Raw genomic sequence first — 984,576 nt, 5'->3', positions numbered from 1 at the left:
ATTTCGTTCTTCAGTTCTAACTTTCAAGGCGCCGAATTGAATTATTCCGAAATTGAGAAACAAGCTTTTGCTGTCTTTAAAGCAGTCAAACATTATCGACCCTTTCTTCTTAAAACCCATACTAAAGTAATAGTTCCTTTCTCCGCAGTTAGGCAACTATTAATTCAAAAGGAATTGGGAGAAAAGAGGGCAAATTGGTTCGCCCTCCAAGATATGATCTAGAAATAAAGCCAGCAAAATTTGTTAAAGGTCAAGGTTTTTGCAGGATCTTAGCAGGAGCATCAAACATTCCTGAATCAGGTGATACAGAGCAAAACCAAGAAGTCAATCAGCTAAGTATACCGGATTCCGAATCTCAATATTCAGATTTAATCTTTTATTTAAAGAATGGTTATGCACCTACCAATTTGTCCTACAAGAATAAAAGAGCCATTAGATTGAAAGCTAAGAGTTTTTCTCTTATTAATGATGTGCTCTTCAGGAGAAACTATGATTCTGTATTACTAAGATGCCTTGAGAAACCTGAAGCTCAAAGGTTTTGCAGGAGCTACACGATGGACCGGCAGGAGGACATTTTGGAGCTGATACAACAGCTCATAAAGTAATTCATGCCGGATATTACTGGCCTACTTTGTTTAAGGATGCTCATGAATATGTAAGGAAATGCATTAAGTGCCAAACTGCCAGTGGAAGACAACAAAAGCCAGCTTTCCCTTTACAACCAATCAACATTGAACAACCTTTTGAACAATGGGGATTGGACATCATTGGAGAAATAAATCCTTCATCTTCCAAGCAACACAAGTATATCCTTACAGCAACTGATTACTTTACAAAGTGGGTAGAAGCAGTTCCATTAAAGACAACAAACTCGGAAGCAATCATCGAATTTATAGATCAGTTCATCGTAACCAGGTTTGGTGTCCCAAACGCTCTTGTCTTTGATAATGCTTCTTACTTCTCAGGCAATGCAATGATTGATTTCGCTATCAAAAGAGGATTCAAATTAAAGTATTCTGCCAACTATTACCCCCAGGGTAACGGCCTAGCAGAATCAACTAATAAAAATCTAATCAAAATCATTAAGCGAACAATTGAAGAGAATCATAAGAACTGGCATAAATCCTTGGTATTTGCATTATGGGCCGATAGAATTACACAGAAAGCTTCCATAGGGACCTCTCCTTTAATCTTGTTTATGGAAAAGAAGCAGTCGTACCAACCAATCTTCTTCTCCCATCTTTAGCCCTAGTGCAATTTATAGACGAAACTCCTTCTTCTTCTATACAGTTTAGACATGATCAAATACTCAAACTTGAAGAAGAAAGGGATAAAGCCAAGGTTACACATGCAAGACATCAGCAAGTCATTAAAGCAGCTTTCGATCTAGCCTCATCCAGCCCTAGACAATTTGAAGTCGGAGATCTAGTCCTGAAATGGGACAAAGCCCATGAAGATAAAGGTAAACATTCCAAATTCCAAAAACTGTGGCTAGGACCATTTCAGATCTGTGAAAAAGTAGGCCATTCCACATTCATACTTCAAAATCTATCAGGTGAAAGATTCTCTCCCTGTCAATGGTCTAATTCTGAAGAAATTCTTTAACTGAGGAGGTAACCCCTTCTCTTCGTAGCTTATTAGTTTTTCCTAGTTTGTAGGATTTGTAGGAATAAGAATGTGGGACATTCCCATTGACCTTTCGCTGTAAACAAAAGCTGTCTCGCCATATAATATTAATATTTACTTTTTAAAAATAGCATCCTGAACCGAGAGAGATCATTTCTAGGAAATTAGATATCTTTTTATTCTGAGCATTACAGACTCACCTTTGTAAACTTCACTCTGAACGAAGTTCTTTGAATCATCTTGATGGTTGAAATTAGTCCCCAAAGGTTATCTATACGAAAATAGGAGCTAATCATCTTCAACATCTTCAACTCTTAAACCTGTCATCCATTATTCTTAATAAGAAAATTGTTCATCCCATTCACCACAGTTTTGATTACTCAGAGTGTAATTCTAAAATATAAAAATTAAAGATAAGAGGTCTTATCACAAGCCTGCTACCATGTTCATAGGAAAATAATTTTAACTGACATTACAAAACTGCATACCAAACAGGGTAATGGCTTGAAATCTCAAGACAAGGGTCTCATCACGAGCCAGCTTGTTCAGTTTTAATTACTACCCGTGAATGGCATTGTCACCTATCTGGCCACCAAACCAGGACAATGGCTTTTATCTAAGAAAAAAGAAATTGAAATTCCAAAAAATACGAGATTATCTTTTGAATTCATTCTGTTAGTCACACTCTAAGGTGAATGGAACAATGGACAACAACATGGTTAAAAGGTAACCCTGCCGAGACTATGAATGTTTGCTGGCAGCAGAGGCCTACCTGTGACAGAGGATTTATATTAAAAAGCTATTGGAAAAGTTTTTCTATTTTTACTTTTACAAACCAATAAGGACTTATTTTAATACTCGAAGTGCATTTATAAAAGAGGAAGTTAAATGAAGAAACCTGTTTTTATTTAGAATCAATAGATATCTATTATTATTAGAAATTTCCTTTCTTTTATAAAGATTCTATTTGAGAAAGTGTAAGTAAAATTGTTAATTCAAGATAACTGGTTCTGCCAGCGAATCGCCAATTTTTGTGCCCTACAACAACCCCCCATTTCATAACATTTTTATCACAAACAATTTACATATGAAATGGGTCCCTTTTAAAATTTTTAATTGGCATTAATAAACTTGTTCAAATAAGGTATGATAATCAAATGAATTTATGCAAAAAACCCTTGTTGAACAAATGATAAGCAATTTTTGGTTAAGTCCAAAAAAGTAATCGCAAGTTCGGTTGCCATCTTGGTTTTTCCCGATGCGATATCGCTATCGGCCATCGGCAATAGCCAATGCACACACAAAAGGGCACATACCTTTTCCCCGATGCGACGCGATATCGGCAATCGGCTATCGGCACGGCACTATGTCTTTGTGAAAAATGTTTTAACACTCCGGCCCGATGCGATATCGCATATCGGCAATCGGTACAATCCTACGCATTTCATAAGACGTTTATATCTTTCCCCGATGCGATATCGCTATCGGCATTCGCTAAAAGCAATTGATACACATTTAGGGTTATGTTCGCGGCGCCGAATGCGATATCGCAATCGGCGTTCGCTAAAGAAATGTCCCAAGTTGTAACGCCACACATACACTTCCGATGCGATATGATGACGCTTAATGATGACCTCAGTTCTGAAAGGTGATTATTTCAAAACATTAAAGTTATATTTAAATCGATTTGACAAAACACAGATTTCAAAATACCGTTAAGTAAAGGGATAAGGTAATGCATGCGTATTTAAAGCTTTGCCCCTTCGAATTAACGAGCAATCACGATTAGACCTTTGAAAAATCTATTACACACTTTAAGGGGTCATTCGGTTTAATAACTTAAGTAATGGTCATTTATGAAGCTGCAGGCCGTAAAATCACCATCATTGCATCTACGATGCCTTCTCAAATCATTAGATCCGCAGCCTCTTTTAGGAATAATCTCGCCACGCTTCAAATCATATATTTATCCCGTTATGGATTGTCATTGTTATTTCTTTGTTACGATTTCTCTTGCACTTGTGTAGAATTCGACTACCGAGAGAAGTCTGAATATGATGGGAAAGAAGTTCAAGAAGGTGGCAGGTTCTACTGCGACACCTGCCTCAGGCCAAGCTGCTACACCTTCAAGGAAAGGCTTAATCTCAGATACTACATGCACTGGTCTTACTGGTACTACATGGCAAGGGACATACAATTTGCTAGAAGGAGAACAACCAGAAGCGACAGTAACGGAGGCAAGTGTGGATGAACTAAGAAAGTCTGAGGCAACTCTTAAAGATTTGGCTGACTCTTTTCTGCACAGAATAGCAGCCAGGGAACAAGTCTTGCCTTATACTGATGTGGTACGTTGGGCAATTGAAGAAATTCCTCTCACTAATAGAACCTTCGTTTCTAAGGATGGAAGGATTTTCGGCTCCTTCAAGCCTGACGACTTGAGACGAATGTATCATTTGCCCAATCCCGAGCAAGTCTATAACAGAGCATTTGTGGAGAAATTCGCCAGAGAGAATGAATCACCAGCCGAACCTCTCCGAGATTGGAGGCAAAATCCAGCAAAACACAAGCAGGATATGTCGGGTAAGTACTCCAATGCCTCTCTGGCTTCACCTTACTGCTATGCTGGAATTATGATGTGTAGATTGTGGGGATTTCATGATTCTGCAAATATCCATGTTGATATGGTTCCCTTAATGGAAGCGGCCGTTAATAGTATAATTATGGATTGGGCCACTATCCTGTCTGATAAGTTGGTCTTAGCTATTCGTGAGTTTAGGGCCAAAACCAGAGTCACTGAGAGAAAAATCCCACCTTTTTATTACTCTGCATACATTATGGATGCCCTTTGTTTTAATTCTGAGTTTCCTGTCCTTGGTTGGAGATGGACAACCCATGACCCAACACCTATTCATTTGTATCATCGTAAATTGTGGAAACCTTCTCACAAAGACCATTTGTACCAAATTTGCAATGGTTTTATGGTTCCCGTTCACTATTCTATTTTTGACAGACCTATCCCTAGGATTTCCTATGAAGCCTCTTTTGACCTACCAGCCGTAGCCCATTGGTTCGGCGAAGAATGTTTTTCTTATATCAGAGTTTTTGGAAGCAAGGCCAGGCCACATGTTCTCCCCTTATACATGCCAGACAAATTGCTAGCCCGAGAAATCTCCTATCAGATCATGTCTGAAGGTGTTACCCAAACTCTCAAAGAGGAGAAGAAGAGAGGATGGCCATCGTTTCCTTTAAGAATTGGAGTTTATACGCTGCTAAATTATAAGCATGCAGAAAAGGAAGCAGCAAAACTCCAAATGCTATCTCTAGTTTCTATTCCCAACAGACTCTATGACCCGAAAAAGACTGCTTTCATTGCCTTGGAACAGGCTAAGCTGACAAAGGTTGTTCACCAAGAAGACCAGTTTGACGACCTGTTCATGGGTGCTGATTCAATAAGCCAAGTCAAACAACTTGCTGCGATGAGATATGAAGATATGGAATTAACTGAATTTAATAAACTTAGAAAGCAAAGGTTGCAAACTTTGCCTCTAAAGTTATTATCTACAACCCCAACTTCATCCTCAAGCGAGCCTGATCAGCCAGAAATAAATTCACCTCCCGTTACAATTAGAGAACAGGAGGAAAGTCAAAGAAAGCTGCAGGCAGAAAGTCATAGAAGAGAACAAATAGAAAGGCAGCAAAAAGCACAAATTGAACAAGAAGCAAAGAACAAAGGGAGATAAAGAACAAGACAGAGAGAAATAGAAGAACAGAGGAAAAGAGAGGAAGAAGAAAAAATAAGGAAAGAACTGGAAGATAGGCAGAAAAAGGAATTGGAAGAACAGCAACGGAGAGTACAAGAGGAGCAACAGCGGGAGGCATTCGAAGAACAGCAGAGAATTGAAAAAGAAAAAGAACAGAGTAAGCAAATCTCTGTTGATACTGAATTGATTAAGGAATGGAATCAATTTGATTCCATTATAAGTGGTAAAGAAGCCTCCAAAGACTCAGATGCCTTAAAGACTCCCGATACTATTGTTTCTCCGGTTCTTGAAGGAACCAGCGGCCCATCCACAGTACAGAACGTTGAAGAAGTTACTCAGAATCCATCTGATCAAGTTGATCTTCAGGTAGAGGAAATTCCTCCTCTAGACATTTTCTACAGCCCTAAGCATAAAGCCGTTGTAAGACGCTCAAGGAAGAGGCGAAGGCTTGATCAACCTTCTGTTTCAAATGAGCAAACAGTCACGGGCAATGTCGTCTGGAAGGGAGAATTAAGTCCCTCTGAAGATTTAACAAAGCTGTCGCAATTTGCGGGAGCTTATTCAGCAGCAACCATTGACAAAGCATCCGAAGTGAGTCTTCTTTTGAAGACTAAAGAGCATGAGGTATATGCATTGCAAGCAGAAGTGATAGAGGCAAAGAATAAGGCGACACAGGCAGAAGAACAATTGCTGGCTCAACAACAAGAGAATCATTTGTTAACCCAGCAAATTGAAAAACTAAGGATAGACCAAAGTGACATTAAAGCACGAGAATTGGCAGAGGCATTATCACAGTTGGAGGCATCAAATGAGCTGTTAATGAAATCTAAAGAGGATCAAATAGTTCAGCTCTCAGCACAGCTTGAAGGTATCAAAGGTGCCAAGAGTATTGAAGATTTCAGAGCAGAGGCAACTCTGATAAATGGCGCTTTGATATCTCAGATCAGACTTTTGTGCCAACAGCTAGTTGAAGCTGAGTCACTTTGTGATATATCTACAGCAGTATGTGGCAAATCGAGAAAGCCAGGACTAACTTGGATCAGGCCGAAGATGAAATAATAGAATATATTGAATGGCAAGATACTCCAGAAGGGCAAGCTGCTAATTTAGCCCGAATCAGTGAAACATACAAGAACATACTTTTCATGGAATGGGAAACACAGGTAATGAAGGCAGAGAGGGCAGCATCCAGGTGCAAAACAATTTCCAAAAACATGATCAATATAGTCAATGATACATTGTATCTGGCTAACATGATTTCACAATGCACACCTGGAAACATAACAACCGCGAATATGCTGGAGCACAAGAATTATCTTAAGCTGGAAGAACAAGGGCGGTTAATTGCTGGAGTGAATACCTTGACCTCCGATGCATACTGGCTTTTCCTGATTAAACCGCATTCTCAAAGGTCGGCTCTTAACTGCCTAACCGACGCTCTCCGATACCTGATCGCCGATTTCCAAGATGCCACATATGATGCACAGCTGACTTCTCGCCTCAATACTCCACCAGAAGTAGAGCCAATGCTGGCGATATGTCAGCGAAAGAGTAAAGGCAAAGAGACAGCTGACTGAAGCATCGTCGCCGACTGCCGAATCACCCAAATGCAAAATGATATTTGTTGATGCCGATTTCTTAGTTTTCAGTTTTTAGATATTTAGTAGTTAGATTAGCATAGTATTTATAGACCCTTTCATTGTTTTGGAAAGGGTCGTAAAATTTTGTAAAAGACTAAAAGGCTGAAGTTTGCACTATTGTGCTTCAGTCTATATTCTTTTTGAAACTCGACCACTGGTCCTTAATTTTACTTGGAATGCTGTTTAAGTAAATTGTGCACTATTGTCGTTTGCTTGGAATGCTTTCTGGTTGGAAGGAAGGACTGCGACATAGCGATTAATATATTGGATTGATCAAACAGCTTGCATGGTACTATTATCTGTATCTGTTCTCTTTTCAGTTATATGAATTGCTGTGTTATTACTTTGCTATTATTGAATACATGTATGTAATACAACAACAAGTCTGCATTTCATATCACTATTGAATGTTTTGTGATTTGTTATCTTTCACTCATGTATGTATCAATGATATAAATGACTGAGTGCAGTAATTCGCTATTATAGCTCTGCGTAACTACTTACGCAGAGCAATCTCAAATGATTAAACATCTATGCTTGTTGTTAGTGTCATCTATATGCCTGTCATTAAGCATAGTTTATCAAACGCTGTACTGTCTGAATTGATAAGTCCCGGGATTAGCTTATAGTTTTTGTATTTCTTTTATAGTTTAGTTATTTGTTTATTATCATTTCATATCTTAAATCATCCATCCATCCCGTTCACTTATAATCTTTGGGAAACTGGTCCCGTTATCCCCAGTCGGAGCCACTATTCCAAACGGAAAAGGAGCTGCACTAAGTTCCGGACCGGGTGGTTTCCCCGATGTTGTTGCAACGAATTTCGGGGCATCAACATTTTTGGCGCTAGAAGGAGGGCCATCAACTGTGAATGGCAAGTAGGTCCAAGTCCACAAACCATTCTAAGAGTAATTCCCCCTCCAAACCATCTTCTCCTTCTCAATCACATGCTGGTTCTCCAGCACATGATCAAGGAAAAGAAGAATCAATCACCACTGCTCACACCCATAATATTTCAGAACATTTAAGTCTTGAATCCCCTGAAGTTCAGTCTCTTATCCATAAACTTCAGAGCTTCTCGATTTCGCCTCAGAAATCTGAAGTATCACAAAGCAGTGCGACCTCGCAGTTAAACTTATCTCATCCACTTACCAGACTTCAGAGCGAAAAACTTGGTATTGAACCTACTGAGTTCCTTTACCCAAAAAGAAAAGGGCTAAGAAGATCACTGAAGTATCTGATAGTGAAGATCTTTCTTCCATATCTTCCATCTCAACTCCTCCTCTGCGAAGTCAATCATCCACTCCCCCATTACACATTGTTGTCCATCAAGGAATAAGTACTACAGCATCTCAAGCTACTCTCTCTCTAACAACTTCTTCTCCTCAGTCATCTGGAATACCAATAGTAGTAACAACTAATATCACCAGCACAATGGCAGATCCATGGACTCAGCCAGGTGCAGTCAATATGCCCGGACCATTACATGATCTACCTGATGCTCCAGAAAAATGGTTGCCTAAATTTAATCCAGATAACGGAACACAAGCTGAAGAACATATTAACAATTTCATGTTAGCAATTAACTTGAAAGGAGTGACAGAACAAGATGTTGTTGTAAGACTTTTTCCTTATACTCTGCAAGGATCGGCAGGATCCTGGTACTTCTCATTACCTTCTGGTTCTATTACCAGCTGGGCTATGTGCCAAGAGCAATTTCTTATCAAATATGGAGATGACAGGTCTCTGGCGACTCTAATAAACGACCTCTCCAATTTGAGAATAGAACATAGAGAACCAGTAAAAGAGTTTAATGCCCGATTCAATAAACTCTTAAATAAAATCCCCACTGCTTCTAAGCCAAGTGAACAAATCAGAAGCGAATGGTACATTACTGCTCTCCCTTCCAACATAGCTATTTTTGTTGACAGGGCTGGCAAACCTACCTTAGCCGAGAATATGAAAGAAGCACTTGCCGTCGAAAAACGGATAAATGCCCTAGAAAAGAAAGCAGTTTTGGAGGATAGAAAATCTAAAAAAGTTTCATTTAAAGAAGATTCCAAGAAGAAAACCCCAAAAGACCCATATGACATGGAGGGTTTACAAAAGGTCCTTAAAACATTGTCTAATGAAATGGTCGAAATTAAAAAACAAGTGGCTGAAACTTCAACTAAAAGACCATTTAGAACTTTCAAGAAAACAGAAACAAAGCCACCCAATGTTATATCTAATGCAGATTCTGAACAGGAAGATGAAGAAGAGGAATCATCCTCACAGACAGATGATGAAGAAGAAGTAGTTGAGTGTCATGGTATGTGGGATTTCATACTCCCAAATTCTGACACTGAGAATCAAGAAGAAGCTTTTCCTGTTACTACAAGAAGTAAAATCGCTTCTGAACCTACTCAAACAACTACAAAAAAGAGGAGTGCAGGTGCTGCCACACCAAAAGAAAAAGTTCTTCCGAAGAAATCTCCGTAGCAGCCCCTCAAAACCAGCCTCCAATTTCTAATTCTCCTTCAACATCCAAAACACTAGTGGTATCTGACCATATGGAGTATAATATTGTCGATGACATGAAAAAGACCAAGGCAAACATAACCATGTTTGAACTAGGTAAATTAAAACATCAGCAAAAATTGCTCCTAAGGGAATTTAACGCTATTCCCTCTTCCCCTCTTCCCAGTTCAAAAGCTGCTAATGATTCAGGACAACCCCCTCCAGATATGGTCGAGGCTACCGATTCGGTTCTGATTGGAGATAGATCCAATTCTCATACCCCACCTTTCTTGCTCACCTATGAAATCTATAATCGAAATCTGCATAACTGTTTAATTGATTCAGGGGCTTCATCCAATATTATGCCAGCTTCAGTTTGTTCTAAGCTGAACATAGAACCCCAGAAGTCAGCCATCCACATTGTACAGTTAGACAGAACCAAAGTACAGGTCATAGGAGAGATTAATTCCGTGACTATCAGGTTGTCTGCTGATCCCAGAATAGTACAGAGAATAGACATTTTGATAGCCGACATACCTGAATTCTACGGTTTAATTTTGAGCAGAGACTGGTCTGAGAAACTGCATGGATACATTTCCACGGATTGGTCACATATGTGGCTCCCCTACAAGGGTAAGCCAAATCAAATAAGGATCGACCGTGAGAAGCATATGACTCATACAGTAACCGATTTCGAACAAGAAAACCAGCCGGTGGCTTTCAACAATAACATTTTGGGAAATTATTCTTCACAGTCATTCTTTGGCAATTTTTTTGCCCAATCTTCCCCTTTTCAAGTTAATCATTGTACATCTCAAGTAGAAAATTTTTCACAATCAAATTTATCCAAATGCTTTAATGTAGATCAAAAGGATGTAAATATTTCTGATTCTCCTTTATTTTGGTCTTTGTATTTTGATGGCTCTAAGTCCAGCGAGGGCTCAGGAGCAGGTTGCATTTTGGTTAGTCCAAAAGGCGAAAAGACAATGCTTTCTTGTAGATTAGAATTTGAATGCACCAACAATACAGCCGAATACGAAGCACTACTGCAGGGATTATATAAGGCAATTGACCTTAAAGTCCAATATTTAAAAGTATTCGGCGATAGTGAGATCATTGTTAAACAGGTAAGGAATACAATTCATTGCCTCTCAAGCCACCTTAAGCATTATCAAACGCTAGTGCAAGATCTCACTTCGCATTTCTCAGCATTCAATATTTTTTCAATCCCAAGATCGCAAAATTCAGCAGCTGATTTGCTAGCCAACGTAGCTTCCAAACTCCTCCCTTCCGAAGACTATAGTCTTGATAGATTTTCTGTAGAGTTAATTTTTAGACCTTCAGTTCCTGATAACATCACTAACTGGAGGGTTTTCACCATGACGAGGATATTTTGCAATTTTTGACCTCTGAAAAGTCCTATGACAATCAAGTCATTGAAGAGGATGAGCATGATTCTCAAATGAAGCAAACATCTCAAGATAACGTTATTCCTAAACCTGTGTAAAGCTTGAAGACCTTTATGACATCAAAGATAGGTTTAAACCTGTAATTAATGCTAAACTCCAGAGCTCTACTCTTAGGTTTGAATTGATTAATTTAGGAACGGCTCAAACTCCTCAAAATATAAATTTAGGATTAGGACTTTCTACAATAGAAAAGGAAGCATTTATCAAACTTTTAAGAAAAAACAAACAAGTTTTTGCTTGGAAGTATGATGACCTTAAGACATATGATACATCTATCATACAACACACTATTCCTATGCTTCCCGATCAAAAACCAATCCAGCAGAAGTTAAGAAAAATCCATCCAAATTTGGAGAGCCAGATAAAGTCGGAACTTAATAAGCTTTTAAAAGCTAAGATTATTTTCCCTGTCCGACACTCAAACTGGGTCTCCAATATGGTACCCGTCAGGAAGAAAAACGGCGACATCAGAATCTGTATTGATTTCAGAAATTTAAATAAGGCAAGCTTAAAAGATAACTTCCCTCTGCCTACCATGGAGCAAATCCTTCAATCGGTAGCAGGATCTGAATTGATGTCTTTTCTTGATGGTTTCTCAGGATACAATCAAGTGCTGGTCCACCCTGATGACCAATTAAAAACTACATTCAGAACAAAATGGGGAACTTACGCATACCAAAAGATGCCTTTCGGACTCATAAATGCAGGAGCGACATTTCAAAGAGCTATGGATACAGCCTTTAGAGGGTTAATTAACCGAACAGTAGTTGTCTACCTCGATGACATTACTGTATATTCTAAAAAGAGATATAATCACTTGCATGATTTAAATCAGATTTTTCAACGATGCAAAACATATGGTATCTCTCTTAACCCGAAAAAGTCTTTCTTCGCTCTCAACCAAGGCAAGCTCTTAGGGTTTATTGTATCTAAGGATGGCATTTATGTAGATCCTGAGCGAATTAAAGAAATTTCTGAAATTCCTTTTCCACACAATAAAAAATCGATGCAGTCGTTTTTAGGACAAATTAATTTCGTTAAGCGATTTGTTCCAGATTTTTCACAGATTGTACTACCACTGCAAAAGATGATTAAAAAGAATTCAACCTTCAGATGGGGACTAGAAGAAAAGCAAGCTTTTCATGATATTAAACAATCCATAATCAATGTCCCAGCCCTGAATACTCCAAATCTTGCTAATCATTTTACATTATATACTATTGCATCCGACTTATCTTACGCAGCAGTACTAACTCAGTTGAATGATGACAATTTGGAAGCGCCCATTTCGTTCTTCAGTTCTAACTTTCAAGGCGCCGAATTGAATTATTCCGAAATTGAGAAACAAGCTTTTGCTGTCTTTAAAGCAGTCAAACATTATCGACCCTTTCTTCTTAAAACCCATACTAAAGTAATAGTTCCTTTCTCCGCAGTTAGGCAACTATTAATTCAAAAGGAATTGGGAGAAAAGAGGGCAAATTGGGTCGCAGCCCTCCAAGAATATGATCTAGAAATAAAGCCAGCAAAATTTGTTAAAGGTCAAGGTTTTTGCAGGATCTTAGCAGGAGCATCAAACATTCCTGAATCAGGTGATACAGAGCAAAACCAAGAAGTCAATCAGCTAAGTATACCGATTCCGAATCTCAATATTCAGATCTAATCTTTTATTTAAAGAATGGTTATGCACCTACCAATTTGTCCTACAAGAATAAAAGAGCCATTAGATTGAAAGCTAAGAGTTTTTCTCTTATTAATGATGTGCTCTTCAGGAGAAACTATGATTCTGTATTACTAAGATGCCTTGAGAAACCTGAAGCTCAAAAGGTTTTGCAGGAGCTACACGATGGACCGGCAGGAGGACATTTTGGAGCTGATACAACAGCTCATAAAGTAATTCATGCCGGATATTACTGGCCTACTTTGTTTAAGGATGCTCATGAATATGTAAGGAAATGCATTAAGTGCCAAACTGCCAGTGGAAGACAACAAAAGCCAGCTTTCCCTTTACAACCAATCAACATTGAACAACCTTTTGAACAATGGGGATTGGACATCATTGGAGAAATAAATCCTTCATCTTCCAAGCAACACAAGTATATCCTTACAGCAACTGATTACTTTACAAAGTGGGTAGAAGCAGTTCCATTAAAGACAACAAACTCGGAAGCAATCATCGAATTTATAGATCAGTTCATCGTAACCAGGTTTGGTGTCCCAAACGCTCTTGTCTTTGATAATGCTTCTTACTTCTCAGGCAATGCAATGATTGATTTCGCTATCAAAAGAGGATTCAAATTAAAGTATTCTGCCAACTATTACCCCCAGGGTAACGGCCTAGCAGAATCAACTAATAAAAATCTAATCAAAATCATTAAGCGAACAATTGAAGAGAATCATAAGAACTGGCATAAATCCTTGGTATTTGCATTATGGGCCGATAGAATTACACAGAAAGCTTCCATAGGGACCTCTCCGTTTAATCTTGTTTATGGAAAAGAAGCAGTCGTACCAACCAATCTTCTTCTCCCATCTTTAGCCCTAGTGCAATTTATAGACGAAACTCCTTCTTCTTCTATACAGTTTAGACATGATCAAATACTCAAACTTGAAGAAGAAAGGGATAAAGCCAAGGTTACACATGCAAGACATCAGCAAGTCATTAAAGCAGCTTTCGATCTAGCCTCATCCAGCCCTAGACAATTTGAAGTCGGAGATCTAGTCCTGAAATGGGACAAAGCCCATGAAGATAAAGGTAAACATTCCAAATTCCAAAAACTGTGGCTAGGACCATTTCAGATCTGTGAAAAAGTAGGCCATTCCACATTCATACTTCAAAATCTATCAGGGGTGAGAGATTCTCTCCCTGTCAATGGTCTAATTCTGAAGAAATTCTTTAACTGAGGAGGTAACCCCTTCTCTTCGTAGCTTATTAGTTTTTCATAGTTTGTAGGATTTGTAGGAATAAGAATGTGGGACATTCCCATTGACCTTTCGCTGTAAACAAAAGCTGTCTCGCCATAATAATATTAATATTTACTTTTTAAAAATAGCATCCTGAACCGAGAGAGATCATTTCTAGGAAATTAGATATCTTTTTATTCTGAGCATTACAGACTCACCTTTGTAAACTTCACTCTGAACGAAGTTCTTTGAATCATCTTGAGTGGTTGAAATTAGTCCCCAAAGGTTATCTATACGAAAATAGGAGCTAATTCATCTTCAGCATCTTCAACTCTTAAACCTGTCATCCATTTATTCTTAATAAGATAATTGTTCATCCCATTCACCAACAGTTTTTGATTACTCAGAGTGTAATTCTAAAATATAAAAGATTAAAGATAAGAGGTCTTATCACAAGCCTGCTTACCATGTTCATAGGAAAATAATTTAACTGACATTACCAAAACTGCATACCAAACAGGGTAATGGCTTGAAATCTCAAGACAAGGGGTCTCATCACGAGCCAGCTTGTTCAGTTTAATTACTACCCGTGAATGGCATTGTCACCTATCTGGCCACCAAACCAGGACAATGGCTTTTATCTTAAGAAAAAAGAAATTGAAATTCAAAAAATACGAGAATATCTTTTGAATTCATTCTGTTTAGTCACACTCTAAGGTGAATGGAACAATGGACAACAACATGGTTAAAAGGTAACCCTGCCGAGACTATGAATGTTTGCTGGCAGCAGAGGCTCTACCTGTGACAGAGGAGTTTATTTTAAAAAGCTGATATGGAAAAGTTTTCTATTTTTACTTTTACAAACCAATAAGGACTTATTTTAATACTCGAAGTGCATTTATAAAAAGAGGAAGTTAAATGAAGAAACCTGTTTTATTTAGAATCAATAGATATCTAGTTATATTAGAAATTTCCTTTCTTTTATAAAGATTCTATTTGAGAAGTGTAAGATAATTGTTAATTCAAGATAACTGTTCTGCCAGCGAATCGCCAATTGTTGTGCCCTACAACAACCCCCCATTTCATAATTTTGTGTTTCATTGTCATTGGTCTGTTCTGTGAATGTTTGGTCCCCTTCCCTTTTTCATTTTCATTTTCACCTTTTACAAATTTACATATGAAATGGTCCCTTTTAAAATTTTTAATTGGCATTAATAAACTTGTTCAAATAAGGTATGATAATCAAATGAATTTATGCAAAAAACCCTTGTTGAACAAATGATAAGCAATTTTTGGTTAAGTCCAAAAAGTAATCGCAAGTTCGGTTGCCATCTTGGTTTTTCCCGATGCGATATCGCTATCGGCCATCGCAATAGCCAATGCACACACAAAAGGGCACATACCTTTTCCCCGATGCGACGCGATATCGGAATCGGCTATCGGCACGGCACTATTTCTTGTGAAAAATGTTTTGACACTCCGGCCCGATGCGATATCGCATATCGGCAATCGCACAATCCTACGCAGTTTCATAAGACGTTTATATCTTTTCCCCGATGCGATATCGCTATCGGCATTCGCTAAAAGCAATTGATACACATTAGGGGTTATGTTCGCGCGCCGAATGCGATATCGCAATCGGCGTTCGCTAAAGAACTTTCCCAAGTGATAACGCCACACACACACTTCCGATGCGATATGATGACGCTTAATGATGACCTCAGTTCCAAAAGGTGATTATTTCAAAGCATTAAAGTTATATTTAAACCGATTTGACAACAACACAGATCTCAAATACCGTTAAGTAAAGGGATAAGGTAATGCATGCGTATTTAAAGCTTTGCCCCTTCGAATTAACGAGCAATTACGATTAGACCTTTGAAAAATCTATTACACGCTTTAAGGGGTCATTCGGTTTAATAACTTAAGTAATGGTCATTTATGAAGCTGCAGGCCGTAAAATCACCATTATTGCATCTACGATGCCTTCTCAAATCATTAGATCCGCAGCTTCTTTTAGGAATAATCTCGCCACGCTTCAAATCATATATATTTATCCCGTTATGGATTGTCATTGTTATTTCTTTGTTACGATTTCTCTTGCACTTGTGTAGAATTCGACTACCGAGAGAAGTCTGAATATGATGGGAAAGAAGTTCAAGAAGGTGGCAGGTTCTACTGCGACACCTGCCTCAGGCCAAGCTGCTACAGCTTCAAGGAAAGGCTTAATCTCAGATACTACATGCACTGGTCTTACTGGTACTACATGGCAAGGGACATACAATTTGCTAGAAGGAGAACAACCAGAAGCGACAGTAATGGAGGCAAGTGCGGATGAACTAAGAAAGTCTGAGGCAACTCTTAAAGATTTGGCTGATTCTTTTCTGCACAGAATAGCAGCCAGGGAACAAGTCTTGCCTTATACTGATGTGGTACGTTGGGCAATTGAAGAAATTCCTCTCACTAATAGAACCTTCGTTTCTAAGGATGGAAGGATTTTCGGCTCCTTCAAGCCTGACGACTTGAGACGAATGTATCATTTGCCCAATCCCGAGCAAGTCTATAACAGAGCATTTGTGGAGAAATTCGCCAGAGAGAATGAATCACCAGCCGAACCTCTCCGAGATTGGAGGCAAAATCCAGCAAAACACAAGCAGGATATGTCGGGTAAGTACTCCAATGCCTCTCTGGCTTCACCTTACTGCTATGCTGGAATTATGATGTGTAGATTGTGGGGATTTCATGATTCTGCAAATATCCATGTTGATATGGTTCCCTTAATGGAAGCGGCCGTTAATAGTATAATTATGGATTGGGCCACTATCCTGTCTGATAAGTTGGTCTTAGCTATTCGTGAGTTTAGGGCCAAAACCAGAGTCACTGAGAGAAAAATCCCACCTTTTTATTACTCTGCATACATTATGGATGCCCTTTGTTTTAATTCTGAGTTTCCTGTCCTTGGTTGGAGATGGACAACCCATGACCCAACACCTATTCATTTGTATCATCGTAAATTGTGGAAACCTTCTCACAAAGACCATTTGTACCAAATTTGCAATGGTTTTATGGTTCCCGTTCACTATTCTATTTTTGACAGACCTATCCCTAGGATTTCCTATGAAGCCTCTTTTGACCTACCAGCCGTAGCCCATTGGTTCGGCGAAGAATGTTTTTCTTATATCAGAGTTTTTGGAAGCAAGGCCAGGCCACATGTTCTCCCCTTATACATGCCAGACAAATTGCTAGCCCGGAAATCTCCTATCAGATCATGTCTGAAGGTGTTACCCAAACTCTCAAAGAGGAGAAGAAGAGAGGATGGCCATCGTTTCCTTTAAGAATTGGAGTTTATACGCTGTTAAATTATAAGCATGCAGAAAAGGAAGCAGCAAAACTCCAAATGCTATCTCTATTTTCTATTCCCAACAGACTCTATGACCCGAAAAAGACTGCTTTCATTGCCTTGGAACAGGCTAAGCTGACAAAGGTTGTTCACCAAGAAGACCAGTTTGACGACCTGTTCATGGGTGCTGATTCAATAAGCCAAGTCAAACAACTTGCTGCGATGAGATATGAAGATATGGAATTAACTGAATTTAATAAACTTAGAAAGCAAAGGTTGCAAACTTTGCCTCTAAAGTTATTATCTACAACCCCAACTTCATCCTCAAGCGAGCCTGATCAGCCAGAAATAAATTCACCTCCCGTTACAATTAGAGAACAGGAGGAAAGTCAAAGAAAGCTGCAGGCAGAAAGTCATAGAAGAGAACAAATAGAAAGGCAGCAAAAAGCACAAATTGAACAAGAAAGAAAAAGAAGACAAAGGGAGATAGAAGAACAGAGACAGAGAGAAATAGAAGAACAGAGGAAACGAGAGGAAGAAGAAAAAATAAGGAAAGAACTGGAAGATAGGCAGAAAAAGGAATTGGAGGAAAAGCAACAGAGAGTACAAGAGGAGCAACAGCGGGAGGCAAACGAAGAACAGCAGAGAATTGAAAAAGAAAAAGAACAGAGTAAGCAAATCTCTGTTGATACTGAATTAATTAAGGAATGGAATCAATTTGATTCCATTATAAGTGGTAAAGAAGCCTCCAAAGACTCAGATGCCTTAAAGACTCCCGATACTACTTCTCCGGTTCTTGAAGGAACCAGCGGCCCACCCACATTACAGAACGTAGAAGAAGTTACTCAGAATCCATCTGATCAAGTTGATCTTCAGGTAGAGGAAATTCCTCCTCTAGACATTTTCTACAGCCCTAAGCATAAAGCCGTTGTAAGACGCTCAAGGAAGAGGCGAAGGCTTGATCAACCTTCTGTTTCAAATGAGCAAACAGTCACGGGCAATGTCGTCTGGAAGGGAGAATTAAGTCCCTCTGAAGATTTAACAAAGCTGTCGCAATTTGCGGGAGCTTATTCAGCAGCAACCATTGACAAAGCATCCGAAGTGAGTCTTCTTTTGAAGACTAAAGAGCATGAGGTATATGCATTGCAAGCAGAAGTGATAGAGGCAAAGAATAAGGCGACACAAGCAGAAGAACAATTGCTGGCTCAACAACAAGAGAATCATTTGTTAACCCAGCAAATTGAAAAACTAAGGATAGACCAAAGTGACATTAAAGCACGAGAATTGGCAGAGGCATTATCACAGTTGGAGGCATCAAATGAGCTGTTAATGAAATCTAAAGAGGATCAAATAGTTCAGCTCTCAGCACAGCTTGAAGGTATCAAAGGTGCCAAGAGTATTGAAGATTTCAGAGCAGAGGCAACTCTGATAAATGGCGCTTTGATATCCCAGATCAGACTTTTGTGCCAACAGCTAGTTGAAGCTGAGTCACTTTGTGATATATCTACAGCAGTATGTGGCAAATCGAGAAAGCCAGGACTAACTTGGATCAGGCCGAAGATGAAATAATAGAATATATTGAATGGCAAGATACTCCAGAAGGGCAAGCTGCTAATTTAGCCCGAATTAGTGAAACATACAAGAACATACTTTTCATGGAATGGGAAACACAGGTAATGAAGGCAGAGAGGGCAGCATCCAGGTGCAAAACAATTTCCAAAAACATGATCAATATAGTCAATGATACATTGTATCTGGCTAACATGATTTCACAATGCACACCTGGAAACATAACAACCGCGAATATGCTGGAGCACAAGAATTATCTTAAGCTGGAAGAACAAGGGCGGTTAATCGCTGGAGTGAATACCTTGACCTCCGATGCATACTGGCTTTTCCTGATTAAACCGCATTCTCAAAGGTCGGCTCTTAACTGCCTAACCGACGCTCTCCGATACCTGATCGCCGATTTCCAAGATGCCACATATGATGCACAGCTGACTTCTCGCCTCAATACTCCACCAGAAGTAGAGCCAATGCTGGCGATATGTCAGCGAAAGAGTAAAGGCAAAGAGACAGCTGACTGAAGCATCGTCGCCGACTGCCGAATCACCCAAATGCAAAATGATATTTGTTGATGCCGATTTCTTAGTTTTCAGTTTTTAGATATTTAGTAGTTAGATTAGCATAGTATTTATAGACCCTTTCATTGTTTTGGAAAGGGTCGTAAAATTTTGTAAAAGACTAAAAGGCTGAAGTTTGCACTATTGTGCTTCAGTCTATATTCTTTTTGAAACTCGACCACTGGTCCTTAATTTTACTTGGAATGCTGTTTAAGTAAATTGTGCACTATTGTCGTTTGCTTGGAATGCTTTCTGGTTGGAAGGAAGGACTGCGACATAGCGATTAATATATTGGATTGATCAAACAGCTTGCATGGTACTATTATCTGTATCTGTTCTCTTTTCAGTTATATGAATTGCTGTGTTATACTTTGCTATTATTGAATACATGTATGTAATACAACAACAAGTCTGCATTTCATATCACTATTGAATGTTTTGTGATTTGTTATCTTTCACTCATGTATGTATCAATGATATAAATGACTGAGTGCAGTAATTCGCTATTATAGCTCTGCGTAACTACTTACGCAGAGCAATCTCAAATGATTAAACATCTATGCTTGTTGTTAGTGTCATCTATATGCCTGTCATTAAGCATAGTTTATCAAACGCTGTACTGTCTGAATTGATAAGTCCCGGGATTAGCTTATAGTTTTTGTATTTCTTTTATAGTTTAGTTATTTGTTTATTATCATTTCATATCTTAAATCATCCATCCATCCCGTTCACTTATAATTTTTGGGAAACTGGTCCCGTTATCCCCAGTCGGAGCCACTATTCCAAACGGAAAAGGAGCTGCACTAAGTTCCGGACCGGGTGGTTTCCCCGATGTTGTTGCAACGAATTTCGGGGCATCAACAGGCCTATTTGATCAAGAGTTGAGACCAAAAGTTATTCACTGTGATAATCAGAGTTGCATTAAACTCATGGAGAATCCAGTGTTTCCTGACAGTTCAAAACACATTGACATCAACTATCATTTCATTAGGGACTATGTTCAAAAGGGGGCAGTGAAGCTGGAGTATATATCAACAGATGAGTAGGTGGCCGATGTTCTCACAAAGTCCTTGCCAAGAGGCAAGCATGTCCATTTCAGGGGCAAAATGGGTGTGGTGAGAAACACTTTCCTCAATAAGAGGGAGTGTTGATTTTTAATGTACCTAGGACAAGTGGTTTCCCATGGGTTAGTCTCTACCTAAGGAAAAGTGTCAAAAATAATTATTTTCCCAAGTGTGACTTTATAAAGTGAAAGTGACTTTATAAGTGGTAAAGTCAATGTTAAATTATAAAGTGAAAAGTGACTTTAGACATAAAGTACAATGTGGGTACTTTATTTAATGGGTGAGTTAAAAAATAGAAAGTGAGAATTAAATGCACATTTATTCTCATCCCTTGATCTGAATGAATCTGAGCCATTAGATCTTAGGGTTGTCCAAAAGTCATTTAGGGAAACAAAAGGGGAAAAAGAAAAGAGAGACTGCATTCATTCTTCATGAGAAGATTGGAGAAAGGAGGTTAAGAGATGGAGAAAAGTTCTAAAGGAGAAATTTGTAGCAACAAGCTAAAGGAGTGACTTCTGGGTAAAGCTGGGCATGGAAATCAAGGCATAAAAGACAATAAAAGGTACAGTACGAACAACATTGAATGTTGTGAGATGTACACCGTTCGAGAGAAGTTTTTGAAAAACAGGCATTTTGAAAAAAAATAAAATTCATATAGTCTGTATAGCGGTACGGAAATCCATATAGTCCATACGAAGTCCCTACAGTACAGTCTGTATAGTCATACCTGTATAGTACATATTTTCAGCTTCAAGCGGGCACCGAAATCGAAGCAAAGTGGGCACAGTTTTCAAGGAGCTTTGGGCTGAAAAGATAAGTTGTATTTTGCTGTTTTGTTTTGTCTGCAAATGTATTTTTCCTAAACTTGAAAGATAAATAAATTTGAAGAGCTCTCTAACCTGTTTTCCCTGAAGAAGATTGAAGGAGTTTTCCGTGGGTCTAAGTTGATCAAAAATCTGTGTATTTTTATGTGTGTAGCTAGTCTGGTTATGTCCATATTTATTTTTAGCATGTGTTGACAGTCCCATGTGTTTTAATCTGAAAATTTCATTTCCAGAATTCTATATGTTGAATGTATGTTTATGGGAAATGGCATTTAATTGAATGAGAGTGATGAGGTGAAATTAAAACCAGGTTGAGATTGTAGGAAACTTTTTTTTGTCATCAAATTTCAACAACAACATTAATGAAGAGTATCATAGTGATAGAACTTGATTATCACATCGAAGTAATGGTTCAAGCTAAAAAATAATGCACAACTCTATGTAGAATTTCCAAGGTAAAAGCTAGTTTAAAGACCCAGGAAAAAGTCAACACCAACTCAACTTACCAATTGAACTTGAAAGATAAAGGTAAATATGTGTTGAGGTGCATATCAAACTTTCTTCTAAGCTTTTCTTTGAAACGAAGTAGAAAAATGAACGACAAGGGATGAAAGAGTAAAATCTTTGATACCACTCGAATCAATCCAAATATTGCTTCAATTTAAATATTAGGTAAGAGAACCCACACAAAAGATCAATGTTTCTTGAACAAACTATGGCTTGATAAGTGATGCATGGTTATTATAAGGCGTTGTTTACCGACGCCACAAATTTGCATGGATGGTAGATTTCTTGCCAGAATCTGGTAAAAAAATTTCAAAAAATCAAAATGCTGGGGTGTTTGAATCATTTTTTTGATAGTGGAAATGGATTCAGCAGCATCAAGAACCCTTGGGGCACCCAAAACCTCGAAGTTTGACAACTATAACCAAGATTTTTAAAAATTTCCGCCAGATTTTATCATAATCTTACAAGAATTTCCATTATTTTCTAGGCTAATATGTGAGCTCTTAAGGCTACGTTGTTATTATAATAGATATGAAGTTTGCTTATGTTGTTATCATTATCTTTTCGTTTATTTGTTATTCTTCTCTATACATATTTTAACATTAATTATTTGAGAACATTATTTAACACCATACCAATACTATACTATTACCTTGTTAAGGTATGGTTGTCCACATTTGACCAATGCACCAAGATTGTACTAATTGGCACAATAATTTTATAATACAGAGCATTGTAAAACAACATTTTGCCACATTAAGCTAATACAGAGGCCCAAGCCATGGAAGCTTGATCAAGGAGATGTAGCCCAAAAGGCGTGAACTCCTTCATCAAAACACTGTGTTAAAGTGTCTCTTTGATGTTTTGTCGTACTTTGAATGTCTGCTATTCAATATTTGTTTTGAAGCTATATTGCTCATGATTGTCACTTAAAAACTTAAGGAAATTTACCTAATTGCATACACAAACAGTTAATGAAACCTCAACACAAGAAATAATAAGCAAACACATGTTTATAAATCTGTAATTGTTATTAGCACAACAAAACTTTTCATACAAAAACAAATCATCTATGTCCTAAAGCTTTGTATTATGAAATTTAGTTTGGAAACAACATTTTTTTAATACAAACTAATCCTTTCCATGATATATATATATATAAAATCAAAATTTCAAAAGTTAACATTGTACTCTGAAATATGACAAAATTTTCTCTATAAGAGAGCTCAATTCCTATCCAACAATTTAATGAGGAAGGAATTGCTAGTCATGATCTATGCCCTAAAACTCTGTATTATGAAGTTTGGTTTGGCCACAACATTTTCATATATATATATATATATATATATATATAATCATTCTAATTTCAATTAAATAAAAAAAATTGTATTGAGTACACTACATGAGATACTTTTTTTTTTTTTTCAAACGTGGAAAAACCTATCAAACTCAGATGTCAAACCAACAGTGAGGACAACCATCTCTGGCTGCTATCCGCGAATGTTGGTTGACGCATCACTGTTATCAAAGAAAACCACGCCACCTAGAATAACCTGCCGGTGGTCCGTAAGGGAGCAGGCCTTCATTCCTGCCAGATGCCTCTGGGTCTTGGGCCATTAACCTATTTCCTTACATCCGAGGAAGACAAGCTCTTAGCCAAACAGAAGCAATTTTAGGGCATACTCCAGTCCCACATGAGATACTTAATACAATGGATGTAACAATAAAAAAACTTGTTTATTGTTAATTCAATTTCTACTTTTTAGTTAAAAACTTATTATCGATAAAATAAACATTTAATTGATTATCTTCCTTATTAAGTGAAATGGGTTCAATGTATATAATTGAAATTACTTTTTAACTATTCCTTGGTCTTTCTAGATAACATTTGTGAATAAGTAATCTCCTTTACCTTTAACATCTTCAAACATAAATACATAAAATTCTTTAGATTTTAGAGTCTAGAAATGTATATCTCAATTTCTTTTCCATACTTCGACCATCTAATTTTCATCGAAATTTTTTTATTCATACAGTTTTATGCTATTTGTACATTTCTTAATTTTAAACTTTCAATCCAGCCTTATCATAGATACTCTCTCATGCAATTGTCTTCATACCTTCTAGCATGCTAGCTCAGGGTTTCCCAACTGAATTTGCTTTATTTTTTTGACAAAATATTAAAATTTTCTTGTTCCTGGCCTAATTTAATTTATGATGGGCAACACACTTTGTTTTTGCCTTTTAGTTCCCTGTATACTATTTTTTTTGGAGGTCCAACAAAATCAGTAGAGTACTCATGACTTCCATACTCTTCCCACAACTCTTGATTTTTAATGTACCTTGGACAAGTGGTTTCCCATGGGTTAGTCTCTACCTAGGGAATAGTGTCCAAAATGATTCTTTTCCTAAGTGTGACTTTATAAAGTGAAAATGACTTTATAAGTGGTAAAGTCAATGTTAAATTATGAAGTGAAAAGTGACTTTAGACATAAAGTACAATGTGGGTACTTTATTTAATGGGTGAGTTAAAAAATAGAAAGTGAGAATTAAATGCACATTTATTCTCATCCCTTAATTTAAATAAATCTAAGCCATTAGATATTAGGGTTGTTCAAAAGTTATTTAAGGAAACAAAAGGGGAAAAAGAGAGATTGCATTCATTCTTCATGAGCAAATTGGAGAAAGGAAGCTGAAAGCTGGAAAAAAGTTCTAAAGGAGAAATTTGTAGCAGCGAGCTGAAGGAGTGATTTCTGGGCGAAGCTGGGCATGGAAATCAATGTATAAAAGATAACAGAAGGTACAGTACGAACAACATTGAATGCTATGAGTGACACGTCATTCAAGAGAAGCTTTCGAAAAAAACTATATAGTTTGTATAGCGGTACAAAGATCCATACAGTATGTACAATCATATATGCACATTACATATTTTCAGCTTCAAATGGACACGAAAATAGAGGCAAAGTGAGCACGGTTTTCAAGGAGTTTTGCGCTGAAGAGATAAATTGTATTTTGCTGTTTTGTTTTGTCTACGAATGTATTTTTCCTGAACTTGAAAGATAAATAAATTTGAAGAGCTCTCTAACAGGTTTTCCCTAGAGAAGATTGAAGGGGTTTTGCCTGGGTCTATGTTGACCAAAAATCTGTGTATTTTTATGTGTGTTGTTGGTCTGGTTATGTCCATATTTATTTTCAACGTGTGTTAACAGTCCCAGTGTTTTAATCTGAAAATTTCATTTCCAGAATTCTATATGTTGAATATATGTTTATGGGAAATGACATTTAACTAAATGAGAGTGATAATGTGAAATTAAAACCGGGTTGGGATTGCAATTTTTTTTTTTTGTCATCAAATTTCAACATGGTATCAGGGCTACATGATGAAAATTGTAGTTTGAACAACAGACAATAGTTTGGGACAACAAATAGTGGGTTGGACAAGAAATTGAATTTTTGGACAACAAACTGATATTTTGGGAAAACAAGGTGAAATTTCACACACACTGAACTGTTGGGACAACAAGGTGTGCTAGAAAGTTCATTTCTCCATTTTCTTGGTTTTGTAAATTTTGGACAGTAGTCATGGCCATGTTCTTAAGGATAGATGACAGACTGGATGGGATATCCAACTATGCCGTTTGGAAGGACAGAATCCAGTCAGTTTTTGGGGAGGCAACAATTTGGGACATAGTGTGCCAAGTGGTTATGCCTCCTACTGCTGCAGATGAACTTGCTGAATTGACAAAAAATAGTGCAAAGGAAAAACGGATTTTGATGGACAGTTTGAAGGATCATGTGGCTCTTAAGGTGAGAGGAAACACATATGCATATCAGATGTAGATAACTCTAACCACTTTCTATCAGAGTACCAATAAGAGCAGGAAGATGGTACTCAAAGAACAATTGAAGAAAATCAGGACGACAAAGGCTGAAAGTGTAGTTCATTATTTTGGCAGGGCCAAACAAGTACGTGATGATTTTACTGCTATTGGTGAGGCAGTTGTACCTATAGAGTTAGTTAGGATAGTTGTAGCGGGACTTCCTAAGTCTTGGGAGGTCTTTGGAGCTGTTATTACCTCTAGGGAGAATCTTCCCAATTGGGACAGATTCTGGGATGATTGTGTGCAAGATGAGATATGGAAGACTGACAGTGGTGGGGTGAAGATAGTAGATGAGGAGAATGTAGCCTTGACAGCTAAGGGGAAGAACAAAGGGAAGTCCAAGAAAGGGACCTCATCAGATGGGGCTAAGGGAAAGGAGAAGAAGAAGAAGAAAGATACGAATATGTCCAAAGTCAAATGTTGGGCATGTCAAAAGATGGGACACTATGCTGCTACGTGTCCTGAGAGGAAGAACAAGGAGAAGAAGGGTATTGCACTTTCAAAGAGGTGGAGTAGTTTGCTTCACAGTTTGACCAAGAATTTGCATTTATTACTTCTACATCTAGTAGGGATACATCATCTGATGTGTGGTACATAGATAGTGGGGCTTCCCTCCATATGACAGGTGCACGAGAGTTCTTTTCAGAGCTTGCAGAGAGGGCACTTGATATTGAGATTGTACTAGGAGATGACCGCACTGTGAGAGTTGTTGGTGTGGGGACTTTGACCTTTGAGAGGGAGTCTTTGCCTCCTTTGAAGGTCATGGATGTTTTTTATGTTTCGAGGATGAAGAACTTGATTTCAGTGTCTTCTATGGAGGAGAAGGGGTTTGGCGTCACTTTCTCAGGAGGACAGGTATTGATGCATCCCAGGGGAGCTTCCATCACTTCGGTGAAAGTGATTGGAGTCTGCTTTGGGAAACTATAAAGGTTCAGTTTTCACTCAGCAAGAGCATTCGTGAGTAGCACATCTAGTAGCACTCACACTAGTACCACCAGCAGTAGAGACTTGTGCGAGTTATGGCATCAGAGGATGGCACATATGCATCATGGAGCTTTGAGAGTATTGAGGGAGATCACTACTGGAGTTCTTGATTTCAGTGTCAAGCATTATGAGGTCTGCAGAGGGTGTGCTTTGGGCCAGTACAACAAGTTACCATTCTCAGCGAGCGACAACAGATCTATAGGTATACTAGACTTGATTCATACTGATGTTAGTGGTCGTATGTCTCACGAGTCTTTGGGTGGTTATGAGTATTATGTTATATTCATTGATGACTACTCTGGGAGGAATTGGATATATTTCATGAAGACCAAGGGTGAGCTCTTCAGTCGCTTTAAAGATTTCAAAGCTCTTGTGGAAAATAAGACATGTAGGAAGATTCGAGTCTTGAGGTCAGACAACGGTGGTGAGTACACCGATGGTGGGTTTTCTGACTTCTGTGCACGGGAGGGTATTAGGAGAGATTTCACGGTTCCTTACAATCCCCAGCAGAATGGGGTGTTTGAAAGGAAGAACAAAGCTATTGTTGGGGCTGCTAAAGCGATGATTCATGATCAAGGGTTGCCTTTGCTTTTGTGGGTTGAGGCCTATAATACTGTTGTTTATCTTCAAAACAAGAGTCCTCACAGAGTATTGGGGAATATGACTTCGAAGGAGGTTTTCGCTGTAGAGAAGCCTCATGTGGGACATCTTCGTATCTTTGGATGTCTCACATATTATTATATCCCTAAGGAGCAGAGGACGAAGCTGGAACCCATGGAAGAGAAGGGTATCTTTATGGGTTACAGCGAGACTTCAAGGTCTATCGAATCTTCATTCCCTCTAAACAGAGAGTGGTGATTAGGAGGGATGTGAAGTTTGAGGAGGAGAGGGCCTATCGAAGACTACGGTGGTATGATGAGAGAGTCACCGTCTTCTCCTCGGCAGGGAGGTCAAGTACAGAGAGTAGGACATCAAGGTTCTAGATCGACTAGTACAAGAGGTACTTCAGTGTCAGTGACATCTAGGGCACCAGTGGTGAGTTCACCGAGCATTTCTTTAGGGAGTCCACTGGTACAAAGTTCCATGGCATTTTAGTTGACACAAGCACAGGTGCCAGTACAGGGTCTTCGAAGACAGGTGTTGGTACAAGCACACCAGGGTAAGTGGGTAGACCTTCAGGTTCACTAGACTGGGGGATAGAGGATGAGGTTCCCTATGGGGAATCTTCTTCAGAGAAGAGGAGGCCCAAGTGGCTTCAAGACACCTTGAAGGAAGCGGAGTCCATTGGTCCTCCGAAGAGGGTGAACAGGGAGTGTGCCACCTGAGCGGTTTTGTAGTTATGTAGCCAAGGATACTAACATTGTTGACACTGAGCCTACTAGCTATGAGGAGGCTGCTAGCCAAGAGGTATGGAGAGAGGCTAGGTGGAGGAGTATGCTTCTATCATTAAGAACAATGTCTAGGAAGTGGTGCCTAGGCCCGAGGGCAAGTCAGTTGTGACTTCCAGGTGGCTCTACAAGATCAAGCATGTTGCAGATGGCATCATTGAGAAGTTCAAGGTGAGCTTTGTGGCTAGAGGGTTCTCACAGATAGAGGGAGTTGACTATGATGAGACCTTTGCTCCCGTAGTTTGGTACACTTCTATCCGGTCCCTTATTTCTATTGCTGCAGAAATGGGTTGGCAGATCCATTATATGGATGTGAAGACCGAATTTCTAAACGAAGTTATAGAGGAGGAGGTGTATGTTGAGCAACCACAGGGCTTTAAGGTATTTGGGCGGGAAACCCATGTATGTCGGTTGAGGCAAGAACTCTATGGACTCAAGCAAGCTCCAAGAGCTTGGTATTCGAGGATTGATACTTACTTGCAGCAAATGGTTTTCACGAAAAGTGATGCAAATACAAACCTATACTACATTGTCATAGGGGATGATCTGCTCATTCTTGTGTTGTATGTTGATGACTTGTTCATTACTGGGGCAGAGAGACTGATTAGTGGTTAAAAGGAGGATCTTGATGTGGAGTTCTAGATGAAGGACATTGGGCTGATGCGTTACTTTTTGGGGCTTGAGGTGTGGCAGGAGGAGGGGCATATCTTTCTGGGGTAGGGGCAGTATGTTGTGGATGTGTTGAGCAGATTTCACATGGCAGACTGTAGACCCATGTCTACACCTATGATTACCAACTGGAAGAAGCTTCAAGCTTCAGATTTTAGTTTGGTGGATCCCACATTGTATAGGCATCTTAATGGATACTTGATGTATTTGGTCAACACTAGGCCAAATATATGCTTTGCAGTGAACACACTTAGCCAATTCATGGTTGAGCCCAGGAAGGTGCACTGGGTAGCTGCAAAGCACATTCTTCGCTACGTGCAGGGGACTGTTGATTATGGTCTGGACTATAGGCGGGGAGATGGAGTGAGGTTGGTAGGTTAAACAAATTCATATTGGGTAGGTTGTGCTTCTGACAGGAAAAGCACTTCAAGTGTTGCTTCAGATTGGGTTCGGCAGTTGTGTCGTGGTTCAGTCGAAAACAAAAGTCAGTTGCTTTGAGCTCTTCTGAGGCTGAGCATATGGCTGCTAGTTAGGCTAGTTGTGAGGCAATTTGGCTTTGCAAGTTGTTGTATGGCCTATTTGATCAAGAGTTGAGACCAAAAGTTATTCACTGTGATAATCAGAGTTGCATTAAACTCATGGATAATCCAGTGTTTCCTGACATGTCAAAGCACATTGACATCAGCATCATTTCATTAGGGACTATGTTCAGAAGGGAGCAGTGAAGCTGGAGTATATATCAACAGATGAGCAGGTGGCCGATGTTCTCACGAAGTCCTTGCCAAGAGGCAAGCATGTCCATTTCAGGGGCAAAATGGGTGTGGTGAGAAACACTTTCCTTAGTAAGAGGGAGTGTTGATTTTTAATGTACCTTGGACAAGTGGTTTCCCATGGGTTAGTCTCTACCTAAAGAAAAGTGTCCAAAATAATTATTTTCTTAAGTGTGACTTTATAAAGTGAAAGTGACTTTATAAGTGGTAAAGTCAATGTTAAATTATAAAGTGAAAAGTGACTTTAGACATAAAGTACAATGTGGGTATTTTATTTAATGGGTGAGTTAAAAAATACAAAGTGAGAATTAAATACACATTTATTCTCATCCCTTGATCTAAATGAATCTGAGCCATTAGATCTTAGGGTTTCCTAAAAGTCATTTAGGGAAACAAAAGGGGAAAAAGAAAAAAGAGACTACATTCATTCTTCATGAGAAGATTGGAGAAAGGAGGTTGAGAGCTGGAGAAAAGTTCTGAAGGAGGAATTTGTAACAACAAGCTAAAGGAGTGATTTCTGGGTAAAACTGGGCATGGAAATCAAGGCATAAAAGACAACAGAAGGTACAGTATGAACGACATTGAATGTTGTGAGCTGTATACCGTTCTAGAGAAGTTTTTGCAAAACAAACATTTTGAAAAAAAAATTCGTATAGTTCGTATAGCGATACGGAAATCCATATAGTCCATACGAAGTTTGTACAGTACAGTCTGTATAGTCATACATGTATAGTACATGTTTTCAGCTTCAAGTGGGCACCGAAATCGAGGCAAAGTGGGCACAGTTTTCAAGGAGTTTTGGATTGAAGAGATAAGTTGTATTTTGCTGCTTTGTTTTGTCTGCAAATGTATTTTTCCTGAACTTGAAAGATAAATAAATTTGAAGAGCTCTCTAACAGGTTTTCCCTAAAGAAGATTGAAGGGGTTTTCCCTGGGTCTAAGTTGACCAAAAATCTGTGTATTTTTATGTGTGTTGCTAGTCTGGTTATGTCCATATTTATTTTTAGCATGTGTTGACAGTTCCATGTGTTTTAATCTGAAAATTTCATTTCCAGAATTCTATATGTTGAATGTATGTTTATGGGAAATGGCATTTAATTGAATGAGAGTGATGAGGTGAAATTAAAACCAGGATGAGATTGCAGGAAACTTTTTTTTGTCATCAAATTTCAACAACAACATTAATGAAGAGCATCTCAGTAATAGAACTTGATTATCACATCAGCGTAATGGTTCAAGCTAAAAAATAATGCACAACTATATGTAGAATTTCCAAGGTAAAAGCTAGTTTAAAGACCCAGGAAAAAGTCAGCGCCAACTCAACTTACCAACTGAACTCGAAAGATAAAGGTATATGTGTGTTGAGGTGCATATCAAACTTTCTTCTAAGCTTTTCTTTGAAATGAAGTAGAAAAATGAACGACAAGGGATGAAAGAGTAAAATCTTTGATACCACTCGAATCAATCCAAAAATTGCTTCAACTTAAATATTAGGTAGGGGAACCCACACAAAAGATCAATGTTTTTTGAACAAACTATGGCTTGATAAGTGATGCATGGTTATTATAAGGCGTTGTTTACCGATGCCACAAATTTGCATGGATGGCAGATTTCTTGCCGAATCTGGTAAAAAAATTTCAAAAGATCGAAATGATGGGGTGTTTGAATCATTATTTTGATAGTGGAAATGGATTCAACAACATCAAGAACCCTTGGGGCACCCAAAACCTCGAAATTTGACAGCTGTAACCAAGATTTTTAAAAATTTCTGCCAAGTTTTATCATAATCTTACCAGAATTTCCATTATTTTCTGGGCTAATATGTGAGCTCTTAAGGCTACGCTGTTATTATAATAGATATGCAGTGTGCTTATGTTGTTATCATTATCTTTAGTTTATTTGTTATTCTTATCTATACATATTTTAACATTAATTATTTGAGAATATTATTTAACACCATACCAATACCATACTATTACCTTGTTAAGTTATGGTTGTCCACATTTGACCAATGCACCAAGATTGTACTAATTGGCACAATAATTCTATAATCATTGGAATAATCCTCTTGGACATCATCTTCTGGTCTAATGGGCAAGGTGGAGGATTTTCCAAATGCAGATCTCAAGTTCAATCCTCGCTAGCCACAGTAACCCTCCTGCATTAATTGAATCAGGCCGCCTAATTTGGATCTTGTATATAAGACGGTAGTTATCATACAGGCTAAGTACCGTCACTCCTGCAGTAATTGAACCAGGCCGGCTAATTTGGATCTTGTATATAGGACGGTAGTTATTATACAGGCTAGGTACCGTCAGGATGTTTGTGCTTGGGTGTTTACCATTGCGTATTCAGCTACTTATCCAGGCTAGCTACTGTGCTTGGGTGTCTACCATTCTCTATTTAGCTACTGCATATAGTTACAATCGCACGTAGCGATGTCCACTGGAAATTTCTCGTAAATTCCTTAATTCTGTAGACAATATTGAAGTTTAGTTTTTTTTTTTTACCATCTGAAAAAAAAACTGGTTTATATAATGTACCAGTACATTTTCCGAAATGTAAACCATAAAACATGTTTACTATATGCCACTGTACAGAATGGATTCATTGCTCCTATGTTTAGTTGTATAAGTACTATGTTCAAATTTTTATCCATTTCAACATTGAGCAGGTTATTAGGTCATTATAAGATAAGATAAATATATTTATGTCCAACTAATGACTACAAAGTAGGTCAAAAGGACTGTTGAGTACAATGATTTTCATATAATGCCAGAGAACCAAATGGTCTCCTATAAAAAATATAATACATGAATATAAAAAGTACAATGCAAGAACATAAAATATACAATGTCGTATGGAAACCAATCAATTGAAAATTTTTCCTCTAAGATATACCAAGGAAAAATAACCAGGGCTAGCTAAACTAGTCTACATTAACAAATGCATACCTCATTGTGCAAACAATTACTTCTTTTATAACTCTGTTGCAATAATCACTGGCTCTTTTCCCGTTTCTTGGTTTTGACTTTGGAATACATTCTTAAATTATAACAACCAAAACAATTTTTACTCTAAAGTACATAAACAATTTCAACTTTGCCCCTGCTGGGATGGGGGAACTCCAGGAGCAAGATGCCAATCAAAAGGTAATCCAACAGGTTGTACACATTCTTCCAAAACTTCATTCCTCTTACTGGAGCCACCACTTAAATAACCACCCCAGAGATACTGTACAAGAAGCCTACAAAGAAGCAACAACAAAAAGTCAGGAAACTTTGAAATGCATCTCCAACCTGTATAACCGCAAGTCTGCAGTACAATCCAACTAATCTATTTGCATCTTTTAGAACATATGAGGAAGCAAAAGCTGATTCTAGGATATGTTTCTCAATGGTTTTCAAAGAGTTGCTCAATGTCAGTACTAACTCTGGAAAAATTAAATGCCAAACTACCTGTAAATGAGCTAGACAAAGGAATTTTGAAGCACACTTGTATAGTTGCAAAGGTAGATAAGAAAAATAATGAAACAAAAATATCAAATTAGTAAGACTAAAGGACATTAGGAGCATGAACATTATCCAACAGGAGTGATTATCTATTTATAGCATCTTTCTATGCAATGATGCCCTCCTTGTATACAAGATAACGATGCAGAATGACATTTGCAGTCTATATTATGAAAATAGGAAACAGGAAACATAGACAGAGGGTTTTGAAGGATAAGAAACATAACTTCTACACTCTAAACCCCCATCAAAATGTTCAAGCAAAAAAGATGGGTTGTTCCTCAAAAAGTTGGTAAAAATGTAGTGAGGGTTTTAAAACAATAGGTCTGCAACCACCATAACTCTCAACATTTGTTGGAATTTCTGTTATGACTCCAGTTTCGAAATCCCACAGCCATTCTGCATCTATTGGCACTGATCTGGTAACAATCTGGGCACTCTATGAAAAAATATATGCTCATGAACTAGGACACTCCAGTAAAGCTATCAAACTCCTCCAAGCAATGGTCCATTAGTTGCTATGACAACTCCTCAAACATTGAGCAACCCAACATGTGTGCTAGTAAGATGTGGGACACTCCTCAAACCATGCTAACCAATCCCACATAAAGTGGATCTATAAAGATAAAAGCATAAAATGGGCAATGGTTGTGAAAACAACCCCTCAAAACAAAGATGCCTTCAAAGCAGCTCCGTTTGTCCTAATCATTAATAGAAAACAAAACAACCCTCTAAGACTGATCTCTTGACTCCATTTTCCCTAGATTGGATAGGCACTAGTCTTAGTCCACCAATCCATTTATTGTCTAAAGTTTAAGATACATTTTCTTAGGGAAAGACCCCTTGTGTTGGAGGAGAGCCAACATAAAGTGAGAGAGGGCATTGTTGTGGTGACAACAAACAACCCCTCTTAGCTATGTTCCACCAAACTTTGGGACGAGGGGACGTGGGTGTGGGGATGCACAAGGGGGAGGGGGGATATATATATATATATATATATCTGTTACACTGGAACCGCTCCCTAGAGGTGGGAAACTTGTTTCAGTGGTTCCCACGCTCCCAGAAGCTTTGGAACTGTATGGGAACGTTTCCTTTTTTGTGGGAGCTGCAATGGGAACTTGGGAAAGTTCCGGGAGCTTTGAACACTGATTTTTTTGGAGTTCCTGGGTTCCCTGGGGTTGGGGAATACAAAGCATGTAGACAAATAGGCTGAACTGCCCACAAAACATGAGGCTTTGTTGAAACCTTCGCAGGAAGAAAGGCCAAAGACATCCTTAACACCGATATCCTTAATTGAGAAACTGGAGCAATCTCTTGATGGGTTAAGGAAGCGTGTGACACCTCAATATAAGGGCGATATCTGGGATGTCACGCTGATGAGTATTTATTTTTTTGTTTATGTATATGTATCACAGAAGATTGTGTGCATATTGTATGTGGCAGTCAATGCTTAACCATTAGAGTCGCTTTACTTTTTCTCATAAGAATAACTAGAGAAACATAGGTAAAATTCTTCCTTTGTATTTTTAAGGCAAATTGTTTCAGATATTGGTCATGTGTCAAGAGCACTGATATGAACTTGACATTTTAATATTTTATATATATAAAAGCGCTGACTCAGGAAGAGAGACACTCAGAGAATATATTTATATATAAGAGAGATTATATATTTAAATTGATTTTAATATTTGAATATTTTGATTTAATATTAATTTTGATTATAATATACATATATATATATATATATATATATATATATCCGTTCCCGATTAGCCGTTTCCTGTAAATTTTGGGGAAACCTCTAGCCATTCCCGACACCCGTACCCAAGTTCCCAACATTCACACGTTCCAGAAACTCATGCAACATATATATATCTATATATAATTCAAATTCATATTCAATAATGAAAGCATAAATACATTGATCCATACATAATTGAATTAAATAATGAAATACAATGATCCATACTCATCATTCATACTAATACATACATCATTCATCCATACAACAGGAGATTCAATAATGAAATACATTGATCTATATTCATCATTTTAGAATCTAATTATGAGATATTCCTACCAGAGAATGCTCAAAATTTCCTGAGTTCACACAATCTGGTTCACTGAGGAATTTTTACAAACAGTTGGTGTGAAAGATACTGTAGGTTTAGTTTCTTATTTAGTTATCTCAAACAGTGTGCACAATGGTCATTACATATCATTGGAACATTTCTCCATTGCCATAACTGATTAATAACAACTCAGAAATATTTAAACAATGTGGATACAAGAGTAAATGCTATAAGAGACACCTTCCATTAGAGTGTAGAGTCAACACATACCACTGATACAATTTCTCTACAGCAATAGGGGGGCCATATAGACATAAATACCAATATACAGACAGTGACAAGAGCATTGTAAGACTGTACGCAGAGATAAATCTGAGTTCGTATTACATACATATAGATGCCATTGCTTCCAAGATTACGCTACAACTGTCATTGGATGATAATATTGGCATCTCAAAACAGACTTCCACAATGAAGAACATTGTAATTGTATATTGAATATTATATAAAAGAAATTGATGTGATATGAGATTACAATGAGGGTGAGGGCCTGCTTATATACCCTAGGCAGATACTTCTTCACTAATGGTCATGTCCTTAGGGACATACCTTTTCATTAACTAGTTACTAATTAATCATTATTTATTATTATTATTGTTTTACATTATTCGTATTATCTTTTATATATTTTTATTCATAACATTGCCTTCCTTTTCAAAAAATGCTTTGTCCTCAAAGCTTATTGATGAAAGGACTTGATTTTTTTTCCCGTTTCGAATATATTTTCATCTCTGAACTTTAATCTTTGTTGATACAAGACGATATGATGCTCTGAGTGAAACAAAATTGTTGGACTGAGAATGGATCAAACCATCTTAGATTAACCTTTTGTAGAATCTTTTGATCACTGGAAATTTGTAAGTCACAATGACATGAAGACATGAGACATGGAGGACATGTAATACGAGTATTCGGCACGAGACACAGCGACTCCGGAAACAAGACACAAGGGACATATTATATATATATATATATAGTTAGTTAGTTAGTTAGTTAGTTCTTGATCCATATTACATTATAGCTTATCTAATCAAATATATATATATATATATATATATATATATATATATATAGTTAGTTAGTTAGTTAGTTAGTTAGTTCTTGATCCATATTACATTATAGCTTATCTAATCAAATTAAAATATAATTACTTCATTTAAAAAAAATAAATAGAATCAGAATGTGATATGCTTGGTCTTGAATGTTCAATGTTCATTGTTCATGTACAAGCACATAAGAAACTACTAACTATAAATTTAGAACTTAGATATTAAAACTGTAAAATGTAGATTTTCCATTAAGTCATCAAAATCAAAATGTATTACATAGATACTGACACCTGAGTCTTGAGAGAATGCCACTGGAAAATAAAAAGGAGTAGATACAAAATAAGTAGGAATATCATAGCTCATCACTGTTGTCAGTGGTACTAGTCATGACTCAAGAGCCACTAGCCAGTGAGCCACGAGGCCACGACTCATCACTCTATCAATAGTCCATGTCCTAATCACCATCACTTCCACTGCCATTTGACTCTACTCCATCCTCCTCCTCTATGCCCAATCCAAGATCTACCACTGCATTTGTTGGTGTGGAGGATGACCCCTCAAGATACTCTGACTCATCATCAAAAGTCACTGGCTCTATCACTGTGTCATTAAGATCCAGGATGGCTAAAGCCAACTCAACACTGTCGTCCAAGCCCATATCATCAGGAAACACATCCCACATCTTTGTCTTTCCCTTCAACCACTCCTGCCTTGGCCTGTAAATAAGATGAAGGTTGGTGTGCACATACACCATTGTCTTCGCCCTGGATTGCTCAATTTTGCTCTTTTTCAAACTATATAGATTCCCACAAGTGCCCCAATTCCTCTCACAACAAGAAGACGAAGTAAGTTGAGAGAGGACCCTCAAGGATAATTGTTGTATATTAGGGCATGCCGCCCCATGAGTTTCCCACCAAGCATAGGCATCTTTGACCCCCCTATCTCCAAGTACATCATACCCCCAAATCTTCTAGTGCCACTGGAGAACTCTACAAAGCCTTCCTCCACCTCAAAAAAAGATGCTCTATCTTGAAATATCCTTCTGAATGCTATCTTCCTCCCCTGTGAAAGCTCTCCATCCATGTGAGGAGGGTATCTGTGTGAGGTCCCACCATGGAGCCACTCTTGACTATAGTACTTGGGATTCAAAGAGTGAGCTAAGCAATGCAAAGGTGTGCAATTCTTATCCCACCTAGAGATAAGAATATCTTGTATGGTGGACCATAAGCTCTCTGTTGGTGTCTCATGTCCAGGGCATTCATTCTCCATAACAATAGTCTTCACAGACTCAATCATGGAATCCCAACCCTCATAAACCTCTCTTAAGATGGGTTGATCCGTGTCTGCAAACCGCAAGAAAGAAATAATAGGGTTCATGATATTTATGGTAAGATCCACCCTCTCCCACCAACCATCATCTAACATTGTGTCCTTTACCTTTATTGAAGCAGTTTGATCTCTCTTTCTCCAAAAAGACCAAAGATCTGAAATAACCATGGCCCCAACAGCGGCCTTCATCTCCTTCAACCTCTTAAGCATGATGCATGAGGAAGCAAACTGAGTATCTGCAATCTTCAACAATGATAGATGTGTGTACTCTTTATATATTGTGAGGGCATTGGTATGGTTTTGTACAAAATTTCGGATATGGCGTGCATCCTCAATAAGATTGCCAATCCATGTCACATCTGAAGCAATAGATTTAAGCGCTAAATTCAAAGAATGAACAATGCATGGTGTCCAAAATACTTGTGGATATTTAGTTTCCACAATCAAGCCAACAACTTTGCAAACAGGTGCATTATATGTGATGATTGGCACACAACTTTCAATTTTCAACGCCTACATCTTCGATAACTTTAATAAATAGCTCGCTCATATATTGTGAATCCTTGTATTGTCCAAGAGCATCGACTGCTTTCAAGAAGACTGGTCCATTTTGGGAATATACCATGAAATTGATGAGAGGATGGCGTGTTGTATCTGTCCATCCATTAGAAACAATACTGACACCAGATGAGATCCATGATGATTTAATAGGTTGTAGAATTTTATCCACCTCCTTCCTTGCCTTAACCAACAATGTGGTTCTAAGCTTCTCTGAACTTGGAGGCACATACCCAATTGATGTCATATCAACTAGAGATTGACACATCTCAATAAAGAAATGAGACCGTGCAACATTAAAAGAAATGAAGTTGAGATAGAAAAAGAATGCCATTGTAAGATCAACCTCATCTCACTTCTCACGCTGAAAAATCTTGTCCATTGGACCACCACAAGTTTGGGCTGCCCTCTTTTTTGTTGGCTGAATTTCAGCCCCTCTCCCAAATCTACTACTACTAGTATTCCTCAAGAATGGAAGAGGATCTTCATTTTTTCTAATTTTCCTGCTTGTTGCCACCACATTCCCAAAGCCAATTGCATCCTCCCTTTCCAAATCCATTCTTTCTTTAGCACTGATCTTTTTGCATGCTCCAATTCCACAAGGAAGGCCCAACAAATGGCCCTTAACTCGAAAGTAAGTGCTCTTAAATTCACCCTTGCAGAAATTACAAGACCAAAGCACATTCCCTCCCACACCAACCTTTGGCCCTTGTTTCTTGGTTACATACTTCCATAGAGGGTATTTTTTTAGTTGTGCTTGTTGTCTTGCTACAACAACATCATATGTGGGCTGAGAAGCACCTAAAGCTTCACTTGAAGCACTTGGGGCACTATGACCAACAAAAGGTGAAAAAATTGGAGGGGGGGACCATGAAAAGCACCACCCTTATCTTTCCTTTGACCTCTGCCAGCTACCTTGGATGATTGAGCCATTAATCTTCGTGTTGTTATAAAGTCCACACTCCACGGGTGTTAAAAAAATGACTTGCAAGTGCAAGCTGCCAGTTGCAATAGTCACCAAATCCTTCACCTACAAAAAAAAACAATTAAACAATTAACAATACTCGATGGTGAAAACATTTGCTAAAACTTGTGAGCTACAAATTATACTTTACAGAACTTTGATTTTAACAAAAACTTGGATTCTTATCCTATTTGTATAATGTAGTCAGTCGAGAAAATGATTCTTCCTTCTGTTGACAGTCTTTAATAACTGGGACTCAGATTCTACATTTCCAATGGTGGTATCCCTATACTTATATCTACCTACGAGACCCATTTGGGGAAATAGAAAGCGTTCTAAATTCTAATCCTTTAGTCAAAAACTAAAAAAGTTGTGAATCACAAAGAGTAAAATGACTATTGGCTAATACACATACACATCTGCACCAAAACAATATGACTTTGCTTTCCTCAGTCAACAACAAACTAAGTTAACTAACAAGCTGCAACAAACTAACAAGCTATGAGGCACAAAGAAGCAGATGTTTGTTTTTCTCCTTAGCGATCCCATGTAATAATAAGAAACAATAATCACATTACACTGTAATGAATATAGCAAAAACAAACCATGATACATCGGAGAGTGTAAGAAGCAAGCTATATTGGTTTTGTTTCATTAGTCGAGTACATAAATAAATAAAACAAGGAAAAACTTCACCACTTGAAAAATGCATCAAGAGATGTACACAACTTGGATGCTATGTACAACAGACCCACAAATAATTCGTTGGAAAAGCAATGTATATTCTAAATCTGGCTTACTTGGTAAAGGATTGTGAATGTCACAGTGTTGCCTGTCCTTGTGTGTACCATGCAAAGACAAGCCTAGAATCTGTTACTGTGGAGTCTAGACAACTTTGATCAAATCTGTGGCTTTGATAAAAAAATATTTGGCTTCATATGTGAAAAGGAGGATCAACAACACAATAGACAATTCTATACTCTTTGTAAAAGATATAAACAAAAAGGAACATCATTTTCTTTAACAAAAAGGAACATCAGTTGTTAAATATATTATTGATCGTATTCGCAGGGATGGTGGGTTATGAATGGGCATGTTTAATTCATTTTCAAAGCTGAGGAAATCTGTGAAACTGAGAGAAAGGCACCAAATTCATATATATGTTGACGGCTTGCAGACTGTAGTTGCATACCTCAAATTGCTGCACTACGCAAACGGAAATGCCCCACCTTTCCAGCGAGCAAACGCAATGATTCGACGAAGATTCTATAGCGACGACATCAGAGAAAAACAACTAAAAAACCCGGAAAAAGTAATCGCGTGGGCTTTATAGCTCTTTTTCGTGGGACATGTGTCCAAATAGGGAAATATGTTAGGTCAATGTTTTTTACACCTATAACATGCATTTTTCATTCACAGGACACAATGAAAACTAGTGAATATGTTTTACGTTTTAGAGGACACGTTCAAAACCTTTTTCGGCACGTTTTAGGGCATTTTTTTTGTCCGACACGTGAAATACGGGACATGAGACCCTGGGGGACGTGTCTTGTCACTTAGGTAATGAATTGTTATCATAGGATTGGATTCTGCAAACTTTAGTATTCCTTGGAACATAAATCTATTGTTTCCATTTTGAATAGTTCAAAATATGTAGGATGACTTAGTTGTCTGCAATTGTGATTTGGATGTCGATAAGGAATTCTTGCGGTTTGACTTTCCCTTATCATTTGTTTGGAAATTTTCCGATTTACTTTGGGTACTGTCGTTGTTGAGTTGGTTACTGAATCATCACTTGGAATTTCCATTGTTTGAACTGCAACATCTAAATATGTTTTAACTTCTATTGGTTTCTCATCTTCTTGAGCTATGATATTGACTAATTGGGTCTTTGTTCCTTTATCTTTAACTTGGATTGTTTTGACTGGAGACTTCAATACTTCTTCTTGAGTAAGTTGTTCTAAATTGTCATTTAGTAACTTCTTGTCACTTTTAAGCTTCTTTATTTGTGTGAGAAGGTTTTGGTGATGATTCCCTAGATGTAAAAGCTCTTCGCTTTCTAGATTGTTGATTTTATTGTTAGTATCCTTCTCATCTTTTAAACTTTTGATTTGTTCTACTAATGTTTGATTAAAGTTCTTTAAACATAAATTTTCTTCTTCTTGTTCTGATAAGCGCTTCTTGAGTTCCTTCTTTGTGGCCTCAACTTTCTTGACTTGTTCAAATAGTTTTTCACTGTGATCTTCGAGACACGAAGTTTTTTTGTCTTTACTGGAGATGACTTCTTCAAACTCTTTCTACTTCTTTGGTATAGTTTTTTTATTATCTTGAAACATTAATTTCGAAATATCCTTAAAGTCTTTTGATGAAGGCATTATCGGTTCTGACTTTATTGTCATGTCTTGGAAGGTGATCATCTTCTTCTTATAAGGAAACATCAAAATCTTTTTCTCTAAGTTTAACATGAACGTACCCAATTCTTTAAACCAAGGTTGACAAAAAATGATGTCAATTTTTGGGTTAAACATAGTTACGACACGGAATTGAGAGATGTATTCATAATGGTCAATTATTACTTGTAAATCATTAATTTCATATTCTTTGTCACCAAAAATATTTTTTCTTTCTCCTATGCTTGACTTTGGAATTAATAGTTGATTCGCCGAATTAACATTGACGTAATTTTCCTTGACACTTGTGCTAATAACAATATTAATCTCTTTCCCTCAGGTATTCCCTTTTAATATAATTAATCTACAGTCTGCGATAAAAAGACCATTTTAGGAAAATTTTATGTTGTTTCCAGATTATGTTCCATTCTTTTGTCTTCAATAATTGACTTATATGTGGAGCTTATCTTCCGATCCTTTCTTGACTTCCTTGAAATATATATTTCCTTTACTCTTTACTTGTGAGTATTGTTGAAGTATATATTTCTTGACCTTTGAGTTGAATTAGGATTTTTTTTCTAATTTTTAATTAGATAATAATATATATTTTTAATTATTATTATATATAATTAAATTAATATAATAATAATTTAAATTATTATTATAATAATTAAATTATTTATATAATTTATAAACTATATAGTTATAATTATATAATTTTAAATTTTATATAATTATTAAACCTTATAGTTATGAATTATATAACAACTATAATTGTTATGAATCATAAAAAACTATAATCAACACAATTGACAAATGAGACAATGTGACGTTTATTGAGAAGGAATGTCGATACATGAGACAATGTGACGTTTAGTAAGAAGGAATGTTGATAGATGGGGGCACGATGCCCGATTGTCACAGTCAAGTAGGAAGAAGAAACAATGGCAAATTGTCGAGTAAGTGTCGGAATGCGACGTGAGGGATCAGGCAACGATGATATAGGAAATGAAGGTCAGAGGCAGAGGAGGGTTGTTGGGAGGCTAGCAGCACGTTTGATAGCAGGCCGAGGATGGTCGGAGTTGTAGGATGGGTTGAGAAACCCGATGGTTGTGGCAGCGTTGAGACCTGACGAGCGAAGGCAGATGTGGTAGCGCTACAAGGTGCGAACATGATTTTTGCAGTAGGCGATGACTCTTTTGGTGTGGCTCTGTCGGGGTATAGCGGCTAGTTGGAACTTCCAGTGGTGGTGTCTCATAGCTGCGTGCAGATGCAGTGGTGGAGTTTGTTATACATCTTATCTGAAAATATATGATAATAGAAATAAACCCAAGAAATAACAAGATTTGAATATAGAAATGTTTTTTTATTGATCAAACCCTTAAAGTAGGGCAACACCATACATTCACTCCTCAAGGAAGGAGAACACTCCACAAGCCATATGCCTATTCATACAATAATCCTTCACATCTCTCAATGGGGAGTCTCTAGCCTCTATATAGGCCTCATACATACAATACCATGGGTCATTACCATGGTTCCCTCAATACCATCTATCTAATACCATGGGCTTATTACATTATTGCTAACTACTTGTGGTCCCTTACATGATATGGGTTAACCATCTTATTTATTGCTATGGCCCATCCCATTATTACATTATTCCCTTGGGTACCTCCCTCTGTACCCCTTACTATCCCCCCTAGGTATTCTATAGAGTTTCAGATAACATTGTGGTTTTTGGTTGTCGAAGGCGTCGGTGACCACCGAAATTTTAATTTTATTTTATATAAACCCTTTTTTGTTTTATAATATGTTTATTTTTTAATATTTATTTTATTAATTGTTTTATTTTTATTTTTTTAATATATCTTTATTTTTTTATTATATCCCTTTTTTTATATAATAATTTTAACCCTTTTTTATTTTTGGACTATTTTCTTTCTTTTTTTTAAATGGGCAAAGGCCTAATGGGTAAATTGGAGAACCTCTAATAGCGTGTAGTGAAACACTTCAATAGCACGACAACAAGGTTGACAAAGAGTTGATAGCCAAAGATCAGGATCTACCAACGTGGCTTTGATACCAATGTAACGAACACGGTTCATATACACAACGGAAATCTTCAAAATACTTCTAAGACAAAGACATCCATTGTAGGATAAGTAATTGTATATTGAATATTATATAAAAGAAATTGATGTGATATGAGATTTCAATGAGGGTGAGGGCCTACTTATATACCCTAGGCAGATACCTCTTCACCAATGGTCATGTCCTTAGGGACATACCTTTTCATTAACTATTTACTAATTAATAATTATTTATTATTATTATTGTTTTAGATTATTCATATTATTTTTTATATATTTTTATTCATAACAAACATGCCCTCTTGAGATACAACTCGTTCCCTTTGTGACTAATATAAATTGATTCCTCTCACTTGATACTTTAGGTCGAATGACCCATTCATGAGGCTACCATACTCAGAAATGTAACACGCTGCCAGGAAGGGAAGTAGAGTATGACATATCTGATTATCACCAACAGAAAATAACCTCAACTCTGCTCCAACAAACGTAGTGACATTGTGCCTCTTTCTTCCAGAGATGGGACTACAAGATTAGTGTCTGAACAGGATCCTCTAATAGCCTAGGTACGCATTAGCAGCGAGGGTTTACTGTTGAAATTTGGGCAGCTTCGGGATAAATTTCCCCAAAGGGAAACCCCACAGCCCAAAGGAAAGCCCATTGTGGCCCAAAAGGCAAAAATTGAAATTGGATAAAAGGAAAATATTGTTAATTAATATTTGGGGAAGTAATTATTGAAGAAAATGTATTTAAATATGTATTTGTGGTTTTCCCTCCAATAGTTAAATTCAAATTCAAAATCAAGTCGGCTTGCCTCTAATGGATGTGTCCTTTCACACATAAAATAAAGTAGAAATTGGGCACCTATCTTTCTTCTTGTGGATATCGATTGGGACTTTTGTATCGTCTTTATCTGAAACTGCCAAGAGCAATCTGAGATAAGTCAAGAAGGTCGAAGTTGTATTGTTGTAGGTGAAATTTGAGGAGGATTAATGGTTCGCATTATATTTGTTATGTGGTTTGAAATTCTCACTATAATTTGCATTCTTACATTAAGTGGCTTGAATTCTTTTTTTATTTGGCTTACATTGTTTCCTAGTGCTCGCATGCAATTTTTGAAGATCGCATTGACTGAGGCTCACTTCAATTTCTGAGGATCGCATTGACTTTGTGTCTCACATCTTTCCTATGTGATTCACATTATCTCCAAGCAACTCACTGTCATAGATATGATATGAAAATATATGAGAACACAAATATACTAAAAAATAATAAGATTGAAATAGATAGAAATGTTTCTTTATTGATCAAACCCTTAAGGTAGGGCAACACCATACATTCACACCTTAAGGAAGGAGAATACTCCACAAGCCATATGCTTGTTCATACAATAATTGTCAACATCTCTCAATGGGGAGTCTCTAGCCTCTATATAGGCCTCATACATACAATATCATGGGTCATTACCATGTTTCCTTCAATACCATCTATTTAATACCATGGGCTTATTACATTATTGCTAACTACTTGTGGTCCCTTACATGATGCGGGTTAAACACTTTATTTATTACTATGGCCCATCCCATTATTACATTATTCCCTTGGGTACCTCCCTTTGTACCCCATACTATCCCCCCTAGGTATACTACATTCCACCCCCCTTAAACATGTTTCGTCTCCGAAACATAAGAAGAACACAAATAATAAGATCTACTTAAAATAGTAGTCCACTGGTACCATGCACATGCATCTAACCATCCAAGAGAAAGGTGAACCCTCGATTTAGTTGGTGCCTTGCTTGCTTGAGATGGAAGTTGACCCTGGTGGCTTTTCTTTGTTGATGTGTAGTAGGTGGATCATCGCCTCTCTCTTTCTGTCATGTAGGTGTTTTTGTCCTTGTGGCTAATTCGTTTCCATCTTGTTGGTTGTTTTCTTGCGGGGTGATGTCAGTGGTGATAAGCTGAAGTTTTAACCAACGACGTCTTTTTCTTTAATTAACCACCTAATGGAGCCTGATTGGTATTTAGTACATATTGTGGTGCCTGCTATTGTTTCTTATCTTCCAATATTATTTCAACCACTGAGTCCTCATATGATGTATCAGTACCTGCAACATTTTTTGCTTCAGCCTCCTTAGATTCTCCCTGTTTTTCTGGTACCTGGTTTGATGTTTGTGTTTGGTTTTCGACCATCAAGGGCTCATCATCTGATGTGTCAGTATTTGGAACATCTTCTGCTTCAACCTCCTTGGACTCTACCTGTTTATTGATGGAAATATCCTGTAATGTAATTTTCTTCTTTTTATACCAGAGCTTCAGGAATTTCTTCTGCACATTAATATTGATAGTACCAACCAATTGCATCCAAGGGTATCCCAAACAACATCCACATTAGCCATATCCGAAGCATAGAAATCAGAGTGCAATACATACTTGTCCATAGAAATCTTCAAATTTTTATAAACTTGCACCTCCTCATTATTAACTTTTGTGTGCTCCATTTATTTTGCTAGAACTTGCAATTTTTTGTCAAATTGACATTTATAAGATTTTGCTTGCAACTAGGATTTATAGACACAATGATCTTCTCCTTCTGAATATATCCATGAACCTGTAATAGAAGATACCAGTAGAAAATAGCGCCACATGTTTCTCATTATCTTGTTTTCTAACATGAGACCATCTGTCTAAAAGGAATTTTTCAAATTCTTCATTGGGCAGGTTGGAACACTTTTGTTTGTTAAGTAATTCCCACCATGTGGCCGGCTCATCTGTAAAACTAACCACTACCCAAAATTTCCAATGTTTTTCCCATAATGACTTTTTTCTTTTATGTATTCTTCAATAGTAAGACCATTATCTTTTCCTGTAAAATATATAACCGCCATGAAGAGAGTTTGGAAAAAAAAAAAATTCACTTGGCAAAAATTTGAAATTGTCACAATTTAGTCAATATTGCTCAGAATCCCTATTATGACATGTTTTCGGAAATGGAACAACCATTCTGCATCTTCCCATGTGATAGAAATCCCGATCTAGGCAATGGAATTTCAGATTCGCGCTGCAACTGTCCCGTTGTCACAAAAATTTCTGAAAAAATAGTTGATTTTAAATCAATGATATCTCCCTCATGCGAACTTTGATTCAACTGATTTTTTTTTTTTGAAATTGGGTATTTTTTTGCAAAGAACCTAGATCTGTAATTAGATTCTGAAAATTTTGCACCAGAACGTACAGATATGATCTGCAAACTCGCCACCCCGAAAAATGTCTGCAACACAGCTGATTTTTAAATCAGCGATATCTCCCTCATCTGGACTCCGATTCGACCGATTTTTTTTTTCAAATTGGGTATTTTCTTGCAAAGAACCCAAATCTCTAATTAAATTCTGAAAATTTTTCACTAGAACATATAGATCTGATCTACAAACTCGCTGCCCCAAAAAATGTCTGCAACATTGCTGATTTTTAAATCGGCGATATCTCCTTCATCCGGACTTCCATTTGGCTGATTTTTTTTTTCAAATTGGGTATTTTTTTGCAAAGAACCCAGATTTGCAATGAGATTCTACAAATTTTGCACCAAAACGTACAGATTTGATCTGCAAACTCGCCACCCCAAAAAAATTCTGCAAAAAAAAAAATTCTCCACTTTGCCCAAGAAAGTGCTCTAATACCACTTGTTATAGATCTGATCTAAAAATATATGAGAACACAAATATACACAGAAATGATAAGATTGAAATTAGATAGAAATGTTTCATTATTGATCAAACCCTTAAGGTAGGACAACACCATACATTCACTCCTTAAGGAAGGAGAACACTCCACAAGCCATATACCTATTCATACAATATTCCTTGACCGCTCTCAATGGGGAGTCTCTCGCCTCTATATAGGCCTCATACATACAATACCATGGGTCATTACCATGGTTCCCTCAATACCATATATCTAATACCATGGACTTATTACATTATTGCTAACTACTTGTGGTCCCTTACATGATGCAGGTTAACCACTTTATTTATTACTATGGCCCATCCCATTATTACATTATTCCCTTTGAGTACCTCCCTTTGTACCCCATACTATCCCCCTTAGGTATACTACACTCACACTCCTATCGCGATGGCTTGCTTACAATCTTTGTTGCATCGCTATTGTTTCGTGACTCATAATTCTGTGGCATTGTTTTGTTTTGTGGCTCACATATTCCTATTGTGAAAATTCTTACACTGGAATCTTATTGCAGCAACTGGTATTATTTCTCGTAATTGTTAATTAATTTAACAATTAATATGTTATGGAAAATATCGAAATAAACACACTGCAACCTTCACAAATAAAATTCTACGGAAAAGTAAAACATTGGAAGCTGAGAAATGCTAGCACACACACACAAAATATAACACAATTATTTTTGGACAAAATTCCCTGGAAAAACCCAATGCGGGAAAATCGATGCAACAGTTGAGGGTTTTATTATTATGCAGCAGCGAGAAATTATGAGTACAACTGGATGTAGATATCTGGGAATCCTACAGAGAAAAATACTTGCGAAAATCTAGTGAGGAATTTTCCTCACTCCACAAGCAAATCCGGGTTTTGACTGCAACTCTAAGTGAGTCGTCCAAAATGCCTCTGCACTGGTCTGCGTCATCCTTGCACAATCCCTTTTGCGCTCAGCCAAGATAAACTTCTCCTCAAGCCATCTAGTCTGCTGTTGTATGGGAAAATGTTTCTCCTGGCCTCTGGAACCTCTGTCCAGCCACTAGATCTGAAACTCGGCTTTTCCCTGCGTCAGCCTCACTGTGGCTCTGCCTCTCTGCAAGTGCACTCGTTGGATCTAGAAATCTTCCTCCAGCCTCATTGTCCCTACCCCTCTCTTACTGCTTCGACTTCTGGCTCTCTCCGATAGCTGACTGCTACTACTTTGGAAATCGATCTGCCAAGAAATCGAACTGCTCAAGTGTCTTCTCCATCACCACATCGATCTCCTCTTATAATCCTTGTTGGAGCACTAACGTCTAAGATTAAAACATAATTGATGGCTAGGATCATCTCTAGATCGATCTATGTGAGTTTCTAGATGATTCTTGTCTTATTTCAATTAATATTGATTAATTAACCATATTCCCTAAGTTTAGACTTATGAAATATTAAAAAAAAGGTTAATAATCTAATTGAGACACTTCTAGGCGGAATTTCCATAAGCGATTTATGGGTTTTAGAAATCTCATGTATTTTAGCCTCTCCACCAAATTTCGTGGCTAGGACACATCTGATGCTACAAAAACTAAGACTCCCTCTTAGCGAGGAATGTGTTATAGGCTCAAACAGGTTGTGTTAGTTGGACGTGATGACTGTGTAATCTTGTTGAGAAAGAATGAAAACATTTTGAAGGGCGAATATATCCTCTGGAGGAATTAATCGAAGGCTGGATTTAGTTATATTCTTTTTTTTTGCAAATCTTAATGCAATTTTGGGGCATGATGTCATTATTTTAAAGGGGCAGAACAATTTCATGTGATAGCTATGTGTTCACCATTATTGGAGGCCGGTTTGCGATAAAATAAAAAAGGTGTATCTCCTTGGAGGTTGAGGCCACAGGTCTTTATTACAATTTCTGGGTACTCCTTAATGAAAGAAGAGATTCAAGCTTCAAGGAGGACGCAGTCATTGATTGGCTTAGTTTATCTCTTCGAAGGGCCGTGGATACTTATTGTTGTAGCCTGTGTGAAGCCTTGCTAGAGTATTTGTGTTCCAGGCCTTCTAGACAGTCATCCTATCATCTTTTGTAGCATAAAACAAAGGGAGCAATCTTTTGTTGCAGAGGAGTACTAGGTTCAGACTATAATATTATGTTCATAAATTTTATTGTGCTCCCTAAAACTCATTAGTATTATTTATTTATTGCTCAAAAAAAGTCAATAATTTAATTGTCATATGCTAGCAACATGGTACCTTATATCATAGTTACTTGAAGATACCATGTATATGCCAAAGTCACAAGCATTGTACTAGGATCTAACAGTTCAACAGAGTGTGTGACAATTGTGCTAGGAGAACTGAATCTTTTATGTTGCAAACAAAGTATCGTATGCCAAGTAAGATTGTGTATTTCAAGGTCTTGATGTCATGCATACATCTTCTTGATTCTGCTCAATGGAGTTCCTAAGACACCTTATAAACCAGCACAAAAGTACAACAATTGGTTCCTTGGACCACAGTGCCTCTATGGACCAAAAACCCAAGAAGAAGATCAGACCTTTCTCTAGAGAAGTCCATGCCATTCTTCAACAAGACCAATCCCAGGAAAGGTGTGGGATAGGACACGAGATTTATGCTCTTGGGACAAATTTGAAACACGAGGGTCACATGAAAAATCCTCTTCAAACTTGATGAACTAGATGCCCTCCTTTCCAAAGTCAGCCACTTAGAAGGGAAGAAACTAATTTGGGTTCTAAAACCAACTATGCTTGCTCTCATACAACACAAGTTCTTAGAGGAATCTTATGAAGGGGTTATACTTCCAGTTGCATCTTGTCTCAGTAACATCATGAGATTAACCACCCCTATAGCTCCTTACAATGATGATGTTATGAGGAGGATTTTCAAGCTGATAGTAGATACTTTTCAGGACTTGGACAATAGTGCAGGTTCTACCTTTGGGAAGAAGCTTGAGATTTTAGAAGTTATGGTTATGACTAGGACTTATGAAATCATGTTTGATCTTGAGTGTGATGGTTTGATCCTGCAAATGTTCCAATGCTTCTTCAGCATTACAAAACATCATTTTGACACGGTGATAACACACATGTAGTCTGTCATGTCATTATGTATGAGAAACCGCGCTGCCATTTGCTGGGAGTTGCAGTCTCGATTGTTATATGTTTGGAGGAGATAGCAGTTGGTCTCACCTGCTACTTATGAGCTATTCGAAAGGTTGGTTGAGCATAACATTGGGCTGTTGGTTGAGCAGAACATTGGGCTGCTCAGGAGACAGTTGACCAGGGAGGAGCTACTCAGGTTTGGTGGATCATGAAGCAGGAATGAGCTAAGGAGGAAGGGAATTTGCTTCATCTGCAAGGGACCTTAGGGACCTGCCCACTCATGTTTGGGTGACACTGAGGAGGTGAAAAAGCTAGAGAAAGAGGAGATTCCTTCTAACTTTTAGGGTGAGGATTCTCCCTTGGATGAGTCCATAGGTTCATACGATGATACCTCTAAGGAGCACAAGCAGTCATGTGGAGTTGATGACAGTAACCCAGATGTGCACCCAGGCATGGTAGAGGAGTATGGCGAGTAGCCGATTGCTCCCATGAGGGAAGGAGACTCGAGAGTGGATGAGAGACTGATGATTCAGCCTAGAGAGCACATAGAGGAGCATGAGTCAGAGGATACATACAGTGTGCAGGATGAGCCATTTTTGGAGAGTCAGCTAGTGGCTCATGTTGAGCCCATGATGGAGGATGAGCAGACACCCTTGGGGCCAGCCATTGGAATGGAGCAGACAAGTGCGCAGGTAGCCTCCAGGGAAGCCGTATCTGCAAACACTTGTCCTCAGGAGATGTTGGAGATTGACAGGGTAGTCTTGCAGGAGACTAGTACATGGCAGGAGTTGTTGGAGGTGGCAGTGCATCCATCTTTGGGTCTACCCATTGATGAGGTGCAAACAAATGTAGTGGCAGCTAGCAAAGCTGCAACATATTCAGGCAGCAACCCTCTCCAGGAGTTCATAGATAGGGCTTGCAGCATAGTTTGCCCACTTTTTCCCATTAGAGGGAGAGAGGCAAGATTTCTTGGACATGTTTTGATTGTCCAGGTAGAGCATCAGGAGTTGAGCATGGACTAGTATCAACATAACAGACATATTCCTTGCACAGGAGTCCATGCATTGGATTGGTAAGAGATCATGAGCTGGTACCCTATTGATGGAGTATCATTTTTAGTCAGAGGCATTGTATTGCAGGAGCCCTTAGAGGTGAGGGATATTACATGCTTCAGTTGGCAACAGGATGTAGGCTGGCCACTCATCAGTATCTCAACACAACATCAACATGATGAGATTGACCTTGGTTTATGCCAAGAGTTGGATTGGAGGGAGGTGATGAGTTGGTACGTGGTGGATGGAGCAACATTCCTGGTTGGAGTTATAGCAGATCAGGAGCCATGGAGCCTTGATATTTGTTCTTGGTGGCATTGGGATCCAGGAGGACTTGTTGATGACAGGTTCAGTCAGAGATTGGTCTGGGATCTAGGCATTGAGGGGTTAGTTCATGATGGGTTGACACAGGAGCAGAGCATCACCTAGTGGTTCGTATGGGATTCGGGCATTGGGTCTCAACTACGTCGGGCCACGATATTGGTCCACAGATTTGGATTGCTTGAGGGAAAGCAATCTTGGGGTGGAGGACTATCATCTCCCCATTTTTTTCTTCTTCATAGTACAACCAGGGTGGATTTCTAGGACAGGGGATGGCCAGGTCAGTGGAGCAGGTTTATGTCATCAGGGGTCCTGATGGAATTTTGAAGATTTTTTATGGGATTTGATGGCATTCGCTTGGCATATTCCATCATTTGCACAGTTTTCCTTTCGTTGCATTACATTCCGACAACTTTCAAAAACCAACATTATTATTGGGCATAACTTAATTATTCTCAAGGTGGCATTCAGGGGATATTAATTGACAGAACACCTCAGTGTAATAGCTTGTTGGAACCGGAACAAGAAGATCTACATGATGGGATTTTTGGATGTGAGTTTCAGTCACCGAAGGAGACATGCTAGCCAATTTACCCTTTTTCCCACATTAAAAGGAATATTTTAATTAAAATAAAAGAGGGAAAAGTGCTCCATGATTAAAATAATAATAAAATAGGAGGTTTTAGAGGGGTCCATCAAATCTATAAAAGAGGAGGAGGAGGCCACTGAAGGACATCTTGGAGTTGATATTGTTTCTTGTATGAGAGGTTGAGAACCTGATTCTCTACTCCATTGGTAGCCCCAAGACGAAAAACCTTGGGTGATTTAGAGAGATTGGGTGAGCACCCATCTCCGCTTGGTGGATTCATTCAAAATTCGCAGGAGCTCTTATTGGTTGCAGTTTCATTTTGAGAGGCCAGATCTAGCACCATAGCAAACTCATTTGGAGGCTAGATCTAGTTTGCAGTAGTTGTTTGAGCTTCCCACCTATTTCATATTGTTATGTACTCCTGTTTTTGGTTGATATAATAACGCTGAGATTTCTTCTGCTCATCACTGTTATTTGCATGTTCTATGTTGTAAAATTTTACATGGCAATCGTCTATTTCTAAATGGAATTTTTATTTGAAGTGAACGATAATTTTGTGTGAAGGGTTTGTTCCAAATTTTCTTCATTTGGGACATTACAAGCAGGTCCCTCAGAAGAAGCTTGATCACTTAAAGGGAGATCTATCAAGATGAGTATTCAAGAGGGAGTATCTTCCACTAAACCACCTCTGTTTAATGGAATTAACTTTATGTTTTGGAAAGTCAGAATGAGATCATATTTGCAAGCTCTAGGAGATGATGTATGGGTAATTGTTGAAGGTGGATATCAATATCCAACCTCCATTCCCACAGATGATGCAGGAAAGAAATGGTATGACAACAATGCAAAGGTTGTAAATTCTATTTTGGGAGGATTGAATGAATCTGAGTTTGTGAAAGTCATGCAGCTAAGCACCGCAAAGGAAATATGGGATAAGCTTGTTCAAAGCTATGAAGGTGACTCTAAGGTAAAAAGTGCTAAACTTCAATCATATAGAATTCAATATGAGTCTCTTAGAATGCATGATGATGAAAGCATTGCAAGCTTTTTCCTTAGAGTATACGAGATTATTAACACAATGAAAGGTCTTGGTGACAAAATAAAGGATATTGCTATTGTTGAAAATATTTTGAGATCACTAACCCAAAGTTCGATTCCAAAGTCTCTGCCATTGAAGAAATGCAGGATTTGAAGAATCTTACCATTGAACAACTCCATGGGATCTTGATAGCTTATGAGATGAGAAAAGGGGATACATCAAGTGTTAGAGAAGCAACATTCAAAGCCACGAACAAAGGGAAAGAAAAGGAAGAGCCTAAAGATACAAGTTACATTTCAGATGAGGAAGAAGTGAATTTTGTGAAGAAGCTCCAAGTAGGAATTGGTAAGTTCAAAGGTAAACTTCCTTTCAAATGTTTTGCTTGTGGAAGAGTAGGTCACTATTATATAGAAAATCATGAAAAAGGAAATAATGTTTCAAAGAAGAATGTCAAAAGAGGTTTTACTAGCAAGAAAAGTTTTTATACACATGAAGATAGTGAATATTCTTCAATAATGAGGATGATGAATCAGATCAAGATTGTCAATTATGGCATTCGAAGAACAATGTGCAGATGAGTTTGATGACAATGATGACTTTATGGATGCTCTAGAAGAAATTGATAGACTCGGGGTCATAAAGAAGAATCAAGAAAAGAAAATCAATATGTATAAAGAAAACAACCTAGTTGAAGAAATAACCCAACTAAAGATCTATCTAGAAGAGTCTAAATTAGTAGAAGAAGTTTTGAATAAACTGTTGAAATTTCTAAGTATTACCTATTAGAAATTTTATCTATATTCTTTGGTTTATTTTACCTACTTGTTTAATTACTAACAAGTTATTTACTCATATAAACACTGAAATAAACACAATATAGTGTCAACCATATACAGATCAACAACTAAAAGAAATAGACAAACACACAAGTGACGCCATTATTTTTGGACAATCGTCTTTGCAAAAACCCAATGCGGGAAAATCGGTGCAGCAATTTCGAGGGTTATATTATTATGCAGTCTTTCTGAGTACAACTGGGTGCCAAAATGGCTCACCGATAGAGAAAAATAATCCGGCAGTTATACCTCTCTATTCGGAAGCAAATATTCGGAAAGTCTACCCGACGAAACCCTCTACAGCACAATCTGAAGCTCGGCATCCGCCCTCCTAGCATATGCGTCAGCCCAAAATCCTCTACGTCAGCCCTCTGAGGCTCTACGCAACCTCTATGGCCCTCTGCGTCACTCCTGCAGCCTCTGCATGGATGATGCAAGCCCTTCTGCAATCTGCGTAGTCTCTTCTGCCTCTGCGTGGCTCCGTCTAGCTCAGCATCTGCCCCTTTGCCTCTGCACTGGTCTTCTGACACTATCTCTGCCTTGTACTCGCTACCCCTCGCTGCAAACTGATCACTGATTCAATTTCTCTTAGAAAACCCCGCTCTAGAAAATCGAATGACTGATCACTCTGGTGTCTTCTCCAACTGACCCTCAATCCTACTCTTATACTTTCCTCTTGGTCCTTCAACGGCCGAGATTACATCTCTAATCAACGGCTAAGATTAAATTTGGCTTGATCCATGTCATTTAGAACCTTCTAACCCAGTTTTATATTAATATCCATTAATATTTTATTTTTCCTAAGTTTAGACTTAAGAACTCCATTAAAAATATTAATTATTTTAATATCTCCTAAACCAGGTAGAATCTACCCAAACCATTTCTGGATCTTGGAGATCTCATGTGTTTTAGCCTCGCCACCAATTTTCATGGCTAGTGAACATCCGATGCTACCCCAAATCAACATTCCCTCTTAGCAAGTAATGTGCTCTAGTAATACTCCACAACTGAGCATGACTCTAATTATACAACACTGGTACTTGTGTTGATGCTAGGCCTCCCCACCCAACATCCTCTGCACTGCTGCATCCTGTACTATTTCCCGTGGCCCTGTCACTGGCACTGCTACATCTGTAGGCAACTACTCTGCATCCGTGCTGCTGCTGGTCCTTTCTCCCAACACTGCAACTGCATTGCAACCCCCTCTCATCATGCTGCATTGTGCTACTGCTATTGCTACTGCACTGCAACTTAGTTACAGAGAAGTAAGTAACTGATCCATCCAACTACTAACATCCTTGCCAGGCAAGAAACACTCCCGATGTTGAAGCTCTCTCTACCGCTATACTATGCTCCCTCTATTGCCTCTGCGGTACTGCAACAACTTCATGCCTCTCACATCGCTGCAAACCTCTCTGTGGCATCCTGCACTGCTGCAACCTCCTTTGTGCCTCTCGCGCTGCTGCAAGCCTCTCTGCGCTCCCAGTGACTTCTGCACTTCTAGCACTCTCTAGCGCTTCATTCGCATTCGTTTCTACCGACATCCTCCATCCTACTACTCTCACTTCAGGGCTCCTGTAGCCAAGTATAGTCCAAGAGCTTGGGTACCTCAAGGATCCTGCCCCTCATCGCATGTAGTCCTCTTGACTACAACTCAATGTCTTTGCACCTCTTCTCTAGAGGTACATGAACACTCATGGCACAATTGTCATCCTTCGCTACCTCCTTTTTCGCCTTCGCTGGCGCTGCCTTGGAGTCAGACACCTCTCCCTTATTCTTCTTCCTCGGACACTGGTTCGCATAATGCCCCAGTTCCTCACAATTGAAGCACTTTATCTTGGACAGGTTCTTTTTCTTCCTCTTCTCCTATTTCCCCGTAGATGCCAGAGTTGCATCCTCTTCCTCCTCTTTCTTGACCTAGACTCCTTTGTTGCTACTTCCTATCTTGGTCAGCCGTTTGATCGCTTCTTGGCAAAGAGTTGCCCACAATTCTTCCCAATCTAGAAGATTCACTCTCCCAGAATGCTCTGGACGAATGTCTCCCACTCCTCAAAGATTGCGTTTAGGGAAATCCTCACCATCAACTCCCGATCTAACGTGGCCCCTATGGAAGTTAGTTGGTCCAAGATCTCCTTCAATCTGCCGAGGAAGTGATCTATCTACTCCCCCTTCTGCATTTGGTATGATCGCAGTTGATTCTCTAATAGCATCTTCCTCTGCACAGAAGTATGCTGATACAATGTCTTCAAGGTGTCCCACATTTCCTTTGTTGTCTCCTTCTCGGCAATATGCTGGACCACATGATCCTTGACCCCATCAAGGATTATGCATTTCGCCTTGGCCATGACATCCTCATACTTTTCATTGTCAGCTGGGTCAACTGGGATAGCCACAGTTCTCAAGGCGAAGGCCTTGATGCGATGTCTATCTAGAATGGATAGGATCCCGGCCTTCCAGACGATAAAGTTGGACACCCTATCCAGTCTGTCCTGATCCCTTAGTCCATTCATGGCCATCTCTTTGCTCTTCCTTACGACTCCTCTAAGTCTCTACTTCCCTCCTAGAAGTTCCCTGCTCGACTCCCTCTGAGTCTCGATTTCCCTCTAGGAAACCCACCTGCCAACCGTCGAGTCACACCTCTCCAATCTCCTATGCACCTGCAACATTGATCTGGATTTCTTGGCTAGAAATCCGCCTTGGTAGTGACTCCCTCTACCTTGGTTTTGCCCCATTAGGTATTGTTCTGTCTCGGCAGCAAAAACACCCCACCAGCTTCACTCCCCGCAATCTGCCCATAGCTTCCTATGCCCCAGCAACTGAAGGACTGAGCCTCTAGGCTCTACGCAATCCCGACACTGGCTGAATTGCTCCACTAGCCAACTGCGTCAACCATCCTGGTCTCTGCATGGCTCTTCGTGGGTCTCTTCTGCCCTCCTTAGCCTCTTCGCTGGCCTCTCTCGAGCTCGCGCTGATGATGCAATCCCTCTACGTGAACCCTTCTCTGCTGCTTTCTGCTAGGAACAACTTCCATCACTCGGGACAGTTGTTTCTGCTGCAAATGCTCTGATTCAGTTGGTGTCTTCAGCTCACCATGTTGAAATTTCTAAGTATTACCTGTTAGAAATTTTATCTATATTCTCTGGTTTATTTTGCCTACTTGTTTAATTACTAACAAGTTATTTACTCATATAAACACTGAAATAAATACAATACAGTCTCAACCATCTATAGATCAACAACTGAAAGAAATAGACAAACACATAAGTGACACCATTATTTTTGGACAATCGTTCCCGGAAAAACCCAATGTGGGAAAACCGGTGCAACAATTCTAAGGGTTATATTATTATGCAATCTTTCTGAGTACAATTGGGTGCCAAACTGGCTCACCCGACAGAGAAAAATAATTCGACAGTAATACCTCTCTATTCGGAAGCAGATATTCGGAAAGTCTGCCCCACGAAACCCTCTCCAGCACAATCTCAAGCTCAGCATCAACCCTCCTGGCCTCTATGTCAACCCGAAATCCTCTGTGTCAACCCTTTGAGGCTCTGTGAAACCTCTATGGCCCTCTGCATCAATCTTGCAGCCTTTGCGTGGATGACGCAGGCCCTTCTGGCCTCTGCGCAGTCTCTTCTACCTTTGCGTGGCTCCCTCTGGCTCAGTGTCTGCCTCTCTGCCTCTGCGCTGGTCTTCCGGCACTATCTCTGTCTCTCTACCTCGTACTCACTACCCCTTGCTGCAAACTGATCACTGATTCGATTTATCTTAGCAAACTGCGCTCTAGAAAATTGAATACCTGATCACTCTGGTGTCTTCTCCAACTGACCCTTGAGCCTCCTCTTATACTTTTCCTGTTGGTCCTTCAACAGCAGAGATTACATCTTTAATCAACGACTAAAGAATAGATTTGGCTTGATCCATGTCATTTAGAACCTTTTAACCCAGTTTTATATTAATATCCATTAATATTTTATTTTTCCTAAGTTTAGACTTAGGAACTCCATTAAAATTATTAATTATTTTAATATCTCCTAAACCGGGTAGAATATGCCCAAACCATTTCTGGGTCTTGGAGATCTCATGTGCTTTAGCCTCATCACCAATTTTCATGGCTAGAGAACATCCGATACTACCCAAAATCAATAGAAACAAGTCCAAGAAAGGGAAAAACACTGTGAAAACTTAGAACTTGAAATTGTGGGTCTTGTTGCACACATTTTTTCAAAGTTCCAAGGAAGCTGTTGTACCATATTTTTCAAAGGATCAAGATCATCGACCATCAACTTTTGAGACATTGTAAACCCATTCTGCAAAATTTGTAATTTAAATGATGCTAGTAAGACTGTGTATGTATCTAACAACCTAGGTAAGCCAATTATTTTGGCAACAAATTTCATCCTAGGAGGTTTTTTGTTTCATTGATTATTTGTATTTCTAAACATAGATGATCAACAGGGTTTTCCCCTCTAGCCTCACTTCAAAGCTAGGGTGGAATTTATCGGCAAAGTTTTAGGTGAGTCCTAGTGTTTTAGTTGAGTCATTTGTAAAAGTGATTTGGGAATAATTTAAGCTAATTGGCTAAATTATTTTATTACAAGTCATTTGGTTTACTAGATCATATTGTGTCACAGAATTGGGTAAGTTATTTGAGGGTTTATAACGAACGGGGGTTCCCCTTTGAGGGTTGAAATTGTAAAATCTTTTGTAAAAAATATTTTAGTGCATGGTCCATCATACTTAGACACCATGGCTAAAATATTTGAGGGTGGAAAAATAAATAATCTGCTCAAGTCTCAATTAATTAATTTTTCTCGCAAAAATAAAATTAAATCCTACGTCAGAAAATTAATTAATTAGAGTAAAAATTAAAATGTTAGAGAAATTAAATTCTCCAAGTGGAAAAATTCATGGGTCTTAAAGAAATTACTTTTTGGAGGTACCCCACTAAGGGAATATTGGAAATTTCAAGAAAAATTGGACCCTTGGACTTTGGTAGTTAAGTCAGAGTCAACTTTTTCAGGAAATTAGCTCAAAATAATTATTTTTGAGCTAAAAAAATGGTTTTAATGAGAATTTGAAAATTCCTCAAAAATAATTATTTCAATGGGAGAGATTAAAAGATCATCAAAGATTTATCGACAACTGAGAATATTTTGACGGGGATCAAGCCAACTAGCTGTTATTTTCCACATGGAGGAATTTTTCTATAAATAGGAGGTTTTTTGCTTCTATCATCCTCTGGATCTTGAGCTCTACTTTGATGTAACTTTGTAAAAGCTGGTGTAAGGCCACTGTCTCGGTGGGAATGTTTGATCATCATAATAAAAGACTTTGGGGTGCAGTTCATGGTGTCTTTGTTTTGTTGATTTGTGGTATGTGCTGGGTACGCGCATTCCTATATTTGTGCTTTAAATATTAATTAAAACGTTATTTCATTTGTAGATGATAGGGACACTCTATAGGTAAGTTTTTGGCTTATCTTAGGTGATCCGATTCATTGTATGTTCTAGCAATTTATTCTTGAGAAAATATATAGAATTTGCAGGTTCCCTAGCCCTTAGGCTCCAAGTTCACAACCTGTGAGCACAAACTGACTATGTTTGGATACTAAATATTTTATGTGATTTTCTAACTTCGCTAACGCTGTGGTTTAGCATCTATTTTTCGAAATACATCTAGCCATTGTCAAGATCTACAAAATTTCTATTCTCAAAATAAATTCTAAGCATTGTACACTTGTATATTTTGCATAATAATTTTGTAAATTATTTTATTTTTGAACCCGTGTTTTGTAGCTCGGGTTTTGGGTTTTGAGCTTTTTTGAATCTTTTGTATATATTGGGATTTTGGACGCTTGTAAATTTATTTGTGCAGGTAAGATCAAAGGAAAATTGTTGGATTAGAGATAGATCTAGGACCTTGAGGGTAAGATCTAGCCTCTACAATTTTTGCAGGGCTAACAACTAAAGAATTTTGCAGTGAAATTAAAGATTTGAGGCAAATTCGAAATTTTGGCGAGGGTTTGAATTTTTTTGAGGCCTTCAGGCCCAACGGCCTCGATTCTCCTAGTCGTACAGCCTCCAAGGCCCCAGCATCAGCCTTTCCTAGCCTCCAAGTCCTAGTCGCAGGCCCCTAGGGCCTCACCCTGCCCTTTTTCCCTTAGTCGTGGTCATTTAAGGCCTTTTTAGGCCTGGCCGTAAGCCTCTAAGGCTTTGGCCTCCCCTCCTGCACCTTGAAGGCAGCGTTTAAGGCTTGTTGTGGGCTAGTCTAGGCCTCTAAGGCTTGGCCATAGGCCTTCTCCTTGCCTCAGCCTCCCCTCCCCTTCTCGACCCTCTTTTAGGCTTGTCACTACCCTAATTACCCCTCGGTCTTCTCTCCTCCCCTCTTCGTCCTCCTCTATTGGCCTTTCTGCCCCTGCGTTCTTCTCTCCAACTTTCCTTGCCTCACCATTAGTCATCTAGGGCCCAATGTTACCCCATCTTGACCCTCATTTTCCATCTTTCCACCTCTGGTTGGTCATTCGATTTCTAAGATAATATATTGGTGGGTTTTGGCAAAGAAATTGGCCCACTCTTTGGGTATTTGCAGGTGTTCCAGCCCTTGGAGAAATTTGGGCAAGTTTGGCAAGATCATCCTAGGCTTAAGGCCTTTGGTTTGACCTCTAACCCTTACATTTTCGTCACTGTTTCACTTCATCTCTTTGAATATATTCATAAGAGTGGTGAAAAACACACATTAGTGGTATAAAAATCACATCTAAGATATCTAGCATATTATCAAATCATTTCAGCAATTTGGGCATTAATCTCTTGGCATAGATCTAATTGTTTAATGACTGTAATCTCTGCATAAATAGGTGTAATCAGATATGATATAACACTAAAATTGCACCATAAGAAGGTTGATTAGCTCATAGTTACACTTGGCAAGATATTGGGTATCTCATTTGTTCATATTTGGCTCATACATGCTTGTCATTTTTTCGATCTAAAGTGATTTTACTTACTACTGTCCTAAAAGTTTTAATAATTGCTCATTTGAATGTGATTGGGACATAAGTGAGTTAGAAAATTCCCTTGCTCATGCTCTATAAATCATAATTGTCTTGCAAATTGGTTTCTAATTGCTCCAAGTACACTAATGTTTGTGGTTTCATTGTGAGTTTTAGAAGTTTATAAAGTCACATCTAGCACACTCATATAACCACTAAATTAAGAATCATATATCATTGTGAATGGTAATTTCATATTGGCATTAAGATCTAAGTGCTCTCTACTTGAAGTCTTTGAGTTAGCATTGACGTATCTTGTTTCTCTTAAGTGGCAATCTAATTGGCACATTAGTACTCTCACATGGTCATTCTTGCTTTAATACGTATATCCATCTGTGAATGATAAATACACATTAGTATTGAAATTCTAAGTGTCCTTGGTTCTATTCTAATCGAGAATCTCTTGATTGTTGGCATTGAGTAATACTGAAATAAGATCATCATTGGCATTTACTTTGTTGAAATATCTTGGAAGATTTCAAATTGTCTCAAGTGATTGTCATTATTGAATCATTGAGGTGGATAAATGCTCTAAATTGGTATCATTTACATTGGTTAAGCATCTTGTGGAAGATAATTTTATCTTAAGCACTTGGGTTGAAGAAATCTATTTTTTCGTATTGGCACTTGATAATTTGGCACATTCTTGGTGTTAAGATTGTTTTCCCATTTATTGTTAAGTACTCTTGTCATAAAAGCTAATCATAACTAAAGTAATTAAATATTAAGCAATCTTAACCTAAGAAACCACTCATATACCTTGCACAAGCATTCTAAATCTCGCTGCATTAATAACATACCACTAAGCATACACTTGTTTGATAGACTTTTTAGGGCCACCTTTCTCATCTAGCTTGAGGGGCTTAGCAACTCTTTAGTGGTTAACACTATGACCTTGCAGTTGTCAAAGCCACAGTCTCTACAGCGCCGGAGGCATTGGGTGGTTACAGCTTAATAGAAGATATCATTAATCAAACCATTGCTTGCTTCTTGTTGGCGTCTTTCCCACACCTACTTTGGCAACAACATTTTTTGGCGCTGTTGCCGAGGACCAATTTATTGGGCTTTGGCGCTATGACAATTATCGTCACTCTTCTTAATCTGCTAATCAGTTTGATCTTCCTTATCCCTCCAACGCCACAACATTTTCTGGCGCCATTGTCGGGGACCAATTTATTGGGCTTTGGTGTTATGACAATTATCATCACTCTTCTTAATTTGCTAATCAGTTTCATCTTCCTTATCCCGCCAACGCCACAACATTTTATGGCGCCGTTGTCAGGGACCAATTTATAACTTTGGCATTACGACAATTATCATCACTCTTCTTAATCTGCTAATCAATTTCATCTTCCTTATCCCGCTAATGCCACAACATCTTTTGGTGTCGTTGCCTGGGACTAATTTATTTTGTTCTCAGCGCTTCGATGACATTTTTTTAAATCTTTTCATCTCTCATCATTCTTCATCTTTTCATCACCTTATCTTTTTTCCTCTCACTAATCCTTCCATCTTTTATATCCATAGCTTTAGCACCTGGACATTTTGGTTGGTTTCCTGTTTGGGTGGCAACTCCACTTATTCATCCGTTCACAAGAGCTTCCTCTAGAAGGAACCATAGTAGCTTGGTTAACTTTGCTCCTGATCCTGAAAAAGGTTCTAAGAGGTCAGTTAAACAAATTACGTTCTAGAGTGTTGAAGAAAAGGGTAACTAGGTTTGGTATTTGTCAATGTAATTTTGATCTTTGTACTTGTCAAGAAAAAGAATTATTATTTTTATAAATTATATGAATGAGTTTCTTGCTCATTCTATAGGTCTAGGAAAGTCAAAGAGTCAAAATTATATTGAAGAGCTCTTCTTGAGCATTTATGTAATGAACATGAGTCAACCTAGTGTCAAGCAGCCCTCCAAGACAAGCACCATCCTTCAAAGAAGAAGCCTGCAAACAAAGCGATGAAAAGACATCATGTCAGCCTGCAAAAATATATTAAATAACTAAAGGATGACATGTCGATTCACCTGGATAAGTCGGCTCAAATTGGAGACACAACCACTATATATACCCAGTTGGGGTATCCACAAAAGACACAGAAAATCTCAGACATCTCTAAAGTTTTCGGAGGTATGGTATAGTGAGAACAGAATCTCGCACACCTAGAAATCTTGGTCAAGTACAAGGTACAAACATCTCAGAGTAGAACACTTAGCCACACACTCAACTAGTGCGTATTCCAGGACAACGCAAGAGAGAATACGCTTGGGTTATTTCGGTGGTCTTCTGGGTAGCAATTGTCGGGAGAATTTTGGCATAGGAGCTTCAGTGGGATATCAGCCTTTTGGAGGAGTTTGAGAGTAGGAGACTGCTGCTTGAAGGCAACACAATTTGGAGCATCCTGGACTAATGCAGAAACTTCTCACTAGGCACACGTGGGAGTTTGGGGGACGAGTTTTGGAGCTAGGTTGTGCTGCGAGAAATAAGGGGAGCCTTGGGACAATAAAACTCAACATTTTGGGAGTGATTGGAGGGCTTTTTCTGGGAGTTTGCAAGCAAGTCGTATTTCCCAGTGATTGGATGAGGACGTGGTATTTGGGGCCGAATTTCGAGGGTCAGAACCAAACCAAACCCTTTCTGATTTTTGGTGGGTTATTTGTTAAGAGCACGGGGCTAATTTTACAGAATTTTCCGAGCACCAAAAGTGTGCTTTTCAATAGTTTCTTTCCAGCATACTACAGTTTTCTGGGGCAGCACAGGGCATTATTGGAGCAACTTAATCTATCATCTAGGCTTGTTATTTTATCACCTGGGTTTTGTCAAGTTTGCCATTGAGGCAAGCCCAGGTGCACTCCTTCCACAATATTGTACCATTGCTCCTGTTTCTTAATAAAATGGCTCGGTTGATTGTCATTTCTGGAGTTTACATGGGTGTTCACTGTATGTTTAAAATTTTGTGTTGCATGTATTGTTTTGCTTTCCATATCATTGTTTTTCCTAATTAGGAACATTACAGTGGTATCAGAGCTTAGATTCTTGGCTCAATCGTAGGGGAAATTTCCTATGAATAAGGAGGATAGGCAGAACGTGACTTACCAGAGACAGAGGTACAGGAGCAGGGAAAGGGAGTTGGAGATTACACCTGATATGGAGGCATGTGGGAAGGCAGTAGTTGTAGCAAATATAGGGGAGCCAAAGAGTAAGGAGGAATCAACATTCGATAGCCTCTTGAAGGCCCTAAAAGATTTGGCTAATGAGCCGAAGGTGATGTTGGAGGAAATCAAACAACAAAATAGGGACAAGAGCATTCATCGTGAATTCCTATTTGGAGAGACTTCAGGGGCCTCAAAAGAGTATGACCACCCTTCACCAGCCACTCACCCATTAGCTTTTAGTGGGCCAACCAGAACCACATTGCCTACTTTTCTACAATTAGCACCTAGTGAGCACGAAGGGCCGATAACTAGATACCCATGGAAGCTTTCTTCAGGGAGTGGCAATCCATGGGAGAAGATTTCAAAGCATCCTTGTCATTCAGAGACTATTGCCAGCTCAAACAGAATGAGAAGGGAAGGTACAGTGGGGGACCGAGCACACAGAAATTAGAGTTGCAACATACTATTGGAAAGATGTACTTCCCCACATATGATGGCTCTGCCAAGTGTACAGATCTGGAGAAGTTGGATACTTATTTCTAGCTTAATCGAATGACTAAGGTGGAAGCCATCAAAATGGCTACCTTGCACTTGGAGGGGGAAGCACACGAGTGGTGGTTTCATGGCTTGTCCACATTGGGGCATGCCAGTGTGACCTCTTATGAGGACTTCACATGGAGAGTGATGGAGTGTTTTAATAGGAGGGACCTGGAGGCTCACTTCAGGGAGTTGACCCAACTTAGATAGATTGGCCACTCTGAGCATTACATATCAAAGTTTTTGAGGGTTTCAGTTATGGTGCCAAACCTATCTGATGCTAGGAGGGTGTACACATTCATAGAGGGGTTACTTGAGCCATTGCATGGACTAGTGAAGTCAAGCAGACCCTCTACCTTGCAAGAGGCTATGACTTGTGCCAAAGATTTGCAGGGGGCAATCCCCAAGACTAGAGCACCCATTCCATCACGAACTCCCTACCCACAAAAGGGAAGTGACACTAGACCCCCACCACAGCGAGCAACCCAAGGGCGTGGGAAGTTAGATGAGGAGACCAAGAGAGACCTCTAGAGGAGGAAACTATGTTTTACTTGTCGGGAGCCATGGGCACCAGGCCACCGGTGCACAACAAGCAAGGCCCACTACATCAAGGTCTTCTCGGATAGTGACCAAGAGGATGATGTGGTGTTGGAGTTTGGCGGGGGAGACAGCGAGGGTCAGGCAGAGAGGGGACCACCACCACCACCACCATCCACACTTTCATTGATGCCCAGATGTTTTAGAGGCGGGGCATCACTACAAAGGAGTTCGAGGGGTTCTCAGTTTTGGTGCCTAGGGACAGGACTATGCAGTGCACCCAATATGTTCCTACTTTGACAGTGATAATGGGGAACTACTCGATGACAGATCATTTCTTTGTTGTGGATGTGCTAGACACCAACGTGGTGATGGGTTTCCAATGGCTCTACTCCCTTGGCTGGGTCACCACTGATTAGAGGAAACTAGAGATGGAGTTCACAGGGCCGGATGGCAAGCTGGTAGTTCTTCAGGGCATGCATTCGTATCCTCCACAGACAATTTCAGTGCATAGGATGGAGGTTGACTTGAGGCATGGGGACATAGCATGGGCAATGCGGCTGAGGATTTCAGAGGTTGGGGGACAGCCTAAGCCACCTCACCCAGACATACAGGCCATCTTCGACAGATACCCGGCAGTGTTTGGGGTGTGAAAATTCGGAAAACCCCGAATCCTACAGTAGCAATTGATTAAGTTTCTTCTATTTGTTAAATAAACTAAACAAATTATTTACTGTGTTCTACGGTAAATATTGAAACTAATACACTACAACCTTCACAAATAAAATACTTCGGAAGAAAAATAACGCTGGAAGAATATATGCACACATACACAAATACACAATTATTTTTGGACTAAGTTCCCGGGAATACCCGAGTCGGGAAACAGATGCAACAGTTAAGGGTTTTAATTATTATACGGTAGTTTTTCTGAGTACAAAACTATGGATGCTCAAATCTAGCAATCCATACAAAGAAACGACTGACAATAAGTCTAGTGAGAAAAATACCACCCCCACTGGCGATCCAACACTAATCTTGGCTCAAGATGAGCTGCTCTTTGTTGCCTCTACGCAGTCCCTGCATCAGCTTACGCAGTACTACATCCCACAAATCGGAACTGCGTCTCTCTCGCTATCTGATCAATTGTAGTGTGGAAGATGGACTCTCCTGGCCTTTGGACTCCCACTCGGGCTTTTGGCATTGAATCACTGCTTCTCTCCAGCAAAATAAGGATTCCCCTCTGAAGCACTCCACTGCCTCTCTGCAATGCACTTCATTGGACTGGAAAATCTCCCTCCGACCTTACTATCCCTGCCCCTCTCTCACTACTTCGAGCTCACTAGCTCTCTCTCCGGCAACTCAGAACTGCTACTCTGGAGTTTGATCTGCCAGTAAATTCAAACTGCTGGTGGCTCAAGTGTCTTCTCCATCACCACATCGACCTCCTCTTATAATCCTCTATGCAATCTCTGCATCAGCCTATGCAGTACTGCGGCCCACAAATCGGAACTGCATCTCTCTCGCTATCTGATCAACTGTTGTCTGGAAGATGGACTCTCTTGGCCTCTGGACTCCCACTCTGACTTTTGGCACTGAATCACTGCTTCTCCCCAACAAAATACGGATTCCCCTCTGAAGCACTGTGTTGCCTCTCTGTGGCACTCACTGCCTCTTTGCAATGCACTTCATTGGACTGGAAAATCTCCCTCCGACCTTACTATCCCTGCCCCTCTCTCAATGCTTCGAGCTCACTAGCTCTCTCTTCGGCAGCTCAGCACTGCTACTCTTGAGTTTGATCTACCAGTAAATTCGAATTGCTGGTGGCTTAAGTGTCTTCTCCATCACCACATTGACCTCCTCTTATAATCCTCTACGCAGTCCTTGCGTCAGCCTACGCATTACTGTGTCCCACAAATCGGAACTGCGTCTCTTTCGCTATCTGATCAACTGTTGTCTGGAAGATGGACTCTCTTGGCCTCTGGACTCCCACTCTGGCTTTTGGCACTGAATCACTTCTCCCCAGCAAAATATGGATTCCCCTCTGAAGCACTGCGCTGCCTCTCTGTGGCACTCACTGCCTCTCTGCAATGCACTTCACTGGACTGGAAAATCTCCCTCCAACCTTACTATCCCTGCCCCTCTCTCACTGCTTTGAGCTCACTAGCTCTCTCTCCGGCAACTCAGCGCTACTACTCTGGAGTTTGATCTGCCAGTAAATTCGAACTGCTGGTGGCTCAAGTGTCTTCTCCATCACCACATCGACCTCCTCTTATAATCCTCTGTTGGAACACCAATGACCAAGATTAAAACATGATCAATGGCTAGGATCATCTTTGGATCGATCCGTATGAGTTTCTAGATGATTCTCGCCTTAACTTAATTAATACTGATTAGTTAACCATATTCCCTAAGTTTAGACTTAGGAAATATTTAAAAATTGGTTAATAATCTAATTAAGTCATTTCTAGGCAGAATTTCCATAAACGATTTCGGGGTTTTGGAGATCTCATGTATTCCAGCCTCTCCACCAAATTTTGTGGCTAGAACAAATTCAATGCTACAAAATCTAACATGGGGACATACCACCAAGGTAGCCACCTGACAAGGGATTTGAGCACACCATCGAGCTAGAACCTAGGGTGTAGGCAGTTATCACCACTCCTTATAGGCATCCCAAGGCCTATAAGGACGAGACCGAGCATGCCATCAAGGAGTTGTTGGTGTTGGGGCACATTAAGCTGAGTTCTAGTCCCTTCACTTCATCAGTTGTTCTGGTGAAGAAGAAGGATGGGACTTTGTGCATGTGCATTCATTACAGGGCGCTCAACAAGAAGACCTTGAAGAACAGATACCCCATCCCATGCATCGATGAGTTGATGGAGAGCTTAGAGGAGCCAAGTACTTCTCTAAGATAGATTTGCGCTCAAGGTACTACCAAATCAGGGTGAGGGATTAGTTAATCCCGAAGACGGCTTTTAGGTGCCACTGTGGGCACTTTGAGTTTTTGGTCATGCCCTTTGGGTTGACCAACGCACCTGACACCTGTCAGTCATGCATGAATCATGTATTTTGTGGGTAGTTGCGGAAGTTTGTATTGGTGTTCTTCGATGATATCTTGATTTATAATCGGACGTGGGAGGAGAATTTGCAACACTTGGAGATGGTGTTGTGTATCTTAGAGGAGCAATAGTTTTATGCCAAGTTGTCCAAGTGTGAGTTTGGGCTAACAGAGATGCTCTACTTGGGACATATCATTGGCACAGATGGAGTGAGGGTGCATGAGGAGAAGATCAAGGCCATCCAGGATTGGCCTGAGCCCTGGAATGTGACCGAGTTGAGGGGATTCATAGGCATATGCACCTACTACAGGAAGTTCGTAAAGGGCTTCTCACAGCTAGCGGCTCCCCTCACAGATCTGATGAAGAAGGGGAATTTTGCATGGACGGACAAAGCACAGTCGACATTTAATCGCCTCAAGGAGGTGATGAATAGTTGCCAAGTTTTGGCACTTCCGTATAACATTAGGAGAGGGGGTTGGCGCAGTATTGTCTCAGGATGGACACCCCATTGCTTTTGAGAGATGAAAACTCCTTCCACATGAGAAGTCGTATTCTAGTTATGACAAGGAGATGTTGGCCATCATGCATGCATTGGCCAAATTCCGACAATATCTGGTGGGCGACAGATTGTAAGTGAAGGCCGACCACAATAGTCTTCACCATTTTATGGGGCAGCAGGGCTTCAGTGACAAGCAGCAAAGGTGGGTCAGCAAGGTGTAGGCCTACGACTTCAATATTATGTCAAGGGCAAGCACAATATAGTAGCAAATGCATTATCTAGGAGGCCCGCGACAATTTCACTCATGAGCATCTGCTATGATTGGAAGGTGGAGTTGTTGGTGGAGTACTCCAAGGACCCACAACCATGTGAGATTTTGGAGGGTATTCACATTGATGAGCATTATAGGGTGATGGCTAAGGTCATTTACTACAAGGGGCGCATATTCTTGGTGTCGAGTTCACAATTGAAGGAGAGGATTCTCCATGCAGCTCATGACTCTCCACTATCAGGGCACCAGGGGTTCCGGAAGACATATATGACAGTGAGAGAGCGTTTCACATGGAAAGGCCTCAAGGGGGACATATTGAGATATGTGCAAGAGTGTGAGGCTTGCTAGAGGAACAAGGGGGAGTTGAGCCATCCAGTTGGGTTGTTGCAACCACTTCCCACTCCTAAGGGGAAATGGGAGCGTATCTCCATGGAATTTATCACAGGGCTCCCTACGGTGTAGGGAAAAGATTGTATTTATGTAGTGGTGGATAAGTTGACCAAATATGTTCACTTCTTTGCCATTCCGACATGGTATTTAGCGTCACATGTAGCAGAGTTGTTCTTCAGGGAGGTCTTTCGCTTACATGGACTTCCTAAGACCATAGTCAGTGATAGAGATAATCGGTTCATGGGGGCATTTTGGCAGGAGCTTTTCAGATTAGTGGGCACTGAACTCACCCCCAACACTAGTTACTATCTGCAAACTGACGTTCAAACTGAGAGGATCAACAAATGGTTGGAAGACTATCTTTGAAACTATGTGACTGAGCAGGAGAGAGCATGGAATTGGTGGTTACATTTGGGCGAGTATTGCTACAACACCACACATCACATGTCCATTGGTATGTCATCTTTCCGTGCCTTGTATGGTTATGATGTTTTGTCTTTCCCTAACATTGTTTTTGGAGATAGCCGGGCCCCAAAGGCAAAAGATTGGATCCAGGAGAGCAAAGATATCCTCAAGGCTCTTAAGGATAACTTATTGACAACCCAGAATTAGTACAAGATGTATGCGGATAGGCACAAGATTGAGAGGCAATTTGAGGAACGGACCTTGGTCTTTTTGTGACTACAACCATGTCACCAATCTACATTGAAGAAAAAGGGGCCCAAGAAGCTACAATCCCGTTTCTATGGGTCGTACAAGGTGACTAGGAGAGTTTGGGAGGTGGCCTATGAGTCGTGATCTCCAGGAGACAGCCCCTGATCCAAGACTCATAGCATAACCTAAAGTAGATACCCCAGTTTCTTTGTCTCCATCGAAGTCTGAATCAAAGTATCCAATCAAGCTGAAGTCGCCCACTTGTGTATACTTGAGTCCAAAGTCTCGAGTTTCCTTCAAGTACTTTCGAACTCTTTTTGCAGCAGACCAATATCCCTCACAAGGCTTTTGCATAAACCTGGAAAGGATTCCAACAACAAACGAAATGTCTGATCTGGTAGCAGTCAAGTAGTTGAGACTTCCTACAAGATGTCTATACTTTGTTGCATCTTCAAATTCTTTTCCTTCAATGGACGTGAGCTTTAAGTTTTATTCCATTGGAGTAGTCAAAGGATTGCACTTAGCCATGCCAAACCTATTCAACAAATCTCCAATGTACTTCTTTTGAGAGAGGAATATAGACTTCGGATGTTGAGTTACTTCAATTCCAAGATAGTAGTGAACATAGTCCAAGTCAGTCATTTCAAAACATTTCCTCAATTCCTTCTTTATGGACGCAATGTAGCTTTCATTGTTCCCTATCATCAAAAGATCATCTACATATATCACAAGATATACAACTATTTTGCCAATTTTCTTGACAAACAATGTTGCGTCATCAAGATCATAATGTTTGAAGTTGAGTTTCAGAAGATGCTTAGTCAACTTTTCATACCAGGCTCGCAGTGCTTGCTTGAGGCCATACAAGGATTTCACAAGTTTGCATACTTTATGTTCATGTCCCTTCACAACAAATCCTTCAGGCTGGGACATAAAAACATTCTCTTTCAGATCTCCATTCAAGAAAGAAGTTTTTACATCGATTTGATGGACATTCCAACTGTTCTGAGCTGCTAGAGCAAGGAGTGTCTTTGATGGTAGCCCATTTTGCTATGGGGGCAAAAGTCTCCTCATAATTGACCCCTTCCTTCTGTTCAAAACCTTTTGCCACAAGCCTAGCTTTGTGCTTGTCAAGTGAGCCATCAATTTTATACTTGTTCTTGTAGACCCACTTGCAGCCAATTGGTTTGGTTCCCAATAGAGGATCAACCAGCTTCCAAGTGCCATTCTTTATCAAAGCATCATACTCCTTTTGCATCGCTTCTTTCCATTCATCATGCGAAGCAACTTATTTGAAGGAAGTTGGTTCAAAATCTGTAGACAAATTCAGTTCACAATCATAAGAAACATCCATATCAATAGGTGAATCAAAATCATCTACATCACCTCCATTTTGCCTGGTTGAATTTCTTGTTCCTGTCTTTCCAACCTCATCAAGATGAACACTTTCAAGTGTCTTTGTCAACCACTTTGGGGGACCTTTTTGAGATGGTCCAGGCTACTCAGTTGATTGAGTTGGGACTGAATCAAGATTGAGTCTCCCAATTCTGTCAATCACATCACTCAAAGTATCATCAGTGGTTGGAGTTTCATGTGGGGGAGAGAGTGCTTCAGAAGAAGATTCCACAGATTGATCCAGTATAGGAATCCCCCCTTCAAGATGTGGAATCTGATTATCAAATTCTTGAAATGATTTTGCATGTCCAAATCTATCCAAGCGATCAAGTTGCCACTCAACAACATTGTCAGCTTTGGAAGATTCAAGAAAGATTACATCTCTAGATACAACAAACTTTTTATTAACTTCATCATAGAGACGGTATGCTTTGGAGGTATTTGAATACCCCAAGAAGATACACTTACGACTCCTTGCACCAAGTTTGTTTCTATGTACTTTTGGTATCAAGGCATAACAGGTGGAACCAAAGACCCTGAGATGCTTTACCAAAGGAATGTGGCCATACCACATTTCATAAGGAGTCTTGTTTCTAATAGCATTAGATGGACATCTATTCTTTACATATACAACACATAGAACTGCATCAACCCAAAACATCAATTTTACATTCTTGAAAAACATCATGGAATGTACCATATTTAAGATTGTCCTATTCATTCTTTTAGCTACTCCGTTCTGTTGGGGATTATAAGGCATAGTTGTTTGATGTTTGATCCCATGCTGGCGAATATAGTTTTCAAATTCATTTGAAGTGTATCCTTTTCCATTATTAGTGCAAATAGATCCAATTTGAGATTGTGCGCAATTTTCAATCCATGTATGAAAGTTCTTGAATGTTTGAAAAGCATCAGATTTGTTCTTCAATAAATAAACCCAAAACATTCTGGTGTAGTCATCAACAAATGACATCATATATTTATTTCCATTTGCAAAAGGAACATGCATTGGATCGTGTTGTTGCACAAAGTGTTTAGGTACCGCGACAACGCTCCGAGTAAGGGCTATCACTCTTAAATCCTTACTCACCTCGTTTAGACTCTCTCCTAGACAAGTCAAGGGGGGTAGTCCTTAGGTAAATGGATGAAATAACCTGTGAAAAACAGACTCTAGGAGATTTTAATGATGGACAACTTGATGAATGTAAACGAATTTCGATTAACTTAGATGAATAGATCAAGCGCTAATGTAACCAAGACACAACCACAAGATAGAAACAATTATAGATCAGTGCCTTCAATTTGAATTAACCATCAACTAAATAAAACAAGCTATCTAGAACAATCTTCAATATGCGACGAATAATGACAATCATAAATAATCAATATAAATGCCCAACACTGTAACATGCAAAAGATTCCAGATCTAAAATGATTTTCATTAACTGCCCAGATCTAGATTCAATTAACTTTCTTCAACAACCAAATATGATTTAAAACGTTTATTGCACCTTGACCATAGAAAACTATACATTTAATAACACTAAGGAACTTCAAATTCAAATCTTAATTATTCCTTAGGCGATAACTAAAGAAGTAAATCAAATCAATAAAAAAAATCGAAATTTTTAATGGGCCATAGGCCACATTAAAATTTTTAATGTTTAAGTGAAAACACCTTTATTTCATTTTAAATCCTTAGTCACAAATTTAAAATTTTAGGAATTTTTAATGTTTTTTAATTTTTAGGATTTTTAAAATTCTTTTTAAATTTTTAGGATTTATTGAATTTTTTAAATCATAAATAAAAGAAAGAAAAATAAAATGTGAAAAGGTTAATTTTTTAAAAGTTTTTAGATTTTTTAAAATGTTTTTAAAATATTTTAGATTTTTTAAAATTTTTAGAAAATTTTAATTTTTTATGATTTTCAATTTTTAAATTTTTTTTAATGTTTTCAGATTTTTTAACTTTTAGGATTTTTAATTTTTTTTTTTTTAAATGTTATGAATTTTTAAATTTTTTATGATTTTAATTTTTTTAATGTTTAGAAGTTTTAAAAGATTTTTTAGAATTTAAAATAACAAAAATAAAATTTTTAAATCAAATGTCACAAAGAAAAGAAATAATTTTTTTTTAATGTTTTTTAAATGTTTTAGATTTTAGATTTTTTTATTTTTGTAATTTTTAAATATTTTAGATTTTTAAGTTTTAAAATTTTAATATCATGAAACGAAAATCATACATTACAAAACAAAAAAAGAAATGAAAACAAATAAAGTCAAAATATAAGCGTATCAAAACAAAATCAAATTGTGGAATACAAATAAAAATAAATAAATATATATACAACCCTAACTCCTATGATCATACAAGTGAAGTAAAATAAAAAGAATGCATATATCACAATGATAATGAAAGTCGAATGTTTTGAGTTTTACAGCTGCAGGTCTGGAAGACGGTGACAAGGAGTAGCAAGGAGAGGGTTTGCGGGGGACAGCACGTAGATGGAGGATTTGGTCAGTGGAACGGAGATGGCAGGAGGGCGCTGCTACGATGGGCAGGGAGGAAGCTCGGAATGGTAGTTGTGGGTTGATGGGGAGGGCCAAAACGAGGAACAACTTGATGGAATGGAGGAAGGAGAGAAGAGCTGCGTGGAGGGGTTTAACAGGTTATGGCAGCTGCGTAAGTGGTTTGCAGGAGCCTGCAGAGGAGATGACGCAGCAATGAGCTGAAGATGCAGACTATAACAGCGTAGCAGAGAAGGGTAATGCTTGGAGGAATGCGTGAGGGTTTGTTGCGTTGAGGAGTAGCATAGGCAACTACAGGGAAGCAATGGATGAGAAGCAGATTCGAATGGGGAATGGAGTAGAACTTAGAAGTGCAATGGGAAAACAAAAGGAAAACATAGGAAGAAACCCAAGATTTTCCAGATCTCATAAAATTTTTCAGATTTAAAACTCTTAAAATAAAAATAATTCCGAAATTTTCTAGAAAACAATAGTAAAAATGAATTCGAAATTTTCTACTCAGGAAACCCCAAGCAGCAGAGAAACTGTAGCCCAAAAACCGAAGATAAATTTACCAGATTAGGATTCTAGACATTTGCTTAAGATTTAGTGGTAAAACCCTTAAAAAATTTTAGATCTGAATTTAAATTTGAACCCTGGACTGCAAAATGTTTGAATAATATCTCTGGAAAATGATGTTGTTGAACCCCAAAGATCTAGATCTTACCCTCCAAGGCCTAGATCTGGACTCTGCACAATTTTCTTCTTCAGATCTGCAACTGCAAGAAATAGGAAAACACCCAAACGATATATACAATGACCCAAAAAACCCAAGTCAGAAAACTGAAAATAATTACAGATCTATGTACATGAATGGCAGATCTATCAGATCTAGGGAGTGTGAGCCCAACTCTGCTCCCAAATCTGATAATCTGAAGCTCTCAACAATGAGATCTGTCGATTTAGCACAGGAAAAATTAAATTTTTCAAAATTTAGAGGTACTGAGCTCAAAACCCTTCATGCATCACCCATAAAAAATATCTTATGATAAGCCTGGGATCAAATTAAGCTGGGCTCTTCAGAAAACATGGATCGGGAGTTGGCTGGTTTAGCTGAGAACTTCCCCGAACGCCCGATGATCTAATAATCAAGGATTTCCTGCAAAACTCAATTTAACCATCAACATAGAGCGAGAAAACGATAATAAAATTCATATAAATAGAGATACCTGCTATTATATTCAAAAATTAAATTATCATTCAAACCCCAGTGACTGAGCAGGATACTTGTACTCAAATTGCTCTTCAGAAAGTTATCATCAATGGCTAAAAAGAAATCTATGTATGAAAATGACACATCTTATAGTATTTCCAAGAAGAGTAGCACCAACAGAAATTTAACCCCAAAGTCTTTTTTTATTGCTCATAAAAAGATTACAAGAGAGCTTTTCGCTTAGTACATGATCCAGAGATCAGATGAACTGACTGACAAATGACCTCCTCTTTAAATATAAATCATCCAATGGCTAGTTCGAGTGATCTTTGTCAAAGCAATCTCGACCGTTGATGAGGATCAAAATTTCTTTTAATCTCATCCGTCGAAATTTCAAATTATTGAGGAAATTTGAATTTTCCAATTAAATGCATTTTAATTAATTCAAAAATTAAAATTTTGAATTAATTTCCTCAAAATTTTGATTTTGACTTATGCCCAGGGACCAAAGGCTTAAAATTTAGCAAAATACTTAATTTACCTTAGTCCTAGACCTCTTAAACTTTAATTTTTTAAGGACCAACTAATTTTGCCTTTGGAGAATTTAAATTTACCTAGGACCTAGAGTTAATCAAATTTTTCGCTTAGGATTTTAATTAATTTTGGCCAGAAAATTTAATTAATTAACCTATGAGGGGATAAATTATTTTTCCAACCCTTAGGACACTTTACATCATGTTTTTCACATTTTTTACATCTCAAGGGTGAAAACCCATTTGTGATAGACCCTCATAGACTACCCATTTCTGTGACACAAATATAATCCAACAGACCAAGCAATTTGTTATAAAATAATCTAACCAAATAGTTAGGATTATTACCAAATTACTTTTACATAGACTCGATCTAAAACAATAGGACTCGCCTAAGATTCCGGTGACAAAATCCCTTCCGGATTTGGGGTAAGGTTGAAGGAAAACTCTGCCAACCATCCAAAAATGGATCGGTGAGACAAAAAACCTCCCGGAATGTAGATCGTCACCAGAAAAGTAGGTTTACCTAAGTAATTACATACATGACATGGATCTGCTGAGATTATTTACATTATACACATGCAGAATGGCTTTACATTATAGCATGATCTTCAGGCTGACGATGATAGCTGGATGGTAGGAACACATCGATCAAACACTATCCCTTTTGCAAAAAAGGGGGTGTATTGCTATGGGTCGTTGACACGTAGTGGTCAACATCTGGTTCTACTTGGGGACACATTGCTGCACTGGAGGAATGTGAGAATCCAGAATCTGCATTCATGCAACATACAACAAAACATAAGTAGCGTCCATCCAAAAAATCATCATATAACGTTAAGCACAGGAAAGATACAAGCTCTTCATTTATTAACTATAACATGAAAAATAAATCTAATCCTAAAACAGAAATGAAATGCTGAAATAATAGGGTATAAGGTTAGAAATACAATACAAAGATGCCCCATGGCATCGGATGCGTTCAATATAGTGCATACTGAGCATTTGCTTGCTTTTAGGCAAATCTGTCAGTTGTTTCTTGAATGTGCCATGTCCAATCCTGCATACGGTAGGACTTTTTCCTATCCGAAAATCAAGCTGCTCGCAGCCATCTAATATATCAAATTGCTTTCTCATTCTCTTTCTATTATGCTTTTTCTTTGTGGCAGGTTGTATCACTGATGATGTGGAACATTCTGCTTCAAAACTCTCAAATGAAGTATGTAAGATATGCATGACATGTCTCTCTTCATTCTGCATCTGCTCTGTTAAGAACGATGGATTAGTTTCACAGGTGTCATGAATTATAGCTTGATCTTCTATGACTGGTGGATTAACCATGTGAGCATCAACCTGATTCTTATCAATTTTAATTTTATTCGGGTCACCTTCAATTAACCACTTTTCAATGGAACAAATGACCTCCTCGTAATAAGATGGAGATTGCTGCAGTATATCAGGATGCTTTTGATTTGTTGACATCTCCTTGTTTCTTTCATCCTCTGACCGATGTTGAAGTTTTTGTACCTATATTGTTATGGCATCCATCTGGTTAGAGTGTTCAACCTTCATAGCACTGACTTCCTTGGCATGGTTTTCCTCCATGGTCAATAACTTATTTTGAAGACATGTCTGACCAGCTTCCACATCTTTTATTACTTTTTCATTCTTTGCTTTCATGCCCATGAAACAACTTTGCATATAGTTTATCTCTTTCTTATAATTTGCTTGCATGGTAGCCAACTGATTATTATAATCGAATCTCATGATGGTCATTTCTTCATCCATAGTTAATAATTTGCTGCGCATAGAATTGGTTTCTCTGCCATGATTAGCTTTCATGGTTTCCATTTCCTTTTGCATGAAGGTCCTCATATCCTCCATATTCTGAGCACACTTTTCTACTACGGTGGTTACGTGATCAGAGTTTAATTTTCATGATTTCCATCTCCTCATCATGTTTTTCCAGTTGAGTGTATAAAGTTCTCATATCCTTGACGTAATCAGTCACAAATTTCTCTTGATTAAGCTCCATATTTTTTACTAGCTGCATTTGACTGAATTGCATGTCTTTAACCAACTACTTTAGTTCTTCTATAATTTGTTTATCATTTTCCCTTTCATTGTCGACACTGATTTGATAACTTGTTCCTTCTTTTCCACTTTCATGGATTTGTTTTGCAATGGTACAAGTGGATGGCACATTCTAGTATGGAGAATTGTCTTGAAATCGTTCATTAACAGTTGGATCCTTTACAAGATCACTTTCATTCTGCTACATAATTTTAGGGGCACAAGGCGAGCTACCTTGATAATCATATCTATCTGTAAAAGCATTGACGATGTCTTGTAAAGAAGCAAAAGAATCTTCAGGACAATTATTAAACCAATTCAAAGCATCACCCTCTAAAGAAAAGGCAAATAGACGCATTTTAACATTTTCATGATCATATTGGGGAGAACTACAATATCTGAGTATTGTACGAGTAAACTTGCATAGATGCTTTCTAACAACGACTGAATCACCACCCGAGAAAAGGGACAATTTATGAATGGCCACTTTTGGAATATCATGGAGAAAATCAGTAAAATGACACGGGGTAAATGAATCATTCATGATGAATTGTCTGAAGGAATAATGAGGGACCAAATGGATGATAGAGAGAGACCTTTGCTTAAGAAAATCAAGAAATCCACAAGAAGCGACCTTCTAATATAAATTCTTGTAAGAAATGAAAGAAGTGGAGTCGTCACTTGAACATGAATCTAACTCTAGGATCCAAAAGGCAACAAACAACCGGATATAAGGGAGGGCTTCTTGTCTGAGAAATAATAAATGGAAGAAGTGGAGTCGCCACCCAAACCAGAAATGAACCGAAATGTCCAGGTGCTAAAGGTGCAAATGAAACGATTAATGAGATGACGAAAGATAAGGCGATGAAAAGATAAAATGACGCCAGGAAATGTTGTGTCGCTTGACCGGCTAAGGAATGGCGGAAAATATGAGATCATTAAAATGATGACAAAGAAACCAAGGATAGAAAAAACTCTATCCCCGGCAATGGCGCCAAAAATGTTGTCATTGTCGGCCCAAATGAAAAGATGAGAAATGAAAAGTCGTTGAAACGCCGAGAATAAAATATCCCTAACAATAGCACCAAAAAATGTTGTTGCACAAAGTGTCTATGCATCACAACAATGCTCAAAGTAAGGACTATCACTCTTAAATCCTTACTCACCTCGTTTAGACTCTCTCCTAGACAAGTCAATGGCGGTAGTCCCTACGTAAATGGATGAAATAACCTGTGAAAAACAGACTCTAGGAGATTTTAATGATGGACAACTTGATGAATGTAAACGAATCTCGATTAACTTAGATGAATAGATCAAGCGCTAATGTAACCGAGACACAACCACAAGATAGAAACAATTATAGATCAATGCCTTTAGTTTGAATTAACCATCAACTAAATAAAACAAGTTATCCAGAACAATCTTCAATATGTGACGAATAATGACAATCATAAATAATCAATATAAACGCCCAACACTGTAACATGCAAAAGGTTCCAGATCTAAAATGATTTTCATTAACTGCCCAGATCTAGATTCAATAAACTTTCTTCAACAGCGAAATATGATTTAAAACGTTTATTACACCTTAACCATAGAAAAATATACATTTAATAACACTAAGGAACTTCAAATTCAAATCTTAATTATTCCTTAGGCAATAACTAAAGAGGTAAAACAAATCAATGGGTTAAAAAAAATCGAAATTTTTAATAGGCCATAGGCCACATTAAAATTTTTAATGTTTAAGTGAAAACCCCTTTATTTCATTTTAAATCCTTAGTCACAAATTTAAAATTTTTAGAATTTTTTAATGTTTTTTAATTTTTAGGATTTTTAAAATTCTTTTTAAATTTTTAGGATTTATTGAATTTTTTAAATCAAAAATAAAAGAAAGAAAAATAAAATTTGAAAAGGTTAATTTTTTAAAAGTTTTTAGATTTTTAAAATGTTTTTCAAATCTTTTAGATTTTTTAAAATTTTTAGAAAATTTTAATTTTTTATGATTTTTAAGGGTTAGAAATTTTTTAATGTTTTTAGATTTTTTAACTTTTAGGATTTTTTAATTTTTTTTTAAATGTTATGAAATTTTTAATCTTTTTAATGCTTAGAAATTTTAAAAGATTTTTTAGAATTTAAAATAACAAAAATAGAATTTTTAAATCAAATGTCACAAAGAAAAGAAAGATTTTTTTTAATGTTTTTTAAATGTTTTAGATTTTAGATATTTTTTTTTTTTGTAATTTTTAAATATTTTATATTTTTAAGTTTTAAAATTTTAAAATCATGAAACAAAAATCATACATTACAAAATAAAAAAAGAAATGAAAACAAATAAAGCCAAAATATAAGCGTATCAAAACAAATCAAATTGTGGAATACAAATAAAAATAAATAAATATATATACAACCCTGACTCCTACAATTTTACAAGTGAAGTAAAATAAAAAGAATCCATATATCACAATGATAATGAAAGTCGAATGTTTTGAGTTTTGCAGCTGCAAGTCTGGAAGACGGCAACAAGGAGCAGCGAGGAGAGGGTTTGCGGGGGACAACATGGAGGGTTTGGTCAGTGGAACGGAGATGGCAGAAGGGAGCTGCTATGATGGGTAGGGAGGAAGCTCGGAATGGAAGTTGCGGGTTGATGGGGAGGACGGAGCCAAAAGGAGGAACAACTCGATGGAATGGAGGAAGGAGAGAAGAGCTGCGTGGAGGGGTTTAGCAAGTTATGGCAGCTGCGTAAGGGGTTTGCAGGGGCCTGCAGAAGAGATGACGCAACAATGAGCTGAAGATGCAGACTATGACAGCGTAACAGATAAGGGCAATGCTTGGAGGACTGCGTGAGGGTTTGCTGCGTTGAGGAGTAGTGTAGGCAACTACTGGGAAGCAATGGATGAGAAGCAGATTCAAATGGGGAATGGAGCAGTAGTGCGACGGGAGAACAAAAGAAAAACATAGGAAGAAACCCAAGATTTTCCAAATCTCATAAAAATTTTCATCTTTAAAACTCTTAAAATAAAAATAATTTCGAAATTTTCCAACAAACAACAGTAAAAATGAATTCGAAATTTTTTGCTCAAGAAACCCCAAGCAGCACAAAAATTGTAGCCCAAAAACCAAAGATAAATTTACCAAATTAAGATTCTATACATTTGCTTAAGATTTAGCGGTAAAACCCTTAAAAATTTTCAGATCTGAATTTAAATTTGAACCCTGAACTGCAAAATGTCTGATTAATATCTCTGGAAAATGATGTTGTTGAACCCCAGAGATCCAGATCTTACCCTCCAGGGCCTAGATCTGGACTTTGCATAATTTTCTTCTTCAGATCTGTAGCTGCAAGAAACAGGAAAACACCCAAACTATATATACAATGACCCAAGAAACCCAAGTCAGAAAACTGAAAATAATTACAGATCTATGTACATGAATGGCAGATCTATCAGATCTAGGGAGTGTGAGTCCAAATCCGCTCCCAAATCTGATAATCTGAGGCTTTCAACAACCAGATATGTCGATTTAGCACAGAAAAAAATTATTTTTTTCAAATTTTAAAGGAGGTACTGAGCTCAAATCCCTTCGTGCATCACCCATAAAAAATATCTTATGATAAGCCCAAGATCAAATTAAGCTGGACTCTTCAGAAAACACGGATCGGGAGTTGGCTGGTTCAGCCGAGAACTTCTCCGAACGCTCGATCTAATAATCAAGGATTTCCTGCAAAACTCAATTTAACCATCAACATAGAGCGACAAAACGATAATAATATTAAGATAAATAGAGATACCTGCTATTATATTCAAAACTTAAATTATCATTCAAACCCCAGCCACTGAGCAAGATACCTCTACTCAAATCACTCTTCAGAAAGCTATCATCAATGGCTAAAAAGAAATCTATGCATGAAAATGACACATCTTACAGAATTTCCAAGAAGAGTAACACCAACAGAAATTTAACCCCAAAGTCTTTCTTTATTTCTCATAAAAAGATTACAAGAGAGCTTTTCGCTTAGTACACGATCCAGAGATCGGATGAACTGACTGACAGATGACCTCCTATTTAAAGATAAATCCTCCAACGACTAGTTCGAGTGATCCTCGTTAAAGCAATCTCGACCGTTGATGATGATCAAAATTTCTTTTAATCTCATCTGTCGACATTTTAAATTATTGAAGAAATTCGAATTTTCCAATTAAACGCATTTTAATTAATTCAAAAATTAAATTTTTGAATTAATTTCCTCAAAATTTTGACTTTGACTTATCCCCAGGGACCAAAGGCTTAAAATTTAGCAAAATAATTAATTTACCCTAGTCCTGGACCTCTTAAACTTTAATTTTTTAAGGACCAACGAGTTTTTCCTTTGGAGAATTTAAATTTCCCTAGGACCTAGAATTAATCAAATATTTGGCTTAGGATTTTAATTAATTTTGGCCAGAAATTTAATTAATTAACCTATGAGGGGATTAATTATTTTTCCAACCCTCAGGACACTTTACAATGTACATCATGATTTTCACATTTTTTATATCTCAAGGGGAAAAACCCATTTGTAATAGACCCTCATAGACTACCCATTTCTGCGACACAAATATAATCCAACAAACCAAGCAATTTGTAAAAAAATAACCTAAACAAATAGTTAGGATTATACCCAAATTACTTTTTACATGGACTCGATCTGGAACACTAGGACTCGCCTAAGATCCTGGTGACAAAATCTTTCCAGCTTTGGGGTAAGGCTGAAGGAAAACTCTACCGACCATTCGAGAATGGATCGGTGAGACAAAAAAACTCTCGGAATGTAGATCGTCACCAGAAAAGTAGGTTTACCTAGGTGATTACATACACGACACAGATCTGCTGAGATTATTTACATTATACGAATGGAGAATGGGTTTACATTATAACATGATCCTTAGGCTGACGATGATAGCTGGATGGCATGAACACATCGATCAGGCGCTATCCCTTTTGCGAAAAAGGGGGTGTACTTCTATGGGTTGTTGACACGTAGTGGTCAACACACCACATAAATCTGAATGAATGAGTTCAACTTTTCTATGTGCTCTGAAATGTGAATCATGAAAAACTGTTTGTGATGCTTTCCTAGAATGCAAGCATCACATTGCTTAATTTTCCTAGGCATTGTAGGCAAACCAGCAACACCATTTTTCTTCAACAGGCGAAAGTTATCATAGTTCAAGTGTCCAAATCTAGCATGCCATAAAAGACTTGATGGAAATGTACCTTCATCATAATGAGAACTATATGAGAAATTTTGTGCACGAGCAGAGGTACCTTGTAGCTTCAGAAGTCTTTCTTCTTCTATCCCCATCATGACAAGTGAGTGATCTGATGCTTTTCTCACCTCAACCTTGCCATCAAACATATGAATGGAGTGTCCTTGTTGGCAACATGTGGACCAAGGACAACAGGTTTCTCCTCAGCTGTGGAAGATATAAAACATCATGTAGAAGAAAGTCTGGAAGACTAGACAATTTGAGCCTGATTGTGCCAAGCCCTGATGGCTTGAGTTTTGATTTGTCTGCAAAGTATACTTCTCCATCAACATTGTCAGTAAATTCTTCAAAAAAATCTTTTCTAAAAGTCACGTGGCAAGTTGCTCCTCAATCAAGCCACCAATCATTTTTCCAAGAAGCAAGTGAAGCATTAAACAAGTCTTCATTTACTCCAATATTACAATGTGCCACAACATAGTGAGCAGATTTAGGTGCTTTAGCTTTCTCTTTGTCATTGGTTTTACCTTTGGGTTGATTTCTTTCCTGCTTAATTCTGTCCCAAAGCAACTTGCATGTAGATGCATCATGTGATACATCTCTATTGCAACGTATGCAATGAAGATCAGACTTTTCTCCTTGAGAGTGTTTGCCCCCCTGCCTCTAAAAATTCTTCTTCCTCTTCCTCTTCCTCTTCGACCACCTCTTCCTCTGGAAGAATCTTGAGCATGTTTCTTCTCTCTATGTGCACGGCACACAATGTCTTCAGAAGACTAAGGAGTTGTCTTCTTCCCAAATGATTGCTCTCTCTCAGCAAATTTATTTACAAGGGAGTCAATGGTATAATTTCTAAGAGGTTTCCATTTGCTTGCAATGACTCAAGATAATTTGAATAAGTGGGATAAAGTGCCTCGACAAATGCTATCAGAGGAATGTCTAGTTCAACATTAGTGACTTTGATATCATGCGTAATAGATTTTACTTCTGATGCTAGAGAAAGAGGATCATCATTTTGTAATTCAAGGCTAAACAATTTAATCATCAATTGGACAACTTCAAGCACAAAGTGTGAGTCATAGAGTTCCTTCAATTTTTGTAAGGCTTCAAAAACATTTGAAAATGGTGAAATATGGCGACTCACTTCTTCATTTACAAAAGGTGCAATCAAGGCATAGGTTGCTGATTCGAGGTAGCATCAGATGTGCTCTATCTATGAAAACTGGTGGAGAGGCTAAAGCACATGAGATCTCCAAGACCCAGAAATGGTTTGGGGGAATTCTACACAGTTAAAGAGATATTAAAATAATTAATATTTTTAATGGAGTTCGTAAGTTTAAACTTAGGAAAAATAAAATATTAATGGGTATTAATATAAAATTGGGTGAGAAGGTTCTAAATGACATGGATCAAGCCAAATCTAATATTCGCTTTTGATTAGAGATGTAATCTCGGCCGTTGAAGACTCAACAGAAAAAGAATAAGAGGAGGCTTGAGGGTCAGTTGGAGACACACCAGAGTGATCAATTAGTTCGATTTTCTAGAGCGGGGTTTGCTAAGAGAAATTGAACCAGTGATCTGAGTTGCAGCGAGGGGCAGTGATTACATGGCAGAGATAGTGCCGAAAGATCAACGCAGAGGCAGAGAGGCAGAGCCAGAGGGAGTCACGCAGAGGCCAACACTCACTGTGCAGATGCCAGAAGGGCCCGCATCATCTACGCAGAGGCTGTAGAAGTGACGCAGAGGGCCAGAGAGGCTACGCAGAGCCTCAGAGGGCTGACAAAGAGGGCTTCAGGCTGACGCAGAGACTAGGAGGGCTGACGCAGTGCTTCAGATTGTGCTAGAGAGGGTTTCGTGCGGTAGACTTTCAGAATATCTGTTTCCGAAGAGAGGTATTGCTGCCAGATTTTTTATCTTTGTCGGGTGAGCCAGTTTGGCACCCAGTGTACTCAAGAAAAATTCCTTAATAATAAAACCCTCAGAACTGCTGCATCGGTTTTCCCAAGTTCGGTTTTTTTCGGGGACGATTGTCCAAAAATAACAGTGTCCCTTGTGTGTTTGGCTATTTCTTTCAGTTGTTGATCTATAGATAGTTGACACTGTATTGTGTTTATTTCAGTGTTTATATGGTTAAATAACTTGTTAGTAATTAAACAAGTAGGCAAAATAAACCAGAGAATACAGATAAAATTTCTAACGAGTAATACTTAAAAATTTCAACATGGTATCAGACTGTTACAGATCATAGGAGAGCTGAAGGCACTAGCTGAATCAAAGAATTTGCAGCAAAAACAGTTGTCCCGAGTTACAGAAGTTGTTCCTAGCAGAAAGCAGCAGAGAAGGGTTGACGCAGAGAGCCTACATCATCAATTCGAGCCAGAGAGAGGCCAACGCAGAGGCTGAGAAAGGCAGAAGGGTCTCATGAAGAGCCACGCAGAGACCAAGAGGGTTGATGTAGTTGGCCAAGGGAGCAAATCAGCCTTCCCGGGATTGTGGAGAGCCTAAAGGCTTAGTTCTTCAATTATTGGGGCATAGGAAGTTGCGGGCAGATTGTGGAGAGTGAAGCTGTTGAGGTGTTGTTGCAATTGAGGCAGAATAGTACCTAACGAGACATAACCAAGGTAGATAGAGTTGCTACCTAGGCAGATTTCTAGCCAAGAAATCCAGATCAGTGTTGCAGAAGCATAGGAGATCGGAGAGGTGTGATTCGACAGTTGGCAGAGAACTTCAAGGAGGGAAGTAGAGACTTAGAGGGAGTCGAAGAGAGAACTTCCAGGAGGGAAGTAGAGACTCGGAGGAGTCGAAAAGAAGAGCAGAGAGATGGCCATGAATGGACTGAGAGACCAGGACAGGCTAGAAGGGGTGTCCAATTTTGTCATATGGAAGGCCAGGATCCTGTCTGTTCTGGATAGACATTGCATCAAGGCCTTCGCCTTGAGAACCGTGGCTATCCTAGTTGATCCAGCTGATAACGAAAAGTATAAGGATGCAATGGCCTAGGCGAAATGCATAATCCTTGATGGGGTCAAGGATCATGTGGTCCAACATATTGCCGAGAAGGAGACGACAAAGCAAATGTGGGATACCTTGAAGACATTGTATCAAGGCACTTTCGTGCAAAGGAAGATGCTACTAGAGAATCAGTTGCGATCATATAAGATGCAGAAGGGGGAGCAAATAGATCACTTCCTCAGTAGGTTGCAGGAGAACCGAGACCAACTGACTTCCATAGGCACCACGTCGGATCAAGATTTAATGGTGAGGACCGCCTTGAACGCAGTCTCCGAGGAGTGGGAGACGTTAATCCAAATCATTTTGGGCAGAGCGAATCTTCTAGGATGGAAAGAATTGTGGGTAGCTCTTCGCCAAGAATAGATTAGACGGCTAACCAAGACGGGAAGTAGCAGCAAAGGAGCCCGGATCAAGAAATAGGAGGAAGAGGATGCGACTCTGGCATCTGCGAGGCAATAAGGGAAGAGGAAGAAAAAAGACCTCTCCAAGATTAAGTGCTTCAACTATGGGGAGCTGGGTCATTATGCAAACATGTGTCCCAGGAAGAAGAATAAGGGAGATGCATCTGACTCCAAGGCAGCGCCAGCGAAGGCAGAAAAGGAGGTAGAGGATGATGACGATTGTGCCATGAGTGCTCATGTACCTATAGAGAAGAGTTGGGGAGACATCGAGTTGTAGTCAGGAAGACTACAGGTGATGAGGGGCAGGATCCTTGAGGTACCAAACTCTTGGATCATACCTGGCTACGGGAGCCCCAAAGTGATAGTAGCAGGATGGAGGGTGTCGGTAGAAGTGGATGCGAATGAAGCAACAAAGAGTGCTATAGTGTAGTAGTCCCTTGGAGTGCAATAGGGATTACAGCAGTGCGAGAGGCACAATAAACGTGGCATCAGTGCAAGAAGGCGCTGAGGGGTTTGCAGCAGTGCGAGAGGCACAGAGTTGTTGCAGCAGCGTAGAGATAGCAGAGGGAGCATGAGATAGCGGTAGAGAGAGCTTCAACATTAGGAGTGTTTCTAGCCTGACACGGATGTCAGTAGTTGGGTAGATCAGTTACCATCGTCTCAATAACTGAGCTGCAGTGCAGTAGTAGCACCAGTGGTGCTATGGGTAACATGATGCAGCATGATGAGAGGGGGCTGCAGTGCAGATGCAGTGATGGGGGAAAGGACCAACAACAACATGAATGCAAAGGAGTTGCCGTACAAATGTAGCAGTGGCAGTGGTAGAGCCATGGACAGCAGTACAGGATGCAATAGTGCAGAGGATGTTGGGTGGGGAGGCCTAGCATCAGCACAGGTACCGGTGTCGTATGATTAGGGTGATGTTCAGATGTGGAACATTATTAGAGCACATTCCTCGCTAAGAGGGAGTGTTGATTTGGGGTAGCATCGGATGTGCTCTAGCCATGAAAACTAGTGGAGAGGCTAAAGCGCATGAGATCTCCAAGACCTAGAAATGGTTTGGGGAAATTCTACCTAGTTAAAGAGATATTAAAATAATTAATATTTTTAATGGAGTTCCTAAGTCTAAACTTAGGAAAAATAAAATATTAATAGGTATTAATATAAAATTGGGTTAGAAGGTTCTAAATGACATGGATCAAGCCAAATTTAATCTTAGCCGTTGATTAGAGATGTAATCTTGGTTGTTGAAGACTCAACAGAAGAAGTATAAGAGGAGGCTTGAGGGTCAATTGGAGATACACTAGAGTGATGAGTCAGTTCGATTTTCTAGAGTGGGTTTACTAAGAGAAGTCAAACCAGTGATCCGAGTTGCAGCGAGGGGCAGTGAGTACGAGGCAGAGAGGCGGAGATAGTGCCGGAAGATCAATGCAGAGGCAGAGAGGAAGACGCAGAGCTAGAGGAAGTCACACAGAGGCCAGCAGTGACTACGTAGAGGCCAGAAGGGCCTCCGTCATCCACGCAGAGGCTGCAAAAGTGACGCAGAGGGCCAGAGAGGTTGCGCAAAGCCTCAGAGGGCTGACACAGAGGGTTTCAGGCTGACGCAAAGGCTAGGAGGGCTGACACAGTGCTTCAGATTGTGCTGGAGAGGGTTTCGTGGGGCAAACTTTCAGAATATCTGATTCTGAAGAGAGGTATTACTGCCAGGTTTTATCTTTGTCGGGTGAGCCAATTTGGTACCCAGTGTACTCAAGAAAACTGCTTAAAAGTAAAACCCTCAGAACTACTGCACCGGTTTTCCCAAGTTGGGTTTTTCCGAGGACGATTGTCCAAAAATAACATTGTCCCTTGTGTGTTTGTCTATTTCTTTCAGCAGTTGATCTGTAGATGGTTGAGACTATATTGTGTTTATTTCAGTGTTTATGGTTAAATAACTTGTTAGTAATTAAACAAGTGGACGAAATAAACTAGAGAATACAAATAAAATTTCTAACGGGTAATACTTAGAAATTTCAACATAGCCCTTGCTGTTCTTGTTTTCCCAAATGGTGAATTCCTTGTTTGAGGTAGGCTTTGCCAGTTCATTGTCTCCTTCTCCTACACAAACTCCTTTCCACAGCTCATTGAAAATGAGAGTGTGTTTGATCTTCTGAGACCACTCAGGATAGTTCTCCTTCCCGTTGAGAACCACTCCCACAATAGATATCAATGAGTATATTTTAAAATATGTGTACTATAAAAAAAACACTTTTGCTACCAGTGTATAAAATTTGCACTCCTAGTGGTAAAAGTACAATTCTGATATATTTATAGCAGAGGTATATTTGGGGGAGGGTATATTTGGGAGAGAGAGTATGTGGGGGAGGGAGTGTTTCGGGTAGGGAGTATATGGGGAAGGGTAAATGTATTAAGAGTGACAATATATGTATTATGAAATGGCGCAATGTTATATGTATTATAACATTAATTATGTGGGAGGTATTATAACCGAAGGTATTCAACGCAATATCATATGAGCTGCGTATGGAAGCAGAGCGGATTGGAAGTTGCGTTTGGGAGCAACATTTTGGATATGGAGGCTAGCAGAATGGTATGCCACACCGTTGCGCAGTGGGAGGAGGCGTTGGGAGATACAGGAGCACGCAGAACAGTGAGGAGCAACAATAGAAGGAGGACTATATACTATGGCGCAGGAAGGGAGCGTTATATGGCAGCGTACTACGGAACAATGATTTCATGCCTGCGTTGTATCATAGTCACCAAAGCAATACCAATAAGCCAACAGTGTAAGGAGTGATGCCAATATGCCAATAGTGTAATGAGCGTTGCCACAACTAGTGGTTTACAGTGGTATGTAAAACATCAACGCAGTCATAGTCACATATAAAATTGACATATACCAAACCTTAACATTGTCACAGTCACAATGCCTTCCACAGCACCACAATTCCGCTTTTGTACCTCCAGGCAGTGCACAAATTCAATCCTAATTCTTTAATGATCTCCCATATGCTTTCAATGTACAACAAAATAAAAGAAAACTAGCTGTCACAGTGGATTTTCAACGCAACTCTAGGAATTTTAATGCACAAAGGATGAGCAGATATGACAGACTGCAAAAATGGTAGAAGGGAGTTAAAAGGGCAGAAAGAGATGCCGAAAATTGAGTTGGCTCTGATACCATGTCAGGCCAGGAGGTAACTCCTCAAATGAATTACATTTATTCATTAAGATTATTCATTGTTATATACATGAGGGAGTGACTCTTGGGCTTCATCTCCCGATGGCTCTTTATTTTCCATTATTTACTATTTAGTATTTACATTATTTACAAGTGTTCACCCAATCCCAATGATTAGGTGTCAACAATTTTGGCATAGGAGCTTCAGTGGGATATCAACCTTTTGGAGGAATTTGAGAGCAGGAGATTGTTGCTTGAAGGCAACACGATTTGGAGCATCCAGGACCATAGCAGAAGCTTCTCACTCAGCACACGTGGGAGTTTGGGGGACAAGTTTTGGAGCTGGGTTTTTCCAGGAGAAATAAGGGGAGCCTTGAGACAGTAAAACTCAGCATTTTGGGAGTGACTGGACAACTGCAAGGTCACAGTTTTAGCCACTAGACACTGTCTAGCGTTCGCAAGGAAGAGATGAAGGGTGTTCTTATCTTTCTATCAACCAAGCTTATGCTTGGAGGTAAGTTAGCTAGTGCAAATCTAGACCTAGAATGCAATGCAAGATGACTTGAGTGATCTTGAGTTAAGATTGTTTATGACTTTAAACACTTAGTTATGACTATATTATGACAAAGAGTACTTAACAATAAATAAGTGGCAATCTTAAACACAAGACAAGTGCTCAATTACAATAGCGTTCAAGAGATGTAAAGATAACCAAGAGATTATTGGTCAAGTAAATAAATGAGATTAATGCTCTTCACAATGATCTACCAATATGCCAAAGATAAAATTTGTCATCTATAATAGATTTTAACCATGAAACAAAAATGATAATGATGGCAAGTAAAGGGACTAGAGCATTTATCCACGATGCCACTTAGAACAAGTAATCAAGGTTCTCTTTGACACTCATATGAGACAATGAAAAGGATATTATTGGAATTTCTAAGTCTAACCCGTTAGAAATTCTTCCTGTACTATCTAGTTTATTTCTCCTACTTGTTTAATTACTTAACAAGTATACTGAAAATAAACACAAGTACAGTATCAACATCTGCAAATCATCAACTGAAAGAAAACAAGCACACAAGTGACAACGTTATTTTTGGACCAATGTCCCCGGAAAAACCCAATGCGGGAAAACTGGTGCAACTATTCAGAGGGTTATATTATTATGTAGTTTATCTGAGTACAATTGGGTGCCTAAACTGGCTCACCCGACAGAGAAAAATACATGGCAGAAATACCTCTATATCTGGAAACAGGTATTCAAAAAACCTGTCCCACAGAAACCCTTTCCATCACAACTGAAGCTCAATGCTGGCCCTTCTGGCCTCTGCGTCACCTCCTGCTAACCTGCGTTAGCCCCAGGACCTTCTGCATTAGCCCTCTGAGGCACTGCGCAGCTTCTGGGAGCCTTTGCGTCACTCCCTTTTCCCTTTGCGTGGATGAAATAGTCTCTCTAAGCTCTACGTAGCTTGGACTGACTGCTACTCTGGCTCCCTCTACATCTGTGCTAGTCTCCTAGTATTGTCCCTGCCTCTCTACCTCGTACTTACTGCCCCTCATTGCTGATCACTGATTCACTTTTTCGTAGCATCCCTGCTCTAGCAAAATGAATGACTGATCACTCTAGTGTGTTCTCCAACTGACCCTCAAGCCTCTTCTTATACTTTTCACGTTGGTCCATCAACAACCGAGATTCAATCTCTAATCAACGGCTAAGATTAGATTTGGCTTGATCCATGACTTTTGGAACCTTCTAACCCAGATTTATGTTAATACCCATTAATATTTTATTTTTCCTAAGTTTAGACTTAGGAACTCCATTAAAAATATTAATTCTTTTAATATCTCCCAAACTGGGTACAATTTGTCCAAACCATTTCTGGGTCTTGGAGATCTCATGTGCTTTAGTTTCTCCACCAATTTTCATGGCTAGAGCACATCCGATGCTAACCCAAATCAACATTCCCTCTTAGCGAGGACTGTGCTCTAGTAATACTCCTCACTGAGTATCACACTAATTATCCGGCATCGGTCCCTGTGCTGATGCTAGGCCACCCCGCCCATCATCCTCTACATTGTTGCATCTTGTACTGCTACCCATGGCTCTGCCACTTCCACTGTTGCATCCATACGACAACTCCCTCTGCATCTGTGTTGTTGTTGGTCCATCCTCCCAGCATTGCATCTGCACTACATCCCCTCTCATCATATTGCATCGTGCTACTGCATACTACTACTGCACTGCAACTCAGTTACTGAGAAGTAAGTAACTGATCAACCCAACTTCTGACAACCCTGTCAAGATAGAAACACTCCCGATGCTGAAGCTCCCTCTGTCGCTAACAAGTGCTCCCTCTACTGACCTTTGCATTGTTGCAAAAACTCCCAACATCTCGCACCATTGCACACCTCTCTGTGCCATCCTACACTAGTGCAACACTCTTGTGCCCCTCGCATTGTTGCAGCTTGTTAGCCTCGCGCTACCCAGGAACTCTTGCACTGTAGCACTCTCTGCCACTTCATCAACATCCGTCTCTATCGACATCCGCCAGTCCTGCTACTCGTCTTCAGGGCTACTGTAGCAAGGTATAATCCAAGAGGTTGGGTACCTCAAGGATCCTGCACCTCATCGCCTGTAGTCCTCCTGACTACAACTCGATGTCTCCCCACTTATTCTCAAGTGGCACATGAGCACTCATGGCACAATCGTCCTCCTCCTCGACTTCTTTCTCCGCCTTTGCAGGTGCTGCCTTCGAGTTCGAAGCCTCTCCCTTGATCTTCTTCCTAGGACACTGGTTCGCAAAATGACCTAGTTCCTCACAATGGAGGCACTTGACCTTGGAGAGGTCCTTCTTCTTCCTCTTCTCCTGCTTTCCTGCAGATGCTAGAGCTGCATCTTCTTCTTCCTCCTTCTTGATTCTGACCCCTTTGCTACTACTCCCTGCCTTGGTCACCCGTTTAATCTCTTCTTGACGAAGAGCCGCCACAGTTCTTCCCAATCTGGAAGACTCGTCCTGCCCAGTATGCTCTGGACAAATACCTCCCAATCCTCTAAAACTGCGTTTAGTGTGGTCCTCATCCGGCGTGGCCCCTATGGAAGTTAGCTGGTCATGAATCTCCTTCAAGCGACTGAGGAAGACATCTGTTTGCTCTCCCTTCTACATCTGGTATGCCCTTAGCTGATTCTTCGAGAGCATCTTCCTCTGCATGGAAGTATGCCAGTACAATGTCTTCAAGGCATCCCACATCTCCTTTGCCGTTTCCTTCTCAGCAATATGTGGTACCATATGATCCTTGACCCCATCAAGGATGATGCATTTAGCCTTCGCCATTGCCTCCTCATACCTTTCATTAGCTACCGGGTCAACTGGGACAGCTATCACTCTCGTGACGAAGCCCTTGAGGCGATGTCTGTCTAGAATGGACAAGATCCTGGCCTTCCAGACCACAAAGTTGGATGCTTCGTCCAACCTATCCTAATATCTCAACCCATTCACGACCATGTCATTGCTCTTCTTTCGACTCCTCTGAGTCTCTCAACTTCTTGTATGGAAGTTCTCGGTTTGACTCCCTCTGAATCTCGATTTCCCTTCTAGAAATCCCTCTGCCAACGTCAAGTTGCCCCACTCCGATCGTCTATGCAACTGCACTATTGATTTGGATTCCTTGGCTAGAAATCCGTCTCGGCAGCAACTCCCTCCCCCTTGGTTTTGCTCTGTTAGGCATGTTCTGACCACAATACCTCACCAGCTTCACTCCGCAAATTACCCACAACCTCCTATACCCTAGCAACTGAAGGATTGAGACACTTGGCTCTATGCAATCCCGACATTGCCAAATCAGCTCCCCCAGCCAACTGTGTCAGCCCTCCTGGCCTCTGCGTGGCTCTGCATGAGCCTGATTCTACCTCCCTTAGCCTCTGCGATGCCTTTCTCTAGCCCAGAATGATGACGCAATCCCTCTACGTCACTCCTTCCTTTGTTGCCTTCTGCAAGGATTAGCTCTGTCACTCGGGATAGCTGAATCTATTGAAAATGCTCTGCTCAGTTAATGCCTTCAGTTTTCCTGTGATCTGCAACCACCCTTTGGTACCATGTTGGAATTTCTAAGTCTAACCCATTAGAAATTCTTCCTATACTATTTGGTTTATTTCTCCTACTTGTTTTATTACTTAACAAATTATTTACCATGTAAATACTGAAAATAAACACAAGTACAGTATCAACATCTACAGATCATCAATTGAAAGAAAACAAGCGCACAAGTGACACCGTTATTTTTGGACCAATGTCCCCAAAAAAACCCAATGCGGAAAAACCGATGCAGCTATTCAGAGGGTTATATTATTATGCAGTTTATCTGAGTACAACTAGGTGCCTAAACCAGCTCACCTGACAATGAAAAATACATGGCACCAATACCTCTATATCCGGAAACAGGTATTCAGAAAACTTGTCCCATAGAAACCCTCTCCAGCACAATTGAAGCTCAGTGCTGGCCCTTCTAGGCTCTACGTCAGCCTCTTGCTGACCTGTGTCAGCCCTAAGACTCTGCATCAGCCCTCTGAGGCCCTGCGCAACTTCTGGGAGCCTCTATGTCACTCCCTCTGCCCTCTGCGTGGATGACACAGTCTCTCTAGGCTCTGCGTTGCCTCTGCATAGCCTGCACTAACTGCTGCTCTGGCTCTCTCTGCTTCTGTGTTGGTCTCCTAGTATTGTCCTTGCATCTCTGCCTCGTACTTACTGCCCGTCGCTGGTGATCACTGATTCACTTTTGCTTAGCAACCTCGCTCTAGCAAAATGAATGACTAATCACTCTGGTGTGTTCTCCAACTGACCCTCAAGCCTCTTCTTATACTTTTCTCGTTGGTCCATCAAGAGTCGAGATTAAATCTCTAATCAACAGCTAAGATTAGATTTGGCTTGATCCATGACTTTTGGAACCTTCTAACCCAGTTTTATATTAATAGCCATTAATATTTTATTTTTCCTAACTTTAGACTTAGGAACTCCATTAAAAATATTAATTATTTTAATATCTCCCAAACTGGGTACAATCTGTCCAAACCATTTCTAGGTCTTGGAGATCTCATGTGCTTTAGCCTCTCCACCAATTTTCATGGCTAGAGCACATCTGATGCTACCCCAAATCAACAGATATTAGTGACAATTGCTTAAGAGATATGCAATTACATGATTAATGCTCCTTATACAATTAGCAATTCTTCAAGTTATGTCAATAAGATATCACAATGCCAATTAAATTTTCAATGCTAATTGTGAAACAGCAAGAGATGCAATAATTCCTTTGATTACAAACTCAAGTAATATCAACCATTCAAAGAGAGACTTAATGTTCTTATATGAGTGAGCTTATTAAGTGCAAATTTGAAGCTTTAGAGATTATGGAACTCACATGGAAACACAACGTTAGATCTCTTAATATGAAACAATACGCAACTAAACCAAAATTCAATATTACCAATGGTAACAATCCTTTCCACAATAGCACATTAAATCAATTCAAGAAAGCAATAATTTAAACACTTAGAGCATGTAGTATGCAAAATATGAGATGCCTATGAACGCAAAAATGCAAATGAAAATGACCCAATATCAAGCCACTTAGCCAACACAAGATTTTCCATGCTCTAAGCTTCTTTTAGATGCCAATGTCATTGTCCTATATCAAACCTTAAAATGCACTTCAAAACAGTATGGCAGTTACCCAAATTTGTGAAAGTTGCCCAAACGGTGAATGCCCAAGTGATGCAAATGTCTTAGAAATGTGTTAGGTATTTGATTAGGCAGTTTTATGCCACTTAAATGAGTTATGTGTCACTGTTATCAAATAATTATATGGCTGTAAGTAAAACAATGTGTTGATTTGGGGTAGCATTGGATGTGCTCTAGCCATGAAAATTGGTGGAGAGGCTAAAGCACATGAGATCTCCAAGACCCAGAAGTGGTTTGGGAGATATTAAAATAATTAATATTTTTAATGGAGTTCCTAAGTCTAAACTTAGGAAAAATAAAATATTAATGGGTATTAATATAAAACTGGGTTAGAATGTTCCAAAAGTCATGGATCAAGCCAAATCTAATCTTAGTTGTTGATTAGAGATTTAATCTCAATAGTTGATGGACCAACGAGAAAAGTATAAGAGGAGGCTTGAGGGTCAGTTGGAGAACACACCAGAGTGATCAGTTATTCTATTCTCCAGAGCGGGGTTTGCTAAGAGAGATAGAATTAGTGATCAGCAGCAAGGGGCAGTGAATACATAGCAGAGACGCAGAGCTGGTACCAAAGAGAGCATAGAGCTGGAAGAGTTTGAATCAGAGGCAGCTGGGTGCTACGTAGAGGCATCTAGGAGTTGCGCAGAGCCAGGAGAGGCCAGCGGGTGTGACGCAGAGGGTCTAAGGGCTGACGCAGCAGAGGCTCCAGAAGCTGATGAAGAAGCTAGTAGAGTTGACGTAGGGCCAAGAGGCAGTGCTAGGAAGTTTTCATGGGGCAAACTGGGTGCTGGTGAGATGGGAAGGGTGACGCAGTCCCTATTAGAGTGATGCAGAGCAGTGGAAGCTGCAATTGTTGTTGTGGGATCGTTCATCTGGTGATTAATCAGTCGGAATATCTGTCTCTGAGGAGAGGTACTATTGCCGAGGGCATTCTCTGTTGTGTGAGCCATTTCTAGCACCCTAGTTGTATTCTGAAAACTGCATAATAATAAAACCCTCTGAATAGCTGCACCAGTTTTCCCACATTGGGTTTTTCCAAGGACATTGGTCCAAAAATAACGGTATCACTTGTGTGCTTGTTTTCTTTCAGTTGATGATCTTTAGATGTTGATATTGTACTTGTGTTTATTTCCAGTATTTACATGGTAAATAACTTGTTAAGTAATTAAACAAGTAGGAAGAAATAAACCAGATAGTACAGGAAGAATTTCTAACAAGTTAAACTTAGAAATTCCAACACAGTGAGAGAGCAAGGATTTGGAGAAGCAAACCCCTTGGCCTTTAGGCATAAAAGAACCTACCAAGAATTACTTCAAAGAGATGACCACCTACAACCACCAATGTTAGCTTGAAGTTCACTGGAAACACCAACTGTTAAGAGGCAAAAATCAAACAATAACCCTGTTACCGCTCAAACTAGCGGGGGCCTAAAAGGGACTCCTAAATGGTCAACTACTAGATCAAGGGAAACAATGGAGACTTGGCCCACTGTCACCTCAGCTAAGACTCCCTACTCTTTACGGACTTTCCCCAATGGGAGGAGGCCTGGTATTGTTGATTTGGGGTAGCATGGGATCTGCTCTAGCCATGAAAATTGGTGGAAAGGCTAAAGCACATGAGATCTCCAAGACCCAGAAGTGGTTTGGGGAAATTCTACCCGGTGAAAGAAATATTAAAATAATTAATATTTTTAATGGGTTCCTAAGTCTAAAATTAGGAAAATAAAAATATTAATGGGTATTAATATAAAACTAGGTTAGAAGGTTCTAAATGACATGGATCAAGCCAAATCTAATCTTAGCTGTTGATTAGAGATTTAATCTTGGCCGTTGAAGACTCAACAGAAAAAGTATAAGAGGAGGCTTGAGGGTCAGTTGGAGATACACCAAGTTGATCAATCAATTTGATTTTCTAGAGTGGGGTTTGCTAAGAGAAATCGAACTAGTGATTAGAGTTACAGTGAGTGCATAGCAGAGAGCCAGAGATAGTGCCGGAAGACCAGCGTAGAGGCAGAGAGGCAAACACAGAGCCAACAGGAGCCACGCAGAGGGCCAGAGTGACTGCGTAGAGGACCAGAGGGCGTGTGTGAGTGATGGAGAAGGCTAGAGAGCATGCGCAGAGCATCAGAGGGTTGACATAGAGGGTTTCAAGCTGACGCAAAGGCCAGGAGCACTAACACAGTGCCTCAGAGAGGCGTTGGAGAGTTTTTGTGGAGCAGACTTTTTGAATATCTGCTTCCGAAGAGAGGTATTACTCCCAAATAGATTTCTCTGTAGGGTGACCCAGTTTGGTACCCAGTTGTACTCAAGAAAAGTTGCTTAATAATAAAACCTTCAGAACTGTTGCACCGGTTTTCCCAAGTTGGGTTTTTCTGGGGACGATTGTCTAAAAATAATGGGGTCCCTTGTGTGTTTATCTATTTCTTTCAGTTGATGATCTGTAGATGGTTGAGACTGCATTGTGTTTATTTCAGTATTTATATGGTTAAATAACTTGTTCAGTAATCAAGCAAGTAGGTGAAATAAACCGGATAGTGCAGGAAAATTTCGAATGGGTTAGACTTAGAAATTTCAACAGGTATATGGAAAGTCACTTGTGAAGGATGAATCAACAAATGGATGTGAAGTGGCCTTAAAGATCCTTTTCCTAGAGGGAAGTTAAGAATGGAGCTTGCATGCTCTTGAAGCAAGGTACAAGCTTTCTAGCAGAAGGAAGTGACAATTTAAGGGCAAGGTTTAAGGAATATGTCTTGTAAATGAGTTTCCCAATCCCTAAAATACTTATTGAACTTGATTTCCCCAGTGGTTCTTGAATAATTAACATTTCAAAGGTATGGGACCACACTAGACCAAGTGGACCTAGCCTAGGTTAAGGGGAGGTAGTTTAGCAACCAATGATGATTTTAACCTAGACAAGGAAGGGGAAAGGATCAAAACAAGAGTTTTCACTTAGAGGTGTCAAATTGATCCTATGAGGTACTAACCAAGGGAACACCACGACAAAGATTGATCTCAGAGCTAGGGCATGGGATATCTCACAATCCCACTGTCACAATTTCTTCAAATTTGGAGCAGACCTTGAGGGCATACTAGTGCAAAAGAGGCTAGGAGATCGAACATTTTCTATGGCTACTTTGTTAGGAAAGTGATGCCCTAGATGGCCCAACATGGCTAGACCTAGAATGAAGAGGGAAAGGAGAAGAAAAAGGGTTCTTTGAGTGACCACCTATTGGTAGACCAGTGCCTAATCCGTTGGGGAGAATGGAGTCTTGGAGAATCATGAGAAATGACTTCATTTATTGGTTAAGGAGGCCTCAAGAACTACTTTTCTTGGCCTTCAGGGCAAGAAGAAGTGACCTTAAAGCTTTATACTTCACTTTGCAAAAAGAGATGGCATATCAAGATAAATTCAATGGTAGAATTATCACTAGGAGATTTCATTCAACATACATGGCACATACATTGAGATATGCTATATAGAAACAATAATTCCACAATTTCGCAATTATGCAATGCAACAATTAACCTTATTATAGCGAAAATCCCATTCCAATGCATATGACAAAGTAAAACAAGAATAACATTAAATGTGTGTACTTACATGTAAGAGAACATATACAACCATCAACATATTTGCCAATAAAGAAGCTCCAAGATAAGAAAGTCCAAACATCAAAATTCATCCATGCTCCAATTCATCCTCCAGGAAAGAAATGCAAAATTCTCGAGAGAGACAATGATCCAATCCAAGTGAGGATACAAAATGAATTCATGTCTCTCCTATTTATACACTCATTAGGAGTTCAAATTACCTAATTTGAGCCTACATAAACCCATCAACTAAAAATAATGTGCAAACAACTATCTATTGGTGACAAGCCCACCAAACTAGCTCATAAACAAAATAACAAGCCTCCCAAGAGGTCGAATAATCAATAATGCATGCCATTGGGCTCTCTAAGAGGCCCGATGAAGTCCATAAGTGCCACAATCTAAGTCACCTGACACGGGAATTCGGGACACGTAGGATTCGAGATTCGTGGTGTCGGATTCAGACACGCTGACCCCCCGAAACAGGACACGTTAGGACACGTTATATATTATTTTATTAAAATATATATATATATATATATATATATATATATATATATATATATATATTTAAAAAATATACATATATATTAAAAATTAGATATTATCATATTTCTTACACAAATTTTAATTAATGATACAAATTTATTGATTTCAAACATAGGTCTTCATCTATAGCTATTAGCATGCATAGTACATACAAAATTCAAATAAATGTCAGTGGTATTGGTCACATAAATGATAAATCTATTAAAAATTTAAATCATGATTCATAATTCATAACTGAAAGACAGCTTACAACTACAAGATAGTAAGATAAACACACTGACAACTGTAGTTTTCTCATTAAGTCATCAAATCAAAATGTGTTACATAGGTAGTGTTGGTGCAATGCCAATGGCAAATAGAAATAGAAAATATAAAACAATTACAGGTATACAAGCCTCAAGGCATCAATCAGCATCAGAATCAGCATCACTGTCCCCATCATCATGGTCCCCACTGCTCTCCTCTACATCCTCCTACTCTGCTGTATCCATAGTCGCCTCTGCATCTGCTGGTATGGAGGTTGACCCCTCTAAGTCATCAAATCTAACAGGCTCTAGCACTGGATCATTGAGATCCATGTTGGCCAATGCCAACTCAACAGTGGTGTCCAGACCCATATCATCAGGAACATTGTTACTTGGGAGCAGGAGCGAAAGCGAGAGCGAAAACAGGAGCGGGACAGACATATTCAAAAGCTCTTGGTTTGGTGCTCTTGATTAAATACGAGTTCCATACCCTAATACATGACAAAATTCAATGGAAACATTGCAATCCCCCAATCCTAAAATCCTGAAAAACTGATAAGTCTGCTGGATTTTGAATGAAATCTAAAATCCTACTTTCTCCATATGAAATCTAATGAGGCCGGAACCACTCTCAAACATCCTGAGTCATTTCATGGTAATGTTAAAAATTTAAGTAAAAGGATGAAAATGAAGATTAAGGAGAATGTCAATTTTACTTTAAGAATTTAACATTACCATGAATAGCATATCAATACTAGGGCCTAGACTTGATCATGAAGCTGCCAAAATGCTTTACTCCTTGCTCCAATAGCACAAATCACTTGCCAAATGACAATTTTAATGAGCACACACACCCTTTTCATTCCCGCACTGAGTTTAGCGAGTCCTGGAAATCGGACACGTGTCCTAAAATCGCGACACACTTTTGAAAATCGTGACACGCCCTCGGACACGTCGTGTCTGAAACGGACACGACGTGTCCTGTGATTTGGACACGAATCCGAACCGAATCGTGTCAGATTCGCTGGATTCGGGATTTGCAGGGGGTTTAGGACGAATCTGGTGACTTAGGCCACAATGATGAATTGGACTTCCAAAAGTAATGGACAAGGGGTTGGCCCCTTGTTTTCCACATAATAAACCTGTGGTGCTCCCAATGGTTGTGAGGGCACACAAGTGACCTAATGGGTCTCCAAGTAAGTCGAAGAAGCCTGTAGACCATCCACAAGGGCTCAGATGATGGTGTAAGTGATGCCACATCAACGTACAAGTCATGGGTCATCTTCCAAGAGCATGGTGCAACTGTGGGGTTGGTTGGGAAAAGGTGAACTAGGTGCATCTTCCTCATCCAATAGGTATATCGAGCAATCTCTGAACATCTCTAGGGATCCATGGAGTGTTGTCTACCATAGTGTAGGCCCATGGCTCTCAACACACACCCTACGTGTGCCAATGTAGCCCTCTAGAGGGTCAGGACCTTGTATAAGGAGACCAAACCCAAGATGGAAACCACCTGCAATCTTACATGAGATCCAATGCGTCCCCTATGAAAATTCCTACACTAAAGGAAGCCCTACTGCAGCAAATCTGAATCTACTTCACCTACTTGATTTTTAAATTACATTCATCAAGTTATTCTTCTGAATACTGAAGCAAATTACTTCTGCAGCCTACACTAATTAAATATTTGATCTCATGAAACAGAAAATAGAGCAAAGAACAAGATACATAGGACACACTTATTTTTGGATACAATAGTCCCCGGAAAAACCCAATACGGGAAACCCGGTGCAACACTTCTAGGGGTTTATTATTATGCAGGAAAAATATATGAATACAAATCTAGGATGCTCATCTAGCAATCCTTTATAGAGAAAATAATAGTGGAAAATTTGAGTGAGTTTTACCTCACTTCACCCAGCAGATTCTGGTTGATCCGGCAACAAGACTGGCTAACCCCGGCTACTTCGGCGTTGGCCCAGCGTAGGCCCTGCGTCAGCCCTTCATGCTCTGTGTAAGCCCTGCGTCGGCTCTTCTGCCCTCTACGTCAACTATTCGATTGTTTCGGCAGTTCCAACTTCTGCATGACAGACAACTTTCCCCTCTGCACTGACCCTTCTAGCTCTATGTCAAGGCTACGTGGGCCCAGACTGGCCCAGCGTCAACTCTCCCAGCTACTGCACTGCCTCCACAAGCTCTCTCCGCCTCTCTGTTAGTATTCTTCGGAAAGTCCTTCTCCCAGATTCTCTCTGCCCCTCTCCTGCTGAATAATCACCTAGTTCAAATTTCTCAGCTTCCTAGCCCCAAAAATCGAACTCTAGATCAATTCGTTCTGTGTGTGTGTTTCCAAATGAACCTCAACCCTCCATTTTATACTTTTCCTGTTGAGTCTTCAACGGCCAAGATTAAGTCTCTAATCAACGGCTAAGATTAAAACATGACTTGATCCACCTTCTAGATCATTCTCACCCATATTTTGATTAATACCCATTAATATTTTAATTTCCCTAAGTATAGACTTAGGAATTCCATTAAAAATATTAATTATTTTAATAAAATACCATCTGGGTCGAATTTCACCAAACAGTTTCTGGGTTCTTTAACTCATGTGTCTTAGCCTCTCCACCAATTTTCAAGGCTAGATCACTTTCGATGCTAACAAAAACTAACACTCCCTCTTAGCGAGGAAAGTGCTCTAGCAACAATGTCCACCTACATGTTACTCTATTCCTGAAGCACCTCCTTTTTGCACTGTTGCTGCCACCAACACTGTGTTGTTGCTGCTACTGTACTACTGCCCATGACACTGCCACTGCCACTATTGCATCTTACTACAACTCCCTCTCAAACGCTGCATCTGCTATGTGGCTACCGTTGCCACTGCTAACACTGCATTCGTACTGCAGCTAAGTTGCTAAGAGAAGCAACTGAAAAACATCCAAAATTAACTGAACTTAACTGTGTTCAGCATAATACAATGAATGTTGGAATTTGGCTGCTATTGACCCTCTAAATCTTCTGTACTATTGCTAACTTCTGGATTGTGCCAACTGCATTGTTGCCAACCTTGCTCTCCGCTGATCAATCTCTGGTCCCAAGCTACTGCATCTGTCCTCCAAACAATCCATTGCATTATCTGACACTAATTCCATCTCGCTACTGCTGAATCTTGGGCTCCCGTAGCAAGGAATTGATCCAAGAGGTGGACTCCTCAAGGATCCTGCCCACATGTAGTCCTCCCGACTATAGCTCAATATTGCCCCATTTCCCTACTGGAGATGCGTGGGCACTCATGGCAAACTCATCCTCGTCTATCTTCGCAGCTGCAACCTTTGGATCACGCTTCTCATCCTTATCCTTTTTCTTCAAAGGACACTAAGATGCAAAGTGACCCATCTCGCCACATCTGAAATATTTCACATTCAAAATGTCCTTCTTCCGCTTCTGTTTTTGTTGTCCCTTCGATGCTAGAGCTTCATTTTCCACCTCCTCCTTCGTCTTTGTGCCACTCCCACTACTGCCATTGAGGTTGACCTTCACTACATCCCTCCTTAACTCCTATTGTTGAAGAGCCGCCCACATCTCCTTTCATGAAGGTAGTTTTTCCCTGCCCAATATGCTTTGGACGAAAACTTGCCATTCATCCGAGACTCCATTTAGGGTTATCCTCACCATCGCGGTTGGCTAAGGGGTGGACCCCACTACAGCAAGCTGGTCTCTAGTGTCCTGAAGACGTTGAATATAGAGGTTCACCCCTTCTCCTTTCTGCATCAAGGTTAGCTGCAACTTTTGCTCTAAATACATCTTCCGCTCTGCGGAAGAGCCTTCATACAATGACGACAAGGCTTCCCACATCTCTCGAGTTGTATCCTTGACTTGCATGTGTGAGACCACATGATCTCGAACTCCATCGAGAATGAGCCTCTTTGCCTTCCCCTGCTCGGCCTTGTACTTCTTCTTTTGATCATTGTCAGCAGGAACAGCTACAACACTTTTGACATAGGCCTCGAGATCATATTCCTCCAGAACAGCTAAGATTTTGGTCTTCCATATGACATAGTTGGAGGCTCCATCCAACCTGTCTTGATCTCTGAGCCCATGCAATGCCATGTCACCCAACTGTTGAATTGAATCCTCTAGTCACTGCTTAGCACTTCTCAGTCGCTCAGAGAGTGAGAAATTCGAACTTTCTGGCGGAAAATTCTCTGAGGAGAAAATTCCCCTTCTACGTGTTTTCGTTCTTTTCCAGCAGATTTTTTCCCCAGTAGAAACTGCGCCCTTCAAGCACTACGTTGAGGCTCTGCGTCACTCCCTCTGCCTCTGCAAACTCACAAACTAGATATCATACCTCTCTCGTCTCACTCAGAGAGATATTTCCTTGGATCTGCTTCCCAACAAGGACTGTGCAACCCCTTCAAGGGGATTCGAATTGGTGCCAAGGGCAGCTTTCGGCCTCACTGCTCAGCATTGGATTTGCTCTTCTTGTTCCAAAATCAACGCTCTGATACCATGTGAAAATTCCTACACTGAAGGAACCCCTACTGCAGCAAATCTGAATCTACTTCACGTACTTGATTTTTAAATTACATTCATCAAGTTATTCTTCTGAATACTGAAGCAAATTACTTCTGTAGCCTACACTACTTAAAAATTTGATATCATGAAACAGAAAATAGAGCAAAGAACAAGATACATAGGACACACTTATTTTTGGACACAATAGTCCCCGGAAAAACCCAATGCGGGAAAACCGGTGCAGTAGTTCTAACGGTTTATTATTATGCAGGAAGAATATCATAATACAAATCTAGGATGCTCATCTAGCAATCCTTTACAGAGAAAATACTGGCGGAAAATCTGAGTGAGTTTTACCTCACTTCACCCTGCAGATTCCGACTATTCTGGCAACAAGACTGGCTAACCTCAACTACTTCTATGCTGACCCTGCGTAGGCCCTGTGTCAACCCTTCAAGCTCTGCATCAACTCTTTTGCCCTCTGCGTCAGCTATCCGGCTGTTTCAGCAGTTCCCGACAATTTCGGCTTCTACGTGATAGGCAACTTTCCCCTCTGCGCTAGCCCTTTTCGCTCTGCGTCAAGGCAGCGTGGGCCCAGACTAGCCCAACATCAACTCTCTCGGCTATTGCGCTGCCTCCACAAGCTCTCTTCGCCTCTTTGTCAGTATTCTCCGGGAAAGTATTTCTCTTAGATTCTCTTTGCCCCTCTATTGCTGAATGATCACCTAGTTCAAATTTCTAAGCTTCCTAGCCCCAAAAATCGAACCCTAGATCAATTCGTTCTCTCTATGTGTGTTTCCAAATGAACCTCAAGCCTCCACTTTATACTTTTCCTGTTGAGTCTTCAACGGCCGAGATTAAGTCTCTAATCAACGGCTAAGATTAAAACATGACTTGATCCGCTTTGTAGATCATTCTCACCCATATTTTGATTAATACACATTAATATTTTAATTTCCCCAAGTTTAGACTTAAGAACTCCATTAAAAATATTAATTATTTTAATAAAATACCATCCAGGTGGAATTTCACCAAACGGTTTTTGGGTTCTTTAGAACTCATGTGCCTTAGCCTCCCCACCAATTTTCAAGGCTAGAGCACTTCCAATGCTACCAAAAACTAACATCCCCTTGCATTCCAGTACAACAAGTCATTAAGGAGATCGAGTAAAAGAGCTTACAAACCATGGACAACAAGTGGGGAATTCATAATGGCATGTCATTCCATAATGGGCTTTGACCAGGTATCCTATTCCAGGTTTGACCCAAGGTGTGGGCAAGGGGGGAGGGGGAGGTAGCCTTATGTGGACCCAGTGGAGGAATGTGGACCCAGGTGGGAGAAATGACGAATGGGGTTATTGAGTGGAAAGGGGAGTAATATATATGGATGGGGGAGTGGGACCATACAATCAATATTGGGGTTTCCCATGTAATACCATCCCTAAAGCCCAAGGGCCAGTAAAAGATCACATGGGACTAGGGTCCAAGGTTAACATCCAAAAGGGGTCTAGGGGACAAGAGCATGGACCTATCCCATTCTTTTTGCCAAATCTCCCTGTTAATCCATGCCCATAAGTGTCCATGATAAGCAAACTACAATACTCAATTACCAAATGACAAGGCATACCTTTAGGTTCGGGAGGCCCACCTTCAAACATACGATCATGGTAGATGGGTGAGGGACCACATAGCTGGCTCAAGTGGCAGAGAAATGGCACAATGAGCTAGTTGGTGGTGGCAAGGGACTGCTGGCTGCCAGCTGAGGATCATCTTGGAGAGAAAAAATTATCCTCGAGATATCACCCACAAAATGGAGGGTAACAAACACAATGCAATGACTAAATGAGGCAAGGGAGGCTAGGGTAGGCCAACACTAAGCCTAGAAAGGCTAGCATTACGCTTAAGGAGGGGGCATCAAGGTCAAATAGGCCTGCGGCTAGGGCAGCGAGGGCCTTAAGTCCTACGCTAGGGCTAGAAGAGGTAATCCACAACCTTTGTTGAATTGTGGTAATCCAAAACCTTTTTTGAACTGTGGCCATGGATGTATCCAACCTCCTAGCCTGCTCCATGAAGTACCAGCTTAGTACCTATCGCCATCCAATCGCAAAGGAGGGATCGAATGTAAAAGATCTTGTGTACGGAACAATCCCTCCATGCTGGTGCTATGCCATACTTGTCAAAAGTCGTTCGCTCCCACTCACCTGGTCATCCCCTATGTTTTGTCTAGATAACTCTTCCTCTCTCAGTCCAATGCATAGGGGTGGGCTAATAATGTTGTAGGCCCCATCAGTGTGCCTCTGAAGCGAAATGTGCTGAAATCCCAACATGTGCTCCCTTTGCTGCCCCTCATCAATGGCTAGCCCAAAAGATGGCTGCTCATCCTCCTCCATTATGGGCTCAGCTTGAGCCTCCTACTGCTCCTCATAATTTTTTTATTGTGTATCTCTATGTGATTTTGCACATTGGCATCCTCACAAGGAATAGAAATCAGCAAACTTCCATAGTCGGTGTCTAATTGTTCATATTACATTGTAGTACATGAATTTGTATTTATCTTAATTGTATTTTGAATGTTTTATGTATTTTTTGGGTTTCTTAAGTCAACTTTTGGGGCTTTTGGAATTGAATCCCAATGTATTTCTAGTCGAAGGGCTTGCTAAGTCTGATCCAATTCCAATTCATTCAACCTTGAGTAGCATTATGATAAGAACATGTTTAAAGGATCATAAAACAGGATGCAACCTCTTACATGTGAAACACTCTATTACAAAATACATAACACATCACTTTAATACATATGCATTATTTATTATCTCCTTTATATTATGACTAAACTTTTCCGTTCAACAACTAGAATTTTATGCCCAATATAACGTTAAAAAACGATGGTCAACAAGCTATTTTTCTCTAAAAGATTGGACCATGTTAAATAGTCGAAGTGTGTACATGATGCATGCCATAAAAATGCACGAGTAACAGATTTTTCAATAATATGATACTTCATTATTCAAAGCAGAATTATCTTCAATATGTAGAATAGTAAAAGGACATATTCTAAGTCCAATATAAAATATTTAATGATGGTCTAAATAATAATTATGTTTTTTTGGGCACCAACCTATGCAATTTATAGTTCAACCAAATCCTAGGAGGAAGTTCAAAATATAAAAGTTAAATTTACACAGATTGTTCAATAATATGATACTTCATTATGCAAAGCAGAATTATCTTCAATATGTAGAATAGTAAAAAGGACATATTCTAAGTCCAATATACAAATATTTAATGATGGTCTAAATAATAATTATGTTTTTTTGGGCACCGACCTATGCAATTTATAGTTTAACCAAATCCTAGGAGGAAGATCAAAATATAGAAGTTAAATTTACACTGCATCTTATTACTACTATTGCTACGCATAGAATCTTACCAGACAATAATGGAAACAACAACAACTCCAATAAAAAGATATGCTGTGAGCGGAGAGTAATAAAACTTGATCCACCTGTATATAGATAATATCATATTCTAAGTTAATTTGAAAAGTGGACTAACTTATCTGCAAGCTAAGCCATGATTAGAAAGATTTAAGCAACACTACTTATTCATATAATAAAATGTGAACAACAGAAGCTGTTCAAAAAAATTGTATTTGAAACAGAAGCAAAGTAGATCAATATGGTAAGGCATTGTGCAGAATAACTAACCCAATAGGAATTAGGCTGACGAGAAATGATAAAACACCTGCATACAAACAAATAGAAAGTTTACAAAAACTCGGACAATTTGAAATTCCATGTATTAGATAATGTGGCATCATACATACAAAATATGCAACAAGAAAAAGTTGAAAGTAATTTTTAAATAAACCTAGAAAAATTACCAAATAATTTAAAAGGATTGGAAGAAATTAAGAAGATACTAGGATAGTATGTGATGTGTAGGTAAGGACAATGTTGGCAGGCCAACAACATTATGTAGTCAATTTGGGATGCCATTTTATTCGAATACAGGTTAACTAATCTACTATGCCAGTGAATTGACACTATTAACTCAATTAGGTTATAATAATTGTTACCCACCACCAGTGGGTGACCCCATAGGAGAAATTTTCTCCTAGATTTGTCTTCAGCGGACAGCCAGCAGCCCCTTGCAGCCATCTAATAGCTTTGATGTGCTACTTTTCTCCACCACTTGAGCCAACCATTGTGTATCTGCGCTCATCTATCATGATCATATGTCTAAAGGTGGGCCATCCAATCCCAAAGGTATGAATTTTCATTATGTAATTGGGTGTTTATGCTTTTTTTTCTCGGGCACACTTGGGCATGGATTATTGGGAAACTTGGAGGAAGGAAAAGCTTTGACTATACTCTTATTCCCTTACCTCAACTGGGGGTTAATCATGTACCCTGGTCCCATGGGATCTCCTCTATTGGCTATTAGCTTTAGGAGTGACACTACATGGGAAACCCTGATTTTGGTTGCATGTTCCCGCTTGTTGATAACATATATCTCACTCCCCTCCACTCATTACAAGCCCTTTTCATATTTTCCCAATCTGGGTCCACATTTGCCCATTGGGTCCACAAAGTGTTAGCCTACCCTTCCCCTTATCCACACCTTGGGTCGGGCTTGGGATGATGCCCCAAAGGTTGATGCAGCTAAACAAAAAGATAAAAGCATAATATGGCCACATGCAATAGGAAATGTACCACAAAATGCAAAAGATGGTTGGGGCAATAAAATTTAGCACGTGGGAAAAAGCATGACCTCTACCCCCTATCATTACAGCCATCACTCAGGTTCCTAGGGCCCCTATGAGTGCCCCTTGCATCATTAAGGAACCCATGAATGTCCCAACCCCTGGTGGGCAATGAATTGTCCCACTTTAAGGGGTTAATCACATCTATATCTTACAGATCATGCTCTCATCCCCTTAAGCCCCGAGTAGTAAAATGAAGAAAAATCAATAAAGGAAAAGGGAAAATGATGAAGGGTGGAAAAACAAAGGCTGGGGTAACTCATGTGCCACGATTTCTCCCTCCTACATTTCTATACCTAAGGTGTGGGATTTCCTCATCATAGCTACCCTTGTACCATGGAATGTGGCTTCGAACCTTCCCTTTGTCTCCACTCCCTTTCATCATTATTTCACATGACACCTGCCACTTGAGGGGTATACATTGGACCTTTCATTCCCTTAGAGGTTGAAACCACCTAATAAGGGCCTTCATTAACCTCTCCTACCTAGGAAGGTAACACCAATACATGTTCAAAGCCCCAAATTTGGAAGGGAAACCCACTATGAAATTTCCACTTCTACCCTTGATTAGCAAGCTTATTTAATCAATTGCACTAATGAAATCATTGTATTGGAAGGTGAGGAGACACATTGGATCTTATAAAGGATTTCAAGTGGGTTTTCATCTTGGACTTGGCCTTCCTATACGGGATCCAAGCCCTCTAGAGGATCACAATGGCATTTGCAGGGTAAATGTTGCGAGCCATGGGCCTCCATCCACGCAGAGCATTGATTTCTTCAACACCACCATTTGCTTCCTCGTGCCCTAGTTTTTTAGAGATGATGATGTACTTGGACCACATTGCCCCAGACAGTTACGCATTGCACCCGACATTTGGCAGTTGATCCAGGGCCCACGGGAGGTTATGCCTTTCTCAAGGAAACATGGGGGCCATGTGCCCTCATTGATGGAGCGTTGACTTGATCTTGAACCATTTGGAGACCCATGAGACCCATTTGGAGCCCACACAGCCCAAATGGGGTTTTGTAGATGTTTTGCAACATATGGAGGGCATCCCCCCTCTTCATGATTTTTGAGGTCTGCTCTCTCATTCTTAGCACATGAGGCCTCGACACTACCCCTCTAGGCCTCCACGCATGCATGGCGTCAACCTTGCGTGGGCTTAAGAGGGAAATTCGATTTAATTTTGAGCTATCATGGTTGGATTGTAACCATGGGTGGGTTATTTAGCATCTTATGCCATGTAAAGGGGCTTCATCTTTTGTAACTTGAACTCTTAACACTTGTATAAATAGGAGAGACCTTTTCTCATCCTAGCATGATCATTTGGATTTTCGATATCTCTCTTGAGAATTTCAGACGTACAATTTGAGGACAAATTTGGATGATTTGTATGAATTTTGATGTTTGGATAATTTCACTATCTCTCTTGGAGCTTCTTTTTGGCATTGTGATGGATGGATATGTTCTTCATTGTCTTGTAAGTGCTATTTAATGTTGTATTTCTGATTTTTGATTAATGTCTAATGCATGGAATATTGTTTCATGGTTATTAATGTGCCATAATTGATGAAACATTGTCTAAAATATTGTAACTATTGGGAAATTTTGTATGTATTACTCATAGATGATGAATGAATGAATTTTCCTAGGAGATTTGTTCCATATGTATCCTTGAAACTCCATTAACAATTGTCATCAAAGTATAAGTATGTAGAAGTGTTGTATAGTTGCTTCATTAAGGGTAATGAACTGCTTCTAGGTCTCCTTGAAGAGCGAGTTGCCATTGTTGAGAAATCCATTAGGGTGGCAACTTGGGTGTTTATTTAATTGATTTCTCTTATTATGACATTATCCTACGATGTTTCATTACTAGTTCTTCATCAATTTATCTTTTTCTTATCGTCAAGACTAATTCTAATCAATAAACAAAGGAAGACACAATATGTAGGCACACAGCAAGGGAAAAACCCCTAGGTAGGGGAAAACCCAATCAAGAACTCTTCCTTTAGTAGATTCAAAAACAAAGTTGAGATGACCAAGACCTTTATAATCTAGACCAAAGACTTCTTCCATCCATCACGTCAACCCTGTTATATCACGCTTTAGTTTTGAGTCCTGTATTCAGTAGTTTGTTCCTCAGTCTGTACTTAACAATAAGATAACACAATGCTACAATCCTTCACAAACTTTGGTACTATGCTTCAATCTTGCAATGGTGTCATACTTTAGTCTTGTGGCAGCCTATTCATGCTTTGATCTTGTGGCAGCCCTAATCAAGTTTTGGTCCTGTGGAAGCTTAATCTTGCTTCAGTCCTGTGGCAGCCCTTAACCATACTTCGATCCTATGGCAGCCTATTCAAGCTTCGATCATGTGGAATCCCTAAGCTTCGGTTTTGTGGCATCCTATTCAAGCTTCAATCATGTGGCATCCCTAAGCTACGGACCTCTGGCAGCCTATTCAAGCTTCGATCGTGTGGCATCCCTAAGCTTCGGTCCTGTGGTAGATCGGTCTTGCTTCGGTCCTATGGTAGCCCTTAACAATACTTCGATCCTGTGGTATCCTATTCATTCTTCAATTATGTAGTGGATTAGATGTCTTAGCCTACAACCTTTGAATTATCCTTTTCTGAAATCAATTGTACTTGTTTTCTGCCTCTTTCTATTGAGTGGAGTTCACATGTATATTTATAGTTGTTTCCCATTATAAAATGAGCCGACATTAGTTTATTTGTGAAGCCGACTTGCAAGGTGACTTGATGGAGGAAGCTTTCGACATGACAAAATAGATTTTGACTTTGACTTAAAAATCCTAAAAGCCTACAATGGAGGTTGGACCTATGACAATTGACCCAAGCATGAAACTCATGCTTTAAGAAGTCAAATTAATAATAATAAATGTTGAATTTCCACGATCTTGGGTCTAGGATAGAATCTTAGAATCTCTGACACTACCAAACCAAGAATCTCAACATAACTACTTTGCACTGCAGAAAATATAAAGCACTAAATCACACATGCACAAGTATAGACAACTTTTTACAAAATATTGTACAAATATGTACAACACAATCTTCGTTATAATAAACCAACTGAGTAATACAATAGTCTAGGGCTCCTATGCAAGGGATACAAGATACAATGACACTCTCGCTGCAATCTCTATGTTGTATCTCATCTTGCCAGTCCTTCGCTTTCGTTCTACTCTCTAGCTACCCCTTAGTCCATCAAGAGACAACACATAGAGTCTCCAGGAGGGTTGCCACCTATCACTGCTACAAGTCGCTTCTACTACAATGAACACGGGCTGATCCAATCTACTCTTCTAGGCTGGCCAACACCTGAGCTCCAATCTGCCAAGCTAGTAGCTTCTTTCATCCATCAAAGAGCTACACATTAGGCTCAATTCTTCACCCAACCTTCAGCTGTCAAGCTCTCTTTATGACTGCTTGTCAAGGGCTACTTTGGGTCGCCAACACATTGCCCTCCACCAGTCCAATGGCACCCAATACTTCACTATGAAATCTACTCCTAGCATAGGATTTCACCCACCAAGACAAGCCTTCTAAATGGCTCCCAAAGGCTACTCTAAAACTGATTCAAACTAGTCAAATATTGATGCAACACAAGACTGAAACATACCTTTGATCTGGTGTAATATTCCTAATTAGCCATGGCTAATTGGAATATTCAATTTTGTTCAAATTTGCCTTCTATAGCTATTTATAAATAAAAAGGTGAGGAGAGGGGGACATACTCACTTCATGAATAAAGACACTCCCTAGTAGCACAACGTTCTAACTTAAAAGGTGAGCCAAGGGGGGCCAAAGAACCACGTAGAGGAGGGGCCACGTAGACACTTGGAGTGACTGTGCAGATGGGGAGAAACACGTGGCAAGAGGAGAGCTACGTTGGAGGAGGTGAGCCTTGGGATTGAGAGAGACCAATGCTATAAAGGAGAGAGGAGCCTCCTCATTTTGGCATTCGATTATGTGCATTTGAGCTAGTCACTTCGACTTAGAGCACGCTGGCTGTTTAGCTAGTCTGCAGCACTGTTTAGCCCATTGAGTGTCTCCGTTCGGAGATCTCACCCTTAGCCCTGGGGGCCGGGGCACTTTGAGTGCCTGCTCGGGAAAGGTATTTCCATCAGTATTTTTGTAGTAGTTTCATCAACATTTTGGTAGGAGGATTGAACATACTGGATGACTGCGCAATCTTGAGAGGGATGACGCAGTTCTTTCTGGCAGGAGTTCTAGATTGAGGTTTTGTAGGGGGATTTGTGTTGGGAAGTTGAGCAGGGGATCAGCCCTTGCATATTGGAGGATTTTGGCTGAGTTTCAAGCAGAGTTGTGGTGGGTTTATTTCAGTAGCAGCGCAGAGCCTTGAGGGATTGCGTGGGTCCTTAAGGGGGCGATTTTCGGGGGTCGGCCATTTCAGAAAAGCTTTTTGGGTTTTTCTGGGTTTCTTGAGTAGAGTCCGATTCCAAAGTTTTAGCAATTTTTTAGGAGGGGAACAGCCCGAAATCCTCATTTGATTTCCAGCAGTAGCAGCAGCACGACAGTTCTCCAGCAGCTTGGATGCAGTTCAGAGAGAGGCCATTCCTTTGCTATTCTGAGTGTATTTCTTCACTTGCCTCGTGCAACTGGAGGTGCCATCTTTTTTATCACCTCCTGTACTCATTCTATTACTCAGTATAATAAAATGGCTTAACATTTCTCTCTGCATTTCTTGAGTATCTGACTATATCTCATGCTTATATTATTATATGTTACACCATTGTTATTTTTATCATTTTGAGCTTCCTAGTTATTATATCATTTATACGTATTTGGTTGAAGTTTACTAGGGTTTGGGGAATATCTCGGAAATGTGATATTACAGTGGTATCAAAGCATAGATCTGTTTCCGCCTGTGGAGCTAGCAATCTATGACACCGAGGGAAAAGCCCTACATCTGTTACAGAGGTAGGAGATACAGAGACACGGGGCGTAGGTTGGAGAACAGTTATGGAGAGGGACTGTGTTCCGGTGGTGGACGCAGAACAGGAGGAGCCTGTGGTGGACACAGAACAGAAGGAGCCTGTTGTGGATGCAGAGCAGGAGGATCCGATGGCAGATGAGGATGGGAAGAGATTTGCGGACATGTTCCTCAAATCAGTACAGGATCTGTAGAGGCAGATTGAGGTGATGGGGCAGAGATTCACGGCAGTAGAGGCTAGACAGAGTGAGAGTCCATGGGTTTTCCAGGTTGGTGAGGGATCGGGTGCATCCCACCATTTGCCAGAGCAGCGTGATACTACTTAGCAGGTGGCTTCACATGCCCCTACACGCTCTACCATGCTCACTTTCTTAGGAGCAGACACAGGGGCCGGAGCCCAGCAGGAGGCAGAGCCCGGTCATATGGGCGATTATTTTGCAGAATACCAGGCCTATGGGCAGGAGTTTAGGGAGACTCTCTCATTCAGAGACTTTGTTCAGCTCCAGCGGGATAGTAGACCCCGCGACCATCACAGAAGGTATCGGCATTATCATGATGGTGACACCCACCGTGCAGCTAATAGATTCCACTTGCCTACGTTTGATGGTTCATCAAACAGTTTGGCAAAGTCTTGGGTGGAGAAGCTAGACATTTACTTCCAGCTTAACCAGATGTCGGAGACGGAGGCCATCAAGGTGGCTACATTACATTTGGATGGTGAGGCCCAGGATTGGTGGTTCCATGGGATGGTTACACTCGGACACTCCACAATGATGACATATGCTAAGTTCACCAGGAGATTGATGGAGAGGTTTGACTGGAGGGATCTGGAACAACACTTTGTGGAGCTGACGAGGCTCAAACAGACTGGAAGCCCAGAGACCTACATTTCAGATTTCTTGAGGGTTTCAGTGATGGTGCCAGATCTATCCGCGGCACGAAGGATCCACATGTATGTTGAGGGGTTAGCAGAGCCACTTCGGGGTCTAGTCAGATCCGCTAGACCAACCACCCTTCAGGATGCTATTAGCAGGACCTGGGACTTACAGGATGTCTTACCCAGGACCCAGACACCTTACCCCCAGTGACAGGCTTTTCAGCCTAAGGGGAAGGATGTGAGGATTCCGCCTCCGAAGGGGAATCCAGGACGAGTACAGATTGATGATGATGCCAGGAGGGAGTTGAAGAAGAAGCGGTTGTGCTTCACCTGTCAAGAGCCGTGGGCACTGAGACATAGATGTGCTGCTGGCAAAGCACATTTTATTGAGGTCTTCTCCGAGAGCAGCGGGGAAGAGGATGAGGAGGATGATGTGGAGGTAGGAAGTAGTCATGCCGTGCAGGATCGTTTGCCACCTCCACCAGTAGTAGCGAGTGGTGCAGCTTTTGCACCTACTGGAGGGGCCCTTGCAGCATTGCAAGGAGTTCCCAAGTATTTGACGCTGTGCATACGGGGGATAGTACGTGGCCAGCGGGTATCAATTTTGGTTGACAATGGGGCAACCCATAACTTCATCGATGCACAGATGATTGAGCGGAGAGGTATACAGACAGAGAGCTTCGATGGCTTTTCAGTTTTGGTCCCAGGAGATCAGACCATGGCATGTGCTCGTTATGTTCCAGAGTTACCAGTGATGATGGGCACCTACACACTGACTGACCACTTTTTCGTGGCCGATATTTCGGACACCAACATGATATTGGGTGTTCAGTGGCTTATCACTCTAGGGAAGGTCACGACAGATTGGAAGACCCTAGAGATGGAGTGGGATGATGAGAAGACAGGGAGGCATGAGAAGATACGGGGACATCACACATATCTGCCTTAGACTGTTTCGGCTCATTGTATGGAGGCAGTCTTCCGGAAGGGAGACGTAGAGTGGGTAGTGGAGCTGCGTGGATCAGAGGCAGGGACTACAGGGCAGACAGTGCACCCAGAGATACAGTCCATCCTTGACCGGTATGCCATAGTATTTGGGGAGATTCCACCAGGACAACCACCGGACCGGGGGTTTGAGCACACCATTGAGCTTGAGCAGGGCATATAGGCAGTGATTACTACCCCCTATAGGCATCCCAAGGCCTCTCGGGATGAGATTGAGTGGGCCGTTCAGGAGTTGCTAGCTCTCGAGCACATTCGGTCGAGCACGAGTCCTTTTGCTTCTTCCATGGTGTTGGTGAAGAAGAAGGACGACACATTGAGGTTGTGCATTGACTACAGGGTCCTGAACAAGAAGACCCTAAAGAATAGGTACCCCATACCCAGGATCGATGAGTTGATGGATGAGTTGAGAGGAGCCCAGTTCTTCTCAAAGATTGATTTGAGATCTGGGTACCATCAGATTCGCATGAGGGAATAGGACATTCCCAAGACCGCCTTCAGGTGTCACTATGGCCACTTTGAGTTTTTGGTGATGCCCTTCGGGCTAACCAATGCCCCAGCTACATTCCAGTCTTGCATGAATCACATCTTCCGCAGTCACTTGAGGAAGTTTGTGTTGGTATTCTTTGATGATATACTCATTTACAGCAGGACTTGGGAGGAGCATCTCTAGCACATTGAGACAGTGTTGCGCATTTTGGAGGAGTAGTATTTCTATGCCAAGCTCTCCAAGTGTGATTTTGGATTGACGGAGATGTTGTACTTGGGACACATCATAGGGGTGGACGGAGTGAGAGTCCACGAGGAGAAGATTAGGACCATCAGAGATTGGCCGGATCGAAGGAACGTGACGGAACTTCGGGGATTCATTGGTATTTGCAATGTGGAAAAAGTCGAAGTCGGGATTAATTCGGCAAGGGTCCAAAAGTTGAAAAACTCGGCAAAGTCGAGAGTTTTTCGAAAAAGTCGGCAAAAAGTCAACAAAATTAAAAAAACGCAAAATTATTCATTTTTTAAATTTTTTTTTAACATCTAGAGTATCCACAACATCAAATAAATGCATTTCCACATAAATATGTAAAGAAAGCTAATATATAATATGTATATGAAGTCTAGTGCTACATCACATATCAAAATAGTGAATCAACTCCTGAATTTTGAGTCCTGTCTGAGTCTCAACTATCAAGAGTCAAAATATCAACAAAAAATATAATAAATGTACATCATGAGTCATCTAAAGGTCATCAAGTAATCACTAATCAGTCACTGAGATCCTCTTCCCCTTTTACGGGAATAGGAAATGGCTTTGCCTTTTCCTCTAGAGGAAGAAGACCCTGCCCCTGGGGATACAAAATGAAATGGACTCAATTGTCCTCTAGAAGCTGATGGAAGAGGTGGCCTCTGTGCTATGCTGCCGCTGCTGTTGCCCACCCTAGATGGTGTCACCTCCACCTCAGCATCCTCATCTAGCTCTGCTACTGCCTCCTGACCGTGATGTTGCTCCGCCTCCTCCTCCTCTATCTCTGGCTCTCCCTCCTCTGCAACTGCTACATCCTCTAGATCCACACCTAACCAATCCGGGATCGTGTCCAAGATCGGCCTCTCAGTCTCGACTCTCCATGAAGCGGTGGTATCAATATTGTCCAATGAGATGGCTTCCACATCAGTAGGTTTATGAAGTTGTCTCACCCACAATCGAAGATTGTAGTAGACGTAGACCATGTCAATGAGGCGTTGGGACTTCAATCTGTATTAGGGTCATAGATTGTAAATTAGTACTTAGAGAATTTAAATATTAAAATTAATCAAATGAATTCAAAAAATTTAATTTGAAATCTTTTTAGTTTTTACCTGTTGCGCTTTTTGGAGTGTATTTTGTCAAATACACTCCAGTTGTGCTCACACCCAGAGGAACTGCATGTTTGGCTGAGCACTCGAATGGCAAGCTTTTGGAGATGGGGTACTCTGGCACCATAGCTTGTCCACCAAGCATCTACAAGTTAAAAGAAAAATGAGAAACATAAAAAAAAAACATTGAAATTCTAAACTTGAAAGTTTGAAACAAACTGAAGCTTACATGGCATTTTGGTCGTCCTATTCTTAATAGCCATGTTAAAACCAAATGTGCCACCTCCCAACCTATAGACCTCCATTTCTTTAGAAATCTCCTCACGTTCTTGCTCAGATGATACCATCCTCTCGACACAAGTGAAGAATCCATCCATCACCTCAGCATCAAATCTGAAACCACAAGCATAAGAAAATGTAGGGTTGAGGTAGACACCTGCAACATGAATGGGGCGATGGAGGGTATTGTTCCATCGCTAATCAATCACTCTCCATATGACCTGTTGTTTCTCTAACCCCTCGTCTCCCTTATCTGCATAATAAGCACGGATGGCTTCTTTGGCCCTATCCATGGCCTCATACAAGTAGCCCATTGCGGGCTTCTCTCCATCAACCAACCGAAGAACCTTTACCAAAGGTTCTGAAATGGCACACACCTCCTCTACTCCTGTCCAAAAGCTCTGATCATATGAAACTAGTCTGCAGATGCCCTCTCCCTCCAGTTTGCGGCTAATAGATAAAGAACGCCAATCTGCTGAGAGAAACATGCTCTTCACCTCCCACATAGAATTCAACAGAGACTGAAGAGATATGAAAGTAGTGGCAAATCGTGTAATGGCAGGCCGCACCAACTCTTTGTTGTTGGTGAATTTTCTCATCAAGCTAAGCACAGATGAATGATTATATATAAATTTTGTTATGCTCTTGGATGATTCAACAATATCCCTCACAGTAGGAATTTTACCTATATCCTCCAACATCAAGTCAATGCAATGAGTAGCACAAGGTGTCCAAAACAAGTTAGGATACTTCTCCATAAGCATCTTGCCAACTGTAACATAATTTGCAGCGTTGTCCGTTATGACTCGGACAACATTGCTTGGGCCTACTTCCTGAATGAAGAAGTCCAACAACTCACATAATGTACGTGCATCTTTAATGTGTGCAGATGCATCAACAGATTTCATAAACATTGTCCCCTTGGGACAACTAACCAAGAAGTTAAGAAGGGTCCTACCCTTCTGGTCAGTCCAACCATCTGACATGATTGTGCATCCAGTGTGCTCCCATGATGCCCTAAACTCTGCCAATCTAACAGTGCACTCAGTCTTTTCATCTTGAAGAAGAGGCCCTCTCAATTCTGCAAAGGTGGGGGCTTTGTACCCCGGGCCAACGACAGCAACAGCATCAAACATAGGCTGGTAGAATGGGTTTGTCTTGGCAATGCTGAAAGGAACATCACTCCATAGAAGACACCTACTAACCAACTTGTCAGCTTCTGCCTTTTCCTTTTTTTTCATTGATGATTTGATCCCAGGTTGTGAACCAGCTGTTGTTCTAGAAACAAAAAAAGATGAGATAGAAGGATGAGTACCCATGGGTGAGAAAGGTGATGTTGCTGTAGAAGCACTGCCACTCTCAATTCCCCCCACACTTGAGCCCCCTACAAGTTGGTTTCTTAATGCTGCCCTGGTGTCTTTTCCTTCCTCTTTATCCATCAATGATTGAATGGCCCGTCGGATGATTTCTGGACTTGGTTTCGTGCAAAGTTCAACATTTTGCCCCAGAATTTGCCCCAAATGGAATTTTAATCTGTTAATGCCTCCTGACATATGCTTGCCACACAACTTGCAAGTCAAATGCATTCTATTGACCCCCCCAGTTTTGGGTGTAGCATCAGGCTCACCAAACTCCCACATAGAATCCAAAATCCTCAGCATTTTGTTTTAAACTTTGAGCTTGAATTTAAAGTTTAAACTTGGGCACAAAAAAATTGAAACAAATTCAATTAGCAATGATCCATCAAAATAGTAGCAATGATCCATCAATTTAATGATAGAACAAAATGTCACTGTAATATATATGACTTCTCAATAATATATGACAAGAATCCATAGGTAATACCATAATGCATCACATAAAATTTGATCATATTTTTCCCAAAATATGGAAATATTAAATGTTATTCAGTGACCAGTCACAGTGATTTGATGCCCTTTCTGCAACTGTGCTATTCTACACTACCCACTAACAGATTCAGATTTCAATATTTCATAGGCATTAATGTGACTCCATGGGCATGAATCTGTTAAAAAATTAGCATAGTGCAAGTGAGGAAAGCTACCATGTAACAGGCATCAGCAAGTTTCCTTTTCACAGGCATATATTCAATGGTTTGATTCAACTATTTCACCGTCCTTTTCTACAGCAGCTGATATTTTTGTGGTTGAATTTATTATTTTACTCATCAAATTCATGCTTTCTGCTGTCCTAAACAGACCTTCATTGTAACTGTTGATCCTATGATACGATGAATGGTTCAATTCCCTTTGACTTGGAATTCATGCAAGACTTTTGTTTTACTATCAGTATCCATTGTGTACGCTGCATTTGATTATGTATATGAAGTTGAACATCCATATTAATCAAATATAGTTCATATATCTGTCAGCAGCATTCAATTATTCTAAAAGCATCTATTGTTTAGTGTCTATGAAAAGCACGGATCATATGCCCGTAGACGTGCTTTCATTGTTGAAACCTTTTAATATTTATAGGGAAATGAAAAGCAATAAAGTTTCAATTAACTGGCAATGACTATAGCCTAAGGTTTTACCTCTGGTTTCTACCAAAGAATGATTCTAAAACTACTATCCTTAAGAAGCAATGCCACGGAAATACTGTTGAAGAACTGTGAAAGAAGAAACCATGTTGTTGAATGGCAGAGTTGTCTTCTCTGCTCAAAACGTTTTATGGGCTTCTGTATTTACTATTTCTAACCTAACAAAATGTAGGATATAGTATAAACACTAAACAGGAAAGGATTTAAGTTTTGACATTGGATCTACCGGCAATGTTGAACTGGAACAGTTATTCAACCTTGGTAAATGCTATCAACAGGTCACAATTTACGCCGACTCCTCTCCACGCTTGCAAACCCTCGTTCTCTCGGTTCTCCGCAGCAGCCACAGCGAGCAATGAAAAAAGCACAGGCCAAAAACTAAACTGATATAACCCTTTGCGGCCTTTTATCCGCCAAAAAAAATTTCACGCCGATTTTTTCCATCAACTCGCGATTTAATCGGGAGTATTTCGATAAAATTGCGATTTTTTCGTTTATGGAAAAATCGCCAAAAAATCAGCTGATTTAATCCTTTTGCCCAAAAAATCCAGTGTTCCACGGGGACTCGCCCCCCCCCAGGGGTCTAGTTTCCTCGCTCCCCCGCGCTCCGGGGACTTGGGGACGAGTAGGGGACGTTTCCCCACGCTCCCAAAATGGAGGAAACTCAGGGGGACGTGCCAGGGAAACGTTTCCCTTCCCTGAGGGGACGTTTCCCCACGCTCCCAAAAAAATGGCCTTGCTTATAGTTTATGTTTTAATAGACCTAAAGTGGTACAAAGCTACTCATGTTCTGTATGGGGATACCGTCTTGTGCTGTCTTTTGGTTTCAACAAGAGTTATTTTAGAGGGTCAGTATCATGGAAATTTGCTGGACCATATAGCACGTACATGAATTTTCCCTTTTAAAACTTCTCCTTTTTTTCTCAAGTGATGGCTGGATTACAGTGGAGAGATAACTACCATCGTTGGTCACCCAAGTTGGTTCGCAGATTACAGTAGACAAATTATCCATGCCATCGTTGGTCACCCAAGTTGGTTCGCAGATGGTCATCCTGCAGTCAATGTCATTTGATAGTAAACTGTCAGAAACTCTTTCATGTGATCTTCTCATCTCTCCTGGAACTAAAACTCTTCTTTCAGCATATGGTGTACTGTCTATATTATATATAATATAACAAACTTGGATCCAATACAGCTGGACAACCCATTGTAGTTGCCCCTTCTACTGCCAATGCAGTGTTCCTGATCTGTTCATTTACCTTTTCACAGAATTCAGTGGCTACCTTATCAAGCTGAAGCTCTCCCTCTGTGTGACCAAAATTTGAATTAGAATTTGACCAAGCTGAAATAGAATTTTAAATTTATTATTTTATATGATATTATAAATTTGGATAATGTCAAATGATATTCATATCAATGATCATGCTTTGCAGCTTTTCAATTCAAACCAAATTGTCATAGTGGACTCAATTAATAAATTATATTTTATATTTATAAATTTTTAAGACCCTGACGCTCCACCACGTTTCCTAAAAAATGGTAGGGAGCTTTTGCATAGGCCGCTCCCGCGCCCCCTCGCTCCCTCGCCCCCTCATCCCGGAACCTTGGTGGAACATTGAAAAAATCGCAATTTTAGGAATAAATCCCGATTTTTTCAGGACTTTTTCCACACCCAGAAGTTCGTCAAGAGTTTCTCACAGCTTGCTGTACCCTTGATGGATTTGACGAGGAAGGGGGCATTCAGTTGGTCGGATACAACATAGCGAGCCTTTGACAGACTCAAGGAGGTGATGAGCAGCTGCCCAGTGCTTATATTGCCAGATTTTTCGCAGCCATTTGTTTTGGAGTGTGATGCGTCGGGAGAGGGGATCGACGCAGTATTGATGCAAGGAGGTCACCTTATAGCCTTTGAGAGCCGAAAGCTTCTTCCGCACGAGAGGTTGTATTCTATATACGACAAGGAGATGCTGGCCATCATGCATGCTTTGGCCAAGTTTCGGCAGTATTTAGTGGGTAACAGGTTCAGGATGAGGACTGATCACAACAGCCTCGGGTTCTTTTTGGAGCAGAAGCAGCTACAGGAGAGGCAGCAGAAGTGGATCAGTAAGATCCAAGCATATGACTTTGACATTGAGTATGTCAAGGGTAAGAACAACGTGCTAGCAGATGCCCTTTCACGTAGACCAGCCACGTTGTCTCTTATGAGCTTGGACGCAAACTGGAGGGCTCGACTCTTAATAGAGTACTCCAAGGATAGCTTTGCATGTGAGGTTCTAGATGGGCAGGTGGCGGATGACAGGTACAGGGTGGTCGATGAGATCATCTACTACAGGGACCGGATCTTCTTGACTGAGAGATCTTAGCTCAAGAAGAAGATACTTCAGTCGTCACATGATTCACCATTGGCAGGCCATCAGGGGTTTACCAAAACCTACAGGGCCATTAGAGATAGGTTCTCATGGAAGGACCTCAAGGAGGACGTACTCCAGCATGTCCAGGAGTGCGACATTTGCCAGAGGAGCAAAGGGGAGATGAGCCATCCCGCAGGATTATTGTAGCCTCTTCCCATTCCGGAGGGGAAATGGGAGAGTATTTCGATGGACTTCATCACAGGGTTGCCCATGGTGCAGGGCAAGGATTGTATCATTGTCGTCGTTGATCGACTAACAAAGTACCCGCATTTTTTGCCATATCTGCACACTACACAGCAGCACAGGTGGCCGAGTTGTTCTTCAGAGAGGTCTTCAGGCTACATGGTCTTCCTAAGACCATCATCAATGACAGGGACAGCCATTTCATGGGTGGGTTTTGGTAGGAGCTTTTCCGATTGGTGGGGACGGAGTTGACTCCGAGTACCAGTTATCACCCACAGACGGACGGGCAAACAGAAATAGTTAACAAGTGGCTGGAGGGCTACTTGCGTAACTATGTCAGTGGGCAGCAGCGAGCATGGTTGAAGTGGGTGCATCTGGGGGAGTACTGCTACAACACTACTCATCACATGTCCATCGGTATGTCACCATTTTATGCTTTGTATGGGTATCATCCTTTATCTTTTGCTGACGTGATGTTTGGTGCTAGCAAGGCTCCGAGAGCCAAGATTTGGATCCAAGAGAGTCAGGATATTCTCTAAGCTCTCAAGGATAATATGGCTACAGCACAGAACGAGCAGAAGCTGTATGCTGACAGGGGTCGGGTGGAGAGACAGTTTGAGGTAGGGGACCTGGTCTACCTATGATTACAGCCATACCGACAGTCGTCACTGAAGCAAAGGGGGTTGAGAAGCTCAAGCCCCGCTTTTATGGGCCATACAGGGTGATACGTAGGATTGGACAGGTTGCATATGAGTTGGAGTTGCCCCAAGGCAGCAAGATTCATAACATTTTTCATGTATCATGCCTAAAGAAGGCATTGGGGCAGCATGTGACAGTGACAGATGAGCTACCCCCCACGGATGATGAGGGTCATTTGGTGTTACAGCCAGAGGCTATTATTGATACCAGGGAGAGGAGGTTGCGGAGCAGGACAGTCCGAGAATTATTGGTGAGGTGGTAGAATTTACCGGATGAGGATGCCACTTGGGAGAGTGAGAAGATCTTGCAGCATCCATCACTTCAGTTGCTTGAGGACAAGCAACATTTTGCCAGGGGAGACTGTAATATTCCTAATTAGCCATGGCTAATTGGAATATTCGATTTTGCTCAATTTTGCCTTCTATAGCTATTTATAAATAAAAAGGTGAGGAGAGGGGGACATACTCACTTCATGAATAAAGACACTCCCTAGTAGCACAATGTTGTAACTTAAAAGGTGAGCCAAGGGGGACCAAAGAACCACGTAGAGAAGGGGGCCCACGTAGACACTTGGAGGCACTTACACTATTTATAAATAGCTATAGAAGGCAAAATTGAACAAAATCGAATATTCCAATTAGCCATGGCTAATTAGGAATATTACACCAGATCAGAGGTATGACTTAAGTACAATCATGAAGACCGACACTAGTTACATTCTTCAACATTCCCTCTTAACTAGGGAGGTATCCATGATTACATATAGGTGCATGGAAGATCTCAAAATAATATGAACTATGAAGAGTTCTGGCACACTCAGTACCTCAGACCAGAAACCTAACTAGGGTTATCTATCCGGGGGGGACTAAGATGGACTAAATCTTTCAACCAGTTTAGGTGCTATCAGGCTTACTAACTAACCATCAACCCAGGAATCTAAGTGTGTATCCAAGGTCATAGCTACAAGACCAACGCCACCCTCCCTCTTCGGGATCTAGACATCAAACACACATAGGCTGGGCAAATGTCCTCCCAAGAATCCGCCATTAGATGCTTCAATTCTCCTTACCAAACTAGATATAGCCTTTTGTCCAAGTAGGCTTCCAGAGTGTTCAATCTTCTTGTGGAGAGATTTTACCTGTACAAACACAAACCGCAATCAACAATAAACTTTCAAATATACAAATAAGCACAAACATTCGGGGTCCTTCAGATGCTGCTAATATCATCATCAAGTTATCCATATTCAATTTGTCGGAAGCTTCTTTTATTTCTTCAGTAGCACCAATTCATTCTCCAATTTCTTTTTAAGGTATCTATCATGACTATCATAGTATGCCCTCCTTCTCAACTGGGGAGATGTACTCTTTCTTCTATCCGGGCTCCCTCTTAACTTAGGGAGATTAACAACTTCTTATGGCTTCATTCATATGCATCCTTCATCATGCTTATACGATTATGTACTTGCAAAACTTTAATAGCAGGTATAACAAATATACAAAAGCATGAAGTTAGCTATATCAAAATTATGTCAATGGAAGCATTAGACTTTGGACATTAAATAGATAAACCTAGCTAGGTTCATGAGATACATCTTTTTATATGCTAGACATGGAGTTCTTGCTAGGGTTTTGTCATAAACCCTAGACTCTACCTTGAGACACAAAGCTTTAGATATCAATAATTCAAAATAATAATCCAATCATAGTACTATACGTCTAAAGTATATTTTATGTTAGACTCTACTAGGATTTGTGTCAAACCGTAGATTCCTCATCATAATATCGTCAAATCCCAGAATATCAATTTCTACTATGTTTTATCCCAGGCTCTAGAATTCCACAAACTAAAGTAATAAATTCATATCTAGGACTTCATTATCCTGAATCATATCACAATATCAAGATTAGATATATTACAACCTTGATCAAGCTAGGGTTTCGAATAGACAAATAAATATATGCATAGGGTTTTATTTCTTGAATCTTTACTATAACTATCACAATGGTCTTGCCTTTTTTCCAAAGGAAAAATCATAATTTTATTAATGAAAACAAAATTACATGTTGTAGATGCTTGGAAGCATTCCATCATCTAGTCAATGACTCATGACCATAAGTTCATACAAAATAACCAACTAACAGATGAAGAGAAAAGGTTATCATTTTCGCCATTTGTTCTTTTCAACCTTCTGCCATTCTCCTTGAGATGGCGTGGATGAGACAATAGCTAGTTGATTTTCTTTTTCTATTCTTGTACTTCTTTGTCTGAATCAGAATTATCTGATACATGGTGACATTTGTATCCGCTAGAGTCCTTTGCTTCAGGCATCCTCATTAACTATGTCGTAGGGACCTGTACTTCTGTTGCTTCTCGAGAGGCTTCACTCTTTTCTTCTCTTTCTTGTTGCAAGGATCCGTTCCTTGCAAAGCTTCGGGAGACCCTTGACTAGTTAGCAGTTGTGCGGTCAACACCTCAACCTACCGATATGGTAAGGCTGGTCCTAAACTTAGTTTTAGAGAGTGGAAAGTATTTTTCCAGAGCATCCTAGGCAAGGAGAAATCGTCAGACTGGGAAGGAATGTGGGCCGCTCTTCAGCAAAGAGATGAGGAGAGATTTAGTCAAGTGCAAGCTTGATAGTAGCAACAACAGCAGTGGATCGAAGCCCAAGGAGGAGGATGAGAATGCAACCCTCGCATCTAAGGGGCAACAGGAGCAACAGAAGAAGAAGAAAGATATTTTGAAGATCAAGTGCTTCCGATGTGGCGAACTAGGTCACTACGCTGCACAGTGTCCTCTCAAAAAGAAGGACAAGGACGAGAAGCATGATCCGAACACTGCATCTGCATAGAGCGAGGAGGAAGAGTTTTCCATGATCACCCAAAGGTGGGGTGATATAAAATTGTAGTTCGAAAGAACTGCAGATGGGAAGGACCCTTGAGGGGTCCACCTCTCGGATCAATACCTTGGTACGGGAGCCTATATCAGAAGTAGCATGATGAACCAATGTCAGTTGATGCAGAAGAGTGTCAGAGTAATAGTTGCATTAGCTAGGAGCACCAGAGATTGAGCAACGAAGAGCTAGAGTTGGTAGCAGTGCAGTTGGCACAAAGCAGAGTCAGTAGCAGCGTAGAGGCTTCAGAGGGCCAGCGCAGAGAATAGCAACAGCCAAAACTCTAGTAATAGATGTATCATACTAAACACTAGCTCAGTAATTTGGGATGCTTTTCCGTTGTTGATGCAGTAGCAGCAACAATTGGAGAAGGATGCCGTGCAGATGTAGTGTTGGTAGTGGCAGGGCCAGCAGCAACATAGATGCAGAACTTGAGAGGGAGTTGCAATACGGATGAAGTGTTGGCAGTGGCAGTGTTAGTAGCAATATAGATGCAACATTTGCGCAGTAGTTGGTGAGCAGCGATGTCAGACATCAACAGTGCAAAGGGAGATGTTACAAAGAAGGGTGATGCTTCAGCAAGTTGCATTACTAGAGCACATTCCTTGCTAAAAGGGAGTGTTGATTTTTGGTAGCATCGGATGTGCTCTAAGCCTCAAAATTTGTAGGGAGGCTTGGACACATGTATTCCACAATACCCAGAAATCATGTCGGGAAATTCCAACGGGAGATAGTTTTATTAAAATAATTAATTATTTTTAATGGAGGCCTTAGTCTAAACTTAGGAAATTAAAATAATTAAAGGGTATTAATCTAACCGTGGGTGAAACTTCTAGAAGAAGATGAGGATCAAACCAAAATGATCTGAGTTATTGATTAGAATCTAATCTAGGTCGTTGGTTCTCAACAAAAGGATTATAAGAGTAGGTTTGATGGGCATTTGGATGATGCATCAAGTGGGAGATCAAAAGATCAAAATTTTGAAGCACAGTAGTTGCCGGGAAGAGAATTCGAAGTGATCTTTTGTAGTGAGGGGCAGGGATAGTTTCGATTGGATATTTCTCCTGATTTAGGAATACTCAACAAAGAAGGCAGATAGAGATCTAGCAGAGGCAGCGCAGAGCCAGAGAGATTGACGCAGGGCCACACAGAGGCAACGCAGAAGCCTAGAGAGGATCCGTAAATTTGCTAGAGAATCGATTTCTAGAGCTAGAAGTCAGGGTGTGAGACCAGGAGGGAAGAATTCAAAGTTTAAGAGGAAAATCAATGAGCTGAGAGGAGTGATGCAGACCCCAATAGTTGTGACATAGGGCCTACGCAGTGATTGTGTAGAGACTGCGCAGAGGTAGCCAGGGGCTAGCCATTCAGTGGTTGGATCAGCTAGGATCTCTAAAGTGGTAGTGTGAGATAATCTCACTCATCTCTCTATCAGTAATATTCTCTGTACTAGATAGCCAATAGGGCATCCAAAGATTTTATTCAGAAAAACTACTATATAATAATAAAATCCTCAGCTGCTGCACTGGTTTTCCTGCTTTCGGTTTTTCCGGGGACATTTGTCCAAAATAACTGCGTAGATGTGTGTGATGTTTGTTTCTCTCTTGTTCTGTATTTAGTTTCCACAATTTTATTTTTGTGTAGGCTACAGTGTATGTATTTCAGTATTTGCCGTAGAAAACTGCAAGTAACTTGTTCAATTAAGTTAATAAGTAGGTGAAATATAATCAGTTTGCTGCAGTAGGAATCAGGAAGAAAAACGTCAGAAGGAAAAAGAGAGACATTGTTGCGGGAACTCTTCCTTAGAGGACTTCAGGCCAAGAAGTTTGAATTCTCGTTTGCTGAACAGCAACAAGGAGTAGCAAATCTACTAACTCCAGCAAGGAGTGCGTAGAACAACTTAGCAGTTGCGTAGAGGAGAAAGGAGGCAATTCAACATTTCGTTGGCAAAGATGGCAGCTAATGGGTTGCGAGATCAGGATCGATTGGAGGGTGCATCCAACTATGTGATCTGGAAGGCAAGGATCTCATGCCTTTTGGATGAGCACAGTCTCAAAACTTACGTCCGCAATGTTGTAGTTGTAGCTTTCTGGATGAGCATGATCTCAAAATTTACGTCCATAGTGTTGTAGTTGTACCCGCGGATCCAGATCCGCTTAAGAAGTATAAGGCCGAGCTGGCGAAGGCCAAGAGATTGATCCTCGATGGAGTGAAGGATCATGTAGTGTGTCACATTTCCCGCAAGGATACTACTTGGCAGATATAGGAAGCTTTGGCGATGCTATACGAAGGATCTTTTGAGCAACAGAAGATGTACTTGAAGCAGAAGATCAGATCCATATAGATGCAGAAGGGGGAACACATAGATCCGTTCCTTACTAAGCTTCAGGAGATCCGAGACTCGTTGGGAGTTGTGGGGTCAACACCTTAGTCTACTGAGATGGTGAGGCTGGCCCTGAACTCAGTCTCAGAGGGATGGCAAGTGTTTGTCCAGAGTATCCTGGGCAGAGAGAGATTGCCAAATTGGGAAGGGATGTGGGCCGCTCTTCAGCAAGAAGAGATGAGGAGAGACTTAGTCAAGTGCAAACTTGATAGTAGCAGCAGCAACAGTGGGACAAAGCCAAAGGAGGAGGATGAGAATGCAACCCTTGCATCTAAGGGGCAGCAGGAGCAGCGGAAGAAGAAGAAAGATGTTTCAAAGATCAAGTGCTTCCGGTGTGGTGAACTTGGTCACTACGCTACATAGTGTCCTCTAAAGAAGAAAGACAAAGACGAGAAGCATGATCCCAAGGCTGCATCTGCATAGATCGAGGAGGAGTTTCCCATGATTGCCCAATGGTGGGGTGACATAGAACTATAGTTCGAAATAACTGCAGATGGGTAGGATCCTTGAGTCCACCTCTTGGATCAATACCTTGCTACAGGAACCCAGATAAGAAGTAGCAGGATGGACCAATGTTAGTTGGTGGGGAGGAGTGGTGGAGTGACAGTTGCAGTAGCTAGAATTTCCAGAGACTGAGCAGCATAGAGCTAGAGTTGGCAGAAGTGCAGTTGGCACAGCGCAGAGTTAGCAGCAGCGTAGGGGCTTCAGAGGGTCAGTGCAGAGACTAGCAACAATTAGAACTCTAGCAACAGATGCATCATAGAGAGCACCTGTTTAGTAATTTTGGATGCTTTTCCGTTGCTGATGTTGTAGCAATAGTAGTTGGAGAAGGTCGCAGTGCAGATGCAGTGTTGGCAGTGGCAGTGTCGGCAGCAGCACAAATGCAGAACTTATGAGGGTTGCAATACAGATGCAGTGTTGGCAGTGGCAGGGTTAGCAGCAGTACAAATCCATTATTTGCGCAGTAGTTGGTGAGCAGCAATGTCAGACATCAACAACACAAAGGGAGATGTTACAGAGAAGGGTGATGCTTCGGCAAGTTGCATTACTAGAGCACATTCCTCGCTAAGAGGGATTGTTGATTTCTGGTAGCATCGGATGTGCTCTAAGCCTCAAAATTTGCAGGGAGACTTGGATGCATGTATTCCACAATACCTAGAAATCGTTTTGGGAAATTCCACCCAGACTCAGTTTTATTAAAATAATTAATTATTTTTAATGGGTGCCTAAGTCTAAACTTAGGAAATTAAAATAATTAAAGGGCATTAATCAAACTGTGGGTGAAACTCTTAGAAGAAGACGAGGATCAAACCAAAATGATCTAAGCCACTGATTAGAATCTAATCTAGGTCATTGATTCTCAACAGAAGGATTATAAGAGGATGCTTGACAGGGATTTGGAAAATACATTCAGTGAGAGATCAAAGATCGAATTTCTGAAGAGAGAAACATAGCAATTGTCGGAGAGAAGTTTGAAGTCATTTCTTGCAGTGAGGGGTAGCGATCGTTCCAGTTGGAGATTTACTCTGATCCGGGAATACTCAACAGAGGAGGCAGAGAGAGATCTGAGAGAGGTAGCATAGAGGCTATGATGGGCATCGTACGCTAATGCAAAGGCAGCGCAGAGCCTTGAGATTTGTACTTTTGCTGGAGAGGTCGATTTTTGAAGCCGGAAGTCGAGGTGTGAGACAGGAAGGACGAAATTGAAGTCTGAGAGGCAAATCAATCAGCAGAAGGGGTGAAGTTGTCCCTAGAAGCAATGACGTTGGGCCTACGCAGTGACTGCATAGAGGCAGCATGGGACAAGCCATTCTGTGGCTGGATCAGTCAGGATTGCCAGTGATAGTGTGAATTGCTGTAGTAGAAATTTGGGCTTCCAAATTTTCACATAGGATAAATTCTTGATCCTCTGATGATGCAAACTTTACGTTGAAGACTCCTTTGGAGCAGAGGTGTATGTAATGTCCCTGTTCAGCACTACGTGTCAACGACCCATAGCAGTACACCCCCCTTTTTCGCAAAAGGGATAGCGCTGGATCGATGTGTCCATGTCGTTCAGCTATCATCATCAACCTGGCTTCCAAGATGTAATGTAAACCCATTTTGCATGTATATGATGTAAATAATCTCAGCAAAACCGTGTCATGTATGTAACAACCAAGGTAAACCTACCTTTCTAGTGACAATCTCCATTTTGGGAGGCTTTTTGTCTCACCGATCCATTCTCGGATGGTAGGCAAAGTTTTCTCCTCCAGTCTTACCCCAAAGCTGGAACGGATTTTGTCGCTAGGATCTTAGGCGAGTCCTAGTGTTCTATATCAAGTCTATGTAAAAGTAATTTGAGAATAATCCTAACTATTTGGCTAGGCTATTTTATTACAAATTGCTTGGTTTGCTGGATTATATTTGTGTCATAGAAATGGGTAGTCTATGAAGGTGTTTTACAAATGGATTTTCCCTTTTATGATGTAAAAAAATATGAAAATCATGATGTAAAGTGTCTTGAGGGTTGAAAAAATAATTTATCCCCACATAGGTTAATTAATCAAATTTTTTCGTCAAAAATTAATTAAAATCCTAAGCCAAAAATTTAATTAATTCTAGGTCCTAGGTAAATTTAAATTCTCCAAAAGCAAAATTTATTCGGTCCAAAAAAAATTAAATTTTAAGAGATCCCGGGACTAAGGTAAATTTATTATTTTGATAAATTTTAAATCTTTGATCCCTGGGAGTTAAGTCAAAGTCAATTTTTGGAGAAATTAACTCAAAAATTCTATTTTTGAGTTAATTAAAGTGCATTTAATTAAAAATTTCAAATTTTTCCAAATATTAAAATATTTTGACGGATGAGATTAAAAGAAATTTTAATCTTCATCAACGATCGAGATTGTTTTGACAAGGATCACTCGAACTAGCCATTGGAGGATTTATCTTTAAATAGGAAGTCATTTGTCAATTGATCTATCCGCTCTTTGAGTCGTGTGCTTAGCAAGAAGCTCTAGTGTAATCTTTTTCTGGATAATAAAGAAAGACTTTGGGGTTAAATTATGTTGGTGTTACTCTTCATGGGAATTCTGTAAGATGTGTTGATTTCATGCATAATTCTTTTTTAAAGCCATCGCTGATAGCTTCTCAAGAGTGATTTGAGTACAGGTATCTTGCTCAGTCGATGGGGTTTGAATAATAATTTAAATTTTGAACATAATAGCAGGTATCTCTATTTCCATGAATTTTATTATTATTTTCTCACTCTATTTTTTATGGCTACATTGAGTTTTGCAAGGAAATCTTGGTTTTAGATCCTCAGGTGTTAGGAGAAGCTTTTAGTTGGATCAGCCAACTCACGATCTGTATTTCCTGAAGAGCCTAGCTAAATTAGCTCTGGGCTTATCATAAAAATTTTATTGGCGATGCACGAAAGGTTTCGAGTTAGCACCTCCTTTAAAATTTAAAAAATATTTTAATTTTTGTGTGGCATAATGATAGATCTGGCTGATTAGAGCCTATAGTTTGTAAATTTTGTAATTATTTATCTGGATTTTTTGGGGTTTTTAGTTTTTATCATTGTATATATTGTTTGGGTGTTTTCTTTTCGTTGTGCAGCTGCAGATTTGTGGGGGGGAGGAATTGAAATAGAAGCCAGATCTAGGCCCTGGAGGGTAAGATCTCGCCTCAACATTATTTAAAATTTTTCTAGTCTGAAGCGTTTCAAAGGAGAGGAAATCTTAAGCATAAATATTTCATTTTTAACTAGGATTTTCTGACAAATTTTTAAAGGGTTTTTGGCTACCATTTGTTGCTTCGAAACCCCTTTAGGAAAACTGCTTCTCCTGCTGCCTGCATTTTTCCTTTTCTTTGTGTTTTCTACTCCCCAGCCCTAGCTGTCCTCTTCCTTGCATTTTTGTTGCTTCAAGTTCCTTAACTGCTCCCTTTTTCCTTGTTTCTCGTTCCTTCTTTTCCTGCGGATCTCTCTTCTTCTCTGACTGCTGCCATAATCTCGTCCTATCTCCTTAGCTCCTACCCGCTGCCCAAGCTCTTTCACAACTTATCCTTGTCCCTTGCTCCACCCTTCCGCGCCGCCCGACATCTGTGTTCGACCTCCAAGCGTTGCCTTATCTCCACGGCTCCCTCAACCTACAACTCCAAAGCTCTATATCTCTGTGGCCTTCCCTCATTGCCATTCTCCATCGATCTGCAACCTTCTACTCCTCCATCGAGCTACTCTACCGCCGCTTCTCCTCTTCGACCTGCATAACCAAAACATAGTTCGATTTCCCTTTTTTACATTATATTTTAGGGTTAGTTCTTCCTTTTTTAATAAAATCAGATTCCATTTTTTTTTTTAAACTTTGGTTAGATTCATTTTGATTTAAAATTCGATTTTTTATATTTATTTATTTTTATTTGATTTGATTTTTGTCTTGTTTTTGTTTCGCATTTTTTTTTTTTAATTTTAACTTTAAAAAAATTATTTTTATTTTGATTTCCTTTCTTTTTAATTTTTTATTTCGATTTTGCTTTAAACTTTTAAAAATATTGAAAAAACATAAAATAAATAAAAATAAAAAATAAAAAAATTATTTGGTGACTTTAGAATTACTAATGAACTAAATCAAAAGCAAAACTTAAGCTTACACATTTAAAAAATTTTAAATTTTTATGTGGCCTATGGCCCATAAAAATTTAAATTTAACTAAGTACTTTTGATTTTTATTTTTGAGTCCCATTAAAAAAATTAATTAGCCACATTAAATTTGCTTCATAAACTTAGCACATTAAACTTGCCCAAGGGATAATTAAAATTCTAATCTAAAGTTCCTTGGTGTCTTTGTGTTAAGTGTAAAATTTTAAATTTTGTGATAGTGATTTCTCTATTGTCAAATGCGATTAATGTTTTAAAATCATTGACTATAGGAGAAAGATAAATTTTTCTAGATCTGGGTTATTGAATTTTTTTTTTTCAAATCTAGAATCACTGCTTATTACTTAAGTTTCATAATTCTTCATGAAATTTAATTGCTAGAAAATCTTGCATGATAAAGTTTTGGGCGTCTACATTTAATTGTTCATGATCGTCACTTTCACCACATTTATAAATTGCTCTAGATAACTTGTTTTTATTTAATCTATGGTTAATTTAATATAAATACACTGTTCTAAAATCATTTCTATCATGTGGTTGTGTCTTACTTGTCTTAATTACTAAATCTATCCATCTCGATTAACCAGGACTTGTTTTACATTCATCAAGTTGTTCATCATTAAAGTCTCCTAGAGCCTGTGTTCCACAAGTTGTTGATTTGTGGTAGCATTGGATGTGCTCTAGCCATGAAATTTGGTGGAGAGGCTAAGGCACATAAGATCTCCAAGACCCAGAAATCGTTTGGGGAAATTCCACCCGATTGGAGAGATATTAAAATAATTAATATTTTTAATGGGGTCCCTAAGTCTAAACTTAAGAAAAATAAAATATTAATGGGTATTAATATAAAACTGGGTGAGAATGTTCTAAATGACATGGATCAAGTGAAATCTAATTTTAGCCATTGATTAGAGACTTAATCTTGGTCGTTGAAGACTTAACAGGAAAAGTATAAGAGGAGGCTTGAGGGTCAACTGGAGGTACACCAAGATTAATCAGTCAGTTCAATTTTTTGGAGCGGGGTTTGCTGAGATAATCGAACCAGTGACTTGTTGTAGCGAGGAGCAGTTTGGCACGAGACCGAGAATACATAGCAGAGAGGCAGAGATAATGCCAAAGAGACAACACAGAGACTGAAGATGCTAACGCAGAGGCAGCTGCGAGCTACGCAGAGCTTGAAGAGGCCAGCGTGGGTGATGCAGAGGGTTCAGTAGCTACGTAGAGGCTAGCAGAGCTGACGCAGGGCCAAGAGGCAGTGACGGAAGAATTTTCGTGGGGCAGACTGAGTGCTGGTGAGCTGGGAAGGGTGACGCAGTCCTTGCAACAACGTTGGCTGTCTAGCTAAGGTGTTGCCATAGTTGCTGTGCGATCGTTCATCCGGTGACTGATCAGCCAGAATATCTGTCTCCGAGGAGAGGTACTTCTGCCGAGGCCATTCTCTGTTGGGTGAGCCATTTATGGCACCTTAGTTGTATTCAAAAACTACATAATAATAAAACCCTCATATCTACTGCACTGGTTTCCCTGCATTTCGTTTTTCTGGGGACTATTGTCCAAAAATAACGGTGTTCCTTGCATGTTTGTCTCAATTATTTTAGTTGTTGATCTGTAATGTGTTAAGGCTGCATTTGAGTTTATTTTAAGTATTTGTATTTATAAATAACTTGTTAATGAAAAGAACAAGTAGGAGAAAATAAACCAGATAATGCAATAGGGATTTCTGACGTGTGAGACTTAGAAATTTCAACATGGTATCAGAGGATTGTAGATCACAGGAGGACTGAAGGCACCAATTGTAATCTGAAGAATTTGCAGCAATAGCAGTTGTCCCGAGAGACAACGTTGTTCCAGAACAGAAGCAGTAGAGAAGAAGTGATGTAGAGGGCTTGCGTCATCATTTCGAGCCAGGAGGAGGGTCAACGCAGCAGCAGAGAGGGGCAAATCAAACCTACCCAATGCTCGGTCATCTTTCTTAGCCAAGAAGGATTGACACTGTGGTCAGGAGGATCAGATTCTGTTGTTTCTAGGATTGCGTAGAGCCTGAAAGGCTCAATTTCTTCAGTTGTCGAGGCTTGGGGAGCTGTGGGCAGATTGTGATTAAGAAGCTGGTGGAGTGCTCTTTCTATCGGTGCAGAACAATACCTAAGGTGACAGAACCAAGGCAGAGGGAGTTGCTACCTTAACAGATTTCTAGCCAAGAAATCCGGATCCGGGTTGCAGTTGCAAGGAGGATTGGAGATGAGCGGTTTGACATTTGGCAAGAGGATTTCGAGCAGGGAAATCAAGACTTAGAGGGAGTTCAGAAGAGGAGCTGAAATGGTAGTGAACAAACTGAGGGATTAGGACAGGTTAGACGAGGCTTCCAACTTTGTCATCTAGAAGCCAAGATCCTGGCAGTCTTGGATCGACATCACATCAAGGACTTTGCCTTGAGAACTGTGGCTATCCCGGTCGACCCAATTGAAAATGACAAGTATGAGGATGCAATGGCGAGGGCGAAGTGCATGATCCTTGATGGGGTCAAAGATCATGTCATACCACATATTGCTGAAAAGAACACAACAAAGGAGATGTGGGATACTTTGACGACCTTGTATCATGGCATATCCGTGCAGTGAAAGATGTTATTAGAGCATCAGTTGCGGTCATATCAGATGCAAAAAGGAGAGCAGATAGATCCATTCCTTCTCAGATCGCAGGAGATTCGTGACCAACTTACTTCCATAGGGTCTACACCGGATCTTGAGTTCATGGTGAGGACCGCCCTGAATGCAGTCTCCGAGGAGTGGGAGACATTTTTCCAAGGCATTTTTGGGTAGAGCTACTCTTCTAAGATGGGAGGAGATGTGGGCAGCTCTTCGCCAAGAAGAGATCAGGAGGTTGACCAAGGCAGGGAATAGTGGCAAGGGAGGTCGAATCAAGAAAGAGGAGGAGGAGGATGCGGTTCTAGCATCTGTGGGACAACAAGGGAAGAGGAAGAAGAAGGACATCTCCAAGGTGAAGTGCTTCCATTGTGGGGATCTGGGACATCATGCATCCCAGTGTCCAAGGCCGACTCCAAGGCAGCTCCAACTAAGGCAAAGAAAGAGGTCGAGATTGATGACTATTGTGCCATGAGGTCTCATGCACCTCTAGAGAAGAGGTGGGGAGACATCGAGTTGTAGTCATGAAGACTACATACTAGGGGCAAGATCCTTGAGGTACCCAAACTCTTGGATCATATCCGGCTACGGGAGCCCTTAACGACAGTAGCAGAATGACAAATGTTGCGTGGAGCATAGTGTAGTGGAGCAACAAGGCAGGGTTTGGGTGCAAAAATTTAAGGCAACGCAGTGGAGGTTGCAGCAATGCAAGAGGCACAGAGGTGTATGCAGCAGCGCAGTCGCAGCAAAGGAAGCACAGGGTAGCAGCAGAGTAAGCTTCAGTTTCGCGTGGCTTCCAGACTAACTGGGATGTTAGTATTTGGGAGAAGTCAATTACCTACTTCTCAGTAACTGAGTTACAGTGCAGCAGTTAGCAGTGGCAGTGATAGGGGCTGCATGGCTAACATATTGATGGGTAGCTGCAGTACATATGTGGCAGTGGCAATGTCATGGGCAGCAGTACAGGAAGCAATAGTGCAGATGATGTGAGGCAGCAGGCCTATCATCAGCATAGGTACCAATGCAGAGGATCAGTGTGATGTTTCCATGGTGAAGCATTACTAGAGCACATTCATCGCTAAGAGGGAGTGTTGATTTGTGGTAACATCAAATGTGCTCTAGCCATGAAAATTATGGAGAGGCTAAGGAACATAAAATCTCCAAGACCTAGAAATGGTTTGGGGAAATTCCACCTGGTTGGAGAGATATTAAAATAATTAATATTTTAATGGGGTTCCTAAGTATAAACTAAGGAAAATTAAAATATTAATGGGTATTAATATAAAACTGGATGAGAATGTTCTAAATGACATGGATCAAGCAAAATCTAATCTTAGCCATTGATTAGGGACTTAATCTCGGTCGTTGAAGACTCAACAGGAAAATTATAAAAGGAGGCTTGAGGGTCAGTTGGAGGTACACCAAGATTAATCAGTTAGTTCGATTTTCTAGAGCAAGGTTTGCTGAGAGAATCAAACCAGTGATTGGTTTCAGTGAGGGGTAGTTCGACACAAGGCTGAGAATACATAGCAGAGAGGCAGACATAGTGCCAGAGAGACAACGCAGAGCCTGAAGAGGTTGACGTAGAGGCAACTAGGAGCTACGCAGAGGCTGAAGAGGCTAGCGTGAGTGACGTAGAGGGTCTGAGAGCTGATGCAAAGGTTTCAGTAGCTATGAAGAGGCTAGCAAAGTTGACGCAAGGCCAAGAGGTAGCACCTGAAGAATTTTCATGGGGCAGACTGAGTGTTGGGGAGCTGGAAAGGGTGATGTAGAGCAGTAGAGAAGCTTGGAGCAGCTTTCACTATCTAGCTAAGGAGCTGCCATAGTTGTTGTGGGATCGTTCATTCGGTCACAGATCAACCAGAATATCTGTCTCCGAGGAGAGGTACTTCTGTCGAGGGCATTCTCTGTTGGGTGAGCCATTTCTGGCATCCTAGTTGTATTCACAAACTACATAATAATAAAACCCTCATATCTGCTACACTAGTTTTCCCGCATTGGGTTTTTCCAGGGACGATTGGCCAAAAATAACGATGTCCCTTGTGTGTTTGTCTAAGTTATTTCAGTTGCTGATCTATATATGTGTTGCGTTAAGGCTGCATTTGTGTTTATTTTCGGTATTTATATTTATAAATAACTTGTTAATGAAAAAACAAGTAGGAGAAAATAAGCCAGATAATGCAGTAGGGATTTCTGACGTGTCAGACTTAGAAATTTCAACACAGGCTATCCTCATTCATTCAGCTTAGGAACTACCCCCCTTGACTTGTCTAGGAGAGAGTATAAACAGAGTAAGGATTAGAGTGATAGCCCTTACTTTGAGCATTGTCACGGTGCTTAGACACTTTGTGCGACAACATTTTTTGGCACCATTGCCGGGGACAAAATTGTTTCTGTTCTTGGTCCTCTCAATCTCTTCTCATCATTTGATCCTTTCTTTGTATTCATCTCATTTTTCATCATATCTTCTTTTGTGTCTAAGTTAGATTCCTGTCCGGGTGGCGACTCCACTTCCTTCATCTTCTATAGGGGCGTGTACTAGGAGGAACCCAAGCAGCTTGGCTAATCCTGCTCCGGATCCTAAAAGGGCTCTTAGAGCTAGATTACACAAGCTCTCTTCTCGTACACTCCTTGACAATCTCGGCCAGGAAGTTCTCTATGACATCCATTCACTCTTCTTTAATCCTCTCGTTCTAGACATCATGGATATCTATGAGCCTCTTAACTTTGCTAACATCTAGGGTTATCCCCATAACCTTCCTAATATTGGTATAGACAAGTTACCTACTTTCCAAGGAAATAATGCAATCACTGTTAAAAATAATTTATATGCTTTTCAGACTTGTGGGCTAAATTCGCTCATGCTCATAATTACGAGGATGTGCAAATGAAATGCTTCGTCTTGACCCTTGCGCAAGATGCTATGGATTGGTTTAGGGATAGGCCTGATCATAGCATTGATTCATTTGATTCCCTCCTTAATGCTTTTAGAGAGAAATTTGGTGACAAGAAAGAAGATCGCTTTTTAGCAAAAGCAATTAGCATCATTCAAATGAAAGAAAATGAGACGTGTGAAGAATTTAATAAAAAGTTGGTATGCTTAAAGAGATATCTACTAATTACAAACCAACTGAGAAAATGCTTCTAGAATATTATCTTGATGCTTTCAATCCTGACACTTCTTATGAGCTAAGAAGGTCCAAGTCTATTGACTACAAGGCTTGTCAACTCATAGCTTTAGAGCTAGAAAAAGATAAGGCTTTTGGCAAATCTGAAATTCCTGGGTTTGATAGATCTGTTGTTAAATTAAAAGAACCTAAAGTAAAAGAATAGGAATCCGAAGAAGAACCTATGAAAAAACTGCTTAAGTTGGAAAATATGGAGTTAAATCAAGCTAGGATGATTGTTGATCATGCTAAAGAAATAACTACATTACAGTCTAGGTTGATTCAAATGGAAAGAGCTCAAATGCAAAATAATCAACCTAGGGGTCAGAATAATAATAATAACAATCGAAATAATTGGCAGAAGAAAGGTTAGTCTAGTAAGCAGAGGCCTACTCAACCTCTAGAAACGAATAATCTTGTGGAGGAGACCTCGCCTTATTATAGATCATGTGATGAGCTTCATGAAGAAGCCACTTGTCCGTCAGACCTTTCACATCTTCATATAGTATCAATAATTTTGGTCAAGAAATTGATGTCTTAGTTAAACTCTTTGGTGAGAAACCTCCGCCTGAGTGAGTCCTTGAAATCGCTAAGGAGAAGGGGTTAAATTATCAAAGGAGAAATCAAAATGATAATCCAGTTAATTCTCGAAGTCTTAACTTTGGATCAGCTTCTGGAATGAATATTGATTTAGGAGGTTGGTTTAATAACTCTAAAGTTTTTGTCTCTGTCACCGAAATAGTAAAGATCCCCTCCCAAAGGACTAAGTTATTGAATACTATTAGTATCACCCAAGTAAATGCAACTCAAGAGGAACCTCCTAAGGATTTCTATCAGGATGCTCCCATATACTTGCAAAGTATGGATTCTGATAATAAAGAACACCCTCTATTCTTCATTACTTTTCTTGTGAACAATTATCGCTTATATAATTGCATGCTTGACTCTGGTGCTTCCGCTTGTGTGATGACTAAGAGAGTCATGGAATAGCTAAACTTACAAATATCTAGACCTTACTATAACATATGCGCCATGGATTCGAAGAAAAATGAAGTTCATGGGTTGATCAAGGACTTACAAGTCCATCTGTCCGTCTACCCTGATATCATGATTGTCATGGACATAGTTGTGGTTGATGTGCCTGATGCTTGGGGTATGCTGTTGTCTAGGAAATGGGCCTCTGATTTAGGAGGAAGCATACAAATGAACTGGTCATATGCTATGATTCCTTCCCCTAATGGTCGAAGATATCTTAAATTAAGCAGAGAGCCTGAAAGGAGATTCCATGTGGAAGATTCTAAAAGCCTCCATAATGAAATCATAAGTGAACAACGTAGCCTTGGAAATCACGCTATCTTGTCTAATTCTATCATTCCCTTGGAGGCCAAGGTTGAAGAAAAAGAGGGTAATTTAAAAGATAAGGTTTGGCATTTATACTTTGATGGTGCAACATTTGGGCATGGTAGAATTGCCGGAATTGTCTTAAAATCTCCCCTTGGTCATATTTTCAAATTTGCCTATCATTTAGAATTTGAAGCAACCAACAATGTGGCTAAATATGAAGCCTTGTTGTTGGGTATTGAATTGGAAAAAGCTTTGAAAGTTAAATTGCTAAGTACCAAGGGTGATTCAGATTTAGTTATCATGCAAATTAAAAATAAATTTACATGCAAAAATCAAAGATTAAAAAATTATAGAAATGTTGTGTGGAATACAATGCAGTATTTTGATGCCATTAACCTTGAAGTTATCCCAAGGGAGAAAAATAGTTTGGCCAATGAGTTAGTTGTTGTTGCTTCCACCATGCAATTATCTGATTAATTTAATCGAAAATAAAATTAAGATGGAAATTGTTTTTAGACCTTTTGTCCCAAATAATTCTGAGCATTGGCAGGTCTTTGATGACGAGAGATAGATTATTCGCTTAGACAATTTGGATGCATTTCAGGGTTTTCAATTAAATTATAAGGAGGGTGGACCTGATAACGATGAAGATATTTTAAATCCTACTCCTCGGAATGTTGTTACTCTTGAGCAACACTTTGATCGACATGATGTTGTTAAGAAGAAAGAGGAAAATAAAATTGAACCTGGAGAGTTTGTTGAAGTAAACATTGGTACATCTATAGATCCTAGAATTATTAAAATTGGTAAAGGTACTAATGATGATGAAAGAAAGAAATTAATAAATTTACTTCACGAGTATAGGGATGTTTTAGCTTTTTCTTATGATGAATTAAAAGGCTATAGGGAAGATGTTATGGAACATACTATTCCCTTAAAAGATGAAAATGCTAAGCCATTTCGTTAGAAACTTAGTCAAATAAATCCTAAATTGGCCCCCTTAGTCCAAAAGGAACTCACAAAGATGCTTGCTGCTGACATTATTGCTCAAACTAGGCATTCTACATGGTGCTCAAATTTGGTGATTGTTACGAAAAAGAACAGTATGATCAGATTGTGTGTCGATTTCAGAAACGTTAATTTAGCTTGTGAAAAGGACAATTACCCTTTGCCTAATATGGAGACCATGTTGCAAAGAGTGACGAGATCCAGGATGATGTCATTGTTAGAAGGATCTTCCGAGTATAATCAAGTCTGGGTAAAAGGAGGATTGGCATAAAACAACTTTCACCACAACATGGGGAACATTTGAATACATAAGAATGCCTTTCGGTTTAACGAATGTTGGGGATACTTTCCAAAGGGCTATGGAAAATGCTTTTAAGGGTTTAATTGGAAAATTCATTGAAATATATCAAGATGACCTTACTATTCTTTCTAAGAATTATGTTGATCATATAAGTCATCTTAGGCAAGTTTTTGACAAATGTTTGGAGTTTGGAATTTCCTTAAATCCTGCTAAATCTATCTTTGGGGTAACTGAAGGGAAGTTACTTGGTCACATAATTTCAAAGGATGGGATCAAGATTGATCCTGAAAGGGTTGAGGCAATTCAAAAGATTCCTCTGCCCTATAATCTAAAATCCCTCCTGTCCTTCTTAGGAAAGATAAATTTCCTTAGAAGATTTGTTCTGAATTACGTAGAATTAACAAAGCCTATTCAAAGTCTCTTGAAAAAAGACTCAAAATTTATGTGGAAAGAAGACAATAGAAAGACTTTTCAAGAAATAAAGAATGCTATAGACAAAGCTCCTATTTTAATCAGTTCCAATTATTCCAAGGATTTCATGATTTTCTCTTTTGCTTCTGAGGATACCATTGCTGGTATCTTACTTCAGAAAAATAAAGATGGGCAAGAATAGTGTAATATTCCTAATTAGCCATGGCTAATTGGAATATTCGATTTTGTCCAAATTTTGCCTTCTATAGTTATTTGTAAATAAAAAGTGAGGAAGAGGGGACATAACTCACTTTTAGAATAAAAAGTCACTTCCTAGTAGCACAACGTTGTGACTTAAAGGGGAGCCAAGGGGGCCAAAGGGGGACGCAGAAATGGAGCCCATGCAAACACATGGAGGGACTGCGCAGGAGGGAAGACACACGTGGCAAGAGGGGAATCACGCAGGAGGACGTGAGCATTGGGATGGAGAGAGGCAAAGGCTATAAATGAGAGAGGAGCCTCCTCATTTTGATCATTCAGTTATGAGCATTTGTGATAGTCATTTCGACTTAGAGCACGCTGGCTGTTTAGCTAGTCTGCAGCACTGTTTAATGCATTGAGTGTCTCCGTTCGGAGATCTCACCCTTAACCCGGGGGGCTTCGAGTGCCTACTCAGGCAAGGTATTCCCATTGGCATTTCAGCAGTAGTTTCATTAGCCTTTTTGCAACAGTAGTGGCAACGTTTTGGAGGACTGCGCAGCACTGAGAGGAGGACGCAGTTCTTCTGGCAGGAGTCTGGGTTGAGGATTTGCAGGGGGTTTGTGCTGAGAGGTAGAGCAATGGATCAACCCTTGCATATTGGGGAGTTTCGGCAGGGGTTTCAAGCAGGTTTCTAGAGTATCTCATTCAGTGGTAACGCAGAGCAGTGAGGAACTGTGCAAAACCCCAAGGGGGTGATTTTCAAGGATTGGCCATTCCATGAGAGCTTTCTGGGTTTTTCTGAGTTTCTCGAGTAGAGTCCGATTCTAGAGTTTCAGCTTTTTCTGAGGAGGGTAGCAGCCCAAAACCCTCGTTCGATTTCTAGCAGCAACAGCAGCACAGCAGTTTCCCAGCGGCTTGGAAGCAGATCAGAGAAGGGCCATTCCTTTGCTATTCTGAGTGTATTTCTTCACTTGCCTTGTGCAAGTAGAAATGCCATCTTCCTGATCACCTCTTGTACTCATTTTATTACTTAGTATAATAAAATGGCTTAGCATTCTCTCTGCATTTCTTGTGTATCTACTTATGGTTTATTTGATATATATTGTATCACTGTTATTTGTATCCTTTTGAGCATTCTCGACTATTATACCACTTGCGTGTTTTTATTACACTCTTAGACAGAGTCTGGAAAGGGCTAGGTAGCCTCCGGATCTCGTCCTCTTTTTAGAGGCGACATATCTGGTAAATGCCCTCCCAGTCCATCTCTGGTTGGAGTTTGCTTGTGTTTGGGGTATATTCCTCATAAGGGATATTACAAATAGCCTATTGCTTTCATGAGTAGAGTGCTCCAGAATTCTGAGTTTAATTACACTACCATGGAAAAACAAGCTTATGCTTTAGTTAAATCTCTTAAGCATTTGAGGACATATGTGGGATATTCCAAAGTTATAGCTTACGTCCCACATTCCACTGTCAAAGATATATTAACTCAAACTGATTGCTTAGGGACCTATGCTAGGTGGTTAACGAAAATTCAAGAATATGATTTGGAAATTAACCCACCCAGCTGGTCAAGGGTCAAGGTTTAGCCGAGATGTTTACTGAAAGTAACGAAATAGCTCTTGGTTTGATTTGTCTTAACGATTCATTTTCACCTGAGTTGCAAAGGTTAGGAGAGCATGAATGGTACAAGGATGTTATATTTACTTGTTAAATCTTACATGTCCTAACCATTTAGTTGCTCATAAAAGAAGGGATCTTAGATAAAAGGCTTCTAAGAATTGCATCGTGAAGGATGGCCTTGGGTGGCGAGATCCAGAGGGCATTATACTTAGATGTGTTGATGAAATTGAGTCTCGACTCTAAAGAGTTGATTTCCAAGTTTTACTCTAGATTTTGTGGAGGGCATTATGCTGCTAGAACTACCACCCAAAAAATCCTAAGAGTTGGATATTATTGGCCTTCAATTTTTACTAATGTGCACAAATTTGTCAAAAGTTGCCAGTCTTGTCAACTATTCACTGGGAAGTAGAAGCTAGCTGCCCTGCCCCTTCAACCTGTGCTTGTTGAGGCTCCTTTTTAGCATTGAGGTCTGGATTTCATAAGGAAATTCCATGAAAATTCTAGCAATGGCTACTCATGGATATTGACCACTACTGATTATATTACAAAATGGGTAGAAGCCATTCCAGCTAAGAATGCCACTAAAATGGTTATTATGGACTTTCTTGAAAATCAAATAATTACTAGATTTGGTGTCCCTGCCAAGATCACTACTGATAATGCTAAGGCTTTCAGTTCTATGGAATTTTCATCATTATGTTTTAAGTACGACATTGTGTTATCTCATTCATCTAACTATTATCCTTGGGGTAATGGCCTTGCTGAATCAAGTAATAAAAATCTTATAACCATTATCAAGAAAATTGTAGGAGATAACAAGCGATCTTGGGAAAGTAAAATCTAATATGATTTGTTGGTAGATAGGATAAAAAAAAGAAATCCACTAGTAAAAGTCCCTTTGAATTAGTCTATGGCCTGGATGCAACTTTGCCAGTGCACCTTGTTGACCACTGGAGTGGCACCTGATGATTATATGAAGACTCCATGCCCAAGGATGATCCAGAGGACACTTGTACCATCAGATATCGTCAGTCAACAGAGTTTTTTAGCTCTTCTTATATCTTTTCATCATCTTTCTTGTACCCAGATTCCACACCCTACGGGGAATTGTAATAAGTGATACTAGTAATGATGAGTTTTGAGTCTATAACAGGCCTAGGATGTTGGGACTCGATCAACAAACGAGTACACCTTGGAGTGTCTTTTTTATCTGGTTAATTATCCCTTCTTTTCCAGAGATGGATAATTTTCTAGGTTTTTTCACTCACGTTTTACCCCAAAGCAGGGGTGATGGTTTGAAGGTTGAGCCCCTGACATGTCTTAGTGTCTAGAGCCGATGCATACTACCATACTAGATCACACAAAAAAATTCGTGGAATTTGGTTAGGTCTAAGTAACCATTTTATAATTTTTTAGATTTTCCGCAAGTAAAAAATTGCTAATAAAATTGTATTTAAATTGTAATAAGTGTAGTCTAGAGAAGTTGTATGGGGTATGAGTAATCAAAATTACACCTCTCACCCTTAACTTTCTACTATGACACACTTTGAGGGTTAATAACGTGTTTTGGACCCTCAAAACCCACTTCTCCTAAGTTTAGAGGGAAATCTGGCAATTAATTAAGCTAGAAATTAAATAAATGGAGAAAAATAAATATCCACACATGCTAAATGTTGTGGAAATGAGGTGAAAAATTATAGGGGAGTTAAAGTGAAGTGCCAAGGTGATGTGGATTCCTAAAATCAAAGAAAGGACATCTGCTCAAATAAAATCAAATTTCTGGCATTAAATGAAAATGTTGCTTGGAAATTCGAATTTGTAAAGTTAATGCACATTTGGGAGGATTTGGGAGAATATTTGGTGGAAATTTTTGTGGGAAATTGTCCCCACATGGGTTACCACCCATATACACTTGTCTTTCCAACATAAAATTCGAATTTGGCACATAAGGGAAGAAGAAAATGATGTTCACTTCCCAGAATTCGATTTTTACACTTGGCATTGGAGCTCCATTTAACAACTTCGAATTTCTCTTTGGGATTGTCACCTCATGCCACTTGTTTAATCACTTCTACATTGGGATTGGCTCCAATGCCATTTGTCATTGTCATTCTTTATTAGGATTTGCTCCCAACTCTCTATATAATAGAGCCATGGGCTCTCACATTGCATAATATTGTTACTAGCTATTGTGCTTGTGAAAGTACTGCTGCCTTGTACACTTTCAGAAATATCAATAAAGACTTCAGGGTTTCATTCATAAGGTGTTCCTCATTTTCGACTGTGATGAATTGTTGAATATTGGTATAATTTCTTTTACTCATGCTTTGATCTAATTTGCTTTCATATGCTCTTGTAGATTTGTTAATGTAGAGTTATCTTGCATTGACATTTGATTTAAAAGTATGCTCTAGGTATATAATGCTCTAGTTGATTTTAAATACATCTTTAGAGTTTCTTATCATTGTTTATTGCTAAATCTATAGGAACTAATTATTGATTGAAGTTTTGTAGAGGGAACATCTTGTTGGGATCACAGAATCAATCGTGAGGGGAAGTCTTTGGAGATACCAATCCACACTTGATACATTCTTAAAGGAGCTCTCATTTGTTTTTTGAGCCTTCATAGTCTTATCTTACAAAGTGGTTTTGCTGGGATTTCGACACATAGCTTGTACACAAACTAAGGACTTATAAATTTAAATCTCTTTTAAAAAAACATTGTACTTCATTTCTTTCATTTGCTATCTAAGAGCTTGAAGATGGCTAAACAAAGACGAGAGTTTACTCTCACTCTTTAGCTTAGCCTTTTGTAAATTATTTTTGTACATATACATTTTATCTTGCTGATTTTTCCATTAATATTTAACTTATTTTGCAGCCATTGGTTGGATTGTTTGCTAACTCTTGTGTGGCAGATTTTGAAGAGCAACTTCTCACAACATCTAACAAGTGTTTGCAGGACCTTTGGCAAGTTTTGGGGGTTCGATTTCCAAAGATGTCATGAGCCCTTTTGAGGCTTATTTTGGCCAAGTCAAGTTCACTAGATGGCTGCCCATTTTCCTCTCTAAGCCGTGGGCATTTGGAGGAAACTCACACCTTGTTTCCCTTGCATAAGTTTTGTGAGATCTTGTCACTACTTTCTCAATAAAAGAGGTCTAGTGTCCAAGTTTCAAGCAATTATTGTGAGGACTCTCCTTGAAGTATAGTTGAGAAATTTGAAGGACCCTTTTCTCTTTGTAATATTAATAAAAGATCTAATTTTCTTGTGGGAGCTTGGGATTTCTCCCATGGTATCCTATCTCCCCATTTAAAGGGAGGCTTCTCTTGGGTGGATTGAAATTTGCATGGTTTAAGCTTTCATACTTCATTCACTTACATGCATACTTTAATTGGGAATTAACACAACCTCACTATCACATTTCATTAAGTTAAAGTTTGTTACAATTTCATTTGAGCTTTGCATTCTCTATCTCATTTTTGCTTGAAGCTACAAGCTTACACTTTACTTTGGGCAATTCATCCTTTACACGCAAGCATTTTATATTCTTAACAAACTTTGATTCGTTTCCATTTACCTTGGTAAATTGTTTCATGAGCACTTGAATATTGGAGCAATTTATTGTCATTGTGTATTTGAAACAAATTTTACTTTCAAGAAAATTACTTGTATCATTTTAATTCATTAATGAAACACATGCAACACTTGTCAGCTAATTTTATTCCTCCAATTGAAGTTATAATTGCAAATTATGTTGAACACTTTCATTTTCAAGCATTGCAAATCAATCTCTTTGAAGCATTTGCATGTATCATTATTTTAATTTGGGGAATTAACAAAATTTGCATTTCATCTAGGCATTTTAGTATAGGAAGGCTCCAAGCCTCATTAAAATTTTACCTTCAACATAAGTTGGTTGAAGTAGACATCTTAGGGATCTTCTACTCCTCTATTCACTCCTCACTGTGAGATCCATATCATTGGGTGAGGGTGAGGTCTGAGGATTGAAAAGTTAAATTGTAATCTTGTTGTAAAGCTAATTAATAAAATTAACCAAGAGCACTTTCCATTACATTTACTTGTCTCTTGATGGTTTGAGTTTTCATATGCAAAGTCTATTCCAAAAGCAAGTATTGTAATCATTTCAAACAAGTGTTTTCCTTTCATGTTTCAAGTCTAATTGCATATTGATGTCTTGGTTTAGCACTTCCTTTCTTTTACATTTCCAAGTTAATTACTAATTTTTGGGTTTTGGCAAGATATGTTTCACATGTTTTGATTTATAAAGTTGATTATCTCAAAATCATTTTGTATCTTACATATCTTTTGCTAACAATTCGTATTTACATTTCAGGGCGACTTTGTTTTCTCTTTTGAGAGCATTGCATTTTACTTTGAGCAAATATATCTTTAAATTGTTGAGTAAATTCCTTATAAGGCACTGGTTTTATGGTTTTTAATCATATTTATGATTGGCATTGTTATTTCAAGTTGTTCACTTCATATTTGCCCATAAATCCTTAAAAGTAATCCCTTTTCACTATAACACTCTCCTAGAAACTCACATCTTTTAACTTAACTTTTCATTAGGGACCGCCCCCCTTAGCTAACCTAGCAAATAGCTCAAACGGAGAGAGTTGGGATTAGTGTGAAATCCCCTTCTCTGAGTTCCCTGCCACCAACCACACCTTGTGGGGTTGAAGGCTTTTCTCACTAACTTGTAGGTAGGTGTAGGCAGCAGAGTCAACATCTTTGGCGCCGTTGTTGGGGACAAGCTTTCTTGTACCTGGGAAATCGACTAACCTTTTGGTTTTAGCATTTTTGAACTTTAGATTTAGATTCTTGCTCAAGTGGCGACTCCACTCAATCCAAATTTTGCAAGAGTCTCTACTAGGAGAAATTCAAGTGGTCTAGTTAGCCCCTCTCCTGATCCTGAAAGGGTTTTTAGAGAGAGGTTGAATAGACTTTCTCATAGTAGAGCTCTTGCTAGTCTTGGGCAAGAGGCTATTTCTGATATTCATTTGCTTTTTCAAGAACAAGTAGAGCCTAGCATCATGAATGATCTTTTTTCTCCTTGTGACTTCACTAACATAAATGGCTATCCTCACAATATCACTGACAAGGCTATTGAAAAGTTGTCTTCCTTTCAAGGTAAAAATTCCATTAGTGCTACATCACATGTGAAAAACTTTAATGTTTGTATCTTTAAATGGTGTAACACTGCTAATTATGAGGATGTGAAGATGAGGCTTTTTGTTTTATCTTTAGAAGAGGATGCTCTTGATTGGCTCACTGAGCAACCTACTAACTCATATAACTCTTTACAAGTCATTCTGACTGCAATTTTAGATAAGTTTGGAGAGAAGAAGGAAAATAGGCATTTGATCAATGCCATTAGCACCATGAAGAAAAATGAGAATGAGACCATAGAGGAGTTTAACAAGAGGTTCAATGAATTAGTAAAAAGCATGCCTGCTACTGTTAAACCTCCTGATGAATTTCTTTTATGCTCATATCTAGATGCTTTTGGGGTTGACACTGCCTATGAGTTGAGGAAGGAGCCTACGAATCTAAGTGTAGCTCAATCTGAAGCCTTGAAGATAGAAAGGGCTAGAAAGCAATCAGGAAAATCTGAAATACCTGGTTTCAATAGAGGGCCATCAAAATCAAATGATTCCAAAGGCAAGGCAAAGGAAGAGACTACACATGATCCTATTAAAGAATTAACTCAACTCATCAAGAGCATGGAAGCAAATCACATTCAAGAAATGCAAGCCATGCAAAATAGGTTGGTGGCCATGGAGAGATCACAAGTGAAAAGATTCCAACCTAGGCCAAATGATAGATGGCAAAAGAATAAAGGCCCTCAACAAGAGCATAGGCCTCCAAATCCATTGGAATCCACCAACATGGTAGATCAAATTCCCCCTTTTTGTAGGCCATGCAATCAGTTCCATGAAGAAGCCATATGCCCATATGTGAAGAGAATCATGGAAATTGGCATGTTAGGAGATGAACATGTAGGGACAACTGGTCAAATCAATATGTTCTCCATGGAGGATCACATATACACCATTGAGAGAAATCAAGAGATTGACCATATGCCTAATAATCTTGGGGTTTATAGTATGATTGCAAATTTTGATGAGGTCACTAAGATTTTTGGGGAAAAACCTACATCTGGACAGATTCTTGCTATGGCAAAACACAAAGGGATGACTTATTAGAGAATGGATATCCAAGACCAGAATAATCACATAAATTTTTCTCCTCCTACTTCATAATTGAATTTTGACTTAGGAAATTGGTTGAATAATGCAAAGGTTTCTATTCCAGTGACAGAACTTTTAAAGATACCATCTCAAAGGGCCAAGTTACTAAGTGCCATTGAAGTAACTCAAAAGGAAGAAAAGCCTAGTGACAAACCAGAAGATAAAGAAATTGTACTGAAAAGTATGAGCTGTTACGTGGGGAATGAAGATCATCTACCATTTTATGTTTCTTTGATAGTGAATGATCGTCTTTTACACAATTGCATGCTTGATTTAGGGGCTTCATCAAATGTCATGACCAAGAAAGTCATGAAGCAACTAAATGGGTTCTAGGCCCTATCACAACATATATTCAATGGATTCTAAAAGAATTGAAGTGTGTGGGATAATTAAAGATTTACAGGTTTTCCTAGCTGCATACAAAGATAGAATAATGACTATGGATATTGTTGTGATAGATGCTCCAGATTCATGGGGAATGCTCCTATCAAGAAAATGGGCATTAGATCTAGGTGGTAGCCTTCAAATGGACTTATCATATGCCACCATCCCCATGCCTGATAATACCTTTGTCAGACTTGATCGAGAGTTAGAGAAAAGATATCATGTTGAAGATCCAAGGAAACCCAACAATGAGATTATCTATAGATCATGTTAGACAGGGAGTGATGCAATGTTGACAAATTTCCTTCCCCCCTTAACAAAACAAATTCAAAACGAAGAGATTAGGCATAGCTCAAAAAGATTGGGTACTTCAAATTTTCCATCAAAGCATTTTCAAGACAAAGCAGTAGGATTGGAAATAAATGCATCATCATCACCATCACAACTAACCAAGAAGAAAAGAAAAAAGCGAAAAAAGAAACAAGATATAAAAAATGAACCACCATTTTGAGCAGGATCAAGTCTCAACGCATCAATAGTCAGAAAAGGAAAAGGAGGAGGTTTGGTATATCTGATGGCCACAAACATGTTAATATTGGGGCAAGTCACAGTCCCAAGACAGTCAGAATTGAGCTGGGCACATCAAAGAAAGAACCTATGGACTTGCCTGTGAGTAGGCAAGTTCTCAAGATGGATTTCACCAAAGACAACTGATGCCATTGGGCATCTTTTTGTATCATATTTCTAACCTTATCTCATGTCATTTTTGTTTAAGTAGTTTTATTTTATGAATAAATTGTCATTTGTGTTTTTAGAATAAATTTTGATTTCTTCATTTCTGTACTTCATTTCTTTTCATGATATTTTGAATGGATACTAATGATATATGTCTTTTATCAGTGGATGCAGATTCTAGGTTCTTGCACACTATCACTTCATATCTAGCATGCATCCCCATATGGAGCCAAATGTTGACCACTGGAGTGGCACCTGATGATTATATGAAGACTCCATGCCCAAGGATGATCCAGAGGACACTTGAAACATTGGATATCGTCAGTCAACAGAGTTTTTTAACTCTACTTCTATCTTCTCATCATCTTTCTTGTACCCAGATTCCACACTCTACGGGGAATTGTAATAAGTGATAATAGTAATGATGAGTTTTGAGTCAGTAACAGGCATAGGATATTGGGACACGATCAAAAAACGAATACACCTTGGAGTACTTTTTTTTATCTGGTTAATTATCCCTTCTTTTTCAGAGGCGGATAATTTTCTAGGTTTTTTCACTCACGTTTTACCCCAAAGCCGGGGTGACAGTTTGAAGGTTAAGCCCCTAACACATCTTAGTGTCTAGAGTCGATGTATATTACCATACTAGATCACACAAAAAAATTTGTGGAATTTGGTTAGGTCTAGGTAACCAATTTTTAATTTTTTAGATTTCCCGCAAGTCAAAAATTGCAAATAAAATTGTATTTAAATTGTAATAAGTGTAGTCTAAAGAAGTTATATGGGGTATGAATAATCAAAATTACACCTCTCACCCTCAACTTTTTACTATGACACACTTTGAGGGGTTAATAATGTGTTTTGGACCCTCAAAACCCACTTGTCCTAAGTTTAGTGGGAAATCCGGCAATTAATTAAGCCATAAATTAAATAAATAGAGAAAAATAAATATCCACACATGCAAAATGTTGTGGAAATGAGGTGGAAAATTATGGGGGAGTTAAAGTGAAGTCCTAAGGTGATGTGGACTCCTAAAATCAAAGAAAGGACATGTGCTCAAATAAAATCGAATTTTTGGCGTTAAATGAAAATGCTGCTTGGAAATTCGAATTTGTGAAGTTGATGCACATTTGGGAGGATTTGGGAGAATATTTGGTGGAGATTTTTGTGGGAAATTGTCCCCACATGGGTTGCCACCCATATACACTTGTCATTCCACCATAAAATTCGAATTTGGCACATAAGGGAAGAAGAAAATGATGTCCACTTGTCAGAATTCGATTTTTACACTTGGCATTGGAACTCCATTCAATAAATTCGAATTTCTCTTCAGAATTGTCACCTCATGCCACTTGTTTAATCACTTCCACATTGGGATTGGCTCCAATGCCATTTGTCATTGTTATTCTTCATTGGGATTTGCACCCAACTCTCTATATAATAGAGCCATGGGCTCTCACATTGCATAATATTGTTACTAGCTATTGTGCTTGCGAAAGCGCTGCTGCCTTGTACACTTTCAAAAATATCAATAAAGACTTTGGGGTTTCATTCATGAGGTGTTCCTCCTTTTCGAGTATGATGAATTGTTGAGCATTGATATAATTTCTTTTACTCATGCTTTGATCTAATTTGCTTTCATATGCTCTTGTAAATTTTTTAATGTAGAGCTATCTTGCATTGACATTTGACTTAGAAATATGCTCTAGGTATAGAATGCTCTAGTTGATTTTAAATAAATCTCTAGAGTTTCTTATCATTGTTTATTGCTAAATCTATATGGAACTAATTATTGATTGAAGTTTTGTAGAGGGAATATCTTGTTGGGATTACAAAATCAAGCGTGAAGGTAAGTCTTTGAAGAGACCAACCCACACTTGATACATTCTTAAAGGAGCTCTCATTTGTTCTTTGAGCCTTCATAGTCTTATCTTACAAAGTGGTTTTGCAGGGATTTCGATACATAGCTTGTACACAGACCGAGAACTTCTAAATTTAACTCTCTTTTAAAAAAAACATTGTCTTCATTTCTTTCATTTGCTATCTAAGAGCTTGAAGATGACTAAGCAAAGATGAGAGTTTACTCTCACTCTTTAGCTTAGCTTTTTGTAAATTATAATTGTACATATACAGTTTATCTTGCTGATTTTTCCATTAATACTTAACTTATTTTGCAGCCATTGTTTGAATTGTTTGCTAACTCTTGTGTGGCAGATTTTAAAGAGCAACTTCCCACAACATCTAACAAGTGTTTGCAGGACTTTTGGCAAGTGTTGGGGGTTTGATTTCCAAGGATGTCGTGAGCCCTTTTGAGGCTTATTTTGGCCAAGTCGAGTTCACTAGAGGGCTACCCATTTTCCTCTCTAAGCTGTGGGCATTTGGAGGAAACTCACACCGTGTTTCCCTTTCATAAGTTTTGTAAGATCTTGTCACTACTTTCTCAAGAAAAGAGGTCTAGTGTCCAAGTTTCAAGCAATTATTGTGAGGACTCTCCTTGAAGTATAGTTGAGAACTTTGAAGGACCCTCTTCTCTTTGTAATATTAATAAAAGATCTAATTTTCTTGTGGGAGCTTGGCATTTCGCCCATGGTATCCTATCTCCCCATTTAGAGGGAGGCTTCTCTTGGGTGGATTGACATTTGCATGGTTTAAGCTTTCATACTTCATTCACTTACATGCATGCTTTAATTGGGAATTAACACAACCTCATTATTTTGATAAATTTTAAACCTTTGATCCCTAGGGGTTAAGTCAAAGTCAATTTTTTTGGGAAATTAATTCAAAAATTCTATTTTTGAGTTAATTAAAGTGCATTTAATTAAAAATTTCGAATTTTCCCAAATATTTAAATATTTCGATGAATGAGATTAAAAGAAATTTTAATCTTTATTAACAATTGAGATTGTTTTAATGAGGATCACTCGAACTAGCCATTGGAGAATTTATCTTTAAATAGGAAGTCATTTGTCAGTTGATCTATCTGATCTTTGAGTCGTGTTTTTAGCAAGAAGCTTTGTTGTATTATTTTTCTGGATAATAAAAAAAGACTTTGGGGTTAAATTTTGTTGGTGTTACTCTTCATAGGAACACTGTAAGATGTGTTGTTTTCATGCATAATTTTTTTTTTTAAAGCCACTGATGATAGCTTCTGAAAAGTGATTTGAGTACAGGTATCATTGCTCAGTCGTTGGAGTTTGAATAATAATTTAAATTTTGAACGTAATAGCAGGTATCTCTATTTGTCTCAATTTTATTATTATTTTCTCGCTCTATTTTTTATGGGTGGATTGAGTTTTGCATGGAAATCTTGATTTTAGATCCTCGGGCGTTAGGGGAAGTCTTCAGTTGGACCAGCCAACTCCCGATCCGTATTTCTTGAAGAACCCGGCTCAATTAGCTCCAGGCTTATCATAAGATTTTTGTTGGTGATGCACGAAAGGTTTCGAGTTAGCACTTCCTTTAAAATTTAAAAAACCTTTTAATTTCTGTGGCATAATGATAGATCTGGCTTATTAGAGGCTACAATTTGTAAATTTTGTAATTATTTATCTAGGTTTTTTGGGGTTTTTAGTTTTTATCATTGAAGATATCGTTGGGTGTTTTCTTTTCGTTGTGCAGCTGTAGATCTAGGGGGGAAATTGAAATAGAAGCCAGATCTAGGCCCTGGAGGGTAAGATCTAGCCTCAAAATTATTTGGCAGGGACATTATTTAAAATTTTTCTAGACTGAAGGGTTTCAAAGGAGAGGAAATCTGAAGCATAAATATTTCATTTTTAACTAAGATTTTTTGGAAAATTTTTAAATGGTTTTTGGCTACCATTTGTTGCCTTGAAACCCCTTTAGGAAAAACGCTCCTCCTATTGCCTGCATTTTCTACTCCCGCAGCCCTAGCCGTCCTCCTTTTCCTTGCATTTTTGCTGCTTCAAGTTCCTTAACTGCTCCCTTTTTCCTTGCTTCTTGTTCCTTTGCCTGTGGATCTCTCTTCTTATCTGCTTGTTCCCATAACCGCATCCTATCTCCTTAGCTCCTGCCAGCTGCCCAAGCTCTTTCGCAACTTATCCTTGTCCCTCGCTCCACCCTTCCTCGCTACCCGACATCTGTGTTACCCTCCAAGCGCTGCCTTATCTTCGCGGCTCCCTCAACCTACAATTCCAGAGCTCTATATCTCTGCAGCCTTCTGTCTTTGCCATCCTCCATCGATCTGCAACCTTCTGCTCCATCGAGCTCCTCTGTCACCGCTTCTCCTCTTCGACCTACATAACCAAAGCACACTTTGATTTCCCATTTTTACTTTATGTTTTAGGGTTAGTTCTTCCTTTTTTTAATAAAATCAGATTTCATTTTTTCTTTTAAACTTTGGTTAGATTCATTTTGATTTAAAATTCAATTTTTTTAAATTATTTTTTTATTTTTCAATTTGTTTTATTTGATTTTATTTTTGTCTTGTTTTTGTTTGACAATTTTTTTTTAACTTGTGATTTTTTTATTTTTATTTTGATTTCCTTTCTTTTTAATTTTTTATTTTGATTTTGCTTTAAACATTTAAAAAATATTAAAAAAACATTAAAAATCTAAAAAATTTAAAAAATTGTTTGGTGACTTGAGAATTACTAATGAAATAAATCAAAAGTAGAACTTAAGCTTTCACATTTAAGAATTTTTAATTTTTATGTGGCCTATTGCCCATAAAAATTTAAATTTAACTAAGTACTTTTGATTTTTATTTTTGGGTCACATTAAAAAATTTAATTTGCCACATTAAATTTGCTTCATAAGCTTATAACACATTAAACTTACTGTTAATTTTAGGTATGTTCTGTTCTTAGAGCAATTTATTTCAATTTTCAAAGTTAGCTCAATATCTTTTCCAGATTAGCGATCAAATTAGCATTAAAGTAAATTGCAGATAGAACATAAATATAGATCGCAGAAGACAAGCCAAGACAAGAGGACACAAGATGTGGCACTAGCCAAGGACAAACCCCAATGTGGGGAAACCCTTGATCAATTCTTCTTATATGTTCTTCAATGGTTCAGCAAAGAGAGAGAGAGAGTACATTTACAATAGAAGTCAACACTTTGACTTATTTAAATAAGAGCATAGATCATCTCTAAGAAGATGATACATGAGATAGTCGAACTCAGTTGAAGACATGCTGCTTCCACTGATTTTCCAAGGTGACTTCTTCACCTATCATTGTGCTACACCTCACAAAGTTGCACCATGCTACACCCATCATCACTATGTTGGACCTCATAACCATGCCGCACACATCATACTGCTGCACCTTATGCTGCCATTGTTGTCTCATGTGCCATCATTGCACTATGTCAGTGCTACTACTGCACTGCTACATTGTTTCTCTCTGGTTAGGGCATCACCTACAGCCTTGTTCCTTCACACAACTCAGCAAACAACCCTCCAAAACAATGTGGTTCACCAAGGGAGTATGCCTCCACTCCTATGTTGCTTTTGTCTGCTTGTTTTACCTCAAACGTAGCACATAGATGGCCTCTAGCTGCCATCTATGGCCTGCGGCTTAGCCCAACAGCTAGTTGTAGCTGCGACTCCCTTATACACCACCCAAACAGCCCTTAAACAACACTGTTTTCTCCTCCAAATTTGCGGCCTTCCTTTCCCAACAATTTGCACCCAAGACGGCTCTCAAACAAGCCTCAAAGCAGCCCGCTGTAACCTACAGCAACTCAGCTTCTCCTACAGAAATACCACGCTGCTCTTTAAGCTCCCCCACATTGCTCTTTAAGCTCCCCCATGCTGTCCCTTTGGCCCTTCAAACTGTGGCTAAGACTCTTTCAATCCCTGCTCTAAATCTGCACTTGAAACAACCCCAAACAGATTTGTCTAACCCTTAAACTTACCTCAGAAATACGTTGTCCATACAACCCTTCCACGCTGTCTAGGGCAGCCTCCTAATGATGGTTCCAAGCCTCTTTCTCCACATAGATTTCAGAGCCATACTTAGAGATATATATCCACACATGCACGCGTAGAGCTGTCATAGGTTAGGGCTTCCTAGGACTGTGGCTAGGGCTGCAAAGACCTCCTCCATAGCTGTGTAGATCCTCCTTCTTAGGAATGCGTTAGGGCATCCTCCTTAGGACTGCATTAGGGCTTGTAGATACTGCGTTTAGGGATTCATACTAGGGCTCTTTTCCCTTCTGCGTTTTAAGGCTTCATCTCTTAGATTTCTCCTACACTAAAACCCAGAACAAGTGGAGAGAAATCAAGAGTGAAGTGTGTAAAATAACTCTCAAGTCATCTCCTTTTATACTAAAACGTTGAGCACATATGGGGTTTATTTGGTTGTTGGCCGACCTTGACGAATTGTCTATTAACACAAATAAATTCATAACTCCATGAATACTCATTAGAATCAGATGATCTTTAGATCATTCCTACACCTCTCGATGAGAGGGATCAAAGAAAAATATCAGCTGCCATAAATAAGATCAACCACATGGAGTTTGGCCCTAGTTTCCAATTTTTGCCACATTAAATTTGCTTCATAAGCTTATAACACATTAAACTTACCCAAGGGATAATTAAAATTTTAATCTAAAGTTCCTCACTGTCTTTTGTGTTAAGTATAAAATTTTAAATTTTGTGGTAGTGATTTCTCTATTGTCAAGTGCGATTAATGTTTTAAAATCATTGACTATAGGAGAAAGATAAATTTTTCTAGATCTGGGTTATTGAAGATTTTTTTTTCAAATCTAGAATCATTGCTTAGTACTTAAGTTTCATAATTCTTCATTGGATTTAATTGCTATAAAATCTTGCATGATAAAGTTTTGGGCGTTCACATTTAATCACTCATGATCGTCACTTTCGCCACATTTATAAATTGCTCTAAATAACTTGTTTTTATTTAGTCTATGGTTAATTGAATATGAAGGTACTGGTCTAAAATCATTTCTATCTTGTGGTTGTGTCTTACTTGTCTTAATTATTAGATCTATCCATCTCGGTTAACCAGGACTTGTTTCACATTCATCAAGTTGTTCATATTTAAAGTGTCCTAGAGCTTGTGTTCTACAGGCTATCCTCATTCATTCACCTTACGGGCTACCCCCCTTGACTTGTCTAAGAGAGAGTCTAAATGGAGTGAGCAAGGAGTAGAGTGACAACCCTTACTCTAAGCGTTGTCGCGGTGCCTAGACACTTTGTGCAACAACAGTCCCAAATGAAAAAAAATTGGAACAAATCCTTCACATAAAATTTTCATTCACTTAACAGAAGATTTCCATGTAAACCCAAACACCGGAAATTTGACAGAAACAATAAACCCACAAATTGCATGAAAATCTCATTAAAAAATCACCATATGAGAAACAATAAGAAATACAGCAACAAAATCCAACTTTATTATAAACAGATATATGCCAATAAAATAGCTGGGAATTGTTGACCATTGGAGTGCCACCTGATGATTATATGAAAGACTCGATGCCCAAGGATGATCCAGAGGACACTTGTACCATTAGATATCACCAGTGAACAAAGTTTTTAACTCTACTTCTATTTTCTCATCATCTTTCTTGTACCCAGATTCCACACCATGCGGGAATTGTAATGAGTGATACTATTAATGATGATTTTTGAGTATGTAATAGGCCTATAATGTTGGGACTTGATCAGAAAACAAGTACACCTTGGAGTGTGTTTTTTTTATCTAGTTAATTATCCCTTCTTTTTCAGAGGCAGATAATTATCTAAGTTTTTTCAGTCACCTTTTACCCCAAAGCCGAGGTGATGGTTTGAAGTTTGAGCCCCTAACACATCTTAGATTCTAAAGTCGATGTATATTACTATACTAGATCACACAAAATTTCATGGAATTTGGTTAGGTCCAAGTAGTCATTTTTCAATTTTTTAGATTTCCCGTAGGTCAAAAATTGCAAATAAAATTGTATTTAAATTGTAATAAGTGTAGTCTAGAGAAGTGGTATGGGGTATGAATAATAAAAATTACACCTCTCACCCTCAACTTTCTACTATGGCATATTTTGAGGGGTTAATAATGTGTTTTGGACCCTCAAAACCCACATTTCCTAAGTTTAGGGGAAATTGTAGCATTTAATTAGGCTAGAAGTAAATATAAATAGAGAGAAATAAATTATTTCATGTCACAGAATGACATGGAAATCACTTGGAAATTAGGAAATGACATGGAAATCACTTGGAAATTATTCCTAAGTCAAAGAGTTGAGTCAACAGACGTGGAAAATCACTAAGCAAACTGCATCATAAATGCACCATTATTTGGCAAAATTGAATTTCCCAGAGATAAAGCAGTAGTGGCACATGTGGAAAATCGAATTTATTAGAGGAACTCATGTACTAAAGGAATATTCTATGGAATATTTAGACTGAGGATTTTGTGGGGCCTTCTCTCACTATTAGCTCGAGTTGCTTCTACACTTAGCACTTCACATGGAGGATTACGAGTTTCACTCGAGGAAATAATGCAGTTCTTAGGGATCTGCGTAGAGCATCTTTGGGATCATCATTTGAAGTGACGGCACTTGGTTCGAGTTTGATTTGGATTGATTGGAGTTATCTCATTGCTTTGGTTCACTCATGGATATGTTTACTATGCCATACAAGAGAATTTGATTTTCCTTGGGTGCCAATGAAGAATTCGATTTGCCTTAGTGTCTATGTCATATCCGCTTGGAACTCGACTTGCTCTTTCTTGGGATTTGCTCCAAGTTTAGTTTCACATGCATTTTGCCTTCGTATTTGCTCTAAGTTTAGTTTCACATGCATTCTGCCTTGGGACTTGCTCCCAACTCTTTATATAATGAGGCTATGTGCTCTGATATTGTATTATGTTATGAGCTATTGGGCTTGAGGAAACTCTGCCATTTTGTACTTGCATACTTTCTTAATTTAATCAAGACTTTGGGGCTATCTGGATGGTATTCTCTTGGCATTATGAGCTGATGTCTTTTCATGTTGTTGCTATCGTGTTTAATTTTTTTACATATTGAATTAATATTAGTTTATACTTGCCATCTTGCTTGGATTGATGTGTGCACGCTACCTTGCACATATCATTGATTTTGAGTATTATTCTAGGGATAAGTTTGTCAATTCATTTTAGAAGAAATGTTTGGTCTATCTTATTCATTATATTGCTCTAATTCTTTGCAAGCTAATATGATTTCAAGTGTGTAGAAAACATCTTTTTTATTGTGTGCAGGAATCCATCTGGAAGTGAAAGAAATCTCAATTAGCTCAACTCACTCCTAAAGTCACAACGATCCAAGACTCGACCTTTTTTCACTCCAAGTCTTTCATCCAATGAAAAGAAAAAAGGGGTTTTCTTACTCTATAGCTACTTGATCATCCATTTAAATTTAAAATACTTATTTGATTCTAGCTCTTTCAAAGTTATATCTCCTATTCAAGAGTCATTTTTAAAGGTAGGCAAGTATAGGGGGTTCACTCCCATTACTTGAACTAGTATTTTGTATATTAAATTGTAGTTTAGTTTTGGTTTCTTTTTCCTAATTTCACACTGACAATTGGTTTTGTGTTTTTGCAGCCCATAGGCTTGAGCATTGGGCAACAAGGAGCTTGAGGAGAAGTACTAGGAAACTACTCGTATGCATGCAAGACCACCTCACACTATCCAAAGATTGATTTCTAGGGAGGTCGTAAGCATTTGGGAGAGAGTTGCAAACTCATCTAGGCCGTGGGCCTTTTGAGCCCTGTGAATCTCTTTTGGAGAGTTTTTGTCATCTTCAAGTTTGTTGTTGTTATATTTTTTGGGAGAGAGTTTAGGTTTGTTAGATTCCTATATTTATAAAGATCTCTCTCATATTGTGGGCAGCCCTCTTAGATGTATTTTTACCCGCTTTAAGCACTAATAAAATATAAACAAAATTGTTTGATTGAGATTTTTCCCATGACATCCCTCTTCCTCATTTAAAGGAGGGATTCTTGTGGGTGGGCTAATTTTTCTTCTAGTTTTTCTTAGCTTTCTAACATTTAATTTCATTTTGTGCATGCTTAAAATCAACAAATTTCACTCCACATGCAATTTTTACTAATCTTGTATTTAAATTCCCACATGGATAAGCTTCCAAATTGTAAACTTGAGCAAATCTTATCTTATGGGTAACACTTTATACTTTTGGCAAGTTTTAATTGTTTTATAATTTCTTCAAGTATATGCTTCACTACTTGGTCAATTTATGCTATATGTCATGGAAAGTATTGGAGCACTATCACTTATTTGAAACAATTGTAGCTTAAATCAATCTATTCCATTTTACTTGGCTATTTTTCATTTAATGGTGCAAACACATATGAGCTCATTTACATTCTAATCTCTCAAGTTTTGCAACTATCTTATTTTTCTTTGAAGCATTTTCATGTAGCATTATCTTAAATTGGGGAATTAACACAATTTGCACTTCATCTAGGCATTTTTGTAATATCCCTCCCCTTAATAATAAATAAAAATAATAAAAAAAATAATGAATAAATAATAATTAATAAAATAAATTATAAATAATAATAAATAAATCAATTAAATAATAAGATTAAAAATATATACAAAGAAATCAATAAATAATAAAATAATAAAATAGAAATAACCATACTAAAACTCTAGATAAGAATAAGGAAACTATCAAAAAAAAACTATCAACAAAAAGGAAATAAAACAAGAAATGGAAACTATCAAAAAGGAAAGAAATCAAAAGAAAGTGGCATGAGACTTCTATTTAATAGAGGGCAAGGAAGATGAGGGCATTATTATTCTTTCCGGCATTCTATCAGTCTGAGGTTGTATCTTCCATTCTCTTGGAAGAATGGTATACCAAGGCTTAGGGGCACTGGCAGTAGTAGTTGATTGAGGCTCGGGGGTGGCCAGTTGTCTTGCACAATTGAGCCTACGGTTGGGTGGAGAGTCGTCCCCACAATCTTGTTGTCATCTGGCAAACTTTGTTAGCAGGTAATATAGATATAAAATTATTTGTCAGCATATATTTCTATCAAGAATTTAATTTATATTTTTTTACTGTTACATATGGTATCGGAGCATAAGTTTAACCCTTAGGGCCTATGGGCATCCCAAAAATTTATTTTGTTGAAATTTTTTTTTAACTTGACATGTTTTAAAGTTACAGGTTGATTACTTCCAGGAAGCCGCATATTTTTCTCGGATAGCTGCCCTCATCAATTTTTTATGTTTTTGATCAATTTTGTATGTTTTTATAAGTTAGTAGCTAGTTTCCAGATAATTTATTTAGCCAGAAATTTGTAGTGACGCTGGAACCTTTATTTTGAGAATTGCAGGCAAAAAAAAAAAAAAAATCAAATCAATCTGTCTCATAAATTATTACAAATTATCCAGATAACTTAGTCCCCGGTGCTCGATTCACGCCCTTTATCTCTTGCGCAAATGAGCTTGTAATCCGGTTTGTAGATATTCGAGATTATTTTTAATGAATTTTTTTTATAAGAGTCCGGATCCCGGATATATCTGGAGACTGGCTATTACGAAAACCTGTCATTCAAACTCGTCCAATTCCTCCATATACGCTGCAAATTGATCCGCTTTCTTAGTGATTGATCAATTAACACTGCAATCTTTGACCTCACAATGACAATTCGTTAAATCTGGAGATTTACAGGGAATTTTCAAAGATTACACATTTAAAACACGCAGCGACTGTCTAAGCATCCTGTATAGGCATTCAATAAGAAGTCAATCTAACAGAGAAAAAGATTACACATCGATTAGGTCTATAACTACTAATTTTATTAAGAAACCCCAATTCTCCTTTTCATACACACTCTGTCTGCTTTCTCTCTCTCTTGTGTGTTTTCACGCTACAGCAGATTTACTTATACAATAGTATGAGGAATTGATACATATCCCTCCAAATTTAGAGAAAATATAACAACTCTAATATATTCATATTTTTTTTTTTTTTTTCAACTCGAATACGTTTACTGATTTTCATATTTTGTAAACAGCTGGGGGATTAACGAAACTGATCTATTCATCGATGTTCATTTCACGCACATCAATAGCAGACGTAAGAGCAACATGAAACAGAAACAAACCCATGAAAAGGAAAAACGAACTCATTGCAATGCAACGAGAACAACACGAGAGAATGAGCAGGTTGTTTTTATTAAATATTTTATATATATATATATATATATATTACATAATGCTAGAATTTATATATATATCGATTTGGTAGGAAAGTGTGTAATGCTTTTCTTCAATTGACGGAAAAATACGTCATGTAGCATTATCTCCTAAAACTGGGCAATTATTCGTGCCGGAATTTTATGGATTAAATAGATTTTATCACCGAAATCTACGCAATTATTCCTCCAACTATATGTATTAAGCATTGTAATTATTCGCAGCAATTATTCGTGCATTTAGTTGTATTAAGCATTGTAGAATCTATTTTATCCATTGCGGCAATTATTTTAAAGTTTAAAAGAAAAGGCACATCAGCATGGTAGAATCATTACCATCCATTACGGAAATTAGTTTAAAGTTAAGAAAAGTATATAAAGCCCATCACAATAATAATAAAAAAAATTGAAGGCAGCATAAATTTTGAAACATAATAAATGGTAATATTGTGCAATACAGAAACCTTTTAGGTTTACTGCATACATTTATTGCATCTCGTATTTCTTTTTACATGCCTTTCTTTTTCAGAGAACTAAATTATAGAACGTATAGAGAACTAAATTTTTACTGAACGTATAGAGAACTAAATTATAGAACGTATAGAGAACTAAATTTTTACTGAACGAATAGAGAACTAAATTATAGAGAACTAAATTTTACTGATAAAATTATATATTTTTTACTGTTACATATTTTTATTTTTACTGTTATATTTTTACAGTTTTACGAAGAATTTAACTCCAAATCTATAAAGGATCTAAAAGTATATCCGGTTAAACTGTATTTAGGTTATGTCTAAAACTGTCTAAACATGTCCTCTGATATTGCAAGACATCTTTAATGTAGATGCCAACTTGCTTGGCAGTCTCACTTTATTAAGCGTTTTTTTCTCTTATCTGGTAGTCTCTTGCAGAGTTCATCACATGTACATTATCTTCCATTTTTTTTCTAAATATTGCTATAGAGATGAAAGTACACGCTAGATTTGTAGATATCTCTTCTAAGATAACAACAGAGCATAATCCTTCCAGAATTGACTTTGTTTACAGACTCAAAATTTACGATGTTATTAGATTAGTGGCTACATATCCACCACTTCATTGACTGGCTAACAATGTGAACTCAATACCCTTTCCACTATTCACCGATTTAAAATATCTGTTCACATCGAAATACAAAATCCCTTTTTATCATTGAAAGGCGATTTAGCCTTATGTGTTCTTGTTTACCATTTTCTGAATCTCCCAACCTTTATAGCTTATGGAAAAGACTCTTACGAGACGCTGGTAGGACTATTTACTATTCACAGGAATTTCTTTTTAATGAGGCTTTAGCTGGATAGCTCTTTACATTAATGTTCGCTCATATTCCTTAGTACATATGATTGGATTCCAATGTTCGAGATTTCCGGTTGTAATACCGTAGAATTACGTTGGACTTCAAATATTTTTTGTTTCTGTTGCATTTCTCGGGTTGCATGAAGAAATCCTGATCGTGCATCTAGCAAGTGGTATTAGAATGCAAGATGCAAATACGTTATCTCCTCTGTTGCACGAGTTTTAGAACTTGGGTACGGGTGTCTGGAACGGCTAGAGGTTTCCCAAAATTTTCCAAGAAACGGCTAATTGGGAGCAGTAATATTATATAATAAATGGTGACCAGTTTTGGCGACCTTATCAATCGTTCTGAGTCTGATGCAACAGGGAGAAGTATTTAGATTTGTAAATTGAATTCAGATTAACGAATGTTTCAAATTACAATGTGAGGTTGATCAGTTGATCTTAAAGTAGGGGCAGATTTCTCGACATTATTGTCAAAAGGAACAATGGAATTTGCAGGAACACGCATAGCCTTCTGCCTTATGCATGCAATTCTATGGCTAAATGTATTGTAAATTAAGGGATTCAAAATGGTGTTGCCCTTGCAGGTGTGCTTGTAGGCAGACCATATAATTAATAAAATGATTATTATTTTTTGGGGGGGAGTAACCTTCCCAGTCATCCGATCCAGTCTGGGTCGGGTGGCAGTGTCTTTCCTTTATGGTGTGGAATATTTTTATGCTTGATTCATAAATTTTCTTATCCATTTTTAAAGCAAAACAATGCTATTTATATATATGTACCTAAACTCAAGAATTTTATATATTAGTTATTAAAACGTATATCACATAAAGGCTTAATTTATGTGAAAAGTAATCATATTTCATATTATATTCAATATGGTATTTTAATTTATATGAATTCTTTTATATTATTCATTTATTTAGATATTTAAATTATAAACTAAGTTATGATCATGAAATTGATGATGCTAATTTATATTTTTTTTTACTGTTACAAAAACTTTCTTATACATATTTAAAAAAAAAAAACAATCCATTTATTTTTCCACATAAGTGATGATTGCATAAACAGATACTTAAAGTCATATAATGCTTTACTCATTCGAATTTTGTTTTATTTTACATGGATCCAATTCTCTAAGTTTTATGGTTTATACTACAAAAAAAAATTGTGATTATCGAGGAACTCATAAACTCCATGTTTTTTTTTTTATATATACTTCGAAATTTGTGATAAACTATGATTTAAGTATTATACTTCAATTGAGTAAACTAAAATTTTAAATTCAAACATACTCTAAATTTATTTTAACTTTTTGGCATAAAGGTAATGAATAAATCCACTGAATATTACAGGGTAGATCATGGCTCCTAAACGGCAAAGACAAACCCGAAACAACCTTGGAGTAGAATCACCACCTCCCGTCACTTCAGAGATAGGAACCCCAGCTGAGCAAGCTATATTACATTCCCTTGGAGAAATGACCAATATCTTTAAGGAATGGGTCTCAAGCCAAGGACGAGATCAGGGAAATGTGCAAAAGGAATTGGAACAAAAACAGAGACAAGACCTAAATTCTCAACTCAATGTCAAAGATGGACAAGCAACACTTGATATTATGAAAGAAGTCCAAAAATCCAAATTACCAGAGTTTACAGGTCTAGAAGCGGGTTCAAAAGCAGAAGCATGGGTAATGGCTGTCAAAAGAGCACTTAGTTTTAAGGCATACACTTCTACGGAAAAAGCCCAGATATCAATGAGTCTACTAAAAGGAGATGCCTTATTATGGTGGGTAAATGAAGAAATGAAGATGCAAGTCACCCCAGCACAAGTTACTTGGGAAATGTTTGAAGAAGCCTTCCGAAATAGGTACCTATCAGAGGAGTACAAACACCAACAAGTAGGAGCTTTCCATGAAGTACGACAGAATGGTAGATCTATCGAGGACTATGAAGCTGAATTTTATTCGTTGGTTCATCACGTGGACTATATGGCTGATGATAGACGTCAAGCTGAAAGATTCTTACATGGACTCGACCCCTTAGTCCGAGCAGAAGTCGCCATGTGGAAACCCACCACTATGGCAACAACCACTAGTTTAGCCAAACAAGTCTTGAAGAAAATCAATATGAAGAAGCAAATGGTAGTTGATGAAAGTTTAGGAAAGGAGCATTCCTCAATGAGGCTGAATAAACTAGGGGGGCAGTCATATAGATTCCAAGGAAGACAAAACCCTATTTCTCGGATCGCTAGCGCAACTTCTCGACTGCCTCCAAGAGGACGTAAGGGTCAACCCTACTTGATTAATGGGAGGAGTAGAAGATTTGGTGACCAAGGACAAGTACAACGTGGAAAGCAGGTACAAGTAGAATGTTGGCATTGTAAAGGTCCACATTATAGAAGAGATTGTCCAAGTTATCAATCAGGGATAAAACAACGAGAACACAAAGCAAAAGGAGGCAGACCACAAAACCCACATCGAATTCATGCAGCTACAAACCATCGCCAGGCTGAGCACCAAGCTACTGTAGTAGAATCTGCAGGTATGATCAATAACATTCCTCTATCTGTGTTAATTGATCCAGGTGCTACTGATAGTTTTATTTCACCTTCAACAATACTTAGATGTGGATTGACAGCTCATGAGCAAAGTAACTTTAGAATGGTTGAAATGGCATCAGGGTCTCAGCAATCAGTAGGGTCAATGGTAAGAGATTGTAGTGTTAACATTGGGGGGTGTGACACCAAGATGAATCTATATAGTACAACTCTCGGAACGTATGACTTAATCGTGGGAATGGATTGGCTTGAACCCCATCAAGCTATACTGGATTGTTATAATAAAACAGTTCTCATAAAAAATGACAAGGGTGAAACCAAGGTAATAAAAGGGATTAGACGTGGTGTTACATTACGCCTCATATCAGCCAAGAAAGTTAATAAGTGTATGAGGAAAGGGTGCAAGATTTATGCGGTAGAAATGGTTCCTACCAATGAGAAGTCCTCAGATAAATTGCAACCACTGCTTTCTGAATTTGCAGATGTATTTCCTCCAGAGTTACCAGGTTTGCCTCCCGTTCGAGAAATTGATTTCTCCATAACCTTGAAACCAGAAGTGGAACCCATATCCAAAGCACCTTATCGAATGACTGTTCCAGAGCTTAATGAATTGAGTATACAGCTCAAAGAACTTCTTGATCAAGGTTTTATAAGACCCAGTGTGTCACCTTGGGGTGCACCAGTGATTTTTGTAAAGAAGAAGGATGGAACTCTTCGGTTATGTATTGATTACCGAGATCTAAACAAGGCCACCATTCGAAATAGGTACCCCATGCCTCGAGTCGATGACCTCTTCGATCAACTAAAAGGAGCTTCAATATTCTCTAAGATAGACTTACGGTCAGGTTATCATCAGCTAAGAATCAAGGAGGAAGACATACCTAAAACGGCATTCAGAACGCGCTATGGGCACTATGAGTTTATTGTTATGCCATTTGGTTTGACTAATGCCCCAGCAGCCTTCATGAACTTGATGAATAGTGTCTTCCGAAAATATCTGGACCGCTTTGTCCAAGTTTTCTTGGATGACATCCTCATTTACTCTCGTAATGAGAAAGAGCATCTAGAACACTTGAGGTTGGTACTGCAATGCCTTAGGGAACATAAGCTATATGGAAAACTTTCTAAATGTTCTTTCTTTGAGAAGGAAATTCAATATCTAGGCCATACCATTAGTGGCAAAGGCATTGCAGTTGATTACAGTAAGATAGAAACTATAATGACTTGGCCCTCTCCCCGGAATGTCAAGGAAGTACGTAGCTTTATGGGATTGGCAGGCTACTATAGAAAGTTTGTAGAAAGGTTCTCACAGATATCAAATCCCGTCACCCGCCTCCAAAGGAAAGGGGTTAAGTTTGAATGGACAAGTGAGTGTGAGAAAGCATTTAATGAGCTAAAGCATCGGCTAACAACGGCCCCAATATTAAAAGTACCTGACATGGACAAGGACTTTCTTGTATGCACGGATGCATCAGAAGAAGGATTAGGTGCAGTCTTGATGCAAGATGGAAGGGTTATCGCTTATGCTTCTCGAAAACTCAAGAACCATGAAATCAATTATGCAACTCATGATCTGGAGTTAGCAGCGGTTGTAATGGCCTTGAAATTGTGGAGACATTATCTAATGGGACGTCAATTTGAATTAAGAACAGATCATAAAAGTCTTGAGTATATCTTCACACAAAAAGATCTTAATGCTCGACAACGACGCTGGAGTGAGTTATTTAGTGATTATGATTTCAAGATATCTTATATTAAGGGAAAAGAGAACAAAGTGGCAGATGCTTTAAGCAGGAGACCTAGACTTCATTCAATGTCGACATTAAAGATAGACTTGAGGAGCCGGATTCTAAATCATCTAGTAAGGGACCCACATTACCAGCAAATCAAATTTGCCTTACAAGAAGAGGTACCTGTGGAAACCAAGTGGGAGGAATACACCTTAGAAAATGATGGATTGCTACGATATAAGGGTAGGATTTATGTTCCAGAAGATGATGATCTTCGGAATTTAATAATCAAGGAAGCCCATCAAGCTCCATACGCTGCACATCCAGGAGTCCAGAAAATGTATGCAGACTTAAAACAACTATTCTTCTGGACAGGAATGAAAAAGGATATAACAATGTTTGTGGCTCGATGTTTAGAATGTCAACAGGTTAAAGCTGAACATCATCACCCGGCAGGGCTTTTACAACCCCATGATATACCAGAAACTAAGTGGGAAGTTGTTTCGATGGATTTTGTTGGAGGCTTACCTATGACGTCCCAGAGACATGACTGTATTATGGTTGTGGTTGATAAATTAACTAAGAGTGCTCACTTCATTCCAGTCAAGACCACCTTTGAAGCATCAGCTATCGCTCACATTTTCCTGAAAGAAATAATTCGCCTTCATGGAGTACCACGAAAGATAATATCTGATAGAGATGCACGTTTTACTTCCAGATTTTGGAAAAGTCTATTACAATCTATGGGAACACAACTGAATTTTAGTACAGCATATCACCCAGAGACAGATGGTCAAACAGAAAGAGTAAACCAAGTGTTGGAGGACATGCTAAGAATGTATGTCATGGATCAACAAAACCAATGGGAGAAATACCTCCCCTTAGTAGAGTTTGCCTACAACAATAGTTACCACAGTTCAATACAGGCAGCTCCCTTCGAGATCTTGTATGGAAGACCATGTCGTACTCCGTTAAGTTGGGATCGATTAGAGGACCGAGTCATGTTGGGACCTGAAATGCTCCAAGAAATGGAAGATCAAATGACCACAATTAAACAGAGACTAAAAGAAGCCAGGGATCGCCAAAAAAGTTATGCTGATGCAAAGAGAATTGATAGAAACTTTGAGGAAGGAAGCCAAGTTTTCATTAGAATCAAACCCTTTAAAAGTCCCTTTAGGTTGGGTAAGGGAACAAAGCTATCGCCTAGATTTGTTGGGCCATTCACGATCCTAGAGAGGATTGGACCAGTTGCTTACAAGCTCGAGCTGCCTTTCCATCTAAGAAGGATGCATAATGTGTTTCATGTTTCTATGCTTAGAAAATATGTACCCGACCCGTCCCATGTTTTGAAATTTGAAAAATTGCAGGTTTCCGAGGAAGGAGCCCTTCAAGTCGAACCATTCTGTATACTGGACCGCCGGGTTCGTCGACTCAGGAACCGTGAGTTTGAGCAAGTCAAGGTCCAATGGGACCAATATAGCCCAGGGTCAACTACCTGGGAAGATGCAGCTGTTATTTTTCAAGACTTTCCTTATTTACTTGATTAAAATGTGTGGTGAATAGTGCTCCTTAGCTAAGACAGATACTTTTTGGAGAATCTAAATCATGTTTTATTGTTTAAACTTTAGGATACATACACTATGATTTCCATTTAGTTTAATGAACTGTTAAGATGTTGAGTATAATGGTAAGGGAATAATGATGCACATGTGATGATGTATCCTTATGATTATGATGTTATGTCGCAGTATATTAACATATTCGTTTACTACATGATGAATAGGTATTTGATGTTGATGTTATAACTTATGATAGTATTTCTTGAGATGTAGCATGTATTTGCGATTAACTATGATGAATGCAATTTCTATGATACTATGATGGTATATCTAATGCTTGCATGTTGAAGTATGATGATTGACAGGACTCCACAATGGGCCGTGAGGGCTGGTTTATTTGATGATTTCGTGCGAGCCCATACGCACGAGGGAGAATAAGTAACATCATATGGGCTGGGGACAAACTCAATCAACACTACATATGCCAGTGGTTCCTTTGTCTTGTGTATAGCTCTTGATGGATAGCTCTTGAAGAGCTATGGGATCATCTTGAGGAGGCCAAGTGCCTGATGTTCTAGGCTAGGTGCCTGTTATTGGATTGGGATGCCGAAGCCTAGAAGGGATGTAAAGGACTTCGATGCCTGGGGCTGTGCGCCTTAGTAGTTGTGGAGGGAGTGGGCCAGCCTTGCGAGATGCCCGGGGTCATTGAGTACCGGACCGGATGCCTGCCTTGGGGCAGATGAGGTCTGAGTCAGGCGCGAGCCTTGGGGGCCAGCCTTGGACTAGGATACAGACCGGGTCAGGCTTAGCCTGGTGCCGAAAGTGGAAAAAAAAAAAAAGGACAGAGATTCCTTGAGATTTCCCGGGGTGTGGGGACTTTCGATGTCTGCTGGTTATACTAGTTCAGCAGAGGGTGTTGGCAACATGAAGTAAATTGAATAATAAATAAACAAAAAAAAAAATAATAATAAAAATAATGAATAATAAATATACTTAACTTCGGGACGAAGTTCCTTAAAGTGGGAGAGTATGTAATATCCCTCCCCTTAATAATAAATAAAAATAATAAAAAAAATGAATAAATAATAATTAATAAAATAAATTATAAATAATAATAAATAAATCAATTAAATAATAAGATTAAAAATATATACAAAGAAATCAATAAATAATAAAATAGAATAAAATAGAAATAACCATACTAAAACTCTAGATAAGAATAAGGAAACTATCAAAAAAAAAACTATCAACAAAAAGGAAATAAAACAAGAAATGGAAACTATCAAAAAGGAAAGAAATCAAAAGAAAGTGGCATGAGACTTCTATTTAATAGAGGGCAAGGAAGATGAGGGCATTATTATTCTTTCCGGCATTCTATCAGTCTGAGGTTGTATCTTCCATTCTCTTGGAAGAATGGTATACCAAGGCTTAGGGGCACTGGCAGTAGTAGTTGATTGAGGCTCGGAGGTGGCCAGTTGTCTTGCACAATTGAGCCTACGGTTGGGTGGAGAGTCGTCCCCACAATCTTGTTGTCATCTGGCAAACTTTGTTAGCAGGTAATATAGATATAAAATTATTTGTCAGCATATATTTCTATCAAGAATTTAATTTATATATTTTTTTTTCTGTTACAATTTTAGTATAGGAAAGCCCCAAGCCTCATTAAAATTTTACCTCCAACATAAGTTGGTTGAAATAGACATCTTAGGGAGCCTCTACTCCTCTATTGGCTCCTCACTGTGAGATCCATATCTTTGGGTGATGATGGGGTCTGAGGATTGAAGACTTAAATTGTAATATTGTTGTAGAGATAATAAATAAATTAACCAAGAGCACTTTCTATTACATTTACTTTACTTGTCTCTTGATGATTTGAGTTTTCATATGCAAAGTCTATTCCAAAAGCAAGTATTGTAATCATTTCAAACAAATGCTTTATTTTTATGCTTCAAGTCCAATTGCATATTGATGTCTTGGTTTAGCACTTCATTTCTTTTACATTTCCAAGTTAATTACTAATTGTTGGGTTTTGGCAAGATATGTTTCACATGTTTTGATTCATAAAATTGATTATCTCAAAAGCATTTTTGTATCTTGCAATATCTTGTGCTAACAAATTTTTGTTTACATTTCAGGGTTATTTTGTTTTTTTCTTTTGAGAGCATTGCATTTTACTCTGAGAAAATATATATTTAAATTGTTGAGAAAATTCCCTATAAGGCACTAGTTTTATGGTTTTTCACATGTTAATAATTGACATTGTTATTTCAAGTTGATCACATCAGATTTGTTCATAAATCCTTAAAAGTAATCCATTTTCACTATAATACTCCTAGAAACTCATATCTTTTAACTTAACTTTTCATTAGGGACCACCCACCTTAGCTAACCTAGGAGATAGCTCAAACGGAGAGAGTCGGGATTAGTGTGACAACCCTTTCTTTGAGTTCCCTGCCACCAACCACACCTTGTGGGGTTGAAGGCTTTTCTCACTAACTTGTAGGTAGCTGCAGGTGACAGGGTCAACAAGAATGACCCTCTGGCTTCCAAACTGAAACAGGAAATCGATCGCTACACCTGTGAATTCAGAGTGAATCCACCAAGGGGAGATGGGTGCTCACCCAATCTCTCTAAATCGCCTGAGAGTTTTCGTCTTGGGGCTACCAATGGAGTAGAGAACCATGTTCTCAACCTCTAATACTAGAAACAATACACAATCCAAGATGTCTCCAAATGACTTCCTCCGCCTCTTTTATAGATTTGATGGATAGATCTCCAAGTCTCTAGAAGCATCTTATTTTATTATTTTAATATTACTCTAGAAGCTCTTCCATTGACTTTATCTTAAGTGACCTTTTAATTTTATTTTATTTCACTTAAGTAACTTTTGGCCCATTTCCTCTAATTAATTATTTTTCTTTAATTAAATGACTAATTAAAGAAAATGGTAAATCGCCCACCATACTCTCTTCGGCCACTGGAAGTCACTTCTCAACGTCCCATCCTATAGATCTCCTCGTTTTGGTTCCAACGAGTTGTTACACTGAGGTGTTCCATCAATTAATCTCCCTGGAATTCCACCTCGAGCATAATTAATTAAGTTAGGCTCCATAATAATGCTAATTTTTTAAAGTTGTCGGAATACGACAGAACAAAAGGCAAACTTTGCAGATGATAACATATGCCAAGCGAATGCCATCAAATCCCATAAAAACTCCACAAAACTCCATCGAAAACCTTGATGACATAAACCTGCTCCACTGACCTGGCCATCCCCTGCCCTGGAAATCCACCCTGGCTGTATTATGGAGGAAATTAAAAAATGGGGACATTACAGTCCTCTTGCCCCAAGATTACTTTCCCTCAAGCAATCCAAATCTGTGGACCAATCTAGTGGCCCAACACAACTGAGACCTAATGCCTAAATCCCATATGAACCATTGGGTGATGCTTTTCTCCTGTGTGAACCCACCATCGACGTACCCCTCAATGCCTAGATCCCAGACCAATCTCTAACTGTACTTGTCATCAACAAATCCTACTAGATCCTAATGCCACCAAGAATAAGTATCAAGGCTCCAACGCTCCTGTTGTGCTATAAATCCAACCATGAATGTTGCTCCATCCACCGCGTACCAACTCATCACCTCTCTCCAATCCATCCTCGGGCATAGGTCGAGGTCAACCCCACTCTGCTAATGTTGGGCTAGTGCTACTAAAACACTGATGAACTGTCAGTCCACATTCCACTGCCCACTGAAACATATAGTAATCCCGTTAATTTTAGGTATGTTCTATGCTTAGAGCAATTTATTTCAATTTGCACAGTTAGCTCAATATCTTTTCCAGATTAGCAATCATGTCAACATTAAACTAAACTACAGATAGAACATAAACATAAATTGCAAAAGACAAGCCAAGACAAGATGACACAAGATGTGGTGCTAGCCAGGGACAAACCATAATGTGGGGAAACCCTTGATCAATTATTCCTATATGTTCTTCAATAGTTCAGCAGAGAGAGAGAGAGAGAGAGAGATAGTACATTTACAACAAAAGTCAACACTTTGACTTATCTAGATAAGAGCATAGATCATCTCTAACAAGATGATACATGAGATCAATTGAAGACATGTTGCTTCAAGTGATTCTCCAAGGTGACTCCTTCACCTATCATAGTGCTTCATCTCGTCATCATGCTACACCTCACCGTGTTGCACCATGCTACACCCTATGCTACACTTCTATCACATGTGCCATAGTAGAACCATGTTGTCATAAAACATGTCTCATGTGCTTGCCATAGCTATCCATGTTGTCCATGCTTGCCATGCTGTGCCATGCTTGTCATGCTATCCATGCTTGCCATGTTGCACCATGTTGTTCATGGTTGCTATCCCATTGTACCACTGCTGCACAATGTCATTGCTGTCCCATTGTGCCACTGCCTCATCACTGTGTTGTCCCATTGAACATTGTGGCGCAATATCATCTCTGTCCCATCATTATTCTGTCTCATCATACTGCTGTCCCAACATCTTACAGTTGTTTCATTGAACATTGTAGCACTATATCATACTGTTGTCCCAACATCTTACAATTGTCTCATTGAACATTGCAGCACTATATCATATTGTTGTCCAAACATCTTAAACTGTCTCATTGAACATTGCAGCACTATATCATACTGTTGTCCCAACAACTTACAGCTCTCACATTGAACATTGCAGCACTATATCATACTGTTGTCCCAACATCTTACACCTGTCTCATTAAACATTGCAGTACTATATCATATTGTTGTCCCAACATCTTATAGCGGTCACATTGAACATTGCAGCACTATATCATACTATTGTCCCAACATCTTACAGTTGTCTCATTGAACATTGCAGCACTATATCATACTGCTGTCCCAACATTTTAGTAGCGCTATGTAGCCTGTTGTCCCATTTACTTTTCTACACTAGTTAGCAGCACCATGTAGCCTAGCTGTCCTATACCCCAGTTGTCCTATTTACTTTGCTACTATCCACAAATCTATTGTTCCAATGCTGCCTTTATTGTTGCTTATATGGTCACTGGTTGGGGCATCTGGCAACCCTTACACACACAGCGATCCGCCCACAAACAGTAGCATATTGCTTCTATTCTCCTCGGCCTGGTTGCTTGCTTATGGTGCACTTAATCGTCTTTGTCCCCACGCTGTCCCTACAGCCTCCACACTGTCCCTTTGACCCTTCACATCAACTTCCTCCTTCTTGAGATGCCTTAGGATAGCTTCGTTAGGGCTGCCTTTAGGTCTGCATTATGGCAGCCTTTAGGTCTACATTAGTTGGGACCAGCGTATAGGTTTGGGGCTCCTCCTTGATAGTGTTAGGGCTTTTCTTCATGACTGCATCCTCTAGATTAGGGCAGCATATTTCTTCTTGACTATGGCTAGGGAAGCTTCTTATCCTCCAACGTCTAGGGCTTCCACTCCTAGATTTCTCTCCTACTAAAACCCAAGACAAGTGGAGAAAAATCAAAATAGAAGTGTGTGAGAAATGACTCTCAAGTCATCTCCTTTTATACTAAAACGTAGAGCACATGTGGGGTTTATTTGGTTGCTGGCCGACCTTAACGAATTGTCTTATAACACAAATAATTTCATAACTCCATGAATACTTATTGGAATTGAATGATTTTTAGATCAATCCTACACCTCTTGATAAGAGGGATTCAAGAAAAATATCAGCTGCCATAAATAAGATGACCCACATGGAGTTTGGCTCTAGTGGCCAATTTTAACACTCCCTCTCAACTAGGGAGAACTCCATCTGCTAATCCATATGTCTAACTGTACTATCTTTGCCATCAGTGCCCTACGATGCTCTGCTCTACTTTGTTGAACCATGAAGAAGAAGAATTGATCGAGAATGTCTCATACCATTCTCTACTAACCCTAAGTCAATTTTATTGATCCCAGATCAATATCACAAGAGAGTGTCTCAAACCACTTATACTGATCCCAAATCAATTTCATTGATCCTAGATCAATGGAGGTTATCCAAGCATAGGGAGTGTTAGTGCTTGAAATTTCACCTCAGGCTGAAAAAGGTAAACTCCAAGGCAACATCAAACCACTTAGCCTCGTAGCTAGCCCTACGGGGCAGGAGAGGGCTCTCTCCGGTCTATCTCGGCAAAAATCTTCAACGAGCAGAGATAACCAATAAAGAACACCGATTTTAGGCTAGTAAACTGATATAAAAAGGTTTGATTTGGAATTTTTAGGGATTTGGTGGAAAATTGGGGAAAGACAATTTTGGGTGCGGGGATTGGACACAGTTTTCGTAGGGGGTTCTTTGGGGCAAGGTAGGAGACTGTATTTATGCCTTTGAAAGATTTGGATGGATGAGAATGACTGGTGAGGAGCTAAGGAGAGCAAGCAATCACCTTGAATTCTCCTTAAACAGCTGAAAACATTGATATTAAGCAAACTTAAAGGCAGAGCATAGCAACCATGAATTCTACCTTAACACTTCATTTGCCTAATTTGCAGAAGAAAAAGTAAGAAAATGATTCACATAACAAACTTACAAGTACAAAGAGAAACACACCATCAATACATGTAACCACAAGAATCCCAAAAAGGACTGCAAAACCCTGGTCTTTCTTCCTTTGCCAAAAATGCAGAGATACAATGAGTAATACAATAGAAGCTTTCTCCCTCAAGAGTCCAACCATGAAAATGACCAAGAAAGTACATAATATAGGCAATCTAACATCTTTCCTTGCCTCCAGGGGTCGAGCTCACTATCCTAGGAGCTGTTTAAACCAATTCCAAACTGAGCACTAAAATCTAGGCAGTCAAAACAACTTACCTCTATAAGCTAGGAAACCAATTCATTCATTAAATTTTTGCCTATTTCATGAATGAATCTTCTAGAAGAGATAAATAAGTGTCAAAGTATCATAAAATTACATTATTTACATCAAGGAGGATCAAAATCCACTCCAAAAAGTCAAACCCAGTCAAAACTGCGTTTTGCTGAGCTGTAGGTGCATTTCTATGAAAATAGCTTGATGTGTAGCGCCCTGAATCTCAACGCGTAGTGCGCCTTTGGGCCTGCTTTTGAGGCACTTCCTAGAGTCCAAATGAGGCAAAAGTGGGCTTGTTAGAAAGGACTGGATGTCTACTTTCCAACCCAAGTGGAATTTCTGAATTTGGTGACCATTTGCCCCTCCAAAATTGCAATCTCCCAAGACTGCTTCCTGTGTGTCAAAAAAGTGGCAGAAAGTCATTTTTTGCATGTTTTTTGACCTTTTGGATGCTCAAAACTTGATGAAATCTCTTGGCAATTGCTGAGCAAGTGTATTTTTGCATGACAAATCCAAAAATGCTGAGTTTTCATGAAAAGGAGTTGCCCATCTTCAGGGTAGCGCGCGGCGCGCTACGTGTTCAGAGAAAAAACCTGTTTTTTGACCAAAAATTTCAAAATTGACAAAAACTTCTCCAAATTTTTTGAAATTTGAGCTGGGGGTGTGTCATCAAGTACCATGCTCCTTCAAAGAGGCTTCGGCCAAAATTTGGAGTGGATCGGGCCTTTTTCTCCGTTTTAGTGCCTTGGCCAGCCGTCCTTTAAGTACCTTCATTCTTGCTTTACACACATGCATTCGAGCCCAATAGTGATGTTTCAAGTGATTGGCCTTCGCCAACAACTTCTCTAAATGGATGTTGACCCTCTCAAGATTAGATTCTCGATCCTTACTGACCTGTTGCTAATGAAACTGCTTCCGGTGTAAGAGTAACATTGACTCCTGCTAAGGTAACTTGGTCTCCATGTAAATGCAAGACAAAGAGACAAGCTAATTCATGATGAAACTGGACCTCCGTCACCTTTGTGATACCTCCTTGGCACACTTTACCTCCGGTGTAGAATCACTATCAAAATCCTGCTCATAATCTGTTTCGATTTCTGACATGGTTTTGGAGGCAAGTGACTGAAAAATAATGCTGACTGTGCACCCAATGAACTGCTGTTTTGACTTGTTTAGATGCTGTTACCAAGGGGACAAACACACATGGGAAATGTTAGGGAAAAGGGAACATTTGAGGGGATTAGGGAAAACAAATGTGAAAGGAAATTTTAGGAAAGGAACATGGAACATATACAATCATAATTTTGTAGGATTGTAATGGGAAGTGGGGTTTAGGAAATTTACATAGGATTTTAGGAATTAGTAGGGTTTGGGGATTTTAATGATTTTTAGTAGGGAAATTATATGATTTGCATGGAAAATGTCAAGGAAAATGGTGAGGAAAATATGGGGAAAGAGGAATGGGAAAATGGGTAACCTTGGGCAGCAAATTTCAATGAAACCCTAGCACATTTGCATTTTTAATATTTGATACAACAAGGTAGGGTTTTACTCCATATTAGCATGGCATTTTTGCATTTTCATTGCTCATTCATCTTAGCCAAACCAAAAATCACCATGATTAGAGGCCTACCTGAAAAGATTTGGAGACAAAAGCAGTTTTGGTGGCTTGCTGGTGATTTCCTGAGCAAGAAACCCAACGCGTAGCGCGCCCAGCCTGATGCGTAGCGCGCCTCCCAACGCGTAGCGCGCCCAGCCTAATGCGTAGCGCGCCTCCCAACGCGTAGCGCCTGAGTTAAATTGAACTGGAAACTGCGTGCTGATGCGTAGCGCGCTCCCCAACGCGTAGCGCGACTTTCAGATGACTTTTGGAGGCCTTCCCGGTGTCAGAATTGGGCGCAGGATAGCTTGTTGGAAAGGTCTTTGAGTCTACTTTCCAACACAACTAGAATTTTTCAATTTGGAGTTCATTTGCCCTGTCAAAAATCAAATCTCCCAAGACTGGTCAAAATGTGCCAAATGAGGCTGCCTCAAGGTAGAGTGCTGTTGCAGTCAACTTTTGAATGCCTTCCTCAACTCCAAATTGAGCTCATGATAGCTCATTGGAAAGATATTTGTGTCTAGTTATCATTTGACTCATCAAGAAAGTCATTTGACCAACCAAGCTAGGAGAAAATTTGATTTTCCCAAGGTCACTCCAGAGGTGCATTCGATTCTCCTAAGGCAACGGTATTTTTGACATTTCTCTAAAACCATGACACCTGTGTAAAAAGTGAAGGAGGTTTTTCTTCTTTTGCATGTTGTGGACAAAAACCTCTCTCAGTTTTCCAAAATTCATCTTTGATTGCTCTGAAACATCTTTTAAGTGAACCTTATCCCGATGTGTGAAACAAGGAACTTTGTCGAAATGAAGCGAAATGAAGGGGATAGGAGGCTTCTAAATTCTTGAGAAAATTTTGAGGAGTAGGGAGGGATGTTAGGAAGTAGGGGAAAGTGGAATCTCAGAGATTGAGTGAGGGGAAGGGGTCCAAAAGGGCAAAACACAGGCCCAACCTAGAAAATTGTCAGGTTGTAGCAAGAAACTAGGGTTTGTGCGAAAATGAGGAATTTGGTGGATCTCAGTGATGGGAAGCATTTGATAAGGTACATGAATGATAGGGGAAAGTGTATGAACATCAGGATATAAGTTTTGCTGATGATTTGACCGTCCAAGAGAAATTGCCTTCAAAACCCTAGGAGAGGGAAATGAACCTTGCCTAGGCGCAACTGAAGCATGAACAAGGAGTAAAATGACCCAATGGAACTTGACATGATGATGACAACCCTATGAATGATGATATACTCAGCTAAATAGTGACATAGATTGGCATTTGGGCAATTTTGAAAAGAGTGAAAGCAAACCCTAGACCTAATGCCTAGTGACCAAATTTTGCTTGAAGACTCACTGAAATGACAAAATTTTACCTTGACACTCTGAGACCACTTTGTAAGAGCATATTTGATCACTGGAGGAAGGCTGGAAAGACTGACACTAACATTGGCTCCAATGGGGATGGTAGCTCCTTAGAGGTGCCAAGAACCGCAAATCTTTGGGAGAGCAGACCAGCGCCTTATCCATTGGGCAATGGAGTCAAAAACTCAAACTAAAATGCATGACTGAAAACTGATGACTCGGATGACACAAATTGACTCTCACTCAACTAAAAACTGACTCAATACTTAAACACAACTGACAACTGGAAATGATGCTCAAAGGGGAGCTTATTCATCACAACCTACTCTAACAGTTTCATTCATCACCTGATCAAGTGAAATGAAACAACTAGTGCAACCAAGTAAGGATCCCATCTGCTGTTCGAATTCTCCGCAAGTGCTCACTTATGACCAACAAGAGAGAACTACTGAAAGGCAACTCCCATGACAACTTAGAAACAAATCCGTAGAATGATATGAATTCTCTATCCACCTCCAAAAACACTGCATAAGGATCTTGAAATTCAAGCACACTAGAACTTAACTCATCCAATGGATTACTTCTCGTTTCCTCATACCATAAATGCAAACTTTGATCTGAGCCTTGTGACGAGACCTCTGCTGAAAATGACAAAGAAACCGGTTGCCGGATCAAATTCATATTAGCACATGTTTCAAGCTCACCTGTAATCAATGGAAAAAGACTTTGACTGCAAACCTCATCCAAAACATCAACTATTGGATCATGAAAAACTTGAAAAGACTGCTATAATGTATCCATTGAAAATGTATGACATCCTTCTAGCTGTTCATTTTTTTCTTGAGAGATTTTACGAAGATTCTGCCTTATAAACTGAAATGCTTCGAAACAAAAGGGTATAGAATCTTCCTGCTTCATCAAATCATGTATTTCGTCTTCCACAGCTTCATCTGTAATCTGCCCTTCAATTTCATTTGGTGGCTGCAAATCTGATGCTACAGGCTGCTCAAGAATTTTGTTATCTGTCTCATCCTCAACATTAACACTGAGAGATTGCTGATTTGTTATAGGCTGTTCATTTGAAGATCTACTATGCAATCTACCCTTCAAAAACTGAAATGATTCAAAACAGAATGGTACGGAGTCACCTTGAATCATTAAATCATGTGTGTCCATTTCCAAGTCTTCGGCTACATCTTGACAATCAATGGCTTTCGGGGGTTGCAAATCTGAATATGAGAAGTCTTGAACAAAATTTTCATTGCTCTCAAGATGCTTCAAATCAAAACTTGTTGACATTTGATTTCTGATTGCATGGTAGTTATCTCTGATGAACTGAAGCGAATCAAAACAAAAAGGCAAAGATCCTTCACTTACTTCAAACTTTGCTGCACTTTCCTCGTCAATGTCATAGCTGATATGCGATGGCCGAACATTGTATTCGAGCTGCTGAAAATGAACTTCCTCCTCCCACAAACTAGCTGCTGATTTGTCTGCAAGATTAGCTTCTGTTTGGAGAACATAATCATCATCATACTGATCAAACTGAGGCAAATCATCAGTATAAAAGACATCATCAAGCATACATGTCATATCAACAGATCTCTCTTCTTCACAATGATCTATAAAACAATCACTATGACAACTGGGATCAGAAACAAAATGTTTTGGGTCAGTAACTTGTTCTTCTTCAATCAGCGAGCCATGAGCTTGAACATCATAATCATTCCTTGCGGTGACCTTCTCCATCATCTTTTCCACTGCACTTACCAAAATGTCAAGCTTCACCTCTAGAGATGATTCGGCCGGATCTATGTTTTTCATCTCTTCTTCCTTCATCCTTGCCCTTCGGATCAGCAGATGAGCCTCTACATTTACTGCACTGTTTTGCATCTCGTGAAGTGTTGCAATATCCCTTTCTCTCAGCTGAAACTCCATTTCCGGATCAAAGACACCCGGATAGTGCAAGAGAGCCGATCTAGGAGTAGGCCTTATATCAACTGGCATCGAATAATAAACTTGGTTAAATCTAGCCGAAAACTGTTGTACTGTCTCCCCTGGTAGTCTTTTCTGCTGGTTATACTCTTTTACAATCAAGAAAAGGTTCTGCCCGATCATCCACCTGTCGAGAAAAACTTTGACAAACTGCTGGAAATCTGAAATTCTTGCATCAGGCAGGGCTTTGAACTAACTCTTCACTTTGGCTTACAAAGAAAGAGCAAAAAGCCTTATACTAACATCTTCGCTATCAACTTCAAAAAGGTCTATAAAAGACTCAAAATTCTGCACATGTTGCTCAGCGTTGACATTCTTACTTTCACCATCAAACCTCGGCAGGTATAGATCATAATTTTTGGGGAAAGCATGGAGAACAGAAGGTAAAACAAGAGGTTTATACCAATCTGGAATTTTACAAGGTGTAGGGGTATGTACAACAGGTATAGAATCAGTCGTGGTCTCTTGAGGCTCATCAATTTGAAGATGGTCATCACAAAATTTAGAAGAAAGGTCTTGATCAAGCTCAAAGGTATGCAAATCTTTGGTATTCACAATCTTCAAAGGGAAAGAATCAACTGCAGGCCGAGGATCTTTTCTCAAGCATAGTATACTTTGCAAAGCCTTCTTGACATTCTTGGGAAAAGAGAAGAAATAATTTATGACAAAGAACAAAATGTCTTGGATGAAATTCCAACTTGAATACCTGATCTGTCCATGTTGTCCTTTCATGTTTTTGCTGGTCGGGATCATCCTCTAGTGGAGTCTTTGGATCTGATCTCGAAAATGATTTAGAGTCGCCAGGTGAATGATTTCAGCCTTGCCAGTGTCTGATCGTTGTCCACCATCAACAATCAGATCTGAACTTGATACATGTACTGGGGTAATTAACAAGTTAAATGTCACGTTTACAAGCTAGACCGGAGATTGACTGAAGCAGCGTTTATCTACTTTCGCTAATGCAAAGCAAAAGCGTTTCGAAGGCTACCTGGCATAACTTCAGGCTTCGTCTATAGCTTATAAAACGAATGACATCAACCAGCAAACCATTTGTTCTTCCCCAGTATGGTCGCCAATATGTTAGCGCTTGAAATTTCACCTCAGGCTGAAAAAGGTAAACTCCAAGGCAACATCAAACCACTTAGCCTCGTAGCTAGCCCTACGGGGCAGGAGAGGGCTCTCTCCGGTCTATCTCGGCAAAGATCTTCAACGGGCAGAGATAACCAATAAAGAACACTGATTTTAGGCTAGTAAACTGATATAAAAAGGTTTGATTTGGAATTTTTAGGGTTTTGGTGGAAAATTGGGGAAAGGCAATTTTGGGTGCGGGGATTGGACACAGTTTTCGCAGGGGGTTCTTTGGGGCAAGGTAGGAGACTGTATTGATGCCTTTGAAAGATTTGGATGGATGAGAATGACTGGTGAGGAGCTAAGGAGAGCAAGCAATCACCTTGAATTCTCCTTAAACAGCTGAAAACATTGATATTAAGCAAACTTAAAGGCAGAGCATAGCAACCATGAATTCTACCTTAACACTTCATTTGCCTAATTTGTAGAAGAAAAAGTAAGAAGATGATTCACATAACAAACTTACAAGTACAAAGAGAAACACACCATCAATACATGTAACCACAGGAATCCCAAAAAGGACTGCAAAACCCTGGTCTTTCTTCCTTTGCCAAAAATGCAAAGATACAATGAATAATACAATAGAAGCTTTCTCTCTCAAGAGTCCAACCATGAAAATGGCCAAGAAAGTACATAATATAGGCAATCTAACATCTTTCCTTGCCTCTAGGGGTCGAGCTCACTATCCTAGGAGCTGTTTAAACCAATTCCAAATTGAGCACTAAAATCTAGGCAGTCAAAACAACTTACCTCTATAAGCTAGGAAACCAATTCATTCATTAAATTTTTGCCTATTTCATGAATGAATCTTCTAGAAGAGATAAATAAGTGTCAAAGTATCATAAAATTACATTATTTACATCAAGGAGGATCAAAATCCACTCCAAAAAGTCAAACCTAGTCAAAACTGCGTTTTGCTGAGCTGTAGGTGCATTTCTGTGAAAATAGCCTGATGCGTAGCGCCCTGAATCTCAACGCGTAGCGCGCCTTTGGGCCTGCTTTTGAGGCACTTCCCGGAGTCCAAATGAGGCAAAAGTGGGCTTGTTGGAAAGGTCTGGATGTCTACTTTCCAACCCAAGTGGAATTTCTGAATTTGGTGACCATTTGCCCCTCCAAAATTGCAATCTCCCAAGACTGCTTCCTGTGTGTCAAAAAAGTGGCAGAAAGTCATTTTTTGCATGTTTTTTGACCTTCTGGAGGCTCAAAACTTGATGAAATCTCTTGGCAATTGCTGAGCAAGTGTATTTTTGCATGAAAAATCCAAAAATGCTGAGTTTTCATGAAAAGAAGTTGCCCATCTTCAGGGTAGCGCGCGGCACGCTACGCGTTCAGAGCAAAAACCTGTTTTTTGACCAAAAATTTCAAAATTGACAAAAACTTCTCCAAATTTTTTGAAATTTGAGCTGGGGGTGTGTCATCAAGTACCATGCTCTTTTAGAGAGGCTTCGACCAAAATTTGGAGTGGATCGGGCCTTTTTCTCCGTTTTAGTGCCTTGGCCAGCCGTCCTTTAAGTACCTTCATTCTTGCTTTACACACATGCATTCGAGCCCAATAGTGATGTTTCAAGTGATTGGCCTTCGCCAACAACTTCTCTAAATGGATGTTGACCCTCTCAAGATTAGCTTCTCGATCCTTACTGACCTGTTGCTAATGAAACTGCTTCCGGTGTAAGAGTAACATTGACTCCTGCTAAGGTAACTTGGTCTCCATGTAAATGCAAGACAAAGAGACGAGCTAATTCATGATGAAACTGGACCTCCGTCACCTTTGTGATACCTCCTTGGCACACTTTACCTCCGGTGTAGAATCACTATCAAAATCCTGCTCATAATCTGTTTTGGTTTTTGACATGGTTTTGGAGGCAAGTGACTGAAAAATAATGCTGACTGTGCACCCAATGAACTGCTGTTTTGACTTGTTTAGATGCTGTTACCAAGGGGACAAACACACATGGGAAATGTTAGGGAAAAGGGAACATTTGAGGGGATTAGGGAAAACAAATGTGAAAGGAAATTTTAGGAAAGGAACATGGAACATATACAATCATAATTTTGTAGGATTGTAATGGGAAGTGGGGTTTAGGAAATTTACATAGGATTTTAGGAATTAGTAGGGTTTGGGGATTTTAATGATTTTTAGTAGGGAAATTATATGATTTGCATGGAAAATGTCAAGGAAAATGATGAGGAAAATATGGGGAAAGAGGAATGGGAAAATGGGTAACCTTGGGCAGCAAATTTCAATGAAACCCTAGCACATTTGCATTTTTAATATTTGATACAGCAAGGTAGGGTTTTACTCCATATTAGCATGGCATTTTTGCATTTTCATTGCTCATTCATCTTAGCCAAACCAAAAATCACCATGATTAGAGGCCTACCTGAAAAGATTTGGAGATAAAAGCAGTTTTGGTGGCTTGCTGGTGATTTCCTGAGCAAGAAACCCAACGCGTAGCGCGCCCAGCCTGATGCGTAGCGCGCCTCCCAACGCGTAGCGCCTGAGTTAAATTGAACTGGAAACTGCGCGCTGATGCGTAGCGCGCTCCCCAATGCGTAGCGCGACTTTCAAATGACTTTTGGAGGCCTTCCCGGTGTCAGAATCGGGCGCAGGATAGCTCGTTGGAAAGGTCTTTGAGTCTACTTTCCAACACAACTGGAATTTTTCAATTTGGAGTTCATTTGCCCTGTCAAAAATCAAATCTCCCAAGACTGGTCAAAATGTGCCAAATGAGGCTGCCTCAAGGCAGAGTGCTGTTGCAGTCAACTTTTGAATGCCTTCCTCAACTCCAAATTGAGCTCATGATAGCTCATTGGAAAGCTCTTTGTGTCTAGTTATCATTTGACTCATCAAGAAAGTCATTTGACCAACCAAGCTAGGAGAAAATTTGATTTTCCCAAGGTCACTCCAGAGGTGCATTCGATTCTCCTGAGGCAACGGTATTTTTGACATTTCTCTAAAACCATGACACCTGTGTAAAACGTGAAGGAGGTTTTTCTTCTTTGGCATGTTGTGGACAAAAACCTCTCTCAGTTTTCCAAAATTCATCTTTGATTGCTCTGAAACATCTTTTAAGTGAACCTTATCCCGATGTGTGAAACAAAGAACTTTGTCGAAATGAAGCGAAATGAAGGGGATAGGAGGCTTCTAAATTCTTGAGGAAATTTTGGGGAGTAGGGACTAGGGAGGGATGTTATGAAGTAGGGGAAAGTGGAATCTCAGAGATTGAGTGAGGGGAAGGGGTCCAAAAGGGCAAAACACAGGCCCAACCTAGAAAATTGCCAGGTTGTAGCAAGAAACTAGGGTTTGTGCGAAAATGAGGAATTTGGTGGATCTCAGTGATGGGAAGCATTTGATAAGGTACATGAATGATAGGGGAAAGTGTATGAACATCAGGATATAAGTTTTGCTGATGATTTGACCGTCCAAGAGAAATTGCCTTCAAAACCCTAGGAGAGGGAAATGAACCTTGCCTAGGCGCAACTGAAGCATGAACAAGGAGTAAAATGACCCAATGGAACTTGACATGATGATGACAACCCTATGAATGATGATATACTCAGCTAAATAGTGACATAGATTGGCATTTGGGCAATTTTGAAAAGAGTGAAAGCAAACCCTAGACCTAATGCCTAGTGACCAAATTTTGCTTGAAGACTCACTGAAATGACAAAATTTTACCTTGACACTCTGAGACCACTTTGTAAGAGCATATTTGATCACTGGAGGAAGGCTGGAAAGACTGACACGAACAGGGAGTACGGTAGATACAACGATGCGTCCATCGATAGTACTACTATGATCCCTAACCCCATTTCCCTGCTCATTGGCCAGATGAGAGGTACTTCCCATGAGTCCCAAACTGCATGTGTAGGATGCCTCGACAGGAGAACCATTCATCCTGTCCCTAAGTCGCCACAGGGTATCACAGGGGAAGGCTAAGCCATTCACCCTGTACACAGCGCACCATTAGGGGAGGGTGAGTAGCCCTATGGTCGCGTGTTTCTTTAGTGAGTACCCCAAGCCCCCTGGAGCTCCCAGAGCTCAATGCATGCAACATACAGGACCTTCATAAGAGAGTCTCTCAACAACTCCAAGTCGTTCGGGAAAGTCACAAATTTGACCTTGCCCCGGGGCTTTGACAAAATGTCTGTGACCTGAACATCAGTGTCAATGCGATGGAGCCTCCTCACTCATTGACGTACCATATCCCAGATAAGGTAGTATCTGATGTCTATCTGCCGGAGCAATCATAGAATACGGGATTCCTCAACAATCGAATTCCCCCCTGGTTGACACAAAAGATCACATGGTATCCATTATGTGTACAACCAACTCACTGAAGAGCTTCCGCAACCAGGCAACTTCACACAAGGTCATACTCGTAGCTATGTATTCAGCCTCAGTGGTGCTTCTAGCAACCGATTTCTGCTTCTTGCTCATCCAGGGTATCGAACAGAACCCAAAGAGAACCAGCACTCGAAAGTGCTCTTGCGATCCTCCACACTACCTGCCCAGTAAGTGTTCGAATAATCATGTAGCTTCATATTTCCGGCAATGTATCTCAATCTATGAGAGATTCTTAGCACCAATCTCGTGAGGCTCAACCATATATGAGCTCATCATACTAACTGCAAATCATATGTTCGAATGGAAGTTCACCAAGAACATCAACACGAATGAGTTTATGAAACTCAGAGGCATTTCCCAAATCTAGGCCGACATCACTACCATATAACTTCAGAAGTTAAGATCCTCGAGGTAGTCACAGGCTTGCAGTTTACCATTCCACATCCGGAATCCAACTCCCTCTTAGTTCTGCAAATGAGAGGGTCTGCACTTGTCAAAAATAGGTCGTCCTCTGAAGGTGCCGTTATGAGAGGTCTATCATCCACAACCTTCGAGCAAAGGTTTGGATCGGCTTCACTCCTAGTGAATCTCAGCTTCATCAAATAGCTATGAATCCTCTCATACTAAGCCCAGGGTGTTTTTGCTTCAAGCCATAGAGGGCTTTCTTCCACCTGCACACATGAGATTACCAATCATGAATCTCAAACCCCTCAGGTTGTTCCAAACCTGTGGACCTGCTACATGAGGGGAATCGTCCCCTTGTAATATTTTCCTTCGGTACATCTCAAACATGTACCTTCATGCTCTTCTTGAATTTAGGCATCTATGTCACCATCTGACTCGCATCGGGTAGGGCCCCATAAGTAGACCTCCAGTACTATAGATAAGATGTGTCAACTGACATGGTCCCCAATGGACCATCCTGCAACTTGATACAAATTGACAACCCTGAACTCAAAAGCATCTTAGAAAATTTTATTTTTAAACACGTACCTATCCATCGATGAATGCCACCCTAAAACCTTTGACTTCCATTGCCGAAATTGACACCAGGTTCTTCTTGCAATTAGGTACATAAAAGAGATTCTTGTAAATGAATCGAGTTACCCTCATTCAATTGAGGGGTAACATTCCCTACACCCTTTCTGGGATAGGTGGCATCGGCTCCAAGTATCATCCCACAATTGTTTCCATCTCTACTAAATTTGAGAGAGCACTCTTCTATCCGATGAAGTTCCTTGAAGCACTACAATCAATAACCCAGATTCCCAAAGAATCTGAAGGAGAGAGACAATACAAGAAAACGCTTCTTTATCTTATCAGAAACAACATTTGATTCTTCATACCTGGGGTTCCTTGCTTTCTTTGAAGAGTCGGTCCTTTCATTGATGACCACATTACCTGTCATTCTTCCTATCATTGAAGATGTCCCTGGAATGATTGTTATCTTCATCAAGAAATGTGTCCCTGCCATTCAGACACTCCTTCGCATAATGGCCGAACTTATTACAAACAAGGCATATGCCTTTCCTTCTGCCTTGATATTCGTTCTTCCCAATGAAGTGATCTTTCGGTAGGCCGTTAGAAGCTTTTGGTGCGCCATTCTGATAATATACTCTTTTTCGACTTCACCCTTGGTGAATTTGAATAGGGATGAGGAATCCACTGATCCTTTTGTCCTTTCCCAACTGTCTTTGGTGATTTCTCTTTCACTCTTGGTTGGGCTTTGTCTTTACCTCAGTGCTAATACCATGTTAATTTTAGGTATGTTCTATGCTTAGAGCAATTTATTTCAATTTGCACAGTTGACTCAATATCTTTTCCAGATTAGCAATCACATCATCATTAAAGTAAATTGCAGATAGAACATAAACATAAATCGCAGAAGACAAGCCAAGACAAGAGGACACAAGATGTGGCGCTAGCTAGGGAAAAACCCCAACGTCAGGAAACCCTTGATCAATTCTTCTTATATGTTCTTCAATAGTTCAACAAAGAGAGAGAGAGAGGGAGAGAGAGACAGTACATTTACAACAGAACTCAACACTTTGACTTATCTAGATAAGAGCATAGATCATCTCTAAGAAGATGATACATGAGATCAGTTGAAGACATGTTGCTTCAACTGATTCTCCAAGGTGACTCCTTCACCTATCATAGTGTTGCATCTTGTCATCATGCTGCACCTCACCGTGTTGCATCATGCTACACCCTATGTTGCACTACTGTCACATGTTCCATAGTAGAACCATGTTGTCATACAACATTTCTCATGTGCTTGCCACAGCTATCCATGCTGTCCATGCTTGCCATGTTGCGCCATGCTTGTCATGCTATCCATGCTTGCCATGTTGCACCATGTTGTTCATGCTTGCTGTCCCATTGTACCACTGCTGCACAATGTCATTGCTATCCCATTGTGTCACTGCCTCATCATTGTGTTGTCCCAACATATTACAGTGGTCTCAATGAACATTGCAGCACTATATCATACTGTTGTCCCAACATCTTACAACTGTCTCATTGAACATTGCAGCACTATATCATACTGTTGTCCCAACATCTTATAGTTGTCACATTGAACATTGCAGCACTATATCATACTGCTGTCCCAACATCTTATAGTTGTCACATTGAACATTGCAGCACTATATCATACTGCTGTCCCAACATCTTACATTTGTCTCATTGAACATTGTAGCACTATATCATACTGCTATCCCAACATTTTAGCAGTGCTATGTAGCATGTTGTCCCATTTACTTTGCTACACTAGTTAGCAAGACCATGTAGCCTAGCTATCCTATAGCCCAGCTGTCCTATTCACTTTGCTATTGTCCACGGACCACAACACTGTTGTTCCAATGCTGCCTTTTACTGCTGCTTATATGGTGACTGGTTAGGGCATCTGGCAACCCTTACACACCCAGCTATCCATCCACAAACAGTAGCATATTGCTTCTATTCTCCTTGACCTGGTTGCTTGCTTATGGTGCACTTAACCGTCTTGCCTCCACGCTTCCCCTTTGACCCTTCAAACAGCGTCCTCCTTCTTCTTGAGCTACCTTAGGATACCTTCATTAGGGCTGCCTTTAGGTCTTAGTGAGGGCTACCTTTAGGTCTGCGTTAGGGTTGCCTTTAGGTTTGCGTTAGTAGGGACCAACATATAGGTTTAGGGCTCCTGCTTGATAGCATTAGGGATTTTCTTCATGTCTACGTCCTCTAGATTAGGGCAGTGTATTTCTTCTTGATTGTGGCTAGGGAAGCTTCTTATCCTCCAACGTCTAGGGCTTCCACTCCTACATTTCTCTTCCACTAAAACCCAAGACAAGTGGAGAGAAATCAAGATAGAAGTGTGTGAGAAATGACTCTCAAGTCATCTCCTTTTATACTAAAACGTTGAGCACATGTGGGGTTTATTTGGTTGTTGGCCGACCTTGACGAATTGTCTTATAACACAAATAAATTCATAACTCCATGAATACTTATCGAAATCGGATGATCTTTAGATCAGTCCTACACCTCTCGATGAGAGGGATCCGAGAAAAATATCAGCTTCCATAAATAAGATGACCCACATGGAGTTTGGCCCTAGTTGCCAATTTTAACAAACCCCCTCATCTAAGTGCCACTATTGTACTATGCCCCAAACTAAGGTTGATACTCCATCAAAAGGATACCAACTCATAATCTCCCGCCAATCTAAGTCATGGACTCCGGTGTAAGGAACAAGTCTACTATGTTGATGTTGGTCCATGCTCAAGTCATGATCTCCCGCCAATCTAAGTCATGGACTCCAGTGTAAGGAACAAGTCTACTATGTTGATGCTGGTCCATGCTCAACTCATGCTGCTCTACTTGGTTGGTCAACAATATCCATTGAGGAAACCCTGCCTCTTTTCTTGTAATGGGTACAAGTGGCCAAACTGTGCTGCAAGCCCTGTCTATGTACTCCTGGAGAGGGTTGCTGCCTGAAAATTTTGTAGCTCGGTTCACTGCCACTTCATCGGTTTGCACCTCATCAATGGGTAGACCCAAAGATGGATGCACTGCTATCTCCCTCACCTGATAGGAAACTACACGCTCCTCCAGTCCACCAATCTCCTTCCAAACTCTCCTGTCATACTCCAGCATCTACTGAGGACAAGTGTCAATGAATACTATCACCCTGCCAGCTGTTTGCACATCTATCTGCTCCTCATCAATGGTTGATCCCAAGGGTGGTTGCCCATCCTCCTCCATCATAGGGTCAATATGAACCTCCAACTGGCTCTCCCCAAAAGGCTCATCATGCATAATGTGCACATCATCCTCCTCAACTAACTCATGTTCCATCATATGTTGCTCATGCTGACTCATCAGTGGTGACACACTATCCTAAATGTCTCCCATAGGGTCCACTGACTACTCATCGTAAAAATCTAGGCCGCTGTCAACAACTCTACATGACTCATGCCCCTCAGAAACATCCTCGTACGAACCCATGGACTTGTCCAAAGAAGAATCCTCAACCTGATGGTCAAAAGGAATTTCCATTTTCTCTACCTTTGTCATCTCCTCAGTGTCACTCAAGCATGAGTGATCAGGTCCCCAAAGTCCCTTGCAGATGAAGCAAAGTCCCTTCCTCCTCAGCTCATTCCTATTGCATGATTCCCCAAACCTAAGTAGCTCCTCCCTAGTCAACTGTCTCCTGAACAACCCAATGTTCTGCTCAACCAACCTTTCGTCTAGCTCATAAGCAGCAGGTGATACCAACTTCTCTCTCCTCCAAACATACAACAATCGAGATAGCAACTCCCAACAAATGGCATCACAAACTCTCATACATGATGACAAGATGGACTGCACATGTGCTATGATTGTGGGACGACGATGTTTCCTAATGTTGAAGAAGCATTGGAATATCTGTAGGATCAAACCATCACAGTCTAGATCAAACATGACTTCATAAGTCCTAGTCATAGCCATAACTTCTAAAATCTCAAGCTTCTTCCAAAAGGTAGAAGCTACATTGTTGTCCAAGTCATGTAAAGTATCCACTATTAGCTTCAAAACTCTCCTCATAACATCATCATTGTAAGGATCTATAGGTGCGGTCAGTCTCATGATGTTACTGAGAGAAGATGCAACTGGAAGTCTAACCCCTTCACAAGGTTCCTCCAAGAACTTGTGTTGTATGAGAGCAAACATAGCTGGTTTTAGAGCCCAAATTAGTTTCTTCCCTTCTAACTAACTCACTCTGGAAAAGAGGGCATCTAGTTCATCAAGATTGGAAAGAACTTTCCATGTGAGTCTCATGTGTTTTAGATCTGTCCCAAGAGAAAAAATCTTGTGTCCTATTTCTGATTTCTGCAAATCCCTTGATTGTTCTTGTTGAAGTATGGCATGGACACTTCTTGAGATAGGTCTGCTAGTTATATTTGTTTTCTAGTCTATATTGCAGCTCATGGAGGTATTATTTTGTTGGTTCATGAGGCATTTTATAGGTTTTAACCCTGTACAGAAATTACCTGCATACGAATTCTAAAACACATAAAATAAACAATGCGAGAGCATAACACATAAAACACATATACACAGAGATTTTCCCCTGGATCCCAAAACCAGGATTACCAGCTTGATTTTCATTATGTTCCTTTCAATGTTACAATACATATTTATACATGTCGAAGCATCCAATACCATGGGCCGAAAACCGTCGCGTCCAAAAACATGTGCGAAAATCATGCACAAAACCATAGGTGGGTCCGCCCAACCTAACATAGGTTCCAAAACCAAAATTTTCCGGGGCGCTGCCCCGGACCCCATAGAGTGGGGTTACCTGCACCCCTCAAACCTCCTGTGACCCCTCCGCTACGCAATCGGCGCAATGAAGGGGGGGCTTCACTCCCTTTCTAACCCCCTGGTTAACTACGTGGGCTAGTCGTGGAAAGAATATAACACAACCCAACATTCTCCCACTTGTTTTCTTTCCACAGGGGGCCACAAGAGAGCTTAGTCATTTATCCAGCTCTGCAACGCCCATTGTTTCTCTACACCAAGAGAACTTCTTAAAGGTCATAGATTTTGTCAATGCATCTACAGTATTCTTCAAAGTGTCCACCTTTACTAGCAACACCTTTTTGTCTTTTATCATATCCCTCACAAAGTGATACTGAACATCAATGTGCTTTGTCTTTGAATGATATGCAAGGTTCTTTGCCAAGAAAATTGCACTTTGGCTGTCACAGTCTATCCTTATAGCTCCCTGTACTAACCCCATACTTGAACACAATCTCTGCAACCAAACTGTTTCCTTGCTTGCATCAGTGGTTGCCATGTATTCTGCCTCTGTAGTTGATAGCAATGTTGTGAAAAGCGCGAGCGGGATTAAATCGGCGCGGGGAACGAATCGGAAAAAATCGGAAAAATCGGGAAAAAAGCGGGAAAAAATCGTTTGGTACAAAAATATTCATTTTTTTCATTTTTTTTTCAATTTTTTTAATATCTAAACCATCTACGACATAAAATAAATACATTAACACATAAATATGATAGAAAAACTAATATATAAGAAGTTTAATATCATTTCTAGAGCTAAAATCACACATAACATTGAATCATGTCCTGAATAGTAAGTCCTGACTCCTGAGTCCCAACTCAGCCTCAAAATATCAACAAAAAATATGATAATGTATCTCATCATGTCATAATGTCATATACAATAAAATGAGGTCTAATCCTATTGATTTCCTCTGCCCCTCTTGCGAGAAAATGCCACAGCTTTCCCTTTCCCTCTAGATGTAAATGCTAGTGCCTGTGCTGGTGGAGATGGCAGTGGAGTCTGATGTGCTCTAGAAGCTGAAGAACTAGAAGTAGGAGCTATAGGAGGTAGACCACGTCCTCTACTGGTGGCAGGGGTAGCCCGAGCAGGTGGTGTCACCTGGAAACATTACAATCTCCCAATCCTGAAATCCTGAAAAACTGATAAGTCTGCTGGATTTTAAATGAAATCTAAAATTCTACTTTCTCCATATGAAATCCAATGAGGCTGGAACCACTCTCAAACATCCTGAGTCATTTCATGGTAATGTTAAAAATTTAAGTAAAAGGATGAAAATGAAGATTAAGGAGAATGTCACTTTTACTTTAAGAATTTAACATTACCATGAATAGCATATCCATACTAGGGCCTAGACTTGATCATTAAGCTGCCCCACTCAAAAATTATTTGTTTCTTTCAAAAAAATTTGCATGAAAAAACCCCGAGCTTTTTTCGGAAAAAAACACGCTTTTTTTAAAAAAAAAAAAGCGCGTTTTTTTAAAAAGCGCGCTTTTTTCAAAAAAAGCGCGTTTTTTTAAAAAGCGCGCTTTTTTCTGAAAAAAGCGGCAAAAAAATAGCCACTTTTTTCGTGTAAAAAGCGCGATTAAATCGGCGCGGGGAAAAAAGCGCGATTTAATCGCGCTTTTCACAACACTGGTTGATAGTGCCACTACAAATTGTCTCTTAGTCATCCAACTGACTGCACCTCCAAATAGGTTAAACACATACCCACTTGTAGATCTTCTCTGATGCAGAACTCCAACCCAGTGTGCATCAACAAAGCCACGAATATCCAATACTCTGTCCAATCCTGGTCTTCCTTGGTAGCACAAATCATAATCACTAGTGCCACGCAAATACCTGAAAACCCACTTCACTGTTGTCCAATGCTCCTTTCTTGATTTTGACATAAACTTGCTCAATACTCCCACTGCATGTGCAATGTCTAGTTTAGTATAGACCATTGCATATATCAAGCTACCTACTGCACTTGCGTATGGAACATGGAACATGTCCTCAGATAACTTTACACCTATAGGAATAGGAACCTTCACCGGTTTACTATCCTGCATATTAAATCTCTGCAATATTGTCTCAACATACTTCCTCTGGTTTAACCAGAGCTTCTTCTTTGCCTGATCTCTTTTAATTTCCATGCCCAAAATATAGTTTGCAGCACCAAGATCTTTCATGTCAAATTTGGAGAACAATTGAATCTTCAAACCCTGAATAATTTCTTTGTCATTTCCAAATAGCAACATATCATCCACATACAAGACCAAATAAATAACACGGTCATCAATTAATTTAAAATACACACAGTGATCTGCTTTGCTTCTGGTGAAGCCAAGTCCCCATATAAATGTATCAAATTTCTGATACCACATCCTTGGTGACTATTTTAACCCATATAGAGACTTCTTTAACTTGCATACCAGCTCTTTCGTACCCTTCACCGCAAAGCCTTCAAGTTGCTTCATGTAGATTTCCTCTTCCAGATCCCCGTGAAGAAATGTTGTCTTCACATCCATTTGTTCTACCTCAAAATCAAAAGCAGCAGCAACAGATAAAAGTAATCTAATAGAAGTTACCTTGGCAACAACAGAAAAAATATCACCAAAATCAATTTTCGACACCTGGGAATAACCTTTTGCTACCAACCGAGCTTTGTATTTCTCCACCTTTCCTTTTGCATTTGTCTTCTTCTTGAACACCCATTTGCTGCCAATGGGTTTCCTTCTGGCCGGCAACTCCACCAGATCCCAAGCCTCATTTTTGTGTAAATATGCCATTTCATCAACCATGGCCTCTTTCCAAAGTTTTCCATCCTCTGAATCTACTGCTTCCTTCACATTTCTGGAATCATCATCAGTAATAGATAAAGCAAAATTTGAACAGAAAGCAGATGGGCTACACCTTTCTGGTTGCCTTCTTTCTCGAACTGATCTTCTCACACCCAGAGTTTGTGGCTCTTCATCTTCTGATTTCTCATCTGTTGTAGAGTCTGATTCTTCATCCTTTAGCTCAAACTCTATCTTCTTAGGTTCCTTTGGTTGGACTTCATGTTTAATAACATCTTTCACCTCTCTGAACACCTCATCTCGGTTGTACACAGCTTTCCTTGTTACTGGGTTCCAAAGCTTATAACCCTTTAAACCATCCTTATACCCAATAAAGATACACTTTTCAGATTTACTATCCAACTTGGTTCGTTTCTCCTTTGGAAAATGTACATATGCATCACATCCAAATACCCTCAGATGTGAAAGAGAGGGTTTCTTACTAGTCCATACCTCTTGTGGAGTTTTATCCTCCAATGCTGATGAAGGTGATCTGTTGACCAAGTAACATGCTATCTCCACCACCTTTGCCCAGAATTCCTGTCCTAACCTGGCACCATTGAGCATGCTTCTTTCCCTTTCCATCAACATCTTGTTCATTCTTTCTGCAACTCCATTTTGTTGAGGTGTATATGGAGTAGTCTTCTGCCGTGCTATACCACACTTCTTATAGAGTTCTTCAAATTCTTTACTGCAAAACTCTCCACCATTATTCGTCCTCAACACCTTTATCTTTTTCTCTATCTGGTTTTCCACCAGAGCCTTGAATTCTTTAAACCTGTAAAAGACTTCTAATTTCTTCTCAAGGAAATATATCCATGTATTCCTTGAGAAGTCATCTATAAATGATACATAGTACACAGACTTACCCAGTGATGGAACCTTCACAGATCTAAACACATCACTATGCACAAGCTCTAATATATGTTTCGCCCTCTTACCACCAGAGGGGAAACTCACCCGATTCTGCTTCCCATATACACAATTTTCACAGAAATCAAAATCCAAAGAGCTATTACTCATACCTTCTACCATACCTTTACCATGAAGTATTCGAAGGCCCTTCTCTCCAATATGTCCAAGCCTTTGATGCCACAACATGGTCTTCTCTCCAAAGACCACTAGATTTTCTGCTCCACTTTCAGGAACCACAGAACTATTGCACCCATCAACAACAGTGCTACCTTGCAGCTTGTACAGAGTTCCAATCCGAACTCCCCGCATCAATACCAGTGCTCCCCGAACCATCTTGCAGGTATCCTTCTCGAACACTGTTTTTACACCTGCATCATCCAACTTGCTTATAGAAATCAGATTTCTGGCCAATGCAAGAATATGCAGAACACCTAGAAGTGTTCTAACCCTTCCACTTTGCAACTTCAACTTTACTTTCCTGCGACCAACGATTCTAGCCTTCCTATCATCCACTAAGGAGACATCACCACTATCGTATTTCTCATACTCGCAAAACCACTCTCTATGGAGAGTGAAGTGAAAGGATGCACCTGATTCAATCAACCATGCCTCATGATCTACATGTGTACTTGAAGAAGCCAAGTACACATCCCCACCTTCATCTGAGGTGGTTTTCGCCTCTACAAAAGGAGCATCATTAGATCCTTTTCCTTTATCAGGAGCTTTAGATTTACAGTCCCTTTTGTAGTGCCATTCCTTTCCGCATTTCCAGCACACCACCTTTACAGGTTTTCTTGGAGATTTAGATCTCCCACTCGATGACTTATTTTTGTTTCTGTTCTGGGACCGTCCTCGTACAGACAAGGCATCACCATTCTGGCTCTCCATATTTTTCCATCTCATCTCCTCCGCCAGCAAGGATGAGACTATTTCATCAAACTATAAGGTAGTTGCATTGCTACCTATTGCAATAACCAGACTATCCCACGAATCTGGTAGAGAACACAATAAACTGATGCACTTATCTTCATCTGAAATTTTAATATCAACAGATGCTAACAAACTTACCACAGTATTAAATGCGTTCAGATGCTCTGTCACCGAGTCTCCATCTTTCATCCTCAGGTTATACAGCTTTTTCTACAGGAACAGTTTATTCACCAGAGACTTAGATTGGTACAAAATCCCTAACTTGTCCCACAAAACCTTCGCCATAGCTTCCCATGATACATTCAACAATACTGAATCTGAGACACACAATCGTATTGTGCTCTTTGCCTTCGGATCCAAATTCTTCCATTCTTCATCGGACACTCCCGTTGGTTTAGTACCCGGATCTACCGTGATCCACTGATCTTTATCCACCAACAAATCTTCCATCTTGAGTTTCCACAACTCAAAACTCTGACCATTAAATTTCTCAATCTCTATCTTTCCACTATTCACCATCTTCTTTCACCACCAGAATAGATCTCGCAGATATCCAACTGAACAGGGTCTACCACAGGCCCGAGTGAAACCCCTCAGCAACAAAGGCGTCCCCTTGAAGCCAAAACAACTCTGATACCAAATGTAGGTTTTAACCCCGTACAAAAATTACCTACATACGAATTCTAAAACACATAAAATAAACAATGCAAGATCATAACACATAAAACACATATACACAGAGATTTTCCCCTGGATTCCAAAACCGGGACTACCAGCTTGATTTTTCATTATGTTCCTTTCAATGTTATAATACATATTTATACATGCCGAAGCATCCAATACCATGGACCGAAAACCATCACATCCAAAACCATGGACTAAAAACCATCGCGTCCAAAAACATGTGCGAAAATCATGTACAAAACCATGGGTCTGCCCAACCTAACATAGGTTCCAAAACCAAAATTTCCCGAAGCATACCTGCACCCCTCAGACCCCCTGTGACCCCTCCGCTACGCAATTGGAGCAACGAACGGGGGGTTTCGCTCCCCTTCTAACCCCCCGGTTAACTAAGTGGGCTAGTCGTGGAAAGAATATAACACAACCCAACACATTTTAAAAACTCCATTTTTATTGTAACAATACAAGGTTATGATAAGCAATTGAAGGCATAACCAATCACCCTACATCCATTCAACAATACATTGTCCAACAATCTATGGGAATGTTAACAACAATGATACATATTACTAATAAATCTCCAATAATTACTTGGTACTCTTTACTAACCAGAAATTTACACAATGTTGTTACATACCAATAACATCACACAGGCAGCCTTGAAAGTATTAAGAGTATAGTGAACAGAAAAGAATGATGAACCTGGAATGATCTTTTAGATGTCGGCTGCTAACAAAGAGAGATACTGCTTCAGTTCATGGTATGGTTGTCCACGCTACTTAAATATAGCAGAGAGAGAGAACCACGTTGTAGACTATGCCATATCATTGTTGCACGCTGTCCAACACAATCCCTGAAAGCTACAACACTTGTTTTTATTTGTGTATCAGTCATACAAGAGTAGCATGCACCCCTTTTTGCTCCAAATACCTATCACGCCCAACAAGTATGAGTCGTGTTGACCACTACTTGTCAACTTCCCATAGCAGTACGCCCCCTTTTCTTCGCAAAAGGGATAGCGCTTGATTGATGTGTCCGTGCCATTCGATAGTCATCGTCGTCTTGATCATATTATGTTGTAAACCTAGTCTGCATGTGTGAATTGTAAATAATCTTAGCAGATGTGAGTCATGTATGTAAATTGCCTAGGTGGACCTAATTTCCTAGTGATAATCTACGTTCCGGAAGGTTTTTTGTCTCATCGAAATGTGATCGGCAGAGTTTTCCTTCAGCCTAACCCCAAATCCGGAATGGATTTTGTCATTAGAATCTTAGGAGAATCCTAGTGTGTTAATATGCTAGATTATAGTTGTGTCGCGGAACTGGGTGGTTTATGAGGGTCTATGTCAAATGGGTTCTCCCCCTTGAGATGTAAAGTTGTAAAAGTCATGATGTAAAGTGTCTTGAGGGTTAGAAAATGTTTTAATCCCCTCATAAGGCCTAACTCCTAGGTCCTAGGTGATTTTTCCAAAGGCTAAGTTCGAGGATCCATTTAAAAATAAATTAAAAATTAAAAAAAAAATTAAAAAATTAAAAAAATAACTGAAAAATAAAAATTTTAAAAAATAATAAAATAATAAAATTTATAAAATAAATTAAAAAAATAAATAATTATTTAAATAAAAATAATAAAATAAAGTAAAAACCTAAAAATAATAAAATAATAATATTTTTGAGTAAATAAATGCAGAATTTCAATTTTTTAATGCATTAAAAATTCAACGGATGAGATTAAGAGATATCTTGATCCTCATCGACGGTCGAGATCATTTTGACATGGATCACTCGAACTAGCTGTTGGGAATTTTTCCTTTAAATAGGGTGCTAGGGGTCATTTGAGATGAGATTCAATCTACCAGTTTCGTGCTGAAGAAGCTCTCTTGTAAACTTTTTCTGGTGCTAATAAAGAAAGACTTTGGGGTTGAAATCTTGCTGGTGTTACTCTCTTGAAGTGTTGTGAGCTATTTTATTTTCTGCATATTTTTATTTTCAACCATTAGTAACAGCTTATTGTAGAGTATTGTTGAACACAAGTATCTTGTTCACTTGCTAGGGTTTGAATGGTATTAGAATTTCTGAAATAATGGCAGGTATCTCCATTGCATCTGAGATCTAGTACTGTTTTTCTCTCTCTATTGATGGTTGAAGTGAGCTGTGCAGGAAACCCTTATTGAAAAAGATCAGTGGGCGTTTGGGGAAGTTCTTTGCTGAACCAGCCAACTCCCACAAACATTCTCTTGCAGAGCCCAGCCAGTTTCAAACCTGGGTTTATCATTTAAGTTTGTATTTTTTTTTATGAATGCATGAGAGATTTCTGAAGTACTTCATAGTAAATCTGATATTCTGAAAATATTATGGAGGGTTACTGACAAATCTCGCTGTTGCAGAGTCACGAAATTGTAAATAATTTTCGCTGGTTCTTAGGGTTTCATTTATTTTTATTGTTTTCAGGTTCTCGTCGTTTTTTAATTGTTTTTTGGTTGCAGGTACAGGTTTTAAGAAATTTTTCAGGGTTCCCATTATGCAATCTGAAGCAGGAAGGGTTTAAACGGTTTCAGTTTCTATGCTGCCCGGGGCTTCAATTTTATTGCAAGAAGAATTTTTGAAATTTCTTTTTAGCAGGCTGGGTAAAGTTTCTCACGCTGCTACTCATTTTTCTGCAGCTCAGAGCCTGCATTCTTCATGCAGTCATAAGGCACCCAGTTTCTCTCTCTGCTCCATACACAGGCTTCTGCTCTTTTTCTACACGCAGCTAATCCACCCGCATTCCCTTTTTTACGTGGCAGCATTCTCCCTCTTCTGGCATCGTCCAGCTAGTGCGTCCATTTTTTTTTTCTATCGCTCCCCACGCAGCGCTTCACTGCCATTGCTTCAGCCGTCTACCAAATCCCGCAGCTACATCTGCTCATCGCCCAGCATATTCCAACAACAGCGTCTCTTTCACGTTATTCCTCCAGCATTCGTTTTTCCCTACACTATGCCCATTTCCTTGTTGCTGCTTGCGTCTCCTTCTTCTTTCCCGCAGCAAGCTTCAAAACCTGCAATACATCCTTTCTCCGTCCACCTGCAAAACACACATAAAGTAAAAAGTAAAAATAAAAAATAAAAAAATCACACATTTCCAAACGCTGCTCCATCCAGCTCACACGCTAACCTGCAAACTCATATCTGCTGGCCATCCACTGCTCTTCCTGCACAATAAAATCTCTTGCAGCCACCGTCCTGCACAAATAAATGGGTATTTCGATTTTCATATACGGAGGTTTGATTTTGTTGATTTAGTGTAGCTTAGGGTTAGTATAGTTAAAATGATTTTGATTTTTTTTAGTTGGTGTATATATTTTCATTAAATGTGCGTTTGATTTTTTTTTGAAGTGTTGGACATTTAGAAATTTTTTAAAGTTTTTTTTTTTTTTTTTTTTTTTTTTTTTTTTTTTTTTTTTTTTTTATAAAATCAAAAAATCTCATAAAAAATAAAATAATAAAAAACAATAAATCTAAAAAGTAGTCTTTCTTTTAATTCGATTTTCACTTTTGTTTCATATAGATTAGGCATTAGCTCTTTTTTCTAATTAAATTTTAGTTTAGATTTTTTTTGGGTTTTAAATTTAGATCTGAGTTTTATCATTTAAATATTAATTTTCAGTTTGTTTATTTAGATTATATGTATATTAAGCTTGGGATTTAAATGAAAAAATTAAAAATTTCATAAAACACAAAAAGTTTTAAAAAAGTACCTTTTTATTTCTTTTAGAATCTTTGATTTATAAAAATAAAAATAAAAAATTTATAGTTTTCTTTCATTTTAGAATAAATTCATAAAATATTAAAAAACTTTTCTTTTCTTTTCTTTTTGAGACTTTAGTTTTAGTTTGAATTTTTATTTTTATTTTAAAATATAATCATAGAATTCATAAAAAATTGTAAAGCTTTTAAAATCATAAAAAAGGGTTCTAGATTTTAATTTTATAGTTTAGTTTAAGTTTTGTTTTTATTAATCATAAAAAATATAAAAAGAATTTAGTTTTATTTTATAAATTAAAAAATCATAAAAAATTATAAAACTTCAAAAAATCATAAAAAATTTGTTTTCTTATAGTTTAGATTTTGATTTAATATCATTTAGATTTTTATTTAAAAGTTTCTTTTGGTTTTAAAATTTTGCTTTATCTGAAAAACATAGATTCAGTCTTGGCTCAGGGATTTATCACGTTCTATCTTTTCTGCTGAGGCTAAAATTTTGATATGGAACTAATGTTTATCATTTTTATGTGATTTAGCATGCTTGAATGATCATGAATGTGATCTCTGGTTAGGATTCTTTCGTGGTTGATTAAAGCATCTTTCGAAATTTTAATTGCTGGAGCATCATTAAGGCATTGTGAATTTACTGGATATCTTGCATTGCTCGGGTTATTTGATGATAAATGTTTGTTCATGTCTCTGCAACATTTAATTATTCAGTCATCAACTACAAGGCACTGGTCTATTAATCTGATAAAATCTATTTACTGTTGGTTTCCTTTCGTGTCTCCCAAACCAACTGATTCACAGTTGGTCATCCATTTTCCTATAGGTTCTACCCCCCTTAGCCGTGGGAGACAGGCGTAAACGGAGAGATCGAGGATCAAGGTGACAACCCCCGGTCTGAGGGTTGTCGTGACAATATGTGCGACAACAAGTCAAATCACTCCAAGCCTAAACTTTCTTGCCATAATACGCAGAGGTTGTTCGAGTAGGTGCTCGCGCTCAGGAAATAACAGAGTTGTTTGACACGCCCAATACATAGTATCACGACCCCAATTCCCAGTGTGGTTAGGCTCTGCAATGTATACGCTCAACCCAGTTTTCAATACGCAGTCCAAAACAATGGAAACTCCAAAGTGATCTTTGAGTGGGGACTCGGGCTACTCCTCCCACAATGGAAATCTTGCCACCTCTATGAATAAATCTGACTTGGAACTGGTAAATTTCAAGAATGTGTTCTTGTTGTTGATTTGGGGTAGCATCGGATGTGCTCTAGCCATGAAAACTAGTGGAGAGGCTAAAGCACATGATATCTCCAAGACCCAGAAATGGTTTGGGCAGATTTTACCCGATTAAGGAGATATTAAAATAATTAATATTTTTAATGGAGTTCCTAAGTCTAAACTTAGGACAAATAAAATATTAATGGGTATTAATATAAAACTGGGTTAGATGGTTCTAAAGGGCATGGATCAAGCCAAATCTAATGTTAGCCATTGATTAAATATGTAATCTCAGCCGTTGAAGGACCAACACAAAAATTATAAGAAGAGGCTTGAGGGTCAGTTGGAGAACATACCAAAAGTGATCAGTGATTCGATTTTCTAGAGCAAGGTTTGCTAAGAGAAATCAAATTAGTGATCAATTGCAGCGAGGGGTAGTGAGTACGAGGTAGACAGGCAGAGATAGTGCCAAGGGACCAGCACAAAAGTAGAGAGAGGCAAACGCTGAGCCAGAGAGAGCCACGCAGAGGCAGAAGGAATTGTACAGAAGCCAGAAGGGCCTACGTCATCCATGCAGAGACTGCAGGAGTGACACAGAGGGTTGTAGAGGCTGCGCAGAGCCTCAGAGGGCTGACGCAGTGAGTTTCGGGCTAACGCAAAGGCCAGGAGTGCTGACATTGAGGTTCAGATTGTGCTAGAGAGGGATTCGTGGGGCAGAGTTTCTGAATATCTGCTCCCGAATAGCAAGGTATTACTGCTGGATTATTTTCTCTGTCGAGTGAGTTGGTTTGACAACTAGTTGTACTAAAAACACTGCATAATAAAATAACCCTCAAAATTGCTGCACCGGTTTTCCCAAGTTGGGTTTTTCCGGGGACGAGTTGTCCAAAAATAACGGTGTCACTTGTGTGTTTGCTATTTCTTTCAGCTGTTGATTTGTAGATGGTTGAGACTGTATTGTGTTTATTTCAATATTTATATGGTTAAATAACTTGTTCGTAATTAACAAGTAAGAGAAATAAACCAGAGAATACCGATAAAATTTCTAATGGGTAATACTTAGAAATTTCAACACTTGTTCCCTTCTTGAAATCTTAGTCATTGTGTTGGAAGATTGGACTAGTAGAAATGGGAAGGAACTCACTCTTCTTAAGCTTTGATGTCTGCGTGGAACTTACTTCAGAACCCGTCCAGCTGAAAATGAACATGAACAACCACCCAGAAATGACTGCGCCCCATATAACCCAATGCAACTGTGACACGATACTAGCTGTAGCTCCAGAAATTTGATTCGAACACCATCGAACTGCAAAACAACACAATCTTATCACACAATTGCGTAAGAGTCACACACTGTGTTTGTCACTGTGATCACATAGCATCACGATCTCTTCTATTCTGCCATTTGCACTCCTCTGATGTCCAACATAACTCAGAAAACTCCACGTTGGTTCATAACACAACCATGTTCTATGTGCACATGATGTATAATGGGTATTGATCCATTCGCACCAACAGACTGTCTCGACTCTACATATTGTCAAAGGCATGTATAGCTACAAGTATAATGATCATTTGTTAAAATTGGCAACTAGGGCCAAACTCCATGTGGGTCACCTTATTTATGGCTACTAATATTTTTCCTAGATTCCTCTTGTCGAGAGGTGTAGGATTGATCTAAAGATCATCTGATTCCGACAAGTATTTATGGAAATATGAATTTATTTCTAATTACTTGACAAATTGTCAAGGTCGACCAGCAGGTAAGTGTGTGGCACATATGCCCAACGTTTCATATAAATAGAAGAGAGGTTGAGTCATTTGCAACTCATCTCATCACTCATCTTCTCTCTCCTACACATCAAAGAAGCCTCTCTCTCTCTCTCACACGTGTGGCTGGAAAAGAAGACACGGTAGGGCAAGGCAGACACAGGTAGAAGGACGCAAGGGTTGCAAGTCATCTCTTTGACCAGCGTTGACCATCTAGGAGTGCAGATTTGGTGTGGCTGCCTCTCCTAGGTAGGGCACAGATTTTGGCACAAAAATCAAGGTGATTTGACCTTTGGTTTGACCAGTGTTGACTGCCCTAGTTTTGGGCAGCGAGTTGACTTCAATCAACTACAGTTTGACTAAATTTTCAGGGTTGTTCAAGGGTTGTTTCTTCAGGCTGTTTGAGGGTTACCTGACCATAAATTGAACAAACATATTGGAGGTCAATTTCCACTCGTTTGACCAAGTTTGACTTTGTTGATCTAGGGTTTGCTGCTGTTGATATAAAATTACAGCATTATGATTTTGTACTATTTTTCTCTGCTGAACTATTGAAGATAAAAGAAGATTTGATCAAAGGGTTTCCCCACATTGGGGTTTGTCCCTCGCTAGTCGCCACATCTTGTGTCTCTTGACTTGGCTTGTTTTCTATCGATCATTTAATGTTCTATCTGCACTTTACTTTATGTATATGTGATTGCTAATCTGTGGGTAATAAGAAGAAAAATAAGTAAACTTCTCTAAGCATAGAACATACCATAATTTAACATGGTATCAAAGCTGGGGTGAAGACAAAGCCCAAGCAAGAGCAAGAGCAATCACCAAAGAGAAGGTTGGCAAGGTTATCTTAAAGAAATCATGGGGTCCTCTACACACTTCCTTGCTGAAGACAAACTTCGTGAGAAGTCTGACTATCATGGATGGAAGATGTCTCTCGATCTAAGATTAGAAGAGCAGAAAGTGTTGGACCATGTGAGAGGTAGAATTGTTGAGCCTCCATCAAATGCATCCGTTGCTACTAGAAACAAGTGGACAAAGGGAGAAGTCAAAGCAAGGAAGATCATCTAGGACTCTATCAGCAAGTGCCTGGTGGCCTATGTTTCCGAGCTGACTACCTCCAAGGAAATCTACAATAGACTGGTGAGTTTATTTAAAGTTAATGATGCAAATCAAGTTTTGTTCCTTAGAAATAAGCTGAAGGAAATTAAGAAGGGCAATGATGAGAGTATGCAAGCATATTTCTTAAGGATCACCGAGATCAAGAACGATCCCCTATCTATTGGGGAAGTAATTCCCAATAGTGAAATGACACTCACAACTCTTGGAGGACTACCCCCTGAATGGTATATATTCAGAACTACTCTTCTCAACAATAACGTAATTCCTGGATTTGAGGAATTGACGGCGAGATGCATTCAAGAAGAAACAAGGATGGAAGAGCAAGAAATGCATGTACTTAAAGGTCATCCCTCTGCCTTTTCTTCTCATGCTAAAAGAAGAAACAATTCCGAGGCTAAATTCAAAGGAAAGGTTGGACCGAAGGGTGGAAGAAAAGGGCGATGTTACAATTGCAATAAAACGGGCCACTATGCAAGGGAGTGCCCTGATAAAAGGGACTCATACAGGGACGATGATCAAAATCACTCTCAAGGCAATCAAAGGAATGGTAGGTCAAATGGCAGAGGTAAAAGAAATGCCAGAAATCAAGGAAGAGGACAACCCTTCAAGAAGGCAAGAAACTCCAGGTATGAATCTAACATTGTTAAAAATAAGCAAGATGAATATTATCTACTAGCAGCTCTCTCTACTACTGCTCCCCCAGACTCGCGGGGAAATTGGTTTATTGATAGTGGTGCTTCAAGGCACTTCACCGGTTACAAAGAAGCTCTCTCTAATCTGATAGAGAAGGAGACCAACTTGGAAATTGTTCTTGGGGACAATTCAAAATATCACGTGAAAGGCGTAGGGTATGTCACTCTTCAATTGAATCAGGGGAATACAATTCATTTACAAGATGTATTATATGTACCTAATCTCAAATATAACCTGGTGTCCATTTCGGCTATGGAAGACAAAGGCTACAAGGTGGCCTTCAGCGATGGCAAGGTACGTGTATGGAAAAAGAACTTTAAAGATGCTTTCACTCTTGGGTTTTGAGTTGATTCATTATATCAAGTTGGAGGAAGTCCACTGGGTGTCATGTCTTGTGACACATCTCTTCAGTCCGAACTATGGCATCAGAGGTTTGCTCACCTTCATTATAAAGCTCTACCCGACATGAGAAAAATGGTGACCGGGATGCTCGAGTTCAGATTAGAGCAGGATGGTGTATGTCCAAGATGTGTTGAAGGAAAGCTCAAAAGCGGACCATTCCCCTCAAGCCAAAGCAAGACCTCCGATATATTGTAGTTGGTTCACTCAGACATATCTGATATGATGCCTATGAACTCCTTGGGAGGATATTTATATTACCTCACTTTTACAGATGATTATTCTCACAAGACTTGGATATACTTCTTGAAAAAGAAGGATGAAGTGTTCTTTTGGTTTCGGCACTTCAAAGCCTTGATCGAGAATCAGACCGAAAAGAAGATCAAGATCTTAAGGACTGATAATGGGACTGAATATGAATCCAATGAGTTTCATGACTTTTGCAAAGAGGTTGGCATTAAGAGGGAGACTACTACACCATATACTCCTGCGCAGAATGGTGTGGCAGAAAGGAAGAACCGTAAGATTGTGGAAGCTGTCTGTGCTATGCTCCATGATCAAAAAATTCCGAAGTTTCTATGGGCCGAAGCTGCAAATACCTCCGTATATGTACAAAACCGATGCCTTCATCAAGCATTGGGTTCCGAGACTCCCGAGGAAATGTTCACTGGTAAGAAACCTGACGTATCTCATTTTAGAATTTTTGGAAGTCCTGTTTATTTTCATGTGCCAAAGGAGAAAAGGAATAAACTGGGTGCATCTTGAAAGAAAGGAATCTTCGTGGGCTATAGCGAAAATACTAAGGGCTATGGAATCTATGTGGCTGGTCAAAGGGAAGTCGAAATTAGCCATGATGTCACCTTTGATGAAGATATGGCTCTTAGAAAAGTTGACAATCTTCCTACTCTAAGAGGATCTGAAGAAGTTGAGACCAAGGTACCAAAGTAAAAGGAAGGCGAGACGATGCCCGATGTGGAAGAACCTATGGATCCTATTGATCCTCCTCCGCAAGAGCCTTCCTCTTCTAGAAAGAGGCCTTCATGGCTTAAGGGACACTTGATGATGCTGAAGGACACATTTCACCCAAAGGAACTTTCTGTGAAAGTAAGAAGTCGAACAGGTATCAGGTATTCCTGACCATCATGAGCACGATCATCCAAAATGAGGCTTCGTCATTCACAGATGCTGTCAAGCATCAAGTATGGAAGGATGCTATGACCGAGGAATATGAGTCCATCATGAAAAACGATGTTTGGGATGTGGTCCCCAGACCCCAGGTCAAAGCAGTTGTCACTTCGAAATGGCTTTACAAGATAAAGCATGCAGTTGATGGAAGTGTGGAAAAGTATAAGGCTCATTTTGTCACTCGTGGCTTCTCCTAGAAGGAAGGTATAGACTACGACGAGATATTTGCACCTGTTGCCCGATATACCACCATCTGCTCGACCATAGCTCTTGCTGCTTCGCAAGGATGGAACCAACATCAGATGGATGTCAAGACTGCGTTCTTACATGGCTCGATCAAAGAGGAGGTCTATGTGGAGCAACCCGAAGGATTTGAGATTTATGATCGAGAATCTCATGTGTGCAGGTTGAAGAAGGTCCTCTATGGGCTAAAGCAAGCACCCCGAGCGTGGTATGAGAGGATCGATAGCTACTTGATGAAGCTGGGATTCACTAGGAGTGAAGTCGATCCTAACCTTTACTTTAAGGTTGTAGATGACAAGCCTCTCATACTGGTGCTATATGTTGATGACCTCTTTCTAACAGGTGCAGACCCTCTCATTCACAAATGTAAGAGGGAGTTGGCTTCTGAGTTCGAGATGAAAGACCTAGGACTTATGCACTATTTCCTAGGACTGGAAGTCTGGCAGAAACCAGGGGAGATTTTCCTATCTCAAGGAAAATACGTGGTGAAAATATTGGAGAGATTCAACATTGTGAACTGCAAGCTCGTAACTACCCCGATGGAGCTTGACTTCAAGCAGTTAAGTGGTAGTGCGGCCGGACCTGTTCTACCGAGTATCATCAACTCGTCAGAGCACTAATGTTCTTGGTGAACTCCCGTCCTGATATATGCTTTGCAGTTAACACATTGAGTCAACATATGGTTGAGCCTCAGCACTCACATTTGATTGGTGCCAAGAATCTATTAAGATATCTTTGTGGCACGATCACTCATGGGTTGAGATACTCTGCTGGAGATATGAGACTACTTGGATATACCGACGCTGACTAGGCATGCAGTGTGGTGGACCGAAAGAGCACTTCAAGGTGTTGTTTCTCTTTGGAATCTGCCTCGATATCCTGGATGAGCAAGAAGTAGAAGTCAGTGGCTTTGAGCACCTCCGAGGCAGAGTACATTGCTGCTAGTATGGCCTCCTGTGAGGTAGTCTGGTTGTGAAAGCTCTTCAGTGAGCTGTTTGGATTTACATTGGATACCACCGTGATCCTGTGTGACAACTAGAGCGAGATTCGTTTATCAGAGAATCTTGTATTCCATGATCGCTCCAAGCATATCGATATTAGGTACCACTATATTCGAGATATGGTGCAGCGGAGAGCAATAAGGCTCGAACATATCGGTACAGATGAACAGGTCGCCGACATTTTGACAAAGCCCCTAGGAAAAGTCAAATTCTTGACTTTCTGAGAACGACTTGGTGTCGTTTAGAGACCCTCTTATGAGGGTCAAGTATGATGTATTGAGCTCTAGGAGCTCCAGGGGGTGCGGGGTACTTCTTGGAGCGACATGCGACCACAGGGCGATTCACCATCCCCTGGTGGTGCACTATGTATATGGGAAAGGTTCAACCTTCCTCTATGACACCTCATGGCGACTGTGGAATAGGATGAATAGTTCTCCTGTGGGCCAGGATGATTAGTTCTCCGTGGCGACTGTAGAACAGGATGATTAGTTCTCCTGTGGGCAAGGATGATTAGTTCTATGTGGCGACTGTGGAATAGGACGATTAGTTCTCCTGTGGGCCAGGATGATTAGTTCTCCGTGGCGACTATGGAACAGAATGATTAGTTCTCATGTGGGCCAGGATAATTAGTTCTCCATGGCATCTGTTGGACAGGATGATTCGTTCTCCTGTAGACAGGATGATTAGTTCTCCTATCGAGACATCCTACCCATGCAGTCTAGGACTCATGGGAAGTACCTCTCATCTGATCAATGAGCAGGGAAATGAGGTTAGGGACCATAGTAGTACTATCGATGGACGCATCGTTGTATCTACCATACTCCCTATGCTAGGATGACCTCCATTGATCTGGGATCAGTGAGAGTGTTATGACACACTCTGAGACTGACTTCGGGTCAGTGGAGGATGGTATGATACATCCTCAATCATCTCTTCTTCTTCATAGTTCAAGCAGAGCAGGACCAATTGTGCAAGGCAGTGCATTTGATGGCTGGGATAGTAGCGACGGTCAAACAGATTGTAGATGGAGTTCTCCCTAGTTGAGAGGGAATGTTAAAATTGGCAACTAGGTCCAAACTCCATGTGGGTCACCTTATTTATGGTTGCTGATATTTTTCCTAGATTCCTCTCGTTGAGAGGTGTAGGATTGATCTAAAGATCATCCAATTCCGACAAGTATTTATGGAGATATGAATTTATTTCTAATTACTTGACAAATTGTCAAAGTCGGCCAGTAGCTAAGTGTGTGGCACACATGCCCAGTGTTTCATATAAATAGAAGAGAGGTTGAGTCATTTGCAACTCATCTCATCACTGATCTTTTCTCTCTCTTACGCATCAAAGAAGCCTCTCTCTCTCATACGTGTGGCTAGAAAAGAAGACATAGTAGGGCAAGGCAGACGCAGGAAGAAGGACGCAGGGGCTACAGGTCATCTCTTTGACCAGCGTTGACCATCTAGGAGTGCGGATTTGGTGTGACTGCCTCTCCTAGACAGGCCGCATATTTTGGCACAAAAATCAAGGTGATTTGACCTTTGGTTTGACCAGTGTTGACTGCCCTAGTTTGGGGCAGCAAGTTGACTTCAGTCAACTGCAGTTTGACTACGTTTTCAGGGTTGTTCAAGGGCTGTTTCTTTAGGTTGTTCGAGGGTTAGCTGACCAGAAATTGACGAAACATATTGGAGGTAAATTTCCACTCGTTTTGACTTTGTTGATCTAGGGTTTGCTGCTGCTGATATAAAATTACAAAATTCTAATCTTGTACTATTTCTCTCTACTGAACTATTGAAGATAAAAGAAGATTTGATCAAAGGGTTTCCATGCATTGGGGTTTGTCCTTGGCTAGCCGCCACATCTTCTGTCTCTTGTCTTGGTTTGTTTTCTGTCAATCATTTAATGTTCTATCTGAACTTTACTTTATGTATAACAGTATATGTGATTGCTAATCTGTGGGTAATAAGAAGAAAAATAAGTAACCTGCTCTAAGCATAGAACATACCATAATTTAACATCATTCCATATATTCACACCAGCTCACATGCTACGTGCATTTTGTCCCCATGCACATGGTTTTAGATCGTTGTGGTTCCACGTATCAGATTATAAACTCTATTGTCCTCAGAACTCCTGTACAATAATGCAAGCACAATTGGCCCAGGTTGCCCTTATCTCAACGAACCTTTGAAATTTCTTGGGCGACTCCACTAATATGTGGACAGCGGTGATGGAAAGCACAATTTTTCTTTATGGGTACGATACTATAGATTCGACCTCTTGGTACGTGGCTTTTAGAGATTATTATTGTTGATTCCATTAGAGAGAACTCATATGCAACGAACTTGGCCTCAGTGTAGAATAAGAAAAGATGATGTCCCTTTTGTGTACAACAACCACAGAATCCGTTCTTCAATTGGTGTCTTTGAAAGCGGCAACAGAAGGCGGGTTGATTCCAGCTTTATTTGCAATTTGTCCCTGCGAACGGATCTCGGTTAGACGGCTAACGTGGTGGTGATTTGACTTCAACAAAGTGTTCTGCATTGGCTCTAACCCTTTGGATGGCAGCTCCCTGCAAACAATAATTTTCCTCTACAGATAATAATCCGCCCCTTCACAAACTCTACCCATTCAAAACAATGGCTTCTCTCTCTCCCCTTCGGCCATTCCCAGTTAGCAATCACATCAGCATTAAAGTAAACTGCAGATAGAACATAAATATAAATCACAGAAGACAAGCCAAGACAAGAGGACACAAGATGTGGCACCAGCCAGGGACAAACCCCAATGTGGGGAAACCCTTGATGAATTCTTCTTTTATGTTCTTCAAAGTTCAGCAGAGAGAGAAATAGTACATATACAACAGAAGTCAACACTTTGACTTATCTAGATCTGATCATAGATCATCTCCTATAACGATGAGATCAGTTGAAGACATTCTGCTTCAACTGATTCTCCAAGGTGACGGCTTCACCTATCGTAGTGCTACCTTTCATCCATTTACTGGACATAACTGTGTGACACCATGCTGTACTGTCACATGTGTTGAACCTTGAATACTGAGCTGCTCCTGTTCTCATCATCATGTTGCTCATTATTTATCATGCCCACTGTTTCATTCATCATCATGTTGTCCTACTGTCACACTGATGTCTTTAGTACTGTTGTCATCATTGCTACACCATCACTGTCCCTTAGAAGTTACCACAGAGGTGATCTCTGAATCTTTAAGAAGATCAGGATCTTACAAGAACTTAGATCATGACTTTGTCACTGATCATTCTTGATACAGCTTCTTCCATTATGTTGAGAATGTAACTATCACTGTCATTACTACAGCAGCCTTCAACAAGATCTTACTTGATATTGAAACCATCACCGTTGCAACTTCACAACTGTATCACCAAGATCATTCACTGCTGTATCTTTCCACGAGGGTATCCGGACTGAGACAGTGATCACCAAATATGTGTGTCTGAGTCAAGAATGAAGGACGCTGAGGTATACTATTATGAGACCATTGAGTTACAAGTATGCCGAGAATGACAGATCCGGTCTTCTCATTGTAGTATACTCCTATGCTACAGGGATAGTGTACCTTAGACCCTCCCGAGGATACATCTAATCCATTTGACTGTGTATAACAAGTGAACAGGACTGTGTGTATCCTTTGCGTGAACAGGACTGCAGCAATAATCAGAAGCAACTAAAACATATTTCAAGAGACGTACGCTACTTCACCAATAGACACCAATTATGAACCCAGAACACTCAAGCAATAATCAGAAGCAACTAAAACATATTTCAAGAGACTTACGCTACTTCACCAATAGAAACCTGCGTACATACGCATCTACGCCAAAGCCAACCAGCGTATATGCAGTCTTCACTTGCTTAACCTGCGTGTATACGCGCCTCCGCTGTGTCGAATCTGTGTACAGATCTAGAAAAGATAATTTATCCTTTTACTTAATCAGACATCAGTTATACCCAGATTATCAGATTTATAGATTTAATCATGCGCAAAATATAATAGATCAAAATCACACAATGATACTACTATTCAAGCCTTGAGATCTCGATCCATCAATAGATCTTAACCATCGTGTAATGCTCAGGTTCCTCCTTGATTCAGATCCAGCTGTAACTCAACAACCAATCACCAATATTCCAGATCTTTCTCCTCTCAAGATATTCAACACATAAGTCCATACCCTTGCCAAATGATCTCCTTCCCTTTTTATAATCTTAGGCCTTACTAAAACCATGGTCCAATACCATTGAGAACTAATACTAGGGACCCAATACTTGGGTTCAACACTTTAAATGCAATACCAAGGACCAAAACCATAGGTTCCAATATGTTAGACTAAATACCATGGACTAACCATAAGTTTTCCCACATGTACGCGCTTTTCTTTGCATGAAAGTGCGTGCATACGTATACGTGCCTTCTGATTGGTACACCCGCGTGTATACGCGACTTTGTTACGAGAAACCTGCATATACCTCATTTTCTTTCATTCTGAGAGCCTGAACTGTGATCTGCCATTTGAGTGAGTTGCCATCAAGGGCAACACTTATGTCATAGAGCCAAACCTGTTCCAAACCTATGTCATAATGCCAACAGTAAAAATCCCAACTGGAAACCCCAATTACGATCCGCTGAGAAAGGAGCTCTGATAAGAGGAGCACGGCCGTGAAGACTTAAGGAAGCCAGACGCAAAACACTTATAAAGGGAAAAAGGCCCCTGAACAGGAACCTAAAGGCTCTAGCACCTTAGGGCTAAGCTCCAAGTCATAGCCCCCCAGTCATATGATGAAGAAATATTGAAAGGGGCTAAACCAAACAGGGTCTAAGGAGCATCAAGACTCGATGTTTGTAACGTCCTCTAGAATAAAAGTCTCGATACAACGATGCCTCGTTAGCGTGGTATAGAGCTTTCAAGGCAGATGGGTCAGCAGCTGAGCAATTGAATGAGGGCATGGTGCAGCAGTGAATCAGTATGGGGACTCAGGAAGATTAATGGCTCAACATGGGGCTCCACTTAGATACATAGTGAAGGACTACCAGGACAATATCCACTTCTACTTTGTAATAGGAAACCACGGTCGATCACTATCAGCTCCAGAGAGTGGAGAAGTTGGGCAGTGAAGGCGAAAGCGACAGGAACCGGTTGAAGAGCAGGAAAGGCACATCATCGCAAAAATGCAGCCTGACTAGAGGACATAACAGGAACAGCTGAGAGATGTCTTCCTCACCATCAGTCAATTTTCCTTAATTTTTTTATATTTCTTGCATTTTAAAGAAAGGCATCAAATCCTGATTGTAAAGGTTTTCGGGCAACAAAACTATCACAGGCCAAGGCAGCTAGTCAATCAGACACCTGGCCCTTGGCTGAGATATTTTGTAAATGCAGATTCAAAGCCCCCCTTCTCAGTATAAATAAGGGGGAGAAACACTTAATAAGGGTTCAAGAATTCTGCACCCGCAGTGGTCCAAATTCTTTGGTTCCATTTTGGTTCTAATTGCTTGTTCATGAGAGACTAGAGCGATATACATGCTGAATGTAATGGACTAGGGATTAGGACTCGAGGATTAATGAAACTATTCTGTTGATTCCTATCAGAGCAATGTGCAGTATGTTTCCTCTTTTGTTTATCACTTCATGTATGTTTTTCTCCCTTTGAAATAGTGTAATCAAGTTGTTGGTTTCTCTTTGATTCGTGGATTTATCTAGGCTGCTAAATAGTGAACAATACCTGTGTATAAGACAAAGCTACTTCTGTTAGTCTGTAACCTACAGTGCCTGTGTATAAACAGATTTACTTGTGTTATTCGATTAACCTGTAATACCTGTATAAGCATAGATTTATCCATGTTGTTTGGTGATAAAGGTACCCATGAGGTATTTGGCATGAAACTTTAATAAGTGCTCCATTGTTTCTACCATTTCACCTCTTCAATCATCCATACCTTTGGGATTTTGTTTTGTTTATAGCCCTATCCATATATTTCCCTCCTTTCTCTCCTCCTCTTCACCTTTACTACAACCTCAATATTAAGCTGCTCATTGTTGTGAGTCGGCCACCAGAACCAGACATTCCTCCTTGATATCAGCACAATTCACCCCCTAAGCATTTGGATCCATGTATCAGCTTAAGTTTGCCTTAATGAAGTCCTATTGAACCAAGCCCCCCTTTATTATCTTTTCAAACTAGGTGACAATTGGAGTGCAACAGAAAGCCCCCATTGATAATCTTCCATGCACTCGTCTATTTAAGATGTCCTAGGCACTAGTCTACAATCAACCCAGAGGCTGTCTCTAGGCCCGAAGCACTTGTGCTACAGGTGCCATTAAAAGCGGCAACATACTCCAATGATGAATGAGAAGTGGAGAGTTTCCTTCCTTATATAGTTTTCGTGGAGCACTTGTCCTTCCTAAACCGGAATCTCTACTACAGCAAATTGATGTTACTTCTCCTACTTGTTGATTCATATAAATTATTTATTGTGTGCTACAGTAAATATCATAGTAAATACAACTGCAGCCTTCACTTAATTAAATTATATGCAGAAACAAGAGAGTGAGAAAGAAGGTGGTTTCAAGTCTGTGTTTTCTTGATTCGGAGGGCTGAAAAAATGAGGAGTGAGATGGGTCGTGTTATTCGTGCACAGGGAAAGGGAGCAGCTTCCGTGTTCAAATCCCACACCCATCGCAGGAAGGGACCTGCACGTATCAGATGCCTCGTCTATGGCGAGCGCAATGGCTTCATCAAGGGAAATGGCATGGACAACATACACAATCCTGGCCCCGGTGCTCCTTCCTGCAAAGTGATCTTCAGGCACCCATTCCGTTACAAGCATCAGAAGGAGCTCTTCGTAGCGGCTGAAGGTATGCACTCGGGACAGTTTGTTTACTGCGGAAAGAAGACCATTTTGACTGTGGGTAACATGCTGCCCTTGAGGTCTATTCCAGAGGGATCCATTGTCTGCATCGTAGAACAGAATGTCGGCAATCGGGGTTCATTTGCTAGGGCTTCTGGAGACTACGCCATTGACGTCAGCCATACTGACATTTACCCTCGGAGCTATGCGGACAGCAGAAAGGAGACCGCGGAAACCACAATGAGGAAAAAAGCACGAAAAATAGGGTTTTGCCCAACAAAGCATCAGGAGAAACTCTGTCGGGACCAGATCTCGCCCCCTCAGCATTTTCCTCAGCTCTCCCGGAAGGAAACCTCTGGGAATACAAAGATGTGCAGCAAATCTGATGCGGATGGGCAAACTTACTCTCAGATAGAACCAAAACCTGAATCACTGGTAAGCCCTCTTCCTTTTCAAGTTTTTATAAAAACCCCTTCTGTGAGGACACATCTGGCCTGGGTACAGATCACCAAATCAGTATTGCTTTTGAAGAACAGCATCTACCAGCACACTGGTTATCCTTCAGGAACACAGGTTTTAATTTTTGGAGGTAGAGTACTCCAAGACTACAAAACCTTTATGGATTACAAAATCTTACCTGATTCTACCATCATTCTCAACCTGAGGCTGATGGGTGGCATGGCAGACCATCAGAGAAAAAATCCCACAAGCAGTGGCATAGGTAGCAGCACAACAAAAAACCCAGAAACACATCAAAAGCAAAAAAGTGCATGGTTATCCTTCAAAGACATTCTTGAAGGAAATAAACCAGCTACAAACCCAACAAAACAAGCTGGCATAGTACCCGCCCCATACATTGTGGAACAACTAAGTTACACCCCAGAAATAAATATGGATATACCAGAAACAGACGAGTACTGTTCTTCATTCGAAAAACAAGCATTAATCTGCAGATTCAACTGTTTCTGGCCCAAGTCTATGGACCTTTTCCTTTGGGTTTTCAGAACCTGGACCGATACATGTGACATTCGTCTCTGTTCCAAAGGCTTCTTCATTGTAAAATTTCGTACAACAGAGGAAAGGGACATCATTATGAGGGAAGGACCATGGTTCATGGGATCCACAGGTCTCTTCATGACTCCATGGTTCCCAGAATTTGATCCAAATACAATGGTTGTATCTCGAATGTCGGTCTAGGTTCGTCTTCACAACCTACCACTACACTTCTGGAGCCCTCAAGTCCTATCTATTATAGGCAACACCATTGGGCAATTCATTAAAATGGATACAGAAAGAACGGAGGAAGGAATTTATACATTTGCACGCATGTGTGTGGAAGTAGATCTCAGTAAAGGGCTGCCAGACCAAATACAACTCAAGTATAAACAGAGATGCTGGACACAGATACTAGATTATGAAAATACTGCATTCAGATGCAAAATTTGCCGCCAAACAGGGCATCTACAAAACACATGCCCAGAAGCCAAAAAAGATACGCGTAGGAAGAAGAAAGCAGGAAAACAGCCCAAGGGATGGCAATTCCCTCCACCAAACCTTGAAGATGTCCCTGTTGAGGAAGAAGAACCAGAAAAGGAACACCACATTCCCCAAGAGAATAATTAGATTCACAAGAAACCAAAAACTGTGGAATCTGTACCTCATGATCTGATGGACTCTTTGCCGAAGAAGATACCAGATACATGGGATACCAGTGGAGCCAAAAGACTTCATTCATCAGACCACTCCGATTCAGACAAGGATAATCCTCACCCTAAGGAGGACACCTCACTCGTTTTGTTTTCATCCTTGCTGACTCAAGGGGAGTGGCGAAAGGATGAAAAGAAAAAAGGGAGAAAAGCAAAATTTTCTCCCCAAATGTACATTATTTTTTCGGTTATTTCCTTCTGGTTTTTTCTTTGAACAACAGTTTTTGACCTGCTTATGGATATGCACTTCAGCATCTACAAAATGTAATTTTGTTATTATTAATAAAATTACGATTTTTCCTGGGGGGAAAAAAAGAGAGTGAGAAAGAAAGAAAAATACAACACAATTGACACTGTTATTTTTGGACAAATGTCCCTAGAAAAACCCAATTCGAGAAAACCAGCGCAACAACTATGAGGGTTTATTATTATTAAGCAACAACAAATTTTGAATACATCTTTGAATACCTCTCAAGTTATTCAGTTACAGATAGAAATATTGGAAGAAAGATTTGTGAAATTACTTCACACAATCACTGAGAAAAATCTTGGCTGATTCGGACACTGGATGAGGTTCCTCTGGCAGCCTTGCGTAGTCCTCATGCAATCCCTGCGTCAATCCCTCTAGGCACTATGTCACCCGGTCAGCTAATATATTTGCTGCCTGGAGTCCCTGCCCTCAGCCTCCCGATCTCACATCCTGGCTCCCGGCTTCTAAAATTGACTCTACTGCAAAATTTTGGACTCTCTCTCACCCTCTACGCTGCCTCTGCATGGCCCTGCATCAGCCTCTGCATGAGAGCAGCTACATCACTCTCTGCCTTTATCTGTTGATGATTCTCCGGCTGAGAAAATCTCCCTCTCTGTGTGGATGCTATCCCTGCCTCTCAACTGTAAGAAATCTCCTCAACCAAAACTTCCTCTTGAGAACTTCTCACTTCAGAAATTCGATCTCTTGATCTTTCGGTGTGTTTTCCAAATGACCCACAAACTGCCTTAAATAATATTCTCGTTGACATTCAACGGCCCACATTAAAAGCTAATCAATGGCTGACATCATTTTAGCTTGATCCTTGTCTTCTTCTAGAAGTTACACCCACAATTAGATTAATACCCATTAATATTTTTAATTTCTAAGTTTAGACTTAGGGTCCCATTAAAAAATATTAATTATTTAATAAAATTGTTTCTGGGTTGAATTTCCCAAAACGCTTTATGGGTTCTTTGGAATACATGTGCCCAAGCCTCCCTGCAAAATTTGAGGCCTAGAGCACATCTGATCCTACCCCAAATTAACACTCCCTCTTAGCGAGGAATGTGCTCTAGCAATATATGTTGTTGCATACCACTCTGGCTCTGAAGCATCGTCCTTTGCGCTGCTAATGTCTAACATGTCCACCAACTACTGCACTGCTGCTGTAACTGTACTATTGCTAACACTGCCACTGTCAACACTGCATTCGTACTACAACTTCGTCTCAGGTGCTGCATCTGTGTTGCTGCTAGCACTGCCACTGCCAACTACTACTGCACTGCCACTGCCAACTGCTACTGCACTACAAACTGTTGCTGCTACTCCATCAACAACAACAAAAAAACATCCAAAATTACTAAACTAACTGTGTTCAGTATGATACCATGATCCAAAATGGATTTTGGATAGACTTCTAAGTCTAAGTGTTCCTCACAGAGGAAAATTAAAGTCCAAGGATGCTCCTGGAAATAGCCCCATTGCGTAGATATTTTCATTCTGAATCTATTGCAATTTGAACGGGCTAAAATGGACTTCGGATGTAGAAGTTATCACAAAAAGAAGTTGCCATTTTTCCTTTGGAAAAGAGGCAAAATCTTCTAAAAATGGCCTAAAAGGCCTTATATGGGAAATTGCATCGGAAAAAGGCAAAAGGGAAGGACTTAGGCCGAAGGCGGGAGGCCCCCGATCAGCGATCTCTGATGTATCAGGTCGGAGACAGGCCCGCATGCAATATCGGGACCCAAGGCTACGCGACATGCGATCGTCGATGATCGGATCGACGGATCGGGTCGACGCAGTCCATATTCAAAGGGAAGAACCCCAGGCCATTCCAAATACGATATGCAATAGCAATTATGATGTGCAATCTCAGCTGTCGGATCAGGAAAGGAATGGACGACCAAGATTAAATCGGCAATCGGGAGATCGACGATCCCCGACACAAAGGGCCGATGCGATAGCGATATGCGATGCGATCTGGACCATCCGATCGGGGATCAGATCAATGGTCTAGAATAAATCAGCGATCGACGATTAGCAATCCCTAATAGCAAGGCCGTTGACACAGTGCGATTGCGATTAGCAATCAGGGCCGGACCCAATGGGAATTATAAGCGTGATTGCATAAAATTTGAAATCCGGGATTTTCGGATGTGTATTAATGCATTTCCGCTATAAAACTTAAATACAAAGGAAAATGCCCCGAAGTGGTAAAGCCAGATCCGAAAGGAATTTTAGAAGCGGCCCTGTATTATTCGAGTTCCGTAAGCGGGATTTTGGGCGGGCCTTAAGCAGTAAGTGGTATTGAGCTGGCTCCGCCCAATCCCATATAATGGTCGATGCGTGGCTGGCGGACGAGAGAGAGAAACCGCCTTTTTGGGCAGGTAACCTCTGTACTCCTAAGCCACTCGAAAATGAATATCAACCGTTGGATCGGATATCGCACAGATCAACGGTGGGGCTTGTGATAGTGACCGAAGGCGGACCTGATATGATTAAAGGATGGATGCGATAATATTTGAAGTCCGATAGAAAGCATTTTGACGGGTTTTTCAGTGTTTTCTCGTGTATTTGGGGTTTTTCCCAATCCACCTATGTGATGCAATATGCTGCCTAATGGCGGACCCGATGGGTTTATAGGGGCGATTTAATGGAATTTCAAGTCTAGATTTCATGACTAATAGTGTTTTTGTTATAATTGGCAACTAGCGCCAAACTCCATGAGGGTCATCTTATTCATGGATGATAGTATTTTTATTAGATTCCTCTCGTTGAGGTGTAGGATTGATCTAAAGATCATCCGATTCTGATAAGTATTTATGGAGATATGAATTTATTTTGATTATGGAATTATTATCAAGCCGACCTACAACTCATGTAGGCTTAGAAGCCCAACAGTCGCATCTATTCGAACATCAACAGTTGTGTATTAATATAGGAGGACTTTTCCTCATTTGCACTCACTCATCTCATCACATCTCTCTCTCTCTCCTGCGCAGAAAAGAGACTCTCTCTCACACATGTGGAAGGAAGGACGCAATTTTGGGACAGCAACTGCAGAACCAACATTTGACCAGCATTGACTAGAAGACTCCCTCCTCAAAACTGTGTTGTAGGTCCATCTGGATCTCCTCTGAAGGCCGCATTTTTTGGTGGTGGAATCAAGCCGATCCGACGGTCAGTTTGCGAGATATTGTTTGCCCTAGTTTGGGACTGATCTAGGGTTTGCTGTTGCTAATGTAAATCTGATTTATGTACTATTTCTCTCTGCTGGATTATTGAAGATAAAGGAAGATTTGATCAAAGGGTTTCCCCACATTGGGGTTTGTCCTTGGCTAGCCGCCACATCTTGTGTCTCTTGTCTTGGCTTGTTTTCTGTCGATCATTTAATGTTCTATCTGCACTTTACTTTATGTACATGTGATTGCTAATCTATGGATAATAATAAGAAAGATAAGTAAATTGTTATAAGCATAGAACATACCATAAATTAACATGGTATCAGAGCTGAGGTGAAGACAAAGCCCGAGCAAGAGCAAGAGCAATCACTGAAGAGAAGATTGGCAAGGCTATCTTAAAAGAACTATGGGGTCCTCATCACTCTTTCCTGCCAAGGACAAGCTCCATGAGAAAGCTGACTATCACGGATGGAAGATGTCTATTGATCTAACCCTAGAAGATCAAGGAGTGTTGGACCATGTGAGAGGCAATATTGTTGAGCCTCCATCAAATGCATCCGCTGCTGCCAGGAACAAATGGAAAACCGGAGAATTCAAAGCAAAGAAGATCATCCGGGACTCTATTGACAAGCGCTTGGTGGCCTACATCTCCGATCTGAACACCTCCAAGGAAATCTATGATAGATTGGTGAGTTTATTTAAAGTTAATGATGCAAATCTGTTTCTTAGAAATAAGCTGAAGGAAATTAAGAAGGGTAAATATGAGAGTATGCAAGCATACTTCTTAAGAATCACCGAGATCAGGAACGATCTCCTATCTATTGGGGAGACTATTACTGATAGGGAAATGGCACTCACGACTCTTAGAGGATTACCTTCTGAATGGTACGTGTTTAGGACTACTCTTCTGAACAATAATGTAATTCCTAGTTTCGAGGAATTAATGGCTAGATGCATCCAAGAAGAAACAAGGGTAGAAGAGCAAGAAATGCCCATGCCTAAAGGTCCTCCTGCTGCCTTTTCTTGTCATGCTAAGAAAAGAAATACTTCCGGGTTTAAATCAAAAATAAAGGCTAGACCTAAGGGTGGAAGAAAAGGACGATGTTACATTTGTGATAAAGCAGGTCACTATGCAAGGGAGTGCCTTGATAGAAAGGACTCACACTGGGACGATGATCAAAATCCCTCTCATGGCAATCAAAGGAATGGCAAATTCAATAGCAAAGGTAAAAGAAGTGCTGAGAATCAAGGAAGAGGACAACCATTCAAGAAGGCTAGAAATTCCAGGTATGAATCCAACATTGTTGAAAATAAGCAAGATGAATATTATCTACCAGCTGCTCTATCTACCTCTGCTCCTTCGGACTCAATGGGAATTTGGCTCATTGATAGTGGTGCCTCAGGGCACTTCACTGGTTACAAAGAAGTTCTCCATAATTTGATAGAGAAAGAAACTAATCTGGAAATTGTCCTTGGAGATAATATAAAATATACCGTGAAGGTGTAGGCAGTGTCTCTCTCAAATTGAATCAAGGTAATACGATCCACTTACAGGATGAATTATATGTACCTGACCTCAAAAAGAACACGGTGTCTGTCTCGGCAATGGAAGACAAAGGCTACAAGGTAACCTTCAGCGACGACAAGGTACGTATATTGAAAAATAATGTTAAAGATGCCTTCACTCTTGGGTTTTAGTTGATTCATTATATCAGGTCGGTGGAAGTCTGCTGGGTGTCATGTCTTGTGACACATCTCTTCAGTCCGAACTTTGGCATCGAAGGTTTGCTCACCTTCATTACAAAGCTCTACCCGTTACGTAACAAGGATGCCCGAATTCTGAGTAGAGAAAGAAGGTGTATGTCCAAGATGTGCCGAAGGAAAGCTCAAAAGGGGACCATTCCCCTCAAGCCAAAGCAAGACCTCCAATATATTACAATTGGTTCACTCAGACATATCTGCTATGATGCCTGTGAACTCCTTGAGAGGATATTCACATTATCTTACTTTTACAGATGACTATTCTCCAAAGACTTGGATATACTTCTTGAAAAAGAAGGATGAAGTGTTCTCTTGGTTTCGACACTTCAAAGCCTTGATCGAGAATCAAACTGAAAAGAAGATCAAAATCTTAGAGACTGATAATGGGACTGAATATGAATCTAATGAGTTCCATGATTTCTGCAAAAAGGCCGGCATCAAGAGGGAGACTACTACACCATATACTCTTGAACAGAATGGTGTGGCGAAAAGGAAGAACCGTACAATTGTGGAAGCTGTCCGTGCCATGCTCCATGATCAAAGACTTCCGAAGTTTCTATGGGCTGAAGCTGCAAACACCGCCGTATATGTACAAAACCAATGCCCTCATCAAGCATTGGGTTCCAAGACTCTTGAAGAAACGTTCACCGATAAGAAACCTGACATATCTCATTTTAGAATTTTTGGAAGCCCTGTATATTTTCATGTGCCAAAAGAGAAAAGGAATAAATTGGGTGCATCTAGAAAGAAAGGAACCTTCATGGGCTATGGAGAAAATACTAAGGGCTATAGAATCTATGTAGCCGGTCAAAGGGAAGTCGTGATTATTCATGATGTCACCTTTGACGAAGATATGGCTCTCAGCAAGGTGGAAAATCTTCTGACTTTGAGGAGCTTTCAAGAAGCTGACACCAGGGAACTAAAAGAAAAGGATGATGAAACAATGCCTGATGTGGAAGAACCCATGGATCAGATTGATCCTCCTCCACATGAGCCCTCCTCTTCTAGGAAGAGGCCTTCATGGCTTAGGGGGCTACTTGATGATGCTGAAGGACATGTTGCACCCCAAGGAACCTTGCATGAAAGTAAGAAACCTAACAGGTATCATGGATACCTGACCATCATGAGCACGATCATACAAAATGAGTCGACATCATTCTCAGATGTCATCAAGCATCAAGTATGGAAGGATGCTATGACCGAAGAATATGAGTCTATTATGAAGAATGATGTCTAGGAAGTAGTTCCCAGACCCCAGGACAAGACAATTGTCACTTCTAAATGGCTTTACAAGATAAAGCATGCAGCAAATGGAAGTACAGAAAAGTATAAGGCCCGTTTTGTTGCTCGTGTTTTCTCCCAGAAGGAAGGTATAGACTATGATGAGATATTTGCACCTGTTGCCAGATATATGACCATTTGCTCGATCATAGCGCTTGCGGCTTCACAAGGATGGAACCTACATCAGATGGATGTCTAGACCGCGTTCTTGCATGGTTCAATCAAAGAAGAGGTCTAGGTGAAGCAACTCGAAGGATTTGAGATTTATGACCAAAAATATCATGTATGCAAGTTGAAGAAAGCTCTCTACAGGCTGAAGCAAGCACCTCGAGCATGGTATGAGAGGATCGATAGCTACTTGATGATGTTAGGATTCACTAGGAGTGAAGCCGATCCTAACCTTTACTTTAAGGTTGAAGATGACAATCCTCTCATACTAGTGTTGTATGTGGATGACCTCTTCCTAACAGGCATAGACCCTCTCATTCACAAATGTAAGAGGGAGTTGGCTTCTGAATTTGAAATGAAGGATCTAGGACTGATGCACTATTTCCTAGGACTTGAAGTCTGGCAGAAGCCAAGGGAAATTTTCCTATCTCAAGGAAAATATGTGGTGAAGATATTGGAAAGATCTGGTATGGTAACTGCAAGCCTGTAACTACCTCGATGGAGCTTGACTTCAAGAAGTTAAGCGGTAGTGCTGTTGGACCTGTTTTACGAAATGCTACCGAGTATCGGCAACTCGTCAGAGCATTAATGTTCTTAGTGAACTCTCGTCCAGATATATGCTTCACAGTCAACACATTGAGTCAACATATGGTTGAACCTCACCACATACATTGGATTGGTGCCAAGAATCTGTTAAGATATCTTCATGGCACAATTACATATGGGTTAAGATATACTACCGGAGATGTGAGACTACTTGGATACACTGATGCTGATTGGGCAGGCAATGTGGAGGACCGTAAGAGCATTTCCGGGTGTTGTTTCTCCTTGGGATCTGCTTCGATATCTTAGATGAGCAGGAAGCAGAAGTCGATGGCTTTGAGCACCGCCGAAGCAAAATATATTGCTGCTAGCATGGCCTCCTATGAGGCAGTCTGGTTACGAAAGCTCTTCAATGAGCTGTTTAGATTTACATTGGATACCATCGTGATCCTATGTGACAACCAGAGTGGGACTCATTTGTCAGAGAATCTCATATTTCATGATCGCTCCAAGCATATCGATATCAGGTATCACTATATTCGAGATATGGTGCAACGGGGAGCTATAATGCTCCAACATATCGGTACAAATGAACAGGTCGCCGACATTCTGACAAAGCCCCTAGGGAAAGTCAAATTCCTGACTTTCCGAGAACAACTTGGTGTTGTTCAAAGACCCTCTAATGAGGGACCTATATGATGCATTGAGCTTTGGGAGCTCCATGGGGGTCCGGGGTACTTCTTGGAGCGACATATGACCACAAGGCGATTCACCATCCCCTGGTGGTATACATGTACACCCCATGGCGACTATGTAGCAGGATGATTGGTTCTCCTATGAGGTCTGGATGATGTGTTCTCCATGACAACTATGTAGCAGGATGATTAGTTCTCCTGTGAGGTCTGGATGATGTGTTCTCCATGACAACTATGTAGCAGGATGATTAGTTCTCCTATGAGGCCTGGATGATGTGTTCTCCATGGCGTTTATGTAGCAAGATGATTAGTTCTCCTGTGAGGACAGGATTGATTAAGTTCTCTTATCAAGGCATCCTACCCATGCAGTCTGGGACTCATGGGAAGTACCTCTCATCTGATCAATGAGTAGGGAAATGAGGATAGGGACCATAGTAGTACCAATAGACGCATCGTTGTATCTACCATACTCCCTATGCTAAGATGACCTTCATTGATCTGGGATCAATGATACTGGTTTGGGACTAGTGGTAGGAGTGGTACATACTATGACGCTGACTTCGGGTCGGTTGAGACTAGTCTGGGACCAGTGGTAGGAGTTGTACCCACTATGACGCTGACTTCGAGTCGGTTGAGACTGGTCTGGGACCAGTGGTACATACTCTGAGACTGACTTTGAGTCAATATGATACATCTTTGATCGTTTCTTCCTCTTCATAATTCGGACAAGGCGGAGCAAGGCAGAACAAAGCAGATCAGAACAGAGCAGGCAGAACAGAGTAGAGCAGGCAGGATAGAGCAGAGCAGAGCAGGGGTCAAGCTGTACAGGGTAGTGCATTTGATGGACGAATAGTAGCGACCGACGGACAGATTGCAGATGGAGTTCTCCCTAGTTGAGAGGGAGTGTTAAAATTGGCAACTAGGGCCAAACTCCATGAGGATCATCTTATTCATGGCTGATAATATTTTTATTAGATTCCTCTCGTCAAGAGGTGTAGGATTGATCTAAAGATCATCCGATTCCGATAAGTATTTATGGAGATATGAATTTATTTTGATTATGGAATTATTATCAAGCCGACCTACAACTCATGTAGGCTCAGAAGCCCAACAGTTGCATCTATTCAAACATCAACAGTTGTGTATAAATACAGGAGGACTTTTCCTCATTTTCACTCACTCATCTCATCACATCTCTCTCTCTCTCTTGCGTAGAAAAGAGTCTCTTCTCTACTGTGCAGAAAAGAGACTCTCTCACACGTGGAAGGAAGGACGCAGTTTTGGGGCAGCAACTGCAGAACCAAAGTTTGACCGCCATTGACCAATAGACTCCCTCCTCAGAACTGCACTGTAGGTCCATCTGGATCTCCTCTGAAGGCCGCATTTTTTGGTGGTGGAATCAAGCCGATCCGACGGTCAGTTTGCAAGATACTGTTTGCCCTAGTTTGGGACTGATCTAGGGTTTGCTGCTGCTAATGTAAATCTGATTTATGTACTATTTCTCTCTGCTGGATTATTGAAGATAACGGAAGATTTGATCAAATGGTTCCCCACATTGGGGTTTGTCCCTGGCTAGCCGCCACATCTCGTGTCTTTTGTCTTGGCTTGTTTTCTATCAATCGTTTAATGTTCTATCTGCACTTTACTTTATGTACATGTGATTACTAATATGTGGATAATAATAAAAAAGATAAGTAAATTGTTATAAGCATAGAACATACCATAAATTAACAGTTTTTCTGTGTATTTCCGGTAAAATGCTGTGTATTGGGATTTTGTCCCATTTTCGGGATTTTGCCTGGAAAAAGGCCCTGAATCCCCTATAACGGCCCCTAATCATCATGCCACGCTGCAAGCGGGCGTTTTTGGTAGACAATGATGCGTTTGAAGCCACAGAGCCGCAGAGCCAGATGGCCAGTCGAATAGACAACGCGCAGAGAAGCCACAGGGTTGCAAAGGGATGATTATACGCAAAGAAATGCCTGGGGTAAGTCGAAGAGCCGGAAAAGTACCTCAAAGGAGCCAAAGAGCACGATTGAGGAAGGAGGCAGGCATAAGAAGGCAGCGCAGTAGCTGAGGGAGTCCTGGAGTCACTTGGAGGTCAAGTGAACCAAAGAGCACGATTGACAAATAGCAAAGCTGCAAAAGGTCGCAGGAAGGTTGCTAAAGGTCACTGGGAGGTCTAGTGAACCATTGATGCACGCAGAGGCCGACAGAGAGTTTAGAGAAGCCAGAGCCGAGAACCAAGAGCCAGAGCCAGAGCCACGAACCAAAGCCAGAGCCGAGAGCCAAAAAGCCGAGAGCTTCAGAGCCGGGGATGAGATGGTGTTCTGAGCCCATTGTTTCTGTGTAAAATAGTGGAGTTGAGTGTGGAGCTTGTAAAAGAACCGAAGCCATAATCCCAGAGAGCCTAGTCAAGTTGACTAGAGCTCAAGGAGACGTAGCCCAAGAGTTTTGGGTGAACTCCAAATTAATATTGTTGTCCATGTGTTTGTTATTTGTTGCACTGTTGCACTGTTACATGTATTTACATATCAGCACAAATAACATATTTTAAAGCATATAATCAGTTAAAATAAACATAAACATACACCTTATTGTCAAGCACATTATTAGTTCCGCATTGGTTAATCATAGTTGTCTTGGGAACATTTAAGCTTTGGAAGTGGGAGAGGTTCTTGTAAGTTCACAAGAAGCCTTTAGTGCCCCATTTTCAGATCAGGTGGTATCAAAGCTTGAGATTTATTAACTCCACCTTCAGAAAGGTGATATCAAAGCTGATTATACCAAAGCAAGTAGTATCAGATTAAAATGCTTGATTGACAGAGCAAAGATTGCTTGTCTGAAAGGTGTTTAAATAGTCAGAGGTTGATTGTATGCTTGTTTGCAGACTGACTATTGTTTGAGTTTGCAGAGGTGAAGGGAAAGCTAATGATAGCTCAATCTAGGAAGGACAAGAAGGAAGAAGGGCTGAAGGCATTCTTCTCATCCCAAAGGACCTCAAGGCAATCCTTGAAGCACAAGAGGTTTGTTGCAAAAGGTTGCTGAATAAGCTCTTTATTAATCTTGTTTGAAGTTCTTTTATTCATTGGCATAATGACAACTTCTACAAGTGAGTCCTCAAATTCTGCTTTCTTCACAAGAGTCTTTGATGAAGACATGAAGCAAGACTTGTCCACCATGATGGATATGGTGAGAGAAATGTATGAGGATGGAAGGAAGAGCAACATACTTAGAGAGCAGTTGAATTCCGTGGAGGAAGAGAAGTAGTTGCTTTCTGAAAAATTGCAGGAAATGGAGAGGCAACTTCATATTGCAAATATGAACCTGAAAAGGATGCATTAGTTGGAATCACAACTCTTTGTTGCCAAAGAAGCCTTAGTCAAGTATTAGCTTGAAGAAGAGGTAAATAGTTCCTATTTGTCTTCAAATTCTTCTAAGAATGCTTCTATTGGTTCTTTTGAGAAGCATAACAATGGCATAGGTTCCAAGCTGATGTCCAAGATGGGCTATGAAGGAATTATAAGCCTGATTGCATAAAATTTGAAATATGAGTTTTTCGGAATACAAAGAAAAATGCCCCGAAGCGATACAGCTGGACCCGAAAGGAATTTTAGAAGTGTCCCTATATTATTTGAGTTTCGTAAGTGGGATTTCGGGCGGGCCTTAGGCAGTAAGTGGTATTGGGCTGGCTCTGCCCGATCCCATACAATGGCCGACGCGTGGCTGGCGGAGGAGAGAGAGAAACCGCCTTTTCGGGCAGGTAACCTCCGTACTCCTAAGCCACCCGAAAATGAATATCAACCATTGGATCGGAGATCACACAGATCAACGGTGGGGCTTGCGATAGCGACCGAAGGTGGACCCGATATGATTATAGGGCGGATGCGATAATATTTGAAGTCCGATAGAAAGCATTTTGACGGGTTTTTCAGTGTTTTCCCGTGTATTCGGGGTTTTGCCCAATCCACCTATGCGATGCGATATGCTGCCTAATGGCGGACCCGATGGGTTTATAGGGGCGATTTAATGGAATTTCAAGTCCGGATTTCGCGCCCGATAGTGTTTTCTTGTGTATTTCCGGTAAAATGCTGTGTATTGGGATTTTGTCCCATTTTCGGGTTTTTGCCTGGAAAAAGGCCCCAAATCCCCTGTAACGGCCCCTGATCATCATGCCACGCTGCAAGCGGGCGTTTTTGGCAGACAATGATGCGTTTGAAGCCACAGAGCCGTAGAGCCAGATGGCCAGTCGAACAGACAACGCGTAGAGAAGCCGTAGGGCACAGAGGGATGATTATATGCAGAGAAACAGCTGGGGGAAGTTGAAGAGCCGAAAAAGTACCTCAAAGGAGCCAAAGAGCACGATTGAGGAAGGAGGCAAGCATAAGCAGGCAGCACAAAGCAGCTGAGGGAGTCCAAGAGTCACTTCAAGGTCAAGTGAACCAGAGAGCACCATTGACAGGCAGCAAAGCTGCAAAAGGTCGCTGGAAGGTTGCTAAAGGTCGCTGGGAGGTCTAGCGAACCATTGATGCACGCAAAGGCCGAGAGAGAGTTCAGAGAAGCTAGAGCCAAGAGCCAAAGCGAGAGCCAGAGCCAGAGCCATAGCCATGAGCCAGAGCCAAGAGTCAGAGCCAAAGCTAGAGCCAGAGCCGAGAGCCAGAAAGTCGAGAGCTTCAGAGCCAGGGATGAGATGGTGTTCTGAGCCCATTGTTTCTGTGTAAAACAGTGGATTTGAGTGTGGAGCTTGTAAAAGAACGGAAGCCATAATCCCAGAGAGCCTAGTCGAGTTTACTAGAGCTCAAGGAGATGTAGCCCAAGAGTTTTGGGTGAAATCCAAATTAATATTGTTGGCCATGTGTTTGTTATTTGCTACACTGTTACATGTATTTACATATCAGCACAAACAACAGATTTTAAATCATATAATCAGTTAACATAAACATAAGCATACACCTTATTGTCAAGCACATTATTAGTTCCGCATTGGTTAATCATATTTGTCGTGGGAATATTTAAGGTTTGGAAGTGGGAGAGGTTCTTGTAAGTTCACATGAAGCCTTTAGTTCCCCATTTTCAAATCATACCATGTGAATGTTGGAGCCTGACTGCTGCTAATCTCTGCACTGACCCTCTGAATATATTGCATTGTTGTTGACCTCTTCTCTATGCCATCTGAATTGTTGTCAACTCTGCACTGCACTACTCAGACTCTAGTTCTCCTAGCCACTGCAACTGTCTATCCGACACTCCTCGGCACCATTCGACACTAGTTCATCCTACTACCACAAAACTGGGCTCCTGTAGCAAGGTATTGGTCCAAGAGATGGACTCATCAAGGATCCTACCCATCTGTAGCTCTTTCGAACTACAGTTCCAAATCAGCCCACCTCCCTCCTGGAGGTATCTCAGCTGTCATGGTGAATTCCTCCTATTTGATCTTCGCGGGTGCAACCTTCAGATCATGTTTTTCATCTTTGTACTTCTTCTTGAGAGGACACTGGGTAGTATAGTGACCCATCTCACCACACCTAAAACAATTGATCTTCGATACGTCTTTCTTACGTCTTTGTTGCTCCTGCTTTCCCTTTGATGCAGGGGCTGCAATATCCTCCTCCTCCTTGGGCTTCAACCCACTGCTACTGCGTCCGTCAAGTTTGATCTTGACTAAGTCTCTCCTCAACTCCTCTTGTTTTAGAGCTGCCCACTTCTCATCCCAATTCGGCAATGTCGCTTTGCCCAAGATACTCTGGACAAAGAGTTGCCACTCATCTGAGACAGAATTGAGGGCTAGTCTAACCAACTCTGAAACTTGAGGTGCATGCCCCGCAGCAGACAATTCACCACGGATCTCCTTAAGCTTCATGAGGAATGGATCCACGCACTCCCCTTTCTACATCTAAGAAGATCTCAACTTTTGCTCCAAGTACATCTTCTGTTGCCCAAAAGATCCTTGATATAGCATTGCCAAGGCATCCCACATCTCCTTAGCAATTCCTCTTCTAGCGACATGACACACTATGTGATCCTTTACTCCATCAAGGATCATCCTCTTGGCCTTCGCCATTTCAACCTTGTAATTCTACAACGGATCTGCATTTGCAGGGACAGCCATCACATTGTCGATGTATGTCTTGAGGGCGTGCTCATCTAGAAGGAACAACATTCTTGCCTTCCAAATTACGTAGTTGGATGCCCCATCCAACCTGTCCTGGTCCCTCAAGCCACTAGTTTCCATTTCTGTTAAGTTATGGTATGTTCTATGCTTATAACAGTTTACTTCTTTTTCTTATTATATTCCACCGATTAGCAATCAAAAGTGCAGATAGAACATTAAACGATCGACAGAAAACAAGCCAAGACAAGAGACACAAGATGTGGCGGCTAGCCAGGGACAAACCCCACAATGTGTGGGGAAACCCTTTGATCAAATCTTCTTTTATCTTCAATAATTCAGCAAAGAGAAATAGTACAATAAATCTGATTCATATCAGCAGTAGCAAACCCTAGATCAGTAGCATTAGCATTAGCGGCTTCATTATCAAACTAGGGCAGACCATATCTCACAAACCGACAGTCGGATTGACTTCATTCCACCACCAAAAGTTTCGGCTTCCAGAGGAGGTTCAGATGAACCTACAGCGCAGTTTAGATGAAGAGATCTAGGCCATGCAAGTCAATCTTTACTTCTGCAGTTGCAGCTTCAGTTTCAACAGTTTCCGACTTCGAACTAGGGCAGTCGATATCTTGTAAATCGTTCGTCGGATTGACTTCATTCCACCACCAAAAGTTGCGGCTTTCAAAGGAGGTTCAGATGAACCTACAGCGCAGTTCCAAAGAGGAGATCTTCTAGGCCATGCAAGTCAATCTTTACTTCTGCAGTTGCAGCTTCAACAGCTTCCGGCTTCACATGTGTGAGAGAGAGAGACCCATTTCAGCGCAGTAGAGAAGAGACTCATATCTGCGCAGTAGAGAGAGAGAGATGTGATGAGATGAGTGAGTCCAAATGAGGAAAAGTCCTCTTATATTTATACACAACGCTGGTGGGTGAATAGATGCGACTGTTGGGCTTCTGAGCCTACATGAGTTGTAGGTCGGCTTGATAATAATTCCATAATCAAAATAAATTCATATCTCCATGAATACTTATCGGAATTGGATGATCTTTATATCAATCCTACACCTCTCGACGAGAGGAATCTAATAAAAATATTATTAGCCATGAATAAGATGACCCACATGAAGTTTTTCCCTGGTTGCCAATTTTAACACTCCCTCTCAACCATGGAGAACTTCATCTGCAATCTGTCAATCAGTCGTTACTATTCATCCATCAAATGCACTGCCTTGTACAGCCTGACCCTTGCCCTGCTCTGCTCTATTTTGCATGTTCTGCTTTGTCTTGTTCTGCCCTGCACTGATCTGTACTGTTTTGTTCTGTTCAGCTCTGCTCTTGCATTGTTCTGTTCTACTCTGCTTTTGTCCGAATTATGAAGAAGAAGAAATGATCGAGGATGTATCATACTGACTCAAAGTCAGTCTCAGAGTATGTACCACTGGTCCCAGACCAGTCTCAACCAACCCAAAGTCAGTGTCATAGTGAGTACAACTCCAATGGTCCCAGACCAATATCATCCTCCACTGACTCAAAGTCAGTCTCAGAGTATGTACCACTGATCCCAGACCAGTCTCAACCGACCCAAAGTCAGCGTCATAGTATGGTACAACTCCTACCACTGGTCCCAGACCAGTATCATTGATCCCAGATCAATGGAGGTCATCCTAGCGTAGGGAGTATGGTAGTTACAACGATGCGTCCATCGGTACTACTATGGTCCCTAACTTCATTTCCCTGCTCATTGATCAGATGAGAGGTACTTCCCATGAGTCCCAGACTGCATGGGTAGGATGCCTCGACAGGAGAACTAATCAATCCTGTCCTCACAGGAGAACACATCAATCCTGCTACAATTGCCATGGAGAACACATCAATCCGGGTTGCCATGGAGAACACATCAATCCAGGCCTCACAGGAGAACACATCAATCCTGCTACAGTTGCCATGGAGAACACATCAATCCAGGCCTCACAGGAGAACTAATCATCCTGCTACACAGGAGAGCGAATCATCCTGTTCCACAAGAGAGCGAATCATCTTGTCCCACAAGAGAGCGAATCATCTTGTTCCAGTGCGCACCACCAGGGGAGGGTGAGTCACCCTGTGGTCGTATGTTGCTCCAGTCAGAACCGCAAGCCCTCAGAGCTCCCAGAGCTCAATGTATGCAATATGCAGGACCCTTGTACAAGAGTTTCTTGACGACTCAAGTCGTTTGGGAAAATCACAGATTAGATCTTTCCTCGGGGCTTTCACAAGGTGTATCGACCTGTACATCATCTTAATGCGATGGAGCCTCCTTGCTCATCGTCTTACCATGTCCCAGATGATGTCTATCTGCTGGAGCAATTGATGAATACGGGATTCCTCAATAATCAAATCCCACCTCTGGTTGTTACAGAGAATCACAGTGGTATCCAATGTAAATCCAAACAACTCACTGAAGAGCTTTCACAACCAAACTGCCTCACACGAGGTTATGCTAGCAACAATATATCCTGCTTTGACAGTGCTCAAAGCCACCGACTTCTGCTTCCTGCTCATCCAGGATATCGAAGCAGATCCCAAGGTGAAACAGTACCCGGAAGTGCTCTTACGGTCCACCACACTGCCTGCCCAATCAACATCAGTATATCCAAGTAGTCTCACATCTCCGGCAGTGTATCTTAATCCATGAGAGATTGTGTCCTGAAGACATCTCAGAAGATTCCTGGCATCAATCCGGTGAGGCTCAACCAAATATGAGCTCACAATGCTAACTGCAAAACATATGTTCGGACGGAGGTTCACCAAGAACATCAATGTGAATGAGTTTTTGAAACTCAGAGGCATTTCCCAAGTTTGGTCCGACATCACTACCATATAACTTCTAAAAGTTAAGATCCTCGAGGTAGTCACAGGCTTGCAGTCCATCATACCGAATATTTCCAATATATTTACCACATATTTTCCTTGAGATAGGAAAATTTCCCTTGGCTTCTGCCACACTTCAAGTCCTTGGTCCTTCATTTCAAATTCATAAGCTAGCTCCCTCTTACATTTGTGAATGAGAGGGTCTGCACCTGTTAGAAAGAGGTCATCCACATACAACACCAGTATGAGAGGCTTTTCATCTTCAACCTTAAAGTAAAGGTTAGGATCGGCTTCACTCCTAGTGAATCCCAGCTTCATCAAGTAGCTATCGATCCTCTCATAGCATGCTCGGGGTGCTTGCTTCAACCCATAGAGAGCTTTCTTCAACCTGCATACATGAGATTTTCGATCATAAATCTCAAATCCTTCGGGTTGCTCCACGTAGACCTCTTCTTTGATCGAGCCATGCAAGAACGCGGTCTTGACATCCATCTGATGTAGGTTCCATCCTTGTGAAGCGGCAAGGGCTATGATCGAGCGGATGGTCGTATATCTGGCAACAGGTGCAAATATCATAGTCTATACCTTCCTTCTAGGATAAACCACAAGCAACAAAATGAACATTATACCTTTCCATACTTCCATTTGCTGCATGCTTTATCTTGTAAAGCCATTTTGAAGTAACAATTGTCTTGTCCAGGGTCTAGGAACTACTTCCTAGACATCATTCTCCATAATAGACTCATATTCTATGGTCATAGCACCCTTCCATAGTTAATGCTTGACGACATCTGAGAATGATGAAGGCTCATTTTGTATGATCGTGCTCATGATGGTCAGGTATCCCTGATACCTGTTAGGTTTCTTACTTTGACGGAAGGTTCCTCGGGGTGCAGCATGTCCTTCAGCATCATCAAGTAACCCCTTAAGCCATGAAGGCCTCTTCCTAGAATAGGAAGGCTCATATGGAGGAGGATCAATCGGATCCATGGGTTCTTCTACATCAGGCATTGATTCATCATCCTTTTCTTTCGATTCCCTGGTGTCAGCTTCTTGAGAGCTCCTCAAAGTCGGAAGATTGATCACCTTGTTGAGAGCCATATCTTCGTCAAAGGTGACATCATGACTAATTATGACTTCCCTTTGACCGGCTACATAGATTCTATAGCCTTTAGTATTTTCACCATAGCCCACGAAAATTCCCTTCTTTCCAGATGCTCCCAATTTATTTCTTTTCTCTTTCGGCACATGAAAGTATACAGGGCTTCCAAAAATTTTAAAATGAGAAACATCAGGTTTCTTACCGGTGAATTTTTCTTCAGGAATCTTGGAACCCAATGCTTGATGAGGGCATCGATTTTGTACATATACGGCAGTGTTTGCAGCTTCAGCCCATAGAAACTTTGGAAGTCTTTGATCATGTAGCATGGCCCGGACAACTTCCATCATTGTGTGGTTCTTCCTTCCCACCACACCATTCTGCTCAGGAGTATGTGGTGTAGTAGTCTCCCTCTTAATGCCAACCTCAAGTATGCCTGAGTAAACCAATTGTAATATATCGGAGGTCTTGCTTTGGCTTGAGGGGAATGGTCCCCTTTTGAGCTTTCCTTCGGCACATCCTGGACATACACCTTCTTTCTCTACTCAGAATTCAAGCATCCCTGTCACCATTTGTCTTACACCGAGTATAGCTTTATAATGAAGGGGGGCAAACCTCTAATGCCAAAGTTCAGACTGAAGAGATGTGTCATAAGACATGACACCTAGCAGACTTCCATCGACCTGATATAATGAATCAACACTAAACCGAAGAGTAAAGGCATATTTAACATTATTTTTCCATATACGTACCTTGCCATCGCTGAAGGTTACCTTGTAGCCTTTGTCTTCCGTTGCCGAGATGGACACTAGGTTCTTTTTGAGGTCAGGTACATATAATACATCTTGTAAGTGAATCGTATTACCTTGATTCAGTTTAAGAGAAACATTGCCTACACCTTTCACTGGGTATTTCATGTCATCTCCAAGGACAATTTCCAGGTTAGTTTCTTTCTCTACCAGATTATAGAGTACTTCTTTGTAACCAGTGAAGAGTCTTGAGGCACCACTATCAATGAGCCAAATTCCCATTGAGTCCGAAGGAGCGGAGGTAGATAGAGCAGCTGGTAGATAATATTTAGCCTGCTTATCATCAACAGTGTTAGATTCATACCTGGAATTTCTAGCCTTCTTGAATGGTTGCCCTCTTCCTTGATTTCCCGCATTCCTTTTTCCTTTGTTGTTGAATTTTCCATTCCTTCGATTACCATGAGAGGGATTTTGATCATCGTCACGGTGAGAGTCCTTTCTATCAGGGCATTCCCTTGCATAGTGACCTGCTTTATTGCAAATGAAACATTGTCCTTTTCTTCCACCCTTAAATCCAGCCTTCCTTTTCGATTTAGACCCAGAATTATTTCTTTTCTTAGCATGAGAAGAAAAAGCAGCAGGAGGACCTTTAGGCAAGGGCATTTCCTGCTCTTCTACCCTTGTTTGTTCTTGAATGCATCTAGCCATTAATTCCTCGAAACTAGGAATTACATTATTGTTCAGAAGAGTAGTCCTGAACACATACCATTCAGATGGTAATCCTCCGAGAGTTGTGAGTGCCATTTCTCTGTCAGTAATGGTTTCCCCAATAGATAGGAGATCGTTCTTGATTTCGGTGATTCTTAAGAAATATGCTTGCATACTTTCATCTTTACCCTTCTTGATTTCCCTCAACTTATTTCTAAGAAACAAAACTTGATTTGCATCATTAACTTTAAATAAACTCACCAGTCTGTCGTAGATTTCTTTGGAGGTGTCTAGATCAGAGATGTAGGCCACCAAGCGCTTGTCGATAGAGTCCCGGATGATCTTCTTTGTTTTGACTTTTCCATTTTTCCATTTGTTCCAGGCAGCAGCAGATGCATTTGATGAAGGCTCAACAATATTGCCTCTTACATGGTCCAGCACTCCTTGATCTTCAAGGGTTAGATCGATAGACATCTTCCATCCATGATAGTCAGCTTTCTCACGGAGCTTGTCTTCGGCAGGAAAGAGTGTTGAGGACCCCATAGTTCTTTTAGGATAGCCTTGCCAATCTTCTCTTCAATGATTGCTCTTGCTCTTGCTCGGGCTTTGTCTTCACCTCAGCTCTGATACCATGTTAAGTTATGGTATGTTCTATGCTTATAACAATTTACTTCTTTTTCTTATTATATTCCACCGATTAGCAATCAAAAGTGCAGATAGAACATTAAACAATCGACAGAAAACAAGCCAAGACAAGAGACACAAGATGTGGCGGCTAGCCAGGGACAAACCCCACAATGTGTGGGGAAACCATTTGATCAAATCTTCTTTTATCTTCAATAATTCAGCAGAGAGAAATAGTACAATAAATCTGATTCATATCAGCAGTAGCAAACCCTAGATCAGTAGCATCAGCATTAGCAGCTTCATTATCAAACTAGGGCAGACCATATCTCACAAACCGACAGTCGGATTGACTTCATTCCACCACCAAAAGTTTCGGCTTCCAGAGGAGGTTCAGATGAACCTACAGCGCAGTTCAGATGAAGAGATCTTTTAGGCCACGCAAGTCAATCTTTACTTCTGCAGTTGCAGCTTCAGTTTCAGCAGTTTCCGGCTTCAAACTAGGGCAGTCGATATCTTGCAAACCATTCGTCGGATTGACTTCATTCCACCACCAAAAGTTGCGGCTTTCAAAGGAGGTTCAGATGAACCTACAGTGCAGTTCCAAAGAGGAGATCTTCTAGGCTACGCAAGTCAATCTTTACTTCTGCAGTTGCAGCTTCAACAGCTTCCGGCTTCACATGTGTGAGAGAGAGAGACCCATTTCAACGCAGTAGAGAAGAGACTCATATCTGCGCAGTAGAGAGAGAGAGATGTGATGAGATGAGTGAGTTCAAATGAGGAAAAGTCCTCTTATATTTATACACAACGTTGGTGGGTGAATAGATGCGACTGTTGGGCTTCTGAGCCTACATGAGTTGTAGGTCGGCTTGATAATAATTCCATAATCAAAATAAATTCATATCTCCATGAATACTTATCGGAATTGGATGATCTTTATATCAATCCTACACCTCTCGACGAGAGGAATCTAATAAAAATATTATTAGCCATGAATAAGATGACCCACATGAAGTTTTTCCCTGGTTGCCAATTTTAACAATTTCTGCCAAAAATAGAAACTTGAATCACCTCCTCTCTCCTCTGTGCTGTTGCTCGGCTAGCCTACGCACTCTCTGCAGGAGCTAGTAAAACTGTTGCCCATTGTTGTTGCTCAGCTCTAGAGAATTCGAATTCCTTGGTTAGGAATTTTTTTAGGAAGAGATTCCCTCAGTCATGCTTCTCCTCTTTCTTCTAACGATTTTCTACCCAACAAACTGCCTGCAGAAAAATCTGCATCCCACCAACTCTCCTCATGCTCAGGCTTTAGCGCTGCTCCCTCTGCCCCGACAAAAGTTGATCTAGAAGCCCTTCTCTCTGTCGACTCTCTCAGAGAGAGACTACCTCGAAATTTCAGCCCTCCAACTAAGCACTGCGCAAACCCTCTGGGGTTTCGAACTACTGCCTCCTACAACTTTTTGATTTCCCTTTTCTGCTCAGCGCTGGATCTACCGCCTCTACTCTTCTTGCTTCACCTGTAGCTCTAAATTTCTAATACCATGTGAAAATTCCTAAACTGGAATCTCAACTACAGCAAGTTGATGTTACTTCTCCTACTTGTTAATTCATACAAGTTATTTATTGTGTGCTATAGTAAATATCGAAGTAAATACTACTACAGTCTTCACTTAATTAAATTATATGCGGAAACAAGAGACTGAGCAAGAAAGAAAATATAACACAATTGGCACCGTTATTTTTGGACAAATGTCCCAAGAAAAAACCCAATGTGGGAAAACCGATGCAGTAGCTTTGAGGGTTTATTATTATTAAGCAGTAGAAAATTCTGAATAAATCTCTAAATACCTCTCAGGTTATTCAGTTACATAGAGAAATACTGGCAGAAAGATTTGTGAGATTACCTCACACAATCACTGAGAAAAATCTCAGCTGATCCGGACACTGGATGAAGTGCCTCTGGAAAGCCATGCGCTGCCTTTGCACAGTCCTCACGTAATCCCTGCGTCAATCCCTCTAGGCACTGCGTCACCCAGCCAACTAATCGATTTTCTGCCCAAAATCACTGCTGTCAGCCTCCTAGTCTCACACCCAGGTTCCCAGCTTTTGAAAATGACTCTGCTACAAAATTTCGGACTCTCTCTCACCCTCTGCGCTGCCTCTATGTGGCCCTGCGTCAACCTCTACGTGAGAGATGCTGGATCACTCTCTGCCTCTCTCTACTGATGATTCTCTGGCTGAGAAAATCTCTCTCTCTCTCTCTCTCTCTCTGGATGCTATCCCTGCCCCTCAACTGCAAGAAATCTCCTCAATCAGAACTTCCTCCTAAGAACTTCTCACTTTAGAAATTCGATCTCTTGATCTCTCAGTGTATTTTCCAAATGACCCTCAGGCTCCCTTAAATAATCTTCTCATTGACATTCAACGACCTAGATTAAAGGCTAATCAATGGCTAAGACCATTTTAGCTTGACCCTTGTCTTCTTCTAGAAGTTACACCCACAACTAGATTAATACCCATTAATATTTTTAATTTCCTTAGTTTAGACTTAGGGTCCCATTAAAAGATATTAATTATTTTAATAAAATCGTTTCTGGGTGGAATTTCCCAAAACGTTTTCTGGGTTCTTTCGAATACATGCACCTAAGCCTCCTGGCAAAATTTGAGGCCTAAAGCACATCCGATGCTATCCCAAATCAACACCCCATGTGTAACTTAAATACAAAACAAACATCTTCTCCTAAGTCTAATCTCCTAATAAAATCCAATGGTGTCCACTAACTCCAAAATTGGCCCCATAATACAAAATTTAATCTTGTTCCAAATGATTTAGGAAGGGACATGACATAGCCCCGTTGCAAATTTTGAGGCTTAGAGCACATCCGATACTATTAGAATTCAACATTGGGGCTACCAAGGAAGTTGAGAACCAGGTTCTCAACCTCTCATTCAAGAAGAAATATCAAATCCAAGATGTCTTCTAATGGCCTCCTCCTCCTCTTTTTATAGATCTAATGGACCCCTCTAGAAGCTCCTATTTTATTATTATTTTAACCACTGAGCACATTTCCCTCTTTTTAATTCAGTTAAAATATCTTTTTAATGTTGAAAAATGATAAATTGGCCACCATGCCCCCTCAGGCCACTGAAAATCCCCACTAACCATCCCATCCTATAGATCTTCCCGTTCTGGTTCCAATGAGCTATTACAGTAAGGCGCAAGGTTACTTGGGAGCGGAAGCGAAAACAACGAGCAGGAGCGGGAGCAACATTTTCAGAAGCTCCCAGTTTGGGAGCGATTTGGAGAGCGATTTTATATATAATATATTTATATATATATTTTATATTTTGATGCATATATGTCAACAAAAGCATGTAGAATCATGAATTAGATATAAAAAGCATAAAAAACATAGATTGAACCATATAACAACAATAATCTAGAAGTTATAATCTTCATCAACCACGTCCACAAGTTAGTAACATAGTAACATACAACATATTGAGTCTCATGATTCATCAATCTTAAAGTTTCAAGCTTTCAAAATTCAATATATAACATTTATCATCATTGATCACCAAAGTTGTACTTGCAAGCTAAGTGTAACCATTACAACAAATAATATCTAAAATGAAATGGAATGAAATGAAACAACTTTCACGAAGCATCATATTCATAAATTATAATTCAATACCAATGAGTTATAATTGCCAACTTCAAACTTCAAACTTAAATTGTCATATATTGTTTACAGAAAATATCATAATAAATATGAAAGAGTCAACAGTTATAAAACTACTAGAAACTAGAAAAGGCAAGTAAATCTATTATCTATTGCTAATGCTTGGGCCTCTGTCCGCCACGAGAAATGTCTAATTTTTTAGTCTTGTTGGAAAATGAGGATCTTTTTCACTAATATCACCCTCTAAGCATTAATATCCAGAGGTGTCTTTGTCACTACCGTTGGATCTGTATAGGGATCTTTGTCATTAATATCACCCTCTAAGCATTAACATAAGATAGAAAAAACATAGCATGTCAATTCAAGATTTTGTTTGAGTGATGAGTACAAGTTCAATAGGGTCATGATAGAGGAGTTCGACAACCAATGTCACTAACATCAAGGTACATAGAGGGATTGGTGCTCTTGATTAAATATGAGTTTCATACCCTAATACATGACAAAATCCAATGGAAACATTGCAATCCCCCCAATCCTGAAATCCTGAAAAACTAATAAGTCTGCTAGATTTTGAATGAGATCTAAAATTGTACTTTCTCCATATGAAATCCAATGAGGTCGGAACCATTCTCAAACATCCTGAGTCATTTCATGGTAATGTTAAAAATTTAAGGAAAAGTGAAATTCTCCTTTTACTTTAAGAATTCAACATTACCATGAATCACATATCAATACTAAGGCCATAGGTTTGATCATTAGGCTGCCCCACTCAAAAATTATTTGTTTCTTTGAAAAAACATTACATTTGGAATGTTACTGCAAAAAAAAAAAAATTGCAAAAAAGAGTAGGGAGCTCCCCTAATCACTCCCTAAAAACCAGGGAGTGTTTTTTTAAAGGGAGCGCGCTCCTGATATCGCTCCCCCTTCGGGAGTGATTTCAGGAGCATGCTGTCGACTAGCTCCCGAGCAGCACGCAAATTGGGAGTGGGTTTGTGGGCAGGGGGGTGCTCCCCTACAACTCTAGTAAGGTGTTCTGTCAAGTATTCTCCTTGGAATGCCACCTTAAGTGTAATTAATTGAGTTAGGCATAATAATAACCCCATTTTACGGGAATTATCCAAATGTAATGGAACGAGAAGCAAGTTGTGCAGAATCAATCTTGATGATGGAAGATGGCAAGTGAACTCCTCTAGACCCCATAAAACATCTACAAAGGCCCCTGGGCCCGTTGATGAAGTAAACCCGCACCTGACTTGTCTGCCTCCAACCCTGAAAGCCCATCCTAACCATGCCATAAGGAACATCACAATAAACTCAGAAAATTTTGTGGATTTTTCAAGTTAGTCCAAGAAAGGAACTTTATGAACACCCTATATTGAGTTGGTTATGCATAAACCCACTCTCATTTGTATTTCATCATTTCTCTCTGTAGCCCTCTATTCAACTTATCAAGAGGTGTTGGGAATGGTGTAATCCTCAAAGTTGACCTAGTTAGCTCAAATTGTGATGCATTTGGTTAAGCATTAACCAAATCACTCATTATAACAATAAGTTGTGGTTAAGGTCGACCTAGTCATCTTAATGTAGGCCCATAACCCCTCCTTGGGAAAAGATCCATACATACATCACAACACTCTCATATGTAAATCATCTTGTGATCTTGATCCTTCTTTAGCCCATGGGCATTATCTCTCTTATAAAATGTTTTATGCCCAAGAGCACTGTATCTTTGGCATACACTTGTGCTTGGGTTTATTTCCTTCACTTGTGCATGGGTTTATTTTTCTATAGTGCTCTTGTACATAGCTAATAAATCTCAATGATTTTCTCTTTTGGTGTGATTATCTTCAAGCCTTGTATTTCCCTAGTGTTATTTTATCCTTGTTTATCACAAGATATTGGGTTTGTCTTGGTTTCATTTAATTCTCCTACTATCATGTATGAATCTCAACAAGAACTCTGCTTGTAAGACGTTTGGACTCAAAGTACACAAATCTGTTGACCAAAGTACATGCTATTATGTGGAGAATGTAACAAATACACTGAAATTTTTTGGTGCCAATTTCCCTCATGGTATGTGCATATGACTGTAATCAAGTACACTTCAGTCTCATCCCCATATCTTAAACGAATGGAGAACATCTCCTTGACTTAAACCTAACCCTTACACTGCTACAATGTACAAAAAACAAAGCACATATGTCCTTATAATGATTAGAGATTAAATTTTATTGAAGAACATCAAGGAGTCGACCTCTACCTAAAGCATACAGCTGAAAAGCACGTCTCCAATCATCTTCACACCTACAAGCACTCCGATAGAATAGACTGATCAGTAATATATAAAGATGGTATTATCAGTATAACGCGATAAGCATTCACCACAAATTTAATTTAAAATAATGTATAATAAAATTATCTGGAGATAAACACAGACCACAATTTAAAGAATTTTATAAAAGCGATGTATGGATAGGTTCTCTCAAAACCTTATAAGCAATTTAAGTGGTTAGATCAATTCTTCTGCATGAAGAAACACAAAGAGAGAATGCATTGATAATGCATGGAAAATATGTTTTTGGGAGACATGATATAAAATAATTTTAGTGATGTCCAAGAGTGACCAAAAAAGGTAGGTCAATGGGACTCAAACAGTACTATCCATTATTGACCGTTGGAGTGCCTGAGCAACTACCAGAAGCTGAAATATAAAATGAAGCTAAACTACTGAATCAGAGCTATAGCCAAAAGCATAAGCATAGATACAACAGGATAAAGGGCTACTCATTAGCATGGGGGAGAATGGAAAGAATGGTCATTGAAAGTAATGTGTTGGACACCTACCAGAAGAGAACCGAAAAAGAAACCATGCAGGTTTCAGCTGAAGAAAATAATGTAAAAGGAAAAGAGAATTATCAGGCAGATATATTGCATTATTATGGAAGTGCATGGAAAATTAATAGAGATCTTCACCCCAAATTCTAGATGTGGTTCCTAAACAATAACTCATCTCACAAACACTGGATATGAATGGAAATTGACAAGAGTTTATAACAGTAACCTTATGTCCCAAAAGTTCTCAAAGGTCTTCCTGGGAAATGGAGGCCGATCACCAATCTGATAAGATTCTACAAATGTGCGACACTTGAACATGAAATCTTCTTCTGCAACTTCATTCACATATGATTTCCCATTTTTTAAAATACTGCCAAGAATTAAGGTGCAGTTAACCATGGCAATAGTCATCAACCCAACCTGCAGAGCCAAATAGTTGTAGATGTGTCAACCTCTAATAATCCATAAAATAAAAGTAATTTACTATACACTTATTTTGCGTACTGGATTATCCTGTAGCAGTTAGCTAGTAATGATTTTATTAAAAATGTTCTTTCTTAAATTCAGACCTTGGTAATCATAACCAACTTTCTATAATTTGATGGTTCTGGTGGCATCAAAACTAAATTAAACTCTCGTAGCTATGATTTTAATCCCTCTCTTTGATTTTATACCTCCCTCCAACTTACCCTGTCACATCAATAGTGCCAACCAGAGAGGACAAACAAATGGCTTCCAAACATACTCCAGCAAACAACCATATAAAACATAAAAGCATTAACAAGCAGTTTTTGCATTTAAATAGTGTGTTCCTGTTAAGTTTTGGTATGTTCTATGCTAAGAGCAATTTATTTCAATTTTTCCATTTAGCTCAATATCTATTCCAGATTAGCAATCACATCAGCGTCATAGTAAATTGCAGATAGAACATAAACATAAACATAAACATCAAAAGGCAAGCCAAGACAAGAGGACACAAGATGTGGCGCCAGCCAGGGACAAACCCCAATGTGGGGAAACCCTTGATCAATTCTTCTTATATGTTCTTCAAAAGTTCAGCAGAGAGAGAGATAGTACATATACATCAGAAGTCAACATTTTGACTTGTCATAATAAGAGCAGAGATCATCTCTAAGAAGATGACACATGAGGTAGCTTAACTGAACTCAGTTGAAGGCATGCTGCTTCAACTGATCCTCCAAGGTGACTCCATCACCATGTTGTACCTATCACTATGCTGCACCATGTTGTACCATCATACCATGTCCATCATCACTGAGCTGCACCATGTTGCACCATCTGCCCCATGCTGCACCATCACTGAGCTGTACCTCATCATGATGTACCCAACATGTTTCTCTTCATCATCATGCTGCACTATGCATCATACTACACTAAGCATCACTGTGCTGCACCACTGTCATTGTGCACTATGCTGCACTATTCCATCACTGTGCACTACGTTGCACCATCATACTGTTGTAATATATGTTGTACCCCATTACATCATGTTGCAGCATTCATCATCATGTTGTCTTCAAACTAAGACAGCAAGGTAGTCCTAGCTATGGTACATAGTAATGCTGAAGAGAATGTCTTCGAAACTTTACTGTCATCAAACCATGACAGACTGCAGACATATATATATATATATATATATATATATATATATCACAGGTATATAGGCAGATCCAAAAAATGTCCTTGTCTGAAGTCATACCTCCGAGAGATTGTATATAGGATTGTTGTAGATAGCATCCACAATGAATAGCCTTCCTACTACAGCTATCCTCCTGTACCTATGGCCCACACAACATAACTGCCCCACAGACCTGTGTTATCCTCTGTTGAAACTCTGCCCTCAAGCCAGCTCTCTGTCCATCTAACAACAGCTCAGATATCCTTCAATGAGCCCTAAAACAGTCCCCAAACTGCCTCACTGTCTTTGCCTCTTTGCTGTGTCTACAACAAAAAATTCTGCTCCATTGACCTAGTTCTCTTTCACCTACAACGAGCTCCTGTTGAGTGCTACACCACTGCCCTTCTTGTTAGGGCTTCTTCATGGGATAGCATTAGGGCAAGGGCTGTCCATGACAGCGTAGAGTATTAGGAACCCTTCCATAACAGCATATAGGATTAGGGCATTCCTTCCATGACTACGGTTTAGGTGGCATCTAGATGACTGCGTTTTAGGGCATCATCTCCATTTAGGGCATCATGTCCATTAGGGCAGCATTGTCTCTTAGGATCTTTCCTCCCACCAAAACCCAAGACAAGTGGAGAAAAAGAGATCACAAGAAATGTGTGTGCAAATGACTTTCAAAGCACCTCTATTTATACTAAAACGTTGAGCACAAGTGGGGGCAATTTGGTTGCTTGCCGACCTTGACGAATTGTCCCATAACACAAATAAATTCATATCTCCATGAATACTTGTCCGAATCGGATGATCTTTGGATCAATCCTACACCTCTCAACGAGAGGAATCCAAGAAAAATATCAGCTGCCATAAATAAGATGACCCACATGGAGTTTGGCCCTAGTTGCCAATTTTAACACTCCCTCTCAACTAGGGAGAACTCCATCTGCTAATCCATCTATCAGACTGTACTATTTCTGCCATCAGTGCCCTGCACTGCTATGCTCTGCTCTGTTGAACCATGAAGAAGAAGAATTGGTCGAGAATGTCTCATACCATTCTCTACTGACCCAAAGTCAGTTCCAAACAAAGATAGTGTATCATATGACTCTTACTGATCCGAAATCAATTCCAAAAAAGAGTGAGTTGTATCACACTTACTGACCCGAAGTCAGTTCCAAAAGAGAGTGTCTCAAACCACTCATACTGACCCGAAATCAGTTTCATTGATTCCAGATCAATACCATCCTAAGATAGGCAGTACGGTAGATACACGATGCGTCCATTGGTACGACTATGCTCCCTATCCTCATTTCCCTACTCATTGGCTAGATGAGAGGTACTTCCCATGAGTCCTGGACTGCATGGGTAAGATGTCTCAGTAGGAGAAGGATGAACCACTCATCCTGCCTACATGTCGCCATGTGGTATCCCAGGGGAATGCTGAACCACTCACCCTGTACACAGCAAATCACTAGGGGAAGGTTGAACGACTCACCCTATGATTTTGTGTCTCGGTGAGAGAAGTATGAACCACTCATCCTGCCTACCTAGCAGACCACTAGGGGAAGGTTGAACCGCTCACCCTATGGTTGCTCATCGCTCCACGATGTACCCCCATGCCCCCCGGAGCTCCCAGAGCTAAATGTCCATCTCATACTGGACCTTCAGGAGAGAGTCTTTCCATGACTCCTAGTCATTCTCGGAAAGTCACAAATTTGACCTTTCCCAAGGGCTTCATCTGAATATTGGCGACCTGCGCATCAGTTCCAATACGTAGGAACCTCCTTGTTCCTTGTTGTACCATATCCCAAATAAAATGGTACCTGATTTCTATATGCTGGGAGCGATCATAGAACATGGGATTCCTCAACAATCAAATCCCCCTCAGGTTGTCACAAAAGATCACGATGGTATCCAGCACGTGTCCAAATAGCTCTTTGAAGAGCTTCCACAACTAGACAGCTTCATAGGAGGCCATACTCTTAGTTATGTATTCGGCCTCAGTGGTGCTCAAAACAACCGTCTTCTGCTTCCTGCTCATCCAGGATATCGAAGAAGAACCCAAAGAGAACCAGCACCCTGAAGTACTCTTAGGATCCTCCACACTACCTGCCCAGTCAGCATCAGAATAAACATGCAGCTTCACATCTTCGGCAGTGTATCTCAACCCATGAGAGATTGTGCCCCGAAGATATCTCTGTAATATTCCTAATTAGCCCCAGATAATTGGAATATTTGATTTTGCCAAATTTTGCTTTCTATAGTTATTTTGTAAATAAAAAAGTGAGAAATGGGGACATAATTCACTTTTAAAATAAAAGTCACTTCCTAGTAGCACAACGTTGTGACTTAAAGGGAGAGCCAAGGGGGACCAAAAGGGGGATGCAGATATGGAGCCCATGCAGACACATGGAGGGACTGCGCAGGAGGGGAGGAACACATGGCAAAAGGGGGAATCACGCAGGAGAAGGTGAGCATTGGGATTGAGAGAGGCAAAAGCTATAAAAGAGAGAGGAGCCCCCTCATTTTGATCATACGGTTATGTCCATTTGTGATAGTCATTTTGGCTTAGAGCACGCTGGCTATTTAGCTAGTCTGCAGCACTGTTTAGTGCATTGAGTGTCTCTGTTCGGAGATCTCACCCTTAGCCCTGGGGGACTTCGAGTGCTTGCTCGGGTAAGGTATTTTCGTTGGCATTTCAGCAGCAGTATCTTCAGCATTTCAGCAGTGGTTTTATCAGTGTTCTGGAGGACTGCGCAGCACTGGGAGGGGGACATTCTTTTTGGGAGCAGTCTGGATTGAGGGTTTGTGGAGGATTTGAGCCGAGGGATTGAGCAAGAGATCAGCTCTTGCATATTGGAGGAGTTTGGTAGAGTTTTGGGCTGATTTTCAGAGGGTTCTATTCAGTGGCAACGCAGAGCAGTGAGGAATTGCGCAGAACCCCAAGTGGGTGATTTTCGGGGTTCGGCCATTCCAGGAAAGCTTTCTGGGTTTTTCTGGGTTTCTTGAGTAGAGTCCGATTCCAGAGTTTCAACCTTTTCTGAGGAGGGGAGCAGCCCCAAATCCTCATTTGATTTCTACCAGCAGCAGCAGCATAGCAGTTTCCCAGCAGCTTAGACGTAGATCCGAGAGGGCCATTCCTTCGCTATTCTGAGTGTATTTCTTCACTTGCCTAGTGCAAGTAGAGGTGCCATCTTCCTGATCACCTCCTGTACTCATTTTATTACTCAGTATAATAAAATGGCTTACCATTCTCTCTGCATTTCTTGTGTATCTACTTATGGTTTATTTGATATATATCGTATCATTGTTATTTTTATCTCTTTGAGCATTCTTGGCTATTATACCACTTGTGTGTTTCTATTATACTCTTAGACAGACTCTGGAAAGGGCCAGGTAGCCTTTGGGTCTCGTCCTCTTTTTAGAGGCGACATATCTGGTAAATGCCCTCCCAATCCATCTCTGGTTGGAGTTTGCTTGTGTTTGAGGTATATTCCTGATAAGGGATATTACAGTGGTATCAGAGCATAGATCTGGCTCAGCCTGTGGAGCTACCAATCTATGAAACCGAGGGAAAAACCCTATATCTGTTACAGAGGTCGGAGATACAAAGACGTTGGGCGTAAGTTGGAGAATACCTACCGAGAGGGAGACTGTGTTCTGGTGGTGGACGCAGAACAGGAGGGGCTTGTGGTGGACGCAGAACAGAGGGAGCCGATGGTGGAGGCAGAGCAAGAGGCTCCAATGGCAGATGATGACGGGAAGAGATTTGCGGATATGCTCCTCAAATCAGTGCAGGAACTGTCGAGGCAGATTGAGGTGATGGGGCAGAGATTCATGGCAGTAGAGGCCCGACAACGTGAGAGCCCACAGGTTTTCAAGGTTGGTGAGGGATTGGGTGCATCCCACCATTTTCCAGAGCAGCGCGACACTACACAGCAGGTGGCCTCACATGCCCCTACACACTCTACCATGCCCACTTTCTTAGGAGCAGACACGGGGGTCATAGCCTAGCAGGAGGCAGAGCCTGGACACATGGGTGATTATTTTGCAGAGTACCAGGCCTATGGGCAGGAGTTCAGGGAAGCCCTCTCATTCCGTGATTTGTTCAGCTCCAGTGGGATAGTAGACCTCGCGACCATCACAGAGGGTACAGACATTATCATGATGGTGACACCCACCGTGCAACGAGTAGATTCCACTTGCCTACGTTTGATGGCTCATCAAACAATTCGGCAAGGTCTTGGGTGGAGAAGCTGGACATTTATTTCCAGCTTAACCAGATGTCGGAGACAGAGGCCATCAAGGTGGCGACATTGCATTTGGATGGTGAGGCCCAGGATTGGTGGTTTCATGGGATGGTTACACTAGGACACTCCATGGTGACGACATATGCCGAGTTCACCAGGAGATTGATGGAGCGATTTGATCGAAGGGATCCAGAGTAGCATTTTGTTGAGCTGACAAGGCTCAAACAGACAGGGAGCCCAGAGACCTACATTGTAGATTTCTTGAGGGTCTCAGTGATGGTGCCAGATCTATCCACGGCACGGAGGATCTATATGTATGTTGAGGGGTTAGCAGAGCCACTTCGGGGTCTAGTCAGATCCGCTAGACCGACCACCCTTCAGGATGCTATCAGCAGGAACCTACACGATGTCTTACCCAGGACCCGAACACCTTACCCCCAGAGACAGACTTTCCAGTCTAAGGGGAAGGATGTGAGGATTCCACCTCCAAAAGGGAATCCAGGACGAGTGCAGATTGACGATGATGTCAAGAGGGAGCTGAAGAAGAAGCGGTGTGCTTCACATGTCAGGAGCCATGGGCACCAGGACATAAATGTGTTGCTGGCAAGGCACATTTCATTGAGGTTTTCTCCAAGAGCAGTGGAGAAGAGGATGACGAGGATAGTGTGGAGGCAGGAGATAGCCATGATGGACAGGGACCTTTGCCACCTCCACCTCCAGCAGCAGGTGGTGCATCTTTTGCACCCACCGGAGGGGCCCTTGCCGCATTGCGAGGAGTTCCCAAGTATCTGACGCTACGCGTACGAGGGACGGTACGTGGCCAGCGAGTGATAGTTTTGGTTGACAGTGGAGCGACCCACAACTTCATCGATGCACAAATGGTTGAGCGGAGAGGCATATAGACAGAGAGCTTCGATGGGTTTTCAGTCTTGGTCCCAGGAGATCAGACCATGACGTGTGCTCGATATGTTCCAGAGCTTTTAGTGACGATGGGCACCTACACATTGACTGACCACTTTTTCGTGGTCGATATTCCAGACACCAACATGATATTGGGTGTTCAATGGCTCATCACTCTAGGGAAGGTCACGACGGATTGGAAAACCCTAGAGATGGAGTGGGATGATGAGAAGACAGGGAGGCATGAGAAGATATGGGGACAACACACATCTGCCTTAGACTGTTTCGGCTCATTGGATGGAGGCAGTCTTCCGGAAGGGAGACATAGAGTGGGCAGTAGAGCTGCATGCATCGGAGGCAGGGACTACAGGGCAGACAGCACACCCGGGGATACAATCCATCCTTGACCAGTATGCCATAGTATTTGGGGAGATTCCACTGGGTCAACCACCAGACTGGGGGTTTGAGCACACTATTGAGCTTGAGCAGGGCATACAGGCAGTGATTACTACCCCCTATAGGCATCCCAAGGCCTATCGGGACGAGATAGAGCGGGCCATTCAAGAGTTACTAGCTCTTGGGCACATCCGACCGAGCACGATTCGTTTTGCTTCTTCTGTGGTGCTGGTGAAGAAGAAGGACGGTACATTGAGGATGTGCATTGACTACAGGGCCCTGAATAAGATGACACTAAAGAACATGTACCCCATACCCAGGATCGATGAGTTGATGGATGAGTTGAGAGGAGCACGGTTCTTCTCAAAGATTGATTTGAAATCAGGGTACCATCAGATTCGTGTGAGGGAGCAAGACATTCCCAAGACCGCCTTCAGATGTCACTATGGGCACTTTGAGTTTTTGGTGATGCCCTTTGGGCTAACCAACGCCCCAGCTACATTCCAGTCTTGCATGAATCACATCTTCCGTAGTCACTTGAGGAAGTTTGTGTTGGTGTTCTTTGATGATATACTCATTTACAGCAGGACGTGGGAGGAGCATCTCCAGCATATTAAGACAGTATTACGCATCTTGGAGGAGCAGCAGTTCTATGCCAAGCTCTCCAAATGTGAGTTCGGGTTGACAGAGATGTTATAATTGGGACACATCATTGGAGTGGACGGAGTGAGGGTCCACGAGGAGAAGATTAGGGCCATCAGAGATTGGCCGGAGCCGAGAAACGTGACGGAACTTCGAGGATTCATTGGCATTTGTACTTACTACCGGAAGTTCGTCAAAGGTTTCTCACAGCTTGTTGCACCCCTGACAGATTTGACGAGGAAGGGGGCATTCAGTTGGTCGGATACAGCGCAGCGAGCCTTTGACAGGCTCAAGGAGGTTATGAGCAGCTACCCAGTGCTTGCATTGCCAGATTTTACGCAGCCATTTGTTTTGGAGTGTGATGCGTCGGGAGAGGGGATCGACACAGTATTGACGCAGGGAGGTCACCCTATAGCCTTTAAGAGCCGGAAGCTCCTTCCACACGAGAGGTTGTATTCTATATACGACAAGGAGATGCTGGCCATCATGCATGCATTGGCTAAATACCAGCAGTATTTGGTGGGGAACAGGTTCAGGGTGAGGACTAATCACAACAGCCTCAAGTTCTTTTTGGAGCAGAAGCAGTTGCAGGAGAGGCAGCAGAAGTGGATCAGTAAGATCCAAGCATATGACTTTGACATTGAATATGTCAAGGGTAAGAACAACGTGGTAGCAGATGCCCTTTCACGTAGACCAGCCACATTGTATCTTATGAGCTTGGATACAGACTGGAGGGCTCGACTCTTAGTAGAGTAATCCAAGTACAGGTTTGCATGTAAGATTCTGGACGGGCAGGTGGCAGATGATAGGTTCAGGGTGATTGATGAGATCATCTATTACAGGGATCGAATCTTCTTGACTGAGGGGTGTCAGCTCAAGAAGAAGATACTCCAGGCATCACATGATTCACCATTGGCACGCCATCAGGGGTTTACCAAAACCTACAAGGCCATTAGAGAGAGGTTCTCCTAGAAGGGCCTCAAGGAGGACGTACTCCGGCATATTAGGGAGTGTGATGTTTGCCAGTGGAACAAGGGAGAGATGAGCCATCCCGCGGGTTTATTGCAGTCGCTACCCATTCCGGAGGGGAAATGGGAGAGCATTTCGATGGACTTCATCACAGGATTGCCCACGGTAGAGGGCAAGGATTGTATCTTTGTTGTCGTTGACTGTTAAGTTATGGTATGTTCTATGCTTATAACAATTTACTTCTTTTTCTTATTATATTCCACTGATTAGCAATCACATGTACATAAAGTAAAGTGCAGATAGAACATTAAACGATCGACAGAAAACAAGCCAAGACAAGAGACACAAGATGTGGCGGCTAGCCAGGGACAAACCCCACAATGTGTGGGGAAACCCTTTGATCAAATCTTCTTTTATCTTCAATAATTCAGCAGAGAGAAATAGTACAATAAATCTTATTCATATCAGCAGTAGCAAACCCTAGATCAGTAGCATCAACATTAGCAGCTTCATTATCAAACTAGGGCAGACCATATCTCACAAACCGACAGTCGGATTGACTTCATTCCACCACCAAAAGTTTCGGCTTCCCGAGGAGGTTCAGATGAACCTACAGCGCAGTTCAGATGAGGAGATCTTCTAGGCCATGCAAGTCAATCTTTACTTCTACAGTTGCAACTTCAGTTTCAGCAGTTTCCGGCTTCAAACTAGGGTAGTCGATATCTTGCAAACCGTTCGTCGGATTGACTTCATTCCACCACCAAAAGTTGCGGCTTTCAAAGGAGGTTCAGATGAACCTACAACGCAGTTCCAAAGAGGAGATCTTCTAGGCCACGCAAGTCTTTACTTCTGCAGTTGCAGCTTCAAATTCAACAGCTTCCGGCTTCACATGTGTGAGAGAGAGAGACCCATTTCAGCGCAGTAGAGAAGAGACCCATATCTGTGCATTAGAGAGAGAGAGATGTGATGAGATGAATGAGTCTAAATGAGGAAAAGTCCTCTTATATTTATACACAACGTTGGTGGGTGAATAGATGCGACTGTTGGGCTTCTGAGCCTACATGAGTTGTAGGTCGGCTTGATAATAATTCCATAATCAAAATAAATTCATATCTCCATGAATACTTATCGGAATTGGATGATCTTTATATCAATCCTACACCTCTCAACGAGAGGAATCTAATAAAAATATTATCAGCCATGAATAAGATGACTCACATGAAGTTTTGCCCTGGTTGCCAATTTTAACGCTCCCTCTCAACCATGGAGAACTTCATCTGCAATCTGTCTATCAGTCGTTACTATTCATCCATCAAATGCACTGCCCTGTACAGCCTGACCCTTGCCCTTCACTGCTCTATTCTGCTTGTTCTGCTTTGTCTTGTTCTGCCTGCACTGATCTGTACTGTTTTGCTCTATTCTGCTCTGCTCTTGCATTGTTTTGTTCTGCTCTGCTTTTGTCCGAATTATGAAGAAGAAGAAATGATCGAGGATGTATCATACTGACTCAAAGTCAGTCTCAGAGTATGTACCACTGGTCCCAGACCAGTCTCAACCAACCCAAAGTCAGCGTCATAGTGAGTACAACTCCAATGGTCCCAGACCAATATCATCCTCCACTGACTCAAAGTCAGTCTCAGAGTATGTACCACTGATCCCAGACCAGTCTCAACCGACCCGAAGTCAGCGTCATAGTATGGTACAACTCCTACCACTGGTCCCAGACCAGTATCATTGATCCCAGATCAATGGAGGTCATCCTAGCGTAGGGAGTACGGTAGTTACAACGATGCGTCCATCGGTACTACTATGGTCCCTAACTTCATTTCCCTGCTCATTGATCAGATGAGAGGTACTTTCCATGAGTCCGAGACTGCATGGGTAGGATGCCTCGACAGGAGAACTAATCAATCCTGTCCTCACAGGAGAACACATCAATCCTGCTACAATTGCCATGGAGAACACATCAATCCAGGCCTCACAGGAGAACACATCAATCTTGCTACAATTGCCGTGGAGAACACATCAATCCAGGCTGCCATGGAGAACACATCAATCCAGGCCTCACAGGAGAACTAATCATCCTGCTACACAGGAGAGCGAATCATCCTGTTCCACAAGAGAGCGAATCATCTTGTCCCACAAGAGAGCGAATCATCTTGTTCCAGTGTGCACCACCAGGGGAGGGTGAGTCACCCTATGGTCATATGTTGCTCCAGTAGGAACCGCAAGCCCTCAGAGCTCCCAGAGCTCAATGTATGTAACATGCAGGACCCTTGTACAAGGGTTTCTTGCCGACTCCAAGTCGTTTGGGAAAATCACAGATTAGATCTTTCCTCGGGGCTTTGACAAGGTGTATCAACCTGTACGTCATCTTAATGTGATGGAGCTTCCTTGCTCATCGACTTACCATATCCAAGATGATGTCTATCTGTTGGAGCAATTGACAAATACGGGATTCCTCAATAATCGAATCCCACCTCTGGTTGTTACAGAGAATCACAGTGGTATCCAATGTAAATCCAAACAGCTCACTGAAGAGCTTTCACAACCAGACTGCCTCACACGAGGTTATGCTAGAAACAATATATCCTGCTTCGGCGGTGCTCAAAGCCACCGACTTCTGCTTCCTGCTCATCCAGGATGTCGAAGCCGATCCCAAGGTGAAACAATACCCGGAAGTGCTCTTACGGTCCACCACACTGCCTGCCCAATCAACATCAGTATATCCAAGTAGTCTCACATCTCCGGCAGTGTATCTTAATCCATGAGAGATTGTGTCCTGAAGACATCTCAGAAGATTCCTGGCATCAATCCAGTGAGGCTCAACCAAATATGAGCTCACAATGCTAACTGCAAAACATATGTTCGGACGGAGGTTCACCAAGAACATCAATGCGAATGAGTTTTTGAAACTCAGAGGCATTTCCCAAGTCTGGTCCGACATCACTACCATATAACTTCTAAAAGTTAAGATCCTCGAGGTAGTCACAGGCTTGCAGTCCATCATACCGAATCTTTCCAATATATTTACCACATATTTTCCTTGAGATAGGAAAATTTCCCTTGGCTTCTACCACACTTCAAGTCCTTGGTCCTTCATTTCAAATTCAGAAGCCATCTCCCTCTTACATTTGTGAATGAGAGGGTTTGCACTTGTTAGAAAGAGGTCATCCACATGCAATACCAGTATGAGAGGCTTGTCATCTTCAACCTTAAAGTAAAGGTTAGGATCGGCTTCACTCCTAGTGAATCCCAACTTCATCAAGTAGCTATAGATCCTCTCATACCATGCTCGGGGTGCTTGCTTCAGCCCATAGAGAGCTTTCTTCAACCTGCATACATGAGATTTTCGATCATAAATCTCAAATCCTTCGGGTTGCTCCACGTAGACCTCTTCTTTGATCGAGCCATGCAAGAACGCAGCCTTGACATCCATCTGATGTAGGTTCCATCCTTGTGAAGCGGCAAGGGCTATGATCGAGCAGATGGTCGTATATCTGGCAACAGGTGCAAATATCTCATCATAGTCTATACCTCCCTTTTGGGAGAAACCTTGAGCAACAAAACGAGCCTTATACTTTTCGTGCTTCCATCTGCTGCATGCTTTATCTTGTAAAGCCATTTGGAAGTAACAACAGTCTTGTCCTGGGGTGTGGGAACTACTTCCCAAACATCATTCTTTATGATAGACTCATATTCTTCGGTTATAGCATCCTTCCATACTTGATGCTTGACGGCATCTAAGAATGACGAAGGCTCATTTTGTATGATCGTGCTCATCATGGTCAGGTATCCCTGATACCTGTTAAGTTTCTTACTTTGACGGAAGGTTCCTCAGGGTGCAGCATGTCCTTCAGCATCATCAAGTATCCCCTTAAGCCATGAAGGCCTCTTCCTAGAAGAGGAAGGCTCATATGGAGGAGGATCAATCGGATCCATGGGTTCTTCTACATCAGGCATTGATTCATCATCCTTTTCTTTCGGTTCCCTGGTGTTGGCTTCTTGAGAGCTCCTCAAAGTCGAAAGATTGTTCACCTTGCGGTGAACTTTTCTTTAGGAGTCTTGGAACCCAATGCTTGATGAGGGCATCAATTTTGTACATATACGACGGTGATTGTAGTTTCAGCCCATAGAAACATCAGAAGTCTTTGATCATGTAGCATGGCCCAGACAGCTTCCATCATCGTGCGGTTCTTCCTTCCCACCACACCATTCTGCTCAGGAGTATGTGGTGTAGCAGTCTCCCTCTTAATGCCAACCTCAGGTATGCCTGAGTGAACCAATTGTAATATATCAGAGGTCTTGCTTTGGCTTGAGGGGAATGGTCCCCTTTTGAGCTTTCCTTCAGCACATCCTGGACATACACCTTCATTCTCTATTCAGAATTCGGGCATCCCTATCACCATTTGTCTTACACCGAGTATAGCTTTATAATGAAGGGGGGAAAACCTCTAATGCCAAAGTTGGGACTGAAGAGATGTGTCATAAGACATGACACCTAGCAGACTTCCATCGACATGATATAATGAATCACTAAACCCAAGAGTAAAGGCATTTTTAACATTATTTTTCCATATACATACCTTGCCATCGCTGAAGGTTACCTTGTAGCCCCGAGATGGACACTAGGTTCTTTTTGAGGTCAGGTGCATTTAATACATCCTGGAATTTCTGGCCTTCTTGAATGCTTGTCCTCTTCCTTGATTCCCAGCTCTCCTCTTACCTTTGCTATTGAATTTGTCATTCCTTTGATTGCCATCAAAGGGATTTTGATCATCGTCTTAGAGTGAGTCCTTTCTATCAGGGCACTCCCTTGCATAGTGACTTGCTTTATCGCAAATGTAACATCGTCATTTTCTTCTAGCCTTAGGTCCAGCCTTTCCTTTTGATTTAGTCTCGGAATTATTTCTTTTCTTTGCATGAAAAGAAAAGGCAGCATGAGGACCTTTAGGCATGGGCATTTCTTACACTTCTTCCCTTGTTTCTTCTTGAATGCATGTAGCCATTAATTCCTCGAAACCAGGAATTACATTATAGTTCAGAAGAGTAGTCCAGTCTGTCGTAGATTTCCTTGGAGGTGTCTAGATCAGAGATGTAGGCCACCAAGCGCTTGTCGATAGAGTCCTGGATGATCTTCTTTGTTTTGACTTCTCCATTTTTCCATTTGTTCCAGGCAGCAGCAGATGCATTTGATGAAGGCTCAACAATATTGCCTCTTACATGGTCCAGCAATCCTTGATCTTCAAGGGTTAGATCGATAGACATCTTTCATCCGTGATAGTCAGCTTTCTCATGGAGCTTGTCTTCGGCAGGAAAGAGTGTTGCGAACCCCATAGTTCTTTTAGGATAGCCTTGCCAACCTTCTCTTCAATGATTGCTCTTGCTCTTGCTCGGGCTTTGTCTTCACCTCAGCTCTGATACCATGTTAAGTTATGGTATGTTCTATGCTTATAACAGTTTACTTCTTTTTCTTATTATATTCCACTAATTAGCAATCACATGTACATAAAGTAAAGTGCAGATAGAACATTAAACGATCGACAGAAAACAAGCCAAGACAAAAGACACAAGATGTGGCAGCTAGCCAGGGACAAACCCCACAATGTGTGGGGAAACCCTTTGATCAAATCTTCTTTTATCTTCAATAATTCAGCAGAGAGAAATAGTACAATAAATCTGATTCATATCAGCAGTAGCAAACCCTAGATCAGTAGCATCAGCATTAGTGGCTTCATTATCAAACTAGGGCAGACCATATCTCACAAACCGACAGTCGGATTGACTTCATTCCACCACCAAAAGTTTCAGCTTCCAGAGGAGGTTCAGATGAACCTACAGCGCAGTTCAGATGAGGAGATCTTCTAGACCACGCAAGTCAATCTTTACTTCTGCAGTTGCAGCTTCAGTTTCAGCAGTTTCCGGCTTCAAACTAGGGCAGTCGATATCTTGCAAACCATTCGTCGGATTGACTTCATTCCACCACCAAAAGTTGCGGCTTTCAAAGGAGGTTCAGATGAACCTACAGCGCAGTTCCAAAGAGGAGATCTTCTAGGCCATGCAAGTCAATCTTTACTTCTGCAGTTGCAGCTTCAAATTCAACAGCTTCTGGCTTCACATGTGTGAGAGAGAGAGACCCATTTCAGCGCAGTAGAGAAGAGACTCATATCTGCGCATTAGAGAGAGAGAGATGTGATGAGATGAGTGAGTCTAGATGAGGAAAAGTCCTATCATATTTATACACAACGTTGGTGGGTGAATAGATGCGACTGTTGGGTTTCTGAGCCTACATGAGTTGTAGGTCGGCTTGATAATAATTCCATAATCAAAATAAATTCATATCTCCATGAATACTTATCGGAATTGGATGATCTTTATATCAATCCTACACCTCTCGAGGAGAGGAATCTAATAAAAATATTATCAGCCATGAATAAGATGACCCACATGAAGTTTTGCCCTGGTTGCCAATTTTAACATTGACTGACTGACAAAGTACGCGCATTTTCTTGCCATATCCAGACACTACACAGTAGCACAGGTGGCCGAGCTGTTCTTCAAGGAGATCTTCAGGTTACATGGTCTTCCTAAGATCATCGTCAGTGACAGGGACAGCCGTTTCATGGGCGGGTTTTGGCAGGAGCTTTTCCGGTTGGTGGGGACAGAGTTGACTCCGAGTACCAGTTTTCACCCACAAACGGATGGGCAGACAAAGATAGTTAACAAGTGGCTGGAGGGCTACTTACGTAACTATGTCAGTGGGCAGCAGCGAGCATGGCTGAAGTGGTTGCATCTGGGGTAGTATTGCTACAATACTTCACATCACATATCCATTGGTATGTCACCATTCTATGCCTTATATGGGTATCATCCTTTATCTTTTGTTGACGTGATGTTTGGTGACAGCAGGGCTCCTAGAGCCAAGATTTGGATCCAAGAGAGTCAGGATATCCTCCAAGCTCTCAAGGATAACATGGCTACAGCGCAGAACCAACAGAAGATGTATGCCGATAGGGGTCGGGTAGAGAGGCAGTTCGAGGTGGGGGACATGGTCTACCTACGATTACAGCCATACCGACAGTTGTCACTGAAGCAGAAGGGGGATAAAAAGCTCAAGCCCCGCTTTTATGGGCCATACAGGGTGATACGCAGGATTGGACAGGTTGCATATGAGTTGGAGCTGCCCCAAGGCAGCAAGATTCATAACATTTTTCATGTATCATGCTTGAAAAAGGAATTGGGGCAGCAGGTAACAGTGACAGATGAGCTACCACCTATGGATGATGAGGGTCATTTGGTATTGCAGTCAGAGGCTATCATTGATACCAGGGAGAGGCAGCTGCGGAGCAGGACGGTCCGGGAATTCTTGGTGAGGTGGAAGAATTTGCCAGATGAGGATGCCACTTGGGAGAATGAGAAGATCTTACAGCATCCATCACTTCAATTGCTTGAGGACAAGCAACATTTTGCCGTGGGAGACTATAATATTCCTAATTAGCCCCAGCTAATTGGAATATTCGATTTTGCCAAATTTTGCCTTCTATAGTTATTTTGTAAATAAAAAAGTGAGAAATGGGGACATAATTCACTTTTAGAATAAAAGTCACTTCCTAGTAGCACAACGTTGTGACTTAAAAGGAGAGCCAACGGGGGCCAAAAGGGGGACGCAGAAATGGAGCCCACGCAGACACATGGAGGGACTGCACAGGAGGGGAGGAACATGTGGCAAAAGGGGGAATCACACAGGAGAAGGTGAGCATTAGGATTGAGAGAGGCAGAAGCTATGAAAGAGAGAGGAGCCCCTCATTTTGATCATTCGGTGATGTGCATTTGTGATAGTCGTTTTGGCTTAGAGCACGCTAGCTGTTTAGCGAGTCTGCAGCACTATTTAGTGCATTGAGTGTCTTCGTTTGGAGATCTCACCCTTAGCCCCAGGGGACTTCGAGTGCCTGCTTGGGTAAGGTATCTTCGTTGGCATTTCAGCAGCAATATCTTCAGCATTTCAGCAGTGGTTTTATTAGTGTTCTGGAGGACTGCGCAGCACTGGGAGGGGGACGCAGTTCTTTTTGGGAGCAGTCTGGATTGAGGGTTTGTGGAGGATTTGAGCCGAGGGATTGAGCAAGAGATCAGCTCTTGCATATTGGAGGAGTTTGGTAGAGTTCTGGGCTGAGTTTCGGAGGGTTCTATTCAGTGGCAGCATAGAGCAGTGAGGAACTACATAGAACCCCAAGGGGGTGATTTTCAGGGGTTGGCCATTCTAGGAAAGCTTTTTGCGTTTTTCTGGGTTTCTTGAGTAGAGTCCGATTCTAGAGTTTCAACCTTTTTTGAGGAGGGTAGCAGCCCCAAATCCTCATTTGATTTCTAGCAACAACAGCAGCATAGCAGTTTCCTAGCAGCTTGGACACAGATCAAAGAGGGCCATTCCTTCGCTATTCTGAGTGTATTTCTTCACTTGCCTAGTGCAAGTAGAGGTGCCATCTTCCTGATCACCTCTTGTACTCATTTTATTACTCAGTATAATAAAATGGCTTAGCATTCTCTCTACATTTCTTGTGTATCTGCTTATGGTTTATTTGATATATATCGTATCATTGTTATTTGTATCTCTTTGAGAATTCTTGGCTATTATACCACTTGTGTGTTTCTATTATACTCTTAGACAGAGTCTGCAAAGGGCCAGGTAGCCTCCAGGTCTCGTCCTCTTTCTAGAGGCAACATATCTAGTAAATGCCCTCCCAGTCCATCTCTGGTTGGAGTTTGCTTGTGTTTGAGGTATATTCCTGCTAAGGGATATTACAATCTCAAAATATTCTTGGCACCAATCCAATGAGGCTCAACATGCTAACTACAAAACACATATTTGGACGGGAGTTCACCAACAACATCAATGCTAGTATGATTTTATGAAACTCAGAGGCATTTCCCAAATCAGGTCCGGCATCATTACCACGTAACTTCTTAAATTTAAGCTCCATCAAGGTAGTCGAGGGCTTGCAGTTCGCCATTTCAAATTCGGAATTCAACTCCCTCTTAATTTTGCAAATGAGAGGGTCTGCACCTTTCAGAAAGAGGTCGTCCTCATAAGGTGCCAGTATGAGAGGTCTATCATCCACAATCTTCAAGCAATGGTTTGGATTGGCTTCACTCCTAGTGAATCTCAACTTCACCAGACAACTATCAATCCTCTCATATCAAGCTCGGGGTGCTTGCTTCAAGCCATAGAGGGTTACAACGGAGGGTGATCCAACTTTTTCCCAGGCTAGCACATGGGGAGTCACTGAGACCTTCGTCACATGGCGAGGCAAGTTGTCGCTCAGGATCAAGGCTAGTCATGGAGTGGTGGACTCGGCATTACAAAGTTGTCCTAGCAGGTTGGTCATACTGTTGATCGTGACAGATATAATGGTCGAGCGTTACTAGAGAGGAGGGTTCAATACAAGCATGTTGAGTAGTCGGGCATGACCGAGGTGTCACAATGACAGTAGGATAGGTTCCTTCTGCGACGAGCAGGGGATTCCGGCATAGCAAGATTGAGCAGTCTAGCTACCCTTGGAGGTGAGCTAGTTTCTATAGGGGAAGGCAATCTAGATCTTCTATTTGGTTTTAGCAACTCATTAATGGTATGGGGAACTTCATCGATGTGGCAGGGTTATCGGCAGGAGGAATTCAGGGGAAGCTTGGGCAGACGAGGGTTCAATCCCACCAGGATTGGATTGCATCTTTGGGAGTCCACCCCTGAAGTGCACAAGAGAAGTTTCATGAGGAGATGATTAGGATCTTATACTACCATGATGCTCTACTTAGTGGCGACATGCAGAAGACGTTGGGAGACTATGATGAGTTGGACAGCGTGTAATGTCCCTTCCCAAAAACATTTGTAACAGGTTTTAGTCTCCCACTATTTTGAATATCTTTTGGCGAATATGGAACCCATACATTTTTGACTTAGGGACTTAGGAGAAAAGAGGTTGAATTATATCACTAGTGGAAGGTGGGGGCCACCAATGTGGGGAAAAACACACTTGGGCAATTCGAACTACCTTGGAGGGGATGTTGAATGGCTAGGGAGAGGGGCCCACATGGGGAAGGAAGGCCCACAAAATTATAGGGAGGAGGAAATCCCCAACTCGAGCCATCATTTGTCTATCGAACTCATTTGTGTTGCTTGAGCTACTAGCTGGGTTACCAATTGTTTAGCATCGAGTTTTCCAAGCAGGAGGCTGAACCTTTCTTTGGGGGACTTTGAGTGCCACCCTAGGAAGGAAATTTGTACGACCTTGGATGAGAGCCGTGTGAAAATTTCTAACACGAAATTCTACTACAGTAACTGATTTATTTCTCCTATTTATTTTCCACAATAAGTTATTTACAAAGCCCTTCAATAAACATTAAAATAAATTCCACTGCAGTTATGACATAATAGCATAGAGAAAAATAACAGTGATATACAAGCACAAGAATCAATCACATCAACACAGTTATTTTTGGACAATTGTCTTCGGGAAAACCCAATATAGGAAAACTGGTGCAACAAATGAGGGTCTATTTATTAATCTTCAGCAACAATCTCTTTACAAGGAACGATTCTACAGAATATTAAGACACTTCTAAGAGAAACAGCTGAGACAATTTTCCTCCTCTAACCGGAGAAGTTCTGACACCCCGGAGACCCTCTGTACTTCTTTGCATCACTTCTGCATCACTTCTACATGAGGCCTGTGTGAGGACTGCGTCTCCAGTTGCGTTGTCTCTCTAATCTTCCCTTTGTGCTGTCTCTAGGATGCTTTGCGTCACCTCCTCCTCAGTCTCTAACTGATGTTGATGCCCTCCTCTTCCTTCACCTTGCAACTCTCCCTCTGAAATCGAACTTCTTCTCCTTGAGAATCGATTTCCCTCGGTTACTAAGTATTTGCCTGGTGTGTCTCCAAATGACTCTCAAGTCTTCTCTTATACTTTTCCTGTTGATGAATCAACGGCCGATATTAATTCCCTAATCAACGACTATGATTAAAACAGACTTGATCCTGGTCTCTTAGAAGCTTCTCACCCATATCTTTATTAATACCCATTAACATTTTAATTTTCTTAGGTTTAGACTTAGGAACCCCATTAAAAATATTAATTATTTTAATAACTCATCATCCGAGTGGAATTTCTCCAAACGATTTATGGCTCTTGGAGATCTCATGTATTCTAGCCCCTCCACAAAATTTTGAAGCTAGATCACATCTGATGCTACCCAAAATCAACACTCCCTCTTAGCGAGGAATGTGTTCTAGCAATGCTTCCCAATAGAAGCATCACACTGATCCATGACATCAGTCCTCTGCGTTGATGATGTTCAGCCTGCTGCCCCTCATCTACTGCGTTACTGCAACCTGTACTATTGTCCGTGACACTGCAACTATCACTACTACATCTGTACTGCAACTCCCTCTGAATACGCTGCATCATGTTGCCCATAGCACTGCCACTGTTAACTGCTGCACTGCAACTCCCTATACTATCCGCTTCTGCTACTGAAATGGATTCTTAACCATCCCCATCTTCTCCCTAAAATAAACAAACTTTATTCTTCCTAGAGCCTTGGTGAGAATGTCTGCCACTCGTTCTACTGTCGGGATGTACCTCAACTGTACTGCCTCCCGTTGGACACAGTCTAATAAAGTGACACCGATGTCAATCTGCTTCAACCAATCATGAAAAATTGGATTCTCAGAGAGCTTGATGCCACTCCGATTATCACACAAAATATTGGTCGCTTCCATCCTTCTCCTGAATAGATTCACAAGCAATTTCCTAAGCCATATGGCTTCACACGAAGCTGTGCTAGTTGCCATATACTCAACTTCAGTTGAGCTCGGAGCTACGGATTTATCTTTCCTACTACACCAGGAGGTCATTCCTGATCCAATGTTGAAACAATATCTAGTGGTACTTTTCCGATCTACTAAACTTCCAGCCCAATCTGCATCAGTGAACCCACTCAGCCTGATGTCATTGCCTTGGGTGTACATTAGTCCATGCTCAACTGTTCCTCGTATTTATCTAAGAATATACTTGGCTACTGCCTAGTGCACCCTCTTTGGTTCCACCATGAACTGACTGAGGGTGTTGACAGCATAACAAATGTCTAGCTTGGTATTGACCAGATACATTAGGGACGCTATGAGCTGCCTGTACAAGGTGGGATTGACTTCTTTATCTTTTTATGCATCAATCTTCTTCCATTTGCTAATCATTGGAGTAGACATAGGTCTACAGTCCTGCATTCTGAACCTTTTCAAAATCTCTGTAGTGTATCTCCCTTGTCCAAGGAAAATCCCAACCTCCTGCTACCAAACTTCCAACCACAGGAAATAATGAATCCGTCCGAAATCCTTCATGTCAAATTCTGTAGCTAGGTTTCCTTTGCAATCTTTGATGACCCTGGATGAGCCTGTAAGAAAAAGATCATCCACATATAACACCAGGATTAGAGGCTCATTCTCTACAACCAGATAGTATAGGTTAGGATCTGCGTCACTGTGACAAATCCCATCTTCTGCAAGTAACCATCAATTCGACCATACCATGCCCTAGGCGCCTGTTTAAGCCCATACAAGGCTTTCTTCAACCAGCATACATGAGATTTTTTCTCATGTGTCTCAAAACCCTCTAGTTGTTCAATGTATACTTCTTCTTCTATCAGCCGGTTCAAGAACGCAGTCTTGACATCCATCTGGTGAATCTCCCACCCCATCTGTGCTGCAAGGGATATCACGGATCTAATAGAAGTATACCTAGCTACTGGGGCGAAGGTTCGTAGTCTATATACCCCTTAGCCATAAACCTAGCTTTGTATTTTTCCACACTGCCATCTGTAGCGTATTTGACTTTGTAGATCCATCTCGAAACTACAACTGACCTGTCTTGAGGCCTAGGTACCACTTCCTAGAAATCATTGATCATTATGGAATTGTATTCCTCCACCATAGCATCTACCCATACTTGATGTTGAATGGCCTCCTCAAGACTAGAGGGTTCTCCAACCTGAGCCACCAAGGCTTGGTATCTGTATGACTGTGTACACTCACTTTTCTTCTCCTTGGGCGCACAAACAAAATCCTTTGCATCCCGTAGTATCTGTCAAAGTTCCTGGCTCGTTCTTCCACTGGTAGTGGGTAGATCTATCTACTCCTCTTCGTGAAACTCCACCTGTTGTGATACCTCTGGAGTTTTGTCTTTAGGAGAAATACTGGTGCTGGTTTCTATTGGTCGAAGTGGCTGGACCAATAGATCATCCTTTGACTGCTCTTTGGAAGGCATTTCTCGGGATTTCCTGAAAGCTCTGTCCTTCATGAACTTTACATCGCGTCGAATTACGATCTTCCTATTCCCCGGAAGATAGACTCTATATGCCTTAGCATTCTTGCTATATCCCACAAGATATCCTTTTTTTGTAGTTTGATCCAATTTCTTCCTCTTTTCTTCGAGTATATGGCAATATGCCAAACACCCAAATACCCTGAAATGACTCACCTCATGATTCTTACCAATGAAGACACTCTCCGAAGTAATCTTACCTAATGCCCTGTGAGGAGTCTTGTTTTGGACATAAACTGTCGTGTTGCATGCTTTTGTCCATAGGAATTTGGGCATATCTTGATCATACAACATCGCCTTGGCTGCTTCAACAATAGTCCTATTCTTCCTTTTTGCTACTCCATTCTTCTCCGGATTATAGGGACTTGTCCATTCCCTTCTGATGCCTTCCCTTATGCAAAGATCAATGAAGTCCTTGTCAATGTATTCTCCATCATTGTCTGAGCGCAATACTTTTATCCTCTTTCCTGTCAAATTCTCAACCAGAGCCTTGAACTCTTTGAATCGACCAAAAACCTCATCCTTGGTTTCCAGAAAGTAGATCCAAGTCTTTCTGGAATGCTCATCAATGAAAGTGATGAATTATTTGGCACCACTAAGAGCTTTTTTGGACATGGGTACGCAGATATCTGAGTGTAGCAATCCTAGAACACTCTTAGCCCTATTGTTACTTCTGTAATAAGTCGCTTTGACATACTTGCCTAGTTCGCACCCTCTGCATACATTGCCTCGTTTGGTACTTAACTTTGGAACTCCTGTGATGGTTCTTCCAAGAATTCTTAGAGCCCCATGGTGTAAGTGTCCCATCCTCCTGTGCCATAGTTCATTCAAATCATTTTCCCCACTGTTGCCTATCAGTGCCATTGGAGATTCTAGCTATAACTTATACAACCTGTTACTTCTGACTCCAATTTGAGCCTTCTTTTTCCAACTCAAGTGTTTGACATATACCTTCTTCCCAATGAAGAAAACATCATAGCCCTTGTTTTGTAGCTAAGATACAGAGAGTAAGTTCATCCCCAATCCTGGCACATGCAGCACATTGGTTGCTTGAAGCCGATCTTCTGCTTCTATTTGAAAGACTACAGTACCTCTTCCTATGGGGGTACATTTTGACTTATTTCCCATGGTGATTTGGAAGTTCATCTGTTCTTCTTGATAATTCGAAAAACATTCTCGTATTCTTGTCATGTGCGCAGAAGCTCCACTATCAATATACCAAACCTCAAAGGAGGTAGAACTTGCTAACCAAGCGACTTCTTCTTCCAATCTGGAAGCTAATATGTGGAGTTTCACAGTCACATCACTCAGCCTTCGTCTCAGCCAATGCGTGTTTCTAGAGGACATAGGAGGGGAGCACGCAGGTGTTGTTTGGGGGTTCATCTGGGCAACAATTGCTGGGAGAGTTTGGACATTAGAGTTATAGTGGAGGATCAACCTTTTGGAAGAGTTTTGGAGCAGGAGATTTGCAATCACTTGGGCCTGCATAGAGAGCCATCACTAGGCACACGTGGGAATTGGACGAAGAAGTTGTAGAGCTGGAGTTTGCTAGGAGAAGTAGGGAAACCCTTAGAATTGAGCATCTCAGCATTTTGGGGTGATTTGGAGGGCTTTTCCAGCCAGTTACAGGCAGGTCGTACTTCCTAGCGTTTTGAGGAGGACGTGGTGCTTGGAGGCCGAATTTTGAGGTGTGGACTTAGGCCAAACCCTTTCTGGGTTTTGGTTGAGGAGGCGGAGGCTAAAATTGTAGCATTTTCTGAGCATCAGAAGAGGAGTTTCTAGCCATTCCTTTCTAGCACGCAGTGCAGTTTCTGGGCAGTGTAGAACATCCTTAGAGAAGCAGTTGTGTAGCATTGGGGGTTGATATTTGCTCACTTGGGTTTTGTCATGCTTGCCAATTAGGGCAAGCCCAGGTGCACTTTTGTCAAACTTGGAAACTAGGGCCAAACTCCATGTGGGTCTACTTATTTATGGCAGCTGATATTTTTCTTTGATTCCTCTCGTCAAGAGGTGTAGGATTGATCTAAAGATCATCCGATTCCGACATGTATTCATGGAGATATGAATTTATTTGTGTTATGGGACAATTCGTCAAGGTCGGCCAGCAACCAAATTGCCCCCTCTTGTCCTCAACGTTTTAGTATAAATAGAGGTGGCCTTCAAGCCATTTGGTCACTCATCTCTTGTGATCTCTCTCCACTTGTCTTTGGGGTTTGGTGGGAGGAGAGATCTAAAGAGGATACGCTGCCCTAGAGGAGATACCCTAGACCTTAATGTTGTCATGAAGAGAGAGCCCTCAATGCAGTCATAGAAGAAGACCTTAACGTTGTCATGAAGGAGGCTTCCACAACGCAGCAAGGAGAAGCCTAAACGCTGGTCTAGAAGAGACCTATTCACTTTTCTAGAAAGGCTCCCATACGCAGTCCTAAAGGGAGGATCTAATCTTACCCTAGCCACAGTAAGGAAGTGTCTTAGTCACAGAAATCTGGTCGTTGTCTTGGCCCTAGACACAGCCCCTATCTGCTGCCCTAAGGAGAGGTCTACACGCTGATCTATAAAAGAGACCTAGCCGCAGTTTTGTGTGTGCCATAGTCACAGCCCAGATGCACCCTAAATGTTGGCCTTATTTCACAGCGAAAGAACTCTATGCTGCCCCAACCGCAAGACAATGAGGGTTCTATGCAGCTAGAGAAGGCTTCTTATTCGTTGCCATGAAGAGCCCTAAATTACAGTCAGGTAGAGTACCTTAGACACAGTGGAAAGAGGATTGTATATGCACAAAAAGGCACTCACATACAGCAAAAGGGAGGCTTCTAAACGCAGCACTTAAGAGTGCCCTAAGCCGCAGTAAGGAGGCCTAAAGAGGCCCCAACCTCAGATGTGAAGATGCCCTCATCTGCTGTAACAACTAGCCCTGATCCACTATCATAACTACAGCTATCTAACTGCTGTTCTAAGGCATGGATCAGGTACGTTTGGGAGCAGCAGGCACTAGATTAGAAGTCAGAGGGCTAAGCTGCTATTTAGGATCTTGTTTGGGTCGGATGAAGGAGTCTACTTCTACAGCTAGCTGCTTTGCTAGGCTGCAAGCCATAGCAAGAAGCTAATGCTGTTCCATGGGATTATTGCAGTATGCATTGAGTGTAGGTGGCAGCGTGGATTAGGAGGGACTCTCCTAGGTGGTCTGCAGCCCTTGAAGGGCTTAGTTATCTAACAGCTTGGCAGCATGATGAGACGCAGCATGGTGATGGAATCACCTTGGAAGAATGTTTTCCTTCACCCGAGTTCAGAACTGCAGTCCATGTCCTCAGATTTGCAACCTCATTATGTTATCTTCATGGTGAAGATCTCTGCTCTTATTTTGACAAGTCAAAGTGTTGACTTCTGATGTATATGTACTATCTCTCTCTGTTGAACTATTGAAGAATATAAGAAGAATTGATCGAGGGTTTCCCCCCATTGGGGTTTGTCCCTGGCTGGCACCACATCTTGTGTCCTCTTGTCTTGGCTTGTTTTTTGCAATTTATGTTTATGTTCTATCTGCACTTTACTATCATGCTGATGTGATTGCTAATCTGAATATTGTCATCGGGATAATATGAAAAATTGAAGTAAATTGCAGTGAGCATGGAACATGCCTAAAATTAACAACTTTCCGTCACCATTGTACTTGCTCCAAGAAAAATTAATAATATGGCTCAGATGGTTCTTGTCTATGGTGTTTTTCATGGATGAATGTTGATTGTTTTCCCCATATGGGTGTTGAATTTGTTCATTGCTTTGTATATCACTGTTTTTCCTAGTTAGGAACATTACAGTGGTATCAGAGCCCAGATCTTGGCTCAGCTGTGGGGGAATTTTCCTATGAGTGAGGAGGATTGGCAGAATATTACATATAGGAGGCAGAGGTATCGAAATAGAGAAAGGGAATTGGGGATCACTCTCGACATGAAAGACAGGGGGAAGGCACTGGTAGCAGAAAGCATGGGAGAGCCCAAGAGCAAGGAGGAGATGGCCTTTGACAGTCTCTTGAAGGCTCTGAGTGATTTAGCAAAAGGGCAGAAGGAGATGCTAGAGGAAATCAAAATGCAAAACCAGGAGAGAAGCACTCATCAGGAGTTTCTATTTGGAGAGACTTCGGGAGCCTCTCAACAATTCGACCATTCTTCACCCATTGTGTTGCCTCCATCAACGAGTGGGCCAACTCGAGGCACACAACCCTCCTTCGTGCCTTTGGCGCCGAATGAACCAGTAGGGGTCAAAGATCATTCAGGTATGGGAGAGCACTTCAGGGAGTGGAAATCCATGGGAGCAAACTTCAAGGAGGCACTCTCTTTCAGAGATTTTTGCAAGCTCAAGCAAAATGAGAAGGGCAAGAACTATGGAGGATAGGGCACGCAAAGCTATGAGTTACAATGTACTATCAGGAGGATGTACTTCCCCACATATGATGGCACTACCAAGTACACAACTCAGGCCTAGGTAGAGAAGATGGACACTTATTTCCAGCGCAATCGGATGATGGAGATGGAATCTATCAAGATGGCCACGTTGCACTTGGAAGGGGAAGCCAACGATTGGTGGTTTCATGGCTTGGCCACCTGGGGGCATGCCAATGTGACTTCCTATGAGGATTTCACCAGGAGGGTTGTAGAACGCTTTGATCAAAGGGATCCAAAGGCTCATTTCAAGGAGCTGACCCAACTCAGACAAAAGGGGAACCCCGAGCAATCCATATCAGAGTTTTTTAGAGTCTCAGTGATGGTGCCAGACCTATCAGAGGCTAGGACGGTGTACACCTTTATACAGGGCTTGCTCGAGCCATTGCATGGACTGGTCAAGTCATGTAGACCCTCTACGCTGCAGGAAGTCGTGACATGTGCTAGAAATTTGCAAGGGGTCATCCCTATGACACAAGCGCCCTTCCCTACACGCACACCCTCCCACCAGAAGGGAAGCAATAGTAGGCCACCACCACAGAGAGTAGCTCAAGGACATGGGTAGCTAGATGATGAGAATAGGAGGAGGAAGTTGTGTTTTTCTTGTCGAGAGCCCTTAGCACCAGGCCATCAGTGCACAGTTGGCAAAACCCACTATATAGAGGTCTTCTCAGATAGTGATTGAGAGGAAAAAGTGGAGCTGGAGTGCAATTTGGGAGATGGTGAGAGTCCAACAGAGAGGGGGCCACCACCACCACCTCCACATGGGGGAGCATCTCTTGCAACATCAAGGGGTCCTTGCTTGCTTATGTGGGGTTCCCAAATTTTTGACATTGAGGATCCGAGGCACAGTCTAGGGGCAGCGTGTCTTAGTTTTAATTGATAGTGGGGCTACCCACAACTTCATTGATGCCCATAAGTTCAGAGGAGGGGTATCACCACGACAAAGTTTGAGGGCTTTTCAATTCTGGTGTCGAGTGACCAGACTATGTAGTGCACTCAGTATGTTCCCGCCTTGACCATGACCATGGGAAACTACTCAATGACAGACCAATTTTTTGTGGTAGACGTGTCAGACACCAAAGTAGTGATGGGTGTCCAGTGGCTATACTCCCTTGGGCGAGTTACCACTTACTAGAAGACGTTGGAGATGGAGTTCACCGGGCTGGATGACAAGCTGGTGGTCCTCAGAGGCATGCATTCATACCAACCACAAATAGTCTTAGCACACAGGATGGATGCAAATTTGTGGCATGGGGACATAGCGTGGGCAGTAGAGATGAGGATTTCGGAAGTTGCGGGACAAACCCAATCACCGAATGTAGAGGCACTGTTAGACAGATATTCAGTGGTATTTGGGGACATTCCACCAGGACATCCACCAGACAGGGGATTTGAGTACACCATCGAGTTGGAGGCAGGTGTGTAGGCAGTGATTGCCGCCCCTTATAGGCATCCCAAGGCCTATAAGGACGATATTGAGCGGGCCATCAAGGAGTTGTTGGCATTGGGCCACATCAAGCCGAGTTCCATCCCCTTTGCTTCTTCAGTGGTGCTAGTGAAGAAGAAGGATGGAACCATGCGCATGTGCATCAATTACAGGGCCCTCAACAAGAAGATGTTGAAAAATCGATACCACATACCACGCATCGATGAGTTGATGGATGAGCTTAGAGTAGCCAAGTACTTCTCTAAGATAGATATGCGTTCGGTGTACCATCAGATCAGGGTGAGGGATCAGGACATCCGCAAGACAGCCTTCCGATGTCACTATGGGCACTTTGAGTTTTTGGTCATGCCCTTTGGGTTGACCAATGCACCGGCCACCTTCCAGTCATGTATGAACCATGTATTATGGAGGCAGTTGAGGAGGTTTGTATTGGTGTTTTTTTATGACATATTGATATACAACAGGACTTGGGAGGAGCATCTCCAACACCAGGAGGAGGTACTGCGTATTTTGGAGGAACAACAGTTTTATGCCAAACTATCCAAACGTGAGTTTGGCCTAACTGAGATGCTCTACATGGAGCACATTATTGGCACAGATGGGGTGACGGTGCATGAGGAGAAGATACAAGCTATTCGAGACTGGCCGGTACCCTGAGATGTGATAGCGCTGAGGGGATTCATGGGCATCTGCACCTATTACCGGAGGTTTGTCAAATGGTTTTAGCAGTTGGCATCTCTCCTCGTAGATTTAACCAACAAGGGGGTTTTCGCATGGACAGATGGAGCAAAGTCGGCTTTTGATTGCCTCAAGGAGGTGATGAGTAGTTGTCCGGTGTTGGCACTTCCCGAATTCTCTCAGCTATTCATAGTGGAGTGTGATGCATCAAGAGAGGGGATTGGGGCAGTATTGTCTCAGGATGGGCATCCCATTGCTTTTGAGAGTCGGAAGCTCCTACCCCATGAGAAGTCATATTCTATATATGACAAAGAGATGTTGGCCATTATGCATGCCTTGGCCAAATTTTGGCAGTATTTGGTGGGTAACCAATTCAGAGTGAAGACCGATCACAACAGTCTTTGCCACTTCATGGGGCAGCAGGGCCTCAATGATAGACAACAAAGATGGGTCAGCAAGGTGCAGGCCTATGATTTCGACATAGAGTATGTGCAGGGGAAGCACAATGTAGTGGTTGATGCTCTGTCCAACAGACCCACATGCCTCTCACTCATGAGCATTTTCCATGATTGGAAGGCCCAGTTGTTGGTAGAGTATTCCAAAGGCATGTCAAATCTTGGAGGGGGCACACACAGACAAATGCTACCGGGTGATGGATGAGGTCACCTACTACAAGGGGCGCATATTTTTGGTACCCAGCTCACAGTTGAGGGAGAGAGTACTCCAGGCACCACATGACTCGCCATTGTCAGGGCAACAGGGGTTCAAAAAAAAATATATGGAAGTCAGGGAGCATTTCACATAGAAGGGCCTCAAGGGGGACATGTTGAGGCATGTACAGGAGTGCGACGCATGCAAGAGGAACAAAGGGGTGTTGATCCACCCTGCCGGATTATTGCATTCGCTCCCCGTTCCTGAGGGGAAGTGGGAGAATATCTCCATGGACTTCATCACCGAGCTCCCCAAAGTACAGGGCAAGGATTACATCTATGTGGTAATTGATCGGTTGACCAATTATACCCATTTCTTCGCCAACCGGACCTGGTATTCAGCCTCACAAGTTGCAGAGTTGTTCTTCATAGAGGTCTTCTGTTTGCATGGGCTTCCGAAGAACATAGTGAGTGACCGAGATAGCAGGTTTATGGGAGGGTTCTGGCAAGAGCTCTTCAGATTGGTGGGTACTGAGCTCACCCCGAGCATGAGCTATCACCCACAAACAAATGGCCAGACCGAGCGGGTAAATCATTGGTTGGAGGGGTATCTCAGGAACTACGTGACCGAGCATCAGAGGGCCTAGATTCGGTGGCTGCACTCAATGTTTTAAATCTCCGACTCTGACACCGACCCAGCCGAGGGTCGACTCCAACTCCGACTCTGACTCGGTATCGACTCGGCTGGCTAGATTTCAATGACTCGATCGTTGTAAAAAATACATTAAATATTTATTTTTTTATAAAAAAACATAATTTTAAAGATTTTCATTCATGTTTCCAAACACACAGCATTAGAATATAGATAGAAGACAACATATGATCAAAGCAGGCTCATGTATATATCCATTATATCAAAATGGCACCCAGTGCACTATCCAATACATACATGATGATGATATAGAGATCAAAACAAAAACACATAACCAAGGAGGCTAGAAATGGCCTCTACAACAAAAGTAAATTGTGACCAGTACTACTGGCTAGTGGCTACTGCTAGAGGAGCCAAGATCATCTGGATCAACCTCTGGATCAGAGTCAGACAAGGGGCCCCATGGCTCCTCCTCGTCATCATCTCCAATTGCAACTGTAGAAGTGGTAGCACTAGCAAGCTGTGCAGCAGCTGCAAGCTGAGATAGACGAGATATGCACTTCTGTCGTGGCTCCACAAAAGAAGCACTTGCAACTGAAGGACTTGGGGCTGGCCCTAAGGCTGGTACAAGTGGATCAGGATCTGCATTCAACTGAACATTATGTTCGAGTGATGCCTCCACCCATAAATCCAAATCAAGATCCTTATCAAAATCAAACTCTGTTGGATGACTCTCCACTACCCAATCTGATGTTGGATCAATGTCTTCCAACACAATGGGATCTGAATCAGGTCTTTTGTTTAGCAATTGGTTGCATCTGAGCCGGAGGTTAAACTGGACATAGACTAGATCATTTACCGATTTTTATCCAAACAGTTTCTCTTCTTTGTGTGAATCCTCTCAAAGACAGACCAATTGCGCTCACACCCAGTAGCACTGCAAGTTTGACTCAAAATACGAATTGCAAACCTCTGCAATTCAAGACAATGGCTACCAAAAGCCTCCCACCATTGTGTTGCAAAAAATATAGGAGTGTAACAAGTTAGCTCAACAAAATTACAAATTATATCCAACTTTCAAATTATAAACGATTTAACGAAATAAGTATTAAGAATTTGAAAATTGAAATTTTTGTTTCCCTGGCTCATCTGCTTCCCTTGCAATCTTTGCTAGGTTCTTCCCAAAGGTACCTGAGGCACTGTTGAAGGTTGTGGCCTGTCGGTGTATCTCCAGCTGATCACACTCTAATGGGATCATGTGATCAATGCAGTCAATCAATCCATCTCTAACCTCCCCCTTCAAAGCTCCTGTCGCCTTAGCTTTATAATGATACCGTGGGTTCAAAAAATACCCAGCTGCATGTATAGGGCGATAGAGTTGATTGTTCCATATTTCATCAATGATTGCTCAAATGGGCCCATACTTAGCCACTTTATCCTTGTATGCCTCTTTATTTTCTCCTTTGCTTGATCCATAGCCTCGTAAATGAAGCCCATAGCCAATCTTTCCCCGTCCACCAACCACAACACCTTAACTAGTGGCTCAGCAAGCTTCACAATCTCTGCTGCCTTTCTCCAAATTATTTCTTCATTAACTTTCTTTTTCAATTCTTTGCCTTCCAGTTTGTGACACCACTGGCTTTGATTCCATTCTTCACTTGAAAAAATCTTTTGCAAGTTTCTATGTTGTGAAAGCATAGATTGCAATGTCAAAAAATGAGTAGCAAATCTAGTGATGGCAAGCCTAATAATATCCCCACCCCCTGTGTGTTTCCTCATCAGGCTCAAAATCCATGAATGATTGTAGATATATTTTGTTATGCTTTTGGCATGATCTACAATGTTTTTGACCCAATCTAATTTGCCAATATCCTCAAGCATGAAGTCTATGCAATGTGCAACACATGGGGTCCAAAAGATGGTTTTGTGTTTTTCCTCTAACAGTTTAGTAGCAAGAACATAGTTAGAGGCATTATCTGTGATGACTCGAACAACATTAGCCACCCCAACCTCCTCGACGACCTCATCCAATAGCTGAAACAACAATTGTCCATCTTTTACCTTATCAGATGCATCAATTGATTTTAGAAACACGGTTCCTTGTGGACAGAAGATAAGAAAGTTTATGATGGTACGGTTTCTTTGATCAGTCCATCCATCTGACATGATGGTACATCCTGTCCTTGTCCATGAGTCCTTGAAATCTTTCAAATACTCATTAATGGAGGCAATTTCTTTTTACAAACGATACCCCCTTAGCTTATGCATAGTAGGGCCTCTGAAGCCTTTTCCAGTAGCATGTATGGCATCAAACATAGGCTCATAATATGATGAACAGGAAACATTGAAGGGGATATCAGCATCATACCACCATCTAGCTATGTAATCACAAGCAGTCTCCCTCAATTCTTTCTTCCAATGGTCATCTAAAGTGTGCTGCAAATGACTTCTACTAGCTTGAGGACCATATGCATCTGATGAAGAGGAGGGAGTGAAATAACTTTTGATATTCATATCACCCTTTTTCATTTTACCCTTTCCCTTTTCTTGAATAGACTCAAAAGAGGGAGGAACATATCAGAAGGGATTGGATGCATCAGTACAAGGGATAGAGGAAGAACCCTCAAAATCAAAATGGAGATTGGTAGCCAACATTTTTTGTATATTCCTCTTCCTCCCAATTTCAACCTCTAACTCTTTTTGCCTAGCCTTATCTTCTTTAAACTTCTCAAAGCTGGCTAACAAATCCTTCCTAATCTCCCCAATTTCTAGTGAGGTACATGGAGCAATTTGGCCTCTAATCCCCGCCAAGTGTTGTTTCAGCCTATTAATGCCCATAGGACCTTCCTTAATTTTCCTATGGCAAAATTTTCAATGCATTTGACTATCAACCATTCCAACATATGCCCAAGCAGCTTCTTTCACTCTAGGTGCCATTTTTTGACTTGGAAATGAAAGCTAAAAATTTGAAAATGAAAACAAAACAAAAAACCATTGATTCAATATTCATTTCTTTCACAAAAAACACTCTTTAGGATTTCCAGATTTGCACATAAAATTTAATAAGCAAAAACAGATTTTTACAAGTGCAAAAAAAATACCTCTAGGCACAAATTGCCTCCTCAAGCTTGCTCCAAGAAACCAACTCCTCAATGGCAAATGTTGCTCCAAATGGCTGCCCAAGAAGCTCCTCACTCCAGCTACAATGCTTGCCCAAGACTCCTCACTGCTGCTCTAAAAATAAACTCAACAACTCCTCACAAACTCTCACTGAAATTCTCACTCAAATGCATGTGATGGCTATAATATTCCTAATTAGCCATGGCTAATTGGAATATTCGATTTTTCTCAATTTTGCCTTCTATAGCTATTTATAAATAAAAAGGTGAGGAGAGGGGGACATACTCACTTCATGAATAAAGACACTCCCTAGTAGCACAACGTTGTAACTTACAAGGTGAGCTAAGGGGGGCTAAAGAACCACGTAGAGGAGGGGCCCACGTAGACACTTGGAGTGACTGCGCAGATGGTGAGAAACACGTGGCAAGAAGAGAGCTATGTTGGAGGAGGTGAGCCTTGGGATTGAGAGGCCAACGCTATAAAGGAGAGAGGAGCCTCCTCATTTTGGCATTCGATTATGTGCATTTGAGCTAGTCACTTTGACTTAGAGCATGCTAGTTGTTTAGCTAGTCTGCAGCACTATTTAGTGCATTGAGTGTCTCCGTTCAGAGATCTCAGCCTTAGCCCCGGGGGACTTCGAGTGCCTGCTCGGGCAAGGTATTTCCATCAGTATTTTTGCAGTAGTTTCATCAGCATTTTGGCAGGAGGATTGAGCATCTTGGATGACTGCGCAGTGTTGAGAGGGATGACGCAGTTCTTTCTGGTAGGAGTTTTGGATTGACGTTTTGCAGGGGGATTTGTGCTAGGAAGTTGAGCAGGGGATCAGCCCTTGCATATTGGAGGATTTTCGCTAAGTTTCAGGCAGAGTTGTGGTGGGTTTATTTCAGTAGCAGCACAGAGCCTTGAGGGATTGCGTGGGTCCTCAAGGGGGCGATTTTCGGGGGTCGGCCATTTCAAAAAAGCTTTCTGGGTTTTTCTGGGTTTCTTGAGTAGAGTCTGATTCCAAAGTTTTAGTGTTTTTTTAGGAGGGGAACAACCCCAAATCCTCATTTGATTTCTAGCAGCAGCAGTAGCACGACAGTTCTCCAGCAGCTTGGACGCAGTTCAGAGAGAGGCCATTCCTTTGCTATTCTGAGTGTATTTCTTCACTTGCCTTGTGCAAGTCGAGGTGCCATCTTTTTGATCACCTCCTGTACTCATTCTATTACTCAGTATAATAAAATGGCTTAGCATTTCTCTCTGCATTTCTTGAGTATCTGCTTATATCTCATGCTTATATTATTATATGTTACACCACTGTTATTTTTATCATTTTGAGCTTCCCGGTTATTATATCATTTATATGTATTTGGTTGAATTTTACTGGGGTTTGGGGAATATCTCAGAAACGGGATATTACAGTGGTATAAGAGCATAGGTCTGGCTCAGCCTGTGGAGCTAGCAATCTATGACACCGGGGGAAAAGCCCTACATCTGTTACAAAGGTAGGAGATACAGAGATACAAGGCGTAGGTTGGAGAACACTTACGGAGAGGGACACTGTGTTCTGGTGGTGGACGCAGAACAGGAGGAGCCTGTGGTGGATGCAGAACAGGAGCCTGTGGTGGACGCAGAGCAGGAGGATCCGATGGCAGATGACGACAGGAAGAGATTTGCGGACATGCTCCTCAAATTAGTACAGGATCTGTCGAGCTAGATTGAGGTGATGGGGCAGAGATTCACGGCAGTAGAGGCTAGACAACTTGAGAGCCCACGGTTTTCCAGGTTGGTGAGGGATCGGGTGCATCTCACCATTTACCAGAGCAGCGTGATACTACTCAGTAGGTGGCCTCACATGCCCCTACACGCTCTACCGTGCCCACTTTCTTAGGAGCAAACACGGAGGCCGGAGCCCAGCAGGAGGCAAAGCCCGGTCATATGGGCGATTATTTTGCAGAATACCAGGCCTATGGGCAGGAGTTTAGGAAGGCTCTCTCATTCAGAGACTTTGTTCAGCTCCAGCAGGATAGTAGACCCTACGACCATCACAGAGGGTATCGACATTATCATGATGGTGACACCCACTGTGCAGCGAGTAGATTCCACTTGCCTACATTTGATGGTTCATCAAACAGTTCGGCAAAGTCTTGGGTGGAGAAGCTGGACATATACTTCCAGCTTAACCAGATGTCGGAGATGGAGGCCATCAAGGTGGCGACATTACATTTGGATGGTGAGGCACAGGATTGGTGGTTCCATGGGATGGTTACACTCGGACACTCCATAGTGACGACATATGTCGAGTTCACCAGGAGATTGATGGAGAGTTTGACCGGAGGGATCCAGAACAGCACTTTGTGGAGCTGACGAGACTCAAACAGACTAGGAGCCCAGAGACCTACATTTCAAATTTCTTGAGGGTTTCAGTGATGGTGCCAGATCTATCCGTGGCACGGAGGATCTACATGTATGTTGAGGGGTTAGCAGAGCCACTTCGGGGTCTAGTCAGATTCGCTAGACCAACCACCCTTCAAGATGCTATTAGAAGGACCCGGGACTTACAGGATGTCTTACCCAGGACCCGGACACCTTACCCCCAACGACAAGCTTTTCAGCCTAAGGGGAAAGATGTGAGGATTCTGCCTCCGAAGGGGAATCCAGGACGAGTACAGATTGATGATGATGCCAGGAGGGAGTTGAAGAAGAAGCGGTTGTGCTTCACCTATCAGGAGCCGTGGGCACTGGGACATAGATGTGCTATTAGCAAAGCACATTTTATTGAGGTCTTCTCCGAGAGTAACGGGGAAGAGGATGAGGAGGATGATATGGAGGCAGGAGGTAGTCATGCTGCGTAGGATCATTTGCAACCTCCACCACCAACAACAGGTGGTGCAGCTTTTGCACCTACCGGAGGGGCCCTTGCAGCATTGCAAGGAGTTCCAAAGTATTTGACGCTGCACGTACAGGGGACAGTACGTGGCCAGCGGGTATCAGTTTTGGTTGACAGTGGGGCAACCCACAACTTCATCGATGCACAGATGCTTGAGCGGAGAGGTATACAGACAGAAAGCTTCGATGGCTTTTCAGTTTTGGTCCCAGGAGATCAGACCATGGTGTGTGCTCGTTATGTTCCAGAGTTATCAGTGACGATGGGCACCTACACACTGATTGACCACTTTTTCGTGGTTGATATTTCGGACACCAACATGATATTGGGTGTTCAGTGGCTTATCACTCTAGGGAAGGTCACGACAGATTGGAAGACCCTAGAGATGGAGTGGGATGATGAGAAGACAGGGAGGCATGAGAAGATACGGGGACAGCACACATATCCGCCTCAGACTGTTTCGGCTCATCGGATGCAGGCAGTCTTCCGGAAGGGAGACATAGAGTGGGCAGTGGAGCTGCATGCATCAGAGTAGGGACTACAGGGTAGATAGTGCACCCAGAGATACAGTCCATCCTTGACTGGTATGCCATAGTATTTGGGGAGATTCTGCCAGGACAGCCACCGGACCGGGGGTTTGAGCACACCATTAAGCTTGAGCAAGGCATATAGGCAGTGATTACTACCCCCTATAGGCATCCTAAAGCCTATTGGGATGAGATTGAGCGGGCCATTCAGGAGTTGCTAGCTCTTGGGCACATTCAGCCAAGCACGAGTCCTTTTGCTTCTTTCGTGGTGTTGGTGAAGAAGAAGGACGACATATTGAGGATGTGCATCGACTACAGGGCCTTGAACAAGAAGACCCTGAAGAACAAGTACCCCATACCCAGGATCGATGAGTTGATGGATGAGTTGAGAGGAGCCCGGTTCTTCTCAAAGATTGATTTGATATCTGGGTACCATCAGATTCGCGTGAGGGAACAGGACAATCCCAAGACCGCCTTCAAGTGTCACTATGGGCACTTTGAGTTTTTGGTGATGCCCTTCAGACTAACCAACGCCCCAGCTACATTCCAGTCTTGCATGAATCACATCTTCTGCAATCACTTGAGGAAGTTTGTGTTGGTATTCTTTGATGATATACTCATTTACAGAAGAACTTGGGAGGAGCATCTCCAGCACATTGAGACAGTGTTGCACATTTTGGAGGAGTAGCAATTCTATGCCAAGCTCTCCAAGTGTGAGTTTGGATTGACGGAGATGTTGTACTTGGGACACATCATAGGGGTGGACGGAGTGAGAGTCCACGAGGAGAAGATTAGGGCCATCAGAGATTGGCCGGAGCCGAGGAACGTGACGGAACTTTGGGGATTCATTGGTATTTGTACTTACTACTGGAAGTTTGTCAAGAGTTTCTCACAGCTTGCTGCACCCATGACGGATTTGACGAGGAAGGGAGCATTCAGTTGGTCGGATACAGCGCAGCGAGCCTTTGACAGGCTCAAGGAGGTGATGAGCAGCTGCCCAGTGCTTGTATTGCCAGATTTTTCGCAGCCATTTGTTTTGGAGTGTGATGCGTCGGGAGAGGGGATCGGCGCAGTATTGATGCAAGGAGGTCACCCTATAGCCTTTGAGAGCCAGAAGCTTCTTCTGCACGAGAGGTTGTATTCTATATACGACAAGGAGATGCTGGCCATCATGCATGCATTGGCCAAGTTCCGGCAATATTTAGTGGATAACAGGTTCAGGGTGAGCACTGATCACAATAGCCTTGTTGACCACTACGTGTCAACTACCCGTAGCAGTACATGCCCTTTTTTTCACAAAACGGGATAGCGATTGATCGATGTGTCCGTGCCATTCGAGCGTCGTCATCAACCTGATCGTGTTATGTCGTAAACCCAGTCTGCATGGGTAAATTGTAAATAATCTTAGCAGATATCAGTCATATAAATTGCCTAGGTGGACCTAATTTTCTAGTGATAATCTATGTTCCGGAAGGTTTTTTGTCTCACCGATCCATGATCAGCAAAGTTTTCCTTCAGCCTAACCCCAAAGCCAGAACGAATTTTGTCATTAGAATCTTAGGGGAATCCTAGTGTGCTGATCTGCTAGATTATAGTTGTGTCGCAGAACTGGGTGGTCTATGAGGGTCTATGTCAAATGGGTTTTTCCCCTTGAGATGTAAAATGGTAAAGTCATGATGTAAAGTGTCTTGAGGGTTAGAAAATGTTTTAATCCCCTCATAAGTCCTAAGTCCTAAGTCCTAGGTCCTAGGTAATTTTTCCAAAGGCTAAGTTCGAGGATCCAAAAAAAAATTAAAGAAATTGAAAAAAAAAAAAAAAATAGATGAAAATAATAATAAAAAATTAAAAATTAAAAATTAAATAAATAAATAAAAATTTAAAAAATAAAATAAAATAATAATAATAATAATAAAATAAGTCGAAATTTTAAGGAAACAAATGCAAAATTTTAATTTTTAATTTATTAAAAATTCTACGGATAAGATTAAAAGATATCTTGATCCTCATCGACGGTCGAGATTAGTTTGTCATGGATCACTCGAACTAACTGTTGGGAATTTTTCCTTTAAATAGGGTGCTAGGGGTCATTTGAGATGATTGGATCTGTGAGTCTTGTGCTGAAGAAAGCTCTCTTGTAAACTTTTTATGGTGGAAATAAAGAAAGACTTTGGGGTTGAAATCTTGCTGGTGTTACTCTCCTGAAGTGCTGTGAGCTGTTTTATTTTCTGCATAATTTTATTTTCAGCCATTGGTAATAGCTTGATGTAGAGTATTGTTGAACACAGGTATCTTGTTCACTTACTAGGGTTTGAATGGTAATAGAATTTCTGAAATAATGGCAGGTATCTCCATTGCATCTGGAATTTAATACTATTTTTTTCCTCTTTATTGATGGTTGAAGTGAGCTGTGCAGGAAACCCTAATTGAGAAAATCAGTGGGCGTTTGGGGAAGTTCTCGGTTGAACCAGCCAACTCCCGCAAGCATTTTCTTGAAAACCCCAGCCAGTTTCGATTCTTGGTCTACCATTTAAATTTATCTTTTGAATGCATGAGAGATTTTCTGAAGTATCTCATAGTAAATCTAACATTCTGAAAATATTTCTGTGGATTATTGACAAATCTGGCTGCTTAGAGTCATAAATCTGTGAATGTTGTAATTTAGCTGGTTCTTAAGGTTTTTTAGGGTTTCATTTATTTTTTACATCTTCAGGTTCTGGCTATTTGTTTTCATTGTTTTTCAGGTTGCAGGTACAGGTTTCAATTTTTCTGAAGAGGGTCAGCTATCTACTTGCTGGGGTTTCATTTCCGCAGAAAATTTTTCAAATTTTTTTTTAGAGAGATCCTCCTGGATTGCTGCCAAGTTTCAGCACTGTCATCTTTCAGCTCAGCTCCCTGTCTATCAACTCTTGCAGGAAAATCTAAAACAGGGAATTTTAAATATTGATTTTGTGGAGAGCTTTAGTGGTTTTCTTGGGCAATCTATTTGTTGTTGCCTGGAGTCTTCAAATTTTTTGGGAAAAAATTCGAAATTTCGTTTCTTCTGTCCAAACCCTTGGACCTGCACTTCTGCATTCACCGCTGCGAAACCTGCACCCCTGCATTATTCCTCTACTTCTCTCACGTCCATCCCTGTAAAGTGCAGTCACACCCTCCCTTACGCTGCCATATTACGTCTCTCTTCTTTCCCGCAGCCTGCTCTCTCATCACCTTCATCATCTGCGTGTTTTCTCCTTAAACCCTCACCTCCTTGGCTCTCTTTCTCAGCTTCATCGAGGGCTCAGTCTTCTACATGTAGCTCCTTCCACGTTGCTCCAGCACCTGCAAAAATAATAATAATAATAATAAGAAGAAGAATAAAAAATAAACCACGCTTCTCCTCACGCTGCATACCTACACACATTGAAACGCAACAGCTGCATTATCTACTGCTGTCAAAACGTCCAGGCCTACGTTCCTCCTGCCGCCGTCGGGCTCAGCTACACTAAAACGCATTTCTCTCTTTGGTAACAGGTTTAATCATAAGTATTTTTTTTTTATGCGTACGATGGCTTGGTTTTGGATAAGTTTAGATTGTATTTGATATATTTTTTTATTTTAGATTTTATTCAAAGCGTTAGATATTTAGATTATGTTTTGATGTATTAGGTTAGCATATAGTTTTACATTTCTTTTAGTTTAGTATTACTTATATTTTATTTTATTTTTTCTGTTTTAATAAATCATAAAAAATTAAAAGTTAAAAAACAAAAAACAAAACACTCAAAAAAGGCAAATACGATTTCTTATTTTTTTTACGTTAGGATTATAGTGTTGTTACATAGTTTTAGTTTTAGATTTTTATTTATGTAGATTTAATTTAGTTTAACGTAGTTTCTTTTGGTTTTTTAGATTTTGAATTAATTCAAAATTAATATCATTTCATTTTGACTTTTAATCAAAAGAAAAATAAAAAAGTGGCATAAAAAGTTCTAACCTTTTTTTTTGGTTTTGTCATTAGCTTTTGATTGGTTAAGTTTAATTTTTAACTTAGATCTTAGTTTTAAATTTCATTTTTTAGTTTCGCTGTTAGTTTTGATTTACTTTATAAAAATAAAAATAATAATAATAATAATAAATTTTCAAAAAACATAAAAAAGTAATCTTTAGACTTTTTTTATTTTGTCTTATAGTTTAGATTTTCATTTAGATTTAAGTTTCATTTATTTAGACTTTAGTTTTTTTCTTAGCTCAGTTTTGTTTTATTTGAAAATATAAAAATACAAAAAAAATTGGAAATATTTTGCCAGATTCAGTCTTGTCTTTTCTGCTGAGGCTAAAATTTTGATGTGGGATTAATATTTATCATTTTTATGTGGTTAAACATGCTTAAATGTTCATTTGAAGATTATCTATGTGAAAGTGATAACTGGTTAGCATTTAAAACTACATGGTTATTTAAAGCATTTATTCTTTCAAATTTTAATTGCTGGAATATTGCTAAGCCATTGAGCATTTATCGATTATATCGCACTTGGTAAAAGTTGTTTTTTGTTTGAGTTATTTGATGGTAAATGATTGTTAATGAGCTCATATTTCTGCAAGCATTTGATAAATAATCATTCAACCATTAACTCCATAAGGCACTGGTCTATCAACTTAATAAAATCAAATAAGTGCTTATTTTCCCTTGTGTCTCCCAACCCAACTGGTCCACAGTTGGTCATCCATTGTCCCATAGGGTCCACCCCCCTTAGCCGCGGGAGACAGGCTTAAATGGAGAGATCGGGGATCAGGGTGACAGCCCCCGGTCTCAGCGTTGTCGTGACAATCTATGCGACAACATTTTTTGGCGCCGTTGCCGGGGATAGAGTTTTTCTGTCCTTGGTCCTTTCCTTTCGAGCTTTTCCGTGTTTTACTTCTTGTCAGGGTGGCGACTCCACTTCATATATCATCTACAAGAGTGTATACTAGAAGACATCCAAGTAGTCTGTGCAATCCTGCTCCTAATCCTGAAAGGGTCCTCAAGGTACGATTACACAAACTCTCTTCTCATACACTTCTTGATAACCTCGGACAAGAAGCCCTCTCTGATATCCATTTGCTTTTTACTAGTCCAGTTGGGCACGACATCATGGATATGTATGCCCCTTGCGATTTTTCTAACATTCCAGGGTATCCCAATAATCTTCCATCACTTGGGATAGATAAGTTGCCTAGCTTTCAGGGAGATAATGCGATTAGTGCTAATTCGCATTTGAGAGATTTTAGTATATGGATGGCTAAGTACGCAAGGTCTCCTGATTTTGATCATGAGGATGTTAGAATGACTCTTTTTACTTTAACCTTGGGGGGCGATGCTCATGAGTGGTTTACTGAAAGGCCTCGGAATTCATTTGATTCCTTACAATCGATCATTGATGCCTTTAAGGAAAAGTATGGAGATAAGAGAGAAGGAAGACACCTCGTAAAAGCTATTAGCATAATAAAAAAGAGAGAGAATGAAACTGTTGAAGAATTTAACAAAAGGTTTAATGGTATTGTTAGAGAATTGCCGCAAGACAATAAACCTACAAACAAATCTCTCCGAGATTTTTACATTTATGCCTTTAGTCCTGAGCCATCTTATGAATTAAGGCGTGCTAGACTTAATGATTATAGGGATTGCCAGGCCTTAGCTATAGAGCTTGAAAAGGACAAGGCAGCATCTGGGAAGTCTGAGATCCCAGGTTTCGATAGGGCTTCTATGAAACTAAAAGAACCTAAAGGAAAAGCAGTTCAAGAACCTGAAAGCGAACTTGTTCTCAAATTGCTCCAAAAGATTGAAACCATGGAAATTAATCATAATAAGGAGATAGCTACTTTGCAGAATAGGTTGATCCAAATGGAAGGAGCGCAAATGCAAAATTTCCAACCTCAAAATAATAATAATAGAAATAACAATTGGCAAAAGAAGGGTCAATCTAGTGAGAAGAGACCTCCGAATCCGTTAACCAATTTGGTTGATAATGCTCCTCCTTACTATCGCGTTTGTGATGCTCTTCATGAAGAGGCCACTTGTCCCATCGTTAGAAGAATCTTAGATAATGGGATGTTTGGGGCAGGTGATCAAATAAATGAGTGGGTAACAAATTTCCTTTGTCTGTAGATGATTGGATAGAGGTCAAGGAAAATAGTCATGATGTTATGAATCCTTCATCAGCTTTTAGTATAAATAAGCTTGAAAATGAAGATGACATTTTGTGTAACGAGCCATCTATAAATACAAAGAACGCAAGCATAATAGCAAGTATACGGTACATGCCTATGATAGCTACATATGCATGTGTCGCATACACCGTACTAGTATTTTATACTAAATTGATTATAAGTGCTAAATACCATGACACTTCTTGGAATAGAAGTTCTACTCATTCACCAATATTGAGTAATGCATGGTTAGATCTTAAAAGAGGACTATATATATCTTATATGTTCCAGATTATTGATAAAATTATGTTAATAATTAATAAAATAAATATTAAATATTAATATAAGTAATTATTTAAAAAGGGGATCCAAGTATAAATGTTATAATGTTGTATTTAAAACAAATATATATATAAAACAATGTGCTATGTCTTTATAACCTTATAATGTTTTAAAAATACATGTATACACAATGTATTGGTTATATTAAAGGAATAATCAATAAACACCATATGGTTTAAAAAACATAAAGGGTAATTCATTCACGACCTGAAACAAGACCAGGAGGGGATACGTAGGCGCAAGCGTGTCATCAGCAGGGTGAGTGGTGGCTGCAGATGGAAGGGCAGCCACCGCCAAACCAGAGAATAAAAACTGCAGAACATGGATTGAGCAGGGGACAAAAAAACTAGAAGGAAGAATTCGGAAGGAGAAGGGAATCAGCCATAGGAATATCTTGAGAGTTCTGAGGTTCTGGGCACGGGGGAACAGTTAGCTTCTGTTAAGAAGCTTACTGGATTGAGCAGCCAGGCTCTTCTTAGTCCGACTGGGTGGATTCGGTCTCTCGGGAACTGTAGCAGCATAGCCGGAGGCATCTTCAACTGCAGGAGTACAGGTAGGTACCTCAACAGTCCCGTTAATTGATTTTGTCACGTTTCTGTTGAAAATGTTACAAGTTCATGCTTTAAATCCCTTAATGTTTTCTGTACATCTGTTCACGACTCTTACATATGGTATCAGAGACGTTGTTCAAACCCTTTCGACCTCATAGGCCCTATGCATCATGTAATTTTCCGTTGAACTGTTGCGTGAAAACTTTATCAAACAAAAATTTCCCTACTTTTGATCTGACCGACATCTACAGTCGAATGGTGGAAATTGTGGTTCGAACCATAAGGCTTTTGATGTTACAGTGGCCACACGTCTGGAATTTTGGTGCCAAATTAATGCAAAGACTATCTCAAAATATCAGTTGGAGGACCACTTGAATGCATTCTCCTTGGGTTTCTCCATTCCGAGCATTCATTTGTCCCCTTCTGCTTAGAGATTTTGAAGGGCCTGTTTTTTTTTAAGTCAAGCCAAAGTAGAGTGTTTTCCTTAATGTAAAATATGGCCGAATAAGAGGAATACGATCTAGAACAGCAGCTAGAATGTCAGCTGGTGGAACACAGAGACTCGGTCACTGGTGTGAATGAAGCCCTCGCTGGAGACCCAGAGAATGCCGAGCTTTTCATGGTGGAGGATGGTTGAGGGTTTCCCTTTCATCAAAAGGCGCTGTCTAGACCATTCGACCGAGTTCTGTTGAAGCTCCTGGTGACGGCCTCAACATCGCCATTAGGCTTTGCTCTCTTCCCCTCACGCAATGTGGCTTGTCCACTCATGAGGAGTTGCAGTCCATTACCCACCTATCTGGGTCCCTTTCCATCGAGAATAAAAAAAAAATCAAGTCACATTTGAGTAATTTAAGACATGTGCCCTGTTTTCAAGCTGTTGGAGCCATTTTAGGTAGGCATTGGACAAAATATTTAATTTGTGCTTGGTTTCCATTGCAATACAGTTATTAAATTTGGGGCGTAGGCTCATATGCTTGCTTTTTCTGTCCTATTTAGGGCGGGATTTTCCTCATACTTCTGTCGTTCGTGCGTCGTAGCTGTCTCTGTTCCGTGATGTATTTTTCTATTTTCTTATTTGTTCCAGGAAATAGTACATGCGGCATTCCTCCAAACAAAAAAGGGGGTTTGAAATTTGATGGGGCTTGTATCTTAAGATATAGCATTGCTTCATTGTCAAACCAGTGAAACTTGTCCAAAAATTTTAAATTGCATGCTTCTGCGGCCTTTGCTGCCATTTCAGACGAAACAACTCATGGTGAACAACTTGTAGTTGTCTGTCAAATTTGAAGCCCATAAGAATGCTTGAAGGCGACGCACTTGATTTTTCAATGACAAATTGTCTGTTTAGAGCGTCGCATGCCATTTCATGTAACATAACCTATCAAATGGCGGCATAACTATGATAGCGTCATCCTGGGCTTAACCACATGCATTACATTCTTGGTTGCCAGTGCTCAGCGAGAATAATTGATATTGATTTCAATGAGTTACATTTCCTCTTAGTGAAAAGATACCTTTAGGGCCTGTGTTTACTGTCTCCATAGAGTGGAAATATATTTTCACAGCGGTTCAGTTCCAGAAACCAAGGTTTTTGGCCCACTGCTTGAATGTACGAGAGTTAGCTGACAGTGGCATTTTAGGGGCTCTAGTGTGATTATTTTTAAATTACCGTCCATTGAAAAGGAGCCACAAGCTTGAGATTTTTTTTTATAAAGTTCTTTCAGGAATAAGATGTGGCTGTGAATTCTTCCGCCAAAGATCTATCAAATAGAATTCAGTTATTTGCATATGAAAACAAAGGCTTAGCATACAAGACTCAAGCAGCTAGAGATTCAAGCTTAGGTTGTTTTTGTTCTGCAAATCAACAACATCCCATAAACTACCACCCACATTTCCAAACACCAATTCGATCATTTGTTAAGGAAAACAACAATTTGCTCTTAATAGGTACCCGATGTTCCGTGTTCTCTTCATAGCTTGAGAGGTCCAGACCAGCCATGTGTGAACAAGGGTACAGTCCAAATGAATAGCAAGATTTGGTATTCTAAGAATAGGTTCTTGGATTCTAACAAGTTCATGTGTGTATGAAACAACACCATCACACGGCCCGCAATAGTCAAATCTCAATCAAACCCAGTGTGCCATAATCCACCCCCATACAGTTGAACACCTATTTCCCTGTTCCATGCTTATTCAATGATCGAAATGTGGCACTGCAGACTGACTTATTGGAGATCAGGTATATTAGTAGCCATTCGCATTTTTAGTTTGGTCTGAAAGCTGTCTTGACTCTTTACTGTTAAAATATCTTGTTATGTACTAGCCATTTGCCATATTCATCATAAATAAATTGATCTTCTGTTTTACATTTAGAAAATTCTAAAACTTAACGTGATTTGGTTACATGATAGTTGTTCCATGTCTCTCTTTTGCTGTATTGGCTGAGGTCTGACCACTCATAAAATTTTAGGATCATTCTGTGAAGCATATACAAATGTGCAAGTCCTAGAGCTGTCTGAAGTAAAGCCTGATTGCAAATTTTCATTATGTGAAACCCTCTCAACACTGCATCCTCCTCTGCATATTGACAAGAACGTTTAGGATCTATATACTTGGTGATAGTGCCTTTTGTCCTCGGTCACTCGAATTTCAAAGTAGGATACTGTAGAAACATTAAAAGAACCATTTTTTCTATCTTACTTGATCAATTGCAATATATAGGCCACTGACCTACATTTTATGTACAATTTGATTATTGATCTGAATTTACCCTCCAGTTTGACCCCCAACCTACATTTATGGTATGGTAGACTGCTGAACTGTATCTCTTCTAGATTTTAATCATGACATGTCTATGATAAATTTCCCGGCTAAAGGCCAAACCGATATGGAACCAAAACAATCCTTCATTTATATATATTATAGGTTTAATCCATATCTAAGTAATATATTCAAAAATATAAATATGTATGCCCTTCTTTAAAGGTAATAGCTAGATTGAGGTGTGATGGGTATGTTGCCGATGTTCATTGTAACGAGGCATTTAAGATTTTCATTTTGTGAATGCTATTTAGTTATAAATTTTAGATGATCTACCTTAGGAGCTAATGACCATACACTTCTGCATTATTTCATATTAGGATAGCATACCCTACATTAGGACAAGGAGGTCGCGAGACCACCCTCCTTGACCTCGGTCCCAGTAAGATCTACCTAAAAGATAAAAATAGCAAAAACTATACCCGTTTATGAATGTGAAGTTGCAAAAGAAAATTATATGTTAAATTCGATTGTCTACCTCAAAATTTTTATAGAATTTTATTATGTATACAGGAACCATTACAATGGTAAAGACATATGAGCGACGACGACGTGATCGAGCAGCATCACCGCCATTAATGCCGCCACCGTCGCCATCATCATCCCCATCGCCACCACCATCACCATCGTCACCACCAAGACCATTATCAACATCAATCGCCCCAGCACCAGAGTTGACCATGATAATGAATTCATTGGAAGCCTTATTGGAGACATTAAAAGAATCAACTAAGACTAAGACCAAAGAGGAGTTTCAACCTTTAGCTACCAGTTCAGTGGAACCAAAGAATTTTGAGCCCAAAAGATCAAAAGAAGACATTTCTAGGGAGCTTCAGAAAATTAAACTCCCAGAATTCTCAGGAGGTCGAGCAGGTGAACGCGCTGAAGCATGGTTAAAAGGAATGAACAGATGCTTTAGATTAAGAGAATATTCTTCTTCAGCAAAAACAAAAATTGTTGTATTTCAATTAAAGGAAAGTGCCTTGATTTGGTGGGAAAATTTGGAAAAGCAGTTGCACCTTACATCGGATAATGTCCCTTGGGAACTATTTGAGGAAAGATTCCGCGCAAAGTATTTACCTCCATACTTTCAACAACAGCAAGCCAGAGCCTTTCATACATTAATTCAAGGAAATAAAATAGTGGAAGAGTACGAGATAAGGTTTATGGAGCTTGTAAAATACATTCACTACTTAGATTCTGATGAACGTCAAGCTGAACGCTTCATATTTGGGTTAAATCCTCGCATCAGAGCCTTGGTAAGCATGTGGAAACCATCATCAATCGCTGAGGCGGTTGAATGTGGTCGTTATGCAGAAGAGCACCTTGGAATCAAAAAAGATATAGGGCCAGCAGAACCTTTACAATCAGGATTTCCAGGAAAGACTCCCCAAAACTTCTTCAGAGGAGGTAGCTCGAGGCCACCTTATGGTAACAGGTTTACCCCAAGAAATATAGGAACAAGAGCTCCCATGGCAGTAAACACTATAGCCGCGGAATCATCAAACACCAGTCCATGGACATCTCGAGGGACTGCCAATAGAGGAAGAAATTCGAGAGGAATCAACATGAGAGGACAAAGCTCGCTCTGTAGAAATCTACGTCCTGATTCAAGAGGATCAATGCAGCTTAATTGTTGGGGATGTGGGGGACCGCATTTTCAACATGATTGTCCAGAAGCTTCGTCGAATATATTGCATAGGACTGGAAAGAAACCGATATCAAACAATCGAGGTAATCATAGAATTCATGCAGTAGTCAGCAACGACCAAGCAGCGCATCAATCCACTGTAGTGGAATCTTCAGGTATTATCAAAGGTATAAAACTCAAAATCGTATTTGATACTGGTGCCACAGATAGTTTCATTTCATCATATGCATTAAACAAATGTGGGTTGGCAGCTCGCAGACAAAATGATTTCAATCAGGTGGAAATGGCCTCAGGAGAACTCCAATCCGTGGGCTTAAGTGTGGATCAATGCAAAATTGACTTAGGGATCTGTACGACTAAACTGAAAGTTTATGTCACAGCCTTGAGAACTTATGATCTTATCATAGGTATGGATTGGCTAGAAGCTCATCAAGCTTGGGTAGACTGTTATGGGAAAAGAATTCTAGGTATAAATGATGAAGGAGAAGTAATCCAAATTCAAGGAATCAAGAGGAAGGTATCTTTACGCTACATATCAGCAATGAAAATGAAGCGTCGTTTAAGGAAAGGTTGTCAGGCTTATGCAATTCAAGAAGTAGGCGAAGAAAAAGGACCATCCTTAGGACAATATTCGGTGTTAGTTGAATTCCCGGATGTATTTCCAAAAGAACTACCAGGATTACCCCCGGTAAGAGAGCTGGATCTCACTATTGAATTAAAACTAGGTACCCAACCGATCTCTAAAACGCCTTATAGAATGACAACTCCAGAACTTCAAGAATTGCAAATTTAATTGAAGGAACTACTGGATATAGGGCATATTTGACCCAGTACATCACCTTGGGGCGCTCCTGTAATTTTTGTGAAGAAGAAAGATGGATCTTTAAGATTATGCATAGATTATCGAGACTTGAATCAGCTACAGTAAAGAATCAATACCCTATGCCTCGAATCGATGATCTTTTCGATCAAATGAAAGGAGCTGCTGTCTTTTCAAAAATTGATCCTCGATTAGGCTATCATCAGCTAAGGATTTCCGAAAACGATATTTCTAAGACTGCATTCCTGACATGTTTTGGACATTATGAACTTACTGTGGTACCATTTGGATTAACAAATACACCAGCAGTATTCATGAATTTTATGAACAGTGTTTTCCGCGAATATCTTGCTCAATTTGTACAAGTCTTTTTAGATGATATTCTCATCTATTCCAAGAATAAGAAAGAGCATGAAGATCATTTACAGATAGTATTGTCCTGCTTTAAAGAACGTCAATTGTATGGAAAACTATCCAAGTGTTCATTCTTTCAGGAAAAGATTCATTATTTAGGACATATCATATCAGGTGAAGGGATTTTAGTAGATCCTGAGAAGGTAAAAGCGATCATGGAATGGCCAATACCGAAAAATGCACATGAGATACGAAGCTTTATGGGTTTAGCCGGTTATTACCGAAGATTTGTGGAGGGATTCTCCAAAATCGCAAAGCCGATTACAACCCTTCAGCGTAAAGGTGTTAAGTATGAATGGACTGAGGAATGTAATAAAGCATTCTCTGAACTCAAAAGACTATTCACCAATGCACCAATCCTAAGAGTCTCAAATATGGACAAAGATTTTACGGTATGTACTGATGCATCCAAACAAGGGCGAGGTGCAGTGTTGATGCAGGATAGAAGAGTGATAGCATATGCTTTCAGAAAGTTAAAACCTCATGAAGAACTCTATGCTACTCACGATTTAGAATTAGCCGCTGTAGTGCTAGCTTTAAAGATTTGGAGACACTATCTAGTGGGATGAAGTTTTACACTTAAAAGCGACCATCAAAGTCTACAATATTTGTTCACCTAAAGAGACTTAAATGCCAGACAAAGGCGATGGAGTGAATTCCTAAGTGAATATGACTTCGGAATATCATACATTAAGGGAAAAGAAAATGTAGTAGTAGATGCTTTAAGCAAAAGACCTCGGATATTTTCTCTCATACCCATTAAAGTAGACTTAAGACAACGAGTACTGGAACATCTTATAAAAGATAGCTGGTATTTAAAGGTGAGATCGAGTCTTGAGGGTAAAAAGGCAAAAGAATCTAAATTTGAGGGATATGAATTAGAAAACGATGGAATCTTACGATTCCATGGAAGGATGTATATTCCTGATAATAAGGATCTTCGAGACACTATCCTTGGGGAAGCCCACAGAGCAGTATATTGTGCTCATCCTGGAGTAGGGAAAATGTATGTGAATACCAAGAAACTCTTCTTCTAGTCAGGCATAAAACGTGATATCACTCAATTTGTTGCAAAATGTTTGGAATGTCAGCAAGTAAAAGAAGATCATTGTCACCCAGCGGGTCTCTTACAACCTCACGACATTCCTATGTCTAAATGGGAGATCATTTCTATGGATTTTATCACTGGGTTACCTCTTACTTCTCAAAGACGCAATGCCATTTTGGTAGTAGTGGATAAATTAACCAAAATCGCCCATTTCATTCCCGTAATAGATACTTATGATGTTGCTGACATAGCTTGAGTATTCATAAATGAAGTTATCAGATTTCATGGAGTACCTAAGAAGATTATATCCGATAGAGATTCGTGATTCACTTCTAGATTCTGGACTTGCATGCAGACAACCTTAGGAACTCAATTAAATTTAAGCACTGCTTACCATCCTGAGTCTGATGGGCAAACAGAAAGAGTAAATCAAGTACTTGAAGACATGTTGCGAATGTATGTTATGGATCAACAATCACACTGGGAAAAGTATTTACCCTTAGTCGAATTCGCATACAAAAACAGTTACCACAATTCAATTGGAATGCCTCCATTTGAAGTATTATACGGCAGACCTTGCAGAACACCGTTAAGTTGGGACAGGTTAGAAGATCGAGTGATAATAGGACCAGAATTAATCCATGAAATGGAAGAACAAATAAGACAAATTAGACAATGATTAAAGGAAGCACGGGATAGACAAAAGTGTTATGCTGATGCTCACAGAACTGATAGGAGGTATGAAGCAGGGGATCAGGTTTTCATCCGCATCAAACCGAATAAAAGTACTATTCGATTCAGAAAAGGGACAAAGTTGTCACCCTGATTTATTGGACCATTTAAATTCGTGGAAAGAGTTGGACCTGTTGCCTATCGTCTTGCCCTACTGCCTCACCTGCATAGAATTCATAGTGTATTTCATGTTTCTCTATTAAGACATTATATAGCTGATCAATCTCATAACCTTCAATGGAAGGAATTGCAAGTATCGGACGAGAGAGTCATATTGGTCGAACCATTACGTATGCTGGAACATAGGGTTCGACAGCTCAGGAATCGCCTGGTGGACCAAGTTAAGGTCCAATGGGACAAATATAGTCCTGGATCAGCTACTTGGGAAAATACAAAGGACATATGTCAAAGATACCCTAATCTATGTCAATTTTGAAGAACTTTAAACTATGTTTAGTATATATTTACTTCACTGCAATCAGAGACTCAGAACCATTTTGAATGATTATATATAAACGTGAAATTTTGTGACATAATATATGTTTAACTTCTGCTGGTACATGGATACCAAAACAACATATGTTGTTGATCTTACTAAATTATAGTTGTCAAAGTAAAGTTTAAGACAGTTAAATGATTTTACTTCTGATAGAAATTAAGATATTATAAATCTGTTTTATTTATACATGTCAATATGATCAATGGAATAGAAATCAGGGAATAATTACATTTTAAATGAAAGTCAAACGACATGCATAGAATATGGCAAAATATGTTATACTATAATGACATATGTGAATAATACATGAGTTAGTTTGAATATGCTGATGCACATTTTACGAATGCATGGATAAGTGTATGATTGCAGATAATAAACAATTAGCGGGATGACCACATGATGACAGAACCTCAGAACAATCAAAGCTCAAAGTGATTCTATGATAGGGTATTAGCCCTAATTCTACTAGGAAGGGTGGAGGTGTTGCCCACCGTTTAGCCTCCGAACCCTGGAGTCATTGGAGGACTGTGCGAATCACACTCCCCTAGACGTGCGATGGTGACTGCTGGATGCCTACTAGGAATCAAGTCGGTATAACTGACGCTATCACCTTAGAGTTTATGAATGGTTAGGTCAGTAAAACTGACGCCATGGCATACTCCAGTAGAGGACGAATAGGATGGGAGCGGAAGAGATTAGGAAGGATAGGATGATTTTAGAATAGCTTGGGAACTTGGATAGAGCAAGGCATGACCATTAAAATCATAAACCTAAAACTCTAATTTTATAGTCTCTTTATATTAAAATAAAAAATTTAAAACCTCGGTTTATAAACCTAAGAAGGGTGTACTAATTACTATCATAAGTAATCAGATAAGATAAAAAACTCTAACTTCAAGACGAAGTTTTCTGAAGGGGGAGTGTATGTAACGACCCATCTATAAATACAAAGAATGGAAGCATAATAGCAAGTATACGGTACATGCATATGATAGCTACATATGCATGTGCCGCATACACCACACTAGTATTTTATACTAAATTGATTATAAGTGATAAATACCATGACACTTCTTGGAATAGAAGTTCTACTCATTCACCAATATTGAGTAATGCATGGTTAGATCTTAAAAGAGGACTATATAAATATTATATGTTCCAGATTATTGATAAAATTATATTAATAATTAATAAAATAAATATTAAATATTAATATAATTAATTAATTAAAAAGGGGATCCAAGTATAAATGTTATAATGTTGTATTTAAAACAAATATATATATAAAACAATGTGCTATGTTTATAACGTTATAATGTTTTAAAAATACATGTATATACAATGTATTGGTTATATTAAAGGAATAATCAATAAACACCATCTGGTTTAAAAAACATAAAGGGTAATTCATTCACGACCTGAAACAAGACCAGGAGGGGATACGTAGGCGCAAGCGTGTCAACAGCAGGGTGAGCAGTGGTTGCAGATGGAAGGGCGGACACCGCCAAACCAGAGAATAAAAACTGCAGGACATGGATTGAGCAAGGGACAGAAAAACCAGAAGGAAGAATTCGGAAGGAGAAGGGAATCAGCCATAGGAAGAGCTTGAGAGTTCTAAGGTTCTGGGCACGGGGGAACAGTCAGCTTCTGTTAAGAAGCTTACTGGATTGAGCAGCCAGGCTCTGCTCAGTCTGGCTGTATGGATTCGGTCTCTCGAGAATTGTAGCGGCATAGCCGGAGGCATCTTCAACTGCAGGAGTACAGGTAGGTACCTCAACAATCCCATTAATTGATTTTGTCAGGTTTCTGTTGAAAATGTTACAGGTTCATGCTTTAAATCCCTTACTGTTTTCTGTACATCTGTTCACGGCTCTTACATTTTGGCTAGGTTATATGGTGAAAAACCCTCTCCAGAGCAAATCATGGAAATTGCTAGAGATAAAGATTTAACCTATCAGAGAAGGGATAAAGATCAGAGCGGGAATCAAATTCCTCCTCGAACTTTTAACCCTGGTTTAAACTCTGGATTAGATGTTGATTTGGGAAGTTGGTTTAATAATGCGAAAATCTGGGTTCCTGTCTCCGAGATTGCTAAAATCCCTTCCCAAAGAGACAAGTTACTAAAAGCCATTCAGGGTCCTCAAATAAATACTTCTCAACAGAAGACTCGAGAAGTTGACTATCACGATGCTCCCATATATTTGCAAAGCTTAGATGCAGATAACAAAGATCACCAGCCTTTCTTTATCACCTTGTTAGTTAATGGATATAAATTGAATAATTGCATGTTGGATTCTGGTGCATCAGCTTGTGTAATGACTAAAAGGGTCATGGAACAACTTAACTTAAGAGTTTCTAGACCTTACTATAATATATGTGCCATGGATTCTAAAAAGATTGAAGTGCATGGTTTGATCAAAGATTTACAAGTTCATCTATCAGTTTACCCAGACATCATGATTGTTATGGATATTGTTGTTGTTGATGTGCCTGATGCCTGGGGTATGCTTTTATCCAGAAAGTGGGCCTCTGATTTAGGAGGAAGTATTCAAATGAATTGGTCATATGCTATGATTCCTTTTCCTAGAGGTGATGGTTTTGTAAGACTTAATAGAGAGCCCGAAAGAAAGTTCCATGTTGAAGATCTTAAGAGACCCCACAACGAGATAATCAAAGAGCAATCTGACATTGGGAATTACGCTATCATGTCTAATTTCATAATTCCTCCTAATGATAAGATTAAGGATCTCAATGATAGGGTTTGGTACATGTATTTTGATGGTGCATCGTCTAGGCATGGTAAAGGTGCTGGAATAGTGCTTAAATCTCCCCTTGATCACATTTTCAAGTTTGCCTATCAATTAGAATTTGAAGCAACCAACAATGTCGTTGAATATGAGGCTTTATTGTTGGGTCTTGAGTTGGCAAAGTCTTTGAAAATTAAGTTGCTTAGCATTAAGGGAGATTTTGATTTAATTATCTTGCAGCTTAAAAATAAATTCACATGTAAAAATCAAAGATTAAGGAATTATCGAATGTTGTGTGGGATACTATGGAGCAATTTGATGCCCTTGACCTCGAAGCTATCCCAAGAGAGCAAAATAGTTTGGCAGATAAACTTGCCGTAGCTACTACTACTTTCCACTTATCTGATGAGCTAATTAAGAATAAGATAAAAATAGAAGTAATATTTAGACCATCTGTTCCAGATAACTCAGAGCATTGGCAAGTCTTTAATGATGAAAAGCAAGTCATTCATTTTCTTAATAGTTTGGATGAGTTTGAGGATTTCCGGATAGATTCTGAGGATGGATCTTTCAATCATGAGCATATCATAAATCCTACTCCTAGGAATGTGGTTTCCTTAGAGCACCACTTTGATCGTCACGATGCCACGAAGTTGAGAGAGGAAAATAAAATGGGCCTAGGCGAATATCTCGAGATAAACATTGGTACTTCTGAGAACCCGAAGATTGTTAAAATTGGTAAAGGTACTAGTGTGGAGGAAAGAAAAAAGTTAACTAATTTACTTCGCGAATATCGAGATATTTTGGCTTTTTCTTATGATGAATTAAAGGGCTATAGAGAAGATGTCATGGAACATACTATCCCCTTAAAAGATGAAAATGCTAAACCCTTTCGCCAGAGACTTAGGCAGATTAATCTTAAGTTAGCCCCTTTGGTTTAGAAAGACCTTGCAAGAATGCTTGCAGCTGGAATTATCGCTCAAACAAGGCATTCGACGTGGTGTTCAAATCTCGTGATTGTTAGGAAAAAGAACGGTACGATAAGGCTCTGTGTCGATTTTCGAAATCTTAATCTAGCATGCAAGAAAGATAATTACCCTTTGCCAAACATGGAGACTTTATTGCAAAGAGTAACCGGTTCTGGAATGATGTCGTTGCTAGATGGCTTTTCTGGGTACAATCAGGTGTGGGTTAAAAAGGAAAATCGTCATAAAACCACATTCACCACACCATGGGGTACTTTTGAATACATTAGAATGCCGTTTGGATTAACCAACGTTGGAGCTACATTTAAAAGGGCTATGGATTATGCCTTCAAGGGGTTAATTGGGAAATTTATTGAGATTTACCACGATGATCTTACTGTATTTTCTAAAGATGGTATCAGTCATATGAATCATCTCAGGTAGGTTTTCGATAGATGTAGAGAATACGGGATTTATTTGAATCCAGCTAAGTCTGTTTTTGGAGTAACCGAAGGGAAATTGCTTGGCCATATCATTTCTAAGGATGGAATCAAGATTGATCCTGAAAGAATTGAAGCCATCCAAAAGATTCCTCTTCCTCATAATCTTAAATCCCTTCAGTCTTTCCTTGGAAAGATAAATTTTCTTAGAAGGTTTATTCCAAATTACGCAGAAATAGCTAAGCCTATTCAAAGTCTTCAGAAGAAAGATTCAAAATTTGTTTGGCAAGAAGACGGCAAAAAGGCTTTTCAAGAAATCAAATGCGCTATTGCAAGAGCTCCTGTCTTAGTTAGTCCCGATTATTCCAAGGATTTCATGATTTTTTCTTTCGCTTCTGAAGATACCATTGCTGGTGTCCTGTTACAAAAGAATAAAGATGGTCACGAGCAGCCTATTTCTTTCATGAGTAGAGCGCTTCAAAATTCTGACTTGAAGTACAATACCATGGAAAAGCAAGCTTATGCCCTAGTCAAGTCTCTTAAGCACTTCAAAACTTATGTGGGTTATTCTAAAATCATTGCTTTCGTCCCACATTCTGCTGTTAAAGATATATTAACTCAAACCGATTGCTTAGGGACTCGCGCTAGGTGGGTTACTAAAATACAAGAATATGATTTAGAGATCAGACCCACCAAGCTAGTCAAAGGCCAAGGTTTGGCTCAAATGTTGACTAAAAGTAACGAAAAGACTCTTGGTTTGTTTTGTCTTAGCGATCTATCTTCGCCGGAGTTGCAAAGATTAGGAGAGCATGAGTGGTACAAGGACATTGTTTATTACTTGATGAATCTTACATGTCCTAACCATTTAGCTGCTCATAAGAGAAGGGCTCTTAGACTAAAAGCCACTAAGTATTGCCTTATGAAGGATGGCCTTGGGTGGAGAAATCCTGAGGACATAGTGCTTAGATGTGTTGACGAAATTGAGTCTAAGAGATTAATCTCTGAGTTTCATTCAGGATTTTGTGGTGGGCATTATGCTGCTAGAACTACCGCCCACAAAATCCTGAAAGCTGGTTATTATTGGCCTTTGATCTTTTCTAATGTGCATAAGTTTGTTAGAACTTGTCAAGCCTGTCAACTATTCACTGGGTTACAGAAGCTTGCTGTCCTGCCCCTACAACCTGTCATTGTAGAGGCAACTTTTCAGCACTGGGGTCTGGACTTCATTGGGAAGTTCCATGAAAATTCTAGCAATGGCTACTCATGGATTTTGACTGCTACTGATTATTTCCCTAAATGGGTTGAAGCCATTCTTGCTAAGAATGCCACTGAAAAGGTTATTATGGATTTCATTGAAAATAATATCATTACTACATTTGGTGTCCCTGCTAAGATCACTACTGACAATGCCAAAGCTTTTAGTTCTTCAGAGTTTTCATCTTTCTGTTTCAAATATGGCATTGTTTTATCTCATTCGTCAAATTACTATCCTTAGGGTAATGGTTTGGCCGAATCAAGTAACAAGAATCTCATAACCATTATCAAGAAGATAGTAGGAGATAATAAGAGATCATGGGATAGCAAAATCAAGTATGCTTTATGGGTAGATAAGATCACTAAGAAGAAATCTACTGGTAAATCTCCCTTTGAATTAGTTTATGGCTTGGATGTAACCTTACCTGTGCATCTAAAATTGCCAGCTTATCAGCTCCTTCAGCATTTTTCTACTAATAAAGATGTTGTTCAGAATAGAATAGATCAAATTGTGGAGTTAGATGAAGCTCGTAGGACAACTTTTGATGCTATATGTAAAAATCAATCTAACATTAAGAAAAGATTTGATAAATCCTCTCGATCTAGATCTTTGCAGGTGGGAGCTATGGTACTTCTTTGGGATCACAAGAATGAAAAACCAGGAAAACATAGGAAGTTCGACAGTTTGTGGCTGGGGCCATACATCATTCGAGATATAGCCAAACCAAACTCATTCCACTTGAGCAGATTGGATGGCAAACCACTTGATCTACCTGCAAATGGCCAAATGCTCAAGCTGTTCTTCAAAGATGATATTTGATGCCATGGGGCATCCTTTGTATTGTATTTCTAACCCTACTCATTATTTCAGCATTTTGTTTCTGTTTTAGGATTAGATTTACTTTCCTTGTTATTAGATAATTAACAAATGAAGAGCTTATATCTTTCATGTGCTTAATGTTATATGATGACTTTTGGATGGACGCTACTTATTCTTGGTTGTGTGTTGCGTGGGTGTAGATTCTGGATTCTCACATTCCTACAGTGCAGCAACGTGTCCCCAAGTAGAGCCAGATGTTGACCACTACGTGTCAACTACCCGTAGTAGTACACCCCCTTTTTTTCGCAAAAAGGGATGGTGCTTGATCGATGTGTCCGTGCCATTCGAGCGTCGTCATCAACCTGATCGTGTTGTGTTGTAAACCCAGTCTGCATGGGTAAATTGCAAATAATCTTAGCAAATATGAGTCATGTAAATTGCCTAGGTGGACCTAATTTTCTAGGGATAATCTACGTTCCGAAAGGTTTTTTGTCTCACCGATCCATGATCGGCAGAGTTTTCCTTCAGCCTAACCCCAAAGCCGAAACGAATTTTGTCATTAGAATCTTAGGGAATCCTAGTGTGTTGATCTGCTAGATTATAGTTGTGTCACAGAATTGGGTGGTCTATGGGGGTCTATGTCAAATGGGTTTTTCCCCTTGAGATGTAAAATTGTAAAAGTCATGATGTAAAGTGTCTTGAGGGTTAGAAAATGTTTTAATCCCCCCATAAGTCCTAAGTCCTAGGTCCTAGGTAATTTTTCCAAAGGCTAAGTTCGAGGATCCAAAAAAAAAAAAAAAAAATTAAAGAAATTGAAAAAAGAATAAAAAATAGATGATAATAATAATAAAAAATTAAAAATTAAAAATTAAAATAAATAAATAAAATAATAATAATAATAAAATAAGTCGAAATTTTGAGGAAACAAATGCAAAATTTTAATTTTTAATTTATTAAAAATTCGACGGATAAGATTAAAAGATATCTTGATCCTCATTGACGGTCGAGATTAGTTTGTCATGGATCACTCGAACTAGCCGTTGGGAATTTTTCCTTTAAATAGGGTGCTAGGGGTCATTTGAGATGATTGGATCTGTGAGTCTTGTGCTGAAGAAAGCTCTCTTGTAAACTTTTTTTGGTGCAAATAAAGAAAGACTTTGGGGTTGAAATCTTGTTGGTGTTACTCTCCTGAAGTGTTGTGATCTGTTTTATTTTCTGCATAATTTTATTTTCAGCCATTAGTAATAGCTTGATGTAGAGTATTGTTGAACACAGGTATTTTGTTCACTTACTAGGGTTTGAATGGTAATAGAATTTCTAAAATAATGGCAAATATCTCCATTGCATCTAGAATTTAACACTGTTTTTTCCCTCTTTATTGATGGTTGAAGTGAGTTGTGCAAGAAACCCTTATTGAGAAAATCAGTGGGCGTTTGGGGAAGTTCTCGGCTAAACCGACCAACTCCTGAAAGCATTTTCTTGAAGAGCCCAGCCAGTTTCGATTCTTGGTCTACCATTTAAATTTATCTTTTGAATGCATGAGAGATTTTTTGAAGTATCTCAGAGTAAATCTAACATTCTGAAAATATTTTTGTGGATTATTGACAAATTTGGCTACTTAGAGTCAGAAATCTGTGAATGCTGTAATTTAGTTGGTTCTTAGGGTTTTTTAGGGTTTCATTTATTTTTTACATCTTCAGGTTCTCACTGTTTGTTTTCATTGTTTTTCAGGTTACAGGTATAGGTTTTAATTTTTTTGAAGAGGGTCAGCGATCTACTTGCTGGGATTTCATTTCCGCAGAAAATTTTTCAAATTTTTTTTTTAGAGAGAGCCTTCTGGATTGCTGCCAAGTTTCAGCCCTCTCATCTTTTAGCTTAGCTCCCTGTCTATCAACTCTTGCAGGAAAATCTAAAAGAGGGAATTTTAAATATTGATTTTGTGGAGAGCTTCAGTGGTTTTCCTGGGCAATCTGTTTGCTGTTGCCTGGAGTCTTCAAATTTTTTGGGAAAAAATTCGAAATTTCATTTCTTCTGTCCAAACCCTTGGACCTGTACTTCTGCATTCACCGCTGCCAAACCTGCACCCCTACATTATTCCTCTACTGCTCTCACGTCCATCCCTACAAACTGCAGTCACACCCTCCCTTACGTTGCCATATTACGTCTCTCTTCTTTCCTGCAGCCTGCTCTCTCATCACCTTCATCATCTACGTGTTTTCTCCATAAACCCTCACCTCCTTGGCTCTCTTTCTCAGCTTCATTGAGGGCTCAGTCTTCTACACGCAGCTCCTTCCACACTGCTCCAGCACCTGCAAAAAATAATAATAATAATAATAATAACAAGAATAAAAAATAAACCACGCTTCTCCTCACGCTGCATACTTGCACACATTGAAACACAACAACTGCATTCTCCACTGCTGTCAAAACGTCCAGGCCTACGTTCCTCCTACCGCCGCCGGACTCAGCCGCACGAAAACGCATTTCTCTCTTTGGTAACAGGTTTAATCATAAGTATTTTTTTTATGTGTACGGTGGCTTGGTTTTAGATAAGTATAGATTGTATTTGATATATATTTTTTTATTTTAGATTTTATTCAAAGCGTTAGATATTTAGATTATGTTTTGATGTATTAGGTTAGCATATAGTTTTACATTTCTTTTAGTTTAGTATTAGTTATATTTTATTTTATTATTTTCTGTTTTAATAAATCATAAAAAATTAAAAGTTCAAAAAAAAAAAACAAAAAAGCATAAAAAAAAAACAAAACTCTCAAAAAAGGCAAATACGATTTCTTTCTTTTACATTAGGATTATAGTGTTGTTACATAGTTTTAGTTTTAGATTTTTATTTATGTAGATTTAATTTAGTTTAACGTAGTTTCTTTTGGTTTTTTAGATTTTGAATTAATCCAAAATTAGTATCATTTCGTTTTGACTATTAATCAAAAGAAAAATAAAAAAGGGGCATAAAAAGTTTTAACCTTTTTTTTTTGGTTTTGTCATTAGCTTTTGATTGGTTAAGTTTAATTTTTAAATTAGGTCTTAGTTTTAAATTTCATTTTTTAGTTCAGCTATTAGTTTTGATTTACTTTATAAAAATAAAAATAATAATAATAATAATAAATTTTCAAAAAACATAAAAAAGTAATCTTTAGACTTTTTTTATTTTGTTCTATAGTTTAGATTTTTATTTAGATTTAAGTTTCATTTATTTAGACTTCAGTTTTTTGCTTAGCTCAGTTATGTTTTATTTGAAAATATAAAAATACAAAAAAAATTAGAAATATCGTGCCAGATTCAGTCTTGTCCTTTCTGCTAAGACTAAAATTTTGATGTGGGATTAATATTTATCATTTTTATGTGGTTAAACATGCTTAAATGTTCATTTGAAGATTAGCTATGTGAAAGTGATCACTGGTTAGCATTTAAGACTACATGGTTATTTAAAGCATTTATTCTTTCAAATTTTAATTGCTAGAATATTGTTAAGCCATTGAGCATTTATCGATTATCTCGCACTTGGTAAAAGCTATATTTTGTTTGAGTTATTTGATGGTAAATGATTGTTAATGAGCTCATATTTCTGCAAGCATTTGATAAATAATCATTCAGCCATTAACTCCATAAGGCACTGGTCTATCAACTTAATAAAATCAAATAAGTGCTTATTTTCCCTCGTGTCTCCCAACCCAACTGGTCCACAGTTGGTCATCCATTGTCCCATAGGGTCCACCCCCCTTAGCCGCGCAAGACAGGCTTAAACGGAGAGATCAGGGATCAAGGTGACAGCCCCCAGTCTGAGCATTGTCGTGACAATCTGTGCGACAACCAGCCTTAGGTTCTTTTTGGAGAAGAAGCAGCTACAGAAGAGGCAATAGAAGTGGATCAGTAAGATCCAAGCATATGACTTTGACATTGAGTATGTCAAGGGTAAGAACAACGTGGTAGCAGATGCCCTTTCACATAGACCATCCACGTTGTCTCTTATGAGCTTGGACGCAGATTGGAGGGCTCGACTCTTAGTAGAGTACTCCAAGGACAAATTTGCATGTGAGATTTTGGATGGGCAGGTGGTGGATGACAGGTACAGGGTGGTCGATGAGATCATCTACTACAGGGACCAGATCTTCTTGACTGAGAGATCTCAGCTCAAGAAGAAGATACTTCAGGCGTCACATGATTCACCATTGGCAGGCCATCAGGGGTTTACCAAAACCTACAGGTCCATTAGAAAGAGGTTCTCATGGAAGGACCTCAAGGAGGACGTACTCTAGCATGTCCGGGAGTGCGACGTTTGCTAGAGGAGCAAAGGGGACATGAGCCATCCCACAGGATTATTGCAGCCTCTTCCCATTCCGGAGGGGAAATGGGAGAGTATTTCGATGGATTTCATCACAGGGTTGCCCGTGGTGCAGGGCAAGGATTGTATCTTTGTCGTCATTGATTGACTGACAAAGTACGCACATTTTTTTGCCATATCCGCACACTACACAGCAACACAGGTGGCCGAGCTATTCTTCAGAGAGGTCTTCAGGCTACATGGTCTTCCTAAGACCATCATCAGTGACAGGGACAGCCGTTTCATGGGCGGGTTTTGGCAGGAGTTTTTCCGGTTGGTGGGGATGGAGTTGACACTGAGTACCAGTTATCACCCACAGATGGACGGGCAGACAGAAATAGTTAACAAGTGGCTAGAGGGCTACTTGCATAACTATGTCAGTGGGTAGCAGCGAGCATGGCTGAAGTGGCTGCATCTGGGGGAGTACTACTACAACACTACTCATCACATGTCCATCGGTATGTCACCATTTTATGCTTTGTATGGGTATCATCCTTTATCTTTTGCTGACGTGATGTTTAGTGCTAGCAAGGCTCCGAGAGCCAAGATTTGATCCAAGAGAGTCAGGATATTCTCCGAGCTCTCAAGGATAATATGGCTACAACGCAGAACCAGCAGAAGTTGTATGCTGACAGGGGTCAGGTGGAGAGACAGTTTGAGGTAAGGGATCTGGTCTACCTACGATTACAGCCATACCGATAGTCGTCACTGAAGCAGAATGGGGCTGAGAAGCTCAAGCCCCGCTTTTATGGGTCATACAGGGTGATATGCAGGATTGGACAGGTTGCATATGAGTTGGAGTTGCCCCAAGGCAGCAAGATTCATAACATTTTTCATGTATCATGCCTGAAGAAGGCATTGGGGCAGCATGTGACAATGACAGATGAGCTACCCCCCATGGATGATGAGGGCATTTGGTGTTGCAGCTAGAGGCTATTATTGATACCAGGGAGAGGCGGCTGCGGAGCAAGACAATCCGGGAATTCTTGGTGAGGTGGAAGAATTTACCAGATGAGGATGTCACTTGAGAGAGTGAGAAGATCTTGCAACATCCATCACTTCAGTTGCTTGAGGACAAGCAACATTTTGCCGGGGGAGACTGTAATATTCTTAATTAGCCATGGCTAATTGGAATATTCGATTTTTCTCAATTTTGCCTTCTATAGCTATTTATAAATAAAAAGGTGAGGAGAGGGGGACATACTCACTTCATGAATAAAGAAACTCCCTAGTAGCACAACGTTGTAACTTAAAAGGTGAGCCAAGGGGGGCCAAAGAACCACGTAGAGGAGAGGCCCACGTAAGCACTTGGAGTGACTATGCAGATGGTGAGAAACACGTCGCAAGAGGAGAGCTACGTTGGAGGAGGTGAGCCTTGGGATTGAGAGAGGCCAACACTATAAAGGAGAGAGGAGCCTCCTCATTTTGGCATTCAATTATGTGCATTTGAGCTAGTCACTTTGACTTAGACCACGCTGGCTGTTTAGCTAGTCTGCAGCACTGTTTAGTGCATTGAGTGTCTCCGTTCGGAGATCTCACTCTTAACCCCAGGGGACTTCGAGTGCCTGCTCGGGCAAGGTATTTCCATCAATATTTTTGCACTAGTTTCATCAGCATTTTGGCAGGAGGATTGAGCATCTTGGATGACTACGTAGTCTTGAGAGGGATGACGCAGTTCTTTCTGGCATGAGTTCTGGATTGAGGTTTTGCAGGGGGATTTGTGCTGGGCAGTTGAGTAGGGGATCAGCCCTTTCATATTGGAGGTTTGGATGAGTTTTAGGTAGAGTTGTGGTGGGTTTATTTCAATCGCAGCGTAGAGCCTTGAGGGATTGCGTGGGTCCTCAAGGGGGCGATTTTCGGGGGTCGGCCATTTCAGAAAAGCTTTCTGGGTTTTTCTGGGTTTCTTGAGTAGAGTCCAATTCCAGAGTTTCAGCATTTTCTGAGGAGGGGAACAGCCCCAAATCCTCATTTGATTTCCAGCAGCACAGCAGCTTGGACGCAGTTTAGAGAGAGGCCATTCCTTTGCTATTCTGAGTGTATTTCTTCACTTGCCTTGTGCAAGTCAAGGTGCCATCTTTCTGATCACCTCCTGTATTCATTCTATTACTCAGTATAATAAAATGGCTTAGCATTTCTCTCTGCATTTCTTGAGTATCTGCTTATATCTCATGCTTATATTATTATATTTTACACCACCGTTATTTTTATCATTTTGAGCTTCCCGGTTATTATATCATTTATACGTATTTGGTTGAAGTTTACTGGGGTTTGGGGAATATCTCGGAAACGGGATATTACAATGGCTGTGAGAAAATGAGAGGGGTTGGGTGGGTTAAATAGGGTTTAGGAGAGGGGAATGGACCCCAAAGACAAAATAGACAAAACAAATTCAGGTTTGGAGTCCCACAACAAAACAAATTTAAAAAGATTTCGTTGATTTACGGGTTTCTAAGCCGTTGTTTCTAACCTGGTTGAGTTAATGCAGGCTTGGCCAAGCCGGCCGGGTTAATACTGAGCCGACCACAACTCGGTCGGCTCGGTATTAACCCGGTCGACCGAACCGTTTCCAAGGCCGAGTCGAAGTTTGTAGGCCTGGCTCGAACCAACTCGGACGAGTCGGTTTCAAGCCAGTAGGTTTTGAAAACAGAGGCTGCACTTGGGCGAATATTGCTACAACACCACCCATCACATGTCTATTGGAATTTGGTATGACCCTTTTATGAAAATTTCTAAATAGAAATCCAACTGCATTGACTAATATTATTTCTTCTACTTATTAATTCAGAAATAAGTTATTCACAGTGTTTCTACGACAAATATCAAAATAAATTCTAGTGCAATTTGCAGCCTTCACAATTAAAATATTGCGGAAAGTAAATGCAAGGAAAAATACTAGACAAGTATAAACACAATGATAGTTATTTTTGGACAACTGTCCCCGGAAAAACCTAATGCGGGAAAACCGGTGCAACAGATGAGGGTTTCTTTATTAATCTTCAACAAAAATCTCATGTATAAGATACAACCCGTAGAATAGAAGAGGAATCTCTGTGAGAAATTTACTGACAATTCTCTCACACTTCTTAGCAAGAATCTGATCCAGGAGAGGACCTGTTGCCCCCTTTGTGTCTCATTGCGTCAGCTTTTGCGTGAGGACTGCGCAGTCCCAACATCAACCTCTGCGTCACAACCTCTAAGATGTCCCTTCTCTGCTCTGCGTCTTCTGCTCCTACACTCCTGACTGATGTTGCTACCCTCTCTCTCCTCCCCACCTACAACTCTCCCTCTGAATCGATTTCCTCTTGCCGAACTTCAACCAGTAAGAAAATCGATTTTATTCGAGTAACTGAGTATTTGCCTGGTGTGTCTTCCAAATGCCCATCAAAGTCCTTATAATCCTCTAGTTGAGAACCAACTACCTAAATTAGATTCTAATCAATGGCTCAGATCATTTGGACTCGATCTTCGTCTTCTTCTATAAGTTTCACCCACAGTTAGATTAATACCCTTTAATTATTTTAATTTCCTAAGTTTAGACTTAGGGACCCATTAAAAATAATTAATTATTTTAATAAGATTGTCTCCGGGTGGAATTTACCAAAACGATTTTTGGATATTGTGTAATGCATGTGTCCAAGCCTCTTTACAAATTTTGAGACTTAGAGCATATCCGATGCTACTAGAAATCAACACTCCCTCTTAGCGAGGAATGTGCTCTAGCAATGCACCCTGTTGAAGCATCACCCTGTTCTGTAACATCTCCCTCTGCGCTGTTGATGTCTAACATCACTGTCCATTAACTACTGTGCAAATGTTGCATCCATACTATTGTTGATCCTGCTACTGCCAATAGTGCATCTATACTACAATTTCCTGCCACTGCAACTGAGAAACCACATGTTTCTGCTACTGAAACGGATTCTCTACCATACCCATCTGCTCCCTAAACTAGATGAACTTAGCTTTTCCTAGAGATTTTGTGAGTACGTCTGCTACCTAATTTCCTGTGGAAACATACTGCAACTGTACAGCCCCATGCTGAACACAGTCTCTCATAAAGTGGCATCTGATATCAATTTGTTTCAACCGATCATGAAATACTAGGCTTTAAGAGAGTTTAATACAACTTTGATTATCGCAGAAAATACTGGTCGCCTCCATCCTTTTCCTGAACAAATTCACGAGCAGTTTTCTAAGCCAAATAGCTTCGCACGTAGCTGTGTTGGCTACCATATATTCTGCTTCTGTTGAGCTTAGAACTACCAACTTCTGCTTCTTACTACACCAAGAGATCATCCCTAATCCAACACTGAAGCAATACCCGAAGGTACTTTTCTGGTTTACTGAACTACATGCCCAATCTGCATCTATGAATCCATTAAATCTGACGTCATCTTCTCTGGTGTACTTCAACCCATATATGACTGTTCCATGCACATGTCTAAGAATGTGCCTAGTTGTTGCCCAATGCACCCTTTTCGGATCCACCATGAATTGACTAAGGGTGTTGATAGCAAAGCAAATGTTTGGCCTAGTGTTGACCACATACATGAGCGACCCAATGAGCTCTCTGTACAAGGTGGGGTTCACCTCCTTGTCTCCTGATGCATCTATTTTCTTCTAATTGGTGATCATGGGCGTAACCATGGGCTGACAATCCTGCATTTTGAATCTATTCAGAATCTCTGTAGCATATCTTCCTTGCCCAAGGAAGATCTCCCCATTCTTCTGCCAAACTTCCAACCCTAGAAAATAATGCATCAACCCCATATCTTTCATGTCGAATTCTGCTTCAAGATTCTTCTTGTAGTCCTTTATGATCCTAGATGACCTTGTTAGAAATAAGTCATCCACATATAATACCAGAATAAGAGGCTCATTCTCCACCATTAGAATTGAGGGATGTGACTTCCGTAGAAATTAGTCATTCAACCAAAGCCTTGAGACCATGTATTTGGCCCCAACAATTCCGACTGTACTATTCTCCTTTTGAATGACTGCGATCCTACTGGCTTCAGAATGTCTTGTTACCACAAATCAGGTGGCTGACAAAGATGCCGCACCAAGAGTTGGTCGACAAGCTATAGTTATTAATGAATTCAATCTGCATCAAAAAGAATCAACAACAATATTTTAGCCAATTGAGCGTAGATTTGGCCTTCTCAGAATTTGACTCCAACTAGATAACTTGATCTGCATAAAAACTCTCAGGCTGAGCGAAGATCAAGGCCTTGATACCACTGTAATGTCCCAAACGAAGAAAATATTTATCATTCGCTTAACCAAAGATTGCCATATAAAATATAACAAATAAAATGCATGCAATTCCATCGCACGATAAGAGGAAAATAATATCAGCTTTTTTATAATATATAAACTGGGGTTTTACATGCTAGAATAACAAAATAGCTAAGATAAATTGGCCTCAAACAAATCTACAACAATGCCATAATCGGCCTCCAAAACAGAACTGAAAAACAATACACTGCAACCTGTGAACCCTGAATGGGTTCACCAAGGGAAGAGATGGGTGCTCGCCCACTCTCACTGAATCACCCGAGGGTTTCCGTCTTGGGGCTACTGCTGGAGTAGAGAACCAAGTTTTCAACCCACATACAGGAAACAATATCAAAACAAAGATGTCCTCCAATAGCCTCCTCCTCCTCCTTTATAGATCTGATGGACCCCTCGAGAACCTTTTATTTTATTATTATTTTAATCATGGAGCACTTTTCCCTTTTTCATTTTAATTAAAATATTCTTTTTAATGCGAGAAAAGGGTAAATTGGTATCCATGTCTCCTCAGGTCGTTGAAACTCACATCCAAAAATCCCATCATGTAGATCTTGTTTCGGTTCCAACGAGCTATTACACTGAGGTGTTTCATCAATTAACCTCCCCGGAATGCCACCTCGAGCATAATTAATTAAATTATGCCCAATAATAATGCTGATTTTTGAAAGTTGTCGAAATGCAACGGAACGAAAGGCAAACTGTGCTGATGATGGAATATGCCAAGCAACTACCATCAAATCCCATAAATGCTCCTCAAAACTCCATTGGGACCCCCTGATGACATAAACTTGCTCCACTGACCTGGCCATTCCCTATCGTGGAAATCCACCTTGGTTGTACTATGAAGAGAACAAGAATGGGGACATGACATGTCTGTACAAGCTGGGGTTCACCTCCTTGTCTCCTGATGCATCTACTTTCTTCTAATTGGTGATCATGGAGGTGGCCATGGGCGTAGCAATCCTGCATTCTGAATCTCTTCAGAATCTCTGTAGCATATCTTCCTTGCCCAGGGAAGATCTTCCCATTCTTCTGCCAAACTTCCAACCCTAGAAAATAATGTATCAACCCCATATCTTTCATTTTGAATTCTGCTTCAAGATTCTTCTTCTAGGCCTTTATGAGCCTAGATGACCTTGTTAGAAATAAGTCATCCACATATAATACCAGAATAAGTGGCTCATTCTCCAACATTAAATAGTAGAGATTGGGATCAGCATCACTCTTGACGAATCCCAACTGTTGCACATCACTATCAATCCAACCATACCATGCTTTGGGTGCCTGCTTGAGCCCATACAAGGCTTTCTTTAACCTACATACATGAGTTCTCTTTTCCTGAGTTTCGAAGCCTTCGGGTTGTTCTATATACACCTCTTCTTCTATCACCCCGTTCAAGAATGTCATCTTGACATCCATCTAGTGAATCTCCCACCCAATTTGAGCTACTAGGGATATAACAGATTTGATAGAGGTATATCTAGCTAATGGGACGAAGGTCTCCTCATAGGCTATTCCTTCTTTTTGTGTGTACCCCTTTGCAGCATACTTGATCTTGTAGATCCATCTTGATCCTACAATTGATCTATCCTCTAGCCTAAGTACCACTTCCCAGACATCATTCATCATGATAGAACTATACTCTTCTACCATGGCGTCCATCCATAATTGGTGTTGTACGGCTTCTTGAAAGCTAGAATGTTCTTCAACCTGTGCTACCAAGGCTTGGTACCTGTCATGTTGTCTACGGTGCCTCTTCTCGGTTCTAGGAGCTCCAAAAAATTCCTTTGCATCCCTTACTATCTGTCATACTTCTCTACTGGTTCTGCCACTAGTGGTGGGAGGCTCAACCAAATCCCCCTCCTATACCTGTCATTCCACTTGCTGAAAACTACTTGGATTTCCTTCTTCTGAGGAAACACTGGTGTTGGTTACTGTGATCGTTCCAGGTGTCTGTTCTCCTTGTTGCCCCTGCTGCTACTAGACTAAAGGAACATCTAATGACTGATCTTCTTCTGGCATCTCTCGGGATTTCCTAAAAGCTCTATTCTCCATGAACTTCGCATCCCGTCTTACTACAATCTTCCTGCAGCTAGGAATGTAGATTTTGTATGCCTTCAAGGTCTCGTTACATCCTACGAGGTACCCCTTTTCTGCAGTCTAATCCCGTTTACTACACATCTCGTCTGGAATGTGACAATATGCCTGTTAAAATTGGCAACCAGGGCAAAACTTCATGTGGGTCATCTTATTCATGGCTAATAATATTTTTATTAGATTCCTCTCGTCGAGAGGTGTAGGATTGATATAAAGATCATCCAATTTCGACAAGTATTCATGGAGATATGAATTTATTTTGATTATGGAATTATTATCAAGCCGACCTACAACTCATGTAGGATCAGAAGCCCAACAGTTGTGTATAAATATAAAGGACTTTTCCTCATTTGGATTCACTCATCTCATCACATCTCTCTCTCTCTACTGCGCAGATATGAGTCTCTTCTCTACTGCGCTGAAATGGGTCTCTCTCTCTCACACATGTGAAGCCGGAAGCTGTTGAATTTGAAGCTGCAACTGCAGAACTAAAGATTGACTTGCGTGGCCTAGAAGATCTCCTCTTTGGAACTGTGATGTAGGTTCATCTGAACCTCCTTTGAAAGCCGCAACTTTTGGTGGTGGAATGAAGTCAATCCGATGAACGGTTTGCAAGATATCGACTGCCCTAGTTTGAAGCCGGAAACTGCTGAAACTGAAGCTGCAACTGCAGAAGTAAAGATTGACTTGCGTGGCCTAGAAGATCTCCTCTTTGGAACTGCGTTGTAGGTTCATCTGAACTCCTCTGAAAGCCGCAACTTTTGGTGGTGGAATGAAGTCAATCCGACGAACGGTTTGCAAGATATCATCTGCCCTAGTTTGACAATGAAGCCGCTAATGCTGATGCTACTGATCTAGGGTTTGCTACTGCTGATATGAATCAGATTTATTGTACTATTTCTCTCTGCTGAATTATTGAAGATAAAAGAAGATTTGATCAAAGGGTTTCCCCACACATTGTGGGGTTTGTCCCTGGCTAGCCGCCACATCTTGTGTCTCTTGTCTTGGCTTGTTTTCTGTCGATCGTTTAATGTTCTATCTGCACTTTACTTTATGTACGTGTGATTGCTAATCTTTGGAATATAATAAGGAAAAGAAGTAAACTGTTATAAGCATAGAACATACCATAACTTAACATGGTATCGGAGCTGAGGTGAAGACAAAGCCCGAGCAAGAGCAAGAGCAAGAGCAATCATTGAAGAGAAGATTGGCAAGGCTATCCTAAAAGAACTATGGGGTCCTCAACACTCTTTCATGCCGAAGACAAGCTTCGTGAGAAAGCTGACTATCACGGATGGAAGATGTTTATCGATCTAACCCTTGAGAATCAAGGAGCGTTGGAGGCAATATTATTGAGCCTCCATCAAATGCATCCGCTGCTGCCGGGAAAAAATGGAAAAATGGAGAAGTCAAAACAATAGAAGATCATCCGGGACTCTATCAACAAGCACTTGGTGGCCTACATCTTTGAACTGGACACCTCCAAGGAAATCTACAATAGACTGGTGAGTTTATTTAAAGTTAATGATGCAAATCAAGTTTTGTTTCTTAGAAATAAGCTGAGGTAAATCAAGAAGAGTAAAGATGAAAGTATGCAAGCATACTTCTTAAGAATCACCGAGATCAAGAACGATCTCCTATCTATTGGGGAAACCATTACTGACAGAGAAATGGCACTCACAACTCTCGGAGGATTACCATCTGAATGGTATGTGTTCAGGACTACTCTTCTGAACAATAATGTAATTCCTAGTTTCGAGGAATTAATGGCTAGATGCACTCAAGAACAAAAAAGGGTAGAAGAGCAGGAAATGCCCTTGCCTAAAGGTCCTCCTGCTGCTTTTTCTTCTCATGCTAAGAAAAGAAATAATTCTGGGTCTAAATCGAAAAGAAAGGCTGGATTTAAGGGTGGAAGAAAAGGACGATGTTTCATTTGCAATAAAGCAGGTCACTATGCAAGGGAATGCCCTTTTAGAAAGGACTCTCTCCGTGACGATGATCAAAATCCCTCTCATGGTAATCGAAGGAATGGAAAATTCAACAACAAAGGAAAAAGGAATGCGGGAAATCAAGGAAGAGGGCAACCATTCAAGAAGGCTAGAAATTCCAGGTATGAATCTAACACTGTTGACTATAAGCAGGCTGAATATTATCTACCAGCTGCTCTATCTACCTCCGCTCCTTCGGACTCAATGGGAATTTGGCTCATTGATAATGGTGCCTCAAGACACTTCACTGGTTACAAAGAAGTACTCTATAATCTGGTAGAGAAAGAAACTAACCTGGAAATTGTCCTTCGAGATGACATGAAATACCCAGTGAAAGGTGTAGGCAATGTTTCTCTTAAACTGAATCAAGGTAATATGATTCACTCACAAGATGTATTATATGTACCTGATCTCAAAAAGAACCTGGTATCCATCTCGGCAATGGAAGACAAAGGCTATAAGGTAACCTTCAGCGATGGTAAGGTACGCATATGGAAAAATAATGTTAAAGATGCTTTCATTCTTGGGTTTCGAGTTGATTCTTTATATCAAGTCGATGGAAGTCCGCTAGGTGTCATGTCTTGTGACACAACGCGTCAGTCCGAACTTTGGCATCGGAGATTTGCCCACCTTCATTACAAAGCTCTACTCGATGTAAAACAGATGGTAACAGGGATGCCTGAATTCCAAGTAGAGAAAGAAGGTGTATGTCCGGGATGTGCCGAAGGAAAGCTCAAAAGGGGACCATTCCCTTCAAGTCAAAGCAAGACCTCCGATATATTACAACTAGTTCACTCAGACATATCCGGTATGATGCCTGTGAACTCCTTGGGAGGACACTCATATTATCTCACTTTTACAGATGACCATTCTCGAAAGACCTGGATATACTTCTTGAAAAAGAAGGATGAAGTGTTCCCTTGGTTCCGACACTTCAAAGCCCTAATCGAGAATCAAACCGAAAAGAAGATCAAGATCTTAAGAACTGACAATGGGACTGAATATGAATCTAATGAGTTCCATGATTTTTGTAAAGAGGCTGGCATCAAGAGGGAGACCACTACACCATATACTCCTGAACAAAATGGTGTGGCAAAAAGGAAGAACCGCACAATTATGGAAGCTGTCCGGGCCATGCTACATGATCAAAGTCTTCCTAAGTTTCTATGGGCTAAAGCTGCAAACACTGCCGTATATGTACAAAATCGATGCCCTCATCAAGCAATGGGTTCCAAGACTCCTGAAGAAAAATTCACCGGTAAGAAACCCGATGTTTCTCATTTTAAAATTTTTGGAAGCCCTATATACTTTCATGTGCCAAAAGAGAAAAGAAATAAATTGGGAGCTCTGGAAAGAAGGGAATTTTCGTGGGCTATGGTCAAAATACTAAAGGCTATAGAATCTATGTAGCCGGTCAAAGGGAAGTCATAATTAGTCATGATGTCACCTTTGACGAAGATATGGCTCTCAACAAGGTGATCAATCTTCCGACTTTGAGGAGCTCTCAAGAAGCCGACACCAGGGAACCGAAAGAAAAGGATGATGAATCAATGCCTGATGTAGAAGAACCCATGGATCCGATTGATACTCCTCCATATGAGCCTTCCTCTTCTAGGAAGAGGCCTTCATGGCTTAAGGGGTTACTTGATGATGCTGAAGGACATGCTGCACCCTGAGGAACCTTCTATCAAAGTAAGAAACTTAACAGGTATCAGGGATACCTGACCATCATGAGCACGATCATATAAAATGAGCCTTCCTCATTCTCAGATGTCGTCAAGCATTAACTATGGAAGGGTGCTATGACCATAGAATATGAGTCTATTATGGAGAATGATGTCTGGGAAGTAGTTCCCAGACCCTGGACATGACAATTGCTACTTCAAAATGGCTTTACAAGATAAAGCATGCAGCAAATGGAAGTATGGAAAAGTATAAGGTTCATTTTGTTGCTCGTGTTTTATCCTAAAAGGAAGGTATAGACTATGATATTTGCACCTGTTGCCAGATATACGACCATCCGCTCGATCATAGCCTTTGCCGCTTCACAAGGATGGAACCTACATCAGATGGATGTCAAGACTACGTTCTTACACGGCTCGATCAAATAAAAGGTCTGCATGGAGCAACCCAAAGGATTTGAGATTTATGATCGAAAATCTCATGTATGCAGGTTGAAGAAGGCTCTCCATGGGCTGAAGCAAGCACCCCGAGCATGGTATGAGAGGATCGATAGCTACTTGATGAAGCTGGGATTCACTAGGAGTGAAGCTGATCCTAACCTTTACTTTAAGGTTGAAGATGACAAGCCTCTCATACTGGTGTTGTATGTGGATGACCTCTTTCTAACAGGTGCAAACCCTCTCATTCACAAATGTAAGAGGGAGATGGCTTATGAATTTGAAATGAAGGACCAAGGACTTGAAGTGTGGCAGAAGCCAAGGGAAATTTTCCTATCTCAAGGAAAATATGTGGTAAATATATTGGAAAGATTCGGTATGATGGACTGCAAGCCTGTGACTACCTCGAGGATCTTAACTTTTAGAAGTTATATGGTAGTAATGTCGGACCAGACTTGGGAAATGCCTCTGAGTTTCAAAAACTCATTCGCATTAATGTTCTTGGTGAACCTCCGTCCGAACATATGTTTTGCAGTTAGCATTGTGAGCTCATATTTGGTTGAGCCTCACTGGATTGATGCCAGGAATCTTCTGAGATGTCTTCAGGACACAATCTCTCATGAATTAAGATACACTGCCGAAGATGTGAGACTACTTGGATATACTGATGTTGATTGGGCAGGCAGTGTGGTGGACCGTAAGAGCACTTCCGGGTACTGTTTCACCTTGGGATCTGCTTCGATATCCTGGATGAGCAGGAAGCAGAAGTCGGTGGCTTTGAGCACCGCCGAAGCAGGATATATTGTTGCTAGCATAACCTCGTGTGAGGCAGTCTGGTTGCGAAAGCTCTTCAGTGAGCTGTTTGGATTTACATTGGATACCACTGTGATTCTCTGTAACAACCAGAGGTGGGATTCGATTATTGAGGAATCCCGTATTCGTCAATTGCTCCAGCAGATAGACATCATCTGGGATATGGTAAGTCGATGAGCAAGGAAGCTCCATCACATTAAGATGATGTACAGGTTGATACACCTTGTCAAAGCCCCGAGGAAAGATCTAATCTATGATTTTCCCAAACGACCTGGAGTCGGCAAGAAACCTTTGTACAAGGGTCCTGCATGTTGCATACATTGAGCTCTGGGAGCTCTGAGGGCTTGCGGTTCTTACTGGAGCAACATATGACCACAGGGTGACTCACCCTCCCCTGGTGGTGCACACTGGAACAAGATGATTCGCTCTCTTGTGGGACAAGATGATTCGCTCTCTTGTGGAACAGGATGATTCGCTCTCCTGTGTAGCAGGATGATTAGTTCTCCTGTGAGGCCTGGATTGATGTGTTCTCCATGGCAGCCTGGATTGATGTGTTCTCCATGGCAATTGTAGCAGGATTGACGTGTTCTCCTGTGAGGCCTGGATTGATGTGTTCTCCATGGCAATTGTAGCAGGATTGATGTGTTCTCCTGTGAGGACAGGATTGATTAGTTCTCCTGTCGAGGCATCCTACCCATGCAGTCTGGGACTCATGGCAAGTACCTCTCATCTGATCAATGAGCAGGGAAATGAAGTTAGGGACCATAGTAGTACCGATGGACGCATCGTTGTAACTATCGTACTCCCTACGCTAGGATGACCTCCATTGATCTGGGATCAATGATACTGGTCTGGGACTAGTGGTAGGAGTTGTACCATACTATGACGCTGACTTCGGGTCGGTTGAGACTGGTCTGGGATCAGTGGTACATACTCTGAGACTGACCTTGAGTCAGTGGAGGATGATATTGGTCTGGGACCATTGGAGTTGTACTCACTATGACGCTGACTTTGGGTTGGTTGAGACTGGTCTGGGACCAGTGGTACATACTCTGAGACTGACTTTGAGTCAGTATGATACATCCTCGATCATTTCTTCTTCTTCATAATTCGGACAAAAGCAGAGTAGAACAGAACAATGCAAGAGCAGAACAGAACAAAACAAAACAGTACAGATCAGTGCAGGGCAGAACAAGACAAAGCAGAACAGGCAAAATAGAGCAGAGCAGGGCAAGGGTCAGGCTGTACAAGGCAGTGCATTTGATGGATGAATAGTAACGACCGATAGACAGATTGCAAATGAAGTTCTCCATGGTTGAGAGGGAGTGTTAAAATTGGCAACCAGGGCAAAACTTCATGTGGGTCATCTTATTCATGGCTAATAATATTTTTATTAGATTCCTCTCGTTGAGAGGTGTAGGATTGATATAAAGATCATCCAATTCCGATAAGTATTCATGGAGATATGAATTTATTTTGATTATGGAATTATTATCAAGCCGACCTACAACTCATGTAGGCTCAGAAGCCCAACAGTCGCATCTATTCACCCACCAACGTTGTGTATAAATATAAGAGGACTTTTCCTCATTTGGATTCACTCATCTCATCACATCTCTCTCTCTCTACTGCGCAGATATGAGTCTCTTCTCTACTGCGCTGAAATGGGTCTCTCTCTCTCACACATGTGAAGCCGGAAGCTGTTGAATTTGAAGCTGCAACTGCAGAAGTAAAGATTGACTTGCGTGGCCTAGAAGATCTCCTCTTTGGAACTGCGATGTACGTTCATCTGAACCTCCTTTGAAAGCCGCAACTTTTGGTGGTGGAATGAAGTCAATCCGATGAACGGTTTGCAAGATATCGACTGCCCTAGTTTGAAGCCGGAAACTGCTGAAACTGAAGCCGCAACTGCAGAAGTAAAGATTGACTTGCGTGGCCTAGAAGATCTCCTCTTTGGAACTGCGTCGTAGGTTCATCTGAACCTCCTCTGAAAGCCGCAACTTTTGGTGGTGGAATGAAGTCAATCCGACGAACGGTTTGCAAGATATCATCTGCCCTAGTTTGACAATGAAGCCGCTAATGCTGATGCTACTGATCTAGGGTTTGCTACTGCTAATATGAATCAGATTTATTGTACTATTTCTCTCTGCTGAATTATTGAAGATAAAAGAAGATTTGATCAAAGGGTTTCCCCACACATTGTGGGGTTTGTCCCTGGCTAGCCGCCACATCTTGTGTCTCTTGTCTTGGCTTGTTTTCTGTCGATCGTTTAATGTTCTATCTGCACTTTACTTTATGTACGGGTGATTGCTAATCTTTGGAATATAATAAGGAAAAGAAGTAAACTATTATAAGCATAGAACATACCATAACTTAACAATGCCACACTTTCGAATATTCTGAGATGACTGACTTTCGGCTTCTTCCCTGTGAAGACCAGGTGTTTTCTTCCCCAAAGCTCTGTGAGGAGTTCTAATCTGGATATACACCGTTGTGTTGCAAGCTTCTACCCATAAGAATCTAGCCAAATCTTGATCATACAACATAGCCTTTTCCTCCCCAACAATAATTCTATCCTTACACTCTGCTACTCCATTCTGCTCTGGATTATATGGAGTTGTCTATTCTCTTTTGATGCCCTCCTTTGCGCAGAAGTCTTTGTCTGTATATTCTCCACCATTATCTGAATACAATACCTTTATCTTTTTTCCTGCCATGTTGTCAATGAGAGCCTTAAACTCTCTGAACCGATCAAAGACCTCATCCTTGGTCTTTAAGAAATAGATCCTTGTTTTTCTAGAGTGATCATCAATAAAGGTGACAAACTATTCGCCACCACTAAGAGCTTTTGTGGACATTGGACCACAGATATCTGAGTGTATCAATCCCAATACACCCTCCATTTTGTTTTTTCTCCTGGAAAAAGTTGCTTTAGTTTACTTCCCAAGTACACATCCTCTACATATATCATCATGCTCAGTACTAAGGACTGGACCTCCTGTAACAGTTTCTTTGACCATCCTCAATGCTCCATGGTGTAAGTGTTGTTGAAATTTCTAAGTATTACTCGTTAGAAATTTTATCTATATTCTCTAGTTTATTTCGCCTACTTGTTTAATTACTAACAAGTTATTTAACCATATAAATACTGAAATAAACACAATACAGTCTCAACCATCTATAGATTAGCAGCTGAAAGAAATGAACAAACACACAAGGGACACTGTTATTTTTGGACAAATGTCCCCGGAAAAAGTTTGGGAAAACCGGTGCCGCAGTTCTGAGGGTTTTATTATTAAGCAACTCTTTTCTGAGTGCACTGGGTGCCAAACTGGCTCACCCGATAGAGATACAAAATCTGGTAGTAATACCTCTCTTCGGAAGCAAATATTCGAAAAGTCTGCCCCATGAAACCCTCTCCAGCACAATCTGAAGCAATGCGTCAGCCCCCCTGGCCTCTACATCAGCTTGAAACCCTCTGCGTTAGCCCTCTGAGGCTCTGTGAAGCCTCTCTGGCTCTCTGCATCACTCCTGCAGCCTCTATGTGGATGACACAAGCCCTTCTAGCCTCTACGCAGTCCCTGCTAGCCTCTGCGTGGCTCCCTCTGGCTCTGCGTCTGCCTCTATGCTTTTGCTCCGGTCTTCTAGCACTATCTCTGCCTCGTACTCACTTTCCCTCGCTGCAACTCTGATCACTAATTTGATTTCTCTTAGCAAACCCCGCTCTAGAAAATCGAATGACTGATCACTCTAGTGTGTTCTCCAACTGGCCCTCAAGCCTCCTCCTATACTTTTCCTGTTGGTCCTTCAACGACCGAGATTACATCTCTAATCAACGACTAAGATTAGATTTGGCTTGATCCATGTCCTTTAGGACCTTCTAACCCAGTTTTATATTAATATCTCCTAAACCGGGTAAAATCTGCCCAAACCATTTTTGGGCCTTGGAAATCTCATGTGCTTTAGCCTCTCCACCAATTTTCATGGCTAGAGCACATCCGATGCTACCCCAAATCAACACTCCCTCTTAGCGAGGGATGTGCTCTAGTAATGCACCATAACTGAACATCACTCTAATCATACGACATCGGTACTTGTGTTGATGATAGGCCTCCCTGTCAAACATCCTCTGCACTGCTGCATCCTGTACTACTACCCATGGCTCTGCCACTACCACTACTACATCTGTATGGCAGCTCCTATGCATCTGTGCTACTGTTGGTCCTTTCTCCCAACACTGCATCTGCACTGCAACCCCCTCTCATCATGATGCATCATGCTACTGCTACTGCTACTGCGACTGCACTGCAACTCAGTTACTGAGAAGTAAGTAACTGATCTACCCAACTACTGACATCCCTGTCAGGCTAGAAACACTCCCGATGTTGAAGCTCCCTCTGTCGCTATCTCATGCTCCCTCTGCAAGCTCTGCGCTACTGCAACACCTTCGCGCCTCTCACACTGCTACAAACCCCTTTGTGCCATCCCACACTGCTGCAATGTCCATCGTGCCTCTTGCACTACTACAAACCCCACTGCGCTGCCAAGGACTACTGCACTGTAGCACTCTTTGTCGCTTCATCCGCATCTATTTCTACCGACATCCGCCATCCTGCTATTCTCACTTCAAGGCTCCCGTAGCTACGTATAATCCAAGAGTCTGGGTACCTCAAGGATCCTGCCCCTCATCGCATGTAGTCTTCCTGACTACTGCTCGATGTCTCCCCACCTCTTCTTTAGAGGCACATGAGCACTCATGGCACAATCGCCATCCTCCTCTACCTCCTTTTTCGCCTTCACTGGCGCTACCTTGGAGTCAGACGCCTCTCCCTTATTCTTCTTCCTCGGACACTGGTTTGCATAATGCCCTAGTTCCCCACAGTTGCAGCACTTTATCTTGGAGAGGTCCTTTTTCTTCCTCTTCCCATTCTCTCCCGTAGATGCCAGAGCTACATCCTCTTCCTCCTCTTTCTTGACTTGGGCTCCTTTGCTGCTGCCTCCTGCCTTGGTCAGCCATCTGATCTCTTCTTGGCGAAGAGTTGCCCACAGTTCTTCCCATCCTGGGAGAATCGCCCTATGCAAAATACTATGGACAAATTTCTCCCACTCCTCGAAGACTGCGTTTAGAGTTGTCCTCACCATTAATTCTTGATCCAGCGTGGCCCCTATGGAAGTCAATTGGTCCTGGATCTCCTATAACCTGCTGAGGAAGTGATCTATCTGCTCCCCCTTCTGCATCCGGTACGACCGCATCTGATTCTCTACAAGCATCCTCCTCTGCACGGAAGTGCCTTGAAACAATTTCATCAAGGTGTCCCACATTTCCTTTGCCATCTCCTTCTCGGCAATATGCTGAGCCACATGATCCTTAACCCTGTCAAGGATTATGCATTTCGCCTTGGCCATCGCATCCTCATACTTTTCATTTTCAGCTAGGTCAACTGGGATAGCCACGATTCTCAAGGCAAAGGCCTTGATGCGATGTCTATCTAGAACGGACAGGATCCTGGCCTTCCATATGACAAAGTTGGACGCCCCATCTAGCCTGTCTTGATCCCTCAGTCCATTCATGGCCATCTCTCTGCTCTTCTTTTCAACTCCTCTGAGCCTCTACTTCCCTCTAGAAGTTCTCTCTTCGACTCCTTCTGAGTCTCTACTTCCCACCTGGAAGTTCTCTGCTAGACTCCCTCTGAGTCTCGATTTCCCTCCTGGAAATCCTCCTTCCAACCGTCGAACCGCACCTTTCTCCGATCTCCTATGCACCTGCAACATTGATCTGGATTTCTTGGCTAGAAATCTGCCTAGGTAGCGACTCCCTTCTACCTTAGTTTTGCCCCATTAGGTACTATTCTGTCTCGGCAGCAACAACACCCCACCAGCTTCACTCGCCGCAATCTTCCCACAGCTTTCTATGCCCCAACAACTGAAAGGACTAAGCCTCTAGGCTTTGCACAATCCCGACACTAGCTGAATTGCTCCAATAACCAACTGCGTCAACCCTCCTGATTTCTACGTGCCTCTTCGTGAGCCTCTTCTGCCCTCCCCAGCCTCTGCGTTGGCATCTCTCTGGCTCGAACTGATGACGCAGTCCCTCTGTGTCAACCCTTCTCTGCTGCCTTTTGCTAGGAACAGCTTCTTCACTTGAGAAAACTGTTTCTACTGCAAATGCTCTGATTCAGTTGGTGCATTCAACTCTCCTGTGATCTGCAACGCTCTGATACCATGTTGAAATTTCTAAGTATTACTGTTAGAAATATTATCTGTATTCTTTGGTTTATTTTGCCTACTTATTTAATTACTAACAAGTTATTTAACCATACAAATACTGAAATAAACACAATACAGTCTCAACCATCTACATATCAGGAGCTGAAAGAAATGAACAAACACACAAGGGACACCGTTATTTTTGGACAAATGTCCCCAGAAAAACCCAACTTGGGAAAACCGGCGCAACAGTTCTAAGGGTTTTATTATTTAGCAGCTCTTTTCTGAGTACACTGGGTGCCAAACTAGCTCACCTGACAGAGATACAAAATTGGGTAGTAATACCTCTTTTTGGAAGAAGATATGCAGAAAGTCTACCCCACGAAATCCTCTCCAGCACAATCTGAAGCACTGCGTCAGCCCTCCTAGCTTTTGTGTCAGCCTGAAACCCTCTGCGTCAACCCTTTGAGGCTCTCTGCGTCACTCCTGCAGCCTCTGCGTGGATGACGCAGGCCCTTCTGGCCTCTGCGCAGTCCCTACTAGCCTCTGCGTGGCTCCCTCTGGCTCTGCGTCTGCCTCTCTGCTTCTGTGCTAGTCTTCTAGCACTATCTCTGCCTCTTTGCCTCGTACTCACTATCCCTCGCTACAACTTTGATCACTGATTCGATTTCTCTTAGCAAACCCTGCTCTAGAAAATCGAATGACTGATCACTCTGGTGTGTTCTCCAACTGACCCTCAAGCCTCCTCTTATACTTTTCCTGTTCATCCTTCAATGGTCGAGATTACATCTCTAATCAACGGCTAAGATTAGATTTGGCTTGATCCATGTCCTTTAGAACCTTCTAACCTAGTTCTATATTAATACCCATTAATATTTTATTTTTCCTAAGTTTAGACTTAGGAGCTGCATTAAAAATATTAATTATTTTAATATCTCTTAAACCAGGTAGAATCTACCGAAACCATTTTTGTGTCTTGGAGACCTCATGTGCTTTAGCCTCTCCACCAATTTTCATGGCTAGAGCACATCCAATGCTACCCCAAATCAACAAGTGTCCCATTCGCCTGTGCCATAGTTCATTCAGTTCTTTTTCACCATTAATATTTCTACCAATTAGTGCCATTGGAGACTCAAGCTGCAACCTATACAGTCTGTTGCTTCGAGCTCCAATTTGTCTCTTCTTCTTCTAGCTTGGATGTTTGACATATACTTTCTTCCCAATGAAGTATACATCGTATCCATTGTCCTGTAACTGGGACACTGAAATCAGATTCATTTCTAGCTCGGGCACATGCAAAACATTGGTGGCTCGAATGTTGGCTCCTGCTTCCGTCTGAAATGCTATGGTGCCTCTCCCTAGTGGAGTTGTTATCACCCCAAGAAACTCTCCTAGGTTGTAGCTCGGAGATGCTCGGAAACATTACAAACTCAACTTAATGTTGGAAATGGGTGAATGGAAGGAATGATGCATATTCAAGCCAGATAACCACTCCTACTTTGCTTGACTCCAGACATGCGTGAACACCCCAAGACTACAAGGCTTTAGACTACCAATTACTCACAATTTAAGGATTGGGTGAATATGGAGAATACTGACCACACCAGCAGATGCATAGGACCCTGTGATGGCCGGCTGCAACAAGTAAAAAGGTCTGCAAATCTAATTCCTTAGTGAACAGACAGGATGACAGCTCTCTGCCACTAAGTGAAAAGAAACCTGATTAACACATTCACTGACATATGCAAGATTCAAACACAGAGGTGGGATGACAGCCCCTCTAATGCTAAACATCAAGAGTTCAGGAAAAAATGCATATCAAGCACAACCTAGAACAGAAAATAGATGAAAAGTGAGCAATTAACAACAAAAGAAGCTTGTATTAGCTGAAAATGAAGACGAGACGCTGCAAGTATCAAAGCAGTTACAGTCTCTAGAAGTTGAACCTTACATCAAAACAACAATCATCCACCCTGATTACATCTGTTTTTTGGGTATATAGAGAGTTTGATTACAAAAATGTTCTGCTATCCTAGACGTGGAGGGGTCATAATGGACCACCAACGCTTTAACTGCCTGGCAGAACTTCTGAGTGCAATTGCTTGCTGTGGTGAACAAAATTGATCTTCTTGGATGCTCTGGTGTACTTCTCGAGTAGGTGGAGTGTTATATAGGATGAAGTCCCATAGCCATTGAATGTGTTTACCTGCTCGGCTCTGTACCTTTCTTTCTCGGCCATGTTGTCTTTTGAATGCGGTTGCTGAGGAGGAAATGCACCCGGTACTTAAAATTGGTCACCTTCGTCCTTTCGAGAGTATGGAACGGTTAAGGTACGTGGACTGTGCAGTGGGTGGAATAGTCAGATGGAGGAGCGAGACTGGCCGTCGGGCTAAGGGGATAGATGGCGGGGATGAGCCCACGGGGATATTGGAAGGAGCGGGAGCGGAATGAGTGTGGGCCATTGGATCTTGGCGGCGCTGATCGGACGACATAGGGATGATCGGGCGAGTCGCTTTATCGAGCGTGACGGGAGTCGTCGGATCGGGTTTTTGGATCCTGGGCCTTTATGTATGGCGACGTGCGATTGCGATCAAATCGCATCGCAATATTGTGTCGGCGGAAGCAGAGGTGCGCGGCTCTATGCATACATGGATGCGATTTGCGATAGGATCACATCGCAATATTGCATCGGTGAAAGCCAAGGGGCGTGGCTTTATGCATACATGGATGCTATTTGTGATAGGACCGATGAAAGGAAAATAAGCGGAGCGAGGGAAGGAGAAAGTGACCGTTATGAGTCTCCTTGGGTATGACCATGGACCAAGCTTACTTCCGGCCTTTAGAAACCGAAACTATGTAGCGGCGCTAACATTGGCTCCTTCTAGGGATAAGATCCTCCCTGTGGCCTTCTACCTCAAAGCAAGATTAAAAACATTGCCTAGTATTCCATTGGGCATGGAGTCTAATTTAGTGTACACGAAAACCTGTAAAAGAAAACATTTACAACATTAAGGCTTGAAAACCTTAAACAACCTAAATTTTCAAAAACTGCCCATTTACTGGGCCACCAAAATTGTTTCCCCTTCTCTTGGTCAATATGCATGTCAGCCGGTTCATCAAAGACTTGCAAAATCGGGTTGATTTGATCATCTAGCTCAAAAATTTTGGGGCATTTGACCTTATCAAGTAGAGATGGTTTATATTTCACCCCCTCTTTGTATGCTCTCATCCTTGGGTGTTCTTCGTTGAAGCTTTTGTACACCTGCTGAATAACAATGGCTGTTGCATACTCGACTGTGTCATTTGTGGCCTGCACAATTAACATAAATGGTGGACCAATGTATTCTTGTGTGTGGGACACAAAGACTTCACCTGCTTCCGTAGCTTGCTTAGAACCAGCCCCATCCAAGGAGGTGTCCCAAAACTGTGCACCTTCTTCCTCTGTGATCTGGCAAACTGCCCTTTCAAGCTGTGTGGAGGCCACCTGGGCAGGCTTCGGAATATCAAGACTGAGATTATCAGTATCAGCCTTGGGCATTGAGTTATGGTTGACCTCAGTGCCTAGGGGGCAATTATGAGGGGTTTTATCTTGAACAGACAGAGGAACATAAGATGATGGGGAGCTAACTTCACCCTTTTTAATCACTGGGCTGGGGATAATAGTAGGTTGGTCAATTTGCAGATTTGCATAGTCATTGGAAGCTGGGCTGGCTTTAAGCTCAAGATCTTCAAGGATAGATTTCTTGAGGGGCTCATTCTTCATTGGTTCAATCAGAGGCATGTGTATTCTTGGCTTCTGAATTTCTGATTGAAAACTTACAGAAGAAGGGGAACCTTCAAGGCCTCTCACCTCTATGGCTGGGACTTTGAGGATGATAGGATCTGCTGCTGGTTGCTTCTGCTTATAAGTTTGTTGTTCTGCAGGGACAACAACATTATGAGCCGGGCCTTTGGATAATGACTTCTCATAGGCAGCTTTGGTTAAGAAAGGGGCACTGCCCTTGTCTTCCATACCATGGACCTCATCCTCTTCTTCAAATTGCTCTTCTTCCATGACTATACTCCGGAAAAGGGGCTTCACCCTTTGGTCTTCGTTTGCATTTTTGTTTTCTTGCAAAATCTGCAACTGCTCCTTTGCTCCTCTGTATGGATTTGGATTTGGAAGAGCAAAGGTATTAGGAGCTCCTGCTTTCCGAGAATGCTGCTCAACCTTTAATTTGGAAACTTCAGAGGCTAATGACTCTATCATCCTGGCCATTTTATCGATCTTGGGATCTGAGGATGATGAGGGCTCACTCCTCTGTCTTCTTCTATCAGCATTACCTTCGAGCCTTTTTGCAGCTATGATGTTTGATTCTACTTAACGGGCTGCATCTTGCATATCAGCCAAAGAAGCACATCTTCTTTCTCTTAACGGCAGGTAGAAATGAGAATCAAAGGCATTGGCATAAGTGAGTTTGGCAGAGGTGGGGGTAGGCTTAACTTCAGCTGGTATCTTACTATACATACGGTTAAATCTTTTATAAAAATCAGGCAATGATTCCCCATTTTCCCTCTGCAAGTTCCTAAATTCAGTATGATAATAGAGCAAATCTTTCTTATCCCCCCAATGCTTTAGGAACACATCATCTAAGGCCTCAATGTCTGCTATAGACCTAGGGGTCAATTCTCTGAACCATTTTCTAGCCTCTCCATCTAGGCTTTGGACAAAAACTATCATCCACACATCATCTTCACTGATATCTAGGTTATCAGCATAACTATAAAAAGACTCAAGGTGTTCTTCAACTGTTACTTCCTCTGTACCAGTGAACTTGGGCATGTATTTCTGATATTCTCCTGCAGGCATGGCATTCAAAGGAATAGGCAAGACCAGGGGTCCATACCTGGCAGCTATGATTCTTTCCATCTTCGTGGGAGCTTGTTGGCCTGCCATCACTGGGCTAGGTGGAAGGATACTGGTAGATTGAATGATAGGAAGTAATGAAATGGATGACAGACACAAAGGAATATGATGGACTATATGGGAGGCCTTCTTTGGACTGAGATCCAAAGGGGAACTGACTGAACAAGGAGTTGTGTGAATCTCTGAAGGTATTCCTTTACTAACAGTGCTGGGCTCTAAAACTTCCAACTGTATACCCTTAGCTATAACCTTATCTTTCAGAGATGCATAAGTTTTCTTAGGCTTACCTGATCCTGATGCTCCTTTCTATGAAGTTTTCTTCTGCTTAGCAATCTTCTCAGGGTCAGGCACTGGGTCAGCTGGTGATTTCTGAGGATTTCTCCGGGTATGCCTCACAAATTGAGCCAGAATTGAAATGTGGAGTCGCCACCAGGTAGGTTCTCCAGTAGAGTCACTAGATAGATGATTACAACCAAAAATGCGTCCAGACTTTGTCTATCATCAAAGCATGGAACTGTGTCGTTCTCCTAGGGAAGCTGAGCTTCAATCTCCTCTCCCTGGCAACAACGCCAATTAATGTTATCACCCCAAGAAACTCTCCTAGGTTGTAGCTCAGAGATGCTCGAGAACATTACAAACTCAACTTAATGTTGGAAATGGGTGAATGGAAGAAATGATGCATATTCAAGCCAGATAACCACTCCTACTTTGCTTGACTCCAGACATGCGTGAACACCCCAAGACTACAAGGCTTTAGACTACCAATTACTCACAATTTAAGGATTGGGTGAATATGGAGAATACTGACCACACCAGCAGATGCACAAGACCCTGTGATGGCCGGCTGCAACCAGTAAAAAGGTCTACAAATCTAATTCCCTAGTGAACAGACAGGATGACAGCTCTCTACCACTAAGTGAAAAGAAACCTAATTAACACATTCACTAACACATGCAAGATTCAAACACAGAGGTGGGATGACAGCCCCTCTAATGCTAAACATCAAGAGTTCAGGAAAAAATGCATATCAAGCACATCCTAGAACAGAAAAGAGATGGAAAGTGAGCAATTAACAGCAAAAGAAGCTTGTATTAGCTGAAAATGAAGACGAGACACTGCAAGTATCAAAGCAGTTACAGTCTCCAGAAGCTGAACCTTACATCAAAACAACAACCATCCACCCTGATTACATCTATTTTTTGGGTATATATAGAGTTTGATTACAAAAATGTTCTGCTATCCTAGATGTGGAGGGGTCATAATGGACCACCAACCGCTTTAACTACCTGGCAGAACTTCTGAGTGCAATTGCTTGCTGTGGTGAACAAAATTGATCTTCTTGGATGCTCTGTTGTACTTCTCGAGCAGGTGGAGTGTTATATAGGATGAAGTCCCATAGCCATTGAATGCGTTTACCTGCTTGGCTCTGTACCTTTCTTTCTTGGCCATGTTGTCTCTTGAATGCGGTTGCTGAGGAGGAAATGCACTTGGTACTGAAAATAGGTCACCTTCGTCCTTTTGGGAGTATGGAACGGTTAAGGTACGTGGACTGTGCAGTGGGTGGAATAGTCGAATGGAGGAGCGAGACTGGCCGTCGGGCTAAGGGGATAGACGGCGAGGATGAGCCCACAGGGATATTGGAAGGAGCAGGAGTAGAATGAGTGTGGGCCATTAGATCTTGGCGGAGCTGATCGGACGACGGAGGGATGATCGGGCGAGTTGCTTTATCGGACGCGACGGGAGTCGTCGGATCGGGTTTTTGGATCCTGGGCCTTTATGTATGGCGACGTGCGATTGCGATCAAATCGCATCGCAATATCGCGTCGGCGGAAGCAGAGGTGCGCGGCTCTATGCATACATGGATGCGATTTGCGATAAGATCACATTGCAATATCGCATCGGCGGAAGCCAAGGGGCGCGGCTTTATGCATACATGGATGCGATTTGCGATAGGACCGATGAAAGGAAAATAAGCGGTGCGAGGGAAGGAGAAAGTGACTGTTATGAGTCTCTTTGGGTATGACCATGGACCAAGCTTACTTCCGGCCTTTAGAAACCGAAGCTATGTAGCGGCGCTAACAGGACTACACTCTGTTATGTTTCCCATAGTAATCTCGAAGTCCATTTGCTCTTCTTGATAGCTTGAGAAATATTCTCGTACTCTAGCCATATGGGCTGAAGCCCCGCTATCAATGTACCAAACATCTACCAATGCTGAACTTGACAAAAATGCGAATTCTTCTTCTAATCTAGAAGATAATCTAGAGACATCTTGATTTTCCATCCTTCTTTGTGTTATTTTCCTATCGATCTCTGACGCTTTTCTGCCCCAGCAACTGCTGCAGAAAAGACAGTGTCTTCACCTGAAGACTGCTCTGCGCTGCTCCCTTTGTCACTGGCAATTTCAATCTGGAAATTTTCCTCTGTTGACTCACTCAGAGAGAAATTTCCGTATGAAAACTTTGCCCCTTCTAGACTGGACTGCGCAATTCCCCTAGGGATTCGACTTTCTGCCTACGCAACAAATTCGAACTCCCTCTTCTTCAACGCTGGCTCTTCCAATCTGCACTTCTGCTTAACCTTGCTCTGATACCATGTGAAAATTTATATATAGAAGTCCAACTATAGTGACTGATATTATTTATTCTCCTTATTAATTCAGAAATAAGTTATTCACAGTGTTTCTACGGCAAATATCGAAATAAATTCTACTGCAGCCTTCACAATTAAAACACTGGGGAAAGTAAATGCAAGGAAAAATACTAGCACAAGTATAATCACAACAACATAGCTATTGTTGGACAATTGTCCCCGGAAAAACCCAATGTGGGATAACCGGTGCAGCAAATGAGGGTTTCTTTATTAATATTCAACAAAAATCTCATGCACAAGATACAACCAGTAGAATAGAAGAGGAATCTCTGTGAGAAATTTACTGACAATTCTCTCACACTTCCCGGCGAGAATCTAATCCAGGAGAGGACCTGCTACCTCCTCTGCGTCTCACTGCGTCAGCTTCTGAGTGAGGACTGTGCAGTCCACACGTCAGCCTCTGCGTTGGCCCTTTGTGTCACTACCTCTACGTTGTCCCTTCTCTGCTCTGCGTCTTCTACTCCTGCACTCCCGACTGATGCTGCTACACTCTCTCTCCTCACCTGCAACTCTCCCTTTGAATCTATTTCCTCTTGCTGAACTTTGACCAGTGAGAAAATCGATTTTACTCAGGTAACTGAGTATCTGCTTGGTGTGTCTTCCAAATGCCCATCAAAGTCCTCCTTATAATCCTCTAGTTGAGAACCAACAACCCAGATTAGATTCTAATCAATGGCTCAGATCATTTGGACTCGATCTTCGTCTTCTTCTAGAATTGCCCACAATTAGATTAATACCCTTTAATTATTTTAATTTCCTAAGTTTAGACTTAGGGACCCATTAAAAATAATTAATTATTTTAATAATATTGTCTCTTGATGGAATTTCCCAAAACGATTTCTAGGTATTGTGGAATGAATGTGTCCAAGCCTCCTGCAAATTTTGAGATTTAAAGCACATCTGATGCTACCAAAAATCAACACCCTTTCCATGCCTTGTATGGTTATGATGCATTGTCTTTTGCTAACATTGTTTTTGGAGACAACCGGGCCCTAAAGGCCAAAGATTGGATCTTGGAGAGCCAATACATTCTCAAGGCTCTTAACGACAACTTAGTGATAGCATAAAATCAGTAGAAGATGTACACTGACAGGCACCGGACTGAGAGACATTTTGACAAGGGAGACTTGGTGTATCTTTGGCTACAGCCATATAGACAGTCTACCTTGAAGCAAAAAGGGGCCGAGAAGCTACAGCCGCGTTTCTATGGGCCGTACAGGGTGGTCAATAGAGTTGGAGACGTGGCCTACGAGTTGGAGCTTCCCTAGGGATGCCAGATTCACAACATCTTCCATGTGTTATGCCTCAAGAAGGTGTTGGGACAACAGGTGACAACAGTTGTAGAGTTACCCCCACTAGATGACGAGGGACATCTGGTTTTGGAACCGGAGGCCATCCTGGAGACTCGGGAGAGGAAGCTGAGGAGCAGAACCATCAAGGATTTTTTGGTGCAATGGAAGAATTTGTGAGATGAGGATGCCACATGGGAAGGTGAACACATTTTGGAGCATCCAACGCTAAAGTTGCTTGAGGGCAAGCAACATTTGGGAGGGGAGGACTGTAATGTCCCTTCCCAAAAACATTTGTAACAAGTTTTAGTCTCCCACAATTTTGAATAATTTTTGGTGAATGTGGAACCCATACATTTTTTACTTAGGGACTTAGGAGAAAAGAGGCTGAATTATATCACTAGTGGAAGGTGGGGGCCACCCACGTGGGGAAAAATGCACTTGGGCACTTGGGCAATTCGAACTGCCTTGGAGGGGAAGTCGAATGGCTAGGGAGAGGGGCCCACATGGGGAAGGAAGGCCCACAAAGTTATAAGGAGGAGGAACTCCCCAACTCAAGCCATCATTTGTCTATCGAACTCATTTGTGTTGCTCGAGTTGCTTAGCTGAGTTACCAGTTGTTTAGCATCGAGTTTTCCAGGCAGGAGACTCAACCTTTCTTCGAGGGACTTCGAATGCCACCTAGGAAGGCAATTCATACTACCTTGCAGGAGATCCGGTGGAGTTTCACAGTCACATCACTCAGCCAGCGCATGTTTTTGGAGCACGTAAGAGGGGAACACGCAGGTGTTGTTTGGGGGTTCATCTAGGCAGCAATTGTCGGGAGAGTTTGGGCATTGGAGCTACAGTGGAGGATCAGCCTTTTGGGAGAGTTTTGGAGCAGGAGATTGCTGCATTGGAGCAGTTCAATTTGCAGTCACTTGGGCCTACGCAGAGAGCCATCACTAGGCATATGTGGCAATTGGAGGAAGAAGTTGTAGAGCAAGAGTTTTACAGGAGAAGTAGGGCAAACCTTAAAGGGGAGCATCTCAGCATTTTGGGGTGATTTGGAGGGCTTTTCCAGCCGATTACAGGCAAGCCGTACTTCCTAGCGTTTTGAGGAGGACATGGTGCTTGGAGGTTGAATTTTGAGGTGTAGACTTAGGCCAAACCCTTTCTGGGTTTTGGTGGGTTTTTGTTTTGGAGCCAGAGGCTAATATTGCAGTATTTTCTGCGCATCGGAAGAGTAGTTTCTAGCCATTCCTTTCCATCAGCCAGTGTAGTTTCTAGGCAACACAGAACATCTTTGGAGCAGCAATTGTGTAGTATTAGGGGTTGATATTTGCTCACGTGGGTTTTGTCATGCTTGTCAATTAGGGCAAACCCAGGTGCACTTTCTATCACCATTGTACTTGCTCTAAGAAAAATTAATAATACGACTCAAATGGTTCTTGTCTATGGTGTTTTTCATGGATGAACGCTAATTGTTTTCCCCATATCTGGTGTTGAATTTGTTCATTGCTTTGTATATCATTGTTTTTCCTAGTTAGGAACATTGCATAGCAAGTGGAGCGGGGGATGCTTCACGCCGATCAGGATGGCTTGGGATCCTAGCAAGACAAGGCAGAGATCAGAGATGACTCGGTAGTACATTTGGGACCCCAATATTGTGTGCAGACACTGTTGGGGTCAACTGATCAAGAGCGTTCTTGTTCAGGCATTGCTTGAGGACAAGCAATTTTTGGTGGGGAGGACTGTAATGTCCCCAATTAAATTAATTTTGCTAAGATGAGTTTCTATTTTTGCAATTGGATGTTATGAAATATTTTGGCATGTAAACATAAGAAAAGTGGGTGGAGGGGGTCCCCACTTAATTTTTGGAGAGATGAAGGCCACCAACATTAGAGAAAAAAAAAAGATTAAATTGATAGTGGGATGTGGGGCCACCCAAAAAGGGGAATTCGAACCCCTTAGGAGAATCGAATTGCTAAGGGAAGGAGGTCGAAATATTGGATGGAGGGACCCACATGAGGAGGCAAGAAGAAATTATAAATAGGAGCATAGAAGTTACTGGGGTCTTTTGTGCATTCATCTATTTCCTTTGTTGCTCAAGTTGTTTAGCTGGATCACTAGTGTTGCTTAGCACAGAGTTCTCCAAGGGGAGAATTCACCCTTCTTTCAGTCGACTTGGAGTGTCACCCTAGGAAGGCAAGCTATTACTACTTTGGTGAGAGGGTTGTGGAGTATTACATCACACTTCAACAAATTCCTTCAGCCAATTCGTGTTCCAGAGAGGACGCAGTAGAGAAATCGTACCACTTATTAAGTTATTTCAGCTAGCTTCTGAGGGTATTTTGTCGAGAGAAAATCAGTGGAGTTGCTTGAGGGAGAGCGGAGCCTTTGTGGAAATTTTTAGAGCTGGAGGTGACTACTATTGAGGGGAATGAATTTATCTTCCTAGGGCCTGCGCAGGGGGTCACTAGACAACGTTTTTGTGGAGCTGGGTTCAGCTATCTTCTGTCGGGATTTGATGTTAAACCACTCCCCTACATCTGGGAAAATTTCCTAGATCATTCCAATTGCAAATTGAGCATAAATAAGGAGACTTTGCAGCAAATAGAGCCACTGGGGACGTAGTTTTTACTGAGGAGGGCGTAGCACCAATTTTGGGTAATTCCGAGAGGTAGGGATTATCCCAAAACATTTATGGGTTTTGACAATCAAAGGTCAAGGAGTTGGCTCCTAATTTTGCAGAATTTTTGGAGAAGTTTGGTGCTCCAAACAACAGAATTGTCTGGCAGCCAATGGGAGGAGAAAGCTGAAATTTTTGGTCGCGAATGGTTGGTAGAATTGGCCAAAACCCTTTCTGAGTTTTTTTGGGTTTTTGACAAGGACCTTATAAATAATTTGGCAAAATTTGTTGGGCAGATTTGAAGAGTCAAACAGGGGTCCCAACTCAGCCAGCAGTGTACTTCTTCAAGGGCCAGTGCAATCATTTGTTGGGGAGCTTCCTGCATCATTTGGGCAGCTGATATTCATCCACCTGGGGCTTGTAGCTTGCTTTGATCAAGCCCAACTGCACTCATTCCAATTTATTTTGTACTCCTTCAGGTATATAATAAAATTGGCCCATTTTGGCGTGTTTCTGGCTCATTTCTAGTTCTCTAATCTATGTAGATTTTTATTGTGTTGAATTTGTTACATTCGCCTGATTATCACTGTTAGTTTTCCATTAAGAACTTTACAAAATATTAGAAATTTATAAATATAATAAAGAAATACAAATTAATAGAGTTATAAACAAAGGTTACATATTATAAAATTTCTAAATAGAAATACAAATTAATAAAGTTATAAACAAATGTTATATATTATTTTGTTTTAAAATTTCAAAATATAAATACAAAATCAACTTGGCCCCTCAAGCTACGTACAGCACAGGTGATAGATGTATGTTGGTAACCGACTAACGTTATCCCTTATCCGCTTAATTAATTGAACGGAGAGGCAAGGCGGCCACCGTTTGGGGGGGGGAAGACAGAAGAGAAACTCTATATGAGAAAGGCAAAAAGGAAGAGGAAGGGGATTGGCAGGGAAGGTTAGTGTAGTGAGGAAGAAAAGTCAATCAGAACTGGGAAACTGAACAATTGTTCTTGAAGCTTTTGGGCACAGGGGCCAAAGTTCTTCAATTGTGAAGTATTCTGGAGTTGGATACCAAAGTTGTGCCTAGTTTGGCAGGGAGGATTTGGTCATTTTAGTAACAGGAGAAAATTTGGAGCGACGACAGCCTGGGATCGACTTCAAAAGCGAAAGCCAAGTATGCGCTGTGTATTAAATTGGTAAATTACATTTTCAAATATCACTGTTTAAGTAATTAGCATTGATTTGTCAAACTTGTTAATTTTCCAAAACCAGAGCATCACAATACCCAGTTTGACATTCCTGTAATATAGATGCAGACAAGCTTGTGCAGATCTCATGTTATAATACAAAGAAAAAGCTGATAGTATAGCATCAGAGACATCAAATTATCCATAACTTATTTCAATTTAATGTAATATAGGCTCATAAGAGCACTTAAAAACAAATTCTGAGGAAATGTTGTTTACTCAAAATCTAAGTTTTGAAGATGTTAAATTTCCATGCTAAACTTTTTGTCCCATTAAAAAATTAATCTAGTTGACTTCCACTACCAAAAAGTATTAACTAATTTCTATGAAGAAACATAAGTTTCTCCATCTGCAATATCAAAATTTTCTGTAAAGATCATGGAAGTCTATATAAGGGCCAGAATATTCAACTTATCACACTCACTGCAATAGCTGTCAAAACACCATAGAGCGCTATCCAAATCTGCACATCATACATATTTGACAAGATAATCAGATTGGAAACTTTTTATTTGCATTAACATTGCACAAAAATATTGTCCCTGTTATCTTAAGTTAACTGGATGTTCCCTGCAACTGCTCTCACTTAAATAATGCAAATATACTGACTGACAAAAGAATATATTTTACTGTTCATGAACTCTAAATAGCATAGAAAACCAGTGTGTAAAGCCAAGGTATTAAAGTACAAAGCAAGCACAATTTCACTCATAAATAACAACAGCCCTTTATGAGTGAATTTGCGGCAAATGTTTTGTTTCCATTCCTCTAATATGCATTTTAGCTGGCAACATAGACAAATCTATGGGTCGGATTGTTTATATCCATTGTCAAGTCCAACTGTAATAAAAGGGAAATGATATGCTTAATTGACGTTTTATATCTTAGTACAACTGTCTTCATGTACTATGTAATTTTGTCAACAATTGGGGCTGTCCAAATTCACAAATGTCATCAATCAATCAGAATCCTTACTGGCACAACATGTTGAGCACTGTGACAGAAGGGCCTCGTGCTTGGATTACACCACACAGTTTTACAGCAATGAATCTCTAAACATAAACGACAAACAAGCATACAAGACATAGTTCAGATTACAACAGAGATTCTCCTAAATCAACTCATTCTCATTAACATTTTTGAGTTTTACTAGCATTAGCAAGAGAATTGATTCAATTGAACAGAAGCAAAACCAACCAAAATTTTGCAATAAATAAGTGATAAACAGTTCTAGATTAGCCAAGAGAGGCGCAGCCGTAGAGAGAGAAATAAACCCAAGGACAAGTGTATTAGAGAGAAATAATCCAAGCACAAGATAAATCAAACCAAGAACAACAGAGTGCAATAATTTATGGTGCCCCTAATCTAAATTACTTGTATAAGAATTCAATGAATGATTACAATAATCACAATATATAAAAACACCAATAGGATATGTGTAATCATACACAACTAAAGAGGTAAGCCACTTTATCCAAGGACGGATTATGAGCCTACATTGAGTTGACTAGGTCAGCCTTAGAAAAACCTAGAAATGTAATACTTATAAATAATGTCAGCCATGTCCAAATGTGAAGATAACACCATTAATTTCAACATCCCACCATAAGTTGAACAAGAGGCCATGGACAGAAGACATTACATTGTGAAAATTTCGGAAAACCCCAAATCCTACTGAAGCAACTGATAATGTTTCTTTTATTTGTTAAATTAATCAAACAAATTACTTGCAGTTCCCTACGGCAAATATCGAAACATATACATTGCAGCCTTCACAAATACAATACTACAAAAGAAATAAAAACACTGGAAGAATAGATGCACACACACAATAAACATTGTTATTTTTGGACCAATGTCCCCGGAAAAACCCAACTTGGGAAAACTGGTGCAGCAACTGAGGGTTTTATTATTATGCAGTAGTAAATCTGAGTACAAATCTATGGAAGCTCAAATCTAGCTTTCCATACAGAGAAAATGACTGACAGAAGTCTAGTGAGAAAAATCTCACTTCCACCGGTGATCCGACACTGACCTTAGCTCAAGATGAGTTGCTCCTTGTTGCCTCTGTGTCACACTATGAAGATCTGCGTCAGCCTTGCTTGGACCAGCGTCTCTCTCACTCTGTTGATCAATTGCTGCTTTGGATTCTCGATCTTCTGGCCTCTGGGCTCCCCCACTCTAGCTCCTGCCACTGAATCTCGACTTCTCCACAAAAAAATACGAATCTCCCTCTAAAGCTCCGCGTTGGCTCTCTGCACTGCGTCAACCTCTATGTGGAATACATTGTCTCTCTTCTATGCACTCACCGGACTGGAAAAACTTCCTTCCGGCCTTACTATCCCTACCCCTATCAATACTTCGAAACTACTGAATCATCTCTCGATGTTGATTTGGGGTAGCATCGGATGTGCTCTAGCCATGAAAATTCTTGGAGAGGCTAAAGCACATGAGATCTCCAGGGCCCAAAAATGGTTTGGACAAATTGTACCCAGTTTGGAAGATATTAAAATAATTAATATTTTTAATGGAGTTCCTAAGTCTAAACTTAGGAAAAAAAAATATTAATGGGTATTAATATAAAACTGGGTTAGAAGGTTCCAAAAGTCATGGATCAAGCCAAATCTAATCTTAGCCATTGATTAGAGATATAATCTCGGTCGTTGAAGGACCTACGAGAAAAGTATAAGAGGAGGCCTGAGGGTCAGTTGGAAGACACACCAGAGTGATCAGTCATTCATTTTGTTAGAGCAGGGTTCCTAAGCAAAGTTGAATCAGTGATCGATAGCGAGGGGCAGTGAGTACAAGGCAGAGACAGTATTGAGAGACCAGTGCAGAAGCAGAGAGAGCAAGAGCAACAACCAGTCCAGGCTATGCAGAGCCCAACAGAGACAATGCAGAGGCCAGAGGGACTGCATCATCCACGCAGAGGCTGCTCGAGTGACGCAAAGGGTCCCAGAGGCTGCGCAATGCCTTAGAGGGCTGACATGGAGGGTTCTAGTGCTGACACAGGTCAACAAGAGGTTGACGCAGAGGCCAAAAGGGCCAGCGCTGAGCTTCAGTTGTGCCGGAGAGGGTTCTGTGGGACAAGTTTTCTGAATACCTATTTCCAAATATAGAGGTATTGTTGTCATCTATTTTCTTTGTCGGGTGAGCCGATTAGGCACTCAATTGTACTCAGAAAGACTGCATAATAATATAACCCTCTGAATAGCTGCACTGGTTTTCCCGCATTGGGTTTTTTCGGGGACATTTGTCCAAAAATAAGGTGTCACTTGTATGCTTGTTTTCTTTCAATTGATGATCTATAGATGTTGTGACTGTATTGTGTTTATTTCGGTATTTAAATGTATTAAATAAATTTTTTGAATTTAAACAAGTAGAAGAAATAAACCAGCAGAATACAAATTAATTTTCTAACGATAGACTTAGAATATTCAACATGGTATCGGAGCGTCGTTACAGATCACAGGAAAGCTCAAGGCATCAGCTTAGCAGAGCATTTGTAGCAGAATCAACTATCCAGAGTGACAAAAGCTGATCCTTGCAAAAGCAACAGAGGAAGGGTTGACGCAAAAGGACTGTGTCATCAATCCGGGCCAGAGAGAGGCTAGCGCAGAGGCTGAGGAGGGCAGAGAGAGGCTCACGCAGAGCCAGGCAGAGGCCGGGAGGGCTGACACAGTTGGCTGAGGGAGTTGTTTTGTCGGTGATGGGATTGCGCAGGGCCAAGAGGCTCAATCCTTCAGTTGTTGGGGTGAAGGAAGTTGTGGGCAGTTTGTGAGAGCGAAGCTGGTGGGGTAATGTGGTTAGAACAGTACCTAATAGGGCAAGACCAAGGTAGTGGGAGTTGCTGCCGAGGTGGATTTCTAGCCAACGAATCCAGATCAATGTTGCAGTGCGTAGACAATTGGAGAGGAGCAACTTGACAATTGGCAGAAGGATTTCCAGGAGGGAAATCGGGACTCAGAGGAAGTCTAGAAGAGAACTTCTAGACGGAAGTAGACAAACTTGGAGTCGTCGAACCGAGAACTTCCAGATGGGAAGTAGAGAGACTCAGCAAGAGTCAAACGGAGAACTTCCAGGCGAGAAGTAGAGAGACTCAACAGGAGTCAAACAGAGAACTTCCAGGCTGGAAGTAGAGAGACTCGGACGAGTCGACAGAAGAGCAGCGAGATGATCATGAATGAGCTGAGAGATCAGGACAGGCTGGACGGAGTGTCCAAATTTTTGGTCTGGAAGGCAAAGATCTTGTCCATTCTAGACAGACATCGTATCAAGGGCTTTGCCTTGAGAGTGATGGCTATCACAGTTGACCCGGTAGCTAATGAAAGGTACAAGGAGGCAATGGCTAAGAAAAAGTGTATCATCCTTGATGGGGTCAAGGATCATGTGGTCCCACATATTGTCGAGAAGGAAATGGCAAAAGAGATGTGGGACACTTTGAAGACATTGTACCAGCATAATCCGTGCAGAGGAAGATGCTCCTGGAGAATCAGCTAAGGTCATACCGGATACAGAAGAGAGAGCAGATAGATGTCTTCCTCGGTCGGTTGAAGGAGATCCATGACCAACTGACTTCCACAGGGGCCGTGCCGAATCAGGAGTTGAAGGTAAGGACCGCACTTAATGCAGTCTCCGAGGATTGGGAGACATTTGTCCACAGCATACTGGGCAGGACGAGTCTTTTGGATTGGGAAGAACTGTGAGCAACTCTTCGTCAAGAGGAGATCAGATGACTGACCAAGGCGGGAAGTAGTGGCAAAGGGGTCAGGATCAAGAAGGAAGAGGAAGAGGATGCGGCTCTAGCATCTGCGGGAAAGCAGGAGAAGAGGAAGAAGAAGGACCTCTCCAAGGTCAAGTGCTTCCATTGTGGGTAACTGGGTCACTATGTGAACCAATGTCTGAGGAAGAAGAGTAAGGGAGAGGCTTTTGACTTGAAGGAAGCGCCAACAAAGGCGAAGAAAGAAGTCGAGGAGGATGACAATTGTGCCATGAGTGGTCATGTGCCACTTGAGAAGAACTGGGGAGACATCAAGCTATAGTCAGGAGGACTATAAGCAATGAGGGGCAGGATCCTTGAGGTACCCAACCTCTTGGATTATACCTTGCTATAGGGGCCCCGAAGAGGAGTAGCAAGACTAGCGGATGTCGGTAGAGACGAATGCGGATGAGGCGGCAGAGAGTGCTACAATGCAGGGGTCCCCAGGCAGCGCGAGGCTAGCAGGCTGTAACAATGCCAGAGGCACGAGAGTGTTGTACCAGTGTAGGATGGCACAGAGAGGTGTTCAACGGTATTACATGCAGGGAGTTGTTGCAGTAGCGCAGAGGCCAATAGAGGGAGCACTTGTTAACGACAAAGAGAGCTTCAACATCGAGAGTGTTTCTAGCCTGACAAGGATGTCAAAAGTTGGGTGGATCAGTTACTTACTTCTTAGTAACTGAGTTGCAGTGCAGTAGCAGTATGCAGTAACACGATGATGGCACAGAGAGGTGTTCAACGGTATTACATGCAGGGAGTTGTTGCAGTAGCGCAGAGGCCAATAGAGGGAGCACTTGTTAACGACAAAGAGAGCTTCAGCATCAAGAGTGTTTCTAGCCTGACAAGGATGTCAAAAGTTGGGTGGATCAGTTACTTACTTCTCAGTAACTGAGTTGCAGTGCAGTAGCAGTATGTAGTAACACGATGCAGCATGATGAGAGGGGGATGCAGTGCCGATGCAGTGTTGGGAGGATGGACCAGCAGCAGCACGGATGTAGAGGGAGCTCCCGTACAGATGCAGCAGTGGCAGTAGCAGAGCCATGGGCAGCAGTACAGGATGCAACAGTGCAGAGGATGTTGGGCGGAGAGGCCTAGCATCAACACAGGTACTGGTGCCGGATAATCAGTGTGATGCTCAGTGAAGAGTATTACTAGAGCACAGTCCTCGCTAAGAGGGAGTGTTGATTTGGGGTAGCATCAGATATGCTATGGCCATGCAAATTGGTGGAGAGGCTAAAGCACATGAGATCTCCAAGACCCAGAAATGGTTTGGACAGATTATACCCAGTTTGGGAGATATTAAAATAATTAATATGTTTAATGAAGTTCCTAAGTCTAAACTTAGGAAAAATAAAATATTAATGGGTATTAATATAAAATTGGGTTAGAAGGTTCCAAAAGTCATGGATCAATCCAAATCTAATCTTAGCCGTTGATTAGAGATTTAATCTCGGTCGTTGAAGGACCAACGAGAAAAGTATAAGAGGAGGCTTGAGGGTCAGTTGGAAGACACCAGAGTGATCAGTCATTCATTTTGCTAGAGCGGGGTTCCTAAGAAAAGTTGAATCAGTGATCAACAGTGAGGGGCAGTGAGTACGAGGCAGAGAGGCAAAGATAATACTGAGAGACCAGTGCAGAAGTAGAGAGAGGGAGAGCAGCAGCCAGTCCAAGCTATGCAGAGCCTAGCAAAGACAGCGCAAAGGCCAAAGGGACTGCATCATCTACGCAGAGGTTGTTGGAGTGACGCAGAGGGTCCCAGAGGCTGCACAGTGCCTCAGAGGGTTGACGCAGAGGGTCCTGGGGCTGACGCGGGTCAGTAGGAGGCTGACGCAAAGGCCAGAAGGGCCATTGCTGAGCTTTAGTTATGTCGGAGAGGGTTTCATGGGACAAGTTTTCTGAATACCTATTTCCGAATATAGAGGTATTGTTGCCGTGTATTTTTCTCTGTCGGGTGAGCCGGTTAGGCACCCAGTTGTACTCAGAAATACTGCATAATAATATAACCCTCTGAATAGCTGCACCAGTTTTCCCGCATTGGATTTTTCCGGGGACGTTTGTCCAAAAATAACGGTGTCACTTGTGTGCTTGTTTTCTTTCAGTTGATGATCTGTAGATGTTGTGACTGTATTGTGTTTATTTCGGTATTTAAATGTATTAAATAACTTGTTCGAATTTAAACAAGTAGAAGAAATAAACCAATAGAATACAGATTAATTTTGTAACCGATAGACTTAGAAAATTCAACACCGGAAACACACAGCTGCTACTCTGGAGTTCAATTTCCCAGCAATATCGAATTCCTTGCTCCTCAACTGTGTTCTCCAAACCCCATTGAATTTCTTCTTATAATATCTCGTTGAGACATCAACGGCCAAGATTAAAACATAATCGATGGCTAAGATTAACTAGAACCTGATCCATGTCTTCTTCTAGAAGATTCTCACGATGACTTAATTAATACCCTTTAATTAATCAGATTTCCTAAGTTTAGACTTATGAAACATTAAAAAACGATTAATTATTTTAATTAAGTCATCTCTAAGTGGAATTTCCAAAAATAGTTTTTGGGTTTTGGAGAATACATGTATTCTAGCCTCTCCATAAAGTTGTGGCTAGAACACACCCGATGCTACAAAAATCAACACTCCCTCTTAGCAAGAAATGTATTTTAGCGCTACAACCCACTGAAGCAACACCCTATCTCTACACCACCTCTTGTCACGCTGCTAATGTGTAGGGGCCGTAAACAGGTGTAAGGAAAACAATAAGGGATTTAAAGCATGACCTGTAACATTTTCAACAGAAACCTGACAAAATCAATTAACGGGACTGTTGAGGTACCTATCTGTACTCCTGCAGTTGAAGATGCCTCCGACTATGCTGCTATACTTACCGAGAGACCGAATCCACCCAGCCAGACTGAGCAGAGCCTAGCTGCTCAATCCAGTAAGCTTCTTAACAGAAGTTGATTGTTCCCCCGTGCCCAGAACCTCAGAACTCTCAAGCTCTTCCTATGGCTGATTCCCTTCTCCTTCCGAATTCTTCCCTCTGGTTTTTGTGTCCTTCCGAATTCCATGTCCCGTGGTTTTTATGCTCTGGCTTGGCGGTGGCCGCCCTTCCATCTACAGCCACCGCTCTCCCGACAGAGGACACGCCTGTGCTTACGCATCCCTTCCTGGTCTCCTTTCCAGTCGTGAATGAATACCCTTTATGTTTTAAACCATATGATATTTATTAATTGTTCTTTTAATATGACCATTACATTACGCCTTTATTTTTAAACCATATGATATTTATTACTTATTCTTTTAATATGACCATTACATTTGTATATTCATGTATCATTAAGCATTATAATGTTATATATATTTTTAACATATTACATTGTTTTATATATATATTTGTTTTAAATATAGCATTATAAACTTAATACTTGGATCCCCTTTTAATTGATTATTTATATTAATATTTAACATTTATTTTATTAATTTATTAATATAATTTCATCAATATTCTGGAGCATATAATATACATATAGTCCTCTTTGATCTAACCATACATTACACAATATTGATGAATGAATAGAACTTCCATTCCAAGAAGTGTCATGGTATTTAGCACTTATAATAGATTTAGTATAAAATACTAGTGCGGTGTATGCGACACATGCATATGTAGCTATCATATGCATGTACCGTATACCTGCTATTATGCTTGCATTCTTTGTATTTATATATGGGTCGTTACATACACTCCCCCTTCAGAAAAACTTCGTCCCGAAGATAGAGTTTTTATTTTATCTGATTACTTATGATAGTAATTAGTGCACCTTTCTTAGGTTTGTAAACCAAGGTTAAAAATTTTTATTTTAATATAAAGAGACTATAAAATTAGTGTTTTAGGTTTATGATTTTAATGGTCATGCCATGCCCTATCCAGGTTCCCAAGCTATTCTAAAATCATCCTATCCTTCCTAATCTCTTCCGCTCCAATCCTATCCGTCCTCTACTAGAGTATGCCATGGCGTCAGTTTTACTGATCTAACCATTCATAAACTCTAAGGTGACAGCGTCGGTTATACCGACCTAATTCCAAGTAGGCATCCGGCAGTCATCATCACACGTCTAGGGGAGCGTGATTCGCACAGTCCTTCCATGACTCCAGGGTTCGGAGGATAAAAGGTGGGCAACACCTCCACCCCTCCCTGTAGAATTAGGGCTGATACCCTATCATAGAATCACTTTGAGCTTTAATTGTTCTGAGGTTCTGTCATCACGTGGTCATCTCGGTAACTGTTTATTATCTACAATCATACACTTATCCATGCATTCGTAAAATGTGCATCAACATATTCAAAATAACTCATGTCTTATTCACATATGTCACTTCAATATAACATATTTTGCCATATTCTATGCATGTCGTTTGACTTTCATTTAAAATGTAATTATTCCCTGATTTCTATTCCATTGATCATATTGACATGTACAAATAAAACAGATTTTTAATATCTTAATTCCTATCAGAAGTAAAATCATTTAACTGTCTTAAACTTTACTTTGACAACTATAATTTAGTAAGATCAACAACATATATCGTTTTGGTATCCATGTACCAACAGAAGTTAAACAAAATTTCACATTTATATATAATCATTCAAAATGGTTCTGAGTCTCTGATTGCAGTGAAGTAAATATATAATAAACATAGTTTAAAGTTCTTCAAAATTGACATAGATTAGGGTATCTTTGACATATGTCCTCTGTATTTTCCCAAGTAGTTGATCCAGGACTATATTTGTCCCATTGGACCTTAACTTGGTCCACCAAGCGATTCCTGAGGTGTCGAACCCTACGTTCCAAAATACGTAATGGTTCGACCGATACGACTCCCTCGTCCGATACATGCAATTCCTTCCATTGAAGGTTATGAGATTGATCAGCGATATAATGTCTTAATATAGAAACATGAAACACATTATGAATTCTATGCAGGTGAGGTGGCAGGGCAAGACGATAGGCAACAGGTCCAACTCTTTCCACGACTTTAAATGGTCCAATAAATCGGGGTGACAACTTTGTCCCTTTTCCGAATTGAATAGTACTTTTATTCGGTTTGATGCGGATGAAAACCTGATCCCCTACTTCATACCTCCTATCAGTTCTGTGAGCATCAGCATAACTCTTTTGTCTATCCTGTGCTTCCTTTAATCGTTGTCTAATTTGTCTTACCTGTTCTTCCATTTCATGGATTAATTCTGGTCCTATTATCACTCAATCTTCTAACCTGTCCCAACTTAACGGTGTTCTGCAAGGTCTGTCGTATAATGCTTCAAATGGAGGCATTCCAATCGAACTGTGGTAACTGTTATTGTATGCGAATTCGACTAAGGGTAAATACTTTTCCCAGTGTGATTGCTGATCCATAACATACATTCGCAACATGTCTTCAAGTACTTGATTTACTCTTTCTGTTTGCCCATCAGTCTCAGGATGGTAAGCAGTGCTTAAATTTAGTTGAGTTCCTAAGGCTGTCTGCATACAATTCCAGAATCTAGAAGTGAATCACGAATCTCTATCGGATATAATCTTCTTAGGTACTCCATGAAATCTGATAACTTCATTTATGAATACCCAAGCTACGTCAGCAACATCGTAAGTATCTCTTACGGGAATGAAATGGGCGTTTTTTGTTAATTTATCCACTACTACCAAAATGGCAATGTGTCTTTGAGAAGTATGAGGTAGCCCAGTGATAAAATCCATAGATATGATCTCCCATTTAGACATAGGAATGTCGTGAGGTCGTAAGAGACCTGCTGGGTGACAATGATCTGCTTTTACTTGCTGACATTCCAAACATTTTGCAACAAATTGAGTGATATCACGTTTCATGCCTGACCAGAAGAAGAGTTTCTTGGTATCCGCATACATTTTCCCTACTCCAGGATGTGCACAATATACTGCTTTGTGGGCTTCCCCAAGGATAGTGTCTCGAAGATCCTTATTATCAGGAATATACATCCTTCCATGGAATCGTAAGATTCCATCGTTTTCTAATTCATATCCCTCAAATTTAGATTCTTTTGGCTTTTTACCCTCAAGACTCGATCTCACCTTTAAATACTAGCTATCTTTTATAAGATGTTCCAGTACTCGTTGTCTTAAGTCTACTTTAATGAGTATGAGAGAAAATATCCGAGGTCTTCTGCTTAAAGCGTCTGCTACCACATTTTCTTTTCCCTTAATGTATGATATTCCGAAGTCATATTCACTTAGGAATTCACTCCATCGCCTTTGTCTGGCATTTAAGTCTCTCTGGGTGAACAAATATTGTAGACTTTGATGGTTTCTTTTAAATGTAAAACTTCGTCCCACTAGATAGTGTCTCCAAATTTTTAAAGCTAGCACCACAACGGCTAATTCTAAATCGTGAGTAGCATAGAGTTCTTCATGAGGTTTTAACTTTCTGGAAGCATATGCTATCACTCCTCTATCCTGCATCAACACTGCACCCAGCCCTTGTTTGGATGCATCAGTACATACCGTAAAATCTTTGTCCATATCAGGGACTCTTAGGATTGGTGCACTGGTGAGTAGTCTTTTGAGTTCAGAGAATGCTTTATTACATTCCTCAGTCCATTCATACTTAACACCTTTACGCTGAAGGGTTGTAATCGGCTTTGCGATTTTGGAGAATCCCTCCACAAATCTTCGGTAATAACCGGCTAAACCCATAAAGCTTCGTATCTCATGTGCATTTTTTGGTATTGGCCATTCCATGATCGCTTTTACCTTCTCAGGATCTACTGAAATCCCTTCACCTGATATGATATGACCTAAATAATGAATCATTTCCTGAAAGAATGAACACTTGGATAGTTTTCCATACAACTGACGTTCTCTAAGGCAGGACAATACTATCCGTAAATGATCTTCATGCTCTTTCTTATTCTTGGAATAGATGAGAATATCATCTAAAAAGACTTGTACAAATTGATCAAGATATTTGCGGAAAACATTGTTCATAAGATTCATGAATACTGCTGGTGCATTTGTTAATCCAAATGGTACCACAGTAAATTCATAATGTCCAAAACGTGTCCGGAATGCAGTCTTAGAAATATCGTTTTCAGAAATCCTTAGCTGATGATAGCCTGATCGAAGATCAATTTTTGAAAAGACAGAAGCTCCTTTCATTTGATTGAAAAGATCATCGATTCGAGGCATAGGGTATTGATTCTTTACTGTAGCTCGATTCAAGTCTCGATAATCTATGCATAATCTTAAAGATCCATCTTTCTTCTTCACAAAAATTACAGGAGCGCCCCAAGGTGATATACTGGGCCAAATATGCCCTATATCCAGTAGTTCCTTCAATTGAATTTGCAATTCTTGAAGTTCTGGAGCTGTCATTCTATAAGGCATTTTTAGAGATCGATTGGGTACTTGGTTTTAATTCAATAGAGAGATCCAGCTCTCTTACTGGGGGTAATCCTGGTAGTTCTTTTGGAAATACTTCCGGGAATTCGGCTAACACCGGATATTGTCCTAAGGATGGTCTTTTTTCTTCGCTTACTTCTTGAATTACATAAGCCTGACAACCTTTCCTTAAACAACGCTTCATTTTCATTGCTGATATGTAGCGTAAAGATACCTTCCTCTTGATTCCTTGAATTTGGATTACTTCTCCTTCACCATTTATACCTAGAATTCTTTTCCCATAACAGTCTACCCAAGTTTGATGAGCTTCTAGCCAATCCATACCTATGATAAGATCATAAGTTCCCAAGGCTGTGACATAAACCTTTAGTTTAGTCGTACAGACCCCTACGTCAATTTTGCATTGATCCACACTTAAGCCCACGGATTAGAGTTCTCTTGAGGCCATTTCCACCTATTTGAAATCATTTTGTCTGCGAGCTGCCAACCCACATTTGTTTAATGCATATGACGAAATGAAACTATCTGTGGCACCAGTATCAAATAAGATTTTGAGTTTTATACCAATGATAATACCTGAAGATTCCACTACAGTGGATTGATGTGCTACCTGGTCGTTGCTGACTACTGCATGAATTCTATGATTACCTCGATTGTTTGATATTGGTTCCTTTCCAGTCAGATGCAATATATTTGACGAAACTTCTGGACAATCAAGTTGAAAATGTGGTCCCCCACATCCCCAACAATTAAGCTGCGTTGATCCTCTTGAATCAGGACGTGAATTTCTAGAGAACGAGCTTCGTCCTCTCATGTTGATTCCTCTCGAATTTCTTCCTCTACTGGCAGTCCCTCGAGATGTCCATGGACTGGTGTTTGATGATTCCGCGGCTATAGTGTTTATTGCCATGGGAGCTCTTGTTCCTATATTTCTTGGGGTAAACCTGTTACCGTAAGGTGGCCTCGAGCTACCTCCTCTGAAGAAGTTTCGGGGAGTCTTTCCTGGAAATCCTGATTGTAAAGGTTCTGCTGGCCCTATATCTTTTTTGATTCCAAGGTGCTCTTTTGCATAACAACCACATTCAACCGCCTCAGCTACTGATGATGGTTTCCACATGCTTACCAAGGCTCTGATGCGAGGATTTAACCCAAATATGAAGCGTTCAGCTTGACGTTCATCAGAATCTAAGTTGTGAATGTATTTTATAAGCCCCATAAACCTTATCTCGTACTCTTCCACTGTTTTATTTCCTTGAATTAATGTATGAAAGGCTTTGGCTTGCTGTTGTTGAAAGTATGGAGGTAAATACTTTGCACGGAACCTTTCCTCAAATAGTTCCCAAGGAACATTATCCGATGTAAGGTGCAGCTGCTTTTCCAGATTTCCCCACTAAATCAAGGCACTTTCCTTTAATTGAAATAAAACAATTTTTGTTTTTGCCGAAGAAGAATGTTCTCTTAATCTAAAGCATCTATTCATTCCTTCTAACCATGCTTCAGCGCGTTCACCTGCTCGACCTCCTGAGAATTCTGGGAGTTTAATTTTCTGAAGCTCCCTAGAAATGTCTTCTTTTGGTCTTTTGGGCTCAAAATTCTTTGGTTCTGCTGAACTGGTAGCTAAAGGTTGAAATTCCTCTTTGGTCTTAGCCTTAGTTGATTCTTTTAATGTCTCCAATAAGGCTTCCAATGAGTTCATTATCACGGTCAACTCTGGTGCTGGGGTGATTGATGTTGATAATGGTCTTGGTGGTGACGATGGTGATGGTGGTGGCGATGGGGATGATGATGGCAACGGTGGCGGCATTAATGACAGTGATGCTGCTCGATCACGTCGTCGTCGCTCATATGTCTTTACCATTGTAATGGTTCCTGTTTACATAATAAAATTCTATAAAAAATTTGAGGTAGACAATTGAATTTAACATAAAATTTTCTTTTGCAACTTCACATTCATAAACGAGTATAGTTTTTGCTATTTTTATCTGCTAGGCAGATCTTACTAGTACTGAGGTCAAGGAGGGTGGTCTCGCGACCTCCTTGTCCTAATGCAGGGTATTCTATCCTAATATGAAATAATGCAGAAGTGTATGGTCATTAGCTCCTAAGGTAGACCATCTAAAATTTATTACTAAATAACATTCACAAAATGTTAAATTCTTCGTTACAATGAACATCGGCAACATACCCATCACACCACAAACTAGCTATTACCTTTAAAGAAGGACATACATATTTATATTTTTGAATATATTACTTAAATATGGATTAAACCTATAATATATATAAATGAAGGATTGTTCTGGTTCAATCTAAATCTAGGAACTCGTATGAGATTCTGATGTGAGATTCCCAATTTGCTAACCTTTAAAATTATCTAACCAAAGTTTCTCAAAGGGCAGATTTTCAAATATATCGAAGCTTGTCATTGACTTGGCCTTCCTTTTTCCTACAAAGTATAATATGGACCTTTTGTTAATCATACAAGGATTGTGTATTTTAATATTTTGCGTTAAGTTGATGCTCGTGAAATATTTGCACCGAGTTATTTTCTCATGTATTTTATTTAAATTATCTTCTTTTATCGAAGCTCCGGTGTAGCCATGAAAAGGACTTCTTTGTTCAACATGAAAGGATGCATATTGTTATATTGTTCTCTGCGCTGTTTATTTCAATGATGAGCTTTCTATTTTAGTCTATTGAAATAACATTTCTATAAAACCCCAAAGCCATGAAATCCAACTGGTCAACTGATGTCCCATATTTCTTAATTTTCTAGTTGTTTATCTAGTTTTGTTTTCCCGTTCAATATAATTCTTAATTGATGATTTGATTATCTTTGTTTGGGCTCTCCTTTTGAATACGGAAATATTATAATGTACAATTGATTTTTGTTTTCATTGATGTTGCTTTTTATCTTCATTGATGTTGCTTATTTGAAGTAACAGATGAGGCATGACCTTTTATCCTTTTAATTTTTCTAACACGGGTCACAATAATGAAGAGGAATTTTGAAACGTGCCTTGTCTACATCTTTCTACTGTAGAGCCACTGGGGCACTTATGACTCAAGTGTGATGCATGCCTAGCCTCCTCGCTGGACACAATACGATCCTATACAGCTCAGAATTTTAACAGTGTAAATGTGTAACATAAAGCTACGACCTATAACAGTGTATCCATCAGAGATTGGAAGACTTTTGGAATGAAGCGATTTTGCAAGGATACCTCTGAAACATACTGGAGATTTATATAGAATCTTCCAAAGCCCTACCCTCCAGGAACCCATTCTCGGGGACGACGAAGAGGAAAACTCATTTAGACAATACACTGAGCAGATTCCTTTTACATGCAAGGCCAGTCACGAGCATGGATATGGTATTGTCCAACGAGTTAAACTCCACCTCAGATGGTTTTAAAAAGTGGAATCTAAGAAAAAAAAACATTGGATAAAAGATCAGGGTGTGGAACATCACCAAATCAATTTGAAATTCCATCTATAGACAGGGAAATGGAAAATCGAGCAACCAAATTGAATAGAACCAACTTGGGAACTTGCCCCATATAGTAGCAATCGAAATGAAAACCCACAAAACGAGGTGGGGGACTAATTGGACTAGTCAACCAGTACATAGCCATCTTAAGCATGGATTTAGAGTGCAAAAATCAATTTGTCTCTCTATATAGAATGGGTATATTTTCGATGTTTAAATTGTATTTTTTTTAATTCTATAGGGTACATAATTTTAATTTGCAAGTCCAAAATTTTTTTCGAGGGGAAAAGTAACAAAAAATAAAAAGATCTAAAAAAAAAGACTATGGCAGGCCAAGTCAAATATATCGAAGTCAATGGCAGGCCATAACCACTCTTCTTGGTACTTGTTCAAGCATCCACGCGTTACATCATAATCCTCAGTAATCCATAAGTTACAAAGGATGTGCCAAGCCCGTGAACCCTGTGGCCGTCACACCTCCAAACTAATACGTAATTCAGATCCCGCGACAATCATATGCCTTCGAGTCTCCACTGCGCTGTGCCTTTTGACACAGGTCCAACACTTTGACCGAGACCGAGTGTCAAGTCACAAGGAAGGAGCCCATGAGGGCATGCGCAAAACGTGTCCGTCAATGATCACAGTTTTATCATGGTGCTCCAATATGAAGTTGAAACACAATTTGAATAATGGTGGATTTGTTTCCGAACAGCCCAAACAACAAGATTTCGTTGCAGTTCTCTGCCTCTCACGATTTAAATATCGTGAAAGTGCGGTCAGAAATTCGGTGAAATGAGAGAATCCTTAGCACAACACACGCAACCCATCCATTCTAATTATACCTTATCAGTTTCATTTTCTATATAGATTAATCTATCGCTTATGTTATGTATCATAAGTTATATATTATGACTAATCTCCTTAGCAAACCTAAAAGATATTACTTTGCAAAATCTCACTATATATATAAAAAAATACGCGTTGTATTTCAGTGGTTACAGGTTCGACCTCAGTGGTGAACAGGTCAATAACTTATTAATTGAATTAGTTTTCATATAAAATGACATAAACAAATAAGGTATCCATCCAGGTTCGAACCCTACCATCTGCGGAGGACAATCTATGAGTAATAGCTATAAACGCAAACCCCACTCATATGCGATCAAGGCAGAGCCGAGAAGAAACTAAAACATCAATTGACTCCATTTTTACCTAGAAGAGGGTTACCTCACTCCATTTTTCGACTCAGACGAGTAGGAACGATCGCTGCGGTTCTTACAACAGACAGCAGGACAGGCAAAATACGTTGAGACTCCAATCGCACATTCAATGATATTAACTAAACTAATTATTTACCCAGTAAATTTTCTGAATATTTACGACAACCGAAATATTATCACCAGCCCTAGAGACTCATAATTTAATTTGGTGGATACATAGAATTCAACCACAGAATGTAACCGTAAATTTCTTATTTGATAAAGTTTTCACAATAAAGTTTTCACGCAACAATTCAACAAAAAATTACTAAGGGTTTGAAAATTATAAGGGCCTATGAGGTCGAAAGGGTTTGAACACCCCTCTGATACCATATGTAGGGGCCGTAAACAGATGTAAGGAAAACAGTAAGGGATTTAAAGCATGAACCTGTAACATTTTCAACAGAAACCTGACAAAATCAATTAACGGGACTGTTGAGGTACCTACCTGTACTCCTACAGTTGAAGATGCCTCTGGCTATGCTGCTACAGTTACCGAGAGACCGAATCCACCCAGCCAGACTGAGCAGAGCCTAGCTGCTCAATCCAGTAAGCTTCTTAACAGAAGCTGACTGTTCCCCCGTGCCCAGAACCTCAGAACTCTCAAGCTCTTCCTATGGTTGATTCCCTTCTCCTTCCGAATTCTTCCCTATGGTTTTTGTGTCCTTCCGAATTCCGTGTCCCATGGTTTTTATGCTCTGGCTTGGCGGTGGCCGCCCTTCCATCTGCAGCCACTGCTCTCCTTGCAAAGGACACGCCTGTGCTTACGCATCCCTTTCTGGTCTCCTTTCCAGTCGTGAATGAATACCCTTTATGTTTTAAACCATATGATATTTATTAATTGTTCTTTTAATATGACCATTACATTACGCCTTTATTTTTAAACCATATGATATTTATTACTTGTTCCTTTAATATGACCATTACATTTGTATATTCATGTATCATTAAACATTATAACGTTATATATATTTTTAACATATTACATTGTTTTATATATATTTGTTTTAAATATAGCATTATAAACCTAATACTTGGATCCCCTTTTAATTGATTATTTATATTAATATTTAACATTTATTTTATTAATTTATTAATATAATTTCATCAATATTCTGGAGCATATAATATACATATAGTCCTATTTGATCTAACCATACATTACGCAATATTGATGAATGAGTAGAACTTCCATTCCAAGAAGTGTCATGGTATTTAGCACTTATAATAGATTTAGTATAAAATACTAGTGCGTTGTATGCGACACATGCATATGTAGCTATCATATGCATGTACCGTATACCTGCTATTATGCTTGCGTTCTTTGTATTTATAGATGGGTCGTTACATAATGTCTGGCTGCTGCTGCTGCCCACCAACTACTGCGCAACTCTAATAAACGCTACATTTGTGCTGCTGTTAGCTCTGTTGAACTGTTGCCAACACTGCAACTCCCTCACTGCAACTCCCTTTCCATCTGTTGTTGTTGCAACTGCAACGAAAAACATCCAAAATACTGAACCAACTATGGTCAGTATAATGCATTTGTTACCTGAGTCTTGATTGCTGCGACACTCTGCGTTGCCACTGAAGCCTTTGCGCTACTGCTGACTCTGCTCTATCCTATCTGACTGCTACTACCTACTGCATATGTCACTCTGGCATCTGACTGCATCAACTGCCACTGATCCATCCTGCTACTGCATGTTTTTGGGCTCTTGTAACAAGGTATTGATTCATGAGGTGGACCTCCTCAAGAATCCTGCCCATCCTGTAGCTCTCTAAGGCTACAAAACCAAATCACCCCACCTCCCCCCTGCAGGTATATCAGTGATCATGGCAAAATCTTCCTCCAATCTGGAGGACAGCCTGTCAATCTCCACGGATGCAACCTGTTGATCCTTCTTCTCCTCCTTGTCCTTCTTTCTTTCTGAGAGGACATTGAGTGTTGTAATGGCCAAGCTCACCACATCTGAAGCATTTCACCTTGGAAATGTCATTTTCCTCCTGCACTGCCCTTTTGATGCGAGGGCCACATCTTCCTCTTCCTTTACTTGCTTCGTCCCACTACTGTTGCTACTGCCAGTGATGATGGTCTTCACCAAATCTTGCCTCATCTCTTCCTGCCGCAAATCAACCCACATATGATCCCAGTCTGGCAACTTTTCTCTGCCCAGAATATTCTGGACGAAGACTGCCACTCTTTGGAAACGTTGTTTAGAGCAAACCGCACCAACTCAGTAGGCTGAGGCGTTAACCCTACTACAGACAATTGATCTCCAATATCCTGAAGCCTAGTAAGGAATGGGTCTATATGCTCCCTTTTATGCATTATCGTGCATCTTAGCTTCTCCTCAAGATACATCTTCCGCTACTCAGAAGATCCCTCGTATAGCGTAGCAAGTGCTTCCCACATATGTCGGACAATATCTTTGTCAGCTATGTGAGACACCACGTGATCTCAAACCCCATCGAGAATCAACCTCTTTGCCTTTGCCATCTCCTTCTTGTAGGCCATAAGTGGATCTGCATCTATAGGTACAACTACCACACCATTGATATAAGCTTTGAGATCGTACTCATCTAGAAGATCGGAAATTCTTTCTTTCCAAATAACATAGTTGGAGGCCCCCTCCAATCGATCCTGATCTCTCATCCCTGCTAATGCCATCTCTACAAAAATGTCGAATTCCTCCTCTTCTCCTTTATGGAGTTGCTACCCAACTATTCGCACTCCCTTCTGGAGTGAGAAACTCTGCAAACAACTATTGTTGCTCTACTAGGAAAATTTGAACTTCTGAGCTAGAAGTCCACTGAGAAAAGAATTCCCTCCGTGTGCTCTTCCTTCCTCCTGACGCTATTTTGCAATAGCAAATAGCTACAAAATAAATATGTCCCAACAGAAGATCTGCTCTGCAACAAAAAAAATATTGTGTCTCCCTCTGCCTTTGGTAACCTCTGATCTGGAAAATATAATTTCTCTGTCGACTCACTCAAAGAAATAGACCTTTCCTCAAAACTCGACCCTCTTGGCCCAAGGACTACGCTACCTCTGGGGTTATGAATTGCTACCTATGCAGAAATTCGAACCTCCTTCTCCTCTTCTGCTACTGAGCTCTCCGTCTTACAATCTGTGCACCAATACTATGTGAAAATTCAGAAAACCTTGAATCCTACTGCAATAACTAATAATGTTTATTCTATTTGTTAAATTAATCAAACAAATTACTTACAATTTCCTATGGCAAATATTGAAACACATACACTGCAACCTTCACAAATACAATACTGCAGAAGAAATAAAAACACTGATAGAATAGATGCACACACGCAATAAACGTCGTTATTTTTGGACCAATGTCCCCGGAAAAACCCAACTCGGGAAAACTGGTGTAGCAGCTGTGTTGGAAATAATACTGAGAGGGGGGGTGAATCGGTATTATCTAGCAATTTAACAAATCTTCCTTATTTGATCTTTGAATTATTCTTGCATATCAGTACCATAAAATAATGAGCATGAACAAAGAAAACAGATAGTCACACCAAAGAACACAAGATGTAAGGTGGAAACCCAATGTGGGTGAAAACCACCTGCTGCAATATGTCTCTATCTTCTTTCAAATTAGAAACTCCTTTTACAATGATTTTGTACTGGTGCAGTCCTTTACCAGTACGCAGGCTGCAACCTGCAGAGAGCTACAACTCTCTACTTCTTTTCATAAAGCATCAAATGATCATCCAGTACATAACAGTTACTGTCTACTACAGTTATCAGATCAGTAATAACAGAATTAACCCAGAACACCTTATCAACAGATAAATACAATCAATAGAACAGAGACGCAGTTTTTCCTTCTGTGGTCTGCGACCAGACGCAGCTAACCTTTTGCTACACTGCGTCCAGACGCAGATATCCTTCTGCTGCGCTGCGTGCCCACGCACTGTTCCTTCAACTGCTCTGCGTTCTGTTGCTTCAGGGACGCATCCAGAAACACTATCGCGCCGCGTCTTTCTGCTACAGGGACGCACCCAAAAACACTATCGCGCCGCGTCCTTCTGCTACAGAGACGCACCCAAAAACACTATCGCGCCGCGTCCTTTGCTTCAGAGACGCACCTGAACCTTGATCGCTCTGCGTCCCCACGCAGATCTCCAGTTACTGAACTGCGTCCCAGACGCACCTGAACTTCGTCTGCCCTGCGTCCCCACGCAGGTCTCCAGATTCTGCACTGCGTCCCGGCGTGCTTTCCTTTCACCGTACCTGCGTCCCTCCGGGTATGAATGATTTCAAGACTTTAAGTGTAACCCAAACAGTCAGATCTTCAGATCTGATCTTGCGCCAAAGAGATCTCAGTCCTTCAGTAGATTCGCCTTCTTTAGATCTAGATCAGATCTCACCCAAAAGGATATTCAACCAAAGACATCCTTAGCCAAATGATCTCCTTGCTTTATATAGGCAAGCTCCTCCTCAAAACATGGAACAATACCACGAGCCGACACGATAGAAACACAAAACCGTCGGCTAGATACCACACAAGAAACCCCCACGTGCTTTTTCTCTGCCTTGAAAAGTGTGCACTGGGTGGACGCACCCCTTGAACGGCTGGACTGCGTCTCTAGACGCGGATCCTGCATGGTGTACCTGCGGATACGCACCTTCTGAACTGGTTTCCTGCGTCCTTAATTTTCAACAAACTGAGAGCCTTGCCACGGGAGTTGCCATCAAGTACAACATCTGTAACATACAGCCATACCAGAAAAACATAATGCCAACAATCTCCCCCTTTGGACTTGATGGCAACCTCACAAACTTCAGCTTCATTCTCCCCCTTTGACATCAAGGGCAAAGGGGTATGCTCCCCCTAAGATCATGCTCCCCTTGAACCAGATCTGTAACAAAGAACCATAATCCTCCATGAAAGAGATAGAGACATATTGCAGCTATTTCCAAGATCTCCTTCTGACCATCCTCCATAATGCCAACAATGCATTATATGCTCCCCCTGAACCTGTACCATCAATCAGAAAAAGGTTCAACAACAAGATGATGCATCAACAACCCCCAGCTTTTGCCTGAGGTACTCAAAGGTGTCCCTGGGCAATGGTTTGGTGAGAATATCAGCAACTTGTTCCTTAGAAGGAACATACTCCAACTTGACTTTCTGTTCAAGCACTTGTTCCCGGAGAAAATGATACTTGATTGGTATGTGCTTGGTTTTTGAATGCATAACCGGATTCTTTGAGATGCTGATTGCACTTGTGTTATCACATAAGATGGGGATAGGTGGCGTACAAGTGATTTGAAAATCCTGCAAAGTCTGCATCATCCAAAGAAGTTGGGTGCAACAAGATGCAGCAGCAACATATTCTGCTTCAGCTGTAGACAAGGCAATCGAACTCTGTTTCTTGCTGAACCAAGATACCAGTCTGGAACCCATAAAGAACGCACCACCACTTGTGCTTTTCCTATCATCCACGCTTCCGGCCCAATCTGCATCTGTATAAGCATGAAGAGTAAGATCTGTATCTCTAGGATACCATAAGCCATAATTTTGAGTCCCTTGAAGATATTTGAAAATTCTCTTTACTGCCTGAAGATGAGTCTCCTTCGGATTTGCCTGAAATCTTCCAACTATTCCAACTGCATGCATGATGTCTGGTCGGGTACCTGTCAAATATAGTAAACTTCCAATCATAGATCTGTAGGTTGGTTGATGTACTGCTGCAGATTCATCATTTGCACTGAGACTACATCCTGTGACCATGGGTGTACATACTGGTTTTGCATCTTCCATGCCATATTTCTTCAAAATCTGTTTGAGATACTTGGTTTGAGATAAAAAGATTCCTCCTCCTTTTTGTTGGATTTGCAAACCAAGGAAATATGTCAGTTCTCCTAGCAAGGACATTTCAAATTCTTTCTGCATGACCGAGGCAAAGCTTTGACTCATAGCTTCTTCATTGCTGCCGAAAATAATGTCATCTACATACACAACAAGTATTAGCAATTTGTTATTTTCAACTTTTATATACAGATTGCTATCTGCTGAACCTTTTGAAAAACCTTGTTGATGAAGATATTTGTCCAACCGGTAGTACCAAGCCCTTGGAGCTTGTTTGAGACCATAGAGAGCCTTTTTCAATCTGCATACAAGATTTGGATCATTTCCAAGGATGAACCCATCTGGCTGTTCAATGTACACTTCTTCTTCCAAGTCTCCATTCAGAAAGGCTGATTTCACGTCCATTTGAAATACTTTGAAGTTTTGAAAACTTGAGAGAGCAAGGAACATTCGGATGGCCTCAAGTCTTGCAACAGGAGCAAAAGTTTCTTCAAAGTCTATTCCTTCTTGCTGCGCATACCCTTTACAAACAAGTCTGGCTTTGTTTCTAATTACTTCTCCATTTTCATTCAATTTATTTTTGAAGACCCATTTTGTTCCGATAACATTCTTATCCTTTGGTCTAGGAACCAGCTCCCAAGTGTTGTTCTTTTCGATTTGCTCAAGTTCTTCATCCATTGCTTTCACCCAGCATTCATCTTTGCATGCTTCTTTCACATTTTGTGGTTCAGTAGAGGAGAGTAATGCCAAATAGCTTGAGGCTTCTGCAACTGTTCTTCTTGTTTGTACACCTGCTTCTTTCTGCCCCACAATCTGAGATTCTGGATGATTCTTCTGAACATATCTGGATGGAGTCTTTTCTTCTATTCTTGTTTGCTCTTCTGGCTCTTCTTGAGGTTCTTCTTCTTCATCATTTTGTCTTTGAGGATAGCCTTCATCTTCTTCGATGTTTTCATGATGGACTTGCCTAGGAATGTATCCCTTCTCATCAACCACTACATCAATGCTGTCAACAATTCTGCCAAGTCTTTTATTGTAGCACTTGTATGCTTTGCTATGTGGAGAGTAACCAAGAAGAATGCCTTCATCTGCCCTAGGTTCAAGTTTGCCAAGCTGCTCATCAGTATTCTTGATATAGCATTTACTCCCAAAGATTTTGAAGTGCTTTACCGAAGGAGTCCTGCCACTCCAAAGCTCATGAGGAGTTTGAGTGCTGTTCACCCGGACATTTGTTTTGTTGAGAATAACAACCGCAGCGTGTGCAGCTTCACCCCAGAAAGTTGCGGGAGTTCCTGATTCATCAAGCATAGCACGAGCCATTTGTTGGATTGTTCTGTTCATTCTTTCAACAACTCCATTTTGCTGAGGAGTTCTAGCTGTAGAGAATCTCCCTTATCCCATGTTCATCACAGAAATCGAAAAATTCATTTGAAGTAAATTCCCCACCTCTGTCGGATCTGAGGCACTTAATTTTGTGACCTGATTCATTTTCAACCAAGGCTTTGAAGGATTTGAATTTTTCGAATGCTTCATCTTTGTGCTTCATAAGTCCTAACCAGACAAACCTGGAGAAATCGTCAATAAATAATATCAAGTATTCCTCTCCTCTAGGTGTTCTTTTCCTGAATGGACCACATGTATCTGTATGTACTAGCTCAAGAGGCCTGCTAGCTGATCCTTCTTTCTCTGGAAAGTTAGTTCTGGTTTGTTTTCCAAACTGACATGATCTGCATATGGTGTTGTCAGGAATTTTGATATCTGGAAGATCGCGAACTGCCTGATATTTGCATGCTTTCCTTATTTGTGAGAAGCTTAGATGTCCCAACCTTCGATGCCATAACCAGTGCTCTTCATCCTTGCTCAGATAGCATTGTTGTTGTCCTTCTTCAAATATGTACAGATTATTTGGAGTTCTTTTTCCTTTGAGTACTGTTTTACCTGTATCAAGATCACGAACAAGACATCCATTTGATCTGAAAATAACCTCGGTTCTTTGATCACACATCTGGCTGACACTTAGAAGATTATGCTTCAATCCATCAACATACAAAACATTTCCAGCTTTGACCTTTTCTTTTAACTGAGCAATCCCTTTTCCTTTTATAGTTGCAGGAGTATCATTTCCAAAAGAGACTTTCTTTCCCTTTTCTAGAGCAGAATAAGATTCAAGTTTTTCTTTATCACCTGTCATATGCTTCGAACATCCACTGTCAATGTACCATAGATTTTCCTGTCCCTCTGCATAAAATGCTATTCCACATCTTTCTGTTTGAGGTTCCTTTATTCTCCATGTTTTGGTGCTTGAGGCTTGCTCCTTTTTCTGCTGAAACCTGCTCCTGCATTCAGATTCTTCATGACCAAAATTATTGCAAATAGAACATTTAACTTCATTTTCAAGAACCGAAAAGTTGTTATAGGTCCTTTTTGTAATCCCTGTCATACTTCTTTGTTTTTGAGCTTCCCTAGTCATGATTGTTTTATATGCAACACATTGAGCTGCTTTGTGACCAAAGTTATGACAAGAAAAGCATTGTCCATTGAAGAAACTTCTGCGGTTATCGAATCTACCAGCCGACTGATTGTAATTTCTATTTTCATCTATTCTTGGACCAAATTGAGAAGATATTACCTGTGGCTGGTTCACCCTTCAGATGGATTGCCCTTGATAGTTTCTGTTTGTAATTCGTCCCTGCTTTACCTGATGATCTTCATTGTTCTTTTGCTCATTTCTTCTTGCTGCATCAAGATAACTCTTTGAGGTGGATGCTTGAGAGGTTTCTCCATTGTAGCCCAGACCTGTCTTGTTTAGAGGAGACCGCTGCACATTGATAATCTTATCCAAGGTTTCGGATCCTTTGACAAACTTAAGATTAATAGCTTTTGTTTTCTCAATCTCTTTTCTAAGACCAACAATTTCTCCTTCTAGTTTTTCAAGATGTTTTTCCTTTTCATCAATTTGAAATTGTAGAGTATCAATGATCACATTCTTTTCTTCTATACATCTCTTGAGTCTAGTGATTTCATCATAAAGGTTATCCACATCTATAGCATCCATATAATCATCATCTTCAAATGCCATTAATAACTTATATTCATTACCTCGTTCATCTTCATCACTGTTTGATAGACCATCACTATCTTCATGGGTGTAGTAGCTTTTCTTATTTGCACTTTGTTTCTTGTTCCATCTAGCAGGTTCCTTTCCTTTATCCTTATAAGGACATTTTGCAGCATAATGACCTACTCTTCCACAAGCAAAGCATTTGAAAGGTAGCTTACCTCTGAACCTTCCAGAACCCCTTTGAAGATTTCTGACAAAATTGGATTCTTCTTCCTCTTCTTCTAGAACATGGCTTGCTTCATAGTAATCTTCCTTGCCTGATGCCTTGAAAGCAGCTTCCCTTCTGTCTGATGGACCTCCCTTTCTCATTTCATAAGCAGTTAGAATTCCATGTAGCTGAGACATAGTGAGAACTCGGAGATTTTCCTTTTCTTCTATTGCAGATACTTTAGATTCAAACTTGGGGGATAATGATCTTAGAATCTTTTCAACTACTATAGCCTCTTTTATTTCTTCACCCAAATTTTTCATACAATTAACAATCTCATCTACCCGAAGAAAATAATTAGCCACACTTTCATCATTATACATCTTAAGAGTCTCATACTGAATCCTGAGAGTTTGAAGTTTAGCTCGCTTTACCTGTTCATCTCCTTCATAGCTCGTGACCATTTTGTCCCATATCTCTTTTGCTGATTTGAAGTGCATTACCTTCATGAATTCTGTTTGGGATATACTTCCTAATAGAGTACTGACTGCTTTTGCATTTGTTTCATACTTCTTTTTCTCAGCTGGATCTGTAGGAGTAGCTGAAGGAAAAGCATAGCCTGTTTCTACAATGTCCCAAACTTCTGTACCAAGAGATTGAAGATATGCAGTAACTCTTACCTTCCAATAATTGAAGTTTGTCCCATCAAAAATCGGTGGCCTGATTGATGCTTCTCTCTCGTAGTTGCTCATGATGAACGATCTACCTTCAAGCGATCAAGCTTCTCTGAAGGACCTGCTCTGATACCAATTGTTGGAAATAATACTGAGAGGGGGGGTGAATCAGTATTATCTAGCAATTTAACAAATGTTCCTTATTTGATCTTTGAATTATTCTTGCATATCAGTACCATAAAATAATGAGCATGAACAAAGAAAACAGAGAGTCACACCAAAGAACACAAGATGTAAGGTGGAAACCCAATGTGGGTGAAAACCACCTGCTGCAATATGTCTCTATCTTCTTTCAAATTAGAAACTCCTTTTACAATGATTTTGTACTGGTGCAGTCCTTTACCAGTACGCAGGCTGCAACCTGCAGAGAGCTACAACTCTCTACTTCTTTTCATAAAGCATCAAATGATCATCCAGTACATAACAGTTACTGTCTACTACAGTTATCAGATCAGTAATAACAGAATTAACCCAGAACACCTTATCAACAGATAAATACAATCAATAGAACAGAGACGCAGTTTTTCCTTCTGTGGTCTGCGACCAGACGCAGCGAACCTTTTGCTACACTGCGTCCAGACGCAGATATCCTTCTGCTGCGCTGCGTGCCCACGCACTGTTCCTTCAACTGCTCTGCGTTCTGTTGCTTCAGGGACGCATCCAGAAACACTATCGCGCCGCGTCTTTCTGCTACAGGGACGCACCCAAAAACACTATCGCGCCGCGTCCTTCTGCTACAGAGACGCACCCAAAAACACTATCGCGCCGCGTCCTTTGCTTCAGAGACGCACCTGAACCTTGATCGCTCTGCGTCCCCACGCAGATCTTCAGTTACTGAACTGCGTCCCAGACGCACCTGAACTTCGTCTGCCCTGCGTCCCCACGCAGGTCTCCAGATTCTGCACTGCGTCCCGGCGCGCTTTCCTTTCACCGTACCTGCGTCCCTCCGGGTATGAATGATTTCAAGACTTTAAGTGTAACCCAAACAGTCAGATCTTCAGATCTGATCTTGCGCCAAAGAGATCTCAGTCCTTCAGTAGATTCGCCTTCTTTAGATCTAGATCAGATCTCACCCAAAAGGATATTCAACCAAAGACATCCTTAGCCAAATGATCTCCTTGATTTATATAGGCAAGCTCCTCCTCAAAACATGGAACAATACCACGAGCCGACACGATAGAAACACAAAACCGTCGGCTAGATACCACACAAGAAACCCCCACGTGCTTTTTCTCTGCCTTGAAAAGTGTGCACTGGGTGGACGCACCCCCTGAACGACTGGACTGCGTCTCTAGACGCGGATCCTGCATGGTGTACCTGCGGGTACGCACCTTCTGAACTGGTTTCCTGCGTCCTTCTTAATTTTCAACAAACTGAGAGCCTTGCCACGGGAGTTGCCATCAAGTACAACATCTGTAACATACAGCCATACCAGAAAAACATAATGCCAACAAGCTGAGGGTTTTATTATTATGCAGTAGAAAATCTAATTACAAATCTATGGAAGCCCAATTCTAGCTTTCCATACAGAGAAAATGATCGATACAAGTCTAATGAGAAAAATCTCGCTTCCACCAGTGCTTCGACTGTAATATTCCTAATGGAAAATTTGGAGTGATAACAAAGACATGTAGTAAATTTCAAAAACAAAATGTACTCAACAATCAACACATAGACAGAAATTTCTCACCTGGGCATCAATAGGATTGTCGGTGGCCCCACTATCTACTAAAACTGAGACACGCTACCCCTGCACTGTACCTCTAATCCTCATGGTCAAAAATTTGGGAATCTCGCACAAAGAAGCTAGGACTCCACCAACTGGTGCAAAATATGCTCCCCCATGTGGTGGTGGTGGTGGTGGTGGTTCCCTCTCTGTTGGATCCTCGTTGTCTCCCCCACTAAGCTCCAAATCCACCTCATCCTCTTGATCGCTATCCAAGAAGACCTCGATGTAATGAGCCTTGCCAGTTGTGTACTGATGGCCTGGTGCCCAAGGTTCTCGGCATGTAAAACACAACTTCCTCCTCCTGAGGTCTCTCCTGGTCTCATCATCCAATTGTCCTCGCCCTTGGGCTGCTCTCTGCGATGTGGTCGCTCTAGTGTCACTTTGCTTCAGAGGGTAGGGAGTGCATGGAGGAAAGGGCCCTCGAATCTTCGAGATGGCCCCTTGCAAATCTCTCGTACAAGTCACTGCCTCTAGAAGAGTAGATGGTCTGCGTGACTTCACTTGTCACCGCAGTGACTCTGTCAACCCCTCCATAAATGTGTATACTCTCCTAGTGTTGACCACTATGTGTCAACTACCCATAGCAATACACGCCCTTTTTCGCAAAAAGGGATAACGCTTGATCGACGTGTCCGTGCCATTCGACTGTCATCATCAACCCAATCATGTTATGTTGTAAACCCAGTCTGCATGTGTAAATTGTAAATAATCTTAGTAGATCTGAGTCATGTATGTAAATTGCCTAGGCAAACCTAATTTTCTAGTGATAATCTACGTTCTGGAAGGATTTTTGTCTCACCGATCCATGATCGGCAGAGTTTTCCTTTAGCCTAACCCCAAAGCCGGAATGGATTTTGTCATTAGAATCTTAGGGGAATCCTAGTGTACTTGGTCGAGTCTATGTAAATGACCTGCTAGATTATAGTTGTGTCGCAGAACTGGGTGGTCTATGAGGGTCTATGTCAAATGGGTTTTCCCTCTTGAGATGTAAAATTGTAAAAGTCATGATGTAAAGTGTCTTGAAGGTTAGAAAGTGTTTTAATCCCCTCATAAGTCCTAAGTCCTAGGTCCTAGGTGATTTTTCCAAAGGGCTAAGTTCGAGGATCCAAAAATAAAAAATAAAAGATATAGATAATAAAAAATAAAATTAAAAAATTAAAAAAAATAAAAAATTATTAAAAAATAGAATAAAATAATAATAAGTCAAAAATTTTGAGAAAATAAATGCAAAGTTTTAATTTTTTAATATATTAAAATGCATTTAAAATTTCGACGGATGAGATTAAAAGGAATTTTGATCCTCATTGACGGTCGAGATTAGTTTGACATGGATCACTCGAACTAGCCGTTGGAAAATTTTCCTTTAAATAGGGTGTCAGGGGTCATTTGAGATCAGATTTGATCGGAGAGTCTGGTGCTAAAGAAAGCTCTCTTGTAGTCATTTTTTGTGCAATAAAGAAAGACTTTGGGGTTAAAAATCTTGCTGGTGTTACTCTTCTGGAAGTGTTGTAAGATGATTTATTTTTCTGCATAGTTTTATTTTCAGTCATCGATAATAGCTTGATGAAGATTGATTCAGGCACAGGTATCTTGTCTGATCTCTGGGGTTTGAATGATAGTTTATATTCTAAAATATAATGGCAGGTACCTCCATTTGATCTGGATTTCACTATTTTTTTTCCCTCTATGATTAATGGTTGATTTAAGCTGTGCAAGATATCCTTAACTTTGAGTTTACTGGGCATTTGGGGAAGTTCTCGGCTGAACCAACCAATTCCCGGATTGCATTTTCTGAAAGAGCCCAACCGGTTTTAATCTCAGGCTTATCATTCGAGTTTTTCTTCTGAATGCATAAGGGTTTTCTGAAGCACCTCACATTAAGTTTAAAATTCTAGAAATATTTCTGTGGATTATTGATAAATCTGGCTGCTTAGAGTCGTTAATCTATAAATATTGTAATTGGTTTTAGGGTTTTTAGTTTTGTTTTTTGCATATTTTGTTTCTGGGTGTTCATTTTTTTGCAAGTTGCAGGTTGGAAGAAAACATTTTATTTGAAGCGACATCTAGGCCCTAAAAAGTAAGATCTGGCCTCAGGTTCAGTTCTGGCAAGAACATTTACTTCACATCTTGAAAATTTTGCAGGGTTTTCATCAGACAATCTAAAGCAGCTGATTCAAAATTTTAAGAGCCCTGGTAAATTTTAAGAGGGTTTTCCAATCCATGTATCTGTTGTTTGGGGTTTCATTATTCACGGGAAATTTGTTCGAAAATCTTTTTATGTGCTGCCCTGGGCCTGCAAAAAATCTTCAGTCTTTTCACTACTATTTTTCTGCTCAGCTCCTTCAGAACTATTGCCTCTCTTCTGGCCGTCACCTAATCTGCAACGCAACAGCTTCCTCCTCAATCCACATTCTTAAGTTGCCATCACTTCAGCTCTCCACACCTGCAAAGCATATAAAAAAAAATGCGACCATCTCACGCAGCCTTCAACGCTGCCATTCCTCACCCTTAACGTTGCCACTTTCCCCTCCGTTCGGCTCCAGCCGCCGCAAACCTGCACATGTATTCACAGCAATAAAACAACAACAATACGCTTAGTTTTTTTATATATATGTTTCATTTAGGTTACGGTAGATTTTTTCAATTTGTATAATCGTAAGTCATTAGATTTCATTTTTTTTTTTAATCTCTGATTTTCATTTGTGTGTTCGTTTTTTAGGTAGCTTAAATTTTTGTTTTCATGAAATGTGTAAATCTTAAATATATATATATAAGAAAAAAACAAATATAAAAAATCTAAAACAAATCACATTCGCTCTTCTGCTGCAGACTTCTTCTGGCACGCAAACCCTTCACCATTCCACGCAACCTGCAAAATTATTTCCATCTCTATCATCCCTGCGAAACTCTTCATCGCCGGCCCAAACCTGCATCAATCCCAGCTCCCACGCAGCCCTTTTCTCCCTAACCTTTTCCACGATGTTCCTCATTCTGCTGCCCACAGATCCGTGCTCATCGCTGTTATACCTGCACGATGCAGCAAGCAGAACAAGCTTAAAACCTGCCTGCAGCTTGACCCTCATTCCAGCACCCCTTGTTTCCTTTAGCCGTCATTTCTCCTCCCGTAAACCTACAGCTGCAAAGCAAAACGTAGTTGATTCTTTGACTTTGATTAGTTTATATTTCATATGTATATTACGTTAGGTTTTATGTTTTATTTTGTTTTAGTTTTAGATTTATTTCAATTTTGTTCCATTTAAATTTTTAAATTTAGAACTTTTCATAATATATATATATATATATATATATATATATATATATATAAAAAAAAATTCGATTTTCATGTTTATATATTTAAGCTTTAGAATTAGATTAGATTTTAGTTTAAGTTTAATCTAAGTTTCATTTTTCCATTTTATTTTGGTGAGTTAGTTTCAAATTCGATTTCATTTAGTTTAGAATCTAAATTAAAAAAAATATATATAAAAGAATTCCAATTTTCATTTTTGCTATTAGGTGTTAGTACTTTTTTTTTTTAGATATTTTTTTGTTATTTACTTTTATTTAGCTTAGGTTCTAGTCTTAGAATTGGGTATTTTCAAGTTTAGTTTTGTTTTGATTTTGATTTTAAAATAAATTTAAAAAATCATAAAAAATAAAAAATAAAATACCAAAAGCATAAAATGTTTAATTCTTAGGTTTTTAGTTAGTCTTGTTTTAGAATTTAGTTTATATATATATATATATATTATTAAAAGCTAAAAAAGTTCCTTTTTATTTTTTAGACTTTAGTTTAGACTAGATTTTATTTGGGATTTTAGTTTTGTTAAATTTTTTAGACTTAAAATTTTATAAAAATATTTAAAAATATAAAAATTATTTTTTTTTTTAAAAGCTTAACTAAAAAAATTGAAAATTCATTTTTTGGATTTTCTTGTGGTATTTATGTTCCATTTCTCGATAGCTAAATGCACTTAAATGTTTATTTACAAGTTGGCTATATAAAAGTGGTAGTTGATCAGCATCTAAATTTTATGATCATTTAAAGCATTTAATTTTTCTTGAAGTTTAATTGCTGGATCATCGTTAAGGCGTTGTGTGTTTGTTGAATATCTTACATCGTTTGGATTATTCGATGATAAATTATTGTTTTACATGGTTTATACTTCTGCAACATTTAATAAATAATCATTTAATCATTAACTCCATAAGGCACTGGTACATTAATTTCTAAAAATCAATTAGGTGTTGTGTCTCCCAACCCAACTAGTCCACAGTTGGTCTTCATTCATCCCATAGGGTCTAACCCCCTTAGCCTCGGGAGACGGCTTAAACGGAGAGATCGGGGGTCAGGGTGACAGCCCCCGGGCTGAGCGTTGTCGTGACAATCTGTGCGACAACATTTTTTGGCACCGCTGCCGGGGACATTTTATTCCGGCATTTCAACGACAATCATCCTTCTCATTTCTTATCTTTTCATCTGGCCCGACAACGCCAACATTTTTTGGCATCGTTGCCGGGGATAGAGTTTTTTGTGTCCTTCATTTATTCAACATTCATCTTCTCATTTCTCATCATTCTTTCATCTTTCTCATCTCTCATTTGAGCTGGCAGATTCAACATTTTTTTTTTGGCATCAGTTGGATCTTTTCATCACCTTATCTTTCGTCATATCAGCAACTACTCTTCAGTTCATTTCTTGTTTGGGTGGCGACTCCATTTATTTTCATTTATTTTTTCCCAGACAAGAAGCCTCTCTCATATAAGCTTGTTTGTTGCTTTTTGGATCCTAGAATTAGATTCATTGTTCAAGTGGCGACTCCACTTCTTTCATCTATTGATTTTCTTGAGCAAAGATCTCGTTCTATCATCCATTTCGTCTCTCGTTATTCATCATGGATTATTCGTTTAAGCCATGTCATTTTATTGATGATCTCCATGATTTTCCGGAAGAGGCCATTTCTAAATTACTTTTATTCTCAGATGGTGATTCAGTCGCTGTTAGGAAGCATTTAAACAGGTTTACTTGTGTAATGATCATATATTGTAGACTTCCTCAATATAATCATGAAGTTGTCAAAATACATCTATTTGTTCGTTCTTTAGAGGGTGATGCTTTGAATTGGTTTAATAATTGTCCTGAAGATTCTTTCACTTCTTTACAAGACATTGTTGATGCTTTTAAAAATGGATATGGTGATCCAGATAGCTCAACTTGTGCCCCTAAAATTGTGCAATAGAATGAAAGTAATCTTATAAAAGGTCCAGCTATCGATGAAAGATTTCAAAACAATTCTTCATATCAGAATGTGCCATCCACCTGTACCATTGCAGATCAAATCCATGATAGTGGAAAAGCAGGGACAAATTATAAAATCAGTGTCGACAATGAAAAGGAAGATCAAAAGCAAATTATACAAGAACTAATGCAGCTGGTAAAAAATATGGAGATCAATCAAACTAATTACGTCAATGATGTGAGAACTTTATGCACCCACCTGGAAAAACGTAATAAGGAGATGGAGATCATGAAAATTAAACACTCTGATTACATAATTGACATGCAAAATCAACATGCTAAGGAAATTGAGGCCATGAAAACTAATCATGACACAGAAATTAGTTTTATGCAAAGCAAGTTATCAGGCTTAGAGGAAAATATGACGACCATGCAAGCAAATCATAAGAAAGAGATAAACTCTATGCAGCATTACTTGATGACCATAAAGGAAAAGGACGATAAAGTAATAAAAGATATGGAAGCTAATCAGATATGTCTTCAGAATAAGTTACTGACCATGGAAGAAGACCATGCCAGGGAAATCAGTGCTATAAAGGTTGAGCACTCTAGTCAGATGGATGCCATTAAAATACAGTTTCAAAAATTTCAACAGCAGTCGGAAGATGAAAGAAACCAGGGAACGTCAATAGATCAGGAGCCTCCTTATCTGTTACAGCAAGCTCCATCTTGTTATGAGGTCCTTTGTTCCATTGAAAATGACCTGGATAAAAGGGAAATTAATAATCAGGTTGATGCTCACACGGTTAATCCACCAGTCATAGAAGGTCAAGTTATAACTCATGGCACTTGTGAGATTGATCCATCATCCTTGACAGGGCAGATGCAGAATGAAGAAAGACATGTCACGCATATCTTACATACTTCATCTGAGAGCTTTGAAGCAGAAAGTCCCACGTCAGCAGTGATACAGCCTGCCACAAAGAAAAGGCGCAAGAGAAAGAAAACGAGAAGAAGATTTGATGCATCAGACGGCCGCAAGCAGCTTGATTTTCGAATAGGAAAAAGTCCTACCATATGCAGAATTGGACATGGCACATCCGACAAGCAGCCGACAGATTTGCCTGAAAGCAGGCAAATGCTCAGTATTCACTATATTGAACACATCTGATGCCATGGGGCATCCTCTGTATTTCTAACCCTACTCCTTGTTTTTTCAGCATTTTCATTTATGTTTTAGGAATAGATTTACTTTTCATGTTACTAGATAGTTAATAAATGAAGAGCTTATATCTTTCCCGTGCTTAATGTTATATGATGATTTTTGGATGGACGCTACTTATTTTTGGTTATGTGTTGCGTGGATGCAGATTCTGGATTCTTACATTCCTATAGTGCAGCAATGTGTCCCCAAGTAGAGCCAGATGTTGACCACTACGTGTCAACTACCCATAGCAGTACACCCCTTTTTCGAAAAGGGATAGCGCTTGATCGACGTGTCTGTGCCATTCGACTGTCATCATCAACCCAATCATGTTATGTTGTAAACCCAGTCTGCATGTGTAAATTGTAAATAATCTTAGCAGATCTGAGTCATGTATGTAAATTGCCTAGGCAAACCTAATTTTCTAGTGATAATCTACGTTCCGGAAGGTTTTTTGTTTCACTGATCCATGATCGGCAAAGTTTTCCTTTAGCCTAACCCCAAAGCCGGAATGGATTTTGTCATTAGAATCTTAGGGGAATCCTAGTGTACTTGGTCAAGTCTATGTAAATGATCTGCTAGATTATAGTTGTGTCACAGAACTGGGTGGTCTATGAGGGTCTATGTCAAATGGGTTTTCCCTTCTGAGATGTAAAATTGTAGAAGTCATGATGTAAAGTGTCTTGAGGGTTAAAAAATGTTTTAATCCCCTCATAAGTCCTAAGTCCTAGGTCCTAGGTGATTTTTCCAAAGGGCTAAGTTTGAGGATCCAAAAATAAAAAACAATAAAAAATAAAAGATATAAATAATAAAAAATAAAATTAAAAAATTAAAAAAATTAAAAAATAAATAAAATAAATTAAAAAAAATTATTAAAAAATACAATAAAATAATAAAATATTAATAAGTCAAAAATTTTGAGAAAATAAATGCAAAGTTTTAATTTTTTAATATATTAAAATGCATTTAAAATTTCAATGGATGAGATTAAAAGGAATTTTGATCCTCATCGACGGTCGAGATTAGTTTGATATGGATCACTCGAACTAGCCGTTGGGAAATTTTCCTTTAAATAGGGTGTCAGGAGTCATTTGAGATTAGATTTGATCGGAGAGTCTGGTGCTAAAGAAAGCTCTCTTGTAGTCATTTTTTGTGCAATAAAGAAAGACTTTGGGGTTAAAAATCTTGCTGGTGTTACTCTTTCGGAAGTGCTATAAGATGATTTATTTTTCTGCATAATTTTATTTTCAGTCATCGATAATAGCTTGATGAAGATTGATTCAGGCACAGGTATCTTGTCTGATCTCTGGGGTTTGAATGATAGTTTATATTCTGAAATATACTAGCAGGTATCTCCATTTGATCTGGATTTCACTATTGATTTTTCCCTCTATGATTAATGGTTGATTTAAGCTGTGCAGGATATCCTTAACTTTGAGTTTACTGGGCATTAGGGGAAGTTCTCGACTGAACCAGCCAACTCCCAGATTGCATTTTCTGAAAGAGCCCAGCCAGTTTTAATCTCGGGCTTATCGTTCAAGTTTTTCTTCTAAATGCATAAGGGTTTTCTGAAGCACCTCACATTAAGTTTAAAATTCTGAAAATATTTTTGTGGATTATTGATAAATCTGGTTGCTTAGAGTCGTTAATCTGTAAATATTGTAATTGGTTTTAGGGTTTTTAGTTTTTTTTTTGCATATTTTGTTTCTGGGTGTTTGTTTTTTTGCAAGTTGCAGGTTGGAAGAAAACATTTTATTTGAAGTGAGATCTAGGCCTTAGAGGGTAAGATCTGGCCTCAGGTTCAGTTCTGGCAGAACATTTACTTCACATCTTGAAAATTTTGTAGGGTTTTCATCAGACAATATGAAGCAGCTAATTCAAAATTTTAAGAGCCCTGGTAAATTTTAAGAGGGTTTTCCAATCCATGTATCTGCTGTCTGGGGTTTCATTATTCGCATGAAATTTGTTCGAAATTTTTTTATGTGTTGCCCTGGGCCTACAAAAAATCTTCAGTCTTTTCACTACTATTTTTCTGCTTAGCTCCTTCAGAACTATTGCCTCTCTTCTGGCCATCACCTGATCTGCAACGCAACAGCTTCCTCCTCAATCCACATTCTTAAGCTGCCATCACTTCAGCTCTCCACACCTGCAAAGCATATAAAAAAAACGCGGCTATCTCACACAGCCTTCAACGCTGCCATTCCTCACCCTTAACGCTGCCACTTTCCCCTCCGTTCTGCTCCAGCTGCTGCAAACCTGCACATGTATTCACAACAATAAAACAACAACAATACGCTTAGTTTATATATATATATATATATATATATATATTTCATTTAGGTTACGGTAGATTTTTTCAATTTGTATAATCGTAAGTCATTAGATTTCATTTTTTTTAATCTCTGATTTTCATTTGTGTGTTTGTTTTTTAGGTAGCTTAAATTTTTTTCATGAAATGTGTAAATCTTAAAATATATATATATATATATATATATATATATATATATATCACATTCGCTCTTCTGCTGCAGACTTCTTCTGGCACGCAAACCCTTCACCATTCCACGCAACCTGCAAAATTTGCCATCTCTATCATCCCTGCGAAACTCTTCCTGCGTCAATCCCAACTCCCACACAGCCCTTTTCTCCCTAACCCTTTCCACGTTGTTCCTCATTCTACTGCCCACAGATCCGTGCTCATCGCTGTTATACCTGCACGCTGCAACAAGTAGAACAAGCTTCAAACCTGCCCGCAGCTTGACCCTCATTCCAGCACCCCTTGTTTCCTTTAGTCGTCATTTCTCCTCTCGTAAACCTGCATCTGCAAAGCAAAATGTAGTTGATTCTTTGACTTTGATTAGTTTATATTTCATATGTATATTACGTTAGGTTTTATGTTTTATTTTATTTTTATTTTGTTTTAGTTTTATATTTATTTCAATTTTGTTTTATTTAAATTTTTAAATTTATAACTTTTCATTAAGAAAAAGAAAAAATTTAAAAATTCGATTTTCATGTTTACGTATTTAAGCTTTAGATTTAGATTAGATTTTAGTTTAAGTTTAATCTAAGTTTCATTTTTCCATTTTATTTTGGTTAGTTAGTTTCAACTTTGATTTCATTTAGTTTAGAATCTAAATTAAAAAAATATAAAAGAATTCCGATTTTCATTTTTGCTATTAGGTGTTAGTACTTCTTTTTAGATTTTATTTTGTTATTTACTTTTATTTAGCTTAGGTTCTAGTCTTAGAATTGGGTATATTTAAGTTTAGTTTTGTTTTGATTTTGATTTTAAAATAAATTTAAAAAATCATAAAAAATAAATAAATAAATAAATAAAAATACCAAAAGCATAAAATGTTTAATTCTTAGGTTTTTAGTTAGTCTTGTTTTAGAATTTAGTTTATATTAAAAAAAGTAATAATAATAATAATTATTATTAAAAGTTAAAAAAGTTTCTTTTTTATTTTTTAGACTTTAGTTTAGACTAGATTTTATTTGGGATTTTAGTTTTGTTAAATTTTTTAGACTTAAAATTTTATAAAAATATAAAAATTAATTTTTTTTTGAAAAGCTTAACTAAAAAAATTGAAAATTCATTTTTTGGATTTTCTTGTGGTATTTATGTTCCATTTCTCGATAGCTAAATGCACTTAAATGTTTATTTACAAGTTGGCTATATAAAAGTGGTAGCTGATCAACATCTAAATTTTATGATCATTTAAAGCATTTAATTTTTCTTGACGTTTAATTGCTGGATCATCGTTAAGGCGTTGTGTGTTTGTTGAATATCTTACATCGTTTGGATTATTCGATGATAAATGATTGTTTTACATGGTTTATACTTCTGCAACATTTAATAAATAATCATTTAATCATTAACTCCATAAGGCACTGGTACATTAATTTCTAAAAATCAATTAGGTGCCGTGTCTCCCAACCCAACTAGTCCACAGTTGGTCTTCATTCATCCCATAGGGTCTAACCCCCTTAGCCTCGGGAGACGGCTTAAACAGAGAGATCGAGGGTCAGGGTGACAGCCCCCGGGCTGAGCGTTGTCGTGACAATCTGTGCGACAACACCTAGCATTTGACAAATCTGGCACCGTGATTGAGACTCTCAAGAACTTTGAAATATAATGCTCAGGATGTCCTGTCTGCATGAGATGGGTCAACTCCCTGAAGTGAGCCTCTGGATCCCTCCGATCAAAACGCTCGACTACTCTTCATGTGAAGTCCTTATAGGAGGTCACATTGGCATGCCCCGGATTGGACAAGCCATGAAACCACTAGTTGTGTGCCTCCCCCTCCAAATGCAATGTGGCCATTTTAATGGCCTCTACCTCCATCATCCTGTTGAGCTGGAAGTATATGTCTAGTTTCTCCACCCAAGCACGCCCTGTGCACTTGGTAGTGCCATCGTAGGTGGGAAAGTACATCTTCCCAATGGTGCAATGCAACTCATAGTTTTGCGTACCATGGACTCCATAGCCCTTCCCCTTCTCATTTCGTTTGAGCTGGCAAGAGTCTTTGAAAGATAGTGCCTCCCTGAAGTCTGCTCCCATGGAGTGTCACTCCCTGAAATGCTCCCCCATATGTGATTGATCCTCAAATTCACACGGTTCACCTTGTGCCAAAGGTAAGAAAGACGATAGAGTGGCTCGAGTTGGACCACTCGATGATGGAGGCTACGCAGTGGGTGAAAGATGATCAATTTGTTGAGAGGCCCCCGAAGTCTCTCCAAATAGAAACTCCCTGCGAGTGCTCCGCCCCCAGTTCTTCATTTGATCTCATCCAACATCTCCTTCTGCCCCTTTGCCAAATCACTGAGAGCCTTCAAGAGACTGTCAAAGGCAATCTCTTCTCTGCTCTTGGGCTCCCCCATGTCTTTTGTTACCACTGCCTTCCCACGCTCTTCTGTGTCTGGAGTGATTTCCAACTCCCTCTCCCTGCCCCGGTACCTTTGTCCCCTGTAAGTAATATTCTGTCGGTCCTCCTCACTCATAGGAAAATCCCCATGGCTGAGCCAGGATCTAAGCTCTGATACCACTGTAATGTTTGGATAAACAGTGATATAAAGCAAAATTGATTTACAACACAAAAAATTTAAACATTTAGAAAATAGCTAAGCTATTTTATTAATCCAATGGAGCAAGTACAATAGTATGGAGAAATGCACCTGGGCTTTCCTCAATGGCAAGCGTGACAGAACCCAAGTGATAATACAATGATATCAAATGTTGATAATGTCTGCTCCTCTAATGCTCTGTGCTGCCCAAAATACTTCACTGCTGGCTAGAAAGGAACTGCTAGAAAACCCACCTCCGGTGCTCAAAAAATGCTGCAAAATTGACCCCAAGCTCCTTGAACAAAACCCACAAAAACCCAGAAAGTGTTTCATCTAAATCCAACCTCCCAAAAATGACCTCCAAGAGGCCCTACGCCCTCCAAGACTGCTCAAGAGCACGGCCTGCAAAGATACCAACAAAATCCTCCCCCAAGGCTCCGGAAAAGAGCTCTAATCAGCCTCAATAGCTGAGACTCCACCTCCCTCGTGTGCACAATATGTTTCCTCTGCGTTAGCCCAGGAAGTGCGAAAGTCACACTGAATAGGAGCTCTCTCCTCCAGATCCAAAACTCACAAAAATGGCAGCCAAACACCTATGCCTCCTTTCCGTAATTTCTCCCAGCCAAAGCACCTCTGGAAGATGTCACAATCACAAATCGGCCTCCCTTCACTGTGTTTTCCAAAAATACACACCCCTGGAGATGATGAATGCAACTGCTAGAAATCACAATGAAATCTTCCTCCAAAAGAATGTAGATGAACCTCTCTAGGGTGGCACTCTAAGTCCCCCAAAGAAAGGGTGAGCTCTCCGCTTGAAGAACTCTTGCTAAACAGCAAGTGATTCGGCTAAGTAGCTAGAGCAACCAAAGAGAAATTCGATATGCTAAAGATGATGAAATGAGGAGAGTTGCCTTACTTCTATAGATTTTATGGATCAATTTTCCCTCCATTTTCCCTCTGTCATGGGCCCCTCACTTAACCATCGACTTCCCCTCTCATGCAATTCGAACTAGGGAGTGTGTATTCTCCTAGTGTGGGTGCCCCCTATGTACAACTTAACCACACCAAAATAACTTCTACTAAAGTCTAAGCCTCCTAATAAAATCGACTAGGCCCCATCACCTCCAAAATTGGCCCCAAAATGTAATGATTAATTTTGTTCCAAATTAATTTAGGAAGGGACATTACACAAAGGCTCCTCTCAATAAACCCACAAAAACCCAGAAAGGGTTTGGGCTAAATCCACTGACCCCTGGTGACCCCTCACAAGTGCAAATTAACCAATTTGGTCAAAATCATCCCACAAAACTGATACTGATGAATTAAGCCCAAATCCACCATTGGAAATCTCTCCCAACTTTAGCTAAATTCTCCCCTAAAGAACACCTCCAATCTCTGACCCTTATCTCTCCTCAACCTCTCTTCCTCCAGCCCCTGTGCACTTCAAATTTCAAAAAATGTAGTATTTTGGCCCCAAGAATTCCCTCAACTCAATGTAATGTTCCTAATTAGGAAAAATAGTGATATGCAAAGCAAAACAATACATGCAACACAAAATTTTAAACATTCAGTGAACACCCATGTAAACTCCAGAAATGACAACCATTTGAGCCATTTTATTAAGAAATGGGAGCAATAGTACAATAGTGTGGAAGGAGTGCCCCTGGGCTTGCCCCAATGGCAAGCTTGACAAAACCTAGGTGATAAAATAGCAAGCCCAAATGATAGAATAAGATGATCCAATGATGCCCTACGCTACCCCAAAAAACTGCACTATTTGTTGGAAAGAAACTGCTAAAAACCCAATGTTCGGTGCTCAAAAAATTCTATAAAATTAACCCCGAGCTCCTCACAAATAACCCCTCAAAACCCAGAAAGAGTTTGGTCTGGTTTTGAACCCAAAATTCGGCCCCAAATACCACGTCCTCCTCCAACAACTGGGAAATACGGCCTGCCTGCAATCTCGCAGGAAAAACCCTCCAATCACTCCCAAAATGTTGAGTTACACTGCCCCAAGGTTCTCCTTATTTCTCCTAGCAAATTCCAACTCCAATACTCGTCCCACAAACTCCCATGTGTGCCCCGTGAGTAGCTTGTGCAAATTCCAACTCCAAATCGTGTTGCTTTGAAGCTGCAATCTCCTGCTCCCAAACTCCTCCAAAAGGTTGATATCCCACTTAAGCTCCTATACCAAAATTCTCCCAGCAATTGCTACTTGGAAGACCACCGAAATGACCCAAGCGTATCCCCTCCTGCGTCCTCCTAGAATACCCATTAACTGAGCAAATGGTTGAGTGTTTGGCTCTGAATCCCTCTAGCTCCACTCCAAAGTGGTACGATTTGACCTCCCTAGGGTGGCACTCAAAGTCCCCAGAAGAAAGGGCGAGTTCTCTGCTTGGAAAACTTGGTGCTCAACAGTAAATTGACCCAGCTAAGCAGCTCAAGCAACAAGAGTAAGTTCAATTGGCAAAAAACTGAAAATAGGCTAAGCTTATCCTATTTATAATTTGTGAGCTTCTCTTTCCCACATGTGTCCCTCCATCAAGCTCTTTGACCTACCCTCCTTGGCTATTCAATTTTCTCCCCTGACAAGTGTGTTTTTCCTTGTGCATGTGGCCCCCACGCTGCACTAACAAAATATTTTGACCTCCCTTTTTTCCTCCTAAGTCTTTCTCCCAAATTTTTGTGGGTCCCATTGTCACCAAAAATGTCAAAATTGTGGAAAAATAAACTTGAAACAAATTAATTTAGGAAGGGACATTATACTCAACCCTATTAATCACCACAAAATCTCCGACTAAATTAGGGGAAAATCCCCTGCAAATCCTTTGGTGTTCTGCTCCTCCGTAACTGATCTGCCACAAGCAATTTGAACCACTTTTGTGCCCTGGAAGAAAAACATACCAGCTGAAATAACTTGCAAATATGCCTAATGGAAACTCTAAATTGAGCTCCCTAAATTGCCTCACTAGGGAGACACTCGAAGTTCTCCAAAATGAGGGTAGAATTCCTGCTCGAAAATTCCTTGTGCTGAATAACATGATTGTCTTGGCTAAGCAGCTCGAGAAAACTAATGTTAAATTGTCAAATGATCATAGATACCAAATGGAGGCCTTCAAGCTCTAATTATAATTGTTGGCCTTCTCTCCCTTGGTGGTCCCCACCTTCCACTAATTCGCACCCCTTCCTTTCTCTCTCTCTCTTCTCACTACTGTGAATTACTCATTGGGTCGGATTTCCTTCTCTTGTGGCCCCCACATTCCACTAGAGCTATAATTTTCCATTTCTCCTAAGTCCCATACGACAAAAATGTCCTCAATGCCCAAATGACAAAATTGTGCTATACTTAGCACCTCCTCAATAAACTCCATTAATCCCCTCAAATGAAAAATCAAAATTGGGGATATTACAGTCCTCCCCACCAAAAATTGCTTTTCCTCGAGCAATGCTTGAACAAGTGCCCTCTCTAACTGTGGATCCCCACTATCACTGTAAACTATACCAGGGTCCCAAATGTGCCACTGGATCGTCCCTGATCTCTGCATTGTCCTGTAGTGAAGGAGTCCCTCGATGCCAGGATCCCAAGCCAACCTGATCAACGTGAAGCACCCCTTGCTCCATTCACTGTCCTGCCATATATAGGCATTATAATCCCTCTGCTTACCGCTAATAAGTAGAGCATGTCAATAATGTAAAACTCTGTCCAAATCCTCATGAAGTTGCCCTACCGAGTAGCCCATCTCATGCACTCTGATGGTGGGCCCCTAAAGATACAACCCAATGCCTATATGAATGAAGTCTCTCTTGTAAGAGCTCCTCCTGAAATCCTCCTGCTGGCCAACCTGCGATGCTGATGAAGTCCCCCACGACATCAGCAAGTCACTAAAGCCCAATGGAAGATCTGAGTGACCTCCCCCTGTAGCAGCCAACTCATCCCTAAAGGTCGCTAAGTTGTCAAGTACTGTGATGCCTAGGTCCCATGCTAGTCTCAGATGGAAACTGTCTTGCCGACCCTGCAACACTCTGGTCATGATTGACTGCCTAATATACTCAAACCAAAACCTCCTCTCTTGTAACTCTCGGCCATAATATGTGTGATGATCGAGGCTATGCCCATCTTGCCAAGGTGACTCAGCAATGCTTGCGCCTATCACTCCATGGTTGACCCCAATCCTAAACAACCACGTACCTTACCATATAATGACGACCTTGATGATCCTCCATATGTCAACCTGATAATGAACTAGATCACCTGCTATCTTGACCGTACTCACTAAGTGATGGAGTGTCCCACTGATTAACTGGATCCCTGGAACCCATACCCATATTGGAGGTCCACGACTCCCTATCTTCACTACCTGTTGTTGTGGCATACTCCTGGCTATTGGTACCCCCATGTGCCTCGTCCTTGACCCTTGTATGTATCTGATGGATGGGCACCCAACATCAAGGATTTGTCCAGCATATGACAAACATTTCTGCTCCTGCCAAGCCACACAGAGAAATTTGTTATCCCAGCTCTTGATGATGTACCTAGATACTACCTGGAGCCTAAGCATCCTCTTGCTAACGAGGACTACCGTCCCCTGTATCTCGTGCTCACATAACACCTCAGGATTTCCTACCGATAGTGCACCCTGTAGCTCACTCATAATCACCTCCCTAAGCCTACCCCCATTAGCATGTGCCTTGACCAAATACCACCACTGAGAAGTCTCCCCCTGGATACTTTGTGTCCCAACTAACTGTCTCGAGCAAGCCTCTCATGTCCTACTTCTAGTGATGAAGGTATCAAGGGACAACACCCAACTCCTTTGCACCTTCCAACAATGTAGAAGTGAGAGAGGTGTGTGAGTCCCCATGGATATCATCAAATGATGCTCATCTACGTCCTCATCGATCCTGGGTGTCTGATACCCAATGGCATGCATGTCGTCTCTATCAAGCGGTCTCCCTGGCGATAATGCTCTAAAATCCCAATGGGAAGCATCACATGTCACTACATACGGCCAAAAATCCTTGCACTCCCCTACATAAGAACATGTATCTTCATTCCCCTTGGCACATGAATGCACCCAGTTGCACAACTTTGTGCACTGCTAGACACCACTACCAGCCACCATATCATCTCGAATCATCTGGTATCCTTCTTGTGACGAAGTAGTTGTCACTCCATGTGAAACCTCGAGGTGATGTGAATTACTCCTACTCCATAATGCAAGCCTGTACAACACAACACTCCTCTGTGCACCTCTCTGCTCCTTTGCAGGACACTGAACTCTGTGGCACGACTCTGCGGACCACGGAACACCTACACTAACTGTCGCACCACCCTACATCCTCGACCATCCCACATGTGTCCATGCATCTGCTACTCTGCTAGTGAATCCACTACATGCTAACGGAAATGATACTATCGTGCCTAGCCTCAGTAGCTCCTGCATCCAATATGCCAATAAGAGAGCACTGTCTCCATACAATGCCTTGACTAATGGTTTGCTGATGGCACCTCCTTCGACCAGCCCCTACCAGAGCATGTTGATCATCCTACAATACCATGTATGCCCGACACCCTTGGACAACCCGCGGAGTCTGCCTGCCCCTAATCAATCCAACCCGATACTAGTGTTGATGGAGAGTTGAAAGTGTGTGGGCACTCGGTCACCGGATCCATCGTATTGCTAATGCCATCACTAACCGAGCCCATGTTGTGATGAGGAATCTCACCTGGATCCCAACAAATATCTGGCCCTCGTACTCCCCTAGTAATCCACGACCTCTGCTAAAATACGACCATGGATGTACCCAACCACCTAACTTGCTCCATCGGGTACCAGCGCAGTACCTCTCGCCATCCAATCCCAAAGGAGGGATCGAATGTACAATCCCCTATGTACGGAACAAGCCCTCCATGCTGACATTGTGCCATACTCAACTCAAGTCATTGGCCCATGCTGACCTGGTCATCCCCTATGATCTGTCTAGACAACTCTACCTCTCTCCATCCAATGCATAAGGGTGAGATAATAACGTTGTGGACCCCATCAGCATGCCTCTGAAGTGAACTGTGCTGGAATCCCAACGTGTGCTCTCTGCGCTGCCCCTTGTCAATGTCTAGCCCCAAGGACGACTGCACATCCTCCTCCATCACGACCTCAACTTGAGCCTCCAACTGCTCCTCCATCGACAACCCATCATATAAAACATCCTCACCGGTTAGCTGTAGGTGACTGTCGTTTGACAACTCTGTCATAGATCTGGGTGCCTCTATACCTATCGGCTCATCATCAATGGTGGTGATGTCTCCCAACACCTCATCAACCTGTAGTGCATTGCTATCACCAGAAAACTCGGTCACGACCCCAAATACCTTATCAATGGATACCTCAACAACAGATGGCACCTCCTCAACGATGGACACCTCTGTGTCTCCTGGCACCTCGTCAATAGATGGTCCTATGCGTGTATGCTCTACTATCTCCCCCAAGGTGTCAACTAGTGCTATCAAAGAGGTCTCCAACAATGCTAACTCCTGCGCCACACTAGGTATATCGATGTGCTCCTCACCATCTTGTGTGCCCTCGACATCATGTTCAACCTCCTCCTTAGGCTCTTGATATCTAAAGCGAGGCCTCCACCAGCAAAAGTGCCCCTTGGTCTCATCTTCTAACTATTCTTGTCCTGCTTGGTCATTTTGAGGAGATCTGGTTCCCTACTTCTGTCGACTTTCCCCACATGGTGTAGATGATTACACCCCCACAGCCTGCACACCTCTAGTGTCTCTGCTAGAAGGATGATGATGGATCTGGTCCGTCACTTTCCTCAATTGGGCCAATCTCTCATCGTTCTAGCGGATTCCATCCAAAAATTCATGCATATTGTATCTTCCTTGAGCCATGGGTTGTGTTGACCACTACGTGTCAACAACCCATAGCAGTACACTGCCTTTCTTTTTTTGCAAAAGGGATAGCGCCTGATCAATGTGTCCGTGTCATTCATCTATCATCATCAGCGTGATTTCCAAAATGTTATAATGTAAATCCATTTTGCATGTATATGATGTAAATAATCTTAGCAGATCCGTGTCATGTATGTAACGACCTATGTAAACCTACTTTTCTGGTGACGATCTACATTCTGGGAGATTTTTTGTCTCATTGATCCATTCTTGGATGGTCGGCAGAGTTTTCCTTCAGTTTTACCCCAAAGCTGGAATGGATTTTGTCACTAGGATCTTAGGCAAGTCCTAATGTTCTAGATCAAGGCTATGTAAAAATGATTTGGAAATAATCCTAACTATTTGATTAGGTTATTTTATTACAAATTGCTTGGACTGTTGGATAATATTTGTGTCGTAGAAATGGGTAGTCTGTGAGGGTCTATTTCAAATGGGCTTTCCCCTTTATGACATAAAAAATATGAAAATCATGATGTAAAGTGTCTTGAGGGTTGGAAAAATAATTTATCCCCTCATAGGTTAATTAATCAAATTTTCTGGCCAAAAATTAATTAAAATCCTAAGCCAAAAATTTAATTAATTCTAGGTCCTAGGGAAATTTAAATTCTCCAAAGGCAAAATTCGTCGGTCCTAAAAAAAATAAATTTTAAGAGGTCCCAGGACTAAGGTAAATTAATTATTTTGATAAATTTTAAACTTTTGATCCTTGGGGGTTAAGTCAAAGTCAAATTTTTTGGGAAATTAACTCAACAATTTTATTTTGAGTTAATTAAAATGCATTTAATTAAAAATTTTGAATTTCCCCAAATATTTAAATATTTTGACGGATGAGATTAAAAGAAATTTTAATCTTCATCAACGGTCGAGATTGTTTTGATGAGGATCACTCGAACTAACCGTTGTAAGATTTATCTTTAAATAGGAAGTCATTTGTCAATTGATTCATCCGATCTCTGAATCGTGTGCTAAGCAAAAAGCTCTTGTGTAATCATTTTTTGGATAATAAAGAATGACTTTGGGGTTAATTTCTGTTGGTGTTACTCTTCATGGGAATACTGTAAGATGTTTTATTTTCATGCATAATTTTTTTTAAAGCCATTGATGATAGCTTCTGAAGAGTGATTTGAGTACAGGTATCTTGCTTAGCTGTTGGGGTTTAAATAATAATTTAAATTCGAACGTAATAGCAGGTATCTCTATTTGTCCGAATTTTATTATTATTTTCTCGCTCTATTTTGATGGTTGGATTGAGTTTTGCAGGGAAATCTTGATTTTTAGATCCTCAGGTGTTAGGGAAAGTTTTTAGTTGGACCAGCCAACTCCCGATCCTTGTTTTCTAAAGAGCCCAGCTAAATTAGCTCCGTGTTTATCATAATATTTAATTGGTGATACACTAAGGGTTTCAAGTTATCACCTCAAAAAAAAAAATGTGTGGAAAATTGATAGATCTAGCTGTTGAGAGCCTTAGATTATCAAATCTGAGAGCGGGGTTAGACTCATACTCCTAAGATCTGATAGATCTACCATTCTTGTGCATAGATCTGTAATTTTTTTGGTTTTCTGACTTGGGTTTCTAGGATTTTATTTATTTTTGTATATATGGGTTCTGGGTGTTTTTGTTTTCAAGTACAGGTTGCAAATCTGAAAGATAAGTTTGATTTGAAGACAGATATAGACACTAGAGGGTAAGATCTGGCCACAATACCATTTTGCAGGGGCATTATTTTGCAATCCAAGGGTTTGGAATTTTTTTTTTTTAATCTAGAAATTTTTATAAAGGTTTCAAGGAAATCAGAAGCAAAAGGATTCAACATTTTAATCAAAATTTCAGGAAATGTTTTGAAAGGTTTTTTGGCTACCATTTATCTGTTGACTGAGTTTTCCATGCTGCTGCCTGGGGTTTTTTATTTTTGCCGCAAATTTCAATTTTTTTTAGAAATCCCTTATCCCTCCATTACTTCCATCCCTCTGCTCACAGTCCTTCCTAACCTGCATCCTTCTCTTGTTGTGTTTTTCCATTCGCTACCATACCTCTACTCCTTTTCCATATTAAACCCTCACTGCCCTTTCTTCCTTGCTCTTCCTTTCTCCTTATCCCTCCATTCCCTGGTTCTTAGGGTTTTTAGGGTTTCATTTATTTTTTGCAATTTTCAGGTTCTGGCTATTTATTTTCAGGAACAGGTTGCAGGTTACAGGTCTGAGGCATCATTTTTGTAGAGATATTAGCGGATTTTGAAATTTTCCGAGGGAATTTGAGGGTTTATCAAAGTAGTTTTACTGACCGAGGGTTTCAATTTCAGTTGCTTTCAGATCTGGAAGTCTTTGAGAGGGTTTCGTTTGTATTGCAGGAAAAAATTTCTCGAAAAAAAATTATTTTTGTGAACTGGGTATAACCCTTGCTGCTTCACCATCTCCAGATTCGTTACCATCTGCATCGATTCACTTGCTGCTTGCCTGCACTCCCCCTCAAGCATTGTCTTGCCATCACAAATTCACTTTTTCTCTGCGTCCAACCTGCATCCTTGTCTCTCTGGCATTGTTACGCTGGCCATTCCTTCCCTGGCCCACAGCTCCTTCTCTTCAGGCCTTTTCTCCCTTACCTGTTACGTATTTCATCCATTGTGCTGCCCACGCAGCTCAAAAACCTCACGCTGTTAGCTCCACACCTGCAAAAAAAAAAACATTGAAAACCATGCAAACCTTCACTGCCATTGCTCCAGCCGTCTACCAAATCCTGCAGCTATATCTACTCATCACCCAACATATTCCAACAGCAGCTTCTCTTTCACGTTATTTCTCCAGCATTCTTTTCCTCGTTGTTCCTAAATCCTACGCTGCTAATCTGTGTGAAACCGCTGCCATACGCTGTGTTACCAATCCAAATCCTCATTCCCTCACGTCCCTCTCACTCTGCGTTTCCTCTGTTATAACTTGCTGCAGCTCCTGTCATCCTCACGCAGCTAGATCCGCATCACTCCACACAGCCATTATTGTCTTTCGAGCCACTGCGTGTTTCATTTTCTCTCCACACTGCCTGTACGCAAATCATTTCTGTTGTCTAGTCTTCAACCCGCAGTCTTCACGCAGTTTTCTAGCCATCGATTAACCCTCGGCCTTCATTTCCGTGGCTTCTACAAGCTGCTCTCATTCGTTTCTACCATCCCATCGAGCTGCCATTCTGTCCCAACTCCCAAACCCTTGGACCTGCACACATTAAACAATCTAAACAAATTTCGATTTCAGCTTTTTTTTTACGTTGTGAATGTAATATGCTTTAGTTATAGTTCTATGTATATGCGATTAGAGTTAGATCTTTTATATATATATATATATATATATATAGTATGTTTTAATATATAAAAAAATAAAAAATAAAAATAAAAATGTAAAACATTTCGAATTTCATTTTTAGCATTTTATTTAGTTTGTATATAGTCGGCGTATGCAATATCCTTTTAAATTTCATTTGATTTCATTTTTTTCATTTGGTAGAATTTCGATTCCGTTTAGTTTTTATTTTATTCAATATTTAAAATAAAATAAAAAAGGCTAGGTTTAGGTTATTTTTTGATTTTGTATATATATTGGCATGTATTGTCATGAGGTTAGGATTGATGTTTTAATTTGTTTAAGTTTCATTTAGTTTAAGTTCTAGTTTGATTTTTTTTTTTTTTTTATTAAGTTTTGATATTATATAAAAAAGAAAATTAAAAAAAAAGGGTTTTTCGATTTTGTTTTCACTTTTATTTTTCTGATTTTGTTTTGTCTTTTGCTTTAAACTTAGGCTCAAAAATATCAAAGTAACAAAAATAAAAATCTAAAAAAAAAGTAAAAATCAATCAAAAAAAAAAATAAACAATCAATGAAATATAAAAAATTCATAAAAGGTTGAAAAAGTTCCTTTTTATTTTTATTAGACTTTATATTAGATTTTATTTCTATTTTAGTTTTGTTTTATTTTTAGACTTAAAATTTTATAAAAATATATATATATATATATATATATATAAAAATTTTGAAAAGCTTAACAAAAAATTGAAAATTTATTTTTTGGTGTCTTTCGTGGTATCTATGTTCCACTTTTCCATAGTTAAGTGCACTCAAGCGTTTATTTGATGTTAGCTATCTAAAAGTGGTAGCTGGTCAACATTTAAATTTTATGATCATTTAAAGCATTTAATTTTTCTGGAAGTTTAATTGCTGGATCATTGTTAAAGCATTGTGCGTCATTGAACATCTTGCATCGCTTGGGATATTTCGATGATAAATGATTGTTTTACATGGTTTATACTTCTGCAACATTTAATATATAATCATTTAATCATTAACTTCATAAGGCATTGGTACATTAATTTCAAAATCAATAAGGTGCTAAATTGCCTTGCTGTGTCTCCCAACCCAGTTGGTCCACAGTTGGTCTTCATTTATCCCATAGGGTCTACCACCCTTAGCTGAGAGAGACGGCTTAAACGGAGAGATCGGGGATCAGGGTGACAGCCCCCGGTCTGAGCGTTGTCGTGACAATCTATGCGACAACAGGGACTACCCCCCTTGACTTGTTTAGAAGAGAGTCTAAACGGAGTGAGTAAGGATTAGAGTGACATCCCTTACTCTGAGCGTTGTCGCGATGTCTAGACACTTTGTGCAACAACAAGTTGTCTATGGTTTAACCTGTCATTGTGCATACATGCCCAAATCTCACATGATCTAGTTGGCTACCCCACTGCTGGCTAAGACCATGGCTCTACTACCATTGTAATATTCTGAACTAAAATACAACAATAATAATCTGAACAAGAGCACAAATCAGAAAACCACAAAATTTGGGCAATGGTCCTAAGCCATTTTATTAATTATGCATGGAAAATCAAGTACAAAAGGATGAAATCCATAGAACCTGGGCTTGCTACAACAATGTTAAGTTATGGTATGTTCTATGCTTATAACAGTTTACTTCTTTTTCTTATTATATTCCACCGATTACCAATCACATGTACATAAAGTAAAGTGCAGATAGAACATTAAACGATCGACAGAAAACAAGCCAAGACAAGAGACACAAGATGTGGCGGCTAGCTAGGGACAAACAAACCCCACAATGTGTGGGGAAACCCTTTCATCAAATCTTCTTTTATCTTCAATAATTCAGCAGAGAGAAATAGTACAATAAATCTGATTCATATCAGCAGTAGCAAACCCTAGATCAGCAGCATCAATATTAGCGGCTTCATTATCAAACTAGGGCAGACGATATCTCACAAACCGACCGTCGGATTGACTTCATTCCACCAACAAAAGTTTCGGCTTCCAGAGGAGGTTCAGATGAACCTACAGCGCAGTTCAGATGAGGAGATCTTCTAGGCCACACAAGTCAATCTTTACTTCTGCAGTTGCAGCTTCAGTTTCAGCAGTTTCCGGCTTCAAACTAGGGCAGTCGATATCTTGCAAACCGTTCATCGAATTGACTTCATTCCACCACCAAAAGTTGCGGCTTTCAAAGGAGGTTCAGATGAACCTACAGCGCAGTTCCAAAGAGGAGATCTTCTAGGCCACGCAAGTCAATCTTTACTTCTGTAGTTGCAGCTTCAAATTCAACAGCTTCCGGCTTCACATGTGTGAGAGAGAGAGACCCATTTCAGCGCAGTAGAGAAGAGACTCATATCTGCGTAGTAGAGAGAGAGAGATGTGATGAGATGAATGAGTCTAAATGAGGAAAAGTCCTCTTATATTTATACACAACGTTGGTGGGTGAATAGATGCGATTGTTGGGCTTCTAAGCCTACATGAGTTGTAGGTCGGCTTGATAATAATTCCATAATCAAAATAAATTAATATCTCCATGAATACTTATCGGAATTGGATGATCTTTATATCAATCCTACACCTCTCGACGAGAGGAATCTAATAAAAATATTATCAGCCATGAATAAGATGACCCACATGAAGTTTTGCCCTGGTTGCCAATTTTAACACTCCCTCTCAACCATGGAGAACTTCATCTGCAATCTGTCTATCGGTTGTTACTATTCATCCATCAAATACACTGCCCTGTACAGCCTGACCCTTGCCCTGCTTTGCTCTATTCTGCCTGTTCTGCTTTGACTTGTTCTGCCTGCACTAATTTGTACTGTTTTGCTCTATTCTGCTCTGCTCTTGCATTCTTCTGTTCTGCTCTGCTTTTGTCCGAATTATGAAGAAGAAGAAATGATCGAGGATGTATCATACTGACTCAAAGTCAGTCTCAGAGTATGTACCACTGGTCCCAGACCAGTCTCAACCAACCCAAAGTCAGCGTCATAGTGAGTACAACTCCAATGGTCCCAGACCAATATCATCCTCCACTGACTCAAAGTCAGTCTCAGAGTATGTACCACTGATCCCAGACCAGTCTCAACCGACCTGAAGTCAACGTCATAGTATGGTACAACTCCTACCACTGGTCCCAGACCAATATCATTGATCCCAGATCAATGGAGGTCATCCTAGCGTAGGGAGTACGGTAGTTACAACGATGCATCCATCGGTACTACTATGGTCCCTAACTTCATTTCCCTGCTCATTGATCAGATGAGAGGTACTTCCCATGAGTCCCAGACTGCATGGGTAGGATGCCTCGACAGGAGAACTAATCAATCCTGTCCTCACATGAGAACACATCAATCCTACTACAATTGCCATGGAGAACACATCAATCCAGGCCTCACAGGAGAACACATCAATCCTGCTACAATTGCCATGGAGAACACATCAATCCAGGCCTCACAGGAGAACACATCAATCCTGCTACAATCGCCGTGGAGAACACATCAATCCAGGCTGCCATGGAGAACACATCAATCCAGGCCTCACAGGAGAACTAATCATCCTGCTACACAGGAGAGCGACTCATCCTGTTCCACAAGAGAGCAAATCATCTTGTCCCACAAGAGAGCGAATCATCTTGTTCCAGTGTGCACCACCAGGGGAGGGTGAGTCACCCTGTGGTCATATGTTGCTCCAGTAGGAACCGCAAGCCCTTAGTGCTCCCAGAGCTCAATGTATGCAACATGTAGGACCCTTGTACAAAGGTTTCTTGCCGACTCCAAGTCGTTTTGGAAAATCACAGATTAGATCTTTCCTCGGGGCTTTGACAAGGTGTATCAACCTGTACATCATCTTAATGTGATGGAGCTTCCTTGCTCATCAACTTACCATATCCCAGATGATGTCTATCTGCTAGAGCAATTAACGAATACGGGATTCCTCAATAATCGAATCCCACCTCTGGTTGTTACAGAGAATCACAGTGGTATCCAATGTAAATCCAAACAGCTCACTGAAGAGCTTTCGCAACCAGACTGCCTCACACGAGGTTATGCTAGCAACAATATATCCTACTTCGGCGGTGCTCAAAGCTACCAACTTCTGCTTCCTGCTCATCCAGGATATCGAAGAAGATCCCAAGGTGAAACAGTACCCGGATGTGTTCTTACGGTCCACCACACTGCCTGCCCAATCAACATCAGTATATCCAAGTAGTCTCACATCTCCGGCAGTGTATCTTAATCCATGAGAGATTGTGTCCTGAAGACATCTTAGAAGATTCTTGGCATCAATCCAGTGAGGCTCAACCAAATATGAGCTCACAATGCTAACTGCAAAACATATGTTCGGACGGAGGTTCACCAAGAACATCAATGCGAATGAGTTTTTGAAACTCAGAGGCATTTCCCAAGTCTGGTCCGACATCACTACCATATAACTTCTAAAAGTTAAGATCCTCGAAGTAGTCACAGGCTTGCAGTCCATCATACCGAATCTTTCCAATATATTTACCACATATTTTCCTTGAGATAGGAAAATTTCCCTTGGCTTCTGCCACACTTCAAGTCCTTGGTCCTTCATTTCAAATTCAAAAGCCATCTCCCTCTAACATTTGTGAATGAGAGGGTTTGCACCTGTTAGAAAGAGGTCATCCACATACAATACCAGTATGAGAGGCTTGTCATCTTCAACCTTAAAGTAAAGGTTAGGATCGGCTTCACTCCTAGTGAATCCCAGCTTCATCAAGTAGCTATCAATCCTCTCATACCATGCTCGGGGTGCTTGCTTCAGCCCATAGAGAGCTTTCTTCAACCTGCATACATGAGATTTTCGATCATAAATCTCAAATCCTTCGGGTTGCTCCACGTAGACCTCTTCTTTGATCGAGCCATGCAAGAACGTAGTCTTGACATCCATCTGATGTAGGTTCCATCCTTGTGAAGCGACAAGGGCTATGATCGAGCGGATGGTCGTATATCTGGCAATAGGTGCAAATATCTCATCATAGTCTATACCTCCCTTTTGGGAGAAACCTCGAGCAACAAAACAAGCCTTATACTTTTCCGTGCTTCCATCTGCTGCATGCTTTATCTTGTAAAGCCATTTGGAAGTAACAACAGTCTTGTCCTGGGGTCTGGGAACTACTTCCCAAACATCATTCTTTATGATAGACTCATATTCTTCGGTCACAGCATCCTTCCATACTTGATGCTTGACGGCATCTGAGAATGACGAATGCTCATTTTGTATGATCGTGCTCATGATGGTCAAGTATCCTTGATACCTATTAGGTTTCTTACTTTCACGAAAGGTTCCTCGGGGTGCAGCATGTCCTTCAGCATCATCAAGTAACCCCTTAAGCCATGAAGGCCTCTTCCTAGAAGAGGAAGGCTCATATGGAGGAGGATCAATCGGATCCATGGGTTCTTCTACATCAGGCATTGATTTATCATCCTTTTCTTTCGGTTCCCTGGTGTCGGCTTCTTGAGAGCTCCTCAAAGTCGGAAGATTGATCACCTTGCTGAGAGCCATATCTTCGTCAAAGGTGACATCATGACTAATTATGACTTCCCTTTGACCGGCTACATAGATTCTATAGCCTTTAGTATTTTCACCATAGCCCACGAAAATTCCCTTCTTTCCAGATGCTCCCAATTTATTTCTTTTCCCTTTCGGCACATGAAAGTATACAGGGCTTCCAAAAATTTTAAAATGAGAAACATCAGGTTTCTTACCGGTGAATTTTTCTTCAGGAGTCTAGGAACCCAATGCTTGATGAGGGCATCAATTTTGTACATATACGACGGTGATTGTAGTTTCAGCCCATAGAAACTTTGGAAGTCTTTGATCATGTAGCATGGCCCGGACAACTTCCATCATCGTGTGGTTCTTCCTTCCTGCCACACTATTCTGCTCAAGAGTATGTGGTGTAGTAGTCTCCCTCTTAATGTCAGCCTCAGATATGCCTGAGTGAACCAACTGTAATACATCGGAGGTCTTGCTTTGGCTTGAGGGGAACGGTCCCCTTTTGAGCTTTCCTTCGACACATCCCGGACATACACCTTCTTTCTCTACTTGGAATTCGGGCATCCCTGTCACCATTTGTTTTACACCAAGTAGAGCTTTGTAATGAAGGTGGGCAAACCTCTGATGCCAAAGTTCGGACTGAAGAGTTGTGTCACAAGACATGACACCTAGCGGACTTCCATCGACCTGATATGATGAATCAACACTAAACCCAAGAGTAAAGGCATTTCCATATACATACCTTGCCATTGCTTAAGGTTACCTTGTAGCCTTTGTCTTCCATTGCCGAGATGGACACCAGGTTCTTTTTGAGATCAGGTACATATAATACATCTTGTAAGTGAATCATATTACCTTGATTCAGTTTAAGAGAAACATCGTCCTTTTCTTCCACCCTTAAATCCAGCCTTTCTTTTCGATTTAGACCCAGAATTATTTCTTTTCTTAGCATGAGAAGGAAAAGCAGCAGGAGGACCTTTAGGCAAGGGCATTTCCTGCTCTTCTACCCTTGTTTGTTCTTGAATGCATCTAACCATTAATTCCTCGAAACTAGGAATTACATTATTGTTCAGAAGAGTAGTCCTGAACACATACTATTCAGATGGTAATCCTCTGAGAGTTATGAGTGTCATTTCTCTGTCAGTAATGGTTTCCCCAATAGATAGGAGATCGTTCTTGATCTCGGTGATTCTTAAGAAGTATGCTTGCATACTTTCATCTTTACCCTTCTTGATTTCCCTCAACTTATTTCTAAGAAACAAAACTTGATTTGCATCATTAACTTTAAATAAACTCACCAGTCTGTCGTAGATTTCCTTGGAGTGTCTAGATCAGAGATGTAGGCCACCAAGCGCTTGTTGATAGAGTCCCGAATGATCTTCTTTGTTTTGACTTCTCCATTTTTCCATTTGTTCCAGGCAGCAGCAGATGCATTTGACAAAGGCTCAACAATATTGCCTCTTACATGGTCCAGCACTCCTTGATCTTCAAGGGTTAGATCGATAGACATCTTCTATCCGTGATAGTCAACTTTCTTACGGAGCTTGTCTTTGGCAGGAAAGAGTGTTGAGGACCCCATAGTTCTTTTAGGATAGCCTTGCCAATCTTCTCTTCAATGATTGCTCTTGCTCTTGCTTGGGCTTTGTCTTCACCTCAGCTCTGATACCATGTTAAGTTATGGTATGTTCTATGCTTATAACAGTTTACTTCTTTTTCTTATTATATTCCACCGATTAGCAATTACACGTACATAAAGTAAAGTGCAGATAGAACATTAAACGATCGAAAGAAAACAAGCCAAGACAAGAGACACAAGATGTGGCGGCTAGCCAGGGACAAACCCCACAATGTGTGGGGAAACCCTTTGATCAAATCTTCTTTTATCTTCAATAATTCAGCAGAGAGAAACAGTACAATAAATCTGATTCATATCAGCAGTAGCAAACCCTAGATCAGCAGCATCAGTATTAGTGGCTTCATTATCAAACTAGGGCAGACGATATCTCACAAACCGACCGTCGGATTGACTTCATTCCACCACCAAAAGTTTCGGCTTCCAGAGGAGGTTCAGATGAACCTACAGCGCAGTTCAGATGAGGAGATCTTCTAGGCCACGCAAGTCAATCTTTACTTCTGCAGTTGCAGCTTTAGTTTCAGCAGTTTCCGGCTTCAAACTAGGGCAGTCGATATCTTGCGAACCGTTCATCGGATTGACTTCATTCCACCACCAAAAGTTGCAGCTTTCAAAGGAGGTTCAGATGAACCTACAGCGCAGTTCCAAAGAGGAGATCTTCTAGGCCACGCAAATCAATCTTTACTTCTGTAGTTGCAACTTCAAATTCAACAGCTTCCGGCTTCACATGTGTGAGAGAGAGAGACCCATTTCAGCGCAGTAGAGAAGAGACTCATATCTGCGCAGTAGAGAGAGAGATGTGATGAGATGAGTGAGTCTAAATGAGGAAAAGTCCTCTTATATTTATACACAACGTTGGTGGGTGAATAGATGCGACTGTTGGGCTTCTGAGCCTACATAAGTTGTAGGTCGGCTTGATAATAATTCCATAATCAAAATAAATTCATATCTCCATGAATACTTATCGGAATTGGATGATCTTTATATCAATCCTACACCTCTCGACGAGAGGAATCTAATAAAAATATTATCAGCCATGAATAAGATGACCCACATGAAGTTTTGCCCTGGTTGCCAATTTTAACAAACAAGCAACGCAAACCCTAGGTTAGAATGTGTAGGATCAGGTGCTGGAATCGGCCAAAATCTATAGCTCGAACTTGCCCAGAAACTCCACTATGGACTGTTGAATGGAACTGATTGTGCTGCTCAAAATAATGCTCTAAAATTGCAGCTGCAAGCTCCTCTCCTCAACCCTGAAAATACCCAGAAAAGGTTTGTCCTATCTCCAAGCCAAAGTTGAAACCACAAAATGGTGTGAATTCCCCAGCTAACTAACAATTCGCCCTGCTATAAAAATTAGGATTTCAAGCTCGAATATTGCCTTGGAAATTTTATAAAATTAGTCAAGGGCTCCTCTCAATAAACCCACAAAAATCCAGAAAGGGTTTGTGTTGAATCCACTGACTCCTAGTGACCCCCAACAAGTGCAAATTGCCCAATTTGGCCAAAAAACGCCCCACAAAATTGATACTGTTGAATTAATCCCAAATCCACCACTAGAAATCTCTCCCAACTTTGGCTAAATTCTCCACTAAAGAATACCTCTAATCTTCGACTCTTATCTCTCCTCAACCTCTATTCCTCCAGCCCCTATGCACTTCCAGAAATGTAGAATTTCGGCCCCAAGAATTCTCTCAACTCAGCGCTGCTAATCACCACAAAATCTCCAGCTAAATTAGGGGAAAATCCCTTGCAAATCCTTTGGTTTTCTGCCCCTTCTTGTTGAGAATTCAATGCTAGTAGAGTTAGGGCTAGATTTCTCTTTCCTGATAATTACTTGTGAATTAAGTTGGCTTCTTTTACTTCTTTGTTATATTATCTTTCATCAAGCAATTACCAAATTATGTGTGTATGAAGATCACAAAAACATGAGACACAAGATGTAGGCACTCTGCTAGGGAAAAACCCCTATCTAGGGGAAAACCTAGTCAAAATATCTTCCTTCAATAGTTTTCTTGAGATAATCCAAGACTCTTCAACCTAGACACAAACCTCCTCCAACCACCAAGTCAGCCTCTCCTTCCAACAACTTCAACCTTGCAGCAACAACACTTCGACCCAACAAATCCAGAATTTCAACCTTCCAACAGCAGAATCTTCGACCCAGCACTTTCAGAATTTTGACCCTTCCAGCAATAAAACTTCGATCCAGCAATTGACCCAGTAACTTCGCATAAGAGAGAGAAAGAGATAGCCCAAAACCTTCGACCTTGATCCTTCCAACACTTCTTCTCTTGGAATTTCGCACTTTTTTTGCCTCCTTCACTTGGATATCGAACTTGTGAGAGAGATGCCTCCAAATGAATTTGAACTGCTTGTATATATAGGCTTTAGGTGAGGTCAAATTGCCCAATTTGAGGCCGACTTAATCTCTTTGAAGCCGACTTAATGTGGAGGTGTCAAATACCTTATTTGACTCGATAATAAACCTTTTCACATGATTCAAAAGCCCAAGAGGGGTCTCATAAAATGTACAATGACTCTAATGACTCAATATAAATCCTAGGAGTCCAAAATGGGGACTTTGACTAACAAAAAATGACCCAAGCATGAAACCCATGCTTTAATAAGTCATTGTAGCAATAATAAAAAAATTATTTTTCACTCTTTTGATATGTACATTACATAATGACTCAAAGACCGAACCTAGTTACAATCTTCAACGCTCCCTCTTAACTAAGGAGGTATTCATAATAACATATGCAAGTACAAGGAAGATCTCAAAACATATGAACTATGAAGAGTTTAGGCATCGCAATGCCATGGACTATATTCCTAACCAGGGCAATCTATCCGGGTGAGACTAAGATGGACTAAACCTTTTAGCCTCTCTAGGTACCATCAGGGTTACTTTCTAACCATCAACCTAGGGATTTAGGTGTGTATCTGAGGTCAAAGCTCTATGACCAACGCCACCCTCCCTACTTCGAGATCTAGACATCGACACATAGTGCCAGCCTGATGTCCTCCTAGGCAATGTGTCTCGCACACAAAGCCTAAACAAATCTCTTCCAAACTTTTATCGTCATCAACAAGATCAACAATATCTATTAAACCAAGCATGTTTCTAAGATATTCAAATTTCTTATTAGGAAGAGACTTTGTTAGTAAATTAGCTACCTGACCATTGGTTGAGACATACTATAGCTTCACGATCCCATCCTGCACCAAGTTCCTAATGTAGTGGAACTTATTGTTGATATGCTTTGTCCTAGCATGAAACATAAGATCTTCAGACATCTTGATGCAACTTTGATTATCACAATTTATCAAAATAGGACCTGGAGGCTTCTCGAGCAAACTATCAGAAGCTTCCTCAATCATACAACCTCCTTTCCTACCTCACATGCAGCCACATACTCTGGTTCAACATTACTCAAAGCAACGGGATCTTGCTTTTGACTAATCCATAAGATAATGCAGATCCCAAACTAAAGCATCCACCTATAGTGCTTCTTCCATCGGTCTCACTACCACCCCAATCAGAATTTCTGAAGCCAATTAGCTTGACTTCCTTGCTATTGTACTTTAGGAAATGATGTATACTGCTACGAAGATATCTCAATATATGTTTCACAACTATCCAGTGATCATGACGAAGCTCCAATTCAAACTAACTAAGAATATTCACAGCAAAACATATATTCGGCCTAGTATTTACCAGATACATCAGAGAACCCACCAACTTATGATAGGAGGTAGGATCTATGAGACTTGAGTCAGAGCTCCTCAACTTCTTGAGATTGGTGATCATAGGAGTAGTCATGGGCTTGGAATCCATCATCCCAAATTTTTGCAACAACTTGATGATATACTTTCCTTGCCCTAGATATATCTCCCCAAGCTTCTGCCATACTTCCAGACCTAGGTAATAATGCATCAGTCCTAGATCCTTCATCTCAAATTCAGCTGCCAACATCTTCTTGCATTCTTGTATCCTTCGCTCCACACCTGTAATGAATAGATCATCCACATATAGTAGAATAATGACTAGCTCATTATCCACAACCTTGATGTAGAGATTTGGATCAGTAGTACTTTTCACGAACCCAATTCTTAGAAGGTATGCATCCATTCTTACATACCATGCCCTAGGAGCTTGCTTCAAACCATATAGGGCCTTCTTGAGTCTACAAACATGAGTGTCTTTGCTATTTACTTCAAAGCCTTCGGGTTGTTCAATGTATACTTCCTCATCGATGGTCCCATTCAGAAATGTTGTCTTTACATCCATTTGATGGATATTCCATCCCATTGTAGCAGCTAATGAAACCAAAGATCTAATGGTAGTATAACTTCAGTGGGTGAAAAGGTTTCTTCATAATCTATTCCTTATTTTTGAGAGAAACCCCTTGCAACAAACCTAGCTTTGTATTTGTCTATACTTCCATCAACAACATGCTTGATTTTGTAGATCCATTTGGAGGTAACAACCGATTTGTCACTAGGTCTAGGAACAATTTCCCAAACCCGATTCTTTATGATGGATTCATATTCTTCCTGCATTGCCTTCTTCCATACTTCTTGATGAGCAACTTCTTCAAATGTATATGGTTCATCTTCAATCAGTTTTGTCATATATGCAGCATATCCAAAATATATTTTTGGCCTTTTGCTTTGTCTAAAGGTTCCTTTCGCAACTCCATGTCCTTCAACATCTTCAAGACTAGATTTTAACCAATTTGGCCTCTTCCTTGTGTTCAGTATGATCACAGGTTCAATAGGCTCACTTGGTCCTTCTTCTTCTTCTTGAATTGTAGAGGGATTGTCGTGGTGTACTTCTTATTCTTAAAATATTGTTGTATCTTCATCATCGGAATCAATAGGGATATCTTTGGATCTTTTGTAGGCATGATTTTCATCAAATATAACGTCCTTGCTGTGAAAATTCGAGAATCCCACCCGAATCAACCACTGCAGCAACTGATTAAACTTCCCCTATTTGTAAATTACCGAAAAAAATTATTTATTGTTTCCTACAGCAAATTTCGAAGCTAATACAACTGCAACCTTCACTTAATTAATTAATTTACCCAAAACAAGAACAGAACGATAGAGAAAAATCCACACAAGTGAGTATTTTTTGGACAAATGTCCCTAGAAAAACCCAATGTAGGAAAACTGGTGCATCAACTCTGAGGGTTTTATATTATTAAGCAGTAGTTTCTGAATACAACTCTGGATGCCCTTCCGGCAATCTAGTTACAGAGAAAGTAAACTAGCAGAAAAACTTAGAGAGATTACCTCACTCTACCCGATTGTTCCAACAGCTGAACCAACTGTCCCCAACTATCTCTATGCTGGCCATGTGTAGGCCCTACGTCACCCTCAAAAGGCTCTCTGTCAGCTCAACTGGGAAACGTCTTGCCTTCTGGAGCAGTTTCTAGCCCTCCCGACTCAGAAATGCCATCTCCTTTGCAAAACTCAGACTTCTGCTCTAGATGATTGCGTTGTCTCTGCGTGAGCCCTTCTAGTTCAACATCAAGCTCTGCATGGGCCCTTTTGGCCCTGTTGACCACTACCGGTCAACTGCCCATGCAGTACACCTCCTTTCTGTTGGCAGAGAGGGGTAGCTCCTGAGCGACGTGTCCGTGCCAGCCTACAGTCATCAACAGCTAGATCATTTTTGTTGTAAACCCAGTCTGCATGTATGAATTGTAAATAATCTAAGCAGATCAGAGTCATGTATTAAAATTGCCTAGGTGGACCTAACTTTCTAATGATGATCTGCGTCCCGGGAGGTTTTTCGTCTCACCGATCCATGGATCGGCAGAGTTTTCCTTCAAACCTGACCCCAAAGCCGGGATGCATTTTGTTATTAGGACTTTAGGAGAATCCTAGCGTGTTAATCTGCTAGATTATAGTTGTGTCGCAGAACTGGGTGGTTTATGAGGGTCTATGTTAAAGTGGGTTCATCCCTTTGAGATGTAAATTGTAAAAATCATGATGAAATGTGTCTTGAGGGTTGAAAAATGTTGTAAATCCCCTCATGAGTCCTAAGTCCTAGGTCCTAGGTCATGTTTCCAACGGCTTAGTTCAATGATCCATCTTAAAAATGAATAAAATAATAAAATAAATAAATAAAAATTAAAAAATGAAATAAATAATAAATAATAAAAAATTAAAAAAAAAAAAAAAACACATAAAGCAAAAACCCTAAACAATAAAATAATAATATTTTTGTGAATGCATTCAAATATCTTTTTTAATAAAATCGACGGGTGAGATTAAGAGATGTCTTAACCCTCATCGACGGTCGAGATCGTTTCAGCATGGATCACTCAAAACTAGCCGTTGGGATCATTTCCTTTATATAGGGTCCTAGGGGGTCATTTTACAGGTTTATCTGATCTGTGAGTTTGGATTGAAAAAGCTCTCTTGTAATCTGATTTTCTGGTTAATAAAAAGACTTTGGGGTTCAAAACTGGCTGGTGTTACTCTCTGGAATTGCTGTGAGATGTTTGTTTTTCTGCATATTTCAGTTTTCAGCAGTTAATAATCGCTTGTTTTCAGAGTATTGTGAGTACAGGTATCTTGCTCATGTGCTAGGGTTTGAATGTTGTAGGGTTTCTGAAATAATGGCAGGTATCTCCATTATTTCCTGAAATATAGCAGCATTTCTCTCTCTCTTTGCTGATGGTTGTTTGAGATGTGCAGGAAAACCTTTTAGTAAGGAATACTAGTGGGCGTTTGGGGAAGTTCTGGGCTGAACCAGCCGACTCCCACAGGGTTTTCTTTGCAGAGCCTAGCTGATTTTGGCCCTGGGTTAATCATTAAGAGTTTATTTCCTGTTTTACATGAGAGACTTTCTTTATTTTCACAGTAAAGTTCAAATTTCTGATATATCGAAAATGTTACTGCAATTATTGTCAAATCTGGATGTACCAGAGCTATAAATTTTTGTGACTTTGGATAAATTTTAAAGGGTTTATTGCAAAATTCTGTGTATCTGCCAAATTTCCCTTTTGCATGATATCTGTCGTCAGGTGATGTTGCAGTTCAACCTTTAGTGACCAGGTCAAGGATTAAGCACTACGTGTGGGTGGAGTGTGTAATTTTCCACTGCATAGATTGATTTAACAAGACCGAGTGGCGGCGTAAATTTGCTTCCAAATGCTGCTGAAGCATTTTGTGCCAACGTGAGAGCCAAGCGTGAATAAAGGTGCGTCCTGCGTGTTTCAGATCATCCCAGGTATTTCCAAAACCCTGCTGTCTTCATTAACCTGCAAGCACATCACTAAAAAAAAACGACAGAGAAAATTTTTTTTGAAGCGTAGTGGAAGCGTGAATGTATATGCAACTTAGGGTTTTGATTTGAGTAATTTCCATTTTGATTTCTGGTGAAACGCATTGAACAATTTCATCAAGCCAGGCAAGCCAAGCTCAGATGAGCTTCAAACGATTTTCGTTCACGCATTGAGATCTTATGCATATTCAGACTTTCGGATTTTTCAGGGTTACGACTCAGTGGTTTTTCCTTTTTGCTTTCGGGTTGTTATCTGAATATCATCGCAGTTTGTCTAGTCTTTTTTTTTCTCTGGCCGCTGTCTTTGCATATGATTGTGAACTCAAGTTGATTTCTTCTAAAACCGCCGTCCAGACCCGTCTGTAGCATTCAAAGCCGCCATCACCTGTGAACCATTTCCGCCACGGAGATCACTGTAATATTTTTTGGGTGCATTCATAAGACTTGGCGTAAGCTCAGGCAGAATCGATTCAAGCTTCCCTTAAATCACTGCGTCGATTTCCCTTCAGGTGGTCTCTAAATTGTTTTTCTCTCCCTGGTTTCTGCCGGCATCAGCTGCTCATTTTTTCCGCATTCACATTTTCCTGAGGACGCATACGGCATCACAGTCCAGTCATACCTGCAGTCACGATTTTATTTGAACTCACACATAAAAAAAGGGGGCACGCATTCAGCATTTCGACTCTCAGTTCTTCTCTGCTGTCACATTTTCCTGGGAACGTATCAGCGTATTTTTTTTTTCAGCCCGAAAGCCCTCGTTTCGCCATCTGAAGCCTGTCACGGAAGTCGTTTGCGTTTTTTCTTGAGTCTGAGTCCTTACGGCAGTCGTTTTTGTTTTATAATTATTGTTTGCTATGCGTTGTTGAGATATCATATAGTTAGGGTTTATTTTTATTTTTTTTTCTTTAGTCTTATCATATGAAAATAAAAAAGGAAAATACGTTTTGCTGTAGATTTGTTAGATTTTATTTTATTTGAATTTTTCATATAGTTTCTTTTGTTTTTTTTAATTCTCATAGTTCATATTGTTGTAGTGTTAGAGTTTATGTTTTAGATATTAGTTAATTTTTTTATTTTTTTTTAAAGTTTAGTTTTAGATTTTTATTTTCTCTTTTGGGATTTTTATAATACAAAAAAAAAAGAAATGAGAAATATAAAAATAAAAAAAAAAGGGGAAATAGAAAATCAAAAGTAAAAAAAAAAAAAAGATTTATTTAAATTTTGGTTTAGTTTAACTTTTTATATATAGTTTAGTTTTTTTTAGATTTTATGTTTTAGGTTTTGTTTAAGCATTTTAGATTTAAATTTTAGTTTAGATTTAGTTTTAGATTAACTTTTAGATTTTTATTTAAAAAAAAAAAAAAAAAAAAAAAAAAAAAAATTGAAAAGCATAAAAAATTTCTTTTTTTTTGTGGAGAATCACTTTTACCACCTTAAGTTGCTTATCACTGCATATCTTTCACGCTGAGATCTGAACACAAAATAGATATCTGGTTTCATTGATTATTTAAAGCAATTTATTTCTCTTAGTTTGCTGGATATCGTTGTTTGAAGAGCTTTGTGGTTTTACTAGATATTTAAAGCATTGCTCTCTTTATCTGATGATAAATGATTGCTGTCTGTAGTTCATGTTCTTATATCATCCAGCTAGTAATCATTTAGATCTTTTAAGGCACTGGTCTGCTCAACTCATTAAATCATTTTAGTGCTTATCTCAATTGTGCATCTCGTCTCCCAGCCCAACTGTTTGGCAGTTGGCCTCCATCACCTCACAGGGTCTACCCCCCTTAACCGCGGGAGACAGGCTTAAACGGAGGGATCGGGGATCAGAGTGACAGCCCCCGATCCGAGCGTTGTCGTGTCAATCCGCGCGACAACATTTTTTGGCGCCGTTAGGCGTAGCACCATGGGTATGTATGCCCCTTGTGATTTTTCTAACATCCCAGGATACCCCAATGATATTCCATCTGTTGGGATAGACAAATTACCTAACTTTCAAGGAGACAATGCTATTACTGCTAATTCCCATTTGCGAGATTTTAACATATGGTTGGCTAAGTATGCTAGATCTCCTGATTTTGATCATGAGGATGTCAGGATGACCCTTTTTATCTTGACTTTAGGAGGTGATGCTTATGACTGGTTTACAGAAAAACCTCCAAATTCATTTGACTCTTTACAAGCAATCATTAATTCATTTAAAGAAAAATATGGAGACAAGAGAGAGGGAAGACATCTTGTAAGGGCTCTTACCCTAATGAAAAAGAGAGAGGATGAAACTGTTGAAGAATTTAATAGAAGGTTTAATGGTATCATTAGAGAATTACCTCAAGACTATAAACCTACAGATAAAACTCTCCAAGATTTTTACATTGATGCCTTTGGTCCTGAACCTTCTTATGAGTTAAGGCGTGCTAAACTTGGTGATTATCGAGATTGCCAAGCCTTAGCTATAGAACTTGAAAAAGACAAGGCAGCTTCGGGGAAGTCTGAAATCCCAGGTTATGATAGGGCTGCTACAAAACTAAAGGAACCTAAGGGAAAAGCGGCCCAAGAGCCTGAAAATGAACTTGTTCTCAAATTGCTTCAAAAAATTGAAACCATGGAAATTAATCATAACAAGGAGATAAACACTTTGCAGAATAGGTTGATTCAAATGGAAAGAGCGCAATCGCAAAATTTTCAACCTCGAAATAATAATAACAGAAATAGTAACTGGCAAAGAAAGGGTCAATCCAGTGAGCAGAGGCCTCCTAATCCGCTTACTAATCTGGTTGATAATGCTCCTCCTTACTGTCGTGCTTGCGATTCTTTTCACGAAGAGTCCTCTTGTCCCATCATCAGAAGACTCCTAGATAATGGAATGTTTGGGACAGGTGAGCAAATAAATGTGGTAGGGAGCAAGTTTCCTTTGCCTATGAATGATTGGATAGATGTTAAGGAAAGGAGTTATGATGTTGTGAATCCTCAATCTGCTTTTAGTATAAATAACCTTGAAGACGAAGATGACATTTTGGCTAGGTTATATGGTGAGAAACCTTCTCCTGAGAAAATTCTAGAAATTGCTAGAGATAAGGGTTTAACATACCAGAGAAGGGATAGAGATCAGAGCGGGAATCAAATTCCTCTTCGAACTTTAAACCCTGGTATAAACTCTGGAATAGATGTCGATTTGGGGAGTTGGTTTAATAATGCTAAAATCTGGGTTCCCGTATCTGAGATCGCTAAGATCCCTTCCCAAAGAGACAAGTTACTAAAAGCAATTCAGGGTCCTCAAGTCAATGCTTCTCAACAGAAGATTCGTGAGGTTGACTATCAAGATGCTCCTATTTATCTGCAAAGCGTAGATGCTGATAACAAGGATCATCAACCCTTCTTTATCACCTTATTAGTCAATGGGTATAAATTGAATAACTGCATGTTGGATTCAGGTGCATCTGCTTGTGTTATGACTAAAAGGGTTATGGAACAACTTAACTTAAGAGTTTCCAGACCCTACTATAATATATGTGCCATGGATTCTAAGAAAATCGAAGTACATGGTTTAATCAAGGATTTGCAAGTTCATCTTTCGGTTTACCCAGACATCATGGTTGTTATGGATATTGTTGTCGTTGATGTACCTGATGCTTGGGGTATGCTGTTATCTAGAAAGTGGGCCTCTGATCTAGGGGGAAGCATTCAGATGAATTGGTCATATGCTATGATTCCTTCTCCTAGCGGTGACGGTTTCGTTAGACTAAATAGAGAGCCTGAGAGGAAATTTCATGTTGAAAATCCTAAAAAGCCTCATAACGAAATAATTAGAGAGCAATCTGACATCGGGAACTATGCTATCATGTCTAACTTCATAATTCCTCCCGATGAAAAGGTCAAAAATCTTAAAGATGAAGTCTGGTATATGTATTTCGATGGTGCGTTCTCTAGTCATGGTAAGGGTGCTGGAATAGTGCTTAAGTCTCCCCTTGGTCACGTATTCAAGTTTGCCTATCGTCTAGAATTTGAAGCAACCAACAACGTCGCTGAGTATGAAGCCATATTGTTGGGCCTTGAATTGGCCAAAGCTTTGAAGATTAAATTGCTTAGCATCAAGGGGGATTCCGATCTGGTTATCATGCAGCTTAAAAACAAATTCACATGCAGAAATCAGAGATTAAGAAACTATCGAAATGCTGTGTGGGATACTATGGAGTACTTTGATGCCCTTAACCTTGAAGCAATTCCTAGAGAGCTAAATAGTTCGGCAGATGAACTTGCCGTAGCTGCTACCACTTTCCAGTTGTCTGATGAGTTAATTAACGATAAAATTAAAATGGAAGTAATATTCAGACCATCTGTTCCAGACAACTCGGAGCATTGGCAAGTTTTTAATGATGAAAAACAAGTCGTTCGTTTTCTCAATAGTTTAGACGAGTTCGAGGATTTCCGGTTAGTTTCTAGCGAGGATGGGTCTTTAGATCAAGGACATATCATAAATCCCACTCCCAGAAATGTGGTTGCCTTAGAGCAACATTTTGATCGGCATGATGCCACGAAGCTGAGAGAAGAAAACAAGTTGGACCCAGGAGAGTACCTTGAAGTTAACATTGGTACTTCTGAAAATCCGAAAATAGTTAAAATCGGTAAAGGTACTAGTTTGGAAGAAAGGAAAAGGTTAACCGATTTACTTCGCGAATATCGAGATGTCTTAGCTTTTTCCTATGATGAGTTGAAGGGCTATAGGGAGGATATTATGGAGCATACTATTCCATTAAAGGACGAAAATGCTAGACCCTTCCGGCAGAAACTTAGGCAGATTAATCCTAAGCTAGCCCCCCTGGTCCAGAAAGAGCTTGCGAAAATGCTGGCAGCAGGGATCATCGCTCAAACTAGGCATTCGACATGGTGTTCGAATTTAGTGATTGTCAGGAAAAAGAATGGTACAATAAGACTTTGTGTCGATTTTAGAAACCTTAATCTAGCATGCAAAAAGGATAATTACCCTTTGCCAAAAATGGAAACTTTGTTGCAAAGAGTAACTGGGTCTGGAATGATGTCATTGCTAGACGGTTTTTCTGGGTATAATCAAGTTTGGGTTAAAAAGGAAGATCGACACAAGACTACATTCACAACACCATGGGGCACTTTTGAATACATCAGAATTCCATTTGGGTTAACAAATGCTGGAGCTACTTTCCAGAGGGCCATGGATTATGCTTTCAAAGGATTAATCGGGAAAATTATCGAAATTTACCAAGACGATCTTACTGTTTTCTCTAAAGATGGTATCAGTCATATAGATCATCTTAGGAAAGTTTTCGATAGATGCAGAGAATATGGAATTTCTTTGAATCCGGCTAAATCTGTCTTTGGGGTAACAGAAGGGAAATTACTGGGTCATATCATTTCCAAGGAAGGAGTCAAGGTTGATCCCGAACGAGTCGAAGCAATTCAAAAGATTCCTCTCCCGCATAACCTCAAGTCCCTTCAGTCTTTCCTGGGAAAGATAAATTTTATTAGAAGATTCATCCCAAATTATGCAGAAATAGCTAAGCCCATTCAAAGTCTTCTGAAGAAAGATGCGAAATTTGTCTGGCAAGAAGAGGGCAAAAGGGCTTTCCAAGAAATCAAGTCTGCTATCGCGAAAGCTCCTGTCCTTGTTAGTCCTGATTACTCCAAGGATTTCATGATTTTTTCTTTCGCTTCTGAAGATACCATTGCCGGTGTCTTGCTTCAAAAGAATAAAGATGGTCAGGAGCAGCCTATCGCTTTCATGAGTAGAGCACTTCAAAACTCTGAATTGAAGTACAATACCATGGAAAAGCAGGCTTATGCCCTGGTCAAGTCTCTTAAGCATTTTAAAACTTATGTGGGTTATTCTAAGATCACCGCTTTCGTCCCACATTCTGCTGTTAAGGACATATTAACTCAAACTGATTGCTTAGGGACTCGTGCTAGGTGGGTTACTAAGACACAGGAGTATGATTTAGAAATTAGACCCACCAAGCTGATCAAAGGCCAAGGTTTAGCTCAAATGTTAACTGAAAGTAATGAAAAGACTCTTGGTTTGTTCTGCCTTGACGATCTTTCTTCACCAGAATTAAGAAAGTTAGCTGAGCATGAATGGTATAAGGACATAGTTTACTACTTAACAAATCTTGCATGTCCTAACCACTTAGTCGCTCATAAGAGAAGGGCTCTTAGACTAAAAGCCACTAAGTACTGCCTTATGAAGGATGGCCTTGGGTGGAGAAATCCTGAGGGCATAGTGCTTAGGTGTGTTGACGATGTTGAGTCCAAAAGATTAATCTCTGAATTTCATTCAGGATTTTGTGGTGGTCATTATGCCGCTAGAACTACCGCCCACAAAATCCTGAGAGCTGGCTATTATTGGCCTTCGATTTTTTCTGATGTGCACAAGTTTGTTAGAACGTGTCAAGCCTGTCAACTGTTCACTGGGAAGCAGAAGCTTGCTGCCCTTCCTCTACAACCTGTTATTGTAGAGGCACCTTTTCAGCATTGGGGTCTGGACTTCATAGGGAAGTTCCATGAAAATTCTAGCAATGGCTACTCATGGATTTTGACTGCTACTGATTACTTCACTAAATGGGTCGAAGCCATTCCTGCTAAGAATGCCACTGAAAAGGTGATTATGGATTTCATTGAAAGCAACATCATTACTAGATTTGGCGTCCCCGCTAAGATCACTACGGACAATGCCAAGGCTTTTAGTTCTTCAGAGTTTACATCTTTTTGTTTCAAATATGGCATTGTCTTATCTCATTCGTCGAATTACTATCCTCAGGGTAATGGTTTGGCTGAATCGAGTAATAAAAATCTCATAACCATTATCAAGAAAATAGTAGGAGATAACAAGAAGTCTTGGGACAGCAAAATCAAGTATGCTTTGTGGGCAGACAGAATTACTAAGAAGAAATCTACTGGTAAATCTCCCTTTGAATTGGTTTATGGCTTGGATGTTACCTTACCTGTGCACCTAAAATTGCCAGCTTATCAGCTTCTCCAAAATTTTTCCACTAGTAAAGATGTTGTTCAGAATAGGATAGATCAGATTGTGGAATTAGATGAGACTCGTCGGACAGCTTTTGAAACTATATGTAAAAATCAATCTAATATTAAGAAAAGCTTTGATAAATGCTCTCGATCTAGATCTTTGCAGGTTGGAGATATGGTTTTACTTTGGGATCGCAAAAATGAAAAACCGGGAAAGCATAAGAAGTTTGACAGCTTGTGGCTGGGACCATACATCATTAGAGATATAGCTGGGCCAAACTCATTCTACTTGAGCAGATTGGATGGCGAACCACTTGATCTACCAGTGAACGGCCAAATGCTCAAGCTGTTCTTCAGAGATGATATCTGATGCCATGGGGCATCTTCTGTATTGTATTTCTATCCCTACTCCTTGTCTTTTCAGCATTTCATTTCTATTTTAGGATTAGATTTACTTTTCATGTTATTAGCTAGTCAATAAATGAAGAGCTTTTATCTTTCCTGTGCTTAATGTATATGATGATTTTGGAATGGACGCTACTTATTTTTATTTGTGTGTTGTATGGATGCAGATTCTGGATTCTCACATTCCTACCAGTGTAGCAACGTGTCCCCAAGTAGAGCCAGATGTTGACCACTACCGGTCAACTGCCCATGCAGTACACCTCCTTTTTGTTGGCAGAGAGGGGTAGCTCCTGAGCGACGTGTCCGTGCCAGCCTACAGTCATCAACAGCTAGATCATTTTTGTTGTAAACCCAGTCTGCATGTATGAATTGTAAATAATCTAAGCAGATCAGAGTCATGTATGTAAAATTGCCTAGGTGGACCTAACTTTCTAATGATGATCTGCGTCCCGGGAGGTTTTTCGTCTCACCGATCCATGGATCGGCAGAGTTTTCCTTCAAACCTGACCCCAAAGCCGGGATGCATTTTGTTATTAGGACTTTAGGAGAATCCTAGCGTGTTAATCTGCTAGATTATAGTTGTGTCGCAGAACTGGGTGGTTTATGAGGGTCTATGTTAAAGTGGGTTCATCCCTTTGAGATGTAAATTGTAAAAATCATGATGAAATGTGTCTTGAGGGTTGAAAAATGTTGTAAATCCCCTCATGAGTCCTAAGTCCTAGGTCCTAGGTCATGTTTCCAACGGCTTAGTTCAATGATCCATCTTAAAAATGAATAAAATAAATAAATAAATAAATAAAAATTAAAAAATGAAATAAATAAAAAATTAAAAAAAAAAAAACACATAAAGCAAAAACCCTAAACAATAAAATAATAATATTTTTGTGAATGCATGCAAATATCTTTTTTAATAAAATCGACGGATGAGATTAAGAGATGTCTTAACCCTCATCGACGGTCGAGATCGTTTCAGCATGGATCACTCAAAACTAGCCGTTGGGATCATTTCCTTTATATAGGGTCCTAGGGGGTCATTTTACAGGTTTATCTGATCTGTGAGCCTGGATTGAAAAAGCTCTCTTGTAATCTGATTTTCTGGTTAATAAAAAGACTTTGGGGTTCAAAACTGGCTGGTGTTACTCTCTGGAATTGCTGTGAGATGTTTGTTTTTCTGCATATTTCAATTTTCAGCAGTTAATAATAGCTTGTTTTCAGAGTATTGTGAGTACAGGTATCTTGCTCATGTGCTAGGGTTTGAATGTTGTAGGGTTTCTGAAATAATGGCAGGTATCTCCATTATTTCCTTAAATATAGCAGCATTTCTCTCTCTCTTTGTTGATGGTTGTTTGAGATGTGCAGGAAAACCTTTTAGTAAGGAATACTGGTGGGCGTTTGGGGAAGTTCTGGGCTGAACCAGCCGACTCCCACAGGCTTTTCTTTGCAGAGCCTAGCTGATTTTGGCCCTGGGTTAATCATTAAGAGTTTATTTCCTGTTTTACATGAGAGACTTTCTTTATTTTCACAGTAAAGTTCAAATTTCTGATATATCGAAAATGTTACTGCAATTATTGTCAAATCTGGCTGTACCAGAGCTATAAATTTTTGTGACTTTGGATAAATTTTAAAGGGTTTATTGCAAAATTCTGTGTATCTGCCAAATTTCCCTTTTGCATGATATCTGTCGTCAGGTGATGTTGCAGTTCAACCTTTAGTGACCAGGTCAAGGATTAAGCACTACGTGTGGGTGGAGTGTGTAATTTTCCACTGCATAGATTGATTTAACAAGACCGAGTGGCGGCGTAAATTTGCTTCCAAATGCTGCTGAAGCATTTTGTGCCAACGTGAGAGCCAAGCGTGAATAAAGGTGCGTCCTGCGTGTTTCAAATCATCCCAGGTATTTCCAAAACCCTGCTGTCTTCATTAACCTGCAAGCACATCACTAAAAAAAAAACGACAGAGAAATTTTTTTTTGAAGCGTAGTGGAAGCGTGAATGTATATGCAACTTAGGGTTTTGATTTGAGTAATTTCCATTTTGATTTCTGGTGAAACGCATTGAACAATTTCATCAAGCCAGGCAAGCCAAGCTCAGATGAGCTTCAAACGATTTTCGTTCACGCATTGAGATCTTATGCATATTCAGACTTTCGGATTTTTCAGGGTTACGACTCAGTGGTTTTTCCTTTTTATTTTCGGGTTGTTATCTGAATATCATCGCAGTTTGTCTAGTCTTTTTTTTTCTCTGGCCGCTGTCTTTGCATATGATTGTGAACTCAAGTCGATTTCTTCTAAAACCGCCGTCCAGACCCGTCTGTAGCATTCAACGCCGCCATCACCTGTGAACCATTTCCGCCACGGAGATCACTGTAATATTTTTTGGGTGCATTCATAAGACTTGGCGTAAGCTCAGGCAGAATCGATTCAAGCTTCCCTTAAATCACTGCGTCGATTTCCCTTCAAGTGGTCTCTAAATCGTTTTTCTCTCCCTGGTTTCTGCCGGCATCAGCTGCTCATTTTTTCCGCATTCACATTTTCCTAAGGACGCATACGGCATCACAGTCCAGTCATACCTGCAGTCACGATTTTATTTGAACTCACACATAAAAAAGGGGGGCACGCATTCAGCATTTCGACTCTCAGTTCTTCTCTGCTGTCACATTTTCCTGGGAACGTATCAGCGTATTTTTTTTTTCAGCCCGAAAGCCCTCGTTTCGCCATCTGAAGCCTGTCACGGAAGTCGTTTGCGTTTTTTCTTGAGTCTGAGTCCTTACGGCAGTCGTTTTTGTTTTATAATTATTGTTTGCTATGCGTTGTTGAGATATCATATAGTTAGGGTTTATTTTTATTTTTTTTTCTTTAGTCTTATCATATGAAAATAAAAAAGGAAAATACGTTTTGCTGTAGATTTGTTAGATTTTATTTTATTTGAATTTTTCATATAGTTTCTTTTTTTTTTTAATTCTCATAGTTCATATTGTTGTAGTGTTAGAATTTATGTTTTAGATATTAGTTAATTTTTTATTTTTTTTTTAAGTTTATTTTTAGATTTTTATTTTCTCTTTTGGGATTTTTATAATACAAAAAAAAAGAAATGAGAAATATAAAAATATAAAAAAAAGGGGAAATAGAAAATCAAAAGTAAAAAAAAAAAAAAAAAGATTTATTTAAATTTTGGTTTAGTTTAACTTTTTATATATAGTTTAGTTTTTTTTAGATTTTATGTTTTAGATTTTGTTTAAGCATTTTAGATTTAAATTTTAGTTTAGATTTAGTTTTAGATTAACTTTTAGATTTTTATTTTTAAAAAAAAAAAAAAAAAAAAAAAAAATTGAAAAGCATAAAAAATTTCTTTTTTTTTGTGGAGAATTACTTTTACCACCTTAAGTTGCTTATCACTGCATATCTTTCACGCTAAGATCTGAACACAAAATAGATATCTGGTTTCATTGATTATTTAAAGCAATTTATTTCTCTTAGTTTGCTGGATATTGTTGTTTGAAGAGCTTTGTGGTTTTACTAGATATTTAAAGCATTGCTCTCTTTATCTGATGATAAATGATTGCTGTCTGTAGTTCATGTTCTTATATCATCCAGCTAGTAATCATTTAGATCTTTTAAGGCACTGGTATGCTCAACTCATTAAATCATTTTAGTGCTTATCTCAATCGTGCATCTCGTCTCCCGGCCCAACTGTTTGGCAGTTGGCCTCCATCACTTCACAGGGTCTACCCCCCTTAGCCGCGGGAGACAGGCTTAAACGGAGGGATCGGGGATCAGAGTGACAGCCCCCGATCCGAGCGTTGTCGTGTCAATCCGCGCGACAACAGGCCCAACGTCAACCCTTCTAGTGTCTCTCTACCTCTCTCTGTTGCTTATCCTGGGTCCTGGAGAAGATACTCCAACCCAACTATCCCTGCCACTCACTGCAATAGCTCGCTATCAAAAATCTCCCAGCAGTTGCTCTACTTCAAAAAATCGAACTTCTGAACTCTCTCTGTGTCTTTCCAAGTGACCCTCAAGCCTCCTTAAATAATCTCCTTGTTGACATTCAACGGCCCAGATTAGAAGTTAATCAATGGTTAAGATAATTTCTGCTTGATCCTCGTCTTCTTCTAGAAGTTACACCCACAGTTTATATTTTCCTAAGTTTAGACTTAGGGTCCCATTAAAAATAATTAATTATTTTAATAAAATGGTTTCTGCGTGGAATTTTCCAAAACGCTTTATGGATTCTTTGGGATACATGTGCTTAAGCCTCCTTGCAAAATTCGAGACTTAGAGCACATCTGATGCTGCCATAAATCAACACTCCCTTCTAGCGAGGAATGTGCTCTAGCAATGCACCCTGTTGGAGCATCACTCTGTTCTATAACATCTCCCAATGAGTTGCTGATGTCTAACATGTTGTCCACCAATCACTGTGCAAATGTTGCATTTGTACTTCTGCTGACCCTGCCACTGTCAATACTGCATCCATAATGCAACTCCCTCTGTAATTCTGCATCCATGTTGTTGTTGGCACTGCCACTGCCAACTGCCTTTGCACTGCAAAATGTTGTTGCTACTCCATCAGCAACGGAAAAACATCCCAAATTACTGAACTAACTGTATTCAGTATGATAGCATGTGAACGTTGGAGACCGACTGCTGCTAGTCTTTGCGCTGACCCTCTGAATCTATTGCGCTGCTGCTGACTATTGTTTTGCGCCATCTACACTGCTGCCAACTCTACTCTGCGCTGCTCAATCTCTGGCACTCCTAACCACTGCAATTGTCTCTCCGACATTCCTCGGCACTATCTGAAACTAGTCCATCTTGCTACCTCTAATTTGGGCTCCCGTAGCAAGGAATTGATCCGAGAGGTGGATTCATCAAGGATCCTGCCCATCTGTAGCTCTTTCGAACTATATCTCCAAATTATGCCACCTCCCTCCTGGAGGTATCTTAGTTGTCATGGCGAACACCTCCTCCTCAATCTTCACGGGCGTAGCCTTCGGATCATGTTTCTCATCCTTGTCCTTCTTCCTGAGAGGACACTAAGTAGCGTAGTGACCCATCTCACCACACCTGAAGCACTTTATCTTCGAGACGTCCTTCTTACGTCTTTGCTACTCCTGTTGTCCCTTTCATGCAAGGGTTGCATTATCCTCCTCCTCCTTGGGCTTCGACCCACTGTTGCTGCTTCCGTCAAGCTTACACTTGATCAAGTCTCTCAGCTCCTCTTGCTTGAGAGTTGCCCACATCTCAGCCCAATTCGGCAAAGTCACCCTACCCAGGATACTCTGGACAAAGACTTGCAACTCATCTGAGACAGAATTGAGGGCCAGTCTAACCAACTCTGAGCCTTGAGGTGTAGACCCCAAAACAGATAACTCATCTCGGGTCGCTTGAAGCTTCGTGAGGAATGGATCCACACGCTCCCCCTTTTGCATCTGAACAGATCTCAACTTCTACTCTAAGTACATCTTCCACTGCTCGGAAGATCCTTGATATAACAAAGATAATGCATCCCACATCTCCTTAGCAGTCCCTCTGCTAACGATGTGACAGAACACATGATCCTTCACACCATCGAGGATCATTCTTTTCGCATTCACCATCTCAGCTCGATACTTCTTCAGTGGATCTAGATCTGTTGGTTCAAACCACGTTGTCAACATATGTCTTGAGGGCATGCTCATCTAGAAGGAATGACATTCTAGCCTTCTAGATGACATAGTTGGATGCTTTGTCCAACCTATCCTGATCCCTCAATCCACTGGTTGCCATCTCTACCACAAATGTTGAAAATATCCTCTCTACTTCTTACTGCTGCTACTCAGCCAATAAGAAAACAGACTTCTTGGCAGGAAGTCATCTAAGGAAAAATTCCCTCACTGTGCTTCTCTTCTCTTCTGATGTCTTTCTGCCCAGCAAAACGGTGTGCCGAAAAATTGCGTCCCACCAGCTCTTCCTCACGTTGAGGCTTCAACGCTGCTCCCTCTGCCACGGCAAGATTTCGATCTGGAAGCCCTTCCCTCTATCGACTCACTCAAAGAGAGTCTGCCTCGAAATTCATCCCTCTAGCTAGGACTGCGCAAACCCCTCTGGGAGTTCAAACTACTGCCTCCTGCAGCTTTTTTCGACCTCCTTCTTCTGCTCAGCACTGGGTTCTCTGGTATTGTTCTTCTTGCTTCACCTGCACTCCTCTGGTACCATGTGAAAATTAGAGAATCCTACCAGAATCAACTAATGCAGCAACTGATTAAACTTCTCCGATCTGTTAATTACTGAAACAAATTATTTATTGTTTCCTACAACAAATTTCGAAGCTAATACAACTGCAACCTTCACTTAATTAATTAATTTGCCCAAAACAAGAACAGAATGATAGAGAAAAATCCACACAAGTGACACAGTATTTTTTGGACAAATGTCCCCGAAAAATCACAATGCGGGCAAATCGATGTACTAGCTCTGAGGGTTTTATATTATTAATCAGTAGTTTCTTAATACAACTCTGGATGCCCTTTCGGCAATCCAGTTACAGAGAAAATAAACTGGAAGAAAAACTTAGTGAGATTACCCCACTCTACCCAACAAATCCCGGTTGTTCCGGTAGCTGAACCAACTGTCCCCGGGTATCTCTGCATAGGCCCTGCATCAGCCTAAAAAGGCTCTGCGTCAGCTCAATTGGGAAACTTCTTACCTTCTGGAGCAGTTTCCATCCCTCCCAGCTTAGAAATGTCAGCTCCTATGCAAAACTTGCACTTATTCTCTAGATGACTGTGTTGTCCCTGCATGAGCCCTTCTGGCTCAGCGTCAAGTTCTGCGTGGGCCCTTCTGGCCCAACATCAACCCTTCTGGTGTCTCTCTGCCTATCTCTGCCGCTTATCGTGGGTCCTGGAGAAGATACTCCAACCCAACTATCCATGCCCCTCACTGCAATAACTCACTATCAAAAATCTCTTGGGAACTGCTCTGCTTCAAAAAATCGAACTTCTAAACTCTCTATGTGTCTTTCTAAGTGACCCTCAAGCCTCCTTAAATAATCTCCTCGTTAACATTCAACGGCCCAAATTAGAAGCTAATCAATGGTTAAGATCATTTTTGCTTGATCCTCATCTTCTTCTAAAAGTTACACCCATAGTTTATATTAATACCCTTTAATTATTTTATTTTCCTAAAACTTAGGGTCCCATTAAAAATAATTAATTATTTTAATAAAACTGTTTCTGGATGGAATTTCCCAAAACGCTTTCTGGGTTCTTTGGAATACATGTGCTTAAGCCTCCCTGCAAAATTTGAGACTTGAGCACATCCAATGCTATCAGAAATCAACACCTGCTTATTTCAATATGTCTTCCTTCCTTGATATAGATTCTATATGCTTTTGAGGAGGGACTATAGCCAATGAAGATCCCTTTGATGCTTGTAGAATCTAACTTCTTTCATTTCTCCTTTGGAATGTGAATATAGGCAGGACTCCCAAAAATTCAGAGATGGTCCACACTTGGCTTCTTCCCTGTGAATACTTCCTCGGGAGTGATATTCTCAAGAATTCCATGAGGACTTCTATTTTGAATATATATTGTTGCCATTGTTGCTTCTCCTCATAGAAATTTTGGTAAGTCTTGATCAAGGAGCATTGTTGGTATACCTTCTTCAATTGTCCTATTCTTTCTTTCGGCCACTCCATTTTGTTTGAGATGGTAGAGAACAATGAGCTCCCTCCTAATTCCTAATTCCTTATGTTGATTTTTGGTAGCATCGGATGTGCTCTAGCCATGAAAATTAGTGGAGAGACTAAGGCACATAAGATACTCAAAACACAGAAATCGTTTGGAGAAATTCCACCTAGATGAAGAGATATTAAAATAATTAATAATTTTAATGGGTCCCTAAATTTAAACTTAGGAAAATAAAAATATTAATGTGTATTAATATAAAATGGGTTAGAAAGTTCTAAGTGACGAGGATCAAGCTAGTTCTAAGTGACGAGGATCAAGCTAGTTCTAATCTTAGTATTTATTAGTGACTTAATCTCTGTGGTTGAATCGTCAACAAGAAAAGTATAAGAGAAGGCTTGAGGGTCAGTTGGAGACACACCAAGAGAGATCAAGAATTCAATTTTTTAGGGTTGGGTTTGCTGAGGAAATTGAGTTAGAGATCAGTTGCAGTGAGGGGTAGTTCAGCAAGGGATTTCGATCCAAAGCTGAAGAATACATATTAGAGAGGCAGCAAAGTGCCAGAAGAGGTAGTGCAAAGCCTAGGAGGGTTGATGCAGAGGCTAAGGAGGCTAGCGCAAAGGACGTAGAAGTTGTAGAGGCAAACACAGAGGATGCAGAGGCTAACATAGAAAGCCGCAGAGGCTTACGCAGACAGCGCAGAGGGTTGTAGAGGCTAACGCTGGAATGAAAAGTCTGCACTAAGGAGGTTCTCTGGGGCACACTGAGAGCAGATCAGCTGGGAGAGGGTGACATAGTTCCAGAGGAGTCCTTGGAGAAGCTTTCACTGTCCAGCACAAGGAACAGTCAGAGTCACTGTGGGGTTGATTATCTGGTTGTTGATTTGCTGGAATATCTGTCTCCAAAGAGAGGTACTACTGCCAAGGATATTCTCTAAAGGGTGAGCGATTTCTGGCACCCTAGTTGTATTTAGAAATCTGCTTAATAATAAAACCCTCATATATGCTACACCAGTTTTCCTGCATTGGGTTTTCCCGAGGACGATTGTCCAAAAATAACGGTGTCCCTTGTGTTATTATTTCTGGTTACTTCAGTGTATGATATGTATATTTGTGAAGGTTGAAATTGTGTTTACTCAAATGTTTATGTTATTAAATAACTTGTTAATGTAAAGAACAAGTAGGAGATAGTAAACCAGATATTGCAATAGGGGTTTTTGATATGTTAGATTCAGAGTTTTTCACACTTTACAGTATGCAATCAATTCTTTAGAAGTGTATTCCCCACCATTGTTGGATCTCAAAGTCTCAATTTTTCTTTTAGTTAAGGTTTTCACTTCAGATCTAAACTCCTTGAATTTATCAAATACTTCATCCTTTTGCTTGAGAAGATAGAGCCATGTCTTTCTAGAGTGATCATCAATGAATGTTACATAGTAAATATGACCTCCAAGTGATTTGTCAGACATAGGCCCACACACATCAGAATGAATGAGGTCTAATATTTCTTTAGACCTTGTTTCACTATTTGTAAATGGTTTTCTTGTATGTTTACCCAAGGAACATCCCCTGCAAACTCCTTCACGATCTTCTTTGATATTGGAGATGCCATGAACCAATTGATTAAGAGTGGGAATGACCTTGTAGTGTAGATGACCATATCTTCTATGCCATAGCTAAATGGGATTGATTTCCATATGAACTAGAGCTTGAGGAGATGGTGTTATGACTCTATATAAGCTTCCTTCACGAACTCTAATATCTCTAGCTTTATCAATACTTGAATCTTTTCCCCAAACCAAAACATTTCCATCAAAAAAAACAACTCTATCCCCTTTATCTTCTAAGCAAGAAATTGAAAGAAAATTCTTTTTAAAACCTGGAACATATAGTATATTGTTGAGATGTAGCCTCCATTCTCCATCTCCAAAGATGTTGATCCCAGGCCTCTAACAGTATAGCTTTTGTTTTTTCCCCCAATTCCACTGCATGAGAAGATGGTTCCTTTGACAGAGTGTGAAGTTGTTTACTCTCCCTTGTCATATGCCTTGATGCTTTACTTGTCAATAATCCATGCATTATCATCATTAAGTGAACCTGTAAGTGCAGCCAAGAACCCCTGACTTTTGACCTTGTTGAAAAAGTAGTAGAAGATCTTTTTGATCCAGCTTCCTACAGTATTGAATCCCATCCTCATATAACTTATCATAGAGGGAATAATCATTTCCTTTAAGCCAACAAAGTGATCTTCAATCTTCCTTGACCTTAGCTCTAAAACCATGTTGAGAAATCAATGCTAGTAGAGTTAGGGTTAGTTATTTTACTTCTTTGTTATATTATCTTTCATCAAGCAATTACCAAATTATGTGTGTATGAAGATCACAAAAACACGAGACACAAGATGTAGGCATGATGTCAAGGAAAAACCCCTATCTAGGAGAAAACCATTCAAAATCTCTTCCTTCAATAGTTTTCTTGAGATAATCCAAGACTCTTCAACGTAGACATGGACCTCCTCCAACCACCAAGTCAACCTCACCTTCCAGCAACTTCGACCTAGATCTTCAACCTTGTGGTACCAGCACTTCAACCCAACAAATCCATAATTTCGACCCTCCAACTACAGAATCTTCGACCCAGCACTTTCATAATTTTGACCCTTCCAGCAGTAAAACTTCGATCCAACAATTGACCCAGTAACTTCACATAAGAGAGAGAAAGAGATAGCCCAAAACCTTCGACCTTGATCCTTCTAGCACTTCTTCTCTTCTTGGAATTTCACACTTTTTCTGCCTCCTTCACTTGGATATTGAACTTGTGAGAGAGATGACTCCAAATAAATTTGAAATACTTGTATATATAGGCTTTAGGTGAGGTCGAATTGCCCAATTTGAGGCCGACTTGATCTCTTTGAGGCCGACTTGGTGTGGAGGTGTCAAATACCTTATTTGACTCAATAATAAACCTTTTTACATGATTCAAAAGCCCAAGAAGGGTCTCATAAAATGTACAATGACTCTAATGACTCAATATAAATCCTAGGAGTCCACAATGGAGACTTTGACTAATAAAAAATGTGTAATGTCCCTTCCTAAATTATTTTGGAACAAAATTAATTTCTACATTTTGGGGCCAATTTTGGAGGTGATGGGGCCCATTCGATTTTATTAGGAGGCTAGACTTAGTAGAAATTATTTCGATGTGGTTAAGTCATACATGGGGGCCACCCACATTAGGAGAATACGCATTCCCTAGTTCGATTTGCATGGAGGGGAAATCGATGGTTGAGTGAGGGACCCACGATGGAGGGAAAATGGAAGAAAAAGTGCTCCATGAAATCTATATAAGGAAGGCAACTCTCCTCATTTCAACATCATATCTTTTGACATATTGAACTCAATCTTAGTTGCTCGAGCTGCTTAGTCAGGTTACTATGTTGTTTAGCGCACAAGTGTCTCCGAGCAGAAATCTCAACCCTTGCTTCAGTGGACTTTGAGTACAAGGCCTAGGAGGGAGTTCTTCTTCATCTCAGTTCGTAGCAGCAGTAGGGAGACAAGTTACAACAAGCTATAGTTGAGTTCCAACAATAGGGAGACGAGTTACAATAGTTGTAGTCGAGTTCCAGCAGTAGGGGAAGTAACAGTAAGGAGGTCGAGTTACAGCGACAGGGAAAGGAGCAGCAGGAGGGCCGAGTTACAGCAACAAGGAGGTTGATTTCTAGCAGCAGGGAGAGTAGCACCAGCGCAGAATAGGGAGAGTAACAGCAACGTAGGGATTGCACAGACATTGGAGTGAGATTTGTTGGGGCAACATTATCTTGGGGATTTGGAGCTGGGGAGTTGGGAGATCATTTGGATGGCCATTTGAAGAGGATTGATGGAGCTGGGAGTCCATAGATTGACAAGATCAGTCACAGCAACAGAATTTGTATTTGGAGGAGCGCTAAGCTGTGAAGGGTCAATTTTTAAAAGTTAGAAACAAGGGAAACCCTTTCTGGGTTTTTAGCAAGGAGTATGCTCTTGATTTAATAGAATTTTCTTGGAAAATCTGAGGGGTCAAACAGGGGTCCCAACTCAGCTAGCAACGAGAGGAGCTAGGGGGAATTTTGGCCAAAATTCTAAGGTCAACATTTGGCCAATTCCTTCGTGGGTTATTCTGGGTTTCTTGCGTAGAGGTTGGGATTAATTTTCCATAATTTTCTGAGCAACAGGGAAGGCTCTAACAACAGATCATTTTCGGCAATAGCACCTTTTTAGGCAGTAACAATGCAGCTCTTGGGCCAAATTACCAGCATATTTGAGGAGGGTGTTCCATTGTTCATTTTAGGCTTTTGCTAGCTTGCCTAGAGCAAGCCCAAGTGCACACATTCCAACACCTTGTTGTAAACCTCTTCACATTTTATAAAATGAATAGACAACGGAGTTTGGTTGCCAATTTTGTGGTTTGATGGTCTGATGTAATATCCCTTATCAGGGGTATCCCTCAAACACAAGCAAACTCCAACCAGAGATGGACTGGGAGGGAGTCTACCGGATGTCGCCTCTGAAAAGAGGACGAGACCTGGAGGCTACCTGGCCCTTTCCAGACTCTATCTAAGAGTATAGGAGAAAAACACACAAGTGGTATAGTAGCTGGGAAGCTTAAAGAGATAAAAATAACATTAGTGCAACATACAATAATGTATGCATGGAATATAAGCAAATACTCAAGAAATGCAGAGAAATGCTAAGCCATTTTATTATACTGTGTAATGGAAAGAGTACAAGAGGTGATCAGAAAGATAGCACCTTGACTTGCACAAGGCAAGTGAAGAAATACACTCAAAATGGTAAGGAAATGGCCTCTCTCTATACTGCGTCCACGCTGCCGGAGAACTGTTGTGCTGCTGCTACTGTTGGAATCAAGTGAGGATTTGGGGCCGTTCCCCTCATCAGAAAATGCTGAAACTCTGGAATCAACCTCTGCTCAATAAACCCAGAAAAGCCCAGAAAGCTTTTCTAAAATAGTTGACCCTCGAAAATCAGCCCCTTGAGGATCTACGCTATCCCTCAAGGCTCTGCGCTGCCCCTGAAGAGAATCCTCCAAAACTCTACCCGAGACTCTGCCAAAATCCTCCAATATGCAAGGGCTGATCCCTTACTCAATCACCAAGCTCAAGTCCTCCACATAAACCTAATCTAGATCTCCTACCCAAAGGGACTGCATCCTCCCTTCTCAAGACTGCACAGTCATCAAAATGCTCAGCTCCTCCTCAACTCCAGAGATTGCTCCTTCTACAAAACACTGATGAAACTACCTTGCCTAAGCAGCCACTGGAAGTCCCCCGGGGCTAAGGGTGAGATCTCCGAACAGAGACACTCAATGCACTAAACAGTGCTGCAGACAGGCTAATAGCCAGTGTGCTCTAAGTCGAAGTGACTAGCTCAAATGCAATATCATCCAATGCCCAAATGAGGAGGCTCCTCTCTCATTTATAGTGTTGGCCTCTCTCAAAACCCTAAGGCCCACCTCCTCCAACGTAGCGACTCTCTTGCCACGTGCTCCTTCTCCATCTGCGCAGTCCCTCCAAGTGTCTATGTGGTCCTTTGGCCCCTTGGCTCCCCTTTTAAGTTACAATGTTGTGCTACTAGGGAGTGACTTTATTCAAAAAGTGAGTTATGTCCCCCTTTCCTCACCTTTTTATTTATAAATAACTATAGAAGGCAAAATTGAGCAAAATCGAATATTCCAATTAGCAATGGCTAATTAGGAATATTACAGTCTCCCCCGGCAAAATGTTGCTTGTCCTCAAGCAACTGAAGCGATGGATGCTGCAAAATTTTCTCACTCTCCCAAGTGGCATCCTCATCCGGTAAATTCTTCCACCTCACCAAGAATTCCCGGACCATCCTGCTCCGCAGCTGCCTCTCCCTAGTATCAATAATAGCCTCTAGCTGTAACACCAAATGCCCCTCATCATCCATGGGTGGTAGCTCATCTGTCACTGTCACCTGCTGCCCCAATGCCTTCTTCAGGCATGATACATGAAAAACGTTATGAATCTTGCTGCCTTGGGGCAACTCCAATTCATACACAACCTGTCCAATCCTGTGTATCACCCTGTATGGCCCATAAAAGTGGGGCTTGAGCTTATCAGCTCCCTTCTGCTTCAGTGACGACTGTCAGTATGGCTGTAATTGTAGGTAGAACAAGTCCCCTACCTCAAACTGTCTCTCCACCCGACCCTGTCAGCATACAGCTTCTCCTGGTTCTGTGCTATAGCCATATTGTCCTTGAAAGCTCGGAGGATATCCTGACTCTCTTGGATCCAATCTTGGCTCTCAGAGCCTTGCTAGCACCAAACATCACGTCAGCAAAAGATAAAGGATGATATCCATACAAAGCATAGAATGGTGACATACCAATGGACATGTGATGTGTAGTGTTGTAGCAATACTCCCCTAGATGCAGCCACTTCAGCCATGCTAGTTGCTGCCCACTGACATAGTTACGCGAGTAGCCCTCCGGCCACTTGTTAACTATCTCTGTATGCCCGTCCGTCTATGGGTGATAACTGGTACTCGGCGTCAACTCCATCCCCACCAACCGGAAAAGCTCCTGCCAAAACCCGCCCATGAAACAGCTGTCCCTATCACTGATGATGGTCTTAGGAAGACCAGGTAGCCTGAAGAATTCTCTGAAGAACAGCTCGGCCACCTGCGCTGCCGTGTAGTGTGCGGATATGGCGAAAAAGTGTGCGTACTTTGTCAGTCGATCAACGATGACAAAGATACAATCCTTACCCTACACCATGGGCAACCCTGTGATGAAGTCCATCGAAATACTCTCCCATTTCCCCTCCGAAATGGGAAGAGGCTGCAATAATCCTGCGGGATGGCTCATCTCCCCCTTGTTCCTTTGGAAAATATCGCACTCCCAAATATGCTAGAGTACGTCCTCCTTGAGGCCCTTCCATGAGAACCTCTCTCTAATGGCCCTGTAGGTTTTGGTAAACCCCTGATGGCCGGCCAATGGTGAATCATGTGATGCCTGAAGTATCTTCTTCTTGAGCTGAGATACCTCAGTCAAGAAGATCTGGTCCCTATAGTAGATGATCTCATCGACTACCCTATACCTGTCATCCGCCACCTGCCCATCCAAAACCTCACATGCAAATCTGTCCTTGGAGTACTTTACTAAGAGTCGAGCCCTCCAGTCTGTGTCCAAGCTCATAAGAGACAACATGGCTAGTCTACATGAAAGGGCATCTGCTACCACGTTGTTCTTGCCCTTGACATACTCAATGTCGAAGTCAGACGCTTGGATCTTACTGATCCACTTCTGCTGCCTCTCTTGTAGCTGTTTCTGCTCCAAAAAGAACCTAAGGCTGTTGTGATCAGTCCTCACCTTGAACCTGTTACCCACTAAATACTGCCGGAATTTGGCCAATGCATGCATGATGGCCAGCATCTCCTTGTCGTATATAGAATACAACCTCTCATGCGGAAGGAGCTTCCAGCTCTCAAAGGCTATAGGGTGACCTCAATGCATCAACACTGCACTGATCCCCTCTCCCGACGCATCACACTCCATAACAAATGGCTGCGAAAAATCCGGTAATACAAGCACTGGGTAGCTGCTCATAACCTCCTTAAGCCTGTCAAAGGCTCGCTGCGCTGTATCCGACCAACTGAATGCCCCCTTCCTCGTCAGATCTATCAGGGGTACAGCAAGCTGTGAGAAACTCTTGACGAACTTCTGGTAGTAAGTACAAATGCCAATGAATCCCCGAAGTTCTGTCACATTCCTCGGCTCCGGCCAATCTCTGATGGCCCTGATCTTCCCCTCGTGGACTCTCACTCCATCCACCCTTATGATGTCTCCCAAGTACAACATCTCTGTCAACCCCAACTCACACTTGGAGAGCTTGGCATAGAACTGCTGCTCCTCCAAGATGCGCAACACTGTCTCAATGTGCTGGAGATGCTCCTCCCAAGTCCTGCTATAAATGAGAATATCATCAAAGAACACCAACAATAACTTCCTTAAGTGACTGCGGAAGATGTGATTCATGCAGGACTAGAATGTAGCTGGAGCATTGGTTAGCCCGAAGGGCATCACCAAAAACTCAAAGTGCCCATAGTGACACCTGAAGGCGGTCTTGGGAATGTCCTGCTCCCTCACGCGAATCTGATGGTACCCAAATCTCAAATCAATCTTTGAGAAGAACTGTGCTCCTCTCAACTCATCCATCAACTCATCGATCCTGGGTATGGGGTACCTGTTGTTCAGGGTCTTCTTGTTCAGGGCCCTGTAGTCAATGCACATCCTCAATGTGTCGTCCTTCTTCTTCACCAACACCACAGAAGAAGCAAAAGGAATCGTGCTCGGCCGAATGTGCCCAAGAGCCAGCAACTCTTGAATGGCCCGCTCAATGATAGGCCTTGGGATGCCTATAGGGGATAGTAATTACTACCTGTATGCCCTGCTCAAGCTCAATGGTGTGCTCAAACCCTCAGTCCGGTGGCTGTCATGGCGGAATCTCCCCAAACACCATGGCATACTGGTCAAGGATGGACTGTATCTTTGGTTGCACCGTCTGCCCTGTAGTCCCTGCCTCTGATGCACGCAGCTCCACTGCCCACTTTACGTCTCCCTTCCGGAAGACTGCCTCCATCAGATGAGCCGAAACATTCTGAGGCGGATATGTGTGTTGTTCCCGTATCTTCTCATGCTTCCCTGTCTTCGCATCATCCCACTCCATCTCTAGGGCCTTCCAATCTATCGTGACCTTCCCTAGAGTGATAAGCCACTGAACACCTAGTATCATGTTGGTGTTTGGAATATTGACCACGCAAAAGTGGTCAGTCAGTGTGTAGGTGCCCATCATCACTGATAACTCTGGGACATAACGAGCACACACCATGGTCTGATCTCCTGGGACCAAAACTGAAAAGCCATCGAAGCTCTGTCTGTATACCTCTCCGCTCAACCATCTCTACATCGATGAAGTTGTGGGTTGCCCCACTGTCAACCAAAACTGATACTCGCTAGCAACGTACTGTCCCCCGTACGCGCGGCGTCAAATACTTGGGAACTCCTCGCAATGCAGCAAAGGCCCCTCCGGTAGGTGCAAAAGCTGCACCACCTGCTGCTACTGTTGGTGGTGGAAAGGATCCTGCGCGGCATGACTATCTCCTGCCGCCACGTCATCCTCCTCATCCTCTTCCCCGCTGCTCTTGGAGAAGACCTCAATAAAATGTGCTTTCCCACAGCACATCTATGTCCTAGTGCCCATGGCTCCTGACAGGTAAAGCACAACCGCTTCTTTTTCAGCTCCCTCCTGGCATCATCATCAATCTGTGCTCGTCCTGGATTCCCCTTTGGGGGCAGAATCCTCACATCCTTCCCCTTAGGCTAGAAAGCCTGTTTCTGGGGGTAAGGTGTCCGAGTCCTGGGTAAGGCATCCTGTAAGTCCCGGGTCCTGCTAATAGCATCCTGGAGTGTGGCTGGTCTAGTGGATCTGACTAGACCCCGAAGTGGCTCTGCTAACCCCTCAACAAACATGTAGATCCTCCGTGCCGCAAATAGATCTGGCACCATCACTGAAACCCTCAAGAAGTCTGCAATGTAGGTTTCTGGGTTCCCGGTCCGTTTGAGCTTCGTCAACTCAACAAAGTGTTGTTCCGGATCCCCCCGGTCAAACCTCTCTATCAATCTCTTGGTGAACTCGGTGTATGTCATCATTGTGGAGTGTTCGAGTGTAACCATCCCATGGAACCACCAGTCCTGGGCCGCACCATCCAAATGTAATGTTGCCACCTTGATGGCCTCCGTCTCCAACATCTGGTTAAGCTGGAAATAGATGTCTAACTTCTCCACCCAAGACTTTGCTGAACTGTTTGATGAGCCATCAAACATAGGCAAGTGGAATCTACTAGCTGTGCGATGGGTGTCTCCATCATGATAATGCCGGTTTCCTCTGTGATGGTCGCGGGGTCTACTATCCCGATGGAGCTGAACAAAGTCTCTGAATGAGAGAGCATCCCTGAACTCCTGCCCATAGGTCTAGTACTCTGCAAAATAATCGCCCATATGACCGGGCTCTGCCTCCTGCTGGGCTCCGGCCCCCGTGTCTGCTCCTAGGAAAGTGGGCATGGTAGAGCGTGTAGGGGCATGTGAGGCTATCTGCTGAGTAGTATCACGCTGAGTGGCACCCTGCTCTGGCAAATGGTGGGATGTGCCCGATCCCTCACCAACCTGGAAAACCCGTGGGTTCTCATGCTGTCTAGCCTCCACCACCATGAATCTCTGCCCCATCACCTCGATCTGCCTCAACAGATCCTGCACCGATTTGAGGAGTGACTTTATTCAAAAAGTGAGTTATGTCCACCTTTCCTCACCTTTTTATTTATAAATAACTATAAAAGGCAAAATTGAGCAAAATCGAATATTCCAATTAGCCATGGCTAATTAGGAATATTACATCAGATTTAATTTTATGGTGTTGTTTTTATTGTTCGCTTTACATAGCACTATTTTTCCTAGTTTGGAACATTACAAAATGACCCAAGCATGAAACACATGCTTTAATAAGTCATTGTAACAATAATAAAAAATTTCTTTATCATTCTTTTGATAAGTACATTACATAAGGACTCAAATACATTTATGAAGACTGAACCTAGTTACATTCTTCAACACTCAATAAATAATCTCCCCACAAGCAATTTGAACCACTTCTGCACCCTGGAAGAAAAACGTACCAGCAAAAATAACTTGCAAATACGCCAAGATTGACATCTTAATGGCCAAGATTAAGTCTTTTGGACCATTCTAACACATATTCATATTAATACACATTAATATTTTATTCTCCCTAAGTTTATACTTAGGGACTCCATTAAAAATATTAATTATTTTAATATCTCCTGATCTTTTTAGAATCTGCCCATTGCCCAAACCCTTTTTGGGTATTGGAGATCTCATGTGCCCCAACCTCTCCACCAAATTTCGTGGCTAGAGCACATCCGATGCTACCTCAAATCAACAGTTTGTTAGATAGGATACATATTGAAATGAGTACAACAATTATGAAGACCGAAACTAGTTACATTTTCAACACAATAGAATTGAAGTTCGGCCTTCAATAGGGCTAAAATTCACCTTCAACAAGGTTGAAACTTGGCCTCTAGAACAGCTCTACTACTCACCTTCTAATCAGGACCAAAAACCTTCCCAAAGAGTGCCAAAACCCCTTCCAAAAATGTGCCAATGCCCCTTCCCATAGAAAATGTCTCCAACTCGGCTTCACTTCACTTGGTTCATGAGGTATGAACCTCAGAACTGCTTTGCCGCTTGCTTAGAAAGACCCGAATTGGCTTAAGCGAGTGACTAGAAATGCTCCTTCATACACCTATTTATAGTGCAATTGGGATCTAGACTAGGCTGAGTTGTCCACTGGATTGGATGACTTGTGCAGCTGTAAAAATGTATAATGAATATTCAAAGGATCATTTCTCCTCAACCGTGAGTTGTTAGAGGGAGTGCCATATACCATTGGAAAGGACTCAGAATAATCTTTCCAACCATATATATTATGCTCCCATTGGATCTAGGTAATTGGAGCTAGAATGCATTCAAAGTTAGGGTATCTAAATGAGGCATCAAAAATCCAAAAATAATATTTCCAAAAGACATGCCATATATCATTGAAAAGGTATCAAAATATGTTATTTGACTATGTAACTTTCTCTTTCATTTGGACAGCTTTTGACATCAATAACAACCATTTTCAACAAATTTAACACATATCTAGAAGGTAAAGGAGTATATTTACTGCTGTTATAATCTGCTGTAATAAGATATTCATATTTCAGATCTGCAATATGCTTGAAAAGTGCACCCTAAAGGCTGTAACTGTGGTATTGAAGAACACTTAATTGGTATTTATTTCCTTGGGTTGCTAAATGAAGTGGATTGGACAGAAATGAAATATTGTTCCTCTAATTAATATTTCAGATTTAGCCCTAATGTTGAAAATTCACTGAAAATAGATCCAGGAAACGTAAAGGTTGAGATGAAATTTTTGGATCTGCATTAATTTACAAATTTACAAAATTTCCACAACTAGTGTGTTATAGGTGAGAAAAAAAGTTAGGGTTTGGGAGGGTTATATAACATATAGATGACAAAAGACAAGGGGAGGGTGGTCAGACCCAAACCTTGCTTTAAAGCAAAAAGAGATCATTTTTCTAGTTTTGTGTTTTTATGAGGATGCACCCCATAGGAAGAATCATAGACCACCCCCAAGTACCCATTCGTGCAAGGACCATCTACAGTGAAGTGCCCAAATACAAGGGGAATAATGGGGATGGCAAGGGAAGTCCCTGAATCTGGGGAGCATAGGGAGCACAGAGGACACATCCCATGCAATGCTGGAATTTTGTTAATGATTAAATAACATGTTAAGAGAGAAAACATTAACGGTCTTTTACTAGCTCAATGGATTCTGTCATTTCATTTCATAACCATTAGGTGGCACCCAGAACCTGGGTGTGGCACTTGTACCTAGTTTTTAATTCTATTAGGGAAAATAAATTCAACATATCAGACGTGTCACAAACGAAATCAACAGAACCTCAAGAGAACAAAGAAAAGCCATATAATGACAATGGAAAACAGACATTTCTTACATCAGTACCCTCCACCTGCAGGATTGGAAAAAATAATTCAATAAAACTATATCCAGCATTATATGGTATGTTATCAAACTTACAATAGACACCTCATTTTGCTTAAATGAAAACTGGGTCAACGTAACCACTGCAAATCCTGCAAAGAGTGCAGCAAGGTTGGAGATAGCCTTCAGTTGCTCCGACTTTTCTTCAACATCCCTCCGATTTTTTTCCACAAACCTGCTACCCAAAGAAATACTTACAATGTATTCATCCTTAAAATTAGCATGCGTCACAAGGGGACATAAAGAATAATGCCTAAATCCATGTCTGAAACATGTACATGAATATGATTTTATCATTTTAGATATCTGCAAAAATCACCAGACATTGTTTCCATGATAAGGTCAAATACTATATTTGAGAAATTCAGCTTGAAGGTCTTTCCCGTCTGCTGCTCTACTAGTGCTCAAAGTCTGGATATCTCTCTTAATGTCCCACAGATAAATAGGTGGCAACAAGTAGGAGGAAAGGAAACGAGGAGCCAATAAGATATAGAGGGAGGTGGCACCAGAGACCCATGAATGGTAGTCAATGTCTGAGAGGTATGGCCTTTCTAAGGAGAAGAGTATGCCAAAAGGTAATCAGGGAAAACACAATGTTTGAGGAAGAAATTAGGACAAAAAGCAGGACCCGTGTGACCAAGGATGATCTCTAGAACAAATATAGATATATAGATAGATAGATGCTTGTATATCAATTGAAAGGGAAAAAGTGGAAAAGCAAGAATAGCAAGAATGAAGAGGCCTCAACGGAGAGAAAGAATGTTTAGGAATGAAAAGGCCTCAGATGGAAAGTCAGTTGTAATGATGGCAAGTCAGGATTTAGGGTGAGTTTGCTATTGTAATTTGTATCTCATATAGTGCTATCTTAACCTGGATAATTGGTGTAATGGATTTTTACTTTTCTTCTTATAATGCAAAAACAAGAAAAATCACTCATGTTTGGTCTTCACTAGAAATTAAAAATAGGAAATTGGTTGTGGTCTATAAAACCAAACCAGATTACTTGTTTAAACTTTAAACCAAGACCTTAGCCAAAATTTATCACTAGTTTATGAAAAGCCACTTATTTTTCAAAAAATACTTCTTTGGAAACTCTTCAAATTAAGTCATCGTCTTCAATCCTCTTGGGTTGGTGTAGTAAATGGATAATAAATTACAACAGTTCTAGGAGAGTGCATATATGTCAAAGAAATTATTACAGAACAAAGCAAGATTGAAATTTAGCAGTTTTAATGTTGAAATGCATACAATCTACCTTGTCCAAAGATATCGAGCATTTTCAACATGTCTTTGTTCCATATCCTCCAGCCTCCATCTAAACCAAATAAACTTTTGCATTAAAATAAGACCAATACAAAATATTTTTCATCAAAGATGAATCTAATCATAATCAATTGATAATGTAACATGTGGACACTAAGTAAGCACTATTCTATATCATGCTACATATATGCATCAATACCACTAATTAAGACAACGACTCGGTGCACATTTAAAAGGGAGAGCTAGTGATGATTTTTTGTGACGTATGTTTCTAGGTGTCACACACAATGTTAAAATCAGTTCCACATATTAGAGAACATAAAATGCGTTCACTGATATCCTTATTATACAACAAACCAAACACTTTGGTATCAATGTAACAAACTACAAAATTCGGCTACTGAAAAAGAAGATTTGTGATCACTTCATGCATTCACAAGGGTGATATTGAAATCTAAAAGATACATAACAAAGGAATGCATGCATTCAAAAAATAAATTACCAAAAAATGTGCTCAAACTTACTACTGCATTTGCAAACAATTTCTTTCCAGAATACCTCCAAGAAGACTCGTAAGCTGAAACTGCAATTTTATAGTTCACCAAAAACGATAAACAAACTAAATAAACATTATTACTCTTTTTCTCATGATCCACAATGGTGTGTTTGCATGATCAAAATCCAACCAGTTGGCTCAACCTAAATGCTATTCGGTTCTAGGTCAGCTATTAGTTGTATGTACCATTGTATATACATGATACTACCAAGCATTTAATCAATTTTACTAATAGGAATGAATGAATGATTGTTTTCAGATGGGTTTTGTTACCGCTCAAACTAGTAGGGGTCCTAGGAGGGGATCCTATAGAGCAACTACCAAGTCAAGTGGCAACAATGGAGCGATAGCTCACTGTCACCTTAGCTAAGGCTCCCTACTCTTTATGAACTTTCACCAATGGGAGGAGTCCCGGTATGAAAGGAATCACTAGAATAGATGGATCAATGATAGGATGTGAGGTGATTCCTAAAGCCTATTCACAACAGAGGATCAGAAAATGGGTTTATTTGCTATAGAAACAAGATGGAGGGCTCTCTTAGAAGGGCTAAGAGGATTGCATAGACCTAGGGTCTGAGTTATGTTACTTAAAAAGAAGTGCCCAAGATCAAGGAATCCTAGAAGACTAGGGTTTCTAAGTGATCTTTGTGAAATTGAAGTTATAATGTAGTGGGACCACAAAGAACCCCAAGTGGGCCCAAACGAGGTCAAGGGTTTGGATTGGAGCAACAAATGGATGATCTTGACCAAGTTAAGGAGGAGAATAGGATCAAAGGAATTGAATTTCTCTTGGAATTTGAGTACAATGATCCTAATGAAGCCACCAACCAAAGGGAACCTAGGGATGAGAACGGTCTTGAAGCTAGGGCTTGAAATATCTTAAGATTCCACTGTGGGATTGCCCTCAAATTTGGAGGACCTCTCAAGAAGACCCCAGCGCAGTAGTTGCCAATTTTCAATGATTTTCAATGGCTAGAAAGGATTTTAGGTGATGCCCTAGGAGGCCTACTAGGTTAGGGCTTAAAATAGAAGGAAGGAAGCGAAAAAGAGTGAAAAGAGTTTTCTTTTTCTATCATTTTTGGACTAGACCAGTGCCTAGTCTGTTGCACCTATTTTGTCACAAGTCCAAGGAAGTAGTTGTACAAAAATTTTCAAAGATCAGAATCATCGGCCAACCAGTTCTTATGTCATTGTAAACCCAATTTCTACAAATTGTAATGTAAGTGATGCTAGTACAACTGTTTAATTATGTAGCCTAGGTGAGCCTATGAATTTGGCAACGAATTTCATCCTAGGAGGTTTTTCATCTCACTGCATTATGTGTGTTTCTGGACACGCATAATCAGCAGAGTTTTTCCCTCTCGCTTAAACCCCAAAGCTAGGATGGAATTCATTGACAAGGCGTTAGGTGAGTCCTAATGTTTTTAGTCGAGTCTATTGTAAAAGTGATTTAGGAATATTTTAAGCTATTTGGCTAAATTATTTTATTACAGATCACTTGGTCTACTAGATCATATTGTGTCGCGGAAATGGATAACTATTTTGAGGGTCTATAATTAATGGGAATTCCCCCTTTGAGGGTTGAATTTGTAATTATCTGATGTAAAAAAAAAAATTGTGCATGGTCCCTCGCAACCAGACACCATGGGTAAAGTATTTGAAGGTGGAAAAATAATTAATCCCTCCGTGTCAATTAATTAATTTTTCTGCCAAAAATAAAATTAAATCCTAAGCCAGAAAAATTAATTAATTTAGAGTCAAAAAATTAATTCTAGAGAAATTAATTTCACCAAGTGGAAAATGACCAAAAAATCCGTGGGTCAAAAAGAAGTTAATTTTTTGAGTCCCCCACCAAGGCAAAAATAGATATTTTAAGAAAAATTGAGCCCTTATACTTTGGTGGCTAAGTCAAAGTCGAATTTTTGAGAAAATTAATCCAAAAAATCAATTTTTGAATTAATAAAAAATGGTTTTTATGAGAAATTCGAAAATTCCTCAAAAATAAATATTTTCGACGACAAAGATTAAAATATGATCAACTATTTATCGACGGTCGAGATTATTTTGACAGGGTCAAGCCAGCAAGTCGTTATTTTCCACTTTGAGGATTTATCTATAAATTAGATGCCATTTGCTTCTCAAGTCATGATGAGAACTCTGACTCTGGTCGATGTAATTTTGTAACGCTGGTTTTGTTCCACTAATATGTTGGGAACGTTGAAATATCATAATAAAACACTTTGGGTTTCAGTTCATGGTGTTCTTTGTCCAATGATCTGCGGCATGTGCCGAATATGTGCTTTCCTATATTGTGCTTAAAATTTTATAAGCTTGTTTATTCATTAAATGGTGATAAGAACATTCTATTAGTAGATTTTTGGTCTATCTTATGTGATCTAATTCGCCATGTGTCTAACAAGTTTTCTTGAGGAAATATATAGAGTTTGTAGGTTCCTCAGCCCTTGGATTCCAAGTGTTTAAATTTCTAAGTATTACCCGTTAGAAATTTTATCTGTATTCTCTGGTTTATTTCTCCTACTTGTTAATTACGAACAAGTTATTTAAACATATAAATATTGAAATAAACACAATACAGTCTCAACCATCTATAGATCAACAGCTGAAAGAAATAGCAAACACACAAGTGACACCGTTATTTTTGGACAACTCGTCCCTAGAAAATCCCAACTTGGGAAAACTGGTGCAGCAATTCTAAGGGTTATATTATTATGCAGTCTTTCTGAGTACAACTGGGTGCCAAAGTGGCTCAACTGATAGAGAAAATAATCCGGTAGCAATACCTCTCTGTTTGGAAGCAAATATTCGGAAAGTCTGCGCCACGAAACCCTCTCCAGCACAATCTGAAGCTCAGTGTCAGCCCACCTGACCTCTGCGTGAGCCTGAAACCCTCTGTGTAAGCCCTCTTAGGCACTGTGCAGCCTCTACATGGATGATGCAAGCCCTTCTGGCATCTGTGCAGTCCCTTTTGCCTCTCTGTGGCTCCCTCTGGCTCAGCGTGTGCCTCTCTCTGCTTCTGCACTGGTCTCTCAGCACTATCTCTGCCTCTTTGTCTCGTACAAACTGCCCCTCGCTGCAACTGATCACTGATTCGATTTCTCTTAGCAAGCCCCACTCTAGAAAATCGAACGACTGATCACTCTGGTGTGTTCTCCAACTGACCCTCGAGCCTCTTATACATTTCCTGTTGGTCCTTCAACGGCCGAGATTACATCTCTAATCAACAGCTAAGATTAGATGTGGCTTGATCCATGTCATTTGGAACCTTCTAACCCAATTTTGTATTAATACCCATTAATATTTTATTTTTCCTAAGTTTAGACTTAGGAACTCCATTAAAAATATTAATTATTTTAATATCTCCTTAGCCAGGTAGAATCTGCCCAAACCATTTCAGGCTCTTGGAAATCTCATGTGCTTTAGCCTTTCCACCAATTTTCATGGCTAGAGCACATCCGATGCTACCCCAAATCAACACTCCCTCTTAGCGAGGACTGTGCTCTAGTAATGCTCCTCACTGAGCATCACCCTGATTATACGACACTAGTACCTGTGATGATGCTAGGCCTCCCCACCCAACATCCTCTGCACTGCTGCATCCTGTACTGCTGCCCATGGCTCTGCCAGTGCCACTGCTGCATCTGTGCTGATGCTGGCCCTTTCTCCCAACATTACATCTGCACTGCAACCCCCCCCCCATCATGTTGCATCGTGCTACTGCTTACTGCTACTTCACTGCAACTCAGTTACTGAGAAGTAAGTAACTGGTCCACCCAACTACTGACATCCTTGTCGGGCTAGAAACACTCTCGATGCTGAAACTCTCTTTGCCACTATCATAAGCTCCCTCTACTGCCTCTGCATTGCTGCAACAACTCCTGCCTCTCGCACTGCTGCAAACCTGTTTGTGCCATCCTGCACTGGTGCAACCTCCTCTGTGCCTCTCGCACTGCTGCAACCCTCTTTGCACTGCCCGGGACTACTGCACTGTAGCACTCTCTGCTGCTTCATCCGCATTCGTTTCTACCGACATCCGCCATCCTGTTACATCTCACTTCGGGGCTCTTGTAGCAAGGTATGATCCAAGAGTTTGGGTACCTCAAGGATCCCACCCCTCATTGCCTGTAGTCTTCCTGACTATAGCTCGATGTCTCCCCACCTCTTCTCTAGAGGTACATGAGCGCTCATGGCACAATTGTCATCCTCCTCTACCTCCTATTCCGCCTTCGTTGGCGCTGCCTTGGAGTCAGACGCCTCTCCCTTATTCTTCTTCCTCAGACACTGGTTTGCATAATGCCCCAGTTCCCCACAGTTGAATCACTTTATCCTGGAGAGGTCCTTTTTCTTCCTCTTCTCTTGCTTCCCCGCAGATGCCAGAGTTGCATCCTCTTCCTCTTCTTTCACGAACCAAACTCCTTTGCTGCTACTTCCCGTCTTGTACGGCCGTCTAATCTCTTTTTGGCAAAGAGCTGGCCAAAATTCTTCCCAATCTGGAAGATTCTCCCTGCCCAGAATGCTCTAGACAATTGTCTCCCACTCCTCGGAGACTACGTTTAGGGTGGTCCTCACCATCAACTCTTGATCTGGCATGGCCCTTATGGAAGTCAGTTGGTCCTGGATCTCCTTCAATCTACCAAGGAAGTGATCTATCTACTCCCCCTTTTGCATCTGGTATGACCGCAGCTGATTCTCAAGTAACATCTTCCTCTGCACGGAAGTGTGCTGATACAACGTCTTCAAGGTGTTCCACATTTCCTTTGCCTTGTCCTTCTCGGCAATATGTTGGACCACATGATCCTTGACCCCATCAAGGATTATGCATTTTGCTTTGGCCATTGCTTCCTCGTACTTTTCATTGTCAGTTGGGTCAACTAAGATAGCCATTGTTCTCAAGGCGAAGGCCTTGATGCGATGTCTATCTAGAATGGACAGGATTTTGGCCTTCCAAACAACAAAGTTGGAAGCCCCGTCCAACCTGTCTTGATCCCTGAGTCCATTCATGGCCATGTCTCTGCTCTTCCTTTCGACTCCTCCGAGTCTCTACTTCCCTCTAGAAGTTCTCTCTTCGACTCCCTTTGAGTCTCTACTTCCCGTCTGGAAGTTTTTTGCTAGACTCTCTCTGAATCTCGATTTCCCTCCTGGAAACCCGCTTGCCAACCGTCGAATCACACCTCTCCGATCTCCTATGCACCTACAACACTGATCTGGATTTCTTGGCTAGAAATCCGCCTAGGTAGCGACGCCCTCTACCTTGGTTTTGTCCTGTTAGGTATTGTTCTGTCTCGACAGCGACAACACCCCACCAGCTTCGCTCCCTGCAATTTGCCCATAACTTCCTATGCCCCAACAACTGAAGGACTGAGCATCTAGGCTCTGCGCGATCCCGGCACTAGCTGAAATGCTCTCCTAGCCAACTGCGTCAACCCTCCTGGTCTCTGCGTGGCTCTTCGTGAGCTTTTTCTGCCCTCCTCAGCGTCTGCACTAGCCTCTCTCAGGCCCGAACTAATGACGCAATCCCTCTGTGTCAACCCTTCTCTGCCGCTTTCTGCAAGGAACATCTTCTGTCACTCGAGACAACTGTTTTTGCTGCAAATGCTCTGCTTCAGCTGGTGCCTTTAGCTTTCCTATGATTTGTAACCCTCTAATAACGTGTTTAAATTTGTAAGTATTATCCATTAGAATTTTTATCTGTATTCTCTCGTTTATTTCTCCTACTTGTTAATTACGAATAAGTTATTTAAACTTATAATATTGAAATAAACACAATACAGTCTCAACCATCTACAGATCAACAGCTGAAAGAAATAGCAAACACACAAGTGACACCGTTATTTTTGGACAACTCGTCCCAAAAAAACCCAACTTGGGAAAACCGGTGCAGCAATTTCAAGGGTTATATTATTATGCAGTCTTTTTGAGTACAACTGGGTGCCAAACTGGCTCACCTGACAGAGAAAATAATCCGGCAATAATACCTCTCTATTCGGAAGCAGATATTCGAAAAGTCTACCCCATGAAACCCTCTCCAGCACAATCTGAAGCTCAGCGTCAACCCACCTGGCCTCTGCGTGATCCGAAAACCCTCTGCGTCAGCCCTCTAAGGCACTGCATAGCTTCTACAGCCCTCTGCATCACTCTTGCAGCGTCTGCGTGGATGACGCAGGCCCTTCTGGCCTGTGCACAGTCCCTTTTGCCTCTGCATGGCTCCCTCTGGCTCAATGTTTGCCTCTCTCTACTTCTCCACTGGTCTCTCGACACTATCTCTGCCTCTCTGTCTCGTACTCACTGCCCCTCGCTACAACTGATCAATGCTTCAATTTCTCTTAGGAATCCCCGCTCTAGAAAATTGAATGACTAATCACTCTAGTGTGTTTTCCAATTGACCCTCAAGCCTCTTCTTATACTTTTCTTGTTGGTCCTTTAACGGCCGAGATTACATCTCTAATCAACGGCTAAGATTAGATTTGGCTTGATCCATGTCATTTGGAACCTTCTAACCCAGTTTTATATTAATCCCCATTAATATTTTATTTTTCCCAAGTTTAGACTTAGGAACTCCATTAAAAATATTAATTATTTTAATATCTCCTTAACCGGGTAGAATCTGCCCAAACCATATCTGGGTCTTGGAGATCTCATGTGCTTTAGCCACCCCACCAATTTTCATGGCTAGAACACATCCGATGTACCCCAAATCAACACTCCCTCTTAGTGAGGAATGTGCTCTAGTAATTCTCCTCGGTGAGCATCACCCTGATTATATGGCACCGGTACTTGTGCTGATGCTAGGCCTCCCCGCCCAACATCCTCTGCACTACTACATCCTGTACTGTTGCCCATGGCTTTGCCACTGCCTTTGCTGCATTTGTACAGGAGCTCCCTCTGCATCTATGCTGTTGCTTGTCCTTTCTCCCAACACTTCATCTGCACTGCTACCCCCTCTCATCATGTTGCATCGTGCTACTGCTAACTGCTACTGCACTGCAACTCAGTTACTGAAAAGTAAGTAACTGATCCACCAAACTACTAACATCCCTGTCAGGCTAGAAACACTCCCGATGCTGAAGCTCTCTCTGTCGCTATCATGTGCTCCCTCTACTGCCTCTGCGCTGCTACAACAACTCCCTGCCTCTCGCACTGCTACAAACCTCTTTGTGCCATCCTGCACTGCTGCAACCTCCTTTGTGCCTCTCGCATTGTTGCAACCCTCTGCGTTGCCTGGGACTACTGCACTATAGCACTCTCTGCTACTTCATCTGCATCCATTTCTACCGACATCCGCCATCCTACTACTTCTCACTTTGGGGCTCCTATAGCAAGGTATGATCCAAGAGTTTGGGTACCTCAAGGATCCCGCCCCTCATCGCCTGTAGTCTTCCTGGCTACAGCTCGATGTCTCCCCACCTCTTCTCTAGAGGTACATGAGCACTCATGGCACAATCACCATCCTCCTCTACATGCTTTTTCGCCTTCGTTGGCGTTGCCTTGGAGTCAGACGTCTCTCCCTTATTCTTCTTCCTCGGACACTGGTTCACATAATGCCCCAATTCCCCACAGTTGAAGCACTTTATCCTGGAGAGGTCCTTTTTCTTCCTCTTCTCTTGCTTCCCAGCAGATGCCAAAGTTGCATCCTCTTCCTCTTCTTTCTTGACTTGGACTCCTTTACTACTATTTCCCATCTTGGACAGTCATCTGATCTCTTCTTGGCGAAGAGCTGCCCACAATTCTTCCCAATCTGGAAGATTCGACTTGCCCAGAATGCTCTGGACAAATGCTTCTCACTCCTCGGAGACTGCGTTTAGGGCGGTCCTCACCATCAACTCTTGATCCGGCGTGGCCCCTATGGAAGTCAGTTGGTCCCAGATCTCCTTCAATCTACCGAGGAAGTGACCTATCTTCTCCCCCTTCTACATCTGGTATGACTGAAATTGATTCTCAAGTAACATCTTCCTCTGCACGGAAGTGTGCTGATACAACATCTTCAAGGTGTCCCACATTTCCTTTGCCTTGTCCTTCTCGGCAATATGCTAGACCACATGATCCTTGACCCTATCAAGGATTATGCATTTCGCCTTGGCCATTGCTTCCTCGTACTTTTCATTGTCAACTGAGTCAATGTAATATTCCTAATTAGCCATGGCTAATTAGAATATTCGATTTTGCTCAATTTTGCCTTCTATAGTTATTTGTAAATAAAAAGGTGAGGAAAAGGGGACATAACTCACTTTTAAAGTAAAAGTCACTTCCTAGTAGCATAATGTTGTGACTTAAAGGGGAGCCAAGGGGGCCAAAGAACCATGCAAAGATGGGGCCCACGCAGACACTTGGAGGGACTGCGCAGATGGAAAGGGAACGCGTGGCAAGAGGGGATTACATTGGAGGAGGTGAGCCTTGGGATTGAGAGAGACCAATGCTATAAAGGAGAGAGGAGCCCCTCATTTTGTCATTCGATTATGAGCATTTGAGCTAGTCACTTCGACTTGGAGCACGCTGGCTGTTTAGCCCTGTCTACAGCACTGTTTAGTGCACTGAGTATCTCCGTTTGGAGATCTCACCCTTAGCCCCGGGGGACTTCAAGTGCCTACTCGGGCAAGGTATTTTCAGCAGCCTTTTTGCAGTAGTTTTGATCTTCAGCATTGAGGTGGAGCAGAGCATTGGAAGACTGCGCAGTCTTGAGAGAGAGGGACGCAGTTCTTCTCGGAGCAGTTCCGGATTGAGGATTTGTGGAGGAGTTGAGCTGGGATATTGGGCAAGGGATCAGCTCTTGCATATTGGAGTGGTTTGGCAGAGTTTCAGGTAGTATTTTGGAGGATTCTACTCAGTGAGAGCGCAGGACCTTGAGGGATTGCGTGATTCCCCAGGGGGCGATCTTCGGGGGTCGACCATTTCAGAAAAGTTTTCTGGGTTGTTCTGGGTTTTCTGAGTAGGGGCGGATTCCAGAGTTTCAGCATTTTCTGAGGAGGGGAACAACCCCAAATCCACATTTTATTTCTAGCAGTAGCAGCAGCACGACAGTTTTCCAGCAGCATCCACTTAGAGGTCATTCCTTTGTTATTCTGAGTGTATTTCTTCACTTTCCTGGTGCAAGTCGAGGTGCCATCCTTCTGATCACCTCCTGTACTAATTCCATTACTCAGTATAATAAAATGGCTTAGCATTTCTCTCTGCATTTTTCAAGTATCTGCTTATATTATTATATGTTACACCACTGTTATTTTTATCATTTTGAGTTTCCCAGTGATTATATTATTTGTGTGTATTTGGTTGGAGTTTACTGGGGTTTTGGGGAAAATCTCTGAAACGGGATATTACAGTCAACTGGGATAGCCATTGTTCTCAAGGCGAAGGCCTTGATGCGATGTCTATCTAGAATGGACAGGATCCTAACCTTCCAGACGACAAATTTGGACACCCTGTCTAGCCTGTCCTAATCCCTCAGTCCATTCTTGGCCATCTCTCTGCTCTTCCTTTCGACTCCTCTAAGTCTCTACTTCCCTCTGGAAGTTCTCCCTTCAACTCCCTCTGAGTCTCTACTTCCCTTCTGGAAGTTCTCTACTAGACTCCCTCTGAGTCTCGATTTCCCTCCTTGAACCCGCCTGCCAACCGTCAAATCGCACCTCTTCGATCTCCTATGCACCTGCAACACTGATCTGGATTTCTTGGCTAGAAATCCGCCTAGGTAGTGACTCCCTCTACCTTGGTTTTGCCCCGTTAGGTACTGTTCTGTCTCGGCAGCAACAGCACCCCACCAGCGTCACTCCCCACAATCTGCCCACAGCTTCCTATGCCCCAACAACTAAAGGACTAAGCCTCTAGGCTCTGCGCAATCCCAGCACTGGCTGAAATGCTCCCCTAGCCAACTGCGTCAACCCTCCTAGTCTCCGCGTGGCTCTTCGTGAGCCTTTTCTGCCCTTCTCAGCCTCTACACTGGCCTCTCTCTAGCCCGAACTGATGATGCAGTCCCTCTGTGTCCACCCTTCTCTACCACTTTCTGCAAGGAACAGCTTTTGTCACTCGAGATAGTTGTTTCTGCTGCAAATGCTCTGCTTCCGCTGATGCCTTCAGCTCTCCTGTGATCTGCAACCCTCTGATACCATGTTTAAATTTCTAAGTATTACCCATTAGAAATTTTATCTGTATTCTCTGGTTTATTTCTCCTACTTGTTAATTACGAACAAGTTATTTAAACATATAAATATTGAAATAAACACAATACAATCTCAACCATCTACAAATCAACAGCTGAAAGAAATAGCAAACACACAAGTGACACCATTATTTTTGGACATCTCGTCCCCGAAAAAACCTAACTTGGGAAAACCGGTGCAACAATTCTGTGGGTTATATTATTATGCAGTCTTTCTAAGTACAACTAGGTGCCAAACTAGCTCACCCGACAAAGAAAATAATCCAGCAGTAATACCTCTCTATTAAGAAGCAGATATTCGGAAAGTCTACCCCACGAAACCCTCTCCAACACAATCTAAAGCTCAATGTCAACCCACCTGGCCTCTGCGTGAGCCCGAAACCCTCTGCTTCAGCGCTCTGCGGCATTGTGCAGTGTCTACGGCCCTCTGCGTCACTCTTGCAGCCTCTACATGGATGACGCAGGCCCTTCTGGCCTCTACGCAGTCCCTTCTACCTTTGTGGGACTCCCTTTGGCTCAACGTCTGCCTCGCACTGCTTCTGCACTGGTCTCTCAGCACTATCTCTACCTCTCTGTCTCGTACTCACTGCCCCTCGCTGCAACTGATCACTGATTTGATTTCTCTTAACAAGCCCCACTCTAGAAAATCGAATGACTGATCACTCTGGTTTGTTCTCCAACTGACTCTCAGGCCTCCTCTTATACTTTTCATGTTGGTCCTTCAACAATAGAGATTACATCTCTAATCAACGGCTAAGATTAAATTTGGCTTGATCCATGTCATTTGGAACCTTCTAACTCAGTTTTATATTAATAGTAAATACCCATTAATATTTTAATTTTCCTAAGTTTAGACTTAGGAACTCCATTAAAAATATTAATTATTTTAATATCTACTTAACGAGGTAGATTCTGCCCAAACCATTTCTGGGTCTTGGAGATCTCATGTGCTTTAGCTTTTCCACCAATTTTCATGGCTAGAGCACATCTGATGCTACCCCAAATCAACACCAAGTTCACAGACTTTGGAGAATAACCAACCTTGTTTGGGCTCTGAGAATTTTGTTTGATTTTCTTACTTCGCTAAGACTGTGGGAAACACCATAACTTTCAAAACACATTTGATCTATTGTCATTGCTCATCATTTAAAAATTTATTTCTCAGAAAAAATTTCAAACATTGTGTATTTGTATATAAATTGTAAATTATTTTTGTAGAACAATTTTTGTAAATAAATTTTTTCAAACCCTTGTTTTGCAGCTAGTTGGGGTTGGGTTTATTTAAAATTTTTGTATATATCATGGTTTTGGGTATTTTTGGGAATCCCAGAAAATAGGGTTTTTAGGGGTTTGAGCTAGATCTAGGCCCTAGAAGGTAAGATCTAGTTTCTATTTTGTTTGTAGGGCCATCATTGAAGATTTTTCGGCAAAGTTGACAAATTTGACGATCTGAAGCCAAATAATAATTTTTGTGAGGATTTCAAAAATTTTAGGGCCTTTCCTAGCCCCAGCGTGGCCCCTTAGCCTCGCCGTCAGCCTTTATAGGTAAGCCACGGGCCTTTTGAGGTCATCTAGGGCCTTGGCCCTCTTCCTGTCACCTTGTCATGGTCTTGTAGGTGCCTTAAAGGCCCTCAGCCTCCCTCCTATACCATGCCGCAGGCCTGCTAGGGCCTTTCCTCCCCTCTGCTGCCTTTTTTCTCCCTCCCCCATGGCCTCCTCTCCCTCTGTTTGCCTTCCTTTCTCCTCCGTTCAGCCTTTCCCCCTCTCGGCTCCCCTCTTCCAGCCCTCTTCCTTGCCTTTGTTGCCATTTCCAGTCACTCTGCATGATTATTTGATTTTCCGTTCTAATCCTTGGTGGTTTTGCAGAGAATTTGGGTCACATATTTGTTGTTGCTGGTGGTTTCTCCATTGGAGAAAACTTGGAAAGATCTTCAAGGCCATAAGGCCTAAGGGTTTGACTTCTAAACCCTCAATTTCCCTCACTGTTTTGCTACAGCAAGTCAAATATTTGATAACAGTGGTAAAAGACACATTGAATTGGCATCAAATTTACTAGTAAAGTTGCCTAACAAATTATCAAGTCACTGCATGAATAGGGCTATCATTTACTTGACTTGTTTTATGAAAATTTGGTGACTGTCATAAGTTTACTGAAGTGTGATATAAACAGTGACATAAGTGTCTCTTCATGTTTTGCATCTTCATTTAAAATTTCTCTTAAGGAGACAAGTAACTTGGGTCTGTTTGACATACTTGGCATAAGAATAAAACATAAGTAACTCACTGCTATCATAAGGTTTCTTAATTGCTTATTAGATCACAAGTTACATAAGGCTTCTATTGTTTCATGCTCTAAATAGCTCATTTTGGAAAAAAAAATTGTTTTCATTGTTTAATATGCTATTGAGAATATATTGATAGCTTGGTTGTATTGCTCAAAGAACACTAACGATTGTTGTTTTGTGGAGTTCCATAATCCTAATTTTGCACTAAGTTCACTCATATAAGCACATTAATCTCATCTATTGTTGAGTGGTTTCTATTGCTTAAGTTGGTGTTAACTAAGATAATCATTGTTTGACTTGAGTATATTGGCAAATTTTGGTGCGTTCACATTAACAAATCTAAGAATCTAAGTTATTGGTTACACATTGGTATTGAATATCTAAGTGTTCCTTAAATTGAGGACTTGCTAATCCAATCACATACCTCTTGAATAATTGTGGGCATTAAAGAATTCAATTTCAATATTGGCATTGCCTTGTTAGTATATCTCATAAGGCTTCTAATCGCATAAGAGCATTGATTGTCTAATCATCATTGGCATCTTATATTTGCTAATTGCTTTAAGTGGATAAGTGCTCTGGTTCTCTTTCCTGCCATTAATGTCATTTTATGGTTATTGTGGATCTTTGCATAGTTTTAAAACTTGGACTCCAACTCAGAACCGGTTGAGGGTCAACTTCAACTCTGACTCCGAATCAGTATCGACTCCGACTAGTTGATTCCAATGACTCGGTCTTTGTAAAAAGTACATTAAATATTTAATTTTAATGAAAAATCATATTTTTAAAGATTTTCATTCATGTTTCCAAACTCAAAGCATTAGAATAATAGAGAGAAGACAACACTTGATCAAAGCATGCTCATGAATATATCTATTATATCAAAATGGCATCGAGTGCACTGTCCAATACATGTAATATATAAAGATTAAAACAAAAACACATAACTAATGCTGCTCCAAAAACCAACTCCTCAATGTTTCTCCCAAGATTTCCCAAGAACCTCCTCAATGTTACTCCAAAAACCAACTCCAACTACTCACAAACTCCTCACAAATGCTCACATAAATGCAATGAGATAGTTGTGAGGAAATATGAGGGGGTTGGGTCACCTTTATAAACATGGGAGAAGGGTAGAGGGGCTAGGAAATAGTTTAAAGTTAAACAAAAAAAAAGGTTTCATGTCTGCCCAACTCATCATTTTTTTTGCCGCTGAGACCGGCCAGTTTAAGTCAGGCTCGGTCAGTCCGGCTGATCCATTATCGAAATGGCCGAGTCATCGGCCGATCCATTATCGAAATGGCCAAGTCACCGGCCGAATTGGTGACCAACTCAAATGGTTTAGTAATAGACCGATCGTTGAACCAGATAATTGACCTAGTTGGCAAGGGTATGGCTCGGTCAACCAAGTCGATTTCTAGTCAGAACGGCCTAGTTTTAAAACTATGGATCTTTAGCATATTGGTGACCTTTTAAGAGCATATATTTTGTGATTATTAAGCAATTGTATCATGGACATATCTTATATCTTGTTGGGAAAATTGTATATTGATTATTTCTTGTATCTTTTGAGCACTTGTTAAATTGGCACATTATCTTGCGTATAAGATTGTCTCTTAATTCATTGTTAAGTACTCTTGTCATAAGGTTAATCATAACTAAGAACTTAAAGTCATCAAGTAATATTAAACTCAAGAAGCACTCAAAATTTTGCATCTCATCTTAGGACTAGCCTTGCATTAATAACTTACCTCCAAGCATAAGCTTGATTGATAGAGAGATAAGAACACCATTTCAATCTTTGCTTGAGAATTCTAACCCTGTAGTATTTAAAATGATGACCTTGCAGTCGTCAGAACCACATCTCCGCAGCGCCGAAGGCATCGGGTATGTTAGATTTCATGGAGAGGGATCGTTAACCAAGCCATTGCTTGCTTCACCTTGACTTATCTCTACCACTTACTTTAGAGACTAGACTCAATAAAGATAGAGATCAAGGGATACACTTAGCTAGGTGTTGCACACATTTTGTCAAAGTTCCAAGGAAGCGGAAGTGCCAAACTTTTTTCAACAAGATCGGGTCATCTATCAGCAATCTACATGTCGTTGTAAGCCCATTCTGCAAGTTGTGTGATGTAAATAATCCTAGTAAGACCTTGAGTATATGCAACAACCTAGGTAAGACTATAATTATGATGACGAATTTCATCCTAGGAGGTTTATTAACCTCGATTACCTGTGTTTGTAGACACGGCTAGTCAGAGGATTTTTTTCCCTCAAACTTAAACCCCAAAGTTAGGGCGGAATTAATTGTTGGAATCTTCGGTGAGCCTTAGTGTTTTTAGTAGAGTCTGATGTAAAAGTGATTTGGAAATAATTTAAACTAGTTGGCTTAATTATTTTATTACAGATCACTTGGTCTACTAGATCATATTGTGTTGCAGATGGGTTATGTGTCTTGAGGGTCTAAGCCTAATGTGTATTCCCCGTTTGAGGGTTGAAAATGTAAAATCTTATGTATTAAAAGGTGGAAAATAATTAATCCCCTCGTGTAAATTAATTAAATTTTATGGCAAAATAAAATTAAATCCTAGACTAGAAAATTAATTAATAGAGTCAAAATTAAATTGTCTTAGGAAAAATAATTCTCCAAGTAAAAATTTGTGGGTCCTAAAGGATACATTTTTAAAAGTCCTCCACCAAGGGAATATTGTATAGAAAATTTGGACCCTTGGACTTTGGTGGTTAAGTCAAAGTCAAATTTTTGAGGAAATTAGCTCAAAATAATTAATTTTGAGCTAGTTAAAATGAAATGAAATGATAAATTCGAAAATTCCTAAAAACAAAAAAGTCAAGGGCCAAGATTAAAAGATCTTGAAGTGTTTATCCATGGCCAATATTATTTTGACAAGGATTAAAAAAACTAGCCATTATTTTTCCACTTTGAAGATAAATCTATAAATTAGGCAATTATTTGAGTCTCTAGCATCTTGATCTCTAGCTAAAAAAATCTGTTGAAGCAACTTTGTAACTATTGTTCCGCTAGGAACTATATTTTCAATCATAATAAAGACTTTAGGGTGCAATTCAAGGTGTTCTTTCTTATTGATTTGTGGTATGTGCTGACTATGAGCATCTCTATGTTGTGTTGAATATTGGTAAGATTTGTTTTTTCATTACATGCAAATAAAACCATACTATTGATAGTTTTGGGTTAATCTTCAGAGGTTTGATTCCCCATGTGATCTAATAAATTATTTTGAGATAAATTCATAGTGCGTGCAAGTACTTCAGCCCTTGGCCTCCAAGTTCACAAACTTGGGCAAGGATCATTGTTGCTTGGATTCCAAATATTTATATAGTGGATTAAATTTTCGCTAAGGCTATAGTATTCATTGGGGTTTTCTAAAATATTTTTAGCCATTTTTCGAAGGAAAAAAAAAAACACCATAAAAATATTTTTCTCAAAAATTTAGAATTTTCAAAACCCTTGTATATTTGTAAATATTGTGAATAATTTTGTAGATCTAACTTGTAAATTATTTTTTCTAACTTGGGTTTTCGAGATTTTTAGTATTTTGTATATATTTGGGTTTTAGGTGTTTTATTTTCATTTTTGCAGGTTGGATCAAGGGATCAGATGGAAGAAGAGTTAGATCGAGACCCATGAGGGTAATATCTAGTCTCTAGAAAATTTTGCAAGGTTATTTACTGAAGATTTTTCAGTAAAATTCAAATCCAAAAAATGAAAGAAAAAAATTTGAGACAAGTGTTTCGGTTTTGGCCTCCCCGAGACCAGATTTGGCCCCTCCAAGCCCAGCTTCAGCCTTCTCTTGGCCATCTTCACCCCTAGAGCCCCAGTGTCACACTTTTAGACCCTTCTAGGGTTGGTCGTAGCCTCTAGGGGCCTCGACCTTCCCTGTTTGGCCCTGCGTCAAGGGTTTTGGGCCTTTTTAGGCCTAGCCATGGGCCTAAGAGGCCTCAGCCTGCCTCCTTCACCCTAGACGGAAGCCCTAGAAGGCTTTTCGTGGGATTTTAGCCCCTTAAACCGTTAGCATCCTCCTTAGTGAGCCTCCTTTGCCCCAATGTCAAGCCCTTGGGCCTTTTCCTCCTCTAGCGTTGACCTTTGTTGGCTTTCTCTTGCCATTTCAGCCCCTGATCTGCCTTCCTAGCCTCTTTATCCCCCAACGCTGGCCTTCCTTGGCCTAGCATTGTCCTTCCTTGGTCATTTTCTGCCCTAAACCCAATTCTGAATTTTTAAGCACTAAATACTTGTTGGTTTTGTAGGTTCTAAGACTCAAAAATTCTATTTTTCAGGTGGCATCTTGATCCTAAAGTTTCAACAAATTTTAACCAAGGGATCATCAAGTCCTTGGGTCTAGGGTTTGACCTCTAAACCCTAGTTTTATCTCTAATTTATTGCAGCAGTCAAATCAGTAGCAATTAAGCCCTAAAATCACTTGCTACAAGGTCAAAATTGTTTAAAATTGTGATATATTAATTTCCCTAAATTCTGGCCACTTGGACTGTGGGAACGCTAGAGTGTTTAAGGAGGATTTTGTTGGTGTATTGACAGTCGGTGTGCTTCAGTAGTTTTGGAGGTCGTAGGGCCTTTTGGGTGTCAATTTTGGAAGGTCAAAACTAAGCCAAACCATTTATGGGTTTTTGTGGGTTTTGCCTAAGGAGACTAGAAATAATTTTGCAGAATTTTTTGAGCACCATAGATGGGGTTTTCAGCGATATCATTGCAGCAAACAATACAAAATTGTTGGGGACTACGCAGTGCAGTAGTTGGTCAGTTGCTTATAGCTCTAGATTGTCATTGTTGCACCTGGGCTTTGCTCCGCTTGCCTTTGATGCAAGCCCAAGTGCATTCCTTCCATATTTTGTTAATTTTAGGTATGTTCTATGCTTAGAGCAATTTATTTCAATTTTCACAGTTAGCTCAATATCTTTTCCAGATTAGCAATCACATCAACATTAAAGTAAACTGCAGATAGAACAAAAACATAAATCGCAGAAGACAAGCCAAGACAAGAGGGCACAAGATGTGGCGCTAGCCAGGGACAAACCCCAATGTGGGGACACACTTGATCAATTCTTCTTATATGTTCTTCAATAGTTCAGCAGAGAGAGAGAGATAGTACATTTACAACAGAAGTCAACACTTTGAAGTATCTAGATTAGAGCAAAGATCATCTCTAAGAAGATGATACATGAGATAAGTTGAAGACATGCTGCTTCAATTGATTCTCCAAGGTGACTCCTTCACCTATCATTGTGCTACATCTCGTCATCATGCTGCACCCCACTGTGCTGCACCATGTTGCACCCATCATCATAATGTTGCACTGTTGTCCCATGTGCCATTGTTGAATCATGTTGTCATACAGCATGTCTCATGTGCTTGCAGCACCATGCTTTCCACAACTGACTATGCTTGTTGTTGTCCATGCTTGCTGTCCCATTGTGCCACTGCAACACAATGTCATTGTTACCCCATCATTGTTCTGTCTCATCGTACTATTTTCCCAACATCTTAGAGCTGTCCCATTGCACATTGTTGCACTATATCATTGTTGTCCCATCATTGTGTTGTCCATGCTTGCTGCTGGCCCTACCTTGCTGTTGTCTCCCCACAGCTTGCTATACCTTGCTGCTGTCCCATGTGATTTTGCAGCACTATGTAGCCTTGTTGTCCATGCATCTTAGCAGCACTATGTCTTGTTGTCCATGCATCTTAGCAGCACTATGTCTTGTTGTCCATGCATCTTAGTTCCACCAAGCTCCATTGCCTAGTTGTCCACAACATTGTTGTTCCAATGCTGCCTTCACTGCTGCTTATGTAGTGACTGGTTAGGGCATGTGCCAACTGTTACACACCCAGCCAAACAGCCCCTTAAGGACTACGTCCCACCTTGGCAAGCTTCTTCCCTTGTAGCCATTGCCTCCATGGAATGATGCCCAAAATAGTAGCGTATGGTTCCCATTCTCCTTGGCCTGGTTGCTTGCCTTTCCAGCTCTAAACTGTACCTAGGAACAGCCCTAAACCTTACCCTCAAAACTGCCCTTTCTCACCACACTGTCACCACAGCCCTTCACGTTGTCTAGGGCAGCCTCCATGTTGTCCCTTTGACCCTTCATGCTGCAGCTAAGGCTCCGTTGTCCACACAACTCTTTACACTGTCTAAGGCAACCTCCTTCTTGACTACGTAGAAGCCAGTGTATAGGCTAGGGCTTGATCTTGATAGCGTTAGTGCTTTAGGCAGCGTATTTCTTCTTCTAGACTACGTAGATACTAGGGTTGTCCTCCTTGTAGCATTAGGGCTTCTCACTTGACTGTGTCCTCTAGATTAGGGCATCGTTCTTCTTCTTGACTACGGCTAGGGCAGCCTCAATCCTCCAACATCTAGGGCTTCCACTCCTAGATTTCTCTTCCACTAAAACCCAAGACAAGTGGAGAGAAATTAAGATAGAAGTGTGTGTAGAAATGACTATCAAGTCACCTCTTTTTATAGTAAATCGTGGAGCACATGTGTGGGTTATTTGGTTGGTGGCCGACCTTGACGAATTGTCTTATAACACAAATAAATTCGTAGCTCCATGAATACTTATCGGAATCGGATGATCTTTAGATCAATCCTACACCTCTCGATGAGAGGGATCCAAGAAAAATATTAGTTACCATAAACAAGATGACCCACATGGAGTTTGGCCCTATTGACCACTACGTGTCAACTACCCATAGCAGTACACCCCCTTTTCTTCACAAAAGGGATAGCGCTTGATCAACGTGTCCGCGCCATTCGACAGTCATCGTCGACCTGATCATGTTATGTTGTAAACCCAGTCTGCATGTGTAAATTGTAAATAATCTTAGCAAGATCTGAGTCATGTATGTAAATTGCCTAGGTGGACCTAATTTTATAGTGATAATCTACGTTCTTGAAGGTTTTTTGTCTCACCGATCCATGATCGGCAGAGTTTTCCTTCAACCTAACTCCAAAGCCGGAATGAATTTTGTCATTAAAATCTTAGGGGAATCCTAGTGCATTGATCTGCTAGATTATATTTGGTCGCAGAACTGGGTGGTCTATGAGGGTCTATGTCAAATGGGTTTTCCCCCTTGAGATATAAAATTGTAAAATTCATGATGTAAAGTGTCTTGAGGGAAATAATCCCTTAATAAGTGCTAAGTCCTAGGTCTTAGGTGATTTTTCCTTTAAATAGGATGCTAGGGGTCATTTGAGATTAGATTGGATCTGAGAGTCTGGTGCTAAAGAAAGCTCTCTTGTAGTCAATTTTTGTGCAATAAAGAAAGACTTTGGAGTTAAAAATCTTAATGGTGTTACTCTTCTGGAAGTGCTGTAAGATGATTTATTTTTCTGCATAATTTTATTTTCAACCATTGATAATAGCTTGATTAAGATTGATTTAGGCACAGGTATCTTGTCTGATCTCTGGGGTTTGAATGATAGTTTAGATTCTGAAATATAATGGCAGGTATCTCCATTTGATCTGGATTTCACTATTGTTTTCTCCCTCTATGTTAATGGTTGATTTTAAGCTGTGCAGAAAATCTTAGTTTTGAGTTTACCGGGCGTTAAGGGAAGTTCTCGGCTGAACCAACCAACTCCCGGATTGCGTTTTCTGAAAGAGCCCAGCCAGTTTTGATCCTGGGCTTGTCATTTGAATTTTTTTTTATGAATGCAAGAAGGGTTTTCTGAAATATCTCACATTGAATTTAAATTCTGAAAATATTACTATGGATTATTGATAAATCTGGTTGCTTAAGAGTCGAAAATTTGTAAATATTGTAAATTTTTAGCTGGCTTCAGGGTTTTCAATTTTGTTTCTGGCACATTTTACTTCTGGGTTTTCTGTTTTTGCCATTGCAGGTACAGGTTTTGAGAAATATTTCAGGGTTTCATTCAAGCAATCTGGAGCAAGAAATATTTTATATTTTGATCAAGTTTCTGGACTACGGGGCTGCAATCTGCGTTTTCATTTTTTACTGTTGCTTGGGGTTTCATTAAAAAAATAAATCCAAAGTACATGTATGAAATCCATTTTCTGGAATTTGGATATTCTTCCAAGGGTTTCAAGATTGTTTTTATCGTTCTGGCAGATTTAAAAATTCTTCTTTGCTGTTGTAGCCATCCTCAAACCCGCAGAGCTGTTGGCTGCCAGCTTCCAAGCCTCCGCACTGCCATCTCTCAGCCCTCTCCTCCATTTTCATCACCATTTCTCCCTCACGCTAACCTGCAGTCATTCTTCTGTCCTGAGAACCACATCCACGCAGCCTACTCCACCTGCGTCTTCCCTCTCACGTGGTCCCCTTGCTGCTGTGATATAAACTTCACGCAGTCGCATCCGTCCCCTCTGTCGCGTGAGAATTTCACTGTTCTCTCCACGCAGCCTCACGTCCCTCTCATTCTGCGCATAGCTCAGTCCATAAACCACGCTCCTCAGACCTGCGTGTTGCCCTTGCGCTATTCCTCTAGCTCCCTCCATTCCGCAAACTTGTCCACGCTTTTGCTGTTCCATCCACTATTCCGCAGCAATCCCTTGCTACCACATCCACGATGCCCATCTTCGTCCCTCCAAACCATCACCGCAGCTCCATCTACTACCCTCTGTAGCAACCCGTGGAATTCCTTTCACTCAACCTCCAACCTACAAACGAAACTCAAAACGTTGCCCAAACCCGTCTTCCTCCTGCGTGTTTCTCTCGCTGTTCGATCTAACGTTGCTTCAGTTGTATCCGCTGCCCCTCATCCAGCCATCGATCTGTCGTCAGCCTTCATTCCTGTGGCTTCAGCACGCTGCTCTCCTGCTCTTTCCTCCTTCTGCAGGCACAACAGTAAATTTGTCGCTCTGCTACCCTTGCAGTGTTCATCGCAAATCCGTCGAGCACCCTGTCGTAACCTACATTCACATGAACAATAAAACATCACGATTTTATTTATTTTTGTATGGTTAGTGCATTCTAGGGTTAGTTTTATTTAGATTTTAATTTAAATCTTTATGTTGTGTGTTTTAACATACATTAAAAAATCAAAAAGCAAAATTCAATTTTTATTTTTGTATTTTTTTTATTTATTTACTTAGATTTTAGTTTTGTTCGATTTTGACTTTAAATTTAGAATTTTATTTGAGCTTTGTTTAGTTTAGGATTTGGATAGATTTTCATTTTAGTTTTCTTTTAGTTAGGTTTTATAGATATATATTTTTAGTTTATGAATTTATGTTTTGTTGATAGATCATTATAATAAATAAATATATATATATATAAAATAATAAAATAAAAACATCCTTAAACTTTTTTATTTTGTTCTATAGTTGTAGATTTTTTTTTTTTAGATTTAAGTTTTATTTTAGACTTTAGTTTTATTATATATATATATATATATATATATATATATTTTTAAAAAAAAAATGAAAATTCCTTTTACAGTGTTTTTTCTGTTGTGGTTAAATGAGCCTAAATTTTTATATCTGGAGATTAACTATTTGAATCTGGTCAGCGTTTAAATTTTATGATCATTTAAAGCATTTAATTTTTCTTGAAGTTTATTGTTGGATCATCGTTAAGGCGTTGTGCATTTGTTGAATATCTTACATCGCGTGGGTTATTTGATGATAAATGATTGTTTTACATGGTTTATACTTCTGCAACATTTAATAAATAATCATTTAATCATTAACTCCATAAGGCACTGGTCCATTAACTTCTAAAATCTAATTTTCCTTGCTATGTCTCCTAATCCAACTGGTCCACAGTTGGTCATCCTTTACTCCATAGGGTCTACCCCCCTTAGCCTTGGGAGATGGCTTAAACAGAGGGATTGGGGATCAAAGTGACAGCCCCCAGTCTGAGTGTTGTCGTGACAATCTATGTGACAACAAGCCCTAGTTTCCAATTTTAACATTTGTACTCTTACACCAGTTTATAATCAAATGGCTCAGTTGCTTCCCTATTTCTAGTTGTTATGGGTGTGTTCTAATTGTTTTGAAATTTTTGTGGTGAAAAACTATTATTTGCTTGCATATCACTACTTTTCCTATTTTGGAATATTACAGTGGTATCAGAGCTCAGATCTTGGCTCAGTCGTGGGGGACTTTCCTATGAGTGAGGAGGATAGGCAGAATATTACCTACAAGAGGCAAAGGTACCGAAGCATGAAGAGGGAGATAGAGATCACTCCAGACATGGAGGACCGTGGGAAGGCGATGATTTCATTTTATGCATGCTTAAAATCAACACATTTCACTCCACATGCAATTTTTACTAATCTTGTATTTAAATTCCCACATGCATAAGCTTCCAAATTGTAAGCTTGAGCAAATCTTATTTTATGTGTAAACACTTCACACTTTGGCAAGTTTTAATTGTTTCATAATTTCTTTAAGTATATGCTTCACTATTTGGTCAATTTATGCTCTATGTCATGCAAACTATTGGAGCACTATTATTTATTTGAAACAATTGTAGCTTAAAGCAATCTATTCCATTTTACTTGTGTATTTTCCATTTAATAGTGCAAATACATATGAGTTCATTTATATTCTAGTCTCTCAAGTTTTGCAGCTATTTTGTTTCTCTTTGAAGCATTTGCATGTAGCATTATTTTGAATTGGGGAATTAACACAATTTGCACTTCATCTAAACATTTTAGTATAGGAAGACCTCAAGCCTCATTAAAATTTTACCTCCAACATAAGTTGGTTGAAGTAAACATCTTAGGGACCTCTACTCCTCTATTATCTCCTCACTGGGAGATCCATATCTTTGGGCGAGAATGAGGCCTGAGGATTGAAGAGTTAAATTGTAATCTTGTTGTAGAGATAATTAATAAAATTAACCAAAAGCACTTTCCATTACATTTACTTTACTTGTCTCTTGATGGTTTGAGTTTTCATATGCAAATTCTATTCCAAAAGCAAGTATTGTAATCATTTCAAACAAGTGTTTTCTTTTCATGCTTCCAGTCTAATTGCATATTGATGCCTTGATTTAGCACTTCCTTTCTTTTACATTTCCAAGTTAATTACTAATTGTTGGGTTTTGGCAAGTTATGTTTAACATGTTTTGATTCATAAAGTTGATTATCTCAAAATCATTTTTGCATCTTGCAATATCTTGTGCTAACAATCTTTTGTTTACATTTCAGGGTTACCTTGTTTTTTCTTTTGAGAGCATTGCATTTTACTTTGCACAAATGTATCTTTAAATGTTGAGAAAATTCCTTATAAAACATTGGTTTTATGGTTTTTCTCATGTTAATGATTGGCATTTTTATTTCAAGTTGCTCACATCATATTTGCTCATAAATTCTTAAAAGTAATCCATTTTCACAATAATACCCTCCTAGAAACTCACATCTTTTAACTTAACTTTTCATTAAGGACCACCCCCCTTAACTAACTTAGGAGATAACTCAAATGGAGAGAGTCGGGATTAGTGTGGTAGACCTTCTCTAAATTTCCTGCCACCAACCACACCTTGTGTGGTTGAAGGCTTTTCTCACTAACTTGTAGGTACATGTACACGGAAGGTGATAACGTGACCAAGAGATCATCAAGGCCTTGGGCATAGGGTTTGACCTCTAAAACCTAGTTTTATCTCTGATTTATTACAACGGTCAAATCAATAGCAATTAAGCCCTAAAATCACATGCTACATGGTCAAAATTGTTTTAAATTGCAAAATATTGATTTCCCTAAATTTTGGCCATTTGGGCACCCTAGATCTAGCCTAGATCTAACTTTAATGTTTGCTGGAATTTGCTGCATAATCGAAAATTTCAGATCTAGAAATTTCTGAAGCATACACCTAAATTGGATCAAAAACTAAAAAATTTGAGTTTCAATAAATTTTTGTTATTTTTTGGGCATTTTGGGCACTATTTATAGTTTCATTAGCTTATTGATCTATCAATTATTCACTGTTGTAGTAAATAGATCAGATCTGAAATTTTCTGAATCGCACTGTCTAAAAGCCCCAAAAATTGATTTTTTTCAAGTTTGCTGAATTTTACTATTTTGGGCAGTGTTGAAAATATCGCCGATATTTCGGCGAAAATCGTAAATATCGCGAGATTTTGACCAAAACGATATTTCGGCGATAATTTCTCGCGATTTTTTCCAGTTTTTAATTTCGCGCGATATATCCGAAATCTCGGCGATTTTTTGATAAATATCGCGCGACGACCCTAAAAATCGTCGGCAGCATTTATAAATTGGGGTTTTAATGTTTAATGAACCATTTCTGTTTCGACCTGGAGACGCTGCGGACTGCGGAGGGTTTTGGCTGCGGAGGGTTCCAAATTCCAGGTATGCGTGCAGCTACGTATTCCCCATTGCCCAACCGTTAAACTTAAAATTTAATACGTTGGCTGCGCAGTGCGGAGGGTTTCCGTTTAATATTTGACGGTTGACCATAATGCCCAGCGTATAACTATATACAGTTACACAATGCTCAACATATATACATAAAACTTTCATGAGACATTACCTATCATTCTTATCTTTTATATGCTGCAGTTGGAGAAATGCGATAGTTGCAGAATTCCGATTTGCTCATGGCAGTGTAAACATTTTGGAAATTTTCCTTGCTGGTTCATTTATGTATAGATGTTCAATAGTTAGCGAGTTTGACAGTTAGTATTTTGTAGCTTGGTTAGTCATCAGTTAAGCAACTGTAAACAGTTACGAACAATCGGCTTTCAGTAATGTTTAAAGTTATATATAGTTCAAACTTCTAACTATTCTTGCTGCTGTGATGAACTTGCTGTAGAAGTGATAATGATTTGCTTTTGTTCTTGATGCACTGATAGTTTGTCCTTTCACTGCTTCATTACTTGAGTTCTTCTTTAGTCTTCACTGTTTACTGATTGTGCCTTGCTTCCTTTGATAATGTGTCCACCCTGTCTTTAATGGTGTGGCTATATACTGAAATGAAGACAGTCCTGTAGGTCTCATTGCTTGATGGGTTGTAGTTGTTGGGGAAAATTCATTGCTTAGAGAGACAGTAGATATTGTAGGTGATGAGAATGTTCTTCTCTTGAAGAGTGCTTATACCTGCATTGTGCAATAGAGAATATTCCCAAGCGAATCCCAATTCCCAAAATAAAAGAAAATCACCCTTGACTACATGCAATTAGGCTTATGACAAAATTCTTAAACAAATTGGGCCTATATGTGACTTTACTTATGCCTAATACAAATCCAAAATGCAGATGCGAGTTATAAATTATCTGACCTGTGGATGCATCTCCATGTGATCTCTTCTACCTGCAACAAAGGACACAAGACAAATCCAAAATAATATATATATATATATGCCAAATAAGGCTTACCTTGATGAAAAACAATCTTATGCCTGAAGAGATGAAATGTTGTTGATAACGCTGGAGTAATATTGACAGATCCTCAAAACAAATGTGCCTTTATTGTTTGAGATTCGTTGAAGTAAACTGCTCCAGGATGTCACAGTCCAGGATATTGTCAACTGAAGGTAAATGATCAATTCTTAAATCTGGAACAACAAGATTCGAAATACTTCAAGGTAGAGCTCGGCCTTTTGGATAGACCAATTAGGTGTGTGTATCTTGATTAATCCAGTTGCTTGAGGGATCAATGATAGGACTGTGTGGAGACTTAGTGTGACGGATTGATCACTTGCGACTTTCTTCTCAAGCTACAGAACACTCAACTATATAACTGCTTATTAGCCCAAAGTTTATACATGGTACAATTGGGACAGCAAAAGCCCTTCTCTCTGTGTATCACAGTTCACTTGGGTTTGAATTGTAGCAATATGTAAATAGAGTTAAAAAGAGAACAACATTCATTGAAGGGAAAGTACATTAGATCAAAAAATTTAATCAATTGGGATATATCTTTAGCTCTCAACCACATACAACAAACTTACATACCTGTTGTATAGACTCTAGAGTCCAAACAGTTCTCTGAATTTGATAATGTGCTACCAAATTACCAATAGTGTTCTCCCTATTTATGGATGCGAAAGAAAATAAAATCTGAGTCCAGCCACCTATTTCTACTCATTAATACAGAGATATACACTTATTGGCCCAAAATTTATGTTGATTTCTTTTCTTTGTCCATGGTCTTGTTTGTCAAATTGATTCAACTGTGTTGAAAATATTGGATGCAACTATTATTGTAAGACATATCCATTGTGCCAACTTCGCTAAAATACTTTTCCCAAAATTTGATAGGAGTTATGGTGCCCTGCTACTTTACAGTCCACTAAAAATGAGAAAGGACAAAGGGGAATTCCTATATAGGTTTACTTGCCAATGGGATGTTGATTTAGTAGTGAGAAAACAATAGTTGGTTATGTCATAAGCCATACACCAAGTCTCCTATCGAGGGAAAGTCCTCCCATCATCGACTATGTAATTAGGATTGGATGAAACTGCCAAGTGACTTTGATGGAACAACTCCCCCTAATTTCTTTTAGATCTTAGATAAATATAAGTTTTTAAGTTTTTGATTGCTGTCAGAGCTTTTCTTCATAATTTTATAAATTTATATATTAAAAAAACAAGGGTTATATATTACTTAATAAGTTATTAAGTTACTAATTCCAAATTTGTTTTGGTGCTGTAGGTTTCCTTTTGAGTTAGCGGCTAACAGCAATACAAAAATACAAATATGCCAAAAAACTTGGACCCATTTTGGGAGTATGGGATCCCTGATGGTGGGACAAATCGTGCATATCTTTCATGCAAATTGTGTGGGGACAAGATGACAGGTGGGGTTACACGACTGAAATACCATCTTGCTAGACTCCCTGGACATGATGTTGGCATTTGTAGAGTTTCTAGTCCGGAGCTTATACGAAAAGCTCTTGAGGCAATTGAAGAAAAGGACAGAAAGAAGGAAGAGGTGGAAAGAAACAAAGCTGAACGTGCAGGTAGATCCCTTGGGATATCTTCTCATGATTTTGATGTTCAGGGTAGTGGCCCTACTGGCGCTAGTGGGAGGGGCTCCACAACTGGCACACCATCACATGCTAGTGTGAATGCGAGGTCATCATTTTTTGTTCCACGAACAGGAGCTGGAGCACAACCTGGCATAAAATCGCTTGTCAAAAAAAAGGAGAAGGAAGAAGCAGATAGAGTCATGGGGAGGTGTATTTATTGGAGCGACTTACCTCTCAGCATCACAAAAACCAATCCATTTTGGCAACCAATGTGTGATGCTATTGCTGTTGTGGGCCCAGGGTACAAAAGTGCCACATATGAGGAGTTGCGGGGGCCAATTCTTCAAGCAGAAAAAGAGGACATCAACTCTAGATTGGCGGAGTTGAAACAGACATGGGAAGTCACTGGATGCACAGTGATGTCTGATGGTTGGACAGATAGGAAGGGTAGGACCCTTCTAAATTTCTTGGTACATTGTCCTAAAGGTACCATGTTTATTAAATCGTTGGATGCATCAGAACATATCAAAGATGCAGCAACGATATGTGAGTTGTTAGATGGGTTCATTCAGGAGATTGGTGTGCAGAATGTGGTGCAAGTCGTAACAGACAATGCAGCTAATTATGTGTCTGCCGGCAGAATGCTTATGGAGAGGCATCCCACATTGTTCTGGACTCCATGTGCAGCGCATTGTCTTGATTTGTTGCTTGAGGATATGGGGAAACTCTCCTTCATCAAGGAGGCAGTTCATATGGCTAGGAGCATCCCCAAGTTTATTTATAACCATGCTATTGTTCTTAGCCTTATGAGGAGGTTCACAGGAAACAAGGAGTTGCGGCGTCCTGCCATCACACGTTTTGCCACAACCTTTATTACTCTTCAGTCTTTGCTTCGATGTCAGTACGAGTTGAAGCAAATGTTTGTCTCTAATGATTGGCGTGGTTGTAGATACAGCAGGAGACCTGATGGGAAAGCCATTGAAAAAATGGTGTACTCTGAGACATTTTGGCGTGGAGTAGAAGAAGCATGTGCAGTTAGCGAACCTATAGTAAAGGTTCTTAGATTGGTGGATGGAGAGAAGCCTGCAATGCCTTATTTGTATGAGGCCATGGATAGGGCCAAGGAGGCCATTCGTTCCTATTATGCAGACAAGGGTTCTGCTGGCCTTAATAGGCAGATGATGTTATGGGATGTGATCGATAGTCGGTGGACAGGGATGCTTCATCGACCCATTCATGCAGCAGCACTCTTCCTCAACCCTGCATTTGCATACAAATGCAATTTTCGTTTTGATGGCGAGGTGATTGAAGGGCTCCATTCCTGTATTGAGAGGATGGTACCTGATTCTGAGGTTCGTCTCAAAATCAACCGCGAGATACATAATTATCAGGATTGTGTTGGCCTATTTGGCTTTCATAATGCCATTAAGGAAAGGGCCCTCTTCATGCCACGTAAGTGACAATTCATCACTCATTAGAAATTATAAATTTGAATTTAATTATGTTTTAACTTTTAAGTTTTTGAATTTTTTATTTCATTATTTTGTTGTAGATCTTTGGTGGCGAAGCTATGGTGCAAGGGTACCAAATTTGCAAAATTTGGCTATGCGAATCTTGAGTCAAACATGTAGCTCTTCAGGGTGTGAGCGCAATTGGAGTGTATTTGAGAAAATACACGCCAAAAAGCGCAACAGGTATAACTTTGAACTCAAGCCTTCAGTTGAGCAATTACACTTATTGTAATTTTTAATTTTTAATTTATGACCTTCAAGTGTCAAGACTCAAGAGTCAAGAGTCAAGACTCATTACTTTTTTTGACACTCTTACAGGTTGGAGTTCGCACGCCTCAACGATTTGGTGTATGTGCATTACAACATCCGACTTCGAGTGAGGCAAATAGAATCACCAATGGATCCAGATGCCATTTCCTTAGACAATATTGATGTATTGTCTCCGTGGAGGGTGGAGTCTCAGGAGCCCATATTGGAGGAGTCACCTTCATGGTTGGAGGAGCCAGTGGCAGATGATCCATTAGAGCAGGGGCAGCAAGAGGAGGACTCGGAGTCAGAGGAGCAGCAGCACTTAGAGGAGGAGCAGGAGGAGCTGGAGGAGGACACTGCGGGAGCATCAGCATCAACACCATCTGCTATAGATATAGGAGAGCATAGCTCCATGCCTATCACTCATTATTTGACATTAGGTGCAGAGGCAGTGTCAGGGCCTTCTACTACTAGGGGCAGGCCTGACAAACAGCCCATCATGTTTTCCCGTAAAAGGGGGAGAGGGCAGTAGATAGATAGCTGCTAGTTTTATTTGTTATGCTACATGTAACTCATGATGATGAGATACTTTTATTATTATATGTGATGTTATTTTGTATTGGTTCTCCACATTTGAGTCCTTGAATGGACAATTATCAGGGATTAGCACGATTTGGTATCGCCTTTGATATATCATTTCTATTTGACATCATATATATCAGTGTTTTCTTCATATTTATGTGCCAATGTGTTTATTAACTTTATTTCATGTTGTTATTGCTTTATATGTTTAAAAATCTGAAAAAAATGAATATAGTATGCATTTTTTATGCTTGCTTTTGTTGTTTAAATTCTGAACATGAAGATGTTGCTTTAAAAATTAAAATAGTTTCTTGAGTGTTTGTTGGGCACTGTATAGTTATACTCATTTAATGCCAATTTTTTGTTTTTTTTGTGCCCTAGGTTTGAATTAGTTCACTACAAGTACAAATGTCAAATATGCCAAAAGCTTTGGACCCATTTTGGGAGTATGGGGAGGCTGTTGGTGGGGCAAATCAGGCACTTATATCATGCAACTTGTGTGGGACCAAGATGTCAGGAGGGATTACACGATTGAAATACCATCTGGCTAAACTCTCTGCATATGATGCACCAGATGTGATGCCTTGTATGGTTTCTAGTGCAGAGGTTATACAAAAAGCTCGTGAAGCAATTGCTGAACAAGACAGAAAGAAAGCTGCTAGGGAGAGGCCAATGGTCTCAGATAGATAGCTGCTAGTTTTATTTGTTTTGCAACTTTTGCTACATATAAGTTTATAACTGATGATGATGAAATACTTTTAAACTTTTATATATGTGATGTTGTTTTGTTTGAGTCCTTGATTGGACAATTATCACTATCAGGGATCAGTAGGATATGTGATGTTATTTTAATTTTTGTTTGAGTCCTTGATTGGACAATTATCAATTTATCACTATCAGGGATCAGCAGGATTTGGTATCGCCTTTGAAGTTTGATGTATCATTTCTATTTGACATCATATATATCAGTGTTTTCTTCATATTTATGTGCCAATGTGTTTATTTCATGTTGTTATTGCTTTATATGTTTAGAAATCTGAAAAAAAATGAATATATTATGCATTTTTTATGCTTGCCGATATTTGCCGATATTTTGCCGATATTTTCGCCGATATTTCCGATAAGATATTTTCCGGACCCTCGCCGATATTTTCCCGATACCGATATTATCAACACTGATTTTGGGTATATTGGGCATTGGGGAATGGAGGCACTTGGCTGGTTAGAAGTAAGGGTAGGTATCGTTAACGAGGCCTTAGCATCCTTCCTGGACCTTCTCTCTACAACTTACGTTTGTGACTAGCTTCAAAATAATTGAGAGGAAGAATTCACCTAGAATAGGCATATTAATTAAAAGCAACCAAGATCTTGCATTTCACATTAGAGTAGTTCTTGCATTGCATTTCATTGGTAATTAGAATTGTGTGTCTTAATTTCATAATTGCAAGATATTGATTGCAACATTTCTTCATAGCTCATTGTTCTAATTGTCAAACTAACTTTCCCTTGCAGCATTGTTTATATTGTAACTTGGAGTTATCTTCATTGTTGTGCAAGTTCATAATCCATTGAGCATTGTTGTATGAGGCACTGGTCTCTTAACTATTTAATCTTAAATGTCATATAATCTAATCAAATCCATATCACATTGCTCATAAATCAAACTTGCCACCTAATTTTAATCAAGTTACTAAGACAAATGCGTGCATCCCCTAGAATTTGTTGGTTCCCAACAAGTTTCCCCTTCATTTCCCACCTTTAGGGACTACCCCCCTTAGCTTGCCTAGGAGATAGCTTAAATGGAGTGAGAAGGGATCAAAGTGACAACCCCTACTTTGAGCATTGCCCCTTAGGTGTACACTTGAAGCAACAATAATGCCTAGAGGCACAACAAGCCAGTCATCACTACAATTGGTAATAGTTCCTAAAGGAAAAATTCCTTCGACTTATTCTGAGGTGGATTCTCATCAACATCATCATCAACATTGGTTGGTGATGCATGTTGGTTTTCCTTCATTTTCTTCTTAGAACATTGGGAAGCATAGTGTCCAAAATTATGACAAATGAAGCACTTTACCTTTCACATATCCTTCCACTGATCTTGAATAGTAGTGGGTCTTCTACCTATATTCTTCTTATCAAACTTTTAAAATTTCCTTCCTTTTCCTTTCCTTGTATGAGCTGCAAGGGCTTGAGTTTCTTCATCCTGCGAATTCCGCAAGTTATTCCTGGACAACAATCTAGCCTCCTCTTAGATACAATCAGTGCATAGTTTATCGAGCTTGGGAAATTTTTCTCATGCACAAATTCCCTAAATAAATGGATCCCATGAGGAAGGGAATCCATTGAGAGTCATTGTAACAAGCTCTGTATCATCAATGGTATCTCCAATGGCTACAAGCTCATCTCTAATCTAGGATACTCTCAGAAGATACAAGACAACAGAATCCAATTTAGTCATCATGACACTACAAAGACAATTTCTCAAGTTTAACTTCCTACTGGTGTCGCTGCTCTCATACAATCCTACCAGAGCATCATATACTTCTTTTGCAGTCTTCAATGCGACGACATGAGGAATCAAGTGGTCTTTTATGGAATCTACCAAGATTCTCTTAGACTTGGCTTCATTCTTCTTATTCTTGGCTTTCTCCTCAACTTCCTCTAGCTCTGGAATACCTTTCTCCACATGATCCTGAAGCTCATTCTCTTCCAAGATCTGAAGTTGATGGCACCATCTAACCTATCTTCAACTCTGAGACCTGGTGCCATTTTGAAAAGAGATCCAAAAACTAATCAAGTTTTTGAACACTTGTCTCTTAGGTTGATTTCAATGCCTACTCTTCCAACCAAGTTTTGATACCATCTCGAATTTTTCTACAAGATGCACAGTAGAATACAATTTTATGCCAGATAATTACTTCCTAATGATTTTCACACAGTATACATATGCCACTAATAGCATAGAGCAATTACACTTCAGAAAATATCAACAGTAAAAGCAGTAGAAACAATAAAGATTATAGAAAGATAGTCCTGCACAATAGAGACAATATTTTTACCTTGGGAAACCCAACCTTGAGAGAAAACCCAACAACTTTTCTTTAGGAGAAATTATTCTTTAGGAAGGTTTACGAAATCAGCAATTTTGTCTAGAAATATGTGCTAATTATCCAAGTCAAATACCAATCAAACCAGTTCAAACTCATACTAGTCAACCCTGGTCAATTATTTCAAGAATCACTTCTGAATTCTACAATCAAACTAGTCAAATTCTGCAGTCAATGCCCTGCAATCCTGTGGTCCATGACCTGCAATTTTGCGATCAATGCCCTACGGCCCAAGCAAACTCGATCTGCTCTAGTCAAAACAAAGATCAAACAGTTAGTTCAAAGCCGGTCAATTTGTCATCTTTCTCCTTGTTGCACAGTTTTTGTCAAAGTTCCAAAGAAGCGGAAGTACCAATTTTTTCAACGAGATCGAATCATCTATCAACAGTTTATGTGTCATTGTAAACTCATTCCGCAAGTTATGTAATGTAAATGATACTAGTAAGACTATGAACGTAGCAACTTAGATAAGCCTATTATTTTGGTGAGAGATTCATCCTAGGAGGTTTTTCGTCTCACTGATTCATTTGTGTTTCTAAACATGGAAGGTCAGCTGAGTTTTTCCCTCTAACCTCATCCCAAAGCTAGGGTGGAATTCTTCGTCAAAGTCTTAGGTCATTCCTAGCGTTCTAGTTGAGTCTTATGTAAAAACGATTTGGAAATAATTTAAGCTAATTGGCTAAATTATTTTAATACAAATCACTTGGTCTACTAGATCATATTGTGTCGCAGATTGCGAATATAAATTTGAGGGTCTAAGCCAAACGGGTATCCCCCTTTGAGGGTTGAATTGAAAAAAAAATCTTATGTAACAAATATTTTAGTGCATGGTCTCTCATACTTAGACATCATGGCTAAAATATTAGAGGGTGGAAAAAATAATCAATCCCCTCAAGAGTCAATTAATTAAATTTTTTAGCAAAAATAATTAAATCCTAAGCCAGAAAATTAATTATTTATAGCCAAATTAAAATGTTTTAGGAAAATTGAATTCTCCAAGTGGAAAAAATGTGGGTATCAAAAGAATTAATTTTGGAGGTCCTCCACCAAGGAAATATTGGATATTTCAAGAAAAATTCGACCCTTGGACCTTGGTGGTTAAATCAAAGTCAATTTTTTTAGGAAACTAGCTCAAAATAATTAATTTTGAGCTAATAAAAATGGAATTAAATGATAAATTCGAAAAGTCCTCAAAAATAAAAATTCAACTGTTAAGATTAAAAAACGATCAAATATATTTTATCAGTCGAGATTATTTTGACAAGAATCAAGCAAACTAGCTGTTATTTTTCCACTTGGAGGATTTATCTATAAACTAAAGAGCCATTTGAGTCTCTAGCCATCTGATCTCTAGCTAAGAAATTGTTGTTGAAGCATTGATGTAACACTATTGTCCCGCTGGGAACTTTTATTTCTATCAGAATAAAGACTATAGGGTGCAGTTCAATGTTCGTTGATTTGTGGTATGTGCAGGCTACGGGCTTTCCTATGTTGTGTTGGTAAATGATAAAATTTGTTTTTCATTGGATGGGGATAAAGTCATTCTTTTGATAGTTTTTGGCTAATCTTAAATGATTTGATTCCGCATATGATTAACATATTTTCTTGAGATATATATATAGTGTTTGCAGGTACCCCAGTCCTTGGTCTCCAAGTTCACAAACTGTGGGCATGAACCGACTTTGTTTGGATCCCAAATATTTATGTGGTTGATTTAAACTTCGCTAAGGCTATAGTGTGCATTGGGTTTCTAAAGTGTTTTTAGCTATTTATCAAAGAAAAAAGTTCCATAAAAAATGTTTCTCAAAATTTATTTTAAAACCCTTGTAATTTTGTAAAATATAATTGTGGTTTTGAGATTTTGTATATATTTGGGGTTTTGGGTATTTTATCTCCATTTTTTTCAAGTGAAATAAAGAGAAGAAGCTAGAATAGAGTTAGATCTAGTCTCTAGAATTTTTGCAAGGCCAGCTATTGGAAAATTTGTAGCAAAACTCAGATCTGAAGCAAATAAAAAAAATTTGAAGTTGGATTTTCAAGTTTTAGGCCTCCCAGGCCTGGATCCAGCCCCCCTAGGGCCAGCATCCTCCTCTTCTTGGCCTGCATCAGCCTTTCAGCCCCCTGTGTCTTCATTTTAGCCTTTTTTAGGGTAGGTTGTACCCTCTAGGGTCCTCGGCCTCCCCTTCTAGGCCCTGCATTAGGGTCTTTAGGCCTTAGAAGGCCTAGTCGTAGGCCTAAAAGGCCTCGGCTACCCTCCTTTGTCCCAAATGACTGCCCTTTGGGCTAACCGTGGCCCTTTTGGGCCCTAAGTTTCCCTTTAAGCCCCTGCGTCAAACCCTTTATGGCTTTCTCCCTCCAGCGTTTCCCTTCCTTGGTCTCCTCATTCCTCCTTCGCCCTCTCATTGGCCTCCTAGCTCCTTTTTCCCTCAACACGAACCCTACTAAGCCTAGCGTTGGCCCTCTTTGGCCCTAAATCCATCTCTGAATTTTCTAGACTAAATACTTGGTGGTTTTGTAGGTTTTTGGCCTCAAAAATTTGATTTTCAAGTGGCAAACTCATCCTAAAGTTTCAGCAAACTTGGACCAAGGGATCTTCAAGGCCTTGGGCCTAGAGTTTACTCTTTAAACCCTAGTTTTCTCGCTATTTTTCCATTGTTGTAATTTCATCATTATAACAGAGATACATAGACCCTAAAATCATACTATGTTGGTCAAAATAATGTAAAATTACAAAATTTGAAATTTCTTGAATTTTGGCCACTTGGGCATTATCTAGCCTAGATCTAAAATTTTGCTTGCTGGAATTTTCTGCATAAATCACTGAATCAGATCTATAATTTTCTAAATCATACACCTAAAAGGTCTTAAGAAACTAATTTTTTCAGTTTGGTAATTTTCTTTCTAGTTTTGGGCTTGAAGTGGCAATTGTTGTAGCATCAATAACTCACTAATTTGATGATTTACTTGCTGTTGTAACAAGGTATATCAAATCTAATATCATTCTGAAATTTGCATCATAAGAAGTCCAAGAATCTAACTTTTCTATTTAGCAAGCAAATTTAAGTTGTGGGACTAATAACTCACTATTGTCATAAGTAACTCACGACTGTCAAATTTCTTATAGCTGTCATATCATTCACTTGTTGCTTATTAAGAGGTCATTGGAACATAAATTGCATGAGTGCTTTCATAGTTGTATATTCTATTGTTCCTTGTTCCTAGCATTGGTATTGTGGGAGTGGCTAACATTGTGTTTTCCTTGTGAGTTTATATGAATATAAAGTTCAATATTCACGTCTAATAAGCTCACTCACTAAAAGCACTCTAATCATATTTTTCTTTGATGTTGAGTTAATTTGAGCATTCAATCTATGGTATTAGCATAAGAACATCTTGAATAATTGTTATTGGCATCTTGAATAATCATTGCATATGCATCCTAAAGTTAGTTGCCTTAATAACATACCTCCAAGCATAAGCTTGGTTGATAAACTCCTAGGACAACCCTCTCTCATCTGGCTTGAGGGATTTAGCCATTCTTAGTGTTGATTTGGGGTAGCATCAGATGTGCTCTAGGCCTAAAATTTTGTAGGGAGGCTTGGGCACATGGATTCCAAAGAACCCAAAAAACGTTTTGGGAAATTCCACCCAGAGACAATTTTATTAAAATAATTAATATTTTTTAATGGGACCCTAAGTCTAAACTTGGGAAATTAAAAATATTAATGGGTATTAATCTAATTGTGGATGTAACTTCTAGAAAAAGACGATAATCAAGTTAAAATGATCTTATCCATTGATTAGCTTTTGATCAAGAGATCGAATCTCTGAAGTGAAAAGTTCTCGAGAGGAAATTTTGATCGAGTAGATTTCTTGCAGTTGAGGGGCAGGGATAGTTGGGTTGGAGTATCTTTTCATGAACCCAGGATACGCAGCAAAGAGAGGCAGAGAGACACCAGAGGGGTTGACACTGAGCCAAAAGGGCCCACACAGAGCTTGACACTGAGCCAGAAGGGCTCACACAGAGGCAGCTCAATCATCCACACAGAAGTCTGAGTTTTGCAGAGGAGCTGACATTTCTAACCCGGGAGGGCTGGACACTACTCCATAAGGCAAGACGTTTCCCAGTTGAGTTGACAAAAATTCCCATAGAGCTCAACGTAGGTCCACATTGTTATTACGCAGGGGCAGCGTAGTTGTAGCCAAGGACAATTGATTCCGCTGCCGGAACAGTCGAGATTTTCCGGGTAGAGTGAGGAAATCTCACAATTCTTCTTTGCCAGTTGTATTTCTCTGTAACTCGATTGTCGGGAGGGCATCCAGAGTTGTATTCAAAAACCACTGCTTTATAATACAAGACCCTCAAAGTTGTTGCACCAGTTTTCCCACATTGAGTTTTTCCGGGGACATTTGTCCAAAAGTAACGGTGTCTATTGTGTTGTATTTTCTTTCTTGCTCAGTGTCTTGTTTTCGCATAATATTTAATTAAGTGAAGGCTGTAGTGTATGTATTACGATATTTGCAATAGGAAACTGCAAGTCATTTGTTTAAAGGAATTTAACAAATAGGAGTAATATCATCAGTTGTTGCAGTAGGAATTTCGGTTGAGGAATTTTCACAGATTTGGAAAGATCATTTAAATGCATGAAATCAAGGACATATCTCCATCGAACTATACACATGTACCAAGCAACTAGCATAAGGGAACCCGCAGCAAATGAAGCCAAGGTGTGGTTGGTGGCAGGGAACTCAGAGAAGGGGTTGTCACACTAATCCCGACTCTCTCCGTTTGAGCTATCTCCTAGGTTAGCTAAGGGGGGTGGTCCCCAATGAAAAGTTAAGTTAAAAAAGATGTGAGTTTCTAGGAGAATTGTTAGAGTTAAATAGATTATTTCTTTAAGATTTATAAGCAAACCTAATATGAGCAATAACCATAAACACATAAGATAAGCATGAAATGGTCTTCAAAGTATTGCTCTTTAAGAAATGAAATTGTTTTCTTTGCTTAGAATGAAGTGAAATGCTTTCAAATGAAAACCCAAATAACCTTGGACTTGGGTTTCCAAATGGAAAAGGGTTACTTAGCTTATGCTTTAGCTCTCTTTCTTCAAACTTGAATTGCCTCCAAGAACACTCTTAAATAAATATCTTGAGGTCTTATGAGATTATTGGCTTGAACAATTTATGGGATCTTTGATATCCTTGGAGGTGACTATTCCAACCGAAGAAGTCCTCACACTCCAGTAGAGTTGGCAACCTATCCTTTGAACACAAAAATGCTTGCAAACCAATTGTTAGTGCAAAAGAGACTTGGCATATAGAGACCAAGTTGAGCTTGTCATTCGACCGAAAATAACAACCTACAACAAGAGCACAAAATATACCAAGCCCAAAGGAGATTTGAGATAGCTGCAAATCTCTCCTCCCTAGACAATAATGCCCTCAAACAAATGCACAAAAAAAACAACTAAATAGCAATGTAAAATCAAATGAATAATAACATCCAATGACCATAGGCCACCTAATCCACTCGAGCCTACAAACTTAGTTGATGATTCCATGCCTTATTGTAGACCTTGCAATGACATACATGATGAACTCACTTGTCCTTATGCAAGAAGGATCCTAGAAGGAGATATGAGGGGAACAAGTGAACAAATCAATGTAGTTGGAAAAGAGCATTATTTGTCCTTGGAAAATTGGATGGGAGTTATGGAGAGTAGTCAGAAGGTAAATAAAAAGTCTCCATCCTCCTATAGTATAAATAATTTTGAAGATTTGGATAGGATCACTGAATTATATGGAGAGAAGCCTTCATCAACTCAGATTTTAGAGATAACCAAGGATAAGGAAAGGAGAAAGAATAAAAAAAGAAATCATAGTAAAACTTTCACTCCACCCACATCGAAGTTGAATATTGACTTGGGAGGATGGATGGAGATTCCCTCCCAAAGATATAAATTGTTGAAAGCCATTGATGCTCCCAATGGAAAAGAAATGTCTAATTTTTCTAAGGATAGATATGAGGATGCCCCTATCACTCTACAAAGTAGTGATATGTGTAGAGATAACAGAGACCACCAACCTTTTTTCATAACTATGTTGGTCAATGGAATGCTTTTACACAATTGTATGTTTGACTCTGGGGCATCATCTTGTGTCATGACTAAGAAAGTCATGAATCAGTTAAATTTGAGGATTTCTAGACCCTGCCACAACATTTGTGCAATGGATTCAAAGATCATTAAAGTGTGTGGTTTGATAAAAGATCTTCAAGTCCACTTAGTTGTACATCCTGACATTATGATCACCATGGATATTGTGGTGATTGATGTGCCTGATGCTTGGGGGATGTTATTGTCTAGAAAGTGGGGAGCTGATATTGGGGGTAGTTTTTAAATGGATTTAAGTTATGCCACCATCCCTAATAGTGAGGGCATCATGGTTAGATTGGATAGGGAATTGGAGAGAAAGTTTCATATAGAAAATCCCAAGGAGCCTCATAATGAAATTGTGTATGAATCTGATAACTTGGGAAACTATGCTATCCTGGCTAATTCTTTTCCTCCTTTGGAGGAGGAGGTTGATTGTAAAAAAGATGGAGTTTGGCACATGAATTTTGATGCTGCCCATTCTAGGTATGTTTAGGGTGCTGGAATTGTCCTTACCTCCCCTCTTGGTCACATATTCAAGTTTGCCTATAGACTGGAATTCGAGGCAACCAACAATTTAGCAAAGTATGAGGCTCTATTGTTGGGTCTTGAGTTGGCAAAAGACTTGAGGATAAAGTTGCTTAGTATCAAGGGGGATTCTGATCTAGTCATTCTTCAGACTAAGAATCAATTTGCATGCAAGAATGATAGATTAAAGAAGTATCGAAATGTTGTTTGGGATAATATGGAATATTTTGATGCATTAGACCTGTTGTCGCGCAGATTGGCACGACAACGCTCGGACCGGGAGCTGTCACTCTGATCCCCGATCCCTCCGTTTAAGCCTGTCTCCCGCGGCTAAGGGGGTTAGACCCTGTGAGATGATGTGACCAACTGTCGACCAGTTGGTTGGGAGACACGAGACACGATGTAAAAAAGCACGCGATGATTTGGTTAATTTAGCAGACCAGTGCCTTGTGGAGTTAATGTTTAAATGATTACTTTTTAAATGATATAGAAACATGGACCATGAACAGCAACCATCTATCATCAGCTAAATCATATGACCAAAACGATACCCGGCAACTGAAAATTTGAAAAGATGAATGCCTTTAATCACCACGAGAATCATAAACCATTAACCAGATATCAATTTCGCATCTCGGCTTGAAAAAAAACTTTAAATCTCGGCAATAAAGATATAACGCAAAAGCTCATGAAACTTGCAAAAATAATTCTCCACAAAATTTTTATTTTTCAATTTTTTTTTATTTTTTTTTTATTTTTTTTTTTTTTTTTAAATCTTTTTATTTTATTTTATTTTTTTTTTTAATTTTTCAATAAAAAATGATAATTTAAAAAAAATCTAAAAAATTTAAAATTTAAAACTAAATTAATTTTAAAGCTAAACTATATATAAAAAAAAAAAAAAAACTAAGTCTAAAATCTAAGGAAATACCTTTTTTTTTTTTTTTTATTGCTATTTCTTTTTCATAAATAAAAAATCTAATCTAAAAGAAACTAAATTATAAAAAAAACTAAACAAGAACTACGATTTAAAATCTAACAAAATCTAACTATACAAAAATATATACATATCATAAACTTAAGACTGGAATTTAAAATTTAGATCGTGGCTTATATTCAAAACTAAATCAAAAGGAACTAAAATGAATATACGACAAAAAAACTAACCTATGCTTACGCCCAAACATTTACGCAAATGTGTAACACCATTCACCATGCGTATTGTCAAATTTGATATAGCACTACGTTTCGACAGCGTAAAGGAAAATGCGTAGGACGAGATCTTCAATGGCAGCGATGGACAGAAGGGAAATCACCTGAAACGCGAAATTTTTACCTGTTGCCGCTCCTGCGTGAGAACGAGTGGGCTTGAAGCTGATGGCGGAGCGTGTTCTGATTTGGCACCCACGTTGAAAAACCCACTATTCGTTTGAGCGCTGAACGATTGCCACAATCGTTTCCGATTTTACGCCGAGAACTAAGCAACGTCCCTTCTTTGGTTTTCTTGATACCAACCGGATGGCAGGATGACGGTTAATGATAATCGTTCGAGGGTTTGAGGTTTCCAGTGGAATTCGATATCTCTGTGTATTTGCAGGTGTATTGACAGAGGGACGGATTTTGTGCTTCTGCAACCACGCTGAACGCTGGGCAATTTCGTTTTTTTTTTACTGAGATAAGATCTAGCATTTGCCGAATCAAGGAAACCGTTTTGCAGGAGCTTTCCCCTGATGTCTATACATAAAAATGCTTCGTTGTTTTTCAAATGGTCATGCTGCGGTGGCGTGTATGAACAGAACGACATCCAGAAATGGTATCCACGATTTGGCTGCGGTGATGAGTCTTAAAAAAAAAATAATCGTGAAACCGGCTCAAGCAGTAAACAACAGAAAAAATCCAACGCATTTAGAGAAGACGCAAAGAAGGGACACAGAACTTTTCAGATGCCTTAAACTCATGAATATACCCAACGAAACCAGATTCTGAGCGTGAGCATGTTGAAGACTGTTTCGAAATTTACCTGGCCCGAAAAGACTGAGTGCACGCAGAGAAACGAAGGCAGAACGTGAATCGATTTTACCTGGTACAGATATATGTCGATAACGCTGATATGCAGTGATTCGATGGCGGCTTTGCTATTTCTTTAACTGGCCTGCTACACCGACGGAAACGATATCTACTCACATTTTGCTCACCTGACAATGCATTAACAGTGACAGCAGTCCTGCAATTTCAAAAAAAGACAAAACCCTAATGAAAACTGAATAAAAAAAATTTGAAAACCCTTAAAAAAAATGAAACCCTAAGCTTAATAATTTACAGATTCGGCCTCTGAAATGCCAGATTTAACAATAAGAGCAGAAATACTTTCAGAATATCAGAAATTTTGAACTTCACTGTGAACAGAAAGAACAATCTCTCAATGTAAAACAGAAAATAAACTTTAACAGATTAACCCAGGGAACAATCAGCTGGGCTCTGCACAGAAAGTGCTTGCGGGAGTTGGCTGGTTCAGCCGAGAACTTCCCCGAACGCCCACAAAATTTCCTTCAAAAAATGTCTTCCTGCACATCTCAAGCAACCATCAGCAAAGAGAGAGAGAAAACTGCTAGATCTCAGGAAATAATGGAGATACCTGCCATTATTTCAGAAACCCTAGCAGCCCTCAAACCCTAGCAGGTGAACAAGATACCTGTGCTCACACTACTCTAAAAACAAGCTATGATTAATGGCTGAAAACTGAAATATGCAGAAAATTAAAGATCTCACAGCAATTCCAGAGAGCAACACCAACACGATTTGGACCCCAAAGTCTTTTTATTAACCAGAAAATCAGATTACAAGAGAGCTTTTTCAGTACAGACTCACAGATCAGATGATCTGAAATGACCCCCTAAGACCCTATATAAAGGAAATGATCCCAACGGCTAGTTTTGGGTGATCCATGTAGAACTGATCTCGACCGTTGATGAGGATCAAGACATCTCTTGATCTCATCCGTCGATTTATTAACTTAAAATATTATTATTTTATTAGTTAGGGTTTTTGCTTCATTTTTTAATTTTTTATTATTATTTTATTATTATTTTATTATTTTTATTCATTTTTAATTTTTTATTTCATTTTAAGATGGATCATCAAACTAAGCCGTTGGAAACATCACCTAGGACCTAGGACCTAGGACTCATGAGGGGATTTACAACATTTCTCGACCCTCAGGATACATTACATCATGACTTTTACAAAATTACATCTTTAAGGGACAAACCCATTTAATACAGACCCTCACAAAACACCCAGCTCTGCGACACAACGATAATCTAGCAGATCAACACACTAGGATTCTCCTAAAGTTCTAATGACAAAATCAATCCCGGCTTTGGGGTCAGGTTTGAAGGAAAACTCTGCCGATCCGTGGATCGGTGAGACAAAAAACCTTCCGGGACGTAGATTATCATCAGAAAGTTAGGTCCACCTAGGCAAATTACATACATGACTTCATGTCTGCTAAGATTATTTACAGTTAATACATGCAGACTGGGTTTACAATCAGAAAGATCAAACTGCTGATGATGGCAGGATGGCACGGACAAGCTGATCAGGTGCTGCTTCTTCTTGTCAAGAAAAGACGGGGTGCACTGCATGGGTAGTTGACCAGTAGGGGTCAACATCTGGCTCTACTTGGGGACACGTTGCTGCTTGCAGGAATGTGAGAATCCAGAATCTGCATCCATACAACACAAAGATAAGTAGCGTCCATCCCAAAAAATCAGCATATTCATTAAGCACAGGAAAGACAAAAGCTCTTCATTTATTAACTATCTAAGGCAAAAATAAAAATGCGGAAAAACAAGGAGTAGGGTTAGGAATACGATACAAAGGATGCCCTGGGGCATCAGATGTGTTCAATATAGTGCATACTGAGCATTTGCCTGCTTTCAGGCAAATCTGTCGGCTGCTTGTCGGATGTACCATGTCCTATTTTGCATATGGTAGGACTCCTTCCTATCCGAAAATCAAGCTGCTCACGGCCGTCTGATGCATCAAATCTTCGTCTAATCTTCTTTCTCTTGCGCTTCTTCTTTCTGGCAGGATGAATTACTGATGATCTGGAACTTTCTGTTTCAAAACTATCAGATGAAGTATGCATGATATGTCTTTCTTTAGCCCGCATCTGATCTTTATCATTCTTAAGTCTGTCCGGATCACCTTCAATTAACCATCTTTCAATCGAATCAACAACCTCCTCATAATAAGATGGATCTTGTTGCAGCACATGAGAAGGCTCCTGATCTATTGATGTCACCTGGTTTCTTTCATCTTCCAATTGCTGAAACCTTTGAACCTCTATTCTAAATGCATCTATCTGACTAGAGTGTTCAACCTTTACAACACTAATTTGTCTGGCATGGTGCTCTTGCATGTCTTTTATTACTTTATCATTCACTTCCTTTATGTCCATCAAGCAATGCTGCATAAAATCTATTTCTTCTTTATGATTTGCTTGTATGTCAGCCACTTGATTATTATGATTGAAAGTCATGATGGTCATTTCCTCATCCATGGTTAAAAGCTTATTTTGCATAGAGTCAATTTCCCTATCATGATCAGTTTTCATGGTCACCATATTTTCCTCTAAGACTGACATCTTGCTATGCATGATTCTAATTTCTGTTTCATAATTAGTTTTTATGGTCTCAATTTCCTTAGCATGCTGATTTTGTGTGACCTCCAACTCCCTATTACGTTTTTCTAGGTGGGTGCATAAAGTTTTGACATCATTGATAAGACTAGTTTGATTGCTTTCCATATTTCTTACCAGCATCATTAGATCTTGTATAATTTGCTTTTGTTCTTCCCTTTCACTATTATTTGTCCCTGATTTTCCACTATGATGATCTGCAATATTTCCGGTTGATGACACATTCTGATCTTGAAATCTTTCTTCAACAGCTGAATTACTTTCTTTCTGATCAACAATTTTAGAAGGCAATCTGTTTGGATAACCATATCTATCTTTAAAAGCATCAACAATGTCTTCTAAAGAAGTGAAAGAATCCTTAGGAAAACTGTTAAACCAATTTAAAGCATCATCTTCTAAAGTAAGGACAAATAAACGCATTTTGATATCTTCATGATTAAACTGAGGGGATCTGCAATATATGATCATGATGCGATCAAACAAGCCTAGATGCCTTCTAACAGCGATTGGATCACCACCTGAAAAAATAGGTAATTTAGGAGTGGCCTCCTCCGGAAGATCATGGAGACGGTGAGTAAAACGACATGGTTTAAATGAATAATCCATGATGAACAATAAGGGATCAGATGGATGATAGAACTAGCTCTTTGCTCAAGAAAATCAAAAGGTGAAAGAAGTGGAGTCGCCACTTGAACAATAAAACTGATTCTAAGATCCAAGAAGAAACCACAAGCAGATACGAGGAAAGATTCTTGTCTGGGAAAAATGAGAAAAGTGGAGTCGCCACCCAAACAAGAAACAAAACCGAAGAGATGCTGCTGATATATGATGAAAAGATGCCAGAATATTGAATCTGCCAGCTCAAATGAGAGGTGAGAAGATGAGAAGCTGAATGTCGATGAAACCCCAAGAACAGAAAAACTCTGTCCCCGGCAACGGCGCCAAAAATGTTGTCGCGCAGATTGGCACGACAACGCTCGGACCGGGGGCTGTCACTCTGATTCCCGATCCCTCCGTTTAAGCTTGTCTCCCGCGGCTAAGGGGGGTAGACCCTGTGAGATGATGTGACCAACTGTCGACCAGTTGGTTGGGAGACACGAGACACGATGTAAAAAAGCACGCGATGATTTGGTTAATTTAGCAGACCAGTGCCTTGTGGAGTTAATGTTTAAATGATTACTTTTTAAATGATATAGAAACATGGACCATGAACAGCAACCATCTATCATCAGCTAAATCATATGACCAAAACGATACCCGGCAACTGAAAATTTGAAAAGATGAATGCCTTTAATCACCACGAGAATCATAAACCATTAACCAGATATCAATTTCGCATCTCGGCTTGAAAAAAAACTTTAAATCTCGGCAATAAAGATATAACGCAAAAGCTCATGAAACTTGCAAAAATAATTCTCCACAAAATTTTTATTTTTCAATTTATTTTTTTTTATTTTTTTTTTTTTAAATCTTTTTTTTTTTTTTTTTTTTTAATTTTTCAATAAAAAATGATAATTTAAAAAAAATCTAAAAAATTTAAAATTTAAAACTAAATTAATTTTAAAGCTAAACTATATATAAAAAAAAAAATAAAACTAAGTCTAAAATCTAAGGAAATACCTTTTTTTTTTTTTTTTATTGCTATTTCTTTTTCATAAATAAAAAATCTAATCTAAAAGAAACTAAATTATAAAAAACTAAACAAGAACTACGATTTAAAATCTAACAAAATCTAACTATACAAAAATACATACATATCATAAACTTAAGACTGGAATTTAAAATTTAGATCGTGGCTTATATTCAAAACTAAATCAAAAGGAACTAAAATGAATATACGACAAAAAAACTAACCTACGCTTACGCCCAAACATTTACGCAAATGTGTAACACCATTCACCATGCGTATTGTCAAATTTGATATAGCACTACGTTTCGACAGCGTAAAGGAAAATGCGTAGGACGAGATCTTCAATGGCAGCGATGGACAGAAGGGAAATCACCTGAAACGCGAAATTTTTACCTGTTGCCGCTCCTGCGTGAGAACGAGTGGGCTTGAAGCTGATGGCGGAGCGTGTTCTGATTTGGCACCCACGTTGAAAAACCCACTATTCATTTGAGCACTGAACGATTGCCACAATCGTTTCCGATTTTACGCCGAGAACTAAGCAACGTCCCTTCTTTGGTTTTCTTGATACCAACCGGATGGCAGGATGACGGTTAATGATAATCGTTCGAGGGTTTGAGGTTTCCAGTGGAATTCGATATCTCTGTGTATTTGCAGGTGTATTGACAGAGGGACGGATTTTGTGCTTCTGCAACCACGCTGAACGCTGGGCAATTTCGTTTTTTTTTTTACTGAGATAAGATCTAGCATTTGCCGAATCAAGGAAACCGTTTTGCAGGAGCTTTCCCCTGATGTCTATACATAAAAATGCTTCGTTGTTTTTCAAATGGTCATGCTGCGGTGGCGTGTATGAACAGAACGACATCCAGAAATGGTATCCACGATTTGGCTGCGGTGATGAGTCTTAAAAAAAAAATAATCGTGAAACCGGCTCAAGCAGTAAACAACAGAAAAAATCCAACGCATTTAGAGAAGACGCAAAGAAGGGACACAGAACTTTTCAGATGCCTTAAACTCATGAATATACCCAACGAAACCAGATTCTGAACGTGAGCATGTTGAAGACTGTTTCGAAATTTACCTGGCCCGAAAAGACTGAGTGCACGCAGAGAAACGAAGGCAGAACGTGAATCGATTTTACCTGGTACAGATATATGTCGATAATGCTGATATGCAGTGATTCGATGGCGGCTTTGCTATTTCTTTAACTGGCCTGCTACACCGACGGAAACGATATCTACTCACATTTTGCTCACCTGACAATGCATTAACAGTGACAGCAGTCCTGCAATTTCAAAAAAAGACAAAACCCTAATGAAAACTGAATAAAAAAAGTTTGAAAACCCTTAAAAAAAATGAAACCCTAAGCTTAATAATTTACAGATTCGGCCTCTGAAATGCCAGATTTAACAATAAGAGCAGAAATACTTTCAGAATATCAGAAATTTTGAACTTCACTGTGAACAGAAAGAACAATCTCTCAATGTAAAACAGAAAATAAACTTTAACAGATTAACCCAGGGAACAATCAGCTGGGCTCTGCACAGAAAGTGCTTGCGGGAGTTGGCTGGTTCAGCCGAGAACTTCCCCGAACGCCCACAAAATTTCCTTCAAAAAATGTCTTCCTGCACATCTCAAGCAACCATCAGCAAAGAGAGAGAGAAAACTGCTAGATCTCAGGAAATAATGGAGATACCTGCCATTATTTCAGAAACCCTAGCAGCCCTCAAACCCTAGCAGGTGAACAAGATACCTGTGCTCACACTACTCTAAAAACAAGCTATGATTAATGGCTGAAAACTGAAATATGCGGAAAATTAAAGATCTCACAGCAATTCCAGAGAGCAACACCAACACGATTTGGACCCCAAAGTCTTTTTATTAACCAGAAAATCAGATTACAAGAGAGCTTTTTCAGTACAGACTCACAGATCCCATGATCTGAAATGACCCCCTAAGACCCTATATAAAGGAAATGATCCCAACGGCTAGTTTTGGGTGATCCATGTAGAACTGATCTCGACCGTTGATGAGGATCAAGACATCTCTTGATCTCATCCGTCGATTTATTAACTTAAAATATTATTATTTTATTAGTTAGGGTTTTTGCTTCATTTTTTAATTTTTTATTATTATTTTTTTATTATTTTATTATTTTTATTCATTTTTAATTTTTTAATTCATTTTAAGATGGATCATCAAACTAAGCCGTTGGAAACATCACCTAGGACCTAGGACCTAGGACTCATGAGGGGATTTACAACATTTCTCGACCCTCAGGATACATTACATCATGACTTTTACAAAATTACATCTTTAAGGGACAAACCCATTTAATACAGACTCTCACAAAACACCCAGCTCTGCGACACAACGATAATCTAGCAGATCAACACACTAGGATTCTCCTAAAGTTCTAATGACAAAATCAATCCCGGCTTTGGGGTCAGGTTTGAAGGAAAACTCTGCCGATCCGTGGATCGGTGAGACAAAAAACCTTCCGGGACGTAGATTATCATCAGAAAGTTAGGTCCACCTAGGCAAATTACATACATGACTTCATGTCTGCTAAGATTATTTACAGTTAATACATGCAGACTGGGTTTACAATCAGAAAGATCAAACTGCTGATGATGGCAGGATGGCACGGACAAGCTGATCAGGTGCTGCTTCTTCTTGTCAAGAAAAGACGGGGTGCACTGCTTGGGTAGTTGACCAGTAGGGGTCAACAAGACCTTCAAGCAATTCCTAGGGAAGAAAATAAACATGCTGATGAGCTGGTTGTTGCTGCATCTACATTTCAGCTTGGAGAGAACTTGGTGGAAGATAAAATTAAGATGGAAATTATCTTTAGGCGATCAGTTCCTGATAATCTAGAGCATTGGCAAATCTTTAATGATGAAAGCTAGGTGGTTCGTTTTTTAAATAACATGGAGGAATTTTCTAATTTAAGGCTGGCTACAAAGAGGAAGGATGTGATTATGAGGAATGTAATGTGGTAACAAATTCCACTCCTAGGGAACGTGTAGCCTTGGAGCAAGTGTTTGACAGACATGATGCATCAAAACGAAAAGATGATAAGAAAATTGACCTAGGGGAATTCATTGAAGTGAAAATTGGTACACCTCATGACCCAAAGGTTATTAAAATAGGCAAGGATACCAATGAGCAAGAAAGGAAGAATTTGATAAATTTACTTCATGAATATAGAGATGTTTTGGCTTTTTCACATGATGAGTTGAAAGGTTATTGGAAGGATGTTATGGAACATACTATCCCTCTTAAGGATGAAAATGCCAAACCCTTTAGGCATAAACTTAGGAAAATCAATCCTAGGTTAGCCCCCTTAGTACAAAAGGAATTGCAAAAGATGCTTCAGGCTGGTATTATTGCTCACACTAGGCATTCCACATGGTGTTCAAACTTGGTTATTGTGAGGAAGAAGAATGGATCAATCAGGCTATGTGTAGACTTTCGAAATCTTAATTTAGCCTGTAAAAAAGATAATTACCCTTTACCTAATATGGAAACATTATTGCAAAGGGTAATAGGATCTGGAATGATGTCTTTGTTAGATGGATTTTCAGGATACAACCAAGTCTTGGTGAAGAAGGAGGATAGACATAAGACAACATTCACCGCACCATGGGGTACTTTTGAATATTTGAGGATGCCTTTTGGATTAACGAATGCTGGAGCAACTTTTCAAAGGGCTATGGACTATGCCTTTAAGGGTTTAATTGGGAAATTTATTGAGATCTATCAAGATGATTTAACTGTTTTTTCTAAAAATGGAATTTCCCATATAAACCACCTAAGGCAAATTTTTGTAGGTGTAGAGAGTATAGAATATCCTTAAATCCTGCTAAATCTATTTTTGGAGTGATTGAAGGGAAGTTGCTTGGTCACATCATTTCAAAGGATGGGATCAAGATTGACCCCGAAAGAGTTGAGGCTATTCAAAAGATTCCTTTGCCTCATAATATTAAAACCCTTCAATCCTTCTTAGGAAAGATTAATTTTCTTAGAGGTTCATTCCAAATTATGTTGAGATTGTCAAACCCATCCAAACCCTCTTAAAGAAAGATGTTAAGTTTGTTTGGGGAAATGAGGGTAGAAAAGGTTTTCGAGAAATAAAGGATTCTATTGTCAAAGCACCTGTTCTAATAAGCCCTGATTATTCAAAGGAGTTTTTGATTTTCTCTTTTGCATTTGAAGATACTATTGCTAGGGTGTTGCTTCAAAAGAATGAGCTATTGGGCTTGCGGAGCCTCTGCTGGATTTTGTATTCATCTTTCATATAAATAAATAAAAGTCTTTGGGGTTACTAGCTTTTCTTGTGGTGCATTCTTTGGTTGATGAGGTATACCTGTGTCATTTGATGTTATTATTCATTTGATTTTACATTGCAACAATGTAAACTTTGAAACGAGAACTATAAACTCAAAACGGGAACTCTGGCCAAAAAACCCCGAAAAAACATCAAAAACAATGCTAAAAACGAAAAGTGTTGATGCCGGAATAACACCTTTTTTTTTCCAGGGTAAATTTTCAACATGTTTTAAAAATGGCGGTGAAAACCAATTTTTTGTGCAAAAATTGTCCAAAAAATACCCTCAAAACGAAGTGCTGATGTTCAAATAACATTTTTTTTTTCTCAATGGTAAATTTTGTGCAGAAAACACCCTCAAAACGAAAAGTGTTGATGCTGGGATAACAAATTGTTTTTCAAGGGTAAAATTTCAACATTTCAAAATAATAGCATAAAATATTTTATCATGAGCCCGAAAAACATTAAAATTTCATATAAAATAAATAAATAGATAAAAATAAAAAAGTTAAAACAATGAAAAAACACAAAACAAAAAAAATAAAAATAAAAATAACAAAACATAAATAAAAATATATACTAAAAACAAAACATAAAATAAAAATTAAAAAAAAAAAAACAAACCAACAAACATCAAAAATAAAAATGGAAATAAAAAACAAAATTAACCAATAAAAAATAAGAATTAAAAAACTAGAAAAAAGTTACAAATTATAAACAAATAAATAGTAAAAAAAACATATTAAAAAAAAAAACAAAACAAAACAAATATGTAAACTAAAAAAATTTGGGAAAAGAAAAAAATACACATTAAAAAAAACTCTAAAATTAAGTAAGTAAAAATAGAAAAATTAAAAAAAAACATTAACAAAAAACTAAAAAAAAAATTGAAAATTAAAAACAAACTAGATTTTAAAAAAATGGAAAATTAACAAAAAAAAAATTAAAAACTAGTGAAATTAAAATTAAAATGATGACTACTTAAAAAAATAAATGTAAAAATATAAATTTAAATTATAAAAAAAAGACCCAAAAAATCACGTATTTTTTATTAAAAAAATAAAAAAAATGCAATTATTTTTTTATTAAACATATATATTTTATTTAAAAATAAATAATAATTTTATTTTTTTTAAACAATCTTTGTTTTTATTAAAAATAAAAAATAAAAAATAAAAAATTTAAACAATTTTTAATTGAAAAAAATAAAAAAACAATTTAAAACGAATTTTTTTTTATGTGAAAAAAATATATATTAAATTTTATTAAAAATTAAATTATTAAAAAAATTTAACAAAAATTTTTAATAAGAATTAAATTTTATTTTATTTTTTAAATTTTGATTTTACAAAAAATAAATTAAAAAAAAAAAAATTTAGTTTGTGCCCTGGGGCGATTCCCGGAATCGCCCCAGGGCCGGCCAGGCGCCCGGGGGTGGCGCGGCCGGGGGCGGGGGCTCTCCACGTAGCCCCCCGCCCCCGGCCGCGCCACCCCCGGGCACCTGGCCGGCCCTCGGGAGATTCCCGGAATCTCCCGAGGGCCGGCCAGGCGCCCGGGGATGGCGCGGCCGGGGGCGGGGGCTCTGCACGCAGCCCCCCGCCCCCGGCCGCGCTACCCCCGGGCGCCTGGCCGGCCTTGGGGCGATTCCTGCACGCAGCCCCCCGCCCCCGGCCGCGCTACCCCCGGGCGCCTGGCCAGCCTTGGGGCGATTCCTGCACGCAGCCCCCCGCCCCCGGCCGCGCTACCCCCGGGCGCCTGGCCGGCCTTGGGGCGATTCCCGAATCGCCCGAGGGCCGACCAGGAGCCCGGGGGTGGCGCGGCCGGGGGCGGGGGGTTTGCACGCAGCCCCCCGCCCCCGGCCGCGCCACCCCCGAGCGGCTGGCCAGCCCTGGGGCGATTCCACGCAGCCCCCCGCCCCCGGCCGCGCCACCCCCGGGCGCCTGGCCGGCCCTGGGGCGATTCCACGCAGCCCCCCGCCCCCGGCCGCGCCACCCCCGGGCGCCTGGCCGGCCCTGGGGCGATTCAACGCAGCCCCCCGCCCCCGCCCCCGGCCGCGCCACCCCCGGGCGGCTGGCCGGCCCTGGGGCGATTCCAGGAATGGAATCGCCCCAGGGCCGGCCAGCCGCCCGGGGGCGATTCCGGGAATCGCCCAGGGGGCACAAACTAATATTTTTTTTAATTTATTTTTTCTAAAATCAAAATTAAAAAATAAAAATAAAATTTAATTGTTATTAAAAATTTTTGTTAAATTTTTTTAATAATTTAATTTTTAATCAAATTTAATATATATTTTTTTTCACATAAAAAAAAAAAAAAATCGTTTTAAATTGTTTTATTATTTTTTTCAAATAAAAATTGTTTAATTTTTATTTTTATTTTTTAATAAAAACAAAGATTGTTTAAAAAAAAAAAAAAATATTATATTTTTAAATAAAATATATGTTTAATAAAAAATAATTGCATTTTTTTCTTTTTTAATAAAAAATACGCGTTTTTTTGGGTTTTTTTTATAATTTAAATTTGTTTGTGTGTGTGTTTTTTTTTATATTAATTTTACGAGTTTTTTAATTTTTTTCCGTTAATTTTCTTTTTTTTTTTAACTAGTTTGTTTTTAATTTTTTTTCCCAGTTTTTGCTAATTTTTTTTTAATTTCTCTATTTTTACTTACTTAATTTTATAAATATATATTTTTTTAATTTTTTTTTTTTTTTTTTTCCAAATCTTTTTATGGTTTGTGAGATATTTTTTTTTTTTACATTTTTTTTTTTTTTTTTAATATTAATTTTACTAGTTTTTTTTAATTTTTTTCGTTATTTTTCTATATCTTTTTTTTAAACTAGTTTGTTTTTAATTTTTTTTTCTTTTCCCTAGTTTTTGCTAATGTTTTTTTTAGTTTCTTGATATTTACTTACTTAATTATATATATATATATATATATATTTTTCTTTTTTTTTAATTTTGTTTTTTTTTTCCAAATTTTTTTATGGTTTATGAGATAATTTTTTTTAACATTTTTTATTTTTGTCTTTTTTACATATATTTTTATATTTGTTTTTTAGAGACAATTATTTCATTTGGATTGAAAATTTAATTAACAATGTATAAATATGTAGTATATCGAAAATGCAAAATATCGACCTTCTTTTTTAAATATGCAAATCAATAAAAATCCCACTACAAAAAAAATAAAAATTAAAATAAAAACTAGAAAATATGAAAAAGAAGACCACTTCCAAAATTATTAAATTTACGAAATAATTATTTACATTTCATATGTTAGAAAAATTTAAAGTCAAAAAATAGGTCTTTTAAAAAAAGGGTCTGATGCAGAATAACCACTTTTTAAAATCAGCATGAAAATCACTACCATTCTAAAACGCAATGTACATAAAAAAATTTAAAGTGCCAAAAACTATACTTTAAAAAAAACATGTGTTCTGCATCACCCCTTTTCAAAATCGGGTCACTTTTTTGCTATCTCTACAAAACGGGTAACAGTAGCAGTTCCCATTTCAAAGTTTACATTGTTTTGCTATCTAGTTGTTGTTTTTGTGCATTTGCCTGAGGGCATTATTGTTTAGGGAGGAGAGATTTGCAGTTATCTCAAATTTCCTTTGGGCTTGGTATATTTTGTGCTCTTGTTGTAGGTTGTTATTTTTGGTTAAATAACAAGCTCAACTTGATCTCTATATGCCAAGTCTCTTTTCCACTAACAATTGGTTTGCAGGCATTTTTTGTGTTCAAATGATAGGTTGCCAACTCTATTGGAGTGTGAGGATTTCCTCAGTTGGAATAGTCACCTCCAAGGATATCAAAGATCCCACAAGTTGTTCAAGCCAACAATCTCATAAGACATCTGTTGACCACTACCGGTCAACTCCCCATGCAGTACACCCCCTTTTTTCTTGGCAGAAAGGGGCAGCACTTGATCGACGTGTCCGTGCCATCCTGCAGTCATCAGCAGCTTAATCATTTTGATTGTAAACCCAGTCTGCATGTATGAATTGTAAATAATCTTAGCAGACATGAGTCGTGTATGTGAATTGCCTAGGTGGACCTAACTTTCTAGTGGTAATCTACGTCCCGGAAGGTTTTTCGTCTCACCGATCCATGGATCGGCAGAGTTTTCCTTCAAACCTGACCCCAAAGCCGGGATGGATTTTGTCATTAGAACTTTAGGAGAATCCTAGTGTGTTGATCTGCTAGATTATAGTTGTGTCGCAGAACTAGGTGATTTGTGAGGGTCTGTATTAAGTGGGTTTGTCCCCTTGAGATGTAAATTGTAAAAAGTCATCATGAAATGTGTCTTGAAGGTTGAAAATGTTTTAAATCCCCTCGTGAGTCCTAAGTCCTAGGTCCTAGGTGATGTTTCCGAAGGCTTTGTTCGATGATCCATTTAAAAAATGAAATAAAATAATAAAATAAATAAAAATTTAAAAAAATGAAATAAATAAAAAATAATAAAAAATTAAAAAATAAATAAAATAAAGCAAAAACCCTAACTAATAAAATAATAATATTTTAAGTGAATAAATCGACGGATGAGATCAAGAGATGTCTTGATCCTCATCAACGGTCGAGATCATTTCTACATGGATCACTCGAACTAGCCGTTGGGATCATTTCCTTTAAATAGAGTGCTAGGGGTCATTTCAGATCATCTGATCTGTGAGTCTGATACTGAAGAAGCTCTCTTGTAAATCTGTTCCTGGTTAATAAAAGAAGACTTTGGGGTCCATATCTTGCTGGTGTTACTCTCTTGAAATGCTGTGAGATTGTTTAATTTTCTGCATATGTTATTTTCAGCTGTTAATAATAGCTTTTTGTAGAGTATTGTGAGCACAGGTATCTTGTTCACTTGCTGGGGTTTGAGTGCTGTTAGGGTTTCTGAAGTAATGGCAGGTATCTCCATTATTTCCTGAGATCTAGCAGCATTTTTGCCCTCTTTATTGACGGTTGTTTTGAGCTGTGCAGAAAACATTTTCTGAAGGAATTTTGTGGGCGTTCGGGGAAGTTCTCGGTTGAACCAGCCAACTCCCGCAAGCATTTTTTGCTGAGCCCAGTTGGATTTGATCCTGGGTCTATCATTCAGTTTATTTTTTATTTGCATGAGAGACTTTCTGAAGTTCTTCACAGTGAAAAATCTGAAAATCTTTATTTCTTTAAAATATTTGTGCCTACTGCTGAATTTGGCTGTTAAGGGGCCACATTTGTAAATTAATCAGCTGTCTTAGGGTTTCAATTTTTCTGATCTAGGGTTTTAATTTTTATTTTTATTTTTTATGCAGTTTTCATTAGGGTTTTGTCTTTTTACAGTTGCATGACCGTCGTCAATCTTCTCGCCCACTACACCTGTAATGATAAACGCCAATCCGTGGACACAAGGTTAAGTGTTGGGCATTGTATGTGCTGTGCGGAAAAGCATTCAAACACTGTGCGTTTCAAAAGCTGTGCGTTTTTGAAAAACAATACACGTCTCCATGCTGCTCACGGGTTGACCTGCGTACAAACAAGGCACACTATATAAAAATAAAAAGACACAGCAAGCTGCTGAGATATTAAAACTCGTCCATTTACGCAAGCAATCAACAGTTTCAGCGTGGGCATCAATACACAAATTTTCATTTACGCAGACAGCGTGTCCCTCTGACTGTTCTGCGCAGAAATTCCTTGGGGTTTCGTGGTAAACATGATCAGCGCCAGGATCAGCGTGAGTTGAACACGACAGTCAGTTCAGTTTCTCAGCATTTCGCGCGGGCATTTAGAAGCATTGATCGAAAAACCTTTCTCCGTCAAGCACCAGGTAAGATTTGAAGCAGTCTTCCGCATGCTCCCGCTCAGAACATCGTTGAAACTCTCACAACATGGTCAAGCAAAGCTCGATCGGAAATCGCCAGGGTTACGTTTTCAAGGGTTACGATTCCTGTTTTAGTCACCAAAGTATGTCGTTCGATAAATGCGCATTGGATTTTCCTCATTGACACTTGCGTGGCCAGGCCGTGGTTTTTCCGGGTTACATTTCTTCAAAACGCCGTAAGCATATCACATTACGCACATCACATTACGCACAGAGCTTTTTATGGTTTACGCCGTAGTTATATTGCTTTACAGTCTTTTGTGCTTGCGTTTAGTTTAATCTAACGTTTTAGATTAGAGTTCCGCTATAGTTTCGTTTTCATTTTGTTTAAATTGTATTTCAAATAAAATCCAAAAGGTTTAGCGTAGTTTTAGTTCAGGTCTCAATAGGTTTAGATGTTTAGATTTAAAATTTGTATAGTTTTGTTTATATAGATTTTAATACTTAGTCTTTAGATTTAAGTTTAGACTTTGGTTTAATTAAAAAATAAAAAGATTTTTGGTTTAGTTTAATTTTTTATTTATAGTGTAGTTTTAGAATAGATTTTAAATTTTAAATTTTTTTTAGATTTTTAATTTTCATTTTTATAATATTGAAAAATAAAAAATAAAAATAAAAAGATTTAAAAAATTTTGTGGGAAATTATTTTTGCCAGTCTCAGGAATTTTCACGTTATATGTTTTATGTTGAGATGCTAAATTTTCAAGTTGAGATACGAAATATGATATCTGGTTAATGGTTCATGACTCGTGGTGGTTTAAAGCATTCATCTTTCAAAAATTGTCAGTTGCTGGATATCGTTTTGGTCATTTTAAGAGCATTGTGATTTAGCTGATGATAGATGATTGTTGTTCATGGTCCATAATTTTTATATCATTTAACAAGTAATCGTTTTAACCGCAATCTCTTAAGGCACTGGTCTGCTAAATTAATCAAATCCATCTAGTGTTTTTCATATCGTGTCTCGTGTCTCCCAACCAACTGGTCGACAGTTGGTCTCGTCATCTCTCAGGGACTACCCCCCTTAGCCGCGGGAGACAGGCTTAAACGGAGGGATCGGGGATCAGAGTGACAGCCCCCGGTCTGAGCGTTGTCGTGTCAATCTGCGCGACAACAACATCAAGAAAACATAAGCTAAGTAACCCTTTTCCATTTGGAAACCCAAGTCCAAGGTTATTTGGGCTTTCATTTGAAAGCATTTCACTTCATTCTAAGCAAAAAAAACAATTTCATTTCTTAAAGAGCAATACTTTGAAGACACTAGTTGTTTATGTATTTCATGCTTATCTTATGTGTTTATGGTTATTGCTCATATCAGGTTTGCTTATAAATCTTAAAGAAATAATCTATTTAGCTCTAACAATTCTCCTAAAAACTCACATCTTTTTTAACTTAACTTTTCATTAGGGACCACCCCCCTTAGCTAACCTAGGAGATAGCTCAAACGAAGAGAGTCGGGATTAGTGTGACAGCACCTTCTCTGAGTTCCCTGCCACCAACCACACCTCATGGGGTTGAAGAATTTTCGCCGACGGAAGCGAAAAAATAAAGGAGGGAGTGTTCGGGAGCGATCACTCCTTGACTACTCCCTCCTTTAATTTTTCGCTCTTGGAGCAAAAGGGAGCTGTCATTGCAGTCAAGGAGCGACCGCTCCCTAAATCGCTCCCTTAAAAATAGGGAGCAAATTTTTTATAAGGGAGCAAATTCAAGAGCGCGCTCCCAAGGTCACTCCCTATCCGCTCCCGAGCAGAGCGCGATTCAAGAGTGAATTCGGGGGAGGAGGGGGCGCTCCCTCGCAACCCTGTCTCTCACTATTCTTGCCAAGGACATAGTTAATGCAAGTGAGCGTCTCCAATTTGGTTCCTTCTTTATGTTGAAATTTGGTACCGGAGGACAGGTGGTTCCCTAAGGCTTTGATCTTTGGCCTAGGGAAAAGTGTCCAAAAGAATTTAATTTTTCTCCTAAAGTGACTATAATTTTTACAAAGTCAAATCTAATTTAAAAGTGATTTTAAGTGATAAAGTTACTAAAGTCTAATTTTAAAGTGACTTTAATAAAGTCAATGAAAAATTAGAAAGGAAAAGTGACTTTGGAAATAAATGACTAAGTGGGTCTTTATTAAAGTGGGGTGAATTAAAAAATAGAAAGTGAGATTTAAATGAGCATTTAATCTCAGCCCTAGATCTCAATCTATTTCAGCCATTGGATTTCGAGATCACACAAAAGTCACTTAGGGTTAGATTAAAGGAGGAAAAGATCATTCATTCTTTCATGCGCAGATTGAGAGAAGGAGAGCAAGAGAGCAAGGGAGATTTCTGGACAGGGAGGAGAAGGAGACAGCAGCTTGGCACACATTCCAAGGCAGCAGTTTAGCAAATCTGTACAGCTGAGTTAGCACACAGTGAAAGGCAGATTTTGGCACGATTTTCTAGAAATCCGTACAGTTGTTTGCACAGAAATCGAGGAGCTGTTTGCACAGAAATCGAAGAGATGTTTGCTGGCACATTTTCCAAGGAAATCCGTACAGTGTATTGCTGTTTGTTCTGCATGCAAATCAAGGTCTGTACAGCGCATTTATTGCAGGTCGTACAGTAGCGTTTGACGCTGAAAGTGCGCATGAAAATCGAGGAGGTCGTACAGCATTTATTGCTGCCCTGTTTTTCTGTTTGCTAGTGTTTTCAGTTGGTTGTGAGGCACGGAAAACGAAATAAGTTGTAAAGTTTGCTTGCTGAATTTTTTGCTGAATATTTCTCACTGTAAAAAGCATTTTTTCAGAAATAAGAAAAAGCTCTCGAACTGGTTTTCCCCAAGAGTTGTAGGGGGTTTTTCCAGGGTCACGTTGACCAAAAATCACTGTATTCAAATGTGTTAAATGGTTGTTTGTACCTGCGGATTTTTTATTTTTGCATTTTCCAGCATTCTGTAAAATTTCCAGAATTTGTGTTTTCAGTAAAATTTATTTTTCCAGCTTGTTGAATGTATGGATATGGGAAAGGGCATTTAACTATATGGGAGAAATAAGGTGAAACTGAAAACCGGGGTGGGAAATGAGAAATTTTCACATGGTATCAGAGCTTGAATGCTGAAGTGCAGTTTGGGACAGCAAGGAGGAAAATTACAGCCTGCTGATTTTTCACTCAGAAAATTCCAGCGAGTTGATTTTCACAAACAGCAGTTTTATCTTTACTATAGCAGTGCTATTTTTCAGTTTTAAGACAGCAGGATGTCATTGGAATTGAGGGTGGAGGACAAGTTGGATGGGCATAGCAATTACAGCGTTTGGAAGGAGAGAATGCAGAGTATCTTTGAGGAGGCAGAAGTCTGGGACATCATGGTGCATACCACACAGAACCCTGTTGTTGTGCCTACTGATGCCACTCAGTTGGCTGAGTATAATAAAAAGAACAACAAGGGTAAGAGACTGATTCTAGACGGAGTCAAAGACCATTGCATTCCTCATGTGAGAGGAAAGAGAAATGCCCATGAGATGTGGACAGCATTGTCCAATCTCTACCAGAGTACCAATGAGAACCGGAAAATGGTCCTGAAGGAGAAGCTGAAGACTATTAAGATGGGTAATGATAGTGCAGCTGGATATCTCACAAAGATTACTAATGTGAGAGATAAGTTGGCAGCAGATGGAGAGGACATTCCACCCACTAAGTTGGTGCGGATCGCAGTGAATGGCCTCCCTCGTTCATGGATGAATTTTGTTGATGGGGTTTGTGCACGTGAAACCCTTCCCACATGGGAGAGGTTTTGGGATGATTGCATTCAAACAGAGATCAGGAAAGGTCAGCTTGGGGCAGCCAAGCCAGTTGAGCAGGATGAGGATGTAGCACTGTCGGCAGGAGGCAAGAAAGGAAAAGGGAAGAAGCAGGCTTCCACAAGCAATGGTGGGGGCAAAGGCAAAGGTAAAGGTAAACAAGGTAACACACAGAAGGACTATTCCAAGGTGAAGTGTTGGAATTGTCAAAAGATGGGACACTATGCAGTTGTGTGTCCGGAGAAGAAGAAGAAGAAGGGGAAGAACTAGAGCGTGGCAGCTTTAGCAGAGGTTGAGGACTTTGCAGTTCGTTTTGACCGGGAGTTTGGGTTCACTGCGTATGAGTCCTCTAGTGCAGGATCACCTGCCACACAGGTTCAGAGGGAGCATGCTTTTCCCTCGATTAGCGGAGCATCTTCGAGTATCTGGTATGTGGACAGTGGGGCTTCACGTCACATGACAGGAGTCCGTGAGTACTTCTCAGAGCTTTCAGAGAGTGGCACTGATATAGAGGTAGTACTCGGTGATGACAGAGTTGTTAGAGCAGTCGGGGCGGGGACACTAACATTTCAGAGGGAGTCCAAACCTCCCCTGAAGGTGTCAGATGTTCTTTATGTGCCAGGGATGAGGAAGAACCTCATATCCGTCTCAGCTTTGGAGGACAGAGGATATGAGGTACTGTTCAGGGGAGGACAAGTGTTGATGTATCCCAGGGGCACTCCAGCTGATTCAACTAGAGTGATAGGTGTACGCCATGCAAAGGTGTACAAGTTTGCATTCTAGTCCCTTTTGGCATTGAGCAGTAGTACCGACAGCAGAGCTAGCAGTTCTGAGCTGTGTGAGATTTGGCACCGCAGGATGGGACATATGTATCATGGAGCCTTAAGGACCTTGCGGGAGATCACTACAGGTGTGCCAGATTTCAGTACTGATAACTTTGATACTTGCAGAGGATGTGCGATGGGCAAGTTTGTCAAATCCCCTTTTCCCAGCAGTGACAGCAGAGCGACTGGGATACTTGATTTGATTCATTCTGATGTGAGCGGTCGGATGTCTCATGTTTCCTTGAGTGGATATGAGTATTATGTTTTATTCATTGATGATCACTCCAGGAGGACGTGGATTTATTTCTTGAAGACCAAGAGTGAGGCCTTCAAGCGGTTTCAAGAGTTCAGAGCTCTTGTGGAGACACGGACAGGTCAGAAGATCAAGTCCCTGAGGTCGGACAAAGGGGGAGAGTACACCCTTGGAGAGTTTTTTGACTATTGTGCGAGGCAGGCATTAGGAGGGAGTTCACTATTCCTTACAACCCCCAACAGAAAGGGGTTGCAGAGAGGAAGAACAGATCCATCGCATGGGCTGCCAAAGCCATGTTACATGATCAGGAGTTGCCATTGTTCTTGTGGGCAGAGGCCTGCAACACAGCTGTTTATTTGCAGAACAGGAGTCTACATCGTGCCTTGGGGCACATGACTCCGGAGGAGGCTTTTTCTGCGAAGAAGCCTGATATTTGTCATCTTCGTATCTTTGGGTGCATCACATACTCCTACATACCCAAGGAGAAGAGGACCAAACTAGAGCCCACCGCAGAGAAGGGTCTCTTTGTGGGCTACAGTGAGACCTCAAAGGCCTTTCAGATTTACATTCCTGCACAGAGGAAAGTTGTTGTCAAACGGGATGTGAAGTTCGAGGAGGACAGGGCCTTTAGGAGATCACAGGAGTTAGAGTATCTGGATCAGCCAGACCCTCAACAGTAGTTGAGTCAGTCACAGGGATCCAGTGGGTAGGGATCAGGAGGATCCGGAGGTACATCTATGAGGATGTCAGGTTCGTTAGTGAGCAGTGGCTCGCCGAGTCAGAGGGGTGGTGCTCCGGGCAGCATGTAGAGCAATTCACTAGGGACTCCACTGATGAACAGTTCACATGGTACCTCAGCTTCTACAGGTTCAGGTGCAGGCAGGAGGACAGCAGACAAACTGTCAGGAGTTCAGGCTCCTGATGATGATGGGGAGGAGTTTCATTCTCCCATGGGAGAAGTGCACTCAGGGAAGAGGAAGCCCAAGTGGCTTCAGGACACCTTGAGAGATGCCACATCTGTCGCTGAGCCTAAGAGGCCGGTCAAAGAGAGTAGACCACCTGAGAGGTTTTGTAGCTATATGGCAATGGCTACCAGCATCCTTGACTCTAAGCCTTCTAACTATGAGGAGGCAGCTAGCCAGCAGGTCTGGAGAGAGGCCATACAGGAGGAGTATTCTTCTATCATGAAGAATGATGTTTGGGAGGTGGTGCCGAGGCCTGAGGACAAATCCGTGGTTACTTCCAGATGGCTTTACAAGGTAAAGCATGTTGTAGATGGCAGCATTGAGAAATTCAAAGCGAGGTTTGTGGCTAGAGGGTTCTCCAAGGTAGAGGGAGTTGATTATGAGGAGACCTTCGCTCCCGTGGCTCGATATACTTCGATCCACTCCATTATATCGATAGCAGCAGAGATGGGTTGGAAGATCCACCAGATGGATGTGAAGACTGCATTTCTCAATGGCTTCATACAGGAGGAGGTGTACATTGAGCAGCCACAGGGCTTTGAGGTGCATGGGAAGGAGTCCCATGTGTGCAGACTAAAGAAGGCCCTTTATGTCCTGAAGCAAGCTCCCAGAGCTTGGTACTCCAAGATAGATACATACTTGCAGGGGATGGGTTTCACAAAGAGTGAGGCAGATCCGAACCTTTACTTTATTGTGATTGGTGAGGAACCTCTCATTCTAGTGCTGTATGTGGATGACTTGGTCATTATAGGTGCAGAGAGACTCATAGAGCACTGCAAGAGAGATCTTGCGACGGAGTTTGAGATGAAGGACATCGGCTTGATGCATTAATTTTTGGGTTTGTAGGTGTCACAGGAGGAGGAGCATTTCTTCTTGGGGCACGGGAAGTATATTGTGGACATCCTTGGCAGATTCCACATGGAGGATTGTAGACCCATGTCGACACCGATGATCACCAACTGGAAGAAGCTTCATGCTTCGGATTTCGAGTTGGTGGATCCCACATTGTACAGGCCGCTGATTGGTTCCTTGATGTATTTGGTCAACACTAGACCAGATATTTGTTTTGCAATCAACACGATGAGTCAGTTTATGTGTGAGCCTAGGAAGGTTCACTGGGTGGCTGCAAAACACATTTTGCGGTACTTGCAGGGGACAGTGGATTATGGTCTAGACTACAGGCAGGGGGATGGAGTGAGATTGGCAGGTTATACTGATTCTGATTGGGCAGGTTGTGCTTCTGATAGGAAGAGCACTTCAGGGTGTTGTTTTGGGTTGGGTTCAGCAATAGTGTCATGGTTCAGCGGAAGCAGCAGTCAGTAGCATTGAGTTCAGCGGAAGCAGAGTATATGGCAGCCAGTCTAGCTAGTTGTGAGGCCATCTGGCTTCGCAAGATGTTGTTTGGCTTATTTGGTCAGCCGTTGAGACCTTCAGTGATTTACTGTGATAATCAGAGTTGCATTAAACTCACGGAGAATCCAGTATTTCATGACAGGTCAAAGCATATCGGGATAAAATATCATTTCATCAGAGACTGTGTTTAGAAGGGCGCTGTGAAGCTTGAGTATATTCCCACTGATGAGCAGGTTGCAGATATTCTTACCAACGCCTTACCACGGAGCAAGCATGACTACTTCAGAGACAAGATGGGTGTGGTGAGGAACACCTTCCTCGGTAAGAGGGAGTGTTGAAATTTGGTACTGGAGGACAGGTGGTTCCCTAAGGCTTTGATATTTGGCCTAGGGAAAAGTGTCCAAAAGAATTTAATTTTTCTCTTAAAGTGACTTTATAATTTTTATAAAGTCAAATCTAATTTAAAAGTGACTTTAAGTGATAAAGTTACTAAACTCTAATTTTAAAATGACTTTAATAAAGTCAATTAAAAATTAGAAAGGAAAAGTGACTTTGGAAATAAATGACTAAGTGGGTCTTTATTAAAGTGGGGTGAATTAAAAAATAGAAAGTGAGATTTAAATGAGCATTTAATCTCAGCCCTAGATCTCAATCTATTTCAGCCATTGGATTTAGGGATTACCCAAAAGTCACTTAGAGTTAGATTAAAGGAGGAAAAGGAGGAAAAGGTCATTCATTCTTTCATGAGCAGATTGAGAGGAGAGCAAGAGAGCAAGGGAGATTTCTGGACAGGGAGGAGAAGGAGACAGCAGCTTGGCACACATTCCAAGGCAGCAGTTTAGCAAATCCGTACAGTTGAGTTAGCACACAGTGAAAGGCAGATTTTGGCACGATTTTCTAGAAATCCGTACAGCTGTTTGCATAGAAATCGAGGAGCAATTTGCTGGCACATTTTCCAAGGAAATCCGTACAGCGTATTGCTGTTTTTTCTGCACGCAAATCGAGGTCCATACAGCGCATTTATTGCAGGTCGTACAACAACATTTAATGCTGAAAGTGGGCACGAAAATCGAGGAGGCCGTACAACATTTATTGCTGTCATGTTTTGTTGTTTGCTAGTGTTTTCAATTGGCTGTGAGGCACGGAAAACGAGATAAGTTGTAAAGTTTGCTTGCTGAATTTTTTGTTGAATATTTCTCACTGTAAAAAGCATTTTTCAGAAATAAGAAAGAGCTCTCGAACTGGTTTTCCCCAAGAGTTGTAGGGGGTTTTTCCAGGGTCACATTGACCAAAAATCATTGTATTCAAATGTGTTAAATGGTTGTTTGTACCTGCTGATTTTTTATTTCTGCATTTTCCAACATTCTGTAAAATTTCCAGAATTTGTGTTTTCAGCAAAATTTATTTTTCCAGCTTGTTGAATGTATGGATATGGGAAAGGGCATTTAACTATATGGGAGAAATAAGGTGAAACTGAAAACCAAGGTGGGAAATGAGAAATTTTTACACTTTAGCTCTGTCTCAACCACGCTTCCTTCACACTCTCCGCTGCAAATCTTGCCTCTGCATTCTAAGTCCTTACACTAGTTGGACCTGAGCATCGCTTTTGAAAGAAACATCAGTTGTTGGGTCTTCATTCAAGCACCTACTGTAGATGTGCCTTCTTCGTGATTAATTCCATTTGTGTTTCCTTGCATCTTGGAGCTTGGCCACACTCTGGTCATTCCATTACTATACGCGGTAATATTGTTGTTCATCAAGTTGAGATCAAAGGAGCAACAACCTTTAAATTATTTGGAATTCCAGATGTCTATGTTTCTTTAAAACCCTCTGGAGCATTTTTTCCATGGTCGAAGCCTCCACTAGTTATTGGTCGACTCAACAAGCACTCCAATTATGGATATCACATTGTTTACTCTGGGAGCTTGCGTGCATCACCCAATTGCTCTTTGATACAAGAGTATCACTTGTATTGTGATGACGGTATTTTGAAGAAGTAATTTGCAAACAACTAGGGTATTATTGTCTTCAACATCAACCAAACACACACACTACCTAGGTTTAAATGATATTTTAGAAATGAAAGAAGAATTGGATTTAGAGTGCCCTCTAAAATTTTGGGAGAGATATATTTGGGGTTTTTAGTGGAATTTATATAATATGCATTGAATGTCAATTTGAATGCAGTTTGCTTACCTTGTACATATTTGAAGAAACAAAGATTATATTGCAACATTTTTTGCTTATCCATTTTTTTCAGCCTCGGCTCAAACATTGTTGAAGATGCATTCTCTCATCTCCACTGTCAAAGCATTACTCACTAGAGAAGAAAACTACAAAGAATGGTCGAGAAAGATCAACCATACCCTCATCTTTAATGACTTATGGAAAGGCATCTATGAAGGAGAGAATGACAACGCACCTGCCAAGCCCACATCAAATTAAGAGTTGGCCATTTGGGAGAACAAGGACAACAAGGCCTATGACTTGATTGTTGCTTCTGTAAGTGAAGAGGTGAGTCGTCATATTATTCCAATTACAAATGCTTATGATGCATTGAAGAAGTTAAAATATTTATATGACTCACACTCTTAATTAGAAGTAGTTTAGTTGACGATTAAGCTCTTCAACTTGGAATTGAAGGACGATGGCCCCTTGGCCCTGGCCTTAAAGATTAGAGCCATCGTGCATGATGTAGAAACCATTGGAGTTAAATTGGACATTCTTTTCACAGCCTTCATCAAGGCCCTCTATCGTACATACTCTCATTATCTTGAATCCTTACAAGCTAGTGCCCAACTAAAGGACATTACTTTTGACACTCTTATGGAGAAGTTTGCAGGACGGGAGAAATCTTTTGGGAAGAAGAAGACATCTTCTCAATTCCCTGAAGAAGCAATGTACCTTGCACAAAAAGAGAAGAATCAGTCACAATATTTTCCTAAAGGAAGAGGTAGTTGAAGAGGATGTGGAAGAAAGAATCACAAAGGTAGAGGGGTAGACACCATCAAGGAGAAAGGTCTGATCTCCACTACATTCACTATGATAGAAACAAACATGATGCATCCACATGCAGAATCCCTTGGAAAGAATCAAGTAAGAACACAAAGAAGACAAAGGTAAAACACCAAATCCAACGAAAGGTAAAGCAACTTAATATGCTCATTACATTATCACCCATTGGAAAATGAAATAAATATTTGTTTCATACTTCATTTGCTTCTTGGAAAGATACGTGGTTGCTTGATATAGATGCAACCTGCCATATGACCTTTTGGAAAGATTTCTTTGAAGACCTCAGTGACGATGTAGATGGAGTAGTTTACTTTGGAAACACATCAAGTCTTAAGCCATCTAGACTTGGCACCATCAAGCTGAAACTATCTGGACTTCTTGACTTTCTTCTCCATTGTAATATTCCTAATTAGCCACGGCTAATTAGAATATTCGATTTTGCTCAATTTTGCCTTCTATAATTATTTGTAAATAAAAAGGTGAGGAAAAGGGGACATAACTCACTTTTAGAATAAAAGTCTCTTCCTAGTAGCACAACTTTGTGACTTAAAGGAAAGCCAAGGGGGCCAAAGGACCACGTAGAGATGGGGCCCACGCAGACACTTGGAGGGACTGCACAGATGGAAAGGGAACACGTGGCAAGAAGGGATTACGCTGGAGGAGGTGAGCCTTGGTATTGGGAGAGGCCAATGCTATAAAGGAGAGAGGAGCCCCCTCATTTTGTCATTCAGTTATGAGCATTTGTGATAGTCATTTCGACTTAGAGCACGCTGGCTGTTTAGCTAGTCTGCAGCACTGTTTAGTGCATTGAGTGTCTCTGTTCGGAAATCTCACCCTTAGACCTGAGAGACTTCGAGTGCCTGCTCGGGCAAGGTATTTCCATTGGCATTCCAGCAGTAGTTTCATCATCAGTTTCATCAGTGTTTTGGAGGACTGCGCAGCACTGAGAGGGATGACGCAGTTCTTTCTGGCAGGAGTCTGAGTTGGGGGTTTGCAGTAGGATTTGTGCTGTGAGATAGAGCAGGGGATCAGCCCTTGCATATTGGAGAGTTCTGGTAGAGGTTTCAGGCAGATTTCTGGAGGGTATCATTCAGTGGCAACGCAGAGCATTGAGGGACTGCACAGAACCCCAAGGGGGGTGATTTTCGAGGGTCGGCCATTCCAGGAGAGCTTTCTGGGTTTTTCTGGGTTTCTTGAGTAGAGTCCGATTCCAGAGTTTCAGCCTTTTCTGAGGAGGGGAGCAGCCCCAAATCCTCATTTGTTTTCTGACAGCAGCAACAGCACGGCAGTTCTCCAGCAGCTGGGACGCAATTCAGAGAGAGCCATTCCTTTGTTATTCTGAGTGTATTTCTTCACTTGCCTTGTGCAAGTCAAGGTGCCATCTTCCTAATCACCTCCTGTACTCATTCTATTACTCAGTATAATAAAATGGCTTAGCATTTCTCTCTGCATTTCTTGAGTATCCGCTTATGGTTATATCATTATATGCTGCACCATTGTTATTTTTATCTCTTTTAGCATTCTCGACTATTATACCACTTGTGTGTTTTCTCCTACATTCTTAGACAGAGTCTGGAAAGGGCCAGGTAGCCTCCGGATCTCGTCCTCTTTTCAGAGGCGACATATCTGGTAAATGCCCTCCCAGTCCATCTCTGGTTGGAGTTTGCATGTTTTTGAGGCATATTCCTCATAAGGGATATTACAATGGTATCAGAGCATAGATCTGGCTCAGCCTATGGAGCTAGCAATCTATGACACTGGGGAAAAGCCCTACATCTGTTACAGAGGTAGGAGATACAGAGATACTGGGCGTAGGTTGGAGAACACCTACGGAGAGGGAGACTGTGTTCCGGTGGTGGACGCAGAACAGGAGGAGCCTGTGGTGGACGCAGGACAGGAGGAGCCTATGGTGGACGCAGAGCAGGAGAATCCGATGGCAGATGATGACGGGAAGAAATTTGCGGACATGCTCCTCAAATCAGTGCAGGATCTGTCGAGGCAGATCAAGGTGATGGGGCAAAGATTCACGGCAGTGGAGGCTAAACGACGTGAGAGCCCACGAGTTTTCCAAGTTGGAGAGGGATCAGGTGCATCTCACCATTTGCCAAAGCAGGGTGCCACTTAGCGTGATACTACTCAGCAAGTGGCCTCACATGCCCCTATAGCTCTACCATGCCCACTTTCCTAAGAGTAGATACGGGGGCCGGAGCACAGCAGGAGGCAGAGCCCGGTCATATGGGCGATTATTTTGCGGAGTACCAAGCCTATGCGCAGGAATTCAAGGATGCTCTCTCATTCAGAGACTTTGTTCAGCTCCAGCGGGATAATAGACCCCGCGACCATCACAGAGGATACCGGCATTATCATGATGGAGACACCCACCGCACTGCTAGTAGATTTCACTTGCCTACGTTTGATAGCTCATCAAACAGTTCGGCAAGGTCTTGGGTGGAGAAGCTGGACATCTATTTCCAGCTTAACCAGATGTTGGAGACAGAGGCCATCAAGGTGGCGACATTACATTTGGATGGTGAGGCCCAGGATTGGTGGTTCTATGGGATGGTTACACTCGGGCATTCCACAGTGACGACGTATGCCGAGTTCACCAGGAGATTGATGGAGAGGTTTGACCAGAGGGATCCAAAGCATGATTTTGTTGAGCTGACAAGGCTCAAACAGACAAGGAGCCCAGAGACCTACATTGCAGATTTCTTGATGGTCTCTGTGATGGTGCCAGACCTATCCACGGCACAGAGGGTCTATATGTATGTTGAGGGGTTAGCAGAGCCACTTCGAGGTTTAGTCTGATCCACTAGACCAGCCACACTCCAAGACGCTATCAGCAGGACCCGAGACTTACGAGATGTCTTACCCAGGACCCGAACACCTTACCCCCAGAGACAGACTTTTCAATCTAAGGAGAAGGATGTGAGGATTCCACCTCCAAAGGGGAATCCAAGACGAGTACAGCTTGACGACAATGCCAAGAGGGAGCTGAAGAAGAAGCAGTTGTGCTTCACTTGTCAGGAGCCATGGGCACCCGGACATAGATGTGCTGCTGGCAAAGCACACTTTATTGAGGTCTTCTACGAGAGCAGTGGAGAAGAGGATGATGAGGATGATGTGGAGGCAAGAGATAGCCATGCCATACAGGGACCTTTCCCACCTCCACCGCCAGCAGCAGGTGGTGCATCTTTTGCACCCACCGGAGGGGCCCTTGCAGCATTGCGAGGAGTTCCCAAGTATCTGACGCTATGCGTATGGGGTACAGTACGTGGCCAACGAGTATCAATTTTGGTTGACAGTGGAGCAACCCACAACTTCATCAATGCACAGATGGTTGAGCGGAGGGGTACACAGACAGAGAGCTTCGATGGGTTTTCAGTCTTGGTCCCAAGAGATCAGACCATGACGTGTGCTCGTTATGTTCCTGAGCTTTCAGTGACGATGGGCACCTACACACTGAATAACCACATTTTTGTGGTCGATATTCCGGACACCAACACGATACTGGGTGTTCAGTGGCTTATCACTCTAGGGAAGGTCATGACAGATTGGAAGACCCTAGAGATGGAGTGAGATGATGAGAAGACAGGGAGGCATGAGAAGATACAGGGACAGCACACATATCCGCCTCAGACTGTTTCGGCTCATCGGATGGAGGCAGTCTTCCGGAAGGAAGACATAGAGTGGGCAGTGGAGTTGCGTGCACCAGAGGTAGGGACTACAAGGCAGACGATACATCCAGAGATACAGTCCATCCTTGATCGGTATGCCATAGTGTTTGGGGAGATTCCACTAGGACAGCCACCGGATTAGGGGTTTGAGCACACCATCGAGCTTGAGTAGGGCATACAGGCAGTGATCACCACCCCCTATAGGCACCCCAAGGCCTATCAGGATGAGATTGAGCGAGCTATCCAGGAGTTGATAGCTCTTGGGCACATTCAACCGAGCACGAGTCCTTTTGCTTCTTCTGTGGTGTTGGTGAAGAAAAAGAATGGTACATTGAGGATGTGCATTGACTACAGGGCCTTGAACAAGAAGACCCTGAAGAACAGGTACCCCATACCCAAGATCGATGAGTTGATGGACGAGTTGAGAGGAGCATGGTTCTTCTCAAAGATTGATTTGAGATCTGGGTACCATCAGATTCGCATGAGGGAGCAGGACATTCCCAAGACCGCCTTCAGGTGTCACTATGGGCACTTTGAGTTCTTGGTGATGCCTTTTGGGCTAACCAACGCCCCCGCTACATTTCAGTCTTGCATGAATCACATCTTCCATAGTCACTTGAGGAAGTTTGTGTTGGTATTTTTTTATGATATTCTCATTTACAGCAGGACTTGGGAGGAGCATCTCCAGCGCATTGAGACGGTATTGCGTATCTTACAGGAGCAACAGTTCTATGCCAAACTCTCCAAGTGTGAGTTTGGGTTGACGGGGATGTTGTATTTGGGAAACATCCTAGGGGTGGACGGAGTGAGATTCCACGAGGAGAAGATCAGGGCTATCAGAGTATGGCCGGAGCAGAGAAACGTGACGGAACTTCGAGGATTCATTGGCATTTGTACTTACTACCGGAAGTTCATCAAAGGTTTCTCACAGCTTGCTGCACCCCTGACAGATTTGACGAGGAAGGGGGCATTCAGTTGGTCGAATACAGCACAGCGAGCCTTTGACAGGCTCAAGGAGGTGATGAGCAGCTGCCAAGTGCTTGTATTGCCAGATTTTTTGTAGCCATTTGTTTTGGAGTGTGATGCGTCGGGAGAGGGGATCGGCGCAGTATTGATGCAGGGAGGTCACCCTATAGCCTTTGAGAGCCGGAAACTCCTTTCGCACAAGAGGTTGTATTCTATATACGACAAGGAGATGCTGGCCATCATGCATGCATTGGCCAAGTTCCTGCAGTATTTAGTGGGTAACAGGTTCAAGGTGAGGACTGATCACAACAGCCTCAGGTTCTTTTTGGAGTAGAAGCAGCTACAGGAGAGGCAGCAGAAGTGGATCAGTAAGATCCAAGCATATGACTTTGACATTGAGTATGTCAAGGGTAAGAACAATGTGGTAGCAGATGCCCTTTCACGTAGACCAGCCACGTTGTCTCTTATGAGCTTGGACGCAGACTGGAGGGCTGGACTCTTAGTAGAGTACTCCAAGGACAGATTTGCATGTGAGGTTCTGGATGGGCAGGTGGCAGATGACAAGTACAGGGTGGTCGATGAGATCATCTACTACAGAGACCGGATCTTCTTGAATGAGGGGTCTCAGGCTTCAGCTCAAGAAGAAGATACTTCAGGCGTCACATGATTCACCATTGGCAGGTCATCAAGGGTTTACCAAAACCTACAGGGCCATTAGAGAGAGGTTCTCATGGAAGGGCCTCAAGGAGGACGTACTCCAGCATGTCTGGGAGTGCGATGTTTGCCAGTAGGACTATTGCAGCCTCTTCCCATTCCGGAGGGGAAATGGGAGTGTATTTCGATGGACTTCATCACAGGGTTGCCCATGGTACAGGGCAAGGATTGCTTCTTTTTCGTCATTGATCCGCTGACAAAGTACTCACACTTTTTCGCCATATCCACACACTACACAGCAGCGCAGGTGGCTGAGTTGTTCTTCAGAGAGATTTTCAAGTTACATGGTCTTCCCAAGACCATCACCAATGAGAGGGAGAGTTGTTTCATGGGCGGATTTTGGCAGGAGCTTTTCCGGTTGGTGGGGACGGAGTTGATACCGAGTACCAATTATCACCCACAGACGGACGGGCAGACAGAGATAGTTAACAAGTGGCTGGAGGGTTACTTGCATAACTATGTCAGTGGACAGCAGTGAGCATGGCTGAAGTAGCTGCATCTGGGGGAGTACTGCTACAACACTACATATCACATGTCCATCGGTATGTCACCATTCTATGCTTTGTATGGATATCATCCTTTGTCGTTTGCTGACATGATGTTTGGTGCTAGCAAGGCTCCGAGAGCCAAGATTTGGATCCAAGAGAGTCAGGATATTCTCCAAGCTCTCAAGGATAACATGGCTACAGCACAGAACTAGCAGAAGCTGTATGCTAACAGGGGCCAGGTGGAGAGACAGTTTGAGGTAGGAGACTTGGTCTACCTACGATTACAGCGGTACCGACAGTCGTCACTGAAGCAAAATGGGGTTGAAAAGCTCAAGCCCCGCTTTTATGGGCCATACAAGGTGATACGCAGGATTGGACAGGTAGCATATGAGTTGGCGCTGCCCCAAGGCAGCAAGATTCATAACGTTTTTCACGTATGATGCCTAAAGAAGGCATTGGGACAGCATGTGACAGTGACAGATGAGCTACCACACACGGATGATGAGGGGCATTTGGTGTTGCAGCCAGAGGCTATTCTTGATACCAAGGAGAGGCAGCTACGGAGCGAGACGGTCCTAGAATTCTTGGTGAGGTGGAAGAATTTACCGAATGAGGATGCCACTTGGGAGAATGAGAAAATTTTGCAGCATCCATCACTTCAGTTGCTTGAGGACAAGCAACATTTTGCCGGGGGAGACTGTAATATTCATAATTAGCCATGGCTAATTAGAATATTCGATTTTGCTCAATTTTGCCTTTTATAGTTATTTGTAAATAAAAAGGTGAGGAAAAGGGGACATAACTCACTTTTAGAATAAAAGTCACTTCCTAGTAGCACAACATTGTGACTTAAAGGAGAGCCAAGGGGGCCAAAGGACCACGCAGAGATGGGGCCCACGCAGACACTTGGAGGGACTGTGCAGATGGAAAGGGAACACGTGGCAAGAGGGGATTACGCTGGAGGAGGTGAGCCTTGGGATTGGGAGAGGCCAATGCTATAAAGGAGAGAGGAGCCCCCTCATTTTGTCATTCAGTTATGAGCATTTGTGATAGTCATTTCGACTTAGAGCACGCTGGCTGTTTAGCTAGTCTACAGCACTGTTTAGTGCATTGAGTGTCTTCGTTTGGAGATCTCACCCTTAGCCCCGGGGGACTTCGAGTGCTTGCTCGGGCAAGGTATTTCCATTGGCATTCTAGCAGTAGTTTCATTAGCATTTCAGCAGCAGTTTCATCAGTGTTTTGGAGGACTGCGCAACACTGAGAGGGATGACGCAGTTCTTTCTGGCAGGAGTCTAAGTTGGGGGTTTGCAGTAGGATTTGTGCTGTGAGATAGAGCAGGGGATCAGCCCTTGCATATTGGAGAGTTCTGGCAGAGGTTTTAGGCAGATTTCTGGAGGGTATCATTTAGTGGCAGCGCAGAGCATTGAGGGACTACGCAGAGCCCCAAGGGGGTGATTTTCGGGGGTCGGCCATTCCAGGAGAGCTTTTTGGGTTTTCCTGGGTTTCTTGAGTAGAGTCCGATTCCAGAGTTTCAACCTTTTCTGAGGAGGGAAGTAGCCCCAAATCCTCATTTGTTTTCTGACAACAGCAGCAGCACGGCAGTTTTCCAGCAGCTGTGACGCAGTTCAGAGAGGGCCATTCCTTTGCTATTCTAAGTGTATTTCTTCACTTGCCTGGTGCAAGTCGAGGTGCCATCTTCCTAATCATCTCCTATACTCATTCTATTACTCAGTATAATAAAATGGCTTAGCATTTCTCTTTGCATTTCTTGAGTATCTGTTTATGGTTATATTGTTATATGTTGCACCATTCTTATTTTTATCTCTTTGAGCATTCTCGGCTATTATACCACTTGTGTGTTTTCTCCTACACTCTTAGACAAAGTCTAGAAAGGGCCAGGTAGCCTCCGGATCTCGTCCTCTTTTCAGAGGCGACATATCTGGTAAATGCCCTCCCAGTCCATCTCTGGTTGGAGTTTGCGTGTTTTCAGGCATATTCCTGATAAGGGATATTACATCCATGATGTGCTCTACCTTCTAGAACTGCAGAGAAACATGTTGTCCCTTGTTTGCATTTGCTAGCAAGGACACCCCATTTAGATGTTTGATAGCAAAATAGAGATAAGAAAAGCATCAGACAACATCGTTGTCATGACTAGAATAGAGGAGGAAAGATTGTTGAAGCTACAAGGAACATTTCTCGTGCATAGAACACAAGTTGTAGTTCTCAATACAAACAAGGTACATTGCCATACAACCTTCTATGGAATCCAACTATTCCAAGCAAATTAAAACAATGTGATGCTTGTATCCTAGGAAAACATAACAAACAGCCATTTTATGATTCCACTTCTAGAGCACGTAGAAAGCTTGTTGTAATATTTCTAATTAGCCATGGCTAATTGGAATATTTGATTTTGTTCAATTTTTGCTTTCTATAGTTATTTGTAGATAAAAAAGTGACGAAGCGGGGACATAACTCACTTTTAGAATAAAAAATCACTTCCTAGTAGCACAAAGGGGCCCAAAGGGGGGCGCAATTATGGAGCCCACGCAGATACATGGAGGGACTGTGCAGGACGGAAGAAACAAGTGGCAAGAGGGGAATCACGTAGGAGGAGATGAGCCTTGGGATTGAGAAAGGCAAAGGCTATAAAAGAGAGGGGAGCCCCCTCATTTTGATCATTCCTGTTATGAGAATTTGTGATATTCATTTCGACTTAGAGCACGCTGGCTGTTTAGCTAGTCTACAACACTATTTAGTGCATTGAGTGTCTCCGTTCGGAGATCTCACCCTTAGCCCCGAGGGACTTCGAGTGCCTGCTCGGGCAAGGTATTTCCATTGGCATTCCAATAGTAGTTTCATCAGCATTTCATCAGCATTTTGGAGGACTACACAGCACTGAGAGGAGGACGCAGTTCTTTCTGGTAGGAGTCTGGGTTGAGAGTTTGCAAAAGGATTTGTGTTGGGTAGAGCAGGGGATCAGCTCTTGCATATTGGAGAGTTTTAGCAGGGATTTCAGGAAATTTTATGGAGGAGTTTCATTCAGTGGCAACGCAGAGCATTGAGGGATTGTGCAGAACCCCAAGGGGGCGATTTTCGAGGGTTGGCCATTTCAGAAAAGCTTTCTGGGCTTTTCTGGGTTTCTTGAGTAGAGTTTGATTCCAGAGTTTCAACCTTTTCTGAGGAGTGGAGCAACCCCAAATCCTCATTTGATTTCTAGCAGCAGCAGCAGCAAAGCAGTTCTCCAGCAGCGTGGACGCAGTTCAGAGAGGGGCCATTCCTTTGCTATTCTTAGTGTATTTCTTCACTTGCCTGGTGCAAGTCGAGGTGCCATATTCCTGATCACCTCCTATACTCATTCTATTACTCAGTGTAATAAAATGGCTCAACATTCTCTCTGCATTTCTTGAGTATCTGCTTATGGTTATATTGTTATATGTTGCATCATTGTTATTTGTATCTCTAAGTATTCTCGGCTATTATACCACTTGTGTGTTTCTCATATACTCTTAGTGTCTGGAAAGGGCCAGGTAGCCTCCGAATCTCGTCCTCTTTTCAAAGGCGACATATCTAGTAAATGCCCTCCCAGTCCATCTCTGGTTGGAGTTTTGCTTGTGTTTGAGGAATATTCCTGGTAAGGGATATTACAGTGGTATCAGAGCATAGATCTAGCTCAGCCTGTGGAGCTAGCAATCTATGACACCGGGGGAAAAACCCTATATTTGTTACAGAGGTCAAAGGTACAAAGACACTAGGCGTAGGTTGGAGAACACTTACGGAGAGGGAGACCGTGTTCCGGTGGTGGATACAGAACAGGAGGAGCCTGTGGTAGACGCAGAACAGAGGGAGCCTGTGGAGGACGCAAAGCGGGAGGCTCCGATCGCAGATGATGACGGGAAGAGATTTGCGGATATGCTCCTCAAATCAGTATAGGATCTGTCGAGGCAGATTGAAGTGATGGGGCAGAGATTCACGGCAGTAGAGGCCAGACAGCGTGAGAGCCCACGGGTTTTCCAGGTTGGTGAGGGATCGGGTGCATCCCACCATTTGCCAGAGCAGTGTGATGCTGCGCAGCAGGTGGCCTCACATGCCCCTACATGCTCTACCATGCCCACTTTCTTAGGAGCAGACATGGGGGCCGTAGCCCAGTAGGAGGCAGAGCCCGGACATATGGGCGATTATATTGTAGAGTACAAGGCCTATGGGCAGGAGTTCAGGGAAGCCCTCTCATTCAGAAATTTTTTTCAGCTCCAGCGGGATAGTAGACCCCGCAACCATCACAGAGGGTACCGACATTACCATGATGGTGACACCCACCGTGCAGCGAGTAGATTCCACTTGCCTACATTTGATGGTTCATCAAACAGTTCGACAAAGTCTTGGGTGGAGAACCTGGACATTTATTTTCAGCTTAACCAGATGTCGAGACAGAGGCCATCAAGGTGGCAACATTGCACTTGGATGGTGAGGCCCAGGATTGGTGGTTTCATGGGATGGTTACACTCGGGCACTCCACAGTGATGACATATGCTGAGTTTACCAGGAGATTGATGGAGCGATTTGATCAAAGGGATCCAGAGCAGCATTTTGTTGAGTTAACGAGGCTCAAACAAACAGGGAGCCCAAAGACCTACATTGCAGATTTCTTGAGGGTCTCCGTGATGGTGCCATACCTATCCACGGCATGGAGGGTCTATATGTATGTTGAGGGGTTAGCAGAGCCACTCCGGGGTCTAGTCCGATCCACTAGACCAGCCACACTCCAAGACGCTATCAACAGGACCTAGGACTTACAGGATGTCTTACCCAGGACCTAGACACCTTACCCCCAGAGACAAACTTTCCAATCTAAGGGGAAGGATGTGAGGATTCCACGTCCAAAGGGGAATCCAGGACGAGTACAACTTGATGACGATGTCAGGAGGGAGCTGAAGAAGAAGCAGTTGTGCTTCACATGTCAGGAGCCGTGGGCACCAAGACATAGATGTGCTGCTGGAAAAGCACATTTTATTGAGGTCTTCTCCGAGAGCAGTGGAGAAGAGGATGACGACGATGATGTGGAGGCAGGAGATAGCCATGTCGTACAGGGACCTTTGCCACCCCCATCGCCAGCAGCAAGTAGTGCATCTTTTGCACCTACCGGAGGGGCCCTTACAGCATTGTGAGGAGTTCCCAAGTATCTAACGCTACGCGTACGAGGGACAGTACGTGGCCAGCGAGTATCAGTTTTGGTTGACAGTGGGGCGACCCACAACTTCATTTATGCACAGATGGTTGAGCGGAGAGGTATACAGACAAAGAGCTTCGATGGGTTTTCAGTCTTGGTCCCAGGAGATCAAACCATGATGTGTGCTCGTTATGTTCCAGAGCTTTTAGTGACGATGAGCACCTACACATTGACTGACCACATTTTCGTGGTCGATATTCCGGACACCAACATGATACTGGGTGTTTAGTGGCGTATCACTCTAGGGAAGGTCACGACGGATTGGAAGACCCTAGAGATGGAGTGGGATGATGAGAAGACAGGGAGGCATGAGAAGATGCGGGGACAGCACACATATCCGCCTCAGAGTGTTTCGGCTCATCGGATGGAGGCAGTCTTCCGGAAGGGAGACAGAGTGGGCAGTGGAGCTGCGTGCATCAGAGGCAGGGACTACAGGGCAGACGATACATCCAGAGATACAGTCTATTCTTGATCGGTATGCCATAGTGTTTGGGGAGATTCCACCAGGACAGCCACCAGATCGGGGGTTTGAGCACACCATCGAGGTTGAGCAGGGCATACAGGCCATGATTACCACCCCCTATAGGCACTTCAAGGCCTATCGGGATGAGATTGAGCGGGCTATCCAGGAGTTGCTGGCTCTTGGGCACATCCGACCGAGCACGAGTCCTTTTGCTTCTTCTGTGGTGCTGGTGAAGAAGAAGGACGGTACATTGAGGATGTGCATTGACTACAGGGCCCTGAACAAGAAGACCCTGAAGAACAGGTACCCGTACCTAGGATCGATGAGTTGATGGACAAGTTGAGAGGGGCACGTTTCTTCTCAAAGATTGGTTTGAGATCTGGGTACCATCATATTCGCATGAGGGAGCAGGACATTCCCAAGACCGCCTTCAGGTGTCACTATGGGCACTTTGAGTTCTTGGTGATGCCTTTTGGGCTAACCAACACCCCAACTCCATTTCAGTCCTGCATGAATCACATCTTCCGTAGTCACTTGAGAAAGTTTGTGTTGGTATTCTTCGATGATATTCTCATTTACAGCAGGACTTGGGAGGAGCATCTCTAGCACATTGAGACAGTATTGCGTATCTTACGGGAGCAGCAGTTCTATGCCAAACTCTCCAAGTGTGAGTTTGGGTTGACGGAGATGTTGTATTTCGGACACATCATAGGGGTGGACGAAGTGAGAGTCCAAGAGGAGAAGATCAGGGCCATCCGAGAATGGCCGGAGCCGAGAAACGTGACGGAACTTCGAGGATTCATTGGCATTTGTACTTACTACCGGAAGTTCGTCAAAGGTTTCTCACAGCTTGCTGCACCCTAACAGATTTGACGAGGAAGGGGGCATTCAGTTGGTCGGATACAGCGCATCAAACCTTTAACAGGCTCAAGGAGGTTATGAGCAGCTATCTAGTGCTTGCGTTGCTAGATTTTACGCAGCCATTTGTTTTGGAGTGTGATGTGTTGGGAGAGGGGATTGGCGCAGTATTGATGCAGGGAGGTCACCCTATAGCCTTTGAGAGCCGGAAGCTCCTTCCGCACGAGAGGTTGTATTCTATATACGACAAGGAGATGCTAGGCATCATGCATGCATTGGCTAAGTACCGACAGTATTTGGTGGGTAACAGGTTCAGGGTGAGCACTGATCACAACAGCCTCAAGTTCTTTTTGGAGCAGAAGCAGCTACAGGAGAGGCAGCAGAAGTTGATCAGTAAGATCCAAGCCTATGACTTTGACATTGAGTATGTCAAGGGTAAGAACAATGTGGTAGCAGATGCCCTTTCACGTAGACCAACCACGTTGTCTCTTATGAGCTTGGATACAGACTGGAGAGCTCGACTCTTAGTAGAGTACTCCAAGGACAGGTTTGCATGTGAGGTTCTGAATGGGCAGGTGGTAGATGACAGGTACAGGGTGGTTGATGAGATCATCTATTACAGGGACCAGATCTTCTTAACTGAGGGGTCTCAGCTCAAGAAGAAGATACTCCAGTCATCACATGATTCACCTTTGGCAGGACATCAGGGGTTTACCAAAACCTACAGGGCCATTAGAGAGAGGTTCTCATGGAAGGGCCTCAAAGAGGACGTACTCCAGCACATCCGAGAGTGCGATGTTTTCCAGAGGAACAATGGAGAGATGAGCCATCCCGCGGGCTTATTGCAGCCTCTTCCCATTCCGGAGGGGAAATGGGAGAGTATTTCGATGGACTTCATCACAGGGTTACCCATGGTACAGGGCAAGGATTGTATCTTTGTCATCGTTGATCGACTGAAGAAGTATGCACATTTTTTTCCATATCCGCACACTATACTGCAGCACAGGTAACCGAGCTGTTCTTCAGGGAGATCTTCAGGCTACATGGTCTTCCTAAGACCATCGTCAGTGATAGGGACAGCCGTTTCATGGGCGGATTTTGGCAGGAGATTTTCCGGTTGGTGGGGACGGAGTTGACACCGAGTACCAGTTATCACCCACAGACGGATGGGCAGACAGAGATAGTTAACAAGTGGTTGGAGGGCTACTTGCGTAACTATGTCAGTGGGCAGCAGCGAGTATGGCTGAAGTGGCTGCATCTGGGGGAGTGCTGCTACAATACTTCACATCACATGTCCATTGGTATGTCGCCATTCTATGCCTTATATGGGTATCATCCTTTATCTTTTGTTGACATGATGTTTGTTGATAGCAGGGCTCCTAGAGCCAAGATTTGGATCCAAGAGAGTCAGGATATCCTCTGAGCTCTCAAGGATAACATGGCTACAGTGCAGAACCAACAGAAGCTGTATGCCGACAGGGGTCGGGTGGAGAGACAGTTCGAGGTAGGGGACATGGTCTACCTACGATTACAGCCATACCGACAGTCGTCACTGAAGCAGAAGGGGGCTGAGAAGCTCAAGCCCCGCTTTTATGGGCCATACAAGGTGATACGCAGGATTGGACAGGTTGCATATGAGTTGGAGCTGCCCCAAGGCAGCTAGATTCATAACATTTTTCATGTATCATGCCTGAAGAAGGCATTGGGGCAGCGGGCGACAGTGACAGATGAGCTACCACCCATGGATGATGAGAGGCATTTGGTATTGCAGCCGGAGGCTATCATTGATACCAGGGAGAGGCAGCTGCGGAGCAGGACGATCCGGGAATTCTTTGTGAGGTGGAAGAATTTGCCAGATGAGGATGCCACTTAGGAGAGTGAGAAGATCTTACAGCATCCATCACTTCAGTTGCTTGAGGACAAGCAACATGAAGAATTTGCCAGATGAGGATGCCACTTAGGAGAGTGAGAAGATCTTACAGCATCCATCACTTCAGTTGCTTGAGGACAAGCAACATTTTGCTAGGGGAGATTGTAATATTCCTAATTAGCCATGGCTAATTGGAATATTCGATTTTGTTCAATTTTTGCCTTCTATAGTTATTTGTAGATAAAAAAGTGAGGAAGGGGGGACATAACTCACTTTTAGAATAAAAAGTCACTTCCTAGTAGCACAACGTTGTGACTTAAGGGGGAGCCAAGGGGGCCAAAGGGGGACGCAGTTATGGATCCCACGCAGATACATGGAGCGACTGCGCAGGAGGAAAGAAACATGTGGCAAGAGGGGAATCACGCAGGAGGAAGTGAGCCTTGGGATTAAGAGAGGCAAAGGCTATAAAAGAGAGGGGAGCCCCCCCATTTTGATCATTCCTGTTATGAGCATTTGTGATAGTCATTTCGACTTAGAGCATGCTGGTTGTTTAGCTAGTCTGCAGCACTGTTTAGTGCATTGAGTGTCTCCGTTCGGAGATCTCACCCTTAGCCCCAGGGGACTTCGAGTGCCTGCTCGGGCAAGGTATTTCCATTGGCATTCCAGCAGTAGTTTCATCAGCATTTCAGCAGCAGTTTCATTAGTGTTTTGGAGGACTGCGCAGCACTGAGAGGAGGACACAGTTCTTTCTGGCAGGAGTCTGGGTTGAGGGTTTGCAGGAGGATTTGTGCTGAGAAGTAGAGTAGGGGATCAGCTCTTGCATATTGGATAGTTTTCGCAGGGGTTTCAGGCAGTTTTCGGGAGGGTTTCATTCAGTGGCAGGGTAGAGCATTGAGGGACTGCGCAGAACCCCAAGGGGGTGATTTTTGGGGGTCAGCCATTTCAGAAAAGCTTTATGGGCTTTTCTGGGTTTCTTGAGTAGAGTCTGATTCCAAAGTTTCAGCCTTTTCTGAGGAGGGGAGCAGCCCCAAATCCTCATTTTATTTCTAGCAGCAGCAACAGCACGACAGTTCTCCAACAGCTTGGACGCAGTTCAGAGAGGGGCCATTCCTTTGCTATTCTGAGTGTATTTCTTCACTTGCCTGGTGCAAGTCGAGGTGCCATCTTCCTGATCACCTCCTGTACTCATTCTATTACTCAATATAATAAAATGGCTCAGCATTCTCTCTGCATTTCTTGAGTATCTGCTTATGGTTATATTGTTATATGTTGCATCATTGTTATTTGTATCTCTTTGAGCATTCTCGGCTATTATACCACTTGTGTGTTTCTCGTATACTCTTAGACAAGTCTGGAAAGGCCCAGGTAGCCTCTGGGTCTCATCCTCTTTTCAGAGGCGACATATCTGGTAAATGCCCTCTCAGTCCATCTCTGGTTGGAGTTTTGCTTGTGTTTGAGGAATATTCCTGGTAAGGGATATTACACTTGCATTGATTCATTCTGATTTGTGTGGCCCTATGCATGTTCCTTCTACAAATGGAAATAAATATATGATGACTTTTATTGATGATTACACCAAGATGTGTTGGGTATACTTATTGAAAAGTAAATTAGAAGATTTTGAAACTTTTAGAAATTTTCATGCATGGATTGAAAATGATGCACAATCACATATTGGCTCTCTTCATATTGATAATGGAAAATAATATAATTCTAATTAATTTGAAAACTATCTTTGCCAACATGGGATTCAACATCAAACAATTGTTCCATACAATCCTCAACAAAATGGTGTACTTGAAAGAATGAACAGGACTATCTTAAATATGGTTCGTTCAATGATGTTTTTCAAAATGTAAAGTTGATGTTTTGGGTTGATGCAGTTCTATGTGCAGTATATATCAAAAACAGATGTCCATATCATGCTCTCAGAAACAAGACTCCTTGTGAAGTACAAAATGGTCACATTCCTTAGGTAAGACATCTCAGAATCTTTGGTTCCCCCTAATATGCCTTGATTCCTAAGGAACAAAGAAGCAAGCTTGATGCAAGGAGTCTTCTTGGGGTATTCAAATACTACCAAAGCATATCGTCTCTATGATGAAGTAAATAAGAAGTTTATATTGTCTAGAGATGTGATTTTTCTTGAATCTTCCAAGATTGACAATAATATTGAGCAGCAGCTTAATCATTTGGATAGATTCAGTCATGCCAAAACTCATCATAAATTAAATAATGAGATTCCACATCTTGAAGGGGGATCCCTCTCTTCGATCATTCTATGGAATCTTCTTCTGAAGCACTGTCTCCCCCTCATGAAGTTTTGGCCACTCCTTTAAATCAAGAAGACCTTTTAAATGATGTGATTGAGAAGATTGGAAGGCTAAATCTTGATGCATCCCCAATCTACAAAGAAACCTGGACCATCTTAGAAAGGTTCCCAAAATGGTTCACCAAAACACTTGAAAGTGTTCACCCTGATAAGGTCGAAAAGAAAGGAACTAGACATTCCATTAAACAAAATGGAGGTGTGGTAAATGATTCTGATTTTATTGATGATATGGATGTTTCATATGATTATGAATTGAATTTGTCTACTAATTTTAAACCAACTTCCTTTAAAGAAGTTGCTTCTCATGATGAAGGGAAAGAAGCAATGTTGAATGAGTATGATTCTCTCATAAAGAATCGAATATGGAAGTTGGTGGACCCTCCATTTGGAACCAAACCTATTGCCTGCAAGTGGGTCTACAAGAACAAGTATAAATCAGACGGCTCACTTGACAAGCACAAAGAAAGGCTTGTCGCAAAAAGCTTTGCACAGAAAGGTGTCGATTATGAAGAGACCTTTGCCCCCACAACAAAATGGGCCACCATTCTTTGCCTTGGCAGCTCATAATGGATGGAAATTCAATGGATGTGAAGATTTCTTTATTGGATGGAAACTTGAAAGAAAATGTCTCCATGTCTTAACCATAAGGCTTTTTTATGAAGGGGAAAGATCATAAAATATGCGAACTCATCAAATCCTTATATGGCCTAAAACAATCAAACAAGCCTAGTATGAAAAATTAACTGAGCATCTTCTGAAATTAAATTTCAAACACGTTAATCTTAATGTTGCAACTCTATTTGTCAAGAAAGTACGCAAAATTGTCATCTATCTTTTGGTATATGTAGATGATTTGTTGATAACAGGGACCAATGAAAGCTATAACCATAAAGAAAGAGTTGAAGAAAGGATTTGAGATGACAGATTTAGAAAACTTTCACCACTACTTGGGCATTGAAGTGACTCAACACCCAAAGTATATATTCCTCTCTCAAAAGTAAATTTGAAATTGTTGAACAAGTTTGGCATGGTTGAATGCAATCCTTTTTCCACTCCAATGGAACAAAATCTAAAGCTCACATTTAAAAAAGAAAATGAATTTGAGGATGCAACTAAGTATAGACAACTTGTGAGAAGTCTTATCTACCTCACCACTACCAGACTAGATATTTCATTTGTTGTTGGAATCTTTTCCAGGTTTATGCAAAAGCCTTGTGAAGGACATTGGTTTGCTACAAAAAGAGTTCTAAAGTACTTGAAAAGAACTCAAGACTTTGGACTCAAATATTCACAGGTGGATGACTTCAGCTTGATTGAATATCTTGATTCAGACTTTGATGGAGATAAGGAAAATGGCGTCTCTACTTCAGGCTATACTATGAGCCTTGGATCAAAAGTTGTCTCCTGGAGGTCACACAAACAGTCAGTTCCAACAGATTCCACAACAGAGGCAGAATATGTGGAAACAATAGAAGCAACCAAGGAGATTGTGTAGCTCGAGAAAATTCTTGAAGACTTGTAGGAGAAACAAGTGAGCTCTACCCCCTTTCTGATTGATAATACTTCTACACAAGGTCGCTTGGGAGCAAGAGCGGAAGCGGGAGTGCGGAGCAACATTTTCAAAAGCTCCTGGTTCGAGAACGAATTTTTATATAATATATATTTTATATATTTTGATGCATATATGTCAACAAAGGCATGTAGAATGATGAATTAGATATAAAACACAAAAAACATGGATTGAACCATATAACATCAATCATATAGAAGTTATAATCTTCATCAACCACATCCACAAGTTAGTAACATACAACATATCAAGTCTCATGATTCATCAATCTTAAAGTTTCAAGTTTTCAAAATTCAATATATAACATTTGTCATCATTTATCACTAAAGTTGTACTTGTAACCATTACCATTATGAAGTAACCAAACTATAACAAAGAATATCTAACATGAAATGAAATGTTTCAACTTTCAACTTTCACGAAGCATCATATTCATAATTCATTACCAATGAGTTATAAATGCCAACTTCAAACTTCAAACTTAAATTGTCATATATTGTTTACAAAAAATACCATAATAAATATGAAAGAGTCAATAGTTATAAAAAGTACTAGAAACTAGAAAAGACAAGTAAATCTATTATCTACTGCTTGACCCTCTTTCCATGAGAAATTTCTAATTTCTTGTCTCGTGCTTTATTGGGAGTCTCCTCCTACATAGTCGAATGGCCTTGGTGCTCTTGATCATTGGGAGTCTCCCCCGCAAAGAGGGTTTGGTGCTCTTGATTAAATACAAGTTCCATACCCTAGTACATGACAAAATCCAATGGAAACATTGCAATCCCCCACAATCCTGAAATCTTGAAAAATTGACAAGTCTGCTAGACTTTGAGTGAAATCTAAGAATTCTACTTTCTCCATATGAAATCCAATGAGGTTGAAACCACTCTCAAACATCCTATGCCATTTCATGGTAATGTTAAAAATTTAAGTCAAAGGATGAAAGTGAAAGAGAAAGGAGAATGTCACTTTTATTTTACGAATTTAACATTACCATGAACTGAATATCAACACTAGGGCCATAGGATTGAACATTAGGTTGCCACACTCGAAAAAAATTGTAATAGCTCTCTCTATCACTCCTTAAAAGGCAAGGAGCGAAAAAAATTAGGGAGCGTACTCCCGAAATTCGCTCCCACAGGGAGCGAATTCGGGAGCACGCTCCCGGGGCCGCTCTCGATGCGTTCCCACCCGGAGCGTGCTCTAGGAGCGAATTCGTCAAGGGGGGACGCTCCCCCGCAACCATGCTTCTGCAATTAAATTGGCCAAGAATCCCAAATTCCATGATCGAAACAAACATGTCAACACAAAGTATCATTTGATTCAATATCATGTAGAGGCCAAGCCTATTCATCTACGACATTGTTTCAAAAATAGTAAATTGCAAGTATCTTCACCAAAGCATTTGGAAGAAAAAAGTTCGAAAAATTTAGAATGATGTTTGGACTCACAAACACCCCCGTCAGATTAAGGGGGTGAATGTTGGACACCTAATCCTCAGGGATTGGGTGAAAAAATTGTAAATATGTAAATAGAAGAAAATGAACAGTTAGAAGAGAAAACGACCTTGGAATATGAATCCCAAAAGTCACCCCTCTTTAGTTATATAATGATCTTTACATTAATGTAAATTATGAAATTATTCGGGAGTTACCTTCCTAGCCTGACAGTAATGTTTCTGATGTTTTGTTATTGTATTGAGGCTCTGCTCAAAGGAGGCTTCCCCCACAAAGAGGCCCGTGAACATTGCTCTCTCTTTTTTAGACAATCAATAAAGGGGTTATATTACGCAGTTTCTATATCATTGTCTCCCTTATTTACTTTTCTGCAGTTTATATAATTCTTGAATAATTGCTCAGGAGTCGGTAAGTGTTGTTACCGTTGGTTAAGTACCAATCTTTCGTTTCAGCAAGTTGTCCCAGGTGTTTAGTTATATTTTCCTTCTCATACTTCTTCTTATAGCAGTTTCATAGACTATGACATTTCTTTTCATAGTAGAAACAAGCCACATTCTTATTTGACTGTCAGGCCAGGGTAACTCCAGCTATTGTTGAACGCAAGACAGAACTGATTATTTCACATTAGATAACTATTATTTATATACACAAGAAACGGATCAGTTCATCTTCTAGATGACTGTCCGGCTTCACCTCATCCGTTTCGGATTAGGTGTCAACATTCCCCCCCTTAATCTGAAGGGATGTTGGTGAGTCCAAGCATCGTTCTGAATCTTTCAAGCTTTTCTCTTCCAAGCGCTTTGGTGAAGATGTCTGCAATTTGTTCGTTTGTGGAACAATGACGGAGATGGATTGTTTTGGCCTCAACATGATGTCGGATCAGATGATATTTAGTATTGATGTGCTTAGTACGATCATGGAACTTTGGATTTTTGGCCAACTTTATTGCAGATGTGTTATCAATCATGAGTGGAGTAGATTGTATTTGTTTTACTTGCAAATCTTCAAGAATTTTCCTGAGCCACACAATTTCTTTCGTTGCTTCAGCTGCTGCCACGTATTCTGCTTCTGTTGTGGAATCTGCTAGTACTGATTGTTTGCGTGATCTCCAGGAGACAGCTCCTGATCCAAGACTCATAGCATATCCTGAAGTAGATACCCCAGTTTCTTTGTCTCCATCGAAGTCTGAATCAGAGTATCCAATCAAGTTGAAGTCGTCCACCTGTGTATACTTGATTCCAAGGTCTTGAGTTCCCTTCAAGTACCTTAGAACTCTTTTTGCAGCAGACCAATGTCCCTCACAAGGCTTTTGCATAAACCTGGAGAGGATTCCAACAGCAAATGAAATGTCTGGTCTGGTAGTAGTGAGGTAGATGAGACTTCCTACAAGCTGTCTATACCTTGTTGCATCCTCAAATTCCTTTCCTTCAGTAGATGTGAGCTTCAAGTTTTGTTCCATTGGAGTAGAAAGGGGATTGCACTCTGTCATGCCAAATCTGTATAACAAATCTCCAATGTATTTCTTTTGAGAAAGAAATATGGACTTTGGATGTTGGGTTACTTCAATGCCAAGATAGTAATGAACATAGCCCAAATCAGTCATTTCAAAAAATTTTCCTAATTCTTTCTTTATGGATGCAATATAGCTTTCATTGTTCCCTGTCATTAAAAGATCATCTACATATACCACAAGATATACAACTGTTTTGCCAACTTTCTTGACAAATAAAGTTGCATCATCAAGATCAAAATGTTTGAAGTTGAGTTTCAGAAGATGCTCAGTTAGTTTTTCATACCAGGCTCGTGGTGCTTGTTTGAGGCCATACAAGGACTTCACAAGTTTGCATACTTTGTGTTCATGTCCTTTCACAGCAAATCCTTCAGGCTGGGACATAAAAACATTCTCTTTTAGATCTCCATTCAAGAATGCAGTTTTTACATCCATTTGATGGACTTTCCAACCGTTCTGAGCAGCTAGTGCAAAGAGTGTCCGGATGGTGGCCCATTTTGCTGTGGGAGCAAAAGTTTCCTCATAATCGACCCCTTCCTTCTGTGCAAAACCTTTTGCCACAAGCCTAGCTTTGTGCTTGTCAAGTGAGCCATCAGCTTTGTACTTGTTCTTGTAGACCCACTTGCAGCCAATTGGTTTGGTTCCAAATGGAGGATCAACCAGTTTCCAAGTGCCATTCTTTATGAGGGCATCATACTCCTTCTGCATTGCTTCTTTCCATTCATCATGAGAAGCAGCTTCTTTGAAGGAAGTTGGTTCAAAATCTGTAGACAAGTTCAATTCACAATCATAAGTAACATCCATATCAACAGGTGAATTAGAGTTATCTACATCACCTCCATCTTGTCGGTTTGAATTTCGGGTTCCTGTTTTTCCAATTTCATCAGGATGAACACTTTCAAGTGTCTTTGTCAGCCACTTTGGGGGACCTTTCTGAGATGGTCCAGGCTGTTCTGTTGATTGAGTTGGGTCTGAATCAAGATTGAGTCTCCCAATTCTATCAATTACATCACTTAAAGCATCATCCGTTGTTGGAGTGTCATGCAGGGGAGATTGTTCTTCAGAAGAAGATTCCACATGTTGATCTAGTATAGGAATCCCCCCTTCAAGATGTGGAATCTGATTATCAAACTCTTGGAATGATTTTGGTTTTGTGAATCTATCCAAGCGATCAAGTTGCCGTTCAACAACACTGTCAGATTTGGATGATTCAAGAAAAATGACATCTCTAGATAAAACAAACTTTTTATTTACTTCATCATAAAGGCGGTATGCTTTAGATGTGTTTGAATACCCGAGGAAGATACACTTACGACTTCTAGCACCAAGTTTGTTTCTATGTACCTTTGGTATTAAAGCATAACAGGTGGAACCAAATATCCTGAGATGTTTTACCGAAGGAACATGTCCATACCACAATTCATAAGGAGTCTTGTTTCTTATAGTACTAGATGGACATCTATTCTTTATATATGCAGCACATAGAACAGCATCAGCCCAAAACATTGTCTTTACATTTTTGAAGAAAAGCATGGATCGTACCATATTCAAAATTGTTCTGTTCATTCTTTCAGCTACACCATTCTGTTGAGGATTATAAGGCACAGTTGTTTGATGTTTAATCCCATGTTGGCGAAGATAGTGTTCAAATTCATTTGATGTATATTCTTTTCCATTATCAGTGCGAATAGACCCAATATGAGATTGTGCATCATTTTCAATCCACTTATGAAAATTCTTAAATGTTTGAAAAGCATCAGATTTGTTCTTCAATAAGTAAACCCAACACATTCTGGTGTAATCATCAATAAATGTCATGATATATTTATTTCCATTTGCAGAAGGAACAGGCATTGGACCACATAAATCTGAATGAATAAGTTCAAGCTTCCTATGTGCTCTTGAATGTGAATCATGAAAAGATTGTTTGCTATGCTTTCCTAGAATGCAAGCATCACATTGTTTATGTTTTCTAGGAATTGTAGGCAAACCAGCAACACCATTTTTCTTCAACAAGCGGAGACTATCATAGTTTAAATGTCCAAATCTAGCATGCCATAATAAACTTGATGGAAGTGCACCTTCTTCATGATGAGAAATATATGAGAAATGTTGTGCATGAGCAGAGGTTCCTTGCAGTTTAAGGAGTCTTTCTTCTTCTATACCCCTCATGACAAGTGAGTGGTCAGATGCCTTTCTTACCTCAAGCTTGCCATCAAACATGTGAATGGAGTGACCTTGCTGGCGGATGTGGACCAGGGACAGCAAGTTTCTCTTCAGCTGTGGGAGATATAGAACATGATCCAGAAGAAAGTCTGGAAGACCAGGCAGTTTAAGCCTGATTGTGCCAAGCCCTGATGGCTTGATTTTTGACTGATCTGCAAAGTATACTGCTCCATCAACATTGTTAGTGAAATCTTCAAAGAAATCTCTCCTATGAGTCATATGACAGGTTGCTCCTGAATCAAGCAACCAGTCATTTTTCGAAGAAGAAAGTGAAGCATTAAACAAATCTTCATTTACTCCAATATTACATTGTGCCTCAATATAGTGTGCAGATTCGGGTGCTTTACCTTTGTCTGAGTCATCAGTTTTACCTTTCTGCTGATTTCTTCTCTGCTCAACTTTGTCCCATGGTAGCTTGCATGTAGAAGCATCATGTGATCCATTTCGTTTGCAGCGAATGCAATGCAGATCTGCCTTTTCTGCTTGAGAATGTCTGCCCCCCCTGCCTCTGAAGTATCTTCCTCTTCCTCTTCGTCCACCTCTTCCTTTTGCAGAATCTTGAGCAGGATGCTTTTCTTTGTGAGCAAGGCAAACAGTCTCTTCAGAAGATTCAGGGACTGTTTTCTTTCCAAAGGCTTTCTCTCTTTCAGCAAACTTTTTCACAAGAGAGTCAAAGGTTATATCTTTAAGGTTTCCATCTGATTGTAAAGACTCAAGATAATTGGAGTAGGTAGGATAGAGTGCTTTGAGAAAGGCAATAAGAGAGATATCCAGCTCAACCTTAGTGGATTTTATATCATGCATTATAGACTTTATTTCAGATGCAAGAGCAAGAGGATCATTATTTTTCAGTTCAAGAGTGAAGAGTTTAATCATGAGCTGAACAACTTCAAGTGCAGAATGTGTATCATAGAGTTCTTTCAGCTTTTGTATAGCTTCAAAGGCAGTGGAATAGCAGGAAATATGACGACTTACTTCCTCATTGACAGATGCTGCGATCAATGCAAAGGCTTTGCTGTTCTTGTTTTCCCAAATGGCGAGTTCTTTGTCTGATGTGGGCTGCACAGGGTCTCTGTCTTCTTCTCCGACACACACTCCTTTCCACAGTTCATTGTAGATAAGGGTGTGTTTTACCATCCGGGACCATTCAGAATAGTTCTCCTTGCCAGTGAGAACTATTCCGACCATAGAAATGATTGAATGCATTCTGTAAAAAAAATCTCTGCCACAAACACTTCTGTTGAGAGAGAAAAAAAAAATCCTTCTGAAAAAATATCTCTGCCAAAAACTTCTGTAAAAATATCCTTATATGATTGCCTTATGCATTATATGTATCACTGCTCAAATATATATATATCATTGTTCAAAAATCAAAGGGCGCTCAATCACATATATCACTGTTTAAAAAATCAAAGGGCGCTCAAATATCAATGTATATCACTGTTCAAAAAAAGGTGCTCACATATATATATATGACATGAAAACACTGTATTCGGCCTTGTCTTTCACGCAAACATTGTTTCAAAAAAAAACTCGGTTCTTACGCATAATATATATGCTGCTACATATGATGCAATACCATACCCTTTATCGCATAATATATATGCTGCCACATATGTACCCACAGCATGCAATTTATAGAGATTGACCTTCAACGTCCTTGCCTTATCAAACTTACTCCGCGCAATGACGTTCTTGCACTTCTTATATCACCCTCAGTTCTCAGTTCAACAGCATCAACGCATAGGTGTAACGGACCTCAACGCAGCATTCCAGGGAATGAACGGATCAACTCAGGGCGCCAGTACTCAAGGTCTGAGGGCGCAGTCTCCAGAGGCGCAGTCTGGCAGTCAGTGAGCAGTGTCAGGACAGAACAGACCAGGAGTTACAACCAATTTGGGACCTGTGCTCTGATACCATGTCAGGCCAGGGTAACTCCAGCTATTGTTGAACGCAAGACAGAACTGATTATTTCACATTAGATAACTATTATTTATATACACAAGAAACGGATCAGTTCATCTTCTAGATGACTGTCCGGCTTCACCTCATCCGTTTCGGATTAGGTGTCAACATTGACTTCAATTTTTACTGAGAATTCTCCTCAGATTTTCTTCTGCATCCTCTATGCACCTTTCTTATTCAACTTTGTTGTGAAAGTCTCTTCACATGAGTTTTGCCCATCTACCTTTGTGTTGCTCCTCTACCAACAGCATGCCTCCATGTTCATCCAGCAAAAAACTAAATTTGTTGTCACGTTGATACTAGTGACAAAAGTTCAGAACACATATGTCGACCCAACAATCACCAACGCAACAAGGTTTTTTCAACAACCTTATCTTCCACTGCAATCAGCTGATCCCGCACATCCTAAATGTCTGTCATGAAATCACTGACTGATTCACCCTCCATTTTCAGCGCATAGAGTTCATGCCTTAATAAGAGGATCCTGGCACAATGTGTCGTTTCATACAAATCTTGTAGTCACCCAAATCATATCTGTTGAATTTGTGCATCTAACTTGTAATATTATGTGATCTGCAATAGAGAGCACAAGATGTTCATTGCACATCATCTCTTGCTTTCCATTTCTCAAGCTCAGCTTGATCTGTTAATGCTACCTCCTAATCTTCAACAACTGTAGAATGTTTCTGCTTCATAAATTGATTTTGAGTCTTGAATTTCGATGTCCCGTAATTCCTTCCATACAGCTTTGTTTCTAGAAGCCACATACTCACCATTGTGGATGGTGGTGGTGGGGTACACAATGAATCCACTCTTACCTTGTTGCTCTCTTCTGCTACAAACTCCACTCACAGTAAACTTTTCAAATTTCTAGAAGAAATACGAAACTCTGCTCCTACTTCAACTTCCCAAAACTACTATTCTTTGCTGTAAAAACAAAACAGCAACTCTGATTGCTTGGGATCAGAACAACCTGATTTGCTCTGATATGATGTCAAATTTTCTAGTTTAAGCAGTGAAAACTCTAATTTACTTTGCTCTAACAAACAAAACATGGAACTTCAGGCTCATGGCCAATAGAGAAACAGTCAGTATTGATCACAGCGACTGAGGTGAACAACAAGATCTTTGCACTACTCCTGATCATGCACTAAACTCCAATACCATTCTAGTTATGGACTACAGATCAATTATTTGCATCAATTAATTGATGCAGTTCCTCTGCTCCAGGACTCGAATGTAATAACTCAATAATAATTCTCCTCGTGGTCTCATAAGGTGGTATTCTAAATCCACCCAACAGCTACAGTTGCCACTGTGATACTCTGATACAGCTTGAATAGTAAGCAACAGCGTGTGCTACAGTAGACAAGTTCCAACTTCCCTCACACAAACCTTCTGTGTTGTATGAAATAACAGCTAACATTGAAGCTGAGTTGCCAAGGTACGGGTATGGACTCTTTTTGAAACAAGAGATGGGGGTACGTCGAGTTACAAATATCAAATTTTCTATATATGTAGAAAAGAACTAAAAATTAAAAACAAAAAACAACTGAATTAATGTTAAATTGTAAATCAACAATTATTCAAATTCATTCTTAAATCCAAATAATTCCAGTGTCCGCCAATCCATTCATCAATTAAAAATCAATATTAAACAATGAATCTAAAATTGTGTAGAATTTCCTTGAAATTCTGCTATTGCTTGAACGAAAATCTGAAACTAATTTGTAACCCAAGACACAGAATTTCTCTACCAATTTGCAGCGGAATAGAACAGAATTAAACACAGTGACACGATAGCAAAACAACACAATAATTTCTAGGGAACCCAACTGGGAAAACCCTCTGCTAGCTGTAGAAATTTTATTGACAAAGTTTGAGCAAATAGAATTATTACAAGGCAAATTGTTTCTCTAGAGAACAAGCTTGTTCTCCCTGCTAGTACTTAGCTCGAAACCCTGCTTGCAAGAACCCTGTCCTTAGCTCCTAAATCCTTGCATTGGCCCTGGAAATTTCCTCTTATTTCCTACCGCATATGTGATATTCCCACTTAGCAATATTGCTAAGGGAAATATCAATTTTGTCAAATTTTGGATTACTACTTAGGAAAAGTGGGTTGTGGGACCCCACTTGAAGTTTTGAGCTAAAGTAAGGGCCCAACATAGGAGAAAGGGAGGAAATCGAATGGCTAGTGGATGGTGGGGGCCACCCCAAAAAGGAATACGCTCCCCTTTTGGTAGTACACTCTTGGAGGGAAAGAGAAGGAAAATCGATGGATGGGTCCCACATGGGGAAATTGGAGGCTCAATGACAAAATAGGAGAGGGCACTCATTTTTGGGCATCTTTGATCATTTGAACATTCACCCTTGACTAGCACGCTTGAGCGGAGAGCCAAGTCTACATGTGTTGTTGAGCACATGAGATTTTCAAGCGAGAATCTCACCCTACCTTCGGTGGACTTCGAGTGCCAGCCCAAGGAGGTGTTTTGCATCATTTCTGATCTGACCAGGGAGTTTGCCAAGCGAATTCATGGAGCTGGAGAACAGGTGGGACGTAGGACGGGGAATACGCTGCCTTTGGAGGAGCTGGTTGTGGAGTTGGGACTTTGTTGGGCTTTCAGGGACAGCCTAGGGCCATCAATTGCTGAAGATTTGGAGTGCTTCCAGGGCTTCATTTCGTGGGAGACTGCTGTGCCAACACAATCACCACCAGGGACTGCATGGGCTTGCGCAGTGGTACCTTCGTGCCACACATGGGAGCTTGGAGAGATAGGAATTGGGGGCTAGAGCTTGTGGGGTAGTTCTGGAGGGGAAATTGTTGAATATTGCAGCCATTTTGGTGGCCATCTGCAGTGATATTTTCAGGTGGGTCGAAATACCCAGTAGCTGGAGGAATGGGTGGAAATTGGGCCGAATTTCGGAGTTCAGCATTTGGCCAAACCCTTTATGGGTTCTGGTGGGTTTTGGTGGAGAGATTGGAGTTAATTTCTCGGAATTTTTTGAGCACCGGAGGAGGGTCAAATCAGCCATTCTTTGCAGCCAACAACTCAGTTCTTGAGGGATAAGCGCATAACTATTGTGGGGACAGCCACCTAGCAGTTGGGGCAGTTGATTTTATCACTTGGGCTTTGCTAGCTTGCCTTGGGCAAGCCCAGGTGCATACTTTCCAAACTACTATTGTACCCCATTTATTTATAATAAGATGGCTCAGTTCAACGCAGTTTTTGGCTTGTTTCATGGTGTTTAATTTGTGTGGAAATTTTGTGGGTGTTTTTGCTATGCATGCTTTGATTATCATTGTTAAATTTCCTTAGGGATATTACAGCATAGCAGGCTCCTATTTCCTAGGAATTTCTCCTAATTCCTAGCGCAAATCAGCAAGGATTTCCTCTGTGTATAGGCCTCTCCTTCTCGTTGTCCCTAGTTCTCACACAAAACTTGTGCTCTCTATTATCTTGTCTCACAACCTTGTGCTCACAAAAACCATGATCCAATTATGTACCTTCGTCCTCCTTATAAGCAATTCACATCAGCGAAATCTGGCAAGGTTATTTTTGGAACTCCGACTTGTGATTGCTAAGTTAACTGAGTCTAACTGACTCATGTAACTCGTCCTGCCTCAAATAGAAATTGAAGCTCACTTGTTTGCCCTTTTCCAAAGATAACTCGCACTAAGAGAAACAAATTGAGCCTTCAACTCCTGCGTTTAAGTCAAACTACTCCATCACTTGTCCTAATTTATAGAAACTTGTCTTAACTTATAGGAACTTGTGCATGCTAATGAAACGCTGCTTGTGGTCTCTTTGACTAAGGCACAAGTCAAAGAAGACCTTACTCGCTACTATTTTCAACAAATTGAAAAAACGGTGAACTTTATCATTAATCATTATCATAATTCATTGATAGAAGAACAATGGACTGGTAGTGTTGTCTTTTATTTTTCAAAGAAATACATTCAAAAAATTGTCAAATGGCATTCCCACAAAATGAAAAAACAACATAGTTGTGTACTAGTAGTCAAGGTTCCATGTTCTCTGTCGTTGCATCGTCATCGAGTGGACTTAGGTCCTAGGTCAACAGGTTGTCCAAGTAATCATTCATATCAAGCATAGGGTCATCGTTTAAGATAGTAGCTAGAGGTCAACTCCGTTCTTTTAAACTTCATCAAATGAGATCTAACCATCATATATGTGTCTTACCAACGCATATGACAAAGTGTGAATTTGTGTTCGCCCCTTCACTTTCCATGCTCCGCTGGGGGGAGGGCTTTGGGAAATGCATGGGAAACAAGCCCCGGGTGTGGGGGGCACATTTCTCAAAATGACAGGCATCTAGGCATCTCCTCGAAAAGGGGTGTCTAGACAAAGGGCGATTTCAATGTCATGTCCCTTCCTAAATTAATTTGGAACAAGATTAATTATTACATTTTGGGGCCAATTTTGGAGGTGATGGGGCCCAATCGATTTTATTTGGAGGTTAGACTTAGCATAAGTTATTTTGATGTGATTAAGTTGATGTAGTTAAGTTATACGTGGGGGCCACCTACACTAGGCGCATTCCCTAGTTCGATTTGCATGGAGGGGAAATCGTTGGTTGTGAGGGACCCACGATGGAAGGAAAATGGAGGGAAAAGTGCTCCACGAAATCAATATAAGGAAGGTAGCTCTCCTCATTTCATCATCTTTGGCATATCGATTTTCTCTTTGGTTGCTAGCACTGCTTAGCTGAGACACTTGCTATTTAGCAAGAGTTCTTCAAGAGAGAGATCACCCTTTCTTCGAGGGACTTTGAGTGCCACCCTAGAGAGATTCATATTCAATCTTTCGGAGGAGATTTTCGTTGTGATTTCCAGCAGTTGCATCCATCTTCTCCAAGTGGTGCATATTTCTAGAGGACGCAGTGAAGGGAGGTCGAGTTGTGATTGTGGCATTTTTTTAAGGAGGTTTGGCTAGGAGAAATTCCGAAAGGGAGGCATGGGTGTCGGGCTGCCATCTTGTTGAGTCTTGAAGCAGGAGGAGAGAGCTCCCATCCAGTGTGACTTTCTCACTCCCTTGGCCAAGTCCAACGCAAAGGCAGAGTATTGTGCACACGTGGGAGGTGAAGCTTCAGTTGTTGAGGCTTGTCTTTGACGAGAGAGTTGGGGGAAACACTTATAGAGGGGATTGCTACTTTTCCGAAGCCTAAGAGGAGGATTTTGTTGTTATCTTTGCAGGCCGTATTCTTGAGCAGTCTTGAAGGGTGTAGAGCCTCTTGGAGGTTGCTTATGGGAGGTTGGATTTAGACCACACCCTTTCTGGGTTTTTATGGGTTTTGGTCAAGGAGCTTGGGGTTAATTTTGTAGCATTTTCTGAGCACCGGAGGTGAAGTTTCTTGCAGTTCCTTTCCAACCAGCAATGCAGTTTTTTTGGCGACGTAGAGAATTAGAGGAGTAGCCATTTCCAGCATTTGAGATCATTGTATTATCACCTGTATTATTCCACGCTTGCCATTGAGGCAAACCCAGGTGCATTCCTCCATACTATTGTACTTGCTCAATTGATTAATAAAATGGCTCAGTTGGTTCTTATTTCTGGAGTTTTAATGAGCATTTGCTGATTGTTTAGAATTTTTGTGTTGTAAAATCATTTATTCTTTGCATATCACTATTTATTCTAGTTTGCCACTATGTTTTTCAACACCTCACCTTTTGTGTTTTTCAACACCTCACGTTCCTGTTGGAATTTTTGTTATTTTTGCTCTTGGAGTTTCAGTTGCTTTGCGTTTGGTCAGTCTCCAGTTGCATTGCAAAGGGTTTTGTAGGTTTAGGGTTTTGCAGGGTTTGCAGGTTTAGGGTTGTGAGGGTTTTGCAGGTTTTTCAGGTTTAGGGTTTTGTGTGTCTTTAGGTGTTTTCTTAACTTTTAATTATTTTCATTATGGTTTTGTGTGCATTGGCTTTCCCGCAAAAAGTTGAAGGTCTTGTTTTTGGAGGTCAGTTTGTATGCTGAAATTGTCCTGCTATAGATTAATCTTACTATGGATTTCAAGTTTTATGATGAAACCTTTTATTCGGGAGTGGTTACAAGTTTGTGTCTCTGAAGTGTTTTGAAGAAACATGCATTTTATTCTCTTATTATAGCCTATATGGAGTCTGATTATTATTGAATATGTATATCTATGAGTGACAAATAAGAAAGTTTCAGGATTGATGGAGGACTAAAGCAATGGATGATTTTATGTTGGTTGTATGTTGTAGTGTCCCTTAGGGGAAAATTACCCTTAGGGTTGAAAAGAGTTCCTGGCACCTGCTGCCCCTATACTATTGATCTAACCTTACAGCCAGCTAGGATCCTGCCTTGGATTTGACCTTCTTGTTTTAGCCCCACTCAGCTGGTTCCTCCAATTTGATGCAGCCTCTTTTTGTTCTGCTAACAACACCTCGACATTGGCTGCCACAGGCCTGTAGGTTCCTCTGTGGCCTAAGTGCTCCATTGTTGTCTCCAACGGTGTTTCCAATTGCGCTACTACAGGGAAGATTTCCCATGCTTCCTTGGTTCTCAGATATACTGACTTGCTACCTCTCAAAGGGGAATTTCGGTCCTTAGGAGTACTATGCTACCCAGACCAGACCTCAGGAGGGCTTGCTGCCACAGTTTCATCTTCAGACAGATCTGCGATCCTCAACAGAACTCAGAAATGATTTCACTACCTCATATTTGACCTTAGGTGTGAGCGGTTGCCATTAAGAACCCTTCAGAGGTGGCCTGTTGTCACTGCTATCACAATGGGGTTTATTCAAGCTCTTACTGTCACAAAGGGATAAAATAGACTTAGACCTAACCTCAGGGAACTTTGTTGCCAAAGATTTAACCTTATAAACAATTGTGCTGCCATAATAAAGACTCCTTCAAGGTGGGTTGTTGCCTCAGGTAGGGTTTTAGGGCTATTTCGTTGTCCAATTTTCACTTGCTATCCCTCGCTGCCCTTGGAAAAACCTTGAACAGGCCTACACTGTGACAGATTAGCCCTTCGCTGCCCAGACTTTCCTTTGTTGTCCCGCACTGTCCCAAAAGAGCCTTGAACTTTTTAATGGATTTGAACTTGCAAGCAACACACTCATCAGATTGATTATGCTTACACAATTGTGTTTATGCATCTCAATTAGATAGTTGTTACATGATGTGGTAGAGAACGTGCTTGCAGCAAACTACCTTTAGCCATAGAACACTTTGTCCATCCTAACCTTGGGGAGTTCATTCTAGTGATCTCTGGCCATCTTAGATGCCATTAAATAGATTGGTGTGGATCTGCTTTCTTTTTATGGTTAGAAATGTTGGGGTATGTAGGGTTTATGGTGCCAATTATTTCCAATGACAGTGCATGCATGGATGTATAAAGGGCCATTTTGGCCCCTCCTTTGGACAATATTATAATGAACACATGTTCATTTTTGCTCATGTTCATTATTGGAGCCATTTCCTGTGGCCCTGCGTTTTTGTCTACAGGGGATGAATGTTGACCATTTCCTATGTATTGTTATTTCAGTGGCTCTGAATCTTTGTTCTTTTACACTTTTGGTCTATGCTCTCAGTAACAAATTACCAATTTAATTGAAAATTTGAGTTGAATTTTCATCAAGGAGGTAGTCCATTCAGGCTTTTACACTTGTTGTGTTTTGTTAGGTCTGTTAGTTTTAATTTTTTCTAGTAGATTTGGGTTTTCAGATGCTATGTATATTTTCTGTGGTAATTTTGCATTCAAATATTTTGATTTCTTTTACTAGTACTTCTGGTATTGGTTAATTTTTTCAGTGATTTTACTATATTGTAAATAATGAAGTTGATTGACTTGTTTCAGATTTTTGCTCAACAGAAATCAGGGTTTTTTTGTGTGTATTATTTGGAAAGATGCAAGATTTTTCCAGAGGAAAAAACTGTAATTTTCATTCACTTGTAATGGTTCAAAGTTAGTTTCTGTAGACACATTTCTGTTGTGTTTTCTTGATGTTTATGATTATCAGTTCAGTGATCTTTTTGCATAGCTTCTAGAGAGGATTTTTATACAATGTTCAGCCAAAAAAGACAAGGAGTGAATAGACTCCTTTCATAATGCTGTGTGCAACTAGACAGCATATGGAGAGTTCAAAATGTATAGTAGAAAATGAAAGGGATGCAAGTAGTCAATTATCTTCCTTCCCATGCAAGGAAATCCTTGTAAGGTCTGTGATAATACTTGTAGCTGTTGGCTTCTCTCTGTTCCAAGATATGCCATGTCCCTTGGTCCAAAATGCAATGTTTCTACTAGATTTCTCCATGATTTTATCTTAGATGGTTATTGCTCTGGACATGCTAAGTTCTGTGTTGCCTTCCTAAAATTTAAGTTCCTATACCTTTAACTTTGATCATTTGTTGTATTTTGTGAAGTATGCAATTTCTAATGGTATCGATAGGGGTTTAGGGGGTTCTATTTAGTTGTTGCATGGATAATTGTTTTATTTTTGGTACTTTTCTAAGTGAGTTATTTCCGATTAGGTAATTATCTCATCTGTGCAACGTGTTTATAATTGTCTTTGTGCTTGCAAATGTGAAATTCTGGTATTGTTATCTCACTTACTGATTTTACTAAGCAATGTTTCTACAATGTTTATTGTAGCCATGTGTCTCTTTTATCGTAAATTAATCTGCATTTGTAACTAAATTAATCAATCAATAGATTTCTCAGAGGTTGGCTGGGTGCATTAGTTGTATTACCCATTTGTATTATGTTTTAATTATAGGTGGCATTATGTGCATTATCTGTTGTTTCATCATGAAGTATTGCTACAATCTCATGAAATGTAAACTAAAACATTGTTTCACTTGTGTAAACCATTTGGTGTGTAGATGCATAATAGAAAATCCCATTTGCAATCAGGTAAGATTTCTACATTATAATAGACTATAGATGTTCCTTCTAAAATGGATTTTGGTTACAATGCCGCACACAGTATGAAATAAAACAACCTAAGTTGTAAGCCAAAATGTTTCTGTGACAAGAAAAAGATACAATCCATCCAAAATCCACATCATAATGTGGTTACAACCAAAAATATATGACACCCCTCTTCTTTATGGCCCTGAGAATCTTGAGTGCCAAAACTCCCTAAGTTACCTTCTTGAGCCAAGTAGGTTGGCCTACCTAAAAAGGGTTGATTAAGAAATGGTTGATTGCTGCCATATGATTGAGTCCAATTTGCAACTTCCAACCATGGAGGAATTGAGTACCCATACCTCACATTTGCAATACTAACCCCTACATTAAGTGGAGGTGTGTAATGAGCATACATAGAATTGACACCTCCACTGGTAGGAATAAGGCAAGTGGGTAAACCCTCAGTTTGATAGTGAGGCACTTGAATGTTTATGAGATCTTGGAATAATGGTGTATTATTTGCAATATGGTCCAATGAGTTTGAAATAATCCTGGTTTCATCAGCTATGCTTGCATCATTGTCAACCATATTGATCATCCCTTGTTCCTTTTCAAGCATTTGTTGTGTCTTTCTTGATTCCTTTTCCTGTCTTGCCATTTGTTTTTGTTGGTCCTTAACTTGCCTTGCTTTATCTCTTTCAAGCCTTTCATCTGCTCGACGTTGCACTGCAACAATCCTTGCTGCCGCCTTCTCCTTGACTAGATCCTTCTTTTTCTGTTTTAATTCCTGCATTTCAAATTTCTTTTTTCAGACTCAACTAACAGGTTTATATAGTCCTCCGATGTGAGTAACTGTGAGCTTTGGCTCAAACAAATACTACCCGGTGTACCTTGCTTTATTTTAATTTTTCATTGATACTCTCTCTACTGGTAGCTTTACGAACTGGCCAAGTATCTTCTCCACCCCTCCCACCTGCATGTCATTGCTTGGTACTTCCCTTTTAGTATCTGATGGAACTGATTGAACTATATCATTATCTTAATTTGATGCTTCATTATCTGCTTCATCTTCTTCCATTGTTCTGTTGTCCACAAAAAAATGAACAATTTCACTGTTTAATTCTGCTGGTTGTGAGGGCATGTTCATGCTTTGTTCATTGGTTGTTGAGACACTATGTGCATTCATATTAATCATTGCTTCTACCAACAATGACGGTGGGGTTACTTGGCTTGGCAACGTCAATTGGTCATTGTCAACTGCACGTTCAACAATGTCATTAACAATATAAACAGCAGGAGTTTCATGTTCTTGATTTGGTGGAACGATCTCCATGTTATTGCAAATTTGTTCATGGTTATATTGTGTTTCACATACATTTTCATCATCTTCATCATATAAGTGTCCTTGAGAGAGGGAAATCATATTACCAGTTGCAACCATATCATCTTGGTCATCTACTTCTTGCACTTCAACACTTGTTTGGGCATTCCCTTCTTCCTGACCATCCACATGAAACGTCTGGCTACAACTAGTATCATGCATAAGAGCATCATAGTTCTGTGGCCAGATTCCTCTCTTCCTAAAGCCAGCCTTGATATTTGATGGTGTCAGAGCCCTTTTCAAAGCTTTACTTTCAAGCTTTGCTAGCTCGAACCTTTTCACCTCAACCCATGGATTCTTTGTCATCCATGCAGCACGCTCCGACCTGAAATAGTTCTTGAAAGGGCCAAACACACTAACATCAAGGGGTTGCAGTCTGTGAGTGGTATGAGCGGGCAATGTCAACAAGTCGATGCCTAAATTGTTTGCTTCCTCAATTGTTTGTACAACCACGTGGCTCCCATGGCCATCTAATATCAATAGGTGTCTGTTATTAGGCAAGACGCCACCTGGTACCGATGCAGCAAAGTGAAAAAGCCAACTTAAAATCAGTTCTTTAGTCATAAATGCATGGAGATGTGCAGCCATGCATGCACCTGGTTCACAGTTCTGTATATAGTTTTTCAGTTGATTTTTACCTTTGAATAGATAAAATCCTGGGATTGAAGTACCAATTGCATTGACACAACATAAAATAGTTATCCACTCCCTACTCTTAGGCAAAATCTTTGGCAAATTTTGGCTCCCTCTCTTGGCAATTACCCGCACGCCACAATTCCTCCCTGCCTGTAAACCTGTTTCATCACAGTTCCATATATGGTCTGCTCCATAAGAATGTTTATCGTAAGCACTAGAAAGTGTGTCATAGAACTTCTGCACAACTGCAGGGCGCAAATTTAATGCTATGTCTCTGTCAAGGCCCTCAACAGTACGCAATACAAGTTTTGGATGCCTTTTTTTAAACTCAAACCACAATGATTTACCGAGAACCCATCTTTGAATGGGTTTGGCCTCCCTTGACAGATTTGAGCAATTGTGGATTTGAGTTGTATCAACTCTAACCCATGTCCCAATTGGACCATCTCTTTACACCACTCAACCACCTCGGCCTCCTCCTCCTTAATCATAACTGTAAAAGGCCCTCTATGTTTTGTATGAGTTAAGTCCATTTATCCAATAATGTATTAATGAGGGAGGAATACCATGTTTTTTTGCAGATGCCCAAACTGAGTATCCATTAAACTCTATGTCGTCAATTGCAACTAACATTTCTTCTTTTTTCCATCCTCTTATAGCGTTGATCTTTTTAGTTGAACTTGCCCCTTGGACTGTTGTTGACAGTGGTTTTGTGGGTGATGCTGTGATAACATCAACTTCAGTCGCATGGTCATCCTCAACAACATTCCTTGGGGCATTGTTGACATTGACATCACCTGTCCTGTCCTCATCAGATGATGGGCATCGCAGCTGCGCACCCCTTGTCACTCTCCTGCCACTTCTCCTTGTACGAGCAACATAACTAACTTTTTCCATAGATGCAACAACCTGTAGAATTATTGCATGCATTTAGATAAGAATATTTGTAAATTATGCTTTCATACAAGGCAAAAATACTTCTGCTTTATTACAAGAAATTATCAACATGTATGTTAGTATCCTTGAAAAATCAAATATACAGAATCATTTTGTTGTATGTCTTCAAAATTATCAGTGATTATTGTTTTGATAACTTGTCTTTACACTTAAAATACCATGACTGTATTGATTGGTTTTGTTATGCATTTCCCAACAGTGCCTCTTGTTCGGTTTGACTACTTAAAATATTGTTTTGTTGTTTTAATAACTTGTCTTTACAGTTAAGATACCATGAGAAGATCTGGTAGTTACTGTTGTTTGAATTAATTTGTTTAGGATCCTATTTGTTATCGCAATTGAATTCATTCACGGCCCCTGTTGTCTCACCAAGTGGACTTGCATAATGCCTTATAGGTTTGTTCTAGGTTTGTTCTAGGTCTGTTTTGATGTTTTACACCACTCTGGTATGTACTAGAGTCCATGGAGGAGGATCCTTTTTGAGCCTATCATTTAAAAAATTTCTATCATTATCATAGTCCTTGTAGAAGTGGCCCACATAGTTTAGACTACCTAGAAATCTTTGGAATTGTGTTTTGTCTGTGATCTTGTTAGGGAAATTGTCAGTAAATTCTCCAGCATGTTGTAGTATCAATTGACCATTTAAGATTGTATGACCAAGAAACCTGATCGAGGTTTTAAATTATTCCATCTTCTTTTTTGAGACAACCAATCCGTCAACCTAAAATCTTGAATTTATTCCATTATTAATTTAATGTCTCATAGATAGTTCACACGGGGTGGACTATCGTAGTATTGTCTTGACCTCAAATTTCCTCCCACTATAACCTATCCCTCTTAAAATTCATTATCTAATTTTTTTCTATAAGGATGCACTTATCCAGAAATGGATCTCTGGTCCTCAAGGAGTTCTCATTGGCCAAACCAAGCATGGTATTTAATTTGACCAAGGCTCCAACTTGAGACCCCCTGAAGCACTCTTGATCACAACTTGGCACCACTGTTTTAAAATTCGGCCGAGTCGGATCCGACTCAGCCGAGTTGGTCCGAGCCCCCAAAAAATTTTATGACCCGGCAGAAATACCAGTTCGGGAGTTATTGCATGACTCGACCGAGTCAGTCATGACTAGGTCAACCCGGCCGTTTCCGCATCTACTCGGCCAAGTCATTAAATCCGGCCAATCACCCAAAAAAACAACGATTTTTCTAATTTTTTTTAACTTTTTAACATTTAACTAATTGTTGGGGACTCCAAGGTGTTTTCTAAATTGGTTAAGTGTTATTTTGGGTCCATTCCCCTCTCCCAAACCCTATTTAACCCACTCAAATGCTCTCATTCTCTCACAGCCATCTCATGCATTTGAGTGAGAACTTCAGTGAGAGTTAGTGCGCAGTTCTTGAGTCTGTTTTTGGAGCAGCAGTGAGGAGTCTTGGGCAAGCATTGTAGCTGGAGTGAGGAGCTTCTTGGGCAGCCATTTGGAGCAGCATTGAGCAATTGATTCTTGGAGCAAGCTTGAGGAGGCAGTTTGTGCCTGGAGGTATTTTTTTCACTTCCACAAATCTGTTTTTGCTTATTAAATTTTAGATGCATATCTAGAAAGCCTAGAGAGTGTTTTTTGTGAAAGAAATGAACATTGAATCAATGTTTTTTTTTCATTTTCAGATTGTTTGCTTTCATTTCCTAGTCAAAAAATGGCACCTAGAGCGAGAGATCCTGCTTGGGCATATGTTGAAATGGTTGATAGTGAAATGCATTGCAAATTTTGCCAAAGGAAAATTAAGGAAGGTCCTGGGGGCATTAATAGGCTGAAACAACACTTGGCGGGGATTAGAGGCCAAATTACTCCATGTACCTCACCAGAAATTGGGGAGATTAGGAAGCAATTGTTAGCCAGCTTTGAGAAGTTTAAAGAAGATAAGGCTAGGCAAAGAGAGTTAGAGGTTGAAATTGGGAGGAAGAAGGAGATACAAAAAATGATGGCTACCAACCCCCATTATGATTTTGAGGGTTCTTCCTCTATCCCTCATACTAATGCATCCAACCCTTTCCAATATGTTCCTCCCTCTTTTGGTTCTGTTCAAGATAAGGGAAAGGGTAGAATGAAAAAGGGTGATATGACTATCAAAAGTTATTTCACTCCCTCCTCTCCATCAGATGCACATGGTCCTCAAGCTAGTAAAAGTCAAATGCAGCCCACTTTAGATGACCATTGGAAGAAAGAATTGAGGGAGACTGCTTGTGAGTACATAGCTAGATGGTGGTATGATGCTAATATCCCCTTCAATGCTTCCCGTTCACCATATTATGAGCCTATGTTTGATGCCATACATGCTGCTGGAAAAGGCTTCAAAGGCCCTACTATGCATGAGCTAAGGGGGTATCGTTTGCAGAAAGAAATTGACTCCATTAATGAGTATTTGAAAGATTTCAAGGACTCATGGGCAAGAACAGGATGTACCATCATGTCAGATGGATGGACTGATCAAAGAAACCGTACCATCATAAACTTTCTTGTCTTCTGCCCACGGGGAACCATGTTTTTAAAATCAGTTGATGCATCTGATAAGGTAAAAGATGGGCAATTGTTGTTTCAGCTATTGGATCAGGTTGTTGAGGAGGTGGGGGTGGCTAATGTTGTTCAAGTCATCATAGATAATGCCTCTAACTATGTTCTTGCTAGTAAACTGTTAGAGGAAAAACACAAGACCATCTTTTGGAACCCATGTGCTGCACATTGCATAGACCTCATGCTTGAGGATATTGGAAAAATAGATTGGGTCAAAAACACTGTAGATCATGCCAAAAGCATAACAAAATTTATCTACAATCATTCATTGATTTTGAGCCTCATGAGGAAACACACTGGGGCAGGGATATTATTAGGCCTGCCATCACTAGATTTGCTACTCATTTTTTGACATTGCAATCTATGCTTTCCCAAAATAGAAACTTGCAAAAGATGTTTTCCAGTGATGAATGGAATCAAAGCAATTGGTCTAACAAACCGGAAGGCAAAGAATTGAAAAAGAAAGTTAATGAAAGAACTTTTTGGAGAAAGGCAGCAGAGATTGTGAAGCTCGCTAAGCCACTAGTTAAGGTGTTGCGGTTGGTGGATGGGGAAAGGTTGGCTATGGGCTTCATTTATGAGGCTATGGATCAAGCAAAGGAGCAAATAAAGAGGGCATACAAGGATAGTGGCTAAGTATGGGCCCATTTGGGCAATCATTGATGAAAGATGGAACATTCAACTTCATCGCCCTGTACATGCAGCTGGGTATTTTTTGAACCCACGGTATCATTATAAAGCAAAGGAGTCAAGAGCTTTGAGAGGGGAGATCAGAGATGGACTGATTGACTGCATTGATCGCATGATTCCATTGGAGTCTGATCAGCTGGAGATACACCGATAGGTCACGACCTTCAACAATGCCTCGGATACCTTTGGGAAGAACCTAGCAAAGATTGCAAGAGAAGCAGATGAGCCAGGTAAACAAAAATTTCAATTTTCAAATTCTTAATAGTTTTACTTTTTTTTAAATTTTGTTTAATCGTTCATAATTTGAAAGTTGGATATAATTTGTAATTTTGTTAAGCTCAACGTTGCAGGAAGCGCCCCCCCCCCCCCCCCCCGGATCCTAGGCCGGAATCGCGCTCCGTACAGAAGCGTTCCGGAAGCGCCCCAGGAAGCGCGATTCCAAAAACTGCGAAGCGCGATTCGGATTTTTTAAAGCGCTTCCTGGATTTTAGGAAGCGTGGGCCCCGAAGCGCACTTCGGATGGCGCTTCGGGCCCGGAAGCGTGCGCTTCACGCAGCGCTTCGGAGCGCTTCCTCCAAAACCGCGCGGGCAAGGGAAAAATACATCATTTTTTTTAATTTTTTTTTTAAGTTAACTTAAGTTAGCATTGAGGGGGTGGGTTAGGGTGAGTTTAGGGTGAGGAATGAAAAGAATAAAGCCCCCATTCATTCCTCATTTTCTCACTTTGAGTTTATGAGAGTTGGAGAAGAGAAGAGAGGAGAGGAGAAGAGAAGAGAGGAAAGGAGAGGAGAAGAGAGGAGAGCTTGGAGGAGTGAAGAAGGAGGAGCTAGGAGAAGGAGGAGGAGCTTGGAGCAAGAGCTTGGAGGACTTCATCTACAAGAGCTAAAGAGGTAAGTTCAAACCCCAAACTCCCTTGTTTTTTTGAAAAAAAAATTGTATTTTTCTCCTCCCTCTCCTACTCTTTCCCATTGTTTCTACTTGCTCCTTTATTTACAGGTTGCCGTTGTCCACCACCTATATCCATATTCCAAGATGGTGTTCTTTTGGCTTCTTGCTGGCTGCGAGGCTGCGAGCAAGGACTCCAGTTGCAGGCGCTTCCTCTGCTCAGCCACGACAGAAGCGCAGCCGCATATCTTCTCTATCTCAGCTTGCATCTGTTGCACAGCCTGCTAGTGGTACCACTTCTACAGTTGCAGTTGGAGATGATGATGAGGAGGAGGAGCCATGGGGCCCCCTGTCTGACTCTGATGATGATCCAGAGATTGATTGACATGATCTTGGCTCCTCTGGCAGTAGCTACTAGCCAGTAGTACTGGAGTCTGGTCACAGTTTACTTTTGTTGTAGAGGCCATTTCTAGCCTCCTTGGTTATGTGTTTTTTGTTTTGAATCTTTGATCATGTATGACTATGTATTGCCATTGGACAGTGCACTGGGTGCCATTTTGATATAATGGATATATTCATGAGCCTACTTTGATCATATGTTGTCTTCCATCTATATTATAATGTTGTGTGTTTGGAAACATGAATGAAAATCTTTAAAATTATGTTTAAAATCTTTAAAATTATTTTTTTTATTAAAAAAATAAATATTTAATGTATTTTTTATAATGACCAAGTCATTGAAATCGAGCCGGCCAAGTCGATACCGAGTCGGAGTTGGAGTCGAAGTCGATCCTCGGCCGAGTCGGAGTCCGAGTCAGAGTTTTAAAACATTGCTCGGCACCATAACAATTTTTTCCTCATGTCACTTACAGTTGAAGTTTCTAGTCATGTAAACATTCATTTCAACTACAACTCTTATTTGTATCTTGTCTCCATATATAAGAGAGGCCATGCCTTTTTCTCAAATCAGGAAAGCATATTATCAATTTGTAAAGTTTTGAGTAATTATTGACCTCATATATCAAATTAGATAAAGTGAATAGAAGTAATGAGGGTGCAATTAGATAGAAATATAGGCTGCTATTTGGTAGAGGGTGCATGCATGTGTCACCTTCAGTGAGCTAGAGTGTTGCTTTTGTAGGTCTTCAGATCAGCCTCTCATTTAGTTCAACATCTAGTTAAGTTCTAAGTTCAATTCAGTTCTAATTCCTCCCACTACAACCTATCCCTCTTAACATTCATTATCTATTTTTTTCTATAAGGATGCACTTCTCCGGAAATGGATCTCTGGTCCTCAAGGAGTTACCATTGGCCAAACCAAGCATGGTATTTAATTTGACCAAGGGTCCAACTTGAGACCCCCTAAGCACTCTTGATCACAACTTGGCACCATAACAATTTTTTCCTCATGTCACTTACAGTTGAAGTTTCTAGTCATGTAAACATTCATTTCAACTACAACTCTTATTTGTAACTTGGCTCCATATATAAGAGAGTTCGTGCCTTTTTCTCAAATCAGGAAGGCATATTATCAATTTGTAAAGTTTTGAGTAATTATTGACCTCATATATCAAATTAGATAAAGTGAATAGGAGTAATGAGGGTGCAGTTAGATAGAAATATAGGGTGTTGTTTGGTAGAGGGTGCATGCATGTGCCACCTTCAGTGAACTAGAGTGTTGCTTTTGTAGGTCTTCAGATCAGCGTCTCATTTGGTTCAACATCTAGTTAAGTTCTAAGTTCAATTCAGTTCTAGTTCCTCCCACTACAACCTATCCCTCTTAACATTCATTATCTAAAATTTTTTCTATAAGGATGCACTTCTCCAGAAATGGATCTCTGGTCCTCAAGGAGTTATCATTGGCCAAACCAAGCATGGTATTTAATTTGACCAAGGCTCCAACTTGAGACCCCCTGAAGCACTCTTGATCACAACTTGGCACCATAACAATTTTTTCCTCATGTCACTTACAGTTGAAGTTTCTAGTCATGTAAACATTCATTTCAACTACAACTCTTATTTGTATCTTGTCTCCATATATAAGAGAGGCCATGCCTTTTTCTCAAATCAGGAAAGCATATTATCAATTTGTAAAGTTTTGAGTAATTATTGACCTCATATATCAAATTAGATAAAGTGAATAGGAGTAATGAGGGTGCAGTTAGATAGAAATATAGGGTGTTGTTTGGTAGAGGGTGCATGCATGTGCCACCTTCAGTGAACTAGAGTGTTGCTTTTGTAGGTCTTCAGATCAGCGTCTCATTCGGTTCAACATCTAGTTAAGTTCTAAGTTCAATTCAGTTCTAGTTCCTCCCACTACAACCTATCCCTCTTAACATTCATTATCTAATTTTTTTCTATAAGGATGGACTTCTCCAGAAATAGATCTCTAGTCCTCAAGGAGTTATCATGGACCAAACCAAGCATGGTATTTAATTTGACCAGGGCTCCAACTTGAGACCCCCTAAAGCACTCTTGATCACAACTTGGCACCATAACAATTTTTTCCTCATGTCACTTACAGTTGAAGTTTCTAGTCATGTAAACATTCATTTCAACTACAACTCTTATTTGTATCTTGTCTCCATATATAAGAGAGGCCATGCCTTCTTCTCAAATCAGGAAATCATATTATCAATTTGTAAAGTTTTGAGTAATATTGACCTCATATATCAAATTAGATAAAGTGAATAGGAGTAATGAGGGTGCAGTTAGATAGAAATATACGCTGCTGTTTGGTAGAGGGTGCATGCATGTGTCACCCTCAGTGAACTAGAGTGTTGCTTTTGTAGGTCTTCAGATCAGCCTCTCATTCAGTTCAACATCTAGTTAAGTTCTAAGTTCAATTCAGTTCAAGTTCACCATGTGTGATCTATCAAGGGGAGGGTGCTGCTATCTATTTTATTAGATTGTGCTTGTATAATAGTTTCCAATTATGCATGCTTGACTTCTTCCAGTTGAGGTGCGCTTATTTGGTGTTTAGAATAGGGTTAGGGCTTGACCAGGTCACCTTCAGTTCTTCATGCATGTGAGTAACTGCATTGTACCTTCCCTCATCTTCTCATTCTCTAAGATGTAGGGCACGTTAGTTTGTTGTTGGCATGTTTTATGTTTTGAGCTATACTATTATAATTTACTACTTTTCAGATCTAATAAAACAACCAAGCAGATTTGATAGATTTGTCTTCCATGTATTTTCTGTTAGCAGCATGTGCTTGTAGATTAGCATATTTGAAGATTGCTATTTTGATAGGGTTTTAGTTTTAAAGTTAACCTAGGATCTAGTTATCATTTTAGGATCTAGTTATCATTTTATGGTGGAGGAATCTACGCAGGCTACACTTCTTTTGAAGTTGCCATTGAGATTTGTTTATCACTAGTGAAGTATGACAAAGGGGCCTACTATGAACTCCTTCTGTAGTTGGACTACATAGATCCGATGGCATCTATTCGGATCTTTGTCCAATCTCTGGTGAATACCTCAATATGTGATTTGGGTCCATGGGCATATATGAATGATGTTGTGCTCTTACTCATTTTATAGATCTCACTTTTATGCAACTAGTTGATGGAGCAAGAAGATGAAACTTGAAGCAGATGCACCCCAGATCCACAATATGGACCCCTTTTTATTTAGACCAGAGCCATGATTTTGAGGCTCCATATTTGGATTGTGAGGAAGGGTGTGGTTTTATGATCCATTTTCAGCCTAGATCTCATATTTGGTCACTCCCTCTCTCTGATCAAAAGCATCTTCCATGTATTTTCTATTAGCAGCATGTGCTTGTAGATTAGCATATTTGAGGATTGCTATTTACCAAGTGTCTTCACCAACAGTTATAGAAAAATAGAAAAAATATATATTTTCATGAAACTGAAACTGTAAGAACTGAAACTGAAACTGTAAGAACTGTGAGAAATGAAAATAGAACTGTAAGAAAAATGTGTTGTAATTGATATAACTAACCTGGATATACTAGCAATTGTTCTGTGATGTTTTGTCTTCAAGGTTGGTGAATAGTTTGAAAACATAACATGCAACTTCAGCAGTGGTTGAACTTCTTTTATAGTTTTTGGCACTTGAATTTAATTGGTGGTAAAGATGGACATGGATTGCAATAGCTTCATTTTGAATGTGTGATCTGGATTTAATTTGATGTGATCCAATGGTTGGGAATTTGTTATTTGTTGATCCATGTGCTTTGATCTGTTTTAATGAGAAATAGAATGGGTTGGGTGTCATTTATTGAAGTTATTGGGTTGGGTGTCATTTATTGAACAAAATGGGTTTAAATGTTATTGGGTTGGGTGTCATTTATTGAACATAAGGGGTTTAAATGTTGAACAACACAACAGTTATGGCTGACATACATTCACTTTTATTATGTGCAGGTATGGATATTTATTTGGGATACAAAGCTTCAGTTCTGATGAGTGGGGGTTGAAGTGACTGCTACTTTGTACTTCTGGAATAGACCATTTTGGAAGGATTTATGGTTTTATCTGTTTTCTAGTTGGGTCAATATGGTTTGCACTCTTAAGTATTAAGATACTATTTATGGACAGTTGTGGGCCCAGTCAATGTTTTGGGAAATTTTGGACATAAATTAATACTTATTTGCACTTAATGTTATTTATCTTTGTTTAAATATTGGTTGCAAAAGTCTCAATTTCTGGTGGTTTGGTGGGACGAGTACTATATCAATCACTGGTCCCTGCACAACATTAGACATCTCTCCCCTATTCAAAATTGAAGGCTTTTGTGATTTGAATTGTGTTGATCTTTTCATTCAGTTTGGGGAATAATAACATATTCAAAATTGAAGGATTTTGTGATTTGAATTGTGTTGATTTTTTTTTTTGCAATGTTTCCAACATGATGCCGTGAATCACATTTACTGAAATGTCAGCACAAAAATTAACAATGTAATGGATACTGAACAAAAAGCTAAACAACATGTCCCTATATGTCTATGGAATCCTCATAGTTTGGAATCAGGAGTTTGGAATTGTGAATTTCTATCCACGTAATTATCATCGAGAGTTTGAATTGTGAATATCTATGGCAATTGGCTGAAATAGACATTTGGAAAATAAAGGAAAGAGTGTTAAGAAAAGGCAGGCAGTACTTGATCTCGGCTTCTCGCATAAATTTTTCTTGAAATCTCCATTGGCGCTCCTCCTCGCGATAATTAAGGTCATCTTCCCTCCATTTTCTGTCCTCTGCCCTCCATCTGCGGTCCTCTTCGCGCCAGTACTTAGACATGCTCGTGTCGAAGGCCGTCAGGAGCATCTGCCCCATGTCCATGGCGGACGACGACTCCATCTCCTTCTGCCGCCCTTTTCCTCTTCAATGCCTGACAACTAGGACAAACAGATATGTACAGATAACGTCATCGATTTTACTTATTCATGATCACAATTAACTGTTTAACGCTCTGCAACCTCTATCATTCCTCCCGTGAGATCCTACACTCTTCGCGAAGATTTAATCGTTTCCAACACCTTTCAAATTCACACAGTCATATTACCATTACCATTTTCCTTATTTTTATATCGCCTTTACAGCGAGAAAGTTCGAGGATCTCTCGTTCAAAGTACAGCGGTTCAAGGATATTTGGGTCAAAGTTATTTTAAAAATTTGGTCAGAATTGCTCTCCTTTGTCTAAGGGTTAGATTCTGACGAGGATAAATGTTTGGGCATATTTTCCTTTTACATTTGTGTAAAATTATGTAGGCATGTGTTGGAATAACAGAATAATCATGTAGGTATGTGTTGGAATCACATAATTTTGAGTGATTTAAGAGATTTATTAGGGTGTGGAATTAATATATTAGTTAAATTTTAACATTTAAATAAAAAATAAATTTTATCAAAAAAATTGTGATAATTTAGTAAAAAAATTTAAAAATTATTTATGTTAAATGTTGGTGTGACTTCATGTTTGGTGATTTTGATACAAGCCACACATTAAATATTTTAAGTTAATATCAATTTCATATTATTAGGGAATAAGATAATAAATAGATATACATTTAATTGAGTGTAAGTAAAATCAGAAATTACTATATAATAATAATAAAAAATACTTATTTTATTGAAAAAAATAATTTTAAAATTGCAAATTATATTACAAAAATGGCAATATTGAAGTGTTTAAATAGGAATGGAGAATAATATATGTGAAAATTCTTGAATCTAACACATCAGAAATCCCTACTGCAATTTCTAGTTTATTATCTCCTACTTGTTCTTTAGATTAACAGGTTATTTAATTGCATAAACATCGAAGTAAACATAAATGCAGCTTTCACAGATATACAAATCATGTAGTGAAGTAAACAAAAACAATAACACAAGGGACACCATTATTTTTGAACAATCGTCCCCGGAAAAACCCAATGTGGGAAAACCGGTGCAGCAGATATGAGGGTTTTGTTATTAAGCAAATTCTTGAATACAACTAGGGTGCTAGAATTGGCTCACCCAACAGAGAATGTCCTTGGTAGTAGTACCTCTATCTGTAGACAAATATTCCGGCAAATCAGCAATCCAATGATCAACCCCACAATAACTCTGATTGTTCCTTGTGCTGGACAGCGAAAGCTGCTCCAAGCACTACTCTAGAACTGGGTCACTCTTTAGGAACTGCGTCACCCTCTCCCGGTTGATTTGTTATAAGTCTACCCCACAGAAACTTGTCAGCGCTACCTTTGAAGCCCTATGTGTCCTCTGCGTCAGCCTCTATGGCTTTTGCGTCAGCGTCTACAGCCCTCTGCATCCTCTGCGCTGCCTCATTCGACCTTTGCGTCATCCCTTCTTGGGCCTGCGCTGTCTCTCCCGACGCTTCATTGTCTTTATGTGATGTATTCTTCAGTCTAGGATGAAAATCCCTTGCTGAACTGCCCCTCGCTGCAACTAATCACTAACTTGATTTCCTCAACAAACCTCACCCTAGAAAATCGAATTCTTGGTCCCACTTGGTGTGTCTGCAATTGACTCTCAAACCTCCTCTTATACTTTTCTTGTTGACGATTCTAACGGTCGAGATTAAGTCTCTAAACAACGGCTAAGATTAGAGCTAGTTTGATCCTCATCACTTAGAACTTTCTCACCCATATTATATTAATACACATTAATATTTTTATTTTCCTAAGTTTAGACTTAGGGACCCATTCAAAATATTAATTATATTAATATCTCTTCATCCGGGTGGAATTTCTCCAAACGATTTCTGGGCCTTGGATATCTCATGTTCCTTAGCCTCTCCACCAAATTTCATGGCTAGAGCACATCCGATGGTACCAAAAAATCAACACTAAATTGATTTGCAATGTCAAAAATTTAGAAAAATAATATTTCATCATTGAAATCAAAAAAAATTACTATTATATTTCATTGAAGTATTAAATTGAGAGGTTGGTTTGTTACACAATTAATCAAGTAAGTGGAATTATCAATATAAATAATTGTATTAAAAATTATAGTTTCACGTATCAATAAGAAGTTTGACTATGAAACTTTATTTCAATGATTTTAGTCCATTTTAAAATGACACAATTTATAAAAATGAGTGAATTATGGTGGAACTTTACCTTATTAAAAAAATGAGTTTGTTTACTTATTAATTCACTCTCTATCACACTTCCTTCCTTCTCGACACAAATTTTTTTGCTTATTTATACACTACTTGCATAAAGCTCACTCCACATTTAACTATATATATTTTCGTTCTCAAAATTTGTTCCTAACTTGAGCATATACATTATCCCAAAACCACTAATACAAACAGTATGGAGATTGCATAGAAATCATTTTTGAAAATAATACTAGGATGAGGATGGGCTTATCACATCAACTTTAGGAGTTTCACTACATAATCAATTTCTAAATTGACAAAAAATTTAGCACATGTAATTTTTTTGTAAATTACATATCTTGCATTTATGTATGTGAATTTACAACGCACAAAGAAAAATAGAACAAAAATATTGATGTGATATGAAATTTTAATTATAGGATATGTCACTAAAGTAGTAGTAAGAGTAATAATTATGAACATCAAATTAATCACCATAGATCCATATTAATTCAAGATCTATTAAGCATTAAGATAGATGCTTATGTAGGCCTCTTTAGCAAGTATGAGTAAAGCGAGGGGATTTGAACCTTGAACTTCCTCACATATAACATTCAATTCCATAGTCATCGCCAATTCAATGACCCCAAAAACTATTTTATTATTATTATTATAATTTAGTTTCGTCAAAATATTTATATATTATATCAAAATATTATACTATCTCTTTCATACTAAATAATATTATACTATCTCTTTCATACTAAATTTGAGAATATCTTTTATCATAATAATAACCATAAAATAAAAAATAAAAATAAAAATAAAAAACTACATGCATATGATCCGGATTTAAACAGGAACGCAACAAATTACAGAGATAACCATATACACAAAGATGCACCGGAAATAATACTTCATTTCATTAATGGAAAATACTGAAATATGCTTACAATCAGAAACGGAAATAAACCAGCTAGGGCAATGGTAGCTTATCTCTGAGAAGAGATGTGATGGCTACATGCCTCTGAACTGTGTTACAATGAGGCTCGAAGGCCTATTTATTGTTGAGAAACAATGGAAAACCCTTAACATTCCAAAACCTAACCCTAGGAGATGAAACGCCAAACTATGGGCCCCGTTTGGGGGTAAGTTGGTACATCAACTTCCCGGGGTCGTAACTTTGGCACATGATCTCCGTTTGACGCGTACAATAGCTCATTAGAAAGATCTATCCGAGCACTATCATTGTTGGAACGAGCAACATCGGTCCATTCCATGGACCCATGTTGCCCTCGGATTCCCCAAAAAAACGTCGTTTAGGGCCTCAAAACGGCTCCGGAAGTTCAGGACCCGAAAAACTGCTAAAAATAGTAAGTTGTGCTACAATTAAGGAAACTGAAAATGCTGAGAAAGACAATGGTGGGGGTCCAGGTGGACTTGGCAGGTGGCCACCAATATCCACCTGGATCATTCCTCCCCCCTTAGGAAGCAATGGTCCCCATTGCGTTGAGTTCCTCCATGAGATGAGGAAACTTCTGCTGAACTTGTTCCCTGGTGAGCCACTTGCCCTGCTGAAGGAGTTGGCCTGCTTTGACAACTCGATACAGTTGGATATTCTGTTGGCGAGTGTTCTTGATCTGTGTGTCCATGATCCGATCAGTTGCAGCTTGTTCCATGCAATCTGGATTTAATTCTGTGGGTTTGAGCTATTCTGCAATGTCGGATGTGTCTAGCAATGGTGGAAAGTATGGCCGAAGGCGGTCCACATTGAACACTGGGTGCAGGCCAAGGAATGGGGGAATGCTGAGCTCAAATGCATTGTCTCCCATAGCCTTAGTAATGGTGTAAGGACCATATCAGAGTGGTCTCAATTTCCGATAGGCTCCAGTAAGGCGTTCCTTTTGCAAATGCAACCAGACTTTGTCGCCCACCTGAAACTTGTGTGGCACCCGATGTTGATCATGTCGCTGCTTGTACTTGGCATTTGATTTCTCAAGAATGTCATGGACCTGCTGGCGAATATGTTGGATGCGCTCAATGAAGCTGGTGGCCTTATCTGTTTCGGACTGGACATGAGCTGAATTCATGTGAGTAGCTGCAAGTGGCATGGCCACATCAATGGGGCATAGTGGCTGGAATCCCAAACCCACCTGAAAAGGGCTATGGCCAGTGGAGCTGTGAAGAGCTCGGTTGTAGCTGTGCTGAACATAGGGGAGGCTCTCGTCCCAGGTGCGTGGATGCTTTGAGTTATACATGCGCAGAATGTGCACAATCATCCTATTGACAACCTCTGTCTGGCCATCAGTTTGAGGATGGAAGGCTGTGGACTTCGTGAGTTTGGTGTCCAGCATTGACCAGAGACTGGACCAAAATGTGCTGAGAAACCGACTGTCCCGATCTGAGATGATAGACTGTGGGATCCCAAAGTGCACCCACACTCGTTCAAAGAAGAGTTTAGCAGTGGCTTCTGCTGTGATATTCTTCTTGCAGGCCACCATAATGGCCATCTTCGAGAACCTGTCGACGACCACAAAAACACAGTCATTTCCATGCTTAGCGGAAGGAAGGCCTGACATGTAATCCATGGAGATGGATTCCCAAGGTCGACTAGGGGTAGGCAACGGGGTATAGAGGTCGTGCTTCTTAATGGCCGGTTTGGCAATGGCACAGGCAGTACATGATCTGATGTACTTCCCAACATCCTGTCGAAGATTCGGCCAATAGAAATAATTTTGCAATACTGCCACTATTTTCTCGACCCCGAAATGCCCAACAGCCCGACTGTAGTGTGCTTCCCAAATCATCTTGGCACGCTCGCTTGAAGGAACACAAAGGTGACCGAGGTGGCATAATAGGGCATCCTGGAGGTGAAAATCTGCAACCTGCCGACCCTCCAAGAGTGTCTGGTATGTGTGGCCGAATTCTGGGTCGCTTTTGTAGAGAAGTGGCCAATCAGAAGTCTCGTGCCCACAAGAGTTGAGCACGGTGGTTAGCGCCATGATCGGTGGTCGACTGAGGCAATCTGCAACATTATTGGTGCTGCCCTTTTTATACTTGATATTCAAGTGAAACTGTTGCAGGTATGTGGACCACTTTTGATGGCGATCATTCTGCAATTTCCCTTGGGTCTGTATGAACTGCAGAGGTCGGTGGTCTGTGTGGATGACCGTTTCCTTCCCCAATATGTAATGCTTCCATTGTCGGCAGGCCTGTACAATGGAATACATCTCTTTATCATAAGTGGGGTACTTCCGGACTGTGTCTGAAAGTGTTTCACTGTGATATGCCACTGGATGTCCATGTTGAGTAAGGACTGCCCCAATAGCATAGTCAGAGGCATCTGTCTCGACCTCAAATGGTTGTTGTAAATCTGGTAACGCGAGCACTGGTGCCGTGCAGAGGCGATCCTTCAACTCCCTGAATGCCTTCTGTTGAGATTCAGACCAAAAGAATTTTGCTTTCGCCCCGCCCTTGGTGACTTGACTCAAGGGCCAAGAAATATGAGAAAACCCCAACACAAACCTGCGGTAGAAGTTGGCAAGACCTAGAAAGCTGCGGAGCTCTGTTAGAGTGGTTGGAGAGGGCCAATCCCGAATGACTTGGATCTTGGCTGGATCGACATGCACCCCCTGTTCATCAATGATGTATCCCAGATACTGAACCTGGTTCATGCCAAAAGTGCATTTCTCCAAATTGGCACATAGCTTGTGTTGCCGCAGTGTTTGGAGAACCTGTCGGATGTGGTGGAGGTGCTCTTCCCAACTCTGGCTGAAGATCAGAATGTCATCCAAGTATACTACTACAAAGGAGTTGGTGAATGGCCGCAAGATGTCATCCATTAACCTCATAAAGGTTGCAGGAGCATTCGTCAATCCGAAAGGCATGACCAACCATTCGAAGAGGCCCTCCTTGGATTTGAAGGCAGTCTTCCACACATCGGAGGGTTCGATTGGTACCTGGTGATATCCCGACTTCAGGTCGATCTTGCTGAAATATTTCGCCCCCTTTAGTTGGTCTAGGAGGTCATCAATCCGCGGGATCGGGTACCTATTACGGACAGTGATCTTGTTCAGCGCCCGATAGTCAATACAGAGTCTCCACGTCCCATCCTTCTTCTGTACCAACACGATCGGGCTCCCACAGGGCGATGAACTCGGACGGATGTGACCTTTCTGCAGGAGCTCCTGAATCTGCCTCTTGATTTCATCGTTCTCTAGAACGGAGCGCCGATAAATTGGTCCATTGGGTAGCGGCGCACCTGGGGTCAGATCGATGGAGTGCTTGACTTGACAGTGCAGAGGAACCCCTGCCGGGGAGGTGAAGATGTCCTCGTACTCCTCCACAATCTTGCCCATCTGTAGTTGTCGTGCAGAGGGGCCCCGTTTGGAGGCCACGGCCACTGTCTTCTTCTTTCCTTGAGGGCGTATCATCAGGAAAAGAAATTTCCTGGTTTTGGAAATGATCTTACTGCATTGTTTTGCAGTAATCAAAGAGAGGGCGGCAGGTGGTGCTACCTCTGGTATCCTGAACAACTTATTTCCCAATGTAATAATAACAGCACGGGGCCTTGATTCATACACAGCATGTCGCTTCCACAAGTATGGTTGTCCTAGTAATACATCACAAACTTCAAGGGGAGCAATGTCACACAATACCTCATCCGTGAAGGGCTTGATGTTGTATGGAAGGCGACACTGCTGGCTCACGCGAAGATCTCGTCCTTGGTGAAGCCACCCAATGGTGTATGGTTGTGGATGTGCTGTGGTCGGTAAGCCCAGCCGCTTCACGACCTCTGCCGAAATGAGGTTCTTTTGACTCCCGCTATCAACAATGAACTGTATCGAGGAGCCCTTTACCCACATCTGGGAGTGGAAGAGACGCTCCTCCTCCTCTGGATCTTCGGGTTCATTTTTCTGGATCTTTGCGGTAGCAACAATGGCGCTGGGGTCCGCATCAATGATCTGCTTCCCTTTCTCACACCCCTTATCGGGTTCTGACTCAGAGTCGGAACATGCATCTGATTCTGAAACCTTTAGCTCAGCCACCAGTGACTGCTTGGCCCGACACTCACTTGTGTTGTGAGTGGAGCTCTTATGGAACTCGCACCATTTTCCAGTGTCCTTTCTCGGCTTCGTGGCGCTGTTCTTTGCTTGCAGCTTCGGCTGGTTGTCTTGGGCTGTCCCGCCTTGGCTTTGTCCTTTGTTCTGTGGTTTAGGGGCACCTTTCCCCTGCTTTGGATTCGCAGATCCAAAGTCTCGCTTCTTTTGTTTAAACTTCTGCTTGACCTTGACGGCATACCGGTATGCTGCGCCTAGCGAGGGGATGTTTAGGAATTGTATTTCTTCCTGGATGTACTTGTGCAGGCAGCCACGGTATTTGAGTATCAAATGTTGCTCCGAATCCTTGATACCCAACTTTGTGCGAAGGGTATGGAAAAGATTGGTGAACTCCGGCACGTCTTGGTCCCTTCCCTGCCGCAGCGTGGTCCACTTTATGTATTCATCCTCATAGCTCCCGACAGGGTAGTACTGCTCCTTGATGGCATCCCGGAACGAATCCCAGGTGGGTGCGGCTGAAAATAGTGAGCCAGTACTTTCATCCTTCTGTTCGCAGTAGGTTTCCCACCAGTCCTTGACGTGGGGGGCTGCTTTGAGGAGGGCAAAAACAATCTTTTCCCGACTCGAAAATTCATGAACAGAAAAATAACCCTCTAGCAGATTTAACCATTTATCTACGGCATCTGCATCTATCTGACCCTCGAATATGGGGATTTCAAAATTAACTTGTACCTTAAAGGGTGTGGCGTTTCCAGAGTAGCTGCTGGAAGCCGATGCGTTGCTTCTGGGTAGCCGCTGAAGGATCTGAGCAAAGCTGTCCATCATCGTGTTCCGTTGTCGCTCGAGGGCTACTTTGAGCAAGATTTTGATGGGATCTCCTACCCCCTCGTCTTTCTTCTCGTCCGCCATGGGAGGCCGTCGGGATTTGTGAGGCTGGTCTTGCAAAGGTTCAACCAGTTCAAGCCCTAACTCCTTATATCCCGACCTTGTTGGGGACATGCAAAGAAAAACAGAGAAAAAGCAGACCGCTCTGATACCACTGATCCGGATTTAAACAGGAACACAACAAATTACAGAGATAACCATATACACAAAGATGCAGCGGAAATAATACTTCATTTCATTAATGGAAAATACTGAAATATGCTTACAATCAGAAATGGAAATAAACCAGCTAGGGCGATGGTAGCTTATCTCTGAGAAGAGATGTGATGGCTACATGCCTCTGAACTGTGTTACAATGAGGCTCGAAGGCCTATTTATTGTTGAGAAACAATGGAAAACCCTTAACATTCCAAAACCTAACCCTAGGAGATGAAACGCCAAACTATGGGCCCCGTTTGGGGGTAAGTTGGTACATCAACTTCCCGGGGTCGTAACTTTGGCACATGATCTCCGTTTGACGCGTACAATAGCTCATTAGAAAGATCTATCCGAGCACTATCATTGTTGGAACGGGCAACATCGGTCCATGTTGCCCCCGGATTCCCCAAAAAACGTCGTTTAGGGCCTCAAAACAGCTCCGGAAGTTCAGGACCCAAAAAACTGCTAAAAATAGTAAGTTGTGCTACAATTAAGGAAACTGAAAATGCTGAGAAAGACAATGGTGGGTGTTTAGTCAATTTAGTGTTCCTAAATTGATGTCATTAATTGTCAACCCGGGGCTCGTAAGCTGATGAAGTGAAGGTGTACTATATGTACTTAAGCAACCTCTTAGATCTTTTTGTCGTTTGGTGGTGTTGTTTGTGGTCAATTTATCTTCCTAAGATGGAATGGAGGTTTTATAAACAGATGAGTGATAGTGTGTGTAAGGTGATTTCTAAATGAGTGAGTGTGTGTTACTGGTGGTTTCTAACTACCTTCTAAACTTGCAAAGAAAGAGCTTGAAAGAAATAACTTGAAATGAAACTGAAAGCAAAATATAAAAACCACTTTCTAATGGCACTAGTCACTACTCATGCTGCTGCAATAAAAAGGTCAGAAAAACCACTTTAAAGACCAATTATAATGTTCGTCTCTTCCTAACACTCTGCTTCCAACATATAGTACTATGTGAAACACGATTAAGAAGTAGTTAGATATAAGTCTAAAAAGTAATCAAGCTCTAAGATGACAAATTATAACACCACTGTGCCTTTCTCCAACATTCTCCTTCCAACATACATTGTAATGTGTAACAAGTGAAGAAAGAGTTAGTGATATAAGTCAAAAACTACTCAAAGCAAGCTGTAATTTATTAGTATTATGATCTCTTCAAGATGAACAACTTATGATAAGGAGACCATCAATATGTTAGCATACAACTTGAGAAACTAAACTAGAAATCAAGCTAGAAAAACAGAATAAAGGCAGCAACTATGAATATGACAACTGAAAATACCATTAGAGATAAAGCAAATACAACAAAGACACACAATCCCGGGCTAACACCTGCAGAAAACAATCCTGATCAGTTAAAGTAAATGCTGGAAACGAAAGTAAATCAAAACTGTACATGTATTAAAGAAAAGGAAAATTGCTGAATTCAAAAGAAGGAAATGGCAAGAACATAAAGGTAAATTTACTGTACAAAGGCTGTTATGAATGGGGGCCCTCCATCCACAAAACCCAAGGAAAGATCAGCTACTTGAAGTCAAAACAGCACAGTCTTCTATTAACTCATATGCAGAAATTACAGTAAAAAGTGCTGAAACAGCAGCTTCAAAACAGAGTTTCTGTATACACTAAAATTGCAGCAATTACATAAACAAAGCAACTAAAAACTAATCCTTAAGCGTGCGCAGACGCTGGATTTTATAGGCGTATGAACAACTGCCTACTGCGTAAAACATGAAACTAGAAATTAACTGATAGTCATGCTAATTAAATGGTACAACAACACGTAAACAGGTTCGTGTGTTATCTGGAGGGTACGGTCGTCATGGAGGTTGAATCCAAGGTTGGATCCTGTCTCCCATAACCTGCGTAGCGTGGAGGAATCGCCATCTGGAGTGACGTGACCTTTCAGCTCACGCAGCACCGTTTGAGCTGGCTTTGTTGACCGAAGTTTGATCCACGTTGACCGGAGGTGTGCGTGGCGTTGCTGACCGAACCAATAGCATAGGAACCTTTAACACCTTCATTCCCACGTGCCCATGTGATTCGTTTTTCAAAATGACACGTGGAACATAGAGATCAATGAAAAGGCTGCGGAATGACTAGATAGCTGCGGAATTGCTGAATGGCTGCGGAATTGCCAGACAGCTGCGGAATCTCTGTGCATATGTCAAAAATCTAGACAAACAGTCAAACATTAGCAAAGTTAACCAATCATGCTTAAAGACATAAAATGTAATGATCTGGATAGGTTTATGAGGAAAATAGGGCAAAAGAGAGGGATAAGTGAGGAAATGTTGTAGGTAATGATAGATAATTAGGTGCAAGTTAGAGGTTCTACAGTGGGGGTCCAGGTGGACTTGGCAGGTGGCCACCAATATCCACCTGGATCAACATAACACTAAAACCATTAATAATATCAATATGAAAATAATGCTCTCACATCCTCCCAAAGTAATCAATGGTTGTATCCACTCATTTGTAAAGAATATTCTAATACCTAAACTATCATAAACCACACTTTGGCATTAAGGATCATAAATCATAAACCACACTTGCACACTATCATGGAACCACTTGTATTCTCTAAGTGGGTGCGTGGGGGAATTTTTACATGTCTTGATTTATCTTCTTATTATCATTTTAGTTATGAAAAAAAAGGGTACTCGGATGTTTGGGACACAATTTGTTATAATTAGATGTTTCTTTGAGCTTGTATTTTTGCTTTATTAATTTGAGATTAGATAAGAAGATATATGGAGGATTAACTTAGATGTTATTTGATAAGATATTTTTCATTCAAGTATACAAAGAAGTTTATACTAATATAAAGATCATCATAAATTACACTTATGTATTATTATAAATCATAAATCATATTTATGCATTATTATAAATCCAACAACGTTGTTATATGTAATTATTTATATTATTAAATTTATTTTAAACTTGCATTTTGTATCGTTCATTAAGACATTTGCACGTAATTATAATTCAAAATAACTCAATCAATTGTATTATTAAAGCGTGCATATCAATAAGATTTTGCATCTCTTAATCCCCAACATTTCTTAGAAGATATTCTTTAACCAATTCATCACTAACTATTGGTCATAAATCAGAGGTGGCATATGTAGGGGGTTTGTTTTCGGTCCCGAGGAACAATTTGAATTAGACTACTCTTGGAATCTTGGGAAAGCCTCCAATAATCAAGCTAAAATGTGTTCCCTCCTTTAAGGCCTTATTATCGTTGCTTCCATCCCAATTGAGTCTCCCATTATAATAGGAGACTCCAATAACATCATTATTTATCTTGCATTAGGCACTTCTTCTTTAGATTCTAAGTTGCAATATCTCCATAGAAGAATCATGGAAAAGTTATATGTATTTCTAATCACACAAGTTAAACATGTTCTATGAGATCTCAGCATTATAGTTAATAGGCTAGCCAACCAAACCTTATCACTAGCACCTAGAACCATGAGTATTAAAGGAATTGTGAAGGAGGAAATGATAAAATGGTTCAATGGTTATGTGTATTCAATAAAAAAGTATGGAGGTATTGTGCTCCACATTCCAGAAATGTGGCAATCATGCATTGCCTCGAGACAACAGTTGTTATCACCAAAAAAAGATCACCTAGCCATTTCTAGCTAGGTGGATCGAAATACACCATGTAGATTTAATTTTACCATAGTAAAATCACTTTCACTGTGGAAAATAATTTAGTAAACCACTTTTATTAAATTATTTTCCGATTTAAATAAAATAACCGATGAGAATAATTAGATAAATCATTATTTATTTAATTTTCTCTAGGAATAATTATTAAATCATTATTTAAATAATTAGTCTTTGTCACATTTGACTAAATCCCTTAGGAATATTTAAATAAATCACTATTTATTTAATTTTCCTTATTTTTGTTATTAGAATAATTGTTAAATCACTATTTAATAATTATTTTGATTTCGCGCCATTTTTAATTCTCGTAAAATAATTAATAAATCATTTTATTTGTTAATTATTTCTAAATAAAGATATTTACCCATTTTAAATATATTTTCCCTCTCCAATAAATATAATAAAGTATTCTAAGCGGTTAGATCTTCATTTGGTTAATATTATTTTATTATTATCCATTTTCGAGATGAACTCAATATTGTGTTATAAATAGGAGGGTTTTTCATTCATTCTTCACCATGATCATAATCATCGTCTTTTTTCTTTTGAACTCCCATTCGAGTTCTCAACTTTTTGTCTGGGTTTTTCACATATTGAGAGAGAATATCATTTCTCTGGAGCATCAAGGACATCAAAGGACCTATCCCACGGAGGGGGACTTACAGACCCATTTGTAGATCTCCTTCACCAAGTGTTTTTGATAAAAAGATTTGTTCAATTAAAGTCTTTCCATTTGGGTTATTGCATTGGATATTTCTTACTGTTTCTTTCAATTCTTGATCGTCTATGCTTTTGTTGCAAGTTTTCCATTTTTATTGCAAATCTGAATCACTAGCAGCCATCAACTTGTTGTTAGGGTCACTTGTCACATAATGACTTAAGTGAAGTGTTTTCGGTACATCTTCCAAGATATTTCACACTAACAATAGTAATATAGTTAATTCGAGTTGTCGTAATGTGACAAGGAAGAGCATAAGTGAATGTTTCCAAGTCTTGGGGATCCATGATAGGTACCAAACAATCATGACTGCAATTACAGTACCTTACCAAGTAATAAGGAAGAGTTCTCCCATGTGCATGGTGTGGGATAGCCAGGTCTAACTCATACATGGAAACAAACCCCCTCATGTGAACTAATAGTGGAAAATCTTCAACATATCTGGTAAGACTACGGAGTCAAGGTCATGCAGGATCAGTGTAATTATGTGTTCTATTAACCCCTCTCCTCACATAATGCTCAGCTGGGATTTCAGGACACTCATGGACATAATTCATGCATGGGATCTCTTAAATACATTTCATTGGATTCAACTACGAAATTACCTTGAGGCAAGTAGGGTCAATAAATTAATTGGCAAAGTCATTCATAGGAGCATCAAAGGTAGTTCATTTAAGCATTGGAAGTTCATAAATTTTATATATATACTAGGAGGCATGGAGGACAGAAAAGGAAAGCAATGCAATGTAGGAAAGCAAGGGTGGATGGTAGACGAGGATGTCGAAATGGAGATAATAGTTCTGAGTTATAAGTTTGATTATATGTCGGCTCAAGTGGATATGTTAACTAACATTCTCTCCACACATTGCTAACTAACATTCTCTCCACACATTGCCAACATATTCGAGATGTGAACATAGAAATCCAATGTCATCAACACCATATCACTACAAGGAAAAAACCCTCTAGCAGAGGTTTTTGTAGAAGCCCCTATAAATATAGCCCAAAAATTTGTTTGTAGCAAAGGTCACTAGCGAAGGCGAGTGGGTAGATGTTTTAGCGGATGTTTTTTTAACGGTACGTCTATAGCATACAAACGCATCGGTGCTTTACTATACATATAAGCATCACTTCCTAATAGAACATGGTGCACCGTAGAAAATTTATTTAAAAAAAAAAACGGTGCACTAGAGCATCAGTGTGCATACTACTCGATAGCGTCAGAAAAGGGTTAAATTTACAAAAATATCAGTCACAAAATTCAATTTCCCCAGTCCTATGCTATACTATGACGACATCCCGATGCTAAACCAATACTTTAATACCCTGATGCATACAGAGTATACAATGCATCGATGCTTACACTAATCGATAGCACTAGATAATGGTTACATTTTAAAAAATGTTAGTGTTATATCCACCCAAAGCATCAGTGCTTTTCTTTTATTAAAACTCCCCAGTGCATACTTAGAAAGAGCACCGCAATAGGTTTTTAATTTTTCAAAAAAATGCGGTGTTATATTCCAATGAAGCATCGATGTTGTTCATGTATTAAAACGTGTCGATCTGTCTTAGAAAGAGAACAGCTATGGGATTTTTAATTTTAAAAAATGTGGTGCTATATTCCCACAAAGCATTGGTGCAGTTCATTACTTAAAATATCTCGATGCGTCTTAACAAGAGCACTACTATAGGGTTAACAATTTTTTTTAAATGCAGTGTTATCTTCTTACAAATCATTGGTAATGTTCATGTATTAAAACACCCCAATGCATCTGAGAAAGAACACCACTAGGCGGTTTTTAATTTTTTTAAATGAGTTGCTATAGCTCCACAAACCATCGGTGCAGTTCATGTATTAGAAAGTGTCGATTCATCTTAGCAAGAGCACCGCTATAGGGTTTTTAATTTATATAATAAAAAAGCGGCACTCTTGGAGATGTTACACATCGGTGCGGTTATAATAATGCATCGAAACAGGGTTAAAAAAACAAAAAAACAAAAACAAAAAAAACTACTAGTCGTAAATTTTATTTTTACCATCTACAGTGTTGTAGAGCTCTAAAGCACTGATGTCACTCTTGCCTCATGCAAGCACGTTGTCGTTGGTGCTTCCCTTGCTCACCATCCTTCCATACCATGCTCAGTGCTTGGCTTTCAAATTTTATCAAACGATGGTGAATTTTTTTTTCTCAATTGCGTGTCAACTATGCCTCCTCGACGACCAAATGTCTAGGTAATGTCTATGTTTCTCTCTAATTTAATTTTTTAGCAGATTATAATTAAAAATAAGTAAAAAAATCCATTGTTTTTTATTTTCTTACGCGATGTGTTCGATAGCTTCAACTTACAAGGTGCATTGTAGTTCAATGCGTGAACCTAATGCACCATGGTTTTTGCGGTGCATTTCGTAAATTACAAAACACCGAGAAAAACTACAAATGATACGTTGGTGTGTACATTTTTAGGTCACGCATGATGTGTTTATATTTACCAAATTCACTGCACACATAATATTAAAAAAAAATATATCTCGGTGTGCTCGCTAACCTGAATTATTTCCATGTCGGCCCTGTGACATGGTATAGGTCCTCTAAGGAGGACATATATTTTATCACTGGATTATCTAAGAGAGGGGAGGATTTTTCCGAGTTCCCTGATGTCCCCCATGGATTTGCAACAAAGAGTCAACTTGTCTACTCTTAGAGATATGTTTGCGGTCATGTAGTTCATCCAATATATTTTCAGGTGCATGGTGAGAAACTACGGATTGCTTCTATTGTTGCACAGGAGGTTAGGTGCCTCTCATTATTATAACCACCATTTCACACTATATTAGTGATGGGCAATGCATTAGTTGCCCTCTTTTGTATTATGTCAATTCGTTGACGCAGGTGCCATGATGTATTAGATGGTCTACCATTTTTTTGACGTATATTTGTAGGGCTTTAGATAGATGTCATGCGATGATACATGGGAGGATGAACTTCCCTTTCACTTCGGAGCTTTTTTGTTTATTTTTTGATAGATTTCTAGAGACGATGCCTACATTTGATTGTCACCCTCCTAGGTCGATGACTAAGGTGTAGATGCGCATGTGGGGTCAGACGATGCCCAAGAGGGGTCTATCGGAGTATTCAACTAAGATTTCCGCCTAGGAACTTATGCTACTTCTCAGTGAGGATGACCACGCATTTATCTTGGTGTCATTTCTGTACATGAGGATGGATTAGAGACAATGTCCCAACATCCTATTCACATCAGATAAGCCTGCAGATGATAGAGATGATATTAGTGTTTTCTTTAAATTAATATAGTTTCATTTTATTGTCTTAATTAATTAGAATAAAATTTATTCTAACACGTTCTTTAATTTGTTTTATTAAATTATTTAATGAAATTATCTAATTATTGTTGTATACTATATATTTTATAGATATTGGCACATTCGTTGGTTGCATGCCTCCTCCCCCACCCGAGGGATCAGATGTAGAGATGGGTGAGGCCCAAGATGATGAGGCACATGATCCTCAAATGTAGAGGGTTGGCATAGGCATTCAGGCCTGTAGGGATGGTCCCAGATTTAGGATTGACTGCTGCGACTGGTTGTTTATACTTTTGGTGGAGGAGGGAGTCTGCCTTACGAGGGCTCGATACATCAGGGAAAATCCTAGGCTCCTAGATCTCTTCAGGGATTATCTGTGTGATATGATGACTCTTATGCATCATATCATTGGAGCTACCAGGCTACTAGCAGCGAGGAGGGATGTGGGGCATGTAACAGATACATTACATGAGTCTTCATGTAGTGCTAGCCCATCGGATCATGATAATGAGGGTGATGATCATGCTTTTGGTAGTACTACCCCATCATATCATGGTCAGGGTTTCGATGATCCTTCTGGTAGTACTCCACCTCGTCATCATTGGCCTCATGATGATCACCCAGTATTAGCGGTGGTGCCTCATGTTTTTCCTGAGAGAGAAGACCATCCAGTACCTTATCCTCCACTTGATAGTTCGATTGTTGAGGCAATACTTAACCATGCTGCCACTACTATGTTTGTTGTATCAGATATTCGATAGCATTTATTTGACTTGATGTAGTTGGTTGACTTGTTTATGTGTGTGTGTGTGTGTGTGGTACATTTTTTTGTTCATGTTTATGGACTTAATTTATATGTTCGTGTTGATGTGTATATTATTAGCTCATGTTAGATATGTCATTTAATGTGCTTGCACATAGATGTGAATCTGATAACAATTATTTGACATGAGATGTATATTAATTTGAGGATGTGTGTGGTGATGACATTAGATTAAAATGCTTATGTTTTATTCTATGTGATCATGATGATGATGCCAGTTAGATAATTAGATTTGTGTGATAACTAATGATGTTTATATGTGTTAAAGGTGTATATAATTAGATGATGGTATTGGATTTGAATGTGTATCGTAGGTGATATTAATGTTTGTTAGATGGTTATCATCATGATGTTTATTTTTATGAAATAATATTTGTTATATATTATGTATTGGTGAACTTATATCCAAATTTCCTTATTGAAATTACATGCAAAACAACTTACTTAAAAAAAAAAAAAACAAAGATTTGTTTTATAAATTACAAAGTTTGGTATAGTTGAAACTATAATTGTAAAATTTCCATAAATCTTTTTCTATTGCTTAGATAGTTCATTCATATTCATTCTAACCTAATTAGTATAATATTTCAATGCTCACAAGGAATAAATGATTAAGGGTAAAATATTTTAGTTAGCTCTTACTAAGACGAAAATGTATAACTCATTTAATTTTTAATATAAAATATAAATAATAATAAATTATTCAATAATATAATTTAAACAATGAAAAATTACACTTTGGTCTATCTATATATAGAGATAGGCAACCACTATAGATCCATGTTAATCGCAAATTTATCAATCACTAAAAGAGCTTACATCTTTTGCTATTATGGTTTAAATTTATCATTTTTTAATAATAAATATGAGATAAATAATACAAAAATCATACTAAATTAGATTTAACTTTTTGACAAATAATATATTTGATTATTTCTTAATGAACAACTCAAGAGATATTTTTTTCCACATACTTATCACGAGATAGTCAATAAAATTCATGTTTTCAAAACATTTCTCCTTGCTAATATTACATCATATTCATAATGATAAAGAAATGTCTACTTTAAATAATTTACTTATAAATGCATAAAAATAGATATCTATTTTACATAATCTAAATAGGAAAAAAAAATGCATCACCAAATCTATTAGAAAGTCAAGCAAATGTCTCTTAATCACCATCACATTATTTATCATTTAATTCTTAGCCATAAAATATTTATTAATTGAACTTTTATTTATAATTACCATTGAAAAGAAAAGTCAAACTTGTTCCATTATCCATGCAAAAAAATATATATCATGCATCCATGTAAGCCCATTTATTTCTCTTATGGTCCATAAAAAGATGTAATGAACATTTTTTACATGCATAAGACCTCCTTTTAGCTTACATAATGTTGCAAGAACCGGAATTTAAATATAGTAAACATAACTTTACCTCTTATGTCAAGAATTTATGCGTACATATTAATACACATTTTTTCATTCTTAAAGTCTTCATAGATTTATCATTACATGATTTATATTGATTTTGAAATAAACAAGAAGAAAAAACATGTGAATTGATTAATAAATCAATAAGTATTTAAATCTAGAATGAATCTTCAATGTTGTTTCTAAATTCACTATTTTATCATTTTGTTTATATTCTTCTCAATTTCCTATTTGACAAGGATTGTGACCTTGAATCCTTATTATCATAGATATTGTACACTATGTTTAAACTACATTTATATTTATGGAGATATGTTACATAGTGAAAATAAGGGAGGTTAAACTTTGATTATGGACATTGTAGTAGGCATTTTAGTACACATATATAATACAGATATGTTTTTCATTCTCCATTTTCTATCACTTTGTGAATTAGTTTAGATTGATACTCACAATGTCATTTGAGAAAGGAGATAATATGAGTATATTTAGTTTGATATATTAATAAAATATAGTTATAAATTGATAACCCATGCTTAGAATTACAATCTTTTGATCCACACACTTATCCTGAGATAGTCACTAAAATTTATGTTTTCACATTTCTCCTAACTAATATTACATTATGTTCACAATGATAAAGACATGTCTACTTTAAATAATTTACTTATAAATACACAAAAATAGATATTTATTTTACATAATCAAAATAGGAAATAAAAATACATCATTAAGTCTATTAAAAAGTCAAACAAATGCCTCTTAATCACCATCACATTATTTATCATTTAATTCTTAGCCATAAAATATTTATTAATTCAACTTTTATTTATAATTACCATTGAAAAGAAAAGTCAAAACTGTTCCATTATCCATGAAGAAAAAATTAAAACCTCTCATGCATCCATGTAAACCCATTTGTTTCTCTTATGGTCCATAAAAAGATGTAATCAACATTTTATACATGCATAAGACCTCCTTTTAGTTTACATAATGTTGCAAGAATTGTAATTTAAATATAGTAAACATGACTTTACCTCTCATGTCAAGAATTTAATCTTACATATTAATACACAATTTTTTCATTGTTAAAGTCCTCATAGAGTTATCACTACATGATTTACATCGATTTTGAACTAAACAAGAAAAAAAATATATGATCAAATTAATATACCAATAAGTCTCTAAATCTAGAATAAATCTTCAATGTTGTTTCTAAATTCACTATTTTCTCATTTTGGTTATATTCTTCTCCTTTTTCTTATTTGAGAAGGATTGTGACCTTAAATCCTTATTATCGTAGATATCGTACACCATGTTTTAAGCTACATTTATATTTATGGAGATATATTGCATAGTGAAAATAAGGGATTGACATTGTAGTAGGCATTTTAGTACACATATATAACACATATATGATTTTCATTCTCCATTTTCTATCACTTTGTGAGTTAGTTTAGATTGATATTCACAATGTCATTTGAGAAAGGAGATAATATGAGTATAATAATAAAATATAGTTATCAATTGATAACCCATGCTTAGAATTACAATCTTTTGATCCACATACTTATCCCGAGATAGTCACTAAAATTTATGTTTTCACATTTCTCCTAGCTAATATTACATCATATTCACAACGATAAATACACAAAAATAAATATTACTTATAAATACACAAAAATAGATATTTATTTTACATAATCTAAATAGGAAAGAAAAATGCATTATTCAGTATATTGAAAAGTCAAACAAATGCCTCTTAATCACCATCACATTATTTATCATTTAATTCTTAGCCATAAAATATTTATTTATTCAACTTGTATTTATAATTACCATTGGAAAGAAAAATCAAAACCGTTCCATTATCCATGAAGAACAAATTAAAACCTCTCATCCATCCATGTAAACCCATGTGTTCTCTTATGGTCCATAAAAAGATGTAATCAACATTTTATACATGCATAAGACCTCCTTTTAGTTTACATAATGTTGTAAGAATTGTAATTTAAATGTAATAAACATGACTGTAATTTAAATATAATAAACATGACTTTACCTCTCATGTCAAGAATTTAATCTTACATATTAAGACACAATTTTTTCATTGTTAAAGTCCTCATAGAGTTATCACTACATGATTTACATTGATTTTGAACTAAACAAGAAAAAGAAACATGTGATCAGACTTTTATACCAATAAGTATCTAAATCTAGAATAAATATTCAATGTTAAATTCACTATTTTCTCATTTTGGTTATATTCTTCTCATTTTCCTATTTGAGAAGGATTGTGACCTTGAATCCTTATTGTCATAGAAATTATACACAATAGGAAATACTTAGTTTTAAGTGTAAAAACGTTTCCACTACAAAAAAATGTGTAAAAACATTTCTGAATCTTACCAATTATATAAAATGCCAACAAGAGGAATAGAAAAACAATATAATTAGCAAAATAAAGAAAACTAGGACATACAATAGTAGTATAAATGATGAAATAACACAAGCACATATCACTCTTTGTTGTCATCGTCCTTATTATGTTCCTTTCTTGGCATGATAACACTATTGTTCTAAAAAATATGTTTTGATATAGGGTTGTGTCATAATACAAACCACCAATCCTTATCCAACACATTTGGGTAAAAAAACACCTCGTTACAATGTTTTAGGAAAACATAAGGCTCCCTGGATTCATGCCACATCTTTCTAGAGTTGATAGATATCATCCCACTATAGTGATCTTCCTTTACATTATTCTGATCAAAGGTGTCCCACCACTTACACTTAAAAATAACACATTGGAATGAAGATAAGTCCACTTGAATGATCTTTTGTATCTTTTCAATGTAACCTAACATCCCTTGTATTAGGTTTTGATCGCGGTGGCTAGCACGACTAGATTGGTCGAACTCGATTTCCACTCCACAGTCTTGTGTCATGCATCCATCATTGACATCCTTCGTATGAAAATGACATCCATATGCCCACATATATGGGAACAAATGAAACTATAAAGGGTGAAAAAATAATAGTGTCATGTGTCTAATAACCCGAACATAATTAAAAATATAAAATATAGATGTTATATTTCAAAGGTGCAGTATGAAGTTAAAAATGTATAGAAATATAATATTACTGAGTTGTTGCACCCAATCCCTATGTTTAGCACATCCTCTTCAACACGCGGGTAACGACCAAATGCGCCATATTTCTCTGTGACTTGATCAGAAACCTAATTGTTAGGGCATGTTATTAGAATATTTTCTTTTAAATGATCAAGATAAGACACACTTCTACCATTCAACCGTTCAAATCATTTCCTATCACTATCCCATTTCCTCCTCTTCTTCTCGTATAGTGCGACCCACTGTTGTGTCACTTCCATATTGTAAAGAGTGAATTTGTTGATGGCTTCAATTTCTGAATTCGCTGATGAAATCAAACCAACATATATACTACGTATGAGATCAAATATGCATTAATATGAAGTTCAATGTGAATAATTACTATGTAGAAATTTGACAAATGATAATCCACTTACTCTTTATCATGCACCTCTTTCAATTCATTTGGATAAGCTCATACGATATATACCCCTCTGCCATAGGCCCCTTGGGTTTTTCCCTTTGTCAAACAAAGACTTTCAATTTCTTCATGTACCTCTCTAAGAAGAACATCCAACGACAAGAAACCACCCCAATTAATTCAACCTCATCTACTAGGTGAATTAGAGGATGAGCCTACAAGTGCATGTAACTTGTTGGCAGTTCCTTCTCAAACATACAAACAATTTCAGTTATCTCTTGACGCCACCATGGAATGTTAACCATATGAATCTCCTTTGATGTGATCCAACATACAAATGTAGATAATTTAGATATGGCATGGCATAGGCCTTGGGAGAAGCCATGTTTCACACACCCATGTACGAGCAAAGGATAATGACACTACACATTAAATAGTACATTATACAAAAATTAATTATAAAATATACCATTGTATAAAAATAAAAAATAATAAAATCATGTTTTTGACATACGTACTCTTAGAAGCTTAAAATGGTCATGTGATTTCAACCTCGACAAACGGTCTTCCACGATGAAGCAATGTTGTAGTGAAGACCCATATAAAGAAGGCACCCTCACACTCATTATAACTTCCTTTGTCAAAGAAAGATCATATTTATTTAAAATCCATGGACCGTCACCTTCTTTGAAAGACCAAGAGGGACCAACCTCTCCTCTAGTTTCTTGTCTTGGCCAATGTTTCTTTTTAGTTTTTGAAGAAACAATATCTCTCCTAACAACTAATGTGTCATTTTCTTTCAATGATATGTGCCTCCATAAAGAAGATGAAACATTTTTAAATATATGCATGGGATCTAGTAAGTGGGAAATCTTAAGATGCTCCCAATATGGGAGCTCATAAAAGACAGATTTCCTTTTCATCCCAATGGGAAATTTCTCAACATAGGTGTCAAAGAATTATGGATCATTGAACATAGGCTCCCCATTTGAATCGAACATTTATGCAAACTCCTTCTCCTTCTCTCTCTCATATGCTCTAAGTCATTCAGTTGGTGTCATTATTGCAGGCCTTTGGGTTCTCTCTAGTTTACCATTGAAAGCAAATGTTTCTCTTCTGTAAGGGTGTTCTCTTGTGAGGAATACTCTAGATAAGTCATACACTAGTTTTCCTAGGTGGTCAGACCACTTAGCCTTCAGAGAAGGTTCACAACATTTACATTCATGACACCCTTTTCTTACAGGACCTAGGAAATTATTGTTTACAGGTCGACACGTCGTTAGTGACCATGAAAATTAGAACAATTGAAAAAAATTAAATTAATATGCGAAACAATATTGTTACGTATATAAACAAATCAATAAAAATGTAATTTACGAGAGCAAACTCCTAATCATGTATAATTTTGTATGGTGTAAGCACATATGCCATACAATGTAATACTCCTCTGTGTTGTGATGAGTCTTGATACATCCTACACATGTACCCCTTCCCATAATTCCTTCAATTCATCTACCAATGGTTGTAAGTAGACATCCATATTCTTCACTTGCCTTCTACTAGGGACTATGAGAGCCAACATAAGATTTTCATTCTTCACGGACAACCATGGGGGGATATTGTTATCAATCATTACTATAGGCCAAACAAAATAGTTGGTGTTTTGGAGGGAATATGGGTTGATGCCATGCATGGCTATGCTGAGTCGCGGACTTCATACTTCATCCTTGAATTTTTCAAGCCATGTATCCTCTATATGCTTCATGGCTATTGAATCTAATTGGATTCACATAACTCCCGACTCACTTCTGTGTGAGAATTCCATCCCTGCAACATAGCTAATTCTTTGCAACGAAAGAACCTTTGAATCCTTGGGATTATAGGCAAGTGTCTCAATATCTTATGAGGAGGACCATGTGATTTACCCATTTTTTTTTAATTTACAACACCTGTCATGCCCACATTTCAAACATATCTCTTTGTTTGCATTTCTCCTCTATATAGAATACAATCATTCATACATGCATGATATGATATGTACTCAACACCCAACATTTTCAACAACTGTTTTTCCTCTTCACAGCTACCCGACAAGACATTATCACTTAGAAGAACCTTATCTTTGAATAACTTGTAGTTGGTGGGGAATATAATTGTACAATGTCAATATTTAACATTTGTAAAATCAACCATTTTTAATGTTGATTGTGTGACACGATTTCTCAAAATATAAGGGAATTGATCGATCATGTAGTTGAATTACCTCAATATTGTTGATAAACATGCATTCGACATGCAAAAATTTGCTTTCAAGTTGTAGAAAAACATCGTTGTCCCTAACTGAGTAGACTTTCACTTGCCATTAGGTCCGAAGAAATGGGTGGTGAAGCATATTTTAGGCTTTCAAATAAGGCATGAATGATATGAGCATCATCCCCTAACTCATCGTTTTGGAATGCATCTAACAACATTGCCTCCATGGCAGTCGTATCACGTAACTAATCATCCATAACAACCTCTATTTTATTGCCTTCATTGCTAACTTGTGATGAAGAACTACTATTGTTGTAGTCATTCCTAATTGGTGAATTTGGACATAGTGGGAATTGAATAGGTGGATGATTCAACCATTCTTTGTATGCTTCCTATTCGAGTCTTGCTCTTAATGCAACCTTCTCTCGATTTGATGTTTTAGTGGGGTGCACTGGAAGATGGTAGGTGGGTCAGTCATCATCACTAGAATCCTAATTTAAAAAATAGTGAAAATTAGTATAATATCTATGATATTAATAAGAATGTCAATGCAATTGGTTTGTTGAAATTACATTATACCAAACAATTATTACCATCGTTGGTCCAAGATTGTGGTTGGAAGATGCCATGTTCCAATTGCCAGGGTGAAGTGGTTATCCATTTTCACATGCCAACTATTTGCGATATGCTACTCCTGATAAGAGCTTCTGACATTTTTTAAATGGAGGAATATTTTCTACATTTGAACTCAATTTTGAATCAAGATTTTGCAAATTTGGATACATTTTTGTTCAAATTGACATGGATTAAAAGAAAAATCAATTAGATAATTGAAATATAGATAAAATTTGAACTTACTAGAGATGGAAAGGGAGAACTCTGTGAATGATTTTAATTAGTAATATGGAACGAGCTGGAATTTGAAGAATTGGGCATTTGATATATGAGATTTTTCTCCCTACATTTGAGCAAAATCAAAAATAAAATTTTGTGTGAATATCTAAAATTAATTTTGAGAACAATATTAACCACAATTTGAATTTCAATCTAGTTTTCAAACCATTTTACAAGAATAAGGAAACTTTAAGCGGAAAATGTATACTATGAACTACTGTAATTCATGTGGATTCATCCTAAAGGATAATTTGATATGCATATGTCATTTTATGTGATAACAAAATTTCATATAGCTTTTAAACCCTATTTGTGTTCTTATCACGATGAATCACACCAATGTGTTTAAGTCATAACTACATCAAGGCATTCAAATAACACCTGCACCGATTTCCAACGTTTCGAAAATAAAAAATATTTTATCATATCAGTGCTCTTGTAAAAAAAAAACATTGATGTGTTTAAATAAAAACAACACGAGTCCACACCTATTTTCGGGATTTTGAAAATAGAAACAAATTCTACCATGTCGCTGCTCTTATAACAATTACAAAACTAATTATCATTGTGTTAAAATATTAACCGCATCGTTTCGAGATTCCGGCAAAAAATAATAATAATAACAATAATAATAAATAAATAAATAAAAATTTCTATCATCTCGGTGCATTGATAAAATTTAGCGCCCCGACAATTTCAGTGTGTTTTACTTGTAAACATGTCGATGCTCTTTACTATCGAACAAACCGATGTTCGAATTAAATAAAAATAAAAATGCGCGAGTTTTTTTTTTCTTTTTTCTTCTTCTTCTTCTTTTTTTTAATTGAAAAATGAGCGACAATTGATTTTTTGAAATCTAATTTCATAAAATATTTTAAATAGTAAAAAGTTATTCACTATTTCATTATTTTTCCCAAAATTTCAAGGGAGTGATTTGCAACAGAGACATATCGGAGCATTGTACAACAACAAAATACTTTGGAGCATTCGAACTATTCAGAGGATCGGAAGTTGAAAGGTATGGTGATTCACTCAAAACCCTGCATCGTAAAAAATTTAAACTTTATTATTGATTTTACCAATAAAAAAAATTTACAATTTTTGTTAGGGTTTAATTAAAAGAGAAATCATTTGCAAGAGAGACATATTGGGAGCATTATGGAGCAGCAAAATATTTTGGAACTGCAGAAAGATCATAATTTGAAATATATGGTGATTCACTCAAAACTCTACATAGCAAAAATCTAAATTTTACTATTGATTTTACTTTAATTTTTTTTTACAATTTCTGTTAAATCTATTCAAAATTTAGGGGGAAAAAAAAGAAGAAGAAGAAGAAGAAAAGAAAAGAAAAGAAAAGAAAAAGAAGAAGAAGAAGAAATAAATTAAAAACCCTACATAAATAAAAAAATAAAAAAAAATTACTATTGATTTTACTAAATTTTTTTACAATTTTTGTTCCTAGTTAGATTTAATTAGAAAAAAAATAACAACAAAAAAATTTCAATACTTACCTTAAACCCTTACTTCTTTGGGCTTATGTGTTTGCAAAATTTTATCTTAGGGTTTAGCTCCCTCTACCACTTCACAATTAGGGTAATAACACACGAGCGAGCCTCTGCCAAACAACGCCATTAATCATTGCGGTACTTTTATCATTACAAATCGCATTGTTACAATTTAAAATAATTATAAAAAAAAAAATCATTGTTGGTGCTAAACAATTAAATGCCTGGTGTTTTTAGTAGATTATATGTACAAAGGCATTTATTAAAATAATGGCACCAGTTACCAGAGCCCTTTTTGGCTGCAAATTATTGGATTATATATAAAATATATTTAATGGCTTCCGTATTGAATGTTACAGGTTATATATTGATAAAAAAAATATCAGAAGTTGTCAAGTAACAAAAATATTGATCGTCATAGTGATAACACATCCAAAAAAGCAGATAAGGAAAGTTCTTTGTAAATTCTTTAGAAAATTAATATATTTGAACTATATGTAAGTTTAACTAATATGTGTTAGTTAGTGTGTGTCATGCAGAGCCACAAAATGAAGAAGGTCGATAAGATTACTTCTAATTTAAGTGCAAAAGAGCATAAAATTTTGATAGAAAAATTGCAAAAGGATAAACTAGGTGAATGAAAAAATATTATTCAATATTCTTTTTATAATTTCCATTAATAATGTACTTCAAAATATTAGATAATATGTTTCAAACAATCTATTGATTCATATATGTTTAATGTTCTATAGGGAGAAACAATGAAGGAAAATATCAATGTCGTTCTAAGAAAAGAAAAATTATAGAACATGTAAATGACGATGAATTGGTCCTTAACTCATCTGGAGTGGTGTTGGAAGTTAATGAAAGGGGGGAGGTATTTTGACAAAATATGAAGGATATAGTGGAACGAACGTATAGACGTACTTTCCACTTACAATACAAAAATCAATCTAATGATTCCAAGAACCAAATTATATCTAAACTACGAGAAGTGTTTCCAGAGCAATGGTTAATGAGACATGTTAGACTTGCACTAGCAAAAGCATACAATGACAAAAAATAATCATTTAAAAGGCAATATTCCTAATTGAAATGATTTTCTAGAATTATATTTATATATTACTGCAAACCATTCATTTATTAATATCAATTTTTTTATATTTAATTTTCATATATCAACATAAAAATAGTTTATTACTTTTTGTGGGAATATTATGAAAATCTCAAAGGGTCAACGAGCTGATATGGAAACATGTCAATAGGAATGTCCAAAAAAATGTATAAGGAGATGGTCAAAGAAATGGACATAATTGCATCACAGGAGGAGCCATATCAACAACAATGTACTTCGAATGTATATAATCATGATTGACTTTGTACATACAAATACATAATCTAACATTAAATATTAATTTTCAAGTATTTTCTTGCAGAAAAGAAAACAAAATAAAACTCATTCAACATATAAAACAGGGCGACAAGGAAGAAAAGGGTTGATATCAAATTTTGTGAGTAATTGTTAATATTTCCTTATAACAACTTGTTGACGGTGTTGGAAATCCATCAACCAAGGAGGCCTCCCCGATTTTAAGTCCCAATTAGAACTCACATTGTTTGGAGTAGGAGCCCGATCCGGAGTATCGGCTTGGCTACCATGTATCCTTGTAGATTTTCCATGGCTACAAAGTTCAACACAAGAGAGTACTACATAGATATTTTCATATAAGCAAGTGAGTATGCCTTGTGAAATGTTCAGTTGCAGAAAGTATCAAGGTCCTTCTACCAAAAGGGAAGAGAAAAGTGGGCCATTTAAAGACGAGTAATAGTACTAATATACAAAAGGCACACAAGCATATACATATGAATGAATCGTTGAACAACCAGTGAAATAGTTCATAAGGAAGCAAGGATTATTAAAGAAAATACAACGCACCTTCAACAAGATAAGTACCAAAGCCACCAAAAACAACATACATCGCAAACATTCAAAGAATAGTCTTAGAATTTTCACGACATATGCATGAAAGCGTGCTGGCTCAACAAGCCTCTGAATTAAGTAAAATTTCCATGATACATCAAGACAGCGAACACCACTAGCCCCAATAATGGAGCATTAGAGAAATCACTCGCTCCTCCAAAACAACTATCTTCCTCTCCAATTCCTAGTAGGAGGAGCCAAGGTGAAAAGTCCTTTACATGAGAAATGAGGGTGTATATATAACAAATGGGTGATCCATCACCTTTCTTGTGACTCTTTGACTACCCTCATGACTGTTTGACTTCTATTGACCTTTCGACTTCCTACATGACTTTTCACATTACATAGATGTCTCTTGGACTTCCACTTTACATTACATTTTTCCAATATAGAATTTACATAATCCACGAAATGATGTGGCACATGATGACTCATGACAGGACATGACATGACACTGATGACATGGACTGCATGATGATGTGGTAGTGCCAAGTTGTCCTTCTTGTTTCTTTGTCTTCAATAAAGATGTATCCAACACTTCGTCTTCATGAAAGATATACTTTGTTCTTCATATCCACCCTCCAAAGGGTTGTGAATCGGTATGGAGTCTTCATGCGGTCCTGACCTTTGATCTTCTATTGTACTTTGGTGTTCCTTCATCTTCTCGCCTGATGATAATCTTATCTCTTTAGCTCCATAGGTGTCTTCTAGCATGGTTTCCTTCTCCTTTTCATCCATCATCATCCTATCATGATAAAATATAGTACCTGCAACTGAAACCACTCATGACAAGCCGACATCAGTCCAAAAACTCCTAATTTGACATGCTTCATGAAATCACTTATTAGGATTGGAACCAAGTGACTGATTGAGTTCTTGACTCAGGGATTGTGCAGTTCCAGAGGCCAAGGTCTGGGGTTGAGGTTTGAGATTGTGCAATGTACGGTTCAGGATGGCCAAGGTCAAAGGATTGTGCAGTTGAGGGGATCAAGAGCTCAAGACTAGGGCTTTAGTTTTGAGGTTCCCCAATGTGTAGTTTTGGAAGGATAGACTCAAGGAAATATGCAGTTGAGGGGCTCAAGATATCAAGGTTGAGGCTTAAGGCTTGGAGTTTCCCAATGCAAATTTCTGGAAGGAGAACAAGCTAGGAGAATGTGCAGTTGAGGGGTTCAAGGGCTCAAGCTTGAGGCTTGAGCAATGAGTTTTCACACTGTGTAGTTTTGGAAGGACACGAAGCAAGGTGATTGCTTAGTTTAGGAGCTCAAGGTTGAGAATTCAGGACTGAGACTACGCAATGTGCAGTTTAGGCTGGGATGGAGATAAATATTGCATAGTTCTGGAGCTTAGGGGCTAGGCTTGAGCATTGAAATTATGGAGTGCGAAATTCTAGGAGGAAGAGACTATGCATTGCTCAATTTGAAGAGGTAATTTTGTTTCTTTAGGACTTAGACTACACAATACATTGATCAGGAGGGTTGGATGGGGCTGAGTGGCTCGGTCAGGGAGTTTTCCCAGTTTTTACTAAGTGTGGGATTAATGAGATGAAGTTGAACAGGAACAAGAGTTGATCATGATCACACACTTAGATTACTTGATGACACAACATAAGACACCCATAACACATGAACAACATACTTTCCTCAATGCGGTGACATTATGACGGCTTACTCCAAGTGCGACATTAAAGATACATTTTTCAATGATAGTGACGACACTTATGCGATAGTGATCGAAACTTTGGCACTGAGTGTGATGCATGTTTACATGATAAGAAAAAATCATTAACACAAATATTACCCCTTCAAATAAACCAAAACCCCACTTTACATGATAAGCAACAAATTCCCATGCCAAAAGGTGACAATTGCTATATGAAAAGAGAAAAGTACGAATGACACTTGCAATATGCGAAGAATGATGAAAGTGACACATGCCAGAGCGAAGATAACATGATAACAACACTAATTAAAGTGAAATCAAGCAAAAGCGACATTCATAAACATGAAAACGACACTCTCAAAAGCAGAGGTGCACAAAAGCGACAATTTGAAAAACTTACTGAAATACAAGTACAAACACGGTCAGAAGTGAGAAATTGTCAATGACAATGCACACTGACTATTGACATGGATTGAAAATTTCACATACTCTCTTGGTGGATTGTGCTAGGCTGTTTCAAGCTTGGGTGAAGGAATGTGCTCATGAATTCATTACGGACTAAGCATGTGTGAGCAGGTGACTTCGACACTTATAATCGAACAAAGGAGCTCTAAGACTTAACAAAGCATTAACCTACCAAGAAGTGACTATGGAACGACCAATCGCAAGATCCTCTGTAGGCTCCAAAATTCAAGTGTAGGCAAAATTTTGGAGGGTGTTTATCGTAGCAACAACAAAACCCAAGGTTTCATTTTGTATATTTTAAGATATTTTACAACAACGATCCTTGAATGTCTTCAAAATAGGTGCTAACATACAAAGAAGAGCCAATAGAATAATTTATTGACATTGGGTTAAATATGAGTTGTAAGTATATGTTGGCATATCAAAAATTAATCGTGGAATTTGTAAGTATCTATGTTGTTTTACTTCTCTAAGTTTACAACTAGCAATTGCTCCAAGATGTGCAAAGGAACGCCAAAATCAGGAAATGTGGAAAGCAATAATCAAGCAAAATATATGGATAATGAAATATAATCAAAATTTAAGTTCCTATATACCTTCTAAAGAATGTAGCACAAGTTTAAATCAAAGAAGAGAGTTTTTTTTTTTTTTCTTTGCTAAGACTAACCTACGCACCCACGGGGATTTGAACCAGTGACCTATCGCAAGGAGTGCCTTAACAGCGCACCCATTCACCGTCAATCCAAAGCCCCGTGGGCTAAATCAAAGAAGAGAGTTACACTAACTTAAATTTCCTAGAAAAATGAGATTCTTGCAGGTAGAAGGTACATAATAGAGGAGTTCAATTTCTTTGGGGCTTTTTAAAAGGCATGAAATAAGTTCTAAACATAAATGAAAGTGCGCAAGGGTTGGGAGGAGGCGTTCAATGATGTTGAAAGTGTCTATTTTAATTGAAAGGGTGAAAAATAAATGATTCCATTTGATCTTGGTGGAGATGTCTATGATGGATTCTAGCTTGCTTGAAAGGAGAAAAAATTCCTTTGTTGTTGTATCCAAGAGTTTAGTTGCAATATCCTCGAAAGCAATGGCATTTTCTAGATGGCTAGTATGGTAATGCAATTCAAGACTAAGTACATAACAGTGGTCACATTCAAGGAAGGTGCCATTGCGTTTCATGCAATGCCACATGTTTTTGGATTGTTGGAAAACCTTTTCCATGCATTTCATCCCATCAATACGAAGGGGGCATGCAAGGAAGTAAAAATATTCCATGTTAATTGTTGCAAAAGTAGCACAAACGACAATCCATAGAGATTTTTTGGAGCGGGACATTGCAACAATTTTATCGATTATTTTTGTTTTGAGGGGCTTGTTAGAGACACCTATGTATTTTTGACTCGATGAAGGCAAGGATGCATTGGAACCTCTTTCTTGAAACCATTGTTGGAACTGATGTGTTTCGACAATATCTGGGTTTATAAGAAGGAAAGTAGTGGGGATAGTTCCAACAGTCCTTTTATTTAACTCGATGACATGATTCTCTTTGATTAGGAGGAACAAGTGGATTTTGCGATGCCAAGGTCAGAAATTCCATCCCCTTAGCATGGCATTGCACGCCCTATAAAGTGACATCGATGATGCAACATAACATGTCATAGAAATCGAGAATTTTTTTGGGATTTTTTAAGCCATAATGTTGACATATGATGGATGTAGGAGAAATTGATCTAATTATACACTCTTTATTAAAACACCTTTCAACGTAACCATACACATATTTTGATATACATAAAAGTAAAAAGAATAGAAACTAGAGTGTGAACAATCCATTGCTTTAACTACTTTTCAATTATACTAAATAGTTGACTATATAGAAAAGAAAACAATGCATAAAAGGGCTCGTAGAAACCAAAATACTTTCGAACCTTCTAAGATAGTAATATGATATTAAGTGCGAAAGTGAGAGGAATCTAGTTTTTGTCCTACATAAGGTTCCGACGTCATTCAAGCAAACTACAAAGAGATTAAATATGTGTGATAGTGGTTCCCGTTATTGTAGTGAGTGTGAGAAGTTAGAGTCCTTAATTTTGGCGCTATGGTATAGTTAGTATACAGGCGGAGTTCACCGTTCATCGTTTCAACATGGAGAGGAGGAAGCCATTATTTGCAGTACGTCTTTCCCGTGTGAAAGATTGATATCAACAGAGTTTCTCATATATCCTATAAGAGATTTCTGAATTTGCTCTAGATTTTGAGGTGTCTGAAAGTGTTGAATACTCGTCTAGTTCCCTGTACAACCCTATTTGTTGTAATTTAGATTCCAATGGCGGATGTGAATACGGAGATGAAGCAAGGTGGCAGTAGATAAACTTAAGAACTCAAGTGATCAACGCAGATTTTGTGATGCAAGATCGAAAGGCAATTTGGAGAATAGTAAAATTGTTCCCAAAAAAGGTAGCAAGTGTGAGAGAGTGTGGAAGTCGTCGAAGACCCTGTAGAAGGAAGTCGTGGATACGAAGACAAAAATTGAAATAGTTGGGCTTGGACCTAGACAGGCTCTCTCTAAAAAAAAGGAATATAACCCCAACCTTTGTGCGACCAGGCCACAACGACTATGATTCATCGCCCTCTGTAGTAGGGGAAAATTATGTTAATTCTAGTGAAGATGCAGAAGGAAAGGGATCTTCACACTCCCAATTCACAAAATGGTTTTTTCAAGGCCACCTTCTTATGTAGATCACATGTACAATCACATGTCCAATGAGTGATCAATTGCAAGTAGTAGTTGTTTCTCTAAGAACATTTCTCCTCGAACAATTAACATTTCTGGCAAACTTTTTCCAAGTGTCAAATTTTCATTTGGCCGAGGACAATGAAAATTAATCTCACTCATTTGGTGCAGTGAACAGTGTTTAGACATCCAAAGCCCGCAGTGAAAAATGACTTTGGCGTAATTAATAAAACAAAACAATCATTTCTATTAAATGTACGATTTATAATGGAGTATAACACTTGTCAGAAACAAAGTATGGAACTACACCAACATAAGAATAAGAATCCTTGTAACAAGGCATGAGACTTGGTTTTGAAACCATGTGTATAGTTCATAAGTCACTTTTTTCTATGGTATGTTGTTATTTGATTTACATTGATGTATATTATTTATTTCAATTTTCATTATTCTCACCAATGTAACACTCATTACACTTTATTGTTATATTTATAGATGGAACAAGATCAAGAAGATGAAAAACAACCAATGCAATCAACAAAACATTCGTCCAAATAACCCAAGTCATGGAAATAGCTCAAACACTGGCAACAGTTCCAACGAAGAATGATGATCTATTTGGATATCAATGCAAGTTGTTGTATTTTTTGAAATAATTGTATGTAAAAATCAAACATTTTATTTAATGTAATGGACATAGTGTCTGAATTGAAAGACAAGCGGTTACCAATAACAATGCCATTTTGTATGACAAGAAGTCTCTTATTGATATATAATAAAATACATTTTAATTTATTCTATTGTGTTATCCAATGTCGATGTGAAATGTTACACCACTGATTAAATATTATAATGAGGAGATGCAAAATTTGATAATATAATAAATTAATCCAAACATCATATACAAATGCACTAATCAAATTTTAGTTTATATGAATATTGTTATAAGATATATGTCAATTTTTATGAATAACAAATTTAAAAAATCACAATAATTGCACTGTCACAGGTCAATGTTTCCAAATAAGAGAAAATCTCATACAAAAAATCAATGCATCCATAACATAAACAAACACTGGTGCGTTATGTTTTATAAAAACACTATTACGACATATTTTTTGCATGACTGGTGTCTTTTCTGAAAACGACAACATCGGGTCGTTTCATTCTTCAAGCGTCGGTATTGTTTGCAATTAATGCACAACTACATTGTAATTCTTAAAGCACCAGTTATTTCATAGAACTAACACCACGTTGCTATAAAATATTATTTCCATCTCCAGTGAATTATTAAAATTAATAGCACCGGTTCTTTTATATCAGTAAGCACACCGATGCTTTTATACAAATCAAAGTTTTAGTCATTTTTTTCCCTACAAATCTATAGTCAATTTTTATTATTTTATTTTTTCATTTTCTAGCCTTTCATGTTAGTGGTTTTTGAGAAGCATAAATCAATTCTCAAGAAATGGCCTTCACCTCACAAGAAATCTCATTATTTTTGACATAACATGTTTCTCATCTAAAAATAGGAAATGCCTACTAGAAATGGTGTTTCAAACACATTCCTTGTTTTAGATGGGTTTTGGCCAAAAATGACGCTATGTCACATTATATTTGGTAATAATACTCATATGTAACCATCATACTAATGATCCTATCTAGACTTTACGTGCTCTCATTAAGCGAAAAATGCTAGCATGTTGTTATGCAACCTTTTTAAACAAAGCCTTTGACATAATTCTAAGGGATTTACCTTTTCAAAAGCTTTTAATATTTGAGCATATCAGAAGAGATTATTAATCTTGTCATCATGTTTTATGAGGGTTTTTGGGTAGGATTGTATTCCCATATATCATACAACTAATATTTATACCTCTCTAGATGTGAAGCAGAGATGTCTTTTATCCTCTTATCATCTACAATAGTGACTTGGAATAACTCATCTCACATTTAACATGTCCAATTGGCATTTGTAAATGAGATGAAATTATATTAATGTCCACAAATGACAAAAATAAGTCAATGGGACTAGGAAGAACAATGCTTCCAACAACACTAAAGAGTGCCTAAAGCTTCTCTAAAGAAGGATTAAAACTAGGTTAAAGAGTGAGAGAAAATAATACAAAATAATATAAAAAGTGTTGAACCCAAATGGCTAAACCCTAGATATGAAGTAGATGGAAAGAATAAAAGGTCCCTAGTAGTAATATTGTGCAATAAAAGGTCTTTTAGGAAGGAGCAAAGGGCTATGGTTGTCAAGGAATATCAAAACCTTTGGCAACATTTGAACTAGAAGACGAGAAATCATTGTCCACCACCGCTAATGTGCCAACACTTAATCTAATATTAGTGAAACCAATATTCATTTAGTGCTAAACAATATATGTTAGTCGAGAAGGGCTAAAAGAAGGAAATAATCAACCAAGTAGGCTCTGAAATGTTGAAAATGTAATTAGTTTCGATCTTCATAATTGTTGTTTTACTTATTTTAATATGTCCCTTATGTAACAAACAAAAGAAGAAAATAAAAATGTATTATTGTAAAGCATGGGTTCCATGTTCTTTATTGATAGTATTTTAGGTAAAAGCATGTTCTCCATGCTTCTAGGGTATGTTAGGCCAGAGGATTTAATAATTTATTGTCATGAGTCAAGAGAGTCAACATCATGTTTATAAGACCCTTCCATGCAAAATATATCTTGTAAAAGAATTTATTTTGAGTCTAGAAAGTCATAGAAACCTCTAAAGTACAATTCAGCCTAAAGGAGGGAATTCAACCCCTTGGAAAGGTTATATAAAGGAGTAGTTTGACCTCATTTGGAACTCGCTCATCGTCAAGTTAGATCTCTCTTGAAAAGGTTTGATCTATAGCTAGAATAGACAAGGAAGGTTGAACGAAGGTCTAGAAGGAAAAGGAAGTCAAAGAAAACTCACTTTTGGGCTCTATCTCTCTAACACGTGCAAAATTATAGGGTTTCTACAACTACAAATGACGTCAAAACTATAGGTATGAGTTGCATTAGGATGAAGTGCAGTATTGAGTTGCAGGGAGAAGGAATATCATGTCTTGACTTCATTGGCATGGGGAGGATTTGTCTTGCTTAAGGAAAGATTCTTAAAGAAGTTGGATTAGGGTTTCTGTAGTAACTACAGGGCCAAATTTGCAAGATGAAGATTGCAAAATAAAATTGCAAGGTCGAAGTTGTGGTGAAAGTTGTAGCTAGAATAAAATTGATTCACGATTCATCTGTGATAATCTGAATGGTTGACTTGGTACTTGGAGGAGGACTTGGTCTAGGGTTTTGGTCTTCATCGTCTCATTTGAAGTAGATTCTATAAGAAGAGAAGATTTTATGGGTTTTCCCATTGAAGGGGTTTTTCCCTAACTTAGAGCCTAACTTTTGTGTCCATTGTCTTTATTATTTTTTTCTTGATAAATGTTTAATGAAGAAGAATAATAAATTTCAAAAACAAGTATTAAGATTAAGGAAAATTGAAATAATATCTGCCACATTGTATTTTCCAACATGGTATCAGAGTGAAGGTGAACAAGAAGGCGACTGGAAGGATCGTCTTGTAGACACAAGAAGGCTTTTCTTGTCAAGGGGAAGGAGAAAGGAAGACCTATTGATCTAGAAGAAGGATCTGATTAGAAGAAAGCTTGAAGAGGAAGATTTCAAGAAGATTGTAGTTCTCTCTTGAGAAAAGGATCTAGTTGAAGGCTCATTGGTAGACATTGTTGAAGGAAGCATCAAAAGGATTCTAATATAATCAGTTTTGGAAGCCATTATTGAAGTCTGCTTGAATATCTTGAAAGACTCGACTAAGCCATTCCTTCCTTAATAAATAAATAGGGGATTCAGCATCGGTTGGCCTAAGTCTTGAAGGGTCATGTTGATACAACCTATGAAGTAAGAGGGAGTCTCGGGGGAATCTGGAGGCACGTAACCCCACATTCTTTTTATTCTATATTGAATATCTCCATTACAATTCTCTTTTATTTTGGAGACATCATCAAGAAGATAAGACTCTTGGTTATCAAGTAAGTATCGTATTGTTACTCTATGTTTGAATGTACAGGTCATATGGGTTCTTTCTGCAAGGAAAACAATAAGCTCATTGGTTCATCAAATTTCCTAGCATGGAAGAAAAAGATTGACCAGACACTTACAAAATATGAAGTAATGGAATATGTTATTGGTGAAATTACTGAACCTAGCAAAGACAAGACTCAAGAACTAGCAAAGTACAAGAAAGGTGAAGTAAGGACACAAAGGATCAACATTGAATCCATTAAGGATCCTCCTGTTCCATTTGATTCAAATTTGAAAACTTCTAAGGCTATGTATGCCAAGCTAGTGAATTTGAACTCTGTAAGTACATCAGTGATGCAAGAGCATAAGGCTTGAAGACAAATTCGAGGAATTATTCCAAAAATACATAAAATATTACAGGCAAAGGAGTGGGATCCTTTAGCCATCCATTTCCATGTTTTTTTAGTTAAGCATAGAGCTAGAATATAGGATTTGATCATGATGTAATAAGTTTTAGTTAGTTAGTTGTAGTGGAGATTCTCGAGGAGAATGCCTCCTAGGACAGATAGGGTTAATAAATTTTAGCCTTTGAATTAGGATCTAGTTGTTAGGATGAACCAGTACTTATGTAATTTTCACACTATTATAAGGGGATTTTGACTATTGAAGAAATTTGGCTTTTCCTGGAGCGAATCCAATAAATTGGGAAAATTTAGTTTTTGTGTATGTGGATGAGAAATTCCCTATCAAATCCCGAAGGATAATCTCCTTCAAAATCTCTGTGTTATTGTGAAATTCGAAGTTTAATTGGTGTTCTATGAGAATTGAATGAAATTGTGTTGACTGTGTCAAATTTCATGTTTTTCTTTTTAACTGAGTTTCTCGTTAATTCTGAGTGTGTTGAGCAGATGGTCGAGATCAGTGGAGGAAGACCAAGGACGCAACACATGAAGATTGATTTTGGACCGATAGATCTCAGTCGAGACAGATCAATGGTGTTCGAGCGAGGGAGTTACCCAACAATTAACGAGTAGGAGCAGTTGGAGAAACCCACAAGTGGATTTCGGGCAGAGGAAAGGCTGTAAATGGTAATTCCCTCGTTGGATTTGATTCCATACACGCAGTGACACGTAGCAGCGAGGAGAGAGAGGGAAACCGCTTTTCGGGTAGATTTGGAGTGCGCAAGTTAACGGGTCAATACACGTGTGAGTCGTTAGATCTGGTGGAGCGAGATCGACGGTTGACAGACAAGAGGCAAGTTTAAAGTTGGAAAGTGATGTGACCATTGGATCTTGAATAGATAAAAAACGGTGAAGAAGTGCCGACGAGTTTTTAGAAGGCAGATTTCAAATTTTATTAAACTATGGTTTGTGTTATCGTCGGGTCCGGACTTGTGGAAGTTTAGCGGAACTCTGTGACTTTTGGAGGGGTCTGCTAGCTTAGCGGAAGGTCAAAAGTTTTCAGTGAATGACAGAGAGTCCATTGGACCAACAATTACACCTGCAACCAGAGGTAGAAGACATAGTCTCACAATTTGGGAGATTAACACTCATGCCTGTACCCAGATCGTCGTCATTAGTGGTATCAAAGCAACCTGTTGACACTGAATTGAATCTCAGAAGCAAGAGAAGGAAATCCAATATGGCTTTCAGAGTTGGAAGAGGATGAGGATGTGGTAGAAGAGGACGACCAGTTGCAAACGTTGAGGTGATGGAAGCTATGCAAAAGGTGCAGGCTATATTAGAAGCATTAATAGTAGGGAGAAATATAGATGATGGAGATGTTAGTGAGCCAGAGGTTGAAACTGAAGAAGAGGAGGAAACTATAGCAGTTACTCCTGAGATGAGTTTCTTCCAATCAGCGTTGAGATCCACAGCTCGACCAAAAACTGAGGTTTCAATATATGCAGGAGGATTAAATCCAGAAGAATTGATAGACTGGATTAATGGCATGGAGAAATTCTTTGATTATGAAGAAACAAAAGACGAGAAGAAAGTAAAGTTTGCTATCACCAAGCTAAAAGGACATGCAACACTTTGGTGGGATGGAGTGTAGGTAGAAAGAAAGAGTCTTGGCAAGAAACCAATCAGAAACTGGAATATGATGGAAGCAAAGCTAAGAGGTAAGTTTCTACCAAGTAATTATCAGCAAACCTCCTTCAGACAGATGCAGAATCTTAGATAGAGGTCTATAATAGTGAGAGAATATACAAAGGAATTCTATAAGGTAAGTATAAGATCTGGACAAACTCAGAATACAGATGAGAAGGTGGCTAGATATGTGAATGGTCTTAGAATGGACATTCAAGATGAGATAAGTATATTGTCTCCTAAAACAGTAGAAGAAGCTTATCAGATGGTACTGAAAGCTGAAGAAAAACTCATGAGGAAGTAGTCTACCAGAGGAAGAGGTACTTTCCGAGGAAAAGGAAGTCAAGGTGGTAGAGGAAGATCTACAACACCTATAGATGGAGCTAGCAGCAGCAAAACCTAGCATGTCACCACAGGAGGTGATGTAGGTGGTAGAGGGATTTTTTCTAGAGGAAGAGGAGACAGAGAAAGAGGAAGAGAAATAAGACATTATAGGTGTAACAAACTGGGACACAGAGCTTTTGAGTGCCCAGAGAATGCAGGAACAAGTCAGAGGAATGCAATTGTTGCTCAAGTTGAGGAAGAAGCAGCAACAGTGACAGAAGAAGAAGATGTACCAGAGAGAGGAGAATCTTTGGTAGTCAATAAAGTTTTGCTTAAGCTAGCAAAGGAGATAGTTTAACCATCACAAAGGAAGACTTTGTTCAGAACAGTGTGTAAGGTTTAAGGGAAATGCTGTCAGATGGTTATTGATAGTGGTAGCACTGATAATTTGGTCTCTACAGAAGTGATAGAGAAATTGAAGTTGAAGACAATGAGACATCCAACACCTTACAAGGTGTCATGGTTACAAAAGGGACATCAATTCTTAGTGAATGAACAATGTGAAGTGGAGTTGCAGTTGGGAAAATATAAGGATAAAATTGTATGTGACGTGATTCCTATGGATTTTTGTCACATATTGCTTGGGAGACCTTGGCAATATGACAGAGGAGCTATGCATGATGGGAAAAGAAACACCTACAAGTATGGTAAAGATGGTGTTAATCATACATTGCTGCCTATGAAAGAAGAGGATACATCAGGTAAGAAGACTGATCCAAAAACCCTATTACGAGGAGGAAAGGAATACTTATAGCAGATTGAAGAAAATGAGGTAAATTTTGTTGTAATTTGCAAGCCCAAGGTAATAATGACTTCTATTAAAGTTTCTGATTTACCCATTGAAATTCAAGAAATGTTGGTCAATTATTGTGATATCATTGTTGATGATTTGCCTAATGAGATACCACCCATTAGAAGGATTAGTCATCAGATAAATTTGATTCCAAGAGCAAATCTACCAAACAAAGCAGCTTACAGAATGACTCCCACAGAAAATGAAGAGGTTAGAAAGCAGGTTCAAGAACTGCTTGACAAAAGACTGATCATAGAGATTTTGAGTCCTTGTGCAGTACCAATAGTGTTGAGTCCAAAGAAAGATGGAGGCTAGAGAATGTGTACTGATTCAAGAGCCATCAATAAAATCACAATCAGGTACAGATTTCCTTTACCTAGAATTGAAGATTTGATGGATTGTTTGAGTGGAGCAAAGTATTTTACAAAACTAGATCTTAAGAGTGGGTATCATCAGATAAGGATAAGAGACGGGGATGAGTGGAAAACTGATTTTAAAACAAATGAAGGATTGTATGAAAGGAGAGTAATGCCTTTTGGGTTGTCGAATGCACCAAGCACATTTATAAGACTCATGAATGAAGTTCTTAAAGAGTTTATTGGTAAATTTGTAATAGTATATCTGGACGATATATTAGTTTACAACAGATCTAAGGAGGAGCACATGAGACATCTAAATTATGTCTTACAAAGGTTACAACAAAAGAAATTATTGTTGAATTTGAAGAAATGTTCATTCATGAAAGAGGAATTAGCGTATTTGGGTTTTGTTATTCTCGCTGAAGGACTGAAGATGGATCGAGAGAAGATCAAGGCAATCATGGAGTGGCCTTCACCTAAAAGTATCTTTGAGGTAAGAAGTTTTCATGGTCTTGCTAGTTTTTATAGGAAATTCATAAAGAATTTTAATAAGATCAATGCTCCTATTATTGAGACTATAAAGAAGGATAAACAACCATTTAGATGGACTACTGAAGTAGAAAAGAATTTTCCGGTGTTGAAGAAAAAGATCAATGAAAAACCTATTTTGGTTCTACCTGATTTTAGTAAACCTTTCGAAGTGAAATGTGATGCCAGTGGAGAAGCTATTGGAGGTGTTTTAAGTCGAGAAGACAGACCTATAGCTTATTTTAGTGAAAAGTTGAATGATTCAAAGAAGAAGTATTCTTCTTATGATAAAGAGTTTTATGCAGTTGTGCAGTCATTGAAGAAGTGGAGATGTTATCTAATGTCAAAAGAGTTCATACTTTATTCAGATAACCATGCATTGCAGTATATTATGCAACAACGTAAGCTTAACCAGAAACATGCCAAATGGGTAGAGTATCTTCAGGGTTTCCATTTTGTCTTGAAGCAGCATATAAATGGCCAATCAAACAAAGTTGCAGATGCTTTAAGTAGGAGAAATACATTATTTCAAGAGAGTCAAATTCAAGTGTTGGGTTTTGATTTTCTTAAAGAATTGTATGAGATAGATTTATATTTTAAAGAGGCATTTGAAGCTTGTAAGAATCTTGTTTTGATGGATAGAAATAAATGGTTGGATTATTTCTTACAAGATGGACTGTTGTTTAAGAGAAATCAGTTGTGCATACCAAATTGTTCTATGAGGGAGAATTTAATCAAATAGAAACATAGTGGACTTACAGGACATTTTGGTATAGATAAGACTTATGAGCAGTTGAACAGATTTTATTTCTGGTTGAAAATGTGATCTGAAGTGGAAAAATATGTGAAAACTTGCAAATTCTGTCAATATGCAAAGGGAAGAAGCCAAAACACAAGTTTGTATGTTCCATTACCAATTCCAGATAGGCCTTTGGATATGGTAAGTATGGATTTTGTTTTGGGCTTACTAAAGACTCAAAGAGGAAATGATTCGATTTTTGTTGTAGTGGACAGATTTTAAAAAATGGCACATTTTATTCCATGTTATAAAACTAGTGATGCTACTCACATTGCTAATTTGTTTTTCAAGGAGATTGTAAGATTGCATGGGTTGCCTAAGAGTATTGTCTCAGACAGGGATTCCAAATTTGTTGGACATTTCTGGAGGACACTATGGAAAAAGTTGGGAACTAAACTGAGTTTCAGTTCTGCCTATCATCCACAGACCGATGGACAGACTGAAATTGCAAACAGGAGTTTTTGTAATATTTTAAGGAGTCTTACTGGAGAAAATCCAAAGCAGTGGGATCAAGTATTGTCACAGGCTGAATACGCATATAATGACTCACCTAACAGGAGTACAGGGTAGAGTCCATTCCGTATAGTTTATGGAATGCATCTAATAGGAGTGTTTGAGTTAAGAAGCTTGGGAAAAGATGAGATGAAAAATGCAGAGAGAGAAGATTTTGCTTTAGAAATACAAGCAATACATGAACAGGTGAAACAACAGCTACACGATAGCAACATCGAGTACAAAAACAGAGCAGACATAAGAAGAAGAGAAGTGAACTTTGAAGTTGGAGATTTGGTTTTAGCACACCTAAGGAAGGAAAGATTTCCAAAGAGGGAGTATAACAAATTGAAGTTCAAGAAAATTGGACCATGCAGAGTATTAAGGAAATTTTCTGCAAATGCATATGAAATTGAATTACCCCCTGATGTTGAAATATCTCCAATTTTCAATGTCACTGATTTGTACAAGTATGAAGGTGAAATTGCAAGTGATACAACAGAAGACCAAGAGACATAGGAAATTGACTGGGTAAAACAATTACCTACAACAAAGGAATTGCAGCCAGAAAGGATTTTAGACAAGAAAGTGTTCAAGAAAACCAGAGGATAAGAGTACTTTCAATATTTGGTCAAATGGAAGGATCAACCAATTGCTGAAGCTACTTGGGTAATAGAAAACATGCTACAGAAATTGGGCAGTTCTGAAGAAGAGCTCATGGACAGGAGCCCATGAAGAATTTTGTCCTTAGGAGTCTGATGCAGAAGCGTAAGGCTTGAAGACAAATTCGAGGAATTATTCCAAAAATACAAAAAATATTATAGGCAAAGGAGTGGGATCCTTTAGCCATTTTTCCATGTTTTTTTAGTTAAGCATAGAGCTAGAATATAGGATTTGATCATGATGTAATAAATTTTAGTTAGTTAGCTGTAGTGGAGATTATCGAGGAGAATGCCTCCTAGGACAGATAGGGTTAATAAATTTTAGCCTTTGAATTAGGCTTTGGTATTTAGGATGAACCAGTACTTATGTAATTTTCACACTATTGTAAGGGGATTTTGACTGTTGAAGAAATTTGGCTTTCCTGGAGTGAATGCAGTAAATTGGGAAAATTTAGTTTCTGTGTATGTGGATGAGAAAGTCCCTATCAAATCCCGAAGGATAATCTCCTTCGAAATATCTGTGTTATTGTGAAATTCGAAGTTTAATTGGTGTTTCGTGAGAATTGAATGACATTGTGTTGACTGTGTTAAATTCCGTGTTTTTCATTTTAATTGAGTTTCTCAAGAATTCTGAGTGTGTTGAGCAGATGGTCGAGATCAGCAGAGGAAGACCAAGGACGCAGCATGTGAAGATTGATTTTGGACCGATAGATCTCGGTCGAGACAGATCAATGGTGTTTGGGCGAGGAAATTACCCGACATTTAACGAGTAGGAGCAGTTGGAGAAACCCACAAGTGGATTTCGGGCGGAGGAAAGGCTGTAAATGGTAATTCTCTCGTTGGCTCAGATTCCATACACAGTGACACGTAGTAGTGAGGAGAGAGAGGGAAACCGCTTTTCGAGCGGATTTGGAGTGCGAAAGTTAACGGGTCGATATATGTGTGAGCTATTAGATCTGGTGGAGCGAGATCGACGGTTGACAGACGAGAGGTAAGTTTGAAGTCAGGAAGTGATGTGACCATTGGATCATGAATAGATCAACGGTGAAGAAATGCCGACAAGTTTTTAGAAGGCGGATTTCAAATTTCATTAAACTATGGTTTGTGTTACCGTCAGGTCCGGACTAGTGGAAGTTTAGCGGAACTCTGTGACTTTTGGAGGGGTCTGCTAGCTTAGCGGAAGGTCAACAGTTGTCAGTGGATGACAAAGAGTCCATTGGACCAACAATTACACCTGCAACCAGAGGTAGAAGACATAGTCTCACAATTTAGGAGATTAACACTCCTGCCTGTACCCAGACCGCCGTCAATGAGGACAAAATATGTCTTTGAGGAATAAGCTATATACAATAAAGAAAACAAAGTTTCCTATCAAACAGGTACTGAACCGAGTTCTCACTTTTTAGAGGTAGCGAAAAATCATCCAATTTTGAAAAGTGTTGATCCAGAATACACCTTTTTTTAAGCATGTTTTGAGACTTTAAATTTTTTTATGCACAATTTTTTTAAATGTTAGTGATTTTCTTGTTGATTTCGAAAAGCGTTGATGCAACATCAACCCTTTTTTTAGGGCTTACTTTTGACACTTGAATTTTTCTAATGTATTAAGTGAGGATAATTATTTTTTAACTTTAAAAACTTTTGAACTAGTTGTCTTTTCTTCCCTGAGATATTTATTTTTTAAGTGTTTTTTTTGTTTTTTTTCATTTTTTTTTAATTGAAATCTTTGTTTTCTTGCGTAGTTAATTTTTTTTATAATTTTAAAGTTATATATATATATATATATATATATATATATCGTTAATTAATATTTCAATGTAAATCAAACAATTGTCACTAAAAAACAACAATTTTAAACATTTGACAAAAAAAATACACATTTTGAGATTTTTTTGCTAAAAATGACATGTCAAATAAATTATTTTTATGGGAAAATTTTAACCAAAAATAAATAAAAAATAACATTTTTTTTTTATGAATTTTATGTCAAAAAAATAATAATGTTTATAGTTTTCTTTTAAAAAAATAATGATTCACATAATAATTAAAGTGAAAACCAAATAATACAAATACTAAACATATAACAACAATAATTGAATGTTTATTTTTATCATAAAATCTCAAAGTCAAAACATTACAAGTATAACTAATGGATAGTTCTCAAAATTGAGCTTGATTTGCAAGCATAAATTAAATTTAATCAACAATGTCATATAATATAAAATTAGAAAAATAAAATAAAAAGTACCACAGTTAAAAAAAAATAAAGTAAATAAATAAATAAAACACAAAAAAAATATTTAAAAAATAGAAAAATAACGCCGGCCTCCCCACCCCCATTAAAATAAATAAATAACATAATAAAAAAGGCAAAAAATATTAAAAAAATAATAATAAAGGTAATTAAAAAAAAATGTCCCCATTAAAAAAACATAGACAAGAAACAAAAGGTGCAAAAAAAATATATAAAAAAATGCCTCCACCCCCACAGTGCCCAATGAGCCTGGGTGAAGGTCCCCTTGATGGGCGTGGGCTAAGAGCCCTGGGTGAGGGCGCCCGCACCCTGTCGCTCCCCTGCTAAGCGGGGGATTGTGAGTGTTGGGGCCGAGAGCCCTGGGCAAGGGGGCCCCACGCCCTCTTGGCCCCCTACTAAGTGGGGGTGTCGTGAACGCCCTGTCCAGGGTCACCCGTTCTCTCTTAGCCTCCCAACCATCACAGGGCTAAGAGGGCGTGGGGTGCCCTGGGCAGGGCACCCGCACCCTCTCAGCCACCTACTAGGAGAGGCGGCCGATTCCAAGAATAGGCCCCCAAAATTACCCCCCAACCCCCACCCCCCGGGCTCAACAAGGGACAAAGAAGGGAATCAGCGTTAATGGGGGACATTTGTTTTTGTTTTGTTTTTTTTTTTTTTTTTTTCTTTCTTAAATGCTTTTTTTTGCATTTTTTTTAATATTTTTATTTTTTTAATGAGGGGACATTTAAAAAAAAATGTATTTTTTTAATTAATTAATTATTATTATTATTATTAATTTGTTTATTTTTTTAAATCTTTTATAAATTTTAATGCTATTATTGAAAAAAAATTAATAAAAGAAGTATCCATGCTACATCAAGTTGCATGTGTTTTTTCATGTTTTTTGCATAAAAGAATTTGGTTTTTACTGCCATTTTTTTTTAAATGTTGAAAATTTACCCTGAAAAAAAAGTGGTGATGCAACATCAAGTTCCATGTGTTTTTTCATGTTTTTTGGGCAAAAGAATTTGGTTTATACTTCCATTTTAAAAAAATGTTGGAAATTTACCTCGAAAGAACCAACAACAACAAAAAAGTGTTGATGCAGAACGAAGACTTTGTTTTTGGGTTGCTTTTCATGTTTTTAGGGGGTGTTTTGGCTAGAGTTCTAATTTTGAGGAAATAGTTCTTATTTGATTTGTGACTATGTTAGAAATCAAAAGATGAGGACATGGAATCCTTTCTAATGAAGTTTTTTCAATTAAGAGATCACTTGTAGGGGCTTGGAGAGATGATATCTGATTCAGAAATGACCATATGTGTATTGAATGCATTGTCGCTAGAATGTAGCAGCTTTGCAACAAGCATTTACTCTAAGAAAGAATCAACTCATTTTGATGAGTTGTGGGCTCAACGCATATTGGAAGAAACTAGGATCAAGGCAAAGGATGACACTAGATCAGATGAACAGTCTCAATCCCTTATAGCTAGAGTTAAGAAGCTGAAAATTGGAAAGTTTCGAAAGTCCAAGAAGAAATATATGTCCAAGATTCAATGACTTTATGTGCAATGAATATGGACACTTTAAGAGGGATTGTCCAAACCAAAAAAACAACAAAGGAAAGGAAAGAAGTGAGGCTGACATAGCTGAAGAAATGGGAGAACATAAGAAGAAGCCAAAGAAAGAAGATGTGAAAGATATTTACTATTTTAGAAGGCATCCTGTCTATTAAATTCTTTATGTGTTGAAATTTGGTACCGGAGGACAGGTGGTTCCCTTAGGCTTTGATCTTTGGCCTAGGGAAAAGTGTCCAAAAGAATCTAATTTTTCTTCTAAAGTGACTATAATTTTTATAAATTCAAATCTAATTTAAAAGTGACTTTAAGTGATAAAGTTACTAAAGTCTAATTTTAAAATGACTTTTATAAAGTCAATGAAAATTAGAAAGGAAAAGTGACTTTGGAAATAAATGACTAAGTGGGTCTTTATTAAAGTAGGGTGAATTAAAAAATAGAAAGTGAGATTTAAATGAGCATTTAATCTCAGCCCTAGATCTCAATCTATTTCAGCCATTGGATTTAGGGATCACCCAAAAGTCACTTAGGGTTGGATTAAGGGAGGAAAAGGAGGAAAAGATCATTCATTCTTTCATGAGCAGATTGAGAGAGAGAGAGCAAGAGAGCAAGGGAGATTTCTGGACAGGGAGGAGAAGGAGGCAGCAGCTTGGCACACATACCAAGGCAGCATTTAAGCAAATCCATACAGCTGAATGAGCAAACAGTAAAAGGCAGATTTTTTGCACAGAAATCAAGGGTCGTACAGCTAATTTTCTGCACAAAAATCGAGGTCCGTACAGTCCGTACAGCCATCTGTATAGTTCGTACTGCAGCCGTACAACAGTTTTCAATGTTTTGTTTTGCTGTTTGGAAATTTCAGTGGGTTGTGAGGCTCGAAAATCGAGATAAGTTATAAAATTTGTTTGCTGAATATTTCTCACTGTAAAAGGCATTTTCCAGAAATAAGAAAGAGCTCTCGAACTGGTTTTCCCCAAGGGTTGTAGGGGGTTTTTCCAGGGTCACCTCGACCAAAATTTTCTGTGTTTAAATGTGTTTTAATGGCTGTTTGTACCTACTGATTTTTATTTCTGCATTTTCCAGCATTCTGTAAAATTTCCAGAATTTGTGTTTTCAGCAAAAATTTATTCTTTTCAGTTGTTGAATGTATGGATATGGGAAAGGGCATTTAACTATATGGGAGAAATAAGGTGAAACTGAAAATCGGGGTGGGAAATGAAAATTTTTTACATTATGAAGATTGGTGTAAGTTTTCAAACTTAAATAAACAGTGATATGAAAAGTAAAAACGATTTACAACACAAAATTTTTTTTTAACAATCAGTAAATGCTCATAAAAACTCCAGCAGTGGAACCAGCTAAGCCATTTTATTAATCAATGGACCAAATACAATAGTATGGAGGAATGCACCTGGGCTTGCCTCAATGGTAAGCGTGACAGAACCCAGGTGTGAGACAATGATCTCAAATACTGGAAATGATTGCTCCTCTAATGCTCTGCACTGCCCAGAAAACTACACTACTGGCTGGGAAGGAACTGTGAGAAACTGCACTTCCACTGATCGGAAAATGCTACAAAATCAGCCCTAAGCTCCTTGACCAAAACCCACAAAAAACCCAGAAAGGGTTTGATCTGAATCCAACCTCCCAAATTCGACCTCCAATATTCCCACGCCCTCCAAACTACTCAAGAATATGACTTGCAAGGATACTAGTAAAATCCTCCATCCAAGCTCAGGAAATGTAGCAATCTTCTCTGCAAATGCTTCCCTTAGCTCCCCCGGCAAAGACCAGCCTCAAAAACTGATACTCTACCTACCACGTGTGCATAAAATGTTGCCTTTGTGCGGGCCTAGGAAGTGCGAAAGTCACACTGAAGATGGGCACTCCCCTCCAGCTCCAAACATTTCCAAAACGACAGCAAAACTCCTATGCCTCCTCTCTGAAAATTCTCCCAACCAAAACTCCTCTACAAGATGCCACATACAAACTCAGCCTCCCTTCATTGTATCCAGAAATATGCACCACCTAGAGATGAATGCAAATGTTGGAAACCACAATGAGATCCTCCTTCGAAAGAATGAAGATAAACCTCTCCAGGTTAGCACTCGAAGTCCCCCGAAGAAAGGGTGAGCTCTTCACTTGAAAAACTTTTGCTAAACAAAAAGTGACTCGGCTAAGCAACTCAAGAAACCAAAGAGAAATTCGATATGCCAAAAGATGAATGAAATGAGGAGAGATGCCTTCCTTATATAGATTTCATGGAGCACTTTTCCCTCCATTTTCCTTCCATTGTGGGTCCCTCACTTAACCAACGATTTCCCCTCCATGAAAATCAAACTAGGGAATACGTATTCTCCTAGTGTGGGTGGCTCCCACGTATGACTTAACCACATCAACTTAATCACATCAAAATAACTTATGTTAAGTTTAACCTCCTAATAGAATCGAACGGGCCCCATCACCTCCAAATTGGCCCCAAAATGTAATGATTAATATTGTTCCAAATTAATTTAGGAAGGGACATTACATTCCTCCCCCCCCCAAAATGTTGTTTGTCCTCAAACAACTTCAATGTTAGATGCTCAAGAATGTGCTCTCCCTCCCAAGTAGCATCCTCATCTAGCAAGATTTTCCAACGCACTGAGTATTCTATAATGATCATGCTTTTGAGCTTCCTTTCCCTGGTCTCCAAGATGGCCTCCGGTTCTAAAATCAGGTGCCCCTCATCATCAAGTGGAGGCAACTCCACAGTTGTGTTAACCTGTTGCCCCAGCACCCTCTTGAGGCATGAACCTGAAAAATATTATGGATCCTGCTCCTTGGTGGTAGATCCAACTCGTAAGCCACCTCTCCAACTCTCTTGATCACCTTGTAAGGCCAAAAAAATCTCAGTTGCAGCTTTTTGGCCCCCTTCTGCTTTTGTGTGGACTGTCGATCTGGTTGCAATCGAAGGTACAACATGTCCTCTTCCTCAAAATGCCTCTCCACCCGATGCTTGTTAGCATACATCTTCTGTTGATTCTGAGTTGTCTGCAAGTTATCCTTAATATCCTTGAGGATATATTGGCTCTCTAGAATCCAATCCTTGGCCTTTGGGGCCTTGTTGTCTCCAAAAACAATGTCACCAAAAGACAAAGCATCATACCCATATAAAGCACGGACAGGAGTCATACCAATGGACATGTGATGTGTCGTGTTGTAACAATACTTTCCCAAATGCAACCATTGAATCCAAGCCATATGTTGTCCCGTCACATAGTTCTTAAGATATACCTCTAACCATTTGTTCACCCTCTATGTCTAGGTTATTGGTCTATGGATGATAACGGGTGCTTTAGGTGAGCTCGGTGCCAACTAGCTTAAAAAGATCATGCCAAAATCCCCCCATGAATTGGCTATCTCGATCACTGACTATAGTCTTAGGGAGTCTGTGCAGACGAAAGACCTCCCTAAAGAACAACTATGCCACGTGTGAAGCTGAACGTCGTGTCGGAATGGAAAATAAATGTGTAAACTTGGTCAATCGGCCGACCACCACAAAAATACAATCCTTCGCTTGTACCGAGGGAAGTCCAGTGATGAAGTCTATAGAGATACTCTCCCATTCAAGGATAGTAAGAGGTTGCAATAATCCTGTTGGGTGGGTCAACTCTCCTTTGTTCCTCTGAAAAGCCTCACATTCCTGCACATGCCTCAACACGTCCTCTTTGAGGTCCTTCCAGGTGAAGCGCTCTCTCACTGCCATATAAGTCTTCCTGAACCCCTAGTGTTTAGACAAGGGAGAATCATGAGTTGCACAAAGGACGCGCCCCCTCAACTAGGACCCCGGAACCAAGAATATGCACCCTTTGTAATATATCGCCTCATCCATCACCCTATAGCACTCATCCGCATAGCAACCTTCCAAGATCTTGCATGCCCGACGATCCTTGGAGTAATCTACTAATAGTTGTGCCTTCCAATCATGGAAAATGATCATGAGTGAAAGCCTTGCAAGTTTCCTGGATAGTGCATCTGCCATCACGTTGTGCTTTCCCCGCACATACTCAATATCAAAATCATAGGATTTCACCTTGTTGACTCACCTCTGCTGCCTATCATTGAGGCCTTGCTACCCCATGAAGTGGTGAAGATTGTTGTGATCTATCTTCACCCAAAATCGGTTCCCCACCAAGTACTGTCTAAACTTGGCCAATGCATGCATTATGGCCAACATCTCCTTGTCATATATGGAATACGACATCTCATGTGGTAGGAGCTTCCAGCTCTCAAAAGCAATGGGGTGCCCTCCTTGGGACAAGACTGCCCCGATCCCCACACCCTATGCATCGCACTCCAATGTGAAAGGTTGTGTAAAATTTGGAAGTGCCAATACCGAGAAACTACTCATCACCTCCTTGAGGTTATAAAATGATGCTTATGCTCCATCTGTCCATGCAAAAGCCCCCTTCTTAGTCAGATCAGTAAGGGTGCTGCCAACTATGAGAAGCCCTTCACGAACTTCCGATAATAAGTACAGATGCCAAAAAGTCCTCTTAGCACTGTCACATCTCGAGGCTATGGCCAATCCCGAATGGCCCAAATCTTCTCCTCATGCACCTTGAACCCATATGCGCCTATGATGTGCCCCAAGTAGATCATATTCGTTAGCCCAAACTCGCACTTGGACATCTTAGTGTAGAACTATTGCTCCTCCAAGATACACAATATTGTGTCTAGTTGTTGCTGGTGCTCCTACCATGTCCTATTGTAGATCAAGATGTCATCAAAGAATACTAGTACAAACCTCCTCAACTGGCCTCTGAACACATGGTTCATGCACAACTGGGAAGTAATCGATGCATTGGTCAACCCAAAAGGCATGACCGGGAACTCGAAATGCCCATAATGACATTTGAAGGTTGTCTTCAGGATGTCCTACTCCCTCACCCGAATCTAATGATACCCAAACTGCAAATCTATCTTAGAGAAGTACTTGGCTCCTTTGAGTTCATCGATCAACTCATCAATATGCGGAATGGGATACCTGTTCTTAGACGTCTTCTTGTTGAGGGCCCTGTAGTCAATACACATGCGAAGAGTCCCATCCGTATTCCTCACGAGCACAACTGAAGAAGCGAATGAAATAGAACTCGGTCTGATGTGGCCCAATGCCCTAATGGCCCTCTTAATATCATCTTTATAGGCCTTGGGATGCCTATAGGGTGTAGTAATGACTACTTGCACACCAGGCTCCAGCTCTATAGTGTGTTCGACCCTTGTCAGGTGGTTGTCCCAACTGTATTTCTCCAAAGACTACCAGATATCTATCCAATATTTCCTGTATGTCAGGATGTGGTGGCTTGGCCTCCCCCCAGCCTCTGAAATCCTCATCTCTACTGCCCATGTTATGTCTCTATGCCTCAAATTGGCCTCCATCCTGTGGGCTGAAACGATCTGTTGCTATTTGAGAAGACCTCGATGTAATGAGCCCTGCCCGTTGTGCACCGATGGCCTAGTGCCCACGACTCTCGACATGTAAAACATAACTTCATCCTCATGAGGTCCCTCCTAGTCTCATCATCCAATTTTCCCCGTCCTTGGGCTGCTCTCTGTGTTGTGGGCGCTCTAGTGGCATTTACCTTCTATGGGTAGCGAGTGCGTGTAGGAAAGGGTGCCTGGGTCTTGGGGATGGCCCCCTGCAAATCTCTTGTACAAGTCATTGCCTCCAAAAGAGTAGATGGTTTGTGTGACTTCACCAATCCCCACAGTGGCTGCTATAGACATATTTGGGCACTGCAACCCCAATCACATATGTCCATAAACCAAGGGCTTCTAAGTCCCTAAAAGTGTTGTTTCATACCCTAAAGGAGCAAGGTCAGCTGATTACATCATCTCCCAGAAGTTCTCCATGAAAAACCACTCAGAACTGGTCAAAACAGGACCATACAGACTGCCCAGAGCAAAGGGTGCGATGCATCTCACCTGCCACATGCAAAAAGTGCGATGCATACTAGAAATCCCTTCTGTAGGGTGCGATGAGCGAGAGCAGACAAATGGCACAAGCAGTTTGCTAGGTGGAGACCCTGAGAATCTTCTAGAAACTGTTCATTTGACACTTGCCTCCCTGAATTCACCCAAGGATGAGTAAGAGATCATGAAATCTCCAAGTGGAACCAAGAACTATCAGAGAGATGACACTAATCAAAATCCCAGAAGCTGACTCACCCCCCTGCAAATATCTATATATGGATCCCTCATCCCAGAGATCCAAAGGTTGGAATTTGGTAATTTGCAAAGAGGTGTTGTTGGTTTCTCTTTGAAGACATTGTTGGGTGATCTTGCTTTGTATGAGGTGAAGAGGGCTTTCAAGCTAGGAGGATGGCACTGGGTCAGACCAAGTGGTTGTAATCCTCTCTTCTACTACTCTTATCAATAAATCTATTTGAGTTTTCCTCCATATTCTTGTGTATCTCTGAATATTGTGTTGATATATGCATTTGTATGGTCAATATATATCTGATCCTATATTGTTTACAGTGATAGATCTCTATGCTTTGATGGTATTATGTTGCTGTGACTCTACAGATTCTCTTTGAAGCGGGACAAATAAGGAAGCAGTGGCAAAATTTTGTCAAAAGGGAAAGGAAACAAGCAAGGAGCCAAGAGGAAGACTGGGGTTGGTACTCTCTGCTTCTTTCTCATCTCTCTCTCATAAAGGAAAAACAAGTGACTTTAGTTTGTTTGTTTCTGAGATAGCTACCCGTCTTAGTGGGACTAGCAGTTCTGAATAGACGCTAGATTTCCCGGTAACAAAATGGCGACTCCACTGGGGAGCGATTAGTTTGATTGCTTGTCTCTATTTGTTTGATTCATAAACCACAGACAGAGTCTGAAGTTAAGCTAGCTAGCCTTCGCACTGCATTTGCTATGCAAGTGCAAAGTAGATCAACGCTGCTTCAGTCAATCTCCGAGTTTGTTTATGAACTGAACAATTGACTTGCAAACATCCTAAGTGCCCTAGAGGTAGCTCAAGTAACCTCATTAGATCAGCCTCGATACTTTGTATTTACTGACTATCATTAGCTCGGCCTAAATCCCTGAACCAAGTTAAAGTCTCGTCCTTGGACCATCGCACCTTCTCTTCTTGGAAATCTGGATGCATCGCACCTCCCATGTGCAGTAGGTGAGATGCATCCCTGTTTCCCTATGTTACAGGTGCGATGATCAGATAACACTGTTCCTGCCTCCAGATTTTGGTTTTTTCCTCAGTGTCTTCAGCTTTATTCAGGAGTTTTTCTCTCTGTGATCATAAGACCATTGTTGAAACCCCCTTCCTTTGCATCATCCAACCTCCATTGTACAAAGATTTGTAAATGTTTTTATGTATTTTTCGCCATTCACAGTTCTCATTTACAAAATAGTAGCTTAATCGAACTGTCGTCTTTTGATTTGAAAGTGTTGCAAGTGTCATTTTCAGTCAAAGAAAAGATTCCTTCTCCTTTTGATAGTCGATTACACTGTTACTCTTGTATTTGATCTAAATTAATAGTATTTCAAATGTCGAAAGCAGTTTTCAATTCAAAATCATAAAGTGTCGTCTTGTCTCCTTTTTTGTTTTTTGAAAAGAAAATCGTTAGTACTGTCGCTTTGAAAGAAGGAATAATTCAGATTTGTACTTAGCATTCTTTTTGTCATTCACACATTAAGAAAGCGGAAAACAAATACATGCATGTGCATTTGCATTTAGACTGCTTGTTGATTTTGATTTAGGACAATGCATCTAGTGTGTGCTCTTTGCTCTATGTTGAAAGGATTTCATCTCTCTTTCCTTAGTAGCTAGGATTTTCATTGCAAAAAGAAGAGTAAACGATTGTTTATCATCTTAGATTGCATATTTAGGAGTTGTATATCTACATCACGCGGTGAACCTTAAAGGCAAACTTCTTAAGAAAGATCAACTGTAAAATAAATTCAATGAACATAAAAATGCTTTGGAACCTAACGCACAACATCTAGAAGTCTAGGCTAGAGACGTATTTTGGCGTCATAAAGCCTGGTAACTGTTGCTTTCATCGTAGGTTGGGTGATTCCTCCTCTTTGAGATGACAAGTGCCAGTACGGACTTGTGCTCCCACGTACCGTTGAGTATATATTGGGAGACCACAATAGGCTATATCCTTTATCCTTAGGAAGCCGTGTCTGCCGCCCTATCGATCGCAATGCATTGAACACCACATTCGGGAAGATTGACTGCCGTACCATAAAAAAGTATTCTGCAATTTTGCGATTGGTTTGGTAATCCCTCTGTCTAGATTTCTAGATTTGTCTCTTTCGTTCCTTTTCAGACTCCTTAAAGGAAAAGGTCCATCTGAGCACTTGTCACTTCAGGCTCATTAAAAATCGAAGGCGACTAGAGTCATCTTTAGCTTTTTCTCGACTCTTAAAAATTGAAAAAACAAGTTGTGTCAAAGCGTCTAAAATTTATTCTAATCGGAATAACGTCACTATTCCCTCGTTGATGTTAGGTTAAGAAAATGGAGTCCACCGGGAGATGTTGGTGCACCCCATATGGCAACATTGTCCCTCCCAAGACTGACAATTGGCCTGTCGGTATGGCTTTCCTCGACCTCTGTCGTTCAAAGCACCGTGATTCCTGAGCAATCAAATCAGCGACTAGATGATACTAAAGTTACCCCCCAATCTTCTACTTCGTTTGTTTCTCCCTCTCCTTCTTCCTCTTCGCTTGGTGAAGATAGTAAAACTAAAAACCAAGTAACTGAGAAGAAAAAGAAAGGAAAGGAGAAGAAGAATGAGCCAACGACAAAAAGGGGCAACCGTACATCGTCTAGCGAAAATCCACACACTGCACCATCCAAACCTAAATCTCCGTGTGTCATCTGCAAAGGGGACCACTATCATCGAGATTGTCCTTGCATCCCATGGATATTAAGGGACTGGTCTCCCTGCTTGCACAATCCGATGTCATCAATCTCTGACGATCATGTTGAGAGTACACCGTCAACTAGTGAAAACGAAGTCATCGGACAGAAAGGAAAATCTAAATTTCCTTGCAGAATGTGTAAAGGCGATCATGCCCTCCACTGTTGTCCCTTCCTGGACGAAGCTAAAATAGTCTCGGATAACCGTCCTGCATCACCGCAGTGACTCCCTCCTGGATACAAGAAACTCTTGCTGAGTCCATTGCTAGTTGAAAATCTGACTGACGCACCTTTGTTGTCGGTTGAAGCACCTATCATTGAAGATAAACCCTCTGAGCCCACATCAAACCAAAGTCAACAGATCGAGACGCCAGTCGACCCCATCTTGTCTTCAGAGGATTCACCTTCAGATGATATAGTCACCAAAGAGAATGAGAATGACACCGTTCAAATTCTTTTCGTAAACACAGACTCTGATGAATATGGGGGCAATCTACTCGTTCCTTTACCGCAGGAAGGAAGTTTGTCAGAGATGTATCCGGCCGTTTATTTGGTCCCACCTCCAAGCAACCTAGTTGTCTCCTTCGATTGGAATCTACTAGGCAGACCCCGTTTACCGTCTAATGTACCATTCCGAATCATAGTGCAAACTTACAAAATGGTCATGGTTGGTACCATCATAGATGAAGGGGCTTCTGCAAGTATCCTTTCCTCAACTGCTTGGAAAGCGCTTGGTTCACCATCGCTTTTGCCTGAGATGCGATATCTGACAAGCTTCGACAAAGGAACCAATCGACTGTTAGGGATCCTTCCAAATTTGCCTATAACTTTGAGAAGGAAAACTATTTTTCTGAACATAATGGTAGTCCAAGGACCTTTAGATTACAATCTACTCCTTGGGCGTGACTACATTTATAGCATGGGAGCTATTGTTTCCTCACTCTTTCGAGTGATGTGTTTTCCGCATGAAGGAAGAGTGGTCCAGCTCGTAGACCAGCTTTCATTCCCCGGTTCACACATAGTTAATAGTCAAATGCCATCCCTAACAGGTCTTTTTGCGCAAGGAATGTCTCATCAATCTCCAGTCCGTCCACCTGATGAACGCGAGTGATTTGGTGGTTGTGACTGAAACCCAGGGGGCATGCACCCTGGCCTGCTTCGGCAGGAAAACTTTAGGTATAGGGTGGGTTTTCGCGGAGGATATATGACTAGTCTGACACACCTATCCATTTAGGAAAATGGGATTAGACTGGAATAAGATACCTCTGCCAGAAGGTATGCCTTTCCTGACAGAGCAAATGTTTTGTATGCAAATTGAAGGGTAACCAGGGTATGCCTTTCCCGACAAAGCAAATGTTTTGTCTACAAATTGAGGGGTAACCTGGAAACTCTACTTCGCTACACCTAGGGGCATGCAAACCTTTTTGCATGAAAGTGAAAAGCGACCTTTTATTTTCTTAGTTTTTAGATTCTTAACCCTTTAAACTCGTAGGATTGGTCGTTCCTAGCTTCCATAATAAAAGGAGTCGGAGCATAGTTTCGAATGGTGCAAGCTCTCTAAAAAATGAACATATCGATGAGACATCCTTATTATATGACTGGCACGAGTAGTTTTACGCAAAGTTCAAGCTCGTTAAAATTTAAACCTAGCAATGAGCATATGTTCCATCAGAGTTTAAGCTCATTAAAAGATGAACCCACCTCCGATAAATAACCATTGTGAACGCATTATCATTAGCTTTTGAGCCTTGGTCGTGTTCTTACTATCACCTCCACTTTGTTTTAGCCGATCATTCGCCTCCATTTGATTGTTTACCCCTTTTGAGGAATAGTTATGACGATTGATTCTGTTAGCCATCTTCTTAACACTGTCGTGATTGGAAAGTTTCAACCCTCACCTGGAACCAGCGGCTACTCGAAATATCACTCGTTCCTAAAAAAACGAGTCTCCTTTAAGCTCTTTTCATCTGACTCATAAAATATGAAAAAATTGTCGAGCAATTGGCCTCTCCATCTTGTTAAAGTGATTGGAAGTGCCATCCCTCCTCTAGATCTTAATCTTTTTGGACCTGAGGGATTATTGCACAAAAAGATTGAGCGTTTTTCTTGTTCGACTTGTTAAAACTATCGAAAAGTCATCACTTTCGCATTGTTTTATACTTTTTCGGACTTAAGGGATTATACTAAGAAAAAGGAATATTGGAGTCTCCTTTTCGTCTCTTTTCAGACTCTCTAAAATTGAAAAGGACCGAGTTATCCTTGTCGTTAAACTCGTTAAAACAATAGCGACAAACTTGTCCATTCAGACAAGAGCGAGTTTCACTGTCACTAGGCTCGTTAAAACATAGCGACGGGTTTGCCCAAAGGGAAAATTATAGAATAAGCATATGTTATCCTCCTCAAGCTCGACAAAAATAAAGAGGTACTGGTCAGAAATGACTGGGGAAAATTGGGAAGAAAACTTAAAGAAACTTTATTGGTAGGAGGTCGCTCTTGAACATGACACTTTCACTCCATCACCATGATTGAGTCGGGTTGGGTTATTCCGTTCACCGGTCATATCACCATTGGTCCACCGTACCATCCACTTTTGGGGTTAACGCTACCAATCCATTTCAGTGTCGCTGATATGTTCAAGAGAAGTCACTCAGAGAATTCACCTAGCCAGCTTGTGTCCCATCCGCTGCAATATCTTCATGCTTCATTCATTCATGACCGCCACCCTGAACCTTGTATCATCAGATCGTTTTCACCTCTACAAAATCATTTTCTCCATTGTGTGTCGTAGATGTGGGATCCATTAACACCTTCCTACGACAGGTCACTTCTTGTCGACATCACCTCATTATCCAAGAAGCTCACCTAAGAACAACCCTTTCAGTACTTTGAAGCCTGCATGCCTCAATGGCAAGTTTCTCACTTCCGGCAACAGGTTTACATTAATAGCCTTCGACCGAAAGATTTTGCGTGGTGTTAGACATCGACTCATGTATTCACACCACGTGAATTGTACTGCAGTACCTTCAGGGTCATCATCATCATCGATGATTCCTCTCGCACCTATTAACAGCTTACATCATTGGCTGGTAATCAGGTGATGTCCTTCCATGTTCAACATCAGAACATCTTTTCACATGGATCGACTTGTACTTTCGAGCGAAGATTGAACGAGTTTTGAAGACCCCGGATCTAGTTTCATCCATCCAGGCTGCGATATATTCAGGAAAATAAAGACATCAAATGTACATCATTGCTGCACAAATAATCATCCAAAATAAGGGATGATGGCTCTACCAGAATCATTAGTCTGCACACAGACGGTTGTCTGTCCTATGTACATGAAAATGAATTTATCAAGCTAAGCATGGGAATGCCCACCTGAGCCAGATCATGAAAATATTATGAAGATAATGTATTGTATTGTATCTTATTATAGTTCACCTTCCAGTTCGAAAATCCTTGGATCCTCATTATAAAGCATTTCACTCGACATCAAAAGATTTATGACCTCATGCTTTAGGGGGCAACTGTTATAAACATATTTGGGCACTGCAACCCCAATCACATATGTCCATAAACCAAGGGCTTCTAAGTCCCTAAAAGTGTTGTTTCATACCCTAAAGGAGCAAGGTCAGCTGATTACATCATCTCCTAGAAGTTCTCCATGAAAAACCACTCAGAATTGGTCAAAACAGGACCATACAGACTGCCCAGAGCCAAGGGTGCGATGCATCTCACCTGCCACATGCAAAAAGTGCGATGCATATTAGAAAGCCCTTCTGTAGGGTGCGATGAGCAAGAGGAGACAAATGGCACAAGCAGTTTGCTAGGTGAAGACGCTGAGAATCTTCTAGAAACTATTCATTTGACACTTGCCTCCCTGAATTCGCCCAAGAATGAGTAAGAGATCATGAAATCTCCAAGTGGAACCAAGAACTATAAGAGAGATGACACTAATCAAAATCCCAGAAGCTGACTCACCCCTCTGCAAATATCTATATATGGATCCCTCATCCCAGAGATCCAAAGGTTGGAATTGGGTAATTTGCAAAGAGATGTTGTTGGTTTCTCTTTGAAGACATTGTTGGGTGATCTTGTTTGTATGAGGTGAAGAGGGCTTTCAAGTTGGGAGGATGGCGCTGGGTCAGACCAAATGGTTGTAATCCTCTCTTCTACTACTCTTATCAATAAAGCTATTTGAGTTTTTCTCCATATTCTTGTGTATCTCTTAATATTGTGTTGATATATGCATTTATATGGTCAATATATATCTGATCCTATATTGTTTACATTGATAGATCTCTATGCTTTGATGGTATTATGCTGTTGTGACTCTACAGGCGTTCTTTGAAGCGGGACAAATAAGGAAGCAATGGCGAAATTCTGTCAAAGGGGAAAGGAAACAAGCAAGGAGCCAAGCGAAAGACTGAGGTTGGTACTCTCTGCTTCTTTCTCATCTCTCTCTCGTAAAGGAAAAACAAGTGACTTTAGTTTGTTTGTTTCTAAGATAGCTACCCGTCTTAGTGGGACTAGCAGTTCTGAATAGACACTAGATTTCCCGGTAACAGTGGCTCTGCCAATCCCTCCAAAAATGTGTATACTCTCCTGGCATCTGACAGATATGGCACCATGACTGATACCCTAAGGAATTCTGAAATATAATGCTCTGGATGCCCTGTCTGCCTGAGCTGGATCAACTCCCTGAAGTGGGCCTCTAGATCCCTCCGATCAAAACACTCCACTACTCTCTGTGTGAAGTCTTCATTGGAGGTCACGTTGGCATGCCCCAAAGTGGACAAGCCATGAAACCACCAATCGTGTCCCTCCCCCTCTAAATGCAATGTGTCCATGTTGATGGCTTCTACCTTTGTCATCCTGTTGAGTTGGAAGTATGTGTCCAACTTCTCCACCCAAGCACGTGTTCTGCACTTGGTAGTGCCATCATAGGTGGGAAAATACATCTTCCCAATGGTGTGGTGCAGCTCATAATTCTGTGTACTATGGCTTCCATAGCCCTTCCCCTTCTCATTCTATTTGAGTTGGCAATAATATTTGAAAGATAGAGCCTTTCTAAAATCTGCTCCCATGGACTATCACTCCTTGAAATTCTCTCCCGTCAATTATTGATCCTCTCCTCCACCTGTTTCACCCTGCGCCAAAGGTAGAAAGGAAAGTAAAGTGGCATCAATTGGCTCACTTGAGGATGGTCGATGCGTAGTAGGAGAAAGATGATCGAGTTGTTGAGAGGCCCATGAAGTTTCTCCAAATATGAACTCTCGGTGAGTGCTCCGCTCCCGGTTCTGCATCTTGATCTTGTCCCACATCTCCTTCTACCCCTTCGCAAAATCGCTCAAGGTCTTCAAGATGTTGTCAAAGGAAATTTCTTCCCTTCTCTTGGGCTCCCCCATATCTTTTGCTACCAATGTCTTCCCACGATCCTCTGTGTCTGGAGTAATCTCCAACTCTCTCTCCCTGCTCCGGTACCTTTGCCTCCTGTAAGTAATATTTTGTCGATCCTCCTCACTCATAGGAAAGTTCCCCCATGGCTGAGCCAGAATCTGAGCTCTAATACCACTGTAATGTTCCAAACTTAAATAAACAATGATATCCAAAGAAAAAAAGATTTACAACACAAAAAAAATTAACAATCAATAAATGCTCATAAAAAATCCAGAAGTAGGACCAACCGAGCCATTTTATTAATCAATGGAGCAAGTACAATAGTATGGAGGAATTCACCTGGGCTTGCCTCAATGGCAAGCGGGAAAAAACCCAGGTGATGAGATAATGATCTCAAATACTAGAAATCACTGCCCCTCTAATGATCTGCGCAACCCAGAAAATTTCACTTCTGGCTAGAAAGGAACTACGAGAAACTCCACCTCCACTGCTCGTTAAATGCTACAAAATCAGCCCCAAGCTCCTTCACCAAAACCCACAAAAACCAGAAAGGGTTTGGTCTGAATCCAACCTCCCAAGAATACAACCTGCACGGATACTAGCAAAATCCTCCACCCAAGCTTCGAAAATGTAGCAATCTTCTCCACAAATGCTTCCCTTAGCTCCCCCGGCAAAGACCAGCCTCAAAGAGTGATACTCTACCTCCCACTTGTGCACAAAATACTCCCTCTGCGCTGGCCCAGGAAGTGCGAAAGTCACACTGAAGAGGGGCACTTCCCTCCAGCTCCAAAACTCTCCAAAATAGCAACAAATATCCTGTGTCTCCTCTCCGAAAATTCTCTCAGCCAAAACTCTTTTGCAAGATGCCACAAACAAACTCAGCCTTCCTTCACTGCGTCCTCTATAAATACACACCACCTAGAGATGAATGCAACGGTTGGAAACCACAATGAGATCCTCCTCCGAAAGAATGAAGATAAACCTCTCTAGGGTGGCATTCGAAGTCCCCCGAAGAAAGGGTGAGCTCTTTGCTTGAAGAACTCTTGCTAAAAAACAAGTGACTCGGCTAAGTAGCTCGAGAAACAAAAGACAAATTCGATATGCCAAAAGATGAATTAAATGAGGAGAGTTGCCTTCCTTATATAGATTTCTTGGAGCACTTTTCCCTCCATTTTACTCCCATCACGGGTCCCTCACTTAACCAATGATTTCTCCTCCATGCAAATCAAACTAGGGAATGCATATTCTCCTAGTGTGGGTGGCCCCCACGTATGACTTAACCACATCAACTTAATGACATCAAAATAAATTATGCTAATTCTAACCTCCTAATAAAATCGAATGGGCCCCATCACCTCCAAAATTGGCCCCAAAATGTAATGATTAATCTTGTTCCAAATTAATTTAGGAAGGGACTTGACAATTGGTCTTTCCTTTAGAATAGTATACAATGTTGCTTACTCTAGAATAATCTTGATTTGTATAGCATCATAGAGAGAAGCATGTGATAGTAGCATATTTAGAGTTACTTGGTTAAGTTGCTTTGTAGAAATCATCTAGTCTTTAAAGATAGTTGGATAGACCATTTTGCATATTGTTCATCTAGGCACTATCTAACATTATGTTGGAGGTAGTCATCTTGCTAAGGTGAATCATCATGATCCTATAATAACCATCATTTTGATAGGTTCTTGGAAGAAGCATAATGACAAGGTAGTATACATTTCATATAATATGGAAACAATACTAAAGGATGAAGGAATTCAATGGGTTAGGTTGCAAGCTCATTTTAGAGCATATGGCTAGATGATTGAATGAAAGCATAGAACTGCCTATTGGAAGTAAACTTTAGACATGATTCATGTGTATAGAATCTTGTAAAAGAACGTTGGTCATAAGAGATTCTTAGTATATGGTTATATGATGCTTGAAAGAAGAATTTGACTTACTCAAGGATGAATACAGAATTAAGACTTTCTCTAGATTATGATTAACATCCATTATAATCTCTGGAAGAAAAGTTCTAACTTGGTAATCAAGTTCGATCCTTGGGCACTTTGATGCATGAAGGAAGATTCATGTGGAAATAGATCATAAGAATGTTAATGCTTGAATGAGAAGGTCATCATGAGGGAAGTCTATTTTTTAATTATTGTTGGTTATCTGGTTAACAAATTGTTTTTCCACCTGGAAGAATATTGCAAGAATATATGAAGAATTTCGAGGAAACCTCAACATAGGATACCTACAAATTAAAAGTGAAGTTATATTCATCTTGGGATTGAAAGGTAGCAGTTCAAGAAGATAACCTAAAGGTCAATAAGGGAGATCGCTTTCATGCAAAAGCTATGATCAACTTGAAGTTTGGAAAGGCTCAATGTAATACATTCATTTATGATGACAAGATGAAAGTGATGAGCAAGAGAGATGACTTGGATCTTGTCACAAGATTGAAGAGTGAAGATGGCTCCATGATACCTTGGAAGGAAGCAAGCTCGATACAAGAGATGCGAAGAAAAGAGGGAGCTATGTAGCTACAAAGAACAAGTAGTTGATACTCTTATAAAGAAAAGTTATAAGGCTTATGGTGTTGAATTTCCAAAATTGAAAGGAAGTCTCCAATCTCCTTTGGATTTGATAAGGAGTAAAGGATTCTCCTTGAATAAGAACAAGGATTCATTCCCTAATAAAAAGGAATAGGGATATTGTTAAACTTGGCAACTAGGGCCAAATTCCACATGGTTCATCCTATTTATGGCCGCTGGTATTTTTTTTGGATTCCTCTCTTCGAGAGGTGTAGGATTGATCTAAAAATCATCCGATTCTAACATGTAAAAACGAAGTTATTAATTTATTTTGATTATGGACAAATTGTCAAGGTCAGCTAGCAAACTTATGTCGGCTTAGAAGCCCAACAGTGACGTCTATTCATCCTCAACATTTCCTATAAATACATGATGCCTTAGCTTCATTTGGACACACTCATCTTCACACATCTCTCTCTCTCTCTCCTCATTGATTGGGTATGGATTTCTGGGCCTGTCTCTCTCCACACGTCCGCAATTTCAGGAGAGTGAAATTTCAGGAGGCCGAAATTTCAGGAGAGCGAAATTTCAGAAGAGCGAAATTTCAGGAGACCGACATTTCAGCAGGTCAAAATTTCAAGAGAGCAAAATTTCAGGAGGTCAAAATTTCAAGAGACCGAATTTTTGGACAGTTTGACCAAGCTTTGACCTCCTTTGACTGCGTTTTGCAAGGGCTATCTTTGTTTGGGTAGGCTGCATTTCTAGGAACATAAATCGAGGCTAAAGATTGACTGTTGACTAGCATTGACTGCAACTAGGGCTAACAACAAGTGGACTATTTTACCAGACTTTGACTGGGCTGAATTTGACTGTTTTGAGGGTTGTTTTATCTTGTTGTTTGGAGGCTGGTCAAATCTGCCTTGTTGACCAGCGTTGACTTTTCTGGTTAGGAGTCTTTTGCTGCTGTTATAAATTATGAGATTTGTAAATTGTATTATCTCTCTCTGTTGAACTATTGAAAACTAAAAGAAGAATTGATTAAAGGTTTCTCCACATTGGGGTTTGTCCCTAGCTAGTGCCACATCTTGTGTCCTCTTGTCTTGGCTTGTCTTCTACTATTTATGTTTATGTTCTATTAACATTTAACTTACATGTTTATGTGATTGCTAAACTGAAATTGATATTGGGCTCATAAATAAATTGAAGTAAAGTTGCTCTAAAGCATAGAACACACCATTGTTGCCTAAAATTAACATGGTATCATAGTTGAGGTGAAGACAAAGCCCAAGCAAGAGTGAAAGAGAAATCACTAAAGACAGTTGGAAAAGGACAAAAGGTTTAATGGGTTCTTCATCCTACTTCCCGGCTGAAGACAAGCTCCATGATAAATCTGACAATCATGGATGGAAGATGTCTCTTGATTTGACCTTGGAAGAAAAATAAGTGATGGACTATGTGCAGAGTAAAATCCCTGAACCGCCTTCAAATGCACCTGTTGTTATGAAGACCAATTACAATAGGGCTGAAGTCAAAGCGAAGAAGATTATCAGGGATTCCATTGACAAGCATCAGGTGGCCTACATCTCTGAATTGAAGACCTCCAAGGAGATATACGACAGGTTCATCGGCATGTTCAAGGTTAGTAATGCTAATCAAATTCTGTTTCTCAAGAATAAGTTGAAGGATATTAAGAAGGGAAAGAGCTATGATATTCAATCCTATTTCTTGAGGATTACTGAGATCAATAATGATCTACTATCGATTTGAGAAGTCATTCTTGACAAGGAACTTACTCTCAACACCCTTGGAGAACTCCCACCTGAGTGGTATGTATTTAGAACCACTATACTCAACAATGATCGAATTCCAGGGTTTGAAGAATTGATGTTGAGATGCATTCAAGAAGAAACAAGAATGGTGGAGCAAGAAATGCCTTCTAATGGAAGCAAACCCACTGCATTCTCCGCTCATGCCAAAAGGAGGAATAATGCAAGGTCTAAAGGTCTGATGGTAAGAGATTTGGGGGCTAACCAAAATCCCTTTTCCTTAAAAAATATCGATCTTGAGGCCTGTGGGTTATGGCCCACTAAACCTATCAGAAGCGTTTCTTTAGGCTCTAAGCCTTTTAAATCATGGACCATTCCACTATTGGGTCTTTTACACTATCGGAAGCTTTAAATTATGCATTTAAGCCTTAAAGCCCCGAGCAATACATATATCGGAAAAAACACAGTCAAGGGATTTACAAAGGGAAACTCTGCTCCAATCCTAACAACCGAACCTCAAATATTTATAAGCCGCAACTAGAACTGTCGGTGGGTCCACACCATTAATTGCTCCACAACACTGCTCCGATCCCGATACCCGATCACCGATCGGTTTATCGGCGATATCACCATATCGCTCATCGGCGTATCGGCCATCGCTCCTCCACTGCTCTTTGACCTCTCTGACATGCGATCGCCGATCGCATCTGGACCGTCGATCTAGACTCTCGATCCGACAGTCCAGGATCCATCGCTTTATCGCTAATTGCTCCCCTCTATGGTTGGACCCTATACCACTTCAAAGTGCATATCCAATTAGTCCTTCCAGACCCGATAAGGGTATAGGCCATGTTTTATAAGGGTTCAAATCGGGATTTTCAATTCCGACTAAGTTTCCGTTGTTTCTTAGTGTAAATAGGAATTCGGCTCGCCTTCGATGGTTCCTATACTTAACACGGTTTTCCACCACAGTCTATTCTAAACACGACATTCACATAATCGTTGGATCGCCATCGATCCAACAATGATCGATGGTCGATCAACGGTCTACCAACACTGGATTCAAGCCATCACGCACATATATACAACATAACTGAAAAGAATTGATAAACAGACTTGCGCAAATCCACAGAAATCACACTTTTATATTATACACAATGTGATTACAAGATCTAAGGCATTTCAGCCTTAGAACGAGTTCCTTCTCAACTACATCTTGACTACTCTTGGCTTACACACATTCTATCTGTCCCTCTATCTTTTAATTGAACACGCAGGTTCACTAGTTATGAGAATACATTGGATTGGATCATTGAAGGGATCCGATCAATCCTTTCCTTGAATCACTCAACTAAATCCCTAAAGCTTGCTACATAATACATATGTGGCAATATTACATTTAATAAGTCTCCTCGAGACTTTTATCCATTCCATCGTTTACGCTGTTTTGAACAGAATTGTCCCCTATTTTTCTCGATGGTCCACGTCTCCTCTTTGTTCCGCTTTGGATTCCTCCATTAATTAAGGGTGCTGGATACTCCTGCATCAGACTCCTGAGGCACAAAAATTTATGACCTCCTGGTCATATGCTTTTCCTTGACCTTAGCATTTCTACCCACTTCACTTCTTCAATGGAACTGCCTTCATGGTCTTCTGTGAGCTGCAACCAAGCCTCTGCAGTAAGAGTCTCCTTCTGCTACATGATACCTCACCAAGCTCTCCTCACTCAGTATTTTGGCATCCTTCAGTTTCTCTCCTCTGGAACCATATGAGCACTCCATGCTCTAGGTTTTCTACAGTCTTCTCACTTTCTGTTGTCGTTCTTTGTATGACGGTAAGACCATAACTCTCCAGATTTAACATAACTGTACCTCCTTCTCCTCTACTTGCACTACTTCTTCCTTCTCTTAGGAAATTCCTTAATATTCATTTGCACGCAGAATCTTTATCTGCTCTGATACCAAATGATGGTAAGAGATCTGGGGGCTAACCAAAATCCCTTTCCTTAAAAATATCGATCTTGAGGCCTGTGGGTTATGGCCCACTAAGCCTATCGGAAGCGTTTCTTTAAGCTCTAAGCCTTTTAAATCATGGACCATTCCACTATTGGGTCTTTTACACTATCGGAAGCTTTAAATTATGCATTTAAGCCTTAAAGCCCTGAGCAATACATATATCGGAAAAAAACACGGTCAAGGGATTTACAAAGGGAAACTCTGCTCCAATCCTAACAACCAGACCTCAAATCTTTATAAGCCGCAACTAGAACTGTCAACGGGTCCACACCATTAATTGCTCCATAGCACTGCTTCGATCCCGATACCCGATCGCCGATCGATTTATCGGCGATATCGCCATATCGCTCATCGACGTATCGGCCATTGCTCCTCCACTGCTCTTTGACCTCTTCGACATGCGATCGTTGATTGCATCTGGACCGTCGATCTGGGCTCTCGATTTGATGGTCCAAGATCCATCGTTTTATCGTTGATCGCTCCCATCTATGGTCGGACTCTATACCACTTCAAAGCGCCGATCCGATTAGTCCTTCTGGACCCGATAAGGGTATAGGCCATGTTTTATAAGGGTTCAAATCCAGATTTTCAATTCTAAGTTTCCGCAAACAGGAATTCGGCTCGCCTTCGATGGGTTCCTGTACTTAACACAGTTTTTCGCCATAGTCTATTCTAAACATGACATTCACATAATCGTTGGATCACCATCGATCCAACAGTGATCGATGGTAAATCAACGGTCTACCAACACTGGATTCAAGCCATCACGCACATATATACAACATAACTGAAAATACTTAATACACAGACCTGCGCAAATCCATAGAAGTCACACTTTTATATTATACACAACATAATTACAAGATCTAAGGCATTTAAGCATTAGGACGAGTTCCTTCTCAACTACATCTTGACTACTCTTGGCTTACACACATTCTATATGTTCCTCTATCTTTTAATTGAACGCGCAGGTTAACTATTTATAAGAATACATTGGATCAGATCACTGAAGGGATCTGATCAATCCTTTCCTTGAATCACTCAACTGAAGCCCTAAATCTCGCTACGGAATACATATGTGGCAGTATTACATTTAATAAGTCTCCTCGAGACTTTTATCCATTCCATCGTTTACGCTGTTTTGAACATAATTGTTCCCTGTTTTGCTCGATGGTCCACGTCTCCTCTTTGTTTCGCTTTGGATTCCTCCATTAATTAAGGGTGCTGGATGCTCCTGCATCAATGTCACTTCCATGGAAAGCCTAGATCTAAGGGAGGAAGGAAGGGTTGGTGCTTTGTTTGCAATAAGTTTTTCCACTATGCAAGGGAGTGTCCAAATAGAAGGGCCACATCGCATGATGATGATCACAATCATTCCAGGGGCAACTTCAACAACAACGATCAAAGGAATGATAGGTCCAATGGCAAAGGAAAAAGGAATGTGGGACATCAAGGAAATGGTCGACCGTCCAAGAAATCAAGGAACTCCAAGTATGAATTATCAAATGTTGTTAACAATAAGCAAAAATAGTACTATGTTATATTGACCATAGTACTACCGATGGACGCATCATGTACTATCGTACACCATATGTTAGGATGACCAATATTGATTTGGGATCAATGGTATGAGACACTCTCTTTTGATTGGAACTGACTTCGGGTCAGTAAGAGTGGTATGAGACACTCTCTTTTATTTGGGACTGACTTCAGGTCAATAGAGAATGGTATGATACATTCTCGATCACTTCTTCTTCTTCATAGTTCAGCAGAACAGAGCAGAGAAATGCATTGATGGCAGAGATAGTACAATGATGGATTATCAGATGGAGTTCTCCCTAGTTGAGAGGGAGTGTTAAAATTGGAAACTAGGGCCAAACTCCACATGGGTCATCTTATTTATGACAACTGATATTTTTCTTGGATTCCTCTCTCTGAGAGGTGTAGGATTGATCTAAAGATCATCCGATTCTGACATGTAAAAATGAAGTTATGAATTTATTTTGATTATGGACAAATTGTCAAGGTCGGCCAACAAACTTATGTAGGCTCAGAAGCCCAACAGTCACGTCTATTCATCCTCAATGTTTGCTATAAATACATGATCCCTTAGCTTCATTTGGACACACTAACCTTCACACTTCTCTCTCGCTCCTCATTGATTGGGTACGGATTTCTAGGCCTCTCTCCCTCCACACATCCGAAATTTCAGGAGAGTGAAATTTCAGGAGGCCAAAATTTTAGGAGACCGAATTTTTGGATAGTTTGACCAAGCGTTGACCAGCATGCGTTGACCTCCTTTGACTGCGTTTTTGCGAGGGCTATCTCTGTTTGGGCATGCCGCATTTCTGGGCACAGAAATTGAGGCTAAACATTGAATGTTGGCCAGTGTTGACTGCAGCTAGGGCTGATCGCAGGTGGGTTGTTTGACCAGACTTTGACTGGGCTGAATTTGACTGTTTTGAGGGTTGTTTTATCTTGTTGTTTGGAGGCTGAAGTTGACTGATTTGTTGATGGTCAAATCTGCCCTGTTGACCAATGTTGACTTTTCTGGTTAGGGCTCTTTTGCTGCTGTTATAAATGATCAGATTTGTAAATTGTACTATCTCTCTCTACTGAACTATTGAAGACTAAAAGAAGAATTGATCAAGGGTTTCCCCACATTGGGGTTTGTCCCTGGCTAGTACCACATCTTGTGTCCTCTTGTCTTGGTTTGTCTTCTACTGTTTATGTTTATGTTCTATCAACGTTTTACTTACATGTTTATGTGATTGCTAAACTGAAATTGATATTGGGTTCATAAAGAAATTGAAGTAAAATTGCTCTAAAGCATAGAATATACCATTGTTGCCTAAAATTAACAGATATCCTCTCTGGTTGAGAGGGAGTGATTTTGGACATAACATGTGCATTCTCTTCTTCACGTGTCAAGCACTCGATTAGGACTAATAACCACAAGTCTAAGCGAAGGCCTTTAAGAGAGAGTGGTGGAGGATTGGATAAGCATATGTGGTTTCCTTGAGGATAGAGCATCCAAGAAAGGAAAGGGACTGTCATTCTTTGAGGATAGGACAATTATCCAAGATAAGAGTGGTCGAAGAAGACTGATATTCTTTAAGGATTCGGGAATGGAAATCCAAGATAAGAGTAGTCCTAAAAGGACATACCTTGTGAACATCTAGATGGGGTATGTGCCTTGTAGAGGTAGTGAGGTATCACATGTAAAGCCTCTCAGCATAATGCTCTCAAATGAAGTTGGTCTTGTCTTGTTAGGCCTCAAGGACAATGTTGGTCATAATGTTGATGCTTACAGTTGGCTCATCAATCTGACTCTTCTTATGATAACTCTTTAGTTTGAGAATGATGTTGTACTGGTTGTACAATTATGAATACCTCCCAAGTTAAGAGGAAGTGTTGGAAATGTAACTAGTTTCGGTCTTCATAATTGTTGTATTCATTTCAATATGTATCTTATGTAACAAGCAAAAGAATAAAAGAAAAAGTTATTATTGTAAAGCATGGGTTTCATGCTCTTTATTGATGGTCTTCTAGGTAAAAGCATGTTCTTCATGCTTCTAGGGTTTGTTAGGTCATAGGATATATTATCATGACTCAAGAGAGTCAACATCATGTTTAGAAGACCCTTTCGGGCAAAATATATCTCGTAAAAGAATTTGTTTTGAGTCTAGAAAGTCCTGGAAACCTCTAAAGTACAAGTCAGCCCTGGCAGCTTCAAGTTGACCTAAAGGAGGTAATTCGACCCCTTGGAAAGGCTATATAAAGGAGTAGCTCGACCTCATTTGGAACTCACTCATCATCAAGTTCGATCTCTCTTGAAAAGGTTCGATCTGCAGTTAGAAGAGACAAGGAAGGTTGAATGAAGGTCTAGAAAGAAAATGAAGTCAAAGAAAACTTGTTTTTGGGCTCTATCTCTCTCACACGTACGGAATTCTAGGGTTTCTACAACTACAACGAAGGTTGAAACTGCATGTCCAAGTTGCAGTAGGTCGAAGTGTAGTATTGAGTTGTTGGGAGAAGGAATATCATGTCTTGACTTCGTTGACTTGGAGAGGAATTGTCTTGCTCAAGGAAGGACTGTTGAAGAAGTTGGATTAGGGTTTCTGCAGCAACTACAAGGCTAAAGTTGCAAGTCGAAGACTGTAGGACGAAATTATAGGGTTGAATTTGTGGTCAAGTTTACAACTAGAAGCAAATTAATTAAGGATTGAGCTGTGATAATCTGAAGGGATGACTTGGTACTTGGTCTAGGGTTTGGGTCGTTGTTGTCTCATTTGATGCAGATTCTATAAGAAGATAAGAGTTTTTGGGTTTTCCCCTTGGATGGGTTTTCCCCTGGTTTGGAGCCTAACTTTTGTGTCTACTGTCTTTATTATTTTGTTCTTGATATTTGTTTGATGAAGAAGAATAATAAAGTTCACAAACAAGTATTAAGGTTAAGGAGAATTCCAATAATAGTTGCCACATAGTATTTTCCAACATGAAGGACATGTTAACGCCATATTTCCTAATGTAGATTTGAGTGCTAAGTTCCAACCCATGTTCATGAGTACATTCGAGATCGATCTAGACCTCTTTCGAATCTAGAGTCCTCATGGTTTATTTAACATTGACATTTTATAGACACATTAATGATGGATATGACATCAATGGTTCATAAGTTCCTTGGTCATCGATACATCGTTGTATATCTTTATTCATGTTCTTGGGTTCTGTGTATGAGTGTGCAATTCGATATAAAGATGATCTTTTTCCATGATCTTTAAGTTGTTTTGTGTTTTTGGCAAGATTCTACCTTTAGAAACTTTCCATTTCCAATAGTAGATTGCAACTTCAGGGACCAGTATAATAGGCAACATGTGTGCTTATGTTGGTGGCAATTGGATGACATGTGCTTTTGTGCTTTTTGTTTTTTCTAAAAATAACAATTTTACCAACCATGGATCATGAGGTAATACTTAGAGGGTTTTCCATGAAGTGTTTTCCTTGGGGATAAAAGTAACTAAATGAAAAAATTGTTTTTTATAAGGAAAACATACTTTTGAGAAAGTAATTTTTGAGGAAAAATATTTTTCTTACTTCTCTCTCAAAAGGAAAGAACTTTACTTGAAGCTTCTTTGCCTTTTGGAAGGTACTTAAATTTACTTGCATGCATGTATCCTTAGCAAAAAGAGGGGGGCCATTTCAAGAAGATTTATTACTTTCCTCCTTCTTGTCTCCATTCATTCTATCTTGTGTGCCCTAGTTGGAGGAGATATTTTATGCAATTATTGATGGCTATTTGGAGATGATTATTTTATCATTTTATACGTAACTATCTTTTGTAAACTCCTAAATCATTCTATAAGAGCTAGAGAGTGATGTTGAGATGATATATTGTTATTTTGCCTAAGGTCTCTGGTCTTCCATTCCATTCCTTTTAAGTGAATGTGAAAGACCAGACCATTTAGTGAAAGTTAGAGGTCACCTCCATCCTTTATGTGATTTCATCCCTGCTCCCAACTCCTCCACAAGTTGTCCAAACTCTTGCAAAGTAAAACTATGCCATCTTTTGAGTTGATTACAACATCTCCAACAATCTCATACAATTAATCTAAAGCTACATACAAAACATGACAACAATAGATAACTTGTCTTTCACATCACATTTCCCGCATGTTTGAAGGACATATAAGGAATGCCCTCATCTCTCATTTCCACAAAGATGAAATCCCTTGGGTCTCCCAAAACTAAAAGATGTGGTCATAATACCATGTTGAAGATAAGAGAATATAAATATATACTAAGATAATATATTATGCAATATAAATATATTGATATGGCATGAATAATCAAAGATTAATATTATTAGTAAAGAATTACTTCTCCTTGCAACAAGTACAAATAATACATTTTCACGCAAATGATCTTTAATCTCATCCAATCTTCTTATTAATGCAATTTATTACCTTTTATAAAATAGTTATGTATTTGTCAATTCCAATACAAAAACTTTTCCACATTCTTAAAATACAACAACATAATACTAAACACAAGTGTAATAATATTTTTATTTTCAACTCTCTCCTTAAGAGCATCACTCAATCTTTATTACTGAATGACATCCCATAATCCACTGTCCCCAATACATTACCTTCTTTTTATAAAATAATTGTGTCTATAAACTACAATAAGAAAACCTTTCCACATTCTTAAAAGATAAAAACATATTATTAAACACAAATTTAATAATATTTTTATTTTCAATTCTCCTCTTAAAAGCAAGACTGCATCTTCATCAAAACTGACATCTCATATATGTATCTCAATATCAAAACCTAACCTAACATTAATCCAGTGGTGAAGAAAAGAAAAAACATATACAACATAACCCACCTATTAAAAAACATACATTAAAATAACACTAAAAACAACTGGAAAATAAAGAAAATAACATAGATAAATTCTATTACAACAAAACTAAATTCTATCACAACAAAACTATTTCTCCCTGCAGGAGAAACATAGAATAAATCTCCACCGGAAGGGTTATCCAATCTCACTCAAGCTCCTAACAAACACAATGCATTACTTTCCTTCTATAAAGTCTTTATGCTTCAAATAAGAAACTTCAAAATCATAACACATAAAACTTCCCACAGTCATAAAACGTAGTTCCATGTTGCAAAACTGTAAATTTAATTTAATTTTTATTTTCAATACTCTTCAACATATTAAATCCACACCTTAATGTTGGAATTTTAGGTTTGGAGTTTTTCCCGAGCACACATGTCCATTTCCAATATTTAGTTGGATAATCTCCATCTTTGACAACTACATCTCTAAAGTCACATATTGTATACACATCAAAGATCTCTAATGTGACTGCACAGATGACTTTGTCCTTCACCTCATACAGAGACATGAGTCCACATGTCTGGAAGACATATAAAAATGCCCTCATCTCTCAGTACTCCCAGGATGAAATCTCTTGAGTCTTCCAAAACCAAATCATGTGGTTTTGATATCATGTTGAAAAAAGATAGAATGAAGAAATCAAAATACAGTTTGTAATATAATTAAAAGCAACAAATACTCGACACAAAGGAAACATGCACTCACTCACTCACAAATAAACTGATAAGACAAGAATAATCAAGACTAATATTATTACCAGGAAAAAATCATTCTCCCTGCAACAAGTACAAAGACAGAAAGAAGCTCTATTCTCACCCACTGTTCCAACTACTGCATTGCATTACTTTTATTTAATAACTATTTATGCCTGTTCCTGTGTCTCTGTAAATTACAATACAAGCAACTCTCCAAATACTCTAAGAGAAACTTTCCACATTCTCAAAACATAACACTCTGTTTTTAAAACACAGATTTAATGATATTGATATTTTCAACACTCCGCCTTCATATAAACACTGCATTTTCATTAAACATCACATCTCATCACTAATGACCACCATTAAAACCTAACTTTGATACCATATTGTACAGAAGCAAAGAAATCTGCTTATCTTACATGTAATAAAACCAAGGGAAAACATAATCAACATAAAATTAAACATAACATCCCATAACCAATAGGTCCACCGTTGAAAACTGGTTTTGATATCATTTTAAAGGAAAAGTAAGAAATTTACAACATTATCTAAATATATAATAAAGTAAAAGGCAAAACATAACAGAATAAAAATAAATCTGCATTAAACTAATACTGAACACAGGTGTAATGAACCTGCATTAAACTAACTTGGAACACATCTATAGGTCGAATGATAAAAACAAATTCTGAACACGGGTATAGGTTGAATGATAAAAACAAATTCTGAACACAGCTATAGGTTGAATGATAAAAACAAATTCTACTGTAACTATTTTTCCATGCAAGAAGTACAAAGAACAAATCTGCCAAATGTCACCCAATCTTCCTACTAACACAATGCATTACCTTCTTTTTTATACACTCTTTATACCTTTATCAGTTTTAATGCAAGAAACTTCCAATTTATATTCCATAAAACTTTCCATATACCTAGATCATCAATGCATGCTTGAAAGGCAGAATTAAATAGCATTATGTATATTAGGTTGAACTAACAACGGTTGGGTATTACTCACATGAAAATGGATTCTTTTTTGCCCCAATCAGGCTGAAGTGTGTATCTTGCTGTTATAACCCCTGCTATGCTAGGCAAGGCCATCAATTCTGTGCTTTGTAATTGAGATAAAATATCTAAAGAATATCCTTCAAGTAGATGTAAGTTGCCCATATCTGGATTAATGAACTTTGCATTGCTACCAACCATGAGAGAAATCAACCCAGATGTTCGCAATTTACATCTACTTAAGGATATTTTTCAAATATTTTATGTCTATTTTCCAGGGCCTGTTCACTGTCCTCTGCAGAAGCACTGCTGCCTAATGCTGAATGGCAACTTTGATGCAGATATTAGATTTCATCCCAACTCGTTCTTGGATAAGTCCAGACAGACTTATTATCGAGCAGGCTTCTAGTGACTTAGAGGACCTGAAACTATTACTGGGGATGCGGGGTTATGATATTACTCTCTACAGTGTGCAAACCAAGGATTTTCTGGAACTTTTTGCTCGGGGGGCAAAGGGCGGGCGGGTCCTATATGGCGGTAGTGGGCATCTTTTTTGGAATAAATAAATATGTTCATATTTATATATATATATCAACGTGGAATATATAAATAAATATGAACATATATATTTTAAACACCAAAGTAATAATTAGTTTAATAATTGATTTATTATTAATTGTTTTTGTGGTTTTTTTAGTTTAATTTTTCTAAAATCAGATAGGAATTTATTGAAATCACAAGCTTGATGGGTAACTCTATACAATTGAAATGCCCTAAGAAATTTTCGGTGTGTTGGATCTCTCCATACATATAGCGAAAAAAACCAGTTTAAATAACACAAATCAAAATTTCAACTCAAAATTTTCTCGAAAAAACTCCAAAGTAATATAAATGAAATTTAGTACTTAATATAAATGAGATAATTTTTTATATCAGAATTCACTAAAATCCACCAATAAAATTTCAAGAATTTTTATTTTTAAAATATATTTTTGAATGCATAAATAGATTCAATACATTGAAAATATTTTAGGGCACTCCAATTATGTAGATTAAACAATTTAAACTCAAATTTTTAAAAATATCTCTAAGATTTTAATTAAAATTAACTAAAAAATAATTGTAAAAAAAATTATTTAATTTATAAGTTAAAGTACATCTTTAATATATATTTTTTAACAGACATTTCCATTTCCAATATGATATTGATAAAAAATAAAAATAAATAAATATATAATAAAATATTAAAAAAAACACTGAAAACAGAAACGAAAGAAAAAACAAAAAAAACCTAAACCCATAATACCTAAACCCATACATTATTATGGAAAAAGGCGGTTTCATATACCTGCCTCTATTTTATTCCCCGGATAATGCGAAGGATGGGCATCTTCAATAGAATAAGGACAAGCACGAGGACAACATGAATGCTCCGGAGTCCCTATACCACCTACTTTGAATATGTGGGGTCAGGGGAATTTTGTGAACCGAAGAAGGGACAATGGGTTAAATAGGTGTTTTTGTGTGGGTTTGTTTTTGTTCATGGGAATTTTGTGTTGGTTTGTGTTTGTCCATGGTAATTTTGTGAATTGAAGAAGGGATATGGGTTCTCTTTTTCAATTCACAAAATGATAATTTTGTAAATTGAAGAAGGGATATGGGTGAACAAGGTAAAATGTTTTGGTTTTGTTTTTGTTTTTTTTTTTTTTAAGATTTTTGAATAAGTTTGATTAAAAAAAATATTGGAAAAATGATTATTTTATTTATTAGTTAAAATATTTCATTCAGAGAATTTTTTATATTTTAAAATAAATGTTGCAAGGTAGTTTAGTTCTTGTCGAAATTATGTTTTTATAAAAATTGCAAGTTGATATATGAAATGAAAAAATTAATTGCCAACTAAAGGACAAGGACTTGCATAAACTTTGTGGGTAGTAACCACTATTAACTCTGTATATTTACATTTTTACTCCTACTTATTAAAGTGTTAAAGAATACATAAATAATGGTGTGAAGTAAATCTGGGTAAATATATTTATTTACATCTTTTTCCTATCCATTTTGCATGCAAATACTTGCTTAAATTATGATGGGTAGTAAATAAGTTATTTACTTGAGTATGAACTATTTTCAAAATTTACTTGAGTATGAACTATTTTCAAAGATTTTAATTTTGGTTGATTTTCCTATGACGTTTAACAATGAAAGATGGCTCCACAAGTATATAAAATTTATGACATAAATATTGCAACTGGAAAATCTTGAGGCAATTAATCACATGGCTCAAAGGCTACAATAAGACCTTCAAGTTTATGCTCCAATCAAATGTTTGAAATAAAAAATTGCAATAATATTGAAAAATAAACATTTACAATAATATTGAGAAATAAATATTTGTTTATCAAAATTAAATATTATAAGTTACACTATTACACTGATTAATGCTAAACTAAATGAATTGCTAGAATCTTACCTTAACAGATACTACTAATATCATTTCATTTTCATTATTTAATTTAATATATATATATATATATATTTATATTATAATGATTTAATTTATTTTTTAATATTTAATAAATTTTATTTATAAGTAATTTAAAAAATTTCAAAATATTGAATTTATTTATATATTCAAAATATAACTTAAATAATAAAAATAAAAATATAAAACTTAAACATAAAACAATTAAAATATATTTTAGTGTGGAATTCGAAAAAACAAAACAAAAAAGCCACATTATAACCAACCTTCACACCAGAGTACTAATATGTTTTAATTATTTACACTTTCTTTATATATATATACTTTAAAAAAAATATATATATCCCATTACATGATCTTGATGAAAAATTATGTGATATAGAGCATTCATAAAACCTTACATAATTCCTCAAAGAAAGTTATAATTAGGGTAATATGAAGTTACGGTAAAAATAAAGGTAGTGCACAGATAAAAATATAAAGTAAAAAGAAATATTTAAAAAACTTACCTGGTTTCAAATGTTTTAAATTAAATGGAAATTAAACAATGTTATAGTTATGAACACGTAAAAGGCATTTTGAAATACTATCAATTACTTCAAATAAATTAAACAAGTCAAAGATACAAAGTTTGCTAGGTAGATCGATGTGGAAATCATATATAAGTATGGAACTTGGGGATATTTTAGCTTATAGGAGGAGTTAGAGGAAATAGTTAATCTAAAAGACACTTATTCCATTAGCTTCAAAGCGGGAATTGGTCTAACATCAAGCAATTATGCAAAACTAATGACATTAAAACTTTGTATCACACAAGTAGTAAAATATAGTGTCAATAATCTTCAATAATCTTCAATGATTTGGGGACTCTATGCTTGTCATAAAATGGGTGAAAAATGAATGTATATTGAGAGATTTTACTTTACAACGCTTATTTGATGATATCGTACAAATTTTGGCAAGTTTCAATAAACTCTCTTTCCAACATATCTATTGTGAAAGGAATTAGTAATCAAATGGATTGTCAAAGGTCGGAGTTCTTCTAGCTCAAGGGTAATAAATCATTACTGAGGAGAAAACTAGCCATGTTTTTGTATTTGTCCAACATTCTTTCATACAACACTATCTTGATAAAGTTTATTGTCTTGAAAAGATAAAGTTCCTTTTTTTGATGGTGTGTTTAGCAAGTTTATTATTTATTATACACTAATGCTTGAATAATTGAATTATTTTGGTAAACATTTTTTTTTAACACATACAACTTTTATTTGTTAAAGAATATGGATATTCTCACTATTTGTTATCTGGCAAAGGGATTCAAAACGATATTCAACTGAGTCTTTTATGGACATTTCTATGTCCCTTATTTTGGCCCAATGTGGGCTCAATGAAGGTACTTTTAACTGTTGATCTACTTTTGTGCAATGTAATTTTATTTCTTGAATATAATTACAATTTCTTTTCATGAAAAAAATATCAACATAGATAACCAACAATAGAAATTACTTAATCCCCATGAGAAGATATGGTGAAAATTATATCTACAAGTACACAAAATTCGGACAACAAAGCACACTTTATATATATATATATATATATATATATATATATATATATATATATGTATACATATGTATATATGTATACATATATATATATGTATACATATATATATATGTATACATATATATACATATATAGATATATACATATATACATATATACATATATATATATATATATATATATATATATATATATATATATAAAACAAATAAAATTACAAACACATACCAATAATGTATGATGAATTGTTATGAGATATCCAATAATGTATGATGAATTGTTATGAGATATCCTTCCAGCTTATTGCAAGCTAGGACTCTTCAATACATTTAAAATATTCCTAGTGACTCCAAAGGTTCAATAATAAGCTAGAATGAACAATAATAAATCCACCTTTAATCTTTCTCCAAGCTTGACTCACTCAAGCTCTCTAAGTAAAGCACTGCAAATCTCCTCGATAGTTTCCTTTCCACAAACCTCGGGTCCTTCTTAAACAAGGACTCCAACCTTAATGCTTATAAGCTTCTCTAGGATTTTCCTCCTTTCATAAACCGTAGCACCTTCCTCCCTTGAATTAAGAAAATATAAAGACTCAAGACATATTCATTTTCAAGGTACAATCATTTAATGAACTCTTCATACGTACTTGCTATGACTAAAGGCTCTTTCCTCCCTTTATATAGAATATGCAAGAGGAGCCAACAATAGTCAAGAGGACTAATTCCTTAAGCAACTAATCCAATCCTTAAGGTATGCAATTGAAGCACTCTCTTTCTAAAGAGTACACATGTTAATATATTACTGCTCAAATTATGTTCTCATGAAGCATAGGCTCATAGTTTCAAGCATTCTTCATTTCAGGCTTCTTGCTTTCCAAGATAAACATCCAATGATTGAACACTCCTCCTCAACGTATGTGTCCTTAGTCCACAGTTAACCTTAAGCAATGTGTCCTCAACCCAAGCATCCCAAAGTCAAGTGCTCGTCTTCTTAAGGCATGTTAAGTGATAAAAATGCTTCTAGGTCCAATCACCCTCCCTCCTACTGCCCAATGCCCCTCTTCAAAGATAGATCCTATTTAAATGCTAGTAACACAACCAACACCACATAAGATTACCATGTCCTTAAGAAGTGCACTACTCTAGCACTATTCCAAGGTTAAATAACCATCCATATAAAGATATCCAAATGTCAAAAACTAAAATGTCTAAGATACAATTGAGGGTGTAAGGTTTAATTATGTATACCATATCACATGAAGGAACCCCTATCATAGTGCAAATTTTTTTGGAGAGATCCAAAAGTTGACATTTACAAGTGACCAGAATTAGTCAATAGGACTCAACAAAGAAGTGATAAAAAAAGAGATATAAATCACCTAAAAAAACCCCAAAACGAGGAATTAAGTACATCAAAGAATTGACTTGAGAATGAGCATGAGAAATATGAGAAGAGAAGAGATGCAAATATAGAAGTGTGAATTCGACCAAATACCTAAAATGAAATATGGGAAGGGTTTTTCTATTAATATTTGTGGTAGAAAAATGAACCTATGTTTTGAGGAGAATGTAAGTTCCAAAATTTAAGGGAAATGCCCAAAGTTCAAAAATTTAATATCATAGAAGTACTTTAGACCCCTTAAAAGAGTAATAGATCTGAATAAAATGAAAACTATCACAAAATTGGAGGAGGAGAGGTCAAAAGTAAAATAGTTTAATATCATAATATTATTCCAAAACCTTTATAGGTATTCATCATTGCATTTGAAAATAAATAATGTTAATTGGCCTTTATGTTATTATTCATATTTGTATTATTGTTTTCCAATTTCTTCTCATCCTTAGAACCCTCTTTTTTTAAAGCAAAGACTTATGGGATCCCCTCACTCCCTATAACTTGCAAATGATGGATGGATTAACTATCAATGCTTAACCTATCACATGCTTTGGTTATTGTATCACAAGTGGAGTCACTCAAAATCATTAGAACATGATGTACATTACAATGACTAATTTTGGCACAAACCATAGTGGCAAATTGGCATTATGTCACAACTATGTTAAAATCTAGTCACATGATTTCAATGTCACAACATAACCATGTAATTTTTCCATTGTGATCTAGTGGGACATTTCAAACTAAACCAAACATGTATTTTTAGTATGACAACCCAATCATATAGTTTTGGCATTGCCACTTGTTAATTTAATTTTTGATGCTTTGATGTAGTTGTGCAATTATATTTTTTGATCACACTAACACATTATAGCAATGCCTTGGCATGTGCATTACTGTTGCAGGCATATAGATAATATTATTTCCGGTGTAGATGGAAAACTCAACATGTTGTTATGTGTATACCAATAGTTATCACATATAATATTTTTCTTTTTCTCTTCATTTTTCCAAATTTTATACAATTACACAATTCATAAACTATGAACACATAAACAACAAATCATTTTGTATTCCCTCTACTAGATTATTTATACCCTATAATGATAATGTAGATAGGTTGAATAGTTGGCTTGTTGTAGATGGTTAGTAGTGGATTGATAGTTGTATTCTAATGCTTCACGATGTTCATATCTCATTATACATTGTTTTTTAGTTAATGAAAACACATAGGTGCCAATATGTGATTAAATGTTTTTTTTAAGAAACTAGTGAATCAACAACTGGGGCAATCTTGTACTCATGTGAAAAGAGGTTGATTATGTATGCCACCACTATAACCACTAAGTGCACCACATTGTCCCTAATGTGGAAATAGGTTAATTAGAGAGATTTAACCAAGGAACTCATAATATTTTACATAACGCTTTACATAACATACTTTTCCAAGTGAGCCACACCTTGAGGGAAATATGTGATTAAATGTTAAATGTGTTAATTCATTTCTTATTTATATTAGTTTGATTTTTTATTCTATAACTAGTTAAATATTATGTTAGTACTCATTTATGAAATGCTTTTGATTTAACAACTTACGAAATTTTGAACCATTCTTTTTCAACTGAACTCTTCACTCATCTTCACATTGTAACTTGTTGTAGCTGCTACAACCACCCTCCAAAATTTTTCACATGCTTTGATTTTGGAGCCTTCCTTATGTCCATAGGAGCTTATCTCTTGTTATTGCCAAGTATTTGTGGTATGACAAAGACTTGTATTTTTATGTATGCTTGTGTTAGCTTTTTTTTTTTTTTTATCACGATCTAAATCTTATAAGTCACTAGTAGCCTTCTAACTTGACCTTGCAGCATTGTTGGGCTTGCCTCTAGAAATTCTACAATATTGGAAGGCGGACTAGAGTTGCCTCCAAAAATTGTGCAATCCTTCTTAACATGCCAACTTTGAGCTTGAGAACTGCGCAGTTCTATATGGCAACCCATCCTTGTTGATGGAAACTGCGCAAGCCACCCCTTGAGTTCAGAAAATGCGTAATGCACTGAGTCAAGAAGTTTCCTAGTGCTCGGGAATTGTGCAATCCTTCTTGGTAGTGTGCATGCAAAGTTTCCCAAAAAAAGCAAGAAATAAAAAAGAAAAAAAGAAAGTAAAAAACCATCCCTAGAAAATAGGGATTCTCTAATTAGTTTCCCAAAGGTGGCACACTCACTATTTTGAAAATTTTCCACCAAGTGTCACTTTTTTCTTGATTCTAGGCATGCACCTCATAAACCTCAATCAGTCCAGATCTATTTAATTGATGCACCTAGAGCTCATTTTTACATTAGATCTTGGAGCTCTAACATTCCCAAGGAGATCAAGAAGTCTTCGATGGAGTTTGCAGTGCTTTTTTGGGTGAGTTTCACTTTTGTCATTTTTTCCATCGCTTTTGGTCGTTTGACTTATGTGAGTGTTGTTTTTTCTCATTTATTTTCATGGTTTGTAGTGTTTTAATGTATATTAGCTTATACAAGTGTTATTTCGATCCACTGTTCGCCTTTCTCAAGTGTCGCATTAGTTTTCTTGTTTTTGTCCGTTAGTGGTCTGTAATATTCCTAATTAGCCATGGCTAATTGGAATATTCAATTTTGCTAAATTTTGCCTTCTATAGTTATTTATAAATAAAAAGGTGAGGAAAGGGGGACATAACTCACTTTATGAATAAAGTCACTCCCTAGTAGCACAACATTGTAACTTAAAAGGGGAGCCAAGGGGGCCCAAGGACCACGTAGAGAAGGGGCCCACGTAGACACTTGGAGGGACTGCGCAGATGGAGAAGGAACACGTGGTAAGAGAGAGGCTACGTTGGAGGAGGTGGGCCTTAGGGTTTTGAGAGAGGCCAACGCTATAAAGGAGAGAGGAGCCTCATCATTTTGGTCATTCGATTATGTTGCATTTGAGCTAGTCACTTCAACTTGGAGCACGCTGGCTGTTTAGCTTATCTGCAGCACTGTTTAGTGCATCAAGTGTCTCTGTTCAAAGATCTCACCCTTAGCCCCGGGGGACTTCAAGTGCCTGCTCGGGCAAGGTAGTTTCATCAGTATTTTGCAGGAGGAGCGGTTTTTGGAGTTGAGGAGGAGCTGAGTATTTTGATGACTACGCAGTCTTGAGAGGGGAGGATGCAGTTCTTTTGGTAGGAGATCTGGATTGGGTTTTTGTGGAGGATTTGAGCTTGGAGATTGAGCAAGGGATCAACCCTTGCATATTGGAGGATTTTGGCAGAGTTTCGGGTAGAGTTTTGGAGGATTCTCTTCAGGGGAAGCGCAGAGCCTTGTGGGATTGCGTAGATCCCCAAGGGGTGATTTTCGAGGGTCAACTATTTTAGAAAAGCTTTTTGGGCTTTTCTGGGTTTATTGAGTAGAAGCTGATTCCAGAGTTTCAACATTTTCTAAGGAGGGGAACAGCCCCAAATCCTCATTTGATTCCAGCAGTAGCAACAGCACAACAGTTCTTCGGCAGTTTGGACGTAGTTCAGAGAGAGGCCATTTCCTTACCATTCTGAGTGTATTTCTTCACTTGCCTTGTGCAAGTCGAGGTACTATCTTTCTAATCACCTCTTGTACTCTTTCCATTACTCAGTATAATAAAATGGCTTAGCATTTCTCTCTGCATTTCTCGAGTATTTGCTTATATTCCATGTATACATTATTGTATGTTGCATTACTGTTATTTCTCTGGTTGGAGTTTGCTTGTGTTTGAGGGATATCTCTGATAAGGGATATTACAGTGGTATCAGATCATAGATCTGGCTCAGCCTATGGAGATAGCAGTCTATGACACCGAGGGAGAAACCCTACATCTGTTATAGAGGTAGGAAATACAGAGATAATGAGCGTAGGTTGGAGAACACCTACAGAGAGGGAGACTGTGTTCGGGTGGTAGACACAGAACAGGAGGAGCCTGTGGTGGACGCAAAGCAGGAGGATCCGATGCCAGATGAGAACGGGAAGAGATTTGCGGACATGCTCCTCAAATCAATGCAGGATCTGTCGAGGTAGATCGAGGTGATGGGGCAGAGATTCACAGCGGTGGAGGCTAGACAGCGTGAGAGCCCACAGTTTTCCAGGTTGGTGAGGGATCGTATGCATCTCACCATTTGCCAGAGCAGGTGCCACTTAGCGTGATACTACTCAGCAGGTGGCCTCACATGCCCCTACATGATCTACCATGCCAACTTTCCTAGGAGCAGACACGGGGGCCGGACCCCAGCAGGAGGTAGAGCCCAGTCATATGGGTGATTTTTTTGCAGAGTACCAGGCCTATGGGCAGGAGTTTAGGGATGATCTCTCATTCAAAGACTTTGTTAAGCTCTAGTGGGATAGTAGACCCCGCGACCATCATAAAGGATACTGGCGTTATCATGATGGAGACACCCACTGCACAGCTATTAGATTTCACTTGCCTATGTTTGATGGCTCATCAAATAGTTCGACAAAATCTTGGGTGGAGAAGCTGGACATCTATTTCCAGCTTAACCAAATGTCGAAGACAGAGGCCATCAAGGTGGAAACATTACATTTGGATGGTGAGGCCCAGGACTGGTGGTTCCATGGGTTGGTTACACTCGGACACTCCACAGTGACGACATATGTCGAGTTCACCAGGAGACTGATAGAGAGGTTTGACTGGAGGGATCGAGAAAAACATTTTGTTGAGCTGACGAGGCTCAAATAGACCAGGAACCCAGAGACCTACATTGCAGACTTCTTGAGGGTTTCAGTGATGGTGCCAGATCTATCCACGGCACGGAGGATCTACATGCTTGTTGAGGGGTTAGCAGAGCCACTTCGGGGTCTAGTCAGATCCACCAGACCAACCACACTCCAGGATGCTATTAGTAGGACCGAGGACTTACAGGATGCCTTACCCAGGACCCGGACACTTTACTCCCAGAGACATGCTTTCCAGGCTAAGGGGAAGGATGTGAGGATTCCGCCTCCAAAGGGGAATCTAGGACGAACACAGATTGATGATGATGCTAGGAGGGAGCTGAAGAAGTAGCGGTTGTGCTTTACCTATCAGGAGTCGTGGGCACTGGGACATAGATGTGCTATTGGCAAAGCACATTTTATTGAGTTCTTCTTCGAGAGCAGTAGGGAAGAGGATGAGGAGGAGGATGTGGAGGTAGGAGATAGCTATGCCGCGCAGGATCCTTTGCGACCTACACCACTAGAAGCAGGTGGTGCAGCTTTTGCACCTACCAGAGGGCCCCTTGCGCGTATGGGGACAATACGTGGCCAATGGGTATCAGTTTTGGTTGATAGTGGGGCAACCCACAACTTCATCGATGCACAGATGGTTGAGCGGAGAGGTATACAGACAGAGAGATTCAATGGCTTTTCAGTTTTGGTCCCAAGAGATCATACCATGGTGTGTGCTCGTTATGTTCCAGAGTTATCGGTGACGATGGGCACCTACACACTGACTAACCACTTTTTCGTGGTCGATATTCTGGACACCAACATGATACTGGGTGTTCAGTGGCTTATCACTCTAGGGAAGGTCATGACAGATTGGAAGGCCCTAGAGATGGAGTGTGTTATAGACATATTTGGGCACTTCAACCCCAATCATATATGTCCATAAACCAAGGGCTTCTAAGTCCCTAAAAGTGTTGTTTCATACCCTAAAGGAGCAAGGTCAGCTGATTACATCATCTCCCAAAATTTTTCCATGAGAAACCACTCAGAACTGGTCAAAGCAGGACCATACAGACTGCCCAGTGCAAAGGGTGCGATGCATCTCACCTGCCACATGCAAAAAGTGTGATGCATACTAGAAAGCCCTTCTGTAGGGTGCGATGAGCGAGAGCAGACAAATGGCACAAGCGGTTTGCTAAGTGCAGAACCTGAGAATCTTCTAGAAGCTGCTTATTTGACACTTTTCTCCTTGAGTTCGCCCAAGGATGAGTAAGAGATCATGAAATCTCCAAGTGGAACCAAGAATTATTAGAGAGATGACACTAATCAAAATCCCAGAAGCTGACTCACCCCCCTGCAAATGTCTATAAATGGATCCCTCATCCCAGAGATCCAAAGGTTGGAATTTGGTAATTTGCACAGAGGTGTTGTTGGTTTCTCTTTGAAGACATTGTTGGGTGATCTTGCTTTATGTGAGGTGAAGAGGGCTTTCAAGCTGGGAGGATGGCGCTGGGTCAGACCAAGTGGTTGTAATCCTCTCTTCTACTACTTTTACTAATAAAGCTATTTGAGTTTTCCTCCATATTCTTGTGTATCTCTGAATATTGTGTTGGTATATGCATTTGTATGGTCAATATATATCTGATCCTATATTGTTTACAGTGAAAGATCTCTATGCTTTGATGGTCTTATGCTGCTGTGAATCTATAGGTGCTCTTTGAAGCGGGACAAATAAGGAAGCAGTGACGAGATTTTGTCAAAGGGGAAAGGAAACAAGCAAGGAGCCAAGCGGAAGACTAAGGTTGGTACTCTCTGCTTCTTTCCCATCTCTCTCTTGTAAAGGAAAAACAAGTAACTTTAATCTGTTTGTTTCTAAGATAGCTACCCATCTTAGTGGGACTAGCAGCTCTGAATAGAAACTATATTTCCTAATAACAAAATGGCGACTCCACTAGGGAGCAATTAGTTTGATTGCTTGTCTCTATTTGTTTGATTCATAAACCACAGACGAAGCCTGAAGTCAAGCCAGCTAGCCTTCAAACTACATTTTCTATGCAAGTGCAAAGTAGATCAACGCTACTTCAGTCAATCTCCAGGTTTGTTTATGAACTGAACAATTGACTTGCAAACATCCTAAATGCCCTAGAGGTAGCTTGAGTAACCTCATTAGGTCAGCCCATGTTCTTTGTAGTTACTGAATATCATTTGCTCGGCCTAAATCCCTGAACTAAATTGCAAACTGTGACCAAAAACCAAGTTAAATTCTCGTCCCTGGACCATCACACCTTGTCTTCTTGGCAATCTGGATGCATCACACCTCCCGTGTGTAGTAGGTGGGATGCATCCCTGTTTCCCTGTGTTACAGGTGTGATGATCAGACAAGACTAAATCTGCCTCCAGATTTTGGTTTTTTCTTCACTCTCTTCAGCTTTATTCAAGAGTTTTGTTGTCTGTGATCAGTAGACCACTGTTGAAACCCCCTTTCTTTGCATCATCCAACCTCCATTGTACAAAGAATTGTGAATGTTTTTATGTATTGTGCGCCATTTACAGTTCTCTTTTACAAAGAAGTAGCTTAATCGAACTGTCGTCTTTTGATTTGGAAGTGTCGCAAGTGTCGTTTTCAGTCAAAGAAAAGAATCCTATTGTTCTTGATAGTCGATTATACTGTTACTCTTGTATTTGATCTGAATTAGTAGCATTTCAAGTGTCGAAAGCAGTTTTCTATTCAAAATCGTAAAGTGTCGTCTTGTCTCTTTTTCATTTTTTGAAAAGAAAATCGTTAGTACTGTCGCTTTGAAAGAAGAGATAATTCAGATTTGTATTTAGCTTTCTTTTTGTCATTCACACATTAAGAAAGCGGAAAACAAATACATGCATGTGCATTTGCATTTAGACTGCTTGTTGATTTTGATTTAGGACAGTGCATCTAGTGTGTGCTCTCTGCTCTATGTTGAAAGGATTTCATTTCTCTTTCCTTAGTAGCTAGGATTTTCATTGCAAAAAGAAGATTAAACGACTGTTTATCATCTTAGATTGCATTTTAGGAATTGTATATCTACATCACGCGGTGAACCTGAAAGGCAAATTTCTTAAGAAAGATCAACTGTAAAATAAATTCAATGAACATAAAAACGCTTTGGAACCTAACGCACAACATCTAGAAGTCTAGGCTAGAGATGTATTCCGGCGTCGTAAAACCTGGTAACTGTCGCTTTCATCGTAGGTTGGGTGATTCCTCCTCTTTGAGATGACAAGTGCCAGTATGGACTTGTGCTCCCACGTACCGTCGAGTATATATTGGGAGACCACAATAGGCTATATACTTTATCCTTAGGAAGTCGTGTCTGCTTCCCTATCGATCACAATGCACTGAACACAACATTTGGAAAGATTGACTGCCGTATCGTAAAAAGTATTCTGCAGTTTTGCGATTGGTTTGGTAATCCCTCTGTCTAGATTTCCAGAGTAGTCTCTTTCATTCCTTTTCAGACTCCTTAAAGGAAAAGGTCCATCTGAGCACTTGTCACTTCAGGCTCATTAAAAATCGAAGGCGACTAGAGTCATCTTTAGCTTTTTCTCGACTCTTAAAAAGTGAAAAAGCAAGTTGTGTCAAAGCGTCTAAAATTCATTTAATACGGAATAACATTTTCCCCTATTATTTTGAGTTGATCAAATAATCCGCAATCGTGGAAGAAATTCAATCAAAACCCCATCGTTCGCGGAGACTGACGAGTCAACCATCTTTGACTCTGGAAACCAAACCATTCCGGGTCAAGCGAACTCGTTTAACTGGGTCAAAGTCTCCTGGTTTGTTTGAAACTTGTGTTTCAACATCCTCTGAGACTCTAGTTACTCCAACCATTTCTGGTATCCTTGCCTCTACAGAAGAAGTTCCGCAGTTACAAGAGGACATTAGAACTGATCTTAGTGTAACAGTAAACACTTCTATTCCTGAACCAGCTCCATCTAGAATTGATTCGGAATGTGTTACCCCTCCAGCATCTGTCGCTGCAAAATCTATACCTTCTTCGGCACCAGAAATATTTTACGGACCTGACGGTCTACCTCTTCCACCCGGATTGATTGCTATAGAAGAGATTACGGAAGATCTCCCATCCAGTATCCAATCGCATTTTGGGACTGGGATCCACCTATATCCTTCTACTTCAGAAGTTAATACCCTTTCATCGCAAGTTCCTGTAGAATCGCTAGGAAGTCTTTTGGATAGACTCGATATGTCTAGACAACCATCAACATCTAGGACTGTGTCGTCTGATACAGCGGTAGCAGAACCTATTGCCACCACTCCGACAATGTTTGTTGGTATACCATCTGTCCCAACTAGCTCTCAACCACTAGAAGGAGTCCACCCAGGGACTGTTTCAACAGTATGGTCTGTTCCCGTTTGTTCATCCGGAATAGTATCTGGAATCTCTTATGTTGAATCTCAACAAATTGATCCTTCACAACAATATCAATTTGGGTAGTCTGGTCTCCAAAGGCCAATCATTCCTTTGAGCACTAGATTTCCGCCATATGGGGGGCACTACACCCTTTCATTGTTCCCTCCGGGATAACAACCATATGAGAGTTCACAACCAAATTCAGGTCAAATTGGAATCACATCCAGCAGTTGGGTGCCAATACTGCCTCAACAACCAAGAGTTGTATACTCAATGCAACCGAGTCTACCTGTGTCGAATATCCCCACTACACCAGCTATTGTGACAATGTCGCAAGTACAAGCATTGCCTGTTGCATGCCAACCTCAAGTTTCTCAGGTCGTTGTACAAAAACCTCTTGTCTCCACGACACAATCGCAATCGCCAATTAGTGGATCCTTAACTAGAGCGACTTAGGCTCAAACGGGTACTATTACCCCTCATCTTGGTCAAATGTCTAGTATTAGTCAATAGCAAATGGTTTCACAACCATGGCTGGTGCAACATCAACAACCGCAATTCCAACAAGCTTACCAAGGACCTGAGCAACAAAACTTTGCAGGTAATGGGAAACCATATATTCAAAATGGTTATCACCAATCGTCTCAAATTGGTTATGCCCAACCACCTTATCAATGTTATCAGCATCAAATACATTATGCTGGTGTGCAAAGACCCACTGCTCAGGCGATCCCATGTTATCCTGGGTATGCTTCGCCGAACCTGAATCAACAGTTTCCCTTCGTGGCGACTCTAGAGTTACCAGATCTAAATCGGCTAACGAATGATCCAATTGCTTATGCCCCTTGGTGGCTAGCAATTCCTCATAAAATTTCGTTAGATATTCCTAAATTTAATGGAAATCCAGGTGAAGACCCGTCGAATCATGTGATTACCTTTCATCTGTGGTGTTCGTCCAACACTCCCAATGATGATTCGATTAGGCTTCGCCTTTTTCAACGAATGTTAACTGATCCGGCAGCAAAATGGTACGTCGAGTTGCCTAGAGCTTCATTCGATAACTTCAATGCCCTTGCCACAACCGTTTTAACCCATTTTCAATTACCAATAAAGTATGAAATAGGAACAAAGCTTCTTACCAATTTCAAGCAAACGACGGCCATTAACATATCTGATCATATTCATGAATGGCAACGTCATCGTAGAATGGTAAAAACATATGTCCCTGATCAACTACTAGCTGAATGGTTTATGAAGTCCTTGTTACCTTCTATTACAGAAGATGTGGCAAAGGGAGGAGTCGTCACTAAAGAGTAGGTCATTGCTCATGCGCAATATCTAGACTTGATCTATACTCAGTCTGGCACGCTCTATGGCAAAATCCCTGATGCTCCAAGACTAGAATTTTCTGTTTCTCCTCCTCCTGAATCAAACAAGGACTCTCATGCCGGTAATGGCATGATAGGTATGACAAGCATGAAATCGAAAAATGCTGCATCTAAGAAAGCTCGTAAGGTTTCTGATCAAAATGAAAATGAAGAACTTCTCGCCTTGGAGGTTAATGTCGTGTCGACCGACAAAGGCAAAGAATCGAAGCAACCAGGGGGCAAGAAGAAAAGGAAGAGCAAAAAGAAGAAACATGACGATTCGCCTCCTGAAAAATCTTTTGCAAACCCTTCTGGGCAAAGGAAACCTCCTTTGGGATGTCAGATATGCGATGAGGATCATTGGACGAGAGATTGTCCATATAAAGCTGAGGTTAAGAAAATCTTTAAGAATTCAAAAACTTCAGCAATATTGACTGATCCGTTTCCAAACCTAGGAACCAATCTGGTTGCTAGCAACAATGCTTCCCCATCCCAAGTGCTTATGTTGTCCATTTCAAAACAGCAAAATGATGCTTTGATATCGATAAGGAATAAAGATTACGGGAATCCACAACTGTCGAACAACAAGGATATTGATCAACCTAGTAGTTCGACAACAACTTCGAACCGAAGTTGTGCCACCCATCATTCCTGAACTAACGATAAATCCCCCAAAGGGAGTAGTACACAAATCGACATTTAATCCTCGTGCCAAAGCAGCAAAAAATTATAATATAGTAGAGGACTTGGCCCAATCGTTGTCCGCTCTGTCGACACTTGAAGCACTGCAAAATTGCCCCTCCCAAAAGCACGCTCTATTATTAGTAATAGGTGGGATTGACCTAGCAGATTCCAATCTCATGGCCTTTAGTCATAAAGAATATGAACCTGAGTTACCAGCTCAACTCGCTTTCCTCATTCAAGTGAAAGCCCTCAACAAAACTGTTCATCGAACAATTATTGGGGGCATCTACATGTATTATGTCAATAAGTTGCTGGAAAACTTTAGGCTCACAACCCTTGTCACGATCTTCAACAACGTTAAAAGCATTTGATGGACATACATACACTCCGTACAGGATTATAAGTAACCTGCAAGTTGAACTGGGGGGCAAAACAATAGAAATTGATGTTTAAGTTATCGATGGAAACCTCGACTACAACATCCTACTAGGAAGGCCCTGGATTTATGCTATGGCCACTGTTGTGTCAACATACTTCAGAAAGATTGCATTTCCTTTTCAAGGAGGAATTACAATCGTCGACCAACAAACCTTTCTCCCCAACAGTTCACAAGTTACGGGAAGCATCCTGATGATCCATGGAAGCTCTCATTTGCTTCAAAATATCGGAGTAGGCCTGCTAAAATACCCTACATTGATGGGTACTTTTGCCCTACTGCCTCAGAGTAATCTGGTGGAAGTGGCCATGGTGGAAACCTGCAATATGATATCTTCTATATCTAAAAGATTTAGAAGATTCCCGAACATTTTGTCAGCATGGATCATCACCATTTTAGAAATATTGTAGCAATCAATTTTCTTGGCCTCGGAGGCAAATCCAAATCAACGCTCATCGAGTGTTTGGATAGATAAGTCTAAGGAATATGGAACCTCTTCAGATCCTTGGTCGCACGTACATTCTACAGACGAAGGAATTGTTCAGTCAATGATCATAGAGGGGCATCATGGGAATATTACCACCATCGTTCCCATCTTCCGGATTACCGCGAAGATTATTCCAACAACCTTAATCATCCTTCAGTTTTTTATTTTCTATCAAATATTGTAAATACGGTGGATTATGAGGATAGTTCTTTTACTGTGTCAACCTCATTAAAAAATGAAACAACTCCCTTTCCAAATCGATTCTTTGATTACGATCTCGAAAAATCCAAGTCAAGTCTTTCAAAGATTTCGAAGGTAAACCTTCATTCCAACCACCGCGATGAATGCAATGAAGGTTGTGGGGCATGCACCTCGATTTGCGTCATTATGCTGGGGGCATGCGAACTTATAACAAGCATAGTTTATTGTTTAAAGCTTGTATAAACATGAAACCGAATCTGAGCATATGTTGTTGCATGGTTCAAGCTCATTAAAAAATGAACCAAGCCATGAGCAGTTTTACGCGAAGTTCAAGCTCGTTAAAAAATAAACCTAGCAACGAGCAGTTTTACGCGAAGTTCAAGCTCGTTAAAAATTAAACCTAGCAATAAGCATATGTTCCACCAAAGTTTAAGCTCATTAAAAAATGAACCCACCTCTGGTAAATAACCATTGTGAATGATTATCATCAGCTTTTGAGCCTTGGTCACGTTCTTACCATCACCTCCACTCTGTTTTAGCTGATCATTCGCCTCCATTTGATTGTTTACCCCTTTTGAGGAACAACTGCGACGAGTGATCCTATTAGCCACCTTCTTTACACTGTCGTGATTGGAAAGTTCCAAACCTTACCTGTGTAGAACTTTTCAGTAATATAACACTTATTCACAGAGATTATCCTGATTATACACTATTGCGGAATGCATGCATAATACATAACCTCCTCTATGTTGATCCATCAATTTTGCGGAATTAAAAACAATGAAACATCAATCACATGCGCACATTAACACAGTATGTAACCGGGGAAAGCATACAGCTGAAAACCCCAAACTATCTGTATATTATAATGATAGAGAACATGTAACAATACATAGTACAATACTCCTCACAAGTATTTAGTACTATCTCCACCTGCTACACACAAACTAGCTCAGATTTGAATCAAGTCACAGGTTCAAATCTCCTCCGCTGTCTGCCTGCCTCTACTGCACAATCGAATGTGAGAATAGATCCGATCCAAACTCATTTTCCCTTGGCTTATACTGCACTATCCTCATTGGCAATCTCCATCATTGATTGTGCAAATCTCATGCACAGCTATAGTCACAACTGATAATAGTCTCCACATCTAACACCTGTCTCCACTGAATTGTCCACGCACTGAGTTAACTGATGTATTATTTAGTTGCTTTATGAGTTAATAATTAGTGAATTAATTAATAATTAATTCACATCACTCATCACTAGTGTATTCTGCAGTTATACTAAATACAACTAGTTCAACCAAGTAAAACTGAACACAACTCCATCAACTCCTCAATCAACTCCACCAAACTCAATCACTTGAGTTCTAATTGAAGTCCATCATGCAATAGCTCAACTGACCCATAACAAAAGCATATTTCCTTCTGGCAGTTGCATGTGCCACATCCATAGCTCGAATTGAAGTGCTCCAAGAGGATAAGATAATGTTTATAGTCCAAATATTATTAAGAGCTAATAATATTCCACTGTTCTATTTTTAGCCTGGCAGTCTAAAAATAGACTCCGCCCATATGTCTAAAAATAGAAGTCCATCTATTTTTACCAACATGACCAATCAACCACAAATAGCATCTTGCAACTCATAGACCATGATCCATATGTCTAAAAATAGACATAGTCTAAAAATAGACTTTGCGCCAAAAATAGCCTGCGGGCCCACTTAGTGAAGGCGACTCCTTTCCACTAAGATCCATCATATTGTTGCATTTTCAACACTCCCTCTCAACAAGATATGGATTTTCTGCAACCCCTATCCTGCAACTTTGGAATGTTTTGCATGCAACACATTTGCCCGGTCCACTTGCTCCAACAACACTTGGAACAAAAACACTCCCAACTGACCACTCTGTTGGGCTAGGAACATACTCTGATGCTAAAGCTCTACCTGCTGCTGACAAGTGCTCCCTCTCTGACATCTACGCTACTGCAACATCTCCATGCATCTCGCACCATTGCACACTTCTCTGTGCCACCTAGCACTGTGCAAAACACTTGTGCCTCTCGCATTGATGCAGCCTGCTAGCTATGCGCTGTCCTGGGATTCCCTACACTGTCGCTCTCTGCTGCTCCATCCGCATCTGTCTCTACCTAATTAGTCAGTTCCTGCTACTCCACATCGGGGCTCTCGTAGCAAGGTCTCATCCAAGAGGTTGGGTACCTCAAGGATCCTGCCCCTCCTCCTTGGGACGATCACTCTATATCGCCCCACCTCCTACCTGGAGGTATGGATGCATGTGATCCCTCTGCCCACCTGGCTCGAAGTTTCCCCTACTAGAGGTCTTTGCATGAGTAGATGTCTCTACTCGATCTCCTCTCAACTTCCCTTGTTGTGGCTACTCCATAACCTCCTGAAGCTGCTGCACCAATCGTGGCTCCTCCACAATCGTCTAAGACTTCTTCTGGCTCTGCATGTTGAGAGGTAATATACGCTCCCTCTCAACCACCATGTCTCCATCAGTTTCCTCGCTACTCAAGGCTTTGCATGCATCTTGAACCTCAAGAGCATACAGGTTCTTGACCCGTGAACCAATCTGCTTCACCTATCTAGTGATGATGTGTCCAAGGAAAACCTTTCCCTTACTGAAGACTACATCATAGCCTCTGTCTTCCAGCATCGCGATCGACACCAAGTTTCTCTTTAGTCTTGGTACATACTTGACATCGGTCAAGGTAAGGTGAGCTCCATGCTCCCTCTGAAAAATAATTGTGCCTACACCTAAGACACTATACTTCTCATCATTACCCATCGCTATGAGTATCTGGAGATCTTTCTCCTCCAAAGTACTGAACAAACTCTTGTCACCGGTCATGTGGAAAGAAGCTCCACTAACAAGAAACCAACCACTTCCCACCATGGATGAAACCATGCATGCGAAGAGTGTGAAATCCAACTCAAACTGTGAAGCAAGTGCCTCACCTTCAGATCCTTCCCCGGATCCCTTCTTGGATTTCCTCCATGGACAATTTGCAGTATAATGGCCCACCTCATGACAACGAAAGCATCTCACTTTCGATTTGTCAACCTTCTTCCCATCATTGGAAGAACTGGATTCAGAAGGAGAACCCTTCTCCTTTCCCTTCTTTGCTTTGGTAGCCAAAGTGCAATTTTCTTCATCAGATGCCTTTGATGAAGATCCGTCCCTGGTATTCCGCCTGATCTCCTCTTGCACAAGATCAGACCAAAGTCTCTCCCATCCTGGCAATTTCTCCCGACCATTGATAGAGTCCTGATAGGAATGCCAACTCTTCAGAAGACCAAGGAGAGCCAAGCTCACCAAGTCCTCGTCATCGACAGTCACCCCCACACTTCCCAGCTCATCCCGGCATTGGGTGAACTTCGTGAGATACTTGGGCATACTGTCTCCATTCTCACACTTAATGTTTCTGAGTTTATCCTTGAGCGCCAACTTCCTTTGGTCGCTCTTGCTTTGGAATAAATCTGTCAATGCTTTCCACATCAAGTATGGAGAAGCCTTTCCATGCAGGTTGGACACAATGTGATCCTTCATGCCCTCCAACAGAATCCTTCAACACTTTGCTGTCTTCTTTTGCCAAACCTCAACGTGAGCAGCATCAGTAGGCTTTGGGACCTCAGCCTCTATGAAATCCTTCAACCCATTGTCATCTAACACCGCCTCCATCCTGTCTTTCCATGCAATTTAATTTGAGCTGCCTTCAAGGTCATACTCCAATCGCAATTTGTTGAAAGACATTTCAACATTGACACCAAGAAAACATTGTTGCAAATTCGAATTCCACCAGCTCAAAACTCAACTGCTTCTGATCTAAAATTCGTGAGAACAAAGTATTTCTCATACAGAGATTGACTATATGGGCTTTTACTGGATATCTCACCTTCCAAAAGAAGGATGAATCCAGAGGCTACCTGGCCCGATTACAGACTTTGCTTGAAGAAATAAAATGTAATCACTTTCTGAATAATAGATCTGATGATCAACTCTGCTCTGATACCATGTAGAAATTTTGAATAATATAACACTTATTCACAGAGATTATCCTGGTTATACACTATTGCGGAATGCATGCATAATACATAACCTCCTCTATGTTGATCATCAATTTTGCGGAATTAAAAACAATGAATCATCAATCACATGCGCATATTAACACAGTATGTAACCGGGGAAAGCATATAGCTGGAAACCCCCAACTATCTGTATATTATAATGATAGAGAACATGTAACAATACATAGTACAATACTCCTCACAAGTACTCAGTACTATCTCCACCTGCTACACACAAACTAGCTCAGATCTGAATCAAGTCACAGGTTCAAATCTCCTTCGCTGTCTGCCTGCCTCTACTGCGCAATCCAATGTGAGAATAGATCTGATCCAAACTCGTTTTCCCTTGGCTTATACTGCGCAATCCTCATTGGAAATCTCCATCACTGATTGTGCAAATCTCATGCACAGCTATAGTCACAATTGATAGTAGTCTCCACCTCTAACACCTGTCTCCACTGAACTGTCCATGCACTAAGTTAACCGATGTATTCTTTAGTTGCTTTATGAGTTAATGATTAATTCACATCACTCATCACTAGTGTATTCTGCAGTTAGACTAAATACAACTAGTTCAACCAAGTCAAACTGAACACAACTCCATCAACTCCTCAATCAACTCCACCAAACTCAATCGCTTGAGTTCTAACTGAAGTCCATCATGCAATAGCTCAACTGACCCATAAGAAAAGCGTATTTCCTTCTGGAAGTTGCATGTGCCACATCCGTAGCTCGAATTGAAGTGCTCCAAGAGGATAAGATAATGTTTATAGTCCAAATATTATTAAGAGCTAATAATATTCGACTGTTCTATTTTTAGCCTGGCAGTCTAAAAATAGACTCCGCCCATATGTCTAAAAATAGAAGTCCATCTTTTTTTACCAACATGACCAATCATCCACAAATAGCATCCTGCAACTCATAGACCATGATCCATATGTCTAAAAATAGACATAGTCTAAAAATAGACTTTGCGCCAAAAATAGCCTGCGGGCCCACCTAGTGAAGGTGACTCCTTTCCACTAAGCTCCATCATCTTGTTGCATTTTCAACAACCTGGAACCAACTGCTATCTGAAAACATCACTCGTTCCTCAAAAAACGAGTCTCCTTTAAGCTCTTTTCATCTAACTCGTACAATATGAAAAGATTGCCGAGCAATTGGCCTATCCAGCTCGTTAAAGTGATTGGAAGTGCCATCCCTCCTCTAGATTTTAATATTTTTGGACCTGAGTGATTATTACACAAAAAGATCGAGCGTTTGTCTTGTTCGGCTCGTTAAAACTATTGAAAAATCATCCCTTTCGCATTCTTTTATACTTTTTCGGACTTAAGGGATTATATTACGAAAAAGGGATATTGGAGTCTTCTTTCCGTCTCTTTTCAAACTCTCTAAAATTGAAAAGGATTGAGTTATCCTTGTCGTTAAACTCGTTAAAACAATAGCGACAAACTTGTCCATTCAGACAAGAGCGAGTTTCACTATTGCTAGGCTTGTTAAAACATAGCGACGGGTTTGCCCCAAGGGAAAATTATAGAACAAGCATATGTTATCCTCCTCAAGCTTGACAAAAATAAAGAGGTACTGGTCAGAAATGACTGGGGAAAATTGGGAAGAAAACTTGAAGAAACTTTATTGGTAGTAGGTCGCTCTTGAACATGACACTTTCACTCCATCACCATGATTGAGTCAGGTTGGGTTATTCCGTTCACCGGTCATACCACCATTGGTCCACCGTACCATCCACTTTTGGGGTTAACGCTACCAATCGATTTCAGTGTCGCGGATATGTTCAAGAGAAGTTTCTCAGAGAATTCACCTACCCAGCTTGTGTCTCATTCGCTACAATACCTTCACGCTTCATTCTTTCATGACCGCCACCTTGAACCTTGTATCATGAGATCGTTTTCACCTCCAAAAAATCATTTGCTATGTTTCGTGTCGTAGATGTGGGATCCATTAATGCCCTCCTACGACAGGTCACGTCTTGTCGACATCAGCTCATTATCCAAGAAGCCGACCTAGGGACAACCCTTCCAGTACTTTGAAGCTTGCATGCCTCAATGGCAAGTTTCTCGCTTCCGGCAACAGGTTTACACTAATGGCCTTTGACCGAAAGATTTTGCGTGGTGTTCGACATCAACTCATATATTCGCACCACGTGAATTGTACTGCAGTACCTTGAGGGCCATCATCATTATCAGTGATTCCTCTCACGCCTGTTAATAGCTCACATCATTGGCTGGTAATCAAGCGATGTCCTTCCATGTTTGACATCAGAACATCTTTTCACATGGATTGAATTGTACTTTCGGGCGAAGATTGGACGAGTTTTGAAGACCCCAAATCTAGTTTCATCCATCTGGGCTGCAATATATTTAGGAAAATAAAAACATCAAATGTACATCATTGCTGCACAGATAATCATCCAAACTAAGGGATGATGGCTCTACTAGAATCATCACTCTGCACACAGACGATTGTCTGTCCTATGTACATGAAAATGAATTTATCAAAGCTGAGCATGGGAATGCCCGCCTCAGCTAGATCATGAAAATATTATGAAGATAATGTATTGTATTGTATCTTATTATAGGTCACCTTCTAGTTAGAAAAACCTGGGATCCTCATTATAAAGCATTTCACCCGACATAAAAAGATTTATGACCTCATGCTTTAGGGGGCAACTGTTATAGACATATTTGGGCACTGCAACCCCAATCACATATGTCCATAAACCAAGGGCTTATAAGTCCCTAAAAGTGTTGTTTCATACCCTAAAGGAGCAAGGTCAGCTGATTACATCATCTCCCAGAAGTTTTCCATGAGAAACCACTCAGAATTGGTCAAATTAGGACCATATAGACTGCCCAGCGCAAAGGGTGCGATGCATCTCACCTGCCACATGCAAAAAGTGCGATGCATACTGGAAAGCCCTTTTGTAGGGTTCGATGAGTGAGAGCAGACAAATGGCACAAGCAGTTTGCTAAGTGGAGAACCTGAGAATCTTCTAGAAGCTACTCATTCGACACTTGCCTCCTTGAGTTCGCCCAAGGATGAGTAAGAGATCATGAAATCTCCAAGTGGAACCAAGAACTATCAGAGAGATGACACTAATCAAAATCCCAGAAGTTGACTCACCCCCCTACAAATATCTATAAATGGATCCCTCATCCCAAAGATCCAAAGGTTGGAATTTGGTAATTTGCAAAGAGGTGCTGCTGGTTTCTCTTTGAAGACATTGTTGGGTGATCTTGCTTTGTGTGAGGTGAAGAGGGCTTTCAAGCTGGGAGGATGGTGCTGGGTCAGACCAAGTGGTTGTAATCCTCTCTTCTACTACTTTTACTAATAAAGCTATTTGAGTTTTCCTCCATATTCTTGTGTATCTCTGAATATTGTGTTGGTATATGCATTTGTATGGTCAATATATATCTGATCCTATATTGTTTACAGTGAAAGATCTCTATGCTTTGATGGCATTATGTTGCTGTGAATCTACAGGTGCTCTTTGAAGTGGGACAAGTAAGGAAGCAGTGGCGATATTTTGTCAAAGGGGAAAGGAAACAAGCAAGGAGCCAAGCGGAAGATTGAGGTTGGTACTCTCTGCTTCTTTCCCATATCTCTCTCGTAAAGGAAAAACAAGTAACTTTAATCTGTTTGTTTCTAAGATAGCTACCTGTCTTAGTGGGACTAGCAACTCTGAATAGACACTAGATTTCTCGATAACAGAGTGGGATGATGAGAAGATAGGGAGGCATGAGAAGATACGAGGACAACACACATATCCGCCTCAAACTATTTCGGCTCATCGGATCGAGGCAGTCTTCCGGAAGGGAGATGTAGAGTGGGCAGTGGAGCTATGTGCATTAGAGGCAGGGACTACAGGGCAGATGGTGCACCCAGAGATACAGTCCATCCTTGACCAATATGCCACAGTGTTTGGGGAGATTCCGTCGGGACAGCCAGGACCGGGGGTTTGAGCACACCATTGAGCTTGAGCAGGGCATACAGGCAATGATTACTACCCCCTATAGGCATCCCAAGGCCTATCGGGATGAGATTGAGCAAGCCATTCAGGAGTTGCTGGCTCTTGGGCACATTCGACCGAGCATGAGTCCTTTTGCTTCTTCCGTGGTGTTGGTGAAGAAGAAGGACGACACATTGAGGATGTGCATTGACTACAGGGCCCTGAACAAGAAGACCTTAAAGAACAGGTACCCCATACCTAGGATCGATGAGTTGATGGATGAGTTGAGAGGAGCACGGTTCTTCTCAAAGATTGATTTGAGATCTGGGTACCATCAGATTCGCGTGAGGGAGCAGGACATTCCCAAGACCGCCTTTAGGTGTCACTATGGGCACTTTGAGTTTTTGGTGATGCCCTTCGGGCTAACCAACGCCCCAGCTACATTCCAGCCCTGCATGAATCACATCTTCCACATTCAATTGAGGAAGTTTGTGTTGGTGTTCTTTGATGATATTCTTATTTACAACAGGACTTGGGAGGAGCATCTCCAACACATTGAGATAGTGTTGCTTATCTTGGAGGAGCAACAGTTCTATGCCAAGCTCTCCAAGTGTGAGTTTGGGTTGATGGAGATGTTGTACTTGGGACACATCATAGGGGTGGATGGAGTGAGAGTCCACGAGGAGAAGATCAGGGCCATCAAAGATTGGCTGGAGTTGAGGAACGTGACAGAACTCTAGGGATTCATTGGCATTTGTAGTTACTACCGGAAGTTCGTCAAGAGTTCTCACAACTTGCTGCACCCCTGACAGATCTGACGAGGAATGGGGCATTCAGTTGGTCGGATACAACGCAGTGAGCCTTTGACAGGTTCATGGAGGTTATGAGTAGCTACCTAGTGCTTGTATTTCCAGATTTTTCGCAGCCATTTGTTTTGGAGTGTGATGCATCGGGAGAGGGGATCGGTGCAGTTTTAATGCAGGGTGGTCACCCTATAGCCTTTGAGAGACGGAAGCTCCTTCCGCATGAGAGGTTGTATTCTATATATGATAAGGAGATGCTGGCCATTATGCATGCATTGGCCAAATTCCGACAGTATTTAGTGGGTAACAGGTTCAGGGTGAGGACTGATCACAATAGCCTCAGGTTCCTTTTGGAGCAAAAACAGCTACAAGAGAGGCAGCAGTAGTGGATCAGTAAGATCCAACCGTATGACTTTGACATTGAGTATGTCAAGGGTAAGAACAACGTGGTAGCAGATGCCTTTCACGTAGACCAGCCATGTTGTCTCTTATGAGCTTGGACACAGACTGGAGGGCTCGAATCTTGTAGAGTACTCCAAGGACAGATTTTCATGTGAGGTTCTGGATGGGCAGGTGGCGGATGACAGGTACAGGGTAATCGATGAGATCATCTACTATAGGGACCAGATCTTCTTGACTGAGGGATATCAGCTCAAGAAGAAGATACTTCAGGCATCACATGATTCACCATTGGTCGGCTATCAGAGGTTTACCAAAACTTACAGGGCCATTAGAGAGAGGTTCTCATGGAAGGGCCTCAAGGAGGACGTACTCCAGCATATCTGGGAGTGTGATATTTCCCAGAGGAACAAGGGGGAGATGAGCCATCCTGCAGGATTATTGCAGCCTCTTCCCATTCCGGAGGGGAAGTGGGAGAGTATTTCGATGGAATTCATCACAGGGTTGCCCATGGTGTAGGGCAAGGATTGTATCTTTGTTGTCATTGATCGGCTGACAAAGTACGCACATTTTTTTGCCATATCTACACACTACATAGCAGTGCAGGTGGCCGAGTTTTTCTTCAGAGAGGTCTTCAGGCTACATGGTCTTCCTAAGACCATCATCAGTGACAGGGACAGTCGTTTCATGGGCAGGTTTTGGCAGGAGCTTTTCCGGTTGGTGGGGACGGAGTTGACACCGAGTACCAGTTATCACCCACATACGGACGGGAAAACAGAGATAGTTAACAAGTGGCTGGAGGGCTACTTGCATAACTATGTCGGTACGCAGTGACGAGAATGGCTGAAGTGGCTGCATCTGGGGGAGTACTGCTACAACACTACACATCACATGTCCATTGGTATGTCACCATTCTATGCTTTGTATGGATATCATCCTTTATCTTTTGCTGACGTGATGTTTGGTGCTAGCAAGGCTCTGAGAGCCAAGACTTGGATCCAAGAGAGTCAAGATATCCTGTGAGCTCTCATGGATAATATGGCTACAACGCAGAACCAACAGAAGCTGTATGCTGACAGGGGTCGGGTGGAGAGACAGTTTGAGGTAGGGGATTTGGTCTACCTACGATTACAACCATACCGACAGTCGTCACTGAAGTAGAAGGGAGTGGATAAGCTCAAGCCCCGCTTGTATGGGCCATACAGGGTGATACGCAAGATTGGACAGGTTGCGTATGAATTGGAGCTGCCCCAAGGCAACAATATTCATAACGTTTTTCATGTATCTTGCCTGAAGAAGGCATTGGGGCAGCAGGTGACAGTGACAGATGAGCTACCACCCACGGATGATGAGGGGCATTTGGTGTTGCAGCCAGAGGCTATTATTGATACCAGGGAGAGGCAGCTATGGAGCAGGATGGTCCGAGAATTCTTGGTGAGGTGGAAGAATTTACCGGATGAGGATGCCACTTGGGAGAGTGAGAAAATTTTGCAGCATCCATCACTTCAGTTGCTTGAGGACAAGTAACATTTTGCCGGGGGAGACTGTAATATTCCTAATTAGCCATGGCTATTTGGAATATTTGATTTTGCTCAATTTTTCCTTCTACAATTATTTATAAATAAAAAGGTGAGGAAAGGGGGACATAACTCACTTTATGAATAAAGTCACTCCCTAGTAGCACAACGTTGTAACTTAAAAGGGGGGCCAAGGGGGCCCAAGGACCACATAGAGAAGGGGCCCACGTAGACACTTGGAGGGACTACGCAGATGGAGAAGGAACATATGGAAAGAGAGAGGATATGTTAGAGGAGGTGGGCCTTAGGGTTTTGAGAGAGGCAAACGCTATAAAGGAGAGAGGAGCCTCCTCATTTTGATCATTCGATTATGTTGCATTTGAGCTAGTCACTTCAACTTAGAGCACGCTGGCTGTTTAGCCTGTCTGTAGCACTGTTTAGTGCATCGAGTGTCTCCGTTTGGAGATCTCACCCTTAGCACCGGGGGAATTCGAGTCCCTGCTCGGGCAAGGTAGTTTCATCAGTATTTTGCAAGAGGAGCGATTTTTGGAGTTGAGTATTTTGATGACTGCACAGTCTTGAGAGGGGAGGAGGCAGTTCTTTTGGTAGGAGCTTAGGATAGGGTTTTTGTGGAGGATTTGAGCTTGGAGATTGAGCAAGGGATCAACCCTTGAATATTGGAGGATTTTGGCAGAGTTTCAGGTAGAGTTTTGGAGGATTCTCTTCAGGGGCAACACAGAGCCTTGTGGGATTGCGTAGATCCCCAAGGGGGTGATTTTCGGGGGTCAGCTATTTTAGAAAAGATTTTTGGGCTTTCCTGGGTTTATTGAGTGAAGGTTGATTCCAGAGTTTTAGCATTTTCTGAGGAGGGGAACAGCCCCAAATCCTCATTTGATTCCACTAGTAGTAGCAGCACAACAGTTCTCTGGCAGTTTGGACGCAGTTCAGAGAGAGGCCATTTCCTTACCATTCTGAGACTATTTGTTCACTTGCCTTGTGCAAGTCGAGGTTCTATCTTTATGATCACCTCTTGTATCTTTCCATTACTCAGTATAATAAAATGGCTTATCATTTCTCTCTGCATTTCTCGAGTATCTGCTTATATTCCATGTATACATTATTGTATGTTGCATTATTGTTATTTCTCTGGTTGGAGTTTGCTTGTGTTTGAGGGATATCTCTGATAAGGGATATTACATGGTCATTGTTGCGGTGACTCTTCTTGCATGTTTGTATTTCATTTTGCATGTTGATCTTACACACTTGTTTTGCACTGATATATCCATACTTAGTCAGATCTACACTTTAACATGCACTATCACTTAGATTTACTTGTTTCCCACACTCTCACAAGGAATATCTACCCTTTCCTTAGCCAGTTTTCACCTTGTCTAGCTGGGACTTGTGCAAGCATGAGGCTCAAGCTCTAAGATTGGCCTCTGAGACTGTGTAATGCGTAGTGCAAGCTGACCAAACTGTGCACTACATAGTTCCAGGGCTCAGTCCTGCCACATTGGCCATTGAGACTATGCAATGCGCAGTCTTTCCCACAATCTGCCTAGGTTGGACTGCGCATTACATAGTATCTAACCTCAATCTGCATCACTGAATGTTGAGACTACGCAATGCACAATTACCATATACAGTCTCCCTCCCTTGACCTCCAAAATTGTGCAATCCTCTTCATTAGTTCACTGGTTGGTTGCTTTATATTGCTTTGTAAGTTGATTTGTTGAAGTTAATTTATTGTCTTCCATGAGTGATTTTTCCTCCCACAGGTATTGCAAGTGTTGAGCACTTCCCTTCATCAGTCACTGTTATCATGGCACCCAAGAGAACTACTTCAAAGGATACCACAAAGAGCAGCACCAGGGAGGAAGTTGAGAGTACACCAGTTTACTTTCCAGTATACTCAAACACTCAACTATTAGTAGAGAAGGATTCAGATCTCACATGGTAGAAGGTGAATGAAATTTTCTCAGAAAGGACCTTCAAATCAGATCTAGAAGGCCGACAGGTGTATGTTGTAACACCCTCCTCCCACATCTACCCAAGTAACCAACCAATAGGGGTAAACATGTGACGAGAGGTTACTATGATTAGATTCAACCTCCTATGTGACCTTAAGGAAACGGGATCGGCGGAAAAACAACATACAAACCTTCCACATCAGCTACATGACTCCTAGGAACCATCCCAACAACTCAGGTAGCTAGCCCCTGGGTCCCATTAAGGTTTTAAACCACTTGACCCCCAGATGCTCCCATCATATGGACCTGACAACATCTAAGAGGCTTTGGATGCTCTCATGCCAAGGCATGCCAACATCTAGGGACTATTTTTCCTAGTGTTGTTCCAGCATTCTTGGGATTGAGCCACTTTTTCAGGCCCAAAGCCCAGATCACTGCCCAGAATTGAATGACTCCTTCAGAACAAAGAGATAACAAGGAAACAATGATGCAAATGTAAATACTTGAACAAGCCCTTAACAGAACCCCCTACTAGCCATGACAGGTGTTTCATCAAACATATCACGAATATGTAATCTACAGGTGTAAACAACATATTTAAGCATAGGGGTCTCATACTTATATGAGAATCGTTATGAAGCATTGTTCCCTTATATCATTTGTTGCATTATCATCTATTAGGTCATAGATACATTGTTCATTCATTTACAACTAAAAACATGATCAGAGCCATGCATAGCCACTGCTGGATATCTCTCATTTTGATTTGATTCTATAAGAGAAGGATTTTTGGCTTTTCCCCTTGTGGGTTTTGCCTTGGCCTTTTGTCCTAATTTATAGTATCCTTTGTCTCGTGATTTTTATATTTTGAACATTTGTATAATTTCTTAATGAAGAATACATAAGAAGAAATAGAGACATAATATTCACAAGTAATTATCAAGAATAAGAATCAAGCCCTATTCTACATTGCACTTGATTCTCCAACACCCCCCCTTCGTCGCTTGCAAGCAGATGTTGACCCAAAATTTTGCACCTATAACAAAGGCACATCACTTAAATAATTTCTCAACAAGGATGGTTTTTATTTTGAAAATAAAGAGGAAAAGAAGTGATAATAGAAAGAAATAAATTCTTTATTTCAATATCACTGGATAGCCCTATGTCTCAGCTTCGTCTAGCATTTTACAAAATCAAAAATAGAGATCATATGCCAAAGATATCACTATATTAGTTCCCACACTTAGAAATCTTCTAAGTTGTGCTTTCTTACCATTTTCTCTACACAACCTAACCTCCATACACCCGATGCCCACACAACCTAACCTCTGCACATGTTACCTCTGCACAGACCTATCTCCACACAAACCTATAGTGGTTGAGTCATGAACTTCCAGTGACCATAACTTGAGTTTCTGATGTCCGCTTTCGGCAAACGAGAGCTCGTAGGAAAGGTAAAAGAGTGGATAACACGTTGGAAGTTGTCCATATGGATAAAATTATGGATATCAACTTTGAAAATTAAAATAACGATCATGAACTATTTTGGGCCCATTTTGAGGAGATCTACGATGGCTGAGCCATGAACTTATGACAACCATAACTTCAGTCTTCGATATCCATTTTGGGAAAATGAGAGCTTGTTGGAAAGGTAAAAGAGTGAAGAACACATTAGATGTGGTCCCCAGAGATAAAATTAGGGATATTATCTCTAAAAAATAAAATAACAACCACAAACTATTTTGGTCCTATTGTCGAATTATTATTCAAAACTAATTTATAAAAGGGGAAATTTGAAACGACAAATTCATAATTGCATATTTCTAAAAATGGATCTTTATTCAGTTATAAGAAAGAGGGAAAACCTAACCATAAAATGGTTGTAAAGATAGAGACAAGATTATAAAGGAAGAAAATCATAATCAAATGAGGATAGAGGCTTCCTTCCACTTATTATCCTTCTGCAAATTTGTGAGTAATTTATTTTTCTTTGAATCAATCTCCTTATTTCTTCCCAATATTTGATCATCTTTCTTTATTAAAATGTTTTACATGTTTCCTAAAGTCAATCCCTGATTGTAGTTTCTTCTTTCTCTTCCAGGTATCTTATTTTTACCAGGAATGGTCCATGGGAGCCCAAGCTCAGTCCCTTAGGGATGAATGCATTTTCCTTTTATAGTTTTAAATAAGAGGATTGTGTGATTGTGCTTTAAGCACTCAACTATATTACAAATTTTAATTTTGTAAATAAACTTTCTTTTTTATTCTTGCAGAGAGCTCGTTTTCAGGAAATCATTTCATTTGTGGTTCTGAAACATAATTCTTGGAACAAGAAATAAGAATATTGTGAATGTCTTCCTATGCCCTTTATGAATTAAATGAATAAAATAATTATATAGTTTTTTGAATATATGGACCAATGTTTTCTATTTCTATCCATTTGAATCTACTTCAAGTATATCCCTTCATGATATGTTAATAGATGACAATGTGGAATGAACTTTGTGAGCTTATTTTATTTTATTATCATTTTTACTTATTTGTAAACACCTGGTTCACTCACAGGTGCATGAGTCGAATGTTTTAATCTTATTATTTGTATCATATGCATATCCAAGTGTTCTCAATAGAGGAGTACCACCTCTATAAAAACGTAGAGGTACCTACACTCAGGTCCTAGGGGGATGAATTTTTCCATTAATTAGAAAAAAGATCAACATTTTTTGCGACTCTGCTAGGGATATGATTCATTTTCAAGAAATCTGATACTTTCTTCTAAGAATAATATATTATTGAGGAACTAGAAGCTCTTTGGTTCATGTTCTATTTCTTGTGAAAAAAAGTATCATAGATTTATTGTTGTATAGTTGAAGATGAACTCAGTTCTTGAAAATCATTTTCAAAGAACATCACATGGAAATCAAGGTTATGGAAATTCAAGTAAAGATTTGTTATATAAGTTTATTGAATACTAAGAACCATCCAAGACTTGGGAGAATGAGCTCCCTGGTGACTCTATTATTGAAGATTGTGATTTTGAAGAAACATGCCCTAGCAAATCCACTAAAAAGATCCCATAATTCCATGAAGATCTATATGGTGACTCTAATGAAAAAAATTTCCCATGTTGTAATGATAATCTTCCTTCCCCACCAAGCCCATCAATATTGTCCAAGATATGGAAAAAGGAGAAGGTTCTCAAAGAAAAAAATAAGTATACAAGTCCCTTCAATCTCCAAGGAAAAATTCACCCCCTACCAAATATTTCCATGGACGAGCTTCCTTTATTATTTGGAGATGCTTCAAAGGATATAGAAAATAATTTGGCCCAGTTTGATAGTGCAAGTGACATTTATAATGTGGCTAAAGATGATGTTGTTTGTAGATTTTTTATCTTAACTCTACAAGAAAATGCTCGTAAGTGGTTGTATGCATTACTTCCTGGAACAAGCACAACCTAAGAAGTATCAAAAGATTTATTTATTGAGAAATATTACCCAAGAAAAGGCCCATACTCTCTTTTCTTGAAGATGGTTGAAATCCAAATGAATGAAGAAGAAACAATTAAATATTTCACACTTATATTTGTGAAAGTTATTCATGACATTCCTCTAGAAATGTTTCCAGATGATTTCATCATTTTTAGCTGCTATGAAAATGTTTTTCCTGCAGACCTGATATTTTTATTGAAGCAAGAGGATACTTGTAATTGGAAAGAGTTAACGCAACAAGCTCAAATCATTAAAGAAAATATTCATGAAAACGATGTTTATTTCTTAAACTTTCCACTATGGCTCCAAGAAAACAAAAAGCGTGATTTAGAAGAAAAATATAATGAAAGAAATGAAAATTTATCCACACCATATTGTGTTCCTAAAGTAAAAGGTGAGAAGTATAATGTCTCAATTAAAGAACATGATCATACACCACATGCTCCATCAGAGGGAAATTATGACCTCTCATATGAGGGTAAGATTAACAACATGTTTAAGGGTGAATCTGATAAAGTTCCATTAGATCCACCCCAAAAGTTCATTCAATATGGTCATGTTGAATATGTTGCACTAGGTTCTCAAAGGCCACACCTAGATTATACAAAGCCACAAGAGGAATGTCAACATAATATCAACACAAGGGTTACTTTCAAAATGTTGACTTCTCATCTCGAGTATAGTCTAACAAAAAAGAGGTCTTTTGGGAACCATCAATAAAGGGACATCTACAACAAGAAGGATGGATCATATGTTTTATTTTTAGAGACAATAAGCTTGTTGGTAAACAACAAGAACCAACCCTCCATTTCTTCATGGATTCCCAACATCAATTCATTTTTGCAACCTCGTCAAGGAAGAGTTGTTATTGATTTATGGTAGAGTATCTTTGAAACATTCCAAATAAAGCAAAATTTTCAAACATTGTTGGGAGCAAGTGCATGAATTTTCTATTTACATAGCTCTATTGGAAGTCTACTTATACTTGATAGCCACCATTCTCTCCAAGTATGTTAGGGTAGGTAGATTTTGTATATAGTTTTGTTATTTTGGTCAAGTTTTTCTAATAAGAACTTGTCATGTTGGGATGACTCCATATCCCAATGGAGAAGGAAACTGGTCAGATTCTGGTGTTCCTAGTAACCCGCAAGAGGTCACTATCCACAGTTGAAGCCAAATGTTGACCCAAAATTTTTCACCTATAACAAAGCCCCATCACTTAATTGATTTCTCAGCAAGGATGGGTTTTATTTTGAAAAGAAAGAGGAAAATAAGAGACAGTAGAAAAAAATAAATTGTCATCTTCTCACTAGATAGCCCTATGTCACATCTTCATCCAAAATTTTACCGAATCAGAAATAGAGATCACATGCTAGAGACATCACTATATTAGTGTTTGAACTTAGACATTTTCTAAGTTGTGCTTTCATACCATTTTCTCTACACAACCTAAATTTTGCACACTCAATCTCCACACAACCTAACCTCCACACACCCTACCGCCACACAATCCTATCTCTGCACATATCTATGGTGGTTGAGGCATGAAATTTTGATAGCCATAACTTGAGTTTCTAATGTTCGTTTTGGGAAAACTAGAGCTTGATGGAAAGGTAAAAGAGTGAAGAACACGATGGAAGTGGTTCCTATGGAAACAAGCTCTGAAATTTAAAATAATAGTCACAAACTATTTTGGGACCATTTCAAGGAGATCTATGGTGGCTAAGTCATGAACTTTCGAGAGTCATAACTTGAGTTTTTGGTGTATTTTGTGGACATACAAGAGCTTGTTGAGAAGGTAAAAGAGTGAAGAACATGTTGGAAATGGTCCCCATACATAAAATTATGGATATCAGCTCTGAAAATTAAAATAATAGTCACAAGATATTTTGGGCCTATCACTGAACTATCTTTCAAAAATAATTTATAAAAAGTGGATATCTATAATATATGAAGTGGGGCCCAGCTTGGAGGATAAATTCATAATTTTATATTTCTAAAAATTGATCTTTATTCAGTTATAAGAAATAGGAAAAACCTAACTGCCAAATGTTTGCAAAGATAGAGACAAGATTATAAAGGGAGAAAATAATAATCAAAAGAGGATGGAGGCTTCATTCCACTTGTTATCCTTTTGCAAATTTGTGAGTGTTTTATTTTTCTTTGAAGAAATTCCCTTCTTTCTTCCCAATATTTGATCATCCATCTTGATAAAAAAATTTATCATGTTTCCTAAAGTAGATCCTTGACTATGGTCTTTTTTTTTCTTCCAAGTATCTTATTTTTAACATTATTGGTCCATGGGAGCCCAATCTCAGTCCCTTAGGAATGAATGCATTTTCCTTTTACATTTTTAAATAACGTGATTTGTGATTGTGCTTTAAGCACTCAACTCTATTACAAATTTTAATTTTGGAAATTTTTTTTTTCTCTCACAGAGAGCTCCTTTTTGAAAGAGTAGTTCATTCTGATTCTAAAATTTAATTATTGGAATAAGAAATAAGAATCTCATGATTGTTTTCCTATGCCCTATATGAATTAAATGAAAAAATCATTCTATGGTTTTTTGAATTACCAATGTTCTATGTTTATATCCATTTGAATATGCTTCAGGTATATCCCCTCATGATATCTTAATAAATGACAATGTAGAATTAAATTTGTGAGCTTATTTTTTTATTAATATCATTTTTACTTGTTTGTAAATGCTTGGTTCACTCATAGGTGCATGAATTGAATGTTTTAATCTTATTATTTGTATCATATTCATATCCAAGTGTTCCCAATATAGGAGTAACACATGTATAAAAACATATAGGGACCTGCACTCAGGCCCTAGGAGGTCGGATTTTTCCCTTAACCGAAAAAAGATCAATAGTGGGAAATAAGAGTTCTATGGTTCAAAGTAAGAAGGTAATGTCAAGGATGAGGAGGTTCGGAGTAGTTATTTTAACAATCATTCCCTGTTTTTGCACATTGAGAAGTTAAGATTTGAAATCATTGTGGTTTATAGACCATGTATGGGACTTAATTCTATTATCTCTTTTGATTTGGAGCAAATAACACTCTGGGATAAGTAGTGTAATCAGTGCAATTGAAACAAGTACAATCATAGGTGCAAGAGGAAATATATCTAGGGTCTGGCATACTATAAGACAAATAAATTATCTAGTGGGAATGGAGGACAAAAAGGGGTAGAAATGAAGCATAGGAAAGGAAGCATAAATGGAAAAGGTAGATATCAAAATGGAGATTGCATTCTTGAATAAGAAGGTTAATAGGTTAAGAGTGCGAGTGGACACACTCAACAACATATTATCCACTCACTATCAAGAACTCCAAGATTTTAACACATAGTTCCAACATCTCCATTTTCAGGTGCAAAACTTTTAGGCTATGTAGCAAGGATAATTCCATGACTGAGGGAACTAGGTTTCTTCATCCAAATCAACATAAATTTCTCCAAGTGGACTACCCCATCTCAACTAGGTAGCCTCAACTAAAAAAATAATCATACTAGATGACTAGGAGCATCACTTAATTTAAATTTTGTTTTATTGCCAAGTAAAGGTTATTATATTTCATACATTTTCTTCAAATTGTATCCATAGATACTGTTTGAGCGTAGTAGTAACACAAAGACATAATAAGCATAGCCAAAGAAACCTAATTTTTAAAGAATTTACTACATTTTGCTATAGGAATCTATGGATGTACTTTCACTATAGTTCTACATAGATTTGTTAATATAATATACCCTATCATTGTTAAGAAAAGAAAAAAACTTTCCTCTCTTTTTCAGAATTTACCTAGATGGTAATTTTAAGGGAAAGCTGTTTGTGTCATGGTGGTTGAGACGTTTGTGTTGTCCTTCGAAGCTTTGCAACATTCTAAGAAAAACTACCAGTGTTGCAAGTTGTTAGTGATTTGATTCAAGAGGTTGGCTCTATTAGGAGGACGGGTTTCAACCACCTCCTACCGAAAGATTGTTGTAGGCTCATAATATGTTTCATGTAATATAGAAAATCCATGTAGACCCATATATACAGGTGAATCATCCAATCAAATGCAAGACCCAACAGATGTTAGATAAGAAAATCCACAGGGGATAAACCCATGTTTGGAAAACTGTGCCAAGGAAATCCCAAGAGGTATGCAATCTAAAAATGGATTATACATACCTCAAGCAGAGAAAATAACCAAATATGAGGTTATATCTACCAAAATCAAGGAAAGAACCCAATACATGCAAGATCACACTTTAATAGGGAAGTTTTTGGGGCCCTAGCGATTGGAAAATTCCTAATAAGTTAGATCCATAAAAATTGACAATTGAAGGAGGATGTCGAACACAAAATGGAAAACAAGGACTTATTTACGTCAATATTCAACAACTTGGATGATTGCAGTAGAATCTTGCAAGATAGGTCATATTTATTTTAACTTCATAGCTCTATATATTTATTATAGAAGGAGCACTCTTTCCTAGATAAATAATTTTTTTAATAGCACCAATATGGATAAGGATATACTCCCTTCCTCAAGAGTTTAGGACAACTAAATCCTAAAGGGTATTGATAATGCCCTTACCTCATATGTTGTGTGTTCATAAGAAACTTGGAAAGGACATTACACATCACATGCATGGATTTCTGTATATATGAATGTATCATAGACATTACTAACCAACATATGCATTTAATATTAGGAAAACATGTGGTTTCATCCAATGGATTATGAGCATATTCCATTCAGATGTACGAAATATCATGAGCATGGGCATCTATTTTAAGAAGGCCCACTTAATATTGCCTAGAAAACTATGAAACCCTCACTAGAAAAAGGCTTGGCAATTTTTGAAATTATCCCGTCCTAAAAGAAAACCTATTGAAATACCATGGGAAATATCAATAAAGAAGCTACAAAGGGAAGCAATAAGCATGAGGTGCCAAGAACATATGAGGAAAATAAACCACATACAAAAGGGGAATAATCGAGCATGCAACCATCTGAAGAGATAGAAATACAAGAAGATCATAATATGGGAATAGAAGAAGGAAACATGTCATTTTAAGAAATACAGGTGATATAGAGATGCAGGAGGAGAAACAATGATTATTAAAATTGGAAGATCTAGAAGATACAAATTTGGAAAATATGGACATCCAATCATTACCATAGATATGGGAAAACTATGATTCGCTTTAACTTGAGGAGCAAGAAGAGGAGTTGATCTTAAAAGCCTACATGTAAGTAAAAAACAACAATATATCCAATGAAAAGGTAAGAACAATCCTAGTTCTTCCAATTTATGGTTTCATAAAATTAGCACTAAAGTGAACACAAAAACTAACAAAGAAGAGAGAAAAAGAGGATGCTAATCAAATAAAAAGTTAATTCAGGAAATGGGGGAAAATTTGGTGAAATTTGTTAGGATAAATCTTATGACTAATTCCTAACAACTCTCTTCTTCACTTGAATTATGAAGATCATATCATGCAGTGCAAGGAGCCTAAATGAAAAATCAAAACATAGGTTCCTTGAAGAAAAAAAATATATCAGAAAAAATAGGCATACTCATGTTCCAAGAAACTAATATTGGAGAAAAACAACTCACACAAATAAGTAAAACCATATGAAAAGGTTACCAATGCATGCACTTGTATGCTATGGGAGCAGTAAATGGACTAGCATTCTGGTGGAATCCTAAAGACATTAGGCTGATAGATTTTGTAGTAATAGCAAGATCCATCTCAGCAAAGTTTCAAAAGATAGGACCAACAACTATGAGTTATAAAAATTGTATATGGACCAACTAATCCATGAGATAATTTAGCATTGCTAGACAACAATAAAAATCTACACTCTCTCATAAAACTAGAAAATTGAATAGTAGGAGTAGACTTCAACTTAATAAAATCCTTCTACGATAAAAAAGGGCGTATTCATTGTCTAGAAGAAAAAACACGTCAATTCAAAGAACTAATAGAAATTTAATACTAACATACATGGAAACTTCTGATGACAATTATACATGGAACAATCGAATAATGGTAAAAGCACAATATGCCTTGAGATTAGACTAATTTCTTGTCTCTAGAGCATTGTTAGTAAGGGGCATGCAAATTGAAGTAGTTTTCCTCCCAAAATATGGATAATACCATTAACGCATAAGCTTATGGGTAGATTGGCATGCAAGACCATCATATAAAGCTTTCAAATTTGAGCCTTTTGGGCTAAGACACCCTACTTTTCTAGATAATGTGGAAAAATGGTGGAGAGAAGCACTCATCATCAAAGGTAAAATCATGCACATTTTTTACCAATGATTGAAATATTTCAAACAACAGTTGAAATATTACAATAAATAAGAATTTGGACATATTTTTTAAGCCAAAGTGAAACTCCACAAAGATATGACATAAATTCAACAACATATCATGCAAGAAAGTAAAATAGAAAGCCTAGCTAAACAAGAAATGGAATTAAGAACTCAAATAGAGGAACAACATCAACAAGAGGAGATCTTATGGAAACAAAAATCACAAGTGAATTTGTTGCAAAAAGGGGAAATAAATACCTAGTTCTTCCATAGGTTGATGATACAATATAGACAACAAAATACCATTACAGGAATCAAGCCTCAAGGACTTTCATACAACTAAACTAGAGATTCATAGGAAAATGGAATGAGAATTAGTGTCCTTTTATCTTCAACTACTAACAGAATCCACTCCAGATAGATGACCAACCATTCATAAAATTACCAAGAACATACCAACTCTCATAACTCTAGAAGAAATTGCTTTTCCTCTTAGTGAAATACAGAAAATGGAAGTGGAACGAATAGTTATGAGAATGAGAAAAGGAAAATCCCCTGGATCGAATGGATTTATAACATATTTTTTCCAATAATGTTAAATAATCCTAGGGGAAGATATTTGGGCGCTAGTGGAACACTCTTGAATACCCTGATGCTACTTTTATTGCTCTAGTTCTAAAATACAAGAAAAGTGAATCTCCTTATTCCTTCAGAACTATTTCCCTTTGTAATATCATTTATAATACTATATCTAAGGTGATTGATAACATAATTAACCAATCCTTCCAAAAATTATCTCTCGCGAACAAAAGGGTTATGTTGAAGGAAGACAGATTCTGGACAACATTATTCTAGCTCATGAGCTTATTCATTCATTAAAAATTAAAAAAAAATTATGGAATGACCATAAAATTAGGTTTGGCCAAAGCATTTGCTCAAATAACTTGTTGACAATATCTCTATCACCTTATTATTGCCTTCAGATTCTCACATAAATGGATTCATTAGATGTTAGTATTAGTATCTAAAGATTTTTTTGTTATCCTCTGAAATGGCTCTCCTTCTCAAACCTTCACCCCAACTCAGGGAATTAGGTAAGGGGATCCTCTCCTCCCTTTCATGTTCCTCCTAATGGCGGAGGTATTAGGCTATGTGTTAAAAGCAGGGGTTCAAAATGGATATCTAAATGGCCTTAAAATTCTCAACCTAGACTACTCCATACCCATTAGTAGTTTGTAAATGACACGTTGTTATTTGGCCTCATTTCAACTAGAGAAGATAAAAGGTTTAAACATAATTTAGAGGATTTTAAAGTTGCTTTTGGGATGGAAATTAAGCTTATTAATTCTCAATTTTTATTTTTTAACACCTCTCTTGTTGTACAATCCCATATCTCTAGAATACTTGCAATTAAAGTGAATTCCCTTCCATCCAAATACTTGGGAGTTTGTCTCTTAGAAAAATTATTAAGATACTCTGCATGGGATGAGATTTTAAGTGAGTTTCGAAGGAATATTTCTAGTTGGACCTTTATCTCTCTCAATAATGTTGGTCAATTAATTTTTCTTAAGTAAATGTTATAGGATTTACCTATTTATCTTTTTTTTAAGTGTTGGGAGCCCCAAAGGTCATTACCAAAAAATAAGAAACATGTTGAGATTGCAACAAGATGATGGAGCTTAGTGAAAAGAGTCGCCTTCACTAAGTGGGCCCGCAGGCAAATTATGGCGCAAGTTCTATTTTTGATCCTAGCAGGGATGATCACAATATGAGTGATCACAGTATGGGTGACCACAGTATGAGTGATCACAGTATGAGTGATCAAAGTCTATTTTTAGACTGGTTGTCAAAAATAGAGAAGTCAAATATTATTGTCTCATAATAATATTTGGACTATAAACTTGATCTTATTCTCTTGGAGCACTTCAGGATGAGCTACAGATGTGGTACATGCAGATCCCAAAAGGAAATACGTGGTTACCTATGGGATGACTAATATTTGCATGCAGGACTTCAGTTAGAACTCAAGTGAGTTGAGTTTAGTGGACTGGAGGTGTAGTTGATGGAGTTGTGTTTAGTTTAGCTTTGTTAAACTGGTTGTATTTATCTAACTGGCAAATAGACTAGAGATGAGTTGGGTGAATTAGTTATTAATTAATTCACAAGTTATTAACTCATAATGCAACTATAGAATACACCAGTTAACTTAGTTGCATGTCAGTGCATGTTCAGTTCAACAGGGACAGGTGTTAGAGAATCAGATTGCTATCAGTTGTGACTATAGCTGTGCATGATGATTTGCACAATCAGAGGGATTGAGTATGCCAATGAATTGGCCAATACCAAGAATTGTAGCCTGTGCTCACGTCCAACACAGTGTGAGTGATTCTTTGCAGGTGAAATACGAGTTTGGTAAACCATTCTCATCAGTTCTTGAGTAGGTATTGAGCTGGAGAGGCAGGCAAGCAGTGGAATAGATTTGGAGATCAGATCTGAGCTGTATTGTGTGTAACAGGTGGAGTTGGTACTGGATTGCTTGTGATAAGCATTGTACTTTGTAATGTTACATGTTCTCAATCATTAATATACAGATAGTGTGGGGTTTTTAGCGAGATGTTTTCCCTGGGTTACATACTGTGTTAATGTGTGAATGCTCTTGATGTTTTATTGTTATTGATGCTGCTATATTGATGATCAATGTAGAGGAGCTTATGTATTGTGTATGTATTCCGCAATAGTACATGATCAGGATAATCTCTGTTGAATATGTGTTAAATTATTCAAAATTTCTACAAAACATTCAAAGGGGTTTTCTTTAGGCATGAGCTAACCTAGAAATAAAATGGGCCCTAATAGCCTAGCGTAAATTTTGTAGACGCAAATTAAAGGGATTTATGGGTTTGAGGGAACTTTTGTTTTATTTCTCGAAGGTAGTCCTTGGCTGCGAAACTGCATCGAGAAACCAACTCAACCAAACTTTAGGTTCAAACTAGCCCTCGAACCAGAGGGGGCTCCCTAAAGTGTTACGAGGATTTTTAACGTTGTTCACTGTCACTGGAAAATAGCCTATGAAGCATAATGGCCAGATCTAGGATTTGTGTAGGTGGTTGATGATGAGTCACAAATCCCTGGTTGAGAAATAAAGCCCTCTCTTGTCGAGGCCTTATCAAAGTGCCAGTGTTCAACTATGGCAGAAAAACATAGTTTGAGAGGTGTTGATGGAGGAAAAGAAGAGAAATTAGATAATCAAGCATCCTCCCTGAATACTTAATCATTTAACAAGAGCATATGTGTATTGAAGAATCTTTGTAACCCACATAAATATGTTTAAGTGACGACGAAAGGAAATAATTTAATGATGTAGAGGTACTAATTCAAACAACATGTTCAATTAGCTAGTCTCAGTGTAGATGATAACTTTGGAGTGGGTTGTCAGGGAAGTTGATCCTCAACCTAGCCTTACCTTAACTTCAATATTACCTCAAACATATGCAAATTTTTTTTATCAAATCACTGGAAAAGACATACATAAGAAACAGATTTTGTCATAAACTAGAGCTAAAAACCTTTAATTAAAAATTATGCAATAAATTATTTACAAAAAATGGCAGGGTTTTGGCATCAAAAGCCAACCCTTTTACATTCAAAATCAAACAATATATAGAACATTACACCTAGTTGACTGTGTCAAACTCCCTGGAATAAAAATATAAACAATTCACTAAAAAGAAAAATAATCTCTAAATAATTGCAGGAAATTTGAGATGATTGAAAGTCATGTGCCTCCAAATATGGGAATTGGTTCACTGATGATGATTGATTTCCTTTATTCTTGAAATTGGTTGCTCATTTTTTGTCATAAATCTGTGTTAATCTTTTGCCTTAGAATCTGAAGGTTATTGAAGTTGCTCCCTAAAACTTAGTTAATATGCCCATAATCTGGTTGATTGGTCCTTTTTGTAGAATTTAATGATCCCATATCCTTTGATAAAATCCTTTTATAATTCAATTAATTATCTTTCACGTGCTTAATCATTATCGTAAAATTTGAAAATGATTTTGAAAACTTTGATTTTCTGTCACTCTTTAGTTTTCAAAAATATTAATTTTAAGTTTTTGGGAATAAGATATTTTGAAAGTTGCGATCTGGCCTAGAGGTACATGGATGATTCAGGAACAGAGGGATGACGAACACTACCACTACTATCATAGACCTTATATGGACATCAGAGCATAAGGGTCCGATGGGCCTGTTTTTATGGGTTATATTTTTTATTATCTACTAGTACATATTTATTGTTTATAACATCATGATGTATATATTGCCAGATACTTTATTAACACTCCCACAGGGAGATTTTTTGTGCTTTGATATTTTTTGAAGGGCGAGTCGCCCCAACTTACAACAAATGCTATATAGCATCTACAAGATGTAATTTTCTTAATATCAATGAAAATTATGATTTTTCCTTAGGGAAGAAAAAAGATATTTTGATAAAACATTTCCCAAAAATCTATAAAATCATATTTCCATAAAAAAATAATTCCTGCCTGTGGTTTTGAAAAACCATGTCTTCAAGAAATTGATTAGTTTGTTAGGTACCAATGAATTTTTGAATGAAGATATAGTTGTGGGGTGGAAATCAGGGGAGCGGGCGCTGGTAGAAAACACGTAGCGCTAGGGTTTGCAGTAGAAGTTCAGTGTTGGGCACCATGGAGAGGCAAGAGGGGGGGAGTTCCACTCCCTCCTACAGTCAAGCAGTCTCTAATCGATTCAAGAAACCATTGGGGGCTGAAACCAGGGTTTTAGGAGGAGGGAAACAGGAAAACAAAAGCTCACAGGGGCAGGAAGATACGCAGGAAGAAGTGAGACGAGAGAAGAGAATATAAGGAGAAAACTAGAATGCTGACGCCAGAAATTGGACTGGACCATGTAAGCCTAGGGAAACCATCACACCCGAGTGGTGTTAAGTGATCCAGCGCTACAGGCGCATAGGGAACACATGGCGACTTATGCAGTCATTTGTAAATTCATGGGGTTATGGCCAACAGAGAAGGCTTTACATGCATGGATAAAAAATCATTGGAAACCTAAGGGGGATATAGATCTACACCTTGGATCCAAGGGTTTCTTCACTGTTGTTTTTATAAACATAGAGGATAAAGACAGGGTGTTTGAAGGAGGGCCTTACTTCTATGCTGCTGTAGGCCTCTATATGTGGCCTTGGGTAATGAATTTTGTCCCGAAGCATGAGACATTCACTTCGGTCCCGGTTTGGGTAAGGCTCTATTCCCTACCTCTGGATTATTGGCAGCCAGAATCATTAAAAGCAATAGGAAATAAACTAGGGCATTTTGTAAAAATATCAGAAGCCACAATGCGAGGAAAGTATACCTCCTTTGCCCGTATATGCGTAGAGATGGACCTCTCTGGAGCTCTACCAGATGAAATAATTCTAGAAGTTTTTTATGAAGAATGGGTGCAAGTAGTGGACTATGAGCATGTTCCTTTCAGATGACGCAAATGCCATGAACACGGGCATCTATTTAGAGACTGCCCCTTAAACAAAATGGAAAGCAGAACTAAAGCAACCTTAGGGAAAGAAATTGAAAGCTTTAACAAAGTGGGGAGCAGAGGTAAATGAGGGAGAAGGTACCAAAAGAAAAGCAATGAGGAAAAGCAGTTAAGTCAGAATAGGATTAAGGTATTAGAAGAAGAAGAGGAGAATGATAAAGCGAACCAGACACCGGAGGACAACCCTGTAGAGAAGGAAAAGGAAGAGAGCATGGAAGATATACCTGAAAACAACCAACAAAAGGAGGAGTTGTCAAACACTATGGAACTTGATAGGGACCAAGAGATGACCCCGAGCGAGGTGGGAACAGAGGATCATGAACTGCAGGATATTCTTGATAGGGAGCATCTAGATCTGGAAAAGTTCTTGGAGCAGGGAACTACCAAAGGAATGGATTTGCTACCTCAAGAGGAGTTTAATAGAGTGCAACGGCTATTCCTACGGACAACTCAGGAAAAAGGTTCGGGAGTCAAAAGAAACCATGATAGTTAGGACAACAAAGGGGTAAAAACAATGAAGGAAACACCGGGAATAGCTCCTAGGAACCCAGGTAGGAAAAGAGGTAGAAAAAAACAGAATGAGCTGCTGATAGAGTGTGGAAAACTCATGATCGATTTAGGTATGATGAAAGACCTAACTAGTTACTCATTTACAAATATTTCTTAATGAAGCTCACAATATGCAATATTAGGGGTCTACGAATTAAAAGGAAACAAAGAAATCTTAGCAATAGAATGAAAGAAGAAAAACCTAATATGATTTTCTTCTAGGAAACAAAATGTTTAGTAGAAAAAATAAGAGAGATACATAACAAATGGCTTATCAAATATGAATATTTAGAAGTTAAAGCAGACAAAGCAGCAGGAGGGATCCTCACACTCTGGAACCCTCAGAAGCTTGGTATCCTAGATGTTGAAGCATCCAGGAACTATTTATCAGTGGTCATCCAACCTTGGGGGACAAGGAAGTTTATTTGCTTACAAATGTTTATGGTCCACAAAAGCCAGAAGATAAACTCAGACTTCTAACCTTATTGGAGGAGTTAAGAGGAAGACATCTGGGTCTCCCCTGGATTCTAGGAGGGGACTTCAATATAATTAGGACTCTATCAGAAAAAAAAGGAGGAACAAGATCACTAGGCAAAGATTCTATAACATTTCAGAATTTCATAAACAACATGAAGCTTGTAGATACAAAGACAAGTAATGGCATCTTTACCTGGAATAATAAGAGGGGAGGAGCGTCTCAAGTGGCCTCTAAAATTGATAGATTCATTATCTCAGAGGACCTCATCCTCACAGGACATAACTTGGTATCCATGATACTTCCTTTTGGAGGCTCGGACCACTGGCCTATTCAACATGAAGCATTCTTTATAGGAACTCGAAGAAACAAACCTTTTAGGTTTGAAAACATTTGGCTTACCCATCCTGACTTCATCAGCAATATTGAAAGATGTTGGACAGAAGATACACAAGTGCAGGGCTTACATCATAGAAAAGGCTTATGATAAGCTGCGCTGGGCTTACATCAAGGAAGTACTGATAGCATATGTCTTTGACCACAACTGGATAAGATGGGTAATGGCCCTTCTAACCACCCCAAGTTTTTCAATCCTGCTAAATGGCTCACCATCAAAGACCTTTAAGCCCTCGAGAGGACTCAGATAAGGAGATCTGTTCTCACCCTTCATCTTTATTCTCATGATGGAAGGGCTAGGAAATGCGATTAAATATGCAAAAAGAGAGGGCAAAATCTAGGGTCTCAAACTCACTTTAAATGCGGAAGCCTTGACCCATCAACAATTTGTGGACGACACCATGCTGCAGGGTATACCTACAGTCAAGGAAGCTCAAGCCTTCAAACGAATCCTGAACGACTTTACTAAGGATGCGGGGACAGAGGTAAGCCTAAGCAAATAAAAGATTCTCTTTTTTAATAATGATATTGCTATTCATAGAAACCTCACAAGAATTCTAGGCTTCCAAAGAGATATGCTACCCTCCAGATATTTGGGAGTACCTCTAACAGACAAACCTCTAAGCAAGGTAGTTTGGGAGCTGGTTACTAATAAACTTCAGGACAAAATCAGGAAATGGACTATCAGGTCTTTGAATATAGCAGGATGGCTAGTGCTTACAAAAGCTATCCTACAAACTGTCCCCATCTTCATGCTTTCAGTCCTTCCAGCTCCTAAAGGAGTAATGCAACACATCAGAAATATCCAAAGGGATTTTCTTTGGGGCAAAGGGGAAGAGAAAAAGAAATGGGCTTTGGTAGCCTGGGATAAAATATGTAAGCCAAAGATACATGGAGGTTTGGGACTTGATGACCTTGAAACCCTAAACAAAGTCTTGGGGGAAAAACTATGGTGGAGATGGCTAAAAGAATCGGTTTCCCCTTGGGCCAAAGTATGGAAACAGAAATATGTAAGCAATTGGCAAGAAAGGGATTACATTAGGATGACGAGACTCATCAAAGGCTCCCACATTTGGAACAAAGCTTGGGAAAATAAAGCCATAATTCAGAAACACATTTTCTGGGAGATCGGAGATGGAAACCTCGCATGGTTTTGGGAGGATAATTGGCAACAAGAACCTAGACTGTTAAAAGAAGAATTTGTCAATCTCATGAATGAAATTGACGATAAAGGGTTACTCAAAGTAAAGGAATTTTGGGATCAGGAAAGAAATGATGGAAAATGGAGAAAATGGAAGAACCTTGTTTACAGTGATGACTCCCCGTTGAAAGCCCAGGCAGAAGCTCTTACAGTTGTCTTGGAACAGAGAAAGATTCTAATATCAACATCTTCAGATCAAATAAGATGGGGTAAAAAAAATGAAGGAAACTTTAACCTCAAAGAGGCCAAGAGATTAGCCTTGGGGCTAGACTTCCCTAACCCTGATAAGGTATGGAAGGACCTATGGCAGAGCCAAAACTGGATGAAAATTAAACTGTTCATGTGGTTAGTGCAGCATAAAAAAATTCTGACTTGGGAAAATCTCAGAAAAAGAGGGGTAGTTCGACCATCTAGGTGCCAGCTATGTGAATTACAGGAGGAAACTATGGAACACCTTCTCAACCTATGCCCATTCATCTCCACCTTATGGAATTGGGTGGCTTTAATATTTAGACAAACAGACAGGGACATTGGCAGCATTACCAGTACCTTGAAGAATTGGAGGAAAAATTTCTCGGAAAATGAAATAATAAACAAGGCGTGGGATTTGGTTCCAAGCTTTATAATCTGGGATGTCTGGAAAGAACGCAACAATAGAATCTTCAAGAACAAGATAGGGTCACCACAGAGCATCATGACTCAGATCCTAAGATAGCTCAAAGAGACTATAGGAACCCTTTTAAAAAATCTCCCTGATAACCAACCTTAAGATTAGGATAAGCAGATACTTCTAAATTTGGGACTACAGGGGCTTTCTCCCAAGGGCACAAACAAGATAGTAAGTCATATAACAATTGATAAGGAATTCTGGCAACCTCCACCTCAAGGTTTTATGAAATGCAATATAGATGGAGCCTCAAAAGGAAACCCTGGTATGGCTGGGTATGGAGGAGTCATAAGAGATGAAAGAGGTTTCATAAAAACCATCTTTCACTGTCATTTGGGGAAGGCCACCAATAATATGGCAGAGCTCATGGCCATGGAACATTGCCTAGAAATCCTAAGGGACTCAAATCTACATAACATCATAATTGAAGCTGATTCCGAATTGATAATTAATTCGGTCAAGAAAATTGGTAATGGATCAACACCAGACAAAGTGTCGAGACACTGGAGGTTACTGCAAGTTTATCAACGCATTCAATCCCACCTACAAAACATGAGAACCCTTAGTTTTATCCATGTGCGCAGAACAACCAACAAATTAGCGGATATTTTGGCAAACGAAGGCGTGCTCTATTCAAAAACCAATATAAGATATGACTGGATAGGGACTCCCCAAGGACATTTGAGGGAAGAATGTTCCAGACAGGTGACCTTAGACAGAGAGCTCTATCAGAGCAAGGAGAATAAGTAGGATGAAGACTATGGGAGACAAAGAAATTTTGGTCCACAGGGGAAAGTAGTATATGGAAAAGCATGAGCAGGAGGTTAGGTATCCCTCTAAAGTCTGCATTTGGCCTTCGGGCGGGAAATTGCTCCTGGAACTTTATATATTAATGGTACTCAGGCCGGAGAATACAAACAGGATTAGGTGGGCCAAAGACACACTTATGGACCCTAATTATATCAAGATTAGAACATGGACCCTGATTCATTGGGACACGAATGCAGTTAAAAGGGAAGCAGGTAGGAGAAATCGTAGCAATCCCTTGCATTTCACATGGAGAACAAAAAGAAAGATAATGGGGAAACCAGACTTGAAATTGTTTAGGTAGGATATTAATCCAGCTTCAGGTTTGAAGCAGAGGTTAAGTTCCGTGCTAGTCGCACGGCCTCATCGGGATCTCGCGCAAATGATGGATTTCGGGCAGGAAAAGTGCTCGGAGGTTAGAACCCCAGATGAACCCGAAATGCTTATTAAATATGGTTTATTAGGCTCATCGGGCCTAAATTGAAGGTTAAAGGGTGTGCTTGTTAACCACCTGAAATTATTATTGACCGCTAGATCTGTAGAGGAGGATCGCACGGTCTTTGGAGGACTGTTTGTTTTGTTTTGTGGGCCCTCGGCCTGTTGTTTGAGATGATGTCGCGTGATCATAGGCTTTGGTTGGCCGGTCATATCGGTGGGCCACACCGCCTTGGTATTTATTGTATATTATGTCTCTTTTTTTAATAAATGAATAGAAGGATCCGCTCTTGCCTAAGCAAAAAAAAATAAAAACCATGTCTTCAATAGAAAACCATGTCTTGTTTTGACCTGTAAAATTGTTCTTTTCTTCATGAATTTCATTTTTCTTTGTAAAACTATCCATGGTTTTGAAAACCATGTCCTGTAATACTTCTCCATTATAGCATTTATTTGTTTATGAATTTCATAAATGAAATTTAAAACAATTTACCCAAACCATCCACTGTTTTCGGATTTTGTTTTGCCCACTTTTGGCATTGTAGCATTTATTTGTTTATGAATTTCATAAATGAAATTTAAAACAATTTACCCAAACCATCCACTGTTTCCGGATTTTGTTTTGCCCACTTTTAGTATACTTATGAATAAAAGAAACTTCATAAATAATTTTCATTTTTCTGTGAAAACCATTTAGCTTGCCATGGTTTTGAAAACCATGTCTCCGACCATGTTTGGTAAACTATGAAACTCCGTAAAAATTTATTTTCACCTTTGTAAAATTATTCCACAAGCATAAAACATTTCTAAATCTCCATGGTTTGAATGGAGTGACGGGTAAAGCAAAGATGGGAATAAAAATAATATTTCTGGAAGAAATATAAGAATAGGTAGAATGGGACCAAGGAATTTAGATAAAAACTAAGGCTAGATACAGGTTTGGGATAGACATGCTTGGATTTAAGGCTAGAAATGAAAAGGGATATTTTCCAATTTTGACTCATGGAGGACATGAATATTTTGGAAGATTAATTAAGTGATTTTTTTAGGTGATGGGAACTTTATGGGAATTTTAATATACCTCAAAATTTAGCCAGGAAATCACTTAGCAGATTTTGAAAATTTTTGTAACTTTTAAGGTGTCAAATAAAGTTACAACACGACCCTGAAATTTTTAGCATTATTCTGGTAGCAAAAACCTAGTGATGATGGTTAAACTCCCCCAGTGAGATGTGGAGTAAGCTTGGGAGGAAAAACTATACCCCAAAGTTTGAAGAATGCAATTTAATAAGGTTGGAAGGGGATAAAAGGTTCACAAATATGGAAAATAGCTTCGAAAGATTGTTCCCTCAGCCAAGATCATAGCTTTTGGGAGGTCAAAGAAGGCATCGATGTTTACTTTTGGGAAGATGCATGGAACTGAATGCCTAGGCTTCAGGAAGATAATATCTACCATAATCTCATAATAGGATTTATTTAGCAAGGGAAGAGTAAATTGGTTGATTATTGGCACATGAAATTAGACTCGCAACAATGGAGAAAATGGATTATGAAGGAGCAATGGCCTTTTCAAAATGAAATAGGCGTTGTGGACAATTTGTGGGAAACTCTTCAACAAATGAAAATTAAACTCTAGGAAGGCCTAGATAAATTAAGATGGGGATATACATGATTAGGAAATTACTCTCTTGAGGAATCATATAACCTTTTATTAGATATGATCAGCTTCTAGAGAACCCAATCTTTCATAGAATATGGTCTCTAAAATTGTGGAAAAAATTTATTCATTTTTTGTAGCAAATAGGACACCAAAAAATAATAATATGGGATAATATGATAACAATATGATTCCAAGGCCCCTCATACCACCATCTATGTAACCAAGAAAAAGAATCAAAAGACCACCTTCTCAACTCGTGTTCTTTTGTCTCTAGTTTTTGGAACATAGGAGCATTCATTTTCAATCAACCTAATTGAGTCATGCATAGCATCTCGAGAACTATTAATAGTTGGAGAGATTTAGAATTTAAGAAAAATATTATCAATAGGACATGATAATTGCTCCAAGGCTTCATATTATGGAAATCTGGAAGGAAAAGAACAAAACAATATTCAAAAACAATAAATTTCCTCTAAATCAAGTCTAGTAAAAAATTAGGCTTAACACCCAAGAAAACAATTCCATCTAGACAATGGTCTACAATAGGTTGGAAAATTGAAGGGTAGGAAGGTGAGATCTGAGACAACAAGGCATTCTTCAATACGAAAACATTTTAACTCTTCAACCTTTACAGTCAAGAAGTGAGAGCCAAGATATTTGGAGTCCTCCTCCAAAAGATTCCCTCAAACTAAACTTTAGTGGAGCATCCAAAAGGAACCCAAGCCCAGCCCGTTACAGAGGCACATTTTGGGACCAACAAGGAGATATCATCCACATTTATATTGGATTCATGGGTTAAGACAAAAATAACTTAATTGAACGCTCTTCCCTATAGAAAGGACTTATAGTAGCACTAAAGGGTGCTTTAGTAATATGATAATAAAGCTTGTAGATTCTATGTCATCGTCAATATAATATAGAAAATTATAAATGTAACCTCCTCATCCAAAGTGATGAGAAACTGGTGATTTGAATAGGGATTGGTGAGAGTGTAGAATCTTCTTCAACAAATTCCAATGGTAACCATATCTCATGTCAAAAGGAAAGGTAATCAGGTTGTAGGTATATTAGAAAATGAAGGAGGCTCCCTAGAAGAGAAATATTTGGATTCTTCATGGAGTGATTTTCAACATGAACCTCTCAGATATTATTTCCTGGAACTATCCTAGAAATATATTCATTACCCCATGTTGGGTGCTCTAATGATGCCTTAAGGATGGACGTGGTTTGTCAAGATAGGAAGATATGGGAAGTGACAAGACCCTCCAACTACCACATGACTAGTTAGGTTAAATTGAAATGTGGAGCCACCATTTTTAGCACCACCACACTGCACATTCAAGTTTTCTACAATGAGAGTTCATACATGACAATTCAAAGGGGAATAGGTGGTTCCAATAGTATTGGTGCATCATGGGGAAAGAAAGAGATAGTTTAAAGAAAGTTAAAAGAAATATAGATGGGATGAGGTGGATAGAGGCCATACAGAGAAATGAGAAACCAAGACTCCTTTAGATGGATGAGTCATTGTCTGGTTAGAATATATTAAACCATATGTTCTCCTTCATTACCTAGTTTTTTCCTTTTAGATTTGTTTGTTTCATTTCTAGCAACATCTATGCTAGAATTCTATTTTGCATTCTCGTATGGTGTCATGATTTGCATGTTAGGTGGGTTTCAAAGGGAAAGGTCGGGATTCTCTATCTAATCTTGAGCCTACCTCTTTGGGTTGATATTGGCTTGCAGAGATTTGCTCTTTTAGTTTGCAATCCTCTGTCGGTTTTCAATTAAGCCAATATTTGTTGATAGCCTTCATCTCAAGCCCTTGTCCTTCTATTTAATATCCCTATGGGCTATAGGAATCTTTGTTTACAGACTTAGGCTTTGTTTCCCTCTAATTTATCTGCACGCAAGAAATTGGGAAGTTCATTCTCGCTACTAAGTCCATAACAAATTTGGGGTGAACAAGAATTTCCAAGTCTTCATTTGCAATTATATATCATGGTATTCCGACAAAGGTTCCTCAACATAGGCTATTTGAACACCCTCTCTTTGTAACCATTTTGTTAGTTATATTGTGGTATTATTGTACAAGATCCCTCTATTCTACCCTGGTTGCGCGATATATCCTTGTTACCTTTTTATTCCCATGACAAGTGGCATGGGTGGTTGTCTTTATAGGTGGGCGACAAGATGAATTGGGTCCCTCTATGTCTAAAGCTTAGAGGGTTGCAAATAGCTTAGTCTAAATTTATCATAACACAACTAGTTTGGATGTCTAGGAAGAGATTGAGAAGGGAAAGGATGAGGCTCAAGTTGAACATCAAGTTGTTTCCAATGAGGAAGTGCTTTCATAAGTCGGGAAATGGATCCATAACATAGGGACAATGAGGACATGGAGTACCAAATATATGCCAAGATGTTGACATATACTAGCAGTAGTGGGATAAGTTTTGGTATAGTGACCAAAGGAGCAACATGAATATTTTCTCTGTCTAGATGAGACCCAAAGGTAGATGAAGAAATTGGATATAAACGTGACAAAGATGGCTTGTGCACTAGAAAAACTGGTGTTTATGGACTCAAAGGATGACACAGCCCACCTATAACCATTTAGGCATACTCACCCTTAGAATGATCAATCATGTTATTTAATTCTAACAATCTCTCTAGTTTATTTTTGAGTTTATCAATAGAACATGGTAGGTGTAAGTTTCCAAGGCTAGTTATGATGGATTTAGTATATAATACTATTTTAGTTTCTATTTTGGTTTTAACTAGTTGAAATGGAAAAGGTCAATTTTGGTGTGTGACTGATTTGGCTCCCCAGTGGCAGACCAGTCACACACAGACATTAGTATGTAATACTTTTCTGTTGTAATATAAAGTTCTAACTACCTAGCTTTAAAAAAAATATTGTAAAAAAGTTAGAGTTCCCATTTACTTGGAAGTTAATTCTAAATAAACATATATTATTAAAAATTCAATCGAATTTTTGGTCAATGGAACTCTAACTTTCTATACCATCATCTTCTAGGAATGGAAGAGAAGCTTGCTACAAGATTAAATGGTTTGAATGAAATATGGATCTACATAATCTTGTAGTAAACTTCTCTCTCATTCTCAAAATTTGACTGTGAAAAAAATAGAGTTCCTATTGATTTGGAATTTTGATTATTTTTTTAACGATTTAGGCTGGTCTCAAATTGGCCAAAACCACCAAGGGAATTAATCTACCATCCATGGGCCTTGAATAATGATACAATCATGTTCATGTCTAAAGTTTACGTTGGATTCTTATCAAATTTTTGGTTGGAAAGAGGCTTCATTTGCTACAATATTATCTTCATGAAATATGGAACCATCTAATGTTGAGGCAAACTTACCACCCTTTGCCAAATTCTATGACATGAAAGTTAGAGATCCCATCAATCCAAAATTTAGAATGAAATTTAGATGATTTAGATCATTTTAAAATGGGGAAAAACTTACACAAACATTATTCCACCATTTATGAGCCTTAAGTGATGATAAAACCCTATTATTTTCTAAAATTTATATTATATTCTTATTATGATAAATTTCTAGTTAGGATCAAAATTTAAGACAAGAATGAACAAAACATATTTGCAAACTCAAAAAATTTATAGGAATTAAAATCTTCCCAAGTGAATAAGGGTTTTAATAAGGTTGGATACATGTTAATGAGTTTGAGTTCTAAAATTAGGAGGAGGCAAATTTGAGTAATATTGTAGCTTGAAATGTTTATTATGAGAATTGATTGCCTAATTCTCCTTTAAAACACCACATATGTCTTTTTCCCATTTGCGAACATAATGGAGACCCTACCAAGGCAACAAAACCTTCCTAATGTCCTACTTTACTTTAGTGTTCCTTCGCTTTCACTGAGCAATGAATAGGTTAAATTGGGGATCATTATAATTAATTTGGGGTTGCCAATGTGTCAATTATGGAATGTTATTTAATTGACTTTAGCATCGAAAACATAAATTATTCCTTTACAACTAAAATCTTCAAGACCATGGGATAATGGGTTTCAACCAACTTAATCTCTTAGAATAATGGGATTGTGTGCAATCTTGAGCCACTTCTTTCCATATTTGAGGAAAACAAGCACCAAGTACCATGGCCTCTCAATGTAATTTTGCATCCTTAAGTTACAGTTGCAAAGGGATAATGAAGTTTATGCATGACAAAACATTGTTGACTCTAGAATGGGTTTGAAATCATAATTTCTTTAGATTTTATAGAGATGAAGGTGGCCATGAAGGTGAGTACTATTTATGAAAATTAGAGTAGAATTAACAAGAGGTTATTTCCTCTATTTTTCTGTACCTACGAGATTGGTAAGCATCAATTCCCAATAGAATTTGATTGGTAATAGAGCTAAAAATAAAAACTAGGGAACTCACTTCACTTTGGTCATGTTGCAAAGGATGGGGATCCAAAAAAAAGGAACTTAAGTTGCTTGATTGGTAGTGAGAGGAATGTAATTCAATGCTTCTGTGGCTAATTCACTAATGCTTCTTCTCCCATATGATAATATCTATAATTACAATTCAGCTTACCACATTAAAAAAAAAACATATACGCTTGCATTTGTGCATGCAAAGAAATTAAAAATGTGTCATGTTGTATGGTCATGTGGAAGGGAGCATTATAAAAACATAGTTCATGCGTATATTGATAATATTAGCAACCACAAGTCATCAGAACTTTGAGTGCATAACTCACTTAGAGAAAAATGTATGCATGTGTTAGGTAAATGATTTGTTTTCACTTCACAATGCATGTGTATTCCCATATAGTGGTGATATATAGAAAAACATAAACAATAGTTAGAACATTATAGTTATTTTTTAGCATGAATGAGGTTTGCCCTGCTCTCTGATCACATAAATTCCTATGTAGTTTGTCACATTGTTCTACATAAGGGATGCCACATGAACATTTAAGCAAAGTTAATGTAGAACTAGTTTTCTTTGGGAAGCTTTACATCGTTCAATTGGAATCCATACAACCTCTCATTATGTTGTGACAAGGGAAAATCCATTTTTCTTTTCCCTTATGCTAAACTATAGTTATAATGTTTTCTATGATTGGGATTAATATTGTTGATCTAAAGATGATCTCAGGTTGTCATTGATGTCAACCCAAGCAACACCAAGGGCTACCCTGATCTTGCAAGGGAATTTTGACTTGACAAATTACTCTATTTTGAGTCAAGGATCTTCTAGATAGATTTTACTTTTCGAGATGTTTTCGTTGATATATGGCACACCAAGTAATTCTTCACGGTTTAAGAGATATTGATGTTTGAAGTTAGTAACCCCAGTTAGTGGGATAAAACCCTATGGGGTTGTGGCATGGCACTCATAATTGGTTTCGGTCATTGAGTAGTCAATAATTAATAATTTTTTAAGCTCCTAACATCCCTCCAACATTCTATAAAAAGAAATCTCATATATCCTCCAAATGTAGTGATCGTGGCATTTTTGCTATAACTTCATTTCTACGAAGTCTTAGATTCTGAAATTAAAACCCATTTGATTCGCAATCCTGATGAACGTTGTGACCGAATTTCAGATCTTGGTTCACTATATTTTCGGAGATATGATATGTGGAAGTTAAGGTTTTTGCAGGATTCCGAATTTCATCTCAAAGAAGTGACCTTGGGAAAATCATCATAACTCTCTCTCAGAGAAGAGGATTGGAATTCTGTAAAAAGTGGCGAATATTTCACAGACTGTAGTTTTCTATGTATCAATTTCAGAGCTGAAGGAGGAAACAGTGACACGTGGTACATTGTACAAGTTCGCTCTACTGAACTAGTCCATAATTAGGTCATTGTGAGGGATTAGGCATTACTTTGTCTTGAAGAGTCCAAATCAGGTCTTAAAGAGTCCAAATCAGGCGAGACTTGTGGCATTGGAAAGAAGAATCAGAAGGCTTCTACAAGACTGAAGATCATATGTTGGGGATCTGAAATTGCAGAGATACATCAGATTAAATATCGTGCTCTTAGAAGGCAATAAAAACTAGATCAAGTGTTGTCGAGGGGTGAAAAGGACCAGACTTTCTAGGGCGAAAAAGAGCAAGGTGCAGCAAAATGATGCAGCAGAGGTAAGCTATAGGTAAGTATCTTCTATATATGCATGTTCATCTCTTAATTTCATTAGTTTCTTTGTATTCTAATTTGTTGTTTTTGTGTAGCATTGACATATGTTTTGTAGCATGAGGTAAGTTTTTCTATTATCATGTCATGGGTATTTCTTTGAAGACTTTTTGCAGGTATTATATATTTATCAAGAAAAGACTCAATGCATAATCTAATGTTCTGAATAGTGAGAAAGGGTAGCATGACAAGAGCAGCAATCAAGGTGTAGAACGTAGCAAGAAATTCACCACATGAAGCCTTCAAGTGGGAATCACTGCATACAATCATTGTAAAAGTATCATTGTAAAAAGTCATTGTAAAAGCATCATTGTAAAAGTTGTACAAGTGTTTATCTTCGAAGAGTTGAAGAGGTGGTGTCGGGAGGTCTAGGATCATCATTAGGTGGTTGTGTCATAGTTCAGGTTATGGTCTAGTGTGTCGTCTTCTTCTACATCATTCTATATCATTGTAAAGTGGACCATTTTCCCTAGTACGGGAGTCCATTCTTCTTTTATTATTCTATAGGGTGGTAGGGTGGTGCTAGGCTGGTGCATGAAGTCACCAACAGGTTCGAGCCTGTGAAAACTTCAGGGTGGTACGATGGTGCTAGGGTGAGTTGTAGCTCATTGGGTGTTGGGGCATCTGTTCAGTTGACCACTGAAGAATCTCAGGCGTTGGAGAGTCCATCCAGTGGGAGTTAGAGAAGAATGCTTTTCTACAATTCTAGGAAGTTGTTGCTTTCATTTCAGTTGGGGCTGAATATTAAAGAATTTATTAGAAAAGTGTTTGGTGGTTTTTGACCCGAAGGGGGTTTTCCACCTAAAATCTTTGTGCCTCCTGGGTTTTTTATTTATTGTTATTACTGCATAAATGTTAATAATAATTGAAGATTACCTAATTCTCTGAAAATATTTAAAAGTGATAACTGCTAAGGAATATTGATTCACCCCCCCCAGTATTTTCCAACAATTGGTAACAGAGCTTGGTTCCTTCAGTAACAGCTTAACTGCTCGAAGTCAGTTTTCAGAGCATAGAGATGGGAAATTCAAAGAAGTAGGTTACAAGGATTTCAAAGGAAGGTATAGGTACAACAAAATCTCAAGAAAGTGAGTATTGTGTACCAACCCCTGATTTTGATGTAGATAATTACTGGATATGGGAATCCAGGATGGAAGTATCTTTGTAGGCACATGGAGTATGGGAATCCAGGATGGAAGTATCTTTGTAGGCACATGGAGTATGGGAATCAATTTTTTTAGGAGACACATCTACCGACGAAGCTAAAAGGTACAATTCAAAGTCCACGAATGTAATTTTGAATGTTTTTCCAAATTCCGTGAAAACAAAAGTTGGTCAATGTTCAACAGCTAAAGCTCTTTGGGAAAAGCTTCATAATCTCTATTCAACAAAGAAATCAGGTCAAGATGTTATTGAAAACTTGGATCCTTCTGAGTATAATGAAGAAGGGTTGACCATAGAAGAATTTTCTAAGGAAGCAATCAAGCTTATAAAAGAGGTCAAGGCTGAGAAGATCAGTTCCAATACTCTTGAAGAACAAGTTCAAGGTCTCAAAATTAAAGTTGAAGAACAAAAATGTATTGAAGAGTCACTTCAAAAGAATTTGAAAGAAATAAATAATACACCGACACGAGACCTCAAGAGAGAAGTCCAACAGAAGCAACAAGAACTCGACACAACATTTGCAGAGATTAGCATGATCACACAATAGATGCAAGAAGTAGAATTTGAAAGGAAGGAATCTGATCAAAGATACATATCCTCCATTGACCAAAAGGAAAAGGAATTAGAAACATCTTCAATAGAAATAAGCAGGCTCATGATTGAAAATGAGAAGCAGAAGGAATAGATACATTTTCTCAACGAAGAAGTAGAGAAGACCACTCTTCTCAAGCTACAGGTTGAGGAGGCAGAAAAAAGAAGGAGGATCTTGAAAAGATGGTTTCAAGAAGATCTTTCTCAAACTCAAGAAGAACTTGATGCAACTCGTGATGAGATCAACAAACTCAAAGGATCGCAAAAAGAATACCTACAAGATAAGACAGATGAAGAATAAAAAATGAAGGCAATTAAAGATGGTAAAGCTCCAGTTGATGAAGGTACAAGCTCCACAACTTCGCGGGATGATTCTAAGAAGGAAGTGGACCAAAGTGAAAAGCCAAAGAAGAATGTTGCAACTCCAAAGAACAAGACCAAAGCAATCAAGAACAAAGGACCACAAGAAACTAAAACACCGCCTCCAAAGAAGAATGAAAAATCTTCTAGGTATATTCGTTTATTTAATGGTTATTACCTTTTATGTGCTAACTATGGACATATGGCTAGGGACTCTGAAGTTTTTGACTGGTACAATCATTATCTACAAAACCCTAGAAGCAAGTTTGCAGGATCACAAGGCAGGTTCCATGATGATTTTGTCAAAATAGAATACTTGCTAGATGGGCCAAATATTGAATGTTTCAAATGCCATAACTATGGCCATAGTGCTTGTGGTTGCAGATATCAGATGGAATCACCTATGGACAACATTAAATGCTTCAAGTTTCATAACTATGGGCACATGGCTCGAGATTGCAGGAATAAGAAGGCCTGGAAAAGGAAACAGGTACAAGAAGACAAAGCAGATAACAAGGTTTTAGTAGTTATGCTTTCAGGATTTGTAAAAGCAAAAGGTCATGAGGAATTAGCAGTTGCTTCAAATAATGACTCAAGTCAAGATGGCCCATTAGGTGACTCACTATTTTGAACAATCTGGCTTGTTGACTCCTTAATGTTTGTACAAGAGGAGTCTATGCAATAGTATATGGCACAAGTCTACGATTGACAGGAAGGTAGTTTGAACAAGATGGTAGTTTCATTAAAGGTTCAGGGGGAGAAAAACAGTTGAAGGATTACAGGTTACTAGGAACAAGACAAGATTAGTCTGCAAAGGATATGCACAAGTGGAAGGAATTGATTTCGACGAAACATTTGCACCAGTTGCCAGAATGGAAGCCATCCGAATGTTTCTCGCCTATGCATGTTCAAGAAAAATAAAAGTCTACCAAATGGATGTTAAGTCAACATTTTTGAATGGAGAATTAGAAGAAGAAGTTTATATCGAACAACCTGAAGGTTTTCTATTATCAAAAAAAGAAGACTATGTTTGTAGGTTAAAGAAGGCTCTGTATGGTCTCAAGCAGGTTCCCAAAGCATGGTATGCTTGTCTTGATAGATATCTATGTCAACAAGGGTTCAAGAAAGGTACTGTTGATATCAATCTTTACGTACAAATAGCTAAAGATAATTTAACAATCGTTGAGGTATATGTGGATGATATAATCTTTGGTAGCAATGATGATCGACTAAGTAAGAACTTTGCTACAAAGATGCAAAGTGAGTTCGAGATGTCTTTACTTGGTGAGTTGAAATACTTATTAGGGCTTCAAATATCTCAGCAAGAGAAAGGAATATTTATATGTCAAGCCAAGTACATCAAGGAAGTTCTCAAGAAATTCAAAATGGAATATTGCAAACTCGTCCTTACTCCGATGGTAACATGTTGCAAATTGAGCATAGATGACTCATCTAAGGATGTGGATCAGAGGTTGTACAGATCTATGATTAGCACTCTTATATATGTAACAACCTCCCGACCAGATGTTATGTAAGCAGTTGGACAAGTAGCAAGATTCCAAGTAGCACCAAAAGAATCACATATTATTGCCGTCAAAATAATTCTTCGATATCTAAAGGGCACAACAGAATATGGCTTGTGGTATCCCAAGGGCAACAATCTCATTATTCAAGCCTTTACAGATGCAGATTGGGTAGGAAGCATTGGTGATCGTAAGAAAACTGATGGAGCAATGTTCTATCTAGGTGGTTGTCGCAAAAAGCAAACCTCAATCTCGTTATCTACAATGGAAGCAGAATACATTGCAATGACAGCTTGTGTACTCAAGTCCTTTGGATGAAAGAAACTTTGCAAGATCTTGAAGTACAATTCAGTGAGCCTATTCCCATCTTCTGTGATAACAACAGTGCCATCAACATCTCCAAGAATCCTATCGTGCATTCAAAAATAAAACACATTTTGATAATATATCATTTTGTTAGAGAACAAGTCGCTGAAAAGAATATCAAACTTGAATATGTTGGTACATAAGAACAAATCGCTAATATCTTCACTAAACCTTTACCTCGTGAAGCATTTGAATATCTTCATCAGAAGCTTGGGATTCTCCCAAGTTCTCATTAGATTTTCTTTATTCAGAAAATAAAGGGGGAGCGGAAGTGTGTATAGGTCCGCAGGATGGTTGTGTGTAAGAGGTAATTACCCTTTGCCATTGATGTCAAAGGGGGAGAGAAGGCAGTAGGAAGAGATGCCTTGATCACAGGGGGAACACTTGTGTTTCCATCAATGCCAAAGGGGGAGATTGTTGATCTAAAGATGATATGAGGTTGTCATTGATGTCAACCCAAGCAGCACCAGGGGCTACCCTGATCTTGCAAGGGAATTTTGACTTGACAACTTACTCTATTTTGAGTCAAGGATCCTCTATATAGATTCTACTCGTCAAGATGTTTCCATTGATATATGGCACGCCAAGTAATTCTTCACGGTTTGAGAGATATTCATGTTTGAAGTTAGTAACCCCAGTTAGTGGGCTAAAACCCTATGGGGTTGTGGCATGGCACTCATAATTGGGTTTTTTCATTGAATAGTCAATAATTAATAATTTTTTAAGCTCCTAAAATCCCTCCAACATTCTCTATAGAAGCCCCTCTCAACTCTATAAAAAGAAATCTCATATATCCTCCAAAAGTAGTGATCGTGGAATTTTCGCTATAACTTCATTTTTGCGAAGTATTAGATTCTGAAATTAAAACCCATTTGATTTGCAATACTGATGAATGTCGTGACCTAATTTCAGATCTTAGTTCTCTATATTTTCGGGGATATGATTTGTGGAAGTTAGGGTTTTTGCAGGCTTCCGAATTTCATCTCAAAGAAGTGAGCTTGGGAAAATCGTCATAACTCTCTCTCAGAGAAGAGGATTGGAATTATATAGAAAGTGGTGGAAATTGAATGGACTGTAGTTTTCTGTATATCAATTTCAGATCCGAAGGAGGAAACAATGACACGTGGTACGTCGTACAAGTTCGCTCTACTGAACTAGTCCATAATTAGATCATTGTGAGAGATTGGGCATAACTTTGTCTTGAAGAGTCCAAATCGGGTCAGACCTATGGCATAGGAAAGAAGACTCAGAGGGCTTCTACAGGGCTGAAGATCACATGTTGGGGATCTGAAATCGCAGAGATAGATCATATTAAATATCATGCTCCTAGAAGGCAAGAAAAGCTAGATCAAGTGTTGTTAAGGGGTGCAAAGGACCATACTTTCTACGGCAGCAAAGAGCAAGGTGCAACAAAATGATGCAGTAGAGGTAAGCTATAGGTAAGTATATTTTGTATGTGCATGTTCATCTCTTAATTGCATTAGTTTCTTTGTATTCTAATTTGTTTTTTTTGTTTAGCACTAACATATGTTTTGCAAGATGAGGTAAGTTTTACTATTATCATGTCATGGGTATTTCTTTGAAGACTTTTTGCAGGTATTATATATTCATCAAGAGAAGACTCAATGCATAATCTAATGTTCTGAAGAGTGAGAAAGGGTAGCATGACAAGAGCAACAATCAAGGTGGAAAACAACAACAAGAAGTTCACCACATGAAGTCTTCAAGTGGGAAGCACTACATATAATCATTGTAAAAGTATCATTGTAAAAGCATCATTATAAAATTTGTACAAGTGTCTATCTGCCAAGAGTTGAAGAGGCCGTTTCGAGAGGTCTAGGATCATCATTAGGTGGTTGTGTCATAGTTCGGGTTATGGTCTAGTGTGTCATCTTCTTCTACATCATTCTATATCATTGTAAAGTGGACAATTTTCCCTGGTATGGGAGTCCATTCTTATTTTATTCTTCTATAGGGTGGTAGGGTGGTGCTAGGGTGAGTTGTAGCTCATTGGGTGTTGGGGCATCCGTTCAGTTGACTACTGAAGAATCTCGGGCGTTGGAGCGTCCATCCAGTGGGAGTTGGAGAAGAATGATTTTCTAGAATTATAGGAAGTTGTTTCTTTCATTTCAGTTGGGGCTAAATATTAAATAATTTATTAGAAAAGTGTTCGGTGGTTTTTGACCTGGAGGGGGTTTTCCACCTAAAATCTTTGTGCCTCCTGGGTTCTTTTATTTACTATTATTACTGCATAAATATTAATAATAATTGAAGATTAACTAATGCTTTGAAAAGATTTAAAAGTGCTAATTGCTAAGGAATACTGATTCACACCCCCCCCCCCACCCCCCAAGTATTTTCCAACATAATTCACCAGTGCTTCTTCTCCCATATGATAATATCTATAATTACAATTCAGCTTACCACATTAAAAAAAACCATATACGCTTGCATTTGTGCATGCAAAGAAATTAAAAATGTGTCACGATGTATGGCCATGTGGAAGGGAGCATTATAAAAACATAATTCATGTGTATATTGATAATATTAGCAACCACAAGTCATCATAACTTTGAGTGCACAACTCACTTAGAGAAAAATGTATGCATGTGTTAGGTAAATGATTTGTTTTCACTTCACAATGCATGTATATTCCCATATAGTGGTGATATATAGAAAAATATAAACAATAGTTAGAACATTATAGTTATTTTTTAGCATGAATGAGGTTTGGCCTGCAACACCCCAATTCACCCCCAGCCTCAACACACTTCCTCTTCCTACCTCAGCGGCATACCTCCCCTGGATTGCTTGATGCTCCTTAGCACACTCTCATCTTCGCCAAAAACTCACAGATTCTACCAATGGGTCTAGCACCCACCCCGAACTTAGCCATGAGTGGGCCAAGTTCCATCCACAATGAACACTGCTCACCAAATTCAATCCCCTTACGCTCACAATTTAGACCACCCACATTTGATTCTACTTCTAAGGACCAAACCACCATAGGAGGAGACTTTGATGCTCGTAAGTAAATGCTAACCTAATTCCGCCCAAAACTTCACTAGTGGGTCACAAAGACACAAGATAACAAAGAACCAAGGAGACATTTATCAATTAGCAGAAAAACCCAACCATTTTCCCTTTTTCACTCTAACCAATTCCAATGGTGCCCCAAAGAGAAAGTGATATGATAGACCAAAATCTATAAAAATTACTAGGTGAAAACCAAAAACAGGTGGAGATCAAATTACCCAGCCATTATGAAGGTCGCCACAGGGAGTGTGGGTATAAGTAAGAGTTATAATTTCTTTTGGCTCACTTTTGCAAGCTCGTGCCACCCCTATCACCCTCCAATTTATAGCACGTCACCCATTCAAGTCTCCAATAACTACCAGAGAGTTGGAGGGTTGGCCTATGGCATCAGTCGAGTTCACTTACCCCGAACTGCAACCACCATAATATCATTGTGAAACCCATAATATGCCATATGAAACTTTGAACCCACCTGCATTTGCATAAATGCTCCCAATTGTCGATGGTTGATTTCACATGGGAAGGCTACTTCATGTACTACCACGCAACACTCCTTCCTTTCACACACATGGATGGTCTAGAGGGAGGCTAGGCATGGCTCCTAAAGAATTTGGGCTATCCACCCCCATTGAGGTAGTTAGACAACCCACTTTAAAGTCACTTGGATTATCTTTATTTGGTATGTGGGATTTTTTTTTTTTAAGGGAGACAATCTTAGGGTCGTTTGAGCTTGGAGGGTTGATGCCAAAGTGAATGCATAGGGGTCTAGAATGACTTGTAACAACTATTATAAAACATCCATTATAAGGGTTGCATAAATCACCAAAATGGGCATTTGGTACGTGGGGAATCTTCTTTTTCTTGGAAGACAATCTTAGGTCAATTGAACTTAGAGGGTTGGTACCAAAGCAAATGTATAGAGGTCTAAGATAATTGTAACAACCATTGTAAATTATCCATAAAGGTTGGATAAAGAAACAGACAAATGCTCCTTTGGTTGGCTCTTTAGGATAGATTTTTCACACACTATAGTGTTTGATTAAACATATATGGTAGTATACCAATGCTATCGGTATATGTTTTCATTGTTGATCAAATTTCTCACTACTTAAAATTCAAGTTGTGCATGCATTTTCATGTTTGTTGGTTGTTTGAGGCTCATTTATTTATCTTCTATTTTGGTTTTAACTTCTCTTCATATAAATGCACACCCATATTTGTAAATGAAGCATGAATGCCCAATGTATGTTATAGCCATTTATGGCATATATGGCATGATTGATATGAGTTACATACCTACAGGGTGTTAGAAGATATATGTTAAGGAATTATGATTGAAGAGATATGAAAGAAAACAACATATTACTTTATATATGTTGTTTTGATGATATTGTTGTATATGACCTGCTTAATTTTAGCAATATGGATGATATATTTGAATATGTATTACAAAATTTCCATTGTTCACTATGCATATGTATGACAAATTTTCAAATTATGACCATGCAAATTTATGTTTGTTACCATTGTAAAGGTTATTCAATTTCAAGATATGAATATATTTATTAAATTATGCAAGTATTTGGATGATATTATTTAAAAAATCTAAGAAAATCTGTGAGATATGGTATGCCTATCTCTTTCTAGACATAATTCAAAGTTATGTGTATAGCTACATTTTAGCAAATGTTTATCAACTCCTTAATTTCTAAACCTATTGTTGATTCTTTAGAGATAGCTTATTGTATATATTGTTAACAAGATAATTTTTAATACAAAATAAAGAGAGATGTTTTTTTGAAATGGAGTAAAGATTCTTCTTTTTTGGATATAGAGTAAAGAGAGAGAAACAATAACCTTCATTAGGAATCATTTTTCTTTTGGTAGCAAGAGGCATAAGAATGTGAAAATGATGGATTGGATGGTTGCAAGAAAACTTCTAATCCACTCCCATAGTCAACATAGCTACTTCCAGAAGCACGAGTAGTTAATAAGAGATTATGCAATAGCAACACCAAACTAAGAACCTATAGATCCAGGATCATGGGCACCAAGTGTAGAAATTCCCACTGTAGATCAGCTGATAATGAAATATACTAAAGCAAAATACTTGATCTACTTCTACAAACAAACTTGTGGAAGCTTCATCGATTTTGAGCAAGATCAAATAGAACACATATAACAGAGAATGAGAAATCAATCACACATGAACATAGAAGAATACTTTGGGGAGAGCCTCAGCTAAAAACCCTGTTCTCTGTATTATCATACAAGTGGAAATATGTCTGGATTACACAAAGCTTTAGCTCACAAGCTATCTAGCTCTCAGTACAATCCCTCAATGCTTCTCATAGACTGAATAGACACAACATATGCCTTCCCTCAATCCTCCAAGCCTCCTATTTCCTTGCGCAGTTTCTCTTGGGTCCTCTGGCTGCCACCTGTGTGAATTCACCTCTCACACAACTCACCAAACTCAAAAGTAACTGCGCAATCTCCAAGGAATGAATTCCTTCTGCATGCAAGAGATATCCTCAATGGAATATTCCTGCAACTGATAGTACACTGTCCCATCATCTGATCTCAACTGGGTCTCTGACTGAACTGACATGCATGAGTTATTTATGAGAGAATATTCAATTATCTGAAGTGTAGTAGTTACATGCATGCATGCATTAACTAACTGAACTCACAATCAGTTCCACAAACTGTTGGAACTAATCTAACTGGACTTAACTCAGTTAACTGAGCTAACTAATTACAACTCAAAGTACAACTCATCCTGATCTCCTTAATCAAGGGATAACTTCCTCAATCAAAGGGGAAACTGTTGCATGTCTTCACATAGACTTCATGTTTGATTTTCTACAACTAATTAACTCAAGATGAATTAATTAATTATTTTACAAACAACTGCTAAAATCAAATTCGAATTTTAATTCTCAATTTTAGTTCAGGGACTAACTAAAATTGGAATGTATCCCGAAATTCTATTTATAGCAGTGCTATTTTTAGCACTTCTATTTTTAGCATTTCTTGTTGCTATTTTCAACACTCCCTCTCAACAAGAAAGGGATTATCAGTCACCCCAATCCTGTCTCTGTGGAACTCGAACTTGCATTTTGACAATGCCTTAGTCAAAATATTTGCATCCTGTTCCTCGGTCGAAACATACAACAACAACATGATCCTCTTCACCACACAGTCTCGAAGATGATGATACTGGATATCGATGTGCTTGGACCTATCATGAAATACTGGATTCTCAGAGAGTTTGATACAACTCTGATTATTGCAATAGATCATAGTTGGATCCATCCTCTGACCAAACAATCAAACTAGAATCTTCTGCATCCAAATGGCCTCACATGCTGCCTGACTTGCAACCATGTATTCAGCCTCTACTGAGCTAAGTGAAACTAACCTCTTTTTCCTGCTGTACCAAGAACCTACAGCTGAACGAAGGTTGAATATTCCTCCTGAAGTGCTCTTCTGGTCTGATGGACTCCCTGCCCAATCTGCATCTGTGAAGCCCTGAAGCTTCACTCCCTCTGTCCGTCTATACCACAATCCATATTGGGATGTGCCTCTGAGGTATCTCAGCACATGCTTCGCTACCTTCCAAAACAACTTGGTAGGCTGAACCATAGCTTGACTCAGTTGGTTCACCGCAAAGCACAAAGCTGGTCGTGTGTTCACTAGATACATCAATGAACCCACAAGATGTCGATAAACAATAATAGCTACTACCTCACCTGAATTAGCATCCTCCTTCCTCTAGTTACCAACTAGAGGAGTCTGCATGGGCTTGCACTTCTCCATGTGGAATTGCCTGAGTATCTCATTGGCATACTTGCCTTGAGACACAAACACTTCCCCATCCTTCTACCACACTTCGATGCTTAGAAAGTAGTGCATAAGACCCATGTCTTTCAACTTGATAAACAGATCATCACCTGTCAATATTAGATCATCAACATAAAGAACAATGATCAATGGCTTACCTTCTACCATGATGTGGTAAAGGTTCACATCTGCTTCATTCTTTGTGAAGCCCAACCCGGTAAAATAGCTATCGATCCTAGTGTACCAAACACGAGGTGCTTGCTTCAGCCCATACAAATCCCTCTTGAGTCGGCACACATGCGACTCATGATCGAAGGTCTCAAAACCTCTCGGCTACTCAATGTACACCTCTTCCTCAACATTGAGGAAAGCAGTCTTCACATCCATCTGATGGATCTTCCAACCCATCTTAGCTGATAGTGCCAACATCGATCTGATAGATGAGTACCTTGCTACAGGAGCAAAAGTATCATCATAGTCGATCCCCTCGACCTGTGAGAAACCGCAGGCAACAAACCTCGCCTTATGTTTCTCAACACTGCCATCAGCTGCTTGCTTTACCTTGTAAAGCCATCGGGAACTCACCACTGACTTGTCCTCTGACCTTGGGAAAACATCCCAAACACACGTTCCAAACGATGGAGTCATACTCCTCCACCATAGCATCAAACTAGACTGGTTGCTGCACTACTTCCTTGAATGAAGAAGTTTCGGTCTCTACACACTCCCCAACCAGGGCCATGTAACCAATGTACCTCTCAGGTGACCTCCTCTATCTGCGCTGATAATATGGCTATCCCACATTCTCTCTCACATCCAACATCAACCTGTCAGCTTCCCTTGAGCATTTCTGCCCATCTCTGGAAGACTCAACATGAGTGGATGTCTCCACTCTCGGATCCTCTGCATGCGGCTACTCCACATCAGTTTGAGGCTCCTCCTCCTTAGGAACTAAAAGTTCCTCCTCTGCATGCAACTTGAGCTCCCTCTCAAGTGATACTCGCATGGCTTTCTGCTCATCGAACTTCAGATCTCTACGTACCACTGTCCTCTGACTGGTAGGCAAGAACACCCGATAGTTGTGGGGTGTATCAGTGTACCCCACAAGTATCCCCAACTCAGCTATTGGATCTAGCTTCTTCCAGGCATCTTTGGTCACATGGCAATAAACCGATGATCCAAAGATCCTGAAGTGACTCACATCTGGTCTCTTCTCGGAAAAGGCCTCCATTGGTGTCTTCATTCCCAGTATACGATGCGGGCTTCTGTTCTGCAAGTATACTGCTGTATTGCATGCCTCAACCCACAAATGAAGTGGTAGGCTTTGGTCATGCAACATCACTCGAGCTGCTCCCACAATCGATCTATTCTTCCTTTCAACCACCCCATTCTGTTGTGGGTTATGGGGTGCCGTCAACTCCCGTTTAATTCCTTCTACTGCACAGAAGTCCTTAAACTGTTGGGAGACATACTCTCCACCATTTTCGCTACGTAAGGCCCTTATGTTATTTCCAGATTCTTTCTCTGCCAAGGCTTTAAACTCACAAAACCTTGAGAAGGTTTGATCCTTCTTCTGCATAAAGTAGATCCAACAGCTACGAGAAAAGTCATCAATAAAAATAACATAGTACCTTTGTTTAGCGGTGGAGGCTGTAGAGAATGATCCACACACATCTGTATGAACTCACTCTAGTATTTCTCCAGCTCTACTGTCTCGATCCTGAAAGGAAGATTTCACATACTTACCCAAGGTACAACCTTTGCATGTATCCATTTTCTCTAGTTTTCCCTTGGGAAGTTCGCTAGAAATCTGCTGCATGATCTTCAAGTCCCCATGGTGCAAGTGGCCCAATATTCTACACCATAGCTCATCAACATCTTGGCTCTACACCAACTCTGCTTTGGAACTCAATGCAGCACAGTTGTCTACCTCTAGGTTGTAGAAATTCTTTACTCGAATCCCAATCCTCTTGGTCTGTCTAGTGCCGATATGCCTCAGGAATGCACTACATCATAGCCTTTTTTTTCTAGCATAGCGACGGACACAAGATTCTTCTACAGACCCAGCACATAATTTACATCAGTCAGGGTGAGAGGAGCTCCATGCTTCCTCTGAAACACAACATACCTTCACCTGAAACACAATACTTTCCATCATCGCCCATCTCGATCCGCATTCAGAGGTTCTTCTCCTCCAAGGTACTGAAAAGATTCTTGTCATTGGTCATGTGGAATGAAGCTCCATTGTCCAGGTACCAAACACACCCCACCATCGATGAAACCATACATGCGATGAGGGTGAAATCCAATTCGAACTATGAGGCCAGTGCCTCACCATCTGATCCCTTCAAGGATCCCTTCTTGGATTTCTTCTGTGGATAATTTGTAGCATAATGGCCCACCTCATGACAATGAAAGCATCTCACTTTCAATTTGTCAATCTTCTTCCCACCATGGGAAGAGCTCGATTTGGAATGGGACACTTTCCCTTTCCCTTTCTTAGCCTTACTCGCTAAGGCTAGATTTTCTTCATCATATTGCTTTGATGAAGATCCATCTCTGGTGCTTCTTCTTATCTCCTCCTGCATTAGATCTGACCAAAGTCGTTCCCAATCTGGCAGTTTCTCTCTTCCATTGACTGAGTCTTGGTAGCTATGCTAGCTCTTAGGAAGACCGAGGAGAGAAAGAATCACCATGTCATCATCGGCTATCGTGATCCCTACACTTCCAAGCTCATCCCTGCAGATGGTGAGCTTGTTCAGATATGTAGGGATCGTGTCGCCATTTTCACACTTGATTTTCTGAAGCTTTTACTTCAGCGCCAGCTTCCTTTTATCGCTGCTGTTCTGATATAGATCCTTTAATGTTTGTCACATTGAAAACAGTGTCTCCTTCCCATGGAGACTCGAGACTATGTGGTCTCGAACTCCCTCCAGAAGGATTCTCCTTGCTCCAGCCACACTTTTCTTCCATTCCGCCAATTCTTGGGCATTAGTAGCTGCTGGCTTGGGGACTTCTTGATCAATGAAATCCTTCAAACCGTTGTCCTCCAATACCTCTTCCATGCGATCCTTCCAGGCTATATAATTCGAGCTGCCATCAAGGGCATACTCGAGTCTCAAACCGTTGAATGCCATTGGTGAAATTTGAGATGTGATAAGAATTCGATTTTTATAATCAGGAACTTCAACCTTCGAACTTCTCCCTTATTTATATACTATTCGCCACTTTGATCACCTTTGTGCCAATACCATGTAGAAATTCCCACTGTAGATCACCTGATAGTGCAATATACTAAAGCAAAATACTTGATCTAATTCTACAAACAAACTTGTGGAAGCTTAATCGATTTTGAGCAAGATCAAATAGAACACATATAACAGAGAATGAGAAATCAATCACACATGAACACAGAAGAATACTCTGGGGAAAGCCTCAGCTAAAAACCCCGATCTCTGTATTATCATACAAGTGGAAATAGGTCCAGATTACAAAAAGCTTTAGCTCACAAGCTATCCATCTCCCAGTACAATCCCTCAATGCTGCTCATAGACTGAATAGACACAACATATTCCTTCCCTCAGTCCTCCAAGCCCCCTATTTCCTTGCGCAGTTTCTCCTGGGTCCTCTGGTTGCCACTTGTGTGAATTCACCTCTCGCACAACTCACCAAACTCAGAAGTAACTACGCAATCTCCAAGGAATGAATTCCTTCTGCATGCAAGAGATATCCTCAATGGAATATTCCTACAACTGATAGTACACTGTCCCATCATCTGATCTCAACTGGGTCTCTGACTGAACTGAAATGCATGAGTTATTTATGAGAGAATATTTAGTTATCTGAAGTGCAGTAGTTGCATGCATGCATGCATTAACTAACTGAACTCACAATCAGTTCCACAAACTGTTGGAACTAATCTAACTAGACTTAACTTAGTTAACTGAGCTAACTAATTACAACTCAAAGTACAACTCATCCCGATCTCCTTAATCAAGGGATAACTTCCTCAATCAAAGGGGAAACTGTTGCATGTATTCACATAGACTTCATGTTTGATTTTCTACAACTAATTAACTCAAGATGAATTAATTAATTATTTTACAAACAGCTTCTAAAATCAAATTCGAATTTTAATTCTCAATTTTAGTTCAGGGGCTAACTAAAATTGGAATGTATCCCGAACTTCTATTTATAGCAGTGCCATTTTTATCACTTCTATTTTTAGAATTTTTTGTTGCTATTTTCAACACCAAGTGCAAAGTAATAACATTTAACCAAGCAGTATTGAATCACCAACATTCAAGTCACCCATAACCCTCTTTTTCATTTGCATGGAAGTGTTTTATAAAAGTGTTTGTCTCCCATACTCCACCTCAATTGCATGCATATCTTGACTTGCTATCGATGATGTTGAAGAAGGATAATTTTGTATGGGTGACGGTGGCGAAGAAAGTGATGGATAAAGGTGGTGGTGAAGGTAGTGATTTGAAAGCTCTAGAGGTACAGAGTAGTCAATCAATTGGTGTCAAAGTAGTATGACATACTCCAATGTCAAAATCCACTTAGGATTGTAGTAACTTAAGGATGTATATGCATCACAATGCAGTGTATTAAGACTTAGTAGAACTAATTTTCAATGTAAAAATTACATTGGGAGGAGAAAATATCGTAATAAAACCTCTAACTTGTTAGACAATGAAAATTAAGAAAATAGTTTTTTTTTTGCCTAACCTAAGACGTAAACTAATAGTGAGTCAATGTAGGTGACTAATAAGACATAAAGCCCTTATACAAGTGGATCTTGAAATATTTAACTTCTTCTTAAAGAGGGATTTTTTAGTAACCAACCAATAACTTCTTTTTGGCAAGAATTAATCTCAATAAATGGAAAACTATACCAAATCGAAGTTCAGAAAATCAAGTGCATCCTGTGAAGAGATATTTTTATATTGAATATGTTGGCTTAGGGGGTCCTGACCCAGGTTCAGAGTTAGTTGCGCCAAACAAATCCCTACACTACTGGCCCTTTCAGCATCAATCCGTGTAGCGCGGACTGAAGTCTCACCCGAAGCAGTATGGGGGGAATGCTGGAACCAAGTTTCTGCATCCAGAGATCAGTGTTATGTCTTTTTATGACCTAGATCTGCCTTCGAGTAGATTTCTAAGCCTTTAAGGCTTAGTGTTGCAACTCCCTTCAGTCGGCCTCTATACCTTCGTGACGATCTACGACTAGGTTTTGCGGACCTTGAACAAGAAAATTAGCTACTTACATGCACCATAGATTACTCTTAGATCAGTATTTACTTAGATTTACCTAAGTGTTCGATAACTTTAAAATAAAGTGTTATGATCTTTGCATAATCAATTAACATGAATTGCGTTCAAATAATAAGACAGATCAAGTAAATTCACATATAAATACATCATTATTTTATAAAGACATAATTTTATCATAACATATATTGAAATCATACATAACAGAGGTAAAGAGATAAAACATAGGAATTTCTGAAACAATCTTATTTATTGATCTTTATTATAGGTTTAGAAACTCAATACTTCCCTGCGCACTCAGCTGCAGGGGTCCGCGCACTCAGCTGCAGACAATACTCTAGGCCTCTACGAACTTAGCTATAGAGATTTTTTCCCCTCTAAGACTTACTTCTCTGTGCTAGACTTATTCATTTGTACCCATAAACATAAACATATATCTATGTTAGACTCTCTAAGACACACCTTTGTATACAATCCCATGGTCTGCAGACCATGGGTAGATCTCAAAAATTGTCTCAACTTTACATGAATGAGGGTAAAAATCCTTTTTGACTCCTAACTATCTACGTGCTCTCCATCCACAATTTGCGGAGAATTTACATAAAAATTTGGGCTTTTTCCCCATAACTGATCCAAGGGACCCCATCCAAACAACCCCCCAACACAAAGGTCGTGACTTTCCCCTGAGTCACTCGACTAGAGCGGTGATATTGTCATGAAGATCCCTCAGCTCCAATTGTATAACTGCTACTTCAACCGCGCTCTACGCGGCTTCCTGCTTTATTTTTTTGACCAACTGCTTTGTAGCTGGTCCTTCACTAGCTCGCTTGATCTTCTGCAGTCTGAGATGCAAGTTCCTGGATGTTGGCTTAGACTTGGTAGGCTTCGTCTAACCAAAGACCTAACCATGCCTTAAGCACTACCTCTTTTTTCTGCGTTGCTTCCACTTGTGCAAGTAGCTGCTTTGCCTCTTTCAACTTGACGAGGTGTTGCGCTGTAGAAATTATCTGCACAGTGGGATCTTCTTACAGGGCCGTCACTACTTCCATGGCTTGTTCAAATAAAGCTGTGCAGTTAATGAGCGTGACATCCACAGTAGCTATCCCTTCCTTGACAACAGCTTCACATTGTTCCCTGACTTCGGGCGGGGTCGAAGGTTGTGACTTAATCTCCAGTTCTGTGATTTTCATTTTGAGTTCAAATTGAAATCTTGCCACCTCTGCCTTTGCCTCACGGACGCCCAAAGCTAGCTTCCGGATCTTGGCCTCAAGCGGTTTATCCCCGGTATGTGCAATTCTAGCACTGTCCTGCATGCCTCTGCAACCACGTCTGCCAGCTCGGCACTTTGCGCCTGGATTGTATCCCTCTCCTTCAGGGCATCCTTATTCTTGACAAACATTTGTTCGTTGTTCACCCTGTACTCACTGATAAAACTGAGAGTGCGTTTCTCACGTGCTCTTAATTCCGCTATCACACCTATCTGCAGCGCGTGAAGATATTCATTAGGGAGCACTGCAATGTTGAGGCCAATGTTCTTTAAGGTGATAATGATGATCTTATCATCGGTCAACTCTACGCTTAGGGACCCTTAGAGCAGTGCAACTGTCCTGAGATCCATTGTCCTGAACAGTTCTACAGCCTAACTTGTCCCTGGTGCTAGGCTCGTCTGTGTGGCGCTGACTTGTCCTGCACCCACCTGAATTCTGTTGGTCTGGATCTATAGTTCGCACAAATCCTTCTGAATATTTCCTCAGGACTACAAGTGTTGTTTCTCAAACTGCTGCAATAGTTTGACTGTAGTGTCACGTACTTTGTCCCTGATCTCATCGAGATCGCCCTCTGTCAGCATAATGGGATCCAACGATGGCTTAGTCTCCTTTTTCTTCTTCCAAGACCTCTCCTTCTAATATTCTCTATACCTCTTTCCCAGAATGGATTTCTTTATCCCTCGTTGCCTCCACCGCATTGTGTTGACTTCTCTTCCTCTTCGGTTTCGGGTGAAGGGGGTTTACCGCTTTGCTTGGAGTCACATTGCTCCTGTTCAACCTACAATTTTGCAGCGTGCTCCTTTTCTAGTCGAGCCTTCTCCTCGGTCTCCTTCCTTCGTTGCGTTGACCAATTATGTGTCACCTACTTCGCTGCATCCTTCCTCTTTTTCTTTATTGAACTCTCTGTGCCTTTGCTTGTACCCGTGACCAAGTCTGATGGAGAGTTCCAGTTTGCTAGCCAATGCTTAATTAATTCATGAATCGTATCATCTGTGGCAAGATATGGCAGATCAAACTACTTCTATTATGGATCCTTCCGCGCCGTGATATAAACGTGGTGGAAGTCTGACTTGAATTCCGCATATTCTAACAACTGTTCATACACGGTAGGGGACAACCGTAGGTGCTGGTTGATGGCCATGCGAATGCTCACCTCCATCAAAGCCCAAAAAATATTCGTTTTTGTGACCCGCGCGGGGTCCTTCGTGGCCCAAAGGGATTCAAACCATTCAGCCTCCTGCAACCCTACCTCCAATGGAGGAAACTGACTGTCCTTCGATAGCTCCCAAGAAACTGGCACAATGGAGAGCAGAAACCACGTGTAGTGGAAGGTATTGCTCTCATTTTGAGCCTCACAAAAATTCAAAAGGAACTCGCTACATAAATAGCGCAACTAGTTAAATTGCAAGCCCTCCGTGCATTGTGTAGCTAATGAGATCACGGGCGCCAGAACCTCATCCGTGTGGCACTTCTTGATGACCTTGTCGGCTAGTATCTGTGTGGTAATTTTCACCGTGGGGTTGTTGATGGATGTTATGGAGTACCCACGCAGCTTCTTGAGAAGCTCAAATTTCCTCTTCATCTTCTCTGCCAAGTCCTGCTCGCTTGTCTTTTCGCCAAACTCCTTGGCCAGATTCAGGCCTTCATGTGGTAGGAGCATGATCCTCTAGAAGAGCATGTTCGTGATGGGGATAGGTGCGCCAAGCCATAAGCACCCATCGTGCACTAGAGTCAGTCGCTGTCATATACAGGTGGTATTTATGTTAGAGCGGTGGTAGTGGGGCACCCACAACAGGTTCAATAACTTGGACTGCTTGACTCCGTGGATTCACTGAATTGTCTCCAACATAGTGACACTGGAGTCTTTGTTATATACTAGCTTCATGTAATTATCCGTCGCGAGGTGGGGGAAACTCTCATGGTTAGCCAAGTCCCAGTCCTCCATCTTCAAGATGGGAACCCACGCTAGGCGCAGACCTTTGAAGGTTATCTTTTCTGGCATCAGGGGCGTATGAATGACAAATTTCTCTACGTCTATGTCTTTGGTGACCTTCACCTTCCCTTTACGCAGAGGGATATACTCTGGCAACTTGGAGATGGGCTCCGCGCCCTCAGAATCTATATCTTCAGTGCCCTCTTCAACCTCCAAGTCGACAACCTTCTCAGGTTGTTTGTCCTTCTTCTGTGCCTAGGTAGCAGAATGATTTTTAGGTGTCTCATGCACTGGCATCAACCTATTTTTCTTGTATTTCTTCATCTTGTGGGTCTCGCGCACTGTGTAGGCTTCCTCCTAGGTGACCTCGACATTGTAGGCAGAGGAGTCGGAGCCTCCATGCTCACAACCTCTGGAGCCGCTCCTTTGGAGGCAACAGTTCCTCTAGTGCTTGCAGTCTCGCCTAGTTCAGACACAGTGTTGTAAGTGAATTTTCAGGTTTCCTTGGGTAGATTATCAAACACAGATCTTGTGACCAAATCTTCGAAAAACTTACGATTCATAAGCGATGGATAACACAACTCAAAAAATCTAAGTGTACAAAGTGTTCTCTGCTGGATTGGCACGTGTAATTTATAGGGGAATTTTAATTCAAATCCGACAATTCCCTCCAAAATGCGTCCATTAATGCTGATTTGGTGGCATATATCCAAAGATTTCAGCCTTAAATGCCACCCACCTACTCCTCTTAACCATCTCATGGCTGTCAAATCATGAACAGTGACTTTAACGGTCATTTTCTAGCTGTGTTGCGTAGTATCTCCCTCCATAACGCAGCTCCCTTCACGTGGCTTTTGGTACTGTGACATCTCCATGTTTCACACAACCCTCTGTTACGTAGTCCCCAAAACCGGGCAGTGTAGTTTATAGTCCCGCGCTCCCTTGCAGTTTCCTGAAGCACTAAGACTATCCTGTCGTCATGTAGTCATTGAGCTGGATCTCTTACATACAGCGTCAACCGACTTCCATTCACCCTTTGCGGAAAAGGTTCTTCGTTTAGCTTTGTGAGTTGAACCGCACCCCCATCTGTGATTTCTTTGATGACATATGGCCCCAGCCAGTGCATCTGAAACTTTCCTGGAAATTTATCGAACTTACTTTCATATAATAATACCAGATCATTTACCTTGAATGTGCGCAGCTTGATGTGTCGATCGTGCCATGCTTTTTCATGTTCCTTTTGTACTTGTTGATGAAAGCCAACCAAGAATCTGTTCTCTTCAAGCTACATCAACTGCGCAAGCTGTTCTTCCAAGGCTCCGCGGTCCACCATCCCTGTGAAAGCGGCTATGCGTAGACTAGGCACGATATATTCCATAGTCATCACAACTTCTATGACATAGACCAACCGGAAAGGTGTCTGACCTGTTATTTTTTTGCAAGTAGTCTTGTACGCCCATAATACTGTTGGTATGCACATGTCCCAATCATTCCGCCGTGTGTTGCAAATCTTTGTCAGCGCATTCTCCAATATCTTATTGAAGGCTTCCACTGTTCCATTAGCCTGAGGATGATATGGTGTACTCTTCTGATGATAAACCTGAAACTCTTCTGTCAGCGTGCTGATCGTTTCGTTGAGGAAGTGTGTATCATGATCACTCATCAACACTTTTGGGCAGCCAAATCTGGTTAATACGTACTCAAACAAGAATTTAGCTATTGTGGCCCCTGTACAATCCTTCACAGGTTGTGCCTTTGCCCATCTGGTCAGATACTCTGTCGTGGTAATGATATATCACGCACTTGTCTTTTTTCTTGGGGGCTGGATTGGTCCTACAAAGTCAATAGCCCATTTCTCAAATGGCTGTAACAACACCTGAGGATTCAGAGGTAGCTCATCCCTCCGTGATGGCCAGCCTGTTCTTTGACATGCATCACACGCCCTACAATATGCTTTGGTATCCTTGTGTAAAGTAGGCCACCACAACCCGGTGCGCAAAATATTTTGTGATGTTCCTTTCCTGCATAATGCCCTCCTGCAACCCCTCCATGAGCCTTCGCAAGGATGTTGTTTCTTTCGAAATCGGGCACATATCGTCGATATATCTCGTCTGAACCCATATTGCATAAATGTCCTACAATTACTGAGAAATCAGTCGCATGTAGCACCAACTCCTTCTGCTGACTAGTGTATCCCTCTGGAGCCCTCCCTGTGGTCAAAAAGTGGATCATATCGGCAAAGTGGTTATCCACTATGCGCACTGTGAAGAGCTGCGTGTCGGGCAGCCTTTCCTCCAAATTAGTAGGCTCCTCCCCTGTTTCAATGCGCGACAAATGGTCAGGTCCTGCATTCAACCCTCCCAGCTTCACATTGACCTCAAAGTCATATTCTTGAAACAACAGCAACCATCGGCATATTGCCCCCCCCAACACAGGCTTATTGACTAGGTACTTCAAGGCGGAGTGGTTTTTGCACATCTTGAAATGTTTGCCCAACAGATAATGTCTGAATTTTTTGAGAGCATACACCATAGCCAATCCCTCATGCTCTGTCATTGAGTATTTCTTCTCAGCTTTCGACAACTTTCGACTCGCAAATGTTATAGGATGATCCATCTCTCCTTCACTGGCTTGTGTCTGCACTACTCCCAACGTAATACACGAGGCATCAAAATGCACATGGAATTCCTTCTTCTAATCCGGGAAGACCATGATCGGCGCAGTGACCATATTTTCTTTCAATACATCCAAATTGTGCTGACATTCTTCATCCCAACATAATGTAGCATCCTTCTTCAGTAGCTTCTCCATAGGTGTGGTAATCTAAGCGTAAGCCTTAAAGAACTTTCGATAATACCTAGTATAGCCCAACGTTGCACACATCTATTTGATACTCCTTGGGGCCTCCAAATTGACTATTACTGTGATCTTGGTAGGATCCACCATTAATCCTTGCTTGCACACCACATGACCCAGCAAAATTCCAAAGGGGACACAGGATAAACATTTCTTCGGGTTCAGCGTGATTTGATATCTTCGGCACGTATCCAACATTAAGCATAGACTAGCTACATGGCGCTTTACTAACCCAAACATTGTCCAGTCATCAAAATATACCTCTAAGAATTTTTCAATAAACTCTCTAAACGCCGCGATGACTACAATAGAGAATATCGTCGATGCATTCTTGAGTCTCAATGGCATCACCATGTACTAAAAACACCTACATTCTGTCGCGAAGGTTTTTGTTCTCCTATCTTCCAGCGCGATCTTAATCTGATGGTACCCAGAGAACCCATCAGTGAATGAGTAGGCCTCCTGCCCTCGAACATTGTCCAGTACCTCATTAGTAAATGATGTTGGGAAAGGATCATGGATGCAGGCATCATTAAGCTTTATTAGAGATACATAAATCCTTATCTCTCCCTTCTGCTTCTTTTCCTGAACTACCATTGGGCTCACCCAATCAGATTCCTACACTGGTTCGATAATGCCCACTTCAAGCATCTTGTCCAATTCCAAGCAGACATTTTCCTTATATTTGGGATTAAGGCGATATGGCCTCTGCTTAATGGGCTTCATGTACAGTTTCAAACTTCTTTTCATCACACCCAAATCGCCTATGATGCCTTTCAAGTATGAAAATTTTGTAGGAAAAATATCTTGGTACTCGCGAAGTAACTCAACAACTTTATCCACTGTGGCATCATCCTAATAATCTCCAATCTTCGTAAATTTTGGCAACGCTCCAGTACCAATGTTTACTTGCCTAGTTTTCAACGGTGCGGTGATATCCAGGTTCTCTATCTACGGACCTTTGACCTCACAATGACCTTCCATTTTTTAGATATTGATATTCCTGGGATCCTCATCCTCCCCTTCAATAGTCACATTATAGCATTCCAACACATGGCACAGCTGGGTGCTCCAATTCGGTTGAACCAAGTCCAAAGGATCCTGTAGAATTTTGAAGATCGCTGCCTTAACCTCCTGCAGCGCCTCATCAATGCTTTCAAATCCATCTTCAAAACTAAAGGTCATCAAAAAGCCTTCCCTTAAGATATCCCACTCTGTGGTGCCATGGTGGAGCTCTATTTCCAGGTACCAATTCATAGGGATTATATCCAGAGTGTGACAAAATAAGTGCCCCCACTCTGGCTGCAGCTCTGTTCCGTATACTTTAGTCCACCTTCCTATATGATCACACAGATCATTCCTCCTATCATATTTCTCAGTTAACCGCACTTTAGGACGACCAAATCGCTTCCTCATCATCCTCCTGTAATCGCGCCATTCATAAAAGTTGTTTTTGTGCATACCCCACCATCGAGCGGGTGTACTGTGCAATGCAAAATCCAAAGCCTGGAAACAATGATCCTCCAGGGCTTCTCTTTCAAAAGCATCCAAAAACTTATCTACATCGGCTAAACCATCTTAATAAGGTAAATTTCTTACCCCTGATGACACACAATGCAGTGATTTAGTCTTCATATTGTAGCACAACGTAGATACTTCAGGAAACCTATTATACCAATGCTCCAATTCTTCATCTAAGTCTGAGGTATAGGAGCTTTCGTGGTCCCATGCAATCAATCCATCAGTCATTGGATTAACCCAGTCTTGGTCTCGCATCGTAATTTTGTAGATTTGATCCAAATCATCATCACTTTCCTCATAGTTGCGGATCGGTTCAGTATAGCACGGTTCTTCTGCAAGGTCCAATGGTACTACAACACAGAGTGATTTCCTTTCAAACGACATTGTTCGCTTCTTCAAATTGATTACCCCATTCATATCGATAGCCGAGTCAATTCCAAGGAGTGTGGAGTATGGATTGTTGTCATCAACAATTTCTATCACTTCAAAATCAACCAGTGCGCTCGCACCTTCTATATCTATGGTAACTCCGTGCAGACGTCCCATAGGGATAATCTTCTACTCATTCACCATCCTCAGTTGAATCAAAGACCACTACAACACAGGTCTCCCCATCTTCTCCCATCTCTATTTAGGCAAAACATTCGCGTCAGACCCTATTGTAGCATCCATCGTTGTTTAAATTTCATTTGTAATATTATCATAGAAAATAAAAATAAAAAATCAAATATTATGTTCTAGAAATCAAAAGAGAATGTGAAAGTCTGAAAATGATGCTTTATTTTTGATGGCATTCAAATCCGAAGTAAGGTGGGGCCCCAACCCATATTAAAATTTGATCAGTGTCACAATATTTAAGTAAGGGTGGGTTCGAGAAGTGAGTAAAGTGTTGTGTGGGGGAGCAACGAGCACGAGTTATAACTCAGGATCAACCCCCGCAGTTGACCACGACGTTAAGGAGTTTGACCGAGATCTACGACCTGAGATTGCTGTAGGGGTTTAAGCCTGATGAACATCCCGTACACTCCCTACCCCCGCAGTAGGCCACCCCCATCGCTCCACTCCATCTCATCTCCTCCACGTCATCCGCCACCCTCATTCATTACCGTCCACCTCATTCATCGTACCCCGTCACCTCATCTGCCACTTCATTAATTAGTTACATTAATAACAGGTTCCCCCCCCATTTGAATATTATATGTATAAAAGACAAGCAAAACCCTGTTGTATTAGTCTTTTGTTTTAGTACTAAGCAACCTTGCAACTAGTTCAGCAAATCTGAGTCAACAACTGTCCCGGCAACTGTCATCAGCAACTGTCACCAGCAAACAGTCACCATGGCCAAACAAGTAAGTTCCTCATCAGTTATCCATACCCCATTAATGGATGTTGAACGAGATATTTCTGATACCCTCTATACAATTAAACATCTTTCACTATATCAAGAGGTCATTCTGAACCATAAGAAGTCTCCTATATTCATGGAAATGGTTAGGTCAGGTGTTCTAGCTGCTTTTGTCCCTAGAACTCATTTATTTCTTGAATTTATTCAATGGCTAGCCTCAACAATGTACCCCAAGAAGTGTTTCGTAATGAATCAGTCAGGGGAGAATGTTTTTCAAGTAACCTCATAGTTAATACAACAAGCTTTGAATTACCCTGTGTCTGGAACTTACACCACATTTACTAAAGAATACCTAATTTCTTGTTATGATAAAATGTCTCCTCAGGAGCTCTCTCATGTCACCTCTTTCTTGGCCCCTAAATCTGGTAAATTATCCCTAGATGGTAATCTCTTCTCTTTAGAAATATTTTTAGTTGACATAAGACCTGTGTTGCAAGTAATTTCCAAGATTCTAGGGAAAGAAGACTCCAAGTAGGTAGATAAAGTTGTGCTGGGATTTTTCTCCTTAATGATGAAGCCTAAGATAGTACTAGACATTCCAGCATTTTGGGTAGATGCTATCAATACTCAATTTATGACTTTGCCTCTCACTGGTTCCTTCAAATTTCCTTCAGTCATTACTTATTTATTTATGTACCAGCATGCTGAACATTTTTCTTATTGGGCTAAATTTTGTTGATATCAATAAAAAGAAACAGTGAATGGTATTTTGGACAAACCTGAGAAGGGGTGATTGTGGAGATAGTGGTTTATTTGAGTTTACTTCTTTAAGATTTCTAGTGGCTTATAAAATTTTGAATGGAAGCCTACCCGCAACTTTCCTTCCTAAAGCTCAAGAGTGTCTTCAATTGAGTAAGGATGTGAGATGTGGAGATTGGTTCATCTTTGAAGAGTATGTAGAGATTAGGCTTTATGGAGCCTCTGTCAAGCCTTACAGGTTACCTAAATTTGTGCCAATGAGGCTTTTTGCCCTTGAATTTATTAGGCAGAGCTTAAATGTTGATCAAGTTCATTTTGTTCCTATGAAGAAAGGCTTCTTCTTCAAGTTGCCTAAAGCAGTGGGGTCCTTCATTGTAAACACCAGTCAGGCTGCCCAAGAGGTTGAAAGATTGTTGAATGATGTGTGTCTTTTACAGGTGGTTGACTGGGCTTATGACCCTCATCAAATTATTTCAAAAATAAGACTGGAGAATGACTATTCAACCTTTGTACATGGAAGTAGACCTGAAATAGAGAAATTGGCAAATGGAGGTTTGCAAAACACTCATGGGACATAGATTGAAATCCCTAGCATTACATAAAAAGGGGTCAAGAGGGTTAGAGAGGAAGTTATTGATCTGGAAGAGGAAGAATCTGAAGCAGCAAAAAGGACCAAGCTTCAAGATGCAATGTCTACAACATAACCCGGTTTGGTGATTCAGTTAGGAGAGACAGAGGGTCCCCCTACTTCTCCATCTTCTAGAGAACCTGTTCATGATCAGGTTCCTTTAATTCAAAGTATATTTTCTTAGATAGCTGACAGAAATCCTAAGATGAAGTTAAATATGGAGGCTCAAGCTGAGTATTAGGTAACTCCTGAACAAACTAGATTTCTATCAGCCATGGATTTGGAGAAGAGCCAACTTAAAATTGCTTTTTCTCATCCTACTGAAATATCAGTGGGTTATGCTAGCAATTTCAAGACTGTGAACTTAACTGTTGACACTCACAAGATTCCAATGCTTGACAAGATCAATTTTCATATGAAAACTGGGCAATTGATCATAAATGACCTACATAAGACAAATGTAGCAGCTATCAAGGCAGAAAAAATGCTAAATAAGGTGATTCAGTAGTTAAAGTTGGAGAAAGCCAACTCCAGTGTTAGGTCCCTACAATATTAGTGATTCCCCCATTACTATTGTCGTTGTATCACTTATTATTATTGTTGTGCCCCTATTGTCCCCATATTGTTATTATTGTGCCCCATAGAATCCCTCTATTGTTATTTTTGTGCCTTTATATTATTATTGTTAGGCCGACTTGGTTATATTGTGACCCCTTAGACTCCTATATATAGAAAGGAGGTTTTGTCATTTGAATAATGTTGTTGGGAAAAGTATCCAATACGGAATGACCCTATCCCACTCTAAGGGTGATAGTACCTCAGCAACAATCAAAGTAAAGCTATTCGAGATTACTTCTTTATGAGATGTAAGAGAGGGGAGAAAGAGATCCACTAACCGTTGTCTTCTGCTAATGATTGATCCAATCTTCTCTCTTTGCTGCTTGCTCCCAGCTCCTTGCTCTTTCACTGGCCCAGCTACACCAAGATCCTGCAAAATGGCAAGAGAGGGAAACTACAAGAAGCATACATTCATAATTGATTCAAGGATTAGAATAAATCAAATACACAAGTATAGCAATACACCATTGAGACACATGCATATAGAAGAACTTCAAATGCTTTATTAATGGAAGAAGTAAAGTTCAGGAAGTGATACAACCATAAAAGGCCCAATCCAACATCACCTCCCAGCAGAAAGAAATATCCTCTTCACCTCCTTCAAGCAAATCACCCAATAGTTCTATACTCAAACCAACAACACTTCCTTACATTCACAAGATTCCAGCCTCCTTAGACCTCATGAGAGAGCTCTATATATAGGAGATTTGGAGAAAGGATGAGTCAGCTTGTAGCTGGCATGAAGCTGACTAGTGTCCTCTCCCACTTCAGTTCTTGAGTCCACTTGGAGGTTCTTGCTTCCACTTGGAGATCTAGACCCTCTTACTCATCACAAGTCAAATTCCCTGATCCAAGTGTCATTTTGGAAGCTTCCTAGGCATTGACACCTTAAAGAATGACTGTGCCACTTGTCCCAACTCGCCCAGCGCAGGTAGCCTTCCTTGCAGTTGACATTCAGCGCAGGTAGACAGTGTAGCTCTTGACATTCAGCGCAGATGCTCAGTGGAGCAGTTGACATGATCCAGAATTAGCTTGTTTTTGAGTGTTTTCAGGTGGAGAACTGATATTTAGTGCTGTGGTTTGCTGACCTTGTTCCTCTAGGGGTAGGAAAAACATGTTTAGGGACTTTGGATCCCTTAGATTATCGACATTTCATGCTTCATGCTGTAAGGCACAAAAATGTCTACAACAGTTGCCCCCTAAAGTATGAGGTCGTTTATCGGGTGAAATGCTTTATCAGGAGGATCCGAAGTTCATTCAATCGCTGAGAGGTGACCTGTAATAAAATACAATACAATACATTATTTTTCATTCTGCTTTCATGATCTAGCTGAGGCGGGCATTCCCATGCTCAGCTTTATAAATTCATTTTGGTACATATAACAGACGATCGTCTGATGGTAGACTGATAATTCTCTACTGAAATTATCATCCTTTGAGTAGGATGATCATCTGTTGCAATGATGTACATGTCAAATGTCTTTATATTTCCTGAATATATATCGCAGCCCGGATGGATGAAACTAGATCCGGGGTCTTCAAACTCGTTTGATCTTCACTCTAAGTACAAGTCGATCCATGTGAGAATTGCGCTGAAGTCGAACATGGAAAGACATCGCTTGATTACCGGTCAATAATGTAAACCGTTAACAAGCGTGAGAGGAATCACCGATAATGATAATGACCCTCAAGGTACTGCAGTACAATTCACGTGGTGTGAATAAAGGACTTGGCGTCGAACACCACGCAAAATCTTCTGGTCGAAGGTCATTAATGTATACCTGTCGCCGGAAGTGAGAAACTTGCCATTGAGGCATGCAAGCTTCAAAGTACTGGAGGGGGTGTTCCTAGATCAACTTCTTGGATAATGAGCTGAAGTCGACAAGAAGCGATCCGTCAAAGGAGGGCCTTAATGAATCCCACATCAGTGACACGGAACGGAGCTAATGATTTTAGTGGAGGTGAAAACAGTCTGTGAAATATGATTCAGGGTGGCGATCATGGGTGGATGAAGGATAATGTATGGCAGTGGATGGGACACGGTTGACTCTTTCTGAACAACATCTCTTGAACATATAACGACACTGATGTGATGGATCGGTAGCATTACCCCAAATGTGGATGGTTTGGCGAAGACCATGGTGATGAGACCGGTGAATGAAACAACCCAACCCGATGTGATACGGAGGAAAAGTGTCATGTTCAAGAGCGACTTGCTACCATTAAAGCCTTGAGGTTCTCCCAATTTTTCCCCAGTCATTTCTGACCAGTACCTCTTTATTTTTGTCAAGCTTGAGGAGGATAACATATGCTTGTTCTATAACCTGCCCTTCGGGCAAGCCCATCGCTATGTTTTAACGAGCCTAGCGATAGGGAAACTCGTTCTCGTCTAAAGACAAGTTTGTCGCTATTTAATCATTTTAACGAGTCTAACGACAAAGAAAAATCGGTCCTTTTCATTTTTAGAGAGTCTGAAAAGGTACAGAAAGTTAACTCCAAAATTCCTTTTTCGTCATCTAATCCCTTAAGTCCGAAAAAGTATAAAACAATACAGAAGGGATGAGTTTCCGATAACTTTAACGAGCCGAATAAAACAAGCGCTCGACCTTTTTGTGTAATAATCCCTCAGGTCCAAAAAGATTAAAATCTAGAGGAGGGATAGCTCTTCCGGTCACTTTAACGAGCTGGAAGGCCAAAACTCAGCAAACTTTTCATATTTTACGAGTCAGATGAAAAGAGCTCAAAGAAGACTCGTCTTTTGAGGAACGAGTGATAAACAGGGATAGCAGCAGATTCCAGGTACAGGTTGGAATTTTCCAATCACGGCAGTGTCACAAGGATGGCTAAGTGAAATCACTCTTCGCAGCTGTTCCTCAAAATAGGTAAACAATCATATGGAGGTGAACGATTGGCCAAATGGAATGGAGGTGGCAGGTGCAAAACACGACCAAGGCTTTTATGGCTAATAAATTTACGATCACAGAGATTATTTACCGGGGTATGTTCATTTTTTAATGAGCTTGAATGCTCAATCTTATGTTTATTTTTTAACGAGCATGAACTATGTACTAAAACTGCTCGGATCTCGCTTTTCTATTTTTTAACGAGCATAAATTCTGCGGTAAAACTGCTCGATTAATTTTGCATGCCCCCAGCATAATAATGCAAACGAGGCACATGCCCCCTAGACTCCAGGGGGTCGCTTCATTTTTTAATGAGGTTGACACAGTAGAGAACTATCCTCTTAACTCTTTATTTCATTTTTTAACGAGGTTGACATGAGATAGGAACTATCCTCGAAGTTTTAGATCCATTAGAAATAGAAGGTTTCATATTCCATTGTGGCCATTTCCGCCAGATTACTCGGAGGCAGTAGGGCAAAAGTACCCATTAAGGCAGGGTCTTTTAGGAGACCTACTCCGATATTTTGGAGCGAATGATTCCTTCCATGGATCATTGGAATGCTTCCCGTAACTTGCGAACTGTTGGGGAGAAAAGTTTGTTGGTCAACGATTGTAATTCCTCCTTGGAAGGGAAATGCAATCTTCCTAAAATAGGTCGACACAACAGCTGCCATGGCATATATCCATGGTCTTCCTAGCAGGATGTTGTAATCAATATTCCCATCGATGACTTCAACATCTATTTCTACCATTTTTCCCTCTAGTTCAACTTTCAAGTTATTTAGTATACCATATGGGGTATATGTCCTTCCTTCGAATACTTTTAACGTCGTCGCAGACTTCGACAAGGTTGGAGATCCTAAAGTTTTCCAGCAACTCATCGACATAATGCATGTAGATGCCCCCTCATCAATAATTGTTCGATGAACAGTTTTGTTGAGGGCTTTCACTTGAATAAGGAAAGCTAGTTGAGCTGGTAACTGAGGGTCATATCCTTTATGATCAAAGGCCACAAGATCGGAATCCATTGGGTCAATCCCACCTATTGCTGATAACAAAGCTTGATTTTGCGGTACCTCAAGTGTCGACATAGCTGACGACGATTGGGCCAGGTCCTCTATCCGTGTTATTTTCGCACAAGGATTAAATGTCGATTTGTGTACTGCTCCCTTTTGCGACTTTATCATTGGCTCAGGAACGATGGGTGGCACAACTTCGGTTAAAGTTGTTGTCGAACTACTAGGTTGCTCATTAGCCTTGTTATTCGACAGCCGTGGATTCCCATAATCTTTATTCCTTGTCAAAGCATCATTTTACTGCTTCGAGACAGACAACATAAGCACTTGGGATCGGGAAGTATTTTGATTAGCAACCAGATTTTGACCTGGGTTGGGAAACGGATCAGTCAATACTGCTGGGGTTTTTGAACTCTTAAAGAGTTTCTTCACTTCAGCTATATGTGGACAATATTTCGTCCAATGATCCTCATCGCATATATGACACCCTGCCGGGGGTTTCCTTTTTCTCCCTTTCTTTTTCTCCTTGCCCCCTGGCTGCTTCAGTCGTTTGCCCTTGTCGGTCGACATGGCATTTACTTCTGAGGCAAGAAGTTCTTCATTTGCATTTTGACTAGAAATTTTTTGTTTTCTAATCACGCCATCGCCGGCGTGAGAGTCATTGTTTGATTTAGGAGGAGGAGGAATTGAGAATTCCGGTCTAGGGGCGTCAGGTATTTTGTCGTAGAGCGTGCCGGACTGAGTATAGACCAAGTCCAGATATTGCGCATGAGCGATAACCTGATCTTCCATTACGACTCCCCCCTTTGCCACATCTTCCGTAATGGCAGGAAGTAATGACTTGATAAACCATTCAGCTAATAGCTAATCGGGAACGTACGTTTTTACCATCCTACGACGACGTCGCCACTCATGTATATGATCAGATATGTGGGTGGCAGTCGTCTGTTTGAAGTTGGTAAGGAGTTCTGTTCCCGTTTCATACCTTATTGGTAATTGAAAATGGGTTAAAAAGGTTGTGGCTAAGGTACTGAAGTTGTCGAACGAAGCTCTAGGCAATTCAATGTACCATTTTGCCGCTGGACCCGTTAACGTCCTCTGAAAGAGGCAAAGTCGTATCGAATCATCATTCAGGGTGTTTGATGAACACCATAGATGGAATGTCATCACATGATTCGACGGATCTTCACCCGGATTTCCATTAAATTTAGGAATGTCTGACGGAAGTTTATGCGGAATCACTGGCCACCAAGGGGCGTAAGCAATTGGATCATTTGTCAGCCGGTTTAGATCTGGTAGTTCTAGAGTTGCTACAAAGGGCAACTGTTGGTTCAGGTTAGGCGAAGCATATCCAGGATAAGATGGTATCGCTTGAGCAATGGGTCTTTGCAGACCAGCATAATGCTGACAACTTTGACAAGGTTGATGGGCATAACCATTATAGTATGGTTGCCCATTACTTACAAAGACTTGTTGCTCAGGTCCTTGATATGATTGCTGGAATGGCCGTTGTTGAGATTGAACCAGCTCTGGTTGTTGGACCATTTGCTGTTGACCAATACTGGATGATTGACCAAGATGAGGAGTCACAGTACTTGTTTGAGCCTGAGTCGCTCTAGATAAGGAGGCACTAACCTGAGGTTGTGATTGAGTCATTGAGACAAGATGTTGTTGTATTGCAACCTGAGAAACTTGGGGTCGACATACAACAGGTAGAGCTTGTACTTGCGACGCATTCACTATAGCAGGTATGGTGGGAATATTCGACACAGGGTGTACTGGTTGCGTTGAATATACAACTCCTGGTTGTTGAGGCAGTATCGGTACCCAACCGCTGGCTGTAATTCCAGTTTGACCTGAACTTTGTTGTAAACTCCCATATGGTTGTTCTCTGGGAGGGAACAATGAAAGAGCATACTGCCCTCCATATGGTGTAAATCCAGTACTTAAAGGGTAAATTGGCCTTTGAAGACACATTGGATCAATTTGTTGAGTTTCAACATAAGAAATACTAGATGATAATCCGGATGAAGAAATAGGAACTAACCATGTCGTCGTTCCTGATTGGACTCCGGCTTGTTGTTGACAATTTGCCGGGACAGATGGTATACCAACGAACATTGTTGGAGTAGTAGCAAGAGGCTCTGCTGCTGCTGTGTCGGACGACACAGTCCTAGATGTCGACGGTTGTTCAGACATATCTAGTCTATCCAAAAGATTTCTTAGCGATTCTACAAGAACTTACGATGCCAAAAGGCTAACTTCGAAGATCAACGAGGGAATGGTGATGATTATCCCGTTTAAAATAAATTTTAACGACGCTTAGACACAACTTGCTTTTTCACTTTTAAAGAGTCGAGAAAAAGCTAAAGATGACTCTAGTCTCCTTCGATGTTTTAACGAGCCCGAAGTGACAAATGCTCGGATGGACTTTTTCAGTTATAGAGTTTGAAAAAGGCCAAAAGAAACTACTCTGGAGTTCTAGGCAGAGGGTGTGCCAAACTTTTCGCAAAACCACAGAATACGTTTTACGGTACGGGTGGTCGATCTTCGTGAATGCTGTGTTCACTGCATTGCGATCAGTAGGGTGGCCGACACGGCTTCCTATGGATAAAGGCTTTGTTCCTATAGGGGTCTCCCAATATATACGCGACGGTACGTGGGAGCACAAGTCCGTATTGATACTTATCGCTTCACCGTGGAGGAATCACCCAACCACTCAACGCTAAGATATCACGTTTAACGACGCCGGAACACGTCTCTAGCTTAGACCTCTATGTGTTTGCGTTATGTTTCAAAGCGTTGTTATGTAAATTCAATTTATTTTAGGTTGATCTTGTTTAGCAGTTTGCCTTTATGGATCACCACGAGATGTATAGTAACACTCCTAAATGCAGTCTAAGATGATAAGCAAGCTTTTCAATCTTTCAACTTTGAAAATCTTAACTACTGAGGGAAAAGAAAGACATCATCTTTTCACACAGATCATAGAGCACACACTAATGCACTTTTCCTAAATCAACATGCAAACTGTCAAAATGCACATGCACAATGCAGGTATTTCTTTTCTCTTTCTTAATGTTGATGTAATACAAAAAGAAAGCTGTTGTATAACTTTGAATTCAATTTCAAGTGAAAGCAAACAAGCTTGTCCAAAATCAAAAGACACCTTAAGATTTACTTGTTTCGACACTAGAAATATATAAATTCAAACCATATGACGAAAGCAAAAGCTCAATCAACTATGAACAACAAACAAACTAACTTTTAAGATCAAAACGACACTTATCACAGGTCTAGATCTAAGAGGCCACAGCAAGACTAGTTCACTTTTCGTTATGGGAAACTGTAAATGATATAAGAAATACACAAAGAACAAATACAGTTTCTTTATACAACCGAGGCGGAATAGTGGCAAGGAAAGTTGGTTTCAGATAGGTACATTGACTGACAACAGGCTGCAAAAACAAGGATGAAAACAGGGCAATAAACAGCAAGGAACCCCAGTAGCACTAGGCAAAACTGGTTCAGTGCAGGTGGTACACTGTCAGTTTGACATTCAGCGCAGGTAGCCCCTTCGGGAACTGCGCTGAAATGCAGACTGCCTTCACAGCACCTGCACTGAAGAGACAAACTTTCGTTTTTCTCAGTTTCCGGGTCACAGATTGCTAAAAAATTCACAGTTTTTGGCCAAATCAGAAGCTATCAGTCAAGTACACACTAAGGGATGAAAAGGAGGATGAAAAGCTATCACTAAGAGCTATTTAGAGTCCTTGTGGATCAGCTCTTCAAATCATAAACTTGCCCAGAAACTGAGCTAGAGTAGCTGCCCTCTACTTTGCATTTGAAAGATTCAAATGCAGTTCGATTCGGTACTCCCTGTGTTTATGAAATGAATAGCAAAAACACAAACAACCAACAAGATACGATCCCCAGCGGAGTCGCCAATTTGTTGTTGGGAAAAGTATCCAATACGGAATGACCCTATCCCACTCTAAGGGTGATAATACCTCAGCAACAATCAAAGCAAAGCTATTCGAGATTACTTCTTTATGAGATGTAAGAGAGGGGAGAAAGAGATCCACTAACCGTTGTCTTCCGCTAATGATTGATCCAATCTTCTCTCTTTACTGCTTGCTCCCAGCTCCTTTCTCTTTCACTGGCCCAGCTACACCAAGATCCTGCAAAATGGAAAGAGAGGGAAACTACAAGAAGCATACATTCATAATTGATTCAAGGATTAGAATAAATCAAATACACAAGTATAGCAATACACCATTGAGACACATGCATATAGAAGAACTTCAAATGCTTTATTAATGGAAGAAGTAAAGTTCAAGAAGTGATACAACCATAAAAGGCCCAATCCAGCATCACCTCCCAGCAGAAAGAAATCTCCTCTTCACCTCCTTCAAGCAAATCACCCAATAGTTCTATACTCAAACCAACAGCACTTCCTTACATTCACAAGATTCCAACCTCCTTAGACCTCATGAGAGAGCTCTATATATAGGAGATTTGGAGAAAGGATGAGTCAGCTTGTAGCTGGCATGAAGCTGACTAGTGTCCTCTCCCACTTCAGTTATTCTTCAGTTCTTGAGTCCACTTGGAGGTTCTTGCTTCCACTTGGAGATCTAGACCCTCTTACTCATCACAAGTCGAATTCCCTGATCCAAGTGTCATTTTGGAAGCTTCCTGGGCATTGACACCTTGAAGAATGACTGTGCCACTTGTCCCAACTCGCCCAACGCAGGTAGCCTTCCTTGCAGTTGACATTCAGCGCAGGTAGACAGTGTAGCTCTTGACATTCAGCGCAGATGCTCAGTGGAGCAGTTGACATGATCCAGAATTAGCTTGTTTTTGAGTGTTTTCAGGTGGAGAACTGATATTTAGTGCTGTGGTTTGCTGACCTTGTTCCTCTAGGGGTAGGAACAACATGTTTAGGGACTTTGGATCCCTTAGATTATCGACATTTCATGCTTCATGCTGTAAGGCACAAAAATGTCTATAACAAATAATCCAAGAATTGTTCATTTGTGTAATGTAAAGGAGGTTGTCCCCTCTAAGAGGCTTATTTCTAAGACGTTGATCTATCTTTTCTATCTTTTTGTGAGCTGGTTTCATAACATTTGGTATCAGAGCTTTGGATTCTAGAGTTTTGTTGCTCCAAACAGGTCATCGTGGAATTTTCGATATAATTTTTTTTTTTTTTTGCGACGTTTCAGAAGCTACAAAAAAAACCCATTTGAGCCGAAATTATTTTGAACTTTGGATCCAAATTTCAAAGCTTGTCTCACTATATTTGCAGAGATATGATCTGAGGAAGTTAGGGTTTTTGCAGACTCCAGAATTACATTCCAAACAGGTGACCTGGGGAAAATCGCCATAACGTTTGTTTTGAGCATCAGATTGAAATTTCGTAAGAAGTTTTAGAAAGAGGACAACATGTAGTTTTCTATTTATCATTTTCAGGTACTAAGGTTGAAACAATGACACATGGCATGTCATACAATTTTGCTCTACTGAACTAGGCTATAATCATGTCACCGTGGGAGATTTGGCATAACTCTTCCTTGGAGAATCCAATCTTGATCAGACATGCAGGGTTAGAAAGAGGACTCAAAGGGCTACCATAGGACGAGATTTCAGATATTCTAGATCCATAGGTACCGAGATACAATAGATTCAATAGTGAGCTCTTACAAAGTGAAAAAAAAAGGTGTGTATTTTTTTTTTTAATTTTGCATAATATTGGTTTGAAAAATTAGTTTGAAGGAATTCAAAGGGAATAGTGAAGAATTATTAGCATTAATTAATGCCCCAAAGAAAGAAAATGGAAGCACCTAGTAAGAAACCTGAAATCTCTAACATGACTCAGGAAGAAGAGGAAGAAATGCAACATGATATATCAAAATTACAAGACCATGTACAACAAATTTCACTCTCACTAAAGGTAAATGAAGCTAAGATGAATGGCGTGGAAGATAATATGAATGGAATGCAAGGTAAGATGAATGACGTGGAAGCTAAGATGGATGGCATGGAAGCTAAGATGAATGGCACGGATGCTAAGATGGACGCTAGGATGAATGGCACAGACGATAAGATGGAAGAATTGAAGATAAATTTGAATAAGTTGCTACAAGAAATGGTCACTAATGGTGAAAGGGTAGTAAAGGAAACTCATGATGAGAACAAAATAAATGTTAATCATGATTTCATAGACTCTAATGTTGGATTGAAGACCCACCATGTTCCAAAAATCGATATGAGGAAGTTTGATGGCAAGGATCCCGGAACATGGATACTACAGATGGAGCAATTTTTCGATCTCCATAATGTGCAAAACACACAAAAGGTACGTATTGCAACTTTATATTTGGAACCAAATCAGTTTGTATGGTATCGATGGCTTTGCTCTCGTAAACAAATTTTCACTTGGGAAATTTTTACGGAAGAAATGATAGCACATTATGAGGATACAAAAAGCAACACCTTTTTTAGCCAATTGATAAATCTCAAACAAAAGGGTTCAATGATGGAGCACATTGAGGACTTCCAAAAATTAAATATAAGGGTAAAAGATATTCCAGAGGAGCATAGGATTGATGTGTTCATAGGGAATTTAAAGGATAATATCCAACATGAGGTTCGCCTTTGGGAACCTGATTCATTGGAGACGACATTCAGGTTAGCAAGAAAAATGGAAAGCAAAATTATAGCAACTAGGAAGCCTACCACTCACAACTATAAATATGGAAGTGTTTTGGCCCCTAGCCTTCCACAAACTACAAGGTTCACACAACAAAAATTGGAAGAAAAAAGATCCAAAGGGATTTGTTATAGTTGTGATAGAAAATACACTAAAGGTCATAAGTGTGCTGAGAAGAAAATATTCTACATAAATTGTGAAGAGGAGGAAGAAAAGGAACAAGAAATGTCAAAATAAGAGGATATAGTCTAGGAGAAAACCAAAGAAATGAATCCAACCATATCTTGTAATGCATTGGTTGGAATTACCACTCCTCAAACTATCAAGATAGAAGGACATATCAAGAAGAAAAAGGTAATAGTGTGAATTAATTTGGGAAGTACCCATAATTTTATTCATTGTAAGATAGCAAAGGAATTGAATTGCTTCCTATATCCAGCACCAAAGTGTCAAGTGATGGTTGCAAGTGGAAGAACCATAAATTGCTCTAGAAAGTGCCATAATATCAAGCTATCCATGGAAGAATATGTATTGAATACCCCAATGCTTTCCATTCCAATGGGTGGTGTTCATGTTGTACTAGGAGTCCAATGGATACAATCCTTGGGTACAATAGCTTTTAATTTTCAATAACTTTTCATGAAATTTTATGCGGAAGGAAAGGAATTTGAATTAAGGGGTATTGGAGGGAAACTGGGAAAGATAATCAGCTCTAAGGATATGACAAAGCTTCTAAAGAAGGAACAACGAGGTGTAATTGCACAATTATGTTCCCTAGAGGTTCCCACATCGAAATCACCTATATCTCCAGATCTCCAAAAAGTCTTGGACAATCATTCCAAGGTATTTGAGACTCCCAAAGGTCTCCCACCTATTCGTGATCATGATCATGCTATTCATTTGATTTTAGGAAGTGTTCCTCCAAACATCAGGTCGTACAGATATCCTTATGCCCAAAAGAGTGAAATTGAATGTATGGTTGCAGAAATGCTAGAGGCTGGTATAATTCAACCTATTCAAAGTTCTTTCTATACTCCAGTATTATTGGTGCACAAGAAGGATGGATCATGGCGCATGTGTTCGGATTATAGGGAGCTCAAAAAGCTCAATATTAAAGATAAATTTCCCATTCCTGTCATTGATGAATTATTGGATGAGTTGCATGGATCAGTTTACTTCACCAAGCTGGATCTTCGTTTAGGATATCATCAAATCAAAATGAAGACATTCCGAAAATAACATTTAGAACTGATGAGGGTCATTATGAATTTTTTGTCATGCCTTTTGGCCTTACCAATGGACCTTCTACATTTCAAGGTTTGATGAATTCCATTTTCAAACCCTTCCTTAGAAAATTTGTGTTAGTATTTTTTGATGATATACTAATCTATAGCAAGTCTTGCAAGGATCATGTTGAACATGTTGATAGGGTGCTCAAACTACTGGAGGAGAAACAATTATATGCAAAAAGCTCCAAATTTTTATTTGGAGTACAAGAGGTGGAATTTTTGGGTCATATTGTATCTCATGAAGGTGTTAAGGTAGACCCTAGCAAAATTAAAGCCATTATGGAATGGGAAGCCCCCACATCCATAAAGCATCTGTGAGGATTTCTCGGGTTGACAGGGTATTATCACAAGTTTGTTAAGAATTATGGGAAAATACAACACCTCCAACAACATTATTGAAGAAAGATGCATTTTCATGGACTCCAGAAGCAACAAAGGCCTTCGAACATCTTAAAGAGGCAATGTGCCAAGCACCAGTCTTAGCTATGCCAGACTTCACAAATACCTTTATTGTGGAATGTGATGCTTCAGGAAATGGAATTGGTGCTGTTTTAATGCAAGATGAAAGACCCATTACTTTCAAAAGTCGTCCAATCAAGGGAAAATATTTACACAAAGCTATTTATGAGAAGGAAATGTTGGCAATACTACATGCACTTAAGAAATGGCGACCCTACTTAATGGGAAGACACTTCAAGGTAAAAATGGATCATGATAGTCTTAAATACTTTTTAGAACAAAGATTATCCTCTGAAGGGAAACAAAAATAGGTCACAAAGATGTTGGGTTATGAATTTGAAATCATCTACAAAAAGGGAGGCAAAATGTTTTGGCATATGCACTCTCAAGAAAGGATGAGGACGTGGAAGCATTGTTGTGTGCCATTTCTATTATCCAACCAGATTGGATAAACAAAGCAAGGGAGGAATGGAAAAATGACGAAAAAGTGTGGGCACTCATTCGAAAGTTACAACAAGATTCCAGTAGATCTAATAAATTTAGCTGGAAAAATGATTCATTATGGTACAAAGATCGCTTATACCTATGTAAGAATTCCCAACTCAAACAAAAGATTCTTATGGAATTGCACACTTCTCCCTTAGGAGGGCACTCAAGATTTTTAAAAACTTACCACAGGGTTAAGAAGGAATTTTTTTGGGATGGCCTTAAATCGGATATTCAAAAGTTTGTGGCGGAATGTTTGGTTTGCCAACAAAATAAAGTTGAAACAATTAAGACCCCAGGTCTATTACAACCTTTATCCATTCCAAGCCAACGTTGGGAGGAGGTTTCAATGGATTTTATCATAGGTTTACCCAAGTCCGAAGGAAAGAGTGTCATCATGGTGGTAGTTGACAGACTTATCAAATATGCACACTTTTGTGCATTATCACATCCATTTAAAGCTAGTACAGTTTCTACTGCATTTAAGGAAACAATTCAAAAGCTACATGGAAACCCAAAGATTATTGTAAGCGACAGAGATCCCATTTTCACTGAAATTTTTTGGACATAATTATTTTCTTATCTCGGTACTCAGTTAGTTCATTGATCATCTTATCATCCTCAATCTGATGGGCAAATTGAGATAGTAAATAAATGTTTGGAAGGATATCTTCGTTGCTTTGTATCTGATAAACAGACACAATGGGTCAAATGGTTGCCTCTGGCTGAATGGTGGTATAACACTTCCTTCCACACTATAGCAAAAATGACCCCATTTATGGCACTTTATGGATATCATCCACCATCCATCACATCATATTTAAGAGAAAATTCTAAGGTTCAAGTAGTGGAACATCACATCGAGCATCAACAACAAGTTCTCCAACTCTTAAAGGATAACCTCACGTTGGAGCAGAATAGAACGAAACAACAGGCAGATCAACATCGCAATGAAATAATTTTTTATGTAGGTGACTGGGTATTCCTACGGCTACAACCATATAAACAAATGTCCCTCAATCAAGCTAAGAAGGATAATAAATTATCACCAAAGTATTATGGTCCATACAAGGTGTTGCAAAAGATTGGTACTATGGCATACAAATTGGAGCTTCCTGCAGCTTCTCGAGTGCACCCAGTTTTCCATGTTTCATGTTTAAAGAAGGTTATAGGGGACAAGCTCCTAGTTCAAACAATATTGCCAGAACTTGACGAGGAAGGAAAAATTCTATTGGAAACGGAAGAAGTCAAAGAGACAAGAAACCTCCTCCCAACGTTGGCTTGGAGGATAAAATCATCCAATAAAATCATAGGTTTCAATGGATGATTTTATCATGTGTTGTACAAGACTGAAGAAGTTTCTTTACTTAAAGAATCTTTGGACAAGATGCAACGATAGGTGGACACTCATGTTTGCATAATAGTAATGCCAACCAACACAAATGATCCAGCAGCACAGGTTTTACAGTTGGGAACAGAGCTTAAAATCGCTGAGCATGATGTAAAGAAAGCCCAAAGAGAATTGGAAACAACTTGCAAGCTACTGAATTTAAGTGAAGAAGAAGCAATAAGGGAGAAAGATAATGCAAAGAAGTACATGGAAGATCTCATGAGGGCTAAAGATGAAATCAAAAAGGCTAAAGGAGAAAATGAAGGGAAATATATCCTTAATTCAAGCCAGAGAAATCCTATGGGATGAAGTCATTGAGGTTATAAAGGGCATTTAGGAGTTTTTGGTGATTATATATGAAGAAAAAACACTAGTTCGAGATATGGAAGAGATGGTCATTAAAAATAAGAAAAATGATCTATATAGATCAAAGTTTGCAAAGAGGATGATAGATTTCATCAACTCTAAATCTACTGTGGAATTGAAGGAACATGACATGGAAGACATAACATCATGCACAATTGATTTTAATAAAATGATTGTCAGAAACATCTACAAGATTACTACTTAGAAGAAGATAAAGGAGATAAAGGAAGCAGTTTCAAAGTTTAACATCTTGTTTGATAAAAGGGTTAGGGTTGGACTTCCTTCTTGTTGGGATCTACAGGGAAACTTGCTGCCATGGAAAACATATGAGACTTTGCTAGTTGAGGCAAAAAGAAAAGTTGATAACACTCATGAAAAGACAACAATATTAAAAGGAGCCACCATTGTGAACTACTTGAACAAAGATTTTAAGCTTCTCTGGATGGTGAAGACTCTATTTACTGACAAGCCTACTTATGGTAGGATCACAGCTTGCAGAATAGCACTTGATAAGTTAGAGGAAGCACCAAAGTCAAATGTACCATTATGGAGAAAGTGCAAGGAATGGATGATAGAGAAGACCAAAGATGCATCAGCAGGACCACATACTCAAGCCACAGATTCAAACAGCGAGCAACAATCACCGAGCATACTCTAATTTCTGTTACTTCTTGTTATTTTGTTTTCTTGAGAAGAGTAAGGTGCCTTTTACCTTCCAATATAATATTCTGTAATGACTTTTACTTTAGACAGTTAGGAGGTAGTTAAGCAGTTTGACAGTTTTGGTAGTTACCAACTGTCCCATGATGTAACAAAAGAGGCAAAATTATAGGAAAAAGGTTGGAATTTTGAAGAACCTAGAGACTGTGCTATTGTATTCTTGATAAATTGATGATTAATGAAAGAATCAGAAGTTTTCCACACATTATTGGGTATGATTTTGTAATCTCTCTGTTATGTGTCATCATGTTTCTTCCATTCTTTAAATATGGTAATGAAGTTGCAGGTCTTTGTTCACTTATGTGAATGAAGTTAAAGTTCCTTAAAAGAGCGCTCCTATATTTAAAGTTCCTACCCCTATATTTCCTCTAAGCTAGAGATAATAGTTCTTGTCAAACACAACATATTATCTTTAACTTCTCAAGGCATTCTTCACACAACATTCATATTCAGCATCACATGGAATTCTGATATTTTCATATAAGCTAAATATTAAGGGTTAAAAGTCAGGTCCTTCATGCCCTTCACATGAGGATACATAATACAAATAAGTGGCATGCATAATAAAAATTAATGTCTTAAGAACAATTTATACACAACCAGGAAATTGGTTTCTTAAGGGACAACATTAATTGGCATCGTTGCCGAGGATCGAAATCAAGAACATTTTTCCCTGGGTTTTTAATATTTTCCTCTGGTTGTTCAGTGACGAGGAAATATTTGGCTGTATTAAACATAAAACAATAACTCTGGCTTCAAAAAGGCCTCACACGAGGTCAGATACCTCACAATAAAAATCTCAAGCCTTTTTAGACCCTTAGAGATTAGTTTCCAAGAGGGTTGGAAAGCCAAAAACTCCATTTACACCAAGCCCTACACTATCTGCACCTGGCAGCAATTCAACACATCTATCATCCAAACATTCACCTTTTATTGACCAAGGACTACCTTTTACATCCACTTCATTTCAAGAACCTAATTGTCAAGAACAGTCTTTAGAGTCAGTTTCTTTCTCAGTATTCAAAAATATATCTGCTATAGTTGTTCAACCTGAACCTATAACTACATTTCCACCTTTTCATACTCCATTTACTTCTCAAACAGGTTCTACATCTGTTGTACTCAAGGTTCAGTAAGTTCAGGTGCAAACATGGCAACACCTGCATTCTCGTTGAATAGGTATGCACCTATTCAATTGCCACAATAGTTAAATCCAATGCCTCAAGAATACTTAAAAATCCTTCCTCGTTTCTGAGGGGAGGATGAACAAACAACAGAGAAGCATATAACAGTGTTTTGTAATTTTGCATAAAATCTCAATGTTAAACATCTGGATGTTGTTTTAATACTTTTTGTGCAATCCTTGGATGGTGAAGCAAGAAATTGGTTTAAAGGGCTTCCTAATAACTCTATTCCTACATGGGAAGAGATGGAGTGCCAGTTCACCCAGAGATGGGGAGATAAATGAGACCATGGGTATTCACTTACAGAGTTTAATGCTATTAAAAATAAATCTGATGAAAGTGTTGTTGAGTTCATCAGAAGGTTCAATAAACTTTACAACAGTTTTCTAGTGGAGATCAAGCCCCCTCCTACTAGTGCAAAAATAACTTTTGCAAGGGAATTTGAATCAGATTTTGGGTTCACATTGAGGGAGAGAATATCCACAACCCTTGATCAGATCCAAATTGATGCTTTAGAAATAGAATAAAATCTGGTGGCTGCAGGTAAAGCACCAGAGGCACAACCTACCCAAGATAAGGGAAAGGCTAAAGTGGAATCCTCTCAAAATCAAACATTAGAGGATATGAATAATGTGATTAAAAATTTGTCTAGTAAATTGATTAAATTGGAATTGGAGAGTAAGAATTATTAGAGGCAAGTACATCAAAACAGAAACTTTAATCCTCAATATAGAAGACAACCTCTGCAAATTTTGTAGAAGGAGAGAAAAGACCAAGATCAGGTTTAAGCACCACTTAGAGGCAGATCCTGATGAAGTACCAGAGCATTCCAAGGATCATGATGATCATATTTCCACATTGTATGCAGGAGATGAAGATGAACTAGGTGTTGAGGGAGAAGAATATACTGAAACAGATGCCATTTATGATGAGAATGAAATTGATGAATATTGGAAGCAGTTTACTGATTTTATGTAGGCAGAATTATATAAGAAATATGACTTGAGATCAAGAAAAAGATCTAGAATTCAAGAAAATGAAGATGAGCAGCAAGTTCCATCTCCCCTACAAAAGGAAACTCCAAAAGAAGCACAACCTACAAAACAATTAAATAAAGGAAAGCAATAGCAGAATACAAATAGCAAAACTCAAATACTTCAAGGTGAGTCTTCTCAAGATAAAAGTGATAAAATTCCTTTAGAAAAAATTGTTTCCATTCCATAAGAGATTTCAGTGATGAAGAGAAGTGAAGATGAAAATGAAAGGAATATTAAATAGGTCCATGTATTTAGTCTCACTGAAGATTTAGAAAAAATCAGAATTCAGGTGCCCCTCACAGAGTTGGTCAAAACACTAGTTTATCAAAGAGAGATTGCTGAGTTTATCAACATATCATAGAATGTGAATATAAATGACACTGTGAATCTGTAAGAAGATAAACCAGTAGTGGTTTTTGTTCCACATGTGGAGGAGGTAGATTCTTCAACACCTCCTTTCTACATTTCTTTATTGATTCATGATTTCCTCTTGCATAATTGTATGTTTGATTCAGGAGCTTCACATAGCCTTATGAGATCTATCAGTAATGAAAAAACTAAACCTACAAGTTACTAAACCTTACAGAGACCTGTATTCTTTTGATTCAAATAAAGTCAAGTGTCTCGGGGTCATTAAAGATATGGTGGTGTCATTAGCTCAGATCCCATCTAGAAGCTTGGTAATGGATGTAGTGGTAGCAGATATCCCTGCTAGGTTTGGAATGTTGCTATCTAGGTCATGGGGGACTAAATTGGGTGGTGTTCTGAAATTGGATTTTACTTATGCTATCATACCAATTTTTGGTGGAGAAGAAAGAAGGTTGTATAGAGAAACAAGATTTGTTAAAACAATCACAAAGAACGGAGCAAGTAATTCACCTATATATAGCCAAGAAAAAGATGACTTTTCTTGCTTCATGCTGCATGACAATGTAGAGTTGGCTGAAGATAACCAGAGGCAGATTACTTCAGCTTGTGTAAATACAAAGCTGCAAACAGAAGGGGTGTGGAAGTGCTTCTTTGATGGAGCCTATTCTAAACAAGGAACAGGTGTTGGTTTCCTTTTAATTACACCTGGAGGTAATATGGTCCCATTTTCTGTTAAATTGGAGTTTGAAGAAACTAATAATGTGGCATAATATGAATCCTTGATCATTGCTCTGCAAACAGCAAAACAAATGGGCGTCCACTCAATTTTTTGTTTTTGGAGATTCAGAGATGATTATAAAGCAAATTAAGAACCATTGTCAAACAAAATACCCTAGGCTCAGGACATATAGAAATGAAGTGTGGAATTTAGTTGAGAATTTCTTTGAGGCTTTCAACATATAGTTCATTCCAAGAGATGGGAACAGATTAGCAGACTCCTTGGTTGTGGCTGCCAGTACTTTTAGGCCTCCTATAAATCCAAAGCTAAGATATGAGGTTGAAATGAGGCATAGGCCTTCTGTTCCAGATAATATAAAACACTGGAAGGTTTTTGAGGATGATCAGCAGATTAAGGAATTCTTGACTATGATTGAAGATTTTTAGGGCACCGAGATTGATCAAGATGGAGACGAAACAATAGAAGGTGTAGAAGTAAATGGTTTTAAAAATTCCATAGTTAATAAAAAATTTATTCAATTGAAACATAATATTCTGCCAAGGGGGCTTGTCCCTCTTGAAAGACTTTTTAACTCCAATGATGTAGCTGTTAGTTCAAAAAAATTCCACAGGATGAGTAGATTCAAGATCACAATATTGGAACCCAAAAGGAGCCCAAGTTAGTCAAATTATTTAATGGAGTTCCACTTCACTATAAGGAGAGATATATTGAGCTTTTTAGGGAGTATACTGATGTTTTTGCTTGGTCATATGAGGATCTCAAGACATATGATGTAAGCATTATTCAGCACAAGATTCCCTTGAAAGAAGGGATTAAACCATTTAAGCAGAAACTCAGGCAGATCAATCCTTTGCTTTTACCATTGATTGAGAAAGAAGTCAAAAATCTTCTTGATGCCAAGATAATAGTTCCACTTTGATACTCTAATTGGGTGGCCAATTTAGTACCTGTAAGGAAGAAAAATGGAGAAATAAGGTTATGTGTGGATTTTAGAAATCTAAATAGGGCTTCCTTAAAAGATAACTATCCATTACCTAAAATGGATCATGTGCTGCAGAAGGTAACTGGATCATTCAGAATGTCAATGCTGGATGGGTTCTTTGGGTATAACTAGGTGGCTGTTGATAAAGAAGATCAGAAAAATACTGCATTCACAACTCCTTGGGGAACATTCATGTATGCTCAAATGCATTTTGGGTTGATGAATGCAGGTGCAACATTTCATAGGGCTATGGACATTGCATTTGTGGGTGATAAGTTTGTAGTGATATACTTGGATGACATCACTATTTTCTCTAAGTCAGATGAGGAACATCTGGACCATCTTAAAAATACTTTTAATAAATGTAGAAAATTTGGGCTTTCTTTAAATCATAAGAAGTATATTTTTGCTCCAGAAGAAGGCAAACTGTTGGGGCACATTGTTTCTAGAGATGGAGTAAAGATATATCCAGCAAGGGTGCAAGTTGTGCAAAAAATACCCCTGCCCAAGAGTAAGAAAGACATTCAAAAAATTATGGGAAAAATAATTTTTTTAAGGAGGTTTGTGTCCAATTATGCTGAAATTGTAAAAGAGATTACCAATATGCTGAAGAAGGAAAATGAAGTACATTGGACCAAGGAAGCCAGAGAGTCATTCTCCAGGATCAAAGAAGCATTACAAGTAGCTCTCATTTTAATTAGCCCTGATTATCAAAAGCCCTTTCAAATTTTTTCATTTGCATCACTTAATTCAATAGCTGTTGTTTTGTTACAGAGAAATGATGAAGGAAAAGAGCAACTAGTTGCTTTCTTTAGAAAGATTCTCAGAGATGATGAACTCAAGTACAATATCCTTGAAAAATAGGTATATGCTTTGGTAAAAGCCCTAAAGGCTTTCAGGACTTATGTGCTGCAGTCGCAGATCATTGCTTATGTGCCAAACGCTACAGTAAAGGATGTCTTAGTCCAGGGTGATGTCGAAGGAAAAAGAGGAAATTGGATAGCCAAGATCGAAGAGTATGATCTAGACATAAAGCCCACAAAGCTGGTGAAAGGGCAGGGACTGGCAAAGATGTTGACAAAGTCAAATTTTCAGGCATTGGGAATCAACTTGCTAACACTTGTAAATGAGGGAATAATTGAAGAAGGTGAAGAAAAATCAAACCCACGTATGAATATCCGATATAAATTTTTATGTTTAGAATTGTACAAGCACATAGTTCATTATTTATGCTTTCTCTCTTGTCCCCAGTCGCTAGATAGAACAAGGTATAGAGCATTAAAAATCAAGGCACAACCATATGTGATTGTGGAGAGTAGATTGTATTGGAAGGATCTTGTGCGAATTTTATTGTTATGTTTAACAAAAGATGAATCTATAGAGACAATTAAAGATTATCATGAGAATTTATGTGGTGGACATTATAGTTGGAAAGCTATTGCACACAAAATCCTCCATGCGGGATTTTATTGGCCCACCCTATTTGGTGATATATATAAGTTTGTCAGAAGCTGTCAGAAGTGTCAACTTTTTTCTGAGAGGAAGAGGTTAGATTCCTTGCCATTGATCCCAGTCTTCATAGAAGAACCATTCAGACAATGGGGACTAGACTTTGTTGGAGAAATCAACCCACCTTCAAGTGGACAACACAAGTGGGTTCTTACAGCTACTGATTATTTCACCAAGTGGGTAGAAGCTATACCTACTAAAAGGGAAAATGACCAGGTGGTGATGAAGTTTTCAGAGGAAAACATTTTCAGCAGATTTGGATGCCCTGTTAAACTCATAAATGACAATGCTCAAGTGTTCAGTTCAATTAAGTTTGTTTCTTTTTGTATCCACTAACAAAACATTGATGAAAATTCTTAAGAAAACTATTGCAGAGAATCAGAAAGACTAGGATTCGAAATTAAATTTTGCTCTTTGGGTTGTCCGAGTGACTACAAAAAGGTCTACAGGAAAATCACCTTTTGAGTTGGTGTATGGAACTCAAGCTCTGTTCCCTAGTCAACTTGTGAAGCCTGTGATTGCAATGATTCAGGAGGCAAAAGAAGAGCCCAATGCTCTAATAAGAAGGATGCATAAGGTAGTGGAGTTGAGTGAAAGCAGGGATAAGGTAAGAGATAATTTGATTATGTATCAATCAAATATGAAGGGTATTTTTGACAGAAAAGCCAAAGAAATTGATTTTAAAGTTGGAGACTTGGTATTAAGGTGGGATACTAGAAGAGAAGATAAGGGCAAACATGGAAAGTTTGATCCTCTCTGGTATGGCCCATTCAGGATTATAGAAGCAAGGGCAAATAATACATTCTTCCTGGAGAATCTTGATGGTGAAACTTTACAACTGCCTACCAATGGGCAGTACCTCAAACATTATTTCCAATTCTGAAGCATAAGCATCTTGTCATTGTAGATATCGGAGTTAATTCATTGTACAAATTCCATAGAATTAAAATTGGCTAAGAAATATATGGCTCCATGCCTGAGGTGAAGGCACTGATTTGCGGTTCTTAGTGCTTCTGTGGCAAAAGCACTATCCCCAGGTGGAGCCAGATGTTGTAGCATCAATCGTCGTTTAAATTTCCTTTGTAATATTATCACTATATATATATATTTATATTCTAAAAAATCAAAAGAGAACATGAAAGTCCAAAAACAGTGATTTATTTTTGATGGCATTCAAATCCGAAGTAAGGTGGGGCCCCGACCCATATTAAAATTGGAGCAAAATCACAAGATTTAAGTAAGCGTGGGTTTGAGAAGTGGGTAAATTGCTCTGCAAAGGAGCAACGAGAACGAGTTATAACTTAGGTTCAACCCCCGCAGTTGACCATAATGTCAAGGTGTTTGACCGAGATCTATGGCCTGATATTGCTGCGGCAGTTCAAGCCCGATGAACATCCTGTACACTCCCTACCCCCGCAGCGGGCCATCCCCATCGTTCCACTCCATCTCATCTCGTCCACATCATCTGCCACCCCCTCATTCATTACCATCCACCTCATTCACCATACCCCGTCACCTCATCTACCACTCCATTAATTAGTTACAGTAATTATAGGTCCCCCCCAATTTGAATATTATATGTATAAAAGACAAGAAAAACCCCGTTGTATTAGTCTTTTGTTTTAGTACTAAGCAACCTTGTAGCCAGTTCAACAAAGATGAGTCATCAACTGTCCCGACAACTGTCAATGGAAATTGTCACCAGCAAACAGTCACCATAGCCAAACAAGTAAGTTCTTCATTAGTTATCCATACCCATTAAATGGATGTTGAACGACATATTTCCAATACCCTTTGTACAATTAAACATCTTTCACTATATCAAGAGGTAATTCTGAACCATAAGAAGTCTCCTATATTCATGGCAATGGTTAGGTCAGGTGTTCTAGCTTCTTTTGTCCCTAGAACTCATTTATTTCCTAAATTTATTCAATGGCTAGCCTTAGCAATGTATCCCAAGAAGTATTTCGTAATGAATCAGTCAGGGGAGAATGTTTTTCAAGTAACCTCACAGTTAATACACCAAGCTTTAAATTACCCTGTGTCTGGAACTTACACCACCTTTACTGAAGAATCCCTGATTTCTTATTATGATAACATGTCTCCTCAGGATGTCTCTCATGTCACCTCTTTCTTGGCCCCTAAATCTGGTCAATTCTCCCTAGATGGTAATCTCTTCTCTTTAGAAATATTTGCAGTTGACATAAGACCTGTGTTGCAAGTAATTACCAAGATTCTAGGGAAAGAAGACTCCAAGCAGGTAGATAAAGTTTTGCTGGGCCTTTTCTCCTTAATGATGAAGCTTGAGATAGTACTAGACATTCCAGCATTCTGGGTAGATGCTACCAATACTCAATTTATGACTTTGCCTCTCATTGGTTCCTTCAAATTTCCTTCAGTCATTACTTATTTATTTCTATACAGAATGTTGAACATTTTTCTGATTTGGGGCTAAATGTTGTTGATACAATAAAAAAGAAAAAATCAATGGTATTCTGGACAGAGCTAATAAGGGGTGATCCAGGAGATATTGGTTTATTTTAATTTACTTCTTTAAGATTTCCAATGGCTTATAAAATTTTGAATGGAAGCCTACCCCCAACTTTCCTTCCTAAAGCTCAAGAGTGTCTTCAATTGAGTAAGGATGTAAGATGTGGAGATTGGTTCATCTTTGAAGAGTATGTAGAGATTAGGTTTTATGGAGCCTCTATCAAGCCTTACAGGTTACCTAAATTTGTGCCAATGAGGCTTTTTGCCCTTGAATTTATTAGGCAGAGATTAAATGTTGATCAAGTTCATTTTGTTCCTATGAAGAAATGCTTCTTCTTCAAGTTGCCTAAAGCAGTGGGACCCTTCATTGTAAACACCAGATAGGCTGCCTAAGAGGTTGAAAGATTGTTGAATGATATGTGTCTTTTATAGGTGGTTGACTGGGCTTATGACCCTCATCAAATTATTTCAAAAATAAGACTATAGAATGGCTATTCAGCCTTTGTACATGAAAGTAGACCTAAAACAAAGAAATTGGCAAATGGGGGTTTGCAAAACACTCATGGGACAGAGATTGAAACCCCTAGCATTTCAAAAAAAGGGGTCAAGAGGGTTATAGAGGAAGTTATTGGTCTGGAAGAGGAATAATCTGAAGCAGCAAAAAGGACCAAGCTTCAGGATGCAATGTCTTCAGCACAACCCGATTTGGTGATTTAGTTAGGAGAGGTAGAGGGTGCCCCTGCTTCTCCATATTACAGAGAACCTGTTCATGGTTAGGTTACTTTAATTCAAAGTATGTTTGCTCAGATAGCTGAGAGAAATCAGAAGATGAAGTTAAATATGGAGGCTCAAGTTGAGTCTCAGGTAACTCCTGAAAAAACTAGATTGCTATCTGCCATGGATTTGGAGAAGAGCCAACTTAAAATTGCTTTTTCTCATCCTTCTAAAATATCAGTGGGGTCTACTAGCAATTTCAAGACTGTGAACTTAACTGTTGACACTCACAAGCTTCCAATGCTTGAAAAGATCAATTTACATATGCAAACTAGGCAATTGATCGTAAATGGTCTACATAAGACAATTACAACAGTTGTCAAGGCAAAAAAAATGCTAAATAAGGTGATTTAGCAGTTAAAGTTGGAGAAAGCCAACTCCAAAGCTTTGAATGCTCATGTGGATGAGCTAAAGAAGACTATCATCAAAATAGGTGTCAATCCTGATGACCAACCTGTTGTTCAGAAATTATTGCAATCTGCCAAATCAGAGATTGGGGCTTTGAAAAAGAAGTTGAATCTACCTGCAGGTGAGCATCCCATAGCTGTAGGGATAGCTGAAGTAGAAAATGAAAAGGAAAAGCTCCTACAGGATGTGTTATAGAAGACTGAAGAAGTTTCTTTACTTAAAGAATCTTTGGACAAGCTGTAACGGTAGGTGGACACTCATGTTTATACAATAGTAATGCCAATCAACATAGATGATCCAGCAACACAGGTTTTACAGTTGGGAATAGAAATTAAAATGGCTGAGCATGATGTAAAGAAAGCCCAAAGAGAATTGGAAATATCTTGCAAGCTACCGAATTTAAGTGAAGAAGAATGCTCAAGAAGGGAGAAAGATAATGCAAAGAAGTACAGGGAAGATCTCTTGAGGGCTGAAGATGAAATCAAAAGGCTAAAGGAGAAAATGAAGGGCAATATGTCCTTAATTCAAGCCAGAGAAATCCTATGGGATGAAGTCATTGAGGTTATCAAAGGAATTTGGGAGTTTTTGGTGATTATATTTGAAGAAAAAACACTAGTTCGGGATATGGAAGAGGTGGTCATTAAAAATAAGCAAAAATATCTAGACACATCAAAGTTTGCAAAGAGGATGATCGATTTCATCAACTCTAAATCTACTGCGGAATTGAAGGAACATGACATGCCAGACAAAACATCATGTGCAATTGATTTTAATAAAATGATTGTCAGAAACATCTACAGGATTACTGCTGAGAAGAAGATAAAGGATATAAAGGAAGCAGTTTCAAAGTTTAACATCTTGTTTGATAAAAGGGTTAGGGTTGGACTTCCTTCTTGCTGGGATCTATAGGGAAACTTGCTACCATGGAAAACATATGAGACTTTGCTGATTGAGGCAAAAAGAAAAGTTGATAACACTTATGAAAAGACAACAATATTAAAAAGAGCCGCCATTGTGAACTACTTGAACAAAGATTTTAAGCTTCTCTGGATGGTGAAGACTCTGTTTACTGACAAGCCTACTTATGGTAGGATCACAGCTTGCAGAATAGCACTTGATAAGTTAGAGGAAGCACCAAAGTCAAATGTACCATTATGGAGAAAGTGCAAGGAATGGATGATAGAGAATACCAAAGATGCATAAGCAGGACCACATACTCAAGCCACAGATTCAAACAACGAGCAACAATCACCAATCATACTCTAATTTCTGTTACTTCTTGTTATTTTGTTTTCTTGAGAAGAATGAGGTGTCTTTTACCTTCCAATGTAATATTCTGTAATGAATTTTACTTTAGACATATAGGAGGTAGTTAAGCTGTTTGACAGTTTTGGTAGTTACCAACTGTCCCATGATGTATAAAAAGAGGCAAAATTATAGGAAAAAGGTCTGAATTTTGAAGAACCTGGAGATTATGCTATTGTATTCTTGATAAATTGATGATTAATGAAAGAATCATAAGGTTTCCACACATTGTTGGATATGATCTTGTAATTTCTTTGTTATGTGTCATCATGTTTCTTCCTTTCTTTAAATATGGTAATGAAGTTGTAGGTCTTTAGTTACTTATGTGAATGAAGTTAAAGTTCCTTAAAAGAGCGCTCCTATATTTAAAGTTCCTACCCCTATATTTATTCTAAGTTACAGATAATAGTTCCTGTCAAACACAACGTATTATCTTTAACTTCACAAGGGATCCTTCACACAACATTCATATTCAACATCACATGGCATTCTGAGATTTCCATATCAGCTAAATATTAAGGGTTAAAATTTAGGTCCTTCAGGCCCTTCACATGAGGATACATAATACAAATAAGTGACATGCATAGTAAAATTTAATGTCTTAAGCACAATTTCTACACAGCCAGTAAATTGGTTTCTTAAGGGACAACAAACCCCAAATCCAGAATAACCTAGTCCATCTCATAGTCTCCTATTTGCACGGTGAGCTTCATCTCACACCCTATCCTTGTCTTATGTTTGCCAATCTCTCTGACTACATGATGTCCTTCACGGTCATTTTCCTTCCCAACACACTTATTTATCAATTCCTATAGCCCTTTCACAGCCTTGCTATCGCGCAGTAGTTTCATACAAGTCTCGAAGAAGGTGGTAAGTACAGAGGGGTCAACCTCTGTAGGTGCATTGATTGCTGGGAGTCTGTCCTGAGTTCCTGAGGTAGAGGCCTCAACGAAGCTTTTATTTGTCTCCATAAACATTTCCTTTGCGTGCTCCAGATCAAACCCAACCTCCTTTTCTGTGGCCTTGTGGACCCACCCAATTTCTTCAGGTTGTTTTCCTTTATCATCACCAGTCGTTGTTCTGCTTCACAGCATGATATTCACATTTGGATCTTCCTCGCAAGGCTCGGCCCTTATCATCTGTAAGTTCTGGGTAGGATGCTGAGGTTGCACCTTCTTCTCCTGCATCTTAATTATCAACACATGGCATTCTTCTATTGTGTGGTCAAACTGAGTACAATATTGACATGATGGGCATGTCTGACTCGTACACTCCCATGCATAGTGCCATGGTGTTATGCAATTATAGAAAATGACCTGCCCCCGGCCTCTACCAGGTCCTCCTCCTCCTCCTCTATGCCCCTGATATCCTCCGTGCCCTCCCCTAGTGCCTTGATCTAGAGGTCGAGTTTTTGTTTGCATTCGATACGTAGGCATCCTTTCCATCATTAGTTCATAGCTACGACAGTGGCGCTCATTGTGGCCCGCCGATTTACAGAAATTGTAGAAAAATTGTTGTGGTGTTTGTACAAAATTTTGCAGCAAATGACAATTATCTGTGACATGTTTTCCAGCCACCTGAAAAATAGCGCACCATAGCGCAGGCCCCATACTTGGTCCTACTGGAGCTTCCTACCTTAAGGGCATCACCCCCTCGTGATATAATTCGCGAAGACAGGGAAATGATCCTTATCATGCCCACAAATCTTACACTTGAGGAAACAGACTTCTTCTCTCACCTTTTTCCTGACCTCCTTGATCTAGATTTAAACAGGAATGCAACAAATTACATATATAACCATAAATACAAAGATGCAGTAGAAATAACACTTCATTTCATTAATATCAAATATTGAAATATGCTTACAAACATAATGGAAATAAGACTAGCTTGGGCGATGGTAGATTATCTCTGAGAAGAGATGTGGCAGCTACATGCCTCAGAATTGTGTTACAATGAGGCTCAAAGGCTTATTTATTATTGAGAAACAATGGAAAACCCTAAACATCCAAAAAGCTAACCCTAGGAGATGAAGCACCAAAATTGTGGGCCCCGTTTGGGTAAATTGGTACATCAACTTCCCAAGGTCATAACTTTGGTATATAATCTCTGTTTGGCTATGATAATACCTTGTTTTGAAGCTCTCAAAGAGAAGGTAAAAAAAATGGGCAAGCCGATTTGGGATGTTTTGATCTCTTTGTTTTCCATAAAAACACTGTTTAGGGCCTCAAAACAGCTCTGGAATTTTAGGACCCAAAAAACTTCCAGAAATAGTAAATTGTGTTATAATTAAGGAAACCAAAAAAACTGAAAGAGATAGTGTTGGGGAACTAAGCAGAATAGGTAGGTGGCCAATGTTGGCTTCATGGGGCCTGACCCAGGTTCAACATTAGTTAGCTAAACAAATCCCTACACTGCTGGCCCTTTCGGCATCAGACCGCGGAGCGCGGATCGAAGTCTCACCTGAAGCAGTATGGGGGGATGCTAGAACCAAGTTTCAGCACCCTAAGATGATCATGATGTCGGTTTTATACCCTCATCCCCTACTGTCGCGCAGGTTGCTAAACCTTAGGGCTTTGTCAACCTACCCTTTACTCCGCCCTTCAGTACCTCCACAAAGGTGTACGATTGACCTTCGGGCAACCTTAACCCATGATCTAGGAACTTCCACGCAGCTATGATAGCATACTGTATAGGTTCCCAAGTTATCTTAAGTGTTTTACTTATCTTACTAATCAATCACAGTTATCATTGTGTAAACTAATATCCTTACTTGCGTTCAATTAACCAATGCAATCACATATATTCGCGCATCACATAAACATTGTAAATTAAACCCAAAACGCAATATAATCAGATGCATTAACAAGAACCAAATACACAGTAATTGCAGAATACTTCTCTTTATTGATATTTTTAAGTTAATACAGACTCTATCTGCCTTGCGCACACAGCTGCAGGGGTCCACGCACTCAGCTGCGGACTTCCACCCTAGGCCTTTGCGCACTCAACTGCAGAGCCTCTACCTACACTAAGACCCAAGAACGCCAAGACTCTAATGCTTCTCTTCTTACTTCATCCTTCACTACTTAACTACTTAGAGCTTACTTACTTAGCTCCTTTTTATACAATCCCATGGTCCGTGGACCATGGGTGGATCTTTACAGCCGAATTTACACTTTACAAAATAAGGGTGGACAACCCTTTATGACTCTTGACACCTTCGCACTCCGCGACCACAAAATGTGGAGACTTTACAACTTTATTACAAAATTTGTCCCAAAACATGGGCTTTTAGCCCCAAAACTATCCTTGGGGGAACCCGTTCCCAATAGGCCCCCAACAAAAACATGGTAACTTTCCCTTGAGTCACTTTGCAAGCACGAAGATCTTGGCGTGAAGACCTACCAGCTCGACTTGTATGGCAACAAGCTCGGTGGTGTGTTGTGTGGCCACCTGCTTCGCTTCTTCAACCAACTGCTCTATCACTGGTCCTGAACTGTCAGCCTAAAGCTTCTGCTGAGTCACTTGTAGATTAGCAAGCTTGCCTTCAATAGAGGTTGTGACTAAATAAGTCTCATCCAACCAGGGCTTTAAGTGCGCCTTCAGCACCACCTCTCTGTGTTGTGCTGCATCTACTTGTTCTTTCAATGTTTTGGCCTCCTGTAGCTTTGCCAGTCTTTGTGTGAGAGCGACGTTGCATACTGTACCTTTTACTTTTCCATAGCGTTGCTGCAGTTCTCATGCCTCTGTCTCTAGCCGTTGTACATTAGGATCCTCTTGCAAGCTCATCAGTACCTCGAATGACTGTTCAAACAGTTGTGTGTAGTCTGCTACTGCACTATTTACTGCCGCTGTCGCCTCTGCGACAATGGTTGCACGCTGCTCCTTTACTTCCGGTAGAGTTGAAGGTTGGGCCTTCAACTGTAAATCTGCAATCTGTAGGCTCAACTCCAGCTGAACCTTAGCCAACTCTGTGCGAGCATCGCACACCCCTGTAGCAAGCTTGTAGACCTGTTCATCTACCTCTGCATCCTCAGGAATGGCCAATTTGGGGACCATTTGGTAGGCTTCCCTCACAGCCTTAATCATGCACATATTTGTGTTAGTAAGGTCCACCATGGAAGTGAGGGTGGCATCTCGCTGCAGGGCCATCTGTTCATTATTAATCTTATGCTCGTTGATTACCTGTAAAGCGTGCTATTCGCAGGCCCTCAGCTCCATGATCACTACATCTTGCAGTAGGTGGAGTGCTACCAAGTTCAACCCCATTCCCTTGAGGGCGTTGATAGTGGGCCTGTCAGCTTCTTTTTCTGTGGTTAGTACTCCATCCGGCAGCACTATCGCTTGGGAGTCCTTCGCATGCAGCATCTTGGCAGCTTCTGAAATACCGATAGCAAGGCTAGTGGACACCGTGCCAGCCTGTGATGCGTGGATCTACAGCTCATGTAGACCCATCTAGATGGCCCCCAATAGTTGTTGTTGTTGCTGCTCGAACTGCTGCAAGACCTCCGCGGTGACATCCCTCACCATGTCTCCAATGTCATGCAAATCTCCCTCTGTTAGGGTGATTGTGTCTAGCGACGTCTTGCTAGCCTTGGATTTATGGCATGACCCCCCACTTTTTCTTGTTCTCTTGGATGTTTGATGCAATATAACGTTATCTGCGGGTCCGCTCCATGCTGCTTTGTTTGCTCATCCGTTTCTTCTTCTATTTCGGGTGAAGGCGACCTCGCACCTTTTCCAAAGCCACGCTTTGTTTCGCCTGTCTAATTTTCCGCCTGCTGGGTGGCATCACACTCTACTTGGGCCTTGTTAGCAGCCCCCTTCTTCCTCTTTTCGGCCAGCTGCGCCATCTTGAGTTTGGCCTCCTTCTTTTTGCGTTGAGCGGTGGACTTGCTCAACCCCACGGCCAATTCTGAGGTAGTGCGCCACTCTACCAACCAGCGATCAAGAACTGTATCAATCACGTCGTCCGTTTCCAAGTAAGGCAAGTCATATCATGTCTGCTCACACCCAATTAAACTGGACTCCTTCGATGCATTGGGGTGCAAGAGCAACGACTGGTGCCAGCACTTCATCTGCGTAACACTTTCTCATAACCTTTCCTGCCAAAATCTACATGGCCACCTTGACTGCAGGATCGTAGATACTCGAGATGGAATAGCCTTGTGGCTTCTTCACGAGCTTGAATTTCTCCTTCATGGCCTCTGCAAGGGCCTACTTTCCACCTTTTCCACCAAACATCATGGCCGAATTTTCTCCTGTGTAGGGGAGCCGCGTGATCCGGTGGATCAACCTGTTAGTGATGGGTATCGACTTATCCAACCAAAGACACCCATCACGCACCAAGCATAGCAGCTGCTTGATGACCAATACTGTAATGGGTGTGTGATTATAGTTCGACACCCATAGTAGGTTGAGCAGACCTGCCTTGTCTACTCCCATGAGCCACTACCGCGGTTCTAATGCAATCATCCCGGTGGTTATGTCAACAACGTGGTGCATTAGCTGCTTTATCGCCAAGTGAGGGAACTTCTCATGGTTAGCTAAGTCCCAATATTCCAATTTTAACAAAGGAACCCGCCCCAAGTGTAGTCCTTCAAAGACAATCTCGTCCAGCAACAGAGGTGTGTGCAAGGCGACCTTGCTTTCGTCAATGTCCTTTGGCACCTTGGTCTTGCCCTTGCGCGGAGGGACATATTCGGGCAACTTAGTGATAGGGTCAGAACCCTCAACTTCAACTTCCTCCACTTCCACCCCCAAATCCTCATCATCCATCGGGATGTCCTCAATTTCTTCCTCCTCTAGCTCCAAGTTAATGGCTTTGCCCTTTTCCTGTGCGGTGCGCTTGTCCTTTGGTGAGTTTATTTTGGGCGACGCATGCACCGGTATTGCAACCTGCTTGCCCTTCTTATCCTTCGTGCTCTCCTTGGTTGGGGTAGGCTTTGGTATTGGCATTCCTGGTGACTTGGGGATTTCAGCTAGTACCTCTGCAACCTCTGGAGCAACTCCCTCTGCCTCCCTAACAACTTTCGGCACAACCCCCTCGACTGTCACTGCTTTCGGCATCCATAGCTTCAGGTCCTGGGATAAAATCACAAATGAAATTGTGGTTGGACTCTAGAAACCGATCAAGCAATTGGTAGTCAAGAAATGCTTCAAAGAATGCACGGGTCGATGTTCAAAATTCCAAGTGTTTTTGTTGGGCCTCCACCTATAATTTATAGGTCATTTTGAATTCAAATCCAACTGTTCCCCCCACATTCGATTCATTAATGCTAGATTGGTAGGAGATTTCTAAGGATCCTACCCATAAGGTTTGTCTTAAATTCCAGCCGCCTACTCCATTTGGCCGCATTCTTATCGTCAAATCATTAAAAGTGACTTTAACGGTCACTTTCCGCTGACTTGCGCGATTTTTCCCTTGGTAGCGTAGCTCTCTTCACGTAGTTGCGAACCCTGTGACATTTCCTTGTTCCTCACGATCCTCCAATCGTGCAGTTCCCCAACCCAGGAAGTGTAGTTTATAGTCCCGTGCCTCCTTTCAACTACTTGGAGTGCTAAGACTATGCTACCTTCATGAAGTCACCTAGTCGGATCACCGGTGTATGGCTTCAATCAACTGCCATTCACCTTTCCTAGAAATGGATCTCCATTCAATTTAACCAGCTAAACTGCTCCATTGTCGGTAATCTCCTTAATGACATAGGGCCCTAGCCAGTGCATTCTAAACTTCCCTGGAAATTTATCAAAATTACTGTCATATTACAAAACTAGATCATTTACCTTAAAGGTGCGCAACTTAATGTGTCGATCATGCCATGCCTCTTCGTGCTGCTTTTGGACCTATTGGTGAAATCCAGCCATAAACCTTTCATCCTCAAGCTCAGCAAGTTGTGCGAGCCTCTCTTCCAGGGCTCCGTGATCTGTCATACCCGTTAGGCACAATGTATTCCATGGGAATCACTGCTTCAACACCGTATACAAGCTTAAAGGGTGTCTGTCCAGTCAAATTTTTGCATGTCGTCCGATAGACCCATGGTATTGCGGGTATGCACAAGTCCCAATCACTTCGCTTAGCGTTGCAAACCTTGGTCAGTGAGTTCTCCAGCACCTTAGTGAATGCTTCCACTGTCCCGTTAGCTTGTGGGTGATAAGGTGTTCTTTTCTGGTGATATACCTGAAATTCCTCCATCAGCACGCCGATCGTTTCGTTCAAAAAGTGTGTACCACGATCACTCATCAAAATTTTTGGACACCCAAATCGTGTAAGTACATACTCAAAGAGAAAGTTCACAGCGGTTGTGCCTATGCAGTCCTTCACAGGCTGTGCCTCTACCCATCGAGTCAAATACTCGGTCACGGTGATAATGTACCGCGCTCCCATCTTCTTTCCTTGGGGCTGAATAGGTCCCACAAAATCTATCACCCATTTCTCAAAAGGTTCTAATGTCATTAGTGGGTTCAGAGGCAGCTCATCCCTCCGTGATGGCTTGCCAGTCCTTTGACACACATCACACACCTTGCAGTAAGCTTTCGAATCCTGATGGAGAGTTGGCCACCACAACCCTGTGCGTAGAATCTTCTGTGTGGTCACTCTTCCTGCATACTGGCCTCCCGCAGCGCCCCCATGAGCACCCGCAAGGATACTGCACCTTTCAAACTCTGGTACATAATGTCATAATACTTCATTAGACCCCATTTTGTACAGATGTCCGGCAATGACAGAAAAGTCTGCTGCGTGCACCATTAACTTCTTTTTCTGCTAGACAGTGTAGCCTTCTGGGGTGGTTCCTATTGTTATAAAGTGTATTATTTCTTCAAAGTATCATCTATGACGTGCACTGCAAATAGTTGCGCATCAGGTAATCCCTCCTCCAAATTAGTGGTCTCTTCCCCTGTTTCGATGCGCGACAGATGGTTTGGTCTCGTGTTTAGTCATCCATGCTTCACAATAAATTCAAAGTCATACTCCTGGAACAATAACAACCACCTACAGATTCTCCCCCCCAACACATGCTTATTGACCAGGCATTTCAATGTAGAATGATCCGTATGCATCTTAAAATTCCCACCCAACAAATAGTGTATAAACTTCTGGAGTGCGTATACCATGGCTAATCCTTCATGCTTGGTGGTGGAATAGTTCTTCTCAGCCTTGGATAACCTCCTGCTTGCTAACGCTATAGGGTGGTCTAATTCTCCTCCGTCAACTTGTGTCAGTACTGCTCCTAGTGCTATACATGACGCGCCTACATGTACATGAAACTCCTTCCAATCTGGGAAGACTAAAATCGGCGCGGTGACCATTTTTCCTTTCAACACATCCAAGCTTTTTTGATAGTCCTCGTCCCAATAGAACGTGACATCCTTTTTCAACAACTTCTCCATAGGCGCGGTGACCTGGGCATAACCCTTGATAAACTTCCTGTAGTACCCAGGATGTCCCAAGGTTGCGCACAGCTATTTCACACTCCTCGGTGCCTCCAAGTTAAGTAACACTGTGATATTCGTAGGATCTACCATCAATCCCTATCTACAAACCACATGACCCAACAGAGTCCCAAAAGGAACACTCAACAGGCACTCCTTCAGATTGAGCGCAATTTGATACCTTCGAAAAGTATCTAGCATTAAGTGCAAGCTTTCCAAATGGAATTTCACCAGCCCAAACACAATCCAGTCATCAAAGTACACCTCCAGAAACTTATGAATGAATTCTTTGAATGCAGTAATGACTACGTGTGAAAAATCGCAGGCGCATTCTTCAATCTGAAAGGCATTACAGTGTACTGAAAACATCCCCGTTCAGTCGTGAAGGTCGTCTTGCTTTTATCTTCAGGTGCGATTTTGATTTGATGGTACCCAGAGAACCCATCAATGAAGGAGTATGCTTCCTGGCCACCTACATTATCCAATACCTCATCAGTGAATGGAGTCGGGAAAGGATCATGCACGCAAGCGTCATTCAACTTCTTGAGATCTACGCATATCCTTATTTCATCTTTTTGCTTCTTTTCCTGTACCACCATTGGGCTCACCCAATCAGATTCTTCTATGGGCTCAATGATGCTTGTCATGAGCATCTTATCTAACTCCAAGCGGACCTTCTCCTTATACTTTGGATTGAGGCGATAAGGTCTTTGCTTAACCGGCGTCGCGTTGGGTTTTAACGTGATCTTCATAATGCCCAGGTCTCCTATTATCCCCTTTAACTCTGTGAACTTGGTAGGGAACAAATCCTGGTATATGTGGAGCAATTCGGTGACCTTATCTACCGTCATGTCATCCCAGTAATCTTCAATCCTCGTGAATTTGGGCTCCGCCTCTGTACCAATATTTACCTTTTTTTTTTAGTGGTGCGGTTATATCAGGATTCTCGATTTGTGGTCCTTCAACCTTGCGGTGACCCTCAGTTTCAGGGATATTAATATTTCATGGGTCCTCATCTTCTTCTTCAAGAGTCATGTTATAGCATTCCAACGCGTGGCTCAGCTTAGTGGTCCAATTGGGCTGAACCAGATCCAAAGGATCCTATGGTATCCTAAAGATTGCTGCTTTAACTTCTTGTAGCGCTTTGTCAATACAGTCATACCCATCTTCAAAGCTAAACGTCATTATGAACCCTTCGTGTAGAACATCCCACTCGCCTGTGCCATAGTGGAGCTTTGTCTCCAAGTACTAGTTCATCGGGATGACATCTAAGGTGTGATAGAACAAGTGCACCCACTCAGGTTGGGGCTTCGCTCCATAGGCCTTAGCCCATTTGGCAAAGTGTGCATGCGGATCATCCTTCCCATCATACTTGTCTGTCATTCATAGCTTCAGCTTCCCAAAGCGTGTTCTCATCATCCTCTTACACTCGCACCAATCGTTGAAGCTACCCTTGTGTGTACCCCACCACCTCGCGGGTATAGTGTGCAATGCCCAGTCCAAAGCCTGGAAGCACTGCTTCTCAGGAACTTCCCTCTCAAATGCATCCAAAAACATATCCACATCATTCATGCCATCATAAGTGGGTAGATTTATTACCTCTGACAACACAGAGCGCAACGACAAGTCATCATGTTACAGCTCAACGTGGTTACTTCATGTAGCTGATTCTGCTAGCGCTCCAATTCTTCGTCCGAGTCTGAGTTGCAGGAACTATCGCAATCCCATGTAATTCATACATCCACTGTTAGATTCACCCAATCTTGGCCTCGTGCTATTATCTTATATATGCAGTCCAAATCATCATCACTTCGTAATCGCAGACTGGTTCAGTATAGTGTGATCCTTCAGCAGGATCTAGGGGTACTATTACGCGAAGTGATTTCTTTTCAAATATCATCTTTCACTTCTTTAGGTTGATTACCCCATTCATGTTAGTAGCCCAATCAATGCCAAGGAGCGCAGGGTAGGGGTTGTTGTCATCCACAATTTATATCACTTCAAAGTCAGCCAATGCGCTCACGCCTTCAATATCTACAGTGATGCCTTGCAGCCATCCCATGGGGATGATCTTCTATAGATTCGCCATCCTTAGCTAAATCAGGGACCACTGCAGTGCGGGCCTCCCCATCCACTCCCAAGTCTGATTCAAAAAAACCTTCGTGTCTGACCTTAGATCCAAAATAACCTGATCCATTTCATATACTCCTATCTGCTCGGTGAGTCTCATCTCACGCCATGTCCTTGCTTTATGCTTACCAATCTTCCATGCCACACGCGGTTCACCCGAAGCATTTCCAACACATCTATTTATAAGTTCCTGTAACCCCTTCACAACCTTGATATCGCGTAGCAACTTCATGCAGGTCTCTAGAAAGGTCGTAAGCATAGAAGGGTCCATTTCCTGAATAGGCTTATCCTGACTCCCTGAGGTAGAGGCCTCATCGAAGCTCTTTTTTGCTACCATGAACGTTTCGCTTGCATGCTCCAAATCAAATTCAGGCTCCTTCGTTGGAGCTTTGTGAACCCATGCACTTTCTTCAGGTTGTTTCCCCTTATCATCACCCATTTCAATTCCACTTCAGAGCACTATATTCACATTCGAATCCTCTTCGCAAGGCTCAAACCTCATCATCTGTAGGTTCTGAGTTAGATGTGGTGGTAGCACCCCTTTGTCACATATCCTTGCTATCAGTCTAGGAGATTCCTACATCTCACGATCAAACTGAGTACAATATTTGCACGACAGACGCGTTGGGTTCGTGCATTCACGGGCAGATTGTCCTAGCCCTCTGCAATTGTAACAGATCAGTTGTCCTCGGCCTCTGCCAGGTCCTCCTCCACCTCGGCCTCGTCTGCGCCCCTAAAATCCTGTTCGTGCCATCCCACCGCTTTGGTTAGGAGGCCGCGTTTTTTTCTGAACTCTATATGCAGGTGTTCTTTCCATCATGAATTCATAACTTCGGCAGCTGCGCTCATGTTGATCATGTCGCTACTTGTACTTGGAATTTGATTTCTTCAGAATGTCATGGACCTGCTGGAGGATATGTTGGATGTACTCAATGAAGTTGTTTGCCTTATCAGTTTTGAATTGGACATGAGTTGAATCTGCATGAGTAGCTACAAATGGCATGGCCACATCAATGGGACATAGTGGCTGGAATCCCAAGCCCACCTGAAAGGCACTGTGGCTAGTCGAGCTGTGGAGAGCCCGGTTATAACTGTGCTAGACATAAGGGAGGCTCTCATCCCATGTGCATGGATGCTTTGAGTTGTACATGCACAAAATATGTATGATCATCCTGTTGACGATCTCTGTCTGGCCATCAGTTTGGGGATGGAAAGTTGTGGATTTAGTGAGTTTGGTGTCCATCATCGACCAGAGATTGGACAAAAATGTATTGAGGAACCTGTTGTCCCGATCTAAGATGATAGATTGTGGGATCCCAAAGTGTACCCACACTCGTTCAAAGAAGATTTTAGCAGTGGCTTCCACTGTGATATTCTTCTTATAGGCTGCCATCATGGCCATCTTCGAGAATCTGTCGATGACTACAAAAACATAGTCATTTCCATGCTTAGTAGAAGGAAGGCCTGACATGTAATCCGTGGAGATGGATTCCCAAGGTCAACTAGGGTAGGTAGCAGAGTATAGAGGCCTTGCTTCTTGATAGTTGGTTTGCCAATGGCGCAAGCAGTGCAAGATCTGATGTACTTCCCGACATCATGTCGAAGATTCAGCCAATAGAAATACTTCTGCAATACTACGACTATTTTATCAACCCCGAAATGCCCAATGGCCCATCTGTGCTATGCTTCCCAAATAATCTTGGCACGCTCTCTTGAAGGGACTTATTTCCTAATGTAACAATAACAACGCGAGGCCATGACTCATACACAACATGTCGCTTCCACAAGTATGGTTGGCCTAATAATACATCAAAAACATCAAGGGGAGCAACGTTGCATAATACCTCATCCGTGAAGGGCTTGATGATGTATGGGAGGCAACACTGCTGGCTCACGCGAAGATCCTGTCCTTAGTGAAGCCACCTAATGGTGTACAGTTGTGGATGTGTTGTGGTCGCTAAGCCCAACCGCTTCACGACCTCTGACGAAATGAGGTTGTTTTGGCTCTCACTGTCGACAATGAACTATAGCGGGGAACCCTTTACCCACATTTGGGAGTGGAAGAGGCGCTCCTCCTCCTCTGGATCTTTGGGTTCCTCTTTTTATATCTTCATGGTGGCAACGATGGCGTTGGGCTCCGCATCGATAATCTGCTTCCCTTTGTCATTCCCCTTGTCAGGTTCTGACTCAGATTCAGAACATGCATCTGATTTAGAAGCCTTTAGCTCGGCCACCAGTGACTGCTTGGCCCGACACTCACTTGTGTTGTGAGTGGAGCCCTTATGGAACTCACACCACTTTCTCATGTCCTTCTTCGGCTTCGCGGTGTTGTTCTTTGCTTGTAGCTTTGGCGGGTTGTCCTAGGCCACCCCACCTTGGCTTTGTCCTTTGTTCTGCGGTCTAGGGGTGCCTTTCCCTTGCTTTGGATTCGCAGATCGAAAGTCTCACTTCTTCTATTTAAAATTTTTCTCTATCTTGACGGCATATCGGTATGTCATTTCGAGCGAGGAGATGTTCAGGAACTCCATCTTGTCCTGGATGTACCTATGTAGGTAGCCGCAGTACTTGAGAACCAAATGGTTCTCAGAATCCTTGATACCCAACTTCATGTGAAGGGTATGAAAAACATTGGTAAACTCCATACATCTTGGTCCCTTCCCTGTCGCAGCGTTGTCCACTTTAAGTATTTATCCTCATAGCTCCCGACAGGGTAGTACTGCTACTTGATGGCATCCCGGAACGAGTTCCAAGTGGGTGTAGCTGAAAACAGTGAGTTTGTACTTTCATCATTATGCTCACAGTAGGTTTCCCACCAGTCCTTGACGTGGGGGGCTTCTTTGAGAAGTGAAAAAGTGATCTTTTCCCGACTGGAAAAATCATGAACAAAAAAATATCCTTCTAGCAGATTTAACCATTTATCTACAACGTCTACATCTATCTGACCCTCAAATATGGGAATGTCAAAGTTAACTTGTACCTTAAACGGTGTGGCACTTTCAGAGTAGTTGCTGGAAGTAGATGTGTCGCCCTTGGGTAGTTGCTGAAGGATCTGGACAAAGTTGTCCATCATCGTGTTCCTTTGTTGCTCGAGGGCTTCTTCGAGCAATATTTTGATAGGATCTCCTACCCCCTTGTCTTTCTTTTCATCCGCCATGGAAGGTCATCGAGATTTGCGAGGTTGGTCTTGCAAAGGTTCAACCAATTCAAGCCCTAGCTCCTTATATCTCGACCTCATTGGGGACATGCAAAGAAAAACAGAGAAAGAGTAGACCGCTCTGATACCACTGATCCAGATTTAAACAGGAACGAAACAAATTACAGATATAACTGTAAATACAAAGATGTAGTAGAACTAACACTTCATTTCATTAATATCAAATACCGAAATATTCTTACAAACAAAATGGAAATAATATTAGCTCGGGCGGTGGTAGCTTATCTCTGAGAAGAGATGTTGTGGCTTCATGTCTCAAAATTATGTTACAATGAGGCTCAAAGGCCTATTTATTATTCAGAAACAATAGAAAACCATAAACATCCAAAACCTAACGCTAGGAGATGAAGCACCAAAATTATGGGCCTCGTTTGGATAAATTGGTACATCAACTGAAAGAGACAGTGTTGGGGGTCCAAGTAGAATAGGCAGGTGGCCACCAATATCCACCTGGATCACTCCTTTTCTTTTTTCAAGCTCTGCAATTCCAAACAGAGGTTCTGCAACTACGAGTGAATTTGTTGGACTTCCAAAGACGTGTCCTAAATAGGTGTTTCATGTAATCTCATCGCGATTTCCAGAGATTTAGCCTGAGTTCCTATCTTTTGTTGTGATAAAGAAATCCTTAGGTGGGGCAGGAGCATGGCTATAAAGCATTCGCGGTGCTGACTATCTGTGAGATTCATATTATCTTCGCGGATCCTGCACTTCAGTCTTTGATCTAGCTCCCAGGGCATTTCACCAGGCCTCATTGTGATTTCCTTAAATCCAATTACAGACTGCGAGGCAGATTTAGGCTTACCGAATTCTTCGTTCAAAGCGGTTTGAGTATCTGCTAATGACACCAACAAATTAATAATGCAGTACTTAACATACCATGTCATTGCACGATCCTACAGAGTGGTAATCAACTGCAACTTCTTTATATTATCATCCATAATCTGTTGTGTTGTCTACACAACCTTCGTAACAAACCAAAACTAATTCGGATCCTCACTTCCTAAGCCCTAGAAAACAAACACTTCATGGTATTCGACATGTTGAATGGCGGCGGTGGTGGTGGAGTGGGTGAAGGTGTAGGTTATGGAGGTGAAGGTGGAGGTGGTGTGGATGGATGATGTATCCACGGGAAACCCTGTCTTATCAACTGGACAATGCTTCAGGGAGAGGCCTACACCGCTCCTTCGTTGTCACTTGAAGGAGGTCCAATCAACGGGTTGTATTTATGACCTGCTTTTTCTTGGTTTCTAAAGCTCTGTCCACTTCACGTAGTTCCAAACACCAAGGCAATGGAATAACCCATTTTTCACACAAGAGCATTGGTGGGCTCCAGTGTTGTAGCAATAATGCTGCAACTCCTAGGACTCCATTCTTTACTTTTATCAACCCGGTAGTTCGTAACAAACTTGGAAGTGACGGTGCTATATGCACAAGTACTAGCTCTTGCCGCAGCTGTCACTGGATCAGCTGGCACAAGTCCTCTAGGAGCTTAAGCCAACTTCTATGATCTCTGAGAAGAAGCTTTTAATGGTGATGGATGAAAGTTAACTCAAAGGAAGCTAGTCTACTTGTAGAAAGAAGCTGAAAGTGAAAAAGGAATGTAAACCCTAGCAAACCCTAGTTCTACAGACTAACCCTACCAGTGCAAGAAAAAAGATGAAAGCAGTGGAAATGGATGCCATTGACTTCTAGAAATGTAGAATGCATGTGACTAAGCTACTCTTGCAGTGAAATCTGAAAAGGAATGTCTTTTTGTATTTTTGAGTAATCTTGTAGAATTATTATGCATGTGCTTAACTGTTTTGACTGTGCAGAGGTTGATTGATGGAAGGAAATGGTGAGGGTGCTTGTAGGAGGTTGAGAAGGTGATAAGAGGGCCTAAGGGGTCCCTAACACCCTTCTAGAGAGTTTCACAGTGATCGGATCTTGAAAAACCGCTCTCATGATCTTCTACAGGAAGTCTACAGGGGTTCTACAGGATGTTCTGAAAGGAGATTTTGGAGGGTTGATGGTGGAAGAAAGGTGGAGAAGTGGAAATGGAGGTTGGATGAGGGTGTGAAGAGGTTTAGAACCTGGCAGGTGAAGCTGAGAAGTGATGAGGATGGTTGGATTTGTTCAAGGAGGGGTAGAGCAATGTTGCACAAAAATATGGAAATTAGGTCAAAGTGAGAAAGTGTGGCAAACGAACAACAAGAATCTGAGTTAGGGGATGGAACAGGTTGCACTGATGGAGGAAGGGTAGGCAGGGAGGTTTCTCAGGTGTTCTGCACACTACTTCTTGAAACTGACCAAACAAAGATCATGCAAACCAAGTATCTAGCTATTCTAACCTAATTTGACCTAGGAACTAGCAATCAAGATGAACAGAAATCCCTTGGTAGAAAATCATGTGAAACAACTTATGAAAACCAAGCAAGAATGAATTTAAGCATGTAATCACATCTGGTATCAACTTTTATGAATGAGAAACTAACACTAGCAATTGCATGAAGAGGCAAGAACAGTGTTTTTGTGGTAGCAAGGACACCGTGGTCTCAGCTCATGGTCCTGAGGAGGGAGAGGTGAGATCCAAGGTTGCTTGATGGCCTTTTTTCGAAGATCTTTTCTGCTATCAACCTATCACATCACTCTGAAACATGAAATCTTTTTCAATCATCAAAACTAACCTAGATAACCAAGCAAGATTTTAATCTACTAACAGAAACTATTTTATGAAGACAGTAAAGAAAAACATATAACAGTACATGGAGGAGGTCCTAGCACTTGGGTTGGACCCAAGCCCAAGAGCTACAAGCTCCTGAAAGAAGCTCAGAACTGATGCAACATAAAACTGGTTTCGATTACTAAAAAACAACCATGTCCAAAATGTGTTACAGCAGAAGCTCCAAAATGGGCTCAGAAATAAAGCAACACTAGAGTGCGAAATACAAATGTTCAATAAGTAACCTACGAAGGCTGGAAGCCTTCCTACTTATGCACTACGAGGACCTCCAACAGTCCTCCTTAATTCAAGGGGCTTGGCTGCTCAAAACTGCAGTACTCAGCCACTCCATAAAAGCTTCTCGGCTGCCTTTGGAAATCAACTTTGGTGGGCTGCTGAACTCCGAGCTGATGGTGGAGAACTCGAGGAAGGGGTCATTTAGTGCAGGAGACACCCTTCCTATGAATCCTTAGCCTTATCCCCTCGTATTTTGCTGTCAAATGGGCCATAAATGCTTGACCTTGGTCTAAAAGTTGTCCAAAAATCTGCAACAAACACGTATTAACCTTCATGGTCAAGTGACTATTCTCATTCTTTCAATTAACATAAAAATACTTCAAAAGCATACATAAACTATGAAGAATGGTGGATAAATGGAGAACAATAGGCAAAATGAGCCCAATAAGTTACCATTTTTGGGGCTCATCATCACCCCCTTGCTAAATGGGTTGCTTATCCTCTGAGCAACTAATCTAGCTCATCATCCTTGATAGCTTTGACTGCCTCCCTCACGTCCCAGGCCTCCGAGGTGATGTCTTCTTCTCGGTCATGAAATCCTGCTTTTCTTTCTACTTCCTCCCACTTCCTGTTTTCTTCTTCTTCCTTAACTCCTTCCAGCAATCCCAAAAGCAAGGGAGGACTAAACTTTAGGCCGATCCAATTGGCCTGCAGATTTTGCATTGACTGTTTATAGAGGGGTATTCTCGCCAAGGCCTCCCTCATCCTGGTTGGAGAGTGGTATTATCTTATTTTCAAACTGTGGGGCAGTGTGTTCCACCTCCTTGTGCAAGCATGAATGCAGTTATCCCCCAACAGTCTTTCCATGTCCTCAAAGTGGGCAATAGCTTGAGCTTGTCGTTCAATGTAATCTGGTAAAACCTGAGGGTTGTTGGCCAGGTGCTGATGGGCATGTATTAAAGCTGATGTATCCTTTGGTTCTGCGCTGATCATGAGTGGTTCACTCAACTCCCTGTTCATAATATCTCGAATCTCTGTTTCCCTCTTTTCCTCATGATTTAACCAGGAGGCCATGGCCATAAGTTGCACATCTCCCAATGTATCATTGGGCTCCCAAAGAGTCATGTCTGGAAGGGCCAAGTTGTGTAAATAGAATTCAGATAACTTAGCCTTATCCTCTGCTGAGCTGCTGTCACACAAGGTCATGAATTGATGGTAGCTTTGAAATGGAATGGTGCCCCTTTGGGCCAAGGTGTTAATCTGGAACTGCAACCATTGATCTTTAATATATAGGGCATATGACTTGGCAGGTTGCCTACACTGCAAGGCCTCTATTGCCCAGCTGGCCATGCAGGCCAATTGGGCTTCCTTTTCTTGTACCTGTTGCTTTAGAGACTGTATTTCCTCAATTGTCTGTGACTCCTTCTCCTGTAGCTGTTTTGTTAGCGCCTCAACCTCGGCCTGCAACCCGTCCACTCTCTGTTGTTCATCAGAGGTTTCTTTGTCTGCTGAAGGCTTTTCCTGTTGCTGTTGTTCTCCTAGAATGGAGGGCCTGTCGTCCTTATGAATCCCCTGTAGCTGTTGTTTCAGCAACTCGTTCTCTTCCTGTAGTTTGGCCCTCTGAATGCTTTCCACATGCTTCACCATGGCCAATTCTCTCCTTGACTCCCTGAGTTGTTCTTCTAGGGGGCCTATGTCTGCCACACCCTTGGACTTGGCAATCCTCATCCAAGTGTGAGTCCTAATTCTTTCTTCTTCCAGTGCAAAGAAGAGTGGCACCGCAAATTTCTGGGGAATTATTTTCCCGGCTTCTAACAGGTTATAGTATGAGTCCAAGCTGGGCTGAGGGCTTGGTTCCAATATTTCCTCTGTCTTTTCTTCCTCATGTGATTGTTTGGCCGCCTTTTCCTCCAATTTCTCGGTCGCTTTTAGCTTAGCCCAAGTTTCTTGTAGATATTTCTCAGCTTCCTGTAGAGCCATCTTTGAGTCCATTGTCTTCATTCACTCTCTCTAGGTGGAAGTTTTTTGGCTTCCTCGTTCATAGGTGATGGATATCTTTGAAGGAGACCCTTCTTTTGGTTTAGGTGTTGTGTCCTCAATGATAATTGGCTCCTTTGACTGCAGCTGGGGTCTGCCTACTTTGATCCGTGTGCTCCTTCTTTCTTTAAAGTACATGGAGGTTTGCCTATTTCGCTTCCCTTTCTATTTTGGAGGTGTTTTTAAGGCGACAAGCACAGCTACTGCCTCTCTTGCCAATATTTCAGGTGATTTACCCCTTTGCTGTTCTTTTTCCATGCTTCCTGTAGAAGTCCCCGTGTCAACTATTTCTGCCTATATTGCGGCCATTTCAGGATCTGTCTTTCCCTTTTGTTTTGGTGTGACTGCTTTGGCTGTGATAGCCTTCACTTGGGATGTTTCTGCCTTCTCTTCTCTCCTCTGTAGTCTCTGTTCCCTTGGGGTTTGTGTTGTTGTTCCTTGCTCTGTTTTAGGCTCAACAATTTGGCCCTCTCCCCTTTTTTCTCTATGTCCTTGTTGTTCTTGAATGTCCTGTGCTCCTTCATCATTGGTTTTCTTACCTTCTTCAGCGTGTTCTCCCTCCTCACTGCTGGATGAGGTGATGTCTTCGGCCAGGATTCCAATATTGTCATCCCGGGACATGTTTCAGAAGATTTCCAAAGATATGGGGACATTGTAGGTATGAAAGGCATCTTCCACTAATAGCTTAATGAGCCCATGATGGGCTAGTTGATCTGGGGTCCCTTCATTCAATTTTGTACCACATTCAATTAGTGACTGAAGAAGAAAATAGGGAATGCTCAGCTTCTGGGCTGGAGGTGAATCAATCCCATGCCTTAGTTCACACAACAACCTGAAATGGTATCCATAGACAATGCTGAACCTCCCCTCACATGTAATGTACTTCATAATTTGAAAACTGACCTCACTCCAGAGAAGAGGCAAGTTGGTTCTCCTAACCCCGTTTTTGTCTTCTACAGGGTGTTCCTCTGGTAGGAAGAATGTTTTCTTGGCAACCTGGCCCAAAGACCTCTCTTCTTTGCTCCAAGGGAGCCCTAATGGCAGACCAGTAACACGACTGATGAGCTCAGGGGTAAGTTCTAGGGTCAAACCCCTAAAACTTACTGTGGCCTGTGTCTTTGATTGAGGTCTCAGGGACATCAAAAATTCCTCTGTTATCTCCTCGTCATGACCCCGAATTCTGTCAAAAAATGTCATCCAATTGGCCTAGGTGAAAAGATCCACCACCTCAGGATGCTCGTGCAGTTTGCTGGTGTCCGAAGGTTCTTTCCTTATGAATCCCCTCGGCATGGTGAGAGTGTTTTTCTTTTTGCTTTGATCAGAAAAAGGAATGATGCTTATGGTTTTCCCTCTTAACTCAAGAAGGAATTTCTCGGGTATCGATATTAATTAACAACTATTCCCTGGTTTTCAAGACTGTTGTTGCCTAGAACACGACTGTCTGTTTATGAAAGGGAGAGTTTCATTTCTACAGACAGAGTACAGAGCTCAGTTTTTCCTTCCTAGCACATATACAGATATTCAAATTCAAAATTTCATACACAGGCTGACCTCCACAGTTGCATATCTTTCTACAGGAGAATTTAAAAAAAAAATAGGAATGTGGAGGAGAATTTGGATGCAAAAACAACTGAGAAACCCAGTGCAACACACAGGCAAATGTTTTCTTCCAATCCCCAGGCAGATTTTTCTCTAGTTCCCCACTCTGATATCATTCAATTCACCACCTTTTCAAATCACACCATGCATAAAGAGTTTTCGAGCCTACCTCCCTTGGAGCTCCAAATTCGATGAAGAAAAATCCCAGGTTTCCTTGCTCCGGAAGGCTGTGCAGGGTTTCCTGTAGAAGACTCCCTGGTTCTTGTAGAGTATCTTTGTGCCTCTGCACGAGCCAGATATGCGGGAGATTCTCGGAAACAGGTAGAAAAATTGGTGGTGGGTGACTGGTTAACAGTTTCTGGAGCGGAGGATGCGTACTTCAGTCGAGGACGTTGCAAGTGCAAATGAACAGAGAGTGGTGTGAGTTTCAGCTGAGCATATTTTAACTGCGGCATAATTCGTGGCAAGGGGGTGAGGTGGCCAGACTGAAACGTTGATCCAATGTCATGGCCATAATTTCTCTGTGTGTCTCTGGCCGCCATCACCTTCCCTCTATCGTTAACCACCGCCACCACTGCCAGTCCCGACGATTTCTCCCTGAGTGGACACTCCACATGTGTTGGCTGTGCGTCTCGTCGGAAATTTGAATGTAACTGAGCTTGTTCAAATCCCACGAGGCTATGTTAACTGGCTGAGGGTGGCCAGTTGACTGGCCACCAATCCCATTCTATCCAACCACTTCCATAGGCATGCAGCTTTTTAAAATATAGTTTATGTAATTAACGAATGCATTTAGACACTTACCTACGTGGTCACGGCCGCATTATGCAGATTTCGGGTCTCTGAACCATTTCTTCATTTGCTGCTGCTTCCTGCACGGGTTTTGGAACCCAATCCTTCAGTCGTTGACGCTGCATGCACGTGTTTCAGAATTCATTCCATTGGTTGTTGTCGCTGCATGCTCAGGTGTTGCTTGGTTTCGGCTGCTGATGATGTTTCCGTGTTCAAGACGAGCTCTTTGCATGTCTCCTTTGCTGTTTTTCGGCTGTCCTCGTCTCCAGAGGGATCAGCTGCTACAGGATTCTTATAGGATGTCCTGTAGTTGCTTCTCTTCCTAGGATGCAAGCTAAACGAGCAGGGTTATACTGCTGACGAGGGATTCGGTTGATGAGGAGTCCAGATGGGGATTTGACAGGTAAGGATAGTGAAACACCACTGCTAGATTTGTCACTCAGAGTTCTTGCTGGAAGTATGAGGAAAACAGGGTTTTTTTATTTTTTATTTTTTTGACTGTGCAGGCATAAATAACGGAATGGGTGCAATGGAGGTGTGAAGAGATGAAACAGGGTGATGTATGGCAATGGACATAAACAGGGGTGGTTGCAAGCTTAATAAGCAGATTCCAACCTTTGGATTCCCTCCCACGATCAATTTTTGCCTGTCTGGAGGTTCTACAGGATCTTCCTGTAGAAGATATAGAACTTCTTGTAGAAGGTGAAATCTTAGCCTGAATGCGATCAAATCCTAGGAAAGGGGAGTGGTCATGGAGGAGGTGTGTGTGAGGGATGTTTGTAGTCTGGTGTTGACCTCTGTCCTTGTTTTGCACGCCCCCCCGAACCTGCAATGTCTTCCCTACAACCTGCCATTATTCAACAAAAATTAGGCCTGTTTCCCTTTTTTTTTTTTTGGGTGAGACAGCTGGGGCGCCTCTAGTAGGTTTTCACTGTCACTGTCTGCCCCGGGTGCCTCTAAGAGGTTTTCACCCAAGGATTTTTTATTCTTTTCTGTTTTTTTCTTTTTTTTTCTCTCTCTTTTTTTTTTGATGATCAAGGTGTGGGTGGAGTAGAGACAAGGCCCTGCTCCACTACCAGCACTGACTTATCCAAAGTTTCAATGAACTCCTACTTGGAAAGGGGCTTCTTGTAGATTTTCAATCGGTGCCCGTTGACGAGCATGCGAATGGCTTCTTCATCAATGGTCTTGATAAGGACTGATCCATTGTCGTTTCATTTCTCCATTGCATATGGTCCCAGCCACCTTGTCCTCAGCTTCCCCTTGAAATCCTTGTATCTTGAGTCATATAACAATGCCCAATCTCCTGGCTGAAATTGCTTTTCGTTAAGGTGCCGGTCATGCCATATCTTTCTCTGGAGCTGAACTACTTTTGAGTGGAGGAGGGCCTACATTCTCTGTTCATCTAATTCGTTCAGTTGTAGTAACCTTTCCTGTTGTGCATGGCTGAGATCCAGGTCCAGCTGAGCTGCCAACCTTAATGTGTTGTACTCGAACTCTATGGACAACAGAGCCTTCTTTCCGTAGACCATCTCATAAGGTGTGGAAGCTATTGTGGTTTTCCAAGTGGTGTTGTAGGCCCAGGTGGCCTCAACCAAGCGATCTTCCCAATCCTTTCTGCTGCTGCTCACCACCTTAGTCAAAATTTCTTCTAGAGCTCTATTAGTGACTTCCACTTGCCCATTTTCTTGTGGATGATAAGGGGTGGAAGTTCTGTGCTTGATCTTGTGATGGGCGAGAAGGTCTTCAATCAGGTTAGAGGTGAACTGACTCCCTTGATCTGTGACTAATTCTCTTGGGTAGCCAAATTTGTAGAAGATATTTTCCCTTAAAAACTCAGCCACTTTTTCTTCTGTTGCTGCCTTCATTGCCTTTGTTTCTGCCCACTTTGTCAGGTAGTCTGTGCACACAATGATGTAAGACTTTTGCTTTGAAGGAGGGTTGATAGGACCCACAAAATCCATGCCCCACTTCTCAAATGGCTCAAAATTCACTTGAGGTTGTAGGGGAATTTCATCCCTCAGAGTCGATTTCCCCATCCTTTAACATTGGTCACATTGGCTGATGTATCTTCTGACATCTTGATGAAGAGTGGGCCAATAGTAGCCTGCCTGTAGAATTTTGAAGGCAGTCCTTTTTGCTGCGAAGTGGCCTCCACAGGGTCCATCGTGACAGGTTAGGAGAATGTCAAAAACTTCCTCCTCCCTAACACAATGCCTCAGGATCTGATCTGGACTGAGTTTGAACAAGTTGCCCCCAATCCAAGTAAAGGGGGCACTTTTCCTCACAATTCTGCTCTTTTCTTTCGAGGATAGGTGTGGAGGGAACTGTGCTGAGACCAAGTAGTTTGCTATATCAACAAACCATGGAGAGAGTACTGAAATAGCAAACAGGTGTTCATCTGGCATCTGGTCATCCACCGTCCCTTCTTCATCTGCAGGCAAATCTAATCTAGATAGAAAATCAGCAACGACATTTTCCTTTCCTGGCTTGTCAACAATGGTTAAGTCAAATTGCTGCAATAAAAGTAACCATCTAATGATACGAGCATTCACATCAGGTTTATTCATCAAATACCTTATTGCAGCATGATCATTGTGTACAAATGTTTGATAACCAGTGATGTAGTGTCTGAACTTATTTAGGGAATGGACTACAGCTAGGAGATCTTTCTCGGTCACAGTATAGTTTAATTCTGCCTTGGACAGCTTTTCACTGACAAAGTATATGGCATATGGTAGCTTCTCTTCAATTTGTCCTAAGGTTGCCCCTATGGCTTTGTTCGAGGCATCAGTGTGGATGTGGAAAGGTAGGGCCCAGTTTGGACCTCTCAGGATTGGGGCAGTTACCAGTTTATATTTTAACTCATCTAGAGCCTCTTGGCAGTTGTCAGTCCATTTAAATTCAACATCTTTCCCCAAAAGACCAAACAATGGAAAGGCTAGCTTACTAAATTCTTTGATGAATCTTCTATAGTATCCTGCTAAGCCTAGAAAACTCCGAACATCTCTTACCTTCTGAGGAGGTGGAACCTTTTGGATAATAGCAATTTTGTTAGGATCCACCTGTAATCCTTGCTGAGAGATTGTATGGCCTAGCATGGTCCCTTCAGTCATCAGGAATTCACATTTTTTAGGACTGAGGGACAGGTTCATCTCAATACACTTGGTTAAAACTTTTCCCAGGTTAGTTAATGCTTCTTGGAAGCTAGACCCATAAGGAGTAAAGTCATCCATGTAGATTTCTACCGAATCATGAACCAGCTCAGCAAATATGCTCAGTACTTCTCTCTGGAAAGTGGCAGGAGTGTTGCATAGCCCAAAGGGAAGGAACCGGTAGGCAAAGGTTCCCCATGGAAAAGTGAAGGTGGTCTTATCTTGGTCTTCTGGGCTGATTTGGATCTGATTATACTTGCTGAACCCATCTAAGAAAGAAAAGAACTTCTTCCCTGCCATCCCATCTAGCACTTGATCTATGAAAGGCAAAGGGAAATGGTCCTTCTTGGTGGCTTTGTTAAGTTCTTGATAATATACACAGATTCTCCACTTCCCATTTTTCTTGGGCACAAGCACCAGAGGAGAAACCCATTCACTGTCCGAGATGGGGTAGATGAATCCTGCATCCAACAACTTTTGCAATTCTTCTTTAACGATGTCCTTAAGGGTTGGATTCATTCTCCTCTGAGGCTGCCTGACTGGTTTACAATCCTCTTTAATGTAAATGTGATGGGTACAGACCGATGGATGGACTCCTTTCATTTCCTTATAGCTCCAAGTGAAAGCCTCCAAATGGTGGTTCAATAAGCTACATAGCTCCTTCTCCTGAGAGGGAGATAAGGATGAGCTGATCTTCAAAGTTCTTTCAGGGCCAAATTCCACATTCTTAACTTTGGGAGAGGTCCGATCAGCCACACAGAGTTCCACTAAAGCGCGGAATTGGGTACTTTCCACCAACTTCTCTAATGGCAGCACACCGAGAGGTGGATTTTGAATCAACTTCTCAATTAGGTCGTCCTCGGTTTGAGGACCTCCCTAGGTGGCTTCCATTGTGCAAACTGGTGCAGAGTAGACTTCATCCTCATCTTCCTCCTCCAACCAGAGAGGTAAGTCATGTTCTAGCAGAGGTTGGGCAAGAGGGTATAAGACTAGCTGTTTGGACATGGGCCCATTTTTGATGGTCATGCTCCAAGCTCAACAACTGATGTAAGCATCCACAGTAGCTAACCAAGGCCTTCCCAAAATGAGGGGGTATCCAGTGATTTTTTCCTTTGGCTGAAGGACCAAAAAGTCCGCAGGGTACTCCCAAGAATCAACAGAGACCAGGACATCCTCCACAATCCCTTTGGGAGTCATGGTGGAGCGGTCTGCTAACTACAGTACTGTCGAGGTCTTTCTTAAGGAACTCTAGAGGTTGAGTTTGAGCATAGTGTCCCTGGTCATCACATTGATGGCAGCCCCTAGATCGATCAGGGTGTGGGGGATTATGGTGCCATTGATGTGGAAATCTACTACAGGACTCCCAGGATCCAAATATTTTGGACAGATTATTTGCCCCAACATCAGATCGGACAGTTGTCCTATGACATTGATAGTCGGGGCATCTCTCTTGCACCTGCTTGGGTGCCTGAAACACTTCTCCTTGATCAATTTGTTGTATATTGGTACATCTTTTATGGCCTGGAGAAGTGGGATTTTCACACACAACTGTTTAAGTTCTCCCAGAAGTTCAGTCTCCTCTGGGTTTGGTTGCGTGGCTATTGTTAGTCTCTCAGGAAAGGGTGGAATGGCCTTGGGTTCACTTTCCTGTTTCCCTTCCTCATCCTCCAGGAGAGGAGGGTGGTGATCTGGAAGGACCTTTCTAGATCGTAGGTTGATTTCCTGAATCTCCACAGCATAGGTAGGGCATGTTGTCTCTCCAGTGTATACCTGCTGGGCCTGTCTATTGTTGGGGTTCGGGTTCGGTTGAGCAGGCATCTGGGGTTGTCTTGGAGGAGCAGGAGGTAATGGTTGTGGTTGAGTAGGAGGTGGAGGTGGAGGCAAAATAGTGGGAGGAGAGTTGTATTGGGGCCTTCACCCCAGTTGAGGTGCATTCCATTGAGGTTGTGGTTGAACATGAGAGTGAAACTAATGAGCAGCAGGTTGAGTATGGTATTGAGATGGATAAGACCAAGGAGGACGTGTGGACCAGGAAGGATGAGTAGGGGGGCCCCAAGAAGGCATGTGAGCGGATTGGTTGGGGTTGTAATAAGTTTGGGATGTTCCTTGCATCCCCTGCTAGTAAGGTCTGGATCCATGCGGTCTCCTTTGGTTAAGGAAGTAGAGTGGCTTAGTGGCCCCTTCAGCCCCTTGGTACATGGCTTTAAGTCCGGGTAAGGTTGGGAACTGGTTTATGGGGTGGTCTTCCTCACAAACGAAACATACCTCCACTGAGTGCAATGGACACTCATTCTTGGGATGCTTCCTTGTACATCTGGGACAAAAGATGGCCAAAGCCTTCTCAGCTTCCTCTTTCTTTTGTTGGATTCGGAAGGTATCCAGTTGCATGGAAATGGTCTGTCTCATCTCACTTTTGAGGTCTTCCATCTGATTTGCAAACTCATGCTTGGAGAAGGTGGCACTAGCTAAAAGTGGATTCCCCCTACCTCTTTTCCGGGCTGCCCTAAAGTGGTTTCTAAACACAGTCTTTATGTCCTCATATGGTAGTTGGTAGATGTCTCCTCCAGCTAGTAGATGGAGGGTATCTAGAAGGTCTTCAGGGACTCCTCGGAGTAGGACCAGCTTCAGAGATTCGGGGTCCAGTGTGCACCTGGCCCTTTTATAACTAAGTTGGAACCTTTCTTCATAGTCTTCTAAAGACTCATCACTTCCCATGGTCATCCAAAATATTTCTTCCTTCATTTCCTTTGACCTACAATAGTCCCGGTATTTGTTGTTAAAGGCTTGTTGCATCTGAGCCCAAGTTGTGATACTATTTCCAGGTTGTTACAAAAAATATTGTCACCATGACTATTTGTAGTTAGTATGGGTCTATCATCACTCATATTGTCCTCCTAAGCAAGTCTCAAACCTCAGCTCTTCATGTCAAGCTTTGAAAATGAGAGAAAGACCTTAAAAATCAATAAATCTCTGGTTCCGCACTTTCTCTCACTGTTGTCTACGGTCCCGCACCCTTTGTTCGTGTTACCTGCGGACCTGCCCGCTCTATCTCTAAAGGAGTGGGTGGGACCCCTATGAAAGTCAAAAAGGCGCAAGTTTATTTTAAAAAACTCACTTTGGGTTAATTTTAGATGATTCTAGAAGGAATTTTGACGTGGATGGTTCGCTCTTAGGTGGTTCATGCATCCCAAAAGAGAAGGAGCTAATCCCTTGATGAGAGGAGCTATCCCTTTGAAGGAGGGCTTTATCCCTTTGAAGGTGGACCTAGTAACTTCCCTCCATTGCACTATAAATTAAGGCATTGGGCTGGTTGCTAGAGAGGTTGGAAGATGAACATTTTTGAGGGTAAATGCTGGTGGAATTGAGACTTCCTAGTTAAGCTTGAGAGGAGAGATCACATACCTTTTGGCTTCATTGGGAAGAGAGTGAAATTTGTCAAAGTAGAGGAGACGTCTTGTTGGACCCTGGGAGGAGCTTGTGCAACATCAAGGCACAGGTTGTAAAGTTCTTCTTTGATTTGAATTAATACAATCAGATTCATTTTTCTCAACAAATTGTCTTATGTGATTTGTTTCATGAATTCCTTGATCATCATGATAAGTATGCTTTATTATATTGGCTTTTCAGGTGCTATTTAATTTGTGTGCTTGTTTGTGTTTGCATATTTTCTACAAGGGAGCTCATTTGGATCAAAGGAGCGAGGCTTCCACAAACTTGCATTGGACCCAAGGTAGGCCTAAAACACTTGTTTTCCTTTGTTTATAAATTTCATATTTAGAGAAAGATAGAATTTGATTGGCTTGCTTGTCAGTAGATATCATCAGATACTAGGGAGGTCGGTCTTGTCCGCAAGAACGACTCATTCCGTGTGACACAGGTAACCCCATGAACCAACATAGTGCTGCATCCTTGAGGGTAGAGGGAAAGAGTTTCAACATTTGCTCGTTTTCTGCATAGTCATAAGTTCGACAAAGGACAACAAACTCAAACAGGAAGGTATCAGGGTCTTCAGTGGTCAATCTATGGAAATGAGGTAAGGCCGAGGGACTTATGTTTTTCATTTTCATGTCCCCATTGCTCTCTCGGATGGGAAAGACACCTTCTATTCTCTCCTCATCTTCTCTACCGTTTCTGTTTTCAACCATGGTCTCAAGAGGAATGTTTTCTTGCTCTTCTTCTATTATAGGATCTTCATATATCTCTGAAGGTTCACCTATAGGTTCTTCTGGATCACTACCACCGAAGAAGAGAGAAGGGTGACTTAGCGATGTGGTGGGGATGTTGGGTAATAATTTCCCTATATTGTCTCTGTTCCTACGAGGTATGAAATGGAATATTTTTGGTGGAGTTTTGGCATTTTTTCTGCTTGTACCAACAAAACTGAAAGCGATTGAACTGCAACTAACTAAAATCTATCTTGCTGAAATGAAAATGTGGAATTGAAATGAAAGCAGGAAAGGACTAATCTATTTAGCTGAAATGAAATTGCAGGAATGAAATGCTAGGCTACACTTGCAGAATTGAAATTGCGGAATTGAAATGCTAATCTACACTTGCAGAATTGAAATTGCAGAATTGAAATGCTAATCTATGAAGGCGGGAAATATCTAATCTACTCTTGCTGAAATGAAATGAAAGCAAGAAATATCTAACCTACTTTTGTGGAAATGAAATTGCAGAAAGGAAATGAAACAACTATTCTACTCTTGCTGAAATAACTACTTAGCAGAAGATTGAAGTAGAAAGTAGAAGAAAAGCAGCAATCACAAATACTCTAACACTTCTCCGGCAATGGTGCCAAAAATATGGTGGGCTCCATTATTGCAGCAATAATGCTGCAACTCCTGGGACTCCCTTCTTTACTTTTATCAACCCGGTAGTTCGTAACAAACTTGGAAGTGATGGTGCTATATGCACAAGTACTAGCTCTTGCCGCAACTGTCACTGGATCAGCTAACACAAGCTTGCTAGGAGCTTAAGCCAACTTCTATGAGCTCTGAGAAGAAGCTTTTAATGGTGATGGATGAAAGCTAACTCAAAGGAAGCTAGTCTACTTGCAGAAACAAGATGAAAGTGAAAAAGGAATGCAAACCCTAGCAAACCCTAGTTCTATAGACTAACCCTATCGGTGCAAGAAAAAAGATGAAAGCAACGGAAATGGATGCCATTGACTTCTAGAAATGTAGAATGCATGTGACTAAGCTACTCTTGTAATGAAATCTGAAAAGGAATGTCTTTTTGTATTTTTGAGTAATCTTGTAGAATTATTATGCATTTGTTTAACTGTTTTGACTATGCAGAGGTTGATTGATGGAAGGAAATGGTGAGGGCACTTGCAGGAGGTTGGGAAGGTGAGAAGAGGGCCTAAGGGGTCCCTAACACCCTTCCAAAGAGTTTCACAGTGATCGGATCTCGAAAAACCGCTCTCGTGATCTTCTACAGGAAGTCTGCAAGGGTTCTACAGGATGTTCCGAAAGGAGATTTTGGAGGGTTGATGGTGGAAGAAAGGTGGAGAAGTGGAAATGGAGGTTGGATGAGGGTGTGAAGAGGTTTAGAACCTGGCAGGTGAAGTTGAGAAGTGATGAGGATGGTTGGATTTGTTCAAGGAGGGGTAGAGCAATGTTGCACAAAAATATGGAAATTAGGTCAAAGTGAGAAAGTGTGGCAAACGAACAGCAAGAATATGAGTTAGGGGATGGAACAGGTTGCACTGATGGAGGACGGGTAGGCAGGGAGGTTTCTCAGGTGTTCTGCACACTACTTCTTGAAATTGACCAAACAAAGATCATGCAAACCAAGTATCTAGCTATTCTAACCTAATTTGACCTAGGAACTAGCAATCAAGATGAACAGAAATCCCTTGGTAGAAAATCATGTGAAACAACTTATGAAAACTAAGCAAGAATGAATTTAAGCATGTAATCACATCTAGTATCAACTTCTACAAATGAGAAACTAACACTAGCAATTACATGAAGAGGCAAGAACAGTGTTTTTGTGGCAGCAAGGACATTGTGGTATCAGCTCATGGTCCCGAGGAGGGAGAGGTGAGATCCAAAGTTGCTTGATGGCTTTTTTCGAAGATCTTTTCTGCTATCAACCTATCACATCACTCTGAAACATGAAAGCTTTTTCGATCATCAAAACTGACCTAAATAACCAAGCAAGATTTTAATCTACTAACAGAAACTGTTTTATGAAGACAGTAAAGAAAAACATATAACAGTACATGGAGGAGGTCCTGGCACTTGGGTTGGGCCCAACCCCAAGAGCTACAGGCTCTTGAAAGAAGCTCAGAACTGATGCAACATAAAACTGGTTTCCATTACTAAAAAACAACCATGTCCAAAATGTGTTACAGCGGAAGATCCAAAATGGGCTCAGAAATAAAGCAGCACTATAGTGCGAAATACAAATGTTCAACAAGTAACCTATGAAGGTTGGAAGCCTTCCTACTTATGCACTATGAGGACCTCCAGTAGTCCTCCTTAATTCAAGGGGCTTGGTTGCTCAAAACTGCAGTACTCAGCCACTCCATAAAAGCTGCTCAGCTGCCTTTGGAAATCAACTTTGGTGGGCTGCTGAACTCCGAGCTGATGGTGGAGAACTCGAGGAAGGGGTCATTTAGTGCAGGAGACACCCTTCCTATGAATCCTCAGCCTTGTCCCCTCGTATTTGGCTGTCAAATGGGCCATAAATGCTTGATCTTGGTCCAAAAGTTGTACAAAAATATGCAACAAACACGTATTAGCCTTCATGGTCAAGTGACTATTCTCATTCATTCAATTAACATAAACATACTTCAAAAGCATACATAAACTATGAAGAATGGTGGATAAATGGAGAACAATAGGAAAAATGAGCCCAATAAGTTACCCATTTTTGGGGCTCATCAAGCATCTTAATCCAGGTATTCAAAGACCTTAAATACTTAGTAACCTCACGGTCCCTTGAAGAAGCGTCGCTTTGCTTCGTTGTAACTGACTGAAGTGTCAACCGTGAATTCTGTAAGAAATCCTCCTATAACCCGATCAATCCAATGGTTGTCAGTGCGTGTGATCTTACCTTTAGAGGCTTCCAACCTCCGCACTAGCTTCGGAGTCCACACTATTGGACTGTCAAGCCCCCACCTTCCTTGTTCGTTTTCCAATTTAACTATCCACTCGTATAGTTCAATTGGGAAGGTATAGGAGATTTTTTTTTTGTATTTTTGTGTACAAATATCTTTCCAACCACTATTATTTTGTCAGGCGGATTCCTGTTTTCCTGCGCCATGAATTCATGGATCTTTCTATCCAACCACTTCTCAATTTCCTTCTTGGTCAGATTCCAGTGATGCGACATCACACATCCCTTTATGCAGATCTCGGTCCTGGCAATGGAACCATTTGTTGGCTTAGGGGATCCTGACCCAGGTTCAGAGTTAGTTGTGCTAAAAAAATCCCTACACTACTGGCCCTTTCAGCATCAATCTGTGGAGCGCAGGTTGAAGTCTCACCCGAAGCAGTATAGGGGGATGTTGGAACCAATTTTTCGCATCCAGAGATCAGTGTGATGTCTTTTAATGACCTAGATCTGCCTTCCCACAGATTTCTAATCCTTTAAGGCTTAGCATTGTAATTCCCCTCAATCAGCCTCTAGACCTCCACGAAGGTCTACAAAAGGCTTTTGTAGACCCTAAACAGGAAAATTAGCTACTTACATGCACCATAGATTACTCTTAGATCAATATTTACTCAGACCTACCTAAGTGTTCGATAACTTTAACAGAAATTGTTATGGTCTTTGCATAATCACTTAACATTAATTGCGTTCAAATAATAAGACGGATCAAGTAAATTCGTGCATCAATACATCATTATTTATAAAGGCATCATTTTATCACAACATATATCACAATCATACATAATAGAAGTAAAGAGATAAAACACAGGAATTTCTACAACAGTCTTCTTTATTGATCTTCGGTATAGGTTTACAGACTCAATACTTCCATGCGCACTCAGCTGTAAGGGTCCGCACACTCAGCTGCAGAGCCTTTTTCCTCTCTAAGACTTACTTCTCTGCACTAGACTTCTTTGTTCATACCCATAAACATAAACATATATCTGCCTTAGACTCTCTAAGACACACCTTTTTATACAATCCCATGGTCTGTGGACCATGGGTAGATCTCAAAAACCGACTCAACTTTACATGAACGAGGGTAAAATCCCTTTTTGACTCCTAACTAACTGTGCGCTCTGCATCCACAATTTGCAGAGACTTTACATCTTTTTACATCAAAATTTGGGCTTTTGCCCCAAAACTGACCCATGGGACCCCATCCCAACAGAATATATATATATATATATATATATTTATTTTTTTTTTTTTCTCGCTAAGTTGTGATAGAGAATTGCAAATATATAATTTTTTATTATTGATGTTTTCTTTTCTTTTTATTTTTCTTTTTCTTTTTTTGGTTTGTTAATTTGTCTATGATTTGTGGGATTAACTTTTGGTTAAGAAATCATGGTCCACGACCATATGACACCCACCCTAGACCACACCAACCCTTAACATGGCTAGATTTTGTGTACCCATAGCGTTTCAAATGAATGTATTTTACGCAAAGAGTGACTTAATAGAACACCCTATCACTAACTATTTTATCTCATGGATAATTGTTGATGTGTTTTTAATTGAATGTTATACGTGAATATGCAAAATTCTTCTGATATATTTTAGTTATATATGAATATATGACATTGTTTGAAAGGTACATATGCCATAATTTTGATATTGTACATATATTTAACTATGTAAAGTCATTGTGTTGTGTATATTTTTTTGTTGCATGTTACATATGAATAGGTGATATTGTTCACAAAATTCACAATTCATAACTTTGATATTATAAATAAATATAATTATATAAATAATTAGTGTTATACATATATTTTTATGCCAATAGCCATGTCTATTTCAGAAGAGGTCTTCTAGAATTTTAATTTAATTTTATTAGTAATTATTAGGTGGATGATAGAGATTCAACCTCCATGGCATATGCTAGAATGTTCATGGCCGTATTCACAGATCAAGGGTTAATATTTATCTCCATGTTAGTCATGCTCTTTTAATTAATTTATCTTAAATTAATTAACTAAACAAAATGTCCTATCAACATGTATCATATTGGGCATGTGGTATTGGTAAGACATGGTATTGGCCCATGGCATTGTAACAAAAGATATTTACAAGTTAAGATTTCCATAGTCAAGTGGAGGTGAATCTCCATGATTAAGGATATTGTTTAACTCATATAATAATTCTTTTTATAATTAATAATAATAATTTAAAATAAAGTTATAATTTAAGTTAATTTTATGATTTTTTTTATTTTGGGTAATGTGAGATATATGTGGGGTAAGTGTTTTGGCTCTTATTAGTCACTGCCAAGGCAAGACTCTAGCAATAGATTTGCAATTTGATTGTTGTTAGTTTAGCTTTGACTCCTATAAATCTTAATGTTAAACTTTAGAAATAAATAACACATTTTTTATTATAATTAAAAAATTAATTTCTAAACACTTAATTGGACAAGAATTTTAATGTCTTATTTCAATTGTAATTCCATTTATCCTAGTCTCGTCGATAAACTCTGCCAGCTCTAAGAAATCATCGGTATTCATAGACAACTTATGCCATTATTCTTTACAGTTTGACATCATGCCATATTTATAGGTATTTACAAATGCAAAACCCATATTTTATTTTAAAATTGTGATTGTTCACTGAATTGGAAGTTTGCAAACTAGCAAATATGGAATGCCATATGTACATGATTGCAGATGCATCAACCTTAATCTCATGATTTGAGGTTGAATATAAGGTGACCAATGCATTAACTAAAGGCAACCGATATGCTACAGTTGTTGGTGTGGACTGTAAATCAAGCTTCTAATAGCTAAACACATTCATGCAAGAACTATTAAGAAGTTGTGGTTATGGTCATTGTCATAGTTATTTTCATTTGGTAATTGTCCGGTGGCAGACATAAATTATTTGTCATTACATCGTTGCGTGATTCGTAGGAGTAGTGGTATTTCTTGCAAGTTATGTTGCGCTCATTTTTTAGTCATAACTTTTGGTAAAAAAATTACCCTTGGTATGATATTAATGAATACACCACTTTTTGAAGTGTGTACAACTTAGTAAAACTTGTATTATGATAAGTTTTTTCTCATGAGTACACACCATGTGAACGAAGTCAAGAAAGGGTTGAACCTCTGGTTCAAGTACATATGTGAATTTGCTCCCATAACATGTGAATATTTTTCTCATGAGTACACACCATGTGAACGAAGTCAAGAAAGGGTTGAACCTCTGGTTCAAGTACATATGTGAATTTGCTCCCATAACATGTGAATATTTTTCTCTAGGTTCTGAATACAAGTCATTTTCTTCAAGTGGAGGATAATTTATGGAATCTTTGTATTTTTTACACAACAAAATCTAGATGTAAATTTTATGTGTTTCGTTATTCCCTTGATGGTCATGTGATTTCTTTACACAGATTTTGTGTACAAGAATATTGAATATTGGGTTGTCGGGCAATGAAAACATCATATCTAGATAAATTATAATGTTTCTACTGGTATCAAATTTGACAATTTTTGTTTCACTTTATATATATATATATATATGGGCAGTGATTGCACTGCATCTAGCAACACTTGTTATGAATTGATTCCTATTGGCATTTACCAACCATTTAATTTATAATGTTGCACTAGTTAGTTGTATGTTACATTTGAATAGGCGATGGCATTAGAAAAGCTCACTCATCATAATTTTGATATTATATAAAAATTCTAAACATATACTTAGTGTTATGATGTATAAATATTTAGTTTATATATTTTTAAATTTTAAACATGAATATATTTTTACCACTATTTAATATATGTGTATGATGGAACAATGCCTTTGGGGGTTTTCTGCAAGTTTAAATTGAGTTGTATTTTTAAAAATCAGATCAAAGCTTTAGATTGATGGAAACCCTAATTTTCCATATTATCAAATTCTAGAAATGAGAGAGAAGCTTGCTACAAGATAAAATATGATCCAAGTGGATATTCGTGACCACCCACCTATTCCACTCACTTACAACACAAATTTTCTATTTAGGAATTTTTCTATTTTTGGCAGTTTTCAGGCCGTGAACTTCTAGATCCGTTTTGAGACCATAAATGACATTTTTTCGGGAAACAGACTGACAATAATTTTAACCTTTATCGACAGCCATAAAATGTACTTCCTTGGTAGACCTTTCCAATGGGCTATTGTGCATGCCAAATGGAGATTGTGTGCGAAATTTATGACCCCAAGATTTTGACCATTCAACTTACCCCATCGAGGCCCAAAATCCTTTGGCGCTTCATCTCCTAGGGTTAGGTTTTTGGATGTTTATGTTTTCTCGTTACTTATTTATGATAAAAATACCTTTGAGTCTCATTGTAACACATTTCAGCAAAGGGAAAAGTCATCACATTTCTTCTCATAGATAAGTTACCGCCATTCGAGCTAGTTTGTTTTCATTCTACATGTATATAATTTCAACACTTTCCTTTTATTAATAGAAGTCAAGTTTGAATGTATCTCTATGTTTTGGTTATAAATATACGTATCATTTTTTTTGCTTCATAAATTTGTATCAATGTTATCAAAGCGGTTTTCTATTTATATGTTTTTCTATGTATGTCCCTAGCGAGTTAGGGTGTAAGGAGTTGGGACTCTAACTACTTGAACCGTCATAGGATAGTCCTTGTTTCTCTCAATGAACTCCCATGGAAAAAGAAAAGAAAGGAGGGAGCAAGAGATCTTATTAAATTGTTGCTCAAAGAACCCTTCAAGCAACAAATGAACAAGATGACGAACAATTTTTTCCAGATCCTTCAACAGATGCAAATAGGAGAGGCATCTTCATTCAATGGTCACTTTGGATGCATCGCCCCATTTGTGGTACAATTTAATTTTTATATTCCTATATTTCAAGGCCAAATAGATGTGGATGCTCTAGATAAATGGTTAAATCTGTTGGAAGGGTACTTTTTGGTCCATAATTTTTCTTATAGAGAAAATATTACCTTTGCACTCCTTAAGGTTTTTAAGGATTGGTGGGAAAATTATTGTGAGAAGAGGGCCATAAAGGAATACATATTGTCTTTAGTCGCACCCACTTAGGACTCTTTTAGGGATGTTGTTAAGGAATAGTATTAAACTGTTGGAACCTACAATGACAAGTACATTGTTAGAAATACTAAAATGGGGGTGAATCAATATTTCCTTTAATTTTACAATTGGTTTTAGGTTATTTTAGTTACCAAATCATGAAAAAAAACATGAAGGAGTATCACATCATAGAAATAGTGCACAAAAGATTTATCTCAACAAAAACTCTATTATGTATGGTTACATACAAGTTTACCAGTGAGGACTAGAAGGAAGTAGAATACTCCAAAAGGTTTTACCAGCAAAGTTGGAAGGAAGCAGTAGCTCCCTAAGTCTGAAGACATTTTTAAAATAAATATTAAGGGGTCTTCAGTCCCCTATTACATTCAATAATAGTGTTGTTGCACTTCAACTCAATCACTCTACCCTGCAAGAATATGATGCACTTCAACTTAATCATTATACCACAAAACAGTTTGTTTCTTCTCTTTTGTTGGGTGTGGGATTCCCCAAGGAAAGTTTTAGGGCTTAAAGCCCAAATTTTGGCTAAAAATTATAAAATCAGATGTAAAGACTCCGCATTTTGTGGGTGTGAAGCGTGAAGTTGTAAATGAGTCATAGGGTTGTCCGCCTTCAATTTTGTAATGTAATGTCGGCTATAGAGATCTACCCATGGTCTGTGGACCATGGGATTGTATAAATAGAGCGAGGCTCTAAGTTGTAAAGAGAGAGAAGTAGAATGACCATGGAATAGAAGCATAGCAGAAGATCTAAGGTTAAGGTCGAGTCTTTGGGTCGTAGAGTAGGAAAAGGCTCTGCAAATGAGTGCGCAGAGGCCTAGCAGTCCGTAGCTGAGTGCGTGGACCCCTGCAGCTGAGTGCACAGGGTGAGTTGAGTTTGTAACTGTTGAAGCATTAAGTTTTACCTTAATTCTGTGTATTTATTTCCTGTTTTCTGTATCAAATATATTGGGTATAAATTGCATTTATGTTGTTTATATGGTGCCAAAACATATGTAACTATGTAAATTAAGTGAATGTGAGTTAAAGTATCTGGTTAGGAAAAGTTGACTAACATCTATGAGAGGATAATTAAGATACATGGTGTAACTTGGAAATAGCGCAGATCGTTGCCATAGTAGTGCAAAATCATCTCAGCCCTTGGTTAGGGTTACGCGAAGGACAATTATAGCAGATCGTGAAGGTATTGCAGGTCATAATAGTGCGTGAAGTAACCTGCGTGAAGGTAGGCATAGTTGGACTAAATCGACCCCTCATACATCTCAAGGGTGTGGAAACTTGGTTTGAGCATCCCCCCATACTGCTTCAGGTGAGACTTCAGTCTGCACTCTGCGGGCTGTTGTCGAAAGGGCTACGAGTGTAGGGATTTGTTTGGCTAATTAACTTCGAACCTGGGTCAGGCCCCATCAAGCCAGCAAATGGTTCCATTGCTGGGACCAGAATCTGCATAGAGATGTCTGATTTCGTATCATTGGAATCCAACTAAGAAGGAAATTGAAGGCTAGTTGGATAGAATAATTCACGAGTTCGCGGCGCAGGAGAATAAGAACCCGCGACTATCAAAAGAAGAGTGGTTAGACTGCTACCTGTACACAGAGATCCACGAAATCTTCTTCGTGTCTTTCCCTACTGAGATGTACGAGTGGATCGCGAAGCTAGCAGATATCCAAGGAAGGTGGAAACTCGACAATCCTATTGTGTGGATCCTAGAATTAGTACGAAGGTTGGAAGCATCGGAGGATAAGATCGCGCGCGCCGTTGATCAATGGCTCGATCGAATTATAAGAGGATCGATTATTGAGTTTGCGGTTGACACCTCAGTTAGCTACAGCGAGGTAGAGTGACGCTTTCTCAAGGGACTGCGAGGTAAGTACGTAAAGTCTCTGAATACTTGGATTAAAATGTTATTGTGATAAAAGAGGGTTATGCAATTATCCTGATGTTCGGGGCTACGTGAAGTGGAAAAAATTACAGGAACGAAGGAAATAAGGGACCAGAAACTAGCCCCTTTATCTCACCTCCACGAGGGGATGAGGAAGAGCTCGCGAAGGTCTCTTCGCGAAGTGTGATCCATTTGATAAGACAAATAATTCTGCGAATACCATCCCCACCCACACCACCACTAGCTTCACCGCCTTCACCTCCATCTTCACTCGTACCACCTCTGCCACCACCGCAAGTCAATATGGCAAGCATGATAAAGTTTCCTATGTTCAAGGGAGTGGGAAATGAGAATCCAGACCAATTTTGGTTCGTCATACGAGCCATATGAGAAGTGTAGGAAGTTACGAATGACAATATAAATAAAGCAACACTGGTTAGCGCCCTACAGGACCACGCGTTGACCTGGCATATTAAGCACTCCAATGATAATCCAAATGTGGGAATCATAGATATCCAAGTAGCACTAAACAGATAATTTAACAGGCCAAAGTCTGAAGCATAATTGATCATTGGATTCAAATAAATCATGATGCTACTAGGTGAAACTCCTTTGGAGTTGGATTAGAGGTTGAAGTGTATGATTCGCGAAGCTAATATGAATCTAACGGATGGACAACATCATGAATGGTTTGTAGCATCACTAATGCCACATTTAAGGAGCATGATATCACAGTAGAAGTTAACGACTCAGGTAGAAGGCTTAGAGATCGCAATGAGGTTGCATGAGACTCCGATGCAGGATCCTAACTTAGGGGTTCAGCAGATCCACGTGCAGCTGAAGAATTTATGCTTGGAAATGCAGACTCTGAAACAGGACAGGACAACTCAACCAAAAGTGCGCGAAGAAGTGTGGTGCGTAAAATGCAAAGGTCAAGGTCATGACAAGGACCTCTGCCCGGTGTTTGCAAATTACCTCACGGAAGGAGGACCTATGCCATTAAGGCCGGAAGCACAAGCAGGACCTAGCGCGGTGCCTGGTTTGTGGTGCGCAATTTGTCAAATAGGTGGAAAACACGCTATGGACAACTGCCATTTGTTACAAAAGTATACACAAAATTTGCAGCAATTGGTCTGTAACTTTTGTAGGTTAGTGGGACATGATGAGCACTTTTGTAGAAGCTATGAGTTGATGATGGATAGAACTCCCACCTACAGAGCTTAGGCCAAATTGTAGCCCCTAGACTAGAATGCAGGAGTGGTGTGAACAGGATTTCAGGGGCGCGGATGAGGCCGAGGTGGAGGAGGACCTAGAAGAGGTCACAGTCAGTTGACATGCTACAATTGCAGAGGTCCAGGACATTATGCCCATGATTGCATGAATCTGACACGGTCGTCATGTTTATATTGCACCTTGTTTGACCATGAGATGGAAGATTGTCCTACGCTGATAGCTAGGATACGTGACAAAGGAGCGCTACCGCCTCCCCTGACTCAGAACCTATAGATGATGACGTCTGATCCATACGAGGAAGATCCAAATGTGAACATTATGCTCCGAAGTGGAATCGTGATGGGAGATGACAAAGGCAAACAACCCGAAGATAGTACTTGGGTTCGCAAAGCTCTGATGAAAGAAGCATAGTTTGATTTGGAGCGTGCTTGAGAAACCTTTATGGAAGCTAAGAAGAGCTTCGTTGATGCCTCCACTTCAGGAAGCAAAGATAGACCGGAGCTGGAGATGGACCCATCTATGCTTACGACGTTCCTGGAAACATGTATGAAGTTACTGCGTGACAGTAAGGCTGTAAAGGGATTACAAGAACTCATTAACAGATGCACTAGGACTGCGCCAGGAGAACCGCGCGTAGTCCGGAAAATTGGAAATCATAAGACGAGGATGGGAAGAGAAATGAGGTTAACCATGGATATTGGAGAGTATGAGATGGACCAAGTAATTCTGGATTTAGGATCAGATGCAAATGTTCTACCGAAGCAGACATGGCAGCATATGGGGAGACCTATGCTGTAGTGGTCTCCTATTTAGCTGCGAATGGAGAACTGGCAAGAATAATACCCATGGGACGATTGCAGGGAATCGTTGTGGATATTGAGGGAGCGAGTGCGCTAGTAGACTTTTAAGTGATAGAGATTGTTGATGACAACAATCCCTATCCCGCGCTCTTAGGAATTTATTGGACCACTAACATGAACAAGGTGATTAATCTGAAGAAGCGCAAGATGATTTTTGAGAAGAAGTCACTACGCGTAGTTATACCTCTGAACCCTGCTGAAGGATCAAACTATACAGAGCTAGTGCGCGACTATGAAAGCGATGATGATTTGGACTGCATCTATAAGATAACAGTGTGAAACCAGAACCAGGTGAATCCCACTATGAATGGACGACTTGCATGGGAGAGTGAGAGCTCCTGTACTTCGGATTCAGATGAGGAAATGGAGTGACAGTAGAACCGGTTATATGAGGTGACTACACTGAATTGTAATATGTTGACAAGGTTGTTGCGCTGCGTATTGACAGAAGTAAGATACCTGCCTACTTATGATGGCCTAAGTGAGGTAGATACCTTCTTGAATAAATTTGAAAGGGAGTTGTCTAAAAAGCAACGCTTCTAGGCCTTGAATTGGGTACTGTGCGCTATGCACGCGAGGTGGTGGGGTACGCACAAAGGGAGCTTTGACGACTAGCGTGAATATAGAAGGATGATGCACACATGGTTCAGGAAGCCTAGAGTATGATTGATAGATAAATACAATGGGCAGGATGATTCACGCGCACTGCTAGCCAGGTGGATGCAGGCATATGGAAAACAACTTGCGGAGAGGCACATGAACTTCGCGCTGAAAGGAATGGTCAATAAGTGTGTGTTGGGGGGACAGATGTGCAGTTGGCTTTTAAGGTTGGACAGAGAGTACATGGGAAGAAAAATCACGCAGAAGGTTATCCACGCGAAAGCATTTGAGAAGGTGTGCAATGCGCAGTGAAGTGGTTGGGACCTGCGCGTCCCTGGATAGACGCATTTTCGGTTGGTCTATGGACTAGAAGCTGTAATGCCTATGGAGTCTATCATGTCTAGTTCGCGCATAGTGGCACTCATAGGGGTAATGGACCACGGAGCCCTGGAAGAAAGGCTCACGCCATTGGAAGAGCTCGAAGAAGAATGGTTGGGACTCGATGAAGAGATCTAGCAGGGTGATCTTAGGCTCCAAGAACTCATGAATGAAAGAGTTCGGTTGAGGGAGAAAAGTGCCATGGCGGAAGCGGAAGTCAAGAAGCTTGAGGAAGGAATAAAGAAGGACTTTCTTGATAGAAAGACCGTAGTGATAGAGCAGGATGAGCTCGATTACATTGACAGACTTGGGGACCACTGCCGAGAGTTTCTTAGTTTGCTGCATGGGATGGGACCATATGTTATTAAGGAAATCACAGATGATGGCGCGGTGCAATTGGAGAACTTAAATGGCGAACTCTTCCCAAGAAAAGTAAATGGCAGTCATTTGAAGCTATACACAGGTGGCCTGGCCATTTGACTAGCTACATGAAGCACAGTCTTAGTGTTCAAGGCAGCTGAAAGGAGGTGCGGGACTATAAACTACTCTGCACAGGAGCTACGTGATGACAGGACTATGCGCAGTAGCCAAGTATCATAAAGTCCGCGACAACATGAGCGTAGTTGCGCTACCGCGTGGTTTGATTGGAAAGTGACTGTCATAGTCACTATTCATGATGTGATGCTTGGTTTGAGACCAAATGGAGTGGGCGGACGACATTTAAGGCGAACTAATGGGCTAGATTTGGGAAACTCTGCCGCCAAGGGAGCGTTAATGGACCGGAATTGGGGGGAATGATCGAATTCGAATTCAAAAGGTTCTATAAATTATAAAGGGCTGCCCAGAAAACAACACTTGGCCATTTCAGAATTGAGCTATTATGCGCCCAAAGATTTATGAACCCAGATCTGTTTGATCTTTTGAAGTCGAAGGCATTGTTTGACCACTTACTTAAGCCATTGAGAGATTTGTGGAACAAAAATATGGCAGCGTTTGAAGAAGCCATGGATATCGGAGAGATGACCGCTGAAGAGACCACGTAGGCCATGACGATAGGAGATGTCCTAGAAAGTGTCAGGATAGTCGCAGAAATTCCTAAATCGCCGCACATGCCAAGACCCAAGAAAGACAAGCCGCCTATGATTCTGGTGTGCATGTCCCCTAGAAACCCACTGAGAACTAAACTTACCATAAAATAAAATGGGAAGGCGATCAATTTGGAAGCCGATGAGGAGGAAGAAGACTTTGAAGAAATCCTGATAGAGGAGGACGACGAAGAAATGGAGGAAGAAACCTAGGGTGAAAACCCTCTGACCAGGTTGCCCACGTATGTTCCTCTATGGAAGGGGAAAGCACGGGTGCCCAAGGACCTAGATGAGAGCAAGATCTCTCTGTATACTCCACTGCTACTCGATGATATTTTTTTTTTATGGAGCGCACTTAGGACGGGTGCCAGTTCTAAAATGTGAAGACTAGGATCTCATGGACCAGGAGAAATTCCCACATTTGGCAATTGCACAGCTAATGTGGCAAAATAAAAATACAACGGCGGGAGTCATAGAGTTGGAGCTATCAGGCAGCTGCTCTACTTGGTGCATGATGGGTGTCTGTGGCTGGAGGAGCCCATCCCCATCACAGATCATTTGATTCACAGAATTACCCGGCCCCCTTGTAAAGGGGATGATCCAGCGAACATATCTGAGGGTAAAAGTGATGATTTGGCTATCGCGGAGGCCATGGAGAAAAAGTTCAAGTTGGAGAAGAAAAAGAGAGGGTACGCGATCTCCAGTATCAATAACGTTGTGGTTAGAGTCGCGACATAGATACTGGCTGGGAAGGTTATGTGGAAGTGTCGCATGGATGAGGTGCTTGCACTTGTCGCGCAGTGTGTAGAGGGGGTCTAGTTTAACTGGGCAGATTTCTTGTCCCGAGAATTCCTGAAAAATTGTTGTGAGGCAAAGGAGCAAGGGAAAACTTTCAACTATGCATGGCTTCTTCTATCTATAGTGCTGGTGGCTTGGGAATTTCCTGAGGATACCCAGTTCCCCACAATTACGCAGGATATTCCAGAGGCAGCGAATTACGCTTCACTGTGGGCAACTAAATATGTGCAGAGGATCAGAGACAACAAAATATTTTGGGTGTTCATGGAGATGAACATCAGAATGGGGATTAACCACAAGCCGCGGTTATCGCCCATTGTCTATAACAGTCTGTAGAGATTCACGAAGTTCAAGGCAGACTTCCATCATGTGTATATCAGGGCATGCAAGGACCTCACGAAGAAATGGAACGAGCTCCCTTACCTGGCCACAGACGATGTCATATTCGTCATACTTGAATCGTGGCCACCAGAGTGGTGCACTCCAGCCAACTCCATGGTGGAATAAGAGAAGTCTACTGCAGAGAGGAAAAGGAGGAGGCAAAACTGCAGATGGCACAGTTGGCAGAGAAGAGAAGGAACGAAGCAGCAACAACCAAGGCGCAGGAAGCGTGCGACGCTGTGAAGGTAGCAAAAGAGCAGCAAAGGAAAGTTGAGAAGGACGACGAGGGAGAAAATTCGCCTTCACCCGCATAGGAGATAGATCCATAGGAAGGTGGCGTGGACCCATAAACAGCGTCAACACAACTCAAGCGATAGCACCCAAGAGATTAGGTAGGCCGCAGAAGAAGTCAAAGGCCTCAAAGACTTCTTTCGACCCGATCACCCTCACTAAGGGGGATCTCCATGACATAAGGGAGACGGTGTAGGATGTCACCACGGAGGCCCTCCAACAGTTCGTGGAGGAAAACCAAATGGTTTTGGGGGCCCTCTGGACACAGATATAGAAGTTGCAGGTGTGCACTCCTCAAGCTGGTACTCTGTTGACCAACCTCGCAGTAGGCACGACCGTGGCGGAGGAAATGCTACGCGCCCACATTAGCAACACTATAGTGCTTCAAGAGGGCACACTGGTTACATAAAATGAGGCCGACATGCCTATGGTCAGTGCGCTGAAGGGAGTTGGTATAAACATGGTTGCGCTCCCTTGGGAGACGCTCTATGTTATGCAAGATGGAGTGACTACAGAATTTCGAGCCAGGGAGGGTCACACACTCCAGGTGATGAGCGAGAAATAGATTAATATTGAACAATTGAGCCTGCAGTGCGACGAGGTTGTGACATAGAATAGGCAGCTAGTGAAGGTGGTTGAGGAAGCCTACCAGATGGTCCCTGAGTTAGCCATCCCAGCAGAGGAACCAGTGGAGGCACGCATCTGGAGACTAGCAGCAGGGGTGTGTGAGGTGAAAGAAGAAATGGCTAAGGCTCAGCTGGAGCTGAACCTTCAGATAGCTAAGCTACAATTGAAGGCACGATCTTAAACTCCGCCTAAGGTGAAGGAACAACGTGCCAATACCATTACAATAGGAATAGCAGAGATCAACAGTGCAGTGAAGGACTGCACCAAACTATTTGAAGAGACGTTCGAGGTCCTCACCACTCTGTAGGAGGACCCGAACATACAACGCTTAGAAACAGAGGTGCACGAGTTGCAACAATAGTACGATGAAATAAAAGGGGCCACGCAGATGATGGCACTTACACAGAGGTTCATGCGGATACAACAGGAAAAATCTCACAACCTCTATCAAAGCCAAGCTCACACAGATGTAGGGAACACAGGAACAGGTGCATGACAACAATTCAATTGTAGCAGTCTCTAAACAGTGCGTCCAGGAAGTGCAGCAGGTAGCTTCTCAGTGTGCTGTCGATATTGCAACGATCCGAGAAGAGTTGGGAGGTCTTCGTGTAAAGATCTCTGCACCGATAGAGTGACTCGAGGGCGAGTCACAATGTTTGTGTTGGGGGTCTATTGGGCGCGGAATCCCCCAAGGAAATTTTTGGGGCTTAAAACCCAGATTTTGGTAAAAATTGTAAAATCTGATGTAAAGACTCTGCATTTTGTGGGCACAGAGCGTGAAGTTGTAAATGAGTCATAGGGTTGTCCGCCCTCAATTTTATAATGTAATGTTGGCTATAGAGATCTACCCATGGTTCGCAAACCATGGGATTGTATAAATAGCGCGAGGCTCTTAGTTGTAAAGAGAGAGAAGTAGAATGACCATGGAATAGAAGCATAGCAAAAGATCTAAGGGTAAGATCGAGTCTTTAGGTTGTAGACTAGGAGAAGACTTTGCAGATGAGTGCACAGAGGCCTAGAAGTCCGCAGCTGAGTACGCGGACCCCTACAGTTGAGTGCACAAGGCGAGTTAAGTCTGTAACTATTGAAGCATTAACAAAGAGAATTTTTACCTTAATTCTATGTATTTATTTCCTATTTTCTGTATCGAATATATTGGGTATAAATTGCATTTTTTTGTCTATATGGTGCGCGGACATATATAACTGTGTAGATTAAGTGAATGTGAGTTAAAGTATGTTGTTACGTGAAGTTTACTAACATCTATAAGAGGATAATTAAGATACGTGGTGTAACTTGGAAACAGCACAGATCGATGCCATAACAACGCGAAATCACCGCACACCCTAGTTAGGGCTGCGCGAAGGACAATTATAGTAGATCGCGAAGGTATTGCAGGTCAGAACAGTGCGTGAAGTAACCTGCATAAAGGTAGGCACAATTGGACTAAATTGACCCCTCAGACATCTCAAGGGTGTGTAAACTTGGTTCCAGCATCCCCCCATACTGCTTCGGGTGAGACTTCAATCCACGCTTCACGAGTTGTTGTCAAAAGGGCAAGTAGTGTAGGGATTTGTTTGGCTAATTAACTCTGAACCTGGATCAGGCCCCATCAAGCCAACATCTTCACAGTGTGTCTTCTACCCACTGTCTAATTTTTGCAAGTGTCTTACAACCTGCAACTCTTTTCAATGCTCTCCCAAACTATCTTTGTCCCTTTGTACTACAACTATATCTGACATATATATGTAGGCTCATGTAGCAAGGATAATGACGTACTTACAAGTGATATTCAATGATATCCAAACAATAAACAGTAATATCCCACACAACTAACCAATCAAGGTTCTAACTGCTAGAGGATGTACAAGCTCCTACCTCATCTTATGTTGATGACTTTCCCTGAAAAAGTAAAACCACTATCATTAATATGCCTGCAATTTGATGATGTTGTCTCTGCTTGATGTTTCTCCCTTTAATACCTCTACTTAATCTACCCTCAACATATTGATGCATGTCTTTATTGTTGAACATGACCTTGCTAGTTCTATATCATGTGTCCAGATGTCATATGAACAGTAGTTAAGCACAGTGAGTTCTTACACACAACCTTTGATAAATAGGATACTGTAGAAATGATCAAACCCTTAAGCCATGGGAAGAATTGATTTCACAATGTGATGTTTTGAAAAGTGATAATTTAAACACATATGTAACATGTGCTCAGGTTATTAATATAGTGTAAGATACTTCATAGTAGGGTGTCTTTTGTTGTCAAAGGGAGCTGAAAAAATTCGTTCAAGAATCATCCACGAATTGGGACAAAAGGATGTGAGCCAGTTCCTCAGGCCCTCATTACAATATTTTAAAAATGTAGATCATGCCCTAATGCAGAGGTTTCAAATGCCACTACTGAACTAGTTGTAATGTTAATATGCCCTTTACCTTGAGATTGCATCAATACTTTAGATCTTTGACATTGTTACACATGTAGATGGATTTCGAACTTGATTTTTTATTTACTATTGTGAATTAAGCCTTGCTTTAGGAAAAAACCTTAGACCCTGCTAATTGGGCACAATTTGTATAGATGACGTGCTTTAATAGATACAAGTATCAAACTATATGACGATTGAGCTTACAAACTCATCAAAAATTCTAGATTTATCATAAAGAACTTATGAAATATACATTACCTCGAGGATTCACAAACATGCCTCAATCATAATGAAGATCCATCATTGTTCCCTTTTCATAATAGTTCAGATTATAGCCTAAGTTTTTGCAACAAATTCGAGCTATTGTTGACATCAAGAACCTTTCTATAATATGCCCTCAAATCAACCTTTTGAGTAATAAGCAAAACTTCCACGAACAACCTTTTGATCAAGTTCTATTCCAGATAGAGGAACAAGTACAAATGTGCTTCAAATCTATATTGTCTTGTGGAGTACTAATTCAGGAATCTTTAAGAATGATGAAACTCTTTATTAAATTTTTGATGGTGTTGTGGCCACAACTACCACCCTATTAAAACATGCTCTGATAGCAAATTTTCAATGGGTCCCCTAGAAGTTTGATCTTTCATCTTTCAAAATGATCTGTTTTATCACATGGATGTTAACTCTTTTCCAAGTCAAATTTTCAATGCCTGATGGCTAAGCCATCGAATAACTCTATGTTGCATGGTTCATGCATGACCTAGCCTAGCCCTACATTCATTCGCTTCGTCGGGACTTCTCAAATCCTCATAAGCATCCATGGTATATTTATGCCCGAGTTGCATAATCACCCCCACCCCCACTATAGTCGTTTGTGTACTTAAGACACAAAACCTTCTATCGCGCCTCATTTCCATTTTAACTCTTTGCAATGAAAGACTCCACAAACATACATAAACCACCCCTCTTTCACTTATCGCACTCAATCTGGGCACATAACCATGCCATAAGGCACCGGACCCGATGACATTATATACCACAATATACATATATGTCGATCTGAAACCCCATCGGATATCGCAATCGGCCTAGGTCTAAGTCTTATACATATAAGGTGCGCACTATGCTTCGGACCCGACGGCACCTTTAACCATACTTCATACATATGTCGGGTACGGGGCCATATCGCATATTGCATATCGGCAAAGCCCGGGCCTTATATACAATGTGCGCGGCGATGTGGTGGACCTACCGATTATTATGAACTGGAGCGTATAGCATTTCAAATCCGGCCTTATGGCTGGACATGGTTTTCCCCATATATTCCTTTGTTTTTTGAAAAATATTGAAGTCTTGGTTTTCAAAGGCAAGCCTGTATTACGAACCTGTCGGCGGTATTAACGCATATATATAGATATATATATATATATATATATATATATATATATATATATATATATATATATATATATATATATATATATATATATATATGTTTTCGAGTCCGAGGCCATATCGCATGTCACAATCGGTGGAGCCCCAGGCTTGTGCATATTGCGATATGCGACATGCAGGACCCGATGATATTTATAAGCCCCGATATATAAATTTTGAAGTCCGGCCTGAGTGATCAGGGCGGGATTTTCTTTGTTTTCCCATGTTTTCAAAAATTCTCGATATAAAAAAGGGAGTGGGTTTTTAGTGTAAAAGGTGGGCCTGTGGAGTCCCGATAGTGTAATCGCACATTGGGGAAGTGGAAGGCATGGGTACTGCGACCTATGGAGGGGCCAATACCTGATTGCAATTAAAAGAAGCCCCCAAAAATTATGGCAAGCCTATGGATTGAGCGGGAAATTGTGTGTTTCCTATGTTTTATGCGTAAATCCTTTTCACACTTGTTCCCGTAGTTTTATAAAAGTTAGTGAACATTGCGTTATGTTTTGTTGAACATTTCTATTATATTTTTCACAATCATGAAGCTAATGATAGCTATCTCTGCAGGCGAGAAGTAAAGGACACAGGAGTGGATTCGAAGAGTCATGTATGCAGAAGCATTGTGTTTCAAGGTCCAACCTTAGGTGTTTCAGGTCGGAATCCCACGCGACGCCCATACAGTCTGAAAGAAAAGTTGTCCCGATTTTCCATCATGGAAAGGCGACACGCAGTCACCCCTTTTATCAACTTTTGTTCACTTCCTTAGGAAATGAAGCGCTCCAACGGATATGCTTTCTACGTGTCAGCAGTTTCACTGAAAATCCTATCTCTGTATACTCAGCTTGTATATCAAAAAAAGTGGGGGGAGATGAGGAGGCAGGGAAGATCGAGAATCACAGGCTTTTGCATAAGTATTACCCCTGAAGATGAAAAGGGGAATTTTTGTTTGGAGAGGAACAATTTTAACTTATTGTGAATAAAGAGGATTGTTTGTTTCAAGAAGGGGCCTTTAGTTTCTGATTTATTTTCCTCTTGATTTAAGGTGTTTTGAAGCAGGGTGTTGCTGTTGGCATGAATATAAATGTGATTTGTGTTTATGCATATTGATGGCATATTATTCATGATTAGTCTTGTTTAATCGAATATGATCAATTACATGTTTAATTTATGAGCGATCTCTGATTCAAAACCGTATTAAACACTAGTTGCAGGTCTATTTATGCAAAAAGGGATGTGTATTCCGGTATGAGTAATATGATTGCAATCAAGCTCTAATACAACCTTGTTCATCTATGAACCCAGTAATTGATTCTTTTGGACTTGGAATTTGTTTATGGTGTTTAATCTCTTTTATTTTTCTCTTGCGGGATAGATTAAGATAGCTAGGACTAGATTAGAGTAGTTAGAAGAAGTGTAGATGGATTTAATACTTAGAGATTAGCTATTTTATTTTTGTTGATTTAATTGAAGTCTTCCACCTGGAAGCAATCTATCAACGCATTTAACAGTTTACGGGGTCCCTTAAAACCCATTGGAACTAGCCATTCCAAACGAAAGCAGGCCTAATTGGGGCTTGCGATCGGGTTAGTTCCCCTTGTTGGCATAGCGAACATTCACCATGTCAAAAAATTGGCGCTAGAAGGAGGGCTTGAACCATCGTCCACAGTTTTTCAAGATTTCATCTATAAGTGCCACCCATGGATTCAAGAAGATTAATACATGGATTGTGAAGGTTGAAAAGACCCCTCTTCTCATTCGGAAAAGCCTCATTTCGAAGAAGAGACACTGTGGGAGTATCCTATCACTCAGGAACAACCAGTCAGAAGACTCACTTGGGCTTACACTCGTTCCCTATCATAGCTCCCTATCTTTCAGTCATTACCTCCGATATCAAAAAGAAAGCCAAGGATCTATCACATAAATGAAGAAACCTTTGCAGCCCCTTCTCTTGAAGATATTGTGCTTGATTCTTTACAGAGCGTCGACTCTCCTTGGGAAGAAATTCCTGAAGAGTCCCCTTCTGAAAGCAATCCCTGGCCTGATTTGGGAAATCCTAATGAAGAAACCCTTAGCCAGAACATCCCTATCCTCGATATGGCTAATATTCCTCAACTGGGTGGAAACCAACCCCACATCCTCCGGGAGCACTGCCTCCCTGGCTCGCTCAGGATGCCATGGCGATACCTGGGCAGTAACATCCCTTACCCAAGAATGTAGAAAAGGTACTGCCTAAATTCGACCATGAGCGGGGAGACACCACTGAAAACCATATCAATTCATTTTTCCTGGCTGTGCGCATGTTGGGGGTAGCTGATGAAGATATAGTCTATCACCTATTCCCGTTTACCCTAACTGGTGCAGCTTCCACTTGGTACTTTAGCTTGAGAACCAGATCGATTACCTCTTGGGCTGCCTTTCAATAGGCCTTTTTAGACAAGTATGGCGATGACAAAACCCCTGCTGCCTTACTCCCGGAACTGTCCCATTTGAAAATGGAAACCAAAGAAAAGGTTAAGGATTTTAATATCCAATTCAACACCTTATTCAACAGAATCCTAGCCACAGTTAGACCTACAGAAGAGGTGCTTATGGAAATCTACATCACTGCTCTCCCTGTCCCTACTGCGATGTGGGTCAAAAGGAGTAATGTGTAGACCTTACAAGGTGCTATCAATGAAGCAGTAAAAGTCGAGAATGAAATGCTCAGTCTCACAGCATGCCACCCTACAACTAGAGAAAAGAAAGCCTCTCAATCATCCAAGAATAATAATGGGAGTGATAACAAAGGGGTTGAAACCAAACACAAGGACACCACGAATGTGGAAGGTTTGCATCAGATCATTAAGAAACTAACAAACACAGTCATTGATATGAAAAGGAATCACGGAGAGAGTACTAGTGGTAGTGGAGGAGACTATAACAACAGAAAGCCCTTCAAGCCTTTCTATCGTAAGAAAATAGAAGGTGGTCATGGTCAACTTGCATTACCTGCTCCACCCAATGAAGGGAATTTAAACACAGAGGAGCTGGCTCTTATCGGATCGCTCGCCAACCAAGAGGAACATATTGTGGATCTAGAGCCAAAACAAGAAGATGAGGAAGAATACCGAGTAGAAGAGCCCTTGGAAGAAGAATCTCAAATCAACGTACTATGGGATTTCTATACAAATGAGAGCGATGATGACCAAGGAGACAGTATGGCAGAAATCCACACTAATGAAATCCACACACGAAGCAAAGGGCCACTTGCAGGTGTGATGAAGCTTGTAGATCAGACCAAGAAAGATGTCCACCCTATGAAAGCACCTGCTCCCAAAGTTCTTGTTGAGAAGAGTAGACCTAGTGGTCAATCCAAGAATACCCCTGTTGCAAACCATCCAGAGAAAGAAAATGTATCTCCCACTGCAACGAAGGCTACTCAAGATGGTAAACTCCCACCTAAGAATGAAAAAATAGGTATGTTTACTCTGCCCTATCCTGTTTATAACATTGATTACAATATTGTGGATGATCTTAAGAAATCTAGGGCTAATATCACATACTTTGATTTGCTGAAATTAACGTAGCAAAGAGATTTTCTCTTGAAAGCTATGAATGAGAGAAACTCCAAATCTCCCACCATCCCAAGCAACCAAACTAAGAAGTCAGTGTCCAAACCTGTCAACACCTCTGTTGCAACCCAAATCCCATCAGCGATGGAAGCCACTCTGTCCAAAATGAATCAAAAACTCCAACATGTCAGTGCAACCATGATAGGGAGAAAGTCAAAATCCATGACCCAACCTTTCCTTATCACATTTGAAATCCTCAACATGAATGTGCACAATTTCCTAGTAGATTCTGGTGCCTCATCCACTGTGATGCCTTATGCTGTTGCTAAAAGACTACATGCAATACCTGAGAAAACTGGGACCCAAATTATAATTGGAGAATTGAAAGATGTGTTGATTCGGATGGCTGCTAAACCACAGTACACACAAGTCATTAATATAGTGGTATTTGATATACCTAAGGCCTATGGAACGTTGCTTAGTAGGGATTGGTCAGTAAAATTCAATGGATATTTATCAACTGATTGGTCCCACATCTTGTTGCCTCAGAAGGGAAAAGGTGATATGCTGAGAGTTGATTGTGAAAGATACATGAAGTATGTGGTAATGGAACTAAATGGTCCCAATGGACCTGTAATGTTTACGAACCCCATCCTTGGGAACTATAGTTTGAATGTTTATGCTACAGAAACCTGTTTTGGAGAATTTCATGCAAAAACAGTTGAAGAAACTTTGACATACACACAGTTGGAAATTCCCTCCCATAATCCAACTAATGAACTATCCTGTACTATAGTAGATGATAGGACTAATTTCTTAGATAGTAGTTCAATTGATGTAACATTAGATGCTATATTCTAGACACTCTATTTTGATGGCTCTAACTGCCTTGAAGGTGCAGGTGCTGGAAGTGTTCTCATTGACCCGCAAGGGAACCAACATTTGATGGCCAGCCGGTTGGAGTTTGCATGCACCAACAACACAGCAAAATATGAAGGCCTGCTGCAAGGCTTGAAGAAAGCCATTGATATGAGTGTAACAAATCTTGAAGTTTTTGGTCACTCACAGATAATCGTAGATCAGGTAAGGAAAAGGATACATTGCAATTCACCACACTTGTTAAGGTACCAAAATGAGGTATGGGACTTAATTAATAGTTTTGATTCTTTTAATATCACATACATACCTCGAGGGAAAAACCAAGATGCTGATCTTATGGCTAATATGGCTGCTAAACTTTTTCCTAAATTTAGATTGAAGAAAAATAAACTTTCTGTTGAATTGATTTTTAGACCATCCGTGCCTAATAACATCTCGAATTGGCAGGTGTTTGAATATGATGAGCAAATACTTGAGTTCTTGCACTGCGAGAAGACATTCAAGAGTGAAATCATTGAAAAAAAGGAGCATGACCAGTTTATGAATGAGAGGGAAGATGAGGAAAAGGATCAGCCCAATGTGATTCCAAAATCAGTTTTTAAGATGGAGCACTTGTATGACTTGCATGATAAATTCAAGAAACTGACTAACTACAAAACGCATAGCTCATCCATGAAGTATGAAACCATAAACCTTGGGACCAAATAAGACCAAAAAAATGTCAATCTGGGCCTTGGGTGCTCTCCACAAGAAAAGGCTGCATTTGTCAATTTATTTAAAGAATACAAGGATGTCTTTGCATGGACATACGAAGGCCTAAATACCTTTGATACCAGTGTTATGCAACATGTGATCGCTTTGGAAAAGGAGGCCAAGACCTACCAACAAAAGCTACGTAAGATGCATCCAAGCCTAGAACCATTGGTGAAGAAAGAAATAAACAAGATGATGGATGCTAAAATCATCTTCCTGGTCAAACACACCCACTGGGTAGCCAATCTCGTGCCAGTAATAAAAAAATGGAGACATTAGGTTGTGTATTGATTTTAGAAACCTGAACAAAGCATCTCAAAAGGACAACTATCCTGTCCCTTCTATGGAACACATCCTTCAGTGCATTTTTGGGTCTGAAATGTTGTCCCTATTAGATTGATTTTCAGGATATAATCAAGTATTAGTATCTCATGGGGATCATCTTAAGACAACCTTCAACACCAAATGGGGCACCTATGCATATCGTAAAATGCCTTTTGGGCTTATTAACGCGGGCGCCACATTTCAGAGAGCTATGGACATAGCTTTCCGAGGATTGATGAACAGATCAGTAATGGTTTACATGGATGACATCACTATGTATTCATATCATAGAAGGGATCATATTTATCACCTGAGATAGATTTTCAAAAGATGCCGAAGGTGTGGAATTTCCTTGAATCCCAAGAAGAGCATCTTTACAGTCATAGAGGGGAAACTTCTAGGTCATATCCTCTCTAAAGAAGGGATTGTTATCGATCCTGAAAGAATAGAGACCATCATGAGAATATAACCCCCTGCCAATAAAAAATCCATGCAATCTTTCTTCGGGAGGATTAATTTCGTTAGAAAATTTGTCTCAGGTTTTACAAAAATAGTGCGCCCCTTGCAGCTGATGATGAAGAAAGACGTTGTGTATAAATGGAGCGATGAATCCAAGGAAGCGTTTCGGTGAAATCAAGGAAGCCATTATTGAAGCTCCTATATTGGTCAGCTCAGATTTCGACAAAGAATTCTTCTTATAAACCTTTGCTTCCGACCTTTCATATGCCGCACTTCTCACTCAAAAAAATGATGATGGCAATGAAGTCCCCATTTCCTACATGAGTTCAAATCTCCAAGGAGCAGAACTGAACTACCCAGACGTGGAGAAACAGGGCTATGCAGTTTTCAAGGCCGTAAAACATTTCCTCCCTTATTTAGTAAAGGCCAAGACCAAAGTCATTGTTCCCCATCCTACTGTAAAATCCCTCTTTGTGCAAAAAGAAATGGGTGAATGAAGAGGGAACTGGATAACCGCCCGCAAGAGTTCAACCTGGAGATAAATCCGGCACAGATAGTTCGAGGGCGGGGACTTTGCAGGCTAGCGGCAAAAGCCTTGGTGGACAAAAAAGGGGCATTCTAAGAATCAGGAATGTTGGGCATGCAATATGCACAAATGGAACTCAGGGAGGAGCCCTTATGGAGTAACGAAGTGCTGATGTATGAGCGAGAAGCATTAGAAGCCTTTTTGGACCCTGAGTCGTGGTACTACGACGTACGCTTCTATCTAGTGCGGGGATCGTGTCCTGAACACATGGATGCATCACAGAGGGGAGCACTCAGATTGAAATCCAATCTATATCATTTGGCCAATAACGTCTTATATAGAAAAAATCATGATGGAATCTGGCTGAGGTGTTTGGAGAAGGATGATGCCAACCATGTATTGAAACAAATGCACGACGACCCAGTTGGTGGTCACTATGACGGAGAGACCACTACTCAAAAAATATTAAGAGCCAGATATTATTGGCCCATAGTGTTTAGAGACTCGCGTGCCTATGCTCGCAAATGCAAGGTTTGCCAAACTGTCGCCGGACAATAAAGAAAGCCTATTGTTCCCCTCAATCCTGCTATGTTTTATCGACTATTCCAGCAATGGGGCCTAGACGTCATAGGTGATATCACTCCAAACTCTTCACAGTAGCATAAGTATATACTCACATAGACTGATTACTTCACTAGATGGACCGAAGCCATCTTGCTCCAGAAGGTGAACGAAGATGAGGTAATATCATTCATTGAGAAATTCATTATCAACAGGTATGGCATCCCTGACGCCCTCATATTTGATAACGCCTCTTACTTTTCATCTTTGAAACTAACTGAGTTTGCTATTGATAAATCAATCCACATAAAGTATGCAGCAAACTATTACCCCCAGGGAAACAGAGTTGCAGAGTCTTCAAATAAAAACCTTGTCTGCATAATCCGTAAGTCAGTCGCTGACAACCAGAGGAACTGGCACAATGCCCTAACGAATGCCCTTTGGGCCGATAGGGTCACCCCTAAGGTGGCCTTAGGAAACTCCCCATACTTCCTCGTCTATGGACATGAAGCCATCTTACCTCCAAACGTCACCCTTCCCTCCCTACAGCTCTCCCAAGCTTCAAGAGGAACCCCTTTAGCCTTGCTTCAAGAAAGGATCAACCAATTGATGAGGCTAGAGGAATTAAGAGACAAAGCCAGAATTAAATTCAAAAATCACCAAATGATTGTAAAAAAATGGTTTGATCATCATCTGGCAGGACATAAATATTTCCAAGTAGGGGAGCTAGTCCTGAAATGGGACAAACTAAGTGAGCCAAAGGGTAAACACACAAAATTCCAACACCTATGGCTAGGCCCATTCCAAGTTGTTGAAAAAATTGGTCAAGGGACTTACAGGTTGAAAACGTTACAGGGAGAAACTGAAAAGCTCCCTGTTAATGGCCAGCATCTAAAGAGATACTTCCAGAAGCCACCCCATGGTGGTTACCTCCTAAGTAGGTTAGAGTTTATTTCCTTTTGCTGTTAGCTTAGTTATATTTCCATATTTTCCTTTTATTTTCTACAAAGTCTATTTTCCTGTTGTTTTGAATCACAGTCCTTTTCAGCCAGCTGATTTCGGCCCTCCCATCCTGTTCTTACCTTTCTCATATTTTCCCTCATTCACCACCTTTTAGCCTTTCCCTTCCTCATTAGCCTACTGATGGTTCTACTATTCCTAAATCTATCATTACCCTGCAAATCAAACAGACTTTCTATCAACCCATGAGAACTTGAAAATTAGCTGTAGAATTCAACCCAAGCCACTCATTGGCATCTATTGAGAACTGGGTGAGATCTATTGATAACTTGGATATCTGGAGCATGTAGGGTCACTTTTATAAAACAAGAATGTGTAACTACAACTGGACTGGCATGGAGGGACGCTGCATTTTGAATAAATCCCACTCAGACCTAGCATATACTTGCCTATAAGGTTTACATTCATTCTCCATTGGTCCCATCCACCACACTAAATTGTCCAATACCTGTTACTCACAAGTAAACCTCCTTTCATGGGCTAAACTCACTATCATATAACCTGTGGAAAATCCAATTGTGCTCTAGTCCTTGTGCCTGAAACTGGAAGGACTTATCTAAAAAGAAATGAAATGTCAAGTCCTTGTGCCAATCTGGAAGGACAGGTTGTTTGGGAAGCTGGCTAGAGTAAGGATTATTGTTGGGCTCAGAGTATCGGTTGACACAGTAAGCCCAACCTTGCTTAAGCGGTTTAAAAATATGGCATGATCCATGACTGCGCCCCATTCAATCAATGAAAATATAGCGCTGTAATTCTCATATAAAGTGCAAGATAACATGTCTACATCAAGTTTGATGAGCAATAAAGAGCTGAGGTACACACCTAAACAGGTATGGAAAAACCAGTGATGGCCCTAAAAGGATTATTGAAAGTGGGAAACATGTAAAGGAAGGTCAATAAACCCCATAATACTGTCGTTGGAGAATGCCTATCAAAATCCTATCAGTAAGTAGAAGCTATTTGTCTGTATCCCTCCTGAAGCAGTTAATATTTAAGTGGAACCCATGCTTGTCCATCTATATAGCTTGCATTTCAATTTTATCTCAACACCCTGATGTTTTATTGATCTGAGGATTATTTGGAAACAGAGATAATTGGTTCGCCCAACGGTTCGCCATTTGTTGTGGCCACAACTACCACCCTATTAAAACATGCTCTGATAGTAAATTTTCAATGGACCCCATAGAAGTTTGATCTTTCATCTTTCAGAATGATCTGTTTTATCACATGGATGTTAACTCTTTGCCGAGTCAAATTTTCAATGCCTGATGGCTAAGCCATCGAATAACCCTTTGCTACATGGTTCATGCATGACATAGCCTAGCCCTGCATTCATTCCCTTCGTCAAGACTTCTCAAATCCTCATAAGAATCCATAGTATATTTATGCCCACATCCATAATCACCCCAACCTCCACTATAGTCGTTTATGTACTTAAGACACCAAACCTTCTATGGCACCTCATTTCCATTTTAACTCTTTGCAATGAAAGACTCCACAAACATACATAAACCATCCCTCTTTCGCTTATCGCACTCAATCTGGGCACATAACACATGCCATAAGGCACCAGACTCGATGGCATTATAAACCACAATATACATATATGTCGGGTCTGAAACCCCGTCGCATATCGCAATAAGCCTAGGTCTAAGGCTTATACATATAAGGTGCACCACTATGCTCCGGACCTGACGGCACCTTTAACCATACTTCACACATATGTCGGGTCCGAGGCCATATTGCATATCGCATATCGGCGGAGCCCGGGCCTTATACACAATGTGTGCGGCGATGTGGCGAACCCGCTGATTATTATGCACTGGAGCGTATAGCTTTTCAAGTCTAGCCTTATGGCTGGACATGGTTTTCCCCATATATTCCTTTGTTTTTTGAAAAATATTGAAGTACCGGTTTTCAAAGGAAAGCCTGTATTACGGACCCGCTGGCGATATTAACGCATATATATATATATGTTTTCAGGTCCAGGGCCATATCGCATGTCACAATCAGAGGAGCCCCAGGCTTATGCATATTGCGATATGCGATATGTTAGACTTGACGACATTTATAAGCCTTGATATATAAATTTTGAAGTCTTGCTTGAGTGATCGGGACAGGATTTTCTTTGTTTTCCCGTGTTTTCAAAAATTCTCGATATAACAAAGGGAGCGGGTTTTTAGTGTAAAAGGTGGGCCTGTGGAGTCCCAATAATGTAATCGCACATCGAGGAAGTGGAAGGCATGGGTACTGCGACCTGCGGAGGGGCTGATACCCAATTGCGATTAAAAGAATCCCTTGAAAACCATGCCAAGCCTATGGATTGAGAGGGAAATTGTGTGTTTCCTGTGTTTTATGCGTAAATCCTTTTCACACTTGTTCCCATAGTTTTATAAAAGTTAATGAAGGTTGCGTTATGTTTTGTTGAACATTTCTATTATATTGTTCACAATCATGAAGCTAATGATAGCTATCTCTGCAGGCGAGAAGTAAAGGACGCAAGAGTGGATTCGAAGAGTCATGTATGCAGAAGCATTGTGTTTGAAGGTCCGGCCTTAGGCGTTTCAGGTCGGAATCCCACGCGTTGCCTATACAGTCTGAAAGCAAAGTTGTCCCGGTTTTCCATCATGGAAAGGCGACACACAGTCACCCCTTTTATCAACATCTATTCACTTCCTCAGGAAATGAAGCGCTCCAGCGGATATGCTTTCTATGTGTCAGCGGTTTCGCTAACAATCCTATCTCTGTATACTCGGCTTGTATATCGAAAACAGTGGGGGGAGATGAGGAGGCAGGGAAGACTGAGAGTCACAGGCTTTTGCATAAGTATTACCCCCGAAGATGAAAAGGGGCTTTTTTTTTTGGAGAGGAACAGTTTTGACTTATTGTGAATAAAGAGGACTGTTTGGTTCAAGAAGGGGCCTTTAGTTTCTGATTTATTTTCCTTTTGCTTTGAGGTGTTTTGAAGCAGGGTGTTGCTGCTGGCATGAATATAAATGTGATTTGTGTTTATGCATATTGATGGCATATTGTTCATGATTAGTCTTGTTTAATCGAATATGATTCAATTACATGGTTAATTTATGAGCGATCTCTGATTCAAAACCATATTAAACACCAGTTGCGGGTCTATTTATGCAGAAAGGAATGTGTATTCCCGTATGAGTAATATGATTGCAATCAAGCTCTAATACAGCCTTGTTCATCTATGAACTCAGTAATTGATTCTTTTGGACTTGGAATTTGTTTATGGTGTTTAATCTCTTTTATTTTCTCCTGCAGGATAGATTAAGATAGCTAGGACTAGATTAGAGTAGTTAGAAGAAGTGTAGATAGGATTTAATACTTAGAGGTTAGCTGTTTTAATTTTTTTTTATTTAATTGAAGTCTTCCACCCAGAAGCAATCTATCAACACATTTAACAGTTACGGGGTCCCTTAAAACCCATTGGAACTAGCAATTCCAAACAAAAGTAGGCCTAATTGGGGCTTGTGATCGGGTTAGTTCCCCTTGTTGGCATAGTGAACATTCGTCATGTCAACAGATGGAAAGATTTAAATACACTAAACTCTTATAGAAAAATGACACAAATAGGTCTGAGGCATATGCTCCTTGAAGAGTTGTCTAGGTTTCTCAATCAAGAACTTCAATATGCAGACATATCCTTTTATGTGACTTTAATATGCTCAAAAATTAGGATTAATTCATAGTGAGTTCCCTAGCTTCAATTCCTTTGTGTTTTAGATATATATGGGTGATTTATCCACTGAAATATTAGTTGCGACTTACAAACTACCCAAGGATTCCACAAGGTAGGGCACGGATCTTCACTAGTCAATAAATAGAGACATCAAATTAATCTTCTCTGTAATTAGGGATCGTCACAATACTCAAATAAAAACATGCACCTATGTAGGAAACTTCTTCAGAATGATGCCACAAATCTCTTGCATACTTGTTCCAAACAAGGGCCGAAAATAATTTTGTTGATGTAACTAGATTTGTGCATTTAGTTCAATGATTTCTTTCACAAACGTGCTCAATGATGGCCCTAATTCGCAACAGTATCACTTCCAATAGATATCACTTGATCTCAAAGATATACATGGATTAAAACCTCAAAGAAAAACCTCAATTAGAACCCTAGCGAATCTGAATTCATCTGTCAAGAAGGATCATCATTTGAGGTGTAAACAACCTTCAATATTTAAATTAAAAGGGCCAAATTTGGCCACAAAAAATGCCTATTGAAACCCTTGCAAAATACATCAAATGAATACCCAAAAGAACATAATACAATCATGGCCAAAAAAATATGTTGATTAGCCTCCTTGTCAAATATTCAATTGCTCACCAGGTCGCAGGTTGCTTGGATAAAAAAAACGAATTCTTCTCTCTACATACTTTGAGAGTGAATTAATTCCTTTATATACTTGATGGAGGGGGTTGAATTTCCCTTGCACAAAAATATATCTGACTTGTAGTCATGTAGGGAAAGGAAATTCAAAATTGAATTTTTGTTTGGAGCCAAAAATCAAATGTTGAATTTTCATTTAATTTTATATTTTGGAGCCCCATTTTCCCTCTAATTTTAGGACCATTTGAATTTGTAATTTTCTTTTGAAATCAATAATTAACTTTATCCCTTCATTAAATCATATTTATTCTCCTAAGGAAATGTGCCATAGTATAGCAAATGATATGTTGCCACACCATCTCCCTTTGGGGACTTCAACCAAAAGTAAGGGGCTTCATCTTTAAACAAGCATATCTCTCAAACCATGATCCAAAATGGATTCAATTTTCCCTCCAGATCAAAGTCTTCAAATGCAGATGAAAGTGGGATCAAGTTGAAGTGCTCATCGATATGATTCCAATGATGCAAATGGCACGTAAATCCAAGTCTGGATGGAGAAGTTAGAGCCAGTCAAAGTTTGTGGAAAACTAGGGCAAAAAAGTCAAAAGTCAAAAGTCAATGGTCAACGGTCAATGCCTACGTCAGCAGGACACGTGTCAACCTAGGAATGAGCCACGGGTCCTAGATGATGTCAGTAGAGAAGGTGACATGGCAATTTATGATTGGTTCACACGAGCCAAGCCGGTGCTGACACGTGGCAGCTTGGATTTTCCCAATGTTGGCATGAAATCCCAGAATTTAGGGGTCAGGGAGGATCGAACCCTTGACCTCCCAAAGTGGCAATGACTTCGCCGGAATTAGATCACCGGTTTGGCTACCATCGGACTTGGTAACATATTATGAGACTATATTGATGGTGTGTCAGGCTCTCCACCAGGAAGAGGCCAAATGGTCGAGGTCAACCCCACGACCGCCGATCCTTTGATTTTATGTTATCGCATTATCCCACATTCACCATAGATTGCAACCACATATGGTATATCAATACCATATCATCGAAACATAACCAACGAAACAACGAAGTCATATATATCATATCGCATGTATAACGTAACCAATGGCAGAATGGATCGACGAGGGTTTCGAACCCTCGACCCTTCCAAAATTATATATATGCTACGACTTTGCATACCTCCGCTAACCATAATGGCAGCAGTTTGGGCTTGAAACAAAGCCGAACCCATCTTTTGATAAACAGTGCAGGTTCCGAACCCGCCTTACCATCGGTGCGCAGTCCGAGGTGGTTTTTATACAGGAAGAAGGTGGTTTTTGCCAAACAGGGTTTTGCAAGGACAGAGGTGGTTTTGGACCATTCCAGGGGGTCTGGAGGTCACAGTGGCCAAATATGGTCGAGTTTATACTCATTTGACTCGAAATGAACACAGTGGTGAGGTCCATCTTCTTATTTGAGACTCTTTTTTTGAGCTCATACTTGTAATAGCATTTTGAAGACAGAATAAAGAGGTCAGCATTGGAAGCGAAAGGACCAGGAGACATAGCCAGAAAGTATGGTGAACTCCTTTATTAAATTTGGTTGTGTTGATCTGTTTGAATTTGTTTTAAAATTGTTTATGTGTTTATATTATTCACAATCTTTTCGATCCATTGCACTAAGTAACATAAGTGAATTCACACATAGTCTATAATACCTTTTTCATTAACGGATCAAGTGGTATCAGAGCAGCAAGGTTTTTAAGGTTTGACAAGTTTGTGTGAAGATTTGAATGCTTACTAGGTTAAGGCTCGGACGAGGTTAAGGTGAACTTGTTGAGGCAAATCCAGAGATTGGAAGGGTCTTTTCACAAAGAAGGATGGTAGATGAAACTCCACTTGGGTCAGAATCTCAATTCTTGGATATTTTCATGATGATATGTGCAATGGTGGAAGAGACGTATCGCAAGTTTAAGAAGAGCAAAGATGAAGGCACTTCATCACCTAAAGATCAAGAAGAAAAGGGAAAGGGAGGAATGCTTCCTCCACCCTCTCCTCCATCATCACCATCATCGTCATCATCATCCTCTTCTTCTCATAAATCTAGTCCTTCTAAGAAGAAAAAGAAGAAATTCTCTTTGATCATATTAGATGTAAAATTTTATTTGCCAATTTATGATGGAGAAATTAACGCTAAAAACTTGATAATTGGATAAGACAAATTGAAGTATATTGCAGGGTGCAGAAAGTTGTTTTAGAAAGGAAGAAGATCCAGCTTGCTAGCCTTCGAATTGGAGGAACCACACTTGTATGGTGGGAAGGCAAGGCACAAGCAGATCTCCAAAAACATGGTAAAATCATTTCAACCTGGAATGAATTTGTTTATGCTATTAAAAAAAATATATATCCTTTGGCTTATATGCAACAAGCAATGATGATTTGGCAAACACTACGTCAATTAAAAGGTCAAAGTGTTCAAAGTTATACTCGGGAATTCCATAAGAGAGATTTAACATTAGGCATATCATTGGACTCACTAGAGACATTGTTGAAATACATAGGTGGTCTTCATAGTTATTTGAGTCACACCATACTTATGTTTAATCCGACTAGCTTAGATGATGTATCGGTTCAAGCAACTCATCTAGAAGCTAGAGGCAAAAATGTAACCCAAGATGTTGGGAAATCATCCAAACCTATTGAAAGCAAGAATAAAGGCAAGAAGAAACTTAAATGGAAGGAGAATAAAACAAACAATGTGAATAAAGATAAACCTTCATGCACTCATTGGAAGAAGGAAGGACATGATGAAGCACATTGCTGGTCATTGCATCTAGAATTGAAGCCTAAGAAGTTTGGGAGTAAAGAGCGAAATAATGTTGTTGGTATTCAAAAGGACTTGGTATCAGATTCAGGTGACGATACAACGGTTACAACTACAAGTATAAAAGGTTATCAGCTCTAGAGAATGCAGAGATAAAGAAGTAGGTACAGGAGTTACTTGATCAAGGGTTTATTCAACCAAGCACATCACTGTGTGGATCACCTATTGTGTTAGTGCTAAAGAAAGACGGTTCGTGGAGAATGTGCATTGATTTTAGAGCATTAAATAAAATCACAATAAAGAATTGTTATCCTCTTCCTCCTATTGATGATTTGTTAGATCAGTTAAAAGATGCAGTTTACTTCTCTAAATTGGACTTGCAAAGCGACTACCATCAAATTAGAGTTGTAGAATAGGATGTATGGAAGACTACTTTCAAAATGAAGCAAGGACTCTATGAATGGATGGTTATGCCTTTTGGCTTAACTTACGCTCCAACGACATTCATGCGAGTCATGAATGATGTATTTAGACCATTCATTGATGATTTTGTAATAGTCTATTTAGATGATATTCCTGTTTTCAGTAAAACATGGAATGAACACGTAAAGCATGTAAAGTAGATTTTAGATGTTTTGAAAAGAGAAAATCTCTATGTAAAACTATCAAAATGTGAATTTGGCATAACATATTTGAATTATTTGGGTTATATTGTAGGGGGTGGTGAATTGAAGACAGATCCCTCTAAGGTCGAATTCATTGTAAATTGGCCTAAGCCCAATACTGCTACAGAAGTTAGAAGTTTCTTAGGGGCAGCGCAATATTGGAGAAAGTTTATTGCTAACTTTTCTTTGATTGCATCTCCTTTACATGCTTTGACAAGTGTGAAATGGGTGTTTCAGTGGGGAGGCAAACAATAGAAAGCCTTTGACACATTGAAAGAAAGGATCATTACAGCACTAGTACTAGCACTGCCAGATCTTCAACATCCATTTGAGATCGAGATAGATGCAAGTGAATATGCCATGGGGGCAGTGTTGATGCAACACAGAAAGCCTATATGCTTTCATTCTGAGACATTCACATCAATAGTAGTTAACTATCTACATATGATAAATAATTGTATGCATTGGTTCAGAGTGTTAAAAAGTGGAAACATTACATAATGGGTAAAGAAATAATCATACATACAGATCATCAACCACTACAATACTTACACTCACAAACTAAATTGCAACAATCACAACATTACAGGTGGATGGGTTTTCTATAGAAATTTAATCTTGTTATCAGATATAAGAAGGGCATATATAATAAGGTTGCAAACATGTTATCAAGACCAATTATAAATGCATCCAAAATACTTAAGCATAATTCAATAATTCATGAAATTTGCATCGAACAATATGCTCAAGACACATATTTTAAGGATGTATATGCAACTTTAAGTCATGGCAAGCAAGTAGAAGAATTGGATTATTACATAAAGGACAAAATCTTATATCATTTGGGAAAGTTATGCATTCCACAAACTAAAAGAGTTAATATAATTCGAGAAGCACATACTTCTCTCATATCAGGTCATTTTGGTGTAAGTAAAGCAGTTGCACAATTACAAAGATTCTGCTATTGGCCACGGATGAATGAGACATTTTCTAGATATATTAAAGGATGTACTATGTGTGCTACAAGCAAGCCAAGTAATAGAAAATTAGGCTTGTATACTCCACTTCCAATTCCTTCTCATCCTTGGGAAAGTGTTTCCATGGATTTGTTGGGGGATTTCCAAAGTCTAGAAAGATTCATGATTATTTCTATGTAAGATGTGTATTTTGACACCATGTAATAAATAGGTCACAGCTGAACAAACTGCAAAGTTGTTCTTTCAAAATGTATGGGTCCCTTTTAGGTTACCCACTTCTATTGTATCCGATCGAGATTCTCGATTTGTTGGGAAATTTTGGTCAAGTCTATGCGAGTTAATGGACACAAAGTTAAATAAGAGCACGAAATTTCATTCGCAAACAGATGGTCAAACAGAAGTGGTCAACAAGACAGTGATACAGTTTCTTCGAGGATATTGCATCAAGCATCCCAAACTTTGGGATGAGCATTTGTGTTATGTGCAGCATGCTTACAACCATGAAAAACATTCTTCTACTCAGAGATCTCCTTTTGAGACTTGTCTTGGTGTTATACCAAAGTCTCCCTTGGATTTTGTCTTTGGTAAAGACATAACAGTTTATGAACACAATGATGTGGACAAAGCAACCAAGTTCATCGAACAAATCCAGGAAATTCACCAGGCAGTATAGGAACAGCTGGAAAGAATCCAAGCAAAGTATAAGGCACGACATGACAAGCATCAAGTTGGTGATCAAGTCTAGTTGTACATCAACAAAGAAAGACTGCAAGGGGAAGGTAAAAAGTTGAAACTGATTAGATATGGTCCTTTCAAAATACTTTACAAAATTGGTGAAAATGCTTTCTGACTAGATCTACTAGCTTACATGCAAATCTATTCTATCGTAAATGTTGAAACTTGTGATTGTATGAGCCTTACTTGATTGAATATCTGGAAGAGCAAGGTCAGCTACTCTCCATTGAAGATCTTTTGCCTGAGTATCTCAATGATCTACAGGAGGACACAGTTCTTAACAAGAGGATAAGGACTTTGCGACGAGGAAATGTTGAGTATCTTCGAGTTCGACTCAAAGATAGAAATCCAAGTAAAGCACGATGGATAGAGATTGGAAAAGTGAGGGAACTTTATCCTCACTTACTTCACTGATAAAACCAACTTTTGGTGGTCCAAAAGCTTCTAGTAGGGAGGAGTGATCCAAAATGGATTCAGTTTTGCCTCCAGGAAAAAAATCTTCAAATACAGATGAAAGTGGGATCAAATCAAAGTGCTCGTCGATACGATTCCAATGGTACAAATGGAACATAAATTCGAGTTCGGATGGAGAAGTTACAACTAGTCAAAGTTTGTGGAAAACTAGGGCAAAAAAGTCAAAAGTCAAAAGTCAACGGTCAACGGTCAATGCCTATGTCAACAGGACATGTGTCAGCTTGGGAATGAGCCATGGGTCCTAGATGATGTCAGAAGAGAAGGTGGCGTGGAAATTTATGATTGGTTCACACAGGCCAATCTAATGCTAACACGTGGCAGCCCGAATTTGCCCAATGTTGGGATGAAATCCAAAAATTTTGGGGTTAGGGAGGATCGAACCCCTGACCTCCCAAAGTGGCAATGACTTCGCCAGAATTATCTCACAGGTTGGGCTACCATCAGACTTGGTAATGGATATGATGAGACTATATTTATGGTGTGTCGGGGTCAACCCCATGACTACCAGTCCTTTGATTTTGTTATCGCATTATCCCACATTCACTGCAGATTGCAACCACATATGGTATATCAATACCATATCACCGAAACATAACCAATGAAATAGCAGAGTCATAAATATCATATCGCATGTATAACCTAACCAATGGCGGAATGGTCCAATGGGGCTTTCGAACCCTCGACCCTTCCAAAATTATATATATGCTACGACTTCGCATACCTCTGCTAACCATCATGGAAGCAGTTAGGGCTTGAAACAAAGCCGAACCTATTTTTTGAAACACAGTGATGGTGTCTAACTCGCCTTACCACCGGCGCGCAGTCCGAGCTGGTTTTTATGCAGGCAAAAGGTGGTTTTTGCCAAACAAAGGGTGGTTTTGCAGGGATAGAGGTGGTTTTGGACCATTCCAGGGGGTCTGGAGGTCACAGTGGCCAAATATGGTCGAGTTTATACTTGTTTGACTTGAAATTTCAAGTTGAACGCAATGGTGAGGTCCATTTTCTTATTTGAGACTCTGTTTTCGAGCTCATACTTGTAACAACATTTTAAAGACAAAATAAAGAGGTTAGCACTGGAAGCGAAAGGACCACGAGACATAGCCAGAAAGTCTGGTAAACTCCTTTATTAAATCTGGATGTGTTGATTTGTTTGAATGTGTTTTCAAATTGTTTATGTGTTTATGTTATTCACAATATTTTGGATCCGTTGCAGTAAGTAAAATAAGCCAATTCACACATAGTCTATAATACCTTTTTCATTAACGGATCAAGCCATGAGGACCCATGAAGCACTCCATAGATCAACATAAACAACTTGATGAGGGTTGTCAATATGGGGGGTCCTATGCCAAGAATCATGATGAACATGATCAACAAGTGTGAGGAATGATCATCTTACAATGGATCCAAACCCTAAAGATAGGATTTTATCAATGCATCATCTCAAACATGCATAATAGCATATTGAGGAAATTAATGGTGATATCATGCACCTGCTTTGACATTAATGAAAACATAATCAACATACATGACATGGAATATACCGTATAGCAAAGGGACCAAGCAGTGTTGGATTTCACAAATATCTTTCATACCTTGCGCACCAAGTTGGGTATCAAACACTCTCAGCGACATTTGGTGCTCAAGTACCGTTGTTTTCTGCACATATACATCCATACATAAATGTAATTCCTTTTCATCACCTCACTTGGCACAACATATAGATATGTTGTCAAAATAGAGCAAAAATTTAAACAAAAGAAGCGAGACTTTGGATTTGTGAATCTTTCACACCATAAGTGTGGCATCCCCAAATCATAGATCATAGGACAGATCCAATGTGGAACGCCCTAGAGAAACCCACCTAATCCACAAACAAAGAATGGTAATGTGAAGACGTAGAATGACATTGGTGATGGCCCTAAGTATTGCAACAACAATGATGCAACTCATAAGGGTTTCAACTTTAATTATCAAACAGAGGTCTGTAAAACTTAAGAGGGGTTGACATGATATGCGCAACATGCACTATATCTTTCTCTTGTTTATTTTTCTTGTAACATACCCCCTACTATCCCTAGACCCTATTAAGGGTATTAGGAGGTGGTTATTGAGCTAACCCAACCTCCACGGTCCAGTTATGGAAATGGGGTCTAAAATTTTTTACCATTTTTTACTTTTTTAAAATTTGAAATTGATGACATCATTGTGTTTGTCTTCTCAAGAACTTTCCAATGATATAAAATTTTCCTAACTCCATCTCTAGGATCAAAATATATGCCCATTCAAAGTTCGCCCTAGCTAGTCTCACCACATCATCTAACCTACCACATGGCATCTACGTGGTTGTCTACGCCATGTGTCATATAACTACCCACATGGTAGTTTTTCCCATTCTTGTCGAATTTCTCCTGGCCACCCATTACTTATGGGACCCATGGCATATATTGTTGCATTACGATGTTACGACGTCCATTACATAGGAATTGAGCCCGCAACGCAACCTCACCAAGGGGATAAAATCCGGGGAGTGTCCGCTACAATCCCCTGTCGAAACTTATGGGGAAGAATGGTTGAGGTTATGTTTCATTCCTCAACATTCATTCATATACTCAGCGTGAAGGTTAGACCTTGCCCTTGGCTTATCCATAGGCCTATTCACATCGCATAGATTGTAACCTCACCGAACAAGCCCACACATACCATGTCACCCGAAGACTAAAATCCCAAGACCTTCTATCACGCTTCCTTCCAAATATATGGGGTTTGAGGTCTAAGGTGATATCACCAATCCCAAATGTTGGGGTGTTTCCATGTCATTGTGGGTTCCACTTAAGGATTTAGGTGTTGAAAAGTGTAACTAGGTTCAGCCTTCATAATGACGTGTTATCATGCTTTTATGTAATTGATGTAAAGAAGAAAAATAAAATTATTTTTTGTAAAGCTTGAGCCATGGGTTTCATGCTCAAGGAATTTTATTTTAGTTTAGGCTCCGATTGTGAGGAGGAATAAGTTTGACTATCATTGACTCAAGAAATAAGAAGTTAAAAAGGAAATCCTTGTGACTTGGTCTTGGATAGGTTAATAGGTCAAGGGTGTTGGTATTTATATTTGTCAACTGAAGTCTCTATAAGAAGAAGAATTCGTTCTGGTTTTTCTCTTAAGCTGGAGAGGTTTTGGCCCTCGCTGATCGCCTACATTTTTTGTCTCTTGTCTCTTTGTTCTTTATCCTTTGGTAACTGTTTGATGAACATGAACACTATAATAATATAAATAAAAAGAAGATCCTAACAAAAGGAGTAAAAAGAATTCACAAGCAATTATCATCAAAGATAAATCTCCTAATCTCCCTAGATTTCTTAACATGGTATCATGGCTAAGGTGACAAATGAAGAAAGGGAATCTCATCAAGGGACACAAACACTTAAGGATCAAATCTCTAAGGAAATCAAAGAAAAATCAATATCTACAAATAAGTGTCACTACCCTAGATCAAAGAAGAAATCTACACCAGAAAAAGTCTTGGGATCCTCAAAAGACCATAAAGACCCTACTCAAGTTTAAGAGACCTACAAATCAAAGTATATTGAAGACTATTCATCCAAAGGAAGCAAGATCAAGTGCATTGTCATCATCTTCAAAAGGTTCTAAGGAAATCTCCCTCTCATTGAAGCAAGGTCCTTACCATTGAAGAATATCATCCAAGAAGCATCAAGACATCATCAAGAAGTTGTCATTGATCATCATCAACAAGGACAACACCATCAAAGGATCTAAAGTGATCTCCTTCTTTATGGAGTCAAAGATCATTCTTGAAAAGAACTATCTTCGTTAAGGAGAAGTTCTCTATTATCTATATCATCATAAAATTCAAGGAGGTAGCAAGTACAAGAGGCATCTTCACAAGTAAGTATATTTATGTTTGAATCTGTCAAAATGACTTTTTGCAAGGAAAGCAACAAATTGGTTGGGGCTTCAAACTGTCTTGCATGGAAGAAGATGACAGATGTGAATCTCATTGAAAATGAGGTCATGGAACATGTCAAGGGCTCAATCACCAAACCATCGAAAGAAGATGCTCAAGCACTTGCAAATTTTATGAAAGGGAAAGTAAGGGATAAAAGGATTCTCACACAATCCATCAAGGATCCCCTCATCCCATATGTATCTAAACTCGAAACTTCAAAATAAATATCTAAAAAACGGGTAGAGTTGTTTTTCGTAAGAACTACAGGAGAAGTTATCTCATTAAGGAAAAAACTCTACAAGCTAAGGATATCAAAAGAAGATGGAATAGCCTCATACTTTATGAGGATATCTTAAATAAGGGATCAACTTCAAGATCTAGGAGAAATAATGTCTAACAAGGATATGACCACCATAGTGCTAAATTCACTACTAGAGGATTGGGGTAACTTTACTTCAAGAATTTATGGGAAGAAAGAAGCTACTCCATTCCAGGATCTATGCTCATGTTGTAGCGCCTACAATCACCCTCCAAAATTTTACCTATGCTTCGATTTTAGAGCCTCCCTTCTTATCTACAACAACTCATATTGCATTGATCCAGGTGTTCATGCTTCAAATGAGACTTATTTTTTCATTTTCTCTTGTGTTTGCTCACTTAGCTAATTCTTCTAATTCGCAAGTTGATCTCCCAACTTGGCCTCACAACAAATCTAGGCTTGCCTCCAGAAATTGTGCAATCCTTGAGGGAAAGTAGCCTTGATGATAGGAATTGCACAGTCTTAACTGGCAGTCAGCCTTGAGCTAAGAAATGATGCTGTCATGGAAGGTAGCCCAACACTGAGCCCGGAAACTGCACAACTCTCACTAAGCTCAGAAACTGCGCAGTCAACACTGAGCCGAAAAGTTGCCCAGTTCCTAAGAACTGCGCGTCTTTCCTAGAAGTGTGCATGGTAAATTTCTCCTGGAAAATAAAGGAAAATAAAGGGCAAAAATAATCCCTAGGAAGTAGGGATCTATTATTATTTTCCTGAAGATGACACATTTCAATGTTTATAAGTTTCTGCCAAGTGTCGCTTTTGTCCTTGATCTCAAGCATGTGCATCGTAAAACCTCATTTGCCCAAATTTGGTTAACAAAAACCCCTATAGGTCATTTGAGCATTCGGCCTTGGAGCTCTAGCGTTCCTGAAGAGATCAAGGAACCTTTGGTGGGGTCATCGTCACTTTTCTGGGTGAGTTTGCATTTATTGCCTTTTCTATCTCTTTTTGTCATTTTTCTTGTGTGAGTGTTGTTTTGTTGTTTTCTCTTCATGGTTGTTGGCGTTTCAATATATTTTAGCTTGTAGAAGTGTTGTTTTGAGTTATCATTTTCCTTTCACAAGTGTCGCATCAATTTCTTTGTTTTTGAACTGATGGTTGTAGTTGCGGCGACTCTCCTCACATACTTGATTTTCCTTCATTTTGATCAATTTATGCACTTGATCCACATTGATTCATTCACACTTAATCAATTTTTCACTCAAGCTCACATCATCATTCACTTTTTCTTGTGTTCACACTTCCACTTGGTAGATATGTACTTCCCTTGGCCAGATTTTGCCTTGCCCAACTTAGCATTGTGCAATCCAAAGGCTCAAGCCACAAGCTTAGTCTCCGGAATTGTGCAGTGCATAGTACAGGATGGCTCCAACTTTTCACAACATAGTTCCAAGTGTCACCCTAGCCACTAAGACTATGCAATGTGCAGTCTCTCCTAGTCTATGCCGAGGTTGGGACAGTGCATTGCATAGTCCCAAGCCACAAGATGCATCCTTGCTTGTTGGGACTGTGCAGTGCGTAGTTCCCACAGGCAAGCAGACCCTCCTGCCAATGAAAATTGTGAAATCCTTCCCATCACATGCTCAGTTTGTTGTTGATCATGCCTTAAAAGTCAATTTGTTGAAGCTAATGTTTTCTTGCTATGAGTGTCCTTTTTGTCCAATGGGTACCACATTGTTGGGTTGTGCTATATTCTTTCCATGACTAGCCCATGTAGTTAACCGGGGGGTTAGAGGGGGGGCGGAGCCCCTCCTTCATTGCGCTAATTGCGTAGTGGTGGGGTCACAGGGGGTTTGAGGGGAGAAGGTAACCCCACTCTATGGGGTCCAGGGTAGCGCCACAGAAAATTTTGGTTTTGGACCCTATGTTAGGTTGGGCGAACGCACCTATGGTTTTGTGCATGCTTTTCACAAATGTTTTTGGACACGATGGATTTCAGTCCATGGTTTTGGATGCGATGGTTTTTAGTCCATGGTATTGGATGCTTCGACATGTATAAATATGTATTATAACATTGAAAGGAACATAATGAAAAATCAAGCTGGTAGTCCCGGTTTTGGGATCCATAGGAAAATCTTTGTGTATATGTGTTTTATGTGTTATGCTCTCACATTGTTTATTTTATGTGTTTTAGAATTCGTATGCAGGTGATTTCGTTAAAACCTACATTTGGTATCAGAGCTGTTTTAACTTCAAGGGGACGCCTTTGTTGCTGAGGGGTTTCGCTCAAGCCTGTGGTAGACCCTGTTCAGTGGGAGATCTGCGAGATCAATTTTGGTGGTGAAAGAAGATGGCGAGTAGTGGAAAGATAGAGATCGAGAAATTTAATGGTCAGAGTTTTGAGTTGTGGAAACTCAAGATGGAGGATCTGTTGGTGGATAAAGATCAGTGGATTGCAGTAGATCCGAGTACTAAACCAACGGGAGTGTCCGATGAAGAATGGAAGAAGTTGGATCGGAAGGCAAAGAGCACAATATGATTGTGTATCTCAGATTTAGTATTGCTGAATGTATCAGGGGAAGCTACGGCGAAGGCTTTGTGGGACAAGTTAGGGACTCTGTACCAATCTAAGTCTCTGGTGAATAAACCGTTCCTACGGAAAAAGCTGTATAACTTGAGGATGAAAGATGGAGACTCGGTGATAGAGCATCTGAACTCATTTAATACTTTGGTAAGTCAGTTAGCATCTGTTGATATTAAAATTTCAAATGAAGATAAGTTCATCAGTTTGTTGTGTTCTCTACCAGATTCGTGGGATAGTCTGGTTGTTGCAATTAGCAATGCAACTGCCTTGCAGTTTGATGAAATAGTCTCATCCTTGTTGACAGAGGAGATGAGATGGAAAAATATGGAGAGCCAGAATGGTGATGCCTTGTCTGTATGAGGACGGTCCTAGAAAAAAAACAAAAAGAAGTCATCGAGTGGGAGATCTAAATCTAAAGGGATATCTAAATCTCCAGGAAAACCTATAAAGGTGGTGTGCCAGAAATGCTAAAAGGAAGGGCACTACAAAAGGGACTATAAATCTAAAGCTCCTGATAAAGGAAAGGGGTCTGATGATGTTCCTTCTGTAGAGGCAAAAACCACCTCAGATGAAGGTGGGGATGTGTACTTGGCTTCTTCAAGTACACATGTAGATCATGAGGCATGGTTGATTGACTCAGGTGCATCCTTTCACTTCACTCCCCATAGAGAGTGGTTCTGCGAGTATGAGAAATATGATGGTGGTGATGTCTTCTTAGGGGATGATAGGAAGGCTAGAATCGTTGATCATAGAAAAGTAAATTTGAAGTTGCAAGGTGGAAAGGTTAGAACACTTCCGGGCATTCTGCATATCCCTGCATTGGCCAGAAATCTGATTTTTGTAAGCAAGTTGGATGATGGGGGTGTAAAAACATTGTTCGAGAAGGATACCTGCAATATGGTTCAGGGAGCATTGGTATTGATGCAGAGAGTGCGGATTGGAACTCTGTACAAGCTGCAAGGTAGCACGGTTGTTGATGGGTGAATCATTTATGTGGTTCCTGAAAGTGGAGCAGAAAATCTAGTGGTCTCTGGAGAGAAGACCATGTTGTGGCATCAAAGGCTTGGACATATTGGAGAGAAGGGCCTTCGAATACTTCATGGTAAAGGTATGGTAGAAGGTATGAGTAATAGCTCTCTAGATTTTGATTTCTGTGAAAATTGTGTATATGGGAAGCAAAATCGGGTGAGTTTCCCCTCTGGTGTTAAGAAGGCGAAACAGATATTAGAGCTTGTGCACAGTGATGTGTTTGGACCTGTGAAGGTTCCATCACTGGGTAAGTCTACGTACTATGTATCATTTATAGATGAATTCTTAAGGAATACATGGATATATTTCCTTAAGAATAAATCTAAAGTCTTTGACAGGTTTAAAGAATTTAAGGCTCTAGTGGAAAACTAGACAGAGAAGAAGATAAAGGTGCTAAGGACAGATAACGATGGAGAGTTTTGCAGTAAGGAATTTGAAGAATTCTGTAAGAAGTGTGGTATAGCACGGCAGAAGACTACTCCATATACACCTCAGAAAAATGGAGTTGCAGAAAGAATGAAAAAGACGTTGATGGAAAGGGCAAGAAGCATGCTCAGTGGTGCCGGGTTAAGATAAGAATTCTGGGCAGAGGCGGTGGAGACAGCATGTTACCTAGTCAATAGATCACCTTCATCAGCGTTGGAGGATAAAACTCCACAAGAGGTATGGACTGGTAAGAAACCCTCTCTTTCACATTTGAGGGTATTTGGATGTGATGCATATGTACATGTTCCAAAGGGGAAACGAACCAAGTTGGATAGTAAATTTGAAAAGTGCATCTTTATTGGGTACAAGGATGGTTTAAAGGGTTATAAGCTTTGGAACCCAGTAACAAGGAAGGTTGTGTACAGCCGAGATTTGGTGTTCAGAGAGGTGAAAGATGTTATTAAACATCAAGTCCAACCAAAGGAACCTGAGAAGATAGAGTTTGAGCTAAAGGAGGAAGAATCAGACTCTACAGCAAAGGAGGAATTAGAGATGGAGAGCCACAAACTCCGGGTGTGAGAAGATCAGTTCGAGAAAGAAGGTAGCTAGAAAGGTATAATATATCTGCTTTCTGTTCAAATTTTGCTTTATTTATTACTGATGATCCCAGAAATATGAAGGAAGCAGTAGATTTAGAGGATGGAAAACTCTGGAAAGAGGCCATGGTTGATGAAATGGCATCTTTGCACAAAAATGAGGCTTGGGATCTGGTGGAGTTTCCGGCTGGAAGGAAACCCATTGGCAGCAAATGGGTGTTCAAGAAGAAGACAAATGCAGAAGGAAGACTAGGATTGGATAGAGTGTTGGATATTCATGGCTTTGTTGATGCAGACTAGGCTGGACATCTGGATCAGAGAAGATCTGCAAGTGGGTATGTGTTTAACCTATTTGGAGGCGCAGTCAATTGAATGAGTAAGAAACAATCTGTAGTGGCACTATCAACTACAGAGGCAGAATATATGGCAGCCACTCATGCAAGCAAGGAAGTAGTTTGGTTGCAGAGATTGTGTTCAAGTATGGGGTTAGTACAGGGAGCTATAAGGATAGATTGTGACAGCCAAAGTGCAATTTTCTTGGCAAAAACCCTGCATATCATTCAAAGACGAAGCACATTGATGTTCAGTATCACTTTGTGAGGGATATGATAGAAGACAAAAAGGTGTTGTTGGTAAAGGTGGACACTTTGAAGAATACTGCAGATGCATTGACAAAATCTATGAGCTCTGAGAAGTTGTCTTGGTGTAGAGAAACAATGGGCATTGCAGGACTGGATAAATGACTAAGCTCTCTTGTAAGAAAACAACAAGTGGGAGAATGTTGGATTGTGTTATATTCTTTCCACGATTAGCCCACGTAGTTTATTGGGGGGTTATAAGGGGGGCAAAGCCCCCTCCTTCGTTACGCTGATTGCGTAGCGGGGGGGTCACAGGGGGTTTGACAGGTGCAGGTAACCCCACTCTATGGTGTCCAGGGCAGCGCCCCGGAAAATTTTGGTTTTGGACCTTATGTTAGGTTGATCCGGATTTAAACAGGAACGCAATAAAATACAGAGATAACCATAAAGACAAATATGCAGCAGAAATAATACTTCATTTCATTACTGTAAAATACTGAAATATGCTTACAAATAGAAATGGAAATAACCCAGCTAGGGCGATGGTAGCTTATCTCTGAGAAGAGATGTGTCGGCTACATGCCTCTGAACTGTTCTCCAAAAACTGTGTTACAATGAGGCTCGAGGGCCTATTTATTGTTGAGAAACAATGGAAAACCCTTCACATTCCAAAACCTAACCCTAGAAGATGAAACGCCAAATTGTGGGCCCCGTTTTTGGGTAAGTTGGTACATCAACTTCCCGGGGTCGCGAATTGGTCGTACTATCTCCGTTTGACGCGCATGATAGCCCGTTGTAAAGATCTCTCCGAGGACTATGACGGAAAAGATGATTTTTAGGTAGAAAAATCGTAGGCGGTGGATTTCCCATAAAACGTCGTCTAGGACCCGAAAAACTGCTAAAAATAGTAAACTGTGCTATAATTAAGGAAACAGAAAAACTGAAAGAGACAGTTGTGGGGGTCCAAATGGGATAGGTGGGTGGCCACCAACATCCACCTAGATCATTCCTCCCCCCTTAGGAAGCAATGGTCCCCATTGCGTTGAGTTCCTCCCTGAGATGAGGAAGCTTCTGCTGAGCTGGGTCTCTGGTGAGCTGTTCTGCAATCTCTGATGTGTCCAGAAATGGTGGGGAGCATGGTCGGCGACGGTCCACATTGAATACTTGGTGCAAGCGAAGGAATGGAGGAATGCTGTGCTTCAAAGCATTATTTCCCGTAGCCTTGTTACTGGTGTAAGGACCATGTCGAAGTGGTCTGAGTTTCTGATGGGTTCTGGTAAGGCGCTCCCTCTACAAATGTAACCAAACTTTGTCGCCCACCTGAAACTTGTGTGGTACCCCTCCGGGTAAGGAGAAGTTGTTCCTGTGTTCTGTCATGACTGTATCCCTCTGTTGTTGCTGTTGTGTGGAGGAACCCTTCGCGGGGGTCATGGATGTAGCAACGATCTTCCCCTTACTTTGGGAGCGAACCAGATAGAAAATAAATTTCCTAGTCTGTGAGATGAGCTTGCTGCCTTTCTTAGCAGTGATCAAAGAGGTGGCGGTAGGTGGGGCTACCTCTGGTATCCTGTATAATGAATTATCCAAAGAAATGATGACAGCGCGAGGCCTTGACTCATACACAGCATGTCGCCTCCATAAGTATGGCTGGCCTAATAGTACATCACAAACATCCAGAGGTGTAACATCACACAATACCTCGTCTGTGAAGGGCTTGATGCTGTAGGGAAGGTGGCACTGCTGGCGAACTTTGAGATCTCGTCCTTCGTGAAGCCAACCGATATTGTACGGTTGTGGGTGTGGTGTAGTTGGTAGGCCCAACCGCTTCACGACCTCTGCTAAAATGAGGTTCTTTTGGCTGCCACTGTCGATAATGAATTGTAGCGGCAAACCCTTCACCCACATCTGTGAGTGGAAAAGTCGTTCCCCCTCCTCTGGATCTTCGGGCTCATTTTTCTGGATCTTGGCAGTAGCAATAGTGGCGCTGGGATCCGCATCAATGATCTGCTTCCCTTTGTCATTACCCTTGTCGAGTTCTGACTCAGAGTCGAAACATGCATCTGATTCGGAAACCTTCAACTCAGCCACCAGCGACTGCTTGGTCCGACACTCACTTGTGTTATGAGTGGGACTCTTTTGGAACTCACACCACTTTCCTGTGTCCTTCTTCAGCTTCGTGGTGTTGTTCTTTTCTTGCGGCTTCGACGGGTTGTCTTGGGTCACCCCGTCTTGGATTTGTCCTTTGGGCTTTGGATTTGCAGATCCAAAGTCTCGCTTCTTCTCTTTGAACTTTTGCTCGATTTTGATAGCGTATCGGTATGCTGTGCCAAGTGAGGAGATGTTCAAGAACTCCATCTCTTCCTGGATGTATCTGTGTAGGCAGCCACGGTATTTGAGTACCAGATGCAGCTCATAATCTTTGATACCCAATTGTGTGTGAAGGGTATGAAAATTTTTGTGAACTCCAGCACATCTTGGTCTCGTCCCTGCCGCAGTGTGGTCCATTTGATGTATTTGTCCTCATAGCTTTTGACAAGGTAGTACTGCTCCTTGATGGCGTCCCAGAAGTCATTCCAAGTGGGTGCGGCTGAAAACAGTGGGCCTGTACTTTCATCCTTCTGTTCGCAGTAGGTTTCCCACCAGTCCTTGACGTGGGGGGCTGCTTTGAGAAGAGCGAAAATAATCTTTTCCCAACTTGAAAATTCATGAACAGAAAAATACCCATCGAGCAGATTTAACCATTTATCTATGGCATCTGCGTCTATTTGACCCTTGAAGATGGGGATTTCAAAATTAACTTGTACCTTAAAGGGTGTGGCATTTCCAGAGTAGCTGTTGGAAGCCGATGTGTTGCCTCTAGGTAGCCGCTGAAGGATTTGGGCAAAGTTGTCCATCATCGCGTTCCTTTGTCGCTCGAGGGCTTCTTCGAGCAAGATTTTGATAGGATCTCCTGCCCCCTTGTTTTTCTTCTCATCCGCCATGGGAGGTCGTTGAGATTTGCGAGGCTGGTCTTGCAAAGGTTCGACCAGTTCCAGACCTAACTCCTTATATCCTGACCTCGTTGGGGACATGCAAAGAAAAACAGAAAAAAAAGCAGACCGCTCTGATACCACTGATCCGGATTTAAACAGGAACGCAATAAAATACAGAGATAACCATAAAGACAAATATGCAGCGGAAATAATACTTCATTTCATCACTGTAAAATACTGAAATATGCTTACAAATAGAAATGGAAATAACCCAGCTAGGGCGATGGTAGCTTATCTCTGAGAAGAGATGTGTCGGCTACATGCCTCTGAACTGTTCTCCAAAAAATGTGTTACAATGAGGCTCCAGGGCCTATTTATTGTTGAGAAAAAATGGAAAACCCTTCACATTCCAAAACCTAACCCTAGAAGATGAAACGCCAAATTGTGGGCCCCGTTTTTGGGTAAGTTGGTACATCAACTTCCCAGGGTCGCGAATTGGTCGTACTATCTCTGTTTGATGCACATGATAGCCCGTTGGAAAGATCTCTCCGAGGACTATGACGGAAAAGACAATTTTTAGATAGAAAAATCGCAGGCGGTGGATTTCCCAAAAAACGTCATTTAGGACCTCAAAACAGCTCCGGAAGTTTAGGACCCGAAAAACTGCTAAAAATAGTAAACTGTGCTATAATTAAGGAAACAGAAAAACTGAAAGAGACAGTTGTGGGGGTCCAAATGGGATAGGTGGGTGGCCACCAACATCCACCTGGATCATAGGTTGGGCGGACCAACCTATGGTTTTGTGCATGATTTTCACAAATTTTTTTGGACGTGATGGTTTTCAGTCCATGGTTTTGGACGCGATGGTTTTCGGTCCATGGTATTAGATGCTTCGGCATGTATAAATATGCATTATAACATTGAAAGGAACATAATAAAAAATCAAGTTGGTAATCCCGGTTTTGGGATCCAAGGGAAAATATCTGTGTATATGTGTTTTATGTGTTATGATCTCGCATTGTTTATTTTATGTGTTTTAGAATTCGTATGCAAGTGATTTATGTATGGGGTTAAAACCTACACACACTTGTGAAGCACTTCTCTCCAATAGTCATTGTTACCATGGCACCAATGAGAGTTGCTTCAAGAGAGACCACTGAAAGCAGTACTAGGGAAGTAGTTGAGCAAGCGCTAGTTAACTTGCCAATATGCGGACACTCAACTGTTTATAGAAAAGGAGTCAACTCTAACATGGCAACAAGTTCAGGAGTAGTAACCGAAGCAAAAATCCATTACAAGATCAGGGAAAGAGAAAGGTTGATAACAAAATAGAGGGAGAACAAAGTTGCAAAGTGAAAGTGGATTCAATCCTTATGAAAGTGACTTTGGTAGGGTAAGCAGAGGAGATAGAGAGAAGAGAGGAGGAAGAGAGAAAAGAAGTTCTTGGAGGAAGAACTGAGGGTGAAAAAAGCAAAACAAGAACTGAGGGAAGAACAGGAACAAAGGACAAAAGAATAGGAGGAGAAGCAGAAGAAGGAAGAATAAGAAAGGCAAGGTGCAATGTCAGTAGAAACAACATCGATTAAAGTTGAAGAGAAAGGATAGAAAAAACTAGCGGCAGAGGGGGAGAGAAAACATATGCTCAGTGCACCATAGGTCACCATTCAGTCTCCACCACCTCCATTTGCATAGTTAGCCTTGAGCGAGGAAGTGGACATAGTTCCTCTTGATGACAGTCTGGTAATGGAAGTGTTTAATCTGTCATATAATGAACTTTAGAAGAGAATTATACAAGTGCGGAGAGAGAATTTTTTGGATGATCATGCATCACGTGCATTCATTATAGAAAGGGTGATAGTGGAAGACACCAGCAAGAATCCAAATTCCATTGTCGAAGCCAACTTGGACTTCGTGGGTGTGACAAGATCAAACACTCAGTATTTGACAGTCGATAGTAAGCAATTAGTAAAAAATCTATAGGCTTCTCGACAAGAGATAGATTAGCTCCTTGCAACAAAATAGAATGCAGTCTCTGCATAGGTCTACGTGGGGGAAATGAGAGCAACGATACTTGTTGACGTATCAACAATTGGAGAGACCATGTGGGACCTTTATGAGAAGCTCCTGACTATACATAAGGTAGTTGTTTGCTCACATAGCTTGTAGCAGCAGAGAACAGAATTTGTCAAGACTCTTTGGAATGTGCAAACTGCCATCACCGTCGTGCAAGAATGGAAAATGAAATACAAAGGGGAACCGCTCACTTTAGTAAAGAAGATGAAGTAGTAAGCAGAGTTGGAGAAAGAAAGAGTTTGAATTTTCATTCGGAACAACAAGCAGCTCATCTAGTTCATTAGAAACATTGAAACCTCATATGTACGGTTGTACAACAATTTGGACTTCATGGTGAGAACCCACAAAATTCCATCAATTAGCTCACTCACTGAAGCTAAACACAAACACCAAGTCAGGCAGGAGATTGAAGAGTACTTGGAGTAGCTGAGACAAGTTACCACCAAGGAGGATTTAGATCTAAACAAACAAAACATGTAGAACTACATCGGTGGTCCCATCCAGATCAGAACCATTTTGCTCCTGCTCAAGAAAGAATTTAAGACTGGTTCCAAATCATTGTACCTGGATGTTATGGAGGCTAGAGTCCACTTCCAGCCTGATACCATCATGCATCTTAGGGATGTCATCGCAGAGTACCAAGATTGGAATCGATACGTGAACAAGAAGCATCAAGTGGAAGTTGTCGAGCTAGAGTATTCCCAAACTCAAGCATCATAATGTATTGTCTTGTTAGGTTGTCAAGTTGTCTCTACCCTATTTTGTCTTATATGGATATAAGTGTAAAATGTAATATTATTTGTAATTATGTTGCAAGTGAAATTCCAAGTGCCAATATTGGAATATGAAGATTCATCATGTAATGTAATGTGTCATTTTGTAAAGAAGTTGAAGAGTCATGAGGGTAGTCTAAAAGGCGCAAAGGGGATTTGAAGAGACACCCCCTCTTGTTATGAATAGAACCTCATAACTCATGTAATGGGCTTTTGGGATCCAAGATTTTCGATAATCTTAGGCTTATAAAGAGCTTGGGTATATTGTGAAGAGCCTTTTCTTCTCCATAGCATAGAGCGAGTATACTTCTTTGGAGGATCGATTGTAATGTTCCACTAATGCGGCTAGTGGTCTTCAATGGTGTATATATGGATGGAACTCTCACTAATAATAATAAAATCAGAGCCAACACACTTTCATGCATATGTTGTTAATATAGTAGGACTATTCTTGTTGTATTTGAAATGTATGTTATTTAACTTACACACATGCTTATGAAATATTTTGTTTGCATTTGTATGAATCTTGGTGAATGTGTGTTGTTGTATTAACTGGTCACTTTAATTTTTGGACTATTCTGCATCTTAGCTTGTGATGTCATTTCGCTCCTATGTTCCTTTCAAGTTGTGTACTATTACAGGCTTCTAAGGAGCACACTTCCTTTTTCCTTCGTGTGTTGGAACCTCCATGCATCGCACTTTACTCTCCGCGGGGTCACACACTTTTTCTCAGTCAATGTTATCATACTTCCCTCTACACATTCTGCGATCAAGGAATAAAATTACCACCCACTACTGGGACTCCTAATCCAAATGGCGTGAGGTCTAGTTGGGACTTCATATTGGGGAGATCCCTTGAATGTTGGTGGGTCCAGCACCATCAACATTTCTAGCGCTAGAAGGAGGGTCTGATGACAAACTGAGGCCTTGAAGTTTGCTTTGAATTTCTACACACATTTAATGACTTCTAACCAAATCATAATCCCAACATGTTTTTCTAGATACGTAAATCTGCAATTGCCAGCGAGCATTTTAGATGACTTGTTAGCCCTTAAATTTGATGGCAAGGGCGAGACAACCTTGCAAAAGCATATTGTTCGCTTTCTTGAAATTTTCACAAAGCACAACATCCACTGTAAGGATGTTTCTTGTAGGTTGTTCATCCTCATGTTAGAAGGGCACATAAGGAAGTGGTGTCGCACATTGACCGATGCCTCCATACACTCTTTCGAGCATCTTGTCTCAAAATTGTCTCGCGATTTTGACATGTTCAATCGTAAACGTATGGGCAAGAAAATTTTAGAATTATGAAAATCACCTGATGAATCATTGCATCATTTTCGCATTTGTTTTATGCATTTTTGTTTTGAATATCTGAAATATGAAGTTGATTTGAAGCTATTAACAAGAAGATTTCAATATCTTGTTCACATTTCAGAAAATTTGCATGAGTTAGAATATTTTGAGCCACTCCCAACATACCTTGGTGTTAGAGCTTCTAAATCTGTGACGGACAAGGTTATTGTTACAAGTGACCCTCCGTCCTCCTCTCATCAAACAACTCTAATTTCATAGGCTGAGGGAAGAGAAGTTAAAAATTCATCTGTTGATCTACCACCATCTTTTTCCACCTCACATACTTTGAATTTCACTGCAGCTTTGAACTGTCAAACTTATGATTATGATGAAGTGTTATCTTCTCATCCTCCATCCTTTGGTCCTTTTGATCCTCCGGATTGCAATTTGTCGTGTTCACCTATTTCAAATCCCTCTTGTGATTTTCACAAGGATTAATTGTTGCATGGAGTTGGTGTTGAGCAGCCAACTTGCAATATCACTCACGATGATTATGTTGCGGGGGGGTAGTTGAACAAGAATATGTGATGAAGGATTATTCTATTCCTTCCACACCCCTCCTTCATTATTCTAACATTTCCCATGATTCTAGTCAAATGTAAACTAATAGTGAGTCAATGTTCAATCAATTTCTATAGTCCAACTTAAGGTAGGCGACTAATAAGACATAAAGCCCTTATACAAGTAGATTTTGAAATATGTCACTTCTTCTTAAAGTAGGATTTTTTATTAATCAACCAATAACTTCTTTTTGGCAAGAATTAATCTCAAAAAAATGGAAAACTATATCAAATCGAGGTTAAGAAAATCAAGTGCATATTGTGAAGAGAGCTTTTTATATTGAATATATATATATTTTTTTTCACTAAGTTGTGATAGAGAATTGCAAATATATAATTTTTTATTATTGATGTTTTTTTTTTTGGTTTTTTAATTTGTCTGCGATTTGTGGGATTAACTTTTGGTTAAGAAATCATGAACCAGGACCATATGACACCCACCCTGGGCCACACCAACCCTTAACATGGCTAGATTTTGTGTACCCATAGTGTTTCAAATCAATCTCTTTTACACAAAGAGTGTCTTAATAGAACAACCTATCACTAACTATTTTATATCTCATGGATAATTGTTGATGTGTTTTTAATTGAATGTTATATATGAATATGCAAAATTCTTTTGATATAATTTTAGTTATATATGAATATATGACATTGTTTGAAAGGTATAGATGCCATAATTTTGATACTATACATACATTTTAACTATGTAAAGTCATTGTGTTGTGTATGTTTTTTTGTTGCATGTTACATATGAATAGGTGATATTGTTCACAAGATTCACAAGTCATAACTTTGATATTATAAATAAATATAATTATATAAATAATTAGTGTTATACATATAATTTTATGCCAATATCCATGTCTATTTCAGAAGAGGTCTTCCAGAATTTTAATTTTAATTTATTAGTAATTATTAGGTGGATGATAGAGATTTAACCTCCATAGAATATGCTAGAATGTTCATGGTCGTATTCACAGATTAATGGTTAATATTTATCTCCATGTTATTCATGCTCTTTTAATTAATTTATCTTAAATTAATTAATTAAACAAAATGTCATATCAACATGTAGCATATTGGGCATGTGGTATTGGTAAGACATGGTATTGGCCCATGGCATTGTAACAAAAGATATTTACAAGTTAAAGATTTCCATAGTCAAGTGGAGGTGAATCTCCGTGATTAAGAATATTGTTTAACTCATGTATTAATATTTTTTATAATTAATAATAATAATTTAAAATAAAGTTATAATTTAAGCTAATTTTGTGATTTTTTTTTTTTTTTTTTGGGTAATGTGAGATATATGTGGGGTAAGTGTTTTGACTCTTATTAGTCATTGTCAAGGTAGGACTCTAGCAATAGATTTGTAGTTTGACTGCTATTAGTTTAGCTTTCACTTCTATAAATCCTAATGTTAAACTTTAGAAATAAATAACACATTTTTTATTATAATTTTAAAAATTAATTTCTAAACTTTTAACTAGACAAGAATTTTAATATCTTATTTCAGCCTTAATGCCATTTGTCCTGGTCTCACCGAAAAACTCTGCTAGCTCTAAGAAATCGTCGGTATTCACGGACAACTTATGCCATGATGCTTTACAGTTTGACTTAATGCCATATTTATAGGTATTTACAAATGCAAAACCCATAATTTATTTTAAAATTGTGATTGTTCACTGAAAGATGGAATGCCATATGTACATGATTGCATATGAATCAACCATAATCTCGTGATTTGAGATTTAATATAAGGTGACCAATGCGTTAACTTAAGGCCACCAGTATGCTACGGTTGTTGGTGCGGATTGTAAATCAACCTTCTAATAGCTAAAAACCTTCATGCAAGAACTACTAAGAAGTTGTGGTTATGGTCATTGTCATAGTTATTTTTATTTGGTTATTATCTGGTGGCAAAGAGAAATGTTTTGGCATTGCATTGTTGCGTGATTCATAGGAGTAGTGGTATTTCTTGCAAGGTATGTTGCGCTCATTTTATAGTGGGAAATTTTGGTAAAAATTTACCCTTGGTATGATATTAATGAATACACCACCTTTTGAAGTGTGTATAGCTTAGTCAAACTTGCATTATGATAAGATTTTTTCTCATGAGTACACATCATGCGAACGAAGTCAAGAAAGGGTTGAACCTTTGGTTCAAGTACATGTGTGAATTTGTAGTGGAGGTCCAAGATGATTCGCAAGCAAATGTCTCCATTCTCTTCATTGTTTGTATTCAAAATGTTCCTGGCTAGCTTCTAACAGATTCTCCGCAAAGGGCCAAGATACCTTGTTGTGAGACAGCCTACTTAGAATATCTATACTAACATTCTGTAGCTTGTGTTCAACATTGCTCATTTCTTGGGGATTTGTGATGCACACCATAATTCTCGCAAACACTATCAAACCACTATCGATAAACTTAAGGTGTTCAGAAGTGGATATGATCTACAAAATATCTTTCACCTCGTTATCCATGTCTTTAGAAAGCTCATACCTCTCTTGCATAGTTGCATTTGCATGTTAAGGTAAAGATTAATCACAATTGAAATTGAAAGAGAAAGGGAAAAAAGTTAGAAACTAAATCTTTAAATGACACACAAGTTTGGCTCCCATAACATGTGAAGATTTTTCTCTAGGTTCTGAATACGATTCATTTTCTTCAAGTGGACGATTCTTTATGTAATCTTTTTATTTTTTACACAACAAAATATAGATGTAAATTTATGTGTTTCATTATTCCCTTGATGGTCACGTGATTTATTTACACATATTTTATGTACAAGAATATTGAAGATTGGGTTGTCGAGTAATGAAAACATCATATCTAGATAAATTATAATGTTTCTACTGGTATCAGATTTGACACTTGTTATTAATCAATGCCTATTGGCATTTACCAACCATTTAATTTATATGGTTGTACTAGTTAGTTGCATGTTACATTTGAATAGGCGATGGCATTAGAAATGCTCACCAATCATAATTTTGATATTATATAAAAATTCTAAATATATACTTAGTGTTATGATGTACAAATATTTAGTTTATATATTTTTAAATTTTAAACATGAATATATTTTTAATATTAATTAATATATGTGTATGATGGAACAATGCCTTTGGGGGTTTTCTGCAATTTTAAATTGAGTTGTATTTTTAAAATCAGATCAAGGCTTTAGATTGATGGAAACCCTAATTTTCCATATTATCAAATTCTAGGAATGATATAGAAGCTTGCTACAAGATAAAATATGATCCAAGTGGATGTTGGTGACCACCCACCTATTCCACTCTCTCACAACACAAATTTTCTATTTAGGAATTTTTCTATTTTTGGCTGTTTTTAGGCCGTGAACTTCCAGATCTGTTTTGACACCCTAAATGATGTTTTTTCGGGAAACAGCTCGACACTAATTGTAACCTTTATTGATAGCCAAAAATGTACTTCCTTGGTAGACCTTTCCAATGGGATATTGTGCATGCCAAATGGAGATTGTATGCCAAAGATATGACCCCAAGATTTTGACGTTTCAACTTACCTATTGAAGCCTCAGATTTATGTTGCTCCAACATGGGGGATAACCTCCCGGTCCAGACCTTAAAGGAAACTCCTTTTCCATTTGGTATGGTGGCTCTGACTGGGGATGATGGTACCAGTTTCCTAGAATGGGTTTGAAAATGAGAATGGGTGGTTTTCAAGTGATTGCAATAAGAATAATGATAACTAAATAACCTGTTCTAGCATGCAAATCTCTAGCTAACTTATTCTAATATAAACCCAGGGTATTCTTTGAAATATGTGATCTAAAAAGATATATGTTCAGTATGTGATATTAAAGATCATTCAGAGATGATAACATGTAAAGATAATTTCTTTGACTAAATAGATAGTCAAAGAAATGTATAAACTATATCGCATATATTTAATGATCATATATGAAAATGAATACTTTCAACTAGGCATCATACAATAGTGCAATTAACACATAACAGGAAGAACATACTCCATATATAATTCATGAAAACGAAATGTTATCACTAATATAACAAAATAGAACTGATCATACAAGATAAAAGTACCATATGTGTGAGGTTCTGCTCATTTGACTAGTGACATAGATCAGCTCCTTTCTTCAAATCAAATTATTCTCCAAGCATACAGTAGTGCATCAACAAAGGAAAGTAGTTTGATATTCAAAAGAAATGACCATGTTCCATAATTTCATCAAGGCATTCACAAACTTACAGAAGTGCATTCTTTGCAAATGTTTTTGATAAAATTCTGGACCCCTCTCTAAATGCATGAGAGGGGTTTAAATATTAAACTATAGGTCCTAAAATAGATTATTACAAAAATAGTTGAGGAGGTTTAAATGACCTTCCTCAGATTATGTGAAATAAAACTAAGTGACTAACTCCTTTGCATTCGATCTTTGAGATCATAGATATCTGTCATTGGCTTGAGCTGCGTCGGTTGGCCAATCGCAAATTTCAACTGTCCAGCAAATATAGCGTCCATTAGTGCTGGCACCATTTTTTGTGTGGAGGTAGTTAAGCATCGCAAGGTCATTCACTGGTTGTATGGCTTGACTAAGAATTTTCAGTATGATTCCCAGTTTAGCTTGCTCATTTGTCTGATCACCTCCTCCTTTTCCTTTGTCGCTTATCTCCACTACTGCTCTAATTGTTTTGACTCATGAGTAGATTTCTCCTGGGCTTCTGCTTCGAAATCTTCATTGGAATTCTCTTTGGAGCTGCCCTCCAAGCTTACACTGGGAGTTGGCTCCCTTATTGGTTCAATTTGTAGCAGGTCCAATGGGACCTTTAATAATCTCCTCTCTCTATATTCACGGAAAGCTTCAACATCATCTGGGGCAAAAATTAGTGATGCCATATGTGTCACATCTGAAAATGTCTCTTTTTGTAGGAAGAGGTCATTGAAGGCATCTTCCTCATGGGTGAATGGTTTCACTTTCACCATAGTAGTGAAGTCCTTGGCAGTACCATTTGGGTCATACTGCCTTCCTGGGAATGTAGCTAATTTCAGAGATTTCATAATCTCCACCTCTTTGCATGCATGTCCAAAATCATGTAGTGCAAACGCACCACATTGCAATGGAAATGTAGGCCAAATGGCCTTTTTCTATTCTTTCAATCCTTTGCTCAACCCACCTTTCCCTGTCGTTTGGTAGGCTATCTCCTTGGCCATTAACTTGTCAAGTACATAGTATGTGAGGACATGCGGTGAATCAATGCTCCCAAATACTCTAATATATGTAAATGTCTCCTCCCCAAACCATCTGGCTACAGGTAGGATATCTAGTTCAACTTCTTTGGAAAACCTAGGGGCAAAGCTATTGTAGATTTGTTTATGGATAGGCATCATAACTCCTTGACAAATCTTGTAAAAATGGGGGTGAAACTGAGACTCCCACAGACTCTTATGATTCGCATGGATAGGAAGTGGGTCTTTCACAGTCCACTTCCATCCCATGATAGGAAATTTGGAGCCAAAACAGATTGCGTCCATTACATAGGCACTCATGAAAAATGGGGGGTAAACCCTTGAAGAGGGACTCCTCTTTCTCCTATACTCCATAATGTCTTTTGCCAAATTATCAGACAAAATTTGGGCCCAATTCATTATTGTTGCATTTACAACTGCTTCTATTAATGGCAGCTATTCTCAAGAAAATTTGGTACTATAGCCGAACAATCTACATAGCATGGTTGCTGCAAAACTATAAGGGGGAGAGATAGATGTTGTATAATACATACTCGTCTTATCATTTTTTATCTTGCTTTCATTCTCTGTCCAGGTCCACGTGGCGTCCGCCGAGTCTTCATTCTCCTTAGCAAATTTCTCGAGGAATTGTTTATTGTAGAGCTTCTATGGCTCTAGTAATTTGTACATAAGCCTCAGGTTGTCTGGTGAAAAAGATCCCATAACCTCCTACCTGCTATTCTTGAATTATCTGTCCAAGACTACCACCATATGAATTATCCACTTAACCATTTCTATACATGGAATTATCTTCGGTCTTGCGGATATGCAGTGTAGAAAGGAAAATGTTGTCTCGAAGAAGAAGGCATCAGAGGAAATATTAGCATTGGCTATGGCCTTTGCTACCAGAGGTATTGGTTTCTCTTCTTCTAATAAATCATACATGGATTCCCATGTTGAGGTTCCTCTGTCTCTACTGCACCTAGTATCAGAGAATAGAGTGATCATTTCTGACTTTTCAAACGCGGCTGCCTTTCCCCTCTTTGCCATTCCTCCAACGACTCTTGCTGCATATTTTTCCTGAAAATGGAACAAAGCAGAAGCCATCGGATAGACACAAGTAAAAATGAAATAAGAATGAATGATACAGATAACCTTGAAAAAGTGACAAGAAAGGAGTTTCAATTAAACAGAGGTAAGAAGATATCGTATCACGTCGAGCTGTTTTTCAAACGTAAATGCCATTAACCCATAGTAAATTCCCACTAATGGTTCCTTATCTCTAGCTTTATTGCTCATTAATGTTTTTCATCGTAAGTCAGGAAATAAACTTTTTAGGGTGGCGAGCTTTAGCTGTGAGAATGTTGATTTTGCGATTGCAATGCAATATCGCAAATCGCATTATCGCATTTTGTGTGTGTGCTTTCTTTAAAGTTCCTTTGGTTTCTGCGGGATGCAAAATGCAAGACGTTCCTTATTGTGTTTAAAGCATAGCTTGTTTGATAGGATTTTCTTTATAAAGCCTTTTTTATTGTGCAACGGACTTAAGTGTTATTTTATAACATAGTTTTCAATCGGGTCCAGGCTTCTATCGCATTTCGCATGGTTGGTCAGGTTTGAGACCTTTCTTAAGTATTTCCAATGCGATGCGATAAGGTTGACCATGTCATCGCAATATCGCATTTCGCATGGTTAAAGATACTTTGTGAGGGTGTGCCGTGTGTAAGTGGCGATATGCGATGTGGGCCTTATTTTAATAAGAAATTCCTTAGGACTTAGTTTAAATAAAAAATCCTAACAACATCTAGGTTAGGCGCAGTGATCCCTTTTGATCACTTTTCGCGAGTTTCATTTGTTAACAAGGCTTTTGACATGCTTGGTCATGCAACATACAAAAAAGATGAGCATTTTCTAGCCTTCCATTGGGTTTTGTCTTCATATCTTGCTTTATTCCAAAAATTTAACAAGAAAATGCCTAAATGTTAAATTTATTTTTTGGAAGAATTTTTTAAGGGTCCCCATTTATTAATAGAATATTAGCTATTATATTAACAAATGGGGGGGTTGTTGAATAGCACAACAATTGGCGATTCGCTAGAAGAACCAGTTATCTCTAACAATTTTTTGAAATTTCTAAAAACTTCCAAAATAAAGGTAGTTCAGAAAATAAAAATACATGAAATATAAGATAAGTAACATTACTCTGAATAATAAAAACAAAATCTACCTAACTATCACCCTTTTGATCATCCTCTTCAATATGAAAGTTTCTTTGTCTACATCAGTCATTACTTGGTTTTAAAGATAAAAACAGGGGATTCTCACAAATCAGCTTTTGGATATACTCAGTTGTCATAGGTAGAGCCTCTACTACCAACAGGCATCCATAGCCTCGACAGGGTTACCTTTTTAACCAGCAATGATTCAGTATCCCATCTAGATAAGAATGCAATTTTTAAAGATAAGTTCAGCTTCATATACTTATTTTTCTTTTCATTTTTTTTTCTAAACAATTCTCTTTTCTTTAAAATTTTCATTTTACTCCTTAAAGGCCATTGTCTTGGTTTGGTGACCAAAAATGACAATGCCACTCACTGGTTGTAACTTAACTGAACAAGCTGGCTCTTGATGAGACCCCTTGTCTTTTGATTGATACAATCTCAAGACATTACCCTGTTTTGATATGCAGTATTGGTAATGTCAGCTAGTTATTTCCCTATGATCATAGTAAGTTGGCTCTTGATGAGACCTCTTATCCTTTAAGTTTAAGCATATTTTAGAATTACACTCTAAAAAATGAAAGCTTACTAGATGGGGAGAATCATTGACTCCTTAAGAGTTTCTGGATGACAATTATAGAGTTAAAGATGCTTTTCTGTAGAGAGGCTTTGCTTTGTTACAGATACTTTTCTTGACTGATGGTAGAGAAAAGGTTTCTTTACAAAGTTGAGGTTTAGCAAAGGAAAAATAATTTCGGTAGAGGACAAGAAATTTCAAAGTAATAGAACTTAACCCATGTTTCAAATGTAAAAATCATCTTCTTAACAATCTCTACTTATACAAGCGAAAAGTCAAAATATAAAAGAGACTATTATTTGTAAGGCCAAAAGTAAATGCTACTCAACTTTTTATTTTTCTAAAAAGTAAAAGCAATAGTATACAAGGAATAGAAGAGGTTATCTTCTATGAAAAATATTTTTTCAGAATTTGCCCATTAACGGGCAAGGAATCAATTCTACCTGACAAGTCTTGTAAAAGAAACGTTGATGGACCGATTTTCTCAATGATTTGAAATGGTCCAAGCCACAGTCTTTGGAACTTGGTGTGTTTACCTTTTTCCTCATGTGCTTTGTCCCATTTTAAAACTAGATCACCTACTTCAAAGGTTCTATGACTAGTAGAGGTTGTATCAAAAGAGGCTTTGACTAATTGTTGATGATGGGAATGGGTAGCTTTAGCCTTTTCTCTTTCTTCTTCAAGCTTAAGGATCTGAAATTGTCTTGCTTGAAGAGAAGAGGAAGGACTTTCATTGATAAATTTCACTAGGGCAAGAGATGGGATTTCTATGTTTGTGGGGAAAATGACTTCTTTTCCATAAACTAAAGCAAAAGGAGAAGATCCAATTGAGGCCTTCTATGTTATTCTGTCTTCCCAAAGCGCAAATGTCAATGCTTTGTGCCAAATCCTATGATTTTGGTCTATAGTCCGCTTGATGATTTTGATAAGGTCTTTGTTTGTTGATTCGGCTAATACATTACCTTGTGGATAATAGTTGGTTGAATACTTCAATTTTAAACCTCTTTTTAAGGCAAATTGTACCATAATATTTCCAGAAAAATAAGATGCATTATCAAACATTAAAGTTGTGGGTAAGCCAAACCTGTTGATTATGTATTGATCAATAAAATTTGTAATACTTTTTGTATTAGCTACCTTTAGTGGGATAGCTTCTACCCATTTCGTGAAATAATCAGTAGCTATAAGGATGTACTTGTGCTTCTTGGAAGAGTTAGGAACAATCTCACCAATTATATCTAATCCCCATTGTTCAAATGGTTGTTGGATATTCACTGGTTGTAAAGGGAATGTTGGTTTCTTTTCTCTTCCAGCTACAGTTTGACAAGTTTTGCATTTTCTTGCATAGTCATGTGCATCCTTAAATAGTGTCGGCCAATAATAACTTGCATGCAAGATTTTGTGAGTTGTGGTGTTTCCTCCGAAATGACCTCCAACTGGTCCATCATGTAACTCCTGCATAACCTTTTCAGCTTCAGGTTTTTCTAGGCATCTTAATAATACTGAATCATAATTTTTTTCTAAATAATACATCATCAATTAATTCATACTGATTTGATTTCAACCTTAAAGCACACTTTGTTTTGTAATTGAGATGCATAGGATCATATCCATTCTTTAAATAAAACTTCAAATCAGCATACTGTGATTGTGCATCGTTGAGGCTTACCTCTGATATTTGCACTTCATTACCTTGGTCTTCTTCTGTTGATAAGTGGGAAGCTCCAGTTAGCATCCTGCAAAAACCTTGGCCCCTAACAATTTTAGCTGGCCATATTTCTACATCGTACTCTTGAAGTGCAGTGACCCAATTGGCTCTTTTCTCCCCCACTTCTCTTTGAATCAACAATTGCCTTACTGCAAGGTAAGGTACTACTATTTTTGTATGAGTTTTGAGGAGAAAAGGTCTGAAATGTTTCAAGGTTTTAAAGATAGCAAAAGCTTGTTTCTCAACAACTGAGTAGTTTAACTCGGCACCTTGTAAATTGGAATTGAAAAAAGAGATAGGTGCCTCGATGTTTTGATCATTCAGCTATGTTAAAACTACTGCATATGATGTATCAGATGAAAATGTGTACAACACAAAAGGTTTAAGAAAGTCTGGAGTTGTTAAAGAAGGAGTTGTTAATAATGGCTTTTTTTATTAACTCAAATGGCTCTCTTTAATCTTTACCCCATTTGAAGATTGCATTCTTTCTTATCATTGATTGAAGGGGTAGAGCAATCTGTGAGAAATATTGAACAAATATTTTTACAAAATTGATCTGGCCTAGGAATGATTGCATGGTCTTTTTGTTATGTGGGAGAGGAATCTTTTCAATTTCTTGGATTCTATCAGGATCAATATAAATTCATTTCTTCAACATTATGAATCCGAGAAGCTTGTCTTCTGCTAAAGCGAAGTATGACTTTTTTGGATTTAAGGAAATGCCATATTTCTTACATGTTTCAAAAATATGCTTTAGGTCATTCAAGTGATTGTTTCTGTTCCTAGAGTAGACTATAATGTCATCTAGGTAAATAACAATTGATTTATTAATTAGACCTTTAAATGCAATATCCATGGCGCGTTGAAATGTAGCACCTGCACTGACGAGTCCAAAAAAAAGGCATCTTCTGATAAGCATATGTCCCCCACTTGGTCCTAAATGTTGTCTTCAATTTGTCATCTGGATGTACAAGAATTTGATTATATCCTGAAAATCCATCTAGAAAAGAAATTAACTCAGAAACTGCAATTGATTGCAATATTTTCTCCATGGTAGGCAAAGGAAAGTTATCCTTTTGACAAGCTCTGTTTAGGTTCCTAAAATCAATACAAATCCTAATATCTCGAATATTTTTCCTGACAGGAACCATATTTGATACCCATTTTGAGTGTCTAATGGGAAAGACTATCTTTTCTTTCATAAGTTTGTTTGATTCAGATTTGATTTGGCTTTCAAGGTTTGGATGAATATTTCTGAGCTTCTGTTGAACTAGTTTCTCATTAGAGGTCATCGATATAGTATGTTGAATTATAGAGGTATCATAGTTCTTGAGATCTGAATAATCCTAGGCAAAGACACCTTTATATGTTTTCAACAACTTGATGAATGATATCCTTTCTTCGAATGATAAACCAAGACCTAGGTTGACATTTTGAGGTTTTTCAAATGTACCTAGGTTTACCACTTCAAATCTCAAAGTAGAACTCTAAGCCTTGGAGTTGGTAATCTTCTTAAATCTGTCTTTCAAATCATAGAGATCTTCCATTTTGACTACAGAATTTGGAATTGGGTTTTGATCTTGTTTATGGTTGATTTGCAAGTCATGTTCATGTTCATCTATGATTTGTTCCTCATAAGATCCTTCTGATGTAAGGAAATTGATTATATCGGCATCATTATTAAACACTCTCCAATTTGTCACATTATCAGGGATGGATGGTCTAAAAACTAACTCTATAGAAAATCTATCTGGACTAAATTCCTCTAAAGGTATAAGCTTAGATGCTACATTGGTAAGTAAGTCAGCACTTGCATTTTGTACTCTGGGGACTGAAGAAATGTTGAAAGCAGTGAAGTGAGAAGTAAGATTCTGGGATAGAGATTGATAATGTTTGAGATGCCCAGACACACAATGGATTATGTTTCTTACTTGTTTAATGACTATTTGAGAGTCTCCATATACTTGCAAATACTTGACATTAAGGCCAATGGCTTTGTACAACCCTTGAATCAATGCTTCATATTCTGTAGTATTGTTAGTGCATTGAAATTCAAGCCTACATGCTAACATGGTTTTCTCTCCTTGTGGGATGATTAGGATACATCCAGAACTTGTACCATCTTCAGACTTGGAATCATCAAAATAAAGAGTCCAGAATAATGAATTATCTACAAGCTTATCAACTACATCTATACACTTAGAAGCATCTATTTGTGAAATTTTTTCTATCTGAGATACTACAGCATTATTCGGGAAGGGAGATCTTTGTGCATTGAAGGATTCCAAGAATGACTCAGCTGAGAAGTTTCTGATGATGTTATTGGTGAAAGCTATTGGCTCATTGCTTCCCTCGACATCAGTGACTGTGTACTTCATGAATTTCTCATGGTCTACTATGATTTGGTTAGGCTTACCATTGTGTGGAAACCACATGTGAGACCAATCAGTTGCAAAGTATCCGTGTAACTTTTCAGACCAATCCCTACTCAGAATTAAACCATAAAATTTAGGGATATCTGCGAAAATTTTGAATTGGAGGAGAGCCTGATTGAAACTGATATCATTTCTCCGAGTACCTCTACTTTTGTCTTGTCCAATTGAACTATGTGTACAATAGATTTTTGAGGTGTAATATTTAATTTAGTGCACACAGTTCTTGGCATGATGTTTGAAGAGGCTCCTGAATCAACAAGGCAATTATGGATGTTTCTGTTGAAAATCTCATAAGTAAGAAGAAATGGAGGTGTATGAGAAATAGATCTATCAGCTATTAGAACTAGGTCTGTGGGAGTCACTTTGTTTAAAGATGAAGGAGGCTTACCCATATCATTAGCAGCTTTAGTAACTACATTGGATGGTAAAGGAGCTATAGGAACTACTTTTAACTCTCTAAGCAAGATTTTCTGTTACTGTTTGAGTTTAGTCGATTCATGCAATGAAATATTTGCTCTTGTCTTGTTCATATCTTCGACTATGTTATATTCCACTATATCCAGATTACTAAAGTTTTGGGAGCATTTGGAGGATCTAATGGAATAGAATCAGTTTGAGTAGTCTTCGATTTCTTAATTACTATCTTCTCCTTTACAGGGGTAGAAAATTTTTGTTTCTAAATTGTTATAGGCATATCAGGAGAGTTTTTACTTCTTGTAGTTACTGGCATAGCTTGTGCTTCCTCTTCAATTGGAAGAATGAAGTCCCACATTCCATTTAACTCAACTTCTTCCTCATTTTCTGTTTCTTCTTCAGTTGCTGAGTCTTCTTCTAGTTCTTGATTGGATTCAGCGTTTGAAATAGTATTTGGTGGTTGGGATGTAGAAGAAGGATTTCTTTTAAATGAGCGAAAAGGTTTCTTGGGAGAAAATGATTCTGCAACTTGTTTCTTGATTTTGACCATTTCATTTGACATGGTTTTTAACACCTTTTGAAGGCCTTCAAGGTCGAAAGGGTCCTTTGGAGCTTTCTTTTTTGAATCTTCCTTGAATGTCACTTTCTTTGATTTCCTTTCTTCTATCTGTGACCTCTTTTCTAAGGCAATAATTCTTCTTTCTACAGACAGAGCTTCTTTCATGTTTTCTACAAGGGTAGCCTTATTGGCTCTATCTACAAAAATTGTGATATTAGAGGAAGGGAGGATATGTACCACTCTATTTGTACATCTACTACAGGTTTAGAGGTAGCTGGGATTTTGTTCAATAACTTGTTAAATCTGGAGTTGAAATCTTTGATCCTCTCGTCTGAATTTTCTTTTAGGTTGTAAATATCATTAATTAAAGATGTTATAGTCCTATCATCACCAAATTTTGCAAGAAATATTTCTTCAAAAGTATCCCAGTTTCTTATTGAGCCTGCTGGAAGGGAAAAATACCAAGATCCTGCAGATCCCTGGAAAGTATAAGGAAACAATCTGATTACAACATCTTCATGTGCAACTCCATTAAGATTCATGGCTAACATAAAGTTATTTAGATGTTCTTCAGCAGGAAGACCATCATCAGGATTATACTTAGGTAACCATTTTTATGGGTTTGCTGGGAGAGCATTTGGATTAGCAACCAGTACAGCACCAGGGTTTGCCCAAGGTTGAGCAAGTTGATTGGCCATAACTTGAGTTGGGGATTGTGAAAATGTGAAGGCTAGTCCAGAAGTAGATATGGATGGTGAAGAACTTACTACTGGATTAGTACTACTAGTAGCAGTACTAGCTGAAGAAATGGATAGTTGAGAAGAGGTGGATTGAGTAGAAGTGAATGGTGAAGTAAATGGAGGGAAAGGTGAAGTGATCTCATTGGTATCTGAGTCATATCTTGATGTGGCAACTTTCTTACATCATGAATGAATGGGAAACTCAAAAGGAGTTACTTTGATCCTTTCACTTTGTAATCGAGTTAATACACCAGTTTCTCGTAATAAGGAAGTGATGCTTTCTTTAGAGGCTCTGATTTTCTCAGGTTTCTCGGTAGAAATGGATATCTGTTCCAATTTTTGTATCAAATAGTGAACTTCAGGAGACTCGGGAGTGTAATCATAAGAAGGTGGTTGTCTTAATACTTCAGGAGATGAGGGAGATGTTTCTACAACTTCAGATTTCTGATCCGGAGATTTTGAATGAGATCTAGAAGAAGTAGAAGTTGTGGAGGGGTTTTGACTCTTATGAATGTTTTTCAATTGATCTTTAGATTTATATGCCATTCATAGTCAGAGGTTCAGTCCCTCCTTCTAGTGCCAAAATGTTGAAGCCTCAGATTTTTTTTGCTCCAACATGGGGGATAACCACCTGGTTCGAACCTTAAAGGTAGCTCCTTTTCCATTTGGTATGGTGGCTCCGACTGGCGATGATGGGACCAATTTCCTGGAATGGGTTTGAAACTGAGAATGGGTGGTTTTCAAGCAATTGCAATAAGAATAATGATAACTAAATGACCTATTCTAGCATGCAAATCTCTAGCTAATTTAATATAATATAAACTCGGGGTATTCTTTGAAATATGCAATCTAAAAAGATATATGTTCAATGTGTGATAATAAAGATCATTCACGTATTAAACAGAGATGATAACATGTAAAGATAATTTCTTTGACTAAATAGTTAGTCAAAGAAATGTATAAACTATATCGCATATATTTAATGATCATATATGAAAATGAATACTTTCAGCTAGGCATCATACAATAGTGCAATTAACACATAACATGAAGAACATACTCCATATATAATTCATGAAAATGAAATGTTATCACTAATATAACAAAACATAACTGATAGTACAAGATAAAAGTACCATATCTGTGAGGTTCTGCTCATTTGACTAGTGACAAAGATCAACTCCTTTCTTCAAATAAAATTATTCTCCAAGCATACAGTAGTGCATCAACAAAGGAAAGCAGTTTGATATTCAAAATAAATGACCATGTTCCATAATTTCGTCAAGGAATTCACAAACTTACAGAAGTGCAATCTTTGCAAATGTTTTCGATAAAATTCTAGACCCCTCTCTAAATGCATGAGATGGGTTTAAATATTAAACTATAGGTCCTAAAATAGATTATTACAAAAATAGAAACTATGTGACTAACTCCTTTGCATTCAAGCTTTGAGATCGTAGATATCTTTCATTGGCTTGAGCTGCATCGGTTGGCCGATCGCAGATTTCAACTATGCAGCAAATATAGCATCCGTTAGTGATGGCACCATTTTTTGTGTGGAGGTAGTTAAGCATCGCAAGGTCATCCACTGGTTGTATGGTTTGACTAAGAATTGCCAGTATGATTCCCATTTTAGCTTGCTCATTTGTCTAATCACCTCCTCCTTTTCCTTTGCCACCTGTCTCCACTACCGCTCTAATTGTTCTGACTCATGAGTAGATCTCTCATGGGTCTCTACTTCGAAATCTTCATTGGAAATCTCTTTGGAGCTGCCCTCTAAGCTTACACTGGGAGTTGACTCCCTTATTGTTTCAATCTGTAGCAGGTCCAATGGGACCTTTAATAATCTCCTCTCTCTATATTCACGGAAAGCTTCAAAATCATCTTGGGAAAAATGTATTGATGCCATATGCATCACAACTAAAAATGTCTCTCTTTGAAGGAAGAGGTCATCAAAGGCATCTTCCTCATGGGTGAATGGTTTCACTTTCACCATAGTAGTGAAGTCCTTGGCAGTACCATTTGGGTCATACTGCCTTCCTGGGAATGTAGCTAATTTCAAAGATTTCATAATCTCCGCCTCTTTGCATGCATGTCCAAAATCATGTAGTGAAAATGCACCACATTGCAACGGAAATGTAGGCCAAATGGCCTTTTTATGTTCTTTCAATCCTTTGCTCAACCCACCTTCCCCTGTCGTTTGGTAGGCTATCTCCCTGGACATTAACTTGTTGAGGACATAGTATGGGAGGACATGTTGTGAAGAAATACTCCAAAATACTCTGATATATGTAAATGTCTCCTCCCCAAACCATCTGGCTACAGGTAGGATATCTACTTCAGCTTCTTTGGAAAACCTAGGGGTGGTTTTGTTGTAGACTTGTTTATGGATAGGCAGCATAACTCCTTGACAAATCTTGTAAAAATGGGGGTGAAACTGAGACTCCCACAGACTCTTATGATACACATGGATAGGAAGTGGGTCTTGCACAGTCCACTTCCATCCCATGATAGGAAATTTGGAGCCAAAACAGATTGCGTCCATTACATAGGCACTCATGAAAAATGGGGGGTAAACCCTTAAAGAGGGACTCCTCTTTCTCCTATACTCCATAATGGCTTTTGCCAAATTATCAGACAAAATTTGGGCCCAATTCATTATTGTTTCATTTACAACTGCTTCTATTAATGGCAACCATTATGGGGAAAATTTGGTATTATCGGGCTTGTCGAACAATCTATATAGCATGGTTGCTGCAAAACTATAAGGGGGAGAGATAGATGTTGTAGAATACATACCCGTCTTATCCTTTTTTATCTTGCTTTCATTCTCTGTCCAAGTCCATGTGACGTCTACTGGGTCTTCATTCTCCTTAGCAAATTTCTCGAGGAATTGTTTATTGTAGAGCTTTTGTGGCTCTAGTAAATTGTACATAAGCCTCAGGCTATCTAGTGAAAAAGATCCCATAACCTCCTGCCTTCTATTCTTGAATTCTCTGTCTGATACGTCCACCATATCAATTATCCACTTAACCATATTTGTATATGGAATTATCTTCGGTCTTGCAGCTATGCGGTGTAGAAAGGAACATGTTGTCTCGAAGAAGGAGGCATCAAAGGAAATATTAGCATCGGTTGTGGCCTTTGCTACCAGAGGTCTTGGTTTCTCTTCTTCTAATAAATCATACATGGCTTCCCATGTTGAGGTTCCTCCGTCTCTACTGCACATAGTATCAGAGAATAGAGGGATCATTTCTGACTTTTCAGACACAGCTGCCTTTCCCCTCTTTGCCATTGCTCCCAACGACTCTTGCTGCGGATTTTTCCTGAAAATGGAGCAAAGAAGAAGTTATCAGATAGACACAAGTAAAAATGAAAATAAGAATGAATGATACAGATAACCTTGAAAAGGTGACAAGAAAGGAGTTTTAATTAAACGCAGGTGAGAAGATATCGTATCACGTCGAGCTATTTTTCAAACGTAAATGCCATTAACCCATAGTAAATTCCCACTAATGGTTCCTTATCTCTAGATTTATTGCTCATTAATGTTTTGCATCATAAGTCGGGAAAGAAACCTTTTAGGGTGGCGAGCTTTAGCTATGAGAATGTCGATTTTGCGATTGTGATGCAATATCACAAATCACATTATCGCATTTTGTGTGTGCGCTTTCTTTAAAGTTCCTTTGGTTTCTGCGGGATGAAAAATGTGGGATGTTCCTTATTGTGTTTAAAGCATAGCTTGTTTGATAAGATTTTCTTTATAAATCCTTTTTTATTATGTAGCAGAATTAAGTGTTATTTTATAACATAGTTTTCAATCGGGTTTTGGCTTCTATCGCATTTCACAATATCGCATGGTTGGTAAGGTTTCAAACCTTTCTTAAGTATTTCTAATGCGATGCGATAAGGTTGATCGTGTCATCGCAATATCATATTTTGCATGGTTAAAGATAATTTTTGAGGGTGTGCCCTTTGTAAGTGGCGATATGCGATGCGGACCTTATTTTAATAAGAAATGCCTTAGGACTTAGTTTAAATGAAAAATCCTAATAACATCTAGGTTAAGCGCGGTAATCCCTTTTGATCACTTTTCACGAGTTTCATTCATTAACAAGGCTTTTGACACGCTTGGTCGTGTGACATGTGAAAAAGGTGAGCATTTGCTAGCTTTCAAAGGGTTTTGTCTTGATATCTTGCTTTATTCCAAAAATTTAACAAGAAAATGCCTAAATGCTAAATTTATTTTTTGGAAGGATTTTTTAAGGGTCCCCATTTATTAATAGAATATTAGCTATTATATTAACAAATGGTGGGGTTGTTGAATAGCACAACATCACCCCGTCCAGGCCCAAAATGCTTTGGCACTTCACCTCTTCAGGTTAGGTTTTTGGATGTTTATGTTTTCTCATTACTTCTTTATGATAAAAAGACCTCTGAGTCTCATTGTAACACATTTCAGTGAAGGGAAAATTCATCACATTTCTTCTCATAGATAAGTTATCGTCATTCGAGCTATTTTGTTTTAATTCTACATGTACACAATTTCAACATTTTCCATTTATTAATAGAAGTCAAGTTTGAATGTATCTCTATGTTTTGGTTATAAATCTACATATCATTTTCGCTTCATAAATCTGTATCAATGGTATCAAAGTGGTTTGCTCTTTAGATGTTTTTTTATGTATGTCCCTAGCGAGTCAGGATGTAAGGAGTGAGGACTCTAACTGCTTGAACCCTCATAGGATAGTCCTTGTTGGCCTCAATGAACTCCCATGGCAAAATAAAAGAAAGAGGAGGGAGCAAGAGATCATATTAAATTTTTGCTCGAAGAACCCTTCAAGCAAAAAACGAACAAGATGACAGGCAATTTTTACCAAGTCCTTCGACAGATGCAAATAGGATAGGAATCTTCATCTAGTGGTCACTTTGGAGGCATCACCCCATTTGAGGTACAAGTTAATTTTTATATTCCTATATTTCAAGGCCAAATAGATGTGGATGCTCTAGATAAATGGTTAAATATGCTTGAATGGTACTTTTTGGTCCATAATTTTTCTTGTAGAGAAAATATTACCTTTTCACTCCTTAAGATTATCAAGGGTTGGTGGGAAACTTATTGTGAGAAGATGGCCATAAAGGAATACACAATGTTTTTAGTTGCACCCACTTAGGACTCTTTTAGGGATGTTGTTAAGGAATAGTATTAACTTGTTGGAAGCTACGATGACAAGTACATTGTTGGAAATACTAAGAGGGGGGTGAATCAATATTTCCTTTAATTTTACAATTGGTTTTGGGTTATTTTACTTACTAGATCATGAAAAGAAACATGAAGCAGTATCACATCATAGAAATAATGCACAAAATATTTCTCTTAAAAAAAACTCTCTTATGCATGGTTACGTACAAGTTTACCAGTTAGGACTAGAAGGAAGTAGAATACTCCCAAAGGTTTTATCAGCAAATTTGAAAGGAAGAAATAGCTCCCTAAGTCTGAAGACATTTATAGAATCAATCTAAAGGAGTCTTCAGTCCCCTATTACATTCAAAAAGAGTGTTGTTGCACTTCAACTCAATCACTCTATCATGCAACAATATGATGCACTTCAACTCAATCACTCTACCCCAAAACACTTTGTTTCTTCTCTTCAAAGTGTGTCTTCTACCCACTGTCCAATTTTTGCAAGTGTCTTACAACTTGAAACTCTTTTCAATGCTCTCCCACACTATCTTTGTCCCTTTTTACTACAACTATATCTGATATATGTATGTAGGCTCCTATACCAAGGATAATGACGTACTTACAAGTGATATTCAATGATATCCAAACAATAAACAGTAATACCCCACACAATTAACCAATCAAGGTTCTAACTGCTAGAGGATGTACATGCTCCTACCTCAGCTTATGTTGATGAATTTCTTGAAGAAGTAAAAGCACTATCACTAATATGCCTGAAATTTGATGTTGTCTCTGCTTGATGTTGCTCCCTTTAATACCTCTACTTAATATACCCTCAACATATTGATGCATGTCTTGATTGTTTAACATAACCTTGCTAGTTCTATATCATATGTTTAGATGTCATTTGAATAGTACTTAAGCACAATGAGTTCTTACACACCACCTTTGACAAATAGGATATTGCATAAATGATCAAACCCTTAAGCCATGGGAAGAACTAATTTCACAATGTGATGTTCTGAAAAGTGATCATTTAAACACATGTAAGATTTTCTTGGGTTATTAATATAGTGTAAGATACTTCATATCAGGTTGTGTTTTTTTGTCAAAGGGAGCTACAAAAATTCATTCGAGAATCCTCCACGGATTGAGACAAAAGGATGTGAGCCAGTTTCTCAGGCCTTCACTACAATATTTTAAAAATGTAGATTATGCCCTGATGCAGATGTTTCAAATGCCACTATTGAACTGGTTGCAATGTTAATATGTCGTTAACCTTGAGAATGCATCAATACTTTAGATCTTTGACATTGTTACACATGTAGATGACTTGAGAACTTGAATTTTTATTTACTGTTATGAATTAAGCCTTGCTTTAGGAAACGACCTTAGACTCTGCTAACTTGGAGCAATTTGTATAGATGACATGCTTCAATAGATACAAGTATCAGACTTATGATGTTTGAGCTTACAAACTCATAAAAAATTCCAGATCTATCATAAAGAACTTTTGCAATATACATTACCTCAAGGATTTACAACCATGCCTCAATCATAATGAAGATCCATCATCGTTCCCTTTTAATAATGGTTCAGATTACAACCTAAGTTTTTGCAACAAATTCTAGCTATTGTTGACATCAATAACCTTTATATAAGATGCACTCGAATCAACCTTTTTAGTGATAAGAAAAACTTCCACGAACAACCTTTTGATCAAGTTCTAATCTGGATAGAGGAACAAGTACAAATGTGCTTCAAATATATATTGTCTTATGGAGTACTAATTCAGGGCACTTTAAGAATGATGAAAATCTTTATTAAATCTTTGATGGATAGAGTTAAATACACTAAACTCTTATAGAAAAATGACACAAATAAGTCTGAGGCATATGCTCCTTGAAGAGTTGTTTAGGTTTCTCAATCAAGAATTTCAATTCACAGGCATGTTCTTTTATGTGAGTTTAGTATGCTCAAAACTTAGGATTAATTCACAGTGAGTGTCCTAGCTTCAATTCCTCTATGTTTTAGATATAGATGGGTGATTTATCCATTGAAATATGAGTTGTGACTTACAAACTAGCCAAGGATTCCACAAGGTAGGGCACAGATCTTCACTAGTCAATAATTAGAGACATCAAATTAATCTTCTCCTTAATTAGGTCTCATCGCAATACTCAAATAAAAACATGCACCTATGTAGGAAACTTCCTCATAATGATACCACAAATATATTGCATACTTGTTCCAAACAAGGGCCGAAAATTATTTTTTTGATGTAACTATATTTATGCATTTAGTTTAATGATTTATTTCACAAACTTGCTCAATGATGGCCCTAATTAATAGTAGTATCACTTCCAATAGATATCAATTGATCTCAAATATATACATGTCTTAAAACCTCAGAGAAAACCCTCAGTCAAAACCCTAGCGAATATGAATTCATCTGTCAAGAAGGATCATCATTTGAGGTGTAAACCAGCTTCAAGATTTAAATTAAAAGGGCAAAATTTTGCCACAAAAAATGCCTAGTGAAACCCTTGCAAAATTAATCAAACGAATACCCACAAGAACATAATACAATGATAGCCAAAAAAAATTCGAGTAGTGTCCTTGTCAAATATTCTATTGCTCACCCGGTCACAGGTTGTTGAGATCAGAAAAATAAATTCTTCTCTCTACATACTTTGAGAGTGAATTAATTCCTTTATATACTTGATGGAGGGAAAGAAAATTTGAATTTGAATTGTTGTTTGGAGCCAAAAATGAAATGTTGAATTTTCATTTAATTTTAATTTTTGGAGCCACATTTTCCCTCTAATTTTAGGACCATTTGAATTTGTAATTTCCTTTTGAAATCAATAATTAACTTTATCCCTTCATTAACTCATCTTTCTTCTCCTAAGGAAATGTGCCATAGTATAGAAAATGATGTGTTGCCACATCATCTCCCTTTGGGGACTTCAACCAAAAGTAAGGGGCTTCATCTTTATACAAGCATATCTCTCAAACCATGAGGACCCATGAAGCACTCCATATATCAACATAAACAGCTTGATGAGGGCTATCAATCCGAAGGTGTCCCATGCAAAGAATAATGATGAACCTGATCAACAAGTGTGGGAAATGATCATCTTACAATGGATACAAACACTAGAGATAAGATTTCATCAATGCATCATCTCAAACATGAATAACAGCATATCAAGGACATTAATGATGATATCCTGCACCTACTTTGACATCAATGAAAACATACTCAACATACATGACATGGAATGCACTGTGATAGGAAAGGGACCAAGCAGTGTTGGATTTCAGAAATATATTTCATACCTTGTGCACCAAGTTGGGTATCAAAGACTCTCAGCAACATCTAGTGCTCAAGTATCGTGGTTGTCTGCATAGATACATCCTGAAATAAATGGAATTCCTAGCCATCTCCTCACTTGGCGCCGCATATAGATATGTTGTCAAAATAGAGCAAAAATTTAAATAGAAGACGCGAGACTTTTGATTTTTCAATCTTTAACACCATAAGCATGGCATCCCCAAATCATATATCAGAGGATAGATCCAATGTGGAACACCCTAGAAAAACCCAACTAAGCTACAAACAAAGAATGGTAATGTGAAGACGTAGAAAGACATTGGTTATGGCCCTCAGTATTGCAACAACAATGTTATAACTCATACGAGTTTCAACTTTAATTATCAAACAGAGGTTTGTACAAACTTAAGAGGGGTTGAAACGATATGTGCAACATGCACTATATATTTCTCTTGTTGATTTTTATTGTAACATACCCTCTACTATCCCTAGACCCTACTAAGGGTATAAGGAGGTGGTTACTGAGCTAACCCAACCTCCAAGGTTCATTTATGGAAATGGGGTCTAAATTTTTCTACCATTTTTTACTTTCTCAAAATCTGAAACTGATGACATCATTGTGTTTGGCTTGTCAAGACCTTTCCAATGATATAAAAGTTTCCTAAATCCAACTCTAGGATCAAAACATATGCCCATTCAAAGTTTGACCTATCTAGTCTTGCCACGTCATCTAACCTACCACATGGTATTCACGTGGTTGTCTAAGCCATGTGCCATATCACTACCCACGTGGTAGTTTTTCCCACTGTTGTCGACTTTCTCATGACCTACCATTACTTACAGGAGCCATGGCATACATTGTTTCATTACGATGTTACAACGCCCATTACATAGGAATTAGGCTCTCAATGCCACCTCACCAAGGCGATAAAATCGGCAATGTCCCCTCCAGTCCCCTATCGAAACTTATGGGGAAGAATGGTTGAGGTTATGTTTCATTCCTCAACATTCATTCATATACTCAATGTGAAGGTTATGCCTTTCCCTTGGCTTATCCATAGGCTTATTCACATCACATAGATCGTAACCCCACCAAACAAGCCCCACACATGCCATGTCACCCTGAGACTAAAATTCCAAGACCTTCTATCACACTTCCTTCCAAATATATGGGGTCTGAGGTCCGAGGTGATATTACCAATCCCAAATTTTGGGGTGTTGCCATCCTTTGTCATGCCCTCCCCACGTCAAGTGCCATGTAATTGTGGGTTCCACTGAAGGATCTAGGTGTTGAAAACTGTAACTAGGTTTGGTCTTCATAATGACATGTGTAATCATGATTTTATGTAATTGATGTAAATAAGGAAAAATAAAATTATTTTTGTAAAGCTTGAGTCATGGGTTTCATGCTCAAGGAATTTTATTTTAGTTAAGGCTCCCATTGTGAGGAGGAATAAGTTTGACTATCATTGACTCAAGAAATAAGAAGTTGAAAAGGAAAGCCTTGTGACTTGGTCTTGGATAGGTTAATAGGTCAAGGGTGTTGGACTTGATATTTTTCAATTGAAGTCTCTATAAGAAGAAGAATTTTTTTGGGTTTTTCTCTTAAGTTGGAGAGGCTTTGGCACTGGTTGATCACCTACATTGTGTGTCTCTTGTATCTTTATTGTTTATGCTTTGGTAATTGTTTGATGAACAAGAACACTATGATAATATAAATAAAGTGAAGATCCTAACAAAATAAGTAAAAAGTATTCACAAGCAGTTATAATAAAAAAGAAATCTCCTAATCACCCTAGATTTCTTAACATGGTATCATAGCTACGGCGACAAATGAAGAAAAGGGCATCTCGTCAAGGGACACACAAGAACTCAAGGATCAAATCTCTAAGGACATCAAAGAAAAGTTAATATATACAAAGAAGTGTCACTACCCTAGATCAAATAATAAATATACACCATAAAAAGTCTTGGGATCCTCAAAACACCACAAAGACCCTACTCAAGTATAAGAAACCTACAAATCAATGTATATCGAAGACTATTCATCCAAGGGAAGAAAGATGAAGGACATTGTCATCATCTTCAAAAGGTTCTAAGTAAATCTCCCTCTCATTGAAGCAAGGTCCTTACCATTGAAGAAGATCATCCAAGAAGCATCAAGACATCATGAAGAAGTCATCATTGATCATCATCACCAAGGACATGACCATCAAAGGATCTAAAGCGATCTCCCTCTTTGTGGAGTCAAGGATCATTCTTGAAGAGAAATATCTTCATCAAAGGAGAAGTTCTCTATTATCTATATCATCATAAAATTCAAGGAGGTAGCAAGTACAAGAAGCATCTTCACAAGTAAGTATATTTATGTTTGAATCTGTCAAAATGACTTTTTGCAAGGAAAGCAACAAATTGGTTGGGGCTTCAAACTATCTTGCATGGAAGAATATGATAGATGTGGATTTCATTGAAAATGAGGTCATGTAACATGTCAAAGATTCAATCACCAAACCATCAAAAGAAGATGCTCAAGAACTTGTAAATTCTATGAAAGGGAAAGTAAGGACTAAAAGGATTCTCATATAATCCATAAGGATCCCCTCATCCTATATGTATCTAAACTCGAAACTTAAAAAGAAATATATGACAAACTAGTAGAGTTGTTTTCTATAAGCAGCATAGGAGAAGTTATCTCATTAAGGCAAGAACTCTATGAGCTAAGGATATCAAAAGAAGAAGGAATAGCCTCATACTTTATAAGGATATCTGAAATAAGGGATCAACTTCAAAATCTGGGAGAAAAAAATTCTGATAAGGAGATGACCACCATAGTGATAAATGCACTACTAGATAAGTGGGGTAACTTTACTTCAAGCATTTATGTTGTAGCGGCTACAACCACCCTCCAAAATTTTACCTATGCTTTAATTTTGGAGCCTCCCTTCTTATCTACAACAACTCATCTTTCACTGATCCAGGTGTTTATGCTTCGAATGAGACTTATGTTTTCATTTTTTCTCGTGTTTTCTCAATTGATTCTTCTAGTTCACAAGTTTATCTCCCAACTTGTCCTCACAGTAGTTTTGGGCTTGCCTCCAGAAACCGCGCAATCCTTGAGGGAAAGCAGCCTTGATGATAGGAATTTCACAGTCTTGACTAGAATTAAGCCTTTAGCTCATAAAATATGCAGTCATGGAAGGTAGCCCAACACTGAGCACAGAAACTGCACAACTCTCACTAAGCTCAAAAATTGCGCAGTGCACACTGAGTCGGAAAGTTTCCTAGTTCCTAAGAGCTATGCAGTCTTTCCCGGAAGTGCACATGGAAAGTTCCCCCCTGGAAAAGAAATAAAACTAAAGGGTAAAAGGGATCCCTAGGAAGTAGGGATCTATTATTAGTTTCCTGATGATGACACATTGTTATTTTTATAAGTTTCCACCAAGTGTCCCTTTTGTCCTTGATCTCAAGCATGTGTGTCATAAAACTTCATTTGCCCAAATCTAGTTAATAGACACCCCTATAACTCATTTGAACATTCAATCTTGGATCTCTAGCATTCCCAAAGAAATCAAGGAACCTTCGGTGGGGTCATCATCACTTTTCCGGGTGATTTTGGTTTTATTTCCTTTTCTGTCTCTTTTTGTCGTTTTGCTTGTGTGAGTGTTGTTTTGTTTTTTTCTCTTCATGGTTTTTGGAGTTTCAATATATTTTAGCTTGTATGTGTGTTGTTTTGAGTTATCATTTTCGTTTCACAAGTGTTGCATCAGTTTCTTTGTTTTTGCACCGATGGTTGTCGTTGCGGAAACTCTCCTCACATACTTGATTTTCCTTCAATTTGATTAGTTTATGCACTTGATCCACATTGATTCATTCACACTTAATCAGTTTTGCACTCAAGATCACATCATCATTCACTTCTATTCATTTTCACACTTCCACCGGGTATATCTCTACTTCCCTTGGCCGGATTTTTCCTTGCCCAGCTGAGCACTGCACAATCCAAAGGTTCAAACCACAAGGTTAGCCTCTAGAACTGTGCAGTGTGTAGTACATGATGGCACCAACTTATCACTTCATAGTTCCAAGTGTCATCTAGTCACCCTAGCCACTGAGACTACTCAATGCGCAGTCTATCCCAATCTATGCCCAGGTTTGGATAGTGCATTGCGTAGTCCCAAGTCTCAAGATTCATCCTTGCTTGTTGGAACACGTAGTGCGCAATTCCCACAAGCATCCAATCCCTCCTGCCAATGAAAATTGCACAATCCTTCCCATCACATGATGGGTTTGCTGCTAATCATACCTTGAAAGTCGATTTGTTGAAGCTAATGTTTGCTTGCCATGAGTGTCCTTTTTTCCCATGGGTACCACACTTGTGGAGCACTTCTCTCCAGCAGTCATTGTTACCATGGCATCAAAGAGAGTTGCTTCAAGAGAGACCACTGAAAGCAGTACTGGGGAAGTAGTTGAGCAAGCATTGGTTAACTTGCTAAAATGTGGATACTCAACTACTTATATAAAAGGATGCAACTCTAACATGGAAACAAGTCCAGGATCAGTAACAAAAGGAAACACTCCAGTACAAGATCAGGGAAAGAGAAAGGTTGTTGATAGAGAGAAAAAATTTGCAAAGTGAAAGTGGATTCAATCCTTATGCAAGCAACTTTGGCAAAGGAAGAAGAGAAGATAGAGAGAAGAGCGGAGGAAGAGAGAAAAGTAGCGCTTGCAGGAAGCAGAACTAAGGGTGCAGAAAGAAGGACAAGAACTGAGGGAAGAACAAGAACAAAGGAGGAAAGAATAGGAGGAGAAGCAGAAGAAGGAAGAAGAAGAAAGGCAAGGCTCAACGTTAGGAGAAACAACATTGATTCAAGTTGAAGAGAAAGGATAGAACCAACCAACAGTAGAGGGGGAGTGTGAACAGATTCTTAGTGCACCACAGGTCACCGTTCAGTCTCCACCACCTCCAACCACATAGTTAGCCCTGAGCGAGGAAGTGTACATAGTTCCTCTTGATGAAGATTAGTTAATGGAAGTGTATAATATGTCATATAATGAACTTTAGAAGAGGACTATACAAGTGAAAAGAGAACATTTTCTGAATGGTCATGTATCACATGCATTCATTATAGAAAGGGTGATAGTGGCAGACACTAGTAGGAATCCAAGTGCCATTGTCGAAGCCAACTTGGCCTTCGCAGGTGCGACAAGATCAAACACTCAGTATTTGACCGTCGAGAGTAAGCAATTGGTACAAAACCTACAGGATTCTCGACAAGAGATAGAACAACTCTGCGTAGCAGCACAAAACATAGTCTCCGCACAGGTCTACTTGGGGGAAATGAGAGCAATGATACTCGGTGAAGTATCAACACTTGGAGAGACCAAGCAGGACCTTTATGAGAAGCTCATGACTATACATAAGGAAGTTTTCCGCTCGCATAACTTACAGTAGAAAAGCAAGGAATTTGTCAAGACTCTTAGAAATGTGCAAACTTCCATCACCATCATGCAATAATGGACAATCCGATACAATGGGGAACCACTTACTTTGGTAAAGACGATGAAGAATCAGGAAAAGTTGGAGAAAGAAAGAGTTCGAATTTTCATTCAAAACAACAAGCAGCTCGTCTAATTCATTAGAAAAATTCAAGCCTCATATGTATGGTTGTACAACAATTTGGACTTCATGGTGAGAACCCATAAAATTCCATCAGTCAGCTCACTTACTGAAGCTAAACACAAACACCAAGTTAGGAAGGAGATTTAAGAGTCTTGGAGTAGCTGAGACAGGTTACCACCAAGGAGGATTTAGAGCTAAACAAACAAAACATGTAGAACTACATCGGTGGTCCCATCCAAATCAGAACCATGTTACTCCTACTCGAGAAAGATGTTAAGACTGGTTCCAAATCATTATACCGGGATGTTATGGAGGCTAGATTCCACTTCCAACCTAATACCATCATGCATCTTGGGGATGTCATTACACAGTACCAAGCTTGGCATCGATACGTGACCGAGAAACATCAAGTGGAAGTTGTCGAGCTAGAGTATTCCCAAACTCAAGCATCACAGTGTCTTATCTTGTTAGGTTGTCAAGTTTTCTCTACCCTATTTTGTCTTATATGGATATGAGTGTAAAATGTAATATTATTTGTAATTATTTTGTAAGTGAAATTCCAAGTGCCAATATTGGAATATGAAGATTCATCATGTAATGTAATGTGTCATTTTGTAAAGAAGTTGAAGAGTCACCCCCTCTTGTTATAAATAGAACCTCATAACTCATGTAATGGGCTTTTGGGAGCAAAGCTTTTGGCTAAGCTTAGGCTTAGAAAGAGCTTGTGAGTATTATGAAGAGCCTTTGCTTCTCCATAGCGTAGAGTGAGTATACTTCTTTGGAGGAGCAGGTGTTCTCGATTGTAATGTTCCACTATTGGGGCTAGTGGTCTTCAATGGTGTATGTATGGAGAGAACTTTCACTAATAATAATAAAATCATAACCATCATGCTTTCTTGCATATGTTGTTAATATAGTAGGACCATTCTTGTTGTATTTGCAATGTGTGTTATTTAACTTATGCATATTCTTATGAACTATTTTGTTTTCATTTGTATGAATCTTTTGAATGTGTGTTGTTGTATTAACTCATCACTTTAATTTGTGGACTATTCCGCATCTTAGCTTGTGATGTCATTTCGCTCGTGTGTTCCTTTCAAGATTCGTACTATTATAGGCTTCCAAGGAGTGCACTTCCTTTTCCCTTCGTGTGTTGGAACCTCCATGCATCGCACTTTACTCTCCACAAGGTCACACACTTGCTCTCTGTTATAGACATTTTTGGGCACTGCAACCCCAATCATAAATGTCCATAAACCTAGGGATCTTAAGTCCTTAAAAGTGTTGTTCCAACCCCTAAAAGAACAAGGTCAGCTGATTACATCTTCTCCCAGAAGTTCTCCATGAAAAACTACTCAGAACTGGTCAAAATTGGACCATCTCACCTGCTCCATGGTCAAAGTACGCTGCATCCCACCTAAATGCACATGGGAGGTGCGATGCATACTGAAAAGCCCTTCTATGGGGTGCGATGGGCGAGAGTGGACAAATGGCAGGGTCAATCTGCAAGGTGGAGGATCATGGAATCTTCCAGAAACTTCTCCTGTGACACTTGCCTCTTTGCATTCACCCAGGGATGAGTAAGAGATCATCAATCTCCAAGTGGAATCAAGAACTATCAGAGAGAGGACACTAATCAAATCTCAAAATCTGACTCACCCCCCTTGCAAACATTTATATATGGATCCCTCATCCCAGAGATCCAGAGGCTGGAATTTTGTATCTTGTAAGGAAGTGTTGTTGGTTTCTTGGTGTAACATCATAGTGTTGGGTGATCTAAGCTTTTCATGAGGTCAAGAAGGGCTTTCTTGCTGAGAGAATGATGTTGGGTCAGAACAATTGGTTGTAATCCTCTTTGCTATTCTTTATTATTAATAAAGCTATTCAAGTTTTCCTCCACATTCTTGTAAGATTGATGATATATGAATTTGTGTGGTCAATATATATCTGGTCCTATATTGTTTATGATAGTATATCTATGTTCTTGGATAGTGTTATGCTGCTTTGATTCTATAGGTGCTCTTTGAAGCTGGGTAGACGAGGAAGCGAGCGGCAAAGATCTATCAGAAGGGAGAGGAATCAAGCAAGGAGCCAAGAGCAATACAGAGGTTGGTCTCCTTTGTTCCCCTCTTATCTACTTCTCATAAAGGAAAACGAAAGTGGTTTTAGTTTGTTTGTTTCTAAGGTAGCTAACAGCCTTAGTGGGACTAGCAGCTCTGCATAGACACTAGATTTCTCGATAACAAAATGGCGACTCCACTAGGGAGCGAATAGATTGTTTGTGTGTCTATATTTGTTTGCTTTATAAACTTACAGATGGAGCCTGAAGTCAAGCCAGCTAGCCTTTGAACTGCATTTGCTATGCAAGTGCAAAGTAGATCAATGCTGCTTCAGTCTATCTCCGGGTTTTGTTTATGAACTGAACAATCGATTTACAAGCTCTCTAATTGCCCTTGTGGTGGCTCTAGTAACCTCCTTAAATCTACCCCTGTGATTTATTTACTGATTACCACTTTCTCAGCCAAAATCCCTGAACTGTGCTGCAAACTATGATCAAGAACTGGATCAAAAGTCTCGCACTGTACCATCGCGCCCTCCCTTCAAGGATATCAGTATGCATCGCACTTCCCGTGTGCTGTAAGTGGGATGCATACTGGAATCCCTGTGTAATAGGTGCGCTGATCAGAAAGGGCTAATAACCTTCTACTTCGTCCAATTCTCCCTCTCCTCCTTCCTCTTCGCTTGATAAAGCTGGTAAAGCCAAAAATCAAGTAACTGAGAAGAAGAAGGAGAAGAAGAAGAAAGAGAAGAAGAAGAAGGAGCCAAAGGTGAAAAGGGGCAACCAGGCATCGTCTGGCGAAAATCCACACACTGCACCGTCCAGGCCTAAATCGCCATGTGTCATTTGCAAAGGAGACCACTATCATCGAGATTGTCCTTGCATCCCTCGGATCTTAAGGGACTGGTCTCCTCGTTTGCACAATCCGGTGTCATCAACCTCTGATGATCATGTTGAAAATACACCGTCAACTAGTGAAAGTGAAGCCCCTGGACAAAAAGGAAAATGTAAATTTCCTTGTAAACTGTGTGAAGGCGATCATGCCGTCCACCGTTGTCCCTTCTTAGACGAGGCTAAAAGAGTTTTGGACGACCGTCCGGTTTCACCATTACGGCTTCCTCCTAGATATAAGAAGCTCTTGCCGAGTCCGTCACTAGTTGAAAATCCGGCTGACACGCCATTGTGGTCGGCCGAAGCATCTACCATTGACGATAAACCATCTGAATCCACACCAGAAGAAAGTCAAAAGGTCGAGGTGGCAATTGACCTGGTCTTGCCTTTAGAGGATCCATCTTCAGATGATACAATCACCGGAGAGAATAAGAACGACACCGTCCAAATTCTCTCCGTAAGCATAAACTCCAATGAACATGGGGGCAGTCTACCCGTTCCTTTATCGTAGGAAGGAAGTTCGTCAGAGTCGTATCCGGTCGTCTATTCGTTCCCACCTCCAAGCAACCTAGTTGTTTCCTTCGATTGGAATCTACTAGGCAGACCCCACTTACCAGCTAGTGTACCATTTCGAATCATTGCTCAAATATATAGAATGGTCATGACCGGTACCATCATATTTGAAGGGGCTTCTATGAGTATCATTTCCTCAACTGCTTGGAAAGCGCTTGGTTCGCCATCGCTTTTGCCTGCAATGAGAAATCTAACAGGCTTTGATAAAGGAACCAGTCAACCGTTAGGGATCCTTCCCAATGTGCCGATAACATTGAGAAGGAAAATTGTTCACATGAACGTAATGGTAGTCCAAGGACCCCTGGATTATAATCTACTCCTTGGATGCGACTATATTTATTACATGGGAGCCATTGTCTCCTCACTCTTTAGAGTAATGTGTTTTCGGCATGAAGGAAGAGTGGTCAAGCTCGTAGACCAGCTTTCATTCCCCAGTTCACACATAGAAAATAGTCAAATACCATCCCTGAATGGTCTTTTCACGCAAGGAATGTCTCATCAATCCCCAGTCCGTCCACTTGATGAGCGCGAGTGATTCGGAGGACATGACTCAAAACCCAGGGGGGCATGCACCCTGGCCTGTTTCGACAGGAAAACCTTGGGTATAGGTTAGGTTTCTGCGAAGGATATATGACTAGTTTATGAAATTAGACTGGAATAAGATTCCTTCGTCAAAGTTATGTGAGTGGAGCCAGTTGCGCCACTCACCTTTGTTTATTTCGGTAGACATCGCCGAGGAAGTGTTTTGCCTGAAGTATGGATAGAACAATCTTTGGTAACCTGGAAATTTTTCGCTATACCTGGGGCATGCAAACCTTTTGGTGTGCAAGCGAAGAGCGACCATTTATTTTTTTAAATTTGTAGGTCCTCTAACCCTTTAAACTCGTAGGATTGGTTGTTTCCTAACTTGCACAAAGAAAGGATGTGGGGCAAAGCTTTGAAAAAATGCCATTTTAAATGAGACATCCTTATTATACAACTGGATCGAGCAGTTTTAACGCAGAATTCAAGCTCGTTAAAAAATAAACATAAGCAATGAGCAAATTTTCCCCCGGAGTTTAAGCTCATTAAAAAATGAACCAATTTTTGGTAAATAACCATCGTGAACGTATTATCATCAGCCTTTGAAGCCTTGGTCATGTTCTCATCATCACCTCCACTCTATTTTGGCCGATCATTCACCTCCATTTGATTGTTTACCCTTTTTCAGGAACAACTGCAAAGAGTGATCCTGTTAGCCATCCTTGTGACACTGCCATGATTGGAAAATTCCAAACCTTACCTGGAATTAGCTGCTACCCAAATTTATCACTCGTTCCTCAAAAAACGAGTCTCCTTTAAGCTCTTTTCAACTGACTTGTAAAATATGAAAAGATTACCGAGTAATTGGCCTCTCCAGCTCGTTAAAGTGACCGGAAGTGCTATCCCTCCTTTAGATTTTAATCTTTTTGGATTTGAGGGATTATTACACAAAAAGATCGAGCGCTTGTTTTGTTCGGCTCGTTAAAATTACCGAAAATTCATCCCTTTTGTATTGTTTTATACTTTTTCAGACTCAAGGGATTATATGACGAAAAAGGATTATTGGAGTTTTCTTTACGTCTTTTTTCAGACTCTCTAAAATTGAAAAGGAGCGAGTTATCTTTGTCGTTAAACTCGTTAAAACCGAATAGCGACAAACTTGTCCATACAGACAAGAACGAGTTTCACTATCGCTAGGCTCGTTAAAACATAGCGATGGGTTTGCCCGAAGGGAAAATTATAGAACAAGCATATGTTATCCTCCTCAAGCTTGACAAAAATAAAGAGGTACTGGTCAGCAATGACTGGGGAAAAATTGGGAAGAAAACTTGAAAGAACTTTATTGGTAGCAAGTCGCTCTTGAACATGACACTTTCACTCCGCATCCGAGTCGGGTTGGGTTGTTCTGTTCATTGGTCATATCACCATGGGTCCATCACACCATCCACATTTGGGGTTAACGCTACCAATCCATCATGTCAGTGTCACCGATATGTTCAAGAGAAGTCGCTCAGAGAATTCACCTGTGTCTCATTCACTGCAATACTTTTACGCTCCATTCTTTCATGATCGCCACCCTGAACCTTATGTCATCAGATCGTTTTCACCTCCATTAAAATCATTTGCTCCGTTCCGTGTCATTGATGTGGGATTCACTAAGGCCCTCCTATGACAGATCGCTTCTTTTTGACATCAGCTCATTATCCAGGAAGTCGATCTAGGAACAACCCTTTTAGTACTTTGAAGCTTGCATGCCTCAATGGCAAGTTTCTCACTTCCGGCGACAGGTTTACATCAATGGCCTTCGACCGAAAGATTTTGCGTGGTGTTCGACGCCAAGTCCCTTATTCACACCACGTGAATTGTACTGTAGTACCTTGAGGGTCATCATCATTATCGGTGATTCCTCTCGCACCTGTTAACAGCTTACATCATTGGCTGGTAATCAGGGGATGTCTTTCCATGTTTGACTCCAGAACATCTCTCACATGGATCGAATTGTACTTTGAGTGAAGATCGAACGGGATTGAAGACCCCGGATCTAGTTTCAACCATCCGGGCTGTGATATATATTCAGGAAAATAAAGACATCAAATGTACATCATTGTTGCACAAATAATCATCCAACCCAAGGGATGATGACTCTACCAGAATCATCAGTCTGCACACAGACGGTTGTCTGTCTTATGTACATGAAAATGAATTTATAAAAGCTGAGCATGGGAATGCCTGCCTCAGCTAGATCATGAAAATATTATGAAGATAATGTATTGTATTGTATCTTATTACAGGTCGCCTTCCAGCTCAAAAAAACTTCGGATCCTCATGATAAAGCATTTCACCTGACATCAAAAAAGATTAACGACCTCATGCTTTAGGGGGCAACTGTTATAGACATTTTTGGGCACTGCAACCCCAATCATAAATGTCCATAAACCTAGGGCTCTTAAGTTCTTAAAAGTGTTGTTCCAACCCCTAAAAGAACAAGGTCAGCTGATTACATCTTCTCCCAGAAGTTCTCCATGAAAAACTAAGAACTGGTCAAAATTGGACCATCTCACCTGCTCCATGGTCAAAGTGCGCTGCATCCCACCTAAATGCACATGGGAGGTGCGATGCATACTGAAAAGCCCTTCTATGCGGTGCGATGGGCGAGAGTGGACAAATGGCAGGGTCAATCTGCAAGGTGGAGGATCATGGAATCTTCCAGAAACTTCTCCTGTGACACTTGCCTCTCTGCATTCGCCCAGGGATGAGTAAGAGATCATTAATCTCCAAGTGGAATCAAGAACTATCAGAGAGAGGACACTAATCAAATCTCAAAAGCTGACTCACCCCCCTTGCAAACATCTATATATGGATCCCTCATCCCAGAGATCCAGAGGCTGGAATTTTGTATCTTGTAAGGAAGTGCTGCTGGTTTCTTGGTGTAACATCATAGTGTTGGGTGATCTAAGCTTTTCATGAGGTGAAGAAGGGCTTTCTTGCTGAGAGGATGACGCTGGGTCAGAACAATTGGTTGTAATCCTCTTTTCTATTCTTGATTATTAATAAAGCTATTCAAGTTTTCCTCCACATTCTTGTATGATTGATGATATATGCATTTGTGTGGTCAATATATATCTGGTCCTATATTGTTTATGATAGTAGATCTATGTTCTTGGATAGTGTTATGCTGCTTTGATTCTACAGGTGCTCTTTGAAGTTGGGTAGACGAGGAAGCAAGCGGCAAAGATCTATCAGAAGGGAGAGGAATCAAGCAAGGATCCAAGCGCAAGACAGAGGTTGGTCTCCTTTGTTCCCCTCTTATCTACTTCTCATAAAGGAAAACGAAAGTGGTTTTAGTTTGTTTGTTTCTAAGGTAGCTACCAGCCTTAGTGGGACTAGTAGCTCTACATAGACACTAGATTTCCCAATAACACTCTCACCCAAAGTTATCATACTTCCCTCTACGCGTTTCCGCGGTCAAGGAATAACATTACCACCTGCTACTAGGACTCCTCAAAATGGTGTGAGGTCTAGTTGGGACTTCATATTGGGGAGATCCCCTAAATGTTGGCGGGTCCAGGATCGTCAACATTTATGGCTCTAGAAGGAGGGTCAGATGACAAATTGAGCCCTTGAAGTCTGTTTTGAATTTCTACACACATTTAATGGCTTCTCACCAAATCATAATCCTGACATGTTTTTCTAGAGACGTAAGTCTTAAAGTGTCAACGAGAAATGTATATGACTTGTCAACCCTTAAATTCGATGGCAAGGGTGAGGCAACCTTTCTTAAGCATATTGTTCACTTTCTTGAAATTTGCACAAAGAACAACATCCACTGTAAGGATGTTTCTTGTAGGTTGTTCATCCTCACATTCAAAGGGCACGTAAGGAAGTGGTGTCACATATTGACTGATGCCTCCATACACTCTTTCGAGCATCTTGTCACAAAACTGTCTCGTCTTTTGACATGTTCAATTGTAAACGTCTGGGCAAGAAAATTTTAGAATTACGATAATCACCTGATGAATCATTGCATCATTTTTGCATTTGTTTTATGCATTTGTGTTTTGAATATCCGAAAGATGAAGTTGATTGGAAGTTATTGACTGGAAGATTTCAATATCTTGTTCACATTTCAGAAAATTTGCACGAGTTAGAATCTTTTCAGCCACTCCCAACATACCTCGGTGTTAGAGCTTCTAAATCTGTGACAGACAAGGCTACTGTTCCAAATTACCCTTCATCCTCCTCTCATCAAACAACTCTAGTTTCATAGATTAAGGTAAGATAAGTTGAAAACTCATCTGTTGATCTACCACCATCTTTTCCCACCTCACATACTCTGAATTTCAGCATAGGTTTGGACTTTCAATCCGATGATTGTGATGAAGTGTTATCTTCTCATCCTCCATCCTTTGGTCCTTTTGATCCTCCGGATTGCAATGTGTTGTGTTCACTTGTTTCAAATCTCTCTTGTGATTTTCACGAGGATCAAGTGTTGGATGGAGTTGGTGTTGATCAACCAACTTGCGACATCATTCACGATGATTATGTAGGGGGGGCCATAGCTGAACAAGAATTTGTGATGAAAGATTATTCTCTTCCTTGCACACCTCTCCTTCATCATCCTAAAATTTCCCACGATTCTATCATTTATGTTGAATCTTGTGAAAAAATAGTTTCCAATAATGTTACTACTTTTGATCATTCACAGAACACATGGGATTTCAATTTTTCATCCAGATGTGGTGAGGATGAATCTTCTACTCTTGATCTTCTGAATCTCTCATCTCACCTTTCTAAAAACTGAGAGGGTGAAATTTATCGTTTTTCATCTTCCCCTCTTTGCGATTCGTCAGATCATGAGGATGTCACTATCTGTGATCTTGAACTTTCTAATTGTGGTTGTCGTGACCTCTTCATTGATTCATTTGGTCACGATTCTAATTTTTCTCTCTTAATATTTCCCAGTTAAAGGTCTATGATGATCTACCTTCTTACGAGTTGGAATGTCCTCAAGTTTTCGAGGGACTTCAGCCCTAGTTGATGGTTAAGTCAGGTTCTCGTAGTTTTGAGGTTAGTTCCACTTTCAATTAGAATAATGTTGAAGATTTTGAGGTTCCTCTTCACTTTATCGCACCTATTGAAAATAGTTTGTCTCACAATTGTCACGTCCTCCATCTTTATCACATGATCTTATCGCTCGGTCATTGGAGGGGTCGTACGTAGCAAGCATTGTTATAAAACATAAATTTTCTTCGTTCTTCATGATTTCTCATTTTTCAATTTCAAAAGTTTGTGTCTACATGTCTTCGGTTCGCAATGTGTTTGGACACCATGGTACATTCTCAGAGTTCCTTCCATGCACTTTCCATTTTTACTTTTCTATGGTTTCCTTCAAACTTCGAACGTTTTGGTTTGTATCGACTTATCTTTCTTGTTTCTTGGTATTCTTGTATATCTTTCTTGACATGCATTCCCTCACCTACTCATCCAATGCGCCAATGGGTACATTGGAAGTATCACTTTACTTAAGTTTGGCATATGCTCTGTTTAGGTTAGGAGTAGGAATAGTTTTTATTTTCGTTGTTGTTTCTGCTTTATCTTGTTTCACTTTTTACTCAACTTCTTTCCTTTTCTTGTTTTCTTTTCAGTTATAGGTCAGTTTCCACATGAAACTGTATTTTTCTTCTACTAAGAGGAGGTTGTACTGGTATCAACATTTGGTTATCTATCTATTCCCTCTCTTTATGTGAATATTGCATTTTCTTTTAGTCGATGATACCTTGATGGAAAATATGTTCCTTTCGGAGAGATTCATGGTGAAATGACAATGCTTGCACTTTAACTAGTACCACCTACTCTAATCAGTCTTCGATTTTTGGTTAACCCTTGTCAACTAAGTTGAGTAGATAAGGAGAGGGGGAGTCCCTAACAAGTATGTCAAAGGTATATATAAATATCCTTCTCTAAAGGGAAAACCTCTTATGCTCTCAATAAGTCGAGATCCCTCTTGCACCTCATGAAATAAATAAGTGCCTATGCACAATTCTTTGAAAAATAAAAAATAAAAATGAAATAAAGGGCGAAAGAAGAGAAAGCCTTCCTGTGTAGAGAGGTGAATAAAGTAACTCTGTCGGGGTATGTCCAGGCTCGTTGGCAGCAAAGCAATGCTTGTGTTCCTCAAGTGACTCTGTTGGGATACTGTCCAGGCCTGCTGGCAGCAGAGAAACACCAGAGATGAAAACTAAGACTCAGACAGTCTCTTTTACTTGTGCATCTATATACTCCTCATCCCCAATCGAAACAACTCAGTTTGACTTGGCTTGGTATGTGTGTTGTCGATAAAGAGAAAGGTAAGGATTTAACTCAAGCTGAGTGAAGAAGTTGTGATAATCAATGAACTGAACAATACTTCCAGAAGAGTTAGACATTCTTTGCATGAGACAAGCTCCATGCAGAGAGCTGGAGTTCTACTAGTGTGCCACCAATATTGTAGCGGCTACAACCACCCTCCAAAATTTTGCCTATGCTTTGATTTTGGAGCCTCCCTCCTTATCTACAATAAATCATCTTGCACTGATCCAGGTATCCATGCTTCGAAAGAGACTTATCTTTTAATTTTCACTTGTGTTTTCTCACTTAACTAATTCTTCTAAGTCGCAAGGTAATCTCCAAACTTGGTCTCACAACAATTCTGGGCTTGCCTCCAGAAACTACATAATCCTTGAGGGCAAGCAACCTTCATGATAGGAATTTCAAAGTCATGATTGGTAGCCAGCCTTGAGCTCAGAAACTGTGCAGTCATGGAAGGCAGCCCAACATTGAGCCCAGAAACTGCGCAAACCCCACCAATATTAGAAACTACGCACTGCACACTCAGCCGGAAAGTTTCCCGGTTCCCAGAACTGTGTAGTCTTTCCCGGAACTGTGCATGGAAAGTTCCCCCCCGGAAAATAAAGAAAATTGAAGGGAAAAAAGCATCCCTAGGAAGTAGGGATCTATTATTAGTTTCCCAAAGATAGCAGATTGCTATTTTTAGAATTTGTTGCCAAGTGTCGCTTTTGTCCTTAATCTCAAGCATGCGTGTCATAAAACCTCATTTGCTCAAATATACTTAATCGATGCCTCTAGAGCTCATTTGAACATTCTATATTGGAACTCTAGAATTCCCGAAGAGATCAAGAAACAGTCGGTAGGGTGATCGTCACTTTTCTAGGTGAGTTTTACATTTGCAGCCTTTTCTGTCGCTTTTTGTTGTTTCGCTTATTTGAGTGTTGTTTTGTTGTTTTGTTGTTTTCTCTTCATGGTTCCTATCGTTTCAACATATTTTAGCTTGTAGAAGTGTTTTTTCAAGTTATCATCTGCCTTTCATAGGTGTCGCATCGATTTCTTTGTTTCTTCACTAATGGTCATCGTTGCGGCGACTCTCCTCACATACATGATTTTACTATAGTTTGATCATTTTCTGCACATGATCCACATTGATTCATTCACACTTAGTTAGCTTTTCACTCAATCTCACATCGTCATTCACTTCTACTCGTTTTCACACCTCCACTTGGTATATTTGTACTTCCCTTGGCCAGATTTTGCCTTTCCCAGCTAAGCACTACGCAATCTTAAGGCTCAAGACACAATCTTGGCCTTTGGAATTGCACAGTGCACAGTACATGCTAGCTCCAACTATGAAATTCACAGTTCCAAGGGTTAGCTTGTCACCCTGGCCACTAATACTATGCAATGCACAGTCTCTCCCAGTCTTTGCCCAAGCTGAGACTGCGCATTGCACAGTCCCAAGCCTTGAGCTTCATCCTTGGTTGGTTGGACTGTGTAGTGTGCAATTCCTACGGGCAGTTATTCCCTCCTGCCAATGAAAATTTTACAATCCTTCCCATCACATAATCGGTTTGTTGCTTGATCATGCCTTGAAAGTCAATTTGTTGAAGCTAATGTTTTCTTGCCATGAGTGCCATTTTTGTCCCACAGGTACCACACCTATGAAGCAATTCTCTCCAACAATCATTGTTACCATGGCACCAAAGACTTTCTTCAAGAGAGACCACTAAAAGTAGTATTGGGGAAGCATTTGGGCAAGTGTTAGTTAACTTGTCAATATGCGAACACTCAATTGTTTATAGAAAAGGAGTCACCACTAACATGGCAGCAAGTCCAATAACAGTAACAAAAGGTAGCAATCTAGTACAAGATCAAGGAAAGAGAAAGGTTGGTGACAGAATAGAGGGAGAACAAAGTTGTAGAGTGAAATTATATTCAATCCTTATGCAAGCACCTTTGACAGAGGAAGCAAAGGAGAAAGGAAGCAGAGCGTAGGAAGAGAGAAAAGAAGAGTTTGTAGGAAGCAGAATTGAGGGCACAGAAAGCAGAACAAGAACAAAGGGAAGAATGGGAATAAAGGAGGAAAGAACAAGAGGAGAAGCAGAAGCAAGAATAAGAAGAACGGAAAGGCACAACGTCAGGAGAAACAATGTCGATTCAATTTGAAGAGCAAGGACATAACCAACCAGCAATAGAGGGGGAGAGAGAATAGATGTAGGATCAGAAGCTTCCTCAGCAAATAGAAGACTTGATTGAAGTTGTGGACATGGAGTTGGAACCGGAACCATAGGATGAAGATGTTGACCTAATTCCCAGTGCACCATAGGTCACCATTCTGTCTCCACCACTTCCAGCTGCAGAGTTAGCCTCCAGTGAGGAAGGGAACATAGTTCCTCTTGATGATGATCCGGTAATGGATGTGTACAATCTGTCGTATAATGAACTTCGCAAGAGGATTTTACATGTGTGGAGAGAGAATTTTCTAAATGGTCATGCATCACCCACATTCATTAGAGAAAGGGTGATAGTGGCAGACACCAGTAGGAATCCAAATGCCATTGTCGAAGCCAACTTGGCCTTCGCGGTTGTGAAAAGATCAAACACTCAGTATTTGACAGCCGAGAGTAAGAAATTGGTACAAAATCTACAGGTTGCCTGATAAGAGATAGAACAACTCCACGCAGCAACACAGAATGTAGTCTTCGCATAGGTCTACTTGGGGGAAATGAGAACAGCGATACTTGGTGAAGTATCGACACTTGGAGAGACCATGCATGACCTTTATGAGAATCTCATGACCATAACTAAGGCAGTTGTCCATTTGCATAGCTTGCAGCAGCAGAGCAAGGAATTTGTCAATACTCTTAAGAATGTGTAAACTACCATCACCGCCATGTAATAATGGACAATAAGATACAAAGGGGCACCACTTACTTTGGTAAATAAGATGAAGCCACAAGCAAAGTTGGAGAAAGAAAAAGATTGAATTTTCATTTGGAACAAGCAGCAACTTGCCTCGTTCATTGGAAACATTCGGGCCTCATATATATGGTTGTACAACAGTTTAGAATTCATGGTGAGAACCCACAAAATCCCATCAGCCAACTCACTTACCGAAGCTAAACGCAAACACCAAGTCAGGTAGGAGGTTTAAGAGTACTTGGAGCAGGTGAGACAAGTTTCTACTAAGGAGGATTTAGAGTTGAACAGACAAAACATGCAAAACTACATCAGTGGTCCTGTCTAGATTAGAACCATGTTGCTTGTTACACAACATTTTGTCATTGTCCCTGTACTCCTCATCTACAATCCTAGAGGACCTCTGCAGTGTACCCGACATGCTTTCACATCATGAAGAAAATCCCAGTATGTCCCTTCATGAGTAGAATAATTCCCCTTTGCATCATTTCCCAAGAATCTTCCTTCTACCCCAGTTTACAAGACCAGCGCTACTGACCATTTTTCTCCTTGCACCGATTTATAGAGGTTAAAACTAACCCTCACGTCGATCAGAGTGACTGAGCCCTTTTCCATTCATGCCGAACCTCTTTTGGAAGGTTTTTTAAATAAGGAGTTGAAGCTTCCATGTCTATAAGCTTCGTAACGGAAGTCTGGTAGATGGTTGGGCCAGATAGAGGTGAGGAAGTCAGTTTGGGCTCTTTTCTCCTATTAGGATGGAACAACCTCAAGAGATAAGACCTTCTCCCATGATGAGAGGAACCATCTCCCATCCATCCAAGCTATAAAAACCTCTCTTTTTCCTAAGCAAAAGCTAGTTGGAGTTTTGGAGCAAGTTTGAATAACCAGCAAGTCATATATAGCTTGTAGCTTTCTAGTGTGTGTTTGAGGGAGAATAGTGTGATTTTAGTTTGGTCTGAGACTAGAGGGAAAGAGGCCTTAAAAATTCCATTGTTGGGGCTATCCATGAAGTGCTAGCAGAAGCGTGGGAACCTGGATACGTCGGAGGAGACCGGCAACGTCAAGGCACCTGTTGTAATATCTTTTTGATTTGTATTAATGCAACTATCGATTGATTTCCTACATGAAGTGTCATTTTACATCTTTATGGCTTAATGTTCCTTGACCTATTAAGTAGGTTGAATACAATATTGTATGCTATCACGTTTGTTGTTGTTGTTCTTTGCTTGTTTCAGGTATTCGAAGGAAGGAAACAAAAGATAGCTCGAGTGAGGAAGCAGGATGATCACCAAGCGGAATAGCGTTCTAAGAGGTAGGCCCTCTTAATTGATTCTAGCTTAAGGAGATTTTCCATAGATTGTTTGTTTGTGGCTAGACCCGCTCTCTCGAGCTAGAGGAATTGTTTATGCCCGCACTTGGAATTTACCTGTGCCACAATTTGTCGACTCCGTTGGGGAGCCAACCCTTCTGTTTGAATGATTGTCATTTTATGGTTTTGTGTGAACTTTTCTAGTATCACCATTTTCCTTTAGTTTTCTCTGCTTTGTCTGGTTCACTGCTCTGAGTCTGAAATTATAGTGGCAAGTCTAGTTTTAGCCTTTGAAATTTTTTATTTTTTTCCTTGAATCCTCGATCCGTGCATTTATTTTTCTGACAGTCGCGTCAATAAGAGCTAGTTTCTCTAAAACAGTCGCGCTTACCTGCTTCTGTCGCTTGTTGTCAATTAGTTAATCGCGTTGATTCCTGTAGGTGAAGTTCTTTTTTATTTTTTTCTTTGAATCTCTCGATCAATGCTAGTTGTAGTCTGGCCAGTCACGCCGATCAGGCCTATCAGCGCTACTCGTAGTCTGGTCAGCCATGTCGGTCGTGCCGATCAGTGCCAATTGTCAGTTAGGCAGTCGTGTCGGTCTCTGAGTAAAAGAAAAAAATCATAATTTCTCCCATTCCAGTGCTAGCATGTCTTGACCTCAGACTCTCTTCTTCCACCTAGAAGTGACTAGAATGCTTTGTTTGTTGGTTTTTATTGATTGATTAGCTTGAAGTTTCATTGCTTGATTTTTTTGAGTTTTTGGATGGTTTCTATGACCCTAGGGCATCTAGGTCAATTACTGTTCATTTGTTTGTTTACTCATTAGGTCAATTTTTTTATTTGCTGCTTCATTTAATCCATCTTTCAGTCGCAACATCTTCATTGCTTCATTTTCAATTGAATGAGTGAAAGAGTCTCATTTGTTCTCTTATTTCGAGTGTCTCTTTTCTCTTTCCAAGCATAGATTACATTGCTTGGTTTGTCAATTGAAGCATTTATGTGTTTGGTTTGTTCGATCCAGGGAAGCAGTTGCTTTTACTTTCATTTATCATGCTTTGGATTTGATCGATGCTTGTTTGTTAGGAATTGTGAAAAAATTCATTAAAGTGCTTTATGTGAAAGATTCATTTTGCATTTTATGAAAAGAAGAACATCATTCTAGTTTACTTAAGCGAAAATATTGCATTAGTAGTGTTATTGAGAAGCTAGAATTGCATCACCATAGGCATGGAAATGAAATGGAACTTATTTTTTTGTTAATGGAAGATTAATTGCATTTAGGACATGCATAAGTGAAAGTTTTCATTCTTTGGTTGTTGCATTTATTATCTGCTCTCTATCCCTCAATTAGTGTTAACTTTCATCGAAGAAAGATTTCTTTTCTCATACAGCTGCATATAGGAGTTTTCAGATGACAGCGTAGGGCCTTGAAATTGAAACCTAATTCAAGACCAACCGTTAAAATTTATCGAATTAACCTTAGGAAGCATTGAAACTTAACGCTTACATTTAGAGGTCTAGGCTAGAGACATGTTCTAGCGTCTTAAAACCTAGCAGTTGTCGTTCGCTTCGGCACTAGAGAGCACTAGTATAGACTTGTGCTCCCTGTACCATCGTGTACATAAAGGGAGACCCCACTAGGTCTGCAATCCCTTATCCGTAGGAAGCCGAGTCTGCCGCCTTGTAAACATGACACACTGAACATAGCGTTCGAGGAGATTTCCTGCCCATACTTCTCGGTTCTCCGGGAGGTATTCTACAGTTCATGGTTACTTGGTAATCCTTATGCCTAGAGTACCCTGAGTAGTCATTTTTTATCTTTACTGACTCTTTAAATTTGAAAATATCATCGAGCACTTGTCCTTTCGAGCTCATTAATTCCGAAAGCAACTAGAGTCACCTTTCATCCTTTTCTCAACTCTTAAAATATGAAAAGGCAAAGTTTTGTTTCAGTGTCTTAAAATTAACTGCCCACGAAATATTCCTGGTTAAAGTTATCTTCCTTAGTGTTTCTTTAAAATTCGATTCCAATGGCAACATTCCTAGAGTCTACCAGTCAAGGGTTCCCCTCGGATGGGAATCCTGGTCCTTTTCCTTCTTTTGGAAATGTTGGTGCTCCTTATATGGCAATGTTGTCCCTCCCTGGGTTAACCATTGGTTTACCTATATGGTTATTTTCGACCTCGGTTGTCCCGAGTGTCCTGACCGTTGTGCAAATGTCTCCTTCATTTGAATCACATCACGTTGATTCTAAAGTTGACCTCTCACCTTCTTCCCCTATTTCTTCACCTTCCTCTTCTACTTTGCTTGGTGAAAGTTTCAAATCTAGTAACCAGGAGGATAAGAAGAAGAAGAAGATGAAGAAGAAGAAGTCCGATACGCGAGAGGCCAATCATGCAGCTATTGCTCTAAACGAACTTCCTGTCGAAAAACCTTTTGATCCTCCACGGAAGGTTCAATTCCCTTGCAAGCTATGTAAGGGTGACCATCTCCTTCGAGACTGTCCTGGCGTCCCCAGAGTCTTAGAGGTATGGTCTCAAGACATGAATCAACCATCCCGATAGACCTCTGGATATCATGTCGATGCTACACCTTCAGTTAACGATGTAAGAAGAAACAAAAGATTAGATTTCCCTGTAGGTTAGGTGAAGGAAAGCATATTCTTCACCTTTGTCCTCTTATGGATAAAGCTTCCAAAATTTTGGAAAACCTTACAGCTTCTCAACCCCAAATTCCTGTTGGTTATCATAGGCTTTCTTCTAACCCTCTCCTAGTTGGTAATGCAATTGACTCAGATTCATCTCTTGCCTATCCTACTCTTCCTGAGCATGACTCTCTTGTCTCTCCTCCCGACCAACCATTGGTCAAAAAGAGTGTTGACTTGGCTTTGCCTTTAGTTGTTCACTTTGTTCCCGAAGAGAGTGGTGATCATACTTCTCATGTTCTTCTTGTCTTCTCAGATTCTCATGAATCTAAGAGCGACCCTCTTGTCCAGGCTGTTCAGGAGAGTCTTTCTACTATTCTTGCAGAGCATGGGGGCAATCATATGATACCCCCACCAAGTAGTCCTGTCATCTCTTTTGATTAGAGTCAATTGACTGCTTTCTGCCTCCCATCTTATGTACCTTTCCATATCATAGTTAAGCCTATAATATGGTAGTACATGGCACTATATTAGATGAAGGCGCGTCTGTTAGAGACATGTCTTCTACTACTTGGCAAGCTTTGGGTTCCCCACGGCTTGTACCTGTCACCCAAAATCTGTTGGCTTTCAACACAGGAACCATTCAACCCTTAGGGATCCTTCCGAAGTTCCCTATTACTTTGGGAGGAAAGACCATCTATATAGACGTGATGGTAGTCCAAGGTCCTTTAGATTTCAATCTTCTCCTTAGACACGAATATGTTTATGTCATGGGAGCTCTTGTTTCTTCACTTTTCTAGGTGGTTTGTTTTCCACATGAAGGGATAATTGTGACCATTAATCAACTATCATTCATTGGTCACCAGGGGCATCCTTTGCAACCATAATCCCCTATTGGATCTTGTTTGCAAGAAGTACCTTCCCCTCCATAGGTCAATTATGTGGCTATCTGTTCCATCTCCACATCTGTTGATGATCACATAGATGGTATAGTACATTATGTATTGGGGGTTTTGGAACCCGATCTATCTTTGGTACCAAATTACATGTATTCCTCCCGAAGCGTGGTTCTTTCGTCTAGTGAAGAACTATTGGGAGCCATGTTCTCGTATGGTTCATGAACAAAGGGTGTGAGCATAGCTCCTTGTCTTGTGTCAAGCTCATTAAAAAATGAAACAAGGGTCATGAGGATAGTTCCTGGTCTTATGTCAACCTCGTTGAAAATGAAACAAAGGGTGTGAGCATAGTTCTTTTTCTTGTGTCAAGCTCGTTAAAAAATGAAACAAGGGTCTTGAGGATAGTTCTTTTATTGTGTCAACCTCATTAAAAAATGAAGCAACTCCCTTTTCCAAATCAAGTCTTTGATTAAGATCTCATAAAATCCCAATCGAGTCTTTCCAAGATCTCGAAAGTTAGCCTTCATTCCATCCACCCAGTTGACTGAAATGAAGCTTGGGGGGCATGTACCTCGATTGATTCATTATGATGGGGGCATGCAAACTTATAGCAAGCATAGTTTTTCGTTTCAAGATTGTGTAAACATGAAACTAAATCCAAGCAGAGTTCATCATGGTTTAAGCGTGTGTAAAAATGAACCCATGCCCAATTTATATCTCGTGATTGTCGTTTTTATTAGCTAATTTCTACTAGATGAGCTTTGGTTGTTTCATTCCATCGCCACCATCTCTTTGGCTAATCATATGCTTTCACTTGGTTGTTTTTCCTTTCCTGAGGGACCGCAGCAATGGGTGGTTTTATTAGCCAGTGTCTTGACCATTACATGTTTTGAGCAGTTCCAACATTGCCGGAACTAGTTACTACCTTTTATACCACTCGTTCCACCAAGATGAGTCACCTTTAAGCTCTTTTCTGACTCGTAAAAATATGGAAAGATCGTAGAGTATTTTTCCCTTTTTTACTCATAAAAGAGAATAAAATGGGGGGTCTTCATTCAAGCTCTTTTCTGACTCTTTAAACACAAAAATATTGCCAAGTTCTTGTTGTTTTGAACTCATTAAAGGTTACGAAATGTCATTTACCCAGTATACATTTACCCCTTTTTCAGGTTGGGATAAACTATTTATGAAAATGGTACTACTTGACTGAAATGGTCAAGCGGTTCTCTCAAGTATCGTTTTCTACCTTTCGGGCTCGAGAGACACAAATGTATGAAAAAGGGACCATGTGGAGTTTTCTTTTCCGTGTCTTTTTCAAACTCTATAAATATGAAAAAGATACTGAGTTACCCCTTTGTTGGACTCATTAAAACATTAAATGGCATTGGATTCATCGCCATGACGAACGTGAGATTCTCCTTCCTAGGGCTCATTAAACTTACTAGGTCGGATTCGTCCGAAGGATGAAATTACAATGAAAGCATATGTTATCCCCTTCAAGCTTGCAATAAAAAATAATTGGGGTACCTGCCAAAAATGGTGGGCGGAAATTTGGAAATTCTATCAATTGTGTCGGCAACTCACTCTTGAACATGACACTTTCGGCTTGGTGTCGGGTTGGGATATCCTCCTTTTCATTTGACCTTCCTGGGTTGGGCCACTCATTTTTGTCTTCCATTTGATCTCTGCCACGTCATCATGATCTCCAATCCTATGGATCTAACAACTGCCAAACTCCAGAATCGTGTCATCGATATGTTCAAGAGTCAGTCCCTCTGTAGTTACACTTACTCCTAATTCTCTGTATCATCTGAAATCATTCGCATCCCTTTGTCTTGTGTTGATGATGTGGGATAAATCATGGCCCTCCTTCGACACAGTCACTTCCTAACGACTTCAACACATTATCCAGGAAGTTGACCAAGAGACTCCTTTCCAGTACCTTAGAGATTGCATGCCCTAAGAGCAAGTTCTTCGCACTTGACGACAAGTTCACATCATTGACTTTCGATCGGGTGATTTCCCGGGTGTTCGACATCAGTTCCTTTATTCACATTCTATGAACTGTGCTACCAGTACCTTGAGATCCATTGTCATTATTGGTGGTTTCTCTTGGTGTTTTCTCTCGCACTTGTTAACAGTTCACATCATTGACCAGTAATCAAGCGACTTCCTAGCATGTTCGACTTCAACACACTCATTCACATGTTAGGATTTGTACTTTGATCGAGTCGTTTGGAGCGCAAGACCCTGGGCTAAGATTACACAAGTCCAGGTTGCGAGGCAAAGTGACATGGTCATGTTGATATACATGTCTCTTTCAAATGGATGGTTGTGACAATACCATGAGTTGTTATATGTGATCCTTCTCATTATTAGATTGTTGCGACCATACCTTGGTTTCGTTATGATCCTTTCTATTGGATGGCTGCGCCCATGCCTTGGATCCATTCACATGATTATTATTTGGATGGTTGTGTCCATACCACAATTCATGTACCATTATTCAGAGTTTTCAATGATGTATATGTATCTATGCTTGCTTGTTGTTTTTCTGATGACGGACTCTGGTTCCCTGCTTCCACTTGTAAAGAATTTCACCCCTCACTCTAGTTTGACCTTCACACTTTAGGGGGCACCTGTTACACAAAATTTTGTCACTGTCCCTGTACTCCCCATCTACAATCCTAGAGGAACTCTACAGTGGAACCATCATGCTTTCCCATCATCAAAAAACTCCCAGTATGTCCCTCTTCATGAGCATAATAATTCCCCTTTGCATCATTTCCCAAGAATCTTCCTTCTATCCCAGTTTACAAGACCGACGCTACTGATGAGTTTTCTCCTCGCACTAATTTACAGGTTAAAACTAGCCCTCTCGCCGATTGGAGCGACTGATCCCTTTTCCAGTCATGCTGACCCTCTTTTGGAAGGTTTTTTAAATAAGGAGCCGAAGCTTGCATGTCAAGAAACTTCGTAACGGATGTCTGGTAGATGGTTGGGTAGGATAGAGCCAAGGAAGTCAGTTTAGGCTCTTTTCCCTATAAAAGCCTCTATTTTTCCCAAGCAAAAGCTAGTTGGAGTTTTGGAGCAAGTTTGAATAACCAGCAAGTCATCTCTAGCTTATAGCTTTCTAGTGTGTGTTTGAGGGAGAATAGTGTGATTTTGGTTTGGTTTGAGACTAGAGGGAAAGAGGCCTTAAAACTTCCATTTTTGGGGTTATCCATGAAGTGCTAGCAGAAGTATGGGACCCCGGATACGTCGGAGGAGACTAGCAATGTCAAGGCACTGGTTGTAATCTTTTTCTGATTTATATTAATGCAACTATTGATTGATTTCCTACATGAAGTTTCATTTTACATCTTTATGGCTTAATGTTCCTTGACATATTAAGTAGGTTGAATACAATATTGTATGCTATCGCATTTGTTGTTGTTGTTGTTGTTGTTGTTGTTTGCTTGTTTCAGGTATTCAAAGGAAGGAAATGGAAGATAGCTGGAGTGAGGAAGCAGGATCATCACTAAGCTGAATAGCATTATAAGAGGTAGGCCCTATTAATTTATTCTAGATTAAGGAGATTTTCCATAGATTGTTTGTTTGTGGCTAGACCCGCTCTCTCAAGCTAGAGGAATTGTTTGTGTCCGCACTGAAAATTTACCTGCACCACATGCTCCTGCTCGAGAAAGAAGTTAAGATTGGTTTCAAATCATTGTACCTGGATGTTATGGACGTTATGAATGTTAGAGTCTGCTTCGAGCCTAACACCATAATGCAGTTTGGGTATGTCATCACGCAATACGAATCTTGGCATTGATACGTGACCGAGAAGCATCAAGTGGAAGTTGCCTAGCAAGAGTGTTCCCAAACTCAAGCATCATACTGTCTTGTCTTGTTAGGTTGTCAGGTTGTCTCTACCCTATTTTTTTCGATATGGCTATGAGTGTAAAATGTAATATTATTGTAATTATGTTGTAAGTGAAATTCCAAGTGCTAATATTGGAATATTAAGAGTCATCATGTAATTTAATGTGTAATTTTGTAAAGAAGTTGAAGAGTCATGAGGGTAGTCCAGAGGTCATCAAGGGGATTTGAAGAGTTAGCCCCTCTTGTTATAAATAAAACCTCATCACTCATGTAATGGGATTTTGGGAGCTAAGATTTTGGCTAATCTTGGGCTTATAAAGAGCTTGGGAGTATTGTGAAGAGCCTTGGCTTCTCCATAGCGTATAATGAGTATACTTCTTTGGAGGAGAAGGTGTTCTCGACTGTAATGTACCACTATTGGGACTAGTGGTCGTCAATTGTGTATGTATGGATGGAAATTTCACTAATAATAATAAAATCAAAGTCAACATGCTTTCATACATATGTTGTTAATATAGTAGGACTATTCTTGCTGTATTGGAAATGTATGTTATTCAACTCATGCATATGCTTATGAATTATTTCGCTTGCATTTGTATGAATCTTGTTGAATGTGTGTTGTTGTATTAACTCATCACTTTAACTTGTGGAATATTCTACATCTTAGCTTGTGATTTCATTTTGCTCGTGTGTTCCTTTCAAGATGTGTACTATTACAGGCTTCCAAGGAGTGCACTTCCTTTTCCTTTCATGCGTTGGAATCTCCATACATCGCACTTGACTCTCTGTAGGGTCACACACTTGCTCTTATCCAAAGTTCACGTCAGTTTCTTTGTTCTTGCATTGATGGTTTTCGTTGCGAAGACTCTCCTCACATACTTGATTTCCCTTTAGTTTGATCATTTTCTGCACTTGATCCACATTGATTCATTCACACTTAGTCACTTTTTCACTCAAACTCAGATTATCATTCACTTCTGCTCGTTTTCACACTTCCATTGGGCATATTTGTACTTCCCTTGGCCAGATTTTGACTTGCCTAGCTGAGTGTGATCCTAAGGCTCAAGCCACAAGCTTTGCCTCTGGCACTGTATAGTGCGTAGTACAGGCTGGCTCCAACTTCCCACTTCATTGTTCCAAGGGTTAGCCTGTCACCCTGGCCACTGAGGCTGTGAATGCGCAGTCTCTCAAAGTCTCTGCACAGCCTGGGACTACGCATTGCGTAGTCCCAAGCATCAGGCTTCATCCTTGGTTGCTTGGACCACGCAGTGCATAGTTCCCACAGGAAGCCTGTCCCTCTTGCTAATGAAAATTGCGAAATCCTTCCCATCACATGCCCAGTTTGCTACTTGATCATGACTTGAAAGTCAATTTGCTGAAGCTAATGTTTTCTTGCCATGAGTGTCATTATTGTCCCATAGCTAACACACTTGTGAAGCAATATTCTCCAACATTCATTGTTACCATGGCACCAAAGAGAGTTGTTTCAAGAAAGACCACTAAAATAAATATTTAGGAAGTAGTTGAGCAAGTTCCAGTTAACTTGCCAATCTGCAGACACTCAATTGTTTATAGAAAAGGAGTCAACACTAACATGGCAGCAAGTCCAACAATAGTAAGAGAAGGTAGAAATATAGTACAATATCAGGGAAAGAGAAAGGTTTCTGACAGAATAGAGGGAGAAGCTATAGAGTGAAAGCGGATTCAATCTTATGCAAGCATCTTTGTCAAATAAAGCAGAGGAGACAAGAAGTAGAGCGTATGAAGATAGAAAAGCAAAGCTTGTAGGAAGCAGAACTGAGGGCGCAAAAAGTAGAAAAATATTTGAGGGAAGAATCAGAACAAACGAGGAAAGAAAAGGAGAAGAATCAGAAGTAGGAAGAATAATAAATGCAAGGCGCAACTTTAGGAGAAACAAAGTCAATTCAAGTTGAAGAGAAAAGACATAACCAACCAGAAAAAGAGGGGAAGAGAGAATAGATGCAGGATCAAGAGCTTTCTCAGCATATTGAAGACTTGATTGAAGTTGTGGACATGGAGTTGGAACCAGAACCGCAGGATGAAGATGTTGACCTAATGCCCAGTGCACCACAGGTCACCGTTCAGTCTCCACCACCTCCAGCCACAAAGTTAGCCCCGAGCGAGGAAGGGGACATAGTTCCTCTTGATGATGGTCTGGTAATGGATGTGTATAATCTGTCATATAATGAACTTTGGAAGATTATTTTACAAGCATAAAGAGAGAATTTTTTTGATTGTCATGCATCACCTGCATTCATTAGAGAAAGGGTGATAGGGGAAAACACCAGGAGGAATCCAAATGCCATTGTTGAAGCCAACTTGGCCTTCGCAAGTGCAACAAGATCAAACACTCAGTATTTGACAATCGAGAGTAAGAAATTGGTACAAAATCTACAGGCTTCCCGGCAAGAAATAGAACAACACCGCGTGGCAACATAGAACACAGTCCACGCACAGGTCTACTTGGGGGGAATGAGAGCAGCGATACTTGGTGAAGTATCAACACTTGGAGACCATGCGGGACCTTTATGAGAAACACATGACCATACATAAGGCAGTTGTCTGCTTGCATAGCTTGCAGTAGCAGAGGAAGGAATTTTTCAAGACTCTTAGGAATGTGCAAATTTCCATCACTGTCATGCAAGAATGGACAATGTGATACAAAGGGGCATCACTTACTTTGGTAAAGAAGATGAAGCTGCAGGTAGAGTTGGAGAAAGCAAGAGTTCAAATGTTCATTCAGAACAACAAGTAGCTCACCTCGTTCATTGGAAATATTTAGGCCTCATATGTACGTTTGTACAGTAATTTGGGCTTCATGGCTAGAAACCACAAAATTCCATCAGTTAACTCACTCACCGAAGTTAAACACAAACACCAAGTCAGGTAGAAGATTGAAGAGTACTTGGAGCAGCTGAGATAGGTTGCCACCAAGGAGGATTTAAAGTTGAATAGACAAAACATGCAGAACTACATCAGTGGTCCATACAAATCAGAACCATGTTGCTCTTGCTCGAGAAAGAAGTTAAGACTAGTTCCAAATCATTGTACCTAGATGCTATGGAGGCTAGAGTTCGCTTCCATCCTGACACCATAATGCAATTTGGGGATGTCATCACACAATACCAAGCTTGGCATCGATACGTGAGAGAGAAGCATCAAGTGGAAGTTTCCTAGCTAGAGTGTTCCTTAACCCAAGCATCATAGTGTCTTGTCTTGTTAGGTTATCAAGTTGTCTCTACCCTTTTTTGTCCTATATGGATATGAATGTAAAATGTAATATTATTGTAATTATGTTGTAGTGAAATTCCAAGTGCCAATATTGGAATATGAAGAGTCATCATGTAATGTAATATGTCATTTTGTAAAGAAGTTGAAGAATCATGAGGGTATTCCAAAGGTCATAAAGGGGGGGTTGAAGAGTCACCCCCTCTTGTTATAAATAAAACCTCATAACTCATGTAATGGGCTTTTGGGAGCCAAGCTTTTGGATAATCTTAGGCTTATAAAGAGCTTGGGAGTATTGTGAATACCCTTGGCTTCTCCATAGGGTAGAGAAAATATATTTCTTTGGAGGAGAAGGTGTTTCCGACTATAATGTTCCACTGTTGGCGCTAGTGGTCATCAATGGTGTATGTATGGATGGATCTTTCACTTATAATAACAAAATCAAGAGTCAGCACGCTTTCATGCATATGTTGTTAATATAGTAGGACTATTCTTGTTGTATTGTAAATGTATGTTATTTAACTTACACATATGCTTATGAACTATTTCGTTTGAATTTGTATGAATCTTGTTCAATGTGTGTTGTTATATTAACTCATCACTTTAACTTGTGGACTATTCTGCATCTTAGCTTGTGATTTCATTTCGCTCGTGTGGTCCTTTCAAGTTGTGTACTATTACAGACCTCCAAGGAGCACACTTCCTTTTCCTATCGTGTGTTGGAACCTCCATGCATCGCACTTGACTCTCTGTGGGGTCACACACTTGCTCTGACCCAAAGTTATCATAATTCCCTCTACACATTTCCACAGTCAAGGCATAGCATTACCACCCACTGCTAGGACTCCTACTCCAAACAGTGTGAGGTCTAGTTGGGAATTCATAGCGGGGACATCCCCTGAATGTTGGCGGGTCCATCATCGTCAACATGTCCCTATGCAATATTGAAAAAACTAGGTTGAATGCAAAAACTAATGTAGGATCAAATGAGAAAAATAAAGCATATGCTTCTATGGAAAAGAGAAAAGGAAAGCTTGGGAAATTGGTCCTCAAAAAAAAATAACATCCCTAAGATTCAATGCTATGGATGTCAAGAATACGGGCATTACAAGAGAGATTGTTCTAAGCTCAAGAAGGACAATAATAAAAGAAGTAGAGAAGAAGCCCATATCACCGAAGAAGTGAAGGAAGCTGAAAAGAAGAAGTCCAAGAAAAAAGAAGTAAAAGATCTCTACTATGATTGAGATAGTCTTCCTCACCTAGTTCTTTTCAAGTTTTTGTTTTCCAAGTTTTCTGTTGTAAGATATGGCCATCATGAGTCACTAAGGAGCATGATGGGATGCATCATGGCATCATAGAATCATTAGATTCAAGAGCTCGTGAAATCATCATATAGAAGCATGAAAGATAAAAGTCTATGGCAGTCACCTATGAATGGATATAGCTCTTGGTAACCTCATTAGAAGTATAAGTTGCGCTTATTAGAAGAAGAAGAATGAGTTATCTAGTATAAAACTCATCATACATCAGGAAAAAGGAAACATTTGTTGAATGAGGATACTTAAGATCCTTTGTTGGAATATTCATTGGAAGATTCACCATTTAGAAGGAAGCAAGGGTTTCATCAAGAACTCGATCTTGTAGGAATTCATGGGATGATGTTATGATGTCAAAAGAAGTGAAGCAGGTCAAGGAATTGAAGTTCTTTCAATCAAGGAGACTTCTAAAGGAAGTATAGATGACCTAAAAGAAAAATGAGGTATGTATGCTTGTATTTGATAAACTAGATTCATGTCATATGGTTGCAAGTAACATGGATAAATTCTCTATCTCGAGAGAATGATCAAGAGAAAAGAATCTCTTCCATTGAAAAGATGCAGGAAGGCATGGGTCACAAATTGACTAGATGAAATCAACATTATATTTCCTCATATGAAATATGAGGTGGTTGACAATAATTGGAGGAACTATGATAAAAAGTTCATGGAAGGAAATGTGTGAAGAAAGAAAGGAAGAGATCATGAAATATGAAACTAGGAAGAAGGAAATCAACATCCAAGGACTAAGAGATTTGACTATGATATCTCCATGAAAGATATCAAGGCCCTGATGAAACCTGAAAAAGAAGGAGACCCTTGACAATGTATATCTTTTGGAGATGTGTCAAGATGTATGCAGGGCGTTGATGCAAATATTAAGATGTCATGATGAAAGACCATCACAAAGTTTATTTTGATTTAATGTTCGTTTATTATTTTTGAATAATATCTTGATGGGCTTATGCATGGCTTCCAAGGGAATGGTTGTGGATGTCTTCCACCACTGATGACCATGATGTAGGATGAAAGATCCTTAAGGAAACATGGCGTGAATAAGGGAATCATGGCATGAAGAAACACCATCTATGGACTAATGGATCAATTTTCGATGAAATAAATGACGACATGATTGACTCATGGACGAAAGTGATGGATGGTCTGTTCCCTACTAGGAAGTCCCAAAATATGTACACTCTATGACAAATAATAAATTCATGACATCAAAGGAAGGAGTTCTACAAGCAATTGGTTATCCCATGATATCCACCTAAAGAGCTGCTAGAAGCAAGTCCCTAGTCAAGAGGGAGTTTGGTTAAGTCCCTAGTTAAGAGGGAGGTTGGGTACATTCCTTTTATAGGAATGGATACATTCCTTTAGTGGAATCTGTATGTCCTACCTAATTTGAGATGGAGAGATAGATACATCATTCTTGTCTTCACTTGGGAGGATAGAATGGAGGATTGGGTAAACATACAGCATCTGTTACTCTTCGAGGATGATTTATGGCATCCAAGACAAGAGTAGTCATAGAGGATAGATATTCTTTCAGGACTAGGAATCCAAGATAAGAATAGTCTTGGTGGAACACACTCTGAGATTCCGAGAAGGGTATGTTCCAAGAGAGACAATGATGTCGATGTCTACACATCATTGGTCTCGCCATGATTATGCTCTAATATTGTGGAGAGAGAGAGTTATGAGTCAAGGCCTTGCTATGTGACAATGTTGGTTGATATGATGCTATAAATATGAGTTACCAATCTGACTCTTCTTATGAGAATTATTCATATTGAGAATTTCCAAGTACCTTGTGTAGATTATGAATACCTCCCTACTTAAGAGGGAGTACTGAAAAGTGTAACTAGGTTCGGTCTTCATAATATCATGTGTAATCATGATTTTATGTAATTGATGTAAAGAAGAAAAACAAAATTATTTTTATAATGCTTTAGTCATGGGTTTCATGCTCAAGGAATTTTATTTTAGTTAAGGCTCCCATTGTGAGCTTTTAGGATTGGTCATCATGTCAGAAAGTCCATAGACTCAATGTCAAAGTTTGAAGACCCATTTGGGTACATTGTAAAAAAAAATTGATTGTTTCATAAACCCTCTAAGACCTTGTCACAAGCCCTCCCTTGTGTCGTCCTTCATAAGGAAAAAATGATGCTTCTAGGATGGAAAGTCGGCTTCCCCATGGCTCAAGTCAACTTATTTTGAGAGATAGTCCACTATATATAGAGATAACTCATCCTCCATTTGATATATATTTGAAAAAACATACAAGAGAAGAAGAGAAGTGAGAAAATACTAGGAGGAGTCTCCAATCAAGGAAAAGAAGAAGGAAAGAAAGTCGAGATAAATTCGGATATGTTTTGGGAAAGAACTCTTCACACGTGCAAGAAAATCAAAGGTATCTATTGCAGAAAGAGAGTCGAGGTCTATACAGTCCATTTAGAAGTCGAATCAAGGAAGAAAAGAAGATACTCATCAAGCCGAGTTGTAGGAGAAAGTCCTTCTATCCAAGTGAAGGAGATCAAGATATAAAACAAGGTCAAGTGTTGCAACTAGGGTTTCTAAAGGAGGGTCGATAGGAATAGATCTAAGTTGAGGACCGAAATCTGAAGGTTAGCCGAGGGAAGTGGGAGGAAGAAGTTTGACTATCGTTGACTCATGAAATAAGAAGCTAAACAAGGAAGCCTTGTGTCTTGGACTTGGAGAGGTTAATAGGTCAAGGGTTGTGGTCTTAATATTCGTCAATTGAAGTCTCTATAAGAAGAAGAATTCATTTGGTTTTTCCTCTCAAGTTGGAGAGGTTTTGGCCACATAATGGTAAACCAAACCAAATCAGGGTAGACCGAGAGAAATTTATGAAATACATGGTCACCGACCTCGAGGGAAGCAATGAACCTGTTGCTTTCACTAATAATATCATTGGAAATTACTCAGTCGAGTCCTCTTTAGGATCCTTTAATGCTCAGAGGTCTCCCTTTTTAGATAATGTTGTAGTCTCTCAAATCGAAATTTTTTCACAAACGGATCCTTCCAAATGTCTAAATTTAGTAGATAAAGTTTCTAATAACTCTCCATTCTGGACTCTCTATTTTGACGGTTCTAAATCAGAGGATGGTGCAGGTGCAGGATGCATTTTGATCAATCTGCAAGGAGAGAAAACCATGCTGGCCTGCAAACTTGAATTCCAATGCACTAACAATGTCGCTGAATATGAAGCACTAATCCAAGGACTGTATAAAGCCATCAGTCTTAATGTCAAATACCTGCAAGTCTATGGTGATTCGGAGATAATTGTGAAACAGGTGAGAAATACAATTCATTGTGTCTCTGGGCACCTTAAACACTATCAATCTTTAGCTCAAAAATTGACTTCTCATTTTTCTGCTTTCAACGTATCTTTAGTCCCTAGATTACAGAATGAAAGTGCCGATTTACTTGCTAATGTGGCATCCAGGCTTATACCCTCAGAAGACTTTAGTCCAGACAGATTTTGAATAGAATTAATATTTAGGCCATAAATTCCTAACAATGTAACAAATTGGAGAGTATTCAACAACGATGCAGATATAGTTAATTTCCTTACATCAAATGGATCATATGAAGAAAAGATCGTAGATGAACATGACCATGATCTAGAAATCAAACTTAATCATTATCATAACCCAATCCCAAAGTCTGTGGTCAAAATGGAAGATCTTTATGATCTAAAGAATAGATTTAAGAAAATTACTAACTCCAAAACTCAAAGTTCCACTTTGAGATTTGAAGTAGTAAACCTAGGGTCAAACAAAAACCTCAAAATGTCAACCTAGGTCTAGGCCTATCATCTGAAGAAAGGATATCATTCATCAGGTTATTGAAGACATATAAAGGTGTTTTTTCTCAGGATTATGCAGATCTCAAAACTTATGATGCCTCTATAATTCAACATACCATACCCATGGCTTCAAATGAAAAGCCAATTCAACAGAAGCTTCGCAAAATTCACCCAAACCTCGAAAGTCAAATCAAATCTGAATTGAACAAGCTTATGAAAGCCAAAATAATCTTCCCTGTTAGACATTCTAAGTGGGTATCAAATATGGTACCTGTAAGGAAAAAGAACAAAGATATCAGGATTTGTATTGATTTTAGAAACCTAAATCAAGCTTTCCAAAAAGATAATTTTCCCTTGCCCACCATGGAACAAATATTGCAATCAGTTGCAAGTTCTGAATTAATGTCCTTTCTAGATGGATTCTCAGGATATAATCAAATACTTGTGCATCCAGATGACAGATTAAAGACAACATTCAGGACCAAGTGGGGAACATATGCCTATCAAAAGATGCCTTTCGGACTCATTAATGTGGGTGCCACATTTCAACGTGCTATGGACATTGCTTTCAGAGGTCTAATCAATAAATTGGTGGTTATTTACTTGGATGATATCACAGTCTATTCCAAGGATAGGAACAATCATTTAAGTGACTTGAAACACATTTTCGAAAGATGCAAGAAATACGACATTTCCTTAAATCCCAAAAAATCCTATTTTGCTTTACCAGAAGGCAAACTCCTTGGGTTTATAGTATCCAAGAAAGGAATTTACATTGATCCTGATAGAGTCCAAGAGATTGAAAAAATTCCCCTCCCACACAACAAGAAAAACATGCAATCATTCCTAGGCCAAATAAATTTTGTAAAAAGATTTGTCCCAGATTTTTCACAAATTGTTCTACCTCTTCAAGCGATGATAAGAAAAAATGCAGTTTTCAGATGGAACAAGGATGAAAGAGAGTCATTCGAGTTGATTAAAAAAAGATATTATTAATTCTCCCTCATTGACAACCCTGGACTTTCTCAAACCTTTTATATTATATACTTTCTCATCTGATACATCATATGCAGTAGTTTTGACACAGCTGAATGATGAAAATGTTGAGGCACCCATCTCCTTTTTCAGTTCCAACTTACAAGGCATCAAATTAAATTATTCAGCTGTAGACAAACAAGAATTTTTTGTTTTTAAAACTTTAAAACATTTCATACCTTTTCTTCTTAAAACCCATACAAAGATAATTGTACCCTACCCTGTAGTAAGACAACTATTGATCCAAAGAGAAGTAGGGGGGAAAGAGCTAATTGGGTAACTGCACTCCAAGAATATGATGTAGAAATCTAGCAACCTAAAATTGTCAGGGGCCAAGGTTTTTGCAGGATGTTAATAGGAGCTTCCCAGTTACCATCAGAAGAAGATCAAGGTAATGAAGTACAAATATCAGAGGTAAGCCTCAATGAGACGCAATCACAATATGCTGATTTGAAATTTTATCTAAAAAATGGATATGCTCCTATGCATCTTAATTATAAAACAAAGCGAGCTTTAAGATTGAAATCAAATCAATATGAGCTAGTCAATGATGTATTGTTTAGGAAGAATTGTGATTTAGTATTTCTGAGATGCCTAAAGAAACCTGAAGCTGAAAAGGTCATGTAGGAATTACATGATGGACCAACTGGAGGAAATTTTGGAGGAAATACCATGGCTCACAAAATCCTACATGCAGGATATTATTGGCCAACGATATTTAAATATGCACATGAATATGCAAGGAAGTACAAAACTTGTCAAACCAAAACCAGAAGGGAAAGAAAGCCAGCATTCCCTTTACAACCAGTTAAAATCCAATAACCATTCGAACAATGGCGATTAGACATAATTGGGGAGATTGTTCCTAACTCTTCCATTTAGCATAGGTACATCCTTAGAGCTAATGATTACTTTACTAAGTGGGTAGAAGTTGTCCCATTAAAGATAGCTAATACAGAAAATATTACAGATTTAATTGATCAGTACATAATTACCAGGTTTGGCTTACCCTCAGCTTTAATGTTTGACAATGCATCTTACTTTTATGGAAATACAATGGTATAATTTTCCCTTAAGCGAGGTTTCAAGTTGAAATATTCAACCAATTATTATCCTCAAGGTAATGGATTAGCAGAATCAACAAACAAGAACCTCATTAGAATTATCAAAAGGACTATTGATTAAAATCACAGGAATTGGCACAAAGCATTAACATTTTCTCTATCAGCAGACATGGTTACTCAGAATGCCTCTATTGGTTCTTCTCCTTTCGATTTAGTTTATGGAAAAGAAGTTGTTCTTCCCACAAAAGTAACAATCCCATCTCTTGCCCTAGTGTAATTTATTGATGAAAACCCTTCATCTTCTCTCCAGGCTATACAATTTCAAATTCTCAAGCTTGAAGAAGAAAGAGAAAAGGCTAAAGCAACCCACTTCCATCATCAACAATTAGTCAAAGCTTATTTTGACACAAATTCTGCCAGTCATAAAAATCTTGAAGTAGGTGACTTGGTTCTGAAATGGGACAAAGCACACAAGGAAAAAGGTAGACATACCAAATTCCAAAGACTATGTCTTGGTCCTTTTCAGGTCATTGAAAAATTTGGAAAATCAACGTTTCTTTTACAATACTTGTCAGGTAAGAAGGATTCTTTGCCCATCAATGGGAAAATATTGAAAAAATACTTCTCCTAGGAGATAACTTCTTCCAATTTTCTAACATATTGCTTTCTAGGAAAATAATAGTCAAACAGTATTTACTTTTGGCTTTTCAGAATAAAATCTTTGATAACATTTCTATTTTTTCACTTTTATAAGAAAGTAAGAGTTAAAAGGAATAATCATGACATTTGAGTACTAAAGTAAACTTGATTTCTTTGGAAACACTTGACCTTGCTTAAAACATTTATTTTATGAATAAACTCTTATCTTTATATAATATGAAGGTTTTGTTATCAGTCCAGAAAATAATCTTTAACCTATTAAGGATTTTTTGCAGATCAGCATCTTAAAAACTCTATCATTATCACCCAAAACTCTCAAAAGAGCCAATGATCCACCCCATCTGTTAAAATTTTCCTTTTTCAGAGTGTAATTCTAAAATATAAAAAACTTAAAAGATAAAAAGTCTCATTACGAGCTTGTTTACCATGTTCATAGGGAAGTGATTAAACTAATATTACCAATACTGCATACCAAACAGGGTAATAGCTAATGGTATCCTCGATAAGAAGACAAGGGGTCTCATCAAGAGCCAGTTTGTTCAATTTAGTTACAACCAGTGAATGGCATTGTCACCAATAGGTTACCACACCTAGACAATGTCTTTTAAGAAACCAAAAAAGAGCAAGATTGCATTCAAAAAAGGAAAAGGGGGACAAAGTCCAAGTGACATTCAATCCAAGTGAATATCATTTCAAAATTTGAAAATTCATACAAATGGGACAATGAATCATTGTTGGTTAAAAGATAACTCTGTCAAGGCTATGAACGCTTGCTGGTAGCAGAGGCTCTTCTGTGATAAGTGAGTAAACTACAAAAAACTAATATGCAAAAGACACCTACTATATTTCTTTAAACTTTATTGTTTGATGCAAATGTTTATACTTCTATCGTTACAAGAGTAAAGTAATTAAGTAGGTAAGTTGAGCAAGTAATGATGATTCTAGAGACATGTACCTTATAACTCATGCAATCATTATTCTTATAACCCTAATTACTTTGAAAGTTTTTAGAAATTTCAGAAAACTACTCAGAGATAACTGGTTCTCCCAAGTGAATCGCCAATTGTTGTACTACGAAACAACCCCCCCATTTATAACAAACAATAGCTAGGCTTAGAGTTGTAAATGGGGACCCTTTTAAATTTTTAGGCTTAGGATAATAAAACCCTAACTCTAAGAAAATTCCTAGCAAAACCTTGCAAAACCAACTAAGGATGAAATCCATATCGCAAATCGCAAATCACACTTTTCCACATGACCATGTTAAAAAACCTTTACAAAATTGCAATATGCGATTAGGTCTCTCAGTTTGATAACATCACCTTGTCATTTCGCAATCACATTTCACACTTCGCATAGTTCGCGAGAAACTTGACCATGCCATTAGAACAACCACAAACGATTTGTGAAATGTGATATTGCGATCCCCGCAATCGCATTTCTCTTAATACATCCGGTAGCACTATATTGTATCCCTTTTAAGACTGCGATGCACGATTAAGTCCAGTAAAATGTGTGGAATAATTACATTTTAAATACCAAAACAAATGAGTTGATAGGTTATTAAATATTTAGGGGCTCGAGGAAGGATAATCATTTTCCTGGTTATGGGTAGTTATAATCAAGTATATCATTAAAACCTCTCACGATCCAAAGTCATTTCACAGAGACTTTCAATCTCAATTAGTAGATATCTTCTATGCTGATATATCTTATCTATTTCAGGAAAGCAACAAAATACATGTCACTAAGAAAGGTGATGAAGAAACATAGCAAACAGACCATTGTTGAAGCTGAGTTTACAAAGATGGCTCCTATATTTGCTGGTACATTTTGTGATGTTGCTGGAGGTGAAACAACTTGGGAAGTAATTTAAAATAGGTTGGAGGACGAGCATCCTAAAATCACTGTTACGAGAGAAACAGTTGACTCAAAAAGGCCTTCAAAACTTCAATGTAGAGATGCTTCCAGTTCATTCCTTCATAGGATTGGATCAAGAGCTAAAATCCTCCACTATACAGATATGATCAAGTGGGTGATTGAAAACCTTATCATTGAAGATAGGTAGTTCAAGAATTCAAAGATGGAGCTCATAGGGTCATTTAGAGCAGAGGACCTGAAGAAGATGTACAACATACCTGATCCCCAGGATATCTAAGACAACGCATTTGTGGCTAACTTCGCAAAGAAGAATCCAGACCCCTTCAAGCTAATTCAGGGTTGGAGGGTGTTGGACAACAAATTCAAGTATGACAAATCATTATGTATGCTATAGCCTCTTTGGCAAACCCCTACAGCTATGCAGCAGCCATGTTATGTAGATTGTATGGGCTACCCAATAATGCTAAGTTTTCAATTGAATGGATTCCTCTTATTGATGCCTATGTTCATTCCCATATCATGAATTGGCATTCCATCCTATCTGAAAACCTAGCCACCACCATTACCGAATATCGATAGAAGAAATCCTCCTTTTCAGATAACCTTCCTCCCTTCTATTTTAGTGTTGACATTATGGATGCTATCTGTTTTTGCATGACATTTCCAACCATGGGTTGGAAATGGACCTTACAAGATCCTTACCTAATCCATCTCAGTCATAAACAAATATGGGAGTCACATTACATACCTCACTTCTATAAGATATTCCATGTTGTTGTGTTTCCCCTACATCAAATGATTTTCAATAAGAAAGCCCCTAGGTTTTCCCAAGAAGCTGCAGCAGACCTGCTTACTGTCGGCAAGTATTTTATTGAAGAGTGGTTCAACTATATTAGGGTTTTTGGGAGCACGACTGATCCACATGTCCTTCCTTTATATGTTTCTGATAAGTTATTAGCAAGAGAGATTTCCTACCATACTGTGGGAAAGGGCCTGCCTAAAAGTTCTCAAAGACGGCAGAAGTCATTATGGCCCATTTTCCCTGTCAAATGTGGTTCTTTTGTTTTAGCCAATTTTGTTCATGCCACTAAGGAATCAACACATATGGAGGACCTCATGCTTCAAACATTGCCTAAGAGGAAATTTGATCCAAACAAAGTGGCATATAATGTCACTACTGGAGTAAAGCTCAAGCCATACAATCATGATGATAATTATTTTGAGGATTTGTTACAATCAGTCATATCCTTCGAACAAGCATTCGAATGGGCAAATGCAAATCTAAAACCTGAAGTTTTTCAAATATTTCAGGAATTAAAAGATGAGAGGCTCTGGGTGATCCCAATGCATCTATTAAAACATGAGGATAAGTCTACTCCAAGCGTCACTGTTGATAGTGGAGGTCCTAGATCTCAAATAGACTCTCAGGTAAACGTTGAGAAGACACCAGACACAAGAAGCCCCAAGACACCGACAACACAACTGAGTCTAGCAGGAAGTCAGCTGAGAAGCAAGTGATGAGCACCCTGGCTATTCAGAGACTAAAGGCGGTAGTTTGGAGCAGGAGTGGGATCAGTTTAATCAGAAATTGCAAGGCACTCCCAAAGCCTCAAATGACCAAGAAATAAAGGAATTCAAAACTCCTCTGCATGTTCATAAAGATACAGAGCCCAAGTATATCGACGGACAATCTACACCTTCAGAGATTGTTCTGAAGGTAATTGAAATACCTCCACTTGATGTGTTCTATAGCCCTGTCAACAAGTCTATAGTTAGAAGGCAGATGAAAAGGAGAAGGGTGGAAGCACCTAAATTCCCACCTGGGAACAAGCCCATGGACATTGTCTGGAAGGACATTCCTTTCAATTTGATGGAGAACATGACTAGACTATCATAGTTCACGGGAGCATACACATCGGCGACTATGGAGATGGCTACTGAGGTCTCTACTTTACTAAGGGAGAGAGAGGAGAGAATTATGCACCTCGAACAAGAGCTCGAGGCAGAGAAAGCAAGCGCAAACAAGCAGGTGGCGGAGCAACATAAGCAATTGAAAAAAGACATGGAGGTCCTGAAAATAAGCAATGAGGCCGATATATCAGCCAAAAAAATGCAACTCCAGGAAATGTAGCAATCCATGGAAAGATACAAGGACGTTCCCACTACTTAGGAGTTCATCAAAGAAGCCTTGGAATTAAATTCCCTTCTGGTGAGATAGCAAGAGTATTTCTTCCAGAAGATGTCACATATTACTCCCTATCTGACTACCAGCAACCAACTAACAAATAAAGCAATCGAGAAGAGAGTATAGTTTAATGATTTAAACACCAGAATCTCTGAGTTCATTAAGTGGCAGGAAACAGAAGATGGAAAGAAGGCCAATCTACCCGAGATTGAATAAACTCATAAAGACATCATCTTTATAGATTAGGATGCTAGAATCAAACAGGCTAAGCTAACAGTCACAAGGGAAGCTGGAGTATCAAAGAACATCGTCAAAGCAGTGAATCACATCTTGTTAGCCATTAATCTCATCAAAGAAGGCAATACAAAAGAAATGCCTTATTTAACTGCTCTGTATAAAGACTGGAAAGAAAAGGCAGGGAGTCAGAGAGAGGCAATTACAAAACTGACCACAACCAACTGGGAGTTGTATTGGCAGTATTTGCTTAAGCCACATAGCCATATTATGACTCTAAATTGTTCCCTTCACACGACTCAAAGGATGTTGCCACCGATCACCGATGCAATCTTCACAAGACAGCTCCGGACTCATTTCTAGCCATGTCCTCAAATCCAACCGATGACCGATATTTGCGATTTAAAGGACAAGCTAGTAGACAGCAAGTCATCCTCTTAGTTTTTTTAATTTAGCCTCTGTTTATTTTTGGATTTAGTTACCTAGTTAAGAGGAAGGATTTTTGAAACCTCCTTAAATTTTGTATAATCTATTTTTGCACATTTAGTTAGAATAGTATGTATACCTTTCTCATGCATTTAGAGAAGGGTCCAGAATTTTATCAAAAACATTTGCAAAGAATGCACTATTGTAAGTTTGTGAATTCTTTGGTGAAATGATGGAACATGATCGTTTCTTTTAGATATCAGACTACTTTCCTTTGTTGATGCACTTTTGTATTCCTGGGAGACAATTTGATTTGAAGAAAGAAGTTGGTCTGTGTCATTTGTCAAATGAGCAAGACTTCACACATATGGTAATATTATCGTGTATGATTGATTCTGTTTACATTTAATTAATGGCAAAACTTTACTTTCATGAATTATATGTGAGATTTATTATTTCTGTTAAGCGTTAATTGCACTTTTGTATTATGCCTAGCTGAAGTTGTGATTTTCATATATAACTCATCATATATGCGATATATTTTATAAATTTCTTTGACTAAATATTTATTCAAAGGAATTATCTTTTACGTTATCATCTATGTTTAGTTCTGTTCAATATTTATTATCACATGCTAAATAGATATCCTTGTAGATAGCATATCACACAAAAATACCCGGGTTTATATTAGAATAAGTTAGTTAGAGAATTTTCATTGTAGAATAGGTCACTTAGATTATCATTATTCTATTGCAAAGAACTCATAAACCACCCACTCTCATCTTAAAACCCACACTGGGAAACTGGTCCCATTATCCCCAGTCGGAGCCACCACTTTAAATGGAAAAGGAGTTGTCTTAAGGTCCGGACCGGGTGGTTATCCCCCATGTTTCAGCAGCAGAATTTTGAGGCCGCAACATTTTGGTGCTAGAAGGAGGGCATTCAACTGTGAATGGCAGATGAAGCTAAAAATCATTTGAAAAGCATTCATAAGAGTCAAAATCCCTCCACCATTTGTACTCCTTCTCAAACTCGTTCAAAATATCTTGATCAGAAGTCTGAAGTTGTAGAAACATCTCCCTCATCTCCTGAAGTAGTAAGGCGACCACCTTCCCCAGATTACACTCCTGAGTCTCCTGAAGTTCATTCTTTGATACAGAAATTGGAACAGATATCCATTTCTACAAAAAAACCACAGAAACCTGAAGTATCTAAAGAAAGTGTTACCTCCTTATTACAACAAACTGGTGTATTGACTAGACTGCAAAGTGAGAGACTTGGGGTTACCCCTTTCGAGTTCCCCATTCCTCCACGACATAGGAAAGTCACTTCATCAACATCTAAATCAGATACTAGCGAGATCACATCACCTTTCCATCCATATACTCCTCCATCCACTTCTATTCAATCCACAACTTCTCAAATACTAGCTTCTCTAATTAGTACTACAATTATCAGTACTAATCCAGTAATAAGTTCTTCGCCATCTATACCTACTTCTGGACCAACCTTCCCATTTTCCTAGTACCTAACTCAAGTTATGGCGAATCAACCTTGGACAAACCCTGGTGATGTCCTAGTTGCAAATCCAAATGCACTCCCAGCAAACCCAAAAAAATGGCTGCCTAAGTATAATCCTGACGATGCTCTCCTGGCCGAAGAACATCTAAATAATTTTATGTTAGCCATGAATCTCAATGGGGTTGCACATGAATATGTTGTAATCAGACTATTTCCTTATACTTTCCAAGGATCTACTGGGTCTTGGTACTTTTCCCTCCCAACAGGTTCAATTAGAGACTGGGATACTTTTCAAGAAGTATTTCTTGCAAAATTTGGTGATGATAGGACCATAGCATCCTTGATCAATGATATTTCTAATTTGAAAGCTAATCCAGATGAAAAGATCAAAGATTTCAACTCCAGATTTAACAAATTGCTAAACAAAATCCCAGTTGCCTCTAAACTTGTTGTAGATGTACAAATAGAATGGTATATATCATCTCTCCCTTCTAATATTGCAATTTTTGTAGATAGAGCCAATAAGGCTACCCTTGTAGAAAACATGAAAGAAGCCCTGTCTGTAGAAAGAAGAATCATAGCTTTGGAAAAGAGATCACAAACAGACGAAAGGAAGACCAAAAAAGTGACATTTAAGGATGACTCTAAGAAGAAGGCTTCAAAAGACCCTTTTGATCTTGAAGGCCTTCAGAAAGTGTTAAAGACGATGTCCAATGAAATGGTCGAAATTAAAAAACAAGTTGCAGAATCCTCTGCTCCTAAGAAACCTTTTCGATCATTCAAAAGGAACCCTTCTTCTACATCACAACCCCCAAACACCATTTCAAATGTTGAATCTAACCAAGAAGCAGAAGAAGATTCACCAAACGAAGACAAAGCCGAAACGGAAGAAGAAATTGAAATAATGGGATGTGGGATTTTATTCTCCCAAGTGAAGAAGAGGCACAAGGAATGCCAGTGATTACAAGAAGCAAAAATTCTCCTAACATGTCTATCACAAATCACAAGTAGAAAGTTGCTACTCCTGCAAAGGAGAAAACAATAGCTAAGAAATCTAATACTAGCCAAACTAATCATATCCCTCCAGATTCCCCAAATGCCTCAAAAACATTGGCAATCTCAGATAAGGTCGAATACAATATAGTGGAAGACATGAAAAATACTAGAGTTAACATCTCACTGCATGAGCTCAGTAAACTCAAACAACTGTAGAAGATCTTATTAAGAGAATTGAAAGCAGTTCCAGTATCCCCTCTACCATCTGTCGTTGTTACTCAAGCTGCCTACAATATGGGAAAACCTCCCTCGTCCTCGAAAAAAGTAGATCCTTCAGATCTAGTTCTGATTGGTGATAGGTCTATTTCTCATGTTCCTCCATTTTTGCTCACTTATGAAATTTTCAACAGGAACGTTCACAATTGCCTTGTTGATTCAGGAACCTCCTCAAATATAATTCCAAGGGCTATGAGTACCAAATTGAACATTAGACCTTAAAAATCCGAAGTGCACATAGTTCGGCTAGATAGGACAAAATTCAAGGTGCTTGGAGAAATAGCATCAGTTGCAATTAGGCTTTCCTCTAATCCAAAATTTTCACAAATAATTGATATTCTGGTGGTTGATATCCCTGAATTTTATGGTTTAATTCTCAGTAGGGACTGGTCTGAAAAGCTGCATGATTATTTCGCAACTGATTGGTCTCACATGTGGTTGCCACACTTGGTAAACCAAACCAAATCAGGGTAGACCAAGAGAAATTTATGAAATACACGGTCACTGACCTTGAGGGAATCAATGAACCTGTTGCTTTCACTAATAATATCATTGGAAATTACTCAGTTGAGTCCTCTTTAGGGTCCTTTAATGCTCAGAGGCCTCCCTTTTTAGCAAATGTTGTATTCTCTCAAATCAAAAAAAAATCACAAACGAATCCTTCCAAATGTTTAAATTTAGTAGATAAAGTTTCTAATAACTCTCTGTTCTGGACTCTCTATTTTGATGGTTCTAAATCAAAGGATGGTGCAAGTGTAGGATGCATTTTGATCAATCGTAAGGAGAGAAAACCATGCTGGCTTGCAGACTTGAATTCGAGTGCACTAACAATGTCATTGAATATGAAGCACTAATCCAAGGACTATATAAATCTGTCGGTCTTAATGTCAAATACCTCCAAGTCTATGGTGATTCGGAGATAATTGTGAAGCAGGTGAAAAATATAATCCATTGTGTCTTTGGGCACCTTAAACACTATCAATCTTTAGCTCAGAAATTGACTTCTCATTTTTTTGCTTTCAACATATTTTCAGTCCCTAGATTACAGAACGCAAGTGCCGATTTACTTGCTAATGTGGCATCCAGGCTTATACCCTCAAAAGACTTTAGTCCGGACAAATTTTCAATAGAATTAATATTTAGGCCATCAATTCCCGACAATGTAACAAATTGGAGAGTATTCAACAACGATGCGGATATAGTTAATTTCCTTACATCAAAGGGATCATATGAAGAACAAATCGTAGATGAACATGACCATGATCTAGAAATCAAAGTTAATCATGATCATAACTCCCAAAGTCTGTCATCAAAATGGAAGATCTTTATGATCTATAGGATAGATTTAAGAAAATTACTAACTGCAAAACTCAAGGTTCTACTTTGAGATTTGAAGTAGTAAACCTAGGGTCAAACAAAAAACCTCAAAATTTCAACCTAGGTCTAGGCCTATCATCTGAAGAAAGGATATCATTCATCAAGTTATTGAAGACATATAAAGGTGTTTTTGCTTGGGATTATGCAGATCTCAAAACTTATGATGCTTTTATAATTCAACATACCATACCCATGACTTCAAATGAAAATCCAGTTCAACAGAAGCTTCATAAAATTCACCCAAACCTTGAAATTCAAATCAAATCTGAATTGAACAAGCTTCTAAAAGCCAAAATAATTTTCCCTGTTAGACATTCTAAGTGGGTATCAAATATGGTACCCATAAGGAAAAAGAACGGAGATATCAGGATTTGTATTAATTTTACAAACTTGAATCAAGATTTCCAAAAAGATAATTTTCCCTTGCCCACCATGGAACAGATATTGCAATTAGTTACAAGTTCTGAATTAATGTCCTTTCTAGATGGATTCTCAGGATATAATCAAATACTTGTGCATCCAGATGATAGATTAAAGACAACATTCAGGACCAAGTGGGGAACATATGCCTATCAGAAGATGCCTTTCGGACTCATTAATGCGGGTGCCACATTTCAACGTGCTATGGACATTTCTTTCAGAGGTATAATCAATAAATCGATGATTATGTACTTGGATGATATCACAGTCTATTCCAAGGATAGGAACAAACATTTAAGTAAACCGAAACACATTTTTGAAAGATGCAAGAAATGCCGCATTTCCTTCAATCCCAAAAAATACTATTTTGCTTTACCAAAAGGCAAACTCCTTGGGTTTATAGTATCTAAGAAAGGAAATTACATTGATCCTGATAGATTCCAAGAGATTGAAAAAATTCCCCTCCCACACAACAAGAAAAACATGCAATCATTCCTAGGCCAAATAAATTTTGTAAAAAGATTTGTCCCATATTTTTCACAAATTGTTCTACCCCTTCAAGCGATGATAAGAAAAAATGCAGTTTTCATATGGAACAAGGATGAAAGAGAGTCATTCAAGTTGATTAAAAAATATATTATTAATGCTCCCTCATTGACAACCTCAGACTTTCTCAAACCTTTTGTATTATATACTTTATCATCTGATACATCATATCCAGTAGTTTTGACACAGCTAAACAATGACAATGTTGAGGCACACATCTCCTTTTTCAATTCCAACTTAGAAGGCACCAAATTAAATTATTCAGATGTAGAGAAACAAGCGTTTGTTGTTTTTAAAACTTTGAAACATTTCAAACCTTTTCTTCTTAAAACCCATACAAAAATAATTGTACCCTACCCTACAGTAAGACAACTATTGATCCAAAGAGAAGTAGGGGAGAAAAGAGCTAATTGGGTAACTGCACTCCAAGAATATGATGTAGAAATCCGGCCAGCTAAAATTGTCAGGGGCCAAGGTTTTTGCAGGATGTTAACAGGAGCTTCCCAGTTACCATCAGAAGAAGATCAAGGTAATGAAGTACAAATATCAAAGGTAAGCCTCAATGAGACGCAATCACAATATGTTGATTTGAAATTTTATCTAAAAAATGGATATGCTCCTATGCATCTTAATTATAAAACAAAGCGAGCTTTAATATTGAAATCAAATTAGTATGAGCTAGTCAATGATGTATTGTTTAGGAAGAATTATGATTCAGTATTGTTGAGATACCTAGAGAAACCTGAAGCCAAAAAGGTCATGCAGGAATTACATGATGGACCAGCTGGAGGACATTTTGGAGGAAATATCACGGCTCACAAAATCCTACATGCAGGATATTATTGGCCAACGGTATTTAAAGATGCACATGAATATGCAAGGAAGTGCAAAACTTGTCAAACCATAGCCGGAAGAGAAAGAAAACCAGCATTCCTTTTACAACCATTTAACATCCAACAACCATTCGAACAATGGGGATTAGACATCATTGGTGAGATTGTTCCTAACTCTTCCAAACAACATAAGTACATCCTTACAACTACTGATTACTTTATTAAGTGGGTATAAGTTGTCCCATTAGAGATAGCTAATATAGAAAATATTACAAATTTCATTGATGAGTACATCATTACTAGGTTTGGCTTACACTCAGCTTTAATGTTTGACAATGCATCTTACTTTTAAGGAAATACAATGGTAGAATTTTCCCTTAAGTGAGGTTTCAAGTTGAAATATTCAACCAATTATTATCCTCAAGGTAATGGATTAGCATAATCAACAAACAAGAACTTCATTAGAATTATCAAAAGGAATATTAATCAAAATCACAGGAATTGGCACAAAGCATTAACATTTGCTTTATGGGAATATAGGATTACTCAGAAAGCCTCTATTGGTTCTTCTCCTTTCGCTTTAGTTTATGGAAAAGAAGTTATTCTTCCCACAAATGTAACAATCCCATCTCTTTCCCTAGTGCAATTTATTGATGAAAACCCTTCATCTTCTCTCCAGTCTACACAATTTCAAATTCTCAAGCTTGAAGAAGAAAGAGAAAAGGCTAAAGCAACCCACTTCCATCATCAACAATTAGTCAAAGCTTCTTTTGACACAAATTCTTCCAGTCATAAAAATATTGAAGTAGGTGACTTGGTTCTGAAATGGGACAAAGCACACGAGGAAAAAGGTAGACATACCAAATTCCAAAGACTATGGCTTGGTCCTTTTCAGATCATTGAAAAAAATGGACAATCAACGTTTCTTTTACAGGACTTGTCAGGTAAGAAGGATTCTTTTCTCGTCAATGGGAAAATATTGAAAAAATACTTCTCCTAGGAGATAACCTCTTCCAATTTTGTAACATATTGATTTCTAGGCTTTTCAGAATAAAATCTTTGATAACATTTCTGTTTTTTCGCTTTTATAAGAAAGTAAGAGTTAAAATGAATAATCATGACATTTGAGTACTACAGTAAACTTGATTTCTTTGGAAAAACTTGACCTTGCTTAAAACATTTATTTTACGAACAAACTCTTTTCTTTATAGAATACGAAGGTTTTTTTATCAATCCAGAAAAGAATCTTTAACCTAGTAATGATTTTTTAGATATCAATATATTAAAAACTCTATCATTATCACCCGAAAATCTCAAAACAAACAGTGATCCACCCCATCTCTTAAAATTTTCCTTTTTCAGAGTGTAATTCTAAAATATAAAAAACTTAAAAGATAAAAAGTCTCTTTACGAGCTTGTTTACCATGTTCATAGTGTTAGTGTCAGTCTTTCCAGCCTTCCTCCAGTGATCAAATATGCTCTTACAAAGTGATCTCAGAGTGTCAAGGTCAAATTTTGTCATTTCAAAGAGTTTTCAAGCAAAATTTGGTCACTAGGCATTAGGTCTAGGGTTTGCTTTAACTCTTTCTAAAGTTGTCAAAATGTCGGTCCATGTCATTATTCAGCTGAGTCTATCATCATTCATAGGGTTGTCATTATCATCTCAGTGTCTAATGAGTCATTGTACACCTTGTTCATGCTTCAGTTGTGCCTTGGCAAGGTCATTTCCCTCTCCTAGGGTTTTGAAAGCTAATTTCTCTTGGACGGTCAAGTCATCGGCAAAACTTGCATCCAGATGTTCATACACCTTCCCCTATCCTTAAAATACCCTATCAAATGCTTCCCATCCCTTAGATTCCCCAAATTCCTCATTTGTGCACAAACCCTAGTTTCTAGCTACAACCTGGCAATTTTCTAGGTTGGGCCTGTGTTTTGCCCTTTTGGACCCCTTCCCCTCACTCAATCTCTGAGATTCCACTTTCCCCTACTTCCTGACATCCCTCCCCACTCCCAAAAATTTCCCCAAGAATTTAGAAGCCCCCTATCCCCTTCATTTCGCTCCATTTCGACAAAATTCATTGTTTCACACATCGGGACAAGTCACACTCAAATGATGTTTTAGAGAAATAAAAGATGAATTTTGGGAAAATGAGAGAGGTTTCTATCCAAAACATGCCAAGGAAGAAAAACCTCTTTCACTTTTTTCACATGTGTCATGGTTTGAGAGAAATGTCAAGGATACCGTTGCCTCAGGAGAAATCAAAGACACCTCTGAAGTGACCTTGGGAAAATCAAGTTTTCTCCTAGCTTGGTTGGCTAAATAATTTTCTTGATGGATAAAATGATAACTAGACACAAATATCTTTCCAATGAGCTATCATGAGCTCAATTTTGGGTTGAGGAAGGCATTCAAAAGTTGACTGCAACAGCACTCTTCCTTGAGGCAGCCTCATTTGGCACTTTTTGACCAGTCTTGGGAGATTTGATATTTGATAGGTCAAATCAACTCCAAATTGAAAAATTCCAGTTGGGTTGGAAATTAGACTCACAGACCTTTCCAACAATCCTACTCTTTCCCAATTTGGACACCTGAAAGTGCCCCAAAAGTGGCTCCAAAGGCGCGCGACCCGTCAGGCAGGGGCGTGCGACCCGTCAGGCAGATTTTTCCAAAATGCACTGTACAGCTCAGAAAAGCGCAGTTTGACTCAGTTTGACTTTTTGGGGTGAATTATGATTATATTTGATGTAATTATTGTAATTTTATGATAATTTTACTCTTATGTACCTCTTCTAGAAGATTCATTCATGAAAAGGGTGAAAATTAAATGAATGAATTGGTTTCCAAGTTTATAGAGGCAAGTTGTTTTGACTGCCTAGTTTGTAGTGCTTAGTTTAGAAGTGGTTGAAACAGCTCCTAGGATAGTGAGCTCGACCCATGGAGGCAGGGAAAGAGGTTAGATGATCTATATTATGTACTTTCTTTCTCATTTTCATGGTTGGACTCTTGAGGGAGAAGCTATCATTGTATTATTCACTGTATCTCTGCAATTTTTGGCTAAGGAAGACCAGGGTTTTGCAGTCCTTTTTGGGATTCTTGTGGTTACATGTATTGATGGTGTGTTTCTCTATGTACCTGTAAGTGTGTTATGTGAATCTTTTCCTTCTGCACATTAAACAAACGAAGTGTTAAAGTAAGAATTCATGACTGTCATGCTCTGCTTTTAAGTTTGTTTAATTTCAATGTTTTCTACTGTTTAAGGAGAATTCAAAGTTATTGTTTGCTCTCCTTAGCTCCTCACCTGTCATTCCTGACCATCCACCTCAATCAAAAGCATCAATACTGTCTCCTACCTCGCCCCAAAGAACCCCCTGCAGAAACTGTGTCCAATCCCCGCACCCAAAATTGCCATCCCCTCAATTTGCCACCAAAAACTCAAAAAACCCCAAATTAAACTTTTTGATCAGTTTACTAGCCTAAAATCAGTGTTACCTTATTGGTCATCTCATCTATCGAAGATTTTACGAGAGAGCCTTCTCCTGCCCCGTAGGGCTAGCTACGAGGCTAAATGGTTTGATGTTGCCTTGAGGTTTACCTTTCTCAGCCTGAGGTGAAATTTCAAGCGCTAACACATAGGGAAGTGATTAAACTGATATTACGAATATTGCATACCAAACAGGGTAATAGCTAATGGTCTCCTTGATCAGAAGACAAGGGTTCTCATCAAGAGCCAACTTGTTCAGTTTAGTTACAATCAGTGAATGGCATTGTCATTAGTAGGTTACCATGCCTAGACAATGTCTTTTAAGAAACCAAAAAAGAGCAAGATTGCATTCAAAAAAGGAAAAAGGGGACAAGGTCCAAGTGACATTCAATCCAAGTGAATATCATTTTGAAATTTGAAAATTCATACAGATGGGACAATGAATCATTGTTGGTTAAAATATAACCCTGTCGAGGCTATGAACGCCTGCTGGCAACAGAGGCTCTATCTGTGATAAATGAGTAAACTACAAAAAACTAATCTGCAAAAGACACCTACTATATTTCTTTAAACTTTATTGGCTGATGCAAATGTTTATACTTCTATCATTACAAGAGTAAAGTAATTAAGTAAATAAGTTGAGCAAGTAATGATGATTCTAGAGACATGTTGTTTACCTTATAACTCATGTAATCATTATTCTTATAACCCTAATTACTTTGAAAGTTTTTAGAAATTTCAGAAAACTACTCAGAGATAATTGGTTCTCCCAAGTGAATCACCAATTGTTGTACTACAAAACAACCCCCCCATTTATAACAAAAAATAGCTAGGCTTAGAGTTGTAAATGGGGACCCTTTTAAATTTTTTGGCTTAGGATAATAAAACCCTAACTCTAAGAAAATTCTTAGCAAAACCTTGAAAAACCAACTAAGGATGAAATCCATATCGCAAATCGCGAATCGCACATTTCCACATGACCATGTTAAAAAACCTTTACAAAATTGCGATATGCGATTAGGTCTCCTACTGCGATGACATCACCGTGTCATTTCACAATCGCATTTCGCACTTCGCATAGTTCACAAGAAACTTGACCATGCCATTAGAACAACCACAAACAATTTGCGAAATGTGATATTGCGATCCCCGCAATCGCATGTCGCTTAGTACATCTTGTAGTGTTATACTGTATCCCTTTTAAGACCGCGATGCGTGATTAAGTCCGGTAAAACATGTGGAATAATTACATTTTAAATACCAAAACAAACGAGTTGACAGGTTATTAAATATTTAGCAGCCCGAGGAAGGATAATCATTTTCCTGGTTATGGGTAGTTATAATCAAGTATCTCATTAAAACCTTTCTCACAATCCAAAGTCATTTCATAAAGCCTTTCAATCTTAATTACTAGATATCGTATGCGCTAATATATCTTGTCTATTTCAGGAAAGCGACAAAAGACATGTCACTAAGAAAGGTGATGCAGAAACAGAGCAAACAGACCATTGTTGAAACTGAGTTTATAGAGATGGCTCCTATCTTTGCTAATATAGTTTGTGATGCTACTGGAGGTGGAACAGCTTGGGAAGTAATTTACAATAGGCTAGAGGAGGAGCGTCCTAAAATCACTATTACGAGAGCAACAGCTGACTCAAAAAGGCCTTCACAACCCCTCAATGTAGAGATGCTTACTGTTCATTCCTTCATAGGATAGGAGCAAGCTAAAATCCTCCCCTATATAGATATGATCAGGTGGGTGATTGAAAACCTTATCATTGAAGATAGGTATTTCAAGAATTCAAATACGGAGCTCATAGGGTCATTCAGAGCAAAGGACCTAAAGAAGAAGTACCACGTACCTGATCCCCAAGATATCTAGGACAACACGTTTGTGGCTAACTTCGCAAAGAAAAATCCAGACCCCTTCAAGCTAATTTAGGGTTGGAAGGTGTTGGACAACAAATTCAAGTATGACAAATCAGGTATGTATGCTATAGCCTCTTTGGCAAACCCCTACAGCTATGTAGCGGCCATGTTATGTAGATTGTATGGGCTACCCAATAATACAAAGTTTTTAATTGAATGGATTCCTTTGATTGATGCCTGTGTTAATTCCCATATCATGAATTGGCATTCCATCCTATCTAACAACCTAGCCACCATCATTACCGAATATCGATAGAAGAAAGCCTCCTTTTCAGATAACCTTCCTCCCTTCTATTTTAGTGCCGACATTATGGATGTTATCTATTTTTGCATGACATTTCCAACCATGGGTTGGAAATGGACCTTGCAATATCCTTACCCAATCCATCTTAGTCATAAACAAATATGGGAGTCACATTACATACCTCACTTCTATAAGATATTCCATGTTGTTGTGTTGCCCATACATCAAATTATTTTCAATAAGAAAGCCCCTAGGTTTTCCCAAGATGTTGCAGCAGACCTGCTTACAGTCGAAAAGTATTTTATTGAAGAGTGGTTCAGCTATATTAGGGTTTCTAGTAGCATGGTTTATCCACACGTCCTTCCCTTATATGTTTCTAATAAGTTATTAGCAAGAGAGATTGCCTACCAGACTGTGGGAAATGTCCTGACTAAAGTTCTCAAAAGACGGCAAGAAGTCATTATGGCCCATTTTCCCTGTCAAATGTGGTTCTTTTGCTTTAGCCAATTTTGTTCATGCCACTAAGGAATCAACACATATGGAGGCCCTTAGGCTTCATACATTTCCTAATAGGAAATATTATCCAAACAAAGTGGCATATAATGTCACTACTGGGGTAAAGCTCAAGCCATACAATCATGATGATAATTAATTTGAGGATTTTTTTACAGTTAGCCATATCCTTCGAAGAAGCATTTGAATGGGCAAAAGCAAATCTAAAACCTGAAGATTTTCAAAGGTCTCAGGAATTTAGAGATGAGAGGCTTCGGGTGATCCCACTGCATTTATTAAAACCCGAGGATAAGTCTACTCCAAGCGTCATTGTTGATAGTGGAGGTCCTAGCTCTCAAATAGACTCTCAGGTAAATGCTGAGAAGACATCAGACATAGGGAAGCCCCAAGACATCGACAACACAGCTGAGTGCAGCAGGAAGTCAGTTGAGAAGAAAGTGATGAGCACCCCGGCTACAGAAATCGGTTTAGATACCAAAGGCGATAGTTTGGAGCAGGAGTGGGATCAGTTTAATCAGAAATTGCAAGGCACTCCCAAAGCCTCAAATGCCCAAGAAATAGAGGAATTCAAAACTCCTCTGCATGTTCATAAAGATACAAAGCCCAAGTCTGTCGATGAACAATCTACATCTATGGAGGAACAAGCAACAATGTCCCAGCATACTGAAATTATCCCTCCTCTGCCCACATCGGAGATTGTTCTGAAGGTAATTGAAATACCTCCACTTGATGTGTTCTATAGCCCTCTCCACAAGGTTGTAGTTAGAAGGTAGAGGAAAAGGAGAAGGGTAGATGCACTTGAATTCCCACCTAGGAACGAGCCCATGGACATTGTCTGGAAGGACATTCCTTTCAATCCGACCGAGAACTTGACTAGACTATCACAGTTCACGGAAGCATACGCATCAGCCACTATGGACAAGGCTACTGAGGTCTCTACTTTACTAAGGGAGAAAGAGGAGAGAATTGTGCACCTAGAACAAGAGCTCAAGGCAGAGAAAGCAAGCGCAAACAGGTAGGTGGAGGAGAAACTCAAGCAATTGCAGCAAGACATGGATATCTCGAAAATAAGCCATGAGGCCAATACGTCGGCCAAAAATATGCAACTCCAGGAAATGCAGCAATCCATGGAAAGATACAAGGATGTTCCCACTACTGAGGAAAATAAGCCTTGGAATTAAATTCCCTTCTGGTGAGATAGCAAGAGTATTTCTGCCAGAAGATGTCACATATTACTTCCTATCTGACTACCAACGGCCAACTGACAGATAAAGAAATCGACCAGAGAATGAAGTTTAATGATTTAAACACTAGAATCTCTCATTTCATTGAGTGGCAAGAAATAGAAGATGGAAAGAAGGCTAATCTACCTGATTTAATTGCTTTGTATAAAGACTGGCAAGAAAAGGCGGGGAGTCAGAGAGAGGCAATTACAAAACTGACCACGACCAACTGGGAGTTGTATTGGCAGTATTTGGTTAAGCCACATAGCCAGATTATGACTCTAAATTGTTCCCTTCACACAACTCAAAGGATGTTTCCACCGCTCACTGATGCAATCTTCACATGACAACTCAAGACTCATTTCGGGCCACCTCCTCAAATCCAACCGATGACTGATATTTGTGATTTAAAGGACAAGTTGGCAGACAGCAAGTCATCCTCTTAGTTTTGTTTATTTAGCCTCTGTTTATTTTTGGAGTTAGTTACCTAGTTAAGAGCAAGGTTGTTTGAAACCTCCTTAAATTTTGTATAATCTATTTTTGCACATTTAGTTAGAATAGTATTTATACCCTTCTCATGCGTTTAGAGAAGGGTCCAGAATTTTATCAAAAACATTTGCAAATATTTCACTATTGTAAGTTTGTGAATGCTTTGGTGAAATGATGGAACATGATCGTTTCTTTTAGATATCAAACTACTTTCCTTTGTTGATGCACTTTTGTATTCTTGGGAGACAATTTGATTTGAAAAAGAAGTTTTTCTATGTCATTTGTCAGATGAGCAGGACTTAGCACATATGGTACTATTATCGTGTATGATTGATTCTATTTACATTTAATTAATGGAAAAACTTTACTTTCACGAATTGTATGTGAGATTTATTATTTATGTTAAGCATTATTGCACTTTTGTATTATGCCTAGCTGAAGTTGTGATTTTCATATATAACTCATCATATATGCGATATATTTTATAAATTCTTTTGACTAACTATTTAGTCAAAGGAATTATCTTTTACATTGCAATCTCTATTTATTTGTGTTCAATCTTTATTATCACATGCTAAATAGATATCATTGTAGATCGCATATCACACAAAAACACCCGGGTTTATATTAGAATAAGTTAGTTAGAGAATTTGCATTGTAGAATAGGTCACTTAGATTATCATTATTCTATTACAAAGCACTCATAAACCACCCACTCTCATTTTAAAATCCACACTAGGAAACTGGTCTCATTATCCCCAGTCGGAGCCACCACTTTAAACAGAAAAGGAGTTGTCTTAAGGTCCGGACCGGGTGGTTATCCCCCATGTTTCGGTAGTAGAATTTTGAGGCCGCAACAGGACTTCAACTCTCCATCCAACCATAGACAATATTTAACTAATTCTTTCTTGCATTTATCACCCCCATGCAAGATTCTAGAGCTTGAGGTAGAGTGTTTTCAGAGGAACTTTAAATAGAAATTATCAGCTGGAACAGGGTGTCTAGAGGTTGCCTTAGCTCCACCCACCAACTATCAAAATCAAATAAACATAGTGAACCACTTCACTCACATACAACCATCATCCACTCAGGGGATTAAACCAATATCATCAGCTGAAACAAGGTGTCTCAAGGCTACCCTGCCTTCACCCACCAGTTATTCAACAATTTCACATTAGGCAAGGAACAATTCCTTTTGTACAGAGGGACTTATAAGACAACATCCCAACATCTCTAAGTATTTAGACATGGAGAGTCTCAATCTGGATGTGGAGAGAGAGATAAACTTAATAATAAGGAGGTTTTATGAACTGAGTTACCTCTAAAGGAGTAAGAGTGCACTCTCCAACAACTTATCAGTGGAACTTCCACCTGTGTTCTCAGCCCAACCCCGTGGAACTACCACCAAGTTTTATCATCCAAATAGCCATGTGTGCCTCCACCTCTCAAGTTTTATCAACCAACACATTCTCTAGTGTATTTATTAGCATTGTAGGCACAGTCACTACTCATTGATTGACTATCATATGAGCTTCCCTTCTCCCTGAATTCTATTAGTCTTGGTATCTTCTCTTCCCTCTCGACAATTATTCTTGACCATCCATGGGCCTCACGGCCTCCCTATATTTTTTGTGTTCCCTTCCTCTGCCTATGTGTATGATTCTTGAATGACCATATTTTCCCCACAGGAGCCTCTCGACTTCCACTTCTTGGCTCCACAGCAGCCTCTCGACCTCCACTTCCTGGCTCCACAACAGCCTCTCAACCTCCTCTCTCTTTCTTTTTCTTTTTCTTTTTTTTCGATTCTCCCTCTATGCACATCCCATCCTCCTTTATCAAGACATAATAATGTCCTTTTTAGAATGTTATCCTTCCTCTCAACCATGATGGTTCTGTCGTTCAGAGCGGTTTACGCAATCCAACCACCCTTGACAGCACATCCCATACTTTGCATTAAACATTTGTCCTTTTCTTGTGTGTAGCCTTTGCCCAACAAGAACATGGGTCTGCCCTTGTTTTTAGAAGACTTAATAACACAGTCGATTCCATTAAAACCACTTAATCATCCCATGACTAATATTTAAAGCAACCAACTTCCTCAAGCAATCTCCCTCCTCAAGCAATGGAATTTGTATCCCTCCCTTAGCCATTTTAATTTATAATTACACAATTACAAGGAAAGAATTTTATAGGGGAAATTAACCCGTAGGGGGTGCCACAATCCCCACCCCCTTAGAGGAACAATGTCCTTGATGTTGTCATTCCCATATGCAAATAAAACATGCTTAACCTAAGCATAAATGATTTGGAGCTTTATATTTACAAGTTGATTACAATTGCAGTTCACATATACAATTGCTCACCCAACAACTAAATAAACATGAAAATTATCCTTGGATCAACCACTTTTTGTGGCTCCTTTGCAGTCTTCTTGGTGCTTTTTTTACACACTTAGATATCTTCAAGTTGTTTTATTCCTGTTTTTAGTCAACTTCATTCACCCATACCAGGTAATTCCCATGTTTTCCTATAACATGGCATACAATTTCACATCAGAATCATCATAAAGAATTTGCAACCTCTTGTCTTTTCATTTGAATGGTTTCTCAGGGGTTCTCAATAGCTCTTCATTGTTACACCACAGTAGCCACAAATCAATCATTGACAATCCCATTTATTAGGTGTTCTCAACGGCTCCCCATTATTACAACAGTGGTTACAAATCAGTCTTTAACAAATCCCATTTATCAGGTGTTCTCAACATCTTCTAGGTGTTACACCACAGTGGCTACAAATTAGTCATTAACAAGCCCATTTATCAGGTGTTCTCAATAACTCCTCAGTATTACACCATAGTGGCTACAAATCAGTCATTAACAAAGCCCATTTATCAAGTGTTCTCAACAACTCCTTGTTGTTACACCACAGTGGCTACAAATCAGTCATTAACAAAGCCCATTTATCAGGTGTTCTCAACTCTCCTTGTTGTTACACCACAATGGCTACAAATCAATCATTAACAAAGCCCATTTATCAGGTGTTCTCAACAGCTCCTCATTGTTACACCACAATGGCTAAAAATCAATGCAGAATTTCATGTAGATAAGACAGAGTCTCAGTTTAACCTTAGAGAGAGAGATATAGTTAATAGTGAGGAGGTTTTATCAACGACATTATTCCTGAAGGAATAAGAGTGCACTCCCCAATAAATTTCCAGTGGAACTTCCACCTCTATTCTTAGCCCAATCCCATGGAACTACCATAAGGTATTATCATCCCACTAGTATTCGGTGCCTCCATCTCCCTGAAGTTATCAACTAGCATAATATCTAGTGGATTTATCAGCTTTTAAGGTACAACCACTACTCAGTGATTATCAACCAGTAAGGCTCTTGGGTCTCTCAGCTGGGCTATCATCTGAGCTTTCTCTATCATTATTAGCCAACAAGCCTCATGGGTTTCTCAGTTGTGCTACCATCAGAGCCATGCTCTATGATTATCATCCACCTATACTTTTCATGCCATCTATACCATCACTCTCCCACAAGAATGATCCTTGACAAGAACTTGTCAAACACAATAGCTTAACATAACTTTAGAAATCAATCATGTTCATGAATATAAAACACACACACACATACAAAATAAGGTCAAGGTTTAGAGAACCTTTGTTGTCCCATTTTCATGGATGCCATTTCATTGTCCATCATTTTCCATGGACTCTACCATTCCACTTTGTTGTCATATTGTTGTCAACTTAGTCATGAACATACATATATTAACATATGTCAATTAAAATCAAATTTTATAGAACTCCCTTCTTTTATGCAAGCATGCATGAAATTTCATAAACATTTGCCAAAGGAATTCTTTGTCCAATTCCCCTCTTTTTACCTTTTTGCCTTTTTACCTTTTTTCCTTGTTGTTATGACCAATTTTCCATTTTTTTTTATTTTATTTTATTTTTTTGCTGTTAGCACAATCAAATTCCAGCCCTCCCCAAAACATGAAAACGAAGGGAAATTTTCAAAGGAAAAGAGGGAAAGTGTAAAAAGAAATAAATTCATGACAACAGTCATAAAATTTCAAAACAAAATAGCATGCCCATGCACAAGTCGACATCCATAATGTCAGATCAAATATAAAATCAATAGAGAATGCAAAACATAAAATCTTCAACAACCATATAAACTCAATAACCATGAGTTCTAGTGTTTCCCGTGGTTCATGAATAAAACCCATCCCAAGACTTCTTCAAGCTTTCATGGAAACCTTTTTAAATTTGTGGTGCCCCTCCAATTTCTCCCAGAATGAATTCCTTTAATACTCATCAAAGTGTCTCGAGAGGATGCCCCCTCCTCTTTCTTTTCTTCTAACATTTTACCTTGTTGTTTCAAGTCTTCGAAAGCTATTAATATCTACTCTTTTCTTGTAGTTACAATCTCTTTATGTGCTGCCACTTACATTCAACTATTAGTTTTATCAATGCAAAATATATATTGGTTATTTCCCTACCATGCCATACCTAGCCTGTTGTCCTACAGCTGCACACATATATAAGCTTTTTCATTAATCACATGTCTCAAAATCCAGGACATAATTAGGCATACTTATATCTGAGAAAAAAAATCAAAATTAAAATTTTCATGCACATGAGCATATTAGTCCATTTATAATCATGTCTACATAGGTTTAAAAATTGGTCTTTCACCAAAACCATCAGTATCAATTACAATCAACCTCCTTAACAAGGCCAACAACATCAATCAAATAATAATCTCTTTATTGATACTATCATTATAAAATTTCAAAACTCGACCTTTAGCATTTTTGCAGTCATCCTTGTTTGTGCAGGCTAACTACCATTGCATCTACAATCTCAAGGGGGGTTAATTATAAAACCATTTTATGAAACCAACTCACAAAAAGATATAAAATATAGATCAACGACTTCAAAATTAGCCTCTTTGAGGGGGCAACCTCCTTTACATTACACAAATGAACAATTCTTGGATGATACAAATGACAAGACCTCCTTTCTATATATATAGGAGTCTAAGGGGTCCCAATACAATCAGAGCCTACATAACAATAATATTGTAGGGCCACAACAATAACAATGGTAAGCTTCTATGGGGCATAATAATAACAACATGGGGACTTATATGGGCACAATAATAATAAGGGGGTTGCACTAATAACAATAAGGGGTCACACTAGTAGTATAGGGACCTAACATGCCCCTCTCCTTCAAAAAGTGTTGTCCTCAACACTTGAGTAGTTATGGATGCTTCTGTATAAAATTCTCATCCTCCCATGTGGGATCTTCAGTGGGTAAGTTCTTCCACTTGATGAGTTACTCTAAAGTTGATCGATTTTGTAGCTCTCTAATTCTTGTTTTTGTGACTACTTCTAGTTCCAATATGATTTTTCCTTCCTCTTCAAGTTATGGAAATATTGTTTGAACTAGGATATTCTCACCTATAACCTTCTTTAAGAATGAAACATGGAAAACTGGGTGCACTCGGGAAGATGCAGGAAGCTTCAATTTGTATGCCATAGTACCAATCTTTTGCATCACCTTATAAGGACCATAGTAACTTGGTGATAATTTATTATCCTTACTAGCTTTATTGAGGGACATTTGTGTGTATGGTTGTAGCTGTAAAAATACCCAATCGCCTACATCAAAACTTCTTTCATTGTGATGTTGATCTGCATGTTGTTTCATTCGATTCTGCACCAAAGTCAGGTTGTCCTTTAAAAGTTGGAGAACTTGTTGTTGATGATCGATGTGATATTTCACTGCTTGAACATTTTTCTTCTTGATATGTCCTTCTATATTGAGAGTTTGAGGAGTGGTAATTCTTGCCAATGCATTACAAGATATGGTCGGATTCATTTCTTGATGCTCGGTGTGATCTTTCACTTCTTGAACCTTTTTCTTCTTGATATGTCCTTCTATCTTGAGAGTTTGAGGAGTGGTAATTCTTGCCAATGCTTTACAAGATATGGTCATATTCATTTCTTCTTTCTCTGGGGTTGGTTCCTGGTGTATATCCTCTTCTTTTGATGTTTCTTGATCCTTTTTTCCTCCTCTTCACAATCTATGTAAAATAATTTTTTCTCGGCACACTTATGACCTTTAGTGTATTTGCTATCACAAATGTAACAAAGCCCTTTTTCTCTTTGTTACACAAAAATATCGTCACCATGATTATTAGTAGTCAGTATGGGTCTATCATCACTTGTACTGTCCTCCTAAGCAAGTCTCAGACCTCAGCTCTTCAAGTCAAGCTTTGAAAATGGGAGAAAGATATTAAAAATCAACAAAGCTCTGGTTCCGCACTTTCTCTCACTATTGCTTGCGGTCCCGCACCCCCTGTTTACAAAAACTGCGAACCTACCCGCTCTGTCCCTAAAGGAGTGGGTGCAGACCCCTGTAAAGTAAAAAAGGCGAAGTTTATTCTAAAAAACTCACTTTGGGTTAATTCTAGATGATTCTAGAAGGAATTTTGACGTGGATTGGTCGCTCTTAGGTGGTTCATGCATCCCAAAAGAGAAGGAGCTAATGAGGAGCTATCCCTTTGAAGGAGGACCTAGTAACTTCCCTCCATTGCACTATAAATTAAGGCATTGGGCTGGTTGCTAAGGAGGTTAGAAGCTAAACATTTTTGAGGGTAAATGTTGGTGGAATTGAGACTTCCTAGTTAAGCTTGAGAGGAGAGATTACATACCTTTTTGGCTTCATTGGGAAGAGAGTGAAACTTGTCAAAGTAGAGGAGACTTCTTGTTGGACCCTGGGAGGAGCTTGTACAGCATCAAGGCACAGGTTGTAAAGTTCTTCTTTGATTTGAATTAATGCAATCAGATTCATTTTTCTCAACAAATTGTCTTATGTCATTTGTTTCATGAATTCCTTGATCTTCATGTTAAATATGCTTTATAATATTGGCTTTTCAGGTGCTATTTAATTTGTTTGCTTGTTTGTGTTTGCATATTCGCAACAAGGGAGCTCATTTGGATCGAAGGAGCCAAGCTTCCACAAACTTGCATTGGATCCAAGGTAGGCCTAAATCACTTGTTTGCCTTTGTTTATAAATGCATATTTAGAGAAAGATAGTTTTCGATTGGCTTGCTTGTCATTAGATCTCTTTAAATTCTAGGAAGGTCTATCTTTTCCGCAAGATCGACTCATTCCATGTGACAAAATGGCGACTCCACTGGGGACTTGATTTTTTCCTTGTTTTTACTTTGACCTGAGAAACTGTGTTTTTGTTTCTGTTTTTGGCTTGTTGTGTGTGGAATTGGGTAGATTTAGTAAATCCAGGGTTATTTTTTGTTTTTCATAACTTTGGGAGAGGACCGCACCCTAGGCTTTTGACACAGTGCGGACCTATCCGCACTTTTGCTTTTAGCAACAGAGCGGTACCGCACCTGTGTTAACTGTGGGCCTGCGAACCCTGCCAAAATTTTGGAAAACCTAAGATTTTCTCTGTTAGTCAGCTTAGTTTTTATCTAGATGTTATTATCCCCTGCCCAGACCTGCATATAACCTGTCAGAAGCTTTCCTTAGGTTGATTTCATTGGTATTAGGGTTTTAGGTGAAATTCCTAGAAGTTTTGCTTGTTGGGTTTGGTTTTCATTTTGGTCTTGTAGTAGCTCTGAGCTTAGAAGTTGTAGGAACCTCAGATCACCTTGGTGTTTACCAGCCTTCTTATGAGTCTGACCATTTGCGAAATCTACCTTTGTTGAGGAATCCACCTTGTGTTTTCTCTTTACAAAACTTCGAAAAGCTTGTGTTTAAAAGTTTGGATTTTCATTTTTAAAAAGAAAACGAAATTGGTTGTTTTTTGACTGATTTGTGATTCTGCATAAATTGGTCCTTAGTTTACATCTAGCTAAGTAAAACATCCTTAAAAAAGACATCTTGTAAGCTTTGACTTCAAATAGGTTTTTTATAGTTTATAGATCTCAAAGTTAGTCATTTCCATAGTTTTGAGTGCTTTATAAAAATTAAAAAAATCTCTTTTGGAAAAAGTTTGTTTTTGTAGTGGTTGAGTGTTTTGAAAGAAAAGGGAAATTTTTGTGAAAATAACTAGTTGTCTCGTTTTGAGTGCATTGGAAAGGACAAAAGCTCTTCTTTTAATTTGTTTGTTAAGAAAGATTTGTGTTTACAAGTATTTTCATTCTCAAACTCTTTCATAGCTAGAAGTTCATTGAAGAGAAAATATTGTTTAATCATCTTAAGTGCATTTTTTTTAGTGATTTCGAGCCGAGTCTTCATACCACGAGTTTCATCTCCGCACCTCTTGACTTAAACAAAAACCAATAAAAATAACGCTTAAAGTAAAATTCATCTAGTAATATTTTTATTTCTAGGGCTCTGATACACCAACATAGCTTAGGCTAGTGTCTTGGAGTAGGAGAGTAATTAACTCTCCAAGACAGTAAAACAAACAAGTAGTTGTATCTTGCGGTAGGAGAAAAATCCAATTGTTGCATTTATGCTCTGGGAAAGCTCCTCTTAAAGGAGAAGCACGAGATCGTGTCCGAACCAGTGTGGGAATCAATCCTTCCTCATTGGGAACGACACCAGATATTCACGTATTAAAAACGGTAAACCTCGGATTAACCATTGTCGAGGAGCCTAGGGTCACTTGTTGGTAAACCTTGGATTATGTCAAGGAGCCTTCAAGGGGATTGAGCTTGCTACTCTGCCCTTGCGTGCATATCGGATCGTAGATTGTTCCCCCAGGTATATTTGTTTCAGTTGGTAACCTTAGTGACCATATTCTTTAGGATTCTTCCTAAGGTGACAGTGGTGGGAAGATCCCACTGTACCTGGAGCAGACGTCGGCTAGACTCACTTGGATTTTCTGGGGGGTTCTCTTCACTCGAGATGGTTAAGTGGAGGAACTTGTGCCAGTCTATTCATTAAGTAGGTTGCGGGGGTAACTGTTCCAACCGCCATTTCTGTATTGAATTCTGCGACATTGGACTTCATCACCAACTAGTGTTTTCAGTACAGAAAGTTACTGTTTGTGTGTGTTTGATCTCCTAGATTATTTAAGCATGTGATTCAAATTTGTTTGGTTCTTTAGAGGCTTTAGGTGGTTTTCATTGAGATTTTACTTTGTTTGCGTGTGAAGTAGTTAAAATTTTTTAATCGTGGCTGAATTACCGAGGAAGTCCTGTAGACTTTGGGGCCAACCTCCTGAGTTTTCACCGAGCTGGCCTGAAGGGTTAAGAGCCCTCGTAACTCCTAGAGACAGTAGAGTTGGGTCACCTGAAGAAGGGGAGTCTTCTTTGGTGGTACATCCTGATTTTCAAGCTTTAGTAGTAGATTATAATCCACAATCAGTGTCTGTTTCCGAAGTTACTGATAGCTTTTCATCTACTAGTGATATAGGTGAGGAACCTGAAATATCCGAACCTGAAAGTGAATTTGCTGCTACTCCAACATCGGGGTTTGCTTCTCCAGCTTCTAGTGGTCCTAGTTCACCTAGGGTAGAAAGAATAATTACCCAAAATATTCCTTCTGGACTTATAGCTATTGAAGAACTTGCTACTCCGGAAGAAGAAGTAGGCATCCCTATCCCTGAAAATCAACCTGTTATTGAACTAAGGGAGCGTGAATCAATCTTTTACAGTCCACCTAGGAGCAGTGCTTGGTATCTTTCTTTGACTAATTTCTTAGAAAACCCAGGGTTAAGTTTTTCACCACCTCGTGTTCCTTATCACCCAACACCTAGAGGTTACTATCCTCTGTTAAATATGTCAAGACAGTCATCCATGTTTACTCAATCGCCAAAATCCTTTTTGTACGGCGGTCCTTCTGTTCCCTCTGGGTATCAGTCACTTTCTGGTACTTTTTCGGGAGCATCTCCTCAACCCATTGAACAAGGGTTATTAACTGGAAGTAATGGTACTAAGCCGTTGAGCGTAGAAGATATTCTCATGATGTCAGGTACTATTCCTAATCCTCAACCTCAAGGTGGCCAGTTACTGCCTGGGGGGCAGCCTCAAAATCCTTAATTATCGCCTTGGGGGCAACCTCAAGGTACCCAATTTGCGCCTGGGGGGCAACCTCAAGGACAGTACATACCTACGGGACAGTACGTTCCTCAAGGTCAACCCCAGACTCAATATGTACCTCAAGGTCAACCCTATTATCAATTTATACCTCAAGGTCAACCCCAGTATCAGTACGTGCCTCAAGGGTATCAACCCCAAGGTCAGTACTCGAACCAAGGTTTCCAACCACCCTCCGGTCAATCATATGTTCAAGGAACGGGAAATGTACCTTTGAATTATCAATCCTACCCTCAACCCGGTTATGGTCCTCAATATTCTCAACCTGTTATGGGTCCGTACCCCATAATGAATTTAGTGTGGGATCCATCGCAAACTCAATAGGTCTTGCAACCGAATGTACATTTGTCATCCCAAACTGGACAACCCTTAGTTTCTGGTACACCCCAGCAACCTGTCCAGTCTACTATTCAAACTTCTGTACCTTCGGTAGTTTCTCAGCCTGGGCCTAGTACGCCTCGTACTCCGCCTCAAACGACTGCTGCAACTGCCGCAACATCTGTTCAATCTACCCCACCTACTTCTGGAGTATCGACAGCTCCGGTTTCTACTGTTCCTGTATCTACTCCTCAGACATCTTTACCTCCGTCTGGATCTATGATTCAAACTTCGGTTCAGATGCCTGTAGGACAACCTGGTTCAAGTACGGTTGTCACAAGTCAACCACAATTTACTTATCAACCGTACTAGGGACAGTACCAATTCAGTCCTGCTCTGCAGCAGCCAGTCTATCAGTATCAACCGTACACATCTCAACAACCTCAACAACCCCAGTACGGTCCGGTTAATCCTAGTTTTCCGGAGGATACAATATCCCAAATGCAATCCCTATTCATAGTTATCCTGGATATCCTCCTCCTGGGGCTGGTCTCATGACCTAGAGTTTTAGGGACCCTAATCGTCAGTTACCGTTTATCGCAACTTTAGACTTGCCTGACTTGTCGCGCCTAATGAACGATCCCATTAATTATCTTCTGTTTTGGCCGCCAATGCCGAATAAGTTGCCTAGTGATATTCCTAAGTTTGAAAGCAAATCAGAAAAGAGGACCCGTCGAACCATGTGATGACTTATCACCTCTGGTGTGCGTCTAACTCCATTTCAGATGATTCAATCCGTCTAAGGCTTTTCCAGCGCACTCTAATTGGTCTCGCGGCCAAGTGGTACATTGAGTTACCGCGAGGCACTTTTTATAATTTTAGTCAGTTAGCTACCTCGTTTTTAACTCATTTTCAGTTGCCAGTCAGATATGACAATGGCACGGAATTACTAACTTCATTAAAGCAATCGACGTCCACTTACATTTCAGATCACATTCATGAATGGAGACGTCGACGGCGTTTAGTGAAGGTTTTTATTCCGGATCAGATCTTGGCTGAATGGTTTGTAAAATCTTTGTTGCCAAAGATCACTGAAGATGTAGCTAAGGCCGGAGTCGTTACTGAGGAGAAAGTAATTGCTCAAGCACAGTACCTTGACTTGGTTTATACTCAGTCAGGTACGTTACACGAGAAAATCCTCGATCTTCCTAAGCAAAATCAAATCGCTGCAGCTCCTTCAGGGTCTCATGCCGCTAATGGTATGATTGGCACGGTTAACACTAAAAGTAAGAAGAAGTCTTCCAAGAATTCTTCTCCTATCATAACCTTGCCGGATTCCCCGACACGAGATTCTTCCGCGGAGATTTCTGTCGATATTCACGTTGTAGAGTCATCTACAGCCAAATCAAAATCCGGTGGTAAGAAGAAAGGGAAGAAGAAAAATAAAACGGACAAAAATTCAAAAGAGAAACCTGAAAAATCGGAATCCAATGATGAAAAACGCAAACCTCGTTATCCTTGTCTCATTTGTGACGAAGAACATTTTACAAGAGACTACCCTCATCGTGCAGAGGTTGCGAAGATTGTCAAAGGTTCCCAAATGCCTGCTGTTTTGAAGGATCCTTTTCCAAGTCAAGACAGTAAGATGATAGGTTCTTCCTCGAGTGCCAATGAAGAACCCATACTGATGATGTCCCATGTTAGGATTGCGACTCGATCGCATGATTATGGTAGTAAAAGTCCTGTTGATGGTAAAGAAGCAGAATCTTCTCATTCTAACCCATCAACCTCAGCTCCCGGTTCCGATCCACTACAGATCGAGAAACCTAATCCAGACTTAGTAATCAAACCGCCCGCCAAGGGTATACTTCGAAATTCAGCTTTCAATCCACATGCGAGAGCGGCTCAGAACTATAACATTGTTGAGGATTTAGCTGTTTCACCCTCAGCAATGTCGGCTTTGGAAGTGCTGCAATCATGTCCAGCACAGCGTAAATTAATTTTGTCGGCTATAGGAGCTGTTGACGTTCAGGACTCGAACCTAATAATTTTCGATCTAGAAAATAGTACACCGTGCTTACCTCATCAAATGGCTTTCCAGATTCCAATGATAGTCAAAAACAGACCTATTCATAGGACTGTGATTGATGAGGGAGCCTCAACGTGTATTATGTCGATACAGTGTTGGAGATCGCTTGGTTCTCCTTCACTAAATCAATCCCCGATGATTCTAAAGGCCTTTGACGGCTGTGGGTTTCATCCTTTCGGAATTCTACAGGATCTACCTATAGGGGTTGAAGGAAAAACCGTTAATCTAGATGTGGAGGTGGTTGATGCCCCTCTAGATTACAACCTTCTCTTGGGTCGTAGTTGGTCTTACGCTATGACAGCTGTCGTTTCATCGGTATTTCGGGTTATAAAGTTTCCTCATAATGGAAAGATCGTAACAATAGACCAATTGGCTTACTTTTCGTCTGACCCAGCCTCTTTTGAAAGTATTCAACATGTCGGTAAAACGACTATCCCGTACAAGGATGTTGGAGTAGGACTAGTTAAAGATGCCGGTTTACTGGGAACTTTTCCTTTTCCTCCGATCAACGCATCGTCTTCATTTGCAACCATTCATATGATTTCGTCAGACACCATTGTTTATGATGATCCTTGGATCGTTCCTTCTGAATCTGAGATAGACTCATTTGGTGATGTCATGCCTTTGAGTCCATATGAAATTGCATATGAGGCCGTGCAATCATTTACCGACCCATCATCAACCAAAATTGACTTAATGAATGTGGTCCGTGAGGAATCACTTTTCACTTCAAGCTCGGATTCAACAACGTTTTCCGAACTTGCTCACTTTGATGAGCATATTCGTGAAATCCTATGTGTAGATGATTTACCATGGGAAAATCTCCATCACAGATCTTCATTCTTACCCGAGAATGATCGTTTTGAAAATGATTTTTCATCAATTTTTACGACTGAACATGTCAAGGAACCTCAGAATCCAATGAAAAATCCTGATTCGGAGTTAAATTTGGGAAACATCTCTCGAACTATTCCTATTAACATTTCGGTTAAGCCTGGAATTGTTGAGAACATTAATATAGGTGCCTCGTGTACAGAAGATGAAATTCAAATATATAAGGCCCTATTTCAAGAATTTCGCGATGTGTTTGCCTGGTCCTATGAGGAAATGCCAGGAATTGACCCCGCAATTGTTGTTCATGAAATCAAGACTTACCCGGACACTAAACCCGTCCGGCAAGGTTTGCGTCAGATTCACCCGAGAAAAGTTGTTGCTATTAAAGCAGAAGTTGAAAAATTACTCAAAGCAGGTTTCATTTATCCGATCCCGTTAACGGATTGGGTATCGAATATTGTTCCGGTAAACAAAAAACAAGGGACAATAAGAATATGTATCGATTATAGGGACATTAATCCAGCCTGTCCAAAGGACAATTACCCAACTCCCTATATCGATCAAATCATTGATGATTGTGCCGGCAGCGAAATATTCTCCTTCATGGATGGTTTTTCCGGATACAATCAAATCAATATTCTACCTGCCGATCAACCAAAAATGGCTTTCATTTGTCCATGGGGGACATTTGCTTATTGCAAACTACCTTTTGGGCTCAAGAATGCCGGGGCAACTTTTCAAAGGGCCATGTCTTATGCATTTCATGACATCAAGCACATTGTGCAACCCTATCTCGATGATTTTCCTGCTCATTCATTACATCGAGCTGATCATCTCATCCATCTACGAGCAATCTTTATGAGGTGTAGGCATTATCGGATTAGGTTGAATCCACACAAGTGTGTTTTCTGTATAGAAACGGGTCGATTGCTGGGGTTTGTTGTTTCGAAAGCTGGCATTCGCGTCGATCCCTCGAAGGTCGAAGCTATTGTCAAATTGCCTCCTCCTTCAAGTCTTCGCCAACTCCAAAGTTTGCAAGGGAAAGCAAACTTTTTAAGACGGTTCATTCCTAACTACGCCGAGGTTACAAAGGGTTTTACCCGGTTGTTGAAACAGAATACTCCATTCTATTGGGATGAGATAGCTCATAAATCTTTTGATGCACTAAAACACGCGTTGACCCATGCACCGTTATTGCATCCTCCCAACTACAACCAGGAATACTTCTTGTATCTCGCTGCCTCTCATTCCACCATTGGAATGGTCTTAGTTCAGGAAGATGAATTCGGTACTGAACATGTGATATATTACCTTAGTCGAACTTTAAATCCAACTGAGCTAAAATACTCACATGTGGAGAAATTGGGATTGGCAGCTGTTCAAGCTGTCCAACGTTTTCGTCACTACATTTTACTACGTAAAACTACAGTAATTTCTTATTGCAACCCTATGATCTACATTTTGACCAAGCAATTGCTAGGGGACAAGTACTCTAAATGGATTGTTATCCTGCAAGAGTTTGACTTGGAATTTGAAAAATCTAAGTCTAAGAAATCTTTAGTTTTTGCGGAGTTAATGTGTGACTTCCCGCGTGCTGACACAGAAACTGTGGCGGAGGAGCCCATTGCGGACAAATCCTTGTTTCTCATAAGAACTTTAGATCCGTGGTATGGGGATATCATCGTTTATCTCCAGACCCAATACTTTCGGCCAGAAATTTCAAGGTCAGAACGTCGGAAAATACGATTCCAGTCCCAACAATTCAGGATTATAGGAGATACACTTTATCACCGTGGGGCGGACTCTGTTTTTCGACGTTGTTTAACTCACGAGGAAGCTGAAAGGGTTCTAAATGACTGTCACTCTGGAGCGTGTGGCGGTCATATGTCTGGGTATGCCACAGCCCAAAAGATATTGCGCGCTGGCTACTTCTGGTCGTCTTTGTTTAAAGATTGTATTAACGCGGTCCGAAAATGCCACAACTGCCAAATTTTTGATCGAAAGATGCGCGCTCCACCTGCTCCTCTCCACCCTATAATTGTTGTTGGTCCTTTTACCAAATGGGGTATCAATTTTATTACATGTAACCCTCACTCGGCCGGGGGGCATGCGTATATCATCCTCGCGGTAGATTATTTTACCAAGTGGGCCGAGGCGATGCCTACATTTGAGGCAGACGAAAAAACAGCTGCAATTTTCATGTTCAATCATATAATTGCTAGGTTTGGTGTCCCACAAGTGATTATCACTGATCATGGGCGCCATTTTTGAAACGTTATGATGACCGAACTTACAGGCCAGCTTGGCTTGCGTCACGATAGTTCAACTCCTTATTATCCACAAGCTAATGGTCTGGTTGAATCCATCAACAAAGTTTTAGTCATCATGATCCAACGAATCATTGGGATTCATCAGTCGAATTGGCATAACATGCTATTTTCAGCGCTTTGGGCGAACCTCAGTAAAAACATCAACAAGGTTCACTCCTTTCCAACTAGTTTATGGTCTGGAAGCTGTGTTACCCATTGAATGCGAAATCCCGTCATTGCAAATGGCCATCGAGTTACTTCCAGCCACTTTCGAAGAGGAAAAACGTTTGTTATACTTGGCTCAATTAGATGAGAATCGACGTGATGCTGCATTGGCGATCAAAACTCATGCAAAACGTATGAAAGCTCAGTATGATCGAAATGTGACCCCTCGAAATTTTTCGGAAGGAGATCTAGTCTTAGTGTATGATCAAGCTAATGATGAATTAGGCGTTGGAAAATTCGTTCCTATGTGGCATGGTCCCTATGTTGTCAAGCGAAAGCTAGCAAAAGGGGCCTATGAATTGGTAGACTTTGACGGGGACTCTTTGGGTAAACCCAGAAATGGTCTTTACCTAAAGAAGTATTATGCTTAAAGAATGGGTATGGAGATTTTTAGTTAGGATAGTTTTTCTTTCTAGCTGGTGTGTTTTAGTTTAAAAAGTGTGCTTAGCTTAGAAAGTGTTTTTCGTCATTATTCCTGCTTATCTTGGTTTTACTCTTGATATTACAGATGTCGATGCCTCTCCAAACATACATTGGTTTCGTTGATGGTGCTTGTCGTAATACACGGAATATTTCTTCCGCAGCTTGGGTTATCTATTCGCCCTCTGACGAGTTGGTATCTATGCATGGGGTAAGCCTCGGTCAAACAACGAACAACATTGCCGAGTATAGTGCAGTGATTGAGTTATTATCTGAATCTATTTCATTTGGGATTCGGAGTTTGATAGTGAGGTTAGATTCTGAACTCGTTGTATTACAGCTTAATAGAGTATATGCCATTAGAAATCCAGTGTTATTGAGATTATTTTTGAGAGTGCGTCTCTTGGAACGTGAATTTGATTATATTGAATATCAGCATATTCCAAGATCTTTAAATACATTAGCAGATGCAATTGCTTCTCGAATGTTAAGTAGACATTTGCAATAATCATACATGTAAATTTAAAAACATTCCATAACATGATTTACAAGATAAGTCGGTAATAGTGATATATATATAGGAGTGTGTCAAAAATACATCATCCTCGATCATAGGTTGAAAAACACCTTATGATCGGCAAAAATGATAAGTACAAAAAGAAAAAATGTACCTGAGTCATCCCATTGCTCTCCTGGTGGAAGAGCCATGTCTGGTTCACCACGAAAATCTACCCCTGCGTAAGCAAAGTCCTTAATAGAAAAAACCTGGTTTTCCAACCATTGGAAATACTCAGGTTTGAATCGAACAACCTCTGTCCCCTCGTCCGGATGATGGGCCATAACTCCGACCCATCGCATCAGTTTGGGCTCTCGAGGAAGCCCAGCTCCAACAGTAAGGTGCTGCGGGATCAACATTGGAACCCTCTCCAGACCAAAGCTCACAACCAAAGCCCCATAACCAAAGGTCTTCAGTTGTCCGTTCTTGGCTCTGGTCAGTTGGCCTTTTACATTGGCCAGCACAGCATCGCACCAGTTGAAGATGGTGCCTCGAAAGCAGTCAACTGCCATCCGCATCTGGGATCTGGTGGCAATATGTAATGCGGCACTCCCGAAAAGTCTGGTGACAGTAAACGCGATCACCATGAGTTCAGGACGGGATATGGTTTTAATGTCTATCCCTTTGTCTCTAGCCTGGCTGTTGCAGAACTCTAGCTGGAGGCTATCGACAGACTGGCCACCTGGCCTAGTCCTGAATAGAGTCAAGTCTTCGCCTCTCTTAGGCAAACCGGTCAAGAATTTTATGTCTGCCGACTCGATTTCGAGCTGGTGGCCACCAATGAAGAAGCACTGGTCCTGTATGCTCCATCTGTCAACCAGCCACTGTAAGAAGTCCACCTGGGCCCTCATGACAGGTATGGCCCAAAATTTGTACAAGCCGCATGCCTTCAATGCATCAATCGAAGGTTGGTGATTCAACGTGGCAAGATCCATGTCCTCATGCTCCCATTCACGCCAATCTAGCATGATGTACACTCTACATCCAATAAAAAGACAAATTAGAATGCTAGAAATTAAATTGTTTGGGTCAAATTTGAGAATTTTTTGGTTAAAAACCCTTGTTGCGGGGACCGCACCCTCTGTGTTAGAGACAGTGCGTGGGTCCACACCTTGCCTACATGGAAGGTGCGAATCCCTGACTTTTTCCCCATTGAGAAAAATTTGGGGTCCGCGGGCTGCCAGTGTTACGCCTGCGGGCCCCCGCGCGCGGGTTTTTAGCCTAAAAACCATCCAAAAATGAAATAAAAACCTAAAACCAAAAAATGAAACGGTTAAAAATGAAGAGTAGGTTGATGTGGATTACCTGGAGAAGACGGCGTTCGATTCCGACGGTTGGATTTTCCGCAATCTTCACGGAAAGTTTCTGAGCAAAAGCACTATTTTCTCACCCAAATCTCAAACGGTAAAAATGAATTGACAAAAGCCCTTTTTATAAGTTTTTTGAGTAAATAAATTGCAAATTTGTTTATGTTTCACTTTAGAAAGGTAATTTTTGCAGCATTTTTATCCATTTCAAACAGGTATGAGTAATGTTTGCATTTTTCCAGGATAACAGATTATTCAGGCGAAATCTATCATTTTCAACGGAAAAACATTTAGAGTCACCTTTAAGCTCTTTTCTGACTCCTAAAATGTGAAAAGGTCACCGAGTTTTTCTTTTTAAACTCGTTAAAATGGAACTAAAAAGACGGTCCACTTACAACTCTTTTCTGACCGTAAAAACATGAAAAGATTGCCAGATTTTTGTCGTTTCAAATTCGATATTGGTTATAAAACGACGTGTCGTTGATCGCTTTTTTACTTTTTCAGATCAGGGGCACTAATTACGAAAAGTACTCCTTGGTCGTAAAGATCAAGCGGTTCTCTCAAGTATTATTTTATACTTTTTCGGGATTGGGAGACACAAATTTACGAAAAAGGTCAACCCTGGAGTCTTCTTAAGTTTTTTTAGACTCTCTAAAATTGAAAAACGCCGAGTTTCTCCTATACTGGACTCGTTAAAATTTCACAGTAAAGGACCTGTTCAATTACAAACAGGAACGAACCACTCCTTCTTAGGTTCGAATTTAAACTAAGTTGGACTCATCTGAAGGATGAGCTTATAATCAATCAAATGTTATCCTCCTCAAGCTTGTCAAAAATAAAGAGGTACTTGCCAGAAATGGTGGGGGAAAAGAGAGAAAAATGAGCCTGTTTGTCATACTTTGTAACCACTCTTGAACACGACACTTTTATTCACCTGGGTTGGGAAATCCTTTGCCTAACAGTTGATCAAACCACATTGAAAGTCTTCAGCCGGTTTCTGGGTATTAACTTTGGGTCAATTGTCACCAAACGATCTGTTGTGTCGTTATGTGTTCAAGAGGTCACTGCCAATAAGCCATTCATCTGCAAAGTATCAGTCATACATCTTGACCATCCCTGAGTCAGTCCTTGCAACTAAATTTCTTCAACTTGATCCATGATTTCGTGTTGTGGGCTTGCCTGCGACGGATCACTTTCTATCGACTTCAGCTCATTATCTAGAAAGATGATCTAGAAATCGTCAGTACCTTGGGATCTGCATGCCTCAATGGCAGGTTTCTCGCCTTTGACGACAGGTTGCATCATTGACCTTCGATCAAAGGATTCCGTGACATGTTCGACATCAACACATTTATTCACATCTCATGGATTGTACTGGGTACTTTGAGATCCATTAACATCACTGGTGGTTTCTCTCACACTTGTTAACAATTTACATCATTGACTGGTAATCAAGTGGTTTCTACCATGTTCGACATCAACACATTCATTCGCATGGATAGAATCGTATTATTTCGGGAAGTGGAAATGAAGACCCTGGATCTAGTTTCTGCAATCCAGGCTGCGAGGAATTTTGTATTCATTATATGATGGACTATTCATAAACAGATGGCTGCGTCCATACTGTGTCCACATGAGTCTATACTTGTAATGTCTTACAATATCATTCCTGTATCAGATCAGTAGTTAGTTTTCTAATTCAGTTTTGATCTGAGTATGGGAATGCCTACCTCAGCAATGATATGATCTCATATATATATCTTGCATTGAATGTTTTTATAGGTTCCGACCGGGCTCTCCACAAGATGATCCTCAAAATGATAAAGTACTTCACTCTTCCTAAATGATAAATGAAATCCTCATCTACTATAGACTTCGAACTTTAGGGGGCAACCTGTTACACAAAAATATCGTCACCATGATTATTTGCAGTCAGTATGGGTTTATCATCACTTGTACTGTCCTCCTAAGCAAGTCTCAGACCTCAACTCTTCAAGTCAAGCTTTGAAAATGGGAGAAAGACATTAAAAATCAACAAAGCTCTGGTTCCGCACTTTCTCTCACTATTTCCTGCGGTCCCGCACCCCCTGTTTACAAAAACTGCGGACCTGCCCACTCCGTCCCTAAAGTAGTGGGTGCAGACCCTTGTGAAAGTAAAAAAGGCGCAAGTTTATTCTAAAAAACTCACTTTGGGTTAATTCTAGATGATTCTAGAAGGAATTTTGACGTGGATTGGTCGCTCTTAGGTGGTTCATGCATCCCAAAAGAGAAGGAGCTAATCCCTTGATGAGAGGAGCTATCCCTTTGAAGGAGGGCTTTATCCCTTTGAAGGAGGACCTAGTAACTTCCCTCCATTGCACTATAAATTAAGGCATTGGGCTGGTTGCTAAGGAGGTTAGAAGCTGAACATTTTTGAGGGTAAATGCTGGTGGAATTGAGACTTCCTAGTTAAGCTTGAGAGGAGAGATTACATACCTTTTTGGCTTCATTGGGAAGAAAGTGAAACTTGTCAAAGTAGAGGAGACTTCTTGTTGGACCCTGGGAGGAGCTTGTACAGCATCAAGGCACAGGTTGTAAAGTTCTTCTTTGATTTGAATTAATGCAATCAGATTCATTTTTCTCAACAAATTGTCTTATGTCATTTGTTTCATGAATTCCTTGATCTTCATGTTAAATATGTTTTATAATATTGGCTTTTCAGGTGCTATTTAATTTGTTTGCTTGTTTGTTTTTGTAGATTCGCAACAAGGGAGCTCATTTGGATTGAAGGACCGATGCTTCCACAAACTTGCATTGGACCCAAGGCAGGCCTAAATCACTTGTTTGCCTTTGTTTATAAATGCATATTTAGAGAAAGATAGTTTTTGATTGGCTTGCTTGTCATTAGATCTCTTTAAATTCTAGGAAGGTCTATCTTGTCCGCAAGATCGACTCATTCCTTGTGACACTCTTTTTTCTTCCAATTGTTGTGGTGTAAACCTTGTGGGTTGTGGAAGGCTAGGAGAAAAAACACTTCCATATTTATAGTTGTGAGTGATAGGATTCCTTGTTTCCATAGTTCCGCTTTTAATTTTTCTTGCCAACCTGAATGCCTTCTCCAATGAATTAGGTTCCCAAAGATGAACCTCATGTTGAATGTTATCCTTTAAAGTCCCTATGAAGACATCAATCCTTTGCTTCTCTGGAATATCATTTACCCTTATATTCAATTTTTGGAAGTCATCAATGTGCTCTTCCATTGAACCCTTTTGTTTGAGATTTATCAATTGGCTAAAGAAGGTGTTGCTCTTTGTATCCCCATAATGTGCTATCATTTCCTCCGTGAAAATTAACCAGGTGACAAGTAATTTACAAGAACAAAGCCATATATACCATACAAATTGATTTGGTTCTAAATATAAAAGATGCAACATGTACCTTTTGTAACTGTTGTACATCATGTGGATCAAAATATTGCTCCATCTGTAGTATCCAATTTACCGGATCCTTACCATCAAACTTCCTCATATCGTTTTTTCTTGATTTTAGGAGATCAATCTTGAAATGATTGTAACTCTATAATCGGATCTCCAAGTTCTGAAATTTCATCCTATGGTAACTCTCTGAGTCCTCCTTCTAACCCCACAAGTCTTATCAAGACTAGATTCTCAAAGGAAGTGTTATGTTAAATCTCCCACGATGACCTGATTGTATACTCGTTCAGTAGAGCGAACTTGTATGAAGTGCCACTTATCACTATTTCCACCTTCAGACCTAAAAATGCTACATAGAAAACTAAAGTCTATCATCTTTCTATAACTTCTTACAAAATTTTAATCTGATATTCAGAGAGAAAGTTATGACAATTTCCCAAGGTCGCTTGTTTGGGATGTAATTCAGGAGCCTGCAAAAACCCTAAATTTCTTGGACCATATCTCCGAAAATATAGAGAAACAAGATCTGAAATTATGACCCGAGACTCACCAAGATTTCAGCTCAAATGGATTTTAATTTCAGATTCTGAACCTTCATAGAAACAAAATTATAGTGAAAATTCCACAATTTCCTATTTGAGATGCAATTATGGAGCTTACAAAAACCCTAACTTCCTCAGATCATATATCCGAAAATATAGCGATACAAGATCTGAAATTCATACCCGAGATTCATAACGGTCTCGGCTCAAATGGTGTTTTTTTTAGCTTCTGAAACTTCGTAGCGAAAAAGTTAGAGTGAAAATTCCACGATGACCTGTTTTGGAGTAGCGAAACCCTAGAATCCAAAGCTATGATACCAAATGTTATGAAACCAGCTCACAAAAAGATAAAAAATATAGATCAACGACTTCAAAATGAGCCTCTTCAAGGGGGAAACCTACTTTACATTACACAAATCAACAATTCTTGGATGATACAAATGACAAGACCTCCTTTCTATATATAAGAGTCTAAGGGGTCCCAATACAATCAGAACCTACATAACAATAATATTTTAGGGGCACAACAATAAAAATAGTGGGCTTCTATGGGGAATAATAATAACAACATGGGGACTTATATGGGAACAATAATACAATAAGGGGGTTTCACTAATAACAATAAGGGGCTACACTAGTAGTATAGGGACCTAACAAACCACATGTCACATCAACATCTACCATTATGTGTGTGTGTGTGTAATGGTTATGCATGCAATCAACTCATGATCCTTCCATCACAATGGTACACCCAACATTCACTTGCATAAGAAAACAATCAACATACAGGTCATGATCATAGCACCTATACAAGCAATTATCAAACCACTTGAATCTTTGATAGAGTCACAAAAACTATACCTTCATTTCTTCTGCGATAGAGCCCATCCAATCCAAGTGTTGAACCTAGAAACTCTAATACCACTTTGTAACATAACCCCTACTATATCTAGTCCTTATTAAGGGTAGTAGGAGGCAGTTGCTAAGCTAACCCAACCTCCAAGGTCCCGTTATGGAAAGGGGTCTGAAAAAGGTGTCTCAAGGCTACTATTGACGATGATGGAAATTTGTCAACTAAGCGAGTCTCCCCGATGTGAAGTCTCAATTAGACCTCACACCGTTTGGAGTAGGATCCCCATCCAGAGTATCGGCCCATCTACCATGTATTGTTGTGGATTTTCCTTGGCTATAAAGCTCAGCACAAGATAGTAATGCATAGGCATCTTTGGATCAGCAAGCGAGTATGCCTTGTGAAATGTTCAGCTGTGGAAAACTTCAAGGTCCTTCTATCGAAAAGGGGGAGGAAAGTGGGCCCTTTAAAGACAAGTAATAGTACTAATCTAGAAAAGGTAGACGAGCACATACATTAAAATGAATCATTGATCAACCAATGAAATAGGTCATAAGGAAGCAACGATTGTTAAAGAAAATACAACACATTTTTAACAAGATAAGTACCAAATCCACCGAAATAGTTCAATTTCATTAGTACATATGAAAACAACATACATCAAAAACATTCAAAGAAGAGTCTTACAATATTCACGACATATCCATGAAAGCGTATTGGCTCAACGAGCTTCAGAATTCAGTAAAATTTCTGAGATACATGAAGACAATGAACACCACTAGCCCCAATAATGGAGCATTAGAGCACTTGCTCCTCCAAAACAACTATATTCCTTTATAATGCCTGGTAGGAGAAGCCAATGTGAAAATTCCTTTGCATGTATGATGAGGGTGTATATATAATAAATGGGATGATCATTCACCTCCCATGTGACTCTTGGACTACCCTCATGATTGTTTGACTTCTCTATTACCTATGAGTTAAGTATGGTGAGTTGTAAGCTCACATAGGGACTTGCATGTGTCCAATTGTCGTAGTTTTCCTTATCCAACACTGGATGTCCTCCATTGCTATATAATGGAGGCTTTCTATGTACATTAACATAAGTTTGTGAGTAAGCCTAATTGTTTTTGGAATTTCTTAATTTTTTAATGATTTGAATGGTTTCTTTTTTTAGTGTGTTTTCCATATCTATAGATCTATCTGTTTGATGATGGTTTGATATAATGTAGATCTTGAATTTTTGGTTCTAATAATGAAGCAATTTTAAATTCAGATTTTACTTTTCTAGGATTTCTATGTGATCGTGTGTGTTGAGATCATGATCGGAGTTTGCCTCATATCTGCACCAGCGCTCAATTTTTTTCTTAGTCTCAGATCTCTTAGTTAGAAAAGTTTGTTTTATGAGGGTTGTGAGCACATCAAAGATGTCATAGTTTTTTAATTGGCGACAATGCAAGGGGTAATATCACTCATCACTTTACATTGCGGGCCTCAAAAAGGGATGTGAAGCCTTTTCATATTAAAGGGGTGATTATCATCTAGCCCTTCTTCAATGGAGAGAACCAATCTGTGTGTGAACACAAAATGTGCTACCCGACTCTATCCTAGAAGTGGATTGACGTTTTCTAGAAGCTTTCACTATCGTGGGAGCCAACAGAGACAATCCCTCATGCAACGTCCCTAATTCATCAATGTTGCAAGATGTTTTGCTTCCACGAATCCTCCTTTGCATCAAAGTGGGATGTGAACACGAGAGAGGAACCTAGAACATATGAAGGCACATGTACAGGGGCATGCTTCGATGGTTCTAACCCTCCAGCGAATTCGTGAGGTTCTCGTTTAGCATTTAACGTCTGTATTAGCTCGTCACTGCACGACCCTAGGATTGAATATTTTCATCACATCCTTACCATGCATGGTGCAGATTTCAAGTGCGCGAGGCAGGGAAATTAACTTCAGGGCATTGTATATATCATTGTCTTGGATGGAAATATTGTTGGTTCATTGGTCCCAGATCTAAAGATCAACAGGATTTGGCAACGCTGCGTTCGACAGGTACTTCAACACACCAAAGCTTGGGATTCTTGAAATTACGTGGTTGCTTTCGTCAAATCAGTACTTCGACATGTGGAGACGCACAGTTGCTTGAGATAAGAACTAGTTTTTTTAGCTTAGACAGGCTCTTTAATATCAAACGGTGGCGGCATGGTTAAATTCCTTTATGTAGATTGTTTAGTTGCTTGAGGTTCCTTGGGTCCCACATCTTCTTTTAGCGGCAAGCATTCGCTGAAAAAGTTAGAGCATGTCTAACATAGCCACAAGTTGTATGAGATTCCCACGTCGTCCTTTAGTCCCTAAACCAACACATGCACTGTTATGAAACTAGCTCACAAAAAGATAGAAAAGATAGATGAACGCCTTAGAAATAAGCCTCTTCGAGGGGGCAACCTCCTTTACATTACGCAAATGAACAATTCTTAGATGATACAAATGAAAAGACCTCCTTTCTATATATAGGAGTCTAAGGGGTCATAATATAATCAGAGCCGACATAACAATAATAATGTAAGGGCACAATAATAACAATAGTGGGATTTTATGGGGCACAATAATAACAATATGGGAACTACATGGGCATAAAAATATAATAAGGGGGTTGTACTAATAACAATAAGGGGTTACACTAGTAGTATAGGGACCTAACATGCCCCTCTCCTTCAAAAAATATAGTCCTCAACGCTTGAGTAGTTCTTGATGCTTCTGTATAAATTCTTGTCCTCCCATGTGGAATCTTCAGTGGGTAAGTTCTTCCACTTGATGAGATACTCTGAAATTGATCTACTTCATAAATGTCGATTTCTTGGTTCTGTGACTGCTTTAGGTTCCAATATGATTTTTCCTTCCTTGTCAAGTTCTCGCAATACTGTTTGAACTGAGATCCTCTGCAACTTTTGAATGAGTTCCCACTCCTTTGGGCATATGGATATCTGTAAGGCCTGATGTTTGGAGGAACACTCCCTGGAATCAAATGAATAGCATGATCATGATCACAAATAGGTGGGAGGCTTGGGAGTCTCAAATACCTTGGAATGATTATCCAAAACGTTTTGGAGATCCGGAGAAATACATGATTTCGATGTGGGATCCTCTAGTGAACATAATTGTGAAATTATGCCTCGTTGTTCTTTATTTAGAAGCTTGGTCATGTTGTTAGAGTTGATTATCTTTCCAGGTTTCCCTTCGATACCCCTTAATTCAACTTCCTTTCCTTTCCAAAAAAATTTCAAGAAAAGTTCTTGAAAATTAAAAGTTATCGTACCCAAAGATTGTAGCCATTGGACTCCTAGTAAAACATCAGCACCACCCATTGGAATGGAAAGAATTGGGCTATTCAATACATATTTTCCCATGGATGGCTTGATATTATGGCACTTTCCAAAGCACTTTATGGTTCCTCCACTTGCAACCATCATTTGACACTCTGGTGCTGGATATAGGAAGTAATTCAATTCCTTAGCTATCTTACAATGAATAACATTATGGGTACTGCTCGAATCAATAAACACTATTACCTCTTTCTTCTTGATATGTCCTTCTATCTTGATAGTTTGAAGAGTGGTAATTTCTTCCAATGCATTACAAGATATGGTCGGATTCATTTCTTGATGCTCGATGTGATCTTTCACTTCTTGAACATTTTTCTTCTTAATATGTCGTTCTATCTTGACAGTTTGAGGAGTGGTAATTCCAGCCAATGCATTACAAGATATGGTCGGATTCATTTCTTCTTTCTCGATGTGATCTTTCATGCCTTGAACCTTTTCCTTCTTGATATGTCCTTCTATCTTGAGAGTTTGAGGAGTGGTAATTCTTGCCAATGCTTTACAAGATATGGTCAGATTCATTTCTTCTTTCTCTGGGGTTGGTTCCTCGTGTATATCGTCTTCTTTTGATGTTTCTTGATCCTTTTATTCCTCCTCTTCACAATCTATGTAAAATAATTTCTTCTCAGCACACTTATGACCTTTAATGTATTTTTTATCACAATTGTAACAAAGTCCTTCTGCTCTTTTTTCTTCCAATTGTTGTGGTGTCACCCTTGTAGGTTGTCGAAGGCTAGGAGAAACAACACTTCCATTTTTATAGTTGTGAGGAGTAGAATTCATTATTGCCATAATTTTGCTTTCCACTTTTCTTGCCAACCTAGATACCTTCTCCAATGAATCAGGTTCCCAAAGACGAACCTCATGTTGAATGTTATCCTTTAAAGTCCCTATGGAGACATCAATCCTCTCCTTCTCTGGAATATCATTTTCCCTCATATTCAATTTTTGAAAGTCCTCAATGTGCTCTGCCATTGAACACTTTTGTTTGAGATTTATCAATTGGCTAACAAAGGTGTTTCTCTTTGTATCATCATAATGTTCTATCATTTCCTCCATGAAAATTGACCACGTAACAAGTGGTTTATGAGAACAAAGCCCTTTATACCATAAAAATTGATCTGGTTCTAAATATGAAGATGCAATACCTACCTTTTGTAATAGTGGTACGCCATGTAGATCAAAATATTTCTCCATCTGTAGTATCCAATTTACCGGATCCTTGCCATCAAACTTCCTCATCTCGCCTTTTCTTGATTTTAGGAGCTCGATCTTGAAACGATTGTAACTCTGTAATTTGATATTTCCAAGTTCTAAAATTCAATCCTGTAGTAGCCATCTGAGTCCTCTTTCTAACCCCAAAAGTCTGATCAAGATTGGATTCTATAAGGAAGCATTATGTCAAATCTCCCATGATGGTTGGATTATACACTGGTTCAGTAGAGTGAACTTGTACAAAGTTCCACATGTCACTGTTTCAACCTTAGGACCTGAAACCGATACACAGAAAACTACAATTCGTGTTCTTTCTGAAACTTCTTACGAAATTTCAATTTGATGCTCAAAAAGGAATTTATGACGATTTTCCCAAGGTCACCTGTTTGAAATGTAATTCAGGTGTCTGCAAAAACCCTAACTTCCTTAGATTATATCTCCAAAAATATAGTGAGACGGGATCCGCAATTTAGAGCCTAGATTCAGAGCAATTTCGTCTCAAATGGGTTTTTTTTTAGCTTCCGAAACTTTGTAGCGAAAGAGTTATAGCGCAAATTCCATGATAACATGTTTTAGATGAAATTCTGGAGCTTGCAAAAGCCCTAACTTCCTCAACTCATATCTCCGAAAATATAGTTAGACAAGATCTGAAATTCAGACCCGAGGTTCAACGCGATTTCTTCTCAAATGGGTTTTTTTTTATCTTCTACAACATCGCAGAACAAAAGGTATAGCGAAAATTCCATGATGACCTGTTTGGAGCAGCGAAACCCTGGAATCCAAAGCTCTGATACCAAATGTTATGAAACCAACTCACAAAAAGATAGAAAAGATATATGAATGCCTTATAAATAAGCCTCTTCGAGGGGGAAACCTCCTTTACATTACACAAATGAACAATTCTTAGATGATACAAATGACAAGACCTCCTTTCCATATATAGGAGTCTAAGGGGTCATAATATAATCAGAGCCAACATAACAATAATAATGTAAGGGCACAATAATAACAATAGTGGGCTTTTATGGGGCACAATAATAACAATATGGGGACTACATGGGCATAAAAATATAATAACGGGGTTGTACTAATAACAATAAGGGGTTACACTAGTAGTATAGTTTCCAAATCCAAAAATAGCCATAGTACAGAAGCAAAGGTCACCTGGGTGGTACTTCATCTTCCCTCTTCATGGAGCACCATGCTGGATCATCAAGTCCTCCCGAGCTTCCATGTCTTCATTTACTCTGTAAGTGTTGACCCTAGTTTCATGTCACAGGGCGCCTTACTGGGTCAGCCCATATCGATTTTGAATGTTGCATCTCCTTTCTTAAATGCCTCAGCTGTCAACCCACCACTCCTTTAGAATTTTCCATTACTTTATTGCAGAGTTATCGCATTGGGATTTCCCATTAAAGGTCCTTACGGGATGGGACATTTCCATTCACTTTAGCCCCTTTTACCTCATCTGACCGGGGGCTTAGACTAGGCTTTTAATCCTTGGGTGTTAGGACCCTTAGGCTCGTGTCTGTGAGGCTCGTCCCTTTGTTAAACAGAATCCCGCATATCGGTGATTTCTTATGCTTGCCTTCAATGCCTCCTCCCTAACCTTGCAATCTCTAATGTGCAATGTGGTCTGGCCAACTTGGAAAAGGATGAGGGAGAGTGTGCGCCCTCTATTGCTTGCGACCGTCAAACGTTGATTGGGCCCACCCGAGATATCAAAATCATTCATTTCATAATATTACCTCTGTTTGCTACCTTTGACACTTGCAATCATCGATATGAGGGATAGGGCTCACTTGGGATATTACAATCGTCCATTTCATAATATTACCTCTGTTTGCTCCCTTTGACACTTGTGATTGTGATATGCGATGAGCTAGGACCTTCGATCACCAATTTGTGAGATGACGACATACTTTTCCTCATGTCACCTTATGAGTGGTGACACGTGTCACCCTATTTTGGCCCCTTATGACCCTAAAAATGCCAAATTTGCATGCCACGTGTCCTTCATAATGCCACGTCATGATGATGTCAACTGCCCCGTGGGTTTATCAGAACCAATAGTATTCCGCCACGTGGCCTGTTGGAGGAGAGAGAAATGGTTAGTCGTTCCCTGGTTTTGCAATTGATTTCCTTTGTTAATCGCAATCGGCCCTCCCTGACGCTTTAACACTAGAGGACCAAATCTCAACGCTTTTTAATGTTATCGGCCTTCAGCGGTTTCATGACGGCGTATTTGGTTGTACTCTCTAGTACTTGTGATCGTTGATATGCCGATTCACCCTGAACCTCCAATTGCATACTCATTAGTCACTGCCAAGACTACTGATTGCCGATAGACTATGGGCCATGGACCTTTGATTGCCAATATCAATGATGTTGATCACAAGTTCGTTGTGCCCTCTACTGTTGTTGCTTCAGTAAACTCCAATTGCAATTTGCGATGAGCCTTACCCTTGGTCCTTTTCTCTTTGTTTTATGTCTTTCAGAGGGTGGCTTCAATCTGCTCTAACTTCTAATCCAGGAGTCCATTTTTGGACTTCTGCATACTGTTGGAAAGCTTATTCCAAGAATTATCCAATGGAAAGGGTCTAATTTAGATTTGAGTGCTTCTATGGCATGGAAGCTAGCTCTAAACATATCTATTCTTTTTCCCTCTTTGTACAACTGGAACTCTCTTTTCATAAAATGACCACATTGGCTCCACCTGGGGATGGGGGGTTGGATTGCAATGCGTCAAGAACCTGTAGACTATGAAATTCTCTTTTGGGCATGGAGTCCTTTCTAATCAAATGATAATTTTGTGAAAGTGGAATTTTCAATAGTAACTGGAAATTTCATATAATAATTACAATACACACAATGGAATTTACAATGGGTGTGAGACATGTACCTCTAATTCTAGAAATAGAGTTTAAGGAACTGACCATTTACTAGTAGCTCCAATGATTCACCATCCAGATTTTTGAGCAGGTACGTATTATTTCCTTTCTCTTCTGAAATTTTGAAAGGGCTGAACCAAAGTGGATCGAATTTTTCGTGTTTTCCTTTTTCTTCCCGTCGGACGTCCCATCGAAGAACTAAATCTCCTGGTTGAAGAGGTCGATCCTTGTCCTTCTTGTCAAACATGGATTTCATCTTCTATTGGTAATTTTCCAATTTAGCCCCCACCTGTTCTCTATTTTCATGAAGTTTGACCAATTGGTTTGTCCTTCGTGTCAAGGCACTTGACTCTTCCTCAGCTTCCTGCAGTAACTTTGCCATTAGCATTACCAACTAGATTGGAAAGATTGCAGACTTTCCACTAACTCGAAAGGTGATTTTCTAGTGGAACGTTTAGGAGTCACTCAGTTGGCCCAAAGGGAAAACTTCAATTGGGTGTCCCAGTTTCTCTGATTCTCAGTTATGGTCTTCTTCAGTACTCTCACCACGGTTTTGTTTAAGGACTCAGCATCGTTTCCTTGAGGATAGTAGGTAGTGGAGTTCTTGATGATGATATTGAAATTTTGATAGAAGCTAGTGAATTTTGCAGATTTGAAGACTTGAGAATTGTTAGTGATAATTTTTATAGAACAACCAAAATGAGCTAATATGTTCTCCTCCATAAACTTGATTACCACTGAATCTGTAGCGTTTCTGGCTAGGATGGCCTCTACCCACTTGGTGAAATAATCTGTGGTTGTTAATATCCACTTATGTTGGCCACTAGAAGGTGGGTTTATCTCTCCTATGAAGTCTAGTCCCCACTGTCTGAAGGGTTCTTCCACATGCACTAGGATAAGAGGAAGGGGAGAAAATTTTTGTCTCTTCGCAAAGACTTCGCACTTCTGACATGACCTGACTTGTAAATGAACATTTTCTAAACAGTTTACCTCGAGGATTTTGTGAGTTGTGTTATTCCAACTTTAATGACCTCCACAAACTCCTCCATGAAATTCCTCAATCACTTAATGAGTTTCTCCTTCTATCAAACATAACATAAAAACTCCCACCGGGTCCTTCCAGTAGAGTTGATCATTGGATATGATATACATTTGAGTTTGCAGTCTCAGGGTTTTGTACTTAGATTTATTTATCCCTAGTGGGAACCTCAGGAATAAGAGATAATGGATGATATTCTTATACCAGGGTGATCCCTCATATTTAGCATAGATCTTTTTCTCTGAAGTTTTAATCTCATTCTGTTGAACTTCGGTTCTACCTTCCTCTGTTATTAGGTTTATCCCCAAAGCTAGGAAATTAGATTCTGATAAAATCTTGGCCAACCCCTGGCCTTTTATGAGCTTAGTAGGCTTTATGTCTAACTCATATTCTTGTATCTTGGTTATCCACCTACCCCTTTTTCCTTCATTCTCTCCTTGCACAAGGATGTCCTTCACCGTTATCGTTGGGAGAAATACTATGATTTCTTATTGTAGCACATACATTGGAAATGCCTTCAAAGTCTTGACTAATGCATAGGCTTGTTTCTCAAAGATGTTATATTTCAGCTCATCATCCCTCAATACTTGGTTGAAGAAGGCGATGGGATGTTCATAACCATATTTATTCTTCTGTAACAGAACTGTGGCAATAGTATGCGGAGAAATAAAAGAAAAGATATAGAAAGGAGTTGAGTAGTCAGAGCTGACGAGTACCGATGCTTCAACCAATGCTTCTTTAATTCTAGTAAAATAATCTCGGGGGGCACGACTCCACTTGACTTCATTTTCCTTTTTTAGCATATCTGTAATACCCTTCACTATTTTTGCATAGTTGGGTACGAACCTCCTCAAGAAATTGATTCTCCCCAAAAAGGCTTGGACCTCTTTCTTATTTATAGGTAGAGGAATATGACTGATAGCTTTGATTTTCTTAGGATCGATTTTCACTCCTTCTTGCGCTACTATGTGTCCTACTAGCTTACCCTCCCTCAGGGTGAATTGAGATTTCTTAGGATTCAAATAAAGACCATACCTCCTGCATTTCTCAAAGGTGAACTTCAAGTGGAGGATGTGTTCTTCATCAGTCTTACAGAAGACTGTGATATCATCCAAATATACCACTACGACCTTGTCTTTCTCCCCTACAAAAGCTATATCCATAGCTATCTGAAACGTGGCCCCTGCATTAATGAGATGGAAAGTAATGCGAGCATACATGAAAGTTCCCCAAGGGGTGATGAAAGAAGTCTTCTTCTAATCATCAGGGTGGACCACCACTTGGTTGTAACCATATAACCCATCCATCGTGGACATTTTGATTGACCCAACCACCTTTTGCAATATGTAATCCATCTTAGGCAGCGGGTAGTTATCTTTCAATGATGCCTTGTTAAGGTTCCGAAAATCTACACATAGCCTTATTTCTCCATTCTTTTTTTAGACTGGGACTAAGTTGGCCACCCACTCCGAGTACCTTAAACACACTATGATTTTAGCCTGTAGAAGTCTCCTCACTTCTTTTTAAATGGAGGGAAGTAAGAGTGGATTAATGTGCCTAAGCTTCTACTTGCATGGTTTTATTCCACTCTAAACCTTATGTTGTATGGTGTTATTCGTATCAAATTCTTTTAAGTCCTCATAAGACCAAGAGAAAACATCCTTATAGGTTTTTAAGATATTTAAATACCTTTGTTTATATTGTGAGGGGATTCATTTTGATAGTCTGACCATTTAGGGTTCATCCTCTAAGCCGATGTTGCAATCTTCTACTTGTTCATCCATCTCCGGAGCCATTGGTTTGGAGGCTACATCATCCTTGTTAAATAATCTTTCCAGTGGGACTAGCCCACGAGGAATGGTATTCCCTTTCAGTTGTAGAATTTTATGTCCAGCCACTATGTCTTCCCACAAAGTGGGTTCTTGATCTGCCTCTTTTTCCTCTCCTTGATCAATGGTTGAGTTAGCGAACTCCCCAAATACTTCTATAAATCATTTGATCTTCTCATCGTCCTCAAATACCTACCAGTGCTTGACATTATCAAGTATAGAGGGTCTGTATCTGACCTCCACCTCGTACCTGAGAAGCGGATTTTGAGGGGGTTTGAAATTTGCTTGTTGCTACAGCAAGGGAATCAACCATTTTGTTTCCTTCTCTGGGAAGAAATTGGATATTAAAGGCTAGGAAGAAGTTATCAATCAAATCCCATACTTCATTCTGGTAAGTCCTCAATCTGGGGTGTTTATCCTGGCACTGATTTCTGATTTGCTTTACAATCAGCTCGGAGTCTCCATGCACAGTTAAGCATTCAATATTCATATTCCTTGTTGTTTGTAGCCCAAGGAGAAATGCTTCATACTCTTCCACATTGTTGGTTGCCTCAAACTCCAGCTTGAATGAGAGGGGTATCAGGCTGCCCTCAGGAGATACCAACAATACTCCTGCTCCATTTCCCTCTTTGGAATTCGCTCTGTCAAAGTATAATTTCCACACTTTATTTTCATCTGTGTGCTGGTGTTCTAACTGCATCATTAGGTGTACTGGTGTTTCTTCTAAGATGGTCTCATCTTCTTCTAGGAACAAGCAGGAGAGGTCGCTTTCTTTTCCTTACACTAGGGAATTTTTATAACCTTCAGCTAGGGTCACAGTTTTCACAAATCTAGACTCTTTGTACAACCTCCTTTCTTCACCTCCAAAAGTGGGAATAGTGGCATAAGTTAGATCTAATTTGATAGATCCCCCCACTTTGGAACCCCAAAACCTAGATAGGAGCATGCCGAATCGAGGAGGAATATCTGCCACTACTATGTCCATCACTATGCTCTTCACAGGAATCTGAGTCAGGTTTACCACCAGGTATTTTATCATTCCCAAGCATTTGACCCTCTTAGATTCAAAGGAGTATAGGTCCTTGTAGGGCCTGGTGATCTACAAGCCAAGTTGTTCCATCATGGCTAAGGGCATGAGGTTATGCGAGGCTCCGGAGTCCAACATGCAGTTATGCAATAAGAGTTCATGAATTACCGGGGTCACATAAAAGGGTGTAGTGGAAGGATCAAGTTCTTCAACATGAGGCCCAAAAACAACCATTGGTATTTCTTCTTGAAGGCTTAAAAAGTCATGGGTCGGTACTGAGGCAGATGGGAACATGAACTGAGATACTTGGGCTTTATAAGTGGGCTACTTTATAAGTTCAATTAGAGGAATAGGAATCTTTACCTTTTCAATTTCCTTTTGGAGATTGAATGTAGGTTGGCCTTTTTCTACACCTCCTAGCTCTACTTCCCTTTCCTTATCACTGGTAGTTTTTATCAAAACAACTGCCTTCTATTCTATGTGTACCTCTGAGATATTGCATTTCTTATTTGAGGAGACTTTTACCTTGGATGAGTTAGGATTCAAAATACCTTTCCCTTTATATGGCATTGGGGGAATATATTGGGGAGCAATTCACTCTTGTTGTTTCGGTTCCCTCAACCTCTTTCTTGAAGATCTTAGACATACCTTTGGTGTAGCTATGGTTGCATGAAATCTGCAAATTGTTACAATAATCACCTATGTCCTCATTTGTTTTTTCTTCTCTATCCTAACTTGTCTCCTAGTGAACCATGTTTTCATGTTCTTCTTCAAAGAAAGAGGAATACAAATTTCCCCGCATCTCATGTGTATCTGCTTGTTTTTCATCAGGATCATCTTCTAAATATATAGGAGGAGGGATTTGATCGAGTTGATCTTTTCTTTCCCTTTGAAGTATCTGTAATGAAGGCCTTTTGTACTATGGGTTATAACCTTGGTTGTTACCTTTAGCATTCTGTTTCGAGAGACCCTTGTTCTCCAGCTCAAGTTTCCCCACCTTAAGTGATAAACTCCTGATGAGTTTATTCATTTCTTCCCACTTTGGATCTAGTGATTCTTTAGCTTGACCAGAGGAGGATGTTTCTTCTTTTCCCCTTTTCTTCTTAGAAGGTTCATCCTTACCTCTTGACTTCCCTACCGAGGTGAAATTTGCTTCTACCTCAAGAGCATCAACTTGGATTTGATCCAAAGTGCGAGACTTCCTTTCTCTTAGGGTAAAACCAAAGTCAGATTCAAAGGCTCCCACAAATACTACGCGAGCAGCAGCTTGATGGGGCTTTATCTCACCATGCAAGTTATTATACTTCTTACTGAACCTTTTTATGAATTCTGAAATATCATCTTCTAGCTTCTTCCTTATAGCATTGAACTTTGTGAGGACATACTCATGATTTCTCTTTTCACCCCACTTTTGTGTGAAAGATTTTTCGAGTTCCTCCCAAGTAGTGACGGAGGCATTAGGTATGGATTTAAACCATTTTCTGGCTTCTCCATCAAGGGATTGTACAAAGAGTCTTAGGACCACATCCAATTGTTCTACATTTAGATTCTTAGCAAAAGCACAGAAGGTTTCAATGTGTCTCTGTGTAGTAATTTCATCCTCCCCATTGAACCTAGGAAAATGCTTTAGGTAGTCCTGAGGCATAGCACTTATAGGTTGAGGTAAATAAAGAGGGGAATATTTATTCATTAAGAAACCTGAAACAACCATCTAAATTAATGGAGGGGGATTGAGATTTTCTGGAGGAACTTAGGCCAAAACCACCGTGTTTGGAGTGGCTAGACTAAGAGTAGGGTATGTATCTTAGGAGTAAATTTTGAGTAGTGAATGATAGCGGGTTAGGAGATGGATGAGGAGGCTTCAAAGAACGATGAGATAGTAGCATAGGTACTAGGATTTTTCTCCTTCCATACTCTCTTGAAATTAATTTCTCTGGGTCAGATACGGATGGGGTTTTCTGCTGAGAGGTATCTGAGCGAGTGTGAGGCTTTCTAAAATCCAGGACGATAAATGATAATGGGATTTGTGGAGTTGCGAAGGTGATGAGGATGAAATCAGAACGTCTTTGCTAAACTACACAAAGAGTGCTTAACTTGTCATATCCCAGGGGAAAAATCCCTCAATACTTTCCCCAGCAACAATGCCAAAGGATGTTGTCGCTTTTGCTTCAGGTTGTTTCTTGTCTACGGTCTGGCCTCCTGTGTCACCCAGCTAAGTCTCATTGCTTCTGCCTTTACTACTTGAATCATTCATTCTCCATAATTGGGAGCGGTCAACTAGTATTTTAATGCTACAATACAGAAGCAGAGGTCGTCGGGGGGTACTTCGTCTTCCCTTTGCATGGAGCACCATGTTAGATCATCAATTCCTCTCGAGCTTCCATGTCTTCATTTACTCTGTCAGTGTCAACCCTGGTTTCATGTCATAGTGGGCCTTACTAAGTCAGCCCATGCCGATTTTGAATGTTGCATCTCCTTTCCTTAATGCCTCAGCTGCCGACCCACCACAACTTTAGAGTTTTGCATTACTTTATCACAGAGTTATCGCATTGGGATTTCCCATTAAAGGTCCTTACGGGACAGGACATTCTGATCCACTTTAGCCCCTTTTGCTTCATGTGACTAGGGGATATGACCAGGCTTTTAGTCCTTGGGTGCTAGGACCTTTGGGCTCGTGTCTGTGAGGCTCGTCCCTTTGTTAAACAAAATCTCGCATATCGGTGATTTCTGATGCTCACCTTCAGTGCCTCCTCCCTAACCTTGCAATCTCCGATGTGCGATGTGGTCTAGCCCACTTGGAAAAGGATGAGGGAGAGTGTGTGCCCTCTATTTCTTGCAACCGCTGAATGCCGATTGGGCCCACTCAGGATATTGCAATCAGCCATTTCATAATATTACCTATGTTTGCTTCCTTTGACACTTGTGATCGTCGATATGTAGGATTCGGCTCACTCGGGATATCCTAGTCGGCCATTTCATAATATTACCTCTATTTGCTCCCTTTGACAATTGCGATTGCGATATTTGATGAGCCGGGACCTCCGATTGCCAATTTGCGAGATGACGTCATACTTTGCCACATGTCACCTTATGAGTGGTGACACGTGTCACTATGTTTTGGCCCCTTATGACCCCTAAAAATGCCAAATTTGTATGCCACGTGTCCTTTGTACTACCACGTAATGATGACGTCAGCTGCCCCATGGGTTTATTAGGACCAATAGTATTCTGCCACATGGCCTGTTGGAGGAGAAAGAAAAGGCTCGTACTTCTCTAGTTTTGCAACTGATTTCCTTTGTTAATTGCAATCAACCCTCGCTAGCACTTTAACACTAGAGGCTCGAATCTCTATGATTTTTAATGTTATTGGCCTTCGGTGGTTTCATGATGTCGTATTTGGTTTTACCCTCGATACTTGCGATTGTCGATATGTCGATTCACCCCGAACCTCCAATTGCCTACTCATCCATCGCTGCCAATACCACCGATCGGCAATAGACTATGGGCCATGGACCTTCGATCACCAATTGCCAATATCAGTTATCGATGATTGCAAGTTCATTTTTCCCTCTCCTACTGCTATTTCAGTAAACTCCGATTGTGATTTGTGATGAGCCTTACCCTTGGTCCTTTTCTATTTGTTTTCTAGCTTTTAGAGGGTAGCTTCAATTTTCTCTAACTTCTGATCCAAGAGTCCATTTTTGGACTTCCACATACTGTTTGAAAGTGTATTCCGAGCATTATCCAATGGAGAGGGTGTGATTTAGCTTTGAGTGATTCTATGGCTTGGAGGCTAGCTCCAAACATCTATGTTCCTTTTCCCTCTTTGTATAACTAGAACTCTCTTTTCAGAAGGTGACAACATTGGCTCCACCTCGGGACAGGTCATTGGACTGCAATGCGTCGAGAACCTACAGACTGTGAACTTCTCTTTTGGGCATGGAGAATTTTTTAAAAGAATGATAATTTTGTGAAAGTAGAATTTTCAACAGAAACTAGAAATTTCATATAATAATTAAAATACACACACCGGTATTTACAATGAGTGCGAGACAGGTACCTCTAATTCTGGTAATAGAGTTTGAGGAACTGATCATTTACTGGTAGCTCCAACGATTCACCATCCAGATTTTCAAGTAGGTATGTATTATTTCCTTTCTCTTCTGAAATTTTGAAAGGGTTGAACCAAAGCTGATCGAATTTTCCATGTTTGCCTTTTTATTCTGGTCGAATGTCCCATTGGAGAACTAAATCTCCTGGTTGAAGAGGTCAATACTTGACCTTCTTGTCAAACAAGGATTTCATCTTCTATTGGTAATTTGCCAATTTATCCCCCACTTGTTCTCTGTTTTCATGAAGTTCAACTAATTGGTTTATCCTTCGTGTCAAGGCACTTGGATCTTCCTCAGATTCTTGCAATAACTTTGCCACTGACATTGCCAATTGGATTGGCAATATTGCAACCTTTCCATACACTAACTTGAAAGGCGATTCTCCATTGGAACATTTAGGAGTCACTCAATTGGTCTAGAGGGAAAACTTCAATTGGGTGTCCCAGTTTCTTTGATTCTCGTTGATGGTCTTCTTCAGTACTCTCACCACGGTTTTGTTTGAGGACTCAACTAAATCGTTTCCTTGAGGATAGTAGGTAGTGAAGTGCCCGATGATGATATTGAACTTCTGAAAGAAGCTGGTGAATTTTGCAGATTTGAAGACTTGAGCATTGTTAGTGATAATTTTGATAGGACAACAAAAATGAGCTAATATGTTCTCCTCCATAAACTTGATTACCACTGAATCTGTAGTGTTTTTGGCTGGGATGGCCTCTACCCACTTGGTGAAATAATCTGTGGCCATTAATATCCACTTATGTTGGCCACTAGAAGGTGGGTTTATCTCTCCTATGAAGTCTAGTCCCCATTGTCTGAAGGGTTCTTCCACATGCACTGGGATCAGGGAAGAGGAGAAAGTTTTTGTCTCTTAGCAAAGACTTGGCACTTCTGACATGACATGACTTGTAAATGAACATTTCCAAACATTTTAGGCCAGTAGAATCATGCCTTGAGGATTTTGTGAGCTGTGGTCTTCTAGCTGTAATGACCTTCACAAACTCCTCCATGAAATTCCTTAATCACTTTATGAGTTTCGCCTTCTATCAAACATAAAAAAAAAAACTGCCACCAGGTCCTCCCTGTAGAGTTGAACATTGGATATGATATATGTTTGAGCTTGCAGTCTCAGGGTTCTGTACTTAGATTTATCCAGCCCTAGTGGGCACCTCAGGAATAAGAGATAATGTATTATATTCTTATACTAGGGTGATCCCTCATATTTAGCATAGATATTTTTCTCTGAAGTCTTAATCTCGTTCTGCTGAACTTTTGTTCTGCCTTCCTCCGTTATCAGGTTTATCCCCAAAGCTAGGCAATTAGATTCTGATAAAAGCTTGGCCAACCCCTAGCCTTTTATGAGCTTACTAGGCTTTATGTCTAACTCATTTTCCTGTGTCTTTTTATCCACCTACCCCTTTTTCCTTCACCGTGTCCTTGCACAATGATGTCCTTGACTGTACTCATTGGAACAAATGCTACGATTTATGATTGTAGCACATGCATTCGAAATGCCTTCAAAGCCTTGACTAGTGAATATGCTTGTTTCTCCAAGATGTTATATTTCAGCTCAGCATCCCTCAAGACTTGGTTGAAGAAGGCGATGGGATATTCATAACCATCTTTATTCTTCTGTAGCAGAACTGCAGCAATAGTATGCGGAGAAGCAAAAGAAAAGACATAGAAATGCATTGAGTAGTCAGAGCTAACTAGTACGGGTGCTTTAGCCAATGCTTCTTTAATTCTAGTAAAATAATCTCGAGGGGCTCCACTTGACTTCATTTTCCTTTTTTAGCATATATGTAATATCCTTCACTATTTCTACATAGCTGGGTGTGAAACTCCTCAAGAAATTGCTTCTCCCAAAAAGGCTTGGAACTCTTTCTATTTCTTGGTAGAGGAATATGATTGATAGCTTCGACTCACTTAGGATCGATTTTCACTCCTTCGTGTGCTACTATGTGTCCTAGTGGCTTCCCCACACTTAGGGCGAATTGAGATTTCTTGGGATTCAAAGAAATACCATACCTCCTTCATTTCTTAAAGGTGAGCTTCAAGTGGAGGATGTGTTCTTCATCATTCTTAGAGAAGACTGTGATATCTTCCAAATATACCACTACGAACTTGTCTTGCTTGCCTACAAAAGCTATATCCATAGCTCTCTGAAATGCGGCCCCTGCATTAATAAGACAGAAAGGCATGCGAGCATACATGAAAGTTCCCTAAGGGGTGGTGAAAGCAGCCTTCTTTTGATCATCAGGGTGGACTACCACTTGGTTGTAACCAAAGAACCCATCCATCATGGACATTCTTACTTACCCAACCACCTTCTACAATATGTAATCCATCTTAGGCAGCGAGTAGTTTTCTTTCAACGATGCCCTAGTAACGTTATGAAAATCTACGCATAGCCTTATTTCTCCATTCATTTTCCAGACTGGGACTAAGTTGGCCACCCACTCCGAGTACCTTAAAGGCACTACGATTTTAGCCTGTAGAAGTTTCCTAACTTCTTTTTCAATTGAGGGGAGTAAGAGTGGATTAATGTGCTTGAGCTTCTGCTTGCATGGTTTTATTTCACTTTTTAAGGGAATCTTATGTTGTGTGGTGTTATTATAAAATGCTTTTAAGTCCTCATAAGACCAAGCAAAAACATCCTTATACGTTTTGAAGAGATTTAAATACCTTTGTTTCTATTTCAAGGGGATTCATTTTGATAGTCTGACCATCTGGGGTTCATCCTCTGAGCCGATATTGCAATCTTATACTTGTCTGTCCATCTCTAGAGCCATTGGTTTGAAGGCTACATTATCCTTGTTAAATAATATTTCCAATGGGACTAGCCCACAAGGAATGGTATTCCCTTTCAATTGTATAATTTTATGTCCAACCACTTTGTCTTCCCACGATGTGGGTTCTTGATCTGCCTCTTTTTCCTCTCCTTGATCAATGGTTGAGTTAGCGAACTCCACAAGTACTTCTATAAATTGTTTGATCTTCTCATCATCCTTGAATACCTGCCAGTGCTTGAATTTATCAAGTATAGAGGGTCTGTATCTGACCTCCACCTCGTACCTGAGAAGCAGATTTTGAGGGTGCTTAAAACTGCTTGCCACTACAACAAGGGAATCAGCCATTATGTTTCCTTCTCTCGGCATAAATTGGATATTAAAGGCCAAGAAGAAGTTATCAATCAAATCATATACTTCATTCCGGTAAGTCCTCAATGTGGGGTGTTTAGCCTGGCATTGATTTCTGATCTACTTTACAATAAACTCGGAGTCTCCATGCATAGTTAAGCATTCAATATTCATATTCCTTGTTTTTTGTAGCCCAAGGAGCGATGATTCATACTCTGCCACATTGTTCATTGCCTCAAACTCCATCTTGAATGAGAGGGGTATCAAGCTACCCTCAGGAGATACCAACAATACTCCTACTCCATTTCCCTCTTTGGAATTCGCCCCGTCAAAGTATAATTTCCACACATTGTTTTCATCTATTTGTTGGTGTTCTAACTGCATCGTTAGGTGTGCAGGTGTTTCTTCTAAGATGGTCTCATCTTCTTCTAGGAATAAGAAGGAGAGGTCGATTTTCTTCCATTATCATCTTGTCATAATAAGATAGAGTACATGTTAGGGTTGGAACTGGTGACTAGTTAAGTGACTAGCTAAGGGATTGATTTGTTCCAGAGGCTTGGGTCCAGGACTGAGGCTTGAGATTGTGCAATTCGCAGTTCAGGGTGGCCAGGTTCAAGAGATTATGTAGTTGAGGGGCTTAAGTGCTCAAGGTTGGGGATTGAGGCTTGGATATTCCCACTATGTAGTTCTAAAATGACAGAGGCCAATGCATTACGTAGTTGAGGGACTTAAGAACTAATTCTAGAGGCTTGAGCTTTGAGACTGCACAATGCACAGTTCTAGAGGCTTGGGCAGAGGGATTACGCACTTAAGGGACTCAAGGACTCAAGTTGGAGTCTTGATCCTTAAGTTTCCCACTGTGCAATTATGGGAGGCAGGGAGACCAGGTGATTGAGCAATTACATAATTTAGGAGCTCAAGACTGAGGCTTGAGGATTGAGATTGCGCAATGCGTAGTTCAGGCTAAGCTCGAGAGAAATAGTGCGTAGTTCTGAAGCTTAGGGGTTGGGCTTGGGCACTGAGACAATGCACAGTTCTGGAGGGCAGGGGATACGTAATATGCAGTACCAAGAGGAAAGGCTACTGCTTGAGGACTAAGACTGCACAGTGCGTAGTCTAGGAGTGTTGACTAAGGCTAAGTGCCCTAGTCAGGGAGTTTTCCCAGTTTTGACTAAGTGTTGGACCGGTGAGAAAATTTGAACCAAAGAAAAACTTGAACATGATCACACACTTATATCACTTGACAACACAACAAGGAACACTCAAAATGCATGAACAACATACTTCTCCTCAATGTGATGACTTTGCGACAACTCACTCCAAGTGTGACACTAAAGATACACTTTGTGACAATAGTGATGACACTTGTGTGATAGTGATTAAAACTTTGTAAATGAGTGTGAGACATGTTTACATGATAAGAAAAACTCATTATCACAAATATTACCCCTTGAAACAAATCAAAACTCGACTTTATGTGATAAGTGACACTTCCTATGCCCAAAAACGACGCATGTCATATGGAAAGAAAAGAGAAAACAAGACTTGCAATATACAAATGACGGTGAAAGAGACACATTCCAGAGTGAAGCTAACATGAAAATGACACTAATTAGAGTGAAAGAAAGCAAAAGCGACAGTCGAAAACATGAAAATGACACTCACGAGAGCGAAGGTGCGCAAAACCGAAAATTTGCAAAAATCACCAAAATAGAAGTACTAACACAACTGAAAGTGGTAAACTATAAATGAACATACACACTAACTATCGACATGGGTTGATCATATCATGGATACTGCCTTGACAGACTACGCTAGGTTTGTTCAAGCTTGCGTGAAAGAATGCGCTCAAGAATTCATTATGAACTGAGCATGTGTAAGCAGGTGACTTCGACACTTGAAATCAAAGAAGGGAGCTCCAAATATTAACAAAGCATTACCATCCAAGAAGTGACTACGGAATGACCGATCGAAATATCCACAGTAAGCTCCAAAATTCAAGTGTAGGAAAAATTTTGGAGGGTGTTTTTCGTAGTGAAAACACTTGGTGACACACTAGTAGAACTTCAGCTTCTCTGGCTTGGTAAATTATTTATGTAGGGTCTAGTTCTTCAGGGAGTTTTGATTCATTGTTTGGATTATGACAACTTCCCCACTTACCCCATGCATGAACATAGTATCCTTTATTCCTTTGGTCGGTTGAACATAAACATAAATCAGTGATCATACAATGTTTTGAATCAGGAAAGCATAATGAAATTTGAAAGCTTTAGATTTTTAGATTATAGTTTTTCATCCCCAATGTTGCTCCTTTGCTAGTAGGCCTAAACAATACCTCAGTAGAGTCACTTCAGAAGCACAAACATTGCTCTGATACAAGTAGGTCTAGATAGTACCCTGGCGGAGTTGCTTTCTTCACCTCCCTACGCAAGAAACCTTTCTCTTCTTTCACCATTATTTATTTATTTTATATAGGAATGTGCATCGAAACTTGTTCATTTCATGGGCATAAGAGGGATCCCAACTTATTGAGAGCAAAGGATGTTTTCCTCTCATAGAATCATATGGAATAACTATTATATTAGTTTGCTCATTTATATTTTCACCTTTGTCCTATTCTACTTGATTGGATCAACTTGAAAACACTGAAATATAAAGAAATGAGTGAAGGCATAAGGTTTCCAGGATAGACACGGATATCATGGCTCAACACAAGGCTTTCCTTATGCAAGGATTTTATTTTCCATCAAAACATCACTGACTAAAATATGTGACAAAGACGAAGAAGGACAGAAAGTTAGCCAAATGTTGTAGTGTCACAAATCCCCTTTCTTATTTTACCACATTGTTTTTCGAGCCAAAGTGGCATCCTTCATCTAAAGTATTATTCAACAAAACATGAAAGAGAGAAGACACAACAATAAAACCAAAATCAAAACAAAGGGAGCCTAATTGAAAAGAGGATGCAAGACGAAAGTTAGAAATCAAACGAAAGAGTACAGAAAGGGAGTGTAGGATGCACATGCAAAGGAAACTAATATGCAGCTAGACCTACTCCTAACCTAACTAGCTAGAAGGTTAGGGTCACGTATAATGAAATTTCCAATGTAGCCATTGTAGCTGCTCCCAACCTGCATACACAAAGATATGATCGATTAAAACTGATATAAAGCAATGCACAACAGACAAGATAAGGACTTGAATAACTTACACCAAAAATTGGAGGTATTTCCTGTCAACAGATAGATATGTCATAGTTATTACTTTTAACCATCTCACATTCTTACCTTTCCAATGAAAACCATCATTAAAAAAACCTCATAAGCTTCTTGTGAATGTGTCTTCATATACACTGAACTCCTTAACAAGCATGAGGAAATATCAAAACTTGTTATTTGCGATGGAGCTATCCAGGTACAATTTCTCCAACCATTCAGTGGTTGGATCGTAAAATTCGTGAAAATCCTCTTGAAAAACATGAAATTTTTGAAAAGAAGAATTTTCAATTAGAGGCATGGGATTACAATGAAAATTTTGTGAGGGAAAATAGATCTGATCATCTTCAGCAGGCGTGTCATGACAATGAGGACTTTCCATAACCATCAGCGTGTGCGAAAGTCCCTCAACTACTTGACAAGTACCCAAATAGTTGTATTTTAAACCATAAGGATCAAAGGATGTAAAACAATTGTCATTAGATGTGCTGATGGGAAAATAGTAACTTGAATGACAGTCATCAGAGACAGAATCGTGATCATATGGGCTAATTAAAGCATCAAATTCCTAGTTTGTAATTACCAAGGATAAATCAATTTGAACAGTTTCGCAAATACTCTGCTTAATAGAATCATCTTCCTCGTGTGATGAGTGTAACAAAAAATTTTCTTGTAATTGGTTACACACTGCACTGGCATCATAATCGTCGAAAGAAGTAGAAAGGAATGTTGGTATAGAAAACACATGAAACCAATTAGGGTAAAATGAGTAAATAAGAATTTGATTCGTCAAATAATCCATGCATTTATTAGTGCTCAAGAGGATTCCAGGTGCGATGAAGAAAAAGAATAGCATTAGAATATTCACAAGAAGGATAAGGAGCTTATTGATTTCAAAATAATGTGACAGGTATGAATCCTTTGGCCAAACATAATATTTAGAATAATCAACTTCACAGTTCCATGCTCTTGTGAGAGATACACTCTCCAAACCTGAGTTAATGGCAAGAGGTTTGCATGGAGATGAATTAATTGAAATAGAAAGTTTAATCCGATCAGAAATTGAATCTTGAAAGTTAGAAAAATTATAACCACAATGCCAAACATATTTCAAGAAGGAATTTACATCGAGTGAAACCATGCAGAAAGAACATTTTTGTGAGGAAACCCAAACCTGACTCAGTTTGGGGATCTTACCATAGTTGTGAGATCCTGACATAACCATCAACAAAAATTTAAGTGCCCCGACTCCCTAAAAAGTCTTGGAACTTTCAAGGATTATAAAATATCATTTTGAAGATTGAACCAGATTATGCATGGTGTGAGGATGGTTGCTTTCACTAATTTCAATGAGATAACTATTAACAAGATGGTAGCTATCTCTGTCACTAAATTGATCAGATTTTACAACTTCGACAATCAGATTACTCAAGTCGAAGGATTCTTCTCATCGCAAATCCGAGGATGAACAAATCAGGGAAATTTCATGAGCAAGTTGATTTGAAGAATTGTCTTCATGCAAAATGAGAGATGATGAGGGATGGAAACAATACTCAATATCATGGATACCCTCACTATCGTGTGCCAATTGAGAATTTAACTCATGAGATGAAGAAATTGAAGAGCATGGAGTATCTTCATCACAGGTTGATTCATAACAAACTGCGGGACACAAGGGATAGTGAGATGAAGAGGAAGTTTCCATAAGAGCATATTCTTCGACCGAAACAGATTCCAGATCTAAATATTTCAAATTAAAGTCTTCATGAGAAACCAAAAAATCAACTGGTACAATTGGGCATTCATCATCACATACATCAACATAATTATCATCATAAAAAATGATTGTTTCCCAATACTACGGATCTAAACAAACTGATTTCATTTGATTCATTACCGATAATAACAGATTAAATATCAGCCAAGAGTGAGGAAACACCATCTTCACATGGATGACTTTGAAAAAGAGAAGAAATATGGAAAGAATATTCACTTTCATGAGCCTATACTTGCGAAATGTGACTACCTTGTACCTAATCACAATTTGAACTAGCAACATGGAAATCAAAGAGTGTGAAGAAATAGTTGGTGGAGTAGATTGATCAAGTGGATCATGATATAAAGAAACATGGAATGTATATGATAGAGGATAACATATTTACTTTGCTGAAATAAAAAATTTAGTGGAACCAGATTCAAGATTGAGGTTAAGAGTGCTAATGTCAACTTGAGGAATGAAAGGACTAATATTCACCATAGGCTTCATGAGCCATTCCGAGATTTCATCCACGGGATCTGAGTCATGAAAAGTGGAAGGAGGATGAAAAGATGGATTAGGAATTTGATTTGCAGATTCCCAACATTATTAACATTGTGAGGAGGCACCCTCATTGGAACTAGAAAAGGAGGAGGACAAGGAACAAAAGGAATAGCGAGTTCCTCTTTTGAAATTAGGGGTGGCTCTCGGTTTACAAGAGTTGGGGACAAAGAAACATCAGGTGATCTGGATTCACTGTGCAAAGAGATATGGACCAAATGCTCAAACTTTTATTTCAAGAAATCTCAATCCATATCTTCTTCAAGAAATCCTCAACCAATTCGCCAAGCTTCATTCTAAGTTGGTTGATTCTTTTATAAACATCTTGGTAATCATACCTATCAAGTGCTAGATGAAGCTCCTCAATGAGATGGTTAAGATAATGAATAGAAGTAGGTTCTAGAGTCTTACACCATCGACTAACTCTACCTTCAAGGGTGAGGCAGAAAACAATACAAGCCACATCTTCACAATCAATTTCATAGTATTCACAGAATTTAAGGAAAAGAGATTCATGCTCGGTAATGAATGTATCACCTTCACCATCAAACTTGAGTTGAGACAAGTCATCAAGAGACTGATCAGGGATTGAAATTTCACCAAGGGATAGGTTAGAAAAACACCTCGGGAGTATGATTTAAGGATGAGTTATTTCAGATAAGAGGTTCAAAATAGACCCAACGGGCACAAATTGTTATGTATCCCTCATTCTAGCGCCATTTTGTTGACGGTGTTGGAAATCCATCAACCAAGGGGGTTTCCCCAATGTGAAGTCCCAATTAGACCTCACACCATTGGAGTACGAGCCTCATCCGGAGTGTCATCCCAACTGCCATGTATTATTGTGGATTTTCCTTGGCTATAAAACTCAACACAAGAGAGTAATACATAGGTATCTTCAGATCAACAAGTGAGCATTCCTTCTGAAATGTTCAGCTACAAAAAGTATCAAGGTCCTTCTACCGAGATGGGGGATATAAGTGGGTCCTTTAAAGACAAGTAATAGTACTAATATAGAAAAGGCACACGAGTACATACATAAGAATGAATCGTTCATCAACCAGCGAAATAGTTCACAAGGAAGCAATGATTATTAAAGCAAATACAACACATCTTTAACAATATAAGTACCAAAGCCACCGAAATAGTTCAATTTCATTAGTACAGATGAAAACAACATACATCACAAACATTCAAAGAATAGTCTTACAACATTCACAACATATGCATGAAAGTGTGTCAGCTCAATGAGCTTATGAACTAAGTGAAAGTTCCAAGATAGATCAAGACAACAAACACCACTAGCCCCAATAGTGGAGAATTAGAGCAGTCACTTGCTCCTCCAAAACAACTATCTTCCTCTCTAATGCCTGGTAGGAGCAGCCAAGGTCAAAAGTCCATTGCATGTATGATGAGGGTGTTTGTATAAAAAAAATTGTGATCATTCACCTCCCATGTGACTCTTGGACTAGCCTCACAATTGTTTGACTTCTCTATGACCTTTCAACTCCCACATGAATTTTCACATTACATGGATGACTCTTGGACTTCCACTTGACATTAAATTTTCCAATATATAATTTACATAACTCACAAATTATGTGGCACATGATGACTCATGACATGACATGGCAATGTGAAGCCGCTATTTGTTGTTGCTTTGTCTTTAATAAGAGATGTGCAATGATTCATCTTCATGAGAGATATGCTTTGTCCTTCATATCCACCTTCAAAAGGTTGTGCATCAGATGGAGCCTTCATTCAGTCATGACCTTTAATATTATGTTGTAATATAGTGTTCCTTTGTCTTCTCACTTGATGATCTTCTTATCCCTTCAACTCCATATGTGTCTTCTAACTTGGCCCCCTTCTCCTTTTCCTCCATTATCATCCTGTCATGATAAGATAGAGTATTTGTTAGGGATGCAACTTGTGACTGGTTAAGTGACTAGCTAAGGGATTACATAGTTTAAGAGGCTTGTGTCCAAGTCTGAGGCTTGAGACTACGCAATGAGCAGTTCAGGATGGCCAGGTTCACGAGATTGCACAGTTTAGGGGCTTAAGAGCTCAAAGTTTGGGCTTGAGGCTTGAGGATGCCCACTACGCATTTCTAGAAGGACGTAGGCCAAGGCATTGTGTATTTGACGGACTCAATGACTCATTATGGAGGCTTAAGCCTTGATAATGCACAATGTGTAGTTATGGAGGCTTGGACAGAGAGACTGCGTAGTTGAGGGACTCAAGGACTTAGGCTGGAGGCTTGAGCCTTGAGTTTTTCCCACTACACAGTTCTGGAAGGTAGGGAGGCTAGGTTATTGCACAATTGTGCAGTTCAGGAGCTCGAGACTGAGGCTTGAGGATTGACATTGTGTAATGTAGAGTTCAAGCTGAGCAGGACAGAAAGATTGTGTAGTTCTAAAGCTCAGGGGTTGGGCTTGAGCACTCAAATTACGCAATGTGCAGTTTTGGAGGGCAGAGATTGCGCAGTGCACTGTTCCAAGAGGCAAGGGTGTTTCTTAAGGACTGAGACTGCACAGTGCGCAATCCAGGAGGGATGACTGAGGTTAAGTGGCCTCATGGGGGAGTTTTCCCAATTTTGACCAAGTGTCTGATTAGTGAGAAAAGTTGAACCAAAGTAAGACTTAAACATGATCACACACACAGATCACTTGATGACACAACAAGGAACACTCAGAACACATGAACAACATACTTCTCCTCAATGTGACAACTTTGCGACAAAGTGTGACATTAAAGATACTCTTTGCGAAGACAATAATGACACTTGTGCGACAGTGCTTGCAACTTTGGAAATGGGTGTGATACATGTTTACATGATAAGAACAAATTATTATCACAAATATTACTCCTTGACACAAATAAAAACTCCAATTTACATGATATGGAAAGAAAAGAGTGAACGACGCTTGCAATATGCGAACAACAGTGAAAGTGACACAAATCATAGCAAAGCTAACATGAAAATGACACTAATTAGAGTGAAAGCAAGCAAAAGTGATAGTCAAAAACATGAAAACGACACTCACGAGACTGAAGGTGCACAAAAACGATAGTTTGGAAAACTCACCAAAATAGAAGTACTAACACAGCCGAAAGTGGGAGACTATCAATGAACATGTACACTAACTGTCAACATGGGTTGACTATAGCACAAACCCTGCCTTGACAGATTGTGCTAGGCTTGTTTAAGATTGTGTGAAACAATGCGCTCATGAATTCATTATGGACAGAGCATGTGTAAGCAAGTGACTTAACAAACCAAGAAGGGACCTCAAAATCTTAACAAACCATTACCGGTCAAGAAGTGAATTTGGAACAACTTATCGTAAGATCCACAGTAGGCTCCAAAATTCGAGTGTAAGAAAATTTTTGGAGGGTGTTTGACGTAGTGAAAACAACTACCTTGCCTTAATCCACCAACTATTCAACAATTTCACATCAGGTAGGGAACATTCCCTTTTGTATAGAAGGACTATAAGACAACATCCCAACATCTCTATGGATTTAGACACAGAGAGTCTCAATTCAAATGTGGAGAGAGAGATAAAATTAATGATAAGGAGGTTTTATCAACTGAGTTGTTTTTGAAGGAATAAGAGTGCACTCTCCGACAACTTATCAATGGAACTTCAACCCTTGTTCTCAGCCAAACCCCATGGAACTACCACCGGGTGTTATCAGCCCATTAGCCCTGTATGCCTCCACCTCTCAGAAGTTATCAACCAACACAACCTCTAGTGGATTTATCAGCCCTGTGAGGCATAACCACTGCTCAATCATTATCAACTTGCAATCCCTTTTGGTTCCTCAACTGGACTATCATATGAGCTTCCCTTCTCCCTAATTTCTCTCAGTGCTGGTATCTTCTTTGTGTAATAACACATTTAGGTCCATTAAAACCACTCAATCATCCCATGACTGATATTTAAACCAACCAAATTCCTGAAGCAATGGAATCCTTGTCCCTCTCTCAACCATTTTAATTTATAACTACATAATTACAAGGAAAATGTTTTAGAGGGGGAATTAACCCGTAGTGGATGTCACATTTATGTAGGTGGAACCATTCAAAACAAGGTATATTTACAGAGACAAAGCTAATTAATTTATGCTATATGAGAATTACAATTGCAGAAAATGACTTGTTTAAAGGAAAATGGCACACAAACACAAGTTACTTCCAATGAAAGAAAGAAAACTTTCACACTTCTATACTATATCCAATAAATGGAAAGTACACTTGCACACTTCTATGATATTTGCATGGAAACAAAAAGCACATTGTTGAAATGAAATATTGTGAATTCAAAACCCTAATTTGCATAAAAGAAAGAAAAAACAAACAAACAAACAAACAAAACAAAAAAACAAAACAAAACACACAAACAAACAAAACAAAACAATTTTCTGAAGCAAACTAATAAAATTATCTACGAGGTATCTATACTTCAAGGTTCCATTATCAGTGTTTCAAGAGTGTTGTAATATGCTAAAGAAGTCAATTTATGAATTTATTGCAAAGTTGAGTGAGAATGGAGAGTTGGTTACAGGCTACTACAAGAGTCTTTGTTTTGTTACAAGAGACAGTCCAATGAGCATGTAACCAAGAAAAATGCAAGTGTGAGAAGCAAGGAAGCTATGGAAATGTTAGATAATTATAAAATCAACCTCATCAAATATTCAAGGCAAGCTTATGCAAATTTACCCTAGTAAAATTATACTCTATGTGTTTCTTGTAGTTGTAAAATTGGTTACATAGCAAAAGAAAACAGTAAACAATATATGTGTAACAACAGAAATAAAGTAGATGAATATTTGAAATGACATTAACTAGTGCTACTACTATAATGAAATTCACAAATAACCTATAAGAAAGAGTTGTTCATAAAAATATTATATTTAACCATGCATGAGTATTATCAAAATGTAACTTTCAAAAATGCTGCAAAAATACATAAAAGCATAATACTAACAAAAATTACAGGAGGGCTCTGGAGCTCTTGGGTTGGGCCCATCCCATGGATTCTCAAAGTCCTTTAGAGGAAATTCAAACTAAGGGATGAAATAGAACACCACTTCCATTACCTAAGAAACTATTTTCATTTACGGAATTAAAAAACTTCCTCAGAAATACTAATCTAGTATTGCCTCTTATTTTTCACACTCTTCTCTACATGTCTATTGGGATACTCGAGCCTCTTTTCTATACAATGAGTGGGGAGAAGCCTCCTTGAGAGGAGGACTGCATTTTCCTCCAAAAAGCACTAAAAAAGGGTATCTTTCTACTAGTCCAACTTATGGCAATAGGAAGGGGCATTAAATGCGCTCAACCGGCCAAGTTGAGGCTTTCGTGCAATAGGGAATAAGTCCCAATAATATCTCTTATGTTGGATCTCTTGAAATATGTGCAATATATTTTCAAATCCTACACAATAAACATGTTAATTCACTTAAAATATGAAAACCCTCATTGACTCTTCTAAGAACCCATTAATCTAGGAAATTATATCATTAAGTGCAAAAGGTGCTTCTAATATCGTTTCTATGTGCTTAGGAGTGATTGATATGCTTTATGATTAACCTATTTTGGTGGCCTATCACAACCCCCTACTGGAACTATTTCTTACCCTTGAACAACTTACTCTTCTTCTCTTCTCTGCTCTTTTTTATTCATCTCTATGATGTCTTACTTGATATTCCAAGTTGAGCTAGTTTTGATTGTACCTGTTGGGTGGAATCCTGCATTTTATTCTATAAACTTCCATTCCTTAGGTTCTTCTTCCTGTTCTTGGAGCCCAAACAAGAAGGTTGGATTGAACTTGAGCCCTATCCATTCAACTCCAAGTCTTTGGATGGTCCTTCTGTATAAGGGAGTTTTGGCTAGTGTTGACTATAACCAATTAGGAGAGTGGTATTTTCTTATTTTCATTCTATTGGGAAACCATTTCCATATTCTTTAACAAGCATATGAGCTATCCTCCCCTAATAGTCTAAAAATGTCTTTGAAATGGAGGATGTCTTCCACTTGCCTCTTTTCTCAATTGTCCATTATCTTGGGTTCATATACAAGGATGACAGGAGTTGGGGTGAATACAAAGAAGTTTGGATGCTCAAGCTTGATCCATAATGGCTTTCTTAGTTCCCCATACAATGTTTTTTTCACTTCCTCTGACCTAATTCCCTCATGCCTCAATCAAGATTCTAGGGCTAAAAATTATGCATCCCTAGGTATGGGTTTGGATACCATATGGGCATGTTGGTAAGCACAAGGTTGTGGATGTAGAATTCAACAACCTTAGCTTTGTCCTCCATGTTGTATTCCAATAAAAAATCAATGAACTCTTTATTCTCTTGCAACTAGATGGCCCCCCTTTTTGTTATCTTGTGTATTTGGAACCTGCACCATTGTTCCTTCAAAAATAGTGAATAAGCCCTTAAAGGTTGTCTACAACTAACTGCTTCCAAGGAGAGGTGTGCCATAGTCCCCAAGGATGTTTCCAATGATGAAATCTGAGCATATTTTGTTGTTAGCAATTCCTATGCTTGTTGCAATTGGCAACTTAGTTATTGGTTGTCCTTCTCAAGTCGTTGTCCTTTGTTTCCCTAATATATCCTTAATAAGGTCATATCTTCACTCATCTTGCTTATTTCATCCTCCATCTTAGCAATCTTAGCCACTCCCTTGTCTTTTGTTATTCTTCTAAGTCGATGGGTTCCTACCTCGGCCTTATCCACTTCAAGCATTAAGTGGGGAACTAAGTGCGCATGGAGTGTTCTCCTTGATGTTCCTGTAGCAAACGAATCAACCTTTAGTGGCCAAGGGAAAAGGAAAGGTAGCTTCCTTGGGGCTAATTACCTTGTTTCCTTTTTTGTCTCTTATAGCTCTATATACTACTCTTGTAGTTATATAGGTCGCTCCTATAGTTGTACAAGTTGCTTTGTGACCTTAGGCAGTGATAACATTTTGCCTTGTTGTGCCTTTGGTGCTAGTAATCCATGCAATTCTTCCTCCTATAGCCTCTCCCCTTCTGTACTAAGTTTTTCTTCAAAATTAATGGGGGTAGCATAAGGAGGTTTCAGTTTACTACTCAACCTTATTCTGGTACTTTTCCTCCTTGTATACAAAATTTTTTAGGTAGGGTTACTTGCCTTGGGCTTGGTGGGAGTGCTAAGGCCTGCCAATATTGTTGCAATCTCCTTTTCCTCTTATTTTAGAGTGTCTTCACTTTTATGCTTTGTAGGGTTGGCCACTTCCTTCCCTTTCCTTTTCTTGGTTGAGCTCTTCTATGGTTTACTAATTTCTGCTTGGGCCTTTAAGAATGTTTTCCTATCCATGTCTACAAAATCAACCCAAGGGATGGGATGTTGTAGGTCCTCTAAGGCATCGATGACTATTAACTTGATCAATCCGTGATGATCTGAGTAGTTGTGCTTGCCTTATTTACTTTGGGTTCTCATTTCCTTGAGGGATTGAAGAAGGAATACATGAATAATTAGTAGCTCATTGACTAGAAAGTGGGCCTAAAACCTCAACTGATATAACAATTTGAAATGATAGGAAAATACTATGCTTAGTCTGCCTTCACATGAAATATACTTGGGAATGTGGTAAGCTACCTCATCCCAAGGACTTGGTAGACTCTCCCTCCTATTCCATTTTTATCTTCCCCAAGGTGCTCATTGGGTAAGAAAATTTATCTCTTAGCATTAATGGCTTCTTTTATTTCTTCCTTCTTCTAATGCATCGCCTTAGCGAGAGTTGTAACTCTGTTAATGGAATCCTAATTGATATATATTACCATCCCCTTGACTACAGTGACCAACTCCTTTCCCTAAAGATTTTTCAAATTAATTGAAAACTCCATAGCTATCCCATCATCAAACCTTGTAAGTCATTCAAAGAATTCCAACCACTAACAATTTTTTAGGATGGCAATAACCTCAGGGTTTTGGGGGATTATGCTAGTACCGGTAGGTTCCCTCCTATTAAAACCACCCCTCATTTTATGTCATATAGTCCCTTCAACTAGGTTTGGGGTTTGATTTTAGAGGTTCTATCACAAATCTAGACAAACTTAACAAGTGCTATATCTAACATGTGCTAAATATAGATGTTCGTACCGAAAAAATATGTTCAAATTTGATCCTAAAGAATCCTCAAGTACGTTCAGAATTAAGTATGTTTCTCTCTATAGTTAGAAAAAGACATTGTTTATATGCTGCTATAGGACACAGAGTTTCCTGTGGCAGCAGGGTACTCTGTTTTTCTGAAAAGTAAAAAAAAAACACAACCTTATCTATTTCTTTACTATCATACCAAGTATAAATGCCTCGAGGAGAAAAACTGATGGACTGTCTTCTTTCCCTTATTTCACAGCTTAGACACAAGAATTCCTTAAAACTACACTAGTAATTTTTTAACAAACATGTAATAGACCTTTGACAAATTCAAAACAAGGTGATCATAAGAATTAAAATTAAAATGTTGTTTTTTCAGGGCACCAACCTCTATAGCATGTGTATGGTTAACTATGAGTGATTTTGGCAAAAAATTGTGTTCATGTAGCAAAACCCTTTGCTTTCGATAACGTTCTGTGACCTATTTCTTGTAGCTCTGTAACCTATTTCTTATATCTTTGCAACCTGTTTCATGCATCTTTTGTAGTGGGTATTTTTATGGCCTTTTTCATGCACATAGTTGATGTGAGGATAAATGATGAGCTTGACTTATGGCATGACTTAAGTGGAGATTTGAATGATTTTTTATGCAATGGAGATGGAGGGCTCAATGTACAACACTAAGTTGGCCCACCTACCCACATAAATTTGTGTGATGCTTGCATGTATGCTCCACCTAAGTTGCTAATCATTAATGACAATGACCACCTTTTCGAAATATCAGTGGTTTGTCTTATTTATCCCCCACGCGCGGAAATAAATTTTTAGATAAATGGGATTTAATTGTTAATTTGGTCGAGGATACTGCTAGTTAGGCTGGGCTATTTAAACCATTCCTTTTGCATGAAAGATATTTTTCCCTATGCTCGAATGAATTCAAATAATCAGTGCTAGATGTTTCATACCTTAGGGTTACCTTTCAAGGTATTGATGACCATTGTTTATCAATTTGCAGGTGCCTTCAACATGTCATGTAGTGGAAAATTAATCTTGTAGCTTCCTACAGGGGATCCTATAGCTCCTTAGTACCCTTTCATCAAAGTTGGAGTGAGTTCTTGAATTTTCTACGCTATTGGATGGTGTGGTCTTCTTAAAAAAAATTATGTTGTTCTAAAACTTGGCCTATAGGGTTTATGTGGTCTACTATAGGAATTTGTAGTCTCTTATGGCATGCGTAGAGGCCCCTCATTCTCACCGAGAAAATCCTTTTGAAGTGGCAAGGTAGCTTGATAATTCATTTGAAATGGAGGTGATGGTGATGGAGAAGGTTTTTTATGTGACTATGATGGAAAAATGGAGGAAGCAGGGTGCTACAAGGTGAAATGAGGCGAACAACAGGGGAAAGGCCAATTTGTGATGCAAGATGGTGGAAAAACTAGTTGTTAGTCTTCCTCCGATGTCTTTTCTCGGACTAGATGTTAAAAATTTCTTTGATCTATAGCTTTTTCTTCTAACTGGTCTTTCCTGTAGCAATTTAGGGAAACTGTAGAAAACATATGGAAACGAGATTATATGTGATGGTTGATGTTATGGGTGATGAAGATAAGTGGGAGATGGTGTAGGGTTTTCATCTAGGACCCTTTGGAGTGACTGAGCTAATGAGTTGGATCGTAATGTAGGTTGGTCTTGTTTGAATTGATTTGTTGTGTCCTAGTGATACCTACACATAAATCAACGTGAGAAAAAAATACCCTTGATGTTCTTTTCTCTTTCTTTTCTCTTCACTTTTTTTACTTTTTTATCTCTCTTTTTTGGGCTTACTTGTTGCCTCATGGATTTTTTTGGCCAATGAGCCTGCTTTAAGCGCCTTGGAAGATTTTTTTTCATCTAGATCGCTTATTTTTTTCTATTTTTTTTTCCAAAATTCCCAACTTCCTCGTAGAGGTTTTCGGCTAGTGTTCTTGTTGGTCAAGGATTGACTGGATTGAGATCTTGGATGCTCTCAATCAAATTCAATTCCTATCTTACTGAATGTGTAAACTCAACCCTAGATAGAGTCTTCTTGTAAATCTTCAACCAATATCCATTTATTAGAAGTGGTATTTTGTTCCTCGTCTATAGTCTTGATTTTGACATATTTGTTATCATAGCATTTCTCCACCAAGTAAGGCCCTAGCCATCTAGTCATGAGTTTTCCCTTGAAATCCTTGAACCTAGAGTCATACAAGAGGTTGCAATCACCCTCTTGGAATTATCTAGTATTAATGTATTTGTTATGCTAGAATTTTCTCTGCAGATCGACTACCTTGGTGTGTAACAAGGCTTGCATTATATACTCATCTGATGCACTCAATTGATGTATCCTATCAACCAGTGCTTTGGTAAAATCAATGTCAAGTTGGGTTTCCATACTTGTGTGTTTTACTCAAATTCAATTGATAATAAAGCCTTATTCCCATAGACTAACTCATTGGGGGGGGGACTAGTGGTAGTTTTCTAGGTAGTGTAGTAGGCCCAAGTGACCTCAAAAAGCCTTCTTGCCTAGTTCTTTTTAATGCCACTAATTTCTTTGGTAAGGGGCTCTCTAATTCCCTATTCATGACTTCTACTTGCCCATTTTATTGGGGATAGTATGGATTGGGATTTAGACGGTGAATATGGTGTTGCTTCATTATCTCTTCAACCAAATTGGAGGTGAACAAGGAGCCTTGATCTATCACCAATTCTTTTGGAAAACCAAACTTATAGAAGATATTTTCCCTTAATAATTCAACCACTTTATGCTTTGTTGCTACCTTCACTGCCTTCATTTCAGACCATTTGGTCAGGTATCTAGTTTGTACAATGATGTACTATTTTTGTTTAAATATGGGATCAATGGGACCAATGAATTCCATGCTCCATTTCTCAAATGGATCAAAATACAATTGAGGTTGAAGGGGCATTTCATCATTTCGAGTAGACTTTCCCATCCTTTGAAAATATTCACATTGTGTAGTGTATCTTTGGGCATCATTGAGAAGGTTTGGACAAGATTATCCTACTTGCAGGATTTCGTAAGTTGTCCTCTTTGCAACAAAATTACCCCCATAGGGTCCAACATGGAAAGTTGAGAGGATTTCATAGACTTTATCCTCCCTCACACATCTTCTCAAAATCTATTTAGAGCTCAACTTGAAGAGGTTTCCTCCAATCCAAGTATTGGAGGCACTTTTTTTGACAATCTTACTATTCTCATTTGAAGATAGGTTATGAGGGGATTTACCAATAGCTAGATAGTTGAAAATGTCAACAAACCATGGAGAAAGAAGTGATATGGAAAAAAGATGTTCATATGGGAGTTGGTCATCTACTACTTCTTCATCTACATACAAAGTTAGTCTTAACAAGAAATATGTAACAACATTCTCTTTTCTTGGTTTGTCAACAATAGTCAAGTCAAATTGTTGCAACAATAATAACCACCTAATTATTCGAACATTCACACATGGTTTATTCATTAAATACTTGATTATTGCTTGGCTAGTAAGTAAGAAGACTTGGTAACCAGTGATATACTGTCTAAATTATTTAAAGAATGTACAATGGTGAGGAACTATTTTTTAGTTACAGTATAGTTTAATTCATCCTTGGCTAATTTTTTGCTAATGAAATAAATTGCATAGGGGAGTTTACCTTCAAATTGTCCTAGAGCTACCCCAATTTCCCTGTTGGATGCATCTATATGAATGTGAAAGGGAAGAGTCCAATTTGGACCTCTGAGGTTAGGTGTTTTCATTGTCTTTTGTTTTAAACTCTTAAATGCTTGTTGACATGGATCTGTCCAACAAAACTCAACATCTTTGGTCAACAAGGAAAATAAAGGAGAAGCAATTTTATCGAAATCTTTGATAAATATCCAATAATATCTTGTAATGCCTAATAATCTTCTAACATCTCTTTGCTTCTAAGGAATTGGAACATTTTTAATAATGACTATTTTACTGAGGTCCACTTGGATTCCTTTCGAGAAGAGGAAATGTCCTTGAACAATTCCCTCATTCGTTAGAAATAGGCTCCTTTCATGGCTCAAGGAGGGATTCATCTCCTCACACCTTTGTAATACCTTAGTCAGGTTTGAGAGAGCCTCTTACAAATCATCTTCATAGGGTGTGAAGTCATCCATGTAGATTTCTACTGAAGTATGATCAGAGAATATACTAAGCATATTCCTTTGGAAGGTGGAAGATCCATTTCACTAGACAAATGGGAGGAATTTGTAAGAAAAAGACCCCCAAGGATCTTTATGACTGATTTGGCTCTAACTGTACCCACTCATCCCATCCAAAAAGGAAAAAAAAAAAAAAAATCCCTACAAGCACATCAAAGACTTAGTCAATGAAGGGGAAGGTGAAATGATCCTTCCTTGTGGCCTTGTTAAGTTCTCTGTATTCAACACAATTTCTCCACTTTCCATTTTTCTTAATAACCAAATGAGACACCCATTCACCATCCAAGATCGGATAGATGGACCCTACATCCAATAATTTTACAATTCTTCCTTCATAATATCTTTTAGTGTAGGATTCATTCACCTTTGAGTTTGGCGAACAAGTTTGTGATGCACCTTTATGTATATGTCATGAGTGCACATAGAAGGATGTACTCCTTTGATCCCCTTATAGTCCCATGCAAATGCATCAATATGTTGTTTTAAAACAATAAGAAGTTGGTCCTCTTGATAAGCTGAAAATGAGGAGTTGATTTTCAATATTTTATAAGGGTTGATTTATATTATATTTATATTGTTTTGCTCAGAACCAACAGTCAACGAATCTGCCACCAAGCTGCCAATATGGGTTCAACTTCCTAGTATGCCAACTCATTTGTGGCACTACTCAATATTTCAAGGCATTGGGAACTCTTTGGGTCATTTCCTTGTTATTGGTGTCTCTTTTGTGTAGCTTGGTGTATACACCCATGGCAGGATTTGTGTTGAAATCGATATCAGTAAAGGATTACAAGGCCAAAACATTGATTTTCACTAAACCTAGGCTTTGGACTATGAGAATACTGCTTTTCATTCCCAATTATGTCATCAAACAGGCCATTTATAGACTTCTTTCCTGATGTTTAATTCTCAATATAAGCAAAACATCTGAAATTTTGGATCAAAAAGTTGGAAGTCATGCAACCCTCCTCCTATGGAGAGCAAGACCTTCTCTACTTCAAACAAGGACGATGAAGGCTTTGATTATGAAATCGTCTAGGGGACAAGGTTCAAGACTTGGAGCCTCAATCATCTCCTGAGGCTCCTATTGTGAACCACACTCCTTGGACAAGCACAGAGATATTGAATAGTAATGCTTGTTCAAGTATATTGAAACAAGCTCACGAGTCAACTTCTTTGGACTCTAATAAGGAATCTCCTTCAACATGCAATGATAATCTACAGATCGATTTGCTCAACCCGCCTTAGGAAGCTTGGGTCAAGGTTTCAAAGAAGAAAGGGAAGAGAGGTCACCTTGAGAATCAACCTTAATTTTGGTGATTCTCCTCTCTAATTGTCTCTTTTGTCCCTTTATGTCTCCTTCGTTATTTTTAGTATCATATATCTTAACTTTGATACCGTTAGTATATGTCATATTATGCCAAAAAAAGAGTCATGATGCAATACGATGTAATTTATTTCCTACTTGATCAATAGGATTTTTAGACTTACAACAACAAAATAGTCAACAAATATGCCCATAGAATGTCTTGGGAACAACTAGGTTGCCCTAGGGATGGATCTTCTTTTAGCCCATCAATATTCATGGTAGCAGGATATTGGTTTTGTAGAAAATGATCAATTAAATGATATTCACCAGCCTTCCTACTACCAAGGGTGGTTTCTAATGTACACATAGGGTAGGATGATGAGAAGCAAGAATCCTCTCCTTCTTCTTCCTCTACCCATGTAGGGAACTCGTTCTCAACAAGAGGTTGATTTGGGGTGGTATAATACAAATTGTTTTTGGGATTGGCCATTGGTGATGGTCATGTTTCCATCCCTACAACTGGTATATGCATCAACAGTAGATAACCAGGATCTCCCTAGGATGAGTGGATAGCCATTAAACTTGGTTTTGGGCTGGAGGATAAGGAATTTTGTGGGATGCTCCTAGGAGTCAATAGAGATCATTACATCTTATATGATACTTTCTAGTGCTACTATGGATCTGTCAAAAACTTTTAGCACCATAGTGGTGTTTCTTAGAGATTCTTGGCTTTAAGTTTAAACATGGTTTCCTTTGTCATGACATTGATTGCAACTCCATTTTCAATGAGAGTATTTGGAACTGCAATTTCATTTATGTGCACATATACTACTGGGATTTTGGGATCTAGGTACTTGGGAATGATTATTCTCCGAAGCATTAAATTGGCTAACTCCCTTGTGACATTGATAGTAGGGGCATACCCTTTTTTTTTCTTTCAAGCCTTCTGAGACATTCCTCTTTAATGAACTTGTTATAAATAGGAACATCCTTGATGGCTTGTAGGAGAGGAATTTTGACATACATATTCTTTAGTTCTCTCATAAGTTTAACTTCTTCTAGGGTGTGTTCTTTTTGGGTCATCAACCTTTTAGGATAGGGAGGATTTTTTTGGGTGACCTGAGGTAAAAATTCCTCCTTCTCTTCCTTGGGTTTTTCTATTGGATAAGGTGGATGGACACCTAGAAGGACATTCCCTGACTTGAGGTTGATTTCCTATATTTTTGCAGCATAAGTTTGGTAGGCATTTTCTGCGCTGTAGACTAGTTGAGTGTGCTTATTATTGGGAATTGGATTTGGTTGGGAAAAAATTTGGGGTTTCTTTGAAGGAACGTTCTAGGTTACTTGTTGTTGAGGAGGAGGAGGCATAAAGACATGTGGTTGGGCCACCTGAGGCCTCCATCCTTCTAATGGATTACCCCCTTGAAGAGGTTGGTTAGGATATGGTTGGAAGGAATGAACAACAATTTGAGAAGGATATGGCCACAAGGAGTGGGAATAGGTCATGGTGAAGGATTAGGAGGTAACCATGGTTGATAGTGAGTATTATAATTAGTATTGAAAGGAGAAGGGAAGTCCATACTGTTGAGTCTTGAAAATGTCATTCATTTCCATTACACTTTCACTATTATGTCCATTATATCACCTCCATTTCACCTCCATTTCACTACTATGTCACCACATTCATCCCACTTTCATTATCATTGGGCCACCTTTATGTTTTTCCAATATTCATTATTTCTAAGCCTTTTAAGTGAATTTGTGGTTAAACATTAGAAAATAATGTGCATATGCTTATACCTAACAAATGGGTTGAGATTGTTGACATGTGTAGGTTGAAAGGAGGCTTCTAGAAGACCCTTATGTGGCACTCTAAGGCCAAATTCGAATTTGGTTGGAAAGAATCATGGGATCATGAGGATATGTGTCACATCTCCTAATTGTATTGTAACTATAAAAAGACATGTGTCTTATCAGTTCCTATTTTGATTAGGACTCTAGAGGTAGAGGGAGAGATTCATGGACTATCATTAATGAGATGGCTCTCATCTTTTTGTATAAATAGGAGATCTCTCTCCTTCATTTGCTAGTCTTTTCCTTTAGTCTTTTCTTAGTCCTTTTAGTTTGTTAGTCCCATGGCTTTTGAAAGCTTTGGAGAGCTTTGTTGTACTTTGCACTTTTGAAGAAATTGAATAAAGTTTTGATGTTCTCAACATGGAAGGAGATGTGAAGTAGATGTCATGGAGCATATTAGGATGTAAGTAGATTAGATTTCATTTTGTAAATATTGCTTTGTAGAATGTAAGGTAGATTAGATTTTCATTCATGCAATTTTAATTCATGCAAGTGTGTTTAATTTTGCTTTGATTTCATAGGTAGTAGGGGGCCCCTACCTTGTACAGTTTGAATTACTGCATTTTATTTTCTCCCGGGATTGTGTGTCTTTGTTGTATTTGCTTTATATCTGATGGTATTTTCAGTTGACAGATTCAAAGTTGCTGCCTTTACTTTGATTTTCTAGCTTACTTCTAGTTTAGTTTCTCAAAGTTGTATGTTAACATATTGATGGTCTCTTTATCATAAATTGTTTATCTTTTAGAGATCAGAATACTAATAAATTACAGCTGGCTTTGAGTACTTTTTAGACTAATCTTTAACTACTTTCTAATCGTGCTTTACATAGTACCATATGTTAGAAGCAGAGAGTTAGAAAGAGCTGAATATTATAACTAGTCTTTAAAGTGGATTTTTCTCATTTTTGATCACTTTTTAAACTCATCTCTAGCTACTTCCTAATCGTGTTTTACATAGTACCATATGTTGGAAGCAGAGAGTTAGGAAGAGATAAACATTATCATTGGTTTTTAAAGTGATTTTCTTACCTTTTTATTTGCAGCAGCATGAATGGTGTCTAGTGCCATTAGAAAGTGGTTTTTATGCTTTGCTTTCAGTTTCATTTCAAGTTATTTCTTTCAAGCTCTTTCTTTGCAAGTTTTAAGTTTGATTACTTTTTAGACTTATTTCTAACTACTTCTTAATCGTGTTTCACATAGTACTATATGTTGGAAGCAGAGAGTTAGGAAGAGTTGAACATTATAACTGGTCTTTAAAGTGGTTTTTCTTACTTGTCACCTTAGAGCTTGATTACTTTTTGGACTTATTTCTGACTACTTCTTAATCGTGCTTAACATAGTACTATATGTTGGAAGCAGAGGGTTAGGAAGAGTTGAACATTATAACTTTATAAAACAACGAAGTAAGAAAGAGGTTAACTAAGCACATATAGTGCACCACACTTCATCAGTTTACGATACCCGGATTGATAATTTATGTAGAGCAATTTAAGACGTTAAATTGACTAGACATTTTGGCGCCGTTGCCGGGGAAGTGTAATTAGGAGACCTTATTTCTTACATCTAAAAAAAAAATTAATAATCCTTGAGTATGCTCTCCTCTTGCACTTTGTGTGATCTGGAGGATCAGAAAAAGGATTGTTAAGTAAAAAAAAAGACAAAATAATAATTCTTGAGTATGCTCTCCTCCTGCACTCTGTGTGATCTGGAGGATCAGAAAAAGAATTGTTAAAAAAAAAAAAAATAGGAGACAAAATAAACTTCAAACATTTCAATTGATTCAATAAAAAAAATGAAAAAATGAAACTCAACTGCTTTGATAGGTTCAAATTGTCCAAAATTGTCTGGTTATGCTTTGTAGTGGTCTTCAAAACACTGTGTCCTGTTCAAATAAGGTTTTGCAACTTAGCTGCAGAAACTGCCCTGATCCCGCAGCTATCTGACAATTCCGCAGCTGTTTCAAGGTTTAGCAGGTTACAGGCATCTAATGAAAAAACCGACCACATGGGCATCTCCAGAATTGTCCCGACATGGATCCTATCCTAGTCACCCAGCTCAGATCGATGAAAAACCAGCCTAGGACCTCAGTCAAAGTCTTGTTTTTAACATGTTTTTCTTGAAGTATTTGCTGCCTGAAATTGAAAATCATTAATCCTTTTTATAAAATTTTACAATTTCAGAGAAAAAAAAGAGAGAGAAACAATCTATGGCTATCTCCATTCTTAGTTTTCACTGTGGCTTCAATAAAAAAAATATGCCTCCCTGTTCAAGCTTTGACCTATTGATTCCTGTAGGAGGCATTCATCATTTAGTGGCAGATTTTTGAGTTGATTTCACCTTTGGATAGCTACATTATCGATTAGAAACAGAGGGTCGAATTCTTGAAGGTAGCCTCTGGTGATTCATTAAATTATTAAGGGCAGAGTAGTCATTTTTCTCCAAGGGCGAGAGCATGTAAGCCGATTGCATTTGCTGACAAAAGGACAAATTTGTTAGCTGAATTTTATCTTATTTCAGGGGTCAAATCCTCTTACTGTTGGAGCCAATTTCCTCTGCCATTATATCCACCAGATTACAGGTCTACTTCATGGGATGAGTTCAACATTCACCATAATTATTTGGAGATTGATCTGAGCTAGAATGAATCAATAAGCTCAATTGCTGCCACTTAGATTTCCGCCACCTACAAAACCTGTGATATAAACAACCTGAGCTCAACAAAATTCTTAAGTCGTTGTTTTAAAAATGCAAGGAATCATTATTAATCACTACAGCAATTGTTTGGAAACGTTTCAGATAACCTGTGACAATCAGTCGCCCCAATCCTTCAACTCTGTCCCTCTGTCTAAAGATCACAAGCTTAATAGGGTTGATGAACGGGAGCGTATTGAGCAAACCGGGCTGTATAACACACCTGCAAAACAGTAGATCAAACAAGAAAGGCCGAATGCAACAATTCAGAACAGTAAAACTCAGAAAAAAAAAAAAAAAAAAAAAAACGTAAACACAGAAAAAACGTCAAACTTCAAACGTTTGATTTTCCCACATGGAGACGAATTTCAAAAAAACTAAAACATGGGTTTTTTTTCCAGGTGGGTTAATTAGATAACCCAGAAACCGTTTGAGGAAATTCGTGGCGGTCTGGGAGAAATTTTCGGTTCTTTGGAGCCCATTTTTTACTGCCGCGCGTGAAAAAAATTGAGTTATTAACTGATAGTTTGATTAATTGATTAACTCCGCGTGCCTGAGGGAAGGAGTTCTAATGGGGATCAATTACATGCTGGCATATACAACCAATTACACGACTTTACACCTGTTTAGAGACGTGTTTCAATTGAACACGACTCTCTGTCATTAAATCCCATGAAGTCGCTGCCGGTTAAATGTTGGGAAGAAATGGAACTAAAGTGGAGCAATTTATAAATTCAATCTTTCTGATCAGCGATTGAAACTCCTAGATATGAAATTGGTTTTCATGTGGACGTATCTTGACTCACAACACCTTCAAACATTCAGTATCATAAGGCATTGCGTAAAGACAGAGATTTCCGTATTCTTTCATACGGTACGAAGGTTGAAGTTTTGTGGGATGAAGTGAATGAAGAAATCGTTTGGGAAATAGCTAGAATGCAGTGTTGGCAGAAGTTCTGTAATTGGACAATGACAATCTTGAAGAATTTAAGAACAGAATCCTATTGAAACGATCCAAGGTGATAAGGTACACAGCTGGGTTTGAATAGACACCCGTATTTCCAGACACATCAGTGGGATAAGACACCTTGGATTAGATAAAACACTTTGTTATTGGTAACTCAGTGGAATAGCTATGATTGGTTATAATTATGATAGATATGTGAGGGATATATTTAACTGGATAGCTGGCAAATTTGTGATTGGCAACCATTCTATTGTCTTATGCATCAAAGATATATAAAAGTAGGAATGGATTGTAACAATTTTGGAACTGATTAAATTGTATGGCGGTTGGCAGTGTCTTCCCAGGAGTCCCGTGGGATGAGGGGCACATTTTTTTTTTTTTCTCTTCCACGCACACAGCCACTCCATTTCACAGTACTTTCTACACTCTGCACTTTCCGCAGCCAATCCCAGATTCCGCAGTTGTTTTGTTAAACTCTAAGTTGCAGGTGTCATCAAGCAAAACAAGTCACATGGGTAGCTAGGGAAATGTCAGTACATGGATGGTGTCCTATTCATTCGGTCAAATTTGATGAAAAAGACCCCGGTCAAAGGGAAGTCAAATTGTGTGTTATCACAAAGTCGCCACATTGAGTCGCCACACTGAGTCGCTGCATGTCAAGAAAAAAATAATAATTTTGAATCAATGAAATGAACAAGTTATTTTCTCACTTTTCTGAAGGTATTGATTAATTTTGGACTGATAATGAAAGATGAATGGCTAACTTTGTATCCAAGATTTTTAGCTACAGAACTGTGCACATTCCGCAGCTAAAGTCCAATTCCGCAGCTATTCTCTGATTCCGCAGCTATTCTCTGATTCCGCAGCCAGAAAAACCTCATTGTTCAAATCAGCTTATCTTTTTCATACAAAATCAGATTTTGATGATTTAAGTACCATTGGAAAGATCTCAACAAGATCTATACAATGAGAAATATATCATTAGAGTTTGAAATGGCAAATAATGAAATAAATTGCTGAAAAGAAGCAACATCAACTTGAGGCACTAATTCCAAAGCAGGTATAAATTCTTTTGATTTTTCCTTTGAGAACTTGTTTCATTAATACAAATTCTTAGTTTTGTGTGTAAATATCATAACTAGAGAGATTGGCCACCTCTCTCCTTTGATAATTTTACATTCCATTGCAGAAGAAGTATTAGTTTTTTTTTTTGCAGGTTCCAGGAGGAAGGACAAATGACTACAAGAGAATGGTGTCTCTCTAAGAGACCAATTTGTTTCATGAGAGGATGATCAGCAACAAAGAGGAAATATGTTGATGCAAAATCAGATCCAAACACTTGAAAAACTTTCAGATACTATTGTCTCCATCACATCCATCCATCACATCCATACTTCATAATAAACCATTCACCTCATTCCACTCCATACTTTTCACTTACATTCACATACACTTTCCATCTCTTTTATCCATTCATAACCCACAAATAAAAGCAAGAGGCTCATTCACATGCTTATTGCCATTTCCATTTTTGTTCTCCATTGCCATTTTCCATTTCCATTTTCCATTCCTTGTCATTTTCATTCTGCAAATAAGCCCTGCTTCAATGCAAATTATTGAGTCCATAGTCCTTTGAGTCTAAGTTCTTTGTAAAAACACCTTGAGGCTTGCATGCCTTAATGGCAAGTCCTCATGCTGACAAACAATGGGAATACATTAATGTCCCTTGTTCGTTAGATCTTCTAGGTGACTCGACATCAGCAAATTCATTCGTACCTAGCAAGATGTGTTTGGGCATCTTGACTCTCATTGTCATCAATGGTGAGAGTTCTCGTGTTGACTAGTGGCATCCATTAATGGTCACTAAGCCAACAATTTCCTACTATGTTCGACATCAGAACATCTTTTCACATAGTAGGAATTGTGCCAATGAGTTTTGAAGACATGAAGACTATTATTTTCAGCATTTTGGAGCAGATTCAGCAAGTTTTAGTAGAAGCAATAAAAAGCCATCTTATCTCTCTATCCATGACTCCTCTTGTTCAGCCACTTGAAGAAGAATATGATCAGAAGATTTCAGCCACCACACATACAACTCATCCATTCCAAAGGGTAAGTGAAGGTACGGAATTTTCTAACTTTTAACCATAGAATTCCATAAAAAGCTAGAATGATAATTGTTGGAAAAACATTTCTCTTCCTCATTTCATAAAATTGCCAATACCATCAGTTGGGGGGGGAATACATTCATATTCATATCTTGCCATGTCCATATGATATTTACGAGCTCACATACTTCCAACATATATTAATTATTACATTGCTATTATGAGCATACAATGGCTTTTGAAAAAGTGCTTAAAGGATAAATAGGATACAAACAAAATCATGGTTGTCACACAAGAACCAACCATCATGCAATCCAATAAAGATATACTTTGCAACAATAATCAAAATATCATTATGCAAAGTTCAAAGATCAAAATAGAAGGCAACAAAAGAAAAAATTGGTTGTAACACAAGAACCAACCATGTTGCAATTCAAGTGAAACACTTTGCAAAAATATGAAGTTATCAAATGATATCATGCAAATTTAAGCCAAAGCTCAAGGATCAAAAGAGTTAATGTAATATATATTGCATGAGGACATGCAATAGCTTTAGTTGGGGGGTATGTTGAGTCTTGAAAATGTCATTCATTTCCATTACACTTTCACTATTATGTCCATTATATCACCTCCATTTCACCTCCATTTCACTACTATGTCACCACATTCATCCCACTTTCATTATCATTGGGCCATCTTTATGTTTTTCCAATATTCATTATTTCTAAGCCTTTTAAGTGAATTTGTGGTTAAACATTAGAAAATAATGTGCATATGCTTATACCTAACAAATGGGTTGAGATTGTTGACATGTGTAGGTTGAAAGGAGGCTTCTAGAAGACCCTTATGTGGCACTCTAAGGCCAAATTCGAATTTGGTTGGAAAGAATCATAGGATCATGAGGATATGTGTCACATCTCCTAATTGTATTGTAACTCTAAAAAGACATGTGTCTTATCAGTTCCTATTTTGATTAGGACTCTAGAGGTAGAGGGAGAGATTCATGGACTATCATTAATGAGATGGCTCTCATCTTTTTGTATAAATAGAAGATCTCTCTCCTTCATTTGCTAGTCTTTTCCTTTAGTCTTTTCTTAGTCCTTTTAGTTTGTTAGTCCCATGGCTTTTGAAAGCTTTGGAGAGATTTGTTGTACTTTGCACTTTTGAAGAAATTGAATAAAGCTTTGATGTTCTCAACATGGAAGGAGATGTGAAGTAGATGTCATGGAGCATATTAGGATGTAAGTAGATTAGATTTCATTTTGTAAATATTGCTTTGTAGAATGTAAGGTAGATTAGATTTTCATTCATGCAAGTGTGTTTAATTTTGCTTTGATTTCATAGGTAGTAGGGGGCCCCTGCCTTGTACAGTTTGAATTACTGCATTTTATTTTCTCCCGGGATTGTGTGTCTTTGTTGTATTTGCTTTATATCTAATGGTATTTTCAGTTGACAGATTCAAAGTTGCTGCCTTTACTTTGATTTTCTAGCTTACTTCTAGTTTAGTTTCTCAAAGTTGTATGTTAACATATTGATGGTCTCTTTATCATAAATTGTTTATCTTTTAGAGATCAGAATACTAATAAATTACAGCTGGCTTTGAGTACTTTTTAGACTAATCTTTAATTACTTTCTAATCGTGCTTTACATAGTACCATATGTTAGAAGCAGAGAGTTAGAAAGAGCTGAATATTATAACTAGTCTTTAAAGTGTATTTTTCTCATTTTTGATCACTTTTTAAACTCATCTCTAGCTACTTCCTAATCGTGTTTTACATAGTACCATATGTTGGAAGCAGAGAGTTAGGAAGAGATAAACATTATCATTGGTTTTTAAAGTGATTTTCTTACCTTTTTATTTGCAGCAGCATGAATGGTGTCTAGTGCCATTAGAAAGTGGTTTTTATGCATTGCTCTCAGTTTCATTTCAAGTTATTTCTTTCAAGCTCTTTCTTTGCAAGTTTTAAGTTTGATTACTTTTTAGACTTATTTCTAACTACTTCTTAATCGTGTTTCACATAGTACTATATGTTGGAAGCAGAGAGTTAGGAAGAGTTGAACATTATAACTGGTATTTAAAGTGGTTTTTCTTACTTGTCACCTTAGAGCTTGATTACTTTTTGAACTTATTTCTGACTACTTCTTAATCGTGCTTAACATAGTACTATATGTTGGAAGCAGAGGGTTAGGAAGAGTTGAACATTATAACTTTATAAAACAACGAAGTAAGAAAGAGGTTAACTAAGCACATATAGTGCACCACACTTCATCAGTTTACGATACCCGGATTGATAATTTATGTAGAGCAATTTAAGATGTTAAATTGACTAGACACATACCTTGTTGGAATTGCCTTGCAACTTGTGGCCTCTTTTGGTTGACAAAGTGAAATTGCTCCATGCTCCCTTCTACTCCTTGGTGCACAACCTTTAGACCTAGAAAAGATGGACATTTATAAGTGGAATGGTTATCCTTGCATACACAACATACTTCTATGATATTTAAAGGACATTCATTCCTAGGATGTCTTGTAGTGCATTGAGGGAAAAATATAGCTAATGCCTTTTTTGCTTCCTTCTATTTTCTTTTGATCTGTAATGTGTCCATTTGCATGGAAAATGTATGTAATATCTCGGTCTTCATTTCCTATAGCATATCTCCCATTTCATTCTTAGTAATCAAGAAGGAGGAGGAAGGACTTATCGAGCTTTTGATTGCTCTACCGTTTTTTCTAGTGGCTCTCGAATGATATTTAAATACATGTTTAATGTTATCATAAGTGAGCTAGTATATATATCTATTGGTTGGCAAGTTGAGTGTTTCCATTATATCTTCCCTGACTCCTTGTAGTAGAACTAGCTTTAGGGATTCTGGGTCGAAAATGAAATTAATCACCCTTATATAACTCAGTTGGAATTTCTCCTCAAAGTCTTCTAAAGACTCATTTTCATATCATTTGAATATTTCATCCCTGGTATCCCTTGCTTTGCAGCGATCCCAATATTTTTTGTTGAAATATTGCTACATTTATTCCCATGTGGTGATGTTATTTCCTTCTAGGCTCATGAACCATCGAAGGGTTGCATCCTTCAGGGTGGAAGGAAACATGTTAGGAATAGGTTCTTCGTGACAAGATCTCCGCCCCAGCTGAGTGATTCGAGGGCAAGTCACCATGTTTGTGATGGGGGCATGTTGGGAACAGGTTCTTCGCGACAAGATCTCCGCCCCAACCGAGTGACTCGAGGGCGAGTCACCATGTTTGTGTTGGGGGCATGTTGGGAACGGGTCCCCTAGGGGTCAATTTTGGGTTAAACACCCAAGTTTTGGGGCAGAAGGCCCGAATTTTGTGTAAAGAAATGTAAAGTCTCCGAATTTTGTGGTCGCGAAGCACGAAGATGTCTAAAGATAAAAGGGTTTTCCGCCCTTAGTTTATATAAGTTGTATCGGTTTTGAGATCTACCCATGGTCCGCGGACCATGGGATTTTATAAAAACGGGGGCCAGTAAGAAGTCATGAGTCATTGGTAAGTTTTGGGAGAGATAAGAGTGAGATTCTTAGTGTAGGAAGAGGCTCTATCGCTGAGTGTGCAGAGGCCTAGGGTGGAAGTCCGTAGCTGAGTGCGTGAACCCCTGCAACTGTGTGCGCAGGGCGAATAGAGTCTATAATTGGAACTTGAATCATAAATAAAGAGAAGTATTCTGGAATCACTGTGTTTTCTATCTCTGATTACTGCATGCAATTATGATATGTTAAGTTATGGGTTTACATTATAATGTCAATTTGATGCGCGAATGTATCTACTTCTATCTGTTATTTGAACGCAAGTAATAATGTATGTTTACGCGTAATCTTAATTACGTGATAAATTTGGCTAACCACTAAGATAATTACGACATGGGACAGTAACATAATCACAGGGGTGCGTAAGTACTTGAATCATTGTTTAAGGTTGCACGAAGGATAGTCGGATACCTTTGTGGATGTTCTGAAAGACGGAAAAAGAAAGACATCGATAAGCCCTAAGGGCTTATCGATCTACGCGAAGGAAGGGATTAAGATCGAAAACCGACATCACAACCATCTCAGGGTGCGGAAACTTGGTTCATACATCCCCCCATACTGCTTCGAGTGAGACTTTGGTCCGCCCCCTGCGAACTGATGTCGAAAGGGCCAATAGTGTAGGGATTTTCTTGGCTGCCTAACACGAACCTGGGTTAAGGCCCATCAAGCCAACAAATGGTTCCGTTATCGACACTGGGATCGGCATAACAAGATGTGTGATGTCGTATCATTGGAATCCAACTAAGAAATAAATCGAAACCTAGTTGGATAGAAATATCCACGAATTCGTGGCGCAAGAAAACAAGAATCTGCGATTGACGAAAGAACAATGGTTGGATAGATACCTGTACACAAAAATACACAAAATCTTCTTTTGTTCCTTCCCAGTTGAGTTATACGAGTGGATCGTGAAGTTGGCAGACAGCCAAGGAAGGTGGAGGCTTGACAATCCAATTGTTTGGACACCAAAGTTAGTAAGGAGATTGGAAGCTTCTGAAGATAAGATCACACGCGCTATCGACCATTGGCTTGACCGCATCATAGGAGGATTTGTGACGAAGTTCGCGGTTGATGCCTATGTCAGTTACAGCGAAGCAGAGCACCACTTCTTTAAAGGACCGCGAGGTAAGTATTTAAATTCGCTAAATACTTGGATTAAGATGCTCTTGTGTGAACATCTGGCTACGCGGTTACCTTGATGTTTGGAGCTACGCGAAGCGGAAAGTCTTTCAGGGACAAAGGAAGAAAGGTCCTAAGTATTTTTGGAGAGGTAAATCCCCTCTACGGATAGAGGCGATCCCTACTAGCCCAGAATGGGTCTAGCAACAATCAATCAATGCTATTGTGCAAGTTCCTAATTGCAAATAAAAGAGAGGCAATGAACACCTACTTGGATTCCAACGCTATAGTTTGATGAAGAGATGTCATTCTCGCTCCTTCGCTTTGGCCGGTCACGATCTTCCACGATCCCCGTAGATAGATACCTGCACACACGAAGAGAAACACAAACACAAACGTGAAATCTAATAAATGCAATTACCCATCAGTCAGAAAGGATGTAATTCACATTAACCATTATAAAGACAAATGAGAATGGAACCATAACAGTAGTCATCTATTATTAATCAATAACAGAGAAAGGTACAACCAAAGTTCTGACGCTGAGTCCTTCTCTAGAGGGTCCAGCCAGCAAGTCTCTTAAGCATTCACCCTTGGAGGTAGGTTCTCCCAAGACAAAACTCTCTCTCACACAAGCAATACTCACAACCTTCCTTAAGCTTCCTCTGGCAAATCCACACTTGTCACACCAACTACCTAATAGCAGCAGCACTCTAAGCACTATGAATTCCACACTATCCAAACTCCAAACTAGCTGCTCATGGCAATGGTGGAGACTTAAATAGGAGAAAGAGTCTCCATGAATGGTGGGAGGATGAGCTTATCTCCAAGGAAGGTGGCTCAAATGACGAAACAAACATGCCAGAGAAGGGAGGGCGACATTTACAAGACCAACAACCAGGTCTGGAGTCATCTGGAAGGCCGGCTGTTAGAACAAACTCGCCCAAACTGGATCAGCGCGGGTCCATAACTGCACTGGAGCGCTGACATCGCAGCTGAATAACAAAGAAGGTCATGTCAGCGCGATCAGATATGAATAAAAAACGCGCTGGCTCATGAAATTCAATCAGTGCGGGAAACACGTGTATTTCCGCGCTGGCAGCGCATTCGGTCTGTTATGGAGTGCCCATCAGCGCGGTTATTTTGACAAAAGTTGCGCTGATAGCAAAAACTTTGGCAATGTGGGTCATTTGGCAACATTAGAGAGCACGAGCATGATTAACTTGAACTCATGACACAGTAGGGAGACTGACAGGGAGACAGTGACAAATTACTGCGTAACAGATGCCCCCTAAAGCATGAAGCCCGAGAGAGTGGGAGGGGTGAAATGCTTTACAAAACTGCTGAACTGGAACACCACCAAGAAGAACCAGCACGTATGTACAACTGATATCTCGATTACATGTAGTCTAGGTATGGGCGCAGCCATCCAAAAGACATACGAAGAAGGTCTGTGGTATGGACGCAGCCACCCAGCTGAAGAGACCATGATGATAAGAAGGTATGGTCGCAGCCATCCCAAAGACTCAGGTATGGGCGCAGCCATCCATCAATGAGTCATGTAATAACAATCCACAAAATCGCAGCCTGGTTCGCAACAGACAAAAACCAGGGTCTTGCGCTCCATCCCAACCCGAACAAAGTACAAGTCCAAGCATGTGAATACATGAGCTGAATTCGAACATGCATGAACATCGTCTGATTACCAGCCAATAATGAAAACTGTTAACAGACACGAGAGGTACCACCAATAATGACAATGGTCCTCAAGGTACTTATAGGTACAATCTGCGCCGTGTGAATCAATGAGCTGGTGTCGAACACCCGCAGAATCATTCGATCGGAGGCCAATGCTGAAAACCTCGCGTCGAACACGAAGAACCTGCCATTGAGGCATGCAGGCTCTAAGGCACCTGAAGGGGGTCTCTAGGTCACCTTCCTGGATAATGAGCTGAAGTCGACAGGATGTAACCTTGATCGAAGGTGGGCCATGATGTTTACCACATCATCGACACGAGACAGAGAAGGATAAAATGTTTGGTGCGAGACATCCGAGGGAGGTGGTAGGTTTGCAGAGGTCAACTTCTCTTGAACATATCGGCGGCACGACAGCGGATTTGGCAGTATCTGACATCAAATGAGCAGAGGTCATGGTGACAAGGCAATGAGCAGATGAGAGGTCAAATAGGATAACCCAAACCCATGGAGGCTAGTGTAAAATAAGATGAGAAATCCCCACCCAGACATGAATGCAGACTAGTGCCATGTTCAAGAGCGACATACTGCCAACACGACAATTATTACAATTCCATTTTCCCCACCATTTCTGGCAGGTACCCCGATTATTTTTGGACGACAAGCTTGACGGGGATAGCATATGCTTGGAAAGCGTCATTTCGACGGTGTCCGATGTCATTAAGTTTTAACGAGTCTGACAAAGGAAGAACTCGGCGTCTTTTCCTGTTTAGAGAGTCTGAAAAGACAGCGGAAAAGAAAACTCCAGGGGGGTCCTTTTTCGTAAAGTTGTGTCTCTCGAGCCCGAAAAAGTATAAAACAATGCTCGAAAGAACCGCCCGACCAGTATGATTGAGGAGTACTTTTCGTGAATAGTGACTTCGACCCGAAAAAGTAAAAAAGCGGTCAGAAGTATGTCGTTTTGGAGCCAATAACGAGTGCGAAACGACAAACACCCGGCAATCTTTTTAAGTTAAACGGTCGAAAAAAGAGCTTTAAAGGCGACCGCCTCTCGCTTTTTTTAACGAGTTGAGAGGGAGACTCGGCTATCTTTTCGTCTTTAAACGGTCGGAAAAGAGCTGAAAGCAGACCTCCATTTTTATTCTCTTTAACGAGTCAAAAAGGGAAAAATACTCGGCAATCTTTTCACATTTTACGAGTCAGAAAAGAGCTTAAAGGAGACTCGTCCTAGAGGAACGAGTGGTATAAAGGGTAGCAACTGGTTCCGGCAATGGTGGAACTGCTCAAAACATGTAATGGTCAAGAGGCTGGCTAATCAAAACCACTCATAAATGCGGTCCCTCAGGAAAGGTAAAACAACCAAGTGAAAGCATATGATCGGCCAAAGAGATGGTGGCGATGGAATGAAAACAACCAAGGCTCATCTAGCAGAATTTAGCGGATAAAGATAGCAATCACGAGATGTAAATTGGGTATGGGTTCAATTTTACACAAGCTTGAACCATGGAGAACTCTGCTTGGATTCGGTTTCATTTTTACACAAGCTTGAAACAAAAAACTATGCTTGTTATAAGTTCGCATGCCCCCTAGCATAATGACGCAAATCGAGGTACATGCCCCCCAAGCTTCATTGCATTCAACAAAGTGGATGGAATGAAGGTTCACTCTCGAGATCGATGAAAGACTCGACTTGTATTTTACGAGATCTTAATCAAAAGACTCGATTTAGAAAGGGAGTTGTTTCATTTTTTAATGAGGTTGACACAGTAAAAGAACTATCCTCGTAACCCTTGTTTCATTTTTTAACGAGCTTGACGCAAGATCAGGAACTATGCTCCAGACACTTTGTTTCATTTTTTAACAAGCTTGACACAAGACAAGGAACTGTGCTCCAACCAAACCTAGTTTCATTTTTTAAGGAGCTTGACACCGGAAAGGAACTATGCTCCACCCGAACTTCATCATAATGAATAGAAAGTCGGGGCTTCCAAGATTGCCACTCCCGGTGGAAGGGAAACATCTTGGAAGTTGGGGCCCAATGCCCCCAGGACACTATGCACGATGGCGGCATCACTGGATACAGGCACGGGGTAGGTGGCCACGTAGTTAATCTGCGGTGGGGCAGATACAACTGGTGGATAAAAACTAGGAGGGGACGACAACTGCGTAGGAGGCGTTGGGGGACTAACGAACGATAATTGATCGATAGTCACAATTCTTCCATCGTGTGGAAAGCAAACCACACAGAAAAGCGAAGAAACGAGGGCCCCCATGGCGTAAGCATAGTCGCGACCAAGGAGAAGACTAAAGTCTAAAACACCTTGGGTAACCAAGACGTCTATATAGACAGTTTTGCCTCCCAAAGTAATAGGGAACTTTGGGAGAACTCCTAGAGATGGACAGGCTCCTCCGTCGAAGGCCAACAAATTCTGAGTGACTGGCCCAAGCTGCGGGGAACCTAAAGCTTGCCAAGTAGTGTACGGCATAAGACTGACAGACGCCCCTTCATCCAAAACAGTGTCAGGTACTGCCTTAGCACAGGCATGTACTGTGATCTGGAAAGGCATATGGGATGGAAGGCGACCGGCAATCAGGCGATTCCAATCAAAGGAAGCGACCAGACTACTTGGTGGGGGAATCGTATGACTGCCCCCATGTGCTAAAGGAACCGAAGGAGAACCTTCGGGAGCAGCTGGGTTAAGAGAGTCATTTCGAGACTCAGGAGAATCTAAAGAGACGAGAAGAACATGGGCGTGATTCTCTTCCGAAACAGAGTGAGCGAGCGGCGGACTCGAGTCAACACTCTTTCCGACCAATGGTTGGTCTGGAACAGGCTGGGGACAGCCGGGTTCGGGAAGAGGGGCCTGGACAAGAGAAGAATTTGAAGCAATCTCATTGTCGGGAGGCGGATGATCTGCAGCTGCAGAAAGACGTTGATATCCAACGGGGAGTTGGGGTGAAGGAGCTGTAAGACTTTCCAAGACAATGGAGGCTTTATCCATGAGTGGACAAAGGTGAAGGGGATGATTGCCTTCACAAAGTCTACAAGGGATTCGAATCTTCCCTTTCTCCTTACCTTTGCGAGTCGATAGGGGAACATCGTCGTGAGCCTCAGAGGACGATGAGGGGCGGGCTGGATCGCGAGACCATACTTCTAGTACCCTGGGAATGCCAGGACAATCGCGAAGAAGATGGTCCTCCTTGCATAATCGACAAGGAAACTTAACCTTCCGCGGAGGGGCAGAAGGTGGCCCGACTTCAGGTGTACTCGAAGGAGTAAGAGTTATACTTGTAGCCTCTCCCTTAGGAGACTTCTTCTTCTTTGTCTTCTTCTTCTTCTTCTTAGCCACCTGGTTAGTCGAATCGAGACTTTCACCAGGCGAAGTACAAGAGGAAGACGTAGAAGTAGGCGTCGAAGGGGAGAGATCCACCTTAAGATCAACATGATGTTGTTCAGGTGGAGGGACTGATGGATTAGCAGCCGATACGGTAGGGACCAAAGAGTTTGAAAACAACCAAACAGGCAACCTGACAGTTAACCCCGGAAGGGATAACGTTGCCATATAAGGAGCACCAACATTCCCGAGAGGAGGGAAATGGCCAGGATTCCCGTCAGGAGGGGAACTTGGGTTGGTGAACCCTGGAAAAGTTGCCATGGAAAACAAAAAGAAACCTACTCAAGCTAACGCACACAAGATCTAACCAGGTAACGTTAATCGTGGCCAAATAAATTTTTAAGACACGGGAACTAAACTTGACCTTTTCATGTTTTAAGAGTCGAGAAAAGGACGAAAAGATGACTCTAGTCTCCTTCGAATGTTTAATGAGCACGAAGTGACAAGACGCTCACTGGCACCTTTTCTTTTAAGGAGTCCGAAAAGGATCAAAAGTGACTACTCTGGAGACTCTAGGCAAAGGGTTTACCAAGCAATCCGTAAAACTGCTTATACACCTTGGCAATCGTATGAGAACCAAGGACTTTCCGTACTGCAGTCAATCTTCCCGGATTCTGTGTTCGGTGCGTTACGGTTCGCAGGGCGGCAGACGGCTTCCTATGGATCAAAAATAAAAGCCTAGTGGGGTCTCCCTATATACGCGACGGTACGTGGGAGCACAGTCCGTGTTAGACCACTATCGAATCACAGAAGGAGGAATCACCCAACCGTAATGTGAAACAATAGTGACTATGTTTAAAGACGCCGGAACACGTCTCTAGCCTAGACCTCTAGATGTTTGCGTTAAGTTCCAATGCGTTTTTAGGTTTATTCGGTTTATTTTATGGTTGATCTTGAATTAAGTTTCGGTTTCAGGCCCTATCGTGTGATCTCTCACAATTACCTAGATGCAAACTACATGCCAAAGAATATCATTTCGTTCGATGAATTCTAACTATGAAAGGGTTAAGAGTTTTCAATCAATCAAACAATCTAATGCAGCTAATGGCAAAGAAACGAAACTTTTTCTTTTGAGAACACAAATCAATGAAACGCTCTTTTTCCAATTAACTATTGAACGCAAAAGAGATTGTTCGTTTTCTTTTCAATGGCAAAGTGCACTAAACAAACTTTCGAGAAATAATAACAGACAAATGTGAAAAGAACCGGTTGACCCCAAACAACTGTAATCCGTGTCCGGGTAGTGAGAAGTAATCGAAACAATACGAAGACTGGTTCAATAACAATCACCTAAACAACCAAGCAAGTGTGAACTGATCGATCCAAACAATTGTGATCTATGCTTGGTAGTGAAGAAATCGAATCAACATAAAAAGTGGTTCAATAATCGACACTAAAAATCAACCAGCCACAAGCAGTGAAAAAGCCTCAAGCAAATCAATAAGAGGGTTGTGGATGAACCTTGAATAGACAAGTAACCTAAGCAAATGGTTTCTTGATGAAACTTCTAAAGGGCTAGGTCACATGGTATAAAAAACACAAGACTCACTCGAATGAAATCAAAGAGAGAGTGTCCCTTAACCAAAAGCAATCAAAACAAGCTAATGAGAGACAAGAAACAACAGGGGATAAGAAAGATTGATGAATTCAGTAGATAAAGTTATAAAAACAACTTTTCAGGAATCAGCGCAAGTTACACACTGAGAACCCGAGATGATCACAAGTCAGCGCAATTTTTACACAGACCACCCGAGATGTCAGCGCAATTTTTACACAGACCACCCGCGCTGATCCGATTTCAGGAGTCGTCACGGGAATTAAGCTAGCAACCCAAAGTCAGCGCGGGTAAAAAGCATACCAAGTGGCGTTGACATCGTGACTGTACACGTCTTTTCCGCGCTGATCCGATTTCCAGGATCGTCGCGACTGTTAGGCGTAATTACGCGATGACCACGAAGTCAAAGAAACAGCTATGTGCTGTCAACACGACTGTTTTGATATAAACCGCGCTGAGGCCAAAAAACAGGCAGAATCAAGCCAAAAGCTCCCAAACCAAGGCAATAACTCTTTAAACAATTTAGACACCTCCCAGACTGAACCAGGAAGTCTAAAAGCAGAGAACTAATCCCCAATCTTGAAAAGAGAGTAACAATCAAACTCAAAAACAAGAATGAACAAAAAGAGACAAAGGCCGGTTCCCCAGCGGAGTCGCCAAATTGTTGGAGAGGTAAATCCCCTCTACGGATAGAGGCGATCCCTACTAGCCCAGAATGGGTCTAGCAACAATCAATCAATGCTACTGTGCAAGTTCCTAATTGCAAATAAAAGAGAGGCAATGAACACCTACTTGGATTCCAACGCTATAGTTTGATGAAGAGATGTCGTTCTCGCTCCTTCGCTTTGGCCGGTCACGATCTTCCACGATCCCCGTAGATAGATACCTGCACACACGAAGAGAAACACAAACACAAACGTGAAATCTAATAAATGCAATTACACATCAGTCAGAAAGGATGTAATTCACATTAACCATTATAAAGACAAATGAGAATGGAACCATAACAGTAGTCATCTATTATTAATCAATAACAGAGAAAGGTACAACCAAAGTTCTGACGCTGAGTCCTTCTCTAGAGGGTCCAGCCAGCAAGTCTCTTAAGCATTCACCCTTGGAGGTAGGTTCTCCCAAGACAAAACTCTCTCTCACACAAGCAATACTCACAACCTTCCTTAAGCTTCCTCTGGCAAATCCACACTTGTCACACCAACTACCTACTAGCAGCAGCACTCTAAGCACTATGAATTCCACACTATCCAAACTCCAAACTAGCTGCTCATGGCAATGGTGGAGACTTAAATAGGAGAAAGAGTCTCCATGAATGGTGGGAGGATGAGCTTATCTCCAAGGAAGGTGGCTCAAATGACGAAACAAACATGCCAGAGAAGGGAGGGCGACATTTACAAGACCAACAACCAGGTCTGGAGTCATCTGGAAGGCCGGCTGTTAGAACAAACTCACCCAAACTGGATCAGCGCGGGTCCATCACTGCACTGGAGCGCTGACATCGCAGCTGAATAACAAAGAAGGTCATGTCAGCGCGATCATATATGAATAAAAAACGCGCTGGCTCATGAAATTCGATCAGTGTGGGAAACACGTGTATTTCCGCGCTGGCAGCGCATTCGGTCTGTTATGGAGTGCCCATCAGCGCGGTTATTTTGACAAAATTCGCGCTGATAGCAAAAACTTTGGCAATGTGGGTCATTTGGCAACATTAGAGAGCACGAGCATGATTAACTTGAACTCATGACACAGTAGGGAGACAGTGACAAATTACTGCGTAACAAGTATAGTCCACTGATCAGGCCTCCTTTGAGTGACGACAAAGGAGCACTGCAGACTTATCCCCTGAGCGCTAGTTGGTTGATAAGACAAGGGTTCTCACAAATACCTGCACCGCCTCCACCCTCATCCCATCCATCTACACTACCTCCATACTCGCCTCCACCGCTAACCCCATCACCCACACCATTGCCACCTCCAACACTTTTCAATATGGCGAACTCCGTAAAACTACCTATATTCAAGGGCGTAGGGAATGAAGATCTGGACCAGTTCTGGTTCGTCGTGAAGGCTGTATTGGAAGCCCATGGTATCACGGATGACTAAATGAAGAAAGCCACGCTTGTTAGTGCTCTGCAGGACCGCGCACTAACATGGTACATTAAGTATAGTACTGATAACCCAACGTCCATGTTGGCAGATATCCAGGCTACGATGAATATAGAATTCACTAGACCTAAGTCTCAAGTGCAATCGATTGTGGGATTCAAAGAGATTATGATGAAGCCTAGGGAGACGCCCTAGGATTTGGATCAAAGATTGAAGTGTATGATCTGTGAAGCCAACATGAACCTAACTAACGAGCAGCACCACGAATGGTTCGTAGCCTCGCTCTTGCCCCACCTAAGGGTTGCGCTATCACAACAGAAGATTGGGACTCAAGCGGAAGCTTTGGAAATATTGATGAGGCTACATGAGACCCCAACGCAGGATGCTAATCTGGGGGTTCATCAGATTCATGCGCAGTTGCAAAACCTTTGTCTCGGAATGCAAAGTCTGAAGAATAACAGAACAGCTCGCCCAGAGGCGCACAAAGAAGTTTGGTGCCTAAAATGCAAGGGTCAGAGGCATGAAAAGGATCACTGCCCAGTCTTCGCAAACTATTTTACGCAAAAGAAACATTTATGGAAGAAAAGAAAAGCTTCGCTGAGGCCTCTACCTCAAGAAGTTAGGAGAAACCAGTTGAAGAAATGGGCCCATCCATGATTACCACATTCTTGGAGACCTGCATGAAGCTGCTCAGTGACAATAAGGTTGTGAAGGGCCTATAGGAACTAATCAATCGGTGCACTGGTAAGGATGGCGCTACTAGCGAACCGCACGTGGTCAGGAAGCTTGGCAAGCATAAGGAAAGGACTGGGCATGAAATGAGACTCACCACACAGATAGGGGAGTACGAGATGGACCAAGTTATCCTAGATTTGGGATCCGACATGAATGGGGTAATCAACTTGAAGAAGCGAAAGATGATATTTGAAAAGAATTCGCTCTGGGTGGTGGTGCCGCTAGATCCTGTGGATGGACCGCGCTATACAGAACCAGTCTAAGATTATGAAAGTGATAACGATCTGGACCAGATTTACAAGATAACAGCGCGAGACCAGGATTGGGTGAATCCGACAGTGGACAGACATATTGCATGGGACCACGAAAGCTCCTGCACATCAGATTCAGATGAAGAATTAGAGCACTGGAAGAATTGGTTGCATGAAGTATCTACGCTGCGTTGTAATATGATGACCAAGTCATTGCGTTGTGTGTCATCTGAAGTCAGGGATCTGCCTCATTATGACGAGCTAACTGATGTTGATTTCTTTTTGGATGCATTTCAAATAGAAGTGCTGGAGAAACATCGCTTCCAGGCCTTGGACTGGGTACTGCGCACTACGCCTGCAAGATGGTGGGGTATGTGCAAGGATAATTTCAGTGATTGGCACGACTATAGCAAGGTGATGAGAATACGTTTTGGGCAGCCAAAAGTGCAGATGACAGATAAGTTTGATGGAAGGGATGATCTGCGTGATCACCTGGCCAAATGGACTAAGGCTTATAGAGCGGAGCCCCAGAATGAATGGGTGCATCTGTTTTGTCATACCTTGGGCGTCATACCAATGAATTGGTACTTGGAAACCAAGCTCCACCATGGAACTAAAGAATGGGACATCTTGCACCAGGGATTTATAATGACGTTCAACTTTGAGGATGGGTTTGACTGTATTGACGCAGCGCTACAGGAGGTTAAAGCAGCGATCTTTAGGATACCTCAAGATCCCTTGGATCTGGTCCTACCTGATTGGACTACCCAGCTAAGTCATGCGTTGGAATGCTATAACGTGCCCACTAAAGAAGAAGACGACGATCCCCGAAGGATTAATATTCGGGAAAATGAAGGTCATTGCGAGGTTGAAGTTCTACAGATAGAGGATCCAGACATAACTGCATCGCTAAAAAATAGGCAGGTCAACATCGGCATAGAGGTAGAACTGAAATTTGCAAAGATTGGGGACTATTGGGGTGATGCGATAGTAGACAAGGTCGTTGAGCTCCTCTGCAAATATCAGGATTTGTTCCCCACGAAGTTTTTTGATTTAAAAGGGATAATAGGAGACTTGGGTGTCATGAAGATCACCCTGAAACTGGATGCGAAACCTGTAAAACAAAGACCTTACCGCTTCAATCCTAAGTATAGGGAAAGGGTTCACGCTGAGTTAGAAAAAATGCTAGTGGCAAGAATTATTGAACCAGTGGAGGAATCTGATTGGGTAAGCCCGATAGTGGTTCTGGAAAAGAAATAGAAGGAAGAAATAAGGATATGCGTGGATCTCCAGAAGCTTAATGATGCTTGCGTGTGTGATCCCTTCCTAACCCCGTTCACTAATGAGGTCCTGGATAATGTAGGCAACCAAGAAGCATACTTTTTCACTGATGGTTTCTTTGGGTACCATCAGATCAAAATCGCGCCTGAGGATAGAAGCAAGATGACCTTCGTGACTGAATGGGGATGTTTTCAGTACACTATAATGCCTTTTGGGCTGAAGAATGCACCAGCAATATTTTCGCACGTAGTCATTGCGGCATTCAAAGACTTCATTCATAAGTTTCTGGAGGTGTACTTTGACGATTGGACAGTGTTTGGATTGGTCAAGCGTCATGTGGCAAGTCTGCGCTTGATGTTAGATACATGTCGGAGATACTAGATCGCGCTCAATCTGAAGAAGTGTCTATTTTGTGTCCCTTTTGGGATCTTGTTGGGTCATGTGGTATGCAGACAGGGATTAATGGTAGACCCCGCGAAGATCGCATTGATAATCAACTTGGAGGTGCCAAGGAATGTGAAACAGCTACGCGTAACTCTAGGGCCGAATACTATAGGAAGTTCATCAAGAGCTATGCCCAGATCACCGCACCCATGGAGAAGCTATTGAAAAAGGATGCTACATTCTGCTGGAGTGATGAATTCCAGAAGAGCTTGGATGTGGTGAAAGAGAAAATGGTCACCGCACTAAACCTAGTCTTCTCAGGCTGGAAGAAGGAATTTCATGTGCATGTGGACGCCTCATGTATTGCACTAGGGCCCGTGCTGACACAGGCAAGAGAAGGGGAATTGGACCATCCCATAGCATTCGCGAGTAGGAAGCTGTCCTAGGCTCAAAAGAATTATTCCACTACAGAGCGCGAAGGACTAGCCATGGTATACGCGCTCCAAAAGTTCAGGCACTATTTGTTGGGTGGACATTTTAAGATGTATATGGATCATTCTGTGTTGAAATACCTGGTCAATAAGCCTGTGTTGGGGGGGAAGATCTGCAGGTGGTTGTTGTTATTCTAGGAGTATGACTTTGAAGTTATTATGAATCCAAGACGATTGAATGCGGGACCTGATCATCTGTCGCGCATTGAAACAGGAGAGGAACCTACTAATTTAGAGGAAGGCTTGCCTGACACACATCTCTTTGCAGAGCGCGTCGCGGACAGTTACTTTGAAGATATCATACATTTCTTGACAATGGGAACTACCCCAAAAGGGTATACAAGCCAGCAGAAGAATGAGTTAGTAGTACGCATGACAGACTTCTCCGTCATTGCAGGGAACTTGTACAAAATGGGGTTAGATGAAATATTGCAACATTATGTACTGAACTTTGAATGGAGCAGAACTCTTGTGGAGGCTCATGGAGGAGCTTCAAGAGGATATTATCCAAGAAAAGCAACAACGCAGAAGGTTCTGCGTGCTGGGTTGTGGTGGCCAACTCTACATAAGGATGCGAAAGCATATTGTAGGGCCTGTGACGCATGTCAAAGGACTAGCAGGCCATCGCGGAGGGATGAACTACCTTTGATGTCGTAGGTGACGTTACAACCATTCGATAAATGGGCGATCGACTTTGTGGGCACAATTTAGCCTCCGGGAAAGAAGACAGGTGCGGAGTACATCATCACCGTGACTGAGTACTTGACCAGGTGGGCAGAGGTGTAGCTTGTGAAGGACTGTACAAGTGTGATAGCAACAAATTTCCTTTTTGAATACACATTGACAAGATTTGGATGTCCAAAGATCTTGATGAGCAATAACGGTATGCACTTTCTTAATGAAAAAATCAGCGCATTAATAGAAGAATTTCAGGGGTATCATCAAAAGAGCACGCCTTATCACCCACAGGCCAATGGGATGGTGGAAGAATTCAATAAGATACTGGAGAATGCACTGCCGAAGGTCTACAATGCTCACAGAAGTGACTAGGATGTGTGCGTACCAGCGGTGCTATGGGCCTAGAAAACGACTTGCAAGAAGTTGAATGGGAAAACACCTTTCAGACTTGTGTATGGTGTAGAAGTTGTGATGCCAATTGAATACATTGTACCTAGTCTATGTATAGCGGCACTCACAGGAATGGCGAACTGCAGAGCCTTGGAAGAGAGGCTCGCGTAGCTAGAAGAGCTTGAGGAGGACCTATTTCTAGCTGGATTTCATCAACAAGTTCAAAAGGAGAGCGAA

The 984,576-nt window shown here is 39.8% G+C and overlaps 2 protein-coding genes across 2 annotated transcripts; one reads left to right on the top strand and one right to left on the bottom strand.

The window, feature by feature from the left end:
- Window positions 1-32,198: 32,198 nt before the first annotated feature.
- LOC149192733 (uncharacterized) lies at window positions 32,199-547,436 on the bottom strand. The gene is made up of 9 exons (XM_089406449.1): window positions 546,907-547,436; window positions 433,653-433,712; window positions 432,434-432,572; window positions 340,275-340,313; window positions 246,685-246,878; window positions 245,884-245,927; window positions 108,206-108,242; window positions 107,929-108,003; window positions 32,199-32,696 (listed from the first exon to the last, which is right to left on the bottom strand). The coding sequence occupies exons 1-9, from the start codon at window positions 547,101-547,103 to the stop codon at window positions 32,546-32,548; spliced, it is 936 nt and encodes a 311-aa protein (XP_089262575.1). The 5' UTR covers window positions 547,104-547,436; the 3' UTR covers window positions 32,199-32,545.
- LOC149192734 (uncharacterized) lies at window positions 460,059-464,757 on the top strand. The gene is made up of 3 exons (XM_089404687.1): window positions 460,059-463,074; window positions 463,175-463,316; window positions 463,452-464,757. Exons 1-3 carry the CDS (start codon window positions 461,352-461,354, stop codon window positions 463,912-463,914), a joined length of 2,328 nt encoding a protein of 775 aa, XP_089260813.1. The 5' UTR covers window positions 460,059-461,351; the 3' UTR covers window positions 463,915-464,757.
- Window positions 547,437-984,576: the final 437,140 nt, after the last annotated feature.

The sequence above is a fragment of the Pinus tabuliformis genome, chromosome 2_2 (genome assembly GCF_031772625.1).
Source record: "Pinus tabuliformis cultivar Carrire ecotype Pingquan chromosome 2_2, CPIR1, whole genome shotgun sequence".
In the NCBI taxonomy this organism is placed as follows: domain Eukaryota; kingdom Viridiplantae; phylum Streptophyta; class Pinopsida; order Pinales; family Pinaceae; genus Pinus; species Pinus tabuliformis.
The sequence above is the reverse complement of the archived record's forward strand: the minus strand, read 5'-3'. Positions and strand labels throughout refer to the sequence as shown.

What these genes read in the sequence shown, in the direction of transcription:
- LOC149192734 (XM_089404687.1), top strand. Translation starts at nt 461,352, where the DNA reads ATGCCAAAAAACTTGGACCCATTTTGGGAGTATGGGATCCCTGATGGT. An exon ending in AAGGGCCCTCTTCATGCCAC is followed by an intron (nt 463,075 to 463,174) that starts GTAAGTGACAAT and finishes ATTTTGTTGTAG; the next exon opens with ATCTTTGGTGGCGAAGCTAT. An exon ending in CACGCCAAAAAGCGCAACAG is followed by an intron (nt 463,317 to 463,451) that starts GTATAACTTTGA and finishes ACACTCTTACAG; the next exon opens with GTTGGAGTTCGCACGCCTCA.
- LOC149192733 (XM_089406449.1), bottom strand. Translation starts at nt 547,103, where the DNA reads ATGGAGTCGTCGTCCGCCATGGACATGGGGCAGATGCTCCTGACGGCC. An exon ending in GTGTTTTGACAGCTATTGCA is followed by an intron (nt 246,879 to 340,274) that starts GTGAGTGTGATA and finishes TTGGCTCTGCAG; the next exon opens with GTTGGGTTGATGACTATTGC. An exon ending in GTCAGCCTAATTCCTATTGG is followed by an intron (nt 108,004 to 108,205) that starts GTTAGTTATTCT and finishes ATCTATATACAG; the next exon opens with GTGGATCAAGTTTTATTACT.